The sequence below is a fragment of the Dasypus novemcinctus genome, chromosome 10 (genome assembly GCF_030445035.2).
Source record: "Dasypus novemcinctus isolate mDasNov1 chromosome 10, mDasNov1.1.hap2, whole genome shotgun sequence".
Taxonomy (NCBI): domain Eukaryota; kingdom Metazoa; phylum Chordata; class Mammalia; order Cingulata; family Dasypodidae; genus Dasypus; species Dasypus novemcinctus.
Window position 1 is genome coordinate 73,586,987 of NC_080682.1, and position 1,153,433 is coordinate 74,740,419.

The 1,153,433-nt window shown below is 45.0% G+C and overlaps 5 protein-coding genes, 5 long non-coding RNA genes, 2 other non-coding genes and 4 pseudogenes across 22 annotated transcripts; 7 read left to right on the plus strand and 9 right to left on the minus strand.

Annotated features, from left to right (window-relative positions):
- Nucleotides 1-25,545: 25,545 nt before the first annotated feature.
- Nucleotides 25,546-26,088, plus strand: LOC131280297 (uncharacterized). Its single transcript, XR_009187803.1, has 2 exons — nucleotides 25,546-25,678; nucleotides 25,919-26,088. It is a non-coding gene; the product is annotated as an uncharacterized lncRNA (long non-coding RNA).
- A 3,238-nt stretch (nucleotides 26,089-29,326) lies between these two features.
- Nucleotides 29,327-38,518, plus strand: LOC131280298 (uncharacterized). Its single transcript, XR_009187804.1, has 3 exons — nucleotides 29,327-29,583; nucleotides 37,130-37,361; nucleotides 38,025-38,518. It is a non-coding gene; the product is annotated as an uncharacterized lncRNA (long non-coding RNA).
- Nucleotides 38,519-55,963: 17,445 nt separating this feature from the next.
- On the minus strand, nucleotides 55,964-56,606 carry LOC101436440 (large ribosomal subunit protein uL30m pseudogene; annotated as a pseudogene).
- Nucleotides 56,607-138,415: 81,809 nt separating this feature from the next.
- LOC111764453 (U6 spliceosomal RNA) lies at nucleotides 138,416-138,513 on the minus strand (annotated as a pseudogene).
- A 10,325-nt stretch (nucleotides 138,514-148,838) lies between these two features.
- Nucleotides 148,839-153,986, plus strand: DBX1 (developing brain homeobox 1). Its single transcript, XM_004459808.3, has 4 exons — nucleotides 148,839-149,246; nucleotides 149,912-150,013; nucleotides 151,939-152,141; nucleotides 152,581-153,986. Exons 1-4 carry the CDS (start codon nucleotides 148,880-148,882, stop codon nucleotides 152,941-152,943), a joined length of 1,035 nt encoding a protein of 344 aa, XP_004459865.1. The 5' UTR covers nucleotides 148,839-148,879; the 3' UTR covers nucleotides 152,944-153,986.
- A 29,878-nt stretch (nucleotides 153,987-183,864) lies between these two features.
- On the minus strand, nucleotides 183,865-924,875 carry NAV2 (neuron navigator 2). Of its 8 annotated transcripts, XM_071218148.1 has the most exons (40): nucleotides 924,751-924,875; nucleotides 919,084-919,741; nucleotides 459,515-459,632; nucleotides 449,070-449,122; nucleotides 423,350-423,422; nucleotides 413,067-413,340; nucleotides 408,578-408,646; nucleotides 400,907-401,067; nucleotides 355,574-356,669; nucleotides 350,604-350,716; nucleotides 344,862-344,970; nucleotides 342,592-342,981; nucleotides 308,057-308,179; nucleotides 257,788-257,926; nucleotides 251,498-251,789; nucleotides 250,060-250,762; nucleotides 246,949-247,416; nucleotides 246,184-246,249; nucleotides 244,732-244,776; nucleotides 242,146-242,306; nucleotides 239,857-240,045; nucleotides 233,830-233,882; nucleotides 229,210-229,233; nucleotides 229,025-229,099; nucleotides 224,297-224,380; nucleotides 223,805-223,916; nucleotides 222,545-222,690; nucleotides 219,670-219,842; nucleotides 210,927-211,080; nucleotides 209,696-209,858; nucleotides 208,841-208,941; nucleotides 206,642-206,737; nucleotides 205,509-205,677; nucleotides 202,095-202,330; nucleotides 200,072-200,226; nucleotides 199,857-199,928; nucleotides 197,967-198,163; nucleotides 196,523-196,641; nucleotides 190,103-190,306; nucleotides 183,865-187,255 (listed from the first exon to the last, which is right to left on the minus strand). In XM_071218148.1, the coding sequence occupies exons 2-40, from the start codon at nucleotides 919,243-919,245 to the stop codon at nucleotides 187,130-187,132; spliced, it is 7,263 nt and encodes a 2,420-aa protein (XP_071074249.1). In that variant the 5' UTR covers nucleotides 919,246-919,741; nucleotides 924,751-924,875; the 3' UTR covers nucleotides 183,865-187,129. The 8 variants fall into 8 exon arrangements, with proteins under 8 accessions (XP_071074249.1, XP_071074250.1, XP_058161627.1 ...); XM_071218149.1 differs by lacking the exon at nucleotides 408,578-408,646 and having other exon boundaries at nucleotides 924,751-924,860; XM_058305644.1 differs by lacking the exons at nucleotides 919,084-919,741; nucleotides 924,751-924,875 and adding an exon at nucleotides 577,920-578,986.
- On the minus strand, nucleotides 256,018-256,119 carry LOC111764454 (small nucleolar RNA U13). Its single transcript, XR_002797051.2, has one exon. It is a non-coding gene; the product is annotated as a small nucleolar RNA U13 (small nucleolar RNA).
- On the plus strand, nucleotides 767,963-768,611 carry LOC101441169 (olfactory receptor 52P1-like; annotated as a pseudogene).
- LOC131280051 (uncharacterized) lies at nucleotides 874,899-877,189 on the minus strand. Its single transcript, XR_009187621.2, has 3 exons — nucleotides 877,019-877,189; nucleotides 876,607-876,676; nucleotides 874,899-875,219 (listed from the first exon to the last, which is right to left on the minus strand). It is a non-coding gene; the product is annotated as an uncharacterized lncRNA (long non-coding RNA).
- A 5,692-nt stretch (nucleotides 924,876-930,567) lies between the features above and the next one.
- On the minus strand, nucleotides 930,568-949,134 carry LOC131280050 (uncharacterized). The gene is made up of 3 exons (XR_009187620.2): nucleotides 949,011-949,134; nucleotides 940,406-940,457; nucleotides 930,568-930,654 (listed from the first exon to the last, which is right to left on the minus strand). It is a non-coding gene; the product is annotated as an uncharacterized lncRNA (long non-coding RNA).
- A 43,357-nt stretch (nucleotides 949,135-992,491) lies between these two features.
- LOC131280052 (uncharacterized) lies at nucleotides 992,492-1,007,384 on the minus strand. The gene is made up of 3 exons (XR_009187622.2): nucleotides 1,007,259-1,007,384; nucleotides 1,002,160-1,002,488; nucleotides 992,492-993,476 (listed from the first exon to the last, which is right to left on the minus strand). It is a non-coding gene; the product is annotated as an uncharacterized lncRNA (long non-coding RNA).
- On the plus strand, nucleotides 1,007,146-1,024,976 carry E2F8 (E2F transcription factor 8). 2 transcript variants are annotated; one of them, XM_004459796.4, is made up of 13 exons: nucleotides 1,007,146-1,007,380; nucleotides 1,008,559-1,008,668; nucleotides 1,010,785-1,011,063; nucleotides 1,011,409-1,011,565; nucleotides 1,013,588-1,013,902; nucleotides 1,014,120-1,014,281; nucleotides 1,017,537-1,017,674; nucleotides 1,018,402-1,018,605; nucleotides 1,018,858-1,018,945; nucleotides 1,019,199-1,019,730; nucleotides 1,023,199-1,023,331; nucleotides 1,023,448-1,023,842; nucleotides 1,024,202-1,024,976. In XM_004459796.4, the coding sequence occupies exons 2-13, from the start codon at nucleotides 1,008,654-1,008,656 to the stop codon at nucleotides 1,024,382-1,024,384; spliced, it is 2,601 nt and encodes an 866-aa protein (XP_004459853.2). In that variant the 5' UTR covers nucleotides 1,007,146-1,007,380; nucleotides 1,008,559-1,008,653; the 3' UTR covers nucleotides 1,024,385-1,024,976. The 2 variants fall into 2 exon arrangements, with proteins under 2 accessions (XP_004459853.2, XP_012381109.2); XM_012525655.4 differs by lacking the exon at nucleotides 1,023,199-1,023,331 and having other exon boundaries at nucleotides 1,023,519-1,023,842.
- Nucleotides 1,024,977-1,029,946: 4,970 nt separating this feature from the next.
- Nucleotides 1,029,947-1,030,832, plus strand: LOC105746249 (tropomyosin alpha-3 chain pseudogene; annotated as a pseudogene).
- A 17,966-nt stretch (nucleotides 1,030,833-1,048,798) lies between these two features.
- On the plus strand, nucleotides 1,048,799-1,067,783 carry CSRP3 (cysteine and glycine rich protein 3). Of its 3 annotated transcripts, XM_058305648.1 has the most exons (7): nucleotides 1,048,802-1,048,907; nucleotides 1,052,912-1,053,084; nucleotides 1,057,300-1,057,439; nucleotides 1,062,015-1,062,183; nucleotides 1,064,376-1,064,508; nucleotides 1,065,964-1,066,057; nucleotides 1,067,486-1,067,783. In XM_058305648.1, exons 2-7 carry the CDS (start codon nucleotides 1,052,966-1,052,968, stop codon nucleotides 1,067,560-1,067,562), a joined length of 732 nt encoding a protein of 243 aa, XP_058161631.1. In that variant the 5' UTR covers nucleotides 1,048,802-1,048,907; nucleotides 1,052,912-1,052,965; the 3' UTR covers nucleotides 1,067,563-1,067,783. The 3 variants fall into 3 exon arrangements, with proteins under 3 accessions (XP_058161633.1, XP_058161631.1, XP_058161632.1); XM_058305650.1 differs by lacking the exon at nucleotides 1,052,912-1,053,084 and having other exon boundaries at nucleotides 1,048,799-1,048,907; XM_058305649.2 differs by lacking the exons at nucleotides 1,048,802-1,048,907; nucleotides 1,052,912-1,053,084 and adding an exon at nucleotides 1,052,105-1,052,145.
- Nucleotides 1,067,784-1,076,187: 8,404 nt separating this feature from the next.
- ZDHHC13 (zinc finger DHHC-type palmitoyltransferase 13) lies at nucleotides 1,076,188-1,133,415 on the minus strand. Its single transcript, XM_071218147.1, has 17 exons — nucleotides 1,133,182-1,133,415; nucleotides 1,120,080-1,120,225; nucleotides 1,116,052-1,116,174; nucleotides 1,115,344-1,115,421; nucleotides 1,113,787-1,113,931; nucleotides 1,112,335-1,112,399; nucleotides 1,109,759-1,109,921; nucleotides 1,109,394-1,109,519; nucleotides 1,106,405-1,106,538; nucleotides 1,103,136-1,103,236; nucleotides 1,099,287-1,099,411; nucleotides 1,098,462-1,098,524; nucleotides 1,097,676-1,097,769; nucleotides 1,095,988-1,096,071; nucleotides 1,092,081-1,092,238; nucleotides 1,081,436-1,081,533; nucleotides 1,076,188-1,076,777 (listed from the first exon to the last, which is right to left on the minus strand). Exons 1-17 carry the CDS (start codon nucleotides 1,133,206-1,133,208, stop codon nucleotides 1,076,639-1,076,641), a joined length of 1,869 nt encoding a protein of 622 aa, XP_071074248.1. The 5' UTR covers nucleotides 1,133,209-1,133,415; the 3' UTR covers nucleotides 1,076,188-1,076,638.
- A 2,313-nt stretch (nucleotides 1,133,416-1,135,728) lies between these two features.
- On the minus strand, nucleotides 1,135,729-1,135,867 carry LOC139439940 (U4 spliceosomal RNA). The gene has a single exon (XR_011650012.1). It is a non-coding gene; the product is annotated as a U4 spliceosomal RNA (small nuclear RNA).
- Nucleotides 1,135,868-1,153,433: the final 17,566 nt, after the last annotated feature.

Below are 1,153,433 nucleotides of genomic sequence, written 5' to 3' on the forward strand. Positions count from 1 at the left end.
CGCCCTGCTTTAGAATCCTCTTCCCATCATCTTTACCAAACTCGTATTCTTCAAGGCAATCTATATCTATCTATCCATATGTTAGATATCTATACTGTTAGACCAGTGCTTCTGAACTTTTTGTTTCAGAACCCCTGAACACTCTTAAAAATGACTGAGTTCACCAATGGATTTTGTTTATGTAGGTTCTATCTATTGATACTTGCTGTATTAAAAATTGAAATTGAAAATTTTAATATATATTAATTAATTGTAAAATAACAATAAACACATTAGATGTTAACGAAAATAACCTTTTTATAAAAAGTAAGTATTAAAAAAAATTTAGTAAGAGTGACATTTGTTTTTTCGGTGGTTGCCTAAATAGAGGACAGTTGATTCTCATACCTGCTTCTGCATTCAGCCTGCTGTGATATGTTATTTTATTGAAAAGTAAGAAGAAAATGGGACCTCACAGATATATGGTGGGAAAAGAAAAGAGTATTTTAGCAGCCATTTCAAATAATTGTAGATATTCTTTGACACTATACCCAAAGTTGACAAGTGGTAATTTCTTAAAAGCTAATTGCAATCTGGAACTTGAAACCATTCTGTGAACTTTTCATACTTTGTTACATTAAAATCCTTTGGTCTCTCTGGCCCTTTGAATGGATCTTTTACCCATGCTTGATTTTGTAATATTATACAATAGTCATTTGGAAAATTTTGATTCACTAAATCAGGCAGATCTTTCAAATGTTCACACATTTCATCATACAAAATTACAACAGCCCTTTTGTTAATATCAGTGATTTCACTGAAAAATTCTTTATAATAGGAAGATGTCAAGTTCAGAATGGTGAGTGAATATGCAAATTTCTAAAATGTTCAATATTTGCTTGAAATCTCAAACTTAATTATTGGCAACAAATACCATTTGTTGTTTTCCTTACAGCAACTGGCTCAGTTCTTTCATTTTAAAGAAAATGTCAAACACCCAAGTCTGAATAAGCATAGCTTGTCTGTCAGTCGCTCTTGAGAGCAAAACTGATGTTCCATGAAAAAGCCGGTGGCGGACTTGGCCCAGTGGTTAGGGTGTCCGTCTACCACACGGGAGGTCCGTGGTTCAAACCCCGGGTCTCCTTGACCCATGTGGAGCTAGTCCATGCACAGTGCTGATGTGCGCAAGGAGTGCCCTGCCACGCAGGGGTGTCTCCCCGCGTAGGGGAGCCCCACTCACAAGGAGTGCGCCCCGTAAGGAGAGCCGCCCAGCGCGAAAGAAAGTGCAGCCTGCCCAGGAATGGTGCCGCACACATGGAGAGCCGACACAAGAAGATGACGCAACAAAAAGAAACACAGATTCCCGTGCCACTGACAACAACAGAAGCGGACAAAAAAGAAGATGCAGCAAACAGACACAGAGAACAGGCAACTGCGGTGGGAAGGGGGAGGGGAGAGAAATTAAAAAAAAAAAGAAAGAAAAAGCAGTTATTCAGTTTATGAGTGGAATAATCTCACAAATGCCTTACTTTGAGATTACCATCATGCTTTGGTATGCAGGAGAAGTGCTTTATATTGACTTCCCACAGAGTATTACAAAGGTATGTATTTGAGGATCAAGTTAATAACTTTAAGAGAAACTGGAGGGGAGCAGGTATAGCTTAGTGGTTGAGCGCCTGCTTCCCATCCCATGTATGAGGTCCCAAGTTCAATCCCCATGCCTCCTAAAAAAAGAGAGAGAGAGAGAAACATACTGGAATTACTGCAAGCAAGCAGGGGTGAAGAACACGAAGATTGTAAAGTGCTACCCTACCTTGATTGCCACTGAGGCTCCACATCTCAGATCTGATTTCAATACGTGCTCCCAATATTTGTGCTCCCAATATTTGACAATGAATTGTAATTATATTACAAGTCACTTTTCCCCATTAGTTTGAGAACTTCTCAAGACATGATTTCTTATGAACTGGCAAGATAGCAAAAGAGTTCAGCACAGGAACTTTGGTGCTAAATTGCCAGCTTTGCAACATGCTACCTGTGTGCTTGGGCAACTTGTTTGGCCTCTTCAGATTTTACAAGCAGAGAAGAGATCACATTAGCTCTTCCTTCCAAGGATTTTTGGAGGATTAAACAGGTTAGCAAAAGAATATTAATTAAGGGAAGCGGATGTGGCTCAACCACGTGGGCGCCTGCCTTTCCACGTGAGGTCCCGGGTTCACTTCCAGGTGCCTCCTAAAAGAAGACAAGCAGATGCCTCCCGCGGCAACAGAGCTAGAGGCTGCCCCCACCACAGCAAGCAGAGGCCATAAGCCAGTAGACCCCACAGCTAACGGGGAGCTGATGTAGCTTGATTCCCGGTGCCCCCTGGAGAAGGTGAGCAAACAGTGAGCAGACAGACAAGCGAATCATCTGGGGGGAGGCGGAGGGAGGATAAAGAAAATAAAGTAGATTAAAAAAAAAATCTTTTTAAAAAAATTTATTGATTAGAACAGTATCTGAGACAGTAAATGCTAACTACTTCTATTTCATCCATTTCTGTACTCCCAGCATCTGGCAAATAGTAGATGTTCATTAAGCATTTTGTGAACAAATTCCATGTTACTAGCACTCATTGCTATTAGAGACACATGGATAAATTAAGCTTGGAACTGTGCTTTCAAGAGATTTAAAAGGGGAAGCAGATGTAGCTCAAGTGACAAGACCTCTGCCTACCATATGGGAGGACCTGAGTTCAATCCCTGAAGCCTCCTGGTGAAAAAGAAGAAGAGAAAAACATGCCTGTGCAGTGAGCCAGTGCCCATGCAGCAAGCGAAGTGCCCACACAATGAGCTGAGTGCCCGCCACATGAGTGCCTGCGTGGCAAGCCAAGTACCCAAGTGAGCGTGTGCGTGGTGAGCCAGTGCCCGTGCAAGGGAGTCCCACAGCAAGATGCGGCTGCAACAAAGGGGAGAGTCAAGGTGAAGCTCAGCAGAGACAGGAACTGAGGTGGTGCAATTGACAGGGAGCCCCTCTTCACATCAGAAATTCTCAGGATCAAATCCCAGTGAATCCTAGAGGAGAAAGATGAGAAGAGAAGACAAAAAGAGAAATAGATAGAGAAGATCACATGGCAAGTGGACATAGATAGCAAAAACAGCAGGGCTGGGGTGGGAGGGGTAAGACAACACAATAAATATCAGCTTTTAAAAATATATACTTATAGGCTACTCACATATAAACATTAGTGGGAAAAGAAGAAAGTAGAAAGCTCTGTAAGATGGTAAAAATGCAATGATGGAGGCTATATTCTCAAGGAAGATGAGGATAATGGAAAAGAAAACGCAAAGAGTCAATTGACTGATATGAGAAAATGGTGAGGCATATTAACTTGCAGAAATCTGTTATTAGTAACACTTGATTAGTGTTTCTGCTCTATTATTTGAAGGGGAGAGGAGAGACGAAATTGTTCTGAGTACTAGAATGGGGAATACTATTGTGAAATAGATATATTTATTACATTTTCCATAAGCCCAGATGAAACAGCTCTCAAAATACTTGTAGGTTACTGGGCAGATTATCTCTTTGAACCTTAGTTTTTTCATTTGTAAAATGGGAATCATAATAGCACCTATTCTGAAGATTTTTGTGGGCATTGAATAAGACAGTGTTTGTAAAGCAATAGTATATTAGCTACAATTGTTGTTGTTTATTCAAATTATTCTATGCTTACCTTGTGACTTCTGATTAATATTTTGCTTTTCCAGGTACCATAATAACTAGAAAGGGGCTAATCTGTTAACAGTATCCTAGTCACTGGAAAGTTCTCTCTCCTTTTAGAAGAGGGTTGTAAAGTATACTCTCCTAGTGCCTGATTTTCTCTGGGTGAACTAATGATTTAGCTCCATAATTCCTTTCCTAAAATCCTTGCTCCAGATACATTTCCAAATTCAGATTTTTTAAAAATCTGAGAATGATAATATTGAACATTTACCATCCATTACATAAAATCCTCAACAGTGGCTACCACATCTCTGCAACAACATGTATGAACAGAACTATAAATAGGCTATAAAAGTTAAAAGTAGTCTCACATCACCTCATGCCAGGTTTTGCTGACAAGTGACTGGTGAAAAGAAACCTTTGGTTTTCTGAGCTTTTGGGATTTCAGAATTGCAGAGCAGTGTGGGCCTGTATTGGGCCCTGGGCTGGCACAACTGGGACTTGACCTCACCAGGGAAATGGCCCAGTGGACGCCAGCAGGCCCCTCTCTTTGGCACTCCCCCCGCTTCAGCGGCACATTCCACAGATAGGATGTTCAGAGTTCATCCCCTGTAAGAGGACACCAAGTGATCACCTCAGATCGCAAGGAAAAAAAATGGTGGTAGGCTAGATAAGAAAGCGCCAGTCTGACAGAGTCTGGCAAGGCCGCATGAAGTGGTAAATCATGTTGAGTAAAATGCCCTCTCGTTGCTCCACGGCAGTTTCTCAGGCCCTTCCCCCTGCAGGGAGAGGAAAAAAGTCTCCTCATGTTGCTGTGTATGCCTGAACACCCAATGGCCGGATTTATTAACTACATATCTTTTAGTGAGGGCTTCATGTCAGACCTACCACAGGCCTAGAAGATGGCGCCTGCTGGGCCCCAACAGGAGGACAAACGGTTAGGCTAAGAGTGCAAGCGCAGCATGAATGGGCCTAATAACCCATTTACTAGCACCTGTATTAGTCCTCTATCACTGGGGGTGAGCTGCTGTCCGACAAGCCGTAATCCCATAAGCTTTTCATTTGCATATCCCTCATTAGCTGATTAAAACTTGAAGAAGGCAGCTTTCTGCAGCTGGTGGGCCCATTCCTCCACACTGCCTGCCTGGGTGGCTTTGGTAATGAAGTCATGTGGGTGGATGTGAGGTTTATATGTATGGAAGGGATTAAGAGCATTAGAATTTGTGTGAGCTGATGTTGCCATATTCTTTCTCCTGGAGCCCAGTAATTGGATGGGAGGAGAAATGGCAGACCCATTAGTTTTGTCTGTTTACTCAGGAGCAGGGTGCTAGAGATTCAATTTTGCTTTCTTTGGCTCCCTTGCCTTTGTGAGGCGAGCCTGCTTTGTCTGCCCTGGCCCGGAGCACCTCCAAACACCAGCCCTGCTAAGGAGATTCAGTCACAAAGAAGAGACGTTGGTGACGAGGGGCCAGGGAGGAGAAAATGCAGCCCAGACTCAAGTACTACTTGAAGGCAACCCAATCCTGCCTAGTCCAATCCTGGGATAGAGAGCAAGAGATAATTGAAATTTATAAACATTTCTGGGGGCTTTTTCTTAATATTATTTTATTAGTTCTCCACGCTTGGGATTAACAATCCTCAGCATCAAACACACCGCCGGCTCCTTATTTGGGAAATGAATGGTTAGACATTTCAGGGACTTCACAAAGCATTTGTTGTATTTGCTGGGTTTGCATAATTTTAATGGACGAAAAATAACACGAAGCAAAAATCCATTTCCTGTGCTGTTTGTACAGCTGGAGACACAGCTCCTTGTGCTTGATGATGTAAGAGATGTGCCATTGTCTCGCCCCTCAGCCCCACAATGCCGTCCCACTAATATCGTTAACAAAACCAGACTGGGCAATTCTGAAAACTTTGAAGCTGAACATTGTCTCCACAGTGTATGGGGCGACACAGACAGGACGATGTTTATTCATCAGCAGTGCTGTGGTTTACAGAGCTGGGAGAGGAGTTCTCGCACCAGTAGAGTGGAGGAAAATGTGCACGGATCACAATGCCAGAGACTGAAACTGGATAATGAAGGAAAAATATATGGACTTGGGAATTTTATTTTTCTTCCATAAAAATATTGAAGAAGCATAGAAGAATGGTTCAACTCACTTAGATTCTGTGAAGGCTCATTTTATATTTTCAATTTGCTTTATTCAAAGCCATCGCCAAAAAAACCAATATTCTGATGTGAAATTAACTGTGCACATTATTGCTTGCTGAAATATTTCATTTTAATTTGGTTTGCATTTTTATATGTTTCTGATGAAGGAAAAAAATTAAAACATCCACCAAATGCAAGACTGAGATTCTGAGGTAGATCATTTGCAGGTGGATATTGTGAAATCATTCAGCAAGATTAAGGAATTTAAATAAGATGCCCAGAGTCGATGAAAAGTCATTGTAAATGGTTTCCCACAGTAAAATCAAGATGAAACCTTTAAAAACAAAACAACAAAAAAGAAGCAGACAACAAAACAAAACAAAATACCTTCAAAGCAGCACATTTATGTGTGTTTTACCAATTAGTAAAACAAATATTCCCTGTTCCTTTTCTATTTCTCTCTGCCTTTATTATTATAATTATTTTCCCACTCCTGTTAACTTTGTTAGTGAAAGCAATTGAATCCCCTGTGCTTGATGCTCAATTTGGCTAGGATTTTTGAGCCCTGACTCTGTGCCATATTTAAACTAGGGTTAGAATGAGGCTCATCCAAAAAACAGAATGCAAAATTTCAACCACAGTCCAGAACTTCTTATTAATTGAACCTAATCAGTGGATATGAAAGGAAATCTGGTTTGACAGACAGAATGGAAATTTAAATGAAAACAGGTGAAAGCCTTATCTTGGCCAATATAATGATTCATGGAGCTGGAAATTCAGGGAGTCTCAAGAGAAGAAGGAAGCTCTTCAAGTCCAGCCATGAAACCAACATTCTAAACACCCTCTTGGCAAAGGTCTACTGTACCTACCTATCCTTTCCAATGTGTGACCTGTCATGTCTTTAAATTTTTGTAATCCTGCTGTATAAGTTGATCTTTCAGTCATACTACATTCCTTTGAAGTTTACCTTTGCATAATATATGCTTCATGGGAAAGGAATTTAATATTTTTGAGCATGGACTTATATACCAGGTGCTAAAACTACAGTATCCTTTGAAGTAGAAATAATTATTCCCATTTTTAGATAATAAAATTAGGGCTCAGGGAAGCCAAACAACTTACCCAAGGACACACAGATAAATGCTAAGCAGATCAGCCCCCTGATCTGATCTCTTGTTATGTAACAAACCGCTCTAAATGTCATGGCTATAAAAGTGTCATTTTATTATTTTTCTTGAAGCTGAGGTTTGGCTGGGAGATCATGTTGGTCTGGGCTGGCCTGGCTGGAGCTGGATAGATGGCCTCACTCCCAAGTCTGAGCCCCAGCTGGGATGGCTAGGAGAGATGGGCCTATCTCCACACTGTCCCTCATCCTCAAGGAAGCTTGTGCTGCCTTGTTCGTGGGGCCACAGCAAGAGCAAGGCTGCAAGATCTTCTGAGGTTTAGGCTCAGAATGCATATTCACTTCCCTTGCAATCTATTGATGACAGCAAGTCACAAGTTCAGCCCAGGTTCAAGGAATGGGAAAAGACTCCGCTTCTTGATGGGAAGAGTTCAAACGAATTTGGTCATTTGCCACTGAACACATGGTTGATGGCCAGAGCCTATGCTCCTCACTGTGGAGCCGGACTCTCAGTGCTTAAACCTTGGCTTTGCTAGTTATTAAGTGTGATGCTTCAGAAAGGTAACTAATCTCTTTCTGGCTGTTTCCTCACCTGTAAAATGAGGACAATAACAGTACCCTCCTCAAAGAGCCATTATGGCAATTAAGTGAGTTGATACCTGTAAAGCACTTAGAATACTGGCTGGCATAGAGTCTGCCAAATGTGTTAGTGACTATTACTATTGTAGTCATTAACCACTATGTTGTAATGCCTACCTCGATATTTTCTAATATTTATTATGCCCTAAGACCTGGAAAACAAAACAAAGGAGTTGGATGGGAGGGATTTAATGTTTATTTACTACCTATTTATGTAGGCTCCATGCTGGGTGCTTTACATTTAATTCTTACAAATATTAAGTCAAGTAGGGATTATTCTACATAGTACAGGTAAACTAAAGTGAATAAGACATGGCCTCTTTTCTCAAAAATCTCACACTCTAGTGTGGAAAACACTACAAAAAATAAAATAATGGTCATTTCCCTACACACACATATACATTATTAACTTACTAGAGCTCAATAATAGTTTTAATCATCCCCCTTTGAACAACTGGAACCTCTGATGAGCAGAGAAATTAAGACAGAAGGTCACTTGGCTAGTATGGAGAAGAGCTTGGACTAGAATTGGTGTCTTCAGACGCCCCACAATAGGCTTTTCTATGATGTCCCAATGTCTCTCTCGCTTATTCAAATCAGCATTTGTCATGGGAAGAGGAAAAAGATTCCCAGAAATTACTAGAAAACCTTGATTAGATGAAAGCAGAACAGCCAAGGGAAGGATCAGATGGCTGCTCCTGTGCATTCCTCATCCTGTCACGACACCTCCAGTTGTTTGCTGAAATCATTTTTGGATGTGGCATGCCTATTGAGCTGATAGAGCAACGCTAATGTACCATGGCCTTCTCAGGACTAGAGTTATAGCCCAGTTCATGAAAGTAAACAGTTCCATGGCTGGCTTGATGAGTAATCAGCTCATAGATGCAAACATCAATCAAAGATTACAATGGTCACTACTAAAATAGTTTTTGAGAAACTGGGGATCCCTTACTTAATTCATGATCACCACCACTCCCAGTCAAGGCCAGATGGGCACATGTGGGCTTCTTTTGCACCATGGAAGAGATGCAATGTAAGTCATTGGACAGAGCAGGGCTTGGACTCAGAAAGGACCTGGAGTTGATGCTGGTGACTCCACCCCTCACTGGTTGTGTTACTTTGGGCAATTTCTTCTCTCAATGAATCTTGGTTTCCTCATCAGTAATAAGAGCAACTTACTCATATGACTGTTTGAGGATTGCACAAGATACCACAGCTAAAGTACTGAGTTCAGGGCCTGCCACATGGTAACCCTTGTTACTGGTGAAGGTTCAATTGGTAGTATTGGAGTGAGGAACCCAAGAATGCCCAAATCCTTCCCTCCTTTTGAGGGAGCTAAACACATTTAAGAACAGCAGAGTGGAAACTGAGTGGCATTTTGGTTTTAGCTGGTTGCATGTCTTTGTCCTGAGTTTGGGAAACGATGTGGTGGAGCACATGGCTTTAGCTTGAGGATTAAGCAAGGCCTTCTCACTCTCCTCCAAAATCTAATTCTCAGGATCTTCTAACCTCTGGCTGACTCCATGGGGGAAGGCATTCAAAGAAAAGAGAAACGAGTTGGTCAGATTTGTTGAGAAAGAGAGGAGAGATGGTTGGGCCTACCTCCATGTGCCAGTTCCTGTCTAGGTTTGCTCACAATGAGTCGGAGGAGGGGGATGCACAGAGTGAAGGGCTTTTTGACACAGCCACCTGCCTACTGGGAACCATGGTTCATTAACGCTTTAGATTCTCATTGTTCAGATTAGCAACTCCTCTTCCCTGGATAGGTAGGTGGAGGTGGAGGTAGGTCTGGCACTGGGAGGCAAGGCTGATGACTCACTTTCCACACAGCATTCAATACATGGTAACTATTATTATTACTTGTGGGAAACAAAGGCATGTTGTTTCCATGGAAGCAAGTTACTTCCTTGACCACTGAGTCAAGCTGTCCCTTATGATTATCGGTGCGGAGCACAGTCTTGGCTGGGTAAGCACACCTGCAGGCAGAACAATACATATAGAACAGAACAACCTGGGTAACAGGATTTATGAGTATAGTTACTGATTCTTATAATAATAATTCCAGTAAAGTTTGTTGGGTTTTCATCAATCACTAGTTAATATAGTATGAGGTAAGGGTAATAGGTAACTTGATTTTGTGCTGAATGTCACGTAGGTTAGGGGTATATATACTAGCCCCTCGACTCAATAAAGTTGTCTGATGAGCTTGAGAAATCAATGCTCTCAGATCCCCTGAACCCAATCTTTCTTTTTCTTTCATTCCCGATACCTCGGGTCGCCGAACAAGACTCCGACAATTACTATTGTTGTTGTTGTTAGAAGTCAGTGCCTCAATATTCCCACTATTAATGGGAGGGAAATTGAATAGTTGGGACTAAGGTTCTTTTCAACTCAAAATTAATTTCAGAAAAATTGTTAGTAAATAAAAACCTGTGAATCAAAGTTCATCATTTTCTAATGATAAGATGCGGGGGGAGCATAAAAAGAGCACACAAAGAGAGAATCATACTTGATTTAACACTTCTGAGTCTTTTTCCTTATCTATAAGGAGCAACTAATGATAACTGTCTACCAAAGTTGGAAGAATTAAGGAATTGGCATACAATAATGCCAGGTCAAGTTTCAAGAAATGGTAGTTTAATATTATTTCTGAATATATGGTACAAGATTCATTATTTGACCATCAATTCTGATAATTATTTTACTATTCAATGCACTCCTAATTCTTCAGCTTTAAGTTTCCTATCTCCTATCACCATCCCATATTGCCACAGTGCCATGTCCAGGTGGATTAAGGTAATAGAAGGGGCATCAGAGTCAGATTCAGGAAGACTAGGATTAAACCCAAACTCTACAATTTACTAGTTTTGTGACTTGGGACAAATTGTTTACATCTCTGAACCTGTTCTTCATCTAGATCATTCTGTGGCAAACTGCTGGTTGTCTACCTCAGTATCCATTCTCTTCTTCCTTTCCATCTTTGCATATCAGTGCAGCTAGAAGACTATATTTCTCAGCTTCCTTTGTCAGTTGTGGCCACATGACTAAGTTCTAGCCAGTGAGATATAACTGGGGAAGTTGTATGGCCTTTCTTTAACCCTTTCCTAAATCTTGGAACAAAGGCAAGAATGGAGCTCAAGAAACTTCATGACCCTTGGGGATGATTGAACAGAGAACTAGAAGGAGCCTAAATCCCCGAGAGAGTGGGGATCCCATAACAGCATGACTTAGTTCCCAGGCTGCTGTGACAAATACCACACAATGGGTTGGCTTAAACAATGGGAATTTATTGGCTTGCAGTTTCAAAGGCCAGAAGGTTTGCTTCCTACCAGGATTAGTCGTACTTTGTTTTTGTTTTAAAGATTTATTTATTTATTTCTCTCCCCTTCCCCCCCACCCCAGTTGTCTGCTCTGTGTCTATTTGCTGCGTCTTGTCCACTTCTGTTGTTGTGAGCGGCATGGAAATCTGTGTTTCTTTTGTTGCATCATCTTGTTGTGTCAGCTCTCCGTGTGTGCGGCGTCATTCCTGGGCAGGCTGCACTTTCTTTCACGCTGGGGGGCTCTCCTTACGGGGCACACTCCTTGCGCATGGGGTTCCCTTATGCGGGGACACCCCTGCGTGGCAGGGCACTCCTTGTGCGCATCAGCACTGCTCATGGGCCAGCTCCACACGGGTCAAGGAGGCCCGGGGTTTGAACTGCGGACCTCCCATGTGGTAGACAGATGCCCTAACCACTGAGCCAAGTCCGCCGCCCTAGTTGTACTTTGACTGGCTGGCAATCCTTGGTTCCTTGGCTTCCCCATCACATGGTGATGTCCTTATCTTTCTCTTCCAGCTTCCCTTGAATTTTGGATTCCAGCTCTTCCCCATGGCTTTCTTTTTTATAAGGCCTCCAGTAATAGGATTAAGACTCATCCTGATTTGTTGGGCCACACCTTAACTAAAAATAACACCTTCAAAAGGTCCTATTTACAATGGGTTCACATCCAGAGGAATGGGATAAAAACTAAGTTTTTTTTCCTTGGGTACATAATTTAATCTACCACACCTCTGAATATCGTTTACATAAGTGATAAAAATAATCTATCTTGATTAATCTTATTTTGAGTTTTTTTCACATGCAGCCAAACCTAATCCCAAAATGATACAAGTACATACTTTACAGGTCTAATATGAGGATTAAATTAAATAATAACTTAAAGTGCCAGACACATGATAGGTCCTCAATAACTTTAGTTTCCTCTCTCTTTTCCTCATCAAATTTCCTTATTGTAGTTGGAGAAACTTAACTGAATTCAAATTTTAAATAACAGATTCTGCAGGTGTGCTTATGTCATCCTCATTTCAAAGCGTTTAATGGAGTTACAGTGAGGACCAAATAAAATAATCTTTATCCATTGTGAATTTCTATCTAATGAGAGGCATTCATTCCTTTCCCACCATGGCTGTCGCCCTCTGACCAGCCTTGGTCCTCTCTCCTCTTCTGCCCATATCAACCCCTCCATTCATGCACTTTATTTTCTAGCTTATGCCAAAATGAACACCTCATACACAAGTCTCAAACTTTCCACTGATGAGAGAGAAGAATGAGCACAAACCCCAAGAGCATCTTGGGACAGAGCCCAAAGCAGACTTAAGGAATAGTCCAAAATTTCTTGGAAGTATTCAATTTCATCTCACACCAGGGAACCGAGAGAGTCTACAGCTGCAAGCAGGACAATTCCATGCATCAGCCATGAGGGATCTAAGCCCCCTCTCAATTTAGAGGTGGAGTGGACATCACCATCCCAGGGTCCTCAGGATGGAGGAATAAAATATGGATTAGAGTGGACTTACTGGTATTCTACTATAGAATTATTATGACTCTAGCAATAGAAAAAATTATATCATTGATATGGAGACAGTGGCTGTGGGAGTTGCTGAAGGCAGGGAGAGGGAAGAAGAGGTGTGATATTGGGGCATTTTCGGGACTTGGCATTGTCCTGAATGATATTGCAGGGACAGATGCAGAACATTATATAACCTGCCATAACCCACTGAATGGACTGGGAGAGAGTGTAAACTACAACATAAACTATAATCCATGCTGTGTAGCAATGCTCCAAAATGTACTCATCAAATGCAATGAATGTACCACACTAATGAAAGAAGTTGTCTATGTGGGAGGAGTAGGGGGTGTGGGGAGTGGAGTAAATGGAAACCGCTTATATTTTTTATTGTAACATTTTGTGTCATTAATTATCTTTTAAAAAAGATAATAAAAATATTTAACTTAAAAAATTAATTTGAAATTTCATCTTACTCTACTCTACTCCTCTTTACATTAAAGAAACTAACCTGTCTAAATAATTCCCTCCTGAGGAGTCTGTGCCTTTGAGATCTCCCCAGACCCACGTTTGGAAAGGAAGGCCAAATCGGTCAGGTTGAGCTGTTTCTTCTGCCAGAAATGTATCACCCTTGAACTTGCTCCCTCTTAGTTTCCTTGGCAAAATGTTCTTTGCTTCTTCATACAAGCTCAGGCACTTTCTAGCATATTGTACATCCCTCTACTACAATACTTAGGAGATTACATCTAAACTTTCTCAAGGGGTGGTGAGGGTTGTCTCTATTGTTCAAGGGAATGACTGCACTTATGTACCATCACCATGACTATAACCATCATACTCCTTATAGCCCAGCACTAAACCTATTTCCATAATAGATGCTCATTAAAGATTAGATGGAGTGAATGAATGAATGTTTAACAAATGAATGTGTCTCATCACGTCAAAAAAAAGAGGCAGCTTTTATATCTCAGAATTCTCCTCCATGTGCTGTCTAGTTCGGTCTGGGGCAATGCCTCTGATGACCTTCTCCATGCATTCGGCACTTCTAAACCAGGCCCTGAACCCTTCCACATGTACAGTGGAAAGATAAAGACAACCACTTCCAACTCAAGTCAGCCTAGCCAGGAAAATCCACTGCCAATGTCCCAGTGGTCTCCGAAATGTCAATACTATGAAAGTTGACGCTAAGCTCCGCACACCCCCACATTATCAAATGCCCGTTTGCTCCATGTTTTGTCTGGTATGTCAGCACCATTTACTGCTGAGCAGGTCCCTTATCTTTATTGATCACTTAATTTATCTTTTCTTAACTTCCCTTGCACCGTCTGGTGCCGTGTGTCCGTCTGTTGAGGCTGTCATGACTGGTTTGCTCTTGAAATAATAGAGGCAGCAGGTGGTGTGACTAAGTCGACCCTGTGCAGAATGGGGGACCATTCCCAGTCCCTGTCTCAACCTGCCACTGCGTCAACACCCTCCCAGCTGTTCCACATTAAAGCAGTCAACTGTGACTTTACAGTCCGAGTTTTACACAACTGTTTTACAAACCGGGAAGAAGGTCTTTTGTCACAAATCCTTTGTCAGGCAGTAGAATGGGGGAAGAGAAAGCCAGTTCTGAGACTTGGTGCATTTTAATGAATATGCAGATAGACACACACCCCTTTGCTTTGGTGAAGGGGGTGTGGGTCAGGAGCGGGGGGCTGGCCGCGAGGACAGTGTGCAGGCTGACTCCTTCTCTTGAGATCACTTAGTAAGAGCACCGACTGCTCTTTCAACACTTGTGCCTGCTTCGAACAGGTCCTGTATTCCACGAAAGCTTCGTTCCTCATGTGAATTAAAAATAAGGGCGGTTAGTTAGAATCCTATGACCTAGAGTCATAACTGTGGGCAGGTTTTGTGCAATTGTGAAAATAGCAAGGAAACTATGCCTCTGGGATTCAAAAGCCAAATGCCTTTATGATCTGGAGCTTGTAATCACATGTGGAAAGCAAGGAGACAAAGTGAAAAGAGCTGAGTTTTGTCAGGCAGACCCAGGCTCCAACATTAAGTGACTTTGATATAATTCACTATTAACAGTATGGTATGTTAAAATTCCTATTTCATAAAACAGAAATCTTTGCTGTGCAAATATTTCTATTAGCTAGAAGTTAATCAAAACCCTTAATAATTACAATCCTCCTCTCCCTACACACACACACACACACACACATATCCACACCTTGGTTATAAAAAGGCAAGGGGAAAAATGATTTAAACTTAACATTGTGGAAACAGTACATGGAAGTAGGAATCAGGAAACTTTCCTTGCTCTAACACTGGTTAACACATCCTAGGTCTAAGCAGGCTGAATGTTGAGGCTTACCACTTAAGCTCTATGAAGCCCAGTCAGGAGATTGCACAAAAAGGTTGTGAATTGGGGAAGGGGATGGTAGCAGGGGAGGTATTTGTTTCTTAGGGTTGTGGTAAAAAAAATTACCAAAACCTGGGTGACTGGAAACAGAAATTTATTCTCTCAGAGTTCTGAAGTCTAGAAATCTGAAATCAAGGTGTTGACAGGACCATGCTCTCTCTACAGGATCCAGGGATGAATCCTTCCTTGCCTCTTCCTAGCTTCTGGTGGCTCCTGGAAATCCTTGGCACTCTTTGGCTTACAGTTGCATCACTCCAGTTTCTGCTTCCATCTTTATGTGGCCATCTTCCCTTTGTGCATGCCTGTTTCCAGATCTCCCTCTCCTTACTAGGACACCAGTCATTGAATTTAGGGCCTGTCAAAATCCAGTATGACCACATCTTAACTAATTATATCTGCAATCACTCTATATCAAATAAGGTCACCTTGTGAAGTTCTGGGTAGACATGAGTTTGGGGGAGACACTATTCTCCCCAGTACAGGGACTGACGAGGAGAATGGAACCATTGTCTCTTCTCTGCCTTAATCAGATAGGTCTGCAGAGTGGGGATTAACGGACAGGCGCCTTTAGCCCTCCTCCCTTCCCTGATCCCTCTCCAAGGCTGGAGTGGGCTCGAGACTGATCCCTTGGAGCTGTTTTTCTCTCCTCGGTCATCTGAAACATTAAAGGTGGCTGTTTCCATGAGACTGTTCTCTTTCTATTTGGCTGGCCCACAGATGACAGGTACAGTATTCTCCCTCCAGCTCTCACCTCCTCATTGCTGTAGCAATCAAACCTGCATCACAGCCCAGGTCTCATCTTTCAAAGAAGATAGACTCAAAGTGTGATCTGCTGACTAAAATGTTTATTTCCCACCCAGGATGTGACAAGTACAGGCAATGTCACTAAGTATTTAGAAACCTGTCAATCGAACTTAAGATTAGATACATTAATGAGGATGAAGCAAGCTGATTTCCCGCATTTAAAGTTTAAAAAATTGATATAGCTTAGAGGAAAATATTCAGCATTTAGTGTTTATAATAAAAAATAAGTAAGTCCTTGAATCAATAATCTAAGATTCCACCTTAAGAAGGTAAAAAAAAAAAAAAAGAAAAGAGCAAATTAAACACAAAGCAAGCAAGGGGAAGGAAATAATATAGATAAAAGCAGAAATCAATAAAATTAAAAACAGGAAATAACAGAGAAAATCAATGAAGCAAAAAGCTGTTTCTTTGAAAAGATCAGTAAAACTGATAAACTTCTAGCCAGACTATAAAGAAAAAAGAGGAAAGGCACAAATTACCAATGTCAGGAATAGAAGAGGAGATATTACTGTAGATCTTATAGAAATTATAGGGATATTGTGAACATTTTTCTGCCAATGAATTTGATAACTTGGTAACAATGAACAAATTCCTTGAAAGAAAAAAACTCCCAACTTAAGGATAAATTGCCTATTATGTATTAAAGCAATTGAATTATTTATCACAAACTTTCCCACAAAGAACACTTCAGAGTCCTGATGGATTCACTGGTGAATCTACCTAATATTTAAGGAAGAAATAATGCCAATGCTATATAAACTCTTCTGGAAAACAAAAAAGGAGGAAACATTTCCTAATGCATGGTATGAGCCAGTATTACCATGATAGAAAAACCAGAGAAAGACATTTTAAGAAAAGAAAACAACAAGCTAATATCCCCCATGAATAATATACAAGTCACTGACAAAATTTTATTCAAACTTAATCTATCAACACATAAAAGGATGATACATAATGATCAAATGGAGTATATGCCATAAATACAATGTTGATTAAACATTTGAAAATCGATCAATATAAAAAATCCTGCCAATGAACTAAAAACAAAACAAAACAAAAAACAATGTTCATAGCAATAGAAGCAAAAAGCATTTGACAAAATCCAATATCCATTCATGATAATATTTTCAGCAAATTGTGAATAGAAGAGAACTTATTCCACCTTATAAAGCTATGTGTAACATCACTCTTACTGGTAGAATGCTGAATACTTTCTAAAATCAAGAAGAAGTCAGGGATGGGAAATAGATTTGGCTCAATGGATAGAGCATCTGCCTACCACATGGGTGGTCCAGGGTTCAAACCCAGGGCCTCCTGACCTGTGTGGTGAGCTGGCCCACATGCACACAAGGAGTGCTGTGCTATACAGGGGTGTCCCCCATGTAGGGGAGCCCCACGCGCAAGGAGTGTGCCCCTCAAGGAGAGCTGCCCCATGTGAAAAGAGCGCAGCCTGCCCAGGAGTGGCACTGCACACATGGAGAGCTGACACAGCAAGATGATGCAAAAAAACCAGACACAGATTCCCAGTGTTGCTGACAGGAATACAAGCAGACACAGAAGAACACACAGCAAATGGACACGGAGAGCAGACAACTGGGGCGGGGAGGGAAGGTGAGGGGAGAGAAATAAAAAATAAATAAAAAAGAAGTCAAGGAGGTTTGCTCTTACTACTCTTATTCAACATCGTATTAGAGATTGTAACCAGTGCAATAAGGCTAGAAAATGAAATTTTTTAAAGCATACAGTAAAAAATAAAGCAATAAAAACATCTTTGCAGATACCATGATCATATATATAGACAAACCAAAGAATCTATTTTAAAAAGCTACTAGAAGTAACAAGTGAGTTTAGCAAGGCTTCATGATATAAGAAAAATATACAAAAACCAATTGTATTTCTATATATTAGCAATGAATAATAAGAAATTTTAAAAAAATTTAAATGTCATTTACAATAACAATAATAAACTTGAAATACTTAGGGATAAATTTAACTAAGTATGTGCAAAATTTGTATGCAGGAAACTACAAAACACTGATGAAAGAAATTAAAGAATACCTAAGTAGAGAGATACACCATGCTGGCAGACTGCAAGACCCAGTATTGGGAAGATACTGACTTTTCTCAAATTGATCTATTGATTTGTGAATGCCAACCAAAATCTCAGAGGATATTTCATAGAAATTGAAAGTTTATTTAAATTACATTCCAAAAAAGGCAAAATTATAGGACAAGATCAAAGTTGCAAGGAGTGTTTTGGGATATGATGGGAATATGCCATATATTTATTGGTTGGTGGTTACACTACTGCATAAGTATAGCAAAAACTCATTGAATTGTATACCTAAAAAGGGCGAATTTTACTCTATATAAATTATATCTCAATAAACCTTTTTCAAAAAAAGATTTCTTTCTTTCTTTCTCTCCCCTCCACCCCCGCCCCAGTTGTCTGTTCTCTGTGTCTATTTGCTGTGTGTTATTTGTCCACTTTTTTTGTTCTCAGCGGCACGGGAATCTGTGTTTCTTTTTGTTGCATCATCTTGTTGTGTCAGCTCTCTGTGTGTGCGGCACCATTCCTGGGCAGGCTGAACTTTCTTTCGCACTGGATGGCTCTCCTTACAGGGTGCACTCCTTGCGTATGGGGCTCCCATACGCGGGGACACCCCTGTGTGGCACAGCACTCCTTGCGTGCATCAGCACTGCGCATGAATAAATCTTATTTTTAAAAGTGTGGCTAATGCATTCTATGAAATCCTTAGAACAAACAATATACAGCTGAGTCAAGTCCATCTGTTAGGCAACAGGCATGCTGATGGATTCAAACTGTTCCAGAGGTTCAAAAAAAATAACGAACTTCCCAGGGCTCAAAACGGACCTAAAATGTAAGAGCCAGAACTATAAAACTCCTAGAAGAAAACATAAGGAAGCATCTTCAGGACCTTGTGTTAGGCAATGGTTTCTTAGACTTTACATCCAAAGCATAAGCAACAAGAGAAAAACCAGATAAATGGGACTTCCTCCAAAGTAAAGACTTTTGTGCATCAAAGGATTTTAACACGAAAGTAAAATGACAACCTACACAATGGGAGAAAGTATTTGGAATCCACATATCCAATAATGGTTTAATATCCAGAATATATGAGGAAATCCTCCAACTCAACTACAAAAAGCCAAACAACCCAATTTAAAAACGGGCAAAAGAATTGAACAGACATTTCTCCAAGTAAGATACACGAATGGTAAAAAAGCACATGGAAAGATGTTCAACAACTTTAGCCATTAGGGAAATGCAAATCAAAACCACAATGAGATATCATCTCATACACATTAAAATGGCTGCTACTAAAAAAATGGAAAATTACAAATGTTGGAGAGGATGAGGAGAAATAGGAGCACTCACTCATTGCTGGTGAAAATGTAAAATGGTGCAGTCATTGTGGAAGACATTTTGGCAGTTCCTCAGAAAGTTAAGTATAGAATTAAAATATGACCAGGCAATCCTACTTCTAGGTATATACCCAAAGAAATGAAAGCAAGGACTCAAACAGATGTTTCCACATCAATGTTCATAGCAGTTTTATTCACTATTGCCCAAAAAATAGAAGCAACCCAAGTATCCATTAACCAATGAATGGATAAGCAAAATACATTATATACATACAGTGGAACACTATTCAGCCATAAAAAGCAATGGAATTTTGATACATGTGACAACATGGTTGAAGCTTGAAGTCATCATGTTGAGGGAAATAAGCCAGACACAAAGGCACAGATTTTGCATGATCTCACTGAAATGAAATAATTAGAATAAGCAAACTCATGGAGTCAAAATCAAAATATAGGTTACCAGGGGACAGGGTATGGGTAGGAAATGGAGGTTAAGACTTAACTTGCATGGAGTTTCTATTTGGGATGACAGAAAAATTTTGGTAATGGGTGATAAGGATGGCAATGCAACATTGTGAACATAATTAACAGCTGTAGTTAAAAGGGGAAAGTTTAGGTTGTATATATGTTACTAGATTAAAAATTCAAAACAAAATCCATGAAACTACACAACACAAACAGTGAACCCTAAAATAATCTGTGGACTATAGTTCATAGTACAATTATAAAAATGTGCTTTCCTCAATTGTAACAAATGTGCCACACCAGAGCAATGTGCTAATAATAGGTTGGTATATGGAATCCTGTATTTCATGCATGGTGATTTTTCTGTAGCCCAACTACTTCTCTAACAAAAAAAAGTTATTAGCAAACAAATGGGAAAAATAAAGAAAAACATTTAATAGAATGAAAGATGTTTAAGTTAAAAAGTAGGTATATTATTATCTCATTTTGGTAAATTAACAAAAAATACTTAGCAAGAAAGGAGTGAAAGTATACAGGCCAAAATATTAATCATAATTTTTCTTTTTGTGTGCTTGTATTTTCTAAATTTTCTAAAGTGAAAAACTTAGAAAGGGAAAAAAAATCCAGTTGCTTTTATAAAATTTATTTTGTCTGTCATTCTTTTGTTCTACAGCAACTGTAGTGATAATTAATTCATGCATATGATTCTATATGTCATGCTTGGACAATGTTCTTAACATAATCTCTTTTAGTTATTTGGCTAAATATCTGTCTCCAATAGACCATCATCTTCTTCAGATTTACTCAGCTTCAATATGAAACACAATGCCTGGCATATAGTAAGTGATGAATAAATATTTAAATTGAAAAAGGGGCCAAGATTTGTACTAATATCTCACCAAAAAGGGATTTGGAGGACAAATAAGCACTTCATTTTAGTCATTAGAGAAATTAAAGTAAAACCACAATGAGCTACTATTTCACACATATTAGAATGGCTAAAAAAAAACCCCCGGCAATACCGAGTATTGGCATGCAATGAACTCTCACTATTGCTGGTGAGAAAGCACCACTTTAGAAAAGTTTGGCAGTTTCTTATAAAATTCAACATATAATCACCATAAGATTCAGCAACCCGAGGTATATGAAAACATTTAGTTACACAAAGACCTGTATAAAAATGTTTCCAGCAACCTTATTCATAATTGTGACATACTAGAAACAACCCCAACATTCAATTGCTGGTAAATGTATAAACCAACTGTGGTATCTCCTATACAATTAAACAGCCCTCAGCAATGAAAAGTAATGAAGTATGGACACATGCAACAATATGGTTAACTCTCAAAAGCATTTTGTTAAGTGAAAGAAGCCAAATACAAATGGCTACATAGTGTATAGTTTCTTCAATTTGTCATTTTGGGAGAGGAAAAATTATAGCATCAGAGATCAGGTCAATAACTGCCAGGGGCTGGTGGGTGTAGAGAGAAGAGTTTGATTATAAGAGGACATGAGGGAACTTTTTGTGATGCTGAAATATTCTATATCTTGATTGTTTACATGACTATATATATTTGTACTTATTGACCTGTATACAAAGGTGAATTTTACTGTAGGTAAACTATAACTCAATAAAGCTGACTTATAAAAATAATACTGATATAAACAACATTGATTCAATGTGTGCATATGGTCATTAAATGTAGAGAATCGCTATTCCCCTCATAGTTTTTTTTGTTTTGTTATGGTTTATGAGTGGCAAAAAATTATGAGTATAATAGCAATTCTATATATTAATTGCTTATATGCATACTTTCAATAAATAATTCTTTTCTTTTTCATATTATGTCTAACATATGTAAACATATATAATCTTTGAAGTATGTTATGTTTTTTCTATTATATTAATTGAGGTGTAATTTTATATCTGTTGAATCTAATAATAAAAACTTGGTGTTTTTATTTTGCAAGTCTGCTTTTTTTCATTTAGTTTGTCTGCTAATTCATTCTTATGGCATTTGACAGATTTATAGGTCTGGACAGATTGGGAATTTTTAAAAAGTTGGCTCTTCAGCACAGATAATTCTAAAAGCACTGTTCTAGAGACAATTTAGAAAACTCATCTCTGTGAGTGTGCATATGTGTAAGTTAATCACTTCCCTTGCAGTCAATTACACACATGCACACTCACAGAGATGAGTTTTCTAAATTAGATCCTGCAGATCCAATTTCTTCTTCATAGGCAGGTGACAATTCTAGAAATTCCATTGACTCGCATCAAGTTCAAGATGCATTTCCAATACGGATCTATTGGCAATCTGTGACTAGTTCTTAATTATTCCTGAAACTGGAGGGGGAAAGATATGATTGGCTCCACCAAACTCCAACATGCAGTTCTTTTCAGTTTTAAAATACTAAGATTCTGCCAGGGGTTATTTAAAACAAAGAAACCAACAAACGACACTCAGGGTAGTGGCTGAAGTCCATGCACAGATAGGTCTAACCCTAGCCTTTCTCGACAATTCTGGACACTGCCCTTCAGCTCAGCAAATGGTTGCCAGCAGCTACATACGTTAAGGCCTCCTGCTCAGCACAGTGCCCTCAAAGGAGGTATAGCAGATCTTGTAATAATTGCTCTTCAAAATGATGATCCTGAGGCTCATAGGGTCCAGGTCCATAATCATCAAGAAAAATTCCATGTGTTTTCTTCCTTAGGTTACAAAGTGGTGCCAGATAGGCTAGATAGATTTTATATCTACAACTGTCAAAATAAATACCTTTTTCCTTAAATTTCAGCAAACCAGGCATGAATTGTACCCAAACACCAAATTCCTAAAGGTTTTCATCTGTATTGACTAAGGTGTTCACTGTTGCCCATGGAGAACCATTATCCAAGAACCAAGGATCCTGCCTTCCTAAAGGCCTGTCCATAGTTTGCTGATTGCCACAGCTAATTGGGTAATTAGCTTGGTTCAATACATCTGTTTCCTCCATTGTCTTTGTTTTCCTGATAACATTTAAAAATATTTACTCACTTATTATAGGTCTTCTATTTATTTTTAAAGATTTTATTTATTTATTTCGTCCCACCCTCTTGTTGTTTGCACTTTCTGTGTCTATATAGGTTTTTATTGAGATAATATTTATAGTATTAGTTTCCTCTGATCTGTTGATATTTTCATGTAGTGGAATGCAGTCTTTATGTAGCCATCCTAATTTCAGGTTTTTCCTCCTCTGAATTGGAAGGCCAGGACCTTAAGAGATAACAATTTGGGGAAGTGAATGTGGCTCAGGCAACTGGGCTCCTGCCTACCACATGGGAGGTCGATGGTTCAGATGCCGGTGCCTCCTAAAGAAGACAGCGAGCTGGCATGATGGGCGGGCATGGCAAATTGATACAACAAGATGACGCAAAAGGTGATGCAACAAGAGACATGGGGAAGAAAAACAGAATGAGAGTTACAACAAAGCAGGGAATAATTGGACAACTCCCTCCCACATCAGAGGTCCCAGCCCCTGGTGCCTTTTAAAGAAACAAGGAAAATGAACAGACTCAGCAGGTGAAAAACAAGGGGGTGGGGAAAAATAAATTTAAAAAATAGATCTTTAAAAAAAGAGAGATAATGATCTAAGTGCTTTTCATTTTGAAATGACTAATTTAAGCAAAACACAACTATCTATAAAGAATGTCATTCGAGATTTTTTTTCCCCTGGGAAAATGTCTGACTTTCCTGATACACCCAGGCACTTCCATTTTACATAGAATAGGAACTATGCAATTTATCATATTTCTCATTTTAGTTCCTGGTTCACAGTTACTTAACCCTCTCTATATATGATTTTTGGCCTCTTGTTTTATCTGTCTTGCAATTTTATTTATGCTCCCTCCAAACTTCATGGGAGTAAGCAGAGAAATAGCATTCAAAACTGAATTGAGGGAAACGGACTTTGGCCCAGTGGTTAGGGCGTCCGTCTACCATATGGGAGGTCCGCGGTTCAAACTCCGGGCCTCCTTGACCCGTGTGGAGCTGGCCCATGCGCAGTGCTGATGCGCGCAAGGAGTGCCGTGCCACGCAAGGGTGTCCCCCGCGTGGGGGAGCCCCACGCGCAAGGAGTGCGCCCGTGAGGAAAGCCGCCCAGCGTGAAAAGAAAGAGCAGCCTGCCCAGGAATGGCGCCGCCCACACTTCCCGTGCCGCTGACGACAACAGAAGCGGACAAAGAAACAAGACGCAGCAAATAGACACCAAGAACAGACAACCAGGGGAGGGGGGGAAATTAAATAAATAAATCTTTAAAAAAAACAAAAAAACAAAAAAAAAACTGAATTGATTAAATTAATTATAACAGCTTAAGAACGGGTTCTATTAGGACCTTCCCCTCCTCTCACTACCATTTTGTTTAATTACTTAGATCTCCAGGTATTTTAAGAGCCAAGATTTATTTATTTTTTGAAATGAGACCCACATGATGATACAGTCAGATAAAAATGGATATTTATTAAAATAAAATTGAATATTATATCTTCTTCCCCTACTAATGAAACCAGAAATTACTTACTGGGCTTCTGAAAAAGATAATTTTTTTGAAAGAGAAAGAAAAAGTTTTGCAAGCAACTGAAACCAGGTTAATGAGCAATAGACTACTCCAAGAAGATTCTAGTATAAAAATGAGAAAATAGTCTGTAGGAATAAAAAGCAAAACAATACGTAAGATATTTGGACAACATGAAAAATTAAGAAAAATGTTTTCTTAAAGAGAGCATCAAAAATTTCAACCTATCACCGAAATCTAGGATTCAGGTTTACGGTGAATACTAGTCATCCCAAGGATGGCCCCATTTCCAATGTCTGTTACACCCCTGCATCAGTAATAAAAATAATGTGGGAAAGCCACTGAAAGGCCTGCCATCACATTTGGGAAACTGGACTTTTTCCAAACACCTTAAGTTAAAAGTTCTCCAGTTAGTGCTATGTACTGTGATTCGACCATCAAATAGCCGGGTCTCACCTCAGGGACCCAGGGTGTAAATTAGAAAGAAGACACAAGTGAACTGAGTTTGGTGGTCTCATTGGAGACCCTGATGGACATTTGTCGACCTCACAAAAGCCTTCATACAATTGGGACCAATTTGTCACAATTGACAGTTTCTGCTTAAAGGGGCCCTGATCTGGAGTGTCACAGATGTTATAATTTTGATCCTTCTTCAGCTTGGGCCAAAGAGACAAAATTCATGCTGCACTTAACAATTCAAGTATCTGATATACCCAAAATATAAATCTTTTTCTATCTCTTTTCCTACTTCTCCTATGCTGTTCTGTATCAACAACAGAAGCAGATCCTTAGTCATTGTCAGACCCAATCTCACAGGAGACCTATAGGAACGCAGTCATTTCAGGAACAATTAGAAGGACTCTAGAAATTACAAGCTGAGAATATATCACCACATTAGTCTATAAGATTCTGGAAGGGAGTACCCAGCCTTCTCCATTGCTGTATGCCCCACAGTGCCCAACTCAGTTGAACCTGTAATGGTCCCTCCATAAATGTTACATAGATTGACACAGAAGCTGGACATGTTGCTTTAAGTGCCAATGGGTCCATTTAACCCAAGTCTCCTTACATTAGCTTCAAAGAAAGCCCAATTTGTAATCAGACACCTATAAGAGGGCCATAAGAAGGCACAATTGTGATTGTTTCTTGTGGCAAAAGTCCTCAAACTCCTGGTTTTTTGTTTGTTCCTAGAAAAATGACTGAGGGGAAAAAAAAGTTGTGTAGGCACCTTGCAGTGAGTACAGTTTCCATATAATTGTCTTAAGAGTAATTGAATCTGTCCTTTAACAACTCACAAATTATCTCCTGACAACTTGATATAATAGTCCTTTTTGTTAAAAGGAAAAAGCTTGTGGAGACCAAAGGTTAAACAGGTCTTTTCATCATGATAAATCACTGGTTAATGAGGTCACTATTGCTGGGTATTATGACCATCCCCTTTAATGCCATTACCTCCTGGTTGTAAAGCAGACACAACCAACGATCTGCCTTCTTTGAACTTTTCCACAATATTGACTAGTTTCTCTGAGCAGATGTTCCTTGGACGTGATCGCAAGGACTACATTTCTTAGCCATGGAAAGAACGTCACACGAGCTTATGGAATGCAGGCAGCCTAGATATTTGCAGAGAGGCAGTGAGGGGTAAGAGAAAAATCAAGAATTCAAACTTTAATTCTGTGATAATAACATCAATTTTCTGTGAGGGCCAGAGATGATGAAATGTGGAAACTTGCATCTAGAAGTTTACTGAATAATCATTAAGGAGGAGTTCGGTGATAATTGCAATTACTATTTGGATTATTCCTTTTAATTACAATAGCATACATTATCTCATTTAATCCTTACAAAAACACAGTAAGTTCCATATATTATCTCTTTTAGATGGAGAGACTGAAAACCTGAGTGGAGAAATCATTTGCCTAGGGCCCACAGATACTAGATGATGGGAATTTTTACTCCTCACGATCTCTCCTTTTGCCATTGCCACCAGGAGAAGAAATTAACCAATTACTGCTTCAGACTCTGAAGTAAACATCAATAACTGCTTCAGATACTTCCTTTATAAATGAAATTCTATGATGGAGTCATTATGAATTGGCACTTGATAAATGAGCAGAAACAGAACTATATAATTTTCACAGTGGAAGAATTCTTAGAGATTCATAGCACAGGGTGCTGAAGCCCAGAGGCAGACACTTAGCAACACTGGAAGCCAGATATCTGATGAATAATGTCATCAATGTCCCATTTGCAGCAAGATTCTTAGGGCAGGATGGCTTTAAGACTACATTTACTGTTTTGGGGAGGCAAAATCTCCTCTCCTTTTTTCAACCTGGACAAAAGTGAAAAATTGTATCAAAAATCCAAATATATTCCTAATAAGAAATCAGCTATGCACAATGACTTCCAAATACACGTTTACTATTGTAAGGCAAGACAGCCAGGTATTTGGCAAGAATTACACATCCTATTCAACACATAACCTCCACTGCCTTTGTGAAAGAAGGCAGCAATGAGACAGTACACCTGCAGTCAACCAGCACAGCCCCGGAAAGCTAGCAGGCAGTCAGTGAATATTATTTGAAAGAAACTGCAAAGGGTTTGCATGAATTTACACTTTTCTTGTCTCATAAAAATGTGAAGCATTGAATAATTTAAATGTTTTAACATCTGAGTTGCTGAGAAAGAACTTTTCTCGTAGAGGAAAGAATCCAGAATCACCAATACATATCAGTATAAGTGATATGATTACACATAAGTAATCATATTAGCAGTTTTAGCCAATCTTTTACACTTCAACCTTGAGTTCAGTCAGCACAGTTGAGTCTTTTGAGAGGACATTCCTGAGATTCAGAGAGAAAAAATAATGTGATACAGAAAGGGGACGCACGAGCACAGCCTGTATCTAGCATACTAGGTTCTCCTTAAAAGTAGGGACTAAATTTTATTCACTTTTGAGCCCGGCAGATAGAAGGTATTCAATATACACCTGTTGAATTAATTTAATAAATACATAAAAATACAAATTAATAAATTCAAGAACACACTTATGGAATATTTCACAAAGACACACTAGATGATGGTTTAACTATTTCAGATTTCCTTTTCCAGAGCCAGTTTGCTTCAAATACATAACTTGTTATTACAGATTCCATGAGACAATTAGGTAGGGAATCTTTTGGTCTATACTGACAGATGAGGAAATGGATCCAAAGAGCAGTTAGTCAACTGCATAAAAAGAAAATTCTGATTTCAAAATTACCTTGACTTATTTTTTTTTAAAATTACGAAGGACTGTCCCAAGGAAAATAGATAAAATTAATGCAAAAAAAGGGCAGTCTTTTGATTATATTCTTTCCTCCAAAGGGAAAAGGGTTTCCATCCTCAGGAAAAGAGTCAAAACCCTCCCTTTTTTGCACAACAAAGCCAGAACCACGGTATTGAAACATAAGGTTAATCTCCCATGTGCTTTGTCTGTTTACTAGCAAAGACTCTGAAATTGGGGCAAAACTATGGATAACTGGAATCTCATATTAAAGCCCCAATAATTGGCTGTTTTTCGCTGTTTTTGAGAACACAACCCTGGATTCACTTGGGGGATTAGGCAAGTGTTAATTAGTAGGGTTTAATTTCAAAACGAAAGCTCAGACCAGCCTATTCAACATTCAGATGAAATCTGAAACACAATTAGGAACACATCAGGATGTTTTGAAGTATATATTATATCCTGCATTGGCTAAATGGATTATCTGCTGAATTTCATTTTTATCACTTTTAGATGTCATAGAGAGTTTGCATGCATAGTAAACCTGTTCTCTCACTTTCGAAGTTACAGTGCCGTGGGCATCACTTAGATATATGATTTCAAGAACCTTGGGAAACATCAGTAGATAGAGACACGATGAGAGGATGACAAGTTACATTGCTCTTGAGCCACATAACACTCTTGCACTGTGTTAGCTTTGGCTTGTATCGTTACTATCATTTTAGGTGAGAAAACAGAGATGCCAAGAGGGGAAATTAGAGGCTCAGTGAGTCCCAGGGACATTAAACTACTAGGGAAAGACCCTTCCCTTTTAGGTCCTGTGAATCCGGGAGTTTTCCTGTCAAGAGTACAGTATAGTAGTCAACAGTATGGGAGCAACAATGTCTGCAATGCTTTAAAACACTTCAGTATAAACTATGTGATTGTGTGGCTGTGTCAGGTAGCTTCAACTTTAAGAGTGGCTGGTTCACATGCTGCCAAGAGCACACAATCCAGGAGTGGCCAGCTAGTACTCTCTCAGAAAAGATACACACAGAAAAGAAACCATAAGCCTTTCCTGATCTACAACTCACCTGTTGCTAATTAGTATGTACTAGGTGTCCAAAATAATAAGTGAAACTAATGTCCTGTTAAAGATCATTATAAATATTAGAAAATGGGCTCTTGTAGGTGAAATTAAAGGTATGTAAGATACAGAAATGAGCTAAAATAGTTCAGGGTCTTTCCTCATCCTTGCATGAACAAGGTAAAAAATCCACTGAGGCCTATTCTTTGGACCCCATAGTGGGTCATGAGCACCCATGTCTCATTTCCGAATTGGTCCAGACATTGCTTTATGAGGATTTTTGGTTGTATGATGCCAACTAGAGAGCACAGAAAATTGGCTGGGAGTACTGCTGTGTCTTCTTCAGGTGAATCTTTCATACAGGGTAGAGTTGGAGCATCTGAAAGAACACAGCAAGTACCAAATCAAGCTTACAGAATATCTCCTAGGAACTATATAGAGATATTAGTAAATATATATGTGTGTGGCAGAATTCAGTCTGAAACTTACTTGCATTATAACTTTGTAAGAAGATTTAGAAGAGAAGCTGACTCACCTCAACCTTCTTTGGTGGCTACAACTATCTGCCAAAATGAACCTAAAAGTTGTGCATGGATCAAATTGGATTAGACCAGTTCACAGCAATAGGCATTGGAGTCAGCCAGACATGAGTTCCAGTCCCAGCTTTCCAACTTAATGGTTGAACCTCAGTTTCTTCAAATGCTGACCCTGGTTCTTTGATTGCCATGTGAATTCTAGGTTTGAATCTTGGCTGAAAGACTTGGGCAAATTACCCATTTATGAAATGTGGATAATAATTCGGACTACCTCATAGCATAACCGTGAGGGTTAAAAGAGATAATTATACAAAGTATTACATCATGTCTATCATATGGTAGATGCTCAATACATGTTACCTGTTGTAATGACTGTTATTATGTCTAATGCCCCCTTCTCCAATTCATTCAAGGCATGTATTCTCCAGGAGGCAGGCCCTCAAGGAAAGAAGGGATCCTGGCCCAAACGAGAGTCTGGGTCTGTCAGGTGGCCTCTGCCCTCAGTTTCCTACGGTGGCCAGTGAGTTTGAATGTACCCCCCAGACCCAACGCTATTCTGGCTGAAAGGTGCACAGAGTTGTGGAACCCTGGGTCCATTGTTTCCACCGCGATGACTTAGCGGAGAAAAGGAAGCAGAGGTCGAGTTTAGAGTGCAAAGGTACTCCCTGAAATTGTGAGGGTAAGCAAAATGAGCACACGACACACCTGTAGGTTTCTTGGCAGTACTCTCACAGTGCAGGAATTTATAGATTTAAAAAGGGCACCTTTTTATTTGGTATTTCTATTCAAACAACTGTAGTGGACCCGACATTGTTTTTACTATTAACTTTCAAACTTCCTGTCTTTTGGGGTGAAAACCCCTCTATATAAGGGTCTTGGTAGGAGACCCAGTTCTGCTTACCACAACAAAACTGATGGGGGCGGATATGCCATACCCTCCCACTGGGCCACAGGACAGCTGAGGAGTTATTCATGCCTGCGGCAGCAGTGAAGTCCAGGATCTACATCAGATTATTTCTATGGCATCACCTTGACAGTGTTTCTCGCTGCCTAGACCTATTTCTGAGCCTGGCTCTCCACCTTGCCCATCAACTCTGTGACCTGCCTTGTGTCTTTCTAGCATGTTCCCTTTCTGATTAAGTTAGCTAGAGTTACTTCTGTGGCCTGCAGCCAAGAACCCAGACTGGTAGACCACACTCTCATTGAGCACCCATTATTATTATTATTTTTTTAATTTATTTTTTTTATTATTGATTCTGTAAAAATATTACTTTAAAAAAATATATATGAGGACCCATTCAACCCCACCACCCCCACCCCACCACTCCCCCCCCAGCAACACTCATTCCCATCATCATGACACATCCATTGCATTTGGTAAGTACATCTCTGGGCACCTCTGCACCTCATGGTCAATGGTCCACATCATGGCCCATATTCTCCCCCATTCCATCCAGTGGGCCCTGGGAGGATTTACAGTGTCCGGTGATTGCCCCTGAAGCACCATCCAGGGCAGCTCCAAGTCCCAAAGACGCCTCCACATCTCATCTCTTCCTCCCATTCCCCATACCCATTAGCCACCATGTCCACTTTTCCCACTCCAATGCCACCTTTTCTCTGTGGACATTGGATTGGTTGTGTCCATTGCACCTCTATGTTAAGAGGAGGCTCAGATTCCACATGGATGCTGGATGCAATCCTCCCACTTTCAGTTGTAGGCACTCTAGGCTCCATGGTGTGGTGGTTGTCCTTCTTCAACTCCATCTTAGCTGAGTGAGATGAGTCCAATAAATCAGATTGTAGGGAACACCCATTATTGACAAGGCACAGTGATAAGAACTCTAGGAGCAAAGAAGGGATCCAAAGATCTTGAGATGTTTGCCTTCCAGGAAGGGATATAAGACAAGTACACAATATATCAGTGCCTCCCTGACTCACCACTGTGGCCTACCTTTGGTCATAGCCTTGCTCCAGACTTTAGGATAAATTCTGATCATCAGAGATGGGATTCAAGGAACATTAGTCTACAGTTTGACATTTGAGTGTCATCACCATTCCTGCCCACCTGGCCCTGAGCTTGGGATGCCTGGTGTTGATAAGTTGGCTTCTGCTTTTTCCGAGGCTTGGTAACTTAACCACAACTTGGCTGCTGGGAAGAGGATGTTCCTCAATAGCCATACCCAAAACCATGGTTTGAATTCTGTTCCTAACCTAGACAGTAAAGTGTAAACACAATAAGTTTGTTTCAGTCCAAGACATTCCCACTTTTTGCCTATTAATGCAGTGTAATTGTTAACAGCAAACTCCCTTTCACTCTTGAAAGTCTCCTCATTTGTATAATAAATTATTTGGTCACCCCAAGCATTGCATTCCTAGCATTTTGCACAGGGCTTGGCAGGGAGATGGGGCTCAATATGTACTTGCTGAAGAAGTGAGTTAACAAAAGAATATGTCACAATGTGTCACCTGGGGTCAGTCTTCCCTGATATTACTACTGTTGACCTGCCTTGCAAAAATCACTTGTCTTGACATGCAAATAAGTTTTTACAATGGTATTTTCACCAGCCATTTAAATTAGGCCACCAACTTGAAGACTCTTCTAGTGGTGTTTGGGAAATACAATGAAAAAACAAAACATTCTTCCAACCCAGAAAACCTTTCTATAAATACAGGAAAGAAAAATAATTTTCCAACAATTTTAATAAGCATTAAATTCGAATGTGATGCACCACAGGTAATCTGCAAAGAGATTGCAAAGACTGTAAGAAAGCTCGTCCATTTATATAGCCTAGTAGATACAACATACTACATACTTGTTTTCAAGACAAATGATAACTAGTCCTTAAGAGGATGTAACAGCACCATTGGACACACATGCTTCATCTTAAATTCACCTGGTGATTGTGGTGATCTTTGTGTTTGCTAATTGCCTCTATCCAAAGGAATAAGAAAACTTCTCATATCTCCCTGGCAGGTTGATAGCTATAATTTGGAGCTTAATGCCCAAGTTAAATTCCCATGGACATGGGATGTTTACTTCCTTGATGCTTACATTTCTGAAAGATGCCTCCCGGGTCCTTGAGATAAACATTCCTAGGTGTAAAGCTGGTGAAAGTTTTGTTTAGCTTTAAAAAGATTTACATTCATCTCCAAGGTGCAGAGAAAGAATTTCCAATTACAAGTTTTCTAAAGACCGCTTTAGGAAACGGGAAGAGCAAGAGAGTCTCTTTCCCTTTTGGCACCAGGGAAACATTTTATTTTTTATTTTTTTATTAGTATTTACTCTTACACTGGCCAAAACTGGGATAAATTGACTATCAATGAGAATAATAATAATGGGTTCAACATGCCAATTATGATTAAATTCATAAATTCAAAGTGATAATCCAAAGATGCTAAAAGAAAGCAAGACTTCATTTGTGATCTTTGGGAGATCCTAGGGAACCATCTCACTTCAAAACTGATGAATAAAGGGAAAGAATCATGCACTGAACTGCCTTTCTTTCTTGTAAGACTGCTTCAAGCATAAGCTGCTGAGGGCAAGTTTCTATTTGTAAATGTCCATCCAGCCAAGAAAGGAAGAGAGAATGATATATTCCGAATATCAGCATTTTGCCCCCCCTAATGAAATAATGAATCTAGACCAATGTATCTCTGCTGGATTGGGGTAGGGAATATTTGGCAGATCTGGAGACATTTTTGGTTGCGACAACTTGGGAGAGGCAGTTCTTCTAGCATCTCGTCCTAGAGGCTAGGGATGCTGCTGAAAATGCACATGACAGCCCCCACAGCAAAGAATTATCTGGCCACAGTGTCTGAGGGCTGAGGTTGAGAAACCTTCACCTAGGCAAAGCTCATTAACAACTGCAAAATGTCACAAAAATGGAGACAACCAGATGTGACATGTCTCCTAATGGAAGAACTCAGCACCATCCGAGAATGAATCATTCTCCCAAAATTCAAACCTGCAAGGTTTGGTCAGTTCTTCTCAAGCGTTAGTGGACACTTGCATCACCTGGTAGGCTTGTTAGCACACAGATTGCTGGGACTGTCAATCAAACTTTATGAATCCATAGGTCTGGGGTAGAGTCCAAGAATTTGCATTTCTAACCAGGTCCCAGGTAATGTCATTGCTGTTGATTTGGGACCACACTTTAAGATCCAAGCGTCAATTTACAAGAAATATAGGGAACATGTTGAATAACTTTCATTACACTCTTCATGAATTATACTGTTTTTCGTACTATTGGAATTCATTATAGTAGTCTGTCTACATTTGTATATGTTTTTAATTTTCCATGGTTAAAAAATGGGGAGAAAATGTTACCTGTGGAAGAAAATTTAATGAAAGGGAAAATAGTTTAAAATATGTGAAGAGAAAAAAAATACGATCCCATTTAAAAAGCATATACACATAAAACAATTACAGGATGAAGTGTAGGACATTAACTATAGGTATCCGAGTGGCAGAATTACAGCAATTTTGTTTTTACTTCTTTTTTGCTTTTCTGTACCTTTTAGCATTAAAGATGCTCTTTTTTAAGATTTTTAAAAAGGTGTTATAAAAACTGTTTTGTGCTCTACTTCCAAGTGTCGACACATGTGTCTGGTCTCCTAGTGCCCAGCCTACCCTGGTGGAGAGCCAGTTTCCCAGAAGTAATCTCTGACAGCCCATGGCAACCTGCTGCAGGTATCGGAAAGTCCTAAGCCACATCCATAAAATGACACAAAATGATCATCACTCAAGATGACTGAAATAAAAGCTCTAAAAAAAGTGTCACAGGGGTTCAAAGACAGGGAGGACATATCCCTCCTGGCACAGGAAATCAAGAAAGGTTGCATGGAGGAGGTGGCATTCAATTTAGAACATGAAGAGAGCGCAGAAGATTTTGACAGATGGAGATGGATCAATAGGACAGATGAATGAAAAAGCAATTGCAATGATGGAAGCAACATTCACAACAGCAAAGATGTGGAAAATGATGAACTCCCAGCCTGCTCGGCAGGCGTACAGAAGCCCAGGAGGCTTGTAAGAACCCAAGAAGGTTGGGGACACTGCCTGCAGGGCTGGGAAGGCTTGTTCAGTGGACTCGCCTTCTTCTGGATGCTCCTCACCTGTGATCAGTTGCATTGTGTAGGTCTGATCAGGGCAGGCCCTTTTCTGCTCTCCTGTTCTCCTTTTTGTGGAGACCATTCCCTTCTATGCCCAGCACGGATCACCCTATCCTCAAACAAGTGAGTATATTAGCTTCATCTCTCAAGGACCTTCGGCTGTCCCAATGCTCGCAAATGCACACGACCCCAAGTTGAAGAAGGGACTGAAGCTGTTGCCAGGCTGGGCGGTTTCTGTCAGGAGCTCCACCACCTGCGCCTCGGGACAAAGGTCCCCTCAGCTGTGCTGAGGAATGCGCTACACTGGCTCCGCTCATTTACCGTGTTTTTCAAGTGAAAGAAGGAAAAACCGCTCATTTCATGTACTCTGATTAGCATAAAATTGCTCCTTTGTCTCAGCTGCTAGGAAGAACAATGGCACTGGGACTCCTGGCTGGGGAGATTGCTCCCTCTTGCTTCCTCTCCCTGGCTCTACAGACCACTCCACACAAAAGCCCCGGGAAACCCAGATCAGCCAGATTTCCAACTGCAAGCAATGAAGGGGGTCCTCTAGATGACCAGGCAAAACAGACCTGGAGACCTGGATGGGATAAGAAATCAAGAAATATTCTGCTTTCCTTTCTGGAGTCAAGGCAAGGTCAAGACATCAGAAACTTCAGTCACTCATTTACTCTTTTTGTATTTATTCAGAGGCTACTATGTCCCTGGCACTTGCAAGTACCGATTTGCCCAGATCCCTGACACCCAAGAAAGAGATGCAAAACAGCAGACCAACTCACTACTACTTTCCAAGAAGAACTTGGGTAAAATTTCATTAGGCCCATGACGCTGAGATCCAAGTACATGCATTTGATTCTAAAATGCACAATTTTCTACATTTTAATATCTCTTAAATACAGAGGAGTCCTGTAATTGACAGCATCCTAAAACTATAAATGGCAGCAAATTTCTCTCTTAGTGGGTCATAAAATAATGGTGTGTCTAATAATTGAGGGTGTCTTATATTAGATAAAAATCTCACAGTGAAAGGAAAGACAGAATGTTTGAAATTGATGACAAACAATCCTCATGTTGATAAGCTCTTCCCATTTCATAGGAATTTCCCTTTCCATCCCAACTTTCTAAAGAAATATTGTCCAGGGGACAGAAATGGGTTTTTTTGTTTGTTTTTTTAGGAGGTACCAGGGGTCAACTCTCAGGACCTCATACATGGGAAGCAGGTACTCAACCACTTGTGCTACATCTCTTCCCCAGAATTGTGTTTTATCAATCTGAATATGAGATTTTGAACTTGAAATTCCCGAAGAGTACCTGGTTCCTAGCAGAGCGGCAGAAAGAGAATGAACTTTGGGCTGCCGACTTGCTTCTAAATTCCTTTTCTGAGACATGCTATTCCTTTTCTAAACTTCTCTTCCTCAGCTGTAAAAGGTGCATGACAACATTTCCTTCCTAAGGTTGTTGTAGGATTAAATGAGTTAAAGCTTGGTATGTAGGAGACATTCAATAAAATTTACTTCTCTTTTTGTATAATCATCTGTTATACTGGACATATAGCTTCAAAAAAAGTTCATTTAATGTAAAACATGCCTATCAGGTGAGAAACTGAGGAACTTGCCCAAGGTCACACAGCTGGAAAGAGAGACAGAGCTAGGATTTCCAAACAGAATTTCTGAAGCCAAATCTAGTGCCCTATTTTCCATACGACAGCCGATTCCACCAAAATCCTCATCACAGGATTCTCTCTGTCCAATGGAGGGTCACCAGCAAGACTGCCGGTTTCTGAACAGCCACAACCCATTCAAAAACGACGCTGAGAATAAACAAAGCCAGAGAATGGCACTAAAATGGCTAGGTTATTTATAAGACATTGATTGAGTCTAGTGAACATCTGTGTGAGTTACTGTGTCAAAAAAAGCAGGGGTCATGATGAGCTCTGATATGATCCGGTGCCTGTGACCCTCTCCCCTGACGTTGCCTGGGGGCCACAGTTGGGGCCCGACACAACTGCTCTGCCACCCCAGTTTGCAGCTATATTGACACAGCCATTTTCATGGTAGGCCTGTTGCAAATTTGTTGTTACATGGTGCGTCTGCCCCAAATTGCACGGTGTACGTAAATTTTTGTGCGTGTGGCGGGGCTAGCAAGGGGGTTGGGGGGGTACCAGGGCTGAATGGAGCGTGTGATGGGGCAACCCGCAGGAGACCTAACCCTGATAAATTGTTTACTTGTTAGCGATGGGGCTCAAGAGTGGGCAGGAGGCTGCAGGCTCAGCGGGACAGACGTAGAAGGTGGACCCACGCCAATTACCAGCCATTGTGGCATCCCACCCCATGATTGACACCAATGTCTCCCCTCTCACCATGGCTCCTTTTACTCTCCCAGATCCAACACAAGCCCCACTGTGCTAATACCATGGTATCTCCAATTTCCTTTGCTGCTAGCAAAAATTAACCTAGGCCTCCAGCCTGTAGAAGACCTAAGGCCTTTATTTTATTATGTATTTTCCCCCCAGTTTTTCAAGGATGAGTTAAAAAAATAGAGGTTGCTAAGGCCAGTTGGGCAACAAAGGCAGCAAAGAGACAAACATTATCTTTGGATGACTGACTTCAAAGTTAATGATCTTCCCCACTGAATTGTGTCCTCTGCTCCTCAATGAGGTCTTTGCCATCAGATAAAGAAGCTCCTCTTTAATCCACTAACACTTCTTTGTCCCTTTGTGGCAAAATGATCATTTCATCAGTTTCGGGTACTCTCTGCCCGGAGAGTTTTTTTAGCCTGAGTGATTCAGAGCAGGAGAGACAGAGAAGGGTATTTCTCTGCTTCATTTTTCCTCAAGTGACGGCTGAATAACTATGCAAAAAAATTAAGGCATAATGACCCGGCAACAGTGACAAAACCTAATTAGTCACGGAGGCCACTGGGTAATGAGCCGCAAAACCCGGCTCTTGAGTGTGTAATAACTGTATTTTTCTCCATTTCTTCCCCTTTAGTCACAGCCTTGTGTGGCATTTTTAACAAACTAAAATGGCACCAGATGCAACAGGGTTCAGACATTTTAACTTGAATTAAGAAACCATATGTTCCGATAAGTCATGGTCTCTTCTTTCCCACAGACTGGGTCCTCCATCTGTGAGGTAACGCTCTGGAGGCGAGAGAATGGTGGCCACTGGGACGGTCACCCCAGGAAGATGACTGTGTGGTGGGTTTGGAAGTGGGGTCTTCAGAAGCTTTCCCCAACAGAGTTCCAGCTCCTGCAGGCAACCCAGACATACCATGGGGCCCCAGATCCTTCCGAAGCACGACCGAGAAGCGTCAGTGGGAAGAGAAGTTGGGGAATAGCGAGAGGTGGGTCAGTCCAGATTGCCGTGAGTTGCCTTGTACCATTTATGATGTAGGTTAAGGCATAGGTTGGCCAGTCCTGTGACTAACAACAACCTGGGGGTAGAGGATTGGCCTTATGACCTCTGCTGTTTAGACAAAGCAACCAAGGACCAGCGAGGTTAGGCAATTGCCCATGGTCATGGTTAGAAATGTAGGAATCAAGATCAGAAGCTACGTGGGTCTGTGACCATGATCCTGAAGCTGTTTCCTATGCTGTGGTCATGACTGTTACTAATCATTTCCTTTTAAAATTAGAGCCTATTTAAAGGGTGGGAGGTTTATCATGCAGTTTGACATGGTATTTTTCTCAAGCCCCCAGATAGGGAATTACTTTACAAAATCTGTTAGGCAAACCATCATTAATATATAATTTTTATTTTGAGCAGGGCGTCATCCAGGATATACCCTTGGTCCCACTCTGGGTTTAATGGGGGGAGATTTCAGATCCCAGTCCAGAAAGACGTTGTCCCACAGTGTTAACGTTTACTTTTCCTCTACTTCCATGAATGTTATTTCGTTTCTGGCTGTCACTTAAATGAACCTTTGCTTGGGTTTATGGGACAGTGGACATTATGATCCTTATTCTTTGCGAGACAGGAGACTGACTTTTATTTTGTCCCTCTCCAGACCCTACAACCAAGAAAAAGTCTCCCCAAGATGGATCTAACCCTCCCTGGGCCAAAATAAAGACCTCACTTCCTCCTGAGCCACGGAATTACATAAGGGCATCCTGAAAACGGAATACCATGTGCAATACGGAGCAGAGAATAATTATGGAACACCGACACAGGTTTGGACAGAGACTGTCACCTCTTTGACATTTTAAAATAGTGTGCTTTAAAAAACAAAAGCAAAAAATCCAGCGCCCTCTCTTCTCCCTAGAGAGGAACAAAACAGACATGATGAAAACACAAGCAGAGAAACAGGACTGGGGGTATATATAATATGAATATTTAGGATACAAATATATTTTTAAAATATTTTAACACAGCAAACACAGCCATATCATTATGACACCGCCAAGCCTGGTGTCCAGAACTATAGAATGCAATAGCTCTTTGTCCCTCTACCCCCAGACTAGTTACATAACTTGCTGGGCACAGGACAAAATGAAAACGCGAGGCCCCTTGTTCAAAAGTTATTAAGAATTTCAAGATGGCTACAGCACCGCCCTAAACCAAGTGCAGGGCGCTTAGCACGGGGCCCCCGTGTGACTGCACAGGTCGCATGCCCGGGAAGCCAGCGCTGCAGAAACGGCGGCTGCGCTGAGGCCCCGTAGAGCAGGCAGGCCAGAGGCAATTGCGGAACAGTTCAGCCGAGGAGGCTGCCAAGCGTTATTCCAATTTCTCACTCACAACTGTTCAAAGTTGGTTCTTTCTTCTTTAAACTTTGAACTTCGGAAAGTCTCCTTTAGCATCTCAGAAGTACTGTATGTAAAATGGGGAGTTTCTCCACAAGACAATGCCATTTCTTCTTGACTCTTCTCCAAACTTTCATCTATTCTAGTCCGGCAAGCTTGGCTGCTCTGTTCATGGGGCCCTTTCCTGCACTCAAGTCAAGTCATTATCCTCTTTTTATATACTGCACTTCGTGCCCTTGTGAACCTGTTGAAAAATAGTGAAAGAGAGTTGAAAAGTACCACTGGCTCCTAAAAATAGTGCTGACTAGGAGGCAGAAAGGGGGAACTCCGGTTTTATTCAGTGCTAAAGATAACACCACCAGAATGATAGACTCCTCCGAATTGTTTGTCCCCACTGGCCATTGTCCCTCGGTCACTGAATGAGCCTCTCAGCAGCTCTTGAGGGCCTGTCACAGGTAGGCACCCAACAGAGATAATTCCCAGCCTATGCTTGACTGCCCCTTTATAGACACTCACTCATGGCTCTGAAAGGCCTCAGACGCTGTTGAATAAACTCCTACTCGCTTCCATAAACTTTTTCTCCCGCTGAATTTTCCGGGGATGTGAGCAGCTTCCCAGCCCACCAGAGGATGCTTCTGAATGCACTCCTGTTCTGAATCAAAGCCTGACAGCCAAGCCTCTTTCGAAAACAAGAGAGAAAAACGGGGCCATCGGATCCCAGGAGGAATCTCTGGGCTTTCTTCTGCAGGTGAAGGCCAGCTCCCAGCAGCTCCGGCCTGCTGCTTGCACTTCTGGGTATATTTCTTTTTTGATGGAGGAGAAAGCTTCTGTTTGTTATCCAGACCCTGCTGCCTTTGGTTTTGAAAAAGAAGCATGTCCCTACAGTTCCTGAGATTCGGAGGACAACTTTGCCTAAAAATGTCCTAGAAGAGCATGACTTTGGAGCTGCACCAACCTGGGTTTGAATCCAAACTCTTTGGCTGACTAACTGTGGGGCCTTGGGCAAGTCACTTCCCTCTCTGGGCTAATAATAACCTCCTATCTTGCAGGCTCTTTATTTCCGAAGGTTAAAACAGACAATGTATGTAAAGTATTTAGCCTGGTGCCCTGTAGAAAATAGAACTCAACCAAAGGTAGTTTTTGTTTTGTTTTTTCTTTCTTAAACAACAGGAGTGTATGGTCTCATGGTTTCAGAGGCTGGCAGGCTTGCTTCTGGATGGTAGCATCTGGTAGCATCTGGCTGACTGGCAATTTGGGGTTCCTTGGCTTTTCCGTCTCCTTTCTCTTCCAGGCTCCTGCTAACTTCCTGCTCCTGGCTCCTCCCTGAGGCTTTCTCCTTATAAGTCCTCCAAGACTAGGATTAAAACCCATCCTGACTCAGTTGGCCACAAAAGGTAGATTGAAATGATTACTATGTTTTTTTAAATGCTATTCTTCAATTTACCATACTCTCAGAAGTCCTTCTAGGCCAGCCCTTGGCTTCATACACCCCTCTGTCATTTGGATCTTTCTAAACAGGCTTCTTAGCAAAGGAATCCCTATTCCTCCTTAATAATTTACAGCCCAACTCTTTAAAATATCCTAAATAGACACACTTTGTTCTATTTCCTTCTCCAAATAATGGGAGTGGAAATCCTAGGATGGCACAAGACTGTTTGAAGGTCATTGAGGCAATGGGCATGAGAATAACTTGAGAAAGAAATTGTAGGGGGCTTTTGTTACTTTTCTTTTTATTGTGTATTCCTTGCTCAGCTTTTATTTCACTGTGTGAAATTAACAAAGGGTACACTTTTGCCCCTTTCTTTCAGGAGGATCCAGAGTTCCTTTTCTGTCATAAGGAGGAAAACAAGAACAAAAGTAGGGACAGCCTCCTCTTCCTTCCCTATCCCCTCAGCCTTCCCACTGGAGTATCATTGACACAACATGCAAACTTCAAGGAAATCCGTTTCTCAGGTCTCGATTTTGAGATACTAAGCACCAGCAACACTTCCTTGATGAAACCATCAAGGGATTTTCTCAACAATCTCATTGGTACATTGGCCTTCAAAAATCAGTAGGGGGAAACTGACTTGGCCCAGTGGTTAGGGCGTCCGTCTACCACATGGGAGGTCTGTGGTTCAAAACCCGGGCCTCCTTGACCCGTGTGGAGCTGGCCCATGCGCAGTGCTGATGCGCGCAAGGAGTGCCCTGCCACGCAGGGGTGTCCCCCGCGTAGGGGAGCCCCACGCGTAAGGAGTGCACCCGTGAGGAAAGCTGCCCAGCGCGAAAGAAAGTGCAGCCTGCCCAGGAATGGTGCCATACACACTTCCCGTGCCGCTGACGACAACAGAAGCGACAAAGAAACAAGACGCAGCAAGGAGGGGGGGGGGCGGGGGATTAAATAAATAAATAAATCTTTTTAAAAAAATCAGTAGGGTTACAGTTATAGAGGAAGCTGTCCCATGGAGCACATAAGCATTCTTTCTCTTAACAAGAATAAATGCACTTGTACACTACTCTAGTTGCCTCCCCTTTAGGATTAGCACAAGCCTCCCTGAGGCAGAGTGCTAGGAAAAGCTGTTCAAAAGAAATCTTCCCCAATGCTAACCACCAGGAAGAATCCATTCCTCTGGTATATCTTTCTTTCCGCCTTCGTATAGCAGGATTACTTTTCAGTAATTCAAGTATTCATTCAACAACTTTGGTGGTTTGAAGGTGGATCCACTCCAGAAAAACATGTTCTTAAATTTAATCCATTTCTTTTTTTTTTTTTGATTTTTTTTTATTGACTTTGTAATAATATTACATTAAAAATATATATGTGAGGTCCCATTCAACCCCATCCCCCCACCCCCCCTTTCCCCCCCCCCCCAACAACACTCGTTCCCATCATCATGACACATCCATTGGATTTGGTAAGTACATCTTTGGGCACCTCTGCACCTCATATACATTGGTTCACATCATAGCCCATACTCTCCTCCATTCCATCCAGTGGGCCCTGTGAGGATTTACAATGTCTGGTGATTGCCTCTGAAGTACCATCCAGGGCAGCTCCATGTCCCAAAGACGCCTCCACCTCTCATCTCTTCCTGCCTTTCCCATACCCTTCGTCCACTATGTCCACTTTTCCCATTCCAATGCCACCTCTTCTGTGTGGACATTGGATTGGTTGTGTCCATTGCACCTCTATGTCAAGAGGAGGCTCAGATTCCACCTGGATGCTGGATGCAATCCTCCCATTTTCAGTTGTAATCACTCTAGGCTCCATGGTGTGGTGGTTGTCCTTCTTCAACTCCATCTTAGCTGAGTGTGGTAAGTCCAATAAATCAGATTGTAGGTGCTGGAGTCTGTTGAGGCTCAGGATCTGGCTATCACATTGTCAGTCCAGAGATTCAAATCCCCTAAATATATCTTAAACCCCAACATTAACTGCACCTCCAGCACATTGGCATGAAAGTCTTATGAAGGGAGATCCCATCTGAGTCCAGATTCATCACACATAAACACCATTTCCAAAGAGGGGCCATCTGCCCTGGTAGTTAACCCCATCGGCCATGACCATAACTCCCGTGGGTCTCTTTAGCCCTCAAAGGAACCAATATCTGGGGGTTGTATCTGCTTTATCTGTCTCTCTGACTCTGCTCAGTTGTGCATGAGGGCAAACCTTCTGCCAGCCTCCAGACTCTTTTTTAGAAACTCGTAGCCATATAAACTCATTTCTCCTTTCCATTTCCCCCTTACTTTAGGTCAAACAGCATTTTAAAGTCATGGTATTTTATGTAGACATGGATATTCTGCTGATCCGCATTGAACCTTCCGTATAAGGTCATTTTCCAGTTGCATCATCAGTTGGTAGTTGATAGTGGTCCCTCGTTGCCAGGGAGGCTCATCCCCGGGTGTCATGTCCCACGCTGGGGGGAAGGCATTGCATTTACATGCTGAGTTTGGCTTCGAGACTGGCCACATTTGAGTAACATGAAGGCTGACAGGAGGAAATTCCCAGGCACAAAGTTGTTCTAGGCCTTGTTCTTATTTTGGGTTTACCAGCTCACAAGCATAGTCATTAGCATCAGGGGCTCACTGTTGAACCCTCACTCCCTCCCGGTCCCCGCCACTGTACCTGGGAGACTGTCGCTGCTCCCCTAGGGACCACGACAGAGCACCACTGGCCAGGAACCCAGTACCCCCCCTACTGTGGTTTTTAATTATTGCCACTATGAGTATATCCAAACATTACCATGCACCCTGGACATATGTTCTGTACAGCTCCCTGTCAGCCATATATCACCTGTCATTGGTACCCCATACCAGTATCTAATCCATTTCTTAAAGTGAATTCATTGTAAATAGAATCTTTGGATGAAGTTACTTCAGTCAAGGTGTGGCCCGCCTCAATCAAGATGGGTCTTAATCCTATTACTGCAGTCCTTTATTCCTTTATAAGTGGACTGAAATTCAGAGAGTCAGAGAACGCCTGGGACGCAAGAAGCTGAACATTAATGGAACTCAGAAGAGACAAGGAGATGCCACCATGTTTACCATATGACAGGCTAAGGACCATGGTTGCCAGCAGCGCACACCAGAATGCCAGAGTCTTCAGGGAGACATCATGGCCTTGACAACATCTTGATCTGGACTTCTTCCCAAACTCAAACCATGAGCAAATAAATTCCCATTGTTTAACCTAGCCCATTGCATGGTATTTGCTTGAGCAGCCCAGAAAAATAAAACAATTATCTGAACAATCAACCTAATCTGTGCCCAGCCCCATGCTGGGTGTGGGGATATAGAGTTGAGTCAGAAAGAGATCCCCAAGGCAAAGAACTCACCATCTGGTATGAATAATTAGACTATATACAAAGAACTCAAATACACTGTGCCGCTACAGAGATGTCAGTAAAATACTACGGGTGTGCAGAAGAAAGAGGGACTAGTTCCGTTTTGAGGAGTTGGGGAGGAGAAAGGATGGGATCAGGAAAATCCTGAATAGGACCTTAAAAAATAAAGTGGATTTGTCCTTGTCAGGACTGGCCAGGGAGAGGAAGAGAACTTCCAGGTGGAGGAACCATCAAGGGACAGAAATGTGAGATCACAGGACATATTCAGTACCTGGGAACTCAGCCTGTCTCCATCCAATTCTCTAACAGGAATGAGCTCTGAGAGAAAGGTCCCATCCTCATCCACAACCTTAGCGTTAGTGGGTGGGTGTATTTGGAGTCCCTTCCTGCTCTTGGCTAGATTCAACAAATGCTTACCTCTTACCAAGGTGCAGAGAACTCCACAGGAACTCTGGGAAGTCAAACCAGCATGAGATTTGGTTCTCATTCTCCCAAGCCCTGCTTCTTGGCCCTCTTCTTTCCCAATGCCATACTGTTTAACATCCCTTTCTCTATACTGAAATTATTTATAGATTTTATCATGTGATATAACCTACCCTACATATATGATTTTTTTAAAAGAAATGTAATGTCCTATCAATAGTGGAAAGGAGAAATAAAAAGGAAAATAATCTATAATAAAACCACATGTATTTCAATAAGTAAATGCTTGGGGAAACATACTAGCAGTTAAGAGAGGTCAGAAGTTTTCATCTACATATAGAATCATTGTGAATGAAATAGCTACGAAAATAGACTAACATATCTATATTTTATTGGTGACTCAAATACCACAAGCAATGCTGTCTTCAGTGGATGTATTTTTCTGGAATGATGGGAAACTCTCCACCAAAGGCCAAACTAAACAAAGTATAATTGTCCTTCTTTTTATCCATGGCAAATTGTATGTTAAATTATATGTCTACGTGTAAAACAGAGTTAGGTTGAGTCTTGGATAATTATAAATGAGCTTTTAACCCTAGACGTCTTGGGGAACTTTTGAATGTCTTGTGAGTCGTGGGATAATTCTTCATTGCCTGGGACTGTCCTTTGTATTGCCCCTGCCAAGTAAATGCTAATAGTTACACTTGGTCAATGTGATGACCAATTCCCATACATACAAATTTCCAAACTGCTTCCTAAGGAATAGTACTGTCTCGGTGGAGAACTATTGGCTTAGAAGTTAGTTGAAAAGGGAAGGTTCACAATCTAAAATACAATCAGTATTATAAGTAATCATCTATTAAGTTTCAAATCAGTTGTTCAGAATAGACATCAAATACGACTCAAAGGAGGGCAAGATAACTGCAGGTTCAATCAACAGAGAATTCTTCATGACTATTTATGGTGTCATAGAAAGAACAGACATTGCAGTCAAACAGGCCCTGTTCAGAATCCCAACTTGTGTGACACTCCCCTGCGGGTGTTTGGTAAGTACTATAATTTCTCCAAGCCTCCATTTTCTTACCTATATAATGGGAGTAATGGTACCTACCCTGAAAGATAGAGAAGATTAAATGAAATTATATACATAAAGTACCTAGGAGAATACCTGGAGCATGGCGGATAATAAATACTAGCTATTATTGATATAAAGAAAGAGTAATTTCAGCTGGCCTTTGAAGGGTGGCAAGAGTGGGGCAACCTAGTCAACAACATGAGCAAAGACCTAGAGGCAAGAATATCTAGGCTGGGTCTGGGGCAAAGTGACTAGTCTAATTAGGTTGGCAATGTGGGTAAGAGTATAAGGCATGAGTGGAAAGATGGGCACATTTGAGAATGTGAAGTCTTGAATGCATGGCTAAGGAGTTTGGCATTTTACGTTTTGGCTAATGGGAGCCAATGAATGTGGAGGGATCCTAGACACAACCTGGATTGGAACCAAGGCCCCACAAGCCTAGCAAGAGCTACAGCCTCTCCTGCTTGAAACAGCCAAGTTCCATACCACCTGCTTCTTGCACTGCTCTATGTCTCAAATGATGCAAACTGGGGTGGGCTTGGACTTGAGAGTTGCCTGACCAGTGACCTGTGATTTATGGTTAAAAAGCCTGCTTCCAAAGTCAAGCTGAGCCAATCAGATTCTTCTGCTGGGAATTTGAAATGAACAAGACAATTAGCTGCTAAAGCTGAGTAGAATGATCTTGCAGCAGACCTGGGGCTGGGTGTCCACTTTGGACCATGGGCCTCCTGAAGTTAGGCAGAAGGCAGTTGGTACAGAGTCAAGAGACTGGAGCAGACATGCAGAGCAGCAGCAAAATCATGATGAGAAACCACATGGCTCCTGAGGGAGAGACCCCAGAGAATAGCTACCTGAGGTACTGGCAGCATTCTGGTTTCTGGACTAGCTAATGTGCATCCTTAGAAAAAGTCCCCTTATCTTAACACTAGTTGAGTGGGTTCTCCATCCCAAAAGTCCAAACTTCTCTAAACACAGTAATGTTTGTCTCTTCTGGAGGTTCATGTATAAAGTGATTCTAATCTCTTAAAAAGCTTTATGCATATTAATATCACAACATTGGATGCAACCTAGTTATAATCTATGATACCATAAGGAAGTCAAAGAATTGATTCTGAATGATGTCCTCTTCTTCAACTATATTTCTACTAAAATAAACAAAGAAAATCAACTGTTATGGGGGGGAAATCGACCTTATGACTAGAAATTAGGATATAGTGCCCACAATTTTGAGGAATTTCTGAAGATTATAGTACAGGCAGTACCATATTGCTAGAGAGACCACCAATATGCCATGTGGCAAATATGCCATAAATGTGCCACTAGGGGGAAAAAAAGCTACCTAAGTTGTAAATGGAAGAAATGGCAGTGGGACCCAACAGCAATCTCTAGCTTGATTTAATGGGGAAAACAGTGAAAGGATACATTTCAAATAGGCTAAAGCCTCTAGAAGTGCAGAGTGCTATAATCCAAAAGGAATAGGGATCCTGTTACAACAGACCATAACTGATGTGGATGGATGGTCTGCCAAAACATGCAGAAGAACTGCCAAAGTTCGTCCCTAGCAAAAGCAGTCCTGCAAATTAGGGAAGAGAATGGACATGGGGTTAATTTAGATAGCCACATCCAACCTAAAGAAAAGCAACTCAAACACAAAAGTAAATATGCCTGCCTTGACACTTTTGCTAGCCATTTCCTTCTACCCCAGGGGTGAAGGCATCTCTGATGAGTGAAAGGCTGATAGACACCGCTGGTTATTCCTCATATCCATTCTCCTTCTTGTCCTAAATAATGGAATGTTTAGCTGAGTACATGGCCACCTAGAATAAAAAGGAAATTTCCCAGCCCTCACTGCAGGTAAAATTCAACCATGTGACTAAGTTTTAAATAAGTGACTAAATCAGTGGGATATTAGTGGAAGTATCAAATGACAGCTCCCAGAAACTTTCCTTTGTTTGTTCTTCCCCCTTTCCTCCATTCTGCTATTTGGAATGTGGATGTAATGACTGGAACCCTCTCTTGGACCATGGGAATGAGGACTAGGTCCTACTGATGGTAAAGGAGGAAGCTTAGAAGGAGCCCAGGTCCCAGGGTGGAGAAAGGTGCCTTGCTAGCCCTTGATTATCTCTGGATTTTTATATGAAAAGGAAGAAATTTTCGATTTCATTTAAGATGCTGTTATTTCATAATTAGAATAAGCAAATTCAAAGAGTCAGAAATTAGAATATGGGTTACCAGGGGCCAGGTGGGGGTGGGGAATGGGGAGTTAATATGTAATTGGTACCAAATTTCTGTCTGGGATGATGGAAGAGTTTTGATAATGGGTGGTGATAATGGTGGCAGAATATTGTGATTGTAATTAACACCACTGAGTTATATAGCTGGAAGTGGATAAATTGGGAAATTTTAGGTTGTATATATGTTACCACAATTAAACATTTTTTAAAACCACAAAAATGCTGTTATTTCATAACTTTGATAATAAACCTATAGAAAACTATAATACATCTAAAGTGTGCAGTTCTCCTTCATCTGCATTTAAAGAGTTGTATGAGGGTCACATAAATGATCACAAAACCATCAATACTGGAGAAAAAAAAACTTTACTGTAAAGATGAGTAAAGGTAGAGAATTCCCTTGACATGGAAAAAGATTCAGCAACTCAAAATGAGGAATGAGAAGAGTTGCATCCCTAAAAAACAAAGGAAAACTATGGACACATCTCCAGTTTGTATTGTCAATAACCTCTAGAAACTATTGCATCTATAAAAATGAAACAGACAACAGAAGAGAAAAAAACATGCCTAGAAGTAAGTTTCCTTAGACAAGCAAAACATAACTAATGAATTTAAGAATGCAAAACAGGCAATAAACAGCAGATTGAGTATAGCAGAAACCAGGGTGTCCCTGGTTACCTACCGCATCAATGCCAAGATTTTACTATTCTTCCTCAAGCTTGTAATCCAAATACCGTGCTATTCTTTCCAACATTTGACTTGACCTATTTCACTGAGAATGTTAAGTCTATTAGGTACTATGAATTCCCTCCAATTTATCTTCATATATTTATACCTCTTTCTATCTGCCTGCATACTCACTAAAACCCTTCTAATCTAAGAAGAAGATGTATATTTTGTCCTATGTTAGACAGGCCAGTCCTTTAGTTTGTATCCTTGATGTCCTCTTCTTCTGATTCCTCAAAGATCGGGACCTGGCTCTTCCTCTCTCTCCTATCCTGTTAAAGTTTCATTTTTTGCTGACCCCTTTTGTGCAGATTATAAACATGCTCAAATCACCTATCTTTTTAAAAAGTCTGCACTTATGCATCCTCCACTAGTATCGCATTACCTATTTACTTCCTGTGCCAGTCATGGTTTCCAAAAGAAGCGGTGATGTTCATTTTCTCTATTCTCTCACTTTCCAAGCACTGATTTTTTTTAAAAAAGTTGCTTTATCCTTGTTATGAAATGTGTTAATTGTAGAAATTTTGGAAAATGTAAAAATATACATAAAATTAAAAACATCTAGGAAGCATATGTGGCTCAAGAAGTTGGGCGCCCACATCCCATAGGAGAGGTCCTGGGTTCAGTTCCTGGTGCCTAAAAAAGATGAGCAAGAGAGTGAGCTTGTGTGGTGAGATGATGCAATGAGGTGACACAGTAAGGAGACACAACAAGAGAAACAACAAGCAGGGAGTGGATGTGGCTGTAGTAACTGGGTGCCTCCCTCCCACATAGGAGGTCCTGAGTTTGGTTTCCAGTGCCTCCTAAAAGAAGATGAGCAGAAACAGAGAGCACATAATGAACAGACACAGAGAGCAGACAGCGAGCACAAACAATAAGTGTGGGGGGAGAAATAAATCTTTTTTAAAAATCATCTATAATTCTGTAACTCAGTTGACAATTACTGTGAATATTTTGGAGTTTTCTCTATTTCACTTTAGTCTTAATATATTGGAATAGAAAATAGAATCACACAGTGATTATAGTTTTGTAGGCCTTTTCTCAATTTGCATAATATTTTAGAATTTTTCTATATTATCAAATTTTCTTCAAAAATATATTCAGGGAAGCGGACTTGGCCCAGTGGTTAGGGCATCCATCTACCACATGGGAGGTCCGTGGTTCAAACCCCAGGCCTCCTTGATACATGTGGAGCTGGCCCACGCGCAGTGCTTAAGCACGCACGGAGTGCCCTGCCACACCGGAGTGTCCCCGCCCTGCCACACGGGAGTGTCCCCACGCAGGGGAGCCCCACGTGCAAGGAGTGCGCCCCATAAGGAGAGCCGCCCAGCGTGAAAGAAAGTTCAGCCTTCCCAGGAATGGCACCGCACACACAGAGAGCTGACACAACAAGATGACACAACAAGAAGAAACACAAATTCCCATGCCACTGACAACAGAAGCGGACAAAGAACATGCAGCAAATAGAAACACAGAGAACAGACAACTGGGGCAGGGGGGAGAAGGGGAAATAAATAAATAAATAAATCTTTAAAAATAAAATGATATTCAATGACTATAAAATTACCTTTTATGGTCATGCCATGTTATTCTTCTATGGTCTAATATTTAAGTTACTTTAAATTTTGCTGTTATCACTAAATTACAACAAATTGTTTTCATTAATTTAACTAGGACTATGATTATGATCATCAGTTTGATAGATCTACTTTTATTAGATTGAGGAAATATTCATCTATTCTTAGTATTCTAGTGATTTTAATCAGAAATAAGTGCTGGATTTATCAAGCACTTTTCATCATCCACTGGTTGAGATAATTGTGTTTTATACTTATCAGAACATTTTTCATAAGATGTTTTATTTATATATTTCCTTATAGCAAACTGTTCTTGCACTCCTGTTCTACATCTTACCTGGTGATATGTGCTGTTGAATTCTGGGTACTAGCATTTCATTCTGCACTTTTCTGTCTATATTCAAAAATGAGAAATCTAAATGAAATCTAAAGTGGTCCTTTCTAGTCTGGTATCTCAGAATTTCTGCAGAACATCGAAAGATACTCTGCCTCAAATAAGTTTGGAAAATATTTGGGTCAATGCATTTAGCCAGTTTCTTTACTGCAGAGATTTTCAGGGACTTTAATATGCAAACATGCATTCTGAATCTCCAAGGGGAAGATATGAGAATTTCCTTCACTTATTTGACTACTGAACACATTTTTTGTCAAGTCATATTTATGAATGAAACAATGTTCCCTAAGTGTGCTCCACAGAATACCATTGGGAAACTCAGGCTATATTTTTTCTTGTGGGCTTAATTTGATTATATTGGTACTATGTTTGCTTCATAAAATAATTTGGATATCTTTTCATCTTTTTGTTTTAAAACATGTATTTTCTCGCTCCTTTTGATATGATTTTCCAGTTTTCTCTCTTTAATTGATTTTAACAAAGAACTTCTGCTTGAATTTATCTTTAAATTCAGTCTTTCTGTTCTCTAACTCAGTGATTTCTGCTTTAATTTTTATTATTTCTTTCTCTACCAGTCAGTATCCACTCAGGAAAATGGAAACCACAACAATTATTTTAACAGAGAGAATTTCAAATAACTAATTACCTGATAAGTATTAGAGAATTGAAAAGGAAAAATGGAATTCTTAAGTGACACAGAGCTGGTAAATACCCCAAAGCAGTTATCACCCCTGTGGGAACAAAGGGCAGTACCTGGGGTTTTAGAACCTGGAGTCTTGGAAGAGGATCCTCTGAGGAAGGAATGCTGTCTGGCTGCTGCTGGTATCTTTGCGAAGGCAAGATGAGTTCCCATGTATACCCCACACACACACACATACCCCGTTTTCCCTATTATTAACATTTTGCATTAGTGTGGTACATTTGTTACAATTTTGAAACAGTATTATTATAATTATTCCATTAAATTTAGCCTACTGTTTACATTAGAGTTTATTCTTTGCATTGTACAGTTCTATGTATTTATATACGTGTGTGTAGTAACTTAAACCTAAAATGTCCCTTTTTATCCTTTTTAGAATATACAATTCAGTGGTTAATTACATATGCAAGTTGTGCCTCTATCCTGATCATTCACTGCCAAAACGTTACCACCACCCCAAACAGAAACTCTACACCAAATAAACAGTAACTCCCCAGTCTCCTCCTCCACTTGGCCCCTAGTAACATGATTCCAGTTTCTGACTTAATGAATATACGTATTCTGATTATTTCATATAAGGGAGGTCATACAGTATTTGTCCTTTTGTGTCTGACTTATTTCACTTGACATGATGTCTTGGAGGTTCATGCATGTTATCATATGCATCAGGACTTATCCCTTTTTACAGTTGAATAATATTCCATCGTATGTGTATACCATATTTTGTTTATCCATTCATCTCTTGATAGACACTTGGTTTGCTGTGGCAATTGTGAATAATGCCACTATGAATGTCAGTGTGAAAATATCTGACCAAGCCCCTGCTTTCAATTTTGGGGGTATGAATCTAGAAGGGGGGTTGCTTGGTTATATAGTAATTCTATACTTAACTTTCTGAGGAATTACCAAAGTGTTTTCCACAGTGGCTGCACCATTTTACATTTCCACAACAATGTGTGAGTGTTCCAATTTCTCTTCACCCTCTCCAACATTTATTATTTTCCTTTTTTTAAGAAAATAGTAGCCATTCTAGTAGGTATAGAGATGGTATCTCATTGTGATTTTGATTTGCTTATCCCTGATGGCTAAAGATAATCAACATCTTTTCATGTGCTCATTGGCCATTTGTATATCTTCTTTGGAGAAATGTCTATTCAAGTCTTTTGCCCTTTTTAAAATTGGGTCACTGTCTCTTTGTTGTTGAGTTGTAGAAATTCTTTATATATTTGGGAAATCAAATCCTTATCAGATATATGGTTTCCAATTATTTTCTCCCATTCCATAGGTTGTCTTTCTAATTTTATGATAAAGTCCTTAGGTGCACAAAAGTTTTTTAATTTTGATGAAGTCCCATTTATCTATTTTTTTCTTTTGTTACTTGTGCTTTTGATGTAAAATCTGAGAAACAATCTCCTATCACAAAGTCCTAAAGATAATTCTCTATTTTCTTTCCTAGGAGTTTTATAGGTTTAGTTCTTATATTTAGGTCTTTGATACATTTTGAGTTATTTTTTGTATATGGAGTGAATTAGGGGTCCACCTTTGTTTTAATTTGCTAGGCTGCTAAAAGCAAATACCATGAAAATGGGTTGGCTCAACAATGGGAATTTATTAGCTTGCAGTTTTGAGCTGAGTAAAATGTCCAAATCAAGGCATCATCAAGGCAATGCTTTCTTCCTGAATACTGGCTGCTGGCGATGTTGGACTCCTCTGCTACATGGCATAGTATATGGCAGCCTCTGCTGGTCTCTCCCTTGTCTTCCAAGCTTTGTTGCTTTCAGTTTCTTGCTACTGTGGCTTTCTTTCTCTTTGTCAGAATTTCATTCTCTTGTAAAAGACTCCAGTAGGAGGATTAAGACCCACCCTGGGCCATGCCTTAACTGAAGTAGCCTCATCAAAACGTCCCACCTACAACAGGTTCACACCCATAGGGGTAGGTCAGCTATAGGAACATGATTCTCTGGGGGTACTTCCAAACCACCACAACCTTTATTCTTTTACAAATGGAGATCAAGTTCCCCCAGCACCATTTGTTGAAGAGATTATTCTTTCCCCACCAAGTAGACTACCTTTGTCAAAGATCAAGGGGCCAAGGGTGTGAGGGTTTATTTCTGAACTCTCAGTTGGATTCTCTTGATCTATATGTCCATCCTTGTATCAGTACCACACTTCTCAATTTTTTTAAATTAAAAATGTTGTAGGTTTACAGAAAAATCATGGAAAAAGTACATCCCCACATACCCCCTATTGTTGACACTGTACATTAGTGTGGTACCTTTGTTACAATTGATGAAAGAAGATTAAAATTATACTATTAACAATAGTCCATAGTTCGCATTAGGTATATTTTTCCCTATATACCCACCTTATTATTGACACCTTGTATTAGTATGGGATATTTATTATATTTCATGGAAGAACTTCTTTATACTTGTACTAACTGTGGCCCATCATTTAAAACAGGGTTTGTTGTATTATATAGGCCTATGTTTTATCTTTTAATTTATATATATATATGACTTAAAATCTCCTCCTTTAATCACCTACAAATATATATTTCAGTGCTGTTAATTACACTCACAATAATGTGCTACAATCACCACCATCCATTACCAAAACTTTACAATCCACCTAAACAGAAAATCTGTACAAATTAAGTATTAACTCCCCATTCTCAATCCTCAACTCAGCCCCTCGTAACCAATATTCTGGATTCTAACTCTGTGGGTTTGCTTATTCAAATTATTTCACATCAGTTAGATCATATAATATTTATCCTCTTGTGTCTGACTTATTTCACTTAACATGATGTCATCTAGGTTTATCCATGTTGTCACATGTATCAGGACTTCGTTACTTTTTATGGCTGAATAATACTCCATTGTATGGATATACCATATTTTGTTTATCCACTCATCTGTTGATGGATACATGATTGCTTCCATCTTTTGGCAATTGTGAATAATACCGCTACAAACGTGGATGTGCAAATACCTGTTCAAGTCCCTGATTTAAATTGTTTTGGGTATATTCCTAGTAGAAGTTCTGCCAGGTCATATGATAATTCAGTACTTAGCTTACTGAGGAACCACCAAACTGTCTTCCACAGAGGCTGAACCATTTTACATTCCCACCAACAATGAGTGAGTGTTACTATTTCTCCACATCCTCTCCAACACTTGTAATTTTTAGGGTTTTTTTTTCCCTCTCAATAGTAACCATTCTAGTGGGTATGAAATGGTATCTTATTGTGGGTTTGATTTGCATTTCCCAATAGATAGTGATGTTAAGCATCTTTTCATGTTTTTTTTAGCCATTTGTATATCCTCTTTGAAGAAATGTCTAAACAAGTCTTTTGCTCATTTTTTAATTGGGTTGGTTTTCTTCTTATTGTTGAGTTGTAAGATTCCTTTTTATATTCTGGATATGTGGTTCCCAGATATTTTCTCCCTTTGAGTAGGTTGTCTTTTCAGTTTTGTGATAAAGTCTTTGATACACAAAACTTTTTTCATTTTTATGAGGTTCAATTTGTTTATTTTTTCTTTTGTTGATTGTGCTTTGGGTGTAAAGGCTAAGAACCATTACCTAACAGAAGGTCCTGAAGAAACTTCCCTACATTTTCTTCTGGGAGTTTTATAGTCCTTATTCTTATATTTAGGTCTTTGATCTATTTTGAGTTAATTTTTGTATGTGATGTGATATAGGGGTCCTCTTTCATTCTCTTGCATATGGACAGCTAGTTCTCCCCATACCGTCTGCTGAGGAGACTATTCTTTCATAATTGAGTGGACTTGGCAGCCTTGTCAAAATATTGTTTGACTCCATCTATACAAAATGTAAATACAACTAAATTATAGAGATGGAAATGGATTAACAGTTATGCAGAAGGATAGAAAGATTGAGGGTTGTCTACTAAGAGGTAGGTGTTTGGGTTTTTTCTTGTTTTTTCTTCATGTTTCTTTTTTGTGGGGTAATAAAAATGATCTAATATTGATTGAAGTGATGAAAGCACAATTCTGTGACGTATTATACCAAATGCCATTTATTGTACACTTTAGATGGACTGTATGGTTTATGAATACATTTCAATAAAATTGATTACAAAATCAATTGGCCATAGAGGTAAGGGTATATTCTGAACTCTCAGTTAGACTTCATTGGTCAATATATCTAAGTACCATGCTATTTTGATACTGTAGCTTTGCAGTAAGTTTTTTTTTTTTTTGGTGTCATTTCCGCTTTTAATGCAGTGTCCCAAAACATCAGAACCTATGATAGGATGGATAATGGCACAACGAATATTGATGACCATGATCTTGCCCAGGCAACAAGAGGCAAAATATTTAGACTTCAGGAAAATACAGGGTAACTAGAATTCATCATTTTCAGTTAGCTGCCACAAATACATCTCAGGACCAAACTCTGTTTCTAAAGTCGTTCCTCTTCCCCACCCCTCCAGCTTTGAAATAAGAAAAAAGGAAATAAATAATTCTCCCTTAAAGATTTCTTCCTCCTTTTTTCTTCTTTTAAACACCAACCTGAGAAGTTCCTTAAGGATTCAAAGAATAACAATTTTGAAGCTAGAAGCAGAATGACCATCTGAATAAAAACATTTTGATTAAATGCTTTCATGTCATACCTTGGTTATATGAAGGAAAAATTTACAAAGAGTAAAACACATTTTGACCGGGTAGAGTATAGTAATAAATTTAGGCAAGATTAGATTTATAATTAGAAGACAACTACTATTTTTGGGATTACCTTTAAGGAAAACAGGAAGCCATGTCCACATATGTATTTATAGACTTAAATGAAAAGAGGTCAATCTGGTTGCACTTAATGTTCTTTGACTTTGGCTGAATCTCTATTCTCTTAGGAGAAGAGAATGTAAGTTCTTGAAGGGGAGGGACCAGATTTTAATCAGCTTTGAATTTCTCCAACACCTAGCATAGTTTTTATTCAAAGAGTCACTCACAGATTTGTTGAATTCAATGAGAAAACAATAAAAAATTTTTTTTTCTTAATTTAATGACAATTGCCTACAGTGGCATTGGACCTGAACTTAGATGTTCAAAAAACTGCCATTCTTACCCATTTTGGAGTGAAACTACTAGGGGAAAAGGAGAGAGAATTAAATAGTGCTTTAATATAGAACCAAAGCCTCCAAGTCTATAAGTAAGGAAGAATGATACCATTTTTAGTGAGTGAAAATGACTGTTATTTAAAATATATTTTAGTGAAAATACTTCTTGCCACCTTTAAATAAAAAACAATTGCCTTTCTTTTTTTTAATCTGAAACTGCTCTGGCATTAGGACTTAATTGCTTCCTGCTCCACAGGTTTTAGATTCTACCGCACTACCAATTCCCCAGTGCTCTTGAGGCATGTGTTAGACATGTCTTCCTCAGTTGAAGTCCTTGTGGCAATTTCAGTGGCTGGATTCTTATCAAATGTTTAAGCACTTTCAGTTTTGCACTCACTGAAGGGATATTCTTGTGAATTTGAGGAGTATGTGCCTTTTCTAATTTAAGCCTCTTTATTATCTCTTTTTCCCAATATGGACGGCCTTTTACACCTTTTATTCTGGCAACAACATGCAGTTTATGGGGGTGTTCTGTATCCCCACCATATTTTTCATGATCTGCCGGTGAAATCTGAAATACCTTATCTGGAATTCTTGACCTGGTAAATTTGTGATGAATCCAGTCTGTACAAATGAGGGACTCTACTCCTTTTGTCAAAGTCTGTAGATTGTCCAGGGGTCTCTGGACTATGGAGCGCAAAATCCCTGCCATTCAGTTTGGTGATTCTCTTCTGGGGGAGTGGATTAGCTCATGTGATATGGTTGAGTGCCTGCTTCCCAAGTATGAGATCCCAGGTTTGATCCCTCGTACCTCCGAAACTGCTTAAACAAACTTGAATTCCATCTCCCAGTTTGTCCAGTCATGCCGCTCGACCCCTGGGCCTTAAGAGCCGGGCCTGCAGTAAGTTTTAAGATTTGGAAGTGTGAGTCCTCCAACTTTGCTGTTCCTTTTCAAGACAGTTTTGTCTATTTGGCGCTGCTTGCCCCTCTATATAAATTTGATGATTAGTTCTTCCATTTCTGTGAAAAAGTCTGTTGGAATTTTGATTGGAATTATTTTGAATCTGTATATTGCTTTGGGTAGAACTGACCTCTTAACAATATTTGGTCTTCTAATCTATAAAAAAAAATATCCTTACATTTACTTAGGTCTTTGATTTTTTTCAGCAATGTTTTTGAGTTTTCCATGTACAAATTCTTCACATTCTTGGTTAGATTTAATCCTAGATACTTTAATCTCTATTGTAGAGGGAATTTTCTTCTTGATTTCTTCTTCAGATTGTTTGTTACTAATATATAGAAATACCACTGATTTTTGAATGTTGATTTTGTGCCCTGCCACTTAGCTGAATTTGTTTACTAGCTCTAGTATCTTTGTTGTATTTTTTTCGGGATTTTCTGTTTATAAGAACATGTCTTTGGCAAAGAGAGAAAGTTTTATTTCTTCCTTTCCTGTTTGGAGGCCTTTTTTTCTTACCTAACTGCTTTGGCTGGAACTTCTAGTAAAATTTTTTTTTGGCAGGTGAGGGGATTAAACCGTGTTTATTTTTTAAACCAAACCACTAGGAAAATCTATCACAATCTTGAAACAGCAAACAGTCAGGCTATTACTACCACTTCAAGTAGTAAGTTGGTAAAAAGACAAGGTCTTTATCAAAATGATAAGGTGCTAGTGCTGGGGCAGGAGCAAGGCAAGCTGTAAAAGCCCCAGGCTGATGGGGTGTTAGGCTATGGGGGCCCCTCCCTTGCTCTAAGGGAGTCACCGCTAGCCCAAGCCCCTGAGTTGCTTACTTTTTCTCCCTTGATTTTACTGTGGCAGGGGATTGTCTCCAGAGGCCTCTATTATTTCAGGGGGCTAAGCAGGCAATGCTGGGTTCAGGCTTTCACGCCATTCTGTTCTATGAAAAATCAGGTCTTTCTAAATCCAGTAATTTACAACTCTTAAACAGTTAACAGTTCCTCTTTCACTATTCATTCCCAGATATTGGTATATATCACTATCAAAACATGCTTTCCCTTCAAGGGGACAATGTCACTGCAAGACTGTCCATTCGCTTTCTGTGGACAGCCCCAGGGGCTATGATGACAGTCAGTAAGCGATCTGCTCTGCCTCCCACACTCGCTTCTCATGTTTTTGCATGGACTCCAGGCTGAAAGATGTAATGTGTGAGAATTTCAAGAAAAACACATTATATCTGTTTTTTTTTAAGATTTATGTTTTATGTTTTATTTATTTCTCTCCACCCCACCCACCGCCCAGTTGTCTGCTCGCTGTGTCCATTTGCTGTGTGTTCTTCTGTGACCGCTTCTATCCTTATAAGCGTCAATGGGAATCTGTGTTTCTTTTTGTTGCGTCATCTTGTTGTGTCAGCTCTCTGTGTGTGCGGCGCCATTCCTGGGCAGGCTGCACTTTCTTTCGTGCTGGGTGGCTCACCTTACGGGGCGCACTCCTTGCGCGTGGGGCTCCCCTATGCGGGGGACACCCCTGTGTGGCATGGCACTCCTTGCACGCATCAACACATGGGCCAGCTCCACATGGGTCAAGGAGGCCCGGGGTTTGAACCGTGGACCTTGCATGTGGTAGGTGGATGCCCTATCCATTGGGCCAAGTCTGCTTCCCAACACATTATAACTTGATGGTCAGGTAAGAGTGTCCTACAGGAAGCCCTTTAAAGTTCTCATTCAAGGCGCCCTTTCTCACAACTCCACATCTTAATCAATTTCAGGCCCTTGTATATAAAATAAAATCAAGTAAATCTAAAAACCAGAAACCTTTTTTTTTTCTCACCTTTCCTTAAGGAAACCTAAGTATTTAATGGAGATGCCCATGTAGAAGGGAACTGGGACCCCCAGTCCCCACCTCTAGCTGACTTCCCTGCTGAGAGCCAGCATCTTATCAGTCAAGTGACCGAGCAACTTTGTAAGTAGATCCTCCATCCCCTTTTATTATGTCCCCACTGATGCCACTTTGAAGCACAGAGCTGTCCCTACTAAGTCCTGCCATAATTTAGATTCATGAGCAATATAAATGACATTGTTTGAAGTCACTATATTTGGGGGCTTCATTTTTCTTAGTAATTTGTATTAGAATAACACAAATGCCACTGTCATTCATTAATACATAGCTTCAGTAAAACAACTGACTTCTATTCCCTAACAAGAACCTATGAGAATTGGATATGGAAAAGGAATTTTTAATGTGGGAAGGCAGGGGACAAACAATGAAAATAGGAGCTACCTTGTAGTCACACACCATGAGTGCATTTTGACTCCCAGAGGACAGATTACCACCCATTGCCATAGAAATGGGTGGGCAAGGGAAGGGGGGATGGAGGGGAGGAAGACTTTGGGTTACTTCTCTACATTCCTCAGCAGAAGTCTCACGAGTAACATGGAGGAGGTGATGGAAGGTGGTGTTGAAAAAGTATGAGATGCTGACATGGATTGTAAACTCCTCAGGAGCATATCCCAGGCTGCTTTCATTCATTATTGTATGTCCAGAGGCTGGCAAAATGCCAGCCGCATAATAGGTACTCAATTATTAATAATATTTTAAATTAAAAAATGGAATGGAAATTCCATGGTATCCTAGTCAAGACCTTTGTTTGTAAAGAATGGAAATCCAATTAAATTAAAGTAAAAGTGAGTTTAGTGTGATGACTAAAGGGAATTTCCCATAAGCCAATTGCAGAATGTACTGTAGGGTCTTTCAGGAACAGAAAAAATATCCACTTTTTCCCCTCTGCCTGGATTCATGTGGCTCTCTCATCTTGGCTCCTGGTCCATTTCTAATCTAGTCTCCTCTTTATAGAGTTGCTTCCTCTGCCAAGCTTTCAGTTTCTCTTCTCCAAAATTCCACTTGCACGAGGCACAGGGTGGCCGTGTTGATCATCCTACATGCCCTATTCCTCCTCTGAGCAACAGCCCGACAGACTGTCTCTGTGCCTGAACCCCGCCCTCCTGGGAGAGAGACTCTAATTGGCTGAGCTTGGGTCAGGGGTAAGCATTGGTCTAAGCAGCTGTGACCAGGCAGTTCTTTGGGCTTCCTCTTCTATGAGGCAGGTTTTCTAAGACAGGGCATGAGTGGGGAGGAAAATGATGATGCCCTGAAGTGTGTAAGCAAGAGTTCAGGGAGCTGCCTTCCACCCTCCAAAGTTTTGGGGTACAGCCCATGGTCCTGTGAAAAAGCTCTTGGACAAAATAAAATGCCATCACAGCCTTAGAAAAGCCATGAGCAAGATGTCTCTCAAATTGTCTAATGGCCTGTTTTCAAGCTACTATTTCAAATGCATACGATACTATGCTCAACGAAGATCAGGTTCTAAGGTTTAATCACTTACTGTCCAAGATTTCCTATGCTTCTAATAATTAGCATTTCCACTGCCCATGGTCACTTAGAGACTAAACAATTAGGGTCCACAGTCAGTCAATGATTAAGGTCAGAGTCCCTGATCTGGAAGTGCAAATAGAAATCCCCTTTCTGAACTTTAAAGGACTCCAACTTTCTAGTAATCTGCATAGAGGCACACAGGAACTAATGGGTCATTTTGGATTAAACAGCTGCATTGAATCAGGAAAGAAAGCAGTCGCCTTCTACAGAGAGCCCACCTGAGGTCAACGGGCTGGAAGGGTCTTCAGGCTCTCCTAGGGTCCCCTAGTGGTCAAAAAGGGGAAAGCTGCTTCCCAAGATCATGGTATTCTTGAGGCGTAGCTCACAGTGCAAGAAAATTTGTGTTTGGTTTGTTTGTTTTTGTTGTTGTTTTTCAAATTTTTAATACATAACAAGTTAAAAAGTTAGAAAAAGTACTAGTACTAGAAAAAGAACAACTTGAAACAGTACATTTTAATACTTGTTTGGATGTGTCTTTTTAATAACGGTTGATCAAAATTCAAGTTGAATAGGTTTTATTTTCTAAAAAACCTTGCATTTCTTTCATTCATGAATTCTGAACTATGTTCTAATTATTGTGATGATAGGAACATCAAAGCCATAATGTAGCTTAAATTTCTACAAAATGGCTTATTAGTGAAAGCTCCTAATGCCAAATTTGTATCATATTAGTTTCTAAAATAGCTATAATGTGTTGTTTTGTTTCTAAGATTTAGTCAGAATGCGATGGAGTTAAGTTCTGAAACAGGTCAGATTAACTCTAGTCCTTGCCTCAAAGTACTTACAAAAATTTTATTAAAAAAAAAAATCTTTTAAAGTCCAGGCTGTTGGTGAACTGAGAGTGTGCCTGGGTTGATTGACAGTATCTGTCAGAGGCAATGAACTCCACTTCAACGTTGCCTTTATGCTGGTGTGTCAAGTTGTTCAACTGTGACCCTTCCATCTGTTCCAGCTAATCTGAAAGTCATTTAGACCCATTTCCCCATTCATTTGAAACACAGCACATTCTCCTGTTAACACACATATGCAAAGTTGTCTGCTGACAGCAACCTAAGAATTTTTTTTTAAGTCTCACAACATCTGTATAAACATTTACACAATAGTAAATCCATTTATTAATCATTATTTTCTCCTTAATTTTTTGAGACACTTCTAGATATGAGGTCATCTTGAACATGTAGAAGTTTACCTCCCAAAATTAAGTCAAGTGATTACTTGACTTTGACATTTAAAAAAAAAAAATCATTCTGTATTCAGTGTCTTAAGACTTCCTGAGAATTCACAATTTTATTTTCATGGATTCAGTTAAAACTGAGAGTGCCTGCATACTTCTTTTTTTTTAAAGCAGATTTGGGGAGAAAGAATATAGTTCACCAGATCTACTAAATAGAATCTCTGGGGTGGTGCTTTGGGAATCTATTTTCAAAAAGCATCCTGAGAAACTGTGAGAATCAGCCAGATAAAACACTCACTAACATGAATTCTGCTACATGACTCTGCTTTCCTTATATGGTTCAAATGACCCCATCAAATTACTTAGCTAACGGTAACAAGTCAAAATGTTCTAAAATAAACAGAGAAAACAGGGAAATTTATTTGAGAGAGTTGCATGGATATTTCTTTGCCTTTTGTGTAAATTGAAACTGCATTCGGATATAACTGCATCTGGATGTAACACAAAAACAATGTTCATACTATGCTAAGTGAAGACCTCATTTAGTCTAGAACTTAAAAAAAATAATTGTTTTACCTTATTTTGATCTGTTTTTTTTTCTGTATTCTGTCCAGATCTACTATGTATTGTTCAGGTCTCACCTCACCCCTGACCCTGAATCTCTGTGTGACTTTGAAAAAGCTACTTCTCCTCTCTGACACTTAGTGTATGTGAGAGAGTTGGAGAGGATGATTTCTAAAGTCGCTTCTAGGTCTGACATCCTCTGTGCATCCAAAATAAGCTCTATTTGTCCTTTCCTCTCGGATAAAGTCTTCTCCAGCAATGAACATTATCTCCACTTACACACAATTGGGGCCCACAGAAACACTAGTTTATCTGGGGGTTTTAAGGCTACATTTCTGAAGTATAGACAACACTTGGTGAAATTTTCCTAGAATTTAATCACTCCCCAAGCTTCGATAGTGTTTTTATTGATCTATTCATAAAATGTTTCTCCTCTCTCCTTTGAGGTTATATGACCAATGTTCAATAGTTTTTTTCATTGCATTTGCCCCTCCTTTCCCCCATCTCCTTTTCATTTTTCATCTTTAGCCCCCTTGGTATGGTCCAAAGGACATAAAGGTCTTCTGGTGAATTGTGTGACCTTGAACAAGTCATTAAACCTTCCTAAGCTTTAGTTTTTCATCTGTAGGATGGAAATAATATCTGCTTTGCTGGTCTCACATGTTGTCTTGAGTACAAAAATAAAAGTAAATGCTAAGGCACTTTCTAAACTGTAACCTGTTGTAGAGATGCCATCATTATTATTTTTATTATTACCATTACTATTGCTGCTGCTCATAAGTTAGCTCTCTGTATCACCATTGCAAATAAAATACCATTTCACAGATGACCATTTTGGTCATCCACTGAGAAAAATTGAAGAGAATTGTAGTCATGTGAATCAAAAACTTTAAAAACATTCACAACTTTGGGTACAATAAGTTTACTTCTAAGAATGTATTAAACATGTATCATATTTTGCCTAAGGATGTCCATCCAAATACTGCTTATAATAGACCTTTTTTTTTTTTAAGATTTATTTTATTTATTTCTCTCCCCTTCCCCGCCTGTTGCCTGCTCTCTCTATCCTTTTTTGCTGTATGTTCTTCTGCATCCGCTTGCATTATTCGGCAGAACTGGGAAACCGTGTCTGTTTTTTGTTGCGTCATCTTGCTGCGTTACCTCTCCATGTGTGCGGCACCACTCCTAGGCAGGTTGCACTTTTTTCATGCAGGGCCTCTCTCCTTGTGGGGCGTACTCCTTGCACATGGGGCACCCATATGCGGGGGTGCCCCTGCGTGGCACAGCACTCCTTGCATGCAGCAGCACTGCGCATGGGCCAGCTCACCACATGGGTCAAGAGGCCCTGGGGATCGAACCCTGGACCCTCCATATGGTAGGCAGACACTCTTATCAGTTGAGCCACATCCACTTCCCCCAACAGCCCATATTAAAACTAAATTACGGTCCATGAGTAAATGATTATCCAGCTATCACTGACACACTATGTAAACCCTTCTAAATGATGTCTTGGAAAAATACTTAATAACTTAGAAAGTGCTTATATTATGAAGTAAAGAAAAATAAAAAGCAAGATGGAAACCTGTATTTAAGCATGATTGCAAGTTTATAGGAAAATGTATTGTTTCATAAAAATATATTGCCTAAATATATTTCAGACAAAGAAAAAATACAAATTTTTTTTTGTTATCAGTGAAGGGAGTAAAGGTATCTTCTGTTCTCTATTTATCCCCGCAATTTCTGTCCTACAGCCTGATCCACATGACATTTCCTTAAATAAAACTTACCATGTAAGTACTTTATCTATTTTATTTTAAATGCATTGCCTTGTAAAAGAGTACTGCATTATCTATTCATCACTATGATATCCTAAAGGAATTGTGAGTGTCCCTATATTATAAATGATAATATGGAGATTCAGAAATGTCAGCAACTAGCCCAACAAGATAGACCTAATAAGCAGCAAGATTTAAACCCTAGCCCAGCTGGCTTTGTGTTCTTCTCCTGCAAACACAACTTCTCTGTTAGTTACCTTCTAAAAGTCTTCAAGTGGTGGGCCAGCTGAAGTATTCTAGAAATGTGGACTCACAGCCAACCTTCAGGATTCATTCCATGTAGAAAAGGACTATTTTCCAGTGGGTCTGTAGTCAGGGCCTCGTGGAGTGTGATCTTAAGGGCCAGGAAGGACTCAGACTTATCACCCCTATCCATTCACTCCTGCTTCTGAATTCCTTAGCCTGAGCCAGAGTCCAATGTTTCAGAATGAAAGAGCAGGCTGGAAGTGGAAGTCCACCTGGGAAAGCAACACAGGGACTTTTAATTCTCATGCCAACAAACATATAGATAAGCACACCTCTTCTAGCAACAGGTGGGAACTGCTAAAGCTGGAACAAACATCAGGGATTTGCAAATTGACCCCTTCCTACCTCCTCGCCCAGAGTCAGCAGAGTAAGGGCAGAATTGAATGGGATTGCAGGGGCTTGGGTCACAATAGGATAACTGTATGTCTAGGAGTGCCCAGGATAGCCATGGTTTATGCCTGGTATCCAAGGTTAATTATTCAGAGCAGTTAGATTATACATTATACATTCCCCAAGCTCCCAGTGTCCACAGGCCATAGCCCCAGAGAACATTGGAGGTGGTACCTAGATGAACATTCTTTCTCTACACCCAGGCTCTGCCTAGGGGCCAGTGAACAAGGCAGGACAACAGACCAGCAACCTGCCAGATAAACACTACACAGGAGGAATAATTTTCCTATTTGCTACCAGGTCCTTTAGAAATATGGCTTTTGTGGACATTTGTTGCTTTAAGCTACCCACCATGTATTCCCAGGCCTTCTGGGAGTTTCCTGGCTATGCTTAGGACAGCCTGCTCCTCCACTATTAAGTAAGGGGGCTTCACAGATGAACATATGATTCAGGCTGGTCCATCAGAGCATTTTAAACCCTTAAGCATGGGGGTTGGTTCAAGGGATAAGGTGTGTGACTTGAGCTTGTACAATTAGAGTTTGACACTGGGTCACACACATTTGAAAAACTTACTCTACTACAGGACTTCTCATGACCTTGAAAATCAATTCCAGGATTTCCTGGGATCTGGTTGGATTGCTGAGAAGTTAGGTGAAAACCTGGTTTTGGCAGCTATCATTCCACCATGAGAGGAAACCCTGCTTAAGAATGGAATCAACATAGAGAATGGACAGATGGGGAGAAAACGAAGAGTCCTGAGGACAAAGTTTAAATCCCTGTATCCAAGGAGGCCCAAAGCTGGTATTGCCCTAAACTTTTATTTAGGGATGGTAAACCAGTAAATTCCTTTTTTTCCCATAATTTATTTTAAGTGGGGTTTCTGTCTCATGGAAAACAATAGCAATCCTGATGTAGGGGCATTAATGACAACAACAACAAAAGTCACCTTTTTGGTTTAAAAAACTTGAGAAGAGATGCCAGAGCACAAAGAGGAGGCTCAGGGAGGAGCTCAGAACCTAGAGATTGAAGGAACCCTCAAGGTGTGCTCAGAGGAGCAGCTCATTCTGAGGTCAGGAATGGGCTCTACAGCGTTCCTGACAAGCACTACCTGAACTTTTCCTGTGACAGGAAACTCACTTCCTGAAGTAACCAATCCACCATGGGCAGACTCGGCCTCTCTTTTTATTCAGTGGAACTCTTTCTCCCTGCACCTTCTGCAAATGGATTCTGGGTTAGCAACCCCCACCCCGATCCTCCTGCAGTCCCACAGATCAGGCCTGTTTGCTCTTCCTCATGATGATGTCTCATATACCTGAAGATGATCTCCTGCCACAGTCCCAGGCCTTTCTCCATATTGCTCCTACTCCTTTGGGGATCCCCAAGAATACACTCCCATCCTATAATTATAGTCATTACCATAATAGCCAAGATGTGTCAGGCATTTACCATGTGCTAGGCACTGTGCTGAGCTCTTTACATAATTTATTTAATCCTCATAACTATCCTACGAGGTGGGTGTTATAATCTCCATTTTACAGATGATGAAATGGAGGCTCAGAAGATTCAATAATTTATTTAGGTTTTTAAGTGATAGAGCTGGGACTCATAACCTGAGCTAGCTGAATTCATAACTGCTTTACAGTATGGCCCTTTTGGCCTGTGGCAAGGAAACTTTTCTTATATGCAAGAACTTGGGTAATAACTCCATGTCCTATCACATGCAGACAGATAGCCTCCCAACACCAATGATTCATCCCCTGAAGTCTTCTCCAAGCATGGTACTGCTAAGACACCTGGTACAGTGCCTGGCACAACAAGGTGCTCAATAAAATAGTTTTTGAATAGTCACACATCTTCCAATTAGCTCTACCTGTACTTCTTCTTGCGTTGTTTTATTTTGTTTGACCCAAGTACAGGGCTTCACATTTAAGCCCGATGTATTTTACTTGGTCAGATCCAACTCCTGGCTCTAGACTGCTGTATGGGCTGAATAATGGCCACCCAAAGGTATCAGATGCTAATCCCTGGAAACTGTTAGATATTTGGCAAAAGCGTCTTTGCAGATGTGATTAAGTTAAGGATCTTAAGATGGGGAGATGACCCTGGATTATGTCGGAGGACCCTAAATGCCATCCCAGGTCTCCTTATAAGAGAAAGGAAGAGGGACATTTCCCCTGCACGGAAAAGGAGGGGGCGATGAGAGCGCAGGGGCAGAGGCTGGAGAGATGTGGCTGCAAGCCAAGGAGTCCAAGCAGCCGCCAGAGGCTGGAGGAGCCTCCCGGAAGCCCCTGTAGGGAGCACGGCCCTCCTGACACCTTCATGTCAGCCCGTATAACTGATTTCACACTCCTGGCCTCCAGAACTGTGAGAGAATAAATTTCTGTTATTTTAAACCACTAAGTTTATGGTAATTTGTTACAGTAGCCCCAGAAAACTAATACAAATGCTGAGAAGGTTTGGATCCTAATTCCCTAATCTAATGAAAGAATTCTATCTCCCAATTGTAAGCCTTCACCAATGTAAAAGACTGTGATCATGCCCTCTACATATAAGTCATATAACTGCTAAAATGCAGACCAAGTAAGGGTATAATCTACAATTTATTTGATCACAATCACCTCACCCCCTAAAGAGTATTTTCAAGGATCAATGTTGCAAAGACCACAGTTTAAAAAAAAAGTTTGTCTAGTCCCACTACCTCATTGTACTGCTCATTACACTGAGGTCCAAAGAGCAATCACTCTGCCAAAACCCCACTGCTGGTAGCAGCACATTCAGGGCTATGCCCAGCGCTCCTAACATTCTGCCCAGTGTTCCTTCTACTAAACCTGTTGAACATCCAATGAGGAAGCCCTGAATGTCATCCCTAAAATAACGGAGTGGAGGTTCTCGGAAGATGGCTTTATTGAAAGGAAACATTATCTGCTGTGAGTTAACAGCTTATAGAATGTGGCTAGGAGATAAGAGGAGGGGTGGATTTTTCCTATCTTTTGTTATTGACATTGACCCTGAAAGTCCTTAGTCCTCCACAGAAGCTTAAGGGGCTTAGATCAAGGGGAGATTTTGAAATTGAATTTATTCAGATTAAGCAAAACCTTCAGTGAGAGGATTTACTCCCACAAGCTGTTGCCGAGTTGGGGCTGCTCAGGGCCAATCCCACTTTTCCCAAGCTACAATTGGCTTGTTCCCAGGTCACTGGCAGCATCCAGGCAGCCCGTTTCCTGGGCCAGTAAACTTCTAGAGTTTCCTCCCACCCTGGATCATTTTTTATTTCTCCATTATTTTCAGACAGGCTCCTTGAAAGTTGCAGATTTCCTAAGAGTTGTACAAGGAGAAGATTCTAGGGAAAATAGCCAGAGATTCAGAGTCTAGAAAAATGTTCCTTCCTTATCAGTTAGCCTTTGACAAACCACGAGGAGATTGTCCCTGGCAAGGACATTTTTGCATAGTGATCTCCAAGGCAGGAGAAGTTTGGAGGCCAGGGTTGTAAGGAGTTGCTTGTTTAGGGATTATTCTTTTAATGCCATATTTCCCTGGCTTGCTAGATGTTAATTTTACTCTCCAAGCCTGAAATTTGCCACTGATTTTGAAAGAAGTTCTGCATGTGGCAGAGATGTCTCTCAAAGTGAGTGTTCCACTTCTAGGAGTCAACTTTACCCACCCTCCAGTTCAAACGTTTTCTACCTTTCAGACTGACCATCTCCAAGCTCATGGAAGGTCTTTGAGTCTCAAGTTTTGCTCTTTTGTGTCTTTATTTAAAAAAATAACTTTTCTTTTTTTTTTTCTATTACAAAAGATATACATATTTCTTTTAGAAATATTGGAAATAAGAAAAGCAGAAAGAAAAAACTTCAAGATCCCCTATGTTCTCATTACTAAGAGAAAAATGTCGTTAGCATTTTGGTATAAAACCTTCAAGTCCTCCTGGAGTCATTTTTCTTTTTATTTTTTTAACTTTCTCCCCACTCTCTAATTGTTTGCACTTGCTGTGTCTGTTTGTTGTGTGCTCGTGTTCTTTTTTTTTTTAAGGAGACACCAGGAATTGAACCTGGGACTTCGCATGTGGTTGGCGGGAGCTCAGTTGCTTGAGCCACATCTGCTTCCTCAGGAGTCATTTTTAAATACCTCAACATGATGCTGATGAGGAAAAACTTCGAGGTTAGTTCCTCTAATCCCTGTAAGATGAATCTGTATAGTTCAGCTCTATATCACGTACAAAGTGAATCATCAATAATATACTGAGCTATTATTTTTTTAAAAACTTAGTTGGTTAAGCTGGATGGTGTCTAATAACTACATTCAATAAAAGAGGAAACTGGGTTCTACAGAGTAACTGATTTCTGCATATCACCTGGCATTTCAGTGGCCAAGAAAATTTTCCCATTTTACTGTTTTTCCCTCACTGCACAAGTTCTCTCACTATAGAAAAAATGATGGTTATAAAATTTAATTTGTGGGAGAACATTTAACTGTGCCAAACCTCAAAGCAGGAGGAATTTTTATGCACTAATTATTTGGCAGTATAGGGAAAGAAATAATCTCCACATGAGTACAAATTTCCAAACAACTAAAGATCAGCTTTTTAAACACAAAGACATTTATCTTAATTTCAGCCCATTTCAGTGGAAACAATCCCATAGATACCTTTTTTAAGTCAGGCACACTTCATATTTTTTGATGACTCAAAGTCATAATTATGAGCATCAGTTTTTGTTCTATGCCCAATGTGGTGGGACTGTCTGGGACTGGTAAAATTGTAAAACCCTGAATGGTTCCAGACTACTCAGCTTTCATAGTTTTGTGTTTGCTTTATATAGATTTCCTGTCTCCCCTTCACAATCAAGCTGTCAGGCTATTATTTCTTCCTTCTCCCAGTATGTCTGAAAGCCTCTCTTCATTTGTTCTCCATCTGCTCTGCTACTTCTAATCTGCTATGTGCTGGGGAAGCAGATATCCATGCTCATTAGAAGTATTTGTAATATAAGAGTAAATAGGCTGTGAGTGGGCATTAAGGGGCTGTCTTAATGTTAGTGAACAGAGACATATTTTGACTGTTCAGAAGCCTTTTTAATTTCGTTTCCTCTTTATACTAAAAAATAAATAATGTCCAGATAAGTGATACAGAGTACAGTAGTTCTTTTTTCTTTAAAGATTTATTATTTATTTCTCCGCCCCCCCCCCCAGTTGTCTGTGTCCATTTTCTGTGTGTTCTTCTATTACCACTTCTATCCTTATCAGCAGCACCAGGAATCTGTGTTTCTTTTTGTTGCGTCATCTTATTGTGTCAGCTCTCCATGTGTGCAGTACCATTCTTGGGCAGACTGCACTTTCTTTCACACTGGGCGGCTCTCCTTAGGGGGTGCACTCCTTGCGTGTGGGGCTCCCCTAAGAGGGGGACACCCTGTGTGGCATGGCACTCCTTGCGTGCATCAGCACTGTGCATGGGCTGGCTCCACACGGGTCAAGAAGGCCCGGGGTTTGAACCACAGACCGCCCGTGTGATAGGCGGACACCCTATCCATTGGGCCAAGTCCACTTCCCCAATAGTTCTTTTTAAAGTAGACATAGACAGGCACAAAGAATTCAGAGTGTCTTTGCCAATTTATGCATGCCAGTCTTTCCTGGAGAAGAGATCCAAATCTCTAAGCAACAGAGCAGGGTTCTGGGTCCTTTAAACCATTGCCTTCATTTCTTTTAAATTTATAAAATCACTTTCCAATCTAAAATTGGTCTTTTCTAAACCCAAGTGGGGAGCAAATTGAAACACAGCCAAGGAATGAGTCATGAGGGGCCGGCAAGTGTGGAGGACAGACTTGGCTATCAAGGCTGCTTCCTCCCCAGCAGTTGCTATCTCCTCCCAAGCACGAAAGCTGCCAACTTTTTCATTTCTTCCTGTTACTTGTGTATTTTTTAAAAGATTAAAACATATTTCCTTTCGTCTCAACTTTAAAATACAGTATTTCTTTGTTTGTAAATGTTTATTCTGGTAACATATATACAACCTAAAATTTCCTAGTTTATTCACTTTCAGTTAAACAATTCAGTTAATTATATTTACAATGTTTTGCCACCATTACCACCATCCCTTACCAAACTTTTCCATCACCCCAAACAGAAACTCTGTACTAAGTAAGAATTACTCTCCATTCCCCACCACAACCCAGTCCCTGGTAACCAGTACTCTAGTTTCTGACTCTGAATTTGCACATTCTAATTATTTCATATAAGTGACATCGTACGATATTTGTCCTTTTCCCTCTGGCTTATTTCACTCAACATGATATTGTTAAGGTTCATTCATACTGTAGCATATGCCAGAACATCATTCCTCTTTATGTCCAAATAATATTCCATTGTGTGTATACACCTTATTTTGTTTATCCATTCATCTATCCATTGATGAGGCCTCGGATTGTTTCCACCTTTTAGCAATTGTGAGTAATGCCACAATGAACACTAGTGTGCAAATAAATATCTGTTCGCATCCCTGTTTTCAAGTCATTTAGGTATATACCTGGCAGTGGGATTTCTAGGTCATTTGGTATTTCTGTACTTAACTTTTTCAAGAACTGCCCAGTACTTTTCCCAGCACTGGTATCATTTTACATTCTCACCAACTATGTATGAGTATTCCAATTTCTCCACATCCTCTCCAACACTTGTCATTTTCTGGTTTGTTTGTTTAATATTAACCATTAGAGGGTGTAAAGTGGTATCTCATTGTGGTTTTGATTTGAAAAAAAAAAAAAGGCAGTATTTTTTAAACTGATCAATAAGGGTTGATAAGTTCCTTATTATCCTTATCAGGAAATAACTGATGAATTTCCTACTACCATGATATTTTCTCCCAGTTTCTAAATTTCTAAATTACACTCACCAAGAACAAACACATAAAGAGTAACTCTTCAAGCTCAAGTGATGCTGAAGTCATTTTTACAGCTACTGTTAGAAATTTTGCTGTGAGAGTGGTATGGGTTGCAAAAGCCAAACAATTTGCAAAATTATGCCAAGACAAGAAATTACTCAATGCAAACACCTGCTCTGGAGTGATTATCAAATTATTCACAGTGTAGCTATGACCCTGCATTGACATTCCTTTCCCCCTGAGTCTACAGTTGTTTGTATTTACCGGTAAACACGTACAGACCCACTGCACTCTGCTAAACCAAAAGGTCAAATTAAATGACTCATATTGAAGTTAATGAGGGGATGTAACAACAGCCCAGCAACATCTGAATAGTGCATTAACAATTTGCAAGGCACTTCCATACAAAGGATCTCACTTATAATTTGAAATCCCTGCACATTTAAGGTTGTTTCCCGGGAAAGTTACCATGGATGAGTTTTCCCACCAAAGAATGTTCAAAACTTTAAAATAAAAACTGAGGTTAAAATACAACCCTAAGCCCCACTTCTAGTTCTCCCCCTCCTCCACCTTTCTTTCCAGCTGTCAGTTTTTAGAGTGTATGTTTTAATTTTCCACGGTTGACCACATCCAAAGCTGTTTTAAGGGGCACAGGATTCTATTCTTCTCCAAAATCTATATGCGCTCATGGATTGCCACAGCTGGCTCTCATAACATTTGCACATTCTGACTTAGTATCTGAGACTATTTCAAGGCTATTGTGATTGATGTTAGGCCATTTTCTGGCAAGAAATCCTCTAGTTGTAATGTATACTATCTTAAATGGTCTTTTTGTGATCCTGGTCTCTAACCTTCAACAAATGAAGGGCAGATTTCCCCTGATGGGTGTCCCAAGGAGAGCTTGGGAAGAAATCATCATTACCAAGGCGGTTCACCCAGACACACAGACTTGCTTGTTACCGTATTTAAAGAAGAGGCCACAAAGAAATAGTCATTGGATTTACAATAGGGGAAACCTAGTATGCATTTCCAAGGAATCACATTTTGGGGAGAATTACAGAATAATTACACATATGCTTAGATCACGAGCATTCAATGAAGCGGACAGTATTTTGAGGATTTAAGATGTTGGTGTTGTGGTCGTCTCTAAGAAACCGGGATAATTCAGACATTCAAATGCAAAACCGCACCATTTGGAGAGTGTAATGCGGTCTGTTCTGGTCACTGTTACAAATTCGGAAAGGATTCCCTGGCTGCAAACATTAGAGGCACTTAATACTTAAATCTGTTTCCAAATGTAAAGCATAGAACAAAAGTGCTGGGCATTAATGAAACGTATCCTAACACTGGTGTGCTGACACATTTCATTAGAGTGTCACTTTGGGAGAGTAAAAAATAATGACAAGAGATTTGCTGTGTGCAACTTGATAAGGTCTTCAGATGAAATATCATTAACTAATAGCACATTAAACATCCATTTTAACATATCAGGATTTTCAGATTGGACAAATTAATTTCATGCCGAGGATATTGCCTATAACCAATTACTATAAATTAATCTCTTTCACAGATCTAAATACTGATTATTTATTCATGTTAGTTTTATTTTTAACTGCCAGAAAATGAAGTACTATTGGAAATCATTGCAGTTATCTTAAGAAAAATACTTTGAAATATCAAATATCTTGCTTGCTTATAAAACCACCCGCTAGTTACCTCCTAAAGGAATATATTTTGCATATTAAAAAATATACACTTTTACTATTTTGTTGAATGACCAGCAAAATGTTTTCTACTAAACCCCAAAAAGTTAAAGTGTTTGCTAAATTCAAAATAGTTTCATTTTTTAAAAAGCATTGATAAAAAACAAAAACACACAAATACAGACCATAAAATTCAGCATTTTATGGGTACAAAGAAACTTCCAGTTTAATGTTCAGATTTAAAGCTAAGTGGTTTTCTACTCTGAAAATTTTTCCTTGTATAAATATATGTCATTCATATTTTTGGTAAATTTTAAAACCTTTCCCCTCTAAATTCTAGTCTTCAAGATATCAAAATAGCAAGAACTTTGCAAGCTTTGAGGCCACCTTCATACCCCTACCGACAGATTTATGTAGGGTATTTTTCGATGTTTAAGGACTTGTTTGGGTTTGTGCAGAAGAGTCATTCCCTGAAATGCAGCAAGGCAAGAAATTCTCCCAAGCAGGGCCTACGTAGCCAAGAATCAAGTTGCAAAGTAACACAAAACAGAGGGGATGAAATAGAGAAATCAGTCCTGAGCCAGACAAGAGAACTGCTCAAGGAACTTGGAGCTGGCAATCTCACAATGTGAAAGGTTAATCACAAGATTTAAAATCTAATCTTGCTTTCAAAGGAAGCTCATGTAATTGCATACATTGTAAAGGAACATGAGAACAGTGGGAACAGGGGGAAAAAAAATTCAAACAAGCAGGCTTGATAAAAGCCATAAATTTTATATGGAGAAAGGCAAAAAGTTACCAAGAGTTGGCACTGATCTCAATAAAGGGTCTGCCAGGGAGCTGGCACAGTAGAAAATGTCCACAAATATCCACTTCTAAAGAAAACAGAACCTTTAATTTTAGATAAGCATGTATTCCAGCAGGATATTCTCATCCAAGTTGTCTAACAAATATTTATCAGGGGTCTATTATGTGCTGATATTGTGGGATACAAAGGTAATGCAGATATAAGAAGAACGCCCTAACTCCCTAAAGCACAAAATAGAAAGTACTATGTGAGAATTCAGAGATGAAGAACTTACTCCATAAAGAGGATGGCACTTGCATTTGCCCTAAAGAATGATCAGGACCTGGCCATATATAGGTGGGAATGGGAAGGCAGGGCTGGCGGAAGAATCTTCAAGAGCAAAGACAGAGAGAGGACGGGCACGGAATGGGTACAGAAGGCAGTGAGAACGTGATGTGGACTAGGCTGGTCTCTCTACATGGGACCAGCCTGGGCTGAAAAGTAGATAGGGCTGAGACCACGCAACCTGGAGGTGTTTGAGTCATTTCTATGGTAAGTGTGAAACCACTAAAGTTTAGGCGCCCATGAAAGACATGATGTGAAATGTGGTTGGAGAAAGTTAATCTGGCAACAGTAGGGGGATAGAAAAGGAAGAAGGAAACGTAATCCCAGAGATGGCAAAAATGTAGAGGTTTGTATTCTTGGGACAGAAAATATTGAAGCCACATTGCTAAGTTTCAAGACTGACACTCCGTGCTAGTTGGAAGAGTACTAAGAATGCCCCTGAAGAAAGTTTATCAATAAAGTTGATCATTGTAGTTTATCAATGAAGAATGCAAGACGTCTGACCAGTTGGTGTTAGACCAAATTCCATGACTTCGTCAGATAGAGAGGCAAGATTTCTGGATGTGTACTGAAAGCCAGAGACTAAATGAACAATGACCACCCTCAAGGGTATATGTAATTTCTCATCACAGTATGACTTCAGACAGACCTCAGGCCAAACCATGACATATGATGCTGGCCAATCCATGAGCAGCCCCTGTGCCCAGAAGTGTGCTAACCAGGACAAAAACTCCTTCTGCTTCAGTATCAGGGAAAGGGAACAGGACTTGCCATGTCAACAAACACAGTTAGAGACCTGTAATAATAACCCTGTGGTTTTAAGATATTGGGGAGACAGTAGTAAAGGGGTTAATATATAAGTGAATTTTTAAAAATCGGTTTTTGTAAGGGCATTCCTCTATGATAATAACCTGCCATGTTCATATTGTATTTTATACTTTTCAAGGTGCTTTTCAATTTCTGACATTATTTCATTTCTTCAATAGTCCCAATATTTTCATTTTACAAAAGTCCATTGTGGTTGTGTGCCATGGCTCAGATCTCACAGCCACCCAGAGGAGCAGTGAGCACCTAGAAACCAGGTCTCTTGGCTCCTCCTCCACTACATGACCTGGGCGCCTCTTACTTATGATCAACAAATATTTATTGAGGGAAGAAGACGTGGCTCAACTGATAGAGTGTCTGTCTACCATATGGAGGGTCCAGGGTTCGATCCCAGGACCTCCTGACCCATATGGTGAGCTGGCCCACGTGCAATGCTGGTGCACGCAAGGAGTGCTGTGCCACGCAGGGGTGCCCCTGCCTAGGGGAGCCCCATGTGCAGGGAGTGCATCCTGTAAGGAGAGCCGCCCTGCATAAGAAAAGTGCAGCCTGCCCAGGAGTGGCACCACACACACAGAGAACTGACACAGCAAGATGATGCAACAAAAAAGAGACAGAGTTTATAATGCAAGCGGACACAGAAGAACACACGGCAAATGGACACAGAGAGCAGACAATGGGGAGGGAAGGGGAAAAAAATAAATAAAATAAATCTTAAAAAAAAAAACGAATATTTATTGAGTCTATTCTATTTAAATAGGATGCTTCTAAATCTGAAGAAAACCAGGGTTTCAACAACAAAAAAATCATAGTAGGGTTTTGGGTGTTGAAAGAAAACACATCTTCCCTGCCCAGAGCCCTTTGGTAGGAGGTAAAGTAGGAGTTAAGAGGTAGAAAATCTTGACAAGTTTTTAGGATCTGACTTAATGGAAAGAGGAAGACACTGAAGCATAAAAAATAATATTTAAAGGGCTCATCTAGTACAGTCCTCCCACTTGGCATATTAGGAAATTGATGTCCAGAGAGGTCAAGCAATGTGCCCTTAGTGACACAGTAATGCTGATCTCCTAAATCCTCAACAGGTGCTTCTTTCCAGTAAGAAAGACACCTATCAGCATCTTTTCCATTCTTCTTTCTCTTCTGCATTAACATTCATGCCAGATAGGCAACGTTCTCCTTGGGAAGTAGGACACAGAAGGGCTATGCTCCTGCCATGTGCACAAATAATTGTCCTGGTGGATATCTTTAGGCTCCAACACTTAATAGTCATGTGACCTAGGTAACTTCATCCCCTCATCCCCTCATCCCCTCAGTTTCCTCATTTGTGAAACAGGAATAAAAATTACCTCCACCTCATTGAATTATTGTAAGAATTAAATGAAATAATGCAAGGTACATGCTTAGCACAACCTGGCATGTGGTAAAAACTTGATACAGGGTAGTTGTTATTATTACAATGCTTAACCAACTACCTCTGTTTTGGTTATCAACCTTAAGCTTCTTTTTTCTTTTTTTTTTTTTTTTTTAAAGATTTATTTTTATTTATTTAATTCCCCTCCCCTCCCCCGGTTGTCTGTTTTCTGTGTCTTTTTGCTGCGTCTTGTTTCTCTGTCCGCTTCTGTTGTCATCAGCGGCACGGGAAGTGTGGGCGGCGCCATTCCTCGGCAGGCTGCTCCCTCCTTCGCGATGGGCGGCTTTACAGGTGCACTCCTTGCGCGTGGGGCTCCCCTACACGGGGGACACCCCTGGGTAGCACGGCACTCCTTGCGCGCATCAGCACTGCGCATGGGCCAGCTCCACACGGGTCAAGGAGGCCCGGGGCTTGAACCGCGGACCTCCCATGTGGTAGACGGACGCCCTAACCACTGGGCCAAAGTCCGTTTCCCAACCTTAAGCTTCTTGTTTGCCTATAGATCAGAAATAAAAAATATTTTCAGGGGAAATGAGTGTTTCAAAGATTGTCCCTTCTCCAAGCTGAAAACATTATCACATAACCTCCAAGACAGGATCTCACTGCCCAGGGAGCCTGGCTCTTCTTCCAGGGTTAGAAATAGTCCTCAGAGCAGAGTCAAAGGAACTCACCTCCAGGCCCTCTTCTGAATCCAACCTCAGCCCGTGAGGGGCCAGCAGAAAGGAACAGCAACATTTCCTCATATCCCTCCACCTGCTGCCCAGCATCCCCTCACAAGTTTCTCACTAGAAGGCATTGTCAGCACCTCTCACTCTCTGCAAAACAATGGGAATGAATAAAGAGGTCTCTCCTACCTCACATAGTTGTTTTCAGAACCAAATGTGATCGGGTATGTGAAAAAGCTCTAAAGCATGGAAAGTTCTGAAAACTTACACTATTATCAGTAAATTTGTTGTTGTCAACTCATTTATTGTATGTCTAGTACGGGCCATACACTGAATATCCTGGTAAATAAGACGGAAATGGTCTCTGACCCATTGGAGTTTATAGTTAAGTGTTTCCTTGGTTTGTTTTTATTATCGTTGCTATTCATTAAGTTAAGGTGAAATATAACTTATCAGTATAATAGTAATAGAACATTGACAATAGCTTGCAATAGTTATCAACAGAATGTGAATTAGGTGTATAATTTATAAACAATAATCACTACCTTATTTGAATACCTAGCTGTTTTTCAAATATTATGTAAAAACTCATAAGAAAGGTATTTATAGATGAAGCATCTGAAGCTGAGATAGATACAATAATTTGCTTAGGGCCTTTCTGCAAATAAGTGGCAGAACCCAGATCTAGAAGTTAAATCCAGCATTCCTTTCACTCCGTCACTAAGTATGTATTTACATACATATTTTTGTCCTTAAATCATTTGGGGGCTGTTGTATGGAATAGCTCTGAATTTATTTAACATGTGATCAGTTTAACATGTCACTTTGTTTTTTGTTTGTTTGAGGTACCAGGGGCCGGGGATTGAACCCAAGACCTCGTATGTGGGAAGCCAGTGCTCAACCACTGAACCACATCAGCTCCCTTGTGTTGGTTTTTTCATTTGTTTGCTTTTTTGTTTGTTTGTTTTTTAGGGGGCACTGGTAATCAAACCCTGGACCTCCCATGTAGGAAACAGGCGCTCAAATGCTTGAGGCACATCTGCTCCCCATAATACCACTTTGAATGACACTTCACTCACTCTGTAATTTTTAATACCTTGTAAGACTCAAATTGTCTGGAACAAATTCTTCCTAAAAGAAGAATAAAATTATTAGGAGCTTTCAAGAGTCTTTGAAAATAAAATAAAATAAATGTAGTGAACATGTGTACCTAGAATAAACATGTTGGTTTAGAATTTGTTATGCACCCACAAGCTAATTGAGCTAACCACCATAGTAGGCATTTAAAAGAATGTTTGCTAGATCTATATTCAGAATCTCAGGGTTATATGGTACCTACAACAGAATAGGATTCTTATAGAGGAGGAGGTCATATATCCCAGTTTACTTGAGAAAACCCCAATGTATGCCTTTTGTGCCTGTGTAATTATTAATAGCATTCCCTTTTACTTTCAAAAGGGCCCAGGTTTGGACAATGAATTATAAAATAAATCTACTCATAAACCATGAGCAAAGGAAAACTTCCCACCTCTTTTGAAATTAAAAAAGGGAGAGAGGATACCAGGCTCGCCCTCTTAGCGCATGCTGCTAGAAAACTAGAAAAAAATACATAAAACAACTAGTTTCAAACATTGGATAATAGTCGACTTAGGACTGTGAGGTAAGCACTATGATTGTCCCAGATTTCTTCTGAGGGACATTTTGCAAACCTCCATGCAGATAAGGAGAACTCAAGTAGAGAACAGAAGTTGCCCTGACTAGAGAAGACAGGTCAGATTTTCAGAGAAGCTGAGACAACTAATAATTGTGGAGAACAGCACTGGGGAAAAAGCTACGCAATGAATAAGCTCTAGAAGTCTGACTGGGTTCCCCATAAGTACTAGACTGAACATTAAGCTGCACATGCATAGGGTGACTCCATAAATCCAAGCAAAGAACAATTTCTGGGGAAAGAACAACAGCTAGAATGCTCTAAGCTGAACAACTCTAAGGTCTTGCACACAGAGGGAAATACTTGAGTATTCAGAGTGACAAGGCCTCACAGAATATCCACAACGTTTTAATAGAGACCACAGAAAGGCCACACCTGAAACTAGGGATAAATTAGCTAAGAGTAAAGGTTTTTCTAGTCCAACCCTAGTAAAGCCTTTTTAAAAAGCCTTTACATGATAAATATGATCTTCTGGAAAATTAAGTACCTGTAAACTTAAAATTCAACATGTTTTAAAGGAAAACAGCAAAATCTAGACTTTTAAATATGTAGCATCCACAACATCCAGAATATAATTAAAAAATACCTATGAAGAGCAGAAAATACAACCTATAACCTGTAAAAAATAAGTCCCTAGAAACAGACCCAGAAATGAAAGAAATTGTGGAAGTAGCAGACAAGGACTTTAAAACACCTATTATAAATAAGTTCAAGGACTTAAAGGAAAACATGAACATAATGAGGAGAAAAAACGGAAACAATAAAAATGAAACAAAAGGAACCTCTAGCTCTGAAAAATACTTTTGATTGTGTGATCTATGTATCATTTAAAAATAAATTTTAAAATATATTTAAAAATACTTTTAAAATGAAAATTTTACTCAATGGGATTATTAGAAGCTTAAATACTGCAGAAGAAAAAAATCAGTGAACTTAGCATGGTACCAGGTATGATCAAAACTAAAGTCATAGTGGAAGCAGACTTAAAATATCGTTAGAGTTTCAGTGAACTGTGGAGCAACATCCAGTGGTAGTTGGAGTTCCATAAGGACAGGAGGTGGGGAGGAGGAGAGAGAGGGGGAAAAAGATTGACCAACGGCAGGAAATTTTCCAGCTTTGATGAAAATCTTCAATCCACAGATCCATAAACCTCAATGAACTCCATGAATAAACACAAAAAGCACACCAAGGCATCTCTTTACAAATTGCTGAAAACCAATAGAAAATAGAATGTCTTAAAAGCAGCCAGAGGGGGATAAAAGATACATTACATATAGAGGGAAAAAGATAATAATAATTACTGACTTCTCAGTAGAAACCATGTGAGCCAAAGATAATGGAGTGGCATCTTTAAAATACTGAAAGAAAAAAAAAAACTTTATCTAAAATAGTTCATCTGTATCTAAAGCTATCTTCAATTCTATATCTTTCTATGTGTGTATTCTATTCTTTTCCATAGCTATAATTATTCAATTCTATTCTGTATTTGGCTAAAATATCCTTCAAATGTGAAAGCAAAATAAAAGCATTTTCAGACAAGCAAAAGTTGAAATATAGTTAGTAGCCTGTAGACCTGAACTACAAGAAATGTTAAAGGAAGTTCTTCAGGCTGAAGAAAAATAAAACCAGATGAAAACTTGGATGCACATAAAGGAAGGAAGAGCACTTAAAACAGTCAATACATGGGTATATATAAGAGCTTTTTGTCTGCTCTCTTAAAAAATATGATGACTGTTTAAAGCAAAAATGACGATATACTATTTAGTTCCTCATTGCCAAAGCAAATACCATGCAGTGAGCTGGCTTAAGCAATGGGAATTTATTGACTCAAGGTTTTAAGCCTAGAAGAAGTTCAAAATCAAGACATCAGCAAGGCAATGCTTTCTCCATGAGGACTGTGGCACTCTGGGGCTTGCTGCCAGCGATCCTTGATCCTTGGTCTTTCTGTCACATAGTAATGCACAGGGAAGCCTCTCCAGGCTTCCTTGGGTTCCATTGACATCCAGCTCCTTCCCTTGACTCTTTCTCTCTCTCTGTGATCTCTCCTACAAGGCCTTAAGTAATAGGATTAAGACCCATTCTGATTCAGCGGGGCCACACCTTAACTGAAGTTAACCTCATCAAAAGGTCCTTTTCATACCCACAGAAATGGATTAAGTTTAAGAACATGTTTTTTCTGGAGTATATAGCTCCAAAACACCACAATGTATTATGAAATTTATACCATATGTAGAAGTGCATGATGATAATGACACAAGTGTGGGAAGAAGGTAATGACAGTATACTGTTGTAAATTTTTTACATTACTCATGAAATGATATATCATTTATTAACTGTGATAGGCTTAAAAGAGGATATTGTAAAACTTAAAGCAACCAATAAAAAAGGTATAGCTAATAAGCCAATGACTGAGATAAAATGGAATATTAAAAGAAAATCCAAAACAAGCCAAGAAAACAAAAAAGACAACAGGAACAAAGAAGAGTTGAAACACAAAGAAAGCAAAATGCAAGGTAGAAAACAAAATTCAATACATATGCATGAAAATTAACTCTAAGCAAACTAGAAATAGAAGATAAATTCCTCTACCTGATAAAAGTTATTTATTTTTAAAAATCTTTTAGCTAACATAATATTCATGTCAAGATCAGAAAAAAGGCACCACTTGTATTTAGCACAATATTAGAGATTCTAGGTAGTGACTTTCCTAACGTTTCTCATTAGGAGGGGAAGCCTCCAAAATAGAAGCTGAGGCTCTCACAACTCCAGGACTTTTTCTACCACTTTTCCTAATACCTCCAACATAATATCCTTTTCTGTCAGAAACTTTTTCCCAAGTTTTCCTATTTTCATTCTTGCCTCTCTACAACCAGAGGGATCCTGAAAATACACAAGTCAAAACATTTGCTTTTATACTCAAAACCCCCAGTGGCATCACACCTTATTCAGAATAAAAGTAAAGTCCGTGCCATGGCCTACCAGATCCTTCAGTGATCTATGTTCTGCCCTCATCCCCTACTACTTTCCCCTCACTCATTCGACCTTGGCAACAGTGGCCTCCAAGGCATCTTTCAAACACACCAAGCATATTTCCACTTCAGGGCCTTAGAACCCTACTCCTTGTCCCCAAATCAGTTCAGGTGTCTGCTCAAGCATCACCTCTTCATTGGAAACTCCCTTGGACCTGATAGTGTCCCTCACACAATCACTCTCTGCCTCTTATCTCTTTAGTGTTTTCTTAATGGTAATTAACACCTGACATTTTATATGCTGTGTTTTATTTCCTCCCTCTCCTGCTGGAATTTAAGCTCCATGGGAGCAGAGACTAGGTCCATCTTGTTCATTCCGATATCCCCAGGGTCAAGAACAGTAATAAACAGAACAGATGCTCTAAATGAATGAAAGAGTTAAACTTTTCTATTTGGACAAAGAGAAGATTATGTTTAAACTAACTTGAGCTACAATTCTACATGGCATATATTCTCTCAACATTTCCTGAAATATTTATATCTGAATAATACCAAGTGGGCAATACCTGTAGTCAAGATGGGATAGGAACTCTCTAGAGCAGTGTTTTTCAAGGTATGCTTGGTCCCTTAACCTAGGACACTGGGACCATTTGGCAGTAGTTACTAAGGACACACATTGCTGAGCCCACAGACCAACAGTATTGGCATTCTTGGAAAAGGGGTCCAAGTATCTGCATTGGTAACAAGCTCCCAATGTTTCAATGTATACCAAAACTTGAGAAACTTACTGCTAGGTGATAATAAGGCCCCTCTTTGGTCTCTATTTTCTCCATCAATAAAAGTTGAATGATAGTGAGAGGTGGCAGCGAGCAGTAGAAAGACAAAGGATTAGGCATTGACAGACTCAGATTCAAGATCTGGTTTTGATACTTCCTGGCTATGTGAATGCAAGTCGCTGAGTATTCCTTTCCTCACTGTAAAAAACAAGTATGATAATCCCTGCTCTGTCCACACCCAGAATCACATGAGAACCAAAGATAGAACCCTTTTACTCATGTAAAAGATCATGAAAAAGTTTTAAGAGCACAATTCTAAAACTAAAATATGCGTAAGATACAAATTAAGAATAACCAAAATTGACTTGTATTGTTTACATATACCAAGCACTGATCTAAGCATTTTTACATGTATCAGTTCATCTAAGCCCCATAGCAATCTTGTGAAGTAGGTATTACGATTATAATTTGACAGATGAGAAGGATGAAGCACAGAGAAGCTTGGAAACTTACCAAAAGTCATACAGCTAACAAATAGCAGTGAAAGAATTAAGTTCAAGTAGTAAAGAACTTCCCCTCTCAAAAGACTTCTTTCGACATTTTAGTAGGTTTTATCATGACTCACAATTCCAAATTTTGAAAGAAAAAGTCCGTTAATTTCAAGCCATATGTGTAGTCTAAGAAATGGAAAGGAAAAGAAATCCATTATTAAAATGCTGCCTAAATTTTCCCATAATGGCTCATAATTTGATTCTGGAAACAAAGAAAAGTCCAGATGTTTTGAGCACCAACATGGTATCACAAATACAGGCTTCAGTAAAGACTTTGATCTCATTGTTACTTCAGGAGATAGGGCCATGAGCGGGCAGGGGGGTAGCATGGAGACTGGGAGTAACATCTATCACCAGCATCAAGAAGAAAGAAAGAGAGCAAAGGAAAGCCTACACCCAGGGACATGTGCAAGCCAACATGAGACACACTATATTTCTGATGAGGTCTTCACGCCTTCCCTGCCTTCAAGCAAAAATTGGAGCCATGAAATTCCTTTTTTGTTAATGTTAAGATATGGTAATGTCAAGCATTCATGGCCGTAAGCATGGAAAATTGATGAAATTACAGTCTGTTCAGGGAAATAATATGGTGATGAGAGAAAGATTCTTTGCCTGTGTCAGAATCCTGGTGGCAGCTTTTTAAAACAGGTGAACATTTTCTTCCCCCGCTGCTGAAAAACATCCTTTTGTATGATATCCCCAACTAGATGCCTATGGAGAAAGGTCAAAGGAAAAAAGAGAAGGACACAAATAATTGAGATATTTCTAAGGGCATGTAAGTTAGTGAGCATTTTATTAGTATCATTTCAACAATTTTCTGCTCTCAAAGAAGTAGCCAAATTGAAATCATATCCCTCTACCTAATGAGCAAGAGAATGTGATTATGTTGCCATAACATTGAGATTCGAGACGGTCATTTGACAAACATCAAGAAAGTCAGAGTTAAAGAATCTAAGTAAATGTAACTTGTCCCTTTCCCATGAATTCTTTTCAGCAAAATGATTCAAAAATTACTTCTTTATGAGCTAATCATAGCTACAACTCAATGTTCAGAGTAATGCGTTTCTGGTATATGACATACTGAAGTGATTTTTTTAAAAAGTGAAAAAAGTGTTCTGTATCTAACTACAGAGATGTCAGCTTCCATCTTAAGCATTATCTCACAAGATATGATAATACCTAATTGTATCAGTTATTGCTGTTTAACAGATCATTCCAAAACTTTATGAGTACATTGACTCTCTATTGATTCTGAATGTTAGATTTTGGTAGTTAGGGGAAACTTTATGGGTTGAAACAACAACAATTTATTAATTCTTTTGAGTCAATGATCTGGGTGAGATATGGCTGATCTCACGTGGGCTAACTCATGTGGTCACCTGGTATGTTGACTGGGGCAGGTTGGCCTACGATGTCCTTGGCTGGAATGACTTGGCTCAGCTTCACAAGGAGTCTCTTCCTCTAGCAGGCTAGCCCAAGTTCATTTTCACAGCAAGGGCAAAGTTCTCAGAGAAATAGTAGAGGCAATCAACCGGAACAATGTCACCTCACCACATTCTACTGGTTAAAATAAGGCATGTGGCCAGCCAGATTCAAAGGGTAGTGAAATAAGAGTCCCTCTCTAGAATGTAGGACCTGTGAAATAACATTGTCAAGAGGAAAAACGGAAGCTATTTTTGCACTCTACCACTGTAATTATCTAATTGGAAATGAGTTGCCCCAAATTTAAAAACAGATTGGGATCCAAAAATACAATGACACTTCAGTTGTTTGACTCTTGGCATGCATATTCTTTTTCTTTTTTCATTAGAAAAGTTGTGGGTTTACAGAAAAATCATACAGAAAATACATAAACCCTCCCTCACAAATGCCATTTTCCCTCTTATTAACACTTTGCATTAGCCTGGTACATTTTTAAAAACTGGTACCATTAACTATAGTCCATAGTTTACATCAGGGTTCACTGTGGGTGTTGTATAGCCCCATTTTTAAAAAAACTTTATTCTAGTAACATCTATACAACCTAATACTTCTTTTAACCGCATTTAAATATATAACTCAGTAGTCTTAATTACATTCACGTTTTACTGCCATCACCACCAATCATTACCAAAACTCCTCCATCACCCCAAACAAAACTGTACCATTAAGCATTAACTCCCCATTCCGTATCCCCCACCCCAGCCCCTGGCAAACTAAATTTTAGTTTCTGAATCCATGAATTTTATTTTAATTAATTCATTTCCATAAGATCATAGAATATTTGTCCTTTTGTGTCTTGCTTAATTTCACTCAACACAATGTCTTCAAGATTCATCCATGTTGTCGCATGTATCAGAACTTCATTCATTTTTATGGATGAATAATATTCTTCTGTATGTATATTCTGCATTTTGTTTATCCATTCATCAGTTGATGGACACATGGTTGCTTCCCTCTTTGGCAATTGTGAATGATGTTGCTATGAATACCAGTATGCAAATATCTGTTCACATCCTTGCTTTCAAGGCTTTTAGGTATATACCTAGAAGTGGGATTGCTGGGTCATATGGTAATTCTATACTTAATTTTCTGAGAAACCACCAAACTGTTTTCCACAGTGGTTGCACCAATTTACATTCCCACCAACAATGTATGATTGTTCCTATTTCTCCACATCCTCTCCAGCACTTATTTTCCCCTTATTTTCCACTAGCAGATGTGAAATAGTATCTCATTATGGATTTGATTTGAATTTCTTTAATTGCTAGATATGTTGAGTATCTTTTCATATACTTATTGAAATAGCTTCTTTGGAAAAATGTCTATTCAAGTCTTTTGCCCATTTTTTAAAAACTGGGTTGCTGTCTTTTGTTGTTGAGTTGGAGAAGTTCTTTATATTTTCTGGATATTAAGCCCTTATCAGATAAATGGTTTCCAATCATTTTGTCTCATTCTGCAGGTTGTCATTTTTACTTTCTTGATAAAATCCTTTGATGTACAAGAGGTTTTAATTTTGATGAGGTTCCATTTATCTATTTTTTCTTTTGTTGGTTGTGCTTTGAGTGTGAAGTCTAAGAAACCATTGCCTAACACAAGGTCCTAAAGATGCTTCCCTACGTTTTCTTCTAGGAGTTTTACAGTTCCGGTTCTTATATTTAGGTCTTTGATCTATGCTGAGTTAAATTTTTATATAGGATGAGATAAGGGTCCACTTTCATTTCTTGCATATGGTTATCCAGTTTTTTCAATACCATTTGTTGAAGAAACTTCTTTTCCCACTGAGTAGACTTGACACCCTTGTTAAAAAGCAATTGACCTTTGATGTGAGGGTTTATTTATGAACTCTCGACTTGATTCCATTGGTTCTATATGTCCCATAGCAGTGCCATCCTGCTTTGATTACTGTAGCTTTGTAATAAGTTTTAACATCAGAAGGTATGAGTCCTCCAACTTTTATCGTCTTTTTAAACATAGTTCTAGCTATTCAGAGCCCCTTACCCTTTCATATACATTTTATGATTGGCTTTTCCATTTCTAGGGAGAAAAAAGGCATTTGAAGTTTGATTGGAATTGCATTGAATCCATAAATCATTTTGGGTAGAACTGGCATCTTAACTATGGATTTAATCTTCCAATCCATAATGTGGAAGGTCCTTCCATTTATTTAGGTCTTTTTAAAATTTTCTTTTGGCAAAGATTTATAGTTTTCCATGCACAAGTCCTTTACATCTTTGGTTTAATTTATCCCTAGGTACTTTATTCTTTTAGTTGCTACCATAAATGGAATTTTTTTCTTGATTTCCTCTTCAGATTGTTCATTATTAGTATATAGACACACTGCCAATTTTTGCATATTGATCTTGTACCTCACCACTTTGCAGAATTCATTTATTAACTCTAGTAGCTTTATTGTGGATGTTTTAAGAATTTGCTAACAATAGTATCATGTCATTTGCAAATAGAGAAAGTTTTATTTCTCCTTTTCCAATTTGGATGTCTTCTATTTATTTTTTATTGTCTAACTCCTATGGCTAGAATTTCGAGAACAATGTTGAATAATAGTGGTGGTAGTGGTCATCCTTGTCTTCTTTCCCACCTTGAAAGGAAAGCTCCCCGTCTTTCACCATTATTGTGGTAGCTGTAGGTTTTTCATACATGCCCTTTATCATGTTGAAGACATTTCTTTCTTTTTTTAAAATTGTTTAATGGTTTTTGAACTAGTCAAAATTATGCAATATTTTAAATATACGAAATTTGAATCATGAAACACTTGGGAAAAAAAGAACAAATATTTTCACTATTAAACAATGTTTTGCAAACTCATCACTGCAGTTCTCCATAGCTCACGTCAGAGCTGTACCACAGTGCTGAGATCCCGATGATCTCTGTTTTTACCCTGTTTAACAGAAACGTTTATTAAATGACAGTGAAGTATGGTGAAATCCAGAAGGGAAAAATTAAGACTGAGAATGACAAATGGCGATACACTATCTACATGCCCTACAGATAAACCCTGGTGTAGGTTCGGGAAACACAACTTCACCAGGAATGCTCAATGACACTTGGATTCTCAAACTAAGGTTGAACAATCAATTTTCTTTAAAGACTATCACTAAGGGAATAGAATACTACATGATTATAAGTACTGAACGAAAAAAAAAATACCTAGCATTAATGTAAAACTTATTACAACTTTGGAAAAAATACTAAACACATAAAAAACTAAGAATTTATATTTTGCATACATAGAGGTGGTGGGTGTTTAAATAAAATGAGCCCAATTCCATTGCTAGCAAAAGAGGAAGTTTCTTTCTTTTCCTAGTTTTCTAAATTTTTTTTTTAATCAAGGGAGGGGTTTAGATTTTGTCAAATGCCTTTGTGTATCAAATTGAGATGATCCTGTGTTTTTTGTCCTTCCTTCTATTAATGTGGTGTATTATGTTAATTTTTTTATGTTAAACCACCCTTGCTTCCTTGGGATAAATCCCACTTGGTCAGGGTGTATAATTTTCTTAATGTGTTATTGATTCAGTTTGCTAGTACTTTGTTGAGGATTTTTGTGTCTATGTTCGTAAGAGATAGCGGTCTGTAATTATCTTTCTTGTGGTATCTTCATCTGGCTTTGATATTAGGGTAATGTTGGCTCCTAGAATGAGTTAGGGAGTGTTCTCTCCTCTTGAATTTTTCAGACAAGTCTGAGCGGGATTCGTGTTAATTCTACTATGAGTGTTTGGTAAAATTCACCAGTGAAGGCATTGATCCTAGGCTTTTCTTTTGGGGAGGTTTTTTGATTATTGATTCTCTCTCTACTTGTTATTGTTTTGTGGAGATCTTCTATTTCTTCTTGAGTCAGGGTAGGTAGTCTGTTTCTAGGAATTTATCCATTTCATATGGATTATCTAATTTGTTGGCATATAGTTGTTCATAGTATCCTCTTATTTTTTTTTAAAGATTTATTTTATTTATTTCTCTCCCCTTCCTCCCCCCCCGCCCCCCCAGTTGTCTGTTCTCTGTGTCCATTTGCTGTGTGTTTTTCTTTGTCCGCTTCTGTTGTTGTCAGTGGCATGGGAATCTGTGTTTCTTTTTGTTGCATCATCTTGCTGTGTCAAATCTCCATGTGTGCGGCACCATTCCTGGGCAGGCTGCACTTTCTTTCGCGCTGGGTGGCTCTCCTTACAGGGTGCACTCCTTGCGCGTGGGGCTCCCCTACGCGGGGGACACCCCTGTGTGGCACGGCACTCCTTGCACACATCAGCACTGCGCATGGGCCAGCTCCACATGAGTCAGGGAGGCCCGGGGTTTGAACCACGGACCTCCCATGTAGTAGATGGACGCCCTAACCACTGGGCCAAGTCCACTTCCTGATAGTATCCTCTTATAAACCTTTTTATTTCTGTGGCGGTAGTAATAAACATCCCCCCCTTTCATTTCTGATTTCAGGTATTTATATTCTCTCATTTTCTTTTTCATTGATCTTTTCAAAGAACCAACTTTTGTTTTCATTGATACTCTCCTATTTTTTTATTCTCTCATTTATCTCTGCTCTAATCTTTATTTCCTTCTTTCTGTTGACTTTGGGTTTAGTTTGCTCCTATTTTTCTAGATCCTCCAGGTATGAGGTTAGGTTTCTGATTTGAGATCTTTTTTCTTTTTTAATGTATACATTTAGAGCTGTAACTTTCCATCTCAACATTGCCTTTGCATGAATTTCGGTATGTTGTATTTTCATTTTCATTTGGCTTAAGATATTTCTTAATTTCACCTGTAATTTCTAATTTGACCCATCAGTTGTATAAGAGTATATTGTTTCATTTCCACATATGTGTGAATTTTCCAATTCTTCCTCTGTTAACGTTTTCCAGCTTCGTTCCATTATGGGCATAGAAGATAGATTGTATGAATCAATATTTTAAAATTTATTAAGACTTGTTTTGTGACCTAACATATGGTCTGTCCTTGAGAATGACCCATGTGCACTAGAGAATGTTTATTCTGTTGCTATTGGGGGAAATGTTCTATATATGCCTGTTAGGTATAGTTGACTTATAGTATAGTTCAAGTTTTCTATTTCCTTACTGATCTTGTGTCTAGACAGTCTATCCATTATTGAAAGTGGTATATTCAAGTCTCTTAGTATTTATGTAGAACTGTCTATTTCTATCTTCAAATCTGTCAATATTTGCTTTGTTTATATTTTGGCATTATGCCATTATGTGCATATATACTTATATTTGTTATGTCTTCTTGCCGAATTGACCCCTTTATCATTATATAGTGACCTTTTGTCCCTCATAACAGTTTGACTTATGAAATAATATCTATTTCATCTGATCTTAGTAGAGCTATCTCAGCTTTCTTTTGGTTACTATTTGCATGGTATATTTTCCCATCTTTTCACTTGCAATCTAGTTGTGCCTTTGAATTTAAGCAGAGTCTTTTGTATATATCACATAGTTGGGTAGTAGTTTTTAATCCAGTCTGCCAATCTCTTCTCAAAACCACAAACCTGTTGTTTAAGCCAATCCTTTGTATCATATTTGTTTTAGCAGCTAGGAAACTAAAACCGTGACCTATGAGAAATACTAACAGCACCTTGTCTATAAGCCCTTCTTTACTACCTACTATCCCACCATTCCTTGTCCACCAAACAAATGGAATTGTGGCTCTATATCCCTATCTCTCTCCAGTCTCTTATTTTCCTTTACTACTGGGAAATTCAGGCAGCCATGGTAATGTTTAGGCTGGAAGCCTTGATTCAAATGAAGATTTTTGTGATGATTCCAAAATGAACTACCATTCATTTTCAAGTGCTGACAACTTAATATCATTTATTCCTTTCCTTTAAATTTATGATATGTTTCAAACAGTGGTAGATACAAAAAAATCCCATAACAAACGCCCTTGTATCCCTTGTTCACCACTATGCAATCTTGAAATTGTCATATTTGTATATAAAATGTAAATATAAATCAATTTATAAAAGTGAAATTGATTAGTAGTTATGTAGGGTTGGGGAATGACTGCTAAGGAGCATGGAGTTTTTCTTTGTGGTGATGCATGCACAACATTGTGATTATACTAAAAGCCATTGTTCTATGCTTTGGATAGATCATATGGTATGTGAATTTATCTCAATAAAACTGCATAATAAAAAAAACCATCTTGACCTAGATCCTGTCCCTTCTCACTGTCTCCACCACAACACCCCCTTAGCACCCCCTCTTTCTCTTGCATCATCTGAATCTTATTCTTTGTTAAATCTTTCCTATGAGGATACAAGTATGCCGATACAAGTATATCCAATCTCAAAAACTCCTTGAGCCAGACCCTATGACTTTGTTCCCCTTCAAAGCAACACTTTTCAATCCAGTTTGTTTTCTAGAGGCACTGTTCCTTTTTCCTCACCTCCCATTCCCTCTTTAGCACCAAAGTCATCAATCATATCTGATCCCACATGGTTGATGGATGCGATTCTCCTGCTTGGAGTTGCAGTATAAATATTTTTAAGCCAACAATAAAATCAACTACAAATTGGCCTGATTTTTATTATCACCAATCTAAAAATATCAGTCATGAAATATTCTTTCCCAGAAAAAAATACCTTTCATTAATTTAAGTTCTAAACAATGGTTGCACATATTGTTGACTTTATTTTTGCTGTTTTTGTTTTGTTTTACAAAGATTTATTTTTCATTTATTTCTCTCCACCCCCATCCCCTGTTGTCTGCTCTCTATGTCCATTCACTGTGTGTTCTTCTGTGTCCACTTGTATTCTTGTCAGCAGCACTGGGAATCTGTGTCTCTTCTTGTTGCGTCATCTTGCAGCGTCACCTCTCCATGTGTGTGGCGCCACTCCTGGGTGGGCTGAGCTTTTTTCGCATATGGCAGGTCTCCTTATGGGGTGCACTCCTTGCGCATGGGGATCCCCTATGCAGGGAACACCCCTGTATGGCACAGCACTCGTTGCCTGCATCAGCACTACATGTGGGTCAGCTCACCACATGGGTTAAGAGGCCCTGGGTTTGAACCCTGGACCTCCCATGTGGTAGGCAGATGCTCTATTCATTGAGCCAAATCCGCTTCCCAGCCAAATCTGCTTCCTGTGTTGACTTTAATAATACATGTGTCAACTTCAAATTAGCTTAGCTATTACAGAAAATAGCTTTTATATTTATTCTTCGATAAACATTCTACATGGAAGTTAATTTGGACAATGCCCCAGTAATACAGTCATTCTCCCTGATAGGAACAGCCTCAGATACATGTATTTATTTCAAGAGAGGTTTGCAATAGTTTGGAATTACTCAATAGTGTGTCAGTGCAGTTCATGTCTTCTCCCCTTGTTGGACTACATATTTAAGCAACAGATTAAAAACAATGATAACACCAGTGATTGTAGAAGACGATAAAATCAAACTTGAATAATTTCAATTGTGTCATTCATTCTATGTGACTATTTGAAGTTTTTATTTGTGCTTAAAATTTAAAACTGTGAAACTGAGTATCTTAGTTTAGCAGAGCTGCTATGACAAATACCACAAAATGGGTTTGCTTAAACAATAGGAAATTATTGTCTTACAGTTTCAGAAGCTAGAAGTCCAAGGTATTTAGGTATTGCCAGGCTGTTTTCCCTGAAGTCTGTAGCATTCTGGTGATGAGTTCAATCTCTACCTCTATCATACAATGTTCTCTTTTTTTCTGTCTCCTTCCCTGGTTTCTACTCTGGCGTCCAGTTTTCTTTGTTTATAAGGACTTTGGCCTTATTGAGCTAAGACCCACCACATTCATTTTGGCCACACCTTAACTAACAACCTCTTCAAAGGTCATATTTACACATCCACACCTTGATTCACCTTAACTAATATTATATTCAAGGTTTCTATTTGCAAGTGGCTTTATACCCACAGGATCAGCAGTTAGGACTTGTACATATCTTTTGAGGGGGACGTGATTCAATCCCTAGCACTGAGTATGAACTATAAGGTATAATATCTTTGTTGGTAAGTTTAAACTTTAATTCATACTTGAATATTTTACTAAATTTAAATATCTTTAAAATGGAAATATATTTTTAATTGTTAATTTTTATTTTAAAATGAAAGGACAAATCAAGGATTATGGAATATTACAATTTATGACATGATTATTAATGAAAATGTTTTGTTATATAGAGGACAAAGTGTTCTTAAGCTATCCTTTCTGGGAGTGAAGCACACTAGTTATGTCACCACATAAGATACTGTTTTGCGTATACACTTCCAAATTTATATCTAAGCCTAGACCTTTCTAATCAGCTTCAGATTAATATATTAGAGGAAGTGCCTGACAATTCCACATGGCTATCTATAGACACTTCAAATTTAGTAATTCAAAATGGACTTAATATTTTCCAGTATTCCCCATTTCAGTAAATGACACCACCACTCTCCATCAATTACTCAAGTCAAATCCCAGGAGACATTGTTGAATCTTCCCCTTCCCTTAATTCAATACCCAAGTTTTCCCCAACATTATCTCCTATTCCCACTCGCTTCTCTCCATTTCCATTAGCATTATCCTATTCCAAACCATCTAGTACCATAATCTACCAAACCTGCCTTTACACTCATCTCTCTCCAATCCGGCTTCCTCCTCCACTGCACCAGATGAGGTTGACTCCTAAAACCTCAGCTTCCCATTACTCTGAGGATCATTACTGTGGCCTGGGAGGCTCTGTGCTTCCTGACCTCTGCAGACCTCTCCAGCTTCATCTCCAAACATATCTATTCTCACTCACTTTGTTCTAGCTGCTTGTTTTTGATTCTCAAACACCCGAATCCATTTCTCAACTCAAAGCCTTTGCATTTGCCCTCTCCTCTTCCTGGAGGATCCTGGAAGCCTCTTGCCCCAGCTCTTTTTTTGTTGTTGTTGTCTTTATTTAATTTTTTAATATTACATTCAAGAAATATGAGGTCCCCATATACCCCCCACCCCCCTCACCCCACTCCTCCCCCCATAACAACAATCTCCTCCATCATCATGAGACATTCATTGCATTTGGTGAATACATTTCTGAGCACCACTGCACCTCATGGTCACTGGTCCACATCATAGCCCACACTCTCCCACATTCTACCCAGTGGGCCATGGGAGGACATACAATGTCCGATAACTGTCCCGGCAGCACCACCCAGGACAACTCCAAGTCCTGAAAATGCCCCCACATCTCATCTCTTCCTCCCACTCCCTACCCCCAGCAGCCAGCATGGCCACCTTCTCCACACTAATGCCACATTTTCTTTGATTACTAATCACAATAGTTCATGAATAGAATATCAGTAAGTCCACTCTAATCCATACGCTATTCCTCCACCCTGTGGACCTTGGAATGGTTGTGTCCACTCCACCTCTATATCAAGAAGGGGCTTAGATTCCACATGGATGCTGGATGCACTCCTCCTGCTTTCAGTTGTAGGCACACTTGGCTCGCTGGTGTGGTGGTTGACCTTCTCGACCTCCATGTTAGCTGAGTGGGGTAAGTCCAATAAACCAGAGGGTAGGAGCTGAAGTCTGTTGAGGCTCAGGGCCTGGCTATCACATGGTCAGTCCAGAGATTCAGGTCCCCTGGGTATACATTAAACCCCAGCGCCAACTACAGTTCTGGTAAAAGTAACAGGAGAGGCTTGTGAACAAAGATCACATCTGAGTCCAGCTCCATCACACAGAAACACAAACTACAAAGTAGGGCCAACTGACATGGCACTGAACTCCATCTGCCATGATCATAGAACCTGTGGGTCTCTGTAGCCCACAGAAGAACCAGTACCTGGGATTGTATCTACTTTATCTGTCTCTGGGACTCTGCTGAGGTGTGCATAAGGGCAACCCCTCTGATAACCTCCCGGCTCTTTTTGGAGACTCATAACCATATAAACTCATTTGTCCTTTCCATTTCCCCCTTTTATTCAGGTCAAATAGCATTTTTAACTCCTGGTATTATATGTAGATTGAGATATTCTGCTGGTCTGAGTTGACCCTTTTATTCAAGGTCATTTTCTAGTTACATCATCAACTGGTACTTGGTAGTAATCCCTCAGTGCCAGGGAGGCTTATCCCTGGGAGTCATGTCCCACATGTCGCAGCTCTTTTAAGGGCTCGTTTGTTATCATCCTTCACCTTATAGCTTAGTTGTAGCTAAGGAGTGTGGTGTTACCTTCTATTCCACAGAGCCACTGAAGAGATTTCAGCCTGGGAGTGCTCTGGGTAGAGATGGAGGAGAGACTGAAGAAGGCTAAGCCTGAAAGGAGGGAGACTAGTGATTTTTCCTGAAGCAGTAATTCAGGTGGCTGGTGAGGGCCAGAACCAGAGTAAAGGCCACTCAAAGAAGGAAAGAGATTTAAGTGACATGTAGAGGGTAAGACTGAGACAATTTGGAGACCATAGGTCCTGGTTTGCCCAAGACAATTTTGGTTGTTGTACTGGATTAATTATTAACAGCACCCCCATACATTTGCAAAAGTGTTCCAGTTTGGGTGACAAATTATATGTTCACCCTAGCTGTAGGGCATGAAGGAGAGGGAAGACTCTAGGATGTCCACTAGGGTCTGGCATGGACAACCATGAGGATGATGGTGCCAGACACTAGTTTAGAGAATACAAGGTTTAGGCCACAGAATAACAAGATTATCACCTATTGCCTCTAAGCTGCTTGTGAATCATTTGAATGAAACTGCCAAGTAAGTAGGGTGAAATATAGTACAGGATTGCACTTTATTTCTTAAAAGAATGTTGTAACTAAAAGGATTTTGAGAGCACCTCTCATTGTTACATAATTTTTCCTCAAAAATTTTCCTTCAGTCCTCAAATGTATGAAATTCTATATCTGAAACTCAAACTCACTGATAAAAAGTTGAGGGGACACCCATAACGCATGGACAGCAGTTCAAGGTTAATGGATTTTACTGATTTACACTGATAGAGGAATTTGGGTTCTTCTTCCAAATCCTTTCTCAATGGAAGCCTTCCTGCCTTATATAGGAATATTTTGCAGAAATGTCAGTACCCACAGTCTCCTGGAAAAAGAATTTAAATAACAGTATATAATAAGCCAATAAAGGAACTTTTACTTTTTCATCTGAAGTCATTTGAAGTCAAAACATTCCAAAACATAAAGCAGAAACTTTCACAGACCATAATTAAAAACCAATTCCTGGGGAGCAGATGTGGTTCAAGCAGTTGAGTGCCTGCTTCCCACATGGGAGGTCCTCGATTTGGTTCCCGGTGCCTTCTAAAAACAAAACAAAAAAGCAAGTTAATGAAAAAAAAAAAAAAAACTCAGGGGAACCAGTGTGGCACCAGCTTCTCGCATACAAGGTACTAGTTTCAATCACTGGTCCCAGTACCTAAAAAAAACCAAGTCCTACATTCTGGATTTAAAATGAACTAAGAAGAATATAATAAAATAAACCAAGAACTAGCCTTTCTCAGCAACTTCACTCCTCAACTTTATTACTCGCCGAAAGTTTGCATGCTTCCTTAGCCAGACACACACACGTACCTCTGGTACTTGGGTTGAACTTCGGCAAAGAAACAGTTTGTCAAAGCAACAGCTGAAACAAGAAGTGTCAGCAAGATTGATGAAACTTGTTAGTAGAGGCTCCAGCACCCATCAGAACCAAGACGGCCATGACTTCTTACAGCCTAAGCTGAAGAAGGGGTAACCAGCCAAAACTTGACAGCCATGGAAGCTGACAACACGCACGCTCGCCTGGGCCATTGAGACAGACAGCCCTCTCAACTCCCGCTACTCATATTTCCCTCTGACTTGACCACCCTGCTCATCCTGCCCTATTAGCAGCCTCATAAGGCTCTATTTATGCCTGTACAATCCAAACACCACACAGTACCAGCCCACAGGCTCTACCACAGAGAGGCCGAGAACACCTCCATATCTGATGAAGACCTACCAAGAGAGCAGTTTTGCTCAAAGGAATGTTCTTTGAATTCCAGTGTGTATCTTCAGTAGGCAGATGACACAGTCATAAAAACTGTGCCACTTCTCTCTTGCTTTTAATTGGTTGAGGTTTAGAGCGAAGAAAACAGGGGGAGAAAGCTAGAAAATACCTTTTACAGTAGAGTGAAAAGCACACAAGCTTCAGAACCCTTATTACAGATGCTCTGTTCCTGACGAGCTGTGTGGTCAAGAGTAAGTCCCTCAAACTTTCTGACTGCTGGTTTCCAAGCCAGAAGTCTGGAAGCAATTCTTCCTCCCTTCGTTTTGCAATAATCTCGATTCCCAAGCACATTTCTAATATTTGTCTTGCTTTAAACCTTCTCATAGCGTCTAAGTCACTCTCCAACTTAAAATCTTCATTGGTTTCCCAGTGATTGTAAGATAAGACCAGCTCGATAGTGAGACATATGTAGCTTTTTAGGATCTCATACCTATAGGAGAATTAGGAAAATGATGACCCAACCAGCTGGAACTTCCTATAATTGATCCCTTCCTGGATTATCCCACATCTCCTGACTCCACACTCTCTGGATACTATGTCCCACCTGCATGACTGAATCCCATCCACCACTGAATGCTGAGGTGCCCACACATACCCTCCCCCTTCTGGCCTGGGTACTGCTTTATAGTCTTAAAATTTATTGAAAACTCCAGAGATACATTGTTTATGTGAGCTATATCTTCCAATTATTACCATATTAGAAATTGAAACTGAGAAATTTAAAAAATATGTACTGGCTAATTTAATATTTGGTAACACATAACTTTTTAAAACAAAAAACATGCTTTTATAAAAATAACTATATTTTCCAAAGCAAAAGATTAGGAAGAAGAATAGGATTATTTTGCATTTTTGCAAACCTGTGTTAATGTCTAGCTTAATAAAAGGCAACTGAATTTTTCTACCTGCTTCTGCACTGAATCTTTTGCAGTATCACATGTCATGTAGCCCCTGGAAAATGCCACTATACACACATGAGAGAATGAAAGTAAAAAGAGCAAATATTTATTAAAATAGTTTTGAGCCCCTGGAAGAGTTTTGGAAACCCCCAAGAGTTTCCAGATCACACTTTGAGAACTGTTGACCTAGTTTAAGTGACGAAATTTAAACTTAAGCTCAGGGCCATGGGAAGCAACAGAGCACACTGGATAACACACAGACTCTAAATTAGGTAGACTTAAATTTGATCCCCAGCTTTTCGTTGCCATGTACAAACATGCTATGTAAGTTATATAAGCCTCAATTTACTCATCTCTAAAATGGGAATGATGCCTTCTGTTCCATGGGGTTGTTGTAAAGATAAAAAGAAATGGGGTATATAAAATGATTGTCACAGTGCCTTGGAAATGGTAATCATGAAAGAGAAAGAAAAAGTCACTAAATAATAAAAATGTGCTGTTCTGACATACTTTTCTCTTGCTAGCTAGTTAGAAAAAAGAGATAAAAACATAGATGTCCCTCAGTAGAATATTACATAATATGGTATGGTATGGTTATGGTATGGAACGGTTATGGTATGATACGGTACGGTATGGTACGGTATGGTATGGTGGAGCTCCTGTAGTCAGGGCTGGCAGGTGGGTCAGCTAGTTCAAAGAGCATTTACAGCAGGAGATCATACAAAATAACATACTAATCTGAAACATGTTATTTTAATCTAAAACATGTATAGAACATTCATCTGCCAATCTTATGAAATAGAGCCGATGCTTTCCTTTGAAGACAGGTCTTCTGATTGTGTTCCACATCATCCTTCTTGCATAAACCACTCCCATACATCAGCTACAATTTCCAGTTTAATTTATTTTTAAGTGGAGTGAAAACTTAAAGACACTCGGGAAGCAAACTGAACACAGAACCTTTCAGATTTTCAGGTTTTTTTCCCAATAATTCCAGTTTTCTCTACTTGGATAACATTTCTCTTTAGCAATCAGCTTTGAACTTAGTCCCAAATCTTTGAAACTTAGTTTTCATAGAAACAATAGCTCTCTTTCATTTCCACCTAAATTTCATTGACTTATCTAATATTTAATTAAATTATATAACTATGATAGCAAGAGCAACTGGCTTAAGCAGGTTTGGGAACAAACAATTGCTTCTTGGTAAGCACTCAGCTCAACTGGAGAGGGCAGAATTGCACTGGTATGCTCTAGAGTGGTCTACAACATGGGTCTGTATAGTTAACAGAGGGAAGGGGAAGCAATGGTTTGTTTGAGTTGGTTACTTGGAAATTGTTAAGAGAGCATCTACTATAGATCTGTAGGTACCATCAAGGAAAGATATTCATTGATCTTATATTAAAAAGTGGCTATAGAACACTTAGAATATAGCATACCTACTTAACTAAAAACAAACAAAAAAAATCTACACACATCCACATATTGTAAAAGCAGAGAAGAGGTCTGAGAGGATGTACACCAAGCTCTGGTTGAGGTCACCTGGGGCAGGCAGAGAGAATTAGAATAGAAGGTATCTTCCTTTTTTTTCCTAGATACAATTCTATATTGATTGAATTTTTCTGCAGTGATCATTATTTCTATTATAAGTAAGTAAATAGAAGATTATAGCATACCCCTTCTCAAATAGTAAAAACAAGGCTAACAAAACAGCTATCATCAATTGGCCCAAGCAAAACCGAAAGTCAGCAGTGTATGTCCCTTGTGCATCTTCTTCTACTTCTGTGGTCTTCCCCTTTTGAACCCAAGTGAGCTCATGCTGTCACGTCCACCCCTCGCTCAGGTTATTACAGGCTGGCTAGGGAAAATGACTTATCAAGTAATCATACAAACACATCACCTGATAACAGGTCTAGAAAGGAAAAGTAGTAAGAGAACATATAACAGGAACTTGGTCTGGGGAAGATAGAGAAAACTGAACTGAGATCCAAAGGATGAGTAAGAGTTAGCCCAGGAGAGGAGACGGGGAAGAAAAAGTTTTCCAGGTAGCAGGGAGAGCTATGTAAAGACCTAGACAAGAAGGAACAGGCAGGTCTGGGTATCTGAAAGACCTGCAGTGTGGTAAGAGGAGAAACTGGAAGGAGAGGGGCCCTGGGGGTGGGGGCAGCTCATTCACAGTCTTGTAGTTCACGCTAAGGAATTTGGTCTTTAAGAACAATGGAAACCATGAAAGGGGTTAGACCAGGGGTTCTTAGCCTTTTTGTTCCATGGACCCCTTTGTCAGTCAGGTGAAGACCACGGACCCCTTACTAAGTCCACATATACTGTGTATTATTTAATAAATATATCACACCCGCACCAACACGTCCCCACAAGAATAATTTTTTTCATTTCAATTCAAGCTCACAGACCCCTTGTTAAGAATGTGAGATGATATGTGTACTGTGTATGGATATTATAGTTCACTTAAAAAGTTAAAAAAAGAGAGAGAGATGATGGAGGCTCTCATGTGGACAACCAATTAGGAAGCAGCAAGAGCAGAAGCAGAGATACGAGTTAGGGGGCTACTACAGTGGTATAAGCTACTACAGTGGTATAAGCAAGAGATGCTGGCAACGTGGGCTAGTGCTGTGAGTGGAGGAGACCAGATTGGTTTTTATTATTGCTGCTGTGTTATTTTAAGGCTGGGGCAGGAGGAAGACGAGCTCAATTTTAGACATGAGTTTGAGATAGCTTCACAAGATATAAATGGAGATGCTGGCAGAGTGTTGGAAAGGGCCATTTTGATGAAAACACAGCATTTATTGTTACAAGGTATTTGAGGACCCTAGTGACATTCTGCAATGAGATGGCACAATCTCTAGGCTATTGTCCTTTTACAAGTAGCTTTTAATAGTATCCCCTTCCTGGGCTTCGTTTCCCTTATTTGTAAGGTGATGATCTTGAAGGGTCTTTCAGGCCCTTTCCAAGCAATATCATTCTATGATTCTAGGCTTCCCTGGCCTTAGCCTCCAAAACTAGTTTTTCAATGGGACAACGTCCACACAGAGGTCAGAACACTTTAAAAAAAGAAGCCAAGGCCAGAAATGATCTGTTTTTCTCTAAAGCTCAGATTTGTAGAGACCAAATCAAAAGCTGGGCTCAGAAATTGCTGGCCTCTCAGCACCTAAGAGTTCAGCAAGGAATATGGAGAAAGTGGCCATGCCCATTCTCATGGAAGTAAATCCAGAGGACAGAAGTGTGACTGGGTTTTTAGTTTCTACCTCAGAAAGCACCAAAGGAGCTTTGATTTGAAGGTTCTGTAGGACTTGAAAATCACTATAATGTATCTTATTTTACAGATAAAGAACTACAGATCAGCGACGTGAAATCATTTTTCCTAGGCTGCATAGCCAACCATTGATAGAACTTAATTCAAATCCAACTTTGTGTGATTGATCCTGCAAGGCAATGTGTTAGACTCTGAATCAAAAAAGTAATAAGATGATTTAAAAAAAAGGCACTGTAACAGCTTCGATTTGCAGTCTGCCTGTTTCCACATATATTTATACATAGAGCTATTCAGTGCAAAAGTGTCTATGCCTTGTTTCAGACATGGTATAAAAAGGGCAGTGGAGTAGGGGTGCATCCTACTCTCTAACTGCATTTAGGAAGGGGGAGAGTTGGAGGTGGGCAGTACCAAGGTCATGAGGGCAGACCGAGTCCCAAAACCCACGGCAAAGAGGAGTAAAGCATACATGAGAGCAAATTCCAGACAGGGCTCCTGAGAGTTAACGGCTGAAAGGCCTCTGATGCGCCCTCCTCTGAGAGTCCACAATTTTATGTACAGAGATGATCCAAATGCTCAGTTCCACTTCTTTCTTCAGTGTTGACTTATAGAAGGGTAAGCATCTAGCAGCAAAGAACTACAAACCAGCCTGACAGGTGCATGCACAACAAAGTTAAACTTTTCCAGGCAGTCATTTTAAAAAGTGTTTCTCTGTCAGAGCCAAAGAAACAACTCCAACAGGTGACACTTTCATATTCTGTGAATTCAATTTGTGAAGAAATAAGCATAGCTCATTGGCTAAATCTGCCTTTCATTAGAAGAGGAACTTGATATGGCTTGAACTTGCTAACTTAATTCCCATCTCCTGTTACAACCAGGGAGCTATATTTTTATTTGATTAAATTAAGAAATCTGCAATCTGGAAAGGCCCATAGAATACATGAAGCTCAGTCTCTTCCTTTGATGCTGAAGACGCAAAAGCCCACAGAGAAGAACCCAAACAAGGCAGCTCAGAGAATGAGGCATCGGGAACATGAACGTCATGAGTTCTGGCCACCTGGACTCTGGTGGTCTGGTCCAACCTCCCCAGAAAGCCTTTGAACCAGTTCTAATCCCTGCTTAAACACTTTCAGTGATGGGAGACTTCCCATTTCTTAAAGCAGACGCAAAGGAGAAGTTTCTTGTTTGTCAGGTAGAAGTAAAGATGTTTTCTTGAAACTCCACCCATTACCCCATGCTTCTCACTTTGGCTGCACATCAGATTCAGCCAAATCCGAATGTGCTGAAACTTTAAAAACTCCTGATACCCAGGCTACATGTCACGCCAATCAAATCAGAAGTTTTGAGGGTAGAACCCAGGCATTAGTATTGTTTAGTTCCTCAGGTGGTTTCAATGCATTACCTCAGTTCTGCTCACTCACTAGACCTGTTGAGTTAGAGTGGCATACCCAGCATGCCACGGCACTCAGGTGCGCCATGTGGTATTAGGCTATGAGGGTGCATGGTTAGATTCTGGGGCCGCCCAAGATCATATGCCTTTGTCCCTATGCAGCCTACCCAGAGATCTTTTCATGGTAGCTCGCCCCCCCCCACCCCCACAAAGCCATGATGTCATATTCAATAGTCTCTTGATCCCCAAAGGCAGCTGAGTAATGTCTGGCCCTCACTGATCCACCCCGATGAGTTGAGCCTGGCCAAGGAAATGTTCCTCCATCTGGATGGCTGCTTCAGCCACAGCTGCAGAGCGCCTGTGAAGCTCCTGGAGGAGTTCCAGGTACCCCAAGGAGCACAGAGCAGCCTAGGATAAAAGGGCTGGAGGCCACACAGATGCAGCTCCAGGCAGTGGTTTCTACCCTCCTTTTCACATATATCAGATACCTTTATTTGTTTTTGACAGATGAGTTAGAGGCAGGCAAGCCAATTCTGCAAATCAGAGCTTCATTGTTATTTTAAAATACTTGTTATTTATGTGCCCAGAACAGTATTTGGCACATAGTAACCTTGGTAAATATTTGTTGAATGAAGAAATAAACAAATGAAAAAATTCTATTGGATCTGGAATCCATTTGAATTATTATAAGCAATTTCAACATTAAAAGTACTTAAGTTTAATTTCAACTCTTGTAAATTTTTGAGTGATTGGAAAAATATTTTAAATTTTAAACAAAGGTTTTCATTGATTGTGATTTTCAAGACTTTAAAGAGTTCATTATTGAACAGATTTGAACAGGAATTTTGTAGCTATTTCAAACACAAAACTGGTATTAAAAAAGTCATGTTCACTGAAGCAAGCTCAAGTTCTTCACTAAATTTTTTGAAGAGATTTGAGAAGTGCTTTTTTCATATTTGATATTTTGTATTTTCCCTAATACTTTATATTTTATTTTTCTAATCATAATTATATAAAATATGAAGAACACACAATGAAAAATTTCACCAAGTCTCATGTTGTTATATACAGATCTCCTCTAATTTACCCAGGTGTGTCTTACAAATATTCTCCCTTTTTACATGAGTTATGACATGAAAACTGTTGGGAATCACTGACTTCTACTGCTCTCAGTAAATGTTACCATCATCCAATTATTGAGCTAACTCCTGGAAGTCACCCTGATTTCTCTTTTTCCCTCATGTTCTAAATCTAGTACTTCAGCCTGTCCAGTTATCATTACTTTCAACATTATCTCTTCTCTGCCCATCTCTTTCCATCTCCAATGCTTCCACGGAGCTTAAGCCACCATCATCTCTTGCCTGGACAGTTGCAAAAGACTCCTAACTGGTCTTCCATCTCCTGCATTTCTTGCCCTTCTCCAATTCCTTCCCCATAGCAGCAAAAGTACGATTCAAAATCTTAATTAAATTATGTAATTCTCTCCCCACACATACTTTCCCCACCCTTCCCGCTTAAAACCCTCCAAAGCCCTTCAAAAAAAACTTAGACTTTTTACTACAGCCTAAAAGGTTCTTCATGATCTTGCTCTGACCTCTTCAGCCTTATCTCCCATTGCTCTCCCCTGGCACACCATCCTCCAGCACGCTGATCTTCTCCCTGATCTCCATGGAAAGAGCATTTTAGGTCAAGTGTGAGGGCCTTAGCATCAAGGGGACCAGGGTGGTTGAAGAAAAGTGAGTGAGAATGTGAAAGTAGGTGATGAAATTTAAGAAGTAAGTTGTGGGGGTGGGGAGGCAGATAGAGTAAGGACTTGTAGGCTGCTGTAAGAAGTTCTTTACCCAAAGATAAAAAGCTAGTGTAGGGCTCTGAGTCAAAATGTGGCCTAATCTGACTTATGTTTTAAAGGCACCCCTCTGACTACTACTTCGGGATGGACTGCAGGGATAGGAGGCTGTGGTCAAAGCAGAACGATGATGTATGAGGCGAGTACAGTAATTCAGCTGAGGGATGACATTGGGCATGGATTAGAACAGTAGAAATGAAATTATTATAAAAGGTCAGATTCTGGCTCTAAATTTGAAGTCAAATCCAGCAAATTTGCTGATGTGTGACTTCAAGATTTTGGGGCAAAGCCAGCTGCCACTTACCAAACCAAGAAAGACTGGACTGGGGGGGAGGAGTGGGGTTCAGGGTTTCAGTTTTTTGGTGTTTTTTTTTTTTTCTTTTTTTTTCTTTTCATCTTTTTATTTTTTGGGGGGGATTTCAGTTTTAGACATGGTCATTTGAAAGGCATCCAAGTGGAGGTACAAAACAAGATCTTACAAATAGAAAGAGTCTAGAGTACAGGGAAATGTCTGAGCTGGAGATATAATTTTGAGAGTCCAGGAAAAAGCACAAGACTAGATGAGATCCCCCAAGAAAGTGAGTTTAGAAAGAGAAGAAAACTAAAGACTGAGCTCTTCTAACATTTGGAGATTGTGAAGATAAGGAATCTACAAAGGAAATTGAGAAGAAGCCGATGGCATAGGAGAAAATCAGACATGAAGGCCTTGGAAGCCTTTCTTTTTTTTAAAGATTGATTTATTTCTTTTAATCCCCGGCCCCCTCCCCGGGTTGTTTGTTTTCTGTGTCTGTTTGCTGCGTCTTGTTTCTTTGTCCGCTTCTGTTGTCGTCAGCAGCACGGGAAGTGTGGGCGGCGCCATTCCTGGGCAGGCTGCACTTTCTTTCGCCCTGGGCGGCTCTCCTTATGGGGAGGACTCCTTGCGCATGGGGCTCCCCTACGCGAGGGACACCCCTGCGAGGCACGGCACTCCTTGCGCGCATCAGCACTGCGCATGGGCCAGCTCCACACGGGTCAAGGAGGCCCGGGGTTTGAACCGCGGACCTCCCATATGGTAGACGGACGCCCTAACCACTGGGCCAAGTCCGTTTCCCTTGGAAGTCTTTCTGAGAAGCTTGTTAAATACATATCTTTAGAACTATCTGAAGGAGTTATTGGTGTTTTTTTCCCCTTTTTTAAGGTACCACAGCGGGGATTGAACCCAGGACCTCATATGTGAGAAGCCAGCACTCAACCACTGAGCTACTCTGGCTCCCCAAGTTAATTATTTTTTTTCCTGTTTGTTTGCTTATTGTTTATTTTTGTTTTTAGGAGACATTGTGGGTCAAACCTGCAACCTCCCATGTGGGGAGCAGATGCTCAATTGCTTGAGCCACATCCGCTCTCAATAGAGTTTTGATTTAGTATGAAGATGGACACAGTCCAATTTTCTAAAAATCAAGCAGTCCTATTGCTTGTTATCATCAGAGAAGCCTGGCAAACACTGCCCTAGAGATTAGCCCGGTCAAAAGAATCACCTGCCAGTATCCCTTATAAATATACCTTCCAGACACCTCATCCCGAATACACTGAATCTGAATCTCCAGGGGAGGACTTAGCATTTAGAATCTTATCATCCAAACTTATTTCTTCTTAAATCTTGTTCTTACCCATACAGTTTTGCTTTTGAGCCTATCAATCAGTAAATCTCTCTTCATTTACCAAGGATGATATACCAGTTCTACCATCTCTTAAACTGGAAATGCTTTTACTAAAACCATGCAGAATTTATTTTAGCATGTGTCTGGTACATTAGGGTCTTCATAAAGAGTTTTGGGCATAAACCGAAGCTAAACCAACAACTGGGAACCCCCCGTTTCGGCATAAGAGTAAAACTAGAGTTAGAGCCCTCCACCACCACTAGCTTTCTCAGCTGACCTCAGCATCCAAAGGCGTGTGGAGTCATTTTCTCTGAATCTCAGGAATCGCGTTTACTTTTCCCAAGTGATCCCATATGGGTGATACCAAGTAAGTACTTAGCCCCAGCCACGGGCATCCCAATGCCTCTTCCAACCCAACCTGCTCTGTCTGGCTTTTCAAATTCTGTATTCAGAGACTCATCCTTAGTTTTCTTATTTTGGGTGTTTAAAACTCTCTTCATCCATTTGATCAAAATGGGACACTTTTTGCCCTCTCTGACAGAAATCATTCTGTGTTGGCCACCTGATGGATACTTGGGGTTAATTAGAAAATCCCCATCAAGAGTTCAGAGGCCAATATCAGCTGTCAAAATCCTACATTCCCCCCTTTCCCCTCTTTCAAGTGCAAAACAACCTGTGTCTGAAGATGTGCCGGAGATAAAAGGGCACACACAAGCAGTGGGGGCTTTCGCTCAGCCCTATTCAGGGCCCCACCACCATGAATACGGCAAAATCTCAAATGAAAGTTTTAATCTCCCCACTGCATTCAGCCTAAGGAGAAAAGGGCTTCCTTTTAACAATTTCCCCCCTTAAACCTTTTGTGTTGCAATGCTCCTGAAAAAAGCGGAGAGTTCACTCTGACCCGGCAAGGGCTTTACGCCAAAGAAAGCACTGCACCTCTTCCCCTTTGTGCTGAAAGAAGGGCTGCCCAGCCCCGAAGCGACAGGCGCGAAAGCAGCAACGCACGGCAGGGCGGAGGGCAGAGGTGTGTGCTGCGCCGAGAGACGCCGGGGCCGGGCCGGGTTCCGATGGGCCTGAAGGGAAGAGCGTCATCCCGCTGAGGGTCGCGTCTCTCTAGTGAAGCGGCCCCTCAACTCTGGGGAAGCCAGGGTGGGAATGCCGCCCGGGTGGACGCGCGACCAGGCCGGATGTTTTCCCAGGCTGGGCATGGCTCTGGCACGCACCAGCACCCGCAGACCTGGGGGCCCAGTTGCGCTTCGTTGTTTTCCCGCCGCAGTCAAAAGAGAAAAAGAAAAACTGCAACACAAGCCCCACTGCAAGATCAGTCCTCTCCAAGTCACCTTTTGGAAGCACCTCAGGCGGCTAAGGGGGTGTGCAGAATATACTTGGGTGACTGCGGGGGGCCAGACGTCAGCTCCTTTGGGAATCTGGTTGCTTTCGGCCGCGCCTACCTGAGTGTGCACAGACGCTGGCCGCGGGTTCCGCGCCGACCGCTGCCAAACGCCTTTGGGTGCAGGGCATTCTCTCTCCACCCCTGTCCCTCCACTGTTCCCTAGAGGACTTGGAGAAAAGGCAGAGTGATGTTTCGAGCTTTGCCTGCACTTCAAATTAGTCGGTTTCCACGTAAATAAACGCTGCTGGGGTCCTCGTGGCAATAAGGGCCACAGCTCGAGCAGCACACACACAAAATATTTGTTTAGTAAGTATGACGCCCTTTTCCTTATTTCCTCCAAAGGGCTGCCCTAAATGTTTGAAATTAGCGCCTGGTATTAATCCAAACACGCCAGGATTAAAACCAGAAGCATCGTGCAGAGCCCAGCAGAGTTTTACTGGCGCCTTAATTTGGTGTTGCTTAATTCCACCAGCGCAGTGAATGTCACCTTTTCTGAAGGGTGTTTTTGTGGAGCCGCCAGAGTTCCCAAGGTCCTAAGGGAGCAACTCGGCGCTTTCCGCCCGCGCTGTGGCGGGGTGGGGGGCGAGCAGGTTCTACAACAGCCCCCGCTGGTCGCTCCTTCACGTCTGTGAAACGCTGAACGCCCCTTTCGTCCATTTTTCTCTCTTCTTGTTTGACTCGTCTCCTTTCTTTACACAATTTCTGAACATGATTTCTATTAAGAGTAAGAGACAGCCTGGCACATACTTTGCCACTGTACACAGTAAAATTATCTTTGGTTATTTTTCTTTTTCTACGTGTTTGTAAAAAGACTCCGATTTAGGTGAGAGGTCGAATGATAGTTTTAAAAGATGTCTCAACTTCCCATTAAGAGTTATGATCAGAGGTTTGCAGAGCAGCTCTGAGAAGGGTGTTCGATTTTTTTTAAATAAAATAACCAAGGCCAAATAGCATTTAAAATTACTGTTGAATGGCATATACTTTAAAAATAAGCACACAAAGGTTTCAAGATTTTTCCTCTTCATTTGCCACTTACTCCTTGTAGAAAATGCTATTTTGATCATTTTTAGGCTGTGAAATTTTAGTCAACTTCTTACAACACACACACATGCGTGCTTTCAAAATGTGAGCAGGAATAACTTAACAAAAATGATGATAATGCTGGTCAACTTTTCTGCATCTACAGCCTAACCACACACACACACACCCAAAAAACATACACAGCTCAATTAAAGTGGCCTTGAAGTCCACTTAAATTAATTAGAATTGTAAGGGAATTTACTTAAATAACTTTATTTCTCAGTGTTTAGATAGTTCAAGTGACAGTATATTTTTAAGGTCATAATTATATGGCTAATTAGGCTGATCTAATAAAATGTAAGACAATAAGTACACAGTTCTGGAAAATGTATATCAATTATATTTCAAAGGCACAAGGATTACATTTGAACCAATTATATTTCAAATGCACAAGGATTGTTACATTTAAAGGAACTCTGGTACAAATTATAATGTAAAGTGAACATTTTTCTAATAGAAATAAGTATCTTGTTATTAATCTGCTTTGTATGTCTGATTTCTCTGAAATCAGATTTTTTAAAAACCAAACATAACTTTCTTATGCTCAAGTATGGCTATACTTATAATATATTTAAATTAACATTCTCCAGAACCAATACTAAGTGAGAGAGGGAAGTGACATTTCTTCGTAAACAAGATTTTTTAAAATGTAGTCCAAATGTCATTTAAACAAATCAAAAACCAATTATAAACATATCATAGAATTTAAAACCAAGTACGTTTTTAAGGACTCTTGAAATTTTTGCTTGTTAGCAAAAAATGACAAGACAATTAAAACTTAGAGATATCTCTTGAGTGATGAACAAAAGTCAAAGTATAAAAGTACTTTTAAGTCTTCCACTAAATAAATGTTCATCAGATTTACATCCTTGTGAAGAGAAAATAGGATAATCAAATTAAAATATCTTAACATTTTAGCCGAATTATGAGTATTGTATCTTTTACACAAGTCAATTTAATGTGACTCTTTGAGAAAAAGGTTTCATTTGACTTTGATGCTTTCTTCAGAAGATATAGAGAAGGGGAAATTAAAAGAAAAAAAAAAACGAATACAATTGCTTTTAAATTTCAATTAAGCCAAGGTAGAAGAGGAACAAAGCCGTAGGATATGGTAATGTCCAAGTTTTTATCTTATAATACTAAGAGCTCCTTCAAAACTCAGCAACTTGACAACTAATCTGTGAATTTACTTACCAGCTGAAGTAATTCTCTCACCTAAACAACATTTGCTCTGCTTTTCTTAAAGCAGAGACAACCTGGTACAAATCACCTTTTGCACTACCCACCTAGTACAATCAGACAAGTCTTTGCCTTTATGGAAATAATCACCCACATAAGTCACTACTTTTGGACTAACTGAATCTGAAAACCCCGGGGCAGAGGGGTCTTTTCATGCTCACAAAGTCAGCAGGCATCTTGCCTCTTATAAAGCCTAAAATCTATCAAGCACATGCAGAATAATTCACATCACTGCTCCTGAAACCCTTTGAAGCAATAAACAGAAAGGGCCAGAAAAGAAAAGAAAAAGATTAAGATTTTGATCTCAATTTAAACATGTTAACAGTAACCCTATATTATTCCAGATTTTACCCAGCTGTTTTGAATCTTTAGTGAATTTGAACAAGAGAGGAAACCTGTTCTAAAGATTAGAGGATATAAAGGTCCAAAAGGAGTCGAACCCTTTTCTGAATTATATATTTCCTGCTCTGATGCTTTGCTTCACACTTTTAGGATTCCATGCCATTGATTTCTTTCTCACTTTATTTCACTGTAAAGATGTGGCTCTTTACTAATCACTTCCCAAATAGATCCCTCATATTCTTAAAAACTATAAACACCATATACTGTATGGAGAGGGCTCAAAATCATTTCACCTCACAAAGTACACAGAGCATTGGGGTTTATTTCTGAAACCATTCAAAATCACCTACATCAAGCATTATAAAAGAAGACATTATTTCACTTTTACTTTTTATTAGGAGGACATAAGAAAGAAAAAGACAAAATATTACCACCTTTAAGGCAAAGTTGCAACCAGTTACCAAATAATCACTTTCTCAAAAAACAGTGGATTTGCTTAGTTTGCCCCAGAACTGTAGAGAAAAAGAGAGCTTAATATTTAATAGACGCTGGGAAGCAGACTTGGCTCAACGGGTAGAGCGTCTGCCTACCACATGGGAGGTCCAGGGTTCAAACCCCGGTCCTCCTGACCTGTGTGGTGAGCTAGCCCACACACAGTGCTGATACGTGCAAGGAGTGCCCTGCCACACAGAGGTATCCCTCGCATAGGGAAGCCCCACGCACAAGGAGTGTGCCCTCTAAGGAGAGCCGATCTGCACGAAAAAAGCACAGCCTGCTCAGGAGCAGCACCGCACATTTGGAGTGGTGAGGCAACAAGATGACACAACAAAAAGAGACACAGATTCCCAGTGCCACTGACAAGAATACAAGCGGACACAGAAGAACACGCAGCAAATGGACACAGAGCAGACAACAGGGGGGTTGGGAAAGGGGAGAGAAATTCTTAAAAAATCTTTAAAAACAAATTTAATAGAAGCTAATTCTGCAGATTAAGTTCAAATGGAGAGCAAGAGGGATGTATTTAAGGATAACAGCAAAAGAAAAAAATGTTTGAAAATGAATGAGTAGAAGAGAAATACTTGCATGTAGTGTCAATCACTGTAATTTTTCTGAACACTACAATTGGGTTAACCAAATCCCCTAGAGGATAATGCAGGAACTACAATAAAGTGTCACTTCTAGAGCGTCCTTAATTTTAGGGATAGGCATGAAGTGCCTGGAAAAATGCATTTCGCTTTTCTTGGGAAAGGGAGAGATAAGGGGTTGGGGATGGTAATGTAAAGAAACAGTTATTGAACAATGTTATTATGCAGGTAATAGCCACAATGACTCTCTACAGTAGGTTTATTTTTATTGTTCATCCAGAATATTTGAAAAATATAGAAAAGTTATAAAATAGAAAATAACAATCACCCACAGACCCATAACTCAGATAATCACTATTTTTATTTTTTGGTAATATACATGCTTATGTACATCCAAAACACACATATACAGAACTAGTTTAAACAGAATTAAGATCTTATATGTATAGTTCTTAATCTTTTAGTCCCTTATTATATCAGATACATTTTCCCATCCCATTACAAAGTCTTTCAAAACATTTTAATGACTATATAGTATTTCATTATACATATACACATATACATACACACTATAATTTATTAAACCAATCCCCTATGGTTGGGCATTTAGTAATTTTTTTTTTTGCTACTATAAATAGTACCATATTGTGCAAGTATATTGTATCTTTGTGGATACCTCTGATTATTTCATCAAGATTAAACTTCTTGGTTTCTGGAAACATACTGTCATAAAGTCCTCAAAAAGTGGTTGGGTTAATTTACCTTATAACAAACAAGATACAAAGGAAATCTTTTCACTGCTGGGTATTAGTTTTGTTTTTATTTCTGCCAACAGAATGGGGGGACATTATTATTTAAAGTTCTTTCATTATTAGGTTGAATATTTTATCAGTTTCTTGAAATTTTATTCTTTGGTGAATTATTGTTTATGTCCTTTGTCTTTTGTTGTTGTTGCTGTTGGTATGCTTCTCTTGTTGATTCTTAAGAGCTCTTTACATACTATTCATCACATGAATAGTATAAGAATGTAATTACATGAAACTACATTTGGACCTATTTTTCAAGTCTCAAACCAAATTATGCATATTTCATTAAGTCTTTCCTGGCTCCTTCAGTCCTAACTCAAGTCTCCTATTTTTAAACCATTAATACAATATTCAATACTAAATTATACACAGTTTGCAATTCTTTAGAGTTTTCCCTTTTATCCTCTGTAATTACTTACCAGAGAGAGTCCTCCATGTTTTTACCAACTCCAAAGATGGCCAACCTGACTGACATCTCTGAGTTCTCAATGTCATCAGCTGTGATGCCGTTATTATCCCCATTTAGAAAACAGGTGATGGAGCACAGATTCCTCAGCTACCATGTGGTTATCCTCAGCATTTGGCCAGATTTTTTTTTTTAAGATTTATTTATTTATTTCTTCCCACCCACCTCGTTGTCTGCTCTCTGTCCATTCGCTTGTGTTTTCTTCTATGTCTGCTTGTCTTCTCTTTAGGCGGCACTGGGAACAAATCCTGGGACCTTCCTGAGTGGGGGAGAGGTGCTCAGTCTCTTGTGCCACCTTAGCTCCCTGGTCTGCTGCATCTCCCATTGTGTCTCCTCTGTGTCTCCCCTTGTTGTGTCATCTTGCTGCACCAGCTCTCTGCTCAGGCCAGCTTGCCCCACAGGCCAGCACTCCTGCATGGGCCAGCACACCACATGGACCAGCTGGCTGCATGGGGCAGCACTGTACATGGGGCAGTTCTCTGTGTGGGCCAGCTTGTCCTCATCAGCAGGCCCTGGAAATCGAACCCTGGACCTCCCATATGATAGACAGGAGTCCAGTCGCTTGAACCACATCTGCTTCCCTTGGCCAGGCTTTTGATTCCTCTTGATGCTCCTTCCAGTTCATACATTAAGATAAAATCCTAATCTTACTTTAGCATTTTCTCTTAGTTTATTTTAATATTCCTCCCCTTCTCTCCCACAACCCGAGATGGCTCCCTCCTCTGTCTGTTCCTTGTTTCTACTTGTTGTGTTCACTCATCTTCTTTAGGAGGTACCAGGAACTGAACCTGGGACCTCCCATGTGGGAATTGGGTGCCCAACTACTTGAGTCACATCCACTCCCTGCTCGTTTGCATCAGCTTGTTGCATCAGCTCATTGTACCAACACATTGCATCAGCTTGTTGTATCAGCTCATCTTCTTTGGGAGGCAGGCACTCATCTGCTTGATTGCTCCCAGAGTCTTAGTCTATTTTAAACATTTGAGACGTTATTCAAAGAGCTCACAAAGGAGAACCAATCTGAATTTTTGGATTTTTTGGAAAGAAAAATGAATTCTTCATTTATAATCATAATTATTTTAATAATCCTTTAGATTCAGAGCAAAGAATACCAAAGTCCTCAAAAATTTGATTTTATAGGTTATACCTGTGGCATATAAAGTGAGTCACAGCACCAATCAGTAACAAGAATAGAAATTAAACATCCTATGGTTTTCAGCTTTTGTTTTGCCCAAATCTTGCTCTGAAACCAGGTCTTCACAAATTATTTGGGAGTCCTAAATGAATGGTTTTATCTTTCTTTTCATTAGTAATGAGAACTTGTTAGCACTGGGAGCTACTACAGACCCATAACAAAGTTTTTGGTTTTTTAAAATCTCTCTCTTTGAAATGGAGAGGACCTAGGATGGAAGGGAATCTGAAATCACTTCCCATGAGGAGAAGAAAAAAAAAGTACATATACACACATGCACATACCTACATGCACACACATACATACATTCATACACAGGGTCATACCTGTTTGATTTATCCATAATATATTACTTTATGTGGAATCAAATATGACGTAGCTGGAGAGAGGATGAATGAAGAGGAAGAAGATGTCATATGAAAAGGCGAAATTCATTCCTCCTCTCTGGAATTGGGCAGGTAAATATTTTAGAAAGGGTTCAAGGTTTTTCTAGAGAAAAGGCCTGATGTGAATGGCAGATCCTTGTCATTAACATGGCTGAGCTTCTATGCCTTTTAAATGGTCTTTCATTTCCCTGTGAATATTGGAAAAAGTCTTGCTGGGGTGGGGGGGAGCAGACCTCTGCCTACATCTCAGCTAATTTATATGCTCTCCAATGGAGGTCATATCAATATGAGGCCCAACCTCTGTCAGCTTTGTGGGTCTCTTAACCTGAGAGCCTTGAAACCCATTGAGAGCTATTCATACTTGACAGATTGATTTCTTCAGTTATTTTGTCATAGTAACTGACAATTGACTCCCATCCAAGTGTATCTGGGAGCACAATGCCCACATAAATATTGTTGGCAATCCTGCATATATCCCTTTGTGGAAATGGTAGGCTAATTTACTTCTGCCACTCGACTTTCTATAGCTATGTAGCAGAAGATCATTTCCTCTGTAGTCATATAGCCGACAGGCCCAGCAGGGCTTGTTTTGAAGAAGCACAAAGTTCAGAATCCCCATCAGCACAGAATCAAATGAATCAAAACTTCAAATACAGGTTAATCTGGACGAGAAGGCATGAGGTCAACATGAAATAAAATACCTTGCTGAGAAGCAGGTGCCATCTTCTAGCTATTTTAGAGAGTTTTAGGGCATGAAAATAACAGTCCATAAGATCAAAAAACTGTCTTCTCTTAAAAATAATAATAATCACATGAGAGACAAAGGCAATTGTGCCTTCTTAATCACAGCAGACAATTGGAAGGGTATGGTCTGAGCTGTGCTGACTCACAGAACAGGTGGGAGACTTCCTATGTGTGGTGCAGAAAGCTCAGGGGTGGCCCTAGTCTATGGTGGATTTCCTTTTGCTTCCTCAGCTGTTAATCCAACTCTCGTTGAATAGAGAGGAAGACACAGTTAAGGCATGGCAGAAAGAGCAAGAGCTTTGATAACAGAAGTTCCTGGATTTGATACCTGGCTCCACCACTTAGCCATAATAGCCTAATTTCCTTTAACCTTTCTGAGCTCAGTTCCACCTTCTGTAAAATGGGATTTTAAGAGTACCCACCTTATAGGGTGGTTTTAAGGATTAATTGAGATCATTCATTCATTCAATGTTTTCTGACGCCTCCCCTGCATTAAGCACAGCATTTAGGACTGAGGGATGAAAATGTTGAGATGAAAATACCTCTTTTACTTTCGTGCAGCCAATTAAAATGAAAAAATGAAATTGCTTCAGTATGAGATTTGACTCTCTGTGTTGGCCTGGGGGAGGGAGGGAGGGAAGACTTCCCTGAGAAGAGAGCCTTTGAGATCCCAAGGAAGAGAAGTTTTTCAAGCAGATCAGCAGAGAGGAGGCATCCCAGGCAGAGGGAACAGCTTGTGTGAAGGACAAAGGATAGATAGAGGGGAGACGTGGCACTCCCATTACAGTGAGGTGTGCAAGGAGTGTGCCACAGAAGACAAGACTGAGCAGGATGAGCGGAGCCAACTCACAAAGGCCTTTGTGCATGCCCAATGCAGAGGAGTTTAGATTTCATTTTGTAATCATGAGGAGCCTTTGAAACATGCCTGCCCCTGTTGAGAATTTACTATATGCCCTGTGCTGTCCTGTCTCATCTAACTGTTGGGCCTCCAAAACTGCAATACTCTTTCTCTAGTCAGGTGTAGACAAAGCTGATGTCATCATAGGAGTTGATTTCCCACTTAGTTCCTTGTGATGAAAAACAGTAAGCCAAGTTTGGGGATAGGGGCTGGATAAACCTTTTGAAATATTTTGTCTGGGTTCAAGAGGCCTGAATCTACCTGTAACTAATTGGTTTCTTCATCTCTCTGAACCTTCCTTTCTCTCTAGTGTGTGTATATAAATAATACCAGTCAAGCCCCAATGAGGAATTTTTATGGTGTAAGCAATGACCATCACCTTGAAAAAATCAAGTGCTATCTAAAGCTATAATCTGCTCCAATTTTTTCCTTTATGTCTCTGGGAAGTGTGACCAGTACACTTGAAAGCCTGAAAGAGCCTAAGCTCTGGATAGGGGAGCCACAAGCCTTCCAAGCCCAGTTAAATAGGAGATGGGATTCCCCAGAGAATTGGTACTACCCCTATTTCTGAGGCCAGATAGGAAAGCTGGGAAATCGGGGGTACTAGAAAGACAAATGCTAGAAATCTTGGATGCTTGGGCATTACCACTCACCAGCCATGTGACCTTGGAGAAGTTGCTTAACTTCGATGGCTCCAGTACCTCATCTCTAAATTGGGAATGAATGGTAATGCCCACCCTACTTACTGCAGGGGGCAGGGTCTGAAATGACCATATGTGCCTATTATCTATTCCCACATAACAATTATCCCCAAAATTTAGTAGCTTAAAACAATAACATGTATCTTGCACATGAATTTGCAATCTGGACAGGGCTATGGGGGGACAGCTTGTCTCTGCTCCACTTGGCACCAGCTGCGGTAGCTGAAAGGCTGGGGGCTGCAGTCTCAGAAGGTTCACTCACTCATATGTCTGGGAGTTGATGCCATCTCAGTGTTTGCTCACAACATGGTGGCAAGTTAAAGGTCGAGTGTGCTGAGATAGAGTGCCAGGCTGAAGTTGTATGGTTTTAGTGACCTAGCCTCAGAAGTTACACAGCATCAATTCTGCCATCTTTTCTTGGTCACAGCAATCTCAAGCCCCACTCAGATTCAAGGGTGTGGGAACATGGATCCCTACCTCTCAGTCTTTCAGTAGGAGGAATGTCAGTGGCATTGTAAGAAGATGAGGAACGGGATGTGTTTGTGTGTAAATATATATATATATGGGACCATCTTTGGAAAATACAATCTACCACTCCATGCATAGGAAGCAGCTTTATTAAGAATAAAGTATCATGTGATTTTTGTTGCTAACACTTAGGCTTTCTACTTAAGTGCTGTTTCACAGATTTAAGAAGTACAATTATTCTCTTGAGTTCAGTATTTATTGATGCCTATTAAATGCAGGCACTGTCCGATATGCTTTCAAGCATGGGATCTCATTTCACCCATGTAACAACCAAGAGAGATAGACTTATGATCACTTTTTTACAGGAAACCTGAGGCTCAGGGAGTTTGAGTGACAGCTGTCATTCATTCATTCATTCATTATGTATTGAACATCTACTTTTTGTAAGGCAAAATGCTCAAAGAAGGACAATAGTAAGCAAAACAGACATGATTTCTGCCTCATCTAGTAGGAGAGAAAAATAAAAACCAAATAATCAGAAGCGGTTATGGCTCAAGCATTTGGGTGCCTGTCTCCCACATGGGAGGGTCCAGGTTTGGTCCTAGTGCCTCCTAAAAAAAGAAGACGAGCAGATATAGAAATCACACAACGAACAGACACAGAGCGCAAACAACGAGGGTGTGTGTGGTGAAATAAATAAATCTTTAAAAAAAATCATAAATTGAATACCATTGTGAGCAACGCTATGACAATAAGACCTCAGGTAGATTGGGAGTCAGGGAAGGCTTCCCTGAGAAAATGACATTTGAAATGAGGTCTGAAGAAAGAAGAGAAGTGAGATAAGGAAGGAGCAGGAGAACACTGCAGGCAGAGGGGATTGTCCATACAATGGCCCTGTAGTGGAGGGAGGGGATATAGCTAGAGCAGAGTGAGGAGGAGCTCACTTTGAGATACAGCCAGAGGGTGGGCAGGCACAGTCACGTAAGGCCTTCCCCCATGAGAAGCCAGAAGCCACAGAATCAGGACTTGAAGCTAGGCCTTTTGTGTGTATATGTGGTTTTTTAAAAAAGATTTATTTACTTCCTCCCCCTCCCCCATTGCCTGCTCTCTTGTGTCCATTCACTGTGTGTTCTTCTGTGTCCTTTTGCATTCTCGGGGCACCAGGAATGTCTCTTTTCATTGTGTCATCTTGCTGCATCAGCTCTCCGTGTGTGCGGAGCCATTCCTGGATGGGCTGCGCTTTTTTTCACACAGGACAGCTCTCCTTGCGGGGCGCACTCCTTGTGTATGGGGTTCCTTTACATGGGGGACACCCCTGCGTGGCATGGCACTCCTTGTGCATGGGAAGCTAGGCCTTTTGAAAATCCGCTGAGGGCTATTTCAACTCCAGGACAATTGCCTGGACTGAGGTAGGCAGATAACTTCCTGCCATCTCCAAAAGAACATTAGATAGCCTCTTTGAGGGCTTCGTGTTCTCCCACTGTGATTAATCTCTGTGTAGTACTGGAGAGAAGGGCCTCTGCAGGTAACGAATAAATGCTTATTAATCTACTGGTTATTTCCAGCCTGGCAGTGAACAGTGCAGTCTCCTCTAACAATTCCCTTTCACCAAACCACAAAAAATGCAGTTGCCCAGGCACTGACCTAAGAACAAGTAGGCTACTGCAGAATCTGGATGGCACTTTCACATGTGGAAATGAGAAAGTAGATCTTACTCAGAGCTTCAACTTGCCCCTCTGTGACTTAGGGAAAATTCTGTGCAAATATATCCTGCCCAACTTATTAAAAATAACCAGCTCAGCTCACTTATATACCTAGTGCAGGGACAGTATTCTCTGTTTTTGCTGTTTTTGCAGAGGCGATCAGTGGTGGGGGATGGGGTGAAAATATGGGAATAAAGAACCTCAGGGATAGAGAATTTCAGTGCTGAGATGTATAGTCAGAAAGGAATGTTTGCAGACAGTGAAGTGTTCACTACAGAGCAAGCTTTCCCACAGCCCACTGGCTCTCTACCCAGTGGTTAGAACTGTTTACAAAACAGTTCTATTTAAGCTTTTGAAACAAAATGGTCTGCCCTCTGTGCTAGCTGCTTGAAAGTGAAATGTTTATCTCTAGGCAGAAGCACATTGCTGGGTTACTTGGACACCAGGGGAAAATGGTTACTTAAGACATGGGCACCGGGAAACGGACTTTGGCCCAGTGGTTAGGGCGTCCGTCTACCATATGGGAGGTCCGCGGTTCAAACCCCGGGCCTCCTTGACCCGTGTGGAGCTGGCCATGCGCAGTGCTGATGAGCGCAAGGAGTGCCGTGCCACGCAAGGGTGTCCCCCCGTGGGGGAGCCCCACGTGCAAGGAGTGCGCCCGTGAGGAAAGCCGCCCAGCGTGAAAAGAAAGAGCAGCCTGCCCAGGAATGTTGCCGCCCACACTTCCCGTGCCGCTGACGACAACAGAAGCGGACAAAGAAACAAGACGCAGCAAATAGACACCAAGAACAGACAACCAGGGGAGGGGGGGAAATTAAATAAATAAATAAATCTTTAAAAAAAAAAAAAAAAAGACGGGCACTATATGAATAGTATTCTGATTCACACCATCATTCATGAATTTCAGATGTTTTATTATGGTTTCAAGTAGTAGATCAGTAACCATGACCCTCTACATACATCTCTTTTCCAAATGTTTATTCATCACCGAAGTCTAACTCAAATGATAAGAATTAAAATTATTCACCAAGGTCTAGTAAGGACTACAGAGTTAAAAAGAAAGGACACCCTCTTCCCTGATCCACCTCAGCAACCCTGCCCTGAGTTTAATAATTTGATCCTTCTTCTGGCAATGAGACCATGACTGTGTTTTCATCTTAAACAGTTATTATTGATGAGCTACACCTGGAATATTTCTTTTTACCTGTAAGGATTACAACCTCAGCTACAGTTTACTCATCTGGGATCCAACATAGTGAAGTAATTCTTCACTCAAAAAACATCAAAATAGCCACTTTGAGTAGGCTGGGATATTTAAGGACAGTGGGAAGCCATTAAGGGTTATTATTTGTGTGTGTTTTTTTAGGCCAGTAAAAAAAAAAAATTATTGGGAAATGGGGGAGAAGAACAGAGCTTGCTGAGAAATAGGAGAGAAGGTTGGAAATAAGGACCAAGATTTAGTGTAGGCTCTCCTAGGCAGAAAGGGCAATTTGACTTGCACGGTCACCCGTATCAAACTATTGATTTCCCCTTCCATTGTTAATGCTAAGGGGAGGGGCCCCAACTATTACTGGCTACCCCACCTATAGTGGGAGTCAAAGGTGAGAACTGTTTGGAATATCCAGGGCCAAGCGGAGGCCCAGGAAAGAGAAATTGAGACCTCAAGGTTAAACTCAAGGTCTCGGCAAAGTCTTCCAGCCAAGTTGTCTATCAGCCATGTTGTCTATCAGCCAAGTTGTCTATCAGCCAACTTGTCTATCAGCCATGTTGTCTTACGGCCATGTTGTGGCTCATCTTCTCATGAGGGTTTTTAAACAGAAGATTGACAAGAGCAGATATGCATATTAAAAAGATGCCTCTGTCTACTGAAGAATGGAGAAGAGGTTGATCTGGGCCAAACAGGTTGAGGAGAAACCAGGGGAAGTTCTTACATTTGCACTGGTGAGAGAGGGTGCTGGCCTAGACCAGGGTAGAGACTTTTGTTCCATTTATTTTCCCAGATTAATTTGAACCACATTTTCCACATTGCTATCTCGTTACACAGCAAAATCAAACCATGTCATATATTAGCCCAGATATTTTTGCACAATTTTATTAAGTAGACATAATGTAAGTTCTAAAATTTCTAAATTTATAGAGAACTCTATGGAAATGGGAAAAATTTCAGAGGTTTGTTAGATTGGCTCAGTTATACATTCATGAATCTAAATTTTTATATACGCTAAATAATTATGAATGTTTACCTTTTGTATATCATTCTTTCCTTCCCTTTTATTTTCACAACCTATAACTGTCTTACTGTCATCAAGGTTCAAAGCTGGGGGAGAGTTAAAATTCCTTAACTTCAAAGAAAGCCAATTTGGGATTCTACAGATCTGATTCAACCACTGAAGATAACAGCAAAGAAAACAGGAGGCTGGATTATAGGATGTCTTCTCTAAAACCCCCTTTGGGCAAATAATTCAGGCATAGTTCAAACAGATTAAAAAATTACTGGATTGAGAATTGGACACAAATAATACCATATTTCCCATCAGCTCACATTCAAATTCTATATATGTTCTAACTGACTAACTCCCAACTGCAAATGTCATTATCTCCTATTGCCCCATATAAAAATAGGCAAGTTTTCACAGGTTCCATTGATCTGTTTAAAATCTATAGTAGGGGAAGCAGCTGTGGCTCAATCAGTTGGGCTCCCATCTACCATATGGAAGTCCCTGGGTTCGTGTGTCCTGGGGCCTCCCTGTGAAGGCAGGCTTGCCTGCAGACGCCTCAGAGAGCTGAATTAGCAAGGTGACACAACAGAAAAAAGGGGGACAAGCAAAAAAAGAAAAACAAACCATAGAAGAGCACACAGCAAATGGACACAGAGAGCAAGCAAGCTGCAAAGAGGGAGGGGAAATTAAATAAATAAATACAGACACAGAAATACGCACAGCCAATGGACACAGAGAGCAAACAGCATACGAAAAAAAAAAGCCACAAAAGCGGGGAGGGGATAAAAAAATCTATAGTAGGTTAGAAAGTAAAAGACAGGGAATTTTAAAAAGAGACTTTTTTTTTCCCAAATTCTACTCAATTTATTCATTTTTTAAAAGATATTACATTCAAAAAATATGAGGTCCCCATTCACCCCCCCACCACCCCCACCCCACCACTCCCCCCACAGTAAAAAGAGACTTTAAAGAAATAGCCCTTTTCATATCACAGCTATGATAAAACTTAGCAGTTCAGAAAAACTGGGAATGGGGAAATAGAAGCTGAAATTTAAAAAACAGTAACTCAATATTTCCACCCTAAATAAAGTCCAAAAGTATTTATGACCAAAGTGATTCAGGAAATACTTACTGAAAATTAAATGTATACTTTTAGAGAAAGTTCTGCAAAATTCAATCAACATTGTTAGTGAAATAAAAGTCTAGGCCTCTTTTAGTGTTAATTTAGAATCAACAACATTTTAAAATACAAAACGGATTGCCTTAGGAAGTCAAATAGAATCTAGAAAACTACAGGAATATAAATGTTTTGACCTATAACCTAACTTATCAAAATACTTTAAATATCGCTTGTAGAATGTGAACTTCAAGGGTAAAGCTCATGTCTTATTTATATTTGTATCTCTAGACCCTAGAAAGTTCTTGAAAATAAGAGGCATTTGGGGAAATCATGCAGTAATGAAGGAACTCGTTAAAAAGCTGAAACACACACTTAATCTAGGAGTTCATTTTTATACTAGCACTACTTACTTTTATTTAATAAAACTTTTATAAAGGTAGAAATGAGGAAAAAGCATAAACACTTTCAAGATGAGAATTTCTTATATGGTAAGAGATACTTTGAAATTTTGATCAACTGCATATAATCTGGCTTCAACATTAAAGATTATTGATTCCTTATGTTTGGCTGAATATGCAACCTTCTTTCTAGAACATCTAATTCACATACTTTAAGGCCTGGTTATCCAATTCGTGAGTGATCAAAGTCCCTTTCCTGTCCCCATCTTCCCCTGAGGCCATTTTTTTCTGTATCTTTGTTCATTTTAATCCATCCAACCTGCTTTCCTCCAAACTAACAAGGTAAAGGAAATTCAATTCTGCCAGGTTCTCTCCCTCCCTCTTGCTTTCTCTTTCTTCTCCCCTTTCCTTTTACCAATTTTGATTAATTTTCATTTATAGCAAGGTAATATATGCACAAAATTTAGAATGTCAAATAGTACTGCAAGGCTGATAATATGAAGCATTAGTCCTCTACCCTCCACTTTTTTCCCTATCCTACCCCCAGATAGAATGACTTTCATGTATTTTTACAATTTCTTATGGTATTTATCTTTGTATTTCTAAATAGTTTTTTTAATAGCTTTATATTTATTGATTTAAGGTTTGTAGACTTTATCTACTCAATTTCTAAAAGGGAAGGTGAGAATTTATCATTCTTGCTCAATGCTCCTACAATAATAATGTCACTATTTTTCAATGAAATCACTACTACGTGTTTACTTTATTTATGAGTATGCAAATATCCATTGTTGAGCCAGTAATATACTAGGGTTACATTTCCTTTATTATGTAACTTTCACAGATCTGACTTCACAGTTCTGGAAACTGGTCTCTCTTGACTTTGCTCTCCTTGACAAAGCTGTCAATGTGTGCTCCAATTCTTGCCGTCTGGCCCCCCTCAAGTCTTCCAGTGACCCTCACCAGGTCCTCGGCCTTCACTCCCATGGCCAGCACCCTGATGGTTCCCTCTGGCATTTCTTTATTTCTGCCTGCTTGGCAGAATCCTGGTCATCTGTTTACTGTAAGTTCTGATGCCAGCGGATTGCTTTTCTGCTCTTTATGTGACCTGTCTTTCATACCTTTTAATTCCATTTTTGTAGTCCTGCTCTTTGGTTTCCTTGGATCTACCATCTCTGATATAACTAATCCTACTAAGTGTCAATCCCTGGTTATAACATTTAAAATATCATTTTATAAATTTTATTTATTTAAAAATTTGCTATTTTAACCATTTTTAGATGTACAATTTAGTGACATTAATTACATCCACAAAATTGTGCAAGCATCACCACTATTTCTAAAACTTTTTATCACCTCAAACAGAAACTCTACCCATTAAGCAATAACTGCCTCTACTCCCATCCCTTTGCCCCAGTGTTACCAGCTTTTATATAGGTTCTTGGCTCTGAGGGAAGATGAGAAATGGGAGAAAATAACAGATCAGGGGCCCCAGGTAGAGAGGAAAGGGTTGAAAAGTGATAAAGCAGGCTGGTTTACAGACTAAAATTTCCCATTATCGATTATAAATCCCCACGTTTACTTGCATGGCCACATGGTAGAGGAAAAAGGGCAAGAGTGGTGCACAGAGGGCAGGCACAGGGGTTCGCAGGTGAAGGGGGAGGGGGAGGGGGAGGGAGAGGGAGAGGGAGAACACGATTAGGCCGGTGCCTGCCTTTCTGAAATATTGATTATCCCACCCCTTTGCTAATGGCAGGGGAGGAGTTCCAGCTGTTCACTGTTTTGATTGCTTATTTCTCCCATCAGTCTCCCAGGAGGGCCCAATGATAAAGTCCTTGGTGAATATCTGGAGCTTCTCCTGGCTTCCAGAAGAAGTCTTCTTCTAAGTGTCAGAATCTTGGGGAAGGTCTTCCAATAGCCATCTTGGGGGTTATTGAGGTCCACATGGACTCTCTGCTAGGTTTCAGATCTGTTTATTGATTCCCTATCTTACTAGCCTGCTTCACCAGTAGCCTCTAATCTACTTTGTGTCTATATGAATTTGTTTATTCTAGATATTTCATATCAGTGAAATCATACAATATTTTTCCTTTTGTTCTATTTTATGTCATGTGAAATAAGGTACATCCATGTTGTAGTGTATATCATGACTTCATTCCTTTTAATGGCTGAATATTCCATTGTATGCATATACCATGTTTTGTTTATCCATTCATCTGTTGATAGATAGATACTTGGATTGTTTTCACTTTTTGATTATTGTGAATAATGCTGAGATGATCACTAGTGTACAGGTATCTAAGTGCATGTTTTCAGTTTCTTTGGATATATATTGAGGAATGGAATTGCTGGGTCACATGGCAATTCTATGTTTAGCTTTTCAAGGAACCAAGATTATGACATTTTTAACATTCAAAACAATGGACTTCGCCCAGTGGATAGGGTGTCCATCTACCACATGGGAGGTCTGCGTTCAAACCCCAGGACTCCTTGACCCGTGTGCAACTGGCCCATGTGCAGTGCTAATGCACGCAAGGAGTGTCGTGCCACGCAGGGGTGTCCCCCTTGTAGGAGAGCCCCACGTGCAAGGAGTGTGCCCCAAAGGAGAGCCGCCCAGCGCAAAAGAAGTTCAGCCTGCCTAGGAATGGCACCGCCCACAAAGAGAGTTGACGCAGCAAGATGATGCAACAAAAAGAAACACATATTCCCGTGCCACTGACAACAACAGAAGCGGACAAAAACAAGAACATGCAGCAAATGGACACAGAGAACAACAGACTACTGGGGGCGGGGAGGGGGGGGAAGGGGAGAGAAATAAATAAAATAAATTAAAAAAAACAAAAACAAAAACAAAAACAAAACAATGGGCGGGGGAGCAGATGTAGCTCAAGTGGTTGAGCACCTGCTTCCCATGTATGATGTCCAGTTTTCAATCCCCAGTACCTCCTCCAGACAAAACAAACAAACAGAGAAATGAAAAAAACAACTCTCTTTGGGGAGCAGATGTAGCTCAGTGGTTGAGTGCCTGCTTTCCATGTATGACGTTCTAGGTTCAATCTCTGGTACATCCTAAAAACAAAACAAAAGAAAACAAAACAAAAAAACAATGTGTATAGGACATCATTTATGACAGCAGCATAAGATATCCTGGGATATCTTAGAGACAGTTAAATTAAAGGGTAGAGATAGTTAAATTAAAAGGTACAGACAACTCTCCTGGAACTATGGAAGATGAACAACACTGGAGAATGACTCTACAAATACTGAATTGAGGAGGGAAAAGAGCACCTAAATCAGGTAGGAGAATGGCAAAGTGGTTTATGAATATAGATGCAAAAATCCTTAACAAAATACTAGTAAACTGAATGCAGCTGCACATTAAAAGAATTATACACCATGATCAAGTGCAATTTATTCCAGGTATCCAAGGATGACTCAATATAAGAAAATCAATGTAATTCACCATATTAATAGAACAAAGGGAAAAAGAAACATGATTATCTCAATTGATACTGAAAAGGCATTTGACAAAATCCAGCACCCTTCTTGGTAAAAAAAAAAAACACTCAGAAAACTAGAAATAGAGGGAAACATCTTTAACATGATAAAGGGCATGTCTATAAAACCCACTACTAACATTACACTTAGTGGTGAAATATTGAGTGCCTTCTCCCTAAGATAAGGAACAGGACAAGGACGCCCACTGTCACCCTGTCATTTAACATTGTATTAGAAGTTCTAGCCAGAGTTGTTCGGCAAGAAAAATAAAAGGCATTCAAATTGGAAGGGAGACGTAAAACTTTCTCTACTTGCAAATGACATGATCCTATATACAGAAAATCCTGAAAAATCCACAACAAAGCTTCTAGAGTTAATAAATAAATTCAGCAAGTGGTGGGGTACAAGATCAACACACAAAAATCAGTGTTTTGGGAGCAGACATGGCTCAAGAAGTTGAATGCCTACTTCCCACATAGTAGGTCCTGGGTTTGGTCCCCAGTGCTTCCTAAAAACAAACAAACAAACAACAAAATAACAAGCAAACAAATGGAAAAAAAAAACAGCTCAGGGGAGCCAATGCAGCTCAGTGGTTGAGTGCTGGTTTCCTGCTTACAAGGTCCCCAGGTTCAATCCCCAGCCCTGGTACCTCAAAATAAAATAAAAAAATTTAAAATCAGTGTTCTTTCAACTCACTAGTAATGAACATTCTGAAGAGGAGGTCAAGAAAAAAAATTCCATTTACAATAGCAACTATAAAAGAATCAAATATCTCAGAATAAATTTAACTAAGGATACCAAGGACTTATACACAGAAAACAAAACATGGGAAGCGGTTGTGGCTCAACTGATAGAGAGTCCGCCTACCATAGGGAGGGTGCAGGGTTCAATACCCAGGGCCTTCTGACCTGTGTGGTGAGCTGGCCCATGCGTAGTGCTGCCATGCGCAAGGAGTGCCTTGCCACATAGGTGTGTCCCCCACATAGGGGTGCCTCATGCTCAAAGAGCATGACCTGCAAGGAGAGCCACCTGTGCAAAAAAAGCGCAGCCTGCCCAGGAGTGGCACCGCACACACAGAGAGCTGGCGCTGCAAGATGATACAACAACAACAAAAAAAGTGACACAGTTTCCCGGTGCCTCATGACAAGAATGCAAGTAGACACAGAAGAACACACAGCAAATGGACACAGAGAAGAAAATGAAGGGGGGGGGGAAGGGGAGAAAAATTAATTAATCTTTAAAACAAAACAAAACAAAATATTGCTGAAAGTATTCACAAAGACCTAAATAAATGGAAGGACATTTCATGTTCATGATTTGGAAGACTAAATATTGTTAAGATAACAATTCTACCCAAAGCAATTTACAAATCAGTGAAATTCCAATCAAAATTTCAATAGCCCTCATCCTAGAAATGGAAAAGCCAATCATCAAAGTAATATGAAAGAGTAAGGATTCCTGAATAGACAAAAACATCTTGAAAATGAAGAACAAAGTTGGAGGATTCACACTTCCAGATTTTAAAACTTATTACAAAGCAACAGTAATCATAACAGTGTAGTACTTGCACAAGTTCACTTCATGGGAAAAGAATACTCTCTTCAACAAATGGTACTGGGCAAACTGGATAACTACAATCAAAAGAATGAAGGAGGACCCCTTCCTCATATCAGATACAAAAATTAACTAAAAATGGATCAAAGACTTAAATATAAGAACCGAAATTAATGGAATATTATTCAGTCATAAAAAGGAATGAAGTTCTGATACATGTGACAACATGTTGTTATATGGAACTCTGATTTTATGCATAATTTTTCTGTAAACATACAATTTTTCTAATTAAAAAAAATATGACCCTGCTGACAACTTGATTTCAGACTTCTATCCTCCAGAACTGTGAGACAACAAATTCCTGTTTTTGTTTTTTTAAAAAGCTCTCCTAGAAGAAAACAAAACATAGGGAAACATCTTCAGGACCTACACAAAAGCATAAGCAACAAAGGAGAACACAGATAAATGGAACCTCATCAAAATTAAAACCTTTTGTGCATCAAAGGACTTAAGAAAAAAAAAAAGGCAACCTACAGAATGAGAGAAAATATATGGAAACCATATATCCAATAAGGGTTTAATATCCAAAATATATAAGGAATTCCTACAACTCAAAAAGACAAACAACCCAATTAAAAATGGACAAAAGACTTGAATAGACATTTCTCCAGAAAAGATGTATAAATGACCAATAAGCCCACGAAAAGATGCTCAACATCCTTAATCATTAGGGAAATGCAAGTCAAAACCACAATGGGGAAGAAGATTTGGCTCAACAGATAGAGCGTCCACCAACCACATGGGAGGTCCTGGGTTTGAACCCTGATCCACGTGATGAGCTGGCCCATGCACAGTGCTGATGCGCGCAAGAAGTGCCGTGCCTTACAGGAGGGTCCCCCGCATAGGGGTGCCCCACGCACAAGGAGTGCGCCCCACAATGAGAGCTGCCCTGCAGGACAAAAGCGCAGCCTGCCCAGGAGTGGCACCGCACACACGGAGAGCTGACAGAGCAAGTTGACGCAACAAAAAAGAGAAACAGATTCCTGGTGCCACTAACTAGAATACAAGCAGGCACAGAAGAACATACAGCGAGTGGACAAGAGCAGACAACTGTGGGGGGAGGGGTGGGGCAAGGGGAGAGAAATAAATAAATCTTTAAAAAAATAAAATAGGGAAGCAGACTTGGCCCAATGGATAGGGCGTCTGCCTACCACATGGGAGGTCCGAGGTTCAAACCCCAGGCCTCCTTGACCCGTGTGGAGCTGGCCCACGCGCCGTGCCATGCAGGGGTGTCCCCCGCGTAGGGAAGCCCCACGGGCAAGGAGTGCACCCCCTAAGGAGAGCCGCCCAGTGTGAAAGAAAGTGCAGCCTGCCCAGGAATGGTGCCGCACACATGGAGAGCTGACGCAGCAAGATGATGCAACAAAAAGAAACACAGATTTCCAGTGCCACTGATAAGGATAGAAGCAGTCACAGAACATGCAGCAAATGGACAGAGAGAGCAGACAACTGGCGGTGAGAGGGGAGAGAAATAAATAAAAAATAAATCTTTAAAAAAATAATAAAAATAAATAAAAATAAAAAATAAAAAAATAAAATAAAAAACAAAACCACAATGATACACCATTTCACACCTGTTTGAGTTTCCAATGATTGGTTCTTTGCTTTCTATGAACTGAAGTCCAAACTACTTGGTCTGGTTTTGAACACCAGCCAATTTATTCAAAGTGATTGAAATTGCATACCTCTCACGATGTCTACCCTGTGCTCAAGCTCTTTTTAAGCCTTCATCTTGGGGACAGCTGAGGTCGCAGGGTTCTCATCCAAGTAGGGTGTTCAGGGAGGGTATTGGGGTTTGAATCATGTACCCCACAAATTATGCATTCAAGGCTTAATATGTTTCTATGTGATCTATTAACTTTAATTTTAAAAGTTTTATTTAAAAAATAAATAAAATAAATAAAAAACAAAATAAAAAAGTCTTAATATGTGTTCCTGAGGGGTAAACCCATTTGTAAATAGGACCTTTGAAAATGATATAATTAGTTAAGGTATAGACTCACTTGTGAATAGGATCTGTGAAGCTCCTATTTAAATGATGCCCAACTGAAACAAGATGGGCCTTAATCCATACAGCTGGAGTCCTCATAAGCAAAGGAAGATCAGATGAAGTCAGTCCAAAGAAGCCAGATGTCAGCAGATGCCAGAAGTCAGCAGAAATTAAGACAAGCAGATACAAGGGGAGAGACAGCAAGCGAGCGAGGTATGTGATAGAGGATTGCTGGAATGCTGCAGACTCTGGGAGAAAGCAAGCCCTGATAAGACCTTCATAATGGACTTCTAGTCTCCAAAAGTGTGAGACAATACATCTCTGGGTTTAAGTCAACTAGTTGTATGGCATTTGTCATAACAGCCCTGGCAAATTAACACAGAGTTCTCACTAATAAGGTGTGAGAATGTCTGGAAAGAAGCATTCCAGGAGGGAACAGCCAGGGCAAAGGGAAAATGCCTGCCAAATTCAAAGAGCTGCTGGGAGGCCAGTGTGTCTGAAGCAGGGCGAGAGGGCAAAAGAGTAATAGAAATTTGAGATCTGACAGGTAACAGGGCAGTGGGGTTAGGAAAGAAGTGCATTGAGGGGCTTATGGGCCTATGTGCGGACTTTAGCTTTTATTCTTGAGCCTTGGAGGAATCTGAGCAAAGAAACAATATGAATTGACTTGCATTTTAAAAGGGTCACTCTGGCTTCTGTGTTGCGATGGCACTGTTGAGGGCAAGATTGGAAGCAGAGGGGGAGGTGGGGGTGAATGGGGACCTCATATTTTTTTAATGTAATTTTTTTTAAAGTGAATAAATAAAATAAAATAAAAAATAAATAGAAAAAAATAAAGATTGGAAGCAGAGAGACTATTGCAGTAACCCAGGCAAGAGAGATGATGGGGACAAGGACCAGCGGTAGCAAGAGGTGGGGAGAAGAAGCAATCAGATATGCAGATACATTTCATGTACAAAACCCATAGGATTCCCTGTCTTTAAACCATTTCTCAAGGATAGATATGAATTAGCCAGGATAGAGAACATTTACATAGGCCCTGCTGGTCTGAGGAACCAAAAGGGCAAGGCAGTTGGAACTTAGCGAACACGAAGGGGTCAGATGAGCTGGCAAGGTGGAGAGGGGACAGATGAGGCAGGGCATGGTAAGCCATGGGGAAGAGTTTGGACAATTGGAAATCTGACAGGTTCTAAGCTGGAGCAAATCATGATGTAATTTATGTCTGAAGAGGTCACTGACTGCTAGGTGGAAACTAAATGGATTGGAGTGTTATTAGAAAAGGCTTTGTATTCAGCCCAAATCAGTGTTCCTCTATGGGTCCCAGTTCTACTGGCTTGCGGGCATATGGCATGAGTTAAATTTCCTTCCCTGAGACTCCCAGTTGTCCTCAGAACCCTCCATTTTGTTAAGCCCCTCTGACAGTGCAGTTCTCCAGGACTGAGTACAGCGTCACAGCTAAGTCAACAGAGCAAAACCCAACAGGGTGTTCCAGATTCCCTTCCTCAAGCCTGAGATCCATTTCATCACCAGAAGCAGCAGCCAAGATGAGTTGTTCTCTAGTCTCCCCACGCTGCTAATCACAGGGTGGTGTGTGCCCTACTGAATGCATGAATATGTGGATAAGAATGTGTTTGTCTCCTTTCCCTGATAAATAACAAGATGTTGGAGGGAACAGGAATAAGTTAACTTCTCTCCCCCAGTAGCTAACATGATTTCATGCACAAAAATTGGTTCTCTCAGAGTAGATATAAAGAAGTATTGAGTATACCACAATCAGCATTAAATGGATGCTACATTCAATACAAACCTATCAAGACTTCCAAAAGGGTTAAAAAAAAAAAAAAAAAAAAGCCTGGTCGAGGCTCATCCTTGTTAGAAGGGGATAAGGGAATTCAGATCGCACTGAAAGAGGGTCCTAAGCTGGATGGATACCCCCAAAGCAGCTGAATTGCACGGAACAACCCTTTTCCCCTCTCTCTTTTGCTCTTGTTCCTTGGTATTCCTAAGCAACAAGGGCATTTTCTCATTATCATCCTGGATGTTTTCAAGTGAAGGGGAAGTAAAATTAACATTTGTTGAGCACCACCTACCATAGGCATTTCTCCTCTAGCAGGAAACTTTTATTTTAAAAAATCTGGAATTAACCATGCAATCAATTAGAAAATAGGATTTTCCCTGCTGTTGTTTTTCATATATCTCCATTTGGAAAGTGTAGAAATAAAAGCATTTTGAGCCAACATGGAAGCTTCATTTCAATGGCTTTGGTGCTTTATTTATCACAACAATGGGTGATAAAGGAATAAAGGTAATAAGAATGAGTAAGACGTACTAAGATAGTGTCTATAGTACTATGAAAAGAAAGGTCTTTATTCTTGAGCAAAAGCTGGAATTAATTAAAGCTGGATTTGCCAAGTAATGTTTATAGCTATATTTAAAGTATCTTCAATTATTGACAAGGTAAAATTAACATTTAATAACTTTAAAATAGAAAATCTGAAACTCTCAAACCCTTAGCCCCTTTCTTCCATTCTGTTTTTATAATGTGGCTTCTTAAAATAATGAGACTAAGATTCCACTGGCACACCACCATCACATACTGATGGAACCAGACTCTGCTCAGCAGGTACTTATTGAAAAAGCGCATTGAGTCAAAATAGGTCATGAACCGCATGAGTTTTATAAACCTAATTACCTTATTTCTTTATGGAATGGCAAACGACCTGAAATTCTTCTCAGAAAACACCCAGTGAACCTGAGTAAATCAGAACTGAACCCATATATTTTCTGAAACGATGATGTCCTTCCAACGGAACCTAAATCAAGAAAGGGCATATTTCACTTGGGGCAGATTGTCGGCCCCTCCTTTGAACCAGATACTACCATGTGAGCCAAGAGCTAAGACTGCTAAAGCAAATGCCAGCCGGGAAGGGGCCTTGGAAGAAGATTTTTTCCTGGGAAGAGTTAAACTTGCTGAGTGAAGCCTTGCCTGGACTCTAGCCCTCCTCCATCAGGAAAACAGCTCTGGGAGCCCCAGAAAGGGGTTTTGCTTCTGACTTCTCACACACTCTTCTTTCAAATGAATTTAAACCTTTTTTGTCCAAACCCCTGCAGAAGAAGAAAAAAGAAAGTAACCACTCTGTAGTTTTTCTACTATTATGCAAATAGATTAATCAGGCCATGCTCCTGTGAGAATTAATTTATATTTGAATCCAATGAGGCCTGGATGCTTGCTAACTGAACCCCCAGGCCAAAGCCTCAGCTAGGTAGCAACCTCATATTATTCCTTTGACGAAATGTGAACTGACATAAATACCATGGCTCCTTTTCAATCCGATTACCCCGTTACCTCACATCAATGCTACCCCAGCCATCAGATTCTGGCGTCTTTCCTTTCACCGGCTCCAGGAACAACAGACAACTCCTCCTTGATAAACAAGCACCCACGCTACCACCTCGTACCCCCACTCTTAACCCATCATCCTCCCTCAATGGGCTCTATTCGACAAGGTATTTTATTTTGTTTGTAGGAATCAAGGACTCAAAATCAGTTCAAAATCAGGCCTGGCTGGGGCTGTTCATTCAAAGCTGCCCTTTCACACAGTCAGTCACTAAGAGCCTCTGGAAACAACACCCCTGAAGCCACCCTGTAATGGACGTTATCCCTTGGGGACGCTCTCCCCAACCCCCTCTGCTCCTTTTCCCTCCTCTAAATCTTAGGAACTCTTTTTAAAACACACAAAAAACAAATAGCAGCACAGGTTTCCTGGGCTTGTGTGACCTGAAGCTCAGTCAAAATGAACCTCCATTTTAAACCATACCTTTATACTAAACTCATGTTGACAACCACTAAATTCTTTCTGTTGCTCTGCATAGAAACTTAAAAAAAAAGATTCATTTCTCTCCGTCCCCCTCCTCCCCTGCGACTAAACAATCCACCAGGTGGGGGGAAAGCTTTTCTATGTGGGCAGCTCAGTTTCTGGAGCCCCTACCTTGGTAATTAGATTAACAGGCAAAATGTGAATAGCAGCAATCAGAACAGTCTCCACCCCCTTCATGCTTTTATGCCATTTATTGCACATAACTGATAGCGATGCATCTCGAATGGTGGCAAAAATAAATAAATATGTGAGCTGCTCTATGCTGAAAATGGAAATGAGAGAGAAAGAAAAACAAAGCCACCTTTATTTTAAAACAGAACCAGAAAGGGTCAGAAGTTACATATGAAATAAACCGGGGCTGCTGGTATGTTTCTTAGCTTTGTAGTCAATTCGTTTAAATACGTGTGTGCCCCCTATTTTAGCCCTATCCAAAAGATAGGGTAGTGACCATGCAGGCAACTCTTCTATTTGAAACAGTAAAAGCCGGAGTGCCTTCTGTAATCACACTCGCTCTAGAGGCTCTGAACTTGATAAACACTTCAAAACTTACTCTAATCAAATATGTCTATGAAGGGAACTCCTCATTACCTTTTTAGAAATAAGAGGAAGCAAAATAGATAGTAAGAATTACATCACTCACTCAGCTGCCTACAAAGAAAGTTATGGTTTTTACCCAAAACCATTTACATATTTTTGAAGCAATTTGCTCTCTGGTATCCCTGAGGACATCTCTGTTTTCATGTAAAGTAGACTTATACTTAAGAGCAGAAGAGGCATTGAGTGAGTGCATTAGATTTTGGGAATTAATTTTCGTTAAAAGGGACACTCCATTTCCTTTCACCCTAACCCCACCCCTACCTCCCATTCACACCCCTTTGCCCAAACATCAAAAATTTGCTTAGTGTCTGCCAATTACAGGTTTAGTGGCTACTCATGGATGTTTTATTCATATTTTTACTCAAAAAAAAAAAGTGCCACCCCTTTATTTCCTTTCCTTGGTTTGGCTGTTCACCATCCACTCAGCATTCACTGTCTACTGATGGCTAGATGTGCCCACGGTGGCAAGCTCTCAAGAGCACTCAGGCTGACCAGTGTGATTAAAATCTCCCTCATTCCTCATCCTTCCTTTACCTACAATTTGGGACCATAGGAATCTTTTCCAGCACGCTCAGCCCTTCTCAGTCCTGCTCAACAGAAAACATCTAGGAGACCTGGTTCATCAGCCTAAGGACCTCAGTCTCAAGTCACCTTCATTGTCCTTGCCTTCTTCTGGTGACAAAGGCTCCCAGGCCATCCTTGACCCCTTGTGCCCCACACTCCCAAAACTGACCCTTCATCTTTGTCTTCATGTTCTTGAGTCCCTTCCCAATCACCTGCCTACATAGCACAAGAATTGTTCCAATCATGGGGTCTGTCTTGCTCTAATCCAGTGGTCCTTAAAATGGGACAATTGGACCCCCCAGGGGACACTGGACAATATCTGGAGACATTTCTGGTTGTCATTACTGGAAGGTGGCATCTAGTGGGTAGAGGTGAGAGATACTGCTAAAAATCTTATAATGTACTTCACAACCTCTCTCAACAAAATGCTCAAAGAGTGGAGGTTGAAAAACCCTCCTCTAAACAGTCCCCTCCCCAGTTGCACAGGCAGACTTTGGGTCAGAGGAACCTGGTGATTCTTATAAAGCACTAAGAACAGAGCCTCATTAACATTAATAGTGGTAGAACTCTTGAATTTTATAAAGCTAATTAAAAATTATCTGTTGCTAAATACCCTCTGAAGGTCAGTTTGGCCTGTGAATATAATAACCTCTTAATCTCCACAGAAGTTCAAGGCAGAAGAGGGGATCCAGACTTAGAATTTAAACCACAGACTAGTCTTGTCAACCTTCAAAGTCCCAGAATATCTTCAGAAGGAGGCTTTGAATTGCTATAGAATAATAGTTATGAATGTAGGTTCTAGAGTCAGACTGCTTGAGTTTCAAGCCTGTGCTGACATTTTCAAGTCTGTGCTGACATTTTTTAGCTGTGTGCTTTTGGGTGCATCAGTCAGGGTTCAATCAGAGAAGCAGAATAGGAGATATAGATGGATGGATGGATAGATAGATAAATAGATAGATAGATAGATAGACAGATAGATAGGGAAGTGGACTTGGTCCAATGGATAAGGCGTCTGCCTACCATATGGGAGGTCCACGGTTCAAACCCTGGGCCTCCTCAACCTGTGTGGAGCTGGCCCATGCGCAGTGCTGATGTGCACAAGGAGTGCCCTGCCACGTAGGGGAGCCCCACCCGCAAGGCGTGCGCCCTGTAAGGAGAGCCACCCAGCGCGAAAGAAAGTTCAGTCTGCCCAAGAATGGTGCCGCACACACGGAGGGCTGACACAACAAGATGACGCAACAAAAATAAACACAGATTCCCGGTGCTGCTGATAAGGATAGACGCGATCACAGAAGACACACAGTGAATGGACACAGAGAGCAGACAACTGGGGGGTGGGGGAAGGGGAGAGGAAAAAAATTTTTAAAAATCTTAAAGAAAAAAAAAGTTAAAAAAATAGATATCACATATATGATCTATTATAGATACACAAACACATATATACATACATATATATCACATATATATCATATATATATCACTCACATATGTCTTCTGTCTCATAGGGAAAGTAGCTGGGAAAGGAAGGTAGCTGTAGCGTGAGGCGGAGCAAACGGGAACCCACAAGCACGAGCTGAAACCCTATGAAAACAGACTTAAACCCGTGCCGGTTCTTGTTGCCACTGACCTTTTTGGTGTGGGTGTCCTGCAAACGTCAACGCCCTTCTTCATGGACCTAAATACATACACCTGGCCAAGGAGTCACAGACACTGATGAAGAACTCTGAGAAGATGGAGCAATTACAAGTGCAGCCGTTGCCTCAAGCCAAGGAGGTTAGTCAGCCAATTAGCTACGAAATGGATACTGCTTTCCTTCTCCCTCCAAGTCAAAGAATCTCTTCTGTGGCCCGCCCTACAGGAACCATGTAGGAAAGGGAATTCAGGGAGGTGAGGTTCCAGCTAGCCAAGATGACCACAAGACAAAATTACCACAGTTATATTATTTAATTTCTCTAAATTTCCATGTCCTCCTCTGTAGATGAGTGAGAATAATCCTACCTCCTTCATGAGGCTTTTTGGGGATTAATTAAAATAACGCAGGTAAAATACATAAAACAGTACCAGACATACAGTAAATAATCAATAAGGCTAATTACCATTGTCGTTGTTGTTGTTGTTAGTATTCGTTTAAATTCTCTTCACTGACATTTAAGAGGAAATGAGGTATAGGAAATAGGATAGTTTCTTAGGTGGGAAGAGCACCAACTGTCTTATGTATCTAAATATGGGCCAGCCACTGTTCTATGCTGTATACATACATGGCAGTTGAAGAAACTAAGGTACAGAAAGGTTGAGTAAGTGGCAGCAATAGTAGGCAGCAGAGTTTTATATATATATATAATTAGTTTATATATATAAATATATATAATGCCATGAAGAAAAAATACAGGGCAACTGAGAGAGACAGTAATAGTGGGGGGAGGGGTGGATCTTCTTGAGATTGGGTGATGAGAACACAGCACTTAAACTGCAATTGGGCAGAGCAGGTGTAGCTCAGTGGCTGAGCACAAGGTCCTGGGTTCCATCCCTGGTGCCTCCTAAAGAAAGAAAACAAATAAATAAAAATAAACTATAATTGAAGGGTTAGCAGGAGTTAACCAAATGAAGCAGAGAGGAAAGCATATGCAATGGTTCACTTGCAAGACATTACCTGGCATCTTAGGGGAGAGGGGAGAATGAGGTAGCTGGTATTCATAGAGGAAGGGAGAGTAGAGGGGCTCACAGGAACCTTTTCAGAACTTGTAGAATGTGATGACTTCATTCTAAGTCAGGTGTTCTTAACCTTTTTTGTTCCACAGACCAGTTACTAATTCCACACTGCGATGTGTATTATTTAGTAAATATATCATGCCCGCACCAAACACGTCGCCAGTTGAATTGAATTTCAATTCAAGCTCACAGACCCCTTGTTAAGAACCCCTGTTCTAAGTGGAAAATGGGAGGGTGCAGGATGGCAGGAACCATTGTTCTCAGGACCTGGAAGAGGGTTGGACACACAGTAGATCCTCAATAAATATTTGTTGACTGAAGGGGAGATATATGTTTTTAAATCTCTCTAATTGCTATAGGTATGTATCCCACCTTTCCTTGGTTCCTTCTAGTATCAGGGAACTCACTACTTATATTTTTCCTCTTGGCAGCCATTCAGACACTTGAATATGACAGTCATATTTCTCTAGGTTTCTATTTCCCCAGGCCAAGAGCCTCCGCATTTTTTTTTTAAAGATTTATTTATTTAATTCCCCCCCTTCCCCTGGTTGTCTGCTCTCTGTGTCTATTTGCTGCGTCTTGTTTCTTTGTCCGCTTCTGTTGTCATCAGCGGCACGGGAAGTGTGGGTGGCGCCATTCCTGGGCAGGCTGCATTTTTCTTTCGCGCTGGGCGGCTCTCCTTACGGGTGCACTCCTTGCTCGTGGGGCTCCCCTACGCGGGGGGACACCCCTGCGTAGCGCAGCACTCCTTGCGCGCATCAGCACTGCGCATGGGCCAGCCCTAAACGGGTCCAGGAGGCCCGGGGTTTGAACCGCGGACCTCCCATGTGGTAGACGGACGCCCTAACCACTGGGCCAAGTCTGTTTCCCTGCATTTTTTTTTATACCACGAAAAATGTTTTAATTAAACTACGGAAACAATGGTTATAGTGCAGAATATTCATAAGCAGAAAAATACACCATATTTTAAGTACTTAACAAAGTTACAAACCATTTGTTTTCTTAATATTTTTCATATTTTAAGTTCATACAAGATGATCAGATTTACTATTTTGGGGAAAAGAGGGGGAAAAATGTATATCATTAGCTAGATGTGCTCACTGTATGCTCCATTATTTATATGCAAGGCCCGGGTGACTACAAGTGCAGTTGTCAGGCATTTTAACCAGCTGGACTGCCATTTGTTTCTGCACGACAAGCGTCTTTACACAGGAGCAATCAGAGAAACAGGAAATAGCCAAGCGCTCTGCACTGAAACACGCCACCTTAACAGCTGACCATTACTCAGCTGCTACACAACTGCACCTAGTACACAAAAACAGATGAGAGATTAGAATTGTGTCTGGTAAAAGTCTTTGTATAAATTTGGTTTAGATTATCATTTAGATTTGAAGGTAAATAACATATACGAAAAAATGTACACCAACTTTTGTAGGTTTTTAACATTAGGGGCTGAAGGCAATGTTGCATCAATTTCATGGCACCTTTAGGCTACTCAGCAAGGAATGGCTGCACATGTTTCCTTAAAAGTCAGGAGGCCACAAATTAGGTTAACAATGTGTTAACTTTCAAACAAAAAAATTCAGCACTATTATAAAACAAAAATGAAAATTTACCTCAAATATCCAAGCCAAAAACAAAATCTGAAGTTGTTCACCTCACTAAATTATAAGAAATTTGAATAACAGCAACAAAATGACACATAAAATGAAGTTTGCCTACCACCTAAGGCAAAGCATAAAAAGAGTAAAAAGTAAAAAAAAAAAAAAAAAAAGAGTAAAAAGTTAAAATATTAAAGAGAGGGAAAAAAAAGAAAACGTTAAAATATGGAATGCTTCACAGATTTGCGTGTCATCCTTGCATAGGGGCCATGCTAATCTCTGTGGCTAGTGGCGACTGAATTGGACAGTGCAGCTCTAGTTCTGTGCCTTGACTATTTCCTGTTAAGATGGATATCTCTGCATTTTCTCTGACCCTTCCCCCTTCCTACCCTTCCCCCAGAACTAATCAATACCCCAAACTTCCTTTTAGCTTTTCGTCTTAGCCAGTTAATTCAGTATCTAATATATATTAGCTGGAAAGACCTTTTTTTAGCAAGTATAGGTTTTCAGAGAAGCAACTTTCTGCCTTCCAGGTTACATAATTCCTCTTAGTGATGGGATCATTAAAAAAATATATTTGTACACACAGTTTCCTTCTAAGAACCTAAGTGAGGGGTAGGTGGGCATCTGTCGGCACATTCATTAATTACACTGCAAATTTTAAATACTTATTTAATGCTGTGAGACCAGATGTTAGTACCTAACAGTATACATATATAATGCCAGGAAGAAAAAATAACAGTGTTAATTTGACTTTGGTTTGCATGCTATGGAATTTGACTCTCTGTTAAACATATTTAGTCAAAGAAGCATATTTACCAGTATTATTCATTAATTGCCAAAACTATCCAAAAAAGTCATTATCTAATCATGCAAATCAGCAAAAAGGACTGGCCTAGGAGATAACAGATGAAGGTCAAACAGTATATTTTCACAAATTCCACACACTTTGTAATCTAATTATAAACCTAATAGTATAAAACGGAGAGCTAATAGCAATAAGACTTCAGGAGAGGTCAGAAGAGAGATCAGTATACCAAATACACCAAACTTTAAAGCAGGGAAGGTCCTGCTTTGGGAGGCAGGAAAGCATTTCCAGAGAAGCTGAACTTGAAAGATTTATCACTCCGTACACATTCTCTGAGTGCATGTATGTGCCAGACATTGGAACATAAAGTCAAAGGACATGGTGCCTACTGTCAAAGGGTTCATGGTATATGAGGGAAACAAACACATACATTATTCCAATAGGTAGAGTTGCCAGATTTAAGAGGAAAAAAAAAAAGGAAACCCAGTTCAGTCTGAATTTCAGACAAACAACGGATAATTTTTTAGTATATTTTATGCAATATTTAGGAGATACATTAAAAAATAGTTGTTTATCTGGAATTCAAATTTAACTGAGTGTTCTGGACTATCTGGCAACTCTAAATACAACAAAAGTGAGAGTAGGGTATTACAAGAGAATAACTAAATGACACAGACTTCAGAGCACATACCAGAGCATTCCAGAGGAGGGGAGGCTTAAGCCATGGCATTCCCAATCATTAGAAAGGAGCCAAGTAAAGAGAGTACAAAAGGATGCTGGAGGTAGGAGAATCAACATGTACAAAGGCAGTGGGGTTTGAAAGAACAGAGCAGACCTGGAAAAGTGCAAGTGATCAGCAGGGACAGAATAAGAAATACCTAGAATTTCAGTAACTGAGAGAAGAGCAAAAGTCAGAACCCTGAATAACAAACACTGTCTGAGGGACAAATGGAGAAATTATTCATGAAGAAAGCAAGAAGGAACAATCTCAGGGAGAAAAGAAATCCATGAAGCCAAAAGGAGCAATAAGTCCATAGTACCAAATGCTGCAGGCAGGCCAAATAAGAGGAAAAGTTTATTGACTCTGCCAAAAGGGATGGCATCAGTGACACTGAGAAAGCCATTTCAGTGAATGTGCTGACAACAGGTTGATAAAGGACATGTATGAATTGGAGAAAGCAGGTATTACACTGCTTTTAAAAAATTTGGTTGAGAAAGAAGTATCTTGCTTACACCTGGGCAAACGAGGACCTTGACTGGGCCCTGAACGTTAAAGGGCCTCCCCCCAGAGTTTGCCCTCCCCATGGTTGAAGGGGATGTGCTCACCCAGAACCTATACACTCCTTTTAAGACCCAGGAATTATCTGCCCAAAAGTCCCCAGGCCTGTTTTCAAAGCCAGCACAAGCCTCCTCCCCAGGTCTCTCATATCCACTGGTATGCTTGGGCCCAGACAGCCCAGGTGGGTTTGTGGCAGGTATGGCTGGAGCTTGGACATACAGTCCAGGTGTCTGCAGTCTTGTGTGCACGGCCCTTCAGAGTGTAGGATGGAGTCAGGGTGGGATGTGAAGTAGGGTGAGCCACAGGCTTCCATTTGCTGTCTTATCCCAGACTTCACAAAAGTTAGGAGAGATGTGTGAAGAGGTGGTTAAAGAGGGACCCGAGAGAGGGTCCTTCTGAAAAGGAGCACAATTTGAAAGAACTTGCAGTGATGGGGATACTGAAGCTACAGGAAGATCTAAGCCATCTCTCACTCTGAGGCAGAGCAGGCATCACCATCCCAAAATCCTTGGTTGACGAATGAACAAACCTAAGAGGGGAATGAAATCATGGACAAAGTAAACTTACTAGTATTGTAGTAATGTAGTATAGTAGTAATGGAAGAACATGTAACAGTGATATAGTGGTTACCAGAGGTTCTATGGGGAGGGGGAGGGAATAATAGGTGGAACATAGAGCATTTTTGTATAAACCACAATGTAAACTATAGCCCTTGGTTAGAGCTATGCTTCAATATTAATTCATCAATACATGGTAACAAATGTACCACACTATTGTAAGATGTTATTAATAGGGGAAGATGTAGGCGGTATGGGGTATGTGGGAATCCCTTATACTTACATTTTTTGTTGTTTGAGGTACCAGGGGCTGGGAAGGGAACCCAGGACCTCATATGAGGGAAGCCATTGCTCAACCACTGAGCCATCTTGACTCCTCCGAGGTGGTTTTCTTGATTGTCCTGCTTGCTGTTCATTCTTCTTGTTGTTTAGGAGGCACCAGGAACCAAACCTGGGACTTCCTATGTGGGAAGCAGGAACTCAACCTCTTGAGCCACATCCATTCTCCAATCCCTTATACTTTTGATGTTAATTTTCTATAATCTAAAATCTCTTTAAAAATTAAGTATATTTTTCAAAAAGAAGCTACAAGAAGAGAAATGTGGAGAATAAGGTCCATGCCTCAGTCATGATTCCAAGGGCAGATGTTTCAAATGAAGAGACTACTTACAGATTTATGGGCAGAGTTAATGGATAAAGAAGGGATGCTGATGTACCTAAAGACTAGCAACTGTGAGAAGCCAGTATATTCCTAGGCCTAAAACGACAGGATGTTGGCAGGACAATATTGCCAGAATCCAGTGATTTGGGGAGCTATGATTGCAGTCACTCTCCGAAATACCATAAAATAAGAACGAAATGTGAGGAATAACTACCCCCAACCTCTCTCTCCTTCTGCCCTCCAGTTGGTGCCAGGGCCTCCCACTGACTGAACTAACTATAATCTAAACAGCAAAGGATCCTGGGGTCAATGCATTCCATAGTAACCAGGCTCTACAGGCAAGAGCAGGGCAGAGAACGGGCAGGAAGTAGATTTGGAGGGACAAACAGAGAATAAAGAACCCAAAGAGGCAGAAAGGAGTTTAACTCAGCACAGATGTGAATAGAATGGAGGGTAAGTTGGTAGAAAGGAATGGAGGGCATTTCTATCTGATGGCCATCTCTTCTCTCTCTCCAGCTGGAGGAGTGGGTTAAAGTGGATGAGGGTGAGCAGACAGTAGGTCTTGCTATTCCTCTGGCAGAAAGCCACTGGCATTCTGTCTGGAGGCATCTGTGTGGTATCACACCCTAAGGTAAGGCTGTTTTCCCATCCCTTCGCCATGCAAGAAGACTGTCATACTCCTCTGCTGCTTCTCCCTCCCTTGTGTACACTGACTAAAAGAAACTAACTGCAGAGTACGTGAAAGTTGGGTGTCTTCTCTCTCTTCACTGCATTAGCCTCCAGGTCCACCTCAAACTCAGAGCCTGCACACAATCCTCCAGCAACCTAAAGGCCCACACACTTGGTAATATTTCCCTCTCAGCCTTGGCTCTTAGCTCAAAAAACAGGCTCTCTCTGAGATGACTCCTCAGGCAAATTAGTACTCCCTACCTATTAGGAAAAAAATAATTTAAAAACTAAATTTCATTACAGTATTTATTAGTCAGTCAAAGGGGTGCTGATGCAAAAATACCAGAAAATGGTTGGTTTTTATTAAGGGTATTTATTTGGGGTAGGAGTTTACAGATACTAGGCCATAAAGCATAAGTTACTTCCCTCACCAAAGTCTATTTGGAGCAAGATGGCTGCCAACATCTGCGAGGGTTCAGGCTTCCTGGGTTCCTACATACCTGGGGCTTGCACTTCTCTGGGTTCAAGGTTCCTTTCTCACTGGGGCTGGCATCTCTTTCCTCTGTATGCTGACTTCCCGGGGCTCCAGTTTAAGTCTTCAGCATCAAACTCCAATATCAGAAACCCTCAACTCTGTTCTTTGCCATGCCTTTTATCTGTGAGTCCCCACTCAAGGGGGGGGGGGGGGGCACACACACTTAACACCCTACTCATAACTCAGTCATGCCCAAGTAGAGATCAGATTACAAACATAATCCAATATTTCTTTTTGGAATTCATCAATAATATCAAATTGCTACACAGTATAAAGTACTAGTAGCTCTACTGCTAACCCTCCCACTGTGTCTGGATTAGAAAAGTATCTTTCCTCCAAAAGGGCAGATTCCTACATTTCAAGCACAGACACAGAATTTTGGATGTTTAGAGTCAAGGATGTTCCCCTCTGGCATTCTTCTCCAACATACTGGTCCTGGATCTGCTACTTGCTCCTCTATGTTTTAAAATACACTATCTGGTTTTTTCACTTTTAACGAAAAAAAAAAAAAAAGAGAGAGAGAGAAAGGGAAAAGGAGACAGTGAAGCAAGATTCTGGCCTAGAAAGGAAAGGACTGAGGCAAACATCTTTTTCCCTTGCAGGCACTTAGGTATTGGACCAGAGGTTTAAAATTAAAGCATCAAGCCTGAAGCGATAGCTTGAAAGATGGGTGTCAAGCAGCACCGACTTCTCGCACCCATTCAAAGTAAATAAGCAGAGTACAGGCTGTTCCTGAAGCGCGCTGGGCTGTTCCTTACGTGTGCGCATCATCACCTCTCGTGGACCCGCCACCAGTTCACCACTCCTCCCACTCTCCTCCCCAGCCCTTCCCAGCGCCTGCCTCCACTCGAACACAAACGCAGCCTCGCTATGAGGCCTCTGTTCCCCATCCCTGAGTCCTCGCTGATGGGAGGAGAAGAAGGAACACACTTCATATTCTCGCCCTTCTCCTCCTGCCCTCCCGCGGTCGACAAAAGCGGTCCTATCAGGCCCAGAGAAGGATCCTGGGCCCTTTCCACCTAGCGCCCGCCAGCCAACCTCACTTTCGTCCGAGCCTCTTTAGAGTCCGGGACAGAAAAATCAAAAGCTCCACTTGCAGCGAGGGTAAGGGGGAAAAGCAAGGAGCGGGGAGCCGTCAAGAGTATTTAAAGCGGCTAAAAAGCAGAGCCGAGGCCCTCGGGTTTTTCACCTGGTGCCGGGCCACACCTCCCGACTAGACGTGGGCGGGTCAAGACCCTTCGAGGGGCGCGACACGCCCCAGGAGGGAAGGGACTCTCCCGCGGCCTCAGGGATTTGTCCTCCGCCTCCAGAGGATCGCGAGACTTGAAAGGCGGTAGTCGCGGATCTTTCCTGAACTCTCCAGCGCCCCCCACGCTTCTCCACCGAGAGCGCCCGGAGGACCCGGATGTTGTGGCCTTCCGGCCAGAGGCCGGCAGCGGCAGAGGCCCCCGGTGGGCGGTCAGCGCTTTAGGGCATCCCCTCGTTTTACACACGGGGACACTGAGGCCCAAGAGAAAGACACTCCCTAAAGACAGTAAAGTAAATGGGATCCAAATGTGAATTTAAAAGATGTTTTAAAAACTGCCGTCCCTAAGTCGATCAAGAAAGGAAAAGTTAAAGCAATTCACTTTTCGACTTCGAAAAGGGGCAATATGAAATTAATTTCCTAGACATGGAGAGGGATTGGAGAGAAAAAGCAGTCAAGTTCGGGCTCACCAAAATTTAATTAGGATTGTTTTTAAAGGACTCAGCTCTTCGCTTGACACTTCATGGTGTTAAAGTCACTGAGGTTGGCAGGGCCCAGGGCGGGAGTTAACTCCAGCCAGCGCACTGCACGCCGCTCCGCGCTCCCCCAGCTCCTCTTTCTTCGGGTTAAAAAAAAAAAAAAAAGAAAAAGAAAACACAAAAAAACACAACACACAGTTAACCACCTGTCAGGACTGAGGATACAATGAGGCTTCTCGAAAAAGAGCTTTTCATGCATGCGTAATATATTTGTTCAGCTATTCACTTAATGAAGCTGATAAATGTGATGCAAGACAATAGTCAAGTTAATCTATTTAGTAAAATGTTTTGAGACTTTCAGGCTACGTTAAGGAGGAGAGCGTCCGGCGACATTTTCATTTAAATGCGCTCATCTCCCCTCTTAGGCTGCACAAGGGGGTTCACGCAATCTATGTGAATATAATTTCTTATAAATGTGTCTTTAATGGGTTTAATTCACCCTTGCCAGCTGTTTTGGGGGCTATTTTGTAAGCGCAAAACAAACGTTTCAGGCTTGGAAAGCTAGTTAAAATTAGTTTCGGTCAGCGAGGCCAAGCTATATTTCCTGCAAACCATCTGCTTGATTGGCACAATAGAAGGATTTTCAAGGAAAAAAGGGGGGAGTGAGTGTGAAAGGAATGGGGGTTAGGGGGGACATGCTAGAAAGGGCTGAGGCGGCCTGTAGCTCGTTGTGGCCTATTCTTAAGGTGAACCCCTTAGAGGTGTCTTAATAGAGCGGCTTGCCGAGAGGGGCTGGGGCAGCAGGAGAGCTTTCAGGCCGAGCCTCGCCGCCCTCCTCCTCTCTCCATCAGCTTCCTCTTTTCCCCCAGTACCGGAGAAGCCAGGCGGCGGGCGCGTCTTCCCGCGGCTTCGCGCCAAACTTGCAAAGCACGCGCTAACTTTGCGGGCTTCTCTAGCAGAAAGCTGGGGGTCCGAGGCCGGCTAAGGGCAGTCTTGTGGACTCCACCTTCCCGAAATGGACGCTCCCCGTGGTTTCGGAAGACCGGGAAGCTCTGCCCGGTTTTGCTTTGCAGCGCCTTTCGCGTATCTCGCAGGCCCGCCCTTACCCCAGGGCGCTCCCGACTCGCCCACACCTGAGAACGGTGCTCAAAGCAAGGGCTAGGCGCCTGAGGCTCCCCTACCCGATAAAAAAAGCACCCCCACTCCCAGCCCCAGTGCGGGTTCCGAGGGCGCTTTCGGCCCTCCCAGTGAAGCTCGGGCAGCTTCGGCCTCCTAGGGCCAGAGGGACCCCGGCCGCTGCTTCCCGAGCGTGCGCCAAGCGGGTATCCTCACCCGCCGCGCAGGCGAGGACCTTATCCCCAAACCTGGGCTTCAACTCTCCTTCCCCCAGCCCGCCCTGCCTTTTTTCCTCCCGGAGAGAGACAGACAGTAAACCCCAGCCCTGGGATAAAGAACACCAGTGACTTCTCCAAAATAAACTGGAAGATAACGACGTTCAGCTGAACTGGAGGACGCACAAAACCCTCCGGCTCAGGTCAAACGGCATTAGTCACAGCCGCAGCTCGGAGCTGCCCCTTAGGCTATCGCGGAGTTTGAAAAGATGCGTTCAGGGAGATCACTTAAAGTTAGATCCTGTCCTCCGATATCTTGCTTCCTTAGGATTTATCTTGCCTTTTCACCGGAGGCGGAGGCGAGCCTTCGCCCCGCCCTCACTTTTCCTCTCTGGCTCCTTAGGAATTCTTTAGGAGGCTGAGTAGACCGACTGCAGGAAGTGGGGTCCACGTGGATCGCAGCAAGGGGTTGACCCACCTTCCAAAAAAATGTCGGCTCTTTTTGAAAGCGGAGAAGTTAGAAGCAGTGAGTCTTTAATGGGGCCGAAATGGTGCGTGTGAGAGGGGAGGAGGGCCCGGAACGTGTCAATGGGCTGGATAATAACTGTAACAACTACACCCTGGGAAATATCCCCGGAAGGGGGAGGCTGGGAAGGCTCCTTGTGGGCCTTGGGTCCTTAACCCCACCCCCCACCTCCAAACCCAGGCTGATTTCTGCAAACACAGGCTTTATTCTGGTCTTCCTGAAGATAGTGAAGGCGCTTCTAAATAGCGCCTCTAAATAGCGAACGAACACCTGTAGCCGCCGGGGTCTCTTTGCAGGGGTGTCGGTGTTGGGAACTGGCCACTGCTTCAAGATTTCAGACTCGAAAAGAAAGGCAGAGAGAGAAGAGGGACTGAGAAGCGGAGGCGGGGAGGCGGGGTTGCGGGCGAATCACCAACTGTTTTATCGCGTTCAGAAAATAGTTTGGCCTGGAGGAAAATAGTTTGGCCTGGAGGAATGGGGGTGGAAGGTGGGGGTGGTGGACCGCGGGAGGGGAGATTGCAATGGAAAACCTTGTCTTGTGGCAGTGTCCGCATAGTTTTCTTCCCTATTTTATTACCAAACTTCAAGAGGAAATTTTGAAGTTTTTCAACACCTTCCTCTTCCCTTTCTAGGAGCCTCTAATTAACTGGAATGATGCATTTTCCGTATTTAAGTATCCATTTATTTAAAAGTTGTTTCCGGCTCGATGTCCTCCCTCCTGCTCCCTTGTACTCCTCCGTAGGCAGTCCTGGGCTCAGAAACTCGGCATTTGCGTCCTCTTCAAGCATTAATTCCAGCCTCCAGAGCCCGGTCCTAAATAACTTTTTAATTTGAACCAAGGGAGAGCTTTAGCGGGCTCCGTTTCTGGTTTAATGTGCTATAAATCGCAGATGCACTTTTATTGAATGGTTAAAGCAGCGACATGGAGATCATCAACACAAAACGCCCTGAACAAAACCATCGAGAGAAATAAAGCTGGTTAATAAGATTTTTGAGAAAGCTTTGTGTTAAAAAGCAAAAAGGAAAACCAGCTGAAGGTGACAGTTAGTTCATGGTTAATAGGATCAGGGCGGCCTGGCGGGGCTGCACACTTCTCTTTGGGGAGGTTCAGGCACACCAAAGAGCTGAATGGGACATTTAACACATCTGTTATCTCGCGGAGCAGAGAAGCCGGGAACCGTTCAGTACCAGCCCAACCCTAGCGCAGGGCAAAGCGAAAGAACTATCCCTAGGAAGATCCAAGTTTGAGGCCCCAAATTAAGGGGAGACTTTCTTCGTGTGAACCGATATCCTTGGCTCGCCTTGCAATCGTTTGTATATTGCAATTAATTAAGGCGCTGCAAGACCTGGGGCAAGTTAAACTCTCCGCAGCTTTTTTCAAATCGCTGACACGATATAAAATGTCCCGGCAGTGAATTTGAACCCAAACTCGCAAACGCTCCTTGAGATTGGAAAAGGGCCAGAGTGGCACTCACAGAGTTCGGGTCGCCTTCCCTGAGGTTGCTTTGGACCCAGGCAGGGCCTCTGCGAGTAGGAAGCCGCCGCCTGGCCCCAGCGCTTTGCTCGCATTGGCGTCTCCAGGAGAGCTTGCAAGCAGCTCCTCTCAGAGAAAGTCATTAAAATCGTTTGCCAACTTGCTGGGAGTTTGCAGGAGACTCGTTTTACCCTTCAGGTGTCAACCAACTCTTTCAAGCTCACCCAATCTCCCGAAATAAAATAACCCAAACCTAGACCTTTCCCCACCGTCACAGACACATATCCAATATCTCCAAAGCATCCATTTTCAAGTTTCTCTGGGTTATTAGAATGGCACCACTGCACACGCACACACCATGCATGTTGATTTAACCCACCCCTCACATCCACTCTATGCCTCAGCTGGAGTATAAACAGGGCTAGAGGCTGAAAAGGGAGTATATTTTCATGTTAACTGACTTGAAATTTTCCATTGCCCTCCCCCTCAAAGGTAGGGAGGGTTATTTCACTAATAGCCTGGAGATGAATTTCTATGAATATTTATTGATTTATTTTCCAGTCTCAACAGGGGAGCTGCAAATAAATTTAGTGCATTCTTTAAATAATTCCTTTTCTATGAGGCAAGATGTCATCTGAAACTTCTAAACAGGCATTTAATTAGCTCGGTTGTTGCTTCGGAACAAAAACCCCAGCAAGAACTTTGGGGGCACACTGTATTGCAAAGAGGCGGTCGATATGCAGAATTGATGCGCGCCGGCCTTTGTTGCCGGCCCATTGTGCGGGCCGTGCTTATGAAGACTAATCCAATCATAAATTGCACCCCTGCGCCAATCAGAGCGCCCAGCGCCCCCAGCGAATGAAGCTCGAGTGGAGAACTTTGTTGAACTTCATTGTCAGAGCTGTCACTTTTCAAAGAGCTTTAGCGGGCGGGCCCTATAAAACCATCACGTCGAAGGGAGGACCACGGAGGACTCGCAGACGCCCAAGGGGGATCGTTACTTGAACGTGTTTGCCCAGCCCAAGAAAGAGGGCACCGCGGGGGCGGGAGGGGCGGGCAGCGAGGCGTTTACCCTCAGGCCACTGGAAGAAGTGTTGTTCCACTGCCCTGCGCCTACCATGATGTTCCCCGGTCTCCTCGCGCCCCCCGCAGGGTACCCCAGTCTCCTGCGCCCCACACCCACCTTGACGCTGCCCCAGTCCCTGCAGACGGCATTCTCCGGCCACTCCGGCTTCCTGGTGGAGGATCTGATCCGCATCAGCCGGCCCCCCGTCTACCTACCCCGCAGCGTGCCCACGGCTAGCATGTCGCCGCCCAGACAGGGGGCCTCGGTGACCTTCACTGACACGGGGGCCTCGGATCTGGGTTCCCCCGGCCGGGGCAGCCGGCGTGGCGGCTCTCCTCAGACTACCGTCTCCTCTGGCAGCGAGCCCACGTTTCTGAAGTTTGGGGTGAACGCCATCCTGTCCTCGGCTCCCAGAACTGGTAAGTTGAGAGCAAGATGGCGAGAGCGGGTCCAGGTGCCGGGCATTTGCCAGATACCTCTAGAGTCAGTTTCCTGTACAGAGCGGGGACCCACGCCCCCACCAGCGCGAACACGTATGCACGAACCCCGAGGCCCCAAGTCAGGGAAAGTGAGACTCGGGTGCAGGGAAAAACCACCAGGCTCGCGCCACCGTTCGAATGAACTTGAGTACATGCAAGTCGGAGGGAGCGCACGTTTCCCTGCAGTGGTGATACCCAGCTTGTACCCCTGGGGGTCTGCCTTTCTGCCTTTGCTCTTCGGGAGGCAGGTTTTTTTCAACCCAAGACGGTGTATTTATTAGATAATCGCCTTATGGATCTGCCATTCTTTTTTTCCCCTCCCAAATCCTATCTTTCTCGTTATTTCCTCATTTAGGGATTGCCGTGTGGGTGTGGGTGTGTGTGGGGAGGGGTATGGGACTCTGAGGTCTATTTTGGGGAAAAGGGAAGAATTTCAGTAGGTGAGCAATGTAAGGAAAAGATTTATTTTTACTCTGTTAATACACTGTGGAAGATGACTTTGAAACCAGCGGAAGTGATAATCATGACATGTATTTAACCTGTACAATAATTAAGTATGTAACCAAATCCCCTCTCTCCTTCCTGCCTTCCTCTTTCTCCTGCAGAAACATCCCCAGCCTTACTCCAGAGCCTCCCTCCCAAGACCTTCGCCTTTCCTTACTTTGAAGGCTCTTTCCAGCCTTTCATCAGATCTTCTTATTTCCCAGGTAGGTCTCGTCCCCCTTACTTGCACGAGTCTGGGTGGTGTCCCAGCCTCGGCCCCGTCATTCCCTGCCCTGAAGCCATATTTCTCCGTCCACCCCCCGGGGTTATGCTCTGGTTCAGAGGTTGCGAGGCGTACAACATTCACGAATCCGTCGCGCCAATTTGATGCCCTATTTAGCACAAGCAGTGACTGCTTGACACTTTGCACCAATTCCCTGCTCTACAAATTAGCAGGAATTGTCATGGTCCCAATTTGAGGCGGTTCCCTTCCCGGCGAGGAGCTGTTGGCATCCCTTCACGCCGCCGTTTTCCCACAGAGTCAGTGCACTTGGCCACGATTCCCCACAAAGGTTTCAGCACCATGACCAATTGGTCAGCTCCTCCGGGCAGCCACACACAGACCAGCCCTCGCCCCTCCACGCCGCCACGACACCTACCAGCCGGGGCTAATTTCCCTTTAAGACTCATTCAGGGCTTCGGGTTTTTCAGAAGACCACATAGGGTGCCCTCTTGTGTGGGGTGTCTAGGGTCGTCCAGGGGGAGGAAGATAGATCTTCCCCTAACCCCAACTTGATATTTCCAAATTGATTTCCCGATCCCTTCTCATACCCCGCCCCCCACCTCCCCGCAATATCTTAAAGAACTCTGTGCTTGTAAAAAGAAGCTGGAGGAAGCCCGTGACTGGGTCCCAGTCTAAAGGAGAAACACCTTAAGCATCTTCTATGGGGTTTTCATTCTGGAATCCCAGTAGTGATTCAAACTATGGCTCAAAAACTCCACAACTGATCAAAACCCAGGAGGGGTTCAGGGGAGCTCCTATAAAGAGAAGACAGTGGGCATGGGCGGTGGGGGGTGGGTAAGACCTGGCCAGCACTCCCAAATATCAGCAAAAGAAATAAGCATTGATTTTTAAAAGGGGGAGAGAGTATTCACCAACCACCCCACCACCACCATTCATGCTGCTGCTGATAATGGAATTTGCTCCCTTTCTCCCTCATCTCAATGCTCTAACAAAAACAACCCAAGCTTTATAAATAGCTTTTCATGTCCATTTAATGAAAACGATTGGGGGAAGAGAAGACTCTGCCATCAGTATTCTCCCAATGGTCTTGGCCTGCAGTTGTGTTTAGTTTGAAAGTGTAAATCTCTTTTGTCCCAGTAATATATGGCTTTCGCTGCTTGTCCTCAGTCTTTTTCTGTTAGTTCATTACTACACAATTACCATTCACGCTTCATTAGAGTCTCTGTCTCTTTTTGGTTTTTTTTTTCTTTCTCCCGTAAAGCGAAACTCTCCCCCTTTTTATCATGCCAATACCCATTGGGAAGCGGTCAATGTGCTAATTAGCTGCCACTTTTCATGTATTCGGGCTGAATTCTTTACATTTTGTGGGGGAGGGGAGGAAAGATTAATATATATTTTTAAAAGATGACTACTGATTAGTTTTTTTAAAAAAAAAAGCTCTAAAGCAGAATCCCCTTCCAATTAAGTCAGTAAAGCACCTCAGTTTCATCTGAAAAATGCAACAGCAACCGAGGTGATAAAAGCTTAGGGGTGAACCCAGTTGCCTCAGTTGTATATTTTACTTTTATTTTTTGTAATTTATTTTTATTGCTATCTTAGCTGAGGTGAGCAGGTTTGCTTCCAGAGACATTTCAATGGAAAACCGAAACAGGCTTTGTGGGATTGTTTTCTGTGTTTCGGTGGTTTTACCTAATCCAGGCTTGCAGGGCTGAAAGGGAACGTTATTTGGGCGGAAGGAGCCTTTCTCTCTCACAGGTTTGTAGGTTCGTGGCCTAATCTCCAGGGGAGAAAAAGGAGAGCTTTCAAAGAGATGAAGAATAAGGGAGGGAGGTGGCGATGGAGGTGCGGACGTGTCGCACCCCTCTCTCACTCACAACTTCACACCCCCCCTCCCCTTCTCTGCAGCTTCCTCGAGCGTTGTGCCCATCCCCGGGACCTTTTCTTGGCCACTGGCTGCCCGAGGCAAGCCCCGCCGGGGCATGCTGCGTCGGGCCGTATTCTCCGATGTGCAGCGCAAGGCACTGGAGAAGATGTTCCAGAAGCAGAAGTACATCAGTAAGCCCGACCGCAAGAAGCTGGCGGCCAAGCTGGGCTTGAAGGATTCGCAGGTGAGGGCCGGCTCCCAAAGCCGCTTCCAGTTCCCTCGCTTCACCTCTTCCCCGCGCGGGGTGCAACTGGGAGGGTTCTACGAAACCGCTGGAGTCCCGTTGGGCAGATGGGCAAACTGAGGGCAGTTTCCCCGCGGCTCCTCAGGATTGCGCCCCCCACTTCGAGCTCACCCACGATCTCCTTCCTCCCTCCGCCCACCCCAGCCCATCTGGGCCGCGTGCCAGAAGATGGCGCTAAAGGGGAGACGAGCTAAGGGGGAGGGGGTTGTTGTGACCCATCCCAACTCCCTTCGGCAGGCGCGGAGCCGCCGAGGCTGGGAAGTCAGGCGCGTCTCCCTCTCCCCCTCCCCGTAGGCCCAGCCCGCCGCGCTCTCCCCACGCTTCCCCACGCTTGCCCCGCGCTAATCTCTGCTTCGCTTCCCTGCTCCCCCGCCCCCAGGTGAAAATTTGGTTCCAGAACCGACGCATGAAGTGGCGGAACTCCAAAGAGCGCGAGCTGCTGTCCAGCGGGGGCTGCCGGGAGCAGACCCTCCCCACCAAGCTCAACCCGCACCCGGACCTCAGCGACGTGGGCCAGAAGGGCCCCGGGGACGACGAGGAGGAAGACGAGGGCTCCGGCAGCCCCCGCCACCGCCTGGCCTACCACGCGTCCCCCGACCCTCGGCACCTGCGGGCCCCGCGGCTCCAAGGGCCGCTGCCGCCCTCGCCGGCGCGCTCGAGCAGCCCCGGCAAACCCTCGGACTTCTCCGACTCCGAGGAGGACGAGGAGGGGGAGGACGAGGAGGAAATCACGGTTTCCTAGAAGTCCCTCCCGCGCCGGCGTCTGTTGTCAAGTGCTCTGACACCGAAGAGGGGGTCAGCGCGCGTGCTCGCTTTGTCCCCACGGCCCAGCCGCGGCCGCCTCCCTTGGCCGAAGCTCACCTCGTCGAGCGCGCCAGCCCCTTCCGGTGCGCGAGGGACGTTTGCTTGTCCCCCACGCGCTCACAACCGCCTTCCCCACCTAAGTTAACTTTAGGTCTTGGGTCCTGGCCGTAACTTTTCCGCGGGGCTCATTTCTGTCTCGTTTATTGCAAACTGTTTTAAACACAGTGAGAGTTCTGCGCCCCCAGAGCCTGGGTTCTGCGGCCTAAGAATTGAGGCTCATGTTGTTATGGGCTTAGAAGCCAGGCTCTGCCAGTCCTTAGCAGCCACAACCTTATAAGGTAGGTTTTAGAGAGAAGGGAGTCAAAGAACCAAGCCCGTAACTCCAAGGCCCCTGACTTTGTAGGCCTCGTCGCCTCACTATCTTAGGTGCAACTCTCAGCAAATAAGTATCTGAGTCTTCTGGTCTAAGGCACAAAAGAAATACTGAGTCTTTTCTTTGGTATTACAAATGCTCTCTGGGAAGAGCAGTGAGTTCTCTAAGTGGAGGGACCAGTCAGGCTCTATTTGTTTAAACTAACTTTTGTTCCTTGATAATTTCTGCATCGGTAATATATGCACCAAGTATTCTACCTTCCCCCCTTTTATTATTTCCAGGGAGGTGTCCTTGTGCTGCATAGCGCCTCAGCACTGGGCATGATGTGGACGGAGAGAGAGGCCCACAAGCTTGATTTTTTTTTTTTTTACCAAACTTTGCTGTCTTTGCACAGCTTTTATGAACTGTACACTAATTTTGTACACATGTGTTGTATGGATATTTTATACCAAGGATATTGTGAATGGCTTATAAAGGATTGACTAGATTACTTTCTTTTTGCAATGGTTTGTAAACATAAAAATGTAGCTGTTTAATTGCATAACTTATAAATAAATATTTTGTATTTTTACCATGTACAGATTTTTATATATGTACATATGTATCAAATGAACAAATGCCAAATAAAAAGTAGAATACATACAATGGCCCAGTGATGTAATTAATTCATAGAATGTTAGAGCTGAATGGTCCAAGTGCTGGATTTTACAGAAGGTAAAATGAGGTTCAAGAGGGGAAGGCACTTGTCCAAGGCCACCCAGCTATTAAATAACCTCTCACTGTCTCAGTGCAGTGCCTTTTCTGCTTTGCTGTATGTACCGTAAAGTAACCATATTTGCTGTTACAAGTAGAGTAGCTCCCTTAAAATGGTACTAAAAATTCGAGGACAATCATCCTTCTCCCATTCTCTAAGGACTGAAATGATAAAATCAAAACGAGTTAGTATAAGTGGCTTGTGCTTCCTCTCTGAAGGCCTATTTCCTGGAGTCCCAAGTGGAACGAATGTTCTTTAAAGACTAGTTTTCAGTGGGGGTGATTTATTTACTCTAGGGAGTAAAGAACATCAGGTTAGAACCCTCAAGGGGCTTTAGGGAAACTATTTGAGAGATTGGACTCTTCCACATCAGCCACATGGACTCCTATTTCTTTGCTCTCCTAAATCATATCCTAGCAGTTGAGAAAAAAGATAGCAAGCTTGAATTTCTGTAGTTGGTATTACATTTGAAATTTGTATATATTCTATTTAAATTAATTCTCTTTTCAAAGAGTAGAAGCTTCCTCCACCCTAAGATTCTGATTATCCTCTCCTGCTGTGCCTCTTTCTGAAGTCTGATCACTGTTTTCATTATTGTTCATATCTGATCATGGGAAGTGAAAAACATCATTATTCAGGTAATTCAAGAAACTACCCACATTTTCCCCTCAGCACGCATGAACGTGCCTAGCACGGAGTCCTGCTGTAGGTCAGCATTCAGTCCCAATGCCTGCCTTCCTTTCAGACAGAACTGGCTCTTCCTAGACAGGGAAGTGTCTTTCTCGGAAAGCTGTTTTCTACTTTGCTGTGGCCTCCGGGGGGAATGTGGGAACCTGGCCAGAGGTGGCTCAACCTCCCCTCCTGCCCTCCCAGTCTGCAGTCCTTACAGTTAAGAGCTGTTTTCAGGGATGAAGATAGATTCATACCTACATTTCCAGGCACAATACTCTAGAGGTTTTAAGGGTATGCTCCTCCCGTATTTTTACCAGGCTTTACTTTTTTTTTTTTTCAAAAATTTATTTATTTATTTCTCCCCCCTCCCTCCATTGTCTGCTCTGTGTCCATTCACTGTGTGTTCTTCTGTGTCTGCTTGTATTCTCATGAGGTGGTCCAGGAACCAATCCTGGGACCTTCTGGAGTGGGAGAGAGGCAATCATCCTCTTGTGCCACCTCAGCTCCCTGGCCTGCTACATCTCTTATCATCTCTCCTCTGTGTCTCTTTTTATTGTGTCATCTTGCTGTGCTAGCTCTCCACGTGGGCCAGCACTCCTGCACGGGGCAGCTCGCCACATGGACCAGCTCGCCTTCACCAGCTGGCCATCAAAACCTGGACCTCCTATATGGTAGATGGGAGCCCAATTGCTTGAGCCACATCCGCTTCCCTGGCTTTACTTCTTGAGAACTGTAAGTGTCAGCTTTTCATATTTTTAATTTTTTTTTTAGCTGAGCCTCATAAGGATGAGGACCCTGTTGGTTTTGTGTACTTGCACCTCTACTGTCATGTAGAGTATCTTCTAGGTGTTCGATATGTTTTGAGTGAATAAATTAAATGGAGGGACAGAGACACTAGAGTATAGGCCATCAAACTAGAACTTATAACTCTTTCAAACAAATTGGAGGATTACTTAGGCTACAACCTGTGCTTGATGTGGATTTTTAAAAAAACAAATTTATTTATTTTTCTTTTCCTCCCCCTCCCCAGCCCTGCTGTTTTTTTGCTGTCTGTGTCCATTTTTCACTGTGCAATCTTCTGTATCTATTTCTCTTTTTGTCTTCTCTTTTTTTTTCTCCTCTAGGATTCACCTGGATTCAATCCTGGGGACCTCTGATATAGAGAGAGGTTCCCTATCACTTGAGCCACCTCAGTTCCTGGTCTCTGCTGGGCTTCAACTTGACTCTCCCCTTGTGTCTCTTTTGTTGTGTCATCATCTTGCTGCATGACTCACTTGCGCGGGCACTGGTTCCCTATGCGGGCACTCACATAGGCACTCTGGCTTGCCACATGGGCACTCGGCTCACCACATGGGCACTTAAACATGGCAGTCAGCTCACTGCGCAGGCACTGGCTTGATGTGCAGGCACTCATGTGTGCACTCAGCTCACCCACATGGGCACTTGGCTTGCCGTGCGGGCATGCTTTCTCTTCTTCTTTTTCACCAGGAAGCCCCAGGGATCGAGCCCTGGTCCTCCCATATGGTAGACGGAGGCCTTATCACTTAAGACACAGCTACTTTCCTTCAGATTTTTATCCTCACAGTAACATCTAAAGTAGATATTAGTATCCCCACTTTACAGGTGCAAAAATTGAAACTGGGGGGTTTGGTAATTTCCCCAACGTCATCCAGCTAATGATAGAGCCAGAAATCAAATTCAGGTTTTTCTTACTCTAATATACCAGGCTGCTCCCTTGATTAAACTGGTAAAAACACATTTCACAAATCCCAACCAACTGGTGCTCTCTACTAGAATTTGTTTTATTTTAGTATCTTGCAGCTAAATAACAATGGCTATTTAAAACCTTTCTCTCCTAAACCTCACTCCCTACCACCTCCTCCCTGTGGTCTAAACTAGCAATTCTCAAACATTTTGGAGTTCAAACCCATCTATATTCTTAAAAGTTATTGAGGCCTTTAAAGATTTTTAAAACGCAGGGCTTATTGATTGATGTTTACTTAAAAATTAAAACAAATTTAAAAATATTTATTTAATTCATTTTATAACAATAAATCAATTGCATGTTAGTATAAACACCATTTTCTGAAAAATAAGTACTTTTCCAAAGTAAAAATATTTGTGAGAGGAGCGGCATGGTTTTAAATTTCTGCAAATCTGTTTAATTACCGACTTAACAGAAGACAGCTGGATTCTCATAACTTCTTTGCATTCACTCTACATTCTATAAAAATATATTACAAATACATTTTCTTTTATTTTTGAATAAAATATTAAATTCTAAAATATAGAATTATAGAAATAGTAACAGTTTTAGGTAAAATTTTGAAAACTTAGAGACCATTAAGAAATTTTAAATATTATTGCTAAAACAGGATCAAGTGTATTTCTTGTGTTTTTGTGTAGATTCTAGGAAAACTGGGATTTCAACTAATAATGGATTGGATGATAATGAGGTTACAGATATTATAGCAGTTTATAACCAAAGAGAGTAAATAAAAGCCCAGTAGAAATATTGAGAACAATCCGCATTAATCTCTAAAAATTTACCTAAGTATATCCTAAATCTACTACCATAGGAAATTCTAGAAAACACAAACATATACAAGCATACATTCCACTAGCTGTCAGGAGACATCATCACACATGTAGCCTCTGGAAAACTCCACTGAGCCCTCAATGAGAAAATGAGAGTTGACCCTGTGGACTCCCTGAAGGATCTTAGGAATCCTCAGGGTTTCCCACACATTTGACAACTACTTATCTAAACGTATACATACACCGCTGAAGGGAGAAGTGAGAGAATACCATCAGGCCAACTTCCTACCACCCCACCTAAAAATATAACTGCAACCACATCCATGCTTTCTACTTGCCCCTATTTCTCTCTCTGCTCTGTGTCCACCACTGTCTTCCCTTAAGTAACCCCCTCTCCACCTACATTCAGTCCATCCTTCTCATTGCCTCTTCCCATCAGAATTTGAACATGCCCATCTCTGTCCCCACCCTCTTCTTCCTCAACCCTTACACCTCTAAAAAAATTCTTTCTCTCTCCTGTTCCCCTCTAGCTACTGCCCCATCTCTCTCAACTTATCAGAGCTATCTGGCCTCATCTTTGGACTCTTCACTCTTTGTATTTCCTTTAAATGTTGATATTCCTCAAGGCTCTATCCTTAGCCCTCTTTTCTTCTCACTCTTGGCGTTACCTGGGTAGAATCCTCTTCTCTCTGATTTCAAGTAGCATTTATAAGATGGCGATCTCCAGTCTAACTCACAAAAGGTCCGACTCCTCAGCTCCAGATCCAGATCTCAAAGGTCTTTGGATATCTGCCCTTCGGTCTCCCCCATACTTGTTAAATTTCACATATCCAAGACCAAGTGCCAGGTCTTCTAGCTGCAACACCCCATTCAAACAAAATGAAAAGGACTTTTGTCCCCAACTCCATGAATGCCTTCATATCTCTTGCTGAAAAGTTAGACATGAGTGTCATTCCTGACCTCTCCCTCTGTCTTCCACATACAACTAAAGACCGTACCCTGTATGTCCTTGATAGACTTTCTGCTCTTCTTTCCATTCTCAGTACTTATATTTAAAATAAAAGCTTTTTTTTTTTTGAGGAATGTACTATGTCCTAGGTGCTGTGACTAGCATTTTATATACGTCATCTCTTCAATTCACAGGAATCAGACCTAGAGACCTTCTTAGGTATCCCTGGCTCCAAGACCCAGATCCTTTGTCCAACACTGAGAGCATCGGGAAACTTTGTAGATAAACTTTGCCCAAAGCACTGAAGGATTATATGATTTTTCTGTGATAGGGAGAGGAAACACTCTGCCAGGCGACGGGAAGTAGAATACAAGAAAAGAGTAGAGGGAGGAGTGCTGCTGGAATGTGTTTCTGGACAGGGATGTTGTAGGAGATGTTTTTATTCAAGGTCAGTAAGTTGAAACAGGCAGCCACTATGCAAAACATTTCCAAAATGCCTCTGTCCTTTCTTTAAATATAAAGAAAAACAATAACATCCACTCACTGAGTCATAATGTGCTGGGCATTGTTCACTTCATATTTTTACTATACATACTTCACATCTATACTACAGCTTTTACAACCTGTCATGGAAGTATCAATATGGCAGAAATGGAAACTGAGCCCGACTTACTTCCCCATTTACCCAGCCATCTGAGGTGAGCATCGAGCATAATCTTTTTCTCTAAGCACAGGGACACCCTAGACACCCAATCTCCACCCCTTCTCCCTGCCCCATTGCCAACTTCACCCTCTACAAGGGGCCCTTTGGTAAACATTTACTCTCCTTCATTTAAAACGTGACTTTAGTTGGAGTTGCACAATCTGCATTTGGAAAGACAGATGGTATTAATTGACTTTAGAAGTCATTTTCCTGGCAAAGGCCTACATAAGTCTGGAACTTTACATTCTCCAAAAAAGAAAAATACGTCCTTAATTTCAAGTTGTCTTTTTTTTTTTTTAAAGAAAAAGAATGACTTTTGATGCTGATACAGAAACAAGCCAAATCTAAATACAATGTGGTATCCTGGATTGGACCCTGGTACAGAAAAAGAACATTAGTTGAAAAACTGGTAACATCCAAATCAAGTCTGTAGTTTAGTTACTAATATTGTACCCAAAACAATTTCTTGCCTCTGGCAGATGGGTCATGGTAATATAAGATGGTAACATTAGGGGAAGCTGGGTGATGGGCATATGGGAACTCTTTATTACCTCTGCAATTGTTCTGTAAATCTTAAATTATTCCAAAATACAAAGTTTATTAAAAGAAACACCAAATACGTTTGCATAGACAATGGTAAAGAAAAACATGACCACATTCTTGATATTTTGAAAGACAAAAATACTATTAGAAAAGATGCTTATTAAAAGGAAAAGTGGTTTTAATTCATTCTTTGATAATCTAAGGCAACAAAAATATACTCCCCCACACTGCCCAAACTCTGTGGGGACGATGATGATTCTATTATTTCATGCTCTCATCCCTAGTCCCTCCCCATCCACTGCCCTCCCACCCTCCCCACCCCTCTCCCAGCTATCAAGAGTAATGCATGCTGGAATTCCTTTTGGCACAAACATCTTATTTTAGGGCCTTGTTTAGACTGTGATTAAAAGAGGATTATTTACACCACATAGGCATCCCAACATGAAAGGACAAGCCATCCCCTACACTTTACTAAACTTTTTTGTAAATACCACACCCCAGCAATCACTAACAGACTAAGCAAAGCAGATCAAGGGGCAAGAGAGCTGAGTTTTGATTGTTCTGAGCAAAAAGTTTCCATTGCAACTATCAGCTGCTACTAAACTCTTGAGTTAAAAGGACCCATTTACTGGGATTGATGACAAAAGTCGTCCAGAGGTTTGTGTTCCAAGGAAACTCTCATTTTAATGCTAGAGTTCCAGGGGCAAAGGAACAGTAATAAATTCTTATTATGGAATGGCCTTGAACAGCCTAGTTTACAGAGGCCTATCTTACTTAAAGGTATTTAAGAAAGCAGGTTCTTGTACAACTAGAGGAGCCACGTAGTCACGTTTTCAAGTTTTCCTTGTCTTGATAGTAAATTTAACCCCTCACATTTGTTCAGAGTTTCGAAATTTTATATCATTTCATTAGATTTTTACAACCCCAAGAAAGAGTCGGGCAGGCAGACCTCACTATCCCCATGTTACACTGTAATTGTCAGGGTTCTCTAGGGAAACCAAAACAACAGGAGAGATCTGTGAATATTATGAGATTTTATAAAATTGTCTCACACAACTGTAGGGACGCACGAGTCCAAATTCCACAGGGCTGGCTGCAAGATGGGAACTCCAATGAAGGTTTTTGATGAATTCCCCAGGAGAAGCTGGCTGGCTGGCTAAAGCAGAAATGGAAAAATCTCTTCTTACTGCTGAGAGCGTCACTTCTTTTAAGGTCTTTAACTGATTGGATGAGACATTGCTCATTGCTGAAGGCAATCTCCTCAGTTGATTACAGAGGTATCAGCTGTATGTACAATCAATTTACTGATGATTTAAGTCCACAAAATGTCCTTACAGCAGCAATTAGGCCAGTGCTTGCTTGACCAAATAACTGGGCACCGTTATTCTTGCCAACTTGACACACTGAACCTAACTTTCACAGCACCTATCCCCTTCACATTCCAAACAGAGTCCTGGCTGTGTTTAGATATCTGTGCTTCTTATAAATGGAGTGACCCTTTTGGGAGGGTGACCCTGTCCTTGGTTCCAGATTCGTGTTGATTACTCCAAACCTGTGGTTCCCAATGTGGTCTGTGCTTTGAGATTCTAATTCTGATGGAATGGTTGTGCATGGGGTGGGGATAAAGTTGAGAGGAATGGGGTCCTTGGGCAGGTGTGGGTTTTTAAAAGCTCTCCACGTGATTCTAATGTGTATAAGGACTGAAAACAAAGAGTTTAGATTAATTGTGGTAATCCCATACTCCAGGCTAGTGAAAAATAAAGGAATATGAATTAATCTTTGCATTCCTCTAGCAATTGCTATTCTTCCTCTGGCAATTGCTGTTTTTCCAGAGGTGAGCATGGGGTCTAAGTTGGCCTAATCAGATAGAAAATAAACTTTTATTCTTGGGGGTGAGGTGGATGGGGGGGATTCTCTCTTATTCTCAGATTTGAGCAAGGTATCTTGTAACTTCAGGTGCCACTTGTAGCCATTTTGTGACTATGAAGTCACCAGCTTGAGGACAAACCCAACACCAAATGGCAGACAGACACTAGAGAGTAAGTAGCAGAAAAACAAAGTAGAGGGAAATGGACTTGGCCCGATGGTTAGGGCGTCTGCTTACCACATGGGAGGTCCGTGGTTCAAACCCTGGGGCCTCCTTGAACCCTGTGGAGTTGGCCCATGCACAGTGCTGCCACACAGGGGTGTCCCCTGCGTAGGGGAGCCCCACGTGCAAGGAGTGCACCCCGTAAGGAGAGCCACCCAGCGCGAAAGAAAGTGCAGCCTGCCCAAGAATGGTGCTGCACACACAGAGAGCTGACACAACACAAAGAAACACAGATTCCTAGCGCTGCTGTAAGGACAGAAGTGGTCACAGAAGAACACACAGAGAATGGACACAGAGAGCAGACAACTGGGCAAGGGGGCGAAGGGGGGAGAAATAAGTAAAAAAATAAATCTTTAAAAACAAAAAAAACAAAGCAGAGCCCTGATCATACCAAGCCTGAATTCCCCATTCTTCTGGGCTTCTTTTTTTTTAACTTTTTATTTGTAAATAATTTTGAACTATAAGGAAAGTTGCAAAAATAGTAAAAAACAATACATAGAACTCGAATATACTTCCTCACCCAGTTATCCAGATTTATCAACTGTTAGCATTTTGTGACATTTATTATGTCATTCTATCTATATCTATCATCTAAACTTTTGAGAGTAATTCCATACATCATCCTTTTTAACACTTCCAGGTTTGGGCTTCTTTTTATGTGAAACAGTAAAGTTCTTAGTTGTTTAAATCAGTTTGAATTGGGATTTCTGTACTGTACACATGAAAGCTGTGGTCCAGCTATTTTCCTTCTAGGCATATACCCTAAGAGAAACACAGGGGCACACATGGAGGAAGGGAATGTTCATTATAGCAATGTGTATAGTAAAGAAGATTGTTAACAAGATAAAATGTCCATCCAATGGGAAAACCAGACAAATTTTGTTGTATTCATAGAATGGAATAATTTACAACAGTTAAAAGGCATGAACCAGATCGATTTGCATTTTATAAAACAATATTGAAGAAAAACTATAGGTTGCCTAATAAACATACACTATGTCTCCAGTTTGTGCACATTAAAAAAAGTTCTGGTTGTGGATCTATATCGATTTAGTAAAGGCATAAGATCATGAGCAGGATACATACTGAATTCTTGCCTCTAAGTGGGGAGAAAGGGAAATGGGGCTAGGAGGAGAAAATATAGGGGACTTTAACTTTGCCATTTTTTTTTTAATCTGAAGGAAATATCACACAGCTTGGGCAGAACAATCCATTCAACAAAAGGTGCTGAAAGAATTGGACATCCATAGTGAAAGAAGGAAAAAGGACCCCTATCTCACACCTTATCCAAGAACTAACTCAAAATGGATCAAAAAACGAAAATTAAAAGCAAGAACCATAAAACTTCTAGAAGAAATTGTAGGAAAATATATTCAAGACCTGGTGGTAGGTGGTGGGTTCTTAAAGGAGATAAGAGAAGGACTGAGTGGATTACTGATGTTTAATGTATGTCGAAGTTTAATTAGCTTTACTGTAAAGGTATGCAAATGTATAGAGTGGATGGTGTAACACACAGTGAGTAACAGCGAGTTTATAAATGGAGATATGACTGAAAATGATAGTCTAGTTATGTAAATGCCAATTGACAGAATGCTAGCAAATAATCTAGGAACTGGATAGCACAGTAAACCAAGAGGTGGGTGAGAATTGTGGTTGATGGTACAGATGCAACAGTGTCCTTTGTTAGCTAGAACAAACGAACATCACTACTGCAGGTTGTTGGGAATGTGGAGAAGCGTAGGAAAAATACAGCTGGAGTGACCTATGGACTGTGGTTAGTAGTAATAATATAATATTCTTGCATCTATGAGAAAGGTATACTGTGTTGATACTGAAGCAGTATGGAAAATGTGGGCCAAATGTACACTATGGACATGGTAACAATCACATATATTATTTCCATATGTACACTATGGACATGGTAACAATCACATATATTATTTCATCTGTAGCAAATAACACACCACATTGTGATGTGTTGATGGAGGGGTGTTGTTTGGGAATTCTGCACATGTGCATGATTGTTTTATAAGTTTACAACTTCTGTCATAAAAAAAATATTTAAAAAATAATAATAGGGTGGGTTGGGGGAAAAACACACCAAATGTAAGATAAGGACTATGATTAGTAGTAAGATTTTGACAATATTTTTTCATAATTTGTAACAAACGTCTCATGACAATGCAGGGTGTTGATGGAGGGTTGATGTATGGGACCCCTGTATGATGTTATGAATGTTTGCTTTGTAAGTTCACAACTTTTACTATATACTTAATTGTTTATGTATGTTCATATATAAATGATATAAAGATAATAATAGGACTGGTTAGGGGAAAAATACTTTGTTTAGTAGTAATATTTGGACAATGCTCTTTACTTATTAGTTTAAAATTTAAAAACAATGCAAGTTATTGGTGGTAGGGTAAGATGTTATATAAGTTTGTATGATGTTATATATGTATGTTTTGTAAGTTCACAACTATTATATACTTATTGTTTATGTATGAGTGATATATTTCAATATATTTTTTAAAAATCTGAAGGAAATATGATAGTGCTAACATTTGTTAATTTTAAGTGGTAACAATGACATTTATCATACTATCATTTGTACTTTATATAAATATTTCTCAATACCAAACACTTGAATAGGAAGAGAGGAGCTGGAGTAAAAATATGTAGACCTAGTAATCAAAATTGCTGATTAAAACAATGAGATACCATTGTATACAGAATATTTTGGCAAAATTTAAAAGTGACATAATGAAAAGTTGAAAGGCATGCACAGAATATGCCATTCTCTCTTATTTCTGATGTAGTGCATTCTCTCCTATTTCATATTTCGAATGCTGGTGCAGTATTTAAAAAATGAAATAGCCCAGCATAGAAAGAATAGAAAATCTTAGTGCACATGGAATGAGAAAAGTTTTATGGAACATTTGTTTCAATTGTGTATTTGTGTCTGTGTCTGTGTCTGTGTATGCTGGGTTGCTTTAAAATGTGTAAAATGTATTTTTCACTGTGGAATGAATAGAGAAAAAAAAAAGGGGGCCACTGAAGACAAGTGTAGGCAAGTTTTTCCAAGCAGGTTGGCTATGAAAAGCAGCAGAGCATTAGAAGAGTAGCTGGAAAGGTACATGTTGTTAAGGGAGGTTTTTGTTTGCTTCTGCTTTTGCTTAACCTTACAGATATTAGAGATGTTTGTGGGCTGATGAAAACTAAATCATTAGAGAAACAGAGACATATTTCTGTCCCCATCTCCCTGTCATGGATGAGAATCAATGTGATGAGGGATGTGACCAGGCAGTAACAGAGAACAGCCAGAAAAGAGGCCGGAGGGACTGGCCTCTGAGAGGATGTGCTTTTGGGTTTCAGGAAAAAGACAAGGGGTGGGAGCTGATCAGAGTAGAGAAGCCTTCAAAGGGATATGAATCTTAGGGTACATTTGGGGACAGAGAGTGAGTGGAAGCAAGGAGCATGAGGGCATCTGGGAAATAAGGATTTGCAAAGTCTCGATGTTGAGAAAGAACAAGTGGGCCTGGGTATGGGAGGCTGAGGAGATGGACACTGGGATGCAAAGTTGGAACTCTCTAATTCAGGCCAAGTTATAGGCAGTCAGAGTACTAGTAACAGCTGACATTTAAATAACACTGCATACTAGTTGCAAGTTCTAAGAATAGTGCATTTATTTATTGCTTTTTTTTTTTTTTTAAAGATTTATTTATTTATTTTAATTTCCCCCCCTCCCCTGGTTGTCTGTTCTTGGTGTCTGTTTGCTGCGTCTTGTTTCTTTGTCCGCTTCTGTTGTCGTCAGCGGCACGGGAAGTGTGGGCGGCGCCATTCCTGGGCAGGCTGCACCTTCTTTTCACGCTGGGCGGCTCTCCTCACAGGCACACTCCTTGCGCGTGGGGCTCCCCCACGCGGGGGACACCCTTGCGTGGCACGGCACTCCTTGCGCGCATCAGCACTGCGCATGGCCAGCTCCACACGGGTCAAGGAGGCCTGGGGTTTGAACCGCGGACCTCCCATATGGTAGACGGACGCCCTAACCACTGGGCCAAAGTCCGTTTCCCTATTGCTATTTTTAATAACAATATAAAGTAGGCTTTATTTGCTGTACTTATTTTATATTTACAGAGAGGGAAAATAAGGCAAAAAGGCATTAAACTTGCTGAAGATTTCACAGTTAGCAAGCTGTAAAACAGTGCTACAAGTCTTATCAATCTTGTTCCGGAGTCTATGCTCTTCACAATTACTAATCTATACCACTTCTAATATAATAATTAGCTGCTTTATGGTAGATGGTCCATAGTAGGTATTAACAGATGAGTGAAAATGAAAGTCAAGATTTGAAACAAAATAAAAGACGCCCCCATCTCTGCCCTTCTATTGTGCCTCAAACCATTATAATTTAGTTTTGAGTTAAACCCACAAGTTGCTTGTTGAGCATCTACTATGTGCAAGGCATGCTACTGAAATCTGCTAAGGCATTTTCCTGGATCTGCAGAAAAACCCTGCCGATTCACTTGTGTACCTGATTGGGGAGAGTAGCAAGAGGGTGTTGAATCCAAAATTCTTTGATCTTGGATAAATTTTTAAGTTAAAATGTATTATCAAAAAGATAGCATGTAACAGAAGAAAAGTAGACAGATAAATCTTGGTTCATATTTTAGCTCTGCCATGTACTTGACTGTATACCTTGACTAAGTCACTTAAATTTTTAGACCTCTTGTCTAAAATTAAATGCCTCCAAAATGAAAATGGAAGAATATTGACAGAGAAATGAGAGACAGACAGACAGACAGAGGCAGAGGGAGGGAGGGAGGCGGGGAGAGGGAGAGAGACAGAGGGAGAGAGAGGCATGAAGAGAAAGAAAAGATCATCTTGATTAATCAGGTGATCATGCCTGAAACTTTGACTCTTAGGCATGGCTTACCATGCTCAGTAGGCAGATTATTGTATGCTAGTTAACTTGAGAGATTTATTTTATGCTTTTTTACAATTTTCGTTACCAGTCTCCCTCATCTTTCAAGGGTAACTTTCCACTGGGAAAGAGGAGATCTTTCTCTTACATTTCCTTTGAATTTGTCTGCCTGGCAGTGTTCCTTGGAGCTTTAGTAGCTCTCCTACCACTCCCAACTGCCCTGAGGGTCTCCATTTTTTGATCACCATCTCTTAGGACTCTTAGAACTCTCCTTGCTGGGATGTTGCCATCTCTCCATGTGCATTGGTAGAAGAGTGAATATGAACTAGGGCACACTTCTTTTACCACCTTGTCCCTATTTCCTCCACCCCACCACCACTGAGCAAGTGTATGATGCTTTCTGAGGGTGGAATCATTAAAGGGGGAAAAATATGCTTATACCAAATATGATACTTTCCCTACTCAATGGGAAAAGCAGTTGTGCTAATTAGGCAGGCTTGTGGGTACAAATCTTGCTAACAGTAGCTCAGATAAGAGAATTTATTATTTATTTATAAGAAAATCAGATCTAGGTGGTTCTAGAGTTGATTCAGCAGTCACTGAGACCCAGACTCTTTTCATCTTTTTACTCATCCTTCCTCAGTTTGTCCTTCATGGGGGCAGGTTGGCTGCTGTAGCTATAAGCATCACTTTTTCACATGATAGCATTTAAAACAGGAAGAAGGGGACAATGGCAAAGGGAACTATTTTCTTACATGGATCTCTCATATCTTGGAGGAAACTCTTTCCCAGAATCCCTCAGGAGACATCTCCTTATGTCTCATTGGACAGAAACATGCCCATGCCTAGACCAATCACAAGCAAATGGACTGCCCTTTTGGCTTTGGCCAATCATGACTCATTCTTGTGGTTGGTCACATTGTTGTCTGAACAAAACTGGAGTTCTGTTAGAAGAGTAGGATGGCTTTTGGATAGACAATCACCAATGTCTTCTGCAGCATCTAGGAAGTTAAATCCTACACTCATTTCCTGGCTTTTCTTCTCAACCTTATACATTCCATTTGGTCTCCCTTCAAAAGAGTATTTCTTTGTTTATCAACCAGGAAAACTTCCACCAACTTTTTGGAATACTCTACCCCTTTCCAACTTACTACTTACTACAGTTGTATTTCCTTCCCCTCCAGTTTCACATGACAGCCCAGAGTGGGAGGTAAAGGAGAAAAGTCTACATGGATTGAGGATGGTTGGGCACTCCAAGTACAGGAAAGAGACATTTAATGCTGCAGATTCTTCAGCAAAGTTCAAGTCAGAATTCACCTCTTTCTTCTCTCAATTTTTCTGTAATTTTTGAATCAAATATCATCAAACATACATACCCAAGGACAGCCATTTATTCTCAGAGGTAGTACAGTTTAGACTAAAGGTCATAAATGTTAATGCCTCTGGGGATGAGGCAGGTGACTAACTTAGTGAAGGGGACCTGAGCTAGTGGATACTCTGGTGAACTGGAGGATGAAGGTGTCACTAAATGGAGTAAGCTCTGCCTGTTCCCAGCCAGTTGTTTCCATGTGGAAATGTAGACCAGATTTATTTTTTTAAAGATGGAAATCTGGAATTTAAGTGCAATTTCTCAACATGTCTGTGTGTCATAGAATGACCTTAAGTCACCGGCATTTGAGCCCTTATCTAACCCACAATGAGGAAGAGAAATATGTTCTCAATTGACAGCACCTATTCCCTAACAATGAAGTCTCTACTTCATAAATATTATGCAGAACTGACATTTTCTTTCTTTTGCTTACCCATCTTCTTTCAAATGTTCCCCATTGTGCCTACCTGGCAAAATAAAGAGACCTGTGTCTGAGGTGTATGTCTCTGAATGGCAACCTCCTCATCTATACAAATACCAAGTTTCTAACTTTGAAATCATCCCTAGGAAAATCTCAGTAAAATGCTTAGCCAATTCCACCCTTGTTCCTATCTCCCTTTGGGAAAAAGGAAGGGCCCTCCAAGATAGGAAAGGAATAATTTATTTATATGTTTTTAAGTTTTTCCTGGGAGAAAGGTCACACAACATTTTGTCACACTTGTTCTCTGTCTCTGAACCACCATATGAAAGTAAGTTGCAGAAATCATGATGCTTCACCCCCTAAATACTCAGAATGTTACTTCCTAAGGGATAGAAGGCATTCTCCTGTACAACTACAATGCCATTAACGTTTTCATGACCTTTAACGTTGATAAAATAGTATTGCCTAATATACAGTCCATGTTCATATTCCCTCATTACTTTTTTTAAAAAAACTTTTAAAAACTTTTTTTATTTTTTAACTTTATTTTGTACATTTAATAATTGAAAATATAAACAATTAAAAACAAAAGAAAACAGTTGAATAAAAACATACATTTCTTATTTATATGTACTGGAGTCACATAATTTTTTAAAATCATACAGTATGTTACTCGATATATTTGGTTCATAGTAATGCAATCATACAGTATTTGTCCTTTTGTGTCTGGCTTGCGTTGCTCAACACAATGTCCTCCAGGTTCATCATGTTGTCATATGTTTTACAACTTCATTTCTTCTTACGGCTGCAAAATATTCCACTGTGTGAATAGTTTGTTTATCCATTCATCTGTTGATGGACACCTGGGTTGTTTCTAACTTTTGGCAAATGTTATGGCAAAATGGCATATTCATTTTTGTAAATAATGTCGCTATGAACATCAATGTATAGATGTCTGTTCATGCCACTGCTCTCAGTTCTTCTGGGTATGTATCCAGTATTGGTATTACAGAGTCACATGGCAAGACTATAAAACTCTTCAGGAACTGCCAAATAGTCCTCCACAGTGGCTGTACCATTCTGCATTCCCACCAACAGTGAATAAGTGTTCCTATCTCACCACATCCTCTCCAACACTTGTAATTCTCTGTTTAACAGTGGCCATTCTGATAGGTGTGAAATGGTATCTCATTGTAGTTTTTTTTTTTAAAGATTTATTTTTATTTATTTCTCTTCCCTTCCCATCCCACCCCAGTTGTCTGTTCTCTGTATCCATTTGCTGTGTGTTCTGTGTCCACTTCTATTCTTGTCAGCGGTGTGGGGAATCTGTGTCTCTTTTTGTTGTGTCTTCTTGTTGCGTCAGCTCTCCGTGTGTGTGATGCCACTCCTGGGCAGGCTGAACTTTCTTTCACGCTGGACAGCTCTCTTTATGGGATGCATTCCTTTCACAGGGGGCATCAGCACTGCACATGGGCCAACTCCACACAGGTCAAGGAGGCCCTGGGTCTGAACTGTGTACCTCCCATGTGGCAGGTGGACACTCTATCCATTGAGTCAAGTCCACGTCCCTCATTGTAGTTTTGATTTGCATTTCCCTAATCATTAGTGATGTTGAGCATCTCTTCATGTGTTTTTTTTGCCATTTGTATTTCTTCTTTGGACAAACTTTTTTCAAGTCTTTGCCCATTTTTTAAATTGGGTCGTTTGTCTTTTTATTTTTGAGTTATAACATCTCTTTATATATCCTGAATATTAAACCCTTATCTGACATGTGATTTCCAAATATTTTCTCCCATTGAGTGTGCTGCTTTTTCGCTCTTTTGACAAAGTCCTGGGAGGTACAAAAGTGTTTAATTTTGAGGCTATCTATTTTTTCTTTTGTTGTGTGTGCTTTGAGTGTAAGGTCCAAGAAACCATCACATACTACAAGGTCTTGAGGATGTTTCCCTACCTTTTCTTCTAGTAGATTTATGGTCCTGGCTTTTATATTTAGGCCTTTGATCCATTTTGATTTGATTCTTGTATAGGGAGTGTGATAGGGGTTCTCTTTAATTCTTTTGGCTATGGCATCCATTTGTCCCAGCACCATTTGTTGAAAAGACTGTTTTGTCAAAAACTGTATAGGTGAGGGTTTATTTCTGGGTTCTCAATTCTGTTCCACTGACCGATATGTCTATCTTTATGCCAGGATCATGCTGTTTTGATGACTGCAGCTTTGTGATATGTTTCAAGGTCAGACAGGAAAATTCCTCCTACATTGCTCTTCTTTTTTAGAATGCTTTTGGCTATTCGGGTGCACTTTCCCTTCCCAATGAATTTGATAATTGTCTTTTCTAATTCTGTAAAGTAAGCTGTTGGGATTTTATTGGTATTGCATTGAATCTATAAATCAGTTTGGGTAAGATTGACATCTTCATGATATTTATTCTTCCAATCCATGAACACGGAATATCTTTCCATTTGTTTAGGTATTTTAAAATTACTTTTGGCATTGTTTTGTAGTTTTCTGCATAAAAGTCCTGTACTTCTTTGGTTTAATTAATTCCTAGGTATTTGAGTCTTTTTGTTGCTATTGAAAATTGAATTTTTCCCCTGATTTCCTCCTTAGATTGTTCAGCACTAGTGTACAAAAACATAACTGATTTTTGCGTGTTGATCTTATATTCTGCCACTTTGCTGAATTCATTAATTCTATTCAAGTCTTTTGCCCATTGTCGTGGATACATCAGGGTTTTCTAAGTAAAGGATCATGTCATCCCCAAACAGTGAGAGTTTTACTTCCTCTTTTCCTATTTGGATGCCTTTACTTTTTTTTCTTGTCTAATTGCCCTAGCTAGAACTTCTAGTACAATATTGAATAACAAAGGTGACAGTGGGCATCCTTGTGTTGTTTCCAATTTCTTGTAGCATCAGTGTAGGTTGGTTGTGCATTTCTAGGAATTTGTCCATTTCATTTAGGTTGTCTAGTTTGTTGGCAGACGTTTCTCATAATATCCTCTTAAAATTCTTTTTATTTCTATGGGGTCAGTTGTAACTTCCCCTCTTTCATTTCTGACTGTGTTTATTTGCATCTTCTCTCTTTTTTTCTTTGTTTTGTCTAGCTAGGGCTTTGTCAATTTTATTGATCTTCTCAAAGAACCAGCTTTTGGTTTTGTTGATTTTCTCTATTGTTTTTTTTTTGTTCTCAATTTCATTTATTTCTTCTCTAATCTTTATTATTTCTTTCCTTCTGCTTGCTTTGGGATTGGTTTGCTGTTCTTTTTCTAGTTTCTCTAGTTGTTCAGTTAAATCTTTGAGTTTAGCTCTTTCTTCTTTTTTTAATGTAAGCATTGTGAGTTATAAATTTCCCTCTCAAGACTGCCTTCACTCTATCCCATACTTTTTTTTAAGATTTCTTTACTTTTTTTTTTTCATTTATTTCTCTCCCCTTCCCTCCGCTCCCTGCCCCCCCAGTTGTCTGCTCTCTGTGTCCATTCACTGTGTGTTCTGTGACTGCTTCTATCCTTATCAGCAGCACTGGGAATCTGTGTTTCTTTTTGCTGCGCCATCTTGTTGTGTCAGTTCTGTGTGTGCAGCGCCATTCTTGGGCAGGCTGCGCTTTCTTTCACGCTGGGCAGCTCTACTTCTGGGGGCGCACTTCTTGTGCATGGGGCTCTCATATGCGGGGGACACCCTTGCGTGGCATGGCACTCTTTGAGCGCATCAGCACTATGCATGGGCCAGCTCCACACGAGTCAAGGAGGCCTGGGGTTTGAACCACAGATCTCCCATGTGGTAGGTGGATGCCCTATCCATTGGGCCAAGTCTGCTTCCCTCCCATAAGTTTTGATAAGTTGTGTTCTCATTTTCATTTGTCTCAATATATTTACTGATTTCCCTTGCAGTTTCTTCTTTGACCCATTATTTAGGAGTGTGTTGTTCAGCCTCCACACATTTGCAAATTTACTTATTGATTTGTTTCATTCCATTATGATCTGAGAAGGTGCTTTGTATAATTTCGATCTTTTTGAGAGCTGCATTTTGCCCTAACATGTGGTCTATCCTGGAGAAAGAAAAGAATGTATAACCTGCTGAGTTTAGATGAAGTGTTCTGTACATGTCTGCTAGGTCTAACACATTTACCTATTGTTCAAGTTATCTGGTTCCTTGTTGATCTTCTATATAGTTGTCCTATCTAATGGTGTGAGTGGTGTGTTGACATCTCCAATGATTATTGTAGAGATGTCTGTTTCTCTCTTCAGTTTTCCTAGAGTTTGTCTCATGTATTTTGGGACACCCTGGTTAGGTGCATAGATATTTATGACTGTTATATCTTCCTGGTGGATTGTCACTATTATTAATATATAATGGCCTTCTATATCTCTTCTAACTCTTTTCCATTTAAAGTCTATTTTATCTGATATTAGCATAGTTACCCCTGCTCTTTTCTGGTTACTATTCCTATGGAGTCTCTTTTTCCAACCTTTCACTTTCAGCCATCTTGTATCCTGGATCTAAGGTGAGTTTCTTGAAAGCAGCATATGGATGGCTCATGTTTTTTTACCTGTTCTGTCAGCCTGTATTTTTTGATTGGGGAGTTTAAACCATTCACATTCAATGATGTTACTGCACATGCACTATTTACTTCCTCCATTTTATTCTTTGGTTTTCATGTGTCATATCTTATTTTTGTCTGTCTTTTTACTCTTTTGGTTATCCTTTCTTTTATTCTTTCTTTTATACTCTCCTCCAAGCCTATTTCTGCTGTCTTTTTCTTTCAGGTTGTAAGACTTCCTTTACTATTTTGTGCAAAGGTGGACTCTTTTTTGTAAACTCTCTTAGTTTCTGTTTGTGAATATTTTATACTCACTTTCATATTTGAAGGACAATTTTGCTGGATAAAGATTTCTTGACTGGCAGTTTTTCTCTTTCAGTATCCTAATTGTATTATACCACTGTCTTCTCACCTCTATGGCTTCTGAAGAGAAATGTATGCTAAATCTTACTGGATGTCCCTTGTATGTGATAATTTGCTTCTACCTTGCTGCTCTGAGAATTTTCTCTTTATCTTTGACATTTGACATTCTGAGTAGTACGTGTCTTGGAGTAGGTCTATTTGGATTTATTCTGATTGGGGTATGGTGTGCTTCTTCAACTTGTAAGTTCATTTCTCTCATGAGAGTTGGGAAATTTTGAAGTATTATTTCCTCAAATACTCTTCCTGCCCCTTTTCTCTTCTCTTCTCCTTCTGGAACTCCCATGACATGCATGCTGTTGCGTTTTGTGTTGTCATTCAACTCTCTGAGCCCCTGCTCATTTTTCCCCCATTCTTTTCTCTCTTAAATTTTAGCTGTTCTGTCTTTGGTATCACTTATTCTTTCTTCTATCATTTCAAGTCTTCTCTTGCATGCCTCAAATGTGCTTTTGATCTCACTTATTGTGTCTTTCATTCTCATGAGCTCTGTTACTTTTCTGTTCAGGATTTCAAGTTCTTCTTTGTGCTCACTCAATGTCTTCTTGATGTCATTTATCTCTTTAATGATATTGTCTTTCAACTCATTAATTTGATTTTGGAAATTTGTGTGCATCTCACTGATTAGTCCTCTAAATTCTGCATGTCTTCTGGGGCTTTGATATATTCCTTTTCTTGAGCCATGTCTTCTATTTTCTTAGTATGGCTCATGATTTTTTGCTGACATCTAGGCATTTGACTAGGAAGTAGTTTACGCAGATGCTCAATTTCTTTCTCTTTTATAGGGATTTAGAGGCAGGAGGCTGTGTGTTACCACTGCTCTTTGATTCTTGGCTCAACCTGGGTTGTTAGGATTGTCCTGCTGGTTGCTCAAAACTGGGCACTGGATCCAGTAATTTGTTGTAGAGTCATTTCTTAGGGCCTTGGAGAGGGAGGCTATAAAGGACAGAGAAAACCTCTCCTACTTATTTTTTATTTTCTTGAGGGCACTTCCTTGGCCTTCCAGCAGATGGCACTAATTGGCAGCTCTCAGTTCAGTGCCTGGCCAGGGTGTATTTGTTGCAACACAGATGGGATCAATGTGATAGAGCTTTCTATCTGGAGGCTATGAGCCTTGTAATCCAAACTTTCTCTGAGACAGTTCTCCAGCCTTCTCTGGCAGCCCCTTCCCTTTTCCTGGGTCAGAAATATTTCCACTTCCCTCTGAGTCCTGAACAATCAGTCCCTGTTAGTAGAGGAGGTGATTAGGAGGGTTGTATATCTTTAGTCCCTTGCCTGCTCCCAAGGCAAACAATGGCACAGTCCCACCTTCCTGGAAGGGCTCCTGGGACACAGCAGTCCAAATCTGTGGGTCAGAAGCTGAGTCAGCCTTAGGCTGTGTTCCACTCTGTCCCCTTTTCTGGGGTGGTAGATCCCTGAAGACCTCTTCATCTGTAGTCACTGGCCCAGAGGCCCCAGAGTTCTAAAGTGTCTTTCGTGTGGGAGATGGTGTCAGCAGCAGCTGCTGGTTTCAACTCATAATTCTGTCATCATGATTTCTCTTCTTTGTCTCTCTCTCCTCTGGGTGGTGTTCAGCCTTCACCTGGAGTCCTAAACCTTAGACGATCTTTTTCTAGGCTGTTTCATCCTGTCTCTAGCTATATTTCTGGAGGAGAAGGGAGTCCTGTGTCTTTCTTGTCTGTCCTAAATAAAGTTTTTATTACAGAATTGTTTTATACTTACAGAAAAGTTGGGAAGGTAGTTCAGAGAATTCCCATATAACCCACTCACAGCTTACCCTATTATTAACAACTAACACTACTGTAGTGCATTTGTCAAAACTGATGAACCAATATTAATGCATTATCTAAAGTTGAAAATTTATTCATATTTACTTAGTTTTTATTAATGTTCTAATGTCCTTTTCTGTTCCAAAGTTCTAAATAAAATACCACATTTAGTCTTTTTTTTTTTTTTTTCACATTTAGTCATTAAGACTCCTTGGGCTCCTCCTGGCTGTGACAGTTTCTCAGGTTTTCCTTGATTTTTGTACATTGACCTTATATTTCCTACAACTTTACTAAACACACTTATTCATTCAATAGCTTGTAGAAATAGATTTCTTATGATTTTCTATGCATATAACACATCATTTATGAATAAAGAGAGTTTTTCTTTTTCCTTTTCAATCTGTATGCTTTTTATTTCTTTTTCTTGCCTTATTGCACTGGATAGTACTTAAAGTTTTGAATAGAATGGGGAGGGCAGAAATCCTTGCATGTTAAGTCTTTTACCATTAAGTATGATGAGAGCTGAAGGATGTAGATGTTCTTTATTAAGTTGAGGAAATCTCTTTTATTTCTAGTGTGCTGAGAATTTTTGCAATAATTTTGTCAAACGCCTTTTCTACATCCATTGAGAGAGCATCTCATGGTTTTTCTTTTTGTCTGTTGATAGGGTGAGTTAGGGAAGTGGATTTGGCTCAAGTGATAGGGCTTCCACCTACCATATGGGAGGACCCAGGTTCAATCCCTGGGGCCTCCTGTTGAAAAAAAAAAGAAAGTATGCTGGTGCAGCAACCCAGTGCCTGTGTGGTGAGGTGAGTGCCCACATAGCAAGCCAAGTGCCTGCATGGCAAGCCAGTGCCCGCACAAGTGAGTCACGCAGCAAGATGATGATGCAACAAAAAAAGAGACAAAGGAGAGAGTCAAGGTGAAGAGCAGCGGAAACCAGAAACGGAGGTGGCACAACTGACAGGGAACCTCTCTCCATATCAGGAGTCCCCACGATCGAATCCTAGTGAATCCTAGAGGAAAAAAATGAGAAGACAAAAGAGAAATAGATACAGAAGATCACACAGTGAATAGATATCAAAAATAGCAGGGTGAGGGAAGGAAGAAAATAAATAAACAAAAACAAATAAATATATGGTGAGTTACATTGTATTTTATATGTTAAAATCTTGCATTCCTGGAATAAACCCACTTGATCATAATTATATTGCTGGATTCAATTTGTTAACTTTATAAAGGGGGGGTAATTCATGAGGGATATTAGTATGTAGCTTCCTTGTAAAAAGTACTGATTTTCTAATTTGAAGCTCAATTATCAATTGTCTGCTGCTTAGTGGCAGTCCCTTCAATCCAGCTCTAGTGTCCTTTAGACATATCTCTACCAGTATTTGGGGTACTTACATGCTTTCTGGTCAATAAGAATTTTCATGCTTGCCTTGAAATTTCCTGTGCCATACCAGGAATCAGCCATTTCTCCAAGAAGCCCAGCTGTCTTTAGTGGACAAAGTAATTTACAAGTCAAGATCTATTGCAAAAATGTGCTCATTTGTACTAAAATAGTACTGCTTCTATCTTCCAGTGGACAGAGCTAGGAGACATATAAACACACACAGAAGGATAGTGGTCATACAGATAATGTCTAATTTAATATAGCACAGGGTTCTTCCTCTTCTCTCCCATTCCATATTTTTATCTCCCTTCTCTCACAGAGAATAAAATCTATTGTTTCCTGTTCCTAAAAACATCAATATATTTGCTTTGACCCATATTACTAAGAAAATAGTACAAGAACTACTGTACTAATACCACCATCATCAACACACCTACAAAGTAAATACAAGATTATATTGCAGATTTTTTTATCCTAAAATTAAGCTTCATTAAGTTATACAAAGTTCTACTATCAATTTGATAAAAGTTAGGTTGTTTCTAGTTGTATTTATTTTTAATTTTTTTTTTCCTTCTTTCCTGATGTAACTTTATTTGTCCATGCACATCCTATAGAGTTTTCCTTCTAAACTGTCTTGCTCTCACCTTCCTTTCAACTCACTTCCTCCTCATTTCCTTCCTTTTTGAGTCCTTTGACTTTTGGGCTTCCCCAGTCTTTCCCTCTCTTTATTTTCTGCCTCTATCACATTTACTAATAGAAGGCAAATTCTGTTCTAGGCACTACCACTGGAGTGGAATTTGCTCCAACTCCAGCTCAAGGTCTAGCATGAAGGAGTTACATGTGAACAAGCCACTGTGGTAGAGTGATGGTGACTCTGAAGGGAAATCAGAGGAGACTTCTCACCCCCTTGAGGAAGTGAGGCAGGAACTCCTTAGCTGGTTCTCAAGCTACAGGACGAAGAGATGCTTGCTTAAGCTTTCCTTTTCATGAAACAGTATTATTGCATGAAATAATACTCATGTCATAAGGTAGTTATGAGGATTAAAATCTTAGCATAGTGCCAGGTGCACAAAAGGAGGTTAAGTTTTACTCTTATAGTTGTATGAGTCTCCTTATAGAACCACATACTCTGTGTCTCTCTTCCCAGTAAGGCAAAGCTCAGATGGAATGATTTATGTTTAAACCCAATACTTGAAATTCCCATCTGTATGTCTGTATGGACATCTGCTCAATTTTTCCTGCACAGCGACCGACCTCTTTCCTGTAACAGCACTTCAATTTTCCTTTGCCATGCAGGTGTGGCTGATTTTCCTTCACCATCACTCAATGAATGGATATATGACCCAGGTGCATGATCAAAATAGGACCCACTACATAATTTGCAGGGCGCATGCAAAATGAAAACATGGGTCCCATGTTCAAGAATTATTGAGAATTTCAAGATAGCAACAGTAGAGCATTAAACTGGGCACCCTGCACCCAGGACTTCCTCTGATGTCCAGAAAGGAGGGAGAGGAAGGGCTTCCACCTTGTGGCTCAGTGTCCAGGGCTGAGAGGCCCAAGATCACTGAACCCAAAGAGAGCTGTCAAGCTCCTCCATCATCATGGCAACCGAGGCAAGCACAGAGCTCACATCCAGTACATGTAGCAAAGACCAGCCAAAGAAGCATAAAAAATGGCTGCAGTTAAGAGATCTGAGCACTGTCTACTACAGATGGATATTGCTAAGCCCATTTTACAGATGAGCAAGCTGAGGCCCAAGGAGAGTAACAAACTTGTCCACTGTCAGAACTTGCAAACAGTGCAGTCAGGATTTGAACCCAGGTTTGTAGGACTCTAGAGCCTGTACAAGGAACTAGTTGCCCAGAAAGGAAGCCAGGACACCTGGGGTCTTATTCTGGCATCGTAATTAGCTTGGGGTGTGTCTGGGACAATTTACTGCTCCACTGAGCCTCAGTTTCCTCCCCTAAATGTAGTAGTACCTCCTGAGCCTAGTCTGCAGGGCCGAGGTGGAACACAAACGTCATGGACGTGAAGCCTTTGGCAGCTGCGGGTGGAGGAGGCAGTGTGGGGTTGGAGTAAGACTTGAATCTCTGACAGGTCCTGGTTCAAATTCTTACTCTGTCCCTGATTAGCCAGACCTTGCACAAGTCCCTTAACCACTCATTCTGTAGAACTGGGATAATGACACCAACCTCTCATGACTGTTACGCAGATCACACAAATCCACGAAGGCAAATTACTTGATTTAAGAAGACGCTTGGCACACATTAATTCCTTTTCCTATTCCATTTGTAGGGAGTGCAGTATCTTTATCCTCCTAGATGAGGTAGAGGGAAAAATACTATGCCTGCTCTTCTGAGGGTCACACCCAATGCATTTATCCACAAATATGAGAGAGACATTTTTGACTACAGATTCAGCAAAGCGAATGCAACTGACAGCTTTGGCATTGCTAGGGCTTTGCTGCCCTCTTCTGGCCACTGTGAGTAAAATGAACTGCCCTAATCACAGCCTTAGACTGAAGGAGCTGGAAGCCGCCTCGGATTCCTGGGTTCCTCCCCAGCACGTTCTGAGTCAGCAGCGCTAAGGGGACGCCATAGTCTGCATGTCTAATGGGTTCCCCGCGTCAGTGGTAGTCAGGCATATTAGGGACCACTAAGCTAGTCTTCACATCTTCATTAGACGGGGGTGAGGCTCACGACGGTCTGAAAATGGATGCGATTTCTCTAAGAGACGCGGTTAGGAGCGGGGCAGGTAACTCAGATCTCCACTGAGACCCCAACGCTTTCACACTGTGCCCCGCCTGAGCTGATGCAGTCACCCGAACAATGCAGACGCTCCAGAGATCACCTAGACGCATCTGGCAGTCCAGGCAAGGGTCCCTCCGCCACTACCCTGTCAGGTAGTCTCCAGGCTTTTCTTGGACTCTGGTGGTGACGGGGCACTCACTATCTTGCAAAGCAGCTGAACCTGATGAGCTCTTCAGAAATCGTTTCCTTCTTGGAGGCCCAGACACCCTTCTCTGCAACCTCTCCTGTTGGACCCAATTCAGCCCTCTGAGGTACCAGAGCCCTATCCGCTGACTCACCCCGAGAGGCCGTGCACCCAGAGAAGACAGCCGTGAGGACGATGACCGCGCATGCGTCCCGCACTCTCCAGACGCGTCGCCTTGGTGAGAGGCAGGTGTTATTAGCCTCCTTTTCCTTGAGGAAATTGAGTGTTGGAGGTGTGGCATGATTCATCCAAGCTCACACGTAAGTCATGTCCTCGATGTGCAGATTCCGTAATTAAGAGAATTCAAACAGTGAGCTAGTGATGGGATCAGGGCGGGACCGCGGTGGGTGGACCCTCGAGCCAGTGCTCAAGAGAGCGTTCCCAGCTGCCCTGAGCCTCGCTGGGCATGTGAACAAGTGGGCAGCCTGGAGCAGCATTTACTTCAACAACAACAGCGACGTTATTTCAGCTACAAAAAATTAAATAAAAGGCAGCTTAACAAATTATGGAAGCATTATCTGTAAAACTTTACTTTTGAAACACCTTTTTATGGGGGTGTATAACACTGTCAGAGAAAAGTGCACAAAACAAAGGTCAATGTTCTATGGCAAAGCAAATGCTGGTGTAATCAACATCCAAGTCCAGATACAGAACACACCTGCATCACAAATCCTCTTTTGCCTGTCCCAACTGATGCGCTTTCTCTTCTGGCTTGTCTTTGTAGTTTTATGACCTAGGCATGTACTCACCCCCAATGCTAGAGGTTTGCCTGTATTTTGAACTTTATGTAAATGGAATCATGCATTTCGTGTCCTTTGGGTCTGGCTGCTTGCTTTTCAGGCAATATCGTTTGTGATACTCATCCACACTTTCCCTGCTGTATGACAATGAAATAGCGCACGCTTATTTGTCCCTTCTGCTGCTGGTAGAAGTGTGGCTCATTTGCAGTGTTAACTATTGTGAATGGTGCCGTGAACACACTTGTACATATCTCGGTGCATGCATGTACACATTTCTGTCGGATATATAAGTAGTAGAATTGCTGAGTTGTCTCAACATATCCTGAGGAAGGTCTTGGCTGTGGGTAGATAATTTGTGCTGTGGTGTCAGTCATGAGCAGAGCCAAGGCATGCTTGGGGCATGGAATTTAAAGAGGACTCACTCTCAGGGTCATGCCCCAGGTGCCCTGCTCCCCTGGCCCAGTTCTGCTTGAAGGGGAAGATAAAATGAAACAGGGAAAGGAGAAAAGCCAATGACGCGTTCCTTAGTTACCACCGTGGGTGACTGGGGCTCAGTCCCACTGGGAACCTCTAAGAAAGCTTCTAGAACAGGCCATGAGTATTGTCTCACAGAAGGACTGGGAAGCTGCGACATTCATTGAATTCACTCCCATTCTTCATTAGTTATGGATAGCTCCTGGGGGCAGGAAACCACCAGCAATTGTGGACTGCTCTGAACTTGGGCGCAGCCAGCTTCTGTGGCCCTGAAGAAAGGTCTCAGGCAGAGAGGCAGAGACACACTGGAGCTCGAGGTAGCTAGCTGTCAGCGCACCAGGAATTGTCCACCGCAGCCTCAAGTGGTAGGGTTTGGAACATCAAACGTTACAGTCACCTGCTTGCCCTCCTCAGACCACTCATGCCCTGCACTGAGTCCGCTCTGTTACTGAAGCTTTAAGGTGGTGGTTGGTCAGTCTCAAGAAAACCAGGAACCTCCAAATGGGAGGGTCGGTGGACAAGCTACACTCTCCACTGCTGTGGCTGGTCCTGAGGCAGTAATGGATATTCATCATCTCTTTCTCTATCCTCCATTCTACATTATCTTCACTCTCAGCTAGGCTTCCTAAATCCATGTAATAGAGCAAATGTGTGTTCCAGGATTGTCTATTCTATTTTATAAAACTGCTTGTCAATTCTTGTACCACACCATCTTAACAATCTATATAATAAGTCTTGATATCTGACTAAGTTTTCTCCTTGTTCTTCTTCATCATTGGCTGTGCTTCACTTTTGCACTTCCATATACACTTCAGAATCACCTTGTCAATTCCATAAACACTTTGCTGGGCTTTTGAATAGGATTGCAACAAATCTCGAGTCCTTTCTGGAGGAATTGCTATCTTTACAACACTGAATCTTCCAATTCCTAAGCGTAATATACCCTTCTTTAGGATTTTCTTTAATTTCTCTCAATAATGTTATATAGATTTCTGTGTAGCGATCTTGCACATCTTTTATTGCATTTATTCCTAGGTATTTGAGATTCATAAATTGGTATGCTTTTAAAATTTCTGAACCTTTTTTGCTCATTCGATTTCTGTGGAGATTTTGTATCCAGCAAACTTGAACTCATTCATTTCTAATAATTTACTCATTGATTCTTTCTGGTTATCTAAGAACAAAATGCTATCTGTGAATAAAGCCACTCTAATTTATTCCTTTCCAGTCTCCATATGATTTTTTTCACCTCTCTGCATAGACTACAATCATGATGTTAGGTGGTGACAGGAGGCATCTTTGTTTTTCTCCTAATCAGACAGGGTGACCATTTGACAGTTCACTATTAAGTATTACGCTTTTTAAAAAATACCTTGTGGACACCTATAAAAACCTTGAGGATCTCTGACCTGGAGATCTCTGTTAATCCATGCCTGGATTTCTGACCCACAAAAAATGATAAATGATAAATGTTACATTATGCTCAGTTTGAGGGTAATATGCTATGTGGCAATAGATAACTAATACAGAATGGATGTGGACTCCTCCCCTTAAAGTCTGAACTAAGCTGTCACAGGGCATAAGCTTTAGAATTAGGAAAAACCAAGAATTTCATTTCTCCTATGTACCATTATTTAACATCTCTCAGTTTCAGTTAAAATGGAGCTATATCTGCCTCTTAGAAGATGTGTGAGAAAGGGAAGTTTGCAGTACCAAGCTTGGTACTTAGAGAATATTTAGTTTCCTGCCTTCCCTTCCCTTTAACATGTCATCTAGCCCATCATGTCCTTGACATTTGCTGATCATATTTCCTAAATAGAATCAGAACTCAATGTCTAGCAATGGGATAGAATATTTGACATGGAAAAATAGAAATTCAGGACATCAGGTTGCTGAACAATTAACAACCCCCCCACTTTTTGACAGGCATTAAAAATGCCCACACCGAACATCTGGATTCCTTTTCTCCCCTGGCTTAGGCCATTCTTGTGCATTTCAATGAGTTGGACATTTCCCATCACTAAGTAGGATCAAGGCCTCACTTTAAACCCAGCCTTTAACACTGCGGGTGCTGCCATCTTCCACTGCCTACGCCCAGCCCGGGGTGTTGGCTGCAGTGTGGAATGGGGCCCGTAAGATAAGAGGCAGCCAGGCCAGGCAGCATTTGGAGTCGGAAGATGGGCTGAACCTCCAAATCTCTCACCTCTGAGCTATAGGATCTTTGGCAAGTTGTTTTCTGAGACTTTTTTTTTTACTTGTAAAATGGGAATAAGAATATTTACCTCCCCAGGATCATTTTGAGAATCACTAGAATATTTTGAGTGTATTAGGCAATTAATGTAGGCACACATTTTTTTTTAAAAAGATTTATATATTTATTTCTCTCCCCTTCCTCACCCCTCCCACCCCCCAACCGGTTGTCTGTTCTTTGTGTCTATTTGCTGCATCTTCTTTGTCCGCTTCTGTTGTCAGTGGCACGGGAATCTATGTCTCCTTTTGTTGCATCATCTTGTTGTGTCAGCTCTCTGTGTGTGAGGCACCATTCCTGGGCAGGCTGCACTTTCTTTCGCACTGGGCGGCTCTCCTTATGGGGCACACTCCTTGTGCGTGGGGCTCCCCTACACGGGGGACACCCCTGCGTGGCAGGGCACTCCTTGCACACATCAGCACTGCGCATGGGCCAGCTCCGCATGGGTCAAGGAGGCCCGGGGTTTGAACTGCGGACCTCCCATGTGGTAGACGGATGTCCTAACCACTGGGCCAAGTCCGCCGCCACACAATACATTTTTAAAGCTCTCTCATGCCAAAGGGATGGACGGGGACCAGCCAAATACTGATATTGCTTTCTACTCTTAAGTGTGGTCTAGGACTGGAGCATCTCCTGAGAGTTTGTTAGGAACTGAGAATCTTGGGTCCCACCTTGACCTACTGAATCAGTATGTGCACATCCACAAGATCCCAGTGATTCCTAAAAGTTGAGTGGAACCTGAAATTCTGCATTTTAACAAGCCCCAAATGAGTAGTGGTGATTTAGATGAGAAAACTGAGAAGAGGTGGGATGCTTTGATGGCACAATGGTGGCAAAGATGGGCTTATAACTGTTTTGAACCTGAATGTTGCATCTCGACAAGAGTGACTTCTTTTTGGCCTGAACTCAAACTGAGGACTTACTCCAGTACAGACAAGCCAAACCACTAATCTGAATAAATAAGCATTAATTTTATTGAATCATGAATAATTTAAGACTGGTACAATCATCAGCTTTATTCTCTATGACGTGGGGCATGATCTCCAACAGATCAATGGCAAATCCAAAACCTCATGGCAAACGAAAATTAAATAGGGAGGGTAGGAAAGAAGGAAGGGGAGGGGGGATGGAAACATACCGTACACAAAATACTCAATCCTAGTTTTCTCTTTAAAAATGGCTAGAAAAAATTCATCAAAATGCAGCACTTTAATCAGTTATTTACAGTTTCTATGTTACAATGAAAAAATGTACATCTTATAGAACATATTTCATAGACTGCTCCACTGGAAACAACTAGATCAAAACAGCAAACCTTCCAATTAATATCCACAAAGTTGGATTATTTTTCCATTTTGAAATGGACTTGCCAAGATCAGGCAAATTTGAATACAGAGTTTTTTGAAGTTTAAGCATCAACAATAAAATAAGAAATGTCCCCAAGGTACAAGACCTAGGCAAGTCCTTTTTTGTTCTACCCCCACCCCACACCCAACCATAAATTAAAGGTATTCCCATCTCATTTATGGCCTGTATAATTCTTGGCAGTTTGGAAAGAAAACTTTTGGCTTCCACTGGTAACTCAACATAAGTGTTGCATAGAATTTCATGTATTTCAAAATCAGCCTAACTGTAGAGAAAAGCAAAATGGAAGCATTTTGGAAAGTGCGTAATTGAGCACGAAGTTACTCTGTCAAAGGTGAGTGACACTAAAGTAAACTATGATCAAAATAAGAAACGTGCACATTAGACAACCCTGCTTCCCGAAATTTTAGGAAGGACACTGAGCTGTGAATCATACAAGGGCTATGCGACTTGAAATCGGGCAGCACCAGGAACAGAGATCTCGGTTCTGAGCCTGGACCCAGCAGAGGGGAAGACTGGAGGAGAGGGGAAAGAGGAAGAGAGGAGAGGGGAAAGAGGAAGAGAAGAGAGGGTGTCCTAAAAAATAGCTTCAAACGATATTGGCGAGTGTCTACTCACAAGGTGACTGGGAAAACTGCCCATGAGAAGTCAATTTACCTCCCCCCGCCCCCCCAAATTCACAGTACTGAGAGTTAAGTAAGGTCATTGCTGGGAGAAATTGTCTAAGAAGGGCCCCCTTCAGTTTTGCCAGAAGGCTTAGGGTTTGGCCCCTGGTCACAGGCTAAATATATGGTTCAAAACCTTTTTAAAACCCAAAACACCACCACACACCCCACCAGATGACTATTGACAGCTAATCTGAACAGAGTCGGAGCTCTCGGAAATTAAAGCAGGGACAGCGTGGAAAGGCTTTCCATCCACCAGTTAGTGAGACGCATTCCCCTCTTCCTTTCAGAGGAGGAAAATGGTGTCATCCAACGGGAGGGGAGCAGCTTCAGGTCAAGCTCTTTGTGGTAAGAAAAGAAAAAAAATGCAGTCATACCTTCAGAACTAGAATGGAATAAAAACCCTGGCCAGTAACAGACACCCCCGCACTGGGGTCTGATAAAGGATCTCCTTATAAAACAAACAAATGATTCAAAGATTTACCATACGCTGTAAAGAAAATACCAGTATGTTGAAGACACAGCAAACTGAGTTTCCATCAGGGCATGCATCAGCAACGTCACGGAGACAGGTAAGAAAGTTTGTTTTCTCCTACACAGATCACTGACCAGTCACGGCGTTGACTGGAGTCTGACAGGAACCTAAAAATGGATTCCCCAACCCCCCCGCCCCCTTTTCCCACAGTCACACATCCACACAACTGAGTCTTTTGGATGAGAAAATTCACAGCAACTTGGGTTCTCCTAAGGAAGAGATGACTTTTTTTTTTTTTAGCCCTGTTTGTTTGGATGGGGAAAACAAAAACAACCCCCCAGGCAGGCACGGCACTCATGTAAATGAACATGGTTAGTAAATAACCAGTAAGGCATCACTTTGGGAAGGTCAGCACCGAAGAGGTCAGGCAAGGCTTGTCCGGGCGGAGGCAGGGCTGGGGCTTCTGGGAAGGAGCAGATGCCCAGCCCTCGCTGAGTTGCGCCACGTTGGTTCCCGAGAAAGTGCAAGTGTTCTGCGAGGTGCCCTCACCACCCACCTGGAGTTGGGGCTGGGCTGCTCTAGGTGTACCTGTGCATTCTAACACTTCGAGGACGAGACCCCAATACCCCCAGCTCCAGCAGGAGGAGGCGAGTGTCTACAACTGTTAGGGCGGACAACTGAAAATCAAAATCGAGCAGGACCAAACCAAAACTCAACTCCTACGGTTCTTACTTTCACCAAAGGATTGATTCTGACCAAGAGGGGAAGGAGAAAAATTTTCTAAATCAATGAGTCAGCAAGGGAGAAACTCAATCTCATTTTCAAAGGGGGTCATCAGTTTTCCAAAGTAGAACAATTCTCATTATACACAGTGTTTGCAGAAAAAAAAAAAAAACCTGATTCATTTGTACACAATAAGGAAATACACATGCTGCTCTGCACTGATAGCTCCATCTGCTCACTCACATGCTCACTCCTTCACTCACACGCATGGATTAATTGGTGGCCACTGGACCTGAAAAGTGTGGTTGAATCGGATCAGGCGAAATACCTCTCGGGTAAGGAAAGCACCATTCAGGAAAAAAAAAAAAAAAAAATCAAAACAAAAAGCACTTCTGATCTTTTCCTAAGGTTTCCCTGTTTGCAGCTCTGTTATTTGTGGAGTGGAACCAAAGCCAGTGCCCTGGTTAGTCCCAGTTCTCTCTGTGGCTGGCGTGGGTGTGGGGTGCTGGCAGCTAGACCCCACCTGGACGGTCTGGACGATGCGCAGCAGCCCCGTCTATGTCTCCAACTTGGCTCCAGCCAGTCTCTGGGCAGCTCATGGCAGGATGCTGTTTGGTTTCAGAGCTTCAAGTAGGTTCTCCCTCCTTCTCCCCCAGCCCTTTTTGTTTCATCGGTGATTCGGTGATGATCCTTTCCCGAGAAGTATCTTCAGCGTCTTAGGGGAGGTCACAGCAACAAGGCAAAACAGAATAATTAAAATAAGACAAAACGTAGTGCAGTTCTCGCGGTCAGGAGGGAAGCGGCCCCAGGATGGTTGGGCTGGGGTGCCTGCACCCAGTCGAGGCCGAGGGACGAGGGGTCTTGGTACTCCTGCAGCTTAATGCTGCGGCCGGAGGCTGGCTCAGGAAGTCATCTTCAGGATGGTGCCGAGGGTGCGGGCAGAGTGGGGTGAGGAGCAGGGGTGGGCGGGCTCCACAGCCGGGCCCCGGTCACAGAGTGGACTCCAAGGACGAGTCCAGGATGTCGTCGTGATGGCTGTTGCTGTTGGAGTCGCTGTCATAGCTCTGGGGGCTGGAGTAGTTGGCAGCCTCCTGCAGCCGCATCAGCATGTTCATCTGGGGCAGAGAGCAGAGAGCATGAGCAGGTTGTAGCCTCGTCAGCCCCCAAGCCCTGGCCGCTCAGAAGCTCACACCACGTCCTCCAGACGCACCCTGGGACTGCAGCCTTCCACGGAGGCAGTGGACAGAGCAGCGACCATGGGCCAGTCTTCCAGGGTTCAAACCCCAGCCCCACCACCTTTGGGCTGCACAATCTTGGGCAAGTAACTTAACATCTTTGTGCTTCAATTTCTTTTGTCAAATGTATATAGTAATAGTACCTATTCTAGACGGTTTTGCATGGATTGAGTTAATATGTGTAAAGCACTTACTATGAAATTGGCAGTCCTGTATAGTATTTTATTTTTTTATTTGGGAGGGACACACCTTACCCAGGCCTACCTGAGCTTGGGTGAAGAGGCCAGATGAGCAGCCCTGCTTTGGGACAAGTGCAGCAGTGCCACTGGCACCCGAGGCACAGGCTGCCCTCCGATGCATATCCAGCCTGTCCCTGCACCTGGCTCCTGACAAATGTCATGTTGGGAAGATAGGGGAGGGCACCAGCTACAAACACAGCCTCTGGGGGCAGAGGACTGGATTGCAACTCAGAAAATCTCTGGGCAAAATACCTAAAGCATCTGACTCACCATTTCTTCACCTATAAAATGGGGAGAATAGCAGCCCCCGCCTCACAGGACTGAGGTAGGGAATGAAATACCACAGTGGGCATTAAGTCCTTAGACCAGGGCCTGGCCTGGCACATAGCAAGGCTCAAGAAGCGTGATCTGCTGTCACCACCACCAGCTGTCTTAAAGAAAAGGGTTGCAAGACAGCGTTCCTGAAACCGTCCCTTGTCCCCATTCTATTGGTCATCTGTTTGGAAGTGGGGAGGTGGGACCAAAACCCCTTTTATTTTTAAAAATTTTATTTAAAAAAATAACAATACATTGTGTGTGTGTGTATGCCTACGTTTCATTGTAGATCTAGTAAGGTAAGAAGATAGGGCTTGAGCTAAAGTCCAAGACTTGGCACAGCTGGGTAGGAAATCCAGCTGCTTCCCAGCCACCTGACTCCCTCTTCCCAGGATCCCTGCAGCGGCTGTCTAGGTGAGCCGGATCACAAAGGCACCATCAGGTTGGTATCCATCCGCACAGCACGGCGTCAGGGAAGAGGGAGAGCAGAAATGCAATGGCCATTCCCTGGAAGATGGGATTATTGATTCACTCATTCTTTGGAATACTCACATACTATCGATGGATTTGGAAAAAAATAAGGCCTGTCCTCATGGAGGTCTCGTTTTCAAGGGGGAAGGGGGGAGATTAGGAAACAAGCTGTTATAACAGAGACCTGAGGCCCTGGACAGAGTGGGACTTAGGAGAACTATCAGATATCTGTCTGGGAAGAAGCGGTGGCTGGGCTGGCACAGCTGAGCTCTGGGGAGCCTGTAACTGTCCCAAGAACTCTTACCTACCTCATCTGAACTCCTTCTTGGTTCAACCAGTGATTTGTATATGAGCTTGATTCCACAAAAAAATCGCCCCTAAGGCCTTGGCTTTTAGCAATGGTCAGCATTAGAAATAGCTGCTTGAAAGAGGTTTCTTTCCTCTGTAAAACCATTGCTGTATATGCTGCAAACTAGGCTGGTGGAGGCCCTTGCGAGTGACACAAACAATTCACATCCAGGTACTTCCTGGTAAAGACTTCGACAGGACCAGAGCTTCATCCTAACAAGCACTGGGCTGGCAGATAACCCAAAGCACACACAGTATATATATATATATTTATCTAGCACATCAATTATTGCTAGGATAGAACAGCAAATCAGTTGTCTTTTTAACCTGCGGCATCTCTTATGAATGTTTTCTTTCATCACATAATGCAAATTATATCCTTTGCTGTGTTTTCCTTTTTGCCCAACGGTCAAGCAAGCCTGGGGCTAAATTTAAGGCAGGATAATAGTCACTTGACTAAGGGCAGTTTTGGCATATTTGCTCCATTCTTATAGCTTGTTTTTTTTGAGGTACTGGAGCTAGGGAATGAACCCAGGACCTCCTGTATGAGGGAAGCCGGCACTCAACCACTTGAGCCACATCCGCTCCCGTATAGGACTTTTGCTTTGTTAGTTCTAATTTAGCAGCATGAGCATGTGTCTTCCATTGGTAGAGAGTACCATGATTGATTAGTAATGTCTGCCATGAGCAGGAGCGTTCAGAGGTGGCAATAGGTCATGTTTTTATCTTGGAATTAAAAAATAGAGAATAAAGTATAAAGGAGATGGCTGGTCTGGGGTCCTGTACTGAGACTGAGCTATGCTAATAGGACATTGTGACCTCCCACAAAAGCATGACCATCACTGCCCCAGGTACTTCTTAAAGGGCCTCTTTTACTTTAGCAGAGAGTGGAGTAAAGCTCAGACAGTGTTATGGCCTCAACCAATGTCATTGGTCACAGGGTCTATTTTCAGGGCCCTTGCCCCCCAGAGCCCCTCCTACCCTCAAGCCTCTTCCTGCCTGTGCTCCTGATCATTTGGCTGGGGCTTCCTGACTCTGCTTATGACTAGTGTGAGAGATCAGTGGAACAGCGTGGCACACAATGAAGGTGGTGGTTCAAGCCAGAGGGCAAAGGATGATATAGGGACAAGAGGTGAGTCATGTAGGGGAAAACATAAATTTCTTAACCCCATGCTTTATTCCAAAATAAATTTCAATAGAACCATGGAAGGAAATATTGGAAAAATGTCCCTAATCTCAGGGTGGGTCCAGCCTTCCTAAGTCACCTTTGTCTTCCCAGAACGTCTTGCATTATGCTCAACCTACAGGAAGTGCTCAGTTGTGTGCTGAGCTGCTCTGAGAGTGGAGAACTCACCAGCGGGTCTCCTTCAGTGTCACTGGGGGGCACCTGCTTGCTCGTGGAACCTTCTCGAGGCATGGAGTAGCCATCGAAGCCGACATCCTCAGGTCGCAGCTGCAGCAGGGGAGGCCACTCGTGCTGCTGTGGGCTGGCTGCCCATGGGTAAGTGTCCATCACCCACTTGGCGGGATCTTCCCAGGGGGCCCTCCTTCCATAGAGCTGAGAAGCAGCAAAGAAGGAACAGGTTGGAAGTGGGCTGAGACCTTTCCGGCAGCTTTTTGAAAAACTCCCCAAACACAGCATTGGGCCTCATCAAGTAGAGTAACGCAACTTCAAAAAGTCTATCGTAAGAAGTCACCCAAGATGTAGACAGCCTGACCTGCTAAGGCCTAAGGTCCAAAAGCATAAGCTCTTGAGTGGGGCAGACCCAGGTTCAAATCTCAGCTCTGCCCTGGCCCACCATGTAGCCATGAGTGAGGATCTTAACCTCTCCCAGGCTCAGTGTTCTTGCATGAAAAATGGGCACCATACTACCTATTTCATGGAGTTGCTTTTAGGGTTAAATGAGATCATTTTGTAAAGCACTTTACACAGGAAATGCTTCATAAATTCCCACCATTGTTATTATTCAATAACATGGAACTCTGGGCATAAGCTTACATGTGTAAAACCAGGGGAATGGTTAAATACCTAATGTACACTCGTAGAACTGAGCTTTATTTAGACATTGAAATAATGTTGCCTTAAGCCAGAACCATTTTGAAGGGAAGAACAAAGTTGGAAGACTCAAGCTTACTGATTTCACTTACAAGAGTAATCAAACCAGTATGGTACTGACATATGGAATGGAACAGAACTGAGAGTTCAGAAATAAACCTGCACCTCTATGGTCAACTGATCATGCACAAGGTGCCAAGTTCACCCAACGGGGAAAGAACAGTCTCTTCGACAAATGATGCTGAGTAAACTAGATATTCACATGTGAAAGAATAAAAGTGGATGCCTACCTCACACCATATACAAAATTTAACTCGAAATAGATCAATGGCCTAAATACAAGAGCCAACCATAAAACTCTTAGAAGAAAACAGGGGTAAATATTCAGGACCTTATGTTAGGCAATGGATTAGCAACTAAGGAAAAAACAGATAAACTGGACTTGATCAATATTAAAAACTTCTGTGGATTTTTAAAGTAATGCTTCCGTAATTTGTCAAGCTGCCTTTTGTCTGTTATTTTATCTTTTGAAGTTGAAATAAAGTTAAACAAAACTTTTGTGCCTCAAAGGACATTATCAAGAAAGTGAAAAGAAAACCTACAGAGTGGGAGAAAATACTTGGAAACCACATATACACCTTATCCAGAACATATACAGAACTCCTATAACTTGACAATAGAGTCTGAGCTGATGGGGCAGGGATGTGCTCACAGCCAGGACGTGACATGGCCACCCGGGGTAATGTCTTCTGTGGCTCTTGAGGGCATCCCCACCCCCCACAAAAGGGCCTTAGGGTACAAGGATCAAAGATTCCTGAACCACAACAGCTCCACTCCCATTGGCCACAGGGGCTGTGAGAAGTGGGAAAGTGGGGATGTAGGATGGAATACTTCAGGACTACAGCCTGTCTACCTATCAGCCCCCTCAGCCCTTCCAGGATTCCTACAGCTGAGAGGGGAGGGAGCATAGGGTGCTGACAGCAGAAGAGAGCCACGTCCTCAACTGGCAAAAGCCATTTCTTTCTGGGTGATGGGCCACCTCTGCTGGTAGGGGCCAGGGATCCCATAACCCCACCCCTCACTTGACAGATGGAGAAACTGAGGCCTAAAGAGCCCATCGTGAAAGATTATGAAGCCAAGTCATGGATCTGAACTCAGGACCCCAGAGCTTTTTCTCTCTCCACTCCTGTCGACAGACCCTTCTTTGTATCACTTTGCATCAACATGACTCAGTCAGAATTGGAGCGTGAGATACGGACCAGGCTTCTCAGCAGACGTCAGCAAGTGAAGCTGGGCCAGGCTCTCCGGCCCCTCCACCGTGCATCTGTCACATGTTTACCCAGGCCACCTCTGCACTGTTACTGGATGATTTGTGCCAGGGAAGCCATCTGCCCTGCCCCCATCTCTCTGCTTCCTCCTCCTCTGGAGACACACGCATCTTCCTATGACCTCACCGCTTTGCCGAACATCAGCACCTGCCGTCTAGCACTCTAGCCTGGTAGGTCAGCAAATCTTCCTTAACCTGGGGCGGTGCTGAGTCTCTGGCTGGGAACTCAGTCTGGATTCTACAGGCAATCCTGAGCAATAAAGGATTGTGGGGAGGTGTGTGAAGATGTCGGTCTGTGTGTATATGGGCGTGTGTCAGGGAGGCTCGAACACAGAAGCAGTTGGGGACATTTAGAGCTGAAGAAGGTTGTTTCAGATTAGAAAGCAACCCTGCAACTTTCAGAACCTTCTCTCTCTGAGGAACTCCTCCAAGGCACCTCCTGCTTCCCTACGGAAGTCTGCCTTTCCCAGACCTGGCTTGGCATGTGTGAGGCTGAACCACACACAGCTACAGCTTCCGTCTCCATCTGCCAGCCTGTGGAGATTCCAGGGCTACAGAATCACAGGAGCTGGGATCTGGAACTCACTGAGTCCTTACAGATTATCTGGCCCAGTGGTTTTCATTTGTTCTTCACCCCGATCTCATAACTGAGCGGTTGAAGAACTCTTGGGCTCCGGAGAAGGCAGTCTGACAAAAAAACCCCTCTTCTAGTCCAATCATTTCAGTGTACAGGCGGGAAACCAGAGGCCTAGAGACGAGAGTTGCCCAGGGTCTCAGAGCAGGTTAGGATAGTCTGATAAACGCTCCGTGCTCACTCCCCTCCCCTGGCAGGCACCAGGCCTGTCCTGGGCACAGAGGTCTTTCGAGTTATTCCACAGATTTTGGACACTTTGGTTAAGTGTTTCCAATGACAACTATAAAGGGGAATGGGGCTGAGGATTGAGTCATAAGACAAATATATACCAGGTGCATGCTAACATCATCTGCAAGAACAGAAAATATTTTTACAAGCCTCCCCACTGCCACTGGACATGTTAAGCCCCGGCGATGCATAGATGGGAAAGTGCCGTGGCAAAGCAAAGGAAAGCATCATAAAGTTCCTTGGCCCCTCTGCAGAGCCCTGGGGGCAGCTCTGGGTCGCAGCAGAGATAGTTGGACAGACAGGCAGGGAAAGAGCTTGGCTTGCCCACCAGCTTGGGAATAATGGGGACAGACAACAGAGAGCCAAGACACTGGAAACTAAACCTGTGGCCACACTGAATCTCCTGACTCGGCAGGATTGACAGGGCTGTTGGGAGCACGCGTGTGTCACACACAGAAACATCAAGGTAATAACACTCAGAAAGAACCTCTGAGCAGCTACACACACATCCCACCAGGAAAGGACACTGGAGACAAAACTTGCAAAGCCACCTGCTACCCACTAGGGGGCGACCCCATATTTCTTCACTGGCACGGATATGCCCGTGGGGGCTGCTGCCTGGAAGCTGAGGGTAAAGCCTGATTAGAGCGGGGTCTTCCTGTGTTCCTGCCAAGGCTGGGCAATCACAGGAAGCTCGTGGCAAGTGGCGGCCCTGTCCGAGCCCACTCTGAGGATGCCACCTTGCTTGTAAGTGGGGTGAGCACTTCTCTGCTCTGGACTGCCAGGGGCTCCCACTCCAGGCTGCTTGCCTTGCAGAGTCACTGGCCCTGCACAGTGCCCAGTGCACAGTGAGCAAGGACTCAGTGTCACAACAAGAAGAGGGAATTTCAACTTCTCGTAAAAATTAAGGAATCCTGTATCATGAAATCTTACGTAGCGCTCCACTATATAAACACAGCTCCCTGTTCCCTGTCCCCTGAGCTTCCTGTTAGAGTCAGGGGCCTCTTCAGGACAGCATGAGCGTCAGAGGACTAGCCGAGGAGTCCACTGCTGGCCCCATTCCCCACCGAGAGCTTGGCTTCCTCGTCTGCGAGATGCTCACTGGGCTGGGAGAACTGGACGGCACACGTGTCAGTCCCCTCACGTGGCGCCTGGCCAGGAGGGGGCCCACGGGAAATGCCAGCCCACGTTCCCTCCAAGCCCGAGGCATGGAGCACATGCACGCCTGGCTTCCTCATGAATCAGCAGATTCCCTGGGGTCTCTTGGGCTCATCTGGGTGATGAAGTCCCAGGTTTGGGGTAGGTAGCTTGCTGGTGAGCAATCTGGTTGAATGCTAACTCTGGCCACCTCTTCTCATTGCTCCCACACTCTTGACAAACTGTCCTTCAAATGACCTCACAGCCCAGTGGAGCCGTGACTTGTCCTTCCTCAGAAGCGGAAGCCTCCCATTGAATGGGCAAGTCACCAGTGATCACGGCATGCCTGAGTTGCTGGCCCCAGATGACTTATTCCATCACTGTCCCCAGGTCCTTTCAACCTGAATTCTCACTAGCTTGTGGGAACAAGGAGGGGGGGGGCACAGACACTCATCCTTCTCTGTGATAAACTTCACCAGCAGCCTCCCTTAGACAGGAGTCCGGGCTCCACCTTCACAGCCATGCCCAGACGGCCTTCTGTGATTTTCTGGTCTAAAGGAGCAGGGTCGTGGTGCTGCCAACCTGTAGGCAGGGCCAACAAGGGGCCTGCTGATGTGCATTTAGCGCTTTTTGGGGCAGGGCAGGGGCAGGCCTTTACTCAAGAGTGCCCATGAGCTCTTCCAAGCATCTGATGTCACTCCCTTTTCCATCACCAGAAGATACATTTGGAGCAAAGCAGAAGCAAGAGGGAGAACTGAGAGGTAAGGATGGAAGAACTTGCAATTCCTTCTGTTTCCTTTGAGCAGCCTGGTTTCCCAGAGGTGCAGATATTCCACAGTCCCTGGAAGCCACTGAGAACAGGGAAAGAGGCTTTTAAAATTACGTACTGCAGGAATCCAGCAGGTGAGAGAAGCTTCCATTGGCCCAAGAAAGTAAAACTGACAAGGTGACTGTATGGGTTTGCGTTGGGACTAACCCATTTTATTAGAAGCTAAATTATGGTCCATCTACTCATGTCGGTGAATTTATCCAGGGAGAGTGCCCACTGCAAAGATCCAAAATCTTTCATACCTTCTTTAATAAAAGCAACATTCCATTTAGAGACTAGAAAATGCGGTCATCAATGAATGATCTTTAGACACTGCTAACGAATGGTGTTGGGGCTGGCCAGGGAACTGCCTAATTTCTGACTAGTCTCTGCCTTTACAGTCCTCTCATATTTCAACATGTTGGCTTGAAATTACAGTACACATGCTCCAGTTCAATGACATACCATCACGAGAGGCCCAAAATCTTCCTTCTCAAGTTCCTTTTGTCTTGAATGCCTCTAGAGATTAACGCTGCTGCCGCACATTACAGAAACAAAGCGCTGGTGTATTCCCCAGGCTCAGTCAAAGGCACAGAAACGACAAACAGTGGCTGAAGCCCTTAATGTGTATTGTCACACACGAGCATGTGTGTGCATACGCCTCCCACATCCTCCACGGCTTACAACCCCATCTGTATCGTCCACTGCTTGGCTTCGAGGAAACAAAGAGCCTGGGAACTGCCTGGGAACTGGCTCTTGGGTTTTTTGGCCAGGCACGACGCCTGCTAGTTCCTCGGTGCTAAAAGTCCAGGGAACATCTCAGGGTGCCTCCAGGTTCAACTATAAAATGGTCACATGCTCCAATTGCAGTGTAGCCACGTGGTGCTGAGCCCTGGGCTCAGGAAGAAATGCAGAATTTGTGCTTTCCAGCTGATGCTGGGCAGGAGAAATGGGCAGCCTCACACACCCCAGGGCCCCGTGCAGGGTCCAGATGTCAGGTACTGAGGCGCTCTGGGGCCGAGGGGTAAGAACCTGGACTTGGAGCCCGAAAGCATGGACTAACATCCCAGCAACTTCAAGTTTCCTTTTCATGACCTAAAGGCACGTCACTTATCCACCTTGAGCCTCAATTTTTCTCTCTTGGAAAAATGGAGATTAAAAATTATCTTTGCCCAAGACTAATCCAGGGCTCAAACCCAATAGTGGTATGAGAATCCTTTGCTAACTGTAAAGTGCTGCACGCATGGACGGTTCCATCACTCTGCCGAGCACTTTAAATCCATGACTTCATTTCACCCTTGCAACAACTCTCTGTGGCAGAGTCCTGTCATTAGAGAGGCTAAATGACTTGCCTGCCGTCACACGGCTAACAAGTGGCAGAGCCAGGATTTGTAGCCCAGTGTGTCCTAGCCCCGTAAGTGACACAGGCCAGGTCACAGGTGATAGTGTCCTATCCTGACCTGTGTCACACCTGGCAAGTCAGATTCCCGAAGGAAAAGAGAAAGGCAACTCGGCAACTCACCTGGTCACCGGCAGGCCCCCCCACCCCCCCAGCGCTGAGGAAGCCAGCGGGCTGCGCCTCACCTGCAGGCCTTCTCGGACAGCTTCCAGGAGGTAGGGGATGATGGAGTAGTTCCACAGGTCCGTGAACCACACCCTCGAGCCATCCACATCGATGGGACATGACAGGAAGAGGCGGGGGCCTGGAGACCACAACCAAGTTAAGTCAGAGGCCGGGATGAGGATGGGCTAGGAGGGAGCCTGGACTTCCTGGGCGATGGGCTGGCAGGGGTGACAGCAGAAAGGCCAGGGGCAGCTGCCGCTCCTTGATCCCACCCCCTGGGATTTCTCTCCCCAAGGACATCAGCCAAAAGCGAGAAAAGGCTGTTTGGAGGAAGAAGTTCATTGCAGTATTAACCCTGAATTTTAAAAATGCAAGGATATTAAATGTACAAGAATAGACGTGGCTGAGAGGTGAGGGCACATCTGCATTTTGATTATTTAGTAGATTTTAAAAGTGTAGCAACTGAACACTCATGAGGCAATGCAAAGTGAGGGGAAAAAAGGGGACATACTGAATGTACACTGTGACAACAACTACATAAAACATAGATATGGGGAAATGGATGTGGCTCAACCAACAGGGCTCCCATCTACCATATAGGAGGTCCAGGGTTTGATGCCCAGGGCCTCCTGATGAGGGCAATCTGGCCTATGTGGCGAGCTGGCCCACGTGAAGTGCCGGGCCACTTGGGAATGCTGCTCTGTGCGGGAGTGCTGGCCAACGCCAAGAGCTGGCGCAGCAAAATGATGCAACAAGCGACACACAAGAGAGAAAATAAGAAGATGTAGCAGAACAGGGGAGCTGAGGTGGCACAAGAGAGTAATTGCCTCTCCCACTCCGGAAGGTCCCAGGATTAGTTCCCGGAGCCACCTAATGAGAACACAAGCAGATACAGAAGAACACACAGAGAATGGACAGAGAGCAGACAATGGGGGGAACAGGGGAATAAATAAAATAAATCTTTAAAAAAAACAAAACAAAAAACCATAGATATGTATGGGCAAGGACAAGAAATGAAGCTCAAATTAAAACTATCATGTCAGGATGGTGCGCTGGTTGGTGATCTTTTTTCCTCCATTCTAAATCCCTAACCTTCAGGAATGTTGTTAAATGTCAAGTTTATCTGTAAAGAACAGCCAGTCCCAACAGGGAGTCTCAGCTTGGGGTGGGTCCCTCCACCCAGCTGGCAGCTGGCGCTCTCCCTGGGGTGTGCCCCTCCCCTCTGACTGCCACCTCCCCGTGCCCCACCGGGTAGCACAGTGCAGGGGAGCCGGGCGGCGATGGCCGTGGGGCACGGAGGACGGGCGGTCCGGGGTTTGCCTTGGCCTGCGATGTCCCTCCGTCCCCCTTCTCCACCCACAGGGACAGGTCAGCATGTGCCACCCTGGCCAGGGCCCAGAGGACAGTCAGGGTGGAGGGCCCGGGCGCCAACTCCCCGCCTCCCCTGCCTGGCCTCCCGCCTACCGATCGTGACGTCTGAGGAGCTGTGGGCCTCCAGGAAGCGGTTGAGGTGGTGCCAGACCCTGGGGATCCAGTCGATGATCTTGACCAGCTCCACGTTCCGCACCCGCCCACTGATCTCCATCTCCATGAGCTTCCTCCTCAAGAACCGGCCCAGGAAGCCCTTCACGGGCTCCGTGTGGTTGGCACAAAGCACCCACCTGGGGGAGGCCAGGAACGCTGTCTCAGCAGTGGTGATGGCGAATAAAAACGATAGCTAATCTCAAGAACCGAATCTCATCAGAACTGGCAGGTGTATATGCTAATGCTAGAACAGGGCTCACGTTTGCCAGATGCTGTTCTAAGCACGGTCCATGCATGACCCCCTGAATCCCTCAGAGCCGCCCCGTGACGTAGATATCATCACCGTTGCCATCATAAAAGTAGAAACGCTGAGGCACACACAAGCTCAAACAGCTGGTAAACAGAAAAGCTATGACTGGAACCCAGTCTGGCTGCAGACGCTGACCGCTAACCACTGAACCGTCCTGCTCTGGTGCTTGTGTCAGGCCCTGTGCTGGGCTGTGGAGCCTAACAAAGACTATGTGACAGTCCCTGTCCCCAAAGTGGAGATGGCAGCCAGGCAAATGGAGGAAAGAGACAGGACGGCGAAGAACTGGGAATCAGGGAAGGCACCTCATGGGAGGGGATGTCGGGGCTGAGTCGGGAAGGAGTGGGGCAGTCACGTGAGGAAAAGCAGGAGCAGGGTCTGGGGTGGGGTGTGGGGAGAGAATATGCTGCAGCACTGGGGTGGAGGCATGAGGAATGGTGTTTGGGGAAACTGCCAGAGGTTCATTGGATCCAGAGACGGGACCTGACCTGCCGGCCTGAAGAGTCTGGGTTTCATTCTGAAGGCAATGGGGAGCCACTGACGGACATTAGCACGAGGGTTATGTGGTCAGGTCTGCCTTCTAGAATGCTCACTCTAGCTGCCACAGAGCCAAGCTGTAGGCAGGAAGCCTGGTTAGAAAGGGAACACTGTAGTGGCTGGGAGAGGATCTCACGGCAGTCACGGCAAGGAGGCGGGTGGGGAAGGCCTTGAGGGCTATTTCAGAGAAAGCATGGACAAAGCCCGGATGGACAGGATGCAGAGGAGAGCCGAGCCTCTCCGTGACCTGGAGCAGCTGACCTTTCTCTGATAATTACAAGTCAATCCACCCTCAGAGATGACTGCAGAGTAGTCAGTAAAAAGTAAGCCACAGAGCCTGAGCCCAGGAGAAAGTTCCTCACCTTCGTCTAAGGGCCCAGTCGGGACGAGTGGAGTGGTGGAGCCAGCGGGGATTCAGGGCAGCACAAAGGGTGTTTAGCGATGCCACGGCAAGGAGCAAAACAACTAGCGTGGTGGAAGTGAACAGTCCTCCCCAGAGCCCAGCCGAGAGGGCCCGGCGCGGCGCCCACCGGGAATTCGCATCAGCTGGCGCGCTGACGGCCCGCAGGCCAGCAACGTGGCCCTAAAGCTCTGAAGCAAGACTTTCACTATGAACAGAGAGATCCGCTGTGGGTCATGTATGCGGGGAGGGGCCTTCAGCTCTTGCCAGAGCTGCGACCCTGATACCGTCACAGCAGGACTTCGAGTCAGAACGGGGTTCTGGTTTCAGCTGTGCTGCTGACCAACTGTGTGGCCTCAGACAAGTCACTTTATTCTCGGGGCCTCAGTTTCCCCATTTGTAAACTGAGAATAATATAATCTTTTAAACCACTTAAAGCTGTTGTGAGAATTGAATTGGTTATGCTGGGGAAAATGATGAACGCAATGCCCAGCACACAACAGGTACTCAAAAAAGACTACTTTCTTTCTTGCCTTCCTTCTTTGCGATTTCCTCAATTAACTGAAAAAGAGAAGCGATCCCTTACCTGAAATTATGATGAAGCTGCAGGTTGGGAGTGGAAGAGGTAGCCTGGTTCATTGTGCCAATTATGTAAGGGCTGTAGGGGAAATCCGGGAGAAGAAAGCTATGTGACTCAAAGCCAAGCTAGAGAACACACAGATGGCTCACTGCCTCCCCCTCCCACAAGTCAGGGGCTGGCACGCTCTCCTGGGGGCCACAAGGTCCAGAGGCAGCCTTTACCATTTATGGTACTTGCAGTTGAGCAGCCCATTGAAGATCTCGCCCAGAGAGCTGACGTGGTGAAGGTTGTCCAGGATGATGACGAGAGGCATGTCCACCGCGTTGTTCTCACTGTTGCACTGGTCAGCGAGGTTGGACAGGTACTGGCGCAATTCCTGTGGGGGTCAGAAGGCCGGGGAGAGAAGGAGTCGGTGAGTGCACCCTGTGAAGATGCAGAGGCGCAGAGCCTTCACTTCGCCCACGTAGCTGGGCCATCCCAGGCCGTGAACACGTCCCGAGCACCTGCCTTCGCAGGGCAGTGGCTGGGGGCCGATGGGGAGGGGGAGTGGGGGCACTGGCACATGGGGTGACTAAGGCCTGGCTTAGGCCTTCTGGCATTCATAAGATGACAGAAAACCAGAAAACTCTGAGCCCAGGGCTCAAGTGGAATTGCATAGGCATGAGTTTTTTTGTTTGATTTTTTAAATCCTTGCTCTACCACATCTCCAGAAATGCCATCACTTTTATTTACATTTCCTAGTATGCCAACTTCCCAGTAAGCAGGTGTCATACACAACTTTGTGCCTCCACTGAACCTGCCTAAGAGTCAAATACAGAATGGCCCTCCACAAATCACTCTAGCAGGGGACCCAGACACATACACTTAAGTAATGCTGGTTAGTGCTACAGCAGGTAGATCGCACAGATTCTGTGGAGGCCGAGAGGAAGCTACATGCACAGGGGAACTTTGAGGGCCTTGGTGAACAGGTGGGCTTTGAATCTGACCTTGAAGAATGGGTATGACATTGGTCTGGAGGTATTCAAATACAGGACCACTGCTGGGAACAGAACGCAACCTAGCTGCAGCTTGGCTGGGGTAGGGGATGTGTACCAGGAAAGGGGGAAGAGGAGCTCAAACAGTGAGACCAGAGTACCTGGCTGAAAACACTGCCATCATAATGGTATTACATGTCAGGCACCACTCTAAGTGCCTTATGTCTATTAACTGAGGTATCCCTGCCATAACTTTAGGAGGCGGGCACTATGATTATCTCCGTTTCCCCGATGGGAAGTGGAGGCACACCTGAGTTGGCACAGGTGCTAAGCAGCCCCAGGCAAAAAGTTGGTTGCTCAGATGGTGACAGTCCCTCAATCTCCAACAAACAAAAAGAAACACCCCAGGCCTTGCCAGCACTAGAGAAAGCCCGGCTCTTAAGTTGCCACTAGTTCCTTATTTCTTCAGCTCCTCTTTGCCCTGGGTTCTCATCCTCAAGTAGCTGACAAGGACAGGGTTGCTGACTCCTTGAGGTTCTGGAGCCAACCACCCCCTTAAGCCAGGCTGTGCTGACTTTGAGGGCAAGAGGAGAATGAGTGGGCTGAGGTTCTGTCCGTCTACTCCCCAGCCATGTGTGGGGGGTGCTTTCCACAGCTGGACCCCAGGAGAAGGCATCTTCCCTCACTCACTTCAGAGGCGCTCAGTGTCGGGGTTCTGACCCTTTCTTCCTTGTTCTGCCCGCACAACCTGGTCACTTGGTGTGGATTTCTGCTAAATCCACATCTAGGAGTGAGGGCTAGGAATCCACATCTTCAGGTACACCCCAGGTTATTCTTGAAGCAGAAGAATTATATGTAATTCAACTTGACTCTCCGGCTCTTTTGCACAGTGCCAGCCACAGAATGAATTATCCATCAATTTCAGTGGAGGAAGAACAAACGGGTTGGAAAGAACTTCACAACCCTTCTCTGGGATGAGGTCAGACTTGATAACTTTGTAGCTGGGATCGTGATCTTAAAGAAAGATGGTTGGCTCACTGCAGGGCAGCAAGAAATGAACTACACAGACACAACCACAGATGGAACTTCTTGCTGGGAGGATTTAAGTCAAAGCTTTTCTTTCTGCTAGCCTTGTTCTGACTGCCTTCACCTGGCTTTTTATAACCATGGAAGGAAAGTTTGTAGGAAATGCTTTCCCAACAGGAGGGGTTGGTGTCAACAGTTGTGAGAGGGTTAAAGGCAAGCAGCAGGCTCAGAAGGACCGCCTCACCTTGCTGGACTTGTGGTCCACGTTGAAAGTGGCAATGACCCCATCTGTCAGCTCCCGTCCCTCCCGGAGCACCATGTACTCTGACAGTCGGTTGGCCAAGTAGGTTTTCCCAGTGCCGCTGGGGCCAGACAGAATGATCCGCCGGTGCTCCACCAGCAGGGAGACATAGCGCTGCAGGAGGGGCTTGGGGATCAGGGATGCAAAAGCCAGCGAGTCCAGGCTGTTTTCTGCGAGCCCTGCATTTGAGAGAGAAAGAAAGTACTCGAAGCCCTGTAGGAAGGGCAGCTCCCTGAACTTGCCAAACTGGGACTGCTGAGAGCTGAGGTTATCCCTGGTAGCCCACTCACCTGAGACCCCTGCCTAGGTACCCAGAGAGCTGAGGGCAAAACACCACTGCTCCAGGAAGTCAATGGGTCATCAGCATCATGGCTCTGGCTCCCGACATTCCCAGATTAAGAGTCATCTTTGAGATCTGGGCGCTCAGCCCCCATCTGTTCTCTGCAGAATTTCCAAGACTCTGGGCTCTGCTTTTGGGGTTTGCCCCAACCAAACCTGAATCCAGCCCAACTTAAGACTCAGGTTGCTTCTGCACCTTGTTCCTAATCGCATGCCAAGGGGCCACTGCTGCCCATACTCAGATACCTATGAAGATAAAAGCACCTTCATCTTTAAAATGGAGCAAAAAGCCAGATGGGATGATTGCACTTTGGGATGTGTACACCAGCAGATTTAGTTTGCAATGATACACATTAAGACCTTTGATCCTCAAAAATATCACATGGAAACTTACTTCTGCCTTCCTACCTGGGACAACTGCAAGTCCAAAACTTAAATTCGTTCTGTTTAAAACGCACCTCAAGAAAACCAGTACATCTAAGTTAAAAATTAAAGTACAATTTTAAGTGAAGGGTGTTTATTCTATTTTATAATAGTATCTTCCTTCCATATGACTCTTCACTGCAAGCAGACCCCAAATTGCATTGACAGGCTTGATTCTGATCCTCAGTCAACCAAGAGCAGCCCCTAAATTCAGAGACTCCAGAACGATCGTGATGGGCCCTCAAGGACTTACCTGCTGTGGACAGGTCTCAGATATTTCTGGCACTAAGCTTATTATAGCCTATACTGGCACAAACCTTGATGTAAAGAACAGAGCTTAGGGTCTCTAAATTCATAAATAAAAATTAAAAAAAAAAACAACCCAAAAACCAAAGAGTTTCCATGGAAATGGCTCTCTGTATATATGCTGCTGTTTCAGTCTTTTGCCATAAAAGGCCCCCTGGGAGTTTCGATTTTGGAGAGTCTCACTTTGGAACTCACTAAGTCACACACCCTCTCTCAGTGCCACTGCAGTGAATTGTCAGCAGCTCACAGAGCTCTTTCAGCCCAAATCCTTGAGTACTTTTTAGTGCCTTGAAGGTATGTTTCAAGCACTGCAGGAAGACAGAAGCATCAGGTATCATTTAAAAATAAAGACAAGCTGATCCCTTGAGATGCTAAAACTTAATGTGCTAACAGTAGCAACACAGCACACTCTGAGGTGGGGTGACATGGTCCACCTCTGTTTCTACAGAGATTTGGTCTGGTCAGTGATAGGTGACTCCTTTTATCCCTCAGTGCTAGGAACGGTCCCTGTAAAATGAGGAAGTTAATGATGCCTGCTCCATTGCAGAGATGCAGTGTAATTTGAACCCTGTGACTTCAAAGGATTTCCTTAAAGTGTTCTTGAGGAACACAGTTATTGTTTAGGTTTGTTTGGTACCCTCTTCCTCTTTCCCCTTCTGGTGGAAACTTCTTTCCTATGGGGAGCCCAGTCCAGGTGGCTCAAAAGGCTTCCAGCAACTTAATTTACCCATTAGGGGTGGATTTATAACAAGGCTTGCCTAAAGTCATTTCCCGGCCATAATCACCAAACGGCAATGGATATTTTACTCCTAGTGGACCAGAGTCACTCCTAGGAATTCTCTGCTACACTTTTCCAGAAAGCCACTGTCTTTCTCTAAGTTTCCTAAGCTAGATGGGTAAATTGAGGCTACCAGTGGCCAATTTATTAGCCAAGTTCAGAGAGTTCAAAAAATAAAGCAGTGATGAGAGAAGTGGAGGTAGTCCTAGCCCTGATGACACTGAGCATATGGGCTCAGCTGGGCTCGAAGCCTGAGCCTGAATTTCCCAGGTATATAAGTCTATAAATTCCTTTTCTACCAAACCTAGTTGAGTTGGTTTTTGTTACTTGCAGCCAAGAACAGAACTGAGGACAGAACTGGGGAATTTCACTTGTCTCCTGAGCAAGGATCTGGATTCCTGCTGATGGGTACTGCTGGGGTCCACACTGCCATGTGCTTTTGAAAACCCTACTAACCAGGAAACACAATCTGCAAACAACTCCAAAACTGCACTATCAAAATTAGCACCTTCCCAGGAGGTAAGGGGGCAAAGAAATGGCACAATCTGAAGGCTGAGCCTGTTCCTCAGGTGATTCATAAAATATAGGAAAAAATGGAGTTTTGCAGTCAAATTTGGGATACACTGGATTAAAAAGGCTTTATAATGGCAGGGTGTGACAGAGGCTTTGATGTACAATAAAAAGTGTACTGTGCACTCCTGGCCCTCAGTTCAAAATAGGACTAACAATGCAGTTTCCTGAATTTATTTATATTTTAGGAGGTACCGGGGATTGAACCCAGGACCTTGTACATGGGAAGCAGTTGTTTAACCACTGAGCTACATCCATTCCCCATTGAGAGTTAGTGTTTTCATTTGTTTGTTTTTAGGTGGTACTGGGGACTGAACCCAGTGCATGGGAAGCAGGCACCCAACTGCTTGAGTTATATCCACTCCCCTCCTGAATTTATTTGGCCATGTAAATTTCTTCTCTCCACAGAGAACTTTGTGGGTCTAGATTCCCATGGAACACTCTTTGGGCTAGGCTTAACCTCTCTGGCAATGAGGCAATCGAAGCTCCAGCAGCATCCTATGTGGGCAAGAGCCTCAGCAGTTTCCTCGGGGTTCTCAGAGCAACTCCTCTGTAGCCTACAGCAAATCACCGTTTTCCCATCTGCAGAACTCCTAGGAGCTTGGCCAAGCATTGCTGGCAAGGGTAATTAATCGGTATTAGTAAAATCTTCAGTGAGTAGAAGGCCCCATTTCAACAGAGTTATTAAGTTCTCATCATCTCAGAGCTGAATGGCTAATGGGACCTTTTCTTATAGAATTTCAGCAATAAACTAAAATTATTTGCTTCCGACAGTGGTTCAAAAAACTCAAACTGTTCGATTTGCTTAGGGGGCTGAAGGAATAAAAAGAATCCCATATACATCTGCACAAACAAAACTGTGGCCATGATGTCCTCTGCCAAGTCGTACAACATAAGCTGTAATTCCTGAAAGCTCTGCCCTCTGCAATCCACCAAATTACCTTTGATAGCCACAGAGATGGTGGTGTTCTCGCCAACCAGATAACCGCAGGGCAGAAGTTCAGGGGTGTCGGAGGCGGCGGTGCGCTCGAGTTCCCCAATGCTGTAGCCAAGGACGCTGTCTGAATTCAGCCCCAGCTGACTCACTGGGTCAACGTGAATGATGTATTCCTGGAAAAAACAAAATAAAGGCCCCATCAAAGATGCGGCTAAAATCTGCCCACAACTCATGTTTTCACTGGGTGATTTATGAGCATCTTTCTCTTCTCTCTCAGACGATGTCCGAGTTGAAATTGAGCTGTGGAATGAAGGAGAGGAAAGTGGATTTTCTAGGGGAGAACCCCTCCTACTGCAGGCCTCTTAAAACACAGATTTATTTGGTTAGTGATGAAAAAAAAGACAAAAAACAAAAAACTCTAACAGGACTGTGAACGTTTAGTCTGGATGAACCAAGGACGGAAAAGTTAGGCTGGTTTGCCTACTTCCCTGAAGTCATTAAGACAGTACTGGAAAATTCATGAAAAGGTAATTCTGACACGAAATCTCTATGCCAGTGCTTCTGGCTCAAGATAAAAATCATACTGATGATGAAGAGAACAAAACTCAGGGCTGCTAGAGAAAAACACACTGGATTTTTAAAAAAGAAAATGTGTGTTTAATTTAGAAAGTGCTTTCTTTTAGGTGAGTGACCAAAGGTTTTGGGTCACCCAACTTGGAACTAAAGTCCACAATGACTGAGTTGGAGGCCCCACAATTGACCTCTGTCTTTAATGATCTCTTTTGTCACTTACTGTGATACCACAGAGGTTCTCTTCAGCCCAAACTATTGTTTTTCTAATCCAAGGATGTCCCAATGAGTTTTTGCTCAAGCAGAAAGGCCCTAAGCCATTCACATCTCTTCTAGTTGGCCAACCACTGCCAAGGGCAGACAGGAACAATTTGGCCAGTCATCAGCCTGTACTTACCCATCATCTATCGGTTCACTTGAAGCTATGGTACATGGCGACATGAGGATGTAGAAGAGGGGGTGGGGTCTAAGAAATAGCCAAGTTTGGAATGTGAACTGCCCTTTACCCCCCAAACCCTGGCCCCCGTGTCAGGCATATTGTTAGAGCCATTTCCTTGAAATACTTACTTTGAACAGCCGTCTAACCACCCCATCGAGCACATCCCACTTCGTCTTGCCACTAACTCCAATGCAGCCAATAAGAAAGAGGTGTGGTCTGGAATCCTAAGGGTAAGGAAATGTAGGCAGGTGAAGAACAGGTGGAACTTTTTCTTTTTTTGATGCAGGTTAGTAGAGGACTTAGAACTCCGCCAATAGTTTGAGAGGGGAATAAAAGTCCTACTTGTTTTAACATGAGAATACCTTAGATTGAATGCAACAGTCTTTAAAATCCTTCTGCTCTATGTAACTTTCTTATTACTAACATTAATCTGTGGGACAGGAAGAGAGGCTCACCTCACTGGAATCCAGAACTTTCTACTAAATGTGTACCTCATCCAGTGTGGGTATCAAATCCTCCTCCTCCTGCCTACCATCTTACCCTTCTCAAATCTCACTTACAAAATCACCTCTTCCAGGAAGCCTTCAACAATTAACCCCACCAGGCTGAGAGCTCACCACTGCTTCAGCAGTTCCATATATAGCTTATATAATGATATATTTGTATTTGTTTCTATTTATTTATTTTTAGGTGTTTCTGTCTTATTAGTAGATTGACTTTGTCTCCTTATGGGATCTTAAAACTCCTTCAGTATAGAATAAATTTCTCCATCTTCTTTTCTTTCCCTTTTTAAAATAACATTTATTGCTTTTTTCCAATTGAAAGGTAAAACATGCTCAATTCAGAAAACTAGTAAAACTCTGGGAAGTTCACAAAAAATTCTTTCCTACTTCTGGTGCATCTCTGCCCATAGGGCTCTACACAGCGGAGCTAAATGATCACATTGACTGAAGGAAAGGCGGTCACATTGATTAAATTAATAGAACACTCCAATCTGTTGGGTTTTAAATATCTGCCATGCTCATAAGGAGAGAGGTAGTGTTTTCATTTGTTTGTTTTTAGGGGTGGGATTGAGTGGCATCTTGCAGTTAAGCAAAATTAGCTGAGAAAAGGGCACCAGTCTTGCAGTCAGATAACTGGCCCCACCACTTGCCTTGCAGGCTTAAGTAAATGATGCTTGGGGTGTGGGGTACCTCGGCGAGATGATAATGCCTGGCCACCCAGCCTCACCTGGACGTTGTGGTGAACCAAAAGGACACAACGTTTTGAAATTGGCTCGTAAACATTTGTAAATAAGGTCTGTTCATACTGTATAATCACTGGCATTAAATGTGATCACACCCGCATTTCCTTGAAATGACCCAGGTTTTGGGAATGAATTTCCCCCCTGGTAGCCCATCATGCAAAAAATGAAGCTATTTGTTATATATTTCTAGGTTAGATGATATTTAAAACTCCTGGCAACTCCAAAATGCTGGGCCTGTCCCCTTCAGCAAGACTAAAGGGCCATGCACAAAGCGGGTGCCCTGCAAAGCCTGGCTGCAGGCGTTCCGTGGGTTCCTTAGCCTCGGAAACTGCACCAGCACACTGGCTAGAAACACCGAGAAATGACTAACAAAAAAACTCAAGCAGACTAGAAATGATGCCTCATGAGGGCTTTTTCCACTTGAGAGATGGTCATTCACAGTATAATTTGGATTTAACCACTGACTAAAAAGCAACTTTTGCTGCCATATCATCACCCCCACCCTGCCCCCAGCTCAAAATAGTCTCTGGTGGTTGCAGAGCTTCCTAGACCCGGAGAAGAGAACAGAAACGACATATGGCAAATTCAGATTCCCCAAGCCTTGGAACATCAGAATGCCCACCAGCTCATTTTCAGTCACCGTTTTGGCCACCCCGGTCTCTCAGCGTGTACTTCTTCCACAGCCTCTGACAACCTGATAACACTGGTGCTCTGGTCAGCTGATTTCTGTGCCTTACGTGCTAAATGGGTTTACTTGCCTCTGAAGTGCTCTGGGAATAAATTAAACTCAGAAAAGCTGTTTTTGACCATTAGTGTTTAGGCCATTGCATGAGGGTGCAACATGGGACCGTTTTTAGTACTCTTGATTAGACTTTGCAGACATGAAAGGGAAAGATCCATTTACTTACTTTAAATGTGTCAAAATGCTGCAGGAAATTATGGTGGTTAGTCAAGAAAAGCATTAGTAGTGGTTCCAGATCACCTTAGGCTCCGAGGTGACACGGCTTTATGATTCGATCACTAAGCTAGGTATTTCTACCTGGAGAAGGGGCAGGCAGAGCAGGAAAGGGATCCAACTAACCTCCTTCCACTTCATTTCCTCCTGAAAGCTGACAACTATCTTAACATGCCTGCCTCCTTCCTTCCGAGCCGAGCATTCACCAGTGTCATCCAGCAACATGTCTGCGAATGGAAAACATCAACAGCCTTAGGCACATGGGGACAGCAAAGCCGGCTTCCTGACACCCCCGCTGCTTGTTGGTACAGCAGCAGGACAAACCAGGTGTCGGGCGGGGGGGGGAGGGGCGGTGCAGGGGAAGTGGGGGGATAAGGCGTCAGGGAAGGGGAGGGCAGAATGGAGAATGCAACCACAGAAACCAATGGTGGACCAGCTGAGGAGCCAGCAGGCTGACGATGCACCTTGCCGAATGGAAGTGCGAGGGAGAGACTCAACCAAAACAACAGCAACAGCAGCATCATGGATCAAAAATAAAAGCGTCAGCCTCAATGTGCTTACGAAGAGAACCTGGGTCCTGTTCACGGATATTGTGCCAGCCTGGAATCCATCCTTAAGGCAGGCAGATCAAGGACCAAGCCACTGCCCCCACTGGGACCTGCTACTATGGGGTTTGTAGGCAGCATTCAGCTTGCAGGTCAGCCTCTTAAAATGGATCAAACAGAACTCAGCATGGTGGGCGAGGGATCCACGCTCAGGGCTTGGAGAACTTGGGGCGCCGGAGCAAAGCATGACAGCAGTCTAACGGCTGGGCTCATGTTGGTAGCAGACACACACCCAGACACACACACACCCCCAAGTGCACACACGCCTCTTGCCTCTCATTTGATCTGTTGATCTGCTTATCTTGGGGCGCTTGCTCGGAGCCCTGGGTGCAGGCTGCAGGCCCATTCCTGCCCCCAGCCCTGCGATGCCACTCACCCAGGCTGGTCGACTCAGTGAGGTTTAGGCTGTGCTGGGAGAGGCCCAGGGACTGCCTGGGGGAGGCAGAGATGGACACCTGGGAGGGGGCCCGGCTGCAGCCACTGCCTTGAGACTCTGATTTCAGCCGGTCATTCTCAGCTTTCAGCTTTTCTATTTCACTCTGTGAAGATTAAAGACATAGCCCATTTACTAGGTGGATATGAAGGAAACAAGCCATTTCTGGAGGCAAAATTTGAACATTTCCCAAAGGGACCAAACAGCTATCATAGGCTAGGCAAAGTAAGTAGCATCACCAGAGAGAGACTGGTGTCTGACGACTGCTGTATACACAAGACATGCCTGGCAGAGGAGGTCCATCCTTTCAGAGGCCTGGCCTTGGAAAAGATCGTGGCAATGTTTTCCAAGGTCTTGCCTGAATATTAAGTAAAAAAAGAGCCATATAATCAAAGATGTTTGGCAAACTTTGGGTTTGACAGGTTTCTTTACTGCAGGACTTCTCAGAGTCCTGAGACTCTTGAGTTACAGTGTAGCGAGCTACAGTGCACTGTAAATCTCTGAGAGGAGCATGGAGTATACAGCATTTCCCAAATGTTCTGATCAAATAGCTCTCCTTTCATAGTGCCGCCTAGGGAACCAGTATTCCAAGGAACCACCTTTGGAAATGCTGCTGTCCCACCTGGCAGACCCCACAGGGGTCTTTCATGCAACCAATGTTAATGAAGCACCTACTATGTGCAGGGCACTGGCGCTAGGTCCAAGAAAGGGGTACAAGGATGAATAGCTCAAAAGACCCAAATGCCTTCAATCCACGGCAGAAGGTGGGAGGGTTGTAAGACTAAACCTACAGGAATTCAGAGGAGGGCACTAACCCTCCCAGCTGAAGGACTGGGAAAGGCTTTGTAGAGGAAGAAGCATCCGGCTGGACCTGCAGAAGGCTCTTCCTGGTGGAGGAAAGAGGGATTCCCAGGGGTGCCAAGGGCACAGTCAAGGGCCCTGTCTAGCTGCTGAGCTGAGTCTGGAAAGGGGAGTGGTAGGGGATTAAGAGTGAAAAGGAGCCTGTAGAAGGTGAAGGCCAGGTGGAGGAGACTGCACTGCACACAGGGAAGCACAGAGTCTTAAGCAAGGGAGGGCCTGGTCATTCTTACACTTTCAGAAGACTGGTGTGAGTGGGGGAGACTGCAGAGAGAAAGAGGCTGGGAAGGCAGAAGAGCAGCCCCTGGGCTCTCACCTGCATCCTGTTCATGGCCTCCCTGAGCTGGTCGAGCTGGTGGGCAGAGCTGAGGGCTTCTAGGCGGATGTCGGTCAGCTTCATCTCCTTGTCTCTCAGCTCATTGCGGAGCTGCATGACTGTCTCGGCTTCACTGTCCATGCACTCTGAAATGCTAGGGAAAGAAGAATGTCACTGAGGGAACTGCTCTGAGTAGATCTCCTTCTTGTCCCCTACCGAGCACCGCTCCATGTCGATCATCAGGTTTGCTCAGCAGCAACCACGTGTAACAAGCTGCCCAGTGCTTCCTGGAGGCAGCAGTCCCCAAATCACCTGAAATTCAGAAATCACTGAATCGCTCTGTTCTCTCTTTATAGTGGTCTAGCAATCAGAACGGCTTTGGTGCACCTTTCAGCAAAACTCCAATGATCTAGTGACAAACAGGAGCCGGCAGAAGGGGGCAGGGACCTTCAGGGACTGAAGATCTCCCGAGTGTGCACACACCTGGCCCCATGATGACACCACAGTAGCCTTGTGTCCTGAACTTGCTCAGAGAAGCACGGGCAAGTGTCCATTTTTAAGATGAGAAACACCACAGTCAGACAGCTGAGGGGCAATTTCCGTTTGCCAAAAAAGTGGAAGAAGAAACTTTGCAAAGACATGGGTAGAGGGAGCGAGTCTGTCTCCTGTCACATCCTAAAACCCACTCCTCTAAAAGCATCCAGGGAGAACAGCCTTCTGGAGCTCCCCTCTCCCCTGCCCCCACTTCTTAGCAAGCCCATAGCAAAAAAGAACCATCCCAGGGCAGTCAGAGACCAGAGGTGACGTGGCATGGAAACGCAAAGTCTTAGATGAACACACTGCAAACACTCGGCTGGTTGCCATCCTCTCCCAGCTTTACGCCTGATCAAGATGTTTGTGGGATCCTGTTTATTCCCTTTTCCTTAAAAGAGGTGGCCCCTGTAGGCTACGTGGTAAGTCAGCATAAAGTAGATCATAAAAGTCATGATGAATTACAATGTCAAAAAAAAAAAGAATTCTATTTAAAAAAGGTAGTTCTATTAATTTTAAAGATTATAAAATCTGGAGTGAGGGGTGATCCAGAATAGAAAGCTTTGACTTTCTTGCATGAAAAAAAATCCCAAGTTGATATAAAGTTATAAAAGCTGAAGTTGATTTTTTATGAAAGAAAATCATACGGTCTCTGTGAAATAGATCTTATGAGCTCACTCTCAAATACCCAAGTGCTGGATTTGAGGCCAAGGAGGAAAAAAATTGACCTGAGAAACTGGTTGAGGGTATGAAAATATTAATTGCCACAGGAAAAAACATCTGTAAAATGTTAACAGACATAAAATTGTATTTCAGGGGCAGAAAAGGCTAGAAGATAAATTGAGCACCTAAACAGCCAAAACTTTCTGTTGCTATCCTTTTATTTTTTTCCCTAGATGGTTCCTCTATAAATTTTATTTTTGACAGTTAAAGTAGATACAATGTACAAAAACAAAATAATAAAAATTTTTACAGTATGATGAATATATTGGAATTTGAGTGCAGTGGCCAGGACAGCAGCTTCAAAATCACTGCATAGATGAGTTAAGCAATCCGTGGGGATCTCCTGGCTGGCTGGGGATGGAAGGGACAGTGGAGAGAAGTAGGCAGATCCTGGAGGATTCTGTTCTTTAAGGGAGGGGCCAGGACAAGTCTCAGCTCCTCTCAGAACTTTTGCTATAATCGGAGTTAAAAACAGAAACACATGCTACCTAAAGTCACAAACTTCAATTTGCTCAAGAGAATTCCACACCTTTCCCTAAATCCCTATGACTTAAGCTCAATGGTAAGCCCAAGTCTCACCTTCCTAAATATTCCCAGTTTATGAAGAGAAGGGAGAGCTCTGTCAATTGTTGCGAGGCAAGAAGACAGAAACAGCCAAGAGTGACCCCACGTTTGTCTTAGAGAAAAGGTCCTTACTCCCTTAATTCAGAAACTGGCTAATTAATTTGGGTATAATGATGATAATTCCAAAGCAGCTCAGATCAACTGAGATAAGATAGTTTTAGGCCACCAAATCCAGTCATACCTCTGGGACAGGGTAGGCCCGAATATCCAGAGACCACCTGAACACTAGGAAGTGGACTGGCCGATCAGAAACAGGAGCTAAATTCTGGGGTAAAGGTTTTAAACATTCCTCTGCCCAGCCTTACCCACTAAATAGGCCAATGCTTTAAAGGGGAAAAGAAAAATCTTGTTTACTAAAAAAGCCTAAAATATTTAGGTTCTCCTTAAGCCTTCTTGTTTTAAAACCAAAGGCCAACCAAAGATTGAGATGTCTTTTAAGGATTTCATCTGAAGTCCATTCTAAGGTTTATATAAATTATCTATCCTCTGTTAAAAAAAATCAATTTTATTGAATATATTTATAAATCATGCAATTCATCTAAAGTATACAATCAATGGCATTGGGTATAATCACAGAGTTGTGCATTCATCACTTCAATCAGTATTAGAATATTTTCATTACTCCAAAAAAAAAACAAAAAACAAAAACAAAAACTTTACCCCTTAGAAGTCCCCTCTCAATCTCTCTATACTTCCCCTGCCATACATAACTGCTAATCTATTTCTTTATTTGTATTTACATTTTACATAGATGGAGTCAAACAATATGCAGTACTTTTTTGTCCCGTTTCTTTCACTTATCATACTTTTTTCTTTTTTTTACCATTGATAGAACATTATTAATATGTTAGTATACACTACTGACCATAGTTTGTTTGGTTGTATATTTGCCCAAATATCATTACTGTATCAACCTCTTGTAGCATTAATGTACAATAGCTGTTTCAAAGAAAAACATTCTTATATATGCACTATTAGCCATATTCATTTTCCACAGGAAAATTTGATATGCTATACAGCCCCATGTTTCATTTTTTAGCTTTCCTTCTAGTAATACACACATCCTTAGGCTTTTCCTTTGAATCACTATTATACCCATTTGTTAGTGCTACTAATTACAAAGCCCCTTGATGCACTTTAACCATTTCTATCCATTTCCAAACAATCTTTTTACCAATTCTGCACAGATTAAACCTCACCTTTCCATTCTTGAACCACATTCCATTCTCTGGTGCTTTATTTTCTAGCTATTAACTCCATGAATTTGCTCATTATATTCAGTTCATAATATCTATTGCTATCCTCTTCATCTGTCCCTGAACTGCTTGACTTGAGAAATAAAAGCGTAGAACACTTGTATCTTTAATAATTGTCAGTCTCCAAAGAAGTCTCTCAGCTTCAAAATTGGAAAACGCCAACGTATAAACTCTCTGAAATTGTTATCCTTACTCCTGTTTCACTCTTTAAGGCCAACAGATTTGGGACTAAAAGGGCCAGAGAGATAGAAATGAACTTAGAATTTGGATCATCCTTTCTTTCCTATTGCTGTACTTTGAAAAGCCTGTGGTCTGTAAAGTTTAACTACAGCACCAAGCTTGTTTCACCTGGGAGGCTTGCAAGAGGAGCTTGCAAAAACTGTTTTTTCTTAGCTTAAAGGAAGTACGACGTCTGGACAAAATTCCATTTTGACATATTGGTCTCAGCCAAGCCATGCCTTGCTCAGCTCTGGAGGACTCCAGTTCCCTGCAGAGAACACCCTGTTCTGGCTCACGCTGTTCAAACTGGCCTGCCCAGCCCTCCGGGTAAGGTGTTCCACTCCCTCACGCCCTCTGTACCTTTCCCCGGAATACGTTACATGGTTCCTTGGCAAAGCTTGGCCAATGACTTTACAAAGGGAAGCAAACTAAAAATGAAGGTTCGCAAGGACAGTAACTGCACCAAGAGTACAAGGTCCTCCCGAGCACCACTAAAACTGGCCAGCTCGTGGAAACCCAAGCACGGGGCCCCCACAAGACAGGTGTCTCACAACATCGGGATGATGCTGGAAAAACGTGCTTTCGCCTCAACTAAGTTTTAGCCTTTATCTCTATTCACTAAGACAGTGCCTATCCTTTCAGTTCTTTCTTTTGCTGGATTTCTGCCACATCACTGATAGTTTTACTGCACCTAATAGGTCACCACCTGTCACCCTCTGCTTGGCGTTGGCTCCCTGATGGGCAAGAGTTCTTCTCGGCATCACTCCAGTGGCCCATTGCTTTACTGACACGATAGATGCTCGGTAAATGCTTAGTGAATGCAGAAACAAACTGTGCTAGGCACCTGAGGCATTTTAATTCATTTAATTTTATTAAAAAACTAACTCCAGGAAGAAGTTCTACGATTAGCTCTTATAATTGGGGGACTAAGGCATGAAAGATTAACATGGCCAAGGTCACACTATATAGAAACAACAGAATCAGGATGACACCCAGGATGTCTGCTTAACTCAAAACCCATGTTCCTCAACAGTAGGTGCTCAAAGAATGCTTGTCCACTTTACGGACCAGTTACCAAAACAACTCGATGCATATTTTTTCTACTTGGTCTCTGACAATTTATTCCAGCACATTCCAGTATCTCGTTCACAAGGCGGGACTGGTGGCATACCTAATTTAAAATGCCTGGAGTGTGGGAAATCACTGCCTTTCCACAGCTGCCATTCCTTTCGCCCACAGGGTTGGGACTTTTATAAGCTCCAACTCCTCTGCCTTTGGTTTCTCTTTGAACTCCCTCTCACATCCAGATCTGCACATTCTTACAAACCCTTCAAGGTTGGAAATAAGCATGTGCTCTCTGCCCACCCTTTGGAAAACCAGACCAAAAACAAACATCTCCAGTGTCCATGGATGCTATGGAATGTGAGAAGAGGGTTGGGGAGTCAAGAGTCCACCCCGCCCAATCCCTACGGGGAAAGTGGTTTGGAAGGAGAGTTCACGCTTATGTTCTCTGGGCATATAGCAACGCACCATCGCCCCTCGCTCCTCATCTTACTTGGCTGCCCAGCAGCATTTGGCTCACTTACAGCTTCCTCCTCCAAACAGTTCCTTCTCTCAGCTCCCAGGTTTCCTCCCACCTCCGTGGCTGCTGGCGCTTTCTCTTCCTGAACTTCACATATCAGAGTGCTGAATGCGCAGTCCTGCCCTCTGTTCTCCATCTCTATTCAACCTCTTTGGTTTCCAGCTTTAAACACCACCTATGAACTCAAGTCTCCCAGATCTGTACCTCCAGGAACCCCAGGCTTATCTATTTGACAACTTATTATACTAAGCAGATCTACAAGGATAAACTCCCAATCCCGGCCCGTTCCCCATCTGCACCTCCCACCCATCCCATAAAAATGTCTCCACGTGACCAGGTACAAACTAGGAACATCCAGGGATCAGTCTTCTCTTGCCCTCACATGCCACACCTGATCCGTCACCATGGGTGCTGTCAATTTTCCTCCCAGAATACATCCTGTATCTACCCAATACTCCCCACTACTATTGGTCACTCATTCCTTCCACCAAACATTTGAGCACCAGCAAAACCGACAAAGCACCTACTCTCATGCAGCTCACCTTGTCCATGGGAGGCCGAGGAAGTACAAAGAACAAATGAACAAGGAAAATCTACAGGTTGGGTCTGATGTGTACAATGCAAAGAGGACAGGGGAGGGTGGGCGGTAGGGCATGCAGGCTGGCGGAAGGGGTTATTTTATGCAAGGCCTTCCTGATGAGGCAACACTGAGCAGAGACTGGAAGGGGATGAGTGTCTGGGGAAGGGGGGAACCAGGCAGAGGGCACAGCAAGGGCAAAGGCCAAGAAAAGCAAGCGGCAGCATGACTGAAGCAGGGTGGGCGAGGGGAGAGCGGGAGCCGACCCTACCTCACCTCCCCTTCTCCACTCTTGCTCATCTCCGGTCCTTATCCACAGAACAGAGAGACAGACCTTGGCGAAACACTGATTCAAAGGATCTCACACTTCTCTTTAACGCTCTCCAATGTCTCCCCAACACACGTAAAATCAGAGCCAAATTCTCCTTGGCTGCAAAGCCTTCCATGCTCGGGCCCAGCCCAGCGGCCTCACATCCCACATGCTCTTCCCCTTGCCCCACGTGCGGCAGCCGTGCTGGCCGTCCCTCTGTCTCTCAGACTCACCATGCTCATTTCCACCTTAGGCTCTTGGCACTATTTGCTTCTTTGGTCGGGAAACCTGCCCTGCTCATTGTGACGCTGGGGTGGGAGATGTGCCCACCAAAGCCCATTTCTTTTTCCGCCCGGGCACACAGATTTCACTTCTTTCCTTGCAGGCAGTACGGGCTTGAGCCCTGGCTCAGGCACTGTGAGAAAAGGCCACGTGCACCTCCTCCAGGCCTGGCCCATAAACTCGTCCTGCAGGCTTCTCCCCACCTGCTGGCTGGGCAGAGCCCCGAGAAAAGGACTTGGGCACACAGGACGGAAGTCTGGGGCTTACATCACTGTAGGGCAGGATGTCTGCTGCCTAGGAATCTCTGCACTGGGTTTGGAGAGAACCAGAAATAAATCGCTGAGCTTTGGGACTGAGCTTGTTACTCAGCAGCTAGAGTTACTGACGGGAACCAGCACAGGCTCCTCCCTGCCATGCAGATCTCAGCCAAATGTCACCTCCTTGGAGGGGCCTTTCCCAACCACCCCATCGAAACTCAAGTTGCTGCCGAGGCTCTTGCATCCTAACATGCTATTTTAATCCACTGCATTAACCCTTAGCATGACCTGACTTTTCGAGTCTATTCCGGGACTTAGTTAACCTCTGTCCCCTCCCTGGAATGTAAGATCTGCCAGAGTAAAAACTTATCTGTCTTGTGCACGGTGGTAACCAAAGCCAAGGAGGTTTCTTGGCACAGAATGGAAGCTCAGAAGTTGAATAAACGGTCCTGTCCTGTCCCCAAGAGCCCCTAGTCTCCCCAGGGGAGGGAATCTGGTTGCCATCTTCTTTGGGCCATCTTCAGGACATCTAGAGCAGTGCTCTGCTCACAGGTTGTTGGATAAAATTTTTAAATCGAGAAACAAAGAATAAATGATGAATTCTTTTGTTTCCTTGTCAGGAAAACTAAATTGGGATGCTGTGGGATGGATGACAGCATGTGTTAAGAGTCACAGGCAACTGATCCTTTACTAACTTCTTAGATCAAACAGGACATGTGCTATCAATCACTGGTTTAATCCTTGCTCAAGAAAACAGAGGCTTGCTGGCCACTGCCGGGACACAGTGAGAACAGTCCCTCAGTGCTCCTCTTTCTTCCCCCACTCACATGCTTGCCCTCGCTCATAACTTAAGTATACTTCCCTGGGACCACCCTCTAACCAGGGTGCTCCCCAAGAGAAGAGGGGCTGCTAATATAACTAGGTGAAGCAGAGACCCGGACCAGGCCCTGCTTCTCCAGGGCATAAAAGGCCCACTGCTGTTTCCTCCTTCACTTCCTGTCTTCCATGCAGCCGGTGTGCTCTGGCGGCACTTCCTGCACCTATCTGCTAAGCCCTCGGATAGGCTGCCACCTCCAGCTGGCTGGGTGAGTGGACTCAGGGATGGCTCCACACACCCGGCCTTCTGAGATGGAGGGAGGAAGGGATGGAAAGAGGCCCTCAGTGTACTGTACCTAATCAGCCCTCCTGCGAATTCACTGATGCAGCTGTCATCAACCCTGCCTTTACCGCCGAGGAAACTGAGTTTTAGACAACCAATACACACTCCCTTTTCTAATCCTAGCTCAGTGGCTATTCTGCCTCTGGCCGTGCTGCCCAGCTTCTCCCAGGCACTATTTCATCTCACTGGTAACTCTCCTTGCAGATGGCTTGTTCCCCAGTTCTTCTTGACCATTCTTGGCCTTGAAAACACCATGGTCTCAAATAGAATTCACTTTCACTGAAGCCTCTGCTGGGCCCTAGAGCCAAGCCTTTCTGGGCAGGGCAGGGGCAGCCAGGCCTTCTCATTGCTGTAAGAGTCAGCTGTATACCTTCTGAGCTAACACCTGCCTATCCCAAGCCTTCCTAATCTGCTCTTGCCTCTAGTGTCTGGGCCTTAAGTTCATGGAAGAGGCACATGGATCACTCCCTATGGAAGGAAGGTGGAGGATCAGTGGGAACCAAAGGAGATTGGCTGTGGTGAGAGGAGATGATTCTTCTTCTCTATGGAAATAGTGAGCAAGGGAATCTAAACTAGTGCCACAGGAGGAAATGGGTGACTCACTTAACAATACTGCTGTGTACCTGAAGAGATCTGTACAAATGGACAGATTTTAAGTTTACTAGTTCAGTGATGAAAAAATGCAGACTCCTTCGGTCAAGACAAGATCACTGAACCATTTATTAAACTTTCAATTTCTGAATTCTGACCTCAGAGAAATAGTCAACACCAAATGTTGACCAAAATAAAAGTATGACATCTCTTGATTCTTGTCACCCAAATGACCCAGAATTTCAGCAGAAATTGTCAAGACTCATAACACCATATCTCCTCACATTAAGATGGTTCTAGCTCTTTCCCATCCACTGGTCTTATTCAATCATTAGGACAGGATAAGGAGACAACCATTACTATCCCAATCTTACACGTAAAGAAATGGAAAACTAAAAGAGGTTAGGCAACTTTCCCAAGGCCAGCTAGCCAATTACTGACACAGCTGGAACTAAACGTGTTTCTTTTCTTTTTCAACCTTACCAGCCCTAAAACACTGAAAGAATACGCATAGTCCCATTAAAGCAAGACATAAAGAGTTCTGAAGGAGCAGATATACCATAAAGGACTCCAAGCCATTCCTGTTTGAGAGGGGTCTCATGAGCCAGGGTTACCCCGACATACACACTTACAGAGAATTGGAGTGGGAATTCCTCAGCAATGGGGTGCAACCCGTGGAGCTGTTGTGTGGTAACTTTGGTGAGGAAGGCAAAGAAGAATCTGTCATCTCCTCGATGTCTGAATGGGAGGATGCTGACTTGGGGGATTTCTTCTTTCCAAAAGCTTGCTTGAAGGAGCTGCGTAACTGAATACACAAGACTGTCAGCCTGGCAGGGGCTGCAACCAGTGCTTAGCCTTGGCAAAACAGAGACATGCAGATAAAAGAGCAATTAATTCTCCCACATTTCCCTCCCACAATGAAAAAGATCCCCAACAGCTCTCTCGAATCAGTGCATTAAAGGAAGAAAAGTTATCTGGTGTTGACAGCTCAAAGGACCGGACCTGTGGGTACCATTCCATGCCTACTCTTGGTTCAAGACTAGATGCCAACAGCAAGACAGAGCCTGGCTCAGCAGATGGATGTCGGGAAGATGAGGTGACACAGCAACAAAGCAGGATGCTCAGACATGGTGACGGATGCGGATGGGGTTAGTCATATCAATGGATGGGTTAGCTTGGTATCTGATATTAAAGTCGGTCTCGCTTACCTCATTGACCTGCCAGAGAAAACGCAAGCAAAAATGGGGAAGGGGAAGGAGAAAAGACAATTTTTAACAGAGAAAGCCAGTGACAGGGAAAGCTCTGGACTTCTTAAGCATGACATGGCTAATAAACACCACACACAGAGGAGGTTACCACTAGAACATAAATCTTAAAAGGCATTAGGGCATCTTCTTCCACTATGACAAGAAAGGAACAGTGGATCTGGAAGCCCCCACAATCTGGTTCTGCCAGCTTCTCCCTGTCTAGTTAAACCACTGCCTTCCCCTCTTCCTGTGCTGTGTACCCTTTCTTCTTGCCGCTTATCAGTTAGCTCTCTAGGCTTCAATTTGGTTTTCCCCTTTGGTATGTCTTTTTTTTTTCCCCCTTGGCAATGGTAGTTTCACAGCGGTTTTGATCCCAACAAGGCTGTGCAGCTCTCTGAGGGATCTATTAGGAGTTCCTGCTGTGCTTGTACACACAGAAGATAACATAATAAGCAGGGAAGTAATAATCTCATTTGTTACTCAAAAAATGGATAGTTATTCTTAAGAAACGTACTACCTGTACTGGGAAAAAGGAACTAGCATATCACAAATTCTCCAAACCACGAGGAGCTGAAGATTCTGAGAACATAAAGAATTAAGGTGCAATGTATTTTTCTAGTCCAAAAAATATTGGACTAGATTGAAAATTGTTTCATTTTGAATAATGATCTTTTAAAAAGTAATTTCCTTTTTCTAAAGACTTTTTCCTTCTGAAAATATATTCTGGGGGTTTCTTTTGCCATTGAGATGTTCAGAATATGGGCCATTCTGCAAACTGCCGAAATTTTTCTCCCATCAATGGTTCATCAAACACAAACTTCATGTCCAATTTGTGGATAATTCTAGAACCGTTTCTCTATCATTTCCTACTTTTGATCCTATTTCCAGAGAGTAGACACAGAAACAGAGGAACTGGCACTCAAGTTATCGACCTAAGTCATTGCTTCCACTTCTGGTAATATGCCAAGTAGAAGAAGAGATTACAAAGATTACATGAAATTAAATTTTGGGATTATATGAGGATGCAAATTACTCAACTCCTCAGTTTCACTTACAACCAAGGGTTGCCTTAAAGCAAAATAAACAAGTCTTAATTCTTGAATCAAAGAAAATGGATACTTTTTTCAAAGAATCTAATTCTCTCATCTCTTTGATAATCAAATGAGATCATATTTATCAATAGCACATTGGAAACAGCAAAATAAATTAATTCTATCTATTCAGTCACAGGAAATGAGCTGATTAAAAGGCAGCAGGAACTTAAAGAAAAAAATTTAATCAGAATGTTAAGAGGGTCACACTAAATTGATATTTTAGCTTGCCTCCAATGCAAGTCCTCAATAACTAAAATTATTAAATCCTCAATTCCCCTATCACTAGACCTTGCCACCCATCCAAGATAACACAAAATGAGTGAGAAGTGTATGGAATGAATGAGGACATTAAAGCTACTATAAACACATAATTCTTTCAGCATTGACAAATGGGGTCCTTTGAGCGCTGGCCAAAACTTCTGATCAACTTGGGATATCCCTCACTGAAGATAAGCAAATGTTAATCATAGCTCCACAATCTCTATAGCAGAACTAAAAAAGCAGGGCAGGGATTTTCCCAGTAGAGTGGGAAAAGCTGTTTAAGACTCCACTATAAAGAAATTCAAGCGGTTTGTTGGGATCATGGGAACACGGAGAACCATTGCAATAGAGACAGATTCCACCAAAACTGCCTGCTTAGAATCACTCACTAACTTATAACATCCTAATCATGAAGCTTCTATTTATAGGACATGGTCAAAGGATTTTCAAAGGGAAGGTAGGTTTGATGCTATCCTGGGTAACTGTACAAATAAATAAAGACTGACTAACTAGGGGATACAGTTATGGTTAACTATGGGTAACTATTGATACAAAAAGTATTTTAGAACTAACTAAACTAATAAAAAAAGCACTTAAGGTGATCTTTGCTCTACGCCCAAGAACTTTATGGTCCACATATGAGAGGGAAGAAGTGACACATACATGAAATGAAGGATGAGTATTTCACATAAAGTCTCATGAAACAGAAAAACCACATGGTAGTGGTTATTTTACAAATCCTAGTATTTGGCTAAGCACAACATTGACTTTAGTAAAACCTATCCATGAACCATTTCCTTAGCTGCCTCCAAAGGTCTATGCCCTGAAGTTGAGTGCTGGCTTGGCTTTGCCTGGGATTCCTCAGGGACCAGCCAGTGCCAAGGAGCCTGTGGATGTACACTCACCCAGTTCTTCCTCTTCTTCTTCTTTGAATCACTTTCTATGTTGCTGCCCACGCTGGAGTGGCTGGTGGCACTGTTGATACTGGAGACGCTGTCAGATGAGTGCTGCCTGCGGATGCGGAGGTCTGCGGACTGGGAGGTACCATTGCCTGTAAACCCAAGGCAGGATATCAGCAGCTCAGGGGAGGCCGAGAGAGAATTCCCCCAATACCCGCTCTCTTAAGCTTTAGATGGGCACTAAAACGAGTTCTTGGATTGTGGCAATGGCCACCTTCTCTGTGCTCCTGCTGTACTAGCCTTCCTTCAGCCCCTTGAAAATGCCAAGCCTGTCTCAACTCAGGGCCCTTACACGTGCTGCTCCCTCTGTCTGGAATGCCTTGCTCCCTTCGACTCTGCCTGGACAGCTCTTGCTAATCCTTCCCATTTCAACTCCATCAACACTTTTTCAGAAGGCCCAATATCCAAAATGCAAGTGATTCTGGAAATAACATTGTCCTAAACAAAAACGATACTCAAAATAAGGTTTAAAATAAAGAAAAGACAGTTTCCTTCATGAGCACAGACCTATAACTAGAGCTAATTTTTCAGAGCACTGGTTTAAGAGAGTTAGACAGACTTCAGCTCTAGTCTCACTTTTGCTGCTTACTACTCTATGACCTTGGGCAGGCAAGTGACTTTCATCTCTGAAACTCAGTGCTCTCATCAGTGAAATGGGGAGGACCATGATCGCACTCAAAGGTTGTTGGTGAAAGAATATGAGAATTAATTAAATAAGGAAAATACTTAGCATGGTGCTTATAATACAGCAAGTGTCCCATAAATGTTAGCTATTACTTCTAATCTTATCACTATGTATCTTGTTATTATAGGAAGTAACTCTCCCACACCCCCACATTTGTTTTCCCCAAGTGAGAGTGAAGATGCACAAGGACAAAGCAATTCACTCAGAAATATCTCCCTGGACAAATAAGAGATGACCCCATTTCAGTTTACCCCACACCAATATGAAAATAGTGGGGTTAAGGCCTGTGAAACACTTTTGACACTTAGCCAATGGAAATGCCATCTTTGAGGCACAACAGAGACGAGGATGAGCCAGAATTAACCAAATTAAAAGTGTCTGCCTTCCAATATTTGTCCGACTTGAGCAGGAGTTGGATCACACAGGCACCCGCCCTCTAGGATGGGAATTGCATCACACACTGTGGGGAGAGCGTTCCTTGGGGCAGACAGGTCGCCTGAAGGCTGCGCCTGCTCCTTTACCTTTGCAGGTGAGCTCTGGCGTGTTAATTACTCCATTAATGGCAGCCTGGGCAGCTGCGTTTTGTTTCTTTAACAGCTCAATGGTTTTTCTTAACTCAGTCAGTTCTGAATCCTGAGGAAGAGAAAGATATATTGGTTATCCTGGAATTATGCTGTAGAGCTCAGGTAAGTACAATATAGCTTCAACAGAGGAGGGTAGGGAATGAAGCAACTCAACCAAACCTTGTTCTACATGTTAAATTGGATCAATTTCCAACAAGCACAAATAAGGACGTAAAAATAGAAATATGATGATGAGGTCTGTTGTTGATCAAGTTACAACCACTCAATCTGAGCCATATTTTCACTCGACAGACCTATTCTTTACAATCAAATTCCAGTAGTTCAAGAAATATACTAAAATCTACAGTTATCTGAAGCAAAAGAGAAAGGTATTTTTAGGTTTATTGTCAATTCCAAAGCAGAGAGAAAACCTCATCCTTTCTGCCTTGCCTTCTGCTCAGCCGTCATGGTCAAACTCTGGAGCCTGATCGTCATGTTTCCAAGGCTCTGTTCGAAAGCTGCCACAAGGTGAGCCTGGGAAGGAAAGACAAAGCCATAGTTATATCACCTTGCAAGGCAAGAGTGCCCAAAGGAGCTGGGTCTTAAAGACTGAACTCCTTAATGGGGCCACTTGATCTAACCCCTGCCCATGTCTTCACCTCTTCTTGAACCCCTCATCCCTCTTGGGATCCAGGTACTCTAGCCTTTCTCTTCTTCACATACCCTGTGCTCCTTCCCACTTAAGGGCTTCTGACCTGCTTCCCTCTACCAGAATGCTCTTTCCCCACCACCCCTCCTTGCAAACTAATCTTTGCACATCCTCCTCAAGACCTCAGCTCGTGCCTTTATAACATTCCCAAATTGGGCTCCTTCCCTCATATTCACTCTTGCAAGCACACTGTACTTCTCATATGTGCTTTGTGGTATCACAGATAAAAATGCACATAGTCTTGTCATTGTTGCTTTATGCCTGCCTCCTCCACTGCATTTCAGAACAAGCTTTTGTTCACCAAGCGCCAGCTCACAGTAGAGGCTCATGTTGAGCATCTGTGAAGAACGAACAAAGTGGCCAGCATATTTTGCTTGTTATAATCCTGCTTAATAAAAAGCCACTGAAAGGCCCATCTGCTACCTCCTTGGAGAAACCTTCCCCAAGTCCCCCAGGGAGTTCTAACTTTCCCCCTGGGTTCCCCTGCACTTTTTATACCTCTCTGTTAGAACACATCAGATGTTCCATGCTTTTGTGTATTACTAAGAAAGAAAAAAAGACACTGCCAATTATAATTAAAGGATGCATCCTCTTTCCAGAGATGCTAAAGTGTGGAAAACATTATGAATCTTAAGAGAATTGAAAGATATGGTGTTTTCCTGTTTGTGTCCTTCTCCTCAAGTGTCCCAGCATTAATCCTTCTACCTGGGACACAGGGTCCATAGGCAAAATGTTGGTTGGCTGAATGAGGATCCTGATAATATTGTTAAAACTAAGAAAAAAAGAATGGGTACTTTTAAAAACAGGTATGCTAAGGAATTTCCAGCAGTCAAATTAAGAGACCCCATCAGTCATCCAGGATATTCAAACCCCCAAACTTTATTTGTATAAATGGGTTAGTGGCATGTTCTATAGGTACAGGCATTTGGGCAGCAGATGGGATGGACCACTCGACTGTACCTTGACGAAGGGTAAAGACCACATCTGTCTTGCTCACCCCTGTATTCCCAGTGCTGGCACAAAGCAGCCACTCAATAAACATGTGTTGGATAAGTGAATGAAGGATTGTAAAGAAAAGCACTTAGACAAAAGGAACAGGAATTAGAGTTAGATGCCTGCAGCTCTGGTCCTAGTGTCTTTGATTCTCATAATTCTGATCCAAGTCAGCTTATCGTATTGGCCTCAGATTCTTCATCTTCAAAATGGGAACAATACCTATTTTCCTTCCAGGGTCACTATGAGCATCAAATGTAAAGGGGCTATAAACCATTAAGGAATTCAAAGATGAAGGGATAAAAGGACGCTGTGGGGGAAAGGACGAGATTTGGGAATGAGAAAGTGACAAAAGAAATGATGAGATGTGTTACCTGAGAACCCAGGAAATGGGAGATCCAGCCTGGGTTCGAGAAGAGGAGTGGGTGGATGCACAGAGGCTGTGGAGGGATGGGTAGAAGGGCCAGCAGAGGAGCCAGCCTCAGGACTCTCGGGAGAAGCAAGATTTGATCATGCTATAAAATTCTAGAGGAAAAGATGATTGATGTGCATGGGTAAGAATGAAAGAAAGGATAAAAACAGGATGGGAGAGAAGCCTTTGCCCTGGGCTCTGAGAAGGATCAGTGGATGATTTCAATTTCAGGAGAAGAGATTTGAAGAGTGAAGCAGAGACCTCTGTTGTTAGACTTCATCAAACAGGCGTAGTTGAGGACAAGACATCTCCAGGATTAACTGGTGATTTTTTTTCCCCAACAGCCATAGGACTCAGCAGGGAGCGGGAGCACTTGTACAATAAACATTAAGTGGAAGAGGGAGCTTCTTTTTGAAAACACTCCCTTTCTATGTTAAAAACAGAAAAGAAAAAAAAAGTCTCTGCATTCTTAAATACAGAGACTGGTCTTAGTTTACCCTGGACAATGTGGCAAAAACAAAGCCAATCAAAGACAGTCACATAGTAGATGAAGGAAATGGACCAGGGCATGGATATCTAAAAGCACAACTGCTACCTTGTGTTGCAAAGGAAATGACAATGTTAAGTTTCAATGATTGTATTTATGCGTATTTCAAATTCATACTTGAAATGCCACTCATGATTCTTTCTGGGCACCCATATTTTCTATCCAATTAAAAACAAAAACAAAAACCTGACCCTTTTAAGACTGTTTTTTTGATAAAGTGTTTTTGCAAGCTCAAAAAGAAACCATGTTTGCTCTGAAGTACCAGCTCATAGTAGAGGGTCTCGTTTTGCTGCAAACGACAGGAATGCTTTTGTGTCATGAGCACAACTATGAAAATATGGGCTGGTGAAGCCATTCCGAGCCTGGTTCACAGCTACACAACAGCCTTCTCATCAGGCGCCATTCTCGCCTTCCCAGGGAAAACAAACACAAGTGGTAGAAAAACACCAAGAGAAGGTGGCTTTGAGTAGTTTGTCCTAGAAAAATAAACACAGCTTGGCCTGTGAGAAAGATGGCAGACAATAAAACAGGTTAGCACTGCCTGTGGTGTGTGGTAAGACTAAATATTTACTTTAAAACAATACTGGATTCAATGGCTTTTGTGAGGAGCAAAACACACTCTTGGAATATTCTAAGGGCTCTCACTCTGAGCTTTCTGAAACCGAGAGTGGAGTTACAAATGCCCAGTGTAAGGCCCCTTGTAGGAGCAGGGGGTAATTAGAGAAATAAACCCAAGCTCATTGAAAAGCAACTTGTTGATTATTAAGGGGGCAACAATTGACAGCCATGATTCTTTTGCAGCTACCTCAGAATTATCTGAAGGGGGTGGGGTTTGATATGAAGCCTCACAGGTTGGGAAGGCCCTGGCTCAGTGCATTTGGGGTTCTAAGTACACATCTGGTTACCCAGATGAAGCATCTACCCACAGCTGCTTTATCGGATAGGAACTAAGCCTCAAAATTCAGCTATCACATCAAATTTCTGATGTTCTTCTAATACTGTTATTAAGGGGAAGAAGAGGTAAAGAAAATAAAGGAGGATTACAAAACACCCAGGGGCCATGTATGTTAGGGTTTTGAAAAGAACCGAAGATTGCCTGGAGAGCCGGCTTGGGAGTCTGAATAATAATGGTGACAGGAGCTACCAATTACTGAGTTTGCAACTAAGGCCAAGCACTCTGCTAGGCACTTTATGCACAGACTTTAAAGTGAAATGGTTTCCTTGAGGACACTCAGGCTCAAAACAGGAATTACCTACACAAAAACTCCAGATAAATGATGACTCGGGATACTGCCTCAGTTTCCTGGTCAAATGAAGGCAACCCTTGAAAACGTCCTCCCATGTCCTGACAGCGGCTCACACAGGCTGATCTGGGGCGCCTCAGGCAGGGTGGTGCTCAAAGGCATCCCGGCCCCTTCCCACACCTCAGGCTCTTCCCAGTTTCAGCCCTCGCCGAGTCGCAGCTCTGCTTAGACTCATGGGATAGAAGACCCCTGCCTCCACACCAGTCAGGAATCTTTCCATAGAGCAAATCCCACCACCTCACTGGGCTGCTTAGAACTCACTGACAGGTCTCCACTGACTTCAGGATGAAGTCTCGACTTTCAGCCTAAATACAGTCCAGGATCTGACCCTTTTCTTTCTTCAGTGTCTCCTCTTTCCCCACGTCCTCCCCACTATCATCCTGCCTCTTCCCCACATCCAAGTTACAGATTCTATTTATACAGAGCTACCTAGAGTTTCTAGACGCACCAAAACCTTTCACCTTGGGCCTCTGCACAAATTATTCTCTTAGGTTAGAAAGCTGTCCTTCCCGTACCTCCTCCCCCTACACCACCACCATCAAGCCTCCACTCAAAGCTCATCTCCTCCAGGAAGTCTTTCTGACCCCCTCGCCGACCAAGACTGAGTTAGGTGCTCCACCCATATACTCCCACAACCGCCTACCTTTAGTTCTGGATAGCAGGGACCGTGTTCTAGCAAATCTGTTTGCTTGGTCTCTCTGCTGTACCAGAGCCCAAATGCTGATGCCACTGACTGTGCTTGCTCTGCTGTTGACCCACAGAGCCCAGGGCATAGCTGGCATTCAAACAGTGGCTGAACGGAATGCTGGTGGGCAGTGCCTAGTGAACATGTCAGCGTGTATACTATAATTACAGAGCAACTGGCTAATAATTGTGGAGTCCTGGATTTCTTTTTTTTTTTTTTCCCAGATCAAAAGTGTTCAGAAAGGGGAAGTGAAGGGAAATTAATGTTTTACTGAGTACTTAATGCATTTCAGGCACTGATCACAGGACAACCCCATTTCACAGATAAGTAAGTTCAGGCGCAGAAGTTAAATTACTTGCCTAAAGTCACAGACCCAGTAAGTGTCAGAGCTGAAATTCAGGCCCAAGATTCTGAGGCCTATGTTCTTTCTATTACTCAGTGCTGCTTCTATGCTGTCCAGAGTTAGGAGGCCTCAGAAGGCAGCAGTGGCTTCAGGCCCACGCTTGCTAGCCTTGTGTCTGTACTCACGTTTGCTGTCAGCTGGGTGGTCAAGGCTGAAACCTTTTCCTGGGAGGCATCCAGCTCCCGCCGCAGCTTGCGAATCTGAAGATATAAGGGACAGAGTCGCTTGCTTTGAGCCCGTTTCCAGGTTGAGCTGGGTAAAATTATGATAATAGTGACAGAAGAAATCCAACCAGCAAAGTATTCCTTACCTCTGATTGGCATTTTTCTTCTGGCTGTAAAGGAAACATAAGGGAAATCAGACCAGTTGAAGAACAAAGAAAAATGCTCAGTCAAAGGGGAAAAGGGGAACACCATATTTGGGCACTTAGGGCAATCTTGAAAATTTATGAGTTTCTTTTCTGGTGTATTTCTTGGGATAAATTGGTTCAATTAATGTGACCAATCAGAGAGGGCCAAATACAAACAGCCAGCATTTTAAGAAATTAGATGCATGAGAACACCTCCAGCTGTTTGGGTTGTGAGGAGCCCTACTGTCCGCCATGTGGAGGGGAAGATGGAGCAAGGGGCTTACAAGAAGGTCAGTGGTAGGGTAGGGGTAAGCCAGAATAGGGTTGCAAATTTAGTAAATAAATTACAGAATATCCAGTTAAATATGAATACTTTTTTAGTGAAGTGGGGAGACACAAACTACAAAGCTATTTGTTGTTGATATGAATTCAAAACTTTATAGGACATTCAGTATTTTACCTGGAAACTCTTATCTGTGGGTGGCAGCATCAACTTGAAGGTGATTCTGCCCCATTTTATCCCTTCCGCCCATATCCCCAGGGCACTGCAGCAGGAGCAGCCACAAGGCAGAAGCGTCCTTAAAGTGAGGGGGCCCGGGAGTCTCCATGTATTGTGAGGATATACGTGGCCTTCACTTTCCTGCTACCCCAAGTCAGGTCCCCCAAATATTTGTTACTCTGGGGAAGACAAGCAAAGCCCGCAGTCCCTCCAACTGATACAGCCTTCTCAGCTGGACTCGGGGTCTGTGGTGACACAGACACCTGCCAGTGGAGACTGCAAGATTACCTCTCTCCTCCCCTAGGGGAAACCCACAAGGGGAGAGGGGATCTTTCTTTCCGACTCCTCAGGTTAGAGCCAGGGCCCATAAGAGAGCAACCCATCACCTCTTCCTGGAAGGGCTGGAAGTGTCCCCGTCTTTCTTGGGGGGATTCCACCCCACCACCCATACCTTCCCCAGGGGTGAAGGAGCAAGGTGGGAACCAGTCAGGTGAGTACAAATCAGTAAGGACCTTATCTTGTCCTTGGGTCTTTGCGGTGTGTCCTCATCCAGAGTTGCCGATAGTAAAACTACCATTTCCTAAAATCAGCACCTGCCTCTGGCGTCCATTTTTCTATCATCAGTTCAGAATGCAGAAGGCTCTAATTCGTTAGGTCTTGCAGGCTCCATCCCCACCAGCTGGGGCAGGTTAGTGGCTGCTTCCTGCCTGACCTCCCTTTCCTTGCTCCCCTCTGCCCATGAGCTCCTTTCTCTAGGCTGGCTCCTAACAGCAGCAACTATTTTTAATTCACAGGGGCCAAACTGTTTAACCCCATAACATAGATTTGCTTGCATTCCTTCTGAGGCTCAGATTGCTTAGATATTGTGCCTAAAGCCACACAGCTGGACAATCTCCCCATTAAACAAATGTCTTCAGGAGAACGTTGGGAGAGATGTGCCAAGGACTCACTTTTTGCTTCCAGAGCTCCCAGATGGTATTCATCTATCCTTTTTGGTGTGTCCATCCTTCTACCCACCACTCCTCTCCTGCTGCATCAAATATTTATTGATATCCTACCATGAGCCAGGTACTGTTTTAAGAATTTCAGATATGGCAGTAACCTCCTGTTGCTTCCATTCTGGTAATAACTACAAGTATATATCGAGTACTTACCATGTGCCAGAGACTGCTCCAAGCAGTTTACATTCATTATTCATTTAATCCTCAAAACAATCCCCTGAGTAGGTACTAATACTCTTGCCTTCTGATTTGCAGATGAGGAAACTGAGGCACAGAGAGGTTAAGTCACACCATGGTCACAGCTGGTACATGATGGAGCTGGGATGGGCTCCAAGGCAGCCTGGCTCCAGAACCGATAATCTTAACCGGCACATTCTCCTGCTCTTTTACGATAGCCACAACTGTGAGGAGGCCTTCCAGAAATAAGGCCCTTGACTTCGGAGTCTGACCCAAAGTTGAAAAGTTAATGGTGAGAAATGTCAGAGCTTTCTAACATTTGGGAGGCTAGTGATGGCCTATTTGGTGGGCTCACCCCCACAGGGGACCAGCCCTGCTTCCAAACACTGTCATCGGCGGCCTTGGCCCTCTCCACACCTCTGCCACAGTCTATCCCTATGCCCACCCATCTCTGGGGTGGGGCCCTTGTTCTCAACAGCAGCCTGGAGAACTCATGCGTTTTCAGCTTGCCCCTAGCCGCCGCTGCGCGTCTCTGTTCATCTGAAGCTACTGGCCTCCCCTATTTAGGAGTTCTCCTGGGAATCAACTGCCACTCCCTGCCAACCAAGAAAACAAGTCTGGTGCCAGATGAGGCCTCTTAGATGTTCTCTACTCCAGGGGCTGGCCATGACTTCCCCATGACAGTTGTTTAACACCATGTTGCCTTTTCTTTCATTTATAATTAAAATTACAGGCCAAATCCAGATACAATGGGCATTCTCGAATAGCTAAGAATTACAGAGATTTGTGAGAAAGAATCTACTGTCATCCCACAAGGGCCTATAAAACCCTTGGCTCTTCAGCAGGAGCCTTGGTCTAGGTCTGTGTCAAGTTGAGAGACCCCAAAGGTCCTTAAGCATCCAACGAGAACTGGGCTGTTGAGGTAACATTTATAAAGATGCCAAAGCGTTCGTTTCAGAATTTCATCCTCACCAAGTTGCTAATAGTAGATCCATTCATGGTGGCAGCAGAATCTAGCCAGACTCTAGCTTGAAAATATTCCAGTGTTAGACTATTTTTAAAAGTCTGCAAAAGGGACCTATATTCTCAGAGAAGGCACATGTAAGAACAGTAAATGGGAACCTTTGACTCCATCAGAGGTTGTGAGGACCTCAGATACCAACTTGCCAAATTCCCTGATGCAGAAAACAAAACTGAAAGACCCTGGCATAATGAGATGATCTGCCAAGGCCAAACAGTGAGGAAAAACTAGAATTAGACCTCAGGCCTCATGTTATCTAGATAAATATGGAATTAAAAATTATTATTCTTAGTTCTTCAGTAATCCATGGATTTATATCAACTGAGAAAGGACTATTCCAACTTTCATGAAAACACCAGCTCCATGTCCACACACCCAGAATAACAGCTACTGGAATAGGGTTCTTTCACCACAGGAGCCACCGGCATGAGGGAGGTGACCCAGGAATTGCATGAGATGGTTTCCTAGATCTGGATACTAATAGTTGGAGAAGCTCCTGTCTGCTATGGCTGTTCTGCCTCCACCCTGTGCACCTGCAGGATTCGCCATCCCTCAATGCTCTCTGGCGTCCGTGGCTTCCCCTCTCTGCAGTAGGCTCCTCTCTTGACCTAAACTATAGCCTCAAGGCTTAAGCCAGAGCTGGGCATATGTACCTGGTGCCTATAAATACAAGCACCATCCCTGGTACTCATATCCCAGAGTTTCATTCTAGAAGAAAGAACTTCGTTTATCTACTGGCTGACAGCTGGAAAGCTACCCCTTGACTTCCCTAACAGATAATGGGTTAAATAACCCCTCCCCAAGGGTACTATATATAAAGCCTTTCAAATGAAAGCTAGGTCATCAGATAAGATGACCAGCTGAGAGAGGTATTTTGGAGTGGCGACACCGGTAGGAGCAGACTGGCTCAGACCATGTCAACAGTCGCTGAAGTCTATTTGCTTGCTCTAGGCCTAAGAAAGAACAATCAGGCCTTGTTCTCTTTAACTTACTTCGGGATGGTTTTTTACTTACAAGGGGCCATACACCATTGTGTCCTGCTACAGTCCAGAAACCTAACATTATCCAAAACAGAATTATCAAAACATTTGCTTCCATGGAAAAAAGGGCTAAAGAATTTCTGATTCACAATAACCAAGTGATTTTTCTTCCTGTAGGAATTCTGAACTTAAAGTTTTTAAGATGCATAGTTAGAAACGTGTAAGAACTAAGTTTTATAAAAACTAAGCACCACTGAACCAATCCAGTACCATATATGATTGCACTTGGCTTTTGTTCAATAATCGTCTCACTGATGATGACAGCTAACACTTATTGAGTGCTTTCTCTGTGCTATTAGCTCTATGCTAATTTCTTTACACTTATTTTCTTATTTCATTCCAACTTATGTTTTGAATACTTGCTCTGTGTTCTAAGCATTAGGAATAAAACCAGAAAAAAATCCTTGTGCTTGAGTTTAGGTGAGAGTGAAAATAGTCCTCCTATCATTTAATCCTCATTTCAACCCTCTAAGGTAGGGACTGCTATTCTTTCTACTTTACAGATAAAGAAACTGAGGCACACAGCAGCTTAATAAATTACTCAAGGCCATTCTTTCCCAAATTTACCAGCAGGTGGCCAAGGCTTCTTATACATTCTAACCAGTTATCACCCAGGGCGCAAAGCCACTTGTACGCAAAGCAGCCGATTCCAGATTTAATGACTGGCACGTTATGGGACTCAATAGCTGTGCGTGAATTTCAAGTCTTGGTCCCTACTCAATTGATTCTTTTATAAAGGAAATGCTCTCTATAGGAGAAACACTTGCATTTGGTTCTTCACATACTTGATACAGGAAGCTCAACACTCGTGATCCTAGCCCCAAGGCATTTCTTTATACTCACTGTAGAATAAATTGACGATGTGCTGGAAACCAAGGACAGTGAGGATCCATGAACTATAAAAAAAGAAAAGGTGAATTGCACAGGTAGCTGTTATGGAGTCAAAAAGAAGGGGGAGGAAATCAGCAGTATAGGACTCTAACAGGCTCGAGACAGTAACACAGAGCAACATACCCTCCCCTTGACCCAATCCTTCCTGGTTTGCTGAGAGATCGAATAATGCATAATTTTCTCAGGAAGTCATTTTACTATTATATTTTTTCCTACAATCTTCTAAACACATTTTTTTCCCCCTATCAAAATAATACATGATCATGGAGTCAAGATTTTCAAGTACAGAGAAGTGTTAAGAAGCATATTCACCACCATAAACTGTGTGACTCATAATTTCATTACCCAGAGGCAAATTGTTACTGTTTCAACGTATTTTATATTCCAGTCTTTTTTCAAATAAATGTATTCCTTTAGGGCTGGGATTGTGCTGCATATATACTTTTGCATACATACTTTTTAAATACCCTGCTAGCATCTGCTGCTTGTATGAAGAAGGAATGAGCTGACTATTTTGAACACGGAGAGGCTATTTGCCATATTAACTTCATTCTAGATGAATATGTAGCAAAAAACACCTCTACCGAAATACAGATTGGTGATCGGATTTCTATCAATCTACAAAGTGACAAGCAAATGGCGTCCTCTTTTTGGTTTCTGACTGGTACTTTGTGACTCAAAACCATCCCTGTATGCCCCTTTGGTGGCTCTTCCCACCCCCAGCTTACAGAGACATTTTATCATTTGTTCTCATAAGATTTTAAAACACGGTCTTTTCTAGGACTGGGCATTCTAGCTGCATTCTCCTTTTGGAAACCAGGTTCTTTAATAACATTTTCTGGGTCACTCTCAGCAACTTGCTTGAAAGACAAAAAACATTCCCATAGAGACATTAAGGACCTTTTACCTGGGCACAGCTTCCTGACCACGGGTAGGATGCCTTTCCCCTACGCCATGCCAAAACCTGCGGCCTGCAAGTAGGAAGCTGAGGAGCCACTTTCCGTGTGTATAAAGGGCATGCACTTACCACCCAAGAAGTAAACTCAACTTGGATCGGCAGAAGTGCCCTGCCAAGAAGATGCCTGGTGAACAGCTCAGGCTACTGCTTAAGTGCCTCCACTCTCTTTCCAACAGACCTTCCCTGACCTCCCGTTCTTCCTTTACATGTCCACACATTGCAAGGGCTGCACTTCTTCCTCAAACATGCCCTGCCTAGTACTTTCCTGCCTCAGAGTCTTTGGCCATGCAGTTCCTTTTATTTAGTGTCGAAATCTCCAGGACTGGTTCAAACGCTATCTTCTCCAAGGAGCTTATCCTCATTTCCCTGACCACCACCTGGATGGGGTTCCTCTCTCCTCTGAGCCCACGGAGCCCTTGGCTTGCCATTCCAGCCCTCTTCAACCTTAGCAGATGCCTGCTGCTCTGAAGCTGCCCCTGCACCATCATTCACATCCACCTTCCTTAGCAATGCCCTGTGTTTTAGACCATTTCTTCCATTCTTCCTGCCTCCATCCCTTATCTGACCCATGACTCATTAAAGAAAAAAAAATCAGTGCAAGAGGTTAATAGCCAATAATGGCTTTCAGTGCTAATATGTCCACAGCTTAACAGAGGCTCATACACCAACCTGGTGACCTAAGGTTTCAAAGGGACAAGTAACTTCAGCCCCATGACACAGACACTAGCAGAGTGATGATTCTGAAGGCCAACTTGGAAGAAGAGATGTAGGTAACATGCAGTCACCCTTCAATGACACTTGTATGACAGCCCCATCAGTGGCAGACCGCAGAGTCCTGCCCGCGGCTGCTCCATGGCCTTTGCTACTGAAGAACAGAAGTCTTTTTCTCTTCTATTTCTCCATCTGGTAAATACAGACTTACTGACACTGCCTTCAGCAACATCTCAGTGCCAGGTTGGTGCTGTAGGCAGAGAAGTGCACATCTGGCAGGCTTTGGAGGAAGGTCATTATTTTTCTCTATAATTAACTTCTCTCACTTGTAAATAGCAATAGCTAGGCTGCAGGGGCCAGAAAAACTGCTTTTTGACATCCAGAGTCAATCTGAAACTGAATGTCGCTTGCCTGACCACTGCAGTTGGCTTTCCTTCATGGGAAGTATACCAGGCCACAGCCTGGGTCACGCAGCTTGGCTACTTTTGGACAACAAAATAAATATGGGAGTTACAAGGCCAAAACAGCTAATGCATGCCACGTAATTTTCCTCCCTATACCGGTAATTCCAAAATTTTACAGATAAAGGAAACACAGAGACTATCTAGGCCACCCCTGCCATTGAGGAATCTGAGACCCAGAGAGGTAAAGCAGTCTGCTTAGGCTTCCACAGAAGTTCAGTAACAGGCCCTGCTGGCCAGGGCGAGGGGACTACTCTGCCCCTTCAGTGAGCAGGCTTACTGATTTCTGAGTTGTTGTTTTTTTTCTTTTTAAAGCCTTTTGGTGTATTTTAAAATGGTTTCTTAAGCCCTTCATGCCTAGGCACCTGCTATGACTGATGTTTGAAAAGAAAGAAGTTTCTGGTAGGAATGAATTCACTAGACAGAATGAAACAACTGGGCATATTCTAGCCAATAAAGCGATCTAATGCCTCTGACATCACACTTGGGAATAGTATGAAATTTTTGTTTCATAGTAATGAAATTAAGCATTTTCTCATTTTTATTATTGTTTGATCTGATCCTCACCATCATGGGGACTGTGCAGGTAATAGTATTCCCAAGCAGTGCAGGAGTTTTCATCCCTAATTAACAAAAAAGAGATCAAGGTCCAGAGAGGTTAAGAAATGTTATCCAGCACACACAGCCAAGTCAGGAGCAGAGAGAGGCTGGGAAATCTAGGCATCCGACTCTAGTTCTCATTCCACCCCGGGTTCTGCAGAAAGAGCCAGTGAGAGGAGCCAGTGAGAATGACGTACAGTTCTGATGGCTAATGGCTGACCTGCCTCTCAACCAGCAAAGCAGGCTTAACTGAACAGAGAACATATCCTTTCTCTATTGCCTCAACCAGGTAAGGGAACCCAGCTAGGACCATGGAAGAGCCAGCTGTCGAGGTGGGATCAAGTAGAAAGACAGAGCAGGAGCAGGAGTCTCAGGACCTAGTTCTACCTGTGTAAAGTTCAAGTTACTTCTTCTGCCTCAATTTAGCCACAAAGGAAATAGGGATAATAATGGCCCTACAGACGTGGTAGGGAGAAGGATTAAAGAAAGACGGACACTTATAACAACAGCTACCATTGATGGGGTATTTACTATACGCCAAGTATTTCGCTAAATGCTTTCCAGGATTTATCTCGTTTAATCTTCACTTTAGTCCTCTGAAGCAGGCACAATTATTTTCTACAATTTAGTGAATAGGAAACAGGCTGAGCAGGCTCAAGTCCCTTACCCAATGTCACACTGCTGGCTGTGGAGATGGCAGGATTTGAATTGCATTGGCAGCTCAAAGGCTCTTAACACAAACAAAACGCAATATACGATTTCATTTTTAATAAGCTGCTCTGCTCGTGTGGATTTCTGCATTTTCAGTTTAAACTGCACTCTTCATGATAATTGGTGAAGTCACTGGATGTTTTTTCCTCCAAAGGTATCCATTTTGAATATGCCTCAAGCATTCCCCTAAGTGTATGCTATTAAAGTTGACTTTAAGATTGCATAATGCACCTGATGGAAATTAATTTACCTGAAATAACTTAGAAAGGCTGCATCTGGGCCACGCCTATATCTAATCTACATATTTATGATTTCTACTTCCTTCAAAATGCAAAGTGCTAATTAAATCTCATAAAAATCTCACACAAGGATTTGTGCTATTCTGTCTAAATTTCCATTCTCCTCTGTGGCATATGATGTACTAACTGTTCTAAAGAGGTTCTATTTGGCACAAACATAAGGAGTGAATTTCCCCCTACCTGGGAGTTTATAGATTAAAATAAAAAGTTTTTCTTCATCCACTGGAATTAAAAATACCTAATTACACAAGCCTTATTTGATTTTTGTAATGTTAATAGCCTTATACACTTAGAAGAAGTAAAGTCAATCTAATGCCAAATCTTCCAAAAGAGGAAAAGGTTGCAGTCTTACACCCTACCCACAAACTGGATTTTTGCCTTGCATTTCAGTTCCACATCAGCATAAATCACTAGGTTTACAAAAGTCTAGACACTGCTTGTGGGCAAGCCCTTTTTATCAACGTCACTTTGACATCCCAGATATTCCACAGTTGTGTTGCCTGACAAGCTTGATTCCAGACGGAATAAATAAAAGCTATCTGATGATACAATAATGGTCTTGGACCTTTATGAGGCAAACAGTGCTTGCATGGACAAGTTTCAGCACTGAACACGGTTCACGCAGGTATACATATGACATGGAAGACGGACAGAGCACAGCAAGAACTCCACGAGCAAGCAGTCACAGGGATGCGAGGAAATCCTCAGTGGTGAGCCTGGCTAGCACATACTTACTCGAACCAAGTTAGAGACAAACTGCCTACTCCTTCACCCAATGGCCAATATATCCCCCGCTACGACAGCTCTGCAGGGTTATAGCATGAATTTCTAGCTCTCAAATCTAGCAGAACACTTTCAGTAACTCAGGATCCATCTGTGCACCCCTCCTTAGTTATCTGCCCCAGCAAGTTTTCATACACAGAAGAGACTTGTGTCTGCTCACTGTCACTGGATGCAAATGATACATAAATCAGGGTGGAGAGTATGAAGTCATCAGGAAGATTAACCCGAGGGGCACTCCGTAAACTCTTTAAGACTCTTGTTAAAAAGAACGCTGGGCGAAAACAGAATCTACGTTTGCATTTCTATCCCTCTTGATTTCAGATTTCCCTAACAAGCTTGTTCTTTCCTCCCAGGAGGCTGCTGGGCAGAGTTCCCGCTCCCCTGGGTACCTGGGGCAGAGAGGTAAGCTGAGTCCCTCTCCCACACTCTTTCCCCTGGCTGGCAAAAAAGGCACAACTGGAGGTATGGGCCTCAGCCCGAGCTCTGTTTGCCCTGAGACTCCCTGTCCTCCAGCAAGCGACTTCCAGCTGTCAGGAAGCCAATGCTGAGGCTGCGTCTACAGGCTGGGACAGGGAGTAACACTCCTATAAGCAGGAACATTTCTATGTATTATTTCATTTAATTCTCCTAATTCCATGAGACAGGTATCATGGTTATTCCCATTTTATTGGTGAAAAAACAGAGGCACAGACAGGTGAAGTAACTTGCCCGAGATCATACACCTAAGAAGTAGAGAAGCTAGAACAGACCCCACCTATCTGACTCCGTGTTTTGAACCGTAAGTCAGTAAGTGCTGCCTCCACTGTCGTATCAACCCCATCTCTGGGAGGGTGGGAGTGATGTCCCTCCACAGCACTGACAGCAGCCACACCTAACTCACGCATACCTCAGGCGAAAGAACACAGGGCAAGAGAAATGAACCAAGTTAGGAAGATGGCTGGCAAGCTGCCCCCCCAGGATTTTTCTTCCACAATTCTGATGGAAAGGAACAAAACAGAATACTCAACCGAAAACATTCACAATCAGCAACTGATCGCAACAAACTTAAAACTGATGCTTGAGGGAAGAAACAGAAAAATTCTGGAGCGGAGCAGAGAGGCCCGGCGGCCCACAGATCTTCCCGGTAAGTCGCTCTGCCACGATGGTGAGCTGGTGGCTGAGCCTCAGGGTGGCGGCACGTGCCAAAAAGCCATGGCTCAAGCCCAGGAGAGAGAAGCTGGGAGTGGAACTGGGTCAGCTCTCAGGTTCACTGTTACGTTATTGGGTTTTTTCCAACAGCCTCTTCCCTAAAGTCCTCAAAGTTTAAATATGAGCCAAACTCCTTTTCAGAGCTCCCTAGAGCTGCGTCCCTGAGCCCTGGCCCCAGGGAGGTAGCGGCGTTGAAGTCCTCACTGGCACCTCACTCGGCCTAGAGGATCCTCAGCCACGCCGGGAGGTGGCAGGTTTCCTTGCTTACCTTCTTCAAAGCCATCCCGAAACGAGCCAGAGCGGCTCATGGTTCGGCTCTTCTCGTCCAGGGACATGGAGCTGTTGCGGAAGCGGCTGTCAGTGTATGGGTCATACTGCCCATCAGCATTGGAGAGGCTGTGCGTCCTCAGCATCGTCGGGTTGGACAAGCTCATCTGGGTGACAGTGGTGGGACTCGCTGGAATGAAAGGAAAAGGATCAAACGGGCAGGAACTCATGTCTCTGTTCAGTTCTCGGATGGGGACCGAGAGACCGCTCGTGGTCAGCCATACACGTTCCTGCCGACTTCACTTCCTTGTCTATTTCTTAAAAGGTAGTCACCTCAGTGCCTGAATTACACACTTAGAGCTAAAAATAAGGGAGGAAAGGTGGGTCAGTTCCAAAGCAAAGCTCTGGGCCTCGGCTTTCCAACTTGGCACGTTCAGACAAGCTAGTGTCACCTTCCAGGCATGAACTTAATTACTCCCTGGGCTCATCTGGAACAATGCTCTCTAAAGCCAAAAGCCCAAAATAGCCCATCCCAGCTTTTGATCAGATGGGAAGCATTTGTGCATGACAAGACTCTCTTGCCTCAAAGAGTTATGGCTGGGAAAGAACAAAATGAACACAGATCTCATTGCCTCATGGTTAATGTTTGATAATTGTGTATAAATGTGGGTTCAGAAGGGGGAACTGATGTTGGATGTATGTAGCATGTTTAAAAGGGTCAATTGTTAATAAGTGGTAAGGTACGGCATTGATGGCAGAACATTATAATGAGTGTAACAAGCACCGATGAGTCATGGATGTGATTCTGGCTGAAACGGGTAGTCTAGGGAGGTTAATGTTGGCTGGAGGAAAATCTAGGGACTGTATAACAGTGATTTTGATGGTAGATGAGGATTGTGGTTAATAACATAAATATAGGAATATTAAGGTGTTAAGAATATGGTGATAAATGCAAAAAATATGACTAATGTAACTTATAACCTATAATTAATAATATTGTAATATTTTTGTAGCAGAGCAAAGAAAATACTATATCAATGCTAAAGGTCAAAAAAAGAATATGGCATTTATTTTTATAAGTTATGATTAAGAATGCTTCTTCTTCATTTTATTCATTAACAAGGAGACCTTGATCATGTCATTTAACCAATTTGAGTTCTTCTGCAATCTTTCTAAACAATGGAGGACCAGTTGAGTTTGTTTTTAGAGTACACGTGATAAAAGGGCCTGGATAGAATTTTGCAGAGAAATGCTTCCATAACTTATTAAGGTGCCTTTTGTCTGTTATTTTATTTTCTGAATTTGAAATAAAGTTTACTGTAAAAAATAAATAAAAAATAAAAAATAATAATTGTATATCAAGAGCTTCAACAAAAAAGGAGCCCATTTACCTTGGCCTAAACCGTCTAAGTCTCATTTAAAGGCTGTCCATTTCAGTAACACACTATTTTTCAGAGGTACTCATTTAGTTAACCAAAAATGAGAATTTAAGCTTTGATTTCAAGACATACCTTTCCTTAAAGCTTCTAAATTTATTATGTACAATATTCAGAAAAGGTTACTTCTCTAGAGAGTGAGGCATTATTGGGAAAGACATGTTTGCTCTCCATCAATCCTCCAAGGCTCAGCTCCCATCCTGCCATCATCAGGGAAGCCTCCCGCATAATCCAGCCAGCACTGATCCTTCCTTTTGCTAACGATACAACACTTGCTATCAGATTATATTCAGTTTTAAACACGTGCACTTTCGTATAAAGCTGTGGACTGTTCCCTTTCACCCTATTTTATGGGTCTGTGTGGGTATGTTCCCTCTCTAAAAAGACTATTGACATGTAACACAGGGGCTGTGTTATAAATTATTTTCCTTTCCCCCCAGTGTCCATTCATGTCAGTAGTAGGCATTGCCAAGAATATTTGGTTCAATCAAAACCTGATTTTTTCCCCAGCTTAGTAAAGTAATAAGGAAGAAGAAACACAGGATATATTGTAAAACCTACTTTGTCAGAGGTCTTAGAATGCATTCTTCTTGAGGATGGGACGGTTTGTTGCTGTCTGCCATAATTCTACCTACTATCAGCAGCCACATATACAAAATTACTGATTAGAGTACCAAAAACTTTGTTATTTTCTCTTGCTATCAATTTCCTGTAATCAAACTACATTGCTAAAGGTTGATCAGATACTGAGAGCATGTGACCACCTGTCTATGACCACACATCTCTTCCAAAACACAAGATAACCTCTGCCCCACAGAGCCCATCAGCACAGCTAAGGACAAGCAGCTACTCACCAAGCTGGGAAAAGTTGAATCTCGTTCCTGAAGGAGAAGTTACACTGGAACCGGAGGAGAAAGGGGAGTTGGCTGCAGTGTCCTGAAGGCCCCCTGCAGAATGGGACCGTAACCATTCTTTTGCGTCTTCTTGAGAGCGAAGCTGGGAGGTGGGAGTGTACCTGGACAGACAGAAATCGAGCTGGGGTTAACTATGAACAACACTTAGGAAAATGAACTCCGTGAAGCTGAAGGTAAAATAACAAAGAAAATATATGTCCAAAGACGATTTTTAAAAAATCACATACACACCCTGAAACTTATGAAGCCTCTTGTAATTGTTTTTGCTACTTGGCCGCCTTTGGGGGAAAATTGCAATTCCTTTCAGTTTGGGAGGAATACATTAAGGGAGCCAGATTGGTAAACGCTTAAAAGAGCCGTCACGGGGCATATCTGTAACATGTTGATTCATGACAATGTCATGTCAAAGCCCCCACCTTGACAGCACTGAAGCAACAAAACATGCAGCTGTTCAAGCTCTGAGGAAGCTTTAATTAGATAACTCATGGCATCTGCATTCGAGAACACAAATAAGTGGATGTGAATAACTGTGTATCAGAAACTGGACTTGTAAAGGGGGAAGGTCTGAAGACACTGATGCTTACAGTGGTTGCTTCATCCTAGCATAAACAGGTCTGCTCAAAGGGCACCCCAAATCATCAGGTTTCATACACAGGAGGGTCTTGAGAAGTCATGAAGCCCACCTCATTTCTTCTGCAGGCTTTTTGGGAATGATTTATTAAATGCCTACGACGTGCCAGGGGCCTTCGATACCAGCTCACTGAAGCCCTGGACCTCCCCAGCAACGCAGATGTTATTATTTCCATTTTCCACTCAGGGAGGGTGAGGACCCTGCCCTAAGCCACACAGTTGAGATTTTAATCTGTTTCTCTGATTCCAAAAACCTCTGCTCTTTTCCTTACACATACATCTAGAATTTCTGAAATGCCCACGAGGCCAAGGTACTCTTGGACTTATAAACAGATGTACTACTGGTTAAACAGAGGAATTCTCTGGGCTTAAGCAAAAAGGTTTTGGTACAGTGTTGCTGGTACATTGGCTTCAGTATGTATGTATATGGAGGAGAGGGCTAGAAAGGGGCAGACTGTGAAAAGGAACATTAAAATGTTTCTTCCTTCATGCTTTTGCTATAGGATTTGATGGATGTGCAGCTCTCAAGGTCACATCAATTATATGAAAGTAGACGGTCACATCTCTTTGTTCTGAACTTTTGGAGAACCAATCTGAAAAAGTCAGAGTTATGTGATATTGATAGGATAAAATCTGCTATAGACATAAACAGCGCATTTTAAAATGTTAATATTTAGAGAGGTTAGGCTTCCTCTTGGGACAGCAGGGCCTCAATGTCAAACTCCTATTAAGAGCGGCCATCATTTAAACATCTAGCCTGTTTGCTGACAAGGAGCCCTCATAGGCATGATGTAAACTGTGACGTAGAGAAGGCCTTGCCAACTCCCCCTTCCAAGCCCCAGTGCAGAACTTCCTCCCGCGGGACCTGTGGTAGAGGATTTTTCAATACTTTCTTTGCTTAGATTCTTAGAATTGGCTTTACTTAGAGCTCCTATTGAAAGGAAGCATTGATACCTACCTCACGTTAATGTTCAAAATGCTCTCAGCCTTAAGAGCTGCAGGTTATTAACTATAGACATACATGACAGCAACGAAACATTTCATTCCAAGTTCCATTTTATGCAAAAGCACTTAATGCTTAGTGCAGGGTGAAGCCGATGCTACAAAGAATGAAGTGTTTAGAGAGCAGGAGAAATGACAGCTGCAACCTAAGGCAGAAAGATCCTGGGGAAGGTGTTAGCAAACTGAAATTCCTCTGGTTGGCAAAGTGATTTAGATGGTGTGAGCAATGGCGACTTATAGCATCTTGTTTTATCGGGAATACCACCAACAATGAACCCAAGCTAATATTTATTATGAAAGAAAGGACATTTCTTCCTGGTAGTCTTTATTTTCACTAACAAAATGAGTGCACACATCTTGCTGGGCATTGAAAGTTGACCCAATTTTCGATTAGAATAATTAGATGAATCCAAAATACCTATCTTTAGCGATTTTTCTATGGTCCAAAGTTTTAAATCTTTTCAACTTGGGGGAAACATTCCTCTCTTCCTGTGCTCTTGTGCTAGCTAACAAAACAACATGCTGTAAGTCATGTCCTTTCTTTTGGAGGACAGCCCCATGAACTGAATGGTCGTGGACTGGTCAGCGATTTCCCCGCTGGCCCCAGAAGCAGCAGTACTTGCTCTTTGGGCTTGCCCAGGGATGTTTTTCATGAGATCGTGTGACCATATTAAGGCTGGGGGGGAAACAAAAGCACAGCCCTTGCTCAAGCAAAGAAGCCAACACATGGTGAGGTGAGAAAGGGAGGGTCCAAGGGGAGCCTTCATCCAAAGGGTCCTGCTGCAGTGGCCAAAGCGGGGACCCCAGCCCAAACCCCCACGCGCCATGAAAAAGTCCCACAGCCAGGCTCCAAGGCCACAAGAGATGGCATGGATGCAAGGGGGAAGCAGGTACCTGAGTCCTTTCTTAGGCAAAGTGTTCCTATCAAGGTGCGGGTCACTGTAGGAGAGTTAAAACAAAAATAAAGAACTTCAGAGCAGCACAGAGAAGGCAGGGAACGTGAAGGGGGAGGTGGCCCGAGAGGACTGGGGAAACAGAGTAGCACGGGCACCCACGTCACCAGGGAGCACTGGCTTAATCCAGTGATGCACACAATACGGCCACGGAAAATAAGAGAAATCCAGTCCTTGGCTGTGCTGACAGCCATGTCACCAGGAGGCCTGAGTTGCACAACCCCACTTGTTCCTCCTTTCCCACAGGTTCAAAGCAAGTTTCAGGGGCTGCCCCAGCCCAAAGCAGTCCCTGTGCCTGTGCCTTCAGCCTTCAGCCTTCAGCCTTCAGCCGCCCAGTCCTGCACCACCCTGCTGCTCCTCGGCAGCGGAGAGGCTAGCTTCTCCGCACCCCAAACCCTGGCCGCTGGGAAGGACTTCAAGTGGGAGAAGGGGCGGGTTAGAGGATTTCCAGGGGCCACAACCTGCATATTTGGAATTCATCTGTAGCAAAGTGAATTCCAGGTTCCTCTCAAGTTCTGTGGCTCTTGTTGGTTATATCTAGGAACGGAGCCCTGGGCCCAAGCCCGGGCAAGTTACAACTTGCTGGCTGATAAAGTCAAGGCATTCGGATTCCCAGAGAACAAGGGTTTTTGAAAGGCTCGGTTTGTGAGTCTGACAAAAACAAAGTTTTTACTGTTGATGGAATGAAGAGTTTTTTACATTTTTTTTTCCAACATGAAAAAATACCTGCTTATTGTGTTTGGCCAAACCATGACTCCCCCACAAATTTAAGATCAATATTCACTTGAGGCACGCCCACCCACCCACAGGGCAGCTGGGGGCAAACACAGCCTCTTCGGTTTCAAAGATTCAACACTCCACATTTTCTTGTTCATTATCAGTGCAGGAAATGGGCACACAGAGCACGACAGCCTGCAAGACACAGCGAGCCAAGCTGCAGCAGAGGACTTGGGAAGGGAAGAGCGCCAGCTGCGCGGGGAGAGGGGGGAGTGGAGGGCGGGCAAAGGTGAGGGCCAAGCTGCACGGTGGGTGGTAGATCATTTTCTGGGCTCATGGGGGCCGGGGGAGGGGAAGGGCCGAGCAGAGAAAGGAAAGGGTGGGAAGCAGAGAAGCAGGAGCATGCCACAAGGAGGCCGAAATGCAAGTGAGAGCTCCTGCCGTCGCAGCTCCTCTGGCAGGGAACCAGGCCAGCCAAGCCCGGCCCGGCCTCTCCCCAGGGGTTAGCGACAGCAGAGCGGTCCCTCACTGGCATGTTCGGAAGCTGCGGAGCACAGTGGAGCCACACACACAAGCGGAAGCCTCGAGCCGACAGCCTCTCACAAGACGGGTGGCTGGACACGGGAGGGCACAGGAACCCAGAGCGCGGAGGGGACCCGGCCTGCGGCGTCATTACCTGTCCTGTTTCCTGGGCAGAGTACTTCTGCAGAACTTAGGGCTAGCGGCAGGGGAGGAAAGGGGGCTAGAAGGCCAGGCAGGTAGAAAACAAGAGAAGGAACATTAGACTGGGAGAAAGAGGAGGTGGTGTTACACACAGCGACCCCAACATTGTTCTCCTCCCCACGGCCAGCTGATCCTGGCTTTCTTCCCCACGCAAAGGGACTCAAGAACAGTCATTACTGCTGTGAAATCCGGGGCTGTGTGGGTGAGTTTGGCTGCTGGATTTCCTACTGACTGTGGCTGGTAGCCCATCAGGAGAAGGGCATTTGCCATGAAGCCCACCAAATCCATCCGGTGGTCTCCAGAGCACCCCCACACCCTCCAAGGCTGAGCCATCCAACCCCCCTGCCACTCCCCCAGCTTGCACAATCACAAGGAGTGGGGAAGCAGCAGCTGGTGAACCAACAGAATAAAACGGAAGGATTTCAAAGGCTGAACGCCATTTCGAACGGACGTACTGGAGCCGCCCCCAGAGAGACCTCTAGCAGCTCCGAGCATTGAGAATCGAGCATTGAGAATCGCCACCACGAGAAAGCTAACAGGACGTCCAGCCGAGCTTAATTCTTTCCCAAACTGGCTTCCCCGTGGCAGAGAAAGGAAAGAAGCCTCACGGGCCAAGGTTAATAAACATTTGAGATTCCTAACATAATTTGTCACTTTTTTAACTTTGGGAAGGAGGTTTTCCTGGGAGATCAAGGCAGCTCCAATGCACGACACCAACCTTTCTGACAGTGTGGTCTTCACACTGCTGGTTCTGACAAAGGGAGTCAGGGAGTCGTCCTTGGAGGCAGCGATCAGACCGGTGGAGGAATTGTGACTCAGGCCCCCCGCACTGCTGAGGGAGATGTCGATGGACTCGCAGCTGGTGTGGAGGCTGCTAACCGACTGGAAGCCCAGGCCGTCCTTGCTAACTGTGGAGGGGCTGCTGGCGTTGGTGCCCCACGTGAGGCTGTTGGAGGGGGCCGAGTGGGCGGAGCTGGGGCTGGAGGCTAGTGGAGACTGGGTGCTGTCCACGTTCTTACTGTAGAGAGGACTGCTGCTCCCGCTGCTCAGGACGCCACTGCCTGAGGGGGAGTCGAGGTTACCTGGCTGGGTCATGGTGGCATGCGGATTGGAGATGACCACCGAATTTTTCATGTTTTCAGCTGTGGCGATGGGCACTTGCTTGGTAGGTTTCCCACCAAAGAGTCTGTGAAGACACAAAGGGTTGTGTGGCTTGAACACTCAGGGCCAAGGGGCACGAGATGATTGAGAAAGGTGGGGGGCCCAGGCGACAGTGAGGTTCCCTGGGGAAGGAGGCACAGGCATTGCTACTGAAACGGGAAAAGCCGGCCATCAAGTGGGCCTGGAGGCTGGTGGATAGCAAGGCTCTGCCTCGGGGCCTTGCTCTGAGAAGAGATTTTCTATAACTGCCCAAGATCTTGCTCCCCTTTCTTCCTATAATTATACTAACCAGAAACTTGCCTTCATTCTGGAAACATCTAGAATTCAAAGAGCTGCCTAAGTCTTCCTTGTCCCCATGATCCCAGGCACAAAGCAGGCACTCAATTTGTGAGTGCTCGGTACAGAGTGGGTTTCCTCGATCTCTAAGCACAATATGGTGAGTCAAGAGCATGGGCTTAGGATCTGGATGGGGCCTGGGAAAAGCATCTTCACAGATTTATCTCGAATTGAAAGTCTAATCTGCAAGATTTGTCTTTAGAGCCAGAGAGCTTGTACTACCCAATGATATATACAAACACCTTGCTGGGTTCACACGCTATTAGACCAGACATAGTGGGTGTGGATGGTGCTGCTGGGGTACACACGGAGATGACTTTCCACGTCATTAGGATCTAGGGGACTAGGGAATGGCATACGCACGCCCCTCTTCTCTCGGCTGGAGAGTCTGGTAGAATGGCAGAACTGTCTTAAGGTCAAGGGTAGTGCATGTCTACAGGGGTTTTATTCCAACCACTGAAACCCAGGTGGGACAGGTACCTCTGAAAAGCGATGAAGCTGCTACCTGCTATGTAGCAGATCCCTTTCGTTCAGCTACTCAGAGTGGTGTAGGCTCAATCTCCGCCCTCCCCAAAAGGTCCTACAAATCTCAGTTATTGCAAAAACAAACAATCCTCCTTAGTTTCTGGTGACAGAGGAAAACCACTTTTTGTGAGAGGAGTGAAATATCACAGCAGCTTGGCTTTCAAATGCTTACATACTTCCAGGGATAGGGACCTCACGACTTCAGCGGGTAACCTGCTCCTCTGCCAAGCACTTCCAATTGTTAGAAAACCAAAATCTGATCCACCTCCTTCTGACTTGGACACATCACTCCTAATCCTGCTTGAGTAACTACACAGAAAAAGTCCCATCTTTTTTGTCTCTTAGTCTTGCAAATCATTTGAAAAGAGTTATCTCCTGTCACCCAAGATTTGTCTTCTCCAAACTAATGTGCATGGGGAGAAATGAGAACACCTTAACAATTTAGGGAAAACAGAATTTACCAGGAATGAATGGTGCTCCATATAAAGCCTAAAAATTTGCCTGTATTTTCAAGTATTCTATTACAGTAGCCTAAGGCACTAGTAAAATGCCTTTGTAGTTACTAAAGGAAATCTATAATACCAAAGAATGAATCTCACATATAGTACTTGAGGCAAGAAACAGAGAAAAATTTCATTTACAAGGCAATCTGTTAAAACAACAAAGAGCAACCCAATAGGATCTTCCTTCCTCTGAAAAAAAAAATCATTACTGAAATTCTAATAATCAAGTCTGGACAAAGAACAGTGAACTGCTTCATTATACTTTTCAAGCGGAATGCTTCTTCTGAAGTCTTTTCAAGTATTCCTATTCATCCCTAAATATGTATGTGTGCATGTAATTTTTATTTTTTCACTGCTTAATGTTCTGTCCTTGGGATTTACTCTTTCTTATGACAAGACCTTTCCTGGGGAAGGCAGGGAGAGCTCTAACACTTATAGCTGCAGTTTGAGGTTAGTCCTGTGGGTACTGTAATGAGATGACACAAACAGGAAAAGGTTGTCCATTTGTAAAAGAAACCGTTAAAATAACCAGTAAACAATAATATTCTCAGGTAGAAATTTCCCACCCAGTGTGGAAATAGGGGGGAAATGATGCCCTTTTAAAGTAAGAGGAAAGCAACTTCTCCTTTTCAGAAATCCTTCTACTTTAAGAGTTGCCTTTTTTTTTTTTTTTGGTTTGATTTCTATTATTTATTTATTTTTGCTTTTAAAGGGAGCTAGAAAAGAACTCGGAATTATGCACGCAGTCTAAAAAAGTAGGTGGGGACATTGGGCTATTTGAGAAAAGGACCTGGCCAAGATCACTGCCTGACATAAATGATGAGGGAACTCAGCTACAGAATTACCAAGATTAAAAAAACATAAACAAAAACTGCTGTCCCTGAGCTAAGCTACCCACTCAGATCTAAGGGCATCTCAAGACCTCATCTTGGATGGTCACTGACTTACTGAGTACTTACTATGGGCTAGGCATGGCTACAGGGATTCACTTTCACAACAAACCTACATGGTAGACAGCACTACCCCATTTTACAGACGAGGAAAAGGATTCAGAATTGTTACGTAAGGTTACAGGGCTAATTCGGGTGAACCCAGGATGACTGATTCCAGAGGCTTGTTTTTCATTCCAACACAGGAAAACAACCAGTTGACTGCAAAATTCCTATTAGGATCTGACCAGACAGTTCTTTACCCAAGAACTAAAGTGGAAAAAAACAAGAGGCTGCTTTAACGAAGAAACAATCAGTAATCCAGGACACCATTCAACATGTTCCAGTTTAGCCCAGTACCATTTTCCCACTTACCTGCGAAGCGTGGGAGAGGCCACATCTGGGTACTTGGCCCCTGGCTGGAGAGTGGCCTGGGCTGCAGTGGACACGGGCTGGGCTGCCGGATTCACTTTCACTGAGTTACAGGAAGCCACGCTCTCGTTGTCTGACGAGATGCCTTTCTCCTTATCTGTCTGGTTGACCAGCCCTGGCAGAGAGCTCCCAAGGGCGGCTTTGGAAGGTTCCCTCAGTTTGGGCACTGGCAGGCCTGCTGACTTACTGCTGATGTTGGAGTCAATGCTGCTGGTACTAGACCTGTTACCAGCTCCATTCCGGCTGCTGGACTTACTGGGCCTTGGCAAACTCCGGTACTGCAGGTTTGTCCGGGAGCTGAGAGACAGATATCCATCGTCCTGATTCTGAGCCCCATCCATGCTCGTCTTCCGACCAGTGGACCGACCCACAAGTGCAGACGACTTTGGGATTTTGCCCAGTGTGGCTGACCTGCTAGTGATGGTGGCTCCACTGGCTGTGATCATGGCCAGGCCGGCGGCCGAGCCACTCTGCTTCTTGAACCCAAAGCTGTTGGCGTTGGCAGTGGGCATCCTGGAGCTGCCGGGGAGGGCCTTTTTGGATTCGTCGCCACTGCTGCGGCCTGCGTCTGATGGGGAGCGCTTCACCTGGGAGGCTTTGGGAGAAAGCCTTCCTTTCTCAGACACCTTTGCATCGTCTGTTTTTCCTAAGAGAGAAATCAGCACGGTTAGTCTGCAAACCGAGAGCTCAGCTCCTCCAGCGCAGTCTGTTTAGGATGCTCCCCTACCCTAAAGAACTGGTTCACAGTTTCCTTGGGGAGAGAAGTACCTTTGGGAGGCAGAGGAAAGAGCTTTTTACAAAGATAATCTAATCTGCTACTGTCACCATGAGCCTTTTAGGAGATGTCACTGATTTACTCATTTGCAAAGCAGTCTAAATTCATTCAGGATAAAGCAAAGCCAGCCAACAACTGGTATGTCTGGGAAAGAGATCCTGCCTTTTGGGGATCATTCCCCACCTGTCCATTAGAATGTTGTGCCCCTAACTTTTCTCAGAGACACCCTGACCTGCAAAAGACTGCCCTTGTTTAGACACATTTCTGAAATCACGGACATCAACTCCACGTAACAACAGTTTCTAAATACATGTCCCTGAAGAGCCTGCTAGCATTTATCCAGTACCAAGCTCAATCATTTCAACACGCCTCGGTGGCTGAACTGTCTTCAGAGTTTAAGAGGCTCACATGCTTGCATATTTCCAAAGAGAGAAGGGTAGGATGTGAGCCTTCACAAGAGGTGCCTCGTAGAGCCTAGATCTTAAGAAGGCATCCTGGGCATTGAGGAAGACTTCAAAACACAATGTCAACGCCTTTCTAGAGTCATAAGGCTTTGGTTTTCCAAGCGAGCCCTGTGGACGTGGGCAGCGTCGGCTGCGGACTCACCGGTTCCTGGGGTCTTCAGCGTGCCTGCCGGGGCCGACGGCTTCGTCCGCGGCATGGTGATGCCCACCTGAGCGGTCATGCCCCGCCGCCACGAGCCCGTCTGCGAGATGACGGGGTTTTTCCTGCCCGACGTGCTTTTGTCAGACTCGTCAGAAACGTCAGAGGGATTCCGCCTCCACTTAGAACCTGGCTCCATCTTTACACCACTGTCGGACCCGCCGTCAGATTTCTTGACATCATCCCCAGACCACAGGGAATTCCTCTCCACCTGCGAGTGCTTCTCAGCATCAGTCTGTGGAGAGAGACTCCCTGAATTAATCCTTCCCAAATCCCAGGCTAGGGAGCCCCTTGCTCCAGCGGGGAAACTGTCAACACACTGGACCAGTCAAGGGAAAAACAATAATCACTTCAAAACTGTTGGTGCCTTTGCACTCCCTTATTAGAAGGCCTGATTTTCTGGTCTAAGGAAAGTAAAGAATAAAAAGGTGTCCTAGAAGAGGAATGTTGGGAAGAGAGGAGTCAGGGAAAAAAGAGAGAAGAAGCCCGGTGGAGGAGAACCAGCAGCGCAGAGACATGCCGGCGCTCGGCGGTCCACTCTCTGCAACTTGGAGACAAGCCGCCTCCAACTCCGGGCTGGGGTCTCTAACCGGCACTCAGCCTCCTGGCCCCTTTCCCTTTGTTCTGCCGTCTTCCCATCACTCCACTGGCAGCGAGCTCTTTGGATCTAGCACAGCGCCACAGCCCAACACACTGAGCGAGCAAGTGAGGGCGGCTGCCGGTTCCACTCAATCAGGGAGAAGAGGGAGCACAGAGGAAACAAATCCTCAAATGCCACTTCCCCCAAATGCCTGCCTGCTCCCGCCCCAGCTTCATTGATATGCCACTGCTTTGCTCCCCTTGTGTGGTTTTTGTTCAGACAAGGGATTTAATCAGCCAGCTTTCTTTGGAAGAGCCCTGACCTGCTGCCCAAGGAACCCAGGAGGGGACAGAGTGTGATGTTAATGATCTGTTGCAGTTAAAAGGCACAAAGCTAGCCAGAATGCTTTGGAGGCCTCCCTAGGGGCTTGGGGCCAGTCCAAGGAGACACCAAGGGGAAGAAGTAGCCTGGCAAATGGGGATGGGAGCCAGCAGAACTTCCAGGGGGCCACACTAGGAGACAAGTTCCGTATTTGCTATATTAAGAACGGACAACATCAGCAAGGTGGGAAACCAAAACGACACCCTGGCAATAATCTGGCCCCAAACCTGTCACTCAAGAGTGGCACAGAAGCCTTCTTCCATGAATACACAAGCTGAAAGGGACAAAAGCTAAATATAAGCAGCCCAAATTGAATTGTCTCTCCATTGCCACCATGGCCTCCCTTCCCCTCTCCCAAACTGTTACCTCTCATGAATTCCACTCACCCATTAAAGCCACCTTATGTGTGCCTTGGTTTGTTCAGGCATTCCTCGAGCTAAGCACTAGGCACCAGGGATACGAGGAGGATGAAAACACATTCCCTGACTGTGAGAAACTCACCATTCAGCTATGACTCAGGCATGGGGCTTAGCTCAGCTGGACACAGAGCCCCGAATCCATCGATGCTAAAGTGAGAGTGAATGAGCACACAAGTCCTGCCCAGGACCATGGCCAGAATTTCCCCCTCCGGAAAAGACATTCATCCAACCACCTTGCCCCAACTTGGTCTAGGGCCTCCCAGGTGAAGCTCTACTCTGAACAGCCAGGCGTTTGTCCTGGGACAGGTCTTTGACTTTGAGGTCACATTTACTTAGCAAACCTTTAATGAGCTACGTGTCAAATCACATGGTGGCACCACTGGGGATTACAAAATAAATAAATCCCAGTCCCTCTGTTCCCAGAGTTTACAATAGAAAGGTCAGCAGGGGGATATATAAAGAGTTGTGTCTTCCCTGTCTTCTTGGCCTTTGCCAGTCATTCCCATCTCAAATGTCACTTCTCCTTTCTGAAGGTGTTTGTTGTCCCTACCTGAAGTACATTTAATCACTCAGCAACTAAGAGGGAATTAGTACACCAGGGGGCAAAGGGTTTGGAAGTCTGGAGAGTTCACTAGTGAGGGTCCAGTTTCCTCAGTGACCTCAAAGGGGAGGTCAAACTTCTGAGAGTGAGAGGGTGAGAGGTAAGGGAAGACTGGCACAATGTGGCACAAAGGACATAGGCTCTGCTGCTAGTCTGCTTGCGTGACTCTGGAGGTGGTTACTTTAGCTGTCTGAGATCAATATGTGTATAAAATGAGGAGGATAATAGAGCGGCCTCTTAGGTGATGGTGGACTCAGTGCACTAAATCTAGAGGGCTCGAAAAATAGTGGCACTGATCTTCACCAACTCTCCCACCTCAGAAAATTCCCAGCATTCTGTTGTCCTCCTCCTTTAACATTTAACCCAATTTTGTCTTGCATTAGGATGAACAGGGTACTCGTCTTTCTTATACCAGGCTATAAGCCTCTAGAAGGCAGGGATATTGCCTTTTCATCCCTATATGCCCTGCAGATCAAGACACTGAACTGGCTGAAGTTTGAGCCCCAGTAATAATAAAAATATCATCCTCATCCTCATCATCCCATCACCACTTGCAAACAAAATTTATTAAGAATACAGTCAACCTTCCACTGCTGACATGAATGGATGAGGGAGAGAGAGGACAGGAAAGCCAAAGGAAATGAAGGAAGAAAGAAGGTAACTTCTGACCAACTACCAAATACCAGGCTCTGAGACAAGCAGGCTCAGATGAGGTACTTCCATGTCCCTCTCACTCTCACTCTTCAAGACAGCTCTGTGACTGTCCTTGTTTTACAGATGAGGAGGCAGAGGCTCAGAGAGGTTGGTTAGCTCATCTAAGGATGTGGGAGAGGAGGAGTGCAACCCAAGGCCATCTGACTTCAAGGCCCACACCTTCTCCCTGACACCACAGTCTGGTGTTGCTGCCCAAACAGACACCCCAGCTGCCCTGGAGAAAGTGCATGGAGAGGCCCTCAGGCCTCGGGCTGGGGGACCACTTAGCCAGCAAGTGATGAGCAGAGCAAGTGGAGACCTGATGCTGGATGTCTAAGCATGTGTCCCTGCCCCTGTCGAGGGCATCTTTGGTGCTCCTCAAAGCCCCTGAGGAAAACAGAATCACTCACAAAGGGACTGAGCCTTGAAAAGCCTTCCCCTTCCAATGTTTGCTCCTCAGTCGTCTACGTCCTCTTTCCATCAACTAAATGAGAAAGCTCCTTAGGTTTTCTAGACAACTTCCCTGTTCTTATAGCAGATTGCTTTTTAGCTGTTCCTCAGGGGCTTTTCAAATACAAAGGTGTAGGTGGGCAACCTGCCCTCAACCTGTTTCCTGCCAGGCATGCTGACCTACTTCTTCCCACCTCTCCATGCCTTGCCCAAAGATTTTTGCTGCCCATTAATCCAGGTAAATCAGAATGAGACAGGAACCTGGTGGAGCTGGATCACAGAAAGAACAGCTCTTGGAAACGAATGGCAGTGCACATCTCCCCTTTGCCTAATGTTGCTCAGAAAGGAGTAATGGCCCTTAGCATCCCTGAGTGGTGTAAGTGAGGGAGAGTGGAGGCTGCAAATGATGCTGACTCACGTGTTTGGAGATGCTCCTGGGAACAAAGGAATGTTAGAAAAATCCACTTAAAGGAACCGTCTCGATAGGAATCTTAGTCACTATTGGTCCAAGTCTGCACTTCCTTTGTTTCAAGATCTTTCTTAGTTATTTTAGTATGTTAAACTCAGGTAGGTTTATAGGAAAAACAACCCAATGAATAGTAAATCTTTTACATCCCTCGTAATTAATTTTTTCTCTTGCTCGAAAGACATGCTCGTGTGGTATTCTTGAACCTTTTCTGATGGGGCTTTGCAAGATGAAAGCAAAGAGCTGGTCAAAGAGGAGCAGGGTCTTGGCATTAACCAAATTCAAGTAAATCAGATAGGAAATCATTTGAAAATCTCAAACTTTTACTCTGTATTGATGTGAAATACAGATTCCAGCTCTGGCTTTGTGGAAAGGGAACAAAGACAAGAAAATCCTTCCAAATACAATGTGGGACCAGCTCAACATGAATCTGAGAAGCAAGCCTGCTCCTACCTTGCAGTAAACAAAAGAAAAGCCTCTCTGATTCACTGCATTCTCTCTGTAGTGTCTCTAACACCTGCCTGCCTCTCGAATGCAGAGGCCCAAGTGATCCACTCTTTGATTCCCCACCTCAGGATATGAAAGACAGTCTGGGAGCTGGTTCCTTGAAATCAGAGTATTTCAGAAAAAATAAGTGTTCACGAGGAAAGGGAAACCAGTGGATGTTGTGGGTATTGTGACATTTGGAAAATGGAAGGTGGCAGGAACCACCTACCCTTGGATGGGTGCTTCTAACATGGTTAAATACTGACTACACAGTCATCATTCGCGGAGACTGTGGCTTAGGTGTTTTCGGTATCTTTCTATAAGCATTTTTACTGAGGTATAACATTTATGTAGTAAAGGGCACAAACCCTTTTTTTTCTTTTCCCACATCAGACGGGTAATGTGCCGACGTTATAACAAGGCTGGAGGGAGGCACATCTCACACAAATGTGTGAAACCATTCATCATGCTTATGAACCACAAGAGGATCTAAAGGGCCCAAGTCTTAAGTCTACAGCGTGAGTAAACTTTTAAAAAGAACATACCCCGTGACTTCCCCTCAGATCAAGGTACAGTACATCACTAGCACCCCCAAAGCTCGTGCCCCACTTCTAATCATTTGGGGAGTATTTTTCTAAGCAGCCATTACAACCCACTTTCGCCCCCCAACGATCATTAGAAATGCTGCCTAATATGAAAACACAAGAAGTAACAGGCAATTCCAGAGGCAACAACTAATCTACTTCACCAGGCAATCAATGTTTACATTTCTGTGGGACAGGATTACTCTCAAACTCTGACACATCCTTTATCCAGTCCTCTTCTCAAAGAAAAGATAACCTTTAAAAAGCAAAGCGATTTCCAAAGAAGCTTTCCATGGAGTGAACATTAGCCAGGCCAGGCAGAAGATGTGAAAAGAAGGAAGTGAAAGAAGGTGGGGGGCTTAGACAGCCGTGTCCTCTCCGAGGTCCCTCTGGGACACCATGTCCTCATCAGACTTTCACACGGCTTCACCCCAAAGCAGTGGCACCCCAGCAGCTGAGACCAATCACAACAGATTTCAGCCTGCACGTGCCAGCACCCTGAGGCTCCCCAGTCCTCATGCCCAAAAAAGGAAACCGCCATCAGTCCCAACTTGGGAACTCGTGTGGATGGCACCTCACTCACCCAGCAGTAAGACTGGCTTATTAGAGTCAGCCCCTCCTAAGCACCAAGGGAACTGCCCACAGGACCCTGCAAAACTGCTTGGGAAGCAAAGATGAGATGGCCCTGTATTCCCATCATGAAAGTAGGTTTAAAGTAGGGGTTGCAAACTCAAAGGCCTTGGTCAGGTATTTTAAGGCAGGGGTTCTTCTGTCCCCTTTGCCAGTCAGGTGAAAACCATGGACCCCTTACGAAGTCCACACTATACTGTGCATTATTTAATAAATATAACACATCCCCAGAAGAATGATGTTTTTTTGAATTTCAATTCAAGCTCACAGACCCCTTGTTAAGAACCCCTGTTTTAAAGACTGCAGCAGTCTGGGGAGCGGCTGGGAATGCTAGTCCATGTGAGCCCTGTCTAGAGAGGCAGGTGCTTTGACTTCAGCTGATTATTGCCTGTGGGGAGTACCCAAAGAAACAAATGCTGATTTTCAGGAAAAACCAAAAACACATTTTCACGTGAAATAATGCAATTTTTAAAACATCACAGGGAGTTCGGTTTAACAAAAAGACTACTACTAAGGGCCAAATAAAACACACTTCAAGAGCGGGGAGGTGACCCACAGACTGACAGTTCCCAATCTCCGGTCAGGACGTCTGGGTCATCCCCACCCCGTCACTCTTGAGGGATCAACACATACTTGTGGGCAGCAGTGGCTCACTCAGCAAGGAGGAGACACACACCCAGGCTGAGAACTGCCAAATGAGTCCAATACCCTTTAAAAAAAAAGTAAGAAACAGGCCTGGGGAGGAAAAGTGACCTGACCAAAGCCGCAGGAGAGGCAGAGCCTCCGTCCTCCTGTGTCCCCAGCCACCGCGAGGCCCTCTCTCCTGGGGAGGTGTGGGCACAGGCAGCAGGGGGCTGGGCCTGGCCTCCTCAACACGGGCATTCTGCTCACTCCTCGCTGCAGGGCACTTAGGAGAAGCCCGAGCGGGGCCCATTTTCCTTACCTGAACATCCAGGTTTTTGCGAGATGAGGCAGGTGTGTTGGCGTAGGAGCTGATGGACGAGCTGGTGTTGATGTCATCAGTGCTGAGGTTGTCTATGGTGTCACTGATGCCGCTGCTGACAGAGCTGCTGTCATCCCAGCTGCCAAGAAAAACACGTCCTGAGCACCCAAACCTCACGCTGCTCCCGCTCAGGCTGACGATGCAGAAAATGCGCACTGTCCCCTAAAGGCCCCTGTGTCATTAAACCCCAGGCACAATTTTCTTTTTTTCTTTTTAAATAATTTCAAACTTAGACGATATTTGCAAAATATAATGCAAAACTAATATAGAGGACCCAACCCGGATACCGAGATCTACCAACAGCTTCTGCCTCTCCTGGGATTCATCTTCCAGGGGAGCATCCGTCTTTGCTGTTTGGATTGGCAGCCGGGTGAGGTGACCAAAACTTCTGCAATAGAGTGGATGTGTCCCTAACCAAACAGAGGTAGTCAAAGACTCTGCCTACTTCCCACCTCCTTAGGTCATCTTAAGAACCTGATAAAAGGAAATGATTACTTTCCAGCCCAGATGCTAGTGGATTTGGACAGTATAACTGAAGTGGGGCAGAGAAAGATTCAGCAGTGGGACTTTTCCTAGGAATCAGAGTGGGAAGAAGAGCTGCTACAGGAATTCTCTGGCCTCCCCTTCTGGCATGAAATGCCAAGGGAAGGAAAGCTGCATATGTGGCAGAAACCTGTCAACACTCTTAGAACTTTAACTCTATTTTGATCCTGGGACGTATCTAAAGTCGGGTTCTTCATTTCCCTACCATCATACCCACTGCTCTTCCGGCCTTCCCCATCAGGACAAACGAGACCACGTGACCCCAGCTGCTCAAGTTAAATCTCCTGGCAATGATGCTTGATTCTTTCTTCCTTTCAAATCTCCCACCACCATTACGCTGAATCCACAGCCTGATTCTATCCTCTCTCTTTGCAAAAGATATCCCAATGTGCACATCTCCTGGCCTCTACTGAACCCTCCAGCTGAAGCTGCCATCAACTCTCCCAGGAGGTCTCTGGGCTCCACTTCTGTTCCCTAACAAACAATTTTCCCACAGCAGCCAGGAGGATCTTTCTAAACATAAATCAGACCATGTCACTCCCCTGCTTAATATTCTCCAAAGCCTTCTTAGGTACTTAAATCCAAACTCTATACTGACATATAAGACCCTCTTATGTGGCCTCCATCAAGTCCTGTCTCGTAGCCCTCTCCATCGTTCACTGGCTCTGGTCAAGTGGGCCTTCTGTTCCTTCCAAGCCAAGATACTTGTCTTCAGGGTTTTGCATTTGTTGTCCCTGTCTTGGACTCCTTCTCATCATCCAGATATCAGTGGAAATGTCACCTTTTCTGAAAGGCCTTCTCTGTTCCCTCTAATATCTATATCTCCAGTGCTCCTCCACTCATTCTGCAATCCCTTTTCACCCTCCATCATACCATCCTGCTTCATTTTCTCATGCTTGCTTATAGGGTGGTAGGTACATAGCAGGTACTCAACAAATACCTGCTGATTTAAAGTCATGGGAGTGAGAAGTAGAGGAGGCTATAAATAAAATTTATTTAAGTATACCACTGTCTGGTTGAGCCAGTGGAAAGTGATATGTATAGGAGGAGAAATGGAGGCTGAGAAAGGTGAGGTGGAGCAGGATCTGGATCCAGACTTCCTTCCTCCAGAGCCAGTCTCTTTACGGTGATGCTGGACTGCTTTCCACTATGTCACCTCATAGTACACTCCGGCATATGACATGGCCTGCTTCCTCAGGAAGAAGCCAAGGCTGAGAGGCCATGAGAGAGGCCACACACCTAGCTCAAGGTCATACAGACAGGAGAGCAGGGCCAGTATCCACAGCCAGGTCTGATTCCAAAGCATGGGTTTTAGCTACAATACTGTACCACAAAGGAGGGTATTTCACAGGGTGTCTTGCTGAAAGGCCTGCAAAGGGGCAGCCTGAGACCCTGTGGCTGAGAATCAAAAGCCAGGTACACCCCCATTTCCTTTCCCCATAAAAACAAAAAAGCAACTCTCACTCGTTCCCGCAGCTTGTAAGGTGGCTGCTCCTAACACCATGATCCCTGCTGATCACGCAGGAGGACAAAGGCTTACTGAAAACCCGTGTTCGTCACCCTTCCCTTGAGCACTCCTGTTTGGCTTCCAATCTGGAGGCCCCATACAAATGCAAGGGGAATGTGTGAAGGTAGTTCCTAGGGCAGGAAGGATAAAGCAGGAAGAGTGAGGGCTCAAAGCTGTTTATTGTGGATGAATTCATAAGGACCCAGAGGGTCCCACGGCTCTGTGAACTTAGCAAACTTGGCTCCTGTGAGTCTCCTGCTTTTGCCCAGCCTTCCATCCTCTTCCAAACTCTCCCTTTACCAAATACTCCAGTTACTGTCAACAGCCCTTACTCACACACTTGCACTGACTTCTATACCCACTCTCACGCAGTTTTCTAGTCATTTCCGATTCAAAGGTCTGTCCAACCTCCCAAGTATCTAAAGAGGCCTGCTTAGTGATAACAATTAGGTGTGGATCATGATTTACAAATGAAGAAATCAACACTGAAAGAACAAGCCGACCAACGTTGTTCAGTGTTGGAACTGACTGTACAACGCAGACTGTCTTGTGTCAAAGTGTGTGCTCTTTCTAGTGTGTGCCATGCTGCCTTTCGCTGAACACTTGGCACACACCAAAGAGTCAAAGTGGGCATGTGTTCTCATGTTCGCTTCCACAGGCTACTATTTCCCTCCCTTATTTCATACTGAGGAAACCGAGGCTGAGAAGTGTCGTCCAAGGTCACTCTGCACATGCCCAGCAGAACTGGGAGTCAACCACCACTTGCCCCCAAAGCCTACCATGTCCAATGCTGCAGCAACAGCAACCTCATGCTGGCGGCAGCCTTTCCCCCACCACCAGGCACACACTGTGAGCTCAAAACACCTCCTAACTGAACTCAGGGGAAGGGGTAGGAGAAAAGAGGCAGGGCAGGCATTGAGTTTCTGATAGGTCCCAGCTTCCTCTCCACTTAATTCTTTGCAGGTCATAACTTCTGTGCCTCAGTTTCCTTATAGGTAACACATGGATAATAGATAATACTTATGCTAGCAACCAGAGGGCTCTGCTAGAGAAAGCATGACCTAACAAATGTAAAAGGACTCAAATTTGATCTCACAAGTAAAAGAAACCCTATGACTCCTTTAACTGCATCTGCTCCATGGGTTAAGAATTTGATGTATCTAAAATTTCTCATAATCCAAAGAAAAAGGGGACGGGCAGGAAAGGAGAGTGGCTGGCAGGGAGGAGGAACAGATGCTCGGGAGTCCAAGTCCTAGACTTATTTGCTTTGAAATCCTATCCGTGCTTCCCATGGCCTGTCAACACCAGGGTATTATTCCACAGGGACCTGGGGCACTTAGTGCCATTTGGATTCTTCCCACATCAGTGCCTAGAGCAGGGATGGGCTTATCCTGCGTTTACAGGAAGTCCTCAGAATGAGCCCGACCAGAAGGGGACGGCCCCAGTGGGCTAAACCACTGGAGGGCAGGTGGGGAAACTAATCATGAGGATTAAGGGGCAGTGATACTGATGGAAGCCCATGCTGAGCAAAAGCAGTCTCGGAGTCCCCAGAGCCGTCTGTGTGCTGCACACCAAAGCTGCCTGACACTCAGAGGGCCAGCCGTGTCGCCTTCACTTTTGGCTCTTTTAGGACCCTGGCAAGTTTATTTAAACGTAAAGCCACCATTAGTTCTAACTTGCCCTTTTCCCAAAGTTTGGTATAAAATGATCATGAGCCACCAAGATTAGGTTCCAAGATACATTCTAAAGAAAAGCCACTCTATGAGATGCTCCGTGATAACAATGTTGCTCTAACCAAGGAACGTGGGGTTTGCTGGCTCCCCCGTCTTTCTCTAAGAGTCACATTGGATATGAACATCTTAAGTTATGAAGTCCTTTAATGATCTCTTACTCTGCCTCAAGTAGCACCCCTTAACTTACATGCCCACAAGAGGTGCTGACATGAAAGAAACACAACTCTGGAAGAAATGAAAATGAAACCTAGAGCCAGTGGCCACTTTGTTTCTTACCTACCTCGGAATGAAGCTAGCACAGACAGAAGCAGAGTTAGAAGGATGGTATCCTGGATACAGCCATACCGAAAGCCAGAAGCAATGTGGGGAAACCCAACAGTGAGAACTAATGAAGTCCCTTCTTTTGCTCAAAACCAGTTTGATATGGTTTTGATTTACCAGTGCTACCTAAGAGGGGATTGTAATTTATTTGCAAAGTGACTCCAGACATGTTTGCTGAGAGTCAAGCAGGAAAAATGTCAAAGGAATGCAGAATTCATTCAGGCAGTAACTGACATTAGTCGAATCCAATCAAGTGGCAAAGGAAATTAGGTACAACTTGGGATGGGGTACAAAAGTCCACTGACCCAAATCAGGTAATAAATGTTGAAAGAGGTTACAAAACCGATTAAGATTGAAACTTGAAAGAAACCCTGAAGATTTGTGTTTACTATGTGGTGAAACTACATTCCAGCTACAAGGCTCAGTGGCATAGTAAAAAGCACTACTGTGTATTCAGCTGTGGATCTAGAATAATCATTCTGGAATATGATTCGACCAATTCTTACATCCTGGTCTTGAATCTGATTGAGAAAAACTATATGATAGCCCTAAGCTTACCTAAAATGATATATCTATGGCCCTTAGTTGAGAATAAATGACTTAAAACCTGGGAAAGGTTTAAAAAGATGATGAGAGATGAAATAAATCATAATACTAAAATCTACATTAAGTTTAGGACATTAAGTTTTGTGTTCATTGGGATAGTCTCTTTGTATTTATGACATTTAAAAGACAATGTTGGGAAGTGGATTTGGCTCAACTGATAGAGCATCCACCTACCAGATTGGAGGTTCAGGGTTTAAACCCAGGGCCTCCTGACCTGTGTGGTGAGCTGGCCCACGTGCAGTTGTGATGTGTGCAAGGAATGCCCTGCCATGCAGGGTATCCCCCATGTAGGGGAACCCCATGTGCAAGGAGTGCACTCCGTAAGGAGAGCCGCAACACACTTGGAGAACTGACGTAGCAAGATGATGCAACAAAGAGAGAGATTCCCAGTGCCGCTGACAAGAATGCAAGCAGACACAGAAGAACACACAGCGAATGGACAGAGAGCAGACAACGGGGGGAGAGGGAGAAGGGGAGAGATATAAATAAAAATAAATAAATCTTAAAAAAGACTATGTCATATCAAAGAATCTGACAAAATAGCCCTCTGATTTCAATTTTAAATGAATGTTGACTTCTGACTTGAGTTTTTTTTAGATGAAAGACTTAAGAATTAGATTAAGATAGTAGAAAGAAATGGAATGAAGATACATTATGACACTTGTAACTTTAAAAACTTTTATTTGATTTACAAAAAAAAGTGCTTAGAAAGATTTTGCTTGTTACACTGGCGAGACTACCCTGTCAGACTTTTGAAGAAGTTGAGGAAACTAGCTATGTTAAGTTTATGAATGCAGTCTAAAATATTTAAGGAAATTTAATTATCTGAGTCTGTAAACAGCATTAATTGTAAAGGGAAATATAATCTGTTAACCATGAATCAATAACGTCCTAATCAATAACAAGTGAAAAGGATCTTAATTTAAACAAAAATACTTGACCGACAGATGAGATTTGTATGAAAATCTGGTTTTAAAAATAACTTTAATAAGCTGAATATTAAAACTGAATTAAGGGAAGTGGACTTGGTCCAATGGATAGGGTGCCCGCCTACCACATGGGAGGTCTGCGGTTCAAACCCCGGGCCTCCTTGACCCATGTAGAGCTGGCCCACGCTCAGTGCTGATGTGTGCAAGGAGTGCCCTGCCACGCAGGGGTGTCCCCGCAGATGGGAGCCCCACGTGCAAGGAGTGCACCCCGTAAGGAGAGCCGCCCAGTGCGAAAGAAAGTGCAGCCTGCCCAAGAATGGTACCGCACACACAGAGAGCTGACACAGCAAGATGATGCAACAAAAAGAGACACAGATTCCCAGGGCCACTGATAAGGATATAAGTGGTCACAGAAGAACAAGCAGTGAATGGACACAGAGAGCAGACAACTGGGGGGGGGGGGAGGGGGGAGGAAAGAGAAATAAAAAAATAAACCTTTTAAAAAAACTGAATTAATTTTAAAACATTCTTTTTTGGGTACAACCCCCCCCCCCTCAGACATTAAAAAATATATTAAAATTATCTTCCTTCCTTGATTGATTGATTGATTTTTTTAAATTTCAAGTGAGCATATTATGTACCTGGCAAATTCTTTCACCCAAGACCTATAGAAAAATGGCAAGAGGTTGTTTTCATTAATTCTTCAGAAGCACCAATCCTTGCCAGATCCCAGCCATGTACTTTTTCGTTTCAGTGGAGTGTCCTATACTGGTCAAGGTCAGATAATGGCACAACTTGGACTAAGAAGTGAATGATTAGATTTGAAAACAGTCTTTGGCTATTTTTAGCCAATGGGTAGGAAGGATAGAATTCCATCAAACATTTATTTTTTACTTTTTCAAGATATCTAAAAGCAATATTTTTAGACCCTGAGCCAGGACCATGCTTTGAATTCATTTATTCATTTCATCTAGTCAACCAGTACCCTCCCTGTGCCAAGCACAGTTCAAGGCTGTGAGGATATGGTGATGATTCAGACTTGCCCCTGTACTTGACCACAACGTCAGTGGATGTGACGCACAGAACGTTAACTCGGACACAAATGAACACTTACACTAGGGAGATGAGCAAAAGGCACCCAGTGAAAATTGCACTAGTCCCAGACATCATTTCTCAGGTGGCTATGATTTCTATTATCTCCTAAAGCCACCTGCCAAGTCCCAGCACAAGGAAAGAAGCCCAGGCCCACCGCAGCTCTTTGCCATGAGGCTTGCTCCTTCCAGGCATGGCAGTGGCAAAGGCAAGGAGCCCTGCACTACTTCATGTGAGATTCTGGAGAAGTTGCTTCCTCTCTCCGCTCCAGTCTGCTCTTTTGTATCATGAAGGAGCTAAAATAAGCCTTCCTAAGACCTCTTTCTAACGGACATTGTATGAGTTTAAAGCCCAGAAAAAAGGGGGTATATAAAGGCGAACAACCACACCTCAGGTCCCACTGGAGACAGGGCACCTCTCTCGCATTCAGTAAAAGCTGCCAAACAGGTAACTGGGTGCCCCTGTCTCTAGGTTTCTTCATTGCTGACTTTACCCCTCATTTTTTTTTTTTTTAAGTCCAGAGGCTTTTAAATATTTGAAATAGGTGCCAATATTTCATAAGTAGGAGACAAGTAGATGACTGAGCAATAACTGCTCTCTTTAGACAATCCCCCCTCAGCCTATTTACCCGTTTGACACAATCCCCACCTGAGCCTATTTACTCATTCAACCTGCTTGGCCCCAGCAATTTGAGCGTGTGATCCCTGGTATAAAAGCATTAAGATTCAATTCACAATACAACCCCATGCAAAAATAGAGAATTTGCATATTTATCCATAAAAGAATAGGACCTGACTACCTACTATTTATAGCCACCATTAACAGTGTTTATCTGTTACCAAATGTCAGGCACTGTATTAGATGGAATGAATCCATGGAGTCTTCCAGCTCATCAGAAAGACCGTATAAATAGATCAGCTTTGAAATCATCTTGTTCTAACAATCCTAATCACAAAAGAAGTCTCATCTGTACATGACAACCAAGAGTACCAAGAAGAGACATCCTCATGGGTAAGACATAGCATTTTACCAGAACCAAGACAACTGTTCCTCTGCTCCAAAACCTCAACTTTCTGTCTACTACCTTTCAGAGAAATATAGATGTGGAAGGAAAGTGACCGGAAAACCCACTCAAAATTGGAAGGGACCATAAAACTAGAAGATCCAGTTTCAGAGTCTTAGAAGACATGCTGACATCATTGCATCAGGAATTCAAATGCCACTACAAGGGCTGAAAGCACGTTTTCAACAGTCCAAATACAAGCTATCTGCTACGAACAATGCAGGTGAAAGAATCATAAATTATTTCACCATCTCATACTTCCTGTTTTGCCTCGCTGTTGTGGGAAGCCAGCATTCCATAGAACCAAGGAGATAAACTTGCCTCTAACAGGATCTCTGAGGAACACTTAATTCAGACACATTTTTAATATCAAGCTCTTTCGGGGCTTATCTAAACTCAGCAGGAATTTAAAATAGTCCTGAATTAATTGATATTATTTTTACTTCATCTCCCATGAAGCAAAAAAGCAAAACAGAATCCCAAGGTTAGAGGGATGCTTTAATAGATTTTCCCTCTAGGATTTACACGCCCAGGCGTGAGGAATTCTGGCTTTCAGCGAACCACTCTGAGAAATTATTGAAAGACCCGGAGGGTCACTGCACTTTTCAAACGGACTTTCCGTGAGATAATGCTGCTTATTCAAGGGAAAGACATGTTAAATGATGTTGTAAAAACACCCAGATTGTGGATATATATTCGGTTTGCTCTGCTCACTAATGAACTACAGCTGGTTAGCAGGAATACTACACTTCTGAAAAGCAGTCTTCATAAAACGACAAACCCCGAAGACAAGATTTACTTTCCGGAGATCCTTACCGAGTCAGAAAGCAGGCCGGCGCGCTGCCTCTCGCCAGGTGACTAACCTCAGGCTGCGGGGCACCGCGCCGGAACCGCTCACCTCTGCAGGTCTGCTCGGAATCTCTCGCAGGGCTCAGACAGACAGCTGTATTCAGTTGCAAAAGCCCAGACTGGTGGAACTTGTTTTCTGGCTATTGTTCAAGGTAATTGTTCCTGTGAAAGCCCTGGACCCAAGTGGAATGGGATCCTTCCGGGTGGGTGAGGGAGGGAGCCCCAGTGAGCCCTAATGGTAACCCCGGGGAAAGGAAAAGGTTTGGCTACCTACGCCTCCCAACAGTGGGTTAACTGTTTCCTCCCCAGGAAGCTTACTCCAGCTCGGGCATCATCCTCTCTAATCCCTGCTGGGGTCTATCGAGAAAATCCACCTTTAAAGAATGCAATAGGACTCCTGATACCTCTCCTAATTGATCTGACAGTGATAATAATAGCCAACTTTAATTAAAGTTTAAGATTGTGCCAGATTCCATGTTAATTACATTACAGGTACAGCTCTGTTAAAAACAATAACTCACTTTAAGGGCTTACTGTGTGTCAGGCCGTGTTACACGACCGAATTTCTTTCAGGTCCTGTGAGAGAGATACTGACAGCATACCCATTTTAGAGATGAGGCAATCGGGGCTTGTAGAGGAAAGGACCAAGTTTCCAAGTTCGCACAGCCAGAAAAGGTCGAAGCTGGGATTCAAACGTAGATTCAAGAGTGTTCAACCCACTCATTTGCTTATTCATTTTACATATTTTACTCCACACCCACCATGTGGATTAGAAGGACTTCAGATGGATTAGAAGGACTTCAGAGTTTTCTACAAAGATCCAATTATTCAAATAAACCACAGTAAGCCACCTCTCTCTGGAGTCCACCTCTGGATCAGTTTATACGATTTGCAAGTCAGGTGCAAAATGACCCAGAGCCTGACAGTGAGTTAATGCAAGGGCAGAGTCCGACTCTAAACTCAGCCAGCCGAGTCTCCTAGTGGTGGGGACAGGTGGCGCTCAGCCTGAGAGGTGTGGTCGGAGGCAGCACAAGCTCAGGAGCAAAAGTAAAATAGAACTGCGTTTGAATCCTGGCTGTTAACTGACTTTGTCAGAGCACCTTTATCTCTCAGAGACCCAGGCTTCCTCCCCTGTGATACACAGTGCTAGGAACACCCAGTCCTCAGGAACCTTTTTTTTTTTAAACAATTTTATTCTATTACCATATATATTCTGTTTCCAAATGTTGTAACCTCACTTTTCCCCTATTAGCCACATTCAGATATATATTTCTTTTTTAATATATTTTTTCTAAGGTACCAGGGCTCAGGGGTTGGCCCCAGGACCTCGTATGTGAGAAACTGGCACTCAACCCATCAGCTGCCTTGAGGAACCTTTTGCCTGGGCCAAATCATGTAACATGGGTATCGATCTCCAGGTACACAGCATTTAACGAGCTCCTGTCAGCTGCAGCCCAGGATTTGGAGAACGTTGCAAGAACTGCAGGTCCAAATTGTGAACTAGACGATAAAGTTCTAGTGCAAGAGATTCCTTCTTCTTAACTGCCATAAATGGACAGTGTCCCGGGAGAGAAGTAGCTTCTACAGACGGTGCCAGGTGCAAGGCTAATCATTTGGGGTAGAGAGAAACACGAACCCCATAAAGAGGGCTCCAAGGGGATTTAGCTGCGCTTAGAATGCCTGGCGGCGTTGAGTTTCACCCCACAGCACCTTTGTCCCATTTTGGTAACTCATTCCTTCAACAAGTAGGTGGTCCCCTGAGGAAGGTGACATTCCTCCCTTTGGCTCCAGGAGCTGGGTTGGGTTAGAAACCCCAGAGCTCTGGCCTGGATGCCTTAGACCTTCCTCACAATAGGCACCAGCCTGTCTGCTGACCTCAGCTGTGCAGAGCCCTCTCTCCTCCAAGGCTCCTCCAGACACGCCTGCTGCCACTGGGTCCTCTGGCGGCCAGCTTTTGCCGGGGAGCTCAACACACCCACCCGGGTTTTCTGTTAACCGGAAACTATGTTAACCCTAACATCGCCACCCAGAAGTCACCACAATGCAGTTAATAAAAATAATAGCAAGCACTTACTTTCCACAAGGTGAAAATGTCTAATAGTGGGTTGCAGGCTTTACATATATTACCCATTTCCACTATTATATGAGGCATAATTAAAGTTCCCTTCTCACAGATACAGAAATGGCAGCTTAGAGAGGCAAAGTGACCTGGCTATGGTGTCAGAGCCAATAAATAGAGCTGGGTTTGGACCCAGATCTGCCCGATTCTGAAGCCTCTTCTTAATCACACTGACCCGACGTAAGAGCAGAAACAAAGATGCTTTTAAACAGATCATTGTCATATAAGAACTCAGAAGTCCCACCTGCCATCCCTAAAGCCTAGGGCACTTATAACACAATCAAATCATCCTTAAAACATTCCCATGTAGTTAAAAAAGAAAAGTGAGAGGTGCAAATGCCAAACAGGGATTTGGCTAGCTGGCTACCTTGGGATGTGTGGAGTGGATGGAGGAGGGGGTTCCAACACCCGCGCCCTCCCCCCCCCCCCCCCCCCCCCCCACACACACACAGGCACTTAACTCCCGATACATCTGAGGGGTCTGGGAACCTGAATGACACAAAACAGAACCACAGTTGCCTCAGGCCAGCCGAGGGAGGCAGCTGTCCCCCAAACCAAGCTGGTCTCATTTTGTTTTTGTCAAGAGACTTGCCCTTAAACTACCTTACTTCTTTAGGGCCTGGGGAGGGGAAGGAAACTCAGGTGAAGAAACAATTGAAACCACTCAAAAATCAGCTCCGCAACCCAAGAGAAATGCAGCCCTAGCTCATTAGCTGTCCCCAGCACACACGTGAACAGCCAGCACCAGCAGCTTGGGTCAGTATTAGCTTCTCCGGCGATGGTGCCAGAGTTCCAGCGCACAGTCCCGGGACCCCAAGGCCAGCTCCAAAGCCATAGCCGTCCCATGGCCCCTGCCTAGAATTTGACTTCCACCTGGCTGAACCAGGTACAACAAGCATAGCTCCAGCCCCAGATTCACCCACCAGCCCTGGAGCATCAAGATCAGAGTACTCCCAGGTAGGTTTTGCTGCCAAAGCAGAGCTGCTTCGTAAAAGACTCCCTCCACTCCCTGACCCTCAGCCCCAACAAACAAAATGTGAGAAGCTTAGGCAGGGCCTGCTTGCAAACATCATTCACTTTGATGGGTCCTTCAGAACAAAAAGTATCCCGAGCCCATCTGCTAAATCCTCTAGGGAAGGCAGCTTGGCTTCTTACTAGCTGTGTGACCTTGAGTAAGTTACTTAACCTCTCTGAATTCCCACTGCCTCTAAAGTGAGGACAATCTTGCTGGCTTTACAAGGAAAATTAAAATTAACACAACTGCGTTAAATGTTTGGCATGTTGCAGGTGGTAATGAACATTTTTTTCCCCTCCTCGTCTGGCTTCAAAATAGAAATGTGCCTCTTGGGACAGGTATAAAGGCCCTCATAAAGCTTAAGCCTTCCATGCCATCTCTCCTGGAGCCTAGTTTCCAACACACACGCACACACACGCAATCCACCCAGTAATGTGCAGTATTAGTAAACACAATCGCAAGTCTACCCAGTTCCTTAGTTTCCATAGGAAACCTGCAACTGCAAGTCATTTTAATCAGGGCCCTCGAACCACTAGCAGCCCTTGCCCAGGGCCACACCACCTCGTTTCAGCTCCCCCCTCCCCCCAAGCTAAAAAGTCTTCCACGCAAGCCTGGAATAAGGACCTAAGACAGCAGCCTAATTTGATAAAATGGTCTGGGAAATAGCGAAACGGCCCAGGTGGATCAAGGACATCAGGGTAATGCCTCGGCTTCCTCTGAAATCATCCCAGGTTAGAATGAAAGGCGAGGGAGAAGGGTGCTTACTGCTTAATTCCATGACGGCTGACCGCCCCCCCCCCACACACACACACACACTTAGCGCCCGGGGACTTCGGCAGCTGCTACCCTAGGTTTGCCCACCTCAACCAAGGAAAGAGGAGGCAGCACACACACCCCACCCCTGGCCCCGGAGACTTCAGGGAATTGTCCTACCTTTCAAGGTTCCAAGGCCAGAGCATTTCACTACATTGTGGTCCTTGGAAAACAGCGGACAAAGACGCTGAACGAATCTCAGAGGATGGCAATGCCGCCAGCCAGCCCAGCCAGCCCACGCGGTTCCAGGGAATCCCAGGCACCCGGCAAGTTCCCTACTAGAGGACTAGCTGGAAGGGGATCACCATTCTCCTTCCAGGAAAGAAATCTGATCCCCACACACCCCCCCCCCCCCCCAACAAAATTAACCTCTAAAGTGCTGAAGGACTAAGAGGTCAGGCTTTGGTGCCAGTATCCAGTCAGCTGTGAAAAGTTTCAGCAAAGCAAAAGCTAACACCAAACTCTGAAGCCATTACCGTAAAGCACTGAGTGGAAGTGTCCTGAATATGGTCCCCAAGAGAGTTTTTAACAGCAGATCAAGTTGAAGAAAATCTAAAGGTGAAAAATATTTCAAATTCCTACGAATGATGCTAACATGTTGGAGAAAGCATTTACAGCCAAAACATTGCTTTCGATAATGACACAGAAATCACTGATCGTTAACATTTCTTAGCTCATTCCATCGACATCGGAATTCAAAGCATTTGATTAAAATGATTAGCCTGTAGACAGACCTTCTGGAAACCAAAAGGGAAAATATATCTATTTGTACTATTAAAAGCTATATAATTTCTGGTGACGTCAATTTTGATGCCTTGCCAATGAAAATATGCCTTAATTTCTCATGATACTTATTTGAAAAGAAAAAAAATCTCTGTGTGCATGGCTACCTTACGCGTTACGGTAGCCATGGGAAGGTGGGAGGGAGTCTCAGTGCTGGGATGGAATGGGAAGGGGTTGCACTGACTAATCCCTACTAAAACCCCTAATCAAGGAATTCAGAAGGAACTATGTAAACAGATGCCATGAACAACGAACAACTGTTTTACTATTGAGAATTCAAAAGCAAAATTATGTTACAGCCACAAGCTTTTATTTCAAATGAAGAAGGATTAAGATGCTCTCTAAAACCCCTACTGCCTCTCTCAAAATCCTACCAGTTGGCTCCTGGCAGCTTTCAAAGACTTTCTCTTATTAAGGCTCTCGTTCCGGCCGGGGCCGCCTCCCTAGGGGGATGGTGACTGTGGGCCTGAAGGGTGGCTAGGAATCAGCAACTGGCTCCAAGTGGGGGTGGGGTGGGGGGCTCGGTGTGGTCAGCCTTTGCTCAGCAAACAGAAGCCTTTCAAAGGGGAATGAAGCGCCAGTCCTCCCCCTCCAAAGAGGGAGGGAATAAAAGGGCAGCTCAGAGGAAACGGGGGCCGGGGGAGGGACCCAGGTGAATGGAAAAGCAAATGTGTCTAGAAGCAGCGATGGTAATCTCAAAGGAGTCCCAGCAGGAGTTAATCATTCACGTCTCATCCCTCCGGGACCAACCCCACTTGAAAAAGGGCTGCGAGCCTCCGCGGCGGGGAGTGGGAGCTGAGGCCAGGGGCTGGGGGCTGGGCAGTTCTGGGGGATGGAATCCAGATTTATTGGGACAAAAAAGTCAGGATAGACCCCGGTTCTGGCTGAAAAAGATGCTTTAAACCATTTCTTATCTTCTATATTGCCCCTGGAACTGAATTTATCTTTACAACGTGACTTTTGAGAACCCTGGCTGACCTCTGTGTCAATTTGGATTCGAATAAGGTGGTGACGATGCATATGGAGACACACATATACACATATATTCTCAATATATACATGCATGCACACATATATATATAAATTTTTCACTGTTCCTTACAGTTGTTCTTGCTTTAACCAAATATAATATATAAAAATTCAGATTTACCAAGATAAACTAGGAGATCTCCATTCATTGACCTAATCAATAATTATCAATCCTCTATGTGCAGAGCTGTATTAAGTGCTGAGGATACAGTAGTCAATAAAATAGAGGAAAAAATGCCCTACTTTTTTTAGGGAAAAATTTTTTTAGAAAAACGGAGCTTAATTTTTAGTGACAGGATTATACAATAATGAGACAATACAAATTACACAGTATGTTACAGTGAAAATGCTAAGGAGGAAAAAAAAACATAGGGAAGTGGATATGATCTGTCAAATGGGGTGTTTGAAATTTTACAGAGGGTGTCTAGAGAAGGCTGTCTGAGGAGATGACTTTTATTACAGGCTGAAGAAGTATGGGAGCCAGTTGTGTTGCAATCTGGGGTAAGAGTCTTCTAAGAGAGGAAATAGTGCAAAGGTCCTGAGCCCAGTGGGACAGAATGAGGTCTGAACCAAAGGGGGCATATGAGGAGATCAGGTCAGAATGGTAAAAAGAGGGAGGAGAGGGCAGTTCATGTGGGGCCCCGGAAAGTTAGAGTAAGCATTTTGGCTGGCTTTTACACAGAGAGGTGAGCGCTGTGCTTGAGGGTGTAATAAAAGGAGTTTCTCCTTTGTATAAAAGTTCATGCAAATCCCCTACAACACTAGTTATATAATTTTGATTATGCACGGTTTTTGCAAGAGCAAGTTGATTGCAACAGACAATGTGCTTTAAGGTGGTCTCAGTCCTCTTTCTTCCTGTGGTTAAAAGAACTATGCCTTTAATTTGATAACCTCTGAATTCTTTGGAGTCACAGGTTCAAATTTACACAGTGCTCAGAGATGTATTCACCAAGTGCAATGAATGTCCCATGATGAGGGAGGAGGAGGTTGTTGTGGGAGGAGTGGGGTGAGAGGGATGGGGATATATGGGGACCTCACATTTTTTTTATGTAACATTAAAAAAAATAAAGACAAAAAAAAACATAAAAATGAAAGGGAAAAAACATTTACACAGGCTTTTCCATTCTATGAATGATAATGATTAGAGAGGATGAGAGAGATCCAGGCAACAGGGAGAGAGGAAGAAGGAAGATAGGTCAGATACCTCTAGGATGGCAGGAGCCCTCTGACTCTAATCAAAGAGCCAACGGTCCCACATAATTTCCCGACCCTAGCTTCTCAACAGGCTGAATTCCAAAGATCACCTAGAACTCAAAGTTCTTAATGATGTTAAAGCTCCCAGGAGAGCTCACAGAGCCATATTTTAGACTAAAGTAGCTGGTAAAATTTACCTAGGTATCAAAAACTAGAAGAAAACTTTATTCTTGGTATACAGTAGACAACTGGACAAAACAGAAAAAAGCACTAAAATTACTCTAAAAATGTTTGCTTATTTTTAATGAGTACTTTATTACACAATACTAACTGAGACACTTTACTCTTTCCCCTTCAACATTACTAATCTTTCCAGTTTTACTGGCTTTTTCCCAGTGGCAGAGAAATATATCATTCATCTCAACAAATAAAATCTTCTGTGGCCCCATGCCTATCTTCTCCACGGCCACGTGAGTCTCTGCTCTGCACGGTAGCAAAGTACCTCCAAGGAGTTATCTGTACTCCAATTTCTCGTGGCCCACTTTCCCTCCAACCCATCAGTCAGACTTAGCCCCAGCTACTGCTGCCAGTGGTGGGTTTCCTGGTTCTTGGCTACATCACATAGAGGAATTTTAAGGATGTGCCATATTTTAAGCCAGTAAAGAGTTTATTGTACAGTGAGAAAAATACATTGCCAGGAGTGCTGCAATGCTCAAGGGAAAGAGGTGGCCTTCCCCCACCAACTTTCCTTCCTTCATGTAAATGTAGGCTCCTGAGTTCTCATTCTCAGTGGAAAAATGGCATTTTCATTGGTTCTGCTGGCCCAAGTGGAGGTCAGGGGAGGGGGTGCGAATGAATGAATTCTCACTATCTATTGTCTTCCGGGATTGGGCCTTGGGCATTGACTTCTCCCTTGTTGGCAAGACCACAGCCATCAGGCTCAGGCAAAGACGGGCACCTGCCGAGCAGGAGTTTTACACAGAACTGTTTTGTCTTCACTGCCCTCTGGCACCCCTTTCCCCTCAGGTCCCTGTTCTAGCCTGCCTCACTATTCCACTGAAACCACTGTTTGTTCTGCCCAAGAGTATCAAGGGTTTATTTCTTCCTACTTGAGTCTCCAGTAGCATTTAGTAGGGCTGACAGCTTCCTTTTTCTGAAATGGGTCCTTTCTTGGGTTTCCATGCCACCAGGCACCTGGCTTTCTGCTTCCTCACTGCCTGTGCCTCTCAGTCTCCTTTGCTCCTCCTCCTCTTCCCTCTTCAGACTCCTAAATGTGGGAGCGCCCCAGGGTTCTGTCCCAGGTCCCTGACTCTACATATAGTCTTTCCCTAGGTGATCTCATCCATGGCTTCAAATTCTGATATATACAGACAACTCAAAATTGTTCTCTCTAGCCTGGCTCCTCCTATATACTCAGCTCATCTCAAACCTATGGCACCTCATACAAATCTATTGACTCCCAGTCCCTAAATTTGACCCCCCACCCCCAAGAACTTCCCCATTTCAGATAACATATGACAACCCATTTGGCATCTTTAATTCTTTCTTCCCCTCTTGCTTCCTCTATAATCCATTATCAAGTCCTTTTGGCCATACCTCCCAAAGACACCATGAACCTGACCAGTGCTTACTCCTAAAATGAGAACCTTGGTTCCAAGTCACCATCATCTCTCTCCTGATTGCCAAGCCTTCCCTCATGCCTTCTGGACTCCACACCTCCACACAGCAGCAAGAGTGTTCGTTCTTAAGTGTACAATAGAGGGGTACCCTCCTGCCAAAATCCTCCAAAAGCTTCCCAGAGAACAGAGACTAAAATCCAAACCCACTCCCTTGGCCTAGAAGGCCCTGCATGATCTGGCTCCTGCCTACCCACCTCCCTTTCGTGGTCGAATACCAGGCCCACTCTGGCCCTCGAACATCCAGGCTTCCTCCTGGAATGCTCCTCGCCCATGTGTCCCCATGGCTGCCTCCTCATGGTTCAGGTCTTGGCTAGAATGACGCCTCAGGGACTTCCCCCAGATGCTGACCCAGGTAATTTCCATCCTGGCATCTTCTCCATGGTACTCACCACTCAGTATATTATCTGTTATTGGGTAGGGGATGTTTATTTTCTGTCTTTACTCAGGAAAAGCAATAAGCTCCTTGAGGACGGGAGTGCCGCCTGCTTTGGTTTTAAGCAATATCCTTCCAGTGCCTAGAAAGGTGCCTGGGCCAATTGACGGCAGATGGATGAAGCAGGGACTGAGTGTTTTGTGCACAGTCTCCTGGGAATTTTGAGGTACTTTGGAGAGGACTTTAGCTCAATGGTTCTTTTTCTTTAAAAAAAAAAAAAAAAAAGATGAACAACACATTTACTAGTGCCTAACCTGCACCGGGCACCACTGGATACTGGGAAAATACAGAAGAGAAGAAACATGTGCCAGCTCTCATTGAGCTTATTTACTTGGAAGAGACAAACAAGTAATCATCATGGATATTGTAGTAAGTGATGCTGTGAAAGAGTGACTGGGAGCACTTACTTTTTGTCTATTTCTCCCTCTCAGTAAATGGCAATTCCATTCATCTGTCTGTTTCAAAATGTTGGAGACATGGAAACATTGTATCATTTATTTAACAAATAATTATTGGGTGATCAATATATTCTAGGTGCTAGGATCTATCAGTGGGACACACACACACACCTGTCATAACAGAGTTTATATTCTAGTGAACTTGATTTATATCTCTTTCAGTCCCCATCCATGCCATCAGCAAATCCTGTTGATTCTATTTTCTTTTTTTTTTTTCTTCTATTTTCATAATATGTCTCAATCTGACTTCTTCCAGAACCTCCATCCCTTCTTTTGTCATTCTTCCTAGTCTAGGCCATCATCATTTCTCCAGAATTGCTGGATTAGCCTTCTAACTGGTTGCCATTGCTTCCATCTTTGCACCAGTAAAGTTTCTTGTCAATACATCACCCAGAGCATTGACTTGAAATAGCATGGTCAGAAAAGGCCAGTCCCAGAAAGCAACAGTTAAGCTGAGACGTGAAAGATGAGAGGGAGCAGGCATCCCAACGCAGGAGGCCAGAAGGTCCAGGCAGAGAGGACTTCAGGTGCAAAAGCCAGAGTGAGGGAGGCACTGGCTGAGGAACTAAAAGGCAGCTACCATGCTTGAAGCCCAGTAGGGGAGATGGAGGGGGTAAAGGGAAAGAAAGTCCATTCTGTGGAGAACTGCCAACCCCCTTAGGAACAACCGACCTTAGTGAGATGTCAATAAAGGCACTTTGGAGACTCCTCTCTTTCCTTGATTCTTTTCTGGGAATTATGACCTATAAATGAGAATGCCTCCTTTCCTTTTAAGATTCTTAAGCAGAATCTCTGCATCCACTTGGTCCTGGCCCACTTTTTTTTTTTTCAAAGATTTATTTTTTATTTATTTCCCTCCTCTTCTCCCCCAACCACCTCCCCACCCTCCCCAGGTTGTCTGCTCTTTGTGTCAATTTGCTGCATGTTGTTCTTTGTCCGCTTCTGCTGTTGTCAGCGGCACGGGAATCTCTGTTTCTTTTTGTTGTGTCGTCTTGTGTGTCAGCTCTCTGTGTGTGTGGTACCATTCCTGGGCAGGCTGCACTTTCTTTCGCACTGGGTGGCTCTCCTTACAGGCGCACTCCTTGTGCGTGGAGCTCCCCTACGCAGGGGACACCCCTGCGTGGCAGGGCACTCCTTGCGCGCATCAGCACTGCGCATGGGCCAGCTCCACACGGGTCAAGGAGGCCCGGGGTTTGAACAGTGGACCTCCCATGTGGTAGACGGACGCCCCAACCACTGGGCCAAGTCCACTTCCCCTGGCCCACTTTACTCTTTGCATTTGCAGATTGTGGATCCCTCTCTACCTTTCCAGTGACAAGGTGATCACTGTCCTCCAGTCTTATTATAAGGACAAAATGATGTACATTTCAGCTTCAGATGTTTTATCTTACAGAGTTGTAGTTTCTGCTACCTTTAGCTGATTAATTCTTGAGGTTGGAGTCCACATTTGTGTGTGCTCACACACAGAAGTATACACACTCCTCAATCTTTAAACAAAAGGTTTCATGCATCAGGAGGAGTAGCCCATCTTTTATCCTTGTTTCCTCCCTTCCCATTCTGAATCAGAAACCAGAGGCTTGTGAACAAAACCTTGGACTGAGTAGATGGGAGTACATGACTGCATGGGTTCCAGCATTTTCAGTCAAAAATCACAAATCCATACTTCTTAAACCCAACATCAGACACGCCATTTCTAACAGGGTACCCACTGGCAACTGTTAAGTCCAAAGTGGCAGTATTTTCCAGAGAGGGATGGGTGAGACCAAAGTTATTTTCATTACAACAATAAGATTTATAGGCTTTATTGTCTACAAAGAGTTTTATATCCAGCATCTCATTTAATTCTCAGAACGGTTCTCACATGTTTATCCCTATGTTACAGAAATAGAAATTGGGGGTCAGAGAATTTAGATGATTTACCCATAGTCATACAACTGGTGAGCAACAGGCTAAAGCCACACAATCTTATTCTGTTTCTATGACACCATACTGTTCATAGTTTTAATTACTTCAGGGAGCTATGCCAATGACACTAAGACATGTGACTGGGCCAGGGTCATGTTATCCCAGGATCCTTTAGCTGTTTCTAATATTTTGGACTTGGTTCAATTTAGATATTCTTTTCTCTCTCTTTTTTTAAACCAATACCCATGCTATTATGAATTCTGCTGTATTTCTCATGACTGTATTTTCCAGGTTGTGATTTCTGGTGTCCTTAAAATGTCTGGGTATTGACTTTTATGTGCCAGGCACTGTGCTAAGGGCTGGGGAAACAGTGGTATGCAAAAGGAAAGTCTCTCTCTATTCTCATGGAGCTAGTAGTCTGATGGGAGTGGATATCAGGCAGTCACATAAAAAACAAAAACCTGTCATTGTAAACCATATGTGCCATGAAAGAAAAGAACAGTAAGCAATGAGAGCATATTACAGGGGAAAAGAGAAGATCACTGTCCACAAAGTTGGAAAACTCTGTGCTCAGGCTGCTATGCAATGCTGAAAGTTGACAATTTGCTGAAGATTTTAAAACGTGTGCCTAGATGTAGCTTTCTAAATGGTAAAATCTAGATCAGCCATCCCCACACCCACCCCCAACCAAGAATCATTCCAAACACTCTTGGGCAACAATAAGTATTAGGTTTCTCCAGAGAAATTTGGCTGGCTGAAGCAGAGCATAAAATTCTTCTTCCTGACTGCTGAAATCATCAGTTCTCCTCTCAAGGCTTTCAACTGATGGAGAAGACTTCTCTCATTGCTGAAGGCAATCTCCTTTGTTAATTATAGATGTAATCAGCTATAGATACAATCAACTGACTTAATGATTTAAATTCAGAAAATAAGCTTCACCATACAGGCCAGTGCATGCTTGACCAGTAACTGGCCATCATAACCTAGCAAGTTCAAGTTGGCACATGAACTTGGACATCACACAACAGCAGCCAGAAAACTTCCTGTCATCATCTCCAAGGCCAATAAGGAGTAACAGCAGATCAGAAAGTTAGTTCATCGGTGTTTCAGGAAACAATCTGGAGTTATTCCTTCCTGCATCTTTGGTTAGAACAACATCCCTGGGTATTTAGAGGTAAGTGAGCTGCTGGGAGAGAGACAGGAGGGCTGGGAGTGAGGGGGGAGAGGTAGAGGTGGGCAAAGAGAGCGAATGGAGAGGAAACAGAGGCTAAGCACGGGCAGCCTTGGCAGACTGGGACCTAAGCAGCTGGGGACTCTGGTCTCTGGTGCCCTCACTCCACCCTAGGGACCCAGAGTTCTCCCACTGTGCCCCAGGTCACGCAGCTCTCACACAAGGAGCCACCGCAGAGCGGAGAGAGCAAGCGCTAGAACGGGAGGCAGACATCTGAGCTTTTATCCTACGTCTGATACCACATTAACTTTGGCAAAGTCACTTCCGGATTTTTCAGTTCCTTCCCTGCTGCATGAGCAGATGGCTACCCTGGAGGTTCTCGAAGATCAGTCCCACATGAACGTTTTCCAAGTGTCTTCCCCTAAATCTCCCACTGAGATCCCTTCTCAAAAGAAATTTCGTTTGCCCTTTGAATTTGATCAGGCACCATCTCTCCACCACCCTGAATTTACTGCACACTTTCTATGTGCCAGGCATCATGTCAAGTGCTATAAGTGTCTCATCTCACAGAGACCTTCCACAGCCACCCCTGTAGGAAAACCCATTTTGTACCTTCGCTTTGGTATTTCATTGTTTCCCTTCTGCATTCACAGAGACTAAAAAAAGTTCACAAAAACTTCCACAATCTCTAAACCATGATCTTGTCAAAGTTAAAAGAAAAAAAAAAAAAATCAGCTTGGCAAAGAGCCCAACTCATTCTAGGCATATGCCTGGTGGGGAGGCTAGCTGAAAAGTTACCAGACTGGTTAAGAATTAAACTCCTTCCATGGGACCATTGGTCTCTAGAAGAAAGATAACTGTTTTTGAATGGGGAAGAATTAGTAAAACATGGTGCCTGGCACATAGTAAGGATTTACAAATTTTGCTATCGGTATTAAAAACCAGCCATCTGTCAGTGAGTCTGCTAATATTATATATAGTATTGAAATCAACACTCATGATAGCCTAGTGAGTCAGGTTTATTATTTCCAATTGACAGATGATCTATAACTCAGAGAGGTTAGGTAAGTTTTCAAGGCTGCATAGCTAATAATAAGAGCTAGGGCCAAAATCTGGTCACAGGTCTGCATGATCATTAAACCAGTATCTTTCTGGGGATTTTTTAAAACAGCTTTATTAAGATATAATTCATTCATTTTAAGTATACAATTTGATGGCTTTTAGTATAGTCACAGAGTTGTACAGTCATCACTACAGTCAATTCTGGAACATTTTCATCACCCCTTAGTCATCAGCCCCAACCCCCCTCCCCGATCTAGGCAACTGCAATTCTACTTTCTATCTCTATAGATTTGCCTATTCTGGACATTTTATATAGAAGGAATCCTACAATATGTGGTCCCTTGTACTTCTTCACTCTTACTTAACATATTGTTTTCAAGGTTGAACCCATGTAGCATGCACCAGTACTTTAGTTATTTAAAGATTTATTTATTTATTTCTCTCCCCTTCCCCCGCCCCCCCCCCCCAGTTGTCTGCTCTCTGTGTTCATTCACTGTGTGTTCTTCTGTGTCTGCTTCTATTCTTATCAGCGGCACCTGGAATCTGTGTCTCTTTTTGTTGCACCATCTTGCTGTGTCAGCTCTCTGTGTGTGTGGTGCCATTCCTGGGCAGGCTGCACTTTTTTCGCGCTGGGCAGCTCTCCTTACAGGGAGCGCTCCTTGTGCGTGGGGCTCCCCTACGCGGGGACACCCCTGCGTGGCATGGCACTTCTTGTGCGCATCAGCACTGCGAGTGGGCCAGCTCATCACATGGGTCAGGAGGCCCGGGGTTTGAACCTTGGACCTCCCATGTGGTAGGCAGATGCCCTATCCATTGGGCCAAATCTACTTCCCTTTAATTATTATTATATTATTATTATTGTTATTATTGCCAAACCACATTTCCTTGTATAGAGATTCTGGGGATTTTTAAGCTTCCATATATTGAGTTCTAAACATAGAAGCTCTGCTAAATTCTCTAGTCTTCTCTCATTTAATCCTTCTGACATCTCCTCTGAAACATGGATTATTATGCCCATTTTACAGATGACTAAATTGGGAACGAGGAGATTAAGTAACATACTCAAAGCCATGTAGCTGGGAAGACTCAGGCTCTCTGATTTCAGAGCTCATGCTGGAAGCTACTTTTAATCACCTCTGCATTTTGTCTTCAGCCTGAAACTTGGCACACTGGGAATAATTTTCTTGACTGCACCAATGGCAGCCTCACTGCACAGGGTATTAGAGTATATTGGTAACAACCTTTGCTCATGGGCCTTTTCCCCTCTTCTCTTCCTCTCTACAGGACCAGGTGACTCCAACGGTAGGTGACAACATGGACACTCCTAGTTCTGTACTTTAAGTTCAGAGAGAAAGATAAAAACTCATATTCAACGCAGAGTACAATGTAAATGGATGCTAAATGTGTAGACTCAGCTACAGGCAGCTAGCTGGACCCGGACAGAAGTTCTATTCTTCGGCCAATCTTCTCTCAAACATGGTACCAGGAGCGGTGGAGCATGGATATGACAACTGTGTGAATGGTTCAGGGCAGCCCCATCACCAGTAACGAGCACATACTTCAGACCGTTTTTCTATAGTGCCTCAAGAGCATCTTCTGTACACACAAATGCCAGAATTGTAAGGAAAATGTAGAACACAGGCTTTATTTGCGGCCCAGCCTAGTGTGCATACATTTCGCTACAAGAATGGTCTGTGTATTGTTGTTCGTAAGAACAAAAGGAATAGAACAACTTAAACATTCCATCTATAGAATGGAATACTGTATAGTCATTAAATATGAGGAATCTCCATATAAAAAAGTGCTCATGCTTTAAAAAGCAGATTATGAAAGACCATGTATAATACAATGTCATTTTTGAGAGATAGCATAGTTTAGTAAAGACCAAGGATTACAGTCACACAGTCTCGGTTCAAGTCCTGGCTCTGTCACCTGCTCGCCATCTGAATTTGGGCATGTTACTTAAGCAATGTGGATCTCAGTTTTATTGTATGTAGAACTGTATCATATTTACTTCTAGAGCTGTTGTGAGAATTAAAAGAATCAATACATGTAAAGAGCTTAGAAAAACGCCTGGCTCATAGTAAGTGCTCAAGAAATGTCTGGTCTTTTAAAATATAAAATGCGTAAGTACTTATATGAAGAGAAAAAAGTCTGGAAAGTGATACAGCAAGGTGTTAATAGTGGCATGAGATGATGACCGGTTTTTATTTTTAACCCTGCTCTTTGTTTGTCTGCATTTTCTATTTTTCCATAATTAAAAAAAGTTGGCTTTTTTAATAAGGAAGAAATTGACTTAATTTTTAAAAGTTCTACACTTTAATCAGAAACAAAAACCTCACTAAGCACATGTTTGTTTCTTAAAACCTGGGGGTCAGGCCAGGTAATTTTAAAATTTGGAGTCCAGAGAAGCGGCATGATGTTTCCTGTCTTTGGCAGTTTGGTCTCCTAATAGCAAAAAAGAATTTGCAGCCCAGCTCCTTAGACCTGAAGATAACACAGCCAGAGCTGGGGAAAGAAAGAAGGCAGAGAGGTGGGAAAGCCTGATTTCGATTTCATTCGTAGCAATCCACTTGGTTTAAAATGTCAGGAAGCTTAGCGGATTAGGGGTATTACAGACGCTGTTCATAAAGGTGTTTTGTTAGAACTTCCAAATAGCAATCTGGTGAAATAAGCCTTGCCCCGCCTTTAATGAAAGTCTGTTACAGTACTTAAAGTGTCCTAGAGAAAGACTAAGACCTCCAGGTATTAATTTACCTAAAGAGCAGCTGCCTAGAAGATATGGTAATATAGCCTATGTTATTAAATAAGTTTCCAGTCACAGAAATAAGAGGTCCAGATCTCCCAGTGGTAGAGCTGCAATTAACAGTAAAAAGAGGCATGTCTGCCTTCTGATAAGGGCCACAGCTGCTATTCCATATTTGGGTCCCTTTCTACAAAATCCAAGGACACTAAAGCTTCTAAAATCTAAGATGGAGAAGGCCTGTTTGGATTTCAAAATTCACAAATTAAAAAACAAAACAAAACATAAAATGTGCCTGACTTGCTTATCTCACATAGCCATCTGGAACGGGAAGGTCATGTCTAACTCTGGGGGGAAAAGGACACTGAGTTTTACAGAGCCCCTATTAGCATGGCAGGCACGGTGCTTTTAATTCAGTCTACATCAGTGCTCTGAGTCTTGATACATGGGGGGGGACAGTCTGGTAAATGAGGTTTTAAATCAAATGTCTGCCAAACCAATTTCATTCCACCCCGCGCCTGTACCCCCCAGAGCTTCATAAGAGATCATAGAAGGGTAAGACGGGGTCAAGGTGTGAAGTCTCAGAAAATGGAAAAGAGGTGGGGTTTGGAGACAGGCAGACTTGGGAGTGAACTCTGGCTCCACTAACAAGCTGAGCTGTATGACCTGGAGCTAGTTACCTGTCTGAGAAGTTTCCTGATTTGGCCTGGGTAATGGGGAAGCAATGGTGAGTAAGGCACGTCTTAGCCTTCAAGATGCTTACAGTATCCATGAGAACACAGATGATGGCAAACATTTATAATATACTGTGTTTACTGCTATGATAAGGAAAAGCGCAGGTGCTGTGGGAATAAAACAGAGGGTCACCTAATCTGGTCTTGTGGGTGGTGGTTAGGGAAGGCTTCTTGGAGGATGCGGCATTAATGTCAGCCCTGAAGAATAAGACCCAATTTATGAAGGGATGAGAGAACATTTTGAGTCAAGGGAATAGCCTCTGCAACAGCTAGGAGGCAAGAGAGAGAAGGGTTTTGAGGGAATGGCAAAAAATATAGTGTGGTTGGAGAGGAGGAAGAAGAAGACACAATGGTGTGGAAGGTCTAAGCAAGTCCAGAAACAGGGTTTGACCTTGATTGTGAGCTGGACTGGGGAGCTCACATTCACTGCTTTTAGGGAAGCTGTAAGAGGCAGGGATGCAGAGGTACCAAAGGAAAATTACCCCAGATCTGTTTCCCAATTCAGAAATCTCTTTTGCTTGCATTGTATCTATTTTCTTTGACAAGCTCAGCATTTTAAAAATTGCCCCTTGGAAAGTTCTCACAGACAGCATTATTTTGCACATCTCATCTGTCACTGGTTCCAGAGTCTCTAGAGTTCAGGCACCACGGGGTTCAACAAGCACCTACCTCTGTGTATTTCATTTTCAATAATGAAATCCCATACTTTATAAAGGGTTATCTGGTAAATTGAGGTCACCTTAGAAATTTGGATCTGGAAAGACACTGTGGGGCCATTTGGCTCAATTCCCTCATTTTACAGGGTAAGCTCAGAGGGGGGAGGAAGTACCTTTTTTTGAAGTCACAGAGCTTAATAGTAAACCCAAGGTAAACCCAAGGTTAGACCTCAGATTGCCAACCCCTAATCCATGGTTTTGTTCCCCCATCTATCTTCATTACAGCCCACCCCAAAGTCAGGGAGGTCTCACAGATACCTGCTCAGCAACATGGGGACATGAAGTCTCATACGACAGTAAACACTACGGGAGGGAACGGAAAACATGGTCCTACAAGGGGGAAGTGATATGGGAAACGAGTGGAGAGTATCTTATCCATTTACAAAAGGCAGCAGCACCAAAGCAGTCGAGGAAAAGAAGCAATTCTATTTAAGAAAAGCACTTTCAGTTAATGAAAAATGCTTCCAGCATTAACCTATTTCAAAACATCTATCAGATGCCAGGGAAATTAAGCATGTGCAGGCACACACATCGTTCTGTGCAAACGGTTTATCTAGCAAAATAACCAGGGGAAAAAAAAGATCTGAGGAACTTCAATTTTCAACTGCCAAGTCGATCAAAGACACAGGCAGTGGAAAAAGAAATACACAAATCTAAACTTAGCCATCTCCCACGCTGGTTAATTCCTTTTCCAAAGGTCTGTCGGTTGTTGCCTGCATGAAGACTTGGTGTGGATGATTTTCCTCTGAGCTCCTATCTGCGCCTAAGCAGAGTCCTAAGGGTCAGATTAAAGAGGCTGATGGCAAACATGTTTTTGCTTGTGTCCCTGGAATCCCTACTGGCCTTCAGGGGCTGGGGGGGCGGCTCTCTGGAACTTTTCGAATCTCAAAAAGTATTTGAGGAGAGGGGAGTAAAGATGAGAGAGAAAGAAAAAGAAAAAAAAAAGACAGATACAAACTTAAAAAGACATCCAGACAAACATTCAGGCACACCCCCTCCCCCAGACACACACCCTGATTTAGGTTTAAAATATGCAAGCTGAGAGTTCTGAAACATTTGGGTTCTGCTCGGTTGCCTCCACAGAACACTGACCAATCTTACAAGATTTGCACAAGGGGGAAAGTATAACGATGTTGTTCTCCTTTTTTGTGGGTGCAAAACATTTTTACAGATTCAAAACAGCACTGTAAAACAAACCAGTCAAAATGTATGGTTACTCTAATTTAGCTGGCTGATTTAGAAGAAAATTGCACTGGAAGCCCCAGTTAGGTGGCAGTTCTGCCCCCGGGTACTGGCCCGAGCTGGGCCTGCTCCTCCAGCAGCTGGAGATCAACAGCCTCCCACCCCAGGTGCAGGGTAGACGCACAGTCAGTCTGACTTACCTTTCAATGGAGAACTGATTTCTTCAAGGACTGGCTTTTGTCCTCCAGCCAACCTGTCAAACCTATCTACATCACCTGGCCACCTGGGTGCAGGGCACATGAATAAATATACTTTGCTGGCTAAATTTAGACTTTGAAAGCCTTTTCTAGCCTGTTATTTCACTCCAGAGAAGAAGAAATCAGTTTCTTCAGTGAAAATAATCCTGCCGAGCCAACCAATGTGGAGAAATGAGACAAGGTCTGCGGGGATCAGAGGTTCTCTCCTGCCCCTTCCTCCAGGAGAAATTCCTTTTACACGCCTGGGCATATGGATGCCAACTCTCATGATCAAGATGTCGAGGGAAAGAGGCACCATCATTTTACTGAATAAACTAATACTGTGGCAGAAACTCCCTCCTAGAAAGCCCTTACTAAGCATTCTGGAACACAAGAAGACAATGACCACTGGAGACCAGTATCGGCTCCACTTCCAGATACACAAAACTTACTTATCTTCTTTGCACTTCAGGTCCCTGATTGGTAAAATGAGGCTACCTCACTGGGCTGTCATGAGGATGAAATGAGTTAATTTAGGTGAGGTGCGTGGCTCACAGTAAACACTATATAAATGGTAGCTGCTGCTGCTACTACTATAAATTATCCCAGCATTCTCCAGCTGTTTGACTTCAGGCAAGCTCACCTCTCATAGCCTCATTTTAGTTTTCTATGAAGAATAAGGGTTACGTTGACTTGCAAGATTTTAGCAAGATGAAATGAGGTGGGATACTCTGAGCTTAAGCCCACACGGGAAGGACTCAGAAATGTCAATTCCCAGTCCCTATTATCCTTCCCTTACCTGAAAATCTCTTTCACTCCAGCTGAGTCATTTCCTCTTGTTCTGTTTTTTTTTTTTTTTTGGCTTGCTGTCTGCTCTCCGTCCATTCACTGTGTCTGCATTTATTTATTTATTTATTTATTTATGCCCCCCCCCCTCCCCTTTACGGCTTGCTTGTTGTCTGCTCTCTCTGTGTTCATTTGCTCCACACTCTTCTGTGGTTTTGCTTGTTTTTCTTTTTCTGTTGTGTCACCTTGCTGAGTCGGCTCTCTGCGGTGTCTGTGGGCAAGCCTGCCTTCACAAGGAGGCCCCGGGATGTGAACCCAGGGCCTCCCATATGGTAGGCGGGAGCCCAACTGATTGAGCCATGGCCGCTTCCCATTCCATTGCTCTGTTTTAAAGGAATGATTAAAACTAAGAAGAACCATTTGGGATTAGAATAATCCACAAATGCTTATTGAGCTTCTACTATGTGACTGTTACTTTCCAGGCTCTGGCTATTAAAGGTGGACAGAGAGGGGCCTTCACTATTGCGGAGGTTTTAGCCTATCGAGAATGAAACAGGAGACAGTTCAGTTCCTGCCCTGCCTTAGAGTTGAACCATCCTTCCAAATAATAACAATCATGTATTGGGGTTATCAAAGGTCAACCTCACAACTGCACCAAGAAAAGCCTCTTACTATCTGCATTAACTTACCCAAAGTCATTTGGTTAATAAGTGGCTGAGCTGGGATTAGAGTCAAATCCCATTCTAGGGTCTATGCTCTTAAACAGATTATACTGCTTCAGGTTCAAGGCCTTGCCTCAAAAGCAGCATTAGGAAAAAAGAAAGGCAGATGAGAAATCTGGACTCTCCAAAGCACATCTGGTGGTATCGGGAACCAGAGCCGCAGCTGCTACAGTCCATGATGGGGGCTGGATGCTTGTAAACTGAAAAGCAACCCTGAAGATTTCGATACGATCTTCTTTCAGCACCACCTTAAGTTACACTAAAGCACTAGCAGGGAGAGGACATTTATAAGAACAGCAAGGCCAAGCTCATATGGAAGGAGGTTCTGAAAGAATTATCTGTAACCTGATGAGAACATCAAAAGATGCCCAGCTCTAGAGCCCATCGCTTTATGTTCCATTAGCACTGGGTGGTCATTTTCTCAGTGGCAGCAGGAAGAACGCAGCTGCCCTGGCCAGAGGCCCTGTGTTTGCAATGCTGCAGTGTTCCTAGGGGTGCAACGAAGAACTTTACGGGCCCATTTCACGGAAGGGGAAACCAAATTGCAAGGAAGTCTGGGTTACACTAGAAACATGAATTCTGAAACTTGAGGTTTCCTCTTGAATGCATTTTAACCTGGCAGCCTCCCCCTTTGGTATCACAACACTCACTCCTCTGAACACACAGAGGAAACAAATGAAGCCTTTGAAGTGAATGTTTGCTGTGGAGGGGAAGGCAGGGCCAGCATATTAGAGCTACACTGGGAATTCCAGGGGAGCTTCTGGTGGACCCGGCGTGTCTCCTCCCCTAGAGTTTTAGGAGCCTTGGTGTTTGTGAACCAACTTCTGGGAGTTCACCAACATGTGTAAGTAAGATGTATCCCTGGACTAGATGGAATTTCTAGATACTTCCTTTTCAAATACTGATTCCACATGAGCCCTCGTATTCTCTAGGCAGTGGCTATTACTAACAATATGACAAAACTGGAAGCTAAAAATCCAAGTCCAATTTGGATTTTTGGATTGTTTTCCTCCCTAAATGGGAACAGTGGATCCTAATAACTCAGCATGGCTGGGTTTCACCCCCGGCTCCTGGAGGCCACAGAGGGCCTGCTTCACGCCCACAGCCCTGATGTGGTTGGGAAGAGGGTGCGGGTAGATGCACGTGAATCCATCCCCTCGCCCAGCTGCAGAGGCAATGGGCAGAAGCAGGTGTGATTCTTTCACCTGCTGGGCTCAAGTGAAACTACCCTGAGGGATGCGGTGTAGCTAGATCAGGAGAGACCACACCCCACACCTGGCCCCGGAACTGCTGGGGCAGAGGTACTCATTTGTGATAACGGCGAGGGCTGGGACTACAGGATCAGGACGCAGGGCTCCTAGTCCTGCCTCTGCTACTTGCTTGCCGTAACCCCAGGCAGAGGAACCAGCCTGTGAGTCCGGTGCATCAGCTAACTTGAGGGTGAGAAAGCCATCCTTTCCCCCTCATAGGTGGGTAAGTGGGTGGGATGGAACGTCAATGCAGGGCTCATCTGAGGCCGGGCCTATCAATCACTAGATCTCTCTGCCCATCTGTAATACCCAACTCACCAGGCTGGGATGGAGGTTGACGTGCAGCCTATTTAGAGAACCTAGCCCAGTCAAGAGAGGGAGCCCTTCGTTATTTCACTCTCAGCGATCTCAGAATACCACCCTCTCCCCTTCCCCATGTCCCTGCTGGGTTGCAGTGAAGTTTTCATCTATTTTCTGGGTGGCTGCTGCTGAGGGCAGAAAGCCTGACCCCAGCCTAGCGTCCTTCGGGTGGCAGGGCAGCTGCTGTCCCCTCTGGTTTACAGTCCTGGTGGCAGGGAACCTCTGTCTCTGGGTGTTTGTGTAGCGTTTAATCATTACGAGGCCAGTTCTAATATCGTGAGCCCTGAGGTATTTACAAATAAGTCAGCTATTTGCCTCAGTCTGTCAGCAGGCGTTTGTTTTCAGAAGGCTTCTTTCCAAGGACACAGGGCTGACCTCTGGGACAGGGGCCCCAGGGAAGCTGGGAAGGTGACTTCCGAAGGGCACAGTGGGCCATGGCTGCTAGAGATGTCACTTCCAAGGATGGGAGTGAAGCAACCACCAGTCTGTGAAAAAAGCAGTCTGCCTTCAAGGATGGCCTTCTGCTGGGGAGAAGGAAACTCCCCAGTCTTTCTTCTTTTCCTCCATCCTTCCTCATGTTCCGTCTCTCTGCCCACAAACTAGACTGCTTTCTCCTCCTCACCACCCATAGTCCTACTTGCTTTCTAAGCTCCAGCTAAAAGTCCACCTCCTCCAGGAAGCCTTCCCTGTATAACCCAGGCTACAGCACTCTTGTTCTGACATCTGAACCTCGAAAGCACTGACTGCATGTACCCTTCCCCTGTCTGTCTGTCCTTTCCCTCAGTTGCCCACAACCTGATACTGTGTGTAAAAAGCTCCACTCCAGATCCCCAGCTCCCACAGTGCTGGCACCTCACTCACAGTAGGTCCCCAGCAAGGCTGACGTCTGATGGGTGGGTTTGTAGCCCCCCACATCATCTCAGTCCAGCTTGCACCTGAGGCTTACTGACCTACTCTGTGCTAAGCGCTGGACCAGTTCAGAGTGAGAAACGAGACAGGGCTCACGGTGAAGAAGCCAAGGCCTCCAGCTGGGGAGACATCGCTCATCTGGCTAAAACTGGAGGGCAGGTCACTGTGTGTTTATTAAGCACCTACTATGTGCCAGGCTATATTATTAGGCCTCGGAAACCTAGGCCTGGCATAGGAAAAATAGAAAAAAAAAAAGTCTAAGATTTTGTTAGAAATTAAAATACAGGGTTACATGGGGTCCTAGGGGGGTTCCACGAAGGGAACTTACTAGGAGTCCCTAGGAAGGTGACCTCTGAGCTCAGTGCCGAGAGAGGAGTAAGTGTCTGCCTGGCAAAGAAGGCTCAGGAAAGGGCATTCCAAGCAGAGGGAGTTCTACAGACAAAGGCATGGCGATTTCTAGAACCATACTGTGTGCTGGAGGCCTGGCCGGGTTGTGAAGGAGGGCTGCACTTTATCCTGCAGGTGACAGCGCAGCCACAAGGGCTTTTTGGCAGGTGAGTGATGCCGCTGGTGGGATCTGCATTTGAGGAGGGCCATGGCGGCTCCGCTGGGGTGATGGATGGAAAGGGGCGAGCCACAGGCCAGGCACAGCGGGACAGTGGCAGTGAGAGCGGCCCACGAGAAAGCATGCCACGGTGCGGCTGGAAGAGGGAGAGGGAGGCTGAATCTCAGATTTTGGCTTCGGTGGAGCTCAGATGTTGGGGGGAGGGGAGGCTGACCTCGGTGGCACCAGCCTGGCTGGGTCATTAGCATGACAAGTGCTGCTTGTGTACAGAGGCTCCTCGGCAGGGACTTTGGAGGCCAGGGCCGGCATTAGCTCACCGGCTTGCTGGCTCTGCTCCCTGCCCCTTTATTCCAGATCATTAATAGCAAGGCCCTCTGGGAGGCCTCCTCTGTTTAAAGCAGGAGGACATTTAATTGCCTCCGCTAGACACGCTGCTGCACTCCCACCACCCGTCCCCTCCGTGCCCCGTCCCTGGTCAGCCCCCGCAGGCCCTCCCGCGGCAGCTTCATTGTACGGCTTGCGTCTTGAAACATAATCAGCGTGTGTTCCAAGGTCCTCCTCAAATGATGGTTCTGATCTTTATTTCCAAGAGCAGAGCTGGAATTATAGCTTGGCTCGGAGAGAAGCTCAAATCCGCAGGGTCATAAACCGCTTTCAAGTTCCGTTTCATGGCCTCTGCTGGGGATTTTCACAGGTTTGCACCTCTGATGCTGTTCCGTGGTGGCGAGCCTGCCGGGCTCCAAGAGTGGGGTCTCCTGCCAGGATGCCGGGTGCGTTGCACACTTCAGCTTGTGCCCACTGCACACTGGGGAGGGGGCGGGTTTCAGCCCTTCAATTGTATCTTCTGCTTTCTCTTCCACCTGAGTTCCCCAAGAGAAGAAGCAGGCACAAGAGCTGAGGGAGACTCTCCCAAAGGAGAATCACAAAGACAAGAGAAGGGGACCTTGTGGCATAGAGGCGATGTAGCCAGTGGTTACAGTACTGGGCCCAGGGCTGAAATGGCCCGTGTTTCTATCCTGGCCCCCGATTGAGCTCGCCTTGACCTTTCTGTGCCTCACTTTCCTCATCTGTGAACTAGGCTAAGATTACCCCACCATAAAAACTGTTGCCATCGGTTGAGACCCTTACTGGGCCCAGGCACGGTGCTGACCTGTGCCTGCACGGTCTCATTTAGTCTTCACTGCAGTCCTATGAAGTGAGTATCAATAATTTTACACAAGAGGACACAGGGACTTGGGATGGTTAAGCTAACCAACCTCTGTCATGTAGCTGGGTGGTGGCAAAGCGGGAGTCTCAGCCTGTCAGGGAGCCAGAGGCTGGAAATCATTCTTCCAAAAATGGTTGTGGGCTGGTTTAGACTATTCCTCTTGCACAGGAGAAGCTTCTGGGGATCAATAAATGTACGTTTTAAAGGCAGGCTGGGACAGCAGCTCACTTTTTTTTTTTTCCCCAGGAGCTACTAGAGAGCAAACCCAGGACCTCATACGCAGGAGGCAGGAGCTCAACCACTGAGTCACCTCTGCTCTTGCAGTTCACTTTTTTTAAGATTTATTTTATTTATTTCTCTCCCTTTCCACCCCCCCCCCCCGCCCCAGTTGTCTGTTCTCTGTGTCCATTTGCTGCGTGTTCTTCTTTTTGTCTGCTTCTGTCATTGTCAGCGGCATGGGAATCTGTGTTTCTTTTTGGTTGTTGTTGCGTCATCTTGCTGTGTCAGCTCTCCATGTGTGTGGTGCCATTCCTGGGCAGGCTATACTTTCTTTCGCGCTGGGCGGCTCTCCTTACGGGGCGCACTCCTTGCGCGTGGGGCTTCCCTATGTGGGGGACACCCCTGCGTGGCATCAGCACTTTGTATGGGCCAGCTCCACACGGGTCAAGGAGGCCCGGGGTTTGAACCATGGACCTCCCATGTGGTAGGTGGACTCCCTATCCACTGGGCCAAGTCCGCTTCCCTGCAGTTCACTTTCGTTGAAGATGGAATGGGATAATACCGAAGCTAGGGCTAATGTGAGGTATTTACAGCCAGCTGACGCCCCATTCTGACCAACCACTGCCCTGTTCTGACCAACCACTGCCCTGTTTGGGTTGGTTGGTGCCCACATCTTATTGGCTCTTGCATAGCTCCCTGCATCACAGCACCTGGCAGTCATTCATTCATTCATTCATGACACATGTAATGAGCTTCTCTCTGAGTCAGGCATTGTGCCATAGAGGGGATTTATCTGTAAACAGAACTGACCTAGTTTCTGTTTTAATGATACTTACAATCTGGTAAGGCAGACATTACAAACAAACATTAACACAAAGGGAAATAAGGGCTCTGAAATAAACAGATTGGACGTGCGGAGAAAAACTAACATCTGGAGACCTCCTTTAGCTAGGATGGTCAGGGATGGCCTCTCTGAGAGCTGGTGTTTGAGTTGAGACCTGAAGAAGAGAATGAGCCAGACTTGTAAAGAGCAAAGGGGAGGGGACATATTCCAGGTAGAAGCAGGGTTTTAGGCAGGGGGCAGAAAGGACCTGACCTATATGTGAAGATCTGCTGGGGGGAGAAAATGCCATATGAAGGTCACACTGGAGGTGGTAGGTCCAGACAGGAGGCCACTGTGGGAAAGACAGGAGATGATGGTGGCCTGGTCCAGCATGACAGCAGGCAGGCAGGAGAGAAGTGGTCAGATTGGAGAGATCATTTGGAGGGGATATCACCAAGACTTGCCAATGGACTGCACAGAAAAAGGTGAAGCTAACTAAATATTCAGTAAATCGTATTAAACATTCTTAGGATGACTCATTCATTCATTCATTAATCAGGATTCTACTACTGAATATGTCAGACTCTGCAAAACCTGGGAACGCCGAAAATAAGATATTCTTCTGGTTCCTCTCAGTCTTTTAGGGGAGGCAATTCCAAAGGCATATTAAGTGCGACCTGAGAGCAAAGCACAGGAAACCCTGGGTGGATGAGAGGCCCTTAAAGGATCCTGGGGGGGTTGGAAGGGGACAGCAAGCGGGCAGGGAGGCTTCTCAGGGAAGGTAGGCTGGAGCTGAGCCCAGGAGCATTAGTGTTACGAGGGTACAGGAAGCTGCAAGGTTATTCCTGGTCAAGGCAGAGCTGGGTCTGTGGACAAATCAACATGGGCACACCCTCCCCTTATAGAGACAGGGCAGCATGACTAGGACATTAGCTTGGAGACCTGCACTTACTCTGGCTTTGCCACTCATTGCCAGTGTGACTTGGGGCAAGTTACTCACTGATCCTGGCTTCCTCATCTGTGAATGGGGATCATTTCCTGTCTTGCTGAGTTTTCTGAGAGGGCAAAGCTAATGTACATAGAGCATCTAGGAGAACACCTGAACGATCGATCGGAGATGCTAAAAAAAAAGACGAGAGTAGTTATTTGTTGTTGACAATGAGACTCAGAGATTAGGACCACAGATTCCAAACTGCCAAGAGCCCTGGGGAGGTTCTGGGCAGCCTCTCAAGGAACCAATTTTCATGAGTTGCCACCGCAATGACAATGAAAAGTGAACCCTTCTTCCCCACAGAATTCTTCTACCACAAATCAGAGGGCGCCTGGAGATCTGCCCTCATCTCTCCACACGGGGACCAACTTCTGGCTGACTTCAGGGCACCCAAAGTGGCTCTCACACTTGTCTTCTGGAGGACCTATAAACCCTGTAAGAGGCTCCATGGCAGACTCCTACCCAAACCACAATACCCCGTAGTTCCGTGGCATATCTCCAGGGCTTCAACTATTGCATACTCATGGGTGACCCATAATCCACCATCCAAACAGCTCAAAGCAGCAGCCAGGGAGGAATTTTTAAGCTTCAGTTTGCCACAGACGAAACTGTAGGGTTGTTGAGTCTCTCTCCCTCAATCTGTTTAAGTTTTAAAGGAGAGGCTGTGATAAAAATCCTCGAGTCAGGGATTTGAGCCCACTGATCTATGCAACTATCTCATTTCCCTCAGTTACCATTTAATCTCCTCCACACAATCTTGCAACATCTCTCAAAATGCCAGCGTCTCTCTTCAGATCTTGTTTCAGGCAATTTGACAGTACTGAGCACCACGGATTAATGAGGGAGAGAAGTCAAAGTGCACAGGGAATGTGGAAAAGCAATGGAGGCTGCAGCTAGGGCCCCCAAAGCCAGCCTCCTCTTCCTGTATTACCATCACACAGAAAGCCACAGAGATCTACAGGAGAAGCCCCTCCCAGGAGAGGCTGGCCGAGGGCCACCGGGGGTGATGAGTATGACAATGGCCCGTATGAAGGCTGTGCTGGGGAGTTCTGGCAATGAAGCAGTTAAAAGTTCTTCGGAGGCAAATAGTACACTCTTAGCTCCAAGCATCCCTCAGATCCTCTTAAGTAGGGGATAGAGTTCCTGCAGCCACTGCAGCCTGGCCCAAGCCTGAGCCGCACTCTCTGGCTTTCCTTTCACTGAGCCTCCCAGATGCAGAAAATGATAGCACGGACGGGGATTCTTAAAAGGTCAGCAGTCCAGAGGCTGGCACCTTTGCAAGCACCCCAGCTGACCGCAGGCTGTGAGGCGATGCTCACCAAGAACAACGGGAGCTGCAAGGGAGGCTCGCTTTTTGCGGGGCTGGTGACAGAGCCTTTGAACAAAAAAGGCGGCAAGCACCGTGACTGCAAGAAAAGGTTTTGCGGCCAAAGAATTCAAATCCTAACGTTCCCTTACGGCACTGTAGCTTTGGGGCAGGCACGTCACCTTCCAGAGCCTTGATTTCCTCCTGCGTAAACTCACGGTCTCCTATAACGTTCACATTCACCCCAAGTGCGGTTCTGTCCCCAGGGACTCTGGTGTACCACACAGTCTGTCAACTGCACGAAGGACGGCAAAGGGAAGTTCCTCCAGTGCGAGACTCTCCTGTTCCTATGGCTGATCCCCCACCCCTCTCGACAGGCAGCTTCCACTGTTGGTGCTGATTTAGGGAACAATGTACATCCAAGTCTGATTAAATCTTGAGTCAAAACATCCACCCAAATACAATTCATTGCTTATCTGTCACTTGGAGTTTTGTTATCTCGATGAAAATGAGACTGCAATCCCACAAGCTTCATCTCCTAATATAATTTTGGTGAAACTCCAGCAGACCTAGAACAAAATCTTGCAACGCAAGAGAGGTTTTCTCCAAAGTGTGAGTAAAACACAGGGCCCCACCACTTACAATCGAGGCTCTGCCTGCCTGTGCTGCCTACTGCCTTGGAAGATTTCATTCTGGTCCTTTAACCCAGAGCAGTCGTCTGGATTTGCCACCAGCAGAACAGCTCCCTGCCTCTCCCAAACACCTCTGCAAGTGCCTTGCAGTGGGGCGCAGGCTTAGCTCCGAAGCACAGTGAGATGGACATGGTAAGGATCTCTCTCCTCTGGAAGAGGTCTGCTCTGTGTTGAAGACGGGGGCACTCAGTCTGCTGGGCAGCAGCTTGGCCTGGAATCACACACCTAACCGAAACCTCATCACATGACAACGGGCATCAACACGACTGTCAGAGACCAAGAGCTCATGGCGTCTCGGCCCCACGTGCATGGCCTACACCTAGGAGGCATGCTGTTCATTCTGTCCTTCAAGGGATAAACAACAACTCTGACTCACAGGTGCTCAGGGACCTTCCACATCAGCCAGTTTGACCTCACAGATGAAAAAATGTGGGTGCAGAGAGTGGGAGCATCTTTCTCAAGGTCACAGAGTACACTGGTGGCACGGTGGGTGGAGACACAGGTCTCCTGATTCCTCTACCCTCCTCTCCTATGGGCCCACCTCTCCTATGGGGCCACCTCTCCTATGGGGCCACCTCTCCAATGGGACCTCCTCTCCTATGGAGCCACCTCTCCTATAGGGCCACCTCTCCTATGGCCCCACCTCTCCTATGGGACCTCCTCTCCTATGGAGCCACCTCTCCTATGGCACCTCCTCTCCTATGGGACCTCCTCTCCTATGGGCCCACCTCTCCTATCGGGCCACCTCTCCTATGGGACCTCCTCTCCTATGGGCCCACCTCTCCTATGGGGCCACCTCTCCTATGGGCCCACCTCTCCTATGGAATCTCCTCTCCTATGGGACCTCCTCTCCTATGGCCCCACCTATCCTATGGCCCCACCTCTCCTTGGGACCTCCTCTCCTATGGGACCTCCTCTTCTATGAGAACTCCTCTCCTATGGGGCCACCTCTCCTATGGCACCACCACTAAACAGAGAACATGTGCAGCCATCAGTTGCTCAGTCCATGCTGTCCAAACTCACACTGAAGTGACCTTGCTCCCTGATGCCTAGAGTACAGAAAGTGGTCACTGGTCCTTAATGATCCCCTTGAGCTTCAGTTTCCTCATTGGCCAAATGAGAGGGCTGTGATCCATGATGCTGAGGCACCTTTCACCTAATCTTGGAGCTGTAAGGTTCCACTGGAAGAGAACTGGCTGAGGAGAGGCAGCCTTGGAAAAATGTGTTTATTTGCAAAGTAACCCTGGGTAAAACACCAGCTCAGTCTGCAACGCCCACCAGTCAGACTCTCACGGCATGACAAACCTGAACGCTGCACTGGAAACACGGCCACTTCTCCAGAGGTCAGGGCAAAATCTGCCCTACACACCGAGCTTATTTCAGTAAGGTCTTACATTTCAGTAACAGAAAGGGTGGCTAGGCTGTTCTTCAAAAGTGACAGAGGGTATTAAAGGAAACAAAAATAAATAGGCCAAACAGACGATGAGATAAGTGGGCCCATTTTGACACTAGGGTGACCTAAAGGGTCTTTCAAGTCATCCTGACAGGAAAAGAAATCTCTGCCATTTTAATATGATAACAGCAAGTTCCCAATTAGGACCCTAACTAACCCCTAGGATGCTACTGATCTTCCCTGCTCCCACAGCATTTGGCAAAAGTCTCTACTGCACCTGTCACATGATGTTACAGTGACTTATTTAGGTTTCTCTCCCCTTCACCTGAGTGTAAGCTTCTTGAGAACAGGGTCTGGTACATAGCAGGTGCTCAGAAAATATTGAACAATCTCACCGGTATTTTCTATAAGCTATTACACAGACAAACAGTTACAAATACTTTGTTGAAATCCAACTGACCCACAGCAATGGCTAAAATTCCTTAACCAAGAAAGACATCCTACAGAATGGGAGAAAGAGCTGCAAATCATATATCTGATAAAGGTTTAATATCCAGAACTGCTACAACTCAAAAATAAAAAGACAAAACACCCAATTTATAAATGGGCAAAGAACTTAAATAGACATTTCTCCAAAGATACACACTAATGGCCAATAAGTACATGAAAACATGCTCAATATCATTAGCCATCTGGGAAATGCAAATGGACCACTGCTTCACATTAACGAGGAGCGCGACTGTTTAAAAAATGGAAAATAATAAATGTTGAATGAGGATGTAGAGAAACTGGTACCCTTGTGCAATGGTGCAGATGGTATGGGAAACTGTTTGATGGTTCCTCAAAAAGTTAAACACAAAATTCCCATACTCTACTCTTCTACTCTTGGGTATACTCTTCTACTCTTGGGTATAGAACTCAAAGATTTGAAAGCATAGGCTCAAATAGATACCTGTACACCAATATTCATAGCAGCATTATTCACAAATCACTAAAAGGTGGAAACAACCCAAGTGTCCCTCAACAGATGAATGGATTAAAAAAATGTGGTATATGCATACAATGGAATACTATTCAGCCAGAAAAAGGAATAAAGTTCTGACACATGGATGAATCTTGAAAGCATTATACTGAGTGAAATAAGCCAGACACAAAAGAACAAATATTGTATGATTCCACTTATATGAAATACCTAGAATAAACAAATACATAGAGAGATAAAATAGATTAGAGGTAACGGGACTGGGGAGAAGAAGGAATGGGGAGTTATTGCTTAACAGGTATAGAGTTTCTGTTTGGAATCATTAAAATCTTGACAATGAATGGTGGTGCTGGTAATATAACACTGTGAGTGTAATTAACACCACTGAAGTATACACTAAATAATAGCTAAAATGGACAATTTTGTTTTATTTTTCATGAGGAAAAAACTCCCTAACCAATTCAGCCATCATGTTCTGATCTGCCAAAAAGATGATCGCACCTGTTCATTCTCTCCCACCAAGAGGTGCTGCTAGAGGCCAGGTAATCTGTGTGGAACGGTACCTGGAATTTGATCAGTATACAGTAAGTATCTAATGAACTGCATGGTGCAGAGTTGGTTAAAAAAAGTGGCGGGGGCGTCACTGAGCTCAGGCTGTCACTCGTCTGTAATAAAACTGTGATAGTCATTAGTGAGGTTCACCATGTATTGCCTATCCCTTCACAGGACTGCGGTAAGACAGCACTTTCCTTCACTTTGATTTTAAGTGTAGCCACGTGACTTCCTTTGGCCATGACATGTGAGTGGAAGTTTCCAGGATTACTCTGGACAGAAACTTTAAGAGACAGTGTGTGGTTCACCATGCACTTTCTTTTTGTTATGAGGTCGGGCAGGGCTCTAAATGGTGGTCACTCTGGTACCCTGAGTCTCAGAATGAGAATGATAGGTCACATAGCCTCCCACTGACCTGCAATGGCCAGAGAGTGAAGGTGGAATCTTGGAGTTGTTACGCAGCATAACCTACTTATCCTGACTGATACAAAGACTTGTCCAGGGACCTGGATTAAAACACATAAAGTTATTTTCTGTGGTAGGGCATAGGTGTCACAGACTCTGACTTGAGGATGGGGTCTATGCTGAGGAAATTAGCACACAAAAAGGTACCTACTTTTGGCTTTATTCTTTGGGTCTCTCATTCATGCTTTCATACTGCTGGGCTTCTTTTCATCCACACTTTGAACAACCAACAACCATCAAGACAACAAATTAACTTTACACAACTGTTGAAAAGGCATCACTTTTAGAAAATGTACTTTGGGGAAGTAATCATGTTCTCTGAGACATGTCTCTCCCTCACCCCCATACATACACCCTCAGCTGTGCTTCTGCTATAATATAACCTGGAACAAAGTTTATGAAGTTAGGCAGCATTAGGGAAGGGGAGATTCTCCTGGGACCACCATATTGGCTTCTTTTCTTTTCCTAAGTGAAAATACCACATAGGCATGAAATGATACTCCACAGACCATTCTTCTCTTCTTTTTACTACCCCCCCAGGAGAATTCCTTTGTGGCTTAAGGTACAGATGGCTTGCTTCCTGTATCAACCCCCCATTTGGCACAGGTGGCCTTTGCCCACTGATCTCACAATATGCAGGTCTTATTTAGAGGGGAAAAAAAAAGCCAGTGGCACCAGCATAACAGAAACCTTTGGGAAAGGCCAATGCCATAATTATTACTCTGTTACAGCGGAAATAGAGATTTGCCTCTAAGGCTCCTTTTATGAGCTTTCAAATGAAAGTGACTTTTCTTCTCTCCTCCTTTGTTTCCCTCTGCTATACACAGGCAGGGAAGGAAAAGGGATGGAAAGGAAACTCAATAAAGATCATTAATGTTGGATATTGTGCTCCAGGCATCTTGCTGTTCTATAAAAATGGGTATAACCCCCTGAATGTGGACTAAGAAAATGCTCAGAGGCAAAAGTGGGTATGACAGGCAGTTAGTTAGAAGGCAGTCAAAAGGAGAATGAGATAAGAGAGAAGGGCTGAGAGTGAGAGACATGGAGAATGAGAGAGTGCGACCGACTGATTGGTGCAAGCAAGAGACGATGAAGAGAAAATAATATGGGAGAAGCAGGGAAGATCCCTAGGAAGCTCCAGGCTGAATGACCACTCAGATATGCAGCCTAATGGTGAGTAGATCTGCGTTCTCTATTTCTCCTTATTCCAACTTACACTTCCCCTGCTCCTAATGCTTCATTCCTTTCATTTATTTCTTCTCTTATTATATGTAAATACCATAGACTTTAATGGAATAAAGAGGGCCTTAATTATTAGTTAATTAATTACATATAAAGAAAAGGGGTACAGAAGGATAGAGTGCAGATTGCCCTGGATAGCCTGCAGGATCCAGGAGAATATTTTTCGTTTGGGCCTCACAGCAGTCCTGTAAGATAGGTAGGAATGCTGCCCTCATTTTAGAGACAAAAATCTGAAACTCAAGGGAGTTAAGCAACTGGCCTAAGAGTGTGAGGGTTGGAAGCAGGGTATCTTTCCAGCAAATCCTACCTCTTTTCTTTACTCCACAGCTGTCTTTTCAGCATATAACTGAGATGTTTATACCAGTGTGAAGGAACGCTCTGTGACGAGGGGAGTGTTTCCTACCTGCACTGTGCAGCAGGGTAGCCGCTAGCCACAGGTGACTTCTGAGTATACTTGAAATGTGACCCGTGTGAGTGGAAAAATGAATTTTTTATTTTAAATTTAAATAGCCACTCGTGGCTGGCAGCTACCATTTTGGGCAGTACAAACACAGATGTAGGGGAAATAAGGCTCAAATGAATCATGGCGACTAGAGATGGTGTGACATAGGATTAGCAGGTAAAAGAAGGGGGTAGGGTATCCCCACTGCTTTGCTTGGTGATGGCAGGAAGATGAGGAACTGAAGATTAGGCACAGAGGGGAAGTAGTGAGGGGGGCAGAGGGGAGGTTGATTTTGGAGGCTCCTTGAACCATCTTCCAGTCTCCAGTGTCCTACGACCCCCAACGTCTGGTAGAGGATCTCCAGCAATTGCCCTGGGAACCACACAATGCTCACCCAAGACCAGGAAAGAGGATTTTTCTAATGGCTTATCGTCTGTGCAGATTCTGGTGGTCCTGGATTTCCTATATCACTAAAAGGAAGCATCAGCCTTAGTCTGGCATCTTGAAATTATGGACTCTTCCCTTAGTTAGCAAAACAAGCTTGCAGTAGGAAGGAATTCACAAACAGGCATACCTCCTCCAAGTTTGCAAAGAGACCAAGAAGTAAATTGGTCCAGCTTTATATAAGAAAGGACATTTTCCTTGAGGTCTGAGATCACTGATGGGAAAAGGGGTGAGGGCAAGCCCACCTAGAGGGGCCTGTGTTTCCAAAAAGTCTGGGAGTTGGGGGAGAGAGTCAAGAAATATTCTTTTTTTTTTTCCTTCCCTTAATGGACATTGCTCTGCACTGTCCCCAGGAACTGGGTCTATATTTCTAGCATCTGGGCATTGCTCACATTTTTAGGAGTTCTGGGCCCATTTAAAGAGATGAGAGCACAGAACTAGGGAATGGAAGACTCTCTACACTCAGGGCTCTTCCTTAAGGAGACAGTATGTTAGGTGGCTAGAGCATTTTTGGTGGCCAGGAGACCTGAGTTTGACCCCGGTGTGGACACTTGTTAGCTATGTGACCTCGGGCAAGTTTACTGAGCCTCTCCGTGCACAGCTGCTTCAAGTCTATGAAACTAAGATAATGCTCCCTCCACCCCCAAAGGGTCAGGTCAGGAGTAAATCAGATAGTGCTTGTAAAGTCCTTAGCACAGCTCTTGGCAAAAAGCAGCCCACCAGGAAATGTTTTAATTTATTTTCTGAGAATGTCTCTACATTAGTCTTCTATCCCTGCTATAACAAATTACCAAAAATGTAGTGGCTAAAAATGACAGTTACTGTCTTACAGTTTGGTGGGTCAGAAGTCTGGCATGGGTCTCACTAGGCTAAAATCAAGGTGTCAGCAGAGACACATTCCTTCCTGGCGGCTCCAGGGGAAAGTCTGTACCCTTGCCTTTTCTAGGCTTTTCCAGCCTGCCTGCATTCCCTGATGTGTGGCCCCTTCCTGCACCTTCAAAGCCCTAATGGTTGCCCATGCCCTTCCCACTGCACATTTCTCTGACACACCCTTCACTTCTGCCTCCCTTCTTCAGTTTGAAGGATGCTTGTAATGACATTGGGCCCATCTGGAGAAACCCAGGATGATCTTCCCATCTGTAAAGCCAGCTGATGAATAAACTTCTTTCCATGTGCAACCTTAATTCCCCTCCTTGCAGGGTAAGGTAGCACATTCCAGAGATTTGGACGCAGGGCTATTTTTCTGCCCACCACAAGCTTGGAAAGGAGAGGGAAAGGAGGAAGTCTCTCCCCACCTCTGCTTCTTGTTTTCTGTAGATCCCAGCAGGGGTTGTGCCTGCAAAATTACTGGCTTGGGCATCTACCAGCCAGAAAGAGCTCCCCACATACTCCAGCTATGGCAGAGGAGCTCTGGCCTGGATTAAACTCTCCCCTGGAACCATGAATGCGCTGCTTGGTGCCAGGAGGATCACTCTGTTCCACACAAATCAAAAAGCCCAGCAGTGCCCTGGGCTTTCAGAGATTTTGTGACATTGTCAGGGAGGAAGGAGGATTCAGCATGGCAGGCTGGCCAAATACCAGGTTGCATAGTTACTTCCTCACACTGTGGGACTCTCCCTGAGTGCAGTCTCCCAATTCAAGCTGAAACTAGGACGCATCTGAGCACCAGGGTCTGGGCCGATTCTGAACCTTAACTGAAAGGAGATCTCCATAGCTAAAATGTTAATAATTTGGAGGGTAATGAAAAAACTTGCAGCAACAAGGAAAAAATTGTCCTTCCTGCTTGGCTTCAGTGTTGAAGGGGCAATTTTCATTTTGTTCCAAGTTTCAGACTGACTTTTTATTGCAGAGCATTTTTTTTTTGTCTTTGGGAGGTTTGAAGTAATATGGCTTCATTACCTAAATTTTTTTTTTTTTTTTTGGTTTTTACAAAGGGTATTTATTTGGTGTAGGAACTTACAGATACCAGGCCATAAAGCATAAGTTACTTCCCTTATCAAAGTCTATTTGTTTTTTTTAAAGAGTTTATATATATATATATTTTTTCTTCTTTATTTTCTTTTAAATGTTACATTCAAAAAATATGAGGTCCCCATATACCCCCACCCTGCCTATCCTACTCCTCCCACATCAACAACCTCTTCCATCATTGTGGCACATTCACTGCACTTGGTGAATACATTTTGGAGCACTGCTGCACCACATGGACAGTGGTCTACATTGTAGTCTACACTCTCCCCCATTCCACCGAGTGGGCCATAGCAGGACACACACTGTCCAGCATCTGTCCCTGCAGTACCAGCCAGGACAACTCCAAATCCTGAAAATGCACGCACATCGTATCTCTTCTTCCCTCTCCCTACCATCAGCAGCTACTGTGGCCACTTTCTCCACATAAATATTACAATTTCTTCCCTTACTAATCACAATATTTCCCCAGCAGAACACCAGTAAGTCCACTCTAATCTATACTCTATTCCTCCATCCTGTGGACCCTGGGAGGTTTAAATCCAGTTCCCCTCTACATCAAGAGGGGGCTTAGATTCCAATGGATGATGGATGCAATTCTCCTGCTTGCAGTTGGAGGCACTCTTGGCTCCCTGGTGTGGTGGTTGACCTTCTTCACCTCCTTGTCAGATGGCTGGGGTAAGTCCAATAAACCAGAGGGTAGGAGCCACAAGTCTGCTGAGGCTCAGGGCCTGGCTGTCACATGGACAGTCCAGAGATTCAGGTCCCCTGAGTATACACCAACCCAAACACCAACCACAGGTCTGGTAAAAGTAACAGAAAAGGCATGTGTAGAGAGGTCATATCTGAGCCCAACTCCATCACACTCAGGAACACAAACTCCAAAGTAGGGCCAAGTGACATGGCCCTGAACTCCAGAGCCACCTGCCATGACCATAAAACCCGTGGGTCTCCCTAGCCCTCAGGAGAACCAGCACCTGGGTTTCTATCTACTTTGGCTGTCTCTGGTACCCTGCTGAGGTATGCATAAACATTACCTCTCTGATGACTGCCTGACTCTTTTTGGGAGACTCATAGCCATATAAACTCATTTGTCCTTTCCATTTCCCCCAAGGTCAAAAAGCAGTTTTTAACACTTGATATAAATAAAAGCCCCTGGAGTCCAATGAGCATTCTGAATGGTTTAGAGGGAAATTTACCAAGTGATTCCTTAATCTTCCCCCTGATCTAATATGTACTTGGAATCTGATTTCTCTGCAGTCTACCTGGGGCTCTCAGTGGCACTTGGGCACTTTGACTCTCTCTGGACCTGGGATGCCACTCCGGTGGACCGTGTCACTGCCGCAGCCCATTGCATGCTGAGGCACAAAGGTACTAATGGAAAGGGTGGTGAGCACAGTGAAGCTTTGGAGTGACAAAGAAAGGGACTGAGAAGCAGAAACTTTCCCAGAACTGAGCTTTGAAAGCCCTGGACTCGCTGAAGCTCTGAGGCGACAGCAGTGCACGCAAGAACTGGCAGAAATTCAACCACGTCTGTTTTCTCAGTCTCTCGGCCCTCCTTGTCATATTTCTTCTTCCTCCCAGGCTGCCAGTTTCAAAGACATCCCTGCCAAAGCTCCCTTTACTTGTCTCTTATCTGGGGCCTATGACTTGTAATGAGCCACATCCATTTGTCCCATTTGTCCCTTTGATCCTCCCTTCTCACCCGGCTGACTCTGTGTTTGCTGGAAGTAGCCCCTGATCACTATCAGGTAAAACTGGAGCCCAGGGGTGGCAACCCAGAAGAGTGACAGGAGATCAAGGGCAGACTTGGCATTTTGAATTTACTATCTCCATTTATGATTTCTCAGAAGCCAGCTGGTGACATACAAGACTCAGAAAATGACATGGTCTCTTCTCCCAGGCTCCTAAGGTATGCATTCTTATCAGTTCCTTTTAAGAACCCTGAAGATATCCCAGCCACGTCCTTGTGCAAACAGCCCAGGTCTGTCTGGCAAGTCAGCGTCCCTTAAGGTCTTACCCAGAATAGCTGTTCCCTGGAGTTGCTCTGCTGAGAGTTAACGGTTTTCTAAGCGCATCGTCGTAAGGTGAGCTGCCTTTTTTTTTTTCTTCCTGCCTTCCCTTTGCTGAGGTCTAATCAGGTCTAATCTCTCAGTACTTTTCCTACTTCCTTTGTGCGATTCATGTACTCTGTTGTTTGTGAATTCTTAAGGGCTCTGTTTTCATAAAAACTTCCTGGAAATATACCCACTCTGGGACCTCTTCTTTCAGGTTAGAGGGAAAGAATTCTGTAAAAGTGCTGGGTTTTCTCTATTTTTTTCACTTGAATAATTTAAATAGTTTAAGAATTATAGTTCTGATTACAGGCACAAGAACGGTATTACTCAAACTCCAGCCACTGGCACACCACCTTTAAAAATTTTTTTTTTAATATATATAACTGCATACCACCTGTGCTCTTCTTTCCTTGAGATTTCACACTAAATTGACTCAAGTCTACACTCTCCTTGCCCTGACAATATTTGTAAAATCATGGGCTTGATGTACTATAGATTTTTAAAAATACTGAAATTTAAATGTAACTATTAAAAAGAAATATTTGCCTGCATGCTACCTACAATTATCTCCTATACTTCCAATAGTACGAATCTCCTGCTTTGGGAAACAGTTGTCCAGAACATAGTTTTTTGTCAGAGATTTACATAAAGGCCTTCATAGAAACAAACCCACTACTGATTTAATGTAGCTAAAGATGCAGCATTTACACAGCCTGTTTACAATAACTTTGAGGATTCAAGAAATAGAACATATTTCAGAATAATGAAAAATATCTCAAAGTCTACAGGTTAAAACTTTTATCATAACTAACTCCTATTTTTAAAAAGTCACCTGAGTTTTTTCTTTAAAACTTGGTCAGTTATCCATTCAGTCTTAAATAAATTATCATATCTAAGCATTCCAGCCTGGGGAGAACCAGAAACTTTATTGTCTGTTTGGTGCAACCACACAGGCTGAACTGGAACAACAGGACAAATGCTCTCCATCTTTCCAACCCAAATCCCCTATCCTCAAAAGCAGATACAAGCTCAGCTGTGATCTATACTAATTCCCTTAATCCTACAATGATGGCATTAACCTAAACTGCCTAGGGCAGATTCTTCGTTTGCTGCAAGGAAAAATGTACTTCTAAGGGCTGTATTTTATGCTAGCAGATTTACTAACCAAGTACAGGTTTTTAAGAAAATACAAAGCAGCAAAGTAAGTTGGTAGACTGTGAAGTCTCCCGCTGGGGTGTTGCTACAACTGATTTTTTTTTTTTTTTCTGATAATACTTACTATAGAGATTTTAGTTACTGAGAGTTTTTGCCTTTGAAAATGCAGTTCTCTGTCCTAAATGATATGGCATGGACAGATGCAGGACATTATATATCCTGCCATAACCCACTGAATGGACTGGCAGAGAGTGTAAACTACAATGTAAACTATTTTCCATGTGGTGCAGCAGTGCTCCAAAATGTATTCACCAAGTGCAATGAATGTGCCACAGTGACGAAAGAGGTTGTTGTGGGGGGAGTGGGGGTGGGTGGGATGGGAAGTATATGGGAACCTCTTATATTTTTTTAATGTAACATTTTTTTGTGATCTATGTATCTTCAAAAAAAAAATACAATAAAAATTTTTTTAAATTAAAAAAAAAAAGAAAATGCAATTTTCAGATGGTTTGCCTTTCTATAGAGTTTTCAAATAAATACTTTCTTGTATTAATTACAGGGAAAAGTCTGACTAACACTGACACTCTAGTGGAAAGGCTTCTGTCACCCCTGATATGTTACCATCCTGGCAACTGGGGGAACTCTGAGGAGGGCATGTTCATGTATGTGGTAGAGCCAGGGCCAAACCCAGGTTCCTGACAAATAGTGCTCTATGCCACCCTGAGCTTCCGAGTCTTCCCGGAGAGAAAAATAAGGATTCCCCTCCAGCATCTGCCATTTCTGCAGGTGCATTTAGTGTCTGTCTCTTTAGTGTATTTACTGCACTAATACTCCAAAGCCAGAGAACAGCAGAAGATGCCTAGCTCTTTGTAAAAAGTCTGTCCTGCTTGGAGAGCAGCAGGAAGCTTTGTTACTATTTGGCTTTCTGACACATGAGGTTTTGCACCTAAAAAGCATACAGTCATTTCAGACCACTCTCATTTAAATTCCATGTTTTGTCTCATCAACCCAGATGTGGAAAGGGGCCAAGGATGTCAAAAAATCCTTGAACAGTGAAATCAACAAAAGGAACTGAAATCCAGAAACAAAACACTTTGGACGGTAGAAAGTATTCGGAAATCGAATAGTCTGAATTCCTCCTTTAATAGATGGCTCAAGGTTACAAAAGCAGTTTGTTTCAGAATAAGGGACTAGAAACTCGGACACCAAATCCTCCTCTTTCTTCACTGCAGTGCTTTCTGAAGCTCTTTTCTTCTTTGACAGTGGTGGCAACGAAGAACGATCCACTCCTAGGATACCAACTAATCAGCATGTGGTATATAAACTACATCCTTAAGCCTTGCCTCCTACTACCAGGTAACAGGAGACTTACGGGAAGACCTATCCAGCTAAGGCCAGGGAAGTTCAGAACTTCTGTGCATCACCAGGGATTCTGCTCCAAGGTGCAATACCTAGAAAGCTGGCTAATGAGAGAGGAAGTAAAGCAGATCCCTGGGGTCTGCTGAACTGACAAAGATGCAGTAGCAACAGTCGAGACAACAAAATCTACCCAAGCTGGTGTTTGCGCCGTCAGGTTCACCACCCTACACAGAAGCAGGTCTCAAGAGCCCCTAGGCAGCCCTCTCCTATCTGTTGCTCCAGATCCTAAGTCCGGCCATGGCTGCATGACCTCCTAAACATCTTCTCTCAATAGCACCACCCTCTTTTCTCAGGACACTTGGGATGGTCTCTGCATCAGGCCAACCCCGAGTGCAGCAAGCTTACCTATCAGCATCTCCGAGGCCCAGGGAAGTATTTCGTTGCAGGGTCTCCCGCACCACAGCCATCCCATCAGGGAGCCGGTTCAGGCGACGGGTGTAGAGGCCAAGTCCACCATCAGTCATATACCTTAAAATGCAAAAGATGATGAGGTAAATGTACGGTCAAAAGCAAGTCTTGTTTGGCCTTGTCATTCATATTTAGAAGCCCAGAACAACTGTCTTCTGCTCTAAGTAGGAAGAAACTGAGGATATTCCCTGAGGCTTTGTTACTAATCACAGCCCAAGGATAACTCAGCAACTGATTCAACCTAAAGGATCAACAGCTTGCTGGCAAAACAACAGAACTCAGCTTAATTAACCCAAACTCACAGGAACCTACAAAGCAGCAGCGAACTAGGAGGATAAAATTAACTGTCAGATATATTCATGGCATTCTTTTTAATGTTAGCAGTTATACAAAGCAGGTGTTTTACCTGAGTAATGCGAATGGATCTGACAAGCCATTAGCAAATCATAGGGGAAATTATTACAGAACAGTGCAGTGGACAAAGCAGGCAAGCTCTTAGGAGATACAGAAAGAAAGGTACGGAGAAGAGAAGAGCCACCTGTGCCATCACAGGCAAGTTGCTTCTCTGGGTCCTGAGTGTTTCCTCTCAACTATAGGAGCACTGTAGTCTTCCTCACATGCATCATAAGGTAGCCATGAGAATGTAGTGAGATAAGGAATATGAAAGGGCTCTGCAATTTATAAAAGACTGGATAAATGGAAGATATTATTACAATTACCACCATCTTGAAGTATCCACAATGGTGAACTTTATCTTTGATAGTAATGTCTTAAGAGGGCAGTCACAAAACTTTCTAATGATGCTAATGTTAATTTACTCTTCCAAGAAGACAATAGCTTTGTGGGATCAACAAAAGATCTGAAAATCAGTGTTTTCAGGGGTAGCCCCTGGAACTTTCTGTAGTAGAGATAGATGGCTGACTGTCCACCAACCTGACCAGATCCTGAGAGCTGAGACCCAGTAGGAGGGAGTTCAGACCCGAAGCAGGTGGACCTCATAGCCCACTTGGCTCCTTCACAACACCCTATGAAGAAGACCGGTTGTGTCATTCTCATCTTCAGAGGAGAGCAAGAAGGCAAAGCCAGAAACCAAATTCAGATACCTTAATCTCCGCATGGGCCCTACTGATCTGTTATATGTCTGAAAACGCTGTTCAAGTCAAACAACACGTAGTAAGAAGATCCATGAGTGGTTATTTTCTTGGAAGAGAGGCACCCAAACTAAATCACCGAACGTTTTGCTGCATTTGGTGTTTTGCTGCATATGGGGTAGATCTGGTGGTTTCCTAATCCTGTGAATTTCTTCCACCTCTAGCTTGGAAATACCCTTAGAGGAGCCGAATTATGAGATCCTGCAGAGGTTGTCCAGAACCAGCAAGTTCAAGTTAGCAAGAGAAAAGAATGTTCTCATTGGAACCATATTTTGTGGAAAGCAGCTTCCAGTATGGGTTAAAAGAACTTCTCCTTAATGTTATTCCAGGATATCATGTCTGAACTGAACATCTCTGATGTTGTTCCTCACCGACCCAATTATGACATTAATAATCACAGACGATGCAATACCAACACAAGAAAAACTAGTTGTTTGTTGTGCTGACAAAACTATTAGTAGAGCAGACTCAATTTTTCACTCAAATGTGTCACTTTAAAAAACAGAAAACACTCTGTGACTACACCAAAGCTCACTGAATTGTATTGCTTTAAAACAGTGACTTTTATGGTATGTGAATTATATTTCAATAAAAATTAAAAGCAATGAAAACAACCAGAAAAACAATTATCACAGCCATAAATAAAGATTTGTGTAATTACTTTTTAATGCTTGTCTCTCATGCTAGACAGTAAGTCCCTGGAAGGCAGGAACTATTCTCATTTTGTTCAAATCTATATACCATGTGTCTAGCACATACTAAATGCTTATTAAATACTGTTTTTGCTGAATGAATGAGCACATGGATGAATGAAGCCCAAATACACAGGCGTAGGGTGGGCTTTAGCAAAATTTCTTTCGAAAAGACACTGGTTATAGGTTTTCCTCTCCCCAGCCCCTGCTGTTTTTGCTGCCTGTGTCCATTCACTGTGTGATCTTCTGTGTCTATTTCTCTTTTTGTCTTTCTCTTCTAGGATTCACCGGGATTTGATCCTGGGGACCTCTGATGTGGAGAGTTTCCCTGTCACTTGCGCCACCTCAGTTCCTGGTTTCTGTTGCGTCTCCCCTTGACTCTCCCCTTTTCGTCTTTTTGTTGCATCATCATCTTGCTGCATGGCTCACTGTGCAGGCGTGGCTTGCTGCATGGGCATGCCTTTACCAGGGGCCCCAGGATAGAACCTGGGTTCTCCCATATGGTAGATGGAAGCCCAATCACTTGAGCCACATCCACTTCCCTATAGGTCTTCTTTCCTCTTAAATATTATCAAACTTGGCATCTAAGGCACATGGCAAAGCAAATTAAACAGTCTGCCAGTCCACTCATCTACCCATCCACTTGCCCACCCACTCAACAGAAGTAGTGATTCCTGTTTCAGAGTCCAGAAAGGAGCTATGTGCACTAGTCCAACTAGCACAAGGAAGCCAAAACAAAACAAAAAACAAAAGAAAACCCAAACATACCTATACCGATATATAGTAACTTTACCAGAGGCTAAATTTTCTACATGAAATGTCCTTTCTAGGAGAATTCAGTGGAATCTCATTAAAACACAATCTATTGCATCATTAAGCTAGGCAGTTAATTTTAATTTTAGCAAAGTCTGCCCAGCCAGCTAGATAAACAAAAATTTTTTTTTTCCAACTAGGGAGCTCTTGTCAAAGGACAAACACACTAATTTTAACATTCATTTCCCTGCTGGATTTTTATTGCTGGTGAAACAACATACACGGTTGGGCAATTGCACACACCCAGGCACATAGACAAAGCCCACACATAGCCCTGGCTTTCTGCTAAGGCTAGATAGCAGAGCCCAGTGAGCACCCCAGAAATGGAAGGCTGAGACCCTCTGCAGCCCCTAGCTCAGTAACACCTGCGAGCAAAGTGGTCTTGTCCAAAAATGGCAACCAACAAAGCTGGGTAAGCCCTAGAGAGCTGGGAGTAAATGTGCTGCTTGGCTTGCCAAGTGCTCCTGGGAATTCTGACTTGGTTTAGGGGGAGAGGAGAGCAAAGGTAAGGACAAATCTGGATCCTGTCTCTTCTCAAATGCACTAAGAACAGAAAGTTCGAGTTGAACACAACCAGTCTGACGGTGATGTAGTTTTGGTTGCAAGGCTATTTCATTAACTTTGTGTGTATGTGTATTTTGTGTGTGTGTGATTAAAAGAGAAAGACAGAAAGAACTCACTGGTGGGGAAAAGGGCAATTTACCTCTTCTCCCAGATGTTACAAAAATGTATTTTATCTATCTATCTATCTATCTATCTATCTATCTATCTATCTATCTATCTATCTATCTATCTATCTACTATCTATCTATCTATCTATCTATAACTGTATATATATCTGTGTATATATATATAGGCTTAATATGTACTGTATTATTTCAATAATGCCATATTTTAATGGGCACACAGTACTTTTACTTGGCATCAGTTTTGAGTTGGTTTTGAAACAATTCAATATTACATCAGCTAGGATGATTACTGATCTTTCCCTTCCTTTGGGGAATCACTCTGCCAACAGGGGACAGGTTCTATTCTATTCCAATTCATCTTGTATATGTGTAAAAGGTAACGCAGAAAGTGGCTCCACTAGCTAATACAGCATTCCTATATTTGTCACGGAAATCAGGCTCTGCCTTGAAATTGTTTTCTGAATTCTTCTAACTCTGAGACAACTCAGTGCAGTTTCTGGCTAGGGAAAACATGTGAAGATAGAATTACAGCAACTGCAGCTGCTGGCTTGGTGCAATTTCATATCTAGTACCCTTGCCTAATCATTTATTTTTAATAATATTCTTCAAAATAAATATTTCTATATGCCTCTCACTGGGAGACAATGCAGCACTGGGGACAGAGTTGTCACTATAACCAACCTCACACAAGAATCTAAACTATTCATTTTAAAACTATTATCCACTAATTATAATAGTTTGAGTTACACAAAACTCCATATTTTTTTATAAAACAACGAAGTCTCAGTGAAAAATATCCATTTTTGTTGGCTCTAAATTTGCATTGGAATTGACTACTGAATCAGTTAATATAGACCGCCTTAATAAAGTAAACCCCTTAAGAAGGTGTAATGTACAAGTGGAACACTCGTGTGTTCATCCAAAATGGTGGCCCTTTCACACAGTTTTAAAAGGCTCGTGTTCCTGAAGGTTCCAGAGGAGGGGAAGCAATGGCCTTGCCCCATCTCTTGGAGGCATTATCAGAAGAAATGCTTGTCCACAGTCACAAAGAGAAGAACTAGTTGACTCAGGCCCCGAATCCCCAGCACTAGTACTGTACCTTCCTTCTCCTTGGGGAAATTAATAATTAGAGCGGGAGCTTAAGGAGTTGCTGGTAACATCCTAACCTCTACTTGGTGGATTCCTGACTAAGCTGACAAACTATTGAACAATTTCCACATCATTCTTCTGTAGCAAAGGGAAGAGGGGGCTCTTCTTGATGGAGAGAAGAGGCGCCTCTGCTAAAGAGACAATGTTACTTGGTGGAATTTATCTTGCTTTTCATGGCTGGGGAAACCCAGGGTGGCCCACACTTTCAAGGCAGCCTTCATTTCAAAGGTTGTGTTACACTGATATGGAACAAAGCCGGAAGAAGAGCATCAGAAAGACTTGGATTCAAATTCTCTTCTGCGGGAAACGGACTTGGCCCAGGGGTTAGGGCATCCGTCTACCACATGGGAGGTCCGCGGTTCAAACCCCGGGCCTCCTTGACCTGTGTGGAGCTGGCCATGTGCAGTGCTGATGCGCGCAAGGAGTGCCCTGCCACACAGTGGTGTCCCCCGTGTAGGGAGAGCCCCACACGCAAGGAGTGCGCCCCGTAAGGAGAGCCGCCCAGCGCGAAGGAGGGAGCAGCCTGCCCAGGAATGGCGCCACCCACACTTCTGTGCCGCTGATGACAACAGAAGCGGACAAAGAAACAAGACACTGCAAATAGACACAGAGAACAGACAACCGGGGGAGGGGGGAGGGGGGGAATTAAATAAATAAATCTTAAAAAAAAACACACAAATTCTCTTCTGCCCCTTGTTAGATACATGATCTTGAGCATATTATTAATAAAAAGAGCTATCAGTTCTTGAATGCTTGCAGGGCACTGTGCTAAGTGCTTTATATGAATCCTGACATTTAATTTACAAAAGGCCTTATCAGGTAGATACACTATCTCCATTTTTCAGATGAGGAAAATAAAACTGTGGTCAAAATGCCACTGCATATTGGTGGGTTCAAATCCCAGCCTTGTTACTTTTTAGTGTAATTTTGGTGTCTCAGTTTCCCTATCTGCAAAATGGGTGAAAGTGCAGATGAACTTCATAGGGTCGTTGTGAGCTAAATGAGTTTGTGCATAAAGCCCAGTGCCTGACATAGAGGGAACACTTAGTAATTGTTAGCAGTTATGACTACCCTCAGCAGCAATTGTCCCCATCACAAAGCAGTAATTCTGCATTTCCTTCTCCCTTTTTCTATTCAAGAAATACCATATACCAGGGTTTGTGCCAGGCTGGGGTTACAGAAATGGAAAAACCTAATTCCTGCCATACCCTGGCAAAGGTCAGAACCTTTTAGGGGACTCAGACATGGAAACAAATAGTTCTACTATTACACGAAGAGTGATATAACAGGTGAATATATGACAGGCTTGGAGAACACATGGGGGAAGGAGTCACAGAGGACAGGTTGTTTGACTTGGTCCTTGAAGAGAGTATAGGAGTGTGTCACCCAGAGAAGGAAAAACGAATCTAGGCAGATGGATAACAGGTACAAAAGCAGAGAGAAATGAAAAGAAGGATAAGAAGTTCATTGTTGCCGGAACACTGGAAACAGGAGGTGGACTCCATGGGTGGTGGGGTGTGGTTATGAAGGGCTTGGATGCCAGGCAGGGGTAAGACCTTTTCTTGTAAGTCAGGTGAGTCAAAAAAGAACTAAGCAGATGAGTAACAGGCGCTGACTTTTATTTCAAAGACAGCATTGACTTTCAATACTTCCATCATTCTGTACTCCATTTTCAGTGGGCATTTTCTCATTGATATTTCCTTCTTTTTCAGGCACACCATTTCCAATCCTGTCTGAGTCACCCCAGATCATTGGGTAATGACCAGACTTGTAGGACAGACCTCATCCCTCTGGCTAAGAGCTACCCATGATGGCGGCACTCCTATTTCAAGCCCCTTTCTCAACAAAGTAGGTACATCCTATGTAACTGACGCCAGCTATGAAAAAGCTTCAGAATCGAATAGGACCTGTTAGAACAAATACATTCGATTTGAGCCCAGCGTGTAGTAAATATATTTCTACCCCTTCTTTAAACGTAATGATATAACAATGTGGAACCAAGTAAAGCTGGCTTTGTGAGTCACCTTTGAAGGAGAGAAAGGTTCTTTCTCATTCCCAAAATTCACATTTCAACATGGCCGACATAAGTAATAGAAATCAACTTTCACTAATCTCAAAAGAAATCACCTTCTGTCAAGACAGGAAGGGAAAGAAATATGGACCCATCTGATCCAGTTCAGTGAATTTCTAATAGAGCATGACATTGAAAAATAATAACAAAAACCTCTCAGATGCAAGAAATGAAAGCAGTATAAACAGGAAAAAAAAAATCAAATCAAGTCTTGGGTGATTAATTTTCTTCAAAGACATGCTATCCAGCCTGGATTTTTCAATCACACTTTCAGTTTAAATGTGAATGTAGCACAGAAAAATGGAATAAAAGAATTCTATATGCATATAACGTGCCTTGCCAATAGCAATATAAATATATGAAAACATAAATCAACACATACTTTGTTACATAAGGTTAAAAAATGATGTGGGCTGATGAAAAGTCTTTACAGTTCAGCATTTCACCAGCATCTAAATCCCCAAACAACATATGCTCTCACAATGCTCCCTACTAGCTTACAATACAGCATGACATTTATTCACAGCGTTTATTAGGATGTAAATTGAGTTTCTGGACAAACCTGTAAAAGGATCCCTGTAGTTTGGGGCCTCTTAGAAGTCTGATGAATAAACTTTACTCTGGGTCATAGAAGGACAGACTCACAAGCTAGTCTAAGAAAGCTGCCGGAATCTTTTTGAAGAAAGCCAACCTTTATGAGAGCAAAGAAGCTTCTACATTTGACTTCGAAGAAGAAAGTGCAATTAAAATGTAAAAATCTGACTAGAAAAACGATGGGCTTCATTTTTCAGTGCTAATTATAAAATTGCAGCACTCAAATTTAGGCAAATACTTAAAATTTTGCAAGGAAACACTTGGAAACCTCTTTGCCCTCAAAGCAACACAAAAGTTGAGACATATGTGGCATATCTTATTAACTTATCCACCCCAAATGATAAGTGCAGAGAAGAATCTCAGAGTGATTCTAATATCCTCCTTAGAGCGTATCCTTATATATTTTAAAATCAAATAATGATGAGTTCCACTCAAAGCACATGGTGCTGCTTTCCTCTCTCATGCGTCACCCCAAGCAGACACACAATGAAATAAACCAACAGCAGCATTGGAGAGAAAGTCCAAGGTCAGAAAGCCTCTCTCTGTTGAGTTGCCTTGTGATAACAGGACTTCAATTGTAAATAATCCAGACTGGACAACACACACAGTCAAGAAACATAGGGGAAGGTGAGAAGACGGGTGAGAAATGACTCATCTTCTATGCCTAAGTGTCAATTCTTCTAACACAGGCGCACACTTGTTTGGTTTACATGCCTTTCTGGCCAACCTTTCCTACAATATGGCTGGAAGAGGCGGGGGGGCAGGGTGGGAACACAGATGTGGCTGAAGCAGCCTGCTTTCTACCAGAGGTCCGGGTTCAGTCTCTGGTGCCTCCAAAAAAAACAAAAACAAAAACAAGCAAACAAACAAAAAACCAACTCAGGGGAGCCAATGTGGCTCAGTGGCTTACTGCTGGCTTCTCACATATGAGGTTCTGGGTTCAATCCCCCACCCTGGTACCTCAAAAAAAAGAAGAGGCAGAGAGGGAGATGTGGGCTTGGAGAATCAACAAATTTCCTACCTTTCTACTGATGGAGAGTTTTGCACCTTTTAGCGCTGTTTCCCACCATCCTCTAGGACTGCGCACTCTCAGGACATCACCAAGCTGATTTCTAATGCTTCTCAAGGGGCAGGTGGGAGAGATCTTAATTTTCATCTGTTGCAAAAGCTACCCCTATTTCACTCAAGCCTGGAGCAGCCACCTGTGGCCACCCCTTGGACCCCCTCAACTCAGAGAGAGAAGACGACATGGCGAATAGACGTCTCTGGAGGGCAGTTCCTCCAGGGGCCATGAGCCACCAACTGGGAATCTTCACAGCCCCTTCTCTGGCTTTTCTGCATTTCCCTACCATCTCACCGAGTGCTGGAGGCTAAGCGAGCCAGATGACTGGGAAGGCGGGGCTCAGCTCGCTGGTGGTGGGGAGGCAGGGAGCCAAGCCTGCCGCAGCAGTGTACCTGCCCAGGTCTGCAGCCTACCCTGGCTCGTCCCAGTCAACAGCGCTCCTCTCCTGGGAGCTCCACAATGACGTTGCTAAGCTAGTGAGACAAGAGCTCCGCTTCAGCAGGCCACGGGGACAGAGGCAGCCGGGGAAAGGCACGCCTGGGGAAAGGAGGCGTCAGGGGGCCCCTGGGGCCCCTTTAAGTCTCATGGAGGAAGCTGGAGCTTCAGGCTTTTGCCATTTCTATTTCCTAAAGTGAGGTGCTGCAGAGCTGCCTGGGCAGGGCGGAAGGCACATTGAGGGGGTCACGGTCAGCAGCAAAACCCAGGATAGGCCTCGCCCTCTACCTGCTGCTCCAAGAGTGGTCCAGGGCCCAGCAGCTTCAGCATTCCCTGGGAGCTTGTTAGAAGGGAGACTCCCAGACACCCCAGACCTGAACCAGGTGATTCATGTGCACACTGAAGACTGAGCAGCACAGGCCCCAGGCAGTGGTCTCTGCAGTGGGTACCACAGGAAGGTCCGCAGGGGTGCTATTCTATTTCTATTTCTTTCTTAAGTCCTTTTAAATTCCTGCTTTGTGTCTGTTTTAGGTTGAGCAAAATATTTCAGCAAAATGGCCCATTACACAAATGTAATGGAGGGAGACAAGCTCCTTTTTTTACACGACCAAACCCAATTTAAAGACCAAACTCAAAAGCAGAAATTGTTATATTTTCCTAAGTTGTGAACCCCTTGGAGAAACTAATAAAGGCTACGGACCCCACCTCACATATGTGCAAAATCTGTGTCCAGTCTGAGCCAGCTGACAGGTCCCCCGACCCCATCCCAGCAGCCCCTCTCCTGAAGTAGGGCAGAAGTGGGTCCTGGCTGAGTGGGTCCCTTCAACATATCCTGCCATCATTTCCACATAGCAAGACTTCTGTTTGTGCTTGTTATAAACCAATTCAGCAGAGGCACATGGCTTTGCTCTCACTCAGATGCCACCCTGAGTTTTAGCACACAGACTTGATCTCACCACTGCTTTGGGGTTGCTCTCACCAAACTCCTAGCAGAGAGGTGACTGACAGAGCAGGGAAACTGCTGCGTGGTGAAGAAACATGCTACTCAAGGGCTATGCATCATCTATACAATGCAAACGTGATTTTTCACAAGTTTAACAAATTCCATCTGACACTAATATCCAGGGCATTTTGGTATGGCTTACCTAAAGATCTATTCACATAAGCATTTTAATAGAAAATCCATAAAACTGCTAATAAAATACACCTTTAAACTCATAGAGGGATACGGATTATAACAATAGTGTACTTATTCCCATTTAAATAAATACACATGCAAAGTGTTCATTAAAATCCATAAATATTTGAATATAAAATGGGAGTTAGCCCTTCGAAGAAAGGCTGCATACTTTGAAAATATGACCATCCTCTTGTCTGGAGCCTGGTCTTACCTGAATTCTCTTTATTGTAGTTCAACTGTCAGTGTGGAATTGTAGCAAATATTTCTAGCACTAGCAGGAAGCTTTTTGTCTGCCTACTGAAAGATGAAACACATCCTAACACACAGGAGACAGTTTTCTAGACAAAGCCTCTTTAAGCTCTTTCTTGGAACAAAACAGTTGGTGAAAGGAGACTGACTGATATCCAGGAATTCTCAAGCCTCCGAATATACCTGAACCATCTGGGAAACCCTGATAAAAATGCAGACTCCCGGGCCCTAACTCCACAGATGCAGAAAGTCTTTGGTGGGGCCCAAACCCTGCATTTTTAAGACGTGAACAATTCAGAATCAAACTAACAGAAATCATGCCCTAAATCCTGATACCAAGAAGGAGGAACCGTGACCTAGGTCAGTTTCCCTAAGAGTTAAACAGACATCATAATGTGACTTCAGCATAATGGTGATTTTAATTTCAAATCTTCCCAGTAACTAAGCTTGGCCCTCTATGTTAAGGGGACAATGTGCAATTGAAAACAGTTTGAAAGTCAGTTCAAAGAGTGGGTCCCTAATGTCCCCTCCATCTCAGATCCAGGCTTGATCAGAGTTGTCAGAACTCCAAATATCAATAACTCTTGGATTTAAAGGGCTACAGGCCTCAGACAAGTCCAATAGCTGGAAGTTCCAGCTTGAGAGGACCATGACTTGGTGCTGGGCTGAATGTACAGCACTGTAGAAAAGAGGTGGGTGGCTCAGCGGTGGCATCCTAATTATACTGCCCTTACCCCAGGAAAGCCACTTTGTCAAAAGAATTCTTCCCTCAAGCACTTCCTAGACACCAAGACACACTTTCCAATCTTCTGGAAGCTGCTACACTTTACTGTTCTCAGAATATCTGACAGAACTCCCCAACCTGCAAAGTGTTCTAGGATACAAGTTCACTTTCACATTAAAGCAGCTGAATTTATGTCAGCTTGAAGGAGTCTGTGTTCTCGTCTGTCATGGTTAGGCTAATGTGTCAACTCAGCCAGGTAACTGTGCCCAGTTGTTTGGCTGAGCAAGCACTGGGCTAATTGTAATACAAGGACATTTATGGACTTTACTCATCAGTGAGTTTACTACATAGATAGCTGATTACATCTGCATCAACCAGGGAGATTGCTGTCAGCAATGAGTGACACTTTATCCAATCAGTTGAATGCCTTAAAAGGGGAAGTGATTTCAGCATTCATAGAGAATTTCCCAGCTCATCTTTGGACAGCTAATGTCTCCAAGAAACTCATCAAGGACCTTAACTGGACTTTCATCGGAGCCCCTGGTTTGCATCCTGCCTGCGGGAACTGGATGTGTACATCCCCAGGGTCATGTGAGAGACTCTGATAAAATTTCATACTATTGACAGACATCTCCTGTTGATGCTGTTTCCCTAGGGAACCCTGACTAATACAGCTTCCAAAGATGATAGAGCACCTGGAGGAGGGAATCAGCCTAGTGTCTCCTTCTCTTCTGGTTTCATGCGGACACCCAGGTAATAACCACAGTCACTACCAAAATTGGGAACAACCAGTTGGTCCTTTGGTTTAGGTTCATGTAAGTTTCACTTTGCTTTATCTAGATGGCAGAAGAAAGAAATCCAAGGTGTACTGTACTGAGAACAGATGGAGTCAAAAGTGACCAACTGGTAATTGGGAGATAATCCTTTCCGCAGACCGAGGCATAAGGCAGGCCTGGGGAGCATCACCCAATCCCAGCAAACAATCAGATTTCCTGAAGCAGCTAGGGGTGCCTGCAGGACATGGATGCACCGGAGCCAGCTGTAGGCCTTCCTTTGCCCTAGAGGTGGCCCACATTTTAAGTGGTTGCATTTGGTCAGCAAACATTTATTCAGCCCACACTGTGAGACAGGCACTGGCCTGGGTGCTAGGATGTGAGAATCAGGCTCTGTTCTTGACTTTAAGCGTCTGGTTGGGAGAAGCAGAGATGAGGATGTATATATGGGGTGTAGTAAGTGCCAAAGCAGCAAGAGGGGTCAGAAAAGGCTATTTGGAGGTAGTAACCTTAAAATGGCATTTTGGTGTTTGTCAGGCAGCCCTGGGTTGGGGATAAGGGAGTCAGTTCACACAGACATGCATGTACAGATACAAAACACCTAAAGTGTAAAAGGAATTCATTGCATGGTCTTAGATGTTAAATTTCTACCAGGTGCATTTTCATTAGAAAATGGTTACTCTGGGCACCCATTCTAAAAGGGATTCCATAAATGTACTACCAGTGCGAAAAAAAAATAGCCATACACGCCTCTGGCCTTCATGGCAGGGATTCAGCCAACAATGGCCTGCCACTGAATCCGCAACAACGGCTGGCAGCACAGGATGCCTGGCCCTCGGCACTGGGGCACCCTCAGAAAGAGCACACAGGTAGCCCAGGACTTTGGTCCCCTGTGGGTGTGGGCTGATTTCTGGGGTGGGAGTGTGAAAAAGCATATAGATTTACCATCTAAACAAACAAAAAATGGCCTAAGTGCTCTTTATAATGTCTTCCACAGCTAACATTGACAAAGCCTGGATTGATAAGGGGATACTACAAATACGGTGATTCTGGAAAGCCACACTTCCTCTGACCTGCACTCTCACACACACCCCTGAATTCACAGAAAACTGGAGAAAAGCAGGCTGTGAGGTTTTATATTAATCAGAAGGGGGCGTGAGATTTTTTAAAAAGAGGTTGAAAGTACATGAAAACAGCCATTTCTCTCCTGGAGAGTTCTAGACTAATAAACACACTAGACCTCCAGGTTGAGAAAGACTCTCCAAAAATGGGTTGTACATCCACAGAGGTGGCGTAAGATACAGTCACAGGGAGGAAAAGGGCTGTAGCTGACACACCGCAGGTGGGGCCCGTCCTGAGCCAGGACAGGAAGATCTCACGGCTGTCTCTTTGGGCTGTGAAAAGGCTTTTGTAACCCTGGCTCACAAAAACTTCCCTGAAAGTGGCATTGCATAATCATGGTAAAACAGGCCATAGCAGAACTTTTAAAGATCATAATAAAACCCTAAAGCAAAAAGGCATCCTATGCCAACCAAAGGCCAAAAGAAGGAAAATCAGTGCAGCCTCTTCAGCTGGGTGCAGACCAAGTAACACCCAGTCCCTTACATATGAGTCATAGGAAAATACTCTTTTCTACTAAGGTTGGTAAAAGTGTGTCCCTATTGGGGAAAAAAAACAAAAACAAAAACCAGCTGAATTCCTCCTCAATGACGCAAACACCTGTGAATCCTGAGACACACAAAATCTCCGTGCACAGGTATGGCGATCCTGCTCCCCGCGCCAACTGATCTACTATATTCATGTTGAAATCCAGGATGCCCTTTAGGATCATCTCCACCACCTTCCATTTAAGACACCAGACTCAAAAGTTTTTCCCTCAAAACTTGGTTTTAAATGCACCATTAAGAAAAACCACCAATGAGAGAAAGTCTCATGGAACTACAGAACAGTAGAACTTGGTGGAATTTCTAAACTTACTTGGTCTAGTTATTTTTCAAATGCAAAGACTCAGAGTTCACCTTTTAAAAAAACAATTGTTTGCTTGTCTTTCTCCTTGTGCTCTCATCTCTCACCCAAATTCAGTAAAGGCAGGGCTAGTGTTTTTGCTTCCATGTCCCCTAGCCCCTAGAACAGTGTCTGGAACTCTCTCGATAGATACCTAATAAATGTTTCTTGGTGGACTGATCGAAAGAATAAATAACCATGAATTCAATTGTCTTTCATATATAATGTGGTAAGCATTTGGGGAATGCAAAGAAATGAGATATATTCCTGTGTCTACCTCAGAGATAAAACAAATACCATTAATACTGGGTTCTGCCACTTGAAGGGGCCAGGGAAGACTTTGAGGAAAATGTGGGGATTGAGCGGAGGTCTTGGAGGATGTGGAAGGAGAGAAGAGGCGGTAGGCCTTCTCGGCAGTGGAAGCTGGCCAAGGAGAGGCAGAGCGGGAGGAGCCGACGTGCCCCTGCCCTTCAAAGCCCAGCATGGCAGAGGGCCCGCGGTCTTGGGGACAAGTTTAATGCCAAATTTGTGGCTTCCTGAACCTCAGCTGAAGGCATCCTCATGCCCCATGGCTAAACTTCCTATTGTCAGTGATTTAAAAAAAAAAAAAAAAAAAGAATAAAAAATGAAACCAGTATAGTGGGGAGTTGTTCAAAAGGCAAAGACTATGTTTTCCATCCTAAAACATCAACATGTATGGGACTAGGACAGAGTAGTACAAGAGGGGCAGAGCAGAGCACAAGGTGTGGGGCCAGGCATCTCTCACCCCTCAAGGCGGTGCTGGGGCTCTGCAGAGGCACTGGGAGGGAACCCCCCAGAAGCCAAGAGGCCAAGCATCCAGGCAGACACCAACCTGAGGCCAGGTAAAGAGCCGCAAAGGGTGGGAGGAAGTGGGAGGGGCAGGGGCACCGCAGCAGCAGGTGGAGCACCGTGGAGGGAAGGGCAGACTGGCAGGGGGCCAAACACAGGCCCCTGACCTCCAGGAGTAGCAGATGATCTAAAGTTGGTTGAGCACATGCGCCTCTATCAATAGAAAAGCAGCTGTAGTCCTAACGTGGTCTGCTGTTGCAGAGACCAAAGAATGGGGTCCCAGACTTTCTTCCCTCTTCAACTTGTTCACATGCTTCCACTTTCACATGAATTGGAGACAGAGAAGCGGAAGTAATAATTCAAATGGGATGGGGATAAATCAGAATTCCCTAGGCACTGCATAGAGAGAACGTATTCAATATTGTAACCTTTTCACATTTTACAAAGTTATTTTCATTCTATGAGCTACGGATAGTAAGGGTAATAACATCTCAGCAGGTGTGAATCTATTCAGTTTACAGTGATTCCCAATAGCCACTGACCACTTCCAAATCACTTTATCTCCCAGAGGACAAGTCGGAACCTGGAGAGGCGAAGGAGGTGTGTACGATTTTTGTGTTTATTAGGAGGGGGCATGGGTCGGAAAAGCTTGAGAAGCCACAACTTTGGCGGCCCAGGCCTCTGTGGGGCGCTTGCCAAGGGGCCCACAAGGAGGCCCCCTCCTCCTGTACATGAAGCCTCTGCGCCATCCGGACTGAGCCTCAGGGGTTCTACGGGAACCTCAACGTCCTGGGGTGGACCAGTGGAAGATCTTTAAAAGTCCTCTTTCTGTGCTTCCCACCGGATGTGGGGATCTCTACCATAATGTCTAGGATGCATGACTTTTTTTGTTTCTGCTTGATTATTCCCAGGGACAGGAGCTATGACCTTGTAAAACAGCCCAGTCCACTTTTTGATAGTTCTAATTTTCAGCATATTGTTCCTTACCATGAGTGATTAATGATCACCTTGGCATTTGGGAAGTGAAAAAGTATTCATCTAACTTCTACCTACAGTTCAAGTTCAGTCCTCTGGAACCTACTGCTCATCTAAGTATTTCCTAAGCCAAAGATATCTAGTTTCTTCAAGCAGTTCTGTTAAGTTTTGGTTTTTGAACTCTTCACCCTCCTTGTTACACTTTCCTGGACAAACCTCTTAACTCCTTAAAACATGGCACCACCAATAAAACAGACACTTGATATTGTCTAACTAGCAGATACTCTGTTGCTTTTCATATTACTATTCTTTTTTTTTTTTTTTTTAAGACTTATTTTTGTTTATTTCTCTACTCCCCTGCTCCCATTGTCTGCTCTGTGTCCATTCACTGTGTGTTCTTGTGTCTGCTTGCACCCTGAGCAGCACCGGGAAACAGAGTCTCTTTTTTGTTGTGTCATCTTGCTGTGTCAGCTCTCCGTGTGTGTGGCACCACCCTTGGGCGGGCCGTACTTTTTTCGTACAAGGCAGCTCTCCTTGCAGGGTACACTCCTTGCATGTGGGGCACCCCTACGCAGGGGACACTCCTGTGTGGCACAGCACTCCTTGCACGCAGCAGCTCTGCACGTGGGCCAGCTCACGACACGAGTCACGAGGCCCTGGGTCTCGAACCCTGGAACCCCCTGTATGGTAGGCGGACACTCTATCAGTTGAGCCTTGTCTGCATCCCTCATATTACTATTCTTTTTTTTTTTTAAGATTTTTTAAAAAATTTGTCTCCCCTTCCCCCCCCCTCAGTTGTGTGCTCTCTGTGTCCATTCAGTGTGTGTTCTGTGTCCACTTGTATTCTTGTCCGTGGCATCGGCAATCTGTGTTTCTTTTTGTTGCGTCATCTTGTGTCAGTTCTCCGTGTGGGCGGCACCATTCCTAGGCAGGCTGCACTTTCTTTCGTGCTGGGCGGCTCTCCTTACAGGGTGCACTCCTTGCGCGTGGGGCTTCCCTAAGCGGGGGACGCCCCTGCATGGCAGGGCACTCCTTGCGCATCAGCACTGCGCGTGGGCCAGCTCCACACAGGTCAAGGAGGCCCGGTGTTTGAACCGCGGACCTCCCATGTGGTAGGCGGACGCCCTATCTGTTGAGCCAAATCTGCTTCCCATATTATTATTCTATAAACCCAGCTGAAGGTTGAGCTTTGTACAGTTCAGTAAAATCTAGAAAAACCTTAGGTCACTGAGCCGAAAACCCAACTGGTGACGGGTCTAGAAGGGAAGAGCTGTGAGCCTCAGCTGCTGAGGCCTCAAGTCCCTGAAACTGGCTGTACCTGTGAAGTAGCTCTGTGACCTGGGACAAGTGATTTCCTTCTCTCAACCTCAGTTTCCACATCTGTAAAATGGGGATGATCACATATTACAAATCTCTCAGAATTTCTATAAGAATTCAAGGAGAAAATACCTCAAAAATACCTGCTGCATTTAAAGCGCTCAGAAAGCACTAGCTGCCATTATAGTGGTAGCAGTACCAGCAGCAGCACTGCTACCACACCTTCTTTTTCTAGCCTTCGTTGCACATATTACTAAGCATAAACCCCTGGTCTGGTAGAAATTAGAAATACAGGGGTAAAAAGACACAATCCACCTGCTTAGGGAGAGCCTGGTCCAGGGAAGGGACAGTTATACAGACAGACAGTGCCAAGAGGAACTGAGAAGAGTCATCTGGGAGCTGTTACCAGGTTTTGGGAACTCAGAGGAGGGAGACCTAATGCTGGCTGGGGTTGCCAGGGAAGACTTCCTAGCTTAACTCTTGAAGGACTGGGGCAGCAGGTGGGTGAGAATTGGGGGATGTGGGGGGGATGACCTGCAAAAGCACAGAGGTACAAAAGCGTGGTCTATCGGAAGTGTCAGTGGTCCCGGGTGGCAGGACTGGAATGGTGGGGGTGGGGGAGAGGGATTGAGAGGAAGAGGGAGATGTCAAGAAAGGAGGCTGGGCCAAGTAGACCATCTATTAGCTACCCAAATGCAAAAGGAAGGCCTACTATGTGCCATGCTCTGTGCTGTGGATTCAGGGGGAGTGAGAAAGATAAGCGTCTGTCTCCACAGAGCTTACTGTTTAGTGCAGCGATCACAGGAGGACTTGGACCTCGTGCTGGGCAATACAGGTATAGGATGGGGAAGTCTTTTCCAAAGGTGGACACAGCATATCTATCTCCCACCCACATGCTCTTCTTCAGTGACCTTTTCACTTTCTCATCAAGAAGAGGGATCTACGATCCCTCCCCTTGAATCTGGGAGGGCTTGTCACTGCCTTGACTAATGTAGAATGGTGGAAGTGACACTGTGACTCCCAAGGCTAGATCATAAAAGGTGGTATGGCGTCCGCTTTGCTCACTGTAATACCTGTCCGTGGAGCCCTGAGTCCCCACGTACCGAGTCTGCCAATCGTGAGGTCTCCATGTTGTGAGGAATCCATGCTACCTGGACAGGCATGGCAGTCCTGGCCAGACTCACCCCAGCATGAGTATCCGGCATGTGCGAGAACAAGCTCTGGCATGACTCCAACCCCGGCTGTCGAGTCAGCCTGAGCCTTCTAGTCTTCCCAGTGGGGCCCCACCTATCGTGGAAAGAGATAAGTCATCTCCACCATACCTGGTCCTAATTGCTGACTCACTCCATGAGCACAATAAAGTGGTTAAGCCCCTAAATTTTGGAGTCATTTTGTCATACAGATCAGTAACTGAAACACGGCAGGCAATGTGGAGCCATCGAAATTGATAATGAAGTCAGACCAGTACTCTGGACAAATTTTCTCACCAATATGTAGGATGTTGGGTGAGCATTGAGCTCAGAGGCAGGAATACCAAGTAAGGGATACAATACAAATGTAACTATCTGGGTGAGAAATATGAGCAGTGAAACTAGAGAGCACCAGGTAAGAAAAGATAGGATCCAATAAGCTTAGTGACTGGTGTTATCAGGAACGAGGGAAAGGGAGTCTAAGATTCCCAGAGTCCTGGCTCTGAAAACACACCAGCTGTGCAAACCTGGGCAAGTTACATTTGCCTACCATGGGTCCTCATCTGGAAAACAGGAAGACGAGTTTCTACATCATAGAGATGAAAGTGAGGATGAAATGAGATAATGTCTAGTGCTGGAGACAGTGCCCGGCGTTTAGAAGTGTTCAGTAAATGACAGCTACTATTATTGATATTATTACGATGATGACTGCTGTTATCTATTATGAATACCGGATCAGAAGCTAGGCAGGTTCTTTATGCCCAGGGGGCCCAGCTGTATGGGCAGCCCAGGTTACCGAGGAACTTCTAACAAACCTCTGGTGAATGGTTTACTCAAGTGTAAAGTTTGCCCCAACTTCTAAAATAGCTACACCAGCCCCCAAAGGAGCGAGGAAATCCAGTCTGTTAGCTGTCCTCAATCTTTGTCTCCCTCCCTCTTTCTCAACTCAATGGTTGAGTGATTTTAATTAACAACTCCCACAGAGTAAGGCAAAAGTCACTCAATTAATAAAGCCCTAACTTGCTGTGGATGGCTCTGAGGTCTAGGGGTGGCGCTGAGCTTGTAATTGTACGTTTTGTTTGGGTTCACAATGGGTGGGGGGTGGTTAAAGGAGTAGAATTTCCTCAGAGAAGTTCAGGTATCAGATCTACAAAGGCTGGAAACCATAGGTGACTGAAACGCCTACTTTCATGAGCTCTAACAACAGGAAGCCATATTGTGGTAAGGCGCTTCAGTAAATCACCATGCAAAATTGGCTCTAGACCGAATTTTAGTGCCTCTGACCTCCTCATCGGATTTCATTTCCAACACACACAGAACTACTTTTGCCCCCAATCGCTTTCTGCACAAACACCTGGGGAATGTTGACACAAGTGTTTCTAATGCTACAGTAAAGACTTGTGACATTCAATTGAAATTAAACATGCAATAATGCTTTCGAGGCAAAGAAAAGGATCTGGCTTTGCCCTGCATCAGCTTCTATGGTCCTTCCATAAGCATTCTCCAGATATTTTTAAGTTCCTGGGCAACTCAGTCCTCTGAGTCTTCACCTTCTGAACTCCATCCTGCAGCTTTTTTAATAAGTTCCTAAAATGGCACATGGAGTATCTAGGGCTTCCAATGTCCAGAGGGTGCCAACTCTTTCCTTTTGGTTTTTCCATAGATTCAGAGCATGGGGTCTAGCTATGCTGAAGAGTTATACTGCAGAGTGGTCAGGAGCACAGGCTTTGAACTCAGCCTGTTGGATGCTTGGTTCCAGCCATTACAACCTGTGTGACTTGGTCAATACCTTAACCTCTCTGGACTTTGGTCTCCACAAGTATAAGAAGAAGATGAAAAACAGCTTTTACCTCAAAGAACTGATGTAAAGATTTAGCAAGACAATGCATGCAAATATGATGCCTAGCACACAGGAAAGCCTCAGAAACAGTTGAGCTAGCATGAATTGTCATACCACTACTGCCAGATAGCCATCGAGATGTGTGTTAGCAGGTGCTATTAGCCAACTTCTATGTGGCCTTTCTCCACCTCTGTGGGGCCAACCCACATTTATTCTGTCCCATATTTCTGACAACATGAGTTGACTTCACCCTTTAAACTTCACCGCTCAAGAATGTGAGCTTTCTAATTTCAAAAGCACAAAGTCCTGGGAACTGGAACATGGACTCTAACAATGCAGCAGAGATAATCACAGACCCCATCTCCCACTTTTCCCAAGATTGAGAAACGGATGTGGGCCTGATTTACAGCTGGAAGACTCTGGAGACAGACTTGGGCCTCTCCTTAGACTCAGGACCTTATTTCGCTTTTGGGTCTCAAAAAGCATCAGTCCTCCAGAAGAGTCCATGCCAGTTTGTCTCACGTAGTAACTATCTCAGGTTTAAGAAGAAAGGTCACAAATCCCCATCTCTGAGATTTCTTGTTAGAACCCTGGGGATCCTAGAAGGATAAAAAGATTCTTTGATGGCATGCACAAACTCCTGATTTGTGGTCATATCTCAGGCAAGATGCATTATCTTTAAGCACCTCAGAGAGATTTATGCAAGCTGATGCACTGCTCAATTTGTCTCTGGGCTACAGGTGACCTGCCTCCTACCTCTAGTAATAACTGATTCTCACTGATCATATTGGCCTGCTTATGGATCAACTCTGATCTAGCCAGGAGCTATTTGGTCAATGTGCTCGAGAATGAGAAACAGCACATCATCACCTAGGTCACTATCCTAAGTAGGATAAAAGGTAGGAAGGCAGGTGGAGTCAATAACTCCCAGAAGCCTAAAGGGAACCATCATTCTCTATGTGCCAAGCACTTTATAGGTACTATCTCCTTTATTCCTCCTAATAAGAGGTAGGTTAGTTGCTATTTAACAGATGGGAAAGAGGGGCTCAGAAAAAGAAGTAATTTCCCCAAGGGCACCACGTGGGCAAGCACGGGATGTGAAGTCAGCTCTAAAGTCTAAAAGCTTCTTTAATTATACTATGCCCCCAAAGCAGCACAATAAGAGGATCATGAGGTCCCAAAAAAAACCTAAGTCTCTTATCTTGATCTGAGTACAGACACATAAGGCCTTCTTTTTGAGTCTTTCAACATGGGCTTGCTGTCTCAGGGCCAAGATACACCCAACCTCATCCAAATGTTTCTTTTCCTATTCACCTCAACTCGAACTTGGTATTGTCCAACCTTGCCATCATAAATCTGTTGAGCCACCACTCTGTAACTGCTGGACCTTGAAAAATAACTGGGAAAGGTATTTTGAACCTGAGTGATCTATATTCTGAAGATAAAAATAAGAAAACTGTGGGTTTTCTTGATGAGAGAGAAGCAAGAGCGCAACAGTAGAACGAGGGAGATCAGGGTCCATCTGGGACAGTTTGGCTCTCCCCTTTCAAGGTATACACAATGCACTGAGTAGACAACGGAGGCATCTGCAGACCAGTGCTCTCCACAAAGCGGGTGGCCCTGCAGGCTGCTGCAGGGAGCATCCACTCTAGCCCCACAAGGAGGCTGCCGGTCACTCCACCATCATGGAGAACCCAGCTTAGAAAGAGAAAGAAACAGTGGAAAGGAATATATGAGTAGGCCATGATTGTCTTCTCTTCCATGGGCTTAAAAACATTAAATAACAATTCTCCTCTAGGGTGCTCACTTTCTTTATTAGTAGAATGAAAAATAACATCATACAAATCCAGGGCTTGGGGGTTATGTGAGGTACCTGGCACACAGGAGGGGTACACTACACCTTAGTTCCCTCTCCCTAGCAAGTTGTGTTTTTTCTGCATGTGTGACTAGTTGTGCTCACGAGTCCCAGGCTTACCCTGGCAAGGACCTTGAAGGATCAGAAGTAAGCCCAGGGAATCCAATGGTCCAGCCCTGACAGAGTAAATCACCAATGGTCTCCTCTTGTCTGTCATACCTCAGCTACAGGCCCAGGACGGAGGAGACACTCGTTAAATATTTGTCGACGTGCATCAACTAAAACGCAGTTTCTCTGTAGTGTTGATTAATGGACCCAAGGTGGAATTTCCCCTGGTTAAACACCTGGGCTAATCTGAGTAACACCCAAATGCTGAAGTATGCTTTGTCGACACTGTTTACCAAGGAACAGCCCTGTGCAGGGCAGAGAGTCTGTTCTGACAAGACAGTAGACAGTCCAGATGGCGGGGAAGGAAAGGAAGCATGCTCAGCATGATCAGCTACAGCACAGAGGTTGGGGGCAGGAGCGCATAGGCGCACCCATGCTTCCCATGTGAATACATTCTTAGCTCCGGCTCCATTCACTCTAAGGAGAGCTCTCCCTGGCTTCTTACCAACTGGGGTTAAGGGATGAGTAATGGTGGAAGAGAAGTCAAATATATCGGTACCCTGCAGCAGGTGCCCAACTAGGTATTTTATATATATTACACCCCATTTAATTTTGGCAATATCACCATTATGCTGATGACGATTTGGGAGGGTCTGCAATGCCCCAGGTATTGTACCAGTACTTTGCCTATGTTAGGTCATTCAATCATCACTGTAACTCCAGGCATTATTATTCTCATTAGCCTCCCTGAAGGGCAAAGAGGGAGTGGAGAAGGCCTCCAAGGGGCCTGCTCTATTCTCAGATCCACCTCGGAGCCCCCACAGCATTTGGCTTCTCAATGCTAACATTTATCACCATCTGCCTTGTGTCACAATTAACTGTTGACACACAGGGTAATCCCTCATGCTGCCAAATGAGCCCTGAGCTTCTCTGGCGCAAGGATCAGAGGCTGTGGAACTAGTTTTCCTAGAGCAAGGATCAGAGGCTATGGGACTACAGTTTTCCTAGAGCCCTCAGAACTATATTCTATAGGCTGCTGCTTCCTCTGATTAAATATTCTTCCAGCCTTGGTCTGAAAGCCTGAAAATTTGAAGGCACTGGATGGGCCCTGGCAGGCAAGATGGAACGTTGGAAAAGGAAATAGTGTGCTGAGAACAAACACCAACTGTTGGTGTTTGCCAGTTTCAGCAAAGGCTGGGAACCTGGGGGACATCCTTGTCTCCTCTGGCTCCTTCATGCCCCTTGTCCAACTTGCCCCAACAGTGGGTTGATTCGATGTGAGAAATCTCTTCAACCCCTCTTTATGCCTATTCCCATGGCCTAGTCCTTAACTCAGAGCCACATCACTGCTCTCCTGGACTCCAAGAATTTCTGAACTGAGCCCACCTCTGAACCCCTGCTGAACCTCCACTACCCCTCCTGAGGATCTCCAGCCACGCATTCCTCCCAGTTATGGGTCCTCAATGATGCCTCTGAGACTAAGCCCAAAGGTCTTGGAGATGAGGGCACGCACACCTGCCTCTTACCGTCTTTCTAGCTCCGTCCCTCACTGTTCCTCACAGTTTACACTCTGCTCAACTTGCCAGAGGCCAGTCTCATAATCACACACCCCAAAGGCCACATGTCTCCACACCTCTGCTCTACCCCTTCTGCCTAAAGTCCAGCTACATACCAAGGATGCCGCAGCTGCTGGTGGGTGTAGTGGTAGTAAACATCTACTGAGAGCTCAGGGCACACGCTAAGCCTGGGCCTGAGAATTCACATGCCTGATCTCATTAAAGCATTTCAGTGGCCCTAGGGGATGGGCACAGTGAGGTTTACTAGCTTAGTCAAGGACACACAGCTCTGAATGGTGGACTGAGCACCAGGAATCCAGGTCTGAATCTGTAGCCCGTGCTTTTTGTACTGATGACTACCTTACGATACTCTCTTATTTCCCGTACTTGTTCCAATGAATGCACTCTTCCTCACTGGTCTCCTTAGCTCGCCTCTCCCACACTGACCTACACAGTTCCCTGTTCCACAACTCTTCCCCCCAAAATTATGATCCTAGGGATGTGTCTTGTTCATTTCCCGTAGTCTCCATGCCTTTAGCAGAGTCTCCAGCACACAACAAGCTCAATAAACACTTGTTAAGTGGAACTTTATTGCTTTTTGTCTGGAACCTCCCTGGAAGGCAGGCCAAATGAAGGGTTTCCAGTTTCCATCCCCAAGAGGGCTTGTGATTTGGAAGGTAATGGGACCAGGAGGCTGTTGCTCAGAGTGGGCAGGCTGGCAATGAGCAGTCCCTTCAGAGACTCATCGAGAAGGGCCTGGGGATGATTTTCTTCTCCCAAAGCACTGATTTTAGTTCTCTCCCTCTTTCCTTTTACACAGGATGCTGGGGGAGGGAGAGGGTTAAGTGGGAAAGGACCTGAACCTCAAAGCAAGCTAGGAAATTCCTAAGAAGTCAGAGCTCTAATCCCAGTTTTCTTAGAAGACAAAGATACCCCCTTTTTTCTCCCCTCCCCATAATTTACAGGCCCAACATTAGCTACTAGATGTGAGTGGCGTTGTACCACACATCATTTCTCAGTGAGACTGCTCTCCAGTAAACCTGTTTTTCAATCCTGGTCTCTGCCTGCTAAATCTATTGCCACCAACAGTGGCTAAGGTAGACTGAGAAATGCTAAAGACTTTCCCCTCCTTCAGCATGTCGTTAGTTCAAGTTTTCTTTCTCCTCTGAAGAAACTGCTCGGCCAGCTGCCGATACGGGCTGATGGATTTCCCACACTCAGTAAATCAAGCAGGTCCACCATGGATGGAAGAAGTGTACAACTGATCTCCCCCGCCATCAGGGATGACTGATACTGGTGGCTGGAGCCATCAATCAGCCAAACCACCTGTGTCAGGTGAAATCCCAACCATGCGGGAAAGCTGTCACTTATTCTGCCACACCTGGGGAAATTAATCCTGCCCCTCTCTGTGTTTGCTTACCTGGGGAGCTGCTTGTAAAAACAGGGGTCACTGTACTTGGCTGGGATATTTAACACCAAGGAAAATACCAGATGGGGAGAAGGATTTATGGTTCCTGGGGAATCAAATACCATTTAGACCTATCAGCATTTTTAGAAAACACTGAGGGAGGCAGGGGGCATGGAAAGACCCCTAGACTCTGACCTGACTCAGCCCCATCACTAACCCGTTGAGCAACTCTGGACCTGACTCTATCTTGGAGTCTCATTTGTATATTTCAGCGTGCATGTTAGGAAGAAGTGATTTGTCCAAGCCCACCCTCTGCCTCCCCACCCCGCATCTGTCTATATACAGAGCTGAGTCTTTTTCATGACAATTCAATCTTTCCAATCCCACCAAGACCTTCCTGGTGGCTGGATGGCCACCTAGGATTTCCAAGCCTTCCAAGAGCTCTGAAAGCCAAGGGCAATTTTAGGCTGATAGGCCCTGAGAAACAAGAGCCTACCTTTTTCAAATCCACAGAGATCCCTGCCAAGCCCTTCTGGAATGTGCCATGACCCACTGACTCGCCTTTTAGGACAGCCTCGCCTAAATCATTTATCTTGGCCCCGTGGTGCATTTTGGTGGTAAGGAGTATTTTGTTTTTTCTCCTATCGGTTTGCCAGGAACAACAGCCTGTCCAGAGGTCACTCCAGGTCTGGCCCTGGAAATACCATGGGAAACGGTCCTCAGATAAGCAAGAGTCGTTCATGCTATCGATGCACCCTTTTTGACTGACGGTGCTGCCCTCTGTGTTCCATGTTTACTTGGTGAGAAACATCTCAAACACGTCCCACAGTGGTCACTGCTGGAGGAAGGAAGAGAGGAACAAGGGGCACCTCTGTCTTCCATCACCCCATCCGGCAAATGGCCCATATCACTCTGAGCTGTCTCTTGTGCCTGCACTGTCAATGCTGAGGGATAGAGCTGGTCCAGAGATCTGGGGTTGTCAGAGAGTACAAGGGCCAGAAGAGGGACGGCCATGTGGCTGGGGCCTCGAGCCCTAGCGGGCTTCGGTCGTAGGCACCTATTAATTCAGGGAGCTATGGGTGGTCCTGCCATGTTGAAGGTCAGTGGGGACATTCATGGAACACGCTTTTATTGACTGCTCGCTGTGGAACATGAGGACAAGGGGGTTCAAGACAGACTGAAAGCTTGCAAAAGGTATGGGTCTGGCCACCTCCTTATAATTAGTGCACAGTCTAAATGATATTCTGTCTAGGTGCCTTGTTTGATATAGATAAATAAAGTATTTTCAAGCTGTTTGGCTTTTAAATGTTATAGCCAAAGTCACAAAAAAATAGGAAGGCAAAGAGCAGGGCACTAAACAGCTGGTTCTTGGGACAGAATTTTGTCACTTAAGTCTTAATACTAAACCCCAGAAAGAAGCCCACACCGCTCTGGCAAGTTCCTTGGCATGACCGTTTGTCACTATTTCCATAGTGATTATATTTTCAAACCTACCATCCCATTTAATGCTATAACATTTTGTCAGGGAGATTAGCATCACTTTCATTTTCACATTTAGTAGGGGGACTCATTTCTCTTTTGCCCAAATAGATAACTATACACCTAAGGCATCTATCTGTTTGTGCAGATTAGGACTTTAATGAAGGAGTCAAACAAAAAGAATATTTAGTATTGTCACTCAAAAATTGGATTTTTTAGCATGCCAATAACCTCATAAAAACCAAAACAACTTTGCTTTTGTCCTAAGAGAATTTGTTAATTTTCGTTAGTCTTCATTTACATCAGAGGTTCTTGCAGGTCACAGCATTTTCCTGTAGTACAGTAGAGAGACCTTTTCTGCCTGCAACCCTGAGACTTGCTGCTTTACAGTGAATAGGAGATGCAATGAAGGAGAATTAAAAGAAAGGCCCACTCCCTTCACTCAGGGCACAGATGTAGTGATGTGAACTTGGAAGCATGCTGTCATCAGAGAGGAAGAGGTCCCGAGGTTACTTTCCCTGTGCTCCCTTGTTTCCCTCGTGGCATGGATAGGACCCTCACAAAGCTGAGAGCCTGGCTGGAAAGACTGCAAGAGGGCACTGGGGTGCTGGGGGAGGTGGCCCTATGCAGAGCACTGTGAGCAGCTAGCCTGGGCCAGGACATATGGGAGACCCTGTAAGAAGACGGAGGTGTCCATTTCGCCAATGGGCACTCAGTGAGGCCAAGAATCTGGGAGCGGCCCCAGTCTCTCACCACGCAGAGACAGAGGCTGACAGACGTGGACCAGGGTACAAGTTACCTTAGCTACAGACACTAGTTCCAGTAGGCCACAATCATGCTAGGAAGGAATACTGCCTTAGAGATCAGAGGACATGGTAGCCAGAGACCTTGAGTCTCCTCTTGCCCATGAGATTTTGCAAGCAACCTCTTCCCAGATGCCATCTTGTAGAGATGGGAGGGAATGAAAGACTGAGAAATCTGAGAGACTGGAGCCTTCTCTCCAGCAGGATTTCCCAACTTCAGCACTACTGACATACGGGGTCAGGGCGATCCGTTCTGTGCATTGTAGAATAATTAGCGACATCCCCAGACTCTACACACTAGATGCCAGTGGCATCAATGCCTCACCAGACCAGTCTCCAGACATTGCCAAAGTCCCCTGGGGTGGAGTTAGGGGGGAAAACTGCTCCTGGCTGAGAACCATGGATTTTGATAGTCTTGACACCACTACCCAAGGACTGTCCAAAACGGATCAGACTAGAGTCTGAAACAAATAGGGTTAAAAGGTAATTTTTTTTCCTCACTCTACCTAACCAGTAGTGTAAGACTTAGAAGAAATGCCAGAGTTGTTATAGACAAAATGCAGGTTACATTTTCTTGGCACATCTGAGTTGTAGAGTGGGGTAAAATTGGGACTTTACTACATAAGATAAGGAAGTTGAAGATCTGAGAGGTTGAGAAACATGTCCCAGGTCATGTAACTATTAGGTTAGTGACAAAGAACCAATATGACTCCAAAAAGGTATGCTCTTTCCTCTACATCCAGTGGCAACTGATGCCTAACAAACAGAGCTACTGTTCACCAAAGTATGAGCCAGACTATGATGTGTCTTGGTAGCCTCTGGCAATTTTAGACCAACTTCAAGAAAAAAGCAAAATATCCTCTTAAATGGCAAAGTGAGACTCACTGGAAATACCCGCTGTGATTTATGTTCTTTTTGTTTGTCTGATACTGAGCATGTGATGGAATCTGGGTCTCCTTCAGCCTCAAGTCCAGGACAGGTCCCAACTCTGCACAAAGGCATCCCACTGCCCTGACCTCAAGAGGGCTCGCTGACTCCAACTGAAGTGTTTCAATCACTCTGCAACCTCTGCACTACACAAGATTTTTTCAATTAAATAAGTCTTTCCCCTAAACGTGGCTAGTAAGATTCTTAAAGGCAAGAAAGTTGTGCTCTCTACTCCTGCACATGAGCAACCTTCTCTGCACTGGGCATTGTGCAAAGAGCTTTGACACAAAAAAGGGTAAGACAACAGAGGCCCCATGGATGATTGTACATCAAAATAATCATTTTGATATCATGTCACCAATGCTATTATGGAGTGGGCATCATGAACCAGCAGGTGATGATGGGAAAGGCAACCTAAGTACACAGTGCTGCTCATGCCAAAGACATGGAGGCACAAAACACCCTGACTTACGGAGCTAGAAGGAAGTCAGCAAGGATGGATCCCTCAACTTCTGAGGAAGCTGGGGGCTCAGTCTCTGTGCAGGTGCAAAGCACGTCTTATCTGTTGATAGAGTAACCATTCCTGCCGCCTAACAAGGAAGACATTAGCCATCGAAAGGCCCAGGCTGAAGACCAGCTTGTTGACTACCCTGCTTTCTCTCCCATACTGGACGACTGGTCAGGTCACGCTGAACCACACTGAAAGACTAGCCAACTACTAAAGCTCTGCTTCCTCAGCCCGGAATATCACCAGTCCCGGGTCTTAAACAATTGCCAGGACACTTAGAGCCGGAAGGCACCAAAATCACAGCATCAAATCCTATCGTGGTCACTAAGTGGCGCTGTGCATCACATCAAAAAGACGCCACAGGCTAGACTGATCAAGGGTTCCGTAATCGCTGAGTTGCGCAGATGGCGGAGCCACAGTACATAAGCCTGAAGTCTTGCGAGGTGAGGCACAGAGAATAGACCACTCAAAAATATTTATTAAATACCTACTCTGGGCCATCCAAGAGCTCCAAGCATAGTGCGGGAAAGATAGCATTTCTTGAACATCACAAACTCTATGCCAGGTATTTTTCAAGTTCTACCTCTAATCTTCAAAGGCTAAGAACTTTGGTAGAGCTGGAGTTAAAACTCAGGTCTTTCTGCTTTTTCAATATTCTTTCTTCAACACCATCCAGCCCCTCTGAAGAACTTCACGAGCAGAATGTAAAGGTTACACATAAGGTTAGATGTGAACTGAGGGCACCAGGAAGACAGAGCTGACTTGGGCTGGGGGAGGACATCACAGAGGAGGGGTTATTTCAGAATCAGTCTGATGCGCTCAAGGGAAAGGGATTTCCAGGCAGATGAAAATAGCAGGTCCTGAGGGGCAGAGCTTTGCAGAGGCCAGGAAATGGCTTTTGGTGCAAAGGAGCCTAGAGCAGTGGGAAGAGTGGAGTCTCTGAGAGAGATGTGGCCAGGGTAAAGGCAGGGAAGCCAGACGAGGGACCGGACCAATCATAAAGAGTTTTCCATATTCAGCTATGGACTTTAGATCTGTCCCTGCGGGCAATGGAAAGCCAGCAAAGGTTCTTAGAGGGAGAATTCTGATGTCAAATTTACATGGTCTTTCTCTTCCTTGGAGGGACGTACATTTATACTTTGGAAGATTATACGATTCACTGCCTCTTTTGAAAAAAAAAAAAAATCTTCCAAACATATGGATGCTAAGTCTGTTCCTTTATTTTTATTCTGCACCATATGGCCCTCAATTTCTAGATAGATTGACTCCATAGACTGACACTTAGTAGGAGATACCTTCATCTATCATTTTAATTTCTTTTTCACTTATGGCCAATGCCCAATGCCATAGGGGAATATCTAATAGGGGAAGCGGTGAGATCAGGTGACAACCAGTAAAGTGCTTAAAACGTTGCCTGGCACCTACATACTAAGCTCAGTCTAAGGTTTGATAAATATACACAGACATAAAAGACAAAAGGCATTTACCCTTTGGTTCTTAGCTGAACTCCACAGCAATAAACATGTATCCAGTGAAGAAAATTAATGAGAGGCATTTAAAAAAAAGCTGCAATGCCACGCCAAGGTACCATGTCACTTTAAAAAAAAAAAGTCATACAATTTTTGAAGAACCCGAACTTACTTCCATATCAGGCTTTCTAAATAAACTTGCTGTAAACTTTTGCAAGAATTTTCCTCAAAGAGCCTCTGTACTGATTTACATATTATTCATTCATCAAGGTTTTGTTTTCACTAAGGCGAACAAATATTTGGATGAAAACTTTAATCATTTCATTGTTTCCAAGTGCCTGGATATTTGAGATATCTAGACCCTGGCTGAAATTTTGTGTCTTTATCAGATATTTGTCATTAATCAGATACAGCCTCAAAGAGAAATCCAATTGTAAAAATTTTAAAACCATGCTAATTGAAGTGCCTAAAAAGTTTAGGGAAGCTAACCGACATTCACATAATATCACAAAGGTAGTTAAGTAGCAGAGTTTAAGCCCTGTTCTGTCTAATATCTCAGCCTGTTTTCCTTCCACTACCATCAGTTGCCTCAACAATGATTTAGCCTATTCACCCCATCTTATTCTCCCCTGAAAATGTATTTGAAGTTATCCTGATTATTTGTTTATATTTATTGTCTCCTACCCCCTACTGCCTGCTATAGTAAGCACCAGGAGGCCAGGGGCGTTGTTTAGCTTCCTCATCACCAGGACTACCTCAATGCTTTGCACAGAATAGGAGCTTATAAATCACCAAATTAATGAATGTGTGAATCAATGAATAAATGGCCATTCCTCAAATATCTACCACCTTGTCATTTTTATCTGTGGTAAAAGAAAATGAGTAGAAAGCACATTCAGTTACATGCCTAGACTCGGTATTTAGAAAGGCAAACCAGCAACTGGGCCTCAAAGCAGAAACTCGCATGCATTTTTCTCTGGGGTGGAGTCATGGTTAGCTAGCATTCTAGAATGTTACAACTAGAAGGAACACTGAATGCCATCTGGGCTTTCTCATCTCAGTTTGAAGATAGGTTTCTACATTTAAAAAATGGGAGAAGAAATACCAGACTGTACTTCTCCACTTTCCATAACTGGATGGTTTGCTTATGTTTCTGCATTTTTATCTGCATTTGCTCTAAGTGCTCTCTTACATGTTAAAAACCTAAGCTTCACAAAGCAGGAAGTGAATCATGAACACTTGTGTTTTTAGCAAAGGTAAAGGCTTTGGTTTGGGTAGCTAAATATACCAGGAATTTCTCACTGTAACAGAATTAAGCTTGTTTAGAGCGTTTCAACATCCCCACCTTGTGGAGTATATTGGTAGTATATTACAATGGAAATTGATAGCATTAACTTGACACCATACTGGATATCAAAATTTATCTAATAATAAAAAGATTAGATTATGTGTAATTTAATATTAGTATTAGGTTTTTGTTACTGTTTTTCTTGTTTACGGAAAATTAGAAATACGAGATAATTAAAGCTAAGTAGATCATTCAACAGTCTGTTTAACTTTCCAAGCCATTCTGGATAGCGGAAATTTGTCACACTGAAAAGATTTGATTGCTCTTGTGCTCCAATATTTTACTACCCATGATGGTTCTAAAATTGATAGGCAGACTGAAATATAACCTAGGCCTAAAGCTTCAGGATGCCTAAGACTTACCTCCCGAGAGCCTCCATGTTGCTCAAATGTGGCCACCCTCTAAGCCAAATTCACCATGTAAATGTATTACCTTCCCCCCAGTATGGGACATGACTCCTGGAGATGAGCCTCCCTGGCACCAAGGGATTACTACCAATCACTAACTGGTGATGCAACTAGAAAGAGACTTTGAATAAAAGGGTCAAATCAGACCAGCAGAATACCTCAGCCTACATGTTGGATCAAGTGTTAGAAACTGCTTTTTGACCTTGAATAAAAGGGGAAAGTGGCAAAGACAAATGAGTTTATATGGCTAAGAGTCTTCCAAAAGAACCGGGAGGTCATGAGAGGGGTCATACTTATGCACACCTCAGCGACACCCCAGAGAGCCAAAGTAGATACAACCCTAGGTGCTGGTTCTCCTAAAGGCTATGGAGACCCACAGGGTATATGATCATGGCAGATGGATTTGGAGCTCTGTGCCATATCAGCAGGCCCTACTTTGGAATTTGTGCTCCTGAATGTGATGGAGCTGGACTCAGATGTGACGTTCCTACACATGCCTCTTCTGTCACTTTTACTGAACCTATGGTTGGCGCTAGGGATGGTGCATACTCAGGGGACTTGTATCTCTGGATTCCCCATGTGCCAGTGGAGCCCTGAGCCTCAGAAGAGTTGCAATTCCTACTCTCTGGTTCATTGGACTTACCCAGGTCAGCTAACAGGGAGGTGAAGCTGGTGAACCACCACACCAGGGAATCAAGAGTGCCAACAAATGCAAGCAGAGGAATTGCATCCATCATCCATGTGGAATCTAAGCCCCCTCTTGATCTAGAGGTGGGGTAGACATCATCATCCCAGGGTCCACAGAATGGGGGAATAAAATATGGACTAGAGTGGACTTACTGATATTCTACTATAAAACTATTGCAACTAGTAATAGAAGAAATTGTAGCATTGAGGTGGAGAAAGTGGCCACAGTAGTTGCTGAGGGCAGGGAGAGGGAAAAAGAGATTTGATGTGGGGGCACTTGTGAGACTTTGAGTTGTCCTAAATGATATTGGAGGGTCAGATGCTGGACTTTATATATCCTGCCATAACCCACTGAATATACTGGGGGAGAGTGTGAACTACAGGATAAACTATTATCCATGTGGTGCAGCAGTGCTCCAAAATGTGTTCACCGAGTACGATGACTGTGCCACAATGAAGGTGGAGGTTGTTGGTGTGGTAGGAGTGAGGTGGAGTACATGGGAACCTCTTAGATTTTTTAATGTAACATTTTTTTGTGTGTGAGGTATATATCTTCAAAAAAATACAATTTACAAAAATGATGGGGTAGGGGGTGGGGAGTGGGGTATATGGGAACCTCTTATGTTTTTTATGTTTTTTAAATGTTTTTTAATGTAATGTTCTTTGTGATCTATTAACTTTGATTTAAAAAGTATAAAAAATTTTAAAAAAAGAAACTTTAAAAAAAAATTGATAGGCAGAAAGCCAGAGCACCTCTATACAAACTTTTTTAGTAAATAAAAAAATATTTTTAACCAGATGGTAGAAATAAGCGAAAGTATATTAATTTTGAAATAACCATTCCAGCAGTTGTGCTATTTCAAAGCAGCAATAAAATGTTGGGCAAGGTGGTGCAGTGCCATGGGTAAGGACCATAGACTCTGCCCCTGTTTGGATGGAAGCAGGACCTCAGGCAAGTTATTACACCTTCCTGGGCCTCAGTTTCCCCATCCATACAATGGAAATTATGATAACATCTAACTCAAAAGATTGCGATGAGGATCAAGCAAGATAACATTTGCAAAGCGCCTAGCACAGTGCTTGGCACATAGCAGAAGTGTTAGCTATTATTAACATTACTGCAGTATGAAATATATGCTTATATATGAAATACATAAGATCTTGGAGAATATCTGGGCAAGTCACATTAACAAAATCAAGAGATGCCCCCATGTTCATGCAGTGATCTGGAAGTAGAGGAAAAATCAAGAAGCCAGGTCTCATGCTATTGAAACCATGGCATGCTCCATCTGAAAGTTCCCCTAGACATCATCTCATCCATCCCCCTTAACATTAAGTATGAACAAACTGAGGAACAGGGAGGCTGGGTTTGTTCCTTCATTCATTGATCCATGCACTCATTAATTTGGTGATTTATAAGCTCCTATCTGTGCAAAGCACTGATGTAATCCTGGTGATGAGGAAGCCAGACAACTCCCCTGGCCTCCTGGTGCTTACTGTAGCAGACAGGAGGGGGTGGGAGACAATAAAATACAAACAAATAATCAGGATAACTTCAAAAAAGGAGACGTTTCCAGAGGAGAATAGACTGGGTGATGCAATGGAGAGGACTGGGGTGGAGGCGGGGTGCTCAGATTACCTCAGGTTGAGTGGTCAAGGAGGGCCTCTCTGAAGCAGTGACAAAGGAGCAGCAGGAGGGACTCAGCCATGTAGCGATCTGAGGGAAGAGCACCCAGGCCAAGGAACAGAGAGAGTGAAGGCCTTCAGGCCGGAAAGAGCTTGAGGAGATTGAGGAAGGGAGAAGATGCAGCAGGGGAAGCACGGGGGAGAAGAACGAGGAGACCTAAGAAGCAGGCCAGGACCAGATCATGTAGACAAGGGAGGCCGTGCTAAGGAGGCTGGATCCCATCCTAAGTGCAAGACTTGGTACGGAGGACCTGACGGGACGTGGTTTGTTTTCAAGTGTCACTCTGCCTGCTGGTGGAGACTTGTTAGAGCCACCCAGCAAGTTACCCGCCAAGCCTGGACTGACGCCCAGCTCCTCTGACTCAGAGCTCAACAGGGTTCCCCAGCAGTCTTTGACACTGAGATAGGTCATCTGATCTCCTCTGGTGAATTTAAATAAAGCCCCACAAAAGAGAAACCAGGTGCCAAGCCTTCTTCCGCTCTGTGGAAAGAGCCAAGGCCCTGGGACTCACCCACTTGTGATGTCATCAGTCCGAATGTTCTTGCTCAGAACGTCCCCATCGCTCATGTAGCCGGGGGCGTCCATGCTCAGGCCTTCTGGGTCCATCTCATCGCCAGCCTTGTCTGAGACATCCACGTGGCAGACGCTGCCGCCCCTGGAGGCCAGCTGCCTCCGCAGCGGGGCAGAGTACACGTAGCGGCCCGACTCGGTGTTGATGAACCGGCTGGCGTTGGCTCGAGGCGGATACCCATTACCCATGGAGGGGGCGTCGCCTGCCTGGAGCCGAGGGCTGGACTGGCCAAGTCTCCATGATAGAGGAGTAGGTCTTCCCGTCAGGCTGAGGATACTGCGTCCACTAATCTCAGTGGTGACATTGGTGTCAAACGTGGTTTCCAATGTGCTGAAAAAACAAAACCGGCTTGGGTTAGAGCTCAACGTCCAGTACCCTTTGCGGTTTATATGTTCTTTAATGTTTTAAAAAACTATGAAATAGTTCACACAAATGAAAAATAGGATAAAATGACAGTCACTGAGGTACCACCCAGTGCATTTCCTCTGTTAAAAACAAAAAAGGAAAACTGCACATCTGCATGACATTCTTAAAAGACCAACAGAGACTTTCCGCCCTAAAACACAGTACAACACACCCACTATCAAGGACCTTAACTCAGTGATCTTAACTTAGGCTTTCCAATCCAGGAAAGGGAACAGAAACTACTGAACCCACAAAGATGGGCAAAATGGTTCCCACCCGCCCATGTGTTCGAGGACGCTGCATCACAGCTCTCTTTTTCAAAAGACAGAACACTCTGTCCACTCTGGAGTTCCCATCCCCACATCTCATATCCTCACTGCCCTCCCAACTGAGCAGGGGAAAAGGGTACTGATTTTCTACCCCCTAAGGGTCGTTTCCCCCCAGACTTTTGCCTCTCCCATATTTTGTCCAAAACGACCGCTAAACTTTGGAGTTGAGATCCATAATAACTCAAGTTACATGGGTCAGAACCTGTCAGATTGAGCTCATCCCTGGACATCAGAAAGACTGCTGTGCAGTCAAGCGTCTTTCAGGCCCACCAGCCTCATGCCGCAGAGGCGAGGGTACCTCCTCAGCACTGCGATGGGATTTCCTAACTGAGCAGAGTCTGCAGTTCTTTTCAGAAGAAACTGGAGACGCACTCTCTCCTGCCATCCGAGTATACTGAGGGTCAGGTTCAAGCCAAGAAACCCATCAAGCTATTGTAAGCAATAGTAAGCCAGTTGCAGTGATTATGGTGTAAAGAGGGGTGCTTCCCACCTGATCACAGAGCCACAGGATCCAGCATGTGGCTTCATGCCATCCCCGTATCTTAAGGCATGGGGGGTGGGGGTAATTCAAGGGCACCACAACCCCCCAAGTTGATTCTCCTTTGAAAGAGCCAATTTGGTGCTTCAAGATGTTTTTGTTGTCTCTGATCCCAAAAGCTGCCTTACTTTCTTCATTTTGGGGACCTCTCAGCGTCAGGCCCCAGTTTTATCTAAAGACAGAGCTCACGGTGGTTAACCCTAATGTGTCAAAACTGATGCCAATGGGAAAGCCACTGCCCCCTTAGGTCTCGTTGCTCTCTTAATTTATCATGGAAATTGTAATTTGGGAGTTCAGTGGGGATAACAAGGACTTTTTCTTGATTATCAAAACCAAATACACACCGTAAAACTTCATTCTGCCAAAATCTTGAAGGTGTCCCAGGATTGTACCCTCTTCAACTTCTTGCTCGGCAATGAAAACAACCTGACAAATTTTTCCAACGTAATCCTAGAGTTCATCCAACCAAGTCATATTTTAAACTCTATCATTAGTTTTTGTAAATATTTCCTTACGTATTTTATACACATGCATGACTAACAATATCACTGAGTGCTATGTATCAGAAGACTGGACAGGAATTCCAGTTATTCCCTTTATCACACAGGTCAAACATAGTTCACCTGTTTGTTTCAACAGCCCGCTATTGTTTTGGAAAATGCAAGAAAAGTGAAATTTAAATGGAGTGGTCTACAAAATCCTCTATTGAATGAATTTTAGCAACCTTCTGTTTTTGGGAAGAATCCATCTGCACTGATTTTTGTTCCCTTCCTCCTGGTGTATGCTATTTTTTGTGAATTCTGATACATTTCAGGATCGAGGATATTTCTTCCATTTTCAACCAAATCACTTTGTGAGTGACACGAGCAAACACAGGAGAAGCAGTGAGGAAAACAAGTTACCAGCTAGCTCAGTAAAGTAATTCACGCTGCAAATACCTGTGTGTAACCTGAGTTCCCCGTAAACTGGACATAGTCTCCTCCAAATTCTGCCGCAGATCAGCGATATTCTTTACCGTCCGCAGTCGCCGAGCCTCAGGATCTTCCTCTGGAAAGATGAGAGTTAAGATCCTTTGAATTCTCTGAGAGATTGTGACATTCAAGAGAGTAGCAACTGTGTCCCTGACTTGAACCATCTCCATGCTCAGCACCGGGTCCTTACAGGTGCTGCCTAAGCATCTGAGAGCGAGTGACTGGCTGAGGGGATGCCCAGAGGAAGGTGTTGAAGTCAAGGGAGAAGTTTTTCTTTGCCCTCCAGGTCATTCCTGAAGCAGGTAAAGTCTAACTTGTGGGGGAGGCAAAACACCTCATCTGAGACAGAAGCATTTTCACACTGTCTGCTATAAAGATGTGCACTGGCTAGCTCTGGCTACTTCACAGCCATCATTTTCTGCCCCTGCTAGAAGTGTGGGAGGCATTTTGTGGTGTCACCTATTGGGGGAACAGAGTACTGTCTTTTTGCTCTATTTTACAAATGGAACCAGTAGTGACTAACAAAGCTGCATGTGTTAATCACGCATTAATGAAATTCTGGTGCCTCTACTTATTGGCTGTGTAATTGTGGTGAAGTTGCTGATCCTTTCCATCCCACAGATTCCACAGCCCTAAAATGAGGACAGCAAGCAATAGGACCTACGCCTCAACAGAGGGACTAAATGGATAAGGCATGGCAAGCCCTTTAAGATAGTGCCCACCACAAACACTCAGAAAACGCTAGCTGGTTTTATAGAGCAGGGGAGCCATTGAGAAGCCACAGGCCTTCTTTTTTGGGGTGGGAGGGGGTTGGGCTTCCAGTCCCCACAAGCGACCTGACGCACAGCCTTCCAGTTGGCACTAATATACTAGGAGAGACATACCACAGGCAAGCTAGGAAGCCGTGTCCTCACAGCCCAGCCATGTTTTGGGTTCCCTGGCTATTCTGTTTCATTGGGGCTTATATGAGGAAGAGGAGAAGGGGAGTAACAATAAAAATGATTAAAAGAACCATTTTCCCATAGAATAATTTCAAGGAGAACTGAGAAGACTGAGAAACCACAATCGATGGGCTTTAAAACCCTATGACTCGGGTCCTCATATATATTTTTTTAATGTAATATTTTTACAAAATCAATTAAAAAATAAAAATAAAAATAAAAAAATAAAAAAAAAGAAAGATAAGGACTGTAGTTAGTAGTGAGATTTTGACAATATTCTTTCATAATTTGAACAAATGTCTCATAACAATGCAAGGTGTTAGTGTTGGGTTAATATATGGGACCCCTGTATGATGTTATGCATGTTTTTCTTGTAAGTTCACAACTTTTACTATATACATTGTTTATGCCTGTAAATGTATAAATCATATAAAAAATAAAAAAGTGGGTTAGGGGGGAAAAAAAAACAAAAACCCCTATGACTCTACTAGAATCACCATATGACCTGGCAATCTTACTCTTAGGTCTATACTAAAAGAAATGAAAGCAGAGACTCAAAAATATACGTGTATTCCATTGGCATACAATGTTCATAGCAGCAGAATGTGTGTATGCCAAGGCTCAGAGCAGCATTATTCATAAGAGCCAAAAGGTGGAAACAACCCAAGTGTCCATCAACAGATGAATAAGCAAAATGTGGTATAGCCATAAAATGGACTACTATTCAGCCATACAAAGGAATGAGGTTCCAAGACATGCTACAACATGGAAGAAACTTGAAAACATTATACTAAGTGATATAAGCCAGACAAAAAAGGACAAATATTGTATGATTCCACTTACATGAAATATCTGGAATAAGCAAATTAAAAGAGACTGCAAGTAGATTAGAGGCCAGCAAGGGTTTGGAGAAGGGGAAATGGAGAGTTATTGTTTATTAGGCAAAGAGTTTCTGTTTTAGGTGGTAAAAATTTTCAGTAATAGAAGGTAGTGATGATAGTATAACAATGTACAAGTAACTAACACCACTAAGGCGTACACTTCAAAATGGTAAAAATGCAAATCTTATATTACGTATATTACCACAATAAGCTTTTTTTTAAAAAAAAAACCTAGGATGATTTTTAAGTTTTGAGCAACACTGTTAAGAAATCTCCTTACAGAGCAAGTGGAATTTATAATAGACACTAGGCAAAATTTCCAGCAAAAGTCATTAGTATGGCAATAGGCTTCTAAGAAATGTTATAAACTAATTCTCCTTCGAATATAGACAACGGCTTCCCTAGGGCGACTCCTGGCATGGCTGTGCCTGGAAGCTGGGGGATGGATTAAATGATAGATATAATTATGTGATTTTATGGAGGGAATTTGCTATAGCAAATACTCTATCCTTGAAAAAGCAAGTTTTTTCAATTTCCTCCCCTTTCTTTAACCAAGAGAAATTTGGAAGACATTTTTCTCTTATCTGAAAACTGGTCAAGTTTGCATTTCTCACCCAATTCTTTAAAACACATGTGTATGTATATGGTTTTAAACAAAAGCAGTGACGGATGCCTATTTTACCTTCCCCTAACAGCCCTGGAGGAAAGTAATTGCTGCTATCTCCTGGGCCACAATTAAATACATTTTACTGCCAGTTTGGCCACATTTTCTATCTATATAAGGCTGTCAAAAGGAACTGATCCTTTGGACAGCTCTAGGCCCTATAGTGAAAACTTATTATGAAGCTAAATCTAGGCACAGGCTTTCAACTTAACTTAATCACAACTGTATTTATTATTCCATGTTTCTATCAATGTCGTATCTGCCTGTCTTAGCCATCCTTTGGAAATTCAAAGATCTTCGAGATGGGGATGGTGTCTCACCTCTTACTTTTGGTGACCCCCCCTCACAAATCTGAGAAATAGTAGTGTTGATTGAGCCACAGATGATTGGGTAGTGTAGTGCTGAAGAAAAAAGCATAGACTTTGCGTTCCGACAGATACAGGTTTGATCTTGACATTGCTGCTTATTAGTTACTTGAACTTGGACCTCTTCCAATCTCATCTGCAAAATGGGGGATACAAATCCTACCCTCAGGGAGTTATTAAGGAGGTCAGATGAGATGACACATATGAAGTACCCAGCACATAATGAATGCTCAGTAAAGGAGAACTTCCTGTTTCCCCCTGGGGGGCCCCACTGGGAGATGTTGCTTCCCTCTATAGCATATTCCAAGAGTGATGTAGAGACCTGAAAGTTTAATCCACCTGCTTGCTGAGGTGATCACATTCTGAAATGCTAAATCTGCCTCCCCAGAAGAGGGCCTGAGAACTCAGAATAATTCCCAGGAACATGTGGCCTGACATAATAAAAACACAACAGTGCTCCTGTGGAAATGGCAGGGCACTTCCAGCTCATTCATATCATAACATTTGAGTAAGCTAGTCCATATCTACCTGCAGCTCTCCCAAATTTGCAAAGTACATCTCTCCCTCAAGCCACTGACCATGACTCAGAGAGCAGCACATTCTGAAAGGTCTCCTCTTGGACAAATCTGACTGCATTTAGAAGGTGGCAAGGCATTATGAAAAGATCATTGAAGGCACATGAGCCCTTTACTTGGAAAAGGGAGGCTTAAGGGACATGCTGCTACACGGAAAAGAATGGAAATTGCCTGTGGCTTCAGGAAGCTGAATTATACCCAGTGATTAGAAATGTAAGAATAAAGAAATTCATTATCAGTTAAACCATAAAAAATGGAAGGGCTGCCTTTTGAAGGAATAAGTTAATATTCAAGCAGAGGCTGAGAGATGATTCGTCAGGAGCTATAGAAGGGATTCATGTACTGGATGATAAGCAGGTGGCCTGTGTAGTTCCTTCTAGCTCTACAATGCAAGATGCATTTCTCAACTGTAATGCTATGTAAATGACAAAGTACCACGAGGAAATTCATCTCTTTGCATAAGCAGGGAACACTAAGCAATTGATCAAATATCTCATAAGCGTCCATTTCTAAATAAACCCACCAACTTCACTGCCATTTCAAAGGATTGGCTGTGGATAAATTAAATTCATCCTGATGCTTAACTATTCAGTGTCTCCATAAAAAAATTCACAGTACAGTCACAGATGATTTCTATTGCTTGGTGAAAAGACAAGTCACCCGACTTAAGAAATTTTCATTAGCAACCCACACCATTTGATTTAACACCAAAGAGTGCTTGATTAGGCACAACTGGTCTACCACTAGAGGTCTCATCCCCACGTCAGGTTTTCTGAACTTTTACTTGGTTTTGAAGTACTGGTGTAGAGGTGACATGGAGAGAAAAAGAAGTTAGAAGAAGATCACAGACTGTAATCTGTCACTCTGAAATCTAAGTATTATTTGGAATGTCCTCTGGCTGCTGCTCTCGCAACATGAATTTTGCCAAGACTCATAACGTCTAACAGGAATCCACACAACGCCACAGGACACACGTCTGATACACGCCAGGCTCTGAAACACTGGTGTGGCTCTTTTGATGTGTGTGCATTAGAACACGCTCTGGAATGTGTATGCAGACCTGAATAGCCATCTGAACTCCACACCCTGTTCCCCACAGCTGGTCCTTTTCATGTGCTATTCATGTATCATATGTAAGGGAGCTACAAACCTGGGAGAAAAGAAAATAAAAAATCAAACCCAAATGCAGGGCCCTGGACCACTCCAAGATGGATCACTTACAAGTAGCTTAAAAATGCTGCACCATCACTGTGCCCAGCCAGCAGAATCAGAAGGAAATAGTTAAATCACCCAGATCCTATGAAATTAATACTCTGAGCTATTGGCGAGATGGGTGAGGTTCAGTCACATGGGCTGCAGACCAATTCCGCAGTGTAATGTGGCTATTAAAATAGTGTGGTCATGGATAGTTAGACTAATAAATGGATTTTAAACATGGATTCAATTTTTAACCCAACTCTGGAAGTGGTAAGATATGAGAATGGTAACAGCCACTGCTAACTATGTGGTTTACCACTCACTTCTCAGATTAGATGTTGCTGGAGCACAGGGCACAGAGCTGGGCAATGGGGAAAAGAGGCAGAGAAGGTGGCAACTCAGAGTGCACTGTGGTGGGAATCAGATTTTAGATGCAAAATACTCTTTAAGAAGGCAACATTATAACATTAATAAATATTTGTGGAATTAACTGACAACTGCAAATTTTATGTTTTTATACAGTATGTTATTTTTTATATAGTATTTTATGTTATTACGTAGTATGATGCCCCTTTAAGTATAGTCAAGGTTATATTTAAATAAACTTTAGGCTTTTTTTGGGATAAGAAGCATGCTATAGTTTTCTTTCCAATTAATGGAAAAAACTGAGAACATGTTCTTAATCAGTGCTTTTAATAGAGGTAAGAAAAATAACCCAATATTTAAGAGTTTAAATTTTGTTGACAAGCAACTTTATCTGAGGAGCAAACAAGAAGATCCAAAGTTAAATATCCCCAAGTGACTAGCCTACTGCCCCTAAATGAAAGAAATTGAATATATCTTAAAATGGCATACTAATAGGCAAGAGACTTATTTCCAACCCTGGAGAGGAGAAAGGCTATAAGGAAGGAGAGAAAGGGGGGAAAGAGGAAGAAGAATAAAAAATATAAGGAAAGAAAGAAAATAAGCTTGTTTAGGGCATCAATCAATGCAATGGTCGAATATCTTCAGATCAAGCTGGGCTCACATTCTCCCAGGGGAAGCTTCAGCACCGACAGGCACAGAATTTCTGGGCTCCGTACTCACCAGTGAGTTCTTCCAGAGCAGGCTGTCCACTCTTGGTGTAGTGGCTGGGCTCCATGCTCACGCCCGCTGAGCTGGACTCGGCAGTGATATTCCCTTCAGTATCCGTCTGGGACCTTCACACACAAACCAAAGCAGACACGTGTGTCACGAGAGGCACCGGCCACATCTGGCCCACTGTGGTCCGGCCACAGCACTCACCAGCCCCTCCTTCAGCAAGCTTTAGAACAGAGCAGACCAGCAGACTGACACTCAATAATTCATTAGCCTCATGTGGAGCAAGGTCCTAGATGCAGAGAGAGCCACCGAACTGTAAAAGATGAAATATTCATCGCCCAAATGGGTCTGCCACCCCTCGCTGAGGAATGCTTCTCTGAATCTCCAACAGGATGTAGCGAGACAAATGTTGGAGGGTTTGGATAATTCAACCTGTGCCAAAGAGCAACTTCTAAGTAACCAGCAAGGCCAGCAAGTCAAGCATAAAGATGACTCCATTGACAATCCCCACAGCACCTCCACCCCCAAAACCTTATGACATGGTTCTCTCTGAAAAGGTGACTGTAAAACCAGTCAGGAGTGGGTGCCAAGCAGGAGTGTTTGCCCTCCAGGTCTCTGATTCAGAGTTCAGATCTTCTGACATGAAAGGTCTCAGTTACCATTATTTCAACACTTGACTGAAATTTGTACTTCCCCAAACCTCCTTCATGCCCTAATTTGTCAGGCAAAATGAGGCAATTGCTTCATGCAAAGTTTTCTTGCCACAACTACCACTGCTCATTTAGCCATGACATGCTAATACATAATTACACTCAGATATATAACTCTGGATGTAACATTATTAATTCATTAGCATCCTGAGCTAATTCAACCAGATTTCACTATCTATGAAGAAAGTGCTTGCCAAGAACTGTGTAAAATGGACTTTGGGTATGTGCAGATAAAGAAGCTTAAGTCATTCATCCATCTCCCTCCTGCCCCCTCCCTTTGCCCTCCCACAGAGGCTGCCAGTTTCTAATTCCTGTGATCTCTACCTTTAGAGGATTCTCATAATCCCAGTGCTCCTCTCCACCCCCCTCCCGCCCAGGGTCCAAGACCTCATCTTTCTGCCTAGACCCATATAAGCGCTTGGTAAATGGGCACCCTGCCTCTGGCCGGTGGTTCTAAGTGGCAGACAGGTGCAGGAACCAGCCCACAGATGTATTCTTCTTGGTCTGCATGGTATTGAAAGCTTCTGAATCAGTTGTAATGTTTAAAAATTGGGAGAACTTACAAGAACTATCTGGATCCCTGCCCTCTCTTGGTGAAAACAAGAGTCTGGATGGGAGTTTGCTTTCTTGCAGGGTGCCACCTACTGGCGCCAAGTGGTGGCTGCTCCCTCTGGAGGCGTGGGAGCTACATCTACCAAATCCGGAGCCAGCCAGAGGCACCCACGTACTTTACAATTAATGGCTCAATCAGGCACCTGAATTTGTGACCTCTGTTCGAGATTCTTCCTAAGTGTGGGCCACTCCCCACATGATCCTCCACTGATGTTTGCAACACCAAAGTTTCCCACTGCCCACAGAATAAGATCTAAACTTCTCATTGTAGTATAAGATGTCCTACAGACTTGGGTTCTTCCTTTATTTCCAGCCCCATCTCCTGCCACTCCCGCTTTCTATTCTATGCTCCACTACACATGGTTTCTCTCTATTCCAGGACCATACCAGGCCCTTAACAATTTTGCCTTTGTACTTGTTGTGACCTCTGCCTAAAGGTCCCGGCCCCCTTTGTTCCTTAGTTCACTCCTCATCTGCCTTCAAGATGCAGCTTCCTGACTCCTCTGCCAGCTGGTTCTCCACCTCCTGTGTGTCTCTGCTGCACTCTTCTATTCTTCTGTTGCCATATTTATTACAGTGGGATATAATTGAAAGATCTTTTCCTGAGTAGATTGATAGCCCTCCAAAGGCAAAGATGAGTTCAAGTTCATATGCAGAACAGGTATTCAAAAGGGTGTTCTGAATGGATAAATGAGAAGTTTTTAAGCCTAGAAAGATGCCGGGTACTGGAAGCAACACTAGACTTCATGTAACTGGGTTCAGGTCTAGGCTCTGTAACTTGATATCCATGCAAATTTGAACAAGTCACTTCATCTTTTTGAACCTCATCACCCCCATCTGTAAAATGGAGATAATAGCAGCATCCCTGGCTGCTACAAAAATCAAATGTGTCGTAACACAAAAGTCGTCATAACACTTAGTAGATGATGACACTCCAGAGGTGCTGGTTGTGACCTCTGAATCACTCAACAGAATTCATTCTGAATGATTTTTTAAAAATGACTTGTCTTCCCTTTACTCTTTGGTAGCATCATTAACACGGAGAAGTTCCGGGGGCAGCATTATAAATTATACACAGTGAAGCAGAAATTGGAGGGAGAGAATATTAGAGCAGGTAACAAGCCTAAGCCTCTTTAAAACATCTACTTGGGCCCAGCTCCTCACTTCACACTTGAAGTCACTTAGGCTCAAAGTAAGGGATTTAGAGGCAAGATAGTTTGGTGGTTATGAGCTTAGTCCCTCTAGATCAGGGGTTCTTAACAAGGGGTCCATGAGCTTGAATTAAAATTAAAGAAAACATTATTCTTCTGGGGACACGTTGGTGCAGGTGTGATATATTTATTAAATAATATAGAGTATAGTGGGGACTTAGTAAGGGGTCCATGGTTTTCACCTGACTGGCAAAGGGTCAGTGGGGGAAAAAAGGTTAAGAACCCCTGCTCTAGATTGACAGGCTTGAGTTTAAACACCAGCTGTCAACTTATCAGCTCTATGACCTACAGCAGGTTCCTTAATTACTGGAAGCCACAGTTTTCTCATCTGTAGAATGTGGACTTAAAAAAAAAAAAAAAAAAAAAGCAGCTAGCTCATGGATTGTCGGAAGCTAAGGCATGGAAGTCCCTTGGCAGGTCTCCGCACACACCTGGTGCACACTCAGCAATTCTATCTGCAGCCAGTGCCCAGGACGACGCGGGGTCATGAGCTGCCCCAGGGCAGCGCCCAGGAGTCCTGCCTCCTACCCTGGCAGCCCCTCTTCCTTGGGTCACCTAAAGAGGGGAGAGGCACTACCATCAAAATGGGGGGTGACACACACTCATCCAGGATGTCTTCTCCTTTCTTCTGCTTGTCAGACCTTTGGTTTTTGTTTTTCTTAATCATTAAGGGTATTTCCATTCATGAAAAAGCTTGAAATTAGAAAGGAAAAAAGAGGAACTGTTCTCTAATCTTTCAAATGATTATTTTAAAAAAAAATTGCAGGAGGGGGAAATTGTTGGGTGATCAACTGTCAATATTTTAATTTTGAAAATGCAAATACAGACTCTGCAATTTGTGTTTTGAATACGTTTTATCTCAAAACTATTAATATTATTGGAATTGTAAAAATTTTATGGGGCGAGGTCAGCTGCCTCCATGCTTCAGGGAAGGATGGTTTAAAAAGCAGTGTGTGTAGACGAGGGCTGAGTCACTGTCTGAGCCTCAATGCTCTTCTCAGGAGCGCTGGCTGAGCATGCGACTTCATTTAAGAAAAAGGTGACCATCTCCCAATTAAAAAGTCCAGGAATGGCCCTTACTGAAGGGGAGGGCAAGCAGGTGAACAGGAGGCAGGGAGGAGGCAAAGCCTGATGTCCCCTCTCTGGCTGGCTTCACTCTGATGTCGCTCGAGCCAGTCTCCCCACCAGGAGAGGAACTGTAACAGAGCCTCATGGGGCACAACTCAAGCAGGAGAGGAGTGTCTAATTCCTAGGGGAATCACACAAACATAGAAAGCTGAAAGTGTGGGCATAAGTCTACATACATGAACGGTATGTGGATACATGTAGGTGCACTTGCACTTTGTACATGGATGTGCACTTGTGTCCACATTTATGTATGACTGCCAATGGATGGCCATACCTATGGGTGTCTGAGTACCTGTATGGTGTGTACTGTATGTACTTGGCGTAAGAGTGATGCTATCTAGAGGTGTCATTTACCACTCAACAGCGAGTATGGCCAAACATACTCCATGTCCCCAGCACAGGGCCAAGTTGGTGCCATGAACAAGAGCAGTGCTAGGACAGCTCCCCTCTGCCTGGAGTGGACCCGTCCCCATGTGTCCCTGTGCCTGTCCTCTGACAACTGGTAGTACCTGGAACCAGTGTCCTTCATTCAGCAAAGCTGCCCGGTACAGACCAAGCTCCCACAGGCTCTCACACGGCAGACCACACTGAGCTCCACCTGTCTCCACATGGTCTACTGGGTCTTAGGGATGTGCACATCAGGAAGACAGAGATAGAAGGATAGAGGGATGGAGGGACAGATGGACGATGGAAGGAAAAAAGTCAGACAACTACACCCAGACTTGTCTCCTCAATGCAGCATGGGTTCTTCTCTTCTTCTAGAACTGGTCTCTCCTCTTACCTCCTTCTCCCCTCCTTCTCCTTCACCCCCACCCCCAGACACCCAAAACCAAGGGCTGAATATGTGTGATATAAGACACTGGGAGAATCTAGATGTTCAAGGCAAACACTTCTATGAGAAAGAGTCTCAGCCACTCAGCAAGGTGTATATGTGGTATGTTTAAGGATACTTAAGACGCGTTAGGACTGACGGTGGATACCAAGCCACCCTGCACGTTCAGGCTGCCATGCTTCTGCTCGTGCTGCTGTTTCTTCTTCTGATACACCCTTGGGCCCCCAGGTGCCTGGTAAACTCCTACTCATCCTGGGCTCAGCTCAAATTTTACTGCCTCTCTTGAGTTTCTCTGACTCTCCCCCAACCCTAGCCGTGTTAATTATCGCCTCAAGCACAGCGTGTATCCCTCTATTAGGAGTTTAGCACACGGGAGCTTAGTTATTTGCTTACATGCTCCTGGAGGCCAGTCCTGATCCCTGCTCTCAAAGCACTGGGAGCAGGTCAGTGAGCCGGGAGGGGCCGGCCGGGGGCTGTTCCTACCTGTACAGGAAAGGAGCGACCGTGGCAGTGTTGGGATGGTTGTATTGCTGCTGGGGCTGAGGTAGCTGGACACTGACAGTACTGCTTCCTGTGCTCTGAGTGGTCCCGACGGACCCGCAGACGGTCTGGCTGCTGATGCTGTGGTTCAGGGTGGACCCTCCTGGGCCTTTGCCTTCCGAGGAGGCCAGGCTGGAGGAGGAGCTGGAGTGCCTGCCGTCCAGCTGGGGCTTCTGCTGGGGGAGCCCCGAGCTCGGCTTTCCGCTCCGGCTCCGCTCCCCTTCCTTGGAAGGTGCTGGGGCACTTGGGGACTTCCCGGGCATGCTCTTCCCGCCTGGTTTTGGTATTCCACTGTGGGACGGGGTTGCGGCATCCTTCTTGGCACTGCTGAGCTTCCCCCCTTTGGGGATGAAGCTGGCGATCTTGGAGGACTTTTTTGGCATCTCGGTCACGGCTGTTCCGCTGGGGTCTTCCTTCGGCTCCTCTCTGAGGTCCGGCCTCTCGGTCACAGAGGCTCTCTTAGTGAGGTCCTTGCTCTTCTCCTTCTCCCGCTGTTGTTTCTCCTTTTCTTTCTCATTGCCTTTTGGAGAACTCTTCTTGTTGGTCAGCGCCCGGCTGAAAGTCCTCTGGGCGATCCCCTTGAGCGCGATCTTGGGGCTGCTAGAAGTGGAGCCCACTGTGGAGAGAGGGCGGCTGGTGGCTTCCATCTCTTCACTCTCTTCAAAGCTGGGCAGGATCTCCAGGCGCTCGCAGCTCGTGTCCCGGGACCCCGGGCCCTCGCCCACCTTGGAGCCCCCTTTGCTGTTGAAGAGCTTTAGCTTCTCCAGCATGGACTTCTGATTGTTGGGGGCTGGTTTGATGGTGTCGGGGGCGGGCCTGGGGGCCTCGGGCCCGGGCTGCTTAACCGACAGCATGGACGAGGTGGCACTGTGCTTCACGCTGAGGGACTTGCTGCGCCAGGGCTTGGAGGCTGTACCTGGCTGGGGGATGGCCGAGGAGGTGCTGCAGTTAGCAGGGGTGGAGCTGCTGCTGCTCTCCAAAGAAGCAGGTGCATTTTCACTCATGCCGGGGAGGGAGGAGGCTGGGCTTTCCAATGGCTCTGCAGAGACGGGGAAGAGAAAGAAACTTGAATCGCATCAACTGCCCCACACTGAAGATTGGGGAGGACACTCCTATCCATGATCAAATAGCCAATCAATCCCAGCCCAGATGCCCCGGTAGCTCCACTGCTTGCTGTGTGGCTCCGCTGGGGCTTGATTTCAAATCCTAGCACAACTTCCTCCTGCCGGCCATCGTGCACAGGCCACACCCCATCCCACAATTCGGCGTGTGCTGCACGAATGCATGCTGATCTTACCACGAGCACACGCAAAGCATAAGAACGTAAATCTACAAGAATACATGCAAACACCCGCACCCCGTGTGGCACACCATCCAGTGAGGAAGCTGCAGGAAATAGCTGCTGCTTTGAATCACTCAGTCCACAGTCCCCCTCTTCCAGTTATGTGAAAGAACCAAGAATTATCCAAGGTTTTCCTATTTCTTATCCAGAAAAGAAAACAATGTAGCAGAGACATTCAAACAAAATAGAAAAAGGAGGAGAATCCAAGTATAATCTTTAGAGGAGAATAATTACCCACAGAAGTTGCTAAGTCTTATCAAACCATGTAAGCTTTTCCTATATTGGAACTTTTAAAGAATTTCAAACATGATATAGGCAGGACTTTAAAAAAAAAGACTTCTTTTATTTAAGAGTCTAATCTGGGTACATGACCTCGTCGTAGGCAAGAAAACACACAGGTTATCTGCAAGTCAATGCTTCCCCTTGGCGCTCAGGGAATGTTTCCCTGGCCAGACTCTTTTCTCAGAAAATCCTCAAAATACTTCCAAACTGGAGCCAGAATTATTCTGGGAACGGGGGGGTGGTTTCCAAACTGGAGTCCTGCCGGCCACCATGGGGACCAGTGTCATAGAAATGAAACTGGCAGCCCCTTCTTCAGGCAGCACTCAGAGGGGCACAGCTCTACCTCCTAAGGAAGCACAGCTGAAAGAGAGTGGCAGGGAAGGCACATCACCGCATCCACCCAGGCCCCCCAGCCCCGGGAGCCGAGCAGCCAGGATGTGGCACTTAAGGCCCCCGAAGAGCACGTCAGCGCCTGCAAAGTCGCAGTGACATTACTTACCTAGCAGCAGCCACTTTCGCCCGCACTGATTCCCTAGGAAAAACTCTCCAACCAGAGAGGCTGCCCTTCCAATTGTCACAAGTGTTTTCAGTTAAACTGCTCATGTTTCTAATTAACTTTTGTCATCCACAAATGCTCCAGTGCCCAGAAGCCTGCCGGGATTAACGGCTGCTTCTTCGGCTCTTTTTAAAAATTTTTTATTATTATTATTTTTTTAAATACCTAGGTTCCGCTGCCTTCTAGCAGCAGAGTAAACTATATATAGAGCGGCTTTTTATGATTTAAAAGTCAACGGCCGCTGAAGCCGTGAGTGAAGGCAGCCCCTGTGTGGGGTACCGAGCACCGTGCCGAGAGGAATTGCTTTCCTTCACTCTCAGCTGCTTGGGGAAGCCACAGCTCCAGGGTGATCCAAAGCAGACCTCCCAATGTTTTAAAACACATACATCTTCCTGACTTACTGGGGATTTGGGTTTGGAGGGGAGGGCGCTCCACAATCCTCCCTAACAAAACTCATGGGGCACTGCTGGATCTTTTCCTGGGGAGCAGCAGAGTCCGGTCTGGAAACAGGACGTGGTTTACGGAACCCACCCACACCGCTGGGCTCTCAGAGGGTCTCCACAGGCTTGACGCTGCCCATGGAGGGCTCCTGGGGGCCAGGAGGCACAGTGCTAGGCACGTTGTGAAGAGGGGGCTACCGTCCCCATTCTACAAGTCAGGAAACCGAGGTTCAGGAAGGGTTAATGACGCATCCTAAATCTCATAGCTAGAAATGGACAGATCTGGGATTGGATCCCAGGTCTCCGAACAAAGTGCTCTTTGGGACTGCATCACAGCTACCTCCTTTGATGAAGAACAAATTTAAACAACAGCCACTTAAATGATGAGAGCTCTTTTTAGGCATCATCTTTTCTGCTAGCTTAGTTATGTCCACAGCATCCACAGTGTAGTACAAACCAGTCCAGCCATATGAAAGGAAGCAATATATACCAGAGGGTGGCTCTCTGGTTGAAATAATAGTAGCCCTCCAATTCCCAAGTGCCACTTCTCTTAAGGCAAAAGCCATTTGCTTTACCTGAGTTCAGATCTGAGGCATTTGTTCATTCATTCATTCCCTCATTCATTCATCTTATATTTATTGAGCACCTAGTATGTGTCAGATACTGTTCTTGTGATATATCAATGACAAAAGAGAGATCCCTGTCTTCATGGAGTTTATATTCCAGCAGGGGGGAACAGAAGATAATCAATATAATTAATTAGTTAATATTGTTTGTTGGAAAGTAAGTGCTAAAGAAAAAGTAAGGGGGTGGGGTGGAGGACAGGTTGTAAAACTATCCTTGTGAGAACTACAGCATTACATTCAGAAGTTTCGGGAAGACTCCCCATTAGACACAAGCATGTGGATCAGTGTGACCTTCCTGCTCCACAACTGCCTTGAAATGCCATGGTACTTTCTTGGAAATGGTTTTGATAAGAAATGCCCCTACCCACCATTTCTGTATACTTTCAACACTAACATATGCAGGTAGAAATTAACCAACAACTAACAAGTTAACAACTGACCCAGAAGAAAACAGACTAACTGGCTTGTCTAATGAAGTGAAATTGCTAGATGAGGTAAAAACGTGTGTCTCCTTCAGGAAAGGGTGGCAAGTACAAGGAAAGGGCTTATACAAATGCAGGCCCCATCAATTCTCGGGCTGGGCCAAAGCAGCTCCCAGAAACTTCTACTCATCTTCCCAACCCCAGCTCAAATGCCTCCTCCGCAAGCAACGTAAGGTGCTCAAACTTCTTAACTGCCTGGGGTGTGAATCACATGGCCTTTTCCCCTACTCTGTGCTATTCTAAGTTTTTGTTCATGTCTCCCCATAAAAGGATTTTGAAAAACCACCTCATTTACACTGGGCACTGAGAATACAGAAGAATAAAGGACAGCTGGTGCCCCTTACAAACTCATTGCCTAAGAGGGCCAACAGACTCAAGACAATCCATGGGAACAAAGCAAAGAGGTGGAGAGGACTGTACAAGGCACTGTAAGAACCCAAAGGCAGGTTCTCTCCCTGAAGAGTTTGGGAAAACTTCATGGAGGAGGTGACCCTTAAGGTGACACAGTGTGCTACTAGGCCTTGGTTGGTTTTACCACTTGTCTGTGAGATCCTGCAGGACAAAGGCCCCCCTCCCTGATTCATGTTTGGTCTAAATCCTGTTGGAGCACAGGAAACACTCAGTAAATGGTTTCTGAATTGTTGGTTGGTAGTTTAGACATTTGTGGATCACCTTTAAGACAACACAGATTTGTAATTAGTCATTAAAATTTGATTACAGCTTTTCAGTCTGAACGCAGGAAATAACCAGGATCAGCACTCAGCTTCAGAGTTTGTACTCTGCAGTTAGCCTGAACTTCCCTGGCTATGGAAACATGGGGGCATTTCAAGGCTATTCATTATGCTATAAAAGGTAACATTTGGAGATGATTCTGAATTTGGTTTCTAGAGGAGCTGCAATCCAAACAGGGCTATATAAGACACCAGGACTTCTAAGGACTAGATCATCAATACTTTGTGCTCATGAAATGGCCAGAAATCCCCACAACAGAGAAGAGGGCTTCAGGCCATGAGTTGTCTTGTCTAGTTTCTGCCATACCTAGGACATCACACCAGTGACCTCAGATCTTGACTGAAGTGGCTAGTTTTCCTTCCTTTGGAAAGCCACTGCTGCTAACATCAGGGGCTCTGTGATTCCCAGCATGAGACTTTCCTTACCAGGCTTCTGCCACAGTGAGAGAAAGGGCAGGAGAAGTGTGAGTGGGTAGGCCAAGCCTCAACCTTTGCTACCAGCTAGCAGTGTGATCCCAGATTTGCCATTTTGTCCCTCCAGGTCTCAGCTGTCCCATTTATAAAAGGGCAGATGGACCATTTCTCTAGAGTCCTTCCAACTTGGTTTCCACACAAATCTCAGCGAACCTCTGAGAGGCTCTATGAGGCTGGGGCTTGGCCAAGGCTTGTCCCATTGGGCCCCAAGAGAGCAGCCCTCACTTGCTAAACGCTATCACCATTCTCTGTGCTTATCTTCAAACATTCCACCCTCCACAGTTCTCTTAAAGTAATGTTTACAAATAGATGGAGAAAACTGGCTGGGTCAAGGTATGGCTAATCTTGGACGAGTTGTGTGTTTGTAGCCTATGAACAAGCTGGGGGGAGGGGGCAGGTAGGGAAGGGTGAGTTCTTAAATTAAGAGCACTTCTCTCCTTAATAACCAACAGTTCTTATTTCTTTTCTCATAGATATACGTACCTATGTTATGGCAAAGAAACCTAAGAGGGAGAAAGGAGAAAAGCATAAATGAATGTTTCCAATGAATATCAGTATTCCCCAAAAATGGTAATATGGGCCACTGAAAAGGTAAGTTGAATGGCACATGAATGGATATTTTTCTATTTTAAAAGTTATGTATTTATTTTATTGTACATTAGAAAAAAGTAATTAGTCCACATTTGTATTAATTACTACATAGATACTAAATGTAGATTGAAAACCTAAGCCAATTTAAGAAATATTAGGTAAAAAAACAACAACACAGGTTGTTCAGATTGGGCAAAACTCGATGAAGGAGGTTTGTGAAAGACTGGAGAGAGAGAGACACTGTTACAGTAAATCAAGAAATACTTCTTGGGAAGCAGATGTGGCTCAACAAATGGAGTGTCCCTACCATATAGGAGGTCCAAGGGTTTGATACCCACGGCCTCCTGGCTCATGCAATGAGCTGGCCCACGCACAGTGCTGCTGCGCGCAAGGAGTGCCAGCCCACGCAGGGATGCTCCCACATAAGGGTGCCCCGGGCACAAGGAGAGCCATCCCGCATGAAACTGCAGCCCGCCCAGGAGTGGTGCCACATACACAGAGAGCTGATGCAGCAAGATGATGCAATAAAAAGAGACACAGATCCCCAGTGCTGCCAGAGAATACAAGTGGACACAGAGAACAGATGGGGGGGGAATACTTATTTTCTATTTAATCATTATTTTGGAAAATGTAATCAATCAAACCAGAATGCCCAAGAGAAGACTAGGTTCAAAACTAACCTGAAATGGTGACCTTTTAGAACTTTATTAATATGTATTTGTTTAGCACTGATATTTTGCCGAGAAAGGCCAGATCTGGCAACATGATCAGGCCTGGTTTAGCCAAAGACAATTTTTTAAAAATGTATTTATTTCCCCCCACCGACCCCCGCTGTCTGCTGTCTGCGTCTATTCACTGTGTGTTCTTCTGCGTCCACTTGCATTATCTGGTGGCACTGGGAAATTGCGTTTCTTTTTTGTTGCGTCATCTTGCTGCATCAGCTCTCCATGTGCGTGGTGTCACTCCTGGGTGGGCTGCACTTTTTTCACATGGGGCAGCTCTCCTTGCGTGGAGCACTCCTTGTGCATGGGACACCCTTACGCCGGGGCGCCCCTGCGTAGCATGGCACTCCTTGCACGCTGCAGCGCTGCGCATGGGCCAGCTTACCACACAGGTCAGGAGGCCCTGGGGATCGAACCCTGGACCCTCCATATGGTTGACAGACACTCTATCAGTTGAACCACGTCTACTTTCCCCGAAGACAATTTAAAAGCAATGGACTTTCCCTTTTTTTTGGGTCATTAAACACAATTCAGAATTACATATTACATCATAGTAATTTTATAAGATCCAAGTACCCCTATGTAAAAACTGCTATATTCCACTCTAGTCTACTTTAAGAAATGCTGATCCCAGACTCACTGAGCAAATTTTATGACCACCAATGGGTCGGGGGACCTGCAGGATGAACATCTTGGTTCTAAAAGACCAGCTTACAAGGTTCACCCACCACCAACTGACAAACCACCAGCAAGAAGAAAAGTTTCATTTGAGAAACTGCAGACAGGATACCTTTGAAGAAAAGAAAAGGGTTTTTTTCTTCTTCTTATTTTTTTTTTTAGGAGCTTGGGGGAAGAGCATTAATTCTCTAGTAGGGAGGGAAAAGGTTTGGTTTCTCTGGCATCTAGCCTTAAACCTTCCCCACAGTAACCAAAATACTTTCTAAAAGAAAATATTGTTCAAGGCAGATAAATAAGCATTTCTTCCTCTCCTTCCACAAGGGTGAACACTGGTCCCAGGTCTCTTCTGTCCCCAGCTTTTCAGTTAGGGAGACGTTGGTGGCCTAGTCCCATTGCAGGCAGGCCCTCCAGGAGAGCATCCAAGGCCGACTGCACCCAGCTCCTGGCTGTTACTGTGACTTTAAACTTGCCCTGGGGAGGTTTCCTGCTTAAATCCTCTCCAAAGTCTTCAGGGAATAGGCTTGGTAATTGAGCATGGGAAAATGTTTGCAATTTCCTTTAATTTGTCAAGGTGTCAATCTTGAGCATTCAAATTTGTTAGGATAATTGAAACCAGTTTTTTTTTTTAACATGTATGGACTACAGCCACACAGGCTGGAGGCTGTTTTCCGAATTGCCCAGGCCAATCTCTTTACAACCTTGTTAGCTGCCAGATCACAGAGGGGCACAGGAACCTGACTGAGTCCACTCAGTGGTTCTGCGGAGGATCCTCTCAGCACGTGGTAATCGATAGTAAGGGTCCAGGCCTCTAAATAGTCTCATCTCCACCTCCTCCTTGGAGAGGACCAAGCGAGGTGCAGAAAAAGGGAGACAGAATGAAGGCATGAGAACGAGCAAGGCAAGTGGGCAGGGAAGTGCAGGGGGAGAGGGAGCTGGGCTTTGGGAACCCAATAGGCTCCAAGGACCTCATTGCATCTACAATTCCGTAGGTTCCTAGAATGTCCAAGCTGGAATAATGACGATCTATATAAGCGAACATTTATTTGTAGAGTTTCTGTTAGTTTGATGGTTAATGAATCACATGAAATCATATAACTTCAAAAATTACTTCATTAGTATTTTACTCTAGCTTGTAAAAACAACTTCTGCTCTAAACAAAGAGTGGTTCCTGTTAACCAACTCTAGCAGGCAAGCAAATGACACCATTTGGGTCCTTCGCCTTTGAATTGGCCGCCGTGGCCTAAGCTTTTCCCCTTGCTCATCAGACCTCAGGGCCATGCCCGAACCTTAGCCCCAGTCTTTCTCCCAGGCCATTTCTTCTGGGAAACCTTCCAGAGTCCCCATAGCAGAAGCCTTCTCTTCTTTATCTCAACAGCCACAAAGCTCTGCCGGAACCCCTCCAGGATCTCTGAACACTTGCCACCTTGCAATGTGTTTCGTAGCTGCAACTCCCTTAGCTTACTTTAAAGAATGGCTGATGCACTAGGCTCCCAGAAATGATTATTTGAAAAATAAAAATCAAGCAAAAATGATCGCCCACACTGGATCCCTACACATCTCAAAATTAAAATGAGATGTGCCTAGCTTTTCCTCTCCAGGCTAATCATGTCAGTTCCTCTTGCTAAAGCTAAATGAACATTAATGAGAAAAAACCTTAGTGATGCTTTTAAGGTATTTTTTTTCCTAGGTACAGTGGACATTTTGCTATATAACAGGTTTCTTAAGACATCATATACAAATACTCTAGCATCTTGTTACAGTGTGAACAAATACAAGTGCACAGAATATAAAAGTGCATTAACCTAAAAAAGACTGAAGCCTGCTCTGTCCTGTGTGAGCCACAGAGTTCCAAGCTTTCCTCAGTGACTTTTTCACCCCAGGAGAAGTAGAAGAAGAGGCCCTCGACAGCTGGAGCAATTACAGTTGTGTTTCTTTTTAATACGTGACAAGATAATTCTTTTTCTGCAATGGCTTGTTTGGATAAATCCAACTGAAGCTAGGAGTAATGAGGTAATTTTTTTCTCTGCTGGTGGCTAAAAAGCAGGAAACCTAACTTTCACTACATTTTCTCCAAATAGCTTCACAAGGGAAGTTTTCAAATTCCCCTTAATGTCATAACGAATTGGTAAAGCTAAATAAAGGTTAACTTGTTGGAAACATTAGTAGACAGTTGGGCTTATGTTTCACCTTGCAATAACATCTTAAAAAGAGAATAAATTCTTAAAATCTCTTACGCACACACCCAAACCCTTTACATCAGAAGGTGTCCTTCCTACACATATTTTTTAAATCCTCCCACACAGCTGGATAAGGAGAAAAGCCATGTGATGGCTGACATTTGAGAAAAGATGCCTTTAAAAATAAAAGGCATTCCTATTTTTATATTTTATTTCTTGAAGTCATTTCACCCTCAAACACTTTTTTCCTCTCTCTTAAATGTATTTCCTCAAAATTCAAAGCAATGTTTCAGCAGGAAACTTTTGTTTTAATTGGTCAAGCCGTTTCTCTATCTTGTACCATATATGGCTTTAAGAAAGTGCAAAATTGGCTGTAGAAAGCCTCCTCTCTTTTTTCCAAGGGTGTATGAAATTTCACAGAGAGATTATAAATACTTTACAGAGGGCAAATCCATTCTTTCATGAGGTCACTGTCCACAGCTAACAGCTTTTTGGCAGAGTGGAACAGGCTGTGCACTATTATAAAGCCATCCCTCTAAGACAGTTTGTGAAGGCATTTTGTAGGCCCTCTTCTCTAGGATACCAGTTCAATCTTTCTATTTTTCTCTTGAACAAAGGATGGACCCCTCAAATAGGAGCCTTCAGACCAGTGCTTAACCAAAATGCTTTCCACCGAACAATACAAATAGGCAGTAACTGAAAGAAAGGCTTCCATGGCCAGGGAGGCTTAAAAAATGCAGGACTAAATAGTAGTCAAACAGGTTTATTGCCTGCAGGACTTGTCAGAGACTTTAATCTGCTTACTGGTCCTGGGAATATCCAAAAGGACAATGGAACAGTGTGATTCCTACATATCCTTTTACTACAGAACTGATCATAGGACAGCATGCAGAAATAGCTCATGATGGGATGTATTTCGGTAAACACTGTTCATAGTGAGTTGAACTGTGTCCTGGCAAAAAGTATGTTCAAGTCCTAACCCAGTACCTGTGAATGTGACCTTATTTGGAAATAGGGTCTTTGGTGATGTAATGAAGTTACAGTGAGGTCATCCTGGATCTCAGGTGGGTCCTAAATCCAATGACTTGTGTCCTTCTAAGAGGAGGAGAGCTGGTGAGTGGATGCAGCTCAGTGGTTGAGTGCCTGCTTCCCATGTACGAGGCCCCAGGTTTGATCCCCAGTATCTCCTAAAAAAAGAAGAGGACACACAGAGAGACATGCCACGTGAAGACAGAGGCCGGGATTGGAGCAATGCAGCTAGGCCAAGACTTGCCAAGGACTGCCAGGAGCCAACAGAAATTAGGAAGAGGCAAGGAAGGATTCTTTCTTCGTGTCGACAGGTTGAGTGTGGCCCTGCCCACCCCTGGATTTCAGACTTCCCGCCCCCAGACCTGTGAGACAACACGTTTCTGTTGTTTTAAGCCACCCCATCTGTGGCAGTTTGTTAGAGCAGCCCTAGGAGACTAATGATGGGAACAGAAAATAGGCTACAACCCAAATCAGACAAGACAAGTCGCTCAACAGGTAACAGCGACAAGCCAGGGGAGCCAGCAAGAGAGATGGAAGCAGCTCCTCTTTCTACACATTGTGTGATAATCTAGTGAGGTAGGGAATGCTCTCGTGACAGGCATCTTGTGCATTATGAGCACTGTACCGGTAGTATGTGCCCACTCCCTTTTATTCCAAAGGGGTCTCAATGGACCATAAAATAACCAATCTAATTTATGAGACAAAATTTAACAGGGAAAGTATAAGGCTCTGCACCAAAGCCAAAAATCTACATGAAAACAGGAAGCAGGAATCACAGCTAGACAGCAGTGTGCTTAAAAAGATTTCTATCAACAGGTTCACTGGGACTCAACACTTGGACACAGTCGCCATGAAAGCTGGTGTGATCTTGGGTGTATTGATACAGGAATGATATTCAGAACAAGGAAGGTGAGACTCTTACCCTACTGCACACAGCACAGACTATAGCTAAATCAGTGAAATCTCAGAGTTTAGAGCTGGGAAGGCTCCTTGGGGATCAGCTGCCTCAAGTCACTCATTTCCCAAAGGGAGAACAGAGATTTGGGCAGGCTAATGACATCTCCAAGTGGTGACAGTCAGTAAATGACCCAGGCTGTTATTGAGCTTAGGACTTTGGAGCTGGTTTAAAAAAAAAAAAAAGATTTTTAACTAGCTTGCCAGGTGATTCTAATACATACTGAAGTTTGAAAATCAGATAGAGAATTCGAGTCTTACTACAACCCATGAGAAACTAGCTTGCGCAGGGTAAGGACGAGAATCTGAGGATAACTCAAAACCCTCAACAAGGAATGGCTGAAATGATTGAGGCATTCAGCTTGCAAGAGAGAAGACTTAGAGAAGGCACAAGTGGAGGAACTCGTATCAACAAGGAAGTTCCCCTTTAGATTTTTCTGCCCACTGGTAACGGACAAAGAAAAGTGTTAAAGAGACACCTGTTGGAATAGGTCCGTGCCCAGGACCACTCTGAACATAACTATGGGGACATTGGGAGGTTCAAGGACCCATTAGGGCACTGGAAGTTTCTAGGGTTCCACAGAGGGGTCTTAGGAGCAGTTGAGGAGCTACGGGGTGGGAAGGGAGTGTTTATAGCAACTGAGGAGACGGGGAGCTGAGCCAACCACTTACACCAGAGAAGCACTCTTTCCATGTAAAATTTTACTTGAAGATTTTATTTGAAAAAAGTTTCCATGGAAAAAATATCAATAACAACATTAATAACCTTATATTTGAAAAACAACAGCAGCCAACATTTATAGAGTAGGCACTATTGCCAGACACTGTGCTAAGCGATTTTATTATGATGAGTTTTTTTCATTCACATAACAGCCCAATGAGGTAGGTAATTATTATCCCATTTTACTGATGAGGAAGAAAAAAACTGAAGCACAGGGATTCAGAAAGTTACCAGAGATCAAACAGACCAGAGTCAGGTAACTTTTTTTGAATGTCCACACAATTCAGCTGCAATTCTATTCTATACAGCTTGAGAAGAGACAAAATGGACTCTCAAAGTATATACTTTTCTCTTTGTACAAGATAAAGTATTTTCATCAAATCTTCTCTCAACAGCTTCTAGAGACTCTACAGCAAAGTTTGCTGACCTTTAACTCCTTCCCTGAGGAAAAAGAAAATTTTTGCCTCCAGGAGGCTCTTTTTTAAAATGGGAATGTCAAACGGTTTAGCAATAATTTACGTATGGTTTTTGTTCTTTAAAATTTAGAATGCTGGCAAAATGTAATCTTTCTGCTGTTATTTTTTCTGTCAATCAAAACCAGAAGCCAACCAAAGATCTAGCTTATTGTATTTCTCTGGGGGAATCAATGCAGAAACCGAGAGCTGAATTGGACTATTATTCACTATCTATGATTTTATTATGCCAAACGTGCAGGAATAGAGGGAAAAAGGAATCATTTGTCCTGATTCTGCCAAGAACTCAGACACTTGGTATCAGATAGATCAAATAATTTCAGGGCTTCACGGATGTTACTGATCAAAGACAAACTCTCTCAGAGTTCTGAGCCTTTTCACCTGGCAGTTGTCTCCTTAATGGAAAAACAGAATTCTGAAAAAAAAAAAACAGAATACACTGAGGTAGGAAATGCCCCCTGAGACTGCTCACCGGCTTTACTTGCCCAAGACAGGAAGCAATTTCCTCCAGGTATCTGTTCTGTTTTATGCAACAGACCTGGCTGTAATAAGTTGGGGGCAAATTGAGTTTTCATAAATGGAGCACTCATTTAGATGAACTTAGTGACTCTACTGTAAGGCTAAGATATCTTTTAAAATCAGATAATCATGACGAGGTGGGAAGATAGCGAGGTAACCATCTTATTCGGCTCCATGTTGCTCAGACCACCCTCTGAACTGTGCAACCACAGAACTTTGTGGAGGAGCTCAAGTCCAGCGCAATAGCTTGGTAATCCTGAGCTCGTTATTAGTCTATCTGACCTCCAAGTAATTCATAAGTAAAAATAAAACTAATGTGGATAATTACCAATTATCAAAGGTCAAATAGGTGCCAGGCTTTGTATTTAGGTGCTTCAAATCATCTCCCTTATTTAATAATTTTATGAATCCACACAGGCATCGATGAAGTGGATTTACTACAGTTCAGAGATGTTAACAACTTGCCCAAGGCCACGGCTCATAAGTGATAGGGTAAGAAATTCAGTCAAAGACCAGGCTCCTAATTCAATGGACTCCACTGAAACGGGAGAGTGACCAAAGCTTTCCTCCTCCCCTGTGAAGATCAGAGGAGTAATGATGGGAAAGCCCCCTGCAAACTGCAAAAAGCTCTGCATACAGGTCAAGTTTCACTGTCCCCCAGTCATATCGGGCTTTCTTAAAGTGTGGTACGGCTGCCCCAACACTGGTGGCACTGAGCTCTTCCATTAGAAGGGTGGTGTGGGGGTATACCTAAACCCCTCTCTGACCCGACTGTAGAGGAAGACAGGACTGCCCCTCCCGAGCCCTACCCAGGTTTTGGCAGTAGTTCCTCACAGCCCCACCCAGGCTGACTACAGATTCCTGGCAAGCTGCCCCCTGCTCCCTCCCTGAGCCAGGGCCCTGTGCGAGGCAGGCTTTGGGCCGTGCTCCTCATCCAACTCACCAGGCTCACTGGAAGAGGCCCTGTTAAGCACAAACTCTCACTGTCTGCTCTGGTGACTCAGTCACTCCTGGCAGCTTCTCGTCTGTTTCTGGAAGACTCAGAGGACTCCTCACATGAGTGATGCTGAACAAGGACTTAAGGGCGCTTCTCACCCACATGCGGGGTCGTGAGATATAGCGTGGAAACAGGCTCACTTACGAACCAGCCTGGAGGTTTTCATGCCAACTATACATGCCGAAGCTTATTAACTGTGGTTCCAGGGGATTTTTGTCATTTTGAATAAAGAATTCTGAATGTACAAGAAGTAGGGTATGATGGGGGCTCAGAGTTATTTGGTGATGTCTCTCTTCAGAATCCTAAAACAACCACGGCATTTAGCGCTTGTTTCTCCATCCATCCTAACCCAACCTATTCCTCCAACTTAAAAAAAAAATTAATTATTATTTCTTGGGTCCAGGTACTTTCCCAGATGCTGGGGATACAATAGTGAATATAGAGTCTATGCTCTCAAAAGGTTCTAAGTCTTGTGGGTAAGACAGATCATAAAGCAGAACTAGCCACAGAGAGTAAACTGTCGTGCTAGAGGTAAGCTTGTGGCGCCGTGGATCACAACGGCGCTTACCTAACTTAGTCTGGGTGCGAATGTGGGGCAAGGAAGTCATTCATAGCCATTTTTAACTGTCCCTTGACTGAACTTGTAGAACTGAATTCTTTAAAAAGGAAATAAAATATCCAGGCACCCACACCTAGTGATTAAAATCAAACTCAAGAGGGTAAAGTACCCTCTAGATCAGGGCACGCTCTGGCCAGCCAAACGCATTCATGATACTAATCACAACCAGGAATCCAGGGGCACATTCATTCCATCCAAGCACAAGGAAAAACGACACATATAACTCAATCAGAATGTTATTCTTCCCTGCTTACTCTTCATTGAGTTGCACGTACTGAATTTATTTCCAAAGTGAAGAATCCTTACAAGTCACCTCTACTCCTGACTGGAAAAAACTGGCACACAGACTCGACTCTTTCATTCTTCCCCAAATTTGGCTGAAAAGCCAGGAACAAACTGACGGTTTCAAATAATATACAAACTGACTATTGGTACACTCACTCCCAGCTGTCAATCCAGATACGACTAGTTAAAGGCAAATGGATAAATTTTCTTTCAGGAGTCAAATTCTGCAACAACAAGGATGTAAATGACTGACAGAGACCTAATTGCTATTTCATCCTTCCAATCTTCTTGACTTCAAGGAAGAAATGAAGGCAGGAAAAGATAACTATCATTAGCCCCAAACTGAGCCTGGCACTCCAGGTTGTTTTCCTGAGTATCCACAACCACCTCCTCAATAGGGGATTATCAAGTCTACTTTACATAAGAGTGAAAGCAGGTTCAGGGAGGCTGAGACACTGGCCTGATACCACACAGCGGGTACATGCGGAGGTGGGCTTCAGGCCCAGGTCTGTCCAATGCTGAGGCCTGCTGCTTCAGCTTCATTCTCCTACGTCAAGATTAATAGGCTCATGGGACCAAAGTGGTGGAGTGAAGATGTAGAGTGAGAGGGGGCAGCAAAGCCACTGTTTGTTAGGGAAATGAGAACAACAGAAATTCTGCTGGATGGGAGATTTGTCTTAGGTACAGTTTCTTAATAAGCTACTGGGTCCAGAAGTTGAGGCCCTAAGGAAACTGATGTTGGGGAAACTGTCTTGCTGAAGATAAGGGGAATCATTTGGTGACATCAAAAAGAGAGAAAAGAGGGAAAAGAAGTGGGTGGAACAAGCAAGGTAGGGGATATGTAATATGCCAATATCTCATTCCCTGTGTCCTTTCTACAGTAAACTGCCGCAACCGTCTACTGAAAAATAGGAAATGCTTGGTGTGAGTAGATGTCTTGGAAACCAGCAAGGCTTCTGGGTACAGGATGTTAGGGTGGAATAGAACTAACCACCACAGAGAAGAGAGAGGGGTAGGAGCTCATGGGAGCTCTCAGAAATCCCCAAGAGAGTTCCAGACTGCCAAAGGCCCTTGAACTCGAGTTTAGATTGCTCAATCTGACTGCCCAAGGCCAGGAAGTGTCCTTGCAAGTTTCCAGGCTGGTTAATGCCCAGGACAGATGATGTCTTAGTTATACCATCACTGGCTTCTCCATCAAGGGGTCAGCCATGCATTTCCTCTCCTGATCTCAGTTCACCTCCCTCACCTCAGGGACACCCTCACTACCCCAGTAGGAGTCACAGTTCAACCCCTCCTTTTCTCCTCTCCCCACCCTCTGTCCTTCATAATCTTAGCCTATGTGTGTACTCTGTTTTTACTGCTAGCCCGATACAGGTTCCTCTAGGACAGGTGTCAGCAAACTAGGGCCTGCAGGCCAAATCTGGCCCACCGCCTTTTTTGGTAAATAAAGTTTTATTGGAACATAGTCATGCTCATTCATTTATATATTGTCTATGGCTGCTTTCGCACCATAATGGTTCAGCAGTTGCAACAGAGATCCTGTGGCCTACAAAGCCTAAAATACTTACTATCTGGCATTTAGAGACGTTTGCTGATCCTGAGTCTAGAATATTAATTCCTTGAAGCCAGGAGCCCTGTTTCATTCATCATTTTATCTCCAATATCTGATACACAAAAAATGTTGCTTGATTAAGTGGGTGAATGCGTGGAAGAGGGTTAGATATACATCACTAGATCAGAAGTCTTACATAGCAGTTACTCCAAAGATGCTAATAAGAAATGCTTTAAACGCTGAAAAGAGATAATGTAGCTAACTTTATTTTCTGCCTAAGGCAGTTAACAGCAAGAACAAAAACTTCTCTGTTTTAATGTATACTGATTTATTTTTTTCTTAAAAGTTTATTCTGGTTGTTAGAATAGAAAAAGAAAATTCATGGGACTATACCACACAGTGAACCCTACTGTAAATGATGAGCAATAATTAATACTATGATTATAAACATGTTCTTTCATGAATTGAAACAAATGTACCACACTATTGCTAGATGTTAATAATAGTGTGGTATGGGAACCCTGTATTTTATGCATGATTTTTTGTAAATCCATAACTTCTCCTTAAAAAGTCTATCATTTCGGGAAATGGCTATGGCTCAGTCAGATGAGCTTCCATCTACCATATGAGGCCCTCAGTTTGTGTCCCGGGGCCTCCTTGGAAGGCAGGCTCCCCTGCATGCTGCGGAGTGCCACCCAGCCCGCAGATACCATGGAGCGCCAACTCAGCAAGGTGACACAACAAAAAGAAGGGAGACAAGTGAGAATACAGAAGAGCCCACAGCGAATGGACACAGAGCAGACAGCAAGCAAGCCACAAGGGGGGAAGGGAAATAACAAATAAATAAATTCAGACACAGAACGTACAGTGAATGGACACAGAGAACAAATAGCATGCAAAAAGCCATAAGGGGTGGGATTAAAAAAAAAGTCTATCATTCCACTTCTCTTCCTTAGTAAACTTGGATCTACTTGAAAACTCCCTGTGGCAGTTTGGGATTATTTATGAATTCTAAAAAAAGAGATTACATTTGTAAACTGGTCTGTTCCTCTGGGCATGAGTGATAGCCTTTGATTATATTAGACCCAGCTGAGATGTCTCTGATTAAATTATGTTCAGATTAGGGCTTTGATTTCACCATGTCAGTAGGGTGTAACTCAGGTTAAGTCCCCACCCCCTTGGTGGGCTAGATAAACAGACATTCACTCAAGAAGACACACAGCAGAAGATACATGAGAAAAGAAAAAGTGCTCCATAGTGCTAGAGGAGATAACTTTGTCATGATATGGAAGAGGAGAGAACTTTGATCCTGTGACCCTGGGGAGAGATGAGCCATCCCCCTGATAGTTGCAACTGAAGAGAACAGAGCAACTGAGCAGCTAAGGCTGAGAGATCAGGCAGAGGCCACCCGCCATCTTGCTTCAACATGTGGCAACTGACTTTGGTGAGAAACCAACCTTGAGTTGGACTCTTTAGGGCCTTGTCACTTTAAGCTTTTACCCTAAATAAATATGCTGTATTTTTTTTTTTAAGATTTATTTTTTATTTCTCTCCCCTTCCCTGCCCCCCCAGTTGTCTGCTCTCTGTGTCCATTTGCTGTGTGTTCTTCTGTGTCCGCTTGTATGCTTGTCAGCGGCACCCGGGATCTGTGTTGCATTTTTGTTGCATCACCTTGCTGCATCAGCTCTCTGTGTATGCGGTGCCATTCTTGGGCAGGTTGTACTTTTTTCGTGCTGGGTCGCTCTCCTTACGCTTTATAAAAGCCAACAGACTTCTGGAACTTTGCATCAGCACCGCTTTGGCTGACTAAGACACCCCATGTGATGCTTCAAGCTACATTACTGAACATCAGTATCCATTACTGAAAATGACAGCTTTGGATGTTATTTGGAACAAGGATAATGTTTCTTCCTCTTAAATGCCAGAAGCTGTTGATTTTTGGTCCACACACTGAAGATATCAGCTTATCTTCTTTTCATTTGCACTTTAAAAAAAAATTTATTTCTCTCCTCTTCTCCCCCCTCCTCCCCTCCCCAGTTGTCTGCTCTCTGTGTCTACTCACTGCATGTTCTTCCATGTCCGCTTCTATTCTTGTCAGTGGCCTGGGAATCTGTGTCTCTTTTTTGTTGCATCATCTTGCTGTGTCAGCTCTCTGTGCAGTGCCATTCCTGGGCACGCTGGACTTTCTTTCGCGCTGGGCAGCTCTCCTTACGGGGTGTACTCCTTGTGCGTGGGGCTTCCCTACACGGGGGACACCCCTACATGGCACGGCACTCCTTGCGTGCATAAGCATTGCACGTGGGCCCACTCCACACAGGTCAAGGAAGCCCTGGGTTTGAACTGTGGACCTCCAACGTGGTAGGTGGACGCTCCATCCGTTGAGCCAAGTCTACTCCCCTGTAGCTAGCATGTACTGAGCACATATTGTGTAAAAGGCACTGAGTACTTTACTAATTTAGGTTACTTTAGATTAATTAAGGTTGCCTAATTTAGGTTAATTTCATAACCCCATGAAATAGATATTACTAGAGCTCCATTTTACAGATGAAGAAATTGTGGCTTGAGAAGTTATGTAGTTTGTCCAATGCCAAATGACAAGTACTTGTCTGTCTGGTGCCAGTGTCCAAGCTCTAAATAATTATTCTATACTTCATTGACTCATTCTTTCATTTGCTCCATCAACAAATATTGATCTAGAGTCTCTGTACACTGGTTCCGTTTTCTCTTGTCAAGAAGAGATGAGAGAATAAGGCGCATTCCCTGATCTCAAGGAGCTCACTTGCTAAGAAAAGGACAGACGAACAAACCACAGAAAATGGTGAGCACTACTAGAGCATAAGTACAGGGTGTAACTCAGAGAAGGGGTCTCAAACTCAGCATCCAGGAGTGAGAAAAGGCTTTTCTGGAGGAAGTGAAGTCTAACCTGAGATAAGTTAGAGCCTGGTGAGAAGAGGAGGTTTGGCAGGTGATAGAAGGAATGAGGAAAGCATTTCAAACACAGAAAAGCTGGATATATGAGAGAATATGGTCCTTGTATAAAAATGCAAACTGTTCAAAATGTCAGAAGCTTCAAGAGAGATGGCAGGGGAACAGCACGAGAGGTGGCCAGATCATAACGGTCTTGTAGGTCATGGAGATGTGCACAGAGCCTCAAAACAGTTGGAGAAGGGAATCCCTTATATTTTTTTATGTAACATTTTATGTAATCTAAGTATCTTTTAAAAATAAATAAAAAGTATATTAAAAAAAAGAAAGAAAAACGGTCAGAGAAGAGAAACGGTAGTAAGTATTCTGAGTAAAGTTCTTGACTCTGGTTTCACCTTTTCAACTAAAGTCAGTTTTGTTTCCCTTTATGGAAATCAGATAACTTCTGATAGGAGATTCTGCCACCCTCATTCCTACTATGCCCCACCCCAGTATACAAACCCCTTGAGGTAGACTCTATGATCAATTTAAACCACAGTAGCTGGTACAGAGTCAACAGTCAATAACAGGTACCAGATGAATGCACTGGAATGGCAAAGCAGTGCACCAACTTTGAGTGAAAGCATATTATTCATTGAAGATAGTCAGCTACCATGCTCTGGAGATGGAGCAAGGTAAAAACAAAAACAAAAACAATGTGATTATAGCAGCTGGCCCCAGAGAACCGTGTAGGGGCCTTTGGTTAAGTCACTCCAAGTATATGGAACAGGCTCTGGGGGTTTGGTCTGAAAGGAAACAAATACTTTGTGTAAGAAGAGGAGGAGGTACAGGAGAGGAGAGAGGTAGCTGCACAATAGGAGGCTGGAATATTAAAAACAAATGAAAGAAAACATAGCCACTGGGGATTCCTAGTGGCAGGGTGGTTGAAAGACTTTAGAGGACAGCAGCATCCACTATTCAACTTTAAGCTGTTTGAACTATAACAGTATAATCCCTCCAAGGCCCACAGCAGAAAACATCTGCTATGCCCAAAGCCTTGTGTCACTCTTGTAGAAAAGGCCAGTGAGAGAGGGACACTGCACATAGGGTGGTAGAATACCTGATCTACAAGCCAAGTTGTTTTCAGCAAAACAGGAACCAGAGACAAATAGTGACCAAGAGCAATGCCACCCCACCCCCACCCCAGCAAAGCAAAGCACTTCCAGAGGTGCGCAGGGACCCCAGTCTTTCACATGTGAGGGACTGGGACGCAGAGACCAGGGCAGTCCATCTCATTTGAATCCTGAAGGATGAGATGGTGGTGTGCTGGTGAATATTTAACAACTTCCTGATGAAAAAAAAAACCCTGGTTTGTAGGATTTGCCAGTTTACGTGGTATAACATTCCCACCATGGCGGATTTCAAGTCACCAACCTGAAATCAACAGGCTTGCAAAACTCCCGAAAATTAAAAAATTGGCTCCCATGGGCTGGTACAAGCTGGCTCTAGCATATCACTGGTTTAGGAGGCCAAAGCTGATCTCTGGATAAAAGGCAGTTTCCAGGGACTATGTCATTGTTCTGGCTTTGACAAGGAAAGGTTTTATCCAGAGTCATATTAGGTTTTGGAGACGATGCAACACCTACAGAAGAGTAAGCAAGGCCTGGGAACATGGAAGGCATAAAGGCGGTGGTGCCACCACCCATCTGGTTACTGTCATGTGATCGGGGACATTAGAGCTGAAGGAAGGACTGCGGTCAGTGAGGGAGATCACTGCCGGTAAAGAGGAGGAATCTGATGCCCAGAGAGAGTGATTATTGTCCAGAGGTCAGTCTCTGAATCAGGAGACGATCCAGACCTGGAGCTGGGGCTGGCTGCCCCCTTCTCCCATGGGCCTCAAAGCCTCGTTCTCTCAGGGAATGCCTGGCACGACCTTGGTGAGTAGGTGGGCAGGGGGCACACAGGCAGCTCTGGCTGTTTTCACACTTCACTAGATTACAATTTAGAGAACTGACTCTGTAGGAAGAGGGTGTTAGGTGTCAGAGTGAGAAAATTGGGAAGCAGAGACCAGTGATTACAGGCAAGGACTTATTGAGAAAATCCAACAGGAAGGGGTCTGAAGATAGAAACTTCAGAGCGTCCCTGGCAGAGGTGGTCACGAATTTATACAGTGCAGCTGTAGACAGGAACAAGCTTAGCCAGTGGGAGTGGGCTGGGGCTTGGGTAAGACCCGAGGGCCTACAGGGATGGCTAGGGGCTGGTGGGCTGGGGGCAGTGAATTCTAGAGATGCAGGAGGGGCTGTGTGGTTCTGTGGCTTCTTTGTCTGTTCTTGGGAGGAAATGAACTGTATCTGGACACCTAGACTCTGGACAGGGGGCTGCTCTATGTCAGGGGATGTGGCTCCTTCCGAGGAAACGGCTGGTGGCCCTTCCACAATGGGGCAGGTTAATAATAAACTTGCACATTTGTGCAAGTCGTGGCTGTTATTCAGATCGGGGGCTGGGGATGGGGCCTAGTCCTGTCAGAGGGAAAGTCTTGGCAGGGGTTTGGCGTGCGCTTAAGAAAGCCAGCCAGGGATGCAGCTGCCAGGAAGAGAAGACACGGAAGGGGCAGCCAGCGGCAAGGGAATGAGCAGGCAGGCCTCCCCGGGAGCGCTTCCAAGGACGTGCTCGGAGGCGAAGGGCTGCTGGGATGTTTTGAACTGCGAAAGGATCCCCCTCGTCTATATTAACCATCAGGCAATAGGAGGGATAGAAGAGGAAGGTTCTTTTATATTCTTATTAACTCTCCAAACACAAATATACAAAATGTACTGGGCTTCCCTTTCATTGAACTTATTTTCAATAAGTTCAAATTAGGCATCTTACAATGCTTTTCAGGCCTGGTTATGTTACAGAAAACAGGGCAGGATGATTCAAACCTGCTGTTAATACAAGGAAAGGAAAGAAAAATGCCAGCTATTCTGCAGCTGTCCAGCTGGAATCCTGGAGGAGCTGCTTTCATGACAACCCTGATGTACAGGAACAAGCCAAACTTCCAGAGCAGGAGTTAAACCAAATAAACCTGAAGGATATCAGTTTAGGAGGAGGGTCTTAAAATAGCAACTAGGAATGAATGGATTGCCTGGGACAACTCAGATTACATCCCTCTCTCTGCCTTTAGCAAAACTATGCACAGAAAATTTCTACTTAATCTGGTTTCTCTCTGAGCTGCCAAGAACTGTTCAGCTGGTGGAAGTAAGTCTGCAAGCAAACATGCTGGGTGAGCAGAATGTAGAGTGCTATTCTTTAGGAGTACAGAGAGAAACAAGGCACAGCCTAGGTACCCAGGGAATTTATAGCAGGGTTAGGAGACATTCCACAAGGATATGTCCCCCAAAGTGAGCAATTCCAGTGAAAGTAATGGGATGGCCTTCAGGAAGAAGGGGCATTTGAAATAGATTCTAAAGGGTACATCATTCATTTAATGAATGTCTACTCTGCATCAGATTATGAGAACACAAAAACATCAGCGACCAGTTTCATGGGGTAGAAGAGGGGAGTCAGACATTCTAAAATATTATATTTAAACCCTTTTTTTTTTCTGTGTCATTTATTTAACTTTCAGTAACCAGCAGCACAAGCATTAGAGTCCAAATGTTTTTAAGTGGAATGTAAACATTTGCTCGAAGGTACTTGATGTGAAAGCAGAGCTGCCTTTTTCAGCAAAGAAATGTACAAGAATTACTTTTTTTTCCCTCACTTATCTTGCAAGTGAAAATGCAAAAATGTTCTAGAGTCCAGACGTAAATTCCATTTCCTTTTTTCCCATTTCAAAAACACGGGCCCCAGCTCATCTTGCTTTTGGCAGTTCATTAATCTTTCTTTAATGAGATAAGGTTACTACATTACTACCAAACATCTACATTATGCTTAAAAAAAATAGAATGTAAGCACCAAAAGAAGGTACCCAATCCAGACATAAGCTAGAAGAAATTCCTCGATGAAACCCCAGCCATTTATTGCCATCTCCAATCAGAATTGCGACGATGGCTGTAAAACTTACCAGTTGTGCGATAAAGGCAGAAGGCTGCCTTCTGCTAACAGACATGGATACATACTGGTTTTGCCAACCCAGGACTTCATCTGTCATTTTTGTCATGTCCACTAATAAACTTGTTATTAATTACGATAGGGTCTCCCTCTTACTATCAGCCCACCGAGTAAGCCAAGTTCTGAGTCTTTCCACCTCTGCTGCACCTCTGTCCCCAGGCTGGGGTATTTCTCACACCACAGTGCTACGGAAACTGAATTCAGTCCTGACTGGCCTGTGTGAGCAGACCAGGTCATCCTCTGTCCCAGGTCAACTTGGAATGGAACTAGAGTTCTCAGAGTGTGGTGCACAGACAGAACACTAACCAATGTCAGAACACTTGAGTTCAAATCCCATTCCAGTCTCCATCTTTTCAATTCTTTCAACAAGAATTTACTGGACACAATAGGCATGCTCCCTGCCTTCAGAAAACATGGAGTCTAGCACTGACTTGCTGGATAGAACTGAGAAAGTCATTTCACTCAGTTCAGAGAGACGCACACACACATTCTACTTTCATTTCCCTGATCACAACATGCTTTCTCTCACCCCCGAGGACTGGGACATGCAGCTCCTGCTGCCTAGAACAGTTTCCTTCTTCTAGGTAGGTAATTCTTGCAGCTTAGATCTCGTTCCTTCCAGATGGTTTCCTGGATTCCCCTCCACGAGCGGACGGGCTATCCCTTCCAGAGCATCCTGTACATACTTCTCACAGGGCATCACGAGACTCAGTTTCCCCTACTGTACTGGAGTAGCACCTTTGCCCTGCTTGTGTTACACACCCCACCCCCTGTGCCAAGCACACTGCCTAGAGCACGGTGGGACTGCAGGGACAACATGGGCAAGAGAGTCTGACCAGCTTACCTCCGGTCAGAAGTATTGACTGAGCCCAGACTTCTCCCCCCAAGAAGTCAAGACACACGAAAAATGAGTGGGCAAAATATTGAAACTACGAAAACCAATGAGATAGAGACAAAGCAGTGAGAGAGGAGATAATTGTCAGAATCACAAAAATTAATTCAAATATTGTCATGATCTTTTTCTGCATGTTTTTTTCCTCCTCCCTAACTTGGTAACAGAGACAAACTCCTCCAATTTAGAGTCACTCTACATATTTTCAGGATAAGTTCAACACTTCCTTTAAGCCCAAGCCTAGATGAATTTCTCCCCACCCCACTCCAGGCCCTAAGCCACCATTTTCTCCTCTAAATTTCTATAGCTTTGACTGCCTGGACCACTCTTTGGCATTTGTTAATTTTATTCCTAGCTGCATCTCCAGTAATTTGACACAAAATTAGAGCTTATTAGTGAATTATTCTGAACAAGTTTGTTAAACAGCACGATGGTTAAAATAAAAAAAGATCAGCTATGAAATCAAATAAGATCCTAATTTATAGGTTGACTCTGACCCTGGCCAGCTGCATGATGTCAGCAAGTTATTTAACCACTTTGTGCCTCAGTTACTGTATCTGTAAAATGGAAATGATACTACTGACACCTCTTGTTAGTGGTGTGAGAAATTAAATGCAACTGTGAATGCAAAGTACTTAGAAAATCTCCAGGCACATAAGAATAACTCAATAGCTGGCAATATCAATATCTTCATTATTATTGTCTCCCTTTTTGTTCATGGCCCATCACTTCCCAAATCTTAAAAGCAGACCCCAATATTATTAATAAGGCAGATACCTATAACATCTGCTTTTTGACACATATGTTGGCTTTATGATAATGATGAAGAGGAGGAAGAGGCAGATGACAAGTAATACTTCTAATGTTACTGATCTGCAACCCTCTCATGGGCATTTGTTTAGAAGAAACCCATCTGAGAACTGGGAGAAGAAAAAGATCAGCTCAAGCCTGCTCCTAAAGAAACGTACTTCCCAGAGAGATTCCGCGGGATCATCCAATCACAAACCACGAAAAGTCATGCAACATTTTATGACCAGGATTCTCCTCCTGGGAAATCTTTTGTTCTCTGAGGGCATGGAAAGCTGTTTCTGGGCATTAGAAGAATTGATGACTGATAGTTACAACCTGTTTTTATCTGGATCATAGGCAAAAGGCACAGGGATACTATTGGGTGGGGCTTTGCAGGCTTGATGGTGCTGGGGTTGGAAGGATGAGTCAGAAGCTTCATGGAACTCAGGGGAGGGATGGGGGGGTGAGCAGGTGAACACGGGAGATTGTCAGGTACATGGTTGAAACTATAATGTTGAGAAAACTCTTTAGAAAATATAATAAGGATGGGTTACTTGTTTAAGGTGTTTGATGGGGGGCATCGAGCACAGAGTGCACCTGGGGCAGGCTTCTCGGGAGTGTGTGAGTGCTCATCCCCAGTGCCAAGGGATTACTACCAAGCACCAGCTGGTGATGTAACTAGAAAAAGATCTTGAATAAAAGGGGGAAATGGTAAAGACAAATGAGTTTATATGGCTAAGAGACTTCAAAGTGAGTCAGGAGGTCATCTGATGGGTCACGCTTATGCACGTCTCAGCAGGATCCCAGAGACAGCCAAAGTAGATACAAACCAGGTACTGGTGTTCCTGAGAGCTACGGAGACACACAGGTTCTACAGTCATGGCAGATGGCTCTGGAGTTCAGTGCCTTGCTAGTGGGCCCTACTTTGGAATTTATGCTCCTGAGTGTGATAGAGTTGTACTCAGATATGACCTCTCTACACATGCCTCTTCTGTCACTTTTGCTGAACTTGTGATTGGCGCTGGGGTTGCTGTATGCTCAAGAGACTTGAATCTCTAGACTGTCCATGTGCCAGCTGGGCCCTGAGCCTCAGCAGAGTTGCAACACCTACTCTCAAGTACACTGGACTTACCTAGGTCAACTAACAGGGAGGTGAGGATGGTCAACCATCACACCAGGGAACTGAAAGAGTCTACAATTGCAAGCAGGAGAATTGCATCCAACAGCCATGTGGGATCTAAGCCCACTCTCAATTTAGAGGTGGAGTGGACATCACCATCCCAGGGTCCACAGGATGAAGGAATAAAATATGAATTAGAACAGACTTACTGGTATTCTACTATAGAACTACTGTGACTCTAGCAATGGAAGAAATTGTATCATTGATGTGGAGACGGTGGCCACCGGAGTTGCTGAGGGCAGGGAGAGGGAAGAAGAGGTGTGATATGGGGGCATTTTCAGGACTTGGATTGTCCTGAATGATACTGCAGGGACAGATTCAGGACATTATATATCCTGCCATAAGCCACTGAATGGACTGGTGGAGAGGATAAACTACAATGTAAACTATAATCCACGTGGTGTAGCAGTGCTCCAAAATGTATTCGCCAAATGCAATGAATGTGCCACAATGATGAAAGAGGTTGTTGACGTAGGAGGAGTGCAGGTGGGGTGGGGTGGTGTATATGGGAACCTCTTATATTTTTTAATGTAACAATTTGTGTGAGCTATGTTTCCTTAAAAAAAAAAAAAAAAAAGAACAATAAAAAATTTTGCTTAAAAAAAAAGATGATTGTCTCAGCCATCACTTTAAATTCCTAGATGAGCACCAAAGGCCTCAGCTGTGCCGGAGAGAACGGCTAAAGCAAGGTGGTCTGTTACCCACTTCAATGCTCCTTTCACTACTGAGGTAGGGTGGAGTAGAGTGGTGGAGGTAGGAAGGGGGCTCCAGGAAGTGGGGAGGTTTCTCAAACTGGGCTCCCAGAATAAGGGGGTGCAGTCCCTATCTTGGGACCATCCCAATTTAACTGAGTTAAAGCTAAACAGACTCAGGGAAAGGAGAACCAAATATGCCCGTCTTTGCTTTCCCTCATTACATCCTAACCCTCCCACCTAATACCAGCCTGACCGCACAGCAAGGGGCTGAGCCTAGCACACTTTTGGATGCCAAATAGCATTGAGACCTCAGAAGCAATCCCAGAATGGCAGTGAATGAAGGGCCTCAAAGGCAACGCCCTCGTTTTATCTAGGGTAAACTGAGGCCAAGGAAGGATTGGCACTTACCAATAACACTGCTGAGGAGTGGCAGGGATAGGATCAGAACATCTACATAAATACGGCATGAACGGGAAGCCGTCTTTGGAGCAGCTGTTAACCACTGAGATACAATCCACACACCAAAAAATTCACCTATTTCAAGTATACAATTCAGTGGTGTTTACCATATTCACTGAGTTGTGTAACCTTCACCTAATCTAACTTTAAAACACTTTCATAATACCGAAAAGAAATTCCATAACCATCAGCAGTCATTTTCCATTCTCCTCTCCATGGCTCTACCCTCCAGCCCTAGTCAACCACTGATCCACTTTGTGTCTCTACTATAGATTTGCCTACCCTGGACATTTGGTGTAAACGAAATCACATAATAGTTCCTCTTTTATAATGGGGGAAGCCATTGTTTTTTAATGGCAGACTTGCTAATTTCTCATTCCTCACTTAAGATTGTCCTGAGCTGCACTGCCAAATACTATGGCCACTAGCCACATGTACCCCTTTAAATTTAAATAAAAATAACTAAAACTTAATACACTAAACATTCAGGTCCTCATTTGCTCTAGCAACATTTCAAGTGTTCAGTGGCAACATGTGTCTAATGGCTACCATATCAGACAGTACGTGTGTGTGTGTGTGTATTTCTACCATTGCAGTCTGTCTACTGGATAATACTGACCCAGTGGATATCGAGGCATTTGTTGATTAAATACAGATCAGCTCTCTGTGAAACGTCTGCTCCTTCTGGTGTTGAAACGTTACCTGCAGCAGATGGAGCAGACGGAGAGTCAGGGTGAGGAAAGTCAGGGCGAGGAAGACCTCCAGGGGAAAATAGGATGGAAGAAAATGGATAGACCAAGGGGAAGAGCCAACCCCCTCCTTCTCCTCTCCCCAGCCCCACCTCAGTGTTATTCCAGTGCCCGGAGCGTCCCTCCCATTCTCCCCAGACCTGAAAACTCTCTGCTTAGTTAAGCTCATCCAAAAGGCAGAGATGCCAGAGCCTTTGGAAGCACTTCAAGGAATCTAGCTTCTACCTTTGCCGTTTGATGGTTTCTGAAGCGTTTCATGCCAGAAGGTGATCTGAGGGGCTCCTTAATGAGAATGAGCATTTCTGATCAGGTTCCGGCCAGCAGTGGCTGCTGCAGTTGCCAAGACATGACCGCAAATGCTGACCAACGCCCCAAGGCCAGAGCCTTGGCATTTGGCACGCTCAGACAGAAGGGAGCTCTGAAGATGGTACACTCAGGGGTCGGTGCCCCCACCCCTTTCCTGGGCTATTAGTTCTGCTACAACGTCTTTTTCCTCCAGTCTGTCCAAAGACACTCTAGACCAGCTCCCAGGAGTGGGGCAGGAGCATATGGGTCTGGATGCATTAAGATGATCAGAGATCCTGGACTAAAGGATGACAGAAAAATAAATAAAATCACATTCAGGGAAAGAAAAAAAAAATCTTTGGCCAATCAAAGAGTCCTTTGTTCCCCAAACACTGAGGAAACATCAGTTGCAACCTTTTAAAACCATTTTAGAGAAATATAATTAACTTGGCCAATTTCTTTCTTCTACTTTAGTAGCCAATTTATGAAAAAAACCAAACCAAACCAAACAAAAAAAACACAGCCTAACAAATGCTTCTTTCAATATATTTGCTTGTCTAAATCAATACTTTTGTCTCAAATCTCCCCTCCCTCAATGAGTGGTGTTGGGGGGGACTTCACAAATCAATAGGTCACATTTCTAAGATAGCAGGAGCAGGAGATAACAGGTAGATATTTAAAAAGCCATGGCAAGTATTCATTTGAAAGAAGCTGCTCTTTTAGGGAAGGTCACACTGGATCTGTATTTTTTGGTCCCTTGGGTTTCAAAAATACCTTCAGCCATGGTTTATCCAAGAAGCCCTGGGTAAGCCAGGAGAGGTGGTTACATGGATGCTTTAGCTTTCTGATCTAAGGCAACAAAGCAAGAGTGGAGAACCAGCTCTCTGGGGTTCTCGTCCAGCTGCTGTGATTACTTCATCCCTTGTAATCATTTCCGACTTTTTGTACACTCATGAATTCATTCATTCAACCAATATTACAACATTTAATTCACTTCATATAATCATCATGAATAGCTTTAAACTATTCTCATTTCCATTTTGGAGCTGAGGAATTTGAAGTTGATGTTAAATGAGCCATCAAAATCATGCAGCCATCAAGGGCTGCTGGGACCAGATCACCAATGTCCTGCCCAGGTGTGGCATTGAGGCCATCTTCATCCGACAACAACTTTGGCCAGTTTTTATGGAAAAGAGAAAACAAAGGAGCACGGCTGCATGAAGACGAAGTTGCCCAAGGGCCTGAGAACAGGCTTAAGCAGTGCCAGGCCTGTTATAAGGATGCTACATTCACAAGCAGTTCACACCTTCTACACTGGCCAGGGTGGTCCCCAGAAAGCAAGTAGGGTGTGCATTCCCACAAGAACTGCTTGGCACCTGCTACTCAGAGCCCATCAGAAGGATAGTACACTGGGGTAACCAAGGATGTTCCAGTCACTCTCTCCGGAGAGTTGTCACAGTTGCATGCCTCAGACAGGAAACTACAAGTATGTCTCAGTTTATCTTTTATGAGCTCAGAGTATTCTGATTTTCATGCAACTGCAACAATAACAGACTTTTACCTTGACAAGTGAAATCAATCCATCAATACATATCATCCATTGTGGTAAACTGATTGTAAAAGCAGCCCCAAGCCCCACCCCTCCCTGGATCACGAGACCTCCCTGTTTCCCAGCTTCACGAATACGGGCAGGGCTTCTGACTCACTTTGGCTAACTGGACAGAACAGAAGTGAACTGATGTGCCACTGCAGAGCCTGGGCCTCCAGGGGCCTAGGGCACGTCAACATAAGAACAGTCTGGACTAGTCTGCTGGAGAAGAGACCACGGCGCGAAAGCTGGAGTGTCCCAGCAGAGGCCGCATGGTCAACCCACTAAACGACCTTCATGTAGTTACATTAACTATATAAACCTGTTAATCTTCCAGGACTGAGGATACAGGCGTGAACAGGTCACAGCCTGCTTCACCAAACTTATCAAGCTGAAGGGTCCAGAAGGATTTTAACTCCCACAAGCTTCACTATTATTTGCTGTTTTTTTTCTTCTGGGCAGTGACAGGTTTGAAGAAGCTCTGGGGGAAATAATCACTACTTTTGATTGAAGGGTGTGACCAGTTTGAAGTTCTTTATGAATCCCGACCCCTCCCCCACCAAAAAAAAGATTATGGTTTTAAACGAGTCCATTCCTGTGGATATGAGACCCTTTTGATTGGACTGTGTCAGTGAGGCATGACTCAGCTTGAGTGTCCAGCCTCCTGCTAGGTTTGATATAAATGCAGACACAGGGAGAGACAGACACACAGAGAAAGGAAGCCGCCATTTTGATCCTGCCACGTGAAGAAGGACTCAAGCATGGGCCCATGGAACCTTTCAAGGCTGAGACGAGCCCTGCCATACGCCTGGTCACCACGTGGCTGGATGCCATGACTGCCAATAGCTGACTTTGGTGAGAAAGCATCTCTGATAGTGCCTTGATTCGGACATTTCACAGCCTCGGAACTGTAAGATTTCCCCCAAATAAATCCCCTTCATAACAGCCAACACATTTCTGGTACATTGTATCGGCAGTCCTGGAGCAAACTAGACAGAGGGTTTGACTTGGAAGTGGCTCAGGATGTAGCTTATACAGCAAGAGCTTTGAGTCGGGTGATCTGGGTTTGAATCCCCACCAGAGCATAACACATACTTACCGCATAGAAAGCTCACTCTCCCTCACAGGTACTCATCTGGCTGGTCACTGGCTCAGAACCAGCTAATTTTAATATGAAGCAGAAAAGTCCTGGCTTCCAAGAAGGTTTATTGCAGCAGGGCCAGAATCATATTCACGCATGAATGACAGACAAAATGAAAGCCTCTAGTGCATCTAAATCTTTAGAAATACAGCCCAGTTTCTTCCCTAAATGGTCTAAATAATTCCTCTCCTCTGTGGCTCTATCCCTGGTTTTACTTAATTAATGCTGCCCCCTATAGTATGTATGTGCAATAGCTTTCTAAAAAGTAATTCCACATGGGTAACTGTCTGAAGACATTGGTTGTCTGGATTTAGAAGAGGTTAGGGAAATAATTCCAAATGTTAAATAGCTGAAACCACCCATGTAACACTTCCTACCAAATAGCCTCATGGCCCCTTTGATAACCTTGGAGCATGACCCTGGCAGGATGATGTTTCTTCTGAGATTAAAGGAGAAATATTCCCAAGTAGGTGAGTATGGTGAAATTAATCACGACAAACCACACATATGCCATGTCTGCATAAAATGCAACTTTTGCTCTGCACAGAAATTAATCTTAGAGTGTGAGCAGCACCATCAAGAATAAAAGGCACTTTTTGGAATAAATGAATACCTTCAAAGGAACCAACCCAACAGTGAGGCTTTACAAACTCTAATAAACCTTGAGGGATGAATGTGATACCACTGAGGCAGAGGGGGCCTTTCCAGGGCCCCCTAAAATCACAATAAGAAGAGCAGTCACCAATGCTATCCTTTGCCTAGAATAATCAAATCCTAGACTTACAAGGGATCTTAGAGAATATCTATTCCAACCTATCTGGGAAAGTAAGAAAGTCCACCTAGAATAACCCTAGTGAGAGATGATCTAGTCTTGGTTTAAATACCTCTAGGGTCAGGGAACTCATATTTCCCATAAAGCTTCTTCCAGGATGAGAAGGCAGATGTGAGAAAGTTCTTTTTTCATATGGAGCCAAAGTTTGCCTCCCTGAAATTTTGTAGTTCTACTCTCTCTAGCTGGAGAGAGAAGCAAAAGCCAGTCTGGGATATAGAGCTTCATTTCAAAAAGGACACTGGTCTCTCTCCATAAAAATGTTTTTAAAAACATCGATTGTTCATAACCATCATGTAAGAAGATGAGGTTTCTGAGCAAAGCAGGCCCTTGCAAACTTTGTCGGTTTCACCTTGATAAGGTTCTACCTAATCCAGTAAATTAAGTTCATCCCTCCTTCATTTTCCTTTACCTCCTAATCTTTCTCTTAAGAGTATTTATCACAAAATATAAAGATAATATTTTTTTAAAAAGATATTTATTAGTGTTTTTAAAATAACATTTGTATCTTCTATCAGACTGTAAGCTTCCTGAGGGCAGGGCTGTTATTTATTTTTACACTTTCAAACACTTAGTGTCTGGCACATTGAAGGCACTCAATAAATGTGCTGAATAATAGAATGCTAGAGGTCCAAGGACGTGATTGCATAATAAAGAAGGGAAGGAAGCGTTTACTCCATACTGTACAGTCTAGTTTGTATTTGCCTTTAAAAACTGGAGTCAAATCCAACATAAATTTACCTGTAACAAAAGCCAGCTAGTACCTTCAAAGATCCTTTCCTTTGAACTAAACCTGCTCTTGAATCCACCAGCTGGTGGCCTGCTGAAGGGAGGGGTAGAGGCCTTGCGAAAATGATTTTAGCTCAGGCCTGCTGTCAGTTCCTCGCCACTCTAGAGTAAGTTTTTCCACCATGCCCCATGAAGCTAATCACGCCCCTAATGTAGGTTTTCATCAGTCCCCATCCATTCTCCCAAACTGAGAAAACAAATGTGGGGAGGTTTCGGCTGTCCGCAAGTCATTTTCCTCCCGAACGGAGTGCCCTGAGAATGCCAGTCTGGAAACCAGGACTCTACTGGGGAGGCACAGTGCAAAGCCTGGGCAGTGGAGGGCAGCAGAGACTCACTGTTCTGGGCAGTCTTTGAGCCAAGGAATCTTTTTTTTTTTTTTTTTAACTTTGATTTCCCCAGAGTGCATTATTACAGGTCACTGATTCTCCACTCCACTTTCCATCACAAGAAAATGCTGTGATTCTCCCGTTTTGAAAAAGGCAAAAGGATATGACCCAGCAATACCACTGCTGGGTATATACCCATCAGATCTGAAAACAAGGACACAAACCGATATATGTACACCAATGTTCATAGCAGCATTGTTCACTATCGCCAAAAGTTGGAATCAATCCAAATGTCCATCAACAGATGAGTGGATCAATAAAATGTGGTATATACACACAATGGAATACTACTCAGCTGTAAGAACCAATACACTACAATCGCACGTGATAACATGGATGAACCTTGAGAATCTTATGTTGAGTGAAGCAACCCAGGCATTGAAGGACAAATACTATATGACCTCAATGATATGAAATAAGTTAACTGCCTCAGAGAGCTAGAGTCTGGAAAAGTGGCTTACAGGAAATCGGGGGGTGGAGGAAGGATGTGAGTTAATGTCTGCAGGGGTGGAATCTGTGATGAGCTGGCGGTAAGTATGAGCACAAAGAAGGGACAAAATGGGGGCAAGGGTTACCTTCGGGTGGGGTTTTCTGGGTTTGAGGGGGGCTGGGGATGGGAAGAGGGGTAATATGGTCCAAGAAATAGGTGGGAGGGAGGGGCAACATACGAACATGGGAGCGTGTCAGAAGTTCATTGAGAACTAAATGTTGAGTAAAACGTACCAAAGTATAAGTAGGAGGGTTACCTGGTTAGGACGCTCAGGGGGTATGGTCTGATGCGGGACGGACTCCGGAGGGAATAGCTGAAGGCTCATTTTGCCAAGGTGGGTTCTACCATTGGGTGGGGTGGACCTATATCCTGGGGAAGACTAATGCCGTCGAATAGAGAGAACTGTATCTCTCGTGAGAAGGACGGCTCCCAGGGCATTAGATTGGCAGGCGTTGTGGGCCCTAAGGGGAGGGGAAAATGGATGTGCAATGGATGGACAAAGGTAAATAAGGGGGCAAAAGAGGAGTTATGTGAGAGTACACGAGGATGAATATAAAACAGCTAATATTACACCAAAAACATATAGGGGACAACAGACTAATAATGAAAACCATAAGACAAAACATAGGATAACTAAAAAATTTAGAAAACTGTACAACCTAAAGTATGGACCACATAGTAAGCACAAATGTCACCTTGTTTGAAAACTATAGTTTCGGAATCTGTACATCAGTTTCAGGAAATATGATATGAATAAGTTAAAAGATTATTGCTGTGGAAGGGAAAAGGTTTTATGGTGGATCTGGGGAAATACTGTATATTGTATATATGAATTTCGGTGATCTAAGACTCTTCTGAAGCTGACATTATGTTGGGATTCACTTTACGGGAAGTTTTGGATCACAGAGTGGTTCAACAATGGCAGTGGAGGAATACTGATATGGGATGTTATTGACAAGATATATATGGTTGACAGGGAGTTATACAGGGCATATGCCCAGGGTATATGGTAATGTCTATATATACTCATAGTGGAAACAATTAAAAACAACAGCTGGGGGGGTACTGGGCTCCTGGCCGGGGGGTCACTGTTGTGGGCCCTGGGAGAGCAGCGGCAATCCTCCAGGTGCAACGGCAAGAACCAGGAAGGAAGGAGGGCCCAACAGTGGGCTCTTGATACTAATGGCTACACTTTTGAGCCTATACACCTGCAATAAGAAGAAGGCCTAAAGTAGCATTGTGCCTGGGGGTTTCCTCCTGACAGCCTTCAGGTTACTCAAATGTGGCCACTCTCACAGCCAAACTCAGCGTGTAGATGTGATGCATTCCCCCCAGCGTGGGACACGACACCCGGGGATGAGCCTCCCTGGCACCGAGGGATCACTACCACATACCAGCTGAAGAAGCAACTAGAAAATGACCTTGAATTAAAGATTCAATGCGGAACAGCAGAATATACCTGTCTACATATAATAACATGACTTCGGGAAGCGGTTTGACCTAATGTAAGGGGGAAATGGAAAGGAGAAATGAGATTATAAGGCTGTGAGTCTCTAAAAAAGAGTCTGGAGGTTGTCAGAAGAATACCCCTATGTACAACTGAACAGAGTCTAAGAGACAGATAAGGTAGATACAACCCCAGGTATTGGTTCTTTTGAGGGATAAAGAGACCCACGGGTTCTATGGTCATGGCAGAAGGGGTTCACTGCCATGACAGATGGCCCTTCTTTGGAGCTGGTGTTTCTGCGTGATGGAATTGGACTCAGAGGGGATCTCTTTTCACAAGACTTGCATGCTACTTTATTGGAATTATAGTAGGTGCTGGGTTTAAGATATATGTAGGGGATTTGAATCTCTGGACTGATAATATGACACCCAGGCCCAGAGCCTCAACAGACTTCAGCTCCTACACTTTGATTTATTGGACTTACTCCACTCAGCTAACATGGAGTTGAAGAAGGTCAACCACCACAACATGGAGCCTAGAGTGTCTACAACTAGAAGCGGGAGGAGTGCATCCAGTACCCATGTGGAATCTAAGCCCTCACTTGACATAGGTGTGCAATGGACACAACCAATCCAATGTCCACAGAGAAAATGTGGAATGGGTGTGGGAACGGTAGCCATGGGGGCTGCTGGGTGTGGGGAACGGGAGGAAGAAATGAGAAGTGGAGGCGTTTTCGGGACGTGGAGTTGTCCTGGATAGTGCTTCACGGACAATTACGGAACACTGTAGATCCCCCCAGGGCCCACTGGATGGAATGTGAGAGAGTCTAGGCTATGATGTGGACCATTGACTATGGGGTGCGGTGATGCTCAGAGATGAACTTACCAGGTGCAATGGATGTGTCATGATGATGGGAGAGAGTATTGCTGTGGGGGGAGTGGGGGGCGGGGGCGGTGGGGTTGAATGGAACCTCATATTTTTTTTTAATGTAATTAAAAAATAATAATAAATAAATAATTTTAAAAAATTAAAAAAAATAAAAAAATTAAATAGGTAAAAAAAAAAAAAAAGAAAAAGAAAAAGGCAAAAGGTGTTGAGCATTGAGAGGCTTTCTTTATTTTTGCTCTGATGGGGGACATAAGCCAGGCCATCATTTTTATCAGCAGCTCATGCCTGTGGACCATCTATGAAGTCTGGGGAGCTCTGCAATCACAAGAATTGGGATGGTGGCCATTAAGGAGATCAGGGTAGAAGCTCCCAGGACACTAAGCATGTGATGTGTGCTCACAGTGGCTTGGCACAAACCATTCTGCAGCATGGCCATTCACCCACATGGCATGATGCCTGCAAATGGCCCTTGGACCACTTTGTGATGAAGTAGACATATTATGACCATTATCTTGGAGCAAATGTTATCACTGTTACCCCTCATCTGACACTGACATCAGAAGACAATGTTGTAGCACATGGACTAAGTGTTGGATTCCTAGTGAAATGCACAAACTGGGAGAATTTTGATGGCAAGTTGCACCATTTTACTTCATAGGTTCCTTAATGCCTGAAGATGCCATAGTCTTGAGACAGTGAGGCAGTTAATGTGTCCACGAGACCCTTCTCAGCAGGTATGGCAGTTCTGTGAGCTGTTGGGAGTTTTATATTCAGGAGCTTTCCCCTTATTTTGACCAGAATTCCATTCTTGCATGTTACCCTGTGACTACAGGCCATATATGCTCACAGCAAAGCTAATTTCATTCATCCTAAAATGTATTTATCGTCTCATGCTAATGAACACTGTCAAATACCTAACTTGGAGAAGAAAAGTGCATTTTTTAAAAAGAACACTTAAATGAATGACTAAACTAAAACCCAGTTGCAAATGACACCAGATAAAAATGACTATGAGAACACCCAGAAACATAAATACTTTCCCCTTCCAATGATCCTTGAAATTAAATTGAATTCATGTATGTGATGTTTTCCACATAGCAGATGGAAGAAAAATGCTGAGATTTATCACCTGAAGATCAGATGAATATCAACTAGTCATTTTCTATTCCTGACACAAAGACTGATCAAATAGATATTTCATCTTCCTAAATGATTTATTTTCTCTTCCCTTTTCTCTACTCATTCTTCCTGTTACTAAAGCCAGGTTTATTGTATTTCAGAGAAAAGATCTATAGCAGAAGCACGAGCTTACATGTTGGCTTTGAAACACATCCATATTCAGAGAAAAGCAAACATCATTATATCCTCCTTCCTCTTCTCAGAGAAAAGGGATGGCTTTAGCATTAAAGGTTATTAGTTTCACACATTACAGGGACTGATGTGTTTTCTCCTCTGAAGACACTTCTGAATTACACAGTAGATCAAGAAAACAGCCTCCAACGGTGGCCAGAGAGACGATACCATATACAATTTCTCTTCCCCTGATGTTTGACATTAGTTTAATGCTAGAGGTTAAGGACAAAAAGTAGGATAGAGTAAGGGAAGGAAGGTGCCACTCGGGCTCCTCTCTCGGTAGCTCTCAGGGTGCTCGCCCTTCCTCTGAACAGGATAGCACACTCACACTCACGCAAGTAACTCCAAGCTCTTCCAGTGCTGAGTGGGGAAGAGCCAGAAGGTGATGCTCCAACTAGGGAAAGGGTGAGCTGACTTCCCCCCGAGAGCACCTCCTTGCCTTTATTTCTCTCTTGCCTTTATTCCCTCTGCTATGATCAAAATCCTTTCCTTACTTTCCATTAGCTTGGCAGAAACCAGGCAGCACTGAAACTTTAAAAAAAAAAACTTAAAGAAAGACTTCACTAAAGATTAGAAAAGCAATAACACAAGACCCAAAGATGATATGAAGACCTATGCAAGTGGTCAAGGCTACCAACTATAAGTAGATGGGAATAAATTTAATTATACATACTTCGGCACCATAAGAAAGATGAAGGTATAATACAGACTTCTGGATAGAGGGTCTAGTAAAATCTGGGGGTATATGTTTTTAATAAGTATGTCAGGGGATGCCAGTGTCGATGCCCAAGGACCCAACAGGTCATGTGACTGGACCATGTGTGCTTCCGATTTAACAGAGAGCCGACGTGTTGAAGCTGTTTCCTGTCTGATCACACATGGGCAGTTTGCATATACTAGGGCAGAACGGAGATATATTGAACTATCAGCCATCAGTTTAGAGAGAGAAATCGTGTGTTAGGACTTTTCATCTATTCATTCGATATTGTCAGTCATTTTTGAGAACAAGTGGAAACTATCTGTAAACTATAAAAATGAAACCTACCTTTACTATAGAGGCCATAACAACCACCAGATACTTATAAAAGGCGACCACTAAGAGAGCCCAAACCAAATGACCACACAATATTTCAAATATTTAGGACTTACGATGTTTTGGTGCCATGAAAGCGTCACCCACAAATTCATCTATAAACTCCAGCTGTCATAAAAATGACAAAAGGTCACGCCCTTTGCAGAAATGCCTACAACCAGTAGAAAGAGGGCATGGACAGAAAAGAATGCTCCATGTCTGACTTTCTCCCCGGGCATCCTGAGTGCTAAGAGCAGCACGTTGCCACTTCACAGATAAATACACTGATGCTCTGATGGGTAAGGCGACCTGCCGTTGGAAAACGATTAGCAAAACCTTTCCCCTTCTGCATGAGAATGTGACCTTGGGTTAATCTAGCTCTGTTCCCCCTGGAAACCCGAGATCTCAAATCAACCATGTTACTAAGCAACATTGCTATGAAAATAACCTTCGGTTGATAAACTGGATCTGGACTTAGAAGAACTGTAAATAAAATATAAATACCTCTCAGGGGCGCTGTCATGTTGGGCTTCCCTGAGAGCTGTGACTCTTCTAATTTTCCTCGTGGAAACCCCAGAAGTTATGCCTATGAAGCTATGATAAGCGCCATTGCCTTCTGTGGGACATCAGTCTTGTTCCCTCACTCCTGAGCTGTCACCTGAGGTATGTGTGGGGGGAGCAGTGAAAGCTGTGGATGGCTGTGTGGCTCGACGCATACAGTGCTGCCCAAACCACTCCCATGGAGGAGAATCACCTGGCCCGCTGGCCAGCAAACTCTGACTCCTGTCTAGATGTTGTGTAGAAGGGTGCTAAGTGTGGTCTGTGCTGGTCCTGAGAATCTGAATGTTTGGGTGATCCGAGCAGACACTCTAGTAAGCACTGCCCTTGCCCAAAGCCACATTCCTGGGAAGTGGCAGGCCAGATTCAAACTTGGTAGTATTCTTCTAATCGCAGGGCCCCAAACCTGCAATTATCTCTTCACCTGAGATAACTGTACTCTGGCCCAAGAGGCTGGTGCAACTTCTCAAACACTTGCAGGGTTTTTTTGGTTTTGTTTTTTTCCCCCTTATTTTCTTTTATTTCTTTCCTGTAGTGCCCTGTGAGGTCTTTACGTTTGGTAGCTTCTAATTCACCCTGCCTGCCTATACCTGGCTGGTCTAACTGTTCACTGAGTTCCATTTCCAGGCAATCCCCCCAAGATTTCTTTAAATTCAGTGGTGCATCTCTGAGTGGTTTTCTAAGCCACTGGACAGAAGCCACAACTGACACAGCTGGTTCGCAGAGATGACGACCATTGAGCACTAACCAGCCAATGAGCACCAATAGGCACCTAAGCTTTCCCTGGGCAGGGATAACAGCACAGGGAGTGGCACAGGTCTCCTGATAGCCAAGGGAAGGCCCCACCCCACCACTGGAAAATGGTCTTGCAGAAGTTTCCCTTCCCCAGGCCCTCCACAGAACATGAGCTCAGTAATACAGTGAACCCAGCAGATATCCTCTCAGGCTAACACTTAGACCAGAAGAGTGTGATGAATCACCCCTTTCTCCCCTTCCCTTCCTTTCCTCCAAGCAAAAACCTGGAGACAAAAATAACACAAATGAGATCACTTTCTGGAGTCTTCCCTGAACCCCTCTGGCAAAGTTCATATACTTCTTCACAACTTTGGGTCTATCTCTATTACAGAACATGAGGGCACAGCCCTCCTCTGTGGCTGGAAGCCTCTGGAAAGCGGGGTATGTGTCACTACAACCAGCCCAATGCCAGGAGACGTTGTAGGTGCTCCATACAGGATGACAATGAACAAGGGAAAAAAGCAGTGCGAATCGGGGTAGCCATATTCTTTTCTGCATGACTTGGACCACTGAGTCAATTGCAGTGAGATTAAACAGCAACTTTATGTCAGAATCCTGGTTAATGGTGGGATGTGGACAACATCATCGTTGCTACATCTTCCAATCACTAACTGGGGTAAATAACTTGCTTTGCCAACCACAAAGTGACAAGTTTATAGAGATTCTAAATCAATGGCCCAATGATGCTCAGACATGACATAGTGCTGATGGCTGTAAAACTCTGCCTCCAGCCACATCTGGCTTTTCTCTTCTACCCATGACAGGCAGGAGTGATCAAAGAGGAAAAAGTGACACAGAGAAGGAAGAAGAGAGAGGGAACATACCAGAAAGCACTGGTGGAGCTTGCATTAGACAAGGCCAAAGAGTCAGTAAAAACTGAAGATTTCATTCACTTATCAGAGCAGTTTAGTGATGGAGAGACTCAGACTCACTTCACAGATGGGGAAACTGAGGACTAGAAAAATTAACTGTCTTGAGTGATGTCATGCCAATCAGTTGAGAGTTTGATCACAGACTCAAGTGCTTTTTGAATTACACCAAGGCTTCTGGTTCTAACTCACAGCAAGGTGTTGGGAAAGGGGCCAGTTTTTATCAAATGATCTTGTTATTTCAGCTTCATAAATAATTTGCCTCACTTTATTTTATATATATTTATATATTCCAAGAGAATAGTAGTAGAGTAGTATCAAGTATGTAGGGAAACTAGCCCCTCATACATTATTGATGGAATAATATATATATGGTTATAACTTTTTGGGGAGCAACATTTGGTAATACTTAATCAACCATTAACTGTGTGTACACTTTGATGTGACAATTTCACTGAAATGCTCATATGCATGCAAAAAGACATAAAAGGATGTTAATCTCAGTACTATTTATAACACCAAAAAATTAGAGGCAACCTAAATGAAAGTGGTTAAATAGACCAAGGTAAACCCACATACTGGAGTACCATGCAACTATTTTGAAAAGAATGACCTATATGTACAGACGAAAAAGGCTATGACTTAGTTGTTTTTATTTATGAGAGTTTAAAAAGTCATTTACAACCGTGGATGTGTATATTCATACATATATAGACACTCACATGTATATAAACTTATAAAATGTATTTTTGGGGGAACATCTATAGAATAATGATTAGGAGTGTTGGCTCTAAAGCCACACTGCTGGCATCCATATCCCAACCTCATCACTCACTAGCTGCACGACTTTAGTGAAGTTATTCACATTCTCCGTGCTTCTGTCTCCTTACTGTAAGGTGGGGGAAATAATAGTACTTGCCTGAAAGTGAACCTGTAAGAATTAGACAAGTTATTTTACATAAAGCACTTAGAATAGTGCCTGGCAAAGAGTAAACACGGGACAATATTTATCAATCAAAATACTTTAGTATATGCATTAAAAGAATGTAGAAGTATATAAACTCAGTGGTAAACAGTTACTAGTTCTGGGAGGTGGAATTATGTACAGTTCTTGTTCTTTTAATACATTTCTGTGCTTGAATATTTTACATTTTAGAAGATTATCTTTGTAATGAAAATACTAAAGAAGAAAATCGTATTATTCAGAAGAGAATAGCTTCCATATATAGAGCATATGAATACCAAAAAGATCAAATTCACACAATGGACTTTAGACAGGTACTAGATCTCGGGCAGGGTCAACACATTCAGAGGACGTGAGGGGACAGAAGGAAGCAAAAATAATGTAACAAATGTTTTAAAAGACAGCTATTTCCTATTCCCCTGAAAATCTGTGATTCTGCAACTGTAGCCCTGAGGCCAGGGGAGTCAACACGGGAAGTGAGCTGCCTTCATGCGTCCACCCAGAGGCACCCAAGGCCACCTCTCCACACAGACATCTCCCAGCCCAGGCAATACTGTCTGTGCCCGATTGTTGCTGGCAGGAGTTAGAGAATGAAACCAAAGGGGGATCTAACCACGTGAGCGATAAGGATACAACCAACAAACACTAGCAGGTTTTCCCGATGGCTAAGGATCTGCAAACCATTCCCCTCTAACCTTCCAGGCAAAATCTGAGATCAGAGTCTTTAACAAATCAAAAGGTTATGTTGCTATACAGGAACACTTTTGGTTTTTATATATCAACTGTGTACTTGGCCACGTTATGGAATGATCTTATGAATTCTGTGTGAGTCTCTAGGCTTTTTCTAACTATGGAAATATTATCTATTATTTTCCTCCTGTTTCACATTTCAGTTGATTGTTCAGTATAACCAGAACTAAGTTCAGAGATGATGGCAAGAGGGAACACACTTGTTTGGCTCTGATTTTAAAAGGAATTCTTTAGCATTTTTCCACAATGTATAAAGTGCTTTGTGGGTTTTGAAAGGATGCCTGTTATGATTCTCCTTCATTCCTATTAATGTTTTTTAAAAATTGGGATTAAGTGTTGAAATAGTTTTGTCATAGAACAATGGGTTTTTCATTTAACTTAACTGTCGTGATTAGATAAATTCCTAGGAGTGGAACTCTTGAGTCAGTGGGTCACATTTAAAGTCTATGAACTGGCTCCCCTGAGAGTGAAATGCCAGAATATAACCTAATCAGAACCTGAGTCACTCTCAAGAAGACGTCAATGAACTAAGATAATGAGATTACGTTATGGACTTTACCTAGACTCCCAGAGTAGAAACTGGATGTGAATTCAAGCTCTAGTGTTGAACTAGCTGTGTGAACAAGTCACTTAATCTCTGAGTCTCATTTTCTTTGTCTGTGAAATTGAGTTGATAATATTTACCTTCCAGAATGATTGTGAAGATAAGTAAGATAGTGTAAATTAAAGTACCTGGCAGCAAACAATATATGCTCAATAAATGACTTTCCTTTCCTTCCTCTGACATCAAAGTCTTTCTCGGGGGTTATGCCACTATTAGAATTCACAGTCACAGGTCTCAAAAGAGACCTTGCCATTCTCTGGCTGCTTGGTGCCCACCTGGCAACCCCTACCCTGGGCAGGGGACAGATTGGAGGCTGTTGAATGACGGGTGGCCAGTGGCTGGCTGCGAAGCCTGAGTGATGCCACCTATCTGTATCTGTAGCAGGTTCTTGTTCCAGCCACCAACCCTGCTTCCTCCCAGCCCTGTTCCACCCACTAGGCACCTTAACCTTCTATTTTCTCAATCATTTGGACTTTGGTCTCACATTCATCTCATGTCTTCCCAAAATGACTCTGGGGCAAGGGAAGAGTGGTCCACCAGAGACCCTGAACAGGCTCCTCCATAACACCTTCCCAAATCTGCTCCAGGTTCCCTGCACATCTATAATTACCCCTCACCAGGCAAGGCTTCGAGTGAGCATTTGTTTTCCACTTCCAGAAAGAGCACAGTATTTAATCGTGGTTCTTGAGCTACAGTGACTGGGTTTACATTTTTAGGTCCATCTCTCCCTGATGTGACCTTGGCAAGCACATAACTTCTCCTTAACTAAGTTTTATCATTTGTAAAATGAAGATGACAACATAGCTTGTTTGTGGAATTAAATTAGTTAACATGCAAAGCACCTGGCATGTAGTGGGTACTCAATAAAATGCAGCTAATATTGATTTATGTAAAAGAACTAGCTATATATTATATATACGTGCAAATGCACTGTGGAAACTCTAGAAGGATATGCAAAGGATAGTTTATATTGGCCTCCTTCAGGGAGCATGTAAAGGAGAACTTGTACTTGACATTTATGGTACCAATTTACAAGTATATATATTTTTTGTAACTTAAACATACTTTTAAAAATAATACACTTGGATGTGGTGAAGAAAAGGAAAGGAGGGAAAGGAAAAAATGGAGAGGAATAAAAACGGTCAGCTTGAGGCAGAAGCCAAGCATTGTGTCATGAAGAGCCTTGACTGAGCTGTCTTGGTTATGGCAATAGTGCTAGTTGCAGACTTTCCCATGCCTGGGCTGGAAAACCATCTACCATATATACCTGCCATCCCTGTATAAATTGCCTTCATATTCTCTCCAGAACTTTGGGGAAAAAAAAAAACCAAAACCCAGATATAATGATGAGCAAACCCTTGGGGGAGTCCAGCTCCATTGAACCAAGGTTTCCTGGGTTGGAGGGGAGGGTGGAGGTTCTGAATTGGTTCCCAGCAGCAGGCTGCCCATGCTCCCGGAGCACTTTAGAGAGTGGGTGGTGGCTCTCCTGAGTCTCAAGGACTTATGGGGGACAAGCCTTAGGAAGTTTCCACGCTGTCAGGGATACTTCCAAAAGACGTGGGCATACCCCTAAAGAAGTCTAAACCACTCTGCTGCGGAGAATGAAGGAAGACCATGCCGTTAACTGAAGAATCTTCTAAATTGCCTCAGTTTCTCCAATGTCTAAAGAGAATAGACCAATGACTACCCCCTGTGCTCACCACCTTCTTTTCCTCATCCTTTTTAAAAGTTCAGTACTGCATATAAAAGCAACCTCCCTTTTGTATTAAAAAATTACATCATTAGAAGCTAAAAGCAATGTTGCCTGCTCCTTACACCTTATAGCAAAGATCATTTAGTCAACTTACACTCCTGACTTTTTCAAAGGATGAAACCCCCTTGTTCTTGACTCCCCTCACATTCCTTCTGAGAGGTGAAAAACTTGTAAATCTACAAAAAAAAGTTTGCATTTCTGGAAAACCACCTAATGCATACAGCATGGCCTATGAAAATTTATTTATTTATTTAATTTTTGCTTGTTTTTGCTCTTATCTTTGCTCATTGTCTGCTTATTGTTTTTACTCGTTTTTGGTTTGTTTTCTTTAGGAGGCATTGGGAACTGAAACTGGGACCTCCCATGTGGGAGGCAGGTATTCAACTGCTCGAGCCACATCTGCTCCCTGAAAATTTATTTTTAAATTCAAAGTGCTAAATTGCTTCTCTCTGTAGCTTGGGTGTATTCTGGTTCCCTACCCAAACAAAAATATGTGCTCTTGTTGGCAACTGTGAATATAACAATATTTTCTTCACTTTACTAATTAATGCCTATGTTAACGAAGTTTCTGCCAGCCAATTTTGTCCTTGGTCCATTCCCATTACCTGATTTGCAACTCCCTCTGCTCCCTACCAAACTTACCCAAAGGAACTAGATCTGCTATAAAGGAAGATGGCAAAACGGACTCTCAAGAAGGTTGCTCACCTTTCTCATGGCTGCTTGGCGGTGGGGGTGGGGAGGTGACTGGTTTGGACTTGTCATAGTTGTTAAAGCTCTGGCTGCGTCGGTTGTTAGCAGCAGCTGACCCTCCACGTGTTTTGGCCTCACTGCCTGCAGCAGATACTCTTGCGGTAGGACCTGGAAGTCTAAAATGCAAAAGCAACAGGGTAATGGATTCAGTCTCAGGAGAACAGCAGGGTCTCAGAAGAAGAAACTGCAACCATGCATGAAATAAAAGATATCATCCAAGACATGTGTCTGAAGAGGTTTGCCAGTCACAGTCTTTTGGTAGACTAGTAAAAACATCTAGGCTACTAATAACACCAACAAAATCCAACAGCAAAACATGAACAGTTTTCCTTTGAGTGAAGAGAGAAATTGTGAAGAAATAACCTATGAATATTTGGCTGACTGTGATGGTTAGGCTAATGGGTCAACTTGGCCAGGTAATGGTGCCCAGTTGTCTGGTCAAACAAGTACTGGGCTAATTGTAATACAAGGGCATTTCATGGACTTTAATCATCAGCAAGTTGAGTGTATAGATGGCTGGTGGCATCTACAATCAACTAAGGAGACTGCTGTCAGCAAAAAGTGCTATCTCATCCCTTCAGTTGAAGGCCTTAAAAGGAAAAGTGATTTCAGCATTCAGTGAGGGAATTCCCATTTCTACTTCAGACAGACAACTTCTCCTGGGAACTCATCAAGAACCTTCATTGGAGCTCCTGATCTGCAGCCTGCCCTGCCGAATTTGGACTTACACAGCTCCACGGTCATGTGAGAGAATCTGATAAATTTCATACTGTTTACAGATATCTCCTGTCAGTTCTGTTTTCCTAGAAAACCCTAACTAATACACTGATTAAAAATACAAAGCTCAGTTTTCTTTTCCTCTGGGATAGGTATTTTTATTTTTCAATAAAGCCAAACCATATCATCTCTAATTCTACCAAGCAAGGAACACAAAAGCCTGATAAGACTCAGCAGTTTACCTTATATGTACATCTCTTTTGGTAGGTATTGAAACTGATGTTTGTCATAATCCAAGGATGCAGATATTAAGAAAAGGATATAATTTATAATGGTCACAAAGGAAATTACTAGCACTTGGAACCCAATGCATCTGCACTGAAAACTTATGGCCTGGTTGGAAACCCTTGTCCAGGCATACATTTTCCTTCAATGCAATGGTCATTACTTTAGGACTGAAATTCAGTTTCTCTGTCCATTTTTTCTGTAAAACCAGCCAGAATCTGTTAGTCTGAAGACAAACACATGCTTTCCCTTTAAATAAAACACCTCATTTTGGATGGTTTGGGAAATAAAGTCTCCAGACTTCTCTATAGTATGTCTAAACATATTATGGCCCATCACATGAGAAGTTAAGGGTAAGACTCCCCAAATTCAAATTTTGGTCCAGAGACTTACTAAGCAGGTTGTTTCCCATAATTAAAGTTGAAAGATGTATAAATGATGAAATATGTAGTTACATTTTTCAGCTAAAATCCCACTTAGCTATGTTTAAAAGCCACTAGAACCTCAGCTGACTATCATAAGATCTAGTGATAAGTCTGAATTTTTAACTCATAAAGCTTTCAGCCTTCTTTCTCCATGCAAATCTGTAAGCCCCAAAGAAGACTGAAATCTGGAAGCATTTTAGATATAAGCAGGCAATCTCTTTAAACTCTTTCTTGTTGGCTGAGCAAGAAAGATGGTTATAGAGTAAACAGAGAACATGAGATGGTGTGAGAGGACTATAAAATTTCTAGTTAAAAAGAAGCTGGCCCAATTCCCTGACTAGGAGCTAGGGGAAAGGGAAGGGGTTAGCTCTTCCCCTAACCAGCAGCAGTGAGAACTTCAAGGTATCACTTCCCACCACACTAGGAGGATGTGCCATCCTGTTAATTTGCCCCACTTGTTTAAAGAGGATATTCACCCCCAATAAACATAGGTCAAGGGTGGGGTGCAAAAACCTGTGTTGGGGATACTGCTAGCACAACTGGCCAAGGATGCCCAGCCATGGGGTCTTGGTGCCTCTCAGTTCTGCTTCCAATGTCAACAGGGTCCTACAATCCTCTAAGGCAGTGTTATCTGAGTACTCAACATCCAATGGTAGAGCTTTTGCAGGTACAGATTTGGGACTCCTTTGAGCTGGACTTATTTAACCTAGTATAGTCTGCAGGATTCTATGCCCACAGATAGGCCTGGAAAAGGATTATAGACTTGTTCCAAGATGATGTCATGGCAACAGTATTAAGTGGTGCAGAGTAATGCAGGTCACAGTGTTCTACTTCAGGGGGAATCTGCAAAGAGCAGGGAAGCAGAAAGCAGTGAGGAAGGAAGAGATGCTGAAGAGCCCCCTGTGCCCTGACCCTGGGCTGGACCCCAGCAGATATTCAGAACAGTACGAGGCAAGTATCAACTTATACGATGCGTCAGGGTCAACCTTGAACCAAGGATGCACATTGGTCCTCTGTGAGGCAGTGGGAGTCTGTTCGATCCCGTCTACAATGGATAGAATACAGATTTTTCCCATATGCATTCCCAATGGGTCAATCTCATAACATCTCTAAGATTCATGATCCTTATCTATAAATTTGGAATAATAAACTATTCAACAGGATAACTGTCAATTTGAAATGAGACTTAATGTTTGGCATGTTGCATGTGCTCAATGCATATTAGTTCCCTTTCTCACCCTCTCTGCTGGGCATAGAGTCATAAAGGATTTGCGTATTGTCATTAAAGAAACATGGTACAAGGGAAGCGGATGTGGCTCAACTGATAGAGCGTCTGTCTTCCATATGGAGGGTCCAGGGTTCGATCCCCAGGGCCTCCTGACCGGTGTGGTGAGCTAACCCACGTGCAGTGCTGCTGCACACAAGGAGTGCCGTGCCATGCAGGGTCACCCTGCATAGAGGTGCCCCACGCGCAAGGAATATGTCCCACAAGGAGAGCTGCCCAGTGTGAAAAAAAGTGCAGCCCACCCAGGAGTGGCGCCACACAGATTGCTGACACAGCAAGATGATGCAACAAAAAAGAGATGCAGATTCCCAATGCTGCCTGATAATGCAAGCAGACGCAGAAGAACACACAGCGAATGGACAGAGAGAGCAGACAACAGGGGGGGAAGGGGAGAGAAATAAATAAAATGAATCTTATAAAAAAAGAAAGAAAGAAAAGAAACATTGCATAAGATAGAATCAGACAAGGAAAGAAGGAAATAGACAGATCTAGTTTGAAGTGTCGAAAATCAACATACAGGAACCTGAGATAAACAATTTTGAAGAGGCAAGACACATTTCAGCAGGCCAGACTGTCATCTTCCTAAGGAGTATTCCAGAAAAGAAACTTCTTCATCTGAGTGTCTGTAACAGACTGACATCTTTTACTTGGGGCAGCTCCAAGCCACCTGCAGGCCCCATTCTCTGGAGTGAAATTTTCCTGGTCTTGCATTAACTGAGACAGTTCTGGGTTTCCCACAAGAAGCCAGTGTGAGATTCTCTTCATTGGATCAAAGATCTTGAGGTGCTCATTTGATGGGAGCCACATATCCTTTGCATGGTTGTGGGGTTGTGCCAAGTTTTCTGGAGTTGTTGAAGGACTTGAGGATAGCTGACATGACAAATGGAGGAAGGATGGCACATATTTAGCTATCAAAAGCCCCAAAGAGCTCAAACCAACTCACGTCACTCTCTCTCCCCATGACCAGTATACCCTAGTCAGCACAACTCCTTTTACTTGACCAAACCAGGTAGACCAATGTCTTCTAACTTTCAGAGGAAATCTATGCAGAATTTCAAAGCCAAAGGTAACTGAGAGAACCTAAGATATCTGAGAAATCATGGGGAGCATCCTGGAATTTCTACAAATTGAATGAGGGTTCCTAGCTCAACTGTGTCTAGATCTTAAGGAGCTAGGTAATCCCAACTGACATCTAGATTACACATATATTGATAAAAGAACATGCCAAGTTCAGAATTAATTCAGAGAAGGAAAAATGATCATCTCAGAGGTTCGTGGAATGGTCAGGGAAGGTTCCAGATAAAGGGAACCCCAGAGCAAGATTTGGCATATTGAATGGACATGCAAATAGAGGACAAGAAGGTGTGGGAAGAGGAGTGAAAGAGCTCGATGTGGGCTGAGTATTGGGGGTGGTGAGAGGAGACAGACTGGAGGAAATGAGGCTAGAGAAGCAAGCAGGGTCAGTCAGGAGGACCTTATAAGTCATGCGTTGAATCTTGAAATTTTGTCCTGTCCTCTAGCACTGAGGCATTAATTAGGGAGGCTGAGAGCAGAGGATGTTCTATAGTTCGCCAGTGACACAGATGCAAGGCCTCAGGCTAACATTTTGAAGTTCATTATTGTTAACAATCATGTGTGTCATGGTAACTTCTATCAACTCCCAGCTTGGGAGCATCTGCTGTCTGTAGCATAAAAGGCCCTCTCTGTTGAAGAACTGGGCCTTGCTCATGCAGAACAGCTGCAGGTACCACAAGAGGTGCTGCTCACTGGGCCTGCATCACCAAAGAAAAACAGCAAGCGGTGAGGAGCGTGGCAAGTCAACCCCATGACATTTCTACTACCAGATGCTTCCAACAGCTCCTTTCCAAGAGGAACTTGACCTCTCATGATCATTCCCACATCAATGCAGTTAGAAAATGACAGAGGACACAAATGGGTTCTTTGAAACATACACATGTTGCTTTTTTAAAATTAAGTTTAAGGGAAGTGGTGTAATAAAGAGGTAGAAGAAAAATCCTGCTGCTACTACATTCACTATCAATTTCTCCAACCAAGCAGGCAGAGTGGTAAAGCAGTCATTCCGAATCGGAATGTAACCTGCGATTGCCCCTCAGCTCCTTCACTCCAGGCATTGTACGTGCTGGTGAGAAGAAAGCAGTTCCCCCCAAAACCACTTCAAAGGCTGGGAGCAGAGGACGGCCCAGCCCAGGAAGGATGGCAGCTTGTGTGCATATGCTCAGGAACTTGGGGGTGGGGGATCATAATCAGAGATACTCTTTTGCCAGACGAGATGATTAAATGCTATAGCTCTCATTTCCATGGCATCAGCTTTTCAGCAGCTGGGCAAGAGAGGACTGAGTTTCTAGCCCCACTGATTCCTTCCCCCATGATGGCCATGTAGGGATCAACCTATGGGACTTGTTAGAGGCAACATGCTTGCCTTACCCGGCCTGGATCAACCCAAATCACCAACATTGCTTATCTGCTATTTTTGGTGCACTGAATGTATTGCCAAATACGGTGCCGAAGGGTCGGAAATGACTTTATTTAATCCTCCTAACATGTGAGGCAGCATTATTCCATTTTACCAGTAAGGAGACACAGGATCATACAGATTAAATAACTTGGCCAAGGTAACACAGCCAGTAAGTCATGAAGATGGCCTTTCACTTAGGTTTGACTGCACAGCTGAACTCTCAGCCACAAGGCTTCTCTGCCTCCCACATAGAGAATGAGGCAAAATAGCTGAGACTGTAGCAGGTATGGCAAGGAGGCAAAAAGAGTGGTCAAAGGCAGAAATCTAGGGAAACTCTTCATCCCTGCACCACACTGCTCCACATCCATCAACACCCTGCATCCCAATTCAAGAGTGATGCTTCCATTCTGCACAGTATCCTTCATGCCCATCGTGGTGTTTGGCTCTGGTAGGATTCAATGTTTGCACTGGAACAGAAGACCTATTTCCAGAGCTCTGGAAGAGGTGTCCTGTACTGCAAGGAGACCTAGGGCTGTTTTGGAGACAACCAAATTATACTGGTATACCTAATGGTGCTTGATCAGCAGTACTCCAGGTGAGTACTTCTGGAAGGAAAGCCAGACCTTGGCGCAGGGTGACCCAGGAAGCCTTGTGCCCAGCACAGCCTCAGGGTGGGGGGCAGACGTGCCTTCTTCTTTCAGTTATTCCTCTCTTCCCATTACTTCCCAACCACACTGCCTTCTTCTATCATCTGGGACTGATAACAAATCATTCACGGGATGGGCATGTGCTTCCAATTAGATATTTTCCCAAAGAGCTCCTGTTTTCTTTATCTTCCAGGCCTGAGCACATCGTGGGAACAAACTCTAGGTTTCACATTTCCTCTAAGCTCACTCCTCCCTTTTCCTTTCATATGTGTGTGCATTTGCATGACACTCAAATTAACTGAGATCAAACCAGTTTGCCAGTGCTGTGGGTGCCTGTTCCAACGATGACATGCTAGTTGTCAGGGAAAGCTGTCACTCAAGCGCCACTCTATGGCTACTGGAAGCAGGGACAGACCTAGGTTCTCTTCTGTCCCTCCACAAGTCTGGGCAGCATGCTGACTTGTTCTACAGAGAAGCCACAGGGTATACAGGCTTCCCTCCCCCATTCTGGCAGCTCCTGAGTTGGGTCATCCCATGTGTCAGCTTCTTAAAAGTCAGCTCTAGTTAGAAAAGGGACCTAGAGCCTCACAGAGTAGGGTCACCAAGCAGACATTCAGTACGTCTTTGTTACATGAACAAAGGTAGAAATGAAGCCTGAGCTCCCCTTTAGATGTAAATGAGAGTTCAACTGAAAATAAAAACTAGTTATAATGAAGAGAAGATTCTGCCCCAGCAGCAATTTCTGTTAGGATGCTACAGGGACATGTAAGGCAAAAACAAAAAAAACAAAAACAAAAGCAAAACCCACCAAAACAAAACCCAGCCTCAACAACCACATTATTACCAGAATTCAAGACAAAGGGAGTTGGAGGGAGGAGGGTGGAGAGTGGAGGGTGAAAAGCAGTGGTTAAAGTGAGGGCTCTAAGGTTAGGTCACCTGAGTTCAAATCCCAGCTCTTCTGCTTTCTATGGGAACTTAGGTTAAGTTTTCTTGCTAAATTTTAGTTCCCTCAGCTGTAAAATGGGGTTAATAACATGAACTACATCATGAAGACTGATGTGAGGATTAAATAAGAAAATACCTTCAAATTGGTGTACGAGCATTCAATAAATTCAATGTCAGCTATTAAGATCTTTCTCTGGAATGGGTCCTTACAGGAAGAGACAGGCCAAACACTGAGTCAAGAGAACTAGTTAGCGAGCAAGTCTGTTATTTATTTTTAGGGAACTGAGGCAGTCTCTCAACAGTACACAAGAGCATCCAAAAACAAAAGTGAGACATGGCTGCCCACTGTTTTGTCTCCTCTGACCAACCGGAGTCAGGCTTCAGGTCTTTACACTTACTAGAAAACCAATCCCACATTAGTAATTTTAACAAACACAAAGCACAACACACGTAAATGAGATGCAGGTGAGGGGCGAGCAGTGCCAGGACAGAGCAGGGAGCAAGCCCATCATAAGACCACTACACAAACTATCCAGGAACTCACCTCTCCATAAATCAGGATGGATTCTGATGATAAAGCAGTCAAAGCCAAAGTAAATTAAATACAGAAACGTGCATATCTCCAACTTACGTACATCCCCTCTCCTCTCTCTCTCTCATACACACACATAAATCTAGTTTTCTTCAACAACTCAACGACACTTTCAAAACTCCCCAAAAAGCATTTTGGTTTTCTCAAATTGCAAACATGAAATGCAGAGAGGGACCACAGAAAACTTAGCCAGAGCAGAGGAAACAATGGGTTGGGTTTAAACCATGCTTTGCAGAACACAAAGAAAATCTAACCTAGAGATCTTTTTCTGACCGAGAGTGAAGCGGATGATTTTGCTTTGAGATGAGTCCTTGGATGATGTACTGTATCATAGGAAAGAAAAAAGTGGGAGAGATGAATGAGGAGAGAGAAGGCATGTTAGACACGTGAACAAGTAAGAGTCTTATGACAATGGGAATGGCCCTGGATTTTCCCTCTGCCCACTTTTTCCAAAATATGTGACTTTCTTTCTAGGTCTAACTTTACTGATTTGATACATTTCCAGTGTGAAGACATTGATATCAATATTATACAAGAACTTCTGTGGTTTTCTTCTTCTTTTTTTGCTTCTAGTCACTATAAGACCTCCTTCTAACCAGAAGACCCTAAAGCAAGGGGTCTTGGATAAGTAAATAAACTTTGCACCTTTCTAAAGTATTTCGATGCTTCTAATTAACAGGCTTGTTCTACCAGGGTGTTTTTCAGAGGAATGTCCTAAATGTGTCATAAAGCTGTCCCAAAACAAGGTACAGATATTTACAGGTTTCACTGGACTTAGGAACTTCTGTACTCAAGGGTATACAGAAATGACTTTTGAAAGCCTGCTGAACTTGCAAAGTTCTGGGCTTTGGAAAATAAATTTGCATAGGTGAAGAATCTTAGTCAGACTTAGAAGAAAAATCTAAATTTATTAATTTATTTATTGTCTTATGAAAGAAGTATTTCTCTTTCTTGCCTCCTCTACCATGTTTATAGAAGGATCTGAGGTGAGAAATACAATCTTGGTTCCACTGGTTTTAGGAAGCAAAAAAGTGTCAGAAGAGAATGGAGAAATAAAATAATTTTCTGGATCTTCCCTAAACAGCTGAATATTGATAATATGTAAGGTAGACACTGATGGGAAGGGAAGTGAGTCTTGGCAACTATGCCCCCTCCCGGACTCCAGGCTGGTGAAGAATTTCATAAAGTGAAATGTTGATCAATTTTTCAGTCATCATGTAGAACTACGAGAAGAGCTGAAACGAAGAGGTGATAAGTGAGTCCCCATAATGATGTCACAGAGGAGTTGCTCTGATTGCTTACACCGAGTCTCAGATTTCCTTCGTCAACTCCACAACTTCTCATTAACAAACTTCATGAGAAAACAGCTAAGTTATTTTTGTTTTGTTTTTTTAGGAGGTATGGGAGATTGAACCCAGGACCTCATACATGGGAAGCAGGCACTCAACCACTGAACTACTTCTGTACCCCCATTTTTTTTTTTTTGGCTGGTACCAGGGATTGAACCAGGGACCTCATGTGGAAAACAGGAGCTCAACCACTTGTGCTACACCCACTCCCTGAAAGCTCCTAAGTTTTAGTATTTGCTAACCCAAGAGATTCTGAACTTAGATAACCTCAAAATAACTTTTAGACATGGTCATATAGCACAGAGTTCTAAGGGCACCAAACAAACCTGGCATTTTAGGGTTGCATCGATGTGTGACATTGCTAACCAGTAGTCCAACCATTACCCTTGGGACTTTGGTCATCAAAGACAGAATTTTGGGCTCGAGAGAAAATGCAACTGAGCCAGTGATACAATTTTACTATTCTTAAACTGACAGCCAAGAATGAGTATTAGTGTGGGAATCTATCACTTCCTTTGTTCTTGAGAACAATTGGCATTAAAATTTGAAGGTATTAGTATGTAATGGATGAGACTAGCCATTTGCAGAAGTAACCAATCTAGGCAAGATAAAGGGGTAAGTGAGGACATCAAGCAACTCCAAAGCCCAGTGGATGTGACTACACTGGAAGGTCAAAGAGTCATAACTGCAGGAATAGCTCTGTAGCTGGGATAAATGGCCGCGAAAACCTGGCATATGTGAGTTTGGCTTTTCTTTAGGTGGAGCATTTATGAGTAGTAGGTTGTTTTCTCTTACTGGAAGATGGGCGCTTTGACTGGACCATCTGGCTCTTTTAAGCAAACACCTACATGGAAAAGGATACCTCAGGCTTGCCTAGCTCAGTGACACAGGTCCAGTGTTTCTCAATGGTTCCTTAGAACCTTATCCAATGAGATGCTCTGTAAATTTCTGTGGCTAATTTTGGGGAATACTCCTTTCTATATCCCCTTCTAAAAAGTCACAATCCACACCTGTTCTTCCCCCAGAACTTCTCACCACAATAAATAACCACTAACTGCTCAAGCCAGACATCCATCTAAGCTTTATCTGTGATTCTTCTTTTTCCCCCTCACTCCAGATAGTCAATCCATTTGTCAGGCCTGTTGGCTCAACCTCCAAACTTTATCCTGATGGGTCCACCTCCTTCTTTGCTAGCACCACCTTGATCTAAGCCACTATCATCTCCTAGAGGACCACAAACACATCTTAACTAGAGTCCTTCCTTCTATTCTTGTTTCTCCACAATTTATTCTCCACACAGGAGCAAGGGCAATAGTTTAAAACTGTAACTCAAATCAAGTCTCTCTCCTGCTTAAGATACTTCAGTGGCTTCCTGTCACATTAGGATGAAAGACAAACCCTTTACGCAGGTTAGACAGCACTCTATGACTTGGCAGCAGGGCCACTGCCTGCCACAACTCCAGGAGGCACCGGTCATATCCCCATGTGGACAGGGTCAGCCCTCTCTGCTGCCAGTGGGCTTGCTGCTCCCCTCCCCTCACCCACCAAGCTCCTGTGGCACTGCACTGGCCTTCTCTCTGCCCTTCCAACATGCCAAGCTTGCTTCTATGACAGGGCCTTCTGCACCTGCACTCCCTCTGCTGTCCTGGCGTGGCTAGCTCCTTGTCATTCCTGGCTCCACTTCGGTGTCATATCCTCAGAGAAACCTGCCCCTCAAGCCAGCCTAAAGGAGCAACTCAATCTCTTGGAATGCTTTTTTGTCTCATGCTTAGACCCATCAGTATCCACCATTCTTCTTTCTGGATTTTCGCTCGCTTGCCCGCCTCCTTCGGTAGAATGTAGAGAGCAGGCATCTTGGCTGTCTCATTCACCCTTGACCCCAAGTGCCCGGAACAGTGCCTGGCACATAGAAGTTATTCAGATATCAACTTAATAAATGAATGCACATCAGAATATTAAAGGCTCTGAGAGGACATGCTGTAACAGTTGTTAACAACCTAACTCAGATTTTTCCCACATGCTTTTTCCCCACAGAATTCTTCCCTGTAACAATCCAGGTTAACACCTCAGGAAGCAAGCGCTCTGCAGAACGCAGTTTGGGAAACCATGTCCGGATCCTCCCGATCCTCCAGCCCACCAGGGAAGCCCTGCTCAGGGATCGGCGCCTACATGGGCTGCCTTATAGGCAGTCATGGTTGACTGTATGGCTGTCTATTCCCCATGGCGAGTCCAGACATTTCTCCTGGCTCCAAATTCATAATGGGCATAGATATAATTAGATAATTAATTCGGGGGCCTGACTGCCATGGCACCCATCACTGCCGGTTTAACATCATCACAACAGGGAGATAGCTCTTCTCATGGGAAAAAAGCTGTAACCATCTACAAGGCAGTTGCTTTGTGTGAGCAGCTTTGTGCTTTGCCCAACACTGCAATGGAGGTTAAAGGCTCCAAGGTATGCAGAACACACTGGCCTAGCTAATGCTGGGGCTGTGAATTACTGGAAAGGAAGGGCCCTACTCTTCAGCAAACAGTAGGTGGAAGAAGGCAATCAATTGGATCAGGGGCCCCTTCTTTTAGAAGGTGATCTTTTGATTAAGCAGAGTTGTTTAGGAATGTAACCTTTCCCACTGTAACAAAGTGAAGGGAACTATTAAGCAGAGTTGTTTAGGAATGTAACCTTTCCCACTGTAACAAAGTGAAGGGAACTACCCTGGCGTTCGGCTTGTACATGTGGTGCTCTGGTGAGTCCGACAGGCAAGCATCAGTCCTTCTGAAAACACCAACAAGATCCATGCCCTAACCCTGCAAAGCAGAGGACCGGACTTTTGCTGTGGGACCCTCCCTGACCCCCTCTGCCTGCTCTCTAAGGTCAACAAAACCCAGCCACTTCTATTAGCATCCTCTCCCATTGTGGGACGCCACCCTTCGGGGAGGTGGTGCCTCCTTCCCTGCTGACAAGCACCTGCCACGGTTCTTCTGCGTCCTTTATAGTTCTCTTCTTGGCAAAGCAGGGATGTCAACTCTTGCCTCCACTTTGTAAAAATTATTCTAGTGTGCTACACTGAATGCCAAGTTTGTAGGCAAACACACAAAAGGGTTTTGAAGTCTATTTTAGGGGCTGTTTATTGCATATGAGCATGTGTGTAATAAGGCCAGAGTTAGGGCAGGAGCATTTAATTAGCTTTGGCTGCTGGCAGTTCTGACCTATAAAAATCCCCATCTCTGCCAGGCATGGAAGGCGGCTTCGTTGCATCCATTTCAAGGTCACGTTAATTCTCCAGTGACTACCAGTAGCTCTGGCATCTAAGAAGCTCGAATGAGCTCCACATTCAGGACAGAATGTGGAATCTGGCTGGTGTGGAGGAGCTATACATTGGCAAGGAGTCCCCACCTGGATTGCATTTCAGCTTGTGCTTTTGACTGCTGATGAGGCGCTGGCTGGTGCGGCTGGTGAGGCTGGCACAGGGTCTGGGGAGTGGCTGGCACCTGTTGCTGAGGCGTGCCAGCTTGGCACTGGGAGGGGGCACTGGCCGGCTGGGACAGGGCAGGCGGCAGCGGCGAGGAGAGGTGCTGCTTCTGGGGCTGCTGCTGCTGCTGCTGCTGCTTGTACCGGGAGAGGCTGAAGAAAAGGCCTAGAATGGCCTTGAGGTTTCCATTCCTAATCTCTGGAAGACAATAAAAAAGATTCTTGTCAGAGGTGAGCTCTCTCTTCCTCCCTTTCAATGCGCTGCTTTGGCTCTCCCACAAGTTTTATTCCTCTAGGATAGGACAGACTTCCTGTACGTTTAATTGGAGTCACAGTCAATTAACATCAGGCCTAAACCACAAAGAAATTAGTTCATTATCCCCACTGGGATCACACTGGACCCACGAGGCAAGTCGCAACTGGATGTCTGGCAAATGCCGGGAGGAAACACAACCGAAAAAACAGAGTCCCTGAGCAAGACTGTGCTTGTTCTACAGGCAAAGCAACATATCCAGGGACGGAGACACTTTCCACGAAGGGCAGGCCAGGGAGGGCTGGGGAAATGCACTGGTCGGTAGGCCACTCTGCCAAGTCCTTGCTCTAAGAACAAGCCACTTTGAGGGTGCCAAGTGGCTGCCATCCCACTCCACAACTCGTGCTCTGCTTTATTCAATCATCCATCTCTCAAATATGTGATTCTCAAATATGTCTTTCTTGTCTATTGAACAAATAACTTTAATTTGGGGTGGAGGTGGGGGTGGCCTATAAGGATTCGCTTCCATAAAGGACTCACGCACACACAAAAACTTCCCTTATTTTATATTGTATTAAAAGAGATTATAGCAGGGTGGAGATAAAAGTAAATTTTTACTCCAGGCAGCATTTTTCAGATGTTAAAATGCATTTGCCTCAAGGCATGCATAGTTACAGAGAAGAAATAAAATATTTATTCACAGGCAGAGGTCAGGGATTTCTCCTGAGGGAATCCCTCTTTCAGACAGATGTCGATAGACAGGGTCTAAACTGACCCGGAAGGTAAAGTGCTAGGGCTACCCAGCATGAGGGACAGAGAAGGAGGAACTCTCAGGGACAAACATACTCGGCTCCCTCTGCTTTGTTTCCACCTTAGGCTGAATTTCTTGTTCTGAACTGGTGAAGGTGGTGGGTTCCCAGGAAGCTTTTGAGACCTTGTTAGCCAGGTGGGTGAAGGGAGCCTTGTCTGTGGATAACACGCACTGACCGTGCGTTAGGCCTGGGCGGGGAAAAGGCTACCCATAATATAGGAAGGAGAGTTTCCTCCAAGGACAAGCTGAGAAGAAGGTATGAACAGGGTCCTTGTAGAAACCAGGGCAGTTTACCAGAGCCTTCCCATTCTCTAGGCTCTGAAGAAACTGACAATAAAGTACTTCTAGAAGTCGGTCTTTGCTGGGGGGGGGGGGGGTAACATTACACATTCCTTCACTCTAGACTTAGGGAGCAGCAAGTTTTAATCAAGCCACAAAGCCGACAAGGGCACAAGCGCAGGAAAAACCTAAGCCGAACTCGACCACTCACTCCCTGTGTAACCATGGGAAAGTAATGTCTCTGGGCCTTGATAAAATGGCACCACTTGCCCCCTCAGATGATGTTTTGCAGATCAAATGAGAGCGTATACGTGCAGGCATGCCGTGAACAGTGCTGGCCCTCACTAATCTTGGTTCTGAATGACGACCGCACCCTGCACAAGATTCTCCAGCTGCATGCCGTAGCAAGGACAGGTTATAGTCCAGTGCAAACCGCGACACTTCAGAGGCAACAGCGGGGGCTCTTAATTCCACCAGGACCAACCAGGACAAAGCAGGATGCAGCCACTGCTTACAGCACTGTGTGTGCAACGCGGGGAGCAGAAAGCGCTCCAAAGAGCTGGGCAAGTCCCCTGGTTTCTCGGCGCGGTTCAGCACTAAGCCTTCAGCTCTGCTTCCTTCTCCGTCCTAAGGAAAGTGAAACAGAAGTACATGCCTGTGGCATGTTCCACTCCTGGCTCCAAATGTCCTTACAAGTCCATCAGGATCACAGAATGTGAGGCTTGGACAGGATGATTTCCCTGACAGCTCATTTTACTTTTAGGAAAAAGGAAGCCCAGAGTGAAGTGACCTGCCCTGGTCACTCCCTGGGCAGTGACGGGGGCTGGGGACAGAGTCAGGACGAGCCCATCAAGTACTGGACTGCAGGTTAGTACCTATTAAGGAACCTGGAAAAACAGCAACTTTCCCCTCAAAACTGACTCCCTGCAGGGGAAAGTAGTGCTAATCATGGAGACAAATGAAATTGATGTAAGATTTATTTTTAGTGCCTTCTACAGTTGCTAACAGCAGGTCATTATACGTAGTTCATTATAATATAGTTAAAAATGCAATAAGAGCTATTACTAAATAGTATCTATTAGGCTAAGCTCTAAATGTGAACAATTTCATTTATTCCCAACAACCTGAGAAGTGGGTATTGCTGAAGGGGAAACAGAGGCTCAGAAACGTTATATGATCTCTCCAAGATAGTAAATGCTGGAGCTGGGGTTTGAATCTAGCTTTTTCCAGTTCAAGGCCTGGTCTCCTGACACTGTGTAACTTGGCTTACTTATACGATTGTTGTGTGTGGTGAATTTTAAAGCATACCAGATGATGTTTTATTTATTAAGCTAACTGGTGGGTATATAAGTGTTCTTTATTCTTTTTGTGTGCCAAACATTCCAAAATACCTTTTTTTTTAAAACCACACAAGGAAACCAGAGAGGGGAGGAACTACCAGCTGAACCTACCCAGGGGCTCTGGGGTTGCCCCACTGCAGAAAGCAGGCATGGCCACATCAGCACCGTGTCAGCACCGAGGGACCTACTAGCCCAAGCCAGGTGCCAAGAAATGCCACCCAGGGAGCTTGCTTTGTCATATTCTCTACCCACCATGGTTGTTGTCATTTATTCTTCATGAAGATTTGTTTCATTTTTCCCCAAAAACGTCTTGTCTTTGTCAAAAAGCACAGTGCTCTCATACCTAAACTTTTTCTTAGGAGATAGCATTTATTAAATTGTAAATTTAATTGCAGATTTGGGGAGCCAGAAAGACCTCAGTCTGAATCTCTATAGCCCATAATTTATAGATTTTTGAGTTTTCTCAAGATGCATCCTCTCTCAGCCTCGGTTATCTTCTCCTTTAAAATGGGGGTATGCCCTGCTGTACTGTTCCCACAGGGTAGGTATGAGAATTAAACTCAGATTTAGTGAGAAAACGGATGCAAAGCCCCTAGGACACAGCCAGACTCTGTAATTTCCCTTTTTGGTTCAGAATATAGAATTGTGCTCCACCTGCTGCCTCTCAGAACTCAGATAGGGCTCTGCCCCTGAAGGAAATGTAAGAAGCTTCTTTCCTAGTACATCCCCACGTATTCTGTAGTCACTGGCATCCAGAAATCCATCATGAATGATCTAATATTAGAGAAAACTCAACAGTGGTTTTCTCTTTTTTTAAATTTTAAGTGGTTTTACTGAAGCACAATTTGTATCCCTAAAATTCACCTCTTTAAATATATATTCAATGATTTTTAGTACTGCCATCACCAGCTTTAGGATGTAACTATCACCCCCAAAAGATTTCTCATGACTCTTTGTGGTCAATCCCCAATCCCACCCAGGCAACCCCTAATCCACTTTCTGTTTCTAGATTTGCCTTTTCGGGATATTGCATATAAATGGAATCATGCAATAAGTAGACTTCTGCATCTGGCTTCTTTTACTTGGCATATTTTTCTGGCTCACCCACGTTAGAACTTCCATCAACAGTTTGTTGCTTTATATTACTGAATAGCATCACATTATATGATATGCCACATTTTCTTTATCCATTCATCAGTTGATGGACATTTAGATTGTTTAATTTTCTTTTAAGAACACAAAATCTCTTATATTGGAAGCTATGGTTGGGGCTGGAAGCCACAGTTTATGTCATGGGTGGTCTATAAAGGACAGTGTCCTAGATAGCTAGTATTGTGTTCTTTGCATATTACCAAATGCCAGGTACCTGTATTCCATGTTGCCTAGTGAGCCAGCTCCGTAGGTAGTATAAAAAATAAAAGCCATCAGCCCACAAAAGTGTTTCTGTCATAACACTTCCCACACTTTGGAGAAGGAATATCCTTGTGTGTCCAATCAACTAACCTCAGCCTCTTGAGTTCTAGAGAAAAAAAATGACATATACCAACAGAGGAGAATTGACTTGCTCAAGGAGACGCTAGGTAGCGGGGGACTAAACCAGCGCTGGAACCCTGCTCTCCCTCTTTCTGTGGCTGCCCCCAGGTAAACTGAAGAACAAACCACAGAGGCCATATTTTCTTTTCCATTACAATTCAGTATTGCCTGGCCTCTTACTTCCTTTGGGTTCTGGCTGACATCGTTGTTCCCATTGGCTAGTATTCATCACAGAGATGCTGTAGAAAAGTTGGGCATGAAGGGTGGAGACAAAGTCAAGGCTACTTAAGAGAAATCTCAAACTTGGTTTACAAAGGCACAAGTATTAGAATAGTCTAATACAAAGAAACTCGCTTAGTAGGGAAGAAGGGATTTGGAGCCAAAGAGAGGGCTGCCGCAGAGTGCAGAACTGCAGAATTCCTGTTCAATTTCCTTAAGCCCTGGTGGCGTAAGGCCCACCCAGCTGATTGGGACTGTAGATCCTCTGGCGCCAGTACCCCAGATGGGCTGGCCACATAACCTACGTTCATCACATAACGTTCATCCCCACTCTTGCAGCCTTTGTGCATTGCTCACCAAACCTGCCAAGGAGTCTCACACAAGTGCAAGGGTGGGGTGGGAGCAGAGTCCCCAGTGCCCTTCTGCTGAGGGATAGAAATGGTTCCACTCGCTACCAAGCTCAGGGTGTTAGGTGATATAGGTGGGAGGAAATGTTCTACCTGATGCTTTCCTCCTGAACGGCCAGAAAGACCTTCTGTCTGGCTCAAAATGAAAAGAGGGCATCTAGGTCTCTGGCCATCAGGGTAGCAAACCCAGGTCTGGGCTAATCAAGATGGCAAATGATTTCACTTCAAAAGCACACACTTCTTCCAGGAAATACCTGGAAGGCTTTTCCTGCCTCTGTGTTCTCAATCTCCAAGGCTGAAAGAGAGCTGGCCTTTTGTTGCCATCATATTACCTATGCCCACTGTTCATCTGGATTCTTCTTCACCTGCCTTTTAAGTCTGGTGAGTGCTTATTCACCCTGTAAATCCCAGGGGGAACACCAGTGCCTCTCCTAAGCCTTCCTGATTGCCCCAAGCAGAGCGGATCACTGTCTCTGTCCATCACTGGATCCTCCATATGCCACTAGCATGGCCTTTATTAATTGGAATTAAGGTTAGTTGTGTATAACTGACTTGAACATCTGTGTATCCCTGTGCCTAGCACTGTGCCTGGCACACAGGATATGCTCAGCAAATATTTGCTAAACTAAATAGAATATGCCTATATCTGGACCTCTACTCTCCATTATTGGAGGGACCCAGGGCCAGGTAACACAAACCCCAGGTAGATTATCCTTCCTCAAAGAGAGATTTACAGATGGTTGTGACAAGTGGCATGTGTGTTGGGAAGGGGCTGTGTTGGGGTGGGGGGAGACCCTGAAAATCAACCCAGGGCTTGGGAATTGTCCTGAATGACACTGCCCTGACAGAAACAGGCCATTATATATCTTGCCATAAGCTACAGAACTGGGAGGGCGAGAGTGTAAACTACAATGTAAACTTTAATCCATGCTTAGTGGCAATGCTCCAGAATGTGTTCATCAGTTGCAATGAATGCACCACACTAATGAAGGATGTTGTTAATACGGGAAAATATGGGAGGTGTGGGGAGCGAGACATATGGGAATCCCCTATTTTTTTATGTAACATTTAAATAACCTAAATATCTTTAAAAAAAAAAAAAAAAAGGTATAATATGGTGGCATTTTCAGGACATTGGAATTGTCCTGAATGATGTTGCAGTGATGGATATAGACCATTACATATCTCGCCATAACTTACAAAAATATGTGGGAGAGAGTTTAAGCTATAATATAAACTCTAATCCACATTTGGTGGAAGTCCTCCAATATATGCTCATCAATTGTCACAAATGTATCACACTAATGAAGGATGTTGTTAATGTAGGAAGGTGTGGGAAGGTGAAGGAGTGGGGCACACAGGAATTCCCTACATTTTTTATCTAACATTTATATAATCTAAGCATCTTTAAAAAAAAAATTTTTTTTAAATAAAAGAAAGAAAATCACACCAGGGCAAGGTGAGGTCCAAGCTCACAGGACTCTGGCACGTCTCCAAGAGGAAACAGACTGGCCTGGCTCCCAGGAACACCGAGGGGACAGGAGGCCTGCCCAGGGGCAGCGCCTCACTTCAGCAGCATCTCCGTGGGGCTCGCTCCCGCCTGCAGACACTACCCGGAGGCATCTACCACCTGTGCCCTGGAACAAGGGCTCTCGGTGGCTTTCTAATAGGCAGGTTGGGGCATGGCCTGAGTTGCTGAAATGTTTCAGGGACAGGTGCATACACCTTCACAGGTTCCAAACCCAGGTTTACTCACTGGGAGAGGGTAGGGAAGTATCTCTGTTTCCATCAAAGGAGGAGCCTCAGGGCACTCAGTCATCTTCAAACGGAAATCAAAAAGCATTAAAACTACATTAAAAAGAAAAAAAACCCACTATAATGCTTTTCTATTATTTACACAGGTGGTTAGAAGTGTGGGCAGTGAGATGTAATAGAAAGAACTAGGTCTTTGAATCAGCAGGTGTGGGTAGCTTAGCCACAGCCTCATCTTGAGAGCTTCCCTTTGCCCATATGTAACGGTCTCTTTGTGTCTTGATTTGCTCACCTGAACAACAGAGATAATTCTGACTGCCTAAGGTTCCTGGGGGGATTAAATAAGATATAAAAGTATATAATGCTTAGCTCAATGGCTGACAAATGTTGGGTTCTCAATAAATGGTTTCTATTTCTGTAATTTAACAAGATGCCACATGAAATATTTCTTATGAGGATAAAAGTTTTTAAGTACCCTCACTATATAAGTTCAAGGAGCTGCCAAAAATCACCTCGCCACAGGATTTGCTGAGTGGTACCAGTTCATAATCAATCTTACCACTAAACCACCATCATCAGCATCATTCCAGCCCAACAAAATTAGCATAAGACATAGAAGAGAGGTGATTGGTATTTTTTTTGGTGGAGGTGTGGTTCAAAGATCATGGAGATAGGATACTTCCCTTACCAAGAAGCACAAGGTGGATCCTTGCCCTCCATGAAGTAAAGGGAATGGAGGCTCCAAGATCACTCAAAGTTGGGGGTGCTGGCAAGAGGGAGAGCCTGGCATTCTACTCCCCTTTTGGACATCTGCTTAGCAGAGCCTTGGCCGATCTGCCTCTGGGCCCCCCGAGAGGGAGGAAAGAACGGGAGCCATTGTGTGGTGGAGGACTTGTCAGGAGACAGGAGCCCGTCCCACCCACCTGGAGTGGAAGGTGGCACCCACACATTCCTGCTGGCCCTATGGCAGCTAATGGAAGGCTCAGGAGACAGGACTGTGGTCTACCAGGACCACCTTAGTGTGGGGACAAGAAGAGGCCCATATAAGAGGAATGGGACGTGAGTGCCACCAGCTGGGGTGAGCTGCACGAGCTCGCCAAATTTCCCAAGACAACCGATGTCCTGGGAACAGCATGAGAGCAAGTCCCCCCCAGTCCATGGGATGGTGGCAGTTATAGCTACCCCAGGGGAGGACTACAACTTCACCACCAGCAGAACACTGCCTCCTCTATGCTGCCCCAATCCCAGAAGCTCATGCAGGCACAGGAAAAGGGAGAGGGGAAGTCATGCTACCATGCCCCACTCCCTTTCAAGCTCCTAGAGTCACTTGCACTGGGGGCGCAAAGAGGATAAGAGGTTTGAATACAGCTGAGAACAAAGTTTAAAAATGAACAAGACTAAGTCATAAATAGTGGCATAAAAAGTTCTAAGAACTGAATGTTACTGAAAAGTTATGGATTGGGGCCAAGATATCAAGGGAGATGCTATCAGCAGGAAAGACAGGGGTTCAATACAGCACAGTTGGGGGCAGTTATTAAAATACCATAAAACCATTTCATAGTTATACCCCAAAGGGCTGCTGCCTCAGCACTGGTTATAGTGTGTCAGGGACTCTCAGGAGGGGCCGTATCCCAACATATAAAAGGGGAGGAGTTTTGTCTCTGCATGCTATGCCTCCATGGACTGCATGACATCTTCTGAGACAAGGCTCCAGCTAACAGAGTTCTAAATCTTTCTGATTTCTTTACCCCGTACATGCCATGCCTGGATTTTATCCATCTGCTGCCCCAAAAGAAACCCTATATGTACAGAGGGCATGAGCTCTGAAATCAGTCAGACCTGGGCACAAAATCTGCCTCTGCCACTCACTAGCTATTAATACCTGTCTTGGGGGTGTCACAGAAAATGTGTTTAAGAATGCTTTCCCCATTTGTACGCCGAGACAATTATAAACTCAAACTTCAGTTGTGAGAACTGAAATTGATGCAGATAAAATCCCTAAAAACACAGGAGGTACTTATTTATCCAATAAATATTTATTGCATAGATTTCCTGTGTCACAAGGTACAGAGAAGATGGGACCGAGAGGATAAGGAACCAAATCAGGCAGATGGTGGAACCCTGGGTAGATGGTTGGGTGACCGGCTGTCATCCCCAGGCCAGGTGGGAAGGAGCTGGCCTGCGGAGGCTGCATCCATTCGAGCCCTGGCTGTACAAATTCCTGTCCCCAGAGTCCAATGACTCCCAGAAACTAGGAGGAGGAATGTGCTTGCCACCTACCAGCCAGCACAAGAGCTCTCTAGCAGAGGCAGTGTTTCCTGAACTGGGATTTGCATCTCCCTACCATCCACAACATCACCCACCCCCTCCCCCATAGCAGGATGTATCCACAGGGTGGCCTGCCCAGATCTCATCACCATGGATGAGGCCCATCCCAGGGCACCTCTGAAAGCAGTATGGCATGCTTGACCAGGGCCGGCCCAGAATGTTCCATTTCCCACTTGGGGTATTCCAACAGAGAAGTCCACACGTCACACACCTACGAGGCACAACAGCGACCGTTTATACCACCTGCCCCACTACAGGGACGAGCAGAGGCACGGCCAGGAGCCCCGAAGCTTTCAGTGGAACTGCGTGAAGGTAAGCGCAGGTCCCAAATGGAATCCATAACGTTTGCAAACTCACCTACTCCACTGGCTGCTTCCTTCCTCACTGCTCCCCTCCTCCTACCCTGACCGCTGGAGTTGATGCTAACATGCATGTTTTCAGAAAGCATCCTTACCAGGGAACGGGGGTATCGCCGGAAACCAAACTGTTTTACCTATTCTGGGAAAACTGGAGGCAGGTGCAACCTAGTGAGTTTGGGAGGACGCCGGGGCCTGTGGCAGCTTTTAGGCTGGCAGCTGCTGTTATTTACAAACAGGAAAGAGAGTGTGGGTTTCCAGGGAGAGTTTTTTATTTGAGGAACCTGAGAATTCAGACCTGGAGGCTGCACCTCCAGACCAACACCTAAGTTAACAGCAAACCATCAGCACAAGCGGATGTCCTATTTGGTCATCAACTCTGAGTTAATTAAAACTAACTAATCAGGATGTAAAATTTTAGCATCTCATTAATAAACCACACACTGTTGTGTTTTTTAAGAGCAAAGAAAAGTGCTGGTGTTTCTAATAAAATAAGAAATAAAGACTTTTTTTTTTTTACCCCTTAGAGCTATACAGTTTAAATATGTTCCATGGTTCAATGTGGTTTTTTTTCCTCTCACAGATAAGGTCTGACTAGATAATCAACTGAATCTCTAACAGGGGACTCTAATCAGCATTGTTCAACCAAGCCCTTCTCAAACGGAAGCATCTTTACCTTCACTTGTCTTCACTCCTCCCTCAGCTTCTAGCAGATGTGGCTGATATGACTGAGTGTGTATCTCTGGAGTGATGCTTTGGGGATGTCAAAAAATGGCATCCTCGAGTCTGGACAAGCACTGAGCTGCCTGAAAGGCCACAAAACCAGAAGAGCCACGGGTTCTTGCCTTAACTGTTTTAATGTCATCAATAACTAACAGGTGAGCATTCTAATGACGGAAAGGCAGTTTAATGACAGGCGTGCTAACTCACCTTCTGCAGACAGCCCCTGGATGTTTATTCCCTTAGCTGCCAGGAAATTCAAGCAGGCATCGATGTTTTCAATCTAGAGGGGGAAAGAACAAAAACACACATTCAACAAATGTTCATCCTCCTCCTGTGCCATCTCTTATTAGGCACAAAGGTCTATGTCAGAGAAAGGGCTCGTGGTGCATTTGTGAAGGTTCTCAACAAGGGAAAATAGAACGGCATCAAGACGCCTGATGGATCAGGTCAGGACTCTCCCTTGTCTGTACTTGCACAGGAAAAGGTTACCTAATATCCCAGCCATACAGCTCCAAAAATCAAGGTCCTGGACTGCTCATGGCCTCCAAAAATAACCAGGGTGGAACTGGAGCTCTTCTGTGATCACTGTCACCAGTGCAATCCTGAAACCTTGAGCAGTTGCCAGAGAAGTGGAGGAGGGGAGAGGTTAGTGGGTCCACCCATCTATTAGCAGCTGGCAGAAAGTTCCAGCCACAAAGGCTGGCAGTCAAATGTGAGAACCGTGAATGGGATTTTCAGCAGGAATCTGGGCAATGTTTACTCACAAAATTCTCACTGAGATTTTCAGCAGGAATCTGGGCAATGTTTACTCACAAAATTCTCAGGATGGCAGGCATTTCGGATGACCAGGAAGGGCTGTGGCCCTTCTGAACTCTGTCCTTCACGTGCTCTGTGGCAAGAAGGGACCCACCAGCAAGAGCCTGGGGAGACTCGTTTGGCCAGTGTTGATGCCAAGGCCGAGGGCAGCCCAATACCCAGTCCTCACCAAAGGACAATTAGGTCATTCCCAAAGGTCTAATTTGACTTCATTTGTCAGGGCTATTTATTATTTTGTTAAAAGGAAAATGTTCTGGCTTGATTAATGTCAATGGTGACCAGAAGCAAACAAAACGGCTTTTTTTTTTTTTAAAGACTTATTTATTTATCCCCCTCGCCCCCATTGTCTGCTCTCTGTGTCGATTCATTACGTGTTCTTCTGTGTCTGCTTCTATTCTCATTAGGCAGCTCCAGGAACTGATCCTGGGACCTTCCAGGGTGGGAGAGAAGTGAGCATTCTCTTGCGCCACCTCAGGTCCCTAGTCTGCTGAGTCTCTTATTATCTCTCCTGTGTCTCTTTTTTTTTTTTAAAGACTTAGTTTTTATTTATTTCTGTGCCCCCCCCCCACCATTGTCTGCTCTCTGTGTCCATTTGCTGTGTGTTCTTCTGTGTCTGCTTACATTCTTGTCAGCAGCACCAGGAATCTGTATCCCCTTTTGTTGTGTCATCTTGCTGCATCAGCTCTCCCAGTGTGCAGCGCCACTCCTGGGCAGGCTACACTTTTTCTGCATAGGATGGCTCTCCTCGTGGGGTGTACTCCTTGTACATGGGGCTCCCCTACACAGGGGACACCCCTGCATGGCACAGCACTCCTTGCGTGCATCAGTACGTGGGCCAGCCTACCACACGGGTCAGAAGGCCCTGGGTTTGAACCCTGGACCTCCCATATGGTAGATGCTCTATCAGTTGAGCCAAATCCGCTTCCCTGTGTCTTTTTCTGTTGTGTCATCTTGCTGCACCAGCTTTCCAGGTAGGCCAGCACTCCTGTGCGGGGCAGCACTCCTTCGTGGAGCAGTACTCCACACAGGCCAGCACTCCATGTGGGCCAGCTCACCTTCACCAGGAGGCCCTGGCATCAAATCCTGGACCTCATAAATGGTAGACAGGAGCCCAATTGCTTGAGCCATATCTACTTCCCCAAAATGGCTTTTAACTTGACACAGGGATCTTTGACTTTTACACAATTTGCATTCCACAATGGAGATCCCACTGCCCTCTACAACCACCCCACCCAACATGACATCCCAGGTCCAGTCAACATGTTTATGAGTTCAAACCAGTATTAATCCCATCGAATTTATTTTGAACCATTAAATGACTGTAGCTCAGTGTATGTGGGACCATTCTCTCCACCCCCATGCAATTTTCTGATACCCCTTAATAGCAGCAGAAAGCCAAGCTTCTACATTTTAGGAGTGCTAATTTGAGCAGAGTCTGGACCTAAGGTAGGCTTCCTCAAGCTCCCATCCACCTTCTTTTTTTGTTTTTCATTTCTCTCCCCTTCCCCACCCCACCCCCCATTGTCTGCTCTCTGTGTCCATTCACTGTGCGTTCTTCTGTGACTGCTTCTGTCCTTATCAGTTGCACCGGAATCTGTGTTTCTTTTTTGCTGTTGTTGTTGCATCAGCTCTCCGTGTGTGTGGCGCCATTCTTGGGCAGGCTGCACTTTCTTTCGCACTGGGCGGCTCTCCTTACGGGGCGCACTCCTTGTGCGTGGGGTTCCCCTACGCAGGGGATACCCCGGCATGGCATGGCACTCCTTGCACGCATCAGTACTGCGCATGGGCCAGCTCCACAGGGGTCAAGGAGGCCCGGGGTTTGAACTGCTGACCTCCCATGTGGTAGGCGGATGCCCTATCCAAACTGGGCTAAGTCCATATCCCCCCATCCACCTTCTCACTGACATCCACCATCTTCCTTCTCCAGTCCCAGCCTCCATGTCTTTCAAATGCTTCCAATTAAATTATGAGACACCTGAATAAAACTGCACCCATTTTATAAAAACCCACTCAACCTTGAGCTTGAGGTTACTCCATCCCTTTATTTTTGGCAAAGATTCCTGCCTCTTTCCAAATCTCTAATCTATCTTCAAGGGTCCTCATCAAGCAGATATTTCTTCATTTCTAGGAAAAGAGGAAGAATGCAATTTCCTGCAATCTAAATAAATGCGATGCTCTAGATTATGTAGGCCCCTGCAGCAGAAAATCATTCCTTATATAGAGGGAAGAAAACTGAGATTGCTCCTGATTCTTCCTTCTCATCTGCCCTAGGACGACTGATAGTGCCAATCAGATACTAGCCTCTTGGAGGGAAGGGGAAGAAAGGAAGCAAGAGAACAACTGGAAGTACTTTGTGGAGGTGTTTTAGAACATTCTATTTCCACTTCTAAGTGTAATAAAAATTGTAGCTCTAAATGCTATGTCACCATATTAGGCTAGCTTGCTTCTAAGAAAATCTTAGCCATCAGTTCTCATTCCTAGTGTTGAACATAGTGATAATATACCAAAACCACCAAAAAGGATTTGTTGACCCCTCTCCCCAGCCCCACCACCACTCACAGTGACACTAGCACTTAAATCATGATAAAATTGTAAAAGTCATCTTCCATTACTTGTCTATTCCCATACTCTTATATATACTCTTTTTTTTTTTTTAGGAGGTATCAGGGATTGAACCCGGGACGTCATATACGCGAGGCAGCACTCAACCCACTGAGCTACACCCACTCTGCTCTGTACTACTTCTTAAATATAGTATCATGGCTGATAAGCCAGACTTTGGCAATATGTATCTGTGGAAAATGAGGAAAATATCAAGAAAAGGTGACAATACCTGAATCTCAGTTAATGCAAAGACAAAAATGGTATGTTTGATATTTAATTTTGGAAGTGTCATATAGATGGGCTAAGATGGGTAGGCTAATTTTTTGCGGGGGGGGAGGGAGGTTAATTTTTTTAGCAATAGTGCATGAGTGTTGCACCGAAAAAAAAAAAATTAAAGGTACCCAGCAACATATTCAAGAAAAGCATTGCTTTACTATAATGCTGTTTTTCTATAGAACTTTCCTTCCAAGAAGAACCAAGTATGTTTACTTGTCACGTGTATGAAGCATTCAATGCATACATAACATTTAAAATAGATGCTAGAATCTTCTTGCAAGTCTTATAAATGATATATTTCAACTCAGTCCACCACTGCTTTCTTTTCATGTTAAATTCTACTAAGAGGACGAATAATTACAAATAAGTTACCAGGGATACCGTCTCCTCCTGTTATTGACTTTTTTAAGTCCTGTAATTCTTTCATAGATTATATTAATTTACATTAGCAGCTAAGATGTGGCAATGTCTGGCAATATTTTGAGTTGTCAGAATCCAGGGCTGGACGCCACTGGCATCTAGAGGGCAGAGGCCAGGGATGCGGCTAAACACCCAGCACTGCCTCTCACGACAAAGCGTTAGCCATTCCACAATATCAATAGTGTCTTGGCTGAGAAACACTGAATTATATGATTCTGCTATTCATTCATTCCATTAACATAACTGTGTGGATGCCTGCTTTATCCTAGGCATTGTGCTCCATTCTTTTGATGGTGTTGTTTTTGGCAAGTTTTGTTTGATGGAGAAAGTAAGGTATGGAAGTCAGATTTTTGACCATGATTACACAGATTAATGGCAGAGCTGGGGCTGGGACCTGGGAGTCCCTCCTCCCCATCACAGGAGTCAACTTTTACACAGTTCTCCTCTTTGGCATCCACAGAGTCATTCTACACTCACACGCCGATTCCCATACATTTCAGGGAGGATCAGCATAGAACCAAAGCAAGCTTTGGGATCTTTCTTCGCCAGGTGAACAGAGAAGGCCTAAGGCACCAAGAATGCTTTCTCCAAAAGAGGTGATGAAACACAGGAACAATATCCAGATGCCCTTATTGCACTCCCAGAAGATAATAAAACTAAGACCCTGGGCCATCATTTTAAAAGACAGTTCTTGAGGCCATCAAGTGCCTCGCATTTTTTCCCTTTACCATGGGTTCTCTGCTCACAGAAGAGTTCAAAAAGCATTCCTCAAGCCTCAAATCCACTCTTTAATAATGTTCCATTAAGGTTAAAAAATCACTCCTGACAAGGCGGCCGAGACCCACGCGCTTTTCATCTGCACCCTGGGAAGAGAGGGAGGCCGGGGAGCAGAGCAGGGTCAGATGTGGATTCCAAGCTCCTGGCTTCATTTGGAATGAGATCAGAAGGGAAGAAGGCTTCTTTGATCCACACTCTCTTCTGATTAAAATTCACCTCAAGGTTTGCTTCCAAATACCGTACAGGTAAACACCCATCCACCTGCACCATTGATATCTCCAACTCCCCCACATCCTGTGAGGGGAGCTGCCCTGGTCGTAGGCCTTGGTCCTAACTGCAGCACAAGGATGTCCCCGTGTGGGTCTTTAAAGAGGCCCACAGGTCATGTGTGATCCAGACATGTGGAGAGAGATGAGGACGTTGGGAGGCAGAGCAAGGATGGAAAAGATTCTTAAGCAGCAAAGTATGTAAATATGACCAAAGTTGTTCATTAACACATAGCAGCCAATATAAACTACTTTCCAAAATTAGCAGAAAAATCTGTGCAAAGTCTGAGATTCCAGTGTTGCTGAAGGGGGCTGGGGAGCAGCACTGAGTAAGGAGGCTAATGTAACTGTTGCCATAGAAATGGATCCACCAGCTCCGGGATCAAGGTTCTGGAGCTTGCAGAATTACTGGGATGGGGTGGGAAGCCCAGAAGAGGCACTACAATGTGGCTTGGAGCCCCTGGGAGCAGGAAGGTGCTGGACTGAAGGGGGAAAGCAAAGAGGACAGATCAAGAGCTGGATGTACATCTCCAGGTTCCCCTTTGTTTGGGGTCAAATATGGTCTCCACCCTGCGCAGTCCATGAAAATCCAAGAGAGAGAGAGATTGCAACTATGCTTTCCTCCCAATCTCAGCTGAGGATCTCAATCCTGAAGTTGAACAGTTTCTCAACAGTCTGAATTTTGACTTGTGGAGCAATGTTCATAGGCGATGTGTGTTGCAGCTTCTGCCTCCCCAGCCAGGAGTACATCCCCACCCAGGACAGCCAGAGAGCAAGATGGACACTCTGAGGAAAATCGAAACAAATGCCAGCAACTGAAAAAGGGAAAGAAGGGCAAATGGAAAACTTTGAATTTCAATCATGATTAAGGCTGGACTGGGTCTCATGAAAACGTGAACTATGCAAACCTCGGAAGCACTGCTGCATATCTTCCCGGTAGCTTAGAAACTGATTAAATACCATCTGTTGTGGCAGTTGTCATGGCAGCATTTTTCTCTGAATAGCAGTGTGGCTGAGTGCAAAGCACATGAAAATGATTGATGCAAATGAAGATGTATGGGCGCAACCCAGCTCAGGGGTCTGGGCACATGGAGTAAATGCAGCACTAGTTTTTGTGAGTTAAGAGTTTCTCACTCAGCCCCTTGGAGATTTCTAACCTAGGAGGACGAAGCTGGGAAAGGAGGCACACAGCTGTTGCGTTCAAGTCAAGCAACATCACAGTGAGATTTGAAAATAAAAACCACCTGAAGCCTAAGGGCCCATGGCAGACCTGACCCCAAATAATTCTAAGTGAGACCTTTAATGTCCTGGTGATTTCAGAAGCACAGCACATCTTCTCTGTGAAACTCATATCAGCTCAAAGAACTTCCTTCCAGAAGTGTGTGTGACCCTCACACCTGATATTGCTACTTGCCAACAAAAATAATAATCATTTCTCCACTCATTTATCCATCCCTTCACCCATATTTACTGTGCTCCTACAGATGGTCAAGCAATGTACTGGTGCTGGCTGTAGAGTGGTGACTAAAATAGACATAATCCCTGGCCTTGCAATGTTACTAGTCTAATGTAGGGGAACAGCATTAAGTAAATAATGCACAAGGAAGTGCCTGGTTACAAGCTGTCGTGGTTACTATGAAAGAGAAAAGAGTGCTGGGGAAGTGTATTTTAGAATCTGATCTAGCCTGGGAGGGTCAGGCAAGAATTTCTTAAGGAAGAAATGTAGGTCCAAAGAGGTAGGGCTTTTTGTGTTTTCTCCATGGATGTCTTCCCAAGCACCTAGAATAGTGTGGAGCCCATAGCAGGTGCTAAAAAAAATCTGTTGACTAAAGGAAGGATAGAAAATTTGAGCTGAGATCTAAGGGGTTGGCCAGGCACCAAGGGTGGGAAGAACTGAGTATACCAAGTTGAGGGAACAGAAGTAATGAGAGCCTCCAGGTAGAATGCAGCATACACATTCTGGGAACCAAAAGAAAGTCAAGAGTGGAGCACAGTGGGCAAGAGGGAAGAGCAATAAGAGATAACACTGAGCAAGAGCAGAAGGCTGGCCACACAGGGCCACAATGGCCAAGTGAAGGAAGTGACATGGGGAAGGGAGCAGGGTCCTTCCGTTTCTTGGAGGAAACCCTGCCAACCTCCTCTGGTACCATGGCAGCAGCAGCCAGGCCAAGACCCTCCAGTCTGAGAGCTGGAAGTTGGGCTTGCTCAAGCAGGGGCTTGAACTGGGCCCCATTGAATTCAGAGCTGGGAACAGAGAAGGGGAGCGGTGCAAAGGGAATGTCAGCATCTCGCAGTCCAACCGACTAGGAACGTCTACTTCACATCTAAAAGGCCTCCATTACAATTCACGTGCTCTTCGACACCTCTCCCTCTGCCCTTTTCCAAAAAGAAGAGAGAGCGAGATTAAGAGAGAGAGCAAAATCCAATCACGAAACCAAACAAAAAAGCAGAAATGCACTTTGGGGAAATACTCTCCTAAATGCCTATCTCATTTCCTCTACATTTCTAAGGAACCAAAAACCTGTTGCATCATTTCTCCAGCTTCATTTTTCCCTTCCCAAACCAGTCTTGGGGTCCAGCAGCATCCTATCAGCACATAGCTCATGGGCTACAGTGTGGCCCAGAGAGGCACAACCCCATAGGGCAGAGCTGGCAGGGCCCCGACACAATAGTTTTAGCTTTAGGGGGGACCCCAGAAATGGGGCACTACATGAGAGTGCTTTTAGTTCTCCTGGATAGAGACGCATTCAGGAGCATCAGGGCCTGTCCTTCTGTGCGGCTCTCACCTTGCAAGCCAGACAGGCTGCTGCTTTCTGGGCTATGTATGAAGCCAGTTTTGTCCAGTAGCATGAATGGTTCCATATCCTGTCTCAGCTTTGGCCATTCAAGCATCAAAGCTTTCAGCAAGCCAGCTCGGTTCTCATGGTGACTTTGGAAAAAAGGAAGCTTAAAAGTGTGGGAACCAAAAGGCTGGTTGAGGCTTCAGAGTTCCTATGTCAGCCTGTTTCTTCTCCTGCTTTATTACTCTGCATAGCCCCTTCCCCTTTAGGTTAGCAACTTCATCCACCATAACTTTTTAAGTATTTATAACACCAGCTTTCCAAGATGCCGTCAAGGATTCCTTTCTTAAGAACGTTACATGAATCTCTATTGTTACAGCAAATGAGAAAGTCCATATAGATTTTTAAAAATTCTCTCGAGGAGAAAAAAATTGAAAATAAAAAAATCTATCTCAAATTCCTCCAGTGACTATCTTTTTTCACTTTGCTTCCAACTGCCCAGAATATTTTATTTTCCTATTATTTTCTGACTTCTGCATGTTTTCCCTTGAAACAAAAAAAGAAACCTGGGAGGGGAGTTGTAGCCAAAGTTCTAGAAGTCAGTCCTTACTCTGGAGGCCCCTATAACAAGCCCTAGCCTAGAGCTGAGCTGCACATGGCATTCCCTTTTAGAGACGGTGGCCCAGATGACCACACACCATGACAGCACAAACTCCACTGGTGACCAGTGTTGTCAACAGGATGCCTTCGTGTGCATTCAATCCATCTTCCAATCTGTAGTAAATTGTCATCATTTCTCCTGCCACAGTTTCAGGGTAGCATTCTCTAACTTTCCAATATGCCCAAAAGGAAGTGTTCCAAGTGGAGGCCTCCAAGTGAGAAGCTTAGGCACAAATGTGAAAGGGATTGATTAAGGCAAAGGACTGACATTTAGAGGACATAGCACAGGCTTGGGGGTCAGACCAATGTGATCTCAAATCCTGATTCTGCTACAACCTTCAGCAAGCTACCTCAGTGCCCTGATCTATAAAATGGGGGTTCTAACACCTACCACACAGAGTGGTTATTACGGGCGAGGATATGTGCGTGGTACTAACCTGGAATTTAGTGAGTGCCCAATAGCTTGTAGTTTTTGCAACTATATTGTTACTTTTGACATGACTGTCCCTGGGCAAAAGTTCTAGGGCCATGACATTCCCTAAGCTGTGTTGGGTTTTGCTCTTGGCAGAACAAAGCATTAGACAAGCTCATCTTGGCTGCTGTCCATTTCCTCCTGCATGGCCTTCCTTCCAACCTCGTCAGCCAGGACTCTGGGCCCTCTCCGACTGACACCTGCTGCCATACCCACCTCTCACCAAGCCCTCTCCTGAAAAGACACAGAAAAACTTATTCACAAACAAAGGGGAGAGGCTTTCATGCTACCTCCCCAGTGGCATTTGTATTCTCTCACAGTTATTAGGCGACGATATGTGTTGGGAGAATATGGACTTTGGATTCATCCACATCTAGGTTCTGGCCCCCTTATACACTACCCACAAGACCCTGGGAAATTTATTAACCTCTTCAGGCCTCAGATTCTTCATCTGTGAAACAGGAATGCTGATGTCTCATAGTGCTATTAAGAGGATCAGATGGGTTAACAGAAGTCAAGGGCCTGGAACTTTATTGCATAGAGCTTTTTAAAGACTCATTCCATTCTTTATACAATTCCCTAATGGCAGAATTTTAGACACCACTGGCATTTCCTAAAAGGCAAAGAATTTTGGAGCTGTGAGACTCTTTGAGACTTGTTAAATTATAAGACACTAGGACAGGCCTCTCTGTGAATGGGTGTTTTATAGCTAGAATTCATTTTGACCCTGCCAGATCAATACTATCTGTCCAAAAAGCTTTCTGGTCAAAGTCTCCTCTATTAAGCAATATGGGAAACTTAAACAATCATGCCAATAAACATACAATTACAAAATGTGTCAAGAGCTAACTTACACTTATCAACCCACCTACTCAAAAGCCTGACACTGACTATTCTGCTCTTTTCAGAAGGTCTGGGTTCTTTTCATATCTTTGTCATATTTACATGCTTATATTCATAAGCCACCACAAAGTCTTCAAGTGTCAGCAGAATACAAATGCAAAATCAGATAAACAGCAGTTTCTTGATAGTCAAGGGTATATATGCTCCAAGAGTGAAATGAATCCTCAATTTTGGAAGCACCATAAGAACATATTATTTCACCCACAAAGCAAGTACATATAAAAGAATAGCGTAATAGAATAATTCGTAGATGATAGCCAAGAGCTAAACTTATTCATTAGCTTGGTGATCAGTTTCCTCACATCAGCCTGTACAACTCAGATTTTGCCTCAGCCAATTTGTCCATGCCTATTTACCTTATGTTTTTCTAGGTTGCTCATGAATAGTCAACCCATAGATTTAAACCCTGCAATTCCAAGGCTAGGATGTATGGAAGTACAAGACCCATCATGGCAGCATCCATAAGCAGGAAATAACTATACTGTAAAGCAAAGCAAGCAGATATGTTTGAATGCTTTAAAAGTCAATTCAGAATCCTGCAAGAGTTTTCCTGTCTGGCGTGATGACAGCTGGAAGGAAGGTGACTACTCTGTTATTCTCTGCCTGTGTACATCATGCAATGGTGTTCATGTCTGCAGGAGATCTAATTCAAAAATCATCATTGTGTTTCCATTCCAATTCCAGACTCTTCTAACAATCTGTGGGTGAGTCTTACATGTCAGCCATGACGATGCTTAGGAACTTTTACATATATTACCTCAATCTATTTTTTATTTCAAAAGTGGTTTGTAGGTTTAACTAACCCTTAATTACAGTCCACTGGTAACCATTAGTATATAATTTGAGGGATTTTCTAAGTAATATGCAAAGTATTTTACACCAAGAAACTAAATGTAGCCCATAGATTCAAATTTTAAGGGCAAAGAGCTATACGCCAACCAACCAGAAATGAGTTTTAGAATAATAATTAATAATTAAGATAACTCTTGGCTCTGCTTACTGCCATTTCCAGAATGTCAGAGGCATGGTCAAATTCTACTGACAGAGAAGAAACTAGGTAAGGAAGGTCACTCCACAGGATATTCTTATGCTTTCCAAGGCTACAAGATACCTAATGAACCTGTGAAGAAATACTGACAATTTTAACTTGTCATGTGACATTAATCTTATTATTATTTCAATCCTTATCAAGTATTAGGTTAAACTAGGAAAGAACTGACTTTTTGTTGGTAAGAATGGCTGAATATTGGCAACTTTATATGGTCTACCTACACACCAGGAAGACATGCCTCCTTCCACTCACCCAGGACTATCTAAAATTGAAAAACGGCTGATCTATAGGCGCCCTTTCCTGTGGTTACATTTTCTTCCATACAATCCTCTTTGAGAAGCAGACTGGAGCCCAGGGAAGTCTTTAATTCCAAGTTGATTCATCTCAAAAACCTCCCACTAAAAGTAAGCGCTAGTCATCCTTTTTTTTTTTTTTTTAAAATATTTATTTATTATTATTATTATTATTTTTTAATTACATTAAAAAATATATATGAGGTCCCATTCAACCCCACCGCCCCCGCCCCCCACTCCCCCCACAGCTAGTCATCCTTTACGAGAGTGAAGGAAGACCCAGACCTCATGCCCTTCTCCTCCTGCCTTTATGTTCCGCCAGGGAAATTGGAGAGCAATGAAACTTTGGTCAGGCTCCACCACCCCATCCAACTCTCTCTGACTGCTACCATATCCACGTAGACCTGGGAACCCCTCCACCCATCAAATCTACTCAACAGGAAAAGCCAACTCACCTAAAGCACTGCCATGCTTCGTGATTGGAGCCATGACTAAGGGGATTTTAATGGCTCACAGGGCAATGAACTATGTCACATTAGAGGTGAGGTCAGGGGAACCTAGGATGACTTGAGGTTCCTTGAATCATCTCTGGGCAATGTAATTAATTTCCTTGAACCTCAGTTTTCTTTAATTAAAATGGGGGTAATTATCCCTTTCTTGGAAGCTTGATAGAGGCCTTGCCAGGAACTAGTATTTGCACTCTTACAAAACATGAAACACTGGGCTAAATTCTTTTACAGACATTATTTCAGTTAATTTTCACCACCAGATAAGGTATATATTATTATTCTTTCCAGATGGGAAATGGAGGCACAGAGAGTTTAAGTGCTTTCCTAAAATTTCAGTTATTAAATGGCAGAGTTGGAATTTGAACAATTAATGGAAAGTGTTTTATAAGCTGCGAAGCCCTAAAAAATTGGGAGGCATTTGCAACCAAACATCAAGTGCTTTGCTAGAATCAGACAGGAAGAAAATGATCCTTCTGGTCATTTTTTCTGCCCTTTAACTTTAGTAGTGTGAAAATGCAACTGCCACAAATTAGCAGTCCATCCAAACCAAATCCAATCCGCACATCAAAAGACAAAGAGCATTTCATAGAGGAAGAAGTGACTCCTCCCACACATCATTTTGAATATGTTTTGTGGAAGATATTTAAAATTCTTTTACAGTGTTTTGAATCTTCAGGAGCAGTAATAATTTAAATCAATATAAACATTTTTAGATATTAATTCCAAGAAAAAAGGTGCCATAAACAGGGACCTTTCAAACCACCCTATGAAAGTCCTTAGAATACTTGAAGAAGCTCATGATACTTAAAAAGAAAACAATATAATAGTTTGGGAGTTAAAACCTCAAATGTGTGCAGGGAACAGGCAGGCAACACATTTTTGTAAAAGAGGCTGGGTATAAGACAATAAGGAATGGTGGGGATTGTGACAAATAAAGGCCATACCTGCTTATAGGGGAGAGCTAGCTGCCACATAGTTTTAACCAGTTTTGCACATTAGCAGAACATTTCCAAGAAAAACTGGAAAATCATTTTTTGTGAAGTATGTTAATTTTCATTTAACTATTAAATTCTATTTGTTTTTTTGTTTTGTTTTAAAAGCTCTTCTGGGAACTGAGTTTAGCTCGTTTACTACCATTCTCTACCCTCTGCTCAGGTGAGCACTCTGGCATTCATCTACTGACCAGTTCCCAACATGCAGACGTCACGGGCTAATCATGCCTTAACAAAGGGCAAGTAAAAATTCCTTGCTAAGCTCCATTTCATGAAAAAATAAAAAAACAAAACACACACACACAGAAAAACACCCCTCTGATGCCAGGCTGAAACAGAAGAACTCTACAACGACTCCATACATAGGCAGGGAGATGGAGCCAAGCACGAGACCCAGATGGCTTTAATATAAGCCACAATCTACACGCTTATAAATCACCATCAAATTTCTCCTTCAGCTCAAGAAGCTATGTAGCAATGTTTCCTTCCCTCCGTCCCCTTTATCCTCACATTAGCTAACTTCTTTAACCTTACAGGGCACACTGTTGCCACTCATAACATTTCAACTTCAAGGTAAGTGTGATTAAACAATGACTGAGCATCTCCCAGGTGCCAGACAGTGTGGGCAGATGGACAGAAGCAAGCCCTGACCTCAAAGAGGCTAATGTGGGAATGCAGGCAGTTAGGTCCGGTGTGAGAAGGGGTTATCGCCCCAGTTTTTTAATGGCAGAAAACAAGGCTCACAGAGGATAAGGGAGTAGTAGGGGAACAGAAGGCACTCACAGACCCCTAAACCTGGACTGTCCCCAGGAGGCCAGGAAGCTGTTGAGACAACAGCCATGTGCCATTGTTTCAGAGCCTATCAATTCAGAACTTATGATGGTTCGATATACAAGGAGCTATCTAAAGCATCAAACACTTTCCAAAGAAGCAAACTTGTTGGATCAAATTATTTAATTCAATTTAAATAAGCCCTTTAGAAATACAACTAATTAAAATTTTTTTAAACTTTCCACAGGCACAGTCCAAAAGGGGCTTTTTAAGTTGACTCGATGTTAAGCTAAGTGTGGCCCTGACTAGCAGCGTCAGCATCACCCAGGAGCTTCCTAGAAATGCAGATTCTCAGGCCCACTCTAGACCTACAGAATCAGAAACTCTGGGGGTGGGGCCCAACAATCTGTAGTTTAACAAGCTCTCCAGGCGATTCTCATGCACATTAAGGTTTGAGAAGCACTGCTAAAGGAGGCTTTGCCAAACCAACCACTGCTTCCTTTTTAATGGAAACCGTCTGTTATTTTGGTGTCTTTTCATTCACCTTTATAATAACTAAGTTAAAATATGAAATTGTCAGAGAAGAGATCGGATTTGGGAAGATTTCTTGGTTTAATGATAGTCAAGTTTCTTCACAACATTTAAAAGTACACACTCTACTCCACATGTTAAAATTTGATGTACATCCCCCCCACCCTCTGGAAGGTTGGACCATTCATTTGTTGTTTAGCGCTTTCATCTGAGAAGCACTAGCTGAGCGCTTCCAACATACCTAGCACCATGCCAGGTGTTGGGAATATGGAGACTTTCATTAAACCAAAAGATGTTTTAACAACCACACTATATGTATTACAAAGCTTTCATGTTTTCAAGTTGCATATAACATATGATGTCTCATAAATTTACTTAAGTGTCACATTAATTACAAGAGAAACATACATTAGTTTGGGGAGCAGAGTACATACTTGATAGTTTACATTTTCATCTGAGCTCCAGGATACCTAGTATTAACTTCTAATGACTAGATAAAATGGCACTATGACAATTCAGTAGCTATGGTGACTGAGGATATGGGCGCAGTTCTGGAAACTACCTGTGGGTCTCTGTCCTCCAATGCTTTCCTGCAGTGATCTGCTTTGAACATAGATAGGGAAAACTCCACCTTTAAGTGCTCTACCAACCGAGGCACCGTCCAGCCAACTCAGAAACCCAAGGGACCTGCAGTAGAAAAATGACCCTCTGCTAGAAAGCTCACATAGTTTACTGTCTGATTCAGCAAGTTATTTTCCTCGAATCCCTGGGTGAATTAGTTTTCTACTGTTGCTCTATCAAATTATCACACACTCAGTGGCTTAAAACAACACGCATTTTTTTATGTCATAGTTCTGGAGGTCAGAAGCCCAAAGTTAGTCTCAGTGGGCTAAAATCAAGGGATAAGCAGGGCTGAGGCTCTTTGGAGGCTCTAGGCGAGGAGCAGTTTCCTTGCCTTTTCTAGCTTCCACCAGCTGCCTATATTCCCTGCCTCATGGTCCCTTCCTCCATCTTTAACGTCAGCAGTGTGGCATCTTCCAGTCCCTCTCTTGTGACTTTGCTTCCATGGTCACATCTTTCATTTCACCCTCTTGCCTCCCTCTTATAAGGATACTGTGAACACATATGGTTCACATTAGACCCACCAGATAATCCAGGAAAATCTTGCCACTTAAAAACCCTTAACTTAATCCCATTTGTAAAGACCCTTTTGCCATGTATGGTAACATATTCCTAGGGTCTGAGGATTAGGACATGAACATGTTTGGGATCATTATAGTTTCCTAGCTGATAAAACAAACACCATGCAGTGGGTCAGCTTTTACAATGGTAACTTATTGGCTCATAGTTTTGAGGCTTGGAGAACTTCAAAATCAAGGCATCAACAAGGCAATGCTTTCTCCCAGAAGACTGGCGTTCTAGGGCTGGCTACTGGCAATCCTTGGCTTTTCTAATAGCACATGGCAATGAACATGGCATCCTTTCAAGTTTCTCCTTTCTCTTCCAGATTCTGTTGACTTCTAGCTTCTGGCTGTTCCCTCTGACTTTTCTTCTCTGTGGGGCCTTCAGTAACAGGATTAAAACTCACCTAAATTCAGCTGGCCACACCTTAACTGAAGAAACCTTAACAAAAGGTCCTCTCTACAAAGGGGTTCACACCCACAGGAATGGATTAAGTTTTAGAACATGTTTTTTTCTGGGGCACATACAGCTCCAAACCATCACAGAGAGCCATTACTCAGCCTACTACACTGGATGCCAACTTTATGAATATGAAAAAACCTTTTGATGCACAAGTTAAGAAATATGTGACTTGTAAGCAGAGAATGGAATGACTATCTAATGTGCACTCATCACAAGTGAGGTTGATGCTAAATGCTTTTTATACCTTCTTGCATACATCTCCATTAACCCTATGGGTCAGCCTCCATTATTATCCTCATTTCACAGATGAGGAAAAAGACCCAAAGAGGTTATGTAACTTGCCCAGCACACATCTAGTAAACAAGCCAGGGGCCCCAGGTCTGCCTGAGAAGTGTCCATGCTGTATCTTCATCCTAAATCTCCTCCATGATGGAATGTCTCATCCCAAGGCTCCACCCACACCTATATCAGGGGTTAGTTACTAGCGGTATTGAAGCAGACTAGTAAGATAGGGAATCAATAGATGGATCTGGAACCTGGCAAGAAGTCCACATGGACATCAGCAACCCCAAGATGGCTGCTGGAAAACCCTCCCCCAAGATTCTGCCACTCAAAAGAAGACTTCCTCTAGAACCAGGAGTAGCCCCAAATATTCCAAGAACTTTATCATTGGGCCCTCCTGGGAGATTGACGGGGGTGGGGGGGGGTGGGGGGGGGTGGGGGGGGCGGCGGAGAATAAGCAATCAAAGTGGTGAACAGCTGAAACTCCTCCCCTGCCATTAGCAAAGGGGTGGGATAATTAGCAGTTTAAAAATCAGTGACTGGCTGGGGTTCTCTCTCTCATGCTCTTGCCTCTGGACCTGGGGTCCAGCTGCTTCTCCCCTGCTAGGATCACCATGCAAGTAAAACCTGGGCATTTATAACCTATAATGGGGAATTGTAGCCTGTAAATCAGCCCTCTTTATCACTTTTCAGCCCCTTTCTCTCTACCTGGGACCCCTGCTCTGTTATTTTCTCCCATTTCTCTTCCCTCCCTACCTGAATAAATTACTGACCTGACTCACCCGATGGGCTTTTGAAATTGATTTCTCCAGCATAGTCAAAGAATCTAAACAAAATCCAGTAACAGTATTACAAATGTAACTTTTGTTCCTCCATGTCAGGCAGTTTTTTTCTTTAATCAATTTTTTTATACATGGAATAGCAAAACAGTTAAAGGAATGGACTCTGGAATTAGGTTTCCAGGGTCCAAGCCCTATCTTGCCACTTATGAGCTGGGTGACCTTTGGGTGAGTTACTCAATCTCTCTGTGTCTCAGTATCCTCATCTATAAATGGGGAATATTAATAGTATCTGTTCTCATAGGATTTAAGAGGATAAAATCAATTAGGCTGATAAAATGTCTAACACAGTTCCTAGCATAGTATACACTGTCAATTATATAAGATTTGTTAGTACTACATTAAAAAGATGACAGAACACAGGTACAAAGGTGATAACTGTAAGTTCCACGGTGTGAGGGAAGAGGGATAAGATTTCTTATCATGACCCATGCTGGTCCCTGCAGGGAGCATCAAATGGCACAAGAATCTAAGCTCTGCATGTTTCAAAGGAATGAATGAAACATACTTTTCCTTTTACAGGACTGTTGCAAGAATGAAATGAGTTAAAATATATAAAGCACTTAGAACACTACCTTATCACTTTCATAATCATTATTATTATCATTAATGTTAATAATGGCTAGGAGTTGTAAGGATGCCTAAATATGCTTACCTTAAGAAACATTAAGGAAGCCAAACTCTAAAAATTAACTACTACTCATGAGAGAGAATAAAATTTCCTATTTGGTCCCACTGAATAAACTAAGGAAGAAAAGAATTAAGAGAAGGAAAGAGACTTCTAGAACAGTTTTAAATATAAATCCTTAAATCCCATAAAGAACTTTTAAACTAATGACCAGTGCTCAAATCAGTGCTCAGCTATAGATAACGAAATTCAAATAACAGTATGTTCTAAAGCTGTAGTCACATGAACAAGTTGAGGTTAACGACGTTCTTGGTCAGTCCATCTGTCCATTGTCCATCTGTCCATCCATCCCTCCATCCAATATTTACTAAACACCAACTCTAGACCAGTGAAGTAAATGACAGATGCTTAGAATACTCAGGTGAAAAGCATGGTATCTCCCTGAAGAAGTCAAGTAAACACAACTGTAAGTTATGATAAAGGGGCACAAAAGACAGCATCTAATTATCTCAGCAACTTGGAATAATAATTGACTTGAGTATTAAAGGTCACGTGACTCTGGAGTGGGCAAGGTGAAGGTTCAACCAGCAGGCTGGAGAGCATGCATGAAAATAAAAAGGCATGAGAAAACACAGCTTCTGTGGAGAACCACAAGGTTCCAGTACAGCTGGTTATAGAGTTTGAGTGGCCCAGCATCAGATGATTGTGCCTGGATCAAGCACCTTCTATTCTGTCTTCAAGAATATGGAGAAAGCAACAGGGAGCTGATGGAAACTTTTAAGTAGAGCTGAGACCGAAGATGCAGAGAGAGTCTTGGAGGTTGCCACCATCTTTGAAAGAGATGACAACAATGGCAACCAAAATATAAGCAATGACAGTAGTATCTGTCACCTTGGGTGAGAAGCAGTGGGCATTCCTGTTGACATTGGTCCTGGACTTTTTCCTTTTGCTATCAATCCTAAATGGCCTGTGGACTGTTCTTCATTTCTTCTTTGTTCAGTAACACGTGTATGCCCTTGGGGCCCTGTAAAAATAGGCTCAGAGGCCCAAGGAAGAAGCAATTCAGCTGCCCAAGGATCTCGGACACTCCCTGAGGCATGTGCCTGGCTTTCTGGCAGCTGTTGGGAGAGCTCAGTGTCACTGGGCTCAGAAACCTGATCCTATTGCAGACGGCCTCCTACTGGCCCAGGCACCTCTGTAGAGAACACGGGTCCGAAGTATGGCAGTACGGCGCCAGGGCTCTTCGAGGCCCTCTCAAGAGGCTATCTTTCACTGGGGCCACCTGCCTCTGTTTCAGCTTCTGAGTTCCCATCAAGGTCAATTCAGGCCCTTTCCAGAAATATTAAATCTCCTCCCTTCTCACTCCCAGCTAAGCCCAGCGGGTTTTGCTGTATCCACCAATGGAAACCAAGGAGAACAGTGGCTTAGTGAGTTGGAGACTAATTTTATATGCCCCTTCTCTGTCACAGAGGTGAACATCCCAAGTTCTGAAATTAGACTTGAGTTTGAGCTCCAACTCTGCCTCTCCTAGGTGAGAATGTGAGGCAAAATACATAAATAACCTTTTAAAGCTCAATCCCCATGAGCAAAATATAAACAATAATAGCACTTCACAGAGCTACTGTGAGCAGTAGCTATAAAAACTAGGCAATGCCCTTGCACGTTGCACACACTGCCGGCAGTGTGTAGTTCTCTCTGTGAAACCTCTCAACAGTCCTACGAGGTGTGACTGTTTCCCACATTTCACAGGGGAGGAAGCAGAAGTGCTGGGAAGCCAGGCAGATTACCCAGGGCCACACTATTGAGACGAGACCGATCCGAGATTGATCTGGGCCTGCCAGCCCCAAAGCCATGCTTTCCTCTGATCACGCGGCTTCATGACATTGGATCTCCTAGGAAGAGTCCTTTTAGCTCAAAACTATCATTCAGAGAGAGGTGGATACACAAATCAATGAAATGCCACTGTCAAACGAACCCCTCCCAAAGGTGGGGATGGCCATTCTTTTTTTTCTTATCAAACTTTAATTTTTTTAATTTTTTTATAACCCACATCCCACCCCCATTTTTGTAAATTGTATTTTTTGAAGATACATACATCACAAAAAAGCTTACATTATAAAAATATAAGAGGTTCCATATGCCCCCCACCCCACTCCTCCCACACTAACAACCTTCCCCTTCATTGTGGCACACTTATCGCATTCAGTGAACACATTTTGGAGCACTGCTGCACCACATGGATAATAGTTTACTCTGTAGTTCACACTCTCCCCCGGTACATTCAGTGGGTAATGGCAGGATATATAATGTCTAGCATCTGACCCTGCAATAATATTCAGGACAACTCCAAAGTCCCCCCAAAAAATGCCCCCTCATCACATCTCTTCCCACTAGGGAGTGGGAAGTTGCCCTCAGCAATTACTGTGGTCACTTTGTCCCCATCAATGATATAATTTCTTCTATTAGTAGTTACAATAGTTTTATAGTAGAATACCAGTAAGTCCACTGTAATCCATATTTTATTCCTTCATTCTGTGGGCCCTGGGATAGTGATGTCCACTCCACCTCTATATCGAGAGGGGGCTTAGATTCCACATGGATGATGGATGCAATTCTCCTGCTTGCAGGTGTTGGCACTCTTGAATTCCCTGGTGTAGTGATTGACCATCTTCACTTCCCTGTTAGCTGACCTATGTAAGTCCAACAAACCAGAGAGTAGAGCTGCAACTCTGCTGAGGCTCAGGGCCCAGCTGGCACATGGGCAGTCCAGAGATTCAAGTCTCCTGAGTATATACCAATGCTAACACCAACCAAAGATTCAGTAAAAGTGACAGAAGAGGCATGTGTAGAAAGGTCACATCTATGTCCAACTCGGGATGGCCATTCTTGAGGCATGTCTATTTCTTTATTTTTATTTTTATTTTATTTATTTATTTTATTTATTTATCTCCCCTCACCCTCCGCCCCAGCTGTCTATTCTCTGTGTCCATTTGCAGCATGTTCTTTTTGTCCGCTTCTGTTGTTGTCAGCGGCATGGGAATCTGTGTGTCTCTTTTATTACATCATCTTGCTGCGTCAGCTCTCCACGTGTGCGGTGCCATTCCTGGGCAGGCTGCACTTTCTTTCGCGCTGGGCGGCTCTCCTCACGGGGCACACTCCTTGTGCGTGGGGCTTCCCTACACGGGGGACACCCCTGCATGGCAGGGCACTCCTTGCGCATCAGCACTGCACGTGGGCCAGCTCCACACGGGTCAAGGAGGCCCGGGGCTTGAACCGCGGACCTCCCATGTGGTAGACGGACGCCCTAACCACTGGGCCAAGTCCGCTTCCCATGTCTATTTCTTAAAAAATCCTTACGTACCTTAAAAGTCATCGTCATCGTAAGAGCTATGTGCCCAGCAGTGTACATGCACTTCATATAGATGATCTCGTTTTAAAACAGCTCTGTGAGGCAGATACAATTACTATTCTGATTATGGACAGGAGTCCTCAAGGAACTTGTCCCAGGGCACAGCAGCTCTTTTCTGAGGGCTGAGGCTCCCGCCTTCCTCCTGTGACCATCCAGGGGTGAGATTCAGCAGGGGCCTCAGGAGCAGCTGTGAAAGTGGGCAGGCTGAGGCGGCCCGGCTCTGCGCTGCCCACTCCCACTTATAACAGCAATTCAGCTTTTACCTTTTTCAACACTGTGGACTTCCACCTAAGATTTTATTTGGTGGGGAAAAAAGGAGGTTTTGTTGATGGAATAACTTAAAGCCACAGCTCTGTTCTTCTCTGTCAAAATGCAGGCTCCTGTTTCTTGGGAACCTAAGTGCTGGCGTTTTCCACAGGGGGGTCCTGGAAGGACGGGGGAGGGGCAGAGCTGTGCCGCAGGAGGCAGGGGCACTGACTCCCGGGTCCATGGAGCACCCCCCCCCCCCCCCCCCGGCCCACGGGCTGGCTCTGGGATCGAGGAGGGCGTACACAAAATTCCAGGGTAAGCGCAATTTAGCCAGGAGAGCTGACAGCTGTATTCAGCTCTCCAAAGGATTCTGTGGCCCCCAACACGTGAACCACCACTAAAATAAATCAGCTTCAATGGAGAAACTGCTCTTGATTGGGTGCAGATCATAGGAACAGTGATAAGGAAATGGGAATAGTAAGATTGCCTATTTCAAAGGGCTGTTGGGAGGCTTAACAGAGGTGATATTTGCAAAGCACTCAGAATGGCACCCGACATAAGGCAAACCCTCTTATAAGTCTTAGTTATATTTAATCGTGTTTCTTATTATTTTCATTGCCTCATTAGTCCTTACAAAAATGTGATAAGGTATGTATTCTTATCAATCCCACTTTTTAGAACAGGAAACCCGGGCTTCAAAGGGTTAAGTAATTAGAACTCAGCCTCCTCTGGCCCTATCTGAGTCTGAGCCTGGGTGCCCCTCAGAGTTGAGGCACCAAGGGAAGGCGGCTGGCCGGGGAGGCAGCTGGGCATCCCGGGATCAGCCGGCGGGGAAAACAAGCCTGGGGCTTCCCCCAAAGGGCAAGCAGGCCTCCCTAACTTTGCACCTCCACTAATCAACAACAGAAGGCCGAGCCACTTAAAATAATAACGATTAAAAAAGAAAACTACCTCCTGGGGCCCGCCTTTCCCAGGCTCCAAAGTTAGCCCAATCAGTGAGTTCGAGAAGTGAAGCCGTGGGCAGCCCCAGCACCCACTGGCCAAGCTCCAAGCAATGTTTTTCTTTCCAAACGAACATAGAGCTCTGCTGACCACACGACTTTCTAAAGCTCCATCTCCAAAGAGTTGGCCCCTAAAACTTCTAGGTCAGACTGAAACAGGGCAAAGGACTCCGTAAAAACAAGCTGAGGCCGGGCTTGCTGGGGAAAGGGAAGCCACTGCCGTGGCTCTCCGCTTGTTGGTCTCAGTCCCAGTCCCGTTTTACAAGGGCCAAGAGCTGGACTCTGTGGGTTTTGGCCATTGGCACGGCTGGAAATTCATCAGGGTTGTGGCCTGGTCCACCCTGGGAAAAGCCCCGCACCAGCCTGCACCTCGGTTCCCTCGTCTGGAAGGAGCAGAATGCCAAGCCTTGGGAGGGCCGCATGTGCTGCTGAGGGTAAACGGGCCGGACAGGCTTGAAGCCCTGTGCGGGCACTAAGAACACCAACAACCATTTCCAGACCCCGTGGCTGGCCTTCCATCTACAGGAGCTGATGTCCACTGGTGTTTTCCTTCACAAACGTTTGCCCCAGGGTCCACTGGGCTTGCTACTCTAGATGAGGCAAACTGGGGAGTTAGGAAGAATGCAGAAGCTTGTCCCAGGTCTGAAAAGACCTCCAGGGCAATGGGGCACTTCCAGGCCTACAAAAGGACGCAAAGGGACGGCACTGCTGAGAGGCCAAAAGAGCCTCACCAGAGCAAGGCAATTTGGTCGGATCAAGGAACAAATGTCTGCCAAACCTTCCTCTGCAGTGTCCACTACGTCCTCAGGCAAACAGATTCTCCAAAATGGGTTTCAAGCCTGCACTGTCTCTGCTTGGAAGCTCCACCCTTAGAAGCATTCTTAGACCTCCCCTAGCCCTGTGGGTGGAAGGTTCTATTGCTTTAATTGTCCCCTGGTCTCTCCTCCCCACTTATCTCTGATTTCCTTGAGGGCGGGGACCACCATGAACTCACCTGTGAATTCACTTGGCCTCTTGCAGCGCCTGCCAGCTAAAAGCATGCAATGCCATGCCCCTAACATGAATGCTTCGCTACCCCTGGATCCCTCTAGTCCGTGTTCCATCTGCTTTCATTTCCCTGTCCTGGGAAGAGAGCAGGATTGCAGCAGAGCTGAAGTGCCGAGAGCGCAGCTCCCGGGCAGCCGGGTACTTCAGGAGGAGGAGGGCATTGAGAAAGATGTGCCCTCTCTCCCATGTGTCTGCCCCGTACTGTTCCCTCTTCCTCCCACAAGGCTCACCTTTCTACCCACTGATAAGCGAGAAATGAATTTTCCCCTTGAAAACTGGAATACCACCCATTCCTCTCATGCTCTGCAACAAAATTACTTTTCTGTGGCTCCAAGAGTAGTTCCCTGAATATGAATACTTGCTATATCCATTGTTCTAGGATGTGAGCAGCCTAATTCTACGCTGATTATTTTCAAGAGAGTCATAGATATCCTAACAGAATACAGTTCCCATGTTCTCATCTCATGGTTGTCATCTTCCCTCTACCAATAGAAGGCTCTCCATATACCTTCCTTTCCAGCGTGTCCTCCAAATAGGTGATATTTAGTACACAACAACAAGCCTTTATTATTGGCCACCCTAATCAAGTCTAATTGGGAAGTTAGCCTTCTAGGAATCTAGAAATGGTGAATCATCTACTAAGCCTTATTCCCCAAATTACGCTTCCCCCGAGTAGAAATGCTTTCTTTAACTCTCTATATGCTCACGTGCGCACGCATACATGGTGTAGCCAGAATAACATCCAGGACCCGCCATGCGAGGAAGTTTCTGTGTGAGCAAGGTGAGTTCTGCCTTCTGTATTTGTCATTGTTTTGTGAGTTGGGGAAAAGACAATGGCCTCATTGTCTGTATCATTATCTTTCTCATGGAATGACTGTGGTGGAGATTCAAACATTTTCCTGGACTCACATCCTGTATGTCCAATTATTCTTTGCTAGGTTTACCGCAAGACTTGCCCACCTCCCCGCCCCTAAGCTGGAACTAATTATCACCGACAATTATAGGATTTTATATTTCTGCATCTTAAAAACACAATCCATGAAGAAAAAAAATACATCCATGGCTTTAAAAGTTATGGAGAAACCACAAAATTGCATTTATGCTACGGTAGTGTTGATAAATATTTACATATAGAACTAAATTTGTACAGAACAATCTGAGGTGGCAATATTATTTTTTTAAGCTTGAAAGTAGACTTTAACAAGAAGCAACATTTGTAACATTGGTGCAGAAAATACAAATAGCTTAAATAAACTAAATGCTTCACTACCTTCAAATGCCTGTTCTCCATATGCATTACAATGGGAGTTGACAAATGCATCTATGTCTATCCCAGAGGAAAATAATATATCTCTTTCATGTGAAGATATGATTGTATGTGTAAAATGCTTGCACTAAAATTAAGTCTCTTATCCTCCAGATTTTCTCAATTATTAATATACTAGACAGCTGCAGTAGCTCTAGCAAAAATAGCAGCCAAGCTCTTCCAAAACTCAAAGTAGCCACGAGATGTCTGCCTGGGGACTTTCCTATGCAAGGAGTGGCTGGTCTCTGGATCAAACAAAGAGAAAGAAAACAAGCCAACAAAAAAGAGAAACTTGTTTCAGAGAATAAACTGGAAAATTACTCCCCCTCATACCCTTCAACCTCTTTATGATGAAAACATTTCTGTGCATGAAAAAAGTTAACTGGAAAGGCTGCCTATCTGGTCAACTCATCAGGATCCCAAACAATTCAGATAATTAAATAGTAAACCCAAGGAATGCCAAGCACTTTGGTATTTTCTGGAATGAGAGGTATCAAATTGTGCCCACTCAAAGGGGATGCAGTGGAGTTAAAGAAAAAAAATTGTGCCTTTTTTTTTTAATTCCTGGAAGCAAATTAATGTCCAGCAAGTAAAACTGCCCATAAATTGCCACCCTCATATTTTAAACTGTTATTAACATCATCTTAACAGTCTTCGATAATCTATATTCTTTGTGTAACGATGCTTGTTTGAAAACTGTCTTGAAATGAAAACTAAGCACTTAGAACATTACAATTCAATGTTCTCCAGACTCAGTAATGACTACAAATTTTAAATCAAAGATTATGTGCAGGACATACAACAAGAAAAGAACAGGTTTAAAAGGCCAGGTCTTTTTTAAAGCTGTAATAGCAGAGCTGAAACATCACGCTAGAGAGTATCACTTCTCAAGGTTATGCTGAGAATCATCTGGATGTGACTGTACATTTCACATCTCCTGCCTTAGTTCTGGTTTCACATCATTCTAACCCTTAAAGGCACTCAAACTACATGCCGCAATTGCTGGTTAGTAAGACACCATCACTTCATCGGGCCGCAGCACCACACACAAACAGAGACAATGTTGTGGGTCTGTGAGAAAGAAGAACAAGTCATAACAGTCGAGGTTCTAAATTCTAAATGAGTGTATGTTTACACCAGTTCTGCACAATTTGTTTCTAAGAGCAAGGACAATATTTCATTTTCACTGCCTCACAGTCTCATGAAAAATCACTGCCATTTTTCAATAAATGCCAGCAAATGTCAGAGAAGCAGATCATGGCTACTTGGAAATGGCTGTTAGTTTATTAATGTAATCCCCTGGAGGAAAGCTTCTGGTGTGAAAGTGTTCAAGATGGTCAGTATCATTGAGAGGCAGGGCTTACTAACCGCACAAACGCTCACCGCTCGTGCACCACTTACCATTTGCGATCTGTTCTTTGGACAGCCATTGATGTCTCCAATTTTTTCATTTGCTGAAAAGGAAACACAAGTCAGAAAAATAATCACCAGAGAGACACTTTGAACAGTGATGTTCAGGACACTTGAGGCCAACCAAACCCTGAGGCCGATATGGGCTTTGTCCAAGCAATGTTGGCATGTGAAAAACTGAGACATCTAGCAAGCTTCAAGACTTACTCATCGCGCTGCCGCCCGCCAGGGACAGCTGGGGCAAGGTCCTCATCACGGACAACTGCATTGACAACAGTCTTGGAGTGATGGGGCATCGTGGGAAGATTTGGAAACTGGGCAAAAGAGTGAGCTGTGGTTATGCTTAGGCTCTTAGAAAAGCAAACCTAACTATAACTTCCCCACAAAAGATGAAATAGTTCAGAGTAGATCAGTCCTGCTAAAACTAGCTCCTGGGGACAAAAGCCGCAAGTGATAGCATCTTACCCCACCTTTAGCCAGAAATACTAGTATTGTTCTTGCTTGTGCTAACACTATTCCAAAAGGAGGTGGCAAAAGGGGAAAATGAGACAGAGAGACTTAAAATGCCTGTCCAAGGCCACGTCGTAAATCCAAATTAGATTTGCAACATACACTCAAGGTCACAGGCAGTACTTAGAGGAGTGATAAAAAGGGGTCACACTGAATTAGCAGGAGATCAAGGGCCAATAATAGGGAGGGAAAGCCAGCTTCCCATGGTGAATACATTTTGTCCTAAGTATGGAGGAATCTCTGGCAAGACACAACCCAAGAAGGCAGTATGCACAGTGGTTAAATCACTGGCTTTAGATGCACAGATACCCCATTGAATACCAGCTCTACAGCTTCTTAGCTGTGTGGTCTTTGCCATTTCACTCAACATCTCTGAGCCACAGTTTCCTTATCTATAAATAGCTAATACTATCTACTTGACAGGAGTTGTGAGAATTAGAACGGATGCTAGTAAAATGCTTAGCACAGCACCTACCACACAGTTTAAGTGTTCTATAAATGGGAGCTATCATTAACCCAATAATACATATTCTTATCATCTATATACAATATATAAAATAGAGTATTTTTGATAGATCACACCCCTTAGATAATTTTATCTAAGGTAAGTTCAGAAACTCTGCTAGGACCCCATAATAAAGAACTGAGGATGTACCTCCTCTGCGAAGCCTTTGTAAGTTCCCTCCCAACCCCATGCCCCTATAGCCCCATACCCTCACCTCTAAAAGGCACTCAGGTCTCTTTGTTTTCACCTGTACCAGTCATTTACTATCTGGCTCCTTTTCTGGTCTCTCCCTGCTACACTGAGAGCAAGTAGGTTTCATTTTTCACATTTGTATCCTTAGGGCTCAAAAAGAGCAACAAAACTGAGTTCCAAAAAATAATATCACACCATATTTTAATGGACATGATGTCTAAAACTTTCATGAAGGGAAAAGACCTTAAAAACTGTCTGAAAAGGATAACAGAATCAAAGTGCTCCAGGTCTCAAAGATTTAAGAATACCCTGAACCAAAATGTAGCTCACCATTACCACAATTGGGTTTTCTCTCCTGTGTTTCTAACTTGAGAGAGAAGTGAAAAATAAGAAAGCAAGCTAGTGGCAGGAAATTGTTTAAAATCCAATCACTGTGAGACAGCCTGGTTAGAATACATTCAACCTAAACTACACCTTCTTTAGAACTTGCCAAAAGTAATAGATGTTTAGGCTTATGACCCACCTGTGAATATCTCAATTTTCAGAGCTCTGAGTTTTCTCAAGTCTGCTTAATACAAAAACGCTGGGAAAGGCATTTTAGAAAGCTTTCTCCACCTGCTTTCCCTACTCCCAAAAGAGGTACATTAAAGCCTTTAAAAAGCACATAAAAAATGTTCAATGCATGGAATGACTCATGGATATTTGTTCTTCAGTTCACCTGAAAATACAATTTGCCAGAATATATCACTAGCATATAAACTCCAAAATAAGAAATATTTTTATCTGCTCTGTTTACTACTATAACCCACAGCTTGGGATAATGCCTGGCTCAGAGTAGCTACTCAATAAATAATTATTGCTTGGAACTAAGGAATGAGTATTCTGAGTATTTCAACTAATGAACATTTTATTGCCTCTTGAGAAACAGCTGTCATTCTTTCATTTGTAAATAAAATGCATATTGAAGATGAAAGAAGAGAAAACCCTTGACAAATGGCACTCCTTCTTACATAGGAAATTATGGCAGGCATGAATTCTGATTTTGGATTTTGATATTCAAATCAAGGCCTCTTAAGGGGTTTTTCAATTGGATAGTCATAATGGCCAAAGTCACAAGTCATTGGATTCGGATCAATACCCAGTTCAACAATAGGCCACTGGTGCTCATTACAGTGAAGAATGGATAATTGTGATCCTAATAAGTCATTTAGGAAATTTTAAAGATTCTCTATATGCCATCTGGATAAAACAAGACTAGTTAGCCTCATTATTCCTCTAATGACTCTTTTCATGATCTGTCACTTAAACCACAGGCAGGTGGCTCCTTGAATTCAAATATCACAGCTCCTATATAAGTCTACTGCTGTAGTTTTGTAATATTCAGAATAAAGTAATGACGTGGAGCCTATTTATGACCTCACTAAGAAATACATGGGAAGAAATAAATCAAATGACTGGGCCCAAAGTTAAAATAAATGCCTAATAAAAATGCAGAACAAGTCTTGGGCCTCACAGGTTCCTACTTTGTGTACAATATATATTCCTCCTTTACTTAAATTCTCAAGAATGTCTATGGTTGTCATAAATACTTAGATAACAGCAGCTCTGATTCTGCTAGTAAGAAAGAAGAGAGCTTGGTCTTCCAAGCTGAATTTATTAACCCAGGGTAGAGGGTCTTTGGCTATAGCCCAAAAGTGTATAGCTAAAAAAGAAAAGACATTTGTCCCCAAAGTCCTCAACTTTTGATTAAAACCGGCATTCTTCAATGCCGATGGTAATTTATTTAACCCAGAGTGTTCAAGGCATTCTTGGCCCTATTAATGCAGTAACTTGTCTACACACAAGATGACAAGATAATGACTGGAAAGCATCAATGTACTTTTAAAATAAGAATTGCAGCATCAAGTTCATTACTTTTCAAAAGACCTCCTCTGAAGGGTTCAGAGCATTTCAATGGCTCAAGCATCTAGCAGTTGGCAACTGTCGATGGGATGACAGAAACTGGCTGCCCATAAAAGAAATGACTTACCCAAGGTCATCCATGGTAGGAGGTCATTGACAAAAAGAAGTTACAGTCTGAATTTCCAGGTTGTTCTCAGAGGCAGTCCAAATGATGGTGGAAAATAAGCTGCTATCGGCTCTCTCCAGCTCTAATGGAAAATGTCTTCCTCTCTCTGTTCTCTTCCTATTTCTCCTCTTTTGTTCATCCTATTTCCCTCCCTCTCTCTCACCCCTTCTTTCACTCCTGGCATCCTCCTTTAGTGACAGCAATGTAAGCAGGAGGAGGGAGGCCCGTTTCTCTCTTGATTCATGCTATTTATCCTGTCCTCGTAAACCTTTCTGATAACTCACAGAGATGGCACTGTGATGACTTCAAAAAGATAATCATATTAAATAAGAGGCTGAGCACAGAACCCCAACCCTCAGTCACCAAAGAAGTGTTCTAAAATGCGGCCAACACTCTCTAAGCCAAACTCAGCATGTAAATGCATTACCTTCCCCCCAGCGTGGGACATGACTCCTGGGGATGAGCCTCCCTGGCACCAAGGGATTACTACCAATCACTAGCCAGTGATGCAACTAGAAAAAGATCTTGAATAAAAGGGTCAACTTGGACCAGCAGAATATCTTAGCCTACATGTAGGATCATGTGTTAAAAACTGCTTTTTGACCTTGAATAAAAGGGGGAAATGGCAAAGACAAATAAGTTTATATGGGTAAGAGTCTTAAAAAAAGAGTCAGGAGGTCATCAGAGGGGTCACGTTTATGCATGCCTCAGCAGGACCCCAGAAAAACCCAAAGTAGATATAACCCTAGATACTGGTTCACCTGAAGACTATGGAGACCCACAGGGTATATGGTCATGGCAGATGGATTTGGAGTTCTGTGCCATGTCAGAGGGCCCTACTTTGGAATTTGTGCTCCTGGTGGAGCTGGACTCAGATGCAACCTTTCTACACATGCCTCTTCTGTCACTTTTACTGAACCTGTGGTTGGCGTTAGGGATGGTATATACTCAGGGGACTTGAATGGCTGGACTGCCCATGTACCAGCTGGGCCCTGAGCCTCAACAGAGTTGCAACTCCTACTCTCTGGTTCGTTGGACTTTACCCAGGTCAGCTAACAGGGAAGTGAAGATGGTCAACCACCACACAAAGGAATCAATAGTGCCTACAACTGCAAGCATTAGAATTGCATCCATCATCCATGTGGAATATAAGTTCCCTCTTGATCTACAGGTGGAGTGGACATCACCATTCAAGGTTCCACAGAATGGAGGAATAAAATATGGATTAGAGTGGACTTACTAATTTTCTACTATAAAACTATTGTGACTAGTAATAGAAAAACTTGTAGCATTGAGGTAGGGTAAGTAGTCACAGTAGTTGCTGAGGGCAGGAAGAGGGAAGAAGAGAAGTGATGAGGGGGCATTTTGGGGACTTTAGGTTGTCTTAATGATATTGCAGGGTCAGATGCTGGACTTTATATATCCTGCCATAATCCACTGAATGTACTGGGGGAGAGTGTGAACTATAGGGTAAACTATTATCCATGTGGTACAGCAGTGCTCCAAAATGTGTTCACCGAGTGCGATGAGTGTGCCACAATGATGGGGGAGGTTGTTGGTGTGGGAGGAGTGGGGTAGGGAGGTGGGGGGTATACAGGAACCTCTTATGTTTTTTAATGTAACATTTTTTTGAAATGTATGTATCTTCAAAAAAATAAAATTTACAAAAATGATGGGGGGGTGGGGAGTGGGTTATATGGGAACCTCTTATGTTTTTTAATGTAACATTCTTTGTGATCTATTAACTTTAATAAATAAATAAATAATAAATAATAAAAATGTGGCCAAAATGTCCATTTTCTGCCTAAAAGGCAGAAGGCGGCAAAGATGGAAAAGTCTGGGCCCCAAGCAATCTTGCTATCAAGGAAGCCCAGCTTCCGGGCTGTACAGGATAGAGGAAAACTTAGGAGCAACACGTGTGAAAGCATTTAAGGTTTTCCTTGAAGTCACACATCTGATCATGGCACAGCCCAGCCTGAAAAACAACTCTTCAATTGCTGGCCTTTGTTTTTGGGCGATGGTCCGGAATTCCCTGCCCTGGACCTAGTGGCCCTGCCTTATTTTGCCCAGGTTAACCTCTGGCTCTCAACCTTCAGTCATTCTACAGGCTGCTTCCTCCTCCAGGAAGGTCCTCCCTGAACCTGTTCCCTGTCTGTGAGTAACTCCTATTTAAGTTAAGGGTCTTGCCTTACAGGTCAATTCCCCACAACCTTTCCCTGACTCCCACCCTCTCACTCACACTTGACCATGGGGCAGGTCTCACAGCACTGGCCCTTCACCTGGACGTGCTCTACTCCTGGACCTGGAAACTCAAGGCAGAAGGCACGACCTCGCCGCCTGCAAGTCTCTGCTGTGCCTTCATTCAGATGGATTCTTTCTTTCTTAACTTTTGGTTTGAAATTTCAAACTTTTATTATTTTATTGTGAAATATCAAAACTACAGAAGAGTTATCATAATAGTACAGAGAATTCCCATATACCTTTTATCCTTCTTCCTTCTCTCTCAGTATATGTACATGTATTGCTTTTTTTTCTGAAACATTTTAGCATGTGCTGCGTGAGGCCCCTTTGTCCCTAAGACACAGTGTGTATTTCCTGTGGACAAGGCCATTCTCTTGCCAGGCTAACCAATTCAGGAAATTTAACATTGATATAATTTCCATATTCCAATTTTGTAAATTGACTCAACAATGTCCTTTATAAGGTTTTATTCTTCAGTACAGGATACAGTCCAGGGTCATGTAGTACATTTAGTTGACATGCCTCTTTAATCTCCTTTATCTTGGAATAGTTTCTCAGCCTTTCTTTGTTTCACAACACTGACATTTTTGACGAACACACACCAGCCTTTTATAGAATGTTCCACAAATAGGGTTTGTCTGAGTTTCTTTACAATTGGTTTTAGGTTTTCCACTCCTGGCTGGAATACACCTAAGTGATGTGTTCTTCTCAGGGAACCATGTCTAGAAGCACATGGCATCCACCTGTCCCTCACCAGGGATGGAACTTTGATCACCTGGGCCAGGTATTATCTGGATTCTCCCCTGTGTGGTTACTATTTTCTCCCTTGCAACTAATAAGCAATCTATGAAGGGATGCATGAGACATGCAAATAACCTGTCCCTCATTAACTTTCACCTCTGGATTTCAGCACCACTGATCCCGGACTACTCTATCATGATGGCCACACTTTCTAGATTTAACCAGCCAGTATTCTCCTGTGTGGCCGAGTCCCTAGCATTTTCTCCTTATTTATATACTTATTATCAGCATCGACTTGTAGATTCCTATTTTTATCCTATGGTTATAATCTATTACTATCCTCAATTATTTTGATATTCTCTTTGTCCCAGATTAAGCTGTTCTTTGTAGCCCTGGATGGCAGAACTAGAACTTATAAGGAGACTTTATCAATGGGACAGATTTTGACCTAAGGAGAGAAGAGCTCATCAGGATTCTAACTTTTTTGTAATTACAACTAGTTCCCTGGATAGGTAGTAAGTTGCCCATAACAGCAGGAATTTAAGTGGAGGCTTTTGACTGCTTTTTATGGAAGCAATTCATGCATGAGGTTGGGGCTTTCAAAGCCCTTATAAAATTGACAATTGAGAACTGCAGGGGAATCTGGGGGAGGAGGAGGGTGTGACATTCAGTTTAGAGGAACACGAAGTGCTGAGAAGGGGAAGCCCAGACCACCTGCTGGAAACATTCCAACCCAGGCTTGTGGAAGCACAGTTGCGGTGAAATGAAATTCTTGTCCCTTATCCTCTCAATTTCCCAGACACCACACTAAATATTGTGAACAGGGAAAGAAAGTTGACTCAGACCCAGGCCTACAAAAGACCAGATAGTAATACAACAGCCTGTGGAATGATAGAGGAGGGTCCCTCCAATTCAGCCTGGGGGCACCAGCAAAGGGTCAGAGAGAAACTGACTTGTCAAGGGTGGATAGCAGCTCAGCCAAGGCGTAACTGCAACCACTGTCCAGCACAATATGGAGTCACCAGGATGCCAATCCTAGGAAAATTGTATATATGCATATATACATACATGTATACATCCACATATAAACGTGCACACATATTAAATATATGCACACAAACAAATGTATCTTTTTACATTTGCTTTTAATGGGCACATGTGTTGGGGAAAGCCTGGACTTCAAAATTAAAGAGTATGAGGGGCCAAGAGTTCAACACCCTGATTAGAAAATGCTGACCTCTACGCCCTCTTAGCCGTGCCCGAGGCCCCCCAACCTATGTAAGAGATCTGTGTTCACAAGATACTCTAAGAGTAAATGCTCTGAAGTGGCTATAGATGATCTAGAAGAAGAAGACTGTTTCATTTAATGGCCTTCTCAGCTCCCCATCTTCCAAGTCTCTGTTCTCCATACACAGAACAGAGGGTTGTGAGCGCCAGAAAGTCAGAGTGGTGAGTCATGTGCTAACTTCTGGCCTTATTTGGGGAGTCCTTGGTCAAAGACAGCCTCTCCTGGAGTGCTGAGGACAAGCAATTTGGTGGCCTGAGGGGCAGTGTGGGCTGGTGGCACTAACTTGAGCATCTGCATTCGCACTCCACTAGCTTGAGCCTATAGCAGTCACTGTCTAGGAGAGTTCCTTTCACCTGAACAGACTTAGGGAAATATCCCCCCGAGCAGCAATAAAAACTGTGCTGGCTTACATGTTTAGAGCATTATGTTTCGTAAACTCACAACAGACGTGCTATCATTCACCTATTCTGAGCCGATGACAGATATGACTAATCTATCACAATACTTTGACACTGGCTCTGAGGTCATATCATCCTTTTGGCTTTCAAGGCAGTTGCTGGCAAGGGCTACCTAGGAATACTTCAGTTTCCAAATGAAGTTCATATTCATTACTGAACTTGCTCTTCCTAAGACAAGATCAAGACCACTCAGGCATACCTAGCCCATTTTAAAGATGGGGAAAAAGAGGCAGCAGCAATTAAGTCAATCTGCTGAGATGCCACAGTTAGGAGGGATGAACTGGGATGAGAGCAAGGCTTCTAAGCACAATCCTTTCTCCACTTGTACCTTCCTGCCCGTGCTGGAACCTAGGAAGGTTCTCAGTGGAAACATTCTGCCACAGCCTCAGTGAGGCCTCATGCCTGATGGGGCCCTGATTACATGAACTTTCAAACCCAGCTCAGTTGTGAGACACACTTCCATGAAGACCCTGTAAGGGAGACACAACCCTTTTCTTCCAAGGCTCTGAGCATTGCACATTCTGTTTCTTAATTTCTAGGGAGGAGCACAATGCCCAGCATACAGCAGTTGCTCAATAAATGACTGATGAACTGAAGGAAGGGAGACGGACCCTGGCACTGAGGCCAGTGCCTGTGGATTGAGAGGTGGTAAAACGCCACCAGGTAAAGAACAGGAGCCTTAGAAGCAGATGACCCTGCTTAGAAGAATCCCCACACAGAAGAGTCGCGTGATAACAGGCTGCTAGCCCTCGCTGACCTTGAGTTTCCTCATCTGTAAAATGGGGTGACTATCCTCTACTTTACAGGGCAGTGAAGAAATTAAACGAGAGAGCTTTGTGTTAAAAGAGTTTGGTAGGGGGATAGTGAGGAGTGGAAGGAAGGAGAGGAAAAAAGAAGGAAAGGATTATGGCAGACTTCCAGGTGACCCCAATGATCCCCACTTCTGGTGTCCGTGTCCTTGTATAATTCCCTCCCTTGAGTGTGAGTGTGCGTGTGACTGGTTTCCAACCAAAAGAACGTGGCAAAGGTGATGGGCTGTGACAACCTTGATTGCTTCACATTTTACAGGACTGCCTTGCTAGCAGACTTGCTCTAGAAACCTTCTCCCTTGCTGACACTGAAGGATAAGTGGCCACGTTGGGAGGCCCACCCAGCAGGGAGCTGAGGGCAGGCTCCAGCTGACAGCCAATGAGAAGCCAAGACCCTGAGTCCTACGACCACAAAGAAATGAATTCTGCCAACAACCTGCGCGAGCCTGGGAGTGAACCCTTCCCCAGGCAGGCCTCCAGATGAAAACTCAACCCGGCCAACACCTCGATCTTAGCCTTCGGAGGCATCCAGGAAGCCATGCCTGGACTCCTGACCCACAGAAATGGAGATAATAAATACGTATTGTTTTCAAGCAGCTATGTTTGTCATAATTTGTTACAAAGCAACAGAAAACAGATACAGGAAAGGGAGGGAGAGGAGGGAAAGGAAAAGAAGGGAAGGAGGACCAATGGAAGCTCATCTTAAGAAATCAGTCTTAGAGCAGCAGGGAAACTTCTTTCCTTTTGACTGCCAGGTAGTCCAGAAGTTTCAGTGAAGGCCAATCGCTTGTGTTTTCAGGTAAAATCTTTGCAGACTTGAGCAGAGCTGAAACTATGAAAAGCCACTTCTCACATCTGAAGGATAAGCAACTTTTCTTCGACAACACATGGCCGAGGGGCTGGGGCTTCTGTGCCTGCTCCCTTGGCATGAGCCGGCTGCCAAGGCTGCCAGGGAAAACGATCAGTCTAATGCTGTCTAATTGACCTCCTGCCTCCTGGGTCTGTGTGCGCTCTCAGGCAGGGCCCCCACGGCAGAGCTGCGCTCACCCTCCATCCACGTGCCTTCCCAAGATGAGCGTCCTCCTCCAGTGCACGGGAAAGGCATCTCGAATTCTACTGCACGAGCTCCCTTCCGTACTGTTAAAACCAGAACCATCCCTTCTCTGGAGCTGTGGCCCTTGATTTCTCAGGCCCAATTAGAGGTGGCAGGATTAAACCAGCCCCACGAGGCTTTTTCAAAAAAATATTTCCAGAGTAATCCACACAGAAGTACCACCAGAGGGGGGAAAGGGAAAGCCAGAAAGACAGTAGGAGGCAAAAGGGGGGCCAGAGAGCCCCCGACTCCCATCTCAAACCATCAGTAGCTCCCTCTGGTCTCGGCCAGTCTTTCTCCTGGGAGGACCGGGATGAGCGTGCTGTGTATGTGATCCTATCGGGAAAGGCAAGCTGGTCCCCACACCCCCTGAGCACAAAACCGAGTACAATAAGTTGTCAACCCATGCGATGGAATCACTGCCTTTTTCTCAAAGAAGTCAGTGTTGCCTTCCCCACCTCCACCCCCACCGGATCCCCTCCGAACTGGTCTCCATAACTCATCCGTCCCCAGCATAAAGTGCACTCTTACCCACAACCTGGATAATCTGGGCCAGGAGGACGCCGTCCGTCACATCTTGTTGAAGATCCTTGATGAGACGCTTGTGGCCTGATTTGGCTAGATAATGATTGGCCCAGTCTGTGTAGATCTGCAAAAAAGCAAGCAGGCAACTGTAAGCGCCCAGCCGTACGCCACCGCGGAGGCGCAGGCAGCTGTTCGGGCCAGCGCGGCAGCCGCCCGTCTGGCTCCGGCGCTGCCCGCGGCCAGCCAGCACCATTAAAATTCAGCGCATTGTGCCGAGCGGGCATTCAGCGAACCACAGACGGGCTTCAGCCTTTTGAGAGATCCGCCGTCAAGGCTCAGGGAAACACTAAAGAAAGCTTCAAAACATGCAAAGGGCTGAATGGGACAGGGGACATGGAACTAAACAGTCTGCTCCAGGCGGCTTTGGGCGGCTGCAGCTCTAAATGCCAGCGAGGGCGCTCCCCTAGCCCCCCTCCCACCCTCACCCTGCCCCTTCTCATCTTTTTCTCTTTATTGAGAAAACGTATGGGGAGGTTACCACCCAACAGGCATCTTTTAATGGGCCATTTCAGGGTAAGAAGAACTATTGAGTTAGCGGAGTTCTCAGGAGCCTGGGTCCCTTGTAAAGAAGGAAAATACTCAGACACGGAGCCCTTTCAATTACTCTTGTGTGACTGGAGTTAGTTACGGCCTCACAATCATCTCAAATTTAATCTGTTTAATTTAAAAGCCAGTCATCTTTTTCACTGTTGAGGTTCTAGGAAAAAAGCACAGCAAATTCCAGCAGCTTTAAACACAATATTGGTGAACACAGCACCCTGGAAGGCAGAAGCTCTGTCACTGATGGGATCCGGGTAGCGGACAGATACCCTTGGGGAGCATATCAGACCTATTTCTCTTGGTCCGAGAATCATCAGCACAAAAGAAGGTTGTCTTCCATACCAGCGGACAAGCACGAGAAAACTTTCTTCTGAGACTTTTCTCCCTACCTGGCAAAAGCCAAAAAAAAAAAAAAAACAAATACCTTCCCCATCAAGTTTGACTGGTAAATTCCATGCAGGTATCTGTGCGTCAGGGAAGAGGGGCAGGTGGTGGAAATTGAGGGTGTGGGGGGATGTGGACATGCAGACCCTGTATATCAGCACATTTTTATTTTCAGAGTGACAAGAACAAATGAGTTCTCAAGAACTGTTCCACCTCAACTGGTTCATATATTAGAAGCAATATGTTCTCATACAAATCCCCAGGATGTCTTCTCCAAACTTACTAAATTTATCATTGCATCTCCACCAGCAGGTCTGCTCTGAGTATTCTGTGTGACTCACAAAGTAGCAGAAGCCCGAGCCCTCACCTGGGCTTTTACCCTTCATCCCATCCTTCCAAAAATACTTCCAGGGTTTCTTCACACAGTACAGTCCTGCCTCTCAAGGCCCCTGGAAAGGGAACCATGGGCCAGGGACTGAACTTGCAAAGCAAGGTCCTTCTAGGGAGGCAGCTTCTCTGGCCTCTCTGCTCAGGGAATGTGGAGGTCTCCTCTCCGGAAGTGGGGCTGAGCTGCAGTTTCTAGTCCATTAAGAGGGGAGAACAGACACGTCCCGTCCACTACCCACCCACCTAGACGATCTTTCTTCAGCCTCAGAGACTCAAGCAGAAGCGGCACACCTGCAGGATGGTCCGGCTTCCCATCTCAGCCTGGGGTCTCCAAGCCTTAAATCCAAGTTAACGCTCTTCCAAACTGTCAGAGACCAAAAATCTAGTAAAGCAAGATGATTTTCAATTTTGTAAAGATAGAGAAAGCTAAGAAAGTGGAACACACTCTTGGGAATTACAGTAGCCAATCTGAATATAAATGATCATTAAATGAAATTTGTTGGAAGGAAGCAAGGAGGGAGGGAGGGAGCAAGGCAACATAAAGGAAAAGAGGCAGACATGGGTTCAAGTCCCTGCTCCACGTGGGTTTTTTTAATTTACTGATGTACTCCAAGTACCTATAACAGCACAAGGCACATTAGAAGTTCTCTATAGATACCTGTGGAGAGAGGGGAGAGAGGAAGCGAGCAATGACCTCAGGTGAGCTATTGAAGCCCTTTGAGCCTGTTTTCTTACATGTAAAATGCGAACACCACCATCTAGTCAGTCACAAGGAGGACTGAGTGATATATTTGAAAAAAGCACCCTACACAGAATAGGAGCTTAACAAACAAAAACTAAACACATAAAGTACCTACTATGTGCCAGGCACTGGTATAAGTACCTAACAGCTATTAATTCATTTGGCCATCACTCAATGAGGTAGATACTATTACGATGCCCACTTTCTGAGGAGAAAACTGCAGTATAGCAAGGTCAATTAGTAAGTGTCATAAGTGTCATAAGATTTGAACCCAGGTGGACAGACACTAGGATCTGATCAGCACTCTACAACACTGTCTCTGAATACAAATATAAATATTAGTCAAATCATTCACCTTCTCCATGATACCCTTCTTCTGACTCCAGGTTCATTTTTCTGTTCAGTTATGTTCTCACCGGAACAATTAAAAACAAAGAAATTGAAACCTGGTTCTGTCCCTTGCTCTTTGAATGCTCTTGGGCAAGTCACTCAAGTTTTCTGGGCTTTGGTTTATTTAGCTTTAAAGTGGGTACAATAAGGCCAACCTGAGAAGGTGCAGGGAGGTGCCATATGGAAGCACCTGGACTGACCCTCAGCGAGGCTACAGAAGGCAATGGAGAGAGGTGGTGAGGAGGAGGGCTTTGGAATCCACAGACTTGCTTTAAATCTTAGCCTGTTATGTTGCCAATCACACCTCTGCGACCTGTGGCAAATTACCAGGCCTAGATGGCCTCACCTGCAATATTAGAATAATTATGCCTACATCATCAGGCTATTATGAAGATGAAATGAGCTCACGCAAATAAAGGACACAGAATCTGGCACATGCTAAGTGTTCAGCAAATAAAAGCTATTACTTAGGAAATTTACTTTCAACAAAGTCAAGCAAAGCCCCTAACCTGACCCTCCAGAACAGAAATAACTCGTGGACATGCTGCCATTTTCCTTCCCATGGCACAATTTTGAGAGTTTAGAGTATTCTCTCTCCGGAAACACAAAGTATGGCAGACTGTAAGAGAAAAGCAGGTCAGGAACAGGACAGGCTGGTACCCAGAATGAGGCTTCCTTCCCTAATTAGGAGGAGATAGACCCACACAGCTCTCTGAAACCTCCAGAAGAAAGGTTTCCCACCAGCCACACTGAGGGACCATGAAAATATTCTCAAATTTAAAGCTGTCCCCCAGAACAGCAGGTGAGTTGAGAAGGGGACAGAGAGAAGGCCAGTGGTGAGTGGGAAGTGATACTGGAGCCTCAGCCACTCCCTTTGTAACTGAGGGGGCTTTAAAATAGATGGGATCTCTCAAAACCAGTCCTCTGCGTGGGACTGCAAAATCCCACAGGAAACCAAGCTTCAGCAAACTTTTCCCAACAAGTACAGACACACACGTGCATGCACACATACACACACACACCAACACACATTCAAACAATGTGAAGCCACACTGAGGTCACTAAGGCATCCGATATATAAAGGCTATAGCAGTCGGATGGCTTTGCCAAAGAAGCGAACTTCTCTCCTTTAAGCTGTTTAAGAACTCGTTAACGCTTCCATAAGTTGTTAAGCTGCCTTTTTCTATTATTTTAGTTTTTTGATTTTGAAAGAAAGTTATTTAAAAATAAAACAAGAACGCGTTTCTTAACTTCAACCAACCTATATACGACTGTCAAATGAATCTTCCCAGGCACAACTCTAATCTTATCTCCTGCTCAAAAAAATTCATCACTGGTTTCCCACTTCCCCTTGAATTCAAGGCAAACTTTTCACACAGTGAATCAAAGCAATTTTCTCATCCATCCTCTCTTCCCCGAAACACACTCCCTAGCAGGGGAGGCAGTGCATATGGAAGCCAGTGACACAGGATTTGGACTAAGACCCAGTTAAGTCGGCCCTTGGCAAGTTAATTTCAATTTACTGAATCTTTCTCAACCTCAGTCTCACCCTCCATATTTGGATTACATCAAATATATTATAAGGCAGCTCTGTGATCTGGGCCAACTTCAGCTGACCACCTGTTTTGGTAGACCAAATGTTACTGGAACACAGCCACACCCATTCGCTGTCTATAGCAGAGTTGAGAGCTTGTGACAGAGACACATTTTGGCCCATGAAGCTGAAAATATTTACTATCCGGCCTTTTGTAGAAAAGGTTTGCCAATCTGTGTTACAAAGACTAAGTGAGACAATGTGCCTACACAATGCAGGGTCTCCATTGTAACAATCACGCTTACACTCGGGGAAACTGGACTATAAGATGGTTCCCTCCTGTGCCGTTGTGCCTGATCCACTACACAGTCTCCGACGCTGTCAAGCTAAACGCAAAGAACTTCAAACACGGCCAGGTGGACACTGAGTGAATGTATGGAAGGAATCATTCGCTTTCGCCATCAGTTTCCTACAGCAAGCTCAGATCAAATAGCATATCTGAAATGCATGTTTCAAACTGTGAGGCCAACTTCAGTCCCATAATAAACCTAAATGATTCTTTCTTACTTCATCACCGTTTTTAACCGACAGGCTTAGTAAAATATTAAGACAGCAAACTTGTGTCTCTCTTTTCTTTTTCCCCTCCTCCAATTTACTGCCTATGACTGTACTCATCAGTGAGAGGAGTTTCCTGAATCACACTGGGAAAGCAGTGATTTTTAAAACCTCAGGTTTTTAAGTATGATCTATATGTTCTGTATAGTGTTCAGTTTGTTAACTTTTTAAAGTTTGGCTGGATAAAGGGATAAATAGGAATATAAGAACTGGTTATTTGAAGGATTTTTTTTTAATTTACAGTATTTAAAAATACAAGGGTATTGAAGTAAAAATTATGTAAATCTCAAATGCTTATGGACCAAATCAGTGTTGAACAAAGGATTTGTTGCTGTATAATTATTGTCTTGTATGTATTTGAGAGAAATAAATATACCCAGACTCAGGTTTGAAGAAACTGGTGGTGGGGGGGCGGTTAATTCCAATGCCAGCCCCTCTCTGAAGCCACTCCTAATTTCCCGACTCCACCCTCAGTTGCATACAATCTCAGGGCCCCAGAGAACCCATACACCGGCACCCCCTTACAGCCAAGGGTACAGCCATCTCACTCCTAACACTAGATGTTAGCAGAGACTGTGCCTCACCCATCTTGATGCCCAAGTAGTGTCTCACAGGGAAGCCGGTAAGCAGCTGCTAGGTTGATCTGATCAGAGAAAAGGCAAATCCATGGGAACTGATTTCACTTGAGACTTAAATAATGTGGACTTGCAGCAGTTCCTCAAAGCAGAATTTCTTTATTGATTGAAAAGAAGGAGCAGGGGAAATAAATCACTACATAGCTCAAGCTCATTAATCAGGAACCATTTAACAAGAATCATTAATTATCCCGAGTTTCCCCTACCCCCAGCTCTCAACTTTCTGAAGAAGTGAATCACAACAAAACACCTAGATTTAGTTCATATTTTTACTTTTTTAGGAGGTACTGGGGGATTGAACCCAGGACCTTGTACATGGGAAGCAGGTGCTCAACCACTGAGTGACATCTGCTCCCCCCAATGAGAGCTGTTTTTGTTTGTTTGTTTGTTTTTAGGAGATTACCAGGGATTTAACCTGGAACCTCATATATAGGAAGCAGGTGCTCAACCACTTGAACTACATCTGCTCCCCTAGATTTTTAAAAATAGCTTTTCAAGGGCTATGCCGAGCCTAGACATAAATTCAGCCCCATCTCCTTTGTTCGTCGCTCCAATAGCTTGTACAATGGAAAAAACCTCTCTTCCAAGGTGATTCACTTAAAAAATAAACTCACAATATCTTTAATCAAAGACAGACTCCGTAAGGTTCATCAACTCAGCAAAAATGGACTAACGTGCATCTGAAAGACTTGAAGCAAGAGTTAAAGCTCACAGGGCTTTCTGTTTAAGCCTTGGTCACCAAGAAACAATCTCTCCAGAACCTCTCATTCCCCAAAGTTCTAGAGATTTCAGGGCTGCTCTTGCTTTTTCCCTGGAGTCCACTGATGCTTGACACTAGTTTGCCACTCGTATCAAAATACCTGTGAACTTTCAATGGAAACTGACATGACGGAAGATCCCACAGTAGGAAAGACCACCACCACCATCCCTTCCCCAAATCATAAAGCCCTTCCAGAAAAAAGGCTCTAGAATCATTTCACACTAGTATCAGAGGAGTCTGATACAGCAGCTTTCCCACTCCTCCCGCTCAGCTTCCCTCCCTCCCCACCCCTTCTAACCAGTGACTCAACCCAACCATCCCCCAAGCCCCAGAAGTGCGGGAGAGAAGCTGCTGTCAAAGCCTTCAAGAGATAAAAGGGGGAAGGAAGGCACAGACAGCTGAACAGTGAATTCATCTTGATTCACTTTATTACCCTGACAGAATTTCAGGGAGTGTGTCATTTGTTTGCTTCTAACTCCACATCGTTTCATATCAAACAGGCTGAAATCCAAAGGGGGATATTTTGACAGATCAATTGGAGTAAAAAAACCTGATTATTAGTTGTAATAACAAAACTGATAATTGCAGTGTTAAAGCAACGGGGATAATAACGTTGCTAAGTTTATACTGCAATTAGCCATCAAATGAAGAGGGGCTGTGCTCTAAATAGGGAATCGAAGAAAAATTCCACAGACGGCTGCACCAAAGCTCCGGGAATGGAGCCATAACAACCAAATATAAATCCAGACCAATATGGCAAGCAGCCTGATGGATCCAGAAGGCCGTGGATAGCATCAGGACAGCAACTCCAAGAGAAAAGGAATAAAATGTACCTCTGGGAAGGAAAGGGCCACGTGAAGACTGAAGATTAAGGTAAACCAGTCGTTCATGACCAGGTGAGGTAGTTTCCAGGTGATTATTTTTAAAGGGAACCTTGCTGCTTGACCTCAATTCAAAAAGCCTCCACTGGACTTTGGTCATATCATCAACATAATACAATTTCCATGACTGAGCTGTATGTGGTTAGATGGTTTAGACGTAATGGCTTTGAAGCACAAAAAGTCATATTGCAAGCATAGTATAGAGTGATCACTCTGTCCTTGAATACCACAAAGGATGTCACTGATTACTCAATTATTCACAATTTTAAGAAAACCAATATGTGGCATTTGTTGTCAAGGGTAAAGCTAGTGACAGTCATTTTTGCATGCTCAGGATCTAGAGCAAGGTACAGGGCCTCTACCTCACAGAGGTCACATGTCCACACAACCTATTAACTGCATGAAATGCAAGGGACGGGAAAAAGTGTAATTAGCTGGTGATTTTTTTCCCCTTTCTCCATTAGAATCTCACACATCCTCCTCTCAGTGCAGACGCCTGGCTTCTGACTGAAAACCACGGCTTTGTGATAGCCAGCGGGTTACACGATGTCCCCAGCCCATCTGTTGGAGAAAGAGGTGCAGCACAGAAATAATGCTGTGTGACCTTTTGCACAAGGACACACAGCATTACCAGGGGCTGGACCTGCAACACTCTGGTTTTCCCCGGGTTTTTCAGAAGAGTCCAGCTCCGTCCAATGTCCTGGGAACTCCCCACGTGCCCATGCCAATGCCCCTCCTTCTATGCCCATCGTTGCCATCTTCTGATATACTATATACATAATGTCTGGGCTTTAAACAAGAGGTCATAGCAGTTACAGTCTCGGGTGCTAGCAGTGGACCTGGGATAAACTCTGACTCGGCCTCTAGCCAGCTGGGTGACCCTTGGAATCATCTCCCTCTGTGAGCCTTGATGTCCCTCACTTGCACACTGGGGATATACAAGGTTGTTTTATAGACGGCATATAGCAAGTGGTAAATAAATGGTTACTAATAGTCACATTAACAGGAACTCAGCCATCTACATTTGGGGGAATAAGTCTAGATTGTTGAATGACAGCTGTCATATATTTTAACTATTCCTTTGGGAATCTTTCCCAAACAGATTATAATGATCCCTGAATAAGGTATTTAGATTTTTCTTGATGGCTCTCAGACATCACCAGGAACAGTGTTCTGTGGTATGCCAGGATGTCCTTAGGGCCTGCTGAATAGCTGGCCCCTCCCTAAAAGACCTCAGGTTTTAATGTCTGCCTCTTGAGCACCCACCTGCCTTTGTAGGTCTAGCCAGGGTTCTGGCACTTACCAGGGGCATTCCTAGAAGGGCTGGGCACCTAATGTTCATCTTTGTAGCCTCCACAGCACTCAGCTGAGTATTTGTATCTACTAGCCCTCACATGGGGACTAGTTTGGTGAAAAAATATGAGATGACTTCAATTCCCTGGAATCAGTTTTCTCATATATAGATAAGGTTGCTGGGTTTAGTGGTGGCTGCATGAACAAGATCTGGAGCATGACCTTTGGAGACAACACCTGGGGTCAAGCTTGGCTTTCCCCCCTACCATCCATGTGTTCTTGGGAAAAACACTCCACCTTTCTGGGTCTCGATGTCCCCATCTGAAAATAAGGATAATAAAAGCACCAAGCACATGGGTTTGCTATGAGGAGTAAATGTGATAACTCATACAAACTACTTCAACTGTACTTGGCACAAAGTAAGTGCCCAATAAACACTAGCTCTTCTTACTGTTTCAGCAGCAAAACCTTTGTAAAAGCCAAATGGTTCATGGAGTCCCAGCGGAGGTGGATGCCCACGGGGCTCCCCATCCCAACCCTAAAGCCCCTTACTGCAAACAGTTTTCGTAGGAACAATCAGAAGGCAGGATGCTTTTGAGGTCTCCACACCCAACCGTCCATAGCATATCATCTAGTTTACCCTCTCCTGGCTGACTTGGAGTCCTTATTTTTTACATTAGCCATCCAGTCAGTGTTCACAGAAGGCCCACTCCTTGCCAGACATTGGGCTCAGGACTGGGAATCCAGAGGTGCCTGAAACACAGCTCCTGTCCTAGAAGAGGGCAAGGAGAGAACAGGCAGACATGTTGCACAACCTCAGTGCTGGCAGAGGGCTCTGAACACAGCACTACGAGACAGAAGGGGGTGACATTATGGAGAACCTTGGAATGGGTAGGATTTCCCTAGGATCAGTGCCCTCAATGCCCCTGGGGAGTGTCAGCCCCTCTTTAAGATTGCCAGGACAGTGTGCTGGAGTTTGAAAGTCTTAAGTGCCCTCCTTTATTTTCGTATTCAACCTTAGGTCTCAATGTAAAGTCACTTACCCAGGAAAAACAAAAACTCTGCTGAGCTCCCTCATCCCCTCTCTGAGGCCCCTGTTACACACTGTCATCGTTTCTGCCTTTCTTCTTTTATATCATGTATTATCAATTTTATAATAGATGTTTGTCTAAGTATTCGTTTAATATGTCTCGCTACTGGACTAGAAACTCCAAGAGAGCAGAGGCTGTGTATATGCTTGCCAGTGTACCTCAGAACTAGCCCAATACCTGGCTCACAGAAAACCTTCAGAAATATCTGTCAGATGACGGCAGAGATGCACGGATGAGTTCTCTCTTATTATGTCCCCTTGCCGAGCTGTACTAATCCTTCAGCATTTTTCGCTTTTGGGTTAGGAATTATACATGTTAAAATTGTGTGTAAAGTAAGAGCAAGTTCGGTTCCAGCAAGAGCTTTGATGGGAAGGGACTTTTCCCTCAAGGAAAAGAACAAGTAGAAGGATTTTGTGGCACCCTTTTGAACTGCTCCAAGATTCAGTTGGGAAAGCATCTTGGCTCTCAGCTGGTCTTTACCCGGGTGAGGCTGCCGCACAGCAGGGCTCCAGGGGCACTGAAGTATGGCTGGGTTTCTATTTCCCACCTGAGCACACACAAAAGAATGGGGCATCACTAGCCCTCCCTTTTCACACAGGCTTCGCCAAGTGGCTAATGCGAACTTACTTACAACACGTATGAATACCTTTCTGGATCTAAAAGATGGTAGTGAGGAGAAGGGAGGAACCAACAGCTGGTTTCATCCCTTTTGATCAGCAGTAACCTACTTGCCTGCTCAACCAGCAAAACATACACCCTGAGACCTATCCACATGCATGCCTTTGTTTCAAAGGGACACACAAACGTGACATGAGAGGCAAGGGTTGTCATTAATCTGGATTTCCATCTTTCCCCACATCCTGCACCATCTTCCTCCTCCTTTACCTCTAAATATCAAGTTCTATGCGTTGCTTAGGGTTATGTGCACAAAATAAGCCTCGGTGCATTAAACACTGCCTGAATGCCTACCGTGGGGTTTGCCCATGCTCTAGTCTTGTGTAGAATAGCAACTACCATTTCCCCAGTGTCTGTGCTAAATGAAGAAAGCACCTTCTAGAGTCGGACCATTTCAATTCCAAACATGCCTCAACCACTTCCCAGCAGAGTCATCTTGGGCGAGTTACATAAACCCTCCTAGACTTAAAGTAGGTCAACTACCTATTCAGGTTATTTTGAGACTGAAATGAGGTAAAACTACATAACGGTCTTAGAATACCTGGCATATGGCTAAGGCTCAACATGTTAGCTACGATTTTCCTCATCACGATGCAGATGACAACACCAGAGGCAACGTGGGAGCGCTTACAAACAAAGGACTCCTTTAGTTCCCCCAACTCCCCAGTGAGGAAGGTATTATTTTCTCTGTTTTACAGATGAAGAAACTGAGCCTCTGAGAGACAACTAACTTTTCCAACATTACAAGGTGAGTCGGCAGGTTTGAAACCAGCAGCTCTGGCTCCTAATGCTCCTGCTGCTGAGGGGGCCCACCCAGGAGCCACACGCCTCGGAGGGTCAAGGGCTACCGCAGTGTGGGAAAAAGAGCAAGCCAAGGCTCATTGCACAATCGCCACCCCAGTGTCACCTTCTCCTGTCCCTGGGAACAGAGCCGGCTGCTTGTCACTCAGGACTAACAGATCCAAGAGGGGAGCTGATACTTTCCCATGTCACCAAAGCACAAGGCAAACACAATTTCACAACAACGTCACTGTAATAAAAATAAAAATGTCAATATAACATGACTTACCATCATGGGCTAAAGCCAATTGGAAAAATGCTACAGAGAAACTGAGAGCCCCCCCAGTCCTCCAGTCTGAAGGACAGCAAGGCTGGCCTGGGATCACGTGCAGCAAGTACCGGGGCTGTGTCTGGGAACGTCCCCACAGCCACACAACAGTGCCATTGTCTGCCGGGAACACCAACAAGTCGCAGAAGGGTGTGCACAGACACTCCAAAGGTTTTGAAACTGCCTTTAGGAAAATAAACTGGGTTGATGAATATGCAGAGAGGAACTGGCACTATCATAAGGATGAGCCAGCTTACTTTCCTCCATTCTTGCCAGTCTGTTCTCCTGGGGCAGATCCTGAGAAACTGCAAAACTCTGCACCACCCTTCAGAGGGTACAAACTATCTCCCATGCATTTGTCACTTGGTCACTACCACCTGTGGCACTTCTGTGGTGGGCCTACTTTGTGCCAGGTGTTTTGTACCAGTGATCGCACTGACAATCTCTCCCTACTAGGTGAAAGCTCCAGGAGGACAGGAATCCTGATGTGTTTTGCTCACTGAATTTTAAGTGCCTTACATACAGTAAGTGCTCACTAAATGTTTGTTGACTAAATGAATAATCATCCCCATTTTACATCCTGCAAAGCAGAGGCTCTGCAAGGTTAAGTAATGGGTACAGGGTCACACAGCTAATAAAAGGTGAAGCTTGTCCCATGCATGTAGCCTGGCCCCCCCCCCCCCACCTCTTAGAAATGCAAAGCTCGTCTCCAATTCTCCCAGAGTCTCCCTAGGAAATCAAATAAAGTCAGGGAAGGAAGAAAACTGGGAATATTACTGGTTGCTTCAGAATAAAATGGAGTCCCTTTCTAAAGTACTTCCGCCCACCACCATCCTAGAATCAGGATCTGACCAACTTTTACCTACAATATTGACTGGCTGCTGGAAAGTCAAATGTCCGAGCCCCACTTGGAATTTCTCAAGTATTTTCTCTCCCATGCTGTGTTCATTAGTTACTCAGTAATTAGACAAGTTCTCCTCCTAAGTGTTTCCTCTATGGCTGGAATGGGTATGAGACCCTTCCCAGCAGGCTTATGGCCAGCTGATGAGCACATTGTTTTTGAGGGCAAACATCTGGTAACTCATTTTGGGGTATACTTCAAACCAGGGCGAGTTACAAAGTTACAATCATTTTCAGAGATCAAGTTTCTGAGATAGGAAAGTAGAGAGTAGAGATCAGTCATAAGGTTTTCCATATGGATATTAAACAGAGGAGAATGGAATGGTTACCATCCCAATAGCAAGCATACACAAGGGTGAGGTTAAGTCTAGAGTAACCATAAGCAGGGGTGGAACCACTCTAGCCAGCTTCAGTATTTTCAAGTATTAACCTTTGCTATTTTATAATATAAAGGCATCTATATAATGTATTCATCAACTGCAATGAATGTACCACACTAATGAAAGAAATTATGTGGGAAAAGTGAGCGGTGTGGGGAGTGGGGCATATAAGAATCCCCTATTTTTTAATGTAACATTTTGTGTGATCTATCTTTTAGAAATAAATAAAAATAATAAAGTCAGCACAGTACAGATAGAAAATGCAAAAAAAAAGGAATCTATATGGTTTAGTAATCATAATCATTTATTATTTTTTATTAATTCTTAACCCTCAGTTATACTTTCCTGTCTTGCCTCCCTGTCTCCAACCTGCAAACCTTCAAGTCTTGCCTCCCTGTCTCCAACCTGCAAACCTTCAAGTCCATTAGGAACCTCCTCCCACCACGAGCCATGCTACTTTAACCCTCTGTCCCTGCTGGCAGGTTCTCTGTGCTAATGTGTCTTCCCTCAATTCATCCACTGCAGAATGTTCCCTTCTCCTAGAAGCCAACCCTGACTGCCAGGCTTCTCTCCCTTCTCTGAAATCCTGGTGTACTTGCAATACGACAACCCTGTGTGTCCCGCTTCCCAGGTGCTGTGCTGCACACACCACCTTCTCTGACTTTAGTGTCTTCTCTGACCTCACCACATGGAAAATGTCTTAAATCCCTGTAAAGCCATTTCCAGGAGGGAGAGAGAGGAAGAGGAGGGACGGTGGGGATGGGAGGAGGAAGGTAGACGTGGACAGACTGGTGAAAGTTCGGCTGGAGGGACAAAGGAATAGGTGGGTAGATGGAAAGATAAATGAACAATTGCTCCAGGGCAGACTCACAGGTGGGGCAGAAAAACAAATTTGCTACCTATTATTCTCACTACCCCCAATAGGGGAGGTTTCTTTGTTTGCTAGGTAGAACAAAAGGTATGGGTATGCAAATATAGGGAAGAGGAAACCAGCTAAACGCTTTGCATGAGAAAGAGAGAATTTGGGGAGAAAGGTGAGAGCAGAGCTGGGAAGGCTGAGAAGCAAAAAGGCTGCCCTTGGGTGGGAGTTTTGGAAGACTTGAGGCCTAGGGGCTTCTAATGAGGTTGTACATGATGTAAACCCTCACCTATGAAATCTTCAATACGTTTATTTCTTAGGAATAAATACATTCTTACTGGTGCTTTCTGAGGCAAGTGGAATCCTTGGAAATGCCAAAAGGTGCCAACTCTTGCTTCCCAGTGGGTAAAGGGACAGGAGAGAGTGAGCTGAAACCACAAATGGCTTATTCCCGGTTAAGAGAGTGATCGGGATTTTGGCAACAGGGCCAGGAGGTAGAGGGCAAGCTCACGGTTTCGCTTTGTGGCACCAGGCAGGGCACCTGTCACCCGGCCCTCGCTCGGGGAATGCTGGCTGAAAGGCACTCCTGGCTTCCTCGGTTTGGCACTGGTCTCCCGCACACAGTGCTCCAGCTGCCCAGGCCCTCCCATGCCCCCACACCGACTCTATACGGGAGTCCCGACTGTGTCTGCTCATCACGCTCCCCCATTCCCAGGCCCTGGGTGACCAAAGCTCACCTGGCCCGTATTCCACTCCATCCAGGCTCACGAGGTCCCAGGTAGGCAGCGCTGCTAGGGAATGGCTAGGTGAGTCTCAGTTCCCAATTAACATCTACATTTTCAAGGGAGTCCTCAAACTTTAACCTCAGGAGATGGGTGTAAGGAAATGCAATCCCTCTGACAAGCCAGGAGAGACTTTTATTCCCCCAGCCTAAACGATTTTTTTAAAATGCTTCGGTTTTTTGTTTTTTTTTTAAGGCCTTTCAGGGGACTGAAGGGGGACCTTGCTGATCAAAGCTCACAACACCCAAGGCAAGTGGTGTGCACTCGGAATGATTTAAGGATGCTCCCTTACACAGGAAACCCAAGTAGCTGGTGGTACTTTACAGATTTCCCCCAAGCAGAGGGATCCGGTTTCCTGAGAAGAATACACAGCCACCTGATTTGCCCAGCCAGTCCCCAGTATTGCAGGAGGTGCTGCGATTGAAGGCAGGGCCAAAGCAAGGTGGTTTGAACTGGAAAAAGAGGAGGTGAAAAGGCCTGGAAAATACATCTGGTGGGACGTCTCCTTACTCCGCTCTCACTTCCAGGCATGTTTATGGTTGGCACATAAGCAGATCATATTCATGAACTTCCCTGAATTTTATATTAGTAATAAGGAGAAAAAAATCCCCTCTTAAATGTATGGGAGTCCTGGCAAGTTACTTAAACCCTTCAAGCTCAGCTTCTTTGTCTGTAAGATGGAGGTAATAATCGTACCTAGTGCACAGATATATACTAAGGATTAAATGAGAAAAATACGTAAAGCGCCTCTGAGCGTGGCCACACAAGTACTCAAGGAAGGATAAAGATGCTTATTAAGGTCCAGGTCCTCAAAGTCGTTGGCTCCAGAGTTACATCCCATTCGGGCAGAGAGGCACAGGACCTGGCAAAGATACTGTTGTACCACTGTGGCGAAGACTTTACAACACTGGGTGGCAGTTCCCTGCAGCGGCTGAGGCTGCCCTGTCCTGGGAACATGCTGCCCCGCTCCTTCCGGGGTGGGGGGGACCCCATTCCTTTCTCAGCAACTTGGTGCCCAAGACCTGACCACAGTGGACACGGCCACTGTGCCCAGGGTCCTTCTCCAGCCCAGGTATCAGAGCTCCCAGGCCTGGGGGCATCTCAGGTTTCTTGTGTTTTGTTTTTTAACAATAGGCTTTTACTAGGAAAGAGTAGCAGATACCAAACCCGTGTTCAGGAAAAAAAAAAAAAAAGGGAGTGGGCCCCCTACCTAGGGGACACCCTGGCCCAGAGCACAAAAGAATGACTAGCACAAAGATACTATTTATTCTACAAAGTCCAGGAAGAAGGCCCTGACGGACTCAGCTCAAACTCGGAGAGAAGAATGAAGTCCTAAAAAACAGGCTGCCTCCATCTGCAGGGCTTAGCAATTCATAAAGCTCTTTGACAGACACAATCTAATCGGATCTGAGCCTTAACACAATTCTGGGAAACACAATTCTGGGCAGCAGTTCATACTCTCCCCATTTCACAGATGAGGAAAGCGAAATGTCAGCTGGACAAAGATTAGCATAGGCAGGTATTCTAACGCAGTTCCGCAATCCTTGTGTCATACAGCAGTTACAAAAATCAGGCCATGTCACTCAGATGGCCATGGTGGAAAGAAGGTTCTTGAAGGAAACTAGAAAAGGTCTATGTTTCCAGAGAAAATGGGAATTTGAATTCTGTGTCTACCCAGCCACATTCAGCAGGAGACGGAAATTCCCAGGCAGGCGTGTGAGATGTGTTCACTGAAGCGCAGACCCACATACCGTAGCTTACCACAGCTTCCTCGTACTGAAATGTCTATTTTTAACATCATATACCTCAAAAGAAATCCCTTCCACAGGGCAGTAAGCCTAGACCCCAGGAGTTAAAAAAGAAAATAACCCGAAGACATCCCCATTAGTCACGTGTGGCCTGGGTAGAGTCAGACATCTAAAGCAAAAGACACGCCAGCGTCCAATATCCCAGCACCCCTCCACCTCTAATAAGCCAACACACGAGGAGGATGGAGGCAACGAGAGGATGTAAAACGTTCAAGGGGCTCGGGGGGCCTCATGAGGGAGAGGCTCACAGGGAAAATGGCCTCAAAACTGCGCCCAAACGTATCTTCATGCCGGGATTTTTTGTATATCACTCATAGCCACAGCATTCATATCCTCACGCTAAAGGGCAACCTAGAATGCGTTCACCTAAGCAAATACGCAGAGTTTAAACGTGTTTCCATTGACCACTCCAAGGTCAGCTGTGCACAATAATCTCATTAAGCAAATAAGAGACGCATATTCTTCCCCAGGAAATAAGCATTTGCCAAACCTTATTATGCTAATATTGACTAGGAGGTTTGGTTGGCCTTTGGGGGAAAGGGAGGGGAAGAGGGGCAGAATAAGTTTAAGGAAGAGGATAAACAACATCTTTTGGAAAGAAGAGTAAACTAAGGAGGTTCTCTCTCTGAAATAAAGCAGTGGCCTCTGGCCACATCAAAGTGACCAATCCGATGGTCCAACCCGAGAGCCCCCACCACCACCGCAAACAGCAGGACTACAGTTGGTCCCGGGTTGCATTAGCCACCCGAAAGTTAGGCAGGCATAAAGCAGGCGAAGTGCATCTTGCCCTGTTGCTCCGTGAACACAAGCTCCCAAACCGAGTTCCCGCAGCAAGCGCGGAGCCGTGGTGGCGGCACCGCCTGGGTAGGGAAGGAGCTGTCAGACCGCCCGCGCCATTCTGAGCCTCACTGCACAGGAAATTGCTCCCGAACAAATCCTTTCTACAGTGAAGCCTTGGAGTACTCCCCTTTATCTCTTCCAACCCACAAAACAGTCCACCTTGCTCTCTGTTTGGACCTGCTGAGACCCATGATTAAGAACACAGACTGAAATCTGCCACACCTGTTGGCGTCGGTAACCCTCCTGATGACCCCTTTGCTTTAGACAATTTTTTCAGGTCACCGACAATTCTGAGACAGATCTTCCTCTACCCGCTCTAAAAATATACCATTCAGTCCTCACCCAGTGAAGATACAAGAAACAGAAAAGCAGAAAGAGCAGCGGCAGGGAAGCAGTGTGCAGATGAAAGGCCTGCGAGAGCATGGGCCGTCCCACCCGGCACAGAAAAGAAACGGGAGCCCCCTCCAAAACCCAGCCCAATCCAAGCAAACGGCTTCAGCTCTCCCAGGAGACCCCGCCGAGGACCTGCGCGGCTGCTTACCACTTTATAGTGGTCACAGGAATCGCGACTCCTGCCCCGGGCGGGAACCCAGAGGTTGATGCTTATCGGCATGGCTCGCGGCGCTGGGCCGTCCCAGCAGTCAGCCGCCTGCTCCTCTCCAGGGGTGTCTAGTTCAAAGCAATGTGGAGGCGTGCGAAGCCTCGAAGGTTAATTTTAGCTGAAGTCACGCACCCGCTGTGGTCAGATTTTCTTACACAGGCCTCCTCCTGAAGAGCGGCGGCTTATGTTACCCCGACCCACGGGGCGGCCCTCTGGCCCTCCGCCCTGACTCCAGACTTCTGCATTTCTTCCCTCTCCATCTCCCCCACCAATTTCTCTTTGCCCTCCAACATAATCTGACTTTCCGTGCTTACATTTTCATGAGACGCTGGGGGGAAATAAATCACGGTCCCTTCGACTGCCACAGGCAAACAAACCTGAGGAATTGCTCCCCCCAGGCCCCTGCTCAGCGAAGGCCGGGCAAGGACACTAAGGCTAGGGGCTGCGCAAACTTTCGCTTCCACCAAGCAGCGGTTCTGGAGGCCACACAGGAGCAGGGGCTTAACGCACTCTCAGCTCCCACAGCCGGGTTTTCCTGGCCTCGTGTGAGCTGTGAGGGGCATGCCTCCACGCGTCTGGTCTTTTGTCTGATGCATCCTCTCTGCCAATGGGAGGAATGATAGTGCCTGCCCTTACATTTCTCTAAAATGCATATGGAGGAGAGGAATCTGCATTTTTTTTCCCCCACCCAAGGTGCTCATTCCTGCAAAGAAAGAGAGGGAGCCTGCATTCAATTTTGCAGAGGTTTTGAAAAGGCGTCCAGGTCATCAGCACAGCCACTGGACTCCAGATCGTGACAAGTGGACAAGTGTAGAGTGCAAGAGGATGGTCCTCAGAAGCGGCTCACTTCAATCCTCTCTTCCTGACAAGTTCAGAGATCGGGGACTGGTAGCTTAACGACCCAGAATGGACAAGAGATGCCTACCAGACAGAACTCTGTTCTGCCCTTGAGATAGCCTCTTTCAATGTGGGTCAGGGTTATGGAAAGGCTATGGAAAAATCAAACAAATCCAGAGTGCCTGTCCCGATCTCCAAACAAATCCCACAACGAGTAACCTTGCAGACAAAATGCTGGTGTGCAGTTCCTGAAACAGGCATTAAAGGCATACCCAGCAATGGTTCCAAGGTGGATGCAATGCAATGTCTTTGCCCCATCATAGTCTACCCGTTACACTCCCATAGCATTCGGGGCCTCTCCTTTTTAGAACTCATTACACTTGTGATTTTTCATTCATTCAACTACTTATCGAGTAGGTACTCTGGCAGGTTTGGCTCTAGGCTCTGAGGATTTGACAACGCGTGTATAAGGTCTCTCATGAAGTTTTATTTTGCTGAGAATGAAAGGTGGGCGAGAGATAGGCAAACGGCAATAAACAAGTAAGGGAATATTAAATGCTATGAAGAAAATGCAATAGAGAGTGAATGGTGAGAGGTAGGGGGATAATGTGGGAGGGAAATCAGGAATGGCTTCTTTAAGGAGATGACGTTTTAATAGACCCAGCTAGGCTGGGTTCTCCAAGACCAGCAGCAGCATACTGGGAACTTGTTAGAAATGTAGACTCTCAGGCCCCACTCCAGACCTACTGAATCAGAAACACTGGGGGTGGGGCCAGTGCTCAGGGTTGAACAAGCACTCTAGGTGATCTCATGCACTGGGTTCATAACACAGTGGTCCAGGAGAGGAGCATTCCAAGTGGAGGAATCTATAAACTCCATGAGTTTGTTTTGCTCACACTGCAATCCCCAGCCACTAGCCCAATCATACTAGGAATTCAACAAATATCGGTTGACTACCTACAACGAAGTCACAAACCCAAATAAAAACCACATAGAGATAAAAATCACAAAACTGTTATTTTCATAAAGTTTGAGCAATAACATGCCAAAAGGATGGGAAGAGGTCATTTAGAATTCCAGGTGGCTGGGAGGAAGCTTTTACAGTGCCATAAACAGCCAGTCACTAAGATCAACTCTTCCCAATCTAATAAAACTTGGCATCACAAAGTTGGCAATTAGATTTCCTGCAAAAGACTAAATGTGGTGGCCTTCTGTTTCCTGAATCTGAAACCTGGTTAGAAAGGCATTAGTGTGCGGCAGCTGGGATAATCATTTAATTGATCTTTTCTACCCACAGAAGCCTCCCTTCCCTGCTCCAAACCACTGACTTGTAAATCAATGTCACCTTCATCGTGAGCATGAAAGGGCAGGAAAAAAAACACTCCCCCACCCCAACCAAATTGGAATCAATTGGTCCTAATGGGGCCTGGGTGAGATCCTAAACGGGTGGGACCATTTCTCCCCCTCTGGCCTCTTCCTGGGCCACCCACGCAGCTCCATCCAGACTGGAGGGGACTCCATTGACATGCAACACAGAAAACACGGACTCCCACAGGAGGAGCTTTTCAAGGCCAAGTTTTCTTAGGCTATCCCACTTTAGCCATCTCAGGGATCACAGGGCACTAGCTTCTGAGGGTAATATCTTGGAAATGGACAAGTAAGGTTTTCCCAGGCTGCTCCAGGCATGGGCATCCCGCCAGGGTGCCTTTGCTGTCACACTGCCTTCCTCCAGCCTCAGCTAAAGCCACAAACATACCGTCTGTGAAAATTTCTTGTTTTAGGATTCCCCAAAACTGACACCCATCTCCAGAATCCACTTTTTCAATATTCTGCTTTTCAAGAGAAGGCTTTAAATTAATTACTTGGGCTATTTAGCCATAGCAGTCATAGGTTTGAAGGGAATAGAAAAAGGGGAATGGTAGAAAAAATCCTCTTTCAATGTATACTATGTGCCAACATTTCATATACATTATTGTCTTGACAACACTATGAGGTACATACTATATTCATCCTCAGTCTATAAATGGGGAAACCAAGTCGCTAAGTTGACATAAACAATGCCACTCCAAAGCCTATGCTCATTCTGTTTTATCAGAAATTGTTGAAAGATAGTTCAGACTATGTCTCATAAAACAAAGGGTCGGCCAGATTCGATTCAAATCCCTGAACTGGACAATATTTCAAAAACATCTGGAAAGACATTTGGCATGTACAAAGATTCAATGAATCATCTTTTTCTCATCCTCCTCATTATCTGTGTAATCTCACCCATGCTGTGTGTAATTTTACCCATTCATTCAACAAATATTTATTGAGTACCTACTATGAATGCTCACTGGGGAAAGAATGGTGAACAAAACTGACATGGAACTTATTGTCTTGAAGGAACAACAGAGATTAATCAAATAAGAATGTCAAATAAAGAGGTTATGTAAAGATGTCAAAGGGTAATTGTGACAAATGCTACATGAAAGCCTATAATGGGGGAATTTGACCTGACTAGAGCTTATTAAAATACAGATGCCCAAGCCCCAGGTGGGCACCTAAATCAACCTCAGGGCATTAGGCCCAGACACTAGTGTGTTTAAGATGCCCCACAGACATATCCACTACTGAAGTGAGAGCTTACAGACAAGCAACGAGGGAAGGCTAAAATGATCCATGTGGTAATGGATTAGGGTTGAAGACATCAGTACAAACTATCATGTTTAGCATAATAAATAGGCACAGATAAATATATATATATATATAGAAATATGTATATATATTTATATATACATGGTTAGTATACATCCGTGTTTCCTTACTCTGTTAGCTGAGAGGGCCTAATGGCAAGGACACCTCAGTAGCAATATGCACACGGAGCACCCAGATCTTGATTTCTAATACTAGTCTCCAATAAAAGGAACCAGAGCTTTTGGAGAAATGGCAGATTCTAGGACCGGGGCAGGAAATATATAAGATGATACTGGAGCATCCTGCAGCACCAGAAAGTAAAGAAGTACTCAAAAAAATAAGCAAACACAATGATGGAGATATATCAAAGTGATACAAGAGCCAACCAAAGCCAAAGCTGGAAAATGTAAGCAATAAAATAAATAAAGTAGTATTGCATTATAACCCAAAGTATAAAATAAATATCTATAACTCTATACAGATATAGATAAATGATTGAATACATAAAAGGGGTAGAATAGAAAATTCTATGTGCAAAAAATTCTAAGTAAGTTATGCAGATACTTGCCCTCAAGAAGATGGAGAATAAATTGCCACTCATTAAGTGTGGGCTTAGCTATAGAAAGGGCATAAAAGAGTAACTTTACAGTGGAGAAACCTGACAAACACTATCTTGGCAAGGTGGTCAATAGCAACAGTGATAAATCATGTTGATAGCATGTATCCCTGATACGATGTGATGAGAGTGGCACTTTACCTCTTTGGTATTTCTCTCCAAAGCCATAAACCCAGTCTAATCATGTGAAAAAGAAAAGGTCAGACAAATCCCAACTGAGGGGAACATTCCACAAAATACCTGCCCAATTCTCCTCAGAACTGTCAAGTCATCAAAAACAAGGAAAGTCTGAGAAACTGTCACAGCAAAGGAGAGCCTAAAGAGAAAGGATAACAATGTAATATGGCATCCTAGACAGGATCCTAGAACAGAAAGAGGCATTAGATAAAAACTAAGGAAATCGGAATAAAGTGTGGACTTGGTTAATGATAACATACCAATCACTATTTGTAACAAACGTAGCATACCTACGCACGTTGAAGAAAATGGAAGTGGGGCATAATAGAACACTGCATTATCTTCACAATTTTTCTGTAAATTCAAATCTATTCTAAAATAAAAAGTTGATTTAAATAAAATTGTTAAAAAGCTTCACAAATGTCTACGGTGTGCAGGCAGGTTTGAAAATTCAATTCTTAAACCCCTGTGGATAGCATGTGGGTTTAGCCATTTCAAGGGCAGAGTGCCTTGCTCGATGTTAGATTTAAGATCACCAAATTTCAGAAACATTATTCACATGTGAATCGGTGTACACACACATAATAGACATGGGTATATTTATAAAGTTTATACCCTAGTTCTTATGTACAAGAAACTATTTCTGCATGGGTGAATTTCCTAGAATGCTCATTAGTAACTGTTAAGGATAAAAGAACTTAACAACAAAAAAAGAAGCCATTCAAAACTCCAGATTTTGCTTTGATCCATTCAAAAGGGTCATGAAAGAACTATTTGTGCCCAAAGATTAAGTGTTGGGAATCTCTCAGTTAACAACCCTGAGCCCTAATTCCAAAGATCCTATTTGTTCCTAGATACAGAGTCTACATTTGGTTTTTCCTCACCTTTAAAAGAGGCAATCAAAATGTGAGGTTCCCTCAAGTTACCCAGATCCAAACTTTATGTAAGGCTTTGTAATTAATAATGTACATTAGGAATCACCAGATCCTAAGAACTTTAGTGGTATAAAAATATCTCCAAAATGAATTTAACCCTCAATCGCCCATGGTCTGATGATTTTCAAGGAGTGGGGGAAGGGGGAATCCTCCATATGTTTGGAAACATGTGCCAACTTTCACCAGCAATAGGTGGCAGCATTTCTGTTCTCTGGACCACATTCTATATAACTGTACCAACTATTAATAGACAATTAGAAGACAAGTATTTTCCAAGGTCCTACCATATCCATTGTTTTCCATTAAAGGGTAAATTCTTTATACTAATCACTTTCGCCAGACATAACAAAATCACATTTCTCTTTTTTTTTTAACAAAAGAAAACAAATAATAAAGTGACAAATTAATTTTCCCAAACAAAATAAAACTGATTTAATCATCTTGTGTGGGCCATCTGCTTCGTGGATGCAAATCTAACTGCATTTTCTACTGCCTGTTAAGTACCTCAATTCACTTAGCTCCTGTAACTCTGCTTTTGTGCTACATTCTCAGAGACCGTCCCCCAGTGACTTTGGGACAAGTGACGGGCAAAGCCAGAGCCACTGTTTGCCCACGGAGTGTGGACACAGTCCCACTCCAGCTGACTGCCTATCAACAAATGAAGTTTTAAAGAGGGCAGCTAAGATGGCTAGAATTTTTTCTGAACTGAAAGGGATCTACCAGCACTTCTTATGTGTCAGGCACTAAGCCTTTTATATGCATTTGCCACATTCAGGCTTCACCATCTCATAGGTTAGTTTCTGTGACTAGTCCCATTTTACTTACGCAGAGTCAATGGTTCAGAAAGGTTAAGAAAACTTGCTTACAGACTCACAGACAAGTTTCCAAACTGAGCCTGTTTGGCCTGGCAGTCTGTGACATTAGCCACTTTGCAGGTAAAACGGCATGATCGAGCAGCTGTTTCTGCCTTGGCTGGGGTACCAAAACCACATATTTCAGTTATACCATAAGCATGGGACAAATTTATAAGATGCAGACTCTTCACAGGATTATCAGAGAGCTGGTTTCAAGACTTTTCCTCCCAAACAGATGGAAGATATAAAAAGAGGTGAAAGTGTGGAAAGAGAATTTTTTTGAGAGAAGGGCATCATTGGAGAACAATATGACCCCATCCTGGATGCACCCATCAAACCTAGAGCGGGGAGGGTGCTTCACTCGGGTCAATGAGGAGCCTGAGATACATATCTCGGCAGTTAGGGATGTTAGGGTCTGGGGCCTGGTTCGTGCCCTGGGAATCTAGGGGGAAAAGAGAGGCCACGGTTTTGGTGATGGAGTCAGGAAACGGGGACTGGCTGGGACTGGCCTGCAACCCCCACCACTGGGAAGCGATGCTGAAGAACGCATCCTTAGGGTCATCTGGCGGCGGACGAAGGGGCCTTCAAAGCACTCCGCAAAATAAGACCCATCTTTCAAAGGAGCAGGAAACCAGCTTAGGAAGGCATCATCCAAATTAGCACCTTTCTCCTCTCCACTGCATACCCCATGCCCCAGCTAGCTTAGCTACCTGGAGGGAGAGGAAGATGGTTGCAGTGCCCGGTCCTGAAATCGAGTCTGCAGTCTGGATTAGCATTCTTGGACAGATATTCTCATTTCTCATCTGAGGCAATCCTTGCAAATTATTGTTACTCCAGAGCTTTCTTTGAATAAGCAGAAAGGCCATGGGCAGCTAGAGCCTTTGTCCTATGGCAAGAAAAAATTCAATGGGTTTTGTCCACAATCTGTACATCACACTTGCCCAATATGTTGGTTACATGAATTAGTCTCAATTCTAGCTGCATGTCAGAATCTTCTGGGAGCTTTAAAAAAAACAAACACAGGTGCTTTGGCCCCACCTCCCTCCAACCCTTAAATGGTGTGACTCAGTAGGTTTGAATGAGCCATATATCTCCCTTTATTTCCCTTTCAAGTTCTCTAGAAGATTCTGATATCCAGGTGGGGTTGAAAACTATCATATCACAATCTAGCAATAGATACATTGATAATTATCTCTGAAACAAGGAAGTAGGAGCATTTCATCGGCCCCCAAATTACTTTTTAATATTTAGAAAATCTACAATATATGGTGAGTGGAGAAGCATGGTTAAAGAACCCCCAGAAAGGGGCGGGAGGGAGGGTTCTCTAGCATATTTTTCCTCTGAACTGCCAAAGTACTGGCATATGATAGCATGCAAAAATGATATCAGAACATTAAAATAAATTCTCCAATTTCCCTCAGAGGTGAAATATAAGAGACCTGAGATTCAGAGACCATTTTTGTCCATGGTCCAAAAGTTACCAAGATACCAGGCTGACAAACTAGATACAACCCCAGGTACTGGTGCTCCTGAGGGCAACAGAGACCTACAGGTTCTACAGTCATAGCAGATGGCTCTGGAATTCAGTGCCTTGTCAGTTGGCCCTACTTTGGAATTTGTGTTCCTGAGTGTGATGAAGTTGGACTCAGATATGACCTTTCTACACATGCCTCTTCTGTCACTTTCACTGAAACTGTGGTTGGCACTGGGGTTGGTGTATACTCAGGAGACTTGAATCTCTGAACTGACCATGTGCCAGATGGGCCCTGAGACTCAGCAAAGTTGCAACTCCTACTCTCCGGTTCATTGGTCTTACTCAGGTCAGCTAACAAGGATGTGAAAATGGTCAACCACCACACCAGGGAACCGAGAGTGCCTACAACTCCAAGCAGAAGAATCGCATCCATCAACCATGTGGGATCTAAGCCCCCTGTCAATATAGAGGTAAAGTGGACATCACCATCCCAGGGTCCACAGGATGGAAGAATAAAATATGGATTAGAGTGGACTTACTGGTATTCTACTATAGAACTATTGTGACTAGTAATAGAAGAAATTGTAGCACTGATGTGGAGAAAGTGGCCACGGTAGTTGCTGAGGGCAGGGAGAGGAAAGAAGAGATGTGATGTGGGGGCATTTTCGGGACTTGGAGTTGTCCTAAATGATATTGCAGGGACAGATGCAGGAAATTATATATCCTGCCATAACCCACTGGATGGATTGGGGGAGAGTGTAAACTACAATGTAAACTATTATCCATGCAGTGCAGCAGTGCTCCAAAATGTATTCACCAAATGGAATGAATGTGCCACAATGATCAAAGAGGTTGCTGATGTGGGAGAAGTGGGGTGGGGTAGGTGTGGGGTATATGGGAAACTCTTACATTTTTTAATGTAACATTTTTTGTGATCTATGTATCTTCAAAAAAATACAATTAAAAAAATTTTTTTTAAAAAGATGCCAAGCCGACACTCAACCCAGAACTTCTGCTTCCAAAGCCCAGTTTCTTAATCATTGTACCTTCTCTCTTCTAAGAATCAGTATTAATGTGAGATATCAAGAGGTTCTATGCCCTTGGACCCAAGTCCAATAATGTTCCAAAGTTAAACTGAAGAAATGCAAGTACTTGAGGTGAAAGGGATCTGGTGGCAGTAGAGGTGACTGATAACAAGAAAATTTCCTACACAGAACTCCAGGGTTGAGGTCATTAAAAAATAGGTATGGCATACAATGTAATGTTCCTTTGATGGAGAAAAAGAACTCAGGAAAGAAATATTTTCCAATGAGAAGTCCACTGGAGAATTCAGCTCTCTACAAAATACATTAGATTATAAAGCCAGAAGGAATCTTGCCTGACATTTTAGGGCCTTGTTTATTTTCATAGAAGGGTGTGGGAAAGAAACTCTATATAGATTGAACACTGTGGCTACTAAAGCAAATTCAGCATGATTGAGCTTTTAAAAATTACATGTTCAATCACCTACTTAACTCCTAGTGGCTTAAGTATCAGGGGACAAAATAAATAAATAAAAACCTCTGTAGTGACGTTCCAGGTTCAGAAATCAGACACGCATGGCTTCATGGAAATTATCCAGGCTTTGATTCCTGGCAGACGTCGGTTTGAATTCTGGCTCCGTCACTTACCGACTGACCTTGAGATCCTGGGCAAGCAGTTTAACCTTTTGACCCTCAGTGTTCTCTGTGAAACACAGATGCGAGTACCCTAGTTTAGAGGGATGTTGAGAAGATGAGAGGTACAGTAGCCAAAACATGGGAATTCCTCAAAATTTAGTAGCTCATCTTTTTCAAGAATCTAGATATACAGTGTTTAGGTATTTCAAATGAATGGAAATGGACAGCCTGATAAGGAAAGGGAGCTCACAGCACATGAAATTTTAATGCCAGTGACAGTTCAGGTTTGGCCTAGTCAATAGGAAACAGAAATAGCTGTCACCTAATGGTCGTGTCCTCTTGAAAATGGGTTATTCATCTGAGACCATCTCCCAGAGGAGGTAAGCCTCCATCTGAGTCCCTCTTCCTGAGGACAGCTGCAAATACCATCAATACTGGCGCTAAGCAACAGCCTTATTTATAACCGGGAGACAGACTCCAAAGATAGAAGAGGTCGGAGAGGATGAACCCCCATTTCCAAACTCCTATATTCCTGGAGGGCTGAGTGGAGAGGCTTGAGAGAATGTCTTACAAGAATGCCTGAAGACAGTGGGAAAACTGTCAACAAAAGCAAGAAGAACTGTAGAGGAGAGGCGAAGGATGAAAAGAAAGAAGAAGCCATGAGAGGAAGAAGTGTAAGGTTACAAATGCCTGGCACTGCTGAATCAACCGCCACCCACTATGGAGACCGCCCCATCTCTCAGTTAACACCTAGTCTTTAAACAGTGGAAGGCCTGTCAGGATCCATCAAGCATGAGTCCAGGTTCAAGTGAGGGCCAGAAAGTCTTCCCTCGGCCACACCTTCTGTGGAAGCAAAACCAGGGCCCTATACCTTCTTAACTGGACTTTCAAGAACTGCTACTTAAGCAGGTGCTTAAGTATTTCCCACTCCTCTCCCTCATTTCAGCCCAATGGAATTACAGGGTTTCTCAGATAGAACCACCCCTTTGCAGCCTCTGGCTCTTCACTCCTGCTAAGGGCCTGCACAGTCTCCATAAATTGGGATCCTGTGCATTTCTAAAGAGCTCCTAGTCTGGATGCTACTCTGCCTTTCAGTTTCTTCCTTGGGTTTTTCATCCAGTTACTCAAGAGCTAGTCTTGCCTCCCATTTTACATTTTAAGGTCTCTGAAAGCAGGATCTATGATATTCCCTTGCAAGCTTGGTACAGCGCCATCTCAAGTTCCAATAAGTGTTTTTAGATGGACAGATGAATGGACAGGTGGATGGCTGGACAGGAACAAAGAAGAATGGGTAGATTCGATGGATTACAAAGAAACCACCAGAGAACACATTATCCACCATGTCTGTCTGTCGTCCAGCACAGCTAGGAAATGGAACGTCCTGGTTATCACAATATTCTGATCAACAGAGCATTCTTCCCCCTAATACTATCCATAGATTCAACCACTGATAACTGACCATTTCAAGATTAGAAGAAGATATACCTTGCAACTCAACTGGACTGAACAAGACTCTTTTGTTGATGATTCACAAAGCACTGGAACATCAGGCAATGACTCAGGGTTGGGAGCGGCAATTGCTACTGCACCCTGGTGTGTGACAGGGGTGGCTCCCAGAGTCCTGATTAACAGAACCTGGATAACAAGATATATGCTTGGTGAAACCGTAATGGAAAATGTGTAATTTTTTAGTTCTTTCTTTGATGGCATCTTACAAAGCGAGTGTGAACATTATATTCTTTCAACTTGATGCTCCTATATACTGGCAGGAGACATAAAGGAAACACACACACACAAACTAACTGTATGAGGTGTGCGTCTTCCTGCTCTGACCCAAAAAGCAAACCTGACTTTTAGAAAGTCAGGAGAAAAAGTTGCCTTGCAAACTGGCCACAGTCACATTCCAACATCTCACTCTTGTCTCTCCCTTCATTCACCCAGCCCCTGCCTTTGAGCTCTCCCTTACCCTTTCCAAATGTTCCTAGACAAAGCCCATGTTTGTCTGATTATTTCCCAATTCCATAAGCCACAGAAGGGGTGAGGCAGAGGAAACACATCAAACGAGTCAGGCTCCTATTATTTTTTTGATGCTCTCAGGTAGAAGAACCGGTTCTGTTATATGCAGAGATTTTCATGGCAAAAGTGAGGAGGGACTGAGGGGCTTCCTGGGCCTGTCCATTACCCTCTACTGCTGGGGGAGCTCCCGGAGTGGTCACCCTGGCAGTTCCCCTCATGGGCACAACCCCTGAGCCAGGCTCTCTGCTTTATCTCAATCATATGCAGCATCTACTGCTCCTCACAACACCTAATGAGCAGGGATTAGGTGTTGCCCCTCTTTACAGATGAGGAAATGAACACTCTGGAGAGAGGTAAGTGACTTGCCTAAGCCAAGCAGGATTTGAGCCCATGTCTGTCCTCACCAGGAGGCTATGCTCACACCATTTTGGCAGACACCGTGGAAGGAGGTAGCATTCATTTCTCACGGCCGAATGCTTTTATGGCCTCTGCCCTTATCCCAAACTGAGCAGATATAGGCACCTCTGCCATGTAATAGGGATACTGTTGGCTAGCAGAGACCAAACAAAGATGAGCTGGTACTCATCAGAGGAAAACGTCCCCCTGTCTGGGTTCCCAAGGCAAAGCTGACACATTCTGTGATTTGAGGCTCAGTCTGAGTTAAACAGATGCCCTGGTCATTCTGCTGTGTAGTTTTGATATATGGCACCAGCATAACGTGCCCACCTGGGAATTCTTTGGTGCCAGGAAGAACACAAGAGAACGCACTGCAGAAATATTAACCTTGGCAGTCGCCTGCCACAGTAAACTGCTGGTTGAGCTTTAATGAAATCTTGCAGAAGAACAGAAACATCTGTATTGCTGGAAATAATAAATCCCAGCCTGGAACACACAACAGTCTTTGCACAAGGACACTGCCGACCAAAAGAGGAAAGGAAAGGAAGCCTTTTTCTGTGATCAAAATGTCTGTTGGGGAGCGGATGTGGCTCAAGCGGTTGAGCACCTGTGTACCTGCTTTCCACATGGGAGGTCACAGGTTCAGTTCCTGGTGCCTCCTAAAAAAAAAACCACAAAAACCAAAACAACAAGCAAAACAAATGAAAAAACCAGCTCAGGGGTGCTGATGTGGCTCAGTGGTTGAGAGCTGGCTTCCACACAGGAAGGTCCCGGGTTCAATATCTGGCCCCTGGTACCCCAGAAAAATCTTATAACTAACAGGGAGGAAAGGGCTGCTCACTTCTTTGTTCTCTAGTCAGGCTTACTAGTTTCTTGGAGGGGAAGACATTTTCTAAATCCATGCATCTCAGACTTTCCTAGCTGGCTATTTTTATATGTACGGGACAGCAAAGGTCCTACAAGCTGCCCATCCCCACTGACATTCTCTGTCCCCAAAAAACATTCCCCAGGATGGATAATACTGACTCACTGCTCTTAAGCCTGTGCTGACATGATGTGGTCTAAATGCTTCACTGAGTATCCGGAATTAAGCACTCATCTAAGCCAAGATTAAGCTCAGGGACATTGTCTTATTTAAAATGCATAATGAGAGGCCGGTCCACAGGCCATGGGTAGTGGGGGGAGTCCTCAGTGATCACAATTTAAAATCACTCAGGAAGGAGATTTGGCTCAACTGATAGGGCGTCTGCCTACCATATGGGAGGTCCAGGGTTCGAACCCAGGGTCTCCTGACCCATGTGGAGCTGGCCCACATGCAGTGGTGATGCACACAAGGAGTGCCCTGCCACATAGGGGTGTCCCCTGTGTAGGGGAGCCCCACGTGCAAGAAGTGTGCCCCAAAAGGAGAGCCGCCCCACGTGAAAAAAGCACGGCCTGCCCAGGAGTGGCGTTGCACACACACAGAGCTGACACAGCAAGATGATGGAACAAAAAGAGACACAGGGCGGTGGACTCGGCCCAGTGGTTAGGGCGTCCGTCTACCACGTGGGAGGTCCGCGGTTCAAACCCCGGGCCTCCTTGACCCGTGTGGAGCTGGCCCATGTGTAGTGTTGATGCTCGCAAGGAGTGCCCTGCCACGCAGGGGTGTCCCCCGTGTAGGGGAGCCCTACGTACAAGGAGTGCGCCCCGTAAGGAGAGCCGCCCAGCGCGAAAGAAAGTGCAGCCTGCCCAGGAATGGCGCCACACACACGGAGAGCTGACACAACAAGATGACACAACAAAAAGAGACAGATTCCCTTGCCGCTGATAACAACAGAAGCGGACAAGAAGACGCGGCAAATAGACACAGAGAATAGACAACCAAGGTGGAGGGAAGGGGAGAGAAATAAATAAATAAGTAAATCTTTAAAAAAGAAAAAAAGAAAAAATCCAACAACTCAACAACAAAAAGTTAAACAACCCAATTAAAAAAAAAAAAAAAGAGATACAGATTCCTAGTGCTGCTGACAAGAATATAAGCGGACATAGAAGAACATACAACTAATGGACACAGAGAGCAGACAACGGGGGCAGGTGGGGGGGAAGGGGAGAGAAATAAATAAAATTTTTAAAATCTAAAAAAAAATAAATAAATAAAATCACTGTACAGGTCAGGGAGAGGGCATCTTCCACTAGATGCCAAGAAACAAATGGCATAGGGCCCCTTGGAACCCAGAATCAGAGAGTCCTTGGGAAGCAAGGGGCCCCCCAGGTCTTCTAGCCCAATCCCTCTGCCCTCTGATAGACAAATTACCTATACAAGCCCCATGACAAGTGTTCCCAAATGTCTAGGGATAACAGCCTCCCTAACCCCTAAGTCCATTTGACACTACCCTTAGAAAGCTCTTCCTTCTGGTCAATTGAATTTTGGTCCTAGTGTGGTGGGCAGAGTCTCCCATAGGTTAATCCTTTCAGCTGTTCAGAGACAGAAGGTGGCAGAAGATCTCCTCCATGAATCCTCATGTCATAAAAGTACTTCAAGTTCCTATAAAAATTCTTTAGAACAAGGTTTTGATTCTCCTACCACTGTAGCTGTTCTCCAGATAGAGGGCGATGATGTGATGGATAATGATGACAACGGTGATTATTAAAACAAAAGCAATGATATTAGTACTCATTCATTAAGCACGTACTACGTAGCATACATTATACTGTGTATTTTATATGCACTTCTAATTGAATCTTCACAACAACCCTGTGAGGTAAGGACTATTACTGTGTTTTGCACTTCGAAGAAACTGAAGCTTACATACAGTAACTTGTCTACAGACATGAAGCTGGTAAATGATGGTGTCAGGATTTGAAATCAGACTGGCAGTGCCTCCAAGTTAGTCATGTCCTCTTTTTTTTCTTTTTTAAAGATTTATTTATTTATTTACCCCCCTTCCCTTCCTCCAGCACTGCTGTTTTTGCTGTTTGTGTTGTCTTCTCTTCACTAGGATTCACAGGGATTCGATCCTGGAGACCTCTGATGGGAAGAGAGGCTCCCTGTCAAATGCACCACCTCAGTTCCTGGTTTCTGCTGTGCTTCACCTTGACTCTCCCTGTCTTTTGATGCGTCATCATCTTGCTGCATGACTCACTTGTGTGGGCACTGGCTCACCACATGGGCACTCGTGTGGGCACTGGCTTGCCACACAGGCACGCTTTCTCTTCTTTTTCACCAGGAGGCCCAGGGATCAAACCCCAGTCCTCTCATATGGCAGGTGGATGTTCTATCAGTTGAGCCACATCCGCTTTCCACCATATCCTCTTAAAGTGGCCCTAGATGAGCCTGGACTGGCTCAAGGCACTCAAGGCCACTGCTGTCCATGCCCTGACACCATGCTCCACTTCCACAAGGGGAGCCCGAAACCGGACATCCTGAACAGCCAAGGGCAGCACTGTTTGCCTGGGGAGAAGTGAGTCTCAAAGAGGGAAGAGGAAAAGGAAAGTGGCAGGCAGTAAAGACAATCTTTTAATCACTGAACAACTGGGAGGCATGCTGGGCCTGGAGAAGACCCAGAAAAGGAGAGCTGGTAGGAGGGGGGGGAGGAGTGGGGGGGAAGGAGGGGACAGCACATGGCTCAGCTCATCCCCATGGCAGCAGAGGGCTGGCAAAGGAAGCAGCTTGATGGGAGACCCAGTGGGTGCAGAGAAGAAAGACACCAGTACGGCCGGCCAAACTCCGGGCCAGGCTGCCTTACCAGAGGCAGGCTTTGTGTCCACCATTTCCCACTCCCACACTGGGACGGGACCCTGCTGCTGCCAAACTGGTTGGACTAAGTCACAGACAGTAAAAAAGATGTGTCTGGCTGCCATATCACTGATCAAAGCTGACTCATTTCAAAGGCGAACTGTCAACAACTTGGGAGATTGGAATCAGACGAGGAAAAATAAACTATAAGGTTACTTCAGGGGTTAAAACCCAAACCTAAACCTCACTGAAAAAATAGTTATCTTTGGTGCTTCTGAAATTCTCATTCCTAACAACCCCATAAAGAAACTCAGCAGACATTAATTAAAGAATATTTCTGGGTCCTGAGGTAAGACCTAAATGTTCATTTGGGCTTATGCTTTGTCTGGCATGGGGAAACTTTCTAAAACGGTGAGCTTAAATAAATTACCCAAGGCTAGAGGCCAGGCTGGGATCGCAGGTGTTCGGAGATCCCTACTGTGCTTCCATAAACCCTCATGCTGTCATCACAGTTCAGCAAAACCCCAAAGAGGCTCAAAGAATACACACACACATGCACACATACACCTATGTACACCTAAACACACGCTCATGCACCGACCGACATACATGCACACGTATCTACACACATGCACACATCACGCACACCTACACTCCTACATATACGCTCATCTATTCCCTTTCCTCTTTCTCCCTCTCTTAGGAAAGACAAAGAATCTCCAAGCCAAAAAGCTAGAGTCACACTAAGCTTAGGCTCAGAAAAATTTGATTGAAGACCAGTTCTGGAGCTGGATTTTCAGAGTAGAAGAGTTTGGTCAAGAGAGGAATTTCCTGAGTAGGCACCAGGGTGTCAACATAGAAATGGGAAGAAATAATTTACATTTGATAGGATGGGGGAAACGGAAGGTTTCTTTCCTTCTCAAACCCTGGAGAGTTGAAAACGTTTATGATGCCTGCAGGCGTGCCCAGGAGGGGGCAGCCTTGCCTGCGCTCCTGGAAGCCAGTGGGCTCCTCTCTTTTCCTTAGCGAGGCTAGACCGCCCAGAGGACCCCACAAAACCCATGCTGGTCAGAAGTGGGCCCAGGGCCACTCTCCGTCCAGCACTTGCAGCGAGGTCAGTACAGTCCCTTCTGCAGTGAGGAACTCCAGTCTAGTTAGCACGGGGGATGGAGGTGCCGGGAAGACGGGAGAGGCACAGGGAACCCACCACTAATGGCACGCTGTGTTCATCAACCAAAGTGTGTCAATTTAGTAAAAGATGAGGGGCTCTGCTGGCTCCGGGCAGCTGCCAAGAAGGGCTCTCCTGTCCAAGTGTGAGGCCCTGGGCTGAAACCCAGAGGCAGTTGAAACGATTGCTCCATCAAATTACCCTTCTGAAAAGGCATGTGTTCCAGCCTCCTCCTGACTGCTGAAAGTCACTTGGGTCCACACAAAGTGGAGTCTCTCGGGGCTCTGCTGTCCCCGCCAATATACGTGGAGTAAGGCAACGGGTAAACAAAGAAAGGGGTCTGAAAGGCGCCTGCTCTCTTCTTGCTACTGTTGCTGCTGTTGCTTCTGGGACTCTCTTCCCTTAAGAGTTCACAGATCTCTGCAGGATAAACAAGCAATTGCTGGACTGTCCTGGCAAAGGCAGGCCACAGATCTTCTGACACTCAGTGAAAGTTTTCCAGTCCCCCCTCCCCCTTTCCCCAGAAGCCCTGACACAGCAGACCTCTCCCCACATACCAGCAGAGCCGATGCCCCGGTCAGCTGCAGCCTAGTACCTATGTCTACCAACCGTGGGAAATACAGGTTCATTGGCAGGACGACTGATTCCAAACTGCAGGCTGCCTGCCCATGTTGAGACCCACTGGTAGCTGCTGCGTAGGAGAATTCTGGGCACAGGGACCCAACAGTCTGAGCATTTAGAGAATTAACTCAGTGAAGCTCTATAACCTGGAATGTCCTCTTCTCATTTCCTTACCATCCCATATCCTTTAAAAATGTTCTATAACGGTAGTCCCGTACCTGTGGGCCTAGGATTCCTGAGGTCCTCAAAGATACAGCAATAGGGTCTCTGAGAACTCACATAAGCACAAGTAAAAGAATGTTTTTAATCAATCAACAGGAAGAGGACATCTGCCACAGAGTCAGCTTTCAGTAACTGCTCAAGTTGATTCATGCTACCTTCTGTTAAAATGTTCAATATCCTCCCATCATCCTCAGGATGAAGTCCTAAATCCTTAGACTTTTGCAAGGTCTTTTGGGACCCGAACTCTGCTTACCTCTCTTGCCTTAGCCCCTCCTCCACTCCCTCTGAATGGAGTGGGGAGGATGAGTGCTAGAGGGGTTAAAAGGATGCCAGCTAGAGAAGTCCCACTACTTCAGATCTATGGATTTGGGGAGTATGGTTCCAAGAATCCATTGAGTAATAGGAGAGTCAGGCATACTGGAGAAACAGCAGGCTGTGAAGGCAGGTCAGCCTAGATTTAATGACCCTCCATTACATAGTTGTTATGAATGCCAGTCAAGTAGTTTATTATAGCTGAACTTCAGTCTCTCTCTCTGTCAAATGGGTATCATGCGGAGGGAGCTATCAGATAACAGACACTTGGTCCAGCGTCAGGTCTGGATCCCAAAAGTCTGAACTCGGGTTAAACTAAAGTGTTAAATGAAAGCAGTACTTAGTCCACAATCAGAACAAGCAGCGGCCCTCCCCGCCCACGGCCTCCCCTTCCAATAACACCCATGTGTACTTTCTAGTCGTTGCCACATATGCATGGACAAACCCTCCCCGCATCTTTTCAAAGGCATTTTCCCACAGCAGAGGAGATTGGCAGTGATGATTTCAAACCAGATTTATGAAAACCCATAACTAGAAGATTAAAATTCCAAATGTCATCTAGATAAGATGGGCCAGATGCTATGAGAATTGCAAAAGCCTCAAGCTCTTTGCACTGGCAAAGAAGTCGGAACTGTCAAGGAGTTAATGCCAGAGGGTTTCTCCCTGTTGGGTATGAAGTGCTATTCATCTACTGCAGAAAGGAAGAGGTACACTTTTAATGGATGGAGTTAGCAGGTACACTGCATCTGCCATATCATCAACAGGAGTTTGGTGTGGGCTTTTATTCACTGGATGGCACCTCGGATTCAGGGTTGGTTCATTGGCCCTTCTCCTGGCTAGGTCTGGAATGTGTATCTGTCTGCCCGGTCTACCCTTCTGGGAGCCAGAGGGAAGGGGTCAGACCAGGGCCACTAGGAGAGGAAAGCCCTAGAGGCTAAGTCATTAGGAAAAGGCTCCATCCAACTACCCTCAGCTTGTCAGAACCACCTCCCACAGATCTCAAAAGTCTGGAAAGGGAAGGCAACAAATATTTCTGAATTGCTATCACATGCATGCCCATCATGATGAAAGCATCACACAACCGATTTTAATGAGTCCTTACAACAACTCGACAAGGATCAGTACTGTCATCCCTACTCTACAGAGGAGGAGACCAGTGCTCAGAAAAGCTAAACAAATTGCCAAGATCCAATGACCCTCACAAAGTGACAGAGTAGGGATTTAGACCAAGTATGTCTGAATGAGAAACTCCAATGGGTGCTGGACCAGGGACCCTAGAACTGGTTCCTTTCAACCCGAATCCACACATCTCATTGTCATTTCCACAGAGGCTGGCCCACTCCCACTGACTACCATGACCACAGCAGCTCAGGTAAAAAGATAAATAAAATCATCATTGCATTTTCAAGGACTATGACCTCACTGGTGCTTATGTAGCTTGGATTTGACATACCCCCTGGTTAGTTATCTGCCTTATCTCCCTGTGTTTATATTGCTTATTGGCACTCAGCATCCACTTTGGGTCTCTTCTGATGATCTCCTCCAGCTCCCCCCAACCTGGTAATCCTGAGGCTGGAAGGTTAAAACATTTCTCAGACTCCCTTGCAGCCAGGGTTCTGGGTCTACTTTAAGGTCTGCCAATGAGTTGAACCTGCATGAGGCATGGACAAAAGGCAAAGGCCCACTTTCTGGCAGAGCAGGTTAGTAAGAAGATTCTAACAGATGGGAGTGTTTGAGGAAGCCGGATTCCTGGTTTCAGGATCTGGTCACCAGCATTACAGGAGTAGAGCAGGGTGGGAGGGGTAGCAGGGGTAGCATAATAGCTCCAGCACAAAAGGACCTCTAGATGTCAGCTATGGTGATTTGGCCGTGAAACCAAGAGTCCAACTACAATCACCCAAATTCTCTTCTTCCACCAATTGTGTAAGTGCATTCCTTATATTCAACCCCTCCTATGCTAAAGTTACCCAAAATGGTTCCTAGTTCCTGGACTGAACCCCAATTGATTAAACCCCCAAATTTCTCTTCCACCTCTTAAGCTCAGTAACTATGTATCTCATTATCGATATCCAGTTTAGTGTTCTGCCCTGTTCTTAAGAGACCCTCGCCACCTCACTCCATCAGGGACCAGGTTTATTTTCAGCTTTCGTGTCTGGCTCAACCTAAACCTTCCCACAGCACCTCTCAAAGGCACCACAGCCTATAGAATTTACAGATGAGAGTATGTATTACCCAACAGTCCCCAAGGCCAGGTAGGACTCAAAGAATTAATAAAGTGGTAGACTGAGAAGAGAAATAACAACAACATTTGTCCCATGGTAAAACTGGAAGGACAAGAGCAAATCTGTCACTGGGGTAAATTTTTTCCATACTTCCCACTCAAGAGGAGGTGATGAACTCAACTGGAGGTGTTAGACTAAAACTTTCTGACCACTGTCTCCTGCCTGTGACTTCAGTAGTTCCTTCTCCTTTCTCTGGTCCACTTTCTTTCTCTTTGGGCAAAAAGAGATTTACTATATATGTCTTTGTTTCACAAAGTATGATACATGGTACACTGGTGGTAGAATTTATAAGATTTTAAACTACACAGAACATCACCTTCTATTATGCCAAGTGATACTGCTTTTGCATTTACAGTTGGAATATATCAATTCTTCTTTAAGTTTATTCAAATAAATAGGCCAATTTAAAGAAATAGGTTAAGTAATAAATAAGTGGTAGACAAATATGGCAAAAATATGAATGCAGTATAAGAATGACAAAATTTACACAACACAGCCTTAAAAATATATTTTGGTAGGAAATTCACATATCTAACTCACTTGGCTTTTCAGGATAGTATGTGGTGGCTCTGAGAATGTTCGCAATTCATTTTAAGTAACTCTCTGTTCCATGTCTCTTCTCGGATTGGGGATAATCTGTTCTCACAGGAAGAGCCAGGAATTTCAATGGCCTCGTACAGACTGTGGCATTGGACGGGTCACTGCACCCCACGTACCTGCCCACACTTGTGCTTGGAAAAGAACGAGGCCGAGCATGCCTACTCCACAGGAGTACGCAGCTATACCTTTTAGATATTAATCTCCAGGATTATTTTGAAGAAGCTATTTATCTAAATGCAACTGTTGCTAAACGTAATCCTAGAGCTGGAGAAAGGGAGAGATTTGCAATAAATTATTCATATAAATGAATATTAGGAGGGAAACATGTTAGAGTATCTAGATACTCTTTTTAAAATACTTGTACATTTATTCCAGGTTCTTGTGAATGTTCATGAACATAAATGATACTAAACTAGAATGAACAACCTTACCTACCTTCCTGGCAGGGTATGGGGGGGAGAGAGTTTCTGGATACTCCTTAGTATCACGGGATTCTCTTCAAGATGTGGTAGGACAGAGGGGAGACTCCACTAGCAGAAGCCAAAGCCAAGTAATACCACAAAGGATCAAGGTCTACATTCCAGATGCCCAGAATGCAAATGCAGCTAGCTCTCTTCTGAAGAACTTGCCCAAGAAGTCAGGAAACTGTAACTGTGTTAGTACATAGTTCATGCCAAGGGAAAGGTAGCACTTGGTGCCACTTCAATCACAGAAGTGACTGTCTCCCTCAGTCAGAGAGCTACGTGCAGAGCTAAAGTAACCCCAGGATACAGAGCCAAATTACATGAAGGAAAGAAAGCAGGTACTCCACCGCAACCCCAAAAAACTACCCCACAAGTTTGCCCCTCCTGAGACCCAACATAAGAGGGTATAAGAGAAAATTTTGGGAACAAAGTCTAGGAATTAATTTACCAGTAACAGTGAAACCAAATTCCCTATAGATCCACCCCAGTTATTTTTAGCAGAGGTGTCACAAAACACATCCTAGAATATATCTGATCAGGGAAAAGTTCTTCTGGTGTGAAAGAAATGAGGGAGGTTGGGAAGCGGGCAAGGGCCAGACATCTCAGGGCCTTCCTGGCTTTTACACTATCTGCAATCGGCAGCCACGGAAAGGATTTTAAACATGGAGCAACACGATCTGATTTTAAGTTTTCAAAAAGCCACTCTAGCCACCCGGAGGGAGAATGGAGTTCAGGCTGGGAGCAAGAGAGGAGGCAGAGAGCCCAGTTACGGGGCTTCTGGGACAGTCCAGGTGCAGGAGGCTTGGACCAGGGTGAGCACAGTGGAGGCGGAAAGAAGTGAAGAAAAGCAGTTGAAAAAGAATCCTAGCACTGGGCACTAAATCAAAGCTTCCTGTATAAATTACAGCTGGCCTGGAATTTTAGCTGATTTGTTTGGTTCTTCTAAATCCGGCCATCATAAAAGTGAAACTGATTATAGGCACAGCCACTAGTCCTAGCTTAGAGACAACAACAAACATCTCCAAGTTCACGAACAATCGTTATTATATAAAATAACTATTAAATGAGCTCAAAGCAGCATCTCCATCCTCATTAAAGAAAAATGACTTGCAAAGCTGTCAGGTGTTCTCAGTCTTCTACTGTCTCCTGCTTCCTCCATAATCTGAGCCTATTCTTCCTTTGCAGTTTCAAAGGTAAACACCCAAAAACCTCCCCAGAAACAAACTGTAACTTCCAAGGAAGAATGTGCTCCCAGCATTATGCCTCAGGCAACCCAGAAGGCGTGCCAATATAAGAGTATTAAGGGCTCATGTTAATGCAGAAGAGATGTCCCACAGGGAGACCTAAACCCAGCAGAACTGAGTTCCCTACTTGCAGGCACAGAAAGCCTTTGCTTCTCAGCTTCACCAACAAACAGTAAAGGGGTGGTAGCAGGGAGGAAGGAGAAGTGGGGGTTTCTCTCCATCCCTCTGGAAGCCTGATGCATATGCCAGGCAGTTAGAACATGGGTCGTCAGCGGGTCCAGAAAACAGTAACTGTTTATGAGGAGTGCTCTCTCCTGCAGCGGACCAGGGTGTCAGGCGTGGGCTGGCGAGGCCTCGCAGAGGGCAGGACGTGGGACTCATGCCCTCCCCTGGCTTAGAACGGAAGCCTCGTGGCAGTGATAGCAGTGACTTCCAGAAGAACAAATGGGGGAGAGGTGGGAGGCCAAAGAGCCCACGACAGGCAGGGATGTCATTAGCACGGGGGTTTCTGAAGCCTGTGACCTGGACCTAAGTGTGTGTGTGTTGGGGGGACAGGCAGGAAAGGAGGAACCCCTTGAGTCTATGAACGAAATCACCCTCCTCTACCACACAGGCATGTAAATCAGTCGTGCCTGTAAAAGAACAAGCCCCCCTCAGCCCACAGCAGTTCTTCCCTCATGGGGGGGCTCGTGGTGGGCTGTAAAGGGATGGCAGGAGGAGGCGAAGATTTGCAAGCATCTCCTGGGGGTGGCATTACAGCAGAACCTCTGCTCACATCTGTCCACTGATACAGCCCACCTCTATGTCAAGGAGTAAAAGAGGCTGAGTTATGCAACCAGCACATGGCAGGGCCGAAACGTGAATGAGTCCATCCCATACCCCATGCTTCCCACACCTACCACCTGCTGCCACCCTTGCCCACAGCCCCCGGCTTCCTTCTAGATGGGCATGGCCCTCATTTCCAGCCCAGCCACCCAGCTTGCCCCCAGCCTCTTACCTAGCTTAAGGTGACTAGGCACAGGAGTTTTGTCTTAGGAATTCTTTTTAAGGAGAAGAACGAACCCTACAATCCTCCAACTCTGCTACCATGTGTATTCACCGACGGCACTGGGACGGGGTCTCTCATCGGCAGAGGCTGCTCGGATGGTTATTTAAACAGCTCTCAGACGGAGCTTTTTCCTGCGCAGCGCGGGGCCCGGAGAAGAGCCATGCCAGCGCCTGCTCCCCATGGGCTCCGCACCTGTGGCGGGAAAGGAACTTGGCGGGCTTGCAGCCACCAGACGCGCTCCCGGGCTCCAGCAGACCAGTGTGTGCTGGGTGGGGTGAAGGGCAGGGGGAGGAGCTCCAGGAAGCAGTTACATTGCCTGGCCCTCTTGTCTTCTGGCAGCCAGTAATGGTTAACCCAGGAGGGTGCTCTGCCTTCCTCTGGCGTCCCTGATATGAGTGAAGTTAGCCCTGAGCAGGACGTATCTGGAACCAGGCCTGGCACAGTTCCTAGAAGTACGTGGTTAAGGGAATAGGTTATAGCCGGAATGATCTCTGTTCAAAACTGTCACATCACCTCTCAATAACTGTGACTGTCGGTTAAGTTATCACTTTCTTAGTCTTAGTTTTCTTATTTATAAAATGGGGGGAAATAATAGTACTTACATCCTCGGGTTGTTGAGCAGATTAAATGAGATAATACATGTAACAGCATATAACAGTGCCTGCCAGTAGCAGGTGCTCAATAAATGTTAACCAATAAAAAAGTATTTCTTAAAAGCAATGAACCACTGAAGCTGCCATTTTTCTTTGTCAGCAGCAGCAGATCCAGCCCTAATAGTCCTTCCTTTTACAAACAGAAAGAGAAAGCAATGAACAATTGTCAAGCACCTACTGGGTGTCAGACACGGTGCTGATTGTCTCATAAGCTCCTTACCCTCACACCCTTGGGGGCAGTCAGAGGCCCCACCACTTACTCCGGGCCTGCGCAGACCCTACACCTACTCAGGCAGGTGCCTCTTATGCCTGATCTCTAATCTTATCACCAATCCTTCCAGGCCAGAATTATTCCTACAGAGGAGGAATATGAAGTTCAGAAAGGTCAAGTAACTCGCCCAGGGTCACACAGCCAGGGGTCAGCAAGGTTGGTATTTGCAAAATAATAATATTGAGAACAACATTTATGGCGTGCCCACACTGTAAAGATATTCTTCTGAGCCATTTACACGCATTAATTCATTTAATCCTCAGCACTCCCCAGTCGGGGAGGTACTATGATTATCACCACTTCACAGATTAGGAAAACTGAGACCCAGGATGATTAAACAAGGTTACACAGTGAAGAGCTGGGTTGGAACAAGAACTGAAGCAGGCTTGCTGTGACCACTGGCCTCGTGACCCCTCTTGTCAAAAAGCCCTTACTCTGCTCATTACACTATCCTGCCTCAAAAAAATGGAAGCTTATGGGTGCTGAGGACACTTCTAATAAGAGACAACTGTCCTGGAATAAAAAATGCAGTGGGCTGGAAGTCAGGAGACTTGGGCTGTGACCTTAAGCAAATCACTTTCCCTCTCTGGGTGCCAGTTGGCCCTCATTTAAAAGGAATGGTTTGGACTAGAACTTTGTACTGAAACTTTGCAGCTCTAACAGTATATGCTTCTCTAAGCTGAGCCTTCCTCCTTCCTGAAGAAGACCATGAAGGCCAGGGAAATGTGGGTTGAGGGTGCTGACAGGTCTCCCAGAGCGGCCAGCACACATCGAGTGGAAGGAGACAGCCTGTGGTGGGTGCATGAGGGCCGCCCACCAGTAAGCATCTGAGCCTGGGAGATCCTGGGCAAATCACCAGGCCCTTGGCTCTTCCCCTTTGGCAAAGACAGGGAAATAATTTGCCTTAGTGGGTTGCATTGAGGTCATAAAAATGGTCATAAAGCATTTTCCCAGATTCAAAGTCTGGGTGTGCAAACTGCTCTTGAACTCAGCCATGAGAAGGGTAATCAGAGAAGTTGGGACTTTGAAGGATTCCCAGAAAGCAGTCTGAGAATGTAAAGAATCTTCATTACTTCTCCATGCTTCTTACAGCTGAGAGCCTGATCCAGAAAGGGAAGAAAAGTCCCAATATTAATCCAAAGCGACTTAAGATATCCAAAACAGTACCACACTTTTTAAGACAATTACGTGCTGTCTTGTTCTCCAGAGTAACCATCTCTCCCATTGGACAGCATAGTCTTAGAGGATGCGAATTTGTCTGTCTCAAGACCTGCTGACTGATTCATCTCCAAGGTGAGACCTCAGCATGCCTCCCTGTACACCAGGCTGTATAATTCCCTTCTTTTCCTTAAGTGCCTTGATTCACTTCAGTTCAAAAAACATTTATTGTATATCTACTCTGAGCCAGCCAGTGTGCCATTTGTGCAGTCTGGTGGTGAGCAACTGAAGGCGATAGATGAGAGAGAGGAGGTAGGCACAGCACATAGTGCATGATCTTTTAAGCCACAGTAAGGAGCCTGGATTATACTCTTCATGCAATGGAAAACCACTGAAATATACTTGAAATAGAAGAGTGCATTTCTATTTCGACAGCATCCTGGCTGCTGTATATAGAATGGAAGTGAGCAATAATAGAATGATGGAGACCAGTTAGGAGGCTACCATAGTTCTCTGGGTGAAAAATGATGTGTCCTGGTCGATGCAATAGTGAGAAGTGGTCCGAATTTGGAACTCTGTGGAGGTTCAAATGGAAGAACTTGTTTATTGGAATGTGGGAGTGAAAGGAAAAGAGGAAAACCAAGGATGAAGCCATTTACAGCAGTGATTCTCAACTGGGGGAGATTTTGTCCCCTAGGAGATATGTGACAATTTCTGGAGACATTTTTGACTATCATGATCAGGAGGTGCTACCAAACATCCTACAATGGGTAGAGACCAAGGATGTTGCTAAACATCTTAAAATACACAGGCCAGCTCCCCACAAAAAAGAATTATCTGCCTCAAAATATCAACAGTGCTGTGGATGAGAAACTCTGATTAACAAAAGTGGGAAGAGGGGGTGGGAACAGTTCAAGGGGTTGCTTAGAGCTACATCTGGGGCATATTACATCTTGAGACATTCATGTTAAATTGTCCATGGATCTACACTACTCAGAGTGGAGAAAGTAAAAAATGGGACTGGCATGCAGACTCTGGAAAAGAGAGTGAGTCCTCTCTGAGCCAGGAAATCTTAGTGGTCCAGCTCACGATCCTCTCTACAGGCTAGCTATCTTAGGAAGGAAATTTCACAAAATCAAGAAAGTGAGACTGTGGTCATGTGAGTCTTTACACTTGCCATCCACTCTACTTGTAAGCCTTCCTTTCTTCTTTTCCAATTGCTGCCTGTTCTTCAGGCCTTGCTCCAAGTCTTCCTAGATTATGCAGAGCTTCCCCAAAGATACCAATCCTTGCGCATCTGAATTCAGGGGAGTCTGACCTTTCCAGCACCTGCTGTGTACCAGTACCTGTCTATGGACACCACCAGACTGTCACATACATATTCTTTAAGGTTTCTGACATCCCTGTGAGGAAAGGATTCCTGCCAGTCTTCCAGATATAGAAACTGCAGTGCAGACAAGTTAAGTAATGTGCCAAAAGTCACAGAGATTTGGACCAAGTTTTTTTTTGTTTCCAAAAATCAATGCACTATACAGTCTCTGATCTCCTACAGCACTTCTCCACAGCCCCCGCATGAGTCCTATGTCCCGCTTTAGAGGGCAGCTCTCCACACGCTGTATTCTTTCATGGGCAAAGAGCTGACACACAGCTCCTGCTCGATCATCTGTAGAAGCATGTTCCTGGTACTACTCAGACTTCCCAGATAGTCTGTTAAGAGCTTGACAGCAGGGAACCTGTTGGGGAGGCAGAGAACTTCTCCCTCCTTCCCAGGTTCCCACTTTGACTCCGGGAGGGAGGCCACTCCTTCGGCATGCTGGCCTCTGCAAGCCCAGGTTGCTCTCCTCGCAGGCAGAGCCCTGTCTCAGCTGATGTGGCAGAGACCAGGACTCCTCCTGGGCCACGGTTTCCTGGTGGGCGGGAAGCCTGGGCTTAAAGGCACAAGTCAGGCTCCATGCAGCCTCTGACTCCCGGGTTGCAGGTACCTCCAGCCCTCTTTCTCAGCTTAGTGTCTCCACCTGGGACTTGGGGTGGTTAGCCATGTGAGGTCGACCTTGTGGGCCAGGTGAGGGCAGAAAGCCTTCCTCCGGACTAAGGCCTAAGTCAGGTTTTTCTTCACAATGAATCAGAGGTTCCAGGTTTGGGAAGTCATAAAAGGTGCTGACCCGGGTTAATAAAGGAGTCCTTTTCTTCTTGGACCACCGTCTCTCTTCCTTAGAGGGGAGGAGGGATGAGGGCAGGGACTTCCTTTATGCTGTGTTCACGTCCCCCTTGCACAGTTGGGGCCTAGTTTTGGTATATATTCAACATAACTTGAAAAATGATATAAAAATAACCTCCAACATGGTATTGCCAAAACAAATCCATCCTGTCCCATTCCCTGACTGCTCCTCCTCCTGACTGATTTCTCTCCATTGCACTGTGATAGTCCAGATTTCCCAGGCAAAAGCCACAGATATCTTCAAAGTCTGCTACCTCTTTGCTCAACGATGACAATCAACAGACAAGCTCTGTCAATTCTCCCTCCATAACAGCATTCCTATTGGAAGAATGCCTTTCCCGTGCCACTACCTGGCTTTCAGTTTACTCTGCCCTAGAGAAGCCCATGAAAGCATAAACTCCGGGAAGGAAGTTATTGCGTCTCCATCGTCTTTGCATTCCCTAGAACCAAACACAACACCTGGCAGACATAAAGTGCTCAACTACCAGAGCAACTGTAGAATCATCATTCCAACTGATAGTCTTAGTCCATGAAATCCCCTGAGGTGCAGGAAGCAAGGGCTGGCTTGCCCTCTCTCGAAGCCCAGCAACCCCTCACATACAATAAAAGGTGAATTAATGCCTCTCACTGTGCTAAGCCCCAGAGACCCTAAGGCCGGAGTTCCTCAACTCCTAGCCTGGGACAGATATTGAAACTCTGAGATAACTGCCTTTGTGGTTACTTGAATTCTGATATACAGGGCCTGGTGATTTGCTCTGGACTGCAGTCCGGCCCCTATTCTCTAATGCGGGCGGGTTAATGGTCTCATCTTCTGTGTGTGTGTGTGAGGAGGAAGGGGAGCCCAGGCAAGCAGGCAAATAGCTGACACTCCCCTGGGGAGCAGAAAGTAGATCTCCACATCCCTCATGTCTCCAGGCTCAATTTGCCTGGGTGGAGCTTGAAAGAGGAGCCATCTGGTTGGAAAACTCCTGGAATGCCGGCCACTGTCTTGGATAGCCTAAGCAGCTAGGAACCCAGAAACACCCAATCAACATTTAAGCTGGAGTGGACCTCTCCTGGGCAGGATTCAAACTGCAGCCAGGACCCCAGCTGAGTCAGAGCCCACAGAGAGAACCCAGGGACGTCTGCCAGCTAGTGCTCATACTCGCTCTACTTATTTCGTTAACCTTACAATGCACAACCCTGCATTTTATGTGATTCAATTTTGCACTGTGTTGTAAAATTCGAATGGTAATTTTATAGGTTCTCCGTTAACACAGAATATGCAGGTGCTGGATTGGTTCTAGGGAATGCAAAGGTGATGGAGGTGTAATTAATGCCCTCCAAGGGTCTACGCTTTAGCAAGTATCTGCAGAGGGTCAAGGCTAAGATGAAAGTCAAAGCTGTGGCACTAGAAAGGGGATTCTTTATCCATCAAGCACTATGATGGGGATTCTTTATCCATCAAGCACTATTGTGGAGACATAATCAATAGGGGTTAAGAGCTGAAACATCTTGGAACTACATCATATATGGCCTTGAAACTCCAAGAGTCTTCCTGAGGAGGTCTATTTCAACCATATATCACTTTCCACAATCTTATAATATAGAACATTCCTGGGAATTAAATGAAAAGGATACTATCAAACTTCAGTTGCCTAAAATTATTTTTTTGTATGCTACCTTTTTCTTTGTTGACCAGCTCACTGTCCAAGAAGCCCCATGAATAGAGCTTTTTTACTCCTTACTGGCATACATAAGGTGTGCAGTCATCCTTCACTGAGTGATACACATCTTTGGAAGGAGAGAGGGCCGAGATCATGCAGCATGTATTCAAGAAATATGATGGAAAAACGAATCCATTTGTTCCCAAGCTGTCCTGCGTTAGAAATCTATTTATTCAAATAGGAGTTCCCTTAATCAAAATATGGTTTAATCTGGAATAATACCTCACAAGAGGGGCAGTGAGACAACTTCTAAGAACTGAAACTAGCTTGTCTGTAGAAACCACACACACATGTGGGGAGAGCATTTACTATAAAAAGCCAACCAATGCAATAAACTCAGTACATTTAACTTCAAAACATGAACTCATTGCTATCTCAGGAAATATCACCTTACTCTTTAGATTAAATGTTAGCCCAAGTCTAGGAAGCATTCAACAGTGAGAGAGTAATATACTTTGGTTGGCTTCTCCAGGCTCAGGTTTCACCAAAACAAGTTTCGTGCAAAGATTAGCCAAGCACCGAGTAATGGGATATGTCAGGGTTACGTCATCTGAGGCCCATTTCCAAAGAAACATGGCTTTTCCAGGTGGAATTCTAAGTGCTTTCTCCTCTCACTCTTTATAATCTTTGTTATTTATACCAATTTGCAGGATGTGTAATGGCAGAGGCATTGAAACTGGTCACTGGCCATGTAATCTTAGGCATGTCATTTCAGCTTTTGGGGTTCCAACTTTCTCCACTAGGAAATGGATGGTTGGGGACCTGTTGTCATAGATCCTCTTTCTGAACTTAAAATCTGAGATTGTTAGTCCTGGATTCTACCGTCCGACTCTTCCTTGGCTATCCCAGCACAAGGTTCCTCAATCTCATCTGTGAGTCCAGCTTCCAAACACTGTGTGAGTCTAACATTCTACGAGTGTGGCTGGAGGCATACTTGGGAGATCAAGTCAACTCATCTTCCAAATTCATTGATCAGCTAAATCTCCAGTGCTAACATTAATCTACCTTGTATGCACTCAACCCCTTCCCAGATACAATGAGAAACTGGAAAAAGAATAATTCTTGCTCTTGACCTGATGATAATGGTGATCATGAATATTTATTCACTGCTTAGCAGGTCTTGTGTGGAGTGCTTTACTTGCATTACCTCATTTAATTCTCACAAAATCCCTATTAGGTATGCAAAACAGATAAGGAAACTGAGGTTCAAAGAGGTTAAATGATTTGCCCAATACCTCACAGACAAAAGGAAGCAAAATCCAAGAGTGGAATCTAGGTCTGTCTGATGTGAAACTCTGTTTAGCCAATATGTTATACTTGGGGTAAACAAGTAAAAGTGTAAATGCATTTCCCCTTGTCCAGAACAGGACCAGTTTACACCCATATCCTGGTGCAATTATTAAAAGCATCCCTTCTTATTCTCAGAAGTGTCCTGGCTTGGATAATAAATGATACAATTTATAATGCCTCCCTGAGGAGAGGTTATTATATTGATAATCATTATTACTTCTACAACAGCCATGTCACTCTCTTATGAATCACTCTACTTAAACAGTGACTTCCCCATCTCCCTTTCTCCTTACCCCGCTATTTTTTTCTTCATAGTATTCATCACCACAAAAAGGTAATATATATTTTTCTTATTTTGTTTATTATCTGTTCCCTTCACTAGAATATAAGTTCCACAAAGGCAGAAGTTTATTTTTGTCTACTGGTACATGCTCCAGTATCTAGTAGATTATTTCATCATAACTACTTGTTGAATGAATTGAATGCATCATAATAATTTTTGAAGTCCTGGCAGTCCTAACATTTATTGAGCATTTACTATGTGCTACTCTAAATACACGTGTTTTATCAATTTACCTGACAACTCTGAGTTTGGAATAATGATCATCATCGTTTTACAGATGAAGAAATTGAGGCTTCAAGGGGTTTAGTAATACTCTCCCAAGGCCAAACAGCCAGTTGGTAGCAGAGATAGGCTGGAACTCAGGAATACTGTCCCCAGACTCTTTGCTCCTAACCACTACTCTAAGCCCAGTTGCAGAGGCAGCACACACAGAGACAGCTCAGTGATTTAGGGCAGTATGTGATCAAAGAGGAGCTAACACTACTGGCTGCCAGAGTTCCACAGGGGATGGCACGGTTTCAAGGAGGGCTTAGAAGCTTTGGAAGACAAGGCAGTATACATGCAGATGGAAGAAGCATTTCATCCTGGGGAACAGTGAAAGCAGAAAAGCACAGGGCTGACCATGCTGATTGGAATGAACAGCCTCTATCTGGGAGCCTTGCAGAGTAAGATTTCAAACAATGCTGTCCCCTACAGGACCTTGTGCAGAAAACATCATAGAGACATATAAGGGAATGCCACAGAGGACAGTTGGACTTCATCTACCAGTAAGCAGGGTCCCACAAAATGTTTCTGACATGGTCTGTAGTCTGAATTTCTGGAACTTCACACAAGTAACACTGCCAGGGAAAATGGCAGGTACTAGGTCTGTGCACCAAGGCTCACCAATGGATTCCCTCAGACTTATATTCTCTTAAATCCAGAGCACATATGTGACCTGCTTAATCCCTGTATACAGCACCTCAATTTCCCACAGATAGGACCCATAGGTGAGCACAAAGCACATCTCACTATGACCATGATAATCTACTGTGCAGGAGCTACCCCTGTCCCACACCACAGAGTTAAGACCTGATGTAGTTAGCATCTTTGGCAGCAAAAACAATCCTCTCCTACCCTCCAGTCCTCCCAACTATTTCCATCTCACCTTCTTGTTACACTGGTTTAAACAGTATCTGTCAACTCATGCCAACCCCTACACCCTTACCCACTCTTGGTGATAGGATGGACTCTTCTTCTGCCTCTCCACCTCCCTGGCTGCGACTTGTACAACATCTGAGCCAGCATGCCTATAACATAACAGGAGTCAAAAAGAACAATCCTTGGGAACAGCCCTTTTCATTGCTGGATGGACACTAGTGACCGGGTACTCACATCCTGGAGAGTCTTAGAGAGCCTAAAGAGAAGCTTTAGCCACATGCTTTCTGGGTGCTTGGCATTATATGACAGAAGTCAGAAACAACAACAATAAAAAATTTTTTTGGCCTGCTCCACACAAAAACAATTGCATAAGTAATGCAAACACTGCTAGGAAACCAGAGGGACCAATTATAAATCTCTATGCCTCTATCGACACAAAAATGAAGCGAAATGTGTTACCTCAAAATGTCATCCAAAGGCAGTCATTTACTAATTTCAGAGTTTTTCTTTCCTCCCCTCTTGACATTCCATTCTTTATTTTCCCAGTGATTAACAAGAGCCAAAACCTCCCTTCCTTGCTTTGGTTTCAATTCCAAAAAGTATATCAAGAATATGCAGTCTCATTACCCACAGCAGAAATTCATAGCAAATATTGATTTATATTTCAACCTGGTTTCTCATTGAAAGGATAGAATTTCTTGCCCTTGAGATTTGTAGAATTATCAAAAAATGGACATGATTTCAGTACCTGAAAGATAGTAAAATCTATGCCAATTACCATTAGTGGAAAGCTGAAGAAAGTTCTAGAAGTCCCTGAGAATAGAAATTACCAACATTTTCCAGCCTAGGATGGAAGTGGTTAAAGAAGTTTATTCAGGAAAAAAAAACCAGAGGTCTTTAAGATGCGAATCATTCTATACAGGAAAAGACTAATCAGAACTGAAGGACTATTTATATTATAAACAGAGAACCTGAAAACCCATGAATTCTGCAGTATCCATAGCTAGCGTCCTTGCCTCTGGGAGGAAGTAATATAACTGCAGAAAGGCAGACAAGCCCTTTAACCCACTGACCTCTTTTAATCTGCTCCTTAGCCTGGCTGCGGACAGGCCCAGGGGAACTTTGACCAATGTCTCTCCAGGACAGGGGTAAAGGTCAGATGCACATTCCCTCATCATCATTATTCTCAATTATGCTTTATGCAGATCCACTTTCTCCTTCATTTTGAGAAAGGGCCTCCCCCCAGGACTCTGGAAGATGATGACCCAACCCGGGCCTGCCTGCTGCCTCCACTTTCCTCTCCACCTCATTCACAGCATCTCTAGACGGAAGGACACACACTGTGGCCACACCTCACTGAGAGACCCCTCGCAGAGAGAAGCGCAGGCGGCCGGCCCAGGCCTCTAGAGCACACACACCTAGCTCAGAAGAAGGCCTGGCTTCTCTCCAGGAGGCACCAGGGCACCGTAACAGAGCAGTTCAAAGCCCAGCCCAAAGCAGAGGCGTTTCAAGTCACCAGCCCTAGAATCACAGGCAAGTCACTTTAATCTCTCTGAGCCTCAATATCCTCACCAGAGTAATGAGGATAAGAAGTGTCTACTTCACAGGGTGATGGTGAGAATCAAGTGGTATCACACATATAAAGTTCAAGATAAAGGCACCTTAGCTAGTGATACAATTATTTTAACAGTCATATTTTGACTCGTTCCTTGATGAGAGATGTAATGTATGGTCACTGGACAAAATGTGGAAGATAAGAAAAAGTACAGACTGAAAAAATTAGTTCCTGGTAATCCGCTCCCACCTGTTAATATGTGAGACTATTTCTGTTGCATCTTCTCTCTTTGCATAGACACATGCACATACTACAGGATCATCTTCTAATCACTAGAGCAACTATCCATTGCCCATCGACTAGTTGCTGGATCCTGGGCCCAAAGCCTGATACTCATTCTTTTCTAATTATCACAGTAACTCTGCGTACCACGGCAGTCCCCATTTCCACATGAGGAAGCCAAGGCTCAAAGAGGTTGAGCAACTGCACCAAGGTCCCATATTTAGGAACTCCTGCACAGAGCTCTGCCTGCAGGACTCTCTGATGGAAAGCTCTGTGCACTGAGGAGCTGCAAGTGGGGCAGCTCTCTTCTGATTCTACCACTTCTTTCTACCACTTCTGAGAGGATACAAGCTGCTCCAGAAGTGGCCTCATTGTTTCTCCTTGCCCTGCCCAAGCCCAATAAATCTAAAAGAAGGGAACTGGGGACAATAAGGAGGTCAGAACCGCCAAACCATGCTCTGGGGCTGTGCCCCAAGCTGACCCCATCCCTCCCAGTGAGCATGTCAGGCCTGAGCAGTCACCCCTTCTCACTTTCATCAAAGCCCTGTGACCCTGTTAGATGGGATTTGGGTAGAAGTACGATTTAGCAGCTACTGCCTCCTCTCCTAGGTGGGCAGGTGCATTTCTGACATTCCCCTGCAGAGAAAACACACAAAGATGCAAGTTTTGCCTCTAATTACTCTTGGCCTTATTTTGATCCAATTAGCCTTAAAATAGAGCAATAAAGCAAAACCTTTGGATCCACTGTTAACAAGAACAGTGAATTTTCAAGCTCCGGGTTAACTGACTTGGGCCCATTGAACTGCATCAGCGATAAAACTTCAGCTTTCACCTCTGGCCCCAGGCCCATTCTAGGACCGTTATTCACACACAATTGACTTTCAAGATGTTTCCAGAGAGCTCCTTCCTACTGAGGGCCACCAATGCTTCAAAGGTAAGAAAGGTTTGTTTTCCTGAGCTCATTAGGAGAACAGACCATTCACTGAATAACACAGTGTAGAACAGGAGCAGAGACTGTGCCCCATTTACCCTTGAAAAAAATAATAACAACCCCCCACCACCACCACAACCACACTAAATTGTTCCCATTTACCAGACATGCATGTTCCAGGCTCTATGCTAGAGGTACCCACATCATCTCATTTTGTTTTTTTCACAACCTGGGGGGGAGGTGGGATTCTTAATTACCCTCTCTAAAAAAAAGAAAAAAGAAAACTGATACAGTGATTGGTAAGTGGCCAGACTAGAATTCAAACCAAGAATCATCTGACAGCAAAGTAAAATGAACAGTCTCCCCACCATGACTTTGCTCTGCAGAGATTAAGTATACAACAAATAAACGGTCAATCAGTCCATCAATAAACAGAAAGCAACCTAATGACATGTCAACTAGTGATGTGTCAGGGGTTTCTAGGATTCTGCAGTAAAGATGACGGCCATCCTTCAGGATACCTGAGAGTCCAGACATAGCCTCCTCCTGCCTCAGAAATGGGGTACGGGTAAGTGGACAGTAACTGCTGTCTCCTCCAATGCTCCCTGGTTGTTTGAGTCCTTCCTGAGCTCCCCCCCCCTCCCCCCCGCCCCCTGGTATTCTGGTGGGCCACAAATAGCTTGTGTGGTCCTCAGAGTTAATGTAAAAACTGAGACTGGTCTAAAGACCCAGACAGACCCAATAAAGACTGACATTTGACCCACTGTTGGAGAACTCTCCCTCCACAGGCTAAAGGGGCAGCAAAATCAGAGCCAAGAGGACATCCTAGCCCTCTCCACAGCCACCTGCCACCAAGGTCCAGGAGTCCTCCACTGGCATGGTCCACATTTTCTGTGCCTGGCAGACAATTTTTCTTTTTATTCTTACAAGCATTTAGGTCTGGCAGCCCAACACTCTTCAGTCCAGACCAGGACTCAGCTTTCCCGTGCTGCATCTTAGAGTGACACCTCAGGTGGAGCTTGGAGAGAAAAGTGTGAAACACTGGGTTGCTCCACAACAGTCTGGACTGAGAGATTCCAGGAAAGGATTAGGGCACTGGAGTCCTGACATAGTGCAGCAAAGGTGCATACTGCTAAAGTTACAGCACATTAAACAAAGCTGTAAAATAGTAGCTTGAAGTTAGGGAGGCCAAACATAACACAAGATGTATGAAAAGCAAGATACCACTTTTCCAACAAATAATTTCATTATATGAAAAACTAGCTTAGGTAGATTTCGCGTCTTAGTATCCAATGCAGCTGTTTTTTTTTTTTTGGTAGTATCTTTAAAGAGCTACCAAATACTTACGAATTCCATTTATTAATAATACCTATCCCTTACTAGGTCCTCATTATGTCCCAGGTGCCCTACAAATATGATTTCTTATCCTCACACCAGCACGACAAGGTAGGAATGTCCCACCGATGAGGGAAGTTAATTGACTCCATCCAGTCATCACAGAGCTGGCAGACTGAAGTTGGGAATTACGTCTCTCCAGTTCAAACCATCCGATTCAAAAACAAATCACCAAAGCAAAACTGAGAGGAGAGCCCTGGATCACATTTTCTCCTTGAGATGGAGAAATAACTCCGGCTTCCTGGGTCAGGGAAGAAAGCGCTGCTCTCCTCAGCTCTCCCGGGAGTGACAGGCAGTTTTTGTTTTTTTGGTTTATTTTTAAAGGGAGAAGGGAAAAAAGTACCTGCAGCCTGGACTGTTCTTGCAGACCTGAAAGACAACTAAGCCATTGTGAAGAGGCGGGAGAAGAGGACGCGTATTCCAGCCGGGCTCACGTTTTCCCCCCACAAACAAGCCAAACCGAAATAGAGAACAAAATCCCCGTGCATCCCAAAGTATCAAAACACAATGCAGGGGTGTATGTGTGTGTGTGTGTGCGCGTGTTCGCGGGGGCAACAGCAGACCACGCAGGCAGACTCCGGCCCGGCCCAGGAGAGTACAGACCTACAGGTAGGGGACAATCCCAGGCTTGTGCAACCCAAAAGAGTCCCAGGAATTCGTAGGTGGAGCCCAGAGAGATAAAGCAGTTCGGCCACACCTGCCCCCAGCCCCCAAATATACACACCTACTTTCCCCGTGAACAAACAAACAAAGCAAAACCACCTCAGCTCTATCTTCAAAACCAGAAGGGCTAGACCAAGTATGGAATGCAGTTCAGGGGTTCTCTATCATGGGAGGAAAATCCCTAATGGGAGCAGTGGGTAGAGGTGAGTGATAGAAAGCAGAGCAGTGCCCCGCCGTGCGTCTGCGAGCCACCCTTACCAGCTTCATGGTGGCGTTATTCTGTTCCCAGCGCCACAGCATCACGCTCATCTTACTTCGGGGCGAGGAGGGAGGAGGGGGGCGAGGGAAAGGAAAAAGGAAAAGAAAAAAGACGCCGAAGCACCTGCCCGCGCGCGCGGCAGGTCGCGCCGTCCGGTCCCGAGCTGTGCTCCCGGCCGCCGCTCCTCGGGCATCCCCGGCGCTGGCTGCAGCCTCGCCCGCCCGGGCCGCAGCTGCGCGCGCGGGGACCGTACGCCGGGGCCGGGCGCCCGCGCTGCCCGGCTCCCGTGCCTCCCTCGCTCGCTCCCCGCCGGCCTCCTCGCCTCCGCCAAATCAAACAACTCCCCCTGCGTCCGAGCACCGGCTCCTGGCAGCGCGGAGGCCGCTGGGGCCGGGGCGGAGGGGGCCGGAGGCTGGCTGGCTCCCCGCCCCCTCGCCGGCCCGCGGGCCGCCCGCACGGCCCCCAGCGGTTCAGTGCCCCTCCGGCCCCGCGGGGGCGGGAAGAGAGGGACCCGGGGGGGAGAGGGGTGGTTGGAGTGGGGGGAGGTTCTTAACTCTTTCGGGGAGGGCGCGGGAAGGCGCGGCGGCCCTGGACAGAAGTGGGGGAGCGGGTGCAGGAGCGGGTAGCGGGAGCGCAGTACATGCCTTCCCGGGCTTCACAGGTCTTTGGTGCAGACACCAGCCAGCGCCCCTCCCCGCGCGTGTTCAGCTCCATCCTCGTTTTCTTTATGCATCTAACTCACCCAAGTTGTCCGACAGTGGCCATTCCCGGGCGGATCCTGGGGCAGCTGGGATCGGGGCTGCGGGTGGATGCGGCGCCTCCCTCCCTCACCCCCCAGGACACCCACACCCTGCCCCAGCCCACACGCTGCTCCCCCTGGCAACATTTATTTCCTGCTACGTGAAGGACCGGGCTCGGGTGCTTTCAAAACACACCTGGCCGCTGCCGGAGAAAGGACATCCGTGGCCGAGGAGGGGGGCAGGCAGTGACAGTGGAAGCGACCACCCGGCCTTTGTTTCCTCTTCTGCCTCCCCCACCTGCTGCAGGCTCTCTCTAGGGGCCTGGCCCTCCACCTTGTGCTTTCCCCAGAGACTCTGGAGGGCTGGACACTCCCCATCTTCCTGCCTGGCTCTTGGCCTGGGTCCAGCATTCTCTAATCTGACGGTGACCTTTTGGGGTCCCCAGCAACTTTCAGTATGCTGAAAAAGCTCAGAAATCTTTCAGCTCCCCAAGGTGGAATGGCTCTGGCTACCCCAGACCTGGGGCCTTGTCTCTGCTTCGGACTGCAGTGACGTCTTAGGACAGAAATCCTGGCTGCCCCCTTGCTGATAGAGAGCTGGGATGAGAACCTACAGAACTGCCTTATTACAATTCATTTCAATAGGCAAAACTGTTCAAAATATGGGGAGGGGGGGAAGGGATGTGTTTGATAAAATGGGTCCTCATCCTTTTAAAGTGATCTTTAAAACATGCAAACTGGAAAAAAATAATTCTGTACCTAAACCTGTCAAGATTTGGTTTCCATTCGTATTTAAAATCCTACTCTATTCTAGCCACAATTGACCCTCTTTTCTTTTTCTCAAACACATCAAAGCCCTTTCCACCACAGGACTTTTGCACCTGCCAATTCCTCTCCCCAGAACACTGCCACCTAGGCCTTCCCATGGTCTCATTTCAAGTGTCACCTCCTCAGAGGGCTTTTCTTGACCCTTAATGCATTGAACTCCTTCCCACACTTTTCTTTCCTGTTACCCTTGCATTTTCTTCCTTTGTTCTCATCACTGTCTTAACTTAGCTAGTTTGGTTTTTGTGTGTATTTTCTGCTGTGTCCTGCTAGGCTATACACTCTATAAAAGCGGGACACTGTCTGTTTTGTCCCTTCACCACTGCCATCCCCAATGTCTTGGGCATACCTGGAGCTCAGTAAATGTTTTCTGCATGTGAGTCCATGCAGCTTCCTCAGCAACCAGAGCACTGAGCCTGGGTCCCTGATGCAGGCTGAGTGACTGAGATGGACCCTTCTATGTCCATCTTCATGCATATCTCTGGAGAGTGATATTTGCTCCCTCAAAGGAGTAGGCACATCCCAGGGGGACATATCAGAAAGGGGAGAGCATGTGTCATTTGTAAAAGCACATCCCATATTATAATATGCTTATGCACTGGAAGACAAATCCTAAAATAACCCCCTTTTTTTTTTAGGCAGTACTGGGGATTGAATCCAGGACCTCATACATGGGAAACAGGTGCTCAAACCACTGAACTACAATCTGCTTCCCCAAACATCTTTTTGAAAGGATTTTAATGAAAGTTGACAAAATCTTACTGTCCAAGCGAGCAAACCACAGGCTCTCTAGAGCAGCTGTTTTAAGCCAGAGTCCTTTGGGCTTGGAAGTGTGTGGGGGGGAAGTGGGGTACATAAACCTGCCGGTTGTATAAAAATGCTGCGAGACTAGATATTTGTGCATTTTCTGGGGAAGCATCTATGGGTTTTTCACACTTTCTAGGATACTCAAATCATTAAATACTACACATCTCTGAAAAAGTTACAGAATGAGCAGATTAGTTCCCAAAACCTTTTTTGGTCAAGGATCCAAACATACCACTCGGGGTGCAAGAAGGAATGGGGGTGGGGTGGGACCAGAGAGGGCACCTTCCCCAGCTCAAATTAGTAGAATAAAACCCGTGGCCTGCCCTTCAGACCTCGAATACTTCAGGCCACAGATGTGTTGGCTTGTTTGGCAAAAACTCCTTGAGCATCTACTGTGAGCCAGGCTCTGTGCCTGGCATCAGGAATCAGAGGGGATTCCCTCTCTGACGTGCCTGTGTTTCTGCTCACACACACACACGGTCCTGTAGGAAGAAGAAAACATACACTGACAGTGGCAATGTGATACGATAGATGCTGCAAAAGAAAGTTGTACAGGGTAAAGCCAAGCCATAAAGAAAAACGCCATGAACAAGACTGGGAAGCACAGAAGTTCACAAAATTGACACCGACCTGTGTCTAGAAGGACGAAGGCAGATTCAGCAAGGGGAGCAAAGCATGCCGTGAAGGGGGAATCACATGTGCGAGGATGTAGAGGGTTGGAAAGAGCCGGCAGGTTCTGTGTGGTCAGAGTGTGGAGGTCAAGTTGCAGGACAAGGGGCTCTATAGTAGGCTGGGGCAAGCTTGGCCCCCATAAAGGGGATTTGACCCTAAGTCCATAGAAATGAGGGGGACGATTTGGCTATGTACCATTTTAAGGAGACCAGTCTCGTAACAGCAGGAGGTAGAAGCTGAAGGCAGGGAGACGAATTAGGAGGCTACTGAAGTCCTGTGGGAATGGGGATTGAGGACATGAATAAGGAGAGGTGGCTAGAACAGAAGACTGATGTCACCAGCCGCCCACTGACGCTATGGGTGGCCCCAAGCAGGTGTCAGTTCTCTGCAGATTGCCAGAGACGCAGGTGCTCCTTGAGACCTCCTATACTGTGAGGAGCTATTCATCCTTCACCGGGCTCCCTCTCCCAACACCTTTCTCCTCCTTCCTCCCATTCTGTAATCTTCCACCAGGGCCTTTGAAGTGAAGTAGGGGAAAGAGATCAGCTTGTGTTGACCACATGGGCCAAAGTTCGTGGGAACAGTGCTTCCGAAGGCTGCTCTGAACTGTGGTCTGGTCCTCCCTACTGTTGGCTTCTTTTTCAGCCCGTGGCCTTCCACCTGGCCCACTGGGCCTGGCAACTCAGGGCCGACCCTTGCAGACAGGGACACCCCCTCCCGCCCCCAGCTTAGCTCAGCTCTCTGAGGGTGACTCCTCTTCTCCTTTCATGGCAGCCACAAGTGAAAGCCTTGGAGTCCCCGCAATATGCAGTGCACAGTAGTGCTGCCCCCAAGGCCAGGTCTGCCCTCCACTGACAGTGTCCTCTGTTCCAGACCTTTCCATCCCCAGATCCCTGCGATCTGCCCCACTGGGCTCAGCCCTTGCTTATTCCCGGGCCTGCCTTCCCTACCCTTGGTCCTTTCTGAATCTTCTGCTCCTGCTCAGCTATGGTAGACACACAGTAAACAGCTCCTCAACGAAAGCTGGAGTGTCCATCTCGGTCCTCAAGGCAGAAGGGAGAAGGGTGGAGATCCCTCCGGAAAGCAGGGCTTGAGGCCTGGCATCCCAAATGGGGCCACGAGTGCCTGCTTGGGCAAGGCCTGCCTATCCGGGGCCTGCCTTCCCTCACCCACAAACGGATGGTCTGTGGAGTTCCTTCTTACTCCTAAATGCTGCGCGTTCGATCTGTCTGATAAACTAATTTGTGGCCAGCTGTTAATGGCTTAATGTGTTTCCCAGATAAAGTATTTCAGTTTAACAGGGGTCTTCCACTCCTTCAGCCAAAGCGGTGACTAATGGGGAAAAGTTCAGACACTGTGGGGACCAGCGGGGGGAACTTCAGACAAAGTGGGCTTTCCAGCCTGCCCCCGTGCTCACTGCCTGCTGCTGCCGGTCCACCCACACGTGCAGCTCGTGTGGGGGACGTCAGCTTTCACCCCGCACAGGGATGAGAAAGGAAGGACCCGAAGCAGTGGGCACCCCAGAAGGGGAAATAAGCAGGGAGTCCTGTTATTTTTGTCTGCTTTTCCCCTAATAGCTGGGCCTGAATAGTAAAATATCACGGAAGACCTTAGCATCACCTTTCAGATGAAAATCCTGGCCATATTAGCAGCTGTTTATTAAGTATGGTAGTACAGGACACCTTATTTTACTTTTTCACCACAACACTGCTAAGAAGGATCATTTTTCCCCCCATTTTGCAGATAAAGGCTAAGAGAGGGAAAGTGATTGGCCCTGCTCCACCAGCAAGGAAGCTGCCCCGCAGGAGAATAACTCAGGCCCGCATGCCCCAGCCCTGTCTCTGCAGGGCCCAGGGTACTGTCATATTACATATAGGAAATGAAATCCCTGGACTGATGAAGACAACCTGTGGGTAGGCATTTCTGGAAGTGGTAAAGACTTATTTTTGGTTTATCAGCCACTCTGGGAAGGGCCCAGAGATCTTGGATAAGGAGGAAGAGGATGTATAAAAAAATAAAAGTCTCATGCAAGTAACAGCTGGTAGGCTTTTCAGGACGTGAGAGTCAAATTTAAGAAAAGCACTAATCCTTCCTGGGGAAGAAAGGCCTCTTGTCCCCAAGCCAGTGACAAGGAGGGCCGGAGCACGGGAGATGCCATCTCCCCTCCACCAGCCTGTGACAGGAGTGAGCCCCCTGCCGAGAGGTCAGCTGGGGAGCACTGGGGTCTGCAGGGGGTGGAAGGCGGTTGGAGGGTCTGAAAGTAAGATGTATGGCTTTCAGGAGGGCAGGCACAATGTCACGCTGACAAGCCCACGAATGAATGAATACGCCCCCAGAAAGGATTTCTCTCCCTCAATCACCCCTTTTCTTTTCACTCGAGATAAAGAATTATGTAAAGGCATCTCCCCAGTGCACATAGTAAATGCCGCTGCCTTTACCAGGTTCCCTTAAGGGTTTCATTTGTCACTTCCGGGCTCCATGCCTTCCATTCACTGCCAAATGACCGCACATTGCTCTTTCAGGACCCAGAGCAAAACGAACGTTTTTGGTGAATTTCTGTCCGGTGTCGCTCTCATCAAAACTCCTTATACCCTGGCCTTTGGCCTTGACAGGAGCCCGCCTCCTCCTGCAGCTGAGGTGGGCTCATCCCGTTCACTGCTGCGGGGTTAAGCCAACATGAGCACCCCTGGATGGCGAGCTGCCTGTGACGAGTTGCTCCATTTCATCCCTCTCTGTAGGCCCAGAAGAGTGCTTGGCTTATCGTTCATAGAATGAAAGAGAATTAATAAATTCAGAATGTCAGGGCTGTAGGGGACTTAAAAACCATCCATTCCCACCCCCTGATTTTCCAGAAGGATTGGGAGGCTGGAGATGCTGGTCAGGATGGCGTTTCTGTCAGCCCTCATGAAGGAATCAAATCCACGGTGCCCTCCCTGGCTCAAGAGTCGCTTGCTTGCTGGGAATCTGGACTCTTGACATTTCCTTTTAAATATGACCAGAGCTAGGATTATGTCTTATTTCTCTCTATAGTCCCCCTCCAAGCACTTCCAAACACAGAAAGGGCTGAGCATGAATGAATGAATAATTAAAGACTGACTATAAATCTCCAAAGCAAGGGGTTGTTGACTAATGCACGACAGCCGGCCTGGGTCCCAGCAACGTGGGACCCATCTCTAACTCTAAGAGCAGACCTGCTGCTCTTCCGAGGAAGAGCAGGGCTGCTGGGTGCCCCTGGTATTTATTTGTTCTAGTAAACACCCCAGGCCTGGGACTCCTCCTCCAGCCTGCTTCTCTCCCACCACCTCAGGGATGCAGATAAGGGTGGAAACCGTAATCTCTGGCGACCTCTGACCCCCTCTGAATGCCTCCAAGGCTGCCCGCCCTCCCTCTTCCTCCCCACCTTCCCAGCCCTCAGGAAGAGCCGCTTCACCTCCTGCTCGGATCTCGAGCGGCATCAGGGCCTGGGGAACGACAGACATTTTTTGGAAGCAGCCTCAAGACTTAAGCCCCTCAGGTGGGCTAAAGGTTCATTTAAGGTCAAAGAAACTGTTGTTGGCTTTTTTAAACTCTAAAAAAATCGCGCCACAGGACCATTGGCACAGGAATACGGATAGCTGTTGTGGAAGCACTTTAAAAAACTGAATGGTTTCTAATTTTTGTCCTCAGTTCTGGTTTTATATTTGAATGATTCAAAGAAACAGTTCGGAAAGAAATTGCCCTCAAACCCTCCCTCGGTTGGGTTGGGATTTTTGTATGTGATTTTTTTTCTCGTGGCTGTGGTTTGCTGGAGGAGAGGATGATGTGGTTTTGTTTATTTTATTTTCCCTGTGGGATCAGCCCTTTCAGCCTCGGCCAGTTCTGGTGAGCAGGAATTAAGGTTAGCAATTTAAGAGGCAGCATCTTCCCCAAGGGGCTGTGGTCTACTCTTCCTGGGAATTGCTGAGGAAATGAGCACCCCGCTAATAATCTTTTTCTTTAGGGAAGGCAGTTGCTTTTCACAGAAAAGTTACATGACTGAGCAATTAAAGGAAAGCAAATCAGGTTAAACATTTTTATCTCATGAAGCTCAGGAGACTGTTCCCTTGGGACAAAAGCAGTAGGTAAACAGATGCCACTTTAGTCAGGCCTCCTAATGCTCACAGGAGATCTCTGTACACACACATACACACACACGTGCAAGCAGCAGGAGTGTGCACTCCTCCTAGTGTAATCTACTCCCAGGGTGTCCTCCTTCACCAGCCGCTGGGGTGAGGGTGGGGCTGGCGCTCGGGGTCTGGTACATGGGGCATGAGATGAGGGTAAACAGGAAGAAACAGATGTCTGAGGCCCACCAGCCGAGGCCGCGCTGCACAAGGCGGTGCTGCACAGTCACCGTCTATTCTAAAGTCAACAGAGGATAGCCCGGGAAATCCCAGAATGAGCTCCATTGTTTGGCCCAGGAAGACTTAGGAGTGCTAACGACTTGCTTTTGGCTTCCAGGCAGGGCCATGAAATCACATTGGTCGTAATTGCTGCTGCTGTTGTTCAAACAGTCTGGGAATTTCTTAGATCCCAGAGCAGAATTAGAAAACAGATTCCGCTGAGGCAGAATCACAACTGCCTCTCATCTGCCGCCATGTGCCAGTCAAGTGCAAACATCAAGCACTCACGATGACCTGGCTTTATATGTGCAAGCACTTTCACACGCGTTACCTGGGGGCTTATTCTTAGAGCTCCTCTGAACAAGGCTGGCTGGCTGACTGGCATGATTCCATTTTCCAGAGGATGACACTGAAGCACAGGGAGGTTAAGTGAGTTGTCCAAAGCTGCACAGCTGTTTAATGAGAGGGTCAAGCTAAGCTTTAGGTCCTAAAAGCAGGTAGACTTTAAATATTGTTATTGTTGTTAACAAGAATAAGAACCAAAAGAATATCAATACTTCCATAAATCTTCTACGTACCAGGTACCATTCTATATGCAATAGTTCACCGAATCATCAAGTAACTCCATGACATAGGTTTACAGATTGCATTTTACGGAAGGGGAAACAGAAACACAGAGGTTAAGTAACTTGCCCAAAGTCACACAGCTTGTCAGTAATAGAATTTGGCTTTAAACCCAGGCAGTTTGGCTGTAGAATCCATTTTTTTAAACTGTGCTGTTTTGTCTCTCTGTGTGGCTACATCATAATCATAACATGAGCCGAATATAAGTTAAGAAATAATATAAATTACTAAACTGATAGAGTTTTCACAAGTAAAAGTGTGGTTCTGTTCCCATTTAGTGGGTTTTTGTTTATTTTGTTTTTGATTGTTTTTAATGGTTGTTGCTACAACTAAATTCAGTGGAATGCACCAAATTCTTTCTCAGGTTACGCAATTACAGATAGCGTTTAATAGCCATGTGACTTAGGGTGAGCTGTAAACCTCTCCACACTTTAGCCTCCTCTCCTATAAAATGCATATAAGCATTTTTAACCTGACTGGGCGGTTTAGAAAATCAAGTGATCTATTACGTGGGAAGGACTTTGGGAAACTGTAAACCCCGAGAACAAGTTTCCAAGGTTAACTGGGGGGAACACAGTTCAGCATGTTCATGTCCTTAAACATATGGCTTAACTGAAGAACTTCCGGGAGGCTTACCTGTACTAGTGAGCATCCTGGTGTTCCAAGAAGGAATGGAAATCAGAGCACTTCACAAATGTATTGGACCACTGCACGTCCCCAGCTACTATTGAAAGGAAGCCTCAAAGCAGGGTGTAGCACATATTTTCCCAGAGGACAGCCCCCTTTCTTCTGCAACTTTCACGGTAGCCCGAGGGCATCTGAAATCAGCCCTAGATTTCCCCACTTGATGTTTCAGGCCCTCTGCAGGAGGCTTATGCCTGCACAGTCCGTCATTACAACCATCAGTCCAGGGACCAAAGGGTCCAAGTGGAGTGAGAAAGCAGCCTGGATGCCAATCTCTGAGGCCCTGGGGTTCCAACAGAAACATGGCAAGAGACCTTAGGTGGCTGCACCCTGGTCCTGTGTCCTCCTTGAAATCTGGCTCCTTTCAAGCAGGATCCTACAGTTGCCCAGAATCAGTTACTCAAAATTTGTGACGGAGCCTTGATGCAAAACCAAGCTCGAAGGATGTCCCTACAGAGGGTAAATCCACATCCTTCCAGCACACAGCAGACGGGTAAGGAACAGCAACGGGACTGGCTCCACGCACAACACACGCAGGACCAGAATGCATGCTTTCCCTGCTCCAGCTCCTCGAGCCTGCGGAGAGTGTCTGAAATTCCCCTTGTTTCATTTCCAGTAATAAAAATGGCTCTTAATTATTGAGTATTTACATACTTAGCATGTCCCAGAAACGGTCTAAGCTCTTTATCCTTAATCCTCACTATAACCCTTTGAAAGCTGTACTGTCACCATTTTACAGAGCAAGGAATGAAAGCACAGGGGCATTATGTCATTTGCTAATCGGCTCACAGCTCCTAAGTAGCATGGCTGGGATTCCAACACAGTTTTATCTGACTCCTTAGGTTGGGACCTGGGTTATAGGTATTACAGCTCTCCCAGAACAGAGGTTCTCAATGTGTAGTTCCTGGACCACCAGCATCAGAATCAGCTTCACCTGAACTTGTTAAATATGCAAATTCTCAGGCCCCACCACCAGACCTAATGAATTGGAAACTCTGGGGGAGGAGCCATACAATCTGTATTTTTACAATCCAGGAGATTCCCAGGCACACGAAAGATTGAGAACAATTGCTCCAAGGCTGGGACACTGCACCCAGGTTGTGGCCTCATGTCACCTGGGAGAGGTAACACAGGATCCCCTGTCCCATTACCCAGCACTGTCCCCCAGCCACAAGCAGAGCACAGGACAGGGTTAGGAGTTTTGCTGGGAGGGAGGAGCAGCTAGGCGGTCTGTTGGTTCCAAGCAGTCACAGGAACTGAGGCTAAGCATTTGGCACCAGGGACAAGAAAGAATGGGAGGAAGCAGATGTGTCTCAAGTGATAAGGCCTCCACCTATCATATGGGAGGACCTGGGTTCGATCTCTGGGGCATCCTGGTGAAAAAGAAGAAGAGAAAGCATGCCTGTGTGGTGAACTGAATGCTCACGCGGTGAGCCAGTTCCCACACAAGTGAGTCATGCAGTAAGATGATGATGCTGAAAAAGAGAGATGAAGGGGAGAGTCAAGGTGAAGCATAGCAGAGACCAGGAACTGAGCTGGCACAATTGACAGGGTACCTCTCTCCATATCAGAGGTCCCCAGGATTGAATCCCAGTGAATCCTAGAAGAGAAAGACAAGAAGAGAAGACCAAAAAAAAAAAGAAAGACCTGAGGTCTGGGATGGGGGTGGAAAAGGGCCTTGAACATGCTGTACCATTTCCATTCCATTCCAAAACAATGTCCTAAGTCTCCACCCTCTTCTTTCACAGAACCACGGATTCTCAGGGCTGTGCAAGCCTTTAAGATCCCCAAGTTCTCCTTCCTACCACTACATGTCTTCACCTTAGCGAGGTCCCTGCTGGGAGCTTACTGCCCAGAGGCAGCTCATTTCGCTTCTAGATGGCTCTGCAGGTTATGCTGCCTTTCTTCTGAGAGATGTCCACACCTTAGACCGCTCGCCGCCATTCCTTCTTCCACCCCATGGAGACCACTCAGCACTAGGCTGCCTCGGGACTGGCCGTCAGATATTTGAGGCCAGGGCTCATGCTTCCTGCATCTTCTCTTGTCCAGAGCCACCACCCCAGTTCCTTCAGTAGTTCCCCTGCTACCTGTTTTCATGTCTTTCACCATCCTGGTCATCTCCAAAAAAGCTCCCGAGGTAGTCTCAGAGTGGGGTGCCCTTATCTGCTGCTTTCTATTGGCCGAACTTACCGAAGTCCCCTTGATTGAACGCTATTAGGGAAGCAGAGCAGCGAGCACTGGGCCGCTGGGTGGAGGAAAGCCCTCTTCCCAGATGAGGCAGCACCAAGGGAGCACTGCGGCTGCTTCTCTTCTTCCTGATGAGAACATGGAAAACGACAGCCTGCCCTTCCGAGATGTCTCCCTGGCTCTGCTTTCTCAAGGAAACGCTTTTCCGAGATCCACGCAGGGCGATGAGAGGGAGGCCCATCCTGGGCGGGGCAGCGTCAGACACAGGCGCCTGCTCTGCAGAACAGCTCAGAGGAGCGCCTGTGCTTGGCATTCTTGCCCTGTTTCCCAGGACTGGTGGGGATTTGCGTCCCGGTCGGAACCCCTGGTCTAGGGCTTGATAAACATCAGGCTGTGTCCAGGCCTGCAGCCTCTCTACAGTTGGCAGGGATTAAACCTGTCTGCAGGGAAGAGATAGGGATGGGTCTGTTTTCCCTGGAAGGATGGGCGGTATCTTCCCCGAGGAAGCCAAGGCGGCCGGGCCGGGCCAGGAGACGAGTCGCAGGCTCCAGGCGCAGGCGTGGAGTTCCAAGTGCATCCACCAGAGACAGACTGCTTGAACTTACCCTTGCTAGCTGTGTGACGTGGGGCAAGTTACCTAACTTCTTTGTACTGCTGCCTCAATCTGCACAGTAGGGATTATAAAAGTGTCTCTCTCCAGGGGTTGCTGTGAGGACGTGCATTTGAGAACTGGGCACCCTCGTTGGAATGATTGTCTTACACAACTTGACTAGGGATCAAGTTATACCTAACTAAAGCACCTTTTTATTGTAGCAACATATATACAACATAAAATTTTCCATCTAACCACTTTCAAACATGCACTTTAGTGGCATTAATTACATTCATGATGTGCTATCACCACTATCCATTACCAACATGTTTTCATCACCCCAAACAGAAATTCTATACCCATTAAATATTAACTCCCCATTCCCCGCCCCACGGCCCCTGGTGACCTATAATCTACTTTCTGTCAGCATGAATTTGCCTTTTCTAGTTATTTCATGTAAGCAAAATCATACAATATTTACCCTTTTGTGCCTGGCTTATTTCTACATTGTTGCATGTACCACAACTCTATTCCTTTTTATGACAAATTCCAACTAGAGCACTTTTAACTTTGTCAAGACTTTCCTTATTCTCTCATTTAATCCTCCATAATAACTTAATGAGGTACACATGTCAAAATATACCATGGCCATTGTGTAGGCAAAGACACTGACATCCACAAAGGTCAAGTGCGTTGCCCAAGGTCACGCAGCAGACTTGTGACCAGATCCCAGACTACACGACCTCCTGCCTTGGGTTCCTGTTGTGTGGCTGTGACGGACAGTTTGATATGTACTATCATCGCATTTCCCCTCATGTTATATAGCTGTCTTGTTTTCTAACATCAAGAGCTGGACTCATAATCTTGGACATAAAATCCCCACATCTGGACAATGTACAGCCTCCCTTGTCCTGCCTCTCTCCCGGTTAGGGGCGTCCAAAGAAAAGATTGCTACATATTTTCACTCCCTGACCTGGCTCCCAGGCTGAGGCCGGTCTAGTCCCCACCTGGCGTATAAGTCGGTTTGGAGTCAGGCTCACTGCACAGTCCGTCATGTCCTGGAACATCAGGCTCGGTCAAGCCTCATCATTTGACCCTGTGCCAGAACTTGGGGGTACATGGTACTAAGGCCTCCTGGGGTCCCCCGCAGGACCGTTGGCTATAGCCTCTCTTAAGGCTGGCCTTCTACAATGGACAAAGGAAGGGGCTCAGCCTCTGTTTTACAACGTCCCAGATCCAAGCTCATTTCGCCCGGGGTTTCTGGGCTGGAGCAAGGCGGGATGGGAGTGTAGAGTGGGACAAGAGTGTACTTGGTTGCTCCAGATCCACCCCTCTGGCTTGCCACAGTCCCAAGAGGCCCCCAGGGGGAGATTCTGGGGGACCTGTGCGTGGGATTGGAAGTCACTACACTCCAGGCAGTGGCTCCAGAAATTCCAGATTTTCCCACCATGACCCATCTATGCCTGCACTTACCGATGTGCAGGCTGGCTTGGCTGTGAGTTCACGGGAAGAACAGTTGTTTATTTCAGTGCTCTTTCTCTGGCTCCAAGAGCTGCTGCTTTCCCTCCTCAGGAGACATCAGGCATTGGCTCTGCTTAGCACTTATCATCCAGAGATGCTTGATGACATCAGCTTCCTGAGAGCTGGACAGTTCCCTTGCATCAAAGCCTTGCTTTCCTCCCTTTCTCCTCCCTTTCTCCTCCCTTCCTCCTTCCCCTCCCCAAGTTCACAGACCCCTGGCAGGACAAGGTACCAGGTTCTCACAGTCCTCAAGGTCACCCACAACACGGCTTGGCTCCTTCACCCAACTCCTCTTTGCATTAACAGAACCAACAGGGCTGAGGATTTAAAGAGAGGGCCTTCTTGTTGCAATGAGTGGCATGGCAGGGGTGTTCTTACCTCTTAATTTATCCAACAAACATTTTTTGAATGACCACTAAATTCTGGGTTTTAAGGGGAGAGAGTGACTAACAAGATACGCATGAAGCTTATATTCTAAGGCAGCGTAACTGATAAACAAGTAAATGTATAATAAGTGGCAGGAAGAGAGAAGCATTGCTGGCTGAGAGGACAGGGTGTCCCCAGGATGGAGGTGGGAGAGCATGTTCGCCGGGCTGCTCAGGGAGGCGGCCTGGCCCAGGAGGGCAGCCCTGAGCAGAGATGCCATGAAGGGAGGAAGCCGACCATGCAGAGGACTTGAGGCAGCAGTCAGGGGAGAGCAGAGACGAGTGCCCAGTCCTGGGAGGTGATGGGTCGATGAGCTCAAAGACAGCAAGGGAGCTGCTGAGGCTAGAGCAGAGCGAGCAAGACAGGGTGAGCGGCGAGAAAAGCTGAGGCCCACGCAGACAGAGCAAGGGCCCGCGAGCTGCGGCCTGGGTGCCGATCCAGCCCTCGGCCTGCTTTGTACAGCCCATGAACGAACAATTCTTTTTAAACATTTTTTAAGGGGTTGGAAGGAAAAGGAGATGGAAATAAAGACAAGGGAGATGGAGGACGAGGAGGGGGGAAGACATGACGGCTCTGTGACAGGCGCCTGTATGTTCCACAAAGCCTAAAATCCTCACCATCTGGCCCTGTACAGAAAAAGTTTGCTGATGCCCTGATAGAGAGTCTTGAAGGCAGTAAGCTGTTGGGCTTTTATATCAAGTCTTATAGGAAGCCCCTGGAAGGTTCTGAGCACCCTCCAAATATTCTGATCAAATCTGTAAACGAGTACTCGGGCTGCACCAAGGAAAAATGACTGAGGGGTCCAGGGCAGCAGCAGGGAGGTGAATTGGGAGGCTAGTATGCTACCATGGCAGTGAGAGGAAGACAATGTGGTCCGGGACGGTGGCAGTGGCTGTGAGGAGAAGCGGTAGATTCTGGGACCTATTTTAAAGGTAGAGCTAACAGATTGAACATGGAATATGATGCAAAGAGAGTGAAGGACAACTTAGGTTTTGGGCTGGAACAACTGGGCGAATGGTGATGCCATTTACTGAGAAGCAAGGACTAAGGGAGAAGTGGCTGTGAGGTAGGTTTAAGAAATCAAAAGTTCTGGTGGTCAGTTTGAGATGAGTGGACATCAACATGGAGATAAAGGGGGAGGGATTTAACTAAGCTACACGTAAAATGCAGACACATATGATGTAAAGAATGTTGACGTGACTGATGCTATTTGAGAGAGAAAACTGGAACGTACTGAAGACTTACTCGTACCTGTGAAGTATTTCACATTCATTCCCATAACAACCTATAAGGAAAATTCCCTCAATTTGTTTCTCTCATTTTTCTGTGAGAAATCTGGAGCTGAAGAAGGTTAGCAAATTTCCCCAAGTTATATATGGGTTGGGTAGTGGGGGAGCTGGGAGAGCAAGGCAGGAGGGCAAGCTCCCAACCCCACTCCTCCTACCAAACAGAACAACAATCCAAGCCTACTCAGCAACACACCCTTCCTGCCTTGATGCTTAGGTTTGAGTGTTTTTATTTGGATGGTATAATGGACAAACTGAGATTTTCTAGTTTGCTGGAATTGTATGTACAGGCTAGAGATAATAAAGCATTCTTGTTTTCCACCTCTGAATTTAGTAAAATTGAATAAACAGTTTTTCATTGCAGTGATTTTTCTTATACAGTACTTTTTAGACTACAAAAGTAACGCCTGCTTGTTAATCGAAATAAAACTGTGGAAAAATAGAAGAAAAAGGGAGAAATTCATACTGCTCCCAATCCTTAAAGACAACCATCGTTTGAACATGCTGGGATTTTTTAAAGGCTATACTTTACCTGCTCTCTAGATAGCAATGACTAATTTCTGGGGTTCAGAATTCTGGGGCTCAGGAAGGGAAGAGGATACCAAGGGAACCAATGAAGTGTATGGCAGAGGACAGGGTAATAATAAAAATAGCTGATATTTATTATAACAACACGCAGCCATGTGTCAAGAACTGTGCTAAGTGCATTAAATTATTTAAGTATCATTTAATTCTCCTAGTCATTTTATAGTTGATGAAACTGAGGCACTCACCAGTTGTGAGTAACAGAACTGGGATTTTAACCCAAATATATTAGCCCTGGAGCAAAAGCTCTTCAACCTCCCATCATTTTATGTGTAGAGAACAATGATGGTCCACCAGAAGGCTAGCAGAAGCTCAAAAATGTTTCTTGAGGAAATAAATCAAAGGTAAGGAATTTGATAAATTCAGAACAAAACTAAGGAGAAGTCAGAATGAGCTGGGTCAAATCAACCCAGAATTGACTTAATGATTCATTCACACAACAAACATTTATTGAACACCTACAAAGTGCCAAGCCCTAAGCTAGGCAGTGGGGACTAGCAGTGAACAAGAAAGATCAAAACCCCTGCCCTCCCAATGCTTCCATTTAGTGGATGGCTCTCCAGGGGTGGCTAAACCCACAGAGGCACTCAGAGTGATGGGCAGCCCTGATGCCTTCCAGGAAGGCTTCCTGCCAGGACCTAGATAAGGCTGCCCGATTTCACAAACACGCATGTTCACCCTGTGCCAATCAACTTATTCTAAAAAGCAAAGAATGTCAGGAATAGAAAAGTCTATTTATTCTTTAAATAGAAAAAAATCTGTCTGTTCCTTAGATCGAGCATGTCTTTCCTTGTCTTATTAGCTTATTTCTGCTCAATTTCCAATCAGGCTAACTGGGATTTTTAACCTGAGGTTATGACCCTTAGGAACCCTCACGGATGGGGGACTATTATATGGATGCACATTTGGGGGGGTGCCCATTGCTTTTGTATTATTTTCAAATGGGCATGTAACCTTAAAAAGTTAAAAAAAAATCCATGGCTCTAATCATTTTTCACTTCAGTGACGTTTCCTATAGCCCATGAATGTTGACTCTTTTCCTATAACGGTCTCTCATAGGGCAGAGACTGAGTGGCGTTTGGGGTTTGCTTTCAGAAACTATGCAAGCAGGGCATTAGTGTTTTTCCAGGCACAGCATAAAACGGAGCTTAATTCATTCACTTCCACATTGACACAAGAGGGAATGTTCCAATTCCTCAGCCACTGAGAAAGGCAACGTCCCCTGCCAGCCTTCACACAACCCTCTTTCACTTGATTATTATTTGAGTCTCACCCCTGGCCCTGACCTCACACCGTGGGTCTCCACCATTTCCCTGAGTACACACAGTCTTAAACTCCTCTGAGCCAAAGAAAATAACACTATTCTGATAGTCACAGGCAAGAACAGACTTCCTAAGCAGGTTGTTCATCGGCCAGAATTCCTGCCTGCTTTGCTTTATTCTTGAAATCTAGATATCAATCACCATCTCTACAGGGTAGAGAAATGGAACAGAAAATAAAGACAGTCTCCTGTTACTTCATTTTGTTGAAAGCAAGTAGCACATTCAAGTGGAATATTTAAGATCCAGGATCTTTGTGAGCATTCGTTCCTTCACTGGTTCAACAAGTACGTATCGGTAGACGAAGTGCTGAGAACACAGTAGTGAACAAGACATGGTTCCTGTCCACCTGGACCTTATGGATAATACAGGAAGGAGGCATCTCAAGTAAACACAAGTGTGCTGAGAGTGAAGAAAGAAAATATGAAGAGCTATTGGGAACATGTAACTGAAAGCCCCTACAGAATACCTGGTGTTGAGGCATGAGGAACTCTTCCTTGCTGATGTAACAGCCGTGCTGAGACCCGAGTGCATAGAAGGAGAACAGATTAGGAGCTACTGGGAATTGTGCAAAGGCCTGAGACCAAACTAGTGTACTGCATTAGAAGAATGGGAAGAAAGCCTGTGCAGCCAGAGCACGGAAGGTGAAGCCTTAGAAACATGGCTGGATTGGTATACACATGCAATGGAATATTATTCAGCTGTAGAGAGGAATGGAGTTCTGATACATGTGAACACATGGATGAACCATGGAGACATCACGTTGAGTGAAATACACCAGGCACAAAAGGACAAATATGGTTATGATCTCACTGATAAGAAATAATTAGAATAAATAAACTCATAGAGCCAGAACCTAGAATATAGGTTACCAAGGGATGGGGTGGAGATAGGGAATGGGAAATTAGGCTTAAATACGCAAGGTTCCTATCTGGAATGAGGGAAATATTTTGATAATGGATGGTGGTGATAGTAGCACATTTGAACATAAGTAACAGCATTGAAATATATATCTGAATGTGGTTAAAAGGCAAAATGTTAGGTTGTATACATGGTAACAGAATACATTTTTTAAAAATCCATGGAACTGTACCACACAGTGAATTCAAGTTAAACCATGTTATCGTTAATAATACAAAAATGTGCTGTCATCAATTGTAACAAATATTCCACACTGATGCAAGGTGTTAATAATAGGGTGGTATATGGAAGTCCTATATTTTATGCACGATTGTTTAGTAAACCCACAAGTTCTCTAATAAAAATATAAATTAAATTAAAATTTAAAAAAAGAAATAAAGAAGGCTGGAGAATTAGGGTCAGCATTGATAGGGTTTTGTATGTAATCATAGGGACTTGGGTCCTTTCCTGAGGTCAATGGGAATCATAGAAAAATATCAAGGAGGTGAGAGTGTGTGACATGATCAGATTTGAGGTTTCTCCATGGTGTAGAGAACAGACTGGAAATGGTCAAGATCATAAGTGAAGAATATAGTTCAGAAGTTTTTTCAGTAGTCCTGGAGAGAGATGGTGGTCGTTCAGATCAGAATGGAGGTAATGGACATGAAAAGAAATGGAGTCACCTAAAAAAAAAATAGGGAGTATGATCAACAGAACTTGATGGTTATAGTGACAGAGTAGGATTATTCCCCTAACTCATCATTCCTTATTGTCCCCAAAGAAGCCATGGTTCCCAAATTCCCCTTCCTATCCCTCTCCTAGGAGATGGCTATCTGAGTGGACATACACTTGGGTTTACAGCACAAAAGGTGTAAAGCTGAAACAAAAAACGAATTCAAAGGCTCCAGCAGCACTGGTCATCACTGTTCCTTGACCATGCCAAGGCTGTCCCCAACTCAGAGTCTTTGTACTGGCTATGTCACCGTCTAGAGCAGGCTCTCCTGGTCCTCACACAGTTGGGTCTTAGTCCCAATGCTGCTTCCTCAAAGCAGTCTTCTTTGAGCCCCTCATCTAAAGTTGGACACAGTCGTTCTCTAGCACATTTCCCTTCCTTTATTTTCTTCACAGTACCTGTCACTCTCTGAAAGGAACTCATTTGTATACTGGTTTACTTGTGTTTTCTCTGTATCTCCCCACTAGATACTAAGTTTCATGACAACAGAAACATTGCGGTTCTTGTTTCACAGTGGCTGGAAGAGCTCCTGGTGCATAGTAGGTGCCCAATAAAAAGAGGACAAATGAAAGAATGACTTCCCAAGGACCAAAGGTCCCCCAAACCGCCCCCTCCTTGGGCTCTCTGGACACCACCAGCTTTGACTCTGGGCCTTGGCAAGAGGGCATAGTCGGGTGCCCCTGTGCTCTGACCGCACATGATCCCCCCAGTCTGGCCTTCAGCTGAATGTACAGCATGGGTGAATAATGGTTTTCCAAGAAACAGTACTATCATAGGGGTTTCCTTTCCTTTGTTCCCCAAATTACAAGAACCATAGGAACTTTAGTGCTAGTATTTTTCCAGACTCTATACCTTGAGACACGAAATAAACTCCATAGGATCTCAGGACAGAATTGCCTATTCATGCTCATGACTGGAAGAGCTCACAAATAAAGATTGCTTGTGCTCATGCTGATGTGTTACTGTATGTTTCCCCTAGTTTTCCCTGCAGATCTCAAGGCCAAAGCCAACTTCATTTCTAGCTCATAACTGGTTCTCTTTTAGGCCAGGCGGTTGGACAGACTTGGTTCTCTAAGCTAAATTCCTTCTTGGAAAGGGCTCTAGATGCTTCTCTCTTACTCCTCAAATTTTGTTTTGAAAAGATACTATTTTCATAACATGATGATGGGGGACTGCATTCAGCAGAGGGGAAAGAAACAGGGTGTGGGGAGACCCAGCTGGGCCCCCTGCAGAGCCCACCAAAGGTTCAAGTCAAGGTTTAGTCACCAGTGAATAGTCAGTTCTCAGAGCTGGTGAGTCAATGGATGTTTATCATGGGTCTTCATTTCCCTTCAAGGTACCTGTAGTCTCACCCACAGCCAGGAGGGAAATGACTAATAACGAGGCATCACTGTCTAAGTAATTTTAGCTGAAACCGTAAAATGGTGCCAGTGGGATAAGATGAACAGTCATCTTATAAACCTCCTGTATTACCCCAGGGGTGGCTTTGGGAGTGGGGCTGGGACCAGGGCAAAAGATGGGGTCATGGATACCTGGGTTAGGATGAAGGTTGCTTTCTCCAGCTTTTCTCTCTCTCTGAGGAACCAAGAAAGGCTCACGTAGTAGTAGATTGGCTGGACTGCTCTTGAATTGAAATAAAGGCAAAACTCTGATGAATACTGACTCATATGCTGGAACTCTTACTTAATAAGGAATATTTCTCTCATAGAAATGGTCTTTCAAGAAATAGAGCAAATGATGACATAAACTTTTATTTAGGAACTGTGGAAATAACTCTGAGGGATGTTATGGAAGAAACCATCTCGCCATCACTGAGCATTTTTGTATGTTCTATGTCACTGCTCATCGGCATCTTCTGCATCTGCACCCTCTAGAGCATCATTTATTGAATGCTCACTATGTGATGAGACTTCTATTCATTATTGTATTTGGTCTACATAAAAACTCCATAAGATGGTCATTAGCTGTAATTTTCAAATCAGGAAACTGAGGAATCTGAGAAGTTGAGTAATTTGTCCAAGGTCTATGACTAGTAAGGACCCCACTGGAAACTAAACTCAGGCTTATCTTATACAGAAGACCTGTCTTCTCTGCTGCCAGCCTCTTTTCAGTCATTGAAGAAACAGGCATTTCTCCAAAGAAGATATACAAATGGCCAATAAGCACATGGAAAGGTGCTCAACATCCCTGGCCATTAGGGAAATGCAAATTAAAACCACAATTAGATGGCACTTCACACCCACAAGGATGGCTATTATTAAAAAACACACACACAAAAATAAGCGTTTGAGAGGCTGGGTAGAAATTGGAACTCTAGTGCATTGTTGATGAGTTTGCAAAATGGTGCAGCTGTTGGGGAAAGCAATACAGCAGCTCCGTAAAAAGTTAAAGAATTGAGTTTGACCTGGCAAGCCCACTTCTTGGTATATATATCCAAAGAGAGTGAAGCAAGGTCCCAAACAAATACTGTATACCAGTGCTTATAGCAGCATTTTTCACAATAAGCAAAACCTGGAAACAACCCAAGCTTTCAACAAATGAGTGGATTTAAAAAACGTGGTGCATGCATACATTGGGATATTATTCAGCCCTAAGAAAAATGAAGTTATGAGACATGCTGCAACATGGAAAATCCTTGCAGACATTATGTTCAGTGAAATAAGCAAGGCACATAAATTGTATGATGTCACTTATAAGAGATGACAAGAAATGGCAAATTGGCAGAGCTAGAAAGCAAATTGGAGATTACTAGGGTAGGAGGAGGGAGGTCAGATGAGGGGACAGGAGGAATGTTTGTTAAAAAAAAAAGGTGAACCAAAATGTTTGCATTTTAGGTCAAAGCATTTATATCACTCTAATGAAGAAGCCCAGTAATTTTCTCATTAATTTAAAAGGACCGTATGCTTATAAGGCATTCCAAGAAACAGTCTTCCTTGGAATGATAAATTAGGATTTCTAAGACTGCTAGTGCTCTACCAGACCTCTATTTGCAAGGCCCAAATACAATTGTCTGATTGGCTGGTATTATTTGGAAAATGTAATTGGTCAACAAAAAGAATATGCAGACAAACTGATTTAAAAATCTGCAAATCAATTTTTTCCTTTGATAGGCTATTAACATATAAATTAACTTACAAAGCATATTCTGATCAACACACATAAACTCAAGAACAATCAGATGAAATAAAACCAGACTCATAAAATCTCTCTCTAACAACACAAAAAGGCGTGGGCTTTGTCTTTTTGTTCCATACATAGAATATATGTGACATATAGTAAATACTCATCAAAAATTTGTTGAATGACGAAGAAAAGATTGTCACTAAGGTGTCTTCCACATCTGAAGTTCTATGATTGATTCTAATTATTGCACAGAAACATCTTTTTCCTCTCAAGAGGGGAAAAATGTCTTATTAGGCGGTTTGGAACATACTCCAGCAATTCTCTGTAGACAGTGGGATAATGAATGAAGATCAAGTCTCCTGGGGGGTGTGGGGAGAGGAGGCAGAAGAAGCTGCTCGGCCTCCTGGTGGGTCTCCTGGCAGTCCGCTAGGGTCCAGTCGGCTAAGGTCAAGTCACCAGCCAAGCCAGTCCCACAATGCATCAGCGTGTGACCAAAGAGGCCTGTGGAGGAGAGGCCATAAGCCCCAGTTTGGCTGACTGTTTGCCCTGCAGCAAAACAGGAGAGCACTCCACAGGCCCCAGCCCAAGGCCAATCCACCAGCTCAGCCAACCCACCAAGAAGGCTGCCCACTAGCCCATCCTTCCTTGCCCAGGCCGTCAGCCTTCCCCCAGCCATCAGCTGTCACTGAACATACACTTCTCAAACGCTGATGACACGGCAGCACAGCAGGTGCCAGGGAGTGGCGTGGTGGGAAATGGGGGCATGGGCAGGGTGCCTCTGACCAAAGGCATCAACAGCCCAGTTTTCACCACATCCACTGACTCCCGCTCCCCTCATCCCACGTCACTCTCACCTTCCCTCGTGAATGAGCTCCTGATCCTCTGGGCCTTTCTGTTCCTCACAGACCTCTGCTGTGCCCCTGCCTGAGAAAACTCGCCCTCATGCTTTTCATACAGTTCTCCCTTCCTCACCATTCAAGTCTCAGCTCCATCTGCCTCTCCTCAGAGCCTTCCCTGCACTCCCCACCACTCTGTCACTTAACTTGGTTATATTTTCTTCATCACACCACTATTTGAAATTATTTTGCCTATGTATTTCATTGCTCACCTCCCGTACACTGAAATCTAAGTTCTGTGAAGACTGAGGCCTCTTCTGTCTTGTTCATACAAACAGAATAGCGGATGCTCAATAAACTGAATGAACAAGATCCTTTAATTTCAAATTTCCTCATCTACACAATGGAGGGGATAGTATTTACGTCAAAAGATTATTGTTCGGGAAACGGACTTTGGCCCAGTGGTTAGGGCGTCCGTCTACCATATGGGAGGTCCGCGGTTCAAACCCCGGGCCTCCTTGACCCGTGTGGAGCTGGCCATGCGCAGTGCTGATGCGCGCAAGGAGTGCCGTGCCACGCAAGGGTGTCCCCCGCGTGGGGGAGCCCCACGCGCAAGGAGTGCGCCCGTGAGGAAAGCCGCCCAGCGTGAAAAGAAAGAGCAGCCTGCCCAGGAATGGCGCCGCCCACACTTCCCGTGCCGCTGATGACAACAGAAGCGGGTGCCGCTGACGACAACAGAAGCGGACAAAGAAACAAGACGCAGCAAACAGACACCAAGAACAGACAACAAGGGGAGGGGGGGAAATTAAATAAAATAAAAATAAATCTTTAAAAAAAAAAAAAAAAAAAAAAAAAGATTATTGTGAGAAGTAGTGGATATTGTTTGACTCCATTTATATAAATTGTAAACATAAGTAAGGTGATAAAGACAGAATTAGGTTAGTGGATATGTATGGTAGGAGAAGGATAGAGGGATTGAGAGGGATGGCTAAGGGTTGGGGGTTTTTCTCTCTGGAGTAAGAATATGCTCTCATATCAATGTGGTGATGAATACACAGCTCTGTGATTGTACCAAAAGCCATTGAATGTACACTTTGGATTGATCGTACAGTATATGGATATATCTCAATGAAATTGCTTTTTTTAAAAAAAGGTCATTGTGAGGATTAGAAACTGCTTAAGGTTTCCTGATAAAAATAAACAGAAGCCCTGGGTCTCTGCGCACTTGCTGAGGCCAACTGTCTCTCCCAAACCGGCTCCTCATAGGCCAGTGGAGGGTTTGGCAACACCACAAAGGCAGACGGTGCCTGTGGCTTCTGCCACTAGAGCAGACCCACAATTCTAGTGCTCTCAGCGTCACATATCAAAATAGCCCGGCATTTGCTGGGGGTAGGTCAGGGCAGGGTGCTGGAGTTCACCACGGGCGTGCTGGGCCCTGTCCAGCTGGCTGGAGCGAGTGCTTGGCAGTCAGTGTCTTCCCTGCGGACTGGCCCAGCGGCTCCTCCCAGTCTGGCCCCTGCCCTGCTCAGTCCCTTTCCTCTGAAAGGTTTTCAGAGGTGGCCTCACCAGCCCTTGGCAGCTCTTTCTCTACCAGCGACCATTCAGGAAAGTGACTCTGGATGTGAAGTCTGAGGAATCCAAGGGGCTGGATGCAAATGAAGCGAGGGAGAAAACAAGCTGCACTCACCGAAAAGGAACTGGCGCCCCAATCAGTCTTCTCAACTCCCAGCGGGAGCAGATTTGTTGTGACTAATGCGTCAGGCTTTAAATAGTTTCCTGCAGCATACTGATTTAGACCAAGGCACCATGGAGGCAAGCGCGAAGTTTCCAAAGAGAAGAAAAGGCTGCCAGTCTCAGAAAACACTCACCTGCTGACAGGAAGCCCACCGTGTTTAATTCCTTAGTAAAGCAGCAAGGCGAAAGGAGCATGGCAAGAAACAAGAAACACGAACCGATGAGATACCGGAGGAACTTTAGGTTTGTCCTGTCATCCCACTCCTCAGATCTTCTCATGATTTCCCCTTGACCACAGCCTGCATTTCTCGGCATGGCCTCCTTCGAGGCTCTTCACGAACTGGCCCCAACCTCCATGTCCAGGCTTCTCTCACCACATCACCCTCCTCACACTGTATGTTGGGGAGGTGGTTGTTGCATTAAAAAAACCAATCATGGAATGACAGAGTTCAGGTCTCACCTCCACCATTTTGATTGCTGTGTGTCTTTGGACAAACCAATTCATGTCTTTTATTTTCAGTAGCCTAATCTACAAAATGAGCATAATAGAAGGGTTGTTGTGGGGGTTTACATGTGAAAATAGACATTTAATGAAAGGGAGACTATATCAGCCACCAGAATTTCTCATGGGGAAGGCACTGCATTTGCTTGGAAAATACAGCGAAATAAACCACTTGCAGTGGGTGGATCCCAAGGACCGGGACCGAGGATTGTTGGTTAACATGAAGGATTTGTGGTGTTTGAGTAGAGCGGTGGAACTGGGGCAGAGTTGAACTGTTGAGCCTAATGAAGAAGAAGGTGAAGTTCACAGGAGAGCACGTGGAAAAGAAAAAGGAGGTCAGCAAGAGAGCAGGAGAGAGGGCAACTCTGCTGCACCAAGGAAGCTGGAAATGTCAAATGAATGTTGTAAGTCATTTGTGTTGAAGGGTATAATAGAAGCTCATTCCTCCATCTCCCCTACCAAATATCAGGTCTAAATTGGGTACCAATTTTTTTTTTTTTTTGTACCAATCTTTTTATGACTGTGGATTCTTTTGGATGGAACTTGGAGAGGTAGTGAGTTTGGAAGCTGAGTTTTCATGGAGGTGAAGGTGGGGAGAGCCCACACAGATACCAGGGTTGGAAAACCAGGAACCTGGGTGGTGTCTGGAAACTCATGAAAGGGCCCGGGGTATTGCAGGTGCTCTGTAACTGGTGTAAAGAAGTGCTTGCTTCAACCTCAGTCCTCAACTCCCCGGTGACGCCTTCTCCCTCCCTCTCCCGCCTCTTCACCTATTCCAACCCTGACTCTCCTTTAAGAATCAGCACTAACCCTCACCCATCTCCCCAGCCAGAAAGGGGCACTCTTTTTTCCTCACAATTTTGCACGGCTGGTGTCCCATATATGGGCACTATTCTCTCTGGAGTTGCAATTAATCAATGAAAAACAAAACGAAAAGCACCAAGAGAAAGACCCAGAAGGGGGTGGGGGGATGGGAGCGTCAGGAGGACGGTGTGTGGAAGAGCTCAAATGGCCAACTTTGTTCAAGGTTGAATCCTGGGGTGGGCACGAGGGACGGAGGGGAAGGCAATATCTCTAACAGGCCCTTTTGTCAGGCTGAAATGCAAGCACTTCCCCTGACTCGAGTGTCACTCTGTGCTGGTGACGCAGTTTCCTGGAAACTCTCTATAGCCATGTGGGCATGAGTTACCAAAACCTCCACCTGCCAAGCTTCCTCCCCACCCTCTCTCAGGGCAAATAAATACACCTACTGTGGCCTGAAATGGCCATTAACTTCAAAGCTGGGGCAGGTGAACTGTTCTCACCCCCCCACCAAGGGCTCTGTAAATGAGCTCTCCATGGGCCTGGAATGAGGAAATAACTCGATTTGCCAGTTCAATGGGAAGGTCAGGAGACAAGAAGACACTGGCTCGGCTCCCACAGCCTGCCTTAGGCACCTGTCCCAGGAGCTGGAGGTACAGGGGCGAGAGATACATTTGCTGTTTGCAGGAAGACACAAAGGAGCAGGCAGTACAGTGCAATGTGATCAAACAACGAGAGTAGCCCAGGGTTATGACAACTCAGAGGAGGGAATCTAAACCCAAGAAGTACTATCTGAGCTGAGTCTTAAAGGATGAAGAGGAATTTTTATGTGTCATCAAGTCTAAGACTCACAACCAAAATACATGTACATACTGACTGTAAGATGCATCTGAGTTCAGAAATACTAAAATGTAAAGAACTGTATGAATTAGGGGGAAAAAGAAGCTATAATAATCAGGCAAAATGCTGAGGGGAAGGTAGAGAGGGCTAGCCAGGCAGAGGGAACAGAATGTGCAAAGGTCCAGAGGTAAAACCGTAGCCATCACATAGTGACCATATATGTGGAGGGCTCAGGGAAATTAGGGTTAGAGTTTGTGTACACCGAAGTTAATGACAGTGAGAATAACCACTTTTTGTCCAAGATTTACTGACTAGAAATTCCATCTCCATCCAGTGTTGCCTATGATTACATATATATAGTTAGGAACAACATAAATGTCCAACAGTCAGGATTGCTTAAATAAACTATGGAACCTTCATTCAACTAAATACTCTGCAGCTAATAAAAGTGGCTGCATGTAAAAACATTTAATGACATGGAAACATGTCCATGATGCATTATTATATTTTTAGAAATGCAGGTCACAAAATACATACATGTTAATTAGTATAAAAAAAGACTAAAAGGATACTGACTAAAATAGTCACAGTTTTTTAATCAGGGATGAGACATATGTAATTTTTAATCATCCTTTTTTTCCTGTTCATATATTCTAACTTTTCTACAATAAACATGTATGATTTTTGAAATAAGGAAGTTAGGTCCATGTGTGTGTCTGTGTGTCCTATGCATTTGCTGTCAGACATGACCCAGGAAATGTGGGAAACAGTATGAGGGTGGCCCTCCCCATCAGAATGTGTGAAGAGGTACACAGCCAAGGATCCACTGCAACTGCGCCCATTTGCTGGCTGCTGGCTGCGGACTCTCATTTTGGCTTCTCAAAGGTCACATGCAAGCAGCCCTGACCGTCCTCTTAGCTTAAATGACACAGGCACATTCACCTTCCAAGATGGGGACACAATTAGCTCTTGGCTTCAAAGTATCCTTTTAAAAAATTCTAATGAATTATTTGTCAGCAAATCAGCATTGACAGATGTGTGTTGGCCTATTTTCTGGGAAAATGTGAATGTGAAGGAAGACGTACGAAGAAAACAGTGGTTTTAGAACTTGAAAGATTCCATGAGATCAGAGGGCCAAGCCCATTGCTTTTTCAGCTGAATATTTTAGCAAGTAATTGACCAGCCAAAGGCAAGACTGAGAAAGGTGGCATTCAGCGTAGAATAAGAGCAGAGACTCACTAATTTATCCATCTAATCCCTCCCTAGTCTACACTCTAAAGATCTAATTGTGAACAAGACACGGGTCCAGCCTTACATTGGGAAAGAGGATTCATAAATACACTTGTGCTATGAAAATAAACTCACGGAAAGAAAGAGAAAGCATTGGGGTGCTATTTTAGATGGATTGGTCAAGGAAGAGCACAGACAAGAAGGAAGTGAGGGACCACACTGTCTGGGACAGTGCCCCAGTTAAGACACTGGGGCCAACTACAAAGTCCTGAGTTGAGAGTGTGCTTGGCAAACTCAAAGAACAGCAAGGAAGCCTGTGTGGTTGGTGAGATGTGCGGGCTGGGAAATGCACCTGGGGGCTTCCCTCTTCAGCCAGCCAGGGTCCCTATGGGGTACCCCACGCCCTGCCATCATCCTGCATGGCAGACCCTAGGAAGCTGCTTTCTCCTACCACCACCTCCAGGGCAAGAGGGAGCAGTTATTGCCCAGCTGGCCTTATTGACCAGCAGCATAGTGTGATGGTTGAGAGCAAGGGCTCGAAGCCAGGCAGCCCTGGGCAAAAGTCCCAGCTCTATTATGTCCCTACCTTGAGCCCTGGACAAGGTGCTCAGCTTATAGCTAAGCCCCATAGTGTGCTGGCAAACAGGATCTCTGGGGAGAGGGGGAAGGGAGGTGGGGTGGGAGGGAGCCCTGATTTGTAGCATTTGCCAATTTCTGTGGTGTAAATACGCCCACCATGGCCAACTTCACCTACCAATGTGCTATCACTGAATGTGGAAATGAGAAGAGATGAGCATAAGTGGCTCTCGGGAGCAGTACGAGCTGGGTCCGGTATACTAATGTTTCAGTTTCTGCATCTGTAAAACAGATTTCCCCTCAAAGAGTACCTGGTGAGAATTAGATGGGATAATACATAAAAAGCACTTAGTATGATGCATGGCACATAGCTGATGCTCCATGAATGAAAGCTGAAATTCTTATGCAGATGGGATGTTGAATCCTGTCTGGGGCTCTTATGCAGAACTAAAGCCTCCGAGAAGAGAGGGCAAAGGGCTGGCAGGTGGCTGGGGTCCTATTCTAACTCTGTCTCTGCCTCCCTGTGTGACTTTGGGCAAGTTGCTTCCCCTTTCTGAAATGAGGGATAGAACTATGCATAAAGTCCCTTCCAGAGTGGACATTGGAAGATACCTACTCAGGGACTGTTCTGGAAGGAATGTTAAGGTCACCAAGGCAACGTACGGGTAGGTGGCAGTTAGCTAGATCCCTACCAATATTAAAGGCTATTTGGGCAGAGGTGGCAAGGCAAATGTGTCCAGAAGGTGGGACGGCCAGCCTGAGTGGGTTCATTCCTAGCAAAGGCCAAATAGTTGTCCAGAAGGTCAAGGGAAGTGAAAGGAAAACACCTGAAAACAGAAGGAGCTAGTGGCAGTGGTGAGAGAAGATGTGTATAGGTGAGAAGGTCGAGGATTGATAGACTTTCAGAAAATGCCTTTAATGTACCTTTTAGAGAGGAAGACATCTGCTTTTGTAAAGGCAAGATGGAGGCAGAGAGGGAAGGGACCCGAGAACCTCCTGTGGGCAGGCACTCCACTAAGGGTTGGCCATTCACTCCTCACAAAGATGAGTACAAGAGCTATCGTTACCCCATTTTGCTGAAAGTGAACCTCAGAGTGAAAAGGCTCCTGACTGATGACACAACAACCAAGTAAGAAGGCATGCCTGGCCCCTAAGCTGCCGTGTGAAGTAAGAGAAGATGTCAGAGAGGAGCTGTTGATAAAGCTTTGGGTGGCATGAGCTTACCAGCAGCACACAGGGAAAAATCAGGGTGCACATGACCTATATGCAATCCTCACCAGGGCACAGGCAGGGAGGACAAGGAAAGAGATTAGTATGAGAAAGCAAGTAATGCCAAACTTCATGGCACTGAAAACTAATTTTGCAAAGCGGAATTCTTTGTGCCTCCAATGTTCTCATTAGAATCCCTTTGAAGCACATCAGACTATAATTTTCAAGAGTCCAGAACAAAGCTTCATCTAGCTTTCCACTTCTATGGCTGAGCAGTAGGAACAAAGTATCTGACGCTGCTCCCTCAAAGCCACAGACATGAGGCAGGCCTTCCCGCAGTCGACAAATGGCCTTGAAAGATTTTGCGGACTTTGCACTTTTATTCTTAAAAGTCGCTGGACTAGTCTGACTTTCTTCTCTGGGGGACAAATGAATATCGAATCTGAATGCTGTGATACCAGAAATTGCTTCCACTAGCTATTATGGTTTGGAACTCAATTTTCCTCACAAATGAGTAGTTTTCTCAAGCAGCCTGAGAACCCACAGCTCTTCCAAGTCATGACAAGTAGGTAACTTAACCGAATTTTCATCTTGGTAATCCCTGGTCTAACGTTTTTGGGTCAGATATTGTTCCCACAAGGAGCTTAATTCAAATGCTTTGACATCCAGGGAAATGAAAGGGGCGAAGTTAGAGAATGTATTTCATCCTGACTTGAGCTAAACTCTGACAGGTGAGCTTAATTACTGGCTGCTTCCAGCTCCTAATCAACCAGCTTATGACAGGAAAAATAAAGTCATAACAAAAAACAATGGCATTCTAGTCAAACTGAGTATTAAGTCACAGCAGCCAGCGCCTGCAAGAGGGAATTAGAGACTCAAAGATGGGAGGGCAAACCTGGGACTGGGACGCCGCACCTACCCACCTCGATCTCACCATTTTCATGATGCTACGGTAAGTGGCAGGCCTGGAAGACAGGACACTGGAGGCTGCGTCAACTGTGGCTAGAAATGATTACCAGCCATAGCCTTCAAGCTTATTAAAAACAAACTGGGAAAGAATCAATCATCCTCAAATGCTCAGCACCCTGTTCCTTCTGAAAATAAGGCTCCATTTGAAATTCTAAGAGCATCTGACAGCGAATGCTAACACAATCTGCTGGTAGAACTTAAAAGGAGAGGAAAGCCTCTAAATGGCCCAGGAATGACCCTGGTGAGAGAAGATCCGGGTTCCACTCCTGGCTTTTGCGAGGTAGCCTCGTGCTCCTCCGGCTCTGCTGTCAGTATCCCTGACGGGGCTCCCCCACGCCCTGGCCTCTCAGCACCGCGATCCGCCGTGAAGCCCGGCAACCGGAGGCCCTCATTCCACACCAGGCCTGCCCTCCCTGGCTGCACCTGGCTGTGGAGGTGGGGCACCCCCCGCCAGGGAATATTAGGGCTACCCTTCATTGAGTGCTTCCCACGAACCCCAGACTAAGCACTTTACCCACATTGGTTCACTTAAAACTCAAAACAGTGGTTATTCATTCACTCAACAAGCATTTACTCAGCACTTAGTCTGCGCCAGGTACACGCTAGGTGCCAGGGATAAGATGGAGAGCAAGAGAGATGCAGTCCTTGACCCTGAGGCCCCCAGGTATAGCTGTTATTATACCCCAAAAAGTATAGCAGCAGAGGTAGGAGGCAAACTCAGGCCTGTCCCACACCAGAGGCTGGGCTATTGAGCTCCCGGACGTCTGGGTCCAGTTCTTTTCCTCTCCACTGAGCTGCGTGAAGGGGGGTCCAGGTCTCTCGTGCCTTAAGGGCTCCCTCACAGATGCTCAATAAATAACACTGGCTCAACTGAGCCCTCCAGCCTTTGATGACCTCCTCTGTAAAATGCTGATTGACAGATCTGCCTCATTGTCTCCTGGGGCTGACTGGACACTCCCCGGGGGCATCCAGAAGGGCCCCTGAGCAAGATCGGGGAATAACATGACCTGGAGGCATGAGCGCCAAAGGAAATCCAATCTCCCGGCTCCCCCAGCCACCGGTTAGCACAGCCCGCAGCCCAGTGCGCCATCCGTCCCCGTGTCTCCCATCAAAGCCTTCTCCAAGCCTCCAGAGGGTCTCATCACATGCCCAGAGCATCCCACAAATGCCAAGCTCCATTGTCTGCCTGCTCAGATTCCTCAGGCTGTACCCAAACCCCCCGCCACCCAGTAAGAGGGGCCCCCGGGCAGCGGGTAGGGGGCCTGGCAGGCCCACCAAGCCAAGTCTTCCAGGCCCTTCCAGGTCTCCACCTGGGCAGGGAGTTCTGCAGTTTCCAGACGGGATCACCGTCGGGAGCGAAACTGACACTGGCTCTGTTCTGGAAGGGAAATACTGCGTGGGAAGGCGTTCAGTGAACAGGCTGCCCAACTCGGCTTGATTTTTAGTTTTTAAAAAACCAAACCAACTTGAAACCAGATCAATACCAAGGCTTGGAGACAGAAGAGAAGGAAAGGAGGCCAGGAATGGGGCAGAAACCTATTTGCCTTCCCTTCCCAAGGGCAGCCTGGAGCCTAGATAGTCCCAGCACTGAAGATCAGCCCTTGTCCTGGTCCCCCATCTGCTCTGGGTCGTTTGGCGAGCAGGCGTTACTCAGCCTTTTTCTGACTGCCTTCCTGTGTGAGGATGGCAAAGTCAGTGGTGATGGAAGGTGATAGAGTTGAGTCCTAGCTCTCTTCTGTGTGACCTTGGATTACTGACTCAACCTCTCTGAACCTCGGATTCTGCATCTATAAACTGGGTGTAATTATTCCCAATCACACTTTGGAGAGTAAATTAAGATGAAAAATGAAAAAGTGTCTGGAATATAATGTGTTCAATAAAAGGTATACAATAATTATAATAACCATGATGGCTTTTTAAAGAGGGGCAGGACATGATGAGAGCTTAGCTTTATAAAGCTTCACCTTATAGCCCCTCTCAATCAGGGGTATAGAATTGGGGGACATCTTAGAAGGTGGATATGGATAACTGACTCACGGAGAGGGTAATAAGAGGTGAACAAAGACAGGAATTCTAAAATAGGAATGGAGAGGACATGTGGCAAAGAGATTAGAAGCATCAGAGGAATGCTTTAAAATGCATAAAATTTAAATAAAAAAGAAATTCTTTTCTAATTTTGCCATCCAAAACTACTTATTAAATCCGCCTTCTTTTGATTAATCCTTCTTCCATGCCCTTCCAGCATTCTCCTAGTAATGACAGTAAACACACTCCATAAATAAAAAGCATAGTAGGGAGGTAATTAATGCCGAGCCATCTTACTCTGAATTTCTAATCATGCTCTACTTACATTAAAAGAAGTTTCCAGGCATGTGTGACAATCAATTTTACTCTAGTTTAAAAAAACATGCACACACCCACACAAACTCAAGTTGGTTACTTGGGGAATGATTCGGAACCGCTGCTGCGATTGGCTTCCATATGTCACCCAAATATGCTTGGTGTAGAGCGCCACGTGTGCGCTGGTCAGGATGTGGCCCTATCAGTGCTTTGTCTTCCATAAAGCCCCACACTCGAGGGTGTCCAGAGAATAAAGACATATCATACGGCCTGGCTTGTACCAGGTCGGCGGTGCTGGCAGTGCAGGAAGGGACAAAGGGGGCCAAAGTTGCTTTTGACCCTCTGAGCCTATTTCTTGGACAATTATTTTCTCGGTTTTGGTGCCTCCATTTTCTAATCTGTAAAATGGCCACAATATTTAGAGATAACTGTGTTGGTGAAAACGCTTTGCAAACGGCAGGGTCCTGTGGCTATTAGTGATTATCATCCACCCTGACCCTGTGCAAATGTGGCCCAGTGGCTTTACTGATGGCAGCTGGCCTCCACATGGCCTGAAGTTCACACCTTTCCAGACCCTAGTGGCATAGTCAGGCAATAGTCAGTGACAACAGGTGGAAACGTGGGTGTGTAAAGGGCTCACCTGGGACCGAGTCCAGAGCCAATCTACCCGTTGCCACAGTAGGCATAGTGTCTAGGCCCCACAGTACTTTTAGGGGTCCATGAAAATGTTTTCATTTCTTTTGAAATCAGAAGAAAAAAATGAATGTAAGAAAAAAAATGAATATAAATGAATCCAGCCTGGATTGTGTTTGTTTTATACCAATGCAGTCACAAAATATAGTTTTAATTGTATTCTTGTTTTTTTTTAATGGAGAAAGGGGGTCCACCAAGGCCATGACGTGGCCTTGACCGCTCCATCCCTCCTTGCTAATGAATGCAAATGGACTTCCCTTCTCAATCCTCTCAGAGCCCAGATTTGTTCCTCTGGGACTGATGTCTCTTCCTACACATCGAGCCATCTGGAGACAATGCCCTGGCTCCAAGGAATGAGTGAGAATTCCAGACACAGTGGCAGCTGGAAGGGGAGCTTCCCGAGGAGGGCGGGTGATGAGGGATTTCTAGATGCCTCTCGAATCATGCCTTCTAAGCATGATGACTGGGCTCATCTTCCAGGTGGAGATACCCTATACTCCCATTGTTAGTGGGGTGACAACCTGGTACAAACTTTCCGGAAAGCCATTTGGCAGTATTTGGCAAAATTTAACATACCCAACTTTGACCCCAAAATTCTGCTTTCAGGAATCCATCTTACAGTTCTATGGGTGCAACCATGCAAAGATGTGAGTATAATTAACACATTGTTCATGGTGGTGAAAAATCAGAGCAACCAAAATGTCCAAAAGAGGGCAAGAGCCAAGAAAGTGTATAGAGCCAACAGTCATACAAGCAGCTTCAATAAAGAGAGTGAATTTGACCTCTGTGTCTAGAAATGTCTGAGATAGTGAAGACTGAAAGAAGTCCTCTGTAGGATGGACAGTATGGTAAGATTCCAAGTGGGAAGAAAGGATAGACAAATTAGCATATGCTTGTTTTTGTGCAAAAATTTCTGGAATGATGCACAAGAAATTGTTCATAGAGGTCATTGCTGGGAGAGGGGTATGGAGGTTGGGTAGGAGAAAAATAGACATTTTTTATTCATTTTATACCCATATGGTTAAATCTTTTTTTAAACTATGCACATGTATTACTTTTTAAATGAAAAGTACTAACTGAAACGATATAAAAGAAAACTAACTGTGGCTTCAGAAGGAGTCCTGTGCTCCCCACTCCCATGCCCTTTGGGCCCCGACATGACTGGAGTCAGAATTAAACACTCTGGGAGCATTTGGTACAGGGAAATGGAGGACGTGAAAGCCACGAGTTGGCCAGGCAAGGCTGGCGGGGTGTCCTTTTGCTGGGTCTCTGAAGAAGTATGTCGTTCGCATCCTCCCCTCTCTGCTCAGCAAAGGCCCAGGACCCTCCCCTAGGCGGTCTTTTTTCTAGAAGGGTCTTGTGCCTTTGTACTGCACAAAACTGAGCCCTGGAGGTAGAAGGTTGGGCGTAAAGCCAAGCTCCCACTTTACTATCTGGGGGGCGGAACCCCTGTAAGCCTCAGTTTCCACATCTGTAGTATAAGAATAATCATACCATCCTTACAGGGCTGCTGTGAGGAAGAAATGAGGCAATCTATGTGAAAACATCCAGGTACCATGTCTAGCACATAGTGAGTGCTCAGTCAACATCAACTGCACCTGAAGCCAGTGGAGGGAAGGGGATGTTATGGACAGGGAGCAAAAGTCAACCTGAAGAGGATCTTCACTCCCAGAACCTGCCAGATGGGCCTGGCATTAGGGCCTGGGGATGGAGATTTCTGGCTTGACCCAAACCTCCCAGTGCTGGGAGGAAATCAGACTCTCCAGGCTCCTTGGGCTGGCCCTGGATTTCACACCTGCTAGAGCAGCTGCCTGAGCAGGGCAGCGAGGAGCTCCTGGGATGGCTGCCCTCTGCTGCCCACCAGGCTTTTGGTCCAGCAGGAGGAAGGGACGAGCTGATGCTTTGTGTCTAGGTCCAGATACTGTCACATTCCAGGAGCTGGAGAGGCAGCTCTGGGCGGGGCCCAGCCCTTCTGTGCAGCCTCGCCTTGGACTGTGGCATCATGGCCCTCATTCAGACCCAGAACTTGGGACTCTTTCCTCAGGGGAAACCCAGACACAAGTGCCCCGTGCCAGGAACTGAGAAAGGCAGGCTCTAGGCCCTCTCCACCTGAAGCTGCCTTTGGGCAAGGAGGTCTTGGGCCAGGCCCTGGGGGGAGAAAGCACCGGGGACCCCCAGCTGGGCTTGAGGGCCCCAGCACTTCATCTACCCCCACCTCCACCCGGAAGACATCCCAGGCCAGCAAGGGGGAGGAGCCACAGCCCCTCCTGCCCCGGTGCCCTCTCTGGACTTGGGTGGTGGGGGTCCCTCCCAACAGGTGTGTGGAGATGGTGGACCCACCCCTGGCTCACAAGTTCTGAAGCCTTGACCCCACCTTGCTGCCGCCACCGCCACGGCCACCACCTCTCACTCTTGGAGAGTACTTCACAGCTTAGAAAGCCCCTCATGGGAGCCTCACAATGGCTCAGTGAGTAGATGTATGTGCACGCGTGTTTTACTTTTTAATCACATTTATAGGAGCAGGCTCAGAGAAGTTGTCATTTGTCTGAAATCCCAGAGCAAGCAGACTGGAATTCTGAACTGGGCCACCTGACTTCTTTGACGGTGCACTTCCTCCTAAACCTCACTGCATCTTGGTTTTGTTCTCTGTGCTGCGAGCAGGTTGAACTGGATCTTCCATTCCCAGGATGCTTCTGTCGGGCTCTGTTGCCTGTAGTAAGATACGGCCGAAGTCCCTTGGATTGTTGCTGGGAAAGACCACCAGGTGGTGATAGCAGCCACGGCGTCCCAGGGCAGTCACCAAAGTGGACAGGGGTGTGGGCCTTGCCTGCCTTCCAGGTTAGGGCTCCGGGGCTGTGGCTTCGGATCCACATGTGTATCTGTCTGAACAAAGGGCGGGGCGGCTTATTGATCCCCTGCCCACGTAGGGCTTGAGGACCAGAGGATGCCTGCTTCCATTTATCTTGAGACAGGCAGGGCTGGCACCAGGCCAGGCTGCAGTGGCAGAAACAGGCGCCCGGCACAGCAACAAGGCATCACCCGCCCACTGCTGGGTCTCGTCCGGAGCCTCTCGGCATACGGTATAGCACACGGGCCCCTGACCCTTGTTGCAAACCACACTCACCTTCTGCCAATCCCAGACCTATGGGATGGCTACATGAGAAATTAATCCTGTGCTCAAAGCGGCTGTTTATTGAGCACTTATTCTAGGCCAGACTCTGTAATCTGCCTTGCACTTACCTTCTTTAAGGCTCATGAGTCCATGAGGCAGACACCGTTGTCACCCGATTTACAGATGATGGCACGGAGGCTGAAGCATGTCAAGTGACTTGCCCAGAGTAACCAGAGGTAGGAAGTGGCAGGGCCAGCATTGGATGAGCTCAGGCTCTTCCAAAAGAGTTTGCTTGGGCTGAAGTATAAGAGGCTTGGGACGGGCAAACGGGAGAGGACGTAAGGGGAGGCTCAGGCCATCGAGGAAAGGGCCTTGATGCCAGGAAAGGCTTCATTCCTGCCTTTGAAAATGATGCCTTTGCAGGGCCTGACGTGCTCTCACTTGGTCTCTGGCTGCAGTCTCACATCCCCCATCCGGGGGGCACTGTACAGAGGAGGGGTCTGCTGGAGGAGAGGTCAGGAGCACGGGCTCTGGGCCTGCCCACCGCGGTTACTACCTCGATCGTGACCATGATCTCTGTGCATCCATTTCCTCATCTGTACACAGGATGGTAATGCTAATAGCAGTGTCTACCTCACGGGCTTTCTTTTTTAAAATACATTTTTCATTTTTAAAAAGGCTATTGAGATTACAATAAAATGCTACAAAAAATATATATAAAGTATTCCCATATGCCCCACTCCCCACACCTCGCACCCTTCCCCACATTAACAACTTCTTTCATTAGTGTGGTACATTCATTGCCACTGATGAACGCATTTGGAGCACTGCCACTAAGCCAGGGCCACGATCCATACATAGCCCACACCATCTCCCACTCAACTCTGCAGGCCATGGCAGGACATGATAATGGCTTCACAGGCTTTGAGGATTGGATGAGATATTATATGTAGTGTCCTAACATGCCCAGGATATAGTAAGTGTTCAATAATTGCTTGCAACTATTACTGACTGGGCTTCTAGCATAAGCTGTGCCTGTTCTTTGGTTCTCCCACCACACTCCCCCCTCTACATCTTCTAGCATATCAGTAAATCTCCTTCCCTAAATACATCTTCCATGTCTTCCGACCTCCATGCCTTTGTCCGTGATGATCCCTCTACCGCGAATGCCATTCATCCTACTTCTTTTGAACAAACCTCTCCAAACTTCAAGGCCTACCACAAATTAGCACAGTTTGCCTTGGCTTACAGATGTTTGTGAACATATTTTATGATTTCTAGATTTTTGCAGGCAGTCTTCTCTCACAACCCTTCACATAATACTTTGCTCATTGTAGGTATCCCCAAAAGTGGGCAATACAAATGTCTTCCTCACAAGGCCTGAATGCGTGCTCCCAGGAGGTGCCTTCCTGGAGCACTGGTAAATACGGGAGAACTTTCCCTCTCCGAGGCCCAGCAAATGCATCTCCCTCTCAACCACCCTCTTTGGGTCTACCACAAAACTCAAATTCATGAACGCTGAAGTCTGAGTACAAAAGCAGAAACAAAGGCCCTCAGAAGTCTCTCAGCCCAGCTCAGCCAAGCCTGGAACTGCCAGCTCCTTCTTCCCTCTTCACAGAGGGGAAGAGGGCATTCTTCTCTTAGGACGCTGCCAGCTCCCTTTGGCTCAGTCACAGATTCAAGCAAAAGATTAGCCAGGGATTAAAAACTCAAGTGCCTGTAGGGGCCAAGCAGCTGGCCAGGCATAAGACAATTGGGAGTGGTGGGGACCATGGTGAACAGAGAGACTTACTGGCAAGCATTCTAAAAAAAAAAATTTTTTTTTAAACACTGCAGGCAAACTATCATGTCTGCAGGCCTGATTTAGCCGGAGGGCCACCAACTTGCCATGGAAAATTTGCCACTGACTCTCAAGACAGAGGGACTCAGGGTCCTCAGTATGCGCACTGAAGTAATAATTAAGCTCCCCAACCCCCACATTCCTCCTCTAATTCTTTCCCTATCCCTCTGACTATTCCTTTTTCTTTCCTCATCCAGGGAATGTGTGGCACCATCCAGAAGAGAGATCTGTTTTCTTTTGGTTCTTCAAGAAGTAGCATCTACTAACATGGTAGATCACTGTCAGACAAAAGTTTCTCTAGTGTCTCAACTATCTCTGGAAAATCCAGATGGCCAATTCCCATAAGACACCATGAAGACAAAAAATATAGAACAACCTAAATGCTAGGCCTTTCCCAAATGCAACCTTCCGTGACGACAGCATCCTAGTAAGGTAAGCCAACCGCATGGGCATTCTCAACAGCCCCAGAGGACTTTCTGTCCTGCCTGGCCATAGAGCTCCCAAAATGCTCCACACAGAGGTGCCCCTGTTCTTCTCCTTGTAACTGGGTGATTAATGCCTTTCCTCCTCTCCGAGTTGCACGTCCCAGAAAAATATGGATCTTACGCCCCTTCCTCCACCCCGTGTTCCCCCAGGCCTGGCAATGGGCCTGGAACATAGAAGAGGCCTATAAACGTGTAGACCAACCCCTCCTCCTCCTCTCTCTCTCCTTCTTTCTCATATTTTCTGGGCTCTGAGCTATCTCTAAAGGAGGACCCCACGGACATGTTCATGCTGAATGAAATACCACTAAAATGGCACCGAGGGTGGCCGTGGTCAGCAGAAGGAGCACGTGGTCATCAGGAGTCGTGGCCTGGAGGGAGAAGATGTCAGAGGCTGGGATTTGGAAGGGACAGACCAGAGAGTGACTCTCAACTGTGCCATTTCCCAGCTGTGGGACTTTGGGCTCCTTGCCTTCCCGTTACTTGTTTTCTCAACACTAAAATGGGAATAAAACAAGAATTTATCTCCTGGGGTTCTCATAATGACTAAAAGAGAAAACAAATATGAAGAACCTGGAGTAGAATCTGACACATGTTAATGTTCGATAAATGAGCTAAATTTCACTAACCAAGCCAGGAGATTTATAAGGAAAGACAGTAAGATTTGCACACGTTTCTCACCGCATTGTACCTTCTGGTATTACCTGTGTGTTCTCCCCAGATGCTGCCTCCTTTCCCAAACCCTACCAATGTGTGGCCCAGGGGACAGAACCTAATTTGCCAAAGTCTAAGGGTGGTTCTGGGGTCCAGCATACAGCTCTCACCTGCTGTGGGCAGCTTGGAGGAGGCAGCTAAACCGCATCAACCGTCCCTGCTACATTTCAAACACTTCCAAAGAGCTGTCACAAACCCCATGCACTAAACCTGTGTGGTGGCCTCCACGGGAGAGAGACTGAGCTTCCTTCACAGCGGACAGGAGCCCCCCTCCCTGGTGCCCTCTAACAAACAAGCCCCGTGTGCCCACTTCACCTAGCCATGTCCAGTAGGTGCTTATCAGGTCAGGGAACCAGGTTTGAGTGTCTGGGTCAGCTGTAAGCCCCACCTTCTCCCTTGAAAAATCATCTGTAAGTTTCCCTACTCTCTGACTATGATCCCCGTATTTTCTCCAGAACCGAGCAGATGGAGTTATCTTTTCATCTCCTGGATGTGCCTCTCCTCCATTTGTCCCACATTTAAAACCCATATGTATAAAACCCAGCCTCAGCAAGGCACTCCCAGTTCCTCAAGAACAAAAGCGCATTGAACAGAAAGTCATATTTTCTTCATGGTCCAAGAAGCATCCTAGCCCTCATGAATTGCTCTAAGGGCTGATAAGACAGTGGCTTTTTCTGTCCCCTCTTCCTTTGCTGTTAGGTTGTCAGTGGTTTCACTGTCAGCTGCCACTTCGGCTGTCAGTGATTACTTACCCCAGCCCTCCTAGTCTGTTGCTTTTCATCTGCTTAGGTCTGAGAAATCAGATAATAATAATAGCTGCTGCTCATTGGGCACTTTACGTGGACTTCTACCTCTTGCTAAGAGCTGTCCGTGTGAGATGTCACTGAACCCTCTCAAGCATCCTGTGAGGTGGAAACTCTTCTCCCCACTTTTCAGATGCGGAAGCTAAGTTCAGAGTTTAAGAGCCTTCCCTAGAGGCACAGAGTTAGTAATTGGCTAGGACAGTTCTTGAATCTACTCTCCTTGACCCCAATGTCTGTGATCATGAGCACCAGGTTACGCTACCTCTACAGTGCTAGCCTGTCTCAGAATGCTCAATTCAACAGACAGGTCCTCTTCCTCTTGCCTCTTTCCTTGTCCTCCTCCTTGTAAGGATGTGATTAATACTTGTTTTCCTTACCAGGCTGTAAGATCTATGGAAGAACGGATTCCATCCTTCTTGTTCACCCTGCTTTGCCCTCTGCATCCCTGACATCCCTAGCGCTGCACCTGGCACATAGCAGGGATTCAATAAATGTATAGATTCACTCTTTACACACACACACACACATATTTCCTTGCCTCTGTGCTCATCAACCACCACTTGAACTTGGGCTTTGGAGTGCCCTCCTCAAACTTTTCTAAGCTTCTCTCCAGTGGCTAAGATGCACCAGGGTGCCCCAAGCTCTGACACAGAAGCCTGCAGTCCTTGTTCGTAGTTCTTCCTTCAGGGAACTCTGAACGTCTACCCACGCGTGGGGTCAAGGGGCTCCAGGAAGGACACCTCGGTGTTGTCTCGGGCCCCTGGCTGGGCCCTGATTCCAGGAGGGCAAGCAGACTTGTGAGGGCAATGCTGACGTTCTTTCAAGGGATTGCTCAAGCGTGGTTGGTCAGAATGGTGCTGGCACATTGATTTTTGGTGACAATTTCCTAAAAATATAAATAGGGGAAGCGGATTTGGCTCAACTGATATAGCATCCGCCTACAAGAGAGGAGGTTCAGGGTTCAAATCCCAGGCTTCCTTGACCTGTGTGGAGCTGGCCCACGCGCAGTGCTGATGTGCACAGAGTGCCGTGCCACGCAGGGGTGTCCCCCACATAGGGAAGCCCCACGCGCAAGGAGTGCTCCCAGGAAGGAGAGCCGCCCAGCGCGAAAGAAAGTGCAGCCTGCCCAGGAATGGCGCCGTACACACGGAGAGCTGATGCAGCAAGATGACACAAAACAAAAAGAAACAGGTTCCCAGTGCTGCTGACAAAAATGCAAGTGGACAAAGAAGAACACATAGTGAGTGGAAACAGAGAGCAGACAACTGGGGGGGGGGGCAGGGGAGATAAATAAATTAAAAATAAATAAACAAAAATTAAAAATATATATATAGAGGAGCCCCTCAGAAATATTTGCCAAGATCTATACACATCCCAGGAAAGGTGTTATTTGTGCTGGCCCTAAAGGAAGACTCCAGCAACACATTTGTGAAATCTAACTAAAATAAGTGCCAGCGTTAGCTGAGGTCAACATCTGGACCTGCAGCCCTGGGAAGAAGCTGCTCTGAGAGCCTGGCTTTGGAGGCGTTACACCCGACTTTGGTCCCAGCTCTGCCATTTCCTAGCTGTGTGACATTGGACAAGTTCCCTTCCCTTCTCCTCCTGTGGAGTGAAGTGTGAGCACTTTAGTGCAGCAGCTTTGTGACAGTCTTAAAGGGTCCCAAATAGTTCCAAACTACCTGTGTGGAAATCGTGAGGTAAGACTCCAGATGGAAGGGGAAGGGAGGCTGGCAAAGTGATTGCAAGTGGAGACGCGCGATCCAAATCCCAGCTTTGCCACCAATGAGCTTTCTGATACTTAGCAAGTAAATTATACCGACTAACACTCAGTTATCCCTTCTATCAAATGGATAGAATAACGTTAACTTCTCTATAAGCTTATTATGAGGATGACACGAGAAGTCTTATAAAAAGAAAAGTTAGCCCATGGAAGGCATTCCACAAATGATGGCTACTGAATTTGAAATTGACTTTCAAATCAATCAGTACATTTGCTTAGCACATACCTAGTAAAGATGCTGAGTGCGGTGGGAGGCCAAAGACTAAAGAATGGACACTCCCAGCAAAGGGCCAGAATATTCCTCTGGGTGTTTGATGCTGACAACAGTTCTCACCAAAGCTCAGCAGAACAAGTTCTACTAAACACACCAGTGAAGTCCTCTGATCTTCTTCCACTTTAGCGAAGCTCCAGACCCTGTGACTGCCAAGGAGGTCCCTGTCCCCTGTGTTCTGTGTCCCATGCCTGGCCCACCAGCCCTGGAATTGACAAGAGGCAGCCTAGGAGGCAAATTGACAGCAAGTAGCACCAGTTTTCCTGAAAGGAAGCTATTTTTAATCCTAGCAGCAGTGAAAACGGCATAAATTAACATGATCTCAACTTCACCAACTTCTTTCCATTTTTTATGTTTAAAAACATATCTAATGATCAAAAGCCATGCCCAGTTTGGGAGCACAGCTGGCTGATAGAGCAAGGGTGAGAAACAGGGTCACTGCTGCATCCTATGAATGCACAGCATGTTGGACCCATCCCCCCCTCCGCGGACCCCTCCTTCCTCTCCAGCTTCCTTGGGCCAAAGGCACCTTGAGGAGGGCCCTTCATTCTGACAGCTGCTGCAGGCGCCTGCCTAGGTGCCAGCGGGTCAGGCCGATGCTGCCCCACACTGGGCAGATGGCCTGGGCGGGCAGTGCCCAGCACACAGGCTCCTTCCTCCCCACAGTGTCAGCTTCCCAACCCCCATTTGTTCTTGCCATCCCTGCAGGTTATTTTTACCATGGGGGAAAACGTGGTGCTATTTCTCTGCATTTTACCCTGAAACAGTCGCACCAGCTCCCTCAAAAAAAGCACCCAACAGATGGCTCTGGTCCCTTTTACTCGGAAAAGCAGTCAACCTCCCGTGCTGTGGCAGGTTATTAAAATTCTACATATCATGCAGGAGGCTCCTTTGTTCAGCATGGCGCAGAGGTTAGGAGTTTGAATCTTGACTCTGACACTTACTGGCTCTGATGCCAAGCAAGTGATGTAGCATTGTTGTGCCCTGCTTCCACTTGTGTAAAGTGGGGTTATTTTATGGGGCGATTGTGAAGATTAAATTAATTAACTCAGTGCCTGGCACATAGTAGGCGCACTAAAAGTGTTGGGCTGCTATTTTTATTTCCTCTGATGCAGGCCTTTGGGGGGCTGGAAAGGATTTCTACAAGGCCCTCTAGGATGCCAGGGGACAGGGCTGCTCCCAGGGTATCTGGCTGGCAGAGCCAGGGAGAGAGAGCCGGGGCCCAGGCGGAGCTCACTGCCACCTTGCCACCAGCAGCCCCCGGCTTCCAGTCCCAGGCTTGGTTTCAAAGCCCCCGGGAAGCCCCGGATCTCTTGGTGGGGTTCAGAGTGGGGCTGGGACAACAACGGCAAGTTCAAAGAAATGAAAACAGGTGTTCAAACAAAGAGCTTGTAGACCCATGTTCACAGCAGCACCCTTCACAACAGCCCAGCGACGGAAACAGAACATGCGATCACGGGCTGGAGCAGGGATGGATGAAACGTAGTGTATCCATACTTGGACTATTGCTCCGCCATGGGAAGAAATGAAGCACTGATCATGCTACCACAGGGAAGAACCTCGAAACCATCATGTTAAGTGAAAGCAGCAGGTCCAAAAGGCCACACATTGTATGATTCCATTTAGATGACGTATCCAGAACAGGCACATCATAGAGACTGAAAGGTGATGGGGCGGGGGGGAAACTGGGAGTACCTGTTTAATGAAGACAGGGTTTCTTTTTGGGGCGAGGAAAACGTTCTGGAACCAGGTAGCGGTGATGATTGCACAACCCTGGGCATGTCCTAAACGTCACGAATGGCAGGCTCTGTGTTATGGGTATTTCGCCACCACAACACAACACAAACCTACCCCCGGTGCTATGGTTTACCAGCCTCTCCGTCTCATCTCCTTCACTGGCAAAAAGGGAGGGCAGAGGGCGGCCAGGAGGCCCCCACGGAGGCTGTGAAAGAAGCACCCACGGGGGCTTAGCCCCCTTCCCTCCCGTCAGCCGTTCTTGGCTGTTGATTATTATTCTATTAGAAACCACAGCACCGACTGAAGGACCAATTACTCCACCTGCACTCACAGGAAGGGGCAGTGATCGCTGAAGTCTGCCTGCTCTGGATGAGAGGCCCACCCCCAGCCTCTCCCCAGCACCCCCTCCCCTTTCAGAGCTGCTTTTGTGTTCAAGACAATAAAACAATAAAACAAGCATCCATGCCAAGAGCATAGTTGTGCAGGACAAAAAGGTTTAAGAGGATAATGAAAACGCCCCCAGCTCAGACTTCAAACCCAGCAAAGGAAGAGGGGTTGGTGCGACGCCCTTAGGCCTCAGATTCCTAAAGGACGGCTTTTCTTCTTTCTCCGCCCAGCCCGGGCAGGGCACGCCAAGATCTCTGGGAGACTCCCTGGCATCTGGACTGAGGTCAGAGAGCAGACTGACTGGGCAAGGAGGGCCTGGGACTAGCTAGTCCCCAGAGAGTCAGCTGAATGCTAGAACGGAGTCCCCCCAAAGGCTGTGTGAGTGGCCTCCTCCTAGAAGCCAAGGCTATATTCTCCCACAGCTGCTCCTTCTGGCTGTGCTTCCTTGGGCTGGTTACCTAACCTCTCTGCGCCTCCATCGCCACCTGATAATTACTGTATGAAACTCACATGAGCCCACTTACTGGGCTTGCTACTTGCTAAGCTCTGTACTAAGTACTGACTGTGAACGGTCTCTCTCCATCCTCTCAATCCTGCCCATGAAGCCCATTTTACAGAGGAAACCAAAGCACAGGAAAGTTAAGTACTCACTGGAGGTCTAAAACCAGGCGAGTGCAAATCCCCAGCCCATGCTGTAATCAGTATGCTTTGCTAACAGTAAAATTCTATACATGTACCTGTTATTCCTCTGAGATGGCAGGAGAATGCTTTAAAAGGGTGACAATAATGCCCAAAGATGTAACTAGAAATGGAATCAGCACGTTGAGCGGGTCAGTGTAGAGGGGCTCGGAGGAGGTAAGGTCCCCCCTGTATTTCCCCTCTCCTTCAAAACCTATGCCCTTATCCCCAGAAACACACACATGTTTGTTCCATCTAGAATCCCATGGTTGATCATACATGTTCAGAGATGACATTTTACTTGGAATCTCGCACTGTCCTTAAAGGGAGGCAAGGAATATTATAGGTGAGGAAAACCAAGGCTGAGAGGTTGAATGAATTGGCAGGGCCACACAGCTAGTTAGCTCAGGATTTCAACTTGAACCTCAGACTCCAAGACCTGTATGTATCCTTTGTGTGGGTGAGCTAGCTGTCCTTTTAGGTTTTCTGAGAGCCCTTCTGTGCCCTGCCCCCCCAATGTTTAAGACCCTGCATTGTGGTTGCTCTTTTGTTTAACTGCAGGTCTCCCCTTCGGGCCTATAAACTGCTTTGGGGGCAGGTATCACATCCACCTCATTCACCATTAAATAAATCGCCAGGGCTCAAGCCAGTGTTATCCGTAGGTGCTCAGGAAATAGTCCCTGAAATTCAAAGCTTCCCATCCCAGGGTAAGAACTGGAGGAGAAAGATGCGGCTCCTGAGAAGGCGGCTGGGAAACCACAGGGGCAAAGGCTGCCTTTTGGTGTCAGCACCTACTAAGCACCGGGCCTTTAATGTACAGGACGTGGGAGGCGGACAGTGGGCAGAAGAGAGGCCTCGTCCTCCCCACCCCCGACCTGGGTGGCGTCAGGGAAAACTTGGTGAAGTCCCAGTGACCCCAGATGGGCAGCCACCATGGCTCCACTGGGTAGGGCTGCCTGATTTAGCAAATCAAAATACAGGATGTCCAGTTAAATCTGAATTTCAGAAAAGCAACATGAAATATTTTAGTATAGGAGTGTCCCAGGACACACCAAGTGAGCCCGTATCTTGGTTCAGGCTTTATCCTGTATCAATATTGGTTTCATATTTAAACTAGAAAATGATTATTTACCTGAAATTCCAATTTAACTAGGCACCTTGTATTTCATCTGGCAACCCCAGCTGTGTGGGTGCCCCAAGCTGCTGCGGGGTGTTACTGAGCAGAGCCTGGAAAGGGCTGCCCACAGCTCTCCATGTCGCGCAGCAGGAAGGGCGAGCAGCGCCAGGCAGGGAGCAGGCCCAGAGCCCGCCGTGGCGGGGGAAGCGGCCACTCGCCTTCCTGGTAGGGCAGGAATGCAGAGCCTGCTCCAGCTGCTCCCCATTAAGCAGAGCTGGCATTTCAGAGCACGTCAGAGGCGCTGGCTCGCAGCCCTGGAAGGCAGCGTCTGGCCTCCGAGCCAGCCCTGCCTGCCCAGCCCCGGCCCGCTCACCTCGGCGGACGGACCGAGAGCCCCAGCGGCCCATTGTCGTCCTGCCCCCGGTGGCTCAATGGGGCCATTCAGCGGCTCTGCCGCAGGCCCCCTGGAGGGCACTTCCTCCTCCCTGTCCAGGGTGCCCTTGGCCGCAGCCTTCACCTATGTGGGTGGAGGGTCTGGCTGTGGTGAGGGCAGCCGGCTGCCAGCGCAACATTACTGAAGGCCGGATTGTTGACAGAGGGCACGGAAATGCCCCGCAAGTCATGGGACTCAGGGCGCTCTGCCCACACTGCGCCCCCACCCCGCCTGGGGCAGCCGGGCTTCCGAGGGCTGCGCCTGAGGGCCGGGAAGCACGTCACCCCCCCACCCCCCCACGCTGTGTGTGACCTTCATGCAGCCAGACACAAGGGAGTTCCAGCCTGGGCTTTGCCAAGTCGTAGCAGGGGGGCTAGGCAAGCCACCGCCCCGTTCTGGCCTCTCTTCATCTGTAAAAGGAGGCTAACGGTATCTACCTCCTAAGGTGGGTGCTGAGATAAATCATGTAAGCAAGGAGCTTGGAACCTGGCACATCCTAGGTACAAAATAAATGTCCTTTGTTTATCCATTACCCCTTCTTATTTCTGGGTCTTCCCCATCCACTGAAGACCCCGGGAAGTTTGCTCTTCCTGTGACCAGCAGGTCACTGCTGGTGGATGTCCTGGTTCGGGCATTCTCGTGGGGACATGGGGGCTCCACGGAGGCCCCTCTGTGGTCACACAGCCTGTAATAAGGAGAACTGGCACTCAGATTCCAAACTCCTCACCAGTTCTGGTGCTCTATCTGCTACCTCACTCCGGGGGCCCAAGAATGTCAGTCTACTTCGCCCTTACAGATTTCCCACCCAGAGTTGCTCCTCATTCTGGATTCTAAATGAAGACATAGAGAGAGAGATGCTAAATTCTTGGAGTATGATCAGGGAGCTTAAAGCAGCCAGGGTTGGCATGAAGCAGAGGATGAGGGACAGGTGCCCAGGTTCAGTGCCGTCACCAGAGTCCTGCCAGCCCTCCCAGGGCCGGCATCCCGGTGTCGCGCCAGCCCACGAAGCAGCAGGGGGAGGAACCGGGGCTTCCGTGCACCAAGGCCCTCTGCCATCTGTTCATCACACAGAGCACAATATGCTCCCTGAATTCTCACGCTCTTGCAGGCATCTGAATTTTAGCTCCTCTCCCTTCTTCTAGGACCCCAGTCCTGACTGCCCCAAGTTACCAGCATCCTCTTTCCCTCAGTCCTCCAATTTGATCTTGAGCTCTGGATCAATCTTTGTGAGAGTGGGCGCTGCCAACCATGCAGGGCATATTCACCTGGCAATGCTTGTAAAAATGCAAATTCTTGGGCCTCACCCCAGATCTGCAAACTCAATCTGAGACTGGGGGCCAAGATTTTGCATATTTAACAGGCTGCCCAGATAGCACTGACACAATGAAATTTAAGAACCACTGTCATGGAAGAAGAGATGACTCCACATCTCTCTTACCACCCAAGACCATTCTTTGGACATTCCCTTTCCTGTTAGTGGCTATCTGAAAGAATAAATTAGCTGGTTTCCTCAATGCCAAGTAAGTAATATATTAATATAACTGAGCGTCACCATCTCATTTCTTGTCTGCATTTTGCCTTGGAGTTTTCTTGAGATGTTTCCACCCATATATTAGGGTATAGCAGAAAACAAACACACACACACACACACACACAAACATACCCTATAACTAACATTTACAGAGTACTCATCACATGCCAGGTACTTGCCACATGCTTCATGCACACGATCATATTCATGCTCAGACCAGCCCTGTGAGGTTGTTGGCACTCATGCCTATAGAGCAGATGAGGAAGCAGGGACAGATTTAGCAACTCACCTAAGGCTGCCCTGCTGGGCAGAACCGAGATCCAAGTTCTCAGATCTGGATGGTTGTAACCAGTCGCTCTTCTCCACTTCACTATCCTGATGTCTCTGAAAGGACTGGTCTCAAATTCAGGAGACGGAACCCAGAGTATGCATCAGAATTGGTACAGAGTCCTAAAAACCTACCAACACCAAAACCAACCCCAGACTCCTATCTGCAAGGGAGACATTTGGTGTGTTGTTTACACAACTCCGCACGCTCCTGGTGAAGAATCACTGAACATATGCCCAGGGTCGTGCACCTTATTTATGTGGGATCTAGAGAGAGAACTCAAGTTTCTTGACTCCAAGTACAGAGCTCTTTCCACTTCACCACACAGCCTCATATGCTACAGCAATTCCAGGGGTCAAAATGGTCGTACTACAAGGAGTACCTGGAAACATACTCACACACATGCACAAAACCAGACATACTTGTATACATGCACTTATAGTGCATATACAAATTCAGACACCCATGCACACCTATGCACATCCACATGCACACATGTATGTATACTCACATGCCCCCGTACAAATGCACAAACACATACACACACCTGCTCAGTGTCAGACTCGTCATCTTTCAGTCACAGGACAGCAGCCTCCCTGTCACTACTCAAGGGAAAGTCTGGATTTGAGGGTGGCTGGGGAGCTCCCTCCTCCAGACATCTTGGACAGTTAGGTGAAATAAGTCTAAGGAAGCAGGGGCATGGGTAAAAAGCCCGCCCCGACTCCCTGCACGCCTTCCTCCTCTTCTCTCCTGCCACCACGTCCTCTTCTTCCACCTGTGGTGGCCGAGCCCCAGCTAACATGTGGCATGCAAGAGGACAGAAGGTTTCCAGGGCACCAGTGACCATGTGTGTGGCTTTTAAATGGCCCTGACTTACAGGGGACAAGGTTAAAAAGCCTCTACCGCAGTGTTAGACAATAACGTCACCAAACACCTGGCTGAAGAGCTCAGTCAATCTGCTCTGAGCTTATGAATGGGATTTCCCCAAATCAGTGTACAACCGCAGCATGATTTAAAGAAATGTGGGCAGATTAGATTTTCTCAGCACCTGCCCATTGAGAAGGCTTCCGTGGACTTTGGAGGTGGAATGGCAAGCCTAGCAATGCCACCTGAGCGAGTCCCTCTCCTTGGTACCCCGGGATGCAGTCTGCCTCTTTCACAACTAGCTGCTGGAATCATGCAATGCAATTTTGGGGACTTGAAGAGAGTTGGAAGAAGTTCAAATAGCAAAGGACTGTGGGCGTTGGGCTCTGTTCAGACTGTGGGAATGGCTGCCCTGCCTTTGCCGAGGGGACTAAAAGGGTCTCGAGTGGCTGTGAATTAAGAGCCATGGGGTGAAGGCAGACCTGGATGCTAGCTCTGCCTGGAACTTGCACCAGTTCCTGTCATTCAGTCAATAAATATCTGGTGAGCATTTACACTGTGCCGGGCACTGCCCTAGGTGTGGGAGCTCCAGCTGTGAACAAGACAGGCAAAGTCCTTGCTCTCATGGAACTGACAGGCTAGAAGGGAAAAACACACAAATACATAACATGTCAGGAGAAAACTGCTCTGGCTCTGGAAGAAAATTAAGCAAGGCGGTGCGATATAAAAGGAAGGATTGGTGTTGATACTTTACACAGGATGTCTGAAAAGGTACTTTCCATAAGGTGACACCTCAGCAAAGACTGGTGTTAAGGGAGTGAGCCCGCTGATATCCAGGAAAGAACATTTCAGGCAGAAAGGGCAGCAAGTGCAAAGGCCCTGAGGCTCAGCTTCCCCATCTATAGAATGACGGGCAGGAAAACAGAGTCTTCATGGTCTAGTTGCAAGGTTCTTGAGCTGTGAGTCAGGAGCAGGGGACACTTGGGAAGGTTGGGGTAAATGACCTCTTCTGGGTGAAGAAGGCAGGGTGGTGACACCATAGGCCACTGTCGTGGCCCATCCTTTTTCACAGTCACATACACTTTCCTTTCCAGTATTATTTCAAAGAGAAAATTACCAGTTGTTTTTAAGAAACAAAAATAATCTGCCCTGACAAGGGAGAGATATTTTAAAACAGCTGAATGGATTTTTTCCTTTCCCGTATTTTTTTTTTTTCTTTATTGATACATCCCCCTCTCCTTCCAGTTCTAAAATAAGTGCCCCGTCTGGCCATATGTGAATCCAAAGGCAACACATTGAGGAGAGCCAGGCAGAGGTCACTTGGAAGTCACTAGACCTGGAGAATGCACCCAGGCGGCCCGGCCAGCCTGCGCCTCGCCCATGGCCTGCTTCCTTCAGTCCAGGTGACGAGACGCTCTTACAAACAGCAGAGGAATGCGGTGAGAGTTGGCATTTGCAAATGACAAATTTCTGACCGTATTCCAGTTCTTTGGAATGGAAAACCAGCAGCTTCCTGTTACAAAATGTACCAACAGTTCATGCCTAATACATAGGCATGGGCACGTCATACACTTCAAATCTAAATTTTGCTAAAAATACAACAAAGCCAGCATATTTTTAGCCAGGTAAACATTTCTAAGGACTAGGTCAAATCTATATTGGTCTCTGCCCTGCACCCCACAGAAGGAACCATTCTAAAGGATCAGGAAGCAGAAACCAAAGAGACAAGCCTCACAGCCCCAGGCAGCTGGGAGTCACGGATCCCTGGTGACCGTCTCCAGCTGAGGAGCGCTTCCAGGGACTAGACGACTTGTCCTTTCCCAGCAGACAGGCATCGTCTTTTAAAGACACAGCCACAGGCAACTTTAAAAGGCAAGTTTTAGCTGTGTTTTACTCCTCGCATTTGCTGGAGGCCCTTAAACAAGTCGTCTTCCCTCCCTGTGCCCTAACTTCGTCACCCTCAACTAGATGTGGGTTTAGTTAAGCGCAGCGCAGGGGGAGGCACACGTAGTGTGTAAGGAGGCAAGCTCTGCAGTTCCAGGCCTGGCTCCTCCATTCATTAGGTGTGTGACCTAGGGCAAGTTGCTTCTGCTCTCTGTGCCTGGGTTCATCTGTAAAACGGAGACAATAAAAGAAGTGCCTATCTCAGAGGCAATTGCTCTTGGCATGATTAAATGAGAAAATCCATATAAAAAGCTTAGAACAGTGTCAGTATATAGTAAATGCTCAGTAAATGACGGTGAGGGTATCTACCTTGTGCCAGACACTTTTTTACAAACTGCTTTGATCTGCACAACCCAAGCTCTTACTATCCCTGAGGAAACTCACGCATGGCAGGGCTGACTTGTCAATCAAGCTGCAGTTAAACAACTGTTTATTGAGTGCCTTCTGCATTCCAAGTCCTACACTAGGACTGGGGGAGTTAGCTGGTTAGTAAATAAACCCAGATATCTATGACTTCCAGTCTGGAGGATCTAAAAGACGAGGCAGAAGAGCATGGACTTCTAAAGGAGACTATGTATGTCGAGTGGGAGGCATTCAGTGAGGCCCATGGCCACAATTACACCATCCACAAAGAGGTCCTGGCTTTCTGATTCCTTAAGCCAAATGCAAAAGTTTTCTGACATGAAGGAATTAAGAAAACTCATTTTAACTACTTGGTAGAAGGAGGGAAAAGAACAGAGCATCTAGGGCTGGTTCCAATTCTTTAAACCACCAGGCTTTTCAGAGCAGAACACCTGATCGCCCTAAGTCAGGAGGAAAGAACACTGCATCTGGAGTCAGGGGACTGGGTTCCACTTTTTGCTCTGCCCTTGAGAGCTGGGTGACCTCCAGCAAGCCTGGCCCCTGTCTGGGTCACAGTTTTCCCTTCTGTACAATGGAGCTGTGGGAATAGATGGCCTCAAAATTCTCCATTGGCTCAGACTTCCAGGTCTCTGAGTCCTTAGAAGCACAGATCACTAAGCAGACATCCCAAGTAAGCCTCATTATCCTCAATCTACTTCTGCCACCTAAATGGCATTTATACATCCAGGGCTTGCCGTCTGTGGTCCAGAGACTGCTAACAACCCAGGCTTATGCATGGGAAGGTCTGCCGGCTCTAGGATGCTTGCAGTCCACACATTTTGATGAAAACGTGCATCACTCCCAGGTCTGAAAAGAATCAAAGCAGGGAAGCGGAATTGGCCCAATGGATAGGGCGTCTGCCTACCACATGGGAGGTCCGTGGTTCAAACCCCAGGCCTCCTTGACTGGTGTGGAGCTGGCCCATGCGCAGCGCTGATGCACGCAAGGAGTGCTCTGCCACACAGGGGTGTCCTCCGCGTAGGGGAGCCCCTCGCACAAGGAGTGCGCCCATAAGGAGAGCCACCCAGCGCGAAAGAAAGTGCAGCCTGCCCAGGAATGGCGCCGCACACAGGGAGAGCTGACACAACAAGATGACGCAGCAAAAAAACACACAGATTCCTGGTACTGCTGATAAGGATAGAAGTGGTTACAGAAGAACGCACAGCGAATGGACACAACGAGCAGACAACTGGGGGGGAGGGGGAGAGGAGAGAAATAAAAAATTAAAAAATATAAAAAAAGAATAAAAGCAAATCGGCATGAACTGAGGACTCTCTGCGAGCTGCAGCCCAGCAGCACCTGGCAGGAGGGCGGGAGTCCTCCAGCTGTCAGGCACAGGGGCCTGCAGGGCTCAGTAGCAGGCGTAACCTGGGGTGGGGGCAGAGGCGACAGCAGTGGGAGAAGAGTGTTTCCAGATTGCAGCAGGGCATGGGCAAAAGCAAGGGGGCTTCTTGTTCTATACATGCAGAGCTCTGGCGACAGGCCGGGAGAGGCACAGAAGGAGGCCCCATGAGTAAGGAATGTGGGGAGTGCCGAGGTCAAGGAAAATGGGGAGCAGACTTCCAGAAGAAGAGCATCCCAAGTTTCGATTGTCTGAAGCAATACTTAAGCATGGGGCTCAGATCTCTTGTAAACACTGCTAGATAAAAGGTTTGGGGATTAAAAAGACCTGGGTTTGAATCCTGTCTCTGGCCATGCCAGCTGTGACACCTAAATGAGTCCCTCTGCCTCTCTCAGGCTGGGCTCCTCACTAACATCTCACTGATAAAACTGACCTAGTGATATCCACTCAGAAAGTTAGGGTGAGGATGAAAGGAAATAACGTATGGTGGGAAGCGGACTTGGCCCAATGGATAGGGCGTCCGTCTACCACATGGGAGGCCCGCGGTTCAAACCCAGGGCCTCCTTGACCCGTGTGGAGCTGGCCCATGCGCAATGCTGATGTGCGCAAGGAGTGCCGTGCCACGCAGTGGTGTCCCCCACATAGGGGAGCCCCACGTGCAAGGAGTGCACCCCATAAGGAGAGTCACCCAACTCGAAAGAAAGAGCAGCCTGCCCAGGAATGGCGCCGCACACATGGAGAGCTGACACAACAAGATGACGCAACAAAAAGAGACACAGATTTCTGGTGCCACTGATAAGAATAGGAGCAGTCACAGAAGAACACATAGCAAATGGACACAGAGAGCAGACAACTGGAGCGGGGGGGCGGGGGGGAAGGGGAGAGAAAATAAATAAAAAAAATAAATCTTAAAAAAAAAAAAGAAATAACGTATGGAGCTGACCCAGAAATGGTTGCTGCATTCATTATTCCTGGAAGCCTTGTCCTCTCCCGGGCCTCCATAAACCCTGCCCTCTATCCAACCAACTGAAACCCTCTTTCTGCCAAAGTCCATGGCCTTCTCCCCCCGTTCAACCCTTCCAGTCTTCTGCACCACCGTTATCACACCTGACAGACATTGCGCTATTGGAGCAGCCAGGCTGGACATTGTAATTAGCCTTGTGTAAAGGGATCTGCCTCCTCCCTCTACTCAGCCAGAGCAGGCGAGCTTCCCAAAGATCTTGTGTTGGAGAGCTTTGACTTGACCTCAGCCACTGTTCCGTTGGCCGCTCTGTGTCTCCTACGCTCCGCCACTCACCACTCACATGCACTTCTCAGTTCACATCACAGGTGGGAGTTCTGCAGGCTCCACATGGTATAGGCGCAACTTCATGCACACAGCTGGTGCTTAATATCTACTTACACACTCTTGTTTTTCAAATCCTACTCTTTCTCCCCTCCCCATTTCTTTTCTTCTGAAAATACTAAGTAACTACCATGTATAGATTCTGTGCTGGGCCATCCGGTATCAAGACAGACACATCCTGAACTCAATGAAGTCATGGCCTCGCAATAAATAAGCCATTAGGGCCCCGCTGTGGGTGCTCCAGAGCAGGCTGTGAGAGCCAATAGGAGAAACACTGCATCGGGACCATAGTGGTGGCAGAAGGCTTCCTGGAGGAGGAGACACTAATGCTGAACTTGAATGTGCAAAAGGCAAGGAGGCTTAAGCCAGGCAAAGGAGACCTATTGTGGGGAGAGAAAGAAGGTTGAAGCGGAGAAAAAAGCTTACCTCTACTCACACTCTTTACCTTCTTAGTGCCTGGCCTAGTGGGGTTCAACCAGGGGTTTTAATTTAATTTTAGTTTCTTCATTTATAAAAATTTTATCTTTGCAAACTTGGATACATCTTAGATTTTTACAAGAGAATACTGAATCAAACTGGATCTTGTGATTTCCATAAAATGTCAGCAACCATTTTCATGAGAGAATAAAAAATTAAGCCAAGATTCTCACACTACACCAGAAAGGAGATAAGGAACCCAGATCCTAAACCTAGTGAAACAAACTTGGCCAGGCTGTTGTAAAAGAGTTGACCAAAAAACAAACCTCCCCCAAAACCAGTTAACCAAACAAAAAACCCTACGTCATTTACATTCTCATGGGTACAACATAAATATCAAAGGGATTGGTAACATACACTATTCAGCTGGGGCTTCGTTTTGTTTCCCAATTTTTATTTGGAAAATTTTCAAACCTACAGAAAAGTTGAAAGGATTACACATCCAATGTCCTTATAACGTCTCTGAAATTCACCAGGTGTTAACATTTTACATTTGCTTTCTCTTCTCTGGAGATATTCTCACTTTTTTTCCTGAACCATTTGAGAATTAGTTGCTGACATCAAGACACTTCACCTCTAAATATTTTAACATGGATCTCCCAAGAAAAAGGACATTTCCTTACATAACCCCAATACCCTTAACACTGATAGAATAATATTACCATACAATCTACGTTCAAGTGTCCCCAATTGCCTCCAAATGACCTTTCTTGCTTTTGTTGTGTTGCACATCCAGGATTCAGTCAAGAACCTCTCGTTGGATTTGGTTTTCATAACACTTTAGTTTCTTTTTCCAGAATAGTCCCCCACCTGCCTTTTAAGTTATTTTGTCTTTCATGACATTGACAGTTTTGAAGATCCCAGCCAGGCCTGTTGTCTTAAAGAATGAACCATATTATATCAATAGAACTCATGATTGCATCCTCCTGCCAAAACAACACTTTTGAAATGAATTCCCAATTTTTCCCTTCCTCGGTTCAGAGCCAGCCCTGCCACTTATACTTAGTGATAACACTTAGTGGGCAAAATAGCTATTGTCTTGTGGCCTCAGGAATGTTACATATCCCAGAAGGGTTTAACTGATATTATTAAGCACCTAATATGTATTTAATATTGAAAGCATGCTTTATTTTCAAACTGGGGGGTTGGAATGGGGGGTGGGAAGGAGAGTAAAAACGGCATATGGCATGAGTACCAAGCCAAAGGAAATTTTAGAGCAATTTGCTTTGGTTCAGTATTAACAATGCCTTTTCAGATAATTCATACTTGCTATTTATGAATCTTGACTTTGGGGTCAAACAAATTCTGGTTTTACCATTTACCAGTTGTGCTTCTTGGAATAGAAGCTTAAATTCTCTCGGCTTTGGTTTCCTCTAAGGGTAACCTAAATAGGATATAAGAAGCTTAAATCAGCGCCTTGCTCATAATAATTACATCTATTCATCTCCACAATACCTCTGCATAGAAAGAAGAATAGCATTCGGGGGTGCTCTGTCGTGGTTCCTAGGGGAGCAGCGGCAGTCCCCCAGGTGCAGCGGCAAGGACCAGGAAGGACTGAGGGTCCAACAGTGAGCCCCTGATACCAATGACTATGTTTGTGAGCCTATATGCCTGAAATAAGAACAAAGCCTAGAGCAGCACTGTGCCTGGGAATTTCCTCCTGACAGCCTTCATGTTACTCAAATGTGGCCAGTCTCGAAGCCAAACTCAGCATGTAAATGCAATGCCTTCCCCCCAGTGTGGGACATGACACCCGGGTATGAGCCTCCCTTGCACCGAGGGATCACTATCAACTACCAACTGATGATGCAACTGGAAAATGACCTTGAATTGAAGGTTCAATGCGGATCAGCAGAATATCCCTGTCTACATATAATAACATGACTTTAAAATGCTGTTTGACCTAATGTAAGGGGGAAAAGGAAAGGAGAAATGAGTTTATATGGCTACGAGTCTCTAAAAAAGAGTCTGGAGGCTGTCAGAAGGATTGCCCTTATGCACAACTGAGCAGAGTCTAAGAGACAGATAAAGTAGATACAATCCCCAGGTATTGGTTCCTTGGAGGGCTGAAGAGACCCATGGGTTCTATGGTCATGGCAGAAGGGGTTCACTGCCATGTCAGATGGCCCTTCTTTGGAGCTGGTGTTTCTGTGTGATGAAACTGGACTCAGATGGGATCTCTTTTCATAAGACTTTCATGCTACTTTACTGGAATTGTAGTTAGTGTTGGGGTTTAAGATATAATTAGGGGATTTGAATCTTTGGACTGACAATATGATAGCCAGGCCCTGAGCCTCAACAGACTCCAGCTCCTACAATCGGATTTATTGGACTCACCTCACTCAGCTAAGATGGAGTTGAAGAAGGACAACCACCACACCATGGCGCCTAGAGAGCCTACAACTGAAAGCAGGAGGATTGCATCCAGTATCCATGTGGAATCTGAGCCTCCTCTTGACAAAGAGGTGCAACGGACACAACCAATCCAAGGTCCACAGAGAAAAGGTAGCACTGGAGTGGGAAAAGTGGACATGGTGGCTGATGGGTATGGGGAATGGCAGGAAGAGATGAGATGTGGAGGTGCCTTTGGGACTTGGAGTTGCCCTGGGCGGTGCTTCAGGGGCAATCACCAGACATTGTAAATCTACCCAGAGCCCACTGGATGGAATGGGGGAGAGTATGGGCCATGATGTGGACCATTGACCATGAGGTGCAGAGATGCCCAGAGATGTACTTACCAAATGCAATGGATGTGTCATGATGATGGGAGTGAATGTTGCTGGGTGGGGGGGAGTGGTGGGGTGGGGGTGGTGGGGTTGAATGGGACCTCATATATTTTTTTAATGTAATATTTTTACAAAATCAATTAAAAAAAACATGAAAGAAAAAAAAAGAAAGAAGAATGGCATTATCCTCTCCATTTTACAGACAAGATAAGTGAAGCTCAGAAAGACGATGTGACTTGTTAAAGGTCATGCAGCAAAATGTCAGAGGAGACAGAACTAGAACCAAAATTGCTGACTCCCAGAGCACCACTTCAATTTCTCCTCAGGAAGTAGCTCGACCGCATGGACATGTATGGTGCGTTGCATGATGCCAGTATAGAGGATGTGCTCCATTGGTGTCAGTTACCATTATCAAAATGATCTTTTTTTGCACCTCACTGCCATGAATAACTGATTTTGTTCAAGGGCCCTCAGAGAACCCTGAGAGGTCAGCTCATACCTATCCTGACCAAACCCCCATTTCCACCCTGTCTTCACTCTCCCACTGAGATGAGGGGTTGAAACAACCTAAAATTTACTGAAGGGAAGCCTAAGTTAAACCATGGACTCTAGTTAATAGTACAATAAAAAATGTGCTATCATCAGTTGTAACAAATGTTCCACACCAATGCAAGATGTTAATAATAGGTTGTACCTGGGACCTGTATATTATGTATGATTGTTCTATAAACTCACAACTTCTCTAGTAAAGAAAAAAAAAATCACTCACTGAAGGTATTAAGGCTTTACTTGAAAGGAGAAACAAAAATTTTCTGAGGCCACATGGCCATTGTTCACAAAACACAAGAGAGGGACTGTTTTCCTTGGGAAATGGGGCACGACATCATGAGTCATTCTTTAGGTTCTGTGTGGGTGACTTGGGGTTCCTGAGAAAAACTTTATAGTGTCACTCACTATTGTCTAGTATAGACTAAAGCACAAAAGCCTGACCAAGTTTTGTTCCTAATATCACATGGCCCAAGACATTCTAGGAACACATAGTCCGTCCCCTTAAACAATTTGACCAAGAGACAGAGTCACCATTGAAGTCGATTCTGAGGCTGAGATGGTGAAACTCCATTAGGCAGATGGCCATGCCTCAGGGCACCTGAATGGTCAAACCGATTACAAGGCTTAGTAGCCAATTCCCATCACACCCGTGCCAGCTGGGACAGAAGAGGGATTCGCTTCTGCCCTCAGAACAATAACGAGCCATTGAGAGGACCCAACCAATGGAAAGTCCTATTCTTGGTCTTGACCTGGGCTGGGCCATCAGATCGGTCAGTTCCACTCCACCATCCTCACAGGGCCAGCTCAGACTGGGTGTAGAAAGGAGGTTTCCACAGATTTTTTTTGCAGCAGGTCCCTCAGCTTGGTTAGTGCTGTAGAGATGGCACGTCTGGGACCAAAATATGGAGACTCCGTTCAACAACTCCGGGTATGACCTCTTTGGAGGGCTGCACACTACTCCTAAACGACCCTCGCTCCCCACTCAGCTAACAAAAGCCTTTTTCTGCTCTCATAGCGCATACCATCTGTCCTTCCTTGTCATCAGTAACTCACTTAGGAGGCACCAAGTGTATGGAAAGAACCTGGGCTTGAGACGAGCAGATCTGGTTTCCCAACACCCTGGGTAATATAAATATGCAATAACACATTCCTTTGCTTACTAAGTGCTTAGCAAACTACCTGTATTAGCTCACTGAATTTTCACAGCCAACCTATAAATATCACTATTTTAATTTTATAAATGAGGAAACTGAGGTTTAGAGATGTTAAATAACTTGCCCAAAGCCTGGATTTGAGCCCAGGTCTATGTCTCAATGAAGCGGAATTTACCATGTAAAATTGCCTCCAAGTGATAACTTTCCATACCTTCTTCATGTAAAATGGGGGAGACAATTTTATATTTTACAGGGTTTCATGTGTCTCAAATTCATATCTATGAAGAGCACTGAAGACCATCTGGCATATAACAGATGCTCTGTAAATGCTCCCTTCCTTTGCTGCTGAGGTGAATTCTAAGTAATAAGAATATCTGACCTTAGGCCAAAATCTCGCTGGGTGATTTGGCTTTTTCAGACTGCTGTCAGGAGCTTCATTAAGGCCTGATTAAAACACCTCTTTCAAGGTTTACATCCCTCATAGCTAGTACGTAAATAAAATGGGACACAAAGATTTGGTGCTTCAGTCTGGTCACACAGGAAGAAAAGTGTGATAAGTGGGAAGCAAACCACTTTCCAAAAGCAAGAAATTAGACCATAGCGCCTCCAGCCTGGCCTTTGATGTGTGTGTGCTTACATGTGCTCATTACTTTAAGCTATTCCATGTGTATATATTTATATATGTGTGTGTATATACATGGATATACACATATCCAGAAGTAGATGTATTTATATGCAAATATATATACACACGTAATGATACCCTAAATAAGCCCCCAGTACTACCTTTAAAGTGTCTTCAGAAAATTAACCCATGGAATAAGCAATAATATGTGAATATAAACATCCCTGCATGTTGGCAGATAACCATGCTACACAATCCCCTCCAAGAACTGAGAAACAGAAGAAAGGGAATAACATAATAGCTGAAAAATGCACTAATCAAAGCCACAATCAAACTTTGATAATGGAGCAAAGGTTCTAATCAAAACACAAAGGGGCAAACTTGCAACAGGTTGTGAGCTTGAGCTGCACGCTCCTTCCTAAGAGCCTTGCACGAGCTTTCTTTTAAACATCTAAAACACCCACAGAGGATTTCAATCAGTTCTAATTACTTTTTTGAAGAAATGAGTTGCAAGTTGACCACCAGGCCCTAAAAACAGGAAATATCGAAGTTTTATATTAAAATATCTAAATATATATTTTATTTTTTTTCTGTAGCTCTTCTTAAAAATAGGCTAGCAGCTCTCCTCAAATAGCTCATGAACGTTCCTTATCTTAAGGTCGGCTGGACAGGGTTTCTGAGCTAACACAGAGCATGTCTTTAAAACAATCTTTGCACATGGTCATAATTTATAGGACACGTTAACAGAACACACGCTATAAAAGTCCATTCTTGGAGGGAAGGCCCAGGTATGCCAGTACCAGGAAGGGAATTCAAGGATATGAGGCTCTGCTGCAGAGCCTAGTTTCCTCCACCGGGGGTCGAGACTCATCTGTAAGTTTGTGGGAAAGATACAAGGTGAGAGGCTTGGAGGGTTGACGTGGGCCTGCACCTAAGGGCTATTTGCAGGCTAAGTTAGGTCTCTTCGCCCTTGATGGAGATGGAGAGCAGGCTTGGGCTGTCCTTGGCTGACAGCAGAATTGTATAATAAAACAAGGCTACGCACTCCCTTCCAAGAACTGCCCCCTTTTCCCTGTAACTACCATGTTAAATATTCTGAACCCCAGGCTAATAATACCAATCACTGTCATTTCCCAAGGGTCTGTTGTAAAGCGGGTCCTTCAGGGGTACCATCTCCCCAGCTCCTCTTGACCACAGCCGTGCACAGTCAGAATTCCTAGCCACCAGGAAGTTATCACGCAAACCCAGTCCTTTGTCGGCAAAGCCTCTGTTCTTTCCTCATTGTCACCTTTTGAACAGGAAGGTATCAGCTTCCCTTCAGTGGCCTCAGCTCCTGCTCTGCTCTGCTGCAGGTCATGCTCATTTGCACCTGCTCTCCTCCCCACCCACCTGTGCTTGAAGCCGGGCACACCTCCTGCCTCCTCCAGGGGGCCCTCTGCTCTTCTTCAGGCACCATCGCTCTTCCCCTCCCTTGGAAGGCGTAGGGCACCCACCCCAAGCACCCCTCTCAGGCCTCCCGGCATGGTGCCCTGTTGTCCTGGGCACAGCAGTCAGGCCTCCAGACTAGATTACAAAATCCCCAAGGCCCAGGCCATGTCTTAAAGCCCTGAGGCTCTGCAAGAGGACGAGGAGGAAGGCAGCTAAGGAAAGTGGCAAGGCCACAGACCTGGAGGCCAGGCCAGCCTGGGCTGGAGTCTCTGCTCTGCCACACTGGCTGGCCTGAAGCCTGTTCCTGAATTTTGCTGAGCTTCACTGACCTCATCTAGCTTAATGGTTAGAGCACTGGCCTTAGAAATCAGGGTCCGCAAGTTATCAGACAATTTCTATGGAGAAACCTTATGGCATTGTGGTTAAGAGAGCATGAAATCCAGAACCAGACTGCCCAAGTTCTAGTTCTACCACTGCCCCTCACTGGGACTCATCTTCTCTTTGCCTCCATGGTCCTCCTGTGCAAAATGGGTATAATAAGACTTATTAGGTTCGACTGAATAAAAGGGAAGGAAGAGAAAGACATCATTTTCCATTTAACTTATCATTTCCTGAGTATCCTTCAATGATACTTTGGGGTGGAGGGGCTACCAGATTGCAAGTCAGACACTGTCCTCTAGCTGTAGGCTGGGCACTATGTAAGTCAGAGTGTGGGCTGTCTAAATAAGGCAAAGTTCCTTTGGCCAAAGTCACTTTGATGACAGGATGGGCTGTGAAGAGAACAAGGATCTGCCACCTGGCACAGGGAAGAGTCCCCAGGACCCCTGGACACTGAGGAAAAGAGGGCAAGCAGGCAAAAACCAGACAGCCACCGTGAGTGGCCAATTCCCACAACAGTCCATCCAAACTGTTCTCGGGGTCAGTGCACAAGAACCCACTGAGGGCAGGAGAAGTGGAATGGGGGGTGGGGGTGGGGGTCTGGGAACTGTGCACCAAGGGTGAGGGAGGGAAGCAAAGTCTTAAGAGAATAGGACCATGCCAGCCCCCAGGGAGAAGGGAGAGGACATTTTTCAGGGCAGAGGATGATGAATCACCTTTCCAGAGTCTGCCCACCGCACGTCCTCCAATGATACTTGTTAAAGGAAGGGTCAAATGGGCAACAGGACATGAGCTGCCTGGGTATGAACAATCTCAGCCTCCACTTTCCCTCTCCTTTGTTGAATCCCCCTCATCAGGCTCGAGGGTGTGTGTCACATCCTGAGTCACTGCTCTGGCCTCCTATGCACTGCCTACCCTACCTCATAAGCCCTACCTCCCAGAATGAAGGGGAAAACCCCCCAGGAGTGTCCCGCAGGGTCTATACCCATTTCAGAGCCCGCTGGGCAGATCCCAGAGCTTACAACAGAAAAGGAGAGTGGATGCATAAAACCCCAGCAGAGACAGGCCCGAGGAAACCTCGCCTTCCTCCCACACGCCATCACTCAACCCTGTCAGCTTCCAAAAATGTTTAGCAAGTACAGCAGCAAGGGGCATGCTTATCAGCCTGGCATGGGAGCTTAATCTATTTGAGGGCCTTCTCCAGCCCAGAGTTCCAGAAGTCTGCTTACAATTAGCTTCCAGTTCCAATGCCTCCACCAGAAAGGCTAGGAATATGTTGAGCTCTAGCCTCTGACCAGAGAAAGCTCTAGGAGAAGGTGGAGACAGTGTCAGCAGAGAAGCACTTGCCAAAAAGGTCAGCTGGCCTGTTGCCACTATCCCGACACAAACCCCAAACCACCTCCTCTCTGGCTTCCCGCCTCTGCTAACCGGGACAGTCACATCCGTCAGGTCTGCCTTTCCCCAAAAGTCCCTACTGACCAAATGCAAAGAAAATAGAGCATGCCCCCACTCCCTTCTACCAGGAGAAGGAGAGGAAAAAAGCAGGAGGGAGGGCAGGAGGCCAGGAGAACCTGATTGGCCCTCGCTGATTTCCTTAAAAGAGATTGCAAGGCCCGGCCCATCACCCATCTGAATTGGGTGTGTCTGGGAAGGTAGAAGCAGCCACCTCTCTTCAAGCCCTCTTTCCATCCTCACCTTCACCCCCACCTCCAGTCACCCTGGCTACCAGCACCAGGAAGGAGGGGCTTAGCTCCAGGCCGCCATTCTGAGACAGCTACCCCCATCGCAAAAGGCAGCCAAGACGCCAGGAGCCTGGAGCTGCCTGCCTCAGCTGGTGCACCAGCACTCACTCTGCAGCCCAGCAATGTGCAGGGGATTCTGTCAGTCCACACGGTGGACATCATGCGCGCGCCTCCCCAGGACTCCTTTCCTGAACCTTGAAGCCAGGCCAGGGGGCGGCGAGCCCAATGGGAGAAGAGCAAGCCACTGCGCTGTAGACATCCCTTGGCAGGGACATTCCAGGGTGGGAACCCCCCCGCCCTCCACACACAGTGCAGCAGCAGCAGATACTACTGCCTTCTTGGGGCCAACCCGCGATCACGCAGGACCTGACATTTCCAGGGCGGCACACGTTTCTTGAGAACAGCAGTACCCACCAGAAGGAAGCAGCGGGCGTGCCACACCGCGGGTCTCGGCCAAGCTCCTTAGGCACACCTTTGGCATCCGGGCCACACCTACCGGCCGGCCCACTCTCCTTGAGCACCCACAAATCTGCCGGCCTAAGGGGAACGGACCCTTCCCAGCCCACAGAGAAGCCTTTCCTCCCATCTAGTCGTTCCCCCCACTCCCCCCAAAAGTGTTCATCCATCCCCCCAGATAAGCACCAGGGCACGCAGCACCTCTCACCTGGGTATCCAACCCGTTTTCCAACGAGCCGCTCTTCCGCAGAGGGAGCCCCTCCCCCGCCGACTCCTGCAGCCCCTGCGATTTCAGGGGGATCTGGCTAGGGTAGGCGGTCTTGCTCACCTCCACCTTGCTTCCCAACTTGAGGTAGCAGGGCTGGGGACCGGCTCGGGCCGGGGGCACGTGCAGAATGGGTACGGCGCTGTGCACGGGTTTGGGGAGTCCCGACTTCATTTTGGAGGCGACCAGGATGGCCGGCATCTTCTCCCGGGGCTTCGGCTTTCCCAGCACGTCCCTGGCAGCGGCAGCGGAGGCGACAGCTAAAGGCAGCGCGGGCAGCAGAGCAGGCGCTGGGCTTTGGCCCGCGAGGCGCCCACCACCAGCGGCGGAATGAAAAAATCCCCGAGTTGGGGAGAACGCAGCGTGCGGGCGAGGGCGCCTTCGGGGTGCCGGGGAGGGGCCCGGGACTGGTCACCGCGCTCAGCGATCCCGCTTGGACAGATGCTGCAGCCCGGTCTCACGCCCGTCCTGCGTGGGCTGCTCAAGAGCTCTGGGCGCTCGGGGGCTGCTGCCTCTCGCGATCTTCCACCTGGGAAACCGAGGTCTGGAAGCCCATATTATCTTGTCACTGCATCTCCGACGCGAGGAGGCCCTTAGGAAGGGAGAGACGCGCCGGGGACGCACGCCTTCCTCTCCGGGAGGCTGTGGGTGCGAGCGGGCGAGGGAAGAAGAGAGCAGCGGAGCAAAGGGAGAGGGAGGGCGCACCGAGCCCAAGGTGTCTCCACCGAGGGGCAGCTGCCGCCCTGCTCGCGAGCACCGCGGTGTCACCCGCGACGCAGAGACGCGGCGAAAGCCGCGAAAGGTCTCGGTGTGACAGTCGGTCACCACGGCCCAAAAGCTTCCCGGACAGATATCACCTTAGCGCCTGCGGGTCTGCACATGCTCCGTGCGCTACAGCGCAGCTAAGCCGTGGCCGAGAGGCGCGGGCACCGGGACCCGCGGCTGGCGGGCTGGGCAGGGCTGCACTCGCGAGCGGCCGCCGCGCTCCCCGAGAAGGCTGCGCGGGCTGCGGGGCTCGGCGCAGGGGGCCCAGGCTGCGCTCCGCGGCGGTGGCGCGCGCTGACAGCCGGGGCCGCCCCGCCGCGCCCATTGGCCCGCGGCGAACCAATCGGCGGCCGCAGCTGTCCCTGCAAAGGGGGCGTGGCTTCGAGCCAGGCCGCCGCGGAAACTCGGGGGCCGCGCGTGGCCGCGCGTACAAAGCGGGCTGGTGGCGGCTCTGCGGCACTGCTGCGGCCGCGCGCTCCCGGCGGGCGACACCCCCGCGTCCCTGAAGCCTTTTGAAAAATGCCCTTTCGAACGCAAACGCACGCCTCGGAGCTCCGCGGGCACGGCTCAGGGGAAGTTTGTTTGCTTTTTCAAATTGTTTCTGGTCATCTTAACGGTTTGAGCCTTCCGGAGTCACGCCCGCGGCCTCGCTGTCCCCCGTCTGGCCTGGGCAGGGCTGCTCCTCGTCTCCCGCGCTAAGGGCACGCCAGACATTTCTCCTCTTTAATGTCTGCTTCTTCCAGGCGGGCTGGGGGCCTCCAGATAGCTTCCTTTCCAGCCTTCAAAGGTTACACATTTCACTTAATTATTTCAAGTATTTATAGGCAAATGCGGTACCCAGAGAAGCCTCCCGCCCAGAGACAGCTCCTCCTCACAACCTACCACAGACTCTGTAATTAGAGCGGCCTGAGGAAGCCAGGAGAAGCTCCGTGACCCAGTGACCCGGCAGGCTCCGGCTGAACCAAACCGCGTTTCATGTAGGAGGCCCTCCGTGGCGCCTGGGACACACTGGCCCCGTAGGTTCCTCGAGGATTAATTCCCCAGAGGGTTTCTCTCCCCTCTCGGATGTTCTCTCAGTTCCTCGGAGTTGGAAGGGAAGTGAGGCCAGAGCCCTTGCAGTTCTCGTACCCACCTCAAGAGCTGCCTGATTTTGAATTGGGCAAGTTCTTTAACTTTATACGCATCCTTATAAAAAGCTTTGGTTTTCACATGTAGCAGAGTGGCTGTTTGAGTGCCTTTATGTAATGGACTGTTGTTTAATAGAGATAGCTTATAACAGTCATTTAGCACCAGTGCCTGGCAACGTGCAACCAATAAAAGTTGGGTATAGGCATACCTGGCTTTGTTGCACTTAGCAGATACTGCTGCTTTTTTTCTTTTTTTCTTTTTTTTAACAAACTGAAGGTTTAGGGGAACCCTGAATCAAAGCAAGTCTGTCAGGTGCCATTTTGCCAACAGCATGTGCTCACTTCATGTCTCTGTCACATTTTGGTAATTCTTGCAATTATTTCAAACTTTTTATTGTTATTATATTGAACCTTGAAGCCAGGTGATCTGGGACCTGTGATTTTTGATGTCACTATTATAATTGTTTTGGAGCTCCACCATCTGGGCCCATATAAGTCAGTGAATTTTATTTTAAATGTTGTGTGTGTTCTGACTGTTCCACCGACAGCCTGTTCCACTGTCTCTCCCTCTCCTCCAGCTTCCCCATTCCCTGAGTCAACAATATTAAAAGTAGGACAATTAATAAACCTACAATGGTGTCTAAGTATTAAAGTGAAAGGAAGAGTCCCATGTCTCTCACTTTAAATCAAAAGCTAGAAATAAGCTCAGTGGGGAAGGCATGTCGAAAGCTGACATGGGCTGAAAGCTAGGTATCTTGTGCCAAATGGCTAGCCAAGTTGTGAATGCACAGGAAAAGTTCTTGAAGGAAATTAAAAGTGCTACTCCAGTGAACACATGAATGACAAGAAAGTGAAACAGACTTATTGCTGATAAGGAGAAAGTTTTAGTGGTTTGGATAGAAGATGAAACCAGCCACAACATCTCCTTATGCCAAAGTCTAATCCAGAGCAGGGCTCTAACTCTCTTCAATTCTGTGAAGGCTGAGAGAGTTGAGGAAGCTGCCAAAGAAAAGTTTGAAGCTAGCAGAGGCTGGTTCATGAGATTTAAGGAAAGAAGCCACCTCCATAATAGTAAAGTGCAAGATGAGGCAGCAAGTGCTGATGTAGGAGTTGCGGCAACTTATCCAGAAGATCTAGCTAAGGTCATGAAGGTGGTTACACTAAACAACAGATTTTCAGTGTAGACAAAACAGCCTTCTATTGGAAGAAGATACCATCTAGGACTTTCATAGCTAGAGAGATGTCAATGCCTGGTTTCAAAGCTTGAAAAGACAGGCTCTTGGAAAGTGGCTGTGGCTCAATCAGCCGGGCTCCTGTCTACCATATGGGAGACCCTGGGTTCGTGTCCCAGGGCCTTCTTGTGAAGGCAAGCTGGCCTGCGCCACAGAGAGCTGACGCAGCAAGATGATGCAACAAAGGGAGACAAGCAGACACAGAAAAACGTGCAGCGAATGAACACAGAGAACAGAAAGCAAAACAAGCTGCAAGGGGGAGGGAAATAAATAACTAAATCTTAAAAAAAAAAAAAAAAAAAAAGGCTCTCTTGTTAGGGGCGAATGCAGCCAGTGACTTAAGGAGAAACCAATGACCATTTACCATTCTGAAAATCCTACGGCCCTTAAGAATTATGCTAAATCTACTCTACCTGTGCTCTATAAATGGAAGAACAATATCTGGTTGACAATACATCTGTTTACGACAAGGTTTAGTAAATATTTTAAGGCCACTGTTAAGACATACTCCTTAGAAAAAAAATTCCTTTCAAAATATGACTGCTATTGACAATTGCATCTGGTTACCCATGAGCTCTGATGGAAATGTACAATGAGATTAATGATGTTTTTATGCCTGCTAAACATAACAGCCATTCTGCAGCCCATGGATCGAGGAGTAATTCTGACTTTCGTGTCTTATTATTTAAGAATACATTTCATAAGGCTTTTGCTTCCACAGAGAGTGATTCCTCTGGTGGATCTGGGCAAAGTAAATTGAAAATCTTCTGGAAAGTATTCACCATTCTAGATGCCATTAAGAACATTTGTGATTCATGAGAGGAGGTCAAAATATCAACATTAACAGGGGTATGGAAGAAGTTGATTCCAGCCCACATGGATGACTTTGAGAGGATCAAGACTTCTGTGGAGGAAGTAGCTTCAGATGTGGTTGAAAGAGCAAGAGAAATAGAATAGAAGTGGAGCCTAAAGATGTGACCAAATTGCTACAATCTCATGATAAAATTTAAACAAATGAGAAGTTACTTCTCATGAGTGAACAAAGAATGGACTCTACTCCTGTGACGATGACGTGAACATTGATGAAATGACAACTAATGATTTAGAATATGACATTTATTTAGTTGATAAAGCAGCAGCAGGGTATGAGATTGACTCCAGTTTTGAAAGAAGTTCTACTGTGGGTAAAATTCTATCAAACCACATTGCATGCTATAGAGAAATTTTTCATGAAAGAAAGAGTCCATTTTTGCAGAATACTTCATTGTCTTATTTTAAGAAATTGCCAAAGCCACCCTAGCCTTCAGCAACCACTGCTCTGATAAGTCAGCAGCCATCAACATTGAGGCAAGATCCTCCACTAGCAAAATGATTATGACTCATGAAAGGCTCAGATAATGGTTAGCATTTTCTAGCAATAAGGTAATTTTTAGACAAAATGCTATTGCATACTTAATAGACTACAATATAGTGTAAACAGAATTTTTATATGTACTGGGAAACCAAAAAATTTGTGTGGCTTGCTTTATTGCAGGGGTCTGGAACCAGCAATCTCTCCGAAGTATGCCTGTATTATGATCTCTGTTATTAACTCAACACTACTTACCTACTAAGCCAGCTCTGCTTATGTGCTGTTTCTTTCTTCCCTGTCTCTAAGATAAACCATAATTTATCATAAATCAAGCTCTGTAGCTTTGATTTATAGCATTGATTTATACTTATCCTGACAGAGGAAACTTCGAAGTTTTAAGCCAATCTCTGCAGCATTAAGAAATGAGAAGTGCTTTCTTACCCTGTCTTGCTCCCTCTCCTACTTTATCATCCAGTCATTCTATGTACTGGCTTTCTACTCTAGCTAGGCTTATAAACTACCCTGTTTATTAGTCTGTCTCAGGTATCCTCCCTCCCTCTGAAATTAAATCACACATGGTCCTGCCACTTATTTCACACTCTGCCCTTTGCCATCTGATACCACCTTCCTTGTGTTGTCTTGCCTTCTTTAAGGTTGTTCTTTATTGTTCCATGTGTTTCTTCATTTTCTTCTTATTAGAGAGGGAGCCTCTTGAAGTTAGGGACTGTGTCTTAACCCTTAGATTCTGTTAGCATAAAGTATAACATTATGGACACAAATAACTACCCAAACTGCATGAATATATGAATGAATGAATGAGTGAATGAATGATGCCAGAAGCTATTCTGAAGAAGGAGAGGATGTCTTTTAGATTAGAAACATAAGGTCATAAAGAAATACCATGCTATGTTAAACTTTGGCACTCTTCTGTCCAGGATTCTGATTCTGACAGATACATGTTAAGAGTTATGAAAAGATATTGCTGTTTTCAAGTTCTAAAGGTCATGGAGAGATTTCAAAGCATTTCCATGCCCCTAATACGGTGGTTCTTAAAATAGGAGCAGCAGCACCTGAAAACTTGTTAGAAAAACTCTACCTCGGAGTTTTATTTTACTAAATAAAAAACCTTGGGGGTGGGGCCCAGCAATATTTTTCAACAAGTGTTTAACCCAGTGATTCTGCTGCATGGTAAAGTCTGCAAACTTAGGTCCTAATGAATATCACACACATAGTGCTCTTCCAGGGCTTCTTAAACTTTAAAGTGTATAAGAATTAACGGGGATCTTATTGGATTACAGATTCTGATTCAGTAGATATGTAATGAGGTCTGAGGTTCTCCGTTCCAAATAAAGCTCCCACCATGCTATTGGACTGCAGGTCACATTTTGAGTAGTAAGATTAAACCACAGATAGCAAGAGGGTTTCATCTTAAGGGTCATCTTTGGATAATTGGTAGTAACTTTCTGTAGCACTTCTGAAAAAGATTCACAGGGTATATCTGTCTAGTTTAGTTGGGAACAGTAACCTGATGAATTAATAATGCCTATCATAGGTACAGAAATGAAAATGGTAACATGCATGCCATGTATTTGCCATTTTTTATTTCCCACTTAAATCTATTTGTTGCCAAGGTCATTCTTTGGGTTCTAAGACTCCCAAATATATATTAATATGAAAAAATAGTGGATTTTTTTTTGTGTGTTAAAAGTAATTTTTTCCCTAATATTCTAGGATTTGGTGAACATATGAGTACTTATGTTAATGCTGTGTGATTTATGTAACTGAAGTTTGTATAATTTCTCATCTTTCTTAATCAAAGACAAGTGAATCTTTTAGCCTTTTTCCAAATTTCTTCCTTGCCTCCTCATCCCTTAATAATTTTATTTGTACTTTCTTGGAACATTTTTCATCCATCTTTGTATCTTTCCTATAAATCCTCATTTTTCTTTTTTAAAGCAAAATAATTTATCATTATAACCAGACAGAAGCTATTATTTTCCTGGGGCAAATGAGATAATTACAGGATTTCTCCTTAAATAAGATCATCTCAAATTATAAAAATGGCCTATTAGGCTACTCCTTTAGTATGGGCACTGTGTAAACATGAAAGAAGTCATTTGAAATCAATATGTTTGGTTAACAGTGGTAACTAAAGAAATCATTGGTTCAGAGAATGGCAACCTGCTCTGGAAAGAACACCCTATTTAATGGTTTAAAAAACTTTGTTTTTTTATTATATGCTCTACAGACACAAATGCAAAGTTTAAACAGCCCACCATTTAAAATCCCAACAGTGATAACTCTTCTCTCTTTTTCTTCTGTCTGACTCTAAACTGTCAAAACCACCCAAACGTCAGCAAAGAACAACTCAAAAGTTATACCAAAACTGGCAGTATCGCCAAATCTTCTGATTAGCTCAGACAGCTCCTGGTTGAGGGAGCCCTCCTCACATCAGGAAGCACCAGCTGTACTCATCTCTGATCCTCAACATCAGCCACTAGTTTGAGTGTGAATAGATTTTCAGAGCTGACCCTTAAGTGACCAGACCTGTCAACTCATCCTTATCTGAGTTAAAGATCCCTGGCCGCACCTGACCTCCCAAGAAGACAGGGCTGTGAAGATCCTGCAAGAACCTAAACCCCAGTCTATGAGAAAAGACTCAGGGATCTAGGGAAAAAGTCAACCACCTCTTTGAAACCCGAGGCTAGAAATGATGAGGGAAAATATTGGGGATCTCTGTAATAATATGAAAAGCAAAACATCATGGATTCATTGGGGAGTAAAATAAATCACACCAGCTTATTTTCAAAAGCATAATATCCTACATTTTCTACAACATGGGCTGGCAATGTATCTCAGAGAGAGCACAAAGGCTCACCTTTTAGTGGTGGCTGAGTAGAGAGCCCACCCATCCCAGACTGCAGAAAAGCAGGGGCAGGAACCTTAGGAAGCTCTTTAGAAAGCCTTCCAACCACTGCCGCCTCTACCATCACCAGCAGCTTCTGATCTGTTTTCTTCTGGTTGGGTCTGCATGAAAGTCAGTAGCACAGTGGTTATCACTGGGTTGTTTTTGAATGCTGCAGACTGTGAGTCCCCTACTTGTGGATGCTGGAGCATGGGAATATATGTGAATGTGGGTGTGTGTTACAGGCATTTGAGGCAGAGGCCCAGACTAAATATCAAACAAATATATAGTTCACCATCAAATGATCAGATATGGAGTATTGCAGTCATTCCTTCAATGACTAAATTATTTTTTGATTTATATATTTATCTTTTTAAATGTTTTAAAATTAATAGATCACAAGGAATGTTACATTAAAAAACAAAAAAACAAAAAACATAGAGGTTCCCATATAACCCACTCCCCACTCACCACCACATCATTTTTGTAAACTGTATTTTTTTTAAGATATATGTATCACAAAAAAATTGTTACACTAAAAAATATGAGGTCTCTATATATTCCCCACCCCTCCACCCCACTCCTCCCACACCAGCAACCTCCCTCATCACTGCAGCACCCTCATCGCACTCAGTGAACACATTTTGGAGCACTGCTGCACTATACAGATAATAGTTTACATTGTAGTTTATACTCTTCCCCCAGTACATTCAGTGGGTTATGGCAGGATATATAAAGTCCAGCATCTGACCCTGCAATATCATTAAGGAAACTCAAAATCCCAAAAATGCCCCCACATCACATCTCTTCTACCCTCTCCCTGCTCTCAGCAAATACTGTGGCCACTTTCTCCACCTCCATGCTAAAATTTCTTCTATTACTCATCACAATAGTTTTATAGTAGAATATCAATAAGTCCACTCTAGTCCATATTTTATTCCTCCATTCTGTGGACCCTGGGTTGGTGATGTCCACTCTACCTCTAGTTCAGAGGGGGCTTAGATTCCACATGGATGATGGATGCAATTCCTTTGCTTACAGCTGTAGGCACTCTTGATTCCCTGGTGTGGTGGTTGACCATCTTCATCTCCCTGTTAGCTGGCCTGGGTAAGACCAACAAACCAGAGAGTAGGAGTCGCCACTCTGCTGAGGCTCAGGACCCAGCTGGCACATAGGCAGTCCAGAGATTCAAGTCTCCTGAGTATGGACCATCCCTAGCGCCAACCACAGGTTCAGCAAAAGTGACAGAAGAGGCATGTGTAGAAACAATGACTAAATTATTAAGTGCCATTTACTGGGCAGGCTTTGAACATTAGGATGGGGAGTAGACAGGAATAAGGTCATGTCTTCTCATGGTTCAAAGAACAAAGTAGCTGCTGTTTCCAAGCCTGAAGACTACGCTTTCTTACAACTAAAAACCTTTGAGCACTCACAATCTGGGAGAGGGGAGAAGTGGCAGGTGGAAGCAAACAATTAAAAGAAATAAATGACTAATAGTATAACCAATACCCAATTAATAGAGGCAGTACAAAATGTATAGTGATAGAAAAGGCACAAAGGAGGGTCAACTGTTCATGGGGTTATCGGTTATTTTGACTAATTCAGCTTTCTAATAAAAAACTGAAGAGTAATGGAGAGAAATCTCCTTTTGTTTCCATTCTTACCGTTGAAACTCTACGAGGTAATGGTCTATTCTCCTACCTCTAGGAAACATGTCTTTGTTGTTTCTTGCCTCATTTCACAAAGAATTTGAGGAAAGACTATATTCAGTGAAATAATGGCTAAATATAAATAAGACTAAATATAATAAAGAAAAACATTGTTTAACACAGACTGGAAATACCTTTGCTTTCTCTACTGGGAAAAAGATGGGTGGGGGATAAGTCATAGCAGTGGGAATATAAAACACATCTCACTCCCTTCCATATTCAGGCACTGGTAAATAGGAAGCCGGAAATTTCAAAGCCTGCCAGTGCTGGGTTATTTGAGAGGAATCAGTGGGTGTTTGGATGTTCGAGTCCAGAGCCCAGGGGTCAAGTACATGAGAAGAATTCAGTTTCCTGGGACAGGGTTTGTGTGAAGGACCCCCAGAATTGAGTAACCAGAGCAATGTGAGGAGACTCCTGCTGGGGACAGAAGCAAGAAATGTGCTATGCTATCAAATGCCTTGAGTAAGTAGATTTTTTGTTTTGTTTTGTGGAGAATTTTTTTTTTTAAAGAGTTGAGTTTTGAATCTGGATAATTTTGGAGCAGGCACAAGAGATAGATATGAGCGATATCCTGGGTTTAATGGGAGCAGAAATTCAGAGTCAGAAGTGGCCGTGAGAATGAAAAGTGTGCCGCCTATCCTGGTCTCCCCACGCAGTGACTTGCAGAATCCTAGGGAGAGGACTGGACTTCCTATTTCGATGTGAGATGGGATTATCAAGAGAATTTAAAATAAGAATGTTGTCCAAGAAAGAGTTGGGACCAGGAAAAATGGAAATAAAAGATGAATATCAAGGCTGTATGTATCAGAGAACAGGTGAAGTGGGAGAAGAGGGAAGTAAAAGTTTATGGATTCTCCAGTCCACACAGTTGGCTATAGCCAAGTCAATACTCATGGTTTGGTGAAGAACTTTCTGCATTTTGGAGTTATCAATGTCTAGTATTGTACCTGTAAGCAATAAAGGTAAGGAGAACTGTGCTGAATACATCCAGATTCTAGACTGGCTTCTACCCAAAAGCTTTTTGTTTGCTTATTGTTTTTAATTCTGTACCCACTTTTTCACCATTTTAGATGAAGAAAAAGCTGTTTATCATTTGAGAGATCTAGTTAATTTACTTCCAAACTAATCTTTTTTAAAAATTATATTCTTTGTTTTGTGTTATCCGTTCTTCCCATCCATTAGCCCAGACAACCAGAGTCGACCTAGTAATAATAATGATGCTGCTTAAGAACTAAGATTTAGGAAGATAGTATGTGCCTGGACTGTGGTAAGCATTTTACACACCTTATCTCTAATTCTCACAACAATCCTATGGGGTAGCTGGTGATTGTCATTTTCACTTTACAGAAGAGAAAACTGAAATCTAGACAGGGTTAAGTACCTTATCTAAGACCCTATAACTAATTAAGTGGAAAAGCAGAGTTTGAACCCAGGCACTCAGATTCCAGAGCCTAGATTCTAAGCACTAGACACTATACTATCAAAAGGATAACCATCATTATGATAACAGCAGAAATTACAGCAACTCCCTTTCCCCAGTACTGCTAAGATTTGCCTTATACACACGAAACCCCACAACACTCCTACATGGTGGCATGATGAACCTACTTTGCAGATAAGGAAAGAGGCAGAGAAGTTTGGTAATGGTCCCAGGGTTGGGGCAAGTGATGGGCACCTGTCATGGGGATCTGCTTGCACAATGCTCAGACTGAGGCAGAGCTGCCTATTGGTGGTCCCTGGGAAGAAAGATGACTTGGGCCAGTGGTCTTGAAACAAGTAGCCTAAGAATCACCTGGGGAGCTTGTTAAAGAAACAGATCCCCCTCAACAGACCTAGTATTCAGAATCTGTGAGTCTGAATTTTAAACAAGCACTTGGGTGACTTTGAATCACTTTATTTGGTGTCCTTGGCTGTGCATTAGAATCACCTGGAGAACTAAAAAAAGTACTGCCGTCTAATCTCCACCCTAAGATCCGGATGAAATTGGGTTAGGGTAGGGTCCAGGCACTGATGTTATTAAAGCTCTCCAAGTCCAACAATTTGAAAAGCATTGCTTTAAGAAATGCTACAAAGTGTTTTGTTCTTGCAAAACTTTAAAGTGGAAGCAGGTAAAGACTGTGACAATAATCTGGATATTTTTCATCAACATTGACAGCCAATGTGGAAAAAGGCCAGGCCTCCTATTTCTGAGCGAGATTTTCTTTCTGAGAGGCGTGCTCAGCCAGTCTGGCTGCCGGTGCAGCCCAGAGGTAGGCAGGCCTTTGCCAAATGCTGCCTCCTGGTCAGCTCTGTGGGTGGGAGGGAGCGGCCTGCCACTTACCGGCTCCCGGGCCTCCCCACGCGGAGGCTGAGCCATGATCCTCCCGGAGGCTCCCTGGGCCTGGGGAGCCTCCAGGGGGCTAGGCGCTCCTGGCCAATCTCTGACCCACAGGAAGAGGCCGGCAGTGCCCAGGTTCAGGACTCTTGAAGGGGGACTTGGAGTAAAGTTACCTCTTGAAGGGCTGTGCTAATAAAAGGGAGTGCTGGTGTGAAAAATCTCCAGACAATGGATAACTTAAAAAAAGTCACTTGGAGTTTTGGCTTGCATTATATGATTTTTTTTTCTTTTTTAAAAAAATTATTTAAAAACATTTTTTAAACTATCAAGTTTTTTCTTTTAATCCTGGATTTTTAAAAAAAGATGTATTTATTTATCTTTCCCCTCCCCCTCCCCCACCCCCATCCCTGCACTGCTGTTTTTCTTTTGCTGTCCGTGTCCGTTTGCTATCTTATCTACTGTATCTATTTATCTTTTTGCCTTCTCTTCTCATCTTTCTCCTCTAGGATTCACCGCAATTCAATCCTGGGGATCTCTGATGGGGAGAGAGTTTCCCCTGTCAATTGCATCACCTCAGTTCCTGGTCTCTGCTGCGCTTTGGTTTGACTTTCCTCTTCATCTCTTTTTTGTTGCGGTGTCGTCTTGCTGTGTGACTCACTTGCGCAGGCACTGTGGGCGCTCGGCTCACTGCGTGGGGACTGGCTCACCATGCAGGTGCACTTTCGCTTCTTTTTCACCAGGAGGTCCCAGGGATCGAACCTGGGTCCTCCCATATGGTAGGCGGAGGCCTTATCATTTGAGCCACATTCACTCCCTAAAATTTATTTTTAATGAAAGCATTTATCTTATTTACAAGAATATTAGGCTACTATTAAAATTACTTTGCTAACCTTGAAAACATGCTAAGTGAAATAAGCCAGACCCAAAGGGACAGATATGATATGATTCCACTTCTATGAAATATCGAGAATAAGCAAATTCACAAAGACAGAAAGTAGATTAGAAATTGCCAGGGCCTGGGCTGAGGGGGAGTAGAGAGTTAATGCTTAATGGGTACAGAATTTCTGTTTTGGGTAATGAAAAAGTTTGGTAATGGATGGTGGTGATAGCATACAAGTGTAAAAGTAATTAATGCCACTGAATTATATACTTAAAATGGTTGAAATGCCAAATTTTAGGTTATATATATATGTTACCATAATTTTAAAATAAATTTAAAGATGTTTGCTAATGTTTTGATGTATTTACATATGTATAAATATGTTGATAAAGAGAAGGAAAAGGAAGGAAGAATCACATCAAACTGTTAACAGTGGTTACTTCTGAGGGGCAAATTAGGGGTAATTGCTCATTTTTTCATTTCACTGTTTTCAAGCGTTGAAATTATTGGTAATTTTAACTTTTCCGTGGATTTTCTATATCTTTCAAATATGTATCTTTCTTCATTTTAACCTTTCATTTATTCAAGGAACACTTACTAGGCCCTTTTATGAACTAAGCCCTGTAACAAATGTTAGTGATATGTAAATAGATAACTCTAGCTTACATTGCACCTCTATCCTCCACCTTGTCAAGCAAGAGAGGGGCAGCCCTCCCCTCCAAAAACAAACAAACAAAAATTTGGCTAGCTATCTGGGATTAAACTCCAGTTTATGTTAAAGAGAGGTTATCTATTAACAAAGTCACTTGTTGACTGAGAGGCGGGTTCTCTCCTCCTAAAACAACCAGGAATGGTTACTCCAGAGACTACGCATTTTCTCTTCTGGGGAGTCAACTCCTAATAGAATCCTTCTCTACCGGAGTGCCAAGACCTCCGCTGAGCAATTCTTTCCTGACTGATCTCCTAAGCTGCTTCCACAACCCACAATGCAGGCCTGAAGACAGAGTCCTCTTCCTGCAGAAAGAGAGAAGATGGAGACGAAAATGGACCCAAGTATGCCTGAAATGAACCCTGCAGGGCACATGTTAAAGGGATTTCTTGTTAGCACCACCCCTTGGCTGAGCTCAAAGCTGGTCTAAAAACCGTCAACAAAGCAGAGACACCCATGAGGATCTTTAGGACCCTGAGATCATTTGAAGCCACTAAACATAAACAGCTGTGCTGATTTCCGTTCCCCTCCAAACTCAGGGCAAAGAAAACCTCAGAGCTCGATGGATGGAAAAGAACAAAATATACAAGGATTTTCTTTTTCTATTTTGTCCTAGAAAGATACTGTTTTACAAACAGTGGGGCAAGATAGCATTAAATCTTTATTTATTTATTTTTAATTGCCTGGCAGCTTTCTTGAAGATCTGTGTTGCGCAAGGAATTTTAGACATTCACTGTCTCAGTGATGGTTTTATCAGCGTGTTCTCCCCTCGGCAGTCTGGAAATGCCTCAAATATGAACCTAAGGAAGTTAGCCTCCCTAGTGCTGCGCTAAAGGCTGCCAAACATTATCATCCTGGCCTTGTTGTTTCTACAAACACCATCTTTTCAAATTGTGAGATATTGAATGAACGCCCATTCAGAATCATGGGCCTCCTAGGGTTTTATCCTTCCCTAGGTGGGGTGGCCATGAAGGATTGGGTTTGGTGAGGGTTAATCCAGTCTTCAAATACGTCTGGACTGCAAAACTGACTTGCTGCTGAGTTACGAAAGGCGGGCTTCTATGACCTCTTCCATGACCATTTTAGCTCTTCTGTGCCTTTGACCCAGTGTTCTTAACTTTCAATCCTGCCTGGGTTTCTGGAACCCCCTTTTCCTCTATTGTCCCTGCAGTGGAACTTTGAAAGAGCCCACTTACTCTTTGTTTCCAGGGTTCTTTCTGAGTGGTAAGAAAGAGAGAAACAGTGGGACTGGGGTCAAACAGACCAGAGTTTGACTCTTGACTCTACCTCTTATTAACTGGTGGGGCCTCTCTGAGCCACAGTTTCTTCTTCTTCTTTTTTTTTTTTTTTTTTTTAAAAGATTTATTTATTTATTTAATTTCCCCCCTTCCCCTGGTTGTCTGTTCTTGGTGTCTATTTGCTGCGTCTTGTTTCTTTGTCCGCTTCTGTTGTCGTCAGCAGCACGGGAAGTGTGGGCAGCGCCATTCCTGGGCAGGCTGCTCTTTCTTTTCACGCTGGGCGGCTTTCCTCACGGGCGCACTCCTTGCGCGTGGGGCTCCCCCACACGGGGGACACCCTTGCGTGGCACGGCACTCCTTGCGCGCATCAGCACTGCGCATGGCCAGCTCCACACGGGTCAAGGAGGCCCGGGGTTTGAACCGCGGACCTCCCATATGGTAGACGGACGCCCTAACCACTGGGCCAAAGTCCGTTTCCCCACAGTTTCTTCTTCAGTAAAATGGGAATGATGATAACGATTTCACACAGTTGTATTTGAGATAATGGAGGCAGAGGACCTGATGTGAGTCTGAAGCCTTGTAGGTGATATACCCATTCATTCAAATAATATTTTAGTGCTGAAATGTGCCAGATAATATAGTAATCACTGGAGATATAGCTAGAACCAAAGTTCTTTTTCCTTCTCGTGTAACCTATAATGGAATCAGGGAAACGAACAGTAATTACATCGTCACCAGTGAATGTGTAATTACTAAGGCAAGAGTTACATTGACAGATAATGAACCTAGTCCCTCTACATGGTCCAGCCAGCCAAGTCTTCTCTGAAATAATGTTTGGGGTGAGATCCACAAGAGAAAGAAAGGACTGGGAAAGACCGGAGCTTTTGTTCCCCCTGCCAGTGTGCTTGGGACGGAGTTTCGGGGCAGTGAGGGGCAAAGAGCAGGGCTCCCTGCCCCACATCTCCATGCCCAATGTCAGGGTCTCGGTTGCTCCTCTGGAAGCCCCTTAGTGAAGTGGAAAGAGTCCCATAGACATGCACAAACATGGTCTGCCACTTAACTGATTGTGTGACCTTGGCCTAGTCACATAACCTCTCAGAGCCTCATTTTCCTCACCTTACAAGGTGGTTAATAGGTCCACCTCCTGAGATTTGGGGGGGAGAGGGGGGGAGATTAAATGAGAGGCAGTAAAGTAGGGTATAATGGTTAAGAGGAGGATGACTTTGGAATTTGACTGCATGGGTTTGAACCTAGCTCTGCTACTTACTAGCAGTATGACCTTGGACAATTTGCTTAAATTCTCTGTGCCTCAGGTTTTTCATCTGTGAAATGGGGCTTATAACAGTACCTTCCTCCTAGGTACGTTGCTGGGAGGATTAAGTGAATTAATATGCGTAAAACACTAAACTGGTTACTGGCACCTGATTTGCATTATGTAAGAGGTTGCCATTGTTATGATTATCATATTTCCTGGCACATAGTAAGCACTCAATTTACAGTCCCTTTCCCACCTACCGTGGGGTTACCCTTACATAACCCCCTCTTGTGGATGTGGCTAAGTGTGGAAATTTCCACTGCTAAGACACTGAGTGAAGAGCCAGAATCTGAGGCTGTGAGCCCAATGCGGATCCCTGCCTCTGAGAGGGGCTGAGGGGCAGCTTCCGACATCCTGGGGGATGGGAACTGTATCCCCCGACTGGGACATTTGCAATGGACCAGGCAAGGAAAAGAAGCTAGCGAGGGGTGATGGAACTCTCTGTAAACACTTTCCCTGCTGTTCTGCAGCCCTGGAGAGGCACAGAAGAGGTTCGGGCTCTTTCATTGCAGCCCTGGCTCTCCTGGCCTGGGTGTCCCCCGCCTTCTCCACAGAGAGGTGCACAGCCAGGCAATGAGCAGGTCTGTTTCCTCCAAGGAGCCATCCATTCAGGTTGCTGCAGGGGCCATCAAATGCAGGCATCTGCTCTGCTCACACACCAATGGCTGCTTTGATCACAAATGCCTGAGATGCCTCTTCTCGGGAGACAGGCTTTGTTTTCCAGGACCACCTCTTCATGCCAGTATCTTTCTGACTCTTTCAAGTCCACAATTAAAATCAATACCCCACGATCAGCCCAGGTACCATGGTAATCCAGGCACAGGATGCCACTGTGACTGGTGGCAGAGTTTGGGGTGTGAATGAGATAGTTACGTCCCTGGGGCTTGAACTCAATTAATCTTTTCAAACAATCCTCTGAAATAAGGGTTGCCTCTTTTCACCAGTGAAGAAGCTGAGGCTCAGATATGTGAAGGAGTAATTTGCCTAAGGTCACACACCAGGAAGCAGTAGAGCTCGGATTCAAATCCTGAATTTGTCTGATTCTGAATTCCAACCTTTTCCATGACACCCCATTTGATTTCAGGGACCTGGGACTGAATGCCAGATTCTGTCTCGTACTTGCTGTCGTTTGGGCAAAGCACTGCCCCTCTGTCACAGGGGGACTGATTTACCATGGGCCATGGGGTGGGGGTCCTGGGCCAACTGTCCTTGCTCACACCTTCCTTCAGCAAGTGGCTGAAAGCAGGGTCCAGAGCTCCTGGGAAGGAAGAGGGTGCTTCTGTCTTACGTTGGAGGGCGGGGGCCACCCCATTTTACAGATGACAACACTGAGCAGAATTCAGGAATAGAGACTGCTGAAAACCTGGAATCTTCTATGAGCTCCTCTCTTTCCTCCTTCCTGTCCTTACTCCCTACACACACACACACACACACACACGCATGCATATACTGTCCTCATGCAGGCTGCATCTGGCAGGAAAACATGCCAACTGAGGTGTTGAAATCCATGGAGAGTCATGATTTGGCACCTGTGGAGTACTTTTCAGCACTCTGGAATGACAGCTTATTCGTCCACAGAACCCTTCCAGAAAGGTTGTGTCCGTGCCATCATGGAGGGAGGAAATCAGAGCAAAGGCTGTGAGTCGTCTCCTTATCCCTGCTTGGTGGCGGAAGCCACGAGGCCAGTCATGAGTACCTCCCGCTCCTGGTTCTGCTGTTCAAATTCCAGGTGACCTTGGCAAACTCACTCACCCCCTTTGAGCCACAGCTTTCTCATCTTCAAAATAAAGGATTGGGAAGTGGCTGCGGCTCGATCAGTTGGGCTCCTGTCTACCATATGGGAGGCCCCGGGTTCCCTTCCCAGGGCCTCCTTGTGAAGGCAAGCTGGCCCGTGCCCGCAGAGAGCTGACGGCCCCCGCCTGTGGAGAGCTGGTGCAGCAAGATGATGCAACAAGGGGAGACAAGCAGACAAGCAGGGGAACGTGCAGTGGATGGACACAGAGAGCAGATAGCAAGCAAGCCGCAAAGGGTAGGGGGGATACATAAAAAATAATAATAAATCTTTAAAAAAAACAACAAAATAAGGGATTGTCCAGTGGCTCTCTGCACGGGCTCTCCGGACCCACAGGGGTCATAGGATATGGAAATGGCTGTTATCCAGGCATAATAATAGCTGCCATTTACTGAGGACCTTAGACACATTACCAGGTGCCATATGAATAACTACCTGCAAGGTAGGAAGAGCCACTGATTTTACAGATGAAAGCACTGAGCAGTTTACTAAGTGGCAGAGCTGGGATTCAGACCCAGGCTGTCTGAAGGCAATGCTCATGTTTTAAACTATCACGCACTACTGCTTTGAGGGGGTTGCCTCTCTCTTGGATTAGGGTTGTCTGTGGGCAGGGATGGGGTTTCCAGCTCTCCTGTGGGTGTCCCACCAGCACACAGCCCTCTGGGATGAGCAAGCACTGTGCAGTGGTGTGGCAAGGGCTCTGGTGGGCTTGATGAATCAGAGCAGGTGTGGGCGTTGGGTGGACAGTGCAGCTTCCGGGGGAGGAAGGCACAGAGCCAGCTGCTCTGGGCCCGACCTCAGAGGTGCTGATGACGCGTGGAAGCAAGAAGTTCAGTGGGGAGAGGGAGCAGGAGGTCCTTTGCGCATTCCTCCCCACTCAGCACGGCGCTCCTGTCAGAACCAATTGCCATCGCATTGCGTCTGCACCTCAGCACTCCCTTTCAAAGACACTGACCTACTTTCTGTTGGGTAGAAACGGATTCAGAGCTCCCAAGCGAATGCCTTCTTCCGCTAGTTGTGAAAGGTGGCAGTTATTCCCATCGTCTGCTAGGTACAATCCAGTCTCCTAGCCTGGGTCCCTACAGCCCTTCTTGCCCTGCCCTTGACCACTTCTCCACTGTCCCCTCCTGAGTCTTTCTGGTGCCACATGCTCCAGCCCTTTCCAGACATGCCCCACTCTCTCACGCCTCCACGCATGAAGAGGCAGGACAGTGCAGAGGTAAGCGCAGTCCCCCTGGAGGCAGATCTCCTGTGGTCCTACTCTGTCTCTGCCACTTGCTGGCTGTATGACCTTGAGCAAGTTACTCAATCCATCTGTGCCTTAATTTCTTCACCTTGAAAATGGGTCGATAACATTACCTACCTTGTAGGATTACTGTGAGGATCAAAGAAAAAAGTACATGTAAAGAGTACATTTGAAAAAAGCTCCCCAGGTGATTCTATTATGCAGCCCGCATTAGGGACCACGGTATCAAGCTGTCATCCTCAAGAGGGCAGAGATGCTGTCTTACTGTGCATCAAGTCCTCAGTGCTCAGGTAGCACCATGCATGACACAGAGTTAGTCTTCTGGAAATAGTTTTTGAATGAATGGACAACTCTATTTATTTGGAAGATTAACGTGTAAGCAATATTTCCCTCAAAGCCAGGGACCCAGCCACTAGCAAGAACCAATTTCAGTCTAAAACCAACAAATCATGACCCTAGTCATTGTGAAAAATGCAGGTTGAGGACTCTACTACAAGATGTTGAGCTGAACTCAGCCTTTTCTGAGTAGATAAAGTTGATATTTAAAACCAACTCCTGGACAAACTAGGAAAAAAAGACTAAATGAGACCCATACAACACACAAAAAGGAAGGAGATTTCAACAATAAGACAGATTTTCAGTAAGTCAATGTTTGGATGTTTACTCCAGGTTTCTTGGTTTCTGTGAGGCTTCCAAGTTTCAGGTTCAGACTACAAGTGGACAAATCTACTTCCTGAATCCTCACACATAATTCCAGATGGAAACACAGGGAAGTGTTTCGGACTAGCTGTACTGCTGGAACCCAAGATATTCTTAGCACAATGGCATGGGTGACAAGCCAGGCTTTTTTTCCTTATGTGATTGATGTCCAATTAGGCTGCTGAAAACTAGGTCAGCATTTCTATGCATGGGGGAAAAGGTTGGAGGGGGGCATGACCCAGTATCTCAGTGTCATGTTGCGTTTTGCTTTTTCTCTTGTTCTATGCTGTCCAAGAGTGCTTCATCTGAGCAACCATTAGCATATGGAATATAAGGAAATTCTGTGAAGAGGGCCAGGGTGCAAGCTTTGCATTAGTCAAGATCAATGGCGGGAAAAAAGCAGGCCATCCAGTGTTCTTTGACAGAACTCAGATGATAACCAAGAAGGGACAAAAACCTTCAAAATGTACAGCAACAAAGGTCACATTTCTTCAGCTTGTACCTTGCTTGTACTCCATCAAGACCAAGGAGGGTAGGCTGTACCAAAATGCTTACACTGACCCCGTGTTGGGACAGGCAATATGAGAGGAAGCAATACCAAGAAAGTCAATACCTAAAAAAAAGACTAGGAACAAACATTTCTCAAATGCCCACTCTGTGCTAGGCTCTTTATTACAGAAAACATTTATTTTTGCAAGGTAGAGTACGGTCATTCCCTGTTTATGATGACAAAATTGAGGTAAAATGAAGCTAACTAACCACTTCAGTTAGTAAGAGGCTGAACTAGGTTGTGAACTCTGATCACAGACTCCGAAGTCTGTATCCTTCCCACTAGGTCATGTCTTGGGGCAGAGTTCTAACTCTGCTGCCATGGTGAGGGCCACCCTGGGCTAGCAAATAAGGGCAGCGAAGCGACTGCACCTGGCCGGGGGAGTGAGCAAGGAGGAAGCAGCTGGTGGTGATCCCCTCACCAGGTGTTCTGATGCCAATGTGTCCCTTGGCCTGTTTCAACTAGAGCAACAGCTCTCCCAGGGAGTGGCACTGGACAGTGCTCTGCTGCTGGCCACCTGTGCAGAGAGCAACAGGTCACCCCTGTCCATGTCAGGGAGCCCTCGAGCGGGAGGACAGGCTCCAGGGATAGTGGCAGAACATGGCAGCAGATGCCACAGAGCTGGGGCAGAAAGGGCTCCTTTTCCAACCTAGAGAGAGTTACAAGAGGGAGTTGATGCGACAAGGAGTCTCAGCTTGTTGCCGAATGGACTTAGACCTGATGTGGCATGTCGGGACTAATGGTGGGCCCTCAAATCCATCTGCATGAGCCAAGTTGGATCTAAGATCTCATTCTACAGAAAGGAGGAGCAAGGCAACACCAGCTTGGTCCCCAGTGGGGGTGACATTGGGAATATGACGTAGTGGCCAATTGAGGATAGCTCAGAGTTCTGGCCTTGACTCTATGACCACAGCTGAACTACTTTGACCCTTCTGAACCTCAGTTGCTTCATTATGAAATGGTGATAAAACTAACACATACCTCCAAGATGCTCATGGATGCCTCTTACCATTTCAGTCGTCCTGCCCAGCGTCCGTGTGCCTTGCTTCTAACGGTCTGCGCCTGCGACCTTGCTCAGAGGCCTGCCTTTGGACTTCAGATGCTGCTTCATCCATGAATGCAAGAGCTGGAAGTGACCCCCTTGACTCCCCTGGGTTAGCCCACACCCCATAGGCTGGGCTGCATGAAAGCCCAGTTCCTTGCCTTCAGGTGGGACAAACTCTGAGGTGTAATTTAAGCTCCAGAGCTCCCAGAGGCTGAGGCTGAGGCTGGGACTTTGCCTGAAATTTTATCCCTGCTTCATCTCCTTCCCTGTCTTGCTTGCCCCCTCTCCAAATTCCTTCTCCAGGGGTCACTTCTTTACTACATCACAAATCCTCATCTTAGGGTCAACCTCTGAGTAAGCCAATCTAACACACCACCTCAGTGAATTATTGTGAAGATTAAATGACATATCATTCATTTCATTAGCACACAGGTACTAATCAATAAATGGCAGCCACTGTTAATTATTTTTACATTGATCCATGTGGAATTGCCAATATGACTATTTTTGACTCACATATGGTAATTTCACATGGACCAACCTAATGGTATTTGACAGTTCAACTTACTGAAATTCTCCCACCAGCTAGAGTGAAGAAATCTTTTTTTTTTTTCTTAAAGAAAATGATAGTCTGTCCTGGTGGGTTCCCAATTCAGTGTCTTTTCTCCCCGGACTGTCCTTCTGTAGAATAATGATGGCCTCAAATGTTTCTTCCGGTCACTGGTGTTTGGGCACTACCGGGCTGGGGCCAGGAACTGTTGCATTTGTTATTTAACCAGAAAACCATGTGAATTTGGCCCCACCTAAAACAGGAGAAAGGGCAGGGGTGTGGGTGGGGGAGAGAAATCAATGTTTGTCAAGTGGAAAAGGACCAGATCGTAAACGGGAAAAATGTTTTCAATGTCACCCAAGGACAATATTTTATAAATATACTTTCATCTTCCTCAAAAGATGGCTTTGAAGGTCTCCTTAATGCAGGCCGTCATGAACTGACTCTTGGATAGGGCATGGTGGATTCATGGTACATTTCAGCTCCAAACACTGCACAAATGAATAGCGTGTTGGTGTCTGTGTGGCGCTCCCGGCTGACAGAGACATATAAAGTAAATGGAAAATTGCTGTTTATATTTCCTCTAGCTATCACTGCTCCAACCACATGACAATGGGGAAAGCTTAGGTTACAAACAACCTACCCACTATCTCACCCAAAACACAGCTCCATCAGCACCCCCTCCCTCCCATCACGAGGCGCCCCCGTGGTGGGTCAGAGCCCCATGCAGGCATGGCTTCAAACACGGAGGAGACCAAGCGCCCAGGCAGAGATGGGCTGGTAGCAGGTAACTGAAAGAGAGAAAATAAATCTAAAAATCTAGGGTGGGGGAAGGCACCAAGTGACCTACTCCATCGGCAAGTGCCCGGCACAGGTAACGGGTGAGAGCGGGTCTTGGCCAGGACCCTTCTCAACCTGGGCAGGCAGCAAAATCTGTCCTGAGCGAGCGGTCCACTGTCCGCAAACCTCGCAGCCTGGGTCTGGGGCTGTTGAGTGTTCAACAGCACAGAGAGCATGACCACGATATGATTTATATGTTACTTGATTGCTTACTGTTCATTCCTGTCCCTCCCCCCCACACACACTCACGCGCACACACTAGAAAATAAGCTCCATAAGGGCAGGGATATTTTCTGTTTTGTTCATTGCTGCATTGCCAGAGTCCGGAGCTATGCCTGGCACGTGGCAGGTACTCAGTCAATGTGTTGATTGAATAATTTGAGGATAATTGCCTTTATCGTCCATATGCAAAAATCCCTGCAGAAGCCATGAATGATATTGAAGCATTAGATAAGATTTGATTTTGCTCATTTTATTCTACTTACTAAAGCAGAACGTTCAATCCAAGTTTAGAAGGATTTGCAACAATAAGGAGTGAAACAAGGAAAGCTTCTGCTTTACTGGAAAATATCATTAATCAGAACATCCCTGGAGACGTGGATGTTTTGTCTGTAGAGCACAGCATTTTTAGATGTTTCCGAATATCCATATGTTTAGCGTTAGGTAGCACCAAGCTATGAGCTTTCTCAGACAGAAAAATTCAAATATTTGGTTGAGGAGCCAAATGGCCCCACATCTCAGACTTGGGTTTCCAGGGGGTACATATGGACAGGGGTGCCCGGTGAGTCATCTGCTGCTCACAGAGTGGGGAAGAAACTTGTGGCCTTTGCCCTGCTTTAGACAAGAACCACAACCCCCTTGGAGAAGTTCTGAGCCAGTGCGGGGATTTTTCCCAGTGAGTCTGCATGTGGCCGGAGCTCTCAGATGGGTCCCACTGACATCTCTTTGGCAGAACAGCCACACCCGAAGTAACAGAGGGCCCACAGATGTCGCACTGGAGCTCCGCCATGGAACTGCAGCCTATTTCTCTCGCAGTCATTACTGGCCCCATGCACACCCGTCAAATCACCGGGGCCAGAGAGTGGCAGAGCCTGAGCTGTGTGGAAAGAATTCCCAGCCCCACTCCCCAAATCGAGAGGAGAGAGCAAAGGCCTTCAAGCATTTAAGTGTACGGTCCAAGGCAGTTTGACACTGTTGTGCCAGCCAGTGAGGGGTCCTCTGGCCCAGAGAAACCCAGTGCTATCCAGCAAGGAATGGGGAAAGGGGCCTGGCCTTCCTCAGTCGTGTCTCTAGCTAGGCCATTGTCATCCTCATGGCCTAGGGTGGGAGCGGACAGTCCTCACCCATGGCCAGGGTGGGCATCCGGCTGAGGGACTGGCTAGGTGGGCATGCCAAGGTGGGAAAAGCAGAGGAAGAGCCTAGAAGACGGCCCCATTTGGCTGGGGGTCGGGGTGGGTCTGGGAGCCAATGAGCGACTGCCCATAGCCTCTAGCCACGTGTGACAGCCAAGAACTCAAAATGAGGTAAATCCAAATCAAGATGTGCTCTAAGTGCAAAATGCCATGAATGTTAGAGATTTCATATGAAGAAAATATAAACTATCTCATTAATAATTTTTGTATTGATTATGTGTCGAAATGATAATATTTTGGATCTATTGGGTTAAATAAAGTCTATGGTTTAAAAATGACTATCATCTATTTCTTTTTTATCTTTTTAAAAATGTGACTACTAGAAAATCTAAAACTACAGGCACGGCTCACATTGTATTTCCATAGGACAGCGATGGCCTGAAGCCTTGCTATTCTAAGTGTGATCCCAGGGCAGCAGCAGCTCCACTTGGGAGCTTGCTAGAAATGCAGACTCTTGGGCCCCGCCCCAGACCTACTGAAACAGAACCTGCATTCCCAGCAAGATCCCCAGGGGATTTGCTTGCACATTGGAGTTTGGGAGTCGCTGGCCTAGATCATTCCCCAGCACACCTGGCTTCACGGTGGGCAGTTGGGCCAGCATTTGAGGGCCATGACCCCGAGATTGTTGCAGCAGGAACCCTGGTTTGGAAGGAAGGGAGCCGGGCTCTACTCCTGGCTCCTCTGCCTTGAGAGGTCTGTGTGCCCTTGGTTAAGTCACTCTGGGGTTAATCTCCACCCTGCAAATGAAGAACCTGGACTAAGAGGCCTCGAAAGGACCTGCATGAGCTTTCTCTCGGCATCAGCTGGTGCAACAGGAGCTGGTTCCTTTCAGGAAACTTCTTTGACAGATCCCTGGGAGGGTTTTGGTTTCACCTTGGCTTTTGCACTGATCCCATTCCAAGGGACCACACAACTTGGGGAGGAACCAACACACACACGCAGGCTGTGGCCACCTCCTCTGGGCCCTTTGAACTTTATTTTAATAAGTTATTAATTGATTAACTTATTTTTTTTGTTTCGGTAGATCAAGCATTTACTTTGTGCTGGGACCTATACTGAAGGCTTTACACACTTTATCTCACCAGGGCCGATGAGGTAGGGCTCAGCATAACTCTTTTTATAGATGGGGAAAGCAAAGCACAGACAGATTAATTAAGTTGACCAAGATCATACAGCTAGTAAGCAGTCAAGTCTGGATTTATTCCAGGTAAACCTAACTCCTCATTCTTAACCAAAACCTATCTCGCTCTGACCTGCTCTGAAACTCCTCACAGTTGTGTTCACCTTAGCCTCCCAGCTGCCAGGTCGCCTCTTCTCAACCTGCTCTATTTGGCTTCCCTCACTCTGCTGACATGGAAACCGCAGAGGACATCAACCCTGCTCATTGTCCCTGTATCCTTTCAGTCATAACTATAGACACAGAAGTCCGGATGTCATATTCCTGCCCCAACCAGGGAGCAAGTACACAAGACAGGTATGTTGACTGTTGATTCAGGACCCCCTGCCCAGACTTTGGACATGCAGTCATGACTGGCAAGGAGAGGAGTGACCTAGAAGGGCAGCCCGGGACTCTGTGGGGTGGCAAAAACAGGAACGAAGAAAGGAAAGTATGAAAACAGACAGATAAATGTTGAATCAAGTCATTGCACAACAAACCTGAGCTTCTTTCCCTAGCATGTTTGATTCTCAGGACGGTTGGTGTCAGGCACTTGTCAACCATGACAATTTCTCTATTTCAACTCAGTACCTGCATTATGACAGTCTCATGGAAAGACATTCTGTCCTGTTTTTGCAGTGAATCAATATTCAGAACACACACACTCTGGCAAGTCTGGTGAACTAAATTTGTCCCCAAGTGAAATAATCTGAAAAGGGTTAATGCTAAAATAAGCCTGTTTCTTTTTTTTAAGATCCCTCTCTTCCCTCATGAATGATTTTTTTCTTTAAAAATAACAACTTGCACAGTTAATCACGGCAATGCCACCAGAGCCAGAAATCAAAAGGCCATTTAATTGGCTGGTGATGAACGTAGTCTGGGGTGGACTTGCCCTGCCTGGCCTATGCCTTCTACCCCGCCAGGCTGCCCCCATTCTTGCTGCCAGCACTTCCCCTAACTAGCATTGCCCTGAACCCTGTCCCTGCATTCCACCTTTCTCTCCTCTTTCCAAACCTGGCCTAAGTTCCTGGATCCAGGCTTCTCCCTTCATCTCTAGATGATGTCTTCACACTTCCTTTGGCCCTGACGAGTGATTTTGACCTTGGCGTGCTAACCTCCCTGCCTACACTTTGCCTTGGCCCTCTGATTGTAACCGTCTCTGGCTAGCCTTCATGACTCTGCCCCAGCCCTGGCCACATGGCCTTTCTCCTGAGCAAGTTTTCCTGCACCAAAGGGACAAAGAATGGGACAATGGGAGTGGCCACATTGAACCTGGGATCTTCCCTCTGCAGAGATTCCCCGAGTCCATGGGAGGATGTTGTGGGTACCTGCAGCATTTTCCCTCTTGGTGTCATAGAGCCAAGGAAGGTGCAGGCAGGCCTCCTCTCCTAACTGTGCTGGTTTCTCATAGCTATAATGATCATATGATTTTTCATCCAAATGGCAGTGGGAGGGGACTCTATTAATGTGTGTCTGGATAGACCAGCACTGCCCTAGACTAACCGGGGTCTATTGTGTCCTTACTCCTAGCCCAACTTTCTTCCCAGTGATCAAGTCTAGTGATAATTCTATTCCTGCATTGCACAATACGTGCTGAGAACCCCTTTGTTCAGTATCTTTCAGATTTGTCCACAAGGGAACCTCTGACAGCAGAGGAGAGCTGATGTGGATACCCCGGGGGGAGGGGAACACAGTGCAAGGAGCCCACATAAAGCCTGAGAACAGAATTTCTCTTTGAAGTCTTTCAAGGTCATGTAAATTGTGTCAATCTGTTTAATCGTATATCCTTCCTTATTTTTCCTTGATGACCTATGAATTTCCCCCTCAAAACTTCAAGTCAAGTGGAAGCCTAGGGAGCGGCTTGCTGCAGGTTTACCCTGAGGTCTTGTGGATGCCCTAGTGCTGTGGTGTAGTCTGAGAAACCTGACATTAAAAGAGCCTCTCACCCAGCGGGGAGTGGGAAGTGCACAGAGACCTTCTCATGCCTGCTATGTGCAAGGTGTTTGCTGGAGTAGATGAGAATGGCAGACCCAGGTCTAGCTCAGGGCCTGTTTTGCCCAAGCTCTTGGCTTTCTGCGGAATCTTCTGCTCCTCTCTAAACAACACAAATAGGGCCAATAAACGCCATCCAAGATCCCTAGGGAGCTTCATAATTGTGCAACTGAAGGCCCTAGATGGGATTCTTTGAGTGTGAAAAGGAGCCAACTCTGGGGGAGGCCCACCCCAGATGGGAGACTTTTGTGGGGGTCCTAGCTTACCTTCACCCCTGCCATGCCTTCTGAAGAAACCAGAAGACGAGAGGCTTACCAGCAGACCCATCTGGAGTGTGTGGTTTGCAGCAACTTCACCCAGACAGAGGCTGGGGCCAGGGCTGGGGGCCCGAGGTCCCGGGTGGGATTTCCTAGACTCAGCTAAGCATGACCTCCTCAGTGAGGCCTGACTTAATTCTGCAAATAGGACAAGGCCCTCATCTCTGCTCCCAGAGAACCCCTGTGTCTCCCACTTAGCAGACTAGCAGAGTCCTGCACCGCTCACACGCAAGCACACACACGTGCACAGAAAAACAACCGCACAGTCGGGCCCAAGAACACAAGTGGCTCTTCCCTTTCCTCTGGCCCCAGCAGTCGTTGGCCGTGGCCGAGGCTTTGGTACATCTTGTGCTGGATTCCTCCCCTCCTCCGCCTCCGCTCTGCAGACTTACAATTTCCCTGGAGATGAAAGGCTAATTTAAAATTAACTTCTTACTCCCGCCTTTCTCCGTAGCTCCAGGGAATATGCTCAGATCAAAACGCACCGGGCCTGGGAAGTTCTGATTAGGAGGGGGCACGCCGGGGGGCCTGGGCTGCCGGCAGTGTTCCATGGCACGGCCCTGGTGGGGGGACCCGGGTGTGTTCCCCTTGAGATAATTCATTCGGCTGTACATGTAAACTGTGTGCTCTTTTCTGAAAGCCTGGCACACTTCAATGAAAATTTAAATGTAAAAACAAGTACAGGACCTGGTTAGAGCTGCGAGGCAAGGCAGAAACCTGGAGACCTGCTATCGGGATAGGAAATCTTTGAAGCTCTTTTCTGGTTCTCACATGTTAAGGCAGCAAGAACTGCTGTCTGGCTGCTGGGGCTGCTAATGCTTCCAGAGACGCGATTCGCCGTCTTCCTGGGTCTAGGGAGAAAGCGGTATCGCGAGCACTGTAGTCTTAGGGCTCAGGCTGCCCTTCTGAGACTCTGGGCAGACCCACAGTGCTAGAATAATAGAGTGAGGAGATTCCAAGAGGGGAAGCAAAGTGGGTAAGTGTTCAGCACCTGGAGTCAGACAGACAAACCTGTGTTCAAACACGGGCTCTACCACTTTCATGCGACCTTGGGAAAGCTGTATAAACTTTCTGATCTTCACTTTCCCCATCCATAAAATGGGCTAATAATAATGCCTACTGCATAGGGTGGTTGTGGGAATTACTTAATCTGTATATAAAGGGATTAGCCCAGGGCTGGCCAAAAATAAATAAGTACCCACTACAGGCTAAATGTTGTAATCAAGTCCAACCCCCTCACTTCATGTGAGGAAACTGAGACCCAGAGAAGGGGATGCCTTGTTGAAGTCACAGAGCCAGGATGTGACAAAGACAAGGACCAGCTCCCACATCTCTGGTACCTTAGAACGACCGTGTTCTCCGTAAGCACCTGCTACTTTCCCCCATGCTGGGGGCCAGGGCAGGATCGTGCTGCACCCCTAGAGTTAACCAGGCAATGTGGCTTTCGTTGCCTGCCACAACTTTTAGAGAGGAGACTGAGGCCAGAGCAGTTTTGCTGATAAGGCGAATCCCCATAATTCCATCCCCAGGTCCAAGAGAGTGGAGGCCGTGAGCATCACGCTCTGAAGTGCCCCACGGCGAGCCTCCCCCTGACACCTAGCCCCATGGAAACTGAGGGGAAACTGAGGCTCTCTTTCAATAAACACTGTGTGCTTGCTCCGTGGCAGGCATGGGCCAGGTGCCAGGAATGGGGTGGGGAACGAGAAGGGCCCTACCTTCCAGGAGCTCACAATCCAGGGTGGTGGAGATGGGGAGAGAGCTCCAAGGGCGATGACAAGAGATGTGTCCTTCAAAATAGAAGCGAAAGGAACCTATCCCAGGGGAGCCCAACCTATGTGTGTCGTGAGGGAGGCGGAAGCGGCATTGATGCCGAGACTGCCAAGTTGAATAGGAGTCACGTAAGTGAAATGAAGACAGCAGAGAACGTTCCAGGCAGGAGGCTCGTGTGTGGAGGCCCTGGAAGAGGCCAAGGCGTGGGCATGGGGACTAGGAGAATGGCAAGAGGCTGGTGTTCCTGGAAGGTAGTGAGCCCCTTGGGGAGCAGTGGGAGAGGAGGTGAGTGGGGAGCCACGGCCAGTGCAGTTAGGGCCTCCTGCCCCTTGCGGAGGATTCTGGACTTTATCCTACAGGATGTGAGAAGCCTCCGTGGGGTTTAAGTAAGGGGTGCTATCAGAGGTGCCTTTTAGAAAACCCCTGAACCCTGCAAGTCAGCCCAGGTCTAAAGGCCAGTACCCCCAGCACGAGAGCAGGAGGGACCCCGAGAGACTGACACATCTTCATTTGACAGATGGGCATATTGAGAACCAGAGAGGGAGAGTGACTTCCCCAAGGTCACTTCCCCACTCTCCTGGACCTGGAGAGGGAAAGTGACTTCCCCAAGTGTCCAGATGCAGTCCCTGCTGCACTTGCAGCCTTCTTCCTTCCTTGCATGGCTGTTTCACTATCTTGTGTGAAAGCCCTTGAACCCCAAAGGGACTGATAGTCTGTATACATCTTTATAGAATGAAGGAATTTAAGTGATTTCCTATTATGGGGACTACAATGGGCCAGGCCCCATGCTTGGGATTATAATGACCCAAACTTTGACAAGGTACCAAGTGGCTCTTCAGGCTGTAGGGACGAGACCACCCCTGAGGTGGGCTCTTCTCTTGAAGGCAATGGATATTCCCATAGTCAATCATCCTGGCAGGGGCAGGAAATGCAGTGAGCCTCTGGACTGGATGAGGGAGAAATGCATGTCTCATTCTGGGGCTGGTGAGAATTACCCAGGGCTCTGTGGCGTGGCAGGGCTGAGTCTGGGGCTGGGTGAGCTGCCCTTGGCTTCATGCAGCGGCCTGGGTGCTAGTTCTCCTCCACTGTTTACCACAGTGGGAAGGGCAGCCGCTCGATGCAGCACGGAGGTATACGTGAGCACTTCACACTCAAGGGGCGAGGCAGAGGGCTCTTTGCGGAGAGGCAAGAGCAACCCAGACTGCCCCTGGCCTGAGGCAAGCGCTGCCCCTACACCGCTGGGGTCTCAGGGTCAGTGGTGACAATGGCTGAGCCCAGTGCACTTACTCAAGTGGGGCATTAACAGCCAAGACCGCAGTGTGGCGCCCAGAGGGGACGTGCAGGGAACAGTGGGGTACAGTGGGACGTACGGCCCCCAAGGGCTTTCCCTGGGTCACATGTGCGTCAACACCTGGGAAATCACTCAGAAATGACCAGGGGACATTGTGACAAAGGCTAATTTCCAGTAAGCAAGCTGACTTAAAGTATAACAGCATGAAAAGGAAATATAATCCCATTTTAAATTGAATTCAGGGACATATAGGTTACGTATTACCTCACATTCCCATCACAGCAACCCTTCAAGGGGAATTTAGCTAATTATTAGCCTCACTTTATAGATGAAGAAACTAATAATCAGAGAAGCTATATCAGTGATTACCAGTTTTGGATTTCATGAATGAGTAAATTTTTTAAAATTGGGGAAAGACACATGGATTGCTAACTTTAATTTTCTTTTCCCAAGTAAGTGATTTCAAAAACATGATTATCTACATTCACCGTCATGTCTTGGTAAAAGAAGGGATATTTTGATGCCAAAAAAAAAAAAAAAAAGGAGACAATTTAATCAGAATAAAAATCTGTCTTTTAAACTTTAATTGATATTGTTGAAAATTCAATGTATTATCCTTATTTTCTTGTTTTTCTGGCAAACAGTGAAATGTGGCTAAGTTTGTGCCAATTTATGGAGTAGAGGTTGGGACTCTGGGGGCACGTGCCTTGCTCAGGTTGCCCGATCAGTAAGGGGCAGAGCCAGCTCAACACCAGGACTTTCCTGATAGCCTGTGTGGCCAGGGCACTAGAGACTCACAGAACCTTCCAGATGTCCCCCGAGGTGCTCCAAGAAAGCACCTGTGCCTCCTCTGACTTTTCCCCATGGGGTCTCTTGATTGGGCTTGGTGATTTACTGAGAAGAATCTACCAGTAACACCAGCGCAGAGCACTTGGCTGAACTCAGTATAAGACATTTTTCCTGCCTCAATTATGGCCCATAAAAATCCAGCCTTTGCTAAGACACAAGCAGTTAAAGAAGAAGGCAACCTAACTCAACCTTTTCTCTTTTGGGAAAATCCAAGTGTCTTGAGCTGAAAGAGGCCCTTGATCCTCCATCCATAAGCTGCTGCCAGGGTACTTTCTTCTCCCCAAGACCCCATGCTTGGAGGAAACATAGCTGTTCTCTCTCCCTGACCTTCCCATTCTGCAGCCTTAGAAGGATTAGGAAAATAGTCCCAGAACAAGGGCACTGATGGTTTCCCAAACTCCAGGTATCTTGCTTCCTCAGAGAATGCCAAAATATTGGTATTAAGGATCATCAAATCTAATACCCCCATTTTATATCTAAGTGGCAAAGCAGTCACTATCACCCAGGACTTCTAATCAGGGACAACCCACAGACAAACTTAAGTTTGTATCTAGTTCTCCCATATCCTAGCCATGTGACCTTGGGCACCTCTTGCTTCTCGGAACCTCAGTGTTTTCATCTGAAAACTACAAAATAAATACCAGCCTCCCAGCGTACTTGCAAGGATTGCACTTCATACCATGTTTGGCATATTGTCCACACGGTCAATGCTCAGCACATACTTCCTTTCTGGGCAGTTCACTAACTTCTCTAAGGCTCAGTGTCCTCATCTGTTAAATGAGACAATAAGTGGGTTGTATGAGATAATGTGAGTACTTTAAAGGTTTAGTCCAGGACTTATCACATAGTAGGTACTATCATTATCAACCCCTTCTTTTATCCTCCTTCCTCCCTCTCAAGCCTCCCACTCCTCAAATCAGGTAACCGGAAGAGTTGAATGTACCCTGGGGAGAGTCTGCTGAGTGAAGGGTGGGGGATGACAGGGGGAGCGAGCCCAGCGCTCTGCCCAGAGGCGCTAGTGGCCTCCAGCACCCTGCAGGTAAAGTCCACTTCGGGGCTTGCCCCTCCCTGAGCCTCTTTCCCAGGACCACATGGCCTTCCAATCTATCTCAGCAATCTGGACGTCTGTGCCCTCCGTGGTATATTCCCATCAGTGGCGGAGTCCTAGTTTCTGTGTGACACTGCCGTGCAGCCCCCTGAGGGCCATCGGTCACCTGGCTGTCCATCCCCACAGAACCCCGTTCTGCTGTGCCTCCGCTGTCTCGGCGGATTTCGGAGGTGGCTTCCTGACCAGCCTGTCTGGAGGAAATGCTCGCTAGGAGTGAGTGAAAGGCTCTGGACACTGTAGGCACGTGCCGGGCAAAGGAATTCCTGTGCCCTGAACCCTGACTTGCCGGAGGCCAGCCAGATCATCTCAGGGTGCAGCCGGTCTGCGCGAATGACCTGGGGGCTCTGCCCAAGGGTGGACTCCATTGCCCAGATCCCATCAGTCTAGTCACTGGTTCAGGAGGATTGAGGCAGATGAAAGGGCAGCTAAAGCTAAATAATCAGGTTGATAAGCCTCAAAAAGGCCAAGTCTGCCCGATCCAACACTGCCAGTCATTTCACACGGAGTGGTGGAGCTACCCCCCCAGATTTTGAGAAGGAGCGGCCTTGGTCTCAAGTGCTGACTTTGCCATTAATGGACTTTGGGTATTTTCTCAATGCTCAAAATCTCAATTTCTCCTTTCATCAAATGAAGACAATTGCACCTACCTCTTACAACTGCTGTAAAAATTAAACTGAACATTGAGGATGCTTGGTTCAGTGCTTGGCATATTGTCATTGTTTAATAATGACCCAGTTAGGGCAAAGCATATGATGGACAACCAGACAAGGGGACATCCTTGAGAGAATCTCGATGCTGTGCATGACATCATCTGAAACTAGACTGTGTTCTGACTTATGAGCTCTGCCTCTCACTCATAAGTCATTTACTCTTCCTCTGCCTCAGTTTCCCTATCAGTAAGTGGGACTAATGATAACACCTATCTCAAAGGCATTTATGATGGTTGAATTAATTACTTAATGTAAAGTGTTTAGAACAGTGCCTGGCACATAGGAAGGGTTTCATAAATGTTGGTTATTAATAATAGAACTAAGTGATTTATCAACAGTCTGAAATAGACTCCTAAAGTGTGGGCTCTAGGAGGCCTATTATTGCTCTGTATTTCTGAAACAAGAGGTAGACAGAGGGCCTGAGACCTGCGCCTTTCTCCCACCTGAGCTCATTCCTGAGTGGGGAGCCGAGCTTTATTCTAATGCCTACCACGTGCCAGCTGCTGTACAGCCTTCACGTCCTGTCCTCACAATGGCCCTCTGACATGGCATTATTACCCCATTTGACAGATAAGGAAACTGGGGTTCAGAGAGATGAAGTGACTTGCCCCAGGGAGCAGGATTCGAATGCAGGTGCGCCTGGCTCGCTAGCCTCAGCTGCCTTCCCTCTTGTGCGTGCGTGTCCTCCAGATCCTGAGCACTCGTCCAGCTCCACTGCCCTGGCTGGAGTGGTTGATATTTAAAAACTTGGAGGGTAGAAAAAAAACAAACCTAAAAACAATAAACGGTGATTCAGTCTGAGTCTTCACTCAGGCGGTTACGGGAAACTGGCCGGGAGCGGACAGCCTTAGTCACTTCGGAATGGCCGAGCCCCTGACTCATGGGCAGCAGGTCACGCCGCTCAGGACGGAAGCCAACTCCACTCGCAGTGCCAGAAAGGAGGAAAGGGCTCTGCGGGGGGAGGGAACAGTGAGCTGGGGCTACAGCCGTTTTGGGTCAGGGAGGGGCCAGGCTCGCCCCAGCTCCTCAGGGGGCTGCTCCAGCCCCAGCCTCCAGCACCCCACCCCTTCTCTCCTGTCCAACCATACTTTTCTCTGCTCGTATTCAAATACCTCATGCTGTAGCCAAACTGGTTGCACCACCATGCCCCAGGCCACCCCTCTGGCTCTCTTCATCCACTTTCTTACCTCTGCCTTGCCTCCAGCTCTCGAGCGACTGCCTCTGCTCTCCAGCTCTAGGGCCCAGAGTATAGGTACCCGCTTTAGGAGGCCTTTCCTAATGCCTTCCCTCACTCCTCCAATATTTAGGGAGCACATACTATGGGTTAAGTTCCATGTGAGATGGATATAAACATGGATTAGGCACAATTCCTGCTCTCAGGAAACTCCTACCTAGTATCTGTTTCAGTAAGGAACTAGCTGTCCACAGATAATTTGACAATAACCTCCACAAAAGAAGGCCACTGATGTGGGGAGTAGAGGGTGCTGCTGGAGTGGGAGGAGCCCAACCCCCCTTATGAACCAGGAGAGGCTTCCTGGAGGAGGTGATGTTTGAGTTGAATACATCAGGAGATGGTGGGGGTGGGCTGGAGAAGAGTATAGAATAATCACTCTGTCTTTTGAACCATCTTAACTCTTGAAAATTTCAAAACCAAAATCAAAACCTGAGGCAAATAATATCAGCTTTATACAAAAAATGGAAAAAAAAGAGGAAAAACATAAGCAATATATAACAGCAACAACCACCAAAAATCCCATGAAAAATGTTGGGAATTCCTTTTAGCCCTTTTCTCTGCATATACATAAATACTTACATATATATATATATATCTTTTGAAGGACACATTGACTGTTTCATAACCTGCACTTTTTTTTTACATCTAACAATACAGCATGGACACCTTTCCATGCCAATAAATATTAATCAACTTTCTACAGGAATCACAACCCATCTGGCCTGAGAGGACTTGGTTTGCCTCATGGAGGGGCTGGAAAAATTGCACTTGAACACTGGACAGACTGGAATGATTGATATGCAAAACGTGGAGGGTAGGGGAAAAGAAACCCCAAAAAACAATAAACGGTGATTCAGGCTGAGTTTGGGGAGTGCGCCAGCCGGTTCTCTGTGGGTTCCGCCCCTCCCTGCTGTCTTCTGAGCCCTGCTCCTCTGTGGACGTCACGTCTGGCCGTTCTAGGGCCAGCGTTTTGGGTGCCTGGCCCTCAACATTTCCACAGCTGACCTGTATTCCGGAATACATACGCACCCTGATTTCCCTGGTACCTCACCACGCTTCTCTTGGCTCTGACAGTTTCTACCATACGTGATGACAAAACCTGGAGCTGCCTTCTCCCCGGTACTCAGGTTCAGGCTCCGCCTCTGATTTCTCTCCCTCCCTCTCCCTCCTCCCATCGCACTGAGCCTAGCACAGCTCCAGGGACTGGTGCACAACAGGTAATCCCTAAATCTTTAGTATTTGATGAAGGGAGAAAGAAGGAAAGTTACAGGGTTAGGGCCTGGCCTCTCCTAATCCAGATGAGATGCCCTTCACCTAGATCCTGGGGGCTGATGCAAGGTATATCAGCGCAGGAGTTTGTCTGCCTGGGTTCAGGCCCTGGCTCTGCCGCTTTCTTAGTTTGGCAATTACTTAATTGTTCCCTGCTTCAGTTTTCTCAGCTGCAAGAGGAGAATACTAACTGTACCTTTCTACTAGAGTTGCTGTGAGGATTCAATCACACATGAAAGACCTTATGACAGAACCTGACACACAGTAAGGGCACGGGACAAACGTGGACTGCCACCTCCACGTGTGAGTTGTGGCTCTCAACTCCCCTGTGAAGGAGACGTTCCTCTTTGTCAGCTTCCTCTCCCTTGTATTCCTGGGGTACAGTTTCTCCCTGTGCTGAAGGGCCTCTGAACTGATCCCCATCCTGAGAAGGGGGAGGGATTCTCTTCAATATGTAAATGAATGGTCATGGCTGTGTTCCAATAAAACTTTATTTACAAAAATATGTGGTGGGCCAGATTTAGCCTGTGGGCCAGAGTTTGCTGATCCCTGGGTAGACCAATCACAATCTCATGCAGTCAGGGCCTGTGGGTCTTTTCTCCTGCTCTGTGACCCTGAGAAACTCCTATCTTGCCTTGAACTTCAATTTCCTCATATATCAAATGAAGAGATTTGGGACACATCACTTTCAAGAACCATCTGTCTATAAAATTCAATGATTCTCTGTCTGGCGAGCTCTGTGACACTGAGCAAGACTTGTCGTTCTCTGGGCCTTCTTTCTCAGTAAAATGAATGGGGCATATAGATTATGAGCCCTCATCAAGTGTTAGGTAGGAGCTCTTGAGCTGGGGAGGCCCCTGAATGTGCTATAGAGTAAGTCTCGGGGACTCCGGCACCCAGATACTGCCCTTTCCCACCTCACTGGACCTAAACAAGCTGTCATCCTGGTCTGGGCCAATACAGTATGCTCTGGGAGGCAGTCGGGTTGCTCTTGCCCAAATGGCTTACCTGGAAATTACTACAGTAATTCAGCTTTATGCCAGGCACACACGGGGCAACGGCCTCTGCACAGGGAAGGGGGCCGAGCAGGCTGGGTGTGAGCATCTGGGCATTCCGGGGCCAGACCACCGCATGGCTCAGAAGGCCGGCACGGGTGCCTGAGTCTCCCGCTCTGCTGTGCCAACCTTACAGCCTCTTTCTACTGTCCTTCAGGGGCACTGCCTGTGCTCCTGGCACAGTTAGCACGCACACACATACTCAAACACACACTCTCTATCACAGGGCACTCTTGAGGCCTTTGCATCGTAGGAAATGCCTTAAAGATCTCAGGAGAGTCAGGAAGCTCTCCAGATCCAACAAAATGCTGCCTTTATCCCCATAAAAAAGGGGGCCAGCTGCTCAGCCTGACCCACAATGAGGCAGGCCATAGCTGAATCGGGTCACCAGTGGAAAACCATGGCATCCGTGGCCTGGCCACCGAGGGACAGGACTGCATCAGCCTCGGTTTACTGGGAACCGAGGGGCTAATGGCAAAGACATCCACCATCAGCCCGGGCAATTCTGCCCAGCAGATGCCTCCGCCCCAGAGCACGGTGACGTCCACCTCTTTCCTGGGGAGCTGGATAACAAAGGCTGTGTCCCAGCGCTATTGTGCAGCTGGGAAAGGCCGGAAATCAAGCTGCAGGAAACTGGTTGCTATGGTTTCCTTGAGGGGAATGCCATGGAAATTGCTTTCTAAACATTTTTTTAACCAAGATTTCTGTTATTTTTTTTTTTTCAGGGAGAAATAGGGAGGAAAAAGAAACACTTGTTTTAGTATTTGCCATAAGCCAGGCAGGTGGTATTTAGCTCCATGAGACTATGGGAGCACAGAGAGGTTAGGTTACCTGCTTGCAGATAAACAGCCGGAAGGTGGCAGATCCAGTTTCGAACTCAGGATAATCATACTCCATGCCTGTTTCTTCTCCAATAAATACACTTGGAGCCAGGAGATCCTGCAAACTGGATTATTGCTCTCACGTGTCCAGGCCTTAGAATGGGGTAGAATGGAGGTGCAATGGGCAAGGAAGCAGCTAAATCAGAGAAGTGAGGGATGAGGACCCCGGTGACTTCTGATATGCTAGAATGAGGCTCTCAGGGAAGACGGAGGGAGCACGAGATTTGGCATCAAAGCCAAAAATGGGGAAAACAAACATATCTGCCTCATAGGGTTGTTTTAAGGAGTCAATGAAATAATAAATACCAGTGCATGGCACGGAGCAAGCCCTCGGTAAATGTTAGCCTTCTGCCCATTGTTACCATTATTAGACATACTCTGTGAAAACTCTTTTGGAAGTTATAAATTGTTGTACTGAAAAAGTTTAAGGGGGCACACGGGCAAGTTCAGGCCTCCGCAGTGAAGGGAGTAGAGCTGGCGTACCCAGGGCCGGGGGAGGGCCCCGGGAGGTGCACCCCGCAGCGTCCCTGACTGCATGCCGCGGCCCCGATTTAGTGGGGGAGGGACGGAACAGCTACCATGCGTGTCTCACAACAGCAGGGCATACATTCGTCTCACAGACACCTACTATGTGCTGGGCCCTGTGCCAGGAGGAATAGAGCCTGGTTCCTGCTCTCCAGGAGCTCACCAACTGTGAAAGATACAGGAAAGCCACCCACATGCCCCGTCCCCTGATGGCCTCAGATAGTGGGGGCACAGGCAGAAGTCCAGAGAGAGAGAGTGCTGCAGGGAGCACGGGCGCACGTGTGTGTGCATGTGTGTGCACATGGGCACGAAGGCCTGACGTGTATGTTCATGTGTGCGTGTGAGCCTGTGCACGTCTACATACGTAATGATGGGCAGGGAAGCTTCTCAGAGAAGGGGCGCTTAAATTAAGCCTTCAAAGATCACCAGGTGCTTATCAAGTGAGAAGAGGGGGTGGAGAGACTGGCAAGAAGGAACGACACGTACAAAGGCATCAGGGTGTTTTGTAACCCGTGACTGGAGTTCAAAGTGTATGTGCCGGGAGCAGCTGGGGCAGGGCAGAGGGGTGGGTAGGATGAGAGGTGGCCTGGAAAGAAGACTGGGGCCTTTCATGCTGTGCTAAGGATGCTGGAAGTTTCCCTCTGTTGGGGGGAGAGGAGCCTCACAGTCCTGAGTGATGGGACTGGAGGTTTAGGGAGACCCTATGTGCCAGGAGTGAGAAGCCCCGAGGCTGGAGGAAGCGCTATCCTCTGTGGGACTCGTCCTCTGCTCGGCCCCCCGCCCCACTCTTGGCATGAATTCTCTCCTTTATTCTTCACCTCGACTCCACGAGGTGGTCCCACTATTGTCCCACTTTATGGGGGACGAAACAAGCTCAGCAGAGTTTGAGGCCAGATTTGAGCGCGGGCAGGTGGCTCTCTCCCCTCGCAGTGGCTGCTGCACCTGCTGTGGGCAGGGAGTGCCTTTCCGAGGCAGGCCAGAGGCCAGGTAGGGAGTGGTGATGGCCGAACGAGGGCCGTGGCCCTGTGGGTGGAGGCTGAGGGTGGGAGGGCTCTGTGCCAGGCAGAGAAGTGATGAACTAGGAAGCACAAAGTTCAGGAAAACCTGCTCTCTGGGTGACTTCACTCCCAGAAACTTCCAGCCGTCACCACGTGCCCATTGAAAGCGGCCTTTCTGGGCCCGCCCCCACCTTCCCATTGCACGAGGTCGGCCTGGGCCAGGACAGCACCCCTGGCCGCAAACCCCTCTCGGCAAAGCCCAGTGAACGAAGCAGAGGAATCACCCTCTCTCCTCTGGCGCATTCTAACTTCAGGGCTTGTCGGTTGTAACCTTCCATTGAGAAAAATTGCCGGCTGGGAGCTGCAGCCACTCCTCCTTTTCAAGGGTGACCGTCAGGGCCACAGGGATGCCTTCCAAGGAAAGAAAAGTACAGGCATGCATTCTTTCCAAGGGTTGATCCTCACTCCCTCTTGTGCACAGAACTTCCTGGAGGGAGCACGGTGACCCTCAGGCCGGTCTCAGGAGGGTTCTAGGTAGCTCAGGGAGAAAGAGGCGTCAAGTGTTCCTGAAGCAGAGGTAGCACAGAAGGTGAGTTCAGAGGAAGAGGCTGACAGCCAAGTAGTCCTTCCACATCCCGGGGCCAGAGGCACTTGGCTGTGCGGCCCAGGCCTGACAGGACCGGACTGCTTTCCAAGTGCCCCTGAGTTGCTGTTACTTAATTAGCTCCATGGCCATAAAAGGCTGACTCGGCTCGGAGGAGGTGCCTGGCCCCAGAGAAGCAGCACACTGGAGTGTCATAAAGACACAGCCCCAAGAAGGAGAAGGCGCCGTGGGGAGGCAAATTCAAATCATCCTAGGAATGGGTGTTTCCAACAGCCTCGGCCCGCCCTGGCCCTAGAAGGATGCCAGGACCCTGCTCCTGGGGCCAGGCCACTGCCGTTCACTGCCGAGCCCAGATGACCTGTCCTGGAAGGAGGATGACAGGTCCCAGGAGGAGAGGCTCGCAGGCCAAGGGCTTTGGTAGATGAGTTGCTTGAACACAACCGGAAGGACAATGCCTCAGCCCTCCACCTAAAGCCATTTCTCAGTTTCCCATAAAACTGACTCTGATGCCACTCAGTGTTCCCGCCTCCCCCCACAAAGACTCTAAACAGAAATCTCTCACAGAATTTGGTACCAAGGAAACCTGTTCCCTGGGATGTTGGGTTAAGAGAGTGTTGAGAGCAGAGGTTTGAACTCAAACTCCTCTAGGCCGAAATCAGCTTATGGTCTTCCTTGCTGTGCGAACTTAAGGAAATCCCTTTACCTTTCTGATCTTTGTTGGCTTTCTCATTTGTCAAAATTGGGGATGATAATAATAGGAACTACTAAGAATTGTTAGAAGAATTGAAATTCCGTGTGTCAAGCACTGAGCACAGTGTCTTCCAAATAGTAGATGCTCAATAAATCCAGGTACACATGCATGTATTTATAAAATCCAGTGCAGGTTCTCAGTGTTTCCAGTTCTGTAAATGGAGGAAATAATATGTATCTTTGTAGGGTTGCAGTGTGGAGCTACCTTCCCTGATAATGGTGCTCAGTAAGTATCCGTCCCTTTCTCTCCCCCTCCCTTGCCTCTGCTTATTGGCCTAGGCTGCTAGAAGCTCAGAGTCAAATCCATGACTCATCTCGCTCCTAGGCTAGGGTTGCTCCTGACCCCCTCTTCTAGTATGTCAGCCATCTAGTATGCATGTAGTTTGTTGCAACCTACCTCAAATCCTTTTGGGGGAAAGACCAGGAGCAAAGAAAGATTCACAAATCTAAATTCCGCTGCATGGGAACTCTTTTCGTGTCTGTCTGTCTGTCTCCCTAAGACTTAATCCCTCCTGCATGGGGTGGGGGTTGCCATAAGCCACCAGCCAGGCAATGGGCAGGTTCTCTGGCCCCCATTGCTCCCCCACCCGGGCGCTGAGACGGAGGGCACTTTCCCTGCCACAGGCCCACGCTGGACCTGAGAAGCATGTGCCAGCTCTCAGCTTCTCGTAGGCTCCATCCCCACCCCGTTCCTCTGCCACTGGGTCTGTGCCAGCTATCCTCAGTGTCTTTTCTGCCCCCCATCCGTGGGCCAAGCAGGTGGGAAAGAAGTCTCCTTGGTCACCACTGGGGGGCATTTGCCAGTGGCTCAATGACTCCTGAAAACACTCCCAAGAGGTAATTATCCCCACTCTACAGATGGAAAATTAACACTTAAGGAAATGGAATAACTTGTTCAGCCAAGGTCAGTTAGTGGCACAGCCAGGAATAGAACCCAGGTCCAGGAAAGAATGTGCCAACGGTGCAGCTTTGACTGGCTCTCACACCAGAGTGGGCCTGCCTTCTCAGGAAGGGTTGATGCAGAGTCAGGGTCTTGTGCCTTTATGAAAATTTAAAAAAATACGAGGAAGAAATTCAGCAACCACTGAGATCCCAAACACTTCTCAGTCTCTGACTCAGCCCCTGGCACTGGGCTGGGGGCCACAGTGGAGCCCGTTCAATGCACCGCACTTTTATGGAGCACCTGCTACTTGCCAGTCGCCGTGCTAAGCAGCCCCACCTGGAATTCCCTGGACCTGCCGTGCTGGTTCACCCTTCCTTGCCCTTGCCTTTGCTATTCCCTCTGCCTGGAACTCATTCCTCCTCTTCTCCATTTCCTTCCTGGATGTTCAGACTCAGCTCAGAAATCACCCCCAGGAAGCCTGCATGGCCACAGTACTCTTATGATATTGTTTGCTCTGAATCCTAACAGCCTATTTGCATCTCCTTCTAGACAGGGCAGTCCCTGAGGACTCGGACAGACGCGCAGCTCTGTATTTCTCACACATGGGGAAGAGTGCAACGCCCACAGCAGGAGCCCTGAGAGGGTTTTACCTTTATTAGGAGCTGGCAAACGAGACGGCCCACGGGCCAAACCCAGCCTATGACCAGTTTTGGTATGGCTCCTGAGCTAAGAATGATTCTTTACATTCTTAAAGGGTTGTAAAAGAACAAAACAAAAACAGGAATATACGACAAACCCAGTGTGGGCCTGCAAAATCTACAACATTTGCTATCTGGCCCTTTACACCAAAAGCTTGTCAATCCCTGATCTAAACTGGGGGGAGGTGGGGCTATGAACTAAGGGGGTGAGTGGCTTCAGAGCCTGACGTCAAGGAGCTCATCTGGCTGCCCAAGAAAACCAGGAGTCATAAAGAGCAGGGAGGGTGGCACAGGGGCAGGGAATGGTTAGAGAGAGGAGGTTTCATGGAGGGAGCTGAGTTCAAAGAGTGAGTGGATCTCCACAGTCATCACAGATAAGAGGAGTCCCCAGCTGAAGTATAGGACCTAAGAACTAAATGAAATAAGAGGCTCCGTGTAAAGTAGACGACACTTGAGAACTCGTTCCATCAACTCTGGAGGGGTATGCATGTGTGTGTACTTGGGCTCGCTAGATGGAACGGAACTCTAAAGCACATACAAGTTGGTGAGGCAAGAACTAGAGCAAATCCCAAACAAGGCAAATCACGAGAGTTAGATCAGAGACGCGTGGCACGAGTGCCGCCATTCATGGCAAACTGCGCATATCACCCACCCCCCTTCTATGAGAGGCCTGGATGTCGCTCCAAATTCCTCCCAACCCAAGCCCAGCCCTCTGCAGCCCTTTGGAATGCTCCAGGAGTTGGAAGCTTTGCACCATCCTCGGGCCGGGGAGCCCTCGGGCAGTGGGGGTGGGCAGCGGCCTAGCCGGGCAGGCTGCATGGGGAGGAACTGGACGGACTCCCGGGACTGCTCCATCAGCTGCCCTCTCATTCCAAGGGGGCTGGATGAACCAGACTGCGGCTGCAAAGTGCTTAGGCCAGGCGGTGGGGGAGAGCAGGGTGTCATTACTCACCCACACAAAATGCTCCGCGGTTGTTATTTCTTTATTAATAATTTCCTGTGGGTTCAGAGGGGCTCACAAGCCTCGGTCTCCCCTCATTGGCCGCCCCTGCCTCTGGTGCAGCCCAGCTGTAGCATCAAAGCCTGGGCCTTGCTTTGGGTGTGGAGGGACCTGGCAATTAACACCCGCCTCCTCCCTCCTCAGCTCAGTGAGCCAGAAAGATGCTTGATCAGCAGCGCCCTCCTGGCCTGGCCCCTGGGGACGCGGTCAGAGGCTGTGGGCGGGCTCGGGCGAGGAGCCGCAGTGCGGCTGCAGCCTGCTCTGGTAAGACGCACTGGTCCCTCTCCACAGAGCTCTCTGAATGCTGCAAAAGCAGATCCCTCACATCTCCTTTGATAAGTGCTCCTGTGCAGACCCAGCAGGAGGCAGCAGGGAGGAGGGAGGCTTGGCCCCTTCCTCAAGGATCTCACAGCCTGGGGGCAGCAGGTCATGCAGCGGGGCTGCCCCTGCCTGCCCAGAGACCTCAGGAGTCGGTGAGGAGGCAGCAGGAGTCGGGGGATGAGGGAGACTTGCTGGAGGAGTCGAGGCCCAAGCAGGGAGGTAGAGGTTCAGAAGGGGTGGTGAGTGGAGAGCATTCCAGGCAGAGGGGAAGGCAGGTGCGGGCAGAGGTGAGACAGGGTGACATGCCGAGGGACTGAGGTTCAGAGAGCCTGGACCATAGGGTGCAAGGTGGGCACTACTAAGAGGGTCCCGAGATGGCGATCTAGTGGACAAGGGGGCAGGGGTGCGGGCAAGATCACACAAGACCTTGTGGCAAACAAAGAATTTGGACTACCCCTCAAGTGCCTAGGTGGCGGTGGGCAGGGTTGAAATACAGGAGAGCTGTGTGATTAGAAAAGCATTGTGGGGGCATTTTAAATGTCTCTGGATGCCACGTGGGACTCCGTGTCTGATCTGCTGTGCATCACCCAGGCCAAGAGAGGGAGGTGTCTCACCCACTGTGGGCAAGCTGGGTCCACTTGTGGGCACCTGGCCTTAGAAGAGTGTGGAACAGCCTGGACTTGACTAAGAGAAAAGGGAAGAGCCGAGGGTAGGACGCCCTAACCAAGCACAAGCCACTCAGCCAGGGGCCCCCGGCTCAGAGCCTAGGCCCACGAGACCTGAGCTTCACTGCAGACAGGATCCCCGGGGTGAAGGAAGAAGGCTGGGAGCTGCACAGGCAGGAGTCCAGTGCCTGGCGCTGAGCCAGCCAGCCATGTGACAGAGTTCGCTCGTCTGTAAGCACTTAGAGATCGCGCACTGCGCAGCCGGCATGGTGCTTCACGTGCACTAACTCATCGAATCCTCCCAAGACGCCATGAGGGAGGTGCTACTGTTACCCACATTTTATGGATGTGAAAACTGAGGCATAGAGAGGGTACCTTGGCCAAGGTCACGCAGCAAATAAGTGGTGGAGCCAATTTAATGAATGAGTACAGGAAGGAAGGGAGGAATGAGAAAGTTCACCTGGGCCTGAGAGTCTTCCAGATGATTGTTGCTGGTGAGACCTCGAGAGTGACAGTTAAATCAGGGCATCCAACGTGCCGCAGCCTTTGGGGAGTGTGCGGTGGGGCCACCTGCAGATCTCCTGGGGCAAGTAAATGATCTTCTGTAGAGAGTGCCCAGTACACTCTGGCACTGAGGCAGCATTCAGTAAATGTTCTTTGTAGCTGGTGCGCCTGCTAGAGCCATCCACTTCTCCAGCTGCTGTGTGAGCCAGCCACTGTCCAGCCATCCGTCTGCACATCCTTCATTTTACTGGCAACCCCAGAGGATGGACAATAAATGAAAACCCAAGTCTCCTAACGTCTCCCGTAGGCCTGCAGTGCAGAGGGAAACACTGGATGAGAATGAAACGGGGCAGTATTCTCAGGGACTTGTGTCCTGCCTGGACAGGAGTCCCCTGGGAGCCCAGCAGGGAGAGCCAGGCAGCCTGCAGCCCCATCTCCAATTCCGTGAGCAGAGCAGCTGAGGTCAGAGCCTGGACCTTGGCAGCCACCGCCGGGATGCCAGGGCCAGGCAGCTCAGCCTCCTCCTGCTTCCAGCCCAGCCTTGGAGCAGGGGTGAGTCAAGGGCCGAGGGAGAAGGAAAGGAAGACAAGGATCCAGCCCTGGGCTGAAACGCCACGAGATCATCATTGTGCCGCCGAACCACCTCTAAGCCCTGGGCTGCAGCACCCAAGGTTACTTTTATTTTTATTTATTTATTTTATTTATGTCCCCCCCTTCCCCTCCTCCTGCTCTGCTGTTTTTGCTCTCTGTGTTGTTTCCTCCGCTCATTTTCTCTCCTCTAGGATTCCCTGGGATTTGATCCTGGTGACCTCTGATAGGGAGAGAAGTTCCCTGTCAATTGCGCCACCTCAGTTCCTGGTTTCTGCTGCACTTAACCTTGACTGTCCCCTTGTCTCTCTTTTGTCACATTATCATCTTGCTGTGTGACTCACTTGTGTGGGGCACTGGCTCACCACGCGGGCACTCGTGCGGGCTCTGGCTTGCTTCACAGGCACGCTTTCTCTTCTTCTTTTTCACCAGGAGGCCCCAGGGATCAAACCCAGGTCCTCCCATATGGTAGGTGGAAGGTCTATCACTTGAACCACATCTGCTTCTCCCAAGGTTACTTTTTAAATAATTTTTAAAAAAGATTTTTAATTTTATTTATTTATTTCCCCCCCTTGCAGCTTGCTTGCTGTCTGCTCTCTGTGTCCAATCGCTGTGTGTTCTGTGTCTGCTTGTTTCCCTTTGTTGCATCATCTTGCTGCACCGGCTCTCTGCGGGCATGGGCCATCAGCTCTCCGCAGGCGCAGGCTATCAGCTCTCCGCAGGCGCGGGCCAGCTTGCCTTCACAAGGAGGCCCTGGGACATGAACCCAGGGCCTCCCATATGGTAGACGGGAGCCCAACTGATTGAGCCACAGCCGCTTCCCCCCCTCCAACGTTACTTCTAAAGATAAATGATGGTAGTAACATTGCATACAGGAAATCCAGACTTTGTTTATATGTGTTGGGACAAAAATGTTCTCTTGTGTACCTTCTAAACATTTCCCTTCTTCTTCTTTCCTCCCGGGAGGCTCCTGCTTTGCCAGCTTGGACCTACTAGACTTGGGTGGAAAGACAAAGGGAGACTTCAAAGGGCCTATGGACCTGTGCTGAGGGAATTTGGGAGGTTTGGAGTAAGACTGGCTCCAAGGCAGCTGAAAAGTATAAGGGCAGTGGATGGGAGTGCTAAAAAAAAAAAAAGCAAACAAATCAACACTTTAAGATGTGCAACTGAATTTCAAGTCCCTTTCATGATGTTTGAGAAATAACAAATAAAAAGTTTGGGTTATGTTGCAATTCCTTTGGCTGCTGGACTATGTTCTTTTAACCAGAACACTGCTGCAGGCCAGAAGCCCATGGGTCACTGCTTTACAAGCTTTGTGCTTTTTGCTAATTTAATGGCCAAGAAATCTGTAAAATACATATTGATACTTGGTCCAGCATATTCTCTAGTTCCTCAGAGACGAGGCATTGACTTGCCTCATTCAATCAGCTATGCATTGGTTCTCTCAGCAAGCTCGTACCAGGAACCCATTATGTTCTAGAGCCCGTGCTGGGCACAGGGGATTCAGAATAGTTCCTGCCCCAAATCTCAGAGTCCCAGCCCTGGGCCCCACAACCATCAAAGCAGCTGCCTCCTCATCTCTCCTCTCCTTCCTTACCTCCCGGTCTCCCCAAACCTCACCCGTAGGTATTGTCCATCCCATTTGGTGTCCTCGGGTCAGAAGATGCCAACCTGCCACCTGTGCCAATAGTCAGGTACCACATTGCAGTTCTTTGTTCCCACATCTGTCTCTGCCTGATTTCTTGGGTCTCAAGATCAAAGATCATGTCTTACTGAGCTTTAAATCCCCAGTGCCCAGCACAGGGTCTAGCTCAGAGCAGGCATTAGTGAGTAATTGCTGACCTTTTGAATATCTGTAGGTCTCATTCTATCAGTCGGCAAATAAGATCCCATGAGCAAGGGGCTGGCTCTGAGGACCCAGGGGTGAACAAGGCAGGCACCCATGGACCTGACAGTTTCTTGGAGGGAGAATGACAGTGGGAACAAACAGAAGTGGGGTGAATCTAGTCCGGCCTGGGAGCCGGGATGGGATGAGGTAGGCCTTCTAGAAGAAGTGCCATTTAATGCACAGGGACTTAGCTAGATTCAGCATCTCTCAACATGGGCTGCATGTAAAAATCACCTGGGGAAAGATTTAAAAATACCGATGCTGGGGCCTCACCCTCAGAAATTCTGACTCACTTGGTCTGGGGTGGAGTCTGAGCATAAGGTTTGTTTTGTTTTGTTTTTTTTCTTTAATTATAGCTCCTTAGATGATTCTAATGTGAAGCCAAGGTGGAGTCTCATGAAGCTTTGATGAAGGTAGAGTCAGGGAGTGGGCTGGGAAAGAGGAACATCCCAGGCCAGCCGTGTGAAGGTCCTCAGCTGGAAAAGAACATGGCATATTTTAAATCTAGAACTACAGAAAGGCTGAAGCAAGAGAACGGGCGAGGGCACCACCTTGGGCCTGGCCCATCGACACTGACTCAGTCCACATTAGGACACCGTAAGTGCTACAGCCTGCCAGGGAGCCCACTTGACCACAGAGGGAAAGCACATGTTCACGCTCAGGCCACCCACAGATGAGGCAGTCCAGGCTAACCTCCCCTGCTGGTGGCAGCCCTGAGTGGTGGTTATTCTCTGATGCATACAGGCTGCTGGAGCTGGAGCTGCAAAGAGCACTTAGGCAGGTGGGGACAGTGCTAGCACCAGAAGTGACATTGGTTTTTGCAACAGTTTCATTATTTCTACAGCATCCTAGATATTCACGGATGTGGATCTGGCTTCAAGGGTCTGTTTTTTGTCTAGATTAGTAGATCACAACCTCCCTAGATGTTAGTAGAATCATGTGGGAGCTTAAAAAATGCCAAGTGCAGGGGTCCCGTCCCAGACCAACTGAATCAGATTCCCTGCTGATGGGGCCAGTGAAAAACCATGTGAAATTTTGGGAGCAGTCTGATATAGTAGAAAGAGCATATAATTTTTAAAAGTCAGAGAGAATTAGGTTCAAATTCAGCCCTGCCACTTTGCTGCTTGAACTTGCATAGTTTTTCAGTATCTCAGAAGCTCAGTTATTTTATTTCAGGGTTTAAAGACTTTACTTGTAGTGTGGGGGGTTGAGAATAATAACTTGAAGAGTCCAATTTCTAGGGATGGAAAGTTGTTAAAATGATGATGCTTTGATGATGGGGGTGATAATGATGATTCATTTTTTGAAATCATGTGATTCATGATCCTAGAATGAAATTATCACTTTTAAAATTTTAATTGGTCATAGCTATCACATTCATATTTCGTGTTTGTTGATTAAAAAACCATTTTACTATAAGAAGACTGATGAACACCCTGACAAATGTTTCAGTATCAAATTGATTCAACCATGCTTTTCTGTTATTCAAAGAGGTAATGAAAAATACTTTTGATGGTAAGAAATTTGGGATGAATCTGTCCTAAAATCTATATCTTATGAATCAGAAGTCAAGGGCTTTTACATTCACTGATTTTAATACTAACAGCCCCCTTTCCCAGTTTGTATTAATAGCGTCACTTTACAGAATTAGCCATTTCCTTAGAAAGAATCAGCCACAAGTCTTTTCCTGAATTGAGCTTCCGGAACAGGGCTGTCATGGGGAGGAGGAAGGGCTCCTGAGCTGTCAGGGTGCCACGGCATGGATGTCAGGCAACCGCCCCCTCAATCTTGCACCATCTGCTTCTCAGACTCAGCGCCTCAGAAGCAGCATGGGCTCCAGAGACCTGAAAGGAGTGCTTGGTAACGATGAGCTGGGGCGGGGACAGAGGACCTGGGCTGGTTGTCTGCAGCCCAGCGAGCTTCAGGAAGCACAGGCTAGCAGCTGCTGTCCCTGGAGTGCATGTGGGCATTCACTCTTGGACAGTCTCCATGGCAAAGGCCTCTGGCGTCCTCTGTTTTGTGTTGGTTTTTGTTCTCTTGACTTGGTGCTGGTCTCCACAATGGCCTCCTCTCTGCTCTGCCCTTTAGCTCAGCCCCTCAGGCCTGGGGCTACCTCTCCTCCACGAATCCCCGTGGGAAATATGGCATTAGCTCGTTGGCTTTTAAATCCCACAATACCTGGGTTTGAGTTCCAGGTCTGCCACTCATCAGCTGTGTGACCTAAGCACATTATTTAATTTCTCTGAGTTCTAGGTTTATCGTCAAAAAAGTGGAGATAGTTAAATCTGCTCTGAGGACTGAATGTGATAATGGATAAATATATCTAGCAGAGTGTAAGCCCATAGTAGGTGTTCAATAAATGTTTACCCAACCAACTCCCTCTTCTACCCCTACCACCCCCACTCCACCCCAGGCAGATGGAACTCAACACTTTCCTCTATGGCATCTTTTTTAAGATTTATTTTATTTATTTCTCTCCCCTTCCCCCTGGCCCCCCCCCCCCCTTGTCTGCTGTGTCCACTCGCTGTGTGTTCTTCTGAGTCCGCTTGCACCCTCGGGGCACCAGGAAACCGTGTCTCTTTTTTGTTGCGTCATCTTGCTGCGTCAGCTTTCATGTGTGTGGCACCACTCCCGGGTGGGCTGTTTTTTTTCACGTGGGGCGGCTCTCCTTGCAGTGTGCACTCCTTGTGCATGAGGCACCCCCACACAGGGGCGCCCCTGTTTGGCAGGGCACTCCTTGAGTGCGGCAGCTCTGCGCATGGGCCAGCTCACCACAGGCGTCAGGAGGCCCTGGGTATCGAACCCTGGACCCTCCCATATGGCAGGCGACACTCTGTCAGTTGAGCCACGTCCGCTTCCCCTCCATGGCATCTTGAATTCCTCAGCATGTAGCTAGTGGGTCAAATTCAGATAGGCTGAGACTCAATAACTGGGCAGCATCTGACTCTCAGTGTCTGTTGAGATTCAGTGTTACAGCAGACTCAATTCCTGATCTAGGAGATTGATTTCTCTGGTCAACCCTGTTACCATCACACTGGCTTCAGGGGTGCTTCTCCCCATTAATTGCTCTTAATTGGATTCATGGCCTCTTCATTAATGTCCTGCAGACGAGTCAAAGCAAGGAAGGGACATGAAACATGACTGAAGGCTCAGGGACAGCAACAGGGAAATAAACACAGACAGCCTCAGGAAACTGGCAAATCTGCTTTACATTCAGTTTGGGGTTCATACAGGTGCCTCCTTGCTCGGCTGTGGGACCCGCATCCATGCGGCAAAGGGTCAACTCTCCCCTCTCACACAAAAAAGTCTTCAACCCAAAGTGCCTGGGCTAAAGTAAGAGTGAAACCCAGAGAAAGGAACCACTTCTGGTTTCACTGTAGCTTCAGCCCATCTGTCAAATTCTGGTCTCCTCCAGTGACTGAGACTGGGATTCGCCTTCTCCTTTCAATGGTGATCTCACCTCCTGCTTGCCCAGGACTGACCTTCCTCCTGGGAGGGAAGGAGGTGGGTTTCATTTCGTGCAACAGACCCGTCTGCTTGTAGTGCCTTTCTGCACTCTGTGCTGTGCCCTCTAAAGCTGTGCCTGGCCTCAGCAGGAGGGAGCACTGCGAGCAAGTAGTGATGTCGGCCAGGGTTACTGAGGGGAGTGGCAGCCACAGTTGTCATCCCTGCCCCATGCAGAAGACAAGCGTATTAAAAGAGGAGTCCATTTGCCTAACATCAATGGTGTGTGGATCTTATTACATGGGAGGCTCTTTTGTCCTGATGAGAACTTTGATGGATTCAATCATGGAATGGGGTGGTTGGAAGGATGGGGGGTGAGGGGAGTTGAATCGTTCTGAAAAAGATCGTGGAAATATTTGAGTTTCTGTGCACGTCTGGAAGGAAGAGATGAGGATTAGAAATGAGAGTGGGGAAGAGAGAGAATAGTTACTAGGACAGTGTAAGGCTGGGATGCTACATGGTGATGAAGCAGCCACTGAAAAATCTGAACCAGGCGGGGAGGGAGGCTGCGGACCACTGGAGCAGGTGGGATTGCAGGCTCTGGAGGCAGACTGCCCGAACTCAGTTCTGCTGCTTTCCTGCTGTGTTACAAGTTACTTATCCTCTCCAGGCCTTAGTTTTAGGTGTAAATTGCACGTTAACAACAGTGTCTAATTCAGATAACGCATATAGAATGCTTGGCACAGTGCCATGCACCCCATTAACATTAACTTCTGTTTATTTTTATTTATTACACACAGAGTGTCTAATATTCCATAGGAAATTGCATGCTTTCTGAAATACATATCCCCTCTTTGTCTCTGCAGCAAATCTTTAATAACCTCTAAACACACACACATTGCCTGGTATGAAAGGCGCTGGGTTTCCAGCTGAGCTAACGTGATGTGGAATGGACTTAACATGGATAAGGCAGGAGAATGATCAGTAAACTAAGACGGCCAGGGTTGGGGAACTGAGGGGACCATGCAAATGGCTAACACTTACCACCTCTCCAACCAAAAATCGACTGAAATTTGGGAGAGTTTGGGACATCCACAGTTAATCCCAAGTTGTCCCCTTAGTCAGGAAGGGCCTAGCTGGCATCCAGGTCACACGTTCAAGAAATGAGGCTATAGTGCAGCAAGGGAAGGGCACAGCAGGCAAGCGAAGGTAGGCAAAAAGCCTAGCCTATTAGTCCAGGCGGAAGCTGCTGTGGGAAATCCTACACGCTACCCGGAGCTTTCGGCCAGAGGGCTCAGCTTCCGCAGTGAACGGGAAGCAGCCTCAAGGGCAGGCCTGACTGGTGTCATTGGGGGGCCATCCCTGCAGCTGTTGGCTCATGGTGATTAGTAGGAATGGGAGGACAGACAGGGCGTGAGGCCACGTGGAGGCTGAAAGGAAGGTGCAACAAATAATTGTTACTCTTTTGCCTAAGAGATAATGCATCCAATTTCATATACAACAAACCTCACTGACCAGTATTCTATCAGACACTCCCAGTACCTGGCTTCTCAGGCCATCCTTGAGGTTGTCCCACCCCACCAGCGGGCAGTGAGGCACTCTTGGGAAGGCAGCTGCTTTACCGGGAAATTAACGCTCTGTGATTCCGACCACAGCAAGCAGCCTTCTGGCCTGGGATCAGGTGCCAATCATAATATTGCTCTTACCTGCTTTAGAAAACAACCTTCTGGTCTTTGATGGTTGGCAAACTAGAAATCTAACATTCATTTGATCACTTTTTTCCTAGTATCTTTGCAATAAACATGTTTAAAAAAACACCAGGGAGCCAAGAGTGCTTACATCTGAAAGCAGGAGGATTGCACCCAGCATCCATGTGGAATCTAAGCCCCCTCTTGATATAGATGTGGAGTGGACACAACCATTCCAAGGTCCACAGGATGGAGGAACAGAGTATGGATTAGAGTGGACTTACTGATATTCTATTCATGAACTATTGTGATTAGTAATAGAAGAAAATGTGGCATTGGTGTGGAGAAAGTGGCCATGGTGGCTGCTGGGGGTAGGGAGTGAGAGGAAGAGATGTGATGTGGGGGCGTTTTCGGGACTTGGAGTTGTCCTGGGTGGTGCTGCAGGGGCAGTTACTGGACATTGTATGTCCTCCCATGGCCCACTGGGTGGACTGTGGGAGAGTGTGGGCTATGATGTGGACCATTGACCATGAGGTGCAGCGGTGCTCAGAGATGTATTCACCAAATGCAATGAATGACTCATGATGATGGAGGAGGTTGTTGTTATGGGGGGAGGAGTAGGGTGAGGGGGGTGGGGGGTATATGGGGACCTCATATTTTTTGAATGTAACTTTAAAAAAATAATAAAAAAATAAGAAAACACACACACAGTAAATGATTTTTCTCTTTGAATTTTTTAAAGCTTTATAAAATGCTGTAAACTATACTCTAGGCCACAGATAGTAGAAAAGTGGCTATCATGCCTCTCTTTCCCATTCCCACATTATGGTAGACATGACTAAATCAAGCACAGCACTTGTTCCCACTGAGACTGATTAGGGTTGGCACAGAAGTTAAATGTGATTTGCTCATCTCAAAGTCAGGAAACTTGGGTCCCAATTTGACCCCAGCTCTTAATGTGTTGAGTGCCTCAGTTTACCCATTATATGAGATAAATGTCATATGTCCCACCTAACCACAGATTCTCATTTGAATTAGATGGCTACAATGAAATAATATGAAATGAACATCTGCCAATTACTAAGTATCAAGCTCTGCTTAACACTTACTTGTTCTTGTATTGGATATCATAGTAACTCTCCACGCTGGACAAAATGTCCTCACTTCTTTGCACATAAAGACACTGAGAGACAGCACTTTTAAGGGCCTTGTCCTAAATTGCACGACTAGTAAAGGAACAAAGTCAGGATTACAACCCAGGTGTTCTGGCTTTCAAGCTCCTGTTCTTACCTTCATATCTCATTTTCAAAAGCACCTTGCCAGGTTAAAGATACTGTAGAAATAGAACGTACCCATGCCTCTTAAAACAGTGGCTTTTTTCACTTTGAATCATATCGTCAAACCTAATATCAAGTGACACTGCGCAAAAGCTCCATATTCCCTTAAATGCACAGAAACAAAAGCTATTATTATTACAACTACTGTAATTAGAGGGGCAATTCTCCATTCTCTACTGGGGATATGCCACCCTCATGATCAAACCAGAATCTAAAGGAGCAAACATGGTCTAGAAATTATATTCAATATTATAATATTTTATTTAGAAAGCAAATAGTTGCCTTTTACTTTTGTAATAAAGCCTGTCCCAACCTTCTAGGCTGGTGAGACAGGGGGCAAGAAAGGTTGAGAAACACAGAGCCGAGAGCTCAAAAATTAAGGTGGTTGGGTTATCTCTGGCTTCTGCGGGGGCCTGCTACCCCCTCCCCAGGGGCCTGTCTCTCCTCCCACACACACACACACACAGCCCTGCAGATCTCCATTCACCCCCAACATAGCCTACTACTGCTGTCTCCCACTGCCCACTCACGTTCTTCTGGACTCCACCTCTTGTTGCCACCTGGGCGTCAAGTCCAGGAGCCTATGAATCATGATGTCCATGCCAGGAAGTGGTGAGCGATAGTGGTGACTCATCCCGAGCCACACCGGAAAGGGGAGCAGAAGGACAGGTGACGGGCTCCCAGTTGGAGGCTCCAGCCACGGGGGAGGGCCAGCCCACTGGGGGCAGTGCCCGGGGCACAGTGGCCTGGTGAAGTCAGCATAAAGCAAGCCTGTTTCCTCTGGTCCAGCAGTGGTATTTGTCCACCCTGTGCTGCACTGCCTAACCTGCTATTTTCTGGGGCACTGAACCTGTGTTTACTTTGAACAGCTTTGCCTGCCAAGCTCGTGCTGGGGAAGGGAACACAAACACCAAAGAGGGACGCCTGGGGTGCTCCTCTCCAGAACATTTTCTTTCCAAACAAGAGTTGCTTGCCTTGAAAGCCTCAATCTCTTAATGGCAGGCAGAGAAATGATCAACAGCCTAATAATAACAGCAACAACAACGATAGCTCTCTTTTGTACAGTGCCCACTATGCTCAGATACTAAACTGAGCACTTAACACACTGTAATTCATTGAAACGTCACAACAACCTTATAAAATAGGAGCTCTGGTGCCCATTTTACTAATGAGAAACGTGAGGCCCACAAGGACTGTGTGATTTTCTCAGGGCCACTGCTAGTAAATGGCAGAGTCAGGATTTGAACTCAGGAAGTCTGGTTCGGGCCTCTCTCCTTCAATGTCTGAAGGAAACTGGGAGCCAAACTAGATACTCATGCTTAACTCCACCCTCCCCTTGCCTTGCAGCCCATGTCAACCCATTAGCTTGTCCTAGCCATTCTACCTCCGAAGCATATCTCAAATGCGTCCCCACGTCTTCCAGGCCACCATCAGCTCTTTGAGGTCTCCCAACTTCTACTCTGACCTCTCTCCTCTCTGCCCGCTTTCCATACAAGAGTCAAAGTCATCTTTAATAGAGTAATCAGAGCAGGTCACAGCTCTCCTCCCAAAATCATACCCCCTTCTCCAATAGGTTCTCACTGCACCAGACCCCTTTCTGTGGCCCACAAGGTCCCACACAATCTGGCCAGATCTCATGCTCCCTTTCCCCTTTGTCCACCACTCATTCCACCAGTCCTGGCCTCCAACACGTGCCACGCTTCTTTGTGGCAATGGCCCCACCTCTGGCCAGGCATCATGGATCTGTGCTATAGTTGGTGGTTAAAATTTTGGACTTTGGTGCCTGGAAGACAGTTTTGTATTCCAGCTCCCTGCCTTCCGTTATGTCACTGTGAGTAAATCACATGATGTTCTAGAACTTACTCTCCCCATCTGTAAAGTGGGGACACCAATGGTACCTATATGGTGGTGGCAATGATTAAATGAGTTTCTGTGTGCAAAGTGCTCCCTACAGAACAGTGGTTAAAGGCCTGAACTTAGGAGTCAGAAAGCCTGGGTTCAAATCCTGACTCTGATATTTCTTAGCTCTGTGACCTGGGACAAGTTACATAAACTGTGCTTCAGAGTCTTAATTTGTAACATGGGAATAAGAATAGTACTGCCTCACAGGGTTGTAGTGACAATTAAGTGAGTTCATAAATGTAGACTACCTAGTACAGAGTAAAAATTATTATTGCTTGGGATTAAACGGCAGTAGTACATATAAAAATTCTCAGCACAGTGACTGGCCCACAGTAAATGCTTGATAAATAGTAGCTTTTGTTATTAGTAACACCTGACTTGGGCCATGCTCCCCAGCTCAAGTTCCCACCTGTGCCCCAGGTCTAATACCTAAATCTCCATCACCTGTGCCTCCGTCCTTAATGATGTGTCTGGAGAGCTGCTCCCATTCTCCCACCGCTGGGCCTCTTTTCCTGGTGAGTGCTCCTTGCTTGGACCGATTGCTGGCCTCATCTTCTCAAGTCGCCAAGCTCTTCTTCATGCCTCCCTGACCTGCTTCCTGCCTGGGCCAGGCTCAGGGGCTATGGGACAGGAGACGGGTCTCGTTTGGGGGAAGAGGGACATTAGCACAGTCTGATCCAAGCCGTCCCTATCCAGTCTTCCCAGCCTGCTGCTTCTTACCCATGTGCTCCTGGCCCTCAGGATACGAGCCAGGAAGTGCTCAGGGAGCCTAAGGAAGCAGACAGCACAAGGATGGTGGGAAACGGGCAATAACTCAGATATAGGCACATTCTCTACTTTATAGCACCCACTTGAAGCACATTCCTTGATGTGGCAGAATTAAAAGAACAAGGGCATTGAAAATTGACTTGAGTGCAAATCCTTAGGTACAGTATTTTTTCATATATTAGACACAGAAAATATGTTCTACCTGCTTAGGTGTGTTAAGAAGTACAAACAAACCAAAAAACCCCTATGTATGTAACTGCCACAAGACACTCAAAAAGGAGTCACAATCATCGTAACCTTAGACTTCGCTGCTTTTTTCCAAGTCTAGATATTGGAGGGTTGCGTTGAGCCCTTGGCCTTTTCTCGACCCACACCCACTTGCTAGAGGACCCCCTGAAATTCAATACCCCATTTTATATCCCAGGCTAGACCCCTCCCTTCAACTCTGAATCAATACAGCTAACTTCCCACTCAAGCACCACTTGGTTGTTTAGAAGGTACCTCAAAGGTATCAAAATGAAGAGAGAACTCTTGATTCCCTCTCCTGCTCCTGGAAGCCTTCCTCTCTTCCAGTTCTCCCTCTTAGTAATGGTGCCTCCATTCACCCAGCTGCTCAGGCTGAAAGCCCAGGTGGTGTCCCTGATTCCCTTTCTCTCACACCCCACATCCAAATCATCAGCAAACATGGTCAGCTCTAGCCTTACACTGTATCTTGAATCTGACCACTTCTTAGCTCCTTCACCACTATCACCTTAGCTCCCCCTGCCATCATTTCTCCCTAGGGCAGAGCTTCTCATGGGAATCACCAGAGGTTGCAGATTCTGAGTCAATGAGTCTGGGGAGGGCCCAAGAGTCTGCATTTCTAACTTGCTCCCAGGTGATGCTGGGTCCCCAGACCACATGGAGAAGCACTCACCCTCTAACAAGTCTCCTGCTTCCACACTTGGCCCCTTCTCCTCCCCTCAACAGCCAGAGAGCTCATGTTAAAATATAAATCAGATCATGCCAACCCTCTACTCAAATAACCATCCCCCACCCCCCCACCCACCGCCAATGTCTTCCCTTCAAACACAGAGTGACATCTAAAATGTTTGCACGACCTTCAAGCCTCCTCAACCTCATGCCTGCACCACAAAAGCCATCTTTTTGGTCCTTGAGCACATCCAGTAGTCTCCCACCTCAGGGTCTTTGCCTCAGTAGTCCCTCTGTTTTACAAATGCTGAGATGGAGAGTCCAGGAAAGCCTTAACCTAAATGTAAAGAAATGAAATAGATTCCCCGTTGTGATGAGGGGTAGATCTCCACTGAGAATTCACCCTGAAGCTGCCTGTGCAGCCACCACCCCCACCCCCCAGAAATGCCCACACACACTGTCCCTCTGTGCTCTGCTTTGTGCCATTTCTGTCTGCCATAAGAGAGACAGCTAACTTGAAGATGTGGTGAGAGGACAGAGTGCAGCAAGGTCAACCGATACTGCTGAGCACCTGCACAGAATGGTCTGCTTAAGTCAGACGCCATGGAAATGATCCCCCCAGATGGGACACCTGACTCTTGGAGACCAAGGGACCAGCTGGGCAAGCTTCCCACTCCAACCAGGCCCAGAGGAGTGTGAAGCTAGTGTCCGTTCCTTGCAGACACCCCTAAAGCGCTATCCTGTCAGGTCACACGGGAGAGAAGTGTTAAGTACAGTGGCTCTGCTTGTGGGCTCTGGTGCCAGTTGGTTCAAGTTTAAGTCTCAGCTCTGCCAGTTAGGATTGTGTCACCTCAGATGCATTTCTTAAGCTCTCCAAGCCTTGTGTTCCTTGTCTGTAAAATGGGGATAATAGTGGTTCACTGCCTCATCTGATTACATGGGCTCATATACTTGGTGAACTTAGAATGGTCATTGGCACATTGTAAGCACCCAGGAACTGTTAGCTGTTAGTATCAGGCCTCATCAGCTCTGGTGTCATCCAACAACGTGACAACCAGGACGACAGAGTTGAATGGGGGGCACATGAGGTTTTGATGTCAGATGCTCCCAAGTCTACATCTCAGCTCTGCCTCTGTCTATGTGTCACTGAACAAATTGTTTCACATTTCTTGAGTCTCAGCTTCCTTCTCTGAAACAAATGGGGATATTAAAAGTAACCTATTGGGTACATGAGGTGTCTTCATGAATTCCCAAATATAAAACACCTGGTGCTTAGTAGGGGCTTAATAAATGCTCATTCCTTTGCTCTTGTCCTCCTTTTTCTCCTTCTGCAGCTTTTGAAGCTTGCCTCTGCATTCTTAGTGCTTTTCCCCCTTTACTGTCACACTGAATAAATGAATACATTAAGTTAGTGCAAAGCAGATACTGGAAGAGCCAGACTGGTAAATTTCCCAAGTTCCACCGTCATCCATCATGAAACATTAACAAGAGCACCTAAAGAAACGCAGCCGCATCAGAGATCAAGTGAGTTTCCTCCATCGCTCTGTGGTTTTTGTGCTCGGTGTCACATGTTATTAAGGCAGCGGGCAGGAGAGGCTGAGAAGAGGGAGGGGGAGTCTCGGGGACGCTGGAAGAAAAGGGTGACTGAGGAGCTGCATTGAGCATGGTTGGGGTTCACTCCTGACAGCCCTGGAACTTTGACAAATAAAAACCAATGATTTGTTGGAATTGTCCTGCAGGACATTGCAATGACAGATACAGGCTACTATACATTTGGATATAACCTATGAAATTGTGCAGTGAAAAGTGTAAACTATAATGTAAACTGTAGTCCATGATTAGTAGCGATGCTTCAACATGTGTTCATCAATTGTAACAAATGTACCACACTAACGAAAAATGTTGTTAATGGGGGAAAGTGTGTGTGTGAGGTGGGATATATGGAATCCCCTAAATTTTCTATGCAATATTAATGAAATCTAAAGCTCCTTTAAAAATTATATATATATAAAACCAATGATTTGTAGACTCAAAAAATGTGGAGACAACCTAAATGTCCATCAACACAGAACTGGTTAAAGAAATTATGATCCATGAAAATTATGGAACACTTTGCATCCATTAAAAAGAAAGAAGTGGATTTGTATGTACTGGCATGGAAAACTGACAAGTGAAAAAGCAAGGTGGAGAGTGTAATGTATGGGATAGTTTCATTTATGTTAAAAAGCTCTACAGTCATATATATAGAAATACATCTGCACATAGACGCATAAACTGCATACTGAGCTGCTTAAGAGCAGTTGCCTCTGGGCAGGGGAAGGGGATTTAGGACAGACCTGGAGGCTGAAGGCACACGTTTGCTTTTTACGCTTTAAATGTCTATGCTATCAATTGTTTTAGAAATGTATAACTTGTGAAGAGAGAAAGAGGAAAAAAAGAAAGAAAGGAGGGGAAAACAAATAATTCTCTGTCCACAAATCTAAGTCCATCCATCAAGGAGTTTCCAGGTCTGGGGGAAGCCTTGATCCCTGTGATAGTCTACTGTGTCAACTCGGCCAGGTAATTGTGTCCAGCTGTTTGGTCAAGCAAGCACTGGGCTAACTATAATACAAGGGTTATTTATGGACTTTAGTCACCATTGACTTTCCTGCAGTGGTACATCATAGATAGCTGGTTATAATTACATCGATCAGGGAGATTGCCATCAGCCATGAGTGACGCTTAACCCAATCAGTTGAATCCCTGAAAAGGGGAAGTGAGTCCAGCATTGAGTGAGAATTTCCCAGCTCATCTTTGGACAGCCATCATCTCCCAGAGCTTGTCAAGGACCTTCATTGGACTTTCATTGCAGCATCTGGTTGCAGTCTGCCTGCAGAACCTGGACTTGTGCATCCCCGTGGCTGCGTGAGAGACTCATAGAAACACATACTGTTGACATATATCTCTTGCTGATTTTGTTTCCCTAGAGAACCCAGAATAATATAATCCCTCACTGCATGCACCTCACATCTTGCAGCACCTCAGCAGAGCCTGGATTGGGGCCACCTTGACCCAGGGCCATGCCAGAACCCATCGTGTAGCTGAGCTGAGCGCACGTGAAGTTGGAGCAGTCCTAGGAGGAGCTGGGCCCATGAAAGCTGGCAGTAAGCTGCGCTCCCTCAGAGCACTCCCAGCCCTGGGCAGGCACTACCGGCTTCTGTTAGCTGGGGTCATGGGACCCAGAAGGCATTTTTTTCCCAATAAGCTTCATTTAATTAATATCTTAGATTCATCTTTGTGCATCACTATCACCAGGTCACTCTTTGCTCCAGGATGTTCTGTGGCCTGCCACTAGTCACAGAACACAGGACCAACTCCTTACCTGGTACTCAAGGCCCAATTAAACCCTCATCCTTCTAGTTCAGAAGGAAAAAAACCCATCCAGATCAGAAGAAAAGTATCTTCTGCCATGCCTTGTGACACCTCCTGTCAGAAATGGTTTTTAGAAACAGATGCCATCTGTTAAAGCTTCCATCTGCTCTGTCTTTGCAATGAGGGATAAGGTGGATGAAGAGCTGGTCTATCCAGCCATAGTCTTTAAAATAAAGCAGAATTGTAATAATTCAAGTGAGAAATAATTCAAATGAGCTTTTACCTCATGCCACATGGTATGAAGTGCTTAATATACGTTATCTCCCTTATTTCTTGCAATGATCTTACAAACTTGGTATCATGTACTCCCTTTACAGATTAGAAAACTGAGGCCCAGCAAGCATATGGTGAAAGGGGGCTCTTGACCTCTAGGCAATACTGCCTCACAGGGGCATGGTCTGTTACCAGGCTCTTCAGCAGGAGCCCATACCCACACACAATGGCAGGTTGGGGTGTACGGTGAAGGACATTTCAATGAGCACTTCCTATGGCGATGCCACATTATGCATCCCACTGATCATCACATGTCCTGGAATTTCCTAGGAATCCCCACTGTCCCATAGGGACATGCACCCAAGCCTCCAGGGGGCCTTCTCCCCAAGGGGCTTGGCAGATTGAAAATGCAGGAGTCAGGCTCCTGCTTAATCTCTGCTCTTACAGGAATCTTTGAGAAAAGATATTCTTCCTGGGGACAAGCTATGAATACCTTCCAGAGAAAAGTTCTTTGAGTGTGTAAAAAGGTAACCAAAATTTATAGATGTGTACAGTCTAAAATGTAAACCATAATGTAAACCATAATGGAACCATAGTTAGTAGCTATGTTTCAATATCTATTTTTCAGTTGCAGCAAATGTTAATGTCCACATGTAAAAAGATCATTGCTGGGGGAGGGGGAAAAGGGTTTGATGTTGGGTATATGGGAGTCCCCTATACTCTATATGTGACTTTACTGTGACCTAAAACTTTTTTTAAGACATAAAAAAAAAATAGAATGTAGACACTGAGAAAGAAATGGAAGAGATTGCCTTGCCACTGTACATACAGGGCAACACCTATTACAGTGATGAAAGGCAAAACACCAAAAAAATTTTTATGATAATTTTCATTTTTTTAATACCCCAATTTATTTATTACTTTATTTTAGTTTTTCTAAATTATTATGTATTCTATTCCTAATCTTTAAACCTATCATTACTATTTCATTTTCCTATTAATTGAATTTGGCAATATATTAGACTTCATTTTTGAAGACGTTTTGGATCACAGAGGGGTTCAACTATGGCAGGGGAGGAGCACTGATGTGTGGTGTCATTGATGTGGGATTCATGGGTGGGAGGGAGTTCTCCAGGGCATGCATATAGGATATAGAGATATGTTTGGATGTTCGTTGGGTATAGACATAATGGGTAGAGTTTCATATTACAACTGAGGGAGTGCTGAGTTCCCATTCTGGGGAACTCTGTCACACTCCCAAATGGAGCAGCAACAATCCCCTAAGTGAGAGGGCTAAGACCAGTGAAGAAGGATGGTCCAATGATGTACTCTTGATACTGATGACTATGCTTAAGAGCCTGTGTGCTTGAAATTTCAACTAGGCCTAGAGCTGCAGGGTGCCTAAGAGTTACCTCCTGAGAGCCTCCATGTTACTCAAATGTGGCCACTTTCTAAGCAAAACTCAGCATGTAAATGCATTACCTTCCCCCCCAGTGTGGGACATGACTCCCGGGATGAGCCTCCATAGTGCCAAGGGATTACTACCAAACACTAGCTGATGATGTAACTAAAAAGAGACCTTGAATAAAAGCGGGAAATGGTAAAGACAAATGAGTTTATATGGCTAAAAGACTTCAAAATGAGTCAAGAGGTCATCAGAGGGATTGTGCTTATGCACATCTCAGCAGGATTTCAGAGACAGCCAAAGTAGATACAATCCTAAGTAGTAGTGCTCCTGAGGGCTATGGAGACACCCAGGTCCTATGGTCATGACAGATGGCTCTGGAGTTCAGTGCCTTGCCAGTGGACCCTACTTTGGAATTTGTGCACCTGAGTGTGATGGAGTTGGACTCAGATGTGACCTCTTTACACATGCCTCTTCTGTCACTTTTCCTGAACCTGTGGTTGGCACTGGGGTTGGTGTGTGCTCGGGAGACTCTCTGGGCTGACTGTGTCCCAGTTTGGGTCCTGAGCCCCAGTGGAATTGCAGCACCTGCTCTCCAATTCATTGGATTTGCCCAGGTTGGCTAACAGGGAGGTGGGGATGGTCAACAACCACACTAGGGAACCAAGAGAGTCTACAATTACAAGCAGGAGAATTCCATCCATCAGCCATGTGGGATCTAAGTCCCCTCTTGAATTAGAGGCTGAGTGGACATTGCCATCCCAGGGTCCTCAGGATGGAGGAATAAAATATGGATTAGAGTGGACTTACTGGTATTCTACTATAGAATTATTGTATCTCTAGCAATGGGAGAAACTGTATCATTGATGTGGAGACAGTGGCCATGGGAGTTGCTGAGGGCAGGGAGAGTGAAGATGAAGTGTGATATGGAGACATTTTCAGGACTCAGAGTTGTCCTGAATGATATTGCAGGGACAGATGCAGGACTTTATGTATCCTGCCATAACCCACTGAATGGACTGGGAGAGAGTATAAAATACAATGTAAACTATAATCCATGCTGTGTAGCAGTGCTCCAAAATGTATTCATCAAATGCAATGAATGTGCCACGCTGATGAAAGAATCTGGTGATGTGGGAGGAATGGGGGGCAGGCGGAATTAGGGGTATGTGGGATCCTCCTATATTTTTTAATGTAACAATTTGTATGAGCTATATACATTTTTAAAAATTTAAAAAATCGATTATATAAAAAAATAAAAATAAAGAAAGCAAAAAAAAAAACCCACAAAACACACACACACACAAAAAGAGATTCTGTACAGAGAACCTAATGGCTTTGTGCAGTGTGATGGTTTGGAGCTGTATGTATGGCAGAAAAACATGTTTTTAAATATAATCTATTTCTGTGAGTGTGATCTCATAGTAAGTAGGACCTTTTTTTTTTTTTGAAGGTAGAGGCAGATAATAACTGTAATTTTATGATATGCCTTATGGTTTACAAACCATCTAAAGTTCATTATTACCTTTGATTCTTCAAGGATCAAAAGTAGGACCATTTGATGAGGTTACTTCAGTTAAGGTGGGGCCCACCTCAATCAGGATGGGTCTTCATCCTATTACTGGAGGCCTTTACAAGAGAATGAAATTCAGACAGAGAGAAAGCCCAGAAGCAAGAAGCTGAAATCAGAGAAACCTGGAAGAGAAGGGAGAGAGCAGCAGATGCCACCGTGTGCCTCGCCAGGTGTCAGAGGAGCCAACGAAAAAAGTATCGCCTTGATAATGCCTTGATTTGGACATTTTCCCAGCCTCAAAACCATGAGCAAATAAATTTAACCCAACCTACTTCATGATATTTGATGGAGCAGCCTAGGAAAAGAAAACATGCAGCAAACATAGTAGGATTTTTTTTTTATCCCAAGAGCTACCTTGAACTAAGACCCAGATGACAGGATTCAGACTCTGTTCCGGCCATCAGACCCTGGGAAAATTGCTTTCCCTCCATAAGTCATTTTTTAAAAATCAACTTTATTGAGAAATAATTTACATACAATAAAATGCACCCCTTTTAAATGTTCAGAGCAATGCGTTCCAATAAATGTGGCACTTCTGTAAACACCACCACAGTGAAAACATTTCCATCATTCCCATATCTCCTCTTTCTGCTCTCAGACGCTAAAGATTAGATTGACCTATTCTAGAATTTCATGCAGGTGGAATCATTCTGTATGTAGTATTTTTGTGTTTGGCTTCTACTGCTCAGTATAATGTTTTTGAGATTCATTCCTGTTGTTCTTTCCTTTTTATTTCACTGTATGAATACACTGCAATTTGCAAATCCATTCACCTGTTGACAGACATTTGCATTATTTCCTGTTCTGAGGTTCTTATGAATAATGCTGCTATGACCTTATGTAAATCCATCTTGTGCATGACTCCATGATTTCATTTCTTGTGATTAAAAGTACTGGGTCACATAGTAAATATGTGTTTAATTTTATAAGAAACTGTCAACTATTTTCTAAAGTGATGGTATCATTTTACATTCCTACCAGCTATGTAAGAATTTTCCAGTTCCTTCACATCCTAGCTAATGCTTGATATTTGTGAGTCTTTTGCATTTCAGCCATTTTAATGGGTGTGTAGTGGTATCTCATTATGGAGTTATTTTGCATTCCCTTGATCAATGACATTGAGCATCTCTCCACAAGTCTATTTGCCATTCATATATCATCTTTGGTGAAGTGTCTGCTCAAATATTTTTTCCAATATTTAGTTGTTTTATTTACTATTGAGTTATAACTATTGTTCATATATTCTCTCCAGACCATTTAAAATCAGAAGTGATAGTCTTATCTCTAAGGTCCCTATCTAAAATTAAATGGTAAAAATGGTAGGAATTTTTAGCCCACTGATAAGATGCATATATTAAACTGTACTATATCCTTTAACACAGCAATCTTACTCTAGTGAATTTATCCTAAGGAGATATACAAGGATTTAGCTATATGAATGTTCTGCATAGCACAGTTTATACTAGGAAAAAAACATAATTAATCTAAATGCCCCCAAATGGGAGATATCACAAGTCCACATGATAAAATACTATACAGCCACTTAAACAGATGCCATGGAAATTAACATAGAAAAGTGTTTATGTTATTATGTTGAATGAGAAAAAGCCAGCTACAAAATACTATGTATAATATGACCATTTAAAAATGTTTAAAAAGCAAACATAGAAAGATATCAGGTTGGAAATATGTCAAAATGTTAACAGTGATTATTTTTAAATGGTAGGAATTTAAGTACTTTTTATTTTCTTTTGGCCTGTCTGTATTCTCAGCTTGTTTTTTTACATTTAGCTAATAATAATTGTACAAGTATTGAATTGTGTTATTGCTAGAGCATGCATGCTTGCCGATTTCCATGGTATAAATACTCCCACCGTGGCTGATATCAAACTACCAACATGATGTCCCTGAATGTGGCACTGGAAGGAGAGGTGAGCAGCACACTAGCACATAGTATCTTATACGGCATTCCCAGCATACGGTACAACAGACCAAAATAACTTCAGGAGCACAGAGAATAGTAAAGTAATTAAGAAGTGATGAGTTTTGAGTATTTATTACCTTCCCTTTTCACACAATGCATTTAATTGTCAGTTTATATATTCTAATTGTTAATCATGGCTGTCTTTAACAGCTAGCTTACTAAACTCCTGAAAAATTGACAGCTGGCTCTTGTGCACCAGTGTCAGCCAGCGCTAGCACACCACTGCGTGGTCGACCACCCTGCCTTATAGAGAGGCCCTGTCCTGCACACGGCCTGGCAAGCCATTAAACTGCCTGAGCCTCGGCCTTTTCATTTTTCTGTGAATGAGACCAATACTACCTAACTCACAGCAGTGGGAAGGACTGCTTAAAAGTTCTGGCACCACACTGTGTCTGGCTCACAACAGGTGCTCAATGAGTGTTGGTATGTTGGTTCCCCAACTTTTCCTGAAACAGATACAGTCAGTAGAAAAAGCCAGTGCCCCCTCTAGAACCTGCCTCCTCTTTCCCGCTTTGGCCTTGAAAAAGGGTGGGTCAGAAGGCCTGGTTCTCTCCAGCCATTCCACATGGGTCAGTGACCAGGGCTTGTCACTTAAGCCACAGAGACAGCAAGCTGTGGCTTGGCAAGGCCAAGTTCAGAGCTGGAAGATCTAGTTATAAATTCTCAGGCTACCATTTTCTTGCTGCATGAGTGTGGCCAAACATGAAACCTTCCTGAGCCTCGCTTCACTTGTCTGTAAAAGGGGGCCATGCTGAGTTATAATGACAGTGGGGGATGTGGCTGGTGCTGGGGAAGGAGAAACAGATACCAACCATCCAGCGGATGCTCATGCTGTATCACAATTAAGCTTCTGAATTACTAGGCTTGTGGGAATTGGGAAACAGGAACAATTCAGGGAGCAAAGGGCAGCTTAAACCTCTGGTACAAGCTCCACAGTCTTCCATGTGGCATCAATTGACGTACAGCGCCAACCGTGGGATCCACAAGAGTGGTCAGATAAATGAATAGGCAGACAAGCATGTGATTAACCTGATCCCCCAAAGCTGTGGTCTTCTGGATGCTGAAGGCAGCTGTTAAGAGAAATCTCTCTGGGCAGTCCTGACCACTAACCCAAGGCTGGCAAACAATGGCATCGCAAGCCAGAGACTCCAGGACAAAGTGTCATCTTTTACCCTGTCTCTGCCTGGTGCAGGAGGGGCTGACATCCCCTGCAGCAGATTCTGCAGGAAATCTGGGGAGGGAGAGGTGCTCCTGCAATGTCTGGAGCAGTGGGTTATAGCAAATGTTTCCTAGAGAGAAAATCATGGGTTTCAGAATAAGCCAAACCCAAGTTCAAGTCCTGCTTCTACCACAGGCAAGCTGTGTGCTTTTGTGCAACTTACTTAACCTCTCTGGAACTCATGTTTCTTATTTGTAAATTGAGGGAGTCAATAGTACCTACCTCCTTGATTGCTGAGAAGAGTAAAGATTTTATATGTAAAGCACCTGGCCCAGCGCCTGGTGCACAGCTGATGCGTGAAAATGGTTGCGGCCTCTGGCAAGCACCCTGACCCTAAAATACACTCCAACATGACCCCACACTGGGAAGCTCCCCAGCCCTGCTCCCTAAGCCTTTTGACCTCTGACCTCCTGCCATTTGGGGCACGTGGCACACCCCACTGCAGGGCCTCAGTTCAGCTGTGGTTATAAATCCGTACCATTGCCGGCCACGTGTGGCTGTCCAACGCCTGTCTGCACAGAAGACAAAAAGCAGGAAGAAGCCAGCCTGCCTGGGCCCTGTCTACCCCATTCCAAACAGGCCTGATGGGCAGATTAGAGCATTCGCATTAGAAGAACCACCCCACACCTCCACTTTTTCTCAGCTGGCTTCACCCTGCAGCCCCTCAAGGTCGGAAATGAGAGACAATTGGGACGCCAGCCACGTTCCTGTAAAGTCACACTCAGAGATGCTGGGTTTGCATTTTCCAGCATTTGCTAAGAAGGCCATTAGCATTTCTGCTGATGGGGCTGAAGGCCCCAGCCCTGGCCTCTCACTCGCCCCCACATCCACAGTCAGGGGTTGATCTGCAAGGTGGGCACGGCTCCAGAGGAAAGCACTGCCAGACTCTCATCCATCCAGGGCAGCAGCACTGCCCCCAGCAGCCACTGTTACTTTAAATGACATCACAGCCATATCACATGCTACCCACGTTCTCTGCCTCAACCACGCCATAGCTCTGCAGTCAGACTTGGCTTTGAATTTCTGTATTGTTATTTATCAGCTGGGTGACTTTGGATGAGTCATGTAGCCTCTCTGGGCTTCGGTTTTCTCAGCTGTTAAAATACTACCTTCCTTCCTGCCCAAGCAAAGAATTGTGGTGATAATTAAATGAGGGAATGCCTTTGAAACGTCTATCAGGTGCCTGGCACATAATAAGGGCTCAATAAAATGTAGTTGCCATTTCTTCTCATCCCCCTCCAGCCTGCCTCTTGCCTAATTTCACATGTAGTTTGCTTGGCAGACTGGGGATGGCAAACATCTGGCACCCTTATGGCCACAAACCACTACCAGAGCTGTGGCAGACATTGCTAATCTATCCCTGCTGTGGTAGGTGGAACAATGCTCTCCCCCCCACCCCACCCCCCAAAGATACCCACACTGTCATCCCTGGAACTTGTGCGCGTGCTATCTGACACAGCAAAGGGGACCTGGCAGATGTGATTTACTTAAGGATCTTGAAATAGGGAGATCTCCTGGGTTGTCTGGGTGGGTTCAAAGTCATCACAAGGACCCTAGTAAAGGAAAGAGGGAGGCGGAAGAGCCAGCGTCACAGTGGGTGGTATGAGAAAGACCCGACAGGCCACTGCTGGCTTTGATGATGGAGGAAGGAGCCATGAGTCAAGAAACTCAAGTGACCTCTAGAAGCTGGAAAAGGCAAGGAAATGGGTTTTCTCCTCCAGCCTCTAGAAGGGAACACAGACTAGCTGACACCTTGACCTTAGCCCAGTGAGACCCGTGTCAGACTTCTGACCTCCAGAATGTATAATAAAATTGTGCTGTCTTTTTCTGTTTGTCACAGTAGCTTACTCTATTTTTTTGTAATAATAAATTTTATTTTTAGAGAAGTTTTAGATTTACTGAAAAATTACACTGAAAGTATAGGGAATTCCCATATCTCCCTCCCCCCCCCCCACACACACATAATTTCCCCTATTATTAACATCTTACATTAGTGTGGTGCACTTGTTAGCCTTAATGTAGCCCTGCTACTGACCAAAGTCTATAGCTGACATTATGGTTTACACTTTGTGCTGGATACTTTTATTGGCTTTGACAAATGTATAATGTCATGTATCTGCCATTGCAGTATCAGAGAGAACAATTCCACTGCCCTGTACATGCCCTATGTTCCCCCTATTTGTCGTACTTTGTTACAGCACCAATAGGAAGCTAAGACGTCCAACTTCTTCCCCTATAAGCATGTACTTGCCCTGGAACTTCTTTTCAGGTGGAAAACTATTAGATGCAACCCTCGGTCCACATTGGACTAGTTGTATCATGGTGCTCTGATCACTCTGCCCTGGCCTGATGACTCATTTTCCCCTATTAGGGACCTTTACTGGTTCTTACCTCTGCTACCTGCTTGTCCCTTAGCTTGCTGGAGGCCTAACAAGCTGAGGTCCACACTCCAGCGGCTCTTGACCTCTTCTTGCCTGCTCGGCCAGCCTCCCCACCCCCCTCAAAGGCTCTGTTCTCCCCTTCCAGCCAGGTCCTGGCTTCTGCAGCTGACCACGGGTGGGGGAATCCTCAGACCAAAGAAATCACCAGAAAGGACTGCAACAGAAGGCATGCTAGGCCACAGCCTGCTTCCTGGCTCCCACTTTCCCTCAGCTTCCGCAAAAGCCTTCACTATAGGGGGGCATACCGGATGCATAAATTAATACCCATGGACTCGTGGTCACCATAGGAACAAAGGCTTTTTGTAGCAACGCCCAGCACCTCAGAATCTTTCCTACTGAGGTACGAAATGGAAACATTTTTCTTCCACTAATGAAGGCAGAGGAGCTACAGACAAGGACAAGACTCCCAGGTGATGGGTACCAAAGTGGAGAAAAGAATGGCTTATATATTCAACATGCCCTGACATCAAACAGAGTTCCCTCAGCATTCTTTTCTGGAATTCACCCCCATGCAAATGTAAACTGCATACGTAGTTCTGCCGCGTGCACACTCCATCCTTTTCCAGAACAACCCAACCTACATACAGGCTGCCATGTGCACGTATGTGTGCACACACCACCCCAACGTGCCACTCCATGGACATATGTGTACAAGCACTCTCCCAGCCAGGAGGCACATACTAATCTCTGCAGTGTGAGAATACACAGAAAGGCCTCCCACTCCTGGACCTCAGGGTCCACGCACTCATGCTTACACACAGGACCTACTTACCAACCCAGACACTGCTGGGCTTAAGTACAAAGAAGTGGCTTAATACCAACTTCATGCTCGTGTGTGTGCAAATACAGCACACATACCTAGAAGCACTAGTGCATGCACCTGTGGCATGCATATAGGGGCAACACTTCAAAACCATGCACAAAACCAGACCCCACGCTTGTGGGCACCCGTGCCGAATGTACCCTGGCACACGATCTCCAAATGTCTTCGTGAAAACAAGCAAAAGCCAAGGAAATAGAAGCAAAGGCCCTTTGATGTTTTTGTTTCTCCAATAGGATGGCCACCTGATTGAAGTGGCTTGCCTGCTGCAAGCTGCCCACTCCCTCTCAGCAGGCAGCCGCTGTGAACACAGGATTGGTGCACACAGCTAGCATGCTAATCGTTCCCCAGGGGGCCTGGAGTGGCTACATTAGCACACATGCACACATGCACGCACGCACACTCACACACGCATGCACACATACCCCTGACTGTTTGCAGCTGCCTTTTCTTTTTAAATCTCTCATATAATACTTTTGCAATCCAGCCCCCTTCTGCTCTGCTGGGCTAAACTATTTCGGGAATTGGCCCAGATGCTGAGAACAAAGATATTATTCTGAGATGCTCGACAGAGATCAAAGCTGCTTAATCAAAGCTGTCGACTCGGTGCACAGCACCTTGATGCATCCCGAGGGCCCAGGTGGAGAGGAAGACGTCAAAGCTGATCATGGAGGAGACAGGGAGAATCCAGCAGCGGAGCTCCAGGTTTGACAAGTACAGAGCAGCCAGGATTAGGCAGGAACTCCCGAGGTCATCTAAGGCTCTGGCTTGTCTCACTCTGCATCTCCAGAAGAAAGTCTGTTCAAACCAACCCCAGAAAGGCGAGACTCTCTCTGAAAAGCCCTCCAGGGAGGAAGATTTCCCAATGCTGTATCGAGCAATTCTCACACTTAGGAAATGACTGTCTCCTGGTGTGGGTCTGATGAAACACTCCAGAATTTATGCGACCAATGGCCGCAAGCTGGAGGGTTACAGGGTGGGGCTGCCCGGGGCTTGAAGGCTAGGTGCACACGAAGAAGCCCTTAGGGGTACAGCCCCATTGTGGGAAAGTGCGGTCAAGGCTTCGGGACCTCCAGTGGGCTCCCCCACGGGGGGCTTACACTCTTCATCTAACATTTCAGCTGAGAGAATCCCTGTCCCTGCACCCCTGTCAGCCCCAGCTAACACAAAACAGTCATTAATTGATTCATGAATTCAACAAATGTTTGTTAATAACCTACTATGTGCCATGCACTGTTCTAAATGCAGGAAATAGCCCCTAGGAAGTTTACATTTCAGATGGAAATGCGAGGAATGGGGGGGGGCAGATTAAGTTAAAAATAAATGAAAATTATATTTGAGATGGTAATAAGTTCTAGGAAGGAAATAAGGTGCTATAGGAAAAAGTGAGAGGAAGCAGTGGCTATGGGGATGAAAGCTGTGTTCATCTAGACAGGGTGACCACAGAAGGCCTCTTTGGGGAGGTGACATCTGAGCTACAGCTTGAAGGACAAGAAGGAGCCAGCCATGTGAAAAGCAGCGGGACTGTGTCCCAGACACGGGACAGCAAGTGCAAACCCTGGAAGGTGGTAAGCGCTTGGTGGGTTTAAAGAGGCCAACGTGGACGCAGCAGAGTCAGCAAAGGGGAGCTGGGAGGAGGCGGCACTGGCCAGCCAGGCTCAGGCCGGCTCACGGAAGGCCTGGAGGGCCATGGTGAGGAATTTGCCCTTATCCCAAGAATTTTAACTCACTGGTCATTGTGGAGGATGGATTAAAAGGAGGCAAGAGTAGAGGCAGAGAAACTGGCTAGCAGTCTCCTACAGTAATCCAGGCAGAAGGTGATGGTAAACTTGAACTAGGGTAGCAGCAGAGGAAGTGGGGAAAAGTAGATGGATTTGAGATTCATTTGGTAGGGAGAAACAATGGGCTTGGTGATGGACTGGTTATAGAGAGTAAGGGAATGGGGGAATGCCATCCCTGGACAGTATTATGAAGTCAAACTGCCGAGATATGAAATCCCAGGCCTGAGAGACACCTTTGAGATCATGCCCCATCCAGTGTTTCTGTTTACTTCCTGCCCCTACCCAGGGTCAGTAGCTCCTGCTTCCAGCTGATGGTCAACTAGCCGCAGGACACCATCAGCCCGTGGTCTGCAGGGGACGTCTCCTGTGCATGGGGCTAAATGCAGATTTTCTGGAACATTCACACTTTGGTCCTGGTTAGGCTCCTCCCTTGGGGCCGTGAAGAAAAGGCAGGCTCCCCTTGCCTAAGCAGGGACCTTGGAGAAGGATAGACAGTGCTGATGCAAACCTGGTCATCTTTCCTCCAGGCTACACATCCCTGGTATCTACAGTTGCTCAGGGTCTCCCCGGACTTGACATTGGCCCAACAATGTTCTTTCATGGGTGTGCCTGGGTATGAACTTCAACACATCCAAGTTCAGGGAATCCTCGGAGGATCTGAAGCAGCATGCCTTCTTTCCTGAGCCCTACATTTGCACCCCTTAACTCAGAACCCAAATACTTGGCACACACACAAAAAATGGGCTAGCTAACGAATTACTTCTTTCCTACTATAATGTTTCAGCTTAGGGAATCGGTAACTCCATCTAGAGCTGTTTCCCAAAACCAACCCTGGATACTCCATGACAAAAGGGACCTCAAGTGAATAAATCTGGGCAATGCTGTGTACTGTATCTCTTCTTGGAATTTCACGGTGCACGTGAGCAGGTTCTAAGAAGTCTTGCAGGAAAGAAACCCACTCAACTTGGTTGAAAATTGCATTACACAAAAGTATGGACCAAAGCAACCTCTCTTTCTGGAGCATAATAAATCCACCCTGGGAAATGCCATTCCAGACAACTGAGGGATGAAATGGAATTTGTTATGTGGGTAGCTTAAGCCCTAGGTCTCATTTTACCCTGAACCATACAGATGCTTTAAAGCCCAAATGGCTTTTTAAAAAATTTGATTACCTGCTTAATGGGTTCTGTCTTTTTTTTTATTATTATTGGTACATATGCACTTGGCTTCACGTACATATACATACTGATTTTAAAAATTGGGCAGAAGGCAAGATGAGTCACCTTTCCTCCTTCCCCTCACCCAGGCTGAATTCAAATAAGCCAAACCTTGGCTGCCACTCTCGTTGAGTAGCCAGGCCTTAGAGGGGACTGAATGCTTACGCCCTCATGCCAGTTCCTAGGGGACCCAATGGTCAGGCCCTTTCTTCCACTTGCATCCACTTCCCACTCCACCTTTCTGGTCACACACACGGTGGGCCAGTGGGGGTCACCGAGCTCCTCCAGGGCAGCAGTGGGAGGTCATTGTCCCCAAGCTGAGCCCTGCCATGGGCTCCGGAGGGACAGCCAGGACGTTGCTTTTCTCTGAGCCTCTGGTTCCCCCCTGGCGGGAGAACTAGGTGACCACCAAGCACCTGACTGGTGGTGGATTTGCCACTTCAGCAGGCCCGTGGCTGCATTTCCGAGAGAATCGACCTGAAAATACAGTGAGGGAAAGTATCGTCACCACGCACAACCTTATTAAAAACTTGAAAACCTCTCGAAATAAGTACTTCTTTGTTTATAAAATGACTAGAAATACTTTGCCATTTTACATAGGGTGCCAGATCTGAAGTGCAATTGTTGGTGTGTTTAAAACAGTGGTGGTGGGGGGTGAGGGGCCCCTCCGGAGGCCTCCACATGGGCTCTGCGGGCTGCGCCCTCCACAAGGGGCCGCAAAGGGAGGGTCCAATCGTTTCACAAGCGCTTGCAGTGACTGGACCCTCTTCAGGGCAGGGAATCTACTCCATCCGCACAACAAACTGGAAGGAGGGCTGTGTCAGATGTCCCAGGACTACTCCCAGGCTCAGGGATTCTCTAGGAGCACTCAGCATATGGCGTTAAGTGTAGGTTATCAGTTATTGCAGTGAAAAGATGCAAAGCAAAATCAGCAAAGAGAAAAGGTGCATGGCGTGGAGTCTACAGGAAACCGGGTGTAAGATTCCAAGGGTCCTCTCCCAGTGGAGTCGCCCAGCATGTGCTTAATTTCCCCTGCAGCTGGTTGTCATAGTGTGTGTGAGAGGCTGTCTCTCAGGGAAGCTCAGTAGAGACTCAGGGCCCTGCTTTTCACAGGGGGCTGATGACATAGACACCCTCTGCCTAGCACATACCCCAAATTCCAGAATCCCAGAACGAAGGCAGGTGTTCATCAGAAACGATATTGTTAGCTCACACACTTTAGGTACAGTGAGTCATTCTTATCAGGGAATGACGGGAACACTCCAGAAATCCAAGTTCCCAGATGCCAGCCAAGGGCCAGCCCGGCAAGCAGGCCTTTCTAAGATAGCAGTCTCAGGCCCACTGTGTTAACTTTTTCTTTTTGCACTAAAGATGCTCTTTACTACCAGATGAGGAAGTTAAAGCTCAAGAGATGTACCCAACCACCTGTGTATGTTTGGGCACATTACTAAATACTCTGGGCCTCAGTTTCCCCTTGAGATAATGAGATAAACTACCTTATATCATCGTGTGAGGATAAAACGAGTTTATGAATCTAAAGCATTGGGAAAAGTGCCTGGTGAATAGTATGGGTTCAATAAATAATAGTATTAGTATTAATATTAGTATTAGCCTTAGCATTTGCATTAACGTTAGCATTACTATTATCAGTCCAAATCACTTGGCAAGGTGAGTCTTCAAACACTGGTCTCATTCTACCACTTTCACAAGCTACCTTCCTGTGCCCTTCTTTAGTTAGTCCAGGTTCATCCTTTTGAGACTACACACAGTAAGACAAATTTCTTATGCCCACAAGTCCTATGGCTATTTATAAACAGTGCCGGTGTTTCCTTGGGCTCTCATATCTTTAGGAAAAGCATTTTCCAGCCCTTTACCATTATTCCTATGACACCATTCAGCCTTCCTTCACTTTCCTCATCACTCTCCACTGAACTGTCACCAGCTGAGTCAAAGCTCCTCTTTCAGTGGGACCAGAATAGAACACTGGGATCCAAGAGATTAGGAACAGCACTGCCTCTGTTATTATGGTCCTAAAGAGCATCAGCTTTGGTGGCTGCCTTATCATATTCACCTGAAAATGTATTATCTTGGAACAGGAATCCAAACAGAGAAGTGGATACTGTGACGTCTCATGAAACCCCAAGTTCGGAATGTTACAGTCAGACCTCGGGGACGAACGGGAACCAGAGATTCTCTCCTCTCTCTCCCCCTGCCCCCCAACTTTTTCTTTGCCTCTTTCATTATTTCATTCTCTCTCTCAACAGACTGGCTTCTACTGCTTTTTTGTTTCCTGTGATGGAAAACATGTCTGTGAAGGTCCCTGGGTTTTACTTAATGCTCAGACCCTGAGATGACAACAAATCTCTTTATTTCAGTCCTACTTCCAAAAGGGGATTTCAGGCAGACAATCCTATAAGGGTCAATTACAAGTGGGGGGATCAAATATACTTCCCAGGGTTATTGTGAGGATTTAATGAGCTAGCGCATATATAGTGCTTTGCACATGGTAAGTGCTCATCATAAGTGATAACAATTTTCACTTACTCAGAAATCTGTATTTGAAATAAAATCCAGTTCATTGGTCTACCCTAAGAAGGACCTAGAAACTAAGAAAACAAAATGCCTACTATCTTTAAAGGATCCCAAACCACCTTCTTTGTGTCAGAACTGGGAGGCTGGGTTGGAAAGGGCAAAGGGATTAGGGGTTCATTATGAAGGAGGTAACCTGAGGCTGAAGAGAGATGGACAGAGCCTGAAGGCGGAAGCAAGGCCAACAATCAGTGGTTACAAATTCCAGAGGCCAGGCCAGGCCAGGCCAGGCAGAAGCTCCATGTGGCCAGGGAGCAGAAACAGACAGGGAGGTGCTTCTAGGCTTTCTGAGGGGATATGTGCCATCCCAAGCTGCGGCCAGTTCAGAGTCTGCAGGAGGGAGGCAATGAGGTCCTCGAGGGCCATGGCAAACTGGTTTTCTTAGATAGAGCAGAAAAGGAAGGGCCAAAGTTCACTTTTATTGGCTCCTTATAGAAGACCTAACCTGGAATTGCTGAGCTATACTGGGACCATTTGAATACACTCTGACTTCCAGCACAGAAGCTCCCTTATTTTAAAAGGAAACCCATGATCACATTTCAAGTGATACAGGTTTATACCAAGAGGACTCTGGACCTAACAGGTCTTGTGCAGCCTGAAGTTATGGCATCCTTCACAATAAGTGAAAAAAAAAGGAGAAGTTGGGATGGAAACATGAGTACAGGTCCTCAGTAAACCTGCAGGGCATCCTCCATTTGATTTCAGTCTGAGAGTCATTCTTAAGATGCTGGTTTCTTCTCCTTGTTGCCCCATGGGAACCCACCCTTTCCACATGCTTGCCCAATGGCCATTTTCTTGGTTCCACCCTCATCAAGCACCTGGGTGTCAACCAAGCTTCAGACCTCACCCTCCAAGAGTGTTGGGGTGATTGCCACACCTTACCCAATATTTTGGTTAGAGTCTTAACCCCCCTAGTATAGTGACGTGAAGACAACATTCCCCCTAACATTTACCATACAGGCTCAACCTTCTCAGAGCAATGAGTTGATCACCTGGCCTTCCCAAACCCATGGGGGACAGGTCCACCCCTCTCAGACCTATGGGGTTCTGACATTAACCACCCTAATCCTTGAGGAATGTGCTCCACCCTCTCTGTACCCTGGGGTAGCAAAACTCTCCTAGAACATCAGGCAGGAACATCCACCCTCTTCAACTGCTGGGGCAAACTCACCCTCTCTGTGCACATGGGTGGGGTTCCTCTCTTGGCCCAAGGTAATGTCTTAATTCCAGATCTCAGCTTCCAAGGCTTTCCTCTTGAAGTTGTTTCCCCTTGAGTCTCTCCTTTCCATGTCCCTTTTAGTCCAAGCTGACAGTAGTTTTGTTCATACAGCTCTCTCAAAAATCTTGTTGGTTTAGCATGCAAGAAGCAGAGGTCCAAGCCATCAGATAGTAAGACTTTCCACAAGTCTTTCCTAAATAACTGCATCTTCAATCCTGATTTACAAATTTCAAGTTTAGGTAAGTCCTCAAATGGGGCACTATCATTTGGGAGCCGGATTTCCAGAAGCTTGGAATTTCTGGAATCAGTTTCTGTTTTCTTTGTGCCCAATAATTTCAGTTCTCAGCTTATCTCATTCTTCTAGCATTTTGCTATAAGCTGCAAGCAGAAGCCAAGTCACATTCTCTGAGTTTACTTCGGAAAGTTCTTCAGCTAAATGCCCAGGCTTGCCATTTAAAAATTCTGCCTTCCATAAAACACCAGGAGTTAATCATGCTAAGTTCTCTGCAACTTTAAAACATGGATCACCTTTCTTTCAGTTTCCAATAATAGTTTCATCATTTACTACTTTTTTTTTTTAAGATTTTTAAAAAAATTTCTCTCTCTCCCCTTCTTCCCCCCCCCCCCATTTGTCTGCTCTCTGTGTCCATTTGCTGCATGTTCTTCCGTGACTGCCTGTATTCTTGTCAGCAGCACCCAGAATCCATGTCTCTTCGTTGCATCACCTTGCCGCGCCAGTTCTTTGTGTGTGCAGTGCCATTCCTGGGCAGGCTATACTTTTTTTGCACTGAGCGGCTCTCCTTAGGGGCACACTCCTTGCACGTGGGGCTCCCCTACGCGGGGGACACCCCTGCATGTCAGGGTACTCCTCACGCGCATCAGCACTGCGTGTGGGCCAGCTCATCACATGAGTCAGCTCATCACATGGGTTTGAACCTTGGACCTCCCATGTAGTAGGCGGATGCTCTATCCATTGGGCCAAATCTGCTTCCCAATCATTTACTTCTAAGGTATTATAAAAAGTCTCTTTAGCATCCATATTGCTATCAACAGTCTCCTCAAAGCACTGTAGGTCTTTTCTTCCAAGCATCTCACAATTCCTCCAAAAAAAAAATACCCCTTACCCATTTATAAAACCATTCCAGCTTTTCAGTAATTGCAAAAGCACTACCCCACTCCTGGTACCAAATTCTGTATTAGTCAGCCAAAGGGGTGCTGTTGCAAAATACCAGAAATTGATTGGTTTTTATAAAGGGTATTTAGTTGGGGTACTAGGCCATAAAGCATAAGTTACTTCCCTCACCAAAGTATTTTCACATGTTGGAGCAAGATGGCTGCTGATGTCTGTGAGGATTCAGGCTTCCTGGGTTCCTCTGGGCTCAGCTCCTCTGTTTCTCCACAAGGTCAGCTGTAGACTACCAGGTGAATGGCTCTGTCTCCCTCCCTGGGGCTCCAGCTTCAGCATCAAACTCCAACATTAAAAGTCCTCAACTCTCCTTTGCCATGCCTTTTATCTGTGAGTCCCCATGCACTAAGGGGTGGGGACTCAATGCCTTAATGATGTGGCCCAATCAAAACCCCAATCATAACTCAATCATGCCCAAGTTCAGACCAGATTACAAACATAACACAATATCTATCTTTGGAATTCATAACCACATCAAACTGCTACAGGCCCCAAAGCTATTCGGAGGCCTAGCTGCAATGCAGACCCAAATAAATGCCTTAGGTTACCTCTTACCACAATTCTCAGCACCCTCTCCCCACTCCAAGTCCCACTGCTCACCTATCCTATCGGTAAGATGGCTTGACCTGGATTGCTAGACTACTTTTCTGACTGGTCCCAGTGGTGCCAGTCTTTTTACCTCCCTCCAACCTCCACAATGCAGCTAGAATAATTGGTCTAAAAACTAAATCTGATTTATGCCACTGCCATGCTTAAAAATTTCTGATGATTTGGTGTTACTTTCAGTGTAAAAAACCTAACTCTCCAGCTCGGCTTAGATCATTTGCAAGCAGGGGTCTTGCCTGCCAGCACAGTCATGCTTCACACCACTCTGTCATGGAACTTTTGTTCTGGCTTTCTGAAATTCTAGAAATTCTTCCAACAGGTGATAGAGATATACTGCTAGGTACTCACCAAAAACCTGTTTCATTTTCCTCCTGGGCAACAAATAAACTTATTGTATGAATCACTGAAATGTTGGAAATGTTTGTTGCAGCATTAGCGAATTCTAGCTAATGAACATGATCTCTCTAGCCAATAGGCCTTTGCATGCCATGCTCCCTCTGCCTACAACATCTTACCTTTTCTGCCTGGATAAGACCTAAACATCCTTCAAAACTGGTATCACCTCCTCTGGTAAGCCTTGGTTTACAGGCTGAGTTCAGAGTCTCATCTCTGAAGTGCCCCAGGATTCTGTACTTTCTTGTATTAATGTACCTAACTCATGGAATTTTAATTATTTCTTCACTTGTCCATCTCCTCCTAGGAGACACTGGATAGGGACTATGACATATTCATCTCTTTGTCCCTGGCCCAGAACTGGCCCTTCCCCGGGGTAGAAGCTGAGCCACTCGTTTTTGAATGAGTGAATGAGTAAATGGATGAATAAATGGAGTAAATTAATACATCCACTTGTGAATGGGCCCTTCCTTGTTATAACCTACACATTTATGTGATGCCACTTCCTTCACATGTGTGCTGAGGATGACGGGGGCAGAAGAGGAGTGTGGGCTAATTCACGCAGCAGCGAACTTGCTGGACAGTGGTCTGTGTAGAAAGAGCTCTGAATTCTCGGTATTGTGGATACAGGTGAGAGGACAAGAAGAAGGTGGGAAATCTTGGCAGGGTGTGAAAGGAGAAAGGAAGACACCTTTACGGAGCCTCTACTATGTGCCAGCCCATTTACCCACATTATTTCAGCAAGTTTAGCCTTACAACAGTTGCATAAGTTTGCTGTTATAATTTGGCAGATGAAGAAGTAGACTCAGAGAAGTTAAGTGATTTGCCCATGGCCACACAGCCAATGTAAAGCAGAACTGGAATCCAAACCAAGTCTGTCTCCTGAATGGGGGCTCCTTCTAATGCACTCAAGGGAGTGCCCTGTTTCTCCACGACACCCAAGGCCTAGACCCTGGGCAGATATGAGTCCTGCAGGTCAGGCCCAGCCAGAGCACATGCTCAGAATGCTTCCCCTGGCAGCGGTCTGTGAGCATGAACTGATGTGGGGGAGTGAAGAATATTCTGCTTTTCCCTGGGCTCGAGCCCCGTCAGGCAGACCTGATTTGCACGGCTGCCCCAGACACTACGGAAACAAACACTGGGCCGTGGGTCAGGTTCCCCTGATTTCTCAGATGAGAGGAGCCAGGCTGGAGCCAGCACATTTCTCAACCCCCAGGCAACGGCTGACCAGGCCTCCTGGGCTCTGCCTCCACTGGCAGCCGTGAGCACCGAAGCTCCTTGGCGGGCCGAGCGGCCCCCGGCCTTGCTGGCAGGTAAGGGCCTAGGGTCCCGAATGCCAGGGACCTCCCCCTCTGTCTGGGGAGAAAAGATCTGGGAGCTCGGCCAGGAGCCCCAGGCCCTGGTCAAGCCTTCACTTGCCTCGAGAATCTGGCAGTGGAGCAGCGGCCCCTGAATTGCTGGCAGGAAGATGAGGAAGGCACAAGTCCTTCTGGGATTGGCTAGGAGGGGAGGTAGGGGCGGAGGGGCTGGAAGGTTAGTGGAGGAGAAGGGGAGGGTTTGAGCCCCGAGTGAGCTCCCTCAGTGGCCTGCCCGTTAAGAGGGGCTTCTTCCAGGCACTGGTCTAAACAGTCCTTGCTCCTGCACCCAAGTTGCTCAGAGGCTGAGGGGAGGCAGATGCAGGGCAGACAATCTCAGCACAGTGCAAAACGGGAGATCTGGCAGCTTCTTCGGGCACCACTACTTACCAGCTGTGTGTGATCTGGGGCAAGTAATAAACTCCCTGGGCCTCAGTTTCCCCCTCTGAGAAGTGGGACTAATGGTATCTACTTAAAAGGTTTGGGTGAGAAGCATATAGGTAAATGTGATTACAAAGGGCTTTGTCCTAAAAGGTGTTTGTTAAATGCTACGTGGATCTCCCTCGCACCCACCCCATGGAGAGTTTCCCTTTTTTATTCCCACCCATGGTTTCCAGCCCAGTGCTAAGTAGGAGAGAGGTCGAATGCATATGCCCATGAGATAGAAATAACTCAATAACAGGGTAGGGATGTAAGTTTCTCCCTGCTGGGCTTGTTCCAAGGAATCAATCTCTTTGAACTGACCAAGAAGAAAATCCACAAAACAGTCCACAGCAGGTGGGAAGAGTTTGGCCTCTCTAATAATCTAATAATAACAAGCCTGGATATCTAAACTTGCTAAAGGCTCCTTGAATAATTGAGGACAGGCTGTAACTGTGAGGATGACTCCTACCTAGACAGCACTTTGTTTGCAAAGCTCTACCATGGACGTTGATTCATCTGGGGAAACTTAAAAGACACATGTTAAAGGACAGAATCTGGCAACAGCCTTATGATGTCAGGTATTAGGGTCCTGATTTAATTGATAAAGAATTTGGGGCTCAGAGAAGAGAATTCAATTGCTGGGAAAGGATGGATGGTAGACTTGAATTCAGGTCTGCTTGATGCCAAATGCAACAACCTTCACACCACACCACATCTTCCCTACAAACAGGCAGTCACTGACCCCGGAGCCAGGCAGGAATTCCAGCCAATACAGCTACTCTCAGTGTGCTGGCCTGGGACATGGGCCTTTGAAGCAACATGTAAAAGCTGTTCCCGGCACTGCCACCTCATCTACCAGCAGGCGTGTTCCCTGGTGGGCGGGGACTTGGAAAGATGGAGAAGGGGGCAATTGCCTCAGCTGCACTGCAAGCAAACAATGAAATATGGAAATAAAAATTACACAACTAAGCTGTCTCCAGGGAAGACAGTGTGCTAATTAGATGTCTCATAGCACACTGGCTCCTAATCACCAAGCAATCTTCCCCCTTGGATTGCAAACCCAGCCACGAGCCAGGCACACCGCCCAGGGAGGCAGCAGTCACCGCAGCACCACTCAGAGGGGCCCGCCAGGGGCCACACTCAGTGCTGGTGGTTTACATTCATGGCTTCATTGAAGAGAAGTCTACCCTTAAGCCCTGAGAGTGAAGTGCTTTGAGTATCCCCTTTGCTAGATGAGGAAGTAGCAATAGGGGAAGCTTACGTGAACCCCTAGTCCTGGGGGGAAGATGGAGAGTGGTCGGTGGCTCTAGACACATAAGGGAAGAACTCCCCAAATCCACAGAGAAAGAATGGTTTTGATTTCTGCCTTACATGAGCATTACTTGGGATGAAATGGATGAGAAATCCTATCTTAACAAAGCTGAAAAGAGCCTCAGATAACATCTAGGCCGGTGGTTTTCAAACTTCTTTTTTTGTTTAAATGCAACTTGTGTGGAACCAGGTAGATAAAATAGAGCAAGGAGGAGCTGCCCTGGGAGAGGTGGGGGCCCCACCATCCATCAGCCGTTGCCTTCTCCCTCCCTTTCCTTGCCCTCACCACTATCACATCTTCTTGGAACCCTAGGGTTCCTTGGAACAAAGTTTGAAAACCATGGTCCTTGTTCAACTCCTTCATTTTGCAAGTGAGAAAATGATTTGGAGAACGACCTTTCCAGTGTCAGTGTCAAAAACCAATAAGTGGTAGATACAGAACCAGAAATGAGGCTTCTTCTTGTTCAGGTCTGGGAATTTCGACCAGGCTGGGCAGCACTTGCTGCTCTAAATTATTATGAAGATAGAGACAGACGTAGATGGTATAGATATTAATGATATAGAGAAAGAGAGAGATGAGAAGATAAACACATGTCATTTGGGAGCATGTTGTGGGCCAGGCTGTGTGGTGTATGGGGGACACAGAGTTGGGGGAATGTATGCCTGTTCTACAGGAGCTCACAACGGAGTTGGGGGAGGAGATGAGTCCCCTGGGATGCCCCACCAAGCAGAGGATGGAAAGAATTGTAGTGGAGGTGCCTCTCAGAGCTCTGGAAACACAATGCTAGGGGAAAGTTGTTCTGGGTTGACAAGGGCTAAGGCTTTTGGGAGGGGAGGACTTGGACAGCCAGAGCTGGGGCATGTTGGCAGGGCCATTCCAGAGGGAGGCACTGTGTGAGCAAAGGCTGCGCAGCGGACAGTGCAGCGGCCCCTCTGGTGAACACGGGCCCTTCACCACTGAGTCCAGCTCAGTGCCTCCTCTGTCCTCTTTCCTTACAGGGTTCGTCCACTCCCCCATTCTGGGACCTATTTTGGTACTCAGCTTCTTCCTTTCCAGCCACTGTCCTGAAGCCAGGAGGGGAAAGTGGAGGAGAGCAGGAGACAAGAGATTAATTCTCCAAGGCTGGGTCTATGTGTGTCAGGAAGGAAAAAAATGCCATTGATATCAAATACTGTCTGAAGCCACTTCTGCCTTTTAGGAGAGGGGCCCAATTCCTCCCAAGGGAGTTTTTCTCATGTAGTTTTATTATCATCACTATTATTATTAGTCAAGGAAAATGTCTTGGTGGTCTCTTTGGAGATGAAAGATGAGGTCCCTGGTCTAGAAGGGGAGTGGTGAGAGGGGTGGCAAAGAGAGGGCTCTGCCTAAGATGACATGTGGCTCTTGCTCCCTGAGGAGCTCCTAGGGCTTAATGGGTGAAGGCTGGGTTGTGGGGTTGGGGGCTGGTGCCCAGAAATGGTGGCAAAGAAGGGTGTGATGAGGAAATAAGGACGGAGTCCTGAGACACTGAAGGGGGCTGCGCTCTACGGAGACCGGCATGGCCTCCACATAGCTAGGAACACAGAACTGTTTGCTACCTGCCCTTATATTTCCAATGGTCTGGTAGCCACAAGAACCTTGTGTCAATGGCATTTTTGGAATGAAGGAGGATGTGGGATAAGGCTGTCGTCTAAGGCACTTAGAGCAAGGAACAAGAAGGCACCTTGGGCTGAGCTGGTGGCACCATGGGAATACTGGGGAGGGTGTGCTTCCCAGAGTAGCTGGAACAGGGCCTGAGCAGTTTTATTTGGTTATGACATCATGGATGATGCCAGAAGGCTAGGGAAGTCAATATACCTGGTTATTTCCGTATAATTATATGTGTGCATGCTTGTTTCTATTTCTATTGCAGTGTGTCTTCACGAATGTCAACACTTGTGTGATTATGTAGGTAAGCGTGAGTCACGGGTGTGGGAGTGGGTGAGCAGCCTCGTGCCTGTGTGAGTGTGTGCACGTGCAGCCCGGTCCACAAGCTCAATGGGCTACATGGGTGCAGTGAGTGTGTGTGAGTGTGTGGCCCTGCAAGTGCAATGAGTGTGTGTGAGTGTGTGGCCCTGCAAGTGTGGATGTGTGAGCGCACTTCTGAGAATGCTTGTGAGCATGTGTGTCTGTGCAACTGTGTGCCTGTAGGAGTGTGGGGATACTTGGGAACGTGCGAGGCTGCAGACGCTGCACGTTGTGCCCACATGTGCCCACGCACCGAGTGGCGCTGGGCACCAATGCTCCTTCAAGACATCTTCCTCCTTCAAGACGTCTTCCTCCCCGCAGGGCCGGGCCGGGAGGGGCAGCGGGGCTCTGGGCTGTGGGAAGGGGGAGCAGATGTTCCCGGGCGTGCTTGCCCCGGAGCGCTGCTCTTTGCCCAGAAACATTCCCGCTTTCCCATTCCTGGGAAGGAACATAATGTCCACTGGCTCCTCTCCCACCTGGCGAGTGCAACTCCCCTGCCGCCTTGGACCACGAAGCGCTTCCTGACCTGGACAAGGAACATCCAGGGAGCCAAGCCCCGGGGGCAGAGTGGGAGGGAGACTCGCAGGCTCCAAGAGTGTCAGCACCGGGAGCTTCTCCCCAGAGGCAATTAAAGCAGCCTTCATTTATGGGGTGTTTGCAATGCACAGGCCCGTGCAGAGGTGCGGCGTGGCTTCACAGGAGTAAACTCATTTAGGCCGCCCTACAGCCCTGGTTGCTAGGTGTTTCTATTATCTCTCTGTGGACTGAGAAACTGAGGCTCAGGGTAAGGAACTTGTCTACGGGCTTCATCCAGTAAGAGGCACGCTCTCCCTGTGCAGGCAGGACCTCCACCTCCCATCTGATGCCCTCCCCTCAGGGCACAGACAGGGAGACCGAGACCCCGCCAGGACCCACCGCCTGAGCAGGCTTCCTTCTGTTCCCAGCTGTCCTCTAGGACCCGCAGGCTCTAACCACAGCAAGAGACACAGGACACAGCCGGGACCAACTTCCCGAGTCGGGAAAGACCTCGCCTCAGTGCGCAGGGCACATTCACCTCTGGGCAGGTGGCTCCCCTTTGCTTGGACTAACCATCAGCACTGCAGCGTCTGTAGTGAGTGAAAACCTTCCCCTCTCACGGCCTCCACAGCCCAAGGTTGACTGACCTCTTGGCCCAGCACCACAGGCCCCTGGGTCTGTTGGCTTCCAATTGACCCCACACCCCTCTACCAGCCTCACCTTCTTCAGGCATGCCTCTAGCACCTGAGGACCTACTGTGTGCCGGGCCACACACTGAGCCCTTCCATATCATACACAGCATGCTATTTATTATCTCAGTTAACCCCATAACTATAACTATCTTATGAAGTTGGTATTAGGCCAGAATTCAATCTTGGGGCTGTCTGACATCAATGCGTCGTGCTCCTCCTACAGCCCCACGCTAAGCCCTCAGCCTCAATTCAGCATAAATTCTGAGGACCGAAGAGAATCAAGAAAAGGCAAAACGAGCAAGTTGAGGAATCCCTCTCAACCGGGCTGGGATTTGCCAGGAGCCCGCTCAGCGCGGGTGCCGGAGGGACCACTGGACCCCAGGCTGCCTAGCCAGGAGCGCCTGCACCCCGGCCCCAGGCCTCGCGGGGCAGCGCTGTCCGCCGCGCCGTCATCCAGGGCTCTTGGCGCAGCCCTGGGGTCCAGCGCCCCAGCCCGCGTGCTCCACGGGAGGCTGTGGCTGCCTGCCTGCCTTCCAGACTAAACATTCCCTCTCCCAACTCGCCCTGCTCCGCCAGGCCAAAGTGTCCTAGCAGAGTCTCAACAACAGAAGTGAAGGATAGTTTATGTGTGTCTACGGACACCCTTGGGGGAGAGGCTTACAGACACACTACGACACACACACGGGCCAGAACTCGCCTCCCCCAGCTGGGGGAGACGACCAGCCCATCGATCCACAAATACCACAAGTACACAAACACACGTGCACGCCCAAAGGCAGAAAGTGTTATCTTTGAACACTGATAAGGAGAGATGGGCCCGCCCTGAAATACACAGACATGAACACTCAGACACTATTGCCCTCGGCTGTGAGCACACAAGCCTGAATGGGGACACACATTCAGCCTAAAGGGCGGTATTTTGGAAAAAAAGAAAAAAGAAAGAAAAAAACAACCTGCCAATGTTTCCACTGTGTGCTGCTTGTAAAAATTCTGCAGCCTGGAAAGACGCCCCTGAGCTGTGGAGCTGTGTGTGGGCCGCCAGATAAAGCGGGGATCATGAAAATAAACTGCTCTGAGAGCGTGTTGGGGGAGAGGCCAGGGCTTTGCTTACAGAGTTCGGGGTAAGGTGGGGCACAGGGCAGGATCCCCCAACAGCTGAAGCAGAGGCAGCTGGAGCTTCCAGGGGCTGATGGGCTGATGGCTTCAGGGTCCTGGACAAACCAGGCCTGCCCCACGAGGTTGCTTTGCTGAGATTCCATGAAATAAGCATTTGAAGCCATGGTAGGGAATCAACTGGAAGCTGTTGTAATTAACCTCACAATGCCACGGGGAACAAGGATATGAAATCATTTCATTGCTGCCTTTAACACTGCTCCTTTCAGAGGTGATTCATTATAGCCCCGTTTGTCTCATAAATACTTATACAATAATACATATATGAAATACACTTGTTATTATTATTATTATTAACAATAATAAGCACAAACAACTAACATTTATTGAATACTCGCTCAGTGCTAGCCATTGTCCTAAGTACTTTCTGTATCCTATTTGACGCCCACAACAACGCTATAAGAAGCTACTCTAAGTATGCCCATTTTAGAGAGGAGGAAAGAGAGGCACAGAGGAGTTAAGCAAGTTTCCCCAAGTCAAGCAATTAGTAAACAGTACAATTTGAATACGAATGTAAATCCATTTACGTACTGAAAACTAGCTATTGTATGCATTGTTTTTTTGTCAAGGGAGGTCAGCCAAAACGGTCTGGTGGGGTCTAGTGGCCAGCCCAAGACTCTTAGGCAATGAGTGTCAAGTGCCACACTGAGCTTTCTTCAGTTTGGGGCGCACACCCATCTGTGTACTCACCAGTTTCTCTTTTGGACCTTAAAGTGCGTGAAGTAATGGTGCTGGAGGTGGTCAAAGTTGCAAAGGAAAGGACTGTGTTGGATGTTAAAAATGAAGGTTTTATAGTGGTCAGATGGGGCTTTACAGCAAAGGTCCAGGAAACAGAGGGGACACAGGGATGGGGGAAGGCCGACAACAATCCTCGCAGTGGCTGGAGGGCGGACCAACCACCGCGCAGAGATGCCGAGGGGACTCTGGACAGAGGCTCTGAGGAAAGCAGAAAGTCACAGCTACAGAACAGGCCTCCTGCAGGTGGGAGTCTGGCCCCCGGCGTCCAGACGTGCTTCCGCCACGCTGAGGGGACGTGTAAAAGAGAGTGGGGGAAGAATTGAAATGAAATGAAATGATATGAAATGAAATGAAATGAAATGAAATGAAATGAAATGAAATGAAATGAAATGAAATGAAAGAGTGGGGTGGCATTAAAAGAGAGGCAGAGCACCAGTAGGAGGGTTTCCATGGGCTTCCTGAGCTGCCCAGGGGTTTCTGGAAGAGGCCTTATGGCCCCCAGGGGCTGGAGGTGGAGGGAGAGAAACAGCGCAGGACCAGCAGGATCCAACCCTTTGCTGCATCTTCTCCCCTTATCCCCCACCCAGCCCCCAGCCAGAGCTGACAGGTTTTTATTGACTTTATCAGTTGGGATTCTACATAGGATTTATTTGAAGAAGTTTCTGTAGCTAGTCATGTTTTAAGATGACCCCTGCTCCGAGGCTCAATGGTGGGGGAGACCACACCCTCCTATATGCACAGCACCTGGCAGTTTTTGCAAAAACCTTTCACAAGTGGACCCCAGCAAATAAGTCTGGTTCCCCTACAGGCCCTAATACCAGGGTGGACATGTGGATAGCGCTTAATAATTATTTACTGCGTGAATGATGCATTTGAGTTTTATAGCCAACCTGTGAGGTGGGCAAGGCAAATTTGGTTTGATTTATTTTACATTTATTGAGTTACTTACAATGAGCCTGTGTTAAGTATTTCAAACAAATTAACTCACTCCTCATAAAACTTTGCGGTAAGTATCATTATTGATAAAACTGGGGCACAGGCTGGTTAACTAACTTCCCAAGGTTTCACAGCTAGTAAACAGCAGAGAATCCAACTCTGGTAGCCTGGCTCTTGCCTACTATGAAAAGTTGTTTCGGACCCAGAGAGACCTGCACTGGGAGAGTTGTAGCAACTCCTCCAGGTCCCGGGGAGGGTTATGGTATAGGCCAGGCTCGGAACCCCTCCTGCCACGTCCCTGTGCAGCCCAGCAAACAACTGGACACTTCCAGCCTGAGCGCCAAGGGCAGCCCCTCCCAGGAGATCCACCCACACGCAAGGCCTCTTTGATGCAGGGGCCAGTGACAGGGAAAGGAAACAGGAAGGCATAACCAGAGCGATGATAACAAAAGCAAGATAAAAATAGGTCCTCTTTTCCCAAAAGTTCCAATCCAGTCCATATCCCTTGGCTCAGACACTGGGTGGACCCCAGCCTATTGTGAAACTTTGCCAGCTGAGCCTCTCTGACCCAGGAAGGGGTTGGCCTGAACCCAGAGGGGGCATAGGAGGTGCCAGGTGTTCAGGCATGTAGGCAGGGCAGCCAAGGCTCTTACCACTGCATTCATTCATTGATCCAATTATCCTTCCTTCCATCCATCCATCTATCCATGCATCCATCCACCCATCCATCCATCCACCCATCCATCCATTTGCTAGAAATGTAAAGAACAAGAGGCCACATTCCACCACTGTTAAGCTGATCGACTGCTGGGCTTCCCCCATAAGATTGAAGGCCACTGTGAGATCCACACCTCAGCAGGCTTTGACAGTGTTCTCCGTGCCGTGGGATGCTTTTCCTGTGAGATGGTTGTTACAGTATATGGGTGGTCTGAGTAGTAAGAGATCTCTGGGATTTTGAAGGGAATGCATCCGATAGAAAGCTCAGAGCCACGGCTGTAGTCTACATTTCTGTAGCATGTATGAGAGCCCAGCAAACACATCCCTCGGATATAACTGGATTCCTCTTTCCCTTTACTTTCTTCTTTATTATGACTTCCTTGTCTATACATAGGCTATTATATTGTAATAGCTTATATATTGTAAACCCCTTCAAGTCCTTTTTGTAATGAAGTTGAATCACAAAGAAAATAAATAACTGGACTGAACTAATGCAGATGGAATAAGGAAGGGATTTATCTCAGGAACTGAGCTGAGCCCCCTGACAAAATACCCAAACTGCGAGTTCAGCGTTCCCTGTTACCCAGCCCATGTCCTCAGGGACGTGACCACTTTCAAAATGAAGGAGATCCTCTTTCTGGGGCTAAAGTTCCTTCTGGGCCCAAGAATGGTGGCCCTTCAAGAAGCACCTCTCGGGTCTAGTTTTGGGGCATCTGAAGGAGAGTCCCTGGCTTCAGGGTTCTCACTGTAAAATGGGGGTTACAATGCTTTGTGGCCTGTAGGACCCGCGGGAGGATGAGATGACCTGTGTAAAGCGTTATAACAGTGCTGGGCATGTTGTGAGAGCTCGATAATGGTTAGTTGTTATTGCCGGTGCATTTAAGTTACCCATAAACTTGAACTTTAAGTCTTTGCACTAGAGATCATGTGGACAGGCTGAGAAGTACATTCTCCCTTCCTCACCAGCTTTGAGGGTACAGTGCGGATAGAACCTTTGAGAACTAGTTTATATACAGGATCATATGGCCAAGAATCAAGTGTTCAATTGACCTCAGCTGTGGCATGATCACAATGCCCCACAATTTGGGGTGAGGTTTGAGGTGGTCAGGCCTTCTACTAAATCTTCAGGGATGCACAAAAGTGAACAAGACCTTGGTCCCTGCCCTCAAGGAACACTTTGTCCACCAAGGGAGACCAACCTGCAAGCCCCCAGGATGAATGAGGCATTTATTGCCCCATCTTGCCTTTGGGCCTTTGCCCATGCTATGCTACTCCCTCCACCCGTGACACTTTTCCTTCCCTTACTCCTCCTTCCATCTTTCCTTCTCTTTCTCATCTCTGCAGAAGGTCTTTAACTTTTGTTTCTACATATTGGTTCTTGAGGTGTTTTGCATTTTCTTGTTCTACCTTCCACCCAAAACTCTTCTTTTTTTCTTTCTTACCTATCACCTTCAACCCTTGTTCCAAGTTTTACATTTGGAATTGATTGCTGTCCTTTGGATTGTTACGTAAATAGTTACATATGCCTATATCTTATCCTTAATTAATAAATCTCATTAAAATTTCATTAAAAAAGGCTTGTGCTGATAAGATAGGCAGAATAATGGCCCTAAAGAAGTCCACATCCTAACCCCACCACCAACGTGTGAATATGTTTCCTCGCATAGCAAAAGGAACTTGGCAAGTGTCATTAAATTAAGGATCTTAAATTAGTGAGAGTACCCTGGATTATCCAGGTGACCCCAGGATGATCACAAGGGTTGGTAGAGATGGAAGGAGGAGGCAGAAGAATAAGGGAAGGAGACGTGACAATGAAAGCAAAGGTCAGACTGATGTGATCAATTGCTGGCTGGGGGCCACATGACAAGGACTGAGGGAAGCCTCTAGATGCTGGAAAAGGCAAGGAGACAGATTCTCCCCTTGAGCCTCCAGAAGGAAGGCAGCCCTGCCACCACCTCGATGTTAGCTAAGACCTTCAGACCCCGGACCTCCAACACTGTAACAGAATAAATTAGTGTTGGTTCAAGCCACGAAGTTCTTGGTAACTTGTTACAGCAGCAACAGGGAACCCTACAGCTGGCTTCAGAATGGAGAGAAGGAAATCCTGTCCTCACAGGAAAGTTTTCCTTTCCTGGTGTCAGTACAACCAGATTTTGTGTGTGTGTGTGTGCACACGTGTGATGAGACTCGCTTGCATGGCATATGGATATCTTTTCTTTCCCAGATCATGGTTGACACAGGGCAGGTTTCCTCAAAACAAATGGACATTATCATCTCAGCTGAACCATTGTGTGGAGACAAGTTCACAGGCAAAGCGGACTTGGCCTGACAGCCCCTTCCTCTGAGAATCATCAAGGGTGTCATTGTGTTCATGCACTATTAAGCATTTCTCACGCGCTCTTTTCAGAATGACATCTGCTGGTCTTCAGCAGGCGTCTGGGTGCTGCACAAGAGGCAAGGCGTGATGGAGGATGAGACGCACGAGTGGAGGCACAAAGAAAGAGGGAACTGTCCAGACAGCATTTATGAACACACCCTCATTTTTACAAGTAATAGAGAGTTCTACTAAAAGGTCCCCATAGCTTTTGTTTGATGAATGGTGGCTCTAAAAGTCGTAAATCATCCATTTGCTCTGCTGGAATGCAGTAGAACATGGTGGTGCAGAGAGGGCTTTGGGGTCAGTGCTGGATTTGAAAATTGGCACCTACCGGCTGTGTGACCCTGGGTTTGTTACTGTCTCTTTTCCTCATCTGTAAAAGGGGAAGAATAGGTCTGTTCTGGGTGTACAAGGAGATAATACATTTAAGTGCACAGCTCAGTTCTGGAGCAAAGCAAGCTCTCCATACATGGTAGCTCTTGGGACTGTCTTTAGCCTGATCTAGCATAAAACTAAAGGCTAATAAAGAACCAAGATGAGGATTCTGTGGTTAGTTATCTTGCTTGAGGAATTTCTGCTGAAAGGTTTCCAAAAGGCATGAAATATTTTTCTCCTTGGTTCTTTGTGTGAGCCTCTCTTCCAAATTGTGATTATGAAGTCAGTAATCAGAGTTCCCATCTCACATCCTGCTCAATGGGCCTGTTTCCTTTCTCATTCCTCAACAGCTTCTCAGTCTGGCTGAAGCCTTTCATTATAGGTTCCAGCATTAATAAGGAGAAGAGCGGAGGCTCTGGGTGGAAAGGTCATGCTGTAAGTAGCAGCACCTGCTCCCTCCTTCCTTTGGGGCAAAGAGGAAAAGGAGCTGATGGGGCAAGAGGCCTGTGTTACTGAATCAAGAAGTGGACAGATAAGTTTAATTGCTGAACTGGCCATCTTCCAGGTCTGCTTAGAAGGCAGTGCCTCTTCTGCTCAGCGGGAGGGGTTGCCTTGCCCCAAGCTAGTGATGAGAAAGTGAGCAGAGCTGGTCCCCACACCCAGCTGAGACAGGACAGGAGTCAAGGGGGCAACCATTCCAAGGGCAGATAAAAGGGAGATGTGGGAAAAGAATTGTCAGAAAAGGGGAATCACACCCATCCCCAGGGGCCCATCTGATCAGGAACTGAAGGGCCACCTGGGAAGCTGGGGCTCTCCTACCAGATGAGGGGAGCCCTTCTCCACTGTGCTCCCATCCAACCCCTGAGGGACACAAAGTGCAAGAAGGCCTGTAATCAGCACGACTGGAGAGGAAGTAGAACTGAGCTCAGCTGTGGGCAGACTCGCCCCTTTCTCTTCTCGCACGTGGGACCTGGGCCATGTTGCATGGCATACTCCAACTAGAGCGGTGGTCTCAAACTTTAATGTGTACACTATGGATCCCTTGGGGATCTTGTTAAAATGCAGATCCTGTTCCAGCAGATCTGGAGTGGGGCCTGAGAGTTGACATCTCTATCAAGCTCCCAGCTAAGGCCATGCTGCTGGCCTGACTCTGGGGTTGCATTTAGCCTGATCTATCATAAAAATAAAAATAGGTCTTGCAAGAGATCTTTCTTTCGACTTCCCTGATGTTCTGGATGGTCTGTCTCTTGACAGAGATGGTTTAGAGTGCTCTTGCTTCCTGGAGGCCTTTGGCGTCCCCTCTATGTGCACCTCTAAAGAACTAATGGGGCCCACGGCAGGGCTTTGAGATTTGGATATAACTAACATCATGAACCTACTTGGAGCAGCACCTGGAGCAGAGGCGTGCAAGTAGGACTCATAGAGCTTGGCCGAAGGCGCCAGTGGTGGGTGCAGAGGGCAGGTAAGGGAGAGAAAGGTGGGCAATAGGACAGTGCCTTGGTGGCTCCTGGGAGGAGCACTGAACATGGAGCTGGGCCCTGACCCTCATCAGCCCTGACACTTGGGGCAAGTTGACCTCTCTGAGCCTGTTTCATCATCTATAAATGAGGAAAAGAACATTTAGTTCTCAGGATTAGGGTGATGATTAAGTAGAATTACAAATGTGAAAGCATCTAGCCAATTACCTTGCACATTCTGGGTATCCAGTAAATTCTGAAATAAGTAGGTTCAGGCCTGTGCAAAGTCTTGATGGCCAAACAAAGGAGTCTGGCTGTGCCATTTTGGCTAACCCTGCAGTAATCACACACGCAAACACACACACCATCACACAATCACACACACAGATATCTGCTCAACTGCCTCTGAATGATTCTGAATACCTAAAAGGAACTCAAACAGATACAAGTACAGAATTCAAAATCAGCCATGAATTCAGACCTCGACTAATTCTAAGTAATCTTTGCCTCTGTCTGAATTGGGGTGATTCAACAGATCCCTGGATGCCTGGGGATAATCCACCAGCTCTTTACCTTAACAGACTCCAAGATGAACGGCAGGTTGCCACAGACTTGCAAATTAACAGGGCATCCTGGGAAAGCAACAGAGCCCAAATCCCAAGGCCTTCCAAATCGGAAATCTGATGAAGCTAAGAACAGAACAGATCCATTCTGTAGGGTTCCCTCAAGAAGCCCTTCAAAAATGGTGGCCTCCAGAATGAATCCTTCCCAGACAAACGAATGACCGGGGGAGGATCATGGCCTGATACCAGGAAGGCTGTGCGGGAGGCCATGTGCCTCCCTCCCATGCCTTCCAAGCTCACACGCTCCTCGCACAGGCCGTTCCAGTTAGGCAGACCCCAGGCCATTTTTCATGAATTTTTCTTTCTTTCTATCTCTCTCTCTTTCTTTTTTTTTGAGAAATAATATTTAGAAATGTTTGGGGGCCCGGAAATTTAAACATTTCCACCGAGTCATTTTTTTAAGTTCATAGAAACAAAGCCAGAATTTCACAAACAGAACAAGAGGGAACCATAAATACACTTGGGATGGTGCCGAGCAGCCTTGCTTTACCCTGCCTGTGAGAGGGTCTCAATGGGCTGGGCCAGAAGACTAAAAGCTTACCCCACAGGCCAAAAGACCTAGATGGGGAGAGGGCTGAGGGACTGGCTGGGTGGGTGCATATCAGCATCTCTTGTGGGTGTGTTTTATTTCAAAATATTCCTTTTCCCGCAGCCTCTCCTTGATGTTTCCTAAAGCAGAGTGGCAATCCTGTATGGTATTTTTTTTTTAAAGATTTATTTATTTATTTCTCTGCTCTCCACCCCCCTCCCCCGGTTGTCTGTTCTCTGTGTTTATTTGCTTCGTCTTCTTTGTCCACTTCTGTTGTTGTCAGCGGCACGGGAATCTGGGTTTCTTTATGTTGTGTCACCTTGTTGTGTCAGCTCTCCGTGTGGGCAGCGCCATTCCTGGGCAGGCTGCACTTTCTTTCGCGCTGGGCAGCTCTCCTTACGGGGCGCACTCCTTGCGCGTGGGGCTCCCCTACGTGGGGGACACCCCTGCGTGGCAGGGCACTCTTTGTGTGCATCAGCACTGCGCGTGGGCCAGCTCCACACGGGTCAAGGAGACCCGGGGTTTGAACCGCAGACCTCCCATGTGGTAGACGGACGCCCTAACTGCTAGGCCAAGTCTGCCACCTTCTGTATGGTATTTAAGATCATAAGCTCTGGACACAGGCTGTTTGGGCTCAATCCCAGCTTTGTAACTTACTCACTGGGAGGCCTTGGGTATGTTAATTAACTTCTCTGTGCCTCAGTTTCTTCACCTGTGAAATGGGGTCATAAAAATCTCCATGGGACTGCCATTCATTTCAGAGGAGTTCATACCTGTGAGGTGTTTAGAACATGACCTGGCTTAAAGCAAGTTTCAATAACTTAATATGCCTCAAACCATCAATAACCAAGATGCTGCAAATCAACCTCTCCATCCCACATTCCCCACCCAGATCCTTCCACGATTCCCCATCTCAAGCAATGACAGCTCTATCCTTCTACTTGCTCAGGCCCCCAGCATTTTTGCTCCTCTTTCTCTCCCACATTTCACAGGCAGACCATTATCAAATCCTGTCAACTCTTTTTTTTTTTAGGCAAGAGAAAAAAGAGTTTATTAAGAAACAAGAAAACTAGAAATGAGATAGGAGTACACAACCAGAGACATGGGTTGCAGCCATGTTACAGGTTAAGATGCACACACGGGGCCCCAGGGTTTTTTCAAAGGCCCTCCTCCTCCCCTTTCCTAACACTGGGGAGGGGCCAATCCTACTTTTAAAGCATATTCAGGGAAGTGGATGCGGCTCAACTGACAGAGTGACCACCTACTTTATAGGAGGTCCAGTCTGAACCCAGGGCCTCCTGGCCCATGTAGTGAGCTGGCCCACGCACAGTGCTGCCGCACGCAAGGAGTGCTCTGCCACACAGGGGTGTCCCCCGCATAGGGGAGCCCCACACGCGAGGAGTGCGCCCTGCAAGAAGAGCTGCCCAGCACGAAAAAAGTGCAGCCCGCCCAGGAGTGGCGCTGCATACATGGAGAAATGATGCAACAAAAAGAGACGCAGATTCCCGGTGGCCCTGAGAATGCAAGCGGACACAGAAGAACACACAGCGAATGGACACAAGAGAGCAGACAATGGGGGCGGGGGGGAAGGGGAGAGAAATAAATAAAATAAATCTTTAAAAAAACCACAAAAATCTATTCAGAATCTGACCACATCTCACTGCCCCACCACTATCACCCAGTCCAAGCCACTGCCACCTTTTTCCCTTCTATTGTGAGAACCTCTCACTACCCTCCCCTCCTGGCCTCCAGTTTCTTTCCCACACAGCCTCTAGAGCAATCCTGTTAAAATATTTAAGTCAAGTTACATTTCTTCTTGTCCTAAAACCCTCCCAAAGCTGCCCTTCTCCCTCAGAGTAAAAGCCAAGTCCTAACTGGGGCCTGCAAGACCTAATGTGACCCGGCCCCACTTCTGATGCTGTCACCTACTTCTCCTTCCCTTGCTCACTCTCCCCCAGCCACGTTCTCTTCCCTGCTGTTCCTTGAACAAGCCGAGGCTGCTCCTGTCCCCAGGCCTTTGAACTTGCCATTGGCTCGGCCTGGAAAACTGTTCTCTTCAAAATATTAGGATTCTCTCCTTCACTTCCTTCCAGCTCTGCTCAAATATTACCTTATCAGAAAGGCCCTCCTGTATAAAAATGCTCCAGCAGTCATAAATTCTTTATCTGCTTTCTTTCTTAGCACATATTGCCAGTTCATATAATATTTGTTTCTCTGCGTTTTTCTCCTCTTCCCCCTTTAGATGTAAGCCCTGATGTGGCACAGCTTAGCTCCTTTTGTCTGCCGCTGTACGCTTTGTCCCTATGATCGCACTTGACATATGGTAGGGGTCTTATATATACTTACTGAACGCATGTAACCCTCTCTCCCTTCCTGCCAGGTCTGCTCCCACCTCCCCCCAGCCCCCTCTGCTGCCTTCAGCAGCAATACGGTGCCGCTGTGTCCTGAGTGTCCAGGGTTTGCTCGAGCCCTCCCTCCAGCTTGAAAGTCGCTCCGCTCCCCACTCCATCTGTCAGACACTCACCATAGTGAACGGTGACAAAAGATATGCCCACCTGGAACCTGGGGATGTGACCTGACTGGGAAAAGGGGACTTTGCAGATGCATTAAGTTAAGGATCTTGAGAGGAGATCATCCGAGATGGGGGTGGGCGCTGAATCCGATGACGAGAGTCCTTAGAAGAGGAGAGAAGGGGAGAAGGCAGAGAGGAGACCACGTGAGGACGGAGGCAGAGGCTGGGTGATGCTGCCACCAGCCAGGGAACGCCCGGAGCCACCAGAAGCTGGCTGGGGCAAGAACAGATTCTTTCCTCGAGCCCCCTGGGGGAACCCGGCCCTGCTGACACCTTGATTTCAGGCCTCTGGTCTCCAGAACTGGGAGAATAAACTTCTCTTGCTCTAAGTCACCAGTTTGTGATCATCTGTCACAGCCACGGGAAACTTAATAAACTCCCTCTTCCACACTGTGCTCGATGTCAGTCCTGGTCTCCCCGGCCTGCGGGGGCTGAGATGGCCTTTAGTACTAGGTGCCCTGCTTCCCGACCACATGGATTAGACCAGGAGTGGACACCCGGCCAAAGCCGGTCAGAGTGTCCCAGAAACCGGGACTTGGGGCAATGAGGCTGTGGGGGCCCTGGGGTGGGGAGGTCATGAGGGGCATGTATAGAGAGGAAGCCGATGAGTGTACAGAGAGGACAGACATGGGCCATGGAGGGGGCCCGGGGCCCTGACGGCGCTCCAGGGCCCAGGAGGCAGCTCCCACTCCTTGGGGCCAAATACCCAGCCCCCTCCCTTTTCCTTCACTTACCTTGAGCAGGTTTCTCTAAGCCGCCTGTGCTCCCTCCTCTGCAAAGGCTTCCCTGAGCCCACCCAGAAAGAGAGGATCCCTGTCCCTGGGTGCCCTCAATACTGTGTCCCCACAAAGACCCACCGTCATCGTTCGCCATCTGTGCCAGCCCGCCCCCAGACTGAGCCCGCCAACCAGTCTCGTCCCACGTGTCCCCGTTTGCCGGTACAGTGTCTAGTACCACAGTGAATAAATAAGTGAATTAAGGACCTTACAGTCAGGGCGCCCCACCCCACCCGGGCAACACACGCACCCCACCAGAGCAACAGCCAAGAAGCAGATGAGTGGGGGTGGGGCTGGGGAGAGGGTGGGAGCAGAGCACAGCCCTGAGCCCGGGACTGGAGGTCGGGGCGGGCTGGTGGGAGGCGGCAGGGGAGAGAGAATGCCTGGAGAGGGGCTAGCGCGGGTGACGATGGCTGAAGCAGGCAGATGTCACAGCAGAGCAGGGAGGATGCCCCAGGCGGGGGGAGGTGAGGGTGATTGGGAGAAAGGAGGGTCCGCACTTGGGCATGGGAGAGAGGCATGGTCTGACTCAGCGCAAGTTCCCAGGTAGGAGTTGTGACGGGAGGTGTCGGTGGGGCTGGTCCTTGGGTAACTCAGCCGTTTGGCCAACGTTCGACCTTGCACTGCCCCGAGTGGCAGCTAGACAGGGACGACAGCAGAATCCAAAGACCAGATTGGAGCGCTGAGGAGAGGACTGTATCTGCTGTTACAAGGCCATGAAGTAGTCATAACCAAAGCATTTGTGAAGCCCTTTACAGTTTACCAAGTGATTTCTCATCTTGCAATGATTACAAAACCATATGGTATAGCAGAAAAATGGTAACTCTTGCTGCAGAAAGCTCAAGTTAAGGTCTTGCCTCCACCATTCGGTAGCTCCATAACCTTCAGCTAATGATAATCTCCCTGAGCTTTAATTTACTCAACTGTAAAATAATAAAAAACAGCTAGTGTTTACTGAGCACCTTATGTGTGCCAGGCACTGTTCTAAGTGCTTTTATATGTATTAATTCAATTGATCCTCAAAACAACCTAATGAGGTAAATAATGTTATGACCCCCATTTTTCAGGTGTGGAAACTGAGGTTTAGTGCTGGGGTTTTCACACCCCAGGAGCACCCCTCAACCAGTGAGGGATGTAGATTGGTGGATAAACACCCCAGCTTCCTGGCCCCTCCGTGGGACAATTCTGAGGTGTCCCAGAATTGGGACAGTCTCACAGAGAGTTCCCAATGGGATTGAGCCCCGGTGCCCGCAGTAACCTACACACACCTCTGATTGGCTTTCTCCTTTCTCTGCCCCACTCCCTCATGGTGCTTCCTGGACACACTTCTCAAATAAACCACTTGCACCTAAATCCTTACCTCAGGGTCGGCTTTTACACAAACTAAGATGAGGATGCAAGACAGTTTGGGGACAGAGGAAAGAAAGAGCTGTTACCAGTTGAGGATTTCTCTGTTACCAGTTGAGGCTTTTTCTGGACAGATTCTGCCAGAGGAGAGCTGGAGAGGCAAGGCATGCACACGTCCTTAAACAGAAGTAAAAAAAAAATCCCATTCACTGGAAAAATGGACTGGGTCCCTCTCTCACTGGTTCTCAAACAGGATTGATCCTCAGCCCACATTTCACCTGACATTTCAGACAGACTGGCCATCAAGGGATTTTGGCAAGAGTCCAGATGCCTCCAGAGTAGATTATAAGGGCATTCCTTGAAACTCCAGCACGAGTGTAGAATAAACACAAATAAGCTTTTCTTGTCTAAATAAATGTAAGCACGGTTTTATGAGGCAGTTTTTTCCTCCGCCCCTCCCACACGGTTCCTCTCAAAGGCCACACTTGTTTGCTTACTTTCTTAATCCCAAACCCTTTCCACCTTCAAAGGGCCCCTTTGTGTCTGGGATGAAGTGGAGAATTTCTGCCTTGTGGATACAATTTTCCAAATGAACATCCAAGTACAGAAGAGCCCAGATTAGGAACAATAAAACAGCATCATGGTTTGGGTCGAGAGATTAAACAAACAGGAGGTAAGAAGGAAAACACGAGAAGGGATGGATTTTCAGCAGGTTCCTCTAGCCAAACAGTCTGTGATTTCATTGGACACGATTCTCAGAGGACTAAAATAAATAAACAAATAAACAACATCCACAAAGAACACGGTGGGAAAAAGCGAACACCCGCTCGTCAGTGTGGCTTCTTCCCTTGCCAAGCCAGCCACGAGGGAAGGGGGCGGAATTCCCTGAAAAGGACTGACCTGATCTGCACGACGGGGAAGAGGGCTCTGTCCCCTCGAAATGAGCATGGCCTGAGTCACAGCCATTGGGCCAGGCTCCCAAGTTTTCCAGCCCTTTTCATTCATCCCAGAACCTGCTGAAACCCTGAGGAACAGAGGCATCTGGCTGGAGCCACCCCTGGGGGTCCCCATGGGGAGATGCTTTCAGAGAACACAGTGGGAATGAAATGTCAACCCAAGAATTTGTTTAAAAACTGACCATGAAAGAATATTTTGTTCAGACTCAACCAAAGAAAAACCACTCAGGTGGGATATTTGCATTGCAATGCACCCCGTTCCCTAATGGTTCAAGTCTTTCCTATGAAAGGTAGGATAATCTAGTGGTGAGAAGCTTGGCGGTGGGGCTGCACTACATGGGAAGGCATCCTCCCAGCTCCGCCACTTATCAGCTGGGTGACCGTGGGCCAATGACTTAACCTCTCTGTGTGCCTCAGTTTCCTCATCTGCAAATTAGGGATGATGATAATAATTGTACTTACCTCAGAGAGTTGTCTGTGAGGATTAAATCAGTAAACACATCTGAAGCCTCTAGAAGAGTGTCTAGATACAATAACACCCAGTAAATGTTAGTCCTAATGATCGCACCACAACAATGCTTCAGAGGACAACTCATCAGCCCTGCAGTATCTCACCAAGGTAACAGGATAAACATTAAAAGGCAAAGCATCAAGAAACCAAGTCGGATGCAAAGAAGTCCTTGAAGCCAGCAGGCTGTTGTGCTTCAGTGCAGTGGTGGGACCGTCTTACCTTGTCGAGTGCTGATGGAGAACAGGCGGTGCCTGCTTTGGGGCACCGCAGTGCAGGCGGAGCCCCGAGGAGCCCTGGCATTCCCAGGTTCTCTGCAGCCTCGTAGGAAGGCACGCGTGCCGGCCTGCAGATCAGAGCGGGGGCTCTGCCCTCGCACAGGAGACAGTGCGCTGCCCTCCCCCTCCCACGGCAGCGCCTCTCCTGCTGTGCCCGTCACCTGCCGAGGGAGGCGATCGCGGCTGCCTTGGTCAGCGGCCGGGACTGGCTCCCCAGGGCAGTGGAGGACCATGCCCCAGGCACCGTTCACACCTGCAGGCCGGCAGCTCCGTGGTCTCTGTGCTGCCCGCGGCATCTCCCAGACGCGCCCGCCCTAGACAGAGGACCCTCTGGCCATCCTGAGCTCAAGAACAAGGCCTGCACTCTTCTCTGCAGAGGTGTCCTCAGCGATGACAAGTGGCTACTGACCTTCCTCCATTTGTTTCAGGCAGATCCACGCATCCCCCTAAACCCACGGTTCTATGCAAATATTCCTCACGCACCCTGGAACCCAACTCCTTCAGCTAAAAGTGCCTGCTCCTTTAGCCTGGCAGCTTGGGAATGAAGCTGGAATTAAAACAAAGACGAAGGGCCAGTATCAGTAATTATTTCTGAAGTAACAAGCAACTAATTGGGACTTACTGTTATTAAAAACCTATACTGCAGGCAGTAATTAAACTGCAGCTTAATGAGGATTTTCAGCACTAGACTGCAGCCGCCACACGGCTATTACCCTTGTCCTAGGCAGAGGGGTCTGTTGTCGGAGGAAATATGGGTCTTCTTCAGAGTAAGAGATAGTAGTCGTATTTGAGATGTCTGCCCCAGGGAAGTCAGTGTCAAGGAGCCGTGGGGCCAGGCAAGGCACTAGCGGGTGCCTTTGCTGAGGAGCACAAGGAAGTTTCTAGACTGGCTGCCAGTGCCCTCAGGATGGGGCTCTTCTGCCTGTGGGGAAAGGCTACAGGATATTGGCAAGCCAGTGGGAAGAGTGCTGAATCGATTCCTTTATAAATAGACTCATTGGGCACCTCCTAGGGCTCGGGAGCCTCGGGAAGTACCGTCGTACATTGGTTCATTTACTCCTCTTAACCACCTCAGGGAGAAAGTGCTGTTAGGAGCAGAGGAAGGAAGCTTGGGTCCTCGAGGTGAGGTCACCTGTGCGAGTGCACCCGGCCACTGCACAGCATGAAGCCAGGGTTGGAACCCAGAAGGAAGAGGCGTCTGGGCCAGGTTCTTGCACAAAACATGGAAGACCCGAGGCAGGTCGGGGAGTCAGAGGGCCCAGACCGGATGTGAGCCCCAACTCCACCACTTGCTAGGCACCAGGCAAGCTTGTCAAGTTATCACAACATTCTATGCCTCAGTTTCTGCAACTGTGCAGCAGAGATAGCCATACCACCTAGGCAGTTTACTGTAAAGACTATGCAACTTGTATGTAAAACACTCAGCAGTGCGTGGAGCATGATAAACTTTCAGTAAACGCCAGCTCTTACTACAGACGCTGTTCAGGTGCATTCAGAAGCAGGTTGGATGAAACTCGCCATCCGAGCATGGCCGAGTTTCTGTAACAGCTAAAGCCATGAAGCCCCAGCGAACAGTGTTTGTCTGTCTGTGTCCCTTGGGAAGGGGGCAAACAAACCTAGCAGGCTGGCTCTGCTCTGAGGCCACTGCCCTGGTGTCCGGGCAGCGGGAGGCCGGCCAAGCTCCCAGACAGCCTGTCTCGGGCCTGGAGCACAGAGCCGTTGCCTCACCAGCTTGTAATGAGCTGCGTCTCCATCCTGATTAGGGGAACAATCCTCACACTGAACGACTCAGGGAAGGAAGTGACAGCGCCATGGGGACAGGGCATGACCTCACCTCCCAAGGAGAGGCTGGCTTCTGGGGAGCTGGTGACTTGAAGGTCACAGCCCAAGAAGGTGCCCCATCCCCAGGGGGAGGCTAAAGGATCCCACCGGGGCAAGTCTGGTTCAGAGTGGGAAATGCACCGGGGCCAGGCTAGCCATCCCTGTCCGAAAGCCTTGGAGGTGGCGCTCGTGGGCTCTGGCTTGCCACGAAGGGCAAGCAAGAAAAGTAACATTCTCGGGACATGGACCAGGAACCCGGCCCGGAGACAGCCCAATGACATCACCATCTTCAACACTGTCCCGTCAAATCGAATGTCAGAGTGCCAGTTTTTCTAAAACTGTGGATTGTAGCCCATTACTGGTTTATGAGAACAATTTAACAGGTGAGAAATAACATTTTTAAGATAGCATAATAATAGTAAGAAGAACAGAGAATTTCAGGGGATACCGCACATGATAAGAAAGGCTACTGTTTTGTGAAATATTTCTTTAATGTGTGTATGTGAGTGTCTGGGAACAGGATTGTGATAGAAAATGTACTTTTTTCACAGAGAATTAAGGTCAAAACATTTTTGAAAGGCACCAGTTAAGAAGGCAGACTCTGAAGTCAGATTGATTGTGATCACGTTGCAAAACCTCTCTGTGCCTCGGTTTCCTAATCTACAAAATGGGGATAATAACAGTGCCTGTTTCATAGAGTATTGTATGGATTAAATGAGCTCATATTGTAAAGTGCTTCAGTCTGCACAGCAGAGGCCACCATGCCCCCCAGACTCTCCTCGGCCGACCCTGAGGTCCCCTGCAGACAGTTCAGGTCCCCAGGATATGCCAACAGCTTTCTGAGACTCTCTCCTGGGGGTGCCCTCTGGCCGTGGAAATGGGCTTAGTGCACGTGCAAAGCAGGCAAAAAGTACGGTAAATTAATGCCCCCAGAGCAAGGCTCCGCCAGTGAGGAAAGGGAGAAGGTGGATAAATGCCCAGCTTCCTCTCCCCGCTGTGAGGTGACTGTGAGGCGAGTCCCACCCTGTCTCCCTGAGGGTGCCGGCAGGGGCGAGCCCCAGTCACCCCCAGAAGCAGCTCTCATGAGCGCACCCTCTGCCGACTCTCCGTCCTTCCCCGTCCCCTTCCCAGGCTCTGACTCTGCTTCCTGGGATCCCCTCCTAAATAAGCTTCTTGTGCCGAAACCCTTGTTGTGGGGTCTAATTTTATTTTGAATGAACTCAAATTGATCGTGGCACAGAGTAAGTGCTCGATTACCCGTGTCCCTCTGCTGTAGAACTCGGACCAGAGCTTGCTGTGCGTCGCCTCAGTTCATCCTCATGCCAACCTTGTAAGACAGGAGCTGTGATCACCCCCAATTTCCAGATAAGGAAACTGAGGGGCAGAAAAGTTAAGCACCTGCATTCCGAGGCCCCTCAACCTCGGCACTGCAAGGCCTCCCTATCCATGTAATCCAAAACAGCCACCCTGCCAGTTAGCTACTGTCGTTCCTCCCATTTTACAGGAACAGTTTGGGTGAGTAAAGAGCTCTGAACTCTTGACGCTTGACCCCGTGCTTCCCTGACATTGGCTCTCTTCCATTGCCCAGAGAAGAGCAGGCTCGGGAGAGGTCCCTTCCCTTAAATGAAAGGCCTTATTTCTCCCTGGCCAGCTATTCACCAGGGCTGCAGCATGGGAGGAGGTAGGGTGCAGGGGAAAAGAAGGGGCCATTTCAGTAGGCTTCCTTGCCCTTCTAGATCGATAGAGTTCTGTTCAAATGCTTGTACCTCAGCTTCCCAGAATGGCGCTGATGACCTGGTAGTTTCTCTAGTCACTTCTGGCCTTAACACTCATCTCCCCACCCTTCTCTCCAGCAGCCCCGTTTCCACCAAGGTACCCCTAGCTGGTTATGCCTTTGTCTGAGCCCCATCTGCATATAACTCGATGCATTTTTTTCACTGTGTATCTGCTGCCATGACTTCCTCATCTATTAAATTGGGATAATCATTGTATCCTCTTCCTGGGTTGCTGTGAGATTAAATGAGCTAATTGTATAACTCACATATATGACAAAAACTCATGTTTAGACTATTAAGGAACTCTCAAAATACAACAATTTTTAAAAATCCAATATAAAATGAGCAAAGACATGGAGAGACATTTTACTGAAGAGGATATACAGATAGCAAGTAGGCACATGAAATGATGTCCACATCATTGGCCATTAGGGAAATGCAAAGTAAGACCATGATGAAACATCACTTTACACCTATCAGAATAGCTAAAATAAGAATGAATGAGGGAAGCAGATTTGGCTCAACAGATAGAGTGCCCGCCTATCATATGGGAGGTCCAGGGTTCAAACCCAGGGCCTCCTTACCAGTGTGGTGAGCTGGCCCATGTGCAGTGTTGATGCACACAAGAAGTGCAGTGCCATGCAGGGGTGTCCCCTGTGTAGGGAAGCCCCACAAGCAAGGAGTGCACCCCTGCAAGGAGAGCCACCCTGCGTGAAAAAAGCACAGCCTTCCCAGGAGGGGAGCCACACATGCAGAGAGCTGATGCAGCAAGATGACACAACAAAAAGAGACACAGATTTCCAATGCTGCTGCCAAGAATGCAAGCAGACACAGAACACACGGCGAATGGACATAGAGAGTAGACAACATGGTGGGGGGTGGGGAGAGGGGAGAGAAAGAAAGAAATCATGAATCTTTTTTTAAAAAAAGAACGAATGACAACATCAAATACTAGCAAAGATGTGAAGAAACTAAATCACACATACATGGTTGGTGGGGGTGCAGCTACTTGGGAAAACAGTTTTTGACTCTTTCTTTAAAAAACTAAACATACACTTACCATATGACCCAGCAATTGTGCTCCTGGGCATTTATCCCAGACCTGTCCGTGAATGTTTAGAGCTTTATCTGTAATAACCCCAAACTGGACACAACACAGATGTCCTTCAATGGGTGAATGGTTAAACAAACTAGGGTACATGCACGCCATGGAGTAAAAACGGAACAAAGCATTGATACAGGCAACGACTTGGATGGATGGCAAGTCATTTCGCTAAGTGAAAAAAAGCCAACCTTTGAAGGTCACATGTTACATGATTCCATTTTCACGTAACATGGTCTAAATGACAAAATTATAGAGATGGGAAAGACACCAGTGGTTGCCAGGAGTGAGAGATGATGGAAGGAGAGAAGAGGTATGACAAATGCAGGCTCTCTTTGGGGTAAAAGGATAGTTCTGTATCTTGATTGCAGTGTTGGTTACATTAACCCACGCCTGTCATAAAATGACACAGAACTGTACACACACATACTAATGACAAATCCTGGTTTTAATAGCATATTTAATTATTTAAGATGTAACCATTGGAGGAAATTTGGGTGAAGGGTGCACGAAAGCTCCCTGTACTACCTTTGCAACTTCCTATGAATTTATTATTTCAAAATTTTTAAAATTTAAATGAGCTACTTGTAAAGAGCTTAGAGTAGTGCCTGGTGCATAGTAAGCACTCGATCAATATTAGCTCTTGTTACTATTATTTCATACAAGCCATCTCATTTAATGCTCACCATAACCCTGTGGGAAAATATTTTTTACCCGCATTTTACAGATAGGAATGCTGAGACTTAGACACATTAGGTAACTTGTCTATGCATATCAGAAAGACCTAGGAACTGAGGCCCAAATTCATGGGCTTCCCATATACATGCAGGTACAAGACCAGTAAGGTAAACACCAAGCTTATAATATAGTGGAGGAGATGACAGGCATAACTCAACCCAAGCAGAATGCCATGCAAGCTGTATAAGCTCCTAGGGGAGACAGGAGAGAGAAGAGCAAAAAATTCCAGCTGGGAAGATCTAGGATGGCTTCCTGGAGAAGGTGTATTTGGGATTGTTTTAAAGAATGCATCAGAGCTAATGAGGAGTGAGGAGGGATGGAAGGTGCATTCCAAGGCAAAGAGAACCTGGTCTGTAGGGGATGGGAGTGCTAAGAGGACAGTGACAAGCAATGGCAGCTGGGACAGAAAGTGTGTGACCAGAGAGAGATGCAGATGAAGGAAGAGCAGAGGGCAGTCAGTGAAGATAGGCTCTGAACGGCAGCTGTGGACTGGGCTTGCTCTCCAGCTTTTGCTCATTATGCCCTCCAAAGTCTGCTTGGAAGCCAAAGGCCAACGTCTATCGTCTGCGTACAGTTTAATCAGTGTATACGTCAAGGAGCAGCTTTCTGTTAATGCTGAAAAAGCCAGGCAGAGCTCTACAGGGGTTCTTGGACCCCAGGAAGCAAGGAAACTTTCCATTTCAGGACCTCAAGATCAAGTCTCCAAGGCTTATCTCCTGAAGGCAAACCTCTGTCTTTAGGTGGGTCCTGGGGTCCTATAGCAATTTTCCTGGGTTTTGGAATTTTATCTTTCAATAATAAGTCATGAACTATCCTCACACTGGCCGTACTTATCTTTCCTCCTTGACAATAATTTCTCTGAGGTTTAGATCCATGTCTGTCTATACATCATTCAACCCAGCTTGGAGCCAGCCACATAGAAGTGTTCATACTTGGTTTCACTTGATTCAGTATCCATTTGTAGGACCCCTGCTAAATGCAGGGCCCTGTGCTAAGGCTTGAAGAAGACAGAAGATCCTGGCACAGACCCTTGGTGGAGAAGAAGCAGCAGCCACAGTGCACCACAGCCCAGGCCAAGGCACCAGCTTATTGTTTACAGAGACAGAGGGATGAGAAACTCCCCTGGACTGTGGCCAGTGTAGACAGCCACAGCTGCAGAGCCAATCTCTGAAAATGCAGAGGTGATACTTGTTTGCTTGGGCCTTGAAGCCAGGATTGCTGCTCAGATAACATCCTCACCTCTCCACTTCCAGTGTGATTTGCTTTGACCAGGTTCTCCCTGGGGCCTGGCTGAATGATGCCTTTGAAAAATGGATTTTGAGCTGTATAGGACAGCCTTTCCAAACAGATCCTCAAGCTGTGGAAAGAAGGATTGGGTGAAGGGACCACAGTGCTCCTCTGGCACAATTGCTTTCAAAACTGGATTTTCTGGAGCCTAGGGTTCTGTGGCGGTGCCTTGGGGTGGGGTGGGCCCTGGGGGGGGGTGTTGAGGGCATGGGCTCAGTACTATTATTATCCCCATTTTACAGAGGAGAAAATTAGGGCACTGAGGTTAAATAATTTGACCAGGACACACAGATGATAAATGGTGGAGCTGGGCTTTGAGTCCAGGCAGCTGATTCCTGGGTCCCCACAAATTTTTTTTTTTTTTATTGACTTTGTAATAATATTACATCAAAAATATATATGTGAGGTCCCATTCAACCCCGCTCCCCCACCCCCCCCTCTCCCCCCCCAACAACACTCGTTCCCATCATCATGACACATCCATTGGATTTGGTAAGTACATCTTTGGGCACCTCTGCACCTCATAGTCAATGGTCCACATCATGGCCCATACTCTCCTCCATTCCATCCAGTGGGCCCTGTGAGGATTTACAATGTCCGGTGATTGCCTCTGAAGCACCATCCAGGGCAGCTCCATGTCCCAAAGACGCCTCCACCTCTCATCTCTTCCTGCCTTTCCCCATACCCATCGTCCACCATGTCCACTTTTCTCAATCCAATACCACCTCTTCTATGTGGACATTGGATTGGTTGTGTCCATTGTACCTCTATGTCAAGAGGAGGCTCAAATTCCACATGGATGCTGGATGCAATCCTCCCATTTTCAGTTGTAATCACTCTAGGCTCCATGGTGTGGTGATTGTCCTTCTTCAACTCCATCTTAGCTGAGTGTGGTAAGTCCAATAAATCAGATTGTAGGTGCTGGAGTCTGTTGAGGCTCAGGACCTGGCTATCACATTGTCAGTCCAGAGATTCAAATCCCCTAAATATATCTTAAATCCCAACGTTAACTGCACCTCCAGCACATTAGCATGAAAGTCTTATGAAGGGAGATCCCATCTGAGTCCAGATTCATCACACATAAACACCATTTCCAAAGAGGGGCCATCTGCCCTGGTAGTTAACCCCATCGGCCATGGCCATAACTCTCATGGGTCTCTTTAGCCTTCAAAGGAACCAATATCTGGGGGTTGTATCTGCTTTATCTGTCTCTCTGACTCTGCTCAGTTGTGCATGAGGGCAATCCTTCTGCCAGCCTCCAGACTCTTTTTTAGAAACTCGTAGCCATATAAACTCATTTCTCCTTTCCATTTCCCCCTTACTTTAGGTCAAACAGCATTTTAAAGTCATGTTATTTTATGTAGACATGGATATTCTGCTGATCCGCATTGAACCTTCCGTATAAGGTCCTTTTCCAGTTGCATCATCAGTTGGTATTTGATAGTGGTCCCTCGTTGCCAGGGAGGCTTGTCCCCGGGTGTCATGTCCCATGCTGGAGGGAAGGCATTGCATTTACATGCTGAGTTTGGCTTCGAGACTGGCCACATTTGAGTAACATGAAGGCTGGCAGGAGGAAATTCCCAGGCACAATGTTGCTCTAGGCCTTGTTCTTATTTTAGGTTTATCAGCTCACAAGCATAGTCATTAGCATCAGGGGCTCACTGTTGAACCCTCACTCCCTCCAGGTCCCCGCTGCTGTACCTGGGAGACTGTCGCTGCTCCACCTGGGAGACTGTCGCTGCTCCCCTAGGGACCGCGGCAGAGCACCACTGGCCAGGAACACAGTATCCCCCCTACTGTGGTTTTTAATTGTTGCCACTATGAGTATATCCAATCATTTGGGTCCCCACAATTGACCCCTACATGGTATCGAGGACATTGTGGGCCAGAGAGAGGCAGGGACCTGCCCAGGTCCCACAGTGAGCTCATGGGCAGAGCTGAGGCTGGAATCAGGCTCCTGATTCTCTCCCGGTTGCTTCCTCCTCCCTGGCACTCTCCTTTCCCCTCCCCCTCTCCATCCAGCAGGTACCTCCAGAACAGACACACAAGTGGTTTTAAATAGACCGGCCCTTGGTTACCAAGCATCTGCACTCCCACACTGGAAGCAGCTGAGAAATACAGGGCTGTTGGCTGCGGCTCTGCTCCGGGGACCGCACTGTTCTGAATGGGGCTGCAGCTTCCTCATGGTCTGGAGCCTCATTTCCCAACCTCTACCCTGATAAAGTCAAGGATTGGGGGCATGGTGTTCCAGGCGCTTCACAGTCTGCTCTCCACCCAGCCTTGTTTCCCTTTGCTCCCCTACCTACATTCCTGAGATTATAGACATGTGCATCCCCTGCTCCTGCGCCTATGCTCTTCCCTCTGTGGAATGCCCTTCCTTCCTTGCCGGTCTGGCATCTGCTCATAAGGTGTCCTCCCTCTAGTGCCCTGACCTCCCTGATCTCCCTCCCAAGAACCAATCATGCCCTCCCAGGCACGCACCCTAGCACAGCATGGATCACCCTGTATTCCAACTATTGGCTGTCTCCATTTCCTTGATTCAAAGACGTGCAGTCAGTTCAAATTCTAATTTACTAAAATTGGGATGGTTCTTATATGTGGTTCGTTAGAGTCTTTTGTGGACCCCAGAAAATCCTGTTCTTAAAGCTAATCCATTCCTGTGCATGTAAACCTATTGTAAGTGGGACTTTTTGATTAAATTACATCATCAAGGGCCTTCAATTAGATAGCATGACCCAGGGTGGATCTTAATCCTCTTACTGGAGTCCTTTGTAGAGGAATAAAAAGCCACAGCACAGATAAAATCTGTAGAGACAGAAAGGAACCCAGAAGCTGGAGTCAAAGGAACATAGAAGCTGAGAGGAAGCCACTTTAGTTAGAGCCTGAAAGCACTGAGGCCTGGAGGAGAGGGGAGGGGCAAGCGGATGCCACCATATACTTGATCACCCACAGCTGCAGCTTAGAAGAAAGCACGTCTGGTGATGCCTTGATCTGGACACTTTCATGGCCTTAGAAGTTAATAAATCCACATTGTAAAAGTCACCCATTTCTGGTATATTACTTCTGTAGCATTTAGCGAACTGAAACATTATATTTATATATATTTCTGATAAAAGTGGGAGTATTTCTTTTCTCCTGAAAAGCTGGAATTAAATAGTTTTGCAACAAATGTTGTCTTATGATCCAGGTAATACATGACTTCTCTGTCTCCCTCCGGATGGTGAACTCTGCCAGGTTGGGGGCCATGATTGCATAGCTCTGGCTGCCCCCACAGCCAGCACAGGAGAAGCACAGAGGAGGTGTCAGGTGGTGGTGAGTCCTGGTGCTCATGGCTGGATGGCACCTTGTGTGCCCAGGTCACCACGGCAGGCCTGTGGGACTCTTAACTCCATGGCATCCTAGAGACCCAGGGGAGCTGCCTACCTCAACCCAATGCTTGGGTTCTTGCAGCTACCTCATGGTGCAGCACTGGGAAAGAAACTTGGGCAAAAAGCAGCAGGCTTTATTTCCCCTCCCTAAGCTAGCACAAATGGGGTAGACCATGCTCAGCAGGAAGCACGTGAGTTTCAGAACCTAAACCACACCTTGCCCCATGCTCTGTCTCCATGCTTCTCTCTCAGACGTAGCCACAATCTTTGCCCAGGCCCTAGCTCTTAGCTCTCTTGAATTGCTACTCTAGCTCAAACTGGTATTTTTAACTACATTGTATACTTTTAAAAGAGCTCTTGGATTTGGGTACTAGAAGGAAATGTTTATGAGTCCGGAATCAGTCCCTCTTCTAAGTCAGTTGTCTTCAACTCAAACTATAAGAGTTTCCTATGAGAGGGACTTAAAAGCCCTTTTAAACCCAATTTTCAAAATCTGAGAGAAAACTGGAATGCTTCCATGAGACATTCCCAAGTACCTTTGCCTGGGGAATCCACCTGGGTTCAGGACATGTCTCAAGCAGCCAGAGGCCCTATGCCTGGTTTTCAATACCATCTGGCTGCAGCTCACCAAGGGCAGAACAATAATCACCTGGCAAAGAGAAATTAGCAAGGAATGGGAACCCAGCTCCCCAGTGGGGTCAACAGCATGAGTCAGAGTGCCACATAAATGAATAAATCCCATTCATAAATTTCCTTTCACCCAAGTTTAAGAGCTTTCAAAACCATAAAGTCTACATAAAGCCAGAAGACCTACAATCGTCCAATTAGAGGTTTTATCCAGGAAAACACACGTTTTCAAAGTCACCAGGAGTGTAGCTGGGCTGGTTTGGCATGCTGAGCCTCTGGTTTTATGGTGCTTTCCACTTCAGTGAGACAGGACAGAGGACTTCTAAGAGCCTTCCACCTCCAAGGTGAAGTCTACGAGGGGCCTAAGATACCCAAAGCCAATCATTCCCGTGAGAAGTCAGGAAAATCTAAGATTTTCCTAAATCTTCAGGGAGGGCAGTAACAGCTGACATGTACTGAAAGATAACAGTTTACTATTTACTATTATTGAGTGCCAGGCCCCTTTCTAAACCCATGACACAGATGATTGCATTTAGTCCTTAGTTCCACTCTGGCTATTCCTGCACCCCACCCCCCACCTCCACCCCTAGATGAGGAACCTGGAGCTTGGAGAGGTACACCAACCTGATCAGGGTTATAGGGCCCAGTGAGTGACAGAGCCAACATCTGCCCTGAGGTCCACTGATGCTAAAGCACTTTAACCTCCTCACTCTGCTACCATCTGCAATCCCAGGTGCCCTCACCCTTGTTCTGTTGGGTCAGGGAAGCTGTTTTGGGAAGGACATGTGGATGGATGCTGAGTATGGGTATCCCATGAGCAAGGGGGCTCAGTTGAAAAGTACAACTGATGAGGGGAGCCAAGCCTGGGAGAGAGGCCCCAGGATATGCCAAGCACTGTGCTAAGTGCTTTACCGAGATTATCATGTTTAAATTCCTGTAAAAGTCCTGCAACGTGAGTGCTATCATACCCATTTTATAATTGGGGCAACTGAGGCTGAGAGAGGTTAAAAAATTTCCCCAAGATCACACAGCTCAGAAGTGGCAGAAAGTAGAGTCCTGTCCCAGCTCTGAAACATGATGCCGGTTGCTGCGCTCACCCACCTGCGTGCATCATGGGGCGTTTACTGTGCAGAAGGATCTCCTTTTTGTCCAACTCTAACTCTACTTGAACACATTTAATTGATAACAGCCTTAGTAGTCCTAACCCACATTTACTACTTGGCTGAGTAATCCTGGACACGTCCCTAACCCTCAGAGCTTCAACTTCCATATCCAGAAAATGGGAATAAGTACCTTAAAGTGTAGGTGCACATCTACCTGTAGGTTTTGACTTTTTTCTTAATTAAAGAAGCAGAACACTTTTTTACAAAATGATGGAAGCAGAGGTTTTTTTCTTGGTTGAAGCAGGATTGAAGGGCCCCAAGAGATGCCTTTTCAGTTCCCTCTGTGTCCCTGAGGAGGCTTTGAGTGGACGCTCTTGAAAAGAAATTAAAAACAAGCCTGCATACCCCAGTACCTCTGGCCCAGAAAGCCTTCGGGAAATACGAGTTCCTGCCTGGCGCTGCCCTGCCTTGTCCTCTTGGCCTGGCCTGCCTTCTGCCCGGCCCTGACCAGCCTCTCCCTGCTCCGGCAGGCCCTGCAGCTCCCAGAATCCTACCAACATAGCTCTCTGCAGCCCTCCTCAGCAAAACCTAGGCGTGGATCCAGAGGAGACCCCACCCTCCCAGGGCCGAGCGAGCCGCTTCCTGTGCCCAGCACATTCTCTAGGAACAAGCACAGGTGTGTCCAGTGGGGGCCGCAAGTTGGGGGAGGGGGTGTTGGGTTTTGTCTAAGTAGCCACCTCTCTTTAGAAGCCTCACGGCCGCCTGACAATCCACCACAGCAAACCCCATTACGGTAAGAGGGTTCCTATTAGTCTGCAAGGTCACAAGGTGAAGGGCCGGCTTTGGAGATGACCTGACAAATCTCAGAGCTAGAAGGCAGACAATGTCAGATCCTGCGTTTCCCAAAGTATGTTCTATGGAACGCTAGCCCCACAGAATATACCACGAGCAGAGGATTCTGTGGTGGCAAGGTTCAGGAAATGCTGTGCACGGCATCCCCTGTTGGAAATTTACAATAGAGCGTGCCAGGCTCTCAGAGGCCTGCAGGAAGAAGCGCTGCCTACGTTTGATAAGGGTCTCACCACCCTGCAGGGAACCATTTTGGGGTATGTGTGGATACCGCTCAGGCAGAATCCGTGGTTCCTATCATATGCTCTAAGTAGTAGTCTGTAAAATCTGCAGAACATACTTGGGAAAAGGTCCATTCCTTCAATTAATATCTGTTAAGAGCCCACTATAAACCAAGTACTGGGGACACTGTGATGACCAAAAACAGGCATGTTTTTGCTATTGTGGGATTCACCATCAAGACCAAGGTTTGGCCAGCTTTTTCCGTAAAGGGCTAGATGGTAAGTATTTTAGGTTTTGTAAGCCATACTGCCTCTGGAGGGCAACTACCCCACATGCCCAGGGGGGTGAGAAAGCAGCAGGTAAATGAATGCTTATGGCCAGGCTTGACCCGCAGGCCTTGGTTTGCTGACCCCTGATCTAGATGGGCAAAATAGTCTGTAAATAAATGTTCAATTCCCATTGCATAAGTGCTACCAAAGAGACATATCTAAGGGTATACGCTGGGAGGAACAGGCCTCAGGGGCACCGGGGCGTGGATGAGGTGTCCAGGCACCCAGGGCAGGGCTGGGACTGGACACAGGGTCTCAGTCCCTCTGCACACACTGCCTCCCTGGTCATCGGGGCATCTCCTCTGGAAGCTGAGGCCAGTGCCGCAGCCCTGCTAGAAGCTCAGTGACAGTGGACTCCACTCGGGGAGCAGCCCAGCACTTCTGCAAGGGCCTGGCTTAAACATCCACTACCAGACCACGGGCTCATTCTCTCCATCAGGGCCTGTCTCTCTCAGCTCCTTCTGGAAAGTCATTATGGCAGCTGCAGCAGCCTGCGCAGCGTTAATTTATTAAAATCCTTGCTTGTAAAAGCTGATCTCGCAGGAGGAACCGGAGGAGGCAGAGGCATGCTGCACTGGAGATGGCGAGAACTGCTGTTTTCTTTTCTTGCAGCCACAAAAGGAAATGCTGGCGAGGTCTTTGGAGAAGGGGTGGTTGGTGGGGAGGGGACGCTGCTGGATTTAATAGCAGGAATACGAGTCATTTGTCTTACTGTAGAAGAGTTGTGTATTTGAATGCAGAAAATGCCCTGGGTCCTTTCTTTCATCTCCCTGCAAGCATGAAAAGCCCTGAGCAAAACAAAATGCTGCTAATTTTGTGTCTATTTTGGGCGCCTGTCACTGATTGTTTGCTTCCCAGGCCTCAGCACACGCTGCCTTCTCAAAGAATGGTTTTAGCAAGTTGAAACGGGAATGAATGAGCTTCTGGCTGCTACTATCGCTGCTGCCACCACTGGGGCAGAAAGCAGCCCCCCAGAGGCTGAGGCTGGCCCAGAGCAGCTCGGTCCTTCTCCTTCACCCAGCCGCCCGCCCACCCCACACCTCCTGCTTGCACAGCGCTTGCTGGCGCCCGAGCGAGGCTGCCCACCTCGTGCCAGGAAGCTATTTACCAAAGGAAATAACTCTGATAAAGGGGATAAAAATAGCTAGCAATGATGGAAAGCATTTTGTTGAGAGACCTGTTGACAAGAGGGGGAAATAGAACTGTGAAAAAGAAAGGTGGTGAAGGACACAGGGGAAGCAGTCCAGGCTGAGTCCAGGGAACCCAGAAGCAGCTGAGACAGGCCCTAAGACCAAGCTGGCCCAGGGGGATGCCTGGGTCCACATGGCGAGTCTTCCCTCCCCCTTGGTGTCCCTCATCTGGTAGTAGTTCTCCCAGCCTTGAGGCAGTGAAGGAGGGAGAGTCTGCAAGATGGGTATGTGAGGATGGGTATTTGGAAAGCAGCCCCGGGAAGGAGGCATGTAGAGCACAATGTAGACGCCTAACTAAGAACTTGGCTTTTGGAGTTCAAGTCCCATCTCTGCCACTTACTAATAGTATGACTTTAGTAAAGCCACTAAACCTCTCTGAGCTTAGGTTTCCTGGTGTGATACCTAAGGATAAGGTTAGAGCCACATCATAATATTGGGGTAATAAACACATAATATTTACTGAAGTGGCATTATTCAGGTCAGTTAGTCTCTTACAAACATAAGCTACGGGCTTGCTGTATGCCAATCACTGGGCTGGACACTGGAGGTACTTTGACGAGGAAGGCAAAGCTCTGCCCTAAGACAGTTTATCTTTTAGTGAATGCAGCAGGGAAGGAAGAGCCCTCCCTTCTGAATAGACAACCAGGTCTGTTCTCACTGAGACAGCTGAACTGAAGAGCATCAGCATACCAGGACTGGGCCACGGGGACGTTGGTTCTATCCAATCCCGTGTGCCCACAGTGTCATAGGTCCTAGCGAGGGAACAATGAGAGAGGCTTTGTCTCCCCTTCTGAAACACAGCCTGGTGGGGAAGACTGCCAGGGCAGCCATTACAGTCATCGCAAGAAGACATAACTGAGTTGGCATAAAGAGGGAACCACGAGCTCTGCCTCGGGAGCTTCAGGGAAGGCCTCACGGAGGAGGTGATGTGGGCAGAGTCTTGAAGGATGTAAAGGAACTTACCAGACAGACAAAAGAGGAAGGCATGCTCATGAGAAAGACCAAATAGGATAGAAAGGAGTTCGTGAGGAAAACGTCCATTGTAAGGAATGGCTGGTGTGTAAGACACAAGGGCTGGGGATATTCAACATATTTAAGGCCTGCTAGGGCACAGGACAAAACAGTGAATGGGTGCTGGCCACAGTGCAGGAGAGCAAGGTCCCGGAGCCCCTCCATGTGCCAGGACTTGCCCCTTTAGTTGCTGGATTTTGGGAAGGTCTGAGGAATGGTGGGAGGAGCTGGGATGGTGGGAGGAGCTGGGATGGTGGAGGAGCTGGGATGGTGGAGGAGCTGGGATGGTGGGAGCCACAAAGGCGGGGCGGGGTTACCTAGAAGGCTCTGGGCGGCAGCTATTCACCAATTGGCTCAGAGTCCTATGATGCCCGTGTGTGCCAACTACTATCTACCCTGGATGCAACAGCAGGGGAGTGGTGGGAGAGGAGCCCTACGGGCAGAGATCTGGGACCTCTCCTCTGACTTTTGCTAAAACACCTTTACTCTTATCTGTTTAAATCTGGGTTTTCCGTGCAATGTTTTGTCTAAAAGAAGTATTCTGATGTTAAAAAAATGTCATTCATGTTGCTTAAGTGTCTGTTCTTTGATGAGAGCATTGGACAGATGAACTGTACCCTCCTCCGCCTTTGCATTTGCCACCACACTTGGGAGGAATATATTCTAAAAGTTCCTGAAAGAAATCCTTCCTTCTTCACTCCTGGGACAACCACCCTGGTCCAGGCCTCATCATCTTTCTCCGGGCTAGCCTAGTAGTCCCTTTGCAAGGAGACCCCTGGCTTCCCATACTGCCTCCTTCAATCCATTCTCCAAATGATGGGCATTGGCTCATGCCCCCACCCCATCGAGGTTCTTCCTAGTTCATAGGAAAAAGACCAACCTCCTGAGCAGGGCTTGCAAAGGCCTTTATGACCAGCTGTCTTCTTAAAGCTTATCCAAGAAGCCCACCTTAACAGTCTCTGCCCCACAGAGGCATGATGACTCCCAGGCCAAGGCAAGACTGGGCTGTGTCCTGGTCAGTTATGTTAGACAGACCGTGTCCACCCAAAGAGGTACTGGATGGTAATAAAAGCCTGAAGTGAAAGCTGCCAGCTTGTCCCCTTGTCAGGTTATCTTAGACTGCTGCAGTTCAGAATTTAGGTTCTATACTCCCTGTGCTTTTATTCCAAGCTAAGCCAGTAGCCTTCTGATTGTAATTTGTTCTCCGCAGTGCTGTGCCAGAGGGTGTGAATTCACGGAAGAAGCCAACATGAGCTTTCCAGACCCTGCCACCGTTATATTTCATTCTGCATGGCAGACAGAGATGCTGCCTTCAAAGAAGGACCCAGTGCTCAGCAGCAAAGGCTGTGCTTGGCAGACAGCCTCCAGCTGGTAGACCCTCAGGCCTGCTCTTCTCAGGGCAGCCCCTGACACTGAGCAGCAAAGCAGTGCAACAAGGGCCTAGCCGCTTTGCCCCGCGCTGCACACATCTACTGGGCACTCTGCTCTGGCGTGTCTCCCTGGGGCTGGCAGGGCCTTTGTCAGGCCTGCCTCAGAGTCTGATGGCTCCCCCTGCCCAAAAGCACTTTCTGCCCCTTTCTTTTCAGGGCTTTACTTCCCAGTGAACCATTTACATCCATGCCATCTCCACCTGGAGAACCCTATCCGTGATACCCACAAATCAAGACCTTCATCCCTGGATGTCATCGGTTTCTGAGAGTCAGCTGCAGGGCCTCACTAGCTGAGCATCAGGCTTTGGGCTATAGCAAACGTGCCAAGAGGTCTGCTCTGGGAGGACATCTGGTGTGCTTCTGGGCAGGCTATCTCCTGGGGACTCCACAAACTCAAACCCCATTTCTTTCTCTCCAGTGCAGCCACTGCCATAGCTCTTGGCTGCTTTTTGGTGGCTCTTTGCCTCCTCTGAAGGTTAGGTCTTGAGGAGGCCAGAAGGGCTTCTTAAGGACCGGGATGGGCCTGCTTCCTGGGAGCCCCCCAGAGGCTCGCCCAGGGCAGGGCCCAGCAGAAGGGCTTGAGAAGGATTTGAGGGCACAGTCCAATGGATGGCCATCGGTCATCTCTGCTCAGCCATCTCCAAGGCCAATGTGCATGTTACTCTCCAAAGCCTCTAACGTGCCATTGAAACCTCATGACAGGGTGGAAGGAAGGTGCATTTTGAAAGCAGGGCAGATGAAGATTTCAATCCCCGGCCCACTGAACACTAGCTCTATGCTCGTGCTTATGTGACATACTGTTCTTGTTCTGTTACTTCAACTGTAAAATGGAAATAAACACAATAACCATCTCATGGGTTTGCTTTATGTGAACTAGGCTCTTGCATTATTAATATGAAGAGAGCTTATTGTAGCCATGCACATAGTAGGTTATCAATAAAGATAGTCCTTTCCATTCCCACCCTTTCTTTGAAACTCCTAGGCACTAGAGCATGCAAGTCTTTACAACAAGCTAAATATATACAGGTTAATAATATTCATGTATTTGCATAAATTAATAAGCTATAATTATATATTGCAGCAATTACAAAATAATGTCCCAAAATAACTATCTCAATATATCAAAATGTTAACAATGGTTATTTCTGGATGGTGGAATTATGGGTGATTTGTATTTTTCCCCAAATTTTCTACAATTAGTATGCATTATTTTTATAATAGGAAAAAAAAACAAGAGTTAAGAAGAAAGCCATCCTAAAATACCCTGCAAATAGGAAGTCTGTTCACTGGCTTCAGATTCTCCTGAGAGTCTCTGGGACTTCAAGGATCCAGTGAGTCATCAAAAGTTCAAAGCAGCTGGAAAACAGAAGATTTTGCATCAGAATATGGCAAGGCTGCTCGGACTCTGGCCAAGTTGGTCTGGTCCTTTACCTATTTACTCTGTGAGGCAAGATCAGAAATTGCTAATTGTGGGGGCAAAGTATAGACAGAGGGGCATCCACTCCAAAAATGATCTACGGCAGAGGGCACTTATTCAGACCTGGGCTTGAGATCCGGCTCTGCCACTTACTAAATGTGAGATCTTAGGCCAGTCATTTAACTCCTCTGAGCCTCAGTTTCCTCATTCTATGTGTCATCATTGTCATTTCCTCTCAGAAGCCCTCCTGGATTGCCCTGTACTCAGCTGGGTACTCCTCATTGCAGTCCATATCCCTCTCTGCTCAGCCATCTGTATTGAAAAGGTCTCTATATGGCCTGTCTCTTGCCCTAGTAGGAACAGCTTAAGAGCAGGAAATACACTATGTCCCCAGCTGTGTCCCTAATGCCTGAGTGCAGGGTAGGCCCTCAGTAAACATTTGCTGAATGAATGAATGAATGAATGAGTGAGTGAAATGCCCCTGCTAGGCCCTGGACCTGCAGAGGTGCACAACATGAACTCCTGCCACCAAGGAGTTCATACTTTAGTTGGGGTTCAGTCTCCCCAACAGGATATAGACTATGACCAATGCCTTCAAAGACTTCCACACCCACAAAATCAGAAGACTGGGAGAGGAGAGGTGCGTTCTCCCAGCAGGTGTCTGAGTAGGCCTTGCACAGGAGGCAGAACTCGAGCAGAGCACAGAGGATAAGTAGAATGCCTTCTATGGGCAGAGGAGAAGGCAAAGGGGCAAGGCCTATGGCAGGCAAAGGGGACAGCCGAGGCAGAGGCACAGAGGCTGGCAGGAGAGTGCACAAAGGGAAGAGGCAGGAGGCAAGGCTGGAGCGAGACCCGGGAGCACCATGAATGGGAAACTAGGGGGTGTAATTTGCCTTCCTGTCTGCAGCAGAGAGCCCAGGCAGATGGAGGAGGAGGGCGAGGTGGCAGGGCTTCTTTCTCAATGCACTGTCAGGACCAGGCATCTCCCGCACATGCTAGACCCCAGCTGAGCCCCTCAGGAGGGCTCAGCAATAAAACCAGTTTGAAGTTAATCACTGCCAGATCTAATCTTCAGCAAACAACCCTACTAACTTAGACAAGCATCTGCTAGAAGGGCCAGCTTTGCTGGGAACACTGAAAAACATGGACAGGATTGCTCTCTGCCAGTTGTCGCAAATTAAATGTGGGAAGGACATTTGGAAGGATGAAGGATCTGAAGTGCAGCCAACGCTCTAAGATGCATCCTGATCACCTTCTCTGGGCTGGAGAAGCAGAGCTGGGGCTTTATTTCTGGTCCACTTGTTTCCATTAGAAAGTGCAGGGACACTGGCCAAGAAATGCTGTACCTCAGGGCCTTTGCATTTGCTATTCCACAGCTGAAAGCCCTTCTCCCAGTGTTGAACACAGTTGGCTTAACGTGGTCTTACAAGTCTTGGTTCAAATACTGCTTCTTGGCGATGCCTTCCCTAACTCACCATCTAAACTAGCTTTACTATCTCCCCTCCAAAACGTCCTATTATAGCATCTTTTTTTTTTTTTTACTTTTCATAGTGCTTATTTTATTTCCTTGTATATATGTTTATTTCTTTCTTCCCACCAGACTCTTACTTGACTTAAGCTCCAAGATAGCAGGGACCTGTCTCACTCCCAGCTGTTTTGATAGTGCCTGGCACTTAGATAATCAATAAAACGGAATTGGATAGAAGGAAGAAAGGAAGAAAGGAAGAAAGGGAGGGAAGGAGGGGGCTTCTGAGACATGGTTCCAAACCAGCCCCCAGCACTCGTGCCCGGGAAGATGGCTCAGGTACCTCGCACCGACAGAAAACCTGCAGGGCAGGGCCGACAGCGCGGCCCCCAGGTCGGGAACTTGATGTTGAACGTAGGAAAGGGGAAGAGGGAAGGAACTAACCTTGAAGAGGCACCTACTGTGTGCCAGGCCTGTGGCTACTGAATGAAACCTTTCATTACAGACGAGACTGGCTCATTATGAATAATACTGAACATCGTGGTGATTGTTCCACAGCAGCTAAGGTGTACTCAGCACCTGCTCCTGCCAGGCCCTTGGCTGGGCATGCTGCATGCATCTCCTCCTCTCTCGTAAGGGCGGGGGGAGGCACGATTACTGCTGACCCTTGATAAGCAGGGGGACGCAGGAATGTTCACTAACTTACCTTCACACAACAGGTTAGGGGCAGAACCTGGATCAGAACCCAGGACCTTCTAACGCTTGTTCGATATCCTCCTTTGACAGAAAACATTCTTCACACTTTCACACGGGCCCTTGCCCTACCCCACGCCGCCCGCTCTCAGGATGTGGAGGGAGCCCTGTTCCCCGCAGGGTTCCCTGCAGGCCTTTCAGGCAACCCCCAACACGTCCCCCAGCTGCCCAGGCCGGTTCCTCAGCCCACCGCCCCCGGGTGCTGAAAGCCGCCCCGGCCGCCCCACTGCGTGCACGCCAGGAGCCGCCCCCACACGCAGGCAGGTGAGGACAGACGGGCCTCCTGGCCCCGCAAGGTGGCCGACTCAACCAACCAGGGGGCCTCCCCGACAGGCCCAGTCCAGAGGCGGGCAAAGGCCCGGGCCCCAGGCCCTGCCACCCAGGAGCTACGGGACCAGGTACGTTTCTTAATTGCTTGAGCCCTAGCATTCTCATCTGTACAACTGTTGTGAAGAGGACATGAAACATCATTTGTCACACCCTGCACGTGGCTGACATGGAGGGAGAGCTCAGCGAAGGTCAGTTTCCTCTGAGCTCACCTGGGTCAGGTGACTTCTAAAATCAGAACCCACATGCAAATCCTCCTTCTCACCTGTATGTGCATACATGCACCAAACATTTATCAGCGAACTATATGTCTGGCAATGCCCTGGGCATTGGAGAAAGGACAGTGAATAATATGTTCAAAATCCCTGATCTCAGTGATCTACAATCTATTTGGGCAGTGACAGGTGGTGTGGGTGGGAGGATGGACCCAAACAAGAAACAAGTAAATTATATGGTACGCCAAATAATATGCACTAAGAGGAAAAATCTAAAGCAGAGTAGGTGGATATGAAGTGTAGGGTGCCTAAGGACAGGCTCCCTGAGGTGACCCCTGAGAAAAGAGGTGAAGGAAGTGATGAAGGTAGCCACGCTGATGTCTAGCCAGTGGGGAGAATTTTCCAGGCAGAGGACACGGTAAGAGCTCATGTCCGTAGGCAGAGCAGCAGAGCAGCAGAATGCCTGGTGAAAACAAGAGACAAGACAGAGGCTTTTTATTCATCCTTCACAAGATTTCAAAGATAAAGCGTTTCCCCAACTAGAAGTCAGTTAGAAAATTAGATTTTAGAAAAATGCAATTTGTGGTCAGTTTTTCAAAAGGCAGGATGCAATCCCCTTTTGGTTCCATGGTTTGCCTTTTCTGGGAAGTTATCCTTGGCAAGCTTCAGCCTATTAATATAGGCTTCCCCAGGTAATTAAACTAATTCATACCAGCAATAAGAATTATAATATAATTACTGTCATTTATTAAGCCCCTACCATGCGCCAGCAACAGTTCTGGAAGCTTTTATGGGTACCATACATATTTCCATTTTACAGATGAGGAAACTGAGGCACAGAGAGATTAGCCTTCACCTGAAGCCACACAACTCCTAAGTGAAGGAGCTGGGACTCAAATGCAGGCAGCCTTGCTCTGGACCCTGTGCACTGACCATCTTGATTTCAACCTCAAAACATGGATGTGGTTATTACTAGCAAAAATGGATTGCCCTGAGCTGTCTACACTGTCCTTCTCTTTCCATGAGTCAAGCTGCTTCCTGGATGAACACTCAGAGCTTCCTGTTCAATCCTTTGACCAGGGCTAAGTTCTTTTGTCAATTATATAAAATCTTAAGGAGAAAATACATTGCAGATGAATTACTACAGCCAAGAGATGACCCAAAATTCTAGTCTCCATTTTAGAGACGAGTCACTGAGCAAGGAGTATGGTGAGCTGGTGCTGCATTCCCAAGCCTCAGTTTCCCTGTATGCAAAATAAGACGGCAGGGATGGCTTTAGGGTGTCTAATGATCTTAGGGTTCTGAGACAGTGACCCTGGACTCTCACCCAAGCCATGGAGCAGCACATGGCTGGGAGGTTTCAGCACTGCCATCAGCTATGACAAGCCAGCTCTTCCCCACAGATGGGGCAAGGTGTAGTCCTGCACGTCCTGGGGAAAGTAAGCTCCATCTTTGCCTTCAAGTTAGCAACAAACATTCATTTACTGAAACCTATTCATTACTGTAGCAGTTTGGTATAATTGATGAATTCCAAAAAGAAATATTGGATTATGCTTGTAATCTGATCTGTAACGTGGGCATGATTGAGTTATGAGTAGGGTGTTGAGTCTCCACCCCTTGGTGGGTGTGGACTCGCAGATAAAAGGCATGGGGAAGAACAGAGGTGAGGGTTTCTGATGTGGGAGTTTTGATGTTGGAGTTTGATGCTCAAGACCCGGGAGGTAAGCTCACAGAGGAAAGAGAAGGAAGAAAGGAACCTTGATCCCAGAGAAAAGCAAGCACCAGGGATGTAGGAGCCAAGAAGCCTGAACCCTCACAGATGTCAGCAGCCATCTTGCTCCAAATAGACTTTGGAGAGAGAAGTAACTTATGCTTTATGACCCGGTATCTGTAAGCTCCTACCCCAAATAAATGCTCTTTATAAAAACCAACCAATTTCTGGTATTTTGCATCGGCACTCCTTTGGCTGATTAATACAGTCACCAAAACCTATCACATGCCAAGCGCTGGGCCGTGGGGGCACGAGAGATAAGCTTTTGAAGGTGCTCACAGGACAGTGGACAAGGAGAGAGGGAAACAGCGGCCTCCATATAAAGCTCAAGGAACCACACGATAGATGGAGATGGACATTAGGAGTTGGTTGTGGGAATATCCATTTATGATCTCAAAAATACGTATGGGGAAGCGGCTGTGGCTCAATCAGTTGGGCTCCCGTCTACCATGTGGGAGGCCCTGGGTTCACGTCCCAGGGCCTCCTGGTGAAGGCAGGCTCGCCCGCCCATTACAGAGCGCCACCTGGCCCACAAGCACCACAGAGAGCCGACTCAGCAAGGTGATGCAACAAAAAACGGAGACAAGCAAAAAAAAAAGAAAAAACACAGAAGAGCATGTGCGTGCAGTGAATGGACACAGAGAGCAGACAGCAAGCAAGCCTCAAGGGGGGCGGGAATAAATAAAAATAAATACAGACACAGAAGAATGCATAGCGAATGGACACAGAGCAGACAGCATGCCAAAAAAAGCCCCAAGGGGGGGATAATAAAAATATATATATGTATGGGCTTTTCCCATAAGCCAGATCCTCCTTTAAATCCTGGGGTAAAGCAGTGAATAGTCAGACAAGGTCACAGCCCTCACGGAGCTTACGATCTAGTGGGAAGAAAGAGGACAGGTAAGGGATCAAAGGAAAGACTTTATTCACATTGGAAACAGACTGAGAAGACGCAGCCCTTGAGCTGGACCCTGCAAAATGGGAAGACTTCAACGCATGGAGAAGGAAGGAGGAGGCAGCATTCCAGACTAAAAGAAATGCACAAGCAAGGGCAGGGAGCTAGGCGATTTCTTGGCATCTGGCAGGATCATTGGCTTAGTTATTTATTGTTCCTTCAACAATTTTTTAAAGTACAAAAGGAGGAGAAGAAATCACTCATGATCCCATCACTAGAGATAACCATTAATTTAATGACTCTACAGAAGCTGGAACCATTCAGCCTCTCTGAAGCATCGGGCCCAGGCATGCCTTGCTCAGCACCTGAAAAGCATGTGTTAGACAAACCAGAGGCTTGCTTTCCCCAGATGCCACCTGTCACTTGAAAGGTGCAAGTTAATGACTGGCCCAACCCCACCCCTCCCAATCATATGCTCGAGACGAGAACTAAAGAGGGACCTCTCCTGCGCATTCCTGGCACGTGGCTGGGATGGGGAGATGGTGGCAGGAAGCAGTCACATGTCACAGCGCAGACTTGGGCTCCGAGACTGGCTTTGCCCAGCGCACCCCAGGCCTTGGGCGAATGCTCACCTTCTCTCCTCCTCTGTTCCCTCACCACTGACGACATAAGAACAGGAACTAAGGCTGCCTAGGAGGGGTTTTCGTCGGAAGTAAATAAGATTGAGAACGTGGAGTGCGTAGCAGGACAGGCTCCGGCCCAGGGCCGGCGTTCAGCAGAGGCCTCTGTCCGCTCTGAACTTCTGGGTCAAGTTTGCTCCTGCCATTGTAGAGACCCGCCTCTAGAAGAATTCAACCCCGGCATCCAGGGTTCCTAAACCTAATCCAGAACATCCCCTCTATTCACCTCCACCTGCCCCGGATCCTCCCTGGAGCGCCTTCGGCTCCCACCTACTCCACAGCCCCTGTCCCTCCCAAGCCAGAAGCCTCTCTCCAGGGTCCTGGCACCAAAGCTCATTCCTACCGACTCTCCCTACAGGCTGTCCCTGGCTGAGCCTGGAGACCCCGGGGCCCCTAAAGACAGCCCCAGAAGGCTCGGGGGCATCACAGAAGTGGGGCTCAAGCAAGGAGCAGGTGTGCCCAGCCACGGAACCCCCACAGCGAATGGTCATTGTACTCATCCACGCGCCCAGTCATGCTTTCATGCACTCAGGGCGTCCTGGGCACCTACTGTGTGTCACCACTGTGCCAGCTGCTGGGGTTGCAGCTGTGAACTCCCTGCCAAGCACAGCTCAGCGCTCACAGTCAGGGAGCAGGGAGAATATTAACTATGAAGTTACCCTGCTGTGATCAGCATTAGGCTGGGGTGCAGGGTGTGTATGGGGGGTCTCTGATGGGACACCCCTCAGAGGAGGGGACCGTTAAGCTGAGTGTGACAGTGAGCAGGAGTTCCTGGAGGTGTTTCTTTGGAGAGAAGGCGAAATGAGGGAAAGAGTTCCAGACAGCAAGAACAGACTGTACCAAGGTCTGAAGGCAAGAAACAGTATGATATGCTGAGGGGTGAGGGTGGTGGAAATAAGTCTCACATGGCTGGAGGGTCATGGTGAGGCATCGGTGGGGCGCGGCTGGAGGTCCAGGTTGGGGGTAGGGTACTCAGATCACAGGGCTTCACAACCGCAGACTAGTGGGTTAAGCCCCTTGGCAGGGAAGACAAAGCCTACGCTGTGGGGCCTTGGGCAAGTTATTCAACCTCTCTGAGCAGTGCTGGTAGGAAAAGAGAGAAGGGAACGAAGTGAAAATATTCTGGAAATAAAATGGGCAAGATGACTGCAGGTAACTGTATACATAGGTTAAAGGCCTTGCCCGGAAAGCCCCTGCTTTCCTCTCTGGCAGGTGGGTCTTCCCCGGGCCGACCTCTTGGGACCCAGCCCACCACTTGCCCTCCACAGCTGGGTCTTCAGTCACCCAGGGCTGGTCACTACCTGCCTTGTTTCCTTTGGCTGCTTGGCTGCCAGATGTCAACATCAAAAGTGAGAAGAACCAGTCGTGCTGACCATCCTGTCCCCAGGAATGGCTGAAAGCTTGAGGGAGAAGAAAAAGGGGTATCTATGAAGCCGTCGACAGGGAAATTCTGAACAATGATGGAGACAGAAATATTTACTTTGCAGGGATAAATATTACAGAAACAGCCTTCCGTGTTTCTGTCTTAGGGCCGATATAGACTTCTCTTGCAGGAGGGAGTACTCGCGGTCTAAAGAATCAAGAGTGGTAGAAACTGTAGACCTTTTTTCTCAAACAAATCAATGTTCCTTTGTAATATATGGGGAATGTTATCCTACCTGGATTTGCCTTCCAGATCCTTTCCAGGCTAGCTGGGTGTCCAAGGACCAGTTATGGCACCTCCCCAAGCCTCAGTTTCCCCCAATCTTAGACAGACGTTGTTGCATGAATCTTCACAATGTGGTTGTAAGGATGATGCTCAGTGGATGCTGTTTTTTATCCTCTGTTCTTCCTCTCTATCACCTAAACTTCCTACATAACCAGCGGTTCTGACATCCCTGATCTCACAAGCAGGACCAAGATGGGGCCACTGTTGCAAGACGCTCTGGCACCCTATGCACAAGGTGACTGCCAAGATGACAGGGAGAAGCCCAGCATCTGAGCAGAATGCGGTCTGTAGGCTCCTCAAGTTTGGGGGAAACCTTGGAGGCTGAAGGTGAAATTCAGTCACGATCCTTTTTTGACTCAGAGGAACATTTACACACCCAGCCGTTTCCCTGCCTCTAACAACCATCGAACGAAATGCCCACCTTGGCCAGGACCTGAGCCCCTAGACGGGTAGCAGCCCAGGGTCCGCAGCACTGCTTGGAGGCGCATCGTGGACCAGCCGCCTTCCCCAAGCCCAGCCCTCCAGGAGAAACACCAAGTCCCAGCTCTTTCGCTCCAGCTGCCGTTAGAGCCCAGGCCACATCTGGCCTGGCATCGGTGGACAGATAGACAGGAGGAAAACGAAATGTCTTCACAGTGCTGTGTACAGGGCTTTCAGTGCCTTTGAAAAGCACCACTCGGTGGGTGCGCGTTTGTACATGTTTATTTTAACAGTGTGGCCAAAGCAGGGAGTGGACTGAAGCACTCATTTTACTGGCACCGGTTTCTATGGAAAAAAAAGGAAGTGATCCCTGTAGGAAAATAGATCCAATTTTCACCTCAATGTTCCTGATAACCACGAACGGGTGGGCAGGGAGCGTGGGCTTCTCCAGTGATAAGAGCAGCCCCTCCTCTCAACCTTCTGACTCGGGGGCTCCCAGGGGCAGGGCTGAGCAAGGAGCAGGTGCTTCAGGACGGGTCATCACAAGCCAGTCTAACACTGGGAATACAACAAGTGACTGTGGTAGCTGTCCCCAAAGTACTCTTGGATTAAGAGGAAAGAGGGCCTTTTAATTCTGGAACAAATGGAAATTTTAATAATTTAATAGATTGGGAAACAGAATAGTTCATTTGAGGGATGATGCCCTGGGGCCTACATGTTTGGTTGTTGGAGGATGAGACATCTATGGAATGATTGTCATCAAGCCCAGCAACATATGAGGCTCTCAAATAATGGTACGTGTCATTATTACCTTGGCCACTCGTGAGCTGTGTGGTCTTGGGCAATTCTCTTGACCTCTCTGAGCCTCAGGTCCCACCTCTGTAAACCGCTCACGAGGTACAGGGTGTGAGGTGCAGAACACCATGTCGGACACAAGGTAGGTGGCTGGCCTCCCCGTCTCTCGATTCACAGGGGGTGACAAAGGGGAACTGGCTCTTGTTGTCTAGGCTTGGAGCCAGCCCCCAGGAACTCAGGATTAGAGGGCAGGTCTGTACCCCACCCCGCCCCCACCACACCTACCCCGTCGATTCTGCACCATCAGAGGGAAAAAGAGCACGAGACCCAGACCCGGAGCCCTGCCCAGCGCTTCCTTTAAAGGCCCGCAGCCGGCACTGCAGGGGCCTGCCAGGGCTAGACCGGGCGCTGAAAATAAAATCAACAGCTAACGGGGCGCTCTCCGAGGCCTCAGGGGAGAGACTCCGCATCAAGCCAGCTTGGGTTCTCACTTTCAGAGCAACAAGAGGAAAAGCAGCACCCTGTCTTGTGAACATCTCCAGATACACCTCTCCGTTAGTGGGGTGGGGGGCGCGGAGGGGGCGAGCCCAAACGCTGCCAGCCTCAACCCATCCTTGGAGAGAACCCCACCCACAGGCAAGACCTCAGGAGCTGGGCTTTGAAAAGTGTGCCTAAGCCTCCCCCTGCTGGCAGACGTTGTCGCTGCAGCCATCAAGACCCCCTGCCTCCTCCACCCCACGCCAACCCCACCGCACCCCATCAAGGATAGGTGGGCGAGACTTCTTACACCAGCACATCCCCCTTGGGAGGGAGGGGGGACCTGGCTCCTGGGTCCCCAGGGCTCCTAACTGCAAGGGCCCTAAGTATCCTCCATGAGGACGGCTGAAAACAGGCAATGTTTCTAAAGAAGGGTTTCATAGTAGCAACTAAAATGGCAAGTATTTAAGCGACTTTACCTCCCTTATCTCTATATATATCCTTGGGAGGTAGTTATCCTCCTCTCCCTCCCCCCTTCCCCTCCCCTCCTCCTCCTCCTCCTCCTCATCATCCTCATGTTATAGGAGAGGAGCCCGAATCTCAGATGTGCTGAAAGTCGCACACTTAGTAACCAGCCCAGGCGGAGGTGGAACCCAGCAGGCTGACTCCGGAGCCTGTGCGGCACTGAAGTAGGGGTTGTCTGACTTTAGAGTTGTGAAGCACCTGGGATGTATATTAAAATGCAGGTTTCAGAGTCTCGTCCCTAGAGATTGTAGATTCAGGTGGTCTAGGGTAAAGCCAGGGAACCTGGGGAATTCTGACGTAGGGGTCCATGGATGTGACTTCAAGTGATACTGCAGGACCCCTGGCTGCACCTCCACTTAAAGGCTCAAATACCAACCAAGGTGCCCACTCTAACCTATGGTTCTTACAGGTAGGAAACTTGACTCAGATCTCTAATGGTCCCTCTGATCAAAAGGAGCCTTGACTCAATTCTACCTTTAGCCTCAAGTTTATCCATAACATCTGCCCAGATGTGACGAACTCTGACCCCAGGGCTGTGGCACCCAGCTTGGCACACTGCCAGGAAAGCTGCACGTGAGAGAGAAGAGACAGGGGAGTGATGGGGAGTTGGGGGGTGCCCTGCCCCTGACATTTGGGTGGTGTTGAAAGTCACTTCTTGGTTGACCCATCTCAACATGAGATCTGAGATGTTTCCTAAGTTCCGAAAGTTCTATGAACCCATCCTCCAAACCGTCATATTCCTTTTGCTTCCTGTGCTTTCTCACAGCAGTCAAAGCTTAGCCACCTGGTGCCCCCGTCCTGCTTCCTGAGGGGCCCGGGTGTTAAGTTAGGTGGACTTCACTGGTAATGGCTAAGAATAGCTCGGCCACCTTCCCCCCCGGAATGGAAGGCTTCATAACAGAGCCTTACTCCAGAGGCTTGGTTTCAGGAGTAGCATTCCTCAAAGCTAATTCCTGGGGCTAGACGAATGGTCAGAGTACACGGGGAGTCCTGGATCCCATGACACCCCACTTATCACATACCAATAAACACGGTTGCTTCTGTTTGGAAACTTGATTATTAAGCAGCTATGTCTTGCTGCCTGTGAGTGAAACAGATCAATAGATCAGGAGACATAGAGCCCTGGCTCTAACCCCAGAACCACTGCTACAGTGCTGGGGGAATCCCTGCCAGCCCCGGGCCTCCACTTCCTTCTTTTAAATGAGGCACTGAACTTTTTCCATGGTCCTTTTATTCCTGGATTCTGAGATTTATTAGATCGGTCAGCTTTGGTCAAAGAGTTGAAGAGATGACCCAGTTCATGTCTCAAAGAGGGTAGTTATGACAAAGATCTTGTCTTACCTGGAGCCCCCCCTCCCCAAATGTCTCAAAAGCCACTCTGATTGTCAACAGGGCTTTTTACCATCCAAGAGGGGATCCGGCCCTGAATGGTTGGGGTTCAGGCATTATTACTTGGTTGCTGTCTGACAGGGCTCCCAGCGAGGAGGTGCTGTACTTCCTGTGTCAGAATATTGTGAGACAATATAGATAAGACTTGGAGCACAGTCAGAGCTCCGTAAGTGTCCATTGTTCTGGTGTTTTTTGTTATTTTCACCAGTGAACATCCATATCTGCTGAATGGGTACAACATTACCAATGTCCAGGAATGGGTGAAGAGTAAAAGAAATGATGCATAAAGGCAAGAGGCAATCTCCTCGGGAGGGTGGGTGCCTGTATCCCTAGGGCTGGCACCCAGATGCATAGTGAGGGCTGGAGGAAAGGGACACCTGGAGGGGAGACATATCAGGGATCTCAGCTCATGTGTCCAGGAGCCCTCTTCATCCTCGCACAGGGAAGGTAGCCAGGGCAGTAGAGAAGGCTCTCAAGTTAGACAGAGCTCATTGCCAAACCTGCAGCCACTTACAGGCTGTGGAGTCTTGGTCAAGTCACTTAACTTCTCTGAGTCTTAAGTGGGTTAAAACAGGGTGCTGAGCAGTGGTCCCACTCAAGAAATTCAATGCCTAAGAGGTATAAGAAGATGGGGGAACTAGAAGATATCTTAGGAAGGGCTTTAGATATCCACAGACTGTTGATTTGGGGTTCACAGCAATTTAACATAGATCTCCGAGATTTGCCCAACATACATCTGAATTAAACAGGCCAATGAAGACAATTAAGTAACTTATTGATGCCCGGTAATGAAGACGTTCATAAAATGTTGACTGCCTTACTTTTTTCCCTCCTTGAAGGTAACAAATCCACTCAAAGTATTACAGCTGATGAAAGCAAAGGCAAGCCTCAAATGGCCCTTGCTGCAGGCCTTGCATTACCAAACTTCATACAGGTTATGCCAAAGTTGGGCCCAGCAAACACCAGGCCCAGACAATTTCCTGGATTTCCCTAAAGGGCAGATGGGCTGCGGCACTGCCGGCCTCCCTGGCTTCCCACCCAGCTCCCCGTTACTCTCTCTAACGGAACTTCTGCTCGGTTAGCAGCGTCTCCACCCAGACATCTGCTTCACCAGCAGTGGACCACACTAGCTACACGGTCATTTGAATAGAATTTTGGTGACAGTCAATTAAAGGGGAAAAAAACATACCTTCTGTCTCCTAATTTCTCTTAGAAAGCTTCCCCTTTATGGCCTTACAGATGAAGCAGATTGAAGCCTGGCTGAATTTCAGAATCTGAAGGATGGTTGAGATCATCGATCTCAGAATTTGCTATATGTATTCAGTAGAACACTAGTCTTAATGGAAAAAAGGCTTCTGTGGTCAGAGAAGTTTGGGAAGCACCGCACACATAGCTTCTTCCCTTAAATATTGACTCTGCATGGGGGTATGTTAAAGGCTCTGCGGAGTCCTGTATAAAGAAAGCTGTTCAATTTCATTTAACCCAGTTTCCCACACTTATTTAACTCTGGAACCCTCCCTCCAGTGCATATCCTTTTTTCCCCATAACCCTTATTAACATAACATTTCATCTACCTGGCTCACTTTATTCATTTCCAGTATATCTCTGGCTCTTGAAGGCATTTCAGTTTGCAACTCATTATCTAGTCCAAATACCAAGCAAGGTAAAGTGATTTACCCAAGGTCACTTAGCTAATTATTCTTAATAATAAAAATTGATGTTTGTGCAGCACTCCAGGGGTTTCTGTAAATTTATTTTCTTTCACGGAGTCTCTCTCATTTCATCCTCAGACTATAACAACAGTCACCAATCCTTGGCCAGGGCTCACTACACGTCAGGGTTTTTACAGGTATTCCCCCACGGAGGTAGGTGCCTATCCTCTTTTCCATGGTGAAGATGAAGACGCTGAGGCTAGATGAGCACGGTTACCTTCACACGGCGGGCAGCCAGGGGGCCAGGACTGGACTCCAAAGCCCACACTCTCATTCACCCCCAGCCCAAGGAGAGGGTGTTTCACTCCGGCAGGAATGAAATGTCTGCATCACTGATGACCTGGGAATCTCAGCGTTTTTACAAAGCTTGTGATTTGTTACCAAATCTCTCAGGAAGCATTCCCTTGCCTTTTTTTTTTTAAGTGGGGGAAATAACCAAAGGAAGCCAAAACATCAAGAAGATGGAAGCTATTTTATCCCTGATTCTGAGCGGAGCGATGAAAGACAGCTTCAACAAAGGGCTAATTAGGAAGTCATAACTTGGAAAACCACCAAATGCAATTTTGATGAGGATCAAATTTAATAAAAGCACAGCTTCTGGTCCCTGCAGCTACAGCAGAGCAGGCATGTGAGGGAAATGGCTAACGGAGAGTCGGTTTGTGAAGTCGAGATTCCAGGTACTACAGGCAGGCTCAGGGACTGTCCTTCCATCTGCCCTCCACAGGGCAGAAGGGCTCGAGGTGTGCAGAGTCTGCTGAGAAAGGAACCTCTGGGCAGAGGAGATAGTGAGAAGACTGGACTGGCCTTGGGAAATGGAGAGGCCCAGGAGCCAGAAAAGAGGGCCGCTCCCAGTCTCCAGACTCACCTTTCATATGCAGAGCTTCTTGGGAGACTCTGAATGAACAGATAAGAATGGCTTGTAATCAACGTCCACACAAATGGCTGCTTCTCAAGGGCTTGGAAATGGCCATTGCTTATGGATTCAGAACCATTCCCCCTTGGGTCATCTGCCCTTACCCACCCCCATTTCACTGTTAGTGCCAAGGAGGGCAAACACAAATCCAGACTCTACCCATCAGGAAACAAGATCTGAATTAGTATCTCAAAATACTTCATACTCCTGTAATGCTTTATAAGTTATAAGATACTTTTTGTGCATTTTCTTACTTAGTCTGCACAATAATTCTGATTGGTTGGATTTATTCTTCCCCTCTGATGTTTCATGATGACAACACGGCTTGAGAGGTTGAATGAGTTGGCCAAATGCACATAGCTTATAATGATAGCTTTTGGATTTAGAAAGATCTGGGTTTAAATTCTAGTTCTGCCGCTTACCAGCTGTGTGGTCTTGGGAAAATCTCTGTAGTCTCTCTGAGCCTTGGTCTCCTCAGCTATGATGGTAGCTAGCATTTATGGAGGGCTTTGCTGTGTCAGGCACTGTTCTCAGGACCTGTGGTAGACTGTCTCCAAAGATGGACACCATCCCTCCCACCCCTGTTTGTGTAAGTCGCTCCTCCTATCAAAAGGCGGAGCCAAATCCTCCTGTCCTTGGACTTGCTGTGAACTACAGGATGTGGAAGAAGTCATGCTATGCCGGTTTCCAGCCTAGGCCTTAAGAGGCCCCGTGGCTCCCCTTTCACCCTCTTGGGATACTGAGCCACACCAAGTAAAAACATCCTGACAGCACTGCTGGAGGGAGTGACCCAGCCAGCCCCTGGCTGAGGCGCCACACATTGGACCCTCCAGCCAAGATCATACGGAGGATTGAGTAGCCACCCAGCTGTCCCCGCCAAATTGCAGAATCATGAGCTAATAAACAGCTGTTGTTTGGAGGTGGCTTATTTTGGAGTGGTAGATAAACTAATACAATGCCTAATTTGTACTCATTCACCGAGTCCTCATATCAACTCCATGGAGAAACTTAGCAACAGAAAGTTTGAATAACCTGCCCAACAAATGGCAGACCTGGGATTAAATGCTAGTAGGCTGCCTCCAGAGTCTACATCTATAAGCACCGTGTTAAAGGACTTACCTCTCAGAGTTATTAAAGAGATTGATTGAAGCAACAAAGGCATTTAAATATAGTGCCCATCACATAGTAGGTGCTTAAGAAATGGTTGTTGCTGTTATTATTTGCTAAGAGTCTGTTTTGTGGCCTTTACCCAGTGTGACCATCTTAAGACTAATTGGCACCTGGAATTTTACCCTGCCTTAAGCCGAGAACCATGTTACGTAATTGCTTCCTATTTCCATTCCACGGATGGTGCACATATGGAATGTCTCTTCTTCTTTACTTCACCTAAATCCTGACTAGAAGAAGAAGAAAAAAAATCTCAAATCTAGCTTCCTAGATTTTCCTTTGCAGGGTTTCGGTGAGAGCTGGGACTTGGCTTAGGAAAATATCTAAGGGAGGCACTGCCCTGTGGACAACTTGCCTTGCCATGTGGTGGAAACAGTCTTGTCCAGGTGTGTGTCCAGACAGGCCCATGATGGGGAGCCCTGGAGGGTGCCAGGGAGCCTGGGCTGCAGCCTCCACTGTCACTCACAGGCCATGTCCACTGGGGGCTTCTTTGCTTGGTCTGTAAAACTAAGGAACTGGACCAGATCAGCACATCTGAAAGTGAGTCCCATGGGTCACCCCGTCCCTGAGATGTTCCATGCAAAAAGGGTTATCTGGTCAAACCATTGGAGAAAAGCTTGCAATATTATAGCACTCATCTCCCACCCCATTGCAAGGTTTATTTGCATATTAATGTCTCTGCAGTAAAAAGATACATTTAAGTTTCCCAGTGTTTCCCAAACTTTGGGAAGCATGTGGCCTTTCCTGTTCACACCCTCTGGAGCCAGCGTTCTGCAGGATGCACTTTCAGACACACCAGGCAATGCCTGAGTCCCTCTGAAGTTGCTGCTGGCTCCTTGCTCTTTTCTCTCCATCACCCAGTCCTTGGCACTGTCCCCAGTGTGGTCCCACAGGAGTATCCCCCTCCTCATCTCATGGGAGCTCTTATCAACCAGAGCAGGAGCTCCGTGGGAAACCTGACTCGAGGCTGCCCCCCAGAGGCCACTGACGGTCCAAACTGTCTCCTCGAGGACTCCCGCACGTCCCTGGGACTGCAGGAAGGCACTGTGGGGACCTGTCATCCCTCCAGGAGCCCTCTCCACCCCACCCCAAGCTTCTCGACTGGAACCGCAGCCCAGCCTGTTTGGTCCCATCTTGGGCAAGACTTGCCACATTCACTGCTCTGAGGAAATGCATCCTGCCTGCAGTTCAAGTTGTGGGGCCTCCAGACTCCCACAGGAGAAAGAATGAGCATCTGAGGAAACGGAGGCTGGCACCCAAGCTGTTGGCAGCCTTGTGGCCCCCAGAGGCCCTCAATTTTCTCCTTTGGAGCCTAGGATAAGGATCAGTGTAGTCTAATAGGTAAGAGTCTAGGGTCTTGGCTAGATGGACCTGGGTTCAAATTCTGGCTACATCACTTACTGGCTGTGTGACCTTGGGCAAAACTCTTAACTCCTCCTGGTTTCAATGTCTCCATCTGCAAAATGGATCTAGAAATAGCATCTATCTCAGAGTTAACATGAAGAGTAAATGGCATGACACCCGAGAGCATTTAGTACCTTATTAAGTCTGAATAATATTTTCTTTGTTTGTTGGTTTATTTGATTGAAAGGTCCTGGATTATCTTACTTTATAAAAGTAATACATATCTATTATACAAAATTTGGAAATTAAAAGAAAAAAAAATGCAGGGATTTAAAATCAGGGTCCACAACTCCCCTCCTGTCCCTCTGGAGGACCTGTAAGACATTGTGAACTTGAACAGGAAAAATGATGTACTTATTTCATCAGCTCTAACTCACATGCAGCATTTCCATCCATTATGAATGTAGGCATCAAATCACAGCAGTCTTAGCTGTACCAGCAACTTAGTCATCGATAGAAATCCTAGACATGTTTATACCACCTTTTAGTTTTCGCAGAGATTTTGAAATATTATTTGTTCCCATCACTACTTCAGAAGTATAGTAGCTGTCTGACCTCCTGCTAGTTTGGTTATTTAAGGGATTAAAAAGAAGCATGTATATTCTTATATTACAAATTTGTTTTAATATTTTCATAACTATATTTCAGTATATTGGTTTTCTTTAAAATTCTGTTGTGTATTTCATGCATTTAAACACATGCTGAGAAGGGTCCCATAGGCTTACTAGACAGCCAAAAGGTTTCCCGGCACAAAAAGTTTTAAGACCTCCTGTTGTGGTACCTGCACCCATGCCCACGATCAGTTCAGAGTTTTCCTTCCAGTCTTTAGCTGTTTACTTATTTTATATTGTTATGATTAGGTTGAATAATATAATTTTGTGGCCTGCCTTGTTAACTAACCATAAACATGTTTTTGTGGTATTTCTTGAACACATAATTTTTAAGGCTGACGTAATTGTCTATTTTGTTGCTGCACCATAATTCACCATTCCCCTATGGTTTGCCATTTAGAATGGGTATGAAACTGTCACTTGTACAAATGACAATAGGACAAGCATCTTCCCACATGAAAGATCTGTATTTTAGCTTATCTCCTTAGGCGAGATCCCCAGCAGTGGCAGAATGAATATTTTCCAGGCTCTGACAACCTCCCTGGCTCCTGGGAGCTGGATGCACTGGCAATCAGGAAGGAACCAGTAAAAGAAGGCGTTGAAAGGGGTAATAGGAAAGCAGATAAGGCTCAAGCAATTGGGCTCTCATCTACCATATGGGAGATCAGGGTTCGATTTCCGGGCCTTCTGGTGAAGGCAAGCTGGCCTGTGTGGTGAGCTGGCCTGAGAGGAGAGCAGGCTCACGCAGAGAGATGGCGCAGAAAGATAACGCAACAAAAAGAGACACAGAGGAGAGACAAGAAGAGATGCAGTAGCCCAGGGAGCTGAGGTGGCGCAAGAGAATGGTCGTCTCTCTCCCACTCCAGAATGTTCCAGGATTGGTTCCCAGTGCCACCTAAAGAGAAGACAAGCAGACACAGAGGAACACACAGCGAATGGACACAGACAGCAGACAGCGAGTGCAGTCAACAGAGGGGGGAGGAGCAGAATAAAAAATAAATAAATCTTTAAAAAAAGGAAAGGGGGAAGAAAGCAAGGTTGAGGAGCCAAAAGACAAGCTGGAGGACAGGGCTGCCATGGACAGGTGTGCAGACTATGCCCTGCTCAGGGGTACCCAGTGTGGGTGACACGTGTGGGCTGAACTTGCTGAGTCTCCAGGTACCAAACCATGCACCCTGGTCGGGTCTGAGTTGCCCAGAGGAAGGCACACCATCTCCTAAACTCTCCCAAAGGTGCATGGGAACAGCAACAGGCCTGCTGGTGTGCCTTCTCCTTAGAGTCTCCAGGGCATATAAAAACACCATGCCCTCAGAGAAAGTTAGAAAAACAGGGGCCACATTTTCAACGTGAAGTTCCTGGAATCCCTGGTCCCTGGAAAGGCAGTCATTTTTACTTTCAAAACATCTAATATAAATTTTTTTTGCTTCTTTTTTTTTTGGTCTTTATTTTTTTAATGTTACATTCAAAAAATATGAAGTCCCCATATACTCCCCACCCCCTCCCCCCACTCCTCCCCCCATAACAACAACCTCTTCCATCATCATGAGACATTCATTGCATTTGGTGAATACATCTCTGAGCACCACTGCACCTCATGGTCAATGGTCCACATCATAGCCCACACTCTCCCACAGTCCACCCAGTGGGCCATGGGAGGACGTACAATGTCCAGTAACTGTCCCTGCAGCACCACCCAGGACATCTCCAAGTCCCGAAAATGCCCCCACATACATCTCTTCCTCCCACTCCCTATCCCCAACAGGCATCTAATATAAATTGAACGTTTACCCTCGGCAGCGCTCTAAGCGTGAGACCCTCCATATTGAAGGTCACTGCTGTTGCTTGTCCTCCCCGCGCACCCAGGTCTTGGAGTGGAGGCTGTGGGCCCCACCCAGACCCCAGCCCTGAGAGCGTTGGCTGCTGCCATTCACGGCTGGGTCCCTCCCCAGGAACTGTCCTGGAGGAAGCAGCTGCCTAGACCAAGGCCGTGCCCCCGCCTGCCCGATGTGGGGGTACAAAGGCCCTACTCCCACTCTGCCACCCCCATCCCCACAGTGCAGCCGGCTCCGCAGGCTCGTCCTGCTCCAGTGGCCCCCGGGGATCAGCTGAGGCCGCTGTTGCTGATACGTGGCAGTCCACCCTCTCCCCGCCCACTCCTGCTTGCCTCCCTCACTCAGATGCCCAGAGCATGCCCCAACGTCCTGCACGCTCAGAATTGGTTTCTTGGGAAACCTTATCAAACACCATTACATACCTTTGTTTAATCAAAACTGAGAGAAAGACTAAATGATCGCAACATACATTGATAGATAAGATTGTTTTTCAAAACCGGTGTCTGTGAGTTAGAAAATGAGTTTTCAAAAGATCCTTGCAGGTTACACAAATAAAAAGAAAATAACATAAACACACATCAGCCCTAATCCTCACCTAAGTCCTCATTTTATAGATAGGAAAACAGAATCTCAAAGGACATGTGACTTGGAAGTCACATGACCTACAACCATCAGAGCTTGGATTCAAACCCAGACCCATAATCCTGGACAAGGAAGTTTTCATACTACAAGGCTGCCTCCTACTGACTCAGGGTTCAGGGTAACCCATCATCTAGACAAAAACATTTTCATTTGTGGAGAGAAGCAGGACTAGGAAGCCTGGGATCTCTCCTCGAACGTTAGGCATTTTTACCCTTCTAATCGTCAGACAGAAATCCTGAACTCTAACGGAATCCTAGTGTGGGTGACAGCATCGCACAACCTGAATTCCTGGCTCTGCCATTCGCTAGCTGTGTGGCTCTAGGAAAGCTTATTTACCTCTCTGAGCCACAGGTTCTTCATCAGGAACATGAATGCTAAAATCTAATTTCTCAGAGTTGTGTCCTGACTAAAATTTTTAAAAACAGATTTTGTTGCACTGTCCTATAGGCCCTTAGGAGGTATTCTCTGGCCAAACTTACCCCATATTACCTCCTGGGCTTAGCACACAGTATTCGGAGAGAGAGAAAGAGAAACTTACACAGCTTTCCAGTATGAATTTGGGTCAACCGCTCTGCTGCCATCTCTGATTGTCAGAGGGACAGAAGTCAGCCTTCCTTTCTTCTGGGTCCAAGGCCCTTTGGCCTGGCAGCCAGGGCCTGAGACTGCGCCGCGCCCACTCTGACTCAGCCCAGACTTGCCAGCAGAGGACAGCACTGCTCTGCCAAAAGCCTGGCCTGCTTTCCACCACTTCCGGGCCTCCCCCGTCTGATGGCTGTACCTCGCTGCTGGCTTGCAGAGGCTGGCTCTGCCTCTGAGTCCTTTCCGAGCCCTGGCAGCTGGGGTGTGTCTCCCCAGGAATGGAGCGGTCAGACTTTCGGCTTTGCAGCAGCCAGGGCTGCACTCAATTTGCAGTGCCAAAGCGTGTTTGAATGTGCTTTTCTGTTGAATGCATCCATTGGTTACAAACAATGCCTTCCAGGGGCAGGATTCACACCAGACTGAGGCCACCAGCAGCCTGGCTTCACTGTTCTCTGGGCATTTGGCAATCTGGTGGCCAATGTCCTCCCTCATTCATCAGGGGGAAAGAGGGGAAGGGAGAGAGAGACCCCTACACTGCGTGTGTGTGTGTTTGTGTATGCTGATGGTCTGACGAAGGCCTGAGTGCCAGGAGGGGGCCGGGAGCGCGGGGGGAGGGAAGCCGGGTGGTTTTCCCCACCTCTCTTTCTCACTTCCACAAGGAATTTGGATAAACCCCAGGAGCAGAAGGACCTAACGATTCCCATTCCCCCGAGAGTCTTCGAGTCTCTTCCAGCTAAGAGAGAGGCCAGGCAAGACAATGAAATGAACAAGTGGGGAGGAGAGTGGGCATTGGCTTCCTCTCTCTCAGGCTCTAGGGACCAGGCAAGGATTTTCAGGGACCTCTAGACTTTCTAGAGGAGCGGCTCTGGCTGAGCGGCCTCTGGGCTGGAGCTGGACCATACACTGAAAGAGCACCTGCCCTTTTCCACCTGAGCAGGACTCTCTCCAGGGACAGGGGCAACGCCTCCTCACCAAGTGACGTTTCCTGTACTCATGTGGCCACAGAGAGCACAGTGCACACCCCTCCCAAGGGCAGAGGAAGGGCTGCCTAAATCTGCCTTCTTTTCCACTCCGTGGATGTGGAGGAGGATTTCTGCTTACACATTCATTTCTCTGTCTTGAGTAGGACTGACTCTCTCTCTCTCTTTCTCACACACACACACTCGTAATACAATGTTAATACTAAAGAAGTAAGCAAATTCCTCCGTGGATAGAATGACTGCCCAGGAAACAGCCCCTCCGAGAGAGTTGCTTAAAGGTGGAAAATCCTCCCAGCATGCTGGCCAATAAATGCAGATCAGCTCTTCAGGCCACAGGGCTCAGATAATCTCTTTCTCACATTTTCTCCAAGATGCCTCTTCGGTCTGCGAGGCTGGATGCTTTTACCTTTCCGCCTGTCCTTCATGCCACGAGCGGTCCCATGTAACACTGTTCCATGGCCTTGTGACAAGCTTTTTCTTGTGTTTCTTGACCCGAGTGGGATTCGGGCTGGGGAGATTCTGCCCTTCTCGGCAGGGGATGGAAGACGCTGGGTGCTCCAGAGCCTGCAGCCCAGGGCCCACCAAGGCTGGGTGACGTGGGCGATGGCCAGGAGGCACTGCCTCTGGGTTCTGGGAATTGATTCAGAGAAGCGGAAGAGGGGCAGAGAGGGGGGTTGAACACTCAGCGACTGTCAACTGTGAATTCCTTGCGGATGCCTGACACACACCTCCCTTTGGTGGCTCCATCTGTCCACAGATTCCCAGTGCCTCCAGCTCTTGCTCTTCCCCACCCCAGGTACAGAAGCTGCAAACAAGAGGAGACGAGTGCTTTCTCCTGCCGCCTCCCACCGGCTGTACCTGCAGGGCTCTGCCCGGGTCTCCCCAGCTGATCTAGTCCTCCTCCAGGGGTCTAGGTCAGCCTAGGCTAGCCCCGGGCTTCCACAGAGCCGAGCGCCTCATCAATAATTCACCAGCCTCCCCGTTCCTCCTCAGACAAAGGGAAGGGGAGAGAGCCAGCCTCAGAAGGCCCTGGAATCCAGGGTGGCAGAGCCAGGCAGCCAGTGTCCTCTCTAAAGGAGAGGTAAGGTGGGAGAGAGAGAAGAGGGAGTGAGGAAAGAGGGAAAGGGGGAAAAGAGGGAGAGGGGAGGGCAGCCAGAGGGAGAGAGAGCAGGTAAAAAGGAAGGAGAGGGTAAGAAAAGCAAGCAGAATAATTCTGACCTAGAATAACAATTCTAGAAGTCATGCTTGCTTCATGAGTGAAATGAACAATTCTGACAGAACTAAAAGAAGGCTTCTCTTTAATCTGCTATTTGACTGAAAAAAAAAATGAGAGGAAGCAGGACATGGCTGGGTTTCACAGACTATTTCTTCACAGTTTCTTACTCTGTTTTGACAGGACATCTGCTTAAGCTACTATTCTGAACTACGGGGTATGTAACCTCTATCAGCTTTGCCAATACAAATGTTCTGGAAAATAAAACAGAGGGAACTGACGAGGTGCTCGTGCGAGGCCAGGGTGGGGGGAGCGTGAGGTGAGCCAGGAGCGAGGCGCACGCGTGGGGTCACGGCGGAGGGGAACAGACCCTGTCCTGGGCTCACGGAGAACTCGCTGTGTGACTCGGGCTGTGCCCCTTGAGCTCTCTGAGGCTCGGCCTGGCCTCGAGGCCTCTCCTGTTTCATGGGGATGGACGAGGGTGACTTGGAGAAGGCGCCCGGGGCAGAGACCCCCTAACGAGAAGCGCGGTCCTTCCCTTGCCGTACCTGTGGTCCAGTTTGTGTACATGGGATTCGACCACAATTACAAATCAGCCTGCTAACCCACACAAGTTCTCGTTTAAGTTGCAGAAAATGAAGGGATAGGAGCAGGATGAGCTCAGCTGAGAGCTCATCCTGAGAGAAACCCCAGGGAAGAGTGGAGCTTTGCCGCTGTTTATTCCAGACGTGTCCTGAGCGCCCGACACGTGCCGGCCCTGAAGGTAGCGCGCATGCGCGCACACGGTCCCTGCCCCCCAGCTTGCGGGGTCGCTAAGCCTCTATGAGGCTGGTTTCCACGTCTGTGAAATGGAAATTGTTAGCCCCAAAGCCCATGGGCTTATCGGGAGGATTTAGTGAAGTTTCAGGTATAAAGTGACCTAGCACTCTAATTGTTAGTAAACATGGTCCCCCTTTCCCTTCTCTTCCCTTATTAGAATACAGGCGCATGGTGGGGTTTCAGAAGGAAATCTGGGGTTTCTCAACCAGTGAGGTTTCTTCTTTTCAATGTGGCTAGTTTATTCAATGAACACCAGGAGTAGCTTTATTCTTCTCTTCCTTCAGATATATCCTGTCAAATTTCCCTTCCTCGCCTCCAGACAACTGCTAAGCCGGTCCCAGAGCTTTTCTGCCTGCCTTCAGGTATTAGAACAATCTCATTTTCAGGTAATAAGAAGTCCAGTTCCATCTAAATCAAAGCTTGACTCTCTTACTCAACTCAGGTGTGAGCAGTGAGTCCTCCGACCGGCAGGAGGCGGGGAGGGGAGGTCTGGTGTCTTCTTTTCCTTGCTCTATTTCCCCTCTAATTTCTCTTCTGTTCTGGCTCCTCCAGGGCTGGGGGTCAGGGGCTGGGTGTCTGGAGAGAAGGCTCCGATTCTCATACAACTGCTGCTGGTATCACTGGCTTAGGGCGCCCTTGCAGGGGTGGGGCGGACGACCTAATGTTCCGGGAGACTGTTTGGGTTCTGGGCACTACCCACAGGCACCTCCGGGTGTGCCATTCATACCTCGGAGAGGCCTTGTGGGGAGACCTCTAGCATCCCATCCCGAGAGCCTGCCCTCCAGCACAGCACCCCCCACTTCTTTCTGCTCCTAGGGTCCCCTCACCCTGCAGGCAGCCCCTGGAGTGGGGTTCTTTCAAGACGACTGAGCCTGGCTACCGTTCTTTGTCCGCTTGCTGAACTCTGAGCAGAAGAGTCTCCCTACCACAGTGCCCATCCTCCTTGCCCTGCGGTTAGGGGCATCTCCTTCCATCCAGTGTCTCTCTTCATCAGGTGAACCCCCAAGTTCTAAGGGATACTTGTCCTTCAGTCCCAAAATGCAACACAGGCCAGAGGAGGCACTGTGAGTTTAAGCAGGAGCTAGCAGACATCCAGCCAGCAACCTCAGGCTCTACGAGAGCTTCTGGAAGGATCTCCCTTCTACCCATGCCCAGCTTCCTTTATTCAGCTTGGAGGTAGGAGCCCCAGGACTGATCTGGGCCACTTCTTAGCCCATCCAACGAGGATGACCCATTCTTGAGCCCTTATCTCGAGAATAAGCCTCAACTTTGGCATCTCAGCTAAGTTCCAGGACAACAAGAAACGTCCCTCTAAATATCCTATTACACTCAGAAAGAAGAGAATGGCTTTGGGTTCCAAAGCATGACACCTTCACATGTGTAGGGGCCCAGGTGACGTCCAAGGCTTTCTGGGAAGAAACCATTTAAAAGGGATGCGGTCCCTTTTCTTTTCTCGTCTTGCTTGAGCTCAGACAAAAAGAAAGGCCCAGAGGGAATCAGTCAGCTCTACTTAATACAAAGACATTTTTTTATCCTTAAGGAGATTACAAGCCTGAACATTCACTTTTAGAATGTTTTAAACTTTGCTGTTAATAATGGATGGCAGTTACTGGTATAGGTACCAGTTATGAAAACAAGCTGTGGCCCCAGACCACATGGGTTCGTAAATTCCCACTCTTCCACTATCAGTGTGACCTTGGGCAAAGGACTTGAACTCTCTCTGCCTCGGTTACTGCACCTGCGAAGTGGAGATAAGAACAGCTCCTTCCTCCTAGGCTGCAGGGGCTATTTCACTTAGGATACAGTTTGGTACATAGTAAGAGTCACAAAAATATTTGCTGATGTGAACAGTAGTAGCTAAGTTCCCTCTTCATCTTACTTCCCTTGACCACTGACACCTTTGCTGTTTCAGGATTTTGCTTTTGGTGTTATGCCTTTCCCTTGAGTTTCTTTCTTTCTTTTCATCTGTGAAGTGCTTTTTGAAGACGCCCATTACCGACGGCCATGAGATTGATTATGACTCATGAGTATCGTTACTCAGCCCATCCAGAGATTTTCCGGGAGGAAAATGGGCAGGCCACAGAGCCAGGCAGGCTGGGCCTGATCCAATCCTGTCACTCATCAGCAGGGTCCCTGGGGGCTGGACCTTCGCATCTGTAACTCAGACACGCCGCTCCTACTGGCCTCCCCTTTACCCATCCATCCTTCAGACATTTCTTACGAGCCCACCAATGTTCCAGGCATGGAAACTTTTACCCTTTAGTTTACGATTGCTTCATTTTTTGATTACAGGGAATGTGAAGCCCAGAAACACCTCAAAAAGCCTGGCTATCCTTTGTGATGGAAGTTTCCAAGGCTCTTTATTATTATTACTATTATCGTTATCATTATTATGACTATTCTGAAAGGAGGACATGCGCGTCTTGGAGCTGGGGAGACGGTGCAGGCTGGGGCCCTGCTTCTCCTCCCCTGCCCTGGGCCCCCACTTTTTCCTTAGTAGTTGAGGGCCCCAAGGAAAGGGAAGATGAAAGAACCTGGGAGGCCATGGTGAGAGGTAGAAGAGACTGAAGCTGTGGCTGGACTCCAGCAGCCTCCTCTCAGCACCTAATCACCTGGATGCAGAGCAAGGACGTACTCGGAGCACCTGCAACCAGGGGAACTGGAAAAAGAGTAGGGGTGGCAGAGAGAAAGAAAAAAAAGCCAACCTCAACGAACTTATCCAGAGATTGCAATTTGAAAAACCAGAACCACTTTTAATGTCAGCCAGTTTTGTGTTTCATGGCTCAGCACTGCTTTAATTTGGCATTACATTTGGGGCGGGTGAGAGGTACACAAGTGTTTCCAGTATCTTCAAAGCTCTCCATCCACAGCAGCTGCTTCTGCCCCTCTGTTGGGCTCTGCCGACTGGGGAACAGCCCAGAGACCTGAATGAACAACCGTTTTGAGCACCTGGAGAACTGTCCTCCAAATTCACGGCAGGCAGGCGCAGCAGAGCCATGTGCAGGGCTGGGAGGCGGGGCACAGGGATGCCCCGTCTCAATATTCAGAGGCAGCACGGGCGAGAGAGTCCGTGCACTCCCACCCTCTGATTCCATGCCTGCCGTCCAGGAGGGACATAAGAAGGCTACCTCTGAGCTTCCAGAAACCAAGGGATAACTACGGCTAACCTCAGCTCGTCTCCCAGGCCCTCATCTAAAAACGAGCCAGAAGTTCTATTGTTGAAGGACCCTAGAGGCCACTCATTTTATAGATGAGGAAATGTTTATACTTGGGGGAAGAAAGGGACCTGTGATGGGGGTGTGGCTTCCCATCTCAAGGAAAGAGAAATAGGAAGAAAAGTAAAAACTGGAATCGTTATATTTACTTCTAGGAAAACTTAGAGAGAGCATAAAACCTAGGAAGGAAAATCATTTCTGCATACCCCATGGCAATTTAAATGACAGAAAACACCTCCAAAAAGCCTAGGGTGATTAACACTGGAGTTTGGACAGCAGAGGTGGTTACCATGGTAACCTTGTTCTGCAGACACCCGCCTCCCACATGTGCTCCAGGAAGTCATGCCAACTTGCAGGTGGCTTTGGAGAGCTGGGGACACATAGAAGAGGTGCTCGGGGCGGCTCTACTATCCAGCTGTCAGGCTCTTACGTACCTGCCCCCAGGGGCCCAACTTGGTCACGCTGGGCCCACCCCCAGCGCCCCCAGCACAGCCCACCCTGGAGCCTCCATTCGTCACACACAGCCAGAACCCCACCTGGTCAGTGAGCCTCGGCACGGCCTCAGGTACCAGTCAGGCTTGAAAGAGGAGGACGACTCCAAGCTGGGGTTTCAGCTTCCCCCGTCATCTGCTCTTCAGATGCAAGAGACCCCAAACCAAGACCAAATGGGGATGAGGTTTCTCTTTGGGAAAACGTATCATTTCCCATGCCTGCTTGAGCCCAGTTTGGCGTGGTTTCCTGGAGAATTACTTTTCTTTGTTTTAAACTTGAGCCTCATGGGTTTAGGGTTCTCTGGAAGTATCTGGTGGAAACTTCCTCAGGGAGTGCAGGGACCGGGCAGAGAAGGCTCTGGAGCCCTCTGCTCCCACCTGGAGCTCCCCTGCTTTCATTTCTTTTGTACATTTAAATACTATACTGCCGGAAATTGTATTGGAAAACAATCTACAGAAGAGTTCTTTAGCTTTAAAAGGTTGAAAACTCTTAGGTTATTTCCCTTTATGTTTAGTTCCCAATGCTTAGTTCCCTTTTCTTATTTACTTTAATTCTTTGGCCTGTTCATTCCAACCTGAATTGTCTCATGAGCCCCTTAAGTGATTGAGGGTTTGGGCAGAACCTCAGTGTCAAAGCCGTTGCTGCCAGCCCATACCTTCTTCCTTTCGCCATCCACATGCTGGGGGTGCAGATGCCCCACAGGAAGGCACTCCGTCCCCGGAGGCCACACCCAGGACAACTGCCATTCTCTAAGCCAAAGCAAAGAGACAGAGTTAGTGTACATGCAGTGAATAATTCAGTTGGCCGCCTTTCCTAAACCAGGCTCTCCTAGAGGCTTTGTTGAGACACACGTCTGCCTGCCTTATGAAATGCTATAGCAGTTACCAATTAGGTCTGCGCATTGGCAGGGGCCTCCTGTAAGCACTCAAAAATAATGCCAGGCTCTGGGTGGAGGGCTCTGGCATGCAGTAGGTACCAATGAAACGAATGAGAGCATGGATGAAAACCATAAGGTCCAAAGCTGCACCATGGCAGGGAAAGGGTCTTCAAACAGAGTGATTGCCCAAACCCAAATTATCTTTGCTGCCTCTCTGTGCTGGAAGCTGGGTGGGGAGGGGGGAAATCAAACATTTACTGAGGGCTACTCATGTGTGAGGCACTATGCACACGTGGGCCCAAATTGTCATTGGGAGGTATTTATGATTTCCATTCTACTCTCAGGTACATGAAGCTGAGAGAAAGTTTGGAAGATTTGCCCGCAGTCTCAGAGGTAGCAAGTGGCAGAACCAGGGCTCATTCTGTGGCACTGCAACGGCCCCTCTATACTTCCCTGGACTTCCTGCTCACCATCTCCAGGAGGTCAGAAAAGCAGTCAGCGGGTAAGGAACTGGGAAGCGGCTCACAGTAAAGCCCAATAGTGAAATTCTCTCCCCCACTCTAAGCCATCAGCATGGACAAGTGTCCCAGAGTGAAACACAGCCCACTCAAGCCCTGCGTGGCTTTACTTTCCATGTGTGGAAAGTGGACTCCACGGAGGCAGACCCAGGTCAGGGCCAAGTCGATGCCAGCTCAGGACCCTGAGTTCAGACTCTGCCTGACCTAGGGCACTGGAACTAGTGAGCCTTGGACTGGAGATTTGAGACAATCTTTATGACAGCCTCAGTCTACATTGTCACCCCTGAAACATGGAGACCCCAATCCATGGCTGGATTATAGCATGGGTCCCATTCTACTTGTCTAAGAGAAACTCACCAGGAAAAGAACTTGAGAGTTAGTGTCAGATTCTAGGACCAAAGTCCAGCTCTGTCACATGCATCTTAAATCACACAATTTAGCAGCCAACTCTGACCGTGTCATTGCTATCTTGAAGAAATATTCATTCATTTAGTCTTTGAATCATTCATTCACCAAACATTTATTGAGCATTTACTATGTGCAAGGCACAATATTAAGCACTACACACCCATGAGATGCTCAAGCAATATTATTTGAATGAATGAAAGAATAAAGTGAAAATCAAATAGTTGTGTTAAGTATATTCACAAGCTTTGGCCAGAAAGGGGAAAAGAAGTGTTTACCTTTGAACAGCACTGTTTAAAAGGCTACAAAGTATACTCATGTCCATTATAATATTTGATAGACTATGTTCCAGCTCAAACTAAGAGAATGACCATTCAAGAAATTCTCGAGGTGGCGGCGGGGGGTGGGGGAGCGGAACAAGAGGAGGAACTGGTGATAATTGGCAGTGGATGTAGTTGAAAGGTAAATGGCAGAGATACCCTAAGTGAGGGACAAGAGCACAGGCAGGAGAGAGAGCACTAACATTTGAGTACCTATTATGAGCTTTCCATGTGTCTCATCTAGCCCTGAACAACCCTATAAAGAGAGGGCAGGTGTTCTCATTTCCCTTTTAAAGATGAGCTCAGGGAGGTTAACTAGCTTGTGCAAGGACACACGGCCAAAAATGGCAAAATGTTGGACTCCCAAATCCATGGTTCTTAACCTCTTTGCCAGGGTGAGCCTTTTTCAGGAGAAGAGGACAAGGAGGAAAGAACACATCAGTGGATTTGGGTGGGATTTATTGTGGGGATAACAGAAAGTAAGAGCTATAGGAACGTGTGAGTAAACAGTTTCATTTCATGTATAATAGCAATGATTGCTGTTGTACTGGTTGGCAATGCACACCATTAAAATCTCAAGCCATTGTTCTAGAACCTCATAGAAACAGTAAGAAAGGATTTCCAGGAAGAACCCCATTCCTCTGAAAAGGGAAGATTGGACCATCCACGATAGTCATTTTTATCTCTATTTTCTAGGCAAGGAAACTGAGACTTGGGAATGCTAATCGATTTGCTTTAAGTCAGTCACACAGTTGGAAATGATACAGTGGGGATTTGAACCTAGGACTTTCTGACTTTCAAATTTACATTGCTTTCCATGACACTATTCAGAAGGTGACAAGGATGGGTGAAGGAGCTCCTAGAACATCAGAATTTGGAAGGAACCATGAATTTTCTCTAGTCAGGTGGTTCTCAAACTTAGGTCATTAGACCCAGGCTTGACCAGCTACATTAAAGTCATTGGGGAAGCTTTTGAAAGCCATTGGGCAGGACAGAGAGGTGGACTTCACCCCAAACAGAGGGGCTGGCCTTGTCCCATGTGGCCCAGGTGGCAGGAGAGGGCCCAGGAAGGAGTGGGAGTTAAAGGTGGGCAGGAGTAGGAGGAAGGGCTTGGGGTCTGAGTCAGGCAGACCTCTTTGCTCTGCCACTTTCTAGCTCAAGACCTTGGACAAACTCCTTAATCTCTTCAGTCTCAGTTTCTTCACCTATAGAATAGTAGCATGATAGCTTTTAACAGAGTGTGTGCTTTGGGTCAAAAAGAGCTCGATTAGGGTCACAGCTCTGTCTGGGACCTTGGCTGAGTCACAACCTTTGGGTGTGCCAGACTCTTATCTCTAAAGCAGACACAATAAGAACTCCTTCACTGGCTTGTTATGACGAAACGAGCTTGTGCATGTGGAATACCTTAGCACAGAGCTGAGCTTCTGCTCAAGAGTCATCAGCTATTCCTACCCAAGGAGACAAAGCAAAGTGCTGAAGAGCTTGAGCTTTGGAGTGGCTCTTCCTGAATTCACCAGCTCCATCACTTATGTCTACGGGTACATGAATGAGCTCCTTAACCCTCTGTGACTGATTTTACTCATTCTGCAAAATAAGGATAATACAAGTATCTACCCCCAGAAGGTTATTTTGAAGATTAAATAGGATACACATGGAAAATGTCTAGCATAGTGTCTTGGACATGGTGAGTGTTCCTTAGAGGTGGCTCTTATTAGCTCCATATGAGGTCATACTTGCCAAGAGCTGGACAATGGTGGATAGGTCTGCACAGTGAAGAAGTGAGCTCCCTGTCTGTAGCATTTTTCAGCCAGTGGCTAAAAGACCATCTGTCAAGAATAGGTGGAAGGAATTCCCAGAAGAGGTCAATGGCAGGGCTTGCTGACCTCAGACATCCCTCTGTCTTTCCTGTGCTGTCACTCTGCATTTGAATTAATAGAGAAGACATCAGCCCAACAAATCAGAAGTGGAGAAATTACTTCCCAGCTTAGTTTAAAAAAATCAAAACCCCCTCTCCAGCCAAAGGCAATTATAGACTATCCACAGTAAGGCAGAAGCATATTTCAATTGAAAAATGGCATCTTCCTAGCCGTTGCCATATGGAGCCTGGACTCCAGGTGGCCCAGGGCTGAGACCAATCACAGGGTCCAATTGGAACTAAATAAAATGACCCCCCTGGAGGAGATGGCTCCAGTGAGGCCCACAAATCCCCACGACATGTCATTTTGGCATGTTCCACGTCAGCCCAGGCCTCATGCACTGCCTTCCCCCCAGTGGAACAAACTGCTGAAGGGTCTCAGCTGTGAGCACAAGCCCACAGGCACAGTGGAGGAGTCCTGGCCTCGTCCTGCTGCTGTAGAGAGTGCCAAGGACAGCCAGATTTCGGTAGGGACTCTGCCATTGGCCACTAGTCCCCAAAGGTGGACCACACGACCCAATGCCCTCATCTGCATTACAACTTGTGCCCCCTGAATTGCAGCTCTATCCCAGGGCAATGATCTCAACGCAGCCATTCTCCCTCCTTCCCTCTCTTCTGCTGTGGGAACACAGGCCACATTTTCAGCCTAAAAGGTGAGACAGTCAATGCTGGACTGTGGGGCTTGGTATTTGCCTTGTCTCTATACGGCTCTGAGTCCCTCATCAGCCACCCAAAATCCAAAGCAGAAATCAACTTATCCACCCCTGCTGCTGGCTGCAGCGGTTATGAGTGTAAGAATGGGTCACATTTATAACTTCCTCTTTCTGCCCCACCCTTACACTGGCACTATAATATAGTTTAGCATTTCATAAAGCATAATCTGTTGTGCCAAGATAGACAAATACTTGGGCAATACTAGATTAAGCAAAGCTTAACAGGTTTCTTTCCTACAGGACTTTCCAGAACTTTTTTTTTTTTAAGATTTATTTGTTTATTTATTTCTCTCCCCTTTCCCCTCTGCCCCAGTTGTCTGTTCTCTGTGTCTAGTCATTGCGCGTTCTTCTTTGTTCGTTTCTGTTGTTGTCAGCGGTCTGGGAATCTGGGTTTCTTCTTGTTGTGTCATCTTGTTGTGTCAACTCTCTGTGTGTGTGACACCGTTCTTGGGCAGGCTGCACTTTCTTTTGCACTGGGCGGCTCTCCTTCCGGGGCGAACTCCTTGCACGTGGGGCTCCTCTATGCGGGGGACACCCTTGCATGGCAAGGCACTCATTGTTCGCATCAGCACTGTGCATGGGCCAGCTGCACACGGGTCAAGGAGGCCCGGGGTTTGAACCGCGGACCTCCCATGTGGTAGACGGACGTCCTAACCCCTGGGTTAAGTCCGCTTCCCATCCAGAACTTTTAATAAACTAAAGTTCACAGGGTCAGGTGGGGGAAGTGTACAGCATTTCCCACAATTTGTTTCAGAGTGTTTTAAAGGAAATCTACTGTGGGAAATGCTAGCATAGCTTGGAATATGGGACTTCAAATAATGAGAGTCCTGGAGTTTGAATTCAGGTTCTGCAATTTACCAGCTGTGCTATTTATCTGAGTTTCTGTGTTGCCTTATTTAATGGGAACAAATTTACTCTGCAGAGCTGCCATGAGAATTTATAGCAGTAAATGAGCAAATGTGTATAAAATGCTGGAAAGTAATAACTGCTCAATAAATGGTCACAATTATTACTGGTGATGCAGGTATGATTTCACCATGAGGGAGGAGGGAAGGAAGAAGAAAGAAGCTGGGAAGACGTTCCACTGCAACCAGTCTTGGGAGAGGCATCGGGAGATGCCCACGGGATAGGTTGGCACTGAAGGGAGATCCTGAAGGAAAAGAAGGCAGGCTGACTCCTTCCGCTCTGTGGCCGAACAAAGAAAGCAGAGCATGGCCTGGCCTGAACTGGGGCTTCGGGGGAGCTGCCAGGCCCGTCAGGGCTGGTGGCTGGGAATAGCCAATTGTGTTTACCCCCTCAGTTGCTGGGAACAACTGCCCGCTCAGTAGGCCTATTGTCTCCAGTAAAGCAGGCACAGAACTCCCATTGGCGCTGATGGGATTATGTGCTTCTATCAGGAGAGAAACAGAGCCAAGCTTGAATCAGGGATGGGGGAGCAGCGGGTCCCCCTCGGCGAACCATCTCAATGCAGCCATTCGTCTGTTTATCAGCTGGACGCAGTGACGCCTCTTTCAGGAGAACCATTCAACCCTGAGCATTTGTAGCCTGTCTTCTTCTTGATAACTTTTCCAGGAGTAGACTGATTGTATCGAATTCGGGTTGTAATGAAAAGGCTTCAAAGTGCCCATGACATTAGATCTGGAATCAAAATGGCAGCTGATAAGGGCTATCCAAATGGTTGTGCTGTCTCCATTGTCTTTAATCTTTTTGCTCCCAACCCCCCAAAAGGATGTTGAAAAACACTTGCACTCTTTTGCACATGGCTAAACCAATATCTACAAGTCGTCATCATGTGTGTACCTAAGTTTGTTTTGTGTTAATAGAAAGTAGAAAATTGTATACATTTTATAGGTGAAATAAGATTAGGATTAACTATAATTGGAATAAGTGTTTCCTGATGTGGTTCAGAAAAAATTAGTTTGAACTATTTTACTCTAATATAGCACGCCAAATCTAATATAAACTTTATCTGTAGGTTTTTTCCAATATTGCTTTAAAAAAGTGGTAATCCTAAAAAACACTCCAAGCACTTTGAGAAAAATCACCATCACCAACCTATACTGCTTTGTTCTGTATTCAGAGCCTCCCAACACAAACCCGAAGGCCCTGTTTCTAGTGCCAAACTTCGCCTACATGACAGATTCCAAATATGTACAATTTGGGTAAAGATTGGAAGCCGTCAGTGTTTAAGGTTCCTTTGTTAATCATTACAGGCAGCTTAGTCCAAGCCAATATTTTAATCTATTGCTTTGTTTGACACGTAGGAAGTGTTTGAAAATCCAAGGCAAAAGAGCCGTAAGATTAGGGATGAGGGAGTGTTCTATTTTCTTTTTGTCGTGTAAAGGGCTTCTCTGAGCCCTGGCTCCTTTTTGGGCAGATCAATTTTGGGAAAGAATACAAAAGCCAGTTGAGAATCTGGAAATTGATTCCTTTCAAACTATTCATACCTTTTGGAAAATCTTTGTGTACCTCAAGTTTGAAGACCATTGCTCTAATTGATTTTTTTCCCCTTAGGATGAACTCAGGAACTGGTACACAGGAAGCAGGCACTCAACCACTGACTTACATATGCTTACCAATGAGAATTGTTGTTTTTGTTTTCGGGGGTACTGGGGATTGAACTCGGGACCTCGTTTGTGGGATGCAGGTGCTCAACCACTTGAGCTACATCCACTCCCATGCTCAAATTGATCTTAATGAGACTCAGCACACAGAATTTAGAGATACCTGGACCCACAGGGCTGCTTGAAGATGTGAATGGGGCAGGGGATAATGAAAAATGACACAGGGATCTTGCATTAAAGTTTTTATTCATGTATTTAGCAAATACTTATTACTAAACACCAGACACTCTTCTAGATGTTGGACGTAGCATGTTAAACGAGACAAAGTCCCTGACTTAGCAGTCCTTAAATTCTAATGAAAAGTGATTAAAAAAAAAAAAAGATCATAATGTCAATATCCTAGTAGTGACTTTGTGTTATGGGAAACTGGATTATGGGTAAACAGAATCTTTCTGTTTTAGTTCTTTCAATTGCATATGAATCTTCAATTACCTCAAAGTAAAAAATTGAACTGAAAATATACATACATAAATAAAGCACAAACTTATAGAGATTATGACATGAATACAAAAAATTCAAAAGTAAACCAGGGGAATATGCTAGATTATGATCAGTGAATGTCCATAGATTGGTCAGGGAAGACTTCTCAGAAGAGGCCACCAGTAAGCTGAGCAATGGACAATAGCCACCTGGACCAAGCCCATCTAGAAATGTGTCACAGCTTAGCTAGGTATTGGGTCATCACCCTACCAATGTCAATGATAATTAAAAGATAAAGGAACAAAGAAGCAAACTGAGAGACTCTACTGGTTGGAGCTGCTCTCTGGTGGCTTTTTCCCATGAAACCTTTGGAGAGAGCATGAGTGTCACAGGAGCACTGAGGTGAGGTGCCCAGTCTGGGTTCTGGCCCCTCCTCCTTCTTTTAGCTGTCTTGTAACCTTGGCAATTTGCTCATTTCTTTGAGACACAGATGCTTTCCCTGCAAAATGCTACTTCCAGGCCAAGGTCTTTATATATATATATTTCCTCTCTTAACCCTCACAACCACCCTAGGAGGCAGGTACTATTATTATTTCCATTTTACTGTAACTGAGGCTTAGGAGGGTTAAATAACTTGCCAAGCTCACACAGAAAGTGGCAGAGCCAGGGCTTGAATTCAAATCTGTTTGGCTTAAAAAAGGGACTTGTCCAGATTTTATATACCTGTGTATTTAAGTCTAGAACTATGGAAAGCCAAATGGGAAATGAATAGTAAAGGTGACCTTATTAAGTATTCACTTAAGAGCAAGAGGATGAGACAAAGTCCATTTGGTGGCTCCTGGCAGATGACCAATTCCAAAGCCCCATTACCTGAAATAGTAGAGTAAAAATGACTGTCAGATTCAAATATATAGCAAATAGAATCCAATCAGTGGAAGGGAACATGGTGCAGGGAAAACAAAGATGGAAGATGTGGGTTTAAACCCAGGCTCCATTATTAGGTAGGATGCCTAATAAATAATGGCAAGTTATCCACATCTTTCTCAGTCTTAGTTTCCTCAGCTGTAAAATGAAGACGATAATAATAAACCTCACCTATAAGGTTGGTGAGGTTGGCTTAGAACACCATCTGCCACAGAATGGGCAGTTCATTCATGTTAGCTGCTATCATTACATTATTATTATCACCATCATTATTAGTTGTTGTTGTTATTTCTATTATAGCATTGCTGAAAATTAAATACAATTCTGTATGTGGCAGTACCTGTAAGCCTCCTCCTGCAGCTCCACTGGCTTTCTTCTCAATGCAAAACAGGGGTTGTCACTTGACCCCCTGGGACTCCTGTTATAATCCCCTCCCCAACATGTGGCTCACAATTTGAAAGCTGGGACTTCAGATCAGGGCCAAGGCAAGGACCACATCTAGATTCTGCCACCAATTAGGTGTACGACCTAGACAAGTCATTTTAACTTTTCTGGGCCTCAGTCTCCTTATCTGTTAAGTGAGAATAACACTGACCCTGGAAGACCTGAAGAGTTAGTAGTAGGTACTGGATAAATAGAAAATCTCTGAAGGGATCTCAAAGAGGGAGAACTCAGCTGCTCTATCTCTTCCCTCTAGAGAAAGCTTCCAGAGAAAAGACAGCCGTGTGTGGTGGCAATGAATTCTCCCTCCCAAGGGATGGTAACAGCCCACACTGCCAACATTCCCCACCTGAAAAGCCCACACGTGCATTAGCGTTTGAGCAGCTGTGTGTTAGGTTAGCATCTGGCCAACTGACTGTGGACTGAATGAGCTTGGGCACACAGACCATTTACTCTGCCACTGTTCCTGATCAGAAATGTTGGTAATGTCCAAGAGGCACCACTTTTGTCATCGTCGTCGTCATCCTCATCACTGTCATCATTCCATTCTATAGTCCGGACAGCAGAGCCTGCTAAGGAAGACTGGTTCAGCATTTTATCCTCACCTTCCCCTAAATCTAAGTTTCATAAGGCTCTCTAGAATGAAAGTCCCAATTTGCTTTGAAAAGTGCTCCCCAGCAGCTCTCCCATTCCATATGAGGTTAACGGTCCCAATAAAGGTCCTAAGTATTTCTGGGCTCAGGCATGGGTGGGCTGGAAGGAGGATGTGAGGAGGTAAACATGGGTGATCTTCCTCGTGCAGCTTGGTTGACCCTAACAGTGTGGTTACAGCAAACCAGAGCCAGGCACAGGGGTGCAAAGTATTGCCTTTGGCATAAGGGTCAGAGGTCCACAGGATGGTTCTGCATATAGGATAAACCATGTCCAACCCTTGCCCAAATAAACAAATAAAAAATTCCCCAAACGTCTAATATTCATGGAGTCCAATTCCGTGCCAGGTGCCACGTGAGATACTCTACACAGAGCTAAGCTCACTCCGACCTCCTGTGATGGTAACAGGAAGGTTTCCACAGGAGAGGAAACCAAGTTTCAGAGAGGTAAAGCACCTTGCTCAGGGTCATAAAACTGGAAAATGGCAGAACTTCCGAAACAGAGTTCTAGATTTGAATTACGTCTCTTTAAAGATTAAGACCAAAAAATTATTGGAGAGGAATTTGTGAGTGGAGTTATATCTCTACTTTGAAAAGTGAACTAGAAATGAGATCAAAAGTAGGCTTAGCTTTCCCTAAGGAAGTTTACAAAACAGTTAATTTCCTAGGTTGGCACATGGCACATAGTAGGTGCTCAATTAAAGTTGACTGAATGAACGAACAATCACTGATCAGGTAATACAGGCCAAGCACTTTACATGATTTCACTTTACAAGTGATTTCATCATCACAACAAAAGTGGGGGAGGTATCATTAGCCCCACTTTACAGATAAGGACACTGAGCTGCCCACACATGAACTGTGCTGTCCAGGACACCAGTAAAGGGTGGAGCTGAGAAAGAAATTAAAAACCTCTCTAAAAATGTGTGCCTTCCCTGCTGCTGCTTTTCTTTTCAAATTGTGTTGCATAACACCCCAGGGGTTCCTCAGAGAAGCTGTGAAGGCAAGAAGATCAAGCAGGCAGCCCATAGTCTGCTATGACTAATGGTCTCAACTCTGTTTTATATTTTGGCCTTCTGCATAAAATTTATTTTAAAGCGTGAGTGCCACTGACTGAAGAAAAGTTTTTGAATTTTGCAAACAATCCTACTACATCTCTAAGAATGAATGAATATTGAAAGAATGAACAGAAACAATGAACCTGGGTGGTAGTTGGGACTCTTCTCTGCGGCCAACCTGCCTGCTGTGTACCCATTTGGCTGGGTTTATTCTAGGGGCAGATCTGAGTATGTGTGAGCAAAGGACCCAAGGAGGAGGCACGGGCCTATCTTCAGGAAGAAACGCCACTGAGGTGTCCTCCCTGGCTAAATTTCCCGTACACCAGCTAACCACACACCTCCATGGTCCCAGCTCTTGCTGTAACTCATTGCGTGTGTCTGGTCATCAACTGTCCTTTCTGAGCCACAGATTCTTCATTTATAGAACCAGGGGTTGCACCAGATGTTTCCAAAGGCAAGGCTTCCAAACTCTATCCGGTATCTATAGATTGGGAGAGACTGTCAAATTTTGGATTCTGATTCGTGTGTCAGGGATGGAGCCCGAGATTCTGCATTTCTAACACACACCCAGGTGAGCTGAGGCTGCTGGTCCCTGCTCACATTCTCAGCAGAAAGGGTCTGAGTATTTCACCCCCAGATGTGGCCAAAAGAAAAGGGCCTCAAGCCTGGAGGCCTTGGTTCTGCAGCCAGCTCCGTGCAAGGGATAAAGAGAGGTCTGTAAGTCAGTCAGGCCTCAGTCTGAATGCCGGCCAATCCCTTGCCAGCTGCGTAGCCTTAAGGAAGTGGCTTAATTTTGCTAAGCTTCATTTTTCTCTTCTGGAGGCTGAAGACAAAACTGCCTACACCACAGAAGATGGTTTGGAAGATTAGAAGGGACCATGTGCATAAAGCACCTAAGATTGGAATTAGTACCTAATAGGTGTTATTTCCCTATTGACATGGCCTTCAACTACCTGGCTTCGTGTCCCTAAACAAGTTACTACCTTTCCAAGCCCATTGGCTCTTCTGCTTCTGTTTTCCTAGTTGGGCCTAATCTCCCTATGGCCCCACCTCAGGCCTGTCTGCCCGATTCTAGGAGTTCCCTTAAAAGCTCTGCACCCAAGGGGTCCCATATTCTTGATCTCGGGAGGCACGTGGGGTATGTGCTCACCTGGGGCACGGCTGGACGGCAGGAGGATGGGTCCCATGTTGTTGGGTGTTAACTGAGACCCTAATCCTCAAGCCCCCAAATTAGACCTTGCTGCATCTCCTGCCCTCTAAACATCAACCAGGAATGAAATCAGGCTCACGAATGATGAGATCCAATGATCAAAGGAGGCAGGCGAAACTGCTGAGATATAATTTATTAATAAGGGATAATGAGAATGCTAATTAGGGCAGAGCTTGCAAGAAGGCAAATTCCCAAAGTAAAACTTCAAGGGATGTTCAACTGATTGCCATTTTAATTAAAAGTATATCACCCGATACAAACACAAGCCACCTCCCCCTGTCAGCTGAGGACGGTATGAAATCAGGCTGTCCTCCAGGGCAGCACGAGCCGGTGCGTGAACCCCGGCCAGGCCGAGCCTCAGCTCCCCACCTGGCCCTCAGCTGGGTCTCTACTGCTGGCCAGGCTTACTTTGAGGGCTGAAGCATGGCCGTGTCGCCTGCTGCCGAGGCTCACGGCAACAGATGAGCCGAGTCCTGGAATCCATGGCCCTCCTAGCTCCTCCTTTCACTCCAGCAGCCTCCTAACTGTTGTCCCTGGTTCCTGCCTCACCTGCTTTCCCACTGCCAAGCCACCCTCCACACCCATGGCCTGAGCAATCTTGCGAAAAGGCAAATCTATCACATCCCTCATTTACTTGGAAACCCTCCAACGGTTCCTTGTTAACCACAGCAATAGGGATAGCAATGATTTATTGAGTGCTTGCTATGGCCGAGGCACGGTGCTAAGCACTCATTTTACATTCCCAGCAACCCTACAAGATAAATATTAACCCTATTTCCAAAATGAGCATACTGAGGTTTAGAGACTCAAGGCTGCTGGGCCAGGGACAGAATTTAGCAGAGGCTGAGTGAGGATTTGCACCATGGTCTGACGCTAACGTCCAAGCCCACATTCTTAACCATTAGCCTGCCCTGCCCCCGTGACTCCTTTTCGCTGCGCAACAAGGTCAACATTTCCTGGCGTGCGGCTCAAGGCTTCTCAGAGGGGGCCTCATCTCCTGCTGCGTCAGACACCGCCCCTGGAGCCCCTGCAGCTCCGAGCTGTGTGCCGTCACCCCTGCCCTGTGCCCGTGGCCCGGCGCATCACTCACGAGCCCCTGTAGCTCCATGCCTCTGCAGATGCCGAGTGCTGCCGCTTTCCTCTAGCGCCCGCCAGCCAGGCTAACCTGCTCCTTTCTCTGGGCTCCTGCACTTTTCTGTCCCTGCCTCTTTCATTGCCCTCCTTCCATGAGGCACCAAACTCCCAAGAGGAAGGGCCTGTTCCCTGGGCATTCTCAACACCTCACACAGTGCCTGGCACAAAGCAGGTGCTCAATAAGTGTTTCCCAAAGTCATTTAATAGCCACTAGCTGCATACCGCTGGTGCTGTGGACACAGCAGGAAGCACACCCATCCCTGTCTCTGCCCTGCGGGGGTTATAGTCCAGTGAAGAACAAGAAAATAAGGGAACAATATGAATCTGCGGGTGGAAAATGCCCTGAAGGAAGGCAATTAGGAATCAATGGAGGAGGGCTCATAAGATGATGCCAGGTGAATAGAGACTTGCATGATGAGAAGGAGCCACAAAGGTCACACAGCAGGGCCCACACAGCAAGTGCAAATGTCCTGAGGTGGGAACAAGTCTGAGGATAAGAAGGTGCCTGACTGGGGTGGAGAGTAGTGAGAGAGAGAGGGGGCATATCCCAGAGAAGGTTTCAGCGTGAGGTGGCCCCAGGAGGGCTGTTACCAGAAGGATGGGGAGAACCTGGTTACAGTGGGTCCGGCTTTCACCCAGCCCTGCAGCCAGATGCCAAAGGGAGGAGAATTATCGAGGTCCAGCCTGACGTTCAGGACATGTATAGAAATGGCCAGCTGAAGACAGGGAGTTGTGTGCATCAGCGGTTCTCAACCAGGGTGATTTAAGGGTGATTTTTCCCTGCAGGGGACACTTGGCAATGGCTGGAGACATATTTGGTTGTTACACATGGTGGGGGGCGGTTTACTAGCATCTAGTAAGTAGAGACCAAGGATGATGCTAAACATCCTACAATGCACAGGAGAGCCCCCAACCAAAAAGATTTATCTGGCCCTGTCAACAGCACTGAGGTTAAGAGACCCTGTCCACACTACAGTCCTGGTTGAAATGTGCCTTTGGCTGTCTGCTCAGCCCCAGGATTAGACCTAGCCCGACAGCTGCTTATAGCAGCTCCGACTCTAGCCCAAAGCCACCTTTTCCTGTCTATCTACTCCTCAGAAAACCTTCTCACAACAACGGAGAAGACAAGGCAGCCTTCATCAGCCCTGACGTGACAAGGGGACCCCATTCAGCACCACTCTGTGTGGACACTGATCCTGGACTTGTAAATAATTTGGTCAAAAGGAGTACTGGAAGCAGGGTCCACAGGACCGGAGTTACCTCTACACCCCACGTCCATCCCCTGCCTTCCTATTGGTGCTCCCCAGAAGAGCCTGGAAGGAGGCATTTCCTCAAACTTAGCTTGTCCCTAAGACAAATGACATTCTCCATTTATATAGGGCAACTCCCTGACATTTCCTTGTTGTATCAGGGGAAGGGGCTGCCCTTGGGCTTTGGCCCCCGTGCTGCACAAAACCACACTGAGTCCCAGCAGGGAGGTAGGGGGCTTGGTGGCATCCAGAGCCCTTGGCCGTAAGTACCCTGGTCTGCAGCCTGGCTCCACCACTGCGAGTGGCCTGCCTGCCTCTTGGCTTCAGCTGACTCATTAGGAAAATGGTCATAATATTTACCTTGCAGGATTGTTAATGATGATTAATGATTTTATAAGCCACCGAGGAGATGCTCAAAGTACCCTAGCTAGTATTGCTGTTTTACCATCGTGCCTGAGCTGGACACCCTGCCTGCCTCCTTTATTTTATAGATGCAGAAACTGAGACACATAGGAGGGAAGAGACTGGCTTGTTTTCTGGGTTTCAAGGGGGTTAAGTCAGATAGTATATTCACAAAGTACTGGTGAGGAAACTGAGGCTAGGTTTGTGCCCAGGTGAGCCCGCAAGTTCAACCTTCTGGACAATGTCATGCAGCCAGTACCGGATGACATTGTGTCCAACCCTGGCTGGCCCTCTCTGAGCTCTGCTTCCTCCAGCTGAAGCTTCACAGAGGGGCACCACAATGGCACCTGCCTCCAAGGAGGAGCTTTAACAGCCCGACTTTGCATTTGGCTAGAACTGGGCCATGAGCCTCCCTGCTCCAAATTCTAGAGTGTCCCAGAGTTCAGTCCTTACACCTCTATTTTTTTCCTCTTTCCTCTATCACCCCCTTGATGATTTCATCAACTCGCATGGCCTCGCATACCATCTAGATGGTAGAAACTCCCAAGCATATGTTCCATTGATTCTAAGACATATATTTGTTTCACATTTTAATACCTTTGAAATTGTGAAGTATCCTAGTTTAGTTCTTTTTTTGTAATACATAAAAAATAATGGTGGCCTTAAAGTCAGTGGCATCTTAGATTTGATGAAAAGCAGTACATGTTTACCCCCAGAGCACTCCCCTTGAATTCCAGACTCATAAATCACAATGGCTTTTCAATGTCTCCCCTTGGATGGGTAATAGACATCTCAAACGCAAATAGATGAAATTGAATTCCTGATCTTCCAGGCTTCCCCTTCTCAGTAAATGGCAATTCCACCCTTCCAGTTGTTCAGGACAAAATTCTGGCATCACCCTTGACTCTTCCCTTTTCTTGTAATTTACACCCAATCTGTCAACAAATATTGCTGGCTTTCACCATGAAATAAATCCAGAGTCCAGCTTCTTCCCACTGTCTCCTCCTGCCATCGGGGCCCAGGCCACCTCCCTCCTAGCTGGCCTCCCTGCTCTGGGCCTGCCTAGGGCCTCCCCTCAGTGCACAGCCGAGCCTGCCTGACGCCTGAGGCCCCCTCCATCTGCCACACTCACTCCCTGCCTCGTTACGGAGTTCTGTTCTTTAAACAACATAACTGGCTGAAATTACACATACCTATTTTTTTCCATATTTATTGTCTGTTTCCTCTGCCAAAACATGAGTGCCATAATGGCCAGGCTCTTGTCCCATTTAATCTGTTTCTTCTAGGACAGAGCCTGGCACAGAGTAAGTGCTCAATACAATTAGTATTGGTCGAATGGTCAAAGGAATGATTTCTCACGGGATGTTTTTGAGGGAGGATTGGCTTTGAAGGCAGACAAGCCGGGGTTTTTAGATTCTGAAGCTACTGCCTCGTGGCTGTGTGATGTGGGAGATTCACTGAAACTCTGTTTCTCATCTGCGTAATGGGAATAATATCACTTTTCAGAGCTCTTGGAGGATTAATTGAAAGCCCCTGCACAATGCCTGACACGCAGAAGGTGCTCAGTTGTTATCATTTATTCTTATGACTACTATTATTCTTGTTAGCCAAGGAGCTCTAGGGCTTGTCACAAAACCACAGCGCCTTTTAGTGGGCGGTGAACCCACAGCTGAAGCGTAGGCGTCCTGTGCTTTGCTGGTGAGCAGGATTGGATGCGAGTCCTCATGATGCCAGCTATCAGCAGGCAGTTTTCTCTAGAGTGAAGGCGAGATAATGACCGTATGTATTTCCTACTATTGTGAGGATTTCAGGGGCCACTAATGATGCATGCAAAGCTCACAGGCCACAGGAAATTCCAAGCAAATATTAACCTAGTACTGTCTATCTGACCGCCCCCTCCCCACAGAGCTCAGTGCCCAGGTCCTGATGCCCAGGGCGGCTCTGAGCATCGCCCTAAACTGTCTTCCTGTAGCTACACATGGTGGAAGGAGCTTGCAACTGCTTTTCTATAACCACAGTTACCTTCTGAGAAATAACTGCACATGCCCACCCCCAGAGACACAGCCCCCACACCTGCCTGGATGGAGCTGGGTGCCCATGTCAGACCCTGTCCTGCCTGCAGACAATCTCCCCGCCGTTCCCAGTGGCGACGGCTGACACCTGGCAAGGGGACTCGTGACCCTCCCTGATGGCACCAGTGCGCTCTGCTGGACTCCACTGATTTCCCCTTGGGGAAAGGGAGAAGGGCAGCCACTGAGTTTTACCTTCTAAATATCCCCCGCGGCCTTCCCTCGACCTCCTTGCCCCTGGTGAAGGAAGTAAATGAGAGAAAGTGGATTTCCCCCCTTCTCTAAAGAAACACTGTGTTCTACGCTAAATTAGTTTTCTGACTGTACCTCTACTAATTCAAAGGTCAGTATATCAATTCCTAGCAGAATGCCCTCCAGTTTCTCCACCTGGCCACGGAGTGACTTGAAGAGATTATGGGGATAGGTCCAGGGCTATGGGGTACAGTGCCCTAGTCCCCTCCCCCAGCCCCCCAACCCCTCCCCACATTTACTGCCCAGGTGAATCGCTGTACCTGTGCTGGAGCTCCAGTGCTGAATAAAGCAGGAAAGGTTCCTGTGCTCCTAGGACTTGGGTTCCAGTTTTGGGGAGACATACCATGAAGGAGGAAGCAAAAAAATGAGTAAGATAATTTTGGTTTTGGTAAGGACTCTGAAGAAAATGAATTAGAGAATTGCTTGGGGAGTTAGGGTGGCGCCTCAGCTGCCACTTTAAAGGATGTGGTCGGGGAGGGCCTCTCTGAGGAGATGACATCTCCATGTCCCCTCAATACATGTTCCCTTGAGGTCAGTGTCCAGCCTGTACCCCTGGCATCAAATCCAGTGACCAGCAAGAATTAGGCAAATCCATGGATGCATGTTAAATGTTGAAATCAAGAAAGGAATCTCAAATAAATGCAAAGAGAGATATAGCTGTTTATATACATTTGAACCCTTCTTAACCTCGTGACTAATTTAGTCATGCTTTCCAAACTCTAATTCAAAAGTCACACAACAATGAACTTTTCCTGAATCGTCAACAAAATGAGAAAATGAAGAACAAATAGGAGTTTTAGTCTTAAAAACTAAATGCATTTAAAGAGTTGTTGTTTATACTGAGATTAGTTTCCTTTTTATCTGGTGTGTGTGTATGTGTGCACACACTAGAATGTCCTTTCTTTTATGACATCATGGTGCTAAGATATTAATTTTTCAGTTTTTAAAAAATGTCATTATTTGGCAAAATAAGTTTCTTCCCATTAAAATCTTTTTGTATAGGTCTCTGAAATCCAAAAATATGGGAACCACTGTTTTTATCATCTTTCTACTTGGCAGCCTAAAGGTGAAATGAAATAGGCTTCATACCGAAGGGAGTTGGCACATACCTCCAGGGCCTCTGTACACCCACCAGAGTTCATTCCTGGTTTGGAGGTGGGATGATGATCTTGTGAAAACTAGTGAAAATGCAGCACATAAGATAAAGAGAGTCACCTGCAGTTTCGGAAAAGGATAAAAAAGTAAAAAACATAAACAAAAACAAAACCCACGATCCTGGGCACTGCTCCCTCAGCAGTGCCCCTAACCTGCAAAGTTCTCTTTATAGTTACACAGTGCAAAGGAAGGGGGAGGTAAAGGACCAGGGGGGTCGTGAAAGGACCATAACCTGCTCTGAGTCAGCCACAATTTATTTATAGGGAGTTTAAGCAAAAGATCTTCCGCTAAACCACCTTTTCTGCACTGTCGTCTTGTCTTTTCCCTTGGCCCCTCCCAGATTTGAAAGATGAAGTTGGGGGGAGGGGGATAAAGTTGGGGGAGGGGGAGGCTGAGACCCTTTCAGGTTTCCTTGATGCAAAAATTATGAATCCTTCATCTCTGCTGCCCTTCCAAAGAGCATCAAGCTTTAAGGAAACTCCTTGGAGAACTTCCTGACATGCCACCCCCCACCATTTGTCAAGAAAAAACAACTGCAGCCCAATTCCCAGGACCAGGGTGGAGAGGGGGACATCTTGTGGTGGACACACATCTGTGTTGTGGCTGCCCGGTGTCCTTGCCATCCGCCCAAGCCTGCGGGGTCCCCCTATAGGAGTCCAGGAGGAGACAGGAGCTGCCAACCAGAAGGGTGCACTCCAGGCTGCAAATTGGGAGCCTGGGTAAGGGCACATTGCAGCCAGACCTTAAGAGAGATTTTTTTAAAAAGATAGCAGATACTTTGCAAAATGCAGTGAGAGACCTTGACACCGAAGTTCATATGTGGCATCTGATACATTCAAAAGAGCGTGGGTTCGGAGCAAATCTGTGGGAGGAGGGGTGGGGGCTGGGGGCTGGCACACCTGGAGTACAGGGCCACTGGAGTCCGGAGGCGCCTTAGGCTGTTGACTGATAGAGGCCCGAGAAAGCCAAGGGAGGGCGTGTGGCTGTCGTGGAGAGAGTAGCTGACGTGTGGAGGAAGAATCCAGCTCCCAGGAGCTGTCAAAGGGACATGACCCCCAGGCACTGGGGCTTTTATCAGAATGTCAGTCCAACGGGGAAAGGTAGAACGAAGAAGAGTTTCGGCTTTTCTGGGTGTGAGTTTGTGGGTGTGAAAATGTGCTTTCCAGATGAGCTTCCTGAACGGGGAGAGCTGGCCCAGAGAAGGGACGGGACCTCACCAGAAAGAAGGCTAGAGGTGAGCTGCAGGCTCCCTAAAGGGCTACAAAATGGCGGTCAGCTCAGGAGCGGGCGCATTCGGCCAGGTCAGGCGAACCCAGGAGAGAGCCCCTCGCTGTACTGAGGTCCCTGGGCAAGAGTGGAAGCCCTGCTGGAGAGTCAGCTGTACGTGTCCACTCCACCCCAGGGGCACAAAGCCGACCGCCTGTTTCAATGCACCCATCAAGAAAGCTCTTTCTTTCCTCCTTTCCCCTTCTCCTTCTCCAGGCCCAAACCTGGAGCCCACAGTCAGGACCTGAGGACGAAGGAAGGACACAGACATAGAGAACACCCTGAACATACTCCCCCCAGCAAGGCCGGACCTGACGCTTGGAAGCCCGGAAGGTGAAGGCGAGAAGAGTTAACTTGAAATCAAATTCAGAGTTGTAATTGACACACAAGACTGGGCATTCTTATCACTGAACTGAGGCTAATTACAGAACTGAGACTGTGTTTTGTTCAGGTGACATAAGATCTACCTAACGGCAAGGAGAAAAGTCAGGGACCCCTGTGAGTTTTCATTTGGAGGCAGGAGAAAACCTTCAGTGAGTCAAAAATGAAGGGGTGCCCTGTTCATCCCGAGAGTCACGCTTGATTAACGTACACGAAGAATCAGAAACCAAGAGGAGCCATTCAGAAGGGGCTGCAGAAACCAGGCCCAGTGTCCAGGGGTGCTGCGGCTGCAGCCAGGCTCCAGGTCGGAGCGTGACTCGTAGCAGTCACCGTTCGTCAGGGAAAGTGGTGGTGTGCACAGCCGATGGGTTTTGAGACTTGGCTTTCATTGGCTCCTGGCTGCCCAGCTTTCTTCTTGCTGGCCAGTTTCTAAAACTACTCATCAAGTGTCTGGGATACCTCAAGTCCTGTCAACACAGTCTTTTTCTATTACCTTGGGCAGGAGTGATTTCTGTTTCTTGTCATCAGGAACCCTGACACACCCTTCTTTCCCTGGTCCCTGAAGCCAGTCGACAAATGCCAGGCTGACGTATTCCCTCAGCATCCCAGCAGGTACCCTAGAGCCTTCCTGGCTGGTTTCTGTCTGGAGACCCTTTATCCCATCTCTACCCATGTCAGAGCATTTGGCCAGGGGGCTCCGACCTGGATCCCATCTCAGGAGCTCGCAGACTGGGGGCCAAGTTGCGTCCAGATGGTGCGTGTAGGCTCTGAGGCAGGGCTTCTGAAGTAGTACGCTGTCGCTGTCACATGCTGTCTGAGGGGTCTTGGGCAAATGAGTTTTCCTCTTCTGTCAAATGGGCACAATGACACTACCTGCTCCTAAGGATCATGTGAGGAGTCAATGGGGATTTACGCTGGAAGCACAGAGCACGTTACGCGGTACACAGCAATGCTCAGTGAATGCCAGCTGTTAACGACGGCAGCAGTGTAGTAAGAGTGGTATGGTATGGTAACAATAAGAAAGTAGTAGTACTTATAGGTAGAAACTTACCTCTAGACTTATATGACAACAAAATGAACTTCTGTCTTGTTTAAAACACTGATTTTAGTATCTCTTTGTTATACACAGTAACAAAGGCTTATTCTGTGCTCTAATAGAGCGTGTTTAATTACCATTCAAATTAAAAGATTTTAAAAAGTTACATTTCTACTAAGACTAGAATTAAGCACCAAATATATGCACATGCAAAGACTGGAAGGGAAAATCATAATGATAGGGTGATGGAGCCAGAGACCTATTTTTCCCAATTGAAATTCCCTCATGTTATATTTATACTTCAGTAAAAACTGTCTTGCAGGAGGAAATGAAGGAAATGTTTTTGAGAATGGGTAAGTGTTGACATGTTTTTGTCTCATAAAGGGGGAATATTTGCCTGAACCCTCCCTTAGCTCTTACTACCTCTGGGGTAATTTTTTAAAAAATGGCCAAAAGGATAGGCCCACCCTGGTGACAACCCGGAAACTAGGGCCCCCCTGAAACTCCAGCATGATGCTGAGAATGCACACACCCTTCTTCCAGGGCCCACCCAGCCCCCAGCTTTCGCATCACCTGACAGGTGGGGAGGGACCTCACCAGGAGAGGAGCGACCAATCCAGGGTCCCTGAGACCTGGGGGGCAGGAGCCCCACGTCCTCTACTCTCTCCTCTGGCGACCCCATAAGCCAGAAGACTGTCTAATCTGGACCAGGCTCCTCTCCCAACAGCAACCAGTCAGCAAGTCATCCAGCAGGTGCCTGTGCTTACACATCAACAGAGGGGAAAGGGGAAAACTCCTAGGGCCGCGGGAGGGAGGGAAGGCTATCAGCAGGAGGCTCTGTCCACCGGATAAGAAGACGCAGGAGGAGGTGACTGGCCATGCAACGACGGCAGGACTGGGACGAGAGCCCGGCTGTTCCTCCAGGTCTGCCTACAGCTCCCCGGCAGACAGAAGTGGTCGCGGCACAGGTGGGTGGGGCGCACGGCAGCCGCCTCCTACATGGGGACTTCTCAGCCTGCCGCGTGGCTGCCTGTGCACTTGGACTTGTCAGCACGTCTCCAAACAAGATATGTGGTTTCCGCCTCACTAACAGCGACCACAGGCCGCGCTCGCTCTCTCAGCCGGCACCCTCGCTTCTATTTCACTCGGAATGAGTTTGTTGACAGGCCGTGAAGGAAGCGTATCCCACACCACTTAAAGAATTTATGCTAGAGTGGCTTGGGGTTGGCACACGGCAAAGCCTGAACGTTCCTGACAAGCTGACACATGGTGTAGGGAAGAGGCCACTGGAGGCCAGCACAGGGCTTCAGCGTGGCCACCCACTCCCTGTGTGTCTTTGGGCAAATCAGTGCACCTCTCTGGGACTCAGATTCCTCATCTGTGAATGGCGGGATAAGAAGACACTTTCTGGCTTTGATGGACCCTGGTTCTGTGCAGTCAGCTCTGGCTTAGGATGCTGCACTCTGCATTATGAACTTATGACCCAGGCAGCAATTTGAACACCAATTTGATATTTCTTTTATGGAGAAATGAATGACATTCACAGGATAACAACCCCGTGAGTCAATTCAAAGCCAGGATTAACATGAATTTTTTTAAAAATCTCCAAATTTGCTTAAACATAATTGTGTTTACACAGCCTTGGTCTTACACAACTCTAAACACAAAGTGTCTAAGGGGCCTAGCCATCACAGTTTTAAATAATAATTGTAAGATGTCCAGAAACGTCTAGGGAATTAGCAGGAGAGAGATGCATCTCCCGGGGACGTTCCCAGAATTTAAGCGCCTTAAGAAAATTGAGGGTTGGGGGCCTAGGCCTTCACAACGTGAAATTCTGGTCTCACAAAGGAGTCCCAGGACTGGAAGGGAAGAATACCTCGCCCTTCCCAGCGCCGCTGCTCACTCGCGGCCTGGCCCTTTTAGGCCCCGCCCCCGGCAGGTCCGGGCACTGACGGCCGCGCCACCTCCACCCGCCGATCAATGAAAACATCAACCGCGCCGGACGCGTGTGCCCCGCTCCAAGCCCGCCGAGGAAGCAGGGGTTCAGGCGCGGAGCACGGCCATCTGTCATTAGGCACTGCTGTTAATTGCTGTGCTAATGAACGAGGTTTGCATGGAGGCACGAAACGCACATGCAGATTCGCATGCATGTCCTCAGTTTGTGTCCTGTCCCCACCAGCCTGGCACAGTCGCCAGGATGCAAAGGTAAAGGTGGCCGAGTCACCACGTGGGCGCCAGATGGCGCATAGCCCACTCGGGGGATATTCCAAAGAGCAAATGGGAGAATTTTTCCAGCCAGGCACCCATTTCTCACCCATCTCCCTATCCATTCAACAAAGCCTGGCTTTATGGCAGACACTGCATCCAACACCCAGCTCCTGAGAGACGATGACACGGTCCCTACCCTCAGGGGCCTAGGGTCTCACAGGAGAGACAGACAGGTGGACAGCTACAGCAAATAGAGTGTGACGTCCTAGGAGAGAGGGCACAGTAGGAGCCATGGGAACACAGAGGAGGGGTATCTATCAGCCTGGGGTATCATGGAAGGCTTCCTGGAGGAGGAGAGGAGGTCTGAGCTAAATCTTACAGGACGAACAGAAGTCACCTGGGGAAAGAAGTATAAGGGAACATTATAGAAACAGACAGAGGGGCCCAGACCAAGGCTAGATGGTTAGAAAGAACATCAATGTTTGGGGAACCACGGGGAGTTGTGTATGATGGGGCAGGGGGTGTGACAGGGGAGTGAAGGGTGAGGCTACTGGGTATGGAGGGTGAGGATGCTGGGAGGGGGGCCCGCAGAGCAATTAGTCCACACTGTTCAAGCTCCCCTAATGTGCCAGGGGTGGGATGAGGTTGCAGTAGGGTTCCTACCCTCCAGGGACAAGGGACACAAGGGGTGGCACAGAGCGGTCTGAGAGAAGATGTCATCAACAGCCTGGGTGGGTCGGAGCTGGGCCGGCGTTCTGGGTGCTTGTGGATATTGATCAGATCAGCGAGGCAGGGTGAGCCTCCCATTTTCCAGGTGAGGAAACTGAGGCCCTGGGAGCTAAAAGAACTTGGCAGTTAGGGAAATGGTTCAGCCTGGATTCGGACGCCCTGGTGTGCCAGGCTCAGGGGGCGTGCCCTCTCCACTGCCGTGCTGCTCCCCGAGGCCTCCCTGGTGGAGGTCACAGCCCGAGCAAGCACCAGAGATATGTGGAAGGCACAAAAGGAACAGTCAGGAGGCTGTTTCGGCTGGGGAAGAGTTTGTGCGGAAGAAGAGCCTGGGGTTTGGGGGTGGGCATGAAGGTCTAGCAGGTTTGAATTTTGGAGTCCGACAGCCCATGGCAAGCCTCTCTTGGCCTCAGTTTCCTCACTGGAAAGTGGGGACTTCACACCTGCTTGCACTGGTTGTCAGAATTCAGTGAGCTAATGTAGTGCTGTGCATAGGATGAGTCCTGAAAGAACGGGTGATTTGATGATTTCAATCAATGACCATCATCACTGTTCCCTGTCCAGTCCTGCAGTACATGGTAAAGGACCTTGAACTCCTCGACATTAGAGAACTGCAGTGAGAAAGGTTTTAAGCACAGGCACAAAATGACAACTCAGAGCATTTTTTTTTTCCTTTCTCACAGAATAACAGCAATTCCCTGATTCAGGAGAAGTTTCATGTTTTCCCCCTTACTCAGGAAAATCAAATGATGGTAACGAAAAGTCCTTTCAAAGCCTGCATGCTGTCCACGCGGTGCCCGCCGGTGTCAGAGTGAGTGGTCTGCAGACGCCACACACCACAGAGCCGGAGAGGAGGCTCATCGGTGCCCCCAGCTGGTAAGGAAGGGACGAGGCCGGGTGGCTGTGGCTCCCCTAGTGCGCTGTGTGCGCCTGGAAGTGGGAGGCAGCAGGCCCTCTGCCATTCATCACCCAGCAGAGGCCTCCAGAGGCCACACTCCCGTAACCATAGAAACAGGTGCGCTCTGGACCTCTCCTCTCTTTATTAGAAAGGATGAGGCTGTGGGTCTCTTCTCCAGTGACAAGCATGGAACGCTGAGGCAAGGCCGGCCCGTGTGAGGGCTCTGCGCGGCTTCGTCCCAGCCTGCCCTGCGCCGGCGTCCTGCTCCTCAGAAGGAGGCTCTGAGGCAGTTTCCGGGCTGCACCGTCCCTCCAGGGGAAGGGACCTGGCCTGGATCCGTGGGCTTTTTACTTCCAGGGGACCTCTCTGTGAAGTAGACCTTATCCCTCCTTCACAAACAGGGACGCATGGCGCCAAGAGGTGACTGACTTGTGCACGCCACGTAACCAGTGGTCGGCTAGGCTGGGAGGCAGACCCGTGACTCTGAACCTCAAAGTCTGTTCTCAACCCCTGCAGCAGGGAGAAGTGGGTGGGAGCGACAATAGTCCATTAGAGCTCTTTGGAAATGTGACTAAATGATTGTGGCCAAAGAGAAAGAGACTGGTCCACAGGAAGGAGCCAGCTGACTCCCAGGGCAAAGCCAGAGACAAGGCAGAGGGACAAGTCCTGGGTCGGCCTCTCTGCTGGACTAACCTTGGGCGAGTTACTTAGCCTCTCTGGTTCCTGCTTCCATGCCTGGAAAATGGATCTAGGGAGACCTGCCTGCAGTAAGGTTGTAAAGATCAGAAATAAAATATTTAAGCCCCTGGCCTTCAGTAAGTGCCCACTAAATGGCAGCTCTGATTATTGGTTATTATTGCAGAGCTGCAAATGTCTCCCCAAATATTCCTGCTAACGTGTAATTTAAACCAAGAATGGATTTGTGAGCTGAACAGGGATGAGAACCGTCTTCTTCCTCCCTGACAATCAGGCCCCGGGCGGCTGTCCTTTACTGCTGAGCACGTCTATGTATCTGATCTCATCTTTCCCACAGCCTGGAAAGGTGTTAGTCTCCCACGTGACAGACGAGGAGGCAGACTCAGGCGCGAAATGGCCTGCCGCTTGAGGGCAGCCAGCTCCCCTGCCAGACCGCAGGGCCCCGGCTCCAGGGCTCTGTTTTCTGCTCTGGCTCACTGCCACCTCCTCACAGCGGCCCAGGCCATGGGGACCAGCCTCTGGGTCCAGTCTCCAGAAGAAAGTCTTGTCCCTACCCTCAACCCTCACGCCCTCCTCTCTGCGGGTGTGCCCTGCAGCACATGACTTGGCCACTCTCCTGGGCCCAGTGGTCCCCACTGGCCACCCGGCGTGAGTGACCCAAGCTGAGGACTTCTCTAGGACATGGGGAGAATCGGGGCCCGCTTGGTGTCTGTGGGACGCCAGGCCCACCACTCTGCATCGCCGCCAAAGGTCTGCCTTGCCCAGACGCAGGCTTGTAGACCCCACACGAACCAGCCCTGCTTCCATCCCCCTCCATCAGAGCACGGCCACGTCTCCCAACGAGGGCCGGGGGAGCCGTAAAATGCCCATTTGCCTCAATTAGCAGATGAGTAATGAAATGGCAGCAGCAGCCAGCAGCGGCCCCTGCTCCCTCGAGGCGCCCACCCCTTCCTCCTGGAAGTGCCAGCTCAGGACAGAGACAGCACAGCACCTGCTTCCTGAGGACCTTGAGACACTCCACTGGGCTCTCGCTTGGAAAAGCACCTTTTCCCCGGTCCTACTCCTTGAAATCCCGGCTTCCTTTAATGTTGCTGAGGAGCCTGCGCTTAGAATCTCAAAGAACAGCTGAAGCCGGGGAGGGGGCCCCACAGAAGGGGAGAGGGGAAGGAGAGATGAGGAGGGAACAGCTGGTGCAAAGACCCGGGGGCAGGGAATGGCTGCTTCAGCAAACGAAAGCAGGCCCTGCGGCTGCCAAGTGCCCGAGGCCACAGGGACAGTTTTGCCACATGGTGGCATTTCATGGCACTTTCCGTTCTGCACTGGCAAGTCTTTGAATGCTTTCCCAATCTCAGCAGCAAATTTTTTTTTGGTACCGTGGCCTGGGGATTGAACCCAGGACCTCGTATGTGGGAAGCCAGCACTCAGCCACTGAGTCACATCGGCTCTTCTGAGTTGGGTTTTTTGTTTTGCTTGTTTCTGTTTTTTCTAGGAGGCACCGGGAACTGAATCTGGGACCCCCCAAATGGGAGGCAGCCCTCAGCAGCAATTTTAAATTCATCTGTAGATGAAGATACTTTCCTGAAAATGAGCTGGTGTCGGCCTCTGGGTCACAGCGTGGTACAAGGCCCGGGCATGTTTCTTTGCAGCACATCTTGCAGGTAAGAGCACTAGAGGCAGCAGCCGTCCCTTCCAGTGGTCCCTGAGGTCAGGGGCTGCCTGAGCGGGGAGGCGGGCCGAGTTCCGGGCTCGCTGCCAGGAAACCTCTGCCTCTTCAGCCCAGAAAGAAAGGACCTCAGGCCCTCAGGCCTAATGAGAAGAGCTAAAGAAAGTCCTCAGCCTGATAGAAAGCGCTACTCTCTCAAAGTGCATGCGTCCTGCTCAGTTAATCACATCTGCTCTATGTAGCACAAAACAAACACAACCCTAATTAGCACGTTCATGCTGCAGCTGAATTATCAAAAGCACATCACAGATTCCAGCCTCAGCGTCATCCCCAGAGAAGGCACAGCATCTCCCCGAGAGGCCCCCGTCGGGGCTTGTGGAGTCATCGCTCCTGGTGTTCAGGCAATTGGCTTCATTTCCTCCAATTTGCTATTTGCCGAAGGATGTTCTCCTCCAGGTCTCATCCTCGCCCAGTCGGTGAGACCCCACTCCCTGGCTTGGGGCTGGTTAAATGACAGTACGTGGGGAGGCGGGGATACGGCAGGCGCCTCCGTGTGCTGGGCGGACGCACGAGCTAAGGCGGGGGAAGGCAGGGCAGGCCTTCCTGAATGCCAGACCTGGCGTTCTTGTGTTGCTTCCTTCCTTCAGCCGGCATTCATGGAGTGAATACCGTCTGTTCGGTGGTGGGAGGCGCCACGGTGGGCTTCCTAGAGTCTCACTGTGAGGGTTCGCAGCCTGGCTCTACCACCTACCAGCTATGTGGCCTTGGGCAAGTGACAGATCTGGGTGTGCCTCACTGGCTCTGTCTGTGAAACGGCGATAACAGATGCGCCCACTTTAAACGGGAGAGATGAGGATTGAAGGAGTTGGAAAGAGCTGGAACAGTGCCTGGCACACAGAAAGCACTGCCCGAGACCCCGAGCTTCACGGAGGCAGAGACGTTGTCTGTCCTGTTCACTTTTTATCCTGGCACCAAAATAGGAGGCAGATGTTCCCTTAAGATTTAGGAAATAGATGAATAAGGTTTAGCACTTGTCATTTTTGTTGTTATTACTGTTATTGTTGCAATATGTAAGTCCTCATGCTTTGTGCCAGAAATACAGGGGTGCATAGGTCAACTGTGATTTCTGCTTTCTTCAAATGTACCACTTATTAGACGAGAGGAATGTTAAACAATTAATACATGGTTGTAGAATGATCAAGTAAATAAACTCATTGCATGATTATTTAATTACAGCTGTGATAAGTGCTCTGAAGGAAAAGCCCAACAAAGGGCAGGGAACTATTGGAACATAGAACAGCAGGACGGGATTGAATCAGGGGAGAGGCCAGGTGGGGAGAGCTTCCTGCTCTGAACTGAGCAGAAGTTAACTGAGGCAAGGTCTCGGGGTGGAGAAGAGGTGGGGGAGCGACGGGCAGAAACAACGTGGCGGGGGGTGTAGGTATGTCCCCAGAAGAGAGGGCCACATCCAAATTCCTCGACCTGTGAAGGTGGCCTTATTTGGAAAAAGCGTCTTTGCAGATATAATTCCGTTAAGGATCTTGAGATGAGAACCTCCTGGGTTACTCAGGTGGACACTAAATCCAATGCAAGTGGCCTCATAAGAGAAGGAGAGAAGACACGGACACGAGAGAGGACGACGGCGTGACGACGGGGGGCAGGTGCTGCCACAAGTCAAGGAAGGCCTGCAGCTACCGGGAGCTGGAAGAGGCGAGGGAGGCGTCTCCCCTGGGGCCACCAGAGGAAGCTCGGCTGCCAGTTGGGACTTCCCATTTCCCAATCTGTGAGAGAACACATTTCTGTTGTTCTGAGCCATGACTTTTTTTTTTTTACAGCAGCAATAGGAAACTATTACAGGGTGGAAGAGCGTGGCAAGTGGGAGGGGATGAAAGGAGGCCAGCTGCGGGGCTTGCTTGTGGCCCGTGGGATGGTGGGGATGGGAGGTAGACGTGGGAATGAAGCAGGAGGTGCTGCCGGCAGGTTCAGCGGGGGCAGATCTCTTTGAGGACCTGCAGGCCTGATGCGGAGAATGGCCTTTCTCCTGGGCAACAAGAAGCTGCTGTGGGTTGCAGAGAGAGGACTGTCAGAGAGCTCCTCCCAGAGCCCCACGCGATCCCTGCACCCCTAATCTTGCAGGCAGCACTTTCTGGGCATGTGCCTTGGAGCCTGCATCTTTCCCCAGAGAGTGTCCGTGTGTCCTCTAGCACCACTGGACCCCTTTCAGAGAACTTGTTACACTTTATGTTACAATTTGTCTCCTTCCGCCACCAGGCTTGAGGTTCTTAAAGTTCTGCAAGAGTAGGAGTTGTTTTCCGTTTGCTCTCCATGAATTCCCAACACTTAGTACCTGCCTGGAACAGAAGAGATGCACCATAAAATGTGTTCTGAATGAATGGATGATTAAATGAATGAATGAAGCTTTTATTAGTTTCGCATAGGTGTCTGTTACCCAAGCAAGTTTAATTAATAGCTGTTCATCTTTGCAGGCCTAGATGAAGAAATTGAGGCCCAGGGCGAGGAGGTCCTGTAGCCCGCCCTGCTCTGTTGATCCTCTTCAGCCCCGTGTTGTTAACAGGAATTGCTTACTGCCCTGCGCATGCCCTCTCATAGTCTCACAAGACACTCTTGTCGCACTCATCTGTAAACAAGCCTTCTGTCTGTGGTATGGGCTGGACGTCACTCTACACTCCAACTAACGTAAAGTCCTTCCTTACACTATACTTCAGTTCAAGTTCTGTTTTACAGCCATGGCTGTGTCCTTGGTTTTCTCACCTGTGAAGGGTCCTAGGGTGCACCAGGATGGGGGCCACAGAACCCTGGTTGAGAAGCACTCCTTTACTAGTTTACTTCAGCTGTCCAGTGTGTCACTGGTTCCTGGTGTGCCCCTGGATGAGCCTGGTCAAGAGGCTCATCTACCCCCACGGGCTTGATCTGAGATTCTGGAATGCCTCCCGTGCCTTTTGAGTTTTAACCCCCTCCTAGGTCAGGGCTAAAAATAACTTGGCCACTTGCTGGTGGGTGAGACAGGTGTTAATCTGAGGTTCCTGATATTGAGCTAGGCACCTACTGGCAATTTGTGGACACTAATTAATTTAATCCTCTCAATTTTTCAACAAGGAGGCATCAATATTCCCATTTAAAAGATGAAGAAACTGAGACACAAAGAGGTCTGGTGATTTGCCCAAGGATGTGGGTGTTAAGTGCTAAGGATCGGAAACAGAAAGACTTGCAGTGGAGAGGGCTGGATTCCACAGCCGTGCATGCCAGCCCAGGCTCACTCATACTGCAGCCTCCAGGTGTGCACTGCGTGGGGAGCGGCCTGTGAGTTTGTGTAATGTGTGGGTCTGAAATGACCATCTCACAGCCTTGGGTTGCTGAGAAAGTGGAGTGTGGGGCCAGAAGAAGGGACTTAGCAGTATTTCCTGCTGCCATTTTCTCACCAATCCATGTCTATTCTCTTCTGCATAAACTTACTCGAAAGTTCATCTTCTACACTTCACTGATAACTTCACCTGATCATTGTATCTTCTTTGTTCACTGAAATTCCTAGCACTTGCCCACTAACCCCTACTGTTAAGTACACGTGGGTGTGTTTTAAGTGGGGTCTGTTACCCAACCTTTGAGGCCTCAACAGGGTGAAAACACCAGGACAGCAGGAAGTCATTTGGTTTTATTTCAGCCCCCAATTTCTCCTCTCTCTCTCTCTTTGCAGATGTTGTTTAACAAATACTCCAAGGGGCCAAAACGGAGTCAGCCAAAATCTTATGTGCCTTTCGCCATCTTGCCCCCACCTTCCCAACACTTCATGACATTAACCAAAGGAAAGCCAAACAGAGAACATAGACATGACTTATTTTGCTTTTAAAAATGGATGGGTTTTGGTGGAGAATTAGCCAAGGTCTGCAAATTAGCACAAGCCTATGGGCTGAAAAGCCTGTCACTAAGAAAGTCTTTGTGATCTTTCTGCCCAAGGTATTGTTAGTGAAGGCAGATTCTGGAATTTGGGGGGGCTGTTAGCCAAAGTGGTGGTTCTTCAGCATTTGTGATGCTCAAATGCTACATTACTTCATTGACTCAGGAGAAATTATGACGTGTGTCACCTTTTCTCCGTAGCAAAAAGGCAAAGCTCCCCATGGATGTGGTAGCAGCTATTCTGAGTTCTACAACTTCTGGGATGCCTTAGAAATCTCAGATAATCTCAAGTCTTTAAATTCATCTACATACATTGCTGACATCCAAATTTATGTGTCCAGTCAAGATATCTTCCCTGAATTCCACACTCATATAGTCAATTGCCTATTTGACATCTCCACCTGGATGTCTGAAACAAATCTCAAAATTAATATTGTAAAATTAAATTGCTGCTATTCTTCCCCAAACCTACTCCACCTGTGTCCTTCCCTATGTCAGTAAATGACAAGTCCATCCTTCATATTGGCTGAAACCCTTAGAGTCATCCTTGCTTCTTTTCTTTTCCTCACATGCGTCATCTAATCTGTCAGAAAATCTTGCTGGTTCTATCTTCAAAGTATATCCCAGCTGACCACTTCTTTCTACTCTCCTGGCCCCACTTGGCTCAGCCTTCAGCATTTCTCCCCTAAATTATGGCAGTAGCCTCCTATTACACAGTATTATTTGTACCAGGGTCATCCAGAACTTCTTTAGTGTCCAAAAATATAAAATTTATAAAGTAATTTTCAAGGCTCCGATATTCTGGGAAGTCAAGCAGCTATATATATAAGATGATGCAGAAGAGCAATGAAAAATTGCCTGGGAAAATGTTCACATGAAATTGTAAAGTGAAAAAAGAAGGCTACATAAAAACTTGAAAGTTATATTCTAAAATGTTCTCTTGGTTCCAAAATTACAGGGCTTTTTAAAGTTCTTTTCAGTATTTTCTAAAATTTCAAAAAAGAAGAAGTGATTATTAGGAGAAAAAGTGCTTTTTTTAATGGAGAAGAAAAACGTACAAGCAGAGACAATGCACAAATGATGAAGAGGGTAGGGCAGCAAGTTCCCTGTCAGGCATAGAATGCGGGAGCTCTAAGTCCTGCAAAACTACCTAACTTGCTCCTGTTTTACAGATGAAGAAAGAGAGGTCCAGTGATGCACGGTGAGTTGCCCAGAATAATAATGCCTGCTTTCCATTTATTCCTGTGTACCAGACCCTCTGCCATGTGCTTCACAAATATGATAATATTTATTCTTCCCCTAGCTGCCTGAGGTTAAGCATTTCTCCCCTCTTCCACCCCACCCCATTTAACAGATGAGAAAACTGAAGCTATAGAAGTTTCATGCCTGGCCTGGAGTCACACAGCTAGTCATTTCCAGAGCTGGCATTTGAACAGATTTTTCTACTCCCCAATTCCATGTTATTACCTAACTTTTTTCCCTTAATTTATAAAGTCCTAAGTTTAATTGGGAGCAGAGAACTTGGGTTTCTATATCCACCCCACACTCACACCATTCTAAAATGTAGGATGGATGAGCAGAATTTAACAGTTCAGGGACCCCTAGCATCTCTCCTCTCAGCCCCTCCTCAGCCCAGCAGACAGCTGGAACCTGCCTGGGCAGCAGCCGCATCCTGTGGTCTGACTCATGAGTTCAAAGCTTTTCCCTCATAAAAGGAGCAGCTGCTACAGGCAAGAGAAGCCCAGAGAGCCTGGAGCAGGCTGCTGGGGAAGACGTGCCTGGGAGGTGGGAGTTTGCTGGGCAGCCTGACCTCTTTCCCAGAATCCTCTCCTCTGTGATTCCCTCCACGGCAGTAAATGCATAATTGATTTAGGGGGCATTTCCCGGGGTTATGTGTCAAACACACCTTCAAATCACATATCAGTGGTAAAAAGGTAGTGAGTTGATTCTCTCTGAGATGGGGAAGAAGTGAACTCCAGTCAAAGCAGCATCTTCCAGGCTATGAGGTAGGGAGTGTTACCTGATAGAATCCTGAGTATGAAGGGGAGAATTGGGCTGAGGAGTTTACATCTATTGTCACTGTAAAAATACATAGTCAGGGGACTTTTAGGAAGATGGCCTCAGAGTAGGTCAGTTCAACTCTCACAAAAACAATGGAGGAAGGGCAAAAAGCTGCCCGGGGGAGTTGCTTTGGGGATCCAGAAGAGGAGAGTGCTACACAGGAGGACAAGGACAGAGGGACAAAGAGGCCGAAATGAAAACTCCGAGGTACTCACCCCAGTGGCTGGGAACAGCGCCCACCCCCACCCTCAAAGCCTCAGGAAAACCCTGGGCTCACTGCAGTCAACTGAGAGGGGAACAGAAGTCTTCCTCCCTGGGAAGGGGAGGGTGCAGTGAAGGGTGGAAAGCTGTTTCTCTCTAGTGAGTCTGGCCAGTAGAACCTGCTTTGAATCTCAGGCCTAGTAAGCCTAGCAAATGGAGGTTGAAACACCTCCATGAAAAGATGCTCCAAGAAAGCTGCCACTTGCTGGCAGGCCAGGAAACTGCAAGAAGAAAAAAATGGTTTTTGGAGTCTCTCATGTCCTAGATCCCTTGGATTAGGTCTGCGCCCCCATTAGTGGGTCCCCAGCCTTGTTTTTTTAACTAAGGCTGGGAAATTTTAAGCAATTAGAATAAGTTGAAATCACAGAAGAACCTTGAAACAAAACCACTAGGCAAGAGGGAGAAATTGACCACCAGAGTAAATTCACCAACATTATTAGATGCCTAGATATCAGCAAAAAATGACAAGTCACACTAAGAAACAAGAAGATATTGCCCAAAGGATCAAATAAAAAATCCTGACACAGGATTTAAGACAATGAATCAATGATGTTCACACAAATCTCCTAAATCAATTCAAGGAGTTTAAGGAAAATATAGCTAAAGAGATAAAGGCTATTAAGAAAACATTGTTTTGTGTGATCTATGTATCTTTAAAAAAATAGATAATAAAAAAAGTAAATGGATTACATGTGGAAAAAAAAAAGAAGATTGGGTTAGCATAAAGAGCAATGTGGGAAATATAATCCCTATCTCACACCTTATACAAAAATAAGACCACAATGCATCAAAGGCCTAAATATAGAAGCTAGAACCGTAAAAGTCCTAGAAGAAACATTGTCGGGGTCTTGTGGTAGGTGGTGGTTTCTTAAACCTTATTCCCAAAGCACAAGCAATGAAAGAAAAAAATAGATAAATGGACTGCCTCAAAATTACACACTTTTGTGTTATAAAATGACTTTGTTAAGAGGTGAAAAGGCAGTCTATTCAATGACTGAAAATGTTCAGAAACCCCAGATCCGATAAGAGTTCTGATCTTCATGTTGCATAAAGAGATCATACAACTTAATGATAAAAAGACAAGCAACCCAATAAAAAAATGGACAGGGAAGCAGACAAGGCTCAGTTGACAGAGTGTCCATCTACCATATGGAGGGTCCACGGTTCAATCCCCAGGGCCTCCTGCCCTGTGTGGTGAGCTGGCTCACATGCAGTGCTGCGGCGTGCAAAGAGTGCCCTGCCACGCAGGTATGTCCCCACGTAGGGGTGCACCACGCACAAGGAGTACGCCCTGCAAGGAGAGCCACCCTGTGTGAAAAAAGCGCAGCCCTCCCAGGAGTGATGCTGCACACGCAGAGAGCTGATGCAGCAAGGTGATGCAACAAAAAATAGACACAATTTCCCAGTGCCACTAGATAATGCAAGCAGACGCAGAAGAACACATAGCAAATGGACATAGAGAGCAGACAATGGGGGGAAGGGGAGAGAAATAAATAAAAAATCTTTAAAAAAAAAGAAGAGGGGCAAAAGACTTGAACAGACGTTTTTCCAAAGAAGAAATATAAATGGCCAAAAAGCACATAAAAAGATGCTCAACATCATTAGTTATTAGGGAAAATAATATCAAAACTAAAATGAAATATTTCACTCCATACAAAATGGTCATTATTTTAAAAACAGAAAACTATAAGTGCTGGAAATGATGTGAAGAAACTGGGACCCTCCTTTCACTGTTGGTGTGAATACAAAATGGTGCAACCTCTGTGGAAGACAGTTTGGCGGTTTCTCAGGAAGCTAAATATAGAACTACCATGTGATTAGGTAATCCTGCTATTAGAAATAGATTCAGAAGAACTAAAAGCAAGGATGCAATCAAACATTTGCACACCAGTGTTCCTAGTGGCGTTATTCACAATTGCTGCAAGATAGAAACAACACAAGTGTCCTTCAACAGATAAACAAGATGTGGTATATACATACGATGGAATACTATGTTGCTGTAAGAAGAAATGAAATTGGTATACATGTGTTAACCTGGATGAAACCTGAGGACTTTATATTGAGTGAAATAAGCCAGACACAAAAGAAAAATTATTGTATGGTCTCATTAATGTTATGATGAGTAAACTCATGGAGTTAAACTATAGAATATAAGTTACCAGGAGATAGAATGTGGGTTGAAAAGGGGGGAAATAATGCTGAATATATGTAGAATGTTTAATAAGGGGGATTATAAATGTGTGGAAATGGATGGAGTTGATGGTAACACATTATAGTGAAAATAACTAACAATGCTGATTTATAAATATCAATGTGACTGAGGGGGTAGTCTAGGGAGAATAATATCACTTGAAAGAAAGCTAGAGTATAATATAGGGACCATATAACAGTGATTTTGATGGTGGATGATGATTGTGATTAATAGTACAAATACAGGGAAACGGACTTGGCCCAGTGGTTAGGGCGTCCGTCTACCACATGAGAGGTCCGCGGTTCAAACCCCGGCCTCCTTGACCCGTGTGGAGCTGGCCCATGCGCAGTGCTGATGCGCGCAAGGAGTGCCCTGCCACACAGGGGTGTCCCCCGCGTAGGGGAGCCCCACGCGCAAGGAGTGCATCCGTAAGGAGAGCCACCCAGCACGAAAGAAAGTGCAGCCTGCCCAGGAATGGCACCGCCCACACTTCCTGTGCCGCTGAGGACAACAGAAGCGGACAAAGAAACAATGATGCAGCAAATAGACACAAAGAACAGACAACCGGGGGGGGGGGGGGATTTAAATAAATAAATAAATCTTTAAAAAAAAATAGTACAAATACAAGAATGTTCCTCTATTACAAGGTGCTAAGAATATGGAGATACATGGGAAAAATACAACTAACGTAATTGACTATAGTTAACAGTAATATTGTAGTATTTTTATAGCAATGGCAAAGAAGGCACTATATCAATCGTAAGGGCCAGTAATAGGGGTATATGGGAATATGGGATTTTTTTCCTTTTGGATTACTGAAAACTTTCTGAAATGGACTGAGTTGATGACTGCACAACTCTGATGAAACTGAGAGCCACTGCACTTACACTTTGGATGGATTGTATAAGGCAGGGGTCGTATAACACAGTGAATACTGTGGGGAATGATGGACTGTAGTTAACCATATAAATATGAGAACATTCTCTCACTAACAATAACAAATATACAATACTAATATATGGTGTTAATAATAGGATGGCTTGTAGTGAAAATTACCAAATATCAGCTATGGACAATAGCTCGCAGTAATATTGTGATGTTCTTTCATCATTTGTAACAAATGTGTCACAACAATGTAAGGGGTTGGTGGTGGGGTGATGTATGGGAATCCTGTATGGTATGTATGATTGTTCGTTAAAAAGTTGAAATTTTAAAAAATAGGGTCAGAAGAACATTTAACATTGCTTAGAGGTTTTGAGAAAGTCTAATGAGAGAATGTAAGTTAATCTCTGGGAAAACTGGATTGTTTTGGTCCTGGGGACAATAGTCCTATCCCCAAGCTTGAAACTATGGAAGTTAAGATTTTCTAGCTTAAGCACCACACAAGACAAACACAATGTGGACCCGAGCAGAACTATGCAAACGCATCTTGAAGAGACAGAATGGCCCCCAGCCTGGACTCTTAACTTCTGTGCAGGTAATAGCATTTTTAAAAGAAAAGATTATAGAGATGAGGTTGAAATGGCGAGGCAGGGTGAAGGCTGGCCAGCAAAAGAAGCAAAAAGAACGGCAGCATCAGGGAGGGAGATGTGAGCCGCGTGCCACTGTCACTGCTGTCCCCAGGCCTGGGCGCCCCAGGCCACACCTGGTCTTCACCCCTGGAGCCCCAGGGCTGCACCCTGGCCCTGGAACGCGGGTCCCTGGCCTCAGTGGGGCAGGAGACACCCTGTCGCTGAGGCTCGATGGCAACAGCATGGTGGCCACACTAGGGCCCTGCCCCTCCGGGACTCGGCTAGACAACCGCGGTGGCCGCAGATCCCACTGCACAGTTTTCCACGCAAATAGTGGCGTTTGAGGTCACTGCACATTCTGCTTGCTCTTCGACACCAGCAAGTCCCAAGTTTTTTTGCTTGAGAATAGCACCTTTTCAAACATGAAAACTGCAGATGACACCTTCAAGGGGTAAAAAGACGTGAAACCTGGCAGTGATAATGACAACCTGATCGTTGCTACAGCAGAATCAGTCTCACCCGTTCTATAAAAGTGCCCTGTTATCTCACTTGTCATCAGGGTCTATAAAAGCATCCGCGGAAATCACACGATCCTGGTCACCCCTCCACGCTACCCCCACCCTAACCCTGTTTATTGCCCTTTCTTGCTCTCCTATATATTTTCAAAGCAAAGTTACACATATATCAAGTCAGTTGTACAAATGAACTTTTTTACTCCTTATCCACGGCAGGTCATAGCCCCCTCTTTGTGGCATTGCCCAACTCAGTGTAACAGTACATATATTGGTTTTTTTTTCCAAAATGAACTTCACTTGTTGGTATGATCAAAATGCGGGGGCTCGCCTTTGATGGGGTGTGCGGGATATCAGTGCCAAGGCACCCTGCTGGAAAACCGTTCCCAGCACTGACAAGGAAGAGACCAAGGTATTTCCAAGCTTTTTTTCTGCAAAGATTGAAACAGAAAAGCGGTTTTCACCCAACTCTAAGTTATCTAGAAATTCAAATGAACGGTTTTGCCCGATTCTAATTAATTGAGCAATTACTCCAAAAAACCTAAAATAAAATGTGAAGGCAGAACAGTCACCTTGTTATTTTAGGCTAATTTCACAGCCAGGAATCTTTTTTCTCCTTTTCCCCAAACTCCCTCCTTCTGTTCTTCCCTCCACGCAGCCTCCCTCTCTGGCTTCCTAGCACTGAGGCCGCTTGGCGGTTGGCACCTCTCCACCATTTACATTACTATCTCCCTCTACCCTCACCAGACTTGCCTCCTGGTGCAGGTTCCAGCCTCTGTACTCAATGGCTTTCCAAGAAAGCTTCCCAAGGAACCTGCCAGCAATGGGTTTCCCTTACAGCTAATGAAAGAGGCTGTTTTCTTTGAAGACAAACTCAGAGGAGCCTACAAACTGCCACCCACTACCTGCCCCTAGCTCAGCATTGACCTGTACCTGCATCTCCTTTCCATCCCTGGGAAAGGGCACCCAACAGTCCCAGCAGAACCGCCTGGGAGGTAAGCTCTCCAGGGAAGGGCGAGGGTGCCTGATGGGAAGGGAAACAGAGCTTGTCTCTTTCCTTTGGAATGCGTCCAGGCAGGGCAATGTCAAAGACTGGGCTGGGGTACAAAAGGCATTAGGCAGGGACCCCAGAGGGCAGTCTGCAGAATTCTGGCCATCAGACCCCAGAACATGTTGTTCCTGGCTACGTCCATTCCTATTTGGCAAGTGCAGTCTTTGGACAGCACTTTGTTTTTCAGTCTGGCCTTGATGTGCAAAGTGCCCTGGGTGGGGAGGGAAAGGCTGGTGCCCACGTCGGATGCAGGGCTTGAGGCTGGCGAGATGCTCCAGAGCCCCTGAGCTTCTCAGCAACGTTTCAGGGTCCCAGGAAGCCACCCCCAGGGACCTGGGTGAATAGCGCAGCACCAGTTCCCAGGCCTGAGCAGAAGGGCGACGGAGACTGGCCGAGAAACAGCAATTGGTGTTCAGCGGGAAGTAAACAGCGCCTGCTTCCAGAGGCTTTACGGAGGACCAGGAAGCCCCTGCGAGGGGCTCCCACAGCTCCGCCTGGCACTTCGCGTGCCCTGGCCCTCCCTGCGATGTGCTCCCAAATGCTTTCCTCATTAAAAAAAAAAAAAAAAAAAAGCAGCTTTAGGGAGATATAATGCCCACACCATACAATTCACCTATATAAAGTGTACAACTCAGCGGTTTTTAGTTTATTCACAGAGTGGTGCAGCCATCACACAATTTCAGAACATTTTCGTCGGCCCCTACAAAAAAAACCTGTGCTCATCAGCAGTGTTTTCCCACAGCCCCTTCCCCAGCCCTAGGCAGTCACTAATCTACTTTCTATTTCTATGGATTTGCCTATTCTGATTTTCATATAAATAGAATCATACCTTCCTCAGTTTTTAAAAATGTTTTTTTTTAAATTCGAGCAGTTGTAGGTTTTATAGAAAAATTACGCAGAAAGTACAGAGTTCTCGTGTAACCCCTCATCCCACCCCTTCCTTGGCAGTTTTCTCTGTTATTAACATTTTCCATTAGTGTGATACATTTGTTACAAATGATGGATCATTACTGTTATTTTCATATTAACTATAGTCAATAGTTTACCTGAGGTTTCCCTCTGTGTTGTATGTTTCCATGGTTTTTTCTTTCTTTTTTCTTTTGGTTTTTATTCCAGTAACTTATATACAAATAAACAAAGTAAAATGTCCCATTTTAACCACTTTCAAGTAAGCAGTGCCGCCTTCCTCTCTTCTGAAGCCTTCCCGGAGCCCAGTGGCAGCACCTGGGCCTGCCTGCCCCTTGGGGCCACGTGCCCGGCTGGGCAGCTGTGGGGGCAAAGGAGAAGGCAGGGCCCAAACCTGCTCCCCCACTGCCCCGGCCCCCGGACCTGCCTTTTCTCTTAGTCCACGAGGCTCCTGGCTGTTCTTTCCAACCACAGGCATGGACTGACAAACCCACAGACTTGGAGTCAGGAAGCATGGGCTCGGGGACAGGCTTTGCCATTTCCTGGCCGTGGGCCCTGACAAGTCACTTAAACCTCCTGGACCTGGTCCTCAGCTGCTCTCCAAGATTAATAAATAAAACCTACCTCGTCATGTCGCAGTGAACACATGTTGTGCATAATAAAGCCATGTGCAGAGAAATAAGGGCTAAGCCCAGCCCTTCGTGGGCAGACAAACAAAGCAAGGAGCCGCTGCTCCTGGCTGGAGGCGCGCTCTGGGCGGGGGCCCGTCCCCACCTCTCTTCCTCTGTGCTCTTTCCTCCGTGTACCGAGGGCAAGGCAAGAGATTCTGCCAGGAAAAGCAAGGAAAAGAGGAGCTGACCCCTTCCCGGTGCTCCGCAGTGAGAAGGTAAAACAATCCGTCCTCGGCTGGGTGAGCTGTCGCACAGAAGGCACTGGCACGGGGTGCCTGGAGGATGGACAGGCCGGCCGGACTCCGGGCTGGGACCCTCCTGGGCTTACAGGCTGATGAATGCGCCCCCTCTGGCAGCCTAATTAACCTCTGTAAGCCTACGTACTCTCCTGTAAAATTTGGGATAAATACAGTTACAACCTTCGGAAGTGTGTGCAAAGATGCCCTGAGCTAGCCGTGTCCAGAACATTGTAGCCACTGCTATGAGGACTATCATGCCTGCGTTATTCACTCTTAGCCTAGAGGGGCTAAACTGGTAAGGAGCATAGCTCCCGTCTAGGCCTCAGGTCAGGTCCCACCACCTCTCTGTGCCTCAGTTTCTTCATTTCTTAAAGTCATCAAAATAGTACCAATCTCATAGCTAATTGTGAGGGACAGTGAATGGATATGCACAATGAGTTTAGAGCTTGGAGTTAGAACAGTGCCAGCGCGGAGTGCTACAGGATTTGTTACTGTGATCTCCTCAAGAGGTTTTCCTTCCCCTCACAGACACCCCGCTGTGCATCCCCTCCTCTCACTTCCTCCCCACAGACCTTCTCCCAGCCCCTGTCTTCCATTTCAAGGCCCTCCAGTTATTTCCCCAACTTGTAAAATAGCCTCTAGTTTTCCAAGGCCATCTAACAGCCTGGTTTTTTTTTCTTCTTCTTTATTTTCTTTTAAATGTTACATTTAAAAAATATGAGGTCCCCATATATCCCCACCCCGCCCATGCCACCCCTCCCACATCAACAAACTCTTCCATCATTGTGGCACATCCGCTGCACCTGGTGAATACATTCTGGAGAACCGCTGCAGCACATGGACAGTGGTCGACATTGTAGCCCACACTCTCCCCCAGTCCACCCAGCTGGCCATGACAGGACACACAATGTCCAGCATCCGTCCCCGCAGCACCACCCAGGACAACTCCAAATCCTGAAAATGCTCCCACACCATATCTCTTCTTCCATCTCCCTACCATCACCAGCCACCGTGGCCACCGTCTCCACATCACTACTACAGTTTCTTCCCTTACTAATCACAGTAGTTCCCCAGCAGAACACCAGTAAGTCCACTCTAATCCACACTCTATTCCTCCATCTTGTGGGCCTGGGATTGTTATGTCCAGTGCCCCTCTACATCACGAGGGGGCTTAGATTCCACACGGATGATGGATGCAATTCTCCTGCTTTATGCCTTGCTTGTTGACCTGAGCTACCCCTGGGCATAGGTGAAGCACAGCAGCAGCAGAGAGCAGGGAAAGAGAGGAGGCCCACTTACGTTCCCTGTCGCAGGCACTGTTTCTTTGTACATCCTGTCTCATGTGAACCTCGGAGCCCGTTAGGAGCAGGTTCTCTTTGAGACGACTCCCTTGTTCCCTTTTTACAGAGAAGGACTTGCCCTCAGAGAGCCCCAGTGACCTGCCTAAGGTCCCACAACTGGCGAGTGCCAGAACTGCGAGGAAGCCCACGCTTTCCATCAGCTGTCCTGCCTCTCCAATGGACATCTTCAAGGGTGGGGGCACCGAAAGGACCTCCCAGAGGAGGGAGTGATAAGGACGCTCAACAGGGCAGCTTGCCCAGGCATGAGGGACGAGTTGCGGAAAGGAGCTCAGAATCCTCAGCAAAGCTGTAGAGGGAAAATAAAATACGGGCAGCTCTGAGCAGGGCTTCTGAGTGGGAATCCTCAAAACCAGTTAGCTGCATCTGCAGTCATGCTGTAGAACATGTACCATCTTGAATAAAGTCTGGATTTAATAAAGCAGCACTAGAGATGTCACCGATCAGAGAGGAAAGAGCCCAGGCTTTGGAGTTGCGCGGGTTTGGGTTTGAACCCAGACTCTGCTAGTTGGTACTGTGCGTCTGTGGACAAGTTGCTTAACTTTTTCTGCATCTATAACATGTGGACAGTGATTCCTAAGTCCTAAAGCGAGGGAAGAATGGCCAAGCCCTAACCTAAGAAGGGCATGGTGGCCCTCGTGGCCAGGGAAGGGCTGGGGTGGTTGTGGATCCTGAGTCAGCCAGGGTCCGTGCTCTGAGCACCCCTCCACCTTCTGCATCTGCAGTGCTGCAGGGTGTGGACAATTCGCTGGTGGGCCTGCACAACCAGAGGGTCGCCCGGGTCATGGAGCAGCGCCTCGCCCAGCTCTTCATGATGTCCCAGCAGCAAGGCCGGCGGTTCAGACGGGCCACCACCCTGGGAAGCTACACAGTGCAGGTGGGTGTGCACGAAGCCAATCGTGTTTTCTAGGAAATGGGGGGAATGCACTTCCTGAGACTAAATAAATCATACTGTGAGCAGGGAGCGCCTGTGCTGTCCACTGCCGAAGCCATTTCATCAACTCTGCTCTTGGGCTTTGGGAGTCGATGATCCATCAGAAACACGAAGGAGGGGGCAAAAATTAACTACTCCCCGCACCACAGCCTTACTACCAGGTTGTAATAAAAGGGGGTCTCAGAAAAAATTACACATACAGCTCTTTATTAAGCAAAAAGTTATTAGTAAGCAAGCACAAACCAGTCATCGACCTGTTCTGTAGGCTCAGTGAAGTCCCAGCGATAGAGGAGGATTTGGCTACATTCTTTCTTTGAAATTATCAAGAACCAGGGGTAACAATGTTAATGAAGGATTGACCCAGGAGTGGGGTGGGAAAGGCTGGACCTCTGTTTCAAAAGTAGAATGACGTCCAAAAAGGGAAAATCCATCATCTTGGGAAATGGAAATTTGATGTGTGAGGGTGGATGAAGCATCATGAAATTTTTAATGAGGACAGAACAAGGATATATGAAAATACTTGTTGATAAGTGATAAGGATAGATGCTATTACAGTAGGAGTATTAAGATCAGGCATAATCACTAAGCACCAGGCCTCAAACTAGAACCCATTCTAAGTTGAAAGGCAAGAAAAATAATCTCCAACTCCATACGGTGAGTAATGTTTTCAGCTTGTGATCTGGAGTGACTGCCCTACCAAATCTTCCCATACCCCATAAATCCTTTTCTTTGTGAAAAATAGGCTGTAAAGGAGACAATTCTAGCTTATTTAAATACTTATGAGCCCTTTCTCACTTTATTTACCTAGCATTATATGCCTGGCACTATGTTAGTTACCCAGGGCTGTCATAACAAATTACTACAAACTTGGTGACTTAAAATGACAGAAATGTATTACTCAAAGTTTGGGAGGCCAGAACCTTGCGTCAGGAGGGTTGCTTCCTTCTGGTGGCTCTGAGAAAGAATCTGTTCCAATTCTGTCTCCATCTTCACATGTACTTCCCTTCTGTGCTTATGTTTGTTTCTTCTCTTCTCTTACAAGGACTTGACATTGATTTAGGACCCCACCTCCCCCAATCCAGGATGGTCTCTTTTGAGATTCTTAATTTACATTTGCAAAAACATTTTTCCAAATAAGGTTATATTTAGAGGTTATGAGGTTTGGGACATAGACATACTTTATTTGGAGGCACCATTCAACTCTCTAATGCATGAGTCTTTACAGATATTAGCCCATTTAATCCTCTTCACGACTCTGACTGAGATATTTTTATTATCCCAATTTAATAAGTGGTGAAGCTTGCCTGACACAGCTAGCAAGTTTTTCTCTATTCTCATTCATTTCCCTTTTCTGTGTGTTTTCTCTCCAGGTGTTGTGATACTATGTGTGGGTTTCTGACCAAAGAAGATGCCCAGCAGTCTTCGCCAAACCATGGTGTCCCCCAATCACACTGGCCTGGACACGTCTGTCTTCTTCCTTCTGGGCATCCCAGGTTTGGAACACTTGCACCTGTGGCTCTCACTCCCTGTATGCCGCCTGGGAACAGCCACAATTGTGGGCGACATAACCATCCTGGTCATTATTACCACAGAACCAGCTCGGCACAAGCCCATGTACCTTTTCCTCTGCATGCTCTCGACCATCGATGTGGCTGCCTCCCTCTCTACAGTTCCCAAGCTACTGGCCATCCCCTGGTGTGGAGCAGGTCGTATCTCTACCTCTGCCTGCCGGGCACAGATGTTCTTCATTCATGCCTTCTGCATGATGGAGTCTACCGAGCTCCTGGCCATGGCCTTTGATCGCTGTGTGGCCATCTGTCATCCACTTCGCCATGCCACCCTCCTCACTGACACCATGATTGCCCGCCTTGGGGTGGTAGCTATGGTACAGGGCACCCTGCTCATGCTCCCATGTCCTTTCCTCATTGGACGTTTGAGCTTCTGCCAAAGCCATGTATTGTGAGCACACGGCTGTAGTGAAGCTGGCTTGTGGAGACACCAAGCCTAATCGTGTGTATGGGCTGACAGCAGCCCACACTGTCATACAGCCATATTGATCATTGGGGTTGTCCTCCAGAAGGGCTGGATCCTTCTGCATTCCCACCAGCATGGATGAGTGTTCCCCTTCCTCCACAGCCTCTCCAACAACTGTAGTCTTCTGTAATAGCCTGTTTATACCTGCAAAAGTCAGACGATTGAAACCCCTTAAAAGTATCTCTAGGAAAATGCTAATGCTTGGAGAAAGAGTACGCCCAGGAAAGAGAAGAGGCCCCCCAAGCTAGGCTCGGGTGTGGGTCCCTGCCGGCAAGACCCAGCTCAGAATGGTCAGTGGCATCAATTCTGTGGTTGAAGGGTGAAAACATTCGTGAAATCCAAAGAATCAGCAAAGAGAAGGTGGGGCAACTGATTACCTTCTCATCTTGCCACCGATTACAATATTGCAGTCTTGTTTATTGAGGCTCACTGTCTCACCAGGGAAAAGCATCTCATGCTACTGGGTTGAACAAATGTCGCAACTATCAAAGCTGGGAGTGCAAGCCGGATTCAGCCAAATCTTAAATGCATCTGCATCTAATCCCTTCCTTTGGAAGGGTATAAAGGTTGAGCAAGACATTCCACCCCAGGGTACCCGGGACACGGACACCCTTACCCAAACTCTGGGATGTAATTCTCCAAGGGTGGTGCCTTTTCTGAAAACTGTGCAGTTGACACAGTTCCTGTCCAAGGTGATCCTGTGTGCTCCCAGGCACAGGCTAAGGCACAGCCACGGGCTCAGGCACAGGCACAGGCTCAGGTACAGGCACAGGCTCAGGCTCAGGCATAGGCACAGGCTCGGGCACAGGCATGGGCACAGTCACGGGCTTGGGCACGGGCACAGGCTCAGGCATAGACACAGACTCATGCACAGGCTCAAGCTCAGGCTCAGGCACAGGCTCAGGCACAGGTGCAGGCTCAGGTTTAGGCACAGGCACAGGCTAAGTCACAAGCACAGACTCATGCACAGGCACAGGCTCAGGCACAGGCTCAGGCTCAGGTTCAGGCACAGGCTCAGGCGCAGGTGCAGACTCAGGCTCAGGCACAGGCACAGGCACAGGCTCAGGCACAGGCACAGACTCATGCACAGGCTCAGGCTCAGGCTCAGGCACAGGCTCAGGCACAGGCTCAGGCATAGGTGCAGGCACAAGCACGAATGAGCAACAGGGACTAAATATCAGCGGGAGAACGAAGGGCCCTTACAGGTTGTCTTACCCACCCATCCCCACTCCCATTGTACAGAAGGGGACACTGAAGTCCAGAGCAAGGGATTGACTTGTCCTAATGCTCTGTTCTTTTCCTTTTTGTTTCCTCATTTGTCAAATGCAAGTATGTCCGCCTGCACTGCAGGACTGTAAGAACCGAATGAGACATGCAGGCCCTGAAATGTAGTGACTGCTTGGTAATTCCCCGTTCTTCCCTGCCTTCCCCCCTACCCTGCTATGTAAAGTGGTTTTGTTTGGTTTGCTTTCCCGGGAGCACTGAGCGGGACCACAGCCCCCCTAACACTGAGCAAGCCTAGCGAGGCCAGGCCTTCCCTCCCTCCCCCGGGGCAGGGGGTGAGACTTGGGAGGTTTTATTCCTTCGTTCACTGACTCAACAAATCCCAGGTCAGCCATTGTTAAAGGCATTTGAGGCAACAGTAGTGAATGACATTTATTGAGAGAGACAGCCCTTTAAAAAATCATTATGCTAGTAATTATTTAATTAAAATTGGGATAAGGGATACGGAGGCAGACAGGTGGTGGTGGGAGTAGAACAAGGGGACTTACTGAGCCTGGGTGGAGGGTAGTCAGGGAAGGCTTCCCTGAGAAAGTGACATTTAGGCCGAGATAGGAAGGGGGATTAGGATTTGTCCAGCAATGAGTGGAGCTGGAGGGAGGGCTTCCTCCAGGAGGGGAGAAGAGGGCAGCCGTGACCTGCCTCGTTTGGGAACGCACAGGGGCTTAGAGGGCCCTCGGAGCTGGTTTTGCTCTCGTGTGCTGATTTTTGTTTAGCTTGGGAGAGGACAAAGGTCAGCAGCTGCAGAGCCCTGGGAAGGAAGGAGCCTGGATCCAGGTCTCGAGGAGTGAGCCCGCGGATCCCACCAGGGTGGGAGTTGCTGCAACCAGAGGAACCAATGAGAGAGTCCTGGGAGGAGACGCCTGGACCTCCAGGGCTGAGCAGGCCGGCCACGGAGTAGCCCCACGGGCACGCCCCTGTCCTTAACTGGTGAATTAGTGTTTAATCAGGTTTCCTGTCGTTATTAATCCCCATCACAGGAGCGCTTCGTGTATTGGTCAAGAGCCATGGCTCTGGAGCTGGACTGCGTGGGTTTGAATTCTGGCATTGTTTCCTGCTAGCTGTGTGACCTAAGGCAAGTCTCTGAACCTCTCTGTGTCCTCATCTATAAAATGAGGCTAACAATTTATTCACCCAATAGGATTGTTATACAGATTAAATAAAACAATGGATGTAAACACCCAGACACATGGGTGGACGCCCTCTAAAAATGAAGCTATTATTATTGTTGTTGTTGTTGTTAGTATTTCATTAACATTCTCCTCCTCCTCATAGCAGCCATGTAGTCCACATCTACCAGGTCCCAGAGACCAAGCTGAGCATGCCACATACTTTATTCTAAATGCTCCCATGGTTTGGTATAATGATCCACCTTTTCTAAATGAGGAAACTGGGGTTCAGTGGAAATAAGTGACACAACTATTAAGTGACAGAGATGGAATTAAACCTAGGCTCCAAAAGAAGGCTACTCTCCACATTTCCTTCCCAAATTAGCTGCTTCTCATCATAATTCTGTAAAATTCTGTTAATTACTACTAATGAGAATGAGGTTGTATACACTACCTGTTCATTGATTTGCAGATTTTTAATATCACTCCTTGCCCCAGGAGAGCTCACCAGGGGACTGGCATTACCATATAATTCTTTGGGGGAAACGAAACAACAGCTGGCCCTGCCAATCACCATGGCAACACTCCTGTAAGTACACAGAATCGTGTCAACAGATAAATTTATCTACACATATATGTTCTGTATTTGCCACTTAATCGCTGTGGTGTACATTGACTTGCTGATGACACCACTGAGGACTCAGGGAGGCGTATTTCCAATCAGCTCAAATATCCCTGCTTGTCTTTGGATGTTTCCAAGATCCCCCAAGCCCGGCACAAGCAGAGGGAGAGGCTGCTAGGGAAAACAGAATCCTACCCACCACCTCTAGCCCGCGTGCTTCACTCTGGCAACCTGTAAGTGCAGGGCCAGGCCCGGCTTCGTGGGCGTGCGACCTGTGCAGTCACACCGGGCTCCGGCGCTCAGAAGGGTTGTGCTTGGTTTCAGGCTCTGCTGATGCTATCTTGAAAACCATAGCAATTTTTTAACAAAAAGCCCTGCATTTTCCTTTTGCACCGGGTCCCGCAAATCTTGCAGCAGGTCCTCCTGGGCAGGGAGCAAGGGATGGACAAACGCTTTGTGTGTTTCCTTCCTTGATGGCATTTTCCTCCTTTCTCTCCTCCCTCTCAGATCTGCCAATCCACCCAAGACCCTATCAAGAGCTCCACTTCATCAAAACCCAGTGGTCTTCCACCAGGGAAGGCAGCCATGCTAATGTAACAGAACTGGCTCACTCACAGCTCGAAAAATAATGGTTGCCCTGAATGGAATGCCTGCTGGCTGCCAGGCACCACGCTAAGCCTGTGGCCAGTATTAACACTGAATTGAGAGGTGGGCAGGTATTATCATCCCCACTTCACAGGTGAGAAAACTGACGCTCAGAGAGATTCGGTAACTTGTGTATGGTCATACAGTGCATGCAGTGCATACAGTGCACATCTTAAGAACTTTCTCAAAGTCCCCTGCTTCCAGAACCCTCGGCTGCTCACAGTTATTGTTGTGCCTGACTTGGGCCTAGACAGTTCTGCCATTTGGGGCAGAACAGTTACATGTCCTGGGAATGCTAGGGCCTTCCAGCCCCATGCCCTGAATTCTGGCTCCTGTTTCACTTCCAGACATGGATAAAACACTGTTCAGCGTAGTAAGGCACTGGCACCCTGCAGGGCTGCTGCAGGCCCTGGGCAATACAATACTGAAGCACAAAAGAGCGAACTCCTGTGGGGCAAGTTCAGCTGAGGGGGTGCTGGGAAAATACATTCCCTCTCCTTCCCCTTGCCCATGGACTACTTCAAGATGTAGACCCTCCTTGCAGCCATCCAGACAAGTCCCATGCACCAAGCTGGGAGATCTTGTACAGTAACTCGCCGTGTCTCCCCATGGTTTTTCATGAAATAATAGCCATCGAAGTAGCATGTCGTTTAGCATTGCTTCACATCCTTCTTTGCCTTACCTCCATTTTTTTCTCACCTTTGCTTCCTGGGTTTTCTCATTCCAAATAAAACATCAGAATTTTAATTCTTGCTTCAGAGTCTGTTTTCTGGAGAAGCTGGTCTAGGACACAGGTAGTAAGGGACATCCTTCCCACTCAGCCCAGAGTAGACTTAGCTTCACATGGGCATTGGGAGTCAGCCACCTGCTTTGGAGGTTTATGTGATTCGTGGCTCTCTGGTCTCTCATGGCTGTAGGGATGGCCCAGCCCTGAGAGAGAGAGTGCCCATCTATAGCTTTGCTTCCCAGTGCCATTCTTCCTTCTCCCCCTCCCCAATCTGTTTGGCCCTTGTCTTACAGAGACCCCCACCATGGATGACTGGTCCACCAGGCTCACTGACTCAAGATGAACCAATGATACTCTCCCTTCCTTAGGGTTTTTGGACTTGGGACTAAATGATTCAGTCTCTCCCAAAACCCACACCCCCAGGGTCTGCAGCTATAAGTTAGAAAACTTGGAAGTAGTCAGGAAATGCCCCTGATCTAACTGGGTTTCTCTGCAAACAAAGGAGGCCCAGCTGGCAAATTGTATTCCTGCTAAGGAGAGTTAGAATTAGGAAGTAAGAAGAGGCTGGGTGTTGGAGCCAGACAGACATAGGTTTGAATCTTGAACTCCATCACTTTCTATCTGTGGACTACGGGCAATAATTTAACCTCTCTGTGCCTCCATTTCCTAAGTAAAGAAATCAAGGGAATAATACCATCTTTTAGGACAGATGTGAGGAAGTATGAACAATGTGTCTAAGAGGCGTGTGTATAAGAGCCTGTAGAGAGGAATTGCTCCAAAATGCTGATTCTCATTCCCTGCTTCCCATGTTGTTAGAGAGGATGACCTGGAGAGGCAGGTTTGGCCTCCGTCCAGACCCGATTAGGCTTGGTCTGAGAAAACTGCTAGGCACTCCAAGCTGTCCTCACTTCTAACACTTTGGGCTAAGTAAACAAGACCTTACGTCCTTCCTGAGAAATCTAAGATGCATAGACTCTCATCCCTGAAGCATACTTTACAAATAGCAGAGCTTCATCTTTCGCATCAGACTCTTCCTTAAAATCTTGAAGAAGTGGTCATTAAGCTTATATTTGAATATCTTTAGTGACAGGAAACTCACTCCCTCACAAAGGCAGCGCATTCCATTTCTATATAGATGTAAAAATTTTTTGAGAAAGGTATTAGCTTGCCTTCTCCATCAGGCTTGGAATCTGACAGATTGGGACCTCCAAATTTCTATAACACAACAGAATGCAACCCTTGACCATCTTTATATGTTACCATCATGCTGAGGAGAGTTCTTTGGAGAAGACATTCTATAACTCCCTTGAACTGTTACCACGTTTACACAGTACTCTTCCCATCAAGAGGTGAGAGCCACATATCCCCTCCCCTTGCATCTGGGCAGACTCTATGACTACTTTGACCAAAAGAATATGGCAGAAGTAACACTATGCCAGTTTCTAGGCTCATGCCTTATGAAACCCACAGTGCCTATTCCCTGTCAATTGGAACAGTCTCTCTAGAGTGCTCAACCACCATGTAAGAAGTCCAATTGGACTTCAAACCCTGAGGCCACCAAGTTGACAAAGCCACATGTAGGTGCTCCAGCCAACAGTCCCAGCAGAGCCCAACTTTCCAGCCATCCCTGCCAAGACCCTACCTGAGTGAAGCCATTTTGTACCCTCTAGACCAGTGCATCTGCCGGTAGAATTTCCATGCATGACCTTACTTAGTCAGCGGCTATGTGGAGCAGAAGAATCACTTGGCTGTCCCCTGCCCAAACTCTTGGCCCACAAAATTTTAAGTGATAATAAAATGGCTGTTATTTTAAGCTCCTAAATTTGGGGGTGATTTTTTTGTGCAGTAATAGATGACTTGAACAATCATTACCCCATTCAAGAGAGATGGAAACAGAGTCAAAGCGAAGAAAGTGACTTGCTTAGAAAGTTGGGCCTAACCATTCGGTCTGCAACCCAAGAATTCTCGTTCTTAGTTGCATTTTTATATTTCATCTTGAGATCACAATGAAAATCTATAGCCATCAGCAGCCAAGAGCAGTCACCACTAATTTCAGTTTTAGCTAACGTAATAATAGCTGGCATTTCCATAGCATGAGTCAGCAGCGTTCCAAGTGCTAGATGCCCATTAGGTTGTCGAATCCTCACAACAATCCTATGGGGTGGGCTACTATATCTATTTTATACATTAAAATACTGAGAGTGATTAATTCCCCAAAGGCCATGTAGCTGGAGAGGAGCAAAGCTGGGATTCAAATTCAGCTGTTTTGGCTCCCGAGAGTGTGCGATTGACCTCTGAGGTACCCTGCCACTTTATAAAGCCTGGCCGGCTTAGGTCTGCTCTAGTCAGAGCCATTATATGCGGCTCGATGCCACACGTGGCTTCCACCACAAGTTCCTAAGAACTGAAAGGGACTGAGAAAACTTTCAGGAGACTGAGATCCACGAAATATTCACTAACAACATTAGACAAAGCTAAAATGGACAAAAATACTTTATATCCAATTGGGTGAAGGGAAATACTTTTTGTCTGCCTGAAACCCTGAGAAGCTGGGGCGACCCAACGAATGCCGCAATTAATTTCCCAGTGTGCAATATCGCCCATGGGGAGAAGAAGCGCGGGCTTATTTCTTATTCATGAAGTCACACTGCCAAGCTTCATTTGCATGAAGTAATTTTTGCTGCCACTACCCCACCATAAAACAAATCCATTTCTCCTACATGATCTGGTCTCTTTACACCAAGAGAGATGAGTAAGCAATATATACTGAAGAATATACCCTTTGGACTATTTTAATCAGAAACATGTCTAAAGCTAACAATAAATGATTTTATTGGAATATAAAATGTCTTAGATTGGAAGTACTCAACTATACCCCAAATCTGTTTTTGAGAGTGTGCTGAGCATTTCTTTCTACTGGGCCAAACACTGAGATTTAATAGCCAATGGAATGATGGAACTATAACTTTAAAAAAAAAAAAAAAAAAGGACAGAGGTCAATGTGTGGCCAAATCCTGGCTAGATGGGTTACTGGAATTGTAGATGACTCCTTGTCATAGGTAGAATAATGGTCCCAGAATACATTACAAAAAGGGACTTTGCAAATGTGATTAATGCTAAGGGCCTTGAGATGGGGAAAATAGCGTGGATTTGCCAGGTGAGGCCAATCTAATCATGTGCCTCCATAAAAGTTGAGAAACTTTCCCAACTAGTCAGTCCAGGTGAGATGTGACTCCAGAAAAATGTTAGAGAAATACAAAACTGCTGACTTTGAAGATGGAAGAAGGGGACCACAAGCCAAGGAGTGAGGTCCCCTCTAGAATCTGGAAAAGACCAGAGCCTCCAGGAGGGAATGCAGCCCTGACAAAACCTTGATTTTAGCCCAAGGAGATCCATGTTGTACTTCTAACCTACAGAATGGTAAGAAAACAAAATACATTGTTTTAAGCCACTAATTTTGTGTTTACTTGTTACACAGCAGCAATAGAAAATGAATACACCTGGTAACAAAAGTTCTCTGCCGCTCAAGAGCTGTGTGAGCCTGAATTGTCTCACCTATCAGAACTAGGATTTCCTCATTTCTATATTGGTTGATAATACCTCCCCTAGGGTTCTTGAGGGAATCATAGTCAATTAGATAAAGCATCTGAAAGTTGCATAAATCTTCAAATGCATTGCAGAGATAAGATTTTAATATCATCTAGCTGACTAGATATACTCTGTGCAAGAGAGACAGCTCAATAGAGATGGCTGGAACTCTACAATTCATAGTGCTTAATATCATTTAAGCAATTAATTCTATTTTCCCAGAAATATTAAGGAGAAAAAATAAGGGCTTCATCGTTTCTCCTGGCTACATTTCAAGTTCTATTCCAGCAATTCATTGAGGTGGGGTGTATGAGTTATTTATTGTCATAATAATGCTAGATAACAAACCACCCCAAAACTCTAGCTGAAAACCACGAGCATTTATTTCAGTCACGAACCTGTGGGTCTGTAACTTAGGTTGGACTAGCTGACAGTGCGGGGTGTAGCTGGGCTCACTCTGGTGCCTTGTGTTCAGATGATAGGGCTGGTTATCTAGGATGGCTTTGGCTAGGACGACTGGGGTGACTCGACTTCTCTACACCTCTCACACACTCCAACAGACTTGCCCAAGCATCTTCTTATGGTAGTAGAATAAGAGCCAGAGCCAGAGTGCTAATGTGCCAGGGTGTTTGCAATCCTCTGCATGTGTCACATCTCCTAACATCCCACTAGCCAAAATAAGTCATGGGGTCGAACTAAGAACCAAAACGTAGTTCTTCAGTGAGAGGAAATACAAAGACTCATGAAAAGAGGCACGGCTATGGTGTGTGTGAGTGTGTGTATGTGCATGGAAAATTGGGGCCATCATTATTGTACCCTCCAGTTCCCTTCAATCTTAGACTCCTGGCCTTCTACTTATAGTGCTTTCAAAGACGTTCAACTCATTCACGCCTCACCATTTAGGCCAATTAGAACAGATTTGCACTCCTGGAAAACTCACTAGGCCCAGGTGACAAAGGCAGCAGTGCCTGCCTTGGGTGCTGGCCTTGCCCTCTAGGAAATATGTAACCCAGAGGTGGTGTGAGCACATTGGCTGGGCTGTATGGCTCACGTTAAATGAGTGGGCTATGGACAGACATTGACTGTGGATTTATTTCAATGAAACAGATTGGAACCTATCAGGTTAAACAACTGTTTTAACCATAATAACTTGCTACTACCAAGTGAGGAAAAATCTTGAGGAAAAGCTACTTTAATAATAGAGATATGAACCTGTGAATCAAACCTGGAGGGGCAAAGCTTTGTACATCGGATTGTGATATGACACCCAACAGCAAATGATGAAGCCAGATGATGAGCTACTTGAGAAAAAGGGACTTAGCTTTCCATCTTTGGAACACAGAACATAGTAGGAGTTCAATAAATATTTGAAGGAATGAAGGTTTAGATGAATAATAAATGAATAGAAGGATGGATGGGCAGATAGAAAGATAAAGGAAAGTAATAGGGTAAATATGGGGATGAACGTAGGAATAAATGTTTGTTGAATACATGAATGTATTTTTGATTTTTTTAAAAAATAATTATGTTCCAGGATACTTATATGGGTGGTTGAGAAAAGGGAAAAAGCATTTGCCAGCACTTGATGTATATATTTTCTCATTTTGTTCAATCTCTCTGAGGTTGGTTTAATCATCTCCTGTTTATGCAAAGGGGCACTGAGGCTCAGAGTGGTTACTTAGGTGACTAGGACAAAAAGTCAGGGTTCAGACCTAGGTTGGCCAATTTCCTAAAGCCTGGGCCCTCCCCACTGGGAGCTGGGGAGGATTTTGGGGACCACCCTTCCAGTTTTGTAGTGAGGAAACTGAGGTTGGGAGACGTGCAAGGAGTTGACCACAATCAGTGGGCCCACGTGAAATAAGTCCTGGGGAGCTGCAATCTGTTGTCTTCTTCTCTGGAAGAGCCATGTGGTGAATGGAGACAACCCGCAGGACTGGAGCCACTCATTTCATTAGAGGGTGGGCAAAAGGAGGAGGAATTAGCCCCAGAGCCTTGGCTTACTATGGGGACCAGGCAAACCTAGAATCAGGGCCGTAGAGCAGAGCGCTCGGAGCCTGGGTCCTGGAGCCAGGCCGCCTGTGTTTCACTCCTGGCTCTGTCCTTATCTAAGTCTGTGTCCTCATGCAACTAATTTAATTTCTCAGTGCCTCAGTTTCCTAATCTGTAAAATTTGGACCATGATAAAACCACCTCAGGGTCCCTGTGAGGTTTAACTGAGCTCTGAGCGTATCTGGCTCTGAAGAAACTACCAGTGAGGATGAGCGCCCGTTCTTCTTAGGTTCTCTATCCTGAGGCGCTGTCGTTGCTTGCCCTCCACAGCCTGGAATACCCTCACACTCAGGCTGAAAGAGTCCACCCACAGGGACTTTCGGCCAGCTGCTGTTTACATTGCCTGGGGGACACATCGCTGGGCTAACGGAGGCACCCAGAAAGGGAATTGCATTTTCTCTCTGCGGCTTTCAGGTCACAAGTTCAGGTGGCCGGTTCACCTTCTGTTAGGCAAAATTCATTCACCCCTACCCCATGATTAATGACTCCTGAAAGCTCAGAGCCATGCAGACCCCGGGGCCAGGGACTGCAGCTGTTCATCTCACTGTAGAAAATAAGGACAAAAATTTTTAAAAAGGAAGAGACCTTGGATAACCTGAAGCTCTGAAAAGCCAAGGAAGAGCAAACATATGAATCCCTTCTAAAGGGCTCCTACATCCAAAGTCTAAAGGATCCTACTCCACAGGGGACTAAACCATCTCCCCCTAGCATGTTTCGGTACCTTCAATCTCCATCCCTGGGCAAAAGTTGGGATGGGGCTCAGAGAGAGCTGCCCTTTATTGAACACCTACTATGTGCCAGGTTCAGTTCCAAGCACTTTACAAAAATGAATTCACTCATAACAATCTCAAAAGACACAGACTATTATGATTGCCTTCTTTTTTAAAATTTTGTTTTTTATATATCGATAAATAATCACGCAAAATGATTGCCTTCTTACAGAAGCAGAAAGAGAGGTGAGGGGAGACGAAGAAGCTTCTCCAAGTCAGACAGTTGGCATGCGGTAACGCCAGAATCCAACCCCTTAAACTCTATGCTCTGCCGCTCTCACTCAGCTGGGTACCATTCACCTTTAATCCTAAGAGCAACCAGGAAGAAGGCTGTTATTACTCTCATTTTACAGGTGAGTGACCTGGGACACAGGAAGTTTAGGTGATGTGTCCGAGCACAACTGGTGAAATCTCCAGCTAACCCCAGGTCTGGATGAGCTCAAAACCTGGGTCCCTTCCCTTATCAGGAGCAGAACTAGCCTTAAGCAAAAAATAATCAAGTAGACTATTTTTTGGGATCCCATATCACAGATTTCCTATACTGAATTTTATGTCATTTAAAAGAGATTGCTCATTAGCTGCATTAGACGGTCTCCAGTAATCCTTACCTCCTCGTATTCAGCCCTTGCTTTGCCATGCTGGGTAGGACTGACCTGTGTGGCAAATAGGATGCTGCAGAGCTGACGTGTGACTTCTGAGGCTAGAGTATAAAATACACGGGGGCTTCCGCCTTGCTCTTTCTTGAATCACTTTGAGAGAAGTCAGCTGCCCTCCAGAGAGCTCTGCCTGATAAGGAACTGAGACTTCCTGCCAACAATCAGCTTGGACTTCCTAAACCTGTGTACAAGCTGTCTTAGCAGCGGGTCCTCCAGCCCCGGTCAAGCCATCAGATGACTCAACCCCAGTGGGAATCTTGACGGCATCTTCATGAGAGACCTCTAGCCAGCTAAGATGCTCCCAGACACCTGACGCTCAGAAACTTTAGAGATAATAAATGTTGATGATTTAAGCGGCTATGTTTGGGGGTAATTTAATACACAGAAACAGATAACTAATGTGCATGCCTAACTGGGAGGTTTTTAAAATTTATTTTCAACCTTTTCAAGGCTTTTTAAATCAGAAAAACATCCTTAGAATGTGTCTCAATATTTCATTTGAAAAGCAGTCTCACTATGACTGTCCATCCATGCCATAGACCCCAGGCTTCTCTCTTTATCCCTATTTATGAAGAAATCGCCCCCCCCCCCCTTTTGGGGCTTTTCTATTTCCTAGAAGCCCCTTTCCTTCTTTGGGCCTCAACTGTAGCAACACTATTAGATGAAGGCTGGGACAATATAATCTCTAAATCCAACAATAGCCTTCCTTAGAGCTCAGAGCAGTGGCTATTTGCTGGCTCAGTATGGAAATATTTAAAAATTTTAAGTTGGGCCAAACACTTAGTGAAGTCTCTGGGGGGAAGGTGTCTAAGTGAAGACTGACCCAGAGGGCAAACCTGAGGGGCTCAAGTCCTCGTCTCCAAACTAAAGAGCAAAACAGGCAGGATCTTCCTGAGGTCCAGGGCCCTGACCAGAGCCGCTGGGCTGGGAGGGGGGTACAGGCAGGAGCAGGGCTTTCAGAAGGGTGCAAGGTCGCTGCCACCCAATTCTCGACAGGACATGGGCCTCAAAGACCCTCAGCCAGGCTGGTGGGCCCTAGTTCTGAGGCCCTAGCTAGCCTCTGGGCTCACAGTTGGCACGTGGTGCTCCAGGGCTCCCTCTTCCTGTGGACCCTGCCTGTGCCACCCTGCCGTGGGCACATGTGCAGATGCAAGGACTGAGCCTGTGTGCGAGGACCCACAGAGGGCTGGACAGAGAGTCTGGGGGCTATGGCAACTCCGTGACTTCCTTATCTCCAGAGACATTTTCCCCCTATCGCAGGGGTTAACGGAGAAGCCCGGCTGTCACCCTGTACAGAGAGGTAGTGTAGTATAGTGGTTAGGAGCGCGGACTCAGAAGTCCGAGTGTCTAGGTTTGAATGCCAGCTCCAGCCCTTACTAACTGACCTTGGCCAATTGTGTTGACCTCCCTGTACCTTGTTTTCCTCTCTATAATATGGAGCATCCTAGAACTGTTGTATTAAATGAGTTAATATGTGCAAAGCACATAAGATAGGGCCTAGCATATGGTAAGTGCTCAATAAATGTCAGCTACCAGCATTACATCATCTGCCTCTTAGCCCCTCAGCAATGAGGACCCCCCACCAAGATCCCTGCATTGAACTCCTTAGAGCGTTCACAACCCAGCATGCTGTATCTTCCCTTCCTACTCTTGCCAATCCAAAATATTATCCCAGTATTTTTCAACTGGAAAACTCCTAATCACCCTTCAAACCCTCCTCCAGTGTCACCTCCTCAAGGCAGCATTCCCTTTGCCAGGCTTAACTGAGGGTCCCTCTGTGTTCTCATAGCCAGATTTGCTTTCATGTCTCATAGCAAGAAGCACACCATATTACAGGGGTCTGTTTAGTAGCTGGTCATCCCATTAAAGTCTGTGCATTTGGAGGGCAGGGTCAGGCCAGCTTCATTTCTAGCTGCCCAGTTCCAAGCAAAGGGCCTGATGCTCACCTGTTGAATCAAATGAAGGAAACAGCCAACACAGCATAAGGAAAGAACAAGTACATAAATGAAAACAGCTTTCCCAAGGCAAGGGATTCTGTCACAGGCTGAGTTCCTGCTGTGCCTGGGGGTGGGGGGAGGGTTGACCAAATGTTCTTCTCCCCACTGTGAAGAGGAGTCATGGGTTCCCTAGAGCCCTGGCCCTGGTTGGCTTGTCTGCCCCAAGTAGGCAAGAATTCCTTGTCCTGTTCCCTTGACTCTCCTCTAGGGACAGCGACCAGGTCCAGCCCAGAAACACAACAGCCTGGATGGTCAGCCAGGGTCTGCAGGAGGCCAAACTGAGTGGGGAGAGGAGGCTCTGAAAGTGGGACCCCAAGGGCCAGTGCACCCACTTCCCCCGGGCAGACCCGCCACATTGGGCAATACCTGGTGACCCTGCTCCCATCAGAAGGAGAGGCCAGGCCACACAGGATTCTGGAACAGCAGGTGGTTTTCAACCAGTTTGTGCATTCGAATCACTGCAAACATCTTCCAGAGATTCAGGAAGGTTGGGGTGGGGCCCTGGTGTCTGTATAAATAACAAGTTCCACGGATGACTCTGATACGTGGCTGAGGGGAGAACCTCTGGGTTTAGAGAACAAGTTTTGCAACCAGACAGATCTGAGTTCCAACCCCAGCTCTGCTACTTGTGATCTGTGCAGCACTACCTCTCTGAGCCTTACTTTCTTCACCTGCAAAATGGGACAACTTTAGTAGGAGGTGTCTAGATTAAATGACTCACAGGCATTACTTAACAAATAGCATATGTTTAGGAAGTGTGTGGTAAGTACTAGTAAATGGTCGCCCTCCTCCCCATCTCTCTCAGCTGACTTTGTCTTCTGTTCCAAGGAGGGCCCTTCCTTCTCCAGGAACGTCAGCCCCAGGGCTTGTCACGCAGGCCAGGTGCTCATCTTCCTGGGTGATTCGCAGAGGCCACCGCTCTGCGGAGCTCGGGCTGGTCTGCAGGGGCCAGCTCCGTGTCTGTCAGCACCACACCTGCACACCTTGCCAAAGGGGAGAGAAAACAATGCCCCACTAGGAGGATTTGCCAAACACCCAGCACATTAACTAATAGGCAGTGACTAGTCTGAGAGGGCAGGGAGTGAAGTTTACAAAATAATTTGTCCAGCTCACAGATAATCTCACTCTGCTCTTGGCTGGCATTCATTGAGTCCGTGGCCCTTCCTCCAGGACAGAGAAGCAGCAGGAAGGGAGATGCTCAGGAGGAATGGCGGGGACGCAGCTGCTCTCCCTGGCATGAAGGAGAGTCTGCATGAAGACTTGTCTTTCCAACCCCTCTTGCCACCTGCCCCACTGCAAAGGCTCCATCTGTGAATGGGAGCTGCTTCAGTCAGCTGGGGCTTCCTGTCCGCAGGGGCTTGGGGCAGCTCAGCGATGCCTACCCATTCTACCACAAGGAAATAACAAGTCCATTTTCATTATAATTTATAGAGGGAAGAGGACCCGGGCTGGCTTGCATCCCGTGATCACACTGAGCTGGGCACTGTGCTAAACGCTGTACAGACATCATTTTATTGTCTGCCGCTAACAGCATCACAAGGCCTGCCCTGTTCTCATCGGTTATTGTGTAGATGAGGAACCTAAGTCTCCAATGGGTGGAGTAGAACTTGCCCCAGCCACAGAGCTGTAAGCCGCAGAGGTGAGACTTAGACCCAGGTCTGTCTTATCCACTGCCTGAGCGTTCAGCACAATTCTATTATGTACCATGCTACATTTAACCTCTCTTCTGTTGGTGGAAACAGGTTGTAGCCATTTTCTTGTAATAATAAACAAAATTATATTGAATATCTTCATCCACTTGACTTTAAGCATTTCTCTGATTGTACCCTTTGGATAATTCCTGGAAGACAAGGTTTTCAAGTTTTCGGAAAGGAGAGCTTTTCTATTTGTATCCATTGGGATTAGATTTGGCTAAACAAAACAAAGTCAAAACAACAGTAACTTAAACAAGACAGCGGTTTATTTTTCTCTTATATAAAGAAGCAAGGAGGTGGGCAGAGCATGTGTGGCCATCCATGAAGTGCAACCCAGGCTCCTTCCAGCTTATCCTCTGCCTTCCATAGGGTATGGTTCTCATTCTCATGGTCCAAGATGACTGCTAGAGATGCAGCCATCACATCCAAATCCCAGGCAGTGGATAAAGGAAGGGACAAAGAAGAGTGGGTCCCCTCTTTTTAAGACATCTGCTGATATAACCTAGAAAACTTAGTAACATGGCCACAGTTAGCTATAAGGGAAGTTGGAAAGTATAGTTTTTTGCAGAGTAGCAATATATGCCCAGCTAAATATTGGAGTTCTGGGACTGTGGAAGAATAAAGAGTATATGTTCCAGGGAAACAGATGTGGCTCAACCAATTGGGCTCCCATCTACAATACAGGAGGTCCAGGGTTCGATGCCCAGGGCCTCCTGGTGAGGGAAAGCTGGCCCACATGGTGAGCTGGCCCATGCGGAGTGCCAGCCCAGCTGGAAAGCTGCCCCATGCAGGAGTGCCCCCTGCGTGGGAATGCTGCCCAGTGCGGGAAAGCCGCCCCATGCCGGAGTGCCAGCCGATGCTGAGAGCTGGCGCAGCAAGATGACACAACAGGAGACACAGAGGAGAGAAAAATAAGAAGATGTAGCTGAACAGGAAGCTGAGGTGGCGCAAGAGAGTAATTGCCTCTCTCTTACTCCAGAAGTTTCCAGGATTGGTTCCCAGAGCCACCTAATGAGAATACAAGCAGACACAGAAGAACACACAGCGAATGGACATAGAAAGCTGACAATGGGTGGCGGTGGGGGGAGGGGAAGAGAAATAAATAAAATAAGTCTTTAAAAAAACGAGTATATGTTCCAGCTTCCCTGTGGATCCTGTGGCAGTGTCCCTTTCATGGCGCAGATGAAAAACTTGGACCTGGAAATCAAGCATGATGTGGGGGAGGAAATGTTATCTTCATAAGAAACATAATAATGGTAGTTAACATTTATTCAGCACCTCGTATATGCCAACTTTCTACAAAGTAGTTCTTTTCTTTTTTTTTAAAGATTTATTTATTTATTTCTCCCCCCCCCCACTATTCTCTGTGTCTGTTTGTTGCGGCTTCTTCATCCGCTTCTGTTGTCAGCGGCACGGGAATCTGTGTTTCTTTTTGTTGTGTCATCTCGTTGTGTCACTTCTCTGTGTGTGCGGTGCCATTCCTGGGCAGGCTGCACTTTCTTTCGTGCTGGGCGGCTCTCCTTACGGGGTGCACTCATTGCGCGTGGGGCTCCTCTATGCAGGGGACACCCCTGCATGGCAGGGCACCCCTTGCACGCATCAGCACTGCGCATGGGCCAGCTCCACAAGGGTCAAGGAGGCCCAGGGTTTGAACCGCAGACCTCCCATGTGGGAGACGGATGCCCTAACCACTGGGCCAAGTCATCACTGATCTCACAATGAAGGAGCTGAGAACCAAGCCCAGATGATGCTCTAGCATGAACTGAGCACCTACTCTTCGCATTGCATTTTAGCTCCTGATGTCCAGCGTGCTGCTCTGCCCTGCAAGGTAGATACTGTGACCCCCATGTCACGAGAACTGAGATACAGGAAGTGACGTAAGTTGCTCAAGTGAGCCTGCGAATGGGGAAGCTAGGATTAAGCACTACTCTGTCTGAAACCAGAATCTCTGCCCTTTCCGTACCATAATGCAGTGTTCCTCTCTTTTCAGGAAACATATTATTAGAAGGGATGTTTAGAAGTAGCAAGGCCCCACGATTATCAGACCGCAGAATGCCGCCCTCCTTCTCTGCCCGTCCCGATGGGTTTATGACACTGCTGGTGAGTCCCAGGGCTGGGATGGTTCAGGTGGGGCTTCTGCAAGAGGCACCTCTTGGGGAAGGGGTGCTGGGGCTTGGCTCCTCGTAGTCCCAGGGACCCTCCCGCAGCTGAGACGGTCTTTTCACCTCTCCTGCTGGGGGAGGCTTCCAGACCCTGCTCTGCCCAGGGAGAATCAGACCCTCGGGAAGCAGGAGGCCACAGCCTCCCGGCCCAGCCAGCACCCGCTGCACCGCAGGCTTCTGAGGGCAAAGTCCCGCGTGTCTTCTGAAAGGCAGCCCTCTCCAAAGCAGCCTGGGAAGAAAACTGTCTGCTTTGTGCCGAGGAGATGCGGCCAGGCAGGGCCACCTTCCAAACCGGAAGTCCCAGAGCTTGACACTTGAAATACCATGTGTACAGTGTGGCCCCAGTCCTTACACAGGGCAGTCACTAACTGGCAGTATTTGTATATTAGTATGTCGGTAATGATGAAAGATGGGCTGTTTACCACTGCTATTTTGGGGTGCCAATGTTGAACACTCACCTACTGCCAAGTATTTTGGACGCATCATCACATTTAATTCTTGTAACAATGCTGTGGAGTAAGGGGAAGACTGAGGATTTGTGAAACAACTTCTTGACGAGCACAAAGCTTAGAAGGAGCAGAACTGGGATGCCAACTCAAGGCCCTCTGACTCCACAGCCCTGCCCTAAGCTTTGCTGGCCACCTATATATCTGCACCACACGAATTTAAAGCAGGATCCAAAATGATCTTAGTGGTTCCCAACAAGGTGATCCTCTTTCCATAGCCAGCCCCTGCCCAGCAGTACCTGCAGACTGAATCAACATAAGGAACGAGAAATTCTCAAATGTGTGGAAATGCTATTGTGACTAAAAAAGCAGGTTACAGCACCACTCTATTTAGAGTAGCTTTTTGACGTGTTGTTTAGATTCAATGAATGGGCATTAAAAGCAAAATTACTAAGGTAGAGGAAGGTGGTGGACTCTGAGACCCTGAGATTGTAATTCACCAAAGTCACTGTGCTAACCCATCCCTTTTAGTTTCCACATGGAGAAACTGAGGCAGGGAGAGGGGCAGCTCCTTGCCTGAGATCATTTTGCACTACCACATGCTACTCCTGAAGTTGGGAAAGGTGCTTACTAATTTTAGGATAGCTCTGTCTTTTAGGGCTTCCATCTATAACTCACCAAACCCTAGGAACATGTATTGTTATCTACTGCTGTGTAACAAATCATCCCCAAACTTAGTTGCTTGAAACAACAATTGCTATGGGTCAGTAATCCAGGCACAGTTAAACTGCGTCCTCTGCTTCCGGGTCTCCCACACACTGCAAAGTGCCTGCTGGAGCTGTGGTCATCTCAAGGCTGTCAGGGGAAGGAGCCACTTCCCGGCTCACTCACATGGTTGTTGGCATAATTCAGTTACTCATGAGCTGTTGGACTGAGGCCCATAGTTCCTTTCTGGCTGTTGGCCAGAGACCACCCTCAGCTCCTTGCTATGTGGGCCTCTCCATCACGGCAACTTGCTTCATCAAAGCAAGCAAGTCGAGAAGGGTAGAGAGTCCAGCAAGATGGAAGTCACAGTCTTTTGTTGCCTAATGTGGAAGTGGTGTCCCTCACCTCTACCATACTTCTCCTTGTTAGGAGCAAGTCACTAGGCCAGGGGATCACCCAAGGGTGTGAATACAGGAGGCAGGGGTTCTGTGCCCTAAAATTTGGAGCCTTTCTTTGCCCTGCCTACATAATTCTTGTTCCCTTATTTTTAAAAATTTTTTTTTATCTTTAATAGACTCTATTGTATCAAAACCCATCCCACCTGTGTGTCATTCCTTCAAAGAGATCTCCATGAGAAGCAAATTCAAACTAATTTGTGCTAATAGGTGGGAATAGGTTTGTTCAATTCATCTTCCAGGTGCCATATTTGCATGATCACAGGTGACTTCTGGAGACTTTGTCTCCCCCAAAGGAGTCACTGCAGTTGTTGAATTATCAGGGGCAAAGAATATTTGGGAGTGAATGGGCCTTTCAATGTCCCTCAAAGTCCTCTACATTAGGACCTTCCTGTCAGTCTGGTTCCCAGATAGAAGAGAGTGTAGAGATGAAAAGACCTTTCTCCACTCTCCCACTTCACACTTGGACTTGAAATCCAGCTGGGAACCTCAAGTCAGAGAGTTCTGAGGAGGAAAACCCAGGGCTATAAAGATCCTTGGATATCACCTGACCTCAAGACCCCTCCACACACCCACACATACCCTTTGTGGATGAGAAGGTCAGCATCCAAGCTTAAGGCCCTACAGCAAGTTTATAGCAAGCTGGGGCCCTGGGAATCCAGACTCCCAGCCCTATGATTTGTCTTTTGCACCACTCTACTTCCCAAAGGGGGTCCATGAGAGTTGCTTGTAATAAGTTCTACAGCAGGGCTAAGGCAGGTGTTGGACAACTGGGTCAGTAGCTAGAGGCACCTGTGCACGGGAAGGACCGATGGCATGGCAAGAAGTCAGAATTTCTCCTGGCCTTGGGGGCATAGTTGTCCCATCACCCAGTGTGGAAGTCCTCCCCCTGCCTTGTCTGGATGGGTGCTGGTTGGAGGCAGGAGTGTCAGCAGGAGAGCAGGCAGATGAAAGCCAGAACCTATGCCAGCTGCTGGAGCCTCAGCCCTGCGAGGTTTCCCTCCACCTGCTGGCCCATCCATCAGCCCTTTGTCTGCCTGACCCCAGCAGCTGGTGTGGGAGAGGATGAGGGGTGGGGGGCTGATGGCTCAGGGCTGGCCTGGCTGATGAGGGAGGGATTGGGGTCAAAATGCATTAAGTCTGCTGTTAGCTCCCTTTGGGAAGAAAGATGACCAGAAGCTGGAACTTTCCCCAAGAAGTGTCCAAACCTGGGAGTAGGGCGCCCCACAGCCCAAGGTCTAGGATCCCAGGATCCAGGAAAAGGCCTCTCAGGGTCAAGAGCTAAAGTGTTCCTTCTCCTAGACAGAAAAGCACCAGCTGGCTGAGCTGCTCTTCTAGGGCAGGAGTTCCAGGGGGACCACCAAACTTCATTAGCAGGAGATGCTTTCTAAGAGCCAAGGCTTCCCATAGTGGAACCAGCCATTCTGGAGGAAGCAACCTCCCTGTCTTCAGAGGGGTATACAAAATGATTGAACCAATATCTAAGAAAGTCAAAGAGGCAACTGACCCTAAAGTACCTTCCAGTATCTCAAGACAGGAGGCAGCACAGTGCTAAAGAAAGTTCTGGGCTTTAATTAATATACTCATTCTTTGAGTGTCTGGGAAGGCATGGAGACTCTAAGTGTATGTGTGTGTGTGTGTAAGACCAATCACAAATCCAAGGTCACATAGGGTGTGTGAAGAGGGAGATGGGCACAGGGAGACTCACACAGCAGTACTTTATTTAGGAACAAGGTACTTGAAACCTACCTCACAATGCTCTGTGACACCCCAGAGGTGTGGGACCCTGCAGATAAGACCTGCAGTGTAAAAAGCCTGTGCTTTAGAATCTGAAAGACTTTGTTTGAATTCTGGCTCTGCCACTTCCTGGAGCAAGTTACTTTACCTCTCTGTGCCTCAGTCTTTTCTTCTGAAAGACAAGTTTAATCATAGTACTTACTTATCTACAATGGGTTGTTATGAGGATCTTATTTAATTGGAGAGTAGGGCCAAAAGGCTTAGCACAATGCCTTGCGTAAGAAGCTGGTGGATAGGGACGCTGGTGTTTGTTTTGGGGCAGAGGCATGAGGCTCAGGCTATGGTGTATGTGGTGGTTTGAAGATGTATATACCTGAGAAAAACATGTTCTTAAGTTTAACCCGTTCCTGTGAGCGTGAACCCATTGTAAGTAGGACCTTCAGTTAAGAAGGTGTGGGCCACCTCGACCAGGATGGGTCTTAATCCTATTACTAGAGTCCTTTAAAGTGGAGTGAAATTCAGAGACAGAGCAAGAAAGCCACAGGAAGCAAGAGCTGGACATTGACAGAATACAGAGGAGAAGGGAAAGACCAGGTGTCACGTGACAGAGGAGCCAAGGATCGCCAGCCGCCAGCCCCAGAATGCCGGTCTTCAGGGAGAAGCACTGCCCTGATGATGCCTGGGTTTGGACTTTCTTTGAGCCTTCGAACTACAAGCTAATAAGTTCTCATAGCGTAAGCCAACCCAATTCATGGTATTTGCTTGAGCAGCCAAGGAAACTAAAACAAGAGCAATAGAGGCTGGGGGGAGCTTTAGATGGTGCCCCTGCCCCAGCACTGTCCAATAAGGCTCAAATGCACACACATACTGGCCTGCAGAGCTTCTGTAACTCCCAGAATGCTAGCATTTAGGAGAAGCCTGGTGCTCTATCCCACCTGCCTTAGAGAGAAGACCCATTTACACCTGTGAGGAATAGTCCACAGCAATACTGAGCATTGTTCAGGGGGGGCGTGACATGGATTCTTTGTGTCATTGCCCACCTGGCTAGTGCGGGCCAACTTCTCAGCCTCCCTGGACCTCACTCAGCCCATCCCAACAGCCCTGACATGCAAAGACAGGTGGGGAGTGCAATGCTGAGAGGTCAGAGTGGCTTACTCCAGCTCCCCAGGGGCTGCTTTCCCAGTTGTCAACATCAATATGCCACTTTCATCTCCAGTGACTTTCCCTGTATCCTCAAGCATTGTTTCAGCCCTTCCTTGACTCAAGGAAAACTTGTTTCTTCTAATTGCACTGGCAACAATCACCCTGGGATCCTGAGGGACATTCATTATCTGGTTTAGGACACTTGAGTTGAGTTGTAGTGAGCTCGGTGACAGGGGACTAATTCAGCAGCACATTCTCATTACTGAGGCTCAACACAGGATTTGGAGGCTGCACATCTGAGCAGCAGAGGGCCCATGGAGGACATTCATCTTGAAGTTGATCCTGGAGCTGATGTCTTCATCTTTCTCGCAACTATGTAGATGGCCTTCAGTTTCGCCATCTGTAAATGGGGCTAACAATGCTTGCCCTCCTGGGTGGTTGTCAAAATTTGGTTTGACTGGATTGGAGTGAGGGGGGTGGGGGGAAGTATCTGGGGACCTCTTATATTTTTTTAATGTAACATTTTTTAAAAAATAGAGAGAAAAAAAGAAATGCAAAGTTCTGAACATAGTTCTTGCACATGGGAGGCTTTCAATAAAAGGTTAATAAATTTAAAATTACAAATTTATGAAGTCATTATCTTTTTCTATGCAAAGCATTAAGAATTCCCCACCTGAGCCAGACTTCCCATTTATTTGCCCAGGATTCTGTCTTTGGCAGGAATACCAAGGGACATGCCCTGGCTGGCATTTTGAAAGCCACCTGTAATTGACTATTTACTATTAAAGTGTTGGCACTTAGTGAGTATTCATAAAGTGTAGGTTCCCCCTTCCCCTCCCTACCTTTCTAGGACTTCCCAAAATACACTGTAGGTAATTGTCATACAATCTGGAACAATGTAGTCTACCAAGGGTGTGTCTCCCATGTGCCTCAAGACAACTGGCATGGAATGCTAACTTAACACTTAGAAGAAGAGCCTGTATGCATGGACTATTTTTTTTTAAGATTTATTTTTTTAATTATTTCTCCCCCCCTCATTTCCCTTGTTGTCTGTGCTCTGTGTCCATTTGCTGTGTGTTCTTCTGTGCCTGCTTGTATTCTCATTAGGCGGCTCCAGGAACCAATTCTGGGACCTTCTGGAGTAGGAGAGAGGCGATTACTCTCTTGTGCCACCTCAGCTGCCCTGTTCTGCTGTGTCTTCTTATTTTTGCTCTTCTGTGTCTCCTGTTGGGTCACCCTGCTGTGCCAGCTCTCCATGTCAGTTGGCATGCCTGCGCGGGGCAGCTTTCCCACGTGGGGAGATATTCCCATGCAGGGTGGCTCTCCTGTGTGGGGCCGCATTCCTGAGTGGGCTGACACGTGGGTCAGTTTGCCCTCACCAGGAAGCCCTGGGGATTGAACCCTGGACCTCCTAAATGGTAGACGGGAGCCAAATTGGTTGAGTCACATCCATTTCCCTATGCATTGACTATTTACTTTGTGCTGGGCAGTGGTCTCAATGCTTTACATGGATTATTGCATTCTATCTTCCAAACCATCTCATGGAGACGGCTGATACTATCACTTCCATTTATAGACAAAGAAGTCGAGATTTAGAGGGATTAATTTGCCCAAGGTCAACCAATTAATAAGTGGAGGAGCCAGGACTTGAAATCTGGTCTTTCTGCCTCCAGAATCCCACCTCTTAATCACCGCTCAGGTGTTTAGCAAGAAATAGCTATAAGACAGAGCAAGGCATAAGAGTTTTGCAGAGCTCTGGTGTAGACATCCACATTCCTGATATTGGCACAGCCTACATGTCAAAAATACCTCCCCCAAGAGCTTACTCCTTCCCCCACCACCCTTGGACTCATCTTCAAACCCCAGTTCACAGGCCCAGCCCTGGTATCAGGCACCCACCCAGCCCACCCACCTCACAGTAGCTCTGTCCCTGTTCATCCAGTATACAGTACAGGAGCCAGATTCTCCAGGGCCCCTGAGGGAGTATCTGAAAGTATAGCATTCTTGGATTCTGGTGATTTAATTCAGTAGTGGACCAAGAATCGCAAAAGGTCCTAAGGTCTGCCCCTCACAAACTACCTGGCAATGACCTTTTCTGGCCACAAGAGCTAGAGACCCCCATGACTGAGGTCTACAGCTCTCCACGAAGGTTGTCTAACTGGCCCCCTACACTATCATCCCTCCATCCCTCTCGTCCATGTTGCACCTGCAGGGAGCATTGCCAGCCGGTGAGCAGTCAAAAAGAAGCAATCAAGGGAGGGAAAGCAGGAGCTAGAAAAGAAAGACAGACAGACAAAGCAGCCCACAGCAGCTGGTCAGGGAGGCTGGATTCTCACCTCTAATCTCAGCTTCTGCAGTCAATGAGGGAGAAATGCCACGATTTACATGACAAGGGCCGAAGGAGAGAATTACAGCAAATCAATTCTGCATGAGGAGATAAAGCCCCATATTTAATGTATGCAGTAAAAAGTAGAAATTCAATTCTCATAATGGCAGATGATACTGATTAAAACTGACATTCATTATTAGTATGATGATTTTCCTTCTCTTCTTGGATTTGAAGAACAAACAAGCCCCATAAAGACACGGTTGTTGTACACCATTGTAAATAGGCAGATGAATGAAGGAAAAGCTGTTCTGGCTACAACCACTGCTGAACCCCTGCAGGAGGAAGGGCTTCCGGCACTGAATCCATCCCGCGCATTTAACTGGTACACGAGGTGCAGTGTTACACTGAGGAGCTCCTGGAATCCAAATCAAGTCTTATCTCAGCCACCCATGAGCTGCATGCCTTTGCACAGATCAGTTGTCCTCTCTGAGTCAGTCTCCTCCTGGACCAAATGAGCGGGTTAGGACTGTAGCAGTGTTCCCATGCCTGAAGGATGCCCCATGAAATAAGGGGTCCTCTGTCAAACATGTCAGGAAATGCAGCCTACTACATCCTTCTCTTGGATCTTCTCGGTGAGAAATCCTGCAGTAAAGAAACCTGTTTAATTTTGTTTAACCCAGAGTTTCCCTAGGTCAAGGGTTGGCAATTTTTTTTTTTCTGTAAAAAAACAGATTGTAAATATTTTAGACTTGATGGGCCATATGGTCTCTCTGTTGCAACTATGCAACTCTGCCCTTTTCTGCAAAAGTAGCCATCAATACATAAATGACAGAGTGTGGCTGCTTTTCAATAAAACTTTACTTATAAAAACAGGCGGTAGGCTGTATTTTACTCACTCCTGCCTAAGACCATGGGGCCACCCCAGTTCCAGCCTTCTTTGCTATGCTGGACCTACTAAAAGGTTGAATAACAGAGCTCCAAGCCCCAGGTGTGCCACTCGGTGATTCTGGGTCTTTGGGCTTAGGATCTGTGGCAGCTGCCAGCACATAGGCCTTACTTTTCTCAATGGTAGGGGTTAACGTGACAGTTTTTTGAAAGAAAATCCGTAGAGCACCTGGCACAGCATTTGGCACCTAGTGCTCAGTAACTTCATTATTATTACTTAATATTATTCTCTAGAGGCAAAGCATTCTTTGCAACACCCAGAAGAACCAATCTCCAAAAAGGCCCCTCGGTGCTTGAATCCCGGTAGGAGGTGAGGAGGGAGGGTAGACTCCAGCCACTAGTTTGCCACCAGAGCCATGCTGGAAAAGCCACCTTGTGGAGTCTCCAGATTCTCATCATTAATTTCCCATCAGAGTTCATTCTCCCCGACCTCCATGTCAGAGAAGTTTCCTTAGCTTCCTTTCAGCTCAGTTAATTATCCCCGACACAGTGACCGGGCCACCAAATGAACTGCGCCTCAACTCACAGCCGCCCTCCAGATTCAGCCCCATCCGGCCGGCTGGGGCAGCTGGTGGAACTGCCCCCCACCTCTGCAGGCTCAGCCCAGGCCACCAGCAGCACAGGAGGCCCCCGGAAGCTGGAAAATTATGCTAAAAATGTGCGCTGTCTCATGTAATGAAAAATAATTCCTCACATGCCTGACAAAGCCTCCTTTTTAATTATCTCATTACAGGGAAAGTCTCATTTCTAAAATAGACATTGTACTGGCATCAGAATTTCTGACCTGACAAGGAAAGGGGATTTGCCTTGGGACAGAGGAGGAGGGATGCCTGGTAATGTTTATGGAAGCCAGAGGGAACCGGTGACAGGGATGAGAAGCCTGTGTGTGTACAAGTGTGTGTATGAGTGTGTGTACATGCACAGAGCAGAGGATAGGCTGGTGAGCAAGACGGGAGCTGCTGTCTTCGTTGGTCAAGACTTAGACTGAGCATTCACTCCTTGCCGTATTCATCTTTGTACCTGCAGAAGCAAGTAGCAGGCCTGATACACAGGAGGTATTCAATAAATTTTTGTAGACTGGTTGCAGTATTTGATTAATTCATTCGTTACTATCCCTCCCACCCCACACCCCCTGCTTCCTTCTGTCTCAGTCTACTTAGTGTTTTCCTCCCCAGTGAACGAGCTGCCTGCTCTGCCTAGGTGCTGCTTTGACTCCTGTACCCCAGTTGCCCCGCCCCCCATCAGCGTTTCTTGCAGGCCCTGGCCCTGGCTCTGTCTGTCCCGTCACTCAACGAGCAGGGCTCTCCCAGGCTTTGCTGATGAAGAGCTTGGTTGCTGTACTTTCCTGCACCCTTGCCTCCTGCTGCCCCTGTTTGAATCCCAACCTGCACCCCTGCCTGGGGGGAGGTCTGGCTTCTGTGCCCCCTCCCTCTCCTGACAGCCACACTTTCTCCATTTGACCCTCACCATTTTCTTTCTGATAAACAGTTCTTAAAAGCACATCGCTTTTGAGGCTATGAGCTCTTGGAGAGCTCCAGGACATACTCTTTCTAGGACAGATCCTTGCTCATGGCAGTAAATGCTGAGTGTCTCAGAAAGCAGCAAATTAGCCTTGGGATTGAGTGGCATTTGCATTCGGCAAAGCATTGTCACCCAGGATACAGTGCTGTGCTGGAGGCCACTTGGGATTTATACTCCATGGCCAAGAGTTCAAACCCTGGCTCCTATTCTTGGCTGAGAAAGTTTGGACAAAGCGCCTCAGTTCTCTGAGCTTCTGTTGCCTTATTCGTAAAGTGAAAGATGGTCCCAGATTATCCCCTAGCTAGATAATCCCAGTCTTACCTAGCTCAAGGAGAGACTGTAAGAATGAAATGAGAGTATGTACCTGAAAGCCCCTGGTAATCCTTCAAGCATCGCGATGATAGTAATTCATCCAAATATGCTGGGGAGCCTCATGAAGGCATACGGTTTCCCAGGATTGTCTCCATTCAACAGATGAGAAAACTGAGGCTCAGAGAGAAGTGACATGACTGAGGCCCCTTGGACCCAGTTCTGTCGGCCTGCAAAGCTGGCAACTTTCCGCTCTGCCACTCTGAGGGCATTTGATTATTTATATGACTCTCAGATAGAAACTATACCTCAGGAGGCAGCAACCCCACTCGATAAATCTTTCTTAACTCTTTGAATGCATAAGATAAAATAAATAATGCAAATAAAATCTATGTGGCTCCCTGCTCTCTAGGAGTTTTTGCTGTAATGCAAGCAGCAAACGTTGAAAGAAACAGAGAACAGCAGAGTCTGACATAACTATGAAAGGTTTTTCCAGGGTTTGCAAGTTTTCTCCAAGCAATATCCTCATCAGAGCTCACTGGCCAGTGCTGCTGGAGGGCTGCCCGGGCCGCTGATTCACCTTGGAAAGGTCCTGACATCCTTACCCAAAATGATCACTTTGCTTGACCCAAGACTGGCCACATTTACCTCCACGTGATCCAGTTTAAGGGTAAAAGACCTAGGAGCATGCTGTGGGAGTGATCATTCAAGAGGGTTTGGAGAAGAGAAGCACCCTTAGAGCGCAGGGCAGTGGGTAACTGCACAGAAAAGCAGCAGGGACAGGTCTGCTGGGGCTGGGCAAGAGGCCTGCCCCACGGCCAAGGACGGGGAGGGTTGAACCTGGGCACTGACCCTTCAAGCTGGACAGGAGCTTGGCCATCGTCCTTCACTCCCCAAAATCTAAGCCACAGAACACACAGGCCTCAAAATGCTCCATGAAAACAGGCTTCTCTAGTAAAACCATAAATGCAATGCCAGTGCAGTGAGGGCTCTGGACGGCCCTGAAGTAAGGGCACTGACTTAATTTTTTTTAACAGTGTTTCTTAGTTTGTTGGATCATGAACTGACTCATGTCCAGCCAGTATTCCTTGGAACGCAGTGTGGGAAAGGATACCCTATATTTTCATGTAGGAGGTCGCTGAGCCCCAAAGAGCCTGAGATGGTTGCCTAAGGTCAGTTGCTGAAACACTGAGTCCGGTATCCAGGCTTGGAGGTCTCAGGGGTATCCAGTGGTTGGCAGCACAAAAACCCGGCGGAGCAAGGCAGGCTGGCTGTAGGAAGAAGGAGGCCTCTGGATAACTCAGCTTTCATATCCTATGTGGGTTTGGAGAAATATTTTTTAACTTTAAGATAAACAATGGTGCAAGAGCGATGGGGTCTTAATGGCAACTGACACTCAGGGTCGGGGGGTGAAAGGGAGCGGTGGGAACTGAGGCTAACAGGCGTGAATGAGCACCAAGGGGGCAGCCGCTTCTCAGCTCCCACAATCACTGCGCTGTGAGAATGTTGTGGGCCCTTTTGTCAGACAGACAGACTTTTATGGCACGTCTCCTGCAAAACTCATTTTTTGCAAGATGAATTTTGTCTGGGGGGACTCCTGTTTCTCTGGGTTAGATCCTTCTCCTTCCGTCACCATCCATTCCTCTCCACAGACAGCCAAACAAGCAGCATTCTCTGGCAACAGTGGGCAGAACCGGGCTTCCCCTGCACCACTTGCTTTGCTCTGAGGGATTCCCCACAGAGATAAATTGGGGCAACAGAGCTCCTCAAACAGCCGTTTTCAACATAAATATTGCCAGGTTTCAGCTAATGTGATAACAGCCCAGCCTGTAATCCAAACAAAATAGACCATTGTCCTGTGATTATTTTCCCTCTGGACAAAAAGCCTCTGAACACTTGGCCTTCCATTTTTTTAACCTCTGTATTTATGGGCCTTGTTAATTTAATTCAGCAGCTCCGCCTTCAATGCGGTTCAAAAGCAGCCAGTATTTGCATTTCATGATTCCAAAGCCTTTCTGGTCTGCTGGGCTTCGCTGAAAAGGGAGGCTTTGTCCTCTTCATTCTGAGGGAAAAAAAAGGACAGAAAATCCACCCAAACCCTTCAACACAATACAAAACATTCCCAGCAGCAACGCACGCTGCTGCTCACAGCTCAGACGCAGAAACCCAGTCCAGAGCACCTGCAATGGTCTGGAACATTCCCTCTCAGCCTTCCCCAGATACAGGCTGCCACCAGGAAGTGGGGAGCTCACCTCCCCTGTGGCTGCCGGCCCAAGGCCAGCTGAAGATGGCCTGAGCTGTGGCCCCTTTGGCCAGCTCCATCCAAGTGGAGGACAGTCAGCTTCCCTCTAGACCCAGAAGAGCGTTCATGAACTGCACCCCTGCTCAAGCACAGCAGGCAGGCCTTGCCTAGCCCTTTCCCAAGCTTTACCTCACTTCAGCCTTGCCACATAGGAGGCGGGGCGTTGGAAGGTCATTTCACAGATGGGGAAATTGAGGCTTAGAGAGGTAGAAAGATTTACCTGAGGCCGCAAGGTTTCTTGGAAATGAAAACAAGGGGTTCTCTTTGGAAAACAAAGCTGGCTTTTTTAATCTGTCCTCAGGAGATGATTTTGATTTTTCATTCCCATGAATGAGACTGGACTTATATTTTTCTTTTTTAATATAAATTTTAAACTACACAAATATTCTGTGAATATATCCTCATATACTCATTTTCTAAAACATTATAGATAAGGCACGAAGCTCCTTAGACCTCCCTTCTTCACAGCCTCCCCTCTCCCCCACCCCACCCCACTCACACCCCTCCCAAGTGCTCTCCTCTCCTTCCCAAAAGCAATTTTTACGTAACCTTGCACTGCTTCTCTAAGTATTTCTATGCCATACATTTTTTGGGTACAGATATATTGTTTGACACCTTTTAATAACATGATAATTATATTGTGTGTCCCTTTCCACAACTTACTTTTTACACTCAAAAAACCTTTCCGCACAAATGTAGACTTAGCAAAATTGAACTTCCTTAGTCTTAACATCAGCCCTGAGGAGAGGACACGGACAACGGGGCAACGCACCACAGTTTCCACTGCCCCCGTGTCCAGCCCAGCGAGCCCTATTTCCCAGCCTCCCTGCCGGTGAAGTGCACGTGCCTCGGTTGTGCCTAAGAACCTGTGAGGGGAAATATGAACAACTTAAAGGGAAGGGGTGTGCTGCCAAGCCATTGCAGACTTCTACAGGAGAGAAAAGCTAACTTTAAAGCTCTTTCCTAAGGGATTCTCTGTAATGACAGATGAAAGTATATGCTAAGTCCAGTTTATACTGACTCATGCACTGGGTCACAGGGTATGCACTTGAAATACACGGACACAGATCAAACCACCAAGTTCCCCTGCCCCCCAGGCAGAGTCTGAGCACGCTCCATTCATGGAAATGACTTTGTTCAGAGTCCTCTGTACCTTCTGACCCAAACCCATTTCTGACCTTTCTGCAAGGAATACAGCAGTGGTTAAGGCTCAGACCCCTGGAACGAAACAACTCTAACTTGGCAACAAATAACTCAAGCCCCATTAGCTCCTGATTACTGCTGCCTATGACCTCGAAGAGGTTGGGAGAGTTAGGACCACAGAGGCAGGATGGGTCAGAGCCAAAAGCTCAGCACTTGGAAACCTGGGCTCCTCTCCCAGCTGGGTCTTTCATTCCGGAGGCAGGGCCGGGACCCCATGGGTCATCTGTCTTCTCACCTGGAAGTGGGCGCCCCGCAGCCTGTAGCACAAATGGGGAGCTCTTCGCACAGACCCAGAGAGCCTCCAGTTAATCACGGTGGCTGTGCAAGGTGCACAGCTGAGCTGCTGAAGGGTCCCACGTTGGGAGGCGGTGGCACCAGGCTTGGCTGCCTCTGCTGGGCCAATGGCGGTTTTACCGTTGAAGCGTCAGGCAGTGCTTCATGCCTCTCACTGGCACCACCAGGTTTGCTAGCAGCCAGGCCCAAGTCAACCAGGAAACAAGGGCCTTGGAGGAACAACACTGAGGGAGAAAGGCAGCAGCTCTTCCCGAGGGCCTGTTATATGCCAGGCACTTTCAAATATCCTATTTAATCTCCCTGACAACCTGTGAGAACTAAGTATGACTTCAGATGAGACAATCAGGACTGGAAGATCTTAAGGAATTTGCCTGAGTTCAGAGTGAGGCCTCAAACCAGCCCTATGAGGCTCCAAGACTAAACAACAAAAGGATTATTGCTACCACTGCTATTAATAGCGTACATTTACATGCCACATCCACGTGCTAGGCACTGAGCTGAGCACTTTACCTACATCCACTGTTGGATTCTTAGAACTCCATAAGGTAAAAGTTCTAGTTATCTCCACTTATAGAATGAGGAAGATGAGGCACAAGGTGGTTAAGTAATTGACCAAGGTCACACAACAAGTCAAAGCCGGAGCTGGGACCTGAACCAAGAGCCTGACCTGGGCATTTCCGTACTTATCCGCTATGCCAGAGGTCCCTCTGCCCTGTGTCCCGCCCTTGCTATGGAATATTGGAGATGAAAGGAACCACAGAGAATACTGTCTAATCAATCCCCCCATTCTACAGTCAGACAAACTGAGATCCAGAGATGAAAAGGGACTTTTCAGGAGCAGACAGGAGCAGCAAAGTTGGGGGCACAGCCAAGGTCTAGGAAGTGAGAAGAAATATTTGACTCAGTTGAAAAGCAAAGCAATCTTCACCCCCTCAACCTCAGCTTCTTGTTTCAATATTCCAGCGTTCTCAGGAAAGAGGAGTGAAGTGCAGCCAGCAGTGGCAGAGAAGGTTCTGGGGATGCTGGCAGTCAGACATGTGCCAGGGCAGCCCCTGCCAGTCCCAGAAAGCCTGAAGTGCTACCAGATCCGTTTACAGTTCCCTTTTCATACTTGCTGCTGGTGGAAAATCAAAAGTACACACCTAATGAGGATGAAAATGGGGATGGTGATTGGGAGACAAGAGGGCAATGCTTCTGAGAATGGAGTCCCAGGCCAGCTCTGTCATTTGTTTTTTGTGTGATTATGGGCAGCTACTTAATCTCTCTAATCTTCAGGTCTCACGCTGATAAAACCATGATAAGAAAAGGACCTCCTACACTCAGGAGAAAGAAGCTCACAGAAAGTCCTAAATAAATACATGTGGGGCACAGAGAAAGCACTTAAGAAATGGTTTTTGCAGTTGCTATTGTTATTACTGCTACTTCTTGAGCAAATGACCATGTGCCAGATACTGGCTAAGGGCATTATAAGGTCATTTTCTTATCTCAACCACCTGCAGTGTTGGTATCATTATCTCCAATGTACGGCTGAGTAAGTGAAAGCTTGGAGAAGCTAATAACATGCAAGGGAACCAACTGACTCCCTGGTGTGGGTGGTTTGTGTGAGGTCCCATCTCTTCTTTCTTGCAGTTCTCAAAAGGGTACTAATGTGAGGATGTAACCACGGGTGCTAGGGACCATTGCTGAAAGGGACCCAGAGAAGGGAGTTGGGGGACACGCAGAAGGCAAACTTCTCTGCAAGCCTTAGAACACTGCTCTAAGTGTGAAAGCCACCAGATGATCGTTAGAACAGGAGAACTGGGGGTGGTGCCTGGGTTTTCTCCTTTTGCCCTCCAGGTCCATGCGCCACACTTCTCTGCCCTGCTCTGTGGTGAAGGAGGCTCACTCTAGATGGCATCTTCAGGTCCCCTGGCCCCCTGGGTTTGGTGGCTAACGAGGAAAGAGGGAGAGGAGAGGTCGGGTGGGAACTGCCCATCTCCTTCTCCTGCAGTCTGGGACTGGCCCTGTCTGCGTTCTTCCGCTAAGGCTAGGGCTGCCTTGGGTGCCCCCCACCACAACTACGGCTCTCTCCTGCCCCTCAGGTACATAGGGGACACTCCTGCTTTAGCTCCTATTCATTCCTTTAACCCTGCCCGTGCTTTATAAATAGCCCCTTGATTAAGTCCTCTCCAGCTGCCCCTTTCGAGTGGGCCACCTGCTTCCTACCAGGGCCCTCGTAGAGGCGTGTAAGAGTCCAGGGAGCCCTTGTACAGGAATGTAACTCTACTGCAGTCCATTTCAGGGAGGGTCCAGATGCTGCCAGTGAGCTGTCAGGGCAGCCAGAGGCCCAGCCACCACTGACACACTGGCCCTTTGGGCTGCCCACCCCAGCACAGGCCCAGGGGACAGTGAGTCGGCAGAAACGAGCTCCTAGGAACCAGCCAAAGGGCTGCCAGGCATGGCCTGGGCTGACCCTTGTTCTAGTCTGCCAAAGGGCTGCTGATGCAAAGTACCAGAAATGAGTTGGCTTTTATAAGGAGGACTTATTTGAGGTAAACGCTTACAGTTCCAAGGCCGTGAAAAGTCCAAACCGAGGCACCAGCACCAAAGTCAGCTGCCACGTGGTGAAGACGGCCGCCCATCTCTGCCGAGGTCTCTGCCTTCCCCTCCAGAATCTACTGTCTCGCAGAGCCCATCTCCCAGAGCCTGCTGTCAGCTCTCAGACACAGGGCTTGCTTCTTCTTGAGCTGAGCTGCCGGCCCAGCCTCTTGCGGGCTTCTTGCATAAGAGATCCTCTAGTCTCCCTCATGGCAGGATCAAAGATGGGGGCTTCCTTTTTCTCTGTGTCTGTCTGTCTTTCTCTGTGTCCATTTCTATCAGACCCAGCAAGAGAAGAGAGTCATGCCTCACTGACATAGTCATGCCTCACTGACCTGGTCCAAGCAAAAGCCCTAAAGTGATCTTATCAGGAATCTAATCAAAGGGCCCTGGCCAAATTTAATGCAATCAAATGGTATCACACCCACAGGAATAGATTAGTTGAAAAAACATAGTCTTTCTCTTTTTGGAATTCACAAAACTCAAACTGCCACAACCCTCCAGCCACGGGGCCAGTCCTCCTTCTGGTGTTAATGAAGAGGCAGGGGTGACAGAGGAGGCCCTGGGGTTGTCTCATTTCACATTCTTGCCTCCCTCTAAGAAGACAGAGGATCAAAGTGAGGGCTACTCACCGGGTTTAGTCTAGCTGGTTAGAGCTGCCCAGTCAGAAAAATTCTATACAGCAAGGAAAGAAAAATAACAGAGAGGTATTCAGTAACAAAAATGTAGAGCAGATAGGAGATGCAGGACCGTCAGAAACACGTGGCGCATTGTCAGGAAAAGGACACTTGGACTTCTGTTGGGTTTTCCCCCCTCTTTTTGCCTGCCCTTTACAACTCGTGCCAGGTTTGCCAAGGAAAAGGCTTCCAGGTGCTGGCAAGCAGGTGAGAGGGTACCTGGTGAGGCGAGGCCAGGCCAGAGGCCAGGGTGGAGATGAGAGCACTCAGAGGTGGGAAGGCTGGACCGCTAGGAGGCGGCTTCCGTGGCCTGACGGCTTGCTTAGCTGGGTCAGTGGAGCTGGGCCTGGGAGTGGTGGGTCTCTCCTGCTCCAGACCCTGGCAAGGAAGGCAGAGGATGCACATTCCTCTGGAAGCCAGAGGCTGGCCTTGTAAGGCCCATGCCGTCCTCCCCAGGCCCTAGCCCATGGAACTGATCACAGCCTGGCTCCTCCGCCCGGTCCGCCTCAGCTCACTCTGGACTCGCATCCACACACGGTGGTCGTGGGGCCAGAACTAGAGCCGGGAGAGCAGCAGCATGTTCCCCGGAAAGGATGGCACACTTGTATGGAGTTTGCTCCCAGCCCTGTCACTTGAGCAAAGAAACAGTGTTGAGCACTTTCCATGTGCCAAGTACTAGGCTGGGAGCATGAAACGAATGGGCTCAGCTGATCCTCGTGACAGCTCATAGCAACCCATGAATTCAGTTTTGTTATTCCCATTTTACAGGTCCAAGGTCATAAAGGTACGTAGGGAATCAAACTTCAGCTGTTCGTCTTCAAAATCTCTGCACGTAACCATTATGTGACCTGCATTACTAAAACCCTTCCAGAGCTCAATTTCCTTTTTGAAAAAATAGGGGACTATAGTTACCTCATAAAATTGTAGGATTAAATGTGATAAAAACATAAAAAAACCTAACCGCATAATAATAAGGATAGCTTCCATTTTGGGGGATTTACTACAACCTGATGCTACTTCAATTATTCAACTTAATCCTCCTAACCAATGCTAGGCATCCCACCCCCCATTTTACAGATAGAAAACAGAGCTCAGAGGAGTTAACTAACTTGCCCGGATCATACAGTGAGTGAACAGGGGAGCTGGGAATGGACTGGGAGCCCGTTAGATTCCAGTACCTCCGTGCTTGGCGGGAAACAGAAGCCTCTCCTTGGGGGAGGCTCAGCTCCTGTGAAGTCCCTTCTTTGCACGGCTCCCCTCGTTGGCTCCTTCCGCCTGCCCCAGGTTTCCCTGGCTTTCAGGCCCACCTCCTCTTGGATGCCGACTGCCCACGCGGCCCTTTCCCTTCTCTGCGTTCCCGGGGCTTCCACAGACAGTGCAGGGCCGTCCAGCACCTCTCTTTATGCCCTTCTCTGCTGTGGCAGCTTGATATTATTTATGAATTCCAAAAGAAATACTGATGATGTTTGTAAACTGGTCTGTTCCTCTGGGTGTGATACCGCCTTTGATTATATTAGATTCAGCTGAGATGACTGATTAAATTATGTTAAGAGTAGGGCTTTGATTCAACCGCATCATTAGAGTGCAACTCCGCGTTGAACCCCCGCCCCCTTGGTGGGCTGATAAAAGAGATTCTCACACAGAAGTAGACACACAGAGAAGAAGAACACAGAGGAAAAGAGACAGCTCATTAAACAGGATCATGTGGCCCCGGGAAGAGGAATGAACCTGATAGTCTAAAGCTGACCTTATGAAGAGACTAGAGCAGCTGAGCCCGGAAAGAAATGAGTCCTGGGAAGAGAGATGGACCTTATGCCAGCCTACAGCTGAGATCAGGAGAAGCTGGGACCATGGAGCCTGAAGAGGGAAGAGGAAGGTGGCCCCATCGCAGACATCACCCACCATCTTGTGGCAACATGTGGCAACAGACTTTGGGTGAGAAAGTACTCAAAAAGCCTTGAGTTGGACCCTTTAGGGCCTTGTGACTCTAAGCTTTTACCCCAAATAAATACCCTTTATAAAAGCCAAGAGCGTTCTGGTGCTTTGCATCAGCACCCCTCTGGCTGACCAATACACCTGCAGTCCCTCTTCAGTTCAGGGGTAGGCCTGGCCGCCATCACTGGACTGAAAGCCCTTTTGGGCAAGAACCAGGTCAGGTCCTCTGCTGCACCCTCCAGAGCTAAGGGCTCACTCAGTACTTCACATCTGCCCTCAGATGGCCCCAAGGGCTGGCCGGGTGCTGGCCCTGGCCCGCAAGAGGTCATTCTGATCTACCTGCAGATCTAAGACATCTGCAGATCCTCCCAAGTAGCAAGACACTTCCTGGATGTTTTGCCAAGGCTGGACTTTCGGTCTCTAGCTTTAACTTACTCGAAATTCTATGTTCAGTTTCCCACAGAAAAACCTGTGTCCATCCAGGCTGCCATGAAACAAGCTCTTTCACCACCAGTGGGAATGTTAATTGGTGCAACATTCCCGGAGAGCAATTCAGTCACAAACATCACTACTGGTTTTTTGCTTATTTGTTTCGTTTTGTTAAGTTCATGTTTTTCAACCAACCTCTAGGAATCTTCCATAAGGAAAAGATCAGAAATTCCCAACTGAGACTTATGTTCAAGGATGCTCCTTAAAGTATTGTTTATTATTGTGAAAAAAACTAGAGATGGCCTAAATGTCTGAAAATAGGTGATGAAATAACTATTGCATATTCATAGAAGAAAGTTTGTGCCTTAGATAAATTATATTCTTCTACAAGATTGAATTTTATACCTGGCATATTAAAAAATGTTAATCCTGAAGAGGATTTATAGCATATGGATGCTTAATATTAAGTGAAAAAATCAAGCTGCAAAATTGAACACACCACAAGATCTCAATGTGGGTTGCATGTACAAGTACAGTGAGAATGATGGGGCTGATTGGGAGGGAGAGAGATACACAGATGAACAGAAGGAGATACATTTTAAAAATGTTGTATGTGTGGCAACCAGAAGTGAATTTCATTTTCTCTTTGTAATCTTCTGTATTTTTTAAGTTCTCTATAATGATTAGAGGTAATACTTTTACAACTTGGGTTGAAGCGGGGATGGGGGACATCTGTCCAGTGAGATGGCCCTGGAAACTCCCTTGCCCCACCTGCCTGGTCCACACCCCTGTGCCAACTCACAAGCGCCCCTGGGCCCCACCTGGGGTCAATTCAGAGCCCTCATGTGTGGCCCATTTCCTCGGCCAAGAGGAGCTGTAGAATAGAAGAGCGTCGGCACATTCAAGAGTCAGCGTGGTCACAGTGAATGGACAATTTTCCGGTGCATCTCTTTGCACCACACAAGCAATTCATCGTCTGGGACTATTTCCAAGAAAGGCTCATCTGCTCTGAGCAGCAGCTGGCTCTGGCACCTGCACACCTCTTACCTTGTTCCCAGACTTTCAGAAACAAGAGCAAGGAGAAACGGCAGGCAAGCCCATTCACCCCCAAACTGGAAACGATTCCGCCTAAGCGTGTCACTGCCAGCCACGTCTCAGACACGGGCACAACAGGGGCATTTGGCACGGAGGAAACAAGGGATTATGGACAGGTGCAAATGGATTTTCTCAATGAGGTCAGAGGAGTAGAAATCCCACCAATGCAGACAAAATGAAAAGTCTAACCCGTTACCTTGCCCGTCACCCAGGACAGCGACCAGGCTTTTATAAATGCTGCCTGTCCTCCCATCTGGCATGTTGCTATAAAATTTTAAATAAAATACCAAATACACAGCACCAACATTATCATCATCATCACTTACTCGGGGAAACAAGAAATTCAACTAAATGACCTCTCTATGTGCATTGCATTTTAATGAGGATTGTATTCACAAGTATTTTCAGACCCTTCTGTCTTTCCAGAAAGAGGGACACTTTATAGAGACAGTGGGTGCTCTCCATCCAAAGCTTTAACTGTTTAATTTCCTCTCTACTGATTTTCTTCTTGAGTCATCCCTTAGGACATTTCTAAGGGATTACAGAGAGTAAAGGAATCGGATAGATAGATTTGAATTGCAGCTCTACCGCTCGTTAGCTGAACCTCAGTTTCCCCAACTGTTAAACAGAGCTAAAACACCAAGATCACAGGGTGCCTGACCCATGGTGGATCTTCAAATGAATGTTTCACTCTATGCCTTCTTCTGTTCTTAGGGTTCAATAATAAACTTGATTGGATCATTTCTTCAATAGCTCTAATCAGGAAATTTTCTTTCAAGTTTCCCTTTTTACCTGCCAATACATGGATTTTCTTTCTCAGTTTTTCCTTATGAATCTAAAATGAAACACAGGTTTTTTTGTTTCCTTTTTTAGGAAGTACCGGGGATTGAACCCAGGATCTCATACACTCTACCACTTGAGGTACATCAGCTCCCCAGAGGTTTTTTTTAAGCTGGTTAACTAAAATTGGATTTATTTAATAATAATTAAAATAATTTAGAAAATCCTTTAGAGAGATAATGCCTACTTAATATAAAGAAACTCCTTTTTAAAAAATGTAAGCTCTTTGATTCTACTCTGCCCGTAGTTACAGACAAATCTTGAAATAGAAATATTTGACTGACACGTGGTACCATGGTCAGGCAGTCCTCCCCTCCGCCAGGGGACTCCCTTTTCTTTGGGCAATAAGGAGCACTCTTTCTCCCCCTCATTTCATTTGATACAACTGTAGGAGAACCAGCACCCTCTTACCCTAAGGAAAGTGGAAATTGCTATGCCATGTTTAGTTGTCTCGGCTCACCCATAAAATAGTCTCATTCCAAGCTAGCCTGTCAAAAACAACCATATTCCAGACCAGCCCAAAGAAACAGGTAAGTGCCCCATCCAAACATACAGGACTAATACAGGCTAGCTCACGAAAGGGCCCAGCTCTAGGCCACCCCATAAAGTAGTACGAAGTTTAGTCGCATAAAGCTAATACTATTTTTAGTTGCACTAAGGTCTAATAGGACGCTTTGTGGGTTGGCCTAGAAAGTTACCTCCAAATTAATTATTCCCTGGAAAGTACATACTGAGTTTGACCCAAGAGGCTTAAAAGCAAACTGTAGGAATGCAGCCCATTTCTAAGCAGGGGCCTGCCAGCAATGCCTAACCTTCTCTCACCAAACAGTTTGCTTCTGATCACAGCAGAAAATTTGGATGAGGAATGTTAGCAATTACACATTCCCCTGACAGATGAAAACAGAGCGAGCCTGGGAACTTTGCTGATTTAACTCCCTACAAACCAAATTTCCCAGGTGACTCTGCCTAAACTATGAATATTATAGCTGGAAGGAAATTGACAGATTATGATGCCCAACTTCTCTATTCTACAGATAAGAAAACTGAGGCCCAGGGAGGGGAAGGGACTTGCCCAAGGTCACAGGTGTGAGCTGAGTCTGAATGCCAGCCCCTCCCTCCCAGGGATGCTACTCCTTTCCATCACTCTGCTCTACCAGGGGAATATTTCCCTATATCCACTTTCACTTCCTTCCTACTCCCTCAACTCTAAAGCTTATTAACCAGAAAGTTCTGCAGCCAAAATTCAAATGCAATCACCCCCAAAGCGGAGCCTTAAATATTTTTCCGGCCCCCAATCTCTCGCAATAGCAACAAAGCTCAAGCTCAGTGAGAGGAACATTATTTTAAAGCAGGGATGGCATTTTTTTAAAAAACACAAACAATCCCATTAGAGTGTAGCCTGCAGTCAGCTGCTGATGGAAATGGGTGCTCTGGGCCGCTTTGGCCCAGCACTAATCAGGTTCTGTGCTTGATCCTCGGGGACCCGGCTTACCACTATATGAAATAGAGAAATGCTTCCATTATTCCTTAAATCTTTTCACTGGATTCGAGGTTTTTTACGTGGAGGAGGAATATTTCTTGCCCGCTGGCCCTTTTTCTCCGGGTTAAGCCCCATCAGTTCAGCCCATTGCCTGTCCCTCTAGGTGCAGCAGGAGGGGACCACACAGCTTTCGCAGTGGGTGTTGGGGACCCTCACTCACCTGCCTGCTCCCGGGGACTTCAGCGTGGCCAGGAAGGAACCCCAGTCTGGCCGTTACTCAGTGCCACAGTCTCAGGTCTCCCTGGTACCGCTTCCTCACATTCTGTCTTCCTTCCGGGTCTCGCTATGCTCCTTGCTCTCTTTGGCTTCCAGAATACATACATACATATATATGCTGATATATGCTGTTCTCCTTGCCCTTCTCCCTGATCGTCATCCTTCCTCTAAATCTGATTAACTCCTACTTGTTCTTCCGGACTCAGCCCTTTCAGGAAGCCTTATAGTCCACCCTCTCCCAAGGGAATTAAGCAACCCTTCACACAGTGCCCGAGGATTTCACCTTTCCCCCCATCGTGGCATTTACTACACACCACAGTATCTGCATTTCTGGGTCTCACTGACGAAACTGGAAAAATCAAAGTAGTGAGTGGTTTATGCCTACCCCATCTGCCTGGTAGCCACTGCCTAAATTGCTGTGTGGAGAAGAGAAGGATGCTAAAGCTGAGTAGCGAGCTCAGTGTGAAATGATACATTGATCAATTAGCCATGTCTGCCACAGGCATGGGATTAGAGATGGAGGCAGGCGTGCCAGTTTAGCAATAGAGCATGAGCTGCCTAAAGGCCATATTCACCTTCATAGTTTCAGTACATGTAGCATAATACATGAAACAAAGTAGGTGCTCAAGAAATATTTGTGAACAATTAAATGAATATATAATATCTATGAATTATTGAGGGCCCATGAAGTACCAACCATCATGTTAAGTGTAATATATATAGTTACATATTACTATATATTGTTTTGTGTATGTGTATATATGTGTGTGTATTTATAAAGATAATATCAATTCACATTATATTATATATTATGTTATATATTATATAATGTACTTCCTATAAGAATCCTTTGAGATTATAGGTATTTTTAATTCTGTATAAAATATGACAAATCAAGAGTTGGCATAAGTTAGGTAAATGACTCAGGATCACACAGTGATGGATCCAGGATTTGAAAGCAGCTCTAAGTCATAACTTGTGGTCTTTCAACTCAGCAGCACTTAGATGAAAAGAAGTATACTCTGAACACTGCACTCAATGTCCCAGCCTAGGAAGTACCAAGTCTTGACCTCATTTAGGACTCTTCTGGAAACAGCCGATACAGGAAACATTCTGCAGAGCAGGGCTTTCTCCTGGCCTTAGGGCCTTCACTGAAACCAAGCCATGCACATATTAGGCTCCAACCAAGACCCTGGCATGGAAGAGTCAACAGAGAGAAGGGAATGCAGGAGTGGACAGGGGAATGCAGGAAGTGCTCACAAAGCCTGATGGAGTCGAAGGTGCAGCCTGGCTTCTCATCAAGGCCGAGCCACCCCGCTTCTGGGGGTCAGGTCCTCATCTAAGTATAAGGGGAAGCTCCAGTGTCCCCTCCATCAGGCAGTCTATACATGATTTGCAGAGAAAACATGAAAACACACATAAAATACACAGGAATTTTCTGCCAGGTCCATTCATTGAAGGCAGATTATTTCTAGAACCAAAACCCAGCTTACAGCTTTGAGGTCAAACAGATTGGGTCTGACTCCTAGCTCTTAATCCTAGCAGCTGTGGGCCCTAGGTGAGTTACGTGGACTCTGAACCTCAACTTCCTCATCTATGAAATGGGAATGATCAGATCAGTGGTTGTCATATGTGTTCCACAACTGGCAGCATCAGCATCACCTCAAGCCAGTTAGAGATGTATTTTTAGACCCCACCCAGACCTACCAAATCAGGTAGAACAGGGTCTAGAAATCTGTGTTACAACAGGTCTTCCAGTGATCCTGGTGCATGCTAAAGTTTGAGAACCACTGAATTAGACCACTCACTTTCAAACTTTTCTCATCATACCCCACAGGAAGAAACATTTTACATCATAACCCAGTATATAAATATTCATTACTGAGATAAAAATTTCATGCAACATTCTTCCTCCTTTCTTCTTGCAATGCTCTCTCATATTTGCTATTCCATTCTGTTCCACTCCATTCCATTTGGGCTATTTCATTTTCTAAATGCTGGTGTCAATTTATTAAATTGACTTCATGACCCACTCACAGATCACAGCCTAGAGTTTGAAAAGAAACACTGTTCTAAACAATTTCTTCTGTGCAGGGCTAATCAAAGGAGATGTTTGTAAAATACCTAGCGCGCTGCCTGTTGCATAGTAGGCTCTCAACAGTAGCTATCATCATCATCATCATTAACACATTCTGCTATGCAGCAGGTAGAAACTCATTGTTTCAAATGAAATGAAGCTTGTTAATGTCTAAAACCACATAAAATGCTCGAGACGCAAACCTCTCTTTTCAAATGTGCTTATGCATAAACCCAAATTCATCTTTTCCAAGGAAATCCCCTTGCAAGTTATAATTACTCTGAGTCTCAGCAATAAAATAATTATAGCACAAGAAAGTCCCCATAGAGGAGAGCTGGCAATGGACCAGCGAGAGAGGAGGCAGGGTCAGAGATGATCTCTCCATGTGGGGCTGAGAAGGGAACCTCCACGGTGCATTGAGCCCTGATGGGTAAATTTCAACTTACTGGTGGCATTTACTCAGCACCGTGGGTGCCAACAAAACAGATCTCCAGTAAGGGGACCAGATGGCCACGAAGGAGCCAAATGGGAAGGTGCTGGTTACAAATTACAACTGCAGCACCTGCACTCTGCTGACACCACCTCTGCTGCACTGGTTGTCCCCTCCTGGAAAATCAGACCTCAGTTTAATTTGCAGGACCTAAAATTATGAATCCCATCAGAAGTATACCACCACTCTAGTCATGTGATGGAAATGAGAAGCATAAAGGATGCCACTGATCAGGCAATGGGGAGCCTCTCCTGGGCTGCCAGTTGAGACAGTCACTTAACTAGTGAGTTCAGCTTTGACTTCCCCCCATGGGGAAATGTTTAAGTATGATTTCTAGTAACTACTACTTGAGGGTCACCTCCTATGTGCCAAGTAGGACTTTATTTGTTTGGTGAAGTAGGACTGTAAATGAGTTAGTAAAGACACAGTGCTTGGAACCGGCCTGATGCACGGTCAGTGAAATCGACATCTCATAGCTAAGACGGCGATACAGCCAAGACGTAGATTTCTCCACAGGAGCCAGGGAGCCAGGGATGGGTCCTGGGCTTGTTCCTGGGGCCTGGGAGGGGCCTGTGCAGGGCTAGGCCTTATCATACTGCACAGGAATGTGCTGCTTACTTGAATAAGGGTGTCTCTGGGCACAGCGGAAGGTCCCCTCACGCACTGCTTCCTCTCCACTTAGACCAGGAGCAGCCACGGCTGCCTGCTCGCTTCCGCACCCTCTGGATTCCCAGCACAGGTACTTCTGCTCCCAGCTGCAGTGTGGCTCTCACTGGGCTGGCCCCAGGAAAGGAGACAGCCCGCTTCTCTTGCTGCACGATTCAGGAGGTGAGAACGAGCCGCTCCTGGGAACGCAGTTACATACGACAAGCCCTAAGGCCATTCCAGGGCCTCCTCTGCCCCTGCGGCCGCCACCTCTCAGAGGCTGCCACCTCCCAGATGCTGCCATCTGGCTCGGCCGGAAGACAGGGCGAGAGCAGGAGGCTGCCAGGCCCACAGGTGCCAAGCCCATTGCCAACCATGAGCAGAATGCGGGGCCACGTGGGGGTTCTGAGGCCAGAAAAGAAGCAGGGAGTGGGCAAGGGGGTCTGCACGGAGGACCCCCGCCTCCCTTCCCTCTCTAGCTCCTTGAGTACACACCAACCATCCGCGTCCCCACAAACCCATCCTTGGCTTCATTCTCTTCAATTCTCTGCATTCCTTGGGAGTAAAACATGAGTTTGCAACTGGTCTGTAAGCTCTTTCAAGACAGGAACTTCACCCACCCCACTGCTCTCCTCTGCACCCTGGAGAGCCTAAACCTTGTAGAATCCACCCTTCTCTCCACTTCGCCTGCTACACCCCGGGCCAGCATCCCCTGCAGGGTGACGGGCCTTCCTGCCCCCTCTTTCACCCCCTACAATTCCTCTTCCATGCAGAGCCGAGTGACCTTTTAAAAATGCAGATCAGAGGGTGTCATTCCCTGCTCGACTCCCTCTAATGTCACTCCCCTAGTTAAAATTAAACTGGAACTCCTTATCACTGCCAAGGCCCTCCGTGAGCGGGCTCTGCCCATCTCCTCGGGTCACTGCCTCAGGAACACTGACCATTTTCCTCTTCCTCAAACTCATCAAATCAGTTTCTACCTCAGGTCATCTGTTTTTGAGGTACCGGGACCCAGTATTGAAACCAGGACCTCTTGTGTGGGAAGCTGGCGCTCAACCAGCGTGCCTCATCGGCGTCTCTGAGTTGGTTTTTTCCTTTGCTTTGCTTTTTTTTGGAGGCACAGGGAACTGAACCCAGAACTTCCCATGTGGGAAGTAAACGCTCATCTGCTTGAGCCACATCCACTCCCCATCTGTTTTGTTTTTTGTTTTTTTTTTTTTAAAGATTTATTTTTATTTATTTTAATTCCCCTCCCCTCCCCCGGTTGTCTGTTTTTCTGTGTCTTTTTGCTGCGTCTTGTTTCTTTGTCCGCTTCTGTTGTCGTCAGCGGCACGGGAAGTGTGGGCGGCGCCATTCCTCGGCAGGCTGCTCCCTCCTTCGCGCTGGGCGGCTCTCCTTATGGGGTGCACTCCTTGTGCGTGGGGCTCCCCTACGCGGGGGACACCCCTGCGTGGCAGGGCACTCCTTGCGCGCATCAGCACTGTGCGTGGGCCAGCTCCACGTGGGTCAAGGAGGCCCAGGGCTTGAACCGCGGGCCTCCCATGTGGTAGACGGACGCCCTAACCACTGGGCCAAAGTCCGTTTCCCATGTTTTGTTTTTTTTTAAATACTTACTTTTTATTTACTTCTCTCCCTTCCCAGCCACCTCCCCCCCCAGTTGTCTTCTCTCAATGTCCGTTTCCTGTGTGTTCTTCTGTGTCAGCTTATGTCAGCGGCAGCCGGAAGCTATGTTTCTTTTTGTTGTGTCATCTTGCTGCGTCAGTTCTCTGTGTGTGCAGCACCATTCCTGGGCAGGCTGCACTTTTTTTGCACTGGGCGGCTCTCCTTACGGGGCGCACTCCTTGAGCATGGGGCTCCCCTTGCGGGGAACACCCCTGTGTGGCAGGGCACTCCTTGCGCACATCAGCCCTGCACATGGGCCAGCTCATCACATGGGTCAGGAGGCCCTGGATTTGAACCCTAAACCTCCCATGTGGTAGGCGGATGTCCTATCCACTGGGCCAAATCCACTTCCCCCCATCTGTTCTTAATATTTCCTTTGCCTGGCATCTTGGTCCCCAGATCACCACAACAAAGGTGATGAAACTTCTTACTGCCAAGTCCCCTTAGAGATGTGCTTCCTGATCATCCAATCTGCGTGAACCTGCCTGCCCCACCTGTATTTTCTATTACATCACTCTCTCGATTTCTTCACAGCATTTATTATTATTTCCTGAAATGCTGCTGCTGTTGTTCTTTCCCTTCTCCTTTTCCTTCTCATTTATATCTTATTTACAGTTTTTCCTTCCCAGCCCCCAATTAAAATATAAACTCTAGGAGTAGAGGCATTGGTTTCATTTATCCCTCTATCCCTAGAGCCTTGAGCAGAGTCTGGTACATTGTAGAACTTCAATCAACATTTTTACATAAAAGAAAGGACCTCAAACAGTCATCTGACCCCTTCCCTGCCTTGATCACAGTGAACAGAAAAACTGAGCCCTGAAAAATAAAAAAGGCAAGGGCCCGCCTGAGGCTGGGACTACAAGGACTTCTGGTCTGAGGGCTCAGGTTCATCTCTGGTTTGCCTCCCCCACATCAACCTGCTGAACAGGGTGTAGATCTGCAAATCAGAACCTATCCTGGGAAGCGCCACCAAGTCATTGCACAAAGACTGTGCCAAGGGGAGAACAGGGGGCAAAGACTTCCCCTGGCTCCAGTGCCACCTCTGGTACCTCTACCTGGGAGGTCTGGGCAAGTTATTTTCTCACTTTCCACGCCTCAGTTATTTCATCTGAAAATAATGGCTATTTTACAAGATTGTTCCACATAATAGCTATTCTTTACGAATTATCATTATTATCTCACAAAGATATCCGAGGACTAAGGGACAGAGTGCCCGTGGATCTAACGTGACACCTGCTGCCCTTTAGATGGCAGTTATGACCTGAGGATCACATTAGAGACTCTACGAGGAATTCCTGGCGTAGAACGGGTATTCTTTAAACGCGTGCTCTTTCACCTTCCTTATTCCACTTGTAGAGACAGAGCCTTCTGACTACGTTTTTCAGAGCCGGGGCCTCACCTGGCTTGGATGCCACCACGGCGCCTCCCAGGTGCTGAGCCCCATAAGCAGGCGCAGCGCCGGGCGCCTGCTCAGCCTCTTCCCTCCCCCTCGGCAGGGCCGGGGGCCCCCATGAATATGTACGCTCAGACCTCAGCCGCAGCCCAGGGAAGGTGCCTCCGCCTGCTGTAGGTCAAACACCATGGCAACCAGCCCGGGCCCAAAATATCCAGGGCCTTTTGATGTGGTGGGTCTGGTGTATCGCTCAAGGCTAAAGAGCCATTCTCTGAGGGATGTTTCACCAGCACAGACATTATCCTGGAATTCTACAGATGTTTTTTTCTTGAACAGCACAAAGGTAAAAGTACAAAGGAGGGAGGTAAAAGGAGAGAGGGGCTAACACAATCCATAGGGCATGGGTTCTCACTTTAGTGCCTACACTTCCTAGCTCTGGGGTCCTAAGACAATTTATTTAATCTCTTGGCATGTTTCCTCTTCCGTAAAATGGGAACAGTAATAGTGCCCATTCATACATATGCTATGATTGGCTTCATTTATTCATTCAACAAATATTCGTTGTGGACTAAGTGCCAGCACTGTGCCTGGCACCAATCCTGACCTTGTAGAAATTACAGCAGAGTGGCAGGGACATACCAAGAATTACACAGAATTCATTTTATTTCATATGTAGCAAAGGCTAAGAATGACAGTTTCAAGGTGCTATGAGAACATCTAACAGTCTCAAAAGTGAACATTCTTTGAATAAATATTTACTGAACACCTGCTATTCATCACATGTGGTTCTAGGTGCTAGGAATATGGTAATACCTTCCCAACTGGTCTTCCGGCTTCCATCGTCCACTCCCTCCATCGTTTCTCTGCATAGCGTCTAGGAATAGTTTTTTAAATGAAAATCAGATCATGTTCTGAAGTGCTGCAAGTCCTTACTTGCTATCCTACTGCATTATAAATTCGAACTCGCTGCTAAGCTTTACCTGGCCCTACCTAGCCCTATGTAGCTCTCAGGCTTATCCAGACAACGCTGCCCCTTGTTCACGGTAGTCTAGCCAAGTGGTTCCCCAACGCTCAACGTGCATCACCAAAATCACATGGAGCCCTGCTGGGCCCCAGCCCCAGGCCTGATTCAGGAGACCTGGGGTGGGCCTGAGGATTTGCGTTTCTCTAGCCTGTTCCTGGGTGACGCTGATGCTGCTGGTCCGGAGACCACACTTGGAGAATGCTTTAGTCCCAGGACCTTCTCTTTATTCTTTGAAGACACTAAGGTTCTCCCACCGGAGGAAGAGGGTGCGTGCTGTTCCCTGTCTGGAACGCCTCCCCGCCCCCCGACTCTCCCCGGGCTGGCTCCTCCTCATGTCAACTGCCACCTCCCCAGAAATGTAATCCTCAGCTCTCCACCTGCTTTCTTATCTTCAGTGACACTGCCCCGTTGATCAGCGACCGCAGTCCCTGGGCTGGTACCATCGCTAGCCCTACCCCTTAGCCTGCGGGCTCCCTGTGAAAAGGATTAGGTCTGTTTTGCCTATCAGCTCAGCACAGTGCTGGCAAATAGTGGGCAGTCAATAAGGAGATGCTGAACAAATAAACCTTCTAAGGGAAGGCACCCAACAGTCTACGAGAGCCCCCGCAAAGCCCTCAGCACGAGGCCTGACACACCAGAAACAACGATTATCGTTAAGAACCTCTGGTGGCCGCTGTGATCCTCCTGAAGGACAAGTCCATCCTCCTTAAAAAGCAGCCAGAGAGCAGCCCTGTCCTCCAAGTTCCCAGGACCTACTTTCTCCTCCAGCTCTGAGGCAGCTGTTTGCAGCTGACTTTGGCCCCAAACTCTAAGAGGCCAGGTGGACTGCTTCCCCTCTGTGACACCCGCTTGGCTCTCACGTAATCAGGTCCACTTCCAGGGAGAGCAAGCTTAACCTTTTGAAGACCCAGCCCTTCTCTTTGGCCCTGCAGGCTGACCCCAGCCCTCAGCTCTTTCAGACTGCTCTAGTGGCAATGTCAGTGGGGCAAGGAATATTTACTTAAGCCACGCTTTACCTCCTGTCATTTCATGAGAGCCAGCATCTCTCCCGCATCAGTCTGAGAAAGTCGTGTCCAAGACGGCCCTGAAGGCTATTTAGAGACATAAACGAATGGGCAATGAATAACAAAAAATGATCATAATGGCCTCTCCCCACATAAAGGGTTCAATTAAGGTACAATAGTGACGGGAGGACAGACGGATGGCTCCAGATGGGGCTTTCTCCTCCCTTTTCTAAAGGGCTGACTCTGGCCTTGAGCAGAAGACAAAACCTTAAAAGAGTTATTTAAAGGGATAAAAGGTTTATTGGTGAAGGATTTAGATTCATGAGCGGAAGGATTTCGGGAGGAGGAGAAAGCTGCCGCCCCCGGCCTGGTGTCAAGAGCTCTGGCCTCTGTTCGGAAGCCAGGCCAGTCTCCTTCCCAGGCCCTGCGCGATCAGGAGCCGCGGAAACTTGGAAGGGCTTGCGGTCCAGTCAGGAATCCGCCAAAGACGTGACAGTAGCTCTGGGAGCAAATCAAGCCCATCTGAGAAGGGGCAAGCGAGGTCACAAATGACTGCGGCAGTTTAAGGAATGGGGGGATGGTGGGGTGTTTTCAGAGCAGGCCAGCTTGGTGGAAGGGGAGGATCATCTATCGGTGAGTGCCTTGTAAGTCGATGGGGCTCTGCCATGCCAAGTCAGTCCTTGTCGCGCCTTCGGAGGGGAGAGCTGGGGAAGTGGGGTCCGCCGGGGTCAGACTGAAAAGGAAGGCGCCGTCTGGGCTGAGCCCCAGTGGTCAGCGGCCAGGCCGGCTGCACTGCAGGGCCTGACCAGTGGGATCTGCAGCTGCACTCCCTCCCGGGCCACTGGGACACGCCACCGGTTTTCTCTAAGATGACCACATCTCAGGCTGATCCGGGCAGCCCGCAGCGGTCTCCAGAGGGTGTTTGGGGGACATGGATGCGCCAGAAAGGGTCGGCACGGTTGAGCACCCTCCAAACACGTTTCTGACATCTGGGTAAAGACACCAAAATCTCACCGGCCAACAGAACTTTGTGAGGATCCCCACACCCGCTCTCCTCAAGGACATTCGCCCTTTCCTAGCTGCCTCCAGTCCCCAGGGCCCTGCCCAGTTCTCAGGCCCATACTTGTTGCCCGGTATTTTCCTGTCCCTGTATCTGCAACCAGCCAGTCTCCTCGCATTTATTTTGAACTCCTGTGAAATGCCAGGCACGGAGCTACACAATGGAGAGCTGGAGGGAGCAAAGCAGACACAGGTGTGCTGTTGAAATGTGGGTGTGGATGGGGGTGGGGGTGAGGGTGGGATTCAGCATTGTCTACAGTTGAATAGAGGCCATATAATGTAGCAGTTATGATCCCAGTCCCTGAGGCCAGACTGCCTGGTTCAAATCCCAGCTCTGGCGCTTACCAGCTGTGTGACTCGGGGTTCATATGATATCGGTCACATCGCTTAATTCCTCTGAACCCCACTTTCAACGTCTGTAGAATGGGGATAAGTGCCTGTATCATATGCTTGCTCTGAGGATCGAGTTAATATTCGTAAAAGGTTTCTACACATAGTAACCACCATTCACGTGTTTGCTGTATTTATTATGAAAGTGGAAATTCAGGGCTGTGGAAGGCAGAGGAGCGCTTCTCTTCCACACAGCCAGCTGCGGGGCTTAGGAAGCACCTGCTCCAGGGAGAGGGGACACAGGTTTTACAGACCAGGGAGGGCTGGGCCCTTTCACTGTGGTCGCTTGTTGGGGGGCATCTCCCCCACACATAAGCTGTGTCTTCCTTATTTGTGTCCACATCTCAGGGCCCAGCACAGTATCTGGCACTGGCAGGTACTCAGTAATCAGGGACAATCTTTAATGAGTTTTTAAAAAGGAAATCCTTAAAATTGTCTTATTTGGGCTGATTTTTGGAGAAGGATCCACTTAGGTGGAGAAAATAGAAATGAAGAGGAGGGAATCTTTAGCATCACACACACACACACACACACACACACACTCTTACCCTAACAGAACTGACCAAATGGGTGCTGTGTAGTCTCAGGGTGGCACCAACCATGTAGTGAGGATAGGACAGCCGATCCCATACAGTTATGAGGATACTGTACAGTGAAATACAACATGCCTTTGTTGCTCAATGCTTTTCAATGACCCCTTCCCTTTTAGAATAACCTTCATCCTCCCCCTGGTCCACAAGGCCCTGCTGATCTGGCCTGGGCCCACCTCAGCAGCTTCTGTTCCTCACTTCATCTCTACACTCCAGCCAGCCTCTTCTTCCAGGTCCCTAAATTTGCTTCACTCTTTCCTGCCTCAGGGCCTTTGCACATGTTGCCAGGCTCTTCCCTCTTCCAGAACTCTGCCCCTCTCCCCTTCCTTCCTTCTAGTGAACTCCAGCCTATTTTTGAATCTCAGCAGAAACATTCTCAGGGCAGGGAGGTCTATTGGATCCACAGATTGGATCTTATTGGGACCTGCTCTCCTAGTATCCTGCAGCCCTTTGTAGCACCCAACTGACCTGTGATTAGTCTATTACTTGCAAAACTGGTTTTATCTTTCTTTCCACTCTGAGCGCCACTGCTGTCTGCTCAGAACTGAGCACAGAGCTGACTAATAACCGTGCTCAATGAAATATCTTTTGAAAGGAAGGAAAGAATTAACAGAAGGAGGGAAGGAGAGAGACCATGCAAGTGGGCAGTGAGCCCACCAGAAAGGGATGTGCTTCCCCTGCTGCAGTGTCACAGATTCTGTGCTGCAGGGAGGATGAAAGTAGATCTCTAAGGATATCTGTGAGTCATAAAAGGAGAGAATGGGAGAAGGGAGGGCACATAAGGGGTGGTGAGAAAAACACCTCAGCCTTGGGACTTGTAACCCACCAAGAGGAAGTGAGACAGAGATGTGGATAAGGGACAGACAGAGCTTCATCCGTGCTCCAGGATAAAGTTAATTTGGGGACAGCTAAAAAAAACTCTCCCTGTATCAAAAGAAGATAACCAGAGACATCCCCATCGGGTCACTAATTGGCCACTCCTAACAGAAGCCTCCAAGATGTTCTTTTCCCTTTGGTCGTAGTTCCATAGGTTATTCAGAAATTATCACAGGCTTCCAACCCAGCTGGCAGGCGCAAACAGTCACCCCCCAGTCAGCACCCAGAATGTGCAGGTGGCCTGGGTGGGGGAGCTTCAGAAACACTGACCACAGGCCATTATAAGAGACTGCTTGTGTTTTTTTAAGATTTATTTTATTTTATTTTATTTCTCCCCACCCCCTGGTTGTTAACTGTGTCTGCTCATCTTCCTTGTTTCCTTAGGGTGCTCTGGGACCTGAACCCAGGACCTCTGATAGAGGAGGAAAGTGCCTAATCTCATGAACCACCTCCACTCCCTGCTTTGTTGTGTCTCTCATTATGTTTCCTTTTTTCTTCTTGTGTCTCTTGTTATGTCAACGTGCCATGCCTGCCTGTCATGCCAGCTCACTGTTTTCTTTAGGAGGCACGAGGAACCGAAGCAGGGGCCTCTCATGTGATAGGTGGGAGCTCAATTGCTTGAGCCACATCTGCTTCCCATGAGCCTGTTTTTGAGAGAAGAGAATTCATGCAACTTGGTGAAAAACTGCACACAACCACGTCCCTGCTTCAAACCAAACTGATTAAGTCAAATCAGCCTCCTGATTCAGTTGTGAATGACAAAGGTGCTTGGGTTATGCAGGAAAATCTTGTGAATTCAAAACTCAGGAAACCAGACATTAATTCAAAAGTCAAAATGACACTACAAATATGCAGTTTCAGATACTTTTATTAATAGGGCATTTTTGTCAGCTGGGAAATAGCAAAGGTTCTGAATTACATGCTGCTTTGAATAGGCCATTAATGGATTAGGAAAATTTTTGCCGTTTACACTACAGGACATAACAAATGACCTCAGAGCCCAGAACCAGCAATTTGCCTGGGCTGGTTCTGGCTAGAAAATGATGGACCAAGCCATTTCTTTGCTACCAAATGGTTTTCCTCCAGTGTTCCAAGACTCAGAGGAGCTGGTCTTTAGATACTGAAAAAGGGGGAAATGAAAAGGGAAGAAAATTAGGTGACACTGTAGCTCTGAATGCTGCTGACTGCCCGTGACCCGCCACCGCCAAAGAGCAAAATCATTGTATGCTGTGCAGAGAAATTAGCTGCTGGCCAACTCCCAATGTGCCTCGAAAGGGGATTTTTAAAAATCCACGTGTACCACACTGCTGTTCACCCCTGCAGCTTCATTGTACAGCAGTAAATGGACTCTAAATTCCCTGTACAGAGCCCTGGCTGTCGTCATAGAAGGTCTTTTTTTTTACCCCATTCCAAACACTTAGGCAGTTAATTTTTCTTTTATGAGGCCCCAGTGGAGAATCGAAAGTGAGACGATTTTCAGATCAGCAATCCTTCCTATCATGCCTTTCCCAAGAAATGCTAATAGAGGATCCTTGCTGCCCTTTGCTATGGATGTCTGCTTATTTCTCACCATCCCAGAAAGAAACAGCAAGTCTTCAGGGTGGAGGGAAGGGCATGAAGGAAGTTTGCAGAAGGAAGAGCTCGCTGGAGCCCACAACCATTTTCCTAGCACAGCCACTGTCTCGCTCTGGGCCAGACCCTGTGCCAAGCACTGGGGCAGGAAGGCACTGTCCGGCCCCAGCCCTGTCCTCAAGAATCTCCCAGCCTAGCAGGGGAGGCAGACAGGGAAACAGACTGATATACGGAATCTATAAGAGCGCCCCATTCCAGGGCCCGCTGAGCACGCACACCTCCACACACTCCACCTCGGCTCTCCCTCTGCCCTGCGTCAAGCGCAAAGGGGCTCAGATCTGGAAGGCGGTGGCCCCCGCCTGGGGAGATGGAGGCAGTATCGGCACTGAAGTGCTTTGCCCTTAGCCTGCCAGCCCTCCGTGGTGTTGGCGACAACACTTTCTGCCCGGGGCCGTCACTTCTCAGCTCCCACATTTCAAACCAGGCCTCCACGGTCCTTGGAAGCCTCTCTTGGGGGGGTGGGGGGGATGTTTCAAGAGTCCCCTACTCTGCTAACTCCACCATGGACAAGGCCACCCGTGTCTTTCCTCAGCACAGAGCCCACTTGTAGCCAATTCCCCAAACTGGAGGCAAAGGCAAGGGTGGCTACTCAGACCCTGGAACTGGGTCTGGTAGGGAGGGTGGTAGAGAAAATGAAAAAAATTCACTCAGTTGCAGGCTTGCACAAGACTAAGCGAATTTAATAATCCATAGATCATGTTATACAGATTTCATTTCACAGTTAGAAAAAAAAATTCCACTGTGTTTGTATACAGTCCTTGGTGGTTTATTCTACAAATAAATAAGCAGCACTTTAAACAGCTCTATTTTCTTAGCAATCTCAGAGAGCAGATTGACTGTGTGACTCCGCCCTGCCCTGCCTTCATAGGTCATAATTTCATCATTAAAGAGGCATTATTTATAAAAGTAATACTATGGTGAACAAGAAAAAAAGGGGGGGGAGGATATTATTTATTAAGTGCTTACAATATTTTAAGCACTATGCAGCATGCTATACATGCATTACTGCATCTAATTTTCACACTATAAAGTAAGGATTGATATTCTTTACTTCAGATAAAGAAACTGAGGGTCAGAGAGGTTAGGTAACTTATTCAAGGCCACATAACTAATACTCATAGCCAGATCCAATGAAACAAAATATCTAATTAAATAGTAGGGAAGACAGGATAGCAAATGGTCTTTCAAAGGAGAACATGTTCCAGGATCCCAGTATAAAATCAGCTTGGGATGGGGGAGGAAGCCAGAACTTCCAGGGTGTCTGGGGCCTGGGGAGGTGAAAAATGGCTGTCACCTCTGACGATAAAGCTGCTACATTCCAATCCATGCAATGAGACAGCCCAGGCCTGGTGGGGGCGCTGAAGTAACATTCAGGTCACACTGACTGCCTAAAACCAGCTGTTATCACTTGGGATGTTCAATAGGCCAAGCTAAATCGGGGTGTTGGGGTGCTTCAACTGAGGAGGAAGAGGAAGGGGGGATGGTTTGGATTCATGTGCTCTGAACTGCTCATGGGCAATCCCTGTGTCTCATCTCTCATGGCTCAATGCAAGAATCCAGTAGAACATCAAGGATAAGGAAGGCAAAAGAAGCACTCTTCTCCCGGGACATTTTTACAAATGACCCAAGTTCCGAGATGATCTGGAAACTGACCTTCTATGACTAACTTTGCTAGTAAGTGAAAGGAGATATGGGCTCTGTCCAAGAGGCAAGCTTACATTATAAGTCAGGGGTGTTTAATATTTACCCTATCTGCTTTATAGTCTTGTTCAAATCAACAATAATAATAGCTAACTAAACACTAGATTCTGTGCTAAATGTTTTAAGTGCATCATCTTGTTTAATCTTTCCACAAACCTTTATGAGGCAGGAATTACTATCCCCACTTTACAGATTCAGAAAGCTGAAATTAAGCACTTAGCTCTGGTGCCTCAGCCAGGAAATGGAAGAGCTGGGATTTGAACTTACTCTATCAGACCCCATGCTCTACCCCACACAAACTCCTCCAATGAGTGCGAGCAGAAATGCTTTGAAAACCATGAAGCAAGGCACAGATGCAAATGGTTATTTAGATTCACATTATAGTCCGATGGAGAATCTATTAGAAATGGTCCATCCCACTCAATGTCAGGAAAGCCACAATTAGGCAAGAAAGCGACTACCTGTGTCTTGTTTCCAACTAGCTTTGCCCATTTGGAAAAGCCTTTCGAGGTGAGGGCTGGAAGGCAGATAACCTCCTTTCATCATGTGGCCAACGGCAAGTCTCAGTGTCACAGATCTTCCTGGGGTGTAAAACCTTCTTGGCCCAGTTGCGGGGAGGGAACACACAGGACCCCCTCCTGGCCCCATAACCTCACCTGCTCGTACCATATTCTTTTTCTCACCGCTGATTCCATTGGAGAGAAACTGAGCGACAGGCTCCTGGGGGACTCTTAAGGTGCCTGGGGGATCGGCTGACACTGGCTCTAGAACAACATCTGTTCTACACAGCTGTCCACACAGATCCAGGTGTGATAGTCATGGGCTTCCTGTGTGTAGATGGGAGAGAGCATTTTAAATGCGCCCCAGCCTTGCCATTGACCTGGTTCTCTCTCCCAGGCTCGCTCCACATGCTGTTCAGCTGTTTGCATTAATGATGAAGCTGGGTGGGCAAACACACTGTCTGAGATGAAGTCCTCGCTCTTGTTATCAAATCCCCTAAAGCAATTGCTAAGCCCCTGCTATCACCTGGCAGGCTGGAGGCATCTCATTAAGAGGCAGAAAACACCCCCTCCATGTCCCCAAACTCCATACCCTGGAGAGATGCTCACTGATGCAGATAAACCCTGAGTTGTATCAACTTTCATCTAAACCCAAACAAACCCTGGCACTGCTCTCTGCACTGGGCAGGGCTTGGTTAATGACACAGAACACACATTGACAGAACTGAAAGGAAGGGAAGATAGGATGCAAAATTAGCATTTAAATTGCTCCTCCCCTATCCTGAAAAAAAATGGAGTAAGCTTGGTCCACAACTATAATGGGGGAGGGAAGAGGGGAGGGAAAGGTTTCCCAGCCAGAAAAAGACCAATATCCCTGGTCCTGTGATTCCAATGGGGCTAGCTGAATCCAGTTCCATTATGCTAGCCTGCGAGACCAAGCCTATGTGAATCCAGGGCTGGATATTCAAGTTGCAGTTCTCTTCGCTTTGCTTTGCTTCTTGAAGAAAGTCTACATAGAAGATTGAGTAAATTAAGAGTTGGAAGAAGACTTGCAGATGCCCTGAGTGGTGAGACAGAAAGACCTTGGGTGTTACACCACAAAGACATCGTTCACTTACACCTACCCAAGAAGCTGGATATGCCAGAGAGATTTGAGGCAAGGTATTCAATCTCTTTTCATGCATCTGTCTTCTTCATCTGTAAAATAGGGATAATAGGGATAATAATATCCCCTACCTTTGAAATTGCTGTAAAGATAATATGATCATATTTTCTGAATGTAACAAAAAAAAATAAAAAATAAAATAAAATAAAAAGATACTATGAGATAGTCATTCCATTTTAAAGAATGCAGTACAGTACCTGGCACCTGTGGCTTCCATCCCCCCCCCCCCCCTTATTTTAAAAAAGTCATCAGTGGTGCAGAGACAATACAGGGACTTAGCAAGAGTCACAGAGCCAGTTAGTGAGAAAGGCAGGGCAAGTACCAGTTTGTTGGCACTCCCTACCTTTTCCCAGCTATGTCTTGGAATTCTGTTGAATTAGGCTTGGTGCATGGATGTGACTCAAGAATCAGAATGGATGTGACTCAGGATTCAAACACAGCTCCACAATTTCCCATGTAAATATGGGCAAATTTCACCAAGTACCTGTGTACTTCCTCATCTGTAAAATGGGAATCATAGCAATTTCCCAAAGCTCGTGGTGTAAGAGTTAAACAAGTTCATATGCGTTAAGTTTCCGTTCTGTGCTGGGGCATCCCAAGTGCTCCCAGAAGTCCTTTTCCACCCACCTCCCCTTCTTCGCTGTATCTCCCACAGTGCCCAGCCCAGTGCTCCAGGCACACAAGGTCCTCAGAAGATGCTAAAATATTGTCAGTAAAACTGAAACTGTCTTCCAGAAGAATACAGCCTGCCTTTCAAATCATGAGGTGGGCAGACCTGTGTTCAGAACCACAGCACCTCCTCTTCCTGCTGCTCATCTGCCTTTTCCAAACCTGTGCTCCATGCTCTGAACCTTCTCATGCCCCACTTCAACCCACGAGCCAGACCACAGTGCCACCTCCCACTCGATCGGTGTCCAGCTCTCCACTGACAACGACGACGGAGGTGGTGGTAGTGGAGACCGTGGTGACTACAACGAACTGGTTGAACTCTTACTCATAGCAGACACTGTTCTACCCTTTATACAAATTTTCTTATCCTGTTTTCATAAAAGCCATATGACCCATTCTACAAATGGAGTTATTTAGTCCAGAGAGGTTAAATAATTTGCCTAAGACCGCACAGATAGTAAAGTGATAAAGCTGGAATTTACATCCACATACTTAACCACTCGGAGAAGCGTTAATGGGGCCTCCCAGAAAGGCTTATACTCTGAATATTGAACACTAGCACTACTAACATAAAATTATAGAAACAAGAGCAAAGCAACTGTTAAGGTAATACTAGCTACTGTAACAGAAAAAGACAAAAATCTTGGTGACGCAACACAAAAAGAATTCATTTCTTGTTGACATAAATTTTGATGGTGATATGCTGGGAGGGGCTGGAGAGCAGGAGCCCCTGCTCCACTGACATTCAGGAACCCAGGCTGACAGAGCTCTGCCGTCTTCAGCACATCGCTCCATTACAGCAGGAACGGTTGATGAGTGAGGCCGGAAGCGGCATTCCTTCCACCTCCGTTCCATCAGCCGTGGCTGCCCCTAGGTGCAAGGCAGGCTGACGAGTGAAGTCGCGGGCTGCTCAGGGCTTCTGAGCAAGAACGCTTCATCATGAAAGGGGGCACTAATCTCTGATGGACAGTGGGCTATTTTTGCCACAAACAAGAAACAGCAGCTACAATAAAGATACTAATTAGAGGAGCTCTCATTTATTCAGCATCCACTATGCAGATACACCGGGCTCTATGCTAATTTATATACATTATTTCTACTTTACTTTTTTTTTTAAGATTTATTTTTACTTATTTCTCTCCCTTTCCCCCCACCCCCAGCCCCAGCCATTTGTTCTCTGTGTCCATTCGCTGTGTTTTCTTCTGTGTCCGCTTCTATCCTTATCAGCGGCATGGGGATCTGTGTTTCTTTCTGTTGCATCATCTTGTTGTGTCAGCTCTCGGTGTGTGCGGCACCATTCCTGGGCAGGCTGCACTTTCTTTCGCACTGGGCGGCTCTCCTTATGGAGCACACTCCTTGCACGTGGGGCTCCCCTACATAGGGACACCCCTGCATGGCACGGCATTCCTTGCGCCATCAGCACTGCACGTGGGCCAGCTCCACACGGGTCAAGGAGGCCTGGGGTTTGAACTGCGGACCTCCCATGTGGTAGGCGGATGCCCTATCCATTGAGCCAAGTCTGCTTCCCTATTTCTACTTTTCGAAACTCTAAAAGATAGATATTATTATCCCAATTTTACAGTGAAGAATCTTGACAAGTAGAGACATTTGGACAAGCTCACAGAGCTAGTGAGTGGCAGATCCAAATTCCAAATCTGATGTCTTAGTCTGGGACCTCGAGAAGGCAGAGAATGCACTGGAATTAAAGTGCAGACACTCTCTGGGAAGTACAAGCCCAGCGCAGTGAGAGTGAGGGGGAAAGGAAGGTGGGGCAGGGACAGGGGCAGAGGGATGCAGTGGGATGACCACTGCCAGCCCCAAGCTGCTAAGGGGCATGGCAGGACACTGGGCCTATGGGAATTCCTCCAGAAGGTTCACAAAGACAAACTGTATTCAGTGGTCCATGGAAGGGAGAAAAAGAGGGATGTATTTGCCCATCACCCCCAGGTCTCCTCCTTCCCACTGTCAAACTTCATGGAGCGCAGACTGCCTACACCCCCAGGCTGTATCACTTAGCCCCGTGGTGGACACTGCAGAAGTCAGAAACCACATGCTGTGGCAGGGCATTTCATCCATGCCTCACAGCAGAGGACCACCTCAACAAGGACAGGGCTTGGGGAGTCCAGCAAGGGTGCTGCGGTAGGTAGCGGCAGGCTGAGGAGGTGGGCATTGCCTTCAGAAAGAAGGAGGTGGTGTGAGTAATCTGAGAAAATGCACTCGGTTTATGGCTCTTTCCCAAACGTCTTGTCCTGTGCCCTACGTTACCTGGACTCACTCTCAAATGAGATCAAATCATGGAAATTTGGGGCACTTGGTGGGTTCACAGGGAGACCTCTTTGGGCAGGAGTGCATCTCAAATCTCACCCAATAAGGCACCACCTTCTATTCTCTTCCCATAGTAGAAGGGGAGGCTAAAATCAAAACACAAAGCACTCAGGGTAAACCACCCCTGCAGCGTCTTCATCAGCCATGACCCGAAGCTGGTGGCCAAGAGCGAGCGGGCGGTACTTTTTATATAGCCCATCCTCACAGCCATTTCAAAGATTGAAACACCAGGGCCAAGGTAGGGAAAGGGTGACTTGTCAAATTTCACACAACCAGTTGGTGGTAAATGGGGACCAGACTCCTGGGTCCTCTCCATGATGCCCAATATCTCTGTCGAGGTCTCTGGAACTGCAGGGTTCTGCCGACGACCCCTGCCCTGACCCATGATCTTGGCCAGACCCTCCAAAGCCTGTGCTCCCCAGCAGCAGCAGAGACAGGCATCTCCCCGCATTGGGCAAAGGCATCTCCTTTCTAGTTGTTCCCACCACTGGCACAGAATCATTTCCTCAGGGAAAGCCCTCCTCCCAGGTGAATCATTTCACCTTTGGGTTTGAGAGACGCCAAACCCACAGTCATAATTATCCTTGTTCGTCAGCTGGCATACTCCCAAGAATTCAGCATCTTGCCATGCTGCCCACAAGCCCCAGACAGGAGCAAGGGAGCTGCTTGAACTGCGGCGGCAATATGCTCAGGAAGCGGAGTGGAGGCCCAGCCTCCCCCACCAGCCCCCTTCCCTCAACCCATTAGCATTCCTGAAAGGGTCCCTGGGGAGGTGGAGAGGAGGGGCGGTGCAGATGGGAGCGTCTGTGGGCTCCCCTCCCCAGTGCCCTCGCCCTCAGAGCCCCACACCGTTTCAGCCATGACGGACCCTGTTTCTGAAACTGGAGATTGCTTGAGAGGAGGAAATAGCAGGCCCAAGACGACCGTTCCGGAGCCGCCTGCTCCCCGTGCCAAGCCATTAGGAGGAGATTACGATGATGGGGCATCAGGGTGGCTACAATTAGGCCAGCACATCGCTATCTCTCCAAATGGCATGAGCAATGATTTAACAGCTCGTTATTAATGTGAAAAATGAGATAAGGACAGAGTTCAGCCTCCAAAGGGGCGATTCCACACCCAATCCAATACGTGCTAATGCTCGCTTTCAAGCCAATGGCTGACGGAGGGTCGATTCCACTCTTGCCCAACTTAGCAGTCCCCAGCCCCCAGCCCTCCCGTGGAAATGAAGGGAGAAAATGGGTTCTGAAATGAGTACATTATCTGCCACGACCACATCCTCTCCCTGAGAATAACCCTAAGAGAAGCACCATGCGTGTTGTTTCATGAACTGGTTAAAAAATAAATAACAAGTAACAGCCTTCTTGCTAGTGTCCATCTTAATACAGCATAAGGGGGTGGGTCATTCCTGAAAGACTAGGAAGAAATATGAGGAATAACTTCTGTCATCATATAACCAGAGCTCAACTGTGTGCTCCTACTGCTGTCTGTACATAGGACACTGTCAACCTGTTGGAAGGGATGTATGTGTATCTGTATCTGTGTGTGTGTGTGCGTGGTCCCAGTGTGGCCTCTGTAGCTCTCCTCTAATCCATACTCCTCCCAGCAGCCAGAGTGATTTGATCGTGTCTCTCTCCTGTTTAAAAGCATTCAGTGGCTCCCTAGTAACTCTTAGGCACAAGAGCAAAATCTCTAACACGGCCGAGACCTACACGAGGAGCCCTGACCACCCCTCAGCCCCCATCTCAGGCCACTCTCCCAGCCACTCCCCATGGTCCAGCCTCGTTGGCCTTCTTTAGAGTCCTTGAGCACACTGTGTTCCTCCCGGGCTTGGGGTCTTCGCATTTGCTATTCTCTCTTCCTAAGATGTTCTTACCATCTCCTGTTGCCTCTTCAAAACCTAGTTCAAACACTGTTGTCTCAAGAAGGCCTTCCTTGCTCACTTTTATGTGCCCTCACATCATCCTGATACCTTCTTTGTATCATATCACGATTTTAATTACATAATAATTTGTGTGGTTGGTTATTTCATGCCTGTCGCCTTCATTATACTGTCAGCTCCATGACAGCAGGTCAAATTGCTTTTTTCTATACTGATTTCCAGAAACACTATGCAGGAGGACCGGCCAGTCTTGGGATGGAGCAGAAGTGTTTTGAGATGAGTATGCAGCACAGACTAAAGAAAATAACTTGAATAGCTGTTGAGTGGGGGAAGGTCAAACCATTACCCCATTCATTCACTGGTTCATTAAATCACCAAATATTCGCTGAATGCCCACTCGATGCCAAAAGCTTGTCGGCTGGGCACTCAGGGTTCAGCAATTAACAAGACAGGCATGGACTGTGCACAATGTGTGGTTCAATTGTCTTGTCTTCTATGAAGCCATTCCTAACTGTTTTACCTCCCCAAGTTGAATTACCCCTCTCCCCTTTGTGTTCAGTACACATTCCTCACCCTCTATAATGCTCTATTGCAATTACGTGACCGTCTTTGCCATTTAACCATGTGAATCTGGAGGCCAGGGACTATTACCTGCTTATTGCGCCTGCTCAGTGCCTAATACAGTGTCTCCAGCTCTTCTGGTGCCAAATAAACGTCCAGTGAATGAATACAAGAATGAATGGCTGAGCTAGACCATATGTTAGGCCACAAATAAAATCTTGATAATGTCTAAAATATTGAAATCATACCAAGTATCTTCTTGGAATGCAATGGAATAAAGCTATAAATAAATAATAGAAGGAAAACTGGAAATTTCACATATGTGAAAATTAAACAACACACAATTAAACAACCAATGGATCAGGAAGAAATCACAAGGGGAATTAGGAAATATCTTGAAATGAATGAAAATGAAAACACAACATACCAAAACTTATGGGATGCAGTGAAGAAACTGCTTAGAGAGAAATTTATAGCTCTAAATGCCTCCATTAAAAAAGAAGAAAGATCGTAAGTCAATAACCTGGCTTCACACCAGAAAAAAGTAGAACAAGAAAAGCAAACTAAACCCAAAGTAAGTAGAAGGAAGGAAACAGTAAAGTTAGAACAGGGATAAATATAGTAGAGAATAGAAAAACAATAGTGAAAACTAACAAAACGAAGTGTTGGTTTTCAAATATAATCAACAAAACTTCAGCCAGACTGACAAAGAAAGAGGACACAAATAACTAAAATCAGGAAGGAAAGTGTATACATCACTACAGAATTATAAGCAGGTACTATGAACAATTATATGCTAACAAATTAGAAAAGCTGGATGAAAAGGACATATTACTTGAAACATACAAATTACCTAATACAATACAAGGAGAAATAGAAAATCTCAACAGGCCCATAACAAGTAGAGAGATTGCATAAGTAATTAAAAACCTCCCAACAAAGAAAAGTCAAGAACCAGAAGGTCTCACTGCTGAATTGTAACAAACATTTAAAAAGGAATTAATACCAATCCTTCTCAAATTCTTCCAAAAATTAGAAGAGAAGGGAGTACTTACTGACTCATTCTATGAGCTCATCATTATCCTTATACCAAAGCAGCTAGATAAAGACAGCACAGGAAAAGAAAATTGTAGATCAATATCCCTTATGAATACTTATGCAAAAAATCCTCAGCAAAACCTGAATCTAAAAGTATAATAATGGAAGAGGACTTGGCTCAATGGATAGAGCATCCGCCTACCACATGGGAGGTCCACAGTGCATACACAGGACCTCCTTGACCCGTGTGCAGCTGGCCCACGTGCAGTGCTGATGCGTGCAAGGAGTGCCAGACCACGTGGGGCATCCCCGCATAGGGGAGCCCCACGTGCAAGAAGTGCACCCCATAAGGAGAGCCGCCCAGCGCGAAAGAAAGTTCAGTCTGCCCAGGAGTGGCACCACACACACGGAGAGCTGGCACAGCAAGATGATGCAACAAAAAGAGACACAGATTCCTGGTGCCGCTGACAAGAATAGAAGCAGAGACAGAAGAACACACAGCAAATGCATACAGAGAACAGACAACTGGAGTGGGGGGGGAGGGAAGGAGAGAGAAATTTAATTAATTAATTAATTAATTAAAGTACGTTAAAAGAATTGTACACCATGACCAAGTGGAACTTATTCCAGGAACTCAAGGATGGTTCAAAAGAAGAAAACCAATCAATGTAATACACTGCATTAATAGAATAAAGGGAAAATATGATTATCTAAATTGATATAGAAAATGCATTTGAGAAAATAAAACATCCTTTCGTAATAGAAACACTCAGAATATTGGGAATAGAAGAGAACTTTCTCAACAAGATAAAGGGCATGTTTGAAAAACCCACATTAAATATCATACTCAATGGTGAAAGACTGTAAGTTTTCCCCCTAACATCAGGAAGAAAACAAGGATGCCGGCTGTACCACTGTTATTGAACATTACATTGGATGTTCTAGCTAAAGAGACAATGCAAGAAAAAGAAAAAAGGCATACAAATTGGAAGGGGAGAAGTAAAATTATCCCTATTCTCAGAAGACATGATCCTTTATACAGAAAATTCCAAAGAATCCACAAGAAAGCTACTAGATCTAATTAGTGAATTCAACAAGTTGCAGGATTCAAGATAAAAACACAGGTTCATTTGGGTTTCAGTACATCGGTAATGAACAAACTGAAAGGATATCAAGAAAACAATTTCATTTACAACAGCATCTAAAATAATAAAACACCTAGGAATAAATTTAATCAAGGAAATGAAAGACTTGTATACTGAAAATTGCATAATATTGCTGAAAGAAATTAAAGACAACCTAAATAAATGTAAACACATCCCATGTTCATGGATTTGAAGACTTAATATTGTTAAGATGTAAATACTGCCTCAAGTGGTTGACAAATTCAATGCAATCCCTATAAAAATTCCAGTAGCCTTTTTTTTCTTGCAGAATTGGAAAAGCTGATCCTCAAATAGCCCAGACTACCCAAAACAACATAGCAAAAGAAGAACAAAGTTGGAGGACTCACATTTCCTGATTTCAAAGCTAAGTGCAAAGTAAGAGTAATCAAAACAGTGTGGCACTGGCGTTAAAGGATAGGCATATACAAAAATAGACTAAAATTGAGATAAATTCACACATCTATGGCCAGTTGATTTTTGATAAGAATGCCAAGTCCATTCAATGGGGAAAGAATAGTCTCTACACTAATGGTGCTGGGACAATTAGAAATCACATGCAAAAGAATGAATGTAGACCACTCTCTTTCACCAAATATAAAAACTATTTCAACATGAATCAATAACCTAAATTTAAGAGTTACTACTATATATCTCATACAAGAAAACAAAGGGAAATTGTGTCAGGACTTTGTAATAAGCAATGAATTTTCAGATTTTATACCAAAAGTACAAGCAACAATGGAAAATTAGATAAAATGGCCTTCATTAAAATAAAAACTTTTGTGCATCAAAGATATTATCAAGAATGTGAAAAGACAACCTATAGAATGGGTTGGAAGCCATGTATCTGATAAGGGAAACCATGTATCTGATAAGGGTTTAATATCCAGAAAATACAAAGAACTCCTATACCTCAACAACAAAAAGACAAACAAGCCAACATAAAAATGTGCCAAGGTTTGGAAAAGATATTTCTCCAAAGAAGATACTTAAATGGCCAATAGGTATATGAAAAGATGTTCAACATCATTAGCCATCGTATTTTGCTGGTAGGAATGTAAAATAGTGCAGCCACTGTGGAAAACAATTTCATAGTTTCTCAGAAAGTTACATAGAACTACCATATGACCGGGCATATACCCAAAATAACTGAAGCAGGGACTCAGACAGATATTTGCACACCAATGTTCATCACAACATTGTTTACGACAGCCAAAGGGTGGAAGCAACCCAAATGCCCATCAACAGATGAATGGATAAACAAAATGTGGTATAGCCATATACTTGACAATCATTCGGTCATAAAAATAAGTTAATTGCTGGTACATGCTACAACATGGATGAAACTTGAAGATATCATATTGAGTGAAATAAGCCAGCCACAAAAGGACAAATATTGTATGATTTCTCATATATGAAATACTTAGAATAAGCAAATTAATAGTCAGAAAGCAGAATAGTGGTTGCCAGGGGTGGAAGGGGGAGGAGGTTGGGTGAGTTACTGCTAAACGAGTATGATTTTTTTTAGTTGAGGATGGTGAATATAGTCTGGAAATAGTGGTAAACATTACGCGGTATTGTCAATGTACTTAATGTCAAAGAATTGCTCACTTAAAATGGTTTAAATGATTTTTTTGTTATGCATATTTCATCACAATTAAAAATAAATATATATATTTTTAAAAGAATGAATGACCAGAGTTGTACATTAGACATCATTCAGGATCATGACCTGTCCCCTCCCCCTCCATCCTCTTCCAAACCTTCCACTTACTCCCACCCCCACTCTCTGTTCCATGCATACCGAACTCAGCACCTTGGACAACGCTAGATGCGCTCTTTCACAGGTTGTGTCTCCTGCATAGAAAACCCTTCCCTTTGTTCAACTTTCAGCTCTTAGCTTAAGCACCAGCAACCCTTCAGGAAGTCCTTCCTTCCGACTATCACCACTATCACCCTCAGCAGTCCCCAATCCCAGATCAGGTTGAGATTCCTACCAAGGTCTCTCAAAGCTTCTGGAACTTCCCCTACAATCCTATGTCATCCCCTCTCGACTGTGGCTTCAGACAAGCAGCAAACATGTATATCTTGCACACCAGCCCCCTCCCTGGCATGTTGAAGTCTCTGAATAAATATTTTTGAATGAATGATTTAACAAACACTTGAGTAGTAACTGCATATAGAGAAAGAATGTTTCTATGATCTAGATTTCAACTACATACCTCCAAATAGTTGGGGTATTTGGCTGAAGGTTAAGCAAAAGGTAAATTATTTTTGTAAAAAGTTTACACATGGATTAATTTTTCAACCAGCTTGCATGTTATTCTCAACATCCTACATCATTCTTAGCTACACCAGCAGCCTTGGATAATGAAGTGTGATGTTCAGAATGCATCTGAGATTAAATCATGCTCATGGCTTATAAGAAAAAAATGGATTCTGACATTTTCTAAGGATTTTTAACAAGGGCTGGAACAAAAGAGGATTTCTAATTAACCCTCAGTTACCTAGGAAATTACATCCATCACAGCACTCATTCACAAAAATGTATTTCTTGATCATGTTGTGTGTGAGTGATTAAGGGCCAAATATGTGAATGAATGGCCACTCGTGGGAGCCAGAAATAAACGTGGGCGCCTTGTTGGACCTGCTACAGGTTATCCCATCTAAACCTCACCACCTCTCTGTGAGGTCAATATTATTAACTTCACTTTAGTGCTTGGAAAACAGACTCAGAGAAATAAAATAATTTTCCTAGTATTGCACAACTGATGAGGACTGGAGACAGGACTCAAGTTCAGAACCTGCATGAATCTGAAACCTGTGCTTCCCCTAACTCCCTGACTTCTAATATGTATTGTCTGAGAGAGATTACTGTGGGGAGAGTAGTTAAAAATGACAAGAGTAACATGGCTCCAGGGGTTTGAGCAGGTAGAAACCTGATGTTTAAAACCTGAATCTACCACTTAATACGTCACAGACACATTTTTAACCTGTGGTATTAATTGTACCAATGGTCTAGGGATGTAGTGAGCAGCAACAAGATAACCTTTCTAGAATGTCTAGTGCAGATGGAAGTTCAATGCTAATAATAACTAACACTGGTGGACAACACAAGATGTTCCAAGCCCAGGCTAAGAGCTTTTTGGGTATACTATTTTATTTAATCCTCTCCTCAGCACCATGAGGTATATACTATTATTATGCCCAATTTTATAGATGAGACACCTGAAGCTTAATGGAGGAAGTAATCGTTAAAGGATGCAGGGGAATTGCAAAACTGGAGAGTATCATAAGCAAAAACACAGAAAGAGAAATGGGCTTGTGCATCTGTGTGGCTGAACTGGAGGTTTTATGAGTGAAATTGGGAGTAACACCTGGGCTTCCAGGTTATCTGAGGCTGATGGCACAGGGGGCAATGACAATGTGCTCTGCCCTTCCCTGGAATGCCATTGACTCAGGCTAGGGTTGGAGTGTTCCAGAGTGGGTGTCCAGGAAGCAGACTTGGCCCAGTGGTTAGGGCATCCATCTACCACATGGGAGGTCTGCGGTTCAAACCCCGGGCCTCCTTGACCTGTGTGGAGCTGGCCCATGTGCGGTGCTGATGTGTGCAAGGAGTGCCCTGCCACATGGGGTGCCCCCGTGTAGAGGAGTCCCACACGCAAGGAGTGCTCACCATAAGGAGAGCTGCCCAGTGCGAAAGAAAGTGCGGCCTGCCCAGGAATGGTGCTGCACACATGGAGAGCTGACACAACAAGATAACACAACAACATGATGCAACAAAAAGAAACAGATTCCAGTGCCGCTGACAACAACAGAAGTGGACAAAGAAGAACACGCAGCAAATAGACACAGAGAACAGACAACTGGGGCGGGGGGGAAGAGGAGAGAAAGAAAAAAAAGAACAAATTTTAAAAAAAACAACAGAGTGGGTGTCCTGGCACAGATAGGGAAGCTACACAGACAAGAATTGCATCAAACTGTACTTCAAGCTCATCTCTGCAGTATACTAGCAAAAACTTTACAGTTAAATTTCTCAAAGAACAAAGTCTGTCTCCTGGGGAGGCTCAAGTGAGGCCAGTGAGAGAGGAAATAGCATTATCTTCTACCTCCTTCCAGCTTAGCAGAGACACAGGGAAACCCAGGGAAATGGTGAAGCCCTCCCTAACCAGAGCCCACAGCACACAATCCTCTTATCATTTTTCTCCTATTGCTCAATGTCAGGGGCAGAAGTTCTTAACTTCTGTGGCTGCCAAACTCCTTTGAGAATTGTATAAAAGCCACAAGTCCATACCCGGAAAAATGCACAACTGTAAACATATGAAAAATCGTGCACACAATTTCAAGGAGTTGTGAAATCCCCTGGTGACTACCCAGGAATCATCAATCCCAATTTAAGGAGCGTGGTTCAAGACAAAGAGGAAAAATCTTCATATTGGGGATGGACTCACTTGGAAAATCACTGCTGAGCTTGGTTCTAGTCCTGGTATACACTGACCCCAATCGCTACATCTTGTGCACACTAGGTTCTGTATCTTGACAATTATAACCACTGTACACCTAAGCAGAGCAGGAGGTCACCCAAGCAGAGTGGCTGCAGGAACTCTGAGGAGGTAAGCTTGCCCCAGACACCTGCTCATGGAGGCCAGGAAATCCTTCAGCAGAACGCAGGTCTTCTCATGCACCAAATGGCGAGCAGCTTAAACAAGCACTCCTCCAAGGTGCTCCTAAATATAAAGAACAGCGTGGTCCTTCCCACAAATACTCCTGTTATGACCGTGCCATCTATAAAGGGGCAAGGGGGGATTCAGTGGCTTCTTTGGTGCTATTCCCTCATCCACAGAGCTCCAGGTTTTCATGCTGCCCCAAATGGCCGAAAACCTTAGTCCTTAACCTCTGCTCTAAAGCTGTTAAAGATAGGTTTCCTAGACTTAGAAATAAATACATACACACATGCACACATACATACATGCATAAACAAGTAGAGTAAGCAAATAAACAAAAACACAGGATAGCCGGTTAAATTCCAATTGCAGATGAACAAATAATTTTTAGCATAAGTACATCCCATGCAATATTTGGGACTTACTTATATAAAGTATTCATTATTTTTCTGCAACTCAGATTTAACTGGATGTCCTATACTTTATATGGCAACGCTAATTAAAGAGTTGTCACCCAAGCCCAGTGCTAGAGAGGCAGCCTCATGCTGAAGAAAGAGCACTGGCTTTGGACTCAGTCAAGCCTGGATTTAAATTCCAGCTATACTGCTTTCCTGCTATGTGACCACACACATTTTTCTTAAACTCTCTGAGATTCACTTTCTTGGGAAAAGAAAAAAATAACAGAAACCATCACAAAGGTTTGCCTTGAGGACTAGATGAGCTAATCCAAATAAGGTAGTACAAGATCCTATACTATTTGGCTCTTGATACCTCTAGAGTTCATCTTCTACTAGTCTTCTCCTGTTTATTGACTCTCTTTGCTATACCTCAAATATACCACATATGTGCTAGCCTCAGGGCCTTTGCTCTTGTCCCTCTACCTGGAATGTTCTTCTCTGAAAAAATGCTTGGCTTATGGCTCATTCCCTCCACCTTCTTCAGGTCTTGTTCAAATGCCACTTTCTGCTTTTGTCCACCTAGTATGTTAGCTCCAGGAGCATATGGCTAAGAGCTCATTGATATATGATGCATGAATAACGAATGAATGGGCCTTCTCCAGTATCTGACAGATAGTATGTGCTTAACAAATGGCAGTCATCATAAGTTTGTACTTACATATTCTATAACAATCATAATCACAATAAACGCTGCCCTCCTTCTTGAACTTCCTCCTCTGTAGTCAGTGCCAAGGGGAATGGCCCATGCACTTGCCCCCTCTGTGTCACCTGCAACTTTCCTAGCCTAACTTCTGCCTTCTACCACAACATCCTTTACTCCTACCCCTTCTGGAGCACTGTTCCTCTGCCATTCCCCAGAGGGCCCAAGAGGGGAAAGTAACCCCTCTGTGGACTTCGGGGAGACAGCTCTCGCTGCTAGGACTGTGGCCAAAGAGGTATATTCCTGGCAACTATAATTAGAGATTATAAAGAGTCACTATTGTCATAATCCTAGTAGAACTATATTATACCATATTGTAGAGTAGAAAGGCTATGATTGGTTATACCGATAACCCAAGCATATTTTTTTCACATTTTAGTATCTCTGAAGTTTGAACATATCTTACAATCAATGGTGTCTTATGATTATGAACAATGAAAGTGCCAACAGCAAACCTCACAGAAAGGGTATCAGTAGCTTGGAAGAAAATCTATGAAACCACAGAGAAGTACTCTTTTAACCCCAAGTAATGGTATAAGAAATAGTATAAGAAAAGGGATAAAGCAATAGTGAATAGTGATGCAGGAGTCAAAAGTAGGCTCACTCTAAAAAAATTGCAAAGGCAGCTTAAGGGCCGAGCACCAACGGCTTTCCATTCATTTGTGAATTCACTTTGGAAATACTAAATCACCAGTGTTTATGTTGGAAGAGAATATTATGTGGGGAAACACATATATCAGTGACTCAAAAAGTGATTCAGAAAACTCAGGCTCTAATTATGGAGATGTTTTAAGGATACCCTAATCAATTTACTTTGCTTACGTCCCTTTCATGCATGCACAAGAATGATGACAGAAAGCTATATGTAATTAAATGAACTCTTTCAATAAGAAGAAAAATTCTTATTGGTGAGAACACATTGTGTCATATTTTAATTGACAGTTGTTTTTTTCCTGAAAGATACATAAAATCACAGTAAATTTCACAACCAATAGCACTTGAAATTTGATGAACTGTAATAACTCACAGACATTTGGTATATGATGGATTTGTGAGTTTTAACTGCTTAAAGAAAGAATTCAAAGTAGGATGAAAAGGACTGCTGTCCCAATATTTCCCAGAGTTGATTTTGAAGGAAAAGAGGATACAAAGAAGTAAAAGAGGAGGGAGGGAAAGAGATGAAAATGAGGTGGAGGAAGGGGTGCTAGGAACAAATTTTGTATAATTAATTATTGTATACAAGACCAATCCTGATAGGAATAAATATTTAGAAGGATGACTCGAAGATATGGGGAAATCCTCAGTCATCAAGCAAAGATTCTATTGTATTTACCATGTATGTTAGGGAAAGATAGTGATTTTGAGTTCTTGACACATTTCTGAGAATTGAAACAAAAGATTTTTCTGGTTAGCTTCAGGTAGCCAGCCCTTAAGAACTGTGGCCATTCCAGTTAAAGGAGAGTTGGTTGTAGAAGCTTCATCTCATGGGTAGTCACCCTCTCCTTTGCCACAGATCACCTTACCTAGCATGCACTTGTTGCCCCTTCCACATTCTCACCTACCTCATTCCGCCCCCTACAGATTGGCACCAACAGGAATCAGGAGAACTGGGGACCGATGGGAGAGGCTGGACATGCGAGGTTTTTCATCTTTGCTGTGAAGAACCCTGGAAGGTGCCCCCACCCAGGCAGCCCATTGTTTCTTCCCTTTGCTTCTTTTGACCATAGTCATATAAGAGATTCAAATGATGATTGATTTTTCCAAGTGTAAGGTGAATTACTTATTTTTGATATTTTGAAATCTCATTTATAACAAAGCCACTGGGTTGCCTTCACCTCCTGATCTAGAGTCACTTAATGGCACAAGACAGGAAAAAGCCTTAGGGCCTGTTAAAACTTATCTTTCCTGAGTCGAAGGAGAAATATGTTCCAAACACAAGGGTAAATCACTCTGGATCTTCCACGGCAATTTCACCTAGAGTCCAGGAAGGCAGCTGTCCACGTGGTTATGGGTCCTACGCTTCAGACAGGAACTCGCTCCATTCTTCTTCCCAAGGCTGCACTGCAAAATTCCTCGCTCCCTTCTCCCTCTCATTTCTTATTTTTCTAGTTACTGATAATAAAACTTTGGCCATTCTGACATGTTGATTTGCCAAACTGTACAAAAATGACTCCCAATGCTACTTTCTCCCTTCAGGGACCAAGAAGCCTTGCTGTCTTTATCGTCTACATCGTCAACAGCCATAAAGCATCAACTATGTGTGAAACCTGATATCTGGCTCCAATTTCAAGGACAACTTTGTAGTATCCATCTCTTGAGCTTCATTCCGGTAAATCTTAGGCTTCTTATGACACAGACTGCAGGTGTTCACCAATATCCATGTTCTCCTCCCCTGCCTTGCACCTTTCCCAGTTCCCTTTCATTCAAGGGATGCCATGTGATCAGCTCTTGCCAATGAAATGTGGGCAAAGCTATAAATACCACTTCCAGGCCTGGCATCTAAAACCTCCCAAATGATCCTCATGCTCTCTCTGCTTTTGCCTCTTGGCCAGACGCTAAAATTCCAGACACTAGGTGCTGTGCATGAGGGAAGAGCTCGGAGACAGAAGAAGGCTTGGTCCCTGACTGTTTATATTGAGCAGAGTCCCTTGCTGATCCATTTGAGACCACAGCATGAGTGAGAAATACACCTTTATCGTGTTAAGCCACTGGGATTTTAAGATTCCTCTGTTATAGCAACTAGTGCTAATTACACTAACTAATGCATTTTGTTTTTGAAGAACTCTTTGTAGTGTGCATTTTATTTGTACATGTGATAGTTTAAACATTTCAATTGGATTTGAGGCTTTTTGAAAAGCAACGAGCCTGCCTTTGAGTCAGGGGGAAATGCAATTTGCCAGTAGTGGTCACCACCGTAAAGAATTACTATAAAGACCTCAATTAGATTCCAGGGCCTAATCAAGCGCCCCTGCAGAGCTAACATCATTCAACAAACAAGCGTGTTGCTGGCTCACCAAATGCTTGGTCCTTAACCACTGCCTTTCAGTTGAGCAGATGGAGGTTTTGATATAAATTGTGCTGGCATTGGCTGCTCTGAAAATAGATTTGGTTTTGCTTGCTTCCAAACTAATTTTTAAGAAGCAACAGTCAACAGGTCCCATTTCCTCCCTCTATGCAGGTCAGCAGGACTAAAAAGCATGACCAATAAAGAATCCTAGAAGCTCAAGCCTGCAGGACCCCTTGGGCTTTGCCTAGCTGGTATCCCAATAAATACAGAAATCCTCTCTAGAGCATTTCAGACAGAACATCTAACTTCTGCTTGCTCACCCTCTTTGACGGGGAGCTCACCACTTGGTGAAGTAACATACTCTAATGCTGCATAGTACTGCCAATTAGAAAGCTTCACCTATGCTGAGCTAAATTGACCATCACAAGAACTCAGCCCTGTATCTTCCATTTAGAGGCACCTCCCTCCAAAATATAGTGCCATTTGTACATAATGACACTTTAGGCATTTGAAGATAGAACTGAAGGCTGAGCTCTTGTTTCCCAACCTCTGCCCCAAAGTCCTCTCTTCTCCATACAGCTTAATTTCCACAACCCTTCCTTAGAACACACTCTAGCTTGTCACTGTCCTATGAAAACTGAAGTGCCAAGAACTGGTCACAAGTCTGAGCAGAATGGAGAGGAATGGAATTACCGTCCAGCGCATTCAGGACATTATGGTTCCGAGTTGGGTTCTTTTGATTGGGTTTGAGTCATTGTGAAAAGCAGAATTGCCTCAGAGGAACAGCTCTAGTCAGCTTCAGTGAAGGTTTACTGGGAAGATTCAAATGAAAATAGAGAAGACGAGAACTTGGGCCTCAAAGAAATCCTGGAATAGATTAGGAGCAGAACAGACTTTGAAAACTGTAGGGCAATTCAGGAACCAAGACAATTCTAACTATAGGAACGCCTGAGCCACACTTCAGGGGCCCATCTCCTTCTGCCTCTGCCTGTTCTGAGACCACCTACAACTGCCTCACCCCCATTCCCCAAGTCTTTTCAGTGTCTGCTCACTCCTGGCTAACGTCTCCTCTCTGCCCATCATGTGACATGGCCTCTGCCGTGTGCCACGAGTGTGTGGTTAGTGGTCTATCCCCATACTATTCTCTTGACTTAAATTCAAAACTGCCATAGGGAGAGAATCTGAGATTTTCATTTAATCACTATCAACCTGCTGATACAAAGTTTTAGCAGCAGGCCACCCTATTGGCTGCCTGCCAACCTATAGATTGGTTCAAATACCCCACTTACCAATCAGCTGTGATGACAGGGGTAAGACATAGGAAAAGAGAGTGGCAATTTCTACAGAAGAAACTCTGGGGTTAGCAGCGTGGTGCTGAAGTAGCTTGGCCCGTCTTATACCACATTCAAGAATCCAACCTCGTCAACGATTTTGACAACCGCACCACATAAGCCTCCCAGGTCCAGAAGAGCCCACAGCTGTCTTTTAGCTGCTGCTAAGCTGCTACTTTCACCTGTACCTGTATGTGCAAATCTTTGCCTATTATAATTCTTCTTGGTAGATTCTGCTTAAGGCCCCAGCCCTTCGAGATCTCTCTTAATTCAAATTCTGTCTCTGACACTGAGTTTTGGTCCATTTTAATCTCCTCTCTGTAAATACTAAAGGTTCCTCAGAATCCTGTCAGAAGAACTGTGAGGAAAGGAAGCTGACCAAGGGGGTTGGAATTAGCACCGGCCACCCCCCAGCCCCAGCAGCATCTCCACTTTGGCCAGAACATGTGTTTTAAAATATTGGAATCCAGGTAAAAGTCTGTTGGAACCAAAATAAAATCTGAACACCGCAGAGGCCAGGTCTCCTTCTGGCTTCTCTGCTCACTGGTTGTTCTCATTTTTCCGTGCGTCAAGATGTGTGGCTTGCACAACCCTCTGGACTTCCTCCTGGGGCAAGCTGAAGCTGCTGGGCACACGTCATCTCTCTGCCGCCACTCCAGCAGTCATTAAATGCGGCAAAGAGCCGGGACAATGACTGCTGACCTCCTTGCTCCAGGGAGCAACAGCCTGCTGTGCCGTTTCCCACCTCAGACCTTAACCAGCACCAGTGCAGCACGGCTCCAAGGAATGATCAGTTTGTCCTCGGCAGGCACCAGAGCCCAGGGGCTATGAGAAGGGCAAGAGCCAGCGGTGAGAGGTGGTTGTGGCAGCTTCCAGGCAGGAGTGAAATGCTCCTCCTTCTGCAGTTCTACTTTGCCTTCCATAACGCTAAAATAAGACCAATATATGTTCTGAAGGTTTAACAGGTATGGAAGTTTCCTGTTGTGTCTGAATCTTGCCTAAAGCCTCAAGCTAAAGACAATAAGGGATAAAGAGCTCCTGGTTCTAAAGAGCTGCTTGGTACATCCCAGCAGCCCTTACAGGTAGACGACAAAGCCAGTCCTGATGCCCCGCCTCCCCCCCCCCCATGCAGGCTGTGAAAGAGAAGGCTGGCACTTTTCTGAGGGGCAGACCTTCTAAGGATATTTGTATCAGAATTATTTGGTGTTTTCCCTCCTCTCTCTGAGGGGAAAGAAAAACTTTGCTTTCCACCCTGGTTTCTCACAGACCAACTGGGGGGACCCCAGGAATACCACGCAGAGGTCAGATCTGCGCGGGAGGAGAGGCTGGCCCCTTGCCTCCTTGACTGGATGCACGCTGAGTTCCAGAAACCTACAAAACAACAGCCTGCTGGTAATGGAGCAGACAGAAATGAGAAAGATCTTGGGGGAACCTGATGAGCCTCCAGGAGCTTGGAGGTATGTGAGAAATTGACTGCTGCTGCCCAGGGGAGGAGAGCGCCCAGCCGCTGGGTAAGCTTCTACCCACCTCTCAGCGGGCAAGGATGCCCCTAGCGCACCTGGGACAAGGGGGCCCTGAGAAGGCCAAGGGGCTTGACTTGTCTCCAAAGGACCCTGCCTACAAAGGCTGTGGGGGAGAAAGGGGCGCGAGCCCCAGAAGAGGTCAGCTGGGGAAGGCATACCCCGGGTTAGTGAAGGGAGAGTGCAGTAGGTCTCAGGGAACCCCCAAGATGCTCCATTTCTAGAGCTGACATTGGAAACTACATGACAAGTAAGAAGTACAAGGGGGGGGGGGGGGGGTCTGCTAAGACAGTGTTCCCTCCTTCCTCATTGCTCCCTGAGCTCCAGACCACGTTTGAGCCAATGAGAGGAAAGAGTTTTAAACTGAATGTGAAATTAAAGTTGCAATTTACATCGGACTAGACTTATTAATACCTCAAGATGAAGCTTCTTTCTTTAACAGCTGAAAAGGGCCTGGAAAGGGAGATCTTCCTGAATGTCACCAAATGGTAGGAAAGTGAATTTGAAGGCACTAGTTGGAGAAAAGCAAAGCACTTTCCTAATGGACCCTATTGAGTTCAGGCCACTCAGGAAACTGGTTGCACAAGTTTCAGAATTTAACCTTACCAAGCCTTGGTTTTCTCATTAAAATGGAGGTAACGTTAGCCACCCCCAGAGGTGTTTTAAGGATTAAAATGATGAGAACATTGACGCCACTGTAAAAAGCGCCTCTCACTTGTGGGTGGCCACTCAACGAAGGCTCGCTCCCTTCTGCCCTCCTCTGCCATCACTGAGCAGGGCTCCCTGCCCCTGACCTTTAACCATCAGACACCTACAATGGCAGAGCTGAAGAGAACACATAGTCCAACCTCCATACGATGAAGCGAGGTCCAGAGAGGCTGGGATCCCACTACCTGAGATCACCCATTTGGTTAATGGCAGAATCAAAATCGGGATCAAAATCTCCTCACTCCCAGGCCAGCCTTTTTTCTTCCAAGTCTATGAGCACCCCTGTAGTAGCCCAGTAAAGGTTTGTCAATTGGTTGATTAAAAAGTGACTAAGCCTTTAGACGTGGACAAGGGCTGCTTGGCAGTGCCAGGGGCTGCCAAATAAAGGAACCATTGGCACGAGTTTTCATTCACCCATTAAACCCTCACCGAACACCAGCCCTGCATGAGGCATTGTGAGTGGAGCTAGATGTGGTATAGAAACCACCATCTTTGTGGGGGAGGCAAAAGAATCTGAATGTGCCTGGGAGGTTCTAGAAAAGCTTCACAAAGGAGCTAATGAGCATGTGCTCCTCATTGAAAAAGACGGAGGTCCATTCAGAATTTCCCCCTTTTCCCATTTTCCCAGGTGATCTCTCTTTTAGGGATATCTGATTTTGAGTTCCCTGGCTCTGTGGTCAGGCTGGCAGAGAATCCTCTCTAACCTTACCTTTGCCTACAAGTAAACTCACTGTTCTGCCCACAAGTCAGGGTTCTTAAGCAAGAGTTTTCCTTCATACTGGTGAAGAAAGGACCATATGGGAAAGACGCGGCCCACAGTTAATCTGCACATCTCTGCTCATTTTACAATTTAATAATCTTTGCCATCAACCTTTCTCTCCCCACCCTTATTCTCTGATGACCATGGGTGGACGACAGGAAAGATGACCATCAAGGCACTGAACTTGACAGGAAAGATGACCATCAAGGCACTGAACCGCCCCGAAGACCTCAAAGCAAACAGACTCAAGGTTTTGGTTCTTACTCAAACTTCACATTCAAGTAGTGTGGGTGTTGTGTAAATGTGTCAAGGAGATATTTCCCTTTCCAGCAATGGCTAATTGGATCAGCTCCCATTTGCAACTTCCAGTGGCTCTCAAAGTTTAACTCTGAAGTAGACATTAGAATACCCCTTCCAAGCCAAACACACTGGTGGACAGAGAGCAAAGGCTTCTGAACAAATTGGAAAAAGATGTGAAAGAAACTGTGGGAAGGAAGATGTATTTTACAAACATCCTTATATTTGCCCAAGCAGATGATGGTCTGGTTTTTAACCAGAGACTGCAAATCAGAAGCCTGTGGATCAAATCTAGCTAACATATGTCTTTAGTTAGGCAAATATAATGTGTATGTGTGTGTGCTTATTTGAATTAGTTGCCAATATTAAAAATTGGAATATTTAACAACCAAAAACTGGACTCTGGGTTTTCTTAAAAACTTGGAAGATCTCAAAGATTTAAATATAATAAAGGAAAACTATTAGAATAGAAGAAGAAATCACCAGAAAATTATTTTATAGACTCAACATAAAGAAGACCTTTCTAATTTGGACCCATAATCCAGATGTTATAAAGAAAATTATTAATAAATTTGACTGCATAAAAATAAAAACTACCACAAAGTCAGAAGATAAAAACAAACTAGAGGAAAAACGTACAACTCATATTACAAAAAGATACTCTATCTACTATATAAAGAGATCAGGAAATTAATATGTGAAAGATCAACAACCCAATAAGAAATAAGCAAATGATATGAACTGACAGTTCACAGACAATGAAATACAGGTGACTTTTAAATATAGAAATGATGCCCTGATTCACGCATAATAAACACACTTACACAAGTCAAACTATGTGATAATGCCATTTTTCATGTTTTAGGATTACAAATATCCAAAACCTTGATGATACACATGGTTGGCATGATTGTAGGTGATTGCACACCCTCCCCCAGGAAAATAAACAACAACAACTTCTCGACAGACCAGAAACCATCTGACTTTTAATCATGTGTCCCGAACACTAGATTCCCTTGGGAATTTCCTACCCGGATTCTGAAGATGGAAACAAGAGCTTTGTCTGGATCCTATTTGGCATTTGACTTTGAACATGCTACACTCCTTATAATTAGGCAAAGTTTCAAGAAAAAAAAGTGTTTCCCCAGTAATACTAGCTGATTACTAGACCGAGGGAGGGAGGGAGAGGAAAATCCAGAACCATTGCTTGCTCACTATGCACTAGGAGCCATGGAAAACTTGATATGCATTATCTCATTTATTCCCCACAAAGATTGAAAGCATTGTTGTGCCCTTTATGTAGGGGAGGAAACAGACTCAGAGCAGCCATGTGACTTGATCTCCTTTGACAGATGTATGCAGGGAATAGCTGAACAATGGGGCCACAGCTTGGGACCCCCCTGGAGGAGAAGCTGGTTTTGATAGGGGTCGTTTTGGTTGAATGAGTCCAAGGAAATCTGGAAGCTAAGGGTGTCGTGGTTGGCAGCTGAGAAGGTCTCAGACACATTGTGGCAAGGGGACGTGCCAGGGATTTCATTTGTGCTTTTCTTTAATCCTCTTTTCCATGAGAGTGATGCCAAGACCAGGCTTTTATAGCTGCTCTGTGTGAGGAAGACAGCAACAAGTGAACTCATCAAATGCCACTGCTTCCTCGGCTTAGAGGAGAACACAGGAGTGCACCTTTGGACTGCCTAAATCACCAGGTTCCAGGATGGAGGGGTGGGCATGGGGGGGTTCAGATAGACCTTGAGAGGCACATCAGTATCTGTGAATAGAGCAGTTGTGGGAAGGGTTAATAAGTCATTTTTTTAAAGTCGTGAGACTGTTCACCCTAAGCCTGTGAAGAGGTTCTCACTGGTGAAACCAATTTGGCTTCCTCCCTCAACACCCCGAATCATCTTTCTTGGCAAGTTCGCCAGGAGAGATTCCACCATTCCTGCAGAACAGTCCCTCCTCCTTAGCAGAACCACTTGAGGGTAGATGTTGTTGTCCTTGGCAAGGAGAATACCTTTGGAAATCAGGGATTAGCGTGAGAAGGCTAATATTTTTGCTGTAACCAAGGAGCATCCCTGATTTATTTCCCTCTGGGTCCTTCCAGGAGTATCAAGTTGTGATGGTGAAAAAAATTCCAAGAGAAAAGTGTTAGGGAAGAACACCATTAAACGGCCTAGGGAAGCTGGGTTTCTTTGGAGATGTCCAGCAGCACTTCCCCATCCTGGAAGCATCCCTTGTGGCCTATCTGAGTCCCTCTTTTGGGTAGAGGCACTCTTTATTCCTAGAGCCATGATGCAAACTGGTTTTGTCAGATGCTAGGAACACAGATTAAAACCTTGAGAAAGGGAAAAGCTGGGCAGGAAGTTGTCAAATTTTGCAGAAAAAAACACATTCCCAGAGTCTGTCCAAACCCACATTCATGTTTCCTTTCACCATTACACAGAATCACTGAGCTGGAGTTGTCAAAATACTGCATTTCTACAAAATAGTACAACTTCAGTTAAACCTTGCTAAATCAGAACCCTCAGTAACTAAAAATCTAGCAAGTTCCCTCTTTCTCTGTGTCATTAAAACAAAAAGCCAAAGATAAGAAAACAATCTCACATCAGGGCTTTGGACAATAAAATAACTTCTAGGCTTGACAAAAACAATAAAGAACCATGAGAAATGATGTACAGAGTTACAGTCCTGGGGTCCTTTAATATCCTCAATCATCAAAAAAGGATTTGATACGAGTCTCTTATCGATTAGATTACAAAAAAACAACTCAGAACTAACAAGGGTTGAAACCAAAAGAGTTTTCTGGATAACCCTCCATTATTCAGAACCATCACTGTCCCCAAGTGTGGCAGTTCATTGAATTTGCAGTGTACCTGTCAATTGCTGGAAGCACACTGCTGGGCCATCATGCTATGGCATAATGGATCAGGGCCATCTCAAATGCACAGAAGACTGAACCACAGGAGGTCTAGTTCTAGCCTGGAAAGTAACCAACTGGCTACATGCTCCTCTAACTCTCTGGGTCCTACCTTCCTTGCCTGTGAAACAAGCTGGTTGACTGAGCAAAGTCTGCTCTGGGGTGGGCAGAAGGAGAGGCAGGCAGGGGTCTTCCATTTGGAAGAAGGAAAAGGCATTCTTGAAAAAGGGAACAGTGTGATTAAAAGGCATGTCATGTAAATGCATATTTGTTCTTGGATTTGGTGACTTGATCCCTGTTCTCCATTTGGATCTGCCGTTCTCTTCTCCAAGAATGGCTTTTCCTTTCTCCTACACATTTCTAAATTCTATTTATCCTTCAAGCTCCAGTTCTCAAGTAATCTCCTTGCCTTCCTTCCTACAAATCCTCTCTTCACAGAAATTTTCCAGCATTAATTTTCACCCCTACTTATCACTTTGCCTTATATTTTAAAATATTCTATACCAAAGGGTAGTATCCTAGATGCAATGTTGTATTCTATGTCTGTGTGCCTGATAATGCCTAGCAGGATGTCTGGTGCCTATTAGGTGTTCAAATTACTGTAGAGTGACTTACTGACTTAATGAATGAATGGAGCCCCACAATATTTGAACATAGTAAAATGACCACAGGTTTAGTTAAATACTTTAAATAATTTTATTTTGAAATTCTTGCTTAGGTCTCCTTACAAAAACACTGGAATAATCCCATTCCAAATTCTGTGGCTTATTCAATTATGGATCCCACCATCTAACCATTTCTTAAAATGTAAATGAACCTTGAGTTTCTGAGTCAAACCTTTGGTAAGTGCCACACATCATACTCTTATTGCCCTCAAATAAATGCTTATGGCAACATTTCAGCCCATGCCTGTTGGGAAATTTTAATTCTTCTCTTACAGTCCCACCTCCCAGGAACCAGAAAATGATACTTAGAGAACGAGTAATCTTTGTTAAACACAAATAAAGGGGGAGAACAATACCCATGGCTCCTTAAAGCTGCATATTAGCCACACTGCAGAAAGTGTCTCATTGATAGTAATGTGCTTACAGCTTATTACACAAAAATTAATTAAAAATTGAATAAGACCCGACCTCAAAATTCTGCATGTCTAATTTCCCTGTCAACATTGTTCATACAATGAATAGCTAAAATTCTAAGAGCATTAGTTTATCACAGTGCAGCATACAACTCCATTCCGGATCACTCCCTTTCAAAGGGAATGGGGATTCTCGGTGGCTTTGTGGATCCTCCTTTAACGGGTCATCTTTGGGGAGGGGAATTAGATCTAAACAGACTTGATTTTATTCTATGATTCTCAGTTCAAGCCTCAACTCCTAGAAGAATGCCCTGTTATTTCTGAACCACAAATGTCCCATCTCAGACACAATGGCCAAGCATGTCAGAAATCTCCCCTGGCCCCAAATATCCAAGCAGATTCATGTGTGACTCAGAGGAGGGAAACCCCTACCAGTCAAGTCAGGCTGGCTCCCATCTCTCAAGTCCCAGCCACTTCTGCTTCCCCTTCCCCACTGCCTGGGGGTAGCCAGGTAGAGTGGAAAGATAAAGGATGCCGGAATCAGACGGACATTGGCAAGCAAATTCTTATCTCTGCGGCACAGTTCCCTCACTTTTAAAATGCGGTCATACTGTCTACCTTCAGAGAATGTGTTAAGAGGTAAATAATGTGTATGTCATACCTGGCACAGAGTGCATACTCATAGATGTTGGACCCGTTTTTCTCCCCATTTAAGCCAAAACCCCAAATTTCAGGCCAGTGTTTTTGTCAGCTTCATTTATTTCCCCACAACATAAATATTCACAAGCCTCTTGCCTGGCTAGTCTACTGGGCTGTAAATTCTCAAAGGTGAAAGCTGTGTCTCATTCATTTCTGTACTCCCAGCACTTAGCAAAATGCCCAGCACACAGTTGTTAGTAAAATATCTGTATACTGACTGAATGAATGTGAAAGAATGAATGAATGGAAAAAACGGAAAAAAGAGTCACCAGTTGTTGGGTACTTAACCACTAGTACTTTATATACATTACCTCAATTAATGTACAGAACAACCCTACAAAGTAGGTAGACACTGTGTCTGTTTTATACCTTTTTTTAAAAAGATTTATTTATTTATTTCTCTCCCCTTCTCTCCCCTTCCCCGCCCCCCATTGTCTGCTCTGTGTCCATTCGCTGTGTGTTCTTCTGTGTCCGCCTGCATTTTTTGTCAGCGGCACTGGGAATCTGTGTCTCTTCTTGTTGCGCCATCTTGCTGCATCAGCTCTGCATGTGTGCGGCACCACCCCTGGGCAGGCTGTGCTTTTTTTACACGGGGCGGCTCTCCTTACAGGGCACACTCCCTACGTGGGGACAACCCTGCGTGGCAGGGCACTCCTTGCACACATCAGCACTGCACGTGGGCCAGCTCGCCACATGGGTCAGGAGGCCCTGGGTTTGAACCCTGGACTTTGCATATGGTAGGCAGATGCTCTATCAGTTGAGCCAAATCTGTTTCCCATGTTTTATACTTACAAAAGCTCAAAGAGATTTATCTGGTATGGCAACTCTGGTGAGGCCACACAAATGTTAGATAGACCATGTGAAATTGCTTATAGTCCACCTTTTAAAATGTGGAAATGAGAATTTACTATGCATCAAACCCTGAGTGAAATGCCCTACCTCAATTATAATTTAAACATTACAACGACCCTGTGAAGTAAGTGAAATTATAGATGGGGCAACTGAGACTTAGAGAGCTTAGGTGACTTGCCCACTGTTTTTTTACCATTTTAGACTGGAAAAATAACAATTTCAAAAGGGCCATCCTGATGTTAAAAGGGGAAGCCAGGATTTAAACTCAGGCCTTCCTGCCTTTAAGTCTCTGACGTGTTACACAGTTTTTTAAATGAAGGAAGGAAGGAATGAGTGAATGACAGGGAGAAGAGGAAGGGAGAGAAAAAGCAGGCAGAAGAATGAGATAGAGGTAGAGAGGACAGAAATGAGAAGGAAAGATGTTTGCAAGCACTGTAACTATCTGGATAACGCCTGCAAAGCCAGGCTTTTCTTATTTAATCTTCTGTGTAATTGCTGCCGTGTGGACCAGCTGGTCTCCGAGCTGGGCATCTCCCAGCAGTGTATAAAGCACCAAGAGCAGGCCTCTCCCTTGCACTTAGCACCAGAAGGGTCATATCCGGTGGTCTCCTGTGGGGATGGCAGTGGGGCTCTCTAGCTCCCCTCCCACCCCAAGCCCCGCATGGGACAGCCACGCCCTGCTGGGACTGGCATGGCAGCAGCAGCTACTTCCCGGTCCAGCAGCCCCTAACCGCCTGCAAGGGCGACGAGGCCTCCCTCACTCTGGCTGCCGGCCCACCGGGCTGGCCAGAGCTCGCTTGCGGTTCCATGGCATCGCTCACGGGGACCTCCTAACGTCACCGGTGCTTTGGCTCTCCAAAGGCGGGCCCAGCAGGGATCAGGGTGAACCACGCCAACGCCGAGGCCGCCCTTCTCCCCACCGGCATCGTGCCACTGGAGCCAGGATCAAGCTGTGGTGGCTTCTCAGAGGAAAGAGCACTGGGCTGGGAGCAAAGAACCCTGCGTTCCAGGCTGGCTCTGCCACCCCCCAGGACTTCGTGCTGGTCCTGTGCTCTCTCCAGGGAAGAACACGGATCAGCTGAGGGACTGCGGCTTAATCGTCTTCTGAAACCTGTAACAAGCCCATGAAACAGGTAAAAGGCTTCTCATGACAGATGAGGAAACTGTGGCTCAGCGAGGGTGACACGGACAGTGCCATACAGCAAGGAAACCAGGAGTCAGAAGGTGACCCCAGGTGGGTCTGGCTCCCAGCCCGTGTTCTCGCCGCTGCCCGGGCTGGGCTCTGCTGCCTCTAGTGTAGTGAGGGGTGCTGGTCGTTATCTCGGCCTCCCATGCCGAGGGGACTCTGACTCTAAAGCAAGAGTTCCTCTCTTTAAACCACTTAGTGGGCGCTCAAGCACTGTGTCAACATGAAGAATTAGGAGTAATACGTTTCTCCCCCATCTCGGGTCTGTTTTCTTTCAAATCACAAACTAAGGGAGTCAGATTCGTATTTGCCAGACTTCCACCTCTACGGTTTTTGCCATATCCACTTATCATCTATAATAACACTTAATATTTGCTTTAAAGCAAATTTAAATTGATCCATTATTTTTAATTTAGTAGCAGCCTAAGGAATAACATGTAAAAGTTTAATGCACTGATTTTATACATATATGTTTTTTGTTTGTTTGTTTGAGGTACGAGGGCTTAGGATTGAACCCAGGACCTTGCGTGTGGGAAGCCAGCACTCAACCACTGAGCCACATGAGCTCCCTATTCTTTCTTGATAAACTAAATAACAATGAAGCTACAAAACTGTTCATCCATGTGAAACCTAGAACATCCTACTGCAGGCATGTGGCCTTGTGGAGGCAAGAGCTGAACTTGACCTCTAAACTTCCATTCAGCTCTCTTGCTGAATGAGTCTTTGCCCCGCCCCCTATGCAGGGGTGTGTGAGTGTGTGTGTGTGTGTGTGTGCGTGCACACGCGCGCACGCCTTGGACTCATGTCATCTCCCAGCTGTGTGCACCGGTCCTCTGTGATGGATGCAGGGCTAGTAAGGAGGCAGCCACATGATGGGCCCCTGAACTGCAGCAACTGGGCCAAGCAGGCAGAAGCTGAGCTCTGAGCACCCACGGAAGCATAGCTTCTAGCAGGGCTGCAGCCAGAGAGGGCTGGAGAGCCTGGGGCGGGAAGACAGGTGAGCATGAAGAAGAGGTGAGTGGGAAAGGGCAGGGTGGCCCTGGGTGATGACCCTTCCACCAGCATCAAACCCGAGGCCTGGCTTCCCAGTGTGAGCATGGGAAGAGAGTTGGTCAGTATGCACAGGGGTCTAATTATGGCAGGTGTGGGCTGGGGGAGGGAAGCCCCACCAAGCTTCCTGCCACACCCTGTGGATCACCCTTAAGTTCTGTTTAGTTTGTTAACCTTCACTTTTAATTGAAGCACATCATACATGTAGAAAAGCACATAAATCACAAGTGCAGAACTCGATGAACTTTTACAAACCGAGCACACCTGTGCCAAAATACCAGCATCATCCCTTCTACTTACTCCCTTGCCCCAGGGTAAACTTGCTCTGATTCCTAATACCATATATTGGATTAACCTATTTTGAACTATATATATGTTTGTAGTCTTGTGTCTGACTTTTTTGTTCACTATTATGTTTGCAAAATTCAACCATATTGTTGCATGTAGCTTTCATTTGTTCATTCTCATTGGTGTATAATAGTCCGTTGTATAAATATGCTAAAGTTTATACATTCTGTGTGCTTAATTGTATTTACCTAGTACTCAGGTATTGGCTGTTATGAATAATGTTACTACAAACATTCTTGCCCATGACTTTTGCCTTAATTTCTCTCAGGTATACACTTAGGAATGAAATAGCTCAGACACACTGTATGTTGTACATCTTCAACTTTAGTAGATTCTGTCAACAGTTTTCCAAAGTGGTTGTACCAATTTCCAGTGCATGAGAGTTTTCATTGCTCCACATCCTGGCTAATACTTGGATTTGTCTTTTTAATTTTAGCCATTTGGGGGGGGGGGTAGGATTGTATAAATCATCCATATTTTGTTTTGATCAAAATTGCACAATAAACCCCTGGGTGGATGTCATTTCAAAAGCCAGCACATTGCTGTTGGAGGGAGGCATGGTCCCTGACTCAGAAAACCTTGCCAGATGTCTGCTCTGCAGCTAACTAGCTTGATGCCATTCAGGAAATGTTGCCACAGGTCTTTATAAAGCCCCTACCCAGGCACTTGCTCATTCACCTGGCCCTAATGAAGGCAGGCAAGGCAGCAACTATTTTCAAGAGCTCATATAACTTGCTGTGTAAGTACAGGAGGCAAAATTCAGGCTTCTCTTATTATTCCAGCCCGTTGTTCTTCTGCTGAGCTTATCCTGACTCTTAATTCATTTATTCCTCTTTGGGTATCAGTTACCCCATTTTTAAGAAGGTGTTAAACTACAAGATCTCTGATGATCCTTCCAGTTTAAATATGGTGGACTGATTTGTTTCTCAATATATGGGTGATTTACACACTAAGTGTACAAACAAATGGAAACTCTCAAATCAACCCCAAGAGGAAGCTGAGCCAAACTTTTCTGGTACCTCAAAAGCCAAATGAAGCAGAATATTTGAGAATACTCACATGTAGGAGACTATAGAGACTCAGCAAGACTGAAAATGAATAGAGGTTATCAGTTTGGCCATTTAAATGACAAAACATACTTCAAAGATACATTTTACCATTCAGGATTTCCTGAAACTAAAGAGTGTCCAACAATCCATCCATCCTTCTATTCAACCCAAAAACTATCCACCTATCCATCCAACCAATAAACCATCCTTCTATCCATCCATCCACCCACCCATCCTTTTATTCAATAAGCATTTATTGAACATCTACTATACTAGTCCCATACTAGTTTCTGGGGTAACAGAAATGAATCAGAAATGATCGCTGCTCTCAAGAAACTCTCATTCTAGGCAACTGTCTTCTCCTACACATGACTCACTATACTCTCAATTAGTAGAAGGCAAGAGTTCTCTGTCATCTCTAAGTTATCTATTATTAAGCCTGGCACAAAGTATTGCTAAGAAATATTTGATGAGTGAATAAATGAACTGTCATTTCCTAAGAATTGTAATATTGGCCGGAATGTGCATTTCTATCATTTTCCCATTCCTTCTCATTGGGTTGAGAACCAGGAGCTGGAACTCAACCTGCCATGTGCCCTGCCTAAGAGCAACCAGAAGGCAAAACAGGACTAAGCAATTGCAGCGCCAACCTCCTTTCTCAGATGTTCTGATGAAGACAAACGGCTGGGAAACCAGTGCTGTCCCCATTCCCAGGAGAATCTTACTCACGAGATCCATCCATATCAGACATGTTTCCTAAGCTTTATAATTGGCTCATGATGGATTTTTGCAGTTTTTGATGAGGCTCTCCTGCAGTGCTTTCCCTCCAAAGATAGCAAGGAAGCTACAGTTTTCCAAAAAGCAAATAATTGGGAAGCAGACTTGGCCCAGTGGTTAGGGCATCTGTCTACCACATGGGAGGTCCGTAGTTCAAACCCCAGGCCTCCTTGACCCATGTGGAGCTGGCCCACATGCAGTGCTGATGTGTGCAAGGAGTGCCCTGCCACTCAGGGGTGTCCCCCGCATAGGGGAGCCCCACGCGCAAGGAGTGCACCCTGTAAGGAGAGCCGCCCAGTGAGAAAGAAAGTGCAGCCGGCCCAGGAATGGCGCTGCACACACACGGAGAGCTGACACAACAAGATGACACAACAAAAAGAAACACAGATTCCCTTGCCGCTGACAACAGAAGTGGACAAAGAAGAACACACAGCAAATAGACACAGAGAACAGACAACCGGGGTGGGGGGAGAAGGGAAGAGAAATAAATAAATAAATCTTTAAAAAAATAAAAATAAAAGCATCGTTAAACATAGCATTTCAACAACAAAGACAGGCGAAATGTAGTTCCGAGGAGGTGAGCAGCTTGCAGGCAGGGGCCATGAAAGAAGGCAAAACGTACTCCAACTCCCACACAGAGTTTATGGCCAGCCAACCGGACATTTCCAGCTGCCTGAAACAAACTACTAAGAGGGGTTTGCCGGTGCTGAAGTACCTCCTCTTACATTCTGCCATGCTACTCATTAAGAATCCTAACTCTTGCCAATAAACCTAGCCTTCCATCCCCACCCCACCGCACCTCGGGTCTTAGGCAAACACTAATGAACCACTGGTGCTCAGCTCTACCAGCAGCAGCAGTATTTCAGCTCCCGTTTACTGAGAGCTGGACCAGGTTTAAAAGAGAACAGAGAGCTGAACAACAATGTAATGTGATTCCCATTTTACAGAGGAGGAAACTGAGGCTCAGCGGGATGTAATGGAGCCAGACTGAATCCAGGTAAGAGCGGCAACAAAGCCTGTTCTCTTATCCACTAAGCTCTACTGCACCCCTCTCCCTCCACCCACCAACCCTTCCCGCCCACTGCCCCCTTTTCTATCCTCTATACCCTAGCTCAACCTTCCCAAGCAAAGGGATGTCTTCCTTAAGTCCTGGTCCCCCAGCACAGCGCCTAGGCTATACCGAATGTTCAGGAGACGTCTGTTTAGTGATGAACTAAAGGAAGGAGCCCCTATCCTGTCAAGGAAGCCTGGCTCTAAGGGAGGTCTGATCTCACTGTCCAGCGTGAGGTACGATGCGAAGAGTAACACACAGGGTCCCTCCTCCAAACACCAAGCCTACTGCACACCATGCTACTACTGTATCTTCATTAGTTATATCTTAAAGTCTTTTTAGTTCAACAAATTTTTCTTTCAAATGAATAACTCCCACAGGAGAATTGTCAGAAGCGGCAGGACAGGGCAGTGGTCAGGAACACAGTCTCTGGAGCCGAGAGGTGCTGTGGATATCCTGGGACCTCTCCTCGGTGGGTCAGGTCTACCTCCAGGAGCTCTGGGGGGCCTCCCAGAGAAGCACCCAGCTCCAATCTGGGCCTAAGGCTCCCAGCCCTCCCGGCTGCCTCCTGAGCTTTGAGCACAACCTAGAACTTTGTAATTTTCCTCCAAATCTGGGTCAAATTATGATCCCACACTATGGAACCAACTAGACCTGGTTTGAATCCTATCTCTTTACCAGACTATTTTGGTGTGTGACCTTGAGTCAGTACCCTCTCTGAGTCTCAGTTTCTTCATCTTATAATGGAGTTGGGTAAAGTTTACCTCAAAGGATTTTTCAGAAAACTAATTAAATTGTGAAGGTAAGTCCTAGAGGAAGTGACTGGAACACCACAGAAGCCCTGTGAAGATTTGCTGAACAAATAAATGACAAGTTAGGTCACTGGCCAAACACCGCTCTTGGGCGTCACCATTCCATTTATAGAGAAGAGCACCTATGCCCAGATCATTTCTTCTCCTTTCAACCTTGCCAAGCCCATCCAGGCAGCCAAGGGCTCCATAAACGCGAGCAATGGGAGGGGAGGGATGCGTCAAGATTCCACCCATGAGCAAGGCTGAGAGCTTAGCGAGTGATCAGGAATGACGAGAAGTTTCTAAATCAGATTCCACAAATAAAAGATCAAAACATTCTCCATGTTTTGTTATATCTAGAAGTCACATTTGGTAAAACACCAGTCATTGAGGAGGGGATTCTTTTCTTTCTTACTTTCTTTTGAAGCCCCCAAGCATCTATTCAGCCTTTTGCACTTGCAGAATAAACCCACCCACTTCCTAGCTTCGCAAAGGCCCTGGCTGACGCTGGAAGGGCCAATGATTTGTTCACCAAGGGAAGCTGATGCTCCCCGAGGGGGGAGAAAGAGGCATGTGATTTACATGGCTTAATATACTCATTAAAGGTTTAACTGGAGTCACTTTGCCACTGATCCTCTAACAGTCCCTTTTTCTCCCCATTCAATTAACTGAGAAACCTTTAGCGTCACAACACCTAAAGAAAGCCACGGATGAAAGAGGGAGCTCCATCTACTTCCCTGTCCTGATCCTACCAGGCAACTTACAACCCCAATGGAATTTTCAGGTTGGGAGGAGGGCTCTGTCTTCAGTTTGGAGTATTGGCATCCTCAGAACAAAAAGGCTGTAGAATCAGCCAGCCTATTCAATCCCCAGCTCCCTCATTCACTAGCTGTGATCTTGGGCAAGATACTTTACCTCTTTGAGCCTAGGTTTCCTCATCTGTAAAACAGGGATTGTAATTAAACAAGAAACTCACAAGGTGGGGGTGGGAGTCAATGAGTGTAACATTTGTAATGAATTTAGCAGATTTCCTGGCACACAGCAAGTGCCCAATAAAGGTCTGACATTTGCTCTTAACACTAAAGTTACAAGGTTGGAGGATAATGAGCTCTGGGGTAGCAGGAACTGGACTGCCAAGGGGTTCCAAAGCAATGATAAATTGTCATTTTGCCTTGTTGGACACAATGAGGACACAAAACAGTTTATGGGAAACCACATTAAATATTTCCAGCAAGAATTATTTGGAGTGACTGCACACAATTGCACGTACTTAATCGAGGTTCAGAATATTTTTAGCTGCTTGCCATGGTCTCAATTAGTCTGCTGTCCCCCTCCCAACCTCCCGCCTTCTTGTCCTTTTCCTGCCCACTTGCAACATGAAATATAAATAATTAATGCTATCCAATTACCCAATCCAAAAATAAAGAAAGCTTCAAGGGTGTATTGGATTTCCCCACAAATCCGCCATTAGGAAGATGATGCATCCCACATGCAGGTGTCTGCGTCTCAAATCCGTTTGTGATGGGGCCGCTCAGTGGGTACCAGGGTTAGTTAAAGCTCGCTTCATTACAGTGGCATCAGGGCAGATGGGAACTGATGGTGCTGGGTTGTTTTCATAGGGAAATGCGCACAAAGTCCCAGGTCAGCACGGTGATAAATGGGCTTGCCGACAATTTGCTGGGAGCGCACATCTTGTGGGACTCCTGAGGTCATGAAATGTCTGCTGTTAAGCTACACAATTTTCTTTACTTATCAGTCCCAACCGCATCGCAGACACATATTTGAACAATGAAACAAAGGACGGCGCGCATTATCATGCCCCAGCCGGAGAGCGGGAGCCGCACTAGGCAAGACAGGGCTGATTGGCAGAGCCCGGGGCACACAAAACCCTGAGTGGAGAAGGGAGAGAAGGCTGGCGATTTCTTTTTTAAGTAGCAAGTTGGAAAGGGGGCTCCCTAGGGCCCGTGGATGGGTGGGGCATTCTCTAAAGAGCCTAAGTTCCAAGGGCTGAGGTCATCTATTACCACAACAGCTCCCTCCGGCTGCTCTGCTCCATACAGCAGCCCCAGGGATAGCTGCAAAGTGCAAATCTGACAGGGCACAGCCCTGTTTACAATCATCTGATGGCTCCTCATGGTCCACAGGAGAAAGTCCAAACTCCTCAGCACGATTACAGTCCTTCGCTGTGGAACCAGCTTATACCACTTAACTCCTCTCCCACGACGCCTTCACACTTCATTCATTCAGATGCCTGCTGCCTTGGCACATGTTGAATTCTTTACCTGAAATGGTCTTGTCTCCACTCCTTCATCTGCTAACTCCTATCCATCCTTTAGGTCTCAGATGAGATCAGCCTCCTCCAGGAAGTCTTCCCTGCCCACCACTAAACTGGGGTTGGGTGCTACCTGTCAGCCTCTCCCAGCACAGCCCTGTTCAGCTGCATTGTCGATGCCTCGTTTCCCATCTCTAGACTGAAAGCTCTACTTGGGCAGGGCTTGGGTCTGTCTTTTTTGTGGTATTTCAATAACTTGCACCATGCTCAGGGTACTGCAAATGCTCAAAATCTGTTATGAAATAAATGAATAAATATTCTTCCTCATTTCTCGCACTGGCAGGAGACAGCAGTCCACAGCAAAGTGAGGATCCCCCCCACCACACCCCCAATCCAAACGGGTCCCCATCTGGCGCTGGGTGACAGAGATCAAATGAGTTAAAGGTGAAAATCATACAGGACACAGGAAGCAAAATTCCTAGAACAGGGTTTAGAAGTTATGCCAAAGCAGATAAGGGTATGGGATTTGGTGTGTGAAGCAGAAGTTTGGGGTGAGATTGATCAAAGAGGGTGCCGGAGAATCAGGAGCAAAGGGGGGAAGAGGTGATTCCAAGGAATTTCCACAGTCATGAGTATATGCTGCTGCTTTTGTGAATGGTTGTCAAGGGTCAGGAACAAGGCAGACCCTGTTGGGTATAAGAAGACTGGGCAGTGAAGCCCTGATCCCCTGTAAGGCAGTGATAAGGTAGAGATTCCAAGAGAAAAAAATATAGATAGATAGATAGATAGATAGATAGATAGATAGATAGATAGATAGATAGATAGATAGACTGACTGACTTGGTTAATTTGAAAAAGGAAGACTAGATGAGGGGAAGCAGGAAGAGTAACCTGAGCCCACCTCAAGGGGGATAACTCCAGGGGAGAGCAGGAGAAATATCAGGAAGCACCTGAGCAAGCTAGCCTGGGGAAGAGAGGGCTGGAGGCAAGTCTCTGCCTTTCTTTTTCTTCTATACAACACGCCTTCCATGGCTGGTTTTGCTCTTTACCATTCTTCAGGATGCCTTCCCTGTTATACAGGCTCCTCAGTTAACAAATGAGGAAATGAGGATCAGAAAAACAGAGGAAGCTGTCCGAGCTCCCCTAGAGAATGGGTGGCCATGCTCAGGTTCAAATCTAGGATGTTTGCATCCCAAGCTTGTGTTCCCTTGAGCTGCTGGGTGGTTCCTCCCAACTCTGCCCTGGGGTGAGAATGGAGAAGTCAGGCTGACCCCTGCTGAACACCAGAAGTTGGCAAAATGCATTCCAATTCCCTCGACTTCCACCAGGCACCCAGTAGCTCTTTTCTGGGGTTTGTTTCCTTGTACCCAGCATCAAGTCGCATAGCTCTCCCACCCACCCCCAATGCCATGCTTCTCCCCCTCTGTGCCAGTGGCTCTGTCCTGTTTAATAAGCAATTTGTCACAGGACAATTATTGGTGATGACAATGTCATATGGCATCCTTCTTAGTTAACACTTTTTTTATTTCTAGAGGACCCTTGTTTTGGGGACCTAATGTGTTCTCTCAAAGGCCTAGTAAAAATGGAGAAAATGCGAACCATCATTCCCTGATGCCACTACCTTGTACTGCTGTCTTCATTTTACAGGTGATAGAACAGAGGCCCAGAAAGATTGAATAACTCATCCAGTGCCACAGCTGGGAATTGATGGAGGAAAGATTCCAACCTCGGCCTGCCTGAATCTCAAACGTGGCTTATCCCACTCCATCAAGCCATCTTTCAACAGTGTGGTGTTTTCAAGCACCTTGAGGATGACTGGTGGAGCCAGGGGTGATTTGCTACTGGTATGCAGAAAGGGATTTTTAGTACAAGCTCGCGTTTTGATGGCCTTTACAACACCCACTCACAGTTGGTTAACTACAGCCCTGACTACAAGATGGACTCAATAGAGAACAGAAGCAACTATTACAGAAAGGCTGGGATCATTTATCATGGAGGGGGAGGCAGGAGACCCAGGTGGGAAACGGGAAGGGGAGGGGGTCAGTCCAATGTCAGAATTTGGGAGAAAAACAATCAATATCCTGGCAGGCACCTCCCACACATCTGCTTCCCTATTTGTTTGGGGGGACCTGGGGGTCTAAAACCAACAGCCTTCAAAGTACATGGCATTGAGTAATTCTCTTCTTATTCATGAACGTTCAGAGGAGACTGGGTTTTTCTAGAAAAAGACAATGTGCATCTACTTCTATCTTTCAGGGACAAGAGACAAAATCGCCACGATGGACAAGGAGGCTGCCTTCCACCCCTGCCCTAGGCCCACACTCCTCACCCACTGCCTTGTCCACCTGGATTCTGGCCACAGGGAGCAGAGAGAGGACGACAAGCCGCCCAGATGCTCAGTGTCAGGGGCTCAAAGACCAGACAGCACTACCAAGTTAAAACTTAAACAAAGGAAAAAAATCCATTTTGCTCTCTGTTCTCTGATTCCCTGCTGAACAGGAGTGTGGGTTTAAAATTTAATCATAAATTCACTGGAAGGAAATAAATCACAGAGTGAATGTTTAAAGTGCAAAATTGCTGAGCTCTTGAGTTGTGATCACTTGATTTAGCACAAAAATTAAAAGTTCATGTGTTCCAAGAGCAGAGATAGAGGCATTTAAAAAAAATTTTTTAAATGACAGATGCCATTCATTTTTTTTTAAATACTCTTATTTGCAATATAGTATACAATATAAAAATGCCTCAGTATCCTGAACCTAGACTTAGAATTGCAGAAAGTGTATCTATGGAAATGTCCACAAAGATGGAGGCTGGTTCTAACCAGTCTCATGGGGTTAGGCAAATGAATTCTGGTCTTACCCACCCATAACGCAAATCAGAAGGCACCACTTATCCCTAGCGGGGTACTGGCTAGGTCTTCAGAGGGCGGGGGACTTGGATAAAATGCTTGCATGCCCTTCAACAGATTTGGGAGAAACCAGCTCCGCACCCCCTGCCAAGTTTATGTCTTCCTCATTTCTCACCCAGTGACCCCATGATTCCCATCCCCCTCCTATAAGCTGTCCACCTAGAGTTGCTGTCAAACACAGTGTGATCATGTCCCTCATAGCGTAACTCCTTCCCTGGGTTCCCCTGGCCCTCATGAAGAGTGCCCAATGACTTGGCAGAGCTTACACCAGGGCCCCGAGCCCTCCAGCTTCTCTGGCCTCCTTTCCACTCCAGGCTCAACGTCTCCACCTTGGTTTCCCTACTCCCACTACCCGGCCACCCCTTTGCCTCATCTCCTATCACTCCTCAGACTGGCCTCTTTGCTTTTTCTCAAATGGGTCAAACCTGCTCCTATCTCATGGCCTTTGCACACACCTTTATCTACCTGGATCAGTGTGCCCTTAGAGAACCACCTGGCTCAGTCCCTCACTTCCTTCAGGCTCTGCACAAGTGCCACTTCTCAGGGAGGCCGCCCCCAACCAACCCATCTAAACTAACATGGCTTCCCCTCATCACCTGCCCTATCTCCCTCACTCAGCCTTATTTTCCCCCAGGGTATTTATGACCACCCAGCACATGATCTCTGATTTCATTTATTGTCTGTCTTCCACGCTAGAATGAAAGCTCCATGATACCAGCGACTTTGGCCATTGTGTTTTCTGCAGAATCCCCAGCTCCCAGAACCTGCCCTATACCTTGTTGGCGCCTGGTGAATAGAAAGGTAGTACGGGGTTGAGGTATCAGGAGCTGTGTGACCTTTGGTGGGCCACCACTCCTTGGACTTCAGCCTTCTTGAGTGAAAAACAAGACTGCTGGGCTGGATCAGAGTCTGACAGACTTTAGTAGGAGATCAAGGACCCTCAGAAATCATGCAAAGAATTTTGTGTGCATGTGCCTATAGCCATGTTTCTTAAGACAGGCTCTATAGTTTAAATTAAATTTTCAGAGAGGTCCTTTGGCCCCCCAAAAGTGCAATAAATAGTTCCTTTCAGAATTTGGTGTTCCATGTCATGTACTAAGAAACATAGCAAGAAATATATTTTGTATACTCTTTGTTTGTATACTTTTGTAATGAGCATACCATGCCCATGCTCAGAAGAATCAAAAGGTAGCATGTTCCCTGTATAAAGGTAAATTTCAAGTCAATCTTAAATGCTTTCCCCTGCATCTTCTAGATTACACTCTCCCACCCGCCTTGATTTGCGATCACTCTTCCTTCAACTGCACTGTTCCGTATGTTGACGACCCAGGCACAACCCTCCCCGGCCCTAATGTCATTAAGGCCAAATAAAGCCGAGCTGCACAGTTGTGATTTCATAAACGTGCCCAGTAAATCTGACAGTGAACCATTTTATTAGGTGGGAAATGTCATACATAAGTTATTTATTTGCCCATCAAAACACAAATAAAACAACTTCATTTTACAACGGTACAGTTTCATCCCATGGCTGTCGACTCATAACTGCCGGCGTGGTCAGTGGGATTTTGTTTTGTCTTATATTTTACATTAACGTCCCAAAGAAAAAGAAATTCTGCCATTCAATGATCAAGCCTTAAGTCATTTAACATTATAAGTACCTTTCAATAATGCATTAACATATAAAATATATTCTTAGAGACAAACAGAAAGAATTAATATTTTATGGGCTACAATCCACAAACGTCTTTAGAAGCATTGATTGCTTCCTAAATCCATTAGACTCTATTTTCATCTCCAAAGGATGGAGACAGTCTGCTCTGTGGTAGGAGTTATTTTGGCAGCACAGTAGTTGAGAGATGGCCAGCATTTTGATGTCCTTCAGCTTTTGACACCATGTGCTAAAGAAGCTCTAATAAGAAAACACAACTCCTGGGCACACCCCTACCGGTTGCTACAATTACTAACTGGTCAAAGGAGAATTGCTTTACTGTGGTAAAATCAGAATTAATCAGGCAGCAGGACTGATGCAGCTAGCCTACCAAAAGGTCAGGTTGGAGCTACTTTCCTTCATGGTGATGATAATGATAATAATAGTAGCATCTATCATTTATTCAATGGATAATGCATGTCCCCCATAACCTTAGGAGGCACCAATCACATGGGCTGGAAGATGGCAGCAAGTTTCTTGAGGAAAGGATGCCTGTTTCTAATTATAATTCTCACAAAGGCACTGGATAGGCTAGCCTCATCCTCCAATGACCTGTAAATTAGAGATCATTATCCCCATTTTATACTTGATGGGAAGGAATTTGGGGTGTTAAAGGCTTACTCATGATCATTAACCAGGGTTGATGCTGAGATTCAAACCTGCTCACAGGGTTTCAAATCCAATGTTCTTTTCCCTGAACTCTGCAAACAAGCTGGCTGGAAAGAGGGACTGATGTGACCCAGGAGCCTGAAGAAAGATGCCATCTGAAGCAGGTGGGGAAGCCAAGGCAATGCTTCCTTAGCCCCGAGAGAGAACTTTGTAAAGCCCAGCATGAGAGGATCCACCTGGACCATGGCAGGAAGATTTCTACTCTTTTAATGAAGATAACTCATCTCCCTCTTCCTTGTGACTCCTTATGACTCGTCTTCTGTCCGAGTCTCCAAAGCGCTTACTGAATTGAACCCTGGGTTAAAAAGTTTGACTCTCCTATAGGGAGGGGTTCAGTCTTTTCCCTGCCTATCTCTCCAGGCATGTCCTCCTACATGCCCGACCCCACACACACACATGCACACCTTGAAAGTCTTCCCATTTCCCAAATATAACACGCTCTTCATATTAGCTACTATTATCTTTACAGTCTTTCTTATATTCTCATATTGTCTCCTACCCCTTTCTTAACCCTGGATAACTCCTGCTCATTCTTTATGACTCAACTGCAGTGCCGCTTTCTCCAGCAATCCTTTCCTGAGGCCCACTTACCACCCCCCAGGCTGTAAAGGTGCCTCTCTTCAGTGCTCCCACAGCCCCCTTGCTCCTCCCAACAGAGAAGTCACCACACCATATTGTGAATGTCTACTACATCTCAACACCCCCGCAAGACTGGGGGGTGGGGTTCTTGAAAGCAAGAATATTTTCTGCTAGTTTCTCTAGCATAGTTGCTGACATTGAGCTTCTGTTGACTGAATGAATGAGTTGAAGTTGACTAGAATCTCATTTTACTCCCTCATCTCTGGGTAAGTCAGAACTGAAACACAAAGATGCTGCCCCTCTACAAGTCATCCATCCATATACTGTTCATCCTTCTCAGCTCAGCCCACTTTACGTGCCATCTCCAAAGCCTTCCCTATTTCCTCAGATTGTCTCAAACCACAAGGCTCTTAAATACACTCTCACGTAAGCAGCCTTGAGTCTCCAAATAGACTAAAGATGTTCGTTGTGGGAGAGGACTATTCTCAGAGAGTTGGAGATGCATACACATGCCCACAATTATATACTCATTTAATCTTCCTAAAAAGTCCCTTCCTCAGAAGAGGAAAGCACATAAAACTTAACCAACCATACCTAAGCCCTACAATGAACCAGACACTGTGTCTCACAGTGAATGCCAAGAATGTCTGTAAGTAGGAAGAAATCATCCCCATTTCATAGAAGAAAAATCAGACCTGGGATTCTTAGCATCTGGCCTGCAGTCAGACAACTAATCAGGGAAAGATCTGGAATTTGAACCAATACCAGATCCTTTGCCCTTTCTAAGATACTAGGTAGCTTCATGAGCTGAAGCAAAATAATGGTCTCTTCCTTCTCTTGTTTTCTGTTGAAGCCACAGCAATTCAACAGCCTGTAGCTGCTGAAGTGGTTCCATAACTACTCCCCAGAAACATCACCATGTTTCATTAAGTCTCTTTAATGCCAATCCAGATTCTAAATGAAGGATAGCCATATGTTCTTGCTTTGCAACTTAAAATGTAAAGATTTTCAGACCTTCCTCCCATTCATAAGAAAAGTTCAACCAACTCAATTACTAAACTGGTCTAAAAATGCTGCTTGCTACCTGAAATGGCATCCTGATTTCTCCCTCATCAAGAAACGAAGAGATACCACTGGAAATCCACTCAGACCATGTGATGGGACTGGGACTCAATATCTCTGAATCTGCTGTGATATGACCTTAAACCCTAGGGCGTGGCTGCCTCTGCAGGAAAAGCTCAAAATTAAGGGCTCAAAAGGATGGAAGAAGCAGAGGGTGTCAAAGGACCAAAAATAAATCATACTGGGAACAAAGCTCTTGCTTCTTTCCTTACCTCACTAGTCACTCCTTCTCAGTCTCCTTCGCTGATGTTCTACATCTCCTTTACGATAGTATAGTGAGCACCCAGAGATCAGTTTTGGTTGTCTTTTGCAACCATACTTATTCCCAGAGTCATAGTTCTAAGTACAATTTATACCTGATGACTTCCAAATGCATGTATCAGGACAGGACCTCTCTTCTGAAGTGCAGACTCATATATCCAACTCCCTACTCAGGGTCTAATAGACATCTCACTCTTCCTATGGCCAAAATCCAGCCCCCAGATTTTCTTCTCCCCACATCTCCTTCTTCATTCATTAAATAGCAACTCCATCTTTTCCCGTTGCTTAGGTCAAAAACCTTGGAGATTTCCTTAACTCTTTATTTTCTTTCATAATTCAGCAAAATCTTCTTTGTTCTATATTCAAAATGCATCCAGAATGGAGCCACTTCCATGACTCTGCTGAAGTGCAGTTGTGTCAGTGAGGCCTTCTCTGACGTGCACGCAAACATACCTGTACCCACCCAGACCCTGGCCGCCTTATTTCTATTCTCTGTACCTGCTTTATTTCTCTTCACAGCACTTGTTACATGTTTTACCCATATTCTTTTGATTTGCCCCTTACCCCACTAGAGTGTAAGCTCCATCAGTTCAGGACTTGTCTGTTTTGTTCACCAGTGCATCCCCAGTGCCTAGTACAGTGCCTTGCACATAATAAACATCCAATAAAGAAATATGAATGAATGAATGAACGAATGATGAATGAACAGTAGAGAGAAGGAGTGCAAAACATTCAGAGACCTAGGGAAGTGACCAGGAATAGCTCCCAGTTCAAAGTAGCCCCAAGAGCTTTGAAAATGCCACATGGGCGATACTCACAGCCTAGTCCATACTGTGATGCCTCCAGTGATGAGTGGAGGAGGATCTGGAACCTTCTCTGGAGGTTGTCCTTAAGCAAATGGGTATTGATCCTGAAGCACCTACAGAGTTATCATCTATGGAGTTATCTTTGCAAAGAGACTAAGTGCTTTAATGGTGGATCCTTTAGGTTCCCACGCCCCATAAGAGACAGCCCTAGTGACCTTAGGATGTAGTTGGTTGCAAATGGAAGAAGAAATGACCTCTTTGTCCCATTGCTCCGCCATTTGCCCTGTAATAAAGTGTAACATACCCGTCCAACAAAGATCAAGTCAGCCTGTGGATACCTGTCTCCATGAAAGTGCCTGCCTCTGAGGGAGGGGTGAATGGGGAGAAAAATAGAGAAAGGCAAGTGAGGCTAGGGTGGAGAAATGGGGAAAGGTGGCTCTTAGGACACCTCTTCATCCTCTGAATGCTGACTTCTGCTGGACCCACCCAGGTGTCCACCCGACTTTCTCCCAAACATGCCCTTTGGGCTGACAGGCCCGGGGCCTCCCTGCTCCAGCTGCAGAACGCTGCCTCAAAGCAGATGCCCCCCCGTATCTGGATGCAGGACTCCGACAGCAGTGGGCATTAACCTGTTACTGAGAGGCACTCCCAGGATGCTCTGCCCATTAGAGTGGAAATGGCATCCATGGAGGCTGGCTGTGCAAACTAACGCTGCTTCTCCATATCCTGACCCAGGGACTCGGGCTTCGCTGGGTGCCAGGAGAGGCAATACTGTATCTGTGGAATCAAGCAGAGCTGGTTCAAGTCTCAGCTCCACCACTGGCCGTGGGCATTCGAACCTCTCTGAGCCTGTTTCCTCACTGCAAAAGGGAAGGGACCATAGTACCCACAATTCAGGATTTTGTGAGCTGATGCATATAAAGTACTGGGCCCAGGCTCTGGATTTCTGGGGGGGGGGGCATTTTATTTGGGCAACAAGCTGAGGACATAAGGGGACTGTGACCACATCTGCCATCTCCTCCATCGGAGGCTTGCGGGATCGGAGGTCAGGAACCCTGTCACAGTCGCCTGTGTCCCCTCGCCATCTACACCGGGCCTGGCACAGAGCAAGCCCGTCAATAAGGATTTGCTGAGCTGCAGAGAATTACAAAATACGGGGCTGAGGGGAAAATCCAACCTCAGAGACTTGTGGTGAGAGAAGGAAATTGACTGCATCACTACCCTGGGAGATTACAATTCTGGTAATGTCAAGGCTGAAATAAAGAGCTGCTGACTGTCTCTCCCGCTTGAAATCTGACTTCTGAAGGTGGTACAGGGAGAGGGAGTTCTGTTTTTTTTTCCTTGCAAAATTCATCACAGACACTCAGCCTAAGACACAGGGGAAAACAGAACTGTGTTTTGACTTCTAATTTATCTTCTTAATATCCATTTCCCTGTGCCCTGGACCAGGGCCAATGAGTCTCCAAGATCACATTTCACCAGCGACCTTGAAAGTGTGATTCAACATCTCTTTTTGCAGTAATAAGAACTTTTAACCAAAAGTGGCCATTTTAGGAGGCTAATACATTACAAAAGAGCCAATAGGCAAGCTGAAGCTCAGGGTTATTAAAGCCCTGGGAAAAATCAATGTGACCCGAAGCCAGCATCCAGCTGCAACTTGAGCAACAGTGGCCTGGGCTTCAGGGAGAGGTGTTTGCCTCTGGCTGGTGCTGTGTCCAAAAGCACTGCTCATCCACCACCTATGACCATGTCTGTGAGAGGAGAGGGTCCAAATCCTCCTCCCCTGGGGGGCATTGGCAGGCTCTGCTCAGGCATGGAAACTTCATGTGCCTAGCAGAGTGTCTCTTAATCCAAAACTGTGGATCCAAGCCAGAATTAAAGGGCCAAGCAGAACTGAGGGTCCAGAGGGAAACTGAGTTTCAGTGATCTAGGAAAGAACATCCAGGAGGATGGAGAACGGAGGCAGGGATTGGAAGCCCAGGGGTAGGAGAGCAGAGAGGGGGTGAGTAGAGAACAGAGGGGACCAGGTGGCATGACAAGCCCTCGTGTAAACAAAGCTGGCATCACAGGTTCAGTGTGATGCCAGCGGCGGGGTGCAAGGGGAGGCCAGCTGTGTTTAAAGGGATCGAGACAGGGCCAAGAGAAGGGGAAGGCAGCAGAGCCCATCGGAAAGCCGAGGCCCTCATCCAGGCCTGCTTCTCCAACAGCCAGCCTTCCAGGCATCACGGCGCTTCAGAGGCACCTCCAACACCTCTCCCACAAGGAGGGTGCCAAGGAGAGCCAGGGCATAGGGCAGCATTGAGCGGGAGGATGCAGTCCAAGGACACGGGGCCCTTTGCAGTGGCAGCTCTAGCCTCCTCAAAAAGTGGTGCTGATGTTGCCCCTTCTCCCTGCCTCCCTCCCCAAGCCCCACTGCAGCGCTGCCTGGATATCAGAACTAGACAAGCCCTTACTTAGCATAGACAGTCCAACCCTCCCATTTTACAGACAGGAAACTGAGGCTCAGCATGGAACACTCACCTAGTCATTTGGAGAGGGAGCAGCTAGGCTGAGGGTAAACCCCAGGTCTCCACTTCTAATCCAGTGCTATTTTCTACGTGACACAGAGTTTCAATTTTGATTCAAGGTGCAATTTCAATATATTTTTTATTATATAAACAATACTTGCTTACTATAACACATTCAAATGAAATGCACATGCAAAAAAATTAATGTGGAGATGCTCCCCTCACCCAGATTTAACGTCCATAAGAGTTTGGCATGTGGGTTGACAATTTTACAACCCCCTCTCAGGAAGCAGTCATGAGGGCAGTACCCCCAACCACACTCATGAGCACACACACATACACACATGCACATGTGCGTACACACACACTCCTCAGAGAGGCCAATTTTTCCCAATCGAATAGAATTGGCACCCTGGTCAGAAATCAGCTGGCCATAGGTGGAAGGGCTTATTTCAGAGCTCTCCATTTTTTTCCATTGGTCTATAAGTCTGACCTTATGCCAGTACCATGATTATTACATTTTTCAATTCTTTTGAAAAGTGAAGTTTCTGCTTTAACAGTATAGAGCGTAAATAAGCTTTGAGGGAAACAGATTTGGCCCAGTGGATAGGGTGGCTGTCTAGCACATGGGAGGTCCGCAGTTCAAACCCCAGGCCTCCTTGACCCGTGTGGAGCTGGCCCATGCGCAGTGCTGATGCGCGCAAGGAGTGCCCTGCCACGCAGGGGTGCCCCCGCGTAGGGGAGCCCCACGCGCAAGGAGTGCACCCATAAGGAGAGCCACCCAGCGCGAAAGAAAGTGCAGCCTGCCCAGGAATGGTGCCGCACACACGGAGAACTGACACAACAAGATGATGCAACGAAAAGACACACAGATTCCCATGTCGCTGACAACAAGAGAAGCGGACAAAGAAGAACACAGCAAATAGACACAGAGAACAGACAACCAGGGTGGGGGGGGGGGTGGGAAGGGGAGAGAAATAAATAAATAAATAAATCTTAAAAATAAATAAATAAATATCTTTAAAAAAAAAGAAGCTTCGGATTACAGCATTCGCTGCCACACAAGAGTTTGGATCCCATGCCACCCATGAGATGGAGCCCCACATACCACCCCTAAAGCTAATTGTTAGCCAAATTCTCCTTAACAATGAAGCCCTACGAAGGCACACACTGGCAGAGAACAGAGCGGAGAACTGGAATACGGCAGAGCCCTCCCCACCAGGTGCAGTGTCGCGGGAAGGAAGAGGCACGAGCTTCCTTCTGGAGGTCCAACAGACTCCATGGCCCTCCCAATTTGGCTATGGGTAAGCACTGGACAAGAACAGAATGGCACATGGAGCACACTCTGGATAAAGCAGTATCTCTTCACAGAAAACACAGTGTATAGACATCCTCAGAGCTTGCACATTAGCAGTGATACAACACACTCAACCTAATAGAGACGTCACTGGGGCCAAGTCCTAGCCTCACACATCCCATGTGCCCCCAGTGTGGGACCACGGCTCAGGTTTGAACACTGAGTCACACTCCCTAGATGCGTGACCTTGGATAAGTGTAGTGGCTACTTGCCCGGGGCTCAGCACATATCACATGTTCAGATGTTGCCTAGTGGTAGTATTAGCTCTTAATAAACACCAACTGCTCTGATGTGAAGATACCTCTCTCCCCTGCACCTTCTCAGCTGCAGAGATTGGCTGTTAATAATAATAACCATTGTCATTCATTAGGTTATTATTACTATTATTACTTATAAAATTATTAATTACATTATTACTACATGCCAGGCAAGGTTCTGGGCACTTCACATGAATTACTCCAGCTAGTCCTCACCAAACCACGTGCAGTGGGTTCTCTTACCCATTGTATGAATGAGAGCACTCAATTTCTGCCTGAGGCCAACTCTAAACCTCCCCGCAGATTATACTCTGGGTAACTGAAAGGCTCGCTTCCATCTGCCAGGGCTGGAGACAGGTAGGGAATGAGAGATTTGTTACAGGGACACTCGGGGCAAAGGAGGAGAAACAGGATTAGTGGCAAAAAGGAGAGGGGCTGGAAGAAGATGGCGTCAAGGGCAGAGGCTGGAATCAACACCAGGGCAATCTGCAGGCTGGTTGACTCCAAATGGCATCCGGAACCTGGCAGTGGGCTCAGGGCTCAGCCCCTCCCCGCTCTGCCGGCTCCCTCCTGCCCTAAGCAGGGCTGGGGTGGTCCGCCAGCCAGTCAGCGGGATCTGAGCCACCTGCCCAGGGAGCCACGGGCTCCTTTCACACTTCTGCAGGGACGGTGCCTCCTCAGCCAGGGCCTGAGGGACAGAAGCACCTGCCTCGGGGCAAAGGGGGAGCAAGGGGCAGCCCCGTGCAGAGCGGGGCGTGATCCACACCTGCTTTCTCCACAGACAGGACTCCGCCTAGGGCTGAGTTTGGGAACTTGGTTTTCTCAGAAGCTGCAGTCCAGTCCACTTCCCAAGAGCACTTCACAAAGAAGGCCCTCGATAAACGTACACCGAACGAATGGAAGATGGGGGGGGGGGTGCTGCCCAAGGTATCAGGTGGTGGGCATTGGGGGAGGCTTCCTCTCCCCTCCCAGGAACATCTGAGAGCCAGGGGCCAGGTATGCGCCGCACGCACAGCCGCTCTGGAACAGACACGGACTCGCCTATTATGCAGATCCAAACCCTCACAGGCGTGTCCACGCGAACACAGCCTCACCCTTCCTCCCCAATCTCAAAGCACAGCACCAGGTCTCAAGACATCATATGGGCTGCGGACTTGGCCCAGTGGTTAGGGCATCCGTCTACCACATGGGAGGTCCGCGGTTCAAACCCCGGGCCTCCTTGACCCGTGTGGAGCTGGCCCATGCACAGTGCTGATGCATGCAAGGAGTGCCCTGCCACGCAGGGGTGTCCCCCGCGTAGGGAAGCCCCACATGCAAGGAGTGCACCCATAAGGAGAGCCGCCCTGCGCGAAAGAAAGTGCAGCCTGCCCAGGAATGGTGCCGCACACACGGAGAGCTGACACAAGATGACGCAACGAAAAGAAACACAGATTCCCATGCCGCTGACAACAAAAGAAGCGGACAAAGAAGAACACAGCAAATAGACACAGAGAACAGACAACCCGGGTGGGGGGGTGGGAAGGGGAGAGAAATAAATAAATAAATAAATCTTAAAAATAAATAAATAAATATCTTTTAAAAAAAAGACATCATGTGACCCCCAGAGACACAACTGCCCCAACCCCCAAGGATCATCAGAACCAGCCTGTTTTCCCATTCCACAGACGGAGAAAGGCCTGCCCCTGCCTCGCCGGGCCGAGCAGCTGGGGGCTCCCTGTCTGTTTGCCCTTACGGGATTACTCCTGAGGACAGCACGCCTCTCCTGGGCTCCAGGAAACCCTCTCATCTTCTTACCTGGGTTGAATCTCCCCTTTCTGGCCTCCATCTCTGTCAGGATGTTCCATTTCTGAGAGCAACTTGGACGACTGTCGTTGATCCCACAGCCTCTAAGTTCTGCGAGGAGAGAGGCCCCAGCACCTAGCACAGCACAGTGCCGAGAACACAATAGGTGCCCCCAGAATAGCAGCCAAGGGAGTGAATGAATAAGTACCCAACAACCCTGAAAACACTCCAAACAGCAAATTCTTTGGGAGCTGTGGTTTTTTATTTTAAATCAAAGCCTTTCTTTCCCATTATAACAGTAATATCTATGCCTTAAAGAGATATAGAAAGGAAGCAGAAAATACCTTCTTTCCCAGCACCCAAAGTAATCCTCAAACTGTAAAATCAGGAGATGCCACTGGCCAAAGCATCTGGAATCCTTAGGAGACTCAACTACTTCTCAGGCTGTGACATGGTTAGTGGCAGAGGGACCGTGCTGGGCATTTCAAAGTTGAGCTACCAGAAGAGACCTAGGACGCGTCCTCCAACCTCCTGCTTCACTCCCTCTCTGTGTTTTCCCTCCCCCAGCAAAGCAATTCTTCAATATTGCTGCCCCTGAAAAGGATCTGGGTCCACAGCCCAAGTGGAAAGAGAAGTTCATGGTACAGCAGTTAACAGGAGGTTTACACTCGCAGGAGCGAGCTTTGACTTTTTTAAAAAACCTTAAGTTATAAATTCTCTTTTAAAAGAAGAAATAATAATATGGAGGAAAAGGCTCTGAAATCAGTACATTTTAAATTTAAAATAACCAAATTGCTACTGGGAGAGAAAAATAACCATGTACTTAGGAGACAAAAATGAAGAAAATTCAAATTAAAAAGGCTGGAGGTAGTGGTTCAACTACATTGTCTTCTTCCTCAGCTTTTTGTTTACAAAAGGTAATTTTTATTTCAAGGAGGAGGTATAAGTTTTAGTTTGACAGCCGATATGATTCCCATTGCAAAATTAAAACACATTTTGCCAGATTTTTTAAAGTTATATTTTATTGATATGCGTATAATTTCACGCTACAATTATAGCTCATATTTTATAAACCCAGTAAACAGAAAAAAGGATCCATGCCTTCTCCTCTAAATCAACCAAGCACAGCGAGCAGGATGGAAAGTGTTTTAAAGCTACAGAGCAACCCAATTTAGTCAAAGTCTGAAGTGGAGGACAGTAGCTTCTCGAGCAATCCAGCTGACGTAAGACGTCCTCCTGAGGTGCCAGAGGAACTGGGCACAGTGGGGGAACATCACATACAGGCCTGTCTGGCACCTTTTTCGAGGCTTTCTGGATGATAGCCTAAGAAGGATGAAACTCATGGTCTTACTGTGTCATGTTTTGCAGCAAGGTACATACGCCAAAGCAAAACATTATGTAATCAACTCCCCAGTCTCTTTGCAAAGAGAAAAGAGGGGTGGATAGACATCTGGGAAATGGGGAGAGCAGTTTGCAGGGGTTAGATCATCCAACACAGAAATCCTTCTCCTGTAACCACTGGCATAGCACATTTCATCACATAATGATGTGCAAACAAACCACACTCAGTGACACCAGTTCCATTTGCTAGACTCTCAAGAAGCCATGCAGAGCCCCACAGGCAACAGTTCAAAACCCTGCTCGGACACTCATTGGGAATCTGAGTAAGTCACGTAACCTCTCAGAGTCTCAGTTTCCTCTTGGGCATACTTTCTAAGGCTGTTCTTGTTAGACATTCATGCCAGACACTGTGCCTCTTTCTTTATTGCAAGACCACAATCAGTCCTCACTGCGGACCTGATTATGTAAGAGGTATGTGGTGCTTTTAAGCATGGCTGCAAAGTGCTTTGATGAGCTCCCATCAAAAGGTGATGTCTTCATATGGGCTTATCTTCTAAAGTCACTTCTAATGAATAGAATGTTGCAGAAGTGATGTTGCATCACTCTGAGGTCAGGTCATAAAAGGGAATACAGCTTCTTCCTGGCCCACTCCCTCTCTCAGGACTCTCAGCTTGGAGTCTAGCCGCCATGTTGTCAGGAAGCCCAGGCCGCACAGAAGAGGCCATGTGCAGCCCAGCTTTGCCCCTAGATGAGTCTCAGCACCTATCACCAGATACGTGAACAAATGAGGCTTCGGGTGATTCCAGCTTCAAGTCTGATGCTCGGTGGAACAGAGAAAGCATCATTCCCTGAAACCTCCCCAAAGTATAGATTTGTGAACAAAACAAATCTTGTCATTGTTAAGCTACTGTGTTGGGGTGGGGTGGAATAGATGACTAGAAGAAGCTATTTTTATGTCCATTTTATGAATGAGAAAAGTGAGGCTTGGTGGGATTAACAAATGGCACAGTCAGGACTTGAACCCAGCTGAAAAAGCTTATGCCCATAACCCCTACACTGCACTACATTCCCAGCCTGGTTTTCCATCATCAACACATCAACACTAAGACTTAAGTGGGGAGTCTGATCAATCTGCAGTTTCCAGAAAACACAAATCCAAACTCCCCATTCCCTGGGCATTCTGGTCAAGAATTTAATATATTCCCTCCTTACTATAATCTGTAATCTTCATTTATTTTTTAGCTCCATTTAAAAAACATTTTCTCTCAGAGAGCAACTTTAAAATAAATACATCCAGAAAGTCTGAGTAATCAGCTGTGAGCTGAGCTGCTGGGGCAAGGAGCAGAGATGTGGGGAAGGAGGAGCTCACATTTTATGTACTGTGCACGTAGTATTTGCCATTTCATTACTGATACTTGCCATTCGTTGTTCTAGATGCACTGAGGAAATAGATTAAAAGAGAAAAAACAAAACAATTACAGTTAGTTGAGCTTTAACCCCAGCGTCTGTTAGCAGGCACAGTGTGAAAGCCCCTCCCCACCCCCGCCAACTCCCAACCCTCCCTCTGCCCCACACTCCACTGATAGGCGCTAAAATGCTTATTACTTCCTTACTGCGATGCCATTAGCAACACCCAGATTCAAAATCATACCCCACTGTTTCTGCTACTTAAAGGCACAAGAACTCTCTTCAGGACACACATTAACACTGACTGTCCTGTTCACTCAAGTGTCCTCAAACTCAAGGCCTAGCCTTCAGGTCATTAATAAGGGTTTACATACCCAAGCTCCTTCAAAATCCAGAGGATCAAAACTCCCCAAAGATTTTGTGTGATCTATGCATCTTTTAAAAATAAAAAAAAAATTTTAAAAAGAAACAACAAAAAAAACCTTTCCGAAGGTTTAACTCTAGGCTAGTGAGGCAGTCACATAGCGGAAGATTCTTCTGGCAAAGGGGTGGGGACAGGAGAAGGAGGAACCAGCCTGAGGGTGTGGTTTGGGAACAGGTGAAAGGGCAGCTGGGAAGCCACACGGAGCGAGAACTGCCTAGATGCTGAGGAGGGGTGGGGGACGAGTCGGAGACGGCTCCGAGGGGCCTCTGACTGGGACGGCGCGGAAGGGACGGTGAGGGACGGCGAGGTTCAGTCTGGATGAGAGGGCAGGGTTGCAGGGAGGCAGCGTGGGGCAAGGAGTGAGAGGAGGAGAGGCTCTGGGGTAAGAACAAGCCCGCCAAATGCTGGGCCCACCGCTTACTTAGCCTGGGGTGCCCAGGGCTGAGCGACTCGGCCTCGCTACATGCCAGCATCTTCATCCACAAAAAGGACAGCACTGGAGAAGCTCCCAGAGGTCACCTCCCTAAGAGGCCTTCCCTGGCCACTTCTCTGGCCCCCTCCGCCCCCCACCTAGGGCTTAATCTACTCTACTTTCCTCATAGCAGACAAACCAGGAGGGGTTGCTCACTAGTCCTCGGTTATGAGGTTATCCATCAACACCGTCCCCCACCCACTGACCGTGTTGTTGATGGATCACTTTCTCCAAACTGAAACTTCCTGGTGTATTTCTTTGGTTTACTTGTTTACTGTCTCTCTCCAGGGGCTATGTCGATCTTTCTTATCCCTGCGCCACCAGGGCTAGCACATAGTAGGAACCCAATGATATTTGCTGAAGGACCAAATTCATATTGCTTATTAGTTCACAGGCAGGAAAGCAGGATTCAGTATTCAGGGCAGATCTTGGAGTTATCCACAGAGGACTGAAAGCTGAGGTAGGGGGAGGATGAGCTCTTCCCTGGGGAGATTCGAGAGGCAGAGCACTGTGGTTAGAGGACCATCCATCATGGAAGGTTACATTAAAGGGGAAGGGGAAAGAGACGAGCGAGCCAGAGCAGAATCAAAACACCATCAGGCCACTGGCACTCCCATGCTCGGGCCCAGAAGAAAGAGATGACCGCAGCGAAGACCCTGGAATGGGCACAGAGCCCCAGAAGCTTATCATTTAATCAGGCTCTGTATGTAAACTGTCCCATAAATTTCTAAGCTTGTACAAATAATTGTTTCCCAGAATGTTTGTACAAATGGTGCCGATTACAAAACTCCGGCCAAGGGAAAAAATGTCCTGTGGCCAAGGTCATGGAGCAGCCGGGGCCACTGAATAGAAAACACAGGGTTTCTAGCCCCAGCCCCTTGGCCACAGTTTTCCTGGTCTGCTCACAGTTGATTGTGGGGGTAGGAATCTGGCCAGTTCCTCAGAGCCCACACTTAGCACTGTAGACTGGGAAGGAGGCTTTCAGGGAAGTGCAGGAGGCCTCGGCCAACCTGTCTATACCAAGGGAGCACAGATAAGATGTCTGAGAAAGTTAGCTGGGAAAATAGTAAAGCACCGAAGACTTGAGTCTCACAAACATTTTTAAAGCACCTACTATGGGCCGGGCAACCCACTGGTCCATTTACATACATGTCATGGCATATAGCTCTGCCACAGCCCTGTGAAACGGCCGTTCCGTTCCAGATCATCATGTTCAGGAAGAGGAACCTGAGACTCAGAGAGGCAAAGGGATCTGCTCAGCATCACAAGTCTGGTTGGTTGGAGAACAAGACTCAAACTCAGGCATTTTGAATCCAAATTCTGTGCCCTTTCTGATACGTTGCAGCAGCCTTCCAAATGCAAGATACTTTGTAAATAGCTAATATGTGACTTAGCATGTGCAGGCGAGTGGTGCATGTGTTTATTCCCCAGCTCCGTAGGCGTAAAGGCCCTGCCTTAACTCCTACCTCGCGGGCCCAGCATCCTAGCAGCGGTTTATGGAATGGTGGTTGAATTGACTTGCTGGCACACTGATTCGCACCAGACAGGAAGGCCAGCAGGCCAGGTCACTGCTTGTCCTCTACCCGTTCCCAGATGAACAAGTTTATGAGATTCGTTTTCATCAACTGAGGCATGAGGGAAACAAGAGTTGATGGGAGACAGCAGTAGGTGGGGCCTTTTCTGAGAAAGGAAGCCGGGAGGGGGGCGGTCCATGGCAACCTACTGGGATACCAGGCCCAAAATGGGCCTAACTCAAAGTGGGCAGGTAAGGGCCAAATTGACAGAGCGTATGCTTTAAAGTTAAAAAGAACCTGGACTCAAACCCAAGCTTCACAGCTAGTGCTATGGCTTCAGACAAAGTATTTACCTTTTCTGAATCTCAGCTTCCTCACCTGAAAAAGGGGATAACACCGCCCGCCTCCCTGGGCTGTTGTAGGGATTGTAGAAATGTGTATGGAAAGCCCCTGGCACATAGTATGTGTTCCATAAACTATGGATAATGTGATTTTTAGCGGTGTTACCAAAACCAGAATTATCAGATACCACAAATTGTACTTTGCTCAATGTACCCACACTACCAATGTTTTTTTTTCCCTAAAAGTCACTAGGAAAACTGTATTCAGTGGTCAACTGCTGTTCTCCAAACCCACCCAAATCCACTATGGCCACCTGCTCCTCCTCCAAATTCCTCCCAGCAGCAAAATCCTCTCTCATTTTATCGTTCAATCTTCCTGTAAAGACTGCATTACAGAAAGTCTAGAGAAACAGATTCTCAGATGGAATACACATTACTTGGGTATTTTTAATCCCTAGCCATTAAAATCCTCAGAATGAGAAGGAGCATCAGCAGGCAGACTTTCAACGTCTCCAGTGAAACTCAACTGCGAGAAAGCCAGACACAAGATATCCAATGGAAAGCTGGTGTTCCTGAGATTGGGAACAGCTGGAGCAAGCCATCCTCTTGGCTAGGTTTGCCAGAGATGAGCGATGGGTTTGCAAGGAGTCACATGTGTCCCATTATACTGAAAATCTCCAACATGCAATTTACAACCCACTGTTTTATAAAGTATTCTAAAACACACAAAGATTTATACATTGTTTCTAAAAATCACCTAGCCCCCTTTCTTTCAACCCAAAGTCTGAAGTCTATAGCTTGGGGCTTGCAAGGTGTCACCTCCTAGGAGGCTGGTTAGAGCTTCTATCATTGCCATTTATTTACTTTTACATGTCCATCATTTGTTTCCATATATAAACTCTGTTGGGGTAAGATGTCAGTTTATCTTATTTATCTCAAAAACCCTAGCCTGGCACACAGAAAATGTTCCATTGCTGCTGAATAAACAAATTCATAAATCAATCTAACATATTAAGCCTACACTTAAGGCAATCTGTACTTGGCCAGTTTTCTCAAATTTAAATGTGTTCTCAGACCACCTGGGTGCATTGTTAAACAGCAGGTTGGGATCTGGTAGGTCTGGGGAGGGCCCTGGGATTCTGCTTTCCTAACAAGCTCCCAGGCCCTGCCATTGCTGCCGCCCTCGTGCAACCCACGAGGAAATGGGCGGGTGCCTAATGCCTAGAGGTCACGGAAGTGAGCAAAACGATAGCCGGCGTTTCCTCGCCACAGGGCTTTTCTTCTAGAACAGAACTCTGAAATTAGGCTTGAAAATCAAAGATCTCTATTTACGTCAAATTAATACCAAAAAGCAAGATTTGAAGAAAACAACTTCTCCAGGGTTGTTAGTCTGAGCCAGTTTTAGCCATCTTCACTGACCTTAGAAGGGCCCCTGCTCCCTGCTCCCACACTCCAGGGTGCTCAGAGCCAAGCCCCTGGGGCTTTATCGACCACCCCTTGCCCTGACTGCCCGAGCGCCAGCGCCTCTGGCCGCGCTGACACACACTAACCACCCAATACCCGCACCCCCACCCCCGTTCCCTCCCACCAGGAAGAAGATGATTCTCTGTTCCCCTCGGATGGCAAAACTGGGGAGACAAAGAAAAAGTCCCCTAGAGAGGACATGCTGGCCAGGAGCTCAGCAGCCTCTCTCCTCCACCTCCCAGCCCCCAGCCCATGCTCCAGCAGGGCCAAGCGACAGGCAGTTTCCTCCACAGCCCACCCTTCCCGTCCTCAGGCTTCCCACTAATAGTTCCTTCTCAAAACACCTCTCCATGCGCACCACCTCCCTTTCTTCATGCAGCGTACTCTCATCCATCCCTAAAGTCCCAGGAACGCACCCTCCCCACTGTTGCTCCTCCTTCAGGCACTGCGTTCCTGGAGCACCTATGCTGAGCCAGATCATGAATGTTTAAAACACATTAAATGGAATAAGGAAGATTTTAAATTAGAAAAGTGAACTATGAACTGACCTTCCCAGCTCCCCCTCAATCCCCAGAAAAAGCTTGCCCACTTGAGTATATGGTATATGCATGTATATGTGTGTGTGTGTGTGTGTGTGAGCTCAGTTAATGAGAGAGCAAGAAAGTGGCAGCATTTGAAAGAAAATTTGAAATGGGGCCAAGAAGACTATTTGGGGAATGAAATGTGAGTTCCCGTCTTGGATCATGCAGTAACACTCCTTGGGGCCTTAGGAATCACCTCCCAGTACCCCTTGCACACCTTTACCCACACTTCATGCAAAAGAAGGGCCCTACTTTCCCCAGCCTCCACTCACTTTCCCTTCTCCCTGTTTTTACCCCAGCCGCTCTCATGCCCATGCTTCTCCAGGAAATTATTTCTGTAAATCATGCCCCTGCCCTCACTGATCTACCCAGTACCTGCTGCTGCCCTTCTGACTCATGGGGATAAGCGCGTGGGGCTTATCAAAAACACACTTTAGTTTCATCAATTCACATTTTCTCTCTACCAAATCAAGGCCAACATTATCAACACATTTCCTGATGTTATACCACAACTCAGTGAAAACTGCTGAAAAGTCCTTGGATGGAAGTTATTTTAAAAGCTGTGCCATCTCAGTCTTGAACTTGATAATACAAGGATCCCTACTGTCTCACGTTGTCTCTGAGAATCTGTTTAAATCTCCTCTGAGATTCAGATTCAGCAGGCATTCGTTGAGCACCTTTCAGGTGCCAGGATTGTTTTTTACGTGATCCTTTTAACTCAACCATACAAGATAGGTATTATTATACCCATTCCACACAGGAGAAGATAGGACTCAGAAAACAAAAGTGACTTGTTCAAGATCACATAGACAAGACATCACAGAGCCACAGTCCAAGTAGGTCCCCTGACTTCAAACACCCCTGGCTTTTCTCATCATAAAATGCTCTTAGGTTCTCACATCAGCTCTGCTGCTCCTGTGTTACCCTGCAGTGCCTGGTTCGATGCTGGGCACAAAGGGTATTGTCAAATGGATTCAACCTCCAGTACTCTGGCACGAGGGAACAGAGCCACACCACCTTAAGGGCTAAAACAGCATTAAAAAAATAAAGTAAAAAAAATAAACATTTTTTTAAAAAGACAGCATTAATTTAAGAGCATTTTCTTGTATTGATGCTGCAGCTATATTTTTAAAAGATATTGAGAAAAAGAAGTTTCAGCAGATCGTTATTAATACCATGCATTACCATGCATTCCTTTTCAAAGTACTTAAATGTGAGGTAAAGGGTAAAAGGTGGAAAATCATCTCTTTTCTAATGAAGCCAGGCGTTAAGTGTGAAAAGGTGACAGGCAAGACTCCTCTTTTGGGTGCAAAAGCACATTTCTGACCAACTTGGAAACTCATGCACATTCACAATGGTCCCAGTTCAGGGGGTAAAACGGTTGTGGTGGGTTTATCAGCCCAAAGAAGGCTGCTACTCCAAACGCTCTCAGGCAGAATGCCTTCTTATATGAAGGCTGGGAATCTCCAGTACTTTTCTTGGGGTCCTCAGCCTGTCCACAGAAGCTCATGGTCAGTGGGCATCTGGAAGGTGTCGCGGCACAGAGCAAATCTTATCTAAGTTTTAGGGTCTAGTGTTAGCACAGTGTGCCGGGCATTATGCTAAGTGCTCTGGAGCTGTTAAACTGCTGTGCCACAGTTTCCTCATCTGAAAAACAGGGAAGAGAATTGCTTCCCCCAAGGTGCTGGTTGAGATAAAGCAATGTCATTTCTGGAACACACAGGCCAGCCTCTGACTGGAATGAGCTACTCCAAAATCAGCAGTCGCTGCTGGGCTCCCCCACACGTTCCAATCCATTCACGGTTGCCCTCGGCATGATTGCCTCACCCTGGGCTGCGGTCAAAGGTCACTGGCAACGGGCAGAGAGAAAAATCACTCTATATCCAAAGCCATCTCCCAGGCTCCCCTCCTGTGCCCTTGTACCGGGGAACAAGGTGTGGGAAGCACATTATTCCACTCCTGAGGACTCCGTGCCCTTCCCCCTCAGACTCCAGGCAGCTTAGATTAAAAAGGCAGTGCCTTTCGCAGCTGCCTTTCAGGGTGGCACAAGGCAGTCACCTTGGAAGCCAGGGAACGCTCTCTTGAGCAGCATGCCTGCCAGGGGACAAGGCAGTGACAGGCCCATTCGGCAGCGGGTAGACCAGTAGTCCTGGCTGCCCCCCCGCCAGGACACACTGCCCACAGCCAGCCTTGATTCTGCCCGGTCCTGCCTGGCACCTTCACATCTCCTCTCTGCCCTCAAAGCCTGGGAGGGGCCTTTTAAGGAACCTCACAGGTTACATGACCTTCCTGAACCCCCGCCTTGCTCTCTGTGGCCCCTGGCCCCATTTGGGTAGGCATCTTGGTTAACAATATCTCTTTGCACCAGGCCCCACATTTGCTCTGATGTTGTATGGCTCACTTACACCCAGTTCCCTCCCGACCCTCTCCCCATCCCAGCTCCAGGAGCGCCAGCTTGCATCAGAGCCCCAGCCTACCACCATTCTCATCTCATATCCCCTCTTCACCTCCAGCCCCATTTTTCAGGGCAGGAAGTCTTGTGGCTTTTCATGAACTGTTGTGCATGCTCACCAAGAGAACACAGGCACACACGTTTTGAAACTTCACCAACACCTGGGCTATATTTTACCATCTATACTTTCATTCATTCATGCATTCATATGTTCTTTCATTCTTCAATACATACTTAATGAGTGCCTATATCTCGTCATTGTGTTAGGTGCCAAGAATACAAAGTCTAGTTAGAAGTCATAGTCTTACCTTCACAAAGCTCCAAATCAATGGCAGAGAGAAACAGGGAGGCAGATAAGAAAGTAGACAATTAAGGGACAGAGTAATGACTTTGACAATGAGGGTAAGCACAGAAGAGAGAGATTCTGCCAGCTTGGGGTGTCAGGAAAGGCTTTCTAGAGGAAGTGATACCTCACTGAGCCTTTAAGGGGGAAGAGAATTAGTTAGACGGAGCCAAGGAGAGCTCGTTCCTGTTTGCCTGGGACTTTCCTACTGTTAGCATGAAAAGTCCCATGTCCCAAGAGCCCCCTCAGTCTTGAGCAAAGCAGGAGAGTTGGTTACCCTAGGCTCAGGGCATTTTGTCACACCAATGGGATTGGGCATTTTGCAAGGGTGACAAGAAATCAATGGAAGATCACAAGCAGGCCAGAGAGATCAGATCTGTATTATAAGCAATGCAAAAAGAAAATCTACTCCACTGTTTCTGTCATCCAAACAGTGGGTACATCTTCCCCATGAGTGCTCCCTGGCACTTGACACATCTTGGGTTTCATAACGTCAGGGCACCTTAACCACCCTTGCTTTCCCATGAAATTGAAGGCTCTGTCACCTGCTGTTGATCTGCCCGCAGCGGAGGCCCACTCGCCCCAGAGATGGGAGCTCTCCCCCTGGCACACCCACAGGCTTCGTGGGAAGTTCCTAGGAAATACTCCGCATCCTGAGCGGACCATTGGATCAGAGAACACAGAGAACGCCAGCAATAGTTCGAGCGTGCCGCAATTTTCCCAGACCAACACAATTTCTTCCTAGTGCCTTCCTGACTTTTAGAGTCGTAGGGATGATATAGCTAATGCAAGAGAACAGCAGTAGCCGCAGGAAACCCAGGATGGAGAGAATCCCATTGTAATGAGCTTGACCGATAACATTGCTGTGTTGTCTTCAAATCTCATTAAGGCTAGACAAGACTGCTGTGAAAGTGGAGAGGTGGTCTCGATTACTTACTATTTTTATTTGTTTGCATAAAAAGATTCTACTTCTGTGGTTAATTAGAAGTAACACAACAAAAAGGGGGTGAGGAAGATTATACAAAAGGGATGTTTTGTGGCAGAACCTAGAAGGTAAAAATGGTCATGACAGCATTTCTTCTTTCTGCAACTGTAGTAGAAGATATTAATTATATAGCTTTGGTATGTATGTCTATAATTATAGACACTAGAGCTGCCTCAAATATTGGTTAAATCTGTTTTTCAAAATGGACTGCTGGTGATTTTGAAGAATTGTTAAATTCTTGGTGCTGGTGAATGTATAAACGGCTTTTGGGGAAAGTGCTGTTGGCAGGTGGGCAGGGAGCTGCTGGGAGGTTCTGCATTCTGATGGCAAAGCAATAAGAAGGATGTGTGGAGGGGGTCGTTGGAGGAGGGTAGGGCAAAACAAGCAGTCTGAAGTGAGACAGAGAACAAAACCTCTGAGAAGCATACACGGGGCTCTGGGCAGCATCAGTGAGATGCTGGAGGAGAGGAAGGCCAGGGCAACGGAGATGGCCAAGCCCAGCAGGCGGCAGGGGTCTAAGACAGGTGTCACCCTCTCTAGCCTTCCCAGGTCTCCCCTTTCTGGATAGCAGTCACTTGGGAGTCTATTTCAGAACATAACTAGGAGATAACATGGACATTTTCTAGTGAATCAAGTGTAAACTGTGGGCATGAATCACTTCCAAATTTCTGTTGAAATTTTCTCTATCTCCTGCATTGCTTCATAGAATCCCATCCTAACTTTACCCATGCTCCCCCAGGCAATGGGCCTTGCTCTTCTCTCTGACCCCACTGGCTTTCCCACTTGATTTACCCCCTTGGTGGTTTCTGTGCCACTAAGGATCTCAGCATCCTTGCTCCCTGCTCCCACTCCAGTTAACCATCTGACTTGAGCACTCTGGAAGATCCTGGGCCGGCTCACCAACCAGCTACACAGGTCCACAGAGCAGACCTCACTTGCCTCCCGTCGTGCTCCAGACAGTCCTGCCCCTTCCTCCTTCAGGACTCAGCTTGGCAGCAGCAGCTCTGAAACCTTCTCTGACCCCCAACCTTACATACACAGGGCAAGGAAGAAATTCAAGAGAGGTTGAATACTTTGCCCCAGATCACACATAACGAGGGGTGAAACCAGGGTGGCTTGAACTTGGGTCCACATCCTTCACCCTCTACTTTCTCCACGTGCCCTGTGGCTGGGGAATCCGGCACAATTCAACAAAGCCTCTGCCCTCAAGGGACGCAGAGCCTGGAGCTGGAAAACGTCCTGCCATCTGGATGCTGGCGCCACGAAGCCAGAACTGTCTTGCAGTGTCTGGCACATGTGTGTGTTGATCATCTATTCTTTCGGAGCAGGAAAACACGAAACAGTCAAACCTGTCCTCGGCTCAACACCTAGAGGCTCTGGCAGAGAGACAAAGTTGGCTTTTACCAAAGGGAGCATGTCCTCTGTGAGTGACACCCCACCCCACTCCCACCCAGCTCTCCATCCTCATCATTTCAAAAGCCAATCTGGAAGAGATGCTGCGATCGCAACCAGCTCCATCGGAGCAAACAGTGAGGCAGCGGTTTAGTAAGGGTGCACGCTGATTCTGCAAGCGGCGTCCATCAGCGAAGCAGCGCGTGCATGCAGCGCCTCCGCCCTGCATCTGCCAGGGAGCTGATAAGGCACCTCTCCTTGGGTTTGATGAGCAGCAGCACAGGAGAACGTGTCAGAGGCCCCGCAGAGACAGAGGCACGTTGCCAAGGAATAAACTCAGGGGCAAAATGCCAAAGCCAGGAAGACTGGACGTGAAAATGAAGCAGGCACTCCAAAAAAGCCCAGCCTCTGCTTCCTGCTGGCCAAAACCAGCCCATTGCATCTTGGAGGCCGGAAGACAAGTGACATGAGCAGAAGGGCCGGGGCTGTGACAGCCGACGCGGAGGGGAGAAATGTGTTGGTCGTACGCACCACTTCACTGCACATGGAGCTTGTCTTATGCGCACGCTCGGCGAGGCCCTGCTCCTCTCTCCCCAGAGATGAGCTGTTTGTTCAGGCCCCAGACAGCTCCACCTTGTCAAATGCTGTCTCCTATGATCTCCCACCTGCCTCCTCCCAGCCTCACCTCCTTCCTCTATTCAAAAATTCCTGTTTCCCAAATGAACCTTCACATCTTTCATCACCCTTCTCTCCTCAAGCTGTTACACCCCGATTTCCCTGTCATTCAACTTGCACCACTGAAGACTATTTTCCCAAAGGAATGAAATAAAAATGGAATTGAACTGGCAGAACTATTGTCCTCAAAAGCAGGAGACCTGGCTTGTCCTTTCTGAGAAAGTCTTTTAACATCCCAGGGCCTTGAGGATCTTGTCTGTATAATGGGCATGAAAGCACCTTATTCTGAATACCCAACATCATCTTTTGAGACTCCTTCCAGCTCATCTCTAAGACCTATCATCTAACCAAGTCTACAATGCCCTGTCATCCAATTATCCATTCATTGGGTGGCTACTTTGAGCCAAGCACAGTGCTATACGCTAGGGACACGGAGATGAGAGGGACAACACCTCCCCCTAAGGCCCTGCAAGGAGTCAGACGTGTAAATATACAAACACAGTGAGTGGAGCAAACGTGTTAGACCACAGGCTCTGCAGGAGCTGAGAAGTCCCAACATCATCCAGGAAATGGGAAGAACAGAAGCCGGGGATGAGTTAGAAGTTAACAATGGATAAGATGAGCAAAGGCTTTCCAGGCCGAAGACAGAGCTAGTGCAAAGGCACACGGCTATGAGAAGGCACAGGCAGAACCCTTCAAAGCTCTTTGACAGTGTTCCTTTTTGCCCTCTTATTGCTGCTTGCTTGGGACAGTCCAGTGAGCATTTTTAAGCCTTTTTAAGATTCAGCCCTTTCATATCATTGGTGAGAAAGCACAACCTGGAGAGATGACAGAGCTTGCCCAGGACCACTTTGCCCCATGTTATGTCCCCATAGCCTTCTCCTGCTCACCTTACCATTCAAAGTGCCCTCCCTGGGAATGATCTTCCTTCCTTCTTTAACTAGCTCTACCCACTACTTCCTTCACAACTGAGCTCAACTAAAAGTGGCATAAGGGTAGGCAGAGCAGTGGTGCACAGGAATTTGTGTAGCTTGCTCGTACCAAGGAAATAAATGCTTGTTAAACACACATGCACGTTAAGATTCAATTCCAGTGTTTCTTCCTCCAGAAAACTTCCCCTAACTACTGAATGTCTGTCACATGTTACATTTCACTATAATTATCCATTTACATATCGTCTTCCTTGCCAATCTGGGATCTCTACACAGTATCTGGCATATAGTAGGTCCTCAGTTAATGAATTTGGATGGGTGGATGGATGTGTGAATGGATGGATGATGGATAGATGGATGACTAAATGAACAAACAAACTTATTTCTTCAAGAGACAGTGTGAATATAGAAAAGCTTGAAACAGAAATTAAAGGATTTGTGTTCAAGTCCAACTCACTAGCAGTATACCATCAGATGAGTCCCTTGTTCTCTCTGAACCTTAGTCTTTTCATCTGTGGTAGATAAATCTAAATGTGCCTATATCAGAATTGTTATAAGATTTAAATGCAATAATGGATGCAATGGAGCTTTGTAAACTATCAAGTGTTGTCCACACATTATCTGTATTTATAAGTTAGGATGCTTTGGGCAGGAAGTAAAAGAAAAATCCAATTTAACTTAGTTTAAAGAACTAGGGAATATATTGGCTCATATAACCAGGAATATACAAGTAGGAAAAAATTTAAGCATGGAATAACTACAGAAAATAGAATAAAAAGATTTTTCTAAAAATAATCTCCATATACTGGTCTCTTCCACTGTAACATGTCTGGCATTAAACTAGTGAGATCTTAGCTGTCACAAGCTATCTTAAAGAGAAGTGATGAAGTCTACCATTAAGAAAAAGCCGATGGCCATACTGTGGCCATTCATTTAAGCAAAGGTAAAACTTGCAGAGGTTTAATCCTCTTTGCCTAGTCTTCTCTCCTGATATTCCCTTCAACCTCCCTACCAAGATATTTATAATGATATTTATGATTTTAATAAAAACAAACCTTATGAGGAATGGCTAATAAAATGACTGTAAACACACACACCCCACCACCACCACCAGAAGATAAAAAGTTAGAGCTTTAGGAATGCCAAGTGATAATAATATGGGAATCTTTTGTTAAGACCTTCCAGGGGACTTCAGTGTTTTATTAGACAGGAAGACAGGACCTGAATATCTGCATAGATAAAAGCGAGGGGCTCTCAAATAATTCTGTAGATAAATTCAGGTCCATCTAAGTCAAAGCAGTTCACACACAAAGACTGCAAACCATATCCCGGAGCCATGCCGGCTGATAGCTATTTCTATCATCTAATTTAATAGGAAGGAGCAGGAGCGTCTGGGAGAGCAGTAAATTCAGACTGATACAAGAACAAAGCTTGGGGGTAGGGGGCGGAGGAAGATATTGAAATTCAAGCACTGAAAAAGAACAGACCCAGAAGAAGTCTGCAGGAATGGAAAGGAGGGAGCAACAACACATTGCCCGGCTTTCTCTGAGTGGTCTCTTGGCCTGGCATGATTCTTGGCTTGGTCTGTGCTCGGCCCTCCCTGCTTATGAATTTAGACATGTCTGATTTTGAGTGACTGCAGAGAACAAACTGTGCTCCTGTGGAGCTCTCCCACCATAACCTCAAGAGAGAAAGAATCTTGGTCAGATTTGTGGGGCTGTAACTTTGTAAACCTAAGGAGATTGTGGGAAGAGCGACTGGCTGGCACAAAAAAAAGACATTGAGCAAATGCGTATTTACCGAGTGGCTACAGATGGCCAGCCACGGGCTAGAATTTGGAAGGAACACAGAAGTAAAGGAAACCATAATTGTCCAGAAGGAGCTTTCAGTGGGACTAGGAAGGACATCAGCACCCTCATCCTCATCGGAAGGCTGGGATGGGCCAGGTGAGAAAGCCCCTTTGGAGGCAACATTCCGTCAGAAAGGAAATCAAAGTCAGTCTGTGTGTGCATGAAGGACTGGGAATCAAAGCGGGGTAGAGCAAGGTCTTGATTAAGATAGAGCGACAGGCATCAGATCCAAAGAGAAGAAAAAGCCTGATGCGGGAATTACATGATATCATGGGGGTCAAATTGCCAGGTGTGTCAGTTGGGGGCAGGGATTTCCAGATTCTGAGCTGTCCTGGATTTGTATTTCCAGAGTTTAGGATTCTTAGAAGCACACATATGATGTTTAAAAAAAAAAAAAAAAAGAGTTGATCTAGCCCAGCACCTTCTGGTAGGATTCTATTAGTGTCTCTGCCTGTGATATAGATTAAGAAACAGATATGTAAAATATATTTGCATATCTGCATATAAAGCTTCAAAACACCTGGTTTCTGCCAAAGCGTACAAATGACAGGATCTTCCCAACTCACGTGTCACCAGAGAGTGCACCATACTACCCTCGCAATCGCCCAGTCAACTGGTGGCAACCCCATCTCCATGTGCCAGGCACTAATGCTAATTACCCTTCGGGGAGCACAACGATGTGGGTTTAAAAAAAAAAAATCTCTAAAACCCTTAAAGAAAAATTATCTTTGGATAATTTTTGGACACCTCTGTTCTTTAGATTCCTAGATAAATAGTCATCTACTGGAGCTAAAGTATTGGTGTCAGGCTGGCATATACATAATAAATAACAAGAGAACAAGATAATGTGTGAAGTCAGAAAAGCATGTGTTCTGGGGGAAAATATAACAGGCCAGTGGTCTGTGTGGTAAATAGGGGTCATGATGCATTATTGTCATTACTATGAAATGCACTGACTGAGTTTGCAATCTGGAAAACTGGGAAAGCTCTGTCCTTTATTGTAAGTTTAAATTATTATCAAAATAGCTTAAAATATTGTTTTCATATAGGTGACCTTGATTAAAATTCTTACATGCGTGTGATAAGGCATATGTTTTGTCTTTCAGCCTCCATTTCCTCATCTATAAAACTGGGCAAAATATACTTCTCTCATATTATTCACCCATTCAACATATAACATTCACTGGGGCCCTGCCACGTGCCAGCCACGTTCTAGGTGCTGGAGCTACAGCACGGAAGGTGATAGTGCTTCCAGGTAGAATGTAGGGTCTGGGGCACAGATGAGTAGTTGGATCTGGAAACATCTATTTGGGAGTCATTAACTTAGAGATAGAAGTGAAAGCCAAGAGGCTGGATAAGATCACTGCAAAGTCCTAGGGAAGAAAAAGAACTAGGATCTAAGCCCTGGGGCACCTAACATTCAGTAGAGGAGCCAACCAAGGACACTGAAGAGACCAGGAAGAGGGAAGAAAAAGCAAAGAGTTATAAACATTGCAAGGAGAGGGTGATGTGTTTTTGTGGGGATGATATGGGGTAGTGTATACAGAATTTTTAGCACAGTGTCCAGGAAAGAGTAGGCTTTCGAAATATGTTATTTTCCTCCCCTAGATTTGAGAGACAATTAAGTACTGCAGGATTAAAGTAAGGAAGAAATCAGTGTAGACTGGAGAAAACAAACAGACAAACAAACACTGACCCCTCAAAACAAAACAACCAAAAAAAAACCTGGTTCCAGCAGTTGACACAAATTTTTCCTAAAAACCCTGATAGCCCAAACGGCTGAATGCTGTGAAATGATTAAAAGGCAATGCTGCTGCGGCCAGGAGGTCCTGAAACCTGATCTCCACAGTCACTTCTCAGCATTACTTATTATAAAAACCTCTCGGGCTTATTCTCTCCACTGTCTAATGGAAACAGGGCAGGATTTTAAAGGAAGGTTAAACTGGCCTCAGTTTAGAGTCATGATTTTCTAGGTGCTGTTCTTTAAGCACTCCAAGTGGAAGCCCCTTACTCCTTTCTGTAGCACCCCCCGGTTTCTGGAGGGAGCTCTGCCAGCCCATCTCTCTGAGCCAGGCTGAAAGGAGGTCTTGGCAGCCATTTAGCTTCTGGGCCACGCTCCATCCAAAGAAAATGCAAACCCAGGTGTCATCCAGCTTACCACCAATGTGGACCTTCCAGGGGCAATCAGGGCAGATGAAGCCACAGAGAAAGCTTCCAGACCTCAAAGGATAAAGCACCAAAAGGAAGGAATCAGAAATATTGCCTGTTCAGCACTTTTCATGGTCTCACAAGATTCTGTGCCAAAAACATTTTACAAATGAAGAAACTGAGGCACACAGAACACAGGACAAGTAGCCTGAATCATGAGGCCTTAGTGGCAGAGCTAGAATTAGCCCCAGGTTTCCTGATTCCGTGCCTACAGGGTAATTTTGAGGAGTAAATGAGATATAGAAATGGGATGTGATGGGGGATTCTGAAATGCCAGGCCTCTTGAAGGAGAATCAGGGCAGCTGAATTTTGGAGGTGACTACTTCTGCTTGAATCCTGATTTACTAACTATAAAACACTGGATGTGTTACTCTTAACCTCCCCAGCCCTCCATTTCCTCACCTAATCATACCTATTTCCTGGAATTGTGATTATGATCAAATAAGAGATCAGCTGGAAAGTGCACAGCCTAACGCCTGGCAGGCAGGAAGTGCCCAGTAAATGTTAGCTAATTTGAGGGTGAATAACAATATTTTCCACTATTTGAGTGGCCTTGGGCAAGTTGCTTCTCCTTTTCGCCTCAGTTTTCTCATCTGTAAAATGTGGGGGAGTTAAACTAGAATCAGCTGGGAGGTGGAATCATGGTGGTTAAGAATAGAGACTCACATCAGGTATGAGGACTGGCGTGCCAGCTCCTCCACAAGTAATCAGTCCTCTTGAAATTGCCCCGCTAGCAGCAATAACAAACAGGAGCCACCTGCCAGGATTTTTCCAAAGACTGGGTGAAAGAATGCATGTAAGGCACTTAGCATAGGGTCTGGTAATACTAAGTGCTCAATAAAACTTGTTTACTGTAGTGGTCAATACTTGGCTGCAGTTCTTCCTCAGAGATGACAAGGATCATAGAGGTCAAATTGCTGGGTGACCTAGAGCACATCCCTTGCCACCTGAGAGCTCCAGTTTCCCCATCGGTAAAATAAGACTATCTAGTCTCAAGGAACATCTACCCTTCCTGTTCTACAAAGCTACAGGCAGCTCAGAAGCAAAGAGCCAAGAAAACACCCCCTTTTCAGGGAGTTGTGGAAATCTCCCAGAACTCAATGTTGGAAAGCCCGGATGGCTACTGTTACACAGCTTGGAAGCCACATCTTCTGGCACATGTCCCTTTAACAATAACTGTCATCAAACCCTAAAATGATGAATCTGGACATGATGGGGAACCAGCAAGTGGGGCATCATGTTCTGCTCTGTGCTTCCACAGCTCCATGCTCACCAGATCCTCCTCTGACTTAGCACATTCCTGGGCCATTTCAGGCCACAAAGAATGTTTCAGAGGAAAAGAGGGGACTACATCCTCTTTCTTTTCCAAATATTCTGTTACTAATCACTGTTGTGATTATTTTTCACTTGACCCAACACATTCAACTGAAACCTCTGAGGAATGGGCAAATACCTGCCACAAACCCGTGGCACAGATCACTGCACAGTCACTCAATATCAGGTGGCCCTCTCCCATCTGCACAATAGCTGAATCTGGAGAATTAGAATCAGATTCTGTTGTGAAGTTTGAGAAAAACTTGCCGAGCAAAACATTACAAATAGGCTTCCTCTCTTACCCCATCTCCTAAGACCAGCTCAATGAAAAGGCTTGTCCAGTAGGAAGACTTAAGCACCTCCTCATTAGCCATCCTTTCACCTATTCAGGCCAAATTGGTATTTGATCCAATGGGGAAATGAGTAGGGTACATTATTAATCAGGCTCAGCAAAGGAAAGGTCACAGGGGTGACCAGCACAAATTACAGGATGCAGGCAACAGGCCAATGAGAGCACGTGTGGGAGAAGGGGAATCAATGGCTATGAAATTATGGGGGTTTATGAAAATCTGGGGGCAACAGAAAGGCTGACACTCTGCCCAAACCAAACACATGCAAAGCTTCTTTCTCCAACTGGTTATTATTATGAGGAAAACTCCTTGGCTCCACGGCAGCCAGTAGAGAAGAGTGAACACAGAAGCCTGCAACCAGGTCTTAGTCACAAAGGCCATCAGATTTAAACGATTCTATTGGAAGTGTGTTGGGCTGGTTAGAGTTCCAGGAGGAAAGAGACATCAAGGTACCCACCAAACCTGGTTATTTTTCGATTTCCTAACGTGCCGCTCAATATTCTCAACAGTCATAGGAGGACATCAGGTTCCAAGAGACGTTTCCAGATCAAGTATGCTGGGGTAAGGAAATAACCCCAAACTGCCTTACCTGGGCATTGATTAGTTAGAATCAATGTGCACTTAATTCTACAATAAAGTGGTAGTGAACCATCTAACAGATCTCTCTAGGGTATATAGCTTAAAGAAAACCTCTAAGGAAGTCACAAAAGTTTGCAATGGATATTGCGTCAGAAATGAACCACATAGCATTAAAACCCTCAAACCCTTTAAACAGCCATGGCTAAGGATTTCTTTTTAAAAGGAATCACATTAAGCTTTAACTACAGAGAGGACTATCCATCTATTAATAGCTTATCAAACACAGCATAGACTGGGCAGAAATAAAGTTGTGGTCATTTTATAAAGGTTTCTAGATTATTAATCTGAATCATCAGTGAAAGCTTTCATTAAATCCTAGGAATTGATTTGCAATGGATCATTCCAATATACTATGCAAACTTGCTGTAGAAAATTAGTCATTCTAGACTCCCTAAAGAATACGGACCTGACATCCGGGCATCTGTTAAGTTTGCTCAAAAACATATGCGAGCCTTTTTTTAAAGAACCATAATTACATCCTGCTGAAACCTCCAAGGACCCTGCTAACTGCCTTTGTATTACAACATCCATTTCCCACTTAGGCAGTCTCAGCTCTGCTATTTAGATGTGTGCTACAGTCTGCTTGCTCCACTTGCATGCTTTCTCAGCTTGAGTTTGCCAAGGGTCCAGTCCTTCCATGCTCAAAGAAGACCACAGGAAGTGGATGTGGTTCAAGTATTTGGGTGCCTGCCTACCACACAGGAGGTCCCAGGTTTGGTTTCTGGTGCCTTCTAGAGAAGATAAGCAAGACAGCAAGCTGGTGCAATGGGCTGGCACAGCAAGCTGATGCAACAAGATGGTGCAACAAGGAGACACAGAGGAAACTCAATGAGAGACACAGCAAAGCAGGGAGCAGAGGTAGCTCAACTGATTGAGCACCTCTCTCCCACATGGGAGGTCCCAGGTTAGGTTCCCAGTGCCTCCTAAAGAGACGACGAGAAGATACAGAGAGCAGACAATGAGCACAAATGACAACGGCAGGGAGAGAAATAAATAAATAGAATAAATCTTAAAAGAAAAAGACCAGGCTTGGAAGAAGCGAGAGTTGTAGGGTGGTGTGTGTATGTGTCCCCTGATAAAATAACCAGAAATTTGGACCTGAAAGAGACTTTCGCACTAATCAACCAGGCCAAGTCTCTCATTTTCAGAAGGTGCTCCTGAAGATTAGAGATGGAAATGACTTGTCCAATGTCACACAACTCATCTCTGAAGGAATATGTGGTACAGAAATTAAAACCTTGTTCTCTGGGGTGAGACCAACAACAAATCCAGCTCTACCATTTATTTGCTGTGTGACTTTGAGCAAAACACTTAGACTGACTGAATCTCAGGTCTTTTATGTATAAAATAGAAATTCCTACAGTGCATGGGATGTAATAAGTATGTAATAAGTACCCAATGAACATTAGCTGTTGGCATCCTCCTCACTTTCACAAACATGACCTCGTTTATTCTTCACAACCACCTTATGAGGGAGGAAGGACAAGGATGGCCAATCCCATCACAGAGACGAGAAAATTGAGGCTTAAAGTAGTGAGATGCTTCTTTCAACCCCACTCCAGGTTCAGTTTCTTACACTCCTATTGAAGTAGATGTGTGTGTGGGGGGGTGGGGGGGTGGCTTGGCCCCAGTCAGCATCCTGCCAGTTTTCCTGAGTCTGCCCAGGGATAAGGAAGGAGGCCAGAAGTAAGCTTGCTTGTCCGTGTCTACACAGGAGTAAAAAGAGTGTAGTCGCCATTCTCAGGGCTTCAAATCCTGCAGGGCCTCTGCGTCCCGCTGGCTGTTTCCCACCATGGAAGAGAACAGTTCTATCTCCCAGCCTACCACTGGACGCTGGGAGCATGTGTAAATGAGGGAAGGGGTTACATATTACTTCAGGATTCTACAGCCTATTTTAAAGCTGACATCAGAGGGCTTGTCAGTGCTCCATCATCAGCCTGCCCTCCTGCCCTCCAAATCTGGCCTTTGGGAGAATCTAATTGCCTTCTCAGAGTGACACGGAGCTGTGTGAGTGATAAAGTTATCAACAGTCACTTTGTGATTATGCACCCTAATGGAAAGAGAAATGCACTGAGTGAATGGCTGAGTGAATGAATGATGCACAGATGCACACCAGGGTTATTTATACTAGGCTCTGGAGTGCAATGTAGTGATGTCTCCATTAATGCACCTTCTGGGCTTCAGTCCCTATGAGGATGTCATCCGAGGATACAGCCATGAGGAAGTTGCGGGGCCGTCTTAAACACAAGCCCTCCAGGTCAGGGAGCAGGCGACGGGCTGGGGACCACCACTGCGTTTAACAGAGCCGGTGGGAGCCCCTCAGGAAAGCCTCCACCCCATATCGCGGGTATTTGCTCATCCGCCCATTTGTTCATTAGGTGAATAGTTCTTGGACACCCAAAAAGTGCCAGGTAAGAGACCAGGAATACAAAAATGAGTCAGACGTGGCCTGAAGCCTTGAAAGGTTCACTGACAAGTCAGGGAGACAGGCAGGGACTTGCTCTTCACAATACAATGTGAGAAGAGCTACCTCAGAGGTCAGCTCAGGAGGCTCTGTGAGCACAGAGCAGGGGCCCCTGGCCCAGGGAAGACTCCTTGGAGGATCTGAATCCCACAGTTGCTGGGATGGCTGTCACAGCAGAGGGAAGGGCAAATCCAAATGCTCAGAGACCTGTGAGAGCACTGCAACCTGGCCTGAGGGCAGTCCCGGTTCTAGCTCTCTGGGTGTGACAGATCTGAGCCTCGGTGTCCTTGTCTGTACAACGAGGACACTGGATTTAAAGACCTAAACATCCAAAGGGGCATCCACCTAGACCCAAAAGAAAACTTGCTCTAGGCACCCCCCCCCCCCAGATAAATAATGAAGAGTTTACAGAACTCATCATTGGAACAGTCCAGCAGCTCTTAGACTCTAGCTAATTGTTTGAATATTTGAGAGTGCTGGGAAGAGGGAGGACAACAAGGGGCTGCTGCCACAGATTGAGCTGTCACTATGCACCAGACAGGCAAGGTACCGTTTCATTTATTCCTAAAAAAATTTAAAAAAAAAAACTTTGCAAAACGTTAGCCCTGTTTTGCAGATGAGGAAAGTGAGGCTCAGAGAGGAGAAGCAATTTGCACAGGTTTGAATTCCGGATTTTATCTAGGGTCTGACTCCAAATCCAGCTCCTCCCAGGACATCCCTCTGCCCCCATGCACCACTGGCAGCTCTGGCAGGTCCATCCCTGAGACCTGAAGCCTGCTCTTGACAACTACCCTCACTGGCTCCTGACTCGGCTCCTCTGCAAAATAGACTCCCAGGAACGCTGGGAAAGGCAACTCTGCCTTGGTCTCCGTCTCCACTTGGAGAACCGGGCAGGAAAGAGGAAGAGCAGCCCCGGGGCCCCCACAGGTGAGGGGACACCGTCTTCTCCCTGCGCTCCAGCCAGCCAGGACTTGCCACGGCGGCAGGCTCCGCGGGCCGGCGCCTCCTCCCCGGGCGCAGCTGCCGCCTCTGGGCACCACCCGCCAGCCCCCGGCTCCTCCAGCGCCGCCCTGACGTCATGCCCGCCGGTAACCCGACCCCGTGACTGCTCCCTCCACACCCCATCTGTGCTCATCCTGCTGGCACCCGGGAGAGGTCACCCCCCAGGGGAAGGGGTCAGGTGGGGCTCTTATTAGTGGCTGCTGAAATGAGAGATCATTTGGCTCCTGACATCTCCCTCAAGCCTTCTTCACTCGCAGACCTTTTCCGAGTTCTCCCTGGCTGCCTGCTCCTGGGATCAGGCCAGCTCTCACGTGGCGGGAGTAGAGCAAAGTGCCCTCTTATGTATGGGAACATTTCTTCCTTTCAAAAAAGGCTTCCTATCTTGCAGTTGTCAATCAATCACAGCTCTCCCCAAATCAAGGGATAACTAAGGATCTCAGAAGGTTAAGACAAATTCCTCCATGTGACTTTTCCTTGACCTCTGCTGGCCTACACCAACGTGCTCGGCATTAAAAGTAAAATAATGGTGGCTTTTTTCTCCTAAATGTACGGGAGGAAGATTAGTGAATAGGATTTTTTCAATTAAAAGATCTTCTCCTTTAAGTTCTTCTTGCCTCTTACCACTTTCTATATTAGACTCTAGAATTAAAGATGTGTGATGTATTGCAAAATTACGTATTTGCTTCCTTTAAGCTTAACAGAGCAAATCTCACAGGGTTTTGCAAAGCATCCCTTGCCTTCCAGGCACTTGGCCACGTTGCCACATTTCAGAGACACTGGTCTACATTATGTTAAACCAACACTCTCTTGCCAAGTCGGGTAGCCAATATGCTCGTCCCCCCTCTAGGCCTCCTTCAAGAGGCTGAGGCACTGGAGTAAAGCAGGGGTTCTTCACCTTTTTGCCCCACAGACCCCTTTGTCAGTCAGGTGAAAACCATGGACCTGCTACTAAGTCCACACTATACTGTGTATTATTTAATATATCACACCCGCACCAACACGTCCCCACAAGAATAACGGTTTTTTGAATTTCATTTCAAGCTCACAGGCCCCTTGTTAAGAACCCCTGGATTAAAGATTGTCTAAAGCAGTGGTTCTCAAACGTTAGCTTCCATTAGCATCATTTGGAAGGTTTTATAAAAACACAGATTGCTGCCAGCCTCCTCTCCCCCAGAGTTTCTGATTCAGTAGGTCTGGAGAGGGCCCCCAAAATGTGCATTTTTAACAAGTTTCCAGAAACTGCTGATACCGTTGGTCTGGGGACCACACTTTGAGAACCAGTGGTATAAGTACCAGCCAAACCCCAAAAATGGTTTAAATCAATTCTATTAAAGCAGACAGAATTTGATAGAAGGGAAAGCATGAAATTTGAAACCACTTTAAATCCATTGCTTTTCTGTGGAGGGTTGTTATGACTTCAGCACTATGATCAATTCTGCAGGATAAAAAACAAATATAAGACTCAGTCTCTGCCACCTAGGAACTTACACTCTAATTGGGAACACAGCTTCTATTATTACAAATATTACTGCTCCTGGCTGACATTAATAGAGTATTTACTGTCTACTAGGTGCTTGTTAAGTGCCTGCATTATGTCTTTTGATCCTCACAATAAATCCAGGATATAACATCTATTGTTTTCCCCATTTAACAAAAAAGGAAGCTGAAGCACATAGAGGTGAAACGACTCTCTGAAGGTCACTGAGCCAGGATTTTCATCATTTTGATTCCACAGATCATGCTCTTAACTCACATGTGATACAATAAAATAATGTATCAGGAAGAAAAATGATAGATGAAAACAATCAGGAAAGAAAGAACAAGAGAGAAGAGATAGGGAAGGTTTCAAATGGATAGAAATGTGAGACAACTCCTACAGAATGAACAAAGGTGGCTGGTAGGAGAGGAGAGGGGAGAATAAGGTGAAGGTGGACAGGAACCATCTCTGCTTCCACTAGGAAAACCAGTCCTAGCTGAGCTGAAGACCCACTCACACATAATTAGAGCCAAAGTGGGAAGACAGAGACAGACAGGGTGACACTGGCTGCTTTCCAAATACAGGGAGAGCCTCAGTTGGCCCAAGAGGGTGAAGTCTGGCCAAGCATCTGAGAAATGAGTAATTAGGCATCCCTGTGTCAGGAGGTGGGAATTCCCTGCAAGGGAAGGCAGTAATGGCCAGGGTAGATAAAAAAGCCAGCTATGGATTCAGACATCCCTGCATTCAAATAGCAGTCTCATAGTGTATTAACTGGGGGACAGGGGTAGACCTTGGAGAAATTACTCAACCTATCTAATGTTTTCTCATCTGTAAAACATAGATGGTCATAAAGCCCACCTCATCAGATTGTCGTGAGGATTATAGAACAGTGTCTAGTACACAGGACATGCTCAAGTATTAATTGTTGAGTGATTGAATGAATCAATTAATTAATAAGAATTCATTAACTGATTAATAATGCTCAGGCACTTTGCTAAAAGTTATTAACTTTTCGAATTTTCAGAACTCTAGAAGGTAGATATTATTAATGCCCATTTTACACATAAGGAAAATGAGGCACAGAGAGGAAAACTAAGTTGCTTAAGGTTATACATCAAGGAAGTGGCAGGTGTCAATTTCAAACCCAGGTCTGACTGCAGAGTCCATGTTCCATCCACTAGTATAGTGATTAGCAAATGATAAGTGCTCAATAATTGATAGATACTATTATTGTTGCTGATACATTATTTATGCTACAGGGCAATGTTTCCCAAACTGAGGTCTGTGTATTGCTGGCTGTCTACAATGTTATTTTAGGTGATAAACAGATGAACTTTAAATTTTTTTCATAACCATGCTTTTATTTTAATGATCATTTTTTAAAAATGCGTAGCACCTCAGACCCAGGGTTTCAGTGGTAATATTCATTGTGACAAGTTTAAGTTTTTAAAAGGGGGCCAATTTAAAGAAAGATATAGGGTCATAATAAGATGATGAAAATCATATCTGTGATACATGATGAAAATATACCAGATGCCTGATACTGGTAGCTGATGAAAAGGGAGTACAGGCTTTGGATCACACAGAGGTCCAGGTCTACTGCTTCGAGCTGTTTATGCCATAGGAAAGCTATCTCACTTCTCTGAGCCTTTGTTTCCCTAGCTGTAAGGTAGGAATAACAGCACTGTCTCTCACATGTTGTACAGAAAGGGCCCAGCATTACAGGGCCTCAGCAATTGCTAGTCCATCTCTGCCCCTCCAGCCCGCCTCATTTCCCCATCCCATGGTGGTACCCACTTCTAACCTTCCCTGTTCCCTCTAGTTCATCCTCTGTATTCTAGCCGAGATTCCTTGGCCTGCTCGATGACTTTTAGGCACCATTCTGTGGTCCTGGGAATTCTCCTTACAACCCACCTCTTGCAGGTGGATCCCTTCTGTGTCCTCAGTCATGTTGATAATAAGACTTGGAGACTCCATAGGAATCAGTGGGAAGATACTCCAGGGACATGGGCAGAAACTAGACTTTTTCTATTTCTGTAGGGAAAGGGACATGTATTGTTCTAGTAATGGTTTATTTGCCATTTCCCTCTTTGCAGTCCTATCCAGGCCCTGCCAGTGACTGACAACAGCAAGAAGCAAGAGCTCATGCATCTGACCCTGGCATTTGCAAGCCCCCTTGATCTCAACTGACAGAGGGAGTTGGCTCCCTGGGGCTTGGCGCAATGGCCTCAGGATGATGGGAGGCGGCCAGGGAGGAGGATGATCCATAGCTAGGAACTTTGCCTTTCCCTGCCTTCCAAGCAGAAGGATTCCTCCCCTGAAAGCCACCCAGATGCCAGAACCCAGCAAAAGGCTAGGCCGAGGAGTCAAAGAACCTCACATCATCCAATAGCAAAGCATCTTGATGATCATGTGCAACCTCTCCTTTTTCAGGAGAAAACTGAGGCCCAAAGAAATGATATCACTCACCCCGCTGTCCCTCTAGGAGGTGATGGAACTGGAATTGGTACCCAGTCCACTCTAAAGTGTGACTTTCTCTCAGACTTCTATAGATGCAGGATGATGGTCCAAAGTAGACATGCTAAGACCTTGATAACAAAACTCAAGCAGTCATGGCTTAGCCCGAGTTCAGAGACGATTTCCCATGTAAAATTCAGAGTGCAGATAAAGGAGCATTCACTTTGGTTCAGCATCAGGACAACATACCAGGTGCTGTACTGAGTACTTTACCTGCATTTTCTCATTTACTACAACCCTAAAGTAAGTAGTATTCATATCCCCAGTTTATAGATGAAGTAGTGAAGACTTCAAGAGGTTAAGAAACTTTCCCAAGGTAAAAAAAAATACCACAAATTCCAAGGCAGTGGTTGAAACCCAGGATTATTCTAGTTCCCAGTTCTTTCCACCTCACCATTCTGACTCCTGATTGAAAGCTTCATCTTCTGTGATATATTCCATGTGTCCATTTCTGGGGCATAAGTAGATGTTTGCTTCATTATTTCTTTAGAGCCTAGTTGTCTCCCTGGACTGTAAGCTTTATGAGAGCAGAGACAGTCCAGTGGGGAAGATAAACGTTCAGCAGATTATTGCATCACTCCCCTGACCATCCACCCTAGAGAGTGTTCTCTCTGCTTTTTCCATCAAATTGTACTCAATAGAGTAGCGATAAGTCATTGCCTGCCCACTCACACCTCTTTCCGGAGTAATCTGCCTTCACAGACTAGGTTCTGTACCATGTGATCCCACCCCACTTAGCCATAATTGATTGGTCCAGGGATAGACACGTAACTCAGGAGTGGGCAATCCAGAGGCTGATCTACCCCTCTGGACTTGCTTCTAGGCTCAACAAGATGAGATAAGCCAATCAGATTATGTTGTGACTCTGAGCTAATAAACACAGGGGAAGTTCTCAGTGGGCAGTGGTACTACAAGAGATATGCAGTGATGGCAGGTGGCAGTGATGAGGTCAGCCTTGAAGTTAAGAGGAAAGAGAAAGAAACTATGAGAAGAAGTGGAGAAGGGATGTTGGGGAGAGAAGGGAACAAAGGCACCGAGAAAAGCAGAGAAATGACAGGATACCAAAAAGGAATGAGTGGCCAGGACCTAGAGCCACTCATGGCAAGGTCATGGCTTGTTTCATGACCTTGTTGAAGCCTGGTTTTGAAATTTCTCTAGGTTCTTAAGTACATGTGACCTTTCTGTCAGCAAACAAACAAATAAAAGCCCTCTTTTCCCCCTAACTCTTGGCAACAACAATACATACATATATTTTCCTCCCACCCATTCCCATAGACCCACTATTTTCTTGTTAATGGGAGTGATCATAGATTTTAATGCATTGTCAAAGTAATTCCCAAACTTCAATGTGTGTTAGAATCACTGGAACGCTTATTTAAAATGTAGTTTCCTGGGCCCTACCTCCAGATACTCTAATTTGGTGGGTCAGGATAGGGACCTGGGAACATACATTTTAAGAAGCTGCCTCAAGTGATTCCAATGTAAATGCTCCAGAAGCCGACTTTGACAAACCCTGCATCACACTAATTTTTGCTAATCTCATTGTAAGATAAATATTATCCATCCGCCATGATAATCATGACAGCTAGTTAAGGTCTCCGCGACCCCAGGGTGTATTTGTCAGTTTTTGCAACGTAAAACAGCCACAAAACTTCAGGAGCACACAAGAACAAACATTTATTCCTCGCTCCTAGGTCTGCAGGTTAGCTAGGGTGGCTCTCCTTCAGATCCTCGATGTGTTTCTGGGACCCAGGATGGCGTGGCAGCAGCTAGCTGGGACACATGCTTCTCATGGTGAATGTTAGAAGCTCCTCAGAAGGACCAATGGAAACAAGCGATGCTCTTAAGGCATGGACTGAGAACTGGCACACTTCCATCCACATTCCACTGGCCAAAGCAGGTCACTCTACCACTTCTCTTCTGGTCAAGGACCCCAGGTAAGCCTAGCACTCCTAAATCAATGGCTACATCATTTGTTTCCATTTTCGAACCTTACATGGACTTCAGCAAGATGCTCCCTCCCCTCTTAAAATCTAACACTCCTCATTATTTGCTCTCATAATTTGTCCCACTGTGCTGCAACATGTAAGGGCATATTTTGTGCTGATGTATTCAGTGCATCGTCTTTTGGGTACATCTGAGCCACTGTTCTCTCCTCTAATCTCACCTCTAAATAATCAGCCCATGCAGACATCAATGAAGTGACCTTCCAGGTCACCTGTCACCATGGGCCTGTGGAAACTCAAAGGAATAAGAATCCTCCCTTTGCTAGGGTTTGGGGGGAAGGGAGGAGGAATAATAGGTTCACAATAATGAAAGTGTCCTCACAGTTAAGAAATCCCACCCACATAAAGACACATGCACCTCTAAGCAGTTTTCCCAGAAACCCTCTCTCCCAACACAAAAGCCAAGACAACTAAGACCTTCTCCTTTCTAAGATGTTACTGTTCTAATATGTGACTAAGAGTCTAAGCCAGAGAGTCATGGGACAAAGAGAAGGTTCAGCCCTAGCTCCTCCTTTCACACACCCACTCAGAATGCTGATTCTCATTCACTCATTCACCAAATATTTACTGAACATCTGCTATGTGCCGAGCACTGTGGCGTGTTTTAGGAATACAGAAACAAACATGAAACTGGATATCCACGGAAGAGAGGCTTTAAGCAATTAATTAATTACAGGTTTATACAAAGGATATAAGCACAATTGTTCTATTCTTTAGCTTCTCGTGAACATTTTCCCATGTCATTACAGTTTTTTGTTTATTGTATTTTCTAATTATAAAAGTGGGGGGAAAATATTTTAACTTAAACACAGAATCACATTCCCAGGAGGCAACTGTCTATCTACAATCCTCCTTGGGGGGGGGGGGGAGGTGGCGGTGAAGCTTGAAAAAACCTCACTCACTTACCTAAGAAGCTAACCAAACCTAGTTTTCAAACATAAAGATACCATGTCCCCAGGCATCCCAACTGGCACCTCTGTGGCGACTTCACATAGGATGTAGGATCCTGCTACTTATAACCAAGGCGTTGAGCCCCGCCCCTTGAGCCCCCTGTGACCCCAGGGATTCAAAGGAGCATGAATGCTGGAAACGGACAAAGCTTTAAGCAACCTGGTCTTGACTTACTCAGCAAGCGAAATTTCTCAATCTCATTCTCCGACATATACAGTAATAAATTTCTAGCACATTCCAACGATGTCCCCCAGTTCTCAGGTCAGTCCTCACCTCAGGTACCACCCTAACCTGGCTCTGTCAGCCACCTCCCTGGTCCCAATCCACGGCTCTGTTTCCTGCCCCCAAATGAACCAGGAAAGCAGATGCAAGGCTTCAGTGCTGTTCTCTCCCAGACGGCACAGTAAAAACATCCACTCCTGCTTTGCCATCTGCATTTCCTCCCTTTTCTCTTCCCAACCCCCACATCTCTCTCTTCCTAATTATTCCAAAGAGAAGAAATATTAAATATTAATGCCCTGAGGATGGGAGTCAGAGACGTCATTATTTTGATTCAAACCCTGGGCATGGAAGAATGTGATCTAAGCTTTAGGAGCAAAGTAACCTAGGATGGGTTTTGGAAAATCTTGATTAATTGGAACTAACCTCTAGGCAACCAGGGTTGTTTTTGTTTTTGTTTTTTGGTTGTTGCTGTTGTTTTTTCCTTCCTGGTGCTCAGGTTTCAAAGGAAACCACAATGTATAACAAATGAAATTCATAAAACATATTCAAGCAAAAATACAACTTGCAGGCAGGGGTGTCCTGGGCTCACACACACATTTTTAGTCCACTTCCTACACACCAGATTTCTTGTGAATTCCAATTTAATGTTCAGAACAATGAGGCCAAAGTAGCTCCTACAAGATTTATTACACAAAGGAAGATTGGTTGTGCTTATCAACTGTACATTCTAAATCAGAAAAGCAGACTTTCCTTTTGGAAGATGTGCAGCAACAAAAGTTTAAGCTAGAAGGAATTCTATGTGACCTTCAGTTAACCAGGAAAGTAAACTTAAATGAACTAGCTGCAACCACCACTTCCCTTTTTCATTCCCCAAATATGCCACTTAAAAGGATTTTGCCAAATAAGGAAAGGGAACCATATGATAAGAATTGTAATATATATTTGTCTAATATTTAATTGTATGCTAAGGAGCATTGTGTTAAATAATTTAAGTGCAGGTATTTTATTTTCACCAAAGGTTTTATTATTATCATCCTACTTTTCAAGATAAAGAAGTAGAAGTTAGAAAGATTAAATAAATTGTCAAACATAATATGTTCCCACAGTTGTGTTATTAAAAATAGCAAGCAAGCTAGGTGATGTAGCCACTCTTTCCCCTCCAGCTTGGTTTATAAAGGAAAGGGGTGAAATAGTACTGACCAAAAGGAAAAAGCTAAGCCTAAGGAGAAAAGGTAAGTCAAAGGACTTTAACAAATATGCCAGTCCCAATGCCAACACCAAATGCCAGCACTGATGTTAGCCCTACTTACTACTTACTACTTTTTTATTAGTAATTCTTGGCCCTCCTTCGTGCTAAGGAATCAGTAATTGGATTGCTGGCAGTCACTTTGGGACAGAGCTGGAAGCCCTAAGTAAAGTCAATACTTATGAGCCATCCTTGTGCAATTTATATGAATCTTTCAAATAATTGGGGAGTGTCCACCTATGAGATACCTAGATCACTGTTCAACTTCAAGCACCTTTTGGTCCAAAATAACATAACTTTTCCAGCATCTTTAAAATCAGGTCCCAAAAATGGCAAGCCTCCTTTCCCATTAAAATTAGACTAACATAACAAAACATCAGTACTGATCTCTGCTTATTAAGGAAGGCAACTTTATTCCCTGGAAATTCCCTGACCTCAACCTAGAGAAGAAAATGGCCAGACATCTTCATTTTCATCTGGTTATTAACAAACTGTGTGACTTTGGGCAGGTCGCTTCACCTGACCATGCCTTGCTTCTCACATCTGTTCAATGTAGAGAACATCAACTGCTCAACTACGACTGGTGCCGGAGACCAGGTGCATCCAGTGAAATGAGACAGTCAAGATCCACTGGGTTATTAGCGCACTATTCTCCCAGACACAGAGGTGAAGCTCTGAACCTTGGTGACACCTGGGAAGCACCCCCACTGATTCAGTCGTGTCCAGTTGCTGGCCAGATTCTATTCCTCAAACTCTATTTCCTTGTGTCCGTACACACTTTTCCCTTTCCTTTGCCCCATTCCCAGAATAGAAGCTCATCACCCAATGCCTGGAACACTACACTGGCCTCCTAACAGGTCCCCCTGATGCTGAACTACCCTGCCACCGTTTCCTATCCACCCCAGTTTATTCCAAAATCTTGCCAGGTGCCACTTTCGGGTCATTCCTTAATACCAAAGCCTGCAGTGGCTTTTCAATGTCTACAGGATAAAATCTCAACTTCTCATGTGAGTTTTCCAGCCTCTCCATTCCTTCTCCCCATCCTTCGCATTCATGTATCCATTCACCTCAGCAAATATTTACAAAACACCAGGCAGCATATTGGATGCTGGGGAACAGACCATGTTTTCCCTCAGGGACCTTAGAGTCTAGGTTGCTGTAGGCAAACTACCTTAAGCCAAATTCTTTCTCACTGTTCTCCAGCATCCATCCCAGGCTCATCCCCACAAACAGGCCCCATCCATTTCCATGGGAGCTGCTTAATTAGCCCTGCCCCTAGTGTGTTGCTCACTTGGTCCCTTAGAGACAGAGCTCAAGTGCCTTCTCCTTCAGAGAAGCCTTCCTTGACCTCTTCAAGCCAAACAGACACTAACCTAACGTCACTGTCTCTGCAGTTTGAACTGATTGACTCCCCTAAGACATTGTAAGTGCCAAGAGATCAGGGTCATTATCTAAGTCCATCATTATGACCCCAGTGCCTCAGGCTGGCTGGCTGGCACACAGTAGGTACTTAATTTTTAAAATTTTGATGAATGAATGGATGAGAACTGATCTTGTTCTGTCTCACATTCTCTCCACTGAAATGAAGGCTGGGAATTGGCCTGACCTCCCTTTGCTATGTTTTTTCACCTGTATCAGAATAGGGGCTCAAAATTTGCTGAAAGTGCTGCATCTGGCTACAGTCTCTTTCCATCCTTCATTCAATGACACGTGAAATGTGCTGTGATAGTTCCTCAGTGCCCATCCCCTGAGCATTTGGTTAACACTCCCTCCATTCATGCCAGGAAGATAGGCAGACCATCCAGGCAGAGCGCTGTCAGGAGGCAGATCAGCATGTAAGGGTTGCTACCTCTGGCTCAAAAGGGCAGCAGCAACACACCGACCCAGGCTGGGAGTGAAGCATTTCAGCTCATCTGGAAAAGGCTCAGGGAGAGCTGGGGCTAGAGGGTATCCTCACCTGACACATGAGCATCCATCCATCCAGAGCCCTACACACCGTCAGCACCTCAGAGTGCAGGTAAGTAGAGTAGGGGAAAATTCTTCTAAAGCAGCTCAGTCTCACCACTGGCCTGTGACTGCCTTGGGGAGGGTGGTGCAATGCAGCTCTGATTTGCTGAATGATAAGGACATAGGCCCTGGGACAGCAAAGGTGTTTAAGATATCATACAGGTGAATCCCACTGTAACTGATGTAGAGACAGTGGCCATGGGAATTACTGAGTGTGTATAATGAGTGTGTATATCCATGTACATACATGTGCTTGCATGCAAGAAAGTTGGAAAAAATAATCTTAAAAGTAAAACTCAGTTTAAAATCTAATGGCAAGGTGAAATTACAATGAGTTACTGGAAACTAGCAGATCAAAATAAGTTGTGGAAACTTGGAGAAGTCCTTTAACCACAGCTTTTGCATATGTAAAATGGGTTAAAAATGTCTAAATCAAAGAGTTTGGGGAGATCTAGATGAGTTAAAGAAAAAGAAATGCCTATTGCACTACCTGGCACATAAAAGTTGCTCAATATGTGTTATTTACTTTCCCTATCCTGAGCTTTATGTATCTAATTTTTAAAATTCTTTTAAAAAACTTTTTATTATCTTATCTCTTTTTTTTAAAGATACATAGGTCACACAAAATGTTACATTAAGAAATATAAAAGCTTCCCATATACTCCATTCCCCACCCCCACCACTCTTCCCACATCAACATCCTCTTTAATCAGTGTGGCACATTCATTGTATTTGATGAATACATTTTGGAGCGCTGCTACACAGCATGGATTATAGTTTACATTGTAGTTTACACTTTCCCCCAGTCCATTCAGTGGGTTATGGCAGGATATATAATGTCCTGTATCTGTCCCTGCAATATCATTCAGGACAACTCCAAGACCCGAAAATGTCCCCATATCACACCTCTTCTTACCTCTCCCTGCCCTCAGCAATTCCCAAGGCTACTGTCTCTACATCAAAGATACAGTTTCTTCCATTGCTAGAGTCACAATAATTCTATGGTAGAATACCAGTAAGTCCACTGTAATCCACATTTTATTCCTCCATCCTGAGGACACTGGGATGGCAATATCCACTCCACCTCTAAATCAAGAGTGGGTTTAGATCCCATATGGCTGATGGATTGATTTTCCTGCTTGCAGTTTTAGACTTTCTTGGTTCTCTGGTGTGGTGGTTGACCATCCTCATCTCCCTGTTAGCTGGGGGAAGTCCAACGAACCAGAGTGTAGGTGTTGCAAATCTACTGAGGCTTAGGGCCCATCTGACAAATGGACAGTCCAGAGATACAAGTCTCCTGAGCATATACCAACTCCAGTGCCAACCACAGATTCAGTAAAAATGACAGAAGAGGCATGTGTAGAGAGGTAACATCTGAGTCCAACTCCATCACACTCAGGAGCACAAATTCCACTGGCAAAGTACTGAACTCCAGAGCCATCTGTCATGACCATAGGATCTGGGTGTCTCTGTAGCCCTCAGGAGCACCACTACGTGGGGTTGGATCTACTTTGGCTGTCTCTGAGATCCTGCTAAGACGTGCGTAAGCGCAACCCCTCTGATGATCTCCCGACTAATTTTGAAGTTTCTTAGCTATATAAACACATTTGTCTTTACCATTTCCCCCTTTTATTCAAGGTTTTTTCTAGTTGCATCACCAGCTGTTGCTTGGTAGTAATCCCTTGGTGCCAGGGAGGCTCATCCCTGGAAGTCATGTCCCACACTGGGGGGGAAGGTAATGCACTTACATGCTGAGTTTGGCTTAGAAAGTGGCCACATTTGAGCAACATGGAGGCTCTCAGGAGGTAACTCTTAGGCATCCTGCAGCTCTAGACCTAGTTGAAATTTCAAGCACACAAGCTCCTAAGCATAGTCATCAGTATCAAGGGCCCATCATTGGACCATCCTTCTTCACTGGTCTTTGTCCTTGCACTTGGGGGATTGTTGCTGCTCCATTGGGGAGTGTGAAAGAGTTCCCCAGAATGGGAACTCAGCACTCCCTCAGTTGTCATGTGAAACTCTATCCACTATGTCAATACCCAATGAAAATCTGAACATATCTGTATACCTTATATGCATGCTCTGGAGAACTCCCTCCTGCCCATGCATCCCCCATCAATGACACACCACATCAGTGCTCCTCCCCTGCCATAGTTGAACCCATCTGTGATGCAAAACTTCTTCAAAAATGAAGTCTAATATATTGCTAAATTCAATTAATAGTAAAATGAAATAGTAATGATAGGTTTAAAAATTAGAAATAGAATACATAATAATTTAGAAAAAGTAAAATAAAGTAAAAAATTAACTGGGGTATTAAAAAATGAAAAATATCATTAAAATTTTTTGACGTTTTACCTTTCATTCACTGTAATAGGTATTGCACTGTATGTCCAGTGGCAAGGCAATCTTTTCCATTTTTAACTTAGTGTTTACCTCCTTTTTTTTTATGTCTTCAAAAAAGTTTTAGGTCACAGCAAAGTCACATATAGATTATAGGGGACTACCATATACCCAACATCAAACCCTTTTCCCCGTTCCCCAGCAATGATTTTCTTACATGTGGATGTTACATTTGCTGAACTGATGTACAGATATTGAAACATAGTTACTAACCATGGCTCCATGCTTTACATTTTAGACTACACAATTTTATAATTTTTGGTGAAATTTAACATGGCCTGTATCCATCACTGCATTCTTAAAAGTTAACTAAATCTAGTCATGTGTCTTTGGGAAGATCTCATTAAAATATTTGTATATACTGTTTTCCTTCTGTGTCCAAAATAAACAAAAACTGCCCTGCTCCCATTGGTACAAACCAAGTAAGAGACCACCTATGCCATGAGAAGCAGTAGAAGGTCTCATTATTTCAAGATGCTCCAACCAAAGGGTTGTGAGCCCCCTCCTACCACTGACTCATCCAAGCTTAGCAACATCTTAGATTTATCCCTCTCCATCAGCTAATTCTAATCACTAACCCAAATCCTCTTGCTTCTTCCTTCAAAATGTCACTCCAGTATACTCCATTTTTCGATTCCACTCACCAGACCCAATCCATCCTCTCTTAATTAAATATATGCTCACTGTAGGAAACCCCTAACCGTCTTCTGGAATCTTATTTCTTCCTCCTCTTTCTGTAAGAGTGGACAGCACCTTAAAGCAGTTGTTTTGGAAGATCAGATTCAGCTTTATAACCACAGAGAAAGAGGAATCTCAAACCAACAAATAGCACTCATTCATTCAACCAATATTTATTATGACTCTGCTTGGTGTCAGGGGATGAAGAATTGGACAAGAGCAGGTTCTTTCCATCAATTTGCCAACAATCTGTTTCAGAGATAAGACATGTGGGAAAACAACTGAGACATAAAGAGAAGGCAGTAAACTGCTATCCAGTCTTAAAGGAGCTTGCACTTGAGCAAGGTATAGAGACATGGGGAGCATTTCTTCGTGGAGGATAGATGAAGGGTCTGGTAGGAGAGCATTCCAGGTGGATATGATGCATAAGCAAAGACCCAGAAGTGGGGAGAAATGTGAGGGCTATTGCAGGGAAAGCAATGAGAGTTTGGCAAGAAGAGAAGATTGGGGTGGGAGGGAATGGTGGATATAATATATGCAATTCCCACTTAGTGATTATTTACGATGTGCCAGGCACCATGCTAAGTACCATATAACCCTATGAATAAATATCATTGAGGAGAGAGCTCAGGGTGGTTACAGAACTTTTCCAGATTTGAAGCTGAGGCCAACAAGACTCCAGTGAGACTCTAGCTTGTATCCATTATACTGTAAAAGTCTGGCACAGCCTTGAGTGTCAGGTGCTAGAAAGAGTGACCTCTTCTGAGGATGCAGGGAGAAATCACTGAGTAGGGTGGTAACAGCTGGAAGATTTCTCTGGTGAGGAGTGGAGGATGGACTGAAAAAGGAGAAACTGGGAGGCTACTGCCACCATCCAGGCAAGAATTCCTGGACCTGAACCCAAGGTGGTGGCAGTGAGACTAGAAAGACAAGACAGAAGCCAGACACGTTGTGGTGAAGGAGCAAGGTATGGCTGATGACTGGAGGAAAAGGAAGTAGACTTGGTACAAGGGGGTGTCAAATGATTCTGAGTTGCAACCACAGGTGACAGGCTAGTGGGCGATGCCAGCAATAAAAACGAAAAGGAGAAGCTGCTGGGGAAAGTATAATAAAGCATTCCCCTTTGAAGGGCAGGGTTTGGAAACCCGGCACAGTTCAGCCAGCCCTTATGAACTTAGTGACATTTTAATTACACTAAGCCCGAGTTCACTCTCTCCAAAGTCGTTTTTAAAGCTGGCTCCAGGAGGCTTGCATGCTGCCACTGACAGCCAGAATATGCACACTAAACCACCTTTGTCACCACTCAGTCATCAAGCATCTGAAAAACCCTGGACAATTCTTATTTTACAGTGTTCATCCTCAGTGGGAAAGCTCTGTCTGTGAAGGACAAACTTCTAAGGAGGAGTAGAGAAAAATCAATCAAAAAGTCATTCCCTTGACTGATCAATAGGTGTCTGTCAGAGACATTTTACTTCTCCCATCTCCGCTAGTTAAGTGGGTTCTTAGAGCACTGAACAATACTTACCTCACTGAGTTCTCTCTGTGGCATTTGGCAGGCCTCACCTTCTCTGCCTACCCGCCCTCCCCACTGACTTCATCACAAAATTTTAATTTGACAAAAGCTAGGGGGACTTAGGGAGCTGCTATCCGGACGTGGCACCAAGGAAAGTCACCAAAGGGAGAGGGGTGAGCGTCCCGAGCTCTGAGTGACACCCCCCTGCTCCAGGATGCCAAGTGGGCCCTTGCACGTTAGAAGCCTTCCTCCTAAGCGTCCCGTGGCAGCTGCTTCTCACCATTGAGATCTCTCCTCAAAGGACACTTCCTCAGAGAGGAAAATTCACCCTCTTGCTTCAGGAAATGATCTATATCTTGATCTGCATGGCAGATGCACAGGTATATAGGAGGAATAAAAACTCTAGGAACTGTGCATTTTACTGGATGTAAATTATACCTCAATTGAAGAGGCAACTTAAAACGAATAAATATGAACTCAACCTTCCCCCACTTACACTACTTTGCCCCATTTATTTTCTTTACGGCATAGGCCATTGTCTGCAAATAGATGATGTACTTATTTGTCTGACATTTACTGTGCAGAGCTGCTATCCAATAAGATTACCATTAACCACATGTGACTATTTGAGTTTAAATTAATTAAAATTATATAAAATTTAAAACTCAGTTCCTTAGTTGACCTACATTTCAACTGCTGAATGGCCATATGTGGCTAGTGACTATGAACCTGGACAGTGCAAGAACAGAATATTTCCAGCATTGCAGAAAGTTCTATTGGACACACTGTTCTAAAATGTAAGCTCCAGGAAGCAAGACACCTTGTCTCTCCAGTTTATACCTAGCTCCTAGAACAGTGTCTGGAACATCATAAATACTTGTTGAGTAGAAAAAGGAATTTTGTAATACAAAAAAAAAAACAAAAAAACAAAGCCAATAACAACAAAAACATGAAAACATCCTAAATGTCCATCTGTAAAGGATGGGTTAAATACATTTGGGCACACCATATAGGAACACCATCAGCCATTAAAACACATAAGGTAGGTGTATCTGTAATGATTTAGAAAGATATTCACGCCATATTAAGTGAAAAAGTATGTTTCTGAAAAGTATATACAAACAAAACCAAAAAATGTCAGGAATAATAAATACCATAATCTTAATAGTGGTTACTGCTGTATAGAATCAAAAACAAGAGGAATTTATACCCTATAGGTGTCTACAATGTTTGAATTTGTAACAGATATTTATTATTTGGGAATTTTAAAAGATTAATTCTGTTTTCTTCTAAGTTCAGGAACAAGATAAAGATGCCCACTTTCACCACTGTTATTCAACATTATATAGGAAGTTCTAGCCCAAGAATTAGGTAGGCAAAAAAAAAAAAAAGCATTAAAGTGCACCCAAATTGAAAAGGAAGAAGTAAAACTATCCCTATTCGCAGATGAAATGATCCAATATATAAAAAATCCCGAAGAATCTACAAGAAATCTACTGGATCTAATAAATGAATTCAGCAGTGGCAGAGTTCAAGATCTATACAAAAAAATTAGTCGTGTTTTTGTACACCAAAAAATGAACAACTAAAACGGAAATCAAAAAACCAATTTCATTTACAATAGCAACTAAAAGAATACAATTTCTAGGAATAAATTTAATTGAGGATATAAAGGATATGTATGTGGAAAACTACAAATCATTGTTAAAAGAAATTAAAGAAGGCGTAAATAAATGGAAAGATATCCCAGGCTCTTGGATTCGAAGTCTTATGTTGATTTACAGATTCAGCATAATCCTAATCAAAATTCCAACTGCCTTCTTTGCAGAAATGGAAAACTAATCATCAAATGCAAATGGAAGGGCAAGGGACCCTAAACCGCCAAAAACATCTTGAAAAATAAGAACAAAGTTAGAGGGCTCATATTTCCATAATTCAAAACTATCACAAAGCAACTGGTACAAGGATGACATATAGACCAATGGAAAATAATTTAGAGGTCAGAAATAAACCCATGTATCTATGGCTAATCAGTTTTTAACAAAGGTGCCAAGTCCACTCAATGGCAAAAAAAGGGTTTCTTCAGTAAAGGGTTTTGGGAAAACTGGATATCCACATGCAAAAGAAAGCAGTGGATCCTACCTAACATGACATACAAAAATTAATTCAAAATAGATCAACAACCTAAATATAGAAGCTAAAACTATAAAACTCTTAGAAGAAAACACAGAAAGATATCTTCAGGATCTTATATTAGGCAATGGATTCTTAGACTTTACACCAAAAGCATAAGCAACAAAAGTAAAAGTAGACAAATTGGACTTCATCAAAATTTTAAAGTTTGTGCATGAAAAGACATTATCAAGAAAGTGAAAAGATAACCTACAGAACAGGATTAACCAGAATGTATAAAGAACTCCTACTATTCAACAACAAAAAGACAACCCAATTTTTAAAAGGGCATTTTAAAAAGTAGACATGGGGAGCAGTGGCTCTAGCTGTTGAGTGCCTGTTTCCTAAATGGGAGGTACCAGTTCCCAGTGCCTCCCAAAAATAAAAAAATAAAACCAGCTCAGGTTTTCAGATGATAGATATACAAAGAATATATAACAAATGTGGCAAAATGTCAAAAGTTGATAAATCTGGGTATCTAGGTAGGGGTATATTAGAGTTCTCTGTATCATTTTTGTGTTATTTTTTCAACTTTCTTTTACGTTTAATTTCAAAATAAAAAGTTAAAAAATTAAAGTAAATACAGTCTTCTGCAAATGGGGGAGAGTACATGGGAACTCTATTTTCTACATGATCTTTCTATAAAATTACAACTTCTACAATAAAAAAAGAAGATGTAATACCAATTCTGTACAAACTTTTCCAGAAATTTGAAGAGGAAGGAATACTTTACAACTAAATCTATATTGTCAGTATTATCTGATATCAAACCCAAATAAATGGATGAATTGTATGCTTTATTAATATGTATCAACAAAATTAAATTAATTTGAAAAAAAAAAGACAGTATAAGAAAAGAAAGCTCCAGACCAACAGTTCCTATGAACATAAATGCTAGAATTCAAACAAAAATTTTAGCAAATTGAATTCAGCAATACATTAAAAAAAATAATACACCATGACTACTAAGAGGAATTTATCCAGGAATGCAAGGGCAATTTAATCAATCAATTTAATTCACCATGTTAAACAAACTAGAAAATCCATGTGATCATCTCAGTACAAATACAAAAATCATTTGTCAAAATCCAACTTCAAAAAAAAATTTTTAATCACACACTGCCTTCTGAGAAAATGAATAAAAGAAACTTCACATTGCAGACTGTCCCAAGAACGTAAAGAACATTAAAAAAATATTTACCAAGTTACAAACTCTCTACTAGATTTATTTCATTTAATCTTAACAATATCCCTGTAATTAGATACTATTGTTCTCTGTTGAAAATGTTGAATTTGAAGACCAGAGAGGTTAAGTAGCTTTCCCAATCTTAGACAGCTAACACATCATAGAATGGCATTTGAACCCAGCGCTCAGTTTCTACACCTGTGGCATGCTTCACTGCATAAGCCACTTACACAGAGAAAACACAGGCAAATACCCCCCAAGAAATTCCAAGATCACAGATGAGCCCTGAACTAGCCACTCCATGCAGACGAAACCCCCAAACAAGAACCAGGCTACAACAAGGAGCATGAAACTTACTAAACCCTAGGGAAAGTGGCTTTCACTGCTCAAGGCAGTAAGAAATGCAGCAAAATTGAAGCTAGCTGCTCTCTCTCTGCCTTGTCTCCCCTGATTTATTCCACAATTGTCCTTCCCTGAACATCACTTGCATGTGCTTTCTCTCTCTCTCTCCTCTCCCTCTCTCCCTCTCTCAAATGCACATACACACGCGCGTGCATGCGCACACACACACAAATGCCATAAGGCTTTTGTGCCATAAATGCTTGGTGACTTAAGCATGCTGGTGGAGATTTCCCAGCTCCCCAGCAGATGCCTCGATTGTGCCTTTGTTTCATTTTCAGCCAATCCCCCCTGAAGAGTAGTTTTCAGTTCTCCCAAGGTATCCGAGCCAAAACGCTGTAGAGTCGCCTTTCAGCTTCATGGACAAGACATTCCAGGCTGCATGCCGGGAGGCCTGTTTAACTTCACACTTGATGCAAATGGGGAGTGTGTTTACCCACAAATGCTCACATACACACACCAACAGAAGCTGCTGCAGTAGCAGTATTTCTAGATGCCAGAAACAGTACTCATGCAATATGGAACTCAATCACAATGCATATCAGAAAAATATATATATAATTCCTCCTAAGCAAAGTTCCCACCACTGCCTGGAAAATTCAGTAGGAGATGAAATGTAATACTCTATTAAGCCTTATTTTGCCAGCACACGTGAGAGCTCACCCAAGCATGGAGAGTCATTAAAATGGATCTTACATATATCATTATAAATTTAATAATCGCCATGACGGCTAGAGTTCAAGTTAAATGAATGTCAGCTGAGCATGACCAATTGATGTTACCCCAGCTGCCGCAGAGCCTCACTTGGGGTTATATTCTACTTCCAGGGGCTCCATGGTACATGTGGACCCAACACAGCCAGAGCCAAGAACAGATGGGAAATGCAGACATCCACACCTAGCCAAGGAGAGGCCATCATAATTGCATATTATCTTGGAGTATCAGTCCAATTAAAATTTTCTACAGTGTCAGAGTTCCCAAATGTTCCTTCGCTAAGTGTCTGGATACCAAACTTGGCCAACACTTAGCAAAATGCAGTCAATCCTGGATTCTGTTCATAGCAATTATTAATTCTCTCTCTCTTAGAAAGCTCCTGAAGAAATAGGAGCAAATAGGCCCAGTAGGTTGTATACTTAATAAATCAAACAGCATAAAACAAACCCCACTTATCTAGGTTCTTAAGATATCAGGAATTCTTCCTGCATGATGGTGAATGTAGTTTCAAGAGTGGACTTTTTTTTTTTTTTTTTTTAGGAATAGAGTCAGTATGTTTTAAGCAATGTAGTTTGTTTAAATTTATTTTTGTCCTTTGAAAGTCAGAGCAAAACCCAGCACCAAATCCTTTTTCCAAACAAAACAAAACAAAGCAACAACAACAAAAATCATCTAAGGAGTGGAAGTCAGTTTTCACCTCCCTATGTATTTTACACTGAGAAGGATTGACTTTGAGACGCATGAGGAGAAGGGATACGCCACGCCACAAGGAGAAAACCCAGATTTTTTTTTTTTTTACCATTCACAATTCAAAGGACATGTCAGAAATTGTTTTCAGAGTAACACAGACTCTGGCTCCTGCTTGAGCTGTATTTAACTCTTGCCACCTCCTGGTCCTCGTCGTTGCCCTGGGGGATAAAGAGGTACAGCTTCTACTCTCTTTAGGAAGACAACCAGCCATTTGACACGACTCCAGAGTATGTCTGCCTTTTTAAGACAAGTTGAACTTTCACTTGTAGACACAGGTCCTGGGTGACTGCTGCTTTCAGACCCATGACAGCAAATAACCTACACTCAACAGGCCATTTTAAACAGCTGTGACATTCTCACAGATGAGGCCAAAGAGTGGAGCTGGATATGCTTTTGATCTGTAAACACAAGAGAGTAACTCGCACTGAACCACATTTCCAAAAGGTGCTGCGCGTACATAAATCCCAAAGGGGTCTTCAGGACAAATAAACTCTTATCTAGCTTGGAGAACACCAACACTTTTTGTTGACACCCTTCAGTTGAAGGCTATAAATCTTGGCCTTTCTGACTCCTATGATTGAATTTTTTTTCCCTTTTTGTTATTTCTCCCCTTGCCCAACAACGAGTCAAGGCAGAAGTCCAGTCCCAGCACATGGAAAATTGTGAGCCTCCACCCTGCCTGTCTAACCAAAGAACAACAAACCAGCAGAGTCGACGGACAAGATCCCCGACGCCCACCTGGGCTCAGCAATTCCAGCACCACCAGCCAAGCGACCGACAAAGCTGTGCCACTCACCCTCTTTTGATCTTCCAGTCCATGGGTAACCGGCTTTCTCTTCTGCTGTTGGCTGAACTCAGAAACTGATTCCATCTCCCAGGAAGAAAATCCCCCTCTCTCCTTCAGTGATGCTTCCAGATCCACAGAGGAACAAAATAACCCAGGCGAAAAGTCATGCATGCACCCCGCCAGGCACAGCTCCTGCCAGCCCAGGAACCCAGCGCCACCTGTTCAAAGGCCTTCCCGACTTCCTAGGAGCCCCCCGCGAAGCTCCCGCGCCATCGCTGCCTTAGCAATGAGGGTGGCTGCTGCCGGCATCGTGAGAGCTGGGCCGCTGGGTTTCACTTCAGTTCTGAGACGCCCTTCCCGAGAGCCCAGAGGACAGGTTTGGGCAAAGATGAGTCCATAGCCTGGGGCACAGGCCACATCACTGCCCCAGAAAGGCTTTCCTTCACTGCCTCCTTGGCACGGATAATTTATATGTCAATAACAGTGTAAATGGGCATTTAATCCACCAAGCTGATAATATCCACATCCCTCTCCGGCAGCCCCTGACTCCCATAAATCACCACAAACGCTGCGCGGAAAGCCGCCCCTCACAGTTCCTGCGCGTGTTCATCACAGAGGTGGCTCGTCTCCCAGGCTGTCATCTTCCTTCATGGAGTGAGCCCCAGACCTGAGGAGAGAACGTTCAACCGTCAGACTTGTCTTTCGTGGAGAAGCACAGGTTTGCGCTGTCTTCCCCACCATCTGCAGCCACAGAGAGGCCTAACCCAAGCTGCAGCCGGTGCTCTTCCTCCAAGCCTCTCGCTCCTCTGAACACATCCATGGATGAGCAAGCTCGGGGAGGCTCACGGGTCCCCACTTCCCATAGCGAGAGACACACAGAGGACCCTGTCCTTGAAACAGGCATACCCGAGCTGGAAATGAGTTCTCTTTCAGACCTGAGTGGGGTGCATCATCATCATCATCATAAAAATAAGGCACCATGGTATGATGAGACAGGGAGCCAATGGTCTGTGAAGCAAAAAGCATCAACATTTCCTCCCCGATTACAGCTGCGGGAGGCAGCATATGGCAGGCAAGACACCAGGGTCCACTGAGGAGGTTTGAGAAGGAGCAGCCTAGATCATCAGAGAGCTGAAAAGCGACCGAGCCACGAAGCCGCGTTTCCCTTCCTGGGAACCTGCAGGCAGAGGAGGCACCCAGTCACCTCCTGACTGACGTCACAGAAGCTCGGAGGGACAGGGAGGGAGGAGAGAGGAGGGGACCTCCGCACCAAGGAAAACACTCGCACTGGGTGTGCCCTTCCAGGAGTGGCCAGAGGGCTGGGAACAATCAGAGAATCCCCAGGAAGATACATAAATAATCATTGATTCCTCCTCCCCCAACACCAGCACCACCAGAAAAGAGAGGGAAAAAAAGGACAAAGCCCTTTACTAAAAGGCACTCGTCTCTTGCCAGCATTTCCAGTCAACACACTGACCATTCTACAATGCCGGCTGCGCCAGCCTCCGGGAGAACTGAGGCCAGATCCGGCCACAGCGGGCCCCCGGCAGAAGCCCACAGACCCTCCCTCGCAGCTGCCCTGACCGGTGGCTACTTTGGAATAGGGCCGAAAAGCCGTCCCCCGTCACAAAAGACTGAGATGAAATCCAACAGCTAGAAAGCTGGGCAGGCAGGGATTCCGTTCAGCTCAGTGCCAAAGCAAGTTCAAAGGCAGACAGGAGACTCAGCCACAAAGAGCTTGTGATGAGGGCGCAGACAGGTGGATGTGTGGGAGAGAAGCCGCAGAAGGGCTGTAACGCTGCAGGTTACCCAAGACACACACTGCAGTCTACGCCTTCCTATGCCCCAGGGCAGGGCAGGTTTCTGAAGGGAATTCACGAGTCGCAAATGTTCAGGATTTGGCAAGAACTGAAGAGGAATGGAACATCCAAAAGAGGACACTTAAGGGTGGTCGACATTAGAGGGGGCGTGAGTGAAGCCCTCTGCTGGCCCAGGAAATAGCTGAGCTTTTAGAGAGAGGCTGGTGCCCCCTGGTTGCTCTTTACCACAACCTCTTCAAGGGATGCCTGCAACCCTGAAACCTCAGATTCATGTTCCAGACCAGAATGCAAATAAACTCAGGCAAACTGGCTCCACACACGACCCTTTCCTGAATCTCAACTAGATGACTTAGGCAGAATTAGATTTGAATCTCAACTCTGAAACTTACTATGTGACTTTGGGCAAGGAACTTAATCTCTCTGAGTCTCAGTTTTCTCCTCTAAAAAGTGGGGATAAGGACCAAGATTGGAAAGCTCAAGAGACCATCCACTGACAGAGAATAAGTAATCAAAAGAAAACAGCTACTAACATTTAATGCTTGCTTTATGTCAGGCAGATGCTACTGCTTTACATATTCATTCATTTAGCAACTGCCAATTATCTTGCTTCAATTAAGGATTCTTAACTCCATTTTAGAGATAAGGCAACTGAAGATCAGAGCAGTTGAGTAACTTGCCTCAAGTCACGCAGCTAGGAGGTTGTGGGACTGGGATTCAAACCCAGATCTGACTTCAAAGTCACTGCTCCTATTCACTGGCAAGACCACTGTTACTTGGCTTTTCACAAGCAGTCTGAGGCCAAAGTCCACACTTTTTACAGCTCCTTGGCTTTCCTCATGATTAATAATAAAAGAAAAATAACTGTGCCAAGACGGGTCTCCTACTTGGCAGGGCCTTCCCCAGGGGGTCTGCTTCTTTCGCCACTGAGGGCTCTCTGCTATCTGAGAACAGCCCTGCGCTCTGCACCAGGCCCAGTGCTGGAGCTCCCTCCCCAGTGAGACCCTGTCACATCCCATCACACCAGCAGGCGCGCACACCCCCGGTGTACAAGAGGACAGACGCTCTCGCCACAGAAATACCTCCCCAGCAGCGGGGGAGTGGGCGCGTGTTCAACACCTCCTGTGAGCCTTTTGTTTTTTCTGGGAGTCAGTCTCCACCACTTTGGGGGCCCTTGCTGTCCCTGTGCTGGAGCCAGGGTGGGGAGGCATTACAGAAGTCAGGGAGAGGAGCAAGGATGCTGTTGTCAGCTTCCATTGCCAATCTGTTTCCTGAACTGTGGGCAGGGAGAAGGGACTCCGCAAGAGCAAGCCCTAATGCAAATTTCCTGTTTTCTCCCCTCCTGGAGAACACTCAGGATGTTTCAATACCCTTTAATAAAAAAGACTACGGCAGGATTAAGAATATTTAACTGGTTGAGAAGTCAAGATGTTTGCTGGACTGATCCCTAAAGGCAGCAATATATCAGCAGCTTCTCCTCTCCGTGTCATAAGGCAGCTAGGAGCAGCTGCAAGGGAAAAGGGGATCAAGGAGAAGACTGGACCAGATTGTACCATAAAATGGGGCACTGGGGTGGGGGTGGGGGTCCTTCTCTGTGAAGTTCAGAAAACAAGCCCAGCGGTATTGAAGACATCCTGAACACACTGCCAAGGCTTTCTCCCTCCTGGTCCAAAAACAGGCCCCACGAGGCTCCAACCTCCCATTCCACATCTGCCCAAATCCTCCCTGCCTTCTGGTCACTCCCAGGGGAAAAAAAATTAAAGACTGGTTTGGAAGTATGACCCAGGCAGAGAAGGGCCGGAAAAGGATCTAGTCTCAGATGTAGACGGATCCTTCGGAGAAGTCCACTGAGGTCCCTTCCGGCAGTAAAAATCCATTCCCTGGGAAATGCCAATTTGGGAGTTCAGGTTCAAGACAAGCCACAGGCCAGGCCTTCCCAGGTGCAATGCCCTCATTCCTTCTTCCTGGGTATTGGGAATGTGAGCTCATTTTTAATGTTTTGGCAAAACAGCCTTTTTAAATTCTCCAAAGTTTTCAAAATTGGGCAAAGCCCCTTTGACCTTCTCCTCATTCCTATCCCTCTGTCTTGCTGCCCCTGTTCCCCTCCCCCCAATTCCCTCCCCCAGGTAGAGGCTGGGGCTGGGGAAACTGGCTTTAAACCTGACCAGTTTCACCTTATAACTTGGAGTTAAGCTTCTGAAACAACAGTACAACCATATTTTGAATGGGCTAATTAACACTCATCACCAACACAGCATTTTTAATTAGTCTTCCGCACCGATGGGGGAAACAGAGGAGCTTCTTGGAGACCTAGCCTTTCATTAATCAATCAATAAATAAGTTACATAAGATGTAAGAAAGAGAGCCAAGGAGGGATGGCGGTTTATGGGCTTGATTTTTAATTTGGGGGCTATCTGGCCCCAAAGGGAGCCGGCCTAGCTGGCCACTTCTGCTAAGCCGCCAGGGAGGGCTGACCCAGCCGCCAACCTCAGCGCCTTTATCTGCTTCCGGCGAGTGGAGGAGCAGGCTCCCGCCTCCGCTCTGAAGAAAAGAAAGGATCACACACAAAAATAAGTCACCGGGGCCCCAGCTGGGCAGCACAGGCCGCCGGGATCCCTTTGCTTGCAAGAAAGGAGCGGGCTCAGCGGAGCGCACACCCGGGAGGCGCGGCTGCTCCCCGCGCTCGGGCGCCGCCGCCCTGCCCACCACCCCAGCCCGGCCGCCCGCAGCTACTGGGAGTCCAGAGCGTGGGAGAACGAGTCAGAGAACTGGAGGCCCAGCCTCGTTGCCTCCAGCTCGGATGCTCCTACACGTATAGCCAGAGATACAGACAGACACAGACACAGTGAAGGGACTCAAACGCAGACTGATACAGGCAGAGTAGACACTCGCAGACACCCAGACATACACAGACAGACTTAAAGACACACGTAGACCTACACACACCAGATACCTTCGGAAGCCCAGCTCACACATGAGGATGCACACCTACAGAGCGATACACACAGGAGGTACCAGACCTGCACTGAGAAACATATTATACGCGGCTGAAAAAAAGGCACGGGCAGAAAACACGTACACACGCTCATAGATACAGCAAGGGACAAGCACGCAGCGAGGGGAGACACATACACAAACCCCAAACACAGAAACACACCGACAGAAGGATCCACAAATACGGCCATACTCACCACAGACACAAGCACCCGGAGAGAGCGTTCCCAGACACCCACGCCAGCAGCCAACACGGGGAAGCAGACGCAGGGATACATCCAAGGGTAGACTCATGCAGGGGTGGGGGGCTCAGGCACACAAACACAATACACCCCGAAACACAGGAACACGCACAAGAAGGCACCCGGTCTAAGGCGCGCACACCGAGAGGAGCACAGCCCACTCCGGATGGGGGCGTGTGCAGCGCGGCCGCAGCCCCGGGAAAGTGCGCCCGGGAGCTGGGAAAGCAGCGCCGCGGAGCCGCGCGCCCTGGGCTCGCCGGGTCTGGGGAAGTTTCCCAGCGCCTCCGTGAACAAGGGGCCGCGGGTCGTCGGCGTGCGCAGCTGCCTGTGCGTCCCGGGCTCGGTCCCTGCGCTCTGGCGGGGCGGCTTCGCGAGGCCCCAGGCCCTACGCCCGGGCTCGGGAGCGGAGGTGTGGCCCCCGGGGCCCTTCCCGCGGGGCCGGGCCCCTCCCGGCCCCCAGCCCTCGCCCGCGCCCTGCCCGAGCCCCCGAGTCCCGCCGAGAGCATCCCCGAGCGCTCTCCTCCCCGCCCGGCCCGCTGCGCGGCAAACTTTCCCCTGGCCGGTCCCGGCGCAGGACGACCCGGCCCGGCCCAGCCCCGGAGACCAGGCGCTGGGGCGCCTACCTGCGCCCACGCTGGCTTCGCGGAGCCGCCTCCTCCAGCCGGTCTAGCCCCGCACTCCGGCCCGCGCTCCTCAGCGCGGCCGCGGCGGCTGCAGCCGCTCCTCGCCCTCCGTTACCCGGGAAACCGCCTCCTCCTGGCTCCCGCCAGCCAACCAGCGCCGTTCACATGGCGCCCCGCAGCCAATCCGCGGCCTCACCATCCCGGTCCCCTTCAGGGTGCCGAGCCCTTTCCCAGGCTAGGGGACCTGCGAGAGAGGCAGGGGCCTCTCAGAAGCTACTGCTGCTCGCCGGAGGACCCTGAGGCGTAGGGAAAGTCTCCCGGTCCCGACTGTTAGCGCCCTCCTTCAGCGGGACGGGAGACATACCTGACACTCCCAGGATCGCATCACTGGATGCGACGCCTTGGGGCACCTTGTTCAGCCTTCTACTAAAACCAGGCATTCTCTGACAGGTTCCCATTAGGGAGCTGTCCAACCTATGTGTATCTACATCTCCTGACGGAGCGCTTGCAATCTCCAAAGACAATGCTTAGCGCCTTCCCTGATGCTCAGCTCCGATGTTATAAAGAGCAAATTCTTTACAACATGGAACTGAAATCTGCCTCCATACCAAATCCCACTTCTATGCTCTTGAACACAGAGAACAAGGCTGCCTCACTCACCTAACAGCCCAGCCTTCAGAAATTAGAAGGCAGTGCAAAAAAAAAAACACCTCTCGGTAGAGACTTCTGGCAGTTCATTCATTGTCTTCCGTGTTCTCCCAGGGGCATTTTGAAATCTGAGAAGGATGAGCTTAGTTTATGCTCATCTACCCCTCTTTCATGGAGCCATCTAGTGTATAAGTACCCAGATTGTGAGAATCTCAAATTAGACTTCGCAAATAAGACTTTAACTGCTGAACAAAAAAAAAAAAAATCCTCTCACCTCCTAAGTTGAGGGCAGGTCCCAAAAGATGAAGAAAAGGGGGAGACCATACTTATCTAGAGAGGACCTAGAGTGGTTACCTATCTCCGAAGACCTCGAGTTACCCCATATCATCCAATCGAAATTTGCCCCATCACATGAAGTGCCCAGGGTTCTTGAGAAGGCAAGGGGTCTTGGCAAGGAGGAAAGCCAGACTGCAAATGCCATCAGGCTGGAAAGTCTGTGCACAGTCACAGGCAGGTCTCTCCAGACCATCACCTGGTGAGGACCTCCTGAGCCCAGACAGCTCATTGGAGCAGGAGCTCAAGACATGTGTCAAAGCAGAATGCTAGTCCTACCACTGGGCCCCTGGTTGGGTGGTAGAGGAGATTCCAGCTCAGGAAGGAGGGTGGTGCACTTGTCTGCCATCTGAGCAGGAGGGATTGATGAGGGCAGCGCCAAGCACCACACCCCATGCCTGATGGTAGAAAGGGGCTGGAACCTCTTATTGACAGCAGAGGGCTCAGCTGCAAGGATGCAGAGATGGCAGAGGTGAGGGAATTGAGTTGAGCTCAAATGAAACTTATGCTCTTGCTCACCCAAACTTGTCCACATGCATTCCACTCCTGGGTCCTGCCTCAGAGGAGCCCTTTGAAATTGCGCATAAGACAGAACTGAAAAATGAAAATCTAGCCAATTACTGCAAGTCACTCTGAGATCATGCAAGAAAAAAGAGATTGGGGGCTGATGGCAGATGACATCCTGCATCTGTCTGTAGGGAGTGTGGTATAATTAGAAGAACACAGACCTGAGTCAGACACCCTGGTTTGGAATCCCATCTCCACCATTTATCAGCTATATGATCTTGTCTCTGAACCTAGATTTCCTCATCTATAAAACAGGGAGACTAATATTTCCCCTTACAAAGATGTTCTGAGGATCAGATGTGATCATGGGTGTGCACATGCTTGGTAAACAATAATGTATTTTGAAGGGCTTTTACCAATAGCCCTTCCTAGGGAGAGGAGGATTTGCCAGGCAAAGCCAGTGGCTGGGCTTGTGGCCTGACCTTGAGCCTCTCAGGTTATTGGTACATATCTGTTCATTTCCCCAAGTCTGGTCCAGGTGGTTCTTGGCTTATTTTCACAGATGGTTTCAATGTACGACTCTAAGTAACAACCTTACACCTATCAGCAGTGAGCAACGTGGGGAGCAGTTTCCTAAAAGAGCTAGGGGCCTTTCTTTCCTGCCACCACGCCCCCTGCCCCAGTCCCCACCCATGCACTAGCATCCAGGATGACAGAAGGTGTTCTATAAGGATGCAGAGTGTGTCTCGTTCTCTCTCACACACGTAAATGCACACTGTGATTCCCAATGAGAGTTACTGTGGTGACAAAGGCCTTAACACTTACTGCCCCCTGCCAAGACCATTTTTGCTTCAACTAAGGATGCACAGGCTAAAAAAAAATTATATCCTATCTCCCATCTTGTATTCTAACCACAGATCTGTCCATATCACCTGGAGAAAGGGCTATTTTGATGATAAAGCATTCACTTTCAAAGACATCAACAGACAGGAACCAGAATGTAACCAGGTCTCCCAGAAATTAGAATTGCAAGCCTAGAGACCATAGCTACTCTCTCCATACCTTCAGGAAGGGACTACTGCTTCTCTTATATCCTTTTCTACTTCCTCATGGCTCAATGTGGCTCCCAGTCTCAAGTGTCTACATCAGGATGTCCCAGTGCAAACACCCAAAACATTTCCTACAGCCTCTGGAACTTAGTTCAAATTCGCAAGAGAGAACCTGATTGGTCATTGACCTCTCAGTCAGATTAGGGGTCAGTGTCTTGTCCAACTAGCAGTGGCAAATAGGAAAGGAGTCTTTGTATGGTTAGGCAATGTTAGACATTTGTAACACATGGACACGTGGAGGTAAGCAACGGTGCTAACCCTAAAACTGATCCCACTGCACCTCAGTTTCCTTGCCTTCAAAATAAGGGTTTCCATTATGCCCTCATTTAGAGATTGGGAAGCTCTGAAAGAAGTATATTGTGAAGTACTACAGTAAATCAAAGCATGTTCATTTTTCTTTAATTTAAGGAAAATATTTCAACAGAGAAGACTCAAGGAGGGAAGTGGATGTGGCTCAAGTGATAAGGCCTCCACCTACCACATGGGAGGACCCATGTTTGATCCCTGGGCCCTCCTGGTGAAAAAGAAGGAGAGAAAGCGCACCTGTGTGGCAAGCTAAGTGCCCACACAGTGGGTAAAGTGCCCACATGGCAAGCCAAGTGCCACATGGTAAGCCTAATGCCCATGCAGTGAGCTGAGTGCCTGCATGGTGAGCCATGTGCCCATGTGAGTGCCCACATGGTGAACCAATGCCCATGCAGTGAGCCAAGTGCCCGTGTGAGTGCCTGCATGGCAAGCCAAGTGCTCACATGGTAAGTTGAGTTCTGGCATGAGTGCCCTTGTAGTGAGCCAGTGCCCATGTGGTGAGCCAGCACCCATGCAAGTGAGTCACGCAGCAAGATGATGATGCAACAAGAGAGACAAAGAGGAGAGTCAAGATGAAGCAAAGCAGAGACCAGGAACTGAGATGGCGCAATTGACAGGGAACCTCTCTCCACATCAGAGGTCCCTAGGATCGAATCCCAGTGAATACTAGAGGAGAAAGATGAAAAGAGAAGACAAAAAGAGCAACAGACACAGAAGAGCACACAGCAAATAGACACAGATACCAAAAACAGTGTAGGAGGGGTGGGGAAGGGGGCAGAGGGGAAAGAAAAAATCTATTTAAAAAAAGAAGACTGTAGGGAAAAGTCCCCAGTCTTAGGCCTCTGATAAACAGGCCAGGTTTAATAGATTCAGGTCAGGTGTGGACTTACACATGCTGAGTCTCAGAGAGGTAATGTCTTTTTTTTTTTTTTTTTTTTTTTTTTCTTTCCCATTTAGACAAATTTATTTATTTTTATTGCCTTATTTTTTTTTATAGTTTATTTATTTTTTTTTGATTTTTTTTATTGACTTTGTAATAATATTACATTAAAAATATATATGTGAGGTCCCATTCAACCCCACCCCCCCACCCCCCCTCTCCCCCCCCAACAACACTCGTTCCCATCATCATGACACATCCATTGGATTTGGTAAGTACATCTTTGGGCACCTCTGCACCTCATAGACAATGGTCCACATCATGGCCCATACTCTCCTCCATTCCATCATCCAGTGGGCCCTGTGAGGATCCACGATGTCCGGTGATCACCCCCGAGGCGCCATCCAGGGCAGCTCCACGTCCCAAATACGCCCCCACCTCTCATCTCTTCCTGCCCTTCCCCATACCCATCATCCACCATGTCCACTTTTCCCAATCCAATGCCACCTCTTCTATGTGGACATTGGATTGGTTGTGTCCATTGCACCTCTATGTCGAGAGGAGGCTCAGATTCCACATGGATGTTGGCTGCCATCCTCCCATTTTCAGTTGTAATCACTCTAGGCTCCATGGTGTGGTGATTGTCCTTCTTTAACTCCATCTTAGCTGAGTGTGGTAAGTCCAATAAATCAGATTGTAGGTGCTGGAGTCTGTTGAGGCTCAGGACCTGGCTATCACATTATCAGTCCAGAGATTCAAATCCCCTAACTATATCTTAAACCCCAACGTTAACTGCACCTCCAGCAGATTAGTATGAAAGTCTTATGAAGGGAGATCCCATCTGAGTCCAGATTCATCACACATAAACACCATTTCCAGAGAGGGGCCATCTGCCCTGGTAGTAAACCCCATCGGCCATGACCATAATTCTCATGGGTCAGAGAGGTAATGTCTTAATTGCAAATATGTTCTTCTCCCAAGTTTCTAGCCCTCTTTGAACTGAGCATAGAGCCAGTTGGTTAGCAGATCAGGAAAGGAGATGGAAAATGGGCTTTTCCACTTCATCCTTTTGGAATGTGAACAGTCATTATCTTTGGAGGACAAAAACAAAGGTTACTCTGAGAATTCCACCCCAAGCCCTTGGCAGACTTAGTTGTTCTCTCCTCTGGAATCCCGTAGCATTTTGTGCTCCTCTCTCACAGCATTTGTCCCCCATCATACCACCATCTCTTTTCATGTTTATCTCCTTAGTCATCCGTTCATTGATCATTCACTCAATCCTGCAACAAATTTTATTGCTCAATAAACATTTATAGATACAGCAGTGAACAAGGAAAAGAAGGTGCCTGCTTTCATGGCGACAGGGGAGGAAGATGGAAAATAAACACATGTTTAATCAAGATAATTTGAGAGACTAATTAGAGCTCTGCCGAGAATAAAAATAAGATGGTATGATAGGGAATGACTAAGTGGCTACTTTCTCCTGGGAAGTTGTAGGTGACTTCTTTTAGAAGAAATTTAAACTGAGACTTGAATGATGAATAGGATCCATCCATGTAAGAACATTCTGGGCAGAAGAAGCTGCTAATGTGAAGGCCGTGAGACAGACGACCCAAGGAACAAGCACCGTGTTCTCCTGGAGTGGAATGGTCAGTGAGCCTGGGGCACTGTTACCAAGTGGGGGGGGCAGTACAGTATGGATTTGATGGGTAGACAGGGGCCAAATCATATCAGTTTATGAGTCCATTGAAAGGAAAACAGCTTTTATTCCAAATGCTCCTGAAAGCCCTGGGACATTTTTGTGTTTGGGAGTGACATGATAGGATTTTTAATTTAATAGATCCCTCTAACAACTACATGGAGAATGGATAAGAATGGAAATACTGGGAGTTCACTTAGGAGGCAAGAATCCATTGGACCAGGATGGTAGCAATGGAGATGAAGAGGAGTGGATGGAATTGAGAAATACTTTGGACCCAGAATTATCAGAACTTCCTAATGGCTTGGAGATCAAAGGACACAGGAAGCAAGTATAATTCCTAGATTTCTTTTATTTGAGCTACAAGGAGAGCAGCCTCAATGCAGGAATTATCTCTTATTTCTCCTCTTTGTGTTTTGCACCTGGAAAAGAACCAAATATATTAGTTGCTCAATAAACATTTGAATGGGTGGGTAGATGAATGTGTTAATTATTTAGAAACACCTTTTTCATATCAGGTTGGGGAAAACAAGCCTATGGGACAGCAGGAAGGGGGCAGTATCCACTCCTCTTTCCTATACCTCTGTGATGCCAGCTTTATTCTTGTCCAGCATCCATTCTTTTCTTTAAGACTTAGCCCAATTTGTTTCCTCCTACCTGCCAAACTAACCTCATTCTATACTCCTCACCCCACCCACTCCATCTATACACATTCTTAAATTTAGGTACATTTTATCCTACCCAGTAATGTTTTCTTGATCCTTCTTTCATGTAGTTGATAAATACCTAAACCAAGAATTTTGTGTCTACACAGTATGATTGCAGTGATGAGAACAAAATGAAGACGAGGAGATATCTCTGAGTCAAAAGAGAAGACACAAGTGTTTGCATAAACAACATAGCATCTGGTCCTCATTCAGAGCCTGCGTGCTCTTGGTTTTCTCGCATTTTTAATGGACCTGGTTATCTAGTTTCCAAGCTCAGAGCAAATTGGAGGAAAGAATTGATCCCTACCAGCTAGCAAATGGACAGCTGTAAGAAGTAACAGAGGACAATCTGACAGCGAGAGAGGAGACCAATAAAGCTCTGAAAAATTAAACAAAAATCCAGGCAATCTGGGATTATTTAGTGAATGGACAATCAGTCTTACACATCTCATCCATTCATTTAACTGTGTGGATCCATCATATACTGGCTCTGAAGTGTACAAGGGTTTTACCAGGCAGAGAAAATTTTAGTATGCTAAAAAGCATTTCATATCAATTGCCTAAATGGAATTTAATGAACAAATTCAGGGCTATTAAAGAAGTTTAATTGTCCAAAATGACTTGAGTTCTAGAGAGCTAATATTTTGTACTGATAAAACTATTAATTACAATTTATTGAGCAACCCTAAGACATGCCAGTCGCTTTAAATACTTGACTTCATTTAAGCTCCACAGTAACTCTACACAATAGGAACTGCTATTGTCTTCATTTTATAGAGGAGGAAACAGGTTCAGAGGGGTTGAGTAACTTGCTTTTGATCACAAAACTAGTTAGTGGCCAATTTTTTTTTAACAACCAAATCAAAAGCTGAAGGAAAGAATAGACAGTGTCTATTCTGTTTTATTTCTCTTAATGTGTAGCCTAGATCTGGTTATACAGGAAGTTCTCAAAAGTAGGGGCTCAGGAAACATTCATCCATCAAATTTGTTCCAGGAATTGTGCTAGGGGCTGGAGATATGTTGGAGAGTAAGTCAAAAACAGACCCTGTCCTCAGGGTGGTGTAACATGAAGAACAGTTTAAACAACAACAATTTATTATGGTCCTACTAAATAAATACGAATCTTATTCTGGATATTTTGGAAGGAGCTAAAGTTTTACTCTTGAAAATAATAAATGCCAGATAAACTGTAAAACTAGAGGTTTGCTTATGAAGAAAACATCTTGACCCTCACCTACATTGTTCCCCATTTCTCAGGTAGCCCACCATTCTCGTTTTGTGTTTCCACCCTTCTGCCTCTTCATCAAAGAGTGACTTAGGGGAAGTGACTTTCTTCTCTCTGGACCTCAGTATCCTCATCTGCATAATGGTTGCATTGGGGGCAGTGAGGAGTGGAGAAAAAGACTGCTATGACACTCTGGTTCTCTCTCCCTCAGACTTCTCTTTCATCAACTTTCTCCCATTATCACCACGGTTGAGTAGCTAGAGAGTAGCTGGAAGGAGCCCATTTGCTTGGCTGATAATGGGTTGAGACAATGCCTCATTGTCTGAAATAGATGGTGGCTGGGAGGGAGTTTATTGTCATCTGGCAGGGGGTGGAAAAAGGGGGTGGAGTGGTTCTGGTTTCCTAGCCCCGAGTGGCTGGCAATTCTGTGAGCATGGGAGGATTCTATAAAAATAGTCCTGCCAAGAAACACCCACGGGTGGCATGAGCACATCAGTTGGGCTGTGGAGGAGTCAAATGTAGAGAAAGAGGCTTGGAGTAGAACATTCTAGGGAGGTTGGATTGGGTAACAAGATCCAGGCTCTAAGTTTTGTTTGGTAGACTTTTTTGGCTCATCTTAACAAAAGGAGGGACCTAAACGTACCAGAAATGGAACCAAATATTAAAACAAATCCAATGAGTACTTATTAAGTGCCTAGTAGGTTCCATGCAATGTCCTCCCTACTACAGAAAACATGACAGACAAGTTTCCTTTCCTCAAGGAATTTATATTCTAGGAGTGGACTCAGTCATTAAGTAGAGAAACAAATAATCTGGATAATTTTCAATAGCAATGACAGCCACAAAGGAAATAAAACCAGACAACATAATCAATGGTGACCGAGGCTGGGGAGAGCAGCCTTCCATACAATGACCAGGGAAGGTTTCTCCGAGATGACAATCCAAATTAGACCTGAAGGTACCAGCCAAGTGAAGCTATGGGGGAAGAACCTTGCAGAGAAATCAAACTGCGTGCAAAGGCTCTGAGCTCAAGCAACCAGTGTGGCTAGAGTAGCAAATGATGACAGTGGTATGAGATTAGGCCAGAGAAGTTTATTCCAAATGCAAAGGGAAGCCCCCAGAGGTTTTAAGACAACATATTTCAGAAGGTCACTTTGTCTGCATTATTGAGACTGGGTGGAAGGTGATAAGAGAGGAACTCAGAGAGGTACTCTCTAGAAGGCCATTGAAGTTCTGTGGCAAGACACAACCGTGGCTTAGAGCTGGAGATGAGAGAAGATTCAGAATATGTTTTGGAGAAAGAGCCATCAAGGGGGCAGAAGAGTCGGCAGGAGCTTCAGCAGCCATAGGAACCACCCGCTCTCTGAATCTTCTATGGGCACATCTGCTCCACTCTCTCCTCTCCCAGGGAGATTCCTCTGCTTACACATCTAGTTTGCCTGCTGCCTGTCCCAGACTCAGGACACCTTTCAGCCTCAGCTCCTACTGCTCATTGGCTCAGCCTAGTTCATGGGCCAGAAGGAGGATCTGATGGGCCCGGCTCATCTCCTTTCTCTTGGTCAGGTGCTCAGAGAAAGTGGGCACACTGAATCAAAACAGGGCCACTGAACAAGCAGGGTCTGTGGAGGGGCGATGGGGCAACCTCTCTCGGAAGGTGCCATGTTCTTTCTACAGATGAGTGTCACAGGCCCAGGAGTAACCTCAGCTGGGAGCACCTCTGCATCACTTATTGTTCCAGGGACTGTTCTCATTGCTTAATATATAATCACTCATTTAATCCTCACAGCTGTCCCATCAGATAGAGACTAGTATTGCCATTTTGCAGAAGAGGAAACAAACACAGCATAAGTGACTTTCCAAAGTGACACAGCTGGTAAAGAGTGAAATTGGAATTCAAAGTCAAGTGTCTGGCCCCAGAGGTCCCAATCTTAGCCACTATTGAAATGTTTGCTAAGCTCTGGATCAGATATTACTGGGGGAATCTTGAACATGGATGTTAAAAAAAAATAGTAATAGATGTTGCTACAGCAGCTGCTGCTGCTGACAAAGATGTGTCGTCCAGGGAAGCCAAGAGGAGGCCTGTTGCCCTGCCTGGCTTAAGCTCCACATCATCCGTTTACTAGCTGTGATCTGGGTAAAGAAGTATAACTTTTTGAGCCTCAAGTGTCTCATCGAAAAACCAGAGATAATATCTATCCTAGCTATTTCCCAAGGGTTGTTTGTAAAACAATAATTACAATGCCGTGGGGAAAGTGCTTTGGTAAATTAAGAATGAAAGGATGTGGGAGCCCAGAGGCTTAGAACAGACTAAGGAAAGAAGAGGCCTAGCCCAGGAAACTCCATGTCCACAGGTCTGGGGACCTAAGCTGAGGGACCAGCCAGCGGTGTGGAAGTAAGAAGTCTTAAGTGCTGTGCTTCATCCTGAAGACCATGGGAGCTGAGGAAGGGTTTTAAGCAGGGGATAGAGAAGTTATGCCTTCAGATGTGTCCAATGACCAGTGTGAAGAATGACTCTCAGCAAGGCAAGACTACAGACGGGGAAACAGGAAGCAGTGGCAGCAATGCAAATGAGAGGTGAGGGTATGAGCTCAAGCAATGGAGGAGAGAGATTTAGGCTGGTCACCTGCAGAATGCAGAGCATCTGGGATCCCACTACACCCAAATCTAGAACAACAACGTGGTCTAATAGAGAATGGGTGTGTCCTCCCAGATTTAAGTAGACATTTAACAGGGACTCCATAGCTGAATAGTGTTTGTCTCTCAGGTAGATGACTCTCCGTTGAAATTTTGTTTCTCTAAATTCTTCAAAGGCTAGGCTCTTTGCTTTGTCGGCAAGGCCCGCCCACCCTGGCCTCCCACGTGTGGATCATGACCTTCCCTGGGAAGACAGGTATGAAGACCTAGGCTTGGCCACTTTGCATAGCACATTGGGTCAATTTGCATTTCCAGAGGCTTGTTTCTCATTGAAAGGGGGTCCTAGTAGGTTTTTTCTCTTTTGTTGGTCCTGCGGCATCAGATGAAAGTTGCCTGGAAATCAGGGCAAATTCCTTTCAGCTCACAATGTGTCCAGTGGACACCCAGCAGGCTAAGCAAGGACACGCAGAAGGAAACCCCTGCTTCATTCAATGCTTTTGCCTCCTCACGAGCCCCCCCCCACGCGCACGCGCACGCGCACGCGCACGCACACACACAGCACAAATCCACTGGGCCCCCTGGGCCCACGCCTTTACACTAGTCCTTCTCCAAGGCATCTTGGAAGCCCAGGGTTGCCTCCACACGCCACCATTGTCTTCTCCCCTGGGGTTGGTTTATGGAAGCCTACATATTCCAAACCCTCAAAAAAAATTTTTTTTTAATCTCTCCTTTCTGGGTCTTTGCATGGAAAAACCAAAGACGTATCCTTCATGGAGAAAAATATAGTAGAAGTCTGGTGCCATGAATCTCACTGGCTTCCTTAGACTGCAGGCCTTTACCATGAGGGTGTGATGCTCTGCTCCAAATCTTGTGCATGTTGGTTCCAGTAACAATACCTTGAGTTCCAGGGAACAGGGATTCCAGCTCTATCAGGCTTTATTCCTGTTTTGCTGCAGTTCTGAGAATAGCTTTTTAAATGTTTAGATACAATTCCAGCAGGCTTTATTTAGTTTAAAGCAAAACTAAACACTACTGGTGAAGACATAGGGGAACCATGCATTCAACCACTATTTATTGAGAACCCACTCTCGGCGAGGTGTTGCTCTAGGCTAAAGTCACTGTGGTATAGTAAATAAACAGGCAATATCCCTACTTTGTGGAATCTACATTCTGATGTAATTCATTGTGCTAGTACTGTGCATACCTCCTAAAAAGCAGAATGCATCAAAAACCCTAAAAATATGTGTGCATGCCTTAGCAGTTTTGTACCTGTATATGTACAAGACTGAAAAGTTTTTGAAAGGGTAAAAATTGAGAAAACAAAATCCAAGTATATAACATTAAGTAAGTAGTTAAACTAATGATGGTCCATTTTTATAACAGAATACCATGCTAAAAATAATACAGAACACTTATGGATTTGGGAAAATGTTCATGCTATTTTACCCCATGAAAAATTGAGACACTAAACAGTAGGTGGAGTATGATTTCATTTGTATAAAATATATATGGATAGAAAAATGTTGAAAAGTTATCACTTAATTTATTGATATTTACTGAGCACTTACTTTGTGCCTGGGTGCTGAGGATACAGAAATGAACAAGATAAGCAAAGTCTTTTCCCTTAAGGAATTTGTGCTGGTTATCTTTGAGTGGTAGACTCTTTGGTAACCTTTACTTTTTCCATTTGTTTTTCTGTGCTGCCTATGTCTTCTAAGCTAATCTAATACCCCCTTTTAAATTACTTCAAAATTAAACATGATTTAGAACAAAAATTTTAGAGACATCATTTATAGCCATCTCTTGTGTCCTTCCTCCCTCTGAGCAAATAGCCCAGGATGGGCAAATGGGGACAACCAGAGGGCAAGAACCAGAGAGACAGAGAGCGTGAGATGAGGGTCAGGGATGAAAAGAAGACACGACATTCTGGCCAAGACCTCAGTGAGTAAGGAGCCAGAAAACACACGAAGCCGAGACCAGGGAGCAGGGAGAGTAAGAACAAAATAGAAACCAAGGCTATGCCCAAATCCCTTCTTAGTGCTGGCTCCAGGAACAGAGGGGATCTGCAGGATTAAAGGCCCAGGTTCCAGGTGGGCATCTTCTGCCACCCCATTAACAGGTCCACCATCTGAGAACCACCCAAATGTCCAGAACGAAAACGGTTACCTAAATTAAGATTCTTTTAATATTTAGTCATTATAAATTTAGCCAAATAAAATTTTAAGATTTTAGCCAAGGTTTTATTCTTTCCTGACCGTTCCTTGGAGACGTGGAAATGAAGCGAGCTGCTGAGGTGCCCAGGGGTACTCCGAGAAGGAGGTCCCATGCCCTCGCCTGCATCATCTGCCCCTCCCCAAAAGCAAGCACTGAAAGGAGTGGAAATACTTTTTTTAAAAAGGTTTGGGGAAATTGAGAGGTGAGGAGATTGTGCCTCCCTTCTCGGGGGGGATGTCCAGGGAGATGGCCCCACTGCCCCCACCCCGGCTTGGTTTCACACAGCGGAGGAGGAAGGCTGGCAGGCTGTCTCTACGCAGAGCAGGCCTGTGGTGGCCCCTTCTGTCTCCTCCGGTGAATTAGCCAAAGTTTGTCTAGACCTCCGTGAGGGGTGTACAAGGGCTGAGAGGGGCTGGTGGGTCAGAAGGGGTCTCGAGGAGGGGCAAGGGAGTGCAGAGCATGTGGAGCCATGACCAGAGGCCACAACCGGCCCACGGACATCTCGGTGGAGGCCGGTGTGAAGGTGTGCCGGCCATCGAAGGTCAGAGAGGGCCTGACTCTTGCCAGCAGCTGCCAACCTAGACCAGGTGAGTCAGCGCTGGCCATTTGTTTGTTCTCAGATCCTTCCCCACCCTTAGGTGCCGCGTCTCTGCTCTCTCTCAGCAAGAACCATGTGTCCCAGGATCCTTTGTCAACCACCTTCTAGGTAGGTTTGGTCAATGAGGGGCAGTGGGAGAAGACTGAAGTGCAGGAATAGGGGAGAAGTTAGAGCATTTCTCTCTCTCTTGCCTCAGTGGAGCTCCAGCTCCTCAGGCAGTCCTGTCTCCTTGTGATCCCAGCACCAGCTAACCAGCCCCTCCCTGCATGGTCCTAGCTCCTGGCACGCGGCCCCAGCCATTGTCCTAGCACGAGGACCCTGGCTTCTGGGCTCTGTGCCACCATCACCACCTTGTGTCCTACCAACTCGAGTAGTGATAGAAGCTGCCCCTGCAGCTGATCACCGTCCCTGTTTTTGGCTTCTCAGTGATTCCATAATCTACATGTCCTATTTCTTGTGCAGTGCTTGCTTGGCTTATCTTTCCCTTACCCCAAACTGAGGTCTCAATGCCGTGTGAGACCCCTGGGAGTTTAGCACAATCCTAGAGGGAAGGAAGAAGCCGGAATACCCTAAAGTAACTAAAGTTGCCCCAAAGAAGCCTAGGAAAACTTTGGATGACTTTGTTTCCCTGGAACTGATTAAGTAGTTTGTTTTTATTTGTTTCTTTGCTTTTGCCATCAGGTATAAAGGGAGTTCAAAATTAAGTTATAGAAAAATAAAATGATCATCTTTGTACACTTGAATATGTAATGTGTAAATTTCTTACTATATTAAGTATCAACATGAAATGTAATAGGCCATCGCCACAACTAAGCAAAATTTGTATGCAAGTAGACAAAGGCAAGAAAAGCGGTAGGAAAAATGAATTTCTTATGTTGGGGTAGGAAGATGTCATATATATGAATAAACTCCATGTTATCCTCTGAAAAAGGGTCTGTCTTCACAGTAAGATAATTCCTCAAGGTCAATGGGAGCTGGTGCAGTGTAGACATCTGTGTGGAAGACGGCAAATATTCTTCCTCTGGAGCAAGTGAGCAGGGACATTTTAACTATATGGAAAAGCTGACAGAATCTGAGGTGTAAATCTAAAAATATAGGCAGGGAGCAAAGAATAGCAGAGGCGCTAAGATGCAAGTATCAGAAACCAATGTTAGAACCTCCCTGAAGTCACATCATAATTAAACTAGGTCAGCTGGAAAGCTTTGCTTACTCAAGGCTGAGAGAGTCAAGGGACCCCAAGAAAAAGAAGGCAGTTTGTCCAGTTTAGGGGTTCGCTCCCTGCTGAGGTTAGATGACACGACATTGCGCTCCCACAACCCTGTCCTTGGACTTCTGTGAGCCTGATCCCGGGCTAGAGGGGCCACCCCAGGGAGATGAGTGGATAGTGCCTGCAGTAAATTTCGAAAGTAAAGCTGACCAATGGGAGACAATTTAGCCTAGAGTTTCTAAGTATCAACTTGGAGCCTGGCAGGCAGAATTTGATCCCAGTTAACCATGTCCCCCAAGACAGCCCTTAACTTTTCTGAGCCTCAGTCCCCCCATCCGATAATAGTGATGATGATGGAAACTGCCCTGGAGGGTTTTTAGAAGTAGCAAATGAGAGGATGCTGGTAAAATGCTTAGCATGGAAGCCCTCAATCAATGGTGGCTATTATCATTATCATTGGAATCAGGATCCCTAAATTGATTTTTTTGGAATAAACTAAAGATGCCAAATGCAACAGATCTTGAGACATAGATCCTGTCCTAGGCATTATGGGAGAATGTGAAATGAACACGCCCAGTTACGCCTTTCTTGAATGCACTGTTGCATTTAAGAAATGCACTGCTGGTTGAAGGGGCTTGATAAGGGCAAAAACCCTGTTAGAAAAGCTGAAGACTCAAAGAAGGACCACTTACTGAAGCTGATGCTGGTAGGACACAAGCTCCAGGTACAAAGGGTTTTGAGTAAGAGGTTTACTCATCTGTTTAATAAGCACCTCTTTCCTCGGGGCTCTCAGATAGCTCAGAGGGAAGATTCTGGGCCCTCATCCACATCACTCACCCAGGACAGCCTCAGGAAGCACCCCTCCCAATTCAGCTCGTCACTTGGCCACCAACCTGGGCCTGCATGGAAAGGACGCAGATGGGCCGACAGAAAGGGGCTGCCGGGTAATGGCCTTCGTCTGGCTGCACAGCCAATCTCAGGAAATTAAATTACAGATCCATGCCTAAGGTTTCCCAGGCCTGTAACTCGTAACATTTCAGAGGGCCAGGACACCTTTAGAAAATCTGATGAAAACTTTGGACCCTCCCCAGAAGAAATGCACACATGCAGATACATACAGTATCTCCGCACACTGTCGCACAGTATTTATGGAGGCTGCACAAACTTCCTAAAGACAAAAGCTAAATTGGTTCATGGCAAGACTTTTTAATCCTTGAACAGGAAATTTCAAGTGACATCCCTTAGGATAAATGATAATGTAAAAAAAACGAAAACAAAACTATATTCTTTTTTTTTTTGCAAAGACCAGTGGCTCTCCTTGCCAGAGGATTTGCGTGACACTAAATTCAGGGTCTCCTGTAGTAAGGTCCAATTTTCACTCACATTCCAAACTCCAGTCACTACTTCACACGATGGACTTCTTCCCAAATGTTTCTCATGCTGTGACGTCCCCAAGGCACACCCCAGTTGTCCCTCCTAAGCAGCAGGGCTGTCAAGGCAAGCCTCATTTCAAAGCCATCAGGGCAAAGGCAAGAGGTTGAATAATTCCAATTAGCAGAAGCCCCACCAACTCCAAACAGCTCCTTACCACTTCATCATCTTTTCCCTCCAAGGAATGAATCGCAATTGCCACCAACATCCTGGAAACAAAAGCCGACAGAATAAACACGGTGCCTGCCCGGCAGACCCCAGGATTAAAATGTAATCTCAAAATAAAGTCTAATAACTTCCCCCTTTTTGAACACACTTGGAATAAAATTAGCATATAAATCAAAGCTTAATTAGGACATTGTAACAATGTACAGCACCGGCTGGATTAAGGGTTTCAGGCCTAATATGATGCATCAAATAAACACCGTAATTAGAGAACAAAATCAGGGCAGTCTCCTGGTAATCAATCACCCAGCTAGGTTCGAGCCTTTCAACTTGAGGGTCACCTCTGTTTTCTGTCTTGTAGATCTTGCCTTCCAGCCAGTTTCACTCAAGAGACTTCACTCATCTTTCAGTCTGTGTCTCTGGCATGTCTCTCCAGCTCTTAGCTCTCAAAGGAGGTCCTGGCACTGAGCAGGGATGGGAGAGACCTGTAGGTCACTCAGAAGAACAGTGTGTGGGCTCCCAGGTTGACATATTTATTCCTTTTTTGAACTACTTTAGCGACTTGTTTTATCCAATCTAGGCAAGCACTTGCCTAGGACAGGAAGCAAGGAACCCTTAAATGTCTCCTCTACTACCACTAAGCTCCAGCCACACCGACCTCCTTGCCATTCCACCCACACACCAAGCAAATACCTGCCCCTGGACCTTGACACAAGCTGTTCCCTCTCCCTAGTACCTTCTCCTCCCTTATGGCTTTCTCCCTCGTGTCATTCAGATCGTTCTACTACAATGTCACCTCATCACAGAGGTCTTCCTTCACTCCCCCCGCCATTTAAATTAGCACCTCCTATTACTCTTTCACTCCCTTTGAGTTTGAGGGGCTGAAAAATAGCAGCTTTCATCCACAATTGGTTCTAATCCAACGGGAAAGTAAAAAAGAGGGAAAAGCAGATAGGAGACCAAAAGACACCATTATTTCCCTTAGAGCTAACGTTAAAAATGTGGCTCACAGCCACGACCAAGTGCACCTCCAGTACAGACTTGCCGGCAGGGCGGGGCGCGGGGCGGGGTAGGAGGAGCCGAGCAGGCTAGGGCTGGGGCTTCTCTGGGCAGGCTCACTCCCAGACACGAAAAGGAGCATGGCCGAGCCTCACATGCCCTGCCTGTATCCCGACTCCCCAGCAGTGACCCGGAGCCCCTCCTTGGAGGAGTGTTCTAGGAGGAGCTTTGTCCGCGGAGAAGAGATCAGGAGGAAGGGAAGACCAGCCCCTCCCTGCACACCTGCCGTAGTCTTCCTCCTAGGGCTTCAACACCTGATTACTGACACCGGAATTTGTTTCTTTTCCATCTTCCCCCACTAAATGCCACCTTCATGAGGGCGGGAACTTTGCTTCCTTTACCGCCCATGTCCACGGGCCTAGAACAGTGTCTGGCACATAGTAGGCTGTCAGTAAATATTTGAGGAGTAAATCCACGAAGGAGGGATTCGTCATTCAAAGATGTTTGAAGGAGCTGTCTTCTTGGGCTGCAAAGTGCCTGTGCACCTCTAATCCTTTAGACTTGGGAACTGATCACTTTCTCTGGTTCAAGCCCAGGCTGAAGGAAACAGAGCTTTTCCTCTGGAAAGTCCTGTATAATTACCTACAATGTCCTTGACTCTCCACCTGATTTCCCCACCTGTTTCAGCCTCCCTACCCCCTGATGCCACACAGTGGAAGCTCCATGAAGGCAGAGCACTGTGTGTCTCGTTCACTGCTCTATTCCCTTCACCAAGCACAGTATCTGGCTTAATTAACAGTGGCAGCAGGAGGAAAAAAAGGGAAGAAGGGAGGGAGGAAGGAAAGAAGGCTGGAAGGCTGGAAGGCTGGGTCTCCTTTCCGTCTAACCTCCCTGCCCCTCAGGGCTGGTCCTCTCACGTCAGGGGAGCGTGTGACCCAGCTCTCCACAGTCAAAGGGGGAGGGCAGTACCATCTTCATCTAATAGAGCAGGCCAGAGGCCAGAGAGGTGACGCAAGCTGCCCAAGGTCAGCAGTGGCAGCAGAAGTGACTAGGATCCACACCTCCTGACTCCAAGGACAGTGCTCATCGAATGGCCCTTGCTCTCCTAGGAGCACACGCCCTCAGCGCCACGCCGTGGCCCTGTTGGTCTGGACAGGCTCTGATGAGAGTAGCATGGCAGGCCCTCTTCCCTTCAGCGTCTGGGAAGGGCACAGTCCATGCTGCCGGAAGCTGGGCTCGGGGGGCTGGGCCACCGCACTGGCACATGGGCAGAGGCTGCCTCAGCGCGCCTGCCTCCGCTTGCTTGTTCCACCTCCCAGTGACTGCTGGCTCCCATCATGCCTCCCAGACAGAGCCCTGCAGACATCCCCGGCCAAGTCACATTTCCTGAGCTTCTGGGCTCCATCCAGGCTCTGGCTCTGCTGGGGAGGGGGAATCCAGATAAGTGGCACAGACCCTGCCCAGAGGGGCCTGGTGGGGGTGGCAGATGCATAAACAAATGCAGCGCAGGCCCAGACCTGCCTCTTCTGTGCTGGACTAACCAACTGAAGACAGTTCCCGTTACTGAGTATCCACTCTGGGCCAAGTGTCAAGCGAAGTCCGTCACATCCATCAGCTCCCTTAATCTCACAACAGCTCTATGAAGCAGTTGCTATTACTAGCAGCCCCGTTTCGCTGATGAGGAAACTGAGGCTGAGAAAGGGAAATGATTTGTTGAAAGTCACACAAGTGGGATATGGTGAAACCAAGATTCAAGCCCAGGTCTGTCTATTGCCAAAGCCAGAGAGCTACCCTGCCCCCACCCCGGTTCTCCCCCAGGCTGACCGGAAGGAGGGATGACTAAGCAAGGACCCCTGTAGGGCGGCAGCTCCTCAGCCTCCACCTGTCTACACAGAACACTTGCCATCTCTCTGTATTGTTAATCATGTCATTCTAGCTCATGGAACCCCATCCCTGTCCTGCTAAAACCTTCAAGGCCCAGTTCAAACATCACCACTCTGCAACCACTCTCCCAGGGTCCAACTTAGTCACCCTGCCTTCCCCTGCTTGCGTCCTTAAGAGAACACACCTCTATTTCAGTGGCTGTCAAAGTGTGGTGCCGGGACCAGCAGAATCAGCTGTACCTGGAATTTGTAAGAAACACAAATTCTCAAATCCCGACTCAGAGCTCTTGAATCAGAAATTCGGGGGGTGGGGCCAGCAACCTGTGTTTTAACAAACCCTCAAGCTGAGCTGGACGCACATTCAACTTTGAGAAATACTGCTCTATTTTAACACATCTCATTAGAGCCATTTGAGAAAATTACTAGACTTTGAGGACCTTCAGAGCCAGGACTGGGTGGTGTTTAGCGTTTGTCACTTGGTAGGTGCTCCATTGCCTTTGAAAGTGCTTCCTCTGCCTGCAAGCTTGTGGCTTAGGAAGGTCAGCAATGACTTTGGCTGAACTGGAGTCAGCTGGCCCTTCCTGTGTCCTTTGCCATGGGCCTCCTCCTCCAACATGCCACCTACTTGTTAGAGGAGAGCACCACGCTTTCTCATTCATTCCTTTCAGAAATATGTATTAGGAGTCAATCAGACACCAGGCACTGCTAAGCATGAGGGATTTAGCGGTGAGCAAAATAGGCTCTGTCCCCATCCTCAAGAGCTTACAGTCCAGCAGGGAATCAGCCAGCCATCAAATACTGATAACTAACTTTAAATGGCATTTGCATTTAATTCTCAGGACCACCCTAAACTGGGTACTATAATCATCCATTTTCTACAGGCAAGGGAACAGGAGTAGAGAGGAAAAATACCAAGTCCAAGTTCCTAGTTTGTAAGTGATGGAGCCAGGATTTGAATCCAGTGGAGATTCATCCCTGCTCTTAACCAGAACAGTATGCCCTCTTAAAATAATTACAAAATAAAAGTGCGTGCTTTGATAATCACCGTGAAAACAGTACATGGGAGTACATGACAAGGAAATGGATGTAGCCAGCGGGGGGAGAGGCAGTGTCGGAGAAGACTTCCTGGAAGACAAGTAGGAGTGATCTAGGCAAACTGGTGAGGTGAGGCCGGGTGCAGGAGAAGCCTTTCCATGCAGAGGATCTGCACTTGCAAAGGCCTTGAGGAGGAGGCCTGAGCGATGGAAGCACAGAAGGTGAGGCCAGGGAGGGGCATGACCCCAACGAAGCAGACGCTCACGGACCGTGTCAGCAGTTCATTCCTCAGCCTCTGTCCAGCACGGGAGCATCCACCTTTCCGAAGAAATGTTGTCAAACTAGGGTCCCAAATTGATGGGCAGTTCCAGTGTATGTGGAAAGTGGTTCAAGTCCAGAAAATCTCTTCCTTCATCTATTCCCATTCAGGAATATTGATTGAATGCCTACCATGTGCCAAGCTCATGATACAGCCCTAGTCCTCCTGGAGCATGTCCAGGGCATGTCCAGAGAAAGAGAACTTGCCAATAACTTACATTCTGCATCAGCACTGAGCACCCTCTGTGGGCCAGGTACAGTGCTCTTTTTGAAGGTGCTCTTTTTGAAGGTGCTCTTTTGAAAGGTCTGTTTTGCATTTTAATGAGAAACCAAAGGCGTGACAGTAAAATCACAATTAGATTTCCTAGTAACCAAAATGGGTACCCCTTAACAATCTCAACAATCACTTACATTTCACAGGATTTGAAACATTTCTTAAGACACTAGCATAGGATAAATCATTTTTGGCTGCTCCATAAAGTGAACTTTGCTAATAGAATCTAGGGTAATGAAATGAATGTCTACAGGCCTGTAATTCATTCTGCATAACATTTACACACTCTACTCTGCTGAAATCTTGTTAAATTACTTTAGTGAGCAAAGCTCAGCCTAAAGGGGAGGTGGAGAACTAGCACAGATAGGTTCCAAAAGGACTTCAGAGAACATTTTCAAAACCTGTGTTCTTTACACCCAAAGCACAAGCAACAAAAGGAAATATAGATAAATGTCCTTCATCAAAATTTAAAATCTTTGTGCTTCAAAGAATTTTATCATGAAAGTGAAATGGCAAGCTACTCAATGGAAGAAACTATCTGGAAACCACATATCCAATAAGGGCTTGATATCCAGATTATCAAAAATGATTTATCCTATGCTAGCATTTTAAGAAATGTTTCAAATCCTGTGAAATGTAAGTGGTTGTTGAGATTGTTAAGGGATGCCCATTTTGGTTACTAGGAAGGCTAGTTGTGATTTTTACATCATGCCTTTGGTTTCTCATTAAAATGCCTACAACTCAATGATAAAAACACAAACAACACAATTGAAAAGTGGGCAAAAGGCTTGAATAGATTTTTCTCCAAAGAGTGTATGCAAATGGCTAATAAGCACATGAAAAGATGCTCAACATCATTAGCTAATAGGGAAATACAAATCAAAACCACAATGAGATACCATTTCACACCCACTAGAATGTCTATTTAAAAAAAACAAACAGAAAGTTACAAACTTCAGAGAAAATCTGGAGAAATAGGAACACTCATTCATTGCTGGTGAGAATATAAAATGGTCTAGCCGCTGTGAAGGACAGTTTGGCAGTTCCTTAGAAAGCTAAGTATAGAATTACCATTTGTCCTGTCAATCCCCAAAATAACTTAAAGCAGGGACTTGAACAGATATTTGTACACTGAAGTTTATAGTGGCATTATTCACAATTGTCAAAAGATGAAAGAAACCCAGGTGTCCATCAACTGATGTGTGTATTAGCAAAATGTGGTGTATACATACAAAGGAGCATTACTGAGAATTAAAAAGAAATGAGGTTCTTATTCATGCAACAACATGGGTAAAACTTGAAGACATCATGTTGAATAAAATAAAAAAGATACAAAAGGACAAATATTGTATTTTCTCACTGAAATGAAATATTTAGAATAAGCAAACTCATAAAGTCAGAATCTTGAATATAGGAGTGGGCTAGGAGTAGGGAATGGGGAGTTAATGTGAAAATTGTACAGAATTTCTATTTGGGGGTAGTTGTAAAGTTTTGTAACGGATGGTAGTGATGGTAGCACAACATTGTGGATGCAGCTAACAGCCCCGAATTATATATGTGAATGTGATTAAAAGGGGGAAATTTTAGGTCAGATATATGATACTAGACAAAACAAATGGAAAAAATAGAAAAATATGTGTGTGTTACTAGAATAAAAATTAAAAGAAAAAACAGCACTGTACAACACAACCCTATTGTAAACAATGGACTATAAGTAATTGTACAATTGTAAAAACATTCTTTCATGAATTATAACAAATGTACCACACTAATGCAAGGTGTTAATAATAGAGTGAGATATGGGAACTCTGTATTTTGTGTATTTTATGTGTGATATCTCTGTAAAACTACAACTTCTCCAATCAAAAAAATTAATTAAAAAATAATAATAAACCCTGTCTGTGTTGCCTGTTTTATTTGTTTGTTTTTCCCCTGTGAACTGAGGCAAGCCAGATACCCCTGAAACTGGACAGCTTGCTCTCTCATTGCACTGGGATGAAAACCAAACTCTCTGACTTTGTCCAGAAGTTCCTACATAACCTGGCCACCACCCATCTTTTCTACAACTCCTTTCCCCTCACTCACTTCTTTGTGCAACTCAAGTAAAGCAGAAAGTTTGGAGAGGAGACCCACAATGCTAGGCTCAGGCAAGAGAGAGCAGTGACAAAAATTCTGTGAGTCCATTGGCGTTGACATCTGCTCATTTGACCAGCAACAAGACACCACGAAACCAAACAGTGGAGCAGAGCCTAGCCCTGTCATAGCTTGATAAATGGAGAATCAAATTAATCTGTTATAATCCAAAACCACAGGAATAACCAACATGCACTTAGATGTCCATAGAAGAAATTATTATCCAGCCATTTTAGAATGATACTCTTAAAGAATTTTATTGACACTGAAAAATGCTCACTGTAGAATGCGAAATCAAATGATCTTAGTTTATGGCATTGTGAAATAATTAATTCATTCTATAAATGTGTCAGGCACTGTTCTGGGCACTAAGGAATTAGAAGGGAATAAAACATGAAAATCTCTCCCCTCATAGAATTCCCAGTCCAAGGGAGAGATAGACCATAAACACATAAATAATTAAAAGACACATGTCAGGGAAGCAGACTTGGCCCAATGGATAGGGCGTCCACCTACCACATGGGAGGTCCGCAGTTTAAACCCCGGGCCTCCTTGACCCATGTGGAGCTGGCCCATGCTCAGTGCTGATGTGTGCAAGGAGTGCCGTGCCACTTAGGGGTGTCCCCGTGTAGGGGAGCCCCACGCACAAGGAGTGTGCCCTGTAAGGACAGCCACAGCACGAAAGAAAGTGCAGTCTGCCCAAGAATTACACGCACACACAGAGAGCTAACACAACAAGATGACACAACAAAAAAGAAACACAGATTCCGGTGTGGCTAATAAGGATAGAAGTGGTCACAGAAAAACACACAGAGAATAGACACAGAGAGCAGACAACTGGGGGGGGGGGCGGAGAAGGGGAGAGAAATAAATTAAAAAAATAAATCTAAGAGACACATGTCAGATAATAATAAGTACAGTTGAGAAAAATCAGTAAGTACAGTCTAAAAAAATCAGTAATAAGTACAGTCAAAAAATTAGTAAATAAGTGCAATCTAGAAAAATCAGGAATAAGTATTGTTGAGAAAAATCAAGGGAGAAATTATTTCTTCCTTATGCTCTAATGTATTTTCCAATGAATATATATTTATGATCAGAAAAAAATTTTTCTTTAGAAAAAAGAGGCAATTTTTAAAAATGATTGGATTAAGAATAACTGAAATTGGTTCATAGCTTAGACCTCAATCCACTTGGTTTCAGAAGGATGGCCGTGTCAAACAATGGACAGATGATCAGATGTCCACCGCTGGGCAGAGAGACAGACACAGGACAGGCCCTGGTTTGCAGTGACCCAGGGGGCAGGCAGGTTACGCACACAGCTGCCCAGTTCCTAGAGCCAGCCTCAGCTTCAGGATGCCACAGAAGCAAAGTTCCCAGAATCAGGGCAGTGTTGACAGCAAGATGCCCCTGTTGACCCCAAAACTTCAAATATGCTCCCATAGTGAGGCCAGGCTTGCTCTCTGAACCCAGGCTGGAGATGAGCCTGCAGGGGGCACGGGAGGAGCAGCTCTGGACGGGGAGTCAAGAGGCCTCTGTTTTAATCCCTGCTCTGCCCTTGACCTTCCAATGTGACGTAACACCTCCCAGATGGACGGTTCATTCAATGAATTCCATTTTTAAAGTCCCGTACAAGATACTGTTATCTTTCTTCCTATCCTTTTCCAGGACTGTCCTTTGCTCTGGCTCTGGCTTGAACCCATTGGATGAATTCTTTAGGCCACTAGGTGCAGAATGAATGCGCGCACAGGCTGAGAGAGATAAGACAGCAAATGAGAACCCCAAATGGCACAGGTCGAGCTAGGGAGGTGAAGGATATTCTAGAAAAGGGCTGGCCCAGGACCAGTGCCTCCTTGAGCCCACCTGCAGGACAGCACTCGACTCACTCCCCACTGCGCTGCGGGCTTCCTGGGATAGTCCTGCCTATTCAGCAGGCTCCATCTCGCCAAGGGATTTACCTCCATCTCCATCCCGCCAGGACGTGCGAGCCCCAGGTGCAGCCTTCCTGCCTCCTTCCTGCAACGGCTCCATAGTCCAGAGGCCTGGGCTTTGGGGCCGAGCAATCAAGAGTAGAAATTGCTAAACTTTGCCCCTCCTGAGTCATGTGATCTTGGACAAGTTATTTCATCACTCTGGGCCCCTGTTTTCTCCTCTGTAAACTGCGGATTTGCCCACCTCCAGTAGTCTTTGAGAGAATGAAAAGAAAGAATAGTCATGGCACTACGATGTGAACTACGGTCCAGGCTCAGGGGCAATGCCCCAGGATGCATTTATCAATTGCAATGAATGTGCCACACTAATGAAGGATGTTGTGTACGTGGGGGGGTGTGGGAGGTATGGGGAGTGGGGCATATGGGAATCCCTATATTTTTGGTGTAGCATTTCTGCAATCTAATTATCCTTTTAAAAACTATATATATATATATATTTAAAAGTATTCTTGGGGGGCTTGGCACTTATAGGCACTGAGTAAACAACAGCCATCGCTCTTTTTATTCTTGCGCCCCCTTCCTATTTTCAGAGCAGCTTGGCATCTATCACAGCCTTTTCTCCACTTGAACCCCAACGATAGTCTCCCTCCCTCTGGATTTTCTTGCTGTGCCCTTGGTGTCCACACACCACTTGTGTGAACAACAGCCTCAAGAGTGGGAGTCTACCAGGATTGTCTTTCCAGGAGAGTGTTAGAAAATTGGGAAGAGCTTTCCTGGGTCCAGGGCTGCCCATGCCGGGCTGCTTCTTGTTGCTCTCTGCTGCCCCCTGTTGGTTCAGAGCCTGAAAAGTCTGTTGCCCATGTTTTGCCCATAGGGCTACAATGTCTGAGGAGATGGTGATAAAAAGGCAAATTTAAGCAGTTTTAAAAAAGAAGAAAAAAAAAAAACTACAGATTTGGAGGCATGAGTCCCAGGGCAAGTCCTCCCCTGCCATCTTCACTGCCTTTGGTTACGAAAGGCTCAGGTGCCCCTGTGACTTGCGGCTTTAACATAAAGCATAAAGCAACTTGGGGGGGGGTTCCCCTACATTTTCCAGAAAGAATGAGTTTGAGCAAGGTGAGCAAGAACCTGGTAAGAATATTGCCCCTTTCACCATTCACAGGCCTATGTCAGACATTGTTAACCGATGGCGTCATTTCTTTCCTGCGGGGCACAGCCCCAGCCCCGTAATCCTTATCAACACAGCATCAGTCCAAGCAGCCAGGCCTGGTTTTTCAACCGAGTTGGTACACAAGATGAACCCTGCTTTGCATCCTGGGGCTTGCGGCTCAAGAGCTGGGCCTGCAGGTGTGGATCAAACCTTGCTGCTCTGTGCCTCCTCCTATATCCACTTTCTCTGAGTGGTCTGAGGACTTCAGAGTTGCAGTAGGGCAGTGCCAGCTTTCTGTTCTGGAGGCGGACTAGTGATTTGATACTGGAAATTTGCTAAAGGTAAGGTACCGCTAAACTAGTGCTTAGTCAAAGTATCAGTGAGCCATAGAGCTTTCCAGCGTTTCCTCCAGGGGGTGAAGTAGATTGCCATTCTACAGGAATATACCCAGGCCGGGTGGCCAGAGAGGGACAAATAAGTGCGTATTTCCATGATTTTAACTGCGGTGTTTCTCCTCCTGCTTCCAGTATTTCTTGTTATCCCCTTGGAGTAGCTGACCTGGACCATGAGGCACCTGTGAAGCAGAGAAGAACTGTGGACCCAAATCCCAGTTTTAAAGTTTCAAAAGCATTTCAGGGCCTTGAGTTATACGACCTGGGATTTTGAGTGTCTGGTGCCTGAGTCCTGCAAGAGTCCGGGCATAATTTTATGCTGTAGGTGACAGGTCTTGAAGAAAATGCCATCAGTCCAAGACACGCTCACCACTCCCTAGACTAAGCAGGAATTCCACCCGCTGGGAGGAGCAGGAAAGGCAAAGAAGAGGCCTCAAAGGAGGGAAGGTCCCTGAGAAGGGGCTTGTGCCCTGTCCACCCCCCACCCAGGGCCCAGGACAGCCTACTTCAAGCATCTCAGAGCAGGGACAACTGAGGCTCACTTCCTGGGTACGGCCCAGGGAGGTGACAAACCTGGCTGCATTTTCCCCTCCCAGAACCCAGCAGGGAAAAGAAGAGTAAATAGACACAGTTGCAAGAAATATAACTTTCAATGTTGATCTGTACCAGAGTGGCAGAAATCGAATCTCATCCCGTCTTTATTCAGTCTTGGCTTCCCTGGCTCCTCTCCTTCATGTTGTGTGTCCGTTTTCGTTTTGTTTTGTGGCACTTGGGCATGGGGAAGGAGATGTCTGTTCTCCCTCATCACCTGTCTCCAGCATCTGCTAAGATATGTCGAAGCCCACCTGGCCTCTGGGTGTCAGTAGTTCACACAGTGGCTCCTGCAGCCACCTCGGTCCAAGGCCAGTTGGGTCCCCAAAGCCTGGCTGCACAGGACCATGTTGTGCAGGTTTCTGTGCTGGGGGAGGGGGAAAGTGGGGACCCTGGGAGGATGCTTCTGTCCACTTCTACTTAATCCTTCCTCATATTCAGTGTACCCTGAGCAAATTACACAACAGCGACATGCTTCAGTTTCTTTATCTGTAAAATGCGGACAATAAGAGTATCTAACTCCTGGGGTTGCTGTGAGGATTAAATGAGTTGGCACACAGGAAGTGTCTAGAAAGCCATATAGGTCTTAACTTATATTCTTACCTGCTAGTACTGATAAAGGGGTGAATGTTAGGAAGCTCACTCTATATACAAATATCAGACCTTTAGTATTTATCACGGACATTCTGTGGGTCTTCCTGAGTGGGGGAGAAAGAATGGGGTCACAGTCATGGCTTAGGGAATAGCACATAATACTGGAAAGTGCTGATATTCAAAGTCAGACCCAACAAAGCAGTCCTGGAGGCGCCCACTGAGCCAGGCAATACCTCTTCAGGTGCTGGGTGGTGACGAGGGCCAGGAGGTCCTGGGGCTGAAAGGGCAAGGTGGCCAGGGCAGTCCAGGGGAGATAAGGGCCTTCAGGAGCTCAGGACAATGGCCCTTGAACTAGCGCGGCAAAACGTCACTGCTTTCATAGTCTGTATTGCCTTACCAGCGCAAACAGGCTGACGCCTGCCCTGAGCCTGCCCACAGGAGTGTTCAGTGCATTTGAGAACATTACTGTCATGAGGCTGGACCGCCTGGGTGAGAGCAGGAGGAACAGCTGGCTGCAGGGACATTTTGGGCGGCCCCTTGGCTAGACGCTCGGCCTCTATTCAATCAGGTGAATAGAGGGCACAGGCTTGAATGTAGGTCTACCAGAGGTGCAACCTGAAGCACCCTGAAGCCCGCTTACCTGTCCCCACTTTGCAGGGCCAGCACCCAGTCTGAATAAGCTCCTAGAAAAGGGGCTTTGTCTCAGGCCTATCCTGAACCAGTTGGCCTAGGCCACTTCCACCGCTCCTGGATTCTGCAATCCTCAAATCCTCCGCTTGGCCTGATGCCTGAGGCGGCTTTGCTGGCTGAGCCTTATCTTTTGCACTTTGGCTTCCATATGCAATTGACCCTTGGGGCACATCTGTTTTGGGAGGAATGTCCCAGACCAAAGATGACAAATAGATCTCACCTTCTGATTGGTGGTGCCTGCCTGGAATTTAGTGTTTGGAAGTTTTCTGAGAGCAACTCAGAAACAAAACAAGACAGGATCATTAACGCTGTCAGCCACAGGGCCAGGGAGCAGAGGAGGCAATAAGTACTGTTACGTTGGTCATCCCTGCCCCAGGCCCATCAGCCCAAATTTGGATTCTTCAGCCCTTGTAGGATAGAATTAGACTCATGGATAAATAAGAGGGAAGGGACAGAGCTGGGCTCTGAGGGGCCCAAGGAGTTGCTAGAGGTGGGTCCATCCAAGAGTGGGAACAATCACCAAAGCCTCACTGGAGAATATTAACAGTTTACCAGGAGGTGTCCCAGGACTGCCTGTCCATCCCCACCTGTCCTTAAAGGGAGGGTGACCAACCATCCCAATGAGCCTAGCCTGTCTGGCTTGAGCCCTGAAAGCCCACATACCTAGGACCTTCAGTCCCAGGCAGACCGGGTTATGGGTCACCCTACTGGCAGGAGATAGCTGCACAAGGCCTGACCTGCCTGCCGGGCCTGGGCCTGATTCTGTGGCTTAGTAACCAGCATCACTCTCCATCTCTTTAGAGGGATGTGCCGGATACCCCTCAAGAGCCTGTCTCCGAGCACACTCAGTGGCTCTTATATGAAATGTTTGCCCAAGATCTTAAGGATTTTCGTTTCCCCTGATGCTTCCCTACAGATGAACATGAAGTGCATGGGGGCTGTGGAGAGAGAGCCATCTGGAGCCAATGCACTTAGAGGCTCTTGCCTTCTCCAGGAAATAAGACCTGTGAGATTGCATCCACACTGCACATCTGCTAGCCACTGACTATTGATGGAGAAAGATAAAATGCAAGATACTCTGACAAGGGTAGGGCAAGCATCTCATCCCAACAGAGGACACCTTTGGAGTGAGACTGGTTTCATACACCCAGCTCCCCTGCTTTCTCCAACTCTGAAGATCAATGAGTCTCACTCCTCCCCCCTTAAATTCCCATTCAACTACTCTCACCCAATAAGCCACCTACAGCGAAGAAGATTGTTTTTAGATGCCCAAAAGACCCCCCTTCTTTGGTACCCAGGAAAGAAGAAAGCATTTCCCCTTGCTTCTCCCTAGAAATTTACTGTTTAAAGCTAAATAAAAGGGGGACAAAAAACCAGGGCACAGAGTAAAATCATTTGCAACGGTCAAACGTTCAAAACCAGCCATCCAAAGGAAAGGAGGAAATTGAAAATTAGCTACAGCTCCCTGGTTTGTATCCTTTCCACCTATAACTTGCTAAGAAAAATCTCCTCTTGCATTAAGCTATGTGTGTTCATGGTGACATCTGTCAACCTGGGAGTTTAATTGTTGGTAATAGTAGTTCCCTGTTATGCAGGCACCACACAAATAGCATAAATATGATTAAATCACCCTTGCCAGAAATCACAAACTCGTGTCGTGCATGCTGAACGCTAAGGCTGATTAGCACAAAATTTAATTTTCGTTAATATCAGCCCAAGACCAGTAGAGCATGAAATTAACCTGATGTGTTAATATTGTGCTTCACAGTTCCAACTGTATCGTGTAGATGCTGTCACTGGAGACAGGTGCTACCCGGCATGGGGAAAATCTCTAGCAATCAGCGATATCTGGTGGGTAGAATAAGCTGGCCAGGAGGTGTTCCCTGCAGCTGGAGAAGTTCAGGGAAGCATTGGATGACAACTTGGAGAGGATATTATGCTGGGAATTAAGGTCTAGTACCCTCTGAGCTTCTTTCCAAACCTACGGTTCTGGGATTTTAAATCTTAAGAAAACTTACATGGGTCATATGCAATTATCTAAAACTGAGGTTGGCAAACTACAGGCTGCAGGCCAAATCGAGCCCACTACCTGTCTTTGTACAGCCCACAAGGTAAGAATAGTTTTTACGTCTTTAAATGGGTGGGAAAAAATCAAAAGGAGAATAACATTTCATGACGTGTTGAAAATTATGTGAAATTCAAACGTTAGTGCCATAAATAAAGTTGCATTGAAACTCGGCCGTGCCCATTCATTTTTATGTGGTTTATAGCTGCTTCTGCGCTGTCACAGCAGAGCCGCGTCGTTGCAACAGAGGCCATAGGGACTGCAGAGCCTGTAGTATATTTACTGTCTCGCCTATTACGGAAAATGTTTGCTGACCCCTGATCTAAGGGCAATAGTCCTCAAATGGGCTCTTTGGGGAAGGGATGAGGGACATGAAGGAAGGGAAAATGGGGCTGCAAGCAGCTGCCGTGGAATCAGTTATGTACAATGTGCTTTTGTTTGAAGAAAGGGATTGTAGCTAAACGTGGTTCAGGATATGTAGGACTCTTCCAGATGCCTTCCCTTGGAAGAGGAACATTGTGGTCTGTCAACAGCAAGCTGCAAATTGGCTCCATCAGACCTCTTTGTGGACTAGTCCAAAGTGCAGCTGAAACAAAAGATGTGTGCGTGTGTGTGTGGTACGTACATGTGCTTCTCTAATCAAGAGAGTCAGGGCCAGGGGCAAGTGTACAGTGAAATATACTAAAACTCTCACAGAACACCTTCCAGGAATTCAATGTACAAAGCCTTCCCTTCTGTCTCTGCCTGACAAACACCTATTTATTCATTTTGAATAAATTTGTACATATTATTAATTCAATTAGACCATTACAAAAGGATTTTTCCATAAATGGTCCCACAATTATTTTCATTACTTTCTGTTGACCATCCACCTATCACTCACAGGCCCGTTCTAAGGTTTCCATGCTTATAAATCATGGTGTGGAAAGAGCGTGCAGGGTTAAATGAGGTAGCTTATATCAAGCACCTGGCACATAGTAGATACTCATTTGGCTCTCGGGGCTTACTTTCCTCCACTCTCCGGTGGTTGCAAAGTCAGTTACTCCCCAACCCCACTTGTGGGCTATGAACTTCTTGAGGACAACGATCAGACCTCATTCTTTTATTTACTTGTTTATTGAGGTTTAACTTACACAGAGGGAGAGAGCCATATTTTGTATATAATTCAAAGAATGTTTACAAATGCTTACATCTGGGTAGCCACTCCCAAAATCAAGAGATCAAGTCTTTCCAGCACCCCAGAAGGCTCTCCCATAGCTCTCGCCAGCCAGTACCGTCCCATAAAAGTAACTACTCTTCTGGCTTCTATTACCATAGATCAGTTTTGGCTGTTCTGAACATCGTATAAATTTACTCTTTGAACATGACCTCTTTCACACAGCTAACGTTTTTGAGATTTATCCATGCTGCCATGTGTCGCGACGTGATGGTTAGTTTCACCTGTCAGCTTGGCTAGGCTACGTTCCCCAGTTATACAGTCAAACACTAATCTAGGCGTTGCTGGGAAGGTATTGTGTAAATGTGGTTATCTACAATCAGTTAGCTTTAAGAAAAGGACATGATCTCCACGACGTGGGTGGGCTGCCTCCAGTCAGCCGAAAGGCCTTAAAAGCAAAACCAAGCTTTTCCTGAGGAAGAAGTTGTGCCTCACAACTGCAACATCTCTTCCTGTCCCAGAGTTTCTAGCCTGCCGATTTCAGGTTTGCCAGCACCCAACTGCATAAGCCAATTTCTTGAAATAAATCTCTTAATGTACATATATATATTCTTACATATATTTACATATGCATGTGTTTGTGTGTGCATATATATATATATATATATATATATATATATATATATATATATATCCTACTGGCTCTATTTCTCTGGAGAACCCTCACTAATTCAAGCACCAACACATTCTTTTCCATTGTATGGCATTCCCACCATTTATACATTCATTTTCCTGTGGATAGGTTCTTGGGGAGTTTCCAGGGGGCAGGTATTACAACTGGTGCTGCTATGAAGAGTCTTGAATATGCTCTTTAATGAGAAGAAGCCCTTGTTTCTGTTTATTTACACAGGAGTGGGAGTGCTGGGCCACAGAGTACGCATATGGTCAGCTTTAGGATATACAGTGAAATACTTCTCTACATAGGCATACAAATTTTCATTTATTCCAGAAATTTATGAAACTTGGAAACAATGCTCCAAATCTTCACCAAACTTGGTCAGTCATTTTAATTTTATTCCCTTCTGGCAGTGGCTGATTCACCTTTATATCTCCCACATATTAGGCCAAAATGAGTACTTTGTCACCTGTCTTCCTTCCTGATTGCAGCATATCCTGACCAGTTACAGGCATCTGCAAAACATCAGGTAAGCCACAGGCCAGCCACGAAATGTTGCCTCCTTACATGAAAAGATGAGCCAGACCAATCATACCTCCTCTCTCAGATATTAAAACAACAATATGGCAATGGACTTGGCCCAGGGGTTAGGGCGACCGTCTATCACTTGGGAGGTCCGCGGTTCAAACCCTGGGCCTCGTTGACCCATGTGCAGCTGGCCCATGCGCAGTGCTGATATGCACAAGGAGTGCCCTGCCACGCAGGGGTGTCCCCACGTAGGGGAGCCCCACGCACAAGGAGTGCGCCCCGTAAGGAGAGCCACCCAGAGCGAAAGAAAGTGCAGCCTGCCCAGGAATAGTGCCACACACACGGAGAACTGACACAACAAGATGACGCAACAAAAAGAAACACAGTTTCCCGTGCTGCTGACAACAACAGAAGCAACAAAGAAGATGCAGCAAATAGACACAGAGAACAGACAACCGGGGTGGGGGGGAAGGGGAGAGAAATAAATAAATAATAAATCTTTAAAAAAAAAAAAAAACAGTAAAGAGAAAAAGGCAACCTGCAACAAGTGCAAACAATAAAAAGCTGGAATGGCTATGATGAATGAGTACAAGGCAAAGATGTGAGAAATTATGAGGAAGCAGAAGCTATAACAGAGAAAAGACATGGAGTATAAGGGGAAGAAGGCAAGTGAGACCAGGTACCCTGAGAACAGCTGCAAACCAGAGCACAAGGCCCGGTTCTGAGGTCACTGGAGCAATCTTGGATCCAGAGCCACTCTTTAATTCCCAGCTCCAGAAGGCCCTGGGATGGAGCCTTTTCTTGCATCTTCACGAGACCCTATATCTCTTTTCTCATAATAAAATACTCTTACCATAAACCCTCCTCAGTTAAGTTGAGCTCACTTGAATGAACCTCTGTTCGTTGAAGTAAGAAATGTTCCACTGTCATACCTAGTATGCAGTATCAGTGACGTGCTGATAAAAATGCTTAACAACCAACCATCCAGAAATATAAAGCCTTGATTTAAAGTGTTTGCCATTAGCCATGGTAAAACTACTACTACCATAGCCAATTTCAAGTTACCAATGAGACAACAACACTGAGCACAAAACTGGGAAGATATGAAATAGCCCACCATTATAAAGTATTTTTACCCACACAGATACAATAAACATAATAGCCTCAAGAGCATAGAAAGTAGTAAAAACAATTAGGAAGGAAACATTTTGAGATTGATCACCCTTGTTTTTAAATAATTTATTTAATGGTGAGTTTATATAATTTTATTTTTACAACTAACTTGCAAATACCTGAAAATGTAACAGTTGGCTCTCATGTGCTGGTACAGGCTGACTCCAGCACACCATGGCTAGATGCTCACTAAATGTTGGAATCCTTCGCCGTCTTCTGTGCAAACTGCATTATAGTAGGTTCCACATTGCACGGTGTTCAGCTGCTCGGCTCCTAATCCAGTGGCATATCCAAACATGAGCAAAACAAATCATCTGATAATAGTGTTGTACTCAATTTTCCACTGTAGATTTCCATCAGTGACATTCTAAACCATGGAAATAGACATGTCATGGCTATATTTACCCAGACAAAAGAGTTGCTGTTTGTAGTTTAGGGGTTTTGTTTTGTTTTGTTTTTGTTTTTGTTTTTCTCTTTGTCTGAGCGCAGAACAAAAACATGTCTGTAGTATGTTAACTGGTCACAGGGATTTTTGACTCATCAAAGTAGTCCAAGGACCAAAAATTCAAGAAATATCTGAGCTTCTTCCATAGGCCTACCACTGAGCTAGACACCAAAGTCTTGGGAGTGGGGTTGGAGTCACAGTTTTTGCGTATAAAGGGCTTTCAACAACAGTGATGCTGTATTAGTCAGCCAAAGGGGTGCTGATGCAAAATACCAGAAATTGGTTGGTTTTTATAAAGGGTATTTATTTGGGGTAGGAGCTTACAGATACCAGGCCATGGAGCATAAGTTACTTCCCTCACCAAAGTCTGTTTTCACGTGTTGGAGCAAGACGGCTACCGTTGGCTGTGAGGGTTCAGGCTTCCTGGGTTCCTCCCTTCCACAGTCTTGCTTCTCTCTGGGTTCAAGGTTCCTCTCTTCCCAGGGCTTGCTTCTTTCTGAGCTCAGGGTTCCTCTCTTCCTGGGGCTTCCTTCTCTTTCCTCTGTGAGCTTACTTACCAGGGCTCCAGGTTAAGGTCCCATCATCAAACTCCAACATCAAAACTTCAACATCGAAAACCCCTAACTCTGTCCTTTGCCATGCATTTTATCTATGAGTCCCCACCCACCAAAGGCAGGGACTCAACACCCTACTGGCACAAGAGGTTTACATAATTACTTAGTCAAGTAAACCTATGAATCCGATATAATCTAATATGCCCAGAAAAAGATCAATTTACAAACATTATCCAATACTTTTTTTGGAATTCATCAATAATATCAAACTGTGACAGAGGCTGATGAGAGCTGACATTTATTGAGTGCTTACTATATACAGGATTCTCTTCCAAGTGCTTTATGTTAATCCTCACAACAACCTTTTGAGGTAGTATATTAGTCATCGAAAGGGGTGCTGATGCAAAGTACCAGAAATCTGTTGGCTTTTATAAAGGGGGTAAAATCTTAATAGCTACAAGGCCCTAAAATGTCCAGTTCAAGGTTGCTTTCTCACCAAAGTCAATCGCCATGTGCTAAAGCAAGATGGTGGCTGATCTCTAGCCTGTGTCTCCTTCCTGGGCTTCCTCTTCCTCTTAAGATTTCATGGGTCCAGCTACTTCCTGATCTCAACTCTAGGCTGGCATAGGGCTTGTCTCTCAGGACTTTCTATATCAGTCCTTTTTATTTTATTTTATTTTTTGTCAGTCTTGACTCTCTTCCCAAGGTCAGCTGCAAACTCTCAGGTGAATGGCTCATCTCTCCCGGGTCTTTCAGTTATTTGAGCCTTTTCCTTTCTGTCACATGGCAGGATCAAAATGACAATGTTCAACTAGCAGTGCTGTTATATGGGTATGACAGTGGCTGAAAGGGAAAGTCTAAGGTCATGTATATTACTAGAAAGAGAGCTAAAAACTAACATCGTACTGTATATGACAGAAAACCTCATGTAAAACACGAACATGGGTGACATTGCATATACAAAACTTTTTACAAAATATAAATACAAATATAGTAGAGAGGGAAAAAGAATAGCAGCTAGGTATAGCAGGGGAAGCATAGAGAGATTGAGAGGTGATGAGTTTTATTTGTTGTTTATTATAATTATTGGAATAATGAAAGTGCTCTAAGAATGACTGAAGTGATAATGCATAAACATGGTTACACTGAGTACCACTGATTGTACACTTTGGAAGGATTTATACTTTATTAATATGTACCAATAAGTTGATTTTTTTTTTAAAGACAAAGTTTTCTCCTCTTCTTGAGTGAGTGTCATGTATATCAGTTCACCAAGAGGGCAGGGACTCAACCTGAGTTATGCCTCACTAACAGCCCAATCAGAAGCCTGACCTGATTTTATCAGGTAAACTTAATCAGAGGCCCTTCACTGAATTAAATACAAAGGATATCACACCCAGAGTAGTAGATTAGTTTACAATATAATCTTTCTCTTTTGGGGATTTACAAAAATATTCTCAAACTGTCTCAGGTAGGTACTATATTTACCTTTCTAATAATTAGGAAAATGAGACACAGAAAGGTTAAATAGAAGCCTAAAGTGATACATATGAACCCAAATATCTGACTCCAGAGACCAGGCTTCTAACCACTGAGCTCCCTCACCTTAGGACAGTAAAATACAAAACACTGCTGTACAAGAGAATAAAGAGGACATTGAGAGGCTGTATAGACAGATCAAAGAAGGAAGGGGCAAGTGTGGACTGAACGATTCTGCAAAGGATAACTTTAAAGGACCCTTTAGCCATTTGGGGGGGGGAGGTTAAAGCATAGGCTTGAAAGATGGGTAGAATTGGAAAGGGCCAAAACGAGGAGGCAGGTAACCTTAGGTCGGGAGAAGGGCATGAACAAAGGACAAAGGAGGAGTGTGTGGAAGGGAGGGCGCTGAGGAGCAGGGGAAGGGGTGGCCGGGGAAGGGGGCTGAGGCTAGATGGGGAGGGCCTCGACGGCCACGGAGAGGCGGGGCTGGGCAGGGAGGCCAGTGGAGGGTTCATCGTCAGAGAGGCCAGGGATCAGAGCAGTTGTCGGGAGACTTCATGGGGCAAGGTGGGCTGTGAGATTAGAGGAGGGTAGTACACTCAAATGCCGGCCGTGAGGGAAGCTGCTGGCCGTGCCACAGAGAGCAGTGAGAACTGTGGCCAGTGGAGAACACTCGCCCAGACTGATGGGAGCAAAAGGACTTAGGTTTAAAATTCCATAAGACCCAAATAGTTTATGTCTGTGAATGAGATCCAGCCCAAATAGATCTCACAAGCTCTGAATTATAAGGTAAATAGAATTTGGCACCATCACACAGATCAGCCCCACTGGGCCCATCACTACCAAATATCAGAAACACAGATATACTTATCTGCCTCTCTTTAGAGATTAAAAATCCCTCTCTTCTTTCCAAAAAGGAAAAATATCACCCAAAGAGCATTTCAAAACCTGCACTTTGTCTGGTGCTGTTCCTCCTTAGAACACTAACTCTTAGGGGCTGCTGGCCATAATCCCTACATCAAAGCCAGAAACATAATTCCAGATATATCTGGTCAACTTGATTCTCTGAAGAATTCTCCTACTTCAATTCAATTATCTCCTGAATAAAACATACTTTTTTATTTTTTAATTGATTTTTAATTTATTTGCAATAAAAGTCACTCTTTTTGATATGTGATTCTACAAGTTTTGCCAAATGCGTAGTCAAACAACTCCCCTTGCATGAATGCATCATGGTTTGTTTATCTATTCTTCAGTTCAGGAATATTTGGGTTGGTTCAACTTTGGAAATGATTACAAATAAAGCTGTTGCCAAACTTTCAAGTGTGGGTTTTTGTGTTAAAAATGGTTTTCATTTTACTTGATTAAATATCTAGGAGTGGGATTGCTGGGTCATATGGTAAATGTATGTTTAAGTTTATAAGAAACTGCCAATCTCTTTTCCCAAGTAGTTGCTCCATTTTGCCTTCCCACCTGCAAAGAATAGGAGTTCCCGTTGGTTGGCGTCCTCACCACCACTTGCTATTGTCAGATTTTTAAATTTTATTTTAGCCATTCTAACATATGTACTGGTACCTCATTATTTTATTGGCATTTCCTTAATGGCTGATGATACTAAGAATCTTTACATATACTTTAGCTGCCATATCTATATCTTCTTTGATGAAGTATCTATTCAAATCTTTGGTCCACGTTTTTATTGGGTTGAGTAAGGAGAGTTCTTTATATATTCTGGAAACAAATCCTTTGTCAGATATACCAAAATTATTCTAGAATAAAACATTTGTTTTTAAAAATCTTGGTAGAGGAAGCAGATATGCCTCAAGTGTTTGAGTGCCTGCTTCCCACATGGGAGGTCCCGGGTTCAGTCCCCTGTGCCTACTAAAAACAAAAAACAAACAACAAGCAAACAAACAAAAAAACCAACTCAGGGGAGCCGATGTGGCTCAGTGGTTGAGCACTGGCTTCCCGCATACAAGGTCCTGGGTTCAATCCCCAGCCAAGTACCTCAAAAAATGAAAATTAAAATCTCGGCAGAGGCACTAGATGCTTTTGTTCTTACCATTGAATCTTCTCCCAAGAAACAAAGAGTTTATTTTATTTTTAGCCAGGATAATTAATTTCCAAGTCAAGGACAGAAGTGTCATGAAACCTCACACAGGGCAGCCTTCCTTACCACCACCACAAATGCCCCGCTCCCCAACCTCCCTCCCCACTTCTCCTCCAGCAGCAGCACCACCCGGCTGCTTTGCATTCAACGAAGGCGTCCCAGCCCTGTTTGGGTGCCGACAGTGGAGGGTCAGAGGGCAAGGGTGGCCTCGTCCATTGCTCTCTTGAATTCCTGAAGTCCTGCCGATCAGAACCACTGTTGGGAGAAGGGAGAAGGTTCCCATCTGAGGCCAGGGGATTTCCAGAGTGTTTTCTGTGGTGTGTGTGTGTGTGTGTGAGAGAGAGAGAGAGAGAGAGGAGTCAGAGCTGAAAACTGAATGAGGAGGTTATGGTGACTGACCTGAAACAGGCTCCCAGAAAGAATCTCGACAGGGAAACGGTGAGTCCTTTTGGAAATCAATGAAGCAGGAAAGTGGTGTTGACCAATCTATTGTGCAGGTCTTTTTTATTATCCCTAAATAAATGTAAAGCTGAAACTGGCCTTCAGGCTGCGTGATCCCTCCCCTCTCCCCACCCCCACGCTGGCAGCCTTAGGCAACCAATTGTCCATCCTGCCTTCCGCCATCAACACCTCCTCCACAGAAACTTTTCTTCCTTTACTCCAGTCATCTCCCGCCTCTCGCCTCTCTTGGAGACTTTCCTCCCTTCCTCTCCCTTCTCCTCGTGGACTCTTCTAAGGAGTGATTCTGCCTCCCCAGAGCAGCCCCTCGGTTGGGGCCAGCAGCCACCGCCCGGAAGCCCAGGTGGCCCGGAGCAGCCTCGGGAGGGCCCTGGGGGCGGGGGCGGCTTGGGCAGGCGCTTCTGCGATGACTGTGTGCAGCGCATCTGGTGAGGGTCGACTCCCTGCTCCCGTGGTTGACAGAGTGTTAACACATTCACTCATAAAATGAACGCTTCCTGCTTATAGACTCATTTCAGGGAAAGTATCAGACAGGATCCAGCCGGGAAACAAACACGTCTACAACTGTAACAGATAGTTTAATGTAAAGAATTGTTCACCAGGAATTAGAAAAATGGGAAGGCTAAAAGGGAATACTGAGTATTATTCAGCCATTAAAAGGCATGAAGTGCTGATACAGACAACAACCTGGGTGCACCTTGAAAACACTGCAACTGAGTGAAGTAAGCCAGACCCAACAGGATAAATATTGTATGATTCCACTCATATGAAATGCCCAGAATAGGCAGATTCACAGAGTCAGAAAACAGACTGGAGATTGCCAGCAGTTTGAGAGAAAGAAGAAAGGGGAGCCGTGGCTTGATGGGTACAGACTTTCTGTCTGGAGTGATGAAAAATTGGGAAAATGGGTAGTGGTTATGTCCGTACAACATTGTATATGTAATTAATGCCACTGACTTATATACCTAAAAACAGGTGAAAAGAGCAAATTTTGTTTCCCACCACAAACAAAATTTTTAATTTTACTTGTTTTTCATTAAAAATAAAAAGCACAGCATTAAAACATGCACATACATATGCAACCATGAAACCAAAGGAAAATCAGAAAAAGCACTCACATATGAATACAGCAGTATAATATAAAATTATGATGTAGAAACATGGTATTGGCATGGAAAGATAAGAACAGCTAATATTTAATGAAAAATTCCCATATGCCAAGCACTGTATTAACATGTTTAGTCCTCCAACAATCCATTGTAGTAGATACCATCATTATCCCCATTGGACAGCTGGGTAAACTGAGGCATCAGAGACATTCTCTAACTTGCTTGAGGTCATGTAGCTTGTAATTAATAAGGTCAGGATTTGAAACAAGGAATTGTGGCTTCAGAACATATGCTGTTAGCCACCTCAGTATTCTGACACTAGCAGAGTATAGAAATTTTCATGAATTGGTAGTCAGTTAAAAAGAAAGCAGTTTACACAAGAGCATGTATAGTATTTTTCCCATGTCGGTAAAAAATATATATATGTTTTTAATTTGGGCCCATAGGAGACAGTCTGGAAGGGTTTATAATAAAATATTAACAAATGGTTATCTCAGAGTGGTGGTTTGATTTTCACATTCTTATTTTTTTTAAGTATATGGCTGTTGTTTCAATTGATAACCATGTTATTCTTTGTAATAAAAATTTAAGTTTTTTTTTTTTTTTTTTTAGGAAATCAGTGTCATCTCAAGGAAAATGCTCTGGCATTTTAAACAGCTTCCTAATATTTCAAGTAGATAAGAAGAGATGCGTGTTCCCAATAGTCATTACAATCGAAAAATGATTCAAAAGCCTCTTCTTCATCCTGGCAAGATAATAAAACACTCCCTGACATACATCCCCATACCTAAATCAGCCCGGGAACCAAAGTCCCATGCATCGCTTCAGGCTTGTTCCTTTCTCCACTGCACTATATGGGGGGGTTGCGAATTTATTGAACATGAGCACAATTATTCCACTCTGAAACTCATGCCTCCTAGATTCCAATCAAGATGACTCGGTTCCTTTAAACACCGACATTTGCACGCTGGAGTGCATTGTTATGGTAGCTGTGATGTTATCCACTTGCATTGAGAGTATTCTTTCCAATTTCCCCAAGCCAGGTGTTGCCTTGGAAACATCATGATTCTTATAGAGATCTAAGCAAAGGGAAATAATAAAAATAATAAAATCTTACACTCAAAGTCTATCTTTCATGCCAAGGTGCTTTGCTACAAACCCTTCCTCTAGATAAAAACGACAGGCAGAGTAGCTCAACCATGTGTCACCCTGATAATTAACAATTAGAGAAAACACACTGATCTCTGTTTTCCAGATAATCCAGGTCAAAGTAGTTTTCCACCTGAATTAAGGGGATTGCCAAGGCCAACAATTTCATGAGCTGGTAGATTTAGTCCCATAGCTAAAGACTCGGGCATTAAGGAGTGCTGGAGAGCTGCTTTCCATCTTGGCATCGAGTCACAGGAAAGAAAAATCTGATGTAATTCAGGGAATCTTTCCTCTAGAGCACAAGTCAGCACTTTTTCTGTAAATGGCCAGATAGTAAATATTTTCCACTTTGCAGGCCATGCAGTTTCTGTCGCAACTACTCAACTTTGCCTTTGTAGGGTGAAAGCAGCCAGAGACAATATGCAATTGAATGTACAGCATGGCTGTGTTCCAATAAAACTTTATAAAAACAGGTGGTGGGCCAGATATGGCCTGAGAGCCAAAATTTGCTGCTCTAGAGTATAGTCTGAGAGGCTTGGGATGTGCCTGCAATATTCAAAGATAATCCTGAGGAAAACTCTAAAGCTGGCAAAGTTGTCCTCATTCATTTATTCAATACATATTTATTGCATTTCTTCAGCCAGACAGGTTCTGGCCTAAGCACTGGAAATCCAGAGGTAACGAGGCAAATAAAGTCCCTAGAGTTTATCTTCTAGAAAGGAAGACATACTGAGCCAGTAAACAAATGAACAAACAAGACCACTTCCAATGATGATGTGTGCCATAAAGATGATCGATTGAGGCAATGGCAATGGGTCGCTCAGCAGGGGGTGGCACATTTCAGAGAAGTCGGGGAAAGCCTCCTGAGGAAAATACTTTTGAGCTAGCATCAGGGTAAAGAGAAGGGGTTGCAAATGCCAAGACCTGGGATAAGCATAGGTTACCAGAGAGCAAATACCCAAATGCGAAGAGCCTTGAGGCTCGGTGGATCTGAGGAACAGAAAGCCCTGTGTAGCTGCCCTGGTCTGGACTGCAGAGGTGGCCTGTCCAGCAGTGCTGGCTCTCTTCCTAGCCTCCCCGGGGCACCTGTGGGCTCCGGGCCACCCTCGGGCCTCCCTGCAGCCATCAGGTATGGCTGGTCCTGGAGGGGTGCCGACACTGCTTCAGGTGGATCACGTTCCCCTGCCACGTAAAACCCACCTATTTTCATTGGTACCAACTGAAGACAGAATTATGTGTTAGGGACCTGATCAAAGGGCTTTTAGCATCCCCATTTCTTAAAATCAACATTTAGACCACAAAAACTAAGGAAGCAACTGGCTGAGTGCTTCAGGGCCTGGTTCACAAAGGAAAGAAAGAAAGCAAAAACTACTTAACTCCTTCGGGCTTCTATATTCTCTGTCAAGGACAATGATCTTCAGACCAGGTAGCATAGAATATAGCGTTTAAGGAGACAATGAAACACAAGGTAGAGAGAACTAGTAAGACAGGCTTAAGTTATTCTAAATGAAATGACTGGGCCAGGCCCACACGAGTGATCACCCGGTTGCAGAGGGCGTCTTCATCACAGGTGCTGCAGTGCATTGGGAGCTGTGAGACCAGGAGAGGAGCCAGCAAGAGGGATTATTTTCAAAAAGGATAAAGAGATAGATTTCCATAAACCACACTCCATGAGTTGAATTATCAGTCCTCAGAATCTGATAAGGGACAATTAAATAATGAGATTTCATAAGCAATTGGGAAGTGGGGAGCACTGGACCCAGCGTGGCTCTAACAGGGTTGTTACACTCAGCAGAGGTTTATCACACACCACCAGGTTCTAGTCCTGGGGCTACAGAAGCAAACAAGACAGTGTCTATGCTCACGAGTGGACACCGTCAGGAAAAGGCCACTGCATTCTGTCCTCAGTCCTATCTCCTTCAACCTTCTTGTTGATAATTTGGAGGAAGGTATGGAACACAAGCCTATTAAACCATGCATCAAATCATGGAATCCAAAATGGGCTGAAGCTAAAGAAAAGAAATTGCATAGAACACGTATTCAATCTTTCACAAATTAACTCTAAAAGTATAGGATATAGTCTTCTCACCAAAAGTAGTGTATTGACCAGACATTTATCTGCTTTCCCTCCCAGGTGAAGAGAATGAGACAGGGGATATCAGTGGGTGAGAGATTTCAATAAATTTTTGGAAGAGGGAATGTTATGGGATGAGTACTGAATGATGCAGTAGGGCAGAGAAAGCCACAAAATAAAATGTTCGCAGAGGAGGCCAGAACAAAAAGATTGCCAGTTTGACCCCACCGAGTCCTGGAGAAGCTCAAGACTTGGCTGGAACTGCCAAGGGGGCATAAGGGGGAGGGTAGTGGGAGCCTGCAAATCATCTGCATCTGAGCCGTGGCTCTCCTAGCCCTTCTTTCCCACCAGACATAACAAAATATCAGCAGCTAACTATGAACTCTACCTCCACCTTACGCCACTCCTCTCCAGGAAAGATATCAGGAAATCTGTCTCTGAAGAAACTGAATAGCCCAAAGAAAAGACCTTCATATAATGGTATTTGTGTTTCCCCCAGTGCCAGCCTTCCACCCATTCAGCCAAGAGTGATGCTTGCCAGTTGACAAACTGCCATATCCATACACAGAGCTACCCATCCGCTTTATAATGACTTGTTATTAGATACAAAAGAAAAATCAAGATTTTTTACAAGAGTCTTCAATATAAAGAGAAGCTAAAGTCAATCACTACGAAGAAAAAAAAAAGATGAAGGAAAGAGATATAATGCAGAAAGCAAAGATTTATGCCCACACACAAAATCTAGTTTCCTCAACAACAAAAAGATATTGCTTACAAAAAAAAAAAAACCAACAGATTATTATGAAAAAGAAGTAATCAAAGATAAGAAAGCTCTTTTGAAATTAAAAATATCATAGCTGTTTTAGTTTCCTGACTGTTAAAACAAATACCATGCAGTGGGTTGGCCTAATGGAAATTTATTGGCTCAGGGTTTCAGAGGCCAGAAAACCTTCAGAAGTCTTATTTACAGACAGGTCCACACCACAGGACCAGGGGTGCCCTTTCTGGAAGACATGATTCAATCCCCAACATTAGCCTACATAAACAATAAATGCTGATGATTCCTACATAAATAAAATACAGGGCTGGAAGGTAAAGTTGAGGAGATCTAATAAAAAGTAAAACAAAAAGAAAAAGGGACCAAAGACATGGGGACAAAATAAAAGATTCCGTGGATGAAGAAGGAGGTCAAATATCCAACAAACAAGAATTTCAGAAAAAGAGAACGGAGGGAAACAGAGAGGGAAGAAAAGATATGAATGAATGAATGAATGAATGAATGAATGATAAATTTCCAGACTGAAGGGCCCATTGTGGGCCCAGCACAACAAATGACAAAAGGCCCTCACTAAAGTTTCTCATAGGGAAATTCCAAACCCTAGGAATTAAAGAGAAAATCCTAATAACTTCAGAGAGACAAACAGGCTACCCACAAACCTACAAGATCAGATGGACAAAAGACTTCTCAATCACAATACGTTTACTAGAATAGCACAACGCAAACTACCTGTGGTGAAGGACTTGACTTTGTTTTAATCACATACAAAATATAGTAAAAAATAATAATTGCTAGGGGAAATTAGATTTAAAAAGGACATACAAATTTAAAGTGCCTAGAATTTTATTATCTGCTTCAATAGACATAACGAATCAGTCAAACTGATTTAAAAGTCTCCAACTGCTTCCTTCCCATTTCTGTGTTTAACATAGCTGGGTGACGAAGGGCTTGCAGGCTGGCACACTTGGAGTAGCAATGCTGTAGAAGACATGCCTAAAGAAATGGCTTCAAGATTCTAATTTTCGGCCGGCCGCGCCCACCGCCACAGACCGTGGGGTTCCGCAGTGGCCGGGGAGCCCCCGCCCCAGCCCGCATAAGGGTGGGCACGCTCCAGTCGGTCTGGGGGAGTGATTCTGAGGCTGCGAGCCCAGGCTCAGTGGGAACCACCTTCTCCCACGGCGTTGAGAATGGAGGGCTCCTGGCGACAAGACGGAAGGAGGGGGCTGGAGTTCACTTCGCGGCCATTTTCCGCCCTGCACAGAAGAAAACTAAGGCACAGAGAGGTTAATACCTTGTCCAAAGGAACCAGCATTCAAACCTGAGAACCTGCATCAGTTTGATCTGTCTCCTCCATTCCGTTCCGACTGGACACAGAAAAAGGCATCTTGTCCTGCTTGAGTAGTCCCCTGAAGCTCTAGCTCTGTGGCTTGCCTATGGTGGGTATTCGAACTGTGAAGCGATCTCTCTGACAAAGAACCAGAAGAAGCACCTGTCGCAGTCATCCTACCCACTGGCGTGAGGCTGGGGCGCGGGGGGAGACATCCCCCGCTGTTGGATCTGCCATGTGTGTGAAAAGGCTGGCAGCCATCACTTAGGCAGGTTTGACTGAAAGTTGAAAGTCTTTTAGGACAAAGCTGAGTTTAGGAGAGATGGGTCTAAGTGATTGTGGTTCACATTACTGATCCATTGAATACAACCACTAACGTGGATATATTTAACTCGGGGAACTTTGAAGAGCCTTTCTCCTTCCCCTCACTGATGTCAATTTAAACCTATTAAAGTGAGATAGAAAAACTGGACATGCCTGAGCCTTCTCCTGCCGGTCTACCTGTTTTCCTCTGAACATTCCAATGCCCACTTTCATTGAACTTTTAAATCTTAGTCTATCCTCCTCTGTCACTTGTGTTTACTTATATCTATGGACATAGTATTTTCAAGAAAATGTATATAGTAGATTCTGGTAACAGGTACATATATATAGAATATATCTATAAAACATTTGTATGTGTGTACATAAAATGCACACATATGGCCTTACAGAGAAACACATTTAACTTAGAAGATTCTCTTCATTTTGACACTGTAAATTTAGAATGGTAATGTCTTCTCAAATTAACTGATTAGAAAGTCATGCTCATGCAATGTCTATGTGATACAAAAAGAGCCAATCAGTTCAGAGAGCAAAATATCTTTATTTCAACTAGTTATTTTTATAGTGTAGAGCAAGAACAGTTTGGTTATGTCCACATTTTAGCTGATTGTATAACATCTTAAAGTAATTAAAAAATAAAATTCAGCTCAAAAAAAAAAAATTCTAATTTTCAACTCCGAGTCTAGAACCCAAACGATCAATCCAGTGTGATGAGAGCAGAGAAATGAAAGTTTGAGACATGCGAAAATGAAGACAATTTATCTTCTTGAGTCCTTATGAGAACACAACCGCAAGTGGTGCTCACACAAAATGAAGGAACAAATCAAGGTAGTGTGACACGAGCAGGCCAAGTGAAGAGGGAGCTAACAATGGGGTTGTGCTGCCTCTATACTCCCGCCTGGACCCCAGAGTGAACGTGGCTTCCCGGGAGCAGCCCTCCTGTCTTCTAACAAGGGTCTCCTGCAGCCCTTGAAGCTCCAGCCCCCCGCAGTGTACCTGTAAGGGGGCTGGGGTGGGCGGTGGCTCAGAGGGAAGCACCTGCAGCAGGGCAAGGCAGGAGCCAGTACTGAGCCACAGGGCGATTGCAGGGCCTTCCGCCCTCTCGCTACAACCCAGGCTCAAACGTCGAGGTTGTTTCTCTTTGAGATTGTCCGAGAGGCAAGCACAGAAAACGACTGTGGGGTTCTCAGCCTGTGTCTGCTCTCTCCTAATGTCTGCTGGGGCTAATTTCCTTCTTTTCTTTCTACTCTGGTGGTCCTGGAGCACAATAAAAAAGTCTAAATTATTTGTATTCCATTCGAGTTAACACCATATTTTCTGTAATTATCTCTGCTGCTAAAATCATTTTGTTGCATGCTTTTTGAATTTCTCAAACTCCTGGGAAGAAGAGGGGCGGGGGGGGGGGGGCTGTGCGGATACTCAAGTAATTCCTTGGCAACAAAAATCTAATTAATCAAAAAGTGTTCTTCATCATTCAGAGCCTCTTCAGCCCATGAAAGCAGCAACTTAAAGGGAGCAGAAACACTTAGATTGGTAGTCTGTAGGAAAAGAAAAAAAAAAAGGTGATTTTAAGATGGTAGTTTAAGAAAGTGGAGGTGGGAGGCAGAGTAGCCGAAAGATAGGAGCAGGGTTTTAAGGTCAGTCCCAGTTGGATTGGAGTTCCAGCTCTGCCCTTTACTGGCTGTGAGCCCTTGAGCAAGTTACTTTATCCCCAGTTTCTCTATCTGTAAAATGGGGATAATATTTCCCTCTCATAGGGTCAGTGGAGATACTAATTGAGATGCTGTCTGTAAATTTCTACAGCATTTGGAACACTGAAGAGACTAAACGTTGATGATTTTTTATTAACATCGACAACCACTGCTGCCATCACGCAAATTACAAACTTTTGGGAGACCGTTTAGCAAACCTTTTCCAAAAGCTTTGAAAAAACCCTTTGACTCAGCAATTCCATGTTAAAGGATAGCTTCTAAGAAAATAAGAGATACAGGAAGAGATTTAGCTGTAGGACTGTCCCATGAGCTGTTGATTCTAACGGAAAACAGAAAACGATCTAAATATCCTAAATTAGGGATTGGTAAAATAACTCATGGTACACCCATAACCTGAGTAATCACTCTTCGAAGCTGATGTCAAAGAGGGAGTGTTTATTGATGAAAATATGTTCTTCATGGGGAAACGGACTTTGGCCCAGTGGTTAGGGCGTCCGCCTACCACATGGGAGGTCCGCGGTTCAAACCCCGGGCCTCCTTGACCCGTGTGGAGCTGGCCATGTGCAGTGCTGATGCGCGCAAGGAGTGCCCTGCTACGCAGGGGTGTCCCCCGCGTAGGGGAGCCCCACACGCAAGGAGTGCGCCTGTAAGGAGAGCCGCCCAGAGCGAAAGAAAGTGCAGCCTGCCCAGGAATGGCGCCGCCCACACTTCCCGTGCCGCTGACGACAACAGAAGCGGGCAAAGAAACAAGATGCAGCAAACACACACAGAGAACAGACAACCAGGGGAGGGGGGGAAATTAAATAAATAAATAAATCTTTAAAAAAAAAAAAAAGAAAATACGTTCTTCATAGTCACAGTGGGGAGAGGCAGGGAAAATTCTGGAAGTGTGACCAAGGTTTGTTGGTTTGTATTGTTTTTTTTCTTTTGTTCATTTTTAAAATTTCTTTACAATAATATACTCTATGTGATTTAACAATTTTGAAATTTTACTTGGCTCTTTAAAGAGAATGCCATAGATTCCCGAACTCTGTTTAAACTTATCTCTTGATGTGAGCCTTGGATGATTTAAAGCCAGGCCTGGAGGCTTCGTAAACACAGAAGAGACCCGGTTATCTGGGCCCCAGTTGTCAGCCTGGCTTCTGGCGCCCACCCCCATGATATCTCAAAAACTAGCTGGTGCCGTGTTACCCTCCCCATTAACAGGCAAGCGGTCTTGTAAAAGAAGCAATTCCACGCTCACAGGAGCCACTGGCGACTGGAGCATGGGGTTGGTTGGCTGAGCCATACCTGTTGACTCCAGTCTTCTCTGGAGGAGAAGGAGCAGGGGCACCCTGCTTCCCTGTCCTTTGCCTTCCCTCTGCTCGTCCGGGGAAGTTGTCAGCTGGCCATGAGCTCTCTGACAGGTCTCAGGGTGTGTGGTGGGCATTGGGCTGCCAGCCTGCCACTCCCCTTTCCTGCAGTCCCCGGCTGTCGCCTGACTGCACAAACCACAAACCCAGTGGAATGCTGCTGCCCGCTTCTTCCCTGCAGGCCTCCTCCGCCAGTGCCCTACGCGCTGCGCGGGAACCACTGAGCCTTTCCTGTCCCCCTCCAAGACACACGTTCCTCCCTGCTGGAGAGCACGTCTAGCCACAACTGCAGTCTCAGGTGTAACCACTGAATAGTCAGTCACAGGGTTACATTTCACCAGACACCCCTTGTCAGGGTCACCTCTTGGCCCAGAGATTGTAAACGGGTGGCCCATGGGCTGAATTCAGTTGGAAACGTATTTTAAGCCTTGCCTTGTTTTTAAAATTTGAATTTGTTGCCAACATATAAAAATCAAGAGATTGTGTTTTTAAAAATAAAATCTTAATATCTGGATTTTCTTGGGGGAAAAACAAACAAACAAACAAAACCACTGGCTGGCCTTCCTGTGTGGCAACTGAGAGGCATTTGTACACTTTGGGAAAGGGTAGGCATTTGCATTCCCCCACAGTTACCCCGCTTCCACCCCCAGACCCGCTTCACTCATTTATGGTATTGTCTGGCCTTTGATATATTGGCATCTGCCTTCAGAATGCTGCAAGCCAGAGAAGGAGTCTGCAGCACTTTCCAAAATATCCCGTTAGCAACTACCCTTCTACCTGTGCTGGAAATCTGGAATCTGGTTCTGAGTCTACACCAGCAAAGAATGCTACCTGATGAATTGAGGGAACTCTCTCTCTTACACACACACCACTTAGTTATTTTGCTAATTCTGAAGGGCCCAGTGATTAGGATACTGCAGCAATATCAAGGTTTGGGCATGAATTATCAGGTGAATTATCTCCAGCTTCTACTTCACTCCCTCAAAGGAGCAACCACAGAGTTGTATACAGCCTTCTATAGTATGAAAACCCTTCTATTCAGGATCTCCTTTAATCCTAAGGACAGCCCTTGGTGAGGAAGAAGGTGGTACTATCTTCCCATTTTATGGATGAGGAAAGTGAAATGAGGCTCAGAGAGGTGAAGTAACATTCCCAATATCACACAGCCTGTTAGTGCCAGTAGCAGGTCTTTAACCCAGGCCTGTGGATGCCAGGCTCTTCCCATCAGATTAGGCTACCAGGTCAGAGTTCCTTGTATAGCAACTCTAACCAACTGTAGAAAAAGATGAAGACAAGAGTTGTGATTTTTCACTAATTGGGCATCAGTTTGGGGAGTGCTGAGCTGAAAACTAAACAAGAACTGCATGTGGCAAAGAAAGGAAAAACCCCAGGGATGGGCAAAAGATCCCTCTCTAGGTTTTACCCACACTCACCCTACATGATTTGAGACTGAATTAGTTGCATGACAAGATGAAGGCTATGGTTCCAGGGTCCCCTGTCACCTCCTTACACAGTCCATGGAAAGCCCAAGAGAAAAACATTAAACAGGCTTCGAGCATGACCGAGCAAAGCAGAGAGTGATGTTGTCCTGAGACAGGGGCTCTTCACCTTGTTTGTTCCACGGTCCCCTGTGCCAGTCAGGTGAAAACCACAGACCCCATACTAAGTCCACACTATACTGTGTATTAGTTAATAAATATATCACACCCGCACCAACACGTCCCCACAAAAACAATGCTTTTTTGAATTTTCAACTCGAGCACACGGGTCCCCTGAGGTCCTGACCGTGGACCCCTGGTTGAGAACCCCTGCCCTGAGACAATCAAGGATTAAGAGTTGAAGGTGCTGGTGGAAATCTGAAGACCTGCCTTTGGTCTTTTCCTAAAGATCCTTGCAAGGCACGAAGCCGGTGCTCATAATGAGACGGCATACCATTGAGGCCTCGCTGGGAGAAACGGACGATAAAGCCAAACGACTTCTACATGAGACGGAACGTTTTGGCAGCAGAAGTAAGAAAAAGAGAGCAGCAAATGAGAAGTTGGAAAAATAAAAATAAGCCCCACAGAACAGCTTGACTTGACTTGGCCATTCCGTATTTATTCATTTAACTCTACGTGGGGCAATGTTCTCGGCCTGTGGGTTACAAAGATTAGGAAAGGTCCTGGCCATCTTTGTGTTCCTTCGGGTTCCTTCAAGGAGCCGACTGCATTTTCCAAACGAAGCCACGGTAATGTTTCTGACCATACGTTTTATCCTCATAGCACTGCTCTCCTCTGTCAAAGGGTGGCTCTCCTTCCGCCCCGCTTTGGGCCCAGACGGGCCTTCGTGATGGCGGCGACAGTGCCCGCAGTGCCGCACAGCTCGGGGCTCAGGCACGGAAGCCTCAGGCCTGGTTCTCTCAGGCTCACTCGCAAGGTGGGCTTGGGGGCCTCCACATCGTGGAAAAGCCCAAACTAGTCCAAGCAAAGAGGCCTGAGGAAGAGGCCCGTGTGGAGAGGATCTGAGGCCCCGGCCCCAAACCAGCGCCGGTCACCGGGCCCAGGAGTGAGCGTGCCCTCAGGGACTCCAGCCCCAGCCTCCGAGCTTCCAGCTGAGGCGCTGCTGGACGTCATGGGGCAGAATCAGCCGTTTCTGCTGTGCCCTCTCTGAACTGATGACCCACAGAACTTGCATGCATAATAAGTGGTTGTTTTACGTTACTAGATTTTTTACTCAGCCATAGCAACTGCAATATGTTAGTTTCTTGAACAGACAGGGGTTTTTTTGGAGGGGGGTAGAGAGAACGAAAGTATGTCTGACTTTCCAGACAGTCCCTCTCATCTGCTGCCATTAATTATCAAAGCAACTGTCAAGCTGTTTACTGGAAACTGCTCCCCTCAGTACAACTCAACTGGAAAGGGGGTTACCTACATCAGGAATCTGGCTCAGCTGGACAAAATTAACAAAATTCAATAACTATTTGAATGAATGGATGAGCAAGCTAAGCTCTAGGTTCCATGAGGACAGATGCCAGGTCTGCTTTCCCCTTCACTGCACTTTTGTCCCAATGAATTCTTTTTAGGATAGGAATTGCTGTAGTCCAGGGATGAGGACCTGGGCCTTGGGGGTGGCAGAAGGAAGGGGCCCTGGGAAGAAAATTTGACAGACTAGGTATCAGATTTGGTATGGAAGGTGGAGGAAAGAGAGAGGGTCCAGGATGTCAGGGAGTTGAGAGTCTGGGATCCCAGAAGAGGCAGGAGGCTCTAGACTAGATGATGGCTAGAAAGGGCAAGACTCCATGTAAGTGCCCGATGGCAGGTTGTTGGAGGGCAGGAAGGCAGGAGAGAGGTAGGAGGGAAGGCATGCTCAGCTCCAGGGACATCACAGGAAAATGTGCAGCAGGTAGCTGGCGAGACAGGAGCCACCCAGCAGGGAGTCACCTGCAAAGGCGATCGCTGAGGCTGGTGGAGGAGGGGAGAGGAGGAAGGAAGTGACTGCAGAGGGGCAGAGTGCCAAGGAGCTGGGCATGTGCAGCCAGGAGGTCAAAATGTTCAGGTGGCCAGAGGTGGCTGCTTCTACCTGACAGAAGGGCTTGCGCTGTGAGCAAGGGGTCTGGCAAGATGTGCCTGTGGGGCAACAAGAACCCCATGGCTACAGAATCTCTAACCAAAACAGCAGGGACACCAAAGCTACAAGGGGTAAGCAGGGACTGTGTGGAGAGACCCAAGATATGGAGGAAGGGGAGGTTGGAAGACAGCCACACCATAAAGGCTAAAAGCAGTATTGCAACAAGATAGAGCCAGCAGTCTGGAAAGGAAGGAGAGTTCCATCAGTGAATTAGAGCTCAGAGGAAGGGGCTAGGCAGGGATGTGGCCTCAAGGGAAGAACTGGGACCAGAGACAGAAAACCAAAGGGATACAGATGTCAGCCCAGCAGCAAACCTTGTGCACAGTCCCAGGCCAGGACAGAGTGACGTGGTGGAATTTCCCATCACTAGTGGTATTCAACCCAAGGCTGGAAGAGCCCGTAGAAGGGATGAGCAGAGTGGGTGAAATGTCTTCTGGGGCATTGGACCAAAGGAAATTTCAAGGCTCCACCCACGCTAAGACACCAAATCTCACAGCTACCCTGTCCCTCCTCAGCATGTCATCTTATCACCAGCTGATACTTTTCTTCTTTGTTTGTTTCTAATTTCCTCCAGATAAATGATTGCTGTGGAACAAGTTACTCCAAAGCATAGTGGTTTAAACAACATTTGCAGGGAGCGGATGTAGCTCAAGTGGTTGAACGCCTACTTCCCATACACAAAGTCTCAGGTTCGAATCCCAGTACCTCCTATAAACAAAAACAAATGAAAAAACCAGCTCTCATTGGGGAGCAGATGTAGCTCAGTGGTTGAGCACCTTCTTCCCAAGTACAAGGTCCTGAGTTCAATCCCCAGTACCTCCTTAAAAAAAATTTTTTTTTCGCTACTATCTCACAGTTTCTATGGGGCAAGACTCCAGGAGCAGCTAAGTTGGGTCTTCTTTCTCTGGATTTCCTGTCAGGTTGCAATCAAGGTGTTGACCAGGGCTGTAGTCCCGGGAGGACCTGCTCACCTAGGAGAATCCCCTTCCAAACTCCCACCTGTGGCTGTGGGCAGGGTTCAGTTCCTCGGGCTGGGTGGGCTGAGGTCTCGGCTCCTCACCAGCTGTTGGCCAGCAGCTACACTTGGTTCCTTTTTGCACCGGTCTCTCCATAGAGCAACTCACAACATGGCAGCTTGCTTCATCAGAGCAAGGGAGAATGCAGGAGAGAGAGCGCCAGCTAGACGGAATTGCAGTCTTTCGTAGCCTAATCATGGAAGCGCCACCCCATCGCTTGTGCCATATTCTGCTCATTAGAAGCAAGTCCCGAGGTTCTGCCCATGCTCAAGGGGAAGGAGCTGAATAGGACGGGACAACCAGCAGGGGAGGATCACTGGGGGCCGAGTTAGTAGCTGCCTACCACACCCCTTCAGCCCCACAGCTCCAGAGGTAAGTCCCACGAGAGCAGGACTTCCTTTGTGTGTCTTATTCCCCTTCCTGTCCCAGTGGCTGATGTGTAGCAGACCATCTATATAGAATATATATATATATGAATGAACAAAGTAAATGGTAAGCTCCATGACCTTCCAACACTGCACCCTAAAATACATGCTTATTGAATTAATGAATGATCCAAATGTCCCTTGGAAACACCGAATTCACTGCCCTTGACATAGTCCCTAAATCACTGGATAAAATAAATTTAGGAGACAGACTGGCCTAGTGAGTACCATGAGAAGTAAGAGTTTTCAGGCATAATTATCCATAAATCCTGTTTCCCAACCATGTGTCCATAAGACCATTTTGAAGATGCTTAAATAACTTGGGAATCTACCCCACCCATGCCCCAGAAGATATGTGGCAAGCAGGCCTGTCGCTCCTAGAGAAAAGGATAGCAGGCAGTCCTTTATCCTCTCCCCAGGTTGCAGCAGGGGCTCCAATCTGCAGAATTGTTTCCCCTTGACTGGCTCCCCCTCCCTGCTACAGCTGATGTCCTAGAGATGTGTTGCAGGGTGACAAGTATATTGTCAACGCAGATCAGATCGGTGCGCCACAGCCTGCTGACTGGCAGGTCTATTTGATCACCAAAAAAAGGCCCGAAATTAGCAACTTTGGGGACCTGGAGGAGGAGGCTGGTGAGAACATGTTCTCCCCTCCCCCAGCCCCAACAGGGCTGTTCATTGCAAAGGGGGGTCTTGCTAAATTATTTTGAAAACAGATAAACAACTCAGGCCGCATTTATTAAAGAAATAGCAAATGGCACGGAGCCAGCAAGAATGAGATTTGCTTTAATCAGTGCATTTATTTCACCCACAAAAAATAAAATAAAAAAGCCTATCTTGGCTCCTTTTAAGTCTCATAAACTCATTATGCTAAGTTTCAGTCTCCACAGAACTGAGAGTTTTCTGTACGTTAATTCATTTTAGTGAATAATTATTCTGTTTGGCTGAGGGACCACATGTCTCTATAATTTAATAATTGGGAGGGTTATTACACATGATTAATAGGAATCATAAACGAATACTGAGACTTTTAAATGGTTTTTTTCACTCCAGATAAGTATAATAAAAAGGGTGGGTGGGGATGAGGGAGAGCCCCCGCCAGCCCACACCTCCTTCCTCCTTCTCTTCTCTGAGTTGCTGGTGTGGACGTGGTACTTGCACCAGGAGAGACTGCTTTCTTCTCCTCCTGAGAGCCGATTCTTTCCACGGGCGGATACCTTTAGAACTTTGTGCCTTTGTGTGCCTGTATGTGAGAGGTGAGAGAGCGAGAGCGAGCGGGAGACAGACAGATGGAAAGGCAGTTAGCCAAGGACTCAGTCTTTCCAGTACCCACTGGGCCCCAGTGCCTCCCACCTCCATGTCCATCAGTGAAGAAGTTTTCCCCAATCCTCAGTGAAAGAAACATAAGAATAATGCCATGGTTTTTTCAAAAAGCCAAAATTTTTCCAATGTTTTAAAAATTCTAAATCAACCTTCAGCAGTTGGGGTCTTTTTTTTTAACATATTTTTTATTTTACAATTGGAGTCTTAAAGACATCCTTTCTTTTGTGAACTAACAGTCATTGGTGGGAAGTGGATTTGGCTCAACTGATAGAGCATCCGCCTACCATATGGGAGGTCCAAGGTTCAAACCCAGGGCCTCCTGACCCGTGTGATGATCTGGCCCATGTGCAGTGCTGATGTGCACAAGGAGTACCATGCCACACAGGGGTGTCCCCTGCATAGGAGAGCCACACGCGCAAGGAGTGCTCCCCACATGGAGAGCCGCCCCACGTGAAAAAAGCACAGCCTGCCCAGGAGTGGCGCTGCACACACGGAGAGCTGACACACAAGATGACACAACAAAAAGAAACACAGATTTCCCGGTGCCGCTGACAAGAGTGCACAGAGACACAGAGGAACACATAGTGAATGGACATAGAGAGCAGACAGTGGTGGGGGATGGTGCGGAATGGGAAAGAAATAAATCTCAAAAAGAAACAAAACGGTCATTGGTAATATCTTCATGTTCTTATTTGGAAAAGTTAAAAGCCGCCCTCCTTTGACCTTTCCCCCAATAGTTTTTGTGGGGGGTTTTTGTTTATTGTTCTTTCAGGAGGCACCTGGAACCTCACACATGGGAAGCAGACGCTCACCCACTGAGCTACACCTGCTCCCCACCTTTGGTATTTTTATTTCAGAAATTTACCAATCGGTGAAACCCCAAAGTCTTGAAATCTCTGCATTAGGCCAGTGCCCCTTGGCCTTAAGAGCAAGAACTTGGCCAGATGTCCAAATCTGATTTTTCTCTGCTATTTCTTTGTTTATAAATTAGGGACAGTGATAAACCTGCATATTGATCCAGAAATGCAACCATATTAATTGATCACCTATTATATGACAAGCACTCTTCTTAGCTCTGATTTTCAAAAACAATCTCATTAATTGAGGGATTGTTAGCCCTATAAATGTAGAGATCTGCTATATTTGATTAAGGCAACAACTACAGTGTCTGGTTCTTAGTAAAGGATCAGTAGGTGTTGGTTGAATAAATGAATTCATATACTACACATGCTTGTCATGAAATGATAAGAAGGTTCTCTACTATCTCAATTTTGTTGTTGTTTGCGGCGTTCCTGCCAAGAGATGGATCGTTCAGGCCCAGGCAGGGCCAGCTGGGAAGCCTACGAGACCACCAGCCCACCAGCTGGCCCCCAGCTCCCCTGCATGCCTGCCGAGGACACCTTCCCAGTGGCTCCTCCCTGCCTGCTTCCTCTCCCCGCCAGGACCAGATCCCAGACCTGCTATCTGATTCCTGCTGTCCTGATCTGATCTGAGCCCTTCTCAGCCCGGACCTTCCCCAGCCCTGCCCACCCCAGCCACAGGTCCAGCCTTCTGCTGGCCCTGCTCAGCCAGAATCTGCTCTCTGCTCTTGGCCTGCAACATATTGTTGTTTTTGTTTTGCTTTGTTTTATTGGGTGCAGGGGAGATGAGTAGGTCAGGAGCTGCCTCCTGCCAAATGCACCTCCTCTGTCCTGGGGACACAATGAACCAACAAAGTACAAGTCCTGATGTTTGTAGGCACATCTGGCAAACCTAGAAGATGCAGAGAGATAAACTTCAAAATACATTAGCTTATCCAACAAAGAAATTTAATGAGCAGCTAATATATGCCAGTCACTGTGCGAGGCACCAAGGATATGGCGATAACCACAATAGGCAAAACTTGCTGCCCTCAAAATGCTTGTAAATTTTAGTAGACACATACAAATGCAATATAATATTATGCCGAGGAGTGACCAATGTAATGAAGAAAAATACAGCAGGGCCAGGGGGTAAGGCGGCAGGAAGGGCCTCTCTGAGGAGGTGATGCTAAAGGAGGACTGAGTGAGGAGAACGAGTGAGCCCTGCAGGAGACCTGGGGCAGAGGCATTCTCGACAGTGGGACAGCAAGTGCAAAGGCCCTGGGGCCCAAGCATGTTACACTGTTTTGGGAGAAGAAAAAACTCACTGTAGCAAGCCCTGGATGAGGTAGCAGGGTAGTGGGAGAGAAGCTAAGATGATGAAGGGCTAGTCCATGTGGTACCCTGCGGGCCATTGTAAGAACTCTGGATTACTCTGAGTATTTAGGGAGCCAGTGAGAAATTGATAAATCAAAAGCAAGGCGAGCCATGCTGCATATTGGTGAAAGAGGCAGCCTGTCTTCAGAGAAGTGTCTTCCAGTTCTTTCTTCCTCCTGTGCTTTCCTACCCCCGCCCCTTGGCACCCCACTCCCCCGGGTTTGTCATTGTCTCTCATTCCCACTCTTCATTCGGCCACTGACTCATCAGTAAACAATCCTGTCCCCAGAGGTGGAGGGGGGCAGCCACCATGTGCCAAGCACAGCGCCGTGCCCTGGGCTGGTTACTCAGATAAGCACGGCAGGAAGGCAGTCTGGTTTGGTGGAGAACAGTACCAGACGTGCAATCAGAGGAGCTGGTTCTAGTCCAGCTTTGCCACGTAATAACTGTGTGACTTGGTGCAAGTTACTTGATCTCTGTGGGCCCAGTAACTTCATCTCTAAATGGCAACTATGACTGCTTTGCTGGCCTCAGGCGGTGGTGAGGATCCAGTGAGGGAACCGAAGGCGCAGTGCTCCAGGTAAGCTGTAGAGTGCTGTGCCCTCGGCAGCAGCTCAGGCCAGCTGACGATGATCGCCGCGCTCTGAGCCTGCTGAGCTCAGCCTTCTTAAGCACCGTCTTTCCCGGCTTCCTGGGTCCTGGCCCCCCACTGTCTCACCTCCATTCCCACCCTCATTTAACCGTTCCGGACCTCACTGCCTCTCAGCGCTCTGGGAGACTGGATTTGAGGCCCCAGGGGTTCCCGGGAATGCGCTCGGCACTTGGGGCGCGGTTTAATGGCTGACACCCAGCACGGCGCTAGCACCTCACCCCGACACCCACCTCAACAGCTTCGTGCACACACAGACCACCTGGCAGACAGACCGACATGCCACGTCAAGAGGGTCCCTGGTCCCAGCCTCCCCTCCGCCGGCTCGCCTGTCCAGCAGAGGGGATGGGCGTTGGTCCCGCGGCTGCTCTGCGCCAGGCTCTGGGCTGCAGAGGTGAGCTAGACGGGCTGGCCCTGCCTGCGCGGAGCTGCCATCTTCCCGGGGCAGACGTGGCAGCAGACGCGACTGCTTTACACTTGCAGTCGGGGTTCTGGGGTGAAGCAAAGCTGCGTCCAACAGGGTCGGCGAGGGCGCCTCCGAGGAAAAGCCAGGACCCCTGGCTTCAGGGCTCGGTCTCCTAACTACTATTATATGCTACTCTCTTAATATCTTTCTTTAAAACAACTCACTTTTTATGCGAATTTATTGAAAAAGTACTTTATTTCATGGCCACCAATTAAAAACCAACATGGCTTGCCATAAACATTAAAATGCATTGAAATTTAAAATCCAGGAGTCTTCCACGTAGCTGCTAACATCCTGTCAGCCACAGGCACTGGGAGAGCTCCCAGGAAATTCAGCTGCCACCGGCCTGATGCCTCCATGACTCACCTGCCTCCTCCCCTGTGGGCGCCCACTCGGGGCAGGCTGGCACGCCCCAGCCAGAGGCTCACTCTGCTTTCTCAAAAGCCAGCCCACTGGAGGTGTAGCCAACCTCCTGCCAGAGAAACGGGCAACTTTCTATTGTTCCGGTGCAGGGAGGCCCCTCAGGGAACGCCAGCAAAATAGCAGGGGTTGGGGCGGGGGTGGGCGCGGGCTTGGCGGCCTGGGCTCCTGCCAGAGAGGTATTTTGGGGATAACGTGCTGATAATCATAGCTGTGCAGGCTGCAGCATTTCGTGGACTAGGGTTTCCACCCCCTGCCCCCATGCCAGGCCCTTTATTATAAAACCAAGGGTTTTCTCACATTGATTGGAGAAGCAAGGAAAAGTGGGGGAGTTGATGGCACAGGACACAACAGTCAACATTAAACAGTTTTCTTGGAGTGTAAATTCACCTGGGGAAGCTATAATTGTTTGGGGAACCAAAATCTGAACCTGCAATGAGCAGGAGGCCTGATGTCCATGGGACCCAGCCGGCCGCTGTGCAAGGGAGTGGAGTCACAGAGGACAGAGAAACTTACTTGGAACCAAAAGGCCAAGACTGAATCCTCTCTCAGCCACTGGGCAAGTGCATGTGTGATCTTGGGAAAGGTCCTCTCGGCCTTCATTTCCTCAAGGCCATTGTCAGGAGGATTAAGATGGTAGCTCTGAACGTGCCCTGGAAGTGACAGAGCTCCCTGCGGGTGGGGGAGTGTGCTGGGAGGAGCTGTGCGTGACCCCTCGCTCGGGGGCAAGGGCGGCTGAGCTGAGGTCCGCCCCTGGAAATGAGGGGATGGCCCTGCTCACTGTGGGGGCTGCGATAATTTGCCCAAAGGGCATCATTTGATGCGTAAGATGGCCTAACTCTCCCAAGTCTTGGCTCGAGTGGAGTTGAAAACACTTTCCAACTCCTATTTCATTCTGGGAAGAAATAAAGGTTTCATTCCCATTAAGTGAAGTTTTTTTCTTTTGTGTGTGTATGAGAGGGAGGGGGGCAAGTTTAATTCCCTTGGATTTTCTGTTAGATGACACATACTTGCTTTCAGTTTAGCTTCCAAGCAGGAGAGTTGTTTACCCTAATTTGGGTGTAGAGTCTGTTACATTTGGGGTTCACTGGCCTTTTGTAATGGGGTTTGACTGAGCAATGAGCAGCCATCATAATGTACTTTTTCAGTTTCTTTGCAAGTCAGAATCCATTTGGTAGATGACATTCAGTTTTGGCTATAACTATCAAGAAAAAAACCTGGTAGAACAGCTTACCCAGACACGCAAAGAACATCCATCTGTTGCTTCACTCATTCATTCATTCATTTATTCATTCAGCAAGCTCTTATTAAACTCCTATTGTAGTAGCCCTCTCCATAAGGCTGAGAAAACAAAGATGAATAAGACTCAGTCTCTAAGCTCAAGAAGCTTATAGTGAGGTGAGAAACAAGCCTGTAAAGAAATATATCATAATATAATACATTAAGAACTATGGTCCAGACCTGTACAAAGAAAAGAACAAGGACAAAGAATTCAAGCAGCAGCGTGAGGCAGGGAAGGCTTCCCAGAGGAGGTGACCCTCGTATGGGCCTTGAAAGATGAGTAGAAGTTCACCAGGTAAATGACACTTACTGCATTCTTATTCTTTTTCATTTCATGGTAGATTTGTTTCTTCCTGCATCCTGCCCCCACTAGAACCTAAGCTGTCCAAGGACAGGGACCTTGTCTTGTTCACTGCCATGGCCCCCATGCCTAGAACAATAAATGGCACATATTTGTTACATCTCTGTTAGATGAATGATGGGGAGAAGGCACTCCAGACAACGAGCACAGCATATTCAAAATGGCAATTGAGAGGAACCAAGTTAAAAAGGAAGAGAAGACAGTTCCTCTTGATGGCAAGCAAGAAATCCTGTGGGCTGGTTGAGAAGCAGGGAGTTTGCAAAGGGAGGCACTATCCGACATGAAACAAGAGGCTGTAGTTGAGACTTTCAAAGTGGCGGTATTTTTTAGAAGGGTTCAGGTACTCCCTCCTCCCACCACCACCACCCATGCACTTACTTTCTGCACTGACTTTGCCTGGAAATTGGCAGGCAGAAAAGGCTGGCACGAGCCATGGGGCAGGGAATAAACCAGACAATGAGAAAGAGAGCAACAAAGAAAAAAAAAAAAAAACTATTGCCATCACACACAATCCTGCCTCCCCTGACAAGTCAAGGCCACGGGATGCACTAAGGTGACAGGTACAGAGCCGACAAGGTCATTCTTAGAGAGCTGCCACTTGGAATGGTAGCGACATGAGCAAATAATGTTTATTTCAGATTCTGTGACATTAAGATGGGGGAGCTCTGTGACAACTGAGTAGCCACGGCTTTGAGGAAAAGCGAGAAGTCTAAACCTTAATGCCACACTTATTACCGAGCCAAGAAGGTAATCGGGGCATTTGACCTGTAAGCATCAAACAGCCAAGTAACATTTGACCTTGCCACGTGGTATAGGAAATGTCATGAGAAAGTGTTCTTCATTGCACTGGATCGAGGGGAAATAGGAGGCAGGAATGTAATTCTCTGAGAATAGAGGGGCTTGTGAGAGCAGCACTTTCAGCAGGCAGCTGCCCTGGTGGCTGTGGATAAAGAAATCAGACTTGCCTAACTGCTCAAAGCTCTGAACAAATCCCCAGGAAGACACATGGACGGAGGCTTCAGGGAAGATGCCAGGGAGAAGGGCAAGGACGAAGGAAGAGGATTCTGCTCACACAGGCTGACAAAGGGGCCTCCTGCCAGACAAAAGGGGCTGGAAGTCACTTACTTGGTAGAAGCTAAGAGAGAGGAGACATTCAGAAGAGGTAACGCAACAAGCGATAGAATCAAAATGAATTTGCAGATTTAACCAACCACAACGATGTATCTCTTAAGAAACTTAGGCCCCCTAATGCCTCCCCTCTGCCTCTGAAGTGGTCCTAGACTTTTAGTCGACAGGGGCTGGACAGCCCTCCAGACCCAACCCCTCATTTTATACCAGGGACAATAGAGATGTGGGAGAAGGAGCCCTGCGCCAGGAATGAAAAGTTCTACCTGGGAAGCAGTTGTCGTTCGAGCAGTTGGGCAACCACCTATCACATGGAAGATCCTGGGTTCCGTTCCCATTGCCTCCTAAAGAAGATGAGCAAGACAGTGAGTTGACACAGCAAGGTGACACAACAAGATGACACAGTGAGATGACACAACAAGGAGACACAACACAGAAACACAATGAGAGATACTATAAGCAGGGAGCAGAGGTGGCTCAAGCCCTTCTTTCCTCCCACATGGGAGGTCCCAGGTTTGGTTTCTGGTACCTCCTTAAAAATAGAAAATGAGCAGACACAGAGAGAGCACACAACAAATAGACACAGAGAGCAGACAGCAAGTGCAAACAACAAGTGGGCGGGGGGGGGGAATAAATCTTAAAAAAAAAAGTCCTTCCTCTCACCACATATGGGATCACAGACAAGTCACTCAGCTTCTAAGCTTCAATTTCCTCATCAGTAAAATGGAGATAGGAAGACTTAATCACATGATTGTTGTGAAGCTTAAATAAAATTAAATGTGAAAATGCATTATAAATCTTAGGTATTTGCCTGTAATTTTAACAGATGAGGACAGTTCAGCCCAGGAACTGAGCGAGCAGGAAGTGGAACTAGAACTCCTGCCTCCCCCTTCTTTCCACTGAACCATGCCCTCTGATACATAAAGAGCTGTGATTATTTCATTCATGCAAATCTTGTCTCCCCAGAAAGTTTCTCAGGGACAAGGATCATGTACTCTTTGCCGCTCACAGCCAGTGTGTCTGGAGCCATGGCAGTGTGCCAGGCTTGGTTCCAAGAGATTTCCATGTACTAATCCCTTGTATCCCCACATGCAATCTATGAGGTAAAGCATTATTAGTATCACTTCCATCACTACAGATGAGAACACTGAAGCACAGGTTCAGAAACCAGCTCAAGATCATGCAGCCAGAGAGCTGTCGATACTTCTTTACTAACTCGGGCAGCCTGAGTCAGAAGCTCTGTGCTGGCCTAATCACTACCGTGCACGGCCTGGCCATGTGGCTGTTCTGAATAACTATTTAGCCTGATCAAAACTGCAGAGGCACTGGTGTTGGGCAGAGCTGGCTGCGTTACCCCAAGGGAGCAGAAACCTACTTGGATGACCAGAAAGCCTGGCACAGGGCTTGAGAGTGCCTCCTGCTCAATCAGTTGTGATTTCCCTTGACTCAAAAAAAAATCCTGTGATAAAATTATTTTTTATATGAAAAAATATAAAAATATAATTATATGAAAAAAATTTTTTATATGAAAACCAGCCCCCGCCCTGGTTTCATGCTATCTGGATGAGCCGAAAGCACCACTATCCTCTCTTCTTCTCACAAGCGACCCAAGGAAATTTGTACTGACACCTGATGGTCACAAAGACCCAGATGTTAACAAACCAGGAAAAACGTTCAACCTTGCCGAGAGTAAAAACAACACAAATGAAAATAAAGATATTTTTTTTGTGTATCAATTTAGAAAAGATACTTTTAAAACAGTAATATCTGATGCTGGCAGATGTGCAATAAAAAAGGCATTCTTATACCCTGCTAGGAACAATGTACATCACTGTACTTCTCTGGAAAACAGTTTGGCAATGTATATGAAGAAAATACTTGCTCTATAAAGAAGGGGGTAAGAAACATAAGTATAAAAGATTATTTGGTGAAAATCCTTCCAACCCCAGAATAAAGTTAATAAAAATAATAAGAAGAAGAACCTGAAAGGTTCATGTACATTTTAAAGGACAGATGACACAAATCCAGACTTGATTTTACAAGCGCCTTTTGAATCGACCTCATTTCTGCTGAAAAAGATGAATTTGCATCACAGACGGCACAGGGCTGGTGAGGACCACTGTGGCTTCAGGGGGCACCACAGCAGCCCCACACGGGAAGGGCGGGGTGAGGAGCACGACAAACCAGGCCCGGGCTCCGGGCCCCTCAAGGCACAGTCCTCCAAGGAGAAAGTTCTCACCAAGAGCCAAGCCCTTCTCAAGTGTGTGCTGGACCCTTGGGTCCGGGGACGGCCTGCAGGACAGAGTCCCTTCTCCCGCTCTGACTTTCTCTCAGCCCACTGCCCCCTCACTGACACCTTCCTACCATCCTGGCCTCCTAGCTCTTACCTGGAACACACCAAAGTGGAATCGCACCTCAGGGCCTTTGCTCCTGCTCTCTGCCCTACCAGAGACGCTCTTGCTCCAGATACTTGAGGGGCTTCCTCCCTCACTTCTCCCCATCTCCTTTCCCTGTGTGATTTGTCTTCATAGCAGTTATCACATCTTTCATTTACTACTGTTTTACTTGTCCATTTATTGTTATCCTTCTTCACCAGAATATAAGCTGGGGAGAGGGGATTTTTGTCTTCTTTCCTGGAAGAATGACCAGCACATAATAGGCATTCGGTAAATATTTTTAACTGATTGAATGAATGAATGTTAGATACTAATAGTAATAATGATAGGATCAGACATTGTTGCGCAGTCACAGTGTTGACTTTTACACATTACCTCATGGAATTGCAAAGCCCAATGGGTGGGCACTGTTTCTACGCCATTTTATGGAGGATAACACCAAGGCTCAAGAAAACTAGCAACTCAATTCTAGCAAGCCTGCTAGAAGGAGACTGAGCCGTGGTAAATCCCAGCCTTTTCTGATTCTGAAGCCTCTCCACTTCTTCTCAAACTATCTGTGGTAAAAACAAAAAAACAGTTGTTTTCTTGTTGTTACTTTCCCTCAGTCCACAGTGGACTGACAACAGAAAAACGAAATGGAAAAAAAAGTACAAACACACTGACCACCTGCTCAGATGTGACAGCAAAATCAAATTGCTACGAAAGTTTTTCAACATATTAAATTTTTGTACTTTCGCACCACAGACTGGTAGAAACAGTTCAGTCCACATATTAAACCCTAAATAGCTAACCCTGCACTACACCAAAAGAATCAAATATTCCTGAGTTTCCCCACGTGGCCAGGGGACTGGGACAAGTGCATAATCCCTTTCACTTTGCAGGGAGGATGAAAATCTTACAAAGCAACTTGCCTTCATGTGGTCCCTCACCGTTCCCTAAGGAGGGCAGAGTTTGCTCGCCCCTAACAGTCAGGTATGAAGCCTGTTTCTCCCTCAGCCCGATGCCCCTTCTCGGGGTGCCTCCAGCCTGTGGGTCTCTGCTCAGACGTCACCCCCTTAACGTGGCCCTCTCCAACCTCCCACCCAAACCAGTGCCTCTGACCAGCTCTATTCCACACCGTGTTTACTCCCCTCAAAGCAGTTATCCCTGTCAGAAATGATCTTTTTATTTGTGTTCCCTCTTCCCTCTTCATCATGCACTCTCCAGGAGAGCAGGACTCTCATCTGCTCGTCAGCCTCTCCCCAGTGCCTGGCACAGAGTTAGGCTCCCAGAAGGATCTGCTGAATGAATGCAATAAGAAAACGGAAACAGAACGATTGAATAGCTTCCCTAAAGTCAAAAGCAGGTAAGTGCCCTAGCTGGAAATCGAATCCATTCAGTCGTCCTACAGACAATGTTGAAGTGTCTCCTTTTCAGAGCCAGGCATTCAGCTGGCACTGGGGTTATAGTGATGAATGAGAGGCAAGGTCCCTGGCCTGCCGGAGCTTACAGAGCAAAACCCCAAGCCCAGTGTCCTCCCTGCCTTTCTGGTCCTCTCTGTTTCCTTTCGTCTGTACCCTACTTTGCTGCCTACAAACACTTTCTCACAAGCAATTGTGTTATTGTGCAAGCAGGGATTATTACACCTTTTTAGGGTTGCCGTAAATAGTTAAATTTGTGAATTTCAGATAAACAATGGATTCATATTTTTAGTATAAGTATGTCCCAAATATTTCACAGGACATACCTATACTGAAGAATTACTAGTGGTTTATCTGGAATTTAAATTTAACTGGCTTTTCCTGTTTTTCTTATTTCTTTCTTTTCTTTCCTTTTTGCCAAATCTGGTAACCCCTCCCACATTATAGATGAGGCTAAGTGAGAAAAAGTGACATAAGTGACTCTCTCCAAGGGTACAGCCATTTGGAGAGCCAGAAATAGCTTTATTCAGTGGCCAACAATTAACTAAATACTTCCAATGAGCGAGAGAGAACTCCTGACTCTTCATGGCTCCTCTCTCAAAGACCCTGTGCTTCTGAGCTTAAGCCAGTTCCTTTGGGACTTTCTAAATCCATGTCCGCTGAGGATTATCTTGTGGTTGAAATGTCTCCTTGGCTTCCAGGAAGGAAGCAGTTTCCATGTCTATATTTAATAATTTGTAGTAAAAAAATTGATTGTAAAAATACATACTTGCTGTATAGCCACACAATGGAATACTATGCACCAATGAAAAAGAACAGACTACTGTTACACACAATAGAAGAGCCTGGTGAGTTTTTATATTTATACACATCAACTTAAAGACATTATATTGATCAAGAGAGTCCAGACACAAAGAGTACATCATGCATGTATCCACATATACAAAGGTCAAAAATAAGTGAAACTAATGTATGATGATAGAAGTCAGAATAGTGTTTCCTAGGGGGAGGAAGGGAGGGTTAACTAGGAAGGGACAAAAGGGAACTTTCTAGAATTTCTTTTTTTTTTTTTAAAGATTTATTTTTATTTATTTAATTCCCCTCCCCTCCCCCGGTTGTCTGTTTTTTTCTGTGTCTTTTTGCTGCGTCTTGTTTTTTTGTCCGCTTCTGTTGTCGTCAGCGGCACGGGAAGTGTGGGCGGCGCCATTCTTCCGCATTTCGCGCTGGATGGCTTTCCTTACGGGTGCACTCCTTGCACGTGGGGCTCCCCTACGTGGGGGACACCCCTGCGTGGCAGGGCACTCCTTGCGCGCATCAGCACTGCGCATGGGCCAGCTCCACACGGGTCAAGGAGGCCGGGGGCTTGAACCGCAGACCTCCCATGTGGTAGACCGACGCCCTAACCACTGGGCCAAAGTCGGTTTCCCTCTAGAATTTCAGTAAAGTTCTATATCTTGATCTGGGTGACGGCTACTTGTGTATAAATACATCACCAAGCTGATCACTCAAGATTTACAGACTTTTTTCTATTTATAGGATATATGTCAATGAAAAACTAAACTCAAACAAATAAAAAAGGAAGACATGTTATCGTAAAAAATGACAATGCATTTTACATATATAAAAAATCGTCAGTATTCCCACCAATGTGTCCTTCCAGACTTTTCCCAATGGCATTAATATTTCATGAGCATTTCCTCAGAAAGGAACCCTAGCCCTCATACCAATCACTGGAGGTGCTAATTTATTTAGGAGTCTGAATTTCCTGGACATGGCTTTCACTTACCCAGGAAGCCCTGACACAACTAGATTTAATTTGACCATTTTTTTAAAAAGCATGGAACAATTAACAGCAGACAAATGGAATTAAAATCAAATTGAATACAGCCTTTCAATGATACGACTTAGAATTTGATTTCAAGCACAGTAATGAATCTAAAATGAATGCCTGCTTTGGAAGGTTGAAGGGCTCTTGAGCCTCCTGGGACCCAGAGTTCCATCTAGTGGTCAGAGGCTGCCATGAAACCCTCCTTCCTCTAAATGCGCAGCTTCCCAACGCATAAGCATATGAGCCCCGAATGACGGCTCCTTTTCTGGTGTATATTCATACATCTCTTCCAAGAGCTTCCCAGACATCTTTGCTTCCCCAGGGCATTGCCTAGCTCCTAGCATGTAGAATTATCTTAATAAATATTTGTTGAATAAATGAAAGGATGGATGGATAGATGGACGGAAGGATGATCAGTAAGACATTCTTGCGCTTCATTATACAATGAGTGAATAATCCCTGTCCTATCCACAGGCTTGTTGGGGGAATGGATAAGACGACCCCTGGGAGAGGACATATGGATGTGAGGGAATATTACAACAACCCAATGCCAGGGGTAGTGGGGGCCATAAATGTAAAGTGCCTTGAACCAGGCACGTAATAGGCACCTGGCAAATGGCAGTGCTTTTCTCTTTCTTCTGCCCCCTTTTCAGCCTCACCTCATGAACCCTTTCCATTGTATGTAAGGAGTTACGAGTGCAGGTTTGTCCTCTCCTGGGCCCGCTCAGAGGTGAAGTGTTGTTAATGGTTGTCTGTTGTCAGTGTTGAAATAGACTAGGTCACTGTGCTTGCAGGTGTGAGTTGGCCAGCAAAACCCTCCCAAAGTTAGGAGAAGTGGTTTCTGCGACATCCCTGTCAGGCTGGCTGATGGGGAGGTGCCCGTCTGAGCGTGTCCGCGGCTGACAGCCTTTGACCAGCACCCTGCCGGCCTTGCTTTCCGATGCTGCGCAGCAGGTGCTCTGCTCTGCATACAGACAGCATGATGTGGTGGCAAGAGTAGAACAAGGGGTCGGAAGGCTGGACTCTGCCACCCACTGGCCGGGTGACCTTGAGCAAGTCAGCTTGCCCTTGCCACTGTATAGATCCTCTCATTAGGACATTGTAATGAGATAACGCCTGCGAAAACCTTTTGTAAACTGAAGCGCTGGACCCAGGGTAAGTTACAGCTATTAATAGAACCCCAAGTGAACATCATGTCCCAGATGTGACCTGATGAAGCTCAAAAACTACAAGGAGTGTCACCTGCATGATCTGGTCCTGGCTTCCACTTCTGGAGTCCAATCCTGTTTCAGCAACTACATATGATCTTAGTTCACATTGAGCTTTGCCCTCTAAAACCTACCCCCTACTGGCTTTTTAAAATATGGCCTGCAGGCTTCACCCATTCTGTTTGGGCAATTCATTTTTTAAAACTCAATGTAGACTTCGTGCTACGTGTACATTCAGTAAATTTAATCTTATTGCTATGGTCCATCTACGTGCTCTAATAAAACATTTTTAATACCATTTTTCACATTCCTTATGTTCTCTCTCACTCCTGACTTGGTGAGAGCTTCACATTTCAACAGTATACAATCCATGCATTCCTTCATCAATATGCATTTACTGAGCACTTACTCTTTTCTAGACTCTCCGAGGACACTCCTATTTCCCATTAGGAGCCAGGAGGTGCAGTAGCTATATCTGAGAGAAGGTGGCAAGTGCCACAGTAGAGGCTGCTCTGGGCTCAGAGGGCAGGGCATGCCCACAGCTGTCAGCAGCAGTGAGAAGGTTTCCCCAAGCTGGACATGTGGCAGGGACCAATATCTATTCTCCTTTCTGGGCACACAATTAGATTGTACTTTCTGGCCCCCATGATTCTGGGTGCTTCTGTATTAATGTCCAGTTCTTCCGTCCTGGCCAGGTGCATTCCATTGCAGCAGGCTTCTGATTTCTTCTACCTTCCACTAGCCGGTTCTTTCGCTATAGGGCTCACGCTCATTCAGCAAATCTCAGCTGGTTTCCCACTGTGGGCCCTGTTCCCGCTTGGGCTTCAGTGCTTTCTAAGGCCTCTCAGAGTTCAAACCCTCCACATTTTTTGTGTGATTTATGTATCTAAAAAAAAAAAAAAAAAGGATAATTTTAAAAAAGGTTTAAAACTATTTTTTTTACAAAATTTTTTAAAAACCTCCACATTGGGAAGTTGGTGTCTTCCACACCTTGGCTGATCCCTCCCTTCGAGCTGCATCCCAAGGTCTCTGGCTCAGCACTGGACACCCAGAGGCACTGTGCAAAGGTGCCGAGGGAAAGAGCGATAGGAGGGAGGGAACTGCCTCCTCCCAGAGCGCTGTATCGAGAAAAACCTGGACTGCAAGTAAAGGAATATGGAGTCAAGTCCTGGATCTGCTACCAATTCACTCTGTGACTTTGCATGTACTACACCAGGCTCCACTTGTAAAAAAAAAAAAGCCTGAAAAGACAGTAAGATTAAATTCCCTTTCAGCTCTATGGCATGCCCGAATTCCTGGATGAACCTTCTACTCTGCAGTAATCTAGTGTTGTAGAGAAATTAAAAATTTTACAAAAAGAGACAGAAGGGGAGGAAAACAATGTAGCCAGCCTCCCTTATAATGAAACATCTGCTGGCAATCAGCAACCTGAAGCTGGGGGAGAAAAATTACTAAGGGTTACAATTTCAGAATATCCTAAAATTCTTCCTTCTTTGTAACTCAATTTCTTTGAGTCTAGAATAATCTTACCCAGACCTCAAGCTCCGTGCTAATTGTCAGAACGGGCTTGAATTATTCATGGAATTTCTAACCAGAATGGTTGGGAGACATTCTTTGCAGATGCAGTCTTGCGTGGGTGTCATCAGGAACTCAGCTGTTTGGTAGGTGAGTCCCTTAACCTCACTGGACCGCAGTTTCCCCACCTGTAAGCCAAGAGGACAAGCTAACCTCTCTCAGCTCTAGAAGGCCTGTGGTTCTGTGGTTGCAAGTGCCTCTGCCTGAGATTCCACTCGCAGCTCACTACCAGCAGCAAACTACCTAGACATGAAAAAAAACATGCCATCTGATGATTAAACTCGAAAGGAATTATGCAATTAGCAAAGGACATTCATCACACAACATGTGAGTCTAATTGCAGTCTAAATGCAAATGTTTGCCAAATTAGATAAATACGGGTTTGCAGTCATCCTGGTGTACAGATTGAGTTGTAAAGTTACGGAAATATAAAATTTAATTATAAGAGAGGAGCGATAAACACAGAATATGTGCACAGGCCGATTAGGATTATTAACTGCAAAATCATCTCATGCCAAAGGTGGAGTGTTAGAGGAATTCTGGGCCCATAGCCTGACCACAGCGTAATGAGGTCACTACGTTTTATAGGACGTGGAAAACATGCTTCATTTTTACACAGCACCTGTCATCTAGGGAACCCAGCACTTAGAGCTGATTATATTGGCTTGCCAGTTTGCACGATGCACATTGCTGAGGTAGGCAAGGCTTCGTGTACTGGCTTTGAAAAGAAACGCTGCATCCTAACCATTCTAATGGCCTCCTGAACTTGCAGCACATGATACAGCTATGAGCCCATGTAATAGCTCTGACAGGAGTGCAATCATGACCTTGCTAGAATCGTCCATGAGAAGTGACCTGAGCCCTGGAGAGGCGGCTACAACAAGAGCCTAGCTCTGGAACCAGACTGCTGGGGTTTGAATCCCAGTTCCACCACTAATTTGTTGGCAAGTTATTTCAGCTGGCTGTGCCTTGGTTTCTTCACCTCTATAATGAGACAATAATATCTACCTCTTGGGGTTACTGGGAAGATTAAAAGCACTAAGTATACTGGCTGGTACATAGTCAATACAGTAAGGGGATTATTTCATACCACCGGGCTTTGCCCATTCATTCATTCAACACAGATGGGCCCATCGTGTGCAAGGTGCAGTGTTCATGACCAAAGTGGGGAATACAAAGATCTGTACAGCACGGGCCCCAGAAGGCACACGAATCATCACCCTGAAGCAGCAGGTAGATGGACTGCTTAAGTGATACAAAGGGCTCGAGGGGGGATCATTCCTGTGGTGGCAATGGGAGAAAGCTTCATTGAAAGAGGGCCTCTTTGGCTAGGCCACGATGAGATTTTATATATATATATATATATATATATATATATATATATATATATATATATATCTTTTTATTACAGAAGTTGTGACCTTACAAAACAATCAAGCACCTGTGTAGAATTCCCATACAACACCCTTTCACCAACACATCACATAGTTGTAGAACATTTGTTACAGATTGAGATAATATCATCAGACTATTATCTCTAACTATGGTCCATAGTGTACATTTGGCATATTTTTTCCATACCCTGCTATTATTAACAAAGGACATCTTTGGGTTTGATGGCAGAATATTACAGTATTGCTGTTAACTGTACTCCACAGGTTACATTAATCGTACTTTTCCCACTCTTCTCCACATTCCCACCACCCTGCAATAGTGACATACACCCGTTCTAGATCACAGAAGGACGTTCTTGCATCTGTACCCTCAACCACAGTTCTCATCCACCTCTGGGATCACTGTGGTATTCAGTCCCTAGATTATTCTCTAGCTTTCTTTCAATTGACATTTACATCCCCAGACTCCCCTTGCAGTCAGATTCCCATTTATAAAACAGCTGCTACTCACTATAATGTGTTACCATCATCTCTATCCATTTCCGCACTTGTACAGTTAATTAAAACTTATACATACATTGAGCATCAGTACCCCTTTTTAGCCCTCTTAACTCCTAATAACCTATACTCTAGGTTTTAACTCCATGCATTTATTCTCCTTATTTATTAGGTTGGTGCAAAAGGAATTGCAGTTTCAGACTGTGAATTTTAAATCATTATAACTAGGCTGAAACCCATCTTTATTAATCAAAATAGGAACCATTACAATCAACATATTTTTGCCAATGAGAAATAAGTTTGTTTATTCCTGTAGTATAAAAATCATGCTTCAGGATTTGATGAACTCTTGGAAAGCACTTTCTGCCTCCTGCTGGTTGTGGAAGCATTTTCCCTGCAAAAGTCATCGAGATGCTTGAAGAAGTCATAGTTGGTTGGCAAGAGGTCAGGTGAGGCGGATGAGGCAAAACTTTGTAGCCCAATTCGTTCAACGTTTGAAGCTTTGCTTGTGCAACGTACAGTAAGGGATTGCTGTGGAGAAGAATTGGGCCCTTTCTGTTGACCAGTGCCAGCTGCAAGCATTGCAGTTTTTGGTGTATCTCATCAATTTGCTGAGCATACTTCTCAGATGTAAGGGTTTCACCGGGATTCAGAACGCTGTGGTGGAGCAGACCAGCAGCAGACGACCACACAGTGACCATGACCATTTTTTGGTGCAAGTTTGGCTTTGGGAAGTGCTTTGGAGCTTCTTCTCAGTCCAACCACTGAGCTGGTCGTCACCAGTTGTCACATAAAATCCGCTTGTCATCGCACATCACAATCCGATCGAGAAATGGTTCATTGTTGTGTAGAATAAGAGAAGACAACACTTCAAAATGACGATTTTTTTGATATTCGATCAGCTCGAGGCACCCACTTATGGAGCTTTTTCACCTTTCCAATTTCCTTCAAATGCTGAATGACTGTAGAATGGTCAACATCGAGCTCTTTGGCAACTTCTCGTGTAGTTTAAAAGGATCAGCTTCGATGATTTGCTCTCAAATGGTTGTTGTCAACTTGCGATGGCCGGCCACTATGCTCACCATCTTCAAGGCTCTGGTCTACTTTGCAAAACATATATATATTTTTTTTAAGATTTATTTATTTAATTAATTCCCCCCTCCTCCCCCGGTTGTCTGTTCTCTGTGTCTATTTGCTGCGTCTTGTTTCTTTGTCCGCTTCTGTTGCCGTCAGCGGCACGGGAAGTGTGGGCGGCGCCATTCCTGGGCAGGCTGCTCTTTCTTTCGCTCTGGGCTGCTCTCCTTACGGGCGCACTCCTTGCGTGTGGGGCTCCCCTACGCGGGGGACACCCCTGCGTAGCACGGCACTCCTTGCGCGCATCAGCACTGCACATGGGCCAGCTCCACAAGGGTCAAGGAGGCGCGGACCTCCCATGTGGTAGACGGACGCCCTAACCACTGGGCCAAGTCCGTTTCCCTGCAAAACTTCTTGAGCCACCACAGCATTGTACATTCGTTAGCAGTTCCTGGGCCAAATGTGTTGTTGATGTTGCAAGTTGTCTCTGCTGCTTTATGACCCATTTTGAACTCAAATAAGAAAATCACTCTAATTTGCTTTTTGTCTAACATCATTTCCATAATCTAAAATAAATATAAAATAAACAGCAAGTAATAAGTTATTAGCAAAAAAACATAAAGTGAGAAATGCACATTCAAATGATGTGTAACACAACCATATTTATTTAAGAATGTATGCCAATATCAAATGGCAAATTTCAACAATGCAAAACCACTGTTACTTTTGCACCAACCTAAATAGTTCGTATTAGTGAGACCATGTGGCCACAATGAGATTTTAACAAGAGGGGAGGTTGGGCAGGAAGGTATATTACTATTCTAGGCAGAGAATACCTCATGGGCAAAGATGCTGAAATCAGAAAATCCAAGGCAAATGAAAGCTATCGCAGAAAAGTGCTGGGCAAGGGTGGGAGGAAGGTTTGAGGTCAATCTTGGAGCAGGGGGGTGGGGGTGGGGTTTTGATGCCAAGCCCTGAGTTTTGACTTTACCCTATGAACCACAGGGGGTCCCTGGAATTTTTTTTTTAATATTTATTTATTTCTCTCCCCTTCAACCCCCCACCCCAGTTGTCTGTTCTCTGTGTCCATTCGCTGCGTGTTCTTTGTCCACTTCTGTTGTTTTCAGCAGCACCAGGAATCTGTGTTTCTTCTTGTTGCGTCATCTTGTTGTGTCAGCTCTCCGTGTGTGCAGCGCCATTCTTGGGCAGGCTGCACTTTATTTCACGCTGGGTGGCTCTCCTTACGGGATGCACTCCTTGCGCCTGGGGCTCCCCTGCACGGGGACACCCCTGCGTGGCAGGGCACTCCTTGCGTGCATCAGCACTGTGCATGGGCCAGCTCCACAAGGGTCAAGGAGGCCCGGGGTTTAAACTGCAGACCTCCCATGTGGTAGACGGACGCCCTAACCACAAGTCCGCTTTCCTCCCTGGAATATTTTAAATGAAGTGTGTTAGGGCAGAGCAGGTTAAAGGAAGATGAATCTGGCAGGATGAGCAGGAAGGATGGAAAAAACCCATGACAAAAGTGAGCTGGGAGGCTACTACAATAGTCCAAATATGCAGTAATCAGGGGAAGAATGAAAAGAAACAAAGGGATGCAAGTGAGATGGGAAGGACAAGTTGGCAGAACTTATTGTTTGGATGAGCAAAGCAAGGACAGAGAGGAAAGAAGATGACTGTAAGGTTTTGAACTCGGGTAGAATGGTCAGGAAATGAGGCAGCACAAGCCAGGGGTTCTAGCCCAGACTTTAGAATCAGAGGAGGAATTCCCTGCTATAGCTGTGATACTCTCAGCAAGTCGTAACCACCCTGAGCTTCTGTTTCCTCATTTGTGAAATGGGGATAAAAACAAAGGATGTCTCAAGGATGCTGTGAAGATTAAATGTATGAAGTATGTAAAGTACCTGCACAGCACCAGGGATGTAGGGAGCTCTAATAAACACTGAAAAAAAGGACAAACTGTGCCTCAAAATGTAGAATAAAAAGAAAATAAAAATACTGTGAAATAAAGTTCTCCTGAACATGATTTATTCATGTTTTCATGATTCAGAAGCTCTTTCAAGCTCTTATAGAAATACCAGGATCACTAGCATATGGCTATGCTAAAGCCCCACTGAAGCACTGGTTGTTAGCCCATATTCATGTCAGAATGAAGATAAACCAGTTCATAGCATTGTTTTTGAGTCAGAAGGAGGGAAAGCAGTGGGTGACAATCGCAGATCCTGTGGATGGACTCAAACCATGAACATGGGTACATTTCTCCCAGGTTTTCATCAAGGACCCCATTATTTTTTCTCTTGCCCCTGCAGCAAAGTCAGCTTCCACATGCCTTTGCTGATTTCCTGTGACAGAGGTTATAGAGATGATCCCAGGGGCTGCTGACCAGTCAGCCTGTGTGAGTGGACTTCAAAGACCTGTTGACACAGCTGCACACCATTGAGGAGGGGCCAGGGGTGGGCCTATCTGAAATGCTTTAGCCAAACCTGACAGCAGAAGGACCAACCCAAAAGGGGCCAATAAACCATCCCGGATCTTGGAGCACTGTTATTTCATCAACAAACATTCAATAAGCAAAATAAACTGATTCTGGGAAATAGATGTGGCTCAACCAATTGGGCTCCCGTCTACCATATGGGAGGTCCAGGGTTCAATGCCCAGGGCCTGCTGGTGAAGGCAAACTGGCCCACATGGTGAGCTGGCCCACGCCGAGTGCTGGCCCGTGTGGGAATGCTGCCTCGGGCAGGAAACGCTGCCCCGTGCAGGAGCACCGGCCGAGGTGGAGAGCTGGTGCTGCAAGATGACGCAACAAGAGACAGAGAGGAAGAGAGAAAAAGACGTAGCAGCACAGGGGAGCTGAGGTGGCACAAGAGTGATTGCCTCTCTCCCCCTCCGGAAGGTCCCAGGATTGGTTCCCGGAGCCGGGATAAATAAATCTTTAAAATAAAAAAACTGATTCCATGAAACAGGCCCCTAGAGTTTAGAAATTATAGACCTGACCGTTGGCCTGATGCAGTATCTGTCCCTGCCCAGCTCTACTCACAGCTGACGTCTTACTGCAAGCAACACTATCCCTCAGCCAAACCGCTGTTAGTTTTCAAAACTACTCCGAGCCCTCTGAGATCCTTCAAGGATCAGAGAGTGTCAGAGAGACAGAGAGACAGCAAGCTGTGGAGTGGGGGGCTGCCCCCTTCTGTCAGACTTCAAAGCCTGCACTCGCTCCAGTTTCCAGGGGACGTTTGGCAACACCACCAAATTGTAAAACGGTGGGATCAATTTAAGTACTCAAGTACTTCCCCATGTCACAGGGAAGATGACCGCAGCTCGGAGGGCCCGAGCCACTTGTCTAAGATCACACAGCGAGTGCCTGCTTGCACTGTGGAAACCAGTAAGCTAGCAAGAGAGTCAATCATATTTAAAAAGACCATTCCCTTTTAATCAAATAGCCATTCACGTTTTCAAACAATTTTTAACAGATGTTGTCTCTGTTGTTCCCATACCGTCAATGAAGTCACTATGCCATTGATATGACAAACCTTTCTTCATACTGCAAACGGAGGCTCAGAAAGGATGGTGGCTTGCCCAAGATTTCAGAGCTAGCCGGTGCCTGAGGCAGGGCTAGAGCCGGAGTCTTCAGATTGCAAGCCAATTAGCAAGTATTAACCAAATCCAGTTCTTTGCCCAAGACTGTGCTTAGAGCAATTAAGATGTTTGTGTGCTGGAAGCAAAGAGACAAGAGGCAGGAGAGGCAATATTTACTAATAGAGCCAATAAACTACAGAAGAAACCTTAATTTATGGCTCACTTACTAATTCCACTAAGAGACAAGAGCAATGTTATCTTAGGGTAGAGCATTTTCCCTCTCCAACATATCTTTCTCAAGCATTTTTATCGATTAAGTCCTAGAAAAAAAGAAAAAAAAAAAGAAAGAAAGAAAAAGATAAAGCAGACCTCTATTTGGTTGTAAGGCTTCCAAAGACACTGGCCACCTCCTCCCACACCCCCTGCACCCCGGCACCTGAGCTCTGAACACAGCTGCACCTCCTGGGGGGCAGGGATGGAAGGGAGGGTCGGGGAACAGGCAGATTCAGTTGGTCAGAAGGAACAACTTCCTGCCCAAAAGGTCTTAGACACAACATGGCTACTGAGAATCTCTTTCCCCAGTGATTAAAATTGACAAAAATAAAAACAGAAACAAATATGCACAGGTCTTGATTTATTTGGATTATAATAATATATAATAATAATAATTAGTGAGTACCTATCATGTGCTGCTAAATGTTGTGCTAAGCACTTTACATCCACTATCTCATGTAATCCCCAAAATAACTCTTCAAGGTAGATATTTTGATCCCCAATTTAGCAAGGGTGGGAAGGGGAGCTCAGAGAGATGAAGTAATTTGCCTAAGGTCACAGGGCTGTGAAGGTGGGCTGGGCTTTGAATCAAGGTCTGTTCCACTCCACACTCCTTACTTTCATCCACATCCTATATTATAATATCTCAAGTTCACCCACTAGAAAATACCTCTTTGTTCTCCAGAACCTGAGTTTCTCTAAGAAGGGATCTGTGATGTGACATGGATATGATATTGCTATCACAATAATGCTGAGATAACTAGCATCCAAAAATTTCAGTTAACAAACATCTTTATTAATAAAAAAGCAATATAACTTTATACTGTATTCTTCAAATTCACTTTAAAGCAATAAAAGATTTTTATTTCAAAGACTGAATTTGTAACAAAGCTTAGCACTTTTTTAAAAAGTTCTAGCACTCCTTAAACAATCTGTTTTGTGCGCAAATGAAAATGCAATTCATTAATAACTATAACCACAAGTAGATGGATTACACCAACCAATGTCCATATTGATAAATGCTACAAATTTTTATTAACTCTTTGTGATTGATGCTGAGAAAAGAGCTATCTACTTCTTTTAGAAAAGCCTAGGTATTTTGTCCAAACTAATTTATGTAAGTCCTAGTCAATCTCTGTGTGTAATAAAGTGGCAGAGTGAACAGTAATACTTTACCTTAATCTATCTGGGTTTGGTAGAGGATATTAGATCAAATTAGATCCTGGGTACCATGACATATCAGGGCATCAGGAGAAAGCAGTTCAGGTTCCAGGAAGCAGTGGGCTGTTGGAGTGCTTGGTGACTGCTTGTCACCCTCTGGGGGAGAAGTCCCTTGGGCCTGTGCTGTCTGCCTGCCTGGACTCCAGGACATGACGGAGGGCCTGCGGAGGCTTAGCAAACCCACTGAAGCTGCCATCAGCGCTGAGGCCAGGAGAAAGCCAGCCGCCTCCAAAACAGCAGTCTTAAAGGACTCAAAGAAGTTTATCCAAATGAAGACCGTGTCTCTAGAAAAGAAAGAGAGTGAGAAAGAAGGGTCTTGAGCAAGTGAAAGGCTGACTTTGTTCCTGGCTCAGAGAAAGGGATTCATAAATGTGGGCAGAAAGAAGATGAGGCTGAACTTGGATTCCTAGGGAAGAAAAATACCCTTTGAAAACTAAAGGAAAAGTACTCTAGAGGTAGGACATAGAAAAAATTATATTTATTCAATTGAGGCATGGCAAAGATGTCTCCCACTTATAGAAAATAATGACAACGATGAAAATTCCAGCTAATATTATGTTATGTTATAATATATAAATTATGTTATGTGCCAAAGACTACTGCTCTGCTCGACTATGAACTCCAAAAGGGCAGGGACTTTGTCTCTTTCACTTACCTGTATATACCTGTATATACCTAACTCAGGATTGGGACATATAACAGGCACTCAGTATACTGTTTGTTAGTGAATAAACAGAAGTGCAGTCATGGTGAAAGGTGGAAGCAGCACATGGCTAAAGTGAAAAGCCTGCCATTATTTAAAAAGGGGTGCCAACCCTGAGTTCATTTTTCTAACATTATTGAACACCAAGTATGTGCCAGGCATTGAACTTGGTACTGAAGATAAAGATATTAAAAGATATTAAAAAATAAGGTACTACTAGGTTTGGTGGGATGATTATTCAGCCAATCGAAGTTTATAAAGCCCCCTGTCTGGGCCAAGCACCAAGCTGGGCACTGTGGGAGTCCACCCTTTTCAAGGAATTCGCAATGGTGTGGGTGGGGTGGGGCTGGGGGCCCTATGACAGAGGGGCATGTACGGAGCTGTGAACAGGAACAGGATGTGATGAATCTGCCCAAAAGGGCACAGTTACCTTTCACTGCCAGACTTCAAGCAAAGGGTAGCAATCGCCGATCAGGAAGGTTATAGGATTCCTGCATTCAGGGGGACGTTTTTCATGTAATACATTCCCACTATCACACCCCAGAATCTGTATATATACTTTTCTAATGTCCTGGAACCTGGAACATGTCTCTTCCAATCTATTGATTATCTTTAGACTACATGACCCCTCAGCTCTATTACAACTTGAAAATTATATGGTATATTAATACCATGAGGACAGAACTCTGACTCCAGTTCTACAAAAGAATCTTCAATATTTCGTGTTTTATTATGGCCAAAGCATTTCAAAAGTTTAGGAATAGGAATTGCTCAGTAAAGGGCAGCAACTGTTGCTGCTGCCACTGCAGCTGAGTCCAGGACTACAAATCACCACCCTGGGCTCATCCTTGGGTGGAGCTTCCCACAAGAAGTCACAGGTGAGTCTGATGCCTGGGGTGGACTCTAACCGATTCTAGCTCCACAGTCAGCAAAAGCCAGCTCCAGGCTCCTCCGTCCGCTGCGTCCCTCACATGTATTCACCCTCTTCAAACCCTGCCCAGACCCGACGCAGCTGACTCAGCTAGACTCATTTGCCACCAAAGTAACCAACAAGTTAAAGGGACCAGGGAGGGCTGAGATTTGGTTGTAAGCAGCTGCATTCCAACCCAGCACATGGGGATTTGTGCAACTTGAAGCTCTAGACAGCTGTTTTGTGGTGGCTGTGCCAACACGTGCAGGGGTGCAGAAAAAGGACAAACCCGCATTGCCTGCCAGACTGGGTCAGGACGTAAAACTGATGATAAAAGCACTTGGGAGACAGGAGTGGCTGGGAGTAATGCCTAGACAAAAGATGCTAGGAACCTACCAGCTAGACCAACTCCTTCCTTTACCTTGTCCTACCAGTCAGCAGAGGAAGATTCTGTTCTTTTCACAACTAGTGTGGGAGGCTGTCTGGCAATGATGAAAAGGGCTGCAATTCGGAAATTCCCTGAATGCTACTTTTCACCTTAGGCACCTCAGGTGACACCCATCTTTCCCCCTTGCCTTTGATATCTTTTTTTATAATAACCTTTTTGGTGTTAAACATGTTATACAACATTTTCACCCTCTGAGTTATGCAACCTATAAAAGGAGTGGCAGCATAAAAGTAAAAAAACTGGTCTAACTTCAGTGAGACACAGATTACACAACACGGTAAACAAAAAAAAAAAAACCCCAGAAAGAAATGCATGAATATTCCCTCGAATTATGGTAACTATAATAGTAACCAGAAAGCACATTTGATAGAGAAAAAGTAAAGAAAAAAGATTTTAGGCTTGTCCTTTGATCTTTCCTTCTGTGTTGTACAATAAACATAAAAGTTTTCAATAGTTCTAGGTCTTTTCTTTTACACTCATGCTGAATTTCAAATTGACACACTACTAGAGAGTATTAAATAGAATTGTTTATGCATGCTTTCTTTTTCATTACCTTTACATGAAAGATTTAAGACTTCACACCTGTATCATTTCACTCTTAATGGGGTCACTTTTTACCATATTCAGAGTTGAATTATGATTTAGAATGTCTCAGTAAGACATGACACCTGTCATTAAAATAAGAAATACATATCCCACTTTTTCTAGTTTTTGTCAATGTGTGTTGGGGGGTGTTGGATTATTAAACCCAAGATGGTTAAGGGTATTTACTAACAATGCTGTCACGGGAACTTTCACAGGCAGTGGAATGGGATATTTGAACTGGATTCTAATCTTGGCTAGATTGGCCATCCCTTAAAACTTTCTGTGCCCCAGTTTTCTTCTCTGAAAAACGGGCCACAACAATCCTGTGAAGCGAGTAGTGAGGGGCACCCAACCTCGTGGAGAGCATGGAGTAAAACAAACTTGGCTTCAAATCCTAGCCTTGTTACTGGCTGGGTGACATTGGGTTTGTTACTTAATGCTATGCTTCACTTTCCAAGTCATAAATTGTAATGAACACCTGGGCTGAGTACTAAACGAAATGTCATTTTTATGGCGATGTGGCCCCTGCCTGCATTATTTGCCATACAGGTAACTTGGCTCTGGTACCTGCGGCACGAATAGCCCAGCATGCAGATCACAGATGTGAAAGCATTAGGCACCGCCTCTGAACGCAGGGGAACCAGCCGGGCTGCTTCTGACAGAGTACCTTTAACCAGGACTTAGCGCCTGCTGGGTTCGCTGGCTGTAAAAGCTCCGTGTAGGTTGGGCAGAGCTGAAGCCCGCACACTCCTGTGAGCGCCGGCTCGAGTGGAGGCGGTGCGACAGCCTGGAAAACAGTCAGTGGCGAAAGCAGAAGTGCCCACTGCCCACCTTTTTTTGATGTATGTCGAATCCCGCCTTGCTCCAAAAAAAGCTGTCTCGGGGCTCAGTAAGAACCAGCCGCTCAGCGCTCTTGGCGGTGGCGCCCTGCCCAGTGGCCCCAGCTTTCGTTTAAATCCAAGGGCTCTAGGCAGCAGGGCAGCACCCCCCGTGCGCTTGCATCCCGCAGAAGGCCGGCGTACAGGTCCAAGCCGGTTCTTGAGCAACATCTGCCTGAAGCTAGACGGGCGGCGCCCTGGTTGGAGACCAAGGGAAGACTAGGCTAGGATGGAGCTAAGCGTCCCGGGCAGCCACCTGCGGTCGCGTTCCGCGGGGGCCTGAGCCACGGCTTACCCCTCAGAACCCCGGCCCTGCAAGTGACTGCTGCGGCGTGGCGCCCCGGGCCTCAGTAGCACAGCGTCCCCGCCCTTGTCGCGTACAGGCGAATATAAGCTTGTCCTGCGCTGAGAGTCAGCAATGGGTGATTCACGGACACAGGCGTAAGTGATGGAGCTGGCAGAGCCTTGCTGGAGTTTGAAGACGCGGGATTATAGAGCGGAAAGAGCCCAAAGCAAACATACGGTAGACGGGCGTCCCGATGCGTGTGCGTCTGGGCAACACACACCGCCCCGCAAGCCCAGCACAGGTCCCCAAAAAAGGGGAAACGCCGGAGGCGGGGAATGGCAGGGCGCGCCAGCGCGGGCGCAAACGGTCCCGGCGCAGGCAGGGCAACACTCTCGCCCCCGGACTCGGTTTCCCTGTCTGCAAATGAGGGCTTTGGACCAGAGGGTCTCCCAACCCTGCTGTTCCCCTAGGACTCAACAATGATTAAAGCTTAAGTTGCCCAAGGATCGGCGACCAGGAAAAGCGAGGGAAGACAACAGGCAGGGGAAAGGGAGGCGCGGGTGGCACATCGGGAGAGGAAACGAGGCGAACGCCTGGAACAAGCTTGGCGGGTTTTCAACTTTACTTCTCCCACACCTGAGTTCTCACGGCTCGGCCAAGGCCCTGAGCCCGTCGTCCGAGCCCTAGATGTCCAAGCTTCTCCCTCCACACCTACATTTCTGGAAACCTTGGAGGAGATGGTGGGCAACGCAGTAGTGCATGCCGGGGGTAGACGCTGGGACGCTCCCGCTGGGGTCCCCAGGCAGGTGAGAGGATCGCAGGCTGTGTATGGGGACGGCCCCTGGCCGGAGATCGCCGGGCGCCCGCATCCCAGCCCGCGAGCTCCGGGCGAGCCAAATTTCATTCCCCAACTTTAAGCAAGGAAGGGGGGTGTTTGCAAAAAAAAAAAAAAAAGTTTCTGAACTTTTCCCCCAACTCTGCCTCGGAGGCGGGACCGGAGGGCGGCACCTGCCCACTGATTTGCCGGCCGCGCCGGGCGGGAGGATCCGATTGGCGCGCGGGGTCCGGGGCCGGGAAGAGCGGGCGTGGGGGAGGGGAGCGGCCCTCCCCGCCCGCGGGATCGGCTCGCGCCGGGAGCGGGTTAATTTCAAATCCGGGGCTTGACTGCTCCTGGACAGTCACGCTCGCCCTGCCCGCCCGCCGGCCCGCCAGTCCCGGTCGTGGCGTTTCCCTCCGGCACCCACCTCCGCGCGGCGGAAGGACGGACTGACGGCCCGACACGCGGATTCCCGGGCCTGAGCGGGGAAGGGCTGCGGAGGAGACCCCGCTGAACCCCGCCCGCTCCAGCCGTGAGGTGAACTGACAGGTCAGCGGGACGCAGAGGGACGCGGCGCCGGGCCCGCCGGGCGCCGGGAGCGGGCAGGGGCTGGCGGCGGCGGCGGCGGCCGTTTCCCGCCTCCCGCTCCGCCGGGGGCCGTGGAGGGAGGAGCCGAGCTCCCGCGCAGAGGGGCGGGGGCGAGCGAGGGGGAGGGGCGGGGATGCCCTGGTTCCGGGCGCGGGTTTGCCCGCGCTCCAGCCCCGCGCAGCCGAGGGGCGGCGCTGGCCATGGTCCGGCTTTCCGCGCCAAATTTTTAAATCGAAGGCGGAAGGTCCGGGTCCGCCCCCGGCGCCGCCAGCCAATCGCTGGCCCGCGGCGGGCTCTCTGATTGGCCGGGCGCCGTTGCCCTGGGAACCGCGAGGATGCTGTCCGGGAACTGTCTGGCGCGCGGCGGGCCGGCAGCGCCGGGGGGAGGGGCGGCGCGCCGCGCCGAGGGGAAGTGCTCCGCGCGCTGGGCGGGTGGCGGCGCGGCGGCTGCACCTGGCCGCTTCACCGAGCAAATGCAGCTTTCCGTGGTGGGGTCCAACCTCGTGGCGCGCACCCGGCCCCCGAAGGGGAGTATGTTTTTGCACGCTGAATGTTTAAAGGAGCCTTATGAAAAAAGTCTTAATCATCAGGCATTCTTGAAACGCCCGGCGCTACGTTTGGAGCTTAGGGACGGAATTTGGAAGTTTCCCATCAAGCAATCTCCCAAGACTTTACTGCAGAGCCTGTGCACGTGTGTGTTAGGGGAAAAACTCACGCATGTAGATGTAGACTTGTATCCCGATATTTGGGATCATGCCTGCACAGCCCAAGTCGCGCGCTTAGTGCGAAGCCCTCACTTGTGAACAGGTGGGTGCTTGCTACCGGACTGGAGATGGTGGAGTCCGGAGAGTGGCCTGCTTCTCCAGCAGTGGGAGAGGGCTGTCACTGTAGTTTCCGCGGGTGCCTGAAGTCTCGTGGCAGCGGATCAGTTTGCTGAAGGATTTCACTGGCACTTTTTCGAGTTCTCTGCCCGGTGGGGCTATCTCTGGTTGGGAATAAAATGTAAATCTAGTTTGTCATTTTTCGTTAGTCTTTGTTTCCGTGGCCTGCGGTGTCCATGAAGGAAATTTCAACAGATCTGGTCGTTAACTTTTTCCCTAACTTTGTCTATTTTTTCTTTACGGATATTTTTTTAATAGAACTGGTTGGATTACTTGAAGCATCGGGATATATTTGGAGAAACTCCAGTTTTTTCGTTATTAAAAAAACCCTAAATGTGTGAGAAATTTACAGAATGGAAAATGAAAAGGTACTCTTTCATCTCACTATTCACCCTGGCAGTTTTACATGCAATGTTATCCTGACCTAACGCCACAATTTTTCAATATCCACTATATTTTTTAATGCCACCTCCTTTTTTAGTTAGTCTCTGTAAAAACCTGGAAGGAAAGGAAATTTAATTTTGAAGAGGGGGGGACTTGTCCAGAGCTAAGGTAATCTAGTTTTTAATGGTTTGGTGAAAGTCTCAAAGAGATAAGCAGAGAGAAAAGACGTTGGAATGGAAGGCCTCTACAAGAGTAAAATTTACCAACCAATGAAGTATTTATTTTTAAGAATAAAATGTTAGTTGCTTTACAATATTTCTGAGGATTCTTGAACAATAGCAATTTTTAAAGGACATTTAACATGATCTGAGATTGGATTTCTTTTTAAGGTAATTTTTTGCCAGATCACCTGATTCTTTCACTGCAAAAAACTTCATTTATGAGATAAACATTTTATAAAAGCATTAAAAAATTGTTGGTAAAGGTGTCTTGGTTGTTGTCCAACTACTGATTGCTTAAAGAAATAATCTTATATGCAGATTTTCTGAAATTTTAAAGCAGGGGTTCTTAACAAGGGGTCTGTGAGCTTGAATTGAAATTCAAAAAAACATTCTTGTGGGGAAATGTTAGTGCGAGTGTGATATATTTATTAAAGTATAGTGTGGACTTAGTAAGGGGTCCATGGTTTTCACCTGACTGAAAAATGGGTCTATGGAGCAAAAATGGTAAAGAACCCCTGCTTTAAGGTATCAGGCAAATAAGAAAATTGATGCTGCTCCTCATAATCTGAGGCAAAAGACAGCAGCCTTTAGAAAAATGCCATTTTTGGATCAGCAGCTCTAGGGTATAGATTCTCCTTAGGGTCCCTATTGAACCCATCACGCTGACTTCCACGTAAGAACATCCTACTCAAAGTGAGAAGATCCGGGTTCAAGACCCACATGACCAATTTCAGCCTTGGTTTCCTCTTCTGGAACACAGGGGTCCATGAAAATGCCAACGGAAAAGCGTGAGAAATCCTGAAGGGTCACACATATGTATTATAATCCCATTCATCCATGCTCCTAAAGTTTACAATAGTCACAGACAGGAGGAATGAGTGAAGTCCCTGGTATCCAAAAGAGGAAGAAACATTAAGCTTATTTTTGAACTGCTGTTAACTTGCCCTCTTTTGTCTCAGAGTGGCAGTCCTGCCTTTCCAGGACTAGCCTTGTGAACCTAAGTAACTAATTTTGCTTCTCTGGGCCCCATTTTCTTCATCTGTAAAGTGAGAGGGAGTAGATATACAAAGAACAGACTTTTAGGGCCAGAAATCCTGGGCCCAGGCACTCTGCTGCTCCCTGCTAGATTTTGCTGTCAAGTCTGGTCCTCTGCCTGCTGAACACCAGCTGCATGCAGTCATTGTCCTAGGTGGATACACAGAGGAGCGAGACAGGGTTTCTTCCCTGGAGGCCTTTCCCTATTACAGTGGCATGAGTAAAAGTAATTCCTAGGAGTTTTAGATTACTTAAAAGTATAAGTCCTATTAGGGGAAGTTGAGCAAAGGGTATATGGTCACTCCCTATCTATCTTTGTAACTCTTTCTAAATCTGAAATTATTTCAAAATAGAAAGTATAAGTCCTGGTTAAAGTTGGGTTGTCTTTTTTTTTAATTCTTGGAACATAAGATGAAAAAAACTTAGATCTGTGCTTTATTGCAAAATATGGCAAATTTAGTTATTAGAATAGATAAAGGATACAAGTGGTCATTGAAATTTAGTTGACAATTTAATCTACAACCTCATTAGAAATTTTTCCCTCAGCAATATTTTTTTCAAACTATGTTCTTTTTAACTTTCTTTCCATCTTTCTAAATTGATTTATATTTACATTTTATATAAATGGAATCATACGATATGTTACACAATATATTTAGTTCATAGTAATGCAGTCATACTTGCTTCACTCAACATTATGTCCTCCAGGTTCATCCATGTTGTCATATACTTTAAAGGTTCATTTTTTCCTACAGCCTTAGAATATTTACTGTAAAATTTCTAGAGTTGAAAGCTAACTGATAAAGCCTGCTTGATAATGGCTTGATTTACTTCTTTAAACCAGGAAAATCTCTTTTTTGAGCCACATAAAAGAGTACTGATGAAAACTCCTCTGAAAGAATCCAGTACCCCAAATATGGTATTGGCGGAGATCCAGCCGGACTTTGGCCCTTTAACCACGCCCACAAAGCCCAAGGAAAGCTCCCAGGGAGAGCCTTGGACACCAACAGCCAACCTGAAAATGCTTATAAGTGCCGTTAGCCCCGAGATCCGCAGCAGAGATCAGAAGAGGGGGTTATTTGACAACAGAAGTGCACTTCCTGAGGCTAAAGACTGTTCACACGTAGGTTTTCACAGGGCTGGGTGGAAACTGGGAAATTGGCGGTGTGGGGGGTCATAGCTATTGCAGACATGCCAGCAATATAAAGTCTCAAAACCCAACAGGCTGGTATTAGCCTCCTTCAGAGCAACAGAGAGGTTTGGACTGCATCAAAATATAGCACTGGGAATTCTGAACCTTTGAGTTATTTTTAGCTCAAGCTTCCCCTTACCCCTGCCTTTTATTCCCCAAACTTTGCAGCTGTTGCTGGTAAATACATGTATAGTTAGTCATTGAGTGCAGGTGCCCCTAGTAAATCTGTCCAACTGCATTTCAGAATAAAACATTCTTTACCTTTTTTCTTTGTAGGAACATTTATCTGGAGATGAATATGAGAAATCCCAACCCAGTCGAAAAGAGAAAAGTTTAGGATTGTTGTGCCATAAGTTCTTGGCACGTTATCCTAACTATCCCAACCCTGCTGTGAATAACGACATCTGTCTTGACGAAGTAGCAGAGGAACTCAGTAAGTATGTAAAGAACTCATCAAAATGGTGACTTGATGGACTTCCTCCGTCAGACCCATGCTTATCTAGCCGGTGTTTGTCGGTGACACAAATATGATCCCAAGGAAATTATAAATCTCTAAATCCCTATTCAGCACAAATGCAGATACAGTTCCTAGTTTCCATGAAGCTGAAACAGAAGTTAAGAAATAAATCACAACAGAGGTTGTTTCTAATTACGTTTCCAAAGCTCTAAGTCTTTAAGGGCAACATTGTTTTATGACCTGTTTGACAAGCAGCTACCACTCTGAGACGCTGCCTCTGCCCTCTGCCTGCGGAGCCAGGCTGCCCAGTGGTATCCTCCCAGCTTCCACTGAGGGTCCGCCTCTGGGAGGAGGGCAGGACTTTAGGGCTCCCTGCCACTCAGCTCTCACCTGAGGACAGGTGGTTTTACTGAGCGCACTGTGTTTGGCAAACGTTGCCATGTCTCATGGCCCCCTCCCCTCCTCCTTGACTCTTTCTTTATAGACTGAATCTAGTTAGAGCTAAAAAGTGGCAAATTTGGGGTACCATTGGAGTCCTGAAAATATCTCAATCTAACACTGTTAAGAGGCATGTAGGAAAATATATTTTAATACATAGCTGCCATCCCCCGTGTGAGACATTTTGCCCTTCTGGTACATTTTTATCAATATCAACTTTATTTCACATTTTAAGAAAATGCCATTTAGATTCATCTCCTTTTCATGTACACGTAGTTGTAGCTTTGTAGGCTATATCCTTTAATTCAACTAAGATCTATTGATCGCCTTCTATGTGCCAGGCAATGTAAGAGTTAAGGATACATCTGAACATAAAGGACAAAATCTCTGCCCTTGTGGAACTTACATTCTAGAGGAACAATACATAGTAAGCAAAGGATATAAGAATAAGTAATGAAAATATACATTAGGTGGTGATGCATACATTGGAAAAAAGAAAATATAGACTATAGCAAGGAGGATCAGGGCTGCCTGGATGGAGGTGCTTTGCAATTTTAAAGTGATTGGTCAGGGCAGGTCTTGGTGAGAAGAGAACGTGTGAGCAAGGACGTGAAAGAAGCGAAGGAGGGAGCTGTGAGCACATCTGTGAGATGAGATTCCGGGCAGAGGAACAGCCAGTGCAGAGGTCTTGAGGGAGGAACAGATCTGGCTTGTTCCCAGAGCAGCAGGAGGCCAGCAGGAGGCGCCCTTATTGAAACAGGGCTTCATTAAACACTTTTCCAGGAGGGCTGTATTGAATCAAATGTTTGAATTTAAGTCAACGTTGAAAGTAAAATTAAGACAGTGAACAAAGAGAATTCTAACACTGAAGAATATTGAAAACCTAGTCTAAATAATGGGGTACAGGATTACTAGTATCACATTGTATGGTAACTAAAAAACAAGCACAATGAGACCCAAAGAAGGGTGGATTTTTAATTTTTTTATATGGATGTTCAAAAACTGTCATGGTTATCACACTTTTCTGAACTCTCATAGCACTTTGTATGTGTCGTATGCTTAGGCAGCTTAGTGTGTTTGTAGGGCAGGGGTGGGAAGAGTGTACAAGAAATGTGTTGGAAATCGTGGGCTTTGGAGTCAGCTGGGCTTGTATTAAATCCTGGCTTTGTCATTTAACTAGCTCTGTGCCCTGGGGTGAGCTACTCAGCCCATCTGGGCCTCCAGTTCTTCATCATTAAAGTTCCAATGATAGTGCCTACCTCACAACTTTAGGGGGAGAATTCACCAAAGCTATGTGGCACATATTAGGTCCTCAATAAATGTGACCTTTCTATTTCAGAGTAGCATTATGGCAAGCTTAGTTATTATTGTTATTATTATCGTTAATAATTTGAGAAAGGGACCTGTCCTTTTCACTCACACTGTTGAATGAGTGTGCTTAAAGTAAGTAAAGGTGTATTATCCAGAACCTACTTTCTAATACACACAGAAGAAAAGGTAAGTTACTCAGTGCAAAACACATTAAAAACATGATCTTAGTACCATGCACCTTTTTTGCAGATGTTGAGCGCCGTCGCATTTATGATATTGTGAACGTCCTGGAGAGTTTGCATATGGTGAGCCGCCTAGCCAAAAACAGGTACACTTGGCACGGACGACATAATCTCAACAAAACCCTTGGGACTTTAAAAAGCGTTGGGGAGGAGAATAAATACGCCGAGCAGATTATGATGATCAAAAAGAAAGAATATGAGCAAGAGTTTGATTTTATTAAGAGTTACAATATGGAGGATCATATCATCAAATCAAGCACTGGCCAAAATGGACACCCAGACATGTGTTTTGTTGAACTCCCCGGAGTGGAATTTCGGGCAGGTGAGAGAATTGCTGAGCCCAGGTTGCATGCACTTTTTGTAGGTCTAAAGAAAAGGTTCGGAAGAGCACACAGCTCTGAAGCTATTGCTGCCTTTAATGTTAAAATGCTGCAGTTGTCAACTGTATGATCAGGTTGTGGTATTTTTAGCCTTGTTACTTTAGAAGTCACTTGTCCCCTCATGAATTTTAATTCTCTAATCCTCGTCCTTCTCCAAAGCTTCTGTAAACAGCCGCAAAGACAAGTCCTTAAGAGTGATGAGCCAGAAATTTGTGATGCTGTTTTTGGTGTCAACGCCCCAGATAGTAAGCCTAGAAATTGCTGCCAAGATTTTAATTGGTGAAGACCATGTGGAAGACTTGGATAAAAGCAAGTTTAAAAGTAAGTGTCATGGACTGCCATGGACTACTGTATTTTGGACCTATTCTTAAACATAAACTCTCAGTTACAAACTGATTTCCAAATACATTGGGTACATAAACAGATTTTTTCCAATTATGCTTTTAAATCTTCAGTTCTCCCCAGAAGCACTGATAATACTGCTTTAGCTAACTTGTAGGATTCAGATATGTGAAACTATTCTTATTTGTCTAATACTTTAACTTATAAAGAATTCCTTAAAATAACTTCATCCACTACTGTAACATTGTCCCCACTTTACAGATGTAGACTCTGTCCTGTCTGAGGTCTAAAGGGACAATAAATTATAAAGTTGGATGGCACCCCAGGTCTCCACTCTTTCCACTGAATTTCATGTATGAGGGTATAAATAACTCTTGTAAAATTGTCCCCTTAAGTGACCTGAAGCACAGCTGGTTTGCCACTTTGAAAGAATAGTTTCAGCCAGAATCTCTGCTCTGAAGTGGAAAGGGATCATGGATTGGGTTCCTGAGAAAGCTCTGCCCTCTCCCCTATGCCCAATTTTGCGGAACCTCCGCGAGGAGAAGTGGGGCAAGGTGTGGAAGGAAGTGCTCAGCTGGGGGACACTGGCCATTTGAAGCTTCAGGAAGAATGGTCGGCAGCAGCTGGACAGTTAGGGAGAGACACCCCAAACAACCTCAGAGGTGTGGCGGATGCCTGGCAGCTGTTACACAGAAGCCCCTTTCCATCCATGTAAGCTGTACTTGTCCCATGCAAGTATATTCAGAAATCCTTAGGTCAATAGTCTACCTATAAAGACAAAATTAAATACACAGCAGCAGCAATAACTTCCAGCAATAGTGCTGGAAAACGGTTTGGGAGATCTGCAATTTCAGAAAGCATGTCCTGATACTATTGATGCTTCTTCTGAATTCACTAGACAGTTCTCAACTCTCTGTTTCACTGGTTAGTCACACCCTTGGAAACTGATTCCAGGAACTGGAATGTGTAATTTGCTGAATCCCCAGGGAGTTCAGAACCTTCTGGCATGGCTACAAAGAAGGGGCTTCATTTGTAATATTTTACTTTTAAGATGGAATTATGACCAAACTTCTTTTTAACAAAAATTTTTAAGATTTGCAAGATTTGTACAATTAACAAATGTACACTTTTATATATTATATAAGGACAATATAAAATTTCCACGTGGGGTACAGAATATTCCAAACTTTGCTATTAATTATTTTATTATAATTACTAATTGTAATAGTTTACTGTTATAAACTATTGCAAACAGGAAAGTAATCCCATTGATGACAGAGGCTTTATTTGTATTTCATAAAATTCATCTGAATCTATCAAAAGACACCCAAGGATACCAATGACAGATGATATATGACTGACAGGGAGCTGTACAGAACATATGTCCAGGGTGCATGGTAATGTTTGGATATACTCATAGTGGCAACAATTAAAAACCACAGTAGGGGGGGTACTGGGTTCCCGGCCAGTGGTGCTCTGTCGTGGTCCCTAGGGGAGCAGCGACAGTCTCCCAGGTACAGTGGTGGGGACCGGGAGGGAGTGAGGGTTCAACAGTGAGCCCCTGATACTAATGACTATGCTTGTGAGCTGATAAACCCAAAATAATAACAAGGCCTAGAGCAACTTTGTGCCTGGGAATTTCCTTCAGTCAGCCTTCATGTTACTCAAATGTGGCCAGTCTCGAAGCCAAACTCAGCATGTAAATGCAATGCCTTCCCCCCAGCGTGGGACATGACACCCGGGGATGAGCCTCCCTGGCAACGAGGGACCACTATCAACTACCAACTGATGATGCAACTGGAAAATGACCTTATACGGAAGGTTCAATGCGGATCAGCAGAATATCCATGTCTACATAAAATACCATGACTTTAAAATGCTGTTTGACCTAAAGTAAGGGGGAAATGGAAAGGAGAAATGAGTTTATATGGCTACGAGTTTCTAAAAAAGAGTCTGGAGGCTGGCAGAAGGTTTGCCCTCATGCACAACTGAGCAGAGTCAGAGAGACAGATAAAGCAGATACAACCCCCAGATATTGGTTCCTTTGAGGGCTAAAGAGACCCATGGGAGTTATGGTCATGGCCGATGGGGTTAACTACCAGGGCAGATGGCCCCTCTTTGGAAATGGTGTTTATGTGTGATGAATCTGGACTCAGATGGGATCTCCCTTCATAAGACTTTCATGCTAATGTGCTGGAGGTGCAGTTAATGTTGGGGTTTAAGATATATTTAGGGGATTTGAATCTCTGGACTGACAATGTGATAGCCAGATCCTGAGCCTCAACAGACTCCAGCACCTACAATCTGATTTATTGGACTTACCACACTCAGCTAAGATGGAGGTGAAGAAGGACAACCACCACACCATGGAGCCTAGAGTGATTACAACTGAAAATGGGAGGATTGCATCCAGCATCCAGGTGGAATCTGAGCCTCCTCTTGACATAAAGGTGCAATGGACACAACCAATCCAGTGTCCACATAGAAGAGGTGGCATTGGATTGGGAAAAGTGGACATAATGGACAAAGGGTATGGGGAAAGGCAGGAAGAGATGAGAGGTGGAGGCGTCTTCGGGACATGGAGCTGCCCTGGATGGTGCTTCAGAGGTAATCACCGGACATTGTAAATCCTCACAGGGCCTACATGATGGAATAGAGGAGAGTATGGGCCATGATGTGAACCAATGTATATGAGGTGCAGAGGTGCCCAAAGATGTACTTACCAAATCCAATGGATGTGTCATGATGATGGGAACGAGTGTTGTTGGGGGGGGGGGGGGAGAGGGGGGGTGGGGGGGTGGGGTTGAATGGGACCTCACATATATATTTTTAATGTAATATTATTACAAAGTCAATAAAAAATAAAAAAATTAAAAAAAAAAAAAAAAAAAAAAAAAAAAAAAAAAGACACCCAAGAATGGTGACTTTTTGTAAAAAATCTATAACATAGTTCCCGATAGAGTCATCTCATTAAGTCATTTTTCCTTTTTCAACAGGTGCTTTTGTCATTTCAAACTTAGAACCAGCAGTAACTGAAACTGCTAAATATGTAAAACTACAGTTTGTTTTAATTAAAGCAGTATTACCAGAGTAACTTAAAAAGAGTCAAATTTCTTTTCATATGACATTGATGGTTAGGATAGCTTTTAGAATATACATGAAGTCCTTATGAAAGAAAATTCTTTAATCTTTCATTCTTCCATTAAGTAGAGTATATACTTCTTTTTTCCCCAGCAAAAATTAGGAGGTTGTATGATATAGCTAATGTTCTGAGTAGCCTGGATCTTATCAAGAAAGTTCATGTTACAGAAGAAAGAGGCCGGAAACCAGCTTTTAAATGGACAGGCCCAGATATCAGTCCAAATCCCAGTGGTATGTATTTTTTTCCCTTTCATTCTTTGCTTCATTATTTTGAATTAAGACACATTTAGAGCTTCTCTTCCTTCCCCTTCCAACCTATACTCCCATGTGGAAAGAATATACGTAAGTGGTTGAAAAGGCAATTAAAGATGAGTGCCAATGTAGAAAGTTTGGCTACTGGCTCCACCAGCCACTCAAGGTCCACAACCCAAGGTTCACTCTCCTCATCTGTAAAATGGGAGGAACAATGACTACTTTGTGGGGTTATCATGATTTTGGATATAATCTCAGAGAGGGTTCTTTGGGTGCAGGGATTCAGAGTGTAGGCTCTGGAGCCGGACTGACCCGATTCATGTCATAGCGGCACATCCCACTCGCTGAGAGACTTGGAGTCAGCAGGTTAATGTCTCTACATACCAGTGCCCTTGTCCTGAAATGGGGATGCATAGCTCTACCTCGGGGAGCTACTGTGAGGATCACCATATTTCCTCAGACCTAAGGCTCCACTGATTATTTGACATCCATTTTTTTATATAAGAAAGAAAAACCACAAATAATTACACTACAAGGCTTTCGTGTGTGATCACTTGGAACAATGCCTGGCATGTAGCCAATGCTCTGAACTGTTGCACTATTATTTCTAAAATCATTCGTAGAACTACACTTATATTTCATATCTCAAAAGGAAGCCAAACCACCATGTTTTATTACACTTTTTAATATACTTTTTCTATTTCAGGCCCCAACACCGTCATTCCTTTTGCCTCTTCTGATTTGGAAGTGAGGAGGTCTTCAAAAGAGAACTGTGCCAAGAACCTCTTCTCCACTCGTGGGAAACCAAACTTTACTCGACACCCATCTCTTATCAAACTAGTAAAGAGTATAGAAAGTGATCGGAGAAAGATAAATTCAGCCCCCAGCAGCCCTGTCAAGACTAATAAAGGTATGTCAGGTGCTCTTCTAAAACCAAGAGTTCCCTTTTATCTGCTTTGTTAGCTTACCTGATCCCTGCAGTAGTTTGTAGGACTTGTTTTAATTCCCAAACACTCTTGAAGCTTAACCTATGCATGACATAAAGGATAAAAAGCAATTTGTTGGGTTTATTGTTTAATTGCTGTGTAATTGGGGGGTAGATGTTTTTGTTCCTTTAACTTCAGTGAGGTTTCATCTGTGCGAACACTTGTTCTTTTACCAGCTGAAAGTTCTCAGAATTCAGTGACCTTCCCAAGTAAAATGGCTCAGCTTGCAGCTATTTGCAAAATGCAGTTAGAAGAACAATCGAGGTAGGTTGGCAATGCTGTTTAGTAACATGATGAATTACTTTTACAATGCATTATGAGGATTACTTATTTTATGTAAGAACAGGCTAGCCTTGGAAACTGGCAAGATAATCTTTTCTATAAATCATACTCAGTCATTATAGAAACTATCTGCTCATTTCATAACAGCATGGCTTTAATCTGAAGCTTTACAGTGGCAGACCGTTTCAGAGAAAATGTGTTTCCATGGTGAAATTTTTTAAATCTTGTTTTTTAGTGCACCCCCCCAAAAAATGAACATACAGCTGGCAAGATCTGGGCCCTGCAAACCAACAGCTCCTCCAGACACTCCAGTGAATGCTGAGCTGGAGCTGACAGCACCACCCCTCGTCCAGCCTCTGGGGCTCGTCCCGCTGATCCCCAACCCAATGTCATCAGCCATGCCCGTGATCCTACCTCAGGGCCCTTCGGGCCCACCCTATGCCATCTACTTGCAGCCCACCCAAGCCCAAAGCATGACAACGCCCCAAGGCCTGAGCCCAGCAGTCTGTCCTGCCTCCTCTTCCAAAGGTGCTGGGTCAAAAGATTACACCGATGCCACCACCGAGAAGGCAACCAGTGCTGCTACAAAGTTGAATGCCTCCACCAAGCCTGGAAACTTGCTTCCAGCACCAGAGAAACAAGCTGCAAAGAACCGAGATAGGGAGTCCACTGGAGAAAGAAGCTCGAAGAGGGCGAGCATGCTTGAGGACAGTGGTTCCATGAAGAAATTTAAAGAGGACCTAAAAGGACTTGAAAATGTCTCCGCAGTAAGTACAGCCTTGAACAGTGCAAAGCTTTAGGAATTCCCTGTCGGATTAGAGGAGAATTTGGTGGTTTGTGAAATTTACTGGAGTAAAGATCAGTCTCTTAACACATGGGACTGTTCCTTAGCATCCCATAATCCAAACAAAGTCCTACACAGCTAAACCCCAGCCTGGGATGACAACAGGGACCTTTTTAACCTTTGAAGGGAGGAATTATTTGCTGTCTTTTTACAGCCCCACCAGTGGCTGCCCTTAAGTCCATTTCTCCATCACATACCGGAATGCAAACACCTGTCACCAAAGTCTTAAATACTTTTCAAGCAGACGTAACCCTGAATAAATGGATAGAATAGGGTTCCTGTAACTCCTGCTTTCTGAGTCATTACCTAATATATATTTCATGTCATATAACTAGCATCTGTTGTCCAGAAGATAAATTGTTCCCATTTTTTTTTTTTACATTTTTGACTTAGAATTTAATGCAAATTTCTATTCTATGTAAATAGAAATATCCAAACTTATCTTGGCAAATTATAGGAATATTTGGTGCATTCTTTTCTAGAGATAGTGACGTGATAGGGCATCTTTTTTTCTTAGGTGGAGATTAGTTCGGGAAAGAATTAACATCGGATACCTACCCACATACCGGATTCATAGGTTCTAACCCCTTTTAACATAGATTGTCTCATTTTCTTCCTATAAGACAGTTATGTATGGAAGTCATTCTCATCAAATAAACACCACTAAATGTGGAAGCGGAAGTTAATCTCTTATTTTTGTCCCTGCTGGTAACTCAGGCTATTTTACTTCTCCCTATCTTGTTTGTCTGCATCCATAAAGTATTTATGTCACCAATTTTTCCTGATCACCTGCTGGGTGTAAATCTCTGTGCTCTGGAGCCAATCAAACCTAGCGTCATCCTTTGGTGGTGGTTGCTTTTGAATATTTGCCCCTTAGCCATATTACAGTTTTTGTGAGGTTAAGTGAATTTAATACCTGGAAATCTACATAATACGGTGTGTGATCCTTTTAAGGCTTCAAATAAGCTGAAGGGTATAATCTGTTACTGTTGTTTATTAAGGAGGCTTTAGAGTTTGTCAAATCTTCCCTGAAGATGGCCTCATAGTAACTGTTCGTAACATTAATTATCTTAGTATGTATGATTTTGCATTTAATATACATGCTAGGGGGAAAATCACAAGGCTTTGACTTGATTCAATTTTCTGGAAGGTCCATAATCTCTTTGAGCCCACGGGTATGATTTAGGAATGGTCTCCTGTTGCTCACTTAATTATTCAGGGTTTTGATTTTCAGTAGCTAGACTTTCCATGGTCCTCTGCTTCTTTTTCTATCTTTTTGATTTCATTTTGACCATTCTTTTAGGAATGGACTAAGCAGAACAAAGAAAACAAGAATTCATGTATTAATCAGTTCATTCAGTAAACATTACTGAGAATCTACCCTTCCTCAGGGTGCAGAGGAGACAGTAAACAAACAAAAAGGAAACGTCGTAGTGAATGATAAAGGTGAAAATAAAACAGGATGAGGTGATAGGAAGAGGGAGCTGAGAGGGCTACTCTAAGCTGGATGAGATGACATTCAAGTTGAAATAGGTCAAATTCATCCATTCTGCTATTTAATAGCTCTAAATTAAAAGAAAAGGAATCACTACTATAGATTATAGGATTTTGTGGTGAATATAGTTTGCAGAAAATTGAAAAATAGAGGACTGAAGACTTGAAAGAGTTAAACCAGCAACCAGAATAATTTGTACCTTGATAGCATTTAATTAAAGATAGCAAAGAATAGCTATTTGTAAAACTAAATCCGCCCCTTAAAAACTCCCTATTCCTGCAGCTTTCATGGAATCTAGGGATAAAGATTTAAATACATACCAAGCATCTAAAAAAAAAAAAATTAAAAGTTCATGGTACATTAATGCAAGGTATTAATAATAGGGTGGTGTATTGGAACTCTGTATTTTATGCATGATTTTTCTGTAAATCCACAGCTTTTCTATTAAAAAAAAAAAAAAGGGAAAGAAAAGTTTGTGGTACACTTTTAGCATTGTCGATCCTGAATTCATTAATTCCCAAGGAAAGGACAGGACCTATTAAAAACTAGATCAAAGTCGAGTTTGTTGCTGTGAAAACGGACAGAAGAATGAGTATGAGGAAGATAAAAGGAGAGCCCTTAATTTACAAGAGCTGCTGTTAGCTTTTGCCAGCCCTGCTCACAGGAAGGCAGAAGCAAACTTTTCTAGCAGTTCAGCCACCCATGTAAGCCTCTTCTGTCTGGTAAAGTACAATTATCAAACAGACATGGGATGTGGGAGAACACAGCCAACACTCAGACCTTTTCCATTTGGAATAGAACTTTATAAAGCATTTGCTCCAAGGCATTTGGGTCTTTTACATGAATTAATCAGTTCTCTTTTTCATTTGCAGTTTTTTAATTCTGGTGCCCTTTAGTTTGCATATTATAAGACTTGTTTGCTTGGTATCATTAGAACTAAGGGGGAAAGTCCCTTTACTCTAAATCAGGGATCAGCAAACATTTTCTGTAGAGGACCAGATAAAATATGTTGGGTTTTAAAGACCACATGGTCTCTATCACAACTATTGAATTCTGCTCTTGTAGCAGGAAAGTGGCCATAGACTAAGTAAGTGAATGGGCGTGGGTTATGTTCCAATAAAACTGTTTTTACAAAAGCAGACTGAGGAGGGGGTGGAAATTTGGCCCATGGGTCATAGTTTGCAGACCCCTGCTCTAAATCAACATTTCTTAAAATGGTTTCCTTAACTACTAGTCCTCCTTAATAGTCTACCAATAAAGTTAGTTGTCAAATAGTTTGGGAAATGCTACAAGCTGTATGCCCCATTTGGAGGTTTACAATGCATACTCATTAAAGTCTCTCAGAGATCCTCTAATAAAGATACCATTTACCTGTGTTTAATTCAATATTTCTCAAACATATTTGACCATGAATTGCATAATGCCTGTTTGCATCCCATCAAACGAGGGTATCTGAGAATACTCTGGGAAATACCATCATACATAATTCAAGTACGATCAGACAAAAATCCAGCAGCTTCATACGTGGTATCGAATCACGTGCCTTAAACTTGGTTCTGGCGTTTGTACCACATCATTCTGAGAAGTTGATAGCAGGAGAATGTCAGTGTGAGGGTGGCTTGCTAGGTGAATCCTAACAGCAGCCAGCTTCAGTGCTAGCTTTGGGATGTTTCCTCAAACCACAGATGGTCTGCATTATTCAGGACTGATGTCGGGATGGAGGGAAGGGACACTGTCAATGAGAAGCAGGATGGCTGGCCTGCCCGAAGCTGGGTGGGAGGCTTCGGTCTGACGAGACAAATATCAACAAAGGGCTTTTAGTCCCCAGAGAGGCACATGACTGTGTTTCTTCCTGTGTGTTGTGTGTAAAATAAATCCTTCCTCCTTGTTTTCTAGACCTTGTTCCCATCAGGATACCTAATCCCTCTCACCCAGTGCTCATCCCTGGGGGCAGAGTCCATTTTATCTAGTAAAGAAAACTCTGATACACTTTCCCCAAACCACAGGATCTACAGCTCCCCAATCACAGGTGAGTGTCTATAAAACATTCTTCAAACCTGGGGCAGTCTCAAGCTCACTGAAGTCTTGTAAGCTTCTCAGACAAATACCTGTGCTTTTAAGATATCTTCCCCCTTTTCTTTCCAGGTGTTATTCCAGTGACATCATCTGAACTCACTGCTGTTAATTTTCCCTCTTTTCATTTAACTCCTTTGAAGCTAATGGTCTCACCAACTTCCGTGGCAGCCGTACCTGTCGGGAACAGCCCGGCTCTTGCTTCGAGCCACCCCGTTCCTGTCCAGAACCCAAGCTCAGCCATTGTAAACTTCACCCTGCAACACTTGGGACTCATCTCCCCCAGTGTGCAGGTGTCCTCCAGCCCCGGGCCTGGAACTGTTCCTGTATCTCCAAGAATAGAGGCTGTTAGTGTCCTACCAGAAACCTCAGGCACTCAACAAGGAAGGGCCACTAGGTACGACTCGCCAGTCCTGGGCCAGAACCAACCAAATGGACAATCAGGTGCAGTGGCGGGAGCACAACAGGTGAGACTATTTCCATTTATTTTCATTTTTCCCTGGAGTTGTTAAGCCCGAAATATCAGTATGTGACGCTCACTTTTGCTTTCCTTCCTGGAGAGGAAAGGCATCGGAGAGTGCAGGGATTGGAGGCCTACCTGCCTTCCAAAATCCAGGAAGAGTGCCCAAGGAGCCCATATTTTTGGGTTATCATGAGATTTGTATCTTACCTTAACAAAACTATTTGAGAGTGTAAAAAAGGTTTTCACAGCCAATTCAAATAGGCTCCTGACATGTTACATGTCCATTGAGTCTACTAAGGCTGCTACAACATACATATCTGTGTGGGTTTGACTTCTTTTTTCCATTCCTCTCTTTCCAATCAGCCTCTTCCGGTGACACCCAAAGGGTCACAATTAGTGGCCGAAAGTTTCTTCCGTACCCCAGGTGGACCAACAAAGCCGATCAGTTCATCCTGCATGGATTTAGATGGTGCTAATTCAACCTCTTTAGGAACTCTCTTTGTCCCACAGCGAAAACTGGAAGTCTCAACGGAGGATATCCACTAATTGACAGACATTGGTGTCGTTTAATTTTTCAAAGAATTGTTTAATAGAAAAGATATAAACAGACTGATTTGGTGAACATATTCTCTGAAAATACTGTAAATAAGTTGGGGAGTTTACTTGATATCCAAGCAGATACTTATTTTCGTACTTATATATATATATATACACACACATACATACATATATATATATTTCTATAAGGCTAAGTTCAGCCTTCAGTCTTCCAAAATAAAAGTAAAATGTTGAACTAAAGTATATTAGCTTCTAGGGGAAAAGATTCATTTTTTCAACTGAGCCTATATTATTATGCAAAGTAACTGTATTAAAGTTTACTTCCCTTTGAGTAAATATTTGTGACGTGCCTAATAACACAGCAATCTGTTAAACTTTGCACAAAGAAAATGCTGTGTGATGTGTAATGTACTTTTAAATAGGAAGAGTATAGCTATATTTTTTGTAATTTTTTTAACCCATTGTTGCAGTATGTCTTTTTGTAAGGTTCACAACAATCCTCAATCAAGTCTATGGAAAAATTATTTATAAAATGTATTTTTAATCATAAGTTGTTCAAATTAAACTTTTATCAAATGTATTTAACATTTTTATTTGGCCAATTAGGGCAGTGTTGGAGACCATGAAAATTTATCAAACCTCATAGCACATTCTTGGAAAGAAGATTATATCCCTGGGTTCCCTTAGATTTGTAAAGTCCATCATATGTTTCTGCAGTCTTCCTCTCTTTTGATCCTCAACATTGCTCCAATTTTACAGAAGTGAAATGACTCTGGGGAGGCTGTTGTTTGGCCAAGGATGCCCAGCTAAGTCCCCAGTGCTTTCTACTACACCCTAGGAGATGAGAACGGAAAGGCAGTAGCTGAGCGCCCCTGCCCTGCCCTGTCAGCACCAGCGTCTCTCTCAGGCTCCCCTTCTCCCTGCACAGGAGGATGTGCAGCTACAGTCCCTTAGGACTTTCTGGATGTCCCAGCTCCAGGGGTGGGAAAGTAGCAATAAAGATTCTAATCTCCTCCACACTCCAAGAACTACCACACTAAACCCCCATGAGCTCCAAAAGAAGGAATGAGCTGCAGTGTATTTCATGTGCTCCTTGATCCCCTTGTTACGGGATGAATTCTACCTTAAGAATTCACAAGTGTATGGGAGGCTTTCCCTGGTCAGAGTCTCAAAGGGCCATCATAATATCTATTCCCTGCACGTTTACTGTATGTCAGACACTTGCTCTACGTTTTAAGCACATTATCTGTGAACTAGAACTACAAGGTCACTGCGGTCCACAGAAGGTAAAGCAGCACGCCCAAGGTCACAGTGCTGGGGTGTGCAAGACTCAGCCCACGGCCATGGACCTCTGTCCGTTGTTCCATCCTGCCTTTGGATGCACACCTATCAGCTCTACAAGGAACCACGTGCATTGTTTCAGAGTAATCTGGGCCCTTTCACGTATCTATTTTGTTTGCACAATCAAGTACAACTGAGATGGCAAATTTTCACAGACTGGGAGAACTCTTCCTCCTCACCACAGGAGAACCAATACAAGTTATTTCCCCCAAAGTAACAGCCTTTTCACTTATCCTACTTGGAGGGCATGTGAATGGTCCCTGATATACTACCACTTAAATTAATCTAACCCCCCAGTTAGGTAATATGTTGGATAGTAAAGTATATCCTGAAGCCGTGCCATCAAGGTGCTTATAATAGTTGAGAAAGGCAGTAAATGCACATGAATAAATGAAAGCCTTCCATGCAATAAAGAGAAGGTAAGTTGGCAAATGGGAAGTATAGACAAAAGATAGAGAACTTTGCTAGAGCCTACTAGATTCAACTGCATGCAGAACTGTAAGGGAATCTCCAGCACAGAAGACCTGCTGTAGTCTGAGGAGGTGAAGCATCTTTCCCCCTCCCCTGCAGCTGAGCTATGGAGACTGGTGGCCATTGTTCTGTCCCCCTCATCAATCCTCCACCTGAAAAAGTACCTCCTTGGGACAGAAGTGTGGGGAAATCCGATGCACAGGAAAGAAGGTGTGTTAGATTTCAAAGCAGCTCTGAGGGTTGTCCAATCCAGTTCTACCACTGTAAAAAAAAATTTTTTTTTAGGTACCAGGGGTTGGGGATTGAACCACATAAAAGGTTGGGGACCTTTTATGTGGGAAGCCAGTGTTCAACCATTGAGTCATGTTGGCTCCCCAGAGTTGGGTTGGGTTTTTTTGTTTATTTGTTTTTTGTTTTTTTTTTAGATTTATTTATTTATTTCTCTCCCCTTCCCTGCCCCCCACCCCAGTTGCCTGTTCTCTGTGTCTATTTGCTGCGTGTTCTTTGTCCACTTCTGTTGTTGTCAGCGGCATTGGAATCTGTGTTTCTTTTTGTTGCGTCATCCTGTTGTGTCAGCTCTCCGTGTGTGTGGCACCATTCCTGGGAAGGCTGCACTCTCTTTCGCACTGGGTGGCTCTCCTTACGGGACGCTCTCCTTGCGCGTGGGGCTGCCCTACACAGGGGACACCCCTGCGTGGCACGACACTCCTTGCGCGCATCAGCACTGCACATGGGCCAGCTCCACACGGGTCAAGGAGGCCCGGGGTTTGAACCGTGGACCTCCCATGTGGTAGACGGACGCCCTAACCACTGGGCCAAGTCCACTTCCCTTGGGTTGGTTTTTGTTTGTTTTGCTTTTTTGTATGTTTCCGTTTTCTTTAGGAGGCACCCAGGAACTGAGCCCAGGACCTCCCATGTGGGAAGCAGGCACTCAACTACTTGAAACGCATTGGCTTCCCTGTGATAAATTCTTAAGGTGACCTCATGATCCCTGCTCCCTGGTGTGCAAGCTGTTGTGGGAATCCCCTCCCCTTGAGTGTGGGCAGGACCTCTGACTTGCTTCTAACCAATGAAAAAACATAAAGGTGATTGGATGCATGTGATTGTGTATATGTGATTAGGCAGTTACATTCCATAAGAGTGCAGCACCTACCTTGCTGACGTTGAGGAAACAAGCAGCCATGATGGGGAACCCACAACAATCTCTTGGGAGCTGACGGCAGCCTCTGGTCAACAGCAACAGGAAACTGAATTCTGACGTCCTTTCTTTAGCTGCAAGGCACTGACTTCTGTCAACTACCTGAATGGGTTTGGAGGTGGATCTTTCCCCAGACCAGCTTCAGATGAAACCACAGCCCCAACTGACACTTTGACTGCAGGCTTATGACACCCTGAGTAGAGGCCCCCACTAAGCTGTGTTTGGACTCCTGGTCCACAGAAACTGAGATAATAAATGTGGATTGTTTTAAGCTGCCAAGTTTGGAACCATACTGTTATGCATCATTGCTAATACAATCACACAACCCACTACAGTTCATCAGTGTCTTCCTCCAGTTTGTCTTTAAAGATAAAGATATCTTTATCTGCTAGATAGTAGCAGAGCAAACAAGGTTATCTGCTCAGCATGCAATTACTTTTCCCAAACTGCTTCCTGATATCTTCTTGAGGAATTACGTTTTCCCATTGGATGGAATTCAGTGGACTGTACTTGAGGGCCCTACCCATGTCTAGCAAGAGTGGCATCATCCTTGCTAGACCAACCTTCCTGGAATTTGAAGTTCCATTTTGTCCTAGCTGCAACATCCTAACCATTCTGTTCCCACTGCAAGACTTGTCTCAGCCTTGGAAAGCAATGGCTCTCGCCCATGTTCAAACCGGTTTTCATCACCCCATTAATTCTGTGGGTCTTGCTAGCTTTCTAAGTAGTTTCCTTTAGCTTAAAGTAACCAGTTATTTCAGTGGCTGGCAACCCATGAATCCTTACTGGATCCAGACCAGTTAGTTCTCTTGAGTCTAGCAAATCCAGCTAAAGAGTGGGTAGAAAAGACCTTAAAAATGCTTATCTCACTAGAAAATGGAAATCTATAAAGCACCATTTAAAAAATCTGAAAGAGAAACAGTTGAAGTCAGAGATACAGGAACCCATGAAACAAGAGCAGTAGAATTTGATAACACAAAAAGAAAAAGAGAAGGGAAAAAAGCCTATAAAACAAGTTCCCTCTGCCTCCTCATTTTCCAGTGATCAGTGTTCCTGCAGATAAAGGATAAAGAGATTTCCAGAACTTAAGCAGATAAGCTGTCTGACCAATCCTATTAATTATATAAAGGAGTGTGAGTTGACTGCAGAGTCCTACAGTATTTTCACCAAATGATAGTTTTCAAATCTTAAGGGCCTAAAATAAGAGAGAAGCCGGGAAAGTGTCATTATTTTAGGTTGAAAAAAGAGTATTGATCTTTTAATGCCTAAAGAAGTGGTTTTATATCTCAAAGTCCTTTTGAGTGCAATCAGGGTAATGACATGTTCAACTAGATCAGTAGCTAAATGAAGATGTCATGATTATAAACATTCTGGAGAAAAATATAGTTGTGAATATATTAGCAGTATCTTCCAACAGTCAAGTGGTTAACTACATTTTTAAGACTACAAGTGAATCTTCCATATTCATGGGTTAGGCTTAAGGTCTGATTTTCCCAGGGTATATTGAATCCCATTTAAAAAGCATTCAGTCAGTTTTTACTATTTGCTCAGCACTGTGTTGTGTAAAATAACACGTATTATCTTACTTTGGATAATAAAATATCCTCTGCATGTGAATCTTGTAGAAGTTTATCCTGAACAACAAAAAAATTTAATTGCTATTGATTAAAATCTTTCTAAAATGTGTTAATACCCCAAATTCCTAAGTAAAATACCTTGAATGAACTCTAGTCTCTTTTTCGTGTTTCAGAAACTAAGTACACTACTGTTTTGCTAAATTCAAGATCAATAAATAAACAATTTAGGCCAGCTATAATATAATGAGCCCCTCAGAGGCTATTAAGTGTGTATGACTATATAGTATTTTCCTTAAATTAATGGCCCCAGAATAATATACTTTTCAAGTTCTGGTTTTCATGATTCTTTGTCTCCAACTTTGCCATTAGCTTCTGCTTGTCTCTTCTTCTAGCCTCGGGATAGCTCTCTTCTCATTCTGGAAAATGGAAAGATGCCAGGGAACACAAGCCACCAAATTTCGTTCATAAACCATTCCAAGTCAATACATTTCTCTCTAACTACTCAAAGAGGTCTCCTTTCCTACACTGTGGGGAAAAGGACACAGCTTTATGTCAGGGTTTTCCCTTCCCAATCGGTGGACTTTTCTCGCTGTCCACAGAAATTCACATTTGTTGACATTGGGAACTTGGTGAGTGGACCACGACAGAATGTCAGAAACGCTGAATACAAATTACATATTTATACTTGTTATCAAAATCCAACACTTCAATCATAAGGGCATTTCCATATAGAGATATTCTGAGAACGAGAACATATTGTAAATGCACCCTTCCCTAAGGAGAAGGGTAGGATTTGAGAGACAAAAGTAGTATTTTTTACTGAGCATCTACTAATTAAACCTACTTGCAAACAGTACTGTGAGGGAGTCCCCACTTTACATGTGAGGAAGTAAATTTCAGAAAGATTAAGAAACTTGTCCTAATCATATAGTAAGTGCGAAGAGCCAACACATACATCCAGATATGCCTGGTGGGGAGCGTGTGCTGAGAAGCAGGGCAAAGCCAAGCAGAGGAGGCAGGAACCCGAGCGTGAGCAATTGTAGGGTGGGCGCCAGGGCCGGGACCACCACCACTGAGGCAGTGAAACACGAGACTCAGGTCCCACGGCAGCAGCCTGATGGTGCCGAGGAGAGCGCTGAGCGCCTCCAGTGGGATGGAGGGAGAAAGGCCAGGAACCGGCTGGCACTGAGGTGACCTCCTTGAGCCTTGGGATCCAGCCGGTTGAGGAGGGGCTGGACCGCGCTCAGGAGCACCCGGCCGCTGCCCTGCAAAAGCTGGAGGACGCAGAGAGGGCCGCCGATGAGAGGGAGAGAGGCATGTAGGCGACTGAAAACGGGGCTTGAAAAGATGGAGAAAAGATGGAACTCCAGGAAACCCAAGCACACTGCCGAGGAGGCAGATGGGAAGTAGGAGGAGGTGGCTCCTAAGCTGGTGATTGCTGAAGGGGGCCTGGAACACTCTGAGGACCGAGCTGAGCAGGCAGAGCGCCGCTGCCGGGAGGCGATGAGCAGAGCAGACTGCTGGGCTGGAACCTGAAGTGTGCGAGTCCTGCTGAAGACAGGGACTCTCGACAAGAAGACAGATATGAGGACGAGAGGAAGATTCTTACTGACAAACTCAAGCAGGCAGAGACCCGTGCTGACTTTGCTGGGAGGTCAGGAGCCAAGCTGGAAAAGACAATTGATGATGTGAAAGACAGACGGAAATGTACCAAAAAGGGGCACCTCGATACCCGAAGAATGCTGGACAGCGGCTGCTTGACCTGAATGTGATGGCGAGCGCCTCGGTCCCGCTGCTGCTGTCCCCCCTTGTGGCCCCGGTTGCCAGAGGTCAGCCTGCCCACAGCTGACCTTTATTTTTTTTAAAGATTTATTTATTTATTTCTCTCCCCTCCCCCATTGTCTGTTCTCTGAACGCTTCTGTTGTTGTCAGCAGCACGGGAATCTGTGTCTCTGTTGCATCAAGCGTCAGCTCTCCCTGTGGGTGGCGCCATTCCTGGGCAGGCTGCACTTTCTTTCGCGCTGGGCGGCTTTCCTCACGGGCGCACTCCTTGCGCGTGGGGCTCCGCACTCCTTGGGGGCACACTCCTTGCGCGTGGGGCTCCGCACTCCTTGGGGGCACACTCCTTGCGCGTGGGGCTCCCCTACGCGGGGGACACCCCTACGCGGGCGCACTCCTTGGGGGCACACTCCTTGCGCGTGGGGCTCCGCACTCCTTGGGGGCACACTCCTTGCGCGTGGGGCTCCCCTACGCGGGGGACACCCCTACGCGGGGGACACCCCTACGCGGGGGACACCCCTGCGCGGGGGACACCCCTACGCGGGGGACACCCCTGCGCGGGGGACACCCCTGCGTGGCGCGGCACTCCTTGCGCGCATCAGCACTGCGCATGGCCAGCTCCACACGGGTCAAGGAGGCCCGGGGTTTGAACCACCGACCTCCCATGTGGTAGACGGACACCCTATCCACTGGGCCACGTCTGCCGCCCGGCTGCTGACTTTTCAACTGGACTGATCTTTAACTGGAAGGCTGCTTTGCTCTCTCACAGTACTCACCTACCCACGCGCCCCTGGTCCCATGTCTCTCCCAGAGAATGCAGCTGGGCTAGGGGCTGAGCGCCTTTGGGAACATTTAAGGAAATGTGAGCACAATGCAAGCATCTTTAAAAGCATGTTATGTATACTTTTTTTTTTAAGTACTGGGCCTGGGAATTGAAACTGGTATCTCCTATGTAGGAAGCTGGTACTCTGAGCCCCAGCAGCTCCCCTGAGTTGGTTTTTTCATTTGTTTGCTCGTTGTTTGTTTTTTGTTGTTGTTTTTAGGAGGCAGTGGGAACCGAGAACCTGGGACCTTCTATGTGGGAAGCAGGTGCTCAACCACTTGAGCCACATCCACTCCCTATAAATTTTTCTTTTTTTAAGACTTATTTTATTTCTCTCCCCTTTCCCCCTGTTGTCTGCTCTCTGTGTCCATTCACTGTGTGCTCTTCTGCATCCACTTGTATTACCTGGTGGCACTGGGAAACTACGTCTCTTTTTTGTTGCATCATCTTGCTGCATCAGCTCTCCGTGTGGGCAGCACCACTCGTGGGCAGGCTGCGCTTTTTTCAGGGCCGCTCTCCTTGTGGGGTGCACTCCTTGTGCGTGGGGCACCCCTACGCGGGGACACCCCTGCATGGCACAGCACTCCTTGCCTCTAGTGGGAAGTGGAGGGAGAAAGACCGGGAACCGGCTGAGACCAAGGTGCAGGATGCCCCTGCATGGCACGGCACTCCTGGCATGCGGCAGCACCGCGCATGGGCCAGTTCACCACACGGGTCAGGAGGCCTGGGTACCGAACCCTGGACCCTCCCTATGGTAGACAGACGCTCTATTAGTTGAGCCACGTCTGCTTCCCCCTATAAATTTTGAAATCACCCTTTTTTTGTTGTAGCAACCATTTGTAAAGCATTCCAATAATTCCACAGCTCTGAAGCAGTAATCTAATCTCTTTCTCGCTTTTGGAAGGTAATTTTTCAGCTTAATACATATTGCCTTCTCCAGAGAGGAGGGAAAGAGAGATGGGCCTATCTCACAGCAACCAACACAGCCCAGGGGAAATTTATTGCTCTATACAAAGCACCAGTCAAACCAGAAGAGTGATCCCAGGAATTAGCGGAAAAAAAAAAAAAAAGGCATTGTTCATGTTTTCAGCTTTAAGGTATCTTTGAGCAAATCTCTCCTTTTTAAAAATGTATTTTCTCATCAGAAGTGATACTATGGTGAGACCTCTAAGACCAAATCTCTGTCCCGTCCTTTCTCTCCCCCTTCCCAATTGCTCACAGAATGGATCATGTGTCCCTTATGTGGCGGTGACCAACCACTGACTTACTTTCCTGCCTCCTTTTAAAAAAGGAAAAAGCAAATTACATTTTTTTGCCACTGATATGGAACGTGTCATCACCCTTTTCTGGGTATGAAGCTCATGTCTCTAAAAGCACCAACTTTGGATAGGTCAGTGCCAGAGAAATCTTGAATACCTTATGTACAAAACTTTTTAAAAATTTTTATATTCTTTTCAAACTTTGCTCCTTTGGGGCGGGGGAGCCCTGGCCACCCCCTCTGGCCGTGAGTGCTCTCTACAGTCTGGGTGGCAGTGCTGCTCTTCCACAATCCTTTTGCCACCTAGAGCCCCCTCTTTGTGAGGTTTCGGTGAGGTCTGTCAGGTGTGCACCCTGCAGCGTATTGACTTGAAATATACTCTCCTTTGGTGTGGTCTCTTTTGGGGACCGATTGGGAGAAAGAGAAACCAATAATGCAACTGTTTTGATACTGAAAATTAATGTTTCAAAAACAAACAAACAAAAAAAGAAAACGTGTGTGCTGGTTCTATCATACCACCTTCCAGAGCTCAGTAATATTAAGACTGTGGCACATTTTTAGACTGTGGTTAAACAACAAATGAGATTTGTTTGCAACAAATGAAAATACCGTTTCTGTAGCGTTAATCCTGAGTTTTGACTGCTCTTTCTATTCTAGGCTTTATACCAGTGATGATTTACACTCTATCAGATGATGGTTCTGCCAGACCATTTCATAAAACTCCTTCAGTTTATGGCTGTGGCTTTGAGTTGACCAAAAAAGGAACTGGCATGAGATGGGAGGGGAAGAGTAGAATAGCCACCATCTCTCTAAAAGCCATTGTGACTTCATAAGACAGACAAAGTTCCAGTGGGTTCCAGGGTGCCCTAGCTTTCCTCCACTTCTCATCCAGCTCTTCTTCACCAGATGCTGAGGTACAGGCCCACAGAGGTAGCAGCTCCCACATATCCCCCACCACCACCACCAGCACCCCTTGGCAGTGTCTGTTCGGCAGTTGGTCATGATTGGCTTCTCAGACTGACTGGCAGGTGGGGCTCACCCCTTCAGACCTTCACTTCCCCAGGTCCTCTCACAATAGTATAATGTCTAAGTCCTGTAAGAAATCTTTTTCCATAACGTATAGTGGTTCTTCTTCCCTGATAAACCCTGACTACGTAACAAATACCAGTACTTTCAAAAGGAAATGGTGGAGATGGCCAGGAGCCATCCACATCCCAGTGACCAGAGAATAGAATGTTCCAGCAAGTTGGCACTTTGCAAGCTTTGGATCATTTTGGTTGCCAATATTTTCATAGCCTCAAATCTAGGAGCTGAAACATTCACAGGTCGGAGTGTACAAATGCACTGCATGGAACTCAGCCACTGCCCACAAGAACTACCCAGCCCAGCTCTGTCACAGGGAGACTCTGCATCCAAGATCATACTTGATTCAGCTCAGTGAGGTAGAAAATCATGGCCTAAGAGTCAAAGACTGGCTTCCAGTCAAAGTTTCAACCCCCTAAATAAGGCACTTAACCTCTCAGGACTGGTTTCCTCTCTACAGCTCAAGAAGATGCAGAAGTCCCTTAGAAATAAATTTTTATGAAAAACAGATTCAAAATCACTAGTGATTCCAAACACATTATCAGAAGAATTTTGTCAAATAGTCAAATACATGGGAAAGGGCTGATCCTAGAGAGGTGTTTTAGTTGCCCGGCTGCTAAAATAAATACCATTCAATAAGTTGACCTAACAACAGGAATTTATGGGCTCGCGCATTTCAGAGGCTAGAAGGCTTGCTTCCTCCGAGGTCAGCCTCTTCTGGCTGGCCAGCTGTATGTGGGGTTCCTTGGCTTTTCAGACACAGGGCAACAGTCAGGACAATGTCCTCTCCCTTCTCCAGATTCTGTTCATTTCTGGCTTCTGGCTGCCCCCTGTGGTTTCTCTCTCTTGTCTCACTTCCACTCTGCTTACAAAGGACTCTAGTAATTCAGATTAAACTCAGCCTGACTCAGTTGGGCCACACCTTAACTGAAGTAACGTCTTGAAGAGATCTGATTTACAATGTTTGCAATGGGCCCACCAGACTGTGGACTAAGCCCAAAAATATGTCCAAACTGAGGTATACAATTCAATCCACCACAGGAGGAAAGGAGCCTCGTAACGAAACCACTAATCCTCATACTTGAGCACACACAATATTCTTCTTGGCTAACACCACATAAGGCAGATTTAGAATTTATTGCTGCTGACATCGCAAGAAGTTGTAATTTCTATGGAACTCATCTTACAGGTGGGGAGTCCATCTGTTTTTCTGTTGATTTTAATAGCTTGGCTTTGCCTATCAGTTCTATAATTTTTGTCTGCTCTGTGACGTTAAGATGACCTATATGATCTAGAGCTTCAGTTAAAAATTTAAAGGAAGGGAATAGACTAGCCTATATACATTTTTTGAAATTGCCATTATGACACACCCATTTGGGTTGTTTCCAGACTCTACTTGAAGGCTTACTGTGATGGGAAATTCACTCTTTTCAGAGACCTCTGACCCCATTAAGGCAATTTCCCAATCACTGCACTGTGAATGGATTACAGGTTACCAAGATATTGATCATCTCCACCATAGGCAGGCAAGAGCCCTTAGACTACTCTTTTCCACAGTGAGCTGTACAAACTCACTCATTTTCTACTATAGCCATAACAGATAGCAGTTATTAGATAGCTCGAAGATTTTCTTTCATATCGAAATAATATCACCCTTTCTGCAAAGTCCACCTCACTAATCCTAGTTTTTTTCTTTCTCAGAAAAAAAAAGTATTCCTTCCTATATATGACAGCTCATCAGCTGTTTGAAGATCTGTTGCAAGTTTTCATATTACCACCACCACCACCAATTCTTCTCTGAGGAAATGTCCATTTCCTTGGACTGTTCCTCACAGACACAATGGCATGTTTTTAAGATTCTACATTTCTTCCCTGAACACGCTCTTCATTTTCAATATTCCTTACCTATGTTTGGAATAGAACATGACATTTAATTTTCAATTAGCCTAAGATCTACAGGAATAAAAAAATGTATTAAAACTGATCCCAATCTGTCAGTGGGGCATACTTTGGAATTTATGCTCCCCAGTGTAACATGTATTAGTCAGCCAAAGGGGTACTGAAAAGTCGGTTGGCTCTTATAAAGGGTATTTATTTGGGGTAGAAGCTTACAGTTACCAGCCATAAAGCATAAGTTACTTCCCTCACCAAAGTCTATTGCCATGTGTTGGAGCAAGCTGGCTGCCAGGGTTCAGCCTCCCTCTTCCTCTAAAGGCCCTGCGGTCCAGGTTCCTTCCAATATCAGCTGTAGGCTGGATAAGTCTCATTTTTCTCCCAGGGCTCATTTCTCTCCAGCTCAACTGCTCTGTTTTCTCCACAAAGTCAGCTGCAGACTATGAGACTCTCTGGGCTTTGCCTCTCTCTCCGGGGCTTGATTCTCTCCGGGCTCAGCTGCTCTGCTCCCTCCACAAGACCAGTTGTGAACTCTCAGGTGAACAGCTTGTCTCTCTTTCCAGGGCCTTTGCTGTGTCTTTGAAGATGACTCCATTCCTCTTGTACTTCTCCTACATGTTTACTTTCCAGGGTTCCAGCTCAAAACTCAAAACTCTGTTCTCTGCCATGTCTCTTCTCTGTGAGTCCCTGCCCACCAAAAGGGCAGGATGTAACGTCCTAGTGACGTGGACCAATTAAAGCCTTAATCATTATTTAATCAAGTAAAAGTGAAACCTCTGAATCCAATATAATCTAATATGCCAAAAGGGACAGACCAGTTTACAAACATAACCCAATATCTATTTTTGGAATTCATAAATGATATCAAACTGCCAGGCAGAGTTAGACTCATTTATAGGTTCTCTACACATGGTTCTTCTGCCCCTTTTATTTGAACCTATAATTAGCACTGTACTTGATAAATGTATGTCCCAGAGACTTAAATCTTTGATCTGTCCATGTGCCAGCTGAGCCCTGAATTTCAGCAGTGTTGCAACACCTACTCTCCAGTTCACTGGACTCACCCAGGACGGCTAACAAGGGAAGGATGATGGACAACGTCCCTGCCAAGGAAGAAAGAGTGTCTGCAACTACAAGCAAGATAGTTCCATCCATCTGCCCCATGGGATCTAGGCTCCCTCTCATTTAGAAGCAGTGGGCATCACCATCCCAAATCCTCAAGATTGGGGAATGAATGATGGAATAATAAGTACACTTATTATTATTATTCTTGCAATGGAAGAACTCTTATTATTGATATAAAGGCAGTGACCACCAGAGGTTTTGAGGGATAGGAGAGGGAAGAATAGGTATAATATGGGGGCATTTTCAGGACATCCACACTGCAGTGACAGATAAAAGCCACTGTATACTTTGTCATAACCTACAAAATTGTGTGGGACAGAGTGTAAACTATAATGCAAACTGTAGTGCACGGTTAGCAGCAATGCTTCAATGTGCGTTCATCAATTGTAACAAATGACCACACTAATGAGGGATGTTGATGTGGGTATGTATGGGAGGAGGAGGGAGCGGGGCATATGGGAATCCCTTACATTTTTTATGTAACATTTATGTAATCTAAAGCTTCTTTACAAATAAAAAAATTAATTTAAAAAACACAACCGATCCCATAGTTTCTGCCTTGACAAATCCAGCAGGGTATACAGGATGCAATCTTTCTTTGCAGACTGAAAACATCACAGCGTATCCTGATCATCAGGTTCTGTTGTCTAACTGTAGTGGTTCTGCAGTCTCTGAGTTCTTGGAGCACATTCAAACTGTAGCATTCTGGGGCAAATCCCTAGAAGGTATTCTTAGACTTGAAACATCACCAAACAAGTCAACAATAACTACCACACAACTACCATCACCACATCTCAGCATCTATAAAAGGATCCACATCTATAAAAAGACCGACAGCTGTCACACCATATACTTGTTCCTCCTCCAACCCTGTGTCATTCTGTGACTAGAACTCCTTATTGCCCTGACCACTTTCTCTCAAATGCTCATGAGACAAAGCCCTCCCACTTTCCAGGAAACAGGAGACCTTTCCTAGGAACATTCTCAGGAAATTTTTCCTCACTCACACTGCATCTCACCATCTGGCTGGCCCACATTTCAGCTGACAGACATTGCCTTAATGTTGTGTACACTCAGTGTTACAGGAATATATTTTATCTCCTATGATTTTATGGAACATTAGAGACCAAAATCCTTTGGTCTCTGATATCAGATATAGAAAAATAGGTATAAGAGATTGGGCTGAGTTTGCCAACCCCGATCATCCCCTCAATGGATATTTGAAACACACATTCCAAGTTATAACTCATATTTGATCACAAGTGATCTTTCTAACTTCTATTTCTATTAATTCCCAGGCTAAAGAAATACAAACAGCCTATTTCTACAGACAGGAAAGAATGTGGAATGTCTGCTAAAGCAATTTAAAAGTAGAATTTTGCTTGAGAAGGTCTGCTGAAAATGAAAACAGCATTTTGAGTTACTGGTGGGCTTTCAGGTTTCTTTCTATACAAAGGATGATTATCTGGTACCCAGCAAAAGTTAGGTGACACACCACTTTGAGGATTTCCAACTCATTCTGCCTGGTGTTATTTTGTAGTGTGCCTTCCTAAAGTCCTGGCTTTTAAAGTCAACATCCAAGCATCTTCTCCTTCCTCCCTAGATTATCATCAGAGATGACCTGGTCGCTTATTCTTTCCCCCACCCTTATGGACCCAGCAGATCAACTGATCTTTCTGGGGTCTTTCCTTATCCTGATGTATGATCTTCCAACTTTAAGGGGACAGAGCCCTCATCCTTCAGCAGTAGAGAGTTTTGGTTCATTGTTTATTTTTGCTTTTGTTTTGTTTTTATTTTCAGCCTGTATCAGAAGCTCTCACTTCATAAAATACCTTATACCCTTTCTAATGCCCACATTTTATGTAATAGGACCCACAGGCAAACAAATGTTTTTTGACAGTATAGAATGTCTGCTCTTGTTACTAAAGGACCATCACACTGAGAGGTAAATATACTTAGTTTTCCTAATTGGAAAATAACACTCATCAAATTATAGAATTAGAAGACACTGTAAAGGTCATTTTGTCCAGCATGAACATTTTATAAATGAAGAAACCAGAGAAGGGAACTGACTTGTCCAAGATCACACAGCTAATTAATAGCAGAATTAAGACAAGAGCCCCCTATCTGTCCATTGCAATCCTGTGCTATCTCCACTGCAGGCACAGCATGAACTTTTTTGGCAAAGCTAATAAAAGGCTTCCAACTATTCTAAAAATACATCCAATCCTTATTTTAACATTTAGATGGTGTGGCATATGCTTAAATAAGTAATTTTTTCTTGCTCGATGTATGCTGTCTTTTGCTAATTTATATAAGATTTGGTAGGAATTTAGGTCTTTTAAGACAATCAAAAATCACTCAACTACATAAATCAAGTCAAAAAAAATTTATCACATGCCTACTCGGTGCCAAACAGTGAAGACATAAAGAGGAATAAGATGCTCTTTGTTCGCCGATGGAGTTCATCTAATGAGCCAAAAGGACATGTGATCAAGGCAAATTTCCTTGTGATTGTAAGTTTGAATGAAGTTTTTCGGAAGCTAGAGCAGAGTGACACGTTCTACCCAGAAAGGAGTAGACGTGGAGGCCTTCCCTGAAGAGGCAGCATTTGAGTTGCATATTGAAAGATGAGCAAGATTTCACCAGCAGGAGAAGGAGGCGGAGGACATTCCAGCTGAGGCCTGAGTATGAGCAAAGCAGAGAGGCATGAAAGTCCTAGCTATTTTGGGAGAACAGTGATTAGACTGGAGAGGCTGGGAGATAGGATAAAGGAAAATGGGGTGGTGGGAGAAAAAGTAGGAAAGTTAATTTGGGGCAAGATGAAGAAACTTGACTGCATGCTGAAAATGTTTAACTTGACCTTCCGGTAATGGGGCTGAGGTCTTTAAGCAGAAGAGGGCCGCTATCAGCTCTGCGTGGGGGGAGATGGTTCTGGTGGGAGTGTGAGAGACGGGACGAGGGGGGGTGGAAACCAGGTGGGAGGGCTCTGAGAAAGTCTAGGCAAGGCATCTGAACCAGGGCAGTTAGAGCAGCAGAAATAAGATGGGCTGGATTCAAAAGACGTTTAAGTATCTGTTGTTGACACATGTGTACAGTCATACGGACTATTCAACCCATGGAAATACCACCTGAGATGGTGACCCCACTGATCCACTTCCAAACCTCTGTTAGTGGATTTGCATTTCTTAATTTGCTCGCCCTGAGATACCTACTTTAGGGGTTTCTGCTGCTCCAGGCCTCTCCTAGACTTTGTACTGGCCGAGTAGCAACAGTCGGAGCAGCGTCTAAGGAACGAGAGGGACTGTTTATGTAAAGCCCTGCTAATCTCTCAGTGCAAGATGAAGTGTTGGTACTTCGGCTGTGGGGGTACTCAGAGCTGCAACGGTGCGTGGACCTACAGTGTCTGCTTCCCCAACCAAGTCAGCTAAAATTTCTATCAGAGCATTGGCCCCGGAGCCGAAAACCTAGGTTTGAATCTTGACTTTAGCATTTATTAGCTAGGTGACCTAACCTCTCAAGCCAGGTTCTCATTGTTAAAAGGGGGAAATAACGCCTATATCCTCCCACTGCTTTAGAGAGAGACAGAAACAAAGAGATAAAGGGAGGGGGCAGAGGAGAGAAATCAAGCCTGAGAGAGAATCACAGGGTAGTGCTTTAAGCTGAAAAGCATTATGTACGGAACACTTTTGTTGTAAGTCAAGAATGGCCATAAAAACAAGGAGACCAACAACAACAACAAAAAAATTTGGATGATGTGAGTAACCCAACTATTCATTTCGCCAAGTCGCACTTCATTTCAGTGAAGATGGTATTTGTTTTTATCTCTTGGGGGAAAGGGGCCGTCTTGATGTACGTAACTATTGCTTTTCCATTTCTGTCTTTTATGAATGGGACACAAGGCCAGGAGCAACCTTTGGGCTTTAAAGTAGTTTAAAGTTAATTCTCCTTTTGAAATAAGAGCCAATGACAAATGTCAGCGCACTGGCATAAAGAAATAGTGAAAAGCCTTTAGTTACTCCAAGAATGTGGCTGATATTGACTGCATTATGGTCCAGTTGTGTTTCTTCTCAGAGTGGTTTGCACAAGCATGCAGAAGCTATGTTCCCAGACCCGTGAGTTCTTCCACAGAATATTCCTTATGTGGCATGGTTTAGAGTCGTGGTTTCCAGGGCTGTGGGCAGAGGGGTAGCCCCCCAGGGAGGGTGCAAGTAATACTAAGGTGTGAAAAAAAGAATTTATTTTTCTTTTTTAATGTATAGTTTTAAATATGCTTCACAGTATATATATTATCACAGAGACATGTATTTTATTTATAAATAAGTGTATGTATGTAGATGTATATAATGCTCAAAAATATTTACTGAGGGGCATGTGATTTAAAAATTGGGGGACCATTGTTGTAGCAGAAAGAAGGGTTTTGGGTTTAAATTGCTCTGTGACCTCTATGATTTGTGTTTCCCAATGACATACCAATTTTTAGTTTTCCTGGAGAACTGTGAGCCACAGGCAGTGGATTTTAATCTAACAGTGCCTTTAACTCACTGTCGGCTCCACTGTGTGACCTTGGAGGAGTTATTTAGTTTTCATGTGCTGCATCTATTTCATTCCTTATTCATTCAATGGGAATAATAATAATATCTTTTTTAAAAACTATTTATTTATTCCTCCCTTCCCCAGATGGTTCTCTCATCTGTCTGCTCATTGTTTGCTTGCCTTCTTCCAGGAGGCACCAGGAACCAAACCGGGACGAGGAGGCGAGCGCCCAATGGCCTGAGCCACATCTGCTCCTCACAGACTGTGATGTTTGCTGGCTTGTGGCATCTGCTCGTTTAGGCATCTACTTGTGGTTGGTTCGGTGTCTAGCTCGTTGCAGCGGGATGCGGCACCTAGCTTGTTGCAGCGGGGTATGGGCATCGATCTCATTGCAGCAGATGCAAGATCTGCTTGTCTTTAGGAGGCACTGAGACCCAAACTTGGGAACTCCCATGTGGTAGGCAGGCACCCAACTAATTGAGCCACATCCGCTTCCAATACCTTCTTTGTAAAGTTATTCTGAGGATCAAATAAAATAATGTTTAAAATTTAGTTCCTTTTCCTTTTGGGTATAAAAGTAATGTGTTTCTAGATTGCCCTTATTGTCCCACCCCACCCTCTTGCCTGGTCTCCTTTGTGTCCTGTATTTTCCAACAGCTTACTCATTTATTGTTATCCTGAGGAAACAACGAGGCAGGAACAGTGGGTTTAGTCATAGGATTACCATTCACTCATTGTTGAGTCAATGTTCAGCTAGCATTCATTGGGTACCCTATTATGTGTCCAATACATGCTCAATATTATCTTTTCCTCATAGCCTCTCAAAAGGGATTTGCTTTTCTTTTCTGATGAAGATGCTCTAGAGCACTAATGTCCAATAGAATTTTCCATGATGATGGAAACATTCTGTATCCATGCTGTCCACACAAACATACTCTATCTATCTATAGTAGCTACTAGCCACATGTGGCTATTAATACTTGGAATGCACCTAAGGTGACAGAAGACCATAATTTTTAAAATTTTATTTAATTTTAAATAATTTCAATTTAAACAGCTGTATGTGTCTATTGACAACTGTAGTGGATAGCACAACTCTAGAGATTACCAACAGACTACAGAGCTACAGAGAGATGTTTAAAGGAGAATAAATCAGAAATGGCATGCAAAAATAGAGAGTACCTATCAGCATTTCAAAAACTTTGAGGAATTCCAGAGAGAAAGGAAAGCGATTTGGATTAACAGGGAAAGAAGGCCTGAAGGACCACAGCCCACAGCACACACAGGAGAGGACTGCTGTGAGGTGGGAGCAGTTCAGAGGGCAGGGGCATGCCAACCTTGAAAGAGTGGACACAAAGAGGGGAGGGGGTTCTGGATAATCCCCAGGGTGAAAAGTAAGGAAATTGGATCCAGGGCTGTTAGGCCAATAACCTCCCTTGCTTTCCCCACTCGTGCTGGCTGTGGATGCCAGGGACCAGAAAGTCGGGGAAACTCCCCAGAGGGCCAGTGGCCACTAGAGGGATTGGGGGGCCTACACCCAGAAAAAAGCACTCCTTGAAGCACCTGAGAGCATGTTCCATCTTGCCCCACAATCACTGCCCAAAAAATTCCTCCATCAGAAGTGGTATCTACCAAGTGGTAAGCAAGAATTCTCAAAAAATCATAAACACACAACCAAGAATTCCAAACATATTTGGAAAGCCAGCACTATGGAAGACAGGCACCAAGATGAGCAAACAAAAGAACTAATATCTACAGAAACAATTAATAGAGTGAACTAAAGAAGACTTCCCTGAAATGAGAAAAATGCAAGACGACATATTATTCACAGAGGAAGGACAGGCTTAGTTTGCCACAGGGCTGCCAATGCAAAGTATCAGAAATGGGTTGGCTTTTATAATGGGAATTTTATTTAGGGTAAAATCTTACAGTTCTGAGGCTGTGAAATGTCTAAAACAGGCTTCAGCAGAGATGCTTTCTCACCAAAGTCAGCTAGTGGTGACTCTGGTGTCCTGCCACATGGTGAAGCAACATGGCGCCAGTCTCTGCCGAGGCCCCTGCCTTCCCTCCAGAATCTACTGTCTCACAGAGCTCAGCTGTGGGCATCCAGGCACAGGGCTTGTCTCTTCCCGGGCCTCCCCCTCAGTCTCAGCTGCTCTGCTTTCTCCCCGAGTTCAGCTGGGGGCTGTGAGGCACATGGCTCGTCTCTTCAGCTGCTCCGCGGGCCCAGGCTCTTGACAGCTTCCTGCTTAAGCTTAGGTTGCTAGCGACCCTCGAGTCATCTCTCACATGGCAGGATCAAAAATGGCATCTTCCTTTCTCTGTGTGTCTTTTCCTCTGTGTCTCCATTTACATAAGGCCCAGCAAGAGGGCAGAAACCCAGCCTGTGTCACGCCTCAATGACATAGTAAGTTCAATCAAAAGGGCCCCACACATAGAAAAATAGATTAGCTCAAAAACATAATCTTTTTTAGGGATTCACCAAATGCAAACTGTCACACAAGCTATGTGAAAAAACTTAGAAATCTTAAAAATTATAAATGTAATTGTCAAAAAACCAAACTTTAATAGATGAGCTGAGTAGCAAAATGTACTTGGATAAAATGCAAATTAGTTACATGAAAAATTGAGCTAAGGAATTCTCCCTAAAAGAAACATAAAAGGACAAAGAAATTCTAACATCTAATGGATGTTCCAGAATAAGGAAATAAATTAAATTGGGGGGGGGGGTTGGTAATAAAAGAAGTAATAAAAGAAAATTTCCCAAAGCTGAAAAAATATTTGTTTTCAAATTGAAATTATCCCCTAAATACCAAGCATGATAAATTTGAAAAGATCCAAAATGAGACACATTGTCATAAAATTTAAGAGAAGATCCTGAAAGTTTCCAGAAGAAATAAATCAGGTTATCAATAGAGGAATAAGAATAAGATTGGTGCCACAACTGTCATCCACAATATTACTATATACTAGAAGGCAATGGAATAACTTCTTCAAAACTCCGATCAAAACTTATTTTGAGTCTAGATTTCTAGATTTAACCAAACTAGCATTCAAGTGGAAGGCAAAGTAAAGACCTTTTCAATTATGTTAGAATCTGGTGAGTTTATAATAGACTCTCCAATGAATTAATCAAGAATGCTTTCCATCTCTCAAACACACAGAGAATTAAAAGGTTAGATACAAAAACTGTCCTAGGCAAAAACTAGAATGCAGGTTACCAGAGGCCAGGGTGGGAATAAGAAATAAGGAATTGATGCTTAATTGGTACAGAGTTTCTGTTTGAGGTGACAGAAAGATTTGGGTAATAGATGGTGGTGAATGTAGTTAACAACACTTAATAATGTATTTGAAGGTGGTTAAAATGAGAAATTTTAGGTGGTATATATATTACCAGAATAAATTGTTTTAAAAAGCCATAAACTGAACAACACAAAGAATAAACCCTAATGTAAACTATGGTCTATAGTTAATCGTATAATTATAGTAATACTGTTTCATCAATTATTAAAAATGTACCATACAAATGCAGTATCAATAACAGGGAAAACTGTGTGTGTGGGTGGGTGTGGGTGTATTAGTCAGTCAAAAGGGTGCTGACGCAAAGTACCAGAACTCTGTTGGGTTTTATAAAGGGTATTTACTTGGGGTAGAAGCTTACAATCACAAGGCCCTAAAGAGCCCAACTTAAGGTACCATAAGAGGTACTTTCTCACCTAAAGTCATAGGCCACATGTTGAAGCAAGATGACAGGCAATGTCTGCGAGGGTTCAGCCTTCCTTCTTCCTCTTGAGACTCTGTGGTAACAGCTTCTTCTAACCTAGCTGTAGGCTGGCATAAGGCTTGTCTCTCCCCCCGGGGCTCGTTTCTCTCTGGGCTCAGCTGCTCGGTTCTCGTCACAAGATCAGCTGTAGGATATCAGGCTCATCTCTCTTCCCAGGGCTTCTGCCATGTCAAATGAGCTGTCTACATTCCACTGTGTTCTTCTTCTCTGTGTGTCTACTTCAGTGTAAGAGTCTGTTTTATCAATCCACCAATGTGGTCGGGACTCAATTCTGTATGCCCTAATGACATGGTTGGATCAAAGCCCTAATCTTAACATGATTTTTTTTTAAAATTTACTTATTTATTTCTCCCTACCCCCACTGTTTGTACTTGCTGTCTGTCTGTTTTCCTTGTTTCTTTAGGAGGCACTGGGAACTGAACCCAGGACATCCAATGTGGGAAGGAGGTGCCTAATCACTTGAACCACCTTCGTTCCCTGCTTTGCTGTGTCTCTCATTATGTTTTTCTTCTTGTGTCTCTTATTGCATCATTTTGTTGTATCAGCTTGCCACACCTGCCTGTCACATCAGCTCGCTGTCTTGCTCATCTTCTTTAGAAGGCACTGGGAACCTCCACTCACTGCTTTGTTGTATCTCTCATTATGTTTTTCTTCTTGTGTCTCTTGTTGTGTCAGCTTGTGTCAGCTTACTGTGCCCACCCATCATGCCACCTTACTGTCTTCTTTAGGAGGCACTGGGAACTGAACCATGGACCTCCCACGGGGTAGGTGGGAGCTTATTTGCTTGAGCTACATCTGCTTCCCTTAACATAATTTGACCAAAGACATCTCACTTGAATCTAATACAATCAAAGGGTATCACACCCAGAGGAAAAGACCAGTTTACAAACATAATCAATATCTCTTTTGGAATTCATAAATAATATCAAACTGCCACGGGGGGTATATGGGAACTCTGTACTTTCTGTATTACTATTACATAAACCTGCAACTGTACTAGGAACAACAATTGAATGAAGCAAGAGGTAAAATATAATTAGGTTTAAAAAACCACTGATATGTAATGGGAAAAAAACAAATTATACTTTAGAACTAAAATCCCAGATGATCTGCACATGGGAGCTGGTAGGCAACTCTGTAATTGCAAGGGAAGGGATGGGGAGAAGGCAATACAGTCATGGCAAAAGCATGCTGTCTTACAAGTTCAAAATCTCATAGGAGAAGTAGAATATGGTACTGATTAAACCTAGACACAAACAGAAATACATATTTATTGTTATACTCATTTTTAAATTCAAGGAAGAGAATTCTAAATCACAGGAAAAAAACATGGCACAAAGCACAGCAATAAACTCAATAAAAAGCAAGAAAAGAAAAAAGAAACATTATAGGGAAACGGACTTTGGCCCAGTGGTTAGGGCGTCCGTCTACCATATGGGAGGTTCGCGGTTCAAACCCCGGGCCTCCTTGACCCGTGTGGAGCTGGCCATGCGCAGTGCTGATGCGCGCAAGGAGTGCCATGCCACGCAAGGGTGTCCCCCGCGTGGGGGAGCCCCACGCGCAAGGAGTGCGCCCATGAGGAAAGCCGCCCAGCGTGAAAAGAAAGAGCAGCCTGCCCAGGAATGGCGCCGCCCACACTTCCCGTGCCGCTGACGACAACAGAAGCGGACAAAGAAACAAGACGCAGCGAATAGACACCAAGAACAGACAACCAGGGGAGGGGGGGAAATTAAATAAATAAATAAATCTTTAAAAAAAAAAAACATTATAAAAATAAAACATAAAATACGATGAAAGGAATATGTCCAAAAATATCCTAAATCACAATAAATGTAAATGGGATATGATCTATTTTTAAAGGCAAAAACTTGAGTTAGGTAAACCCTAAAATATTGTCAGTTACAAACTCTGGAAAGGAGAGTGGGATTGTGGAATGGCACGTTTACATTTTACTCTATATACTTCTTTATTGTTAAGTTTTTCACTATAAAATGCATTCCTGTATTATTTGTGTAATTTAAAAAAATTTTAAAGGTCAGAAATGTTAGAGTCAATCCCAGATCACTGACTCCAGAAATAATTTCACTATAAACATTGCATTTTACCTTCAGCAAGTCAAATACCTTCTTTGGACCTTATATAATGGGTGAATAAAATGGAAGAGATGGACCACATTAGTGACTATTAAATTTTGTCCCTAAAAAGTATTTTATAAGCTACTTTGGGGGTTCAAATGAGGGCAACTTGTGTGGCTGTGCAACCAAACATTCATGCCAACAGAGAAGTTCCTCTTTGATCTGCTTTATATATTGATATTCCACTTAAGACTATCTATAAAAAATAATATTATCATGCTTAAAAAACACAAAAGTTTGAAAGCCCAAAGTTTATCCTCAAAGACTCCTAAAGTTTAGAAAATTTAGTCCTGTTTCTATGATGAACACGGATTTACATGGAAACATAGACCAAGGATATTCCATACAAGACAGTGCTAGGACCACCTTTGTGAAATTACTGCAACCTTCTTTATGGTGAAACATTCCACCATTCAACCAACTGGTGTAGGCATGTCACAAAAAACTAATATGACTGATTTGAAGAGCTGGATTTTATAAATCTATTGGGTAGGTACCGCATACACCTAACCTTAACATCCAGGTCAATACTAATGGAAAGTGCTCTAGCCTGGGAGACAGATGATCTGAATTTCAGTATGGACCCTGTCAATAACTCATTGTCCGGTCTTGGGCAAGCTAGGTGTCTCAGTTTCCTCAGCCATGGCATGAAGAATTGGAACTTCTTGTCAGCTATGAAATTCCGTAATTTATATAAGTCCATGATGATTGATCAAAGTCAAAATATGTGCATACTAGGCAAACAGAAATTAGAACTCAAAAGAAAATGTGGGTCCACAGAGACTTATGAGGACTTGTCATAACTTCATGCACTGCTGTGTTGAATTCTTAAGTAGAGAAAGGTGACTAACAAAGAAAGTAACCAACAACTTTGAATTGGGAGACAACTTTTCTTCATAGAATAGTGGGCCATGGAGAGACAAGACCCTGATGACTAGCTGACCTTTTTTCCCAAGCTTCTTCAAAGAGATTATCTAAGTATCATTTCAGGCACCCATCACTCTTATTTTTAGCTCTGAGTTCTCCTCACGAGTGTGTTGACCTGTGTCTTAGAGTTCCAGAGGACTCCCAGATATGGCTCATGATTCATTGCAGGTACCTTGCATTGATTTCCAGAAAGGTCATTGGGAATAAGGACCTGGAGAAATGACTTTAAATATAAAATCCTTCTTTGCTCTCATTCCTATCCCAACCACTTGATTAGAAATTATATGTCCTCAAGATTGATCCCTTGGTGCCATAGGCAATTGGCAATCAAAATAGAACCCAAGTGATATTGTACTCCAAGGGCCTCACAGCTGGTGTGGGGGGAACAAAACTCAGGGCTTGGTCACAGGCTATTTTCAGCCTCTGATAGCAGTTGCGTTACTCATGTCTCATCCACCCTCTCCCTCCAGCCTCCCCCCACCCTTCTTTCCACAGGCCAAGACTGGTGACAGCCTCCATATATTTAAAGAGGACAGAAGCCCCCCCTTACGCAGTTGAGCTGTCAGAGACCACACAGGCGGGTAAGTGGAGCAAAGCAGGAGTTTGGGCTGGGAGTGGGCTGGCTGGCTGGTGGGCTTGGGTGGGACTATGAAGGGCCCCCTAGAATAAAGGTGTTTCCTGTCCCAAGTCCTAGCACCTGCTCAGGTTCTGTAGCTGGGAGGAGGCTCAAGCTATATTTGATTCTGGTGTGGAATTCAGTTATTAAAAAAATTCCTAAAAGGGTGATTAATACTCGTGAGCTCAAGGGAACCTCACAGACAAGGAAATGGGTAAAGGATTCCTTTTGGTCTAAGACTATTTTCATGGTGGAATCATGTTTCCTGTCATCTAAGCTGGGATGGGAGGAAAAAGAAGGAAATAATGGAAACAGGACCAGAAGTCAAAAGACTTACATTCTAGTCCTGGAACTGCCTCATGACTGATAGATGTATGACTCTGAGAAAGTTCCCTCCCTCACGGGCTTGCTCTCCTTCTCTGCAAGGTCAGTATGGTTGCAGTGATATTTTTCTAAGCCATAAAGTACTGCACAACTATAAGTTGGTTGTATAGCACAAGCCAGTTTTTCCCATGCTTAGAATACAAGGCGTGGGTGAATGGTGGAAATTTCTAATTTCATAATCATTTCTAATTTCACAAGACCATGTTTTGCACATAGGAAATACTCACGAAGGTTTGTTGATTTAAATTGATTTTATATCCCCCAAATATTCAGCAACAGGCTTACTTTTAAGAATTTGAAAATTAATCAAAATAGGACCCTAAAAAGATATTGCTATTTTGAAAAACTATTAAAATCTCTACTTGATTCATGATAATCTCCAGCTGGGGACGGGACAGGCATATGAGGGGTGGTTCCTCGAAGTTACAGTAAAGGAGTTTTTAAAAAAATGTATTTCAGCGGCTGACAGGGCACAGTGAGAAGGGGTTTTAAGCACTGGTCTCAGTGGAAATGCTACCCAAAGATCCAAGCTGCCCCTAATTTCTCCCTGTCCCTGAGCCAGGACTGGGACTCCTCCAAGGAGCCGGATGACTGGGCTGAGGAACCTTGCCTCTCTGCAGTATAATTCAGTGCAGTTTACTAAGCGTGCCTTGACCATCTCCTGGTCAGGGCAGGGGGAGGTAGGGGCAGCACTTGTGCAGGGAAGGGTGGGCATGAACGGCAAGGAGGGTGGGCAGATGGGGGTAGCCTCGCATCCTCAGTTTGCTCTTGGGACTGAATCTGAATACTGGGTACACCCAATTCACCACAATGCTGCAAAACTGAAAATGTGATGGATTCTTCCAACCTGCAACCTGCAGAACAGACCTTGTTCCATTCTGAAGAGCTCAGTCGATGGGCAGCTGTTGGGCAGGATGTGCCACTGCCCCGGGGCCTGGGAAGACAGGTGCCCTGCAGCCCAGGTGCACAAACCAGCCACCCGCGGCCGGGGAGGCCACAGGGGGTGGGAGAGTGAGTAGGAACATTCAACAGGCAAGTGGCCACCATCCTCTGGGGGGGAGTGGAGACAGAAGCATGGTACAATACAAACCCAGAAATCCTGGGAACTGAGGAAGAAAATAAAGGAAAACAAGAAGCTGCAGTCAGAGTCAGTTCACATGCCAGCTCTGAACATTACTTAACTTCTTTGAGTTTCCATTTTCTGAACAATTAAAATTAAGATACTGCCACCTACCCCAAAGGGATCTGTGAGAATCAAATGAGATTTTGTAGAGGAAAGTATTTTGCAAAGCTGAATATAACTACAAATATGCAAGGCCTCTGAGAAAAGGCGCAGGGCCAAAGCCTTGGGGTGGCAGGAAGCTTTCCTGCTAAGTACAAATGTGATGATGAAAGTGGATAACAAGCTGACCAGGAGTTAGAAGGTGATTGATTTCTTTTGAGGAAGAACACAGGAATAGGAATGTAATACACAGGAAATATAACTCCTGCGGGAGGCAGACCTCCAACGATACGCGCTCTGCCCGGATGTCTGGGAATATTGTGTCCAGGGCTGGGTTCACGACCAAGGAGGAATGATGCCTGCGAATGTGAAAACTGCAGCTCTTCATCCCACGGACAGAAAGCCGGAAGGGGACCAGGATTGTCTCGAGGGCCACGCAGCGTGGAAGCCTTTCCTAGGCCTTGCTCTGGACCCCATCAAGGAAGGGCTGACCATGATTTGTGGGGAGTCTACACGCGTGCTAGCTCACTTCACTCTTACAAGAGGTCCTGCGCACAGTCAGTCTTCAGAGGACAAACCAAAGTTCCAGAAAGCAAAGTAATGGCTCAGGGTCCCCTGGAAAGAAAGTGGCAGAGTCAGGATGCAAACATGTATAATAAATTATAAAGGCCTAAATAGAACCGAGTGAGTTTGAGAGGAAAAGTTGGCAACACTTCAGAGATCATGCAGGAAAGCAGCATGTGATGTGTCTCAGCCTTAGCTGAACGGACGCGTCTACCGTGACTACAGGTCTGAGTTTCAGAGGGGGGGCCCCAGGACTCGGGTTCATTCTGTGCTGGAACCGGCCACCCAGGCTTTCCAGCCACTGTGAAAGGGCCTCTGGGTGGAGGACTTCTTATGCCCGGGTTCGGGGGTTTAGGAGGAAGCCGCTGACCCTGAGAATCCTGGATGGGGAGCTGGCAGGCACGGCCGAGGGGCTGCTTGGGCATGCTGCTCTCCTTCACAGCCCACATCAACAGCAAGCTCCTGGTAGCCACCAGCACTGCCAAAGAGAGGACACAACTGCCCTGGGCCGGGCTCAGGACCTTGCCCGACACGCACTCAAGGGCGGCAGGCACCCGGATCCTCCGAGGGGTAAACTTTCTCCTTGGCCTGACCACGCCTGGTCCCGCCTGCAGCTCACCCTGCAGTCTAAGAGCAGAATCAGTTCTCAGACTGAACCAGAAGCACCACAGGCAGCCGGAGCTTTGTTTTAAGAAAACAGATAGGCAACTGGAGATAAGATAACATCCTCGTAATAAATAGCAATAATGCAAGCAACTAAAATTATCAACTACCTGCTAGTATTGTCTTGATATCTAGTATCTTAGCTATTATCTTATTCAACCTGAGAACACCTTTCTAAACGCAGCTTTATCATCCTCTTTACCTGACACCTGGCTCATCCAATCTGAGCAATCTGCCCAAGGTCCCACGATCAGTGTTTGTGAACTCTTGTCACTCACAATGCTACATCATCTCTTTGACCTGGATGAACAGAAGAATGGAGAAGAGGCAGTGACTGAGAGGGGATGTCCCTAGACAGCATTTCTGCAAGGTGAGGCTCAGTCACTGCTCAGATCCCTAAATCCATCTCGGGGCTTGAAGGATCCTTGAAGGTGCTTCCCCACATCATGGTCACTTGGTCCTCCATCCCCACCAAGGATGGAAATCAGTGGCGGGGAAACTCTCCAGCTCCAAAGCCACCCCTTCCACATCTGAACAGTGCCAACCCTTACAAAGTCCCTCATTTTACTGGCTGGAATTCCGTCTTGTGTTACTCCCACCCATGGTGCTCGCTGTGTTCCATGGAGAGACACTGGATCTGCTGGGGCTCCGATTCCCATTAACTGGGGAGACTTGGTTAATTAAGTTGCTGGCCCTCGTCCCCTGGCCAGGGCGCTAGAGGCAGGAACATGGGATGTGGAAGCAGCTTAACTTGGCTTTCAATCGTGGGTCTGCCTCTTACCTTGTTAAAGCTCTTTGAGCCTGTTTTTCCAGCTGCAAAAAGGGAGAACAGCAAAGTCTGCTTTGCAGGGCTGTTTGATTAAAGAAAGTACAGGTAAAGCAGCCTGTACACATTAAACAGAAAGTAGTAGGTAACACTATCAGAGACCTAAGTGCCAACCTAGCCCTGTGACAACTACTAGCCATGGGACCCTGAAACAACTTCCCTAATTTGTAAAGTAAAATTTATAATTGTACCTACTTTTGTCATGAAAATTAAATGAGACACCCCACAGCCCCTAGCACAAGGGCTGGGCTCTGGACAGCTTACTTTCAATAGTAACATCATATTGGCAATGATTATAACTATCCCTTAGACTCCAGATGTGTGCTTCTATCACCCGAAGGCTGCGCCTGGCCCCTTGGAGACAATGCCCCTCGCTGTGTGGAATCCGGCATCTAGAAGGATGACCGAGAGAGCCAGCCGTCAGCTGAAAACGGCACTGCTGTCTGAGGCGTCCGCTAGTCACGGCCTAAGGATGCCTCCCAGGTTCTTTACTGGACCCCCACAACAGAGGAAACGGAATCACTAAGTGCCAATTCTATCTACCCTAAGGCATCATCTTTCACCCCCATAGTGGGCAGTTTAAAAAAAAAAAAAGAAAAAGGAAGGAAGGAAGAGAGGGAGGGAGGGAAGGAGGGAGGAAAGGAGGAAGAAGAGTGTTAGATTAGGAGGAATATACCCAAGACACACAACTTGGTTATTCTTTTAAACTTCAAATTGATTTCATGGCAACTTGAAGTCATGGCAGAATTAGCCTCTTACATTTTACAACACTCTACAGTTTACCAAGTGATTTTACATGCTTAAACAGGTACGATTCTTGTAGCAACCCTGTGAACCATACGGGATTATTATCTCCATCTAGGAAAGGTGATACTGAAGTTCAGAGAGGTTGAGCTTGTCCCAGATCATGTAGCTTTTACAAGGCAGATGGAACTAGAGCTCGGCCTCCTGCATCTGATCCAGTGCATGTCCCTCCCCGTCCACTGCAGTGCACCCCCAGTATAATCCCTTCCATGGCATTATTCATCAAGTCCATACAAGGCAGGCCCTCCCTGAAATCCAAGCAGGATATCTAAAATCTGGGGTCTGCCTACCCTCCAGCTGACATTACTGGGGCCCTGTGTTCTCGCATCCTCACAAACCCCAGTCTGTCTGTATGTCAGTCTGACCTGTGACCCCGTCTGTGCCAACATATCCATCTCAGGGCCTGGCTCAGAAAGCAGTGCCAGGTGGTGTGATGGAGATCGTGACCCACGTGACAAATGGGGCTGAGTGACGGTCCAGCCTATATTTGGTGTCCCACCTTCAATGACCCTTGCCTGTGCCAGGCAACCCTGATAAACAAATGGCCCACTCCTTGGTGCCTTGGCCAGGGTAAATTCACATTCTGGACCCAGCTAGAGTGTTGAGACATAGGAATTCCAACGCAGTGCAGGAGTCTGAAAAGGTTTTGTGTGTAAGCCAGGACCTAAATATGCTTTCAAGTCCTAGAGACTTAATTTTAACTGTTTGGTGCTATTTCAGTAACAATGCCTTACCCTTAAATAGCTTCTCAATACTGCTTTAAACCCCATAATATTTCCATGACCTTCACAAAGGTCCAGTGAAGAAAGAGCAGGAGATAAGACTATCGCCGTTTTCCACCCAGGTTCAAGGTCACACAGAAATAAATGGCAAAGTCAAGATTAGAACCCAGGTCTAATTCAGGACTCCTTCCAACATCCTCTGTCTTTTACATGAGTGTTGGGAGAAGAAATCAGAGACATCTTTTATGTTTAGCGCCCATAGCTCCATTTCCATCTTTAGAAATAAAATTGAGCACCTGTTTAATAGAATGCCTAGGGAGTTCTATTTTGAGTTTCAAGTCCTGATATATGTATGTCAGATATTTATGATCACTTCAAAACAACATGTGGGCCTTGTAAAAAGGTATTATCTGTAATCTTAAGCTCATTTTAAAAAGCAGGGAGCAGATGTGGCTCAAGCAATTAAGTACCTTCCTCCTACATGGGAGGGCCAAGTTCAGTTCCCAGTGCCTCCTGAAAAAGCAAAAAGCAAAACAACAAGCAAAACAAATGAAAAAACCAACTTAGGGAAGCTGATGTGGCTCAGTAGCTGAGCACCAGCTTCCCACATAAAAGTTCCCAGGTTCAATGCCTGGTCCCTGGTACCCCCCTAAAAAAGTATCTTGTTTAGGCAGTCGGTGAGCACACACACACACAAACGTACACCAAAAGACATATCTGTGATCGATTAACTTGCAGGGCATGCCAGTGAAATTTTCACTGATGACTAAAATGAGAAATTTGACCTACAGATGTTTTCAACGAAAACTTCCACATTGTTAATTTCACAAGTATCACTGTCACGCTCCTGGATGAAATATATTGCACTTCTCTATTTTATATCATGTGGGAGCTCAGCATTAAAATAAATATGAGCAAATTATATGATTCTATTCTTTTCCAGAAAATGTATCTTATTTAATCAGAGAATGAGGGATCTTAGAAAAAATGTTAGCCAAAGAAAACACTCCCAAATGTCTATTTTTTATGCCTCACCTTACCTATAAATGAGGGGGTTGCGCAATCTTTGAAAATCTGTTCTAACCCTAAAACTCTATAATTTAAATGGAGTCTAAAAAATAATAATTTGACCTCTTTTAGGGAATATTAAGGCCTCCCTGCTTTTCTAAACACTCTTTTCTGTGCCTGAAATGTCTGTCCTCCTTTTCTCTATCTGGTAAACTCCTCTTCATCCTTCAAAACCCCAATTGGATGTGATATCTTCTGCGACCCTCCAACAACTCCCTGCCTTCATTCCTAGTCTAAACGTAGGTGGCCAGTCCTGTCTTTTGAGTTTCCAGAGCACTTTGCACAAGACAATTCTCTGGTGCCAAGTATTCTGGATCCTATCTTCCTTACTAAAATGTGGATTTCTCAATGTCACGGGCCACAAATTTCTTGTCTTTATAATTTTTCTCCCCTTGATCATGATAGGTGCAGTACTTGAGACGTGATAGGTAGTAGGTACTAAATCCATGGTGAATGAATGAACGAACAATCAAATAAGTGAATGCAGTCTGATTCCAAGCTTTTCAACTCTAAATCCATTACTCTTTCCATTACACTAAACAATCTGAACTATAGAAATAGAAACACTAAATGTTTCCTTTTTTTTTTCCAAGTTATTTCATAAAATTTTATTCAAATAAAAAAGAAGAGCCTGCTGCTATTAGAGGAAGGAAGGATAGGATGGTTGTGGCTAATCTCACAAGATTTTTGTAAGTGGGAAAAGCTCTTTGGGGGGAATATTTAAGTAGGAATGTTCCCTTCAGTTCCAGGATCAAGTTCAGTGGTCTGTTCGCTATTTACCATCTGTTTCTTAGCAAAAACTGCCTTTGTTACGAGGCTGCGAGATACAGTGGGACCATTTGACCCAGGAGGGCTGAGTGTTAATCGCCAACTATTATAAGAAGGTGACTGGCTTCCCAGAAGAGAAAGAGAAGGTCAGAAGCAGCCACTCAGAATGGCCTGATAGTGCTTGGTGTCAATGACAAGATGACACCCGAGGCTTCTTGGAAACCAGGATGCAGAAAGCCAGAGGATGCCAGTCAACTGCAGCAGAAATTTCAGAAATTTCACCGAGTATTGGCGGCTTATTTCAGTCCTGCTCTGGGAAACTGAAAAGTTGGATTTATACTTAAAAAACACACAGACACAGATAAAAGAGAAAATTATTTTAATCCCCCTCTGTGGCTAGCATCTCTTAAACACAGTCCTCGAGTGAGGATCAAATGGTCTGTACAGCGGAAGGTGCTGCAAGCGCTCAGCACCGTGAACTCTGCCAGGAGCCTTCCTGCACAGTGTGACACTAGTCTTCAAATAGTGCTGTGAAGCAGGAAGGAAAAACTGACTGCCTTCATTTTACAGGTGGGAAAACAGATGTAGAGAGAAGCTGTGTAGGTCAAGTTAAGGATAGTTCTGAGAGCAGAAGGTACGTTTCCAGACCACGGAGATTGTGTAGTTTCAATATATTTATTGCCTGGGCAATGATAGCCTTCTAAATCAATTGATAGACATTAGGGATAAACGTGAATAGGAGATTTTAGACACTAAATATTTTTATCTGCAAGATAAACTAAGCTTGCTACCCAAGGATGGTGCACTACAAGTAGTGTCAGTATTGTCTGGAGACTGTTAGAAATGCAGAATTTTCCACCTCATCCCAGATCTACCCAATCAGAATCTGGATCTTAACAAGATCAGGTGATTCAAGAAGCAGTGAGCTAGATAACAAGATAATACCATTTTCATAGGTTATGCCCACTTCTGACGGGACAATTTTTAAAACTTCAGATGGAAAAAAATACATAAATATTTGTGTATAACTCTATATTCACAAAACTATCTCATTCCTTCCTTCCAACCACCCTGTGAGGTACATGGGGGCAGGTGCTATTGCAATTTAACAGAAGAGAAAACTGAAGCCCAGAATGGTAACGTGTCTTATTCAAAGCATCTGAATAAGCGTCTGGCTGTATACAACGACTTGCACACAGCAAGTACATGCTGAATAAACGAATGAATGAATGCGCCATCAAAAACGGAAGTTAGGCATCCTTTCCACTGTACTACTAAGGACTGGGTCACTGCCGGGGTCACCTAAATTTAGGGTATCTGCTTTATGTCCTGCTAGACTTCACCTTCATCAAAGAATCTTCAAGATGCCAAACTGGGGCGGAGGAGCCAAGTGTGGCGCCTGCGAAAAGACCGTCTACCACGCAGAAGAAATCCAGTGCAACGGGAGGAGCTTCCACAAGACCTGCTTCCACTGCAGTGAGTTGGGAGAACGCCGCGGGGGCCTCTCGGCATCTGGGGGCGTTTCCACGTTCCATTTAACCATTTGCTGTGTGTGAGTGGCTCTCGGGGGATGGCCCTGGACCAGCAGCAGCCGCACGTGGGCACCTTGTAGACAGCGTCCAGGTCCCACCTAAAGAAGGGAGGGCTCTCCCCAGTGCCCTTCCTCCACCCAGGCGCAAGGCTCGCAGGCCATCGCCCTGCATAGCAAAGTCAGAACGAGCTGCCACTGCTCCCGGTGCTGAAAGCCTTGACCCAGTGGCGACATTTACAAAGTGTGATTTGGCAGAGGAAGGAAGCCAGCACTTGTCTGGAGCCAAGATGGATTTGGCTTTCTGTGTGGGCCGCACTGGCCAGCTGCCACTGAAGCCAGCTGTGGCGGGTCCTTCCTAAGAAAAAGCCCATGTCAGGCGAAGGGCTAGGGGTAGGGAGGGGGCAACACTGTGCCAACACTGTGAGCGCCACTCAGGGCCTGGGCACCAGTACTTGATGAAGGGAATCCTGACCTTCATCTACAGGACAAAGAGCCATGAACTATCAGGACTGGAGGGAATTTAGATCTTGTGGTCCACCTGAGAGTCTGGCTCTGCCCTGACTTGTGTGACTTTAGACAAGTGATTTCTCATCCCTGAGTCCAGGCCACATGTGTCTGCGGCAGAGCCAGGAGTAGAACATGTGCCTTCAGATGCTCACTCAGGCCAGTGCTGACACTGCGGCATTCTAGTGTTTTCTAACAGCTAGTCCTATTTTGGGGAGAAATTGTCATGGCTCTGAGATAGCCAGCTACCTAGGAGCCCCCCCCCTACCCGGGTCTCAGGCCAGTCTTTAAACAGTCTTGAAGCTTCTTCAAGCAGCACTGCAAGGGCTGGGCTCCATCTGTTAGGACAGGGAGACACTCCATCCTTAAGCTGCCACGTATAGTGTTTTATCTGCTGTAGGAGTTTCCATTATCCATCACTTCCCACAGAAAACTTCATGGAAAAACGGGGGCGGAGGGAACACTGCTTTGGGTGACTGGCCTTGCAGATTTACTGGTAATTTGATTTATTATTTTTATTTTTTTAACTTTCCATTTTGAAATAATTCCAAACAAAAGACAGTTGCAAAAATACACCACCAACATAAAGAACTCCAATATACCCCCTCCCCAGATACCTAGGTTTACCAACTTTTAACATTTTGCCACATTTGTTATACCAGTCTATCTCTCTCTATTTTCTCAATATTTGAGAGTAGGTTGTATATAGCATGCTCCTTAGAAACTTAACAGTTCCATGTATATGTCTTAAGAACAAGATATTCACTTATGTAACCTTAAGCTCAAGAAATCTAACATTGATATAAAGGCACAGTCAATATTCTATTTTTTAAATCGTTCCTATAATGTCCTCTTGGGAATTTTCTCATCTATTATTAGATCTAGTCCAGAATCATGTATTGTCCTTAATTGTTACTATCTCTTTAGCCTTTTCCTCCCTCCCTCCCTTTCTCTCTCTTTCTAATTGTAGCAACATATAACAACATAAAATTTCCCATCTCAACTACTCCTAAGCATACAGTGGGATTAATCATGATCACAGTGCTGCACTAGCGCCATCGCCATCCAATGCTTGAAGTTTTAAGCATCTTGCGAATCCTTCAGATTCATATTACTATTACAATTATACAGGATTCATTGCTCAAAAGAGTTCATTCCATAACCCTCTGGCTTTTGTCCAGAAATGACTGGTTCTTTTAAAAGGGTGGGGGTGAGGAATATTGGAAGGAACAGGGGCACTTGAGTATAAAAGACTAGGCTTTGAGGTTGGGCTCTGCCATGCTTCGGCTGTGTGACCTTGGACAAGTCATTTCACCATTGCAAACCTCAATTTTCCCATCTATGAAATGGGGCTGGTTATACCCACTGTTCAAGGTTGTTACAAGGAGGAGACTGGGATTCTTGATCTGGAAATCTAGTCTTCTAGGCCTTTATTCTCCTTTCACCAACTTTGATACCTAAGTAGGTCGGGTCAATTTTGATATCTTAGTGGAACAGGAAGTGGTAAGGAAGCTTTCCATTGGATGGGCTGTCTTATCATTCCCCACATAGCAAGCAGATGCCTCGTTCCATGGAGCCATCATAGAAGGGATTTGAGCATTTGGTGGGAGGTGAAGCTTCCTTTGAACCCTATGATATTTTCCTTAAAACTTGCAGGGGGGATGGGGATCTGAGCAGTCAAGTTCTGTAGTGGTGGACAGAAGCCTTGACTAGAGCACAGCTTTCAACATTAATATCACTACTTACCTGTTCACAGGCAATCCTGTAGTTGCCAGAAAGAGGTTTGGAGCGGCAGGCTCTACCTCACTTGTCCTCTGGCCAGTGTTCTCCTGCCTTTTAGACAAACACATAATCCTCCAGATCAGCACTGTCCAAAAGCAATATAATACAAGCCACATGTATAAATTTCTAAATCTTCCAGTAGTCATATATTTTTTAAATACAAAGAAATAGGGGAAATCAAATTTTTTTTTTGAGGTACTGGGGCCAGGGAATGAACCTGGGACCCCATATGTGGGAAGCCGGCCCTCAACCACTGAGCCACATCGGCTCCCCTGAGCTGTTTTTTTGTTGTTGTTGTTTTTAGGAGGCATCAGGGACCAAACCGGGACCTCCCCTGTGGGAAGCAGAGCTCAACGCTTGAGCCACATCTGCTCTGAGTGAAATCAATTTTTAAAACATTTTCTTTAACCCAGTATATACAAAATAGTATCTTTTCAACATGTAATCAATATAAAAATATTAATGAGATTTTTTATTTTTAAATTTTTGTACTGAGTGTTCATACTCTGGTGTGCCTTTTGCACTTACAGTGCATAATGCGGCCGCCATGTTGGACAGGACAGCTCTGTTTTGCCTGTGTACAAAAGTGGGTCAGAAGCCAGGGAATGGCTACGGAACTGGCGAGGGCATGATAGAGCCCAGGCAGTCCTGGAGTGATGGGAATGAACCCTGGACTAGGACTCAAAGGCCTGAGATCAGTCATGGCTTTGCAACCTACTGCTATGCAGCTGTGGGCAGGGCACTCACTGTCATGCACACATTGATGTGTGCATTCGTTTCCTCAACAGGTATTTACAGAGGGCTAATCTGAACGAGGGTCTATGCTAGGTGTTGGGGATATTGAGATAAAATGGTCCTACCCTCAAGGAACTGAGCATCCACTAAGCCAAACCGGCCCCCCGAGTTGTTCTTTGTTGTTGTTGTCTGTTTTTAGGAGGCACTGGGAACCAAACTTGGGGCCTCCCATGTAGGGAGCAGGCGCTAAACCTCTTGAGCCATGTCCACTCTGCCAATTACTTTATTTTTTAGCAACACACATTTGAGGAAAACATATTAGTCCGAAATCATTCAATGCTGGTCTGGATTGCTGACAGAGGTCACTTGAGGGACCTGCTTAACAGGAAAAAAAAAAAGGCAAATAAATTTAATGTAAAGTGATTATTATTCCTGGGGATTTGACCTCACTACTATATATACTGCAGATCACCATAAAAAGCCTTTAAAGATCACTGCTGCAAAGCAATACAGCAAATTAAATTGTGGAAATCATATACACTTCTTTTAAAAAGCTGGCCAGTGTTATGCTAATAGGCCTAACAATTTCTCCAGGACAGCCTCCTGCTCAAGTGTAAACAGAGCTGTCCCGCAAATGACTCGACAGGAGGGAAGATGAACTGCCTGGGGAAAGCGAGGTCAGCTGCCTCCAAAAGGGACTCAGGATGCGGAAGATGCTGATGTTAAAACTGCAAAGAAAGAATTTAGATACGATGGTGTCTTGAATTTCTGTGAGCGAAAAGGAACATTTCCAAATCAATTATTAATTTATATTATTAAATTTATAAGTAGGTATTTGATACTTTCATTTACACCCCTTAAAGTTTATTTATTCAAGTGTACAAAAAATATCTTTTTATAAATATTCTCTTTGGAAAAATAGGGGTTGCCTTACATTTGAGGGTATTTACATTAGGTAATACACAGTAACCGATAGAAGCCTAAGGGTCCACAAGGCTGATCTCCCTGCTTCACCACTCCCCTGCTTCCAGAACTGGGACAAAATTGGCCTCGATGACAACTGTCTCGATTGCACACAATGCTCCTCAAAGGCCATAAGTACAGAACCTAGTCAATCCAGATTCTTACAGGATTAAGAAAAAAACAGATTGCTCTCCTGACTCCCACCCCCACTCCCCGCCCCCAACACACACTTTCCTGATGTCATTTTGGGTAAGACACTCAGGGCTTCAGTTGTTCCGATTAAACCACACACCTGGTTCCACTCCCGGCCCCAGCCCCAGCCCCTTTCTACCTGGGTACCACTGAACACATGACTGCCGCCTCTCTGGGCTCCAGTTTCCTCATCTGTGAAATCAAGGGTGTCTTGAAGGCTACGACTCAGGGCAGATGCTCCGGTCAGGAATCAAAGTCATGTTCTTGGCCCCAAGTTGGTACTGGGGTGCAGGGGAGGTGGGAGGAACCTCCATCCCAAACCCCTGACCAGCCTCTCCTCGCAGTGGCCTGCAGGAAGGCTCTCGACAGCACCACGGTGGCCGCTCACGAGTCCGAGATCTACTGTAAGGTCTGCTATGGGCGGAGGTATGGACCCAAGGGGATCGGGTACGGACAAGGCGCCGGCTGCCTCAGCACCGACACGGGCGAACACCTCGGCCTCCAGTTCCAACAGTGAGTGTCTGCCCCCCGTCCTCCCTCCCCTTACAGTCTCCAATTATCAGGACAGTTCATTCTGTTCCCATAGCAACGTCTTCGGCAAGTGGGAGAATGGATTCTATTGTTGACTTGCCAACAACAGGAATACTCAATCTGACCAAGTTTTAACAATGTGTCATCTCTTGGACGACTCTCTTTAAATTATCTGCCTTTCTAAAGGGCAATTACTTTAACACCGTGGCTCTTGGTTTGCAAGTCAAGGGAAAACCCAGAATGTACAGATGTTCCATTGTTTGACCTTTGCAAAACTGCATGGAGTCTCTTATCTTCCGCTTTGAGAGGTTCTGTGTAAATCACCTATATATGGCAGGGAAGCAATGGCCATTTCTCCATGTGCTTGTCATTAAAAGATGTCTTCCCTGGGTTGTAAGACGGCTAACTCCCACGGCGCAGGGGAAGCCGGTGAAGGGCTGGAGTCAGCAGTTAACTTTGGCCTGTTCGACTCTTCCGTGGGTCTCCCTGGCTGCCTGCTGCCTATATCGACAGTGCCAAGGTTTCCCCAAGACCAACCCAGTGAAGCTGGAATATCACACGGCGCCCCCTCCATCTACCAATCTGCTCCTCCGGGTCTACTTTCTTTTTTTTTTTAAAGATCTATTTATTTATTTAATCCTCCCCCCCTCCCCTGGTTGTCTGCTCTTGGTGTCTATTTGCTGCGTCTTGTTTCTTTGTCCGCTTCTGTTGTCGTCAGTGGCACCGGAAGTGTGGGCGGCGCCATTCCTGGGCAGGCTGCACTTTCTTTCACGCTGGGCGGCTTTCCTCACGGGCGCACTCCTTGCGCGTGGGGCTCCCCCACGCGGGGGACACCCTTGCGTGGCAAGGCACTCCTTGCGCGCATCAGCACTGCACATGGGCCAGCTCCACACGGGTCAAGGAGGCCCGGGGTTTGAACCGCAGACCTCCCATATGGTAGACGGACGCCCTAACCACTGGGCCAAAGTCTGTTTCCCCGAGGGTCTACTTTCTTGACGCGCTCACTGATCTCCAGGCCAGAACTGATGACAGCCTGACGGCCACTGGCCTGCCGCTGCTGCCCGGCCAGCTGGTCCCCGGCTCGGCTCCACAGGAACAGCAGCTCTTCAGTGGGGTAGCCAGGAAGGCCCGGCCCAGTGAGGAAGCATCCCATGGAGTCCCAGAGAGAGTGAGGCCATCAGAGGAGGGGTCCGAAAAATGGAGGGATGTGGGCTTCGTTTTAGGGAGAAAATTTCTCATTAATTTTTCTCATCACTCAGAGGGACTGTTTAAAGAAAAGATGATAGCAATTGCATTTCTCTGCCTCTCATCACCCACAGCTCACTTTTCTATGTGAGAGCTTCCCATGATGCTGCAGAAAGAGTAACAAGAATCTGAAACCCTGAGAGGTTTCTTCCCAGCTCCACCAGCTGTGGGCTGCCCGACCTTGAGCAACTACCTGTCTGACTGGCTCTTTCCTCGAATTGGCCCTGCCTACTTTACAGGGTTGTGATGAAGGTCAAGTGATATAATGTACAAGGAAACACCAAAAGACACGGCAACACAAGGGGCTTTATTTATTTGGGACATTACTCTCATGGGGACAAGTGACCTTTGGTTACAGGATGATAGTCTGAAATGTGACAAGGAATGCCACAGCCCACTGGACTGTGGTTTGTCAGGAACAGATTAGTACCAAATGTCAAAATCCCATTATCAGGCCATTCTTGCCCTATAATATCCTTTTCACAGCTCATTTCAGAAATCAAACCAGTGGGCTTCAAGCTAATACAGAAAATCCCAAACCAACAATAACAGCCAAACTAAAGAACAAGAATGACAATAATACAAGTTCATGTACATGAGCTCTTGCTAAGTGCTTTACAAGAGAAAAGGAAGGATTTAAACCAATCATGGCTAAATATTAGTAAGCCTAACAATTATATTAATAGCTAATATTTATTAACAGTTATTTATACTAACATTTACCGTGTTGGGTAGGCACTGTTCTAAATGTATTATATGCATCACCTCATTTAACCCTCTCAACATCCCAATGACTCTACATGGAAGAAACTATGATTATCTCCCTTGCCCAGATGAGGAAAGTGAGGCACAGGGAAGTTAAGTCACTCAAGGTCACATTACTGTTCACCATGGGAGGTCCATGTGTTTTATTCTTCTATTTCCACCAGGTCCCCAAAGCCAGCACGCTCAGCCACCACCAGCAACCCTTCCAAGTTCACCGCAAAGTTTGGAGAGTCAGAGAAGTGCCCTCGATGCGGGAAATCCGTCTATGCTGCTGAGAAGGTCATGGGAGGTGGTAAGGTAAGCACTCCTGGATGAGCCCAGTGAGATTTGCTTAACACCCCAGCAGCTGGGTGGAACTGCAAAGAAGAAAGTAAGAAGGAGGGCAGGTGGGCCCAGACACTTCGTTCTCCTTAGCTCCCCAGAAGCCACTTTAGAAAACACCTCATTACCCACTTTTGTGGTCTGAGGCTGCCATCCATGGCACCCTGAGAAAGTCAGAACTGGTGCAATTCCATGCAACAAGCATTACTCTACGAGGTAGAAAGCCCCCCTGCCTTAAGTGTTGGCCCTAGGAACTCATCACCACTGTGTGAAGAAACCTGCTGCTACCATCCCGCTGATGAGCACAGCAAACGCTCACAGCAATGAGAAGCATCCTCGCTTACAGAAGTCCTGGCTCCCGGGAGAATAAGCCAGTGCCTAGAGACTGTGAGGCAGATTTGCTCTTTGAGCTCTGGTTTCAGGCCTGAAGCCAAAGGATTTAGGCCCGAGGAAGAGGAGAACCTACTGATATTAAATGGGGGAGGAAGGGCCATGGGGAGTGACTTCAAGTATAAAGGCAGTCTCACCTCAAACCAGGCATTTGAAGAACCATAACGCCAAGGCCAGTCTGGTCAACATGCACGCGTGTACAAGGAAGGCAATATGTGGGATGATCTAAGCCATAAAACTCACTTCCATCAGAAATACCCAGAGAGGGAAGCGGACCTGGCCCAGTGGATAGGGTGTCCGCCTACCACATGGGAGTCCACGGTTCAAACCCTGGGCCTCCTGACCCATGTGGAGCTGGCCCACGCACAGTGCTGATGCGCGCAAGGAGTGCCCTGCCACGCAGGGGTGTCCCCCGCGTAGGGGAGCCCCACACTCAAGGAGTGCACCCTGTAAGGAGAGCCGCCCAGTACGAAAGAAAGTTCAGCCTGCCCAGGAATGGCGCCACCCACACGGAAAGCTGACACAAGATGATGCAACAAAAAGAGACGCAGATTCTGGGTGCCACTGATAAGAATACAAACAGACACAGAAGAACACACAGTGAATGGACACCAAGTGCAGACAACTGGGGGGGGGGGCGCCGGATAAGGGGAGAGAAAAAAAAAAACCCCATAGAGTTGCAACAGTATGCTTAGAATGTAGAATTATTCACTCTTTTTCCTTCTTTAACTTAACATTCAGCATAAATGTTGCCCCCTCCCCCAAGCCCAAGTCCCTCTCTGTCTAGTTTGTTTCCTGAGTTTTAGTCTGTTCTGCAGAATACATATGGAAACCACCAAGATAAATCCACTTTCCACTTTTAGGGGTTCCGAGAATTGCTGGCCAAGTCCATCTCATTTTCTTTAGACCCCTGGAAGATATCATTCTGAGAGCTGATTAGGCACGTGACATTCTTTTATATGCTCCTGCTGAGAGGGCTTGATATAAAAATAGAATATACTGCCAACCCCATTAAATATGTAACTTTCCTTTTCCCCTCAGCCTTGGCACAAGACCTGTTTCCGTTGTGCCATCTGCGGAAAGAGTCTGGAGTCCACCAACGTCACTGACAAAGATGGGGAACTTTATTGCAAAGGTGAGTGGTTCCAGAGACTCTCAAGATGTGTTTTCCTGAGGAGGGCCCTTGGGAGGGGTAGCTGCCTCCATGCCTAGAGACTTGCTCGGCGCCTGCCAGTAGGAGCAGCTGCTCAGCCTGGGCAGGGTTTCGACTTTTAGGATGGGGAGAAGCACCTAAGGGAAAGGAGTCTCTTGCCTGATGCAGCTCTGGTCCTCTCCTCTGGAGCACCTGGGGAGACTAGATGTTTGCAGATGCTTAATGGGTCCTGGGGGGAGAGAGGAAGAGGAGGAAGCATGTCCTGACTCTAGCCCTGAAAGAGACCCCAAGCCTGGGCAAAGAGCATTGCAGGCCCTTCAAAAAAAACCCAAACACCCTCTGACTCCTTGGGTGGCAGATAGGGGTGACTGGGGGAGGCTGGACTCCGTATGGACTCACTTAAGTGTATCAAGACATCTCTTCCTTCCTCCACCCTCAGCCCTCCCTTCCTTCCTGTCATTTCTATTTCTGATGTTGGGTGCCACTTAGTGACCGTGGGGACAAAACTGATGAGCTAGTTTTCCTCCTGTTCCTTGCAGCTCTGCCCCTGGATGCCTCCACAAGGCCTTTGTCTCCTGGAGAGGTAGCAGAGGCTTGGCTTCTTCCTGATATTACTAAAGGAAGGCATGCACTACAGCCAAGAAAACATGTCCTCAGCCTCAGAGCTCCTCCTAGGCCTACTGTGTTGCTCAGGGATTCTCCCACCCTTTTACTTGGGATGAGGCAGCAAGAGGGAGGTAATTATTAATCCACACTGTAGGTTGCCAACGTCTATCCCACAACGAGACAAGGATGAGACAAGGATGGGCACTAACTCACTCTGACAGGTAGTTGCCTTCTCCTGGCAGGAGAACACATAGCGGGCCTCAGCACTCACAGGCCGTAAAACCCCACAAATGAGTGCAGGGAGATCAATGTGTAAGCAAATAACTGCAATTCAAAGTGAGCACAGCTGCGGGAGCGACAAGTTCACAGCGCGGTGGCACACCAAGAGGAAAGGCGCCAGCTCGGGCTGCTGGGGAGGCTTCTGAGAAGACGTGCTCCCTCCGGGTCTTAAGGCTGAATGTGGGTTTGGGGAGGGGCTTTCCAGGACCAGGGAGCAGTGAGTGCTAAGGCGCCGAAGCCTGGACATCAAGGTTCATTCAGCTAGTCCGTGGCTGGCATGTAGGGAAGGAGGCAGCAAACAGCAGGGGACAAAGCCGGGCAGGATGATGTCAACTCAAATGAGAAAATGTCTGTGAAGCACAGGGAACCATAACACAGCGTTTTATTAGCAGATTTAGAATGTAGTTCAATGTATCTAAAAGTTAACACGTGCATACCTTTATCAAAAGGACTGCACAGAAAGAACTGAAATAATCTTGCTAACTGACTCATTCTCTCTCCCCTCCATCCCTTTCTCGTTCACAGTTTGCTATGCCAAAAACTTTGGCCCGACAGGTATTGGGTTTGGAGGCCTTACACAACAAGTGGAAAAGAAAGAGTAAAAAGGTGCAGCACTTCTCAGGGCTTTCCTGCCAGTAACCCAGCCTGAAAGCAGCCTTTCCCCAACATCCTCTCACTTGCAGTTGGACAATGGTCCTCCGAAGCGATCGCAGGCCTTTGGAAGACAATTATTTAAAATTTAACCTGAAACAAATGCTTTATTATTATTTGTGATACCTGGGATGGCAGAGGCAATAAATAAATGTTTTAGTGGTACCTCTAATGTTTCTGGATCTCATCTTTTGTCTAGAGGGAAAATATTTTTTTAAAAACTAGCTGTGGAGGAAATAATGGATTTGAATGCCATCTGGTGGAGGAGTGAGAAGAAGAAACAGTGGACTAAGGGAGGCATCTTCCAGAATCTGTCAGCTGAGTGTCTTTCTAGTTACTGAGGAAGAAAATAGGGTATGAGAGAAAAGACAATATGATAGCAAATTCTAAAAGGGAAAGCAAAACCAATAAAATGCTGAAGAGTAATCCTTTTGTCCTAGGATGGGCTTTGTAATCTTATACATCTCTTGAAAACTAAGACATGACAACTAAGTGTGGTGTTTGCTTCTGTGTTATAAACTATGTGAGAATGATTTTCATTTATTCTAGGATAATTCCCTGGGGTTTAACAATTTTCTGAACACTCCTCTTACATCAAATTGCCAGACCCACAGATGAAATGCAGCCAATTAAAAATGTCTCTGCCACCTCAGCAAGTTCTCGGCAGCTGGAGCTCTTGTATCATCTTGGGCCTCTGCTTCAATAACCAGAGCATTTCTCCCACCACACTGTAATTCTGAATTATTTGGAGTAAATGAAAGCAAATGGAAATCTATCAATAAAAAATTATGAAATGTTGGCCGAACTGTGGGTTCTTCTATATTCCTACTCCCAGAAAAGGCTCTCTTTAAAATGAGCATTTATTCAGGACTGCATATGGGCTACCTTAGACAAGGCCCTCTGCTCTCTTTAAAGAGATGTACTCCTTGGCCCTGTGCTAGGGACTTCCAGTCTGGCTGAGAGGGTAAAACACATAAGAGTAATGGCTACAAGACAAGGCAACCTTGTCTCCTTTGCTCCACTCGCAGCTACTGCTCCCACCCTCCACCCACCCAAGAGACTCCAGTCATCCTTAGCCTTTCCTTCTCCCTCACCCTTCCTGCCTTATTCCCCAAGTCGCTGATTCTGACTCCAAAATGTCTCTAGACTACATCCCCTTCATTCCCATTCCCACTCTTGGTATGTTACATGAGGACTTTCACAAATTGGTCTTGACTGCTCCCCTTCAACTTAGCTATAGACAATCTCTTCCTCTCAAGCTCTGGCTACACTCAACAGCCTCAAGCCCTGCCCAGATATGTGAGGACCCTCACTGCATCATGCCTTCACTAGTGCTTCTCTCTGCCTGGGATTCCTAGAATATGGAAACCCCTCCATCCTCACCCCCTAACCCCACTCCTTAGCTTGGTGAAATCAAGTCACACGTCAGAAGCCATCCCTTCTGCTTTCTGAAGGTAGGAATCTGATCTTTTCTAAATGACCAGAAAGAAGCCACCTCTGAGCTCTTTAGCTGGTATAGCACATTAGATGCTAACGTTTTTGAAAAAGTAAAGCAGGGAGCACCAACTTAACACGGAAAATAATTGCAGGGAGTAGCTATGGCCCCTGGGGCTGGGGAAACACAGGGAAGAGATGAGGTTATCAGAACTTAGATGCTTCGGTGGACGCCAGGGCTTGGAGGCAGCTTCCTGAGGAGAGAGCCCTGCCTGACCACTGCTGGTACTCACTTCTAAGGGGGTGTCATGGAGCTGGTGGTAGGACTGCAGAAGAAAAGCTGATTTCAACTATCACGGCCAGGGTGAAGGGCCATGTTGGAGCAACACTGATAGGGACAGCAGAATGGAGTAAGTCCTTCTCTCGTTCTTCTTCCCGTCTCCCTCTAGCACCATCCAATGGCAGAACTTGATGGGAGTCAGCAGGCAAGGAGATTGTAGCTTGCAGAATCATAGCCCCAAACACAGACAAGGAATACATTAAGAGTGGATGTGGCACATTTCCCTACTCTGGCTTCTTTCTCTGTAATCAAATTTTTCAAAAGAACCTTCAGTTCATAAAAGCCAATACTTACTGAGCACTTACTATGTCGCAAATAAAATTGTAAGCACTTTATAATATATTAGCACATTTAAACTTCTTAATATTCATTAATCACATAATAGAATGAGGAACCTGAAGCAGTAAGAAGGTGAACATTTGCCCAAAGAGACAAAGGTAGTGTGTAATTGGCAAATCCAGGATTCAAACCCAGGAACTTTGTTTCTAGAATCTGGTTTTCATCACATCAGCCTAACCATAAAATGCTGATACTTAAACTTTTCTTTTTATAAACTTTCACACCAACATGTACCTAAGGGAAAAACCAAAACAGAATGGAGGTGGGTAAGATCCATTAGTTAAATGATTCTCAAACTGTAGCATGTACACATATGAATCATCTGGAGAACCTGTCAAAACTTCAGATACCAGGACTCACTCCCCAGAGACTGATCTGGAAAGTCTGAGGTGGTTAATCTGAATTTTAAACAAGTGGGCCCCAACTGAGATTCTGATGTAAATGGTCTCTGGATCACAATAAGAGAATACTACTTGGTAGGGGCTGGTGAGAAAGGGAAGGTAGGATATATCTTGAAAAATCTCCCCAAGTGCTTCAGATAGGCCTTTCTGTCCCCCAAGTTGAGAATCAGTCCCTAAACACACAACTCTGGTCACATCATGTCCTGCTTAAAAACCCTACAATTCATTCCACAAATGCATTAAACAAAATTAATTTAAAAAATATTTACCACCCACATACTATATGCCAGACAACATTTGTGATGCAGGGGATACATCAGTGAACAAAACAAAGTTGCCTTAAGGACCTTATATTGTAATGGGGTGGGCAGAGGGACAGACAGTAAACTATAAACATAATAAATAAATTACCCTATGTTAGAAGGTGGTAAGTGCTATGGGGAGGAAAGTAGCACAGGGTAAAGGGGAGGAAGGGTACAGGAAAAGGGTATCACAACTTTTTAAATGCTGGTCAGGATAGGCATTGCTGAGAAAGTGACATTTGAAAAAAGGCTTGGAGGTGAGGCAGTGAGCCAGGTGGGTATCTGGAAAAGGCATTCCAGGCAGAGGTACCAGGCAGGGCAAGGCGGGAGGCAGATGCACGCCCGGCACGCGTGTGAAGACCAGCAAGTGGGAATACAGGACAGAAGGTCAGAACCTGCGGGGCCCTGTAAGCCACTGTAACAGCTTGACTTGTCCTCTGCTGAAATGAGTAGCCGCTGGGGGGTTCTGAGCAGAGGAGTGGCATGATTTGTCTTTTACAAGGACCACTCAGGCTGATTGAGTGAGAAGTGACTGAAGTAGAGCAAGGCTGCTAGCAAAAAGGCCATAGAAAGGTTGTAGCAATTCAGGCAAGAGGTGAGGGTAACTGGGAAGTAAAGGCATACCTCAGAGACTCTGGGGGTTCAGTTCCAGACCACTGCAAAAACGCAAGTATTGCAATAAAGCGAGTCACATGGATTTTCTGGCTTCCCAGTGCATATAAAAGTTACATTTATACCATACTACAGTCTATTAAGTATATAATAGCATTATGACTAAACAAAAAACAAAAAACAATGTACATACCTTAATTAAAACGTGACACAGACATGTGAGAACATGCTGTTGGAATGTGCTCAACTCAGGTAGCCACAAACTTTCTTTTTGTGAAAAACGCAGATTATGGGAAGATGGCGGGGTAGACGCTTCAGGATTCGGTCCCCCCATCAGAAAAACTACTAAACGGGCAGGAACTGTCTGAATCAACTTTTGCAAAACTCCAGAGTCCAGGAGAACACTGTACAACATTCAGGGAAGAGTGGCAGGAAGAGTCTGGTAAAGTAGGGTAAAGACTAGTAAAGTGCTCTCTCCACACAGCCGTTATGGTGCCCATCACTCACCCTGGCTAGCTCGCCAGCGACAGAAAGGGAGAGAAAAATCCACTTCCCCAACATCAGGGGTGGGCATGGGCAGATCGCTGATGATGTCTCTTGATTAGCTACTTGGGATCGCTGGGGGCCTGGCTCTAAGGGTGGCCATTACTCCAAACCGCCTTGACAAAAGTGGCTGAGGGGAACTAAGACACTGCTTCCTCAGGACTGCCAGCAACAGCGGAGGGCTGACGGCTAAGTTGAAGGGCTGTTATTTGCTGAGCAGGTCAAGAAAGCACAGCTTCGGGGAGGCATGGAAATACAAGACTTGACTGATACTCTAAACCAACTAGACCTAACAGACACATATAGAGCACTGCACCCAACAACAGAACACACATTCTTCTTGAGTGCAGATGGGTCATTTTCAAGGATGACCATATCTTAAATCACAAAACAATTCTCAATAAATTAAAGAATATTGAAATCACAGAATATATCTTCTTCAACCACAATGGAAGAAATCATTAACAGAAGGGGAAAGGGAAAATTCACAAATATGTAGAAACTAAACAACATATTTTTAACAACCAATGGGTTAAAGAGGAAATCACAAGGGAAATTAGAAAATGTCTTGGTGAATGAAAGTGAAAATATAACATACCAAAACATAGGGGATGCTGACAGAAACATTTATAGCTCCAGATACTTAAAGAGAAAGATTTCAAAGCAGAAAACTAACCTCAAAACCGGAAGAACTAGAAAAAGAAGAGCAAAAAAAGGATGATAAGCGGTTACTTTGAATACTTATATGCCAGCAAATTAGAAAACCAAGATGAAATGGACAAATTCCTAGAAACATACAAACTGCCTACACTGATATAAGAACTAGATCTCAACAAACCAACAATTAGTAAAGAGATTGCATCAGTAATCCAAAACTTTCCAAAGAAAAGTCCAGGACCAGATGGCTTCAGAGGAATGTTTCCAAACATTCCAGAAGAATTAACACCAATCCTGCTTAAACACCTTCAAAAAAACTGCAGTGGAGAGACACCTTAATTCATTCTACAAGACCTACATCACCCTCATAGCAAAGCCAGATAAAGATACCACAAGCAAAGAAAATTACAGCTCAATAGTTCATTATGAATATAGATGCAAAAATGCTCAACAAAATACTAGGAAGCCAAATCCAACAGCGCATTAAAAGAATTATACACCATGATCAAGTGGATTTATACCAGGTATGCAAGGGTTTCTTATGTTGAACATAAGAAACGTAAGAAAATCAATTAATGTAATACACCACATTAACAGGAAAAAAAACACATGGTCATCTCAACTGACACAGAAAAGGCCTTTGACAAAATCTAGCACCCCTTCTTGATAAAAACACTTAGCAAACTAGGATTAGAAGGAAACTTCCTCAACCTGGTAAAGAGAATATATGAAAAATCCACAGCTAACACCATGCGTAATGGTGAAAGACCGAAAGCTTTGAATGTAAAGGGTACAGCCACTGCAGAAGAGTTCGGCAGTTCCTCAGAAAGCTCAGTATAGAATTCCCATATGCGTCAGCAATCCCACTGCTAGATATATACCAGAAAGATTTGAAAGCAAGAACTTAAGCAGATATTTGCACACTGATGCTCATAGCAGCATTATGCACAATTATAAAAAGATGAAAGCATTCCAAATGTCCACCAACTGAGGAACAGATAAACAAAATGTGGTATATATATTAAATGGAATATCATTTAGCCATAAAAAGGAATGAAATTCTGATATATACAACAATATGAATGAACCTTGAAAACATCAAGTGAAATAAGCCAGAAATAAAAGGACAGTTTATTATATGATCTCACTGATATGAAATAATTAAAACAAGAAACTCCTAAAAGTCAGAACCTAGACTATAGGTTACCAGGGGATGGGGTGAGGGTAGGGAGTGTAATGCTTACATTGTACATAATTCCTATTTGGGTTGACCATAGTTTTGGGAAAGGATGGTGGTGATGGGAGCACAACATTGTGAACATAATTAATGGCATTGAATTTTGTATTTGAATGTGGCTAACGGAGGAAAATTTAGGTTGTATGTATGATGGTAGAATAAAAATTTTAAGGACTGTTCAACACAGTGAGCCCTATTATAAATAATGGACAATTATAAAAATGCTTCTTCATAAATTATAACAAATATACCACACTAATGCAAAGTTTTACTAATAGGGTGATACATGGGAACTCTGTATTTTATGCATTATTTTCCTGTAAACATATACCTTCTCTAAATTAAAAAAAAAAATCAACCTGTTCAATTAAAAAAAAAATAGGAAAAAAGAAAGCTTCTAAGGTTTTGACCTGAGTAACTGAAAGGATGGAGTTACCAATGAGATTAGGAGAAATCTCAGGAATGTGGTCTCCTGGAGGCCAAGGAAAAAAATATATTAAGGAAAAGGGAGTGATCAACCTTCAAATGCTATTGGTAGGTTATATAGAATGAGGAGTCCAAGCTGACCACTGAATTTAGCAACACAGAGGGCACTGGCATGCTTGACAACAGCACTTTCCATGGAATGCTGGGGGTGAAAACTTTATTGTAGTGGTGTTTTTAGGAGTACAGGAAGAGAGGCATTGGAGACACTGACTACACACAACTTTTCAAGGACTTCTAGGGAGAGAGGAACAGAGAAATAGCTCCTTATTGCTCACTTTAATCTTATAGCTCCTTAGTCTAATATTCAAAACCCTGGGTAATGTGGCCTAACCTACCTTTCTAATTTATTAACTAAGCTCTCCACTTCGAACATCCTACAGACCCTGCCAATCATGGTTCTGGATATACTTCAAGCTTTAACAACTTTGTTTTTACTCACGTAAAACATGTTTTACTCTCTTCACATAAATGCCTTTCACTTGCAACTCCACATTTCCAAACTATCATTGAAATCCTTGTTTTTAAAGATTTTTCTCTCCCCTTCCTCCCCCCCTCCCCCCATTGTCTGCTCTCTGCGTCCACTCACTGTGTGTTCTTCTGCATCCGCTTGCACCCTTGGCAGCACCGGGAAACTGCATCTCTTTTTTGCTGCGTCAGCTTTCTGTGTGCGGCACCACTCCTGGGTGGGCTGCACTTTTTTCACATGAGGCAGCTCTCCCTGCGGGGTGCACTCCTTGCGTGTGGGGCACCCCTACGCAGGGGCGCCCAAGCGGCACAGCACTCCTGATGCGCGGCAGCACTGACCATGGGCCAGCTCACCATGTGGGTCAGGAGGCCCTGGGTATTGAACCCTGGACCCTCTCATATGGTAGGTGGATGCTCTCTATCAGTTGAGCCACATCCACTTTCCTGAAATCCTTTTTAATGCCATATTCTCCACGAACACTTCTTGATCACACTCACCATGAATCTCTTCAATCTCTCAACATTATTTTATGTGCACCCTTATGATTTTTAATATTTTCTTATATTATGGTTTCATTTATCTTCACTTCCCTCTCTACTGGAAACTCCATGATTAATATACCAAATGTATTATCTTACAGCTGACAAAACCAGGTACGGTACACAATACATAATTATGGAGTAATTTTTAAATGAATGAAATGTGCTTTCCATGTTAAATATCAACTAGAAGCAGTAGAATATAGGAGCTAAGAGATGTTAACCTAGAGTGGCTACCCCACTTAGTATCAATGTGACCTTGGAGAAGACATGCAACTTCTTTGGGCTTTAGGTTCCTTATCTGGAAAGGCTCTGTAAAAGAAATGAGAATGGATACCTGAGGAGCTGATCAATGTGATCAGGATATAAAGTGTGATCTTATTCTTAACAGAATGAGAATGGTAAACAAAAAGCATTACATCACTCAGGACCTTACAGATAACGAGTATTTTAAATTTTACTGAAGAGCAATAGGAACCCACTGAAAACATTCAGCAGGAAGGTAACATGCCCAAGAGTGTACATACATTAAACTAAAAGTTAATGTTGAATTAGCATTTCCTCCAAAACAAGGGGAATTAGCAATTACTATCACCTAGTCTAATATTTTGAGTGTACTAAGTAATTTTACAAATAATATTAATTTTTAAGATTTCCTATGTTCAGTTTTCTAAATAAGATGAGAAACTAAATTAAACCTTATCAGTGTTAACAATGATTTCAACTTATTCCTACAATTGTGTTTTGGTTTCTTATGCCCTATATACATCTTTTCACAATTTAAGATTCTAGACTGGCATAAAGATAGACATATAGACCAATGGAACTTGTTTTGGGGTGTAATATTCTATATATGTCTATTTTGTTTAGTTTCACATATTATTCAAGCTCTCTGATTCTTTACTGATCCTCTGCCCAGATGTGCTATCCAATGATGAGCGTGGTGTATTGATATCTCCACCTTTTACTGTAGAAGCATCTAGTTTTCCTTTCAATTCTGCCAGTGTTTGCCTTACATAAATTGGGGCATCCTGGTTAGGTGCACATACATGATAGTTATTTCTTCCTGGTGAATTACCCCCTTTATTAATTGATAATGTCCTTCCTTGTCTCTAATTGTTTTGCTTTTAAAGTTTATTATCCTATATAAATATAGTTACTCTAGTTTAAAAAAAAAGATTCTAGAAGTGTTAAGTATTACAAAATAAATCTCAACTACATACACACACAAACATTTTTTTATTAAGTGTGGAAGCAAAACAAATAAATTTAAATATTTTTACATATTTATAGATACAACAAAGACAATTTATCAAAAATTACAAGTTTAAAGAATAAGTATTATTTTGAAACAGCCAATACGGTATCGGAAAACACTCTATTTTATCCATAATTAGTGAATATTATCTATTTTTTTAAGTAATATGCATTTTATGGTGAAAAATATAAAAGTTTTTTAGATGTCTGCCAAGCTCTTTCAGGAACAGTCCATCTTGCCAAATCTAAAAAAGTGAAATACCTTAATCAAGAACTTTTGTTTTTACCAAACAGCTTTTTAAAACCACCAGTGTTTTCCTTTGGGATTATGTGAACTCTAATCTTCACTTTCAAATCACAGGGCATCAAAATAAACAAAAACAAATTAGAGTGGGCCTTTAGGGTTGTTTTTCTTCATACTGAGCGAAAAACTTTCTCTTTAGCTGGATGAAAAACCAGGGTGTACTGTGATGTCCAATCTACTACACAGGGCTTCACCAGGCCAAAGCAGCCACACTGGAAGAAATCTGCGAGGTTCTGTGTAAATCCGAGGCTGCCAAGAAAAGAAGAGAATATGTCTTACTACATTTCCTGACTAGTTCATGACATTCATTCAAACCATAAACAAACATTGTGAATTTACAATATACAACATCCTTTGAAGATCCTGCAAGAATCTAGAGGTAAATCTGCGGAGTTCCTGGGCTTACTGGGACTTGAGAACCAAAGCTTAGTTCCATTCCTGAATCCTTATTCTGAGATTCCCTGGCCTCTGCCCAGACACTTAATTTGGCTTTTCTTCATCCCTTAATTTTGGGGCCCCCACTCATTGGGATGGTTACTTCCATGAATACATTTCTTTCTTTCCATTCCCACTGTCCTAATTCAGACTTTTATTATTTCAGGCTTTTTCCCCCCTAAACCTTCTAAGTAGTTCTCTAAATGATGTCCCTGTCTCCTTTCCTTCCAAATCATCTTACATATTGTTTAGTTTTTCAAAACCATGCTATACAGGCATATCTCAGAGACATTGCAGGTTCAGTTCTAGGTTACTGCAATAAGGCTAATACTGCAATAAAGCAAGTCACATGTGGTTTCCCAGTATATAAAAAAGCTGTTTATACTATACTGTGGTCAGTTAAGTATGCAATAGCATATGGCTGAAAAAACAGTGTACATAGCTTAATTAAAATATACTTTTTATTGCTAAAAATGCTAACCATCATCTGACCCTTCAGTGAGTCATAATCTGTCATCTGTTGGAGAGTCTTGCCTCGATGTTGATGGCTGTTGACTGACAAAGGTGGTGGTTGCTGAAGGTTGGCGTGGGTGGCAATTTCTTAAAATAAGACTACAGTGAAGTTTGCCGCATTGATTTACTCTTCACAAAAGATTTCTCTTTAGGATGTGGTGCTGTTTGATAGCATTTTCCACGGAACTTTCAAAATTGGAGTCAATCCTCTCAAAACCTGCCACTGCTTTATCACCTAAGTTTACATCATACTTTAAATCCTTTGTTGCCATTTCAAAAATGCTCACAGCTTGACCAGTATGTTCCATCTTAAGAAACCACTTTCTTTGCTCATCCATAAGAAACAACTTCTCGTCCATTCGAGTTTTATCATGGGATTGCAGCAATCCAGTTACATCTTCAAGCTCCACTTCTAATTCTAGTTCTCCTACTCTTTCCACCACATCTGCAGTTACTTCCTCCACTGACATCTTGAACCCTTCAAAGTCATCCATGGGTTGGAATCAACTTCTTCTAAACTCCTGTTAATGCTGATATATTGACCTCCTCCCATAAATCACAAATGTTCTTGACGGCATCTAGAATGGTGAATCCCTTCTAGAAGGTACTTTGCCCAGATCCATCAGAGGAATCACTATCTATGACAGTAGTAGCCTTATGAAATGTATTTCTTAAATAATAAGACTTGAAAGTAGAAATTACCCCTTGATCCATGGGCTGCAGAATGGATGGTATGTTAGTAGGTAGGAAAACAAATTCATCTCGTACATCTCCATCAGAGCTCTTGGGTGACCAGGTGCCTTGTAAATGAGGAGTAATACTTTAAAAAGAATCTCTTTTTCTCAGCAGTAGTTCTCAAGAATGGGCTTAAAATATTCAGGGAACCATATTGTAAACAGATGTGCTGTCAACCAGGCTTTGTTGTTCCATTTATAAAGCACAGGCAGAGTAGATTTAGCATAATTCTTAAAGGGGCCCTAGGATTTGGGGAATGGTAATTGAGCAATGGCTTCAGCTTAAAGTCATGAGTTGCATTAGCCCGTAACAAGAGAGGCAGTTTATCTTTTGGAGTTCAGAAGCAAGGCAATGACTTCTCTTCTCTAGCTGTGAAAGTCCTAGGGAGACAGCTTATTTCCTTAATCCTCATGAACCTGGCTCTGCTAGCATAAAACTTTTCTTCTGCAATTTCCTCACCTCATAGAATTAAAGAGAGTTAAGGCCTTGCTCTGGTTTAGGCTTTGACATAAGGGTTTGTTGTGGCTGGCTGATCTTCTATCCAGACCACTAAAACTTTCTCCATATCAGGAATAAGGTCATTTTGCTTTCTTATCATTGGTGTGTTCACTGGAGTAGCACTTTTAATTTCCTTCACAAGTAATTAGTAACTTGGCTAACTGGTACAAGAGGCCTAGCTTTTGGCCTAGCTTGGCTTTCAACATGCCTTCCTCGCTAAGCTTAATCAATTTTAGCTTTTGATTCAAGTGAGAGACATGCCACTCTTCCTTTCATTTGAACACTTAGACGCCACTGTAAGGTTATGAATTGGCTTAATTTCAATACTGTTATGTCACAGGAAATAGGGAGGCCCAAGGAGAGGAAGGGAAACAAGCGAGCAGCCAGTTGGTGAAGCAGTCAGAACACACACAACATTTATAGATTAAGTTTGCCATCTTATATAAGTTCACTGCACCCCAAAACAATTACAATAATAACATCAAAGATCACAGGTCACTGTAACAGATACAACAATAGTGAAAAAGTTTGAGATATTTCAAGAATTACCAAAATGTGACACAAAGACAAGAAGTGAGTACGTGGTTTTGGAAAAATGGTGCCAAAAGACTTGCTCAAAGCAGATTGCCACAAACTTCAATTTGTAAAAAAAAAACAACAAAAAAACCCCACACATTATCTGTGAAGTGCAATAAACAAAGCACAATAAAATGAGGTATGCATATATCGAAACTTAAAAATCTGTACCCTTCACCTCTCAATCAAAATCCTTTAAAGATACTCATACTCCTCAACCCACAGGCTCAAATCCAAATTCCTAAGCTTTGCATTCAAGGCTACACAATAAAGCCCAACAGGATTTAGCTCCCTAAACTCATCTTTATAAAGCTACTGTCCAGCTATTCAAACCCTAATCTTTCCTATGATTATTTCTGCATAGGTCATTCACCTATCCTGGGACCCATACTCCCCCAGCCTTACCTCAAGATAACCCCTTTATCCTTTTAAGTCCTACCAGTTCTCAAGGTCCAGGTCAAGAGCCACTTCCATTTTGGAGTCTTCCTGATTACAACAGTCTCCAGCAGCATTTTTTTCCCATTAAATTCCTAAAGTACTACTATTTATTCCAGTTGTGAGGAATGTTTATTTTTATGTCGTCTTTTAAGTGCCTAACCCAATCCCCCACACACATCACAACACATGTGTCCATATGAAGATGATTATGAAGCTACTGCTATTGTTTAGTGAGAACGTTCATAAAAGTACTGACGCTAATCAGAAAGTAGCTTCCTAGGAAGGCTGACTATATGGAATTGATGATGCACCAGTATAGAGACATGTTGGGAATTTATAGGGCCTGGCTCAAGAGGTAGTTAGTAAAAGTAGCTTAGAAGATGACAAACAAGGAAAATCTGGTTTGGACCAGATTTTGGAAGCTCTAAGGCAGTGGTTCTTAACACTTTTTTGTTCCACGGACCACTTACTAAGCCCACACTATACTGTGTATTACTTAACAAATATATCACATCCGCACCAACATGTCCCCATAAGAATAATGTTCTTCTGAATTTCAATTCAAGCTCTCGACCCCTTGTTAAGAACCCCTGTTCTAAGGCTTTCTTATTAGTTCCTCTAGCTCTTATTGCCACTACTCACCAATTCCCAAATGTCTCCAAGATGTTTCACCTCTATCCCTTTATTCCTATAACTCTCTAGGGCTTAGAATACCCTTCCTCCCATCTCTACCATGACCCATGCCACATCTTTTAAGGCCCAGCTTAAAATTCCACCTCTATCACAAAGGCTTCCTACTGTATTGGAGTAAATATTTATTGTCTGGTCAAACCACTGAGAAAGGAACTTCAGTATCACTGCCAGTGTGAAACAATCATCACAAACTTTACACCTCCCCCACCCCCCATCACTTTAGCTATCTTTCCTCCCAATGAAATCAGGTTCTCTCCTCTCTAAATACATGTTGTAGTCATATCCCAATCTCTGATTTCAATGTCTAACAGTCTAACAGTTTCATCTTGTACCACGAGTATGCTTTAAAATAGACTACTCATAAGATATGTGGTGAGTGTTCAAATCCCTGGAGGGCTCTGGGTCACCTCTGCAGCACTTGCAGCCTCCAAGACCCTGCTAAATGGGGCAGGGAGATAAGCTTCAAAGCCTGATCTTTCATATCAAAAGATGACAGCCTTCCTACAAATACTCTCAGTTTCAACTGAGGATAGGTTTTATACAAACAATGTCCTGGGGGAAAATATCCCAAACTTGAATACTATCTTCTACCTGACACAGGTGGGCACATTAAACATAGGACCAAAAGAATTATGGGTGGTAGAAAGCCAGGTTGTAATCTTGGCAGACTCCCATTCTAATGCTTTCTACAGAGTGCCTTGTGGCTGGCTTTTTCAGCCACATGCTTACTTATCTCACAGTGACTTGAGACCTTGTGGCTTGACTGGAGAAATTCCCCATCTTGGCAATACTTCAAAGTCACTCATATTTGTGCTGGGTCCCGTAGACTAAATCCCAAATTCTTTCCACCTCGGGGCTAATGACCACGGTCTATCATCTGGTAATGACCCTAAGAACCTCTCCCCATCACCGAGGATGCCAAGAAAGAAGGGTTGGTTCAACTCTGCCAGAGAGCAATTTCAAGAACAGTGGCATGGCCATTGGCAGTGGCACTGGTGGCCAGAGTAGATCTCACTTACTTGTATGGTGTCTTCCTGAGGGACAAAGTCTGCTTCATATGTCTGCTCTGCTTCAGCAGACTCGTTCTCTCATGAGAGGTCAGGCCCAGAAAAGCAATCTGAAAAAGGTTGGAAGACATGTGAAAAAGCTCACTATACTGTAGCTCTATCACTCCTGGACGTGCCTCATTCAGTACTTCCCCAAAGACAATACCACCTACTCTTCTACCCAGGGATCATGGCTAGAGCGAAGATTAAGCAGCCATAAACTGTACTCTCTTACATAAATTCGGCTGCTGGGCATGTTCTTTTTTTTTGGTTGTCTAAATTTTATTAACCTTCAAGAAAGTACTCTACATTGACTTACAGTTGTCAAAAAAATTGTTTTATGAATGCAAGCCATGGCTTACGGCCATGGTTGGATTCTTGATATATATAGCATGCAATTTTTAGATGAATAAAACAATATAAGGTAAATTTTAGTACAATTAACTCAACATGTTCCTCTTAGCATCTCTTTGAAAAGGGACCAAAGTTTAAAAGTCTAATAAACTAAAGACCATTTAAATCCATAAATTTAGGGAAAGTTAACTTAACAGATCTCAAGTAATTTAAACCACTATCATTCAGTGGTTTTATTCTCTAGCTTCCTTTCAATTGAAAATATTACATCCACAGACTACCCTTTTCAGCTACAAACACATTTATAAATCAGCAATGTTCAGTTATACTTATCTTTTAAAAAGTGTTAATAATATGGTGACAAATGGGAAAACTGCAACTAATGTAATTTATGGATTATAGTTAACAGTAATACTGTAATATTTTTGCAGCAATGGCAAAGAAAATATTTTACCAATTCTAAGGAACAACAGTAGGGGGCACAAGGGGGAATGGGATTTTTCCTTTTTTGAGTAATGAAAACATTCTAAAATTGACTGAGGTGATGGTAGCACAACTAGGTGATATATATGAGAGCCACTGAGCGTACACTTTGAATGAATAATACAGAGTGTCAATAACAAGATGGGTGGGGAAAAATACACCAAATGTAAGATATTGGCTACAGTTAGTAATAATGTTAGTAGTAATATTTTGATGATGCTACTTCATAGTTTGTAACAATTGTTTCACAACAATGCAAAGCGGTGGTGGTGGGGTAATGTATGGGAGCCCTGTATGATGTTATGCATGCTTGTTTTATAAGTTCGTACAACTTGTACTATGCTCTTATTATTTATGGATGTTCATGTATGAACGATAAACTTCAATTTTTAAAAAGTTAAAAAAAAAACCCACTACCATTCACTGAGTTACCTAACTTAAGCCTCAAAACAATTCAAATTAACAAGTCCCTTATTTGTTAAATAGAGATAGTCAGGGAAGCGGACTTGGCCCAGTGGTTAGGGCGTCCGTCTACCACATGGGAGGTCCACGGTTCAAACCTCGGGCCTCCTTGACCCGTGTGCAGCTGGCCCATGCGCAGTGCTGATGCACGCAAGGAGGGCCCTACCGCGCAGGAGTGCCCCCGCGTAGGGGAGCCCCACACGCAATAAGTGCGCCCCATAAGGAGAGCCACCCAGCGTGAAAGAAAGTGCAGCCTGCCCAGGAATGGTGCCGCACACACGGAAAGCTGACAAAACAAGATGACGCAACAAAAAGAGACACAGATTTCTGGTGCTGCTGATAAGGATAGAAGCGGTTACAAAAGAACATACAGCAAATGGACACAGAGAGTGGACAATGGGGGAGGTAAGGGGAGAGAAATAAATTAAAAAATTTTTTTAAAAAAAGGAGATATTCACACCATCCTCATCAGACGTTTAACGATTTGAGATAATATATTTAAAATACCTAGTGCAGAGGCTTAAGAGAGGTAAAGTAACTGGTCTAAGGCCACCTAGCTAGAAAGTGCCCAAAGAGGGACTGACACCTAGGTCAGTGTGAGAGAAAAGCCCAGCAGTTTCCACACTCAGTGTGGCCTCCTACAGTCAAAACCATGCCTATGGGAATGCTCAGGAAACAAAAGATTTCAAATAACTAGGATGTTTTCTTAATTAAAGGCAAATGAGAATGTAATTTTGCTCAGAATTTTCATTTATGAAAATTGTCCAAAATATTGAGCCCACTTTTCTACCTTAGAAAGTAAAGACAAACATACTAACCTTTTCTTAAAAAATAAGAATCTTATAGTCTCATATACTTGTTCTAAGAGTCCAAATAGAAGAAAGGAAATTAGAATTGATATCTCAAGTCTTAGGTTTTACTTCTAACTCCACCTCTTACTAGCCCTATGACCATAAGCAAGGCACTCAACATCTCTTAAATTTAGCTTTAATCATCTACAAAATAGAAATGGTACTTTGACACTGTTTACATCTCAAATACATGTGAGGAAACAGATGTGAAAGTGCATTAGAAAATGTAAAGCATATGTAAATACTAAGTATTATTAATGATAGCAATTAATATTAATAATCACCGATGCTAATATCCATTCTTATTACTGTTGATGCCAGAAAGATAAGAGATTAGGATGAAAGTGTAGAAGTCTCAGTTCAGTCAGTATTAACTCAATTCTTTTCCTTAGCATGTCTTTCTTTCTTTGAATTGGTTACTTCCCAGTGAAAGTAGAATACATTTTGCATTTGTTGAGTAAAGCTCTAATTACTTGAGATCATGTAGTAATTGGCTCAGACTTATCATTCCATGTGGACAGGTCATAGAAACAATGAAAATTAGCTTAGGCTCATAGGTGAAAACAGATCACAGGAGAGCGACAGAAACTAGGTAGAAAGTTGAAGGTGGCTACTGCCCTGAAGTTTAACTTTCTCATTGCCATGACCTTCTCAAGAAGTGTAATTACCACGTCCATTCCTTAGTGTTACCATCTTTCATTTCTTTCCCACTTCCATTCATTTAAGTACTAAACAGTAATAAACAAGTTTGGAAAAACTGAAGAAAAAGATCATCTCACATCTGTACAATGCTTTACAGTTTAATCATGTCTTCACATATTATATAATTTAACTGTATGATAGAAAAAGCACTTGAATGGGATTGTCAGAAGACTTAAGATACCAGTTCTGATTTTGCCACCGACTGGGTGACTTTGAAAATGTTTCGCCTTTCTATATTTCTTTCTGTAAAAGAGGGACATCAGGTTAGATAGACTATGAGGTGGCATCCAGCTTTAGCGATATATTATTCTAACCTTTAAAGTACACTATAAGAGAAGACAGGCATTATTATCCCCATTTTACAGACAAGGAAACTGAAATCCAAGAGTGGTCAAAAGGCATGCTTAGACCCACAAAAAGTGACAGAATGGAACCAGAATCTAAATCTGATTGTAAATTCAAGTCTTGGGGCTAAGGGAAAAGATGACAGAGAAGGAAGCTCCCAGAATCAGTCCCTCTACCAGAACAACTATTAAAGAGGCAGGAACTGTCTGAATCAACTCATTTGAAACTGTGGAGTCCAGTAGAACACTGTACAGCACCCAGAGAACAGCAGGAAGAAGAGGCTAGCAAATTACGTAGATAACAGTAAATTACTCTCTACGATGATTACCAGCACCTACCCTCCACTCTTGTGGCAGCAGCAGTGGGTTATGGTCCCTCGCAAAGCTTGCTGGTACTACAGTAGGACATAAAAATCCACTTCCCCAGGATCCTTGTGAATCACTGCTTTTCATTTGCTACTTCATATTGCTGGGGGCTTGGCTCTGAGGGCAGCCACTGTTCTACCCCACCCCAGAAAAAGGCAGCGGAGGAGACTTAAAGACAGTATGAATCCTCAAAGCTGTGGAGGATAGCTGAAGGGCTGCACTGGCTGGGCAGGGGTCAAGTCAGCAAAGCACAGTTTTGGTGATATATGTTAGAAGCTCCTGGGACCCTTCCTGGCCCCTCCCTTGTTCCTTCCCCGGAGTACTTAAGAACTAGCCCAGGGAAGCAGATCTGGCTCACCTGATAGGGCATCTGCCTACCACATGGGAGGTCTGTGGTTCAAACCCAGGGCCTCCTGACCCGTGTGGAGCTGACCCATGTGCAGTGCTGATGCGCACAAGGAGTGCCGTGCCACACAGGGGAGCCCCCCGCGTAGGGGAGCCCCCCGCATAGGGGAACCCCACATGCAAGGAGTGCGCCCTGTAAGGAGAGCTGCCCCACGCGAAGAAAGTGCAGCCTGCCCAGGAATGGCACCACACACGAGGAGAACTGACACAAGATGACACAACAAAAAAAGAGATGCAGTTTCCCAGTGCCACTGACAAGAATACAAGGAGACACAGAGAGCAGACAACTGGTGGGGGTGGGAGGAAGGGGAGAGAAATAAATCAATCTTAAAAAAAAAAAAAAAAAAAAGAATTCTCTATCTTTAAAAAAAGAAAAAAAAAAGAACCAGACTGCATTCCTTCTGTGGGTCTCTGTCCTTGTTCCCGATGGAAAAACTGACTTGGGAAACTCCTCTCTGGTGTGCCTCCCCTCCCAAAATTTGCCCTCAAGACAAAAGCAGCTTGAGTCAAGGAAAGCAGTATAAGAAACCATTGAGGAAAACGGACTTGGCCCAGTGGTTAGGGCATCCGTCTACCACATGGGAGGTCCGCGGTTCAAACCCCAGGCCTCCGTGACCCGTGTGGAGCTGGCCCACGCACAGTGCTGATGTGCGCAAGGAGTGCCCTGCCACGCAGGGGTGTCCCCCACGTAGGGGAGCCCCACGCACAAGGCGCCCCGTAAGGAGAGCCACTCAGCACGAAAGAAAGTGCAGCCTGCCCAGGAATGGCGCCGCCCACACTTCCTGTGCCGCTGACAACAGAAGCGGACAAAGAAACAACATGCAGCAAATAGACACAGAGAGCAGACAACCGGGGGAGGGGGGGAATTAAATAAATAAATAAATCTTTAAAAAAAAAGAAACCATTGAGGTGCTGAGGCAAACAGCCTAGGGTAAAGGCTTACCTGCTTTAAGTACTGCAGTAGAAGACCCTGCAGAGGGAAAAAGATCTGTTTCCTGGGAAGTAGAGGGGACATTCAAACTCCTATAAATAGGGGAACTCCAGGGCTACTAGTAAGCACAAGCCTGGGACAAGACACAGGCCCAGAAAAGACAGGGAGGCCCCTGCACCCTGCATTCACCTTGGGCTGACCTGCCTAATGGGAGGGTTGAACTCTGACTGACAGTACCAGGTTATGAAAAGCCAATTTGCATCAGTGGTGAAGTTGTTTGTTGCTCAGATTTGCTTGGTTTTGTTAGCTATTGAAACTCAAGAAAATCTGTCATAACATACCAGCTGGTTACAAAACCAAGAAACATAATTTCAGGGAATAAATCTCAAATTTAACATTTAAAAATATTAAATGTTCCACATGTAACAAAAGATTATAAGACCAAAAGACAAAACAAATTAAACAAACAAACAACAACAACAAAAAACAGGAAATGACTGCCCAACTATATAGGAAGAGGATAAAAATCCAAAAAATATCAACAAAGAAGAGGAGGCTGTAGAAATACCAGAAAGAGATTTTTTTTAAAAAATGATCTTCAAAATGCTCAAGGAGATGAAGGAAAATATAGAGAAAGAACTAACGGATATCAGGAAAATAATGAATGAGCAATATGAGAATCTCAATAAATAAATAGGATTTTTAAAAAGGAACCAAACAGAACTACTGGAGTTAAAGATCACAAGAACTGAAATGAAATATTCTCAAAAGGGTTTCAACAGCAGATTGGCACTGGCAGAAGTAAAAATTGGCAAACCCAAAGACAGGACAATTGAAATGAGTCAGGCTGAGAAGCAGAAAGAAAAAAGAATTATAAAAAGCAAAACTAGCCTAAGAGAACCCTGGGACCCATCAAACATACCAATAAACTCATTATAGGAACCCCAAAAGGAGAAGAAAGAGAAAGGGACAGTAGAAATATTCAAATAATGACAGAAAACCTCCCAAATTTAGCAAAAGACATGAATACGCACATCCAAGAAGAACAGAGAACACCAAACAGAATGAACTTTAGGAAAACTCTGCCCAGTCACACAGTGATCAAACTGTCCAATGCAAAGAACACAGAGAGAGTTCTGAAAGCTCCCAGAGAAAAGCAATGTGCTATGTACAAGGGAAAACCAATTAGACTAAGTGCCAATTTCTCATCAGAAAACACTGAGGAAGAAGGTCGAAATACTTAAAATGCTGATAGAAAACAACTACCAACCAAGAATTTTATATCCAACGAGATTTTCTTTCAAAAATGAGGAAGAGATTAAGGCATTCCCAGATGAACCAAAGCCGAGGGTGTTCATCACTACTAGACCTGCCTTACAAGCAGTGCTAAAGGGAGTTCTTCAGACTGAAAGGAAAAGACACTGGACAGTGGTTCAAAGCAACATAAAGAAATAAAGACCTCTGGGAAAGGTAACCATTTGGGCAATTAATTATAAATGCCAGTACTATGGTATTGTATCTGTTGGTATATAACTTCATTTCTTACACATTACAGGTGCTAAAATGCAAATGCATAAAAAGTTACAAAAAAATCTATGGTTTTGGATGTACAAAGATAAAATGTGTAACAGGTAAAAAAAAAAGGTGGGGGAATGGAGGGGTACAGGAACAGAGTATGTGTGTGCAATTGAAGTCAATTATCAAATCAAATATGGGTTGTTATATATTCAGGATGTTAAATTTTAACCCCATCATAGCCATAAGAAAAATACATAAAAAATATATCAGAGAGAAATGAGAAGGGGAACTTAATACACTAGAACACAAAAAATCAAATAAATATGAAAGTAGGCATTAATGGAAGAATTGAGGGACAAAATAGGTATAAGACAAAGACTAAGAAGCAAAATGGCAGAAGACAGTCCTGCATTATCAACAGTGAATTTAAACTAAATGGATCAAACTCTGCAGTCAAAAGGAAGAGACTGACAGAATGGATAGAAAAATATGTTGCAACTATATGCTGTTTAAAAGAGAATCACTTAAGTTCAAAGACATTAGTAGGTTAAAGTGAAAGGATGGAAAAAAATATACCATGCAAGTAGTAACCAAAAAAGAGCTGGGGTGGCTATACTAATAGATAAAACAGACTTTAAGTCAAAGCCTGTTATGCGGGACAACGATGGTCATTATATACTGATAAAGGGGTAAATTCAAGAAGAGGACATAACAATTATAAATATACATGCACCTAATGACAGAGCCCCAAAACATATGAAGTAAATATCGAAAGATTTGATAGGAGAAATAGATCATTCTTTATTAACGGTAAGAGACTTCAATATACCACTTTCAATTATCAATAGAACATGTGGACAGATCAATAAGGAAACAGAAGACTTGAATGGTAGTCTACACCAGCTAGACTTAATGACTTCTATAGAACACTTCACCCAACAACAGCAGAATACACATTCTTCTTGAATGCGGATGAGTCATTCTCAAGGACAGACCATATCTTAAGTCACAGAAAAAGTCTCAATAAATTTTAAAATACTGAACTCACACAAGGTATCTTTTCTGACCACTATAGAATGAAGTTAGAAACCAGTAACAGAGGGAGAAAGGGCAAATTCACAAAATGTGGAAATTAAACACTGTACTTTTTTTTTAATATTTATTTTTTATTTATTTCTCTCCCCACCCCCTCCCCCCCCAGTTGTCTGCTTTCTGTGTCCATTCACTGTGCGTTCTCTTGTATTCTTGTATTCTTGTCAGCAGCACAGAGAATCTGCTTCTCTTTTCGTTGTGTCATCTTGCTGCATCAGCTCTCCGTGTGTGCGGTGCGACTCCTGGGCAAGCTGCACTTTTTTTGCATTGGGCGGCTCTTCTTACAGGGTGCACTCCTTGTACGTGGGGCTCCCCTACGCGGGGGACACCCTGCGTGGCACAGCACTCCTTGTGCACATCAGCACTGCGTGGGGGCCCTGGGTCAGGAGGCCCTGGGTTTGAACCCTGGACCTCCCATGTGGTAGGCGGTTGCTCTATCCATTGAGCCAAATCTGCTTCCCACAATGGACTCTTAAACAACCAATGGGTTAAAGAGGAAATCACAAGGGAAGTTAGGAAATATCTTGTGGCAAATTCAAATGAAAATACAACATACCAAAAATTATGGGAGGCGGTGAAGGCAGCGCTGAGAGGGATACGTATAGATATAAATGCTTACATTTAAAAAGAAGAAAGATTTCAAATCAGAGATCTAACCACAAAACTGGAAGAATCAGAAAAAGAAAAGCATACCAAACTCAAAGCAAGCAAATAAAGATTAGAGCAAAGATAAATGAAATACAGATTTAAAAAATAACAGTCTTGGGAAGCAGATGTGGCTCTCAAGCAATTGGGCTCCCATCTGCCGTCCAGGAGGGCCCCAGGTTCAATTTCCAGGGCCCCCTGGTAAAGGTAAGCTGGCCCGCACCACAGAGAGCTGGTGGCCCACATAATGGGGGCTGGCACAGCAAGATAATGCAACTAAGGGAAATGCAGAGAAGAGACAGTAAGAGATGCAGCAAACCAGGAGATGAGGTGGGTCAAGCAATTGAGTGCCTCTCTCCCACAACAGAGGTCCTGAGATCGGTTCCCAGTGCCTCCTAAAGAGAAAGACAAGAAGAAACAGAGAAGCAGATATGGAAGAACACACAGTGAATGGACATAGAGAGCAGAGGGTGAGTGCAAACAACTGGGGGGGGGGGGGGGGAGAATGGAAAAAAAAATTAATAATAAATAAATAGATTCAACAACACCAAAAGTTGGTTCTTTGAAAAAACATCAAGAAAACTGATTTAGCTAGTCTGACGAAAAAGAAAAAGAAAGGATACAAATAACTAAATTCAGAAATGATAAGGGGACATTACCACTGTACCCACTGAAATAAAAAGAACCATAAGAGGATACTATGAACAACTGTATGCCAATAGATTAGACAACCTAGATGAAATGGACAAATTCCTAGAAACATACAATCTCCCTACGCTGACTCAAGAAGAAAAAAAATCTCAATAAACCAGTAAAATGAAGCAATTGAATCAGAGATCAGAAATCAACCCTCATGTTTATGATCAACTAATTTTTGACAAGGGAGCAAAGGTCACTGAACTGGGAAAGAATAGTCTCTTAACCAAATGGTGCTGGGAAAACTTGATTTCCATTTTCAAAAGAATGAATGTGAATCCTTACCTCACATCGTATACAAAAATCAAACAAAAAAGATCAAATACCTAAATGTAAGAGACAGAACTATAAAACTCCTAGAAGAAAATATAGGGAAGCATCTTCAGGACCCTGTGCTAGGTAATGGTTTCTTAGACTTTATACCCAAAGCACAAGCAACAGCAACGAAAAACAGGTAAGTGAGACCTCATCAAATTAAAAACTTTTGCTCCTCAAAGGACTTTATTGTGAAAGTATAACACAATGGGAAAAAAATATACGGAAGCCACATATCTGATAAAGGTTTACTATGCAGAATTTATAAAGAAGTTCTTTAACTCAACAACAAAATGACAAACAACACAATTTTTAAATGAGGAAAAGAGTTGAACAGACATTTCTCCAAAGAAGATATATGGCCAAAAAAGCATATAAAAAGATACCCAACATCATTAGTCACTAAGGAAATGCAAATCAAAACCACAATGAGATACTATTTCACTCCCACTGGAATGGCAACTATTAAAAAATGGAAAATTACAAGTGTTGAAGAGGGTGTGGAGAAATAGGAACACTTATTCATTGCTGGTGGGGATATAAAACGGTACAGCCACTGTGGAAAAAACGTTGGCCATTCCTCATAAAGTTAAGTATAGAACTACCACAATCCCATTTCTAGATACATACCCAGAAGAACTGAAAGCAGGAACTCAGATATTTGCACACTGATGTTCATAGCTGCATTACTCACAATTACCAAAAGATGGAAGCAAACCAAGTGTCCATCAAGCAATGAATGCGTAAATACAATGTGGTATATATACACAATGAATATTATTAAGCCATAAAAAGGAATGAAGTCCTGATATACACAACAACACGGATAAACCTTGAGGACATAATGTTGGTGAAATAAAGTTAGGCAGAAAAGAACAAATATTGTATGATCTCACTGATATAAAATAATTTGAATATGCTAACTCAGAGTCAGAATCGAGAATATAGGTTACCAGGGGATGGGGGGGGGTAGGGAATAGGGAGATAAGGCTTAAGCATATAGAGTTTCTACCTGGGATGATGGAAGTGTTTTGGTAATGGATGATGGTGATAGTAGCACAACATTGTGAATATAATAGCAATGAATTATATATTTGATTGAGGTTAAAAAGGAAAATTTTAGGTTGTACATATGGTAATAGAATAAAAATTTTTAAAAAAACACAAAATCCTCTATGGAACTGTACTACACAAACAGTGAACCCTAAGTTAAACCAAGGACTATACTAATAGCACAAATGTTAAAATGTTCTTTCATCAATTGTAACAAATGTATAATAATACACTAATGCAATGTGTTACAACAGGGTCACATATGGAAACTCCGTATTTTATGCATGATTTTTCTGTAAACCCACAACTTCTTTAACTAAAAAAAAAAATGCAAGTCTTCTACCTTGCTACAGGTTATTGGAAATTTTATTCAAAGGCATAATAAGAAGAAAAATAAATACCTGAAAGAGTTGATTTAATAACAAAAACGTTGACCATGAGAAATGGAAAACAGCCAACATGAAGATATACAAAACCCAAGGAGAACAGGCCACAATCTGACTGAGGTAGGTCCATAGTCCATCTTCTTTGAATGTTGTAGCACAATGATTGGACCAATCTGTGAATTCACAAAAAAGGAACTCATTATGAAAAAAGTCAAGAAACTAATGATTACTCTCCAAGAAGATAAAATCATTGCAGTTCTATTCAGTGAGAACAAAAAGGAAGACATAATGACACAAATCAGAACTCAACTTTATGATTTTTTTTCCTTCTAAACACCAGTACAACTACCAAAGATGAGAAAACAGCACTTCTGTGTTAAATAAAGCTATGATAACACATTAGCAGTTGACAGTGAAGGAAGAAAAGTAAAGTAAGGGCCATAAAATCTTCATTAAGATCAGCAGATTCAGAATAAAATACCACTGGAAAAGGAGTTAACAGTTCAAGGATTTGACAACTAAGAATGATTATATGTAATAAAACATCTGTCCTGTGTTTTAGAATTTGTCTTAATTACTCAAAAGAAATACGAACTAGAAGATCAGTTAGAACAATCTGCAATAAAATCCCTTTCCTAGAAAATTCTCCAATCGATTCATGTTGCAGCAAGTTATAGGTCTATTATAGAACTGAGTCATTAAGGATTCAGGTCAACAGGCCATTGCTGTGAGCACAAAAAACCCTTTAAGCACCTAGATAACACTGGTATCACAACTCCTCACCACACCCCAACAGCATGCAGGGAGGCCAACATGGGTGCATGTCTGTATTGGCACCATAACTAGTCCTACATGGGGAAAGGCCCAGACACCCCTGGGAAAAGAATATAGAGCATGATTCATATGTTCACAGCTCAGTATCTTCCCAGGAATACACACATGCCAATTAAAAGGCCTTCACTTAGGGCCTTCACGATATCAAATCTCTAACCCATGTAGCTAAAAGGAGCAGTAAAGAGAAATACAGGTAGGAAGCAGCAGATACAAGGGAAAAGAACTTCAAGGCAAATCAAAATACTTTTTTTTTTTTTTTACAGGTTCCATGACCATGCATGAAAGGTGAATTATTTTTGAAATGAGAAGTCTATGGATTTGCACCTTGAAGTTTCACAAAGCCTTTGACAATTTGACAGGTAGTTTTAGACAATTTCCCAAAGTAGCATTTAAGGGCTCCTGGTACAGGAAGAAAATGAGTCTATCACTACTATCACCTGTCTCCTAAAATGGAGACTAAATGTCAAAAAAATCTAGTTCTATCTATACTTTTTTTTTTTTTTTTTTGAGTCTTATTTTAAAGGAGGTGTCTTGTCTTTCACGAATAGACATCAAAAGCATTCTAAAAGCAATCATCATAAAGTAACAATCAAGGTAACAAGTTAGGGCAAATTACAAACTCTCTCTCTAGAGCTCTCATTAGCGCAGCAAAGGGAAATGCATCCCATGCACCTGATATCACAAAAGAGAATATAATTTCCAACAGTAGATGGAGGATATAGCTGCTAAGTAGGAAAGCATATATACTTTCTTTCAGCTTATGGATTTCTACTGCTCCCTTCTGGCAATTTTTTTACAGCATGGTAGGACCTCAAATTAAAATTTCCATAGGACTGCCCGATGATTTAATATCAAAGATATGACTACAACTAGCCACAACATTACTTACTCAATATAACATTTTAATTTGTTCTAAAACATTCCTATCAGGTGGTCCATGGCTAAAAACAAGTTAACCTTTTTCATCTTGAGACAGCTTTGACAATTACAAAGTTCTTCCTGACATGATATAAAATCATTCTCCCTGTAACTTGTAGGATGATGACCCCTTCTGGAGTTAGTTGAACTCTACTCTGAAAACAGACCTCATAGAAAATGAAATGAATGAAGATGAACTGCACTACATCAGGAGGGAAGTGAACAGTGGGGCTCTAGTATCAAGTATTAACAGTATACAAAGGAGGTGGGATGACGGTGAGGCCTCATTAGAGAAATGGAGCACAAGTTCATTTTCAAGTCTGTGAAATAGTGATAACACTCATTCAGTATAAAGAAAAAGTGCTAGAATATAAGTGAATAAAAAAACCAAAATATACTCAGCTTGTCTACACGGTTGTAAATAAATGCAAGGTGGAACCGTTCTTGAGAAACAAAACATAATATAAAAATTAGTTTCAAGGCCAGAGAAAAAAGACAAAGAGAGAAGGACAGATGCATGTAATAAAAAAAGCAACTTGGAAAGGCCAAATGTGATGGAAAATTGCTTCTGTCCTTATCAATACAGTTTTGTGCTGGACATGGATACCAAACAAAGGTGACTATTTTTAGTGATGAGAGAGAAGAGAGGAGAGCCAAGCATAGTGTAAAATCTGGCTCCTTGCCCCTCGGTACAAATCCAAGAGACAAGTTGGGTCCATGGACAAACTTAAAAGAGTTTTCCAGGAATATGCTTTATTGTCCAGCCTTAAAAGGGCAGCTCTCAGAACCCAAAGAAGCACTGTCAAAAAGTCTTCTTTCTTATACCACAGGACATAATCTAAGAGGTTTTAAAATTCCAGTGCTCAGGACAATTGGTGGCCTTTGCCAAAAACTGAGCTCTGGGTTCACAACCTTCCATTAGACCCATTTGATGACAGTTACGTTCAGCTGCAAAAGCATTCCCTCCTCTTCAGAGGCACCCAAGAAAAGCTTAGGTGGGAAGTAGGTCACTGAAGCCCTCTTCACACTAATGGCAGGGCAAAAAATAACCTATTTCACATAGATGTTAATTAACAATTTCTAAAAATGAAACCCCGAACAAGACAAACTTGTAATAATGGATGTTTCTGAGGAGGAGATCTGGGAAACTGAGAAACAAGTGTAGGAAGAATTACCTTTTCAAATACTAAGCAAATGTTAAACTAACGACAGCCAAAGAGAGAGAGTCAGCGTTTAGATACTAAGAGAGAAAGAAAAAAACGTAGGGCAAAAACTTCCCTGAATTACTCCAGAATTTAGCTCATGCAACAAACTAGTACTCTACTGGCAAAATCTAAGACTAAAGCATGAACCTAACAGAAGAGCAGATGGAAAAAGAGTACAAGGGAAGCCACTGCCTCTACAGCCAAATTCTCCTAAAGCTTTCATATTAAATAAATAATAAACAGATAAATAAGGCCTAAATAAACAAACTAAAAGTGCTCTACAATTTTATAGTCAGGTAACCCATTCCAAGGTCTGAAAGCATAATCATGCAATTCTTAATAAGCTACCCCAGTTCCTTCTTGCTTCAATTTAATCTGTTTCTCTTAGTTGAGCACCACAGCTGCCTCAGAACAGCTGTCATTTCCAACATGAGACTCAACACCCTTTTATACTGCTCCTGAGAAGTGAGTTTCCCTCCTCAGCGCCACACACAAGCAATCTAATGTTTTCTTCCAAGATACTGTTCCAGTCTTTCAAAGATTGTTATAGTTTTCCTATTAATTCTCTGTAAGTTGCAACTTGCTATTTACCAAATTGCATGGGCTTTCAGTGTTTTGCTCCTTAATTATGGTAAGCAACCCCCCAACCACCCCTCTCACCATCGACCTTTTTTATGTTTGTTTTATTTGCTTATCACTTCCTTGCTCTGTACTTGAGCAGTTGGTTTTTCCTCCCTTAATTGGGGACAAATCTGTACTTGACCATTTTTCAAATTTATCAATGTCTTCTTCTAAAGTACTGAGAACTACTTCTGGCCCCAATTCTGAAAGAGTCTTAGAGGTATTCACTTTGTTTCTATTAGGGTTATAGCCACTCAGCCACAATACGACATACAAGAGTTTACAAGGAAAAGTAGAAGTGAGTGAGGGTACATGTGCTTGTTTTAAGAAAAATTTATACTTACACACAAAAGACTGATATATACTCCAGTCACAAACCACAGAAAGGAAAAACAAGAAGAAAATGTAATAATGATGGTTGCCAAAGCCTAAATTAAAAAGAAAAAAACATACTTTATTTTCTTACAATGATTTTCCAGATCAAGACCTTATTAACATCTTTCCTGTCAAAAGTTTTCACCAAAGTAAGAGAGACATAAGTTTGTTGCTTTGCTTTTTAATACCATTAAACCAAAACCAAACAGTTCTGATGTCAGTCAATTGCCCATATTAACTAAAAGAAGATACTTTTTTGAACCAAGTTTACCAAGCAAATATAGTTCTATATGACCAACATTTGGGCAGAGGGGAGGGGCATAGGTAGGATTTGGAGCAAACCATGCTTTTGTGTGCCTCTTCCATTTGAACAGTCTCCGAGTATCAAGAATTGACTTGGTCAGGGAACAGAAAAAACAAACCTGATGAGCAGCAATAAATAGATATGTTTCAGGAGACTGGTCTTAGCAAAGAGGGGGAACCTGCAGCCTGAGAAGGGCCTAGAGAAGGCAGGGAGGGGTGAGGGCCCGAGGCAGCCAAACCCCACTCTTGTATGCCTTCTTGATGCAGGAGATGGGAGGGCTTCAATGCTAACAACACAAACATTTCTCAGGTACGTATCATGTTCCCACCTTCTGAAGCAGCCAAGCCCAGCAGAAGGAGCAATACCCACTGGAATCAGGACACCTAGGTTTAAGGATCACTAATTGTGTAACATTAGGTAAGCCATTGAACTTCTCTGATCAGTGCTTTAATTTGTTTGTAATATGGGGATAATGTCTCCTCTGCCTATGTCACAGGCCCATGGGAATGAAACAGGATGATGCATGTGAAAACACCATGTTAAAATGCAGTAATAAAAATGGATGGGCTCATTACTATTGTTTTTCTACTGCCATTCAGTATGGCTTCACCTAATGCCAATCATCAATCTTTAAGGCAGGATGGAGTCCATAAAGCTTGGGACCTGAGGAATCACCTGTCCATCTGTTCTACAGTTGCACCAAACAAACCTGACTGAGCTGAGGCAGCTGCCAGGTTCTCAAGATTATAAATACACAGCCCCCTCCTGAAGATCTACAACTGTATGTCGTTCCTTTGAAATTTCTCGTAATAAACCCTTGGCTTCTACCGTGAAAGCTCAGAGGAAACCCAGGGCTGCAGATCAGAGAAAGGAATCTACCTTGGGTAGAAAGCAATCCCCAGATCTCTGCCATTTCTGGTTCTAGTTCTTACCTGAACCTTGAAGGAAACAAGCAGAGAAAGTGAATAAGATAGACAAGCCCTAAAATATGGAAAGAATATGGCATTTGGAGAACACTAATATTAAAATGATCTCAAGCAATTAATTTCCGTTTATACACTTTTCAGCTTCAAAATGGAGATAATTTTACAGGTATGCTGTGATGATTAAATAGGATACTATATGTGAAAATGCCCTATAAATTTTAAAATGCCATTAAATCATGATAATTATTATTATCAACCTTGACAATCAGTTTTCCCAAAGCCTCATGCCATAGGGATGATTCTGACAAGGAAAAGCTATGAAGAGGATACCCTGGACGCCCTTCCACTTTTACTTTGAGTCACACACCTTACTAAACATGTGCTTAACTTCATTTCATAGTGGTAATGGAGACATGAAATCTCTTACCTATGCACCGCCCAGTCCACAGGCAGTGTTGATCGTATCGGGCCACACAGGAGTTGCAGACATGGCAATGGAGTGATCGTAATGGCTTCCTTATCTAAGTGGGCAATTAAGAGAGGCCTAAGCAAAAACTCATGTCTCTAGTAAAAAAATCACAAGCAAATTTTAACCCTAAATCCCAAAGACAGTGGCACAAACAATCACAAATAAATCAATTCACATATAGACTCCAGAATGCTTTAGTAATATTTACTTCCATGTATTTATTTTGATTAGGCCATCACTAAGGGTGACCTGAATTCCAGAGCATATTCACACTGCCTAAGGGAAAATGAGGCAGTGACACAGAGCAGAATGAACATACTGGCATGAAAAAAAGGAAACCTAAGTTCCATGTCTGGCTCCGCTGATAATTTAAGGACGTTACTTCTTTCTTCTAGGCCTTGACTCTCCAAGTGCAAAATCAGAGTTCACTAAATGGTTTCAAAGGTCATCATGAGCGTCTGACCCGAAATTAATTCAGTACGTGCTTCAGGACAAGGAAAAAGCAAACAAAATACACTATGGATAACTCACAAAGAGATTTAACCATGGGCAACTTCAAAAGATTACAAACATTCTTTCATATGTTCAAGGCAGAAACTGTTTTTCCAGTATTTCAAAATTAAATCCTGATAAAAACCAAGGTATATAAATATAACCTAAAGATTTGACAAATTACATGAACAATGTCATCAAGAACGTGCTTTTACTGAGGAGGAAAACATTATACATAAAAGACTCACTCACAAGACATGATGTACAAAATGTTCTGAAATCCAGACAACCGGTTTCCGCAAGGGTGATGATATTCTGAAAGACATGAAGTTTGACCTTACAATTGCATTTTATTGGGAAATGTATTTGTGCACGGTTATATACCATTCTCACAGCTCTCTCCAAACTGAGGTAGCTACAAAAGCAATTTGGAGTACTTGTCGCCATATCAGGTCTGTGCTTGAAATAATGCAATTTTTCAAGGCTGCATTTTCAACCACAGGCAATAAATTAGAACATACAAAAGTTATACCACTACCGCTTCTATCTGTGCGTGGCAATCACTTCCCAGATATAATCTGCTAAAGAAACACACACACACATACACACACACTAAAAAGAAACAAAAACTACCAGCATATACCAAAACTGAGGGTTACAAGCACCAAGGGATGAGCCTCTTTCTTCAGCCAGGAATGCTGGTTTTAAGTAATAAAGGGGGCAACATTCTCCCCAATTTCTAAGGACTCACCAGCAAGGAAAAACGCACCATGTCATCTGACAACTTTACATTTAAGGAAGAGAAGGATCATCGCCTCAGTTAATAAGGAGAAGCCCCTGTGGCCTCTGCCTAAATTACTCTGTATGCATTAAATGGGGGAGTTCAAACAAACTATTTAAAGTATAAGTGAAGAAATCCTGTTTTTGTTCATGTAATCATCCCACAATCTTTTATGTTGCCTCTATTAGGTGCCAGGCCAATAGATACAGCCATGATAAAAACAACACGGCTCCTGACCTTCTGAGGCTCACACTAAAAGACAAAAAAAAACCAGTGCCATTACAAAGAAAGCTCACCATTTTCCTTTCTTCTTCAGAAGTCTTAGTGTATCCTGGATCAGTTGTCCAAGTCTTATAAAAAAAGTAGAGGAAGGCTATCATACTAAGAATGAAAAGGAAATAGACAGGAGTGCCTGCTAAATGTTAAAACCAAGTTAAGGAACATAATACACTTCCTTTAAGCACAGCATAATTATGATACAAACAAAATTCATCACTCGTGTCTAACAACATCTTCCCTGTATTCTATCCCCACATTTCCTTATGTAAAAAATCTTCCCCCACATAGCCCCAAACCTGGACCTATCCTATGTTCTAATCCTACAGAAATTTGTTCCTAGTTGGCTAATAATCAATCCCTCCTCATTAGTAGAAATTGATATTAAGCATTAACAGTATTAGCTGCAATTTACAAGAAATGTTCTGAAGACTGAAAAATAGTCAAGACCCAAGTAATTTCATTGCTATTGGTGTAATTGTGGCTTTCCTAAAGCAACCAGAAAAATATTCTCTGATAATTTTAAAAGAATCATTCAAAGAAAAAAACCCTTGGTTTAACAATTCCAACAAAAAATATTTCCCTATAATTATATAAATCTTGTAAACATTTTCTACTGGAAAGTTTAGTAACTAATCCTTATAACTGTATGAGGCTGAATTCATTTAGAAACAAAAGAAACTGCTCTCTTGCAAAGTGATTACAAATCAAACACAATTTGGGAAGGGCAGATGTGACAGATAAAGATTTTTAAAAAGTATTTCAAGGATAAAATATTACTGCTTTGGAATGTTTTTAAAGTGGCACAAATTCTTTTAATAAAAGGTAAAATTTTGTTCCAGGTAAACACAAGTGAGTAAATAAACCAATTCTCCTTGCCTAATTTAAATCATTCTTCACTACATCTGCCTTCGGAAGTGCCACCAACGAGCAAAGCTCTTTTCCATCAAAATTTGGAAGGCAGTGACCAGGCCTCCAGATAAACAACAACATTGTTCCTTACATGGCAGTTTCCCAGTCATGTTCCTCTGTACAGTGCTCCTGTGTGTCATTATCTCTTTGAAAAGATGGGAAATCAAAACAGAGCAAACACACTCCAGATGTGTTCTGTTTCTCTTAGCCTGGACACTCAGGTCCTCACAATACTATCTGAGAACACCCTGGCTCTCTGGACAGCTGTATCACTACCCACACTGAGCTTTTAGTCAAAGCTTCTGGGTTTTCCCTTAACCTGGAGCTACATATTTCACCAGAGAGTACACACAGCTGATTCTCTGAGACCAAGTGTAGGAGTTCCCATGTATTTATGCCTCAACAAATTTAATTATAGCCGTATCACAAATGTAACATTCAAAGGTTCACCATTTGTTTCATGAATCTTAATCTTAGTCCTTTTCTTTTAATGTTACTCAGTGTTCCCTTATAAAAGCCAAATATAATACACTGCTTGCTGAAGCAATGGTACCAAAATTGGTTATTTGAGAAGGAGTCAATTTAGAACTGTCCTTAAATTTAGTTTCAAAATGCAGTCTCAGATTTTATTCAGAAGAGTAACAATAATAAAATAAATATTATTTCTAAAATGCCAATTATGTGACAGGGACTGTGGTCAGCACATCATACTACAGCAGTTCTTGCCATCATCCGATACACTTATACTGTTACTTCCACTTTCCAATTTCACTGACTCAGGGAAATTAAATAACCTGTCCAATGGTACACAACCAATAAGAAAAAGAGCCCAAATTCGAACACATTATGATTCCAAAGACCATTCTCTTTCCAAAGTGCCCAGGGCCCCTCTCCCAGAGTGGATGAGGACTGCTGAGGGAGCGGGGACCCCCTTTCAGTCCAGACTTGGCAAACTGATACAAGACTAGTCTAAATATCTGGGAGGGGACACTTCAGGACAGCACCTTAAAATTCATACACAGAGTAGTTCAAACAGCATTTAACATTAGCTTGAAAGCATTTATCTGAAGGTAAAGCCCTCTACTGATTCACGTGTCCTCACGGGGAGCATGTTCAGATGAATGCCTAGAAGTAATGGCTTTATATTGTACATGTGAGTAAAATACTCCATCTGGTCAACTTCAACATCTTCGGATACTGCCTTTAGGGCTAAGGAAATCAGTTCTTTTGCTATAATAGCATCTTTACATATATTTAGCAGTTTCTAGTTAAAGTCAATTGAATAGTAAGCTCTACAACTAAGGTTTTTAAACTACATTGGTGTCAATTTTGATTTGGAAAATTTGAAATAATTCAATATAAAAACTATCTTACCTTATGTGAAAAATCTGAAAATAATAGGAATTGTTCTTATTTTTCAAATTCACCAAAAATGATATTTTAACCGTGTTTACTCTACTGCCACAAGCTGGAAAACAGAAAATGCCAGTCATCCCTTCTCAGTATTGGGTCAATTAGCCTAGGACTTAGGGTCTTCAAAGGCTTTTACAAGTGACTGGGATGTATGCTGTGATGTTATTTTATTCATCCAGGGTTATTATAAACTAAATAATTTAATATCATATAATGATATCATCCAAGCATTCATTAAGTGGTAATAAGAAGGCTTAAAAAGCTACCTGAAGCCAGTAATTATGAGACAAAAGTTAGATATGATAAATTCTTTTGAAAAAAGCCAAATGACCTCCACAATATGCTGTGGTATTGAGATTAAAGGAATCTGCAAAGTATTAGAGATAATGCTCAGAAATAGTAAGTAGCATTAAAATAAAAACATGCTATAATGGATGTAGATGTATGCATTCTAAGAACGTATATGCCCCCACCACTTTAAATTTATTCCTATGAAAAAATATTCCTGGACTAAGTGTGTTTACAAATCTCTCCCATTAATATCCTGCACTTGCTTTTCAGAAATGCCATTACCAGAAAGAGAAATAACACAGGAAGTTAAAGGAAAATGCTTCCAGGTACATTTCTATCTGTCACATTCCTTCTTCAGCGGTCCTCAGGAAGTGAGGAGGGCACCTGGAAAAAGGTGGGAAGGTCGAAAGCAGCCTCCCACCTAATAGGGGTTATAAATGGCAACAAACCAAGAAGTAATCCTTGTCGCTACTTCTAGGTGTCTGAACTCGGTCAGTCTAAGAGCACAATACAACCCTAAGCAGAACTTGAACCTGGGTCCTGATCCTCAAGTGATAATCCCATTCCTTAAGTTTTTCATACAGTGGGTTGGCATTCATCAGTAGGCCATGAAAGCAATTAAGTGGGCTGCAATCAGCATTATTCAAAAAGGCAATATAATAGGATAAAATAAAATATCAAGGTGAAGGACACATAAGGAGAATTCTTTTCCGAAACTTCTGTTTCATATACATTTTGCATGGCAATGTAAATGATTAATTTTTATTGTGGATAGCTTCAAAAAAGTTTGAGAATCACTGCCTTAGATAATAGCACTGCCACTGAGATACTGTAGAGGAAGCTGCATTTTGCACAATATCCCCCTCAATATCTTGGTACAAGCCATCTTTGTATGAGTAAGATTTATTAATCAACTGTAACTACTCATAAAGTTAAATGAAACATCTGACTTTGAAGAGAATCTCAAAGCAATCAAACAAATTTGTATGACATACTTAAACAATACTTCATTCTACTGTTCCACTCCTATGAGTAATAAATAATGGACACCTCTGTTTTCCATAGTATGCTCTGAGATTTTTCCAGAATGGAGTAGATTTTCAGCATTAAATATCCCAACCAGAATCTTTAAATGACCACAACCTTGAGTTGCATTCCCTGGATCTCTTCCAATGTCTAAATTCCTAACAATGGCATTATTATTGTTTAAAGGCAAAATGAGACATGTATCTAAATTTAAGCTTAAAGGATATCAGGAAAGAACAAGATGAACCAAGTCATAAATATCCAAAAAATGGAACTTAGCAGAAAAACTGTTGGCAAGTATACAAGGCTCTTATACCCAACCAATAACCTAGAAGAAAAAGGATAAAAATAAAGGATTAGTGAGAACAGGTTTGATTCATATTAATTTTAGATCGAAATTCCCCTAAATAACAGTAACAAAAATAGCAACAGCAATAGCTTTTACTCAGTGCCTACGATGTGCCACTTTCTTACCATTAAAAAGCTGACTGAATGTGGTAATGGAGTTATGCAACATTATCAGTCATTGATCCCATTTTACATGTGAGAAAACTGAAGCACAATAAATCTAAAGAAGTATATGCTCTAGTTCTAATGATTAACTTATACACCATTTCATTTCCAATAATTTCATTTATATTTTTAATGAATTTTTTTGTCTTTCTATTGAGGCGTATCATATTTTCAAATACTCCAAAATGCAAAAATTTAAAAACTTGGAGATTCACCTTCACATTGAACAAGTTCTCTTCTAGAGTAGTGTATTTATGAAACATAAAGATGAACTCAACCTTAAGCACTATTGTCATGTACCACCTTGAGAGGCAGATACTTACATAGAAAGATAGGTCAAGCGCTAAAAGAGGCACTGGTTATCAGAACATTAACAATCTCATTTTGGTAACAAGCAAACTGAATTCCACATATAATTTACTCAAAATGTACTAAGTCATGTGTACCCTATATATTTATTAAGTACTATAGTTTCAAAAGAAAAATCTGTCTTTTATACTACTCAATATATTGTCAGTCTGTATGTGAATATAGTTCAAAATTTATATGAGGGAAAAACAATGGTTGATGATGGGTATGAAGGCCAAAAAAAGGATTATAGCCATTAATTATGATAAAATCGTAATATTGGAGAAGAACAAAGATTCCAAACTTCAGGCCCCCAACATGCTTCCAAAATGGGTCAAATGGAGCCTGTGTAGCCTCTAGGGCATGGCCTGGCTGACATTTTGCAGCAAAAATGCATTTGGCCAAGTTAGGTTGTGCAGTGAACCCCAGATTCTAAGAACCTGCTACTACTACCTGTCAACTTTAGACAGGTGTCACATAGCAGCCTGGATCATAAGTAACTGCCCTTGCAATTTAAGAATAGAAGTTTGCATCTGCTTTCCTCATGAAATCAGAATTCCACAAAGAAGGATGAAGAAAAAAAAACCTGTACAAATACAGCTGCCATATGTATTTGACTCACATTTCAACTAAGTCCATATGCCAAGCCTTGCATATGGACCCCTCAACTCACTGTCATCAAAAACAAAAGTTTCCATATGAATTTTTTATAATGTGCATTTCTCTTATAAAAAACGAATAACAAAATCTCAAATGCCCCTAGCCTAAATGGCTAAACACTGGCAGCCCTTCCTTCTTCTCTGAAGAAAAGGTGAAGACTGAGATTCCGGGTGACACGGTTAATAATTTATTTTGATACTGAGTCAATACAATTAGTGGAAAATGAATGAATATCTCCAAGTTACAAATTTGCTGAAGAAGAAATGATCTTAGGCATTTTGCTATTTTTCAGAAATATGAGATTTTACTCTACTTTTAAATTCAAATTCATTTCTAGCCAACTGTCCTACTTTTGGGTGTTGGCAATAAGTGACCAGCCATAAGATTTCAGCATACTTTGTTCCTTCTTATGACAAAATCAGTGCATGTTCATTCCAGAAAATACTGGCAAGCAAAAGAAAAAGAGCGTAAGAATACTTATAATCATTTCCTCAAGACAGCAACACTGTATTTCTTTTTAGATCCTTTTCTACAGATCATCATGATGACATTTTCCTTTCATTCAGAGAATGAAAAGTATTGAAGAGCAGAGACGAATTTCCTGCTTTTGTGAGCAGGAAACAGTGATTAAGTACTGTGAAGGAAATAAAATGGGGTGATGCTGCCCAATTAGTCTGGGACCACCTTGCTAAGGAGGTGATAATTGAACCGAAGCTTGAAGACAAGATACACAAAGACTTGAGGTCAGAACACCTCAGACAAAGACACAAGCAAGAGCCAAGGCCCCAGGTGGGAATAAAGTTAAAGTGTTCAAGGAACAGAAAGGCCGGAATACAGTTGAGGGGAAGAGAAGGAAGAGCTGAAGTCAGAGAGAAAGGGAATGAATTGCACAATACCTCAGATGCCAAGGCAAGGAGTTTGCATTTTATTCTAAGTACATTGGAAAGTTACTGGAAGGCTTCAAACAGGAGAAGAGATCAAAAGATTTGCTTTTTCAAAAGACCATGCTGGTTTCTAAGTAGGGATGAACTGGAGGAGAATAAGAGTTGAAGTCCAGAGACCAGTTAGAAGGTTCGGTCGAGGGTGATAGTTGTGGAGAGAGAGAAACAGATAAAGTGGGAAGATAGTGTAGAGGCAGAGCAGGATTTGGTAAGGGCTGGATGTGGGAAGTGAGGAAAAGGGAAGAAAGACGGATGACAGGATATTTTCGTGAGGAATGGGATGCCATTTTACTGAGAAGGGGAGAGGAGGAAGAGAGACAGAGATGTAACAGATGACAACTGAGTGCTAACTTGGTGTCAGCCATTGTTCAAAGTGCTTTACTGTATTAACTCATGTAATCATGAGGCAGGCATTCTCACAATTGTTATCCTCATTACAGATGAAGAAGAGAGGTAAAGCAACTTGTTCAAGGTCATAACTGCTATGTGTTGTAGCTTGAATTGAACCCAGGCAGTCTGACCCTTAACCAGTAGCTGTATATAATCATTTATAAATATTTTCCTAAAATTTTAGACCATACCACAGTTACTGCTTTATAACTTTCCATAATTAGGTTGTTTTAACTAAAAAAACATTAAAAGCAAAAATAATGAGCTTAAAAACGAATTTAAATTTAGAAAAGGAAAAAATACAAAATTTCTGAAAAACAGGCAAAAATGCTTAAAGATGCAAAATGGTTACAAAAATTTCCCCATAATTCACCAAAATTACCAGTTGAAAAAGTGACTCAAGATATTTATTATTTATTTTCCACCAACTATCATTTCAATCAAATTACTGGACTGACCAATTTGCTTTCAGCCAAATCATATGCTACCAAAACCCTTCCCTTCCACCATTTCTAAGGATTTTCTTATGTGGCAAATAATATTAATAGCGCAACAAAAATCTGTTATTCCAGCTAAATAACAATAGAAATAAGCAGTTAAGTTAGAAATGCAATAACCAGCCTTGTAAAGACTAATATACACACCTTGGAAACAAAGATGTCAGTAAAAACAATATTACTAGAAGACTTCCTTTTAAAAGCCAAGAATCTGAATTGAAGTCCAATATGTATCCAACAGCCCACATGGTAATCACAGAAAGCATCAGCAGCAGGAAGAGCTATTAAGAGATTCAGAATTTCAGAACTTAATGGATTTTACTCTTAAGTATATACTAATAATTAGTTTAATAGAAGAGCTACTCCCTAGGCATATAATAGCAATTAGTATAACAGCAGAACTACCAGAGTTCTTCAAAGCTGCTAATTGATAAATGTGAAGTGTGAGAAGTTATAAATCTTGGAAATAATCTTTTAAAAGCCCTACATTTTAGAAAATGTTGCAATATTTCATTCTGCTGTTGTTCCTTCAAAGAAACTGTGGTCTTTTTAGAAAAGTGCTGATGAAAGTGGAACTTCTAAAAACAATTTCTTTCAAACAGTACTGTACATTAGAAAGCATAAAGCTAAAGGGACCACACAAAAATCAATATACCCAGAACTCAACGAGGGGATTACAAGAGTTCCAGCTTGGTCATGAGATGGTACCATGTCCTGAAATACTATATAAAGAACTTTTGAAGAGACAAGTCTATAGAAAAGATGAGTTTAGTTCGGGGCATGTGGAATTTCAAATGCCTATGGTGATCTAAGAGATCTCCAGGAGACAGTCAGAAAAGCAGATCTACTGCTCAGGAGGAGACCTGGGATTTATCAGTAAAGAGGTGGTAAAGCCATGAGTGAATATCCCAAGGACTGTGCAAAGAGAGAGAGGGGCTGAATCCTAGTCCACTTGAATATTCAAAAGGAAAAAGCTAAGTCCCTAAAGGTAGCCAAGAAAGAGTGACCAGAAAGACCAGGAAGGCAGGGTAAAAACCAGGAAAAAGAAAGGTTTCAGAGAAGGTAAAGGAAGTATCAAGAAGGGAGTGGTCCTCCATGTCATATGTCCCATGAAGTCAGACTAAAACACGACCTCAGAATGCTAATGATTCAGGTTCAGTTTGGCAAAGATAAAAAAAAAAATGTCTATGAACCAACAATCTGATGGTCTGTACTGAAATTGGGCATCATATTTGGGCAACGCACCCCCTGAACTAAAATATACATGGTGTTGAAAGCAAGGAGGTCTTCTGGAATAGCAAAGAGGAAAAATATATTTTGTTCTATTTTTTCAATTTTTACTTCTTTAAGCCCTATTTCGATTTTTTGTCAAATACTTAAAATGCTTCCATTTCTCATTTGCATGATGACACATAAACAAGCACGTTCATAGATGAGCCACACATTTTTTTATTCAACAAATATTTATGGGCATACTGCACAACAGGCCCTTCCCTAGGCACTGGGACACAAGGTCTTTCTCTCTTGGAGCTTAAATTCTAGTACAAGAAGTTGGACAAACATAACAAGTGAATTTTAAAGTATGTAAAAATTTGGATCATATAGGACCTTGTAGGACATTATAAGCACTTTTGCTTTTACTCTGGATGAAATGGGGAGACATCTTGAAACTTTGAACAGATGAGTAACAGGATCTGACATATTTTTAAAGATTCCATTGGCTGCTGCATTGGTAAGAGACTGGGGGGTGAGTGAGGGGCAGGGAAATCTGTCAGGAAGCAACTACAATAATCTAGATGAGAAATAATGGTAGCCAGACCAAAATGGCATCAGTGGAGTACAGAGAAGTGGTTAAAAATTGGATATTTACTAAAAGCCAAACTAGCCAACATGTCTTTCTGAGGGACTGGATATGTGGCATGATAGAGAATTGGCAAAAATGACTGTAAAGCTGGAATTGCCATTTACTGGGCAGGCTGCAGATGGAACAGTTGAGGGTATGGTGGATGGAGATCAGGAGTTCAGTTTTGGCTATGTTATAATGGACGTATCTTTTGGCCACTGAAGGGGATATGTCAAGTAAGTAATTGGATGTACAAGTCTAGAAAGAAACTTGAGAGTTGTCAATATATAGATAGCGTTTAAAGCCCCCAACCCACATGAGATCACCAAGGAAGTAAGTAGATAGAAAAGACGTCCAAGGACAAAACCCTGGAACACCCAACCAATACAAGGTAGGGTAGAAGTGAAGAAATTGACAAAGGAGACTACATAGCAGCTGTTACTTTCTTCTCTCTCTCAACAAACCCAAATGCAAAATAGGTGTGGCATTTGCAATGATCCTCTGCATAGAAATCTGGTGTGTTAATGTGGAATCACTCAAAGCATAATTACTAATTATTATTAGATTAAAAGATGGTGCTACTTTTGAAAGATGAAATCTATCATATTTGAAAACATTAGATAGTGGAAATCAATCCAATATCTGATTTTAGCAATTTGAATTATAGTTACTACTGTGTCTTATATTTTGTTAGCCATTCATGAGATCAAGCTGAATGTCCTCTTTCTATTGTTTGGTTCACTTTAAAGTTAAGAATAACATCACTCAGAATAATCGCTAAGTTAAAAATTGAAAAATTTTGTTTTATTTTATGAAGTGACATTATATTATATACCTGGAGTTTGCAACACAGTCATTTTTAAAGTCTAACACCACATGGTTCTAATGAAATATTTTAAATGTTACTATTTTCCTTTTGTAAAAAAATTTTTTTCAATAAGCTGCAGGCTTTCTAAGAAAAGCTTCTATAAAATTCCTTTTAGAAGATATATTTCCTTTTGCTTCTCCAAGAATCAAACCATCATATTTGAAATTCAGTCATTAAATAAATGTGAAAGTACTCCATCATATTCATGAATAACTTGCAGTTTTGGAGCCAATTAGTTGAAGACCAACCAAAAAATAACAAATAAAGTGCCAAATTTCCAACTTTAGTTGGGGATGAGTCAAAAGATATAACCAGCAGATATAATGCAACACTAAACTAACTCCCTGGTTTCCCATGAAGACCTAAAAAAAAAACCAAACAAACAAATTCATATATCCCATAAAATGGACCCCATATGAAAATACCTCACATTTCTGTAGCCACCTCCAAAGTCTGAACTTTTTGTTGGCTCTCATTTTGGCTTCTGTTTTTATCATATGAATGATGAGCTGATTTTTGTGTTGGACAGCCATATCAAGAGGCGTTTCTCCCTTTAAAAAAAAAAAAAGAAAAACCTCAATTATATTTTCAATATATCATGAATGCTAAGCATTAAAAAAAAAAAACCTCACAAGAAATATATGCTCATTTATTCAAAGGGTAGTCAGCTATTATTATTTATATATATCTTGTGGTAACTGAAAAAAATGCCTAGCTTATCTTTATGCTAATTTATCAATCTTCTAACTGAAGATATAATAAGGTAATAGAGATAAATACCTGACCATACCTTAACGTTTCGGATATCCAGACTAGAACCAGCTTCCAAAAGTTTGTCAACTGCATTAACATTTCCAGCTGCAACTGCCCAGTGAAGGGGAGTATTTTGTTGTATTTTATCAACCACATTGAGAGAAGGATTAAACTTTAAAAGAAATCCAGTTGGTTCTGGCCTGTCTCAAAACAAAAAAATATAATACCAAAGGGCATTAATGGAGGGTAATGCAAATTGCATCTGCAAAATACAAAGTGGTGAATGCAAATAATGAATTTTTTAAGTTAATACAATTAACTAATCAGCAATCATTCTGAACACCTGAGGAACTTCTCTGTGCAAAGTACTATTTTGGGTACTATGGGAGATATTAAAAAAAAGCACATGAAAAGTTGCTCAACAGCATTAGCCGTTAGGAAAATGCAAATCAAAACCACAATGAGATACTATTTCGCACCCACTAAAATGGCTACTATTAAAATATATATATTGTGTTGGAGAGGATGTGAGAAATAGGAACATAAATTCGTTGTTGGTGGGAATGTGAAATGGCGCAGCCACTATGGAAGACAGTTTGGTGGTTTCTTGGCAGTTCCTCAGAAAGTTAAAAACAATTACTATATGACCTAGCAATCCCACTTCTAGGATATATACCCAAAAGAATTGAAAGCAGGGACTCAAACAGATATTTGCACACCTTTGTTCATAGCGGCATTACTGAATTACCAAAGGATGGAAGCAACCCAAGTGTCCACCAACTGATGAATTGATAAACAAAACATGATATATATATATATATATATATATATATACACATATATATATACACACACACAATAGAATATTATTAGTCCATAAGAAGGAATGAAGTTTTGATACATGGATGAACCTTGAAGACATGTTGAGTGAAATAGGCCAGACACAACAGAACAAATGTTATATGATCTCACTGATATGGAATAATTAAAATAAGCAAATCTGTAGAGTCAGAATCTAGAATATAGCTTACCGGGGTTGGGGGGAAAGGGAAGAAAATGGGAAGTTAATACTTAAATTGTACAGAGTTTCTATTTGGAATGATGGGAGAATTCTGGTAATGGATGATGGTAATGGTAATATAACATTGTGAATGTAATTAATGGCACTGAATTATATATTTGAATATTTGTTATAAGGGGAAATTTTAGGTTGTATATATGTTACCAGAATAAAAATTTTTTTAAAAACAATAACATAGTACTGTACAACACAGTGAATCCTAATGTAAAACATGGACTATAGTTATAGTACAATTATAAACATTTCTTTCATCAATCATAACAAATGTACCATAATAATGCAAGTTATTAATACCAATATGGGGTGTGGTGGTAATAACAGAACTCTGTATTTTATGCATGCTTTTTTCTGTAAACCTACAACCTCTCTAATTAATACACACACACACATACATATCTATTAAATGACAGCCTACTAAACAGATAATAAAAGATTAAGATTAATACAATGGAGTGTTTCTTTTTTTTCAAAAAAAATTTTCATGTTGTTCTAGTGATTAACAATTTCGTTAAATCTTGAGTTTAACTTTAGCCAATAAATGCTATGTTATTTACTTAATGAAGGACTAAATATACAATGTTATATTTCAGGAGGTAAACCAAGAATAAGTTCACACTCTTCCCCTAAACAATTAGTAAGCATGTATAAATAATTTCCTAAAATATTTGTATATTATTAGGTCATGAACTAGAAGACAGATTTCAATATTTTTTACTTTACCATCAGTACATTGCCTTCTTTTCCTGACTACTCAAGAGGTTTTCTTAATAAATAAATATTCTACTTGATTTCTTCTATCAAGATCTTTAAATATTATATCTGACTTCAGGACTAGTAAGGAAGACAGTATTATGTTTTTTAACAAAATTCCATCCCCAGCCCCACAACCCTATAAACAAAAATGAAATGGCACTAGAACTAACTCAGTTCCTAGGGGATAAGTTCTAACAAAAAGAAGAATCAGAAATTAAGTACAACACTGGAAACAAGTTGTAAAAGGGAAAAATGTATAGCATGTATTTGCATAAGAAGAATACCAGAAGTTGGAAAACATGGTGATCATTAATCACAAGTGCTTATAAAAATACACAGAACTTAAATATGTATGTGCCTGATGTGACCATATAAGCAGACTCTTTTCATAGATCAGTTACAATTATATTTTCAGAGCAGCCAACAATGTCATCTAGACTGCAAATTAAGAGAGCACCTAACCATGCAGTCATCTTTTTAAATGCAAACAAAGAAACTTAAGTCATATAAGCAAACTCCATATGCTATGGAATTTCTACCTGTTGTGTAAGGAAATGCTTCTATTAGTAGCTTTCAAACTTTCACCAAAGCTATCAGAACAGAGAAAATTTATATTGATGGTGCTTTTCTAACCACAACCACATTAGAAGCCCATATCACAGTCCACAGGGTAGAAAATGTACTGTCATCTCAGAGACTGCGATACTTAAATGATATATACAGAAAAGAAATTGTTGGAGCCAAGAATCAGAATAAGGCAATTTAATTAAACTACTTACCCAAGTACTTTGTGAGCTGATAACATGAGAGGTGTTTGTCCATTTAAATCTGTCATATTCACACTCTAATAAAAAAAAATTAGTCAGAATAACTTTTCAACTTTGCTCGATGAACACAGTCAAAATTCCTTCTCTTAATGGAAATACCTCTTTAATACATTTAGGAAGCAGAGTTCAAATATTACAATAAAAGTGTTCTGATTCCCATCCATAGGGTAAAAATCCACAGATTTCTACAAATATTTTTAAAGGAAAACCTAAATGTATGATTTAAAGCACTGTATGATGTGGTTGGAAAAGAGCTCTGGGAAAGAGAAAAGCAATAACCATCACCAAATATAAGAGGCTATGACGACCTTATAAATCATCTAAGTTAGACCTTAACTGAAACCTTAAATCTTTCTATCATCTCTTACACAAAGTTATCCAGGCTCTACTTCAACACTTCTAGTAATCGTGATTTCCCTATCTCCTGAGGCAACTCAGATTCCTGGACTTAGGTTTCAAATAGTAAAACAAGCAAAGTTCTTTCTATTTTCTGGAATAAAGAAAAAAAAAAAGGAAATAATCTCTACCAAGATATGTTCCTTTTAATAATGGGTCCAGGTTTAATGTGTATGATAACGGTTCCAATGAAGCCAAAGAAAAAGGTTCAGTTACTAAAGTTTCTTACGGGCCTTGGAGAAAAACAACTTGGGAAGTAGCCCAAAGAGAAGCAGACAGGACTACTCCTCATACAACTTTGTGAAATGAGACTCCAGGGGTTATAATTATTCCACTTCAATTGGCTAAGTCTGAGAGAAAGTGCTTATTTAGAGGGAGCACAATCATTCCAACAGCACTTGTGCAAACACGTCTCCACGCCTGTTACAGGAGAGTCTGCTGAAATACACTATTTTGCTACCAGAAAGCATATCCCAGGCAAGTATAGCTGAGAATGAAACTCCCACAGCCAATAACCTATAATTTAACCTGTGCCATAAATGGATGCCTCGTAAGGCAAGTCATTTTTCACGGAATTACTTTAGAGAACAAAAAGAAGCATACATTCAAATTGGCCTCCTATTTTGGTTTACATAATGAAAGTAAATGATGGGTTAATTTAGTGATCTGTGCATAGAAATTGTAGTCGCATCACAAGAAGAAAAATATAGGCTTTGAAATAATGTTTTTTAAAAACCCTGAAAATTACCAGGCTCACATAGAAAACTATTACAGGCTTACAAGTTTCAGAAACATCTAGTTATATGTCCCTGAGTTAAATGGCCTGTTCTTTTTGCTTCAATGAACCTGGAAAAGCAGTATTCAATATCTAGACTTCCTGAGGCTAATATTTGGATAACTGAATGTCTATAACTTCCACTTTAAAAATGAGGACAGCCTACTACTAATAACTTCCCAACCTCTTCAGATTTATAATAGCTGGTCTATAGGATACATTTCAAAACCTACCTGCCCCTTGGAGATGAGATATGCTATGATAGGCATGTGCTGAAATAATACTGCCAGGTGGATGCTGCTGAATCCCTCTCCATCAATGAGAGAGGGGTCTGCACCATACTGTAGCAATAGTATGACCGTAGGTAAATGCCCTTGTCTGCAAAAAGAAAACAAAAAATCATGTTGTATTCTGTAGCTTACAGAAAAGTAAAAAATTTTCAGAAGTTGATATCCCTAAGAAATAAAGAATTTTGATTAGCTATAAAGAGTACTTCCTAACTGTAAAATTTTTGAAACACTGCTAACTATATAAATGTCTTTTCCTTAGATCCTCCAAACTTTGAACTACCTGAACAGTCCTTCTTCTACGCATGTGATAAACTTGTTAACTTCCTAATCCACCGTAAGCCTTACGTTGCTACCATTTGTAAGTAATAATTTTATATGACTTATGCTAACACATTAGCAGATGTAGATCAAGTGGCTGAGTGCCTGCTTCCCAGCTACAAGGTCCCAGGTTCAAGCCCTAAAAAAAACAAACAACAAACTAAAGATAAAACCAACTCGGGGCAGCTGGTGTAGCTCACTGGTTGAGCGCTGGCTTCCCACATACGAGGTCCCAGGTTCATTCCCCAAAAATACTTAGACTTTGCTGTTATTAAAAAAAATGAAAAAATCATGAGCCATATATGGAGAAGTACAACATTCACAGACTGCAGGTATACTGTGAGAGTATTATTCCTAGCACTATACACACTTACACAAGAATGTGGTCAACTTCCCTATCATCTTGTCCATGTAAAGCACTGTACCTCAACAGCTTAAAGCTGAACCCTAGGTAGATTCTTCAAAACCCTTGGCTATGGAAAAAAGTGCCAATTTCTTGTTACAAATGAACAATTATTCACTTTAGTTTCAGGTTCATGACAATGCCACTAACCACAAGAAGTTGTTAACTAGCAAGATAGGCACTGATAACTTCAGCTTCAGATGGCCAATACATACCAGAGAAAAGAGCACAGTGACTGAACAATACAAAGTTTCTAATAAATTGACTTACTCCAAATTTCTTGTTTATCCTGCAACAACTTCAAAAGAGTTGACCCATTTTACCCTAAAACATACAGAGATATGCTTTTACATTTACTTTGAGAGGAAATCTACCTCTCTGAAATAAAAAAGAAAGTACAAAACACATACCTGAATTTGATAATCATAATGAAGCTGTATATTAAACATTTAAAAAATCATCTCTGGAAACTATTCAAACTGTATTTTTTTTTTAATGAAGGGAGGAAAGACTTTCAAATTGTCTGTAAATATGCTGTCCAGTATCATGACCACTAGCCACAATTTAAATTAAATAAAATTAAAAATTCAGTTCCTCAATTGCACTTACCACATTTCACATGTAGTTAGTGGCTGCAAAATTGGATATAGCACATACTAGTCTAACATTTCCATCATCACAGAAAATTCTATTGGAAAGTGCTGGTCTGTAATTTTCAGAAAATGAACTTAAATAACTTTTGATTTTGAACAGCAATCTCAGTGTTAAAGAAACTTTACCTGATAGCCCAGTGAAGAGGAGTTGAATTTAAATCTCCACCCAACTGATCTACAACAGCACCTTTTGAAATATAAAACCTGGTAAAGTAGACACAAATGAAGTAAGGTTTAAAACTCAAACTTTTTAATTTGAGAAAGAAAACACTAATTATTCTTAGTAACAAATGTGTTTGAAAACAGAAATTTTTATAATAACCTTTCTAAAACACCCAGATCTGTACAAGTCTGAAAGATTCACACCACAGTATCAAACAAATTCCTGGTGAAAGCATTCTAAATAATGATTCCTGTTGTAATTAGTATTCAATTATAATATACACACCAGATACATGATATCTAGGTCATATTCTAACTACCAGAACCTCTTAAAATAGTTTATATTCAAAGGCTTAGGATCACACAATTATTATACTTCTTAATTTAGAAGGAGAAAGGTGAAATTATGTCACTGTTAATAGTTTAAAATTAGAATTACTGTGGGGGAATGAATTCTAAATGTAAGTAGTAAAAAATAAATTTAAAATCATTCTACAAAAGTTAAGCATTTTCTGTATAAAGTGAACTGATAAGGCAATGAGACTGATTTTCTTCTGTAGTTTATAGGAATTAATTTCATTACTTCAAAGTTGTACTTCACATATCATCTAAGCAATAGATGAGTTTATTATAAATACATACTTTTCTTTAAACACATATATCCCATCTTACTTTACAAGATCCAGCCTGTTGTTAATAGCAGCCCAATGAAGAAGCGACACATTTTCTTTGTCTGGTTGCCTGACATCATATCCTGCATCTACCAACTCTTTGCATCGTTCAAAAATCCCATATCTCAAATAAGAAAAAGAAAAGGCATTATTGATACCATTTAGAATCATTTCAAATATCAAAATTTCTCACTCTTATCTTTCAGTATACACAGAAATACAGTAATTAACAAAGATATTTACAAAGAAGACCCACCATAAAGCCAAACAACAGAAGTGTATCTGGTTCTCTTACTGATCAGATTAATCCATTTTGGGGCTGAATTTTATTTTCTTAAATACACTTCAATACTCACATTTGCCCTACGTCAATAAGTTTCATTTGATCCCCCACTATATGCCAGGAATGCTTGGTGCTCATTCCTGACTACAATATTATCCCTGAATCGAACCAAGCCTATGCAATGGCCTCACAATAAGGGAGAGAGACAAAAAGCAAACTTGGAATGGGATAAATTCAACAATATAGTGTGGACATGTATATATGCTATAACGGATATATAGAGATATAGGAGATGATACACGATATATGAGCTATGTTTTACAGGCTGATCAAAGGAAGAGAGGGCATTTCAGGCAGAGGAAATAGCATGTACAAAATAAGAGATGTGAAACTGCATAACTGCTCAGAGAAATATAAGCAATTTAGCATTGCTGAAGCATGAAGCAGAAGAGAGGGGGTGGCAAGAGAGCCTAGAAGAGGAAATCTTCTATAGCATGCTGGAAATTTAGACTTTATCTACAATTCACTGGGAAATCTCTAAAGGGTGTTAAGGAGGAAAGCACTCAGACTTTGAGTTTTAAGAAAAAACACAGTGTGGAAGATGATTAGAACAGGGTGAGGCTAGAGATTGAGAGACCAGTTACAGGTTATTGCAATAAAAATAGTTGAGAGGCAAGAGAAGCATGACAATGGAAAAGGAAGGAAGGATTTTAAGAAACTGCACTGTAAACTGATTGACTGGCAGAATGAGAAAATGGAGAGAATTGTCTTTTTTAATGCTAAAATCGTTTTAAAAAACCATTCATTAGCAGTATTTCTCTCCAACAGAAACTATTCATTTGAGCACTGTTTGAAACATTTATATTTAGAGGACTTGAAAGTTTCAATAAGCCTTTGAGGTTCAAAATCCAATCACATGGTAGGATTTTCTGTTTCCCACACTGTTAAATTAGAATAATTTCTGCCACACACAAAGAGTGTGTGTATGCATCTGTGTATCTTTATGACATTTTTATGGCAATTTTTAAGACAGAGACCTTCTGTTGGACAATGTTAGGTAAAAATATTAATATGAGAGCAAATTTCTGATAATGACACACACATAATAGACTCCTAATTTCTTAAATGTCAACTTTACATTTTAGAGGAAAAGAAACACTCCCCTTATTTGAAAAACATAAGAGTGCACCCTAATTAGGATTCTGGTGGTTTAGAAAACACACACACACACACACAAATCCTAGCTCTTTTTTTTGCACTACCCATATACCAACTAAAGACCTCCCACGACCACTTGAAAGGGTATTAAGACCTGAAGGAAATTTCAGTATGGATATAAAATGTGAGTTTTTATTGAGAGTCCCCTTGAATATAGTCCAATATGCCAAATTTACCATAACAGAGCTTTACTACTAACAGAGAAAGTTAAATGTTTCCATTCTAATTATAACAAAAATTTACCTTAAGAACACTCTCATTTTCACATAACTATAACAATATAAACAATATAGAATAATATTCACCTCAAGCAGTAGTTCCTACATCCTCTAGAGTTGATTTAAATTACTAATTAGAATCCTCAAATTATTGTCAATCTTTTTACTAATAAAAATTATACATTAGGTATGTTAAGGCCAAATACACTAATTGATTACTAAAATATTTGCTTTTCACAGAAATTGTATCAAGTAAGTATGGTAATACTAGTTCCTTACATACTGATTAGAAGCTCTCATGGGAAGATTTATATCTGATAACTAAAAATATAAAATGGATTACTAAATATAGTCTGCAAGACAAAACATTTCAAAAGATGTACAATGGCAAGAAGTGGGATGGGTGTTAATAATCAACAAGATCCATGATGGTGAGAACGTTGAAAATAACTGCTTTAATTCAAATACCCACATATGGAGATCTTGTTAAGAGAAAACTTTCCAAAGGTACTTCCATTTTTAGTGCAAGCAAAACAACCCACTATGTTTCAATTGGTCAAAGAATGCATTTATAGTTTACTGCCTTCTCCCACTGCACCCAGCACAATAGGCATAGAAAGTACTCAAAAGAGAAATACTTGTTAAACATATCTATAAATTCAAAAGCTGATATTTCTCCATCTCATCTACATATTTAGATTGTAGGACATTTTAAAAGATTCATATTTGTGTTTCAAATGTAAAGTTTAATTTTAATGCTATTTTTAATCATTCATTCAACAAATATTTACAGGGCAACTAATACAAAACAATAACTACGCAATAACATAGGACTACAAAGATGAAATATATGTAATACTAATACAAAGCTGTTAATAATATGTAGGTTGGGGGAAAACACACCAAATGTAAAAATATGGGCTATAGTAAGCAATAATGTTTTGATGATGCTCTTTCATAGTTTGTAATAAATGTTTCACAACAATGTAAGGTTTTGGTGGTGGGGTGCTGTATGGGAGCCCTGTATGATGATATGCATGTCTGTTTTGTAAGTTCACAACTTTAATTATATATACTATGCAAATATAGTATATATATATATAGTACAGTATGTAGTATATATATGTATACTATATATACTACATATATAGTATAGTTTAAGTATACTTAACATATAGTTTATATGTTACATATACTATATATATGTATATATAACATATACTATACATGTTTGGGTATGAATGATATACTTCATATATCATATATAACATATATATGTTTGGGTATGAATGATAAACTTCAATTAAAATTTTTTAAATAAAAAAAGCAAAAAAAATTCACATGACTACATAAAAATGTCAATTTTACTTCAGGTTAATTTAAAATAAATTAAAATATAAAGTAAAAAAATACTTGATATTAATTATAAGCAATTTACAATTCATGAATCATGCAGCATACATACCACATGTGGGAAGGAGCTCCACCAAGGGGATAGAAAGAGGGTGCCTGTACAGAGCAAATGCTGAAGGGAAAGGTGGAAATGTTCTGACTGGCTGATTTGAAATCTCTCCATTTTACATGGGGAGACTTCCAAAGCAGGAAGCAAATATACATTGATTAGAATGATATCCTTGTCCATTCTGATAGCTATTTCTACTGGACCAAAACTGGTTTATTAGCAGGTGTTGCTTATCTGCAATTCTGTTTAATGTGTTCTATTGATCTATTTTCTCAGAAACCCCCTGAAGGTCAATTTTTTTTTGTCTTCTGGAAAATCCTTTCTCAGAAAGGATCCCTCCTGGCAATGTCCAATGGGGTGCCATTTTATTTTACTTAACAGACGCGTAGACTCCTTGGGGATGAGAGACTACGTGGAGCGAGGCCCAGCCAACAGTCTGTACCAACCAGCAGAAGTGTGAGGCCATCTTAGCCCACCCTGCCCCCGTCAAGCCACCAGACGACTACAGCAGCTTGGGGGTCGCAAACAAGACCACCCGGAGAACCACAGGGCTGAGCTCAGCCCAAACTGTTGACCCTCAAAACTGAAACAAATAAAGTGATTGTTTCAAGTCACACAAAAAAAAGCATTTTTGTTTCTAAAAAGCTGCTCACAGTCTAGTATATAAACAAGTAAGGTACACTGTATTAGGAGCTCTGATGCTCCCATGATAATCATACTTAGTACTGGTGTTAATGAACTACCAGCGTGAAGTGAGGAAGGCAGACACATGGATTGCCATCAAGTGCACACACACAATTATAATTCAACAGAACAAAAGGATAAAACAAAGAATTTGGGAAACTTACTGAGTAGCTTTTACAATGTCACAGTTACTAGAGTCCTCTATAAGAGGAAGACCTTCTCGCGCTTTTGCAAGTTCTTGGTTTTCATGGGTACAGATGCCATGTCGACCAAATCCTGGAGGGTGGGGGCCATGGCTGTGATTCCTGCACTGAAAAGTAACAGTAATTTGACAAAGAATTAAGAGAATTAGTGTCTCATTCAATTGCATAATGAACCATTTTCTACTAACCACAATATCTACATTAACGAACTGGAACTTTCTGAGTACTGGAGGTAGACTCTAGGCTAGACATTCTTCCTCTTAATTCTGTTCATTAGAAAAGATGCTTAATATTGGAAAATTCTAAATTACATATTTTGTTGTAAGAAAGACAAATGATCATCAGAAAAGGGCCACAAAAGAAACTAGGTACATGTAGTAGGTGGAGGGTCACGGCTATTCGTACATAGGAAGGTCACCAGGCCCCTGCTCTGGGGAAGTGTGGTGTCATCCTACGGAGACACACACAGACATAATGAATCCTACCCTTGTATAATCTGTCTTCTTTGAGTGCAGATGGAACTTGTGAGTTGCTTCTAGCCAACTGCATATGGCAAAAGTGATGGGAAAATCACTGCTGTGACTTCATTACATAAGACTGAGCAAAACAGGGCAAAACATTCTCCCACTATCCTTGAAGAAGTAAACTGCCATGATGCAAACAGGCCAGTAAATAGGTCACATGGACCTCAGTCCTACAACTGCAAGGACTGAATTCCAACAATAACCACATAAGCTTGGAAAGGAAAACAGGCCAGGTGATCCTTGATTCATCATTTTGAGACTCTGAGCAGAAGACCCAGCTAAGTCATGCCTGGCTGGACTCCTGACAAACAGAAACCATGAGATAACAAATGAATGTTGTTTTAAGCCAATAATTTGAGGTAATTTTTATACATCAAAAGATAGCTAATACAGAAGTGACTACAAGGTTCATTGAGGGTACAGGGACCACTGCCAAGACAATCCCATTAGCTCAATCAACAAATGTTATATTCAAGTCACCCATTAGAAGAAGTAGTAAATAGCAAGCTAAAAAACTTCTTTAAAGAAAGACCTGATTTGTCAGATTCAAACCAACAGAGCACTTCTGACCTCAAACTGAGAAAACGGACCTTAGCAAAAGCTCTATACAGGATTCTCCATCCTTTTACAGAAAAAAAAAAAAAAAAAGTTTTAAGGATGGAGAACCTCAAGCAATTTTAACTTGTATTTCCCTAATTATTAATGAGGTTGAGTATTTTTCTTATCGGTCATCTGGAGTTCTTCTTTTGTAAAGTATGTGCTTAAGCAATTTGTCCAATTTTTATTGGACTTTTGCCTTTCTTATCAAAAGGTAGCCTTTATGTTCCAGATACCAGTTGTCTTTTGGCTCTCTGTTGCTTATAAAATAAATGGGGTCTGCTGCTTCTGCACATGACAGAATAAACAAGAATTGAACTTAACCTCTTGCTGTAAAGAATTAGAAAACTGGAAAAATATAGGCGCTAACTGTATTCAGACTTTGGACAAGAGGAAAAGCAGGACAGTAATAATCCCTGAGAAAGGGAGAAAATGAAAGATAGCCCCAGCAATTTCTAGACCATGGGAACTGGGAGCAGAACCCAAAAAGAGCTTAGCAGCCTTGCTAAGTTGCAGAGATGGAAACTGGAGATGGGAGGAGCTGAGGTGACTGGATGTTGCAGGCAGATTTCAAGAGAGAAGCAAACTAAGCAGGAAAAACAGGGCTCTAAAAATTTGAACAGGGGACTCCTTGAGTCTTTCCTGAGTTCTAGGCCATAGATATATAGAGTAAAACTCCACAAGGCTAGGCAAAAATTTGACTGGGGAACTTGTAAGCTGAACTGTACCAGAGTTTACACATGGCAGCTAAAGTGGGAGTCTTTGATGACCCCATTAGTTATACAATGGAGACATCAGAGGGGTACATCTTAGAAGAAGGGCTAAACTATACCTGGAATGTGAACTATTGTGGAACAACTCTAGCAAAGCTTAAAATGAGGCATCAAAGGAATGAAGCTGAGCAGCAAGTAATTTAATTGCCTTTAAAATCAAATACACTTTCAGAAGTGCATGTGGCTCAAAAGGTTGGGTGCCTGCCTACCATATGGGAGGTTCCCAGGTTTGGTTCCTGGTGCCTCCTAAGGAGGACAAGCAAGACAGTCAGTTGATGCAACAAGATGACACAACAAGGAGATGATGCAACAATGCAACACAACAAGGGGGAACAGATATGGCTCAAGCAATTGGGCACCTGCCTCCCACATGGGAGGTCCTGGGTTCAGTTCCAGGTGCCTCCTAAAAAGAAGACAAGCAGACATGGAGAGCACACAATGAACAAAGAGAGCAGACAGCGAGTGCAAACAACAAGGAGGGGGGGAAAAAATAAATTAATTAAATCTTTAAACAAAAAAAAAATGCACTTTAAAGAAAGGCAACAAATACCAGATACTCAACAACATATCAACACAATGACCAACATCCAACCAAATCTAAACATACCAAGAAGCAAGAAAATGTGACCCATAACCAGAAAAATCAATCAGAAGAAATGAATTCTGAAATAATAGATAGAACTAGCAAAAAAAAAAAAGAAATTAAGTTATTATAACTATGTACAAGTATAGACATCATGAGCAGAGAAATAAAACATATAAAAAGATCCAATTAGAACATCTACAAATAGAAAAAAATGTCAAATGAAAATTATACAAGGAGATTAATCCCAGATGAGACAGTATAGAAGAGATCACTGAATTTGCAGATACACCAAGGATAACTATCTAAAGTAAAACACACACAAAAAGACTGAAAAGTAATTAACAGAGCATCAGTGACATGTGGATTAATAAAAAATAGTCTACATATGTGTAACTGATGTAGCAGAAAGAACGGGATAAGTTTGAAAAAAATTAAAGAAATAATAGCCAAAAACCTTCCAAATTGGGGAGAAACTATAAATCCACAGATCCTAAAAGCTCAACAAGCCCCAAGTAGCAGAACCCCCAAAATGTTACATCAAGGTATAGCATAATCAAATCACTTAAACCAATGATAAAGAGATAATCTTAAAAGCAGCCAGAAGAGAAAAAACATTATGCTCAAAGAAAAAAAATAATGAATTCAGACTGACTTTTCATCAGAAATGATATAAGTCTGAAGGCAATAGCACAACATTTTCAAAGAACTGAAAGAAAAAACCATAAACCTAGACAAACCTGTGAAAGTATTCTTCAAAAACAGAGGTAAAATAAAACTTTTTCAAACAAAAATTGAAAAAAATTATCAGCAGACCTACATTACAAATAATGACAAAGAAAGATTTCCAGGTTAAAGGAAAATAATTCCAGATGGAACTATGGAACTACACAAAGTAATGAAAAGTGCCAGAACTGGTAAATACATAGATAAATATAAAAGACATTTTCTAATTTTTTATTTCCTTGATGATAGCAGGGAAATGGAGGTATACTGTTAAGATATGCTATAATAGTATTTGAAGGTAGGCTGTGATAAGTTAAAGATGAGTAATGTTAACTCAAGAGCAACTACTAAAATAAATTTTTACAAAGAGGTACGAGTAGTAAGCCAATGGTGGAGATTTTAAAAGGAAACTTAAAAATACTCAAATATAAAAGAAGGCAGGGGAAGCGGACTTGGCCCAATGGATAGGGCATCCGCCTACCACATGGGAGGTCCGCGGTTCAAACCCTGGGCCTCCTTGACCCATGTGGAGCTGGCCCATGAGCAGTGCTGATGCACACAAGGAGAGCCGTGCCACACAGGAGTGTCCCCCGCGTAGGGGAGCCCCACACGCAAGGAGTGTGCCCCATAAGGAGAACCGCCCAGCGCGAAAGAAAGTGCAGCCTGCCCAAGAATGGCCCTACATACACAGAGAGCTGACACAACAAGATGACGCAACAAAAAGAAAAGCAGATTCCTGCTTTGATAAGAATAGAAGCGGTCACAGAAGAACACACAGTGAATGGACACAGAGAGCAGACAACTGGGGCGGGGAGGAAAGAAATAAATAAAAAATAAATATATCTTTAAATAAATAAATAAAAGGCAGGAAAAGTAGGGGAAAAAATGAACAAAGAAGAGAGAAGAGGAAAAATATAGCAAGATGATATACTTACACCCAAGCATATTGACAATTATTTTAATTGCAAAGGGTCTAAAACACCCCAAATGAAAGAGATTGCTCGAATGGATTAAAAAAAAAATTTTTTTAGCAACTCTAAGTTGTCTATAAGAAATGTATTTTAAACATAAAAATACATACTAGTTAAAAGTAAAAGGATGAAGAAAGATCATGGGAAAAAAATGAAGCATAAAGAAGGTGCAGTGGCTATACTAACATCAGACAAAGCAGACATCCACAAAGAACTAATACTAGGTTTAAAGAAGATTTCACGTTAAAGAAGTCAATTCAAGAAGATATAAAAATCCTAAATGTGTGTGCACTCAATATGAGCTTTAAAATTCATGAAACTGACAACTGAAAAGAGAAACAAAAAGATTCACAATTATAGGAGGAGATTCCGACACTGTTCTAAGTAACCGATGAATGGGGTAAACAGAAAATAACACAGGATAAAGAAGATGGGGAGATAAGTCAGAGATAGAATAAAGAGATAATGGAAGGTAAATGTGATTAAATGGCAAAAATAGGTGGTAGAGAATGGACAACAGGTAGAACTTTCTCACACCATGTTGACATTTCTTGTCTAAATCTAAATAAAAGACCTAAAAATGCTTATGTAAACCCAAAACCTCTGCTGGAAGTCAATGAGCTCCAAAGTGGATCAAGTGTATTCAGGGCATATATGGAGTGACCCATTAGGTAATGGGACGAAATATTAAAGCTTTTAATAATGACTTTTTAATCCTTTTTTTTAAAAAGGAAAAACACAAAAATTTACTATGCTTTTTATTTTAAGGTTACTAATTTTTACCATTGACAATCTCATTTCATCTGTATGTAAAACATGTCACCCATTATATTCTCTTCACAAGGTAACCTGAGACAGAATAAAAGGTCCGCAACACAGGAGGGGGTGACAGCATATTACAATATACATCAAGTAATTTCTAAATTATATTGTCTAATTTTAACTCAATTACCCCTCCCAAAGTGAAGAAATGGCTTAAATGTATTCCTACCAAGAAGCTCATGAATTGAGACAACAATAACATTAAGCACAGGCAAACAAGAAAATGGCAGAGCTGACACTTCTATTCATAGCAGGAGCTCAAATCTGATCTGACAAAAAGTCAGCTCTCCTCCAAAAAGTTTCAAAATTATCAAAAAAGGCTAGTTTGAAATAAGTTTATGTTCACTATTTTTTATTTGAAACTTCGCTGTAAGGCTATATTGAGCTACTAACTAATGAATATAATTTAGAAATACATTCTCAAAACTTAAAATAACATGCCCATAGGGAAGTGGATGTGACTCAAGCGACTGAGCTCCCACCTACTACATGGGAGGTCCTGGATTCGGTTCCTGATGCCTCCTGGAGAAGGCAAGCAGGCCAGCAAGCTGGTGCAATGGGTAGGTACAGCAAGCTGACGCAACAAGATGTTGCAACAAAGAGACACAAAGAGGAAAGACAATGAGTGACACAACAAACCAGGGAGCTGAGGTGGCTCAAGGGATTGAGTGCCTCTCTCCCACACGGGAGGTCCCAGGTTCACTTCCTGTTGCCTCCTAAATAAAAGACAAGCAGGCACAGAGAACACACAGCAAATGGACACAGAGAGCTGACAGTGAGCACAAACAGCGGAGCAGGGGGGATGGCAGGCAGGAATAAATAAATTAATCTTTAAAAAAATAATAAAAATAAAATAACATGCCCATGACAATATGAATTTGGCAACTGGCTCCTGTTCTCAGACCCCACATTCAGAAAGGAGATGAAATTTTTCTTCTCTATGAATGAGAAGAAGGTAAAGAAAGGTGAGGTCAAGCAGCGGAATAGGCAACACTCCAATTCAAGAGGCAGGGAAAAGAGACTGAGTCTGATTCTCCTGGATTCTCCCAAGCAAATCTCTCCTAATTACATTGATGAAACCCTGTTAATCAACTAAGAAATTCCTGGAATTGCCGCCACTGTCCTGGAAGTCCCTGCCAATCACAGAACACCTTCAATCCTATCAACGCTTAACTTAAGTGTGCAATTGCCAATTAGTGGTGCCAAACCACAGTCAATACCAGGATATCTGAACTGCACAGCTGAAGCACAGAACCCCCAGCTAGCCTGTGGTGCAGCCGCCACTTCGTCATTCCATTAACCTCACATGACATTTTACAAAAATTAAAACTCTAGATCCCATACTTCACCTTAGGGAAGTGTTTTACTCTACAGATATAGGGGTACGAGTTCAAAACTTTTACTGATAGGAGTGCATGACTGAAAAAGCATGGCGGCCACAGTTCTAAGTTCTCAATTACCTCCTTCGCTCTAGATATTGCTCCTTCCACAAATTTTATCACAAGAATCAGAAAGGAAAAAGCTGATTTACTTTGGGGGCAGGGAAGTTGACTGGGGACAGTCACATAAAGGCCTTCAAGGAAAATAATCATACATTCCCATCACAAAGATTAAATATTGGCTGGACAGTGGCTAATCATCTATCCTCTTTTTGGCCTCACTATCAATACTTGTTAAACAAAGGGAGCAGATCCTCTAGCTATCAAGTTCCTTGCAACTCCTTGTTGTACGCTTCTAAGAAGAGCTGTTACTAAAAGTCATCACTAACATGTGCACTGGTAAAGACTTCAAGGCATAAATAATTATCCTCGATGGATGTGGAGGCTTAACTGCTACTTGCCTGCCTAACAGAATAGAACAGAACAAAATTAACTAAGCAGAAACAAAACAAAAATATTCAAAAAAGAAACAAAGCAGATTCTCATGATGCCAAAAAACTCCTAAGAGTTTTCATTAATCATTCATTCAGGAAAATGTAAAGGCACCTACTATGTACACACATTACTAGGCATTCACTATAAAAGATGAATAAGACATGATTCCTGTCACTGTTTATCCATTCATCAAATATTTACTGAATGCCTATGTGCCAGGCACTGTTCTAGACCCAGGGATATGGCAGTAAGCACACCAGACAAACCCCCTGCTTTTCAAGGAGCTAACACTCTAGGTAGGAAGATATTTCCTTTTCCATCCTCGGAGAATAGTAAAAATGCTAGCTCCTCCTCAGGCCTTGGACTGGAGAATGGGTGGACTCAAAGTGACAGCAAAGATTCAAAGAAACAAGATCGCTATCATGACTGCTGTGCCTGAGTAGCAATGAAAAGAATCCTGCTCAGGATCATGCTGTCTGAGCTCTGCTGTTAGCTTGCTGAAACTAACCTAGTATCTTTGAGTCTCTATTTCATCTGAAAAAGAAAAGGGTTAGACTAGATTGATGGTTCTTAACCTTCTTAAGGTTGTAGCCCTTTTTGAAAACGCTATCAAAGAGGAGGCCTCTCTACTCAGAGAAATACACATCTGCACATACAAACTAAATTTTGCATATAATTCCAAGTATTCACCCACCCCCTGAAGCTTATCTGAATACCAGTTAAAGGATCTCTGAACTAGGTAATTCAACTGAAAAGCCTTCCTTCCAGCTCTTAAGTATTCTATGATTCCATTCCACTTACCTCTTCTGTTCCTCCTAGGACTACAATCTACAACTGCCTCGAGATACTAAGACAACATGAATTTTTTAAGATATAAAGGCCAAAAAAAAAAAGGGGTACCATATAAGAGACATGTATCCTACTCCCCAGGGTGGGCAAACTGAACAAGATATTATGACAATTAAATAACAGTTAAATGGATATATTTGTGGTGGCTTTTACAACATAGCTGCAAAATTCTTCGATATTCCTCCTACCAAGTGGTGGGGGCTATGTTCCTTCCTCTTTAATCTGAGTTCTGAGACTGCTTCACCAACAGAGTAATACAGAAGTGATACTGTGCAAGTCTGCAGGCCCACACCTTAGAAACTGCAAGCTTCCTCTTCCTGTCTCTTGAGATGTGTGCACATGGAGCCCAGGCACCATGCTGTGAAGCACAGGCCACATGTAGGTGAATAAACTAAAAGCCAGTTTCAACAGCCAGACATGTGAGTGAAGATACCTCTGGAGGATATTAGCCCCAGCTGTTAAGTCACCTCCAGTTTAGGAGTCTTTTCTAGCTGAGGTTCCAGGCATGGTGGAGCAGAAACAAGCCACAGAGTTTATAAACATCGCAATGGCTGTTTTGTTGTTGTTGTTGCTTCTTTTTTTTTCCTTCTTCTTCTTCATTTTCTTTTAAATGTTATATTAGAAAAATGAGGTCCCTATATACCCCCACACCCCTCACCCCACTCCTCCCACATCAACAACCTCTTTCATCATCGTGGCACATTCACTATACCTGGTGAATATATTTTGGAGCACTGCTGCACTACATGGTCTACAGTAGTGTGGTCTACATTGTAGTCTACACTCTCCCTCAGTCCACACAGTGGGCCATGGCAGGACAGACAATGTCCAGCATCTGTCCCTGCAGCACCACCCAGGATGACTCCAAATCCTGAAAATGTCCCCACATCGTATCTCTTCTTCCCTCTCCCTACCATCAGCAGCTACTGTGGCCATTTTCTCCACGTCAATGCTACAATTTCTTCCATTACTAATCACAATAGTTCCACAGCAGAACACCAGTAAGTCCACTCTAATCTATACTATATTCCTCCATCCTGTGGACCCTGGGATGGTTAAGTCCAGTCTCCCTCTACATCAAGAGGGGGCTTAGAGTCTACATGGACGATGGATAAAATTCTCCTGCTTACAGCTGTAGGCACTCTTGGCTTCCCCTCCCTGTTAGCTGGCCAGGGTAAATCCAATAAACCAGAGGGTAAGAGTTGCAAGTCTGCTGAGGCTCAGAGCCTGGCTGTCACATGGACAGTCCAGAGATTCCAGGTCTCCTGAGTATACACCAACCCTAACACCATCCACAGGTCCAGTAAAAGTAACAGAAGAGGCATGTGTAGAAAGGTCATATCTGAGTTCAACTCCATCACACTCAGGAACGCAAACTCCAAAGTGGGCCAGCTGACATGACACTGAACTCCAGAGTCATCTGCCATGACCATAGAACCTGTGGGTCTCTGTAGCCCTCAGGAGGACCAGTACCTGGGTTTCTATCTACTTTGGCTGTCTCAGGTACCCTGCTGAGGTGTGTGTAGGTGTTACCCCTCTGATGACCTCCCAGCTCTTTTTTGGAGACTCACAGCCATATAAACTCATTTATCCTTTCCATTTCCCCCTTTTATCCAAAGTCAAAAAGCAGTTTTTAACACCTGATATTACATGTAGGCTGAGATATTTTGCTGGTCTGAGCTAACCCTTTTATTCAAGGTATTTTTCTAGTTACATCATCAACTGGTGCTTGGTAGTAATCTCTCAGTGCCAGGGAGGCTTATCTCAGGAATCATGTCCTACCTGGGGGGAAGCACTTCTGTGCTGAGTTTGGCTTAGAGAGTAGCCACATTTTAGCGACATGGAGGCTCTCAGGAGGTAACTCTTAGGCACCCTGCAGCTCTAGGCCTAGTTCATATTTCAGGCACACAGGCTCATAATTGTAGCCATCAGTGTCAAGGGCTCATTGTTGGACCATTCATCTTTATTGGTCTTTGCCATTGCACTTGGGGGACTGTTGTTCCATTGGGGAATGTGATAGAGCTCCCCTGGCTAGGAACTCAGCACTCCCACAGTTGTAGTTTTTAACTAAAACCACTATGAAAATATCCAAACATTTTTATGTACCCTATATACATGCCCTGGAGAACTCCCTTCCAACCATGTGCCCCCTATCATTAACACCCCACACCAGTGTTCCTCCCCTGCCATAGCTGAACCTCTCTGTAGCCCAAAACTTCTTTAAAAATGAAGCCTAATATATTGCTAGGTTCCACAATGGCTGTTTTATATCACTAAGTTTTGAAGTGGTTTGTTACACAGCAATTAATAACTGGAACATATATGGGAGGTCCGCGGTTCAAACCCCGGGCCTCCTTGACCCGTGTGGAGCTGGCCATGCGCAGTGCTGATGCGCGCAAGGAGTGCAGTGCCACGCAAGGGTGTCCCCGCGTGGGGGAGTCCCACGCGCAAGGAGTGCGCCCATGAGGAAAGCCGCCCAGCGTGAAAAGAAAGAGCAGCCTGCCCAGGAATGGCGCCGCCCACACTTCCCGTGCCGCTGACGACAACAGAAGCGGACAAAGAAACAAGACGCAGCAAATAGACACCAAGAACAGACAACCAGGGGGAGGGGGGGAAATTAAATAAATAAATAAATCTTTAAAAAAAAAAAAAAATAACTGGAACATGTACTATTTCCATGAATCAAATTATTTTTCTAACTAGTAAATAAGTACTGTTGAAGTTACAGTGGGCATTAATTTAAGAGAAACCAAGGTCAGAAAATCCCACTCTAATTCTGACAAGTATCACTATCCTGTCAGATTATCAAATAAAAAAAGAGAGAGAGGGAAGGGGCAAGAGAGAGCTGTTAAAATTCCTCACAACATTAACAAAAGTGGCAGAGTTACATTTCCAAGTTCATTCATTCAACATGTATTAACAGTACACACCAGTGCTAGGCACTGTTAAAGATGCTAAGCATTCAGCAGTGAACAAAGCAGATAAAAATCACCATCTTCATAGCACTTACATTCAGTGGAAAGAAAAGAGACAATAACAAGACAAATAATTATGTTAAATGGTATTAAGTGCTGAGGAGAAATACAAAGCTCTAAAGGAGATGCTGCTGGCAGTGGAGATGAGGGGGAAGGCTTGCAATTGTAAAAATGGTGGTTGGGAAAGCCTCACTGAGGTGACTTTTGTGTCTGTACTTTAAAGAGGTGGTGGAACAAGCTTTGTGGGTGTACTAGGAAAAAACATTCCAGGCAAAGGGAACCGAAAGTGAAACGGCCCTGAGGCCATGTGGCCAGAGGTGATCGAGGTGACATCAGAGAGGAAACTGGGAACAAAATCATATAGGCAAATGCTGGCAAAAATCCACCAGCACCGGAAATCAGGAAAACCAAATTCAAAGAGAGCGTGAATGTTTATGTCTGTTTTGTTTACTGTTTTGTATCTCTAGCACCTAGAAGAGTGCCTAACACCACACACCCTTACAACATATTTGTTGAATTAATATCATTTAGTAGCTATTTGACTTTTAACAAGTGACTCCAATTTTTGATGGCTCAATTCTGTGATCTCAAAAATTAGAGTAGTAATCCCTCCCTACCTTACAAGGTCCTGGTGAGGATCAAGAATCCTCATGAGGATCAAGAGTGCAGAAGTATCATGTGGTGCAGCAGTGCTCAGAGATGTGTTCACCAAGTGCAATGAATGGCGCATGATGTTGAAGGAGGTTGTTGTTATGGGAGAAATGGGGTGAGGGGGGTAGGGGGTATATGAGGACCTCATATTTTTTTAATGTAACATTAAAAAATAAAGACAGGGGAAAAAAGTGTGCAGAAGTATTTTGCAATCTGTAAAGCACCAAATATATGTGCTTTATTATTATTGAAAAAATTAACCATAGCAATTATTATTAACAACAATGATCTCTCTACATATCTTCCACACCCCTGCCCTCTAATTGCAACTTCCAAATCCTTCTCTCACACCATTTGTCATGGCATTCCCCTCACCACAATGGAATGAACTTTAAACACGAAGGTTCTTGGAAAAGAGTGGCAGTTAACTAAGATATGATAGTAACTTCTACCAATTTTTCCCTGAGGTTTTCTGAGAAAAAAGAATGAGACAGTTTCCATGTAAAGATTCTCCACCTTTCTGTAAAATCCATTCTGCCAGCAAACTTTTTTTTTCCTGTCAAAATGCAAGAGCACCAAATAAGAACCTTGGCACTTCCCCACATATATTGTTCCTCAGAGGTCCTTAAATCTATATCCGATTCTGTTCAAAAAGGAAAGGGAAGCATGAGGAAGACTCTCAGAATTGGAAAACGATTTTTAGAGGCCAACTAATCCAGTCATCTCAAACTCTGCTTGAATTCCACTAGGGACAGAAAATCTACTACCTAATAGAGTAGCTCACTCTACCTGGAGACAGTTTCAGATTTCTCATCTGTAAATGGGATAATATCTTCTTAAGGATACTTCAATTACGGAATAAAATAATGCATATAAAAGTACCTGGCCAAAAAAAAAAGCATCTGGCATATGCTAAGAATTAGAAGAACCAAATTTTGACTGAATCTGGAAATTCCTCATTTTTTCAACAAATATTAAATGAACGGTTATTATTTGCTAGACAGTACTCTAGGCACTGGAAAAAGGTCCGAAGAAAAACGACAAAAATCTTGTTCTCTAAAAGCTTACACCTACCTCCTGTTACCTTGTCCACTGGCCCGCTTCTGCCCTCTGGAACTACACTGATGGTGTCTAATAATAATATACCTGCTCCACAGAATAGAGACCTTTGGGATTTTGCAAATAGTCCCTGGCCACCCTCCTTTCTCCAGCCTAAGCAAACAACCTCACCTCTTTCAAGAAGTAAGCAAGGCTGTGGAAACGGCAGCCAAAACAGGCTGGGTGGGGAGAAAGCGGGGGCCAAGGCACCTCTGCCAAAAGTGGAATCAAAAGAACCGCTCCGACTCCAGCCCAAGGTCAAGATGGGCTGGCCCAACTCAGGTGTCATCTGACACCTCTCCCAAGGACGGCCACCTTCCCCTTCCCTTTCCCTAGGCCCACAGCGGTCCCTGCCGGACACAGGGGGTGCCGGCCCCAGGGGGCGCCCTGGCCGAGGGATGGAGGCTGGGGGCGGTCCGACCCTCCCCTCGGTGAGCCCTCCCCTTTTCTTCCCGATCGCCTCGGGGAGAATTCCCAGCTTCATTCTCGGTGTTTCCAGGCTCCCACCCGCCCAGGTCCCTACGCCTCCTGAAACCCCTCTCTCAAGTGCCTCGGCCTCCCACCCGCGCCCTCCCTTTCCGCACAGCCACCGCCGCTCTCCCCCGCCTGGCCGCACTCACCTGCGAACCCGGCCCCGGCCCCTCCATCTCCCCAAGTACCCGCAGCAGCCGCGACGACTCGGCAAACTGGCGGCCGCAGCCCGCTGGCCAGCCCACCGCGGGCCGCCCCTACTCCACTTCCTGCTCGCGCCCGCGCCTCGCCGTACGCGGCCCGGCTCCCGCCGTGCGCCGTCAATCAGCCTCGGGAGAGCCAATCCCTGCCCTCTGCTCGGCAGGGAGCGGGACTTTCGCGGCGCCTGGAACGTCAGCGGTAAATTGGAGGCCGCGCCCCCGCCCGCCCCTGGCGTTCGCTTCCCCGGCCCCAGCCTCAGGCTGTGCACCGCCCTCCGGGCGTTCTCTGTGCCTTTCCTGCCCCCGCACAGGGGCAGAATCAGGCAGTCCTTCATCAACCATCACCTATTTCAAAGTAAATCTGGACTTGGCTACTTAACAGTATGGATGGCCTCGTTAAAGTCTCGTCCTTTACCTGTGAAATAGGAAAAACAATGGTACCTACCTCACAGAATTTTCAGGATTAATGAGAAAAAAGGTGTGAAGGCCCTCAGCCAATGCTTGACATGTAATAAAGGATCATCATTGGGCAAGGGTTTCCCATTTTCACCTCCATGCCCTTTTGTGGGCTGCACTGAAGGAGCTGGCATCCAAGACTCTGTCCTGCCGAAAGTACTAGATTACTATGAATCTAGGACAGCTCTTGGTTCCTGCCCTTGGGAAGCTCCAGGAGGCAGCGGGGCTGAGGTGGGAGAAATCTCCAGAAAACGTTGTAGGGATTTCTATCTTAGCACTTTCCACAGTTTTTTGGGTTTTTTTGTTTGTTTGTTTATTTGTTTTTTGGTTGGTTGGTTGGTTTTTTGTTTTGTTTTTGTGTTTTGAGGTACCTGGGATTGAACCCAGGACCTCATACTTGGGAAGCAGGTACTCAACCACTTGAGCTACATCTACTCTCTTACCACAGTTTTTTGTAAGTGTTTCTTTATGTGTCTGTTGCCACACTGAACAAGTCTAAAACGTTTAGAAGCAACTTTGAAATAGAACTGAATACATTATGGCTCGCCTTATACTAAACCATAAAATAAGTATCTGGAAATTCCACGAAGTATTGATTTTTTCCCATGAAAAATATTATAATACAATGAAATTGTAAGGTTGTTGTAGTAGTAGTAGTAGCAGCAGTACTAGCAGTAGTAGTATTTTAGTGCCTTTGCTTATTGCCCACGTCAGCTCTGGGTCCCCCCAAAACCCAAACCCTTGGAGGGAAGAAAGCATGTCATATCCATCTCCAAATTCCCAGTGCCCAGCACAGTCCTGGGGCGTGGAAAATGCTCAGTAAAATTTTACTTTATTGAATAGATGGTTGCAGGGAAAAGGCGTGTCATCAGTCTTATCATACAAGGAAAGACAAATTCAGTGACAAATGGAAGTGTAAGCAACTTCTTGCAAGAGCCAGAGAGAGCTATTAATTCTGACAAGCAATGATGAGGCATTGGACAAAGCTTCACAGATGAAAGAGCCTTTGGGTGTGGTCATTTGCTTAACTAATAAGAGCTCTGTTTATTGATCACTTACTATGTGTTGACGCCTGTGACAGTGTTTTGCACATACTATGTCTACTCCCTGACATGGGTGGTATTCTTACCATCTCCCAGGAGATTCTAGAAACCGAGGCTTAGAATGATGACAATAAGCTCCTGGTCACTCAACTTGTAACTGGTAGCTCTAGGATAAAAACCCAGTGTTACTGCTAAGTGCTTTGGCCAAAATGGTGTCATTTTTTTTAATCACTCAAGCACCGAATTAGAAGATGTTGTTGGATTTGAGAGAGAATGACTTTAAGTGAGAGAAGCCTGAAAGAAATCTCAATGCTATCCTAAAATGTTCAAGATTCTGTAACCAACAAATCCTAATTTTCTGTGAGAAACACACCACACCTTAGCCAGGTTTCTGGCTCCCTTCTGTTTTATGTTTCCACTGAGCTACTTCAGATTGGGATAAGCATATCCATTATTAATGGTGATATGAAAGGAAATCCAGTGGTGTCTCTAAGTGCTGTCGTTACCTCTAGTCTTTGAAATGCCTTTTGTCTGTAGACACCCCACAGGAGAATAGCATGATGGTGGAGCACGAACCTGGAGCAAGACTGCCTGGGCCTGAATCCCAGCTCCACCACTCTTTAGCTATGTGCTCTTGGGAAAGTTGCTCAATCGCTTTGTGCTCCAGTTTTCTCATCTGAAAAATTAGTAGTAATAATAAGAATTCAGTGAGTTAATATATGTAAAATACTTAGATGAGAGCCTGGTACATAATAACCACCATATAGGGGTTAGCTCCTAGTCATCCTCGTCATCATCCCAGGAGACCAATGAATGGACAAGTTAGGTGATGTCATGGAAAGGGCCTAGGACAGAGATTCAGCTGACCTGGTTTCTGGTCCCAGCTTTGCCACCACTGACAATATGATCCTGCCAAGTCACTTCGCCTTTCTGTACCAGTGTCCTCATTTGTAAAATGGGTATGCGTGGAAGCTAGAAGCACTAATCTCTATATCTCAACTTTGATGTTCACTCATGTTATATCCCCAGATGAGAATAAGCTCTACCTCTGTGATACCTCACATTACTTTTTCAATTAGCAATAATTTTGCCTTGGTTAAACTTCATTGGCTATGATACTGCCACTGTGCAAAACTCCCTCACGTTACTTTTTTATCTCATTTAGGTCACACCAACTATTTCTTTCATTCTGAAAATATATATTGAGTTCCTATTACATGCCTGGCCTTATGGGTTTACTATGTAATAGCAACAGACAAACTTTAGGTAGCAGATGTGGCTCAAGTGGTTGAGCTCCCACCTCCCACATGGAAGGTCCCAGGTTCTAACCCCCAGTATCTCAAAAATAAAAAATTAAAAAATTAAAGAGAGAGACAAACTTTAATCAAGCAGACTCACAAATACTTCCCACAGTCAGCCTTGTTCTTGGGCAGATCCTCTTTCTTCTTATACTTGGGTTCTTATACCCATTCGTCTTTGCGTTCTTCATAATTTATGCAAAGTCTGTCACATGTTAGGGCCTAAAAGATGTGTTGTTTAAATAAACAAACAAATGAATAAATACAACTGAAGTAATCTTACAAGAGGAAATCAAAGATAGTTCAACCCCATAAAATCACTCTAAGAATTGATTTTGCAATGCTTAACAATTGTTTAAAAAACAAATCCACTTTAAGGTTTGCTAATTCCCACTGTCACAATATGGGCGGTGACTGCCTTTGTTCTGACTGAACTTTTGATTCTGGCTTGATTTCTTACCACTGCCCCTGGAAAGCATGGATGCCTAGAATCGCCTCACCAGCAGGACATTGCCGGAATCTGATCATCTGCAGGGTCAGTGTTTTTGAAACAAGGGCTCATGGTCGTAATCAGGTCAACATGGCACCAAATGACCCTTTGTCAAAACCAAAACAAAAAGTCCCCACACACTGGTCAGATCTGCACAGAGGCTCACCTGCACCGGTTAGGAAATCACCTTACTCTAGGCCTGAAGGGCTGACGTGCGGATTAGTACCTGCTGGCTTTCCTGTAACAAATGTTTACTGAGCTACTAATAAATGAAGGCATGGGCTAAAACATATTGTACGGTGGTGAAAAATACGGTCTCTGCTCTTCTGGAGTTCACGTCTTGTGGGAGAGGCAAATGCAGACAGAGGTAGATAAAAACAAGTAGAGGTGGTGATCAGTGCTAAGAAGATGATAATGTGCAGAACTGTAAGAATTTCCTACCGAGATTCATCTGAGCCTGGGGGTGGGGTGGAGAGGTGGATGGGGTAGAAAGTCCTCTTCAGAAATTCATGAAACTAGCTCAAAAGGACCTTTCCAAATCCCTCTTTTCATAAATGGGAAAACTGAGGCCAAGAGAGGACAGTGACTTGTCCAAGATCACCATGCAAATTAGTAGTGAAAATATGACTAGGAAAATTGATCCCCTCTATGACTTTTTTACTGGATCTCTGGTAGCCTCAGCCTCCATTTTCTACCTATAATCAATCTCGCTGATTCTTAGGCTGGGGATGGCTTAGATGTCTTGTCTAATCCCTTGTTGTCTAGCCATGGAAAAACTTCACAATTAAAGTGACTCACTTCTTTTCCTATACAAATCACCTAGATCTCATGATATGAGACACTCTAAAAGCCACAGTTATTATGGGCTGCATTAGGAGCCCATGGTGTACATTATATAATTTACTTGTCAGATTTACCTGATTCATGTGGGTTTTTTGTGTTTTTTTTGTTGTTGTTTGTTTGTATGTGTTTGTGTGTATGTGAGAGATAGACGGGGAACAAAGACAGAGACAAAAAGATAGAAGGTGAAGTGACATGTATGTTTTCCTACTCTTTTTTTTTTTTTTTTACTGGTTGCTATTTTGAGTTTTAATTACCTTCTCCCAGTCATACACTTAAATACCTACTGCAAGGGAAATTTCTCCAGATGTGTCGCAACTGTGACCGCAGCACCCAGGCTTGGGCAGTAAATCTACCTTGACTGTAACACAGGTGTAGCAAGACTCTCCCTTCTGCCTTCTCTGTGCACCTATCATAGCTCAGTACCCTATATATTGGTTTTACATACCCACCTTCCTCTAGTCTCTGTGCTCCTAGAAGGCACCTAAATACCACTTCCTCCAGAAGGCCTTCCCAAATTCCTATTTCAGGTTAGGACTCCCTGTTGAGTGCTCCCATAGTACAACAGGACATTGTTGCATTTCTTTTTTTTTTTTCCTGATCTATCATCCCCTCACACCATAAGCAGCTCTGTGAGCACTGGATCTAGGCCCGTCTTGGACATGCACAGATGCGCTCCCTCCAGGTAGGAGGAACCTGCATTACCCATGCATGTGCCCGTGGAAGGCACTTGATATGCAGTTGGTGAATGAGTAAACAGCCAGATGGTGTTCACCTTTATATCCCTGGCCGCTAGTACAGGTCCTAACACAAGCTATGGCTTCCACCTAAATTGAGGCTTTAGAAGTAGACAGAGCAGGGACTCTTATTCCACTTTACAGACTATAACTGTGGCTCAGGCTGTTTAAGCAATTTGCTGAAGAGCATCTGGCTAGAATGTGGAAGAGCCTCAGTCACTGGTCTACCCTGACCAGTCAGCTTGTGGATGTAGCTTGTTTTTACCATGATCGCCAAGGGCTTTGGCGAGGGCTCTAGGTGGGGCCAATGCACAGAGATGAGGCACTGAAATTCTATGAATCCGAGATTAATTTGCCCTTACAAGTAAACACCCTTAGAAGGGTAAGGGAGGAAAGTGAGGAGCATTAGTTTAATCCCAGGGCACCTCTCTGAGGCCCTGAGAAACAGCAACTTTGCTCTGGGAGTAGGGAGGGCTAGAAGTAATTTCTGAGACTAGGGTTACTTCCTAGGGGGAGAGGCCTGGATAGGTGGGACAATGAGGGACCCTGGACAGCCAGAAGGCAGTGAAGGGGGCGGGGAGGGTAGGAAACAAAGCACCAGGAAATTGCGGAAGACAGCCTCACTTACTTTGAAATTTGTCTAGGACCACTAAGTGGGGTCACAGGAATCCTCAACCAACTCCCATAACACCTACAATAGTGTCTGGTGAATTACAGGGGCTCAGGGGACTTGGAGAGGGGGGCGGGGAAAGGAAGAAAGAGGAGGAGGAGGCAGAGAGGAAAAGGAAAGGGAGGAGGACAAAAGAAAGCAGGGGAGGGGGAGGGAAGGAGGAAAAAGGAAGGAAGTTGTTAGGAAGTTAGGAAGAAAGGAAGGGAGGGAAACGTGGGCTTCCTTTTGTGAATTTAATTCTGTTCCGATTATGTGGCTAGTTTTGGAGTTCTACCCAGTGCAAGGGGAAGGACCCTGGGCTTGAAATTCAGAGACGGGAAGTTTAAGCTCCAGCTCAATCACTATCTAGCTGCGTAACCTTCAACAATTCACTTCCCGGCTCTAACTCTCAGTTTCTTGTTTTTGTTTTTAACAATGAGGGGCTTGAAGAGACGGTGGACAACATCCCATCCAGCTCTGCCATGCTAGGGTTTTATAATTACAGGCTGACGTTCCCTTCTGTCATTGCTAGTGTCAAATCCTGAGACTATCATCCACTCCACCTATGCCAAGGCCAGCTCAGGGCCTGCTCCCTCAGGTAAGGCTCTAACAGGGGCAAGAGCCATCAGAGGGACAGGAGAGAGGTTGGTAAAGCTTCTCTGGCTGCAGGGCCATTGGCAGGAGACCTGCCGACATCTGTGGAGGGAGGGGGAGACAGAACATGAGATGGGTGGGCTGTTCTATTAATAGCGCAAAGGCTGGGCTCAACGTGGAGTGGGGATGGGTGGGTGGGAAGTGGAATTAGGCAGAGATAGTTCATGGTTCCCGAGGCCATTTTGCCCCTAAGATGGCTGGATACATTATCCAATCTCTGGGCATAAGAAGCTGCAGGAGCTAGAACCCATCCTGAGAGAGAGTGATTCCAGATGAACCCTCAGTCTGACAGGAAATCTAAAGTGCAGGGCAGAGGACGTAACTGGGCAGTCGATCTCCTAATATCTCCAGGATCAGTCCCTGTTTCCATCCCAGTTCCACTGCCTTAAGCCAGACTCTTAGCATATCTCCTCCAGAGTATTGCAGCATCCTCCTAACCGCTGCTTACTTCCCTTCTTAGTTTTCCTAAATCCACCTCCCCCTGCCCCCAGGCAGCTACCTCAGTGATCTTCCTAAAACACATTTTTCATCATGTTATCTGTCCTACCTTGGTTTCCCCCAGAAACAGACTTAAACACTGGGATCGAGAGCAAGTCATGAATTTGGGAGGTGAATCCAGGAAACAAAAGGAAGGGTGAGAGGAAGTGAGGTGTTGGAAACAGGCACAGTGGTCTCGCAAAGAGAGAGGGGCTGTTTCCATGGCTGTGCTTGCAACCTAAGGAATGCGGTAATTAAGAGCTCCCAGGAAACAGGATGAAGCTGTTAAAGGCTGAAAAGGTGAGCAGATACACTCTGTAGTTAGATAGAACACTTAGACTTTGTACCTTGAGATAAGATTTTTTGAGTTCCTTAGATCATGAGTAATGCTAATAGTTAACTGCATGCTTGTTCTCACATAGACTGGGGTATATAGAGAGCCCCTTGTAAACAATAAAGTTGTCTGATGAGTCTGTGCTCTCAGACCCCCTGATGCCAGCTCTCTTTCTTTCTCTTTGTTTCATTCTCCTTTTTCTCTTTCTTTCATTCCCAATACCCTTCGGGCCCAAGTCTCCAACAGTGAGGCAGGGGAGGAAGAAGCCATTACAGGGTACGTTGAAAAGCACATTACTGCGGTGGACAGCTGAGGCTCAGCCCCGTGGGGGCTCTGGGAGACTCTGTAGAACACCCCTCAGATTTGTCCTACCCAAAAAAGGAGGAAGCCAGGTTGTGCAAATACTCCTTTCCCTCATTGGCTAAGGGCTGCTCCTGGGGGCTTAGCCAGGGTACTCCCAGGCTGCCCCACCCTGGCTGAGATTGCCATCCACAGCCAGAGAACACCCTCAAGCAGAGGGAGGAGGACACAATGGGGGCACCAAAGTGTCAACTCTACCTGCTAAAACTTCTTCAGTGGTCACTTCGCCCCTAAGAAAAAAATCCAAATTTCTCAACCTACCTTGCAAGTCCTTTTGAGATGAGCAGCTGCTCACCTCTCTAGCCTCATCTGTCATCCCTCCCTCTTCTCATGGCTCAGCCACCCTGAACTACACGCATTCTCCCAAACTCTCTCACCTCGGTGCCTTTGCACATGCTGTTTTCTCTTCCTGGGATGGCCTTTGCACCTTCTGTGGCAATGGACTAGTCCTTTAAGACAAGGACTGGATGCTAGCTCTGTGCAGTGCTTCCTGAGACTCCTTGGGGCTGGAGTGACCACCGTCCTCTACACTCCCACAACCATCTAGCGAGTGCTTGTCTTGCTGTGCTGTGACTGCATCCAGTCTGAGACTCTGTGAGGTGGGGGCTGTGTTCTTTCTGTTCACCAGAGCATCCACTGAACCTAGCAGAGAGTCTGCGAGGAGGCAACTGATAAACGCTTGCTGATTAGGTGAGTGAGGACTTTCAGGAACCCCATCCTAAGGCCTGGGCCAGCAAGGTTGGGGAGGGACAGGGAAGAAAGCACTGTAAGTTAGAGGTTAACCCAGGTCTCCACAGCTTTTAATCCCAATTAGACACTCAAGTTCCACCTGCTTCCCGTCTTCCTCAGCATTGGTTCCGGAGCAGCACAGTCCACCTTTGCTGTGGGTCGCTGGGTGGGCAATGTTGGAGTCTTTGGTACCGATGCTGATACCAGCCACATCAAATGGCTTGAGATCCTGGAGGCTGCACTTACCTGATCCGGAAGAGCTTACAAGGGTGGATATCCCCACGGTGGGTAGATCAGAGAGGAGAATCAAGATTCCCTGACTCTCCATTACCTGAATACAGTGCATCAGAGGTCAGGCCTCTTGTAATCAGAGCTGGGTCACAGACCCACAGAGGCTCTGAGGCAAGGGCCCTGCCTTTTCCTGCCTCAGCTTCCTCCACCCTCAACCAGAGGCAAGAGCAGCAGCCTGGGTGGAAGGAGATGGAGAGGGAGCGAAAGCAGTGCCGGACCAGGCATCAGGAGGTCCAGCTTTCAAGTCTTTATGCCGCCAATTACTAACTGCACAGCCCCTGGCAAGACCCTGAAACCATGAGCCTAACTTTCTGCATGTGCAAAAATGGAAATGTGGGCTCAGCACACCTGAGTAGCATTTAGGAATGTGGTGCCATGGAAATATCTGTGTAGTTCGTCATATGCCACAAAAAAGAAAGAAGAGGGTTCTGAGCTCCAAGGCCAAGTTAGTTTGATTCCTGCACCAAACATCTATGGGAGCCAGTTATGGATTGACTTGTATCCCCCAAAAGGACATGGTCCTCTGAATGCGAACTAATTTGTAAATAGGGATTTGAAAATCTTAGTATTTAACATGAGGCCAAACTGGATTAGGGTGTATCCTAATCCAATATGGCTGGTGTCCTTATAAGAAAAGGAAATTTGGACACAGAGAAAGACAGAAACTGAGAAAGAGAGAGAGAGCACACACCATGTGACAAAGGCAGAGGCTGAGTTACAGATTGCCGGCAAGCCACCAGCATAACCCTGCAGACTTCAGAGGATGACACCTTCATGTCAGACCACCAGTCTCCAGAACTGTAAGACAATAAATTCCTGTTGTTTCAGCTAACTAGTCTGTGGTGTTCTGTAGCAAAGGCCCTGGCAAACTAGGATAGCACCTATAGGTGATGTTCTTCATGGTGAAGACTAACTGGACCCCTGCCCAAGGAAAAGAGAAACAGCTCCACATCATTGCCCTAGCGCAGAGCCTGGGGTAATGGACCCTGAGCGTGGAGAGAAACAGAAGGAAGCACCAACAAGATGCCTCGCAGAGCCCAGGCACTCTGCCCTCTGTCAGCCCCTCATCTCAAGCCCCATTGAAAGGAAAGGGTGAAGTTTAGCTTTCACATGAAAGTGACATGGAATCAGGGAAATGGTGCCTCAGTCAGATTCAAAACTAGCTCTGCAAGAAAAAAGGCTATAACAGATTTGGTGCCAAGTGTGAAATTGGCGCCAACTCCAAAATGAAGGGGATTGGGAGTTGTAATCGGGGGAGAGAGAGAGGAAGAGCTCTGACATAAGCAGGAAAACTAGCACCAAGTTTGAAATTGGCGCCAACTACCAAGCTGCCAGAGTGTAGGGAACGAGAGTGGTAACTAAGAGCAGGAACCCTCGTAAATTAATTAGACCTCTCAGATAGGCTGTAACCCCTGAAGTACCCAATCAGTGGGGAACAGGGGAGAGACCTGCATGTTATGCCTAGGGTATAAATGTTGTTGTTTGGCATGCCTGCCATTTTATCCAGGTCGTGTGCCCATTCTTGCAAGATCATTAATAAAATTTTTCTCTCCTCTACAATCAAGTGAGCTTTTGTTCTCTTAAAAGGAAAGGTACAGCTTTCTTTCTAACACTATCCAGGTCCTTTCTTCAAACAACTCACTTCAAGTCTGAGGCAAAATACTAAAATTAGTAAAAATACGTTCAAACAAGCAGAGTAGTCTTAATTGGATTTTTTAAAGTTGTATTTTTTAAATGACAAATACAAAAACTAAAAACATTCATTAAAATGTTTAACAATGCATAAAAGTTTGGACAGCTTCCCTGTGTGCCCATCTTATCAACACGATTCTTTTTTTCAGCCAACATGTCATTTTGACTTACTTTTTGTTGCTGTTGTTGTTAACATCAAATTGACCAGGAATCTTGGGTCAGCCTTGGAAGGATTCTAACTTCAGGAAATGGAGTTGGCAGAAGGTAAGGAGTAATTTTATAATCATAGAAACTCAAGACTGGAAGGATCTTTAAAAATCTTCTACCCATTGCTCCCTGGGTCAAGATTCTCTGATTCTTCCACATTGCTGAAAAGCTGTTGTCAGATCTCCTTGAGAATACCTACACTGATAAATGCTCACTACTTTCTATCATTTTGGTTATACTGAGCAGGCCACTGCCTCACTATAACTTCTAAATTTTTTATTGTGGCAATATATACATAATATGAAATTTACCATTTTAACCATTTCTAAGTGTACAATTTGGTGGCTCAATTACACTTACAGTGTTGTGCCACCATCACTACCATCCATTACCGAGTCATTTTCATCATCCAAAAGAGAAATTCTATACCCATTAAGTAATAACTCTCCATTCTCCTTTCTTCCTAGGCCCTGGTAATCTTGATTCTACTTTCTGTCTTTATGAATTTGCCTATTCTAGATATTTCATATAAGTGGAATAATATATTAGTCCTTTTGTGTCTGGCTTGTTTCACTTAGCATAATGTTTTCAGGATTCATCCATCTTTTAGCATGTATCAGAACTTCATTCCTTTTTATGGCTGAATAGAATTCCATTGTATATTTATACCACATTTTGTTAATGCATTCATCTATCAATGGACATTTGGGTTGTTTCTGCCTTTTGGCTGTTGTGAATAAATCTGCTATGAACACTGGCATACAAGTATCTGTTTGAGTCCCTGCTTTCAATTCTTTGGGGGCATATACCTAAGAGTGGAATTGCCAGGTCACATGGTAATTCTATATTTAACTTTTTGAGAAACCACCAAACTATTTTCCTTAGCAGTTATACCATTTCACGTTCCTACCAGCAAAGCATGAGAATTTCAATTTCTCCATATCCTTACCAACACTTGTTATTTTCATCATTTTTTGTCCTAGTTGATGTGAAGTGGTACTTCATTGTGGTTTTGATTTGCATTTCCTTAATGACTAATGCCTCCTTGGCCATTTGTACAATCTTTGGAGAAATGTAAACTCGCTATAACTTTTGCAGTCCATCCTGTTTTTGACTCAGGAGACCACAGAAATTCCAAAGAACTCTCTTCCACATCATAGCATGCAATAGTTGAATAGCTAGTTACACATCCGCCATTCTTCCAACCACTCCTCAGTTGGTCTAAAGACAAAGTGGGTGAAATGCTGCTATGTTTGGGGGCAGACAGAGCTAGCTTTATACACTGAATCTTTGTATATAGCTGTGTACCCTTGACAAATCACGTAATCTCTCCAAATCCCAATTTCCTTAACTGTAAAATGGAGATTCTATACTATTGTGTAAGGTTCTGATGAAGACTAAATGAAAGCTTGCTTTGTATGATGGCACACACCATAATTACTATGGGGTGAGGGGGAAATAGTTTCAATTACCTCCCTTTCAAGGGAGAATTCTACATAAAAATGAATAGGGTGTGAGTATCTGGGAGAGGAAAGAAAGGAGGGGCTGGCCTGCCCTAACCAGCTGAACTGGGCAGAGAGGGCCTTTGAGCCAGGAGGGGTAGAAGGGACCCCCACTGCCGGCCAAGGAGAATCTGGGCCATTCGGGTGAAAGTGCATACCTCATAGTGCCGTTGTGAGGAACAACTTACGCACTGCATTAGAAAGTGCTTTGTAGAATACATGCTCCCCAGTGCTCCCAGGACACCTGGTACTTTGCCACATTGTATTACGAGAATTTGTCCATGTTTCTATTTCCCCCTGCAGACTCTAAGTGAGTTAACCTTGTTTCTGCCTGCCTTTCCCTCCTTCCGCTGGGGAAGTCCCTGCTCCCATCCATGCAGGCCCTGGGGACTGTCCATCCCAGGACCCTGCCTGCTGTGAGCCGTAGGGATAGTCCATGACCCAGGCCTGACCAGAATACTCCATCCATTTGATCAGAGGGATCAGTCCAAGGGATGGACAGGTGGCCCAAAAAGGGCCAGATCAGGGTGCATCTGTGTAATTTGATCTGTGGATGCCAGAAAAGAGAAATTTCTTTCTTTAGAATTATGAGCTCTAAGAATATAAACTTGGGGCTATGATTTATTCACTCAATACATCTTTATTCATGGCCTAAATATTAGTCAGGGTTGGGAGAATCCAGTCCTGAGAACTTGAGAACTAGATACTTTAAACAGAGGGAATTTATAGAGCAAAGTTGTTACACAAGTGTTGGAAGGACTGAGAGTGAAAAGCAATTTTGAGTTCACCCAGAGCTTAGTAACTGCAGGAAGAAGAGCCATCTCCAGGCCTAGAAGAACAAAAGGGCAGAGGTGGTGTTATCAGACACAGGCCAAGGGGGAAGGGTGTCTGGACTGGTGCTTTGAGTCACAGAGGTTTCCCCTGGGCAGCTGGTGCTGAGACCACGTGGGGACACTGCAGGCTGCACTGGGACCACCGCTGGAGAGCTGCTTAGGTTCTGAGGAAGAAGCTCTTCTTACAAGAAGTGCCCCAAACCCCTGCCACTCTCCTCCTAAGCTGGAAGCATGCTAACACAAGTCTGAAACAGGAAAAAAAAAAAAAGAGAGAGAGAGAGAAGCCTATTCTCCTCCTGTCTTCCAAGCTCCTACTTCCAAGTACCCTATTTGCAGAGTCTACCTGAAAGCCAGTTGGCAAGAGATTCTGCATAGCAGAACAGAGCAGGTGGGGCTTGACAACAATGGGGAGGAAGAGCAGCCCAATGTGCTATGTGCTGGATCTTGTTTTAGGACAGCAGTTATAGTAACACACAAGTCAAATGAAAACCCCACTCTCAGGAACGCACTTCCAGCATGGAAGGGAAGAAGGCAAAAAGTAAACATATAAACACGTAAAGTAACACAGCAGGACACAAGGCACCTTAGTGCAGGTTCCCTAGAAGCAGTGCATGAGATGATTCATCTGCAATTGATTTACAAAGGGAGTGCACTCAGGAAAACCTGTTAGGGAGTAAGGGAAGGCGGTCGGGGAAGGTGAAGAAGCAGGGCAAGGATGTAATTTCAAGCAAAGTCTAGCCTCAGCCTGAAGCCTTTGGGAACTCTAAGATGTAAATTGTACCGGTTTGTCCTGATGGAGGCAAAGGAGCTGGGGTCTGTGCACCTGAATCAGGCAGTCCCCAGGCAGTCCTCCAGTGAAGGGCACAGATGCAAGTTACACACACACATTTAACTATTGGGAACTTTTTTTCTCTTTTAAAGACCGTGGTATTTTAATTTCACAGGGTAACAAAGACTCTTGGGAGGGGTAACATAAGATTCCTTCATCACCTAGTGACAAATTAGATTAGAAAGGCTTTCTTGAATTAGAAAAGTAGCTATGGGTCTTGAGGGATATGGGGCTTGGCTTAAGAACTGGTCTAGTTTCAAATTCCAGCTTGGCTAACTCGTTGTGTGACCTTAAAAAAAAATGCTTGCCTTCTTTAAACTTTGCATCCTGGGTATACTAGAAAGCATAGTCAGGGCAGTAAATAATTCTACAGCAAACCAGTTCCTGCACTTACACCTCACACTTCTGCCATTTGGCACTACCGGGTAAATGTCACTTCACCTCCTGTGGAAGCTTGCCTGATCTCTCCAGGAAGGTATGCACTTCTTCTTCTGTTCTCCCTCAGGATCTTGTATGCCCATTTATTACATTATTGCATTATCCCAATAGTAACTATTTCCTTTTTAGGTGACCAGACATCCTGATCCCAGACAGAGGGTTTTTCAGTGCTAAAATAGGGGTGAGTTGGTAACCCTACTTTTTTTGTTCCCCATCTGACAATGAGTCCCTGGAGACCTGGGATCTTGTCCTACTCAATCTTGTGTTTTTCCCTGCACAGTTTCTTACATTAAGCTGGTGCTTCATTGTTTTTGAAGTTGTTGGGGATCAAGAAATACCTTATTTTTTTCTCCATTCAAGTTCAGAATCTATTAAGAGACACACACACAGAAGTCAAACAGATAAAACTGCCAGCTTCATCAGTGATAAAAACTGATATTAGAGATCTGCTAGCCGATGAGCTTCTCATACTTCATTCCTTTAATTAGAGATTTATCCAGTCACAATCCCTGGCAGCCCTGAACCACTGCAAGCAGCAGAGCACTGGGAGCAGAGCTGGGGGCGGAGCAGGAAGAACAGGAGGCCGAACTGAGCAGGCAAACTTGTGCTCCAAACTCTCTAATTAGGTAAGTCACTCCTCCTCCCTTGGATTTGGAAGGGGAGGGTAGGGGTGGGGGAGGAGAAGACAAGGCAGAGAGGTTTTGGAGAGGTGTTACTGAGACCTCCCTTCTCCTGAAAACACAAAGCCAGAGAAAAGGAGAATCCCCCAGAGATCTGTCCAATGGCTGAGCACATAAATATTGCTAGCACTGCTCATTCTTCATTTACTATGTGGACATTGGGGAGTTTGGTGTCGTTCCAGGGTAGAAACTGTTCACTCTGACAACAGTCACCAGGCCCAAAGCGCAGAGAGGACAATGGCATCAGTTGTTGATAAATTTGCTATGATACCCCTCAATTTCTGACTTGACAACATGAGACCCTTCCTAAGCAGTTTCTCGGTACCCACCTGATGTGGATTTCATCAGCTGTACCACCTGAGGGCTTGCCAGAGCCATTAGAAAAAAAGGTCATCATTTTATAGGACTTCGCAGCTACCAGAATGAGTTTCCCAGTCTCAAAATCAGGATCCCCACCAACTAGCTGGATAATATTTTGTGTAGGCTGGAGGAATTTGATGTTGTTGGGGATGGTAAGGAAAGTGTACTATGCTTCAGCTTAGTGGGTTCCTTTTGGGCAGGGGTTCTTGAGCTTGATTTGAAATTAAAAAGAAAAAAAAACGTTTTTGTGGGGACCTGTTGGTGTGGGTGTGATATATATTTATTCAGTAGTACACAGTATAGTGTGAGCTTAGTAAGGAGTCTGTGGTTTTCACGTGACTGGCAAAGCAGTCCAAGGAACAAAAATGGTTAAGAAGCCCTGCTTTAGGATTTCATGTAAAGGGAGCGGTGATTTGAGGTGGTGTTAGGTCAGAGAAGGTTTGTCTCAATGAAAGAGCTATTGAAGTTTTGCTCATTCCCAGCCTGCTCTGGTGCCTCAACTCACCTGGAAACTTGTTTCCCAAGGGCAGCTGGGGTGGGCCCTAACAAACAAGATAAAAATCAAGTATAAACGGCTGTTATGGATTAACTTGATTCAGCAACTACAGAAGGCCCGCTCACAAGGAGGCTGTGCTGGCAGGGACAAGGTGAGAAGTACCTGGGGAGGACACTGCTTAGGCAATGGGCAAGGTCGCAGGCCGAGGAGCAAGGTTTCTACCACACACGAAGTCACTATAGACCACTGCACCTAGCTTCTAGACACCTCAGGCTTCTCATCTGTGGAATAGGGCAGAGGGGTCGGGGTTATTAACTTCCATAGTCTCTTCCAGGCCAAGCAAAGCACCCAGAACCACCAGCCACCAAGTACGACCAACCTGGAGAACACCTTCACCGAGACTGAATTGACAAGGATTTTTTTTTAATAATGACAAAAATTTTTTTAAAGATTTATTTATTCATTTCTCTCCCCTTCCCTCCCCCCCACCCCCCCACCCCCCACCCCAGTTGTCTGTTCTCTGTGTCTATTTGCTGCATCTTTTTTGTCTGCTTCTTTGGTCAGCGGCACGGGAATCTGTGTTTCTTTTTGTTGCATCATCTTGTTGTGTCAGCTCTCCGTGTGAGCGGCGCCATTCCTGGGCAGGCTGCACTTTCTTTCGCGCTGGGCAGGTCTCCTTACGGGGCGCACACCTTGCACGTGGGGCTCCCCTACACGGGGGACACCCCTGCGTGGCAGGGCCCTCCTTGCGCGCATCAGCACTGCTCATGGACCAGCTCCACACGGGTCAAGGAGGCCCGGGGTTTGAACCGCGGACCTCCCATGTGGTAGATGGATGCTCTATCCACTGGGCCAAGTCTGCCACCTGACAAGGATTTTTCTGCTCTGTGTCTCCTTGCTGCAGACGTTTTCCTCTGAGTATGTCACGTGTGGAGTATTACTAAATATATAAATACGTAAAAGTGGCACAGCGACCTGCAATTTAATATTTGCAGTGTGATTATGACAGCCCTCTCCTGAATCGTCAGGTATTAACACCCAAACCTCTCCCAAGTCCTTTTTCAGAACCTCTGTAACACATATCCATCCATGAATAATATTTCATTATTAAGAATTTCATTTCTCAAAATGGATTCTTTTTTCTAATGCAGACTCCATAGGCAATGAGCTGAGAGTACATGATTTATTGCTTCCGGGTTGCTGGCCTTGGATCATTCCGCATGTGTACCAATTTTATGGTACTAATTTCTGCTTTCTTACCAGATTCTTCCCCTTCAAAAGAACTCCCCCAAGAAGAGGACACAATGCCTTCCCTGTAGAGCAAAGGTTCACGGTTGTTCAAGATGGGTTATTGAAAAGGAACCGGAGAAAACTCTAGAAAAAGTGACTGTACTGGTAGAAAATAGAGCAGGGCACAACAGACTTCTTAATTCTTAATTAGTATCCTTGTGTAGTAAACATCCTTGTAAAGTAAACATCTAAAAAGGGTCTTGGGCATTAGATTTTTCATAAAACACATGTACTCATAATAGAGGCCTTTCCCACTGACAATGAAATTTATATGAAAATATGTGTTATTTGTGATATAATGTGTGTTCCCAGAACTTGGGTCATGAGGAGTCCTTGTTGCTCACCCAGAGGCTTGGTGAGGAGGGAAGAGGCGCCATAACCAAAATGAAAATTGGTGGTGGGGTGGGGGGTGGGGATGGGGTAGGGGCGGTGTTTTACATTAGTAGAGATAGCTAAATTGGTGCACATTTTCTGGAGAATTGTTTAGCAATGTGTAGTAAGAAGGATATTCTCTGGTGTGGCAATTCTACTACAAAAAAATTATTCTGGGGAAATAAACAAGTATATAAAAATACAAACAAGTACAAAATAAAAAACAAAATCTGAAAGTCTTGCTAAGGGAACAGGTAAATGTAGCATATGAATACAATGGAATAGTATGCAATCATTAAAAGTGAGGATGTAGTTTATTATGTAGATAAATAAACTACAGGTATACTATAACCCCATTCTTTATAAATAACATATATTCATGTGTGTATATGTGTATTTGCATACAGTGTGAACTCCCCTAATTGACCTTCAACCACTTAGCTGGCTCACCCGTTGTATCAACCTGCCCCTGTCTTTCTGGGAAGTCCCCAGCTGAAGCTCAGGCCTGCTGAAGGCTCTGGATGGAAGGCTGTGTGCCTTTGCACCTACCCATTTCTGCTCCCACCAGACAGCTCATATGCTTACAGGAGTCAGCTGTGTAGTTCTCCAACCTCTTTATGCCAATTTACTTGTTAATTTCATAGTTAAATATTATATGAACTGAAAAAAAGAGTGAATAAGGTGAATGCCCTGAAAAAGTCCACTGCTATTATATTAAGTGTGCGTGAGGTTATTTTTAAGGAATAGGGGTAGGGAAGCATCATAAAAACTCAAAATTCTGTTCTCAGAATGTTTCACAAATGTTTCTAAGTTGTTTTTCTTCTTCAAAGAAATCCAAACAAGAATTTAGAGAAAAATCGTTATGGTGCCTATTTAAGAAAGGTGAACTCGTTTGTGATTGGTGGATACTCGGGGTGCTTTAGTGTCCTTGAGGTTAGACCATTTACTGATTTATCTCACGGTTTGTTTATGGTGTCAATGTCCTCAGAGCTTTGAGGAACACAGCTGCCGCTGGCTCCACATACTCTAGGGATTGTGCCATCTGCAAGAGAGGTGCCCAAGCATAACCTCCAGAGTGGCCTCCCAACTCCATTTAAAATCTTTTAGCAGTTGTTGCTTTATTTCTTTTCATGAAAGCTGTATCAAAAGATTAGTACATTTTAAGTTAAAGTAAAATATTTTAAGTAAGTATTTTATTATTATTGTTCCCTATTTTAACTCACTTCTTATTCAACCTACTAAATACTGGTCCTAAAACTATCAGATAAAAAGGCCGCTAACTTCATAGGCCTAGAAAACAGAAGGGCATGGTGATATATCTGCAAGGATATGGTGAGACTATGGCTGATTTTTCACTCTTTTCCTTTGACTTTTCTACCCTTTCTTATAAGAGTATCTATTACAATTGTAATCAGAAAATACCACAAGCCATCAGCATTTTAGAAAGGGAAGAAAGAAAGAGAAACTTCGGGATGATGGGAAGGACAAGCTGGTGTGTGCAGGCGCCCTGGGGAGACCCTGCTGACTCCCGCTGGTGGCTGGTGCTGTTTGTATTATTGTTTTAAAAATCTAGCGGTGATAACGAGTTTGGCTCTCTGGTTGCGCCTGGTCCTGGGAGCCAGGGGTTACCCCACAGATGTCTCAGCACATGTAATTACAAGGGAAGGGGGTCTTGGGAATCCCGCAGGCCAGGTCTCTGGGGAGGAGAAAAAGCATTCATGAGCCGAGGGGACCTGAGCTAGCCAGAGCACACTAGGAGGCAAAATAGAGGGAAACTATTCTGAGCCCCTCCAGTTACTATCATTTCACAGAGGTTAGAGTGAGTTGTCAAAGGTCCCATGTTTAGCAGATGAAGGCTTGTACAAAGAAAAGCTGAACTCCCATTATGTAAACAAAATTCCAATTTTTTCCGTGTATCATTTTCTGTCCACAAACATTTAAAAAGTGTTAGTCATAATTACACAAAATAATTATTCCTTCTTGATCTAATTATAGAAATATTTGTTGGAAACCAACTGTCCACTCTATAAAGTAATTCTAGAATTATACTAAAGTTATTCAAAGTTAATGAAAAACAAATGGACAATCAACAAAGGAGATTGCCTTCAGCAATGACAAGAGTCTTTTCATCAAATGAGTTGGAGGCCTTAGAGGGAGAACAGAGGATTTCAGTGGTCAGAAGAATTTTTTTCTCTATTTCAGATAGCCAGCTTCTCCTGGGGAAATTCATCTTCTCCTTCATCGAGTTTCCCACTTACTGCCCGTCCTATGGAATTTGGATTTGCCAATCCCCACAATTGCATGAGCTAGTTCCTATAATAAATCTCTTTATATAAGTCAATTCTGTTCCGCTAGAGAACCCTAATAAAATACTCTGCTGCTTCTTTAAGAAAAAAAAGGAAACAAAAATGGGTTTTTACTCTGGTGCCCTTCCATGATATATTCTGCTTCAGTTCTTATTTTTTTAAAGATTTTATTTTATTTATTTCTCCTCCCCCTCCCATTCCCCCCATTGCCTGCTCTCTGTGTCCATTTGCTGTGTGTTCTTCTGTGTCTGCTTGTATTCTCTTTAGGCAGCTCTGGGAACCGATCCTGGGAACTTCCAGATTGGGAGAGACATGATTACTCTCTTGTGCCACCTCAACTCCCTGTTCAGCTGTCTTCTTATTTTCTCTCCTCCGTGCCTCTTGTTGTGTCGTCTTGCTGTCCCACCTCTCAGCTTTGGCTGGCACTCCTGTGCGGGGCGGCACTCTGCGTGGGCCAGCTCACCATGTGGGCCAGCTTGCCCTCACCAGGAGGCCCTGGGCATGAACCCTGGCCCTCCTCTATTGTAGATGGGAGCCCAATTGGTTGAGCCACATCCGTTTCCCTGCTTCAGTTCTTGAAAGGCTGGGGCAATTCGACAGAAAACAAAACCAAACCTGACAGGATTGAAGTCCTGTGCTTGGAAGTAGGACTACCAATTGTGTAAAGACCTTCTGGGGAGACGGAGTTTAGCAGCAGCTCGAAGGGAAGACTTAGGGCTGTTTTCAGTATGGACCCTGGAGGCAGGGTATCATTTATGAAAGCAAATGGAAGTCATCACTGCTCACAGTCCAGCTGACGCCGTCACACGGGCTCTGAGCTTAAGGAACAGGGAGTCGT

Excerpts from the sequence above, each read along its gene's own strand:
- CSRP3 (XM_058305648.1), top strand. The coding sequence starts at position 1,052,966 with ATGCCCCTCGCTGTGTGGAATCCGGCATCTAGAAGGATGACCGAGAGA. Across the intron at positions 1,062,184-1,064,375 it reads CTCGGCCTCCAGTTCCAACA|GTCCCCAAAGCCAGCACGCT; the intron begins GTGAGTGTCTGC and ends TATTTCCACCAG. Across the intron at positions 1,066,058-1,067,485 it reads TGGGGAACTTTATTGCAAAG|TTTGCTATGCCAAAAACTTT; the intron begins GTGAGTGGTTCC and ends TCTCGTTCACAG.
- E2F8 (XM_004459796.4), top strand. Across the intron at positions 1,013,903-1,014,119 it reads CGGAGTGGAATTTCGGGCAG|CTTCTGTAAACAGCCGCAAA; the intron begins GTGAGAGAATTG and ends CCTTCTCCAAAG. Across the intron at positions 1,017,675-1,018,401 it reads TATCAGTCCAAATCCCAGTG|GCCCCAACACCGTCATTCCT; the intron begins GTATGTATTTTT and ends TTTCTATTTCAG.
- ZDHHC13 (XM_071218147.1), bottom strand. The coding sequence starts at position 1,133,208 with ATGGAGGGGCCGGGGCCGGGTTCGCAG. Across the intron at positions 1,097,770-1,098,461 it reads CATTTTGTACATCATGTCTT|ATAAGGAAGCCATTACGATC; the intron begins GTGAGTGAGTCT and ends TTGCCCACTTAG. Across the intron at positions 1,081,534-1,092,080 it reads TATTAAATCAACTCTTTCAG|ATTGCTTTTCTGGGCCTGAC; the intron begins GTATTTATTTTT and ends AACCTTTTTCAG.
- NAV2 (XM_058305644.1), bottom strand. The coding sequence starts at position 578,177 with ATGCCGGCCATCCTGGTCGCCTCCAAAATGAAGTCGGGACTCCCCAAA. Across the intron at positions 246,250-246,948 it reads AAGACCACACTGTCAGAAAG|CCCCCTTTCCTCCCCTGCCG; the intron begins GTTGGTGTCGTG and ends CTGGCCTTCTAG. Across the intron at positions 200,227-202,094 it reads TGGACCACAAGTCCAGCAAG|GAATTGCGCCAGTACCTGTC; the intron begins GTGAGGCGGTCC and ends TGACCCCCACAG.
- DBX1 (XM_004459808.3), top strand. The coding sequence starts at position 148,880 with ATGATGTTCCCCGGTCTCCTCGCGCCCCCCGCAGGGTACCCCAGTCTC. Across the intron at positions 149,247-149,911 it reads GTCCTCGGCTCCCAGAACTG|AAACATCCCCAGCCTTACTC; the intron begins GTAAGTTGAGAG and ends TTTCTCCTGCAG. Across the intron at positions 150,014-151,938 it reads CAGATCTTCTTATTTCCCAG|CTTCCTCGAGCGTTGTGCCC; the intron begins GTAGGTCTCGTC and ends CCTTCTCTGCAG.